Here is a 1,153,433-nt window from a genome sequence, read left to right on the forward strand (position 1 = left end):
CTGGGTGGGATTGGAGGATGGAGGACAGGAGGCTCAAAGGGTCACAGTTGAGACATAAGGGAAAGGAAATATAGAATGTAAGCTTTGTATCATTGTTGAATCTCTTGTACTTCTTAGCTGCACTTAATGGGATTGCATAAAAGAATGTTCTTTTTCATGGGAATTGTATATGTGAATTATAGTGTTTGTTCAAGGGTGTGAGCAGCTAGCTCTCATATGTTCAGAGGACAGAGCAATAGATGATGGATGATAGATAGGGAGGGAGGGAAGGAAAGAAATAGTGATGTGACAGCATGTTAAAGTTGGTGGATTGGGCTATTGGGGGAGGGGGGTCAGGGTATGATGGAATTCTGTGTATGGGGTTAGTATTGTTTGCAACTGTTCCTATAACTCTGAATTTATTTCAAAAAAAAAAAAAAAAAAAGTACATATGGCTCCTTCTACCTTTCCTCACCACTAACCCCAGGTTGTGAGGAGGAGAGCAGTGTGTGTATTTAGAAGCTAATGGTAGTAATAGACATTCAGGCTTTTAATGCATAAGCATGTTTTGGGAAGCATATGTGCTAATTGTAACAAAGTACAGAATTATAACATTAAACTGCTCTGCTGGTTTAAAAAAGGGTGTTTAGAAAGGGAAACAGAGTGGAAAAACTCACTGACTTATTCGTAAATGAATATTGAAGCTTCTCAATTGAGCATTCAAGCCATAGAAAGAAAAATATAGGCACTTTTAAAAAGAGCTTGAAAGTTTATTTTTTAAGTGAGTAGGAAATAATCATTTTATCTTTGTTGCTAGTGTTGTTCTTATTTATACCAGATTTGCCTATTCCTCTCTGTAGTGTTGATTGGATCAAAAGGGGGACAAAAACAACTAAGAGAGTAATTTTTACTCCTGAGCCATGTGAATATCTGAGGCTCATCAGTGAAGTCTTTCCCAAGGCATTCATTTCTGTCAATTATTAATATATCATTTTTGAAGCAATTTTCCTTGCTCAGGATCTGAATTGTTTGCAAGCTTATGTGTATAATATAAACTTCAGTTATACCAAGAGTGCTTTGCTTGTCTTTTGATCTAGATCTGGCAGAAGGTTTTCCACATCATTAAAAAAATTTATGATCTTATGCTTTGCCTTCATGATGCAATCACATTTCCAAAAGTAAAGTTATTTAATACAAAATAATTGCTCATCACGTGTTTATACCCTAGCTGGGAAACTCACTAAAGTTATCACTGAAAGAATTGGACAAGTATCTTATGGGAAAGGGAATTTCCAAATATTCCTAATAATTTTATTTCTTTTCTTTATTTGTACCCATTTTAATATTCAGTAAGATTTCATGGTCTGTATTGTTATTTACTTTTGATAAATCGTTGTCTACTGTAGAATTGAAAAATCCATTTTTTTAGATCCAAATTATTTTCCTAACATAATGATCCATACTCAAAAGCAACTCATTACCAGTTAGCCTTACTATACTTTTGAATTTTTTAAAAAATATGCTATAAATTTTAAAAGACATTTAAAAAAATTCCTGGAGTCCTTCTGTACTCTCTAACTTAGAACAGGAAAACTATAATTAGCACTCAAGGGGATAAAATAGGTAAAATGAGTCCCTTCATACAGAAAGACTCCTGGAATGTGTTTTTGAATTGGAAAACACAAAGGAGACTAACATGGTTGATTGACAAATTCTTTTATGGTCTGGTTAGCCATAAAAGCACTGCCCAGTGGGGCTATAAAGGAATAGCAAACATGATAAATATAACTCCTGGGGTGGAAATAGAGGAATCTCATTTTTTATACATAGACATGTTGATGATAATATGGCTGTTAATCTTCCTTCCTCCCAGAAATATTTTAAGAAATAATTAATGTTATACTATAAGGTACCTGAGGATGTTCAGAAAGAAAAGAGATGCTGTGGAAATGCATCTTCATTTGCATGTCTGCCACATTTCAAACTTAATATGTACAAAATTGTACTCCTAATTTTTCCTACAGATTTGTCTCCTATCCCCCACACCGGTCTTCTCCATCTCAGATGAGAGAAAATCAATTCTGCTGTTTTCTCACTCCAAAATTCATACTATTATGCTAACTCTTCTCTTTATCCCATGCATTGTATCCTATTCCTAAGTCTGTGGCAAATAAAGATAGAATAAGATGTAATAACTGCCTTGAGGAGCTTGGCTTTCCCTGCTTCTTGTTCTATCCATCCTGTCGTGGATGTGAACTAAACATGCCACTGACCTGCCAAGAAACCTTCATGCTCTCCCTGTTCTCTGTCGAGTCCGTATTCCTTAGCAGAACATTCAGTCCTTTACATCCTGGCCCCAGGCAGTTTTGGTTTTGTTGTTTCCCCTCATTTATTTCTAGCCTTTTCTTTTGCTTCATTGGCGTAATATTTTTCCAGCCCCCCACTGCCCCTATGCATACACACAAACACACAAGCCCATGTACATTCTCATTCGTGTCCTATCTCTCTCTCTCTCTCTCTCTCTCAACCCTTACTATACTTATTAAAATCCTACTCCTTTTACAAGAGCTGATTCAATGTTCCATTCTTTGTGTAACATTTTTCCATGACTTAACCAGAAAGAATTCTTACCTTCCTATCCTCTTTTGGTACCTAATATAGCCCTATTTGGATTTTAGTGGCTGTTTTGTTTTGTTTTGCATATCTCTGACAAATATGAAGTCTAAGACCAGGAGTAGGGTTGTATTCATCTTTTTGTCCAATTTCCGCCTTACTCTTTGCATATAGTGAGTGTTTGAATGTCTATAGAACTGAAACAAAATAAAACTAAAGAGAAAATAATGGTCCACCTTGCCTTCCACTTAGAAGATGCTGAATATTTTTTAATTTAACTACAATGATAATGAAATATATTTTGACATATGGTGATGGCAGTATACTCACATTTACACTACATTACAAATCAACTAACTAGATCAATTTAAAGAATCAAACCAAAAGTAAAAACTGAGAGTAGAGGAAGAGAGAATGTGGGTGGGGGGATATAACCTCTTAAATATCGTAGCTAATTTGTGTGCTGTTGCTCTCAGTGTGCATACCCCTAAGAATGAGCAAGAGATAAGAGATGTGGATTTATCCTTTTCTCAGCCAATTTCAGTTCTTGTGAGCCCTCGTGCTTGAGCATCTTGCCATGGCAAATAGGATTCCACTGATTGTGGTGCTTCCAGATATGCATTTGTGAATACAATACAGCATGGCCTGTAAGAACAAGCCAACAACTTTATTTGGCATTTAGTCAGACATCAGTCCCAGATCAGGAAGGCAATCTATTTCTTTGGAGCTTCTTTAGAAATGGCATATCTCTTTTCATTATCAAGCCTTTCTAAAATACTTTTGAGTAATTTTTACTCTATATGATTTTGCTTTGTTTGCTAATTTTCTGACTCAACCCCCACAGAAGTTATCACTCCACAATAATTTGTAAGGACCATAGTACCAAGTATAGGTTATGTTTCTAGTATAGTATCTGAATATATGGTCTTTCCAACTTGAAAAGGTAATAAAAAAAAGTAGATGATGCCAAGTAGAGAAACAAAGATATTATTGCTCATGGAAGATGAATATTTAAGAAAGATTTAATCATGGACTTACTTCTTGTGCGGTGAGGAAGGAAGATGAATGTCCTTAAAAAGGTCTCTAAATGAATAATGATTTCTTACATAGAAAGTGGTGACCAGCTGTTCTTCATCTCAACTGAGTATACAACAGCAGGAAATGTTTAAAATGTAGCATGAAGGATTTATCTCAGATCAGAAAATATTTTCTGTTTTCCAGACACTGTGATGACTTCTTAAGAGGGGCTATAGAATCTCTGAAGGTAGAAACTTTTCTTTTTAACCTCATTCTGTCAGGAATAGCTTATGCCAACATTTTTCAAAGTATGATCTAGCATTTTATGAGCTGTTAAGGGAACTTACTAAAAATAAAGATTCTGTTATCAAATGCATTTCAAAAACACTATGTTTAACAAAATTAAACAAATTTCTTTTCCAGAAGGCTTTGCAGATCCTTTACTGCCTCTCTCCATCATTTGGGGTTGGGGAGATATGGAGCAAGCAGCATTTCTAAAATTTATTTGAGCATGTAACCCATTTTATTTTTAGGGGTTCCTTGTTCCTTGTAGGACTGGTGTTCTGTGTTACATTTTTGGAGATCTGCTGACCCAGACATTTGAAGCTGGTGAATAAAATTAAGTGACTTTGGACAGTTCCTTCTGGTGCAATGTTTAAACATTTTCTTGCTTGCCATATTCCTACCTGCAAAACCAACAATGAAGAAATTTTCGTAGATATCGCTTTCTTAAAAACCACTTAAGTAAGAATTTCTTTGGAACTGTTACTTCTGTAGTTTTAGAAGTTTCCCAGTGAACCTCAGTGCTGTGACAGCAATGACTGTTCAGAACCAGAAGCGGTGTCATAGCATCTTAATCCTCATTCTGGTTTCTAAACACATTATCTTTTGGAATTAATGATAGAAGCAGAAACTAGTTATCAACCCACATGCTGGTTTTTGCTATAGTGGGGAGTGTGGCTCTGAAGGAACATAATGAAATGAGAGATAATGACAAGGCCATTTGTGAGATATTATAATTTGGGGAGGTGAATTTCACCTAGAATAGCTATATTATGTGACAGCTGCCCCCTGTAAAGCCAGAGTATCACCTCCTATACTCTTCTAATATTGACGGTTACTGCGTAAATTCTCAAGTTTTTGAGTGAGTATCTTGTGAGCTATATAAACATAACTGGAAGAGTGTATTTGGGAGAAGTTACCTGTGCATCTGCTTGAAGGTCAATTGGAAACGAAGCAAAAATGTAAATAAGAAGGACCGTGAGGGAAGGGACTTAAAGAAGGAGACAATATATTGTCTGTGTGGTAATTCACTTTAACAGTGTGTCCTGTGTGTGTGAAACTAAGTTAGCTTTTATGTACATCCCAGTGGTGCTTAGCATTTTTTTTTTATCTTCATTTTATTGAGGTATATTCACATACCACGCAGTCATACAAAACAAATCGTACTTTCGATTGTTTACAGTACCATTACATAGTTGTACATTCATCACCTAAATCAATCCCTGACACCTTCATTAGCACACACACAAAAATAACAAGAATAATAATTAGAGTGAAAAAGAGCAATTGAAGTAAAAAAGAACACTGGGTACATTTGTCTGTTTGTTTCCTTCCCCTATTTTTCTACTGATCCATCCATAAACTAGACAAAGTGGAGTGTGGTCCTTATGGCTTTCCCAATCCCATTGTCACCCCTCATAACCAACATTTTTATACAACTGTCTTCGAGATTCATGGGTTCTGGGTTGTAGTTTTATAGTTTCAGGTATCCACCACCAGCTACCCCAATTCTTTAGAACCTAAAAAGTGTTGTCTAAAGTGTGCGTAAGAGTGCCCACCAGAGTGACCTCTCGGCTCCTTTTGGAATCTCTCTGCCACTGAAGCTTATTTCATTTCCTTTCACATCCCCCTTTTGGTCAAGAAGATGTTCTCTGTCCCACGATGCCGGGTCTACATTCCTCCCCGGGAGTCATATTCCACGTTGCCAGGGAGATTCACTCCCCTGGGTGTCTGATCCCACGTAGGGGGGAGGGCAGTGATTTCACCTTTCAAGTTGGCTTAGCCAGAGAGAGAGGGCCACATCTGAGCAACAAAGAGGCATTCGGGAGGAGGCTCTTAGGCACAACCATAGGGAGGCCTAGCCTCTCCTTTACAGCAACCGTCTTCCCAAGGGTAAAACTTATGGTAGAGGGCTCAACCCATCAAACCACCAGTCCCCTATGTCTGTGGTCATGTTAGCAACCATGGAGGTGGGGTAGGCGAATACCCCTGCATTCTCCACAGGCTCCTCAAGGGGGCACTACATCTTTTTTTCCCTTGTTTTTCTTTTTTTTTTTTTTAACTTTCCCTTCTTTTTTGAATCAACTGTATGAAAAAAAAAGTTAAAAAGAAAACAAACATACAATAAAAGAACATTTCAAAGAGACCATAACAAGGGAGTAAGAAAAAGACAACTAACCTAAGATAACTGCTTTACTTCCAACCTGTTCCTACTTTACCCCAAGAAAGTTACCTAATATAGCAACATTTCTGTGAACTTGTTCCTACTATATCCATCAGAAAGTAACAGACCATAGTCATTCCTGGGCATCCCCAGAATGATAAATAGCTTATCTGTTCTTATTGGATTATTGTTCCCCCTTCCTTAATTGCTCTGTACTGCTAGTTCCCCTACATTCTACATTATAAACCATTTGTTTTACATTTTTCAAAGTTCACATTAGTGGTAGCATATAATATTTCTCTTTTTGTGCCTGGCTTATTTCGCTCAGCATTATGTCTTCAAGGTTCATCCATGTTGTCATATGTTTCACGAGATCGTTCCTTCTTACTGCCACGTAGTATTCCATCGTGTGTATATACCACATTTTATTTATCCACTCATCTGTTGAAGGACATTTGGGTTGTTTCCATCTCTTGGCAATTGTGAATAATGCTGCTATGAACATTGGCGTGCAGGTATCTGTTCGTGTCACTGCTTTCCGATCTTCCGGGTATATACCGAGAAGTGCAATCGCTGGATCGAATGGTAACTCTATATCTAGTTTTCTAAGGAACTGCCAGACTGACTTCCAGAGTGGCTGAACCATTATACAGTCCCACCAACAATGAATAAGAGTTCCAATTTCTCCACATCCCCTCCAGCATTTGTAGTTTCCTGTTTGTTTAATGGCAGCCATTCTAACCGGTGTTATATGGTATCTCATTGTGGTCTCAATTTGCATCTCTCTAATAGCTAGTGAAGCTGAACATTTTTTCATGTGTTTCTTGGCCATTTGTATTTCCTCTTCAGAGAACTGTCTTTTCATATGTTTTGCCCATTTTATAATTGGGCTGTCTGTACTATTGTCATTGAGTTGTAAGATTTCTTTATATATGCAAGATATCAGTCTTTTGTCAGATACATGGTTTCCAAAATTTTTTTCCCATTGAGTTGGCTGCCTCTTTACCTTTTTGAGAAATTCCTTTGAGGTGCAGAAACTTCTAAGCTTGAGGAGTTCCCATTTATCTATTTTCTCTTTTGTTGCTTGTGCTTTGGGTGTAAAGTCTAGGAAGTGGCCGCCTAATACAAGGTCTTGAAGATGTTTTCCTACATTATCTTCTAGGAGTTTTATGGTGCTTTCTTTTATATTGAGATCTTTGGTCCATTTTGAGTTAATTTTTGTGTAGGGGGTGAGGTAGGGGTCCTCTTTCATTCTTTTGGGTATGGATATCCAACTCTCCCAGCCCCATTTGTTGAAAAGACCATTATGGCTCAGTTCAGTGACTTTGGGGGCCTTATCAAAGATCAGTCGGCCATAGATCTGAGGGTCTATCTCTGAATTCTCAATTCGATTCCATTGATCTATATGTCTATCTTTGTGCCAGTACCATGCTGTTTTGGCAACTGTGGCTTTATAAGCTTCAAAGTCAGGGAGTGTAAGTCCTCCCACTTCGTTTTTCTTTTTTAGAGTGTCTTTAGCAATTCGAGGCATCCCCTTTCCAAATAAATTTGATAACTAGATTTTCCAAGTCTGCAAAGTAGGTTGTTGGAATTTTGATTGGGATTGCATTGAATCTGTAGATGAGTTTGGGTAGAATTGACATCTTAATGACATTTAGCCTTCCTATCCATGAACATGGAATATTTTTCCATCTTTTAAGGTCCCCTTCTATTTCTTTTAGTAGAGTTATGTAGTTTTCTTTGTATAGGTCTTTTACATCTTTGGTTAAGTTGATTCCTAGGTACTTGATTTTTTTAGTTGCTATTGAAAATGGTATCTTTTTCTTGAGTGTCTCTTCAGTTTGTTCATTTCTAGCATATAGAAACATTACTGACTTATGTGAATTAATCTTGTATCCTGCTACTTTGCTAAATTTGTTTATTAGCTCTAGTAGCTGTATCGTCGATTTCTCAGGGTTTTCTAGATATAAGATCATATCATCTGCAAACAATGACAGTTTTACTTCTTCTTTTCCAATTTGGATGCCTTTTATTTCTTTGTCTTGCCGGATTGTGGTGCTTAGCATTTTAAGTACCCAAATCAGGCCATGCCCCCGACCTGCTCCCTGGGTCTACATAAGCCCTTCCAATATTGTCCAAATCCATGCCAGAGGTTTGTTCTTCAGGGGGAGGGTTATTAGAATATAATTTTATGTTAGTGAAATAAGCAGTGGTCTAAATAACTGGTTGCCTAGAAAGAGTATATGGCTTAATTACTGTTACATGAAAAAAAGTCCAAACTCTGGCAGGCCCACCAATCTTGCAGAGCCAGAATCTGAGCTTATTTGGTCCTGTGTCCCTGCAGAGAAGACTTCGTACAGTGACCTGATAGATGGTGAGCTGATCCCGCCTTTGAGTATTAGTCAGTCTCCTGAGGGTGAATCCACACAAAATTCTTGTGGAAGAGCTGCAAGACAGAGTGGAGACTCCCTGAGCTTACAGGAACAGGTGGTGTAGGATTCTCTTTGTATCTGCTTGCTCATAAATGTTTGCCTTTCTGGCAAAATTTTGTCTAAGACTTGCTTTTATTGTTATATCCATCTGACTTTTATCACCAGAGGCTAGCAGGCTTCACAAAGTTTTAGGCCATTTGTAGGTGCCTGAATTGGCTTCAGTGAGTTTGCTACAGGTGGAGAACATAGGTAATTGATATTAAAAGTGATCCATTAGGAGGAACACTGGGTTTTCCTTAAATTCTCTCCATTCCATCTACCACAGTCCTTTTTGACTGAGTGACTTTGGTCAGTGAACTCTGGTCTTCTGCCTCCCATACATTTGGATCATTTCTATGAGAATGTGTGGGAATAATTCAATGCCAAGGGTTATGGGAGAAACAATTTTACCCTTTATTTTCTATCTGAAAATCTTTCAAGTCTGAAAGGACTTTTCCAGGGAAGAAGTAACTCCCAATTAGTAACTAATGGGCTGGGTTTTCATTCTTTAACACAATTTTAAGCCTCTTATGAATACAAAGTTTTCTCTGTTTTATATAAGCTTAAGAAATTAGGTTGACACTGTTTGATGTCCTTATAAGGATGCATCTTCCATGTCCTGAAACAATGAAAATTGGCATGTGAATGTCTCAGTAGAAAAGTACAGATACTTGAATCATTTTAAAACACAGGACCTTTACTATGTTTTATTAATCCATTAACATTTCTCTTTTAAGCTTTGGAAGATAGGCTGTTTGAATGCAGTTAAAAATGGAGAAAGAAGCCTATTTAATGAAGAGAAAACTCTGAAAATAGCTTTTTTTTTTCCTCCTTAATGATATTTATTCTTTTCTTTCATTCCACATGTTTATGGGACATGAATTAAACATTTGAGGCACTGTATGATTTCAAAGCAACATGTTAGTGTGTTTGCTATAGCACAGACCTGAGACCAGGTTTCAAATGTTTTTTTTTTTAATTTTAAATTCAGTTTTATTGAGATATATTCACATACCATACAGTCATCCATGGTGTACAATCAACTGTTCACAGTACCATCTTATAGTTGTGCATTCATCACCCCAATCTATTTTTGAACATTTTTCTTATATCAGAAAGAATCAGAATCAGAATAAAAAATAAAAATAAAAAAGATCACCCAAATCATCCCCCCCATCCCACCCTAGTTTTCATTTAGTTTTTGGCCCCATTTATCTACTCATCCATCCATACACTGGATAAAGGGAGTGCCATCCACAAGGTTTTCACAATCACACTGTCACCCCTTGTAATCTACGTTGTTTATACAGTTGTCTTCAAGAGTCAAGGCTACTGGGTTGGAGTTTGGTAATTTCAGGTATTTACTTCTAGCTATTTCAATACAGTAAAACTAAAAAGTGTTGTCTATATAGTGTGTAAGAATGTCTACCAGAGTGACCTCTCGACTCCATTTGAAATCTCTAGCCACTGAAGCTTTATTTAGTTTCATTTTGCATCTTCCTTTTGGTCAAGAAGATGTTCTCAATCCCATGATGCCCTGTCCAGATTCATCCCTGGGAGTCATATCCTGCATTGCCAGGGAGATTTACAACCCTGGGAGTCAGGTCCCACGTAGAGGGGAGGGCAGTGAGATCACCTGCCAAGGTGGCTTAGTTAGAGAGAGAGGGCCACATCTGAGCAACAAAGAGGCACTCAGGGGGAGACTCTTAGGCACAATTACAAGTAGGTTTAGCCTCTCCTTTGCAGTAACAAACTTCATAGGGGCAAGCCCCAAGACAGAGGGCTCAGCATGTCAAGCCATCAGTCCCCAGTGTTTGTGAGAACATCAGCAACAATGCAGGTGAGGAAGTCCAACACCTCCACATCCTCTGCCAGCTCCTCAGGGGGGCCCCGAATATATATTTTTATTCTCCACCCAAATTACCTTGGTATAAGTTGCTATGAAAATAGCTTTTTAACCACTTCTTAATATGATAAATTATCCATCATGCTTTATCACCTTGTACTTTAGAAGTAGGAAAGCAGATCTTGTCCAGAGAGAAGCACTATATTTTGATGTAGAAGAAGTTTTGCTTTTGGATGAATATGTTGATTGATAACAGGAATCAACTACAGTATTTATAGTAACTCCCCCCAAAACTCAGTCATCCAAATAAATCTCTCACATGTTTTATAGCTGTTAAGATAGATGCTTACTAGATTTATCATTCCTTTTCTGTATGTCAAAATTACGTTAAAGATGAATGAGAAGTCATTCCTTGAGTAAGGGTGATTCAGAAAGTTTTAGTGGACAGATGTTTTTCTAAGGCAGTACTGAGCAAAGACCATAGGTAGAAAGGTACTCCTGTCATGCATATAGCTATTAATGATTAAAACTATTAATGCATGCATCTAATTTACACAGGTAAATATAAGCTGCCTTCTCATTTTCTCCACCTCTGTTTCCTCTACTTCGTCAAAGTAAACTTCACTGATGACTCAATCTGCAAGTTTAAGCTTTTGAGACCTTGCCTGAGTCACACTCATCTCCTTTGCTACCAGTAAAGACTGAGATGTGGTGATCAAGGTGCAAGGCCTGGGCCCCTGAGCAGCCCCTGCATTGTTGCACTCCTCTTCTTCCCTACTCTGCTCTGAATTGGCTCTGAGCACAGGACTGGAGTTTTCTTTAGTTTTTGTCTCCTTAGTTCTCATGGGTTGCCCGTTGCCATCTAGTGCCTATCCCAAGCCCATAGCCTTCTCTGAAGCCAAGTGGGTCTGATTGGGGTTCTTATATGTCACCCAATCTCCTGCCCGGCTGAGTTTTCCCAGATAGCTTCAGTTCTGCCACAAAAAGACACTTTTCTCTTGGAGCAATGCCATTGCTTAGATTTTCCAACTTTGCCCACCTGAATGTATACCCAGCCTTGAGTTCTCCGGAAATGGGACTGAATACCTAGCCACCCTTCTGACATAAGTCTCTCTAGCTAAGTGGATAGTTCTCCCCACAGCTATCTGGTCTCAGCTCACACTCCCCTCCCACAGCACCCTCTTGTCCTGGAACCTTTTGTTGTGGTCCCTCAAATTGCAATGCTATTATTAAGTATGTGTTTGTATTTGTCTCTCTACACACACACACACACGTATTCTATTTTGGAAAAAATGTGACTTCCTGTGGACTTGGGATTGGTGTTTGAATAAATTATTTTATTTTCTACAGTTGTGAGAGAGGGGCAGACAAAATACCATCTAACAAAAGGCTTCAAGCCTTTGTGTTTGCTATTCCTTCTTCTTGGAATGCTCTTCCCCCAGCCTGTTGCATGGGTTATTCCTTCATCTTGATTTAGTTCCATACTCAGATGTTCTCTTCTCAAAGAAGCCTTCTCAACCACTCTGTCTAAAATAGCAGCAGTGCCTGTCACCCTGCATAGTCTTACCTTGATCAAATTTTCTTGTAACATTTATAATTACCTGACATTTTGTTAGGCATTTGTTACTTTGTTTATTGTCTAGTGCCCCACAAGCCTGCAAATGCCATGGACTTTGTTTGGTCCCTATTGTATCCCTGATATCAGGACAGAGACTTAGAGTAGACATTTAGTAAATATTGGTTGAGTAAATGAATGAATGTTTTATATAATGGTAGAATAATTAACACAAGGCTTATGAGTTTATGTACTAATTAATTTGAACAAATTTAGTGTTCTATAGCAAATACTATCTGACTTTAGTGAAAAATATCACTTCCTATAACAAATATGTTTGAGGTTGAGATGTCATGAGAAGATTACATTTCTGGTAAATTAATACAAAATTTAATAGAGCATTGAGTATTAACGAGAAATGACATAGTTGTGATTACAAGGAATAGAATATGCATAGACTTAGAGTTTCAGAAGACCTTTTGTCCCACCTGGCCACTTTCCAACTGTGCTGTTTGTTCCATTGGCCTGTGTGGTCCCTGAATTGTGAATGTTCCCCAACCTTCTCTTGCTTTTCTTACTCAGAAGGCCAGTTTTAATAGAGCATTTGAATGATTTTGTTAAAATGAATAAGGAGAGGGGAATTCTAGTATATAACTTTTTTGTTCCTAAGGTAAAATATTTTAGCTCGTGTACATTATGTCCCTACTCTCCCAGATGCTGGGTGTTAGCATAAGCAGGTCCAGAGAAAATATTCAAACAGACTAATTGGTTAGGATCTCATATTCAAAACATGTGTTCTGTAGTCAATGCTCTATAGAATAGCTGTGTCTTCATGTGGCTAGCAGAGTGGAGCAGTGATGCCATGTGTTAGAGACCCTCAGCACTGAGATGTTCCTAAAACACCTGTCTTACCATGCAGCCTCCAATCACTGCATCTCATCTCCTGGAAGAGGCACTTCTGTTGCATAATTGTTGACCAGTGGACAGGCTGAAGTTGCTTCCCATACTTGAGAATAGATTTGAGACAGGCTTTGGAGTTAGTCAGACCTCAGATTGAAATGTGGCCTTGTCTCTCACTGGTTGGATGAACTTGGCTAAATTATTTAATCCCTTTGAGCCATAATTTCTTCATTGGTAAAGTAGGAATAATTGTACTTATCTGATAAGTTACCATGAGTGTTCAATGGGACAATATGAATAAAACATCTGGCAAAGTAGTAAGCACTTAAGAGATGTTAGTTCTACTCGCCACCAGTTGCCACTTATCAGATGTTTTGTCTGTTTATTTTCCCTTTCATGTGTCTAGCTCTCATAGTACACACAGAATTTGTAATTTGGAAGGGACCTGACAAGTCATTTAGATCAACCACTTTCTTCCATCTCCTTTCCCACCTTAAAACACACACACACACACACACACACACACACACACACACACACACGGAGGGAGGGAGGGAGGGAGGGAGGGAGGGAAGAGATTGATTTTTACTTCCTTTTCCATTTCTAGTCAAAATGGTAGATAACAACAAAGTTCATGTTACCTGACTCTCCCCATATCTCCATAAAGTCCTGTAAGGTTTCTTTCCAGTGAGAAAAATATTTCTTCATATTCTTGTTTCTAACTCCCTAAGCACCTTCCTTCTTTGCAGGGTGGAGGAGTGAATGGAATTTCCACAGTAGATCTTGTTCTTTTCCCATCTTGCCCTTTCTGGAGAAGTGATATTTAAAAGGGCTTTGCCTTATTTTCCTTTGAACATATGAAAATACATAAGCAGAATGTACCTCACATTTGTAAATAGAGCTATGAATTGGTTTATTGATGTTTATAATAAAAGCTTCAGTCTCTCACCCTACCATATCCCCCCAAAGTAATTATTTGCTCTTGCTACGTAGATTTCTGTTTTTAATTGAAGTATAATTTATGTACAATAAATTTACAGATCTTAATTGTTTAGTCTGATGAAGAGATGCATTTTAAACTCATGACCTAGTTTTTGAGATGTTTAAGACTAATTAAAAAGAAAACAAAAAGTTTTATGTGGAAAAATTTAGTTTAGAAACCAAAACTAGAAATGTAGAATTTCAGGGTATGAACACTCTGAATTTTCATCTATCATCAATTTTCTGATCATTAATGCATATGGCATTGATTCTAGTAGAATATGTTTGGCCTTTGAAAAGCAGTTTTAAATTGGCTAGGGAAAGAACAGTCTTTTTTCCCTCTAATGCTGCTTAGTTTCTTCACTCATTTCCCTTTTATTAATTTTCTCTTTCCTTATACTTACGAATGGATTTTATAGCTCATGCAAGTGAGGAAATGATATTGCAGGTTTGAGTCAAGCAGCATGTGAATTAGCAGCCATGCTATTGAAATCTGAAAACTCAACCATTTCTAGGAGAAGATTTTGACCTATGGCTGTCAGAATAAATTTGCGTTTTTCTCTCAACCATGCTTTTGAGAATCACATGTAAACTGTGCTCTTGTTTATAGCAGAGCTGTCTTTTGCCCCCTCTTGCAGTGTGGTATTGGGACCATTTAAGCCTGACTTTGTTCTCTTTAAAAGATGTGGCAGAAATGACTGAGGCTTGGAATCAACTTTTCTTATTCTCTTTATCTTTAAGAGTGCCCCCAGATTCCTGATGTCTCCAGCATTGCTTTCATGGAATTCAGATGCTAGGTCTTGCTTGGAAGATGATGACTATTGTACTTGATTCCGAAGTAACCATAAGAATACAAACTTTCCTGGCTAGACTAATAAAAGACTAGAGTTCAGTCTTACTTGCTGAATGAAAACCTGGTGTTTAGCCTTAATGATATTTTACACGTGTAAAATTAATGTCTTACAAACAGAGTGGCTCATATAAGTTCTGAAATCTAAAAATACAATTAGGCTGAGGTGGGAGTGGGGTGGATTTCAAAAGCAAAAAGAAAATAGTCAGAGGCAGAGGGGGCGTAGGACTATAGGGAGGAAAGTGAATTCAAATTTGAGACATATCATAGGCCCAATAGTGGGAGTGAAATAGAGGGCAGCCCAGTGAGCTGTGTGGTGCCACAAAAGGAGTGTTAAGGTTCTAGAGGTAGATGGAATTCTATTTTCCAAAACTTCCTAGCTCCTCTTGTCTTTTATCTGATCTTCCTCCATGCTCTCCATTCTGGTCTTAAAATCAACTGACCTGGTTTCTGAGGACATAAGTTTTCCCAATTCATCCAGTGTAATCCTAATTAGTGTCATCACTGGTAGTATCAACAGGTATAAGAATTTTTGTGGATTCAAAGCTTGGTGATGTCTTAAATAAACCTGTCCCTCTGATTCACCCACTGAGAAACTCCCTTATTCATTTTCTGTGGATAACAGTAAAGACATTGTGCTGCAGCAAATTGTTAAAATATAAGACAAGACAGCCCCTGAGTTTAACCATCAGAAGATGAGTGTAGCCTTGATATTTGCTGGCTTTACATTTGTGATTAAAATTATTTGTGAAGAACCCATGGATCTAAGATATGGAGCAATTTTGAATGGGGATAATACTACTTTCCTGCATCATATTTCTGTAAGGATCAAATGAGAATTTGTTTAAATACCTGGCACAAATTTAGATGGTCATGCTGCAAGATTTATACATGGAAATCACATATCTGCAAATGACCCATCTGATGGCCCACAAACCCCATTTCACAAACCTGGAATCTGAACATATCTCTCAGGACTGTCAAAGAACTCTGCAATCAGATGATGTATGGTGAGTTTCAACGGATTAAAGTTACTTCGCATTCTCAATTTAAAAGTTCTTTTTTAATCATGAAAACAATAAATGTCTTTGAAATATGATAAATTCTCTAAGCAAGAAAGTTATGGTCATCAGAGACCAAATAGGAATAAAAAGCAATGAATACAATTAAAGAATCCGGAAGACAAACACTGTATCATGATGAAAAAATATCGTCCTCCAGTGTCAGTTCTGCAGAGCCATTATGTGACATTCTTGTATGCTCAATGCCTGAGGACTTGCCACCTCAACTTCATGTGATACCTACAATGTGTCAATGGGTTATCAGAGGTAGATTAATTAGTGGGATGTCCTATAAAGGTCATGCTATGCCCGAGAACCTCTTAATCCATGTTTTTTTCCTAACACATCCCATTTTTATTGAGTATCTAGTATGTATGTGCCTGGTCCTGACACAACAATTTTGAATATAGGATGGTGCATGCCCCTAAGGAACTTGCAGTATAATGGAAGAAATAACCACAATAACAGGTGCAGAATACTGACTTAAGGGCCATAACAGAAGTTTTTACAGGGCATTGGGAATATCCAGAAGAGAGATATCAGACCTGGACAGTGGTGGTGGTGGGGTGGGATGCTAGGGCTGGAATAGTCAAGGAAGTTTTCCTGGAGAAAGGAAGCAGTCTTAAATGATGACTAGGAGATCTGAAATGCCCATCATCTATTTGCTCGAAATCCCCAACTCTCTGCTACAGCATAAAGACACAAACACATTGATGTTAAATGACTGTATGCATAGATCCATATTTCCCAAGTTATACTCTGTGGATTGTAATTGAAGGGACAGAGGAAAGGCAGAGTATCTGTATGGCTATAGGGACAGGGGAAGAGTCATTAAGAAGAGAAACCTCAAGGGGGATGCTGTGACCACTAGATATGGAGTTAGCTGTTGACTAGGGTTTTGCCTCATACCTGTTGGGAAACTTCAGTTTAGACAGCTGAGTCTAACACAGGTAGATGGGAAAGATTAAGAATTTCAGAATATGTGGCCTTTGATGAGAATCCAGAAGAGAGCGTAAGTAAACAGAGGTTCAGTCATGCCAGTTGTCCGCTTGGCAAGCGCCTTAATCTAGGGCTGAAGGGGGGAGTTTTACTGTCATCAGTTTCACCAAAGACTGATAAATTGGACCCAGACAGCTAGAACTTGGGGCTGCAAAATAAATCTTTAGGATTGAAATATTACTATTTATATAGAGAGGTTGAAGAAACACCACAATCCTGAACACATCAGGATCCTTTTTAGAGTTAGAAAATGTTATACTAGAAATGATAATAATTAATTTTATAAATCCTATATTCTGCCTCCATGGAAAGGAAACAGTCTATAGTCATTGGAGTCTGTCTTGTAGGGGATGGAGCAGGGGGAGAGGGATCTTTTTCTCAGCACGCTCACCTCCACATGGCCTGCCACAATGCGTATATCTGGGGAGAGCATGTGAGTGCAGATGTGTATGTGGGTATGTGTGTGTCTGTTTCTATCTTTGTGTAAGTGTATGTGGGTTTGGATGTGTATCCGTGTAGTGTGTCGGATTGTCTGTGTCTGTCTTTGGGTATGTATGTGGGCATGTGTGTATGTATCCATGTGTATCTGTGGAGGGGAGCTGTCTAACTATATGCGTCTGTTTTATCTGTACATGTGTGTGTTTTTGTCTGTCCATGTCTGTCTTATCTGTATGTGTACGTATGTTTCTATATATGTGTCTCTGTGTTTATGTGTGTGTTTGTGTGTGTGTCTGACTGTACATCACTGTCTTGTCTGTGAAAGCATGTAGGGCATATATTTATGTATCTGTGTGGGGTGGGCCCTGCCTGGCTGTCCGTGTCTTACCTGTGTGTGTATCTGAGTGTCTGTTTGAGTCTGTCTGTGTTGTCTGTATATGTGTGTGTATGTGTGTACCTCTGTGTGCATGTGTGGGTCTTTGAGACTGTCTCTGTGTGTGTGTTTCTCCTGCTGTGCCCCTTGTTCCAGAAGCTGGGCTTCCAGGTTACACTTAGGGCCCAGGGCTGGATTTCCTCTGAGGCAATTTACTGTGCTGAGAAAAACTTCTGTTCTTCCCTTAGCTGCTTGGCCAGATGTGGGACTGTGCTGCTGGGGGCTGGGCGACTCTCTGGGCTCACACTCAGTCACCTCAAAGATTCTATTAGGGGTGTCGAGAGAAGACATTTACTCTGCAGCTCAGGAGCAACCATCCAAGCCAGGAAATAAAATTCAAGCCCAGGAACACCTGCTGCAGGGAATCTATTAATATTGTACCAATGTTTTTACAGATTTGTTATAAGGTAAGATAGGCCAGGAATCATCACCTCCTTTACACATATATAACGGATTAAAGTACAGCAAAGTGAAGTAATTTGTCTGAAGTCACACAGTTAATCAGAAGCAGAAATAACATGTGTCACTGATGGCTGTATTTTAGCTGTTTTAATTTTCGTGCCTCTTTCCTTCCTATGTAATTAGTAATAAGTATGCTTCCATTGGACTCTTCCATTGGCACAATGTTTATCTTGGAAAAATGACACAATTTCCTTCTTTCTAGTCTTTCACATTGTGTTTGAGTTTCATCTGAATTCATTTGGCTGCAATAAGCTATAATTTCTTTAGACAGTTTTGTCAAATAAGCTGTAAAAATGTTTAGCCAATTTTTGATCCCCAGTTTCAAAACTGGGCACTGTTCCCAGTCTTTCTTGTCCTAGGAAATTCAGTCATATCTCAGTGATATATTTCTGCCTAACTTTCCAGCTTTCTATTTGACAAATCCACATGCAATTGCAAAAAATAAATATCATCTTAAATATTTTAAATACAACTTCAGTGATAGGATAGGAAGAAGAGAAAATAGTATTGTAAACAATTGAATTTAAGTTAAAGAATCATTTCTGAATACTACTGTTTTCAGAATTAAGTTCATGGCTTGTTCCTGGCACAAGGACAGACATAACTCTCTGAACTGAGAGTTCAGAAATAAACCCTCACATCTTTGGCCAATTGATTTTTGATAAGGATGCCAAATCCACTCATTGGAGAAAGAATAGTCTCTTTAACAAATGATGCTGAGAAAACTAGATATCCATATGCAAAAGAATGAAGGTGGACCCCCCTACTGCATACCATATACAAATATTAATTCAAAATGCATCAAATACCTATTTATAAGAAGTAGAAACATAAAACTCATAGAAGAAAGTTTAGGAAAGCATCTTCAGGACCTGGTGTTAGGCAATTGTTTCTTAGACTTTACACCAGAAGTATGAGCAGCAAAAGAAAAAATAGATAAATGGGGCATCATCAAAATTTAAAACTTTTGTGTAAAGGACTTCTTTGTGAAAGTAAAAAAGACCACCTACAGAAATGGTAGAAATATTGGAAACCACATATCCACAAACCATTAACTATCCAGAAAATAAAAAGAAATTGTTCAAATCCAACACCAGAAATGCAACCCAATTAAAAATGTGCAAAAGGCTTGAGTAGACATTTCTACGGAGAAGACATACAAATGGCCAATAGCACAGGAAAAGATGCCCAACATCATCAGCCATTAAGGAAATGCAAATCAAAACTATAATAAGATAACCATTTCATACCCACTAGAATGACTACTTCTAGAAAAAAAACATAAAATAACAAGTGTTGGAAAGGATTTAGAGAAACAGAAACACTTACTCATTGTTGGTGGGAATGTAAAATGATGCAGCCACTGTGGAAAATAGTTGAGTGGTTCTCAGAAAGTTTAAGTATAGAATTGACATATGACTCAGCAGTCCCTCTTTTAAGTGTATACCCCAAAGAATTGGAAACAGGGACTTGAACAGATATTTGCACACTGATGTTCATAGCGGCATTATTCAAAATTGCCAAGCATCCATCAACAGATAAATGGATGAACAAACCCCAGTATAGTCACAAAATGGAATATTATGCAGCCATGAAGACGAATGAAGCTCTGATACATGCTACAACATAGATGAAGCTTGAAGACATCATGTTGAGTGAAATAAGCCAGAAACAAAAGGACAAATACTTTATGATATCTGATATGAAATAATTAAAATAAATTCATAGAATCAGAAACTAGAATACAGGTTCCCAGGGGCAGGGAATATGGAGTTAATGCTTAACGGGTACAGAGTATCTGTTTCGGGTGATGGAAAAGTTTGAGTAATGAATGGTGATGGCACAACATTATGAACATGATTAGCACTACTGCATTGTGTATCAGAATGTAGTTAAAGGGGGAAATTAGGGGTTGTGTATACGTTACTAGAATGAAAATTTTAAAAAATCCATTGGACTATACAACACAAACATTGAATCTTAATGTAAGCTATGGATTGTGGTTCATAGTATAATTATAACGATGTTGTTTTGTCAGTTGTAATGGGTGCCACACTGGTGGAAAGTGTTTGGCATGGGGAGTGCTGTATGTGTGAGAGGGGAAGTATATGGCAGCTCTGTATTTTCTACATGAATGTTCTGTAACCCTACAACTTTTCTAATAAAAAAAAAAAATTAAGCTCCTGGAGTTTGAATATTTTGCCTGGTCTTTAAGTGAATAATTTAAAAATGACGAAGAACACAGATCCACTTTCTGCCTCTCCAGGACAGTCCCTGGGAGTAGGAAGTAGTAGCCTCTACACCTCCTAGTCACGCTGGGTAGTGTCCACCCTCCTCTCCCTGAGATCGCTCCTGTCTCAGGGTAACAACACAGATAACATGGACTTTCAGACCTGGAGGAATCTTTGCTAACCCAGCCCCGCTGAGCTCTGAGCCTTACTTGTCTCATTTTACAGATGAGGCACCTAAAGACAGGAAGACCTAACGTGATTTTGGACCTACCTGTTCACGCATGATCTTGGGTTCTTCTTTCAATGCATGTGGGACCCTTCAGTAGTGCTCTGTGGAAGGTCACCTCCACGGCAGGACGTACAAAACGGTCATGATCTCTCTCCTGTCCATGTCTGGTCTTATTTCCTGCCATTCCTCCTTTGCACTTTACCATAGAAAAGTATAGAATTTTTCTTAAACACCCAGAACAATTTACATTTTTCATCTTCCTGCCTTTGTTCGGTCTGTACCTTCTATCTCGAAAGCCCTCAGGACCCCTTTCCACACATCATCTACCTTTAAGCCTATATTTATGTTTCAAACCCAGATAAATAAACCCTCCACCCCAGTGGTCATTCATTCTTGCCTTGTTCACCCATTCATTCAGGAATATTTACCAGTACTTCCTATGTGCCAGAATTTGTGCTAAGCACTTGTTATACCCTGATGTGAAAATTGGCATGATCCCTGCCCTCCTGGTGATTATGTGGAGAAAAAAAGGCAATAAGCACAGAAACACATATCATATATGGCAAACTATCATTGCTATGAAAGAAGAAAATATACCAGTGCTTGGAGTAAAAGAACTTGGTGGAGGAATCAAAGAACTACAGTGGACTGTGCTTTTTGCTGGTTTGTTTTTGTTTTTACTATTGGTCTTCCAGAGGAGGCTGAGGATTCTTGACTCTCATCCATCTCTGGGGGGTGCTGTGGGGATCCTGCCCATTTCAGGGGCTTAGAAAGTGGGAGGAGAGAGGGAGGATGGTGCCTCAAGATGGAGGAGGGTAGGCACCTCAGGGAGGAGGCACCTCTCACCAGGGCGGCTGCTGAAGGGCTCACTCAGGACTCTAGAGGGTGAAGGACACAAAAGCCCACCGCAGTGAGGAGGGCGGCCTTGGGTCAGGCCGGGCAGGGAGATGTTGGGGGCCTGAAGGTGATGCCTGTTTCAGATCCCGATGAGGGCTGCTCCCTAGTAACCTCGATGAGGGACAGGGAGCGGCTCAGTTGCGTAAAACACTGTCCAGGGACATGGGTAATGGCCCAATCTGAGTTCAGTTTACACATGCACTCATGTTAATTCTTAGGATTAACGAACAGGGTGTATTACATTCATTCTCTTTGGGAATATCTTTAGGAAGGCACATGAATACTTTTGGACTGACATAGTACAATTTAATAAATTATTCACTGCCTTGAATAGAAAAATGAAAGCACACCTCTAAAATGAGAACATAACTCATTATTCAATAACTGTTCAGAGTTAATGGGTAACACGCAACATGACATTCATTCTCTGGGATTTATTCTCAACTTTAGCAAGAAATGTTTCCTCTTGGTTTTACGAAACTGTTGTGAAAGTATTTTTCATTAAGTATATAAGTTCTTGAATGGAAAGTTTTCATTTTTCCATTTAAACATAAGATATATAATCCTGAAAACACACCTAGCAGCTTTTAAAAATCTACTTCTATTTTAGTGGACCATAGAAATATCACATACTAATGCATCCATTTAAATTAGAGGCTTGCTATCCTAGTTTTAAATTAAAACTAAAGAGTAGGGTTCTTTAAAAAATAAAGCTAATCATTTAAGGGAAATTGTTCAAATCACAGTTGTTCATATGTTGTTACTCTTGGTGATGAATATCCCAAGATGTTTAAAACTCTGTGTGCTTCAGCTTATCAGGGGAACACTTATTGTAATGGTCCCTAGATTGTAAGCTCTTACAGCTGTCACATCTATTCTGACTTGTAATGGTTATCTCCAAATTCCAAGGTGCTGAGCTCTTTGTGTATGATCTGGTTGGTCTCTGTGTGATTCTTGAAACTCAGAGCTAGAGCTCGGCAGCTTTGAATGTCAGTATTACCTCATACAGCAACTGTTAAAAAAGCTGAAAAGACTTCAGACCTCAATTAGAGATGTGAGTGAAGGGGATCTGGTTAGGACTAAGGCAAATCAGGCCAAAGAGTAAAGGATGATATTGGCTGTGTTTTAAAACTTCAACTTCTGTGTGAGACCAAGGGAAAAGACGTTTATTTGGTGGAGGATCTATATTTTCTGCAGCACACTAAATAATTTAACTTGTATGGTCAGTTTATTCAAACACCATAATTACATGGAACTTTGAATAGGAGGTGAGATCTGGTAGGTTTGTACAGGTTAGTGTGAAACAGCGATATATCCCAAAGTAATTTGGGCAGAGAATGAGGATATATTTGCCGGCCCCAATGGGTAACTGGGGAAAAATGTGGAAATGCTGGACTTCCCCGCCTGGGTTATTACTGATGTTCTCACAAACATTGAGGACATTGAGTTTGGTAGGACAAGCCCACGATCCTGAAGTATGCCCTTATGAAGCTTGTTGCTATAAAGGAGAGGCTGAACCTATTTATAATTGTGCCTAAGACTCTCCCACAGAAAACCTGTTTGTTGTTTAGATATGGCCCTCTCTCTCTCTCTCTGTCTCTCTCTCTAAGCCCATGCAGCAGGTGAACTCACTGCCCTCCCCCTTACATGGGACATGACTCCCAGGGTTATAAATCTCCCTGGCAATGTGGGACATGACTCTCAGGGATGAGCCTGGACTCAGCATCATGGAATTGAGAAAATCTTCTTGACCAAAAGGGGGAAGCAAAATGAAACAAAATAAAATTTCAGTGGCTGAGAGATTTCAAATGGAGTTGAGAGGTCACGCTGGAGGGCATTCTTATGTGCTATATAGATATCCCTCGTTAGTTTTTAGTGTATTAGAATAGCGAGAAGGACATACCTGAAAGTGTCGAACTGCAACCCAGTAGCCTTGATTCTTGAAGATGATTATATAACTATGTACCTTACATGGGTGATTGTATGATTGTGAAAACCTTGTGGCTCACACTCCCTTTGTCCAGTGTATGGACAGATGAGTAGAAAAATGGGGATAAAAACTAAATGAAAATAGGGTGGGATGGGGGGTGGTGGAATGTTTTGTATGTTCCTTTTTACTTTTATTATTTATTTAATATATATATATTTTTTGGAGTAAGAAAAATGTTCAAAAGTTGAGTCTGATGATGAATGTACAACTATATGATAGTACTGTGAATGGTTGTTGTACACTGTGGATGATTGTAGGGTATGTGAATATATCTCAGTAAAACTATATTTTTAAAAAAAGTCATGGAATAAATAGTTGCCTTCTGGTGTACCTTGAGAGGTACCAAGAACACTACAGCTCAGTCTCTCACACTGATACTTAAAACATCATTATTAACAATTAATTCCCTTTATAATAAGCCTTGCTTTTCCTGGTAGGCTTTTTTTGCTCCATAATGCATCTCATTTCTGAGAAGTCACCACCTTAAATTCTCAGCAGTTCCTTTTATCACATGGTGGGTTTTTTGCAGTTTGGGACAACGGGTGACTTTAGGCAGACAGGGATGATGAAAGGAGTAGGAAACAGGGAAAAATGGTTGCTGAAGATAGAGTCTCCTTTATTAGGAATTTGCTTGAACCCAGCCCAGATCAAAGTATAAGAGGCACTAATTATATTGTACAAATACTAGATGTTTCTGGGTGACAAATGAACGTCAGAGGTACATGTGAATGTTTTGATGTTCCAGGTCTTAGCCTGAGGGCATCTGTGTTAAATTTAGCACACTGATAAAAAAGGCTTATATTGGTCTAATTTATTTATTGCTTCAATAGGAATTTGAAAATGAGAAATGGTTAAAAACCAAAAAGAATAGAATCAAATGAAAATTAATTTGTCCTTCATTATACATCTTTCAAAAACTGGATGTTCTGGTTATCAATTTCAGAGCATCAAACCACAACATAGTGGCTTTCAGAGACAGTATTTATTTTGCTCATGAATCTGCAATTGAGCTGGGCCCAGGAGGATAGCTCGTCTCTGTGCACTTTGGCATCAGCTGGGGCAGCTCCAAGGCTAGTGTTGGAATCATCTGAAAGCTTACTTACTCACAAATCTGGCGATCAATTCTGATTGTTGACTGAGTGCTGTGCTGGAGCCGTCACCTGGATTATCTACAGGTGGCCTCTTCATGTGACCTATGGTTTCTCTCAACACTGAGGCTGGGTTCTAAGAGTGAGCATTGTGAGAGAGCCAGGTGGAAACCATATCTCCTTTTATGACCAAGCATAAGAAGTTATGCAGATTCTTTTCTGCTACATTCTTTTCATCCAGGCAGTCACAAAATCATTTCAGTTTCAGGAAGGAACATTGCTATGGCCATTTTTATAAAACGGTCATCTCTATTGGAGCATAAAGAAGTTTTAATTGACTTGTTATTTCTGGTATTTCCATTCATTCCAGCCAAGAAACTCTTCTCCATGGTTGATTTTGTGGTGATGAAGAGTTTTACACATCTAAGTAATTATTGCACATGGATTTTCTTTTTAATGAGACCTGCCCTCTATAACCATTTATTTGTCAAGTGAGATAAACTTTTGTGCTTACAACAGTTAGATCCATGTGAATCTAAGGTTTTCATTACAATGGGTTAAAAAACCACAGATTGTTGGACAAAATTAAATTCAGACCCACTCACTTTAGTTTAAAATGATGTGTGCATAATTGAAAGCTTTACAGAAAATTTGAAATATTGATTTGAGTACATAAAGGTTTTTAGCCATAAGAGTTTAGCCCAATCTTTGACCAAACATCTACATATTTTTGGCCTGTAATTAAAGTAGTTGTCTAAAAATATGTGCTGATTTGTATAAAATCATTAATTAGTATGGTAAGTAGCATAGTTTTAATTAGATTAGCCTTTTTTAAAAAAAAAATAAAATTTCAAGAGGATTTGGCCAGGAGAGAAATAATAAAAGGTTTTAAAATTATAAATATTATTCAGATTTATGTGATTGTATGCCGCATAGTTTGGAATTATTTGGAATATTTGAAGGGTTCTGAAGCTGTCCCTTTTCTTGTCTTACTCAATCTGCAATCATTCCAAGGCCCTGTTTCTTTCCAGGTGTTTGAAAAATCCCTGAATCAGGGGATAGTCTTGGTTCTGTCCCTAATCAGTTGCATGGCTATAGGCAAAAGACAAAACTTCTTTGGATCTCCTGTTTAGAATGGAGAGATTTGTCCAAACAATCTCTAAAATCATTTATTTTATGAATGATATATAGGAATGCAATTTACTAAAAGGAAGTATCATAAACCAGAATAATAGGAAATAATGAGTTTTTCCTTCTGCTGTAGAACTAGTAATTAAAATGATTAAAATTATATATTCTTATTAGAAATTGCTTTTCAAAATCTTCTATTTCCCAACAACCAAGTGTTTAAGCTCTTCATTTCAGTGTCCTGTTCTGACTTGATTGAAGGAAGGGTCAGATCTTAGTTTGCTTATATGGCTTCATTAAAATTTGAGAAGTTTGTTGTTGCTATTTGATAAAATAGAAAAGAAGGCAGTTTCTTTTTTTGCATCTTGAATAGGTCTTAAAATAACAGTCTTATGAGTCCTTGCCACTGACTATGGCTATATACATATTATAGACAAGCAAAAGGAGCCAGAGTTCTTTGTTCTGAATAGTTGTTGGTTATGCCAGTTGCTTATGCCAAGCTTTTTGGGGGGAGATTTTTGATGATTTTAGTAGATTGAATATGGACTTCATTAAAACATTATGAGCATTCTGAAGTGGTATTTATAGACCACCTACTCTTTACTGGGCAATCAATATTTGAATCTCAGGGTATAAAAATAGATGACATACAGCACCCATTCTTAAGAGTCTAGTTGCTTTCAGAGTGTCAACTTTTCCCCAGAATATTCTGTTAAATGTCATATTCCCTTATATACTTTTAATATTAACAAAAAAGAGAAAACTTTTCTTGAGACTTCTTATGATATGTAAGAAATCATGCTAAGCATTTTATGTTTGTTATATCAAATAATACCTACTTGAAGGGTTATTTTTCAGCATAACTTCTGCAGTTAGAAGGCCTAGATTTAAATTCTAGCTTAACCACCAGCTGTTTTGACCTCAAAGCCTCATTGGATTGAGATGTTTTCAGTATAATTATGTAAAATACTTAGCACAGTGTCTGGAATAGCAAACATTCAATAAATAAGTGTTATTAAATCAGCTCTATCAGGTGGGTTATACAGCAGAAAAAAGTGAGGCTTGGATAGTTGTAGTCAACTGTGGCACGCTGTGTAACTTGCCCGGGTAGACAGCTCTTGAGTAGCAGAGTTGGAACTTTAATCATTGATTTATGACAAATTTCTTAACTTCCAAACTGTATTTCATTCTATTAATAAAAATTATGAAACCAATAATATATTTTAGTCCTTTCAACTCTGTTATGTGATCAGAGCTTGATATTTCCAAGAATCCTGTGATCAAAACCACAAATTATCTGGTTTCTGCTTGGCAAAGATTTGCAAGTGAACAAACTCAGTTTTCTCCTTCAAAGTTGAATGTATCTTTTGGAAACTGGAAAGTAGTGTGTGAGGGAAAAAAAACCAGAAAAAAATGAATTAGAATTATGGGTGTCCTTTTTGAATTAGCGGGAGTCTTTGTGGCTTAAACTATTCTTTCCAAAACTTTTGATCTCTTATACTTATCCTAAGAAAAACTTATTTATACTCCCTTTTTCTTTACTTATGAAACCCACATTAGAATGGGTTAGATGTCTAAAATTTCGTAGGATTAATGAAGCAGAAATAGTTGAGAGTTCTCAAAGTAAAGTCACAGAATTTGATCAGATAGTCATTCACATGCAAAATTAAGGGTGATTTATTCATAGCAGTGCCAGAGAGCAAATTCCTAAAGTTCTGTAGGAAAACATGAATGAGAAGGGTGTGAAAAAACAGACTGGAATGAAAAAGGCTGAAACAATAACTTTGGATAAAACTGGTCAAAAATAACACAGAATATAGGAGTAGAAATTGGATAATGTTAGGGAAAGAGAGGAAAATTGAAAATGTCTTTAATGTTAGAAAGAGCTGCTATTTGACTGTTTGGTCCTTAAGCTTATATGCACATGAGATGTGGAAACATTTGAAAAGTTGTTTGTTATTTTTAGTTGGAGCAAAATCTTCAAATCATGGTAATCAAGATAAAAAGTAAATTTTTACCCAATAAGAATCTCTGTTAAAACGATGTTCTTCTATAAAGCAAGAATATTGGCCTTGCTCAGTGATTCCCGAAGACTGGTTAGAGCAATGTTGTTAGTTCATGACAGAGTTTTCATGAATCTAAGGTCAAATGACACATAAAAGAAAATGTAATCAGTTTTTTAAAATATAAAATATACGTATTTTTTATTCTGAGATTGCATTTATCCTATATTACTGGTGTTAAATTGTTCTTTCCTTATTAAATAATGGTGACAGCAGTTGTTCCTTGTTTGGCCAAATACCCCTTGCTTACCCTAACTAATTTTTTCTATATTCTATTCATTTGGGAAATCTAAAAATCTTGAACCACTATTCCTTATAGTTTCTAAGTTCTCTTCCATCTCCAAAGTTTTTTTTTTTTTTTTTTAATCCAAAGTAACAATGTAGGGAATGCTGGGGTTCTTTTCCCCCTTAAGACTTTATGTAGTATTGCCTTTTTCTAACATATATTGGGACATGACTGCCTATGTCTGTCCTGATACAGCAGTATGGATCCAGAAAGGAAAGGCATGGATCTATGATTTGATGCATCCCCTGGGGTGAGGTAGGGAAGGGAGGATGTCCATCTGTCATGAAGGACAGGCTCTCTGAAAGGCCTCGCAGCAGGCACCAGAATGGCCCAGGGAACACAGTGTGGGGCCTCCACTAAGAGGTAATGGGGTGTCCTCATAAGCAGGAGGAGCAGGTGATGTTTGTAAGTTCATGGGAGTAGGCAGCAGCAGCAGCAAATAGATTATCTAGTTTTCCTTCACTTGAGGAGTAAGGACACTGGCCTCTAGAATATGGTGTTTTGTAGGAGAAGAAATGACAGAATCCAGGTCCAGAAGGTGAGTATGCTGGGGAGGTGTAGAGAAAGTTGTTGTTTTCCTAATATAAGTAGCCTTATAATCACCTGTGAACAGTTTGGCCTTGGTCACAAGGTTCTCAGGTACAGATTGCAAATTGGGTGTGACTACTTGAACCAGGCAGGGAGAGAAGGAGACTAGGCATCCGCGAGTTAAGAGCACTGGGGAGGGGAGACAACCCATGACCTGAATATGGACTGTTTTTCTGTTGAGACATAATTGTGGCTCATATATCTTCAGGTCCACTTGGTTTGGCTCATTTTATGTTCACTTTTTTTCCATATGTTAATTTCTAGTACCTTCCATGGCAATAGTTCAAGTATATATTTGGAGCCCCTTCTCGGTGGTATAAATGGTGCTAGAATACAGATATTAAAAATGTCTCCAAGGGCCAGGACTAGGGTGAGGCGAGCAAGACACCTAGGGGACAAAACTTAAGGAGACACTCACTTTCAGGACCTTGCAGGTATAGGCTCAGCACACTCTGTATTCTCAAACCACAATCCCAAGACTTCCAGAAGTGTATTAGTGCTTTATTCCCAGAGAGGGCACAATACAAAAGCCTCCTGATTAATTATCTGTCAATTTTCCAGATAACTTACACCTTTGCACTGATGGGAATGATAGTAAGGGCACATTTACTTGTAATGCTTGTGTGTGTTACACACACATACACATACCCACGCACATATATATCCACATACATTTCATATATCAACAGTGAAGTTCTTGATATGTAATATTTGTTTCCATAAAAAATACTTGTGAATAAAAAATTTTGAGGCAAATAATATCTTATTATAAGATAATAGAGTTAATAATTTCAATATTATTTTCAGTGATTACTCCTATAAGCAAAATGTGTCCTCCAATTAGTTAAGTTAGTTTTTAACTAACTTCTTTTACTAAGAATAATGTTTTCAAGGTTCATCCATGTTGTAGCATGTATCAATACTTCATTCCTTTTTATAATTGAATAATATTACATTGTGAAGATACACTGCATTTGTTTATCCATTCATCAGTTGACAAACTTTTGAGTTATTTTTACTTTTTGGCTATTTTGAATAATGGTTCTATGAACATCCTTGTACAAGTTTTTTGTGTGAAACTGTTTTTAATTCTCTTTGGTATATAAACAGGAGTGAAATTGCAGGGTTATATGGTAATCTTTAACATTTCGAGACCTGCCGAACTGTTTTCCTCAATGGCCACACCATTTTGCATTCCCAACAGCAATATATGAGGGATTGAATTTCCTCACACTCCCCAACACTTGCTACTTTTCATTTTTTTTTTTCAGTTTTAGTTAGTTTGGTTTTTAAATTATAGGCATCCTACTACATGTGAAGTGTTATCTCGTACTTTTGATTTGCATTTCCGTAATGACTATGATGCTGTGCATCTTTTCATATACTTGTTGGCCATTTTTATATCACCTTTCTAGAAATGTCTATTAAAATCATTTGCCCATTTTAAAATGGGTTGTTTTGTCTTTTTGTTCTTGAGTTGTAGAAGTTCTTTACATATTCTGGATATGAGGCTCTTAAAAGTATATTATTTGTAAATATTTTCTCCTGCTATGTGGGTTGTACTTTCACTTTTGTAATAATGTTCTCTGATCACAAAAGTTTTTAATTTTGCTGAAGTCCAATTTATCAGTTTTTCCTTTTATGGATAGTACATTTGTTGTGAAGAGTAAGAACTCTTTGCCAAGGTCTAAGTCCTGAAGATTTTCTCTGATGTTTTCTTTTAAAACTTTTATAATTTTACATTTAAATAAATCACCCATTTTACAGTAATATTTGTAGAAGGTGTGTGGTTGAAGTTGAGGTTCATTTTGTTGCCTATGAATACCCAATTTTTCCAGCACTGGTTCTTGAAAAGACTATCCTTCTTCCATTGAATTCTTTGTACCTTTATCAAAAATCAGTTGGACTTTTTTGTGTGGGTCTAGTCCTGGATTCTCTATTCTGTTCTTTCAATCTATCTATCTATCCCTCCACCAATACTATATATTCTTGAGTATGATAGCTGTATAATCAATCTTGAAATCAGGTCAATCAATTCCTCTTGCTTTATTCCTTTCCAATATATTTTAGCTATTCGAGTTCCTTCGACTTCCCATGGAAATTTTAGAATAATTTTGTCTATGTCTACAAAAAAATCTTGGTGGGATTTTGATAAAAATTGGGTTAAATCTGTAAATAAAATGGGGAGAACTGATATCATTGCACTGTTGAGTTTTTCTATCCATGAGCAATGGTATTTCTCCCCATTTATTTAGATATTTGATTTCTTTCATCAGCATTTTGTAGTTTTAACATAAAAGTCCTGTACATGTTTTGTTATACTTAATTATTCAGTGTTAATTGAATAACTTACTTAATTATTCAGTGTTTTCGAGGATGGTAACTATTAGTGTATTTTAAATTTTGGTAACCACATGTTTGTTACTTCTATATATAAATACAGTTGATTTTTACGTTTGTCCTATGTCCTGTGACCTTTTTGACCTCACTTATTAATTCCACAAGTTTTTTCCCCTAGATTACTTGGAATTTTCTATGATACAATCATGTAATTTGCAAACACATACAGTTTTATTTCTTCCTTTCCTGTCTGTATGCCTGTTATTTCCTTTTTATTTATTTGGCATTATGTTAAATAAGTGGTGAGAGCAGACATCCTTGCCTTGTTCCAATCTTAGGGGCAAAGCATTTGGTCATTCACCATTAAATATATTGTTATTTAGTTTTTTTGTAGATCCTTTTTATCAAGTTTAGGTAGTTCTCTCTATTCTTATTTTTCTGACAGCTTTTATCATAAATGAGTGTTGAATTTTGTCAAATGTGTTTTCTGCATTGATTGACATGATCATGTGATTTTTTTTTTCTTTAGCCTATAAATGTGGTGGATTGCATTGATTGCTCTTCAAATATCAAACTAGGCTTGCATCCTTGTTATAAACCCCACTTAGTCATAGTGTATAATTCTTTTCTTATTGTGAATTCTATTTGCTAACATCTTTATAAGGATTTTTGTGGCTATATTCAATTCTTTTTTTTTTTTTTTTTTTGGTACTGTGTTTGATTTAGACATCAGGATAATACTAGCCTCATAAAATGAACAGGGGAGTATTCCCACCTCTTCACTTTTCTGAAAGAAATTGTGCAAAATTGCTGTTTGTTCTTCTTTAAACATTTTGTAGAATTCACCATTTTGTAGTAAGGCCATTTGAGCTTGGAGATTTCTGTTTTGGGAAGTGGGGGAGGTGGTGGTTAAAATTTAAAGTTTCATTTCTTTAATAGTTATAGGGCTAGTAAACTTATCTTTTTCATATTGGGTGAGCTGTGGTAGTTTACATTTTCAAAGATATTGATCCGTTTCATTTAAGTTGTTAAGTTTATGTGTGTAGAGTTGTTACTAGTTAATTCTCATATTATCCTTTTGAAATATGTAGAGTCTGTAATGATGTCCCCTGTTTAATTCCTGATATTAGTAATTTGTGTCTTCTCTTTTTTTTTCCCTTTTCGGTTTTGCAAGAGGTTTGTCAATTTTATTTGTCCTTTCAAAGAACCTACTCTTTGTTTCATTGTTTTTCTCTTTGGGATTTCCCTTCTCAATTTCATTGATTTCTGTCCTTTACTATTTTCTTCCTTCTGCTTGCTTTGGATTTATTTTGTTCATCTTTTTCTAGGTTATTGTGGCAGGAGCTTATACTATTGATATGAGACTTTTCCTCTTTTTGAATGTATGAATTTTGTGCCATAAATTTCACTATCATCACTGCTTTATCTGTTTCCTACATATTTTGATATGTTGTATTTTTATTTTCATTTGGTTCAATGCAAATTTTTAAACATTTGATTTGAAACTATCTCTTTTGCCCATGGATTACTTAGAAGTGCATTTAGTTTTCAAGTAATTGAAGATTTTCCCATTTTCTTTCTGTTATTTATTTCTTGTTTCTTTACATTGTGGTCATAGAACATACTCTATGTGATTTCAATTATTTAAATTTAAATGTGTCAAGGGTGGTATATGTTCTGGAGGCACTTGAAAAGAAAGTATGTTCTGCTGTTGTTGGATGGAATGTTCTATAAATGCCAATTAAGTCCTCTTGGTTGATGATGTTGAGTTCATCTGTATCCTTGATGATTCCCTGTCTAGTTTTTCTATCAGTTATTGAGAGAGAGGTATTTTAGTCTCCAATACTAATATGGAGATATTAGATATGTCCATTTCTCTTTTCTGTTTTATCATTTTTGTTCACATATTTTGTAGCTCTGTTGTTTGGTGCATACACCTTTAGGATTGCTGTGTCTTCTTAGTGGATTTAATCTTTCATTATTATATAATGTTCTTCTCTGTTTCTAGTGATTTTCTATGCTCTGAAGTCTGTTTTATCTGATATTAATATAGCAAATCTTGTTTTCTTTTTTTCTTCAAGTTGCAACCTACCTATACATGAAATGAGTTTCATATAAATAGCATGTGGTTGAATCATTTTTTAAAAACCCATTCTGCCATTCTCTGTCTTTTAATTGGTGTATTTACACCATTTACATATAATGTGATTGACATGTTAGGGCTTAAACCTGTATTTTATTTTATTTGTTATGTGCTTTTTGTGTCTGTTTTCATTTTATTGATTCCCTGTGGGTTACTTGAACATTTGGGGGGATTCCATTTTGATTTCTCTATAGTATTGTCTCTTTGTATAGCTTTTTTAGTGATTGCTTTAGATATTACATCATTTATACATAAGTTATTACATTCTAGTGGTGTCATTTTTCCAGTTCAAGTGAAGTACAAAACCTTACCTTCCTTTTCATCTTCTCTCCATTTAAAATGTAATTGTCTTAAACATTTCCTCTACATACATTTAGAACTAAATCAGACAGTGTTGGAATTTTTGCTTCAACTATCAAAAATAATTTAGAAAACTCAAGAGGAGAAGGGAGACCTATTTACCCATATTTTTGCTTACTATGTTCTTTCTTCCTTCCTCACATTCCAAGTTTCCTTCTTATATTGTTTCCTTTCTGTTTAGGGAACCCCCTTTAGTCATTCTTTTACAGTAGGCTTCCTGGCAACAGATTCTCTTAGTTTTCCTTCATCTGAGAATATCTTGATTTCCCCTTCATTTCTGAAGTACATTTTTGCTGGATATAGAATTCTGGGTTGGCAGTCATTTCTGTCAGCACATGAAAATGTTTTGCACTTCCTTCTGGCCTCTGATTAGAAACCCACTGTCATTCAAATTGTTTTTCCCCTATAGACAATCCAATGTTTCTCTCTGACTGCTTCTGAGGTTTTTTGTTTTTTTTTTCTTTGCCTTCGTTTTCAGAAATTTAATTATGATGTACCTTGATGTAGGTTTCTTTGAATTTATGCTGTTTGTAGTTCGCTCATCTTTTTGAATCTGTAGGTTTTTGTCTGTTGTCAAATTTGAAAAGTTTTTAGCCATAATTTCTTCAAATATATTTTTAGCCCTGCCCTCCTTCTCTTCTTCTTTCAGTACTACACTGACATGAATGTTAGAGATCTTTTGTTATGGTCCCACAGGTCCCTGACACTCTGTTCTTCTTTATTCAGTCTATTTTTCCTCTGTTGCTCAAATTTGAAAATTTATATTGTTCTATCTTCCAATTCACTGATTGCTCCTTCCTTTCCATTTTGCTGGTAGGGGCATTCATTGAGTTTTATAAAAATTTCAGGTATTGTATTTTTCATTTCTAAAATTTCCATTTGATTATTATTTGTGTCTTCTATTTCTTCACTGAGAGTTCTATTTTTTCATCTGTTTTGAGCTTATCTGTCATTGCTCATGAAGCATTTTAATGATGGCTACTTTAAAATATTTGTCAGATACTGCTAACATCTCTGTCTTCACAGTGTTAGTGTCTATTGCTTGTCTTTTTCCATTCAGTTTGAGATTTTCCTGGTTCTCAGTATAATGAGTGGTTTTCAATTGAGACTTAAACATTTTGGATCTCATTTAATCCTTCTGTTTTAGCTGGCTTTCTCTGGCACCTCTCCAGCAGGAGAAGGGAAATACACTACTTTGTTTTTGCCAAGTGCAGTTAGAATTTCAGGCTCACCACTTGGTCTCTGTTGACACTTGAGTTAAGATGGGGCTCCTTGTTCCTGTCGGGTAGGGGTGGGAGTTCTGGCTCCCTGCGTGACTTCCACTGACACCTCATTACCACTGGGAGGTGATGAATGTCCTGTCTCCTACGTCTCCACTAACACCATCCAACAAGGGGGTTGTGACACCACATTACAGCTTGGCTAGGGTGGAAGTCTAGGTTCCCCATTTGGCCTTCATGGTGTGGGTAGAGGTGAGGCCACAGATTTTTTCTGAGGCATTTGGCTGAATTAGTGTGATTATTGTCTAAAAGTTTCCTCTCTTGGTTGACTGTATGTTTCCTGGTCTTTGGGTTGAGAGATTCTTTTTTAAAATCTGTACCTCTTGGCACTTTCAGGTAGCTGGCTTTCTCAGCTCCAATCTAGGATATATGGGGCAAACGAAAAACCCAAGAAACCCACCACCATGTCATTCCTGGGATCCTGAGGTCCCTAGTCAATCTGCCTTCTTCTCACCACCTTTCAGAGTCTTCTTATGTTTGCTGTATATGTAGTGTCCAAGGATTTTAGTTATACCTAGCAGAAGAAATAGGGGAAACTATGTCTACTCCATCTTCCCAGAGCACAAATCTATTGCTTCTATTTTTTAAATGCAATTTTATTGAGATATGTTCACACACACCAAATAATCCATCCAAAATAGATAATCAATGGCTCACAGTCATATAGTTGTGCATTCATTGCCACAATCAATTTTAGAACATTTTCATTACTCCAAGAAAAAAAAATATTTTTTTTATCTTTATTTTATAACTTATCTGCCCATACACTGGATAAAGGGAGTGTCAATCACACAGTTGTCACAACTACATGGTCACATGATAAAAGCTATATAGTTATCCAGTTGTCATCAAGAATCAGGGCTACTGGGTTGCAGTTCAACAGTTTCAGGTATTTCCTTCTAGCTATTCTAATACACTAGAAACTAAAAAGAAATATCTATATAATGCATAGGAAAAACTTCCTGAATGACCTCTCAACTCTTTTTGAAATCTCTTAGCCACTGAAACTTTATTTTGCTTCATTTCTCTTCCCCCTTTTGGTCAAGAAGACTTTCTTAATCCCTTGATGCCAGCACCAAGCTCATCCCTGGGAGTCATGTCCCTTATTGCCAGGGAGACCTATACCCCTGGGAGTCATGTCCCATGTAGTGGGGAAGGTAGGGAGTTTATTTACAGAGTTGGCTGAGAGAGAGAGGCCACATCTGTGCAACAAAAGAGGTTCTATGGGGGTGACTCTTAGGCACGATTGTAAGTAGGCTTAGCTTCTCCTTTGTAGGAATAATTTTCATAAGTATTGCCCCTATATTATTTGAAATTATTTTACATATCCATCATTATCTTTGCTGTTATTCATTTATTTGCTCACTTGTTCATTCATGTAGTGGCACTGACTTACTACTCTCACTGCCATAAAGCTTAGAACCTCCAGGGGTTAGGGCAGGGATTAGGCTCTAGGAAGAAATGGAGGCCATGCCCTGGCCTCTTATATTTCTGGCTGTCGTATCTGCTGCCACATTGTCTCTTAGCTAGGCTTCCACAAATGCAACTGAAACTAAGTAGGATTATAATAACACAAAGAAAGTAAATATTAGATATTTATTGATAGTTACGTAGTTCAACTAGCAAATAGAGAAAATAGATTTCCAGGAAAATAAGTTTTAAGGGGACTTTTATTTTTAGTAACATGCCATTTAAAATATTTTTCATTAGGAAATAATTTTCAACTTATCAAACAGTTGTAAAAATAAGAATAATACAAAGAAAATCATTATACCCTTACTCTGATTGCTGACACTTTACTCCAATTTCTTTATTGATTGCCCCTGTCTCTGCCTGCCTCTATCTCTATCGCTGTCTCTTTCTCTATCTCTATCTCTTTCTCTGTCTCTATCTCTATCTCCATATATGTTTATGAAATATTTTTTCTGAGCCATTTGAGAGTATGTTGCATACATCTTGGGCTTTTACCCCTAAAATGTGTGTGTATAATTCCTAAGAATAAGGATATTCTCTTATCAAACCATAATATATTTGTCAACTTCAGTAAATTTAACATTGATAAAACAGTTTAACATGCAATCTGTACTCCAGTTTTGTCAGTTGACCCAATAATGTACTGTATAACATTTTTTTTCTGTAAGTACAGGATCCAATCTAGAATCAAGAAATGCATTTAGTTGTCACATCTCTTTAGTCTCTTTTAATCTGAAATAGTTCTTGCCTGTGAATTTTTTAAAAACAGTAAAATGGTAAAATTGTGTCTGTCTCATATCGTTAATGTTGTTTATAGGTACTCGCAGCAGATTGTTATGAACTTATTAACATGCACAAAGATAAAATTTTAGCTCTCTATAGTAGAAAAGAGGATCTTTCAGTTAGCATGTAATTAAATTAGAAAGTGAAGCCATTATAAAACCCATAAAAATCATAAAATGTTTGACCCCAAATTAGAAAGTTCTTTATGTAAATTAGAATGGGAAGTATTGTTCTATCATCACTTAAAAGCTTCTGGAGATGATTCATGAAAGTACATTTGTACAATTTACATGGTAATTAACTGCTCACAAAATTTTAATATGGGTTTTAAAACTTTACAAAAAAAAAAAAACTTGTTTCATTCAAGTTTTGAATGATCAGTTATTGCTTTCCTGATAAATCCCCATTAGATGTGCATCAGAAAAGTATAACCAAGAGAAGCTCCATATCTTTATTTTCAGTGCTGCATTCTGAGCAGCTTTTCAATAAAATCATTTTAAAAATTGCAGGTGCCCTTATCCTGGCAAATGAACCATCACCTCTACATATGAGGGATTAGCTCCATTCCTGTGTTGGCAGTGGTGTTTCTCAGATATGCTTTGAAAATGTGTCTTCAGTGCTCTTTGTTAGTACTGAGAAAAACCAAACATTTGGCGTCCAGAGTTTGTCTTTTGGGTCTTACATGTCAGTGGTCTGCACCGGCTCCTTTGTGCTCTATGCAGAGGAATTTTCCTCACAAAGAGGACAGCTGAATTCTGGTTTCATCTCCCTGGAGGCCAGAACAATGCACAGTTTTGTATTCACTTGAATTATCAAAAAGAGCACTTGCCCTACCCCTAAAGAGGGGGACAACATACTCTCTGGACACTGTGGATTGGTGAGGTCTGGATTAAAGCAGACATTGAAAGAGCTTTCCTAAAGGAGAAGCATAGTAATCTCTGTAGCATTCATATTATCATTTTAAGCAATGTGACACTTGGATTTTCAAACCTGAGTAGAGATTATTTTATGAGTCATTACTCTTGAAACCATGTTTCAATTCAGTGGTTTTGAAAAAAAAATTATCTTGGTTTTATTTTATATAATTGCCTTTGGGTTACAGCATCATGTTTGGGGCAGGGGTCTGGAGTCAGGACTGTCTTTGTCAGACTCCATCACTAATGAGCAAGTTACTGAACCCCTCTAAGCCTCAGTTTCCTCATCTGTGAATAATAGTATAGTAGTGACATCCCAGAATGTAGGGCAGTGAAATTTTAAATTAGATGGTGCATGTAAAGCCAGTACTACCCAAGCCTGAAGCGCCCCCTACTGGGCCCTGAACTTCAAAAGCCTCCATTCTGTCTCTCTAGCAGAGTTCATCCCTCAATGGAGCAAGGAATAGGGAAGTACAGAGGGGTAGCAAGGAAGGGGCCCCGCACCCTTACCCCTTGGTCACACTACCCTTCTAGAAAAGTTCTGGGCACCAAACATGCCAGTTCCCTGCCCAAGTGTCCCCAAGCCCCCGCTTCCAGGATTTTTGTAGGCTCCTTATCTGTTTCTCCCTCCCTGAGGACTAACTGCTGACAGTGTGAACATCCCCTCTGAGAGATGGCCAAGGAGGGGCAGTTGGCAAGCATGTGGAAGTAGCTCGGGTTTGCGGACTGGGGTTTTCACATGTGCCTACCTGTGGCCCCTTGTGGTGCTTCAGAGGGTAGGTGGGAAAAAAGTGCTGCCTTTTCCTGTACTGCCACATTCCTGCACAGAACATTGAGGAGGCTTGTGGTCTTCCAGGCTGTTATGAATGAATATTTGTCAAGATGGGAGAATACAACATATTTGATTTAAATGTTTAGCATGATAAATATTTTTTAAATACTGCAATATTTTGTAACTATTTTACAAGAATATAGGGCATATGACCTCCATTTTCTTGCCTCAGATCCCCAAATGTTGGGGAGTGAAAATGTTTCAGACAGTTCTGCGCTGTGGTAGTCTCTTGCCTGAAGAAAGGCACCCACAGGTCAATAGCAGCCACCTCTGAGGACTGAATCTTTGACAAACATCAGTTTATTTCAAGGAGAAAGCATTGGTGTTCTAACTCTCCACAGCTGATGCCAATTATCCAGAGGCAGTTTGATTTTGCAGCCAGGAAGGTTCTGTTCTTTTTGATGGAAATGTGTAGCAAGTCCAGAGTTGATTGAAAAAACACAACCATTATACATGAGTGATTACAGAAAATGTGTAACCTGAGAGGCCAGTGGTGAGCTAGTGAAGGAATTTTATGTTATGTGAAAAGCAAAAGTATCAATATTCTTAGCAACTGGGCCTATTGTTTTTTTTTTTATTTGAAGTCCGAGACTTTAAGTAAGTTCTTAATATCTGAAGCCCTTAATTCTTATTCTACACAAGCTGAGTAACATAAGGATCATCATACTGAGGCAGTGAAGTACAAAAAAGTGTATCAGTTTATATGGGGTCTGGAGTCAGACTTCCTGAATTCTTCTCTTAACTTTGTCACCTGATATTGGGAAAGTTCCTTGACCACTCTTGCCTCAGTTTCTTTGTCTGTAAATTGGAGTAATAGTGTTTACCTCATTGAGGTGGTATAAGGAGAAAATGAATTAATACTTGGAGACTGCAAAAGTGCTTGGCTGTGATAAAAACAGTGGAAGGTATTGATATTATTTTTGTGAACTAAGCACTGAGTCGTAAGATGCAAAGGTTAGTGAGATATTATCCCTGCCTTAGGGGAGCTGGCAGTGTGTGAAACAGACCCATGAACAAATTTCAGGTAATCAGATTGCAGGTAAATAGGACTGAGGTAGCACAAGGGTCTGTGGAAGAGAAGGTGGGGCCAACCAAGGCTCTCGAAGGTTATTTGCTTGTAAGCATGAATTAAGTTTTCAAGGATGATTAAATCCCAAATTAGCCATATTAGACAAAACCCAAGAGCTGGCTGTACTAAGATACATCAGTAATTTCCTTCACTTGCACATTGAATTTTTACCTGCCGGTTTTTCCATGATCTCCTGCAGAAATGTGGAAGAACTGTCAATGGTGGGGGGAAGATTATGTACTGGCAGACGCACAGGTTCAGTTTTCTCCTCTGCTGCCAACCACAGACCCACTCAGCCATATCTAGTACATACACCTTCATGGAGGCCGTTCTGACTGGGTGGGGTGGTTTTATTTGGCAGTCCTAGAAGTGATCGCAAAGAATGCCATAGCATAGGCCATTGTATTGGAGAAATTCCAAATTTTGGTCAAGTTCAGGTTTTTTTCTAATGAGACTCTCTGTATTAAAGAGATGCCATGGTATGATTTATTTTCAGAAGAGACAAAAATAAAATGCCTCTTCAGCTTTGTGAGTGATGCATCTCCAATGGCAGGCAGCAAGAGCAGCACAAGAAAAAGCACTTGGGTTTCATCAAGTTGGGTAATAATGTTAATGATAGAGACTATTTGTGGGGTGCTGTGCGCCAGCCTTTTCCGCTATGATTTACACCTACTGTTTAATTTAACCCGTATAAGCCTGTAAGGAATAAGAGACTCAATGAGGGCACCTAAATTGCCCAGATGAGCAAAGCTAGAAGAGGAGGAGCCAAGATTTTAATCCCATCTGATATAAAAGCTAAAGGATGTTAAACTTCACCACTTCTTTTTTGGAGGTGAACATTTTCCAACCTACGATATGCCCAGTGTAAATAAAGAGAGATTTTTCTAATCATGGCAGCTGGGAACTTACAGGCTCTATTAATGGTAAACTATCCTTGTTATAATCTGGGAACAGTGATGACTATACAGTCTTCAACTGGGCACACTTAACAGTTTATGCTACCTTATATTTGTTTGGAATAAAAGAATACCATAACATAATTTGATTATCTTTTTTCTCCAATTTTCAAAATATTAGGTAAAACAAAGTATCCTTATTTTTTCTATTTTATTACCTATCTTTCCGTCTAGGCTGACCTATTCTCCCACAACCAAGAAATAAATCTAATCAATGCTAGTTTCTAGCTATTTCCTCCCAATTAGCTTTTAAAAATATCTATTTTTATGTTTCTCCACTACCTAAGTTCAGGCCAGGGAGCAGAGACCAGAACAAAACTCCTGGGGTTGGAATTCCTGCTCTGCCACTCACAGCTGTGTAACCTCCTTGAAATAAATCAACCCTTCTGCCCTCAGTTTTAAATCTATAAATTGGTAACGATCACACATTTAACAGTGTCATAGAGATTAAAGAAGTTTACATATAAAAAGTATTTAGAATAGTGCATGGCACATATAAGATGCTACATTTCTTACCCTATTGTAAAAAAAAAATGCAAAGAGCTGACATACAGTTTTTGTTTTTTTAAATTAACAATCCACTCTTAGTCATTTTCATTTCAAAGTCATTTTGTTGGAAGATTATCCAAGTCTTGGAAATAGTTGAAAAATATTTACTGGATATCCTTTCAGTGTATTGCTGAGCATTGTCCAGTGGATCCGCCACGGATTATCTGATTGTATAGATTTGTGCACCTTTTATAATCTTTGCATGTACTCAGCTCTTTTACAAGTCTGTATGGTTAGAAGTTATAGAAAACTGAAAGTAATGCAAATAATCCTTGTCATGAAAATGCAAAAGAGTTTTGTCAGATGTATATACAATTTTTTTGACTTTCACAGTATGGAAAAGATAACCTCAAAACATTACTTTTTTTTTTTTTTCCCCTGTAGGATATCAACCAATTTCACAACTATTAGTAAATTCATTTTCATCATTCTTGATTGTATATTGTGTGTGTGTGTATATATATTCTCCGATTTCTCCTTTTAGACAGTTGTACCATCTTTCACCAACTGAGTTAAGTAAAATCTTTGAAAGTACAAAGCTCCCCAAAGGGCATAACAAGGCCAACTTGGAGTTCCTAATTAGAAATTGGAAATGATGAGAAACTTCTCTTTTTTCAACAGTTTCTAAAACGCAAACAAGGGCCCCAACATTGACCTAAGGCAATGTTGAAAACTGGTGAACAATCCCCTGTATGGAGTGCCTAACCAGGTGCCTCAGGGTGGAAAAGCAAAGAGAGAAACCTTTTAGTCTCCTATTTTTGTTTCCAACATTTGGTGTTTTGTTGGATTTAAAAATCCACAAGAAGCAGGACAAAATGAAATCCTTGCTACTGCAGGACTTGTAAAGACATGGAAAAGATGGGTTCTTCTGCTCGGGGAAAGCTTGGTATCTTCTTTCTGCTAGCGCCAAGCTCTGCTGGCATTTGGGTGGCTGTTCTTCCTGCTTCTGATGAGAGAGCTTTATGTTTTCCCTTGGGGTTAAATGCAAGGAGTGTGGAATCCATCACATTGAGGTTCATTGTGTCCCTCACTTGCTGGATGGTGACCTTGAACAAGTTACTTAAACTCTCTGAGAGAAGCCTCCCTTTCCTTACCTGTGTCTCAAGGGATAATCATAGCTGCTTTTGTACAAGAGCTTGGCTTTGTGCCTGGCTCATGGGAAATGATAATAAAAGAGGCAGAACTCTGCCTTCCAATTAAAACTTACAGTCCATACTGTGCCTTGCAATGTTTTTTCCACGCAAGAATGCAGAACAATTTTTACATACACCAGTTTGGAAATAGGAGGGTGATAAGTTCAAAGCCATCTATTTCAGTATGGCTGACAGGTTCTAATGCAGGAAGGAATTCAGAGATACTGAAATATTCATGTATTACTCCATTCAGGTGTTTTATAACCCTTTGAAAAGTAATCATCTCTATGTCCCTTCCATGTGTGTATCTCGGCCCAGTGCACTCTTGGTCCTCAGTGGAGATGAGCCAATTTACAACTCTCTGTCTGGTGCTTTTCTCCAGGTCAGTTCAGGATGGACAACAGGGGATAGCAATAGGACCATTGCGTGACCTGTGCTGGTTCTGTAGTAAGGCTGTATAGCACCTCTGCCTTTCCCCATACACAGCTTCCCCCATCACAAAATGCATTGCAATTTGGAATTGTGCAACACAACAATGCCCAGAGCCTAGACTGCTGTGTTTCCTGGGAGTAATGGACAATGCATATGTGTCTGTTGCACTATACCTATAGTATTCATAATACCATATAATGTATTGAGGAAATTTATTTCAACCAAATACTGTCAACAGCAGTATTAGGATCAGGAAATATAAAAATGAAGATGTCATATGTCTGCCACTCCCCCAAACCCCAGAGCTCAAATTTGAATAAAGGTGATCTACCCACACATGACTAATCACGGACAATATGTTGAGAGGCTGAATACTGAGCCTGAAAACAGAATGATCAATCTTCTATAACAGGATGAGTGGAAAAGGAGAGGTCAATGTAGTATTCACAGAGGAAATAATGTTTGGATCAGGCCTAGGATTTCACCAGATGGAGAAGGGGAAAGGTCCACCATCTACACAAGGTTGTTGAGACTATCATCTCCAGTAGCATTCGGAGGAGGAACCATAGTTGGGATGTTTCTGGGGAAGGTAACCTGTGGATAAGGAGTTAGGTAGAGGGAAGAATATAAGGTAGCTTGGAGATTCCCAAGTTAGGGAGCTGTATAAATGACATGATGCCTGCCTTCTTATCATATTGCATCCTGATACTCTCAATGAGAAATTTTTGACAACTGGTTATTATTTACTTATTTCAGGACAGTTAAAGAGGGATTCTTGTACGGTACTCAAGAGTATTTATATAATCCCCCTTCCATATATGTATAAGGTTATAGACCTCTAAGTTCACCCAAAATATTTAACTATTATTTGAGATGTAGTTGAGGGAGCTGATCTGTCTCTGTCAGCATCCCTGTCTGCATCTTAGCACCACTTCCCTAATATATCAGAGAGAAATCAGTGCAATTCACATACCTTTCTGAGGCTTAAAAGACATAAAATTCTGATTTAGCTGTGTCAGTGCTTTGTCTCCTACACATATCCACCTGTGCTTTCATTTTCCTTCATTTCTAATTACCACACTAATAAATAATAAAGAGAGAAAAGCAAGATACTGATGAGGGGAAGAGAGTACTAATGAGTTCAGTTTGTCCTTGTTAAGGGTGCAATCCCTGCAGGATGTTTAGAAGTTGGGCTGATAGACTCGTGGAAGCTAACCCAGTGCTGGAGGTCTTGCTGTGGTTGTAATCTATGACTGAGTGAGAATGGAGAATGGGACGGAGTAGTTGAGGATGCTCACATGTGATGTTCCCCCATGGCAGTCACAGGATAAGTAAGATCTCCTGCTGAGAGTGGGAGAATAAGGTGGGTTAGGTTGCTGGAGGAAAGCAATGCATGTTTAAAGGTATTGCATTGGGGAAGTCAAAAGAGTGCAGTAGAGAGGTACTAAAATGAAATGGAAAAATCATGGGGTTATCAAGAGTCATGTTCTTCATGATGTACTTTTCACCAACAAAATTTGACAACGCAGGAGAAAGCAGAAAGTTGGGCTGATTCAGAGTTGTTTCTGTCAGGCTTGTGCTGCAGAAAATCAGGCAGGAGTTTCCCGTGCATGTTGCAGTACGTGATTTCAGTTTTTGGTGGTTTTGTGGGGATGGTATGTACCTCCCACCCTGAACAATGCTATCTAGGTGTATCTGTGTGCATGTATGTGGCTTCAGGTGACAAAAAAACTCAAACCAATGCAAATAATAAAAGCAGTCTATTGGTTTATGTAGCAGGATTCAAGATTGGTAACCTTTCCAGCATTGTTATAATGATTAAATAAATTAATCATGTAAAGTACATAAAACAGCTTCTAGCACCTAACAGAGGTGCAATAAAGAATTCATTATCTCAACATGTCTTCAGAGCCCATACCTTTTCATCTCCTCATTCTGCCTATCCTGCTGTCAGCTTCTTCCTTATTTGTAGCCAGAGGAATGCATTTCTCATTGACTAGGATAATCAGTGTGCTAGGAGAAATAGGTTTAACTAGATAAAGCAGAGTTCACCATTAGAGTTGGAAGTGGGGTTGATTTTCCTGCCCAGATTGTATGCCTATTACATCATGATGAGGGGGTGGATATTTGCTGGAGAAACAATGGCGAAGTTCACTTTCGCTGAATTATTTAAGAAAAAAAGTACAATTAGCTAAATAACATTGAACAGAAAAATATTTGCCTAGGTCCCAATGGATAGTTTAATTGTCACGAGATGGGGATGTCCTGAACAGGCAGCTGTTTCTACTGTATACTTATTGTCAGCAAAAGTTTTTAGAACAACTACTCTTAACATAGTCATTTTTGCAGAAATCTGTATATAACTAATAACCCAGTACAACTGGGAAACCTCATTATTTAGACATACGTTTCTCAACTACTATACTTCCTCAATCGTGAGTCTTCATCAGTGGTAAGATACACTATTTTTTTTTTTTTTTTTTGAGAAAACAAGAGAATAAACACTACATTAAATGTTCACTTCAATCTTGATTTCAGAAACATTATAATGTGGGAAAATGTGCATTTTAGAAACAAGGAAATGCGGTGATTTATCTTGGAGATATCATCAGGAAGTTACTAGAGGTTTTATGAGTAATAAATGAGAATTTTTAAAGAGCTATCAAAGATGATTGGTAATGCTTCTCTGAAAAATGTCCAGAATAGCCACCATCTTGGTCATGGGCCAAAACACAGAAAGTACTCATTCGTCAGTGTGTTGGAGATCCCAGAACTGTTTCTGGAGGTAAATGTTGGCCTTTTACTTAGATTTTTCCTTGAAACACTTCTGCTTTGACCTTTTTAGCTCTATTTTCCCTCTTAGAATGATTTGTTTTTATCAGCCTATTAGATTTTTTTCCCAAATGGTTCAAGATTATAACTGAGTAATGGAAAGAAGAAAGGCACAAGCTGAATTGTCTGAGCATTCGGGGTTGTTCTCTAAGGAATCATCATCTATTACTAAGAATTGTTACTTTTATTTTTGGAAATCTCTTGATTCCTTCCACTTCTCCCTATCACAACTGTGGAAGTCAAGATAATGACCCCCCTAAAGATGTGCACATCCTAATCCCCAGAACCTGTGAATAGGTTGTTACATGGCAAGGGGAAGTTAAGGTTGCAGATGGAATTAAGGTTGCTATCCGATGACCTTAAAATCCAGGAGATTATCCTGGATTATCTGGGTGGGCCCAGTGTAATCACAAGACTCTTTTAATGGGGAAAAAGGAGTCAGAAGAGTCAAAACAAGTAGGATGGCATTGTGAGCATGACCAGCCATTGCTGGTTTTGAAGATGGAGAAAGGGGTCATGAGACAAGGAATGAGGGCAACCTCAGAAGTGGGAAAAGCAAGAAAACAGACTCTTCCTTAGAGGATCTAGAAAGGAAAGCAGCCAGCTGATACCTTCATTATAGCCCACTGTACTTCTTGACCTCCATACTTGTAAGAAAATAAATTTGCATTGTTTTAAACTACTAAGTTTTGAGAATTTGTTACGGCAGCAATAGGAAACTAATACGGCCACTCTGTGGTTCTAGATGTTCTCTCTTTCCTCAGTTACTGCACCAGGTCCTGATATGGTTTCCAGTCTTGTCTCCTTTCAATCCATTTCACTCTGCAGTCATAGTGAGTCATAGTGAGTCATAGTGAGATGGTTGGTCTCACTCATCTATTGAAAACCTTCCACTGGCTCCCGATTCCTCTTAAAATAAAGCCCAAATTCTCTATTGTAACCTACAAGACTTCATCAGGATTGCTTCACACATAGGCTCCCCAAACACAATCCAGCCACCCCAAACTTCTTTTGGTCCCTTAAAAGCTCCATGTTCTCTTTTCTCTGGTTCCTCCGATTAGACATTATGCCTCTTTCCTAGATCTCCCTCCCCTAGAGGGTAGTTTCCACCTATTCTTAAGGTCTTAGCTTAGCTGTTGCTGTCTCTTGGAAGCCTTCCCTTATCCCCACATGTAGGTTAAGTGCTCTCCTCTCTGCTCCCATGATACCCTGATGCCCCCTACTATCCAGCCCTCCATTGTAGGCTGTCTTGCCATTGCCCATATTTCCTCCCCTCCTCCAGGCTCCTTGAGGGCAGGAACTCCAACTATCTCCAGCATGTAGCACAGTATTTGAGACATTGTAGGCCTTGCATATATATTGAATGACTGTACCAGTTACTGAAGATTAGAGACATACTTGAGAATTATTTAACCAAATCATCTCAATTCTGGAATTTCCCTCTTTTGATGGTCCTTTGAAAGCTCACACAAACCTTTACCCTTCCTCTCCTTCCCCCGTTACTTACAATTGTACTGTTCCCATTCTTGTCCAGGCCAGGCATGTGAAACTTATCTCAGCCAAACATGACTTTACTTCCCACTGTAATTGTGTAATTGTGGAGTTTTACAAGTCACCATGTCCAACCCCTAGGTCTGAAATGTGTTTTCTTTCCAAACATGGCACCCCTGAGAATTGTGCTGACAAAAGCAAAACCATGGAGGTGGGAGAAAGTCCTTGAATCTCACATATATCAATTTAATTAGGTTCTTATATTGAAGGCAACTAGAATGGTGGAAATAATAAGGATAAGGAAATCTGAGAGCAAAGGTACACTGCATGTCACATCTAATCTTTCAGTTTGCTGAGGAGGTTGTGATTTTAGGCTTTTAAGTTACAAAAAAAATTTCTCCTTTATTATGTTTCCTTTTCTCACAGAGAAAAAGTTATGCTCTTCATCATCATATCTCCATGATTAAAAAGCCAGCCCTTGAGATAGACATGACAGGAAAAAAGGGTCTGTTCAATGCTGGAATTCCTTCTAGAAGGATGAATTTTTGTAATTATCTCTGCAGGGTTTCACTTTGCAGCAGCAGAACCCCAGAATCATCATGCCTCCTGTACCCTAACTTAAGAAAGCCAGACTGTCCTGAGTAATTGGATCATTAGTTTCTCTTGGTGTGCAATGGGCTCTCCTGTGCTCCCAAGGACACCTCAAGAAACATGACAGAGCCCTGCTTGGGCTTTATCTAAAGACTCTTAAGTTTACATGCTGAGCATATTTTGTGCATGTGCAGTTAGCATGTTTGTTCATATGTGCACACCCACCTTCTGCATCATTTTCCATATAGGCATGTTTAGTAACTCATATAATTCACTTGTTTTGAAAGTCTTGGTGTATATAGAGATAATTTATGATTTCAAGTACAAGTTGATGAAACGTGAAACCATGAATAAAAACATGAAGTAAAATGACAAATTCCTAATCATTCTTTTTGTCTTTTTTTGTTGTTTTTCTTTATTTTTTTAATTGTGAAATATAACATATATACAGAAAAGTGATAACTTTCAAAGTACGTTTTAACAAATAATTAGAGAGCAAATTTCAAAGAATGTTACGGGTTATAGTTCCACAATTTCAGTTATTTCCTTATTGTGAGATATATATACAGAAAGATAACTTTCAAAAATACAATTTAACAAGTAGCTATAGAGCAGATTTCAAAGAATGTTATGGGTTACACTTCTGGCATATCAGTTATTTCCTTCTAGCTATTCTATTACCCTAAATACTAAAAAATATATATTTATATAAAGATTCAGTGTTCATAATCCTTTGTTAACTCCTACTTGTCTGTTGCTATTCCTCCCTTTCATTTGATCATGTTCTCAATCTTCAGAGACATCTGGACAGTGACCAACCTAACTTGTTCATATTGAAAAGGGGTTCGATATTATGGGGAAGGAGGATACATCTGGCTGATGTTCTTGAAGAGGCTATTGCCTCTGGGTTTGGGGACTTATCTTGCATAGGAACACTGTGGAGGATTTAAGTTTCTGAAAAATAAACTTAGTGAGTGAGACTTTTATAGAGTCTCAGATAGGGACCTAGGTATTCTTTAGTATTTTGGGGACTACTGTTGATTAGGGCTTGGCTGACTGTGGCCAACTGGGCTTGCATAAGAGTAGCTTCCAGGATAGCCTCTCAATTCTATTTGAAATCTCTTAACCACTGAAGTCTTATTTTGTTGCTTTTCTTTTCCCCCATTTGGTTAAGAAGGCATTCTCAATCCTTCATTGCCAGGGCCAGGCTCATTCCTTGGAGTCATGTCCCACATCACCAGGTAGACTCATGCCACTGGGAGTCACATCCCATGTAGTGGGGAGGGTAATGAATTTATTTGCAGAGCTGGATTTAGAGAGAGAAAGACTAAATCCGAACAACAAAAGAGTTCTCTGTAGGTGACTCCAAGGCATAAGTACAGGTAGGCTTAACCTCCACTTTATAGCCATAAGTTTCACAAGAGCAAGCCTTAACATTGAGGGCTTGACTTATTAAGTAGGGTGTTCCTAATTTCATACAGCATACATTCTGTCCAAGATAAACAGGCAGTGTCTCACATTATCTTCACTTAGTTGTACAATCATCATCACTCTCAACTTTAAACAGTTACCATAAGCCAAAACACCCCAAAGCTCTTATCAGCCCCTATTTATCCATAGTATTAGGGAGGTACTGGTAAGATATTCCTATTAAATATAGCCTATAATATGCAATAGGAACTCTTTGTACCAGTGTCATACCTTAGAAGTATATCATGCAAACACTTATTTATATTTGTAGTCCTAATCTGTGGGATACATGCCTTTAAACAGCCCCTTTCAATCATGTTCTCTTTCAGTGCGACACTGATACTTATTAACAAACTATCATCATCTCTTTCTATTTCCATATCTTTAAGTTCACCCTCATTTGCATGTTTGTACAGATTAGGTAATTACTCCCCCCTTCATTAGCTTCTGCCTATCTCTAGGTTCCCTATATTCTACATTATAAGACACTGATTTCACATTGTTTAAGGAGTTCATATTAGTGATAACATATAATAGCTCTCCTTTTGTGTCTGACTTATTTCACACAGCATTGTGTTTTCAAGGTTCATCCATGTTGCCATATGTTTCATGACCTTGTTCCTTCTTACTGCTGCATAGTATTCCATCATACATGTAAACCACATTTTGTTTATCCACTTGTCTGCTGAAGGACACTTGGATTGTTTCCATCTCTTGGCAATTGTGAACAATGACACTATGAATATCAATGTGCAAATGTCTATTCATGTCACTGCTTTCAGATCTTCTGGGTACATACTGAGTAGTGGAATTGCCAGATTGTAGGGTAACTCAAAATCTAGTTTTCTGAGTAACCACAAACTGTCTTCCACAGCACCCACCAGCAATGAATAATAGTTCCAACTCCACATCCTATCCAACGTTTGTAGTTTCCTGTTTGTTTAATGGCAGCCATTCTTATTGGTGTGAGATGATGATATCTCATTGTGTTTTTGATTTGCATTTCCCTAGTAGCTAGTGGAGATGAGCATTTTTTCATGTGTTTTTTAGCCAATGGTATTTCTTCTTTGGAGAAATGTCTTTTCATATCTTTTGTCCATTTTATAATTGGGCTGTTGTGCTATTGTCATTGAGTTGTAGGATTTCCTTATATACGTTGGATATCAGTCTCTTATCAGATATATGGTTTCCAAATATTTTCTCCCATTGAGTTGTCTGCCTCTTCCCCTTTTTGACAAAGTCCTTTGAGGCACAGAAGCTTTGATTTTGAGGCATTCCCAGTTATCTATTTTTTCTTCCGTTGCTTGTGCTTTGGGTGGAAGGTCTAAGAAGCTACCTCCTATTAGTAAATCTTGAAGATATTTCCCTATATTATCTTCTAGGAGTTTTAAGGTACTATCTCTTATATTGAGGTCTTTGATCCACTTTGAGTTAATTTTTGTATAGGGTGTGAGGTAGAGGTCCTCTTTCATTCTTTTGATATGGATATCCAGTTCTCCAAGCTCCATTTTTTGAAGAGACTGTTCTGTCCCAACTCAGAGGACTTGGAGGCCTTATAAAAAATAGTTGACCCTCCTCCCCCCGCCTCACTAAGACCACTTGGCAGGTGAACTCACTGCCCTCCCCCCTACTTGGGACGTGACTCCCAGGGGTGTGACTCCCCCTGACAATGGAGGAAATGACTGCCAGAGATGAGCCTGGACCCAGCACTTTGGGATTGAGATCTTCTTGACCAAAAGGGGGAAGAGAGATGAAACAAAATAAGATTCCGGTGGCTGAGAGATTTCAAATGGAGTTGAGAGGTCACTCTGGAGGGTATTCTTATGCACTATATAGATATCATCTTTTAGTCTTTGGTGTGTTGGAATGGATGGAGGGAAATACCTGGGGCTGTCAAACTGCAATCCAGTGGTCTTGATTCTTGAAGATGATTGTATAATTATGTAGCTTGCACAGTGTGACTGTGTGACCGTGAAAACCTTGTTGCTCACAGTCCTTTGTCCATCATATGGACAGATGAGTGCAAAAATGGGGACAAAGATTAGATGAAGAATAGGGTGGGATAGAGGAGATGGAAAGAGTTAGGGGTTCCTTTTTGCCTTTATTTTTAGTTTGGAATAAGGAAAAGTTTCAAAAATTGACTCTGATAGGCAAATGCACAATTGTATGAAGTGCTGTGAATAATTGATTGTACACTGTGGATGACTGTAGGATGTGTGAATATATCTCATTTAAACTGTATTAAAAACAAGTAAATGAACAATGAGAGGAGGAGGGGAATGGATGTTTTGCATGTTCTTAACTTTTTGGAGTAATGAAAATGTTCAAAGTTTGTGGTGATGAAAGCACAAATATATAACAATACTGAGAACAACTGATTGTACACTTTAAATGATTGTATGTTATGTGATTATATCTCAGTAAAATTGCATAAAAAATCAGTTGACCGGAGAGAGAAGATGGCAGCATAGAGATGAGTGGAAGCTAGTAAGTCCCCCTGGAACAACTAATAAACAATCAGGAACAACTAGTAAATAATCTGGAATAACGGTGGGGAGACAAACATGACTGTCCACTCATCATATACCAACCTGAATTGGGAGGAATGCCCAAGATTGCAGTATAAAATATGTAAGTAAAAACTGCAGACCCAAGCTGGGAGGACCTCCCCCCAACAACCTAAACTGCAAAGCCTTGCACTGCTAGAGAGCAGCACTCTCCAAGCAAGCAAAGATAGCTCAGCTGAATTCCAACTGGGGTTTTAATTAACAAACGGGGACTGCTCAATACAAGCTTTGAATCCCCAAAAAGTAGACAGAGGCTTTTGGTGACGACTGACCTTGGAGAGCTGGAGGAAGGGAAGCCCAGAGGACCTGGTGCTATCTCTGGCTGATGGGTGAAACTGTGGGGGGCCACAGACCAGACTGAAAGGGGGCTTTGTGTCCCTTTTTTGGCTCAGTGGAGAAAGCCTCAGCCATTTTCAGTTCCCAGTGCTCTGACCCAAACAAGGGTGGAGATAGCAGATTCAAAGAGACTATTCAAATGCTAATGCCCTCTCCCTAGGGGGTGTATCTTCCCTAAGAGGAAGAAGGTGGTGCCAAGCTCTACCACCCACCTTCCATTCAGAAACAGACCCCAGAGCCTGGGAGAGAACCGCCACAGGCCATACCTCCTTACACCAATCTGGAGCTACAGGCTGACAGGCGCTACCTGCTGGGCAGAAAATCACAGTGACTTGAAGCCTCACAGGGTATATCAATCTTCTAAGACACCCTCAAAGAAACCGGATTCTATTGCCTCCTTATGAGACCTGAGTCCATTCTGGTCTGGGAAAACCTAATTGGGGTAACCAAGGAAACCAGATGCCTAGACAGCAGAAAACTACAACCTACATTAAGAAAAACAAAGTTATGGCCCAGTCAAAGGAACAAGCTTACACTCCCAACTGAAATACAGGAATTGAAACAACTAATGTTAAATCAATTCAAAAATTTTAGGGAAGATATGGCAAAAGATATGAAGTGTATAATGAAAACACCGGGCATGCATGAGGTAGAAATCAAAAGTTTGAAAAACAACTGGCAGAATCTACGGAAATGAAAGGCACAACACAAGATGAAAGACACAATGGAGACATACAACAGCAGATCTCAAGAGGCAGAATAAAACACTCAGAAACTGGAGAAGAAGGCACCTAAAAGCCTACCCACAAAAGAACAGATAGAGAAAAGAATGGAAAAATATGAGCAACAACTCCAGGAACTGAATGATAACATGAAATGCAGGAATGTGTGTGTCATTGGTGTCCCAGAAGGAGAAGAGAAGGGAAAAGGGGCAGAAGCAATAATAGAGGAAATAATCAATGAAAATTTCCCATCTCTTATGAAAAACATAAAATTACGGATCCAAGAAGTGCAGCATACCCCAAACATAATAGATGTGAATAGGCTTATGCCAAGACACTTAATAATCAGATTATCAAACATCAAAGATAAAGATAGAATCCTGAAAGCAGCAACAGAAAAAAGTGATCCATCACGTGCAAAGGAAGCTTGATAAGACTATGTGCAGATTTCTCATAGAAACCATGGAGGCAAGAAGGAAGTGGAGTGATATATTTAAGATACTGAAAGAGAAAAATGACCAATCAAGAATCCTGTATCCAGCAAAACTGTCCTTCAGATATGAGGGAGAGCTTAAAATATTCTCTGACAAACAGACAATGACAGAGTTTGTGAACAAGATACCTGCTCTACAGGAAACACTAAAGGGAGCACTGCAGACAGAAAGGAAAAGACAAGAGAGGTTTGGAACAAAATTTTGGGAGATAGTGGCATAGCAATGTAAGTACACTGAACAAAGATGACTGTGAGTATGGTTGAACAAGGAAGGTAGGAGCCTGGGGGACAGCAGAAGAAAAGAGGAAAGATAAAGACTGGGACTGTAAAACTCAATGAAACCTAGGGTGCTCAATGGTTGTGATAAAAGGTACAAATATGTTTTTACATGAGGTAGAACAAAATGAATGTCAACATTGCAAGATATTAAAAATGGGGTGGGATTGTGGGAAAAATACAGTCAATGCAAACTAGAGACTATAGTTAACAGAAACATTGTATTATGCTTCCTTTAATATAACAAAGGCAATATGTCAAAGCTAAATGCATATGGGGGGGACATGAGGGAAGGGTATGGGACTCTTGACATTGGTGTTGTTGTCTTACTCTTTATTCTACTTTAGTTTAATGCTATCTTTCCTTTTGTTGCTTCCTAGCTGTTGTGTTTTATTTTCTGTCTCTCTCTCTTCTTTCTTTTTCTTTTGTCTCTCTACTGTCTTTGACTCATCCTCCTTCTTTGTGGAAGAAATGGAGATGTCCCTATATAGATAGTGGTGATGGTGGTGAATACATAAATATGTGACTATACAGGGAACTGTCGATTGTTTACTTATGACAGAATGTATGGTGTGTGAACAAAGCTGCTTTTAAAAAAATGGATTGATGAAGAAACCTTGAGGGCACGATATTGAGTGAAATAAGCCAGACACATAAGGACAAATATTGCAGGGTCTCACTGATAGGAACTGTTCTAGTTTGCTAATGCTGCCGGAATGCAAAACACCAGAGATGGATTGGCTTTTATAAAAGGGAGTTTATTTGATTACACAGTTACAGCAATCGGGTACCTTCACTGGAGGATGGCCAATGGCATCCAGAAAACCTCTGTTAGCTGGGAAGGCACGTGGTTGGTGTCTGCTCCAAAGTTCTGGTTTCAAAATGGCTTTCTCCCAGGATGTTCCTCTCTAGGCTGCAGTTCCTCAAAAATGTCACTCTTAGCGCACTTGGGATATTTGTCCTCTGTCAGCTTCTCCAGAGCAAGAGTCTGCTTTCAATGGCCGTCTTCAAACTGTCTCTCATCTGCAGCTCCTGTGCTTTCTTTGAAGCATCCCTCTTGGTGGTAGCAGCTTGCTCCTTCTGTCTGATCTTATATAGTGTTCCAGTAATTTAATTCAGATCCACCCTGACTGGGAGGGCCAACACCTCCATGGAAATTATGCAGTCAGAGTCATCACCCACAGTTCAGTGGGGTGCATCTCCATGGAAACAGTAAAGAATTACAATCTAATTAACACTGATAGGCCTGTCCACATAAGAGTATATCAAAAATAATGGCACTTGGGGGGACATAATACATTCAAACTGACACAGGAACTAATTATAATATGTAACTCATAGACATGAAATATAAGTTACGAGGATATAAAATGAGGCTAAAGAATGGGGAGCAGTTGCTTATTATGAACAGAATGTTCAACTAGGGTGAACTTAAATGTTTGGAAATGACAGAGGTGATGGTAGTACATTGTGAGAATAACTAACAGTGCTGAATGGTGTGTGAACGTGGTGGAAGGGGTGAACTCAGAGTCACGTATGTCACCAGAAGGAAAGTTGGAGGTTAAAAGATCGGAATGTATAAAACAGTGAATCTTGTGGTGGGCAATGTCTATGACTAACTGTGCAAATGTTAGAAATCTCTCTCAGAACTAGAACAAATGTATGACACTATAACTGGAAATTAATAATAGAGGAGCATAAAGGAAAAATATATACATATTGCAAACTATAGATGACAATTAGTATTTTAATATTCTTTCATCAACAGTAACAAATGTACTATACCAATACTATGAATCGATAATGGAGGGGGTGGTTAGAGGTATGGGAGGATTTGAGTTTCTTTTTTTTGTTTTTATTTCTTTCCTGGAGGAATGAAAATGTTCTAAAAATTGGAAAAAATATTACTTGTGGTGATGGATGCACAGCTGTATGGTGGTACCATGGGCAACTGATTGTACACTTTGGATCTTTGGATAATTGTATGGTATGTAAACAATCTCAATAAAAAACAAAAATCAGTTGACCATAGTTCTGGGGTTCTATTTCCAAACTCTCAATTTGATTCCATTTATTAATATGTCTGTCTTTGTGCCAGTACCATGATGTTTTGATCACTGTGGCTTTATAGTACACTTTAAAGTCAGGAAGTGTAAGTCCTCCCACATCTTTCTTCTTTTTTAGAATGTTTTTGGCGATTAAACCCCCCTTTTGCTCCCAAATAAATTTGATAACTAAATTTTCCAAGTCTGTGAAATAGATTGTTGGAATTTCAATTGGAATTGCATTGAATCTGTAGATTAGTTTGGGTAGAATTGACATCTTAATGATATTTAGCCTTCCTATGCATGAAGATGGAATATCTTTTCACCTATTTAGGTCCTCTTTGATTTCTTTTAGTAAAGTTTTGCAATTTTTGGTATAGAGGTCTTTTATATCCTTGGTTAAGTTTATTCCTAGGTACTTGATTTTTTAGTTGCTATTGTGAATAGACATTTTTTCTTGAGTGCCTCTTTAGTTAGGTCATTAGTAGTGTATAGGAACATTACTGACTGTTGCACAAAATGATGTATCCTGTCACTTAGCTGAATTTGCTTATTAGCTCAAGTAGCTTTGCCATTGATTTCTCAGGATTTTCCAAATATAAGATCATATCATCTGCAAATAATGACAGATTTACTTCTTCCTTTACAATTTGGATACTTTTGTGTCTTTGTCTTGCCGAATTGCTCTGGCTAGAACTTCTAGCACAATGTTGAATAATAGTCGTGACAGTGAGCATTCTTGTCTTGTTTCCAATCTTATGGGGAAGGCTTTCATCTCTCACTGTTGAGTACTATGCTGGCTGTGGGTTTTTCATATATGCCCTTTAACATATTGAGGAAGTTTCCTTCAGTTCGTAGCCTTTGAAGTGTTTTTATCAAACGGATGCTGAATTTTTGTCAAATGCTTTTTCAGCATCTATTTAGATGATCATTCAATTTTTCCCTTTTGGTGTGTTAATGTATTGCATTACATTGATTGATTTTCTTTTATTGACCACCTTGCATGCCTGAAGTGAACACCACATGATTGAGGTGTATGATTCTTTTAACATGTCTTTGGATTTGATTTGCAAGTATTTTGTTGAGAATTTTTACCTCTATATTCATTAGGAATATTAGCCTCTAGTTTTCCTTTCTTGTAGAATCTTTATATGGTTTTTGTATTAGAGTGATGCTAGCTTCATAAAACAAGTTAGGTAATGCACTTTTTCTTCAGTTTCTTGAAAGAGTTTGAGTAGGAATGGTGTCAGTTCTTTTTGGAATATTTGTTAAAATTCCCCTGTGAAGCCATCTGGCCCTGGGCTTTTATTTGTAGGAGGATTTTTGAAGAACAGTTGGATCTCTTTACTTGTGATTGGTTTATTGAGATCTTCTATTTCTTCTTGGGTCAGTCTAGGTTTTTCATGTGTTTCCAGGAAACTGTCGATTTCCTCTAAGTTGTCTAGTTTGTCGGTGTACAGTTGTTCATAGTATCCTCTTATAATTTTTTAAATTTCTTGATTATCCACAGTAATGACCCCCCTCTCATTTTTTATTTTATTTGGATCTTCTCTCTTTTTGACTTTGTTAGTCTAGCTAAGGGTCTGTCAATCTTGTTGATCTTCTCAAAGAACCAACGTTCGGTTTTATTTATTCTCTTTATTGTTTTTTGTTTGTTCTCCAGCTCATTTATTTCTGATTTAGTCTTTGTTGTTTCTTTTCTTCTACTTGCTTTAGGGTTAGTTTGTTGGTCATTCTTTAGTTTCTTAAGTTGTTCAGTTAGGTTTTTGGTTTTAGCTCTTTCTTCCTTTTTGCTGTATGCATTTAGAGCTATAAATTTCCCTCTGAACACCGCTATCACTGCATTCCATAGGTTTTGATATGTTGTGTTCCTATTTTCATTCATCTCTAGATATTTGCTGATTTCTCTTGCAATTTCTTCTTTGACCCACTGATTGTTTAAGAGTGTGTTGTTTAACCTCCATATATCTGTGAAAGTTCTGGGTCATTGGTGGTTATTGATATCTAGTTGCATTCCATCGTCAAAGAATGTTCATTGAATAATTTCAATCTTTTTAAAATTTATTGAGCCATTTTTTGTGTGCCAGCATATGATCTATCCTGGAGAATGTTCCATGAGCACTAGAGAAAAATGTATATCCTGGTAATTTGGGATGTAATGATCCATATGTGTCTGCTAAGTCTAATTCACTTATCACATTGTTAAGTTTCTCAGTTTCCTTATTGGTCTTCTGTCTAGTTGTTCTATCTATACAAGAGAGTGGTGTATTGACATCTCCTACTATTGTTGTAGAAACATCTATTGCTCTCTTCAGTTTTGCCAATGTTTGTCTCATGTATTTTGAAGCTCCTTGATTGGGTGCATAAACATTTATGATTGTTATTTCCTCTTTGTGAATTGTCTCTTTTCTTAACATACAGTGTCCTTCTTTGACTCTTTTGACATCTTTGCATTTAAAGTCTATTTTGTTTCATAGTATAGGTACCCCTGTTTTCTTTTGGCTGCAGCTTGCATGGAATATTTTTTTCCCATCCTTTCACTTTCCATCTCTTTGTGCTGTTGGGTCTAAGGTGAGTCGCTTGTCAACATCATATTGATGGATCATACTCTTTAATCCATTCTGCTAGTCTGTATCTTTTAATTGGGGAGTTTAGTCCATTCACATATAAAGTTACTAATGTGAAGGCTGTTCTTGAACCAACTATCTTATCTTTTGGGTTTTATTTGTCAGCTCTATTCCTACACACCCCACCCTTTGTTTTTTTCCTTTAAGTTGCCCTCACTAATTCTCTTCAGTTCTTTGCCTTTCTCCAGACCTCTCCTTTCTTTTTTCTCTGCTGGTAGAACTCCTTTTAGTATTTCTTGAAGGGCAGGTCTCTTGTTAACAAATTCTCTCAGCATTTGTTTGTGAATATTTTGAAGTCTCCCTCAATTTTGAATGTGAGCTTTGCTGGGTAAAAATTTCTTGGCTGGCAATTTTTCTCTTCTAGAATCTTAAATATGTAATATCACTGCATTTTCTCCTCCATGGTGCCCACTGAGTAGTCAGTACTTAGTCTAATTTGTTTCCCTTGTATGTGGTGAATCGCTTCTCTCTTGCTGCTTTCAGGACTTTCTCCTTCTCTTCAGCATTTGACAATCTGATTAGTATATGTCTCAGAGTGGGTCTATTTGGATTTATTCTATTTGGAGTTTGTTGGGTTCTGCATATTTGTGTTGTTTAAAATGGTAGGGAAGTTTCCCCCAACTAGGTCCTCAAATCCTCTTTATAGCCCTTTACTCTTCTCTTCTCATTCTGAGACACCAGTGATTCTTGTATTTGTGCACTTCATGTTGTCCATCTTTTCCCTGAGATCCATGTGAAATTTGTGGATTTTTTTTTCCAGTATTTTTTCTTTGGTGTGTTTGCATTCACTGCATTGTCCTCTAGTTCACTTATTGTTTCTTCTGCCTCTTCAAATCTGCTGTTGTGTGTCTCTAGTATTTTTTAATTTGATCTACAGTATCTTTTCTTTCCAAAAGATGTGCTATTTTTTTTAATTTTCTCTTTCAAATTCTTGTTTATGCTCTTCCAGAGTCTTCTTGATGTCTTTATGTCATTAGCCAACTGATTGAAGTTGTTTTGCAGATTTGCATGTACTTCTTTGATTAATTGCTCCACGTTCTGTGTCTCCTCTGGCTTTTTTTTTTTTTTTTTTTTTTTTTTTTTTGGTTAGAAGCATTATCTTTTATTTAGGGCCTGTCATATTTCCTGGGATTTTCTTTTTTTTTTTTTTTTTAATCATTTTATTGAGATATATTCACATACCACGCAGTCATACAAAACAAATCGTACTTTCGATTGTTTACAGTACCATTACATAGTTGTACATTCATCACCTAAATCAATCCCTGACACCTTCATTAGCACACACACAAAAATAACAAGAATAATAATTAGAGTGAAAAAGAGCAATTGAAGTAAAAAAGAACACTGGGTACCTTTGTCTGTTTGTTTCCTTCCCCTATTTTTCTACTCATCCATCCATAAACTAGACAAAGTGGAGTGTGGTCCTTATGGCTTTCCCAATCCCATTGTCACCCCTCATAGGCTACATTTTTATACATCTGTCTTCGAGATTCATGGGTTCTGGGTTGTAGTTTGATAGTTTCAGGTATCCACCACCAGCTACCCCAATTCTTTAGAACCTAAAAAGGGTTGTCTAAAGTGTGCGTAAGAGTGCCCACCAGAGTGACCTCTCGGCTCCTTTTGGAATCTCTCTGCCACTGAAGCTTATTTCATTTCCTTTCACATCCCCCTTTTGGTCAAGAAGATGTTCTCCGTCCCACGATGCCGGGTCTACATTCCTCCCCGGGAGTCATATTCCACGTTGCCAGGGAGATTCACTCCCCTGGGTGTCTGATCCCACGTAGGGGGGAGGGCAGTGATTTCACCTTTCAAGTTGGCTTAGCCAGAGAGAGAGGGCCACATCTGAGCAACAAAGAGGCATTCAGGAGGAGACTCTAAGGCACAAATATAGGGAGGCCTAGCCTCTCCTTTGCAGCAACCGTCTTCCCAAGGGTAAAACTTATGGTAGAGGGCTCAACCGATCAAACCACCAGTCCCCTATGTCTGTGGTCATGTTAGCAACCATGGAGGTGGGGTAGGCGAATACCCCTGCATTCTCCACAGGCTCCTCAAGGGGGCACTACATCATTTTTTTTCCTTGTTTTTCTTTCTTTCTTTTTTTTTTTTTTTAACTTTCCCTTCTTTTTTAAATCAACTGTATGAAAAAAAAAGTTAAAAAGAAAACAAACATACAATAAAAGAACATTTCAAAGAGACCATAACAAGGGAGTAAGAAAAAGACAACTAACCTAAGATAACTGCTTAACTTCCAACATGTTCCTACTTTACCCCAAGAAAGTTACATAATATAGCAACCTTTCTGTGAACTTGTTCCTACTATATCCATCAGAAATTAACAGACCATAGTCATTTCTGGGCATCCCCAGAACGTTAAAAAGCTTATCTGTTCTTCTTGGATTATTGTTCCCCCTTCCTTAATTACTCTCTACTGCTAGTTCCCCTACATTCTACATTATAAACCATTTGTTTTACATGTTTGAAAGTTCACATTAGTGGTAGCATATAATATTTCTCTTTTTGTGCCTGGCTTATTTCACTCAGCATTATGTCTTCAAGGTTCATCCATGTTGTCATATGTTTCAAGAGATCGTTCCTTCTTACTGACGCGTAGTATTCCATCGTGTGTATATACCACATTTTATTTATCCACTCATCTGTTGAAGGACATTTGGGTTGTTTCCATCTTTTGGCAATTGTGAATAATGCTGCTATGAACATTGGCGTGCAGATATCTGTTCGTGTCGCTGCTTTCCGATCTTCCGGGTATACACCGAGAAGTGCAATCGCCGGATCGAATGGTAGCTCTATATCTAGTTTTCTAAGGAACTGCCAGACTGACTTCCAGAGTGGCTGAACCATTATACAGTCCCACCAACAATGAATAAGAGTTCCAATTTCTCCACATCCCCTCCAGCATTTGTAGTTTCCTGTTTGTTTAACGGCAGCCATTCTAACCGGTGTTAGATGGTATCTCATTGTGGTTTTAATTTGCATCTCTCTAATAGCTAGTGAAGCTGAACATTTTTTCATGTGTTTCTTGGCCATTTGTATTTCCTCTTCAGAGAACTGTCTTTTCATATCTTTTGCCCATTTTATAATTGGGCTGTCTGTACTATTGTCATTGAGTTGTAGAATTTCTTTGTATATGCAAGCTATCAGTCTTTTGTCAGATACATGGTTTCCAAAAATTTTTTCCCATTGAGTTGGCTGCCTCTTTACCTTTTTTGAGAAATTCCTTTGAGGTGCAGAAACTTCTAAGCTTGAGGAGTTCCCATTTATCTATTTTCTCTTTTGTTGCTTGTGCTTTGGGTGTAAAGTCTAGGAAGTGGCCGCCTAATACAAGGTCTTGAAGATGTTTTCCTACATTATCTTCTAGGAGTTTTATGGTACTTTCTTTTATATTGAGATCTTTGGTCCATTTTGAGTTAATTTTTGTGTAGGGGGTGAGGTAGGGGTCCTCTTTCATTCTTTTGGATATGGATATCCAACTCTCCCAGCCCCATTTGTTGAAAAGACCATTATGGCTCAGTTCAGTGACTTTGGGGGCCTTATCAAAGATCAGTCGGCCATAGATCTGAGGGTCTATCTCTGAGTTCTCAATTCAATTCCATTGATCTATATGTCTATCTTTGTGCCAGCACCATGCTGTTTTGGCAACTGTGGCTTTATAATAAGCTTCAAAGTCAGGGAGTGTAAGTCCTCCCACTTCGTTTTTCTTTTTTAGAGTGTCTTTAGCAATTCGAGGCATCTTCCCTTTCCAAATAAATTTGATAACTAGCTTTTCCAAGTCTGCAAAGTAGGTTGTTGGAATTTTGATTGGGATTGCATTGAATCTGTAGATGAGTTTGGGTAGAATTGACATCTTAATGACATTTAGCCTTCCTATCCATGAACATGGAATATTTTTCCATCTTTTAAGGTCCCCTTCTATTTCTTTTAGTAGAGTTATGTAGTTTTCTTTGTATAGGTCTTTTACATCTTTGGTTAAGTTTATTCCTAGGTACTTGATTTTTTTAGTTGCTATTGAAAATGGTATCTTTTTCTTGAGTGTCTCTTCAGTTTGTTCATTTCTAGCATATAGAAGCATTACTGACTTATATGCATCAATCTTGTATCCTGCTACTTTGCTAAATTTGTTTATTAGCTCTAGTAGCTGTATCGTTGATTTCTCAGGGTTTTCTAGATATAAGATCATATCGTCTGCAAACAATGACAGTTTTACTTCTTCTTTTCCAATTTGGATGCCTTTTATTTCTTTGTCTTGCCGGATTGCCCTGGCTAGCACTTCCAGCACAATGTTGAATAACAGTGGTGACAGCGGGCATCCTTGTCTTGTTCCTGATCTTAGAGGGAAGGCTTTCAGTCTCTCACCATTGAGTACTATGCTGGCTGTGGGTTTTTCATATATGCTCTTTATCATGTTGAGGAAGTTTCCTTCAATTCCTACCTTTTGAAGTGTTTTTATCAAAAAGGGATGTTGGATTTTGTCAAATGCTTTTTCAGCATCTATTGAGATGATCAATTGATTTTTCCCTTTCGAGTTTTTAATGTGTTGTAATACATTGATTGTTTTTCTTATGTTGAACCATCCTTGCATGCCTGGAATGAACCCCACTTGGTCATGGTGTATGATTTTTTTAATGTGTCTTTGGATTCAAATTGCAAGTATTTTGTTGAGGATTTTTGCATCTATATTCATTAGGGAGATTGGCCGGTAGTTTTCCTTTTTTGTAGCATCTTTGCCTGGTTTTGGTATTAGATTGTTGTTAGCTTCATAAAATGAGTTAGGTAGTGTTCCATTTTCTTCAATGTTTTGAAAGAGTTCGAGTAAGATTGGTGTCAGTTCTTTCTGGAAAGTTTGGTAGAATTCCCCTGTGAAGCCATCTGGCCCTGGGCATTTATTTGTGGGAAGATTTTTGATGACTGATTGGATCTCTTTGCTTGTGATGGGTTGGTTGAGTTCTTCTATTTCTTCTCTGGTCATTCTACGTTGTTCATATGTTTCCAGGAAATTGTCCGTTTCTTCTACATTGTCCAGTTTATTGCCATACAGTTGTTCATAATATCCTCTTATAATTTTTTAATTTCTTCAGGATCTGCAGTTATGTCACCTTTTTCATTCATTATTTTGTTTATATGGGTCTTCTCTCTTTTTGATTTTGTCAGTCTAGCTAGGGACTTGTCAATCTTGTTGATCTTCTCAAAGAACCAACTTTTGGTGATATTTATCCTCTCTATTGTTTTTTTGTTCTCTATGTCATTTATTTCTGCTTTAATCCTTGTTATTTCTTTTCTTGTACTTGGTTTAGGATTGGTTTGCTGTTCATTTTCTAGCTTCTTCAGTTGATCCATTAGTTCTTTTATTTTGGCTCTTTCTTCCTTTTTAATATATGCGTTTAGTGCTATAAATTTCCCCCTTAGCACTGCTTTTGCTGCATCCCATAGGTTTTGGTATGTTGTGTTCTCATTTTCATTCGTCTCTATATATTTAGCAATTTCTCTTGCTATTTCTTCTTTAACCCACTGATTGTTTAGGAGTGTGTTGTTTAACCTCCAGGTATTTGTGAATTTTCTAAGTCTCTGATGGTTATTGACTTCTAATTGTATTCCATTGTGGTCAGAGAATGTGCTTTGAATAATTTCAATCTTTTTAAATTTATTGAGGCTTGTTTTATGTCCCAGCATATGATCTATTCTGGAGAAAGTTCCATGAGCACTAGAAAAGTATGTGTATCCTGGTGATTTGGGATGTAATGTCCTGTATATGTCTGTTAAATCTAATTCATTTATCAGATTGTTTAGGTTTTCAATTTCCTTATTGGTCTTCTGTCTGGTTGATCTATCTATAGGAGAGAGTGATGTGTTGAAGTCTCCCACAATTATTGTGGAAACATCAATTGCTTCCTTTAGTTTTGCCAGTGTTTCTCTCATGTATTTTGTGGCACCTTGATTGGGTGCATAGACATTTACGATTGTTATTTCTTCTTGCTGAATTGCCCCTTTTATTAGTATGTAGTGGCCTTCTTTGTCTCTCAAAACATCCCTGCATTTGAAGTCTATTTTATCTGAGATTAATATTGCTACACCTGCTTTCTTTTGGCTGTAGCTTGCATGAAATATTTTTTTCCATCCTTTCACTTTCAGTTTCTCTGTGTCCCTATGTCTAAGATGAGTCTCTTGTATGCAACATATTGATGGTTCATTTTTTTTGATCCATTCTGCTAATCTATATCTTTTAATTGGGGAGTTTAATCCATTTACATTCAACGTTATAACCGTGAAGGCATTTCTTGAATCGGCCATCTTATCCTTTGGTTTATGTTTGCCATATTTTTCCCTCTCTCTATTAATATCCTTTATTGTACCCATACCGAATCTCTTTAGTACTGAACCTTTCTCCAAGTCTCTCTGTCCTGTCTTTGTTTCTCTGTCTGTAGGGCTCCCTTTAGTATCTCCAGTAGGGCAGGTCTCTTGTTAGCAAATTCTCTCAGCATTTGTTTGTCTGTGAAAAATTTAAGCTCTCCCTCAAATTTGAAGGAGAGCTTTGCTGGATAAAGTATTCTTGGCTGGAAATTTTTCTCACTCAGAATTTGAAATATATCGTGCCACTGTCTTCTCGCCTCCATGGTGGCTGCTGAGTAGTCACTACTTAGTCTTATGCTGTTTCCTTTGTATGTGGTGAATTGCTTTTCTCTTGCTGCTTTCAGAACTTGTTCCTTCTCTTCTGTGTTTGACAGTGTGATCAGTATATGTCTTGGAGTGGGTTTATTTTGATTTATTCTATTTGGAGTTCGCTGAGCATTGATGATTTGTTTATTTATGTTGTTTAGAAGATTTGGAAAGTTTTCCCCAACAATTTCTTTGAATACTCTTCCTAGACCTTTACCCTTTTCTTCCCTTTCTGGGACACCAATGAGTCTTATATTTGGAAGTTTCATATTATCTATCATATCCCTGAGGTCCGTTTCGATTTTTTCAATTTTTTTCCCCATTCTTTCTTTTATGCTTTCATTTTCCATTCTGTCATCTTCCAGGTCACTGATTCGTTGTTCAGCTTCCTCTAGTCTTGTACTATGAGTGTCCAGAATCTTTTTAATTTGGTCAACAGTTTCTTTAATTTCCATAAGATCATCCATTTTTTTATTTAGTCTTGCAATGTCTTCTTTATGCTCTTCTAGAGTCTTCTTGATTTCCTTCATATCCCGTACTATGGTCTCATTGTTCATCTTTAGTTCTTTGAGTAGCTGCTCTAGGTGCTGTGTCTCTTCTGAACTTTTGATTTGGGTGCTTGGGCTTGGGTTATCCATATCGTCTGGTTTTTTCATATGCTTTATAATTTTCTGTTGTTTTTGGCCTCGTGGCATTTGCTGAACTTGATAGGGTTCTTTTAGGGTTTGTAGACCAATTGAAGTCCTTATCTCTAATTTATCAGATCTACAGCTTCGTGGAGTACACTTTCTCTAACTAACCAGCAGGTGGCGTCCACGAGCCACCTGTTCTCCGCAAGCCAGTTCTCCCCTGCTTAGCCTTTTTGGTGAGTGGGGGAGTGAGTCTTGTGGGGCCCAATTGGTGTACCAAGCTTGCGTGTGTAGTTGGTGTTGCCTGCCCTGTATGTGGGGCATGTTTCTGGGCAGTCAGGGAGGGGGGGTGGCCCTAACAATCAAATCTCCCTGGTGATCCTAGAGTTTTAAAGCTGGTGCAATAGTCTAATCCTTCAGTTCAGTCCTGCCACAGTTTGTCTCTGCCACTGACCCACAAGTCCTTGGTATTGGCGTATGGCTCCTGAGACTTGCAAGTGGGCCCCTCTTCCAGGCTGTGCACCCCGGGTCCTCTGTTGAGGGATGACTGTGCTATGTCACAGGTGAGTGCCATCCCCCCAGGGCAGTTCTGGGCTGCTGGGCTGTGTAGGGAGGCTCCCAGTCTGCTCAAATGATGGCTGAATGGGGCTTTGTTAATTCACACTGCTCCACCTTCCCAACTCTGGGACAATCAGCTGAGGTTGCAGGGAAGGCTAATGTCCACGCCCAGTTTTGTGGTGTGTGCCTGTTATTTGAAGCCCTTCCGTCACACTGGGTTGTCTGGGGCAGCTCTGGGCTATGGGGCTGGCGATGGGCAGGAGTGTTTCCTGTCCAGCAGGATGGTGGCTGTGAGCGGACACCCCCGTTTTCTTGGGAAGTTGTGGTGTTTAGTGAATTTTCTCAGCCACTGGATTATTGCCTTTTGTCTCAGAGCTCTCTTAGTTCTGCTCTTGACTTGACGTGCCCAAATTGAAAGTCTTTGAAGCTTTCTGTATTGGGCTTAGATTTCGCCGATCTCAGCAGTTCGACATTTTCATGAGTGTTGTATGAAGTATGCCCAAAGACAGATTGCTCTGTGGTGTCCAGTCCATGCAGTTCCTGGCTTTCTACCTACTTTCCTCTCCTCTGGCTTTTTAATTTGGTCATTTGGCTTGTCCATATGTTCTTGGGTCTTCATGTGCTTTGTGATTTTCTGTTGACTTCAGGGCATTTGCTTATCTTTATAAGGTTATTTTGGGAAATGCAGCACTACCTGGACAATTATTTAAAATTTGGCAGCTCCACAGCTTGCTGGTGTGCATGTTCCTGTCTTCCCAGCAGATGGCAGACTTCAGCCACGTCTTACCATCAACACAGTTTATCCCCATGTATGCCTGCCTGCTGGGTGTGGTCCAAACCAAGTAAAAATCCAATTATCACACCAGTTCTGTGCACTGGGGATTTCTTTATTTTTAACTTGGAAATTAAAACCCTGTCCTACAATGCCACTGCATACTACTTCTGTGGCAATTTTTGAAAGTCCAGGGTTGGAACAGGGAAAGTAATCAGCAGTCCAGAACTCTCCTCAGATAAGCTCATGACACATCTATTATGCTTTTCACAGAAATGCTTATTTCACCTGTCTCCTCCAAGTCTGTTTGTTTTTCTGGACAATTAATGTTTCCTTTGGAGTGTTATAGTTCTTGGATTCCAGGACTTTTGTTCAGTGTTCTAGTTTGTTCTATTCTGTTACTAAATGTTGTAACTTCAGTTTGAGGTTTAGCTCTTTACGTTTATTTTACAGTTTCTGTAGGTAGACCTTAAGAAATGCAATATCGCTCAGTTGAGTATATGCCAGTAAACAGAAAGTTGTTGTCAAAAATATTTTGATGAGTTCTCAGGACAAGTCTCCATATATCGTTAGTGACATATATCTGGTATATAGGCCTCCCAAAGTTTGAGAAAGATTTAGGTGAAGAAATTCAAAAGCAATTGAAATATTCTACATAGTTACGTGCATTAGATTTAAGATAAAGTGAAAAAACACTTTATTGCCATTTTGGGCTTAAGAGAAAAAAATTGTAAATATGTTTTTTTAAAAATTAATGTTCCTACACACTCCTCACATTCTTCCACTGGGAGACAGTATGCCAAACATGCTATTACTTTATCTGGGAAGCAGAGATCTAAATACTGTGTTAATCTTCAGCTGGACATAGTGCTCTTCAGAACTCTCTCCAGAGACTTTTCATGGTTCTCTAAAAAGTTTAGATCAAAAATGTATTTAACCTTGAAGATGTAGAGACTTGATAAACTTTGCCTTTGAATCTTACAAATATGAGCCAGACAAAGCAAGGTAAATCCTATCCCATACTTAATACTGTGATGTTCACAGAATACTTTTTGATCAGATTTCTGTGCCCCAAAGTGGTTTCTCGAGATTGGTCCACATTTGGTTGAATTTTCTGACACAGTTCCATTTTGGGAAGTGCTTAAACTATATATAACAATCAAAATATAGATTACATTTAGAATATTAAAGGTCTCCTTTCTAACTCTCCTATCAAGATGATCTCAAAGCTTGGTTTGTTCTTTCATCCACTGGCATGATTTTATAAATTAAGCTTATGGTACCTTTTCTTCTGCCAATGAAGTATTTACTACACTGTAAACAACTAGAAAGCCCAACAAAATATATGAAACAACTCTTCTCAGAAATTGCATACGAGGCAGGACTGTAATTCTTGTGAGAAGGGAAACAAACAATAAAAGTGCTACATACCAATTTATTGAGTAGAGGAAATGCCCAGCCACAGCAAAAGAAGGGGGACACAGAGAACCTAGCCATGTCACTGATTTGAGGAGACAGAGATTGGAATTAAAGGAGGCAGCTAGGATTTCTGGAGCATAGTTCAAGAGAAGAGGGAGCTCCACAGAGGGAACTCCAGGTATCTGCAGAGGGGATTTCCTAAATGTTCATCTGAGCAGTAAGTTCACTTGTGTTAGTTCTAACACCTTAAGGCTGGAGGAAAAAACACTGGAAAGTAGAAGGCTGAAAAATAACTGGAACTTAAACAGGGCTTTGGATAGTTTGGGTTCTGCTAAGACTGGAAAGACCTCAAAATATAAAGGACATTAAGTAAAGTATTTAGAGGAGTTACACCTTAGTAATGGTCCTATGGTAAATGTTGGCCTGCATCCATCCTACAAAGGCTTAAAAGCAGCCATTGAAAAGATCATGCAGAGCCTCAATAACTTAAATACATAGCAGAACAAAGTAAAGCACTGATTAATTTTAGGTTGTGAATATGTTATTAGAATAGAACCGTACATTACAAAGATTAAAACCTAATGCAAATTATAGGCTGTGATTAATAATATAATCCTAATAATAACTGTTCACTAATTGTATCAAAGATACCACACTAATGGACAATGTTAATAATAGGGAAAACTGTGAGTGTATGGATGGTATGTGGGAACTATTCCTTTATGCATGATTTTTCTGTAAACCTACAGCAGCTCTAATTAAACAAAAAGAATGTAATAAAATTCCACTCTCAGTGATACAAAATTTACAAAGTCTGTCATCCAATAAAAAAATTATCAGGCCTGCAAAATAGCAAGGAAGTTATGACCCATAACTAAGAAAAAAAATCACTATATGCAAACGATTGCAGAAATGATTGGAATGATGGAATAAGCCCACAGGACATTAAAAAACCCATTATAAATATCAAGATTTACCTAAGAATATAAAGAAGAATATGAAGATGATGAAGAGAGAAATGGGAGTCATTAAACGGACCAAAATGGAACTTCTAGAGATGAAAAATACATATTACAATTAAAAACTATACTGGAAAGCCTTAACATCAAGTTAAAAACCACAGAAGACAAGATTAGTGAACTTGAAATCATAGCAATAGACAATACCCAAAAGGACATACATAGAGCAAAAGCACTCAGGGTGTGGGGTGGGCACTAGTGCAGATCTCAATGTCCTGTGTGATAATATCAAGCAGTCTAACATACAATTAGAATTCCAGAGAGACAGATGGACAGAAAGCATATTTGATGTTATAATGGCAAAATATTTTCTGTATTTGATAAGAGCTATGAATCCACACATCCGAGGAGCTAGACAAACCTTAAGCAGAGTAAATAACAATAAAGGCACATCATAATCAAATTGCTGAAAACCAGTGATAAAAAGAAAATATTAAAAGCATCAGGAGAAAAAAAGCATTATATGCAGAGCATCAAATTTAAGAATTAAAGTCTACTTAAGGTCAGAAATTATGTAAGCCAGAAGACAATGGGATGGCATCTTTAAAGGCTGGAAGAAGAAAAAAAAGAACTTACAAATGTGGATGCAGTGAAATATCTTTGGAAAATGGACACAACACAAAGATATTTTCAGACAAACAAAACCTAAGAAAATCTATTGTCAGTAGACTAGCACTACAAGAAATGTTAAAGGAAGTTCTTCAGGCAGAAAATAAATGATTCCAGATGGAAATTTTGAACTACACAAAGGTATGTAGTTGTCAAAGTAAGTAGTTAAAAATAAAATACTTTTTTCTTATTTCAAAATCTTATTATTGAATAAAATTCAATAAAATATTATTGAAAAAAGATTGTTGACTGTTAAAAGCAAAACTAACAACAATGCAGTTTTGAATTTATAATATATTTAGAATTAAAATATATGACAAGAGCACAAAAACAAGGGGGGTGCGGTAAAAGAAAGAATATTGTAATATTGTTGTAAGAGTATTGCACTGTACATTAGGTGGTTTAATATTATACCTAGAGCAACAATTACAAGAGAAAAACAAAGGGCTAATATGCCAAAAGATGACATGAAGTGGAAACCAGAAAATGCTTAAGTAATCCAAAAGAAGGCCGGAAGCAAAGAAGAAAAAAATACAAAAACAAAAAACAACCCCCCCCCCCAAGAAAAAAAAAAAAAAAAAACCCAGAAGGGACAAACAGAAGATAATAGCAAGAAGGTAGATTTAAATGCAAACACATTGTCAGTTTCATTAAATACAAATAATCTAAACACTCATTGAAAGTAAAATATTATAAGATTGGGTTTTTAAAAGGGTAAGACTAGTTATATGATATCAATAAGAAACTCACTTTAAATAAAGATTCAGATAGGTTATCAGTAAAAGGATGGAAACAGATAGACTGTACACACTTCAGCCAAAATAAAGCAGAGTGAATGTTAAAATCAGACAAAGTAGACTTCAGAACATGTAATGTTACCAAACATAAAGCAGGAACCTTCACATTGATAAACAGATCAGTTTAGAAGACATACAAATTTGAAATGACACCTATTAAAAGAAGAAATAGACAAATATGTAACATTAATTGGAGATTTCAGTTTCCTCTACTGTATGTAATAGAGCAAGTGGATAAAAAAATAAGTTCATGATAGGTAAGATTTGAACAAAACAGTCAAGCAACTTTACCTAATGGAAATGTATAGAACACTACACCCAGCAATAGCAGAACACACTTTCTTTTCTAGTGCACACAGAACATTCTCTGGGCTCCTAGCATGAACCATAAAGTGAGTCTCAAGAAATCTAATATGATTGAAATCATACAGAGTATGTTCTCTGACCATATCAGAATTAAATTAGATGTAACAAAAAGATAACTGAAAATTAGTCAAATATTTTGGAAATTAAATGATATATTTCCAAATGATCTGTGTGATTCAAAAAGGAATTTTAAAAATATTTCATAGTAAATGATTAGTAAGAACAACATATCACAATTTATGCTAAATAGGAGATTTATAATTTTAACTACTTATAAATGAAAAAAGTCTAAAATAAATGAGCTAAGATTCCTCTTTAAGAAACTACAGAAAGTAGGGTTAAATTGAACCCAGAATTAGGGGGAAAAGAAGAGATGAAAAATGAGTTTAAATATCAATGAAATAGATAATGAGCAAAAAAGGGAAAAGCAAAGAAACCGAAAGTTTTGGTTTTTGAGAAGATCAATAAAATTCATACCCACTTAGCCAGACTGTTGAAAGAGAAAGGTGAGAAACACAAATTACTAACAACAAGAATAAAAGTGGAGTCATCACTACAGATCCTGTAGATGATAAAATGTTACTAAGGGAAAAGTTTAAGTAATTTAATGAAAGAAAATTTCAGAAATGTTATAATGTGAACAGATTTCCTGGAAGGCACACACTGTCAGTTCTCATTCAAGAAAAGAAATTGAATTCGTTGTTTAAAATCTTCCCATATCCCAGGGGTGTAAGTCTCCCTGGCAACACAGGATATGACTCCTGGGAATGAAACTGGACCCAACGTCGTGGGATTGAGGACATCTTCTTGACCAAAAGGGGGATGTGAAATGAAACGAAATAAAGTTTCAGTGGCTGTGAGATTCCAAATGGAGTCAAGAGGTCACTCTGGTGGGCATTCTTATGCACTATATAGATAACCCTTTTAAGGTTTTAATGTATTGGAATAGCTAGAAGTAAATACCTGAAACTATCAAACTGTAACCCAGTAGCCTTGACTCTTGAAGATGATTGTATAACAATGTACTTACAAGAGGTGGCAGTGTGATTGTGAAAACCTTGTGGGTCACATTCCCTTTATCCAGTGTATGGATGGATGAGTAGAAAAATGGGGACAAAAACCAAATGAAAAATAGGGTGGGATGGGGGGTATGATTTGGGTGTTCTCTTTTACTTTTATTTTTTATTCTAATTTTTATTCTTTCTGGTATAAGGCAAATGTTCAAAAATAGATTGGAGTGATGAATGCACAACTATATGATGGTACTGTGAACAGCTGATTGTACACCATATGTGCCATTTTGAATGTATTGTGTCCCCCAAACGCCATTATCTTTGATGTAGTCTTGTGGGGCAGACCTTTTGGTGCTGATTAGATTTGCTTGGAATGTGCCCCACCCAGCTGTGGGTGATGACTCTGAGGAGATATTCCCATGGAGGCATGGCCCCACCCATTCAGGATGGGCCTTGATCAGTGGAGCCATATAAATGAGCTGACTCAAAGAGAAGGAACTCAGTGCAGCTGTGAGTGACGTTTTGAAGAGGAGCAAGCTTGCTAGAGAGGAATGTCCTGAGAGAAAGCCATTTTGAAAGCAGAACTTTGGAGCAGACGCCAGCCACGTGCCTTCCCAGCTAACAGGTTTTCCGGACGCCATTGGCCATCCTCCAGTGAAGGTATCCGATTACTGCTGTGTTACCTTGGACACTTTATGGCCTTAAGACTGTAACTGTGTAGCCAAATAAACCCCCTTTTATAAAAGCCAGTCCATCTCTGGTGTTTTGCATTCTGCAGCATTAGCAAACTAGAACACCATAGATGATTGTATGGTATGTGAATATATCTCAATAAAACTGAATTTAAAATTAAAAAGAAAATCTTCCCACAAAGGAATCTTCAGGCCCAGATGACTTTGTCTGGGATTCTACTAAACATATAAAAGAAATAATACTATTTCTGCACAAACTCGTTCAGAAAAATTTGAAATGGAGGGACTTCCCAACTTATTTTAGTAGGCCACTTTTACTCCCAGAACAAAAGTAAACATAGAGTATTCAAGAAAAGAAAGAAAGAAGTAGTTCTCATGAATATAGATACAAAATATTAATTTTTTATCATATTGAATCCAACTACGTAGAAAAAGGATAATTTATCCTGAGCAAGTATTAGAGGTTTATCACAGTATGCAGTTTTGGTTTACCATTTAAAAGTAAATCATTGTATTTCACTATATTGACAGCCTAACAAACAACCATATGATCATCTCAATAGATGCAGAAAATTTAACACTTAATCATGAAAAATTCTCAGCAAAATAGGAACAGAAGGTATTTTCCTCAAGCTACTGAAGGGCATCTATGAAAAACTGCTGCTAACTACTTAAGAGTGACAGCCTGAATGTTATTTTCTCTAAGGTCTAGAAGAAGACCAGGAAATCTGCTCTTATCACTTCTATTCAGTATTCTTTTGGAGGTCCTAGCCAATGGAACAAGACAAAAATATAAATGAATAACATGCATATATCTTGGAAAGGTAGAAAAGTGATTGTCCATATACAAATACTGAGGAATCTATTAATAAAGTCATAAGAACTAATAAGTGAGTTTAGCCAGGTCACAAGACACAAGGTCAAGGTCAATGTACAAAAATCAATGAAATTTTTATATCCTAGCAACCAATAATTGGAAATTGAAATGAAAAATAACTCTTAAAATAGCATGAAAAATAAATGATTAGAATAAATTTAACAAAATATATGCAAGGCTTGTACACTGAAAACTGTAAAGCATTGCTGAGGAAAATTAAAACAATGTATCATATTCATGGGAATAATCAATATTATTAAGATGTCAAATCAAACTCTCAGCAGGGTTTTTCTGAAGAAATTTGCAAGTTGAATATAAAATTTATCTAGAAATGCAAAGAACATGGAAGAGCCAAAACTATTCTGAAAACAAGGTCAAAACTGGAGGGTTTACACAACTGAATTGAAATACTTCCTATAAAGCCACATTAATCAAGATAATGTGATATTGGCATAATCAGTGGCCCAGAAGGCTGAATCCAGAAATAGATCCAGACATATGGGGTCAATTATTTTTTGACAAAGTTCCAAAGTAATTGATTGCTACAAAAGTTAGTCTTTTTTGAGAAATGGCACTGACACAGTTGGATATCCATATGAAAAACAATGAATCTTCACCCTAACTTCAAAACATATACAAAAATTAACTTGAAATTGGTCATAGACCTAAATATGGGAGCAGAAGCTATAAAATTCTTCAAGAAATCATAGGTAATAATTAGTGATTTGGAGTTAGGCAAAGATTGTTTACATAGGAAACAAAAAACATAAACTGTATAAGAAAAAAAATTAGACTATTTTAAAATTTCAAAACTTTTTGAAAAATAATTTATAATATGAAAAAACAAACCAGATAAGAAGAAATTATTTACATTACATATATCTGACAAAGGAATTGCTTCCAGAATATGTATAGGGCTCTTACAATTCAATCAAAAGAAGACAACTCAATTAAAAAATGGGCAAAAGATTTGAACAGACACTTCACCAGAGAAGATATACCAATGACCAGTAAGTATATGAGCGATTCTCACCATTTTTAGTCGTTATGGAAATGCAGAATAAAACCCCAATGAGATGCCACTATATACCCACCAGAATAGCTAAAACTGGGAGGAGGTGGGGAGATAAAGACCCTGACAAATGCATTTCTGGTGGGAATGTAAATGATGTATGGCTATTTTCAAAAACACTTCAACAGTTTTTTATAGAATCAAACATAAACTTTCTTCATGGTATGTTACAGCAATACCACTCATAGGTATTTACCCAAGAGAAATGAAAACACATGTCCACACAAAAAGTATTACACAAATATTCATAGCAGCTTCAATCATCATGGTCCCAAACTGGAGACAGCATAAGTATTCATCAGCTGGTGAATAGATGAATCATTGTACAACCATACAATGGAATACTACTTGGCACCAAAATAATGTTTTACTGACACATGCAGCAGTATGGATGAATCTAAAAACCGCTATGATAAGTGAAAGAACCCAATCACAAAAAATCATATCCTGTATAATTCCATTAATATGAAATTATCCAAAAAGGCAAAGCTGTAGTAATAGAAAGCAGATCAGTTGTCTGATCCCAGGGATGAGCATTGAAGACTGACTGCAAAATGACACCAGGGAAATTTTAGGGGTGATGGAAATGTTTTATATTTTACTGTATGTTGGTCATACATGTGTCTTCAAAATTATCTTTTCCACCATATTGTGTACCCGTATATAGTTCATCACTTAATATTTAAGCATAGCAAACAATTTAAAACAGTGCCTGTGCTGGTTCAAAGCTGTTAATGTACCCCACAAAAGAGCATGTTCTTTTAATCCATTCTTGTGGGTGCAGACTTGTTGTGGGTGGGACTTTTTGGTTAGGTTATTTCAGTTTGAGATGTGACCCACCCCATTCAAGGTGGGTCTTAATCTTTTTTTTTTTTAAATTTTATTTTGAAATAAATTCAAAGTTATAGGGACAGTTGCAAGAACAATACAAACCCCATACACAGAACTCCAGCATACCCTGACCCTCCTCCCCCGATACCCCGATCCACCAACTTTAACATGCTGTCACACCACCATTTCTCTTTCCCTTCCTCCCTCCCTCCCTATCTATCATCCATCATCTATTGCTCTGTCTTCTGAACATGTGAGAGCAAGCTGCACACATCCTTGAACACACACTATAATTCACATATACAATTCCCATGAACAAGAATGTTCTTTTATGTAATCCCATTAAGCACTGCTAAGAAGTACAAGAGATTCAACATTGATACGAAGCTTACATTCTATATTTCCTTTTTTTTTTTTTTTTCCTTATGTCTCAAGTGTGTCCTTTTGAGCCTCCTGTCCTCCATCCTCATATCCCATCCAGGATCATCCTTGGCATTCAGTTGTCATCTATTTAGACTGTCTTTTTTTTTTTCAATCGTGGAAACATATATACAGCCTAAATCTTCCCATTCCACCCCCTCCCTGGCATTCCATCAGTGGGATTAATCACATTTAGAATGTTGTAATGCTATCACCTTCCCACCATCCATTACTAGAAATTTCCCTTCACCTCAAACAGCAACCCTACACTCATTTCTTAATTCCCCATTGCCCCTTCCCCCACTTCTCATAACCCATACTCTACTTTTCATCTCTACGGTCATATTCTCTGATAATTTCTTTCTGTTTACTGTGGGGCTTAAAATTAACCTCTTAAATCCAGAACAATCTTGTTTTTCTTTGATACCAACTTAACTTCAATAGGACATGTAAACTATGTTCCTATACTCCTCCATTCCCCCACCTTTATATAGTTCTTGTCAAAAATTACATATTTTACATTGAGTCCAAAACCACTGATTTGTCCTTAGAGTTTGTGTATTTTATATCATGTAGGAAGCAAATATTGGAGTTACAAATCAAAAATTATTGACTTCTATTTGTATTCCATTGTGGTCAGAGAATGTGCTTTGAATACATTAATTATTATTATTATTTTTTAATTTATTGAGGCTTGTTTTATGTCCCAGCATATGGTCTATTCTGGAGAAAGATCCATGATCACTAGAGAAAAATGTGTGTCCTGGTGATTTGGGATGTAAGATTCTATATATGTCTGTTAAAATTCTCTCTCTCTCTCTCTCTCCTTTCTTTGTTTCTTTGTCAGTAGGACTCTCTTTAGTATCTGAAGTAGGGCAGGTCTTTTATTGGCAAAGTCTCTCAGCATTTGTTTGTCTGGGAAAAATTTAAGGTCTCCCTCAAATTTGAAGGAGAGTTTTGCTGGATAAAGTATTCTTGGATGGAAATTTTTCTCTCTCAGAATTTTAAATATGTCATGCCACTGCCTTCTCGCCTCCATGGTGGCTGCTGAGTAGTAACAACTTAGTCTCATGTTGTTTCCTTTGTATGTGGTGAATTGCTTTTCTCTTGCTGCTTTCAGAACTTGCTCCTTCTCTTCAGTATTTGGTAGTCTGATCAGAATATGTCTTGGAGTGAGTTTATTTGGATTTATTCTATTTGGAGTTTGCTGGGCATTTATGCTTTGTGTATTTATATTGTGTAGAAGGTTTGGGAAGTTTTCCCCAACAATTTCTTTGAATACTCTTTCTAGACCTTTACCCTCCTCTTCCCCTTCTGGGACACCAATGAGTCTTAAATTTGGACATTTTATTTTACCTGTCGTATCCCTGAGATCCATTTCAGTTTTTTCGATTTTTTTCTCCATTCTTTCTTTTGTTCTTTTGTTTTATGTTCTGTGGTCCTCTAGGACACTGAGTCATTGTTCAACTTCCTCTAATCTTGTATTATGAGTATCCAGAGTCTTTTTAATTTGGCCAACAGTTTCTTTTATTTCCATAAGATCTCCTATTTTTTTATTTACTCTTGCAATTTCTTCTTTATGCTCTTCTAGGGTCTTCTTTATGTCCTTTATATACTGTGCCATGTTCTTCTTCATGTTCTTTATATTCTGTGCCATGCTCTCATTCTTTGATTGTAGTCCTTTGATTAATTGCACCAAGTATTGTGCTCTTCTGATATTTTGATTTGGGTGTTTGTGATTGGGTTCTCCCTATCGTCTGGTTTTATCATGTGCTTTAAGATTTTCTGTTTTTTTTTTTTTGTTTTTTTTTTTTTTTTTGGCCTCTTGGCATTTGCTTTGCTTGATAGGGTTCTTTCAAGTTGTAAAAAATACCAATCTCATTTGTCAGATCTACAGCTTGGTGGCATACACTTTTTCTAACTAACCAGCAGATGGCATCTGCGAGTCACCTATTCCCCTCAAGTCAGTTCTCCTCAACTTTGTCTTTGTGCTGTGTGGGGAAATGATTCTTGTGGGGTTCAACTGGTGAACTCAGTTTGGGTGTGTTGTTGGTGCTGTCCGCCCTGAATGTGGGGCGTGTGTCTGGGTGGTTAGGGAGGCAGGGCAGCTTTAATAATCAAACCTCCCAGGTGTTCCCAGAGATTCAAGGCTGTTGCAAGAGTCTAAGCCTTCATTTCAGTTTTGCCCCAGATTTTCTCTGCTGCTGACCCACAAGTCCCTGGCACTGACATAGCATCCCTGGGTTTTCTGAGCGGGCCCCCCTTCTCAGCTATGATCTTCCAGAACCTCTGCTGAGGGAAGGCTGTGCTACATCACAAGTGCGCACCATCACTCATGGGAAGCCCTGGGCCCCTGGGCCGTGCAGGGGTGCTCCCAGCCTGATGCAAAGATGGCTGAATGGGGCATCTCAACCCCCCTGCTTTTTGCACAGTTCCGCCTTCCCAGCTCTGGGACAACTAGCTGTGTATGCACCCAAGGCCACTGTCCATGGCTGATATTGTGGTGTGTGTGCAGTGCTGTGGGATACACTCCCTGTCACACTAGGTTTCCTGGAGCATCTCTGGGCTGTGGGTACGGCCCTGGGCAGGATTGTCTCCAGCCCGCCAGGGAGCCGGCTACAAGCAGCGCAGTTTCTCTCTCCTTTTGGCTCTCCCCTCTGCCCCCCGGCCCTGAGGGAATCAGCAGCGGTCTATCCTCTACAGCAGACACCGAGAGGTTGGCACAGCCCGCTCCTGCTTTGCTTCATTGCACGGTTCTCACTGTCGTAACTGCAGCTGCTCCTGGGTTTTTTTTTTTTTAAAAGAACTAGTCCATCTCCAAACGCCAACCCCCGGTTTCCCCACACCGTAGCATGGCTGTGGGACTTTCAGCTGGCTTCTCACTTGTTTCAGAATGCTAACTCCTGGTTTCACCAAGTGCACGGTCCCTGTGGTTTTAGCAGACCTTGTCCAGCTGGTGCATTGCTGAAACTGGTGTTCTGGGTCACTTTCTGGTTTTTATCTAGTATTTTTCACGGAGGTGTTTTTTAGCCCTGTCTCACCTAGCCACCATCTTAGATTCTCCGGGTCTTAATCCTTTTACTGGAATACTTTCTGAGAAGATAAAGGACAGAAAAAGCCAAGAGAGCTTAGAGAGAAAAACCCAGGAGAAGCTACGAGAGGATCCACTGGACCAAGAGAGGAAGCCACTGGAACCAGAAGCTCAGAGCAATGAAACCTGGGAGCGAAGGACCAGCAGACACCAGCCATGTGCCTTTCCATGTGACAGAAGAGAAATGAAAACACGTCCACACAAAAAGTATTACGCAAATATTCATAGCAGCTTCAATCATCACGGTCCCAAACTGCAGACAACATAAGTGTTCATCAGCTGGTGAGTAGATAAATCATTGTATAACCATACAATGAACACTACTCAGCACCAAAATAATGTCTTCAGAGGCCAGGTATCATCCTGCTGATGCCTTATTTGGGACATTTTCATGGCCTAAGAACTGTACCTTGTTAAGTTAATAAATCCCATTGTAAAAGCCAATCCATTTCTGGTATATTGCATTCTGGCAGCTTTAGCAAACCGAAACAGTGTCCATGAAAAACTTTCCCAAAGATCGTAAGAAATGTTAGCTAAAATGTGAAAAGCAACCTATAGCTTCATGTTTTTACTGAGGAGTAGAAGACATTTTTATTAAATTTTTCTATTCCTTCACTGGGAGACAGCTTACAAAAATTTACAGTGGTTATCTCTGGGTCATAAGATTATTGTTGATTTTTATTTTCTTTCTTTCTTTTCTTATTTTCAAACATTCTATAATGAATGTCTTGCTTTGTTAGGAAATGTCATTTTAAACTGAAAGGACACAGATTAGGTAATGTTGACATTAACAATTAATGTTTTATAATTTTAGATGGTATTCTTGAGTAGAGAAAAAGAGCACTCAGTTTACCTAAAAACTACAGGATGGAAAGGAAAATTTTAGTGATTTCTTTTTATTCTAAAAGTCTATTTTTCTGCCAGGTTCAAACAGAAAAATAAGGTAGTCCTTAAAGCAAAACTTGGCATAAGGAAAAAAAAAAAAAGAGCAGAAATCATTGACAGTTTAATTTTATAGGATTATTATTAAAACTGGTGAGGTACTTCCAGCTTTTCTCTAGTGAAAATATAAAAATAAAAATAAATCATATTTTATCAATTGAGCTTCTGGAAGAAACATGTCTCTTGAGAAATGAAAAGAAAAAGCTAAAAAATATTCTGCGTAGTAGTATTTGAAATATTTTATCTTCTCAGACCAGGCTGAAAACCCTTGCTGGCTTGAAAATATCATCATTTTTATGTGGAGCTCCCTGTTCCAAATATTCAAATAGTGTTGGTCATTTTTGGAATAAATTGTCACTTTTTAATGTGTGTTAGAGAGAGAGGAAAAAATAGACGAATTATTCATCATTTAATGATTATTTACCTAAGTGACTGGAAGATTGTCTTTACTTTAATATGGCTGCTGTTCATAGTAGTTCCTGGGGGAGCCATTCCTCCCCTTCCCAATTGCCCCATTCTCATTCTTATTTCAGTGTTTCCATATTCACACACAGCAGGGAAGAGAATAATTAGGAAAATGCAGACCTAAGGTGATAGTCCAAAAAATCAGCTAACAATTCTGTTACTTCTACAGTGAATGTATTGATTCCAAAGACAATAGTTACATTTGTCATTAGAGGTATATTTATCTAAACCAGCAATCTGTTTTGTCTGGCTTATATTTTTAAAATCACCTCAGCATTAGATTGGAATTTGTACACAATATGAATGTTCTGCTTCTTCAGCCTTTTTATTTTATTTTTAAAATATTGCAGAATCACTGGTGCCCTTCTCATTTTAGCCTAGCATATTTTATTTCTGTAGTAGAAGCAAAATCTCCCCTGGGAAATTCTGCCAAGGGTATGGATTTGATTTAAAACCTGAATCAAAGAAAAATGTCGGAATCTTTTCCTTTAAAACTTCCACAGACATGAGTGCTAGCTTCATTTTTGTGTGTGTGAGGCAGCTCTCTTAATTTTATCATCTCTGGTGCATTAAAGTTTGTGATTTTATATTTTAGAAAATCAGAGAACCCACTGCAGCATTGGCCATAGACTTCCAAAGCTTTGTGGCCGTTCAGTTTCATGACAGGTACTTACTGCTGTATAACAAATCACCTCAAAACTTTGTGGTTAAAATAACAATAATCATTGATTTACTCAAATTTCTACAATTAGGCTGGGCTCACCTAGGTGGCTTGTCTCTGCTCCATGTGGTATCAGCTGAGCAAACTCATGTGTTTGCAGTCACCTGGCATCTTGACTGGGTCTGGCGAATCCAAGATGGTCTCATTTGTATGTTTGGCACCTGGTCTCTAAAGACTGGAACAGATGGGCGCTGGCTTGGCCTCTCTTTCTTTAAAGTGGTCTTTTATCTTCCAGGGTCTCTCCCTTTACATGGCTTCTAATTGGTGAGGAGGTCAGCTTGAGTTTCTTTGGATGGAACCTCAGGGCAGCAAGAGCAGAGGCAGAAGGGGAGAGGGTTCTTAAGGCCTAGGTCCAGAAGTGGTACAGCATCACCTCTGCCATATTCCATCAGTCCAAGAAATTCATATCAGAGGGCACTATCCAAGGGCATGAAATCAGGAAGGAGTGGCTCATTTGGAGCTGTTTTGTAACAATAAACCCAGTTACCCTGAGGAATGTTTTGCTGTTTCATGTCAGCTGGTGGAAGTAATAAATTCTATACATTTGCCAACTCCAGTGGTCGTCCAAAAATCAGTTCACTCTTCCTGCACAAGAGCTTCAAAGTAGTTATTCAATAAGCCACAGAAGAAAGAATGACTCTGCTTGAATAAGGTGTAGGAAGACCCCTCTAAATGAGTGTCTGCTTAGCCATGAGTTGGCTGATGAAATTAAGAAGTCAGATGAAAGTGGAGAGTCATAAAACAAATTGTTCATAATCAAACATTTCATTTTAACCCAAAATGAACAAATGCACATTCATTCACCAATATTTTAATGGCAGACCAAGGACTTTTCTTTGAGTAAGATTCCTTTGATTGGCATGTCATTCATATCTTTTTTGTATAACCCTACTGATAATGATAACCAATGTTTATCAATTTTGATGGTTTTGATGTGGGATGAAAACTTACACATAGTTGCAACTCAATCTGATTAGAGAATCCACATTTTTATAATTTTTTTCCCCAGTCTTTTGCAGTTGTCTCACAAACACTGAATTCAGTATCAATTATTTAAATAACTTTCTAATCATGGTGTGCTCTTTCCACATCACTTACATGGTTTTCATAGAAATAACAACTATTTCTTTTTATACTTATCAGTTTACAGATAATTTGATTTAGACAATTTTGATAAAAAGTACAATTGAAATAAATTTGACAATAAACTCAGCTGACTCGTAGAGTCATGCAGCTCAAAAGAATAGAAGCAGAAGTGACTCAGTTTACTAGAGAGTGTTTCTTTGTTTGAAGGCATCAAACAAATAATTGTGTAAAACATTAATATGTGTTACAGAGTGAATGGGGAATGTCTAGGTTGTTTAAAAGTTTCTACTATAGGTGAAATATATTCATTGCAGGAGAATTAGCACAAACTATGGTTTCTAATATTATTCAGGTTCCCTCCATGACTCAATTTATTGGCAAATTAATATGGGCTGGTCATCAAGAACCCTGCATCTAGGAATGTAAAATAAAATTCCCTATTGCCTGGTAGTTATGGAGGTCTCAGTGCTGTCACCAGCAAATTACCCATCTTCCACTGAGCATCTGTTCACCTAGAGACCCTTTGCAGAACTCCACTCCCGTGCAGCCCTGGTGCACCCAGCAGTCTATTGCTGATGTGCCCCCGGTATTTAGATGTCAGCCATGTGCAGGCTCCATCACAGTAAAAGGACTGTGAGCCTCATTTAACCTAGAAGACCATTTTCTTCTGCATAAGTATTGGTTACAGTGTAAAAAAAATATATAAACCAAATAAGGTTTATTTTTCCCCCTGATGTTGTGGACTAATGAGATATGTTACCATGCCCTGAGGGAGATTCAGATGTACTTAAGCAGCCATAGGACTTGTGGGAGTGTTTGGTCAGTTCCCGTTATTGACTTTTTGAACAGAAAATCCAAACTGAAAGAAAAACGCACTCAAGGGGCATGAAGTCCTTAATCTGCTGTTTTCTGTTGGTAAATTAAAAGGAAAGAAAGAATGTGCTTTTAATGCTCCTGTACAACAGGCATCCTCACTCATTTTTAAATTTACTAACACATAAGAAAAAACAGATTAAAATTGTTTTGGTTAAAATTCATTAATAAATAAAACAAAGACATGTCACAGAGTTGGGTCCATTAATAAATAATCTGTCACCCCTCTTGTAGGAAAATTCCATTGATTGCTCATAAATATTTATTGAGTAAACAAAGTAACACATGAATGGATATTGAAGAAACATGTTTGAATTGTAATGAAATCTTAAAAATTCTAATCTGTTATAAATTAACTTAATGTTCAATGATAGCCTATGATCTTTAATAAGATAAATTTTTTTATAATTCTTAGTGAAAGCTGTAGTCAATAAAATTAGTGGAGTTTGGACACTAAAAATTTAGAATTCACTGGATAGTACATAAGAACTTCTTTACATAGCTTATTTGAATAAACATTTAAAATAACTCTTTTGTGACTGGTGGCCTTGGATACCAACTGACATGTATTTCTGGAAGAATTAAAATACAAATGCCATTTGTTAACCAGAGCATAGAAGAATTCCTCTGCTAGGTCAGTGTTTCTATTTTGGGACTCAAATTTAGAACCCCAAGTATCCTTTATCATATCACATTTAGACACTTAAAATTATTTGTGTCTCTTCTTGTTGATAAAATTGCATTCTCATTGTATGTGCTATGTTAATTAAGTCTAGCAAAGTAGCAAATGAATTAAATAACACTTAAATTAAATAACATTTAATTTTTAAAATGAACTCGAATTTTGGTTCATAGTGGTCATACTTATAAACTAAATTTCAAAATCAAATTCAACAAGGACTTTGATTTTGTTTTTTGCCTCATACCACCCTTGCACTTCAAAAATAGTTTAATTCATGTTCTATTATATGAGTCAGAGGCAGTTTGGAGAGGATATTCTTTAGGTTGTTAAAATGGAATTAGTTAATTCATGTAAAGCTCTCAGAAGAGTCTCTGGCACTAGTGAATGCTCTGTAAGTGTTAGCTGTTGCTATATCCAGAATCCAGCCACTTCTCTCCACCTTCACTGCTGCCCCCATCCTACTTAACTGTATTGGGGCCACCACTATCTCTGGCCTGGATAGCTGCAAAAACTTCCACTGGTTCCCCTGCTTCCACTTTTTTCCTCCATCCCATCAGTTCTCCCCATGGCAGCCTCAGGAACCCTCGGTTCATGTCCCCTTCCCCTCACAAAGCCCTCCATGGGTCCCCACCTCATCCACAGCAAGAGGCAAAGCCTTTCCATCTGTCAGCATTCTCCACACAGCCCGGCCTGTTCACTCTCTGTCCCCATGGCCTACTGCTCTCTTCTTGCTCCCTCAGCTCCAGCCACCTTGGGCCCCTCACTGCTCCTGCAACATGACAGCCCAGTCCTGCCTCTGGGCTTTTGCACTTGCTCTGCCCATTGCCCAGATGCTTTTCCCCCCACACCTGCAGGGCCCACCTCCCCTCCTCCTTCAGGTCCTGTCACCTTTTCCAGGACCACAAGATATACAATTGCAGACCCCCTGCATCTCCCCCAAGATTTGTTTTTCTCCACAGCTCTTATCACCCTCTGATACGCTTACTTACTGTTTTAGTAATTGTCTGTCTCTTCTTACTAGAAGGTAATCCTTTTGAGAGCAAATATTTTTATTTATATCCTCAGAGCATAGGACCATGGAAAACACATGGTAACATACAATAAATATTTGTTGAATGAATGAACGAATGAGTGAATGTCATATATACACCCGTATCACTGGCACTGTTTTTTTTCATGTGAATTGTCTGAAGTAAGAAGTAGGACACTGAGGCCTAGTGGAAATCAGTCATGTTAGGAGAAGATCCTAATCTTCCTTGTAGCAAATCTATACGGGCACCTGTCTTCACTGCTGTCCTTTCCTCCTCCCTCCTGTGCTCAGAATTTCGTATTTTTCTGTTCTCAGGGATCTCACTTAATATTCATACTCCCTCCTTTAAAATCTAAGGGCTCCTTCACGTTAGTATTTAAATATTTTCATTTCTCTTCTCTTTAAATGAGTAAATAAAAACACCTCCTTGCGCTTCTGTCTCCCCTCCAGCTACTACACCACTCTATTCTTTTTGGCAATCTCTTGTCCACAGTTCAGTGTCAAAACTTCTTGAAAGAATTGCAGTGTCCTCTCCTCATCTCCCTTCACTCCTCAGCCATCTGCAGTCTGGCTCCGGCTCCCATCCCACCATTGAAACTGCTCTCTCAAAGGTCCCCAACTTGTTCCTGGTGGTTTAATCCCATTGGCACCTCTTAGATATGATCCTGCTGGTCCTCTCAGCAGGATGTGACATTGTTGGCCACTCCTTCCTCCTTAAAAGTTTCTCTTCTCTTGGCTTCTGGTACAGAAAGCTCTTAACGCTTTCTCAGTTCTTTTGTCAATTCCCTCCTTCTTCTCTAAAACACTTCTTCTCAATCTTTGCTTTTTCTTAAGGGGTCTCTTTAGTTTCAGAGGCTTCCCTTACAATCTAAGTGCTGATTAACCCACATATTTCCTCTGAATATCAGAGCTATCCACCCAGCTACTTAATGAACATTTCCACAGATTGCACTCTACACCTCAAACTCAGGATATCTAAAGCTGAACTCTCCAAAAGCTGCTGCTTATCCTTTATTATCCTCACACGTTTCTTGTGATTCAGTGAAAATAAAATGTTTTCAGTTGCCTGAGTTTTGTTTGGTTTTGCTTTCTCTTTTTGAAAGTGCTTCCTTCCCCAATCCTGTCATCCCTGTTCCACCACACACACACCCCTTCCCATTCCCAATTATTACGCCCCTCTCAGTCAAACATCATTTCCCCTGGAAAGACCTCGGTGAGTGCTCTGGCCCCACCCCTCTCTTCCAATGCCTACCCCATTCCTCAATGCTCCTCCCCTATGCTTCTGTCATCTTGTGCTCCCTTCTGTCTCAGCCGTCATCACAGGGTAGTGAAGTAAATGGGTTTTCTTTTCTCTCCTCCACCACAGGGTCTTCTTGAGAGCAAGTACTGCTTTCCTTTTCCCCGTGTCCTGTGCACTCAGCGGAGGTCCTGTCACTTTGTGGGTGTTTAATAATTGTTTACTGGAAGAAAGACTGAGTGAATATGAACCCCTAACATCTCCATCACAGGGTCCCTAGATTCAGTGTTCAACCTGGAGATTATAAGCAGTGTTTCTCATTTGGGGTGGGAAAGCTCTTCATTTTGTAGAATCTTGCATTACAGGGTGTTTTATGCCGCTGGCTCCTGCCCACCAAGTGCCAGCAGCAACCCCAATCACTGTAATGACCAGAAATACCCCCATACTTTTCTAAATGCTTCTTATGGGGTGTTGTGGCCTTGGTGGGTAATCTCTGAGCTCAGATTAGTGCTTGGTAGTGTGGCGATCTCTACAGTGTGGGTACTTGGGGAGCCAGTGGGAACTAGGCCTCTCATTGAAACTATCCTATTGTGTAGATCCCATCTGCTGCACTGAAAGTCAGAAGGTTGATGCCTAAAGAGAAAATGGGCATCTTCACAAGCAACATATGAGGGCATTAAACTGTCGCTGAATTGGTGAATTATTGACCCATGTCCCTTTATAATGCCAGGTCTCAGAGTAGACAGCTGGGATTATGTTCTGCTGATTTTGAGTCATTGGAGTTTGCAGCACAGCAAACCGAAATCAGAGCTCATGGATCTGTGAAATCCAAACTGTTGCTGGAGGACCACCTGCCTCAGAATCCGTGCCAGTGTGGAGAATTCAGATTCCTGAGTGACACCCCAGACCCACTGCTTAACAAATTCTGAGAATGGGACCCCCAGGCATTTTGAACAAATTTATGAGGTTCTTGGATACCTTCCTTCAAGACTAATTTAGACCAAGTTCTCTGTGAGTGGATGTCAGGAGGGATCCTGTTTTCTGTCCTGAGATCTGGCTGTTTGCTTCTTGAAAGGACAAAAGATTATGTGGTTGGTGACATTATCTGGGCATATTAACTTCAGGAAGAGTGGTTTTGGCACTTCAAATTCACATGGAATAATGGAGAAAACCAGCTTCATTCCCAAAAATTTATATGTGTTTTCCAGACAACTTATTTTTCAACAGAAGGGTGTTTGTCAGTGAATCAAGTTCTCCCAGATGGAAGAAAAATGAGAGGCCACAAGTTCTATGTTCTAATGCTCTGAAGTCTCATTCAGGGTAACATTTGGCGATTGAAAATGTCACAATCCCAGAATGTTCAAAGTTGCCATATTTTTCATATTTCCTATGGGTATAAACGGAAACACAAAGACTTTTTTTTCTGTTATCTCATCTTTTTTTTCCCCATGAAAGAACTTTTCAGAACTCAAGTTTTCAGAGTGAATTAAAAGTGGGTACTTTAACCTATCTACTCAGGTTTCCTCATCAGAGGCCGAATGTGGCCCCTCAAATGGAATTCTTGTCCTATCCAAATTCCTGAAGAGGGAATGCAGGGTATGCACCCTGTGCCGGGGTCCCCTCTGAAGGCAGTTACGGACCAGGGCACACTTTCCCACGACCACTGTCTCTTTTCTGAGTCAGTTCACCACCCATAGCACTATTCATGCTGCGGAGTATTATAACAACAGGGACTCCATAAGCTTGCTGATCTGTTACACAGGGACCACACAGGATTTTGAATAGTATTATATCATTAAATGAAGACTTGAATTGAGCGTGCCTGGAATTCCAGTTGAGCTGAGCATATCAGAGAGGTTTCAAGAAAAACAGCTCAGGTGTCTGTAAGGATCATCTGTTTTTGAATAATGAAGGACTGACAAAGTTTGGAGTGAGCTCTCCATAGTACTTTCTTACATTCTTGAAATAGAGAGGGTCACCCATCCTTCAAATCCAAAATTGTTGTCTTGCATGTCACTGAGTTAGTGATAGAGAAATAATGCATGATATCTTGATGGATGGGAGCAAGTTAAAGGCCGTTGATAACAGAGAAGAAAAGGATATTTGGGAAGATGAGAAAAGCATACGAAAGTAACAGAATGGGGGGCTTCAGCCTTGCCTGGGTTCATTAGGGCTGCGGAAACAGCTGAGTCACATGGCCCAGAAGTCCTGCCTGGGTCCCCCTCCATCTCTCTGTTGACAGAGCCAAGGACCCAAAGTGGGCAGGTTCTGTGGAGGGGTAGGTTCAGAATGGAGACAACGCATTTAATGCACTATTGGAAATGCATAATAGTGAGTGCTTTGTCACAAACCATGTCATTTGTTCACATAGGAGCTCAATGAGATATTATTGGTCCCATTTTTTACAGGGAAGGAGACTAAAACACAGGCATAAATCCAAAATCACACAGCTAAAAAGTGTTGCAGTTACAAAGTATCTAGGCCTTCTGAATCCAAATCTACTTTTCTTTCTGTTTCCCAAAAGCAGTCTCCCATCAGTCCTGTCATAAAAACTGAGGCTCATTATCCTCACTCCAAGCCACCAAGAAATGTTTAAATTATGGTCATTATCTTCCATTTAAAAGAGAAGAAAAGTGTAATAGTGCAAATTAGAAAGAATTTCATTCAATAAAATCCCCACCCACTGGTACTTGAAGAGTTAACCCCTCAGCTATCAGGACAATTCATTCAATTATAATGACTCATTTCCCTGGTTTTAGTGTTAATTGTCTTGGAAAACAAAGAGAGTAGACTCCTTCTAGGTCATTCCTCGAGATCTGTTCTTTAGTCATTGTGTGAGGTCAGATTACTTAATAGACCATTGTAAAGTCCACTTGAGAGGGTGTCACATTTCCTTAAATCACTTAAGAACTTTTCCAGGTCTATCCTTTGTGAGCCAGGACTACAATCAGAGAAAAAAGTGACTATCTGAATTGTTAATAACAGTTTCAAATAATGAAAGAAGCAGGCCAATAGGATTGCCTACTTTTACTTGATAACTCCTATGTTATGAAAGGAGCTAAATTCAGGCTGATTGTAGACCAAATGCTTCCCAGTGATAAAGGAAAATCCAGGCACTTACTGAATGGCAGAGATTACTATGGGTGAGATAGAGTTTCTTCAGGTATTTTTTTAGTCCTATGAAAGTCAGGTTTATGAATTTCCATTTATATTTTCCTCTTTGATTTTTTTTTTCTAAACATGAAATAGAAATAAATATCTTGCGTTAAGCATAGTTAACCTTAAATAAATTACTGTGTGGGAATGACAGTCAGGCAAATCACGATGTATAGCTTCAGAAACGAAACTGCAAATGAGCATTATTTCAGTAAGAAAATTACTGAAACCATAAGAAATTGCCCAAATCTCTGACTTTTGAACAGATTTTACAAAATCCAAAGGAAATGACAGAACCCAAATATAAAACTAAACTTTAACCTATAAATTTAATCAGCAAGTAATCTTTGTTTATTGTCTGAATTATAGTCCCATTTTATTGCTTTTCAGACTCTATCCTGTGGCCCTTGAGTTAAAGTTAAGAATAGTGTAGCTGAATGCATGTTATGTTTTAATTTATATTTTGCTATAGAACTTAGCAAGCCTAGTTTTATATACCTTTTTTTTTTTTTTTTTTTTTTTTTTTTAAATTTACAAAGTTTTTCTAATGTACCAATATTGCCATCTTCAAATACATAACATTAAAAAACAAATCATTTCACTTTCAAATCGTAATGATGACTGATTTGTTCCTGCTTTGCTTCATTTACAAATCTCGGTAATAATCTATTTGGATTTAGTTCCAAAAGAAACAGACAACCTGTTAGATCCATCTCTATTATTCCACAGAGCCTGAGCTGACCCCAGAAAAATACTTGTTTATGGGATAGTTGGCCAGTCTCTTCACTGTCATCACTAGAGGAACATGAAAATTTAATATTAAATGTCGTTTTCCTCTCTACTTCTCCTTTCTTAGCAAACCTTTATGCAACTCTATGTGTTATGAAAAAGCATCAGACAACAAATGGGCATATGTGAGGTTCTGCATTTTTCAAAGGATAGAATGTGGTAATGCACTACATCATCAATAGATTTGGTAATGCATTTTTTTTTTTTTTACCTTCTTAATTTGCTTTAAGAGTTGAACATGAAGCTGTGAAGAGCTACATGTACATAAGGGATAAGAGCTGATTATCTTCAGTTGGTCAAGGGACAAGGGATTTAGATTTTTGTTTAGACTCACTAATCTGTTAAAGGGAAAAATTTGCAGATTACATTGAAAATACAAACGGAAGCCCAGTGTTACCTGGGGAGGTCATCCTTGAGGGAGCTGCTTTTATCAAGCCACTCACTTCTGTTGATAACAGTTGGTCTCATTTGTAGCCAACTGACTGCTTTTCAAATAAAGTTTATGCCCTGAGAGACCTTCTGACAAGACCCTGAGACAGCAGGGGAGATTCTTAACACAAACCAGAGAACAAAATCAAGAAAATGAAGGGAACATTAAGACTTCCTCCCAAACTATCCAAAATGAAATTCAGGCTGTGAAACAGTGCTGCTTCTGCTCCAGTGGGGACTTTATAACCTTTTATTCATGAGAAATTAAATTAAAATGTTCTTCTCAACTGTTTCCTGAACATTTTAATATGCATCTTAACTTGCTACTGCTGTGCCCAAGATTTTCAAATCAAATATTAAAAATGAACTTGTCAACTCCATCAGGTCTATGCTAGGGCTAGATGCTTCATAAATTCTCTTTCTCTTTGTAGTCTGTTAACATACACTTACAATGGAAAGTGTAGCATCATAAATTGTTAATAGATTTAATTTTACAAGTTTTAAATTAGACTCGCATATGTGCTCACGAATCCATATCCTTTCTTGCATATATTTTTATCTAAAGGTTAGATTCATGACCTCAGAATCCAACACAAACCCACATGAAATAGTTTCTGTCTAAGAAAAACAGGCTTCATCGCCACAGAGGGAAGAAATGCTAAACGGATGAAAACAATGGTAATTACTACACCCTACCTACTTTCTCCTTTTCAGTCTCTCCTCACATCTAACTTTAGATGGTGCTCTCCTGGATTATGGAATTATCATGTTTCATTGTAACTATTTATTTCTTAGCCTCATCAAACCCAGAGTATTCTGAAGAGAAGGCAATAACTTTATTAATTTTCAAATTGTTATTATTTTATTTTCAAGGGTCTCATTCAGTATTTGGCACTTAATAACTCTTCAATAGATGATCACTAATTATACTAATTATTTAAACACACTAGTATTCTATTCTACCCACATTTGTTTTGATATTCTTTTAACTCTTTATCCAGTTGCCTTAAGGTCTTTCTTATTCCATTTCCTTATAATTCTTCTTTGCACTTCATCCAGTTCTCAACTCACTTTCCTGGAAAACCAAATCAGAACAAGTATTGAAGCTTAACGATATATTTTATTTGCAATAGAGTCTTCTCTGTTTGGGTGCAGGAAAGGAGGGTGATCTGTTGGGTCTATTTTTGTTGTTGTTTTAAAGCAGAAACATAGCATAATTTAACTGTTTCATTCATGAAGTTAACTAGATATACTTTTTTTTTTTTTTTTGCCTTTCCTGCTACTTTTTTTTTTTTTTTTTAAATCATCATTTTATTGAGATATATTCACATACCACGCAGTCATACAAAACAAATTGTACTTTCGATTGTTTACAGTACCATTACATAGTTGTACATTCATCACCTAAATCAATCCCTGACACCTTCATTAGCACACACACAAAAATAACAAGAATAATAATTAGAGTGAAAAAGAGCAATTGAAGTAAAAAAGAACACTGGGTACCTTTGTCTGTCTGTTTCCCTCCCCTACTTTTCTACACATCCATCCATAAACTAGACAAAGTGGTGTTTGGTCCTTATGGCTTTCCCAATCCCATTGTCACCCCTCATAAGCTACATTTTTATACAACTGTCTTCGAGATTCATGGGTTCTGGGTTGTAGTTTGATAGTTTCAGGTATCCACCACCAGCTACCCCAATTCTTTAGAACCTAAAAAGGGTTGTCTAAAGTGTGCATAAGAGTGCCCACCAGAGTGACCTCTCGGCTCCTTTTGGAATCTCTCTGCCACTGAAGCTTATTTCATTTCCTTTCACATCCCCCTTTTGGTCAAGAAGATGTTCTCCGTCCCACGGTGCCAGGTCTACATTCCTCCCTGGGAGTCATATTCCACGTTGCCAGGGAGATTCACTTCCCTGGGTGTCTGATCCCACGTAGGGGGGAGGGCAGTGATTTCACCTTTCAAGTTGGCTTAGCCAGAGAGAGAGGGCCACATCTGAGCAACAAAGAGGCATTCAGGAGGAGACTCTTAGGCACAAATACAGGGAGGCCTAGCCTCTCCTTTGCAGCAACCGTCTTCCCAAGGGTAAAACTTATGGTAGAGGGCTCAACCCATCAAACCACCAGTCCCCTATGTCTGTGGTCATGTTAGCAACCATGGAGGTGGGGTAGGCGAATACCCCTGCATTCTCCACAGGCTCCTCAAGGGGGCACTACATCTTTTTTTTTTTTTTTTTTTTCCCCTTGTTTGTCTTTTTTCTTTTTTTTTTTTTTTTAACTTTCCCTTCTTTTTTCAAATCACCTGTATGAAAAAAAAAAGTTAAAAAGAAAACAAACATACAATAAAAGAGCATTTCAAAGAGACCATAGCAAGGGAGTAAGAAAAAGACAACTAACCTAAGATAACTGCTTAACTTCCAACATGTTCCTACTTTACCCCAAGAAAGTTACATAATATAGCAGCATTTCAGTGAACTTGTTCCTACTACAACCATCAGAAATTAACAGACCATAGTCATTTCTGGGCATCCCCAGAACGTTAAATAGCTTATCTGTTCTTCCTGGATTATTGTTCCCCCTTCCTTAATTGCTCTCTACTGCTAGTTCCCCTACATTCTACATTATAAACCATTTGTTTTACATTTTTCAAAGTTCACATTAGTGGTAGCATATAATATTTCTCTTTTTGTGCCTGGCTTATTTCGCTCAGCATTATGTCTTCAAGGTTCATCCATGTTGTCATATGTTTCACCAGATCGTTCCTTCTTACTGCCGCGTAGTATTCCATCGTGTGTATATACCACATTTTATTTATCCACTCATCTGTTGAAGGACATTTGGGTTGTTTCCATCTCTTGGCAATTGTGAATAATGCTGCTATGAACATTGGCGTGCAGATATCTGTTCGTGTCACTGCTTTCCGATCTTCCGGGTATATACCGAGGAGTGCAATCGCTGGATCGAATGGTAGCTCTATATCTAGTTTTCTAAGGAACTGCCAGACTGACTTCCAGAGTGGCTGAACCATTATACAGTCCCACCAACAATGAATAAGAGTTCCAATTTCTCCACATCCCCTCCAGCATTTGTAGTTTCCTGTTTGTTTAATGGCAGCCATTCTAACCGGTGTTAGATGGTATCTCATTGTGGTCTTAATTTGCATCTCTCTAATAGCTAGTGAAGCTGAACATTTTTTCATGTGTTTCTTGGTCATTTGTATTTCCTCTTCAGAGAACTGTCTTTTCATATCTTTTGCCCATTTTATAATTGGGCTGTCTGTACTATTGTCATTGAGTTGTAGGATTTCTTTGTATATGCAAGATATCAGTCTTTTGTCAGATACATGGTTTCCAAAAATTTTTTCCCATTGAGTTGGCTGCCTCTTTACCTTTTTGAGAAATTCCTTTGAGGTGCAGAAACTTCTAAGCTTGAGGAGTTCCCATTTATCTATTTTCTCTTTTGTTGCTTGTGCTTTGGGTGTAAAGTCTAGGAAGTGGCCTCCTAATACAAGGTCTTGAAGATGTTTTCCTACATTATCTTCTAGGAGTTTTATGGTACTTTCTTTTATATTGAGATCTTTGGTCCATTTTGAGTTAATTTTTGTGTAGGGGGTGAGGTAGGGGTCCTCTTTCATTCTTTTGGATATGGATATCCAACTCTCCCAGCCCCATTTGTTGAAAAGACCATTATGGCTCAGTTCGGTGACTTTGGGGGCCTTATCAAAGATCAGTCGGCCATAGATCTGAGGGTCTATTTCTGAATTCTCAATTCGATTCCATTGATCTATATGTCTATCTTTGTGCCAGTACCATGCTGTCTTGGCAACTGTGGCTTTATAATAAGCTTCAAAGTCAGGGAGTGTAAGTCCTCCCACTTCGTTTTTCTTTTTTAGAGTGTCTTTAGCAATTCGAGGCATCTTCCCTTTCCAAATAAATTTGATAACTAGCTTTTCCAAGTCTGCAAAGTAGGTTGTTGGAATTTTGATTGGGATTGCATTGAATCTGTAGATGAGTTTGGGTAGAATTGACATCTTAATGACATTTAGCCTTCCTATCCATGAACATGGAATATTTTTCCATCTTTTAAGGTCCCCTTCTATTTCTTTTAGTAGAGTTATGTAGTTTTCTTTGTATAGGTCTTTTACATCTTTGGTTAAGTTGATTCCTAGGTACTTGATTTTTTTAGTTGCTATTGAAAATGGTATCTTTTTCTTGAGTGTCACTTCCGTTTGTTCATTTCTAGCATATAGAAACATTACTGACTTATGTGCATTAATCTTGTATCCCGCTACTTTGCTAAATTTGTTTATTAGCTCTAGTAGGTGTATCGTTGATTTCTCAGGGTTTTCTAGATATAAGATCATATCATCTGCAAACAATGACAGTTTTACTTCTTCTTTTCCAATTTGGATGCCTTTTATTTCTTTGTCTTGCCGGATTGCCCTGGCTAGCACTTCCAGCACAATGTTGAATAACAGTGGTGACAGCGGGCATCCTTGTCTTGTTCCTGATCTTAGAGGGAAGGCTTTCAGTCTCTCACCATTGAGTACTATGCTGGCTGTGGGTTTTTCATATATGCTCTTTATCATGTTGAGGAAGTTTCCTTCAATTCCTACCTTTTGAAGTGTTTTTATCAAAAAGGGATGTTGGATTTTGTCAAATGCTTTTTCAGCATCTATTGAGATGATCAATTGATTTTTCCCTTTCGAGTTTTTAATGTGTTGTAATACATTGATTGTTTTTCTGATGTTGAACCATCCTTGCATGCCTGGAATGAACCCCACTTGGTCATGGTGTATGATTTTTTAATGTGTCTTTGGATTCGATTTGCAAGTATTTTGTTGAGGATTTTTGCATCTATATTCATTAGGGAGATTGGCCGGTAGTTTTCCTTTTTTGTAGCATCTTTGCCTGGTTTTGGTATTAGATTGATGTTAGCTTCATAAATGAGTTAGGTAGTGTTCCATTTTTTTCAATGTTTTGAAAGAGTTTGAGTAAGATTGGTGTCAGTTCTTTCTGGAAAGTTTGGTAGAATTCCCCTGTGAAGCCATCTGGCCCTGGGCATTTATTTGTGGGAAGCTTTTTGATGACTGATTGGATCTCTTTGCTTGTGATGGGTTGGTTGAGGTCTTCTATTTCTTCTCTGGTCAGTCTAGGTTGTTCATATGTTTCCAGGAAATTGTCCATTTCTTCTACATTATCCAGTTTGTTGCCATACAGTTGTTCATAATATCCTCTTATAATTTTTTTAATTTCTTCAGGATCTGCAGTTATGTCACCTTTTTCATTCATTATTTTGTTTATATGGGTCTTCTCTCTTTTTGATTTTGTCAGTCTAGCTAGGGGCTTGTCAATCTTGTTGATCTTCTCAAAGAACCAACTTTTGGTGATATTTATCCTTTCTATTGTTTTTTTGTTCTCTATGTCATTTATTTCTGCCTTAATCCTTGTTATTTCTTTTCTTCTACTTGGTTTAGGATTGGTTTGCTGTTCATTTTCTAGCTTCTTCAGTTGATCCATTAGTTCTTTGATTTTGGCTCTTTCTTCCTTTTTAATATATGCGTTTAGTGCTATAAATTTCCCCCTTAGCACTGCTTTTGCTGCATCCCATAGGTTTTGGTATGTTGTGTTCTCATTTTCATTCGTCTCTATATATTTAGCAATTTCTCTTGCTATTTCTTCTTTAACCCACTGATTGTTTAGGAGTGTGTTGTTTAACCTCCAGGTATTTGTGAATTTTCTAAGTCTCTGATGGTTATTGACTTCTAATTGTATTCCATTGTGGTCAGAGAATGTGCTTTGAATGATTTCAATCTTTTTAAATTTATTGAGGCTTGTTTTATGTCCCAGCATATGATCTATTCTGGAGAAAGTTCCGTGAGCACTAGAAAAGTATGTGTATCCTGGTGATTTGGGATGTAATGTCCTGTAGATGTCTGTTAAATCTAATTCATTTATCAGATTGTTTAGGTTTTCAATTTCCTTATTGGTCTTCTGTCTGGTTGATCTATCTATAGGAGAGAGTGATGTGTTGAAGTCTCCCACAATTATTGTGGAAACATCAATTGCTTCCTTTAGTTTTGCCAATGTTTCTCTCATGTATTTTGTGGCACCTTGATTGGGTGCATAGACATTTACGATTGTTATTTCTTCTTGCTGAATTGCCCCTTTTATTAGTATGTAGTGGCCTTCTTTGTCTCTCAAAACATCCCTGCATTTGAAGTCTATTTTATCTGAGATTAATATTGCTACACCTGCTTTCTTTTGGCTGTAGCTTGCATGAAATATTTTTTTCCATCCTTTCACTTTCAATTTCTTTGTGTCCCTGTGTCTAAGATGAGTCTCTTGTATGCAACATATTGATGGTTCATTTTTTTTGATCCATTCTGCGAATCTATATCTTTTAATTGGGGAGTTTAATCCATTTACATTCAACGTTAAAACCGTGAAGGCATTTCTTGAATCGGCCATCTTATCCTTTGGATTATGTTTGCCATATTTTTCCCTCTCTCTATTAATATCCTTTATTGTACCCATACCGAATCTCTTTAGTACTGAACCTTTCTCCAAGTCTCTCTGTCCTGTCTTTGTTTCTCTGTCTGTAGGGCTCCCTTTAGTATCTCCAGTAGGGCAGGTCTCTTGTTAGCAAATTCTCTCAGCATTTCTTTGTCTGTGAAAAATTTAAGCTCTCCCTCAAATTTGAAGGAGAGCTTTGCTGGATAAAGTATTCTTGGCTGGAAATTCCTCTCTCTCAGAATTTTAAATATATCGTGCCATTGCCTTCTCGCCTCCATGGTGGCTGCTGAGTAGTCACTACTTAGTCTTATGCTGTTTCCTTTGTATGTGGTGAATTGCTTTTCTCTTGCTGCTTTCAGAACTTGCTCCTTCTCTTCTATGTTTGACAGTGTGATCAGTATATGTCTCGGAGTGGGTTTTTTTGGATTTATTCTATTTGGAGTTCGCTGAGCATTTATGATTTGTGTATTTATGTTGTTTAGAAGATTTGGGAAGTTTTCCCCAACAATTTCTTTGAATACTCCTCCTAGACCTTTACCCTTTTCTTCCCCTTCTGGGACACCAATGAGTCTTATATTCGGACGCTTCATATTATCTATCATATCCCTGAGGTCCATTTCGAGTTTTTCAATTTTTTTTCCCCATTCTTTCTTTTATGCTTTCATTTTCCATTCTGTCATCTTCCAGGTCACTGATTCGTTGTTCAACTTCCTCTAGTCTTGTACTATGAGTGTCCAGAATCTTTTTAATTTGGTCAACAGTTTCTTTAATTTCCATAAGATCATCCATTTTTTTATTTAGTCTTGCAATGTCTTCTTTATGCTCTTCTAGGGTCTTCTTGATTTCCTTCATATCCCGTACTAGGGTCTCATTGTTCATCTTTAGTTCTTTGAGTAGCTGCTCTAGGTGTGTCTCTTCTGGTCTTTTGATTTGGGTGCTTGGGCTTGGGTTATCCATATCGTCTGGTTTTTTCATATGCTTTATAATTTTCTGTTGTTTTTGGCCTCGTGGCATTTGCTGTCCTTGATAGGGTTCTTTTAGGGTTTGTAGACCAGTTGAAGTCCTTATCTCTAATTTATCAGATCTACAGCTTCGTGGAGTACACTTTCTCTAACTAACCAGCAGGTGGCGTCCACGAGCCACCTGTTCTCCACAAGCCAGATCTCCCCTGCTTAGCCTTTTTGGTGAGTGGGGGGAGTGAGTCTTGTGGGGCCCAATTGGTGTCCCAAGCTTGCGTGTGTAGTTGGTGTTGCCTGCCCTGTATGTGGGGCGTGTTTCTGGGCAGTCGGGGAGGGGGGGTGGCCCTAACAATCAAATCTCCCTGATGATCCTAGAGTTTTAAAGCTACTGCAATAGTCTAATCCTTCAGTTCAGTCCTGCCACAGTTTGTCTCTGCCACTGACCCACAAGTCTTTGGTATTGGCGTATGGCTCCTGAGACTTGCAAGTGGGCCCCTCTTCCAGGCTGTGCACCCCGGGTCCTCTGTTGAGGGATGACTGTGCTATGTCACAGGTGAGTGCCGTCCCCCCAGGGCAGTTCTGGGCTGCTGGGCTGTGTTGGGAGGCTCCCAGTCTGCTCAAATGATGGCTGAATGGGGCTCTGTTAATTCACACTGCTCCCCCTTCCCAGCTCTGGGACATTCAGCTGAGGTTGCAGGGAAGGCTAATGTCCACGCCCAGTTTTGTGGTGTGTGCCTGTTATTTGAAGCACTTCCGTCACACTGGGTTGTCTGGGGCAGCTCTGGGCTATGGGGCTGGCGATGGGCAGGAGTGTTTCCTGTCCACCAGGATGGTGGCTGTGAGCGGACACCCCCCCTTTTCTTGGGAAGTTGTGTTGTTTAGTGAATTTTCTCAGCCACTGGATTATTGCCTTTTGTCTCAGAGCTCTCTTATTTCTGCTCTTGACTTGACGTGCCCAAATTTCAATTCTTTGAAGCTTTCTGTATTGAGCTTCTTAGAGTAATTGTTTTAGAAAAAGCAAAAAGGATTTAAAAAAAAAAAAAAAAAAAAAAAAACGGCCCTCCTCAGAGATCTAATGGGTTATTGAAATGCTAATAGACAAAGCAACCAGGGCCATTAAGGAAAGGTGCCCTGGGCAGAGAGATCAGCCTTGCTTCGGGATTTGCATATGCGCCTCAAGGCCTGATCTCCGCCCTTCCCCTTTCTGTGTTCACCAGAACTCCAAAAATCCTCTGCTTTTACTTTGGAGCTTCTCGTGTTGTTTTCCTTCTATGCCCGTCTCCTCTCTGCTGGGCTGGCTGCTCTCAGAGTCTCTGGTGTCTGGCCTCAGTCTATCTATGGTTGGAGTTTGAATCAGTAGAATGAGTTTCCGATGAGAGCAGCCACTGCAATTCTCCCTTCTCCTTCCTGGAGCTGACAGCCCCTCCTCCCCCGGGACTGAGCCTGGCAGGGAGGGGCGCGGGTCCCCTGGCCGCAAAAACTTACAGATTTCGGTGATCTCAGCAGTTCCACGTTTTCATGAGTGTTGTATGAAGTATGCCCAAAGACAGATTGCTCTGTGGTGTCCAGTCCACGCAGTTCCTGGCTTTTTACCTACTTTCCTGGAGGAGTAACTAAAACATACAGCTCACCAGTCTGCCATCTTCTATATACCTTTTTAATGTTATCAATCCTAAATGGCTTTCCATAATGCCATAATTTTTAAAGATGTAATATTCATTTTGTATTATAGGAAACAAATTCTCTTGTTAAAAAAGAAATCGTAGTAGCCCAGTTTCCTGAGAACTGATCAAATAGTTGTTGTGTTTATTAAGTTTTCTAATATTTCAATTGAAAGGATTACAGTTCTCAAGGGATTAGACATTATTTCCATGACAACTGATTTCTTTCTTTCCCTTCAGTGCATTAAACTGTATTATTTGTTTGTATTATGAATTGTATTATATTTATGTTCTAGTTTGCTAATGCTGCGGAATGCAAAACACCAGAGACGGATTGGCTTTTATAAAAAGGGGGTTTATTTGGCTACACAGTTAAAAACAGTCTTAAGGCCATAAAGTGTCCAAGGTAACACAGCAGTAATCGGGTACCTTCACTGGAGGATGGCCAATGGCGTTCGGAAAACCTCTGTTAGCTGGGAAGGCACGTGGCTGGCGTCTGCTCCAAAGCTCTGGTTTCAAAATGGCTTTCTTCCAGGAAGTTCCTCTCTAGCAAGCTTGCTCCTCTTCAAAACGTCACTCACAGCTGCATTGAGTTCCTTCTCTTTGAGTCAGCTCATTTATATGGCTCCACTGATCAAGGCCCACCCTGAATGGGTGGGGCCATGCCTCCAGGGGAATATCTCCTCAGAGTCATCACCCACAGCTGGGTGGGGCACATTCCAAGCAAATCTAATCAGCACCAAAACGTCTGCCCCACAAGACTACGTCAAAGATAATGGCGTTTGGGTGACACAGTACATTCAAACTGGCACAATTTATATTTGTATTTGTGTTTTAAAAGAAAATAAAATTTCTTCCACTTCAAAACTACTTAAGAAATCAAACATAGTACTTTATATTGAGTTTTAAAAGTTCAATTCATAGAAGAAAATGAAAAATCAATAGCAAGAGAGTTCCCTTAAACAAAATAATGTTGAAAATGCAGTGACTGTTCATACTGATCTTCAAAAGTGGGTTGAAAAGTACCAGTCTACAACAGTTCAGTGACGCATTTGTTAAGTTATATCAATGGGAAGGAGTTTTTTTTTTAAAGGGGATAGGGAATGATTATTTACAGGATTTTAGTATGACCTACCTGTAAAAATCAAAATCAACATAAGCTTAAATTTATTTTGACAGACATCTTTTGAATTATTCATGTTTCCAATAGAAAATACCCCACCCCTTGATTCTCCTGGAGACCTCAGACCCCAGTGTAATTCAAACACATGTCCAAAGAGGAAACATACAAAGGGTGTTTTATCTTTGCATGAGTCTGCAGTACATTAAAAAGATGTATGTTTTAAGAAAAATTTACTTTATAGAAAATCAAAATCAAAAGTGTTATTCTTCCTGACCTGGTTGTTGAAAAATCCTTTTCATAAAATTGAGCTTTGTTTCTTAACTCATGCAGCGCCTGCACATGATTAGGTAAAGTCCAAAGGGATTTTCAGTAATCAGATACCTAGGGAGAGGATATTGCTTGCAGACATTTAGCATTATCAGGAACAAAAAATATCTTCACATTCTTCAGATTGAGGGCTCTGTTTGAGAATCAGTGAGCTGCTTTAAATACTAGCAATCCCATTCCTTGATGGTTTGGTGCTGTTTGTTAAAGCAAAGTCTCTACTCCGATTGTGGCCATAATGAAGTCCTCTCCCTACAAGCTTCATAACTCCAGAGCTGCAGAGAGTCCGGGCACAAAATATATTACAGGCCACCTCTACTCACAGAGTTATATTGGGTTCTGTTTCCTAAGGAAAGGATCAGGCATAAGAAATGGCCTCTTCTGTGATGAAGGGAGGAATCTGTCCCAGGTATGCTTTCTATTACTGCTTGTCATGAAGGAAACAGCCTGCATGGGAATTGCCCTCACCATGTTCACTGGCCACCCCTAGATATTTTGGAGGACAGTGTGCAATGTGCTCTTATAACCACTTGCAAGAAGCAGAAAGTAATCCTTAAACACAAGCTGTTCAGGAGAGTTTCTAGGGCAAAGCCGGAGTGGATAGTGGAAGGTATTTTGTGCCTGTATCTGTGTCTTATAGCTACTAGCTGCCTCTCAGAGACGGCACCTGGGAGTTGCTACCTCTTAGTTACTGCCTTAGTTACCAACTGTAGTGCAGTTGGAGAATAAGAAGGCCCTTGAACTCTTTGCCAATTAAAGGTGTCTAGAGAAAAGTCAGCAGGATGTTCTGTGTCTCAGTGTGTTTTCTTTGTCTGGCTCCCTCCTATGTCTCTCTCAAAATATACTCCAACAGTCTTGTGGAAGCCTTTTAAGCTGCACAGTTCTTTCCTTGTTAGTCAAGAGGAACATTTCTGAAGATGTCTTCCTGAAAATACTAGTTCTAAGGGATGTCCATATTTAGGAAATTTAGGAAATGGTGGGGAAATGCAACTTGTCTTCCTTGGTCTTTCAATAGAAACTCCTTATGTCTCCAAATTAAATTGATCTTAGATGGGTGAGAAAGGGAGGCCAAGCCTGGCATTTAATTAACAAGAGACCTGACAAGCACCAATCCTATTTTTATTACTTGGGCATTATCTAGTCTTTTCTACATTAAAAGTCAGCTCTTCAGGCTTATTTCTAGTACCTTGGGTGACGTAGATGGAGAGGACCTATTAAATGCCAACTATATCTGCTCAAAATTTAGCAAAAACAGGTAAATCATGAATCATGTAGTGGTGCTAACTTGGCTTCTTTATAGTTTTGAATTAAGGAAGTAATTGATTTCCTTGAATCCTTAACTGGTGTAAACTTGATTTACTGCTGTGCAGCCTGTTCTCCTTTGCATCTGATTCTGAACATTGGAATGTTGACCTGGTTTTTTCCATTGATTTTTCCCACATAATTGTGCTATCACTAATTTATTTAAAAAGGTATTTTGCCAGAATCTCAATGCCAAAAGGCAGAGTGGTGGCAGAATATGGGAAAAGTGAGAAAAAATGGACAAAGAGAATCATGAGAAAGAGCAGTTTTGGAAATAAAATTTAATTTTATTGGCAGAAAGTTTGTATACCCTCTTTTCTTGGTAATGGAGATTCTTCACCCAAGGATCTCCCACCATCTGTGTAATTAGAGAGCCCTGAATGATCAGGTGATCAGTAATCCCACCAGGCCAGAAAGGCAGCACCTGAGTCAATGAGGATTTTCTAAAGCAAGAACTTGAATGTAATTATAGGTGCAAGCAGGTTCAATTTTATTTAATTCTGGTAGCTTTTACCAAATCATGCTTAACTGGGAGGTTATTTAAGATTCTGTGACAATGATTTTCTTCTTGAAGTAAAATTCACCAGTGTTTGGGCCCAAATGTCCATCAGTGGACGAGTGGATAAACAAACTGTGGTATATACATATGATAGAATATTACACAGCTGTAAGGCAGAACAAAGACACAGAACATATACTAACATGGAAGAACCTTGAGGACATTATGTTGAGAGAAGTTAGCCAGAAACAAAAGGACACATACTATATGGTCTCACTAATATGAACTAACATTAATGAGCAAACTTTGAGAGTTAAAAGCTGATAACACAGGCTATCAGGAAATAGAAAGAGGGTAGAGATTGGGCATTTGATGCTGAAGGACTACAGAATGTTCAGCACGATTGACTGTATAGATCCAGAAATAGATGGCATAATACTATGTGAAGGTAGCACAATATTGTAAGTACACTGACCAAAGATGTCTGTGAGTAAAGCTGAAAGAGGTGGGCTAGGGGCATGTGTGACACCTGAAGTAAAGATATAAGATAGAGACTGGGACTGTTTAACTTAGCAAAAACCAGAATGGTCCATGACTGTGACTAAATGTACAAATATAAAAATGTTCTTGCATGTGGGAGAACAAATGAATGTTAATGATGCAGAGTTTTGAAAAGGAGATGGTATTGGGGAAAAAATGTAATCAAAGCAAACTGGAGTCTATGGTCAACAGTAATATTGTAATATGCTTCCATTAAATGTAACAAAGGCAATATACCAAAGCTAAATGTGTATGAGAGGGGGATATAAGGGAGGGATATGGGATTCTTGGTATTGGTATTGTTGTCTGACCCTACTATTATATTGTATTGTATGATATTTTATTTTTCTTTTTATTATCTTCTTTATTAATTGTAAAAATAATTTCTTAATAATCAATATGTTCAAGTGCTGACTGTGGTGATAATTGCACGACTATATGATAATACCATGAACAACTGATAATTATATGGTATGTGAATATAGCTCTATAAAATTGTAGGAAAAAATATAAATAAGGATAAAGGTGCTGGAGAAAACATGGAGAAAGGGATGTATGTATTTACTGTTGGTTAGGAGGCAGAATGATGTAGTCTTTCTGGAGGGCAGTGTGGTGGTTCCACAAGAAACTAAGTATGTGGGTGCCATAAGGTCTTGCAATCTCATTAGGGGGCATATACTTGGAGGATCTGAGAGCAGGGATATGAATGCATTTGCATACTGGTGTTTATGGAGCAGTATGCTTGATTTGCCATGGGTGGAGGTGGCCTAAGGGTACATCAACTGAGGAACAGAATGGTGAACTGTGGTGTGTGCATACAGTGGAATATTGAGCAGCTGCGAATAGGAGTAAAGCTGTGAGACACCCAATGAGGTGAATGGATCCTGTAGGCAGCATTTTGAGTGAACTATGCCAGAAACAAAGGCAAACACTATAATATCTCACCAGTATGGACTAACTACAATGTGTAAACCCAGAATTAAATCTTAGAGCACAGCTTATCAGGGGAATGCTTATTGTAATGATCCCTAGAGTGTAAGCTCTTAGAGCAGTCACATCTATTCCTGAATTGTAATGGCTATCTCCAGATTCTGAGATGCTGATCCCTTTGTGTATAACCTGATCTATCCCTAGAACTTTGGGTAATTGTGTGACACCTGAAACTCAGAGCTCAAGCTCAGCAGATATGAATGTCTGTATTAGTGCATACAGCAACTGTTAAAAGAAACTGAAAAAGAGTACAGACTTCAATGAGAAATATGAATGAAGCAGATCTGTTTAGGACTAGGGCAAATCACGCCAAAGGGTAAAGGATGATACTGTGTTTTAAAACTTCAACTTCCATGTGAGACTAAGGGAAGAGATGTTTATTTTTTGCAGGAACTATATTTTCTAAACAATTTAACTCATACAGTTTGTTCAAATACCATAATTGCATGTAACTTTGAATAGGAAATGAGACCTAGTAGGTTTGTATAGGTTAGTGTGAAATACTGACACATCCCAAAGTAATTTAGGCAGAGAATAAAAATATATATGCAGGGAGCGGAGCTAAGATAGCAGCATAGGAAGGAGTGGAAGCCAGTTAATCCCCCTGAAACAATTCATAAACAACAGAAAAATTAGTAAATAACCTGGAATAACTGTGGGGAGACAAACGTGGCTGTCCACTCATCATACACCAACTTGAATGGGGAGGAATGCCTGAGATCGCAGCATAAAATCTGTTAAGTAAAAATTGCGGACCTGCACTGAGAGCCGAGAGCTCCTTCCTCATGGAAGCCTCGCGGTGCTAGAGAGCAGCATTCTCTGAACAAGCGAATATACTTCAGCGCAGCTCCAACTGGGGTTTTAATGTCAACTGCTCAATACAGACTGCGAATCCCCAACAAGCAGACAGAGGCTTTTGGTGACAGCTGACCTTGGGAGAGTCAGGGGATGTATCTCTCTCAGGATGCGGAGCCCAAAGGATCGGGTGCTATCTCTGGCCGACAGGTGAATCTGGGAGCTTTCTGTCCCTTTATCACTCTGTCAACCTGGGCGGCTCAGTGGAGAAAGCCTCAGCCATTTTCAGCTCGCAGTGCTTTGCAGTAGAGAAAGTCTCAGCCATTTTAAACTCAGCAGCACTCTGACCCAGACAAGGATGGAGATAGCAGAGTCAGAGAAACAAAGAATCTATTTATATGCAAATGACCTCTCTGTAGGGGGCATAGCTTCCCAAGAGGAAAGAGGAGGGGCCCAGCTTTACTACTTGCCTTACATTCAGAACCAGACTCCAGAGCCTGCGGGAGGAGAGCCGTGGGCCACACCCCCTTACACCAGCCCGTGACAGGCTGACAGGCACCACCTGCTGTGCAGAAAAGCACAGGGTGTGTCACTCCTTTAAGACACACCATCAGAGAAACTGGATACTGAGTATTTCTTCCTTCTGTGATCTGAGCTTGTTCTCATCTGGGAAAATCTGATTGGTATGGCCTAGGAGGTCAGAAGCCTAGACAACAGAAAACTACAACCTACACTAAGAAAAACGAAGTTATGGCCCAATCAAAGGAACAAACTTACACTTCAACTGAGATACAGGAATTTAAACAGCTAATAGTAAGTCAATTCAAAAAGTTTAGTGAAGATATGGTGAAAGAGCTGACCTGTATAATGAAAACACTGGGCGTACATAAGGTAGAAATCGAAAGTTCGAAAAACCAACTGGCAGAATCTATGGAAATGAAAGGCACAACGCTAGAGATGAAAGACACAATGGAAACACACAACAGCAGATCTCAAGAGGCAGAAGAAAACACTCAGGAACTGGAGAACAAGGCACCTAAAAGCCTACATACAAAAGAACAGATACAGAAAAGAATGAAAAAAATATGAGCAATGTCTCCGGGAACTTAAGGATGAAACAAAATACAAGAATGTACATATCATTGGTGTCCCAGAAGGAGAAGAGAAGGGAAAAGGGGCAGAAGCAATAATAGAGGAAATAATCAACAAAAATTTCCCATCTCTTATGAAAGACATAAAATTACAGATCCAAGAAGTGCAGTGTACCCCAAACAGAATAGTCTGAATAGGCCTATGCCAAGACACTTAATAATCAGATTATCAAACGTCAAAGACAAAGAGAGAATCTTGAAAGCAGCAAGAGAAAAGTGATTCATCACATACAAAGGAAGATTAATAAGACTATGTGCGGATCTCTCAGCAGAAACCATGGAGGCAAGAAGGAAGTGGTGTGATATATTTAAGATACTGAAAGAGAAAAACCACCAACCAAGAATCCTATATCCAGCAAAGCAGTCCTTCAAATATGAGGGAGAGCTCAAAATATTTCCTGACAGACAATGAGAGGCTTGGTGAACAAGACACCTGCCCTACAGGAAATACTAAAGGAAGCACTACAGAGTGATAGGAGAAGAAAGGAGTGAGAGGTTTGGAACACAATTTTGGGAGATGGTAACACAGCAATGTAAGTACACTGAACAAAGATAACTATGAATATGGTTGAAAAAGGAAGGTTAGGAGCATGTGGGACACCAAAAGAAAAGAGGAAAGATAAAGACTGGGACTGTGTAACTCAGTGAAACCTAGTGTTCAACAATTGTGATACGATGTACAAATATGTTTTTTCCTGAGGAAGAACAAACGAATGTCAACCTTGCAAGGTGTTAAAAATAAGGAGGCATTGGGGGAAAAATACAATCAATGTAAACTAGAGACTATAATTAACAGAATCATTGTATTATGCTTCCTTTAATGTAACAGAGGTGATATACCAAGGTAAATGCAGATAAGAGGGGGGCTAGGGGAAGGGTGTGAGATACTTGGTATTGGTGGTGTTGTCTGAGTCTTTATTCTACTTTGATTTAAGGTTTTCTATCCTTTTGCTGCTTCCTAGCTGTCATGTTTTTTTTTTCTTTCCTCTTTCTTTTTTCTTTTTCTTTTCCCTCTCTAACTTCTTTGACTCTTCCTCCTGCTTAGTGGAAGAAATGTAGATGCCCTTATTTAGATAGTGGTGAGGGTGGTGAACACACAAATATGTGACTATACAGGGAACCATCGATTGTTTACTTAGGATGGAATATATGGCATCTAAACAAAACCATCTTAAAAAAAAAAAAAGGGTTGATGACGAAAACTTGAGGGCAATATACTGAGTGAAATAGGCCAGACACATAAGGACAAATATTGCAGGCTCTCACTGATATGAACTAGTTATAATATGTAAACTCACAGATATGAAATATAAGTTACCAAGATATAGAACGAGGCTAAACAATGGGGAGTGGTTCCTTAGTATGAGCAGAATGTTCAACTAGGATGAACTTAAATGTTTGGAAATGAACAGAGGTGACAGTAGCACATTGTGAGAATAACTAACAGTGCTGAATGGCATGTAAATGTGGTGGAAAGGGGAAGCTCAGAGTCATGTATGTTGCCAGAAGGGAAGTTGGAGGACAAAAGATGAGAATGTATAAAATTGAATCCTATGGTGGGCAATGTCCGAGATTAACTGTACAAATATTAGCAATCTCTTCCATGAACCAGAACAAATGTATGACAGTACAACTAGAAGTTAATAATAGAGGGGCATATAGGGAAAAAATACATACCTATTGCAAACTATATACTACAGTTAGTAGTATTTCAATGTTCTTTCATAAACAGTAACAAATGTACTATACCAACACTACGAGTCAACAATGGGGGAGGTGGTTAGGGATATGGGAGGATTTGAGATTCTTTTTCTTTCTTTATTTCTTTTTTTTTTTTTTCTCTTCTTTGTCTTTATTTCTTGTCTGGAGTAATGAAAATGTTCCAAAAATTGAACAGAAATTAATTTTGGTGATGGATGCACAGCTATATGAGGGTACCGAGGGCAATTGATTGTACACTTGGATCTTTGGATAATTTTATGGTATTTAAACAATTTTAATAAAAATTAATATATATATATATATATATCCCCCTGAGGAGCTGGGGGAGAATGCAGAAATGTTGAACTTCCTTACCTGGATTGTTGCTGATGTTCTCACAAACATTGAGGACTGGCGGTTTGGTATACCGAGCCCTCTATCTTGAGGCTTGCCCTTATGAAGCTCGTTACTGCAAAGGAGAGGCTAAACCTGCTTATAATTGTGCCTAGGAGTCTCCCCCTGAGTACCTCTTTGTTGCTCAGATGTGGCCCCCTCTCTCTAGCTAACCCGACTTGGCAGATGAACTCATTGCCCTCCCCCCTAAGTGGGATCTGACTCCCAGGGGTGTAAATCTCCCTGACAATGCAGGATATGACCCCTGGGAATGAATATGAACCCGATATGATGGGATTGAGAACATCTCCTTGACCAAAAGAGGGATGCAAAATGAAACAAAATAAAGTTTCAGTGGCTGAGAGATTCCAAATGGAGTCGAGAGGTCACTCTGGTGGGCACTCTTACGTACTGTATGGATAACCCTTTTTAGGTTTTAATGTATTGGAATAGCTAGAAGTAAATACCTTGACTCTTGAAGATGGTTGTATAACAATGTAGCTTACAAAGGGTGACAAAGTGGTTGTGAAAGCCTTGTGCATCACACTCCCTTTTTTCAGTGTATGGATGGATGATTAGAAAAATAGAGACAAAAACTAAATGAAAAATGGAGGAGGGGCAGTGATTTGGGTGTTCTTTTTTACTTTTATTTTTTATTCTTATTTTTACTTTTTCTGGTATAAGGAAAATGCTCAAAAAAATAGATTGGGTTGATGAATGCACAACTGTGTAATGGTTCTGTGAACAGTTGATTGTACACCATGGATGATTGTGTGATATGTGAATATATCTCAGTAAAACTGAATTTTTAAAAAAATCACCAGTGTTTGTTTTTGATAGAGGGATATGGGGACAAAAGAATAAGTGAACTGTGCCTAATTTAGAGCTTTTTGTATAATTACCAACAATATGCAATGTGCATGTTGCATATCTGGTAACCACTTTGGAGAAGCAGCAAAGTAACTCTTCAACACAAACTGTCCAACCATGGACATAGAAGCGGCAAAGCTGTATTATCAGAGGGTTCTCCAACAAGAACCCCTATATAAGTGGGCCATTTTCAATCTTGGAAGGCAGTAGAATTTCAAGGGTCATTGTAATTTCAAGAATTTTTTTCCTTCTCAACACTCCTTTAGTTACAGTGCCACAGCCTCTTCCTAGGGCAAAATAATTAGGGGTCTCAAGCTTTAGAAGGATATAGTATTCATCTGAAATCATTCTTTCCCTTGCTAGTCAAGAGAAACGTTTCTCAAGATGTCTTCCTGAAAATACTTGTTCTGAAGGATGTGCATTTCTGTTAAGTTAAGGGTGGGGGTAAGGGTAGGGGCATTGAGAGGAGTTCCTTTATCAGATAAATTTAGAAATTGCTGAGTTAAGCAAAGTAAATAGATTTCTTTAGCGTGGGAGCCTTTAGTATGCTAATATGTCCTGTGAAATTTTTTCATATTTAAGAAGGAAATATGGTTACACAACTGTCCAAGGAATGATTTTTTGGGGGAAAGCGTTTCTCAAGATCAGTATTCCAAGGAATATACTTTGTGGAAAAACATGTAGGATTATAACTTAGTTATAATGCCCAGTTTATGCTATAAATAAGAATCAAAGAAAAGTGATGAAGTATTTGTATACTTCACACAAATAATGAAGTGGTTTCCGTATTTATAAAAAGAGGGCAAAGAATGGGCTCAATCACTTTTGTACATCTTACAGTGCTTGCCCTTTGTCTCTTGCATTTTCTAGATGATCAGATTGTTTTTTAACTGAATTAAAATAACTCGTTAGAAATTCATTCACCACACATCATGTTATTATAATGCCCTGCATTATTTACAAAGATGAAACATTAAAATTAACATAAAACTGTTCTCTAAAAATATTTTGAATTTAAAGCTTCAGAAATAAAAATAAAAATAGTTTTAAGGGATTTCTTTTAAAATTCAAATTTTAATAAATGAATTTTAATGAGGCAATAAGACTAGTTTTTCTTTTTTGTTTATAAATATTTCTGTTCCATTAGAATTAGTAGTCATTCTAGAAATTCTCATTATTCTAAGCAGATATAATTTTCTTATCCCAGTCCCTTCCTGCCATCAGTTCTGTCTTTCGTTAATGTTTTGTCAAAGCCTCTCTCTGCATCTCCCTTGATGTTAATAGGTTGCTTGCATTCTTCTAGCCTCTTGGTAATAGATTTGACTGAATTGCCTTGGTAACTGCAGTGTAAGGTGTCTTCTTTTCCTGCTTGTTTGCTCCCTGATTCTTAGGGTCACATTCACAGAGAGGCTTTTGCCTTATAATAATGTGTGTCTGGGTGTGTATGTGTGTATGTGTTCATATGTTTCCTTAGTCCTAATACTAGGAAGCATAGATGTTGGTTAATCATGGGTCAATTTTAATTTAGTGTATGGTGATAGCATCCATCATGGGTCTGAATTAAGTTTTATGTTAAAAAAGGGCCTCATCTGTCACCATGGAATAAAAAAAATGAAGAATACGTACCACACAAAAATAAATATGTTACTGTAAAATTAAAGGTTTAAAGAGTATAAATCAGTAAAATTACAAAAAACAATTTGAAAACCAGATACTATTTAATAAAAACTGAGACTGATGAGCAAGAAAATACATTCTGAGGCAGAAATGTCATTTTAGTAACAGGAAAATAAAAGTAAATCAAAAGATGAGAGAGAAATGAGTGTAGTTATTGTGGTATTTATTTAAACTATAGAAATATATGGTACTTATTATTTTATTCTACCACTCTCAGGCTTTATGGCCACTTAAACTCTCATTTTTTAAAAGTAATTACAGTTTCTCAATATGTTTTACTTAGAGCCTACGTAACAGAAAGACTGGAAAAATTCCTCTTCATGCCTTGTTACATTGCTGGAACATATAATACAATGAAAAACTGATTTCAAGTATGTGGATGTGTAGGATGTGTATTTTTTTTCTTTTCAAGGAAGCCAGCTTTAATGGCCTGGCTACAAAATGACATTTTGTTCTTATGAAAGATATCCTGCAGTTATGTTATAACGTTCTGAACGTGTCTCCACATGACAAAGATGGCAGAGATTCTTTCAGATTTCATTTTGCCAAAACCTAAGCAAGAGATCAATACTATAATCATCTCTTTTCAATTCTCATAAATTGCCAGTCACTGTTTTATTGATGTAGTACATGAAAGTCCAATTTAGGAAAAATTATATTTTGGAAGATGGAAATGACTGTTTTTCACAATAAAAGGAGTTCAAGAGAAACCAACATAGGAATTCTTTTCCTTAATTCCACTCTAGTAAAGTCAATTCTTGATAATTATCCCAGAAAATAGCAATGCCTTATGTTTGTGTAATATTTTGTAGCTTTTGAAGTATAGTCTTAGTCTTTGTTTTATTGGAACCTCACAAAGAGTCTGTGAAGTAGATCAGGGTGAAGAAAAACTGAGGTCCTGAGAGGTAAAATTGCTTGTATAAGGTCAAACAACTAATTTGTGACAGAACTGAGGTTATCATCCCAGTATATTTTTTTTTGCAAGCCAAATGTCTATATCTCAGTGTAGATAATTCAATCTGTTAGAATAGAATAATTATAATAGTTAACAGTATAATACCTTCTACTATAGAGTTCTTTCATAGCCTTTACCTTACTTAATCTTTAGGATAACTTTTGTTGTAGCGACCATCATCATCATCTTCATCATCATCATCATCCCCATTTTACAAATGAGGAAACCAAGGTTCAGAGATATCATGTGACCTTTGTCTTGTTCAATGTCCATTACCCATGCTGTTCAAATAACTCTCCAACGCAAAAATTGTTTATGTTTAACTTTAATGATTTGTGTTTGCCTCTTTGAGGAAAAGCACCTTCCTGTGTCTTTTTTAAGGAGATTTTAATTTGGTTCACATTCACCTGAGCGGGCATCTCTGAATGACAGAGAGGTGACCCAGAAAACAGAGGGGCAAATCTGCATTTAGATAATGCTGAGCTTTATTTCCACTTTCCTGAATATATGTCCTTTTCTAAGTAGCAGTGAGTCAAAGGCTGGAAGAAGCGAACAAATTTTAAATTTGTTTCAGATTTTATTTGCTTTGCTATGTATTTAGGATCCGTGCTCTCTCTGACTCATGACAGACTGCTGCCTTTTTGTGTTTGTTTTTCTTTTACTGAGATCTGTCCATTCGGAGGGCTCATGCTCTTTACCACCACACCCTACTGCTTCTCTGTGGCCACCTCAAAACAGAATCTGCCCACTGTCTTTTATTAATGACGTTTACTGAGATAAATGTGAGGTTATGACCAGTCTATAAGCTCTAACAATGAGGGCCTATCAGAACATTCCATTCCTGTGGGAAAATCATGAGGACACATTCTATTGGGCCCTTTGAACCATATGACAGAATATAGATTATCAGAATAACACAATTAACAAACTCTGCCTAGCTGGCATTATAGAACACTGTGCCCAATAATGATTAAAAATAGCCTTTTCAAGTACTCAATGCATCAGCAAATTTCAAAATATTGAAATCATTCCGAGTATGTTTTCTTTACCACAATGGAATTAAGCTAGATAGCGTTAACAGAAAGATAACTGGAAAATTCCCAACTGTTTGGAAATTAAGCATTCACTTCTAAATTATTCCATTGGATCAAAGAAGAATGACACTGAAAATTAGCAAATATTTTGAAGTAAGTGAAAATGAAGGCATGACATATTAAAATCATTAAGTTGCAGGTAAAGGAATGCTTACAGGGAAATTTTAGCCTTAAATGCACATATTTAATAAAAAAAGAAAGACTAAAAATTGATGATCTTAACTTCCATCTCATGAAAATGATAACGCTTCAGCATATCAAGTCCAAGGAAAGTAAAGTGAGGAAATAATAAAAATGTGTGTGTCTTAGAGATATTGTGAGTATTAAAAATGGAATGCATGTAAAATGTACTGGAACCATAGTTCAAATACAGTAAATTTCACTATTTTTTTAAAATTATTATTAGCTCAGGGAAAAGAAGAACCAGAAGATCCCATTTATCTTCAGGAGCAACATTTGCTTTTGACAGTATATCTCTTCATTGTATCTGTCTTCTTCTTTTGTTGGGAAATCAGCCAGTTGGTCTTCTGGTGGAAATTTCAGGGGGGTATCTGGATAAGTGGGAGGAAGTAGCAAGTGGAGCTAATTTCTATCACATCTTCCTGTGTGCCAGACACACTACTAAGCACGTTGCCCATGTTTTTTTATTAAACCCCTACAGGAATCTGGAGAGGTAGAGATTAATATTCATATTTCACAGATTTGGATGTTGACGCTCATAGAGATGAAGCAGCTTCTGCGAGAGGTCAAGGAAAAGATGTAGGGTGAACCCCAGTAAACTAAATACCATATTTCCCTTTTATTGTCTGGAGATATGTTTGGTAAACATGTCCATAAAGGAAGCTACACAGCGTATTATCTAATTTTCTTCTGTCAGTGTGGTAGAACATATTCAGATGACACAGTAGGGCCATATGAAAAATGGATGCTTTAAAAAACTACACTCCATAAGACTTTAGAAATTTGGTATTTTAGAAAAAGTGGTAATGTCTAATTTTATATGTAACTTAGTCTGTCAGAAAAAGAAAATAATAATCTTCTTCAGTTAAGAGAAATATTGTTTTGAGATCCAACTCCACCCCCTCCCCTCAAAACACCCAATTCCGACCAAGGAACAGTAATTAAAGGGGTTTCTCAGTATTCCAGGCTGATTGCAGCCAAGTAGATCACCAAATACTTTTATTTCTGTTACTGGCACTTCTTAAATTCTCCCCAAATGTCAATATTTTTACAAAACAAACATCTGCTTTCAGTTTAAATAAATGTGTCAAAAACTTCGGAAGCTAAACAGTTTATCTAAATCAAACTAACAAGGCCTTAATTACCAAATGAAAATGTGGTGAAGCTTTATTTGCTTTTGCTAAATTTCTGTCATTAAGACAGAGCCAGGAAACTGAGATGATGCAAATGCTTTTACTCAACAAGGGAAAGGCAGTGCCACTGCTGATAACCAAAAGGAACATTCCCTGTGAAACCATAAATGTTTCCTGGGAAAATCTACACCCTTTGTATGTGGTCTAATTTCTAGTGAATGTTCCTCTTACAAAATCTATGATATACTCAAACAGTGAACCCTGAGGGAAACCAAGGACTATATAGTTAATAGTGCAATTATAAAAATATGCTGTAATCAATTGTAACAAATGTGCCACACCAATGCAAGATGTTAATAATAGGGTAATGTATAGAAATCCTGTATTATATGCATGATTGTTCTGTAATCCCACAATTTCTCTCATAAAAAATCTGTGATGAAGCTGTTCCTGATCTCAGTGTCCCTCATTTAGAGATAGGACCTTTTGAAGGTTCCCAGGGGAAAAGTAGAGAATGGGATATTGCTTCCAAAACATTGGGAAATTTTATTCATGTCCTGATGGATATTTGGATGCATGGGACCTAGGGCATATTTGTGTCTCCTCTTACTCAGAGTGGACAATCAGAACAGAAATTTTATTGGAGAAATTTTCCCTTGCCATTGCAATATTTCCCAGTGCCACCTCCACCTCATGCTCGGCTTCCTCAGGTCACCAAGGTGGCCAGGGTTATCTATCATCAGGGAAAGTCAGCCAGTCATTGTGACCTTGGTGCAAATTTTCCAAGAGAAGTCTTCTTTCTCTTTTCTGTTAGCTCTTGGCATCAAGTGATCAGGAGAACCATGAATTTTAGTGTTTCACAACATGTAGTCTACACACCATGTCCATCAACATAACCTATGGTGGTTATTATGAATGCTCAGTCCTGGGCCCCTTCCCCCAACCCACTGAATCACCGAGGGGCCCAGGAATATCAAGTGCTTCAAGTTGTCCTTATGCACTAAAATTTGGTAACACTGATCTAGGGAAAAGGCCATAGGAGATTCTAGATCCTTACCTACTTACTCTATGTAACTGGTAATGAAATGCAGGTTGCTAGAGGGAATTAATACTGCTTAAACCTGGGGCAATTTTTACTTTCAACTGCTTAACTCATTTAATCAGGAGCCCCTAACAGTTTCATCAATGCCAAATGAATACCCTTAATAAAAGTTCTGAGAATCCTTAGTGTGTTGCCCTGGGCATCACATAATTTTCAGAAGGCATTCAGGATATTCTTTCTCTGACTTCAGACAAATGTGATTTGTGGTTAATTGGATAGAGTATGAATTGATAGGTTATCTACTTGTACAGCTTCAGACATTTTTATTTTACCATTTGTTCAATACCCTTGGCCTGGGGAATTAGGTCTTCATCTAATAATATGAAAACCTGTGAACTTGGTTATCTACAACACTGGCTTGGTTAATTCAGAGAATATTTTATTTGAGTAATTATTTTTTTCCCTCTGAATACACTTGTCAATTCCTTCCACATGGTTAACATGATAGTCCTTTATATATGGACTCTAAATCAATATTTGGTTTCCCTAGATTATTTATTGTATAGGCTAAATAAATGTATTTATTAGGAAGTTTTAATTTTGTCTGATGCCATCTCAGGAGTGATCTATATTGTCAGAGTAAATAGGTCATTTGTTTTAAGAAATTACTTAAGATCATTCTGAAATTTCCTGAGTGTCTTTTTATGCTCTCTCCCTTTTCTCATTTAAGTAACTTCTGAAAAAAACTGCTTTTCTAGGAAACTTGCCTGTCTCTCTGAAATGAAGATTTCAAATGGCTTCTGTTTTCTTTTTCTTTTACACTGCTTTGTTGAAATGTAGTTCACATACCATATAATTTACTCATTTGAAGTATACAATTCAATGGCTATCAGTATACACGCAGAATTGTGCTATCATCACCACAATTTAAGAACATTTTCATTATCCCCCAAATAAGAAATTGAATAATATCATTCTGCAATTTCTTGAATGTCTTTTTATGTTCTCTCCCTTTTCTCATGTAAGTAACTTCTGAAAAAGTACTTTTCTAGGAAGCTTGCTTGTCTCTCAGAAATAGAGGTTTCAAATGGTTTGTTTTCTTTTTCTTCTAAGCTGCTTTTTTTGAAATGTAGTTCACATACCATACAATTTACTTGTTGGAAGTATACAATTCAATGGCTATTAATATACACACAGAGTCGTGCCAGCATCACCACAATTTTAGAACATTTTCATTATCTCCAAAACAAACCCCATAACTCTTAGCCATCATGCTCCTATTCTCCATCTCCCCTAAACAGCAGCTAATCTACTTTCTGTTCCATAGATTTGCCTATGCTGAACATGTCATAATGGAGTCTTACAATGTGTGGTCCTTTGTGACTGACTTATTTCACTTAGCATAATGTTCTCAAAGTTCATGTTGCAGCAAATATCTGTGCTTCATTTATTTTTTTTTAATTTTTATTTTGAAATAAATTCAAACTTACAGTAACAGTAGCTAAAATAATACAAACCCCGTACACAGAACTCCAGCATACCCCAATCCCCCTCCACCGATACCCCAATCTACCAACTTGAATATTTTGTTACTTTACCTTTTCTTTCTTTCCCTCCCTCCCTCCCTATCATCCATCATCTATTGCTCTCTCTTCTGAACATATGAGAGCAAGTTGCACACATCCTTGAACAAATAATACAATTCACATATACATTTCCTACGAACAAGAATATTCATTTATGTAATCACATTAAGTGTAGTTAAGAAGTTCATGAAATTTAACATTGATATAAAGCTTACATTCTATATTTCATTTTTTTCTTATGTCCCAATTGTGTACTTTTTGAGCCTTTTCTCCTCTGTTCTTAGATCTCATCCAGGATCATCTATGGCATTTAATTGTCATTATCTATTTAGACTATCTTTTTTTTCAATTGTGGAAACATATACAGCATAAATCTTCCCCTTCCAACCCCTCCCAAGCATTCCATTTAGTGGGATTAATCACATTCACAATGTTGCAATGCCATCACCTTCCCACCATCCATTACTAGAAATTTCCTTTCACCACAAACAGAAACCCTACACTCATTTTTTATTAACTCCTCATTGCCCCTTCCCCACTTCTTGTAACCCATACTCTGCTTTTCGTCTCTATGATCATATTCTCTGATACTTTCTTTGTGTGTATCGTGGGGCTTAAATATAACATCTCAAGTTTATAACAATCTTGTTTTCTTTGATACCAACTTAACTTCAATACGACACATAAACTATGTTCCTTTACTCCTCCATTCCCCCACCTTTGTGTAGTTCTTGTCAAAACTTACATATTTTACATTGAGTCCCAAACCACTGATTTATCATTACACTTTATGTATTTTAGATCCTGTAGGAAGTAAATAGTGGAGTTACAAATCAAAAATACAGTAGTATTGGTATTTATATTTACCATGTGATCTTTACTGGAAATCTTTATTTCTTCATGTGGTTTCGGTCAATTGTTTAGTGTCCCTTCCTTTCAGCCTGCACAATTCCCTTTAGCATTTCTTATAGGACTGATCTACTGGTGATGAAGTCCCTCAGCTTTTGATTATCTGGGAATGTTTTCATCTCTCCCTCATTTTTAACCTCCAGGTGTTTGTGAATTTTCTAAGTCTCTGATGATTAGTGACTTCTATTTGTATTCCATTGTGGTAAGAGAATGTGTTTTGAATAATTTCAATTTTTTAAAAATTTATTGAGGCCTGTTTTATGTCCCATCCTATGGTCTATTCTGGAGAAAGTTTCATGATCACTAGAGAAGAATGTGTATCCTGGTGATTTGGGATGTAATGTTCTATATATGTCTGTTAAATTTCTCTCTATCTCTCTCTCCTTTCTTTGTTTCTCTGTCGGTAGGGCTCCCTTTAGTATCTGAAGTAGGGAAGGTCTTTTATTAGCAAAATCTCTCAGCATTTGTTTGTCTGTGAAAAATTAAGCTCTCCCTCAAATTTGAAGGAGAGTTTTTCTGGATAAAATATTCTTGGTTGGAAATTTTCTCTCTCAGAATTTTAAATATGTCATGCTCCTGCCTTCTCAGTTCCATGGTGGCTCCTGAGTAGTCACTACTTAGTCTTATGTTGTTTCCTTTGTATGTGGTGAATTGCTTTCTCTTGCTGCTTTCAGAACTTGCTCCTTCTCTTCAGTATTTGACAGTCTGATCAGAATATGTCTTGGAGTGGGTTTATTTGGATTTATTCTATTTTGGAGTTTGCTGGGCATTTATGCTTTGTGTATTTATATTGTGTAGAAGGTTTGGGGAGTTTTCCCCAACAATTTCTTTGAATACTCTTTCTAGACCTTTACCCTTCTCTTCCCCTTTTGGGACACCAGTGAATCTTATATTTGGACGTTTTATTTTATCTGTCGTATCCCTGAGATCCATTTTGATTTTTTCGATTTTTTTCCCCATTTTTTTCTTCTGTTCTTTCATTTTCCATTCTGTGGTACACGAGTTCACTGAGCCGTTGTTCAGCTTCCTCTAGTCTTGTACTATGAGTATCCATAATTTTTTTAATTTGGCCAACAATTTCTTTTATTTCCATAAGGTCATCTATTTTTTTATTTACTCTTGCAATTTCTTCTTTATGCTCTTCTAGGGTCTTCTTCATGTCCTTTATATCTTGTGCCATGCTCTTCTTCATGTCCTTTCTATCCTGTGCCATGCTCTCGTTGTTTATCTTTAGTTCTTTGATTAATTGCTCCAAGTACTGTGTCTCCTCTGATCTTTTGATTTGGGTATTTAGGTTTGGGTTACCCATATCGTCTGGTTTTTTCATATGCTTTAAAATTTTCTGTTGTTTTTGACATCTTGGCATTTGTTTACTTGATAGGGTTCTTTTAGGATATAAAAGACTATTCAGACACAATCTCTCATTTGTCAGATCTACAGCTTGGTGGTGTACACTTTAACTAACCGGCAGATGGCGTCCGCGAGTCACCTATTCCCCTCAAGTCAGTTCTCCCCAACTTTGTCTTTGTGGTGTGTGGGGGTCTGGTTCTTGTGGGGTCCAATTGGTGCACAAAGTTTGGGTGTGTTTTTGGTGCTGTCTGCCATGAATGTGGGGCATGTGTCTGAGCGGTTAGGGAGGGAGGGCAGCTTTAATAATCAAACCTCCCAGGTGTTCCAGGAGATTTAAAGCTGTTGCAAGAGTCTAAACCTTCATTTCGGTCTTGCCACAGATTGTCTATGCCGCTGACCCACAAGTCCTTGGTATTGGCGTATGGTCCCTGGGTTTTCTGTGTGGGTTCCTCTTCCTAGCCATGCTCTTCTAGAGCCTTTGCTGAGGGAAGGCTGTGCTACGTCACAAGTGTGCGCTGTCCCTCAAGGGAATCCCTGGGCTGCCGGGCCATGCAAGGGCGTTCCTAGCCTGCTGTAAAGATGGCTGAATGAGGTGTGTTAATTTCCCCCTTTTCACACAGCTCCACCTTCCTAGCTCTGGGACAATTATCTGTGGGTGCATGAAAGGCTAATGTCCACGCCTGATATTGTGGCATATGCTCAGTATTGCCGGAAACACTTCCCGTCACACTGGGTCCCTTGGCGTGGCTCTGGGCTGAAGCTCTGGCGCTGGGCAGGAGCGTTCCCTGCCTGCTGGGAAAATGGCTGCAAGGGGCATGGTTTCTTCCCCCTTTGGCTCTCCTCTGCCCTCCTCACTCTAAGACAACTAGCAGTGGGTGCGTGAGAGGCTATCTTTCATGCCAGATATTGAGGCATTCGCACAGCCCTTTCCTGCTGCGCCTCACTGTGTGGTTCTTGCTGCCGTATCTGCAGCTGCTTTTGGAATTTTTTTAAAAAAAGAACTAGTCCGCCTCCAAACGCCAACCCACGGTTTCCCCACACCGCAGCGTGGCTGCCGGACTTTCAGCCAACTTACTCGTTTCAGAACGCAGACTCCCAGGTTCACCAAGTGCATGGTCCCTGTGGATTTAGCGGACCTTGTCCAGCTGGTGCGTCGCTGAAACTGGTGTTCTGGATCACTTTCTGGCCTCTATCTAGTATTTTTCATGGAGGTGTTTTTTTGCCCTGTCTCTCCTAGCCACCATCTTAGTTTCTCCTGCTTCATTTATTTTTATGGCTGAACAATATTCCATTACATGATATATATACATACACACACATATATTTTCTAGATGCTTTTAGGGTTGTTTCCACTTTTTGGCTATTCCGAATAATCCTTCTGTGGACATTCATTTACATATTTTTGCATATACATATGTTTCCTTTTCTCTTGGGGATATATCTAGGAGTGGAATTGCTGGATCATATGGTTACTCCATGTTTAACCATTTGAGGAACAACTATACTGTTTTCCAAAGTGGTTAGTTCATTTTACATTCCCACCAGCAGTGTATGATGATTCTAATTCCTCCACATCCTTACCAACACTTATTATCTTACTTTTTAATTATAGCTCTCCTAGTGGGTGTAAAGTGGTCTCTCTTTATGGTTTTGATGTTCATTTTCATGATGACTAATGATGCCAAGCATCTTTTCATGTGCGAGTTGGTCATTTGTATGTCTGCTTTGAAGGAATACCTATTCAGACGCTTTGCTCATTTTTAATTAGGTTATTTTTCTTTTTCTTTTTGAGTTGTAAGAGTTCTTTATATATTCTAGACGCAAGTCCTTATAAGATGTATGATTTGCAAACCAATTTTTTTTCCATTCTGTGAGTTATCTTTTCACTTTCTTAATGGTATTCTTTGAAACATAAAAGGCTTTAGTTTTGATTAGTCTAGTTTATCAGTTTTTTTCTAGGGTTGCTTGTGCTTTTGGTGCCTTATCTAAGGAACCATTGCCATTTCAAAGTTCATGAAAATTTACTCCTATGTTTTCTTCTGAGAATCTTATTTAGGTCTTTGATTCATTTGGGTTTATTTTTGTTTATGGTGTGAGGTAGAGGTCCACCTTCATTCTTTTGCATGTGGCTATCCAGTTGCCCGGCACCATTTATTGAAAAGATTAATCTTTCCCCTTTGACTTTGCTTGGCATTCTTATCAAAAACACACTAAAAGAAAATATGAGGATTAATTTATGCACTCTCAATTCCATTTCATTGATCTATGTATCTGTCTTTACACCAATACCATCCTGTTCTTGATTAATGTTGCTTTGTAGTAAGTTTTAAAATTAGGAAGTGTGAATCCCACAGTCTTGTTCTTTTTTTCAAGATTACTTGTCTATTTTGAATCCCTTGAATTTTCTTAAGAATTTTAGAATCAGCTTATCAATTTCTACAAAGAACTCAGCTGTGTGAGAATGAGATTAAGTTTAGCTTTCACACAGGACAGGTGTGCCTAGCAGGGTGGGGCAGTTAAGGAATTGGTAGAAGGTTAAAAAGACAAACTGTAATCCACAGTCAGTCCCCCTGCTTATCCTCCCACTATCCACAGTCAGTCCCCCTGCTTATATGCCCACTATCTACTATCCTTGCAGGGTGGAGCCTCGGAATAGAGGTTCTCAAAATAGCCTCATAACTTGTTACCAAACTAGCTCCAACTGGCTTTAAAGAGGCCTGGGCATAACCATTATAGTCAGGGGTGAGGATTTGTTCCAAGGGTTCCTAATGTTGCAAATTTGTGTAGAAATGTATTTCAAATGTTTCCAATTTGGGCAGACTGCATGTTTCAAATTTGGGTGGGCTAGTTAGGCTCGTCAAATAGAATGTAACCTCTGGAGTATCCAGCCAATGGAGAAACAGGGGAGGGACTTGCGGTTAGGTTTAGGGGATAAATACTGCTGAATCTATTGTTCTGGGCGCCAACCCCCACATTTGGTTGGGTGCCTGTTCTTGCAAGATCGTGAATAAATTCTTTTCTTCTCCACAATCGGGTGAGCGGTTGTTCCTTTTTAGGAATAGTGCTTGTTTCTCACAGCTGGGATTTTGGTAGAAATTGCATTGAACCTGTAGATCAATTTGGGTAGTATTGCCACCTTAGCAATATTAAGTCTTCTGATCCATGAATATATGATATCTTTCCTTTCATTTAGTTCTTGTTTAATTTCTTTCAACAAAGGCTAAGTTTAGCACTTCTTTGGTTAATTTATTCCTAAGTCTTTATTCTTTTTGATGCTTTTATAAATGGAATTGTTTTTTAAATATCATTTTAGGCTTGCTCACTGCTACTGTACAGAAATACAAGTGATATCTGTATGTTGATTTTGTATTCTGCAAACTTGCTGAACTCACTTTAGTTCTAGTAGTTTTTTAGTGGCTCCTTTAGGATTTTCCATATATGAGATCATGCCATCTGCAGATAGAAATAGTCTTACTTTTTACTTTCTAATCTGGATGTGTTTTATCTTGTTTTCTTGTCTAAATGCCCTGAATAGAACCTTCAGTACAAGATTGAATAGAAGTGTTAGAATGAACATCCTTCTTGGTCCTGGTCTTTGGGGGAAGTCATTCAATCTTTCACCATCCTGGATTTTTCTTACCTAAATTCTACATATTCACCTTAAGTAATGACCCCACAAAATGTAGATTTTCTCCTTTGTTCCTAATATCAGCTGAGTGGATTCTGAACTATTAGTCTGCTATTTAGGCTTATTCACATGGGTGTTTGCCTTCAAATGAAGCTTCGAGGGTAATGACTCTGTCAGTGAAGTTATTTTGCATTTAATGCAGTGCCGTGGCTAAGACATGTACTTAATACATGGAGTTGATGTACTGATTCTGTCAAAAGTCAGTTCAGATGTCTAGTAACTCTTACACGTGGAAAAATCATTCTGATACCTTACCTCAATTTTCTGTGGAGGAGTATTAACTACTGCATTCTTTTTGATTTTAGAAATTAAGAAAGGAGAGATAGTTTTTAGTTGGTTATTTTTTTAAAATTTAAATGAGATGTGATAACAAAAAGTATTGCCTTGTATGTGCCAAGCACTTTCTGAGTATTTTAAACTGCTTAATTCTTTGAGTCAGGTAGATACTATTATTACCCCATTTAAAAGTGAAGAAACAGAATAACATGGAGCTAAAATAATTGATCCAAGAAACACAGCTATTAAGAAGTAGTAGTGGGATTTGAACCCAAGAAGTCTGGTTTTAGAGACTGTGCTTTTAAAAACCGCTAAATGGTGATAGGACAAATAAATTATTTACCAAAGCCCAAAGCCTGGTTAGTAGTAAGTGCTCAATAGTTAAAGGCTTTAATTGTTATTTTCTTATTATGCCAAGTGAAGCTTGAAGTTATTCTGATTTCTTTCACAACATGTCAATTATTTATAGTATTATATCAATCCAGACACATAAAATAAGTAAAACACCCCACAATTATCAATTGAAAACAGGAAAAACTTATATAGGGAGATTTATAAAGACACAGATATGTACAAAATTATAACATTATATTCATTTAACAAACATTTATTGAATTATTACTGTGTGCAGCTCACTGGAGTAGTCTTTGGGGTCAAGGAGGGAGAAGAAATTAAGAAGATATGGGCTCTACCCTCATCAAAACTCATAAGCTAATAAGGGTCATAGATGAAGGGAAGGCTGAGTGTGGTCTGCCCAAGGTACTGGTTAGTTGTAATGTTGCAGATGAGAATCCTGGTGCTGAGAGGTATTTAAGGATCAGTGCCCTGCAGTGGTTAAGGAATTGGAGGCAGACTCTGTGGTAGCTTGGAGTTATGTACCCCAGAAAAACATTTTCTTAATCTTAATCCATTCCTGTGGACATGAACCCGTTGTAAATAGAATCTTTTGATGAGGTTACTTCAAATAAGGTGTGTCCCAAATGATTCAGGATGCATCTTAATCTTATTACTGGAGGCCTTATAGAGAAGGCCACAGAGATAGAAGCAAAGGAAAGTAGCCAGAGCTGAGAGTCAATGGAACCTGAAGGAGAAAGGAGAACATGCTGCCATGTGCTTTGCCATGTGGCACAAAAGTCAAGGAATCCCAAAGATTGCAGGTGGAAGATACCAACTTTGAGAGGAAGCAAGCTTTCTAGCCTCTGAAACCATGAGCCAATGAATTCCTGTTGTTAAGCCAAACCATTTTATGGTATTCAGACATGCCCAAGTTTGAATCCCAATACTATCACTCAGTAGGTGCGTGACTATAGGCAAATACTGTGACACCGTTAAGCATTTCTTTTTTATTTTAGAATGGGAATAATATTGCCTCCTTCAAAATGTTTAATGAGAATTAAGATATGTTATGCATTTAAGTCTCTAAGCATGATGCTAGCACAGAGAAAATGGCCAGTAAATACGGAACTTTCTAGGGTGATAGAAATGACTGAGTAATGATTACATGAGTATGGACATTTATCAAAACTTAAACTTAGTTGTATACATTTGATTGTGTGTAAATATACCTAAATAAATTTGATTAGAAAATAATAAATTACCACCTTCAAATTTGGCTTGAAGACTTTCTGGAAGAAGAAATTAAAACATCTTTCAAAGTGGCATGAACCAGCCTCGTTATCCTAAGTCTTCTGTGTCTGATGACTTCCCTAATACTCCCAAGCAAAGATGGTGTCTCTTTGCTTGATGGCTTTGCATTTTGTAATACTTCTATACTAAACTAAATTAAATAAGACCCTTTTCTTTGTAGTCGATCTTTTGTGGGAGTTTTAGAGGTGTAGCTTTCCATAAAGAACAGAATTTCCAGTGCATGACCTTGATAACTTTTTTAGTACGGCAAATGAAGATAACCTTTTGAAATGGTGAATGAATGTTAAAGGGGGATCGGAAATATTTAAATTCAATACTTGTTTTAAGTGTCAGGTACTCTAATAGAGTCAGTATCTCAAAGGTCAGTCTGGGATAATAGCATATCAAAATGTCTTTTTTTTTGTCTGCTGATTTTACATAGCATATGATTTAAATTATTATGGAGACAACAAATCCTGGGAATTTTCAGTCTTAATTTTCTAAATCCACTCCTCCCTGCAACTGATTTCCAAGGAAGAAATTGGTAAAAGGTTTAAAAATCTTTGAACTGGGAGAATTGTTCATTTGAAAAATATATGCCCATTGAAAAATTACTTTAGTGTTTATACTTTAGTGTAAAAGCTGAGTATGTGTAAACATAATGGACTTCACAGTGCTTTGCACACACTGTTTAAATATTTGTGGACTGGATGAATTAGCAACAAAGCAGCATTTTGAGATATACAAATCCAACCTTCTTATAAACATGTAATTTTAAAACTGGGGATTGGCTGAATCACAATAAGCAGGGAATAGCATGAATAATCACCTCCTCTGGGAAATCTCCAAGACCTGCACCTCACACTGTGCTTCCCGAAATAATGTTTGCTCAGCTGAATTGTTGTGTGCAAGGTCTATGTGGGAAACATGACCTTTTTTTAAAGGTCTGTGATAGAAAATTCGTTTCTGGGTGAAATCTCCTTGCAACAAGCTGCTTCTGGCCCTTAAGAACTAATTACGGAGTCAAAATTAGTTTTACCTCTACCGAACTTCATCCTGTCAGACTGGAATAGCAGGAGTTTTGAAGCAGGAGCTGCCCTCAGCTGCCTTTGATAATTCATGGATCAATTCTGCTGAAATCTCAGTGTTCATACAGATCACCTGGGGATCTTGTTAAACTGTAGAGTCTGATTTAGTAGGTCTGGGTGGCCCCATGACTCTGCACTTCTAACAAGCTCCCAAGTGATGTCAAGGTGGGGTACATGAATTACACTTGGGGCATGTTCTGGTTTGCTAATGCTGTCATTTTGCAAAACACCAGAAATGGATTGGTTTTACAAAGGGAGTTTATTTGGTTACAAAGTTACAGTCTTAAGGCCATAAAGTGTCCAAGGTAAGGCAGCAACAATAGGGTACCTTCACTGAAGGATGGCCAATGGTATCCAGAAACCTCTGTTAGCTGGGAAGGCATGTGGCTGGCTTCTGCTCTGGAGTTCATCTCCCTAGGTGTCTGCTTGCTCCTGGGTTGCGGTCTCCAAAATGTCTCTGTAAGCTGAAGCTCCTCCAAAATGGCACTCTCAAGTTGCTCTGAGGTCCTTCTGTCTGTGAACTCCTTTATATGACTCCAGTGATCCAATTAACACCCACCTTGATTGGGTGGGGTAACACCTCCATGGAAATTACCCAATCAAACATTTCACTCACAGTTGATGAATCACATCTCCATAGAAACACCCAATCAAAGAATTCCAATCTAATCAACACTAATACATCTGCACCCAGAAGGTTGCATCAAAAACATGGCGTTTTGGGGGACATAATACATCCAAACTGGCACAGAGCAGCAAGGTCATAGAGGAAGAGGTAAATCTCTAAGTAAATGGGTAGAATAAGCCAATATGGTGGGGTGGAAGACACTGGGCTTTGAGTTAGAAGATTGGTTTTGTCGATACAGACAAATCACTTAACTTCCCTGAATCTAAATTGTCTCATGGGGAAAAAGAGTATAATAATAATAATAATAACAGGACAATAAAACCTATCTCATGAGATCATTATGAAAATTAAATGGATAAAATGAATAACCGTATAAAAATTTAGGTGCAAACTTTGTACATAGTTTTGCTCAGTAAATGACTGTTGAGTCTCAATAGTAAACACATAAGCACACAACTCAGAATTGATAACAAATTAAATGGAGGAACCCTTAGTCTATGTCTCTCTGTAGTTCAGAGGGCCTCAGCTTTTTATTTCCCCTGCCGTGCCAAGTACAGAGCACAGCACTGAGCAGTCACTAAACAAGCGTTTAAGTTCCTTTAGCAGCAGAGCTAAATGCCGCCAAGTTACTGTACATCATTGCCTTTAAAGACATCAGTACTTGGATAATGGCCTTATGGCTCCCTGTGGCACCAGCAAGAGAAGAAATCTTCACCGAGACAGTGGTAATAACTTCTACGCTCTTGGTTCATCTCTCTGTCAAAAGTGTCATCACTGGAAGATGGCTAGAGGAGAGAAAACTGAACCAGCAACTAAGTCCAGTAAAAACATCATTTTAGAATAACTGATCTTTCTTTGACAGTAAAGGATCACATCCTTCACTAGTTTCATAAATTGTGCATGAAATTTATCCTTCTTTGATATATGGCCAAAGGAAAATCTGGGAGGTGGTTCAGCTGCCCTTGGGAGCACAGCCTGCATCAGTGGAATGAGAACCTTCTAGTCCCAAACCACCCCAGTATTGTCCTGGAACATACTCTGCTGAAGGTCAAAGTGAAAGTCTTGTGAACAACTTGTAAAGTACTAAACACAATTCTCAAGCAGCATGGCAGGAATGCAGGCAGAGAATTTCCTGCAGTGCCTCTTAAATCTTAACCTCTCGTTCCACTAAGGATTCAGAGGCAGGGAATCTCTTAGCCCATTGAGGAAGTCTAGTTTAAATGACTTTCAGTAAAAATCCAGAGTAAATCACTTGGTCATTGCTAAAAGAAATGGGATATTAAAGCCTAATCAAGGTATTTAAACAAACTATTATTAAATGGTTTTCTTTTTTCCCTTTTCATACCCTGTAGATCCCAGGAAAAAAAAAAGACACCATCATCTTTACTGAGGGATTCCATTAAATATGATCCAGAGTTTGCAGATGCACATTCAACATTTGCTTCATTATTGACTTGGCAAGTAATTGTTTCCATTTAATTTCACACAATATTTTAAAAATTTGTTGTCCATTTTATAAATTAAGACTGCACAGATTTTCACATAGTGGCTTTAATTTATAAATTCATGACCAAGATCTAATCTCCACCTCAGCTTTCTTTTGATAAAAATTACAAGCCTAGGTTTCTCATACAAATATTCGTCATTCCAGTATAGGTGGGATTTAGCTCAGGATAATCCATTATGTTAACATATTCTCTATTACCTTAATATATTCTCTGTCTATCACCTTGGTGAACAATGTTTCATGAACAATATAAGATTGCTTGCAGCTTTTAGTAATCTTTGTTCAGGCTTTAGTTAGGGATTGGTTTTGTCATAACTCAGATGAATTTGATTACTGATAATCTGATAGAATCTGCATTTTAATGCCTCTTAGCAGATCAAGGAAACGTGCTGATGGCCTTCTAGGGGGCATATTTCTAATGCCATAAAATACATATGTTGTTTGTCCCTTCTCCTTCTTTCTTTATTTGCATCTAAATGATATGATACTGTTTTCAGTGTCCTGGATGTGTCACCCTGCTATTGAGATTAAAAATATAAATGGTTTCCTCTAAAATAATTATATAGTTTTGTTATCACCTAGACATTTCCAAAACAGTCAACGGATTCTCTATTGTGTCTGTTTTTTTCCCAGAGAGAATATCTTTAAAATTAAACTCAACTCTTTTGACATATGCACCACAGCATCCAATCGGCTCATATCTAGTATACAGTACTATATCGTAAACCTAGGGCTATAATCTGTACTCAGTTAATCCTGGAAGATTCACCAGGAAGTAAAATTGGAACAGCTTTGGGTATTTTAAGAATTTTTTTCATGACTTTAGTATGTGATTTTCATAGCACGAGTTTTTTTTTTTTTTTTCTTGTTTTTTTTTTTTTTTAACTTTCCCTTCTTTTTTCAAATCAACTGTATGAAAAAAAAAGTTAAAAAGAAAACAAACATACAATAAAAGAACATTTCAAAGAGACCATAGCAAGGGAGTAAGAAAAAGACAACTAACCTAAGATAACTGCTTAACTTCCAACATGTTCCTACTTTACCCCAAGAAAGTTACATAATATAGCAACATTTCAGTGAACTTGTTCCTACTACATCCATCACAAATTAACAGACCATAGTCATTTCTGGGCATCCCCAGAACGTTAAATAGCTTATCTGTTCTTCTTGGATTATTGTTCCCCCTTCCTTAATTGCTCTCTACTGCTAGTTCCCCTACATTCTACATTATAAACCATTTGTTTTACATTTTTCAAAGTTCACATTAGTGGTAGCATATAATATTTCTCTTTTTGTGCCTGGCTTATTTCGCTCAGCATTATGTCTTCAAGGTTCATCCATGTTGTCATATGTTTCACCAGATCGTTCCTTCTTACTGCCGCGTAGTATTCCATCGTGTGTATATACCACATTTTATTTATCCACTCATCTGTTGAAGGACATTTGGGTTGTTTCCATCTCTTGGCAATTGTGAATAATGCTGCTATGAACATTGGCGTGCAGATATCTGTTCGTGTCACTGCTTTCCGATCTTCCGGGTATATACCGAGAAGTGCAATCGCTGGATCGAACGGTAGCTCTATATCTAGTTTTCTAAGGAACTGCCAGACTGACTTCCAGAGTGGCTGAACCATTATACAGTCCCACCAACAATGAATAAGAGTTCCAATTTCTCCACATCCCCTCCAGCATTTGTAGTTTCCTGTTTGTTTAATGGCAGCCATTCAAACCGGTGTTAGATGGTATCTCATTGTGGTCTTAATTTGCATCTCTCTAATAGCTAGTGAAGCTGAACATTTTTTCATGTGTTTCTTGGCCATTTGTATTTCCTCTTCAGAGAACTGTCTTTTCATATCTTTTGCCCATTTTATAATTGGGCTGTCTGTACTATTGTCATTGAGTTGTAGGATTTCTTTGTATATGCAAGATATCAGTCTTTTGTCAGATACATGGTTTCCAAAAATTTTTTCCCATTGAGTTGGCTGCCTCTTTACCTTTTTGAGAAATTCCTTTGAGGTGCAGAAACTTCTAAGCTTGAGGAGTTCCCATTTATCTATTTTCTCTTTTGTTGCTTGTGCTTTGGGTGTAAAGTCTAGGAAGTGGCCTCCTAATACAAGGTCTTGAAGATGTTTTCCTACATTATCTTCTAGGAGTTTTATGGTACTTTCTTTTATATTGAGATCTTTGGTCCATTTTGAGTTAATTTTTGTGTAGGGGGTGAGGTAGGGGTCCTCTTTCATTCTTTTGGATATGGATATCCAACTCTCCCAGCCCCATTTGTTGAAAAGACCATTATGGCTCAGTTCGGTGACTTTGGGGGCCTTATCAAAGATCAGTCGGCCATAGATCTGAGGGTCTATCGCTGAGTTCTCAATTCGATTCCATTGATCTATATGTCTATCTTTGTGCCAGTACCATGCTGTTTTGGCAACTGTGGCTTTATAATAAGCTTCAAAGTCAGGGAGTGTAAGTCCTCCCACTTCGTTTTTCTTTTTTAGAGTGTCTTTAGCAATTCGAGGCATCTTCCCTTTCCAAATAAATTTGATAAGTAGCTTTTCCAAGTCTGCAAAGTAGGTTGTTGGAATTTTGATTGGGATTGCATTGAATCTGTAGATGAGTTTGGGTAGAATTGACATCTTAATGACATTTAGCCTTCCTATCCATGAACATGGAATATTTTTCCATCTTTTAAGGTCCCCTTCTATTTCTTTTAGTAGAGTTATGTAGTTTTCTTTGTATAGGTCTTTTACATCTTTGGTTAAGTTTATTCCTAGGTACTTGATTTTTTTAGTTGCTATTGAAAATGGTATCTTTTTCTTGAGTGTCTCTTCAGTTTGTTCATTTCTAGCATATAGAAAGATTACTGACTTATGTGCATTAATCTTGTATCCCGCTACTTTGCTAAATTTGTTTATTAGCTCTAGTAGCTGTATCGTTGATTTCTCAGGGTTTTCTAGATATAAGATCATATCATCTGCAAACAATGACAGTTTTACTTCTTCTTTTCCAATTTGGATGCCTTTTATTTCTTTGTCTTGCCGGATTGCCCTGGCTAGCACTTCCAGCACAATGTTGAATAACAGTGGTGACAGCGGGCATCCTTGTCTTGTTCCTGATCTTAGAGGGAAGGCTTTCAGTCTCTCACCATTGAGTACTATGCTGGCTGTGGGTTTTTCATATATGCTCTTTATCATGTTGAGGAAGTTTCCTTCAATTCCTACCTTTTGAAGTGTTTTTATCAAAAAGGGATGTTGGATTTTGTCAAATGCTTTTTCAGCATCTATTGAGATGATCAATTGATTTTTCCCTTTCGAGTTTGTAATGTGTTGTAATACATTGATTGTTTTTCTTATGTTGAACCATCCTTGCATGCCTGGAATGAACCCCACTTGGTCATGGTGTATGATTTTTTTAATGTGTCTTTGGATTCGATTTGCAAGTATTTTGTTGAGGATTTTTGCATCTATATTCATTAGGGAGATTGGCCGGTAGTTTTCCTTTTTTGTAGCATCTTTGCCTGGTTTTGGTATTAGATTGATGTTAGCTTCATAAAATGAGTTAGGTAGTGTTCCATTTTTTTCAATGTTTTGAAAGAGTTTGAGTAAGATTGGTATCAGTTCTTTCTGGAAAGTTTGGTAGAATTCCCCTGTGAAGCCATCTGGCCCTGGGCATTTATTTGTGGGAAGATTTTTGATGACTGATTGGATCTCTTTGCTTGTGATGGGTTGGTTGAGGTCTTCTATTTCTTCTCTGGTCAGTCTAGGTTGTTCATATGTTTCCAGGAAATTGTCCATTTCTTCTACATTATCCAGTTTGTTGCCATACAGTTGTTCATAATATCCTCTTATAATTTTTTTAATTTCTTCAGGATCTGCAGTTATGTCACCTTTTTCATTCATTATTTTGTTTATATGGGTCTTCTCTCTTTTTGATTTTGTCAGTCTAGCTAGGGGCTTGTCAATCTTGTTGATCTTCTCAAAGAACCAACTTTTGGTGATATTTATCCTTTCTATTGTTTTTTTGTTCTCTATGTCATTTATTTCTGCTTTAATCCTTGTTATTTCTTTTCTTGTACTTGGTTTAGGATTGGTTTGCTGTTCATTTTCTAGCTTCTTCAGTTGATCCATTAGTTCTTTGACTTTGGCTCTTTCTTCCTTTTTAATATATGCGTTTAGTGCTATAAATTTCCCCCTTAGCACTGCTTTTGCTGCATCCCATAGGTTTTGGTATGTTGTGTTCTCATTTTCATTCGTCTCTATATATTTAGCAATTTCTCTTGCTATTTCTTCTTTAACCCACTGATTGTTTAGGAGTGTGTTGTTTAACCTCCAGGTATTTGTGAATTTTCTAAGTCTCTGATGGTTATTGACTTCTAATTGTATTCCATTGTGGTCAGAGAATGTGCTTTGAATAATTTCAATCTTTTTAAATTTATTGAGGCTTGTTTTATGTCCCAGCATATGATCTATTCTGGAGAAAGTTCCGTGAGCACTAGAAAAGTATGTGTATCCTGGTGATTTGGGATGTAATGTCCTGTAGATGTCTGTTAAATCTAATTCATTTATCAGATTGTTTAGGTTTTCAATTTCCTTATTGGTCTTCTGTCTGGTTGATCTATCTATAGGAGAGAGTGATGTGTTGAAGTCTCCCACAATTATTGTGGAAACATCAATTGCTTCCTTTAGTTTTGCCAATGTTTCTCTCATGTATTTTGTGGCACCTTGATTGGGTGCATAGACATTTACGATTGTTATTTCTTCTTGCTGAATTGCCCCTTTTATTAGTATGTAGTGGCCTTCTTTGTCTCTCAAAACATCCCTGCATTTGAAGTCTATTTTATCTGAGATTAATATTGCTACACCTGCTTTCTTTTGGCTGTAGCTTGCATGAAATATTTTTTTCCATCCTTTCACTTTCAGTTTCTTTGTGTCCCTGTGTCTAAGATGAGTCTCTTGTATGCAACATATTGATGGTTCATTTTTTTTGATCCATTCTGCGAATCTATATCTTTTAATTGGGGAGTTTAATCCATTTACATTCAACGTTAAAACCGTGAAGGCATTTCTTGAATCGGCCACCTTATCCTTTGGATTATGTTTGCCATATTTTTCCCTCTCTCTATTAATATCCTTTATTGTACCCATACCGAATCTCTTTAGTACTGAACCTTTCTCCAAGTCTCTCTGTCCTGTCTTTGTTTCTCTGTCTGTAGGGCTCCCTTTAGTATCTCCAGTAGGGCAGGTCTCTTGTTAGCAAATTCTCTCAGCATTTCTTTGTCTGTGAAAAATTTAAGCTCTCCCTCAAATTTGAAGGAGAGCTTTGCTGGATAAAGTATTCTTGGCTGGAAATTCCTCTCACTCAGAATTTTAAATATATCGTGCCACTGCCTTCTCGCCTCCATGGTGGCTGCTGAGTAGTCACTACTTAGTCTTATGCTGTTTCCTTTGTATGTGGTGAATTGCTTTTCTCTTGCTGCTTTCAGAACTTGCTCCTTCTCTTCTATGTTTGACAGTGTGATCAGTATATGTCTCGGAGTGGGTTTTTTTTGGATTTATTCTATTTGGAGTTCGCTGAGCATTTATGATTTGTGTATTTATGTTGTTTAGAAGATTTGGGAAGTTTTCCCCAACAATTTCTTTGAATACTCTTCCTAGACCTTTACCCTTTTCTTCCCCTTCTGGGACACCAATGAGTCTTATATTCGGACGTTTCATATTATCTATCATATCCCTGAGGTCCATTTCGAGTTTTTCAATTTTTTTCCCCATTCTTTCTTTTATGCTTTCATTTTCCATTCTGTCATCTTCCAGGTCACTGATTCGTTGTTCAACTTCCTCTAGTCTTGTACTATGAGTGTCCAGAATCTTTTTAATTTGGTCAACAGTTTCTTTAATTTCTATAAGATCATCCATTTTTTTATTTAGTCTTGCAATGTCTTCTTTATGCTCTTCTAGGGTCTTCTTGATTTCCTTCATATCCCGTACTATGGTCTCATTGTTCATCTTTAGTTCTTTGAGTAGCTGCTCTAGGTGTGTCTCTTCTGGTCTTTTGATTTGGGTGCTTGGGCTTGGGTTATCCATATCGTCTGGTTTTTTCATATGCTTTATAATTTTCTGTTGTTTTTGGCCTCGTGGCATTTGCTGAACTTGATAGGGTTCTTTTAGGGTTTGTAGACCAGTTGAAGTCCTTATCTCTAATTTATCAGATGTACAGCTTCGTGGAGTACACTTTCTCTAACTAACCAGCAGGTGGCGTCCACGAGCCACCTGTTCTCCACAAGCCAGATCTCCCCTGCTTAGCCTTTTTGGTGAGTGGGGGAGTGAGTCTTGTGGGGCCCAATTGGTGTACCAAGCTTGCGTGTGTAGTTGGTGTTGCCTGCCCTGTATGTGGGGCGTGTTTCTGGGCAGTCGGGGAGGGGGGGTGGCCCTAACAATCAAATCTCCCTGATGATCCTAGAGTTTTAAAGCTACTGCAATAGTCTAATCCTTCAGTTCAGTCCTGCCACAGTTTGTCTCTGCCACTGACCCACAAGTCTTTGGTATTGGCGTATGGCTCCTGAGACTTGCAAGTGGGCCCCTCTTCCAGGCTGTGCACCCCGGGTCCTCTGTTGAGGGATGACTGTGCTATGTCACAGGTGAGTGCCGTCCCCCCAGGGCAGTTCTGGGCTGCTGGGCTGTGTTGGGAGGCTCCCAGTCTGCTCAAATGATGGCTGAATGGGGCTCTGTTAATTCACACTGCTCCCCCTTCCCAGCTCTGGGACATTCAGCTGAGGTTGCAGGGAAGGCTAATGTCCACGCCCAGTTTTGTGGTGTGTGCCTGTTATTTGAAGCCCTTCCGTCACACTGGGTTGTCTGGGGCAGCTCTGGGCTATGGGGCTGGCGATGGGCAGGAGTGTTTCCTGTCCACCAGGATGGTGGCTGTGAGCGGACACCCCCCTTTTCTTGGGAAGTTGTGTTGTTTAGTGAATTTTCTCAGCCACTGGATTATTGCCTTTTGTCTCAGAGCTCTCTTAGTTCTGCTCTTGACTTGACGTGCCCAAATTTCAATTCTTTGAAGCTTTCTGTATTGAGCTTCTTAGAGTAATTGTTTTAGAAAAAGCAAAAAGGATTTAAAAAAAAAAAAAAAAAAAAAAAAAAAAAGGGCCCTCCTCAGAGATCTAATGGGTTATTGAAATGCTAATAGACAAAGCAACCAGGGCCATTAAGGAAAGGTGCACATGGCAGAGAGATCAGCCTTGCTTCGGGATTTGCATATGCGCCTCAAGGCCTGATCTCCGCCCTTCCCCTTTCTGTGTTCACCAGAACTCCAAAAATCCTCTGCTTTTATTTTGGAGTTTTTCGTGTTGTTTTTTTTCTATGCCTGTCTCCTCTCTGCTGGGCTGGCTGCTCTCAGAGTCTCTGGTGTCTGGTCTCAGTCTATCTATGGTTGGAGTTTGAATCAGTAGAATGAGTTTCCGATAAGAGCAGCCACTGCAATTCTCCCTTCTCCTTCCTGGAGCTGACAGCTCCTCCTCCCCCGGGACTGAGCCTGGCAGGGAGGGGCGCGGGTCCCCTGGCCGCAAAAACTTACAGATTTCGCTGATCTCAGCAGTTCCACGTTTTCATGAGTGTTGTATGAAGTATGCCCAAAGACAGATTGCTCTGTGGTGTCCAGTCCACGCAGTTCCTGGCTTTTTACCTACTTTCCTGGAGGAGTAACTAAAACATACAGCTCACCAGTCTGCCATCTTGCCCCGCCTCTCCGCACGAGTTTTTAATATTTTTCAATATTTAAACAAAATAATTTTAGCGTACAACTTGAGTCTTCTACCCATTTGCGTGTGTGCTGCAGCATACATAGAACTGCTTTCTGAAGATATTGGCTATGTCCACCGGTGTTCTCTAGGTCCATCTAAACCTGGCTGTCCTGTTTTCAAAAGAGAAATGCACTCCACCCAACTGAGCATCAGGAGTATAGAACCTTCTGTAACCTGGAATTGAGCATATTTCCATTACAAGTTCTCACCAGAGAATGTAACTTTGGAATTCTCCTCTATCAAAATCTCATCAAAGTCCAGTTTCAAGAAATAATATTTATGAAGAGGTTAACCTACTGGTCTTCCTGCTGTTATTTAAACATAATGTTATTTTAGAGATTTTGCCTGGTTTTTTTCTGCCTCCTGTTCTCTCAGATATCCCTATGGCTTCCTCATTTCATTCATGTCTCTACTCAGATATTATCATATCAGAAAGGCCTTTCAAGAGGATTCTTTCTAGCAACTTCTACCCCCATCATGTTCTGTATCACCTCTCCCTGGCTTAGATTTTTCCATAGCATCCACCACACAGCATTTATCTTGTTTGCTTGTGTGTTTATTGTCTCTATTCCCTCAAAAGAGTATTATTTAAGGCTATCTTCCCAAGAACTATCACATAGTAGGTGCTCAATAAAATCTGAAGACAAGACTATGTAGTCCATTCATTTCATATGTATTATTAATTTTGCTCTTGAATCACAGTGCTCAAATCATCAGAGACCTGGGCCACATGGGGCAAATTTAAATTGATGTGAAGTTATTGCACTTCACATATTTGAGGTTGTGAGCAATTCTGAAGAAAAAGTATTAGAAAGACCATCATCTTTTCTTATATCCAAAGGTCACATCCTTTGCCAGTCTTTCAAACATTAAATGTGACTCTAAAATGCTATGAGATCTAAGAAATAAATTGAAAGTTTGAGAGGTGGTTTTTTTTTTTTTTTCCCAACCTTTTGGGCAATTGATTTTAGCATCAAAGAGGAGAGTGGCTAGTGGGTATAACTCCACATTGGCCACCCCTCTCTGACATTCTTGATCTCATCATCATGTTTTAAATTCTGTTCCTGTGCCCATGCAAAGCACAGGGAACCTGTTAACAAAAAACCCACTTGATCCAACATTCTTCAGCAGCAAACAGATTCCTTTTGCGATGACACCACTTTATCATCCCAGCATTTCAAGCACCCACACTACAAGAAGTCATTGCTTACAAACCTTCGTCAACCCACCGCAGCTTATGAAACCCTCTGTAAACAACCTGTCATCTTCCAGTAGCACCATCTGCCTACAGGCATGAATCCCACTTACTGTAGATGTGCACTTTCAGTTGTGGGGGAAGAGGACTACAAAGGCAACAGCACGTTTCAGCGGTTATCCTTCTTTTCTTAATCTAACCTACTACGAAAGGCAGAAATCCCCATCTATTTCACACTTCAAAGGGAGTTATCCATCATCTGCCTGAAAACTTCCAGGAAGCATCATCTCACTATTACACAAAGAAACACATCTATTTTAGGGCCAATTGTGAGGTTAGAAAACTTTCCTACACTGAACTGAAATCATCCTCCCTGATTTGCACCTTTTGGGTCTTGTCCCTCTTCCATCCCAGAGCCTGCTAAATGTTGAACTTAGCTGTTGTTTACTTCTCTATGTCTTTTCTAAGCCAAACACCTCATTTTTTCAACATGTTCCTTATTTCCCTGTGTTTCCATATAGTTATCTTTCTGGTCATATTGCTTTACTTAGCCTTTAGAGCATCTATTTCCCCTATTAAAATATGGCAATCTAAAAGGAGAGGCTAAATCTGCTTTTAATTATCCCTAAGAGTCTCCCCCTGAGTGCCTCCTTGTTGCTCAGACGTGGCCCTCTCTTCTAGCTAAGCCACCTTGGCAGGTGAACTCACTGCCCTCCCCACTATGTGAGATCTGACTCCCAGGGATGTAAATCTCCCTGGCAATGCAGGATATGATTCCCGGGGATGAATCTGGACCTGGCATCATGGAATTGAGGACATCCTCTTGACCAAAAGGGGGATGCGAAATTAAACAAAATAAAGTTTCCAAATGGAGTCAAGTGGTCACTCTGGTGGTATTCTTATGCACAGTATAGATAACCCTTTTTAGGTTTTAATGCATTGGAATAGCTAGAAGTAAATACCTTAAACTATCAAACTGCAACCCAGTGGACTTGACTCTTGGAGACGATTGTATAGCAATGTATCTTACAAGGGGTGACAGTGTGATTGTGAAAGCTTTGTGGATCACACTCCCTTTATCCAGTGTGTGGATGGATGAGTAGAAAAATGGGGACAAAAAAACAAATGAAAAATAGGGTGTGGGGGATGATTTGGGTGTTCTTTTTACTTTTATTTTTTATTCTTATTACTTTTTCTGGTACAAAGAAAATGTTCAAAAAATAGTTTGGGGTGATGAATGCACAACTATATGATGGTACTGTAAACAACTGATTGTACACTTTAGATGATTGTATAGTATGTGAATATATCTCAACAAAATTGAATTAAAAAATAAGAGAAAAAATATGGCAATCTAAAATGGGCTTTTCAAACTGTAATTCAGTTAAGTTCAGGGTAGGAACAGACTAGTTGCCTGATATTGGATCTCACGTATCTATAATTCACCCTGAAATTATATATACATCTGTATGTATATATATATGTGCATATGTATATATATGTATTTGCATCCATATGACTTTATGGCTTGCTTGGAGTGACAGTCAACCTCTGCTTTTGCGTCTCCTGTTTTTTTTTTTTTTTAACGTGAACTTTTATTAAGCTATGTTTTACTCATAGTGCAATGAACCTGAATGAAAGTATTCATATTTATTTTGTATTTAGTTTTGCCTTGTTATCAGCCTGAAATTTTAGGTTTCCTAGAACTTCTTAATTTTTATGCCCTTCATTATATCAATAAATTTTTCCAGCTATCAGACAAATTTGGTAAAAATGCTGAGTATTTATTTAAGTAATTGATAAAAGAATTTGAGAAGAGATGGAAAGCCTTGTAGTATATCTAGATTTTCTTCTCTTCAAGTTGACCTCTATATTAATTAAGATTCTTGGATGCAGTTATTCAATCAGTTATGAATTTACCTATTTTATTATCACCCAGCTCACAATTCTGAGTCCCATATACAGTTATGTCATGACTTTTTTTTGTCACACACCTTGCTGAAAGCATCCCCTTGATCTAGTCTTATGAACTCTATAAAAAATATGGTTATTTTGGAATGCCTTGTTCTTATTGCTTCTACTAACTATCATTTCCTGCTTCAGTGACAACAAAATGATGGATATCATCATCTTTTCTAGTATTTTGTCTGTGACCAATGCTATGTTCACTGATCTAATATTTCTAGGAATCACCTTTCCAATTTTTAAAAATTGGAAAAAAAATGTTAGCCTTAATTTTACTGGGACATTTTCCATTAGCCGTTATTCTTTAAAGATTATGCCATTCTATAACAACAATATTGCCTTTTAGTTTTGTAACAGTTTTCAGATACCTTCTCCCACTGATCCTTACTAGGCTCCTTAAAAGTTCCATGTAAATACATACCCAGAAGACCTGGAATAAGGCATTGCCAAATCAGTGGGTTTGTACATGAGGGAGGAGTCAGACAGATGGATGGGTATAGAGCATAGAGGGGAACCCAGCAGAACCTGCTTTGACCAAGTAGAAAATTTGAAATGGGGAAATTTGTGAAATAAGATGGGAAGTTTAGAAGAGCTTATATAGAAGGATTAGTAAAACCTACACGGGAATCCAACTTTGAATTTGGTAGATAATAAGATGCAAAAGTAGGTTTTGAAGAGGGAAAATGTGAGAAAGAATACTCTTGGGTTTTAAGTATGTGGGTTCTGTTAAATACATTCACACAAGAATAGCTGAAAGCCTGGTTGGGAAGAGAGTGTTGGAATGGATAAAATCCATCATGGAAGAAGATTTGATTGCACTTGGGTTTAAGTGCAAGGAAAGAAGGAATAAAAGAAATAGAAAATTAAAGACTGTAGGACAGAGAACCTAGAAGACTGAGAAGAAACAAAACCACTGATTCAACTGAAGAGGATACCAGAAAGAAGCAAGGTTTGAGAAAGGGATGAAAGAAATAAGATCAGCTTTTGACACTGATTAGTTTCCCAATTACACTAATAATACCAAAAAAAAAAAAAAGACAATACTAGAAAAAAGAGGAAGCAAACCAAAATAACCCTTTTATCATCAGCACACATACAATTTATCATATTGGTGTATTTCTTGAAGGACAAATGCATATGTGGCATTATCAGTTCTGACCTCTGAACCAAATTTTGGGTGGGAGTCCATTCTGTCTCTGTAGAGGGATATGTATTCTCATAATACAAAAGATAGCCCTGCTGTGAAGGGACTTTGCAGATATAATTAAAGTCCCAAGTTAGTTGACTTTCATGTACAGAGATTATCTGGGTCAATCTGATCTAATCACAAGACACTTTTAAAGGGCAGACGATGAAGGGTCAGAACGACTTGCAATATGAAGATTCCATGCACCATAGCTGGTTTGGAGATGGAGAGGACCACTTAAGAGGCAGTGTGGGCAGCCACATGTTAGCCAGTGAGGAAATGGGGACCTTAGTCCTACAAATGCAAAAAACTGAATTCCGCAAACAATCTGAATGAGTTTATATGCAGATTCTTTCCTAGATCCTTCAGATAAGAGCTCAGCCCAGGTAACACCTTGACTTTGGCCCCATGGAACCCTAAGCAGAGAATCCAGTTGAGCAGCGGACTTCTGACCTACAGAATGATGCGATAATAAATGGGTGTTGTTCTAAGCCACTAAGTTTGTGTTAATTAGTTATAGAGCAATAGAAAACTAATTCACACACACGCAATTGTTTACAAGTTAATATCCTTTTCTATGCACTTGCCATTACATTATATAAAATATTACACGTATCTTTTTTTTGTTGCCACATGGACTTACTTCATCAATACCATCTTAATGGAAACTTAGGAGTTATCAAATTCATGTTTCAGATGTTAATTAATAATTCCTCTCTTTTGGTCATTTAGAATCCTTTCTGATTTTTTTTTGTGGAAATAAACATCTTCACTCATATAACTTCTTAAAGATGGATTTAGGATAATCAACTTAATACAGATTCCTAGAAATAGAATTCCTGAGTCAGAAGGTAGGATGTATTTTACAGCCACTCACACCCTTACATGAAAGGCCAAGTCAGCATAAACTAAGGTTTGAGCTGAAGGTATCCAGGGATTCAAAAGTTACTCTGCTTACAAAGTCTGGGGAATGCGGGTGAAAATAGCATGAGACTAGTCTAGAGAAAAAAGAAGCTGCAATTGCGTACAGATTATAGGTTTCTGTTAGTTTGTTTTTGCTTTTTTTCCCTTTGTGTGGCCTCATGACAGTGCTGTAGCCCTATAGTTGCTGGCTCATGTAATATTTTTCCTTTAGCTTTTATTTTATAATGTTTGGCATTTCCTCTTTAAAGTGATATTTCTTCCTTGCTTAAATTGTTGCAGTTTAGTATTGATCACACCCTGCTAGCTGCTGAAAAAAGCCTAGATTAGAAAAGAGCCAACATTTTCTGGGTAGGGAAGCAGGGAGAATTCCAGATTAAATGATTCATTTCAGTTGCATTTAAAAGATAAACGCACAAGTACTGAAAGCACGTTTCTCATGAATTGGCCATACTGACCACAGATAAGTGAGAGAACTATTGTGTAGAGAAAATTAATGCAGAGGAAGAAGATGAAAGAGAATGCACATCCTTTGCATCTTTTTGATTAGGTTGTCTTGAATAGCATGTGTCTTGAGGAAATAATCAGAATAATTCTAAATTCTCATTGGTCCTGCCTTGTTGCCTGTGACTGCCATAAACTCAGTGGCTCAAAACAACAGAAATTTATTCCCTCATAGTTCTGGAAGGCAGACGTCGGAAATAAAAGTGTTGGCAGGGCTGTATTCCCTCTGGAAGCTCTGAGGAAAAATCTTTCCTTGCTCCTTCCAGTTTCTGGTGGCCGTTGGCATTCCTTTGTTTCCTGGATTTATGGCCATATCACTCCAATCTATGCCACCTTCTTGATATAGCCTTCTCCTCTGTGTTTGTGCCTTCTCCTCTTCTGTCTTTTATAAGGAGACTAGTCATTGGATTTAGGGCCCACCGAGGTAATTCAGGATAATCTTACTCAAGATGTTTGACTTACATCTGCAAAGATCGTTTTGCCAAACAAGGTCGCATTCACAGGTTCCATGGATTTGATGTACCCATATATTTTGGGGGGGGGCAAAATTCAACCCTCTACAGTCTGTTATTTACTATAGGTGTACATAGATTGGTCTATGGGAGATAATTTATGACTTATCATTGACTAGGCTGAAGATACTTCCAGAAAGTTGTTCAGTGAATGATTATGATGTCAGGGCACTAGAACAGTTTTCTAGTGATGGAAGCTGCCAAGTGCATTCCCTCTCTATAGTTTCTTCATAACTTTGGAATACTGCTCTTACCCATCTATGCAGTAAGCATATGTTATTAAAGGTTATCCATTAAGCAATGTTTATACATTAAAATTCCTGGATATAGCATTTGTCAATTCCATGGCATAAGTACTCTCACCTTGGCCAATTTCTAGCTGCCAGGGTGATGTTACTGAAAGCAAAGTTGGGAAGAGATGTGCTCATTTGTATCCAGCACACCTCTATCAGCATACAGACAGTGTTCCTGCCAGAACCATTATCTATTTCACATGCATTTTTTAAAAGAAGTTTTATTGCTATATATTCACAATCATACAATCCATCCAAAGTGTACAATCAGTATTCTCAGTACCAATGAGAATTTAGAATTATTCTGATTATTTCCTCAAGACACATGCTATTCATGCAATTGTGCATTCATCACCACATTCTGTTTTAGAACATTTTTGTATCTTCTACCCCTTAGCAGTCACTCTTCAAGCCCTCTATCATTCTCCAGCCATACATAACCACTAATCTAGTTCTGTCTCTATATATTTATTTATATGTACAATTTATATAAATGTAATCATATATATATATATAGTACTTTATGTCTGGTCTCTTTCACTGAGCATATTTTTTTAAATTGTTTTTTTTTTTATAAGAGAAGTTATAGGTTTACATAAAAGTCATGTAAAAATACAGTGTTTCCATTTACCCCCCTATTGTTGACACTGCATTGGTGTGGTACTTTTGTTACAATTGATGAAAGAATATTGAAATATTACTGTTAACTATAGTCTGTAGTTTGAATTAGGTGTATTTTTCCCATATATCCCTTTTATTAACACCTTGTATTAGGGATGTACATTTGTTACAGTTCGTGAAAGAACATTACTGTATTTGTACTATTACCACGATCATCATCCACAACAGGGTTCACTGTCTTATACGGTCCTACATTTTATGTTCTAGCTTTCCTTCTAGTGAGATACACGACCCAAAACTTCCCCTTTCAACCACATTCACCAACATAATTCAGCACTATTAATTACACTCACAATAATGTGCTACCATCACCTCTATTCATTTCCAAACATTTACAAACAAACTAATTAGAAATTCTACTCAAATTAAGCATCAGCTCCTCATTCTCTACCCCATTCTCACCCTTGGTGTCCCATATTCTATATTCTAACTCTATGAGTTTGCTTATTATAATTAGTTCATATCAGAGAGATCATACCATATTGGTCCTTTTGTGTTTGGGTTATTTCACTCAATTTAATGTCCTCAAGGTCCATCCATGGTGTTGCGTGCTTTAGGACTTCATTCCTTCTTACAGCTGAATAATATTCCATCGTATGTGTATACCATATTTTATTTATCCATTCCTCAATTGTTGGACACTTAGGTTGCTTCCACCTTTTGGCAATTGTGACTAATGTGGTTATGAGCATCAGTGTGCGAATGTCTGTTTGAGTCCCTGCTTTCACTTCTTCCTAGCAGCAGGATTGCTTCCTGAGGAACCATCAAACTGTCTTCCACAGCAGCTGCAACATATTACATTCCCATCAGCAGTGAATAAGTGTTCCTGTTTCTCCACGTTCTCTCCAACACTTGTAGTGTTCTTTTTTTTCTTTCTTAATAGTAGCCATACTAGTAGGTGTGAAATGATACCTCATTGTGGTTTTGATTTGCATTCCCCTAATGGCTAGGGATATTGAGCATCTTTTCATGTGCTTTTTTTTTAATCATCATTTTATTGAGATATATTTACATACCACGCAGTCATACAAAACAAATTGTACTTTCGATTGTTTACAGTACCATTACATAGTTGTACATTCATCACCTAAATCAATCCCTGACACCTTCATTAGCACACACACAAAAATAACAAGAATAATAATTAGAGTGAAAAAGAGCAATTGAAGTAAAAAAGAACACTGGGTACCTTTGTCTGTTTGTTTCCTTCCCCTACTTTTCTACACATCCATCCATAAACTAGACAAAGTGGAGTTTGGTCCTTATGGCATTCCCAAACCCATTGTCACCCCTCATAAGCTACATTTTTATACAACTGTCTTCGAGATTCATGGGTTCTGGGTTGTAGTTTGATAGTTTCAGGTATCCACCACCAGCTACCCCAATTCTTTAGAACCTAAAAAGGGTTGTCTAAAGTGTGTGTAAGAGTGCCCACCAGAGTGATCTCTCGACTCGTTTTGGAATCTCTCTGCCACTGAAGCTTATTTCATTTCCTTTCACATCCCCCTTTTGGTCAAGAAGATGTTCTCCGTCCCACGATGCCGGGTCTACATTCCTCCCCGGGAGTCATATTCCACGTTGCCAGGGAGATTCACTCCCCTGGGTGTCTGATCCCACGTAGGGGGGAGGGCAGTGATTTCACCTTTCAAGTTGGCTTAGCCAGAGAGAGAGGGCCACATCAGAGCAACAAAGAGGCATTCAGGAGGAGACTCTTAGGCACAAATATAGGGAGGCCTAGCCTCTCCTTTGCCGCAACCGTCTTCCCAAGGGTAAAACTTATGGTAGAGGGCTCAACCCATCAAACCACCAGTCCCCTATGTCTGTGGTCATGTTAGCAACCATGGAGGTGGCGTAGGCGAATACCCCTGCATTCTCCACAGGCTCCTCAAGGGGGCACTACATCTTTTTTTTTTTTCCCTTGTTTTTCTTTTTTTCTTTTTTTTTTTTTCAACTTTCCCTTCTTTTTTAAATCAACTGTATGAAAAAAAAAAAAGTTAAAAAGAAAACAAACATACAATAAAAGAACATTTCAAAGAGACCATAACAAAGGAGTAAGAAAAAGACAACTAACCTAGGATAACTGCTTAACTTCCAACATGTTCCTACTTTACCCCAAGAAAGTTACATAATATAGCAACATTTCTGTGAACTTGTTCCTACTATATCCATCAGAAATTAACAGACCATAGTCATTTCTGGGCATCCCCAGAACGTTAAATAGCTTATCTGTTCTTCTTGGATTATTGTTCCCCCTTCCTTAATTGCTCTCTACTGCTAGTTCCCCTACATTCTACATTATAAACCATTTGTTTTACATTTTTCAAAGTTCACATTAGTGGTAGCATATAATATTTCTCTTTTTGTGCCTGGCTTATTTCGCTCAGCATTATGTCTTCAAGGTTCATCCATGTTGTCATATGTTTCACGAGATCGTTCCTTCTTACTGCCGCGTAGTATTCCATCGTGTGTATATACCACATTTTATTTATCCACTCATCTGTTGAAGGACATTTGGGTTGTTTCCATCTCTTGGCAATTGTGAATAATGCTGCTATGAACATTGGCGTGCAGATATCTGTTCGTGTCACTGCTTTCCGATCTTCCGGGTATATACCGAGAAGTGCAATCGCTGGATCGAACGGTAGCTCTATATCTAGTTTTCTAAGGAACTGCCAGACTGACTTCCAGAGTGGCTGAACCATTATACAGTCCCACCAACAGTGAATAAGAGTTCCAATTCTCCACATCCCCTCCAGCATTTGTAGTTTCCTGTTTGTTTAATGGCAGCCATTCTAACCGGTGTTAGATGGTATCTCATTGTGGTCTTAATTTGCATCTCTCTAATAGCTAGTGAAGCTGCACATTTTTTCATGTGTTTCTTGACCATTTGTATTTCCTCTTCAGAGAACTGTCTTTTCATATCTTTTGCCCATTTTATAATTGGGCTGTCTGTACTATTGTCATTGAGTTGTAGGATTTCTTTGTATATGCAAGATATCAGTCTTTTGTCAGATACATGGTTTCCAAAAATTTTTCCCATTGAGTTGGCTGCCTCTTTACCTTTTTGAGAAATTCCTTTGAGGTGCAGAAACTTCTAAGCTTGAGGAGTTCCCATTTATCTATTTCTCTTTTGTTGCTTGTGCTTTGGGTGTAAAGTCTAGGAAGTGGCCTCCTAATACAAGGTCTTGAAGATGTTTTCCTACATTATCTTCTAGGAGTTTTATGGTACTTTCTTTTATATTGAGATCTTTGGTCCATTTTGAGTTAATTTTTGTGTAGGGGGTGAGGTAGGGGTCCTCTTTCATTCTTTTGGATATGGATATCCAACTCTCCCAGCCCCATTTGTTGAAAAGACCATTATGGCTCAGTTCGGTGACTTTGGGGGCCTTATCAAAGATCAGTCGGCCATAGATCTGAGGGTCTATCTCTGAGTTCTCAATTCGATTCCATTGATCTATATGTCTATCTTTGTGCCAGTACCATGCTGTTTTGGCAACTGTGGCTTTATAATAAGCTTCAAAGTCAGGGAGTGTAAGCCCTCCCACTTCGTTTTTCTTTTTTAGAGTGTCTTTAGCAATTCGAGGCATCTTCCCTTTCCAAATAAATTTGATAACTAGCTTTTCCAAGTCTGCAAAGTAGGTTGTTGGAATTTTGATTGGGATTGCATTGAATCTGTAGATGAGTTTGGGTAGAATTGACATCTTAATGACATTTAGCCTTCCTATCCATGAACATGGAATATTTTTCCATCTTTTAAGGTCCCCTTCTATTTCTTTTAGTAGAGTTATGTAGTTTTCTTTGTATAGGTCTTTTACATCTTTGGTTAAGTTGATTCCTAGGTACTTGACTTTTTTAGTTGCTATTGAAAATGGTATCTTTTTCTTGAGTGTCTCTTCAGTTTGTTCATTTCTAGCATATAGAAAGATTACTGACTTATGTGCATTAATCTTGTATCCCGCTACTTTGCTAAATTTGTTTATTAGCTGTAGTAGGTGTAACGTTGATTTCTCAGGGTTTTCTAGATATAAGATCATATCATCTGCAAACAATGACAGTTTTACTTCTTCTTTTCCAATTTGGATGCCTTTTATTTCTTTGTCTTGCCGGATTGCCCTGGCTAGCACTTCCAGCACAATGTTGAATAACAGTGGTGACAGCGGGCATCCTTGTCTTGTTCCTGATCTTAGAGGGAAGGCTTTCAGTCTCTCACCATTGAGTACTATGCTGGCTGTGGGTTTTTCATATATGCTCTTTATCATGTTGAGGAAGTTTCCTTCAATTCCTACCTTTTGAAGTGTTTTTATCAAAAAGGGATGTTGGATTTTGTCAAATGCTTTTCAGCATCTATTGAGATGATCAATTGATTTTTCCCTTTCGAGTTTTTAATGTGTTGTAATACATTGATTGTTTTCTTATGTTGAACCATCCTTGCATGCCTGGAATGAACCCCACTTGGTCATGGTGTATGATTTTTTTAATGTGTCTTTGGATTCGATTTGCAAGTATTTTGTTGAGGATTTTTGCATCTATATTCATTAGGGAGATTGGCCGGTAGTTTTCCTTTTTTGTAGCATCTTTGCCTGGTTTTGGTATTAGATTGATGTTAGCTTCATAAAATGAGTTAGGTAGTGTTCCATTTTTTTCAATGTTTTGAAAGAGTTTGAGTAAGATTGGTGTCAGTTCTTTCTGGAAAGTTTGGTAGAATTCCCCTGTGAAAGCCATCTGGCCATGGGCATTTATTTGTGGGAAGATTTTTGATGACTGATTGGATCTCTTTGCTTGTGATGGGTTGGTTGAGGTCTTCTATTTCTTCTCTGGTCAGTCTAGGTTGTTCATATGTTTCCAGGAAATTGTCCATTTCTTCTACATTATCCAGTTTGTTGCCATACAGTTGTTCATAATATCCTCTTATAATTTTTTTAATTTCTTCAGGATCTGCAGTTATGTCACCTTTTTCATTCATTATTTTGTTTATATGGGTCTTCTCTCTTTTTGATTTTGTCAGTCTAGCTAGGGGCTTGTCAATCTTGTTGATCTTCTCAAAGAACCAACTTTTGGTGATATTTATCCTCTCTATTGTTTTTTTTGTTCTCTATGTCATTTATTTCTGCTTTAATCCTTGTTATTTCTTTTCTTGTACTTGGTTTAGGATTGGTTTGCTGTTCATTTTCTAGCTTCTTCAGTTGATCCATTAGTTCTTTGATTCTGGCTCTTTCTTCCTTTTTAATATATGCGTTTAGTGCTATAAATTTCCCCCTTAGCACTGCTTTTGCTGCATCCCATAGGTTTTGGTATGTTGTGTTCTCATTTTCATTCGTCTTTATATATTTAGCAATTTCTCTTGCTATTTCTTCTTTAACCCACTGATTGTTTAGGAGTGTGTTGTTTAACCTCCAGGTATTTGTGAATTTTCTAAGTCTCTGATGGTTATTGACTTCTAATTGTATTCCATTGTGGTCAGAGAATGTGCTTTGAATAATTTCAATCTTTTTAAATTTATTGAGGCTTGTTTTATGTCCCAGCATATGATCTATTCTGGAGAAAGTTCCATGAGCACTAGAAAAGTATGTGTATCCTGGTGATTTGTGATGTAATGTCCTGTATATGTCTGTTAAATCTAATTCATTTTTCAGATTGTTTAGGTTTTCAATTTCCTTATTGGTCTTCTGTCTGGTTGATCTATCTATAGGAGAGAGTGATGTGTTGAAGTCTCCCACAATTATTGTGGAAACATCAATTGCTTCCTTTAGTTTTGCCAGTGTTTCTCTCATGTATTTTGTGGCACCTTGATTGGGTGCATAGACATTTACGATTGTTATTTCTTCTTGCTGAATTGCCCCTTTTATTAGTATGTAGTGGCCTTCTTTGTCTCTCAAAACATCCCTGCATTTGAAGTCTATTTTATCTGAGATTAATATTGCTACACCTGCTTTCTTTTGGCTGTAGCTTGCATGAAATATTTTTTTCCATCCTTTCACTTTCAGTTTCTTTGTGTCCCTGTGTCTAAGATGAGTCTCTTGTATGCAACATATTGATGGTTCATTTTTTTTGATCCATTCTGCGAATCTATATCTTTTAATTGGGGAGTTTAATCCATTTACATTCAACGTTAAAACCGTGAAGGCATTTCTTGAATCGGCCATCTTATCCTTTGGATTATGTTTGCCATATTTTTCCCTCTCTCTATTAATATCCTTTATTGTACCCATACCGAATCTCTTTAGTACTGAACCTTTCTCCAAGTCTCTCTGTCCTGTCTTTGTTTCTCTGTCTGTAGGGCTCCCTTTAGTATCTCCAGTAGGGCAGGTCTCTTGTTAGCAAATTCTCTCAGCATTTGTTTGTCTGTGAAAATTTAAGCTCTCCCTCAAATTTGAAGGAGAGCTTGCTGGATAAAGTATTCTTGGCTGGAAATTTTTCTCACTCAGAATTTTAAATATATCGTGCCACTGCCTTCTTGCCTCCCTCGTGGCTGCTGAGTAGTCACTACTTAGTCTTATGCTGTTTCCTTTGTATGTGGTGAATTGCTTTTCTCTTGGTGCTTTCAGAACTTGCTCCTTCTCTTCTGTGTTTGACAGTGTGATCAGTATATGTCTCGGAGTGGGTTTATTTGGATTTATTCTATTTGGAGTTCGCTGAGCATTTATGATTTGTGTATTTATGTTGTTTAGAAGATTTGGGAAGTTTTCCCCAACAATTTCTTTGAATACTCTTCCTAGACCTTTACCCTTTTCTTCCCCTTCTGGGACACCAATGAGTCTTACATTTGGACGTTTCATATTATCTATCATATCCCTGAGGTCCATTTCGATTTTTTCAATTTTTTTCCCCATTCTTTCTTTTATGCTTTCATTTTCCATTCTGTCATCTTCGAGGTCACTGGTTCGTTGTTCAACTTCCTCTAGTCTTGTACTATGAGTGTCCAGAATCTTTTTAATTTGGTCAACAGTTTCTTTAATTTCCATAAGATCATCCATTTTTTTATTTAGTCTTGCAATGTCTTCTTTATGCTCTTCTAGAGTCTTCTTGATTTCCTTCATATCCCGTACTATGGTCTCATTGTTCATCTTTAGTTCTTTGAGTAGCTGCTCTAGGTGCTGTGTCTCTTCTGGTCTTTTGATTTGGGTGCTTGGGCTTGGGTTATCCATATCGTCTGGTTTTTTCATATGCTTTATAATTTTCTGTTGTTTTTGGCCTCGTGGCATTTGCTGAACTTGATAGGGTTCTTTTAGGGTTTGTAGACCTATTGAAGTCCTTATCTCTAATTTATCAGATCTACAGCTTCGTGGAGTACACTTTCTCTAACTAACCAGCAGGTGGCGTCCACGAGCCAGTTCTCCCCTGCTTAGCCTTTTTGGTGAGTGGGGGAGTGAGTCTTGTGGGGCCCAACTGGTGTACCAAGCTTGCGTGTGTAGTTGGTGTTGCCTGCCCTGTATGTGGGGCGTGTTTCTGGGCAGTCGGGGAGGGGGGGTGGCCCTAACAATCAAATCTCCCTGATGATCCTAGAGTTTTAAAGCTGCTGCAATAGTCTAATCCTTCATTTCAGTCCTGCCACAGTTTGTCTCTGCCACTGACCCACAAGTCTTTGGTATTGGCGTATGGCTCCTGAGACTTGCAAGTGGGCCCCTCTTCCAGGCTGTGCACCCCGGGTCCTCTGTTGAGGGATGACTGTGCTATGTCACAGGTGAGTGCCATCCCCCCAGGGCAGTTCTGGGCTGCTGGGCTGTGTAGGGAGGCTCCCAGTCTGCTGAAATGATGGCTGAATGGGGCTTTGTTAATTCACACTGCTCCCCCTTCCCAGCTCTGGGACATTCAGCTGAGGTTGCAGGGAAGGCTAATGTCCACGCCCAGTTTTGTGGTGTGTGCCTGTTATTTGAAGCACTTCCGTCACACTGGGTTGTCTGGGGCAGCTCTGGGCTATGGGGCTGGCGATGGGCAGGAGTGTTTCCTGTCCACCAGGATGGTGGCTGTGAGCGGACACCCCCCTTTTCTTGGGAAGTTGTGTTGTTTAGTGAATTTTCTCAGCCACTGGATTATTGCCTTTTGTCTCAGAGCTCTCTTAGTTCTGCTCTTGACTTGACGTGCCCAAATTGCAATTCTTTGAAGCTTTCTGTATTGGGCTTCTTAGAGTAATTGTTTCAGAAAAAGAAAAAAGGATTTAAAAAAAAAAAACAAAAAAAAAAAAACAGGCCCTCCTCAGAGATCTAATGGGTTATTGAAATGCTAATAGACAAAGCAACCAGGGCCATTAAGGAAAGGTCCATAGGGCAGAGAGATCAGCTTTTCTTCGGGATTTGCATATGTGCCTCAAGGCCTGATCTCCGCCCTTCCCCTTTCTGTGTTCACCAGAACTCCAAAAATCCTCTGCTTTTATTTTGGAGTTTTTCGTGTTGTTTTTTTTCTATGCCTGTCTCCTCTCTGCTGGGCTGGCTGCTCCCAGATTCTCTGGTGTCTGGTCTCAGTCTATCTATGGTTGGAGTTTGAATCAGTAGAATGAGTTTCCGATAAGGGCTACCACTGCAGTTCTCCCTTCTCCTTCCTGGAGCTGACAGCCCCTCCTCCCACGGGACTGAGCCTGGCAGGGAGGGGCGCGGGTCCCCTGGCCGCAAAAACTTACAGATTTCGCTGATCTCAGCAGTTCGACATTTTCATGAGTGTTGTATGAAGTATGCCCAAAGACAGATTGCTCTGTGGTGTCCAGTCCACGCAGTTCCTGGCTTTTTACCTACTTTCCTGGAGGAGTAACTAAAACTTACAGCTCACCAGTCTGCCATCTTGCCCCGCCTCCTCTGGCTATGCAGTTTTAAATACTGCACAGAATTTTCTGAGTCTATCTAGGGGCAGCAGGCCTGCTGAGATCCTCTCAGGAACCCCCAGCTGTGTGCATCTCATGTGCTTTTTAACTGTTTGTATTCCCTCTTTGGAAAATGTTTTTTCATATCTTTTGTCCATTTTTTAATTGGGTTTTGATTTTATTGTGTTTTATTGTGAATTGTAGGAATTGTTTATATATTCTAGATATTAAACCCTTTTTGGATATTGGTTTCCAAATATTTTCTCCCACTGAGTAGGCTTCCTTTTCACTTTCTTGACAAAATTCTTTGAAATGCAAAAGTGTTAATTTTAAGGCTGTCCCACTTTACCTATTCTTTCTTTTGTTGCTTGTGCTTTGGGTGTAAAGTCTAAGAAACCATTGCCTGCCAAAAGATCTTGAAGATGCTTCCCTATATTTCCTTCGAGGAGTTTTTGGTCCTGGCTCTTATATTTAGATCTTATTAGTTAGGGTTCTCTTGGGAAATGGAATTAACAAGAGATATCTTGAATATAAGATTTTATAAAAGTGTCTCACGTAACTGTGGGTATGCATGAGTCCAAATTCCGTAGGGCAAGCTGCAAACTGGCAACTCCAATGCAGATGTTTGATGAACTCCTCAGGAAATGTTTCGCTAGTTAGCCGATGAAGAATTGAAGGTCCTCTATCTGTCTCACTTTAAAGTCTTCAACTGATTGAATTAAATACAGCTGACTGCATTCTCTCATTGTGAAAGACATGCCTTTTGTTGATGTAATCAGTCACAGCTGCAGCCAACTGACTGATGATTTAATAAACCAGCCTTCTGGTTTATTAACCAGCCACAAATGTCCTCACAATAACGGTTAAGCCAGTGCTTGCTTGACCAGACACCTGGGTACTATCACCTGGCCAAGTTGACACATGAACCTAACCATCACAAGGTCTTTGATCCATTTTGAGGTAACTTTTGTATAAGGTATGAGATATGGGTCCTCTTTCATTCTTTTGCATATGGATATCCAATTCTCCTAGCACCATTTGTTGATGGGACTATTCTGTCCCAGTTAAGTGGACTTTACAGCCTTGTCAGATATCAATTGGCCATAGATGTGAAGGTCTATTTCTGAACCCTCAATTGTATTCCATTGGTCTGTATCTTTATGCCAGTTCCATGCTGTTTTGACCATTGTACCTTTCTAATATGCTCTAAAGTCATTCAACTTCATTATTCTTCTTCAAGATGATTTTGGCTATTTGGGGCCCTTTACCCTTCCACATAAATTTAATATTTGGCTTCTCAGTTTCTGCAAAGAAAGCTTTTAGAATTTTGATTGAGATTGTGCTGAATCTGTAAATCTGTTTGGGTAGAATTGACATCTTAACGATAATTAGTTTTCTAGTCCATGAACACGAAGTATGTCCTTCCATTTATCTAAATCTTTGATTTCTTTTAGCAATGTTTTATAGTTTTTTTTTGTATACAAGTCCTTTATATTCTTGATTAAGTTTATTCCTGGATATTTGATTATTTTAGTCGCTATATATATGGATTTTTTTTCTTGATGTCCTCCTCAGATTGCTCATTAATATTGTACAGAAATACTACTGGTTTGGGGGTGTTGATCTTGTATCCCACCATTTTACTGAACTCATTTATTAGCTCTAGTAGCTTTGTTGTAGATTTTTTGGTACTTTCTATATGGGATCATCTCATGTGCAAATAGTGAAAGTTTTGCTTCTTCCTTTCCAATATGGATGCCCTTTATTTATTTTTCTTGCCTAAATGCTCTAGTTAGAACTTCTAGCACAAGGCTGAATAACAGTGGTTTCAGTGGGCATACTTGTCTTATTTCCGCTCACAGAGAGAAAGCTTTCAGTCTTTCACCATTGAATACGATGTTAGCTGTTGGTTTTTCACCTATGCTCTTTATCATGTTGAGGAAATTTCCTTTGGTTTCTATCTTTTGAAGTGTTTTTATCAAGAAGGGGTGCTGAATTATGACAGTGACTTTTCTGTGTTGATCAAGATGATCATATGGTCTTCCCGCCTCGATTTGTCTATTTGGTACATTACATTAATTGATTTTCTTGTGTTGAACCACCTTGCATACCTGAGAGAAAACTCAATTGATTGTGGTGTATAATTCTTGTATTGTGCTGTTGGATTCAATTTGCAAGTAGTTTGCAAGTTATATTCTCTAATGAATATAGATGCAAGTAGTTTTTGCATCTATATTCATTAGAGAAATTGGTCTGTAATTTTATTGTCTTGCAATATCTTCTCCAGCTTTGGTGTTAAGGTTATGTTGGCTTCATAGAATGAGTTAGGTAGTTTTCCCTCCACAAGTATTTTGGAAGAGTTTGTACAGGATTGGTATTAATTCTTGGAATGATTTGTAGAATTCACCAGTGAATCCATCTGGTCCTTGGCTTTTCTTTTTTGGGAGATTTTTGATGACTGATTCCATCTCTTTATTTGTAATTCGTCTGTTGAGGTCTTTTATTTTGTCTAAAATTAATGTAGGTTGTTTTTGTATTTCCAGGAATTTGTCCATTTCATATAATTTTTCTACTTTATTGGCATTCGTTTGTTCATAGTATCCTCTTATCGTCCTTTTTATTTCTTAGGGGTCAGTAGTAATGCCCACCTCTCACTTCTGATTTTATTTATTTGTATCTTCTCTTGTTTTTTTCTTTGTTAGTCTAGCTAAAGGTTTGTCAGTTTTATTGATCTTCTTAAAGAACCACTTTTTGGTTTTGTCAGTTATCTCTGTTGTTTGTTTTTATTCTCAATTTCAATAATGTCTGTTATAATCTTTGTTATTTCTTCCCTTCTGGTTGATTTGGGATTAGTTTGCTGTTCTATATCTAGATCCTCCAAGTGTGCAGCTAAGCCATTGATTTTAGCTCTTCTTTTTAATTTAGGTATTTAGGGCTATAAGTTTCCCTGTCAGCACTGCCTTCACTGCATTCCATAGGTTTGATATGTTGTCTTCTTGTTTACATTTATCTCAAGATATTTACTGATTTCTCTTGCAATTTCTTCTTTGACCCACTGATTGTTTAAGAGTTTGTTGTTTAACCTTCATATATTTCTGATTTTCCAGTTGTCCACCTGTTACTGATTTCCAACTTCATTACATTATGGTCCGAGAAAGTGATTTTTATAATTTCAAACTTTTAAAATTTATTTTGACTTGTTTTGTGACCCAACAAGTGGTCTATCCTGGAGAATGATCTGTGAGTACTTAAGAAGAGTGTATATCTTGTTGTTCTGAGATGCAGTGTTCTGTGTATGTCTATTAGTTCTAGTTCATTTATCACATTTATCATATTATTTAAGTACTGTGTTTCCTTACTGATCTTCTGTCTAGATGTTTTATCTATTGATGAGAGTGTTACATTGAGGTTTCCAACTATTACTGTAGAGACATCTATTACTCCTTTCAGTTTTGCCAATGTTCACCTCATGTATTTTGGGGCACTGTGGTTGGGTGCATATTTATGTTTGTTATTTCTTCTTGGTGGATTGTCCCTTTTAGTAATATATAATGTCCTTCTTTTCCTCTGACAACAGTTTTGCATGTAAAATCTATTTTTATCTGATTTTAGTATAGCTACTTCAGCGCTTTTTCAGTTACTGTTTGCATGGAGTACTTTTTCCAGCCTTTCACTTTCAACCTATTTGTGTCCCTGGGTTTAACATGATTCTCTTGTAGACTGCAAAAAGATAGATCATACTTTTTTTATCCATTCTGCCAATCTGCATCTTTTTATTGGGGAGTTTAGTCCATTAACATTCAATGTTATTACTGTAAAAGCAGTACTTACTTGAACCATTTTATCCTTTGGTTTTATATGTCATATCTTATTTTGCTTCTTTTCTACCCTTTTAGTTACCCTTATGGATAATCTTCATTTCTACACTCTCCTCCAGCCCTCTCTTGTTTTTGCCTTTCAGCCTGCAGAACTCCTTTAGTATTTCCTGTAAAGCAGGTCTCTTTTTGATGAGCTCTCTCAGTTTCTGTTTATTTGTGAATATCTTTGTTCTAGTTTGCTAATGCTGCCAGAATGCAAAGCACCAGAGATGGATTGGCTTTTATAAAAGGGGGTTTATTTGGTTACACAGTTACAGTCTTAAGGCCATAAAGTGTCCAAGGTAACACATAAGCAATCGAGTACTTTCACTGGAGGATGGCCAGTGGCGTCCGGAAAACCTCTGTTAGCTGGGAAGGCACGTGGCTAGCATCTGCTCCAAAGTTCTGGTTTCAAAATGGCTTTCTCCCAGGACGTTCCTCTCTAGGCTGCAGTTCCTCAAAAATGTCACTCTTAGTTGCACTTGGGGTATTTGTCCTCTCTTAGCTTCTCCATAGCAAGAGTCTGCTTTCAATGGCCATCTTCAAAATGTCTCTCATCTGCAGCCCCTGTGCTTTCTTCAAGTGTCTTTCTTGGCTGTAGCTCCTCTTCAAAACATCCCTCACAGCTGCAGCTTCACTGAGTTCCCTCTGCACATCAGCTCATTTATATGGCTCCACTGATCAAGGCCCACCCTGAATGGGTGGGGCCACGCCTCCATGGAGAGATCTCATCAGAGTTATCACCTACAGTTGGGTGGGGCATATTTCCATGCAAATCTAATCATCACCAAAACGTCTGCCCCACAAGACTGCATCAAAAAATATGGCTTTTTCTGGGGGACATAATACATTCAAACTGGCACAATCTTAAATCCTTCCTTGTTTTTGAAGGACAGTTTTTCCAGATAAAGAATTCTTGGCTGGTAGTTTTTCTCTTTCAGTACCTTTTGATACTGCCTTCTCACCTCCATAGTTTCATATGAGAAATTGACACTTAATCTTATTGCAGTTCCCTTGTAGGTGACAAATCTCTTTTGCTGCTTTCAGGATTCTTTCAGTATCTATGGCATTTGACATTCTGATTAGTAGTGTCTTAGAGTAGGTCTATTAAGATTTATACTGTTTGGAGTATGTTACACTTCTTGGACATGTATGTATTTATGTTTTTCATGAGTTGGGAAATTTTTGGCCATTATTCCTCAAATATTCTTTCTGTCCCATTTTCTTTCTCTTCTCCTTCTGGGACTCCCTTTGTGTGCGTGTTTGCATGCTTTGTGCTGTCATTTAATTCTCTGAGGCCCTGCTCAATTTTTGCCATTCTTTTCTCTATGAATTCTTCTGTCTGAGATTTTGAATGTCCTATCTTCCAGTTCACAGATTCTTTATTCTGCCTATTCAAATCTGCTGTTATATGCCTCTAGAGTATTTTTAATCCTTCTGTTGTACCTTTCATTCCTGTAAGTTCTGTTATGCTTCTTTTTATACTTTCAAATTCTTCTTTAAGCTCACCCAGTGTCTTCTTAATATCCTTTATCTTTTTAGCCATATTTTCCTTCATCTTCCTGAATTGATATAGGAGATGTTTTTGAACAAACATCTTTGATTATTTGTTCCAAATTCTGTATCTCCTCAGACTTTTTAATGCATTCCTTTGCCTGGGCCATATCTTTCTGTTTCTTAGTATGTCTTGTAAAGGTTTGCTGATGTCTAGACATCTGATTATCTTGATGAGTTTACTCTGAAGTCAGTTTCTCTCTTGTCTAAGGTTTTGTTGCTGATTGGGTTTTTGTTAAGGATTTCTTTGACACTTGATTTATAGTATTTCCCAGGTAAAACAGGACCAAGGACCCACAAAGAGGCACAGACCAGTTCCAAAGGTCCCTGGGGAGAAAGTCAGGAAGGATGCTAAAAAGCCTTTTTGTCGACTCCCCAAGGCTGTGCTTTCCTGCCTGCCAAGCAGATGGCGCTCTTCAGCAAGCTTTTCCCTGCAGCCCTAAGAAGGTGGTGTGTTTTTAAATGCCTGCTGGCTCCAACCCTGTCAGGGATGGAGTCGAAACAATGGCATGTCAGCCCCTGTCTAGAGTAGGCTAAAACAATGGAAACTAGTGGTCTAAATTTGCATACCAAAAGCCAGGATCTGCACTCAGTCTTGCCTCACCCCACTCCCATTCTTGGGGAGAAGTGTTTCCAAGTCCCTCTCTGTCCAAAGCAGCCATCCAGCCAGGGACTGGACCTGAGGCTGCTTGCCTTGAGAATGGGGATTGATGCCACAGCCACAGCAGAGGGAATTACCGTTTTTCACCACAGTTTCTCAGTCTCTTCATCCCGTTCTCTAGATGCTGCACAGTGCTTCCCTGGCCTCTGGAGCCCCAGAGCAGTTGTTTCAGACAGTTAATGCCTGTTCAATAGCTGTCCTTGGAGGAGGAATGAGCCCTGCAGCCCCCTACTCTGCCATCTTTCCTGGAATTTCTGCCACTCTTTTCTTTTTTACCTTTTACTTGATATAAACTCATGCACCATGTTAAAACATAGTTTCAGTCTAATGATAGTCCTCCCCAATGGTTTAAATCTGTTAAACCATTTAGGAATGTACTTTTTTAAAGAAAAGTGTTTATACCTCCTTCTTAAAATTTAGTGCATTGCACATGGATTGTAAAGGGGTGATATCTCTTTTGTGAGCACTGTATTACAACACTGGAGGCACGAAGAAGCCTTTCAGATTTACCCACAAGCTGCAGTTCTTCAGCCTTTTCATGAGGAGCTTCTTTGGCATAGATCAGTGGATGACTACAGAAAATAAAGCTGGGAAAACTAGTACAATATGCAGTATAAGGTTGCTTTGATAAGCCTCAATACTGAGACCAGAATATCTTTAGAACATCTATGTTCATAAACATTGATGTGTCATCAATATTATTAGATCCAGTCACCAAAATCCATAGATACCAAAATTGCTTTTTTATCTAAATTGTCAATTCCATACACTCCCTTCTCATTAAATATGCAGTCAATGGAACTTTTCTTCCTACAACTATACTCTTTAAACCATAAGACATTATCAGCACTCTGGCTCTGGGTCATGATACTCAGTCACTTTCTTTTAGTAAAAAGCACAAATCATTTTTCTGTGTGTCTTTGGTCATCCTTGCTAGTCACATGCACAAGCACATTCACACACAGAGAGAACTGTAAACTGTGGTACTCTGTGAGTCTCTAAATAGATATTGAATGTTTTTATCAGGATAGTTTTCATGATGCCTGTATCCAAAGATGCTTTATTTGATAAGGTAATAAAGTGTCTTCTAAGCCAAGATTAGTATGATTTTGAAGGTTCGTATTTTGGCTGTGATGGATCAGACAAAAGAAGCTGAAAATATGGGCAGTCACACTGTACCAGAGGAGACTTGGATGTCTTGGATACGATGGCCTTTTGTCAGCAATCTCCGGCAAGCAGGAGCACCATGACAAGGCAGAGAGGGACACTGTTTGGAATTGTTTGGATCCACAGATAGAAAATGATGTGCACCTAGATGAGTCTCCAATCTGTACATTTACAAGGCTGAGCAGTCTTAAATATCATCACCTGGTATATTATCTGCTCTTTTGCAAACTTTTCACAGATACCCCCTTAATTCCTTAGGTTTCCTTCTTGAAATAAAATTTTCTTGGCCCTTGTTTAGTATAAAAAATTATTTCCATTCATTTTTATCTACTTTTATTAGAAGACATGCTAATATCTGTATGCGCTATTGTTTGCCATGTTCTTTCTAATTCATTTTCTCTTTTTATCCTGTGAGGCAGGTGACCCTCCCTATGTAGTAGCTATTTTTGTTATCTCTATTTTAAGTCACACATACTTTAAATTCATAAATTAATTCAACAAGTATTAATTGAATGTCTGTTTTGTGCCAGCTATTGTGGGAGGCAGTAGAAATAGAGCAGTATTTAAAAAGTAAAAAAAAAAAAAAAAAGTACTGTACATCTACATCCTAGATGGGAGATAGATATTAGTGAAATAATCACACCACAACTTATGTAAAATTATAACTGTGCTCAGTTATATCATGAAGAGCCATAGTCTCAAAAGAACAGGGGTAGGAGTAGAACATTCCAGGCGAAGAAATAGCATACACAATAGCCCTATGAAAAAAAGAAAAAGGCCTATTTGGGAAGTTGAGAATGAGAGAGTAGGAGCATGATGTGAGTTGCAAATTGTAGTCCAAGCCAAGGACTTGGTGTGTTTTCCTAGGAATGATGAAGAGTTTGGGGGTCTTAAGGAGAATAGCAGTGTAATCAGATTTGTGCTATGAAAGGATCTCTGATTGTCGCATGGGCCTTGGATGCTGGGGCGGAGTGGGCCCCAGGAACCCCAGAGGAGGCTGTTGGATTGGTGCAGAAGGACATGTGCTTAGGGAAAGACATCTGATCCCATATCTTGTTTTCTTTCAACTGTGTCCACAACCTCCCTGTAAAGTGATAAGGAACATTTTATTATCACTAATTGATAGAAAATCTGTGACTTTGTAGGGCAAATTATTTCTCGATGCAGATGTGAGGAAGAATGTATTTTGATACCCAAGCATTGCATTTATTTCACACGTTAATGCCAACTAATCCTTAGGAACAAAAACTACAATTTCTATTTTATTTAAGCAGGGTTTTATTGAATCTGCTTTTGTTGTCTTAATTTCCAAACTCTACAAGCAATTGATGCTTTAGACAAGGCTCTCCAGCTAAAGTGAAAATATCCTAAAGTCATATTTGAAGTTTTTTTTCATAAAAGGAAATCAACTAATCGAGCAGAACCTTCTTGACAAGGGTTTTGGAACATAAACACTTAAAATCAAAACTTTAAGTTCAGTAGTTAAAATTAGTACTTCATCAGTCTTTATACTTATACAGTAAAATCTAAGATTATTTGTATGTTTTTGGAATGAATTTTCTGATTAGTCGACATTATTTAATTTTTTAATAAGTGAACCTCTGTTTTTTTTATTTTTTTATTTTTTTATTTTTCAGGGTCTCACAATGTCTCTGGATTATCTTCTGAATTATGACCTTTAACTTGGCATTCCACATTCTGGCTTCAAACCAGCTCTCTCTCTCTCTCTCTCTCTCCCTCTCTTTCTCTCTGTGTGTGTGTGTGTGTGTGTGTGTGTGTGTGTGTGTTTAGGCCTGCAAAAATGCTCTCATCCAGCTGTACTAGGGCCTGAATAGTTTTGAGCATCTCTACATCTGCATGCACACATATCCATGGAAGGCCTCTCCACCCTGATTGATTCCAGCTCATTCACCAAGACACAATCTGTGTTCTCCTCCCTCGGGGAAACCCTTCCTGACCATCTCTGTTTCCCGGTGACCTTGCTTTGAAATACTACTATCTATGTCTTTCACTTAAAAGCTATCACGTATCACACTGTATGTTTAGGCTCTCTATAAACATGTTTTATCTCCTGAAAAGAACTCAGTGTTCTTACTGCTTCTTTCGACATTACATCATGTGTTTTTTCATGTTGTAGCTTGGTACTTTAACTATATAGCATTGAAATAAACTTCATACACAATTTGTACATTAATAAGAACACTTACAAATAATTATCAATGTTATAGAAATATACCTTTTCCTTTTTTCATCAACTTCCTTCTTAAATTATGTTCTATAACTAACATAATTTTCTTTATAAATATATATACATATGTATTACTAAAAGTATTAATACGTTGTTTTGAAAGCAAAGGTATTAACGATCATTACATAGAGGATAGATATATAAAAAGTAGAATATTGGGTATTTAATAATAGTGAAATTTTGCTGAGCAGTTCTAAGACTTTTGCATGTGTTAATAAGTATAATCTTCACAGCAATCCTGTGAGATAGCTTAGTTTCCTAGGGCTGCTACAGATTAGCATAAACTAAGGGCTTTAAGCAACAGGAAATATTCTCACACCATTCTGGAAACTAGAAGTCCAAAATCAAGGTGTTGGCAGGGCCGTGCTCCTTCCAGGCTCTAGGAGAGAATCCTTCCTTGCTTCTTCCTGGGTGGCTCCTGGTTATTCCTGGGTTCCCTTGGCTTGACAGTGTCATTGCAGTCTCTGCCTCTGTCATCTTGTGGTCTTCTCTTGTTTCTTTGTCCTTTTTTGTCTCTTACAAGGACAGGCTCATTGGATTGAAGGCCTATCCTAATCCAGTATGAGCTCATCTCCATCCTTCCCGTAATTATATCTGCAAAGACCCTATTTCCAAATAGTCACATTTTGAGGTTCTGCTTGGCATGAGGTGTTTTTTTTTTTTTGGGGGGGGCACTATTCAACCCACTGCACCATCTTAGAAAATAATCAATTTATTGATAAGTAATTTGGGCAAGGAGGTCACACAATAGGTGGCATAGCCAAGATTTCAGTCCAGAATTTTACCTAATCCCCTATACTCCTACCTCTGTTAAGTATTAATTAATCCCAAAGTACACACCCCACAAGTCTATTTTGATAGTTTTTTAAGACAATATTTTCTTATCATTTACTTGTTTTGTGTGAAAATAAAATGGAGGAGGATGGACTTGATTTTTTTGATGTAGTGAATTCTGTCAGTTGTATTTACACTAATTGAAATAGTAAAGAACATTAAAGTGTATGTGCTAATTTTAAAATGTGCCAGTCTATATTTGAATGATAGCCGCTTTTTAACCTTTGGCTTTATTCTGATGAATTAACATGTTTATGGCAATCACTCTATTAAAATTGAAAACTGTTAGAATTTCTTTGCAGCAAAAGAAAGTATTTAAAGAAAATCCTCGTAGATATTACATGAAAAAGGATACTTATTCTTTAGTTAAAAATAAAAATTTGGGAGGGAGAGGCTTCATGTTTCAAACATTTGAAGACCTTTCATATGGCAGAAGAAATTAATCATGTGTTGCTCTAGACTAAGCAGCATAGTTTGATTAAAAATATAGAAAGATATTCTAGTAATTAAAACTCCCTGTCAGTGAAACAGCCTCCCTTAAGGGAGTAATAAGCATCTTGACCTAAGCAAAGACTAAATGACCATGGCAATGATATTGTAAAAGGCATGAGTGCATTGAGTGCTGAGCTGGGTTAGGCAACTGCTCTAAGATTCTATGGTATTAAGAAATTTTTATTACAAACACTATTATAGTGAAAAAAGCTGAAAACCACAGGTTTTTTTTACAGGTCAAAGCCAAGGGGAAATGATGCACTATAATAGAAATCACCTGTATTTCCTGCAGGCATCTTCAGTCTCTTTTCATCCTCAAGGTTAGCTCTGCAGGGAAATTACACAGTTCAGTTTCCTCTACTTTGGAATCAGCAACTTATGCTGTGCCTGGGACTTTGGAAAATAATAGAAAGAAAATGGGTCATTTCAGAGCTAGTAGTGGCTGTTTCATATGATGACTACTGCATTCATCATTTAAATTCTTGTGGGTAAAGAGAGTCCTTTTGAAAAGCCTGTTGGGATCTATTTGTGACACAAAGATATATATGATTTTAAATTTTATTTATTTAGAGCTGTAAAGCAGTCATAGAAATAAATCCAGATACAGCACAGACCTGGATAAACATGGGTGAACTCCAACACAGAGTATGAGAAGTAAATGTTATTTGGACTGAGTTTTCCTATTTTTTCTCTTTATGTTTCTCTTCTCTCTTAAACCATGGAAAACCTATAGGTTATCTTCTGTTTGAATTATTTGGAGACTAAGAAGAGAGATATTTAAGTATGAAATTAGCATAGTTTGTGCTTTGCTATGTTAACTGGATATTACATATCATGAATCCCTTTTTTGTTTTTAATATGTCTGTGAAAATAGGGTAGGTTATTTTAGTAATCACAAAGAGAATCATATGTACATATAATAATGTGTAACATATAATTTATGTTACAATTTAACAGAAGTAATTCATTTTATATGATCTAAAGTCCTATAAAAGCAGTGGTTCTCAACTAAGGAGATTTTGCCCTCTACCCCTCCCACCCAGGGAAAATTTGGCAATGTTTGGAGAAATGTTTGCTAGTCATGACTTGGTAGATTCTTCCACTACTAGAATCTAGTGAGTAGAGGCCAGGGATGCAGCTGGAGATCCTAAAACTCACAGGGCAGTCCCACAACAAAGAACTACCCAGCCCAAAATGTCAATGGTGCTGAGATCCAGAAACCATGAATTAGAATTTAATTTGGTTCATTTTCTTCATAACTTGACTTAAAAGTCAAGACTAAAGTGTTACTTCAAATGTTATTTTCTATTTCTTGTATATAATGTACATTTTCCATCCTGACTTTTTACTGGTAAAAGCTTAACCTTGATGAATCTTCCTGGTTAGATCTAATAAAGGCAAAGATTAATCATAAATCATTTATTCATCCATTTGTTCAACTAACATGTAAGATCGGTATCTTATGTGTCAAGTATGCTGAGGCCTTTGGACCAAGCAGTGAATGATCAACAAAAATCCTGCCTTCATGGGACTTTCATTTGATAGGGGAAGATCCATAAGTCCGTATATGTGTACATGCAGACAGACGTAAGTATATGGATGCATCAGTGAGTGCTATGGAACAAATATGAAACATAAGGAGGATGGAAAGAACACTGGAAATCAGGGGTTGCAGTTATAAATGAGAGTGGACAGTGAAGGCCTTGGTGAAAAGTGATACTTAAGCAAAGACCTGAAGGCCATGAGGGAGCAAGCCATGTGACAATCCAGGAGCAGATCATTCTAAGCAAAGCAGGCAGCAAGTGCAGAAGCCCTGAGGAAAAGCAAGTGAGGAAAAATGGTAGAAAATAAGATCCGGGATAGCAGGGACCAGACTGGCTGAGCCTGGAAGGGGATTGTAAAGATTTAGGCCACACAAGATTGGGACTTTTGGAGAACTTTGAACAGGATCACTCTGGTTCAAGTGAGCCATTTTCAAGCTTCACTCCTATGGCCCTCTGTGCCCTGCAGCCCACCGTCACAAAATGTAAACAGGTAAAATGGCCTGGCTGGGATGAATAAGACTTCCTATTGTACAGAAACTGGACCACTCAAACACACAATAAAACAAACTACTCAGATCAGAAACGTGACCTATGGTGCTGGAGATGGGCTGATGCGGTTGTTGCCCTGTGACTGAAGGTCTTGATGGAATAGAGAAACATAAAGGTATATGCGAGCAGAAACTTCTTCAGACCTCATGGCCTGACTTCTGGGTTTAATGATATGTAAACCTTCGGTCAGGTGCCCTGCATCTGATGTGGCTCCTTTGGTTTCACCAATGAGTGGGAATTATTCTTTTTGACCTAAAAGTTCACTGCTGGATACGTTGTGCAACAGAACTCAGCCTCCTCCTTCCCCGAGACTCGATAAGGCTTAGGATGGGTGGTGCTGGTGGTAAGGGTGTGAGGTGTGATGCCCCTATCAGAAGAAATGAGGCTGAGACATGAAGTGAGGGCAGTGGGGACTCAGATGTCTCTACCTGAAATGTTTGGTTAAAAAAAAGAAAAGGAAGTAATTTTACAGTTTGGGATGGGTCTAAATGGCTGGATCAAAAAGACGGCACATTCTCTGTGAACAAATGGTAGCATCAACCTAGTCATGTCATAAGCCATACTCTCTTTACAAAAATATTCAATGATAGTAATGTTATTTGCAAATGGCAAGATTTAAATTCCCTAGGACATGGGGATTTAAGATACTAAGTCAAACATTCTGAAACTTTATGTAATGGCTTCTGTTTTAATCAAGTTAGGACATTTTGGGGAAGAGAAAATGAAAAGGAGATTTGGGAAACTAAGTGTTGCCACATGTGGCCTGGGTCTTGAATGAAGGGTCAGAAGAGAACAACCTGGTGACTAGAGGAGATGCCAAGACCCCAGACTGGAGGCCTTAATTTAGGGAAACCTCTTGGATGAGCAAATTGATAACCAGCTACCATAGAAACATGTTTTGCAACTCTTAGCTGACTGCAAAGGTATGCTTACCTGAATACATATCAGAAGATATTTGTAAGAGAAATATTTGGTTTGAAAAAAAAAATGAAATGCTATCTCAGGTTCCCAGTCATTCAGGATTTTATTAGTCCTCCTCATTAGAGTCAGAATTAATTTTAAAAATATAATTTTAAAAGACTCTTACCATTTATTTGTGTTTGGGCACATAGTAAGCCCGAGGATTCCATTCAACATAGGGCACTTCTCTGTTCATCCATTTCCATTCTCCCTTTTGCCATTTTGACAAGTGGTGCTGTAAGGAACAGACATTTTTACACAGTACCTGGGTAGTAATAATAACAACAACAACGACTGCAGTCCTTTGAGTGCCCACTATTAGGCGGGGCCTGTCCCAACTCTTTATATGAGGCCCTCATTTGTAACACAGCCAGGAGTCAGGAAATCGTAGGTGTTGTTTGGTAATAGGACTTTCACTCTCAAGATACTGTTTTTAAGCTTTGATCAAAATCTAGATAAGAATCATTTCTCATTCATATGTGAGATTTAAACAGAGAATAAAAAGGGGAAAACTTATACATGTGGAATAGGGAAAAGTGAAAAACGTTATCTCTGAGGCTTTGCAGGAAACGGATTTTAAAAGAGGGTGACTAGATAAGGGAGATAGTGGATTTACAGTTGGAAAGGAGCTGGAGAAATTTAGTAGTTGGGACTGATTTCCAGTGATCTGGACCCAGCAGTCCTGAGGAGGACAATTAAAGCGTTCTAAACATGACAGATGGGCTAACAGAGGGTAGGGACAGAGTGTTTAGCAGGTCAGGAGATGGACAGGTGGAGCTAGGGTGCTGGGCCTTCCATCCTACAATGAGAATCCAGCAGGTGTGTATTGCCACAAACCTTGGGTATTCAGCAAACTTGGCACTATTGTTCTCATCTGTTCTTTTCATTTTATAAAAACTTGCGTTTACATTAAAGCCTGAATTATGTAAATGTTGCTTATATGTACATTCTTTCAAGCTGAACATTAGAATAGCTCCACCCAGTAGGTATGGTACATTTAAACTCTTTCATTATCACTCTTGCAGTGTCAGAAAACTATTATGGATTTCCTCCCTCCTTCCCTTCCTTCCAATAATAATATGAATCTCTAAGACTCTAGTTGATGAGGAAAGAACAGTACTAAGCTCATGAGAACACTATGAAATGACAGTCCAGCTGTTACTTGCAGAAGGTTCAACTGATACACTTTCCTAAGGAGAATTGAAAAATCTGCTCTTCTGCTCTTTAACCTTGTGGTGTATCTCTTTTCCTGCATATTCTCCATCTGGTCAGGTACTTAAAACTAACAATGAGTTCTTCCAGAGCATCAAGTGACAAGGATAACATTACACATGCAGGCAGGGTTTTCTTAGTGTCCCCATTCCTTTATGAGAACATTCCAATGGGTAGAATATAAATGTTTTCTTCCTTTCCTCCCACAGAGAGACTGAGTGTCTTCCTGAGATTATTACAAGAAAGTCTTACTGCTGGTTTCAGATAGCAAATTATTGAAGGAAAATCATTTGAAACTGAAATTCCTAGGAAAGATTTTGCAAGAAATTCAAGAAAAGAATCAGACACGGAAGCACTTGGACCCAACCTCTTGGGACAATGCTGGTGTTCCTGGGATGGAGGAATGGAGGGCTTATTTCTGACAACAGTAGGGTAAAAATAATAAAGACATGTTCTCACTCTGAGTTTAGGGTGGTGTATTTTGAAACACATGCCATAATTCCCCTGCTGAGAGACTTACATTTCCATGGTAGAATATATAAAATACAAGAAAAGACAAGAAGGATGTATGGTGTGCTAGTTTGGATATATTATGTCCCACCAAAAGCCGTATTCTTTAATGCAGTCTTGCGGGGGCAGCTGTATTAGTGTTGATTAGGTTGGAAACTTTTGATTGAGTGTTTCCATGGAGATGTGACCCACCCAAATGTAAGTGACACCTTTGGTTAGGTTGTGACCTCAGACTGAATGTTTCCATGGAGGTGTGGCCCTGCCCATTCAGCGTGGGTCTTAATTAAATCACTGGAGTACTTTAAAAAGAGCCATCCAGGCCCAGACATTTGCTGCAGCTGAGAGACACATTTTGAAGATGGCCATTGGAAGCTGACACTGACATTTTGGAGAAGACAATTTTGAAATGCAAGCTGGGAGCAAGCAGATGCCAGCCACATGCCTTCCCAGCTAACAGAGATTTTCATATGCCATTGGCTATCCTTCAGTGAAGTACCCTGTTGTTGATGCCTTACCTGGATACTTTATGGCCTTAAGACTGTAGCTTTGTAATTAAATAAACCCCCTTTACAAAAGCCAATCTATTTCTGGTATTTTGCTTAACAGCAGCATTAGCAAAGCAGAACATATGGTTTATTGAAAACCTCTACAACTTCCACAACAGCTTCCACAATAGCTTCTGACACTGACTGCAAATACTGCGGTAACTCAATCCAATTCAATTCTGACTACCTGAAGCTAGGCCAGACTCCACAGGATAAGGGCCACCCTCAATTTGTTCTTCAGGCACCAGTTGTAAGTTCAAGGGCCCAGGTCACCTGTACTTCTGACCAACTGACAACAAATTCAGGAGTTCCCATGACCATCTCAGGTTTGATAACCCACTAGAATGACTCACAAAACTCACTGAAAGTACTACCTTTACAATTATAATTTTATTACAGTAAAAGGATACAAATAAGAAGAACTCAAAAGAAAAGATGCAGAGGACAGGTGTTAGAGGGCCTCAGACTTAGGCTTCCATGTCCTCCCTCCCTATGCCCAACCTCATCCCTGGCCTAGCACTATGTATTTTCTCTACCATGGAAGCTTATCATGGCTTTCAGTGTCCTGCATTTATATGGGGCTCATTATGTAGCCCACGTGGTTGAGTTCAATCTGCAGACCCCTCCACTCCCAAAGGTTCAGCAGATGGGGCTGATATGACGTGGCTCAAAGCATATGAACTATCACCTGTGGACCTGGGTCCAACAAGAACAATAAAAGATATTCCTGTTACAGGAAATTCCAAAAATTCAGAGGTTGCTTTTCCAGGAACTGAGGATAAAGATGAGCCAAGTTTTTCATCATATTGCAGAGGGAGAGTGGGAAAAAATAAAGCATTTTAGCCAGATTTATGCTTAATGTAGCTCCTAGTTTGCCTTCATATGTTGTTCTGCACTTGCAAATGGGAAATGTAATTCCATTTCTTAGTCATCCCCAAATGCAAAAGCTTAAGAGAGATGTGGAGGCAAAGCCAGTATGCTGTACGGGGTGAGATATTCCAAAAATGGCACATCCTCTAGGGGTGAGCCATTTGGGAAATGTTATCAAGAGAACACTCTTGTATTTCTCCAGAACCAGAAGTGGAATGTCTGCAGTCTTTGTGGAACCTTCAGGATAATGTGGGAAAAAGGACGATGATTAGAACCAGGAGTATATTAATTGAGCTGGGAATATATTGTTAGAACCCTGTTAAGAAGTAAACTGAATTCCACTTTTATACAAATTTTTCCCTTATCCCAATATATCAGAAGGAAACTCCAAAACCATATATGGATATCCTTGCCCTAGGAAATATCAAGGAGCTTGGTACCAATAATTCTTTATGGAAATGTTTTAAATTTTTTAAAATTCATTATAAGTATCACTAAAATAATGGTTCACTAAGGTTTCAAAAGTGCCTTAAAAATCCTAAATGTTTCTCCCCCAATGTATGGTTATTTTTGAGGGGAGAATAATATAATCCTACAACAAAAATATTATAGTTATAAACTGTAACTGAGGTTATGTCTCTGTTTCACTCCTGATATTTTTCCTTTGTGCTTTCTCTGCCTTTACTTAATTATTTTGGCTGAAATCATTGGTTGTTTTAATCTTTATTCAAAGAGCAAGTTTTTGGTTTGATACTCTATTGTGTATTTTTTTCCTATTAATTTCTGTTATCATCTTCATTTCTCATTTCTTTGTATTAATTAAATAATTCTTCTAACTTCTTGAGTTGGACTCTTAGCTCATTAACTTTGTAATCTTAATTTTTAATACAATCAAGTTCTAATATATTGATCTCTCTTCTTGGAGCTTTGTATAAGGGGAGAATTATTTTTCCAAATTTTATATATGAAGATCAGTGCAGAATTTTTATAGTAGTGAAAAGACCTAACAGTAGGGAGTTGTCTGGAATTTTTGGTATATGCATCTACTATAATATTATACAGTCTAAAATGATTATAAAGTCCATGTGGCAAAGTGAGGAAACTGTATTTAATTGAAAAGTGGAAAATATTATTTTTACCTGTATGAAAAAAATATTTGCAAATGGACAAAGATTCAAATGAATCAGAAAAATCAGTGAAGTGGTTTTTTTGTTACGAACTTTGGATGAATAATTTTTTAAATTACGGGATTTTTTGCCTTCAAAATAAATGTGCTTTATTTGGACAATTAATTGACATAGTCTTCTTCATTGTTCCAAAGTCAGAGAAGTGAAATTCTATCATTTATTTATATGAGATTAGAGTATATAGAGAGGATAGATGGACTTTGTTTATTTTGACCTCCTTCCTTTGAGGTGACAAGGTAAACTTGCAAAGCAAGCAAAGCTATGACTCCTTTAGTTAAGAATGTGTGAGATAAATGCTTCATCTCAAATTGGTTAAGCTGTATGTAATACCACTCACTGCTGGGCCAAATTACAGTAATTACTATAGATTTTGACTGGAGATACAGGAAAAGATGCAGACTATAAGCACTAATAGTAGGAAACTTAGAGACATCACTTGTTAGGCAGATAAAATATAAGGATATAAAAGATCTAAACAACATAATAGGACAGATATTTACGTTTTATATCAAATACTACACCCCAATAATAGGAAACATACCTTTGTCACTGTTGGAGAAGGGAGTTACAAATATGGAAATGGGGAAAAACTTGAATAAACCCTACTGAGGTCCTGGGAACAGTGACACCCAAATAGCAATGTACACAGTCTGGGAGGCAGTGATCTAAATTCTTCCAATTCTGTAGGCTTACCTAAAATTCCTTCTCCATAAAGTCTTTTTGGATTACCCATTCCCAATAAATTCTTCTCTTTGGAACTGATAGCTTTTATTGTCTCTACCAGTCACTTGAAAAATCACTAACCACTATCCACTTGGGAAACACCACCTGGTCATTATTTATACCTATGTAATTTGACTCTCATTCCAATACTATTAGAACTGCTTTCTTGGAAGTTTTCACAATCACCAAATTCAACAGTCTTTTTCTCAGGTTTTGATCTTTGATACCATTCCCTCCCAGGGCTTTTTGTAGAAGTGGCTGATTCCACATTGGGGGAAGGTAGGTATGAAATGGGTCTGGAACATTTTGTTATGCCAGAAAGTAGAAAAATGAAATGATGGGAGATGTCACAAGTATAAAGGATCTAGCTTGAAGGGCCTCTCACTGGCCAAATCTGGAATGATTTCAGCACCAAAAGAAAAACTAGGTACAGTAATGAATTCTAGACCTAACTCCTACCCTAAAGCAACAGCTGAAGACCCAAGGAAAGAAATGAAGTGTGCTTACACAGGAATCCTCAATTGTATTATGTTGTTTTGTTTATTAAAAGAAGAGAAGAAGGAGAAGGAAAAAGAAAAGGGAGAGGAGGAGAAGGAAGAAGAGAAGGAGGGAGAAGAAAAAGTGAGACCTGAAATAAATATGACTGAATGTTAAGTTTTGATGAAGCATGATGGTGACCACACATGTATTTATTTTGCTATTCTTTATATTTTGTTGTGTGTCTGAAAGACTTTTAAGAGAAAAGAAAAGGAGAAAAAAGAAAAACCTAGTATAGCGTTCTATATAAGTACCAAATGAGTGGTGGCATATATACTACAGCAGTTGAAAGCTGAGATTTCTGTGGCCTATGTTAGGGGAACAAGTAAGACTTAATCTGGGCTTTGAGGGACAGACACAAATTAAAGGCAGAGAGCAAAGGAGAGGATGTTCCCAAACATGAGTAAAATACAATCTTGAATATGGATATGGAATAAAGGAGAACATGCTCTAAGACCGTGTTTTCTAAATTAAGTGTGCATCATAATCACCTAGGAAGCTTTTTTCCATCTATTTTAGATGGGGCTTGAAAATGTGTATTTTTATAATATACCAGCCAAGCATGGGTTCTTGCAGAAGTACAGTGGAGTTGGCTTGAAAATGTAATTTGGGCACAATTTGTAACAGGCTTAAATTCTGGACTAAGGTGACTTTTATGCCATTTCCAAGAGAGTATTGCTGAACGTTTTTTTTTAAGGTGGGCGACCTCATAGACTTGAGGGTATACTGAGAAGTGTCATCTGGTAATTACTTGCAAGAAGAGCTGAAGGGGGATAGACTTAGGAGCCATGCCTTTGGAGGTTATTTTATTAATTTAGGAATAAGCTAATAAGGGCATGTCATGGTGTTGGATTCATATGTAATAGGGGAAAGGCATATAGGTGATAATTTTTAAAAATTCAAGATGATTGACTATGGAGAGGACATTGTCAAAGATGCCAAAAGTTTAGAATGATTGTCTATGAGAATGGTAGAACGAATGATTAAAGTGGGGAGTTAAAGAGGAATTGTTAGGTAAAATGTTAAATCTGGGTTTAGATGGGCTGAGTTTGAGGTAAACACTCCAAATGGAAACATTCAGAAGGCTTAAAGAAAAATTTGACTGAAAGGTAACAATTTTGAGAGTCCTTGGTGTTGGAGCAATGCGGAAGCTGCAGATGACCTGAGCCTTTCAGGGGAAAATGGAAACAAGAGAACTGCAGATGCTTCCCAAGATCTGGATTTTAGGAAGCATTTATAGTAATGAAATGCCAGAAAGAAAAGGATTCATTGAAGGAGGCAGAGGTCAGATAACTAGACAAGCTAGAGATGCCCTTTGCTATTTTATAGATTTAGGTATTGTACCGCTTTGTATATATTATTTACCCCAGAAAAAGCCATGCTCTTTGACACAGTCTTGTGGGGGCAGATATATTAGTAGGGATTAAGTTGGAACATTTGGATTAGGTTGTTTCCATGGAAATGCGCCCCACACAACTGTGGGTAATAACTCTGATTGGATAGTTTCCATGGAGGTGTGGCCCCACCCATTCAGCATGGGCCTTGATTAGTTTACTGGAGCATTATATAAGCTCAGACAGAAGGAGCGAGCTTGCTACAGCCAAGAGAGATGCTTTGAAGAATGCACAGGAGCTGAGAGAGGAACTGCAGTTTACAGAGACATTTTGGAGATGGTCTTTGAAAGCACACTTTTGCTCCAGAGAAGCTAAGAGAGGACAAATGCCCCAAGAGCAACTGAGTGACATATTGGAGAGAAGCTGAAGCTTAGAGAGGAACGTCCTGGGAGAAAGCCATTTTGAAACCAGAACTTGGAGCAGACGCCAGCCATGTGCCTTCCCAGCTAAAAGAGGCTTTCCAGATGACATTGGCCATCCTCCAGTGAAGGTACCTGATTGTTGATGCGTTACCTTGGACACTTTAAGGCCTTAAGACCGTAACTTTGTAACCAAATAAACCCCCTTTTATAAAAGTCAATCCGTTTCTGGTGTTTTGCATTCTGGCAGCATTAGCAAACAAGAACAGGTATTAAAGGGGTACACAGAAATATGTCCTTATTTGAGAGAGTGTCATCTCCTTGTGTGTGTAATAGTACTGTACTTTTTATCTTACTGCCTAAGATATTTTTACTGTAATTTGAAAACATATCAAATGTCTTCTGATATGTTTCTTTCTCCACCATTGCTGTTTGTTTTCCTTTAAAAATGACCCACTTTAATAATTCCTATTCATTGTTAATGAGCTATGTCTGTTTAAAATATGAAATGGGAAAGCTTCAATATTTTCCTCAGTAATTTGTGGAAATGTAGACATCTGTGAAAAATAGGGAGGAATCAAAAGTAGAAATATAATGGGTCAGATATTTTCACTTGAAAGGACAAGTGGGACAAAGATAATTTAAAACAGAAATAGAGCAGAAAACAAAAGATAAATTATATTACTATGACTAGTGTGATTTTCATTTCGATAAGTAGGATAGGAGGGTTGCCTTTAATTCTATTTATTTGAGAACTACAAAATGGATAACTTGCATTGCTTGAAAATGTGTCATTCTTCTTAATTAGGGGCACCTAACCTCTCCTACACTTCAAACACTAAGCTATTAATAAAAGGATAAGTATGCCCCTACAGGAATACTAAAAAGGAAAAAAAAAAAAGCATCAGATGTGAATTGGAAATAGGATATCTCTAAGGTTTCTTCTCTTCTTAAGATTCTACCAGAGTTTAAATCTGAAGAGTAATATGATAACTGAATTTCCCTAAAACAGTATAGCTTGTATTTTTGAAACTATTATGCTTAAAAATAAATGACATTCTTCTTGACCAAAAGGGAGATGTGAAAGGAAATGAAATAAGCTTTAGTGGCAGAGAGATTCCAAAAGGAGCCGAGAGGTCACTCTGGTGGGCACTCTTACGCACAATATAGAGAACCCTTTTTAGGTTCTAGTGAATTGGAATAGCTAGCAGTAAATACCTGAAACTATCAAACTACAACCCAGAACCCTTGAATCTTGAAGACGATTGTATAAAAATGTAGCTTATGAGGGGTGACAGTGTGATTGGGAAAGCCATATGGACCACACTCCCCTTTGTCCAGTGTATGGATGGATGAGTAGAAAAATGGGGGCAAAAAAAAAAAAGCACCCGGTCTTTTTTACTTTAATTGTTCTTTTTCACTTTAATTTTTCTTCTTATTATTTGTGTGTTGTGGTAATGAAAATGTTCAAAACTTAATTTTGGTATGAATGCACAACTATATAATGGTACTGTGAACAATTGAATGTACACTCTGAATGACTGCATGGTATGTGAATATATCTCAATAAAATTGAATTTAAAAAATCAAACAGGAAAAAAAATAAATGATGTGAACTCAGTAGCTTAGACTGAGGTTTCTATCTGTTAAGCATTTGATCTCAGGAACTATCACATATCCCCCATGTTTTTTATTTTATTGCCACCTATATTTTTAAATTGCAAAGCTTTCTATAGGTGAAATCAAATTTATAGGTTATATTTATATGGCCAGAAGGCCCTATTTGGAACCATGGGTGATTTTTTTTACATATTCAGACATTATTTCAATTTAATACTTTTTAATGTGATCATTTTTAGTAATAAATATATTTGTTATTTACTCTGTGGGTCAACTTTACTCCAACAATTAGCTTTGGCAATGGAAAAAATACCTACATTCACAGCAAAAACAATCCAACAGACCAGTTTAATGTACATGGAGGATTTGCATTACTGCAAAACTATTTCACAGAATCATTCAAGAGTACTTATAAGTTTGGACATGCTTCTCTGCCCTTGGGTTCTATTTTCAGTATCTCTTGTTTATATTCAACTTGAAATCTCATTTTAAGAAATGTATCAGTTTAAAATAGGCTGTGGGGTTTAACATGAGAACGTTATTACTTGTGTAATATAACACAGGCGTTTGACACCTCAGGTTTTTTGTCGAGCTATCACTTGGTGATAGTTATTTAGTGACACTGTTAATTGTATTCTGTCATCCAGAGAACCATGCTTTCAATTAGACTCTATATAACCCTCTATACTGTAATAACTGAATAGATGAAAAAATGCTATACTGTAATTCTTTATAAGGGATCTCTATTTTCCCACTGCATGCCTTTATATGAGTGTAAATGGGGTCTCAAGGGAAAGTGTTTAACTCTATGACACTCTTACAGCAAATTTAAGTGTTGGCTTTTGAAACGTTTGCTCACTAAACAAAACAATATCATGTCAAAAGGAAAGATGCTGGAGTGATTGTTCTTTTCCTTAACTCTCTCTCTTTTGAAATGTGAAACAATGAACAAATATCAGCAGGCACGGAGATTGATTTATTAAGGCAGATGTGCAAAAGTTATGAAGTAAGAATATGGATGTGAGTTGGGCCCGAGCTGGCTTCTCCCTTTGCCTGTGCCCACCGTGCAGTTCTCCAGCTTCACACTGGGTCTGTCTCAAACTATTAAATACCTACTTAGACCTTTGGAGATGGAATGTTTATTAATCTGATACATTCTAAATATTTGAGCCTTAGTTATAAAACAAGGACAAAAAATCAAGGGAGAAAAATAAGTTTGGAAACAGATGCTAATGATGATAATTATGAATTAGGAGACCAGGGACAATATCAAAATCTTTAAAATGAAAAAAAATAATGTAACTTAGTTTCCAAAGTTCTACATGTTTTCAACTACAAAATCAGGCCTTTTCTATAATCATTTGTCATGCTGGATATGCAGGGATTGGCAAATGGTACTGATGCTGGAAATTCAATGGTAAAGCACCCTGAAGATATACATAATCTTTTGTGCCCCTCCTCAACTCCACCCTCCTCTCCAATAGTTAGCACTGGGCTGAGCACACACTCTAAAGTATTTAATCAGTACTTGTTGATTTCTGAATCATTGATTTCCTGCTTACTTTTCTCAGTAGCTACAGAACACAACCAAGTAAATGATCATTCCTGTTTCTCTCAAGGGCATAAAAATGTAATTGACTTCATAATCCATTCCTAATGTGTTTCACTCTTTGAAGATGAAAATAAAATGGAGGGTAAAAGTGTGAAAGAAGTTTGTACATGATAAGCCTGCTAGAAGGACTGCCACAGGGTTTTTTATTATTAATAATTTGAATATTTCAGACTACAAAAATTATTGAGGGTAACAGAAGAGCTATTGGTCAAACTACTTTTATTCTTTTGGAAACTTCTCTCCTCTTAACTCTGCTTACTGATACAACTGAAATAAAGAAAATATTTGTAGTTTCAAATTGCAGGTGGACTCTGCAAATTGAGTTAAAAGCAATGATATAATTGCCAAAAAAAAAAAAAAACCCCAGTGATTTAAAAGCTATTTTGTTTATAATATAAAAATAAAGTTACAATAATTTTTGAGTAACTATGTTATAAAATTATTTTTATTTTTTTGTATTTTAAGGCCAGAATTAAATTTTCTTATGTATTGGATTAGGTACCATTGCAAATACACCATTTGTAAAAGGAGCTGGTCTTGAGGGGGTGGGGGCTTAAATAATGTATTTGGCATGATCTTCTCTGTGGGCGGTTGCTTTATGTACCCCAATTTAGACTTGTTCTTGGTCTTGAGCCACATTCCTGTGGGTGTTAACCTATTGTAAGTAGAATCTCTTGAAGATGTGATTTTAGTTAAGGTGTGGCCCAACTGAATGAGACTGGGTCTTAATGTGGATTACTGGAGGCCTTTATATGCAGAAGAAATTCAGACACAGTTAGAGAAAGCAGAGGGAAGAGCCAGAGCAGGAAGTCAACAGAACTCAGAAGAGAAAGGAGAGGATGTCACCATGTGACAGGAAAGCCAAGGAACCCAAGGATTGCTGGCCAGCTAGAATGCTACTTACCAGGGAGGAAGCAAGCCTTCTAGCTTCTGAAAGCACTATCCAATAAATTCCTCATGTTTAATCCAACCCATTTTGTGGTATTTTGAGATTATGAGGATTTTCACTTCAAAAACATAAGCCAGATCAAGTTACTCTCTGTTTAAAACTTTCTTATGGATCCCAATGTAATTTAGAGTAAAAGTGGAAATCCTTATAATCACAAAATACAGTGTTATAACCTCCTACAAGGTCCTACATTAGATGGTAGATGGAGAAAAAGACTAAAAGGAGACAAAAGCACAATCAGGTAGAATGGTTAGGAAGCTGTCACCATAACCCAGGTGGAAATGATAATGGCTTGGATCCTGTGAAATGATATGGAGATCAAGAGAAGTGATTGGATTCATGATTCATTTTGAAGGTAGAGCCATCAGATTTTGCTGATAATTTGCATAAGGGATGTGAGAAATTGAGAGGATACAAGGTGATGCCAAAGTTTTTGGTCTGAGCAACTAGGAAGAAGAACTAGGCATTAACTGAGATGGGGAAAGTAGCCAGAGGAACAGGTTTGGTGGGGCTATCAGGAGTTTCTTTGTAAGATGTTAAGCTTGAGGTATGTCTTAAACATCCAAAGGGAGGTGTGTGAAGACAATCAGATACATGACACTGGACTTCTCACTACCAATCTTTTGCCAAAGTTTCCCCAGTCGAGAAAGTTTCTCATTTTCCTGCAGTGGCTGGAGTTTGTCCTTTTGTGGTTTCCTCTTAAAAAAGTTAACATCAACAATATTCCCTGAGTTGCTACATGTTCAGATCTCTCTTGTAATACCAAGTCCTGGTGAGAATGCCATCGACAGGATCTACTTTTCATCACGGATTGGAGTGTAAATTGGTACAACTACTGTGGGAAATAGTATGGCAGCATATTTTAAAGTTGAATATTATAAACATTATATAAGCCAGAAATTACACACTTGCATATATATATATCCAAGTGAAACTCTTGATAAATATATCAGAGGACATGGATAAGAATGTGCATTGTTGCAGTCACAAAAGTTGAAAGTAATCTAAAAGCTTATTGACAAAAGAATGGATAAATTGAGGTATAGTCCCACAGTGGACTATTAATAGCAGCCACAATGAATGATCTACAGATTGATTCAATAACTTGGACCAATCAGCAGTGTACCATAGCTCATCTATTTTGAGATACACAATTTTTCTTACAACACCTCAGAAATCTTAGCTTACTTGGCAGAATTTTTTTCTTTCTTAGTGGTTATGTCAGTTGTTAAGTTATTGTCTCTGAGCTCCAAATTTACCCTTCTGTATTCTGCTCTGTGATATGGGGACGGAAACTACAACTCACTCTTCTACTTTTCCGTCTGGCCCCATTTAAAGCTCTGCCAGTAGAGGAGACGGCACTGCTAGCAGGTGAAGAAGGGCCTTGGTTCCCTGTTGGTTTCCATCTACTTCCTGTTCCTTTGATCATCACCCCTGCAGCTTTTCTTCACAGTTGTAGTGGCAGTTCATTCCAGTAGCAGCAGCTGAATCTAGCTTGCAGTTGTTCCATCACTTGCAGAACCATTTTGTCACACTCCCCTGCCAGAGACAGCAGCATCAATAGCCTCTGCCTCAGAGGTCTGTGTCCCAGCCCCAGGGAGCGCCCTTCTCTGGGCTCAGCGATATCAGTTCCAACTGAGCAGTGCCTTGTCCTCAGAGGTCTGCGTTTCATATGACCCCTTTTCTAAGATTATCCCTCAGTTTCCTTTGTTTTCTTAGCCATAGGTTTGGAGGCTGCTTCCTGCAGTTAGTTACTACACCATGGTACCTTAGAGTCCTCTTTTTTGCCCTTCCAGTAGATAACAACTTTATACCTGGAACCAATGGTTTATAGTAATTCTCTCTGGTCAAATAATGGTGGGGCTTCTTCTGACTAATGCAGTGGTAAATGAGATAATTGTACATCTTATAATTAATAGAGTATTAGATTTGATAAAATATGATAGCATTGCATGAAAAACTGTCTTAGAAAATTATATACAACAAAACACCCTTTGCATAAAGGTAAAAACTAAATTAAAACAATATACATTTTAGGAATACATATATAGGTGTGTATGTTAGTTTATTTGTATACACATGTAGGAATACACATACACAGGCACACTTAAAAGATTCAGGACAGTACTTTCCTCTGGTAAAGGGAGGCAGTGATATGTCATCATGGAAGAGCCCATAGGTAGTCATAAGTTATTAACAATATTCTAGTTCTCTTAGTAGGTTAATGAGTTTATTATGTTATTTCATAAAAAAATCTACCTATATAGAAATATCTATACATAATACAGTCATTATATATATACACATACATACATAAAATATGACAATGCTTGAAATATCAATGAGATTGTAACAAGAATTCTGATTAATTTGAATCTGTAAACATGAGCTCAAAACAAAATACAGTTATTTCCCTTTTAACTTGAAGTAAAACTTGGCTGAATATAAAAATTCTTGACTTACTTCTTTTCTTTGAGTATACCATAGGTGTTTCTTCACTGTCTTTTGGCACTGAATGTTTCTGTGAAGTCTGATGCCATCCTTTCTTTCCTTTACAAAGTAGTTAATTCTGTTGCCTGGCTTCCCAAAAGGCAAGGATTCTTTCTGCATTTTTTAACACTCCAAAGGATTTTGTTCTATATCTTCAAAGACAAAAACTTTACAAAGGTGTAACTCAGTGTTAATGGTTCTGGGCCAACTCTCTGTTACTCAATGTGCCTTGGATTAAAAAAATTATATGTTAAAATATGCATTCTGTTAATTTTTTTAGTTTTCTTCTTTGGAATTCCAATTAGGCATGTATGGGTTTTGCTTTGCTTCACTTTATGATTTGTCTCTAATCCTATCTCTTTCTTTTTTTTTTTTCCTTTCCCATTTCTATTCTCTGTATTCTTTACTGTGCTCTCAGTTGTGTCAAATCTCCCTTGTGCTCTTTCTAATATATATTTTTTAAATTTCTGCAACCTTTTTTCTTGCTTTCTTTCCTGTGTTCTGCCATCATCACTTTTTTTGTCTGTTCCTCTCTTCCCTTAAATCATCTAGCTTTGTTTTCATATTTGGTATTTGTGGTAGATTGAATTGTGTATACCCAGTTAGACATGTTCTTTACTTTAATCTGCATACCTGTGGATGTAAACTAATTGTAAATGAACCTCTTAAGATATTCTTTTTAGTTAAGGTGTGGCCCAAATGAATGATGATGGGTTTTGTCCAGATTACTAGAATCCTTTATAAGCAGAAGAAATTCAGACATCAAGAGAAAGCCATGGGGAAGAGGCAAAAGCTGGAAGTCAAGGAATCTGGAAGAGAAAAAAGAGGACATCACCATGAGACATACAAACCAGAGAACCCCAAAGATCACTGGCAACCAACCAGAATGTCACAGACTTGGGAGAGAAAGCCTTGCCTTGTTTATGCCTTGATTTTGGAATTCTCCTTGCCTGAAAAACAGTAAATTCCCATTGTTTAAGCCCCCTTATTGTGTGGTATTTGTCATAGCAGCCTGATGAACTAAGACAGTATTCATTAAATTTTAAAAATCAATGATAGACAGTCATCCCTCAACAGAGGTCCGGGGGGTGCATGGCCTGGAAGAGGGACCCACTCACAAGTCTCAGGGGCCATACGCCAATACCAAGGACTTGTGGTTCAGTGGCAGAGACAAACTGTGGCGAGACCGAACTGAAGGATTAGACTATTGCAGTAGCTTTAAATCTCCAGGAACACCAGGGAGATTTGATTGTTAGAGCCGCCCCCCCCCAACCCCGACCGTCCAGACACATGTCCCATATTACAGGGCGGGCAACACCAACTGCACACGCAAGCTTGGTACACCAATTGGACCCCACAAGACTCACATCCCCACTCACCACAAAGACAAAGCAGGGGAGAACTGGCTTGAGGGGAACAGGTGGCTCGCAGACGTCACCTGCTGGTTAGTTAAAGTGTACTCCATGAAGCTGTAGATCTGACAAATTAGAGATAAGGGTTTTAATTGGTCTACAGATCCTAAGAGAACCCTATCAAGTTAAGAAGCAAATGCCAAGAGGCCAAAAACAACAGAAAATTTTAAAGCATATGAAAAAAACAGACAATATGGATAACCCAAGCCCAAGCACCCAAATCACAAGATCAGAGGAGACACAGTACTTGGAGCAGTTAATCAAAGAACTAAAGATGAACAACGAGAGCATGGCACAGGATATAAAGGACATGAAGAAGACCCTAGAAGAGCATAAAGAAGAAATTGCAAGAGTAAATAAAAAAATAGATGATCTAATGGAAATTAAAGAAACTATTGACCAAATTAAAAAGATTCTGGATACTCATAGTACAAGACTAGAGGAAGTTGAACAATGAATCAGTGACCTGGAAGATGACAGAATGGAAAATGAAAGAACAAAAGAAAGGATGGGGAAAAAAATTGAAAAAATCTAAATGGACCTTAGGGGTATGATAGATAATATAAAACATCCAAATATAAGACTCATTGGTGTTCCAGAAGGGGAAGAGAAGGGTAAACATCTAGGAAGAGTATTCATAGAAATTGTTGGGGAAAACTTCCCTAACCTTCTACACAATATAAATACACAAATCATAAATGCCCAGCGAACTCCAAATAGAATAAATCCAAATAAACCCACTCCAAGACATATTCTGATCAGACTGTCCAATACGGAAGAGGAGGAGCAAGTTCTGAAAGCAGCAAGAGAAAAGCAATTCACCACTTACAAAGGAAACAGCATAAGGCTAAGTAGTGACTACTCAGCAGCCACCATGGAGGCAAGAAGGCAGTGGCATGACATATTTAAAATTCTGAGTGAGAAAAATTACCACAAATTCTTTATCCAGCAAAGCTCTCCTTCAAATTTGAGGGAGAGCTTAAATTTTTCACAGACAAACAAATGCTGAGAGAATTTGCTAACAAGAGACCTTCCGTACTTCAGATACTAAAGGGAGCCCTACAGACAGAGAAACGAAGAAAGGAGAGAGTGATATGGAGAAAGGTTCAGTACTAAAGAGATTCAGTATGAGTATATTAAAGGACATTAATAGAGAGAGGGAAAAAATATATATGACAAACATAAACCAAAGGATAAGATGGCTGAGTCAAGAAATGCCTTCATAGTAATAACGTTGAATGTAAATGGATTAAACTCCACAATTAAAAGATATAGATTCACAGAATGGAGCAAAAAAAATGAACCATCAATATGTTGCATACAAAAGACTCATCTTAGACACAGGGACACAAAGAAATTGAAAGTGAAAGGATGGAAAAAACTATTTCATGCAAGCTGTAGCCAAAAGAAAGCAGGAGTAGAAATGTTTATCTCAGGTAAAATAGACTTTAAATGCAAGGATGTTAGGAGAGACAAAGAAGGCCACTACATGCTAATAAAAGGGGCATTCAACAAGAAGAAATAACAACTCATAAATGTTTATGCACCCAATCAAGGTGCCACAAAATACATGAGACAAACACTGGCAAAACTAAAGGAAGCAATTGATGTTTCCACAATAATTTTGGGAGACTTCAACAGATCACTCTCTCCTATAGATAGATCAACCAGACAGAAGACCAATAGGGAAACTGAAAACCTTAACAATCTGATAAATGAATTGGATTTAACAGAAATATATAGAACATTACATCCCAAATCACCAGGATACACATTCTTCTCTAGTGCTCACGGAACGTTCTCCAGAATAGATAATATGCTGGGACATAAAACAAACCTCAATAAATTTAAAAGAATTGAAATTATTCAAAGCATATTCTCTGACCACAATGGAATACAATTAGAAGTCAATAACCATCAGAGATTTAGAAAATTCACAAATACCTGGAGGTTAAACAACACAATCCTAAACAATCAGTGGGTGAAAGAAGAAATAGCAAGATAAATTCACAAATACCTGGAGGTTAAACAACACACTCCTAAACAATCAGTAGGTGAAAGAAGAAATAGCAAGAGAAATTGCTAAATATGTAGAGTAGAATGAAAATGAGAACACAACATACCAAAACCTATGGGATGCAGCAAAAGCAGTACTGATGGGGAAATTTATAGCACTAAATGCATGTATTAAAAAGGAAGAAAGAGCCAAAATCAAAGAACTAATGGATCAACTGAAGAAGCTAGAAAATGAATAGTAAACCAATCCTAAACCAAGTAGAAGAAAAGAAATAACAAGGATTAAAGCAGAAATAAATGACATAGAGAACAAAAAAACAATAGAGAGGATAAATAACACCAAAAGTTGGTTCTTTGAGAAGATCAACAAGATTGACAAGCCCCTAGCTAGAATGACAAAATCAAAAAGAGAGAAGACCCATATAAACAAAATAATGAATGAGAAAGGTGACATTACTGCAGATTCTGAGGAAATTAAAAAAATTATAAGAGGATACTATGAACAACTGTATGGCAACAAACTGGATAATGTAGAGGAAATGGACCCATCACAATCAAAGAGATCCAATCAGTCATCAAAAAGCTTCCCACAAAGCAGGTCTGGTTAAGACCAGGGCAAGCCAGGCCAAAGGATAAAGGTTGAAACTGATTGTGTTTTAAAACTTCAACTTTCATATGAGACCAAGGGAATAGATATCTATTTGGTACAGGATCTAAAATTTTTAAATGGTACAACTCTACAGTGGATTTGTTTATAAACACCACAATTGCATGGAACTTTGAATAGGAAGTGAGATACGGTAGGTTAGTATAGGCTGGAGTGAAATAATGACACATCCTAGAGTAATTTGGGCAGATAATAAAAAACATATTTACAGCCTCCCCTCCCCAGCCCCGAGGATCTGGGGGAAGGTGTGGATGTATTAGACATCCTCACCTGGACTGGTGTTGATGTTGTCATAAACACTGGGACTGGCGGTTTGATGTGCTGAGCCCTCGAGCAAGGGACTTGCCCTTATGAAGCTCACTACCACAAAGGAGAGTCTAAAGTTGTATGTAATGGTGCCTAAGAGTCTCCCCCTGAGTACCTCTTTGTTGCTCAGATGTGGCCCTCTCTCTCTCTAACTGAGCCATCTCGACAGGTGAACTCGCTGCCCTCCCCCCTACGTGGGACCCGACTCCCAGGGGTGTAAATCTCCCTGGCAACGCAGAGTATGACTCCCGGGGATGAATGTGGACCCGGCATCGTGGGACTGAGAGTATCTTCTTGACCAAAAGGGGGATGCAAAATGAGATGAAGTAGTTTCAGTGGCTGAGAGATTCCAAATGGAGTCGAGAGGTCACTCTGGTGGACATTCTTATGCACTATATAGGTAACACCTGTTAGGCTTTAATGTATTGGAATAGCTAGAAGTAAATACCTGAAACTACCAAACTCCAACCCAGCAGTCTGGACTCCTGAAGACAATTATATAAAAATGTAGATTACAAGGGGTGACAGTGTGATTGTGAAGACCTTGTGGATCACACCCCCTTTATCTAGTGTATGGATGAGTGGAGGAATGGGGATAAAAACTAAAGGACAAATGGGGTGGGATGGGGGGATGATTTGGGTGTACTTTTTTCACTTTTATTTTTTATTCTTGTTCTGGTTCTTCCTGATGTAAGGAAAATGTTCAGAGATAGATTGTGGTGATGAACGCATAACTATGTTATCATACTGTGGACAGTGGATTGTATATCATGGATGATTGTATGGTGTGTGAATGTATTTCAATAAAACTGAATTTAATAAAAAAAAAAAAAAGTTTCCCACAAATAAATGCCCAGGGCCAGATGGCTTCACAGGGGAATTCTACCAAACTTTCCAAAAAGAACTGACACCAATCTTACTTAAACTCTTTCAAAACATCGAAGAAAATGGAACACTACCTAACTCATTTTAAGAAGCTACCATGAATCTAATACCAAAACCAGGAAAAGATGCTACAAAAAAGGAAAACTACAGGTCTATCTCCCTAATGAATATGGATGCAAAAATTCTGAACAAAACACTTGCAAATCAAATCCAAAGACACATTAAAAAAAGTCATATACCATGAGCAAGTGGGGTTCATTCCAGTCATGCAAGGATGGTTCAACATAAGAAAATCAATCAATGTATTACAACACATTGACAAATCAAAAGAGAAAAATCAAATGATCATCTCAATAGATGCTGAAAAAGCATTCAACAAAATCCAAATTCCCTGTTTGATAAAAACACTTTAAAAGGTAGGAATTGAAGGAAACTTCCTCAATATAATAAAGAGCATAGATGAAAAACCCACAGCCAGCATAGTACTCAATGGTGAGAGACTGAAAGCCTTCCCTCTAAGATCAGGAACAAGGCAAGGATACCCGCTATCACCACTGTTACTCAACATTGTGCTGGAAGTGCTAGCCAGGGCAATCCAGCAAGATAAAGAAATAAAAGACATCCAAATTGGAAAGGAAGAAGTAAAACTGTCATTGTTTGCAGATGATACTATCTTATATCTGGAAAACCCTGAGAAATTGACAATGCGGCTACTAGAGCTAATAAACAAATTTAGCAAAGTAGCAGGATACAGGATTAATGCACATAAGTCAGTAATGTTTCTATATGCTAGAAATGAACAAACTGAAGAGACACTCAAGAAAAATATACCATTTTCAACAGCAACTAAAAAAATCAAATACCTAGGAATAAACTTAACCAAAGATGTAAAAGCCCTATACAAAGAAAACTACGTAACTCTACTAAAAGAAATAGAAGGGGACCTTAAAAGATGGAAAAATATTCCATGTTCATGGATTGGGAGGCTAAATGCCATTAAAATGTCAATTCTACCCTAACTCATCTACAGATTCAATGCAATCCCAATCCAAATCCCAACAACCTACTTTGCAGACTTGGAAAAGCTAGTAATCAAATTTATTTGGAAAGGGAAGATGCCTCAAATTGCTAAAGATACTCTGAAAAAGAAAAACGAAGTGGGAGGACTTACACTCCCTGACTTTGAAGCTTATTATAAAGCCACAGTTGTCAGAACAGCATGGTACTGGCACAAAGATAGACATATTGATCAATGGAATCGAGTTGAGAATTCAGAGATAGACCCCCAGATCTCTGGCCGACTGATCTTTGATAAAGCCCCAAAGTCACTGAATTGGGTCATAATGGTCTTTTCAATAAATGGGGCTGGGAGAGTTGGATATCCATATCCAAAAGAATGAAAGAGGACCCCTACTTCATACCTTACACAAAAATTAACTCAAAGTGGATCAAAGATCTCAATATAAAAGACAGTACCATAAAACTCCTAGAAGATAATGTAGGGAAACATCTTCAAGACCTTGTATTAGGTGGCCACTTTCTAAACTTTACACCCAAAGCAGAAGCAAGAAAAGAAAAAATAGATAAATGGGAACTCCTCAAGCTTAGAAGTTTGTGTACCTCAAAGGAATTTGTCAAAAAGGTAAAGAGGCAGCCAACTGAATGGGAAAAAATTTTTGGAAACCCTGTATCTGACAAAAGACTAATAATATCTTGCATATATAAAGAAATCCTACACTGAATGACGGTAGTACAGACAGCCCAATTATAAAATGGGCAAAAGATATGAAAAGACACTTCTCTGAAGAGGAAATGCAAATGGCCAAGAAACACATGAAAAAATGTTCAGCTTCACTAGCTATTAGAGAGATGCAAACCACAATGAGATACCATCTCACATACATTAGAATGGCTGCCATTAAATAAACAGCAAACTACAAATGCTGGAGAGGATGAGGAGAAATTGGAACTCTTATTCACTGTTGGTGGGACTGTATTATGGTTCAGCCACTCTGGAAGTCAGTCTGGCATTTCCTTAGAAAACTAGATATAGACTTACCCTTCGATCCAGTGTTTACACTTCTTGGTATTTACCCAGAAGATCTGAAAGCCATGACACGAACAGATATCTGCATGCCAATGTTCATAGCAGCATTATTCACAATTGCCAAGAGATGAAAACAACCCAAATGTCCTTCAACAGATGAGTGGATAAATAAAATGTGGTATATACACATGTTCTAGTTTGCTAATGCTGCAGAATGCAAAACACCAGAGATGGATAGACTTTTATAAAATGGGGGTTTATTTCACTACACAGTTACAGTCTTAAGGCCACAAAACGTCCAAGGTAACACCTCAGCAATCAGGTACCTTCACCGGAGGATGACCAATGGCGTCCGGAAAACCTCTGCCAGCTAGAAAGGCAGCTGGCATCTGCCCCAAAGCTCTGGCCTCAAAATGGCTTTCTCCCAGGATGTTCCTTTCCAGCAAGCTTGCTTCTCTTCAAAACATCACTCCCAGCTGCACTCAGTTAGTTCACTCTCTTTGAGTCAGCTCATTTATATAGCTCCACAGATCAAGGCCCACCCTGAATGGGCAGGGCCAAGCCTCCATGGGAACATCTCATCAGAATCATCTCCCACAGCTGGGTGGGGCACATTCCAAGCAAATCTAACCAGCACCAAAACTTCTGCACCACAAAACTACAAAGATAATGGCATTTGGGGGACACAATACATTCAAACCGGCACAACACACTATGGAATAATATGCGGCAGTAAGAAGGATCAATGTTGTGAAACATATGACAACATGGATGAACGTTGAAGACATAATGCTGAGCGAAATAAGCCAGGCACAAAAAGAGAAATATTATATGCTACCACTAATGTGAACTTTGAAAAATGTAAAACAAATGGTTTATATGTAGAATATAGGGGAACTAATGATAGAGAACAATTAAAAAAGGGGGAACGATAATCCAATAAGAACAGATAAGCTATCGTGGGTAAATTTAACATTCTAGGAATGCTTCAGAATGACTATGGTCTGTTAGTTTCTGATGGGTATAGTAGAAACAAATTCACAGAAGTGTTGCTATATTAGGTTACTTTCTTGGGGTAGAGTAGGAATATGTTGGAAGTAAAGTAGTTATCTTAGGTTAGTTGTCTTTTTCTTACTCCCTTGTTATTATTTGTTTGAAATGTTTTTTTACTGTACTTTTTTTTAAAATTTTTTTTTATATAATTGATTTTTAAAAAGTTAAGAAAAAAAAATGAAAAAAATACTCAGAGCCTCCTTGAGGAGCTGGTGGAGAATGCAGGGGTATTGGACTTCCCCCACCTCGATGGTTGTTGATGTGCTCACAGACATAGCGGACTGGTGGTTTGATGGGTTGAGTCCTCTACCACAGGACTTGCCCTTGGGAAGACTGTTGCTACAAAGGAGAGGCTAGGCCTCCCTATAGTTGTGCCTAAGAGCCTCCTCCCAAATGCCTCTTTGTTGCTCAGATGTGGCCCTCTCTCTCTAGCTAAGCCAACTTGGCAGGTGAAATCACTGGAATCAGGCACCCAGGGCAGTGAATCTCCCTGGCAACGTGGAATATGACTCCCAGGGAGGAATGTAGACCCGGCATCGTGGGATGGAGAACATCTTCTTGACCAAAAGAGGGATGTGAAAGGAAATGAAATAAGCTACAGTGGCAAAGAGATTCCAAAAGGAGCTGAGAGGTCAGTCTGGTGGGTACTCTTACACACAATATAGACAACCCTTTTTAGGTTCTAATGAATTGGAATAGCTTGCAGTAAATACCTGAAACTATCAAACTACAACCCAGAACCCATGAATCTTGAAGACGATTGTATAAAAATGTAGCTTATGAGGGGTGACTATGATTGGGAAAGCCATATGGACCACACTCCCCTTTGTCCAGTTTATGGATGGATGAGTAGAAAAATGGGGAAAGGAAGAAAAAAATGATAGACTGATTATAACTTTTGTCTGCTCTATGGCAACTTTTCCTGGAAACTTTGCTTTGTCTATAGAATTGTTTTGCTTTTTTTTTCCCATATATTTTCTTAGAGTAGTTTTGCATGGAAACTATATACTTCCTTTGTTTTTGTATTATTGTTGCATATTCCTGAACCAGCTTTCTGCAAGAGGTTACAGGTGGAGGGATAGCATGTGGAGTAGTAAAGATGAGACTAGTTTTCCTAGCTTAGCAGCTCAAGCACTCTCTTCCACTCTGTTAGTATAGGAGAGGAATGTTTCCTTTAATTACAGTGCTATTGTGCAGCCACATCTTTTATTCTTCACTCACTTAACTTTAGCCCTACACCCCCTAGTTCTTTCATCACTTGCTACAACCATGTGGCTGAATATGTCTTCCAATGTGACCGCTGCACTTTTAGAGTATGTATTTTGTTGGTGCTTTCTGAGATATGCCAATGCTGAATTCCCTAGACACCTTCTAAAGCTCTCCTCTCATCCTTTCCCAGCACTCTGTCATCTTTGATCTAAGGCGTACCTGAAACAGGTGTGTTGTAGGGCAGTTCACTCCTTTTCTGGGGGAACAATTTTCTGGAGATTTCTGAGCTGTGCCACCACTAACCCCTCTTTACTTCCCATTCTTCCCCAATGCTTCCCACTGGTTTCCTATAGTATTTTGCTGGCATTTGAGGCAGCTCTTAAATGTAAATGGGGTTGGCAGATTTTCTCTGTCTCTTGGCTTCACTGTAAATGCATTTGTGATTTTTTTTTTTCTTTCTCTTTTCAATTCTCTATGTTTCTCTGTGTGATTTCCAAGAGGAGTTGTGGCAAGATTCAGAATTAAGCTGGCACCAAATACCTACCAGAAGTCCTACTACTGTGTTTTTAAAAAAAACAACACTGGTCTTGTATTCTCTTCAAAACTATTTTCTGTCTTTTAAAAGGAAGATGTAAAAAACCAAGTTAGCCTGAGATTTGAGACAGATGTTGTGACTGATTTGTGTCCATTTGAGTGAACTCTTTTCTTGGGGTTTGGGAGGAGACTAATGCAGCAGGAATTTAGTGGTCATGGCCAAGTTGAATATTGAGAATGAATGAGTAAACGCTTTCACAGGGCCAACATTTCACACATTACTGTCATGATTTCTTAGTGATTGTCTTCAATTAATCATGAGGAGGGAAATCAAAGGGGCAGAGAAAGAGAGAACATATTGGAACTTTGCCATTAAACCTGTGAAAAGAAATAGAAGATGCCAAAGGAGACTGGGTTCTGAACCTAAGGGGAGCAAAACAATCTCCCTCTGATAAGAAAAGCTTTTACATGAAAGTTGGTTCAGAAATACCGTATCCGAGCTGTCCAAAATTAAGAAACATTTCTTTGTAATTTTGGAAGCCAAGAGTAGATCAAATTACAATTGATAAGAAATTTTAGTGTAAAGGAGTATCATGACCATTATTCAAATCTTGCTAAATGTGGTAGCTCTTGTGTTTAGGTAGTGTATCATTTTTAAAATATATGATTATGGGAAAAGCATAATCACCTGAATGGTGAACCTCATCACATCTCTCCTAAATCATTGCATTACAAAGCTTAGATAAATTGCCAACAGCCCAAACTGCAAATATCATGTCTCAAAGAAAGAACCAGCCAATCTCTTCAGCAACAGAAATATCAGAACGTCTGGAAAACTCTCAAGACCCAAAGACCATTGTCCTAGTAGCTGGATTTCAGGAATCCTGACAATAGGCAGAGAATATTATTTTGGTCAGGAGACTCTTTCCAGAATCCCCCAAATCACAGTAATGTGGTTGCCCACTCACTTTCTGCCCCCAAGTCTGGCCCTTAATAATGCTGAGAATGCTGACCAGACATTGTTAACGTGTTCCATGGGATGCAGGGAACAGTGCAAATGAGGCAGCAGGGAAGTGTTGCCAAAATGGGATCTCTCCATTCCTGGGATCTTGTTCTGCTTTGGGAGCTCTGCGATGGGTGACTTTATTATAGGGATTAAGATCTATGATTTAAATGATGTAATTTCAACCATTCTCCATTAATCCAATGATTCAACAACTGCTCTTTAGATCCTTTGATTTAGTGAAACGTATTGGGGTAGTTTTTAGATTCCTGAATTCCAGTTACATTAATTGCTATACTTAGAGTGCAGCTGTCGAGCCTTTAATCCCTCTTTATTGCAATGATAGATATTGAATTGAATTATATTAAATTATTCTGAATTTAATAGTGACTTTATTTGTACTGCATTAAGTTTTTAAATGTATTTTTTATTTTGAAAGCACTAAAACTTTGAGGTGCAGACCAGATTGCATCTAGTTTCCTCAGAAAGTTAAAATACAGGAAGTAAACACATTGATGTGGGCTTTGGAAGCAGTTTCTAAAAGTTTTTCTTTCAGAGACAGTTATCACTCCTTAATGATAAATGATGCATTTATCTATATACTACTTTTCAGTTATGTCTGTAATCATGTAAGGACTGTAATAGCATAAATATCTCTCTTCATTTGTTAAATGGAATCTGTACCAACACATTGTGAGTGACAAAGCAGGGGGGCAGAGAAATGGAAATACAGATTAAAAATAAATGCCACTTGGAAGGCAAAAATATAAGAGAATATGAGATATTGAGTTTGTATTGTTCCTAGGTAAACACTAAGAATAATATACTTATTTTTTAAAGTATGGCACTATGGCAAGGCTCTTGGGTGCCCACTGGCCTCTGAGTCACAGACTTTCCTTGTCTGCTCCTCCTTGGTCCAGCACCCAGAGAAAGGGGCATGAAGCCATCTCCACGACAGTCAAAGCCCTCTTCTGAAGGCAACAGACCGAGGAGTTCTTCATACACTAAGTTACTACAGCTTGTGCCAAGTAAAGGGAGGGAAACAAACCATGCTACCTGGTCACCACTGATTGAACCAGGGGTTGTTGCCTAAACCAGAGTCACCCGTGGGGACATAGAGGGGACCAAAAACCTCCATTAGGCTTTGCCCCATGGGGGTACTCCATATGGAATGGTGACGAACCAACTCAATCAAATCCTCTTTCTCATAAAGAAGGAATTTTCAGAGTGTGCCGGGATGGAAGCCATATCCTAAAGCTTGTAGGGATAGTGCTCTTCTTCTCCATGAGGTCTGCTCTCTAGCCAAGGGTGGAGGTGTATGGGACCAAGAGGGACTTTCTGCCAAGGATGAAATGATAACCTGTGCATCCTAACATGCTCCTGAATCTGTGAGGGAATCCTTTATCACAATGGTGACCTGGCATGTCCCCTTCTTGTAATCTTTACAATGAATACTTTATACATCAGATATTGGCGCTCTGCATCAGGATCTCTGCCTAGTGTTCCATTTTTTCCACAGACTGGAGATAGTATGAGGAAGCAGAAAGAGGACAAGCTTTGGTGTCCTCAGACATGGACTCTCATTCTACCTATGCTACTTACTGGAAGACAGCCACTTCAGTCAAGTCTTCTCTGAGCCTCAGTTTCCTTATCTCTAACACAGGGATAATATATATGTGACCACTCCTACATATCCCAGAGTTCTAATGAGAATCCCCCTCAAAAAAAAATCATGTAAAATAATGAACACACACAAAAATGTGTAAACTATAAACTACTGTACAAGTAGTTTCATTCCTTAGCCAAACTACAAGTGTCTATAATATGGTTGTTTATTTTTATATTCTTTGTTGTATAACAATGTTTGAAAATTCTAGGTAAGTTTAATAAATACCTTTTACATATGTTACCATGTTATAACCATGATCCACTTAGGTTATTCAGAGTGCCACATTCAGAGGAGGACAGTTCAGCGGGAATTAAAACCTTCACTCACATTTCTTGAAGACGTTAAAGCTCTAAGGGAACCCATGCTAAAATTCACTTCCTCTTATTTTTCACACCTCACATCTTCCAGGACCTGTCACTTGCCTTCATCCTCCCTGACCTCTCCAAGCCATCTCTCTCTCCCCTTTTCCCGCCTCAGCCTGTGTCTTTCATCCCCATTATAACCCCACAATTGCAAGTGTCAGCTCCCCTACACTCAAGGGCCTCTGGGAAAGAAAGTTCCATATTCCATTTCACTGTCATCTCATGGAAATGGACCATATATCCCTCAGCCTGTTTTCCTGATTCTGACTCACAACAACTCTTAGAACCAATTGGTGAATCCTCCTCATGGTGAGGTAGAGGGGGCAAAAATGACCAGTGACAAAACAAGAGCCTAATTTATTTGTCAGGGACAAAAGCTGGGAACACTCACTATATTGTTTTACACTTTTATTCTATCACACATAGAATGATTGGATGAAGAATAGGCAAGCTAATAATATGTGTTACATTCCCACTGGAAATTGGACTCAAGTTCAGGGAATGAAACAAACCCTGCCATCCCAGTCACCAGTGATTGACAAGGAAATTTTGCCTAAACCAGAGTCACCAAAAACTTCTGTTGTGCTTCCATGTTCTATTTCTATGAAAGAATTAAGTGACATTGCCCCTGTCCTTGAACATTTTGTGTCTTAGTAATTTGCAAGGTGCTTTATACATAGCCCAGAAAGTGTTGTAGATGCTCGAGGAAGTGATGAAAATGAGGTGCTTTCACAAGATCAATCTGGAAATGGTGTGCAGGGGAAAGGAATTGCTGAGATCACAGTAATTTCAGTGTATCTTTAGGGAGTTGGATGATGCTTGTAACTATAAAGTTTTCTTTGGAATGAAGAGAATCTGCCTGTGTTTGGCAAGCAGAGAGAAGAGAAACTAATTTGATTGAACTAAAAACCCATAAAAGTTTGGCATCTGTGCTTCTATAATTTGATGGGTGGAGAAATGTAAATTTTTTGGACCAGAAGCTGCTGAACCATCATTTTTTTTGTTCTATTCGAGTGAATTTTTAGCTTCTTCACAGTGGTGCTCAAATAAGAAGTACCTAGAATTAAAATGTGGAGTGAACAGAGGTCACAGGCTGTGATAGATCTCAGGTGCTCCTTATACTGGTGTCATCCTTCAATTCAACCAAGCTGGTAAACATGTTCAAGTCAAGTAAATGCTACTAGAATTTATGAAGAACTCACTATATACTCAGCACTCTGAGTGATGTTGAAATACTTTTTCTTTATTAACTGGAGAAAATAATCTCTCAGCAATGCCACTAATAAGGTGATTGAGAGGATTAAAAAGGACAATGGATATAAAATAACCACAATACCTGATTCAGAGTAGGTGCTCAATAAATATTTTGGGATGAATAAATGAGTGAATGAGTGAATGAATGAACTGTAGGAGTGGACTAGCCTTGTTGTTTTTAAAGCTATACAAGTTTGTGACTTCCTGAAATAATTCAGGGACTCGGGAGTCAAGAGTCATGAGTTCTGAACTGAGATCAGCTCTTGAGATGGAGTAGAAAATGTAAGCTCTGGTGTCAGGTTGGCTGCCTTGAATCCAGGCTCCACCACTTACCACCTTTATGACCTGGAGAAAGTTACTTTACTTCTTCATACCTCAGTTTCCTTATCTGTAAATGGAGCTGACAACAGAGTCTACTTCATATGGTTTTTTTTTTTTAAATACATTAGGAAGGGAAACGAAAAAGTGCAAAGGCAATGAGGTAGAATAAGCTTGATGTATCCTAGAAATGGAAATAAGGCAGGAGAGTTGGAGAATAGTGGATGTGGTGGCTTGGAGTTAGGTACCCCAGAAAAACATGTTCTTAATCTTAATTCATTCCAATGGGTCTGAACCCATTGTAAATAGAATCCAAGTAAGTGTGGCCAACTGAATCAGGATGGGTCTTAATCCTGTCACTAGATGCCTTATGGAAAAGGCCATAGGGAAGCAGTCACAGGAGAGAAGCTGGACATCACTGGAACTCAGAAGAGAAAGGAGAAGATGCCACCATATGCATTGTCATGTGACAGAAAAGGCAAGGACCAAATATCACTGGCAGCCAACCTCAGAACACTACAGTCTTCAAGGAGAAAGCATCACCTTTTGATGCCTCAATTTTGCAATTCTCCTAGCCTGAAAACCATGAGCCAATAAATTCCCATTGTTTAAGCCAACCCATTGTATAGTATTTGTTTTAGCAGCTGGGAAACTAAAACAGTGTTTTAGGGGAAGAATAGTACAAGAAAATGCTCGGAAAGGGACAAATGATTCCAGTTTGTTATTCAGGCCAGATAGATCCTTGAATAGCCCCTTTCCATCATTCCTGTTCTCCCCACACCCTCACTGAATCAACAAGCCCTGCTAGTTTTACCCATGTCTGTATACTATTTCTCAAATATGTCTCCTCCTCTCCATCCCTTGTTATCATTATCCTACTTGAGGTTCTCATTATCTACCATCTGAACTCTTATAATCACCTCCTAAAATGCCATGTCTTTAGTCTTACCTTCTCAAATCCAATCCCAATAGTCAGCTGATCTATCTGAAATGAAAATCTGGTCCTATTTTCTCCCATTTTCTATAGGATATAAAATCCAGTCTTCTTATAATAACAGAAGGCTCTTAATAATCTGGTAGTACAGTGTAATTGCTTAAAATGTGGGATTTAGAACCAAATGGACCTGAATTCCAGTTATACTCATTACTTGCTCTAAGTCTTAGACAAGCATTTAACAGTCCTGTGACTCAATTTCCTTTTCTAAAAAGTGGGGATATAATAGTATTGTGACAGAGAGACTCTAAGATTGGCCCCAGTTATTCTCACTTCCTGGTATACCCTTTTATAATCCCTTCCTCTTCAGTGTGGGCAGGACCTGTTCTTCCTTCTAAGCAATACAATATGGCAAAGTTGATGGGATGTCACATCCTAGATAACATTACATAAGGTTGCAACATGAGTCTTACTAGGAGACTTTATTCCATGCCCACTTTGAGGAGGCAAACGGGCATGTGGGGAAGACCAGTGTGGCAAGGAACTAAGGATAACCTCCAGTCAACAGCCAGCAGGAAACTGAGGACTCCAGTCCAGCAGTCCACAAGGAACTGCCAACAACCATGTGGGCCTGGAAACAGAATCTTCCCCATTAAGCCTAATATGAGGCTGTAAAACTTGATTGCAGCCTTCTGGGACTCTGAAGCAGTGAATCCAGCTAAGCCATGCCTGAACTCCTGACCCACAGAAAATGATATGCAAAGAATGTGTTGTTGTGAGTCACAGGGTTCATGGTAATATTGTCACGTAGCAATACATAACTAATGCAAGTACCCAAAGTACAGACAGTTAATGCTCACCAATTGCCACGTGCTTCTCTGAATTTCCCAGTCTCTCATGGTAAAGTTGGAAATACATATTCTGGCCAGTGTTAGAGACTGTAAACAGAGAGGAACTTGAGCATCCCTTCCATTTCTTTTCTTCTGTTGTGGTAACATGGAGGCCATATGTTCTGGATGTCATGGCTACTAAATGTAAGTAGCTTGCCTGACCAACTTTGGACCTTATGAGATAGAAAATGGATCTTTACTGTGTGAAGCCACTGAGATTTCAGGGTTTATATATTAACCCTTCATTACTTACCTTGATTAGCAAAAACAACCCAACAAGGGTTATTATGAGGATTAACCAAAATAATCTACAAAAGCAAACAGCACTCAATAAATTATTTATACCTCTTTAACTTTATCCTGTCTTGTATGCACATTAACAAAGATAATCAACAAAAGCAAATAGCACAGGGTGTACAAATTAACACTCAATAAATTATTTACACCTCTTTAACTTTATCCTGTCTTGTATGCACATGCCTGCACTCCTGAACTATTTTTAGTTCTGCATACACCCCATTCTATCTCAAGCCTTCACACTATTCCCTCTGCCTGGAATGCCCTTCTCTGGCTCTCACGTAACTTCTAAACTTGACTAAGGTAACACCTTTTCTAGGTTAGGTGTGTTCCCCTTTTCTTTCCATAGCAGAATGTTCCTTCTCCAGCACTAACCACACTATGCTCACCCCACCCTGGAAAGAGGGTGAGCACATACTAGGCATTCGCTAGATGTTTGTTGTTGACCATATCAGATTTACATCCTTCCTATTACATATGTAGTCTAACTTCATTTGTTAAAAATTTTAAACCATCCTCTTACAGGGTTTTCCCAAGAAAACCCGAGGCACTCTTCTTGGGGCATGATTCATTCACTTTAAGAACATTTTCTTTCCCATTATCTTTCATCGCTCTCTACTTAAGACTCAGGCCCAGTACTCTTTCTAATCTTCTTGTCAAAATTTTACTTCCTAACCCTGTCATCATGTCCAAACTCTGTCTTTATTTGTAAAGTTCAGATTTTACACAGAGTGTTCCAGAAAAGATCCAGTCATGACCAGGGGGAATGGAAGGCTCTGTGGTCTCTACTATGTGGTTTTTCATTCTTGAACTTGATGGTGCTCTCTTAGCTACTTGTCTCTGGGGTCCCAGCATCTATCCATCTTACTTTTGTGTACTCTTTTATATCTTCTCCCCCTGACTTCCCAGACTCAAGGTAAATTTGTCAAGAAGGAAGCTAACTTTGTCTCTGCATTTTCTCTACTTGAGATATGTAAATTAATATTCTGAACTTTAATGTGCTATTTTCATAACTTAACTCACTTGGTAATATTGAGTAGAATTTTCTGGACCATTGATGTAAAAGATTCAGATATACTGCGCTAAACAGCTTCTCTTTGTCTCAGTTTTGTACCTCTAAATCCCAGGCATACAAGTAACTGCTAATCTCTGTATATAACCCACAGTGTTGTTAGGAGTGTGAATATGAAGGCTTGCAAATGAACCTTATGAGCTTATAAATGTGTTTACAACAGATTCACAGGTAAAAGATAAGATAGCTGTTCTGATTATTTGATGTATTTCATTTCAGTCTTGTGTGTAGAAGTATTTTCCTCCCTAAGATGCATTCATTTTCTTAGACACACCATTAACAATTCACATCAGCTATGCATTTGTAACAGAGTACTCTGTAGACATGCCACGGCCAGTGACCAGGGAAGAGAGAAAACATTGCTTATTTAACTAATTTTTCTCTCGATATGACAAATGATCCCCAAGGGTTGGTAAAGAGCTCAGTGTCTCTTAAAACACCTATATTACACACCAGGAGCTTAATAATGGTAGGATATTACCTGTAATAATACTAATGAAAATGATCACTTACCTTTAAATAGTATGCGCCAAATTTCCAAGTATTTTCACATAAATTATTGCATTTTCTCATGACAGAAGCCATATGTTTACTTGTATAATATAAATCACATTTTAAGATGGATATGCAGACAGCTGACTTCCTCATGTTTGCACAGCCAGAGAAAGTAGTAGAATTAGAAAGAGCACCCAGCACTATCCATCCTGAAGCCACTTTTCTGTTTATGCAGTATAGTATTTTTATTCACTATATTTTCTATAATTGTTAATAAACTTCATTTATCTGAAACTTAAATATAAAACCCTTTCCAAGTTGTATTTTATTTCACTGCTTCTGGGTTCCAGCCATGTAAACATCTAAGTGGTGATATCTCTTTTGTGGTTTTATGAGGTTCCACTGGTCAGTTGTTCACTAGTCCTTGGGGTTGTAAAGTGGGGACCACCCTCAGCTCCTTGAGACCCCTCTCTGTCCTTGTACATGGGCTTCCACATCTCAGAGCCAGCAATTGCACATTTAATCCTTCTCATGCTTCTAATCTCTCTGACTTCCCTTTCAGCCCCATTCCTTCTGACTTCTTTTTTTCATCCAGAGACAGTTCTCTGCTTTTAAGAGCAGAAAAGCTTCTTTGGGTGGGCTGTTCCAAGTTTAGACAAGTGATTATGGAGAATTAGCAAGTCCACTTGACTAGCAGATCCAAGCCATGTTCTCCAAAATCTGCTTTATACATTTTATATACTTTTATATTTATAGTAATATTTTGTTTCATTTATATTTTTAGCTCCATCTGCCTGACTCCTATGTTTATCTTGGTGCTGAACTGGTTCTGAATTCCAGTGGGTAAAAGGGTTGCTTTTTGGTTTCCCTCAAATTCCAACACAAATAAAACCTAAACAAGACTAGTAGATTCTTCAGGATTTGGGGTGATTTTTTTGTTTATTTGTTTCTTTTCTATGCCTTTTCTATTGCTGCCATAACAAATTACCATAATCTTAGTGGCTTAAAATAATAATTTTGTGACCTAGGAATTTTTTGACTGCTCCAAGGATGTGAATACTCTGTCCTATGTTTTCTTCTAGAAGTTCTCTAGTTGTAGCTTTTACATTTAGCTCTATAATCCATTTTGGGTTAATTTTTGTGTATGGTATGGTAAGGTATGATGTGGTAAGGTATGGTACGGTATGGTATGCTTCATTGGCATGGTAAGGTAAGGTATGGTAAGATATGGTAATGTATAATACGGTAAGGTAAGGTCAGGTAAGATAAGGTGTGGTGAGGTATGGTATGGTATGGTAATAGTTAAGGTTCATTTTTTTCCTAATAGATATTCAGTTGTTCCAGCACCATTGGTTGAAAAGACTATTCTTTTCCTAGTGAATCACCCTGACAAACTTTTCAAGTATCAGCTGACCATAGTACAAAAGAATATGTCAAGTATGCTACTCTTCATGTAAGAAAAAAGGGATATAAGAAAAAATATATGTATTTGCTCATTTGAGCAAAAGAAGTATAGAAAGGATAAACCATAAACTAATGAGATTGGGTACCTTCAGGGTACAGGAGCGAATAGGATGGAGTGACTGGACAGATGAGAACAGGGCAGTGGATGTTAGGGGAAGAAACACTTTTCTGATTATAGCTTTCTCTATAGCTCTGACTTCTAGATACCACATACTCAAAGAATAAATAGGTCATTAAAATCTAACTAGTATATGGGGAAACTCAAAATGGAACTAAAATAACAACAAAACCTAAGTGTATTACAAATGAAAAACGTAATTATGCTGAAAGGCATGGAAAAGCAAAGTACTAACCTAAGTGTCCTTAAAAAATAGACCACCATTTCCTTTAAAAATATGGACCACCTGAAACATGTTGCAAACAACTTGTGCTGACTGGAAAGTATTTAGCTCTTAGGAGAACTGATTTTGCAATAAGAATGACATGATGGGAAAAAGAGAAACCAACTTTTATTGCTTGAGTGCCATATGTCAAGCATTATCTTAATTGCCTTAACATATAACATAATAGTAGCCAACATTTATTGTCCACTTACGATGTGTCAGACATTGTGATAGTTATGGATAGTATTTCTGTTTTTCATAAAATATTTTGGGTAAATACTCTTATGTTTCTATTTTACAGAAAGCAAAACTGAAGCATAGAAAGTTTATATAACTTGCCTGAGGTCATAAAGCTTCCAAGTGGTAGAGCTGAAATGTGAGCACACATAATCTGGTCACAAATTCACAAGTGCCCATGCTCTTAATTGTACAATGTACTGTCTTCCGAAGATCTCACTTAATTGTTGTAAATGCCCTGTGAGTTATTACATCCTATTTTTAAACTAGTAGTGAAAGAGTAAACACTTATATTGTGCTTTCTAGTTGTCAGGCAGTATTTAAAACCCCTTACAGGATGTGAGTCATTTCCTCCTCAATCCTGTGAATTGGGTACTATTATTACTTTACAGTTTAAGGAATTGAAGCACATAGAAGTTAAGTAACTTTCCCAAGGTCACATAGCAAGGAAGAATTTGAACTCTAGCAGTCTAGGTCAAAGGCCATGTCCTTCAGCGCTATTCTGTGCTGCCTGTCACTACAGAGGTTAAGAAACTGCCAAGATTACACAGTGGGGGGCGGGGGGAAGACTGGTGCACCTGGGCCTTTCTGCCTGCAGTCCCTCTGCCCCTTCCATTGCACCACACCACCATACCCACCTACCCCTTACCTGTGCTTGTGTTGATCATCACATACTTGGTGATATCAACAGGTCTTCCAGCATTGATTTCAAGAAGAAAAGGACTCTAATGCAAAGGAAACAAGAGTTGGTGCAAAATGCTCATTTGCAATGCTGTTGGAGTAAATTCTGTTTTTCCTTTGTTTATTAGCTACAGGTTTAAAATTTCCAAATATAATTGCCTTTAAAAATTGGTTAAGTCTGGAAGGGGCTGGGAGTCTTCAGCAGACTGGCATTTTTCTGCAGACTGTTTGATTTTAATATATTTATAGAAGTTGTGTCTGTCCCCAGGCCTCTGGGAAAACTTGCACTATTTAAAATATAAATTAGAAAAATATGCTGATGTAGTTGTCTGCCCTGAGGAATTTTCCTGAATCACAGCCTTAACGCCAAAGTAAAAATTCCCACTTGGCTATCCCTCCATGGGCAGAAGTTGGAGTATACAGATGAAAGTTTCCATGTGCTTAAAAGTCAGCAAGAAATTCTTGATATCAGCACAAAGTCATTTTGGACTAGGGTTTCCTGTAAACAGCATGTCATCCTTCCTTCTCCTTCTGCTTTACCCCCAACTGGAAGCACCTTACTCCTCCCTGTTGCAGGCATCTGTGGCTTTGCCATGGCTTCCCCTTCTTGGATGCCTTCAGTGCCTCTTTGTGCCCACCACTAAGGCTGTAGACCTTAAGGATCTGGATCCAGTCAACTCTTCCAGACTTTTTGTTTGTGCCTCCTCCTTATAATCCCATGTGCTCTGCTCTGGCCCCAACCATTTACTTCCTGCTGCTGCCTGGGATCCACCTTACAGTGCAATCTCCCAGGTTGACGACTCCATGAAGACTTGGCTGAGCCCCCAGTCAAAAATGATCTTCTTCACGAGGCCAGGAGTGCTGTGTCAGCATGCCTGAGAGTCGTTTCGATAGAGTCCTCGCTGTTACTGATGCACATGGTTTATATCCCCCACTAACCCCAAATCTTTAGGTGGCAAAGATTCTGAGGTAGCAGAGGTAACATGCCTAGCACCCTGCCTGGCAGGCACAGAAAAGGTTCTCAAAAAAGTGGTGGTTTTCACTTCTTTCTCTTTCTCCATTTTAAAAAAATTACCCACAATGCCTGGATTTTAGTAGATGATCAATTAATAATTTTAAATAATGAAAGTTCTGTGTAGAAATTATTAGAGAGATGTGTAAAACAGTTTTCAAAAAAAAAAAAAACAAACCACATTTCTGGAATCATACTTCCTATTTGTGGAGTCCCAAGTGTGGATCTGAGTCACATATCCTCAACAGAGCAGCAGAGTGATCTTGTTAAAATATAATGCAAATCATGATTAAGTTTTAACCCCAGAACCCACCAGTGGTTACCCATCATTACAGTGGCCTGCAAGGGTCTACACGTCCAGACCCCCAACTTGTCTGACTTGATGTCCTCCTTGTCTCCCTCTTGCTCACTCTATTCCAGCCACTCTGGACCCCTTGATGTCCCCTTAACAATATAGACTTGGTCTACCTCAGGGCCTTTGCACATCCTACTCATTACCCAGAATACTCCTTTGTAAGATCTCTACATTCCCTCATTCAAGTCTTATGAATGTCACCTTCTCAGTGAGGACTGTTCTAGTTACCCTATTTAAGATTAACCCCCCCCACCTAAACACATATGCACACACACACACACACACACACACACACACACAGACACATGCATGCAAACACATGTATACTCCTTCTCTCCCCTTCCATGCTTTTTTCCACAAAGCACTCATTTCCTTCTAATATGCTATATATTTACATCATTTTTTTTGTCCCTGTCCTCTTCCATTACTATGGTAGCTCTCTGAGCATAGTGATTCCTCCCCCACATTTTATTCTATTTTGAATTCCAGGCCTAGAACAGTACCTGGCATGTAGTAGGTCACCATAAATATGTATTTATTGCATGCATGAATGAAAGCAATCAAGTGAGATACCAGTTTTCTCTAGTTCTCTAAAGAGATGCCCCCTCTCATTTATGAACGTCTTTGTTTGACTACTGTTGCCTCCCAATCACATTGGCTAATGTGAAGCATTTGCATTGCATTAAAATAAATATATTTCTCTTCTCTTGTCTCTAAACATTGCTGCCCAATTCTATTTTTAAAATAATAACTGCTGAAATTGAAGGCTGGACAATGCTAACCTTACATGAAATAGCTATAAATTCAAAGAAGGCTGTAACTATGTAAAGCAGAATATAATGTGTAGGATAAAAAACAACTTCTATTCATTAGTCTTTCAAAAAATGTATTTACTGAGTGCCCATCACATTCCAGGCCAGTTTTAGTTGCTGCAGCTGTAATGGTGAACCAAACAAGTCCCTGTCCTCATGGAGCTACATCCACAGACAGCCAATTAGCATGGGGTTCAGGCTGAGATAAATGCTAGAAATAAAACTAAAGTGATGTAAGAAGATAGAGAGTGATGGGAATCTGCTTTATAGAGAATGAACAGGAAAGGAGTAGGAAGAAGAATTTGAGCAGATACTTGAGTGAACCAAAGGAGAAAGTCATGTGACAGTAAGGGCAGATCATTTTTTTGAAAAAGGAGCAGCAAATACAAAGTTCCTGGGACAGGAATGTGCTTGATGTACATGATGGTTTGAAGCTTTATGGACCCCAGAAGATCATGTTCTTAAAGCTAAACAATTCCCATGGGTGTAGACCTACGGTGGGTTGGGACCTTTTGATTAGGTTATTTCAGTTGAGGCATGCCCCAGGTGGGTCTTAATCCTCTTACTGGAGTCTTTTCTAAAAGTATGAAATTCAAAGAAAGAAACAGAGAGAAAGACACAGGACACAGAGAAAGACATAGGCTGAGGGAGAAAGCCACGAAACAGAGAAGCAGCCACTGAAGCCAGAAGCTGGAAGCAATGAAATCCGGAAAAGAAGGGAGAGACCAGCAGACGCCCCCATGTGGCTTTGCCATGTGACAGAGGAGCCCAGGATCACAGGCAGCCTGCCTTTAGAAAAAAGGTATCATCTTGATGATGATTTGGACATCTTCACAGCCTCAAAATTATAAGCTTGTAAACTAATAAGTTCTCATTGTTAAAAGCCAGCCCGTTTCTGTTATATTGCATTTCAGCAGCTTTACCAAACTAAAACAATGTGTTTTCCAGCTTTATCTCATTCAGTACTATGAATAGTTTTGTGAGGGGGGCCCTAAAGTTTAATTGAATCTGTCCATCTTCAGGGATAAAAACCAGGAAGGGCAACAAAAATATGAGCAGATTGCAGTCCCTTGTCTTTAAACTAGATGAATTCAGTGCCTTTTGAAGTATAGTTCAAAGTTTTGCAGCATCAGGAACACCTGGGAGCTTGTTAGAAATGGACATTCTTGGGCCCCAACCCAAGACTTACTGAGTCAGAAATTCTGGGGGTAGAACCTAAAAATCTTTTTAAACAAACCTTTCAAGTGATTCTGATGTACATGAAGTTTGAGAAGCAATGGACTAGACCATCTCCAATGTCTACCTTTCAATGACTTTATTAAAGTAAAACAAAGAGGAAGAACTAGATTAAGGCAGCCCCCATGCTGGGATGACAAAGAAGAAACTTCAGAAGGCACGACAGATTCAATTCCCCTCTACCATTTCTCCACCTTTCCTCTAAAGGAACATTTTTAAAATCATTTACAGCCAGGGCACTTCCCGTGGTATTCTTTATGAAACCCTCTCTAAAATGTGCAAATTAGGCCAAGATCCATAAATGCCTATGAGTAGATAAAGAAAATGAAAAAAAATTAAAGAATTCTGTGGAACTGGTGGCCTGTCGAATAACCCAAAGCACACAATTTTACATTTCATATCATAGAACTTTTTTTTTTAAATTTGGGTCGATTTTAGTTCAGGGACATGATGAGCTCCCTGAAATTGTATGCAAAATTTTGTGTGTCCCTTCTTTTTTCAAAAGAAAGATTCATACTTTTCATAAAATATTCAAAGGAGTCTATGATTCAAAAAAAGATTAAGAACCACCATAAAAAAGGGTGGTTTCCAAACTCTGGGCAAGTATTAAATACAATTTGAAAACCAAAAGGGTTGGCTTTCTTATCCCAGAGCTTCCCCAGCCTAAATTCAAACATGGAAAAGAATTAACTTTCAGGGTGGCATTGTTCTTTGTATATATAATACACTCTTTTAGGACTTATAACCTCATAAATAGCATTTCATGCTTGTCAGTACTGTTTTGGTTTAAAAGAGTGGTGTTGGGAATTTTTCTGGCCTCATTCCAGACCCATCATCTTGCTTTCATGGTCTCTGCTAATGACAACAGGCTTTAGAATCTATCTAAAAAATGTATATCATGCAAAAAAAGTATGTTATTTTGGTCATAAATGCTCCTCTGTCTCTTTTCTTCATGTACAAAAATCTTTACTTTCTTTTATTTCATTGGTTTCCTCTCTGTTCTTATTCTGTTTTTGTTGTGACAGTTTTTTCATCCTAAAAAAAAAAAACACATGTTGTAAGCAGCCTTGGTGCTTCAGTACAGTCATTTAAGGACTCTGTTTTAGATCATTGGGCTAGGCAACCAGGAGGAGTTTATTGGGAAAGTAGTGATAACCTTTTAGGGAGATGATCTATGATTGCGGCAGATCCAGTTGTCTTTCATTTACTGTCTTCACCGGGCAGATTTCACACCTTTCTCTTGGGTCAGCTTCTTCCTGATTGCTGGGAAGAGAGGCAAGGTCAGGCTACCTCAGTTACTGGGGGTTTATTGTGGGAATAGAAGGAAAGACCAGAAACAAATCTAAGCTACAACACACATAAAGAACCAGAACCTCATTGATTATTGTTTAAATGCCACAGCAGATCTAATAGACCACAAGCCACTCCGGGGATTAGCCAGTGCCAGGTATAGATGTCCACTGTGCCTCTGGCTCAGCATTGGGGTCTCTGGTCCCTTGTCTCCTGTTTGGTCTTTTTACTGGGCTGCCCATACCTGGCTCTCCACTCTTCTCTCAAAGTCACGGCTTCTGTTTACTGCCTCCATCCTTGTATCTCTACATCCTCACCACTCTGCTAACAAGCCTTAATCTTTGTTGATCTGCAGTTCAGGCACTCCAAGAAAGAGGATCTGATTGGTTTGACTTATCTCGCTCTTGTATAGAATGTTCCCCATGGGCAGAAATCTAGAAACAGGTCTTTGGATGGACAGCCATTGGGTTGAGCCCCATTCCTGGGTGAATGAGTGTGGTTACCTTTCCAGGGATATGTGATAACATCACCTGTGAGTATTTTTATAGTTCTAAAAAAGGCTTATGAGTATGGGAACCCTCTTCTAAATAGGATTATGTGTGTGGCAGGCTGTGGTAGGCAAAATAATGCCCCCAGAGCTGTCTACGTCCTAATCCCTGGAACCTGTTACTATGTTGCCTTACATAGCAAAGGGGACTTTGCGAATGTGATTAGATTAAGGATTTGAGATGGAGAGATTATTTTGGATTATCTGGGTGTGCCAGAGTTCCTTAAAAGATGGAAGAGGGAAGCAGTGGGGTGGGGGGGATTTGAAGATACTACACTGCTACACTGCATTGCTGGCTTTGTAGCTGGAGGAAGGAGCAATGAGCCAAGGAATGCAGGTGGCTTCTAGAAGCTGAAAAATGCAAGGGGACAGTTCCTTCCCTAGAGCCTCCAGAAGGAATGCAGCCCTGCCAGCACTTTCATTTTAGACCAGTGAGAGCCATGTTAAACTTTTGACCTCCAGAATAATACGATAATAAATTTGTGTTGTTTTAAGCTACTAAATTTGTGGCAATTTGTAGCAACTAGAAACTAATACTCAAAACATGGTCTCTAAGAAACTCTCCTGTTACAAGAAAAGCTTCAGAGGGAATTATAGGCCAATATATTTTCATTCCATACTGGGCCTCACTTATCTCCACTTTCCTGCCTATCCATGTCAACTTTTCCCATAGTCTACTCTTATTTATAGGTTTACCTCTTGACTTGTCAGGAAATTTCAGTGTCTCTGAAGTTTGGCTGGGGCTGATAACGCATGCCCCACCCAACCTCCTATTCCTTCAGGGAATGGACATATGACCAAAAGCAGGCCATAGTTGTTGACCCAGGGATAAACAAATAACACAAACACAAGATTCTCTGGCAGAGCCATGGGAGAAGATATTCTCTTTAAGCTGTTGGAATGTGAGTGCAGGGCTTTAGGTGAGCTTCATGCCTACTGTGTAAAATGGATAAGCCATTGAGAAATAAAGTGAGATAGGGCCCTGATTTTATTGTTTTAACTCCCAGTTTAAGCTTTACCTGATCTTAGTCCTATTTCTGGTCTTTCTAATTAAATGAGCACCACATTTGATCCATCAACCCATCATGTTTCCTGGATTTTCAAAATATATCCAGAATCCAACATTTGCCACCACTGTCACTGCTACTATCCTAGTTCCATCTATAACCGTCTCTCTCTGGATTACTGCAGCAGCCTATTAACTAGACTTCCTGTTTTCTCCCATGCCTCTCTTCCCTCTATTCTCTGCTCAGCAACCAGGATGGTACTATCACATTGTAAGGCAGATCATATCATTCTTCCATTGGCTCCCCATGTCACTCAGAGTAGGAACCAAACGCCTTGCAGTGGTCCACATGGCCCTAGATCACTGGATGTCTCCTGCTGCTTACATCTCTGATTTCAATCCTTCACGTCTTTACTCAGATTCCATCTTCTCAGTGACTCCATCCATTGTCATTCTATTCCCCTCACCCCATGCTTTAGCTTTGTTCACAGCACTTGTTATGATCTAATGTCCTCTATATGTGATTCTTTTATCTTGGGGGTATCTGCCAGCAATTTCAGTGCTTTGCTTACAAATGTCAAAATAATGGCCTTTCCTCCAAGCTAATAATGTAAGCCACTGTGATTCAAAGGCTTAGCCATGGAGTTCAGATCTGGATTTCAGCCCCAACTTGCCTTCTCATCTGGGTGCTATTGGGTATTGCACAAACTGTACAATGTATATGACAGCCTTGTATCTTTGGTTGTCTTTTTGACCCACTAGAATCTAGGCTGCATGAGGCCAGAGATGTTTGATTTTTATATATTTTGTGAACTACTATGTCCCCAGTAATTAGAATAGTGCCTACCATGCTCACCAAATGTTTGTTGAAACAACTGATATGTTTATATATTTGCTTTTTTTGCTTGAGCTAGCATGAGCTGGTTTTCTGTCACTTAAAGCCAAGAGTCTTAACGTACAAAAGAAGTGCTTAAACATTTATGCTGAGTAGCACTAGTAACAAAAATTTATGTCTCCCAGGACAACACGTTTCACATTTAGACACCTATGTTTCTTTGAAAATTCTTTCTGATACTGAGCTGAAATCTACCTCCCTGAAAATTCCATACATTTGTTTTACTTACGGATTGGGCAACGCAGAAGAAATTTAATCCTTCTACCATCTGACAATCCTTCAAATATTTGAAGGCAGCTTTTATTACCCTTGTATCTTCTCTTTTCCTGATTGAAACTCCCTGATTTCTCATGCAATGTTGTGTGAAGAAATTTTACTCTCCTTGTTAACCTCTCTTTCAGTGTGTCTGCTTTTTTTTGTATGTCCCTCCAAAATCAGAACTGAATGCAATACTCTGGTTGGGATTTGACTATGCAGAGTAAAGCAGAATTATCTTCTTTGATCTTTATGGTAGACTACTTTTATTAATGAAATCTATTATTAATTAACATTTTTGGAAACTCAAATCTTAATATTATTTACTGTTGTTAATAAACCCCAAAAGGCTTTGTGATGAGGAGTATTGCTAAGACATACTATATCACTTATATGGGCATTTGATGCTTTGGACCAAAATTGACTAAACTCAGGTTCTTAAGCCTTTGTATTTCTTTGTCCACTGCAGTTGTGTAAGCTTCAGATTTTTTTAAACAGCTTTTGTTATCATTATACAAATCTCTCCCTCCCCCCTGTTCCAACCAGCTTTCCTTCATGTTCAGATTCTGAGGTAGAAGACGCCTCAGTGGTTCCAACCTCACATTGTGGAGCTCTATGACACATCACTCTTACAGAAATGAGTTTCTACCTCATGTCCAAGACTCAGTGCCCTCCATGTACCAGAAAAAACTTTGTTTTCATGCATTTATTCCATTTCATCTTCTAGAAATTTGCTTAGAGCCTCTGTGTCTTTCTGTGAGCTTTTGGGACATTGGGGACTTTTTGATGATACCTCTTCTGGTGAAGGCAGACCTAATACCCAAAAGTAGACCATAAGATGCCAGCAGCTGCTTGCCAAGACTTCTGAACATTAGCCAGCCTCAGTGCCCCTTAACTGTATTCTGCCTTCCTACTGTGAAACATATTCAAGGCATAATTAGAAATTATTTTTCTCCTTTATGAAGAACATGCTAAGTGCAAAAATAAGCATAAAAGACAGAGAAGGCACAATGAAACAAGAAAGAAAAGAAGAATGAGTAGAAACAAGAGAGACAGATTCAAAAACAAAATTGTCAGCAATGCCAAATGTTGCAGAAAGATCATGGAGTTTGAGCACCAAGAAAACACTATATTTGGTTTTCAATCCCTGTCTTCAACTCATTAAGGTACAATTATTGTACATCATGCATATCAGCCCAGAGCTATCACCTTTATTGGATTTAGTGGATCTGAACTGTCCTTGGTGCACAGCTGCATTGACCTATCCCAGGCCTTCACACACAGGTCTTCCATAGCAGGAGAATGGAGCAGAAACTAGAGGTTACCATTTGTACTGGCTGCATACAACTGGCAAAATAAGTAGATTCCATTGTTTACAAGAGGGAGGAAAATTTCAAAGAGCCCCTTACCTTTCTTCCACTGAACCAAGACAGTTGTTGGATTTTGAGAGAGATGAAGGGTCCTCATGTCACTTCAGATCTACATACAGCGGAAAAGGCAGAGCAGGAGCCTCTAACTGCATCACAGGCTCTGGTGCCTGGGAGGTGCCTCTGGGAACAGCAGGTCTCAAGATGGGTCACTGGGAGGGCTAAGTAGGAGAGACGTGGTATTTGTCACTTTCCTGCTGTGCAACATGTACTCCCCCCTCTTTTTTTTGATAACAATTGATGGTCCTTTTAATAAAACTGCCCTACCCTCTTCTAGCCAAGGGTAGGCAAGTGACCCAAATGGAAAAAAAAAAATAGCTGATGTTCAGTCATTGCTGCTCCTGGGGCTGTCGTGGCTACTCCCCTTCCTAAACATCCCTCTCTAGACTCTGCTAATTACTAGAACTACCCACTATCCTGTCAGTTTCTTTCCCGTATGATAGCCAGAATTTATTCTGTTGCTTGCAACCATAGAACACTGATTGACACAAATGCCAAGACAAGGGAAGGACCAGTTCCTTCTTCATCCCCCTATCACCAATATCTGCTTCCTTCTGAACAAATTTCTTCCCCCACCCCCCCCCTCCTTTGTTCCTCTGGTGTAAGAATTCAAGAGGATTGCTTCTCCTCTGACAATGATTCTCCTCAAGCCCTTGGCAAGTCTTTTTTTTCACATTTTAGCTAAAGCCAATGCAGAAAAGGGAAAGCCTGAAAATTATTTAAATGTAAACTGATCTGAATTTATAATGAAACAAAATTAGACACACAGACATGCTATCTACAAGGGTTTATAATGAAATGACTAAGACCATACGAGACAAAAAGCAACATAATATATTCCAGAGAGAAATGTGACAGATTTGCCAGAAAACCCAGATGTAATGAACACCTTCTTCATTCTCACTTCTCTGGACATCATAGAAACAGCCACACAGTGAATGTATGGTGGGTGGGATATATCACATTACTTTCTTTTTATATTATAGTCTGATGTTGTTTATATTTATTGTTATATTTTTGGCAGATAATATTATTTAGCATTGTTAAAACCAATCATCTAGCCCAAATTCTGATCAAGTTACAGTTTGTAATTGTGGTGGTCTTGGGATATGCTGGCTTTGCATCTAAGCTTTACACTAAATTTAAATGGCATCTTTTGATCACTGAACATTCAGAGTGTATACCCAATTCTCAAGTTAATTAATGTTTGTATGTTTCCTCTTCCCAACAAATTTGTAAGCTTTGAGAAGACAAGAACCATGGTGTATTAGAAAGACCATAGACTTAGAGGCCAGATGGCCCTGAGTGTGAGTCTAAAGCACTACAATTTACCACCTGTTTAAACTCAAGTCAGCTACTTAACCATCAGACCCTGTATTTCTTCATCAAGAAAATGGAGAGAAAAACCACTACATGATTATCAAATATGTGACTACATGTTAGTTCCCATCCTCTTTCCTTCTATTTCTTTCTCACAGTGACTAGTGTAGTGTTCTGCATACAGTGGACATTTACTCAATAGCAGGCATCATCCATTCAACAACATTTATTGCGTGTTATGTGCCAGGAACTGTGATTGGCACTGGAGACACACCCTTGAAGATAGCAGCCTTCTGTCAGCCTGTTTACTCCATCATCGGAAACATGGTTATGCTTAGTTCTAGGCTCATGAGCTCATCTCACACAGTATCTCCATCAGAAGGTACTGAAACTTGTTCTCTCTGGGCTTAGATTCAGAACATCCAAGGACACTGCTTGACTATACTTGAATGAGATTTCCACCCTACACGAATTAACAGTGACTGGGGACTAAATCTTGTTTATTGCAACAGTCCCAACTTGGTATGTGTCCTGGGGCCAATCAGCAGTAGCTCTGAGAGAGCCGATTCTGTAAGAAAATGGTGACTCCATTTGACCAATTCAATGGGTAAAGGGGCATTTCCCAGAAGAAGGGCTGTGTAGGAGGAGGATGCTCTTCTTGGAAGACAATACAGCATATGTCCAGTTACGTGTTTCTTAAGAGTGGACTCTTTGTCTGGTTGATCTTATTCACCTGCATTTATCTAGTACCTAGTCCAGTGACATGTGTACTTGTGGATTAATAAGTGCTTGTGGAATGGAAGAAAATGGAAAAACCAGAGAATATTTAATTGCTAAATTATGTGGCATTGGCTATATCTAAAATACAAATTCTGAGAAAGGAAAAACAGTGTGGAATTAAGAGTGGTCATAAAGATAGGACTTTAAATGGGCCTCCCACGACAATTTAAGATTTGGGTAAGGGTGGTTTAAGTTTTGAACATGGCTTGTGTATTTATATGAGGAGGTAGGGGAGAAGCAATCAGGGTGCAGATGGGCCTTCCTGGAACAATGAAGAAATAGTGGATAAGGAAGATGAGGAAGCTAATGGAGCCAGAATAGGCAGAGGAGTCTATTCCTGACATAACAGTGAATAAGGAGCCACTATAGGTTCTTGAGCAAGGGATGGGGAAAAGGGACATAAAAATGACCTTAGGGAGATTAAGAGTTGTGATGGTGAAAACTAGTTTCAGCAGTGGAAAGTCAGCAATCAAGCCTTGAAACAAGACCATGAAACAGTAGATAGAAATTAATGATTTTGTGACATTAGATATAGAAAATCTATTATTTCAGCAAAGGGAAATTCAAAGATTACTTCCAAGTTTCTATAATAATAGTGTTGCCACTGGAAGATATGGGATGGTGAGGGAAGGAGCCAGTTTGGTTTGGGGTGATGGGAAAAACAAATTTAAATTTTGACATGTTGAATTGTAGGAGATGGCAGAGCATTGGAATGGAGATGATCAGAAGTCAGCTGGAAGTAGTATCCTGAATTCCAGGTAAAAGCTGAAGGCTTAATTTTAGGAAGCCAAAATTATCAACAGTTATTTAACACAGATGTGCTGAGTCTTTGCTAAATGGAAAGGTCTGGATTAGGTGTTCTGTCAATACAAAGAAGGATATAATCCCTGACTTTTAGCTGCTTCCCTTCATTTGGGAGGATGGGACAAGAAAACACATTACTACAACATAAAGTGGCCTATGACTGTTTTATATTTCTCAATATTTTCTAACTGAAAAGTGGGATTATACACTAAAGATAACTTTAGAAAATCTTCCTAAAAGATTACAGGGCAGCAAAATTTGTATTCTTTGGTCGTCATGGCAACTGAGCTTGGCATTTCTTGGAGAAATGTGCTCTCAAGACTCTCTGAGCCAGGGCATTCCGAGGTAGTCTCTGTTTGGCTCCAACAGCTTCTTAGAATTGCTATCATCTTTCACATGATAGCCTTAAGCATGTAACTTCTCTGATACAGGTAACTTCCATTTACTAAGCTCATAATTTTTGGAACTAAACACTCTATGTACATTATCTCTTTTAAATCTTGCAACAGCTTGCACAAAGTGAGTCTCAAAGAGATGAGTAGCTAGGTTTACATAGATAACCTTTCATTCATCCATTCATTCAACAGATATTTATTGGCATCTACTGCCTTCCAAAACCACACTAGGTTCTAGGGACAGACATAGTCCCTGTTCTTACAGAGCTTCCAATTGGAAGGGGAATGCAGACATTAAAGAAATTAATTACAGTACAGTATAATGCTTGTTATTATAGAAGAAGGAGCTATGGAAATACATATCTGGGGAATCTAATCTGGTGGGCAGAGAGGGCTTTGCTGAAGAAGCAGATGACCTTCAGGTTGAGAATTCAAGGACAAGTGGTATTATCGGCTAAAGGGGGACAGAAGAGTGTTCCAGTAAAATAAATTGAAAAACATATGCATGCGTGGAAATGAGAGAGGACTAAAGGAAATGAGGACAATTCTGCATGTTTGGAAGGTACTATTGGAGAAGGGGTATGATTTGGAATGTACTGTCGGAGAAGGATGAGCCAATGAGTGCCTGAGCCAGGCTTAGCACTGAGTCCACTGGACTTTAATGCCTGCTCTTGTCACCCGTCCCCAAAGCCTGTTGAAGCTTGTGTAGAATCCAGATTAAACTGCAATTTTCAGGTGTCCTAAAAGCTAGAAAGAAGTGGATTTCTAATTTTAAGCTCACAGTGCAGTCCCACTGCACAGGCCTGTAGTTTTGAATAACAAGAATGGGTTTTGCATATTGCTAACCCTGGAAAATCAGGGTGTTCCATGAGCAGCTATGCTTTAAGCCTCAGAGAAGTGAATTCCAGTGGATTGTAAGGGAATTCAGAGGGGAAAATGTCTGATGGTTTCTCAGGTTGATCATTTGAAACAACTTGCTGTCAATGTTCACTGTATAAATGACTATGTTAAGATTGAATTCTAGATATATTTTTCTCTCTGGGAAAATTATTCTTCTTTTTGGAATTGGTTTCTTTGAGAGTTGAAACTATATAGAGTAAGAAAATCATATTCAACCATTCTGGTATCTTTAATCTAGAGAGAGAGTTTAATTGATAATGTTAATCTGATACCGATCATAATATTTTATCTTGAAGATTTAGGTAATTATAGGTCTGTATTACATAGAACTGTTCTGTCTATTATCCTCAAAAAACAATTAAAACATAGTTGATGGTATCTATGCATTTTTAAAAGCAACATTTACAATGAAGATTGTATCTTTATTTTGTCTTTATAGGAAGTGAATAATTCTAATATTGCAGATTTTCAAGGCACCTGTGGGAAAGACAAGGAAAATTCGGTCATTAATCATATTGTGAAACTAAACATAGCAGAAAAAAATTCAAACAAAACTCACTGGACCAAAAATAATCCATATCGGAAAGTACAGACTTACCTAGTAAGATGTGAGATTTAAGTAATATTTGTTTTCCTGAGTTGTATCCTGACCTAAAATAGATAGCAGTAATGAAAAAAATATTAAACGTTTCTTTTCTGGGACCAGTAAATTGGAAATTAAAAGAATATGCTACATATATTAATAGCACCTCTCCAAAAAGTCTTACATAATCCAGGAATTCAAGTTAAGGTGATGTGATTGTTCACATGGGCATACTTAAATATTATAAGAATTAAATAAAGGCAAAGACTTTTACCCTGAGGCTATACATAATATACAAATAAAATGATTGATGTGACCTGAGATATAAAACATGGGATAAATGGATTCTTGAAAGATTTTCATCATCAATGAACTCTAGAGATTTCATCTTTTTGTTTGCTAGAAAGGATTTCTAATTTAAAGTTTGGGTTGTATTAAAAACATCCTAAATGTGAAAGAGCTTGATAAAATTGGGGCTTGCCACAAGTACATTTCCTTTGAAATTCCTGATATGTATTTAAAGTCCTAAAGGAATAATCCAACAAGAGTTACTTCCTTTATGCTCCCATCCAAAATGGTCCCTATGATTCATGAAACCATCGTTAATCTTTTTCTGTCCCCTTTTCCTTTCATTTACCCCTTCCCAAAATCCCTAGATTGTTTCCAGGCTGTGTTTCCTGAATCCAACTCCTGTCGCGCTGCACAGCCCCCACCCTGGTCACTGCCATCAGCCCCCACCCTGGAAGGTAGCCACAGCTCCTCTGTTCTCATCCTTTGCCAGTATGTTCTACACAACGCCAGAACTAATTTTGCTCAGGTGGTTTTTATCATACCATTTCCTGGCTCAAGAATCTTCCGAGGCTCCCTTTGTTTTACTATATAAATCCAAACTGCCTTCAGGGACCTCCATTGCTCTTCTCTCTGTCCCTTTCCTCCTCCTCCTCCTCCACCTTCTCTTCTCTTCCTTCTTTATCTTTTCACCAAGAATCAGTTCTTCACCATGGAGGGTCTCTACTGTACCTTTCTTGTATTCAATAAGCAAATACTTATTGAATGATTGACAATATCAGATTTGTCTTTTGGAAAGATGACTCTGGCTACAGTGTGAAATTTATTGGGTCTGGGTGTGGAAGGAGACCCCTGGGGTTGTCTGTTGGAGGCTAGGGCAGGAGCCCTGGCAGGAGATGGTGACGGCTTGAAGCAGGGTCTTGGCAGTGGAGATGATGTGAAATAAATGGTTTTGCAACCTATTTAGGGGGTGTGTATCCCCATTCCTACCTGAACATGACTTTCTGGACTTTGAGTAATTTTCTATCAAAATTTTACCTCCGTATTCCACTTAAATAGACAGCATCTTTGCTACCTATATAATCCACCTCTCTAGATGTGTAACTTGTGGAAAGAAAGTAAAACCTTCATGTCTCAGTTTCTTTGTAAAATGAGGATACTAATATGACCTACCTGATAGGATTTTTTAAGGATTAAATGAGAAATGCTTATAAAGCACTAGGTTCAATGCTTGGCCCATAAGAGCTCGATAACTGTTAGCCACTCTACCACTGTGTGATGGATAGGTTCGTGTGTCAGCTTGGCCAGGTGATGGTGTCCAGATGTCTGGTCAAGCAAGCACTGGCCTAACTGTTACTGCAAGAACATTTGTGGCTGGTTAATAAACCAGAAGGCTGGTTTATTAAATCATCAGTCAATTGGCTGTAACTGTGACTGATTACATCAACGAAGGGCATGTTGTCTTCCACAATGAGAATGCAATCAGCTGGATTTAATCCAATCAGTTGAAGACTTTTAAGGGAGACAGATAGAGGACCTTCACTTCTTTGGCTAGCCAGCAAAGCATTTCCTGAGGAGCTCATCGAACACCTTCATTGGAGTTGCCAGTTCGCTGCTTGCCCTACAGAATTTGGACTCACGCATCCCCACAGTTGCATGAGACACTTTTATAAAATCTTGTATTTAGATATCTCCAGTTGATTCTGTTTCCCTAGAGAACCCTAACTAATACACACTGCTAATACTAATTCTACTATTGCAGCTTTCCTGATGAACCCACAGCAATTCTGAGTACTTTGTTTTTATGCCTCCAGCTATGTTTACTCTATATTGATTCATATTCATAAAAGAGAAATAATTTGAGAGCTGCATGAGATCTTAAGAATCATTTTGTCTTATTTTTTTATGCACAGAGGTGGGGGAGGTGACTTGTTCAGGCTCAAACAGTTCACCTGTATTAGTTCCAGAACTAGAGCGGCAGTCTCCTGACTCCCAGGCCTTTTACTGAACATCCTTTTTTGTATCTGCTCAACTAAAATTTAAGCACCTTGAGGGCATGGCCCCTCCTCTGATGATTGGCCCAAGGCTCAGCAGGAAGCCTCACACTAAAATGCCTACTGCCACATTGGTAATGTGGAAATGAAGTCTGATGCTTTATGCTACAGATTAGATTAAATGGATTTATGAGCTAAACCATTTTCAATTCCTCCTTACCGTATAATGAGAGAGATTAAAGCACCCTAAATGATTAATACTTTATCTAATGATCATCTTACTAGGAGTTCAAAGCCCTTTTAAAATAATGATCTGACACTCCCAGGACTGAACTATTCTTTGCACAATCCTGAGGGCTGCAATAATAGCATTAGGGCAGCTCTCAGTGTACCTGGGCAAGCATTTCCAAATGTGCTCTATCAGCTTATTGGGTTCCAAGGGAGACTGAGGCTCGCTGTCTCCTAGATTTCATAGCTCCCTTCTGAAACAGTGTCATTCAAAGCACAGAGGCACACGTTCCAGTTGTTACACAGCTGGAGAGGCAGCCTGCTAATGACTTTAATTCCAGGTTCCTCCAACCTATCAGTGGTGTCTTTGCAGAATGAAACCTGTGAAAAGGATCTTTTCTTCTGGAACCCTATTCTTTTTCTTTTAATCTTACATCATATGTTCTTCTTAGTTGCTTTTTGTGATCATGTAAACTAAGCATTCCTCTTAAATGGCCTCATTGGAATCTTGGACTCTGCTTACTCTCTCACTGACCCTAATCAAGGAGGTAAATTTTGCTGGCTCAATTATTTAGGTCTCAGCAAAACTGACTTGGTAGTAGTGTATTGAAACTCTCTGCAAAGAAATAAATATATTTACAGTGTCTGCTTGGAGCACTTGTAGACCACAACTTTTTTTCCACTGCATAAATTCTTTATATTAGTTAAATCTCTTTCCTTACTCCCCTGCTCCATCAATCTTTCTTATTCTTACTGTCTCAGTTTTTAACTTCATTCTTCTATTTATTTTTCTCACTTGTTTTCAGTAATTTCCCCTGATAAAACTTTGTTCTTAAAAAATTTCCTCATTACTCCCCAAATTAAAATACCAACCAAAACAGGTTTTTATAATATCTAACTCACAGAATATTCATTTTCTTAGAATCATAGAATTTTAGAATTGGAAGGGTACTTAGAGAATTTGACACAATATAATTTGAAGTAACTAGAATGTTTTATGTATGGCTTATTTTAAGTTATTAAAGTTTTATTTCATTTATCAAGAAAAAATTTCAAAGCTTTGGAAATAGGTAAGAAAGATTACCAAGTGTTCATTAAGTGAAAGCTGGGCATTATCTCACCGAATCTTTGGGGATTATCTGATTCTATGGGGTGTATACATTGGATTGCCTTATTTTATAATTCTGTAATGATAGAGTTTTACTTTTGTAGAAAACTGATAATGCAAATTTTTCCTGTCTATAGCAAAGCAGATGATTTCTGTTCATAGCAATGCAAATGAATTTTGTCCAGTAGAGAAAATGTCAATTTCTCATTTAAATCGGTTACATTTTACTGGTTCCCTCATTAATCGATGAGTTAAATAAAATCTTTGGCAAGTGTTCATTTTATATTTCCATGGGAATTTTGATTCTGTCATTTTGAAAATGATACTTTAACTCCACTTTGTTCTGGAAAATCAGTTTAAAATCTATTAACTCTTTTTTGTCTTTAGTAAATAGAATACAGTATACTTTATTAGTTTTTAAGGGATTTTGTAATGTTTCAGGATCTTCATGACAAACAGTAATTTATAGCTATGTGAGCAGATTTCGAGGAGAAGCAAGTGTAGCATAATGGACAAGCACATGAGTTTTGAAACTAGAGTGTCTGGGTTGAAATCCTGGCTTTGCTCCTTATTAGCTTGTGGGCTAAATTACTTAACCCCTTAGTGTATCCTTGATATGAGCTTGATATGAGTTTGATATGAGCTCATTGTGATAATTAAATGAATAAATATATGTAAAGCACTTAGAACAATTTCTTATTCACTATTTCATTGTGAGTCATACTCTATAAAGAAGTGAAGTCTCGTCAAGCATCATGTATACTTTAAACTTTTGAAATCTCAATCCTCCCAAAGGGAGAGAGAAAATCATTGAAACAACGTGGGCAATTCTTGCCTATCCAGGGCTAGGTGAGCAAGTCTGCCTAAATCAGGGGTTAGTGAGCAGGCAGTTCCTTGGTTTTTCACCCTGAGCTATAATCCAACTTGGCTTCTGTGACAGCTTTGCAATGTGTCACCTTGGGTAGGCTGAACTACATTTCCAAGAATTTCCTTTCTTATGTGTTTCTGGTTGGGATGGGCCACAAGGGAGATTCTTTCAAGATTTTCATAAGAGGGAAGGGAGGCAGCTCCCATTTTGTAGTGGACACGTTACTGCTGCTCTGCTGACTCACCTTGGTAGCGTGAGGCAGCAGCTGGGCCTCTGCCTTCCCCTGAAGCCTCCTTCATATTTTCTGAAGGTGTATGTGTTTTGCTCCATGACAAACAACCCCAGCTTTTGCAGGATACCTTTGTCACCAAGGTCAGAGGCAACAGGACAGACACAGGTTTCAGTCTATCCTCATGGGGTTCCACCCTGCTTGTGAGGTTTCCTTTCTGACTGTCTGCCCTATTGATTTCCAGCTCTATTATCAGATGCAGAGACACGGCCTTGTAGAGGCTACTTAACCAGCCTCCAAAATTACATTAGCTAACGCCCTGTAACAAATTCCTTGATGCACCTACCCACCTACCCACACAAATTACATATATATATATATATATATATATATATATATATATATATATATATGATATCCTATTGATTCTGCCTCTCTGATTGAATGATGACTAGTGGAGAATCTGGTACCAGGAATGGGGAAGCCAAGAAGAGCTCACTCAATTATTTATCCATTCACTCAACAAAAAATGGATTACATAATCTATTTTAATCATCTAAAAATGTATCATGAATATCTAGGTCCATAGGTTTGAGTCCCAGTGCTGTCATTCTCCATTTTTTTAATGGTTAGATAGTCCCTTGTAAGAATGTACCATAATTTATTTAATAAAGTACTTAATATGAGGATTCAGGTTGCTTCCAATTAATACTGTAATAGACACCTCTATAGATATATCTCTGCATACTTTTCTGATTATTTTCTTAGGCTAAATTCCCAGAGAGAAATTGTTTAGTCAAGTAATATACAGAATTAAATTCTTGATACACTTTATCAGAATAGTTGATCCAATTTACTCATACCAGCAGTGTATGAAAGGACCCACTTCCTCAGAACTTCCTTGATACTTTAAATCAGGACATCCCCCAGTGGATTTCAGAGTTTTGTTTTATGAACTGAACTGAGTTTATTGTTTGCTTTTAGATATCTCTAATAGCCAAAGGCCTTCTGTTAAGCCAATTGGCTGCTTTCCCCTTCAGGTGAAATCTCCATAACCAACTGTGCTTATTTGGAGTTGTTATGTACCCCAGAAAAGGCCATATTCTTTCAATACATTCTTGTGGGGGCAGACCTATTGTAGGTGGGACCTTTTGATTAGTAGTTGTTTTAATTGAGATATGACCCAGCCCATTCAAGGAAGGTCTTAATCCTTTACTGGAGTCCTTTATGAGAGGATAAAAGGCAGAGACATTTGGAGAGACTGCTTAGAGAGGGAGATACGCCAGAGATGCTAAGAGGACACACAGATGCTCAGAGAGGAGGCCACTGGAACCAGAAGTTAAAAACAATGAGATCCAGGGGCAAAGGACCAGCATGTGGCTAGTCATGTGCCTTCCCATGTGACAGAGGTGTCCCAGAGGCCAGCAGCCTGCTTCAGAGTCCAGGTATCACCTTGTTAATGCCTTGAATTGCACATTTTCATGGCCTTAGAATTGTCACTAATAAATCCTTATTGTAAAAAGCTAACCCATTTCTGGATATTGCATTCTGGCAGCTTTAGCAAACCGAAACACCAACCTTTGAACTCTTTGGGCCACTGACTGAAGCTGGAGCATCTCTAGTTCCCATTTTGCAAGGACTTCCATCAGGCCATCCCAGACTCTTCAAGACTCAGCTCAGCATTAGCAAATAGCCCAGTGCTAGCTGCTTAGATTTTCTGAAAGCAGCTGTTACTGTTGATATGCTCTCATTCACCAGTGTTTGCAAAGACCTAAAGTGCTTGGAAATCTTTAGCTGAAAATTATTGCTGACTGAGAGAGGATGAACTGCTGAAATCCTTTTAACTCCCACAGCACTTATTCAGAACCATTGGAATGCATTTAAAATATCTTGTAGAAGATGCTGAGAGCAGTTTGAAAGTTATTACCAGAGCCTACCCAGATGGTAAGGCTCACAAACTGTTTATTTTTCATCCAATTTAAGAGATTCTTCTCATTTGGCAGGTTTAGAGGTGATGAGGGGTCTAAGTATGACATAATCCATCTTAACTATAAAACATAAATATCCATTAAAATCTTATCCCATCCATTCTCTCTTTTTCTTTTCAAATGTAAAAGAAACAACCCTTCTCTTTCCCCAAAATAACTTTAAAATGTACCCCTCAATGCTACAAGTACAGCAGTTGAAATAACTTACCCCATAATGCATGGTCTTTTCTCCTGAATCTTTCTTCCTGGCTCTTGATTGGCAAAAAAAACTCCATCTACTTTTTACAGATATCCACATACAAGAGAACTTCTTGTATGGGCAATAGCAGTGTTTTGGTGAGTAAAGGGTTAGGGATATATTGGTTAATCATGAATACAGTGAAATGATGGATCACCCCTGTCAATGCCAGTGATAGATCAATATGCTTAAGAGGTTCTATACCTGGCCTGGAGATCAGAAAGAATAATACTGGAATTGCTGGATTAAGAGTCTGGAAATTAATTAAAATAATGGATATGTGTCAAAGGGATGGTAGCATTCAAATAACTTTATTTCAGACATGTAAAACAGAAGGGATTTTTGCTAGTGAGATTTATTTAGAAGACTTGGGAGGTGTCCCACTTCTGAGTGGTTTTTTGGATGCGAAACTGCTGTCTAATTAGTAAGGTAAACTTTAGAGCATCTGTGTGGATGTGCTTGTGTGTTGGCAGCCATTTAGGTGAATGTGCCTCTTCTTGTTAACAAAGAAAGCACTTTCATCATTTGGGGTCACTTTAGTCATTCCAACTGGTTTCCCTAAAAAGTCCTGGTCTCTATTACCCTAATGATCTAGAAATGAAGTCCTTCTGCCCCTAATAGCTTTTCTATTGGGCAGTGCCTTTATAAGTTGCAGTCTGTTAACATTATATATATATATATATATATATATTTTTTTTTTTTTTAAATTTTATTTTGAAATAAATTCAAAGTTACAGGTACAATTGCAGAAACAATACAAACCCCATACACAGCATACCCTGAACCCCCTCCCCCGATACCCTGATTCATCAACTTTAACATGCTGTCACACCGCCATTTCTTTCTTTCCCTCCTTCCCTCCCTCCCTCCCTCCCTATCTGTCATCCATCATCTATTGCTCTGCTTTCTGAACATTTGAGAGCTAGCTGCACACATCCTTGAACAAACACTATAATTCACATATACAATTCCCATGAACAAGAACGTTCTTTTATGCAATCCCATTAAGTGCAGCTAAGAAGTTCAAGAAATTCAACATTGATACAAAGCTTACATTCTATATTTCCTTTTTTTTTTTCTTTATATCCCATCTGTGTCCCTTTGAGCCTCCTGCCCTCCATCCTCAGATCCCATCCAGGATCATCCTTGGCATTCAATTGTCATCTATTTAGACTTTTTTTTTTTTCAATTGTGGAAACATATATACAACCTAAATCTTCCCATTCCACCCACTCCCTAGCATTCCATTAGTGGGATTAATCACATTTAGAATGTTGTAATGCTATCAACTTCCCACCATCCATTACTAGAAATTTCCCTTCACCTCAAACAGCAACCCAACACTCATTTCTTAACTCCCCATTGCCCCTTCCCCCACTTCTCATAACCCATACTCTACTTTTCATCTCTATGGTCATATTCTCTGATAATTTCTTTGTGTTTACTGTGGGGCTTAAATTTAACCTCTTAAATCCGTAACAATCTTGGTTTTCTTTGATACCAATTTAACTTCAATAGGACCCATAAACTATGTTCCTATACTCCTCCATTCCCCCACCTTTATATAGTTCTTGTCAAATAGTACATATTTTACATTGAGTCCAAAACCACTGATTTGTCATTAGAGTTTCTGTATTTTATATCCTGTAGGAAGTAAATAGTGGAGTTACAAATCAAAAATTACTGACTTCTATTTGTATTCCATTGTGGTCAGAGAATGTGCTTCGAATATATTCAATTGTTTTTTGTTTTGTTTTGTTTTGTTTTGTTTTAATTTATTGAGGCTTGTTTTATGTCCCAGCATATGGTCTATTCTGGAGAAAGATCCATGATCACTAGAGAAAAATGTGTGTCCTGGTGATTTGGGATGTAAGGTTCTGTATATGTCTGTTAAAATTCTCTATATCTCTCTCTCCTTTCTTTGTTTCTCTGTCAGTAGGGCTCTCTTTAGTATCTGAAGTAGGGACAGTCTTTTATTGGCAAAATCTCTCAGCATTTGTTTGTCTGTGAAGAATTAAAGCTCTCCCTCAATTTTGAAGGAGAGTTTTGCTGGATAAAGTATTCTTGGTTGGAAATTTTTCTCTCTCAGAATTTTAAAAATGTCATGTGACTGCCTTCTCACCTCCATGGTAGCCACTGAGTAGTCACTACTTAGTCTTATGTTGTTTCCTTTGTACGTGGTGAATTGCTTTTCTCTTGCTGCTTTCAGAACTTGCTCCTTCTCTTCAGTATTTGACAGTCTGATCAGAATATGTCTCAGAGTGGGTTTATTTGGATTTATTCTATTTGGAGTTTGCTGGGCATTTATGCTTTGTGTATTTATATTGTGTAGAAGGTTTGGGAAGTTTTCCCCAACAATTTCTTTGAATACTCTTTCTAGACCTTTACCCTTCTCTTCCCCTTCTGGGATACCAATGAGTCTTAAATTTGGATGTTTTATTTTATCTATCATATCCCTGAGATCCATTTCGATTTTTTCTATTTTTTTCTCCATTCTTTCTTTTGTTCTTTCATTTTCTGTTCTGTGGTCTTCTAGGACACTGAGTTGTTGTTCAGCTTCCTCTAATCTTGTGTTATGAGTATCAACAGTTTCTTTTATTTCTATAAGATCTTCTATTTTTTTATTTACTCTTGCAATATCTTCTTTGTGCTCTTCTAGGGTCTTCTTTATGTCCTTTATATCCTGTGCCATGTTCTTCTTCATGTCCTTTATATCCTGTGCCATGCTTTCATTCTTTGACTGTAGTCCTTTGATTAGTTGTGCCAAGTAGGGTGTCTCCTCCGATCGTTCGATTTGGGTGTTTGGGATTGCATTCTCCATATCGTCTGGTTTTAGCAAATGCTTTAAGATTTTCTGTTCTTTTTGGCCTCTTGGCATTTGCTTTGCTTGATAGCTGTGATCTTCCAGGACCTCTGCTGAGGGAAGGCTGTGCTATGTCACAAGTGTACGACTTCCCTCAAGGGAAGCCCCGGGCCACCAGGCCGTGCAGGGGCGCTCCCAGCCTGATGCAAAAATGGCTGAATGGCACGTCTCAACACCCCCCCCCCCCACTTTTCACACAGCTCCGCCTTCCCAGCTCCGGGACAACTAGCTGTGGTTGCACCCAAAGCCACTGTCCACGGCCAATATTGTGGCGTGTGCAGAGTGCTGTGTGATATAATCCCCGTCAGACTGGGTTTCCTGACACAGCTCTGGGCTGTGGGTACGGCCCCAAGCAGGAGTGTCGCCAGCACGCCAGGAAGCCGGCTGCAAGGGGTGCGGTTTCTTTCTCCTTTTGGCTCTCCCCTCTGTCCCTCTGGCCCCGGGACAATCAGCAGCAGATGTGGGGAGGTCTATCCTCCCTGCCAGACACCGAGGTGTTGGCTACAGCCCGCTCCTGCTGTGCTTCACTGCGTGGTTCTCACTGCCATATCTGCAGCTGCTCCTGGGTTTTTGTTTTTTTTTTTTCAAAAAGAACTAGTCCCTCTTCAGACACCAGCCCGCAGTTTCCCCACACTGCAGCATGGCCGCGGAACTTTCAGTCGGCTTACTCATTTCAGAATGCAGAATCCCAGCTTCACCAAGTGCACAGCTCCTGTGGATTTAGCAGACCTTGTCTGGCTGGTGCATCACTGGAAGTGGTATTCTGGGTCTCTTTCTGGTTTTTATCTAGTATTTTTCAAGGAGGTGTTTTTTGCCCTGTCTCACCTAGCCACCATCTTAGGTTCTCTCCAACATTATATTTTTGAGAGAGTAAAATTTTGTCTTTAGAAATAGTAGAGGCCTCTCATCCTTCGACATGCTGTGCCAGGCAGCTGGAGCTCAGCTCTGGGGAGACAGTGGCTTCTCTATAATATTGTTTCAGGGTCCTCGCTGTTTATAAGGCACACACACACGCATACACATACATATATAATGTATGCATACAATTTCAGAATGCCTTTCCTGTTGAACTATATAAACCCCTATATTTAAATGCTTTTGGAACCAACTCTTCTGTCTTGCTAGTACCTCATTAAGGCATTAAACAAACATTTGGCACATATTCATCCCATACTTGTGTCAGAGTCAGATTATTAACTTTTTGAAAATCATAATGTGATGGTTTTGGAGATTGTCCCACATACCATTAAGCTTGGCCATATTAATTAAATTAAAATTGGCCAGAGCCAACTGAACTCCAGGGTCCCCTCCTGGTGCTAATTTCTACATCAGTCATGGTCCAGTCAGAAGACAGATGACATACCATTTTTTTTGAACAGAGAAAATGTAATATAAAGTATTGCTCACTAAGTAACTGAAAGAGTAAAAATAGAAAGTGGAGGCAGCAATTGCAGAAAGTAGCCATCAACCCTGGAGCTGGGGGACAAAGAAGAGACAGTGGAATGATAAGAACTTAGAAGCTTAAAGGATGGCTGTTTCCTTGTCTCTGAGCTCTGGGCCCAGACCCCTGAGGAGAGTTGTTGACTGGCTAGTGCTGGTGTCTCTAAGGTGGTATAATGAGTCTGGATCTGCAAATGTTACAGAAATTGCAAATTGGATTCAACTGATGCTACAAGAAGAAACTGCCGCTGGTAAAGTGAAGAAGTGTTACAAAGGTGGTGCTCACAGGAACAGAACAGGCAGAAAGTCCACAGGAAGCAAACAGGAAGGAGCAATCCTTTTCCTCTTCAGCCTTCTGCTTTCTCTCTAGTGCCCCCTGTTGGCAACACAACCAAAGACAGAATCAGCTGGCAAAGCAGAAAATTATTTTGCTAAGTCCCAGACCCAGCATCACAAAGCTGAGTATAGAAGGATTTGTTTGGAGCAGAGATACAGTAGCTTAACAATAGACACCGCAGAAGTACACCTTTGGGTCTTTAGACTCAGGTGTTTTGCTCCCTAGGGTCCCAGAGTGAGTACCAAGGGTCAGTTAGAACTTCACCTCCATGTTCTCTGTGTCTCAAGAGTCATTTTTTTTTCCACATTGGGAGATTTGTATGGTAAAGACTATCATGCTTCTGACTAAGGTGTTTTCACTCTGCTCTTAGATCGACTCCTACTCAGATACTAGGAGCTCACCCCTATGGATTCAAGCTGGCCACATGAAACCTCTTTCCAGTTCCATTTCCAGTCTAGAATCACCCATCCCATCCTTTCTTCTTTCTCCCACTTTCCCTGCCTCATTATAAATCCCTTCCACAAAAGTGTTTTATTCCTGGACCTCAAAAATAAAAAGTTTCTTTTTAGTGCCTCTTGTGTTAAATGGTATGCTTCCATTCAATTTACTCTTCATGTATTGGTTTCACCTCGCCCTTCCTCCTACATGCTCACACACACATTCACACACTTACTTATAAGCATATACACTCTCTGTTCAAAATCAGTTAATTCAATTGTATTCAGTCCTCTACAGGTTTAAATGTACAGGTTTTAGCTGAGACCCTTGCTCCAAAATGGCAAAAATAAAGATTTTGGTTTCAATATGAAAACTGGAAGAAAGTCATTTGTCAAAAAAGAAAAATTAATGTTCACCCTATAAGAATTGCTAAAGGGAGTTCTGCAGATTGAAAGGAAAGGATGCTAGACAATTTACTGAAACCACATGAAGAAATAAAGAGCTCCGGTAAGATAATGACATGGGTAAATATAAGTACTAGTACTATTGTATTTTTTATTTGATTTTTATTTTTTACTCCCTACAGAATATAAAAGGCAAATGCAAAAAAAAAAGCATTGAATCAATGGCTTTAGACTCAAAATATATAAATATGTAATTTGGGACAAGAACTATGTAAAGGTGGGGGGACGGAGGAGTATAGGAACATAGTTTATGTATGCTATTAAAGTTAAGCTGGTATCAAAACAAATGAGATTGCCGTAGATTTAGGCTGTTAAATTTAAGCCCCATGGTAACCACAAAGAAAATGTCAGAGAATATGTAAACTCATAGAAACTGAAAATGGAGTACAAATTACTAGGGTTGGAGGGCAGGGGCAATTTGGCATTAATGCAATATGAGTATAGGTTTTCTGTTTGGGATAAAGAGAAAGTTCTAGTAATGGATGGTGGTGAGGTTACTGTAACATTGTGAATGTGATTAATCCCCCTGAATGGTATGCTTGGGAGGGGTTGGGATGGGAAGATTTATGTTCTATATATGTTTTCACAATTTAAAAAAAGGAAGATAAACTAAAAGAGATAATGGCAATTAATGCAATATGTGATACTGGATGGGTTCTAGGAATGAAGGAGAAAAGGCTCAAAAGTACGTTACTGAGGATGTGGAGAAATAGGAACACTCAGTCACTGCTGGTGGGAATGTAAAATAGTGCAGCCACTGTGGAAGACAATTTGGCAGTTCCTCAGGAAGCTAAGTATAGAATTGCCATATCATCTGGCAATCCCACTACTAGGTATAAACCCAGAAGAACTGAAAGTGGGGACACGAACAGACATTTGCATATCAATGTTCATGGCAGCATTATTCCGAATTACCAGAAGATGGAAGCAACCCAAGTTTCCATCAACCAATGAATGGATAAACAAAATGCGGTATATATGTATGATGTAATATTATGCAGCTATAAGAAGGAAAGAAGTCTTGATGCATGCGACAAAATGGATGGACATGTAGAACATTATGTCAAGTGAAGTAAGCCAGACTCAAAAGTACAAATATTGTATGATCTCTCTTATATGAACTAATTAGAATAAGCAAACTCATAGAGTTAGAATCTAAAATATAGTTTCCCAGGTGTTAGAATAGGGTAGAGAATGGGGAGGTGATGCTTAATTTGTGTAAAATTTCTATTTAGTTTGATTGTAAATGTTTGGAAATGGATAGTGTTGATACTAGCACATTATTGTGAGTGTAATGAGCAGCACTGAATTATGTTGGTGGATGTGGTTGATTGAAAGGGGAAGTTTTGGGTCATTTATGTTACTAGAAGGAAAGTTAGTGGATAAAACTTGTGTCTGTATAACAGAGTGAACCCTGTAGCAGACGATACACTGTGGTCAGTAGTACAAATATAAGAATGCACAACACTATTACAAGGTGTTAATAATAGGGTGGTATATGGGGAAAAAATACAACTAATGTAAACTATGGACTATAGTTAGCGGTAATATTTTAATATTCTTTCATCAGTTGTAACAAAGATACCACACTAATGCTAAGTGTCAACAATGGGGAGTATATGGAAACATGTTTTTTACATGATTTTTCTGTAAATCAACAACACTCCAATTTAAAAAATAACAATAATTTTTAAAAAACCCATTATGCTGAAAAATAGGATGTTAGGAAAAAATTGGAATATAGAATGTAAGCTTTATATCAAGGTTAAAGTTCTTGAACTTGATAACTGCACATAAGATGATCGCATGGGTAGATAGCCTTGTTCATAGGAAGTGTGCATGGAGGTATTTGTGTCCAAGGAATATGATATGTGCTGTCTGCTTTCAAGTGTTTGGAAGATTGATGAAGATTGATAGATGATAGATAGATAGATAGATAGACAGATAGACAGACGATGGATTGAGGACGGATGGATAGATGGAATAGTGTGTCAGGGTTGGCAAAATGTTGAAGTTGGTGGATCGGAGTGTCGGGGGCGGGGTATGGGGAACATGTTAGAGTTTTTCTGTATGGGCTTTTATTATTTTTGCAACTATCCTGTAGGCTTGAAATTATTTCAAAATAAAAAGTTAAAATATTAAAGCTCACAATAAAGGACATAGGAAATCACTGAATATAGAAACACACATTTATTGGTCTCATTTCCCCTGGTAACTTCAGTATATAAAGACTGATGATTTTTGCTCTCGGAGGTTGAGGAACTTTCTCACAGTAACACCAGCTGAGTGGCAGAGTGGATATTCAAATTTCAGACCAGCTGACTCTAAAGCCCTTACCCTGCCCACTTTTCTCTTCCTTTTCATATTAGAAACAGTGACTCAAAGTGCTTTCACATATCTTGCTATACATAATAATCACAGCTCTTCTGGGAAGGAGGGCAGGTCATATTATTTTCTCTACCTTGTAAGAGAAGGAACTCAGAACATTTCCAAGAGAAATAGGAAAATATTTCCAATAGGAAACACTCAACCAGTTGTTGATTCTCAATTTTCTGTCCCTGTTAGGATGCACTTTTTATTAAAGTTCATTTAATTTTTTTTAAAAATCCTACATTTATAACACTGATAGTCTCTTTTGCTTGCACTGTCTATTCACCATTAAGCACTGTGTGTATTTTTATAGATGGTTTTATTTTCCATGGATATATGCAAGGATGCAAATATCTCTGCTGAGCACTTCTCAGTCTGAAACAAAAGATTCAGGCAAAGTTGTTATCAACAGTCAAGTCGGAATGAAATTGTGTTGAATTTTCTTTTAGAAACTTTTCATGTCTTAAAAGTTTATTTCCCACAGTATTATCCAGTGGATTTACATTTTTATTCTAGTTCTCCATATTCTCTATTTTCATTATTCTTAGGTCTTATCTTTTAAAACATCTGGTTTTTTGCTCTGCGTGTGCTTCAGAAGAAAAAAATACAAAATGAAAGGTACCCACTTATGTCTCATTATAGTGAGGTCCTCGCATTACCCCAGAGCTAAGCAAATGCAGCTGTTTCTCATTTGTGGGTCAGCCTAAAAATTTCTCTTCCCTTTTATATCAGTGGTGGGAAGTTTCATAGTTCCACATCCTCCCAGGGTCTTCTCCTTTCTTTGTGAAGCAGAGTAGTTGATTTGCAGATTCACTTATGACCCTACTCTTAAGCAGTGAGTTAGACAACCACTCCACCACTCCTTAGCCACATCCCAGCCAATCCTTATCAAAGGCTTTTAACAAAACATCTCTCTTAAAACAGCAATTTCGACGTTATCCCCTATGCCACTAGGATATATAAAATAACGAGAATTTTTAATTGAATGCTTAGTACTGTCAACATCTCCCTCTACAAATCTTACTGTCTTACCTCCCTTAATCCTCACAACAACTGGAAGGTTTTATTATCCACGTTTTTCAGATAATGAAATTGGGGCTCAGAGAGATTAAATAAAAGTCTGCAAATCATAGTTAATATGTGGCAGGGCCAGGATTTTGAACTATGCTTTTTCCCCAGTCAGTGCTCTAACTACTGTGTTATGAATTTTTGTTCAACAAGGCTATGCTGTGCTATGCTATTTTATATTACAAAATCACATCAGCCTCTCTGAAACTTGGAAGTACATTCAGAGATCCGGCAATCTTATATTCCATAATAGTTTTTGAGTTACATGGCACAACCCGCACACTATTTGGCATGAAGTGATGAAACAGTAACATCAGAAAGCCTGTTGCCTGGGCAATGTTTAATAGTGTTGCTCAGGAAATGCAGCATTTGGCTAATGGAAGATCCGTTTTCAGCCTGGACTCCGAGCAGAAAGAGACTCTTCCCTTAGAGGCTCTAAACACTTCTCATCTTCCCAGCTTTGAAAAACACTCATCATAACCAGACTATATATAGTGTGCATTACAAAATTACATTTTAATCATATTAAACAAAATCATTTAAAAAGAAAGTAAAATTTTCTTCAGTTTTGCCACCCAAATGAAATTTTCATTTTTCAGTTTTCTTTCTGTGTGCTTCCATCAGCTTTTTTTTTTTTGCAAGTTACAATGACAGTAGAGATATAGTTTTATATTCTATTCTCATTAAACTTAAAAAAAAGAGACAATATTTTAATAGAGGAAAGAAACTTCAGACAAAGAAGAAAAAGTTGGTATTGAGATTTCCTAAAACTTAGATACTTAGCCAGACACATGGGGATAAAAAGAAAAGCATATTGACCTGCTCTACCAGACCATTTTCTCTGATTCATTTCACACAAATAGAACCTGATTTACACTGAGAAGTGGGTTAAAGAAAGTCCAGGAGAACCCCCAAAACATGATGGTCTCTAAGCCTTTCAGAGCATCAGCTTTTCTAAAGTTAAATTTTAGCAACATGTATAAATTTCATATCCATCCAGTAACCTGCTGATTTGCATAAAGTATCCTGACAGTAACCAAGAAGATGGACTGAAATTAAAAACTTCGGTTAAGTAGAAAAGGCAAATCAATAGATAAATTGAGTGCTGGAAAGGCGTAAAATGCAGAGAAGATTATAGCAGAAGGATTTAATCCTTTTTTCTGTTCTTTCATAGATAAAAGGGAATGAATAAATGAGCTACACTACCTGGTTAGTTGGGGCTGGGATTTCATGGCTGTATCATGGGCCATCTATTCTAATTTTATGAAAATTAGGAGTGCCTTGGGAAAGCATAATTTTTACAGCATCCTAAGAAGTGTTTCTCACAAATAGGTTAAACTTGGTTTGGGATAATGAAGGCTCCTATATGGGAGTGATGAATGCCTCCCTGGGGAGCTGTTAGGGCAGCCAGCATGGATCCATGGGAATTTGCATTAGGTCTGGTCAGAATTTGACGTCTCCACTAATGAGCTGGAAGAGGGAGTCAATGGCTCATTAATGAAATCCACAGATGAAGTGGAATGATTGATTGGATGCAGGAAAGCAGAGAAATTAGTGATGTTAATCAAATGAGATGCAACTTAGGGAAAAGCTCACTCATCTGTTTAGACAGAAAATCACCATCTGAAACTCATTTAATGGAAGAAGTCAGTCCACAAAACATCACTGCCAGTTGAACCTTGGAGATGATGCCAAGAAGAAGGTTATACAGGAGCTGGGAGGCTGAGCCAGCGTGATCGACACTTCCCTCTGCAAAGACGGCCGACATTTGGCCAGTGTTCATGTGCTTGCTACAGCTCCTGACACAGAGCCACAGCCTCTATAAAATCCATTCTGTTTCTGCCTGGTGGCCAGGCTGTCTTCTGGCTTATCTGTGGCTGGGAAAGATGGCTCCAGATGGAGTTCCCACTATTTTCTTCAACAAGGTGAAGTTGACATCATTGAACACTTTGCTTCTTTGAGGCTTATGAATAGGCCAAGGCCAGAGGGGTGGGTCCATGATCAGTTGGGGGATTAGGTAGTGTTCCAGTTTGGATCAGATATTTTGTCTTACTCTCTGACCTGTACCTTTGGGCATGTGTTCTGTTCACAGCCCTGTTGCCCACAGCATACACTGCTTCTGTCACCTCATGGCTTGGCCAGTGGACCTGCTGAGGCTTTCCAGGCTGCAGCACTGTGAGTTCATTTCCCAGGCATCAGGGGCTTCCACTTCAATGTCCTGTGACCTCCTGAAGCACTGTGTGGGACTGAAGTATATAAGTGTCCACCAGTGAAAGCCTATGATTTAAAAAGATCTGGTTTCAAATTGGAACTCTTGTGCATTGCTGGTGGGAATGTAAATGGTGCAGCTGCTATGGAAAATAGTTTGGCCGCTCCTCAAAATGTTAAACCTAGAATTACCATGTGACTTGGCAATTCCACTTCTATGTGTATATCCCAAAGAATTGAAATCAAGTACACAAACAGATACTTGTATACCAATGTTCATAGTAGTATTATTCAGAATAGCCAAAAGGTGGAAACAACCCATGTCCATTAACTGATAATGAATAAATAAAATGTAGTATATACATATGATGGAATACTATTCAGTTATGAAAAGGAATGAAGTTCTGATAGATGATACAAAGTGGATGAACCTTGAAAACATTATGCTGAGTGACATAAGCCAAATACAAGAGGATAAACAGTGTGTGATTTCACTTTTAATAAATATCTAGAATAGGCAAATTCATAGAGACAGAAAGTAAATTAGAGGTTACCAGGACCTGGGGAGGAAGGGAATTGGGTAGTTACTGCTTAATGGGTACAGAGTGTCTGTTTGGGGTGCTGGAAAGGTTTGGCAATGGATGGTGCTGGTGTTCGCACAGAATTGTGAATGTAATTAATGCTACTGAATTGTACATGTAAAAAAGGTTAAGATGACAAATTTTATAATACATATACATAAATATATGTTACCACAATAAATAAATAAATTTTAAAGATAAAAGAGCTGGTTTTTAACCAATCTCAGGAGAATCCACGTCTCTCCTCAGGGTGGGCTGCTTGCCTCCTTCTCATGCCCTCTCTCCTCCGCCATCTTGAGTGTACACTTAACCAAGTCTCCTAACCTTGCCCTGCTCTAAGGGAGCTCAGGCTTCCTGGATTAATAGCTCTTTCCTTTTATAGCGCTGGTCCTATCCCCTGTAAGGAAATAACAGACAATTTCACACCATATAAGTTAACCCTACATTAGGTTTTTAAACCCTGAGAAAAACAGGTTGTTATGTAGTGAGAGCCAAAATGTCCATTAAATTGAACTTTTCCGACATTATTTTCTTAGACCATCCAGAGATTTTATTTTGATTATAGCTCCTTAATAGTTGGAAGAGTTATAGATTACTGTGTGAACCTGGGAGTGAACATAATTGTTAGTTTACCAAAGAAGAAAGGGCATTGGAAAGGCTAATTATCATTGTTATGTGTGGTTTAAATTAGAAAGTATCCACTGGGCTGTAGACTTGGATGGTGCCTCCTGAATTTGGGCTGCTTCAGGATTAAGGTTAATTGCTTACTATGACTTACCTGACTTGGGTGACCGAGATCCCACTAGGACCCCCTTCACATCCCCTCAGATCCTTACTCTTAGCCTCTTTTTAAACCCTAAGTCCAGAACATGCACCCCTACTTGGCCTTAACGTACAAAAAAATACTGACTTCAAGCTGTGGCCCTGTGAGAAGTGTCGTGCACCATGCCCAATGTGAATTCCAGACAGTCTGGTTCAGCTCTGATGGATTATCTGAGGAGAAGCCCTTGCGTGGTTCAGAGTTACTACTGAGGTCTCATGACTAGATGCCTCTGTCTAGCATTTATTAGAAAAGATGTGACATTTCCTACCCCCTGCAGCCTTGGCTTCTGTTGTTCCCGACATGAAGCCTCCTCTCTGGCCAGAAAGGAGCCCGGCTCTTCTGATTCCCGGCACAGTGCTCTTTCTTTCCAGCCATTAAGGCGGCTGCTGCTGACATTACATTTAATGTCACCCTCAATTAACCTGACAGGATACAGTCCTCCCTGACCCCTCCAGGGACTAAGAGAAAAGAAGAGGCTTAGGGTGGAAACTGAAAAGGGCTTTTATGTTCTTGGCTTTTCTGCAGGTAAATCTCTTAGAAAATTGCTGTTTTATTGTTTCCAGGCACTGGGCTCATATTACAGCTACCAAGCCTGGAGGCTTGTTCAGCCATCCATCAGCTTTTACAGGGCGAGGACCTCTAGGAAACGTGGAGACCTCTCAACAAACTGAAATGTTAATGGAGTGGTTGAAGTAAACACCAAATCTTCATGGCTGGATATTACCTTCCAAATTCGTCTTTCAGATAGAAATGACATGCAACTCTATTGTAACAGAAATAAACAGAAAGTGTGTGTGTGTGTGCATGTACAGGATAGTTTCAGAGCTAAATGTGTGAGGCATTTTCTAAAGGAGATGTAGTTCCTGTAAACCCTTCTAATAAAAGTCATTCTTTCCTCTTTGAAAGTTGGACTATATATAATTCAGAATCATTACAGCCTTTACTGAAGTAATGGAGGGTTGGATATTTCTTCATATACAAAGAAGTTTCATTACTTAGTTACTTCTTTTTTATCCATACAGCACTTGAGTAACAGTAATTATCCAGAAAACTACACTGACAATTTAACTGAAACATGAGAAAGGAGCCCTGCTAAGTAGTTCAATCCCCTTTTAATTATGGAATATGTTAAGCATACTTGACAAATACCTACTTGATCATCAACAATTATTTCACTGAATTAAATTAACCATTGCAAGGCCAAGTGATAGGGTTGCCAAATTGAGCAAATTAAAAAACTAGGGACTCCTAGTTAATTTTGATTTTCAGATAAAATTTTTTTTAGTATAATGAGGAAACATTGCATGGGACATACCTATACTCAAAAATTTATCTGAAATTCAAATTTGACTATATGTATCATATTTTATCTGAAAATCCTACCAAGGGAACAATTTCTCCCACAATGTTTGTAGTGTATGTTGTATATCAGCACTGGTTTGCCATTTGGAAACTGCTGCTTGACAATTGACCTAACCACTTGTAGGTCAGCAAGGAACATGGTAAGAAGGAAGTGAAACGGAATGAAGGCTATGTTGTCATTTTTCTTCCAGGTTGGCATAGTCAATTTGCAACTCTTTTTTCTTCATTCTATTTTTATAATAATGTGTCTTAATAGGTTTTTTCCCGCAAGAACTCCCTGCCCACAGTAAACTTCTTAATCACTTTGAGGTAGAACACATACATGGCAAAACAATATGAGAAACAAGAATTTCATGCTCATATTTGGAACTGACTAACTTGTAATTATGCCTGAAAATTTGTTTTGTTTTGGTTTGTTTTAAAAAGATTTCTGATTTGGGCAAGTGATGTTTCATTTAAGGCTAACAAGGGCAGCTTGAATTTGATTTTTTTAAACTTTTAATTGAAGTAACATATATACAACTCAAAATTTCCCCTTTTTAACCACTTTCAAGTGTATAATTCAGTGATGTTAATTATATTTACAATATTGTGCTATAATAACTCATATCTATTATCCAAACTTTTTCATCACCTCAAACAAAAATTCTGCACCCATTGAACAATAACTAAATGTGTATTCATATTATTCTTAAGTTTTCTGAAGATTGCCTTCATTCTAAAAAAATTAATATTTCTAGCTTTTGACTAACAAAAAAAATATATTTTGACTTGTAAAACTACTATTATTTTTTTAAATCATCTTCCAGAGTTTTACAGAGGGTATTATGTTTGTTGAGTGAAATTTGCAGTAGGTCAGGCTACACTACTCTTAGAGTTGAACGAATTAGCTAGATACAAGAAATACTAAAATTTACAATAAAAATGGTATTCGATGATTTTTTTTACCAGTTCTAATACTTATCAATTATAGTGGCACTATAGCAATGATTCTTTTTTTTTTTTAAACATATTTGTACCTTTTATTACAATCGTTGAGCATCCTAGGTTTCCCTGAGTTACACAGTCCCAGTCTTTATCATTAGTCTTTTGTTCTGGTGTCCCACATGATCCCAGCCTTCCTCTTTCAACCATATTCACAGTCATCTTTGTTCAGTGTACTTACATTGCTGTGCTACTATCTCCCAAAACTGTGTTCCAAACCTCTCCCTCCTGTCTTTTCCTTTCTGTCTGCAGTGCTTCCTTTAGTGCTTCCTGTAGAGCAGGTTTCTTGTTCACAAACTCGGTCATTGTCTGTTTGTCAGAGAATATTTTAAGCTCTCACTCATATTTGAAGGATAGTTTTGCCAGATACAGGATTCTTGGTTGGTGGTTTTTCTCTTTCAGTATCTTAAATATATCACCCCACTTCCTTCTTGCCTCCGTGGTTTCTATTGAGAAATCCACACATAGTCTTATCAAGATTCCTTTGTATGTGATAGATCGTTTCTCTCTTGCTGCTTTCAGGATTCTCTCTTTATCTTTGATGTTTGAAAATCTGATTATTAAATGTGTTGGCGTAGGCCTATTCAGATCTATTCTGTTTGGGGTACGCTGCACTTCTTGGTCCGTAATTTTATGTCTTTCATAAGAGATGGGAAATTTTCATTGATTATTTCCTCTATTATTGCTTCTGCCCTTTTTCCTCTCTTGTCTCCTTCTGGGACACCAATGACATGTAAATTCTTGCTTTTCATTTTGTCTTTAAAGTCCTGGAGACATTGCTCATATTTTTCCATTCTTTTCTCTATCTGTTCTTTTGTGTGTAGGATTTCAGGTGTCTTGTTCTCCAGTTCCTGAGTGTTTTCTTCTGCCTCTTGAGATGTGCTGTTGTATGTTTCCATTGTGTCTTTCATCTCTTGTGTTGTGCCTTTCATTTCCATAGATACTGCCAGTTGGTTTTTTGAACTTTCAATTTCTACCTTATGTACGTCCTGTATTTTCATTATATGGTTCATCTCTTTTGCCATATATTCCCTAAACTTTTTGAATTCAGTTATTATTAGTTGTTTCAATTCCTGCATCACAGTTGAAGTACAAGTTTGTTCCCCTGACTGGGCCATAACCTCATTTTTCTTGGTGTAGGTTGTAGTTTTCTGTTGTCTAGGCATGGTTTCCTTGGTTACCCCAATCAGGCCTCCCCAGACCAGAATGGGCTAAGGTCCCAGGAGGAAGAAATATTCAGTATCCGGTTTCCCTGAAGGTGTGTCTTAGAAAATTGGTACACCCTCTGATGCCTCCAGTCACTGTGCTTTTCTGCCCAGCAGGTGGCACCTGTCAGCCTGTAGCTCCAGCCTGGTGTAAGTTCTGAATGAAAGGCAGGTAGTAGAGCTGGGCCCCACCCCTTTCCTCTTAGAGAAGATAGACACCCTAGGGGGAGGTCATTAGCATTTCAGTGGTCTCTCTCTGCCTGTGCTATACCCTTGTCTGGGTCACAGAACTGGGAACTGAAAATGGCTGAGGCTTTCTCCACTGAGTCAAAAAAGGAACAGAGCTAGTCCAAGGTGACCCTCTGGTTCTCCAAGGTCAGTTATCACCTAAAGCCTCTGTCTACTTGTTGGGGATTTGTACCTCGTAGTGAACAGTTCACACTCGCTAATTAAAACCCCAGTTGGAGCTCAGCTGAGCTATATTCGCTTGCTGGGAGAAAGCTTCTCTCTGGCTTTGTCGCTCAGGCTGTGGGGGAGGGTTCTCCCAATTTGGATCCGCAGTTTTTACTTACAGATTTTATGCTGTGATGTTGGGCATTCCTCCCAATTCAGATTGGTGTATGATGAGTGGACGGTCACGTTTGTCCCCCTGCAGTTATTCTGGATTATTTACTAGTTGTTTCTGGTTTTTTTTAGTTGTTCCAGGGGGACTACTTATCTTCCACTCCTCTCTATGCCGCCATCTTAGATCCTCCACATAGCAATGATTCTTAAAGGAGTGTGCGTGTATTTTATTTTAAAACATTCTCCCCATTATGAATGAGACAAATATTGCCTAAAGTGCTTTTATAGAATGTCTTTAAAAATTCAATAGTTTTTACAGATACTATCTTAAGTAATTCATTAATAAATTATTAGATTGAACCATCTGTAAAACTGACATTTTTATAAGTCAAAATTGGCTGAATAGCTGCAATTTGTCATATGGTTCAACCAAATAATTCTTTTTAAGCTAACTTTACTGAGATGTAAGCTACATACTATAAAATCCACCCATTTTAAGACTACAGTTCAAATGCAAATGTACACATTCATGTAATTACCACCACAATCAAGTATAAAACACTTTCATCATCCTCAAAAGTTCATTGGGCCCTTTTCCAGTCAATACTTACCTCCCACTTTCTCACTCTAGGTAACCACTCGTCTACTTTTCAATAACTATGGACTAGATTGGTCATTTCTAAAATTTCATGTAAATTGAATAATGAAGTATATGTGCATTTTTGTATCTAGTTTCTTTTGCCCAGAATAATATGTTTGATATTCATCCATATTTTTGCATTCATCATGATTTCATTCCTTTTTATTGCCAAGTGGTATTTGTTTATATGGATATGCCACAATTTGTTTATCTGTTAACCTGTTAATAGACATTTGGATTGCTTCCAGTGCAGAGCCATTACAAATAAAGCTTCCATGAATATTCATGTACAAATCTGTTTGTGAATATTTATTCTTATTTCACTTGGGTAAATACCTAGGAGTGGAATTGCTGGGTCATATTTAACTTCATAAGCAACTGTCAAATTATCTTCCAAAGTGTTTTTATCATTTTATGTTCCAATCAACAGTGTATGAGAGTTCCTTGTGCTCTAACACCTGATAAAACACTTTTAATTTTAGCCATTATAGTGAGTATTATTTTATCTCATTGTGCTTTTAATTTGCATTTTTCTGATGACTGAATTATGCTAAGTAATTTTCCACGTGGACTGGCTGTTGTAGACTTTTCTTTGTGAAGTGTGTGTTCAAATCTTTTTTCCAACTTTTAATAGATTTGATTGTCTTATTTTAACTTCTTTGTATCTTTTTATATAGGAATATTTGGTCAATATATGTACTGAAAATGTTTTCTTCCAGTCTTTAACTTGTCTTCATCTTTTTAATAGGGTCTTCTTAAGGGTAGGAGTTTAAGATTTTGATGAATTCAAAATTTATCAAAAAATTATCAGATTTTTCTTTAACATTCCATGCTTTTGTGTCCTATTGAAGACATATTTGCATAATGCAAGGTCACAAAGATTATCTCCTACATTTTCTTTTAGACCTCAGTTTTAGCTTTGTATTTAAGACTATGATCCATTTGAAATTTTTTTTTGTATGAGGTGTAAAGAAAGGATGGAGATTCATTTTCTTTCTGTATGTATATCTAGCTCTTCCAGCACCTTGTGTTGAAAGGATTATCTTTTCCCCCATTAAATTAACTTGGCACCTTTGTCAAAGGTCAATTGACCACATATGTGCAGGCTGATTTCTGGACTCTGTTTTGTTCCATTGATCTTTAAGCCAGCACCACATTGCATCTTAGTAACTGTTGCTTTATGATAAGTCTTGAATTCAGGTTATAAGTTTCCTATAACTTTGTTTATTTATTTTCAAAATCGTTTGGTTTTTCTAGGCCTTTTGTATTTCCATATGTATTTTCAAATCTGTTGATCAAATTCTACAATAAAAAATGCTTTTTGGAAGTTTGATTGGAATTATATTGCATTTATTTATCAGTTTGTGAAGAATTAGTAGCCCAGCCATGTTAAATCTAATCTATGAACATGATAGGATTCCATTTACTTAAGTCTTCATTGATTTCTCTCAGCAACATTTTGCAAGGTTTAAAAAATTATATTTTGGTACAGATCTGGAATATATCTTGTTAAATTTATCCAAAATTATTTAATGTTTTTGAGATCACTGAAAATGTTATATTTTTCTTGATTTAGTTTTCCAATCATTTGTCACGAGTATGTAGAAAAAAAATTGACTTAAAATTTGGCTCTGTATAATGTGATCTTAGTAAATTGACTCATTATTTGTAGGTTTTTACATAAATTCTTAATGATTTTTTACATAGCAAAACATGTTGTCTGCTAATAAAGATAATTTCTCATTTTCCTTTCCAATGCATATTCAGGTTATTTCTTTTTATTGCTTTATTTCACTTGATAGGACAGTGTTTAATAGAAGTGGTGAGAGAGAGCATCCATTAATTGTTCCCAATCATAAGAAGAAAATATTCAATCATTAATCATTGAATATGATGTTAGTAGTAGTCTTTTTATAGGCACACTTTATGGGGTTTAGGAAGTTTTCTTCCTTACTGAGAATTTTTTATTATGAATGAGTGTTAAATTTTTCAAATGCTTTTTTTTTCATTTTGAGATAATGTTTTTATATTAATATGGTGCATTACATTAATTGGTTTTCTAAAGTTAAATCCACCTTTCATCCTGGAATAAACACTACATGATCATGTTATTTTACATTTTTTTATTTGGAAAACTTGATTTATAAATATTTTACTGGATTTAGAAAAGATTTAAGAAGTGTTCCTCTATTTTCTGAAAGATTTTATACAATGTTGTTATTTTTTCTGTGAATACTTGATAGAATTCCTGTGGACTTGGAATTTTATTTGGGAGAAAGTTTTCAATTGCAAATACAATCTATTCAATTTATTTCAAACTGTTTCCTGGATCTCCACTCTCATCTTTATTATGTTTTTCAGTCTACTAACTTTGGGCTTAATTTGCTCATGATCTTATTTTAGGTGGAAACTTAGATTATGATTTCTAAAACTTCCTGTTTTCTAATATAAACTTCTGTTATATAAAAATTAATGCTTTTTCAACTAGATGTCTCTCTTTTGCTCATAAAGTTGACACCCCTTTTCAACATGAACAGGTTAGGGTGGTCACTGCCTAGACATCCCTGAAGATTGGGAAAGTGATTAAACTAGAGGAAGGGATAGCAACAAACAAGACGGAATTTAACAAAGGCTTATGAACACTGAATCTTTATATACTTTTCATTTTCTTAGTTGCTAGGATATTAGACTAGCTAGAAGGAAAGAATTGAAATGGTGGAACTGAAACCCACAGCATCCTTTGGAATTTGTTCTATAGCTACTTGTTAAATTGTAATTTGAAAGCTATCACCTTTCTGTATATATGTTATATTTCACAATAAGGAAATAACTGAAACTATGGTACTATAACTCATAACAACTTTGGAAATTTCCTATATATCTACTTGTTAAATCATACTTTGAAAGATATTACCTTTTTGTATATATGTTATGTTTCATAATAAGGAAACAACTGAAACTGTGGAACTGTAACCTATAATATTGTTTGAAATATGTTCCCTAACTACTTGTTAAATTGCACTTGGAAAGTTATCACTTCTATGTGTATATGTTATATTCTACAATAAAAATATGATTTAAAAAAGTAATGCTTTAAATTTTTCTTTAAGCACCATTTTAGTTGTATCCCACAAACTTTGAGAACATTGAAAAATTTTAATTTTCCTTCATTTGGAAACATTAGTTAATTGCCTTTTTGATTTTTTATTTTATTCATTTAGAACTCTGTCATTTAATTTCTAATGTTTGGGAGGTTTTCAGATCTTTCTGTTACTGTTTTCTAATTTAATTCCATTGTGGTCAGTGAACATATTCTGTAGGATTGCAGTACTTTTATGTTTAGTGAGACTTGTTTTAGGCCCAGCATATATTTCTATGAGCATTTGAAAAGAATGAGTGGGCTATTCTATAATTATCAATTGAATCAAATTGGTTGATGGTATTGTTCAGGTCTTCTATATCCTTACTTGTTTGTATTTTCTTTGCTTTTTTTTTGTTTTGTTTTATCTATTAGTTCTGTCAAAGACCGAATGAGAGAGTAATATTAAAACTACTGACTCTAATTACAGGTGTGTCTACTTTTTCTTACTGTCCTGTCACTTTTTGTTTTGTGTATATTAAAGATCTGTTACTGATTGCACATGTATTTAGGATTTCTGTATCTTGATGAGTTGAAATCATTATCATTATGAAATATCCCACTTTATTCTTTGTATTAAAGTATATACTCTGCTTGATATAAATATAGCCACTTCAGCTTTTTATGCATTAAGGTTTGCAAGGCAAATCTTTTTCCATCCTTTCACATTTACCTTGCTGTATCTTTATATAATAAATGTGTTTTCTGAAAACAACATATAATTCAGTCTTGGTTTTAACCTTTCTGACAACTCTAACTTTTATATGGCATGTTTTGACCATTTACATTTAAAGTGATCATTAGTATGGTCGAATTTCAACATATCGTATTTGTTTGTTTCATATTTATTCTACCTCATCTGTGTTCCTTTTTGCCTTCTTTTTCTGCATTTTTTGGATGAAATATTTTTAAAATCCATTTTCTTTTCAATATGGCTTATTAGCTATACTTCTTTGATTTATAGATTTAGTGTTTGCTTTAAGAATTTAAGCGTGTATCTTTGATTTGTCAAAGTCCACCTTCAGATAACTACTATACCACTTCAGATATAGCAATATAATGTTATACTACTTCAGATACAATATAGTAACCTTGCCATCACATATTTCCATTTCCTCTCTCAATTTTTGGTGCTATTTTTGTCATAATTTTTACTTCTCTGTATACTATGAACTCCACAATGTTGTTATTGGTTTTTCCTTAAACAATCAAGTATCTCTTTGATAATTGTTTTAAAATGAGTAAATATTTTTATTCATTTATGCAGATGTTTGCCATTTCATTTGACATTTTTTGTATGTAGCTTCAAGTTATCATCTGATAATATTTTCCTTCTCTCTATTGAGCTTCCTATAACGTTTATTATAGTGAGGGTTTGCTGGAAATTAATTACTTAATATTTTGTTTTTCTAAAAAAACCTTTATTTCACCTTCATTTTGAAGAATATTTTTGCTGCATAGAATTCTAGATGGATAGATTGTTTTATTTCTTTCAGCCCAGTAAAGAAGTCATTCTATGCTCTTCTCAATTACATAGTTTCAAATGAGAAATTTGTGGAAACATCTTTATTTATCTCTGTGTGACGTCTTTTTTATCTTTCTGCCTTTAAAATAGTCTCTGAATGTTGGCGGTTACTTTTGATCATTGGGGTTGTTCTTTTATCTTTACTCTGCTTGAGGTTTATTGTGCTTTGGGTATATGAGTTTATAGTTTTCAACAACTGTGAAAAAAAATAGCCATACTTTTTCAAATTTTTTTTTCTGACCTCCCTCCAATCTGTCTTTCTGGAACTCCAATTATATATTTGTTAGAGCAGGCTCTCTGTTCTCCTGGAGTTTTTTTTACCTAATTTTTTCTCTGTATGTTTTAGTTTGGATAGTTTTTATTGTTTTGTTTTCAATTCCACTGATCATTTCTTTTGCATCATTTAATCTGTTCTTAAATCCAGTAACTTTTTAAAATAAACGATTTATTTTAGAATAGTTTTAAATTTTCAGAAAAGTTGCAAAGACAGTTCAGAGGGTTCCATATAGCCCACACACTGTGGTTAACATCTTACATTGGTATAGCACATTTGTCACATCTAAGAAACAAATGTTGATACACCATTATTAAGTGAAGTAAACATTTTATTCAGATTTCCTTATTTGTTTTTACCTAATGTCTTTCTTCTGTTCCAGGATACTATCCAGAATACCATATTACATTTCCTCATCAGTCTCCTTAGACTCTTCTTGGGAATGACATTTTCTCAAACTTTCCTTGGTTTTGATGACTTTGACAGTTTTCAGAAGGACTGGTAAGGTGTTTTCCATAATGCCCCTCACTTGGGATTTGTTTTATATTTTTCTTATGATTAGACCGGAGTTAAGAAATTTTGGGAGGAAGATCACAAAAGTAAAGTATCATTTTCATCACATCATATCAAGGGCACATTACTATCAACAGACTTATCTGTGCTGATGTTAACCTTGATCATCTGACATATTGTTTTTCAGGTTTCTCCACTACAAAGCTTCTTTTTCCCTCCTTTGCATATTTCTCTTTGGAAGGAAGTCACTATGTGCAGTCCACATTTAAGGAGTGGGGAGTTATGCTCTATCACTTTGAGGGCAGAGTATCTACGTAAGTTATATCATTTTTCTTTACAACAGATTTGTTTATCTTCCCCATGTTTTTTTTTCTCATTTTTTATTAAAGAGGTTGTAGGTTTACAGAAAAATCATGCAGAAAGTATTGAGTGTTAATCCCCACTCACAAACACAGATTTCCCTATTAACATTTTGTATTAATGTGTTAACTCTTTTTCTTCATTTTATGAAATAATGTTTTTAATATTTTACTATTAAACTGTAGTCCATAGTTTGCATTAGAGTTCACTGTGTTATATAGTTCTATGGTTTTTTAAAATCTTAATTCTTATGAAATATATGCAAGTTAAATATCCCTTTTTAACCACATTCAAATATACAATTCAGTGATGTTAATTGCATTTACGTATTGTGCTACCATCACCACCATCTGTCACTAAAACTTTTCCATCACCCCAAACAGAAATACTGTACCGATTAAGCATTAACTCCCCATTCCCTACCCCTGCCCTGGCCCCTGGTAACCTGTATTCTATTTTCTGACTTTATGAATTGGATTATTCTAATTATTCCCTATAAATGAGATCATACAATATTTGTCCTTTTCTGTCTGGATTATTTCAATTTACATGATGTCTTAAAGGTTCATCCATGTTGTAGCATGCATCAGAATTTCATTCCTTTTCATGACTGAATAATATTCCATTATATATCTATATGTCACCTTTTGTTTAGCCAGTCATCTGTTGATACACACTTGCATTGCTTCCATCTTTTGGCAATTGTGAATAATATCACTATTAATAATAGTGTGCAACTATCCATTTGAGTCTCTGCTTTCATCCCCATTGGGTATATACCTGGAAGTGGGATTACCAGGTCATGTGGTAATTCTATACTTAACTTTCTGAGGAACTGCCAAACTTCTTCTCAGCAGCTGTGTATTTTACATTCCCACAAACGGTGAATGAGTGTTCCTATGTCTTCACGTGATCTCTAACACATGTTATTTTTTTGAATAGTAGCTATCCTAGTGAGTGTGAAATGGTATCTCCTGGTTTTTATTTGCATTACCCTAATGGCTAACAATGTTGAACATATTTTCATGCTTTTATTGGACATCTATACATCTTCCCTGGAAAAATGTCTATTCAAGTCTTTTGCTCATTTTTCAATTGAGTTGTCTATTTTTTAATTGTAGAATTATAGTATTTCTTTATATATTCTGGATATTAAACTTTTATCATATATGTGGTTTCAAAATATTTTCTCTCATTCTGTAGGTTTTCTTTTTACTTTCATTATAAAGTCCTTTGATGCTACTTAGTATTTGTACATCTTATATCCATTTCTGTCCCTCAATTCTTCCATGAATGCCTGCTTTCATTAAATGTATTTTTTGTAGTATACCATTTTGAGTCCCTTATCATTTCCTTCTGTATATATTTTTTGTATTTTTTTTCATGGCTACCACAGGGCTTAAATTTAACATCCTAAATCTACAAAAATCACATTTGATACCAACTTATTTTCAATGGCATGTCAAACACTGTTCCTATACCTAACACCTTTTTGTTGTACTTGTTACAAATTATATCTTTATAAATTGTATGTCCAAAACTATAGATTTATCCTTACTTTTTATGCATTTGCATTTTAAAACCTGAAAGGAGTTTTAAAAAATATGGAGTTATGTACCAGAAAACTCAGTAAAATCATACTGGCATTTATAGTTACCTTTACTGGAGACTTTTATTTCTTTATGCTGCTTTGATTCACTGTGTAGTGGCTTTTCCTTTCAGTCTGAAGAACTCCCTTTAGCATTGCTTGTAGGTCAGAGCTAGTGGTGATAAATTCCCTCGGCTTTTGTTTATCTGAGGATGTCTTAATCTCTCCATCATTTTAGAGTACAGTCTTGCTGGATTTTAAATTCTTTTTTGGCAATTGTTTTCTTTTAGCACATTAAATATTTTGTCCTACTGACTTCTTGCCTTCATGGTTTCTGAGGAGAAACTGGCATTTAATCATTTGGGGGCTCTCTTGTACATAACATGTTGCTCTTCTCTTTCATCTTTCAGAACTCTCCTCTTTTCTTTGGCAATGTGTCTGGGCATGGTTCTCTTCAAGTTTTTCCTGTTTGGGGTTCTTTGGGATTCTTGAGTATGTATCTTCATGTCTTTCATCAAATTTGGGAAGTTTTCTGTCATTACTCCTTTGACTGTCCCTTCTACAAACTTCTCTCTTTCTTCCCCTTCTGGGAGTCCAATAATGTATATTATGATAGCTTAGTTATATCCCACATGTCTCTTAGGTTCTGTTCACATTTTTTCCATTCTTTTTCTTTTTGCTCCTCAGCTCAGCCTGAATCATTTCAGTTGTCTTATGTTTGAGTTTAATGACTCTTTCTTCTGCCATTTCTAATATGCTATTGAAACCCTCTAGGGAATCTTTATTCAGTTATTGTGGTCTTCAACACCAGTATTTCTGTTTTTTTCCTTTTTAAAATTTCTGTCTCTTTACTGAGATTCTCATTTTGTTTCTTCATTGTTTTCCTGATATCCGTTTGTTCTTTCCCCATGTTTCCTTTAGCTCTTTGAGTATATTGAAGATCATTTTTAAAAAGTCTTTGATATATCTAAAGAGTGGGTTTCTTCCTTGGTGGTTTCTGAAGTTTTATCTTTTTCCTTTTTATGGTCCATTATTTCCTGTTTTTTTTTTTTTTTGTTTTGTTTTGTCCTGTAATCTTTTGTTACAATTGTACATTTTCATATTACAATGTGTTAACTCTGTGAGTTAGACCCTGAGCTGTCTGTTCTTTAAGTTTGTATCCAGCTAGTGATATGACAGAGATTTCTTTGAGTGCCAGGAGTTAACAAAAACAAACAAACCAATGCTGGAGATACCTTCACAGTCTTTGCAAATTTGGCTCTGTTTTGGCTGGTAGTCTCCTTCAGAGTTTAGCCCTCCTACTAAGAAGATCAGCCTGAGACAAAATGGTGGCGTCCTCTCCATCGTTTCTAGCCTGTGTCTTATCCTGGTCTTTTCTAGCCTGTGTTTGTATGAACTCCCCCATTTACAGGAATCTGAATGTCCCCTTTACTCCTTATGAAATAGATACCACCCCTCCTTGGTGCTCTATTTTGGTGTGTCTTGAAACCAGTTATACTTGGCTCAAGGCTACATTGATTTTACACACTGATTTTATTGTTTCCTACAGTGCTTTAGCTGTGAACAAGCTTCTCTTGTATGCAGGGTAAATTCTGGGAGGGTGAGCCAGAGATGATTGTACTAGGGCAGTCTTTCAGATGGCACCTAATAGATTGGCAACAACATACAGGCACCCCATATGCACACAATAGTTTCTCTACTTCCTCTGGAACAGTCCCAGGGACTGTTACTGCCTGGAGAAGGTAAACTTTATTAAAGCAGGGATTTCCCTCAGGCACCTCTGATTTCATATGCTTACCAAGTTAATTTCATTTCCAAAAGCAGACTTTCCTATTGGGTAATTTTACATTGTGAATTAGTAAATTTCCTTCAGATACAAATTAGTCTTACATGAAGTATTAAAGCCAGTTAAAATGACATTTCCTAACTAGAATCAAAGTTCCAGATCTTCTTAGCTAAGAGAGCAAACTTTGGTATGCAGAAAAATAAATGCAAATTTGGGAGTTTTCTAGGAAATCTTTTTTCTGTATCTATCATATGAATTTCTTAAAGTGAGCACTTTCTGATGTTAAGGGAAGTCTTTTCCTATTAAATAACACATGTGTAAATATGCCTAAATAAATCATTTTTTCTTTTATAAACAAGTAAATATATAAATATTCATAATTCTCTAAACCATATATCTTTAGTTTATGAACTCAGTAACAACTGGGCTAAATTGAGATTTAGACAAAAATTCTTCATAGACTAGTCAGGTATTAAACAAAATGTACCAACTAGTGGGCTTCTTTGAGACAATAAAGGGCCATATGTATTCTAGCATGATGAAGGGTAGGAAGTGGTGAAAGTAGCAAAAGTCTTTCAGCTGAAACATTAGAAAAAATTCTTACTATTCATGGTCATACATAATTCTATAGCATGTGTCCTAAGAATGACTGATGAGAATCTAGGCAAATACTTAAGTCTCCCAATCTCATGGATACTTAAATGAGTGCTTAATATATGTAGTCTTAACTTAAGCACTCAAAAGTTAAAAGGACATATTTTACTATTAACCAAGATGGTCACAACTTTAATTGCAAAATTATCAAATTTAGCAGATATAACTTCATGAGAGACTGTTCTCAAAAATTGGTAATTAAAAAAAAAATCTCCAGTCCCTTACCACCTACTTCTCTTACCCCTATGCCCATTCCTAAAACTTAAGTTAAGTATGGAGAGGATTATTCATTTGAATGTACAATTTGGTGTAATAATTCAAGTATTAGGATTGTCAGTCTTTAAAAATTCAAAAAATATCACAAAGGATTAAGAGTCTTCCCTATTTTCAACTGGTCTGTGTATTATGCAGGGTGTCAATGATTTCAAGAAATTATGATATGTTATATGGACAACACTGTTCTTAAATTTTTTTAAAAAAAGGTTGTCACAAGTAAAATAAGTTTTATCAACTCACTAAAAGAAGGGAGAACATTACATACACAATTCTGAAAGAATGTCTCTTTAGGGAAGATTAGTACATTTTGCTGCTTGTGGGTTTGGTTGAAAAGTTCTTAGGGCAAAGTAGCAGAAGCAGAGTGAATCTTCCTTTTGGGTAATTTCTTAAGGCAAGTATCTGTGCAGATGAGATTAGTTGTGAGAAAGAAGTGTTAAGCAAGTCACGAGCAATTCGGAGATTGTAATTGTATAACTCATGGGGATATTATTGCAGTTCTCAGACCCCACCCCAACACACACACCTTTTGTCCTATCCTCCTTCTAGTTCATAGGTTGGCCACAAAATCAATCTCATTCTAGATCTATACCACTGTCATGATATCTAGATGATACTGTTATCTCAAAATGAGTTTGGAGAGAGAAAAGAGTCTGGCCTTCTTGCTCCTTTTTTTCAAATGACAGTGGCTACATGGCAGCACTTAAAACTCTGGGGACTCCACACACGGCATTTGCAACACACAAGAAGAGTAAGAGCAGGAGGATGATTAGCCTTTGTAGAATGCTCCAAAGCATAATCCCTAACTAGTGAACCTAAGGCAAAAGCACTTCTCTCAGGATCCATTTGGGTTTCACCTTGGAGATTCAGGTGTCAGCTCTTTCAGTTTGGAGATTGGTTGTTCTACCTGACCAAGTGCATCACAAGTTGTTAGCAATGGCACAGACACTGCCTTGGTTAGCTACTAGGAAGTCTAAGGTGATTCAATTGTCCAGTACTACCTGTTTAGCTATGGAAGTATCTTTTATAACTTTGGTCAAGTTAAATAATACTTTTCTGACAACTTTTCCAATTGTATCACTCCAGCTTACAGGATGGTATGCATAAAAAATTGGATAATTCTCCAGCATAGAACTCATTCTTCATTTTTAAAATTCTTGGATGCATAGTTCAATGAGATATGGTCTAGTGGGGATGTAGAGAACTTGAATAATCAAGTCTCCAAAAATTACCCCATAGTTATAAGTCAGGTTTGTGTGTGGTAAACAAGTAAAGATTTGGTGTTCACATAAATGATACTACTCTAGGGGGTACAGACATTGTTAGGGATGTAGGTGTTGCTTAACATGACAGAAATGGCCAGTTATCTGTTCCTTGAGAAGGGCAGATTTCCTGGGTGAAGGTGAAAAACTCTCTGAGGAGAACAAATGCACAAAGTATAGCCCCAAATTTGTCCCCACTCCTGTGGTGTCTCCCCCGCCCCGCTACCCCCACTCCCCCCGCCACGGACAGTGCTTTAATTATTTTTGTGGAAGTATTTTGCTGTCTGAGGGTCAGGGTTCAGTATTTATATTACTGGAGGGTAAGTTAATAATATGGAAGTTAAGGCTGTCTGAGGGCAGTTAGAGATGTCTGCCATATGATCATTGATTAACTTTGAGGGAAAGGAGAGGATATAGAAATAGGGTTTATTATTAACAGTGTAGCATTCCTAGCTGAAAGAAAATTGTGTTTGCCCTTCATAGCTATAATTCCTATGAATTTAAGAGAAAAAGTAAAAGTCAGGTGTTGCCTTATTTAATTTGCCAAGTGTGGTAGAATTATGTGCCCCAACAAACACATGTTCTTAATCTCAGTCTGCATTCCTTTGAGTATGAACTCATTGCAAATAGAATCTCCTGAAGATGCTATTTTTAGTTAAGATGTGGCCCAACTGAATGAGGTTGGGTCTCAATTTAGATTACTGGAGTCCTTTATAAACTGAAGAAATTCAGAAATAGGAGGAGAAAGCCGCAAGGCAGAGCCAAAAGTCAGCAGGAATCCCAGAAGAGAAAGGAGAGGATATCTCCATGTGATGGAAAGTAGAGATGCAAGCCAAATAACTTTGGACAAAGAATCTTTAAATGAAGCCTTTTCAAATTCAGAATTTTGGAGAAGCTTCACCTTACCACTAAAAAAGGCAAACCTTTGAATATTAGGAATTTTGCAGCCTTTTTGCTCCAAGCTGCTTCTCAAACAGACTATTTTAATCATATTGAAAATTCACCAGAGTGGCTACTTACATTCTTATATTCCAAATTATCTTCAGTGAATCGTACCATTTTATAAGATGTGCATACAATATGTGATATAACAAGAATAGATAGATAGATAGATAGATAGATAGATAGATAGATAGATAGATAATGAAGACATCTAGCCAGGGAGGCAGTAATGTTGAAGAAGACAACCCCATTAGAGCCAACCACGTTAAGTCATGTATGCTGTTTCTGTACCTCTTGTCTCAGGCTCCAACAGGAATTCAGCCATCTCTGTCAACAAACCTGACAATCGTTGGCCTCCAGTAGATAAGAGTTTTTAGAAATTCACCTCCCAATCAACTTTCAGGGACATAAAGTCAGGGCGGAATTGAAAACAGATCTAAGGTTTCCAGATGGTGAGCCTAGGCAAGTTTATCTATTAAGCACACCAGCCTGACAAGACCTTAAAATTGAAAAATAGTGACCGGTGTTCACATCATTGATTTCAAGCTAGGACTAAAACTAAAAGGGCTTGTAAATGTCTCCCTAGACTCTATCTTCCCTCTTGTTTATAACTGATGTACTGATGTTGCTAATAAGTAATATGGTCAGAATACTTAGGTTAAGCTTTGGGGCAGAAATAGAGCTGGCAAACATTAGGCAACTATTATGCTGCTAGTCTACCCATGGCACACATTGCTAATCAATCACAATTTGTGTTGTGTTTTGTTTTTTGTTTTTAGGTTAGCTCAGTGATCCAGGTAGCCACTATCAATAGATAATATTGGCTAAATTTATTGAACATGTACTGTGTGCCAAACACTGTTCTAAGCACTTTGCAAGAATTCATTTAATCTTTACATCAGTGCTTTTTACAGATTACATAAATTTGCCCAAGATATACAGCTAGTAAATGGTGAGCGTGGGATTTAATCCCCAGCAGCCTGGCTCCAGAGCCACATGTTTAAGCACTCTGCTTTCAAACCTATGGTCAGGATGAGCCTCTGTGCTATAACCAGGGCTGATTGATATTCATCAGTGCGTACTCTAAAACAGCTTGTTAGGAGATTGAGATACTTTTGTAAAGTATTGGTAAATAATGCCCCTCTGCTGCCCTTGCTTGGCCATTTCTTGGGAGCCTCTCTCCTAACTTCCCAACAATAAATGGTTAATGCCTAGCACAGCTGGGGGTTTCTGGACCAGCTCAAGAACCCAAGCCAGTGTTCATGCCATGTCATGAGTCATTGAATAATGAATTTTAAATATCACCTCTAAATGTGACCCATTTAGATCTTGGCTTTAGAAATATACAATATCAATATAATTTACATAAAATATAATTTGAGTTTGACATTAGTTAATTCACATTTCATACTATAAATAAATAAAACCATAACAAAATATACAAGGGAAGATTTTTTTAAAAGTAATCATATGGCAGCAGCAATACTCTTTTCTAATGAACACTTATTCTGTTTTTCAAAATCCCCTCTTCTCATCACCAGCCAAAGCTAATTTTCCATTGAAGATCTCATGCTAATGTTTCCCTCATCACTTCCCAAGAGTGAGAAAATTAAGCATTCCTGCTCAGTTATTTTTTAAGACCAACCGTCTGATTCCAAATTCCTCTGTGAGGTGAAATCACACTCTTATGACTCTTATTTATGGAGTAAACTTACAATTTTTGGTCCATTTTGGAGTTGTGTCTTATTGCTTGTCAGAAGCAGCTGGGCACCTTAAACATGTCTGTCCCAGGACCAGGGCCTCCTTGCCCAGAGCTGGAAGCTCAGTGGAGACTGGCCCAGCCTGCTGGGAAGGTGAGGTTGGTCCTGGTCCCAGGTACTGGACCCTATGTCCCTGATGGCCCCCACCCCGACTTATCAGCCTGTAGAAACACCTGCCTCCCCTCCAGCTCCGAGATTCTGCTTCATCCAAGGACTCTGATTTTCTGGCTCTCATATTTGAATGACTGTTTGCCTTTTCTCCTATGAACTCTGGCTGCTGATTTATCTTCTGTTTCAGGTCCCCCATCCCTTCCCTAGCTTCAGACCCTGACTGGTGGCAGGTCCCGTCTCTGACCCAGCCAGACCTGGACTCCATTTATGCCAAGCTCCATGAGGCTGTCTTGCTGTTTTCTGAGCTAGTTTATTCTGAGATGTAATTTAGATATTGTAAAGTCTTCACCGAGTTCAATTAAATCCCTCACATTGATGCTGGGCAGACAGTTTGGTAATTTGAATTTTATAAAGCCAAGTTAATTTTGCTATTAAAGCAATGTTTTATGTAAAAAGATAACCATTTAACAATATTTAAGAGAATGTTTTTTTTTTTCATATTAGGAACTGTTCTCCATTCTCATTGGAAGAGTAAAGGGAAATGATCTTAAATGGTGACCATTGATTAATGTTAGATGAGAAAAAAGCTGATGGAAGAGTAATTTTAGAGTAAGAAATTGTGTACTTTCCTTATTTGGAGGCTTTTGAAAATCACGGGAATTTTAGATGAAAGTGTCTGAGGTGAGACACTGACCTGAGGAGATTCTTTTCAAAAGGATAGCAGGTGGAAATGGTTCTAGTTCAGAAGTAAGCTTTAACATCAGAGTCGAAGTAACAATGTAGAAAGTGAATCCTATATTGAGTGATAACTGCTGCATCCTCCAGGGTGTAAATTTGTTCAATTTCACTCAGAACTTTGTAAAATTCTATAAATCTTTTACTTTTTTTAGGTCTTGAAGATACTTATAATGCACATTTTAATAGCAAAAGAAAAAAGTGAATTTTCCCTTTTGCCTCTGAGAAACATCCAGCTTCTAGAAATCCTGTTCTATACATTTATGAATACGCTCAAATGTTTGTTCATTCTGTTAATTAACAAATACCTGAATTAAAAAATATCTGATTTATTACTTTTTGCAGGAAGTCTCCTAAGTTCTAAGAGGAATTTAGGAGAAAAGAAGGGATATTTTGAAAAATTCAAATGGTTTACAACAGTTAAACATTTATAAGGGAGAACACTATTTTTAAAGTCATAATCTTCCCACTTACTAAAGTCAGATGCATTATTTAAAACTGCATATTTTTGTTGTCTGTGGTGATTTGTATCTGTTGTGTTTACTAAATTTATTCTTTTTCTTTACTCCATCTCTGCCTCATATACACCATTTTAGAAATAAAAGACGGGGAAAGTTTGATATTTTCATTCTACTTATAAACTGTATCACTGTGTTGTTAGGGTTTCTTTAAGAAGGAAGTGGCTGGGAAAAATGTAGCATTTGTTAGTATTAACCCTCTTGACTTGGTAGCTTCTCATTCTTTTTTCAAAAATCATTTTTGTGTGTCCGTGATATATGAGACACCCATTGAATGTGCATAAACATATTATGCACAATTATGCATAATTACACATAATTTCTAATTTGCCTTCTTCCCAGACAACTTATGGATCTCATTACACTTTAAGTCTATGTACCCCCTCTCGAATCACGTGCAATTGTTTCTATGTATTTTAATTCTCTCTACATTTGAAACCTCATAAGACATTATTAGTATTGTTTTAGCAGGCAGATTTTTTTCTCTTTTTCAAAGCTTTGTTGAGATGGAATTCACATACCTTAAAATTTACCCTTTTGAAGTGTGCAATTCATGGTTTTTAGTCTATTCACAGAGTTGTGCAACCATATCACAATCTAATTTTAGAACATTTCCACCACACTGTAAAGAGGAAACCCTGTGCTCATTAGCAGTCACTCCCCATTCTCCCCTCTCCCCAGTGCCTGGCAACCAGTAATCTACTTTCTGTCCCTACAGATTTGTAAGCAGGCAATTTTCAACTAGATTTAATCACATATTGCCATATTCACTGTTTGAATTGCATTTTATTTCTCCCTCTACCTCCATACTTTCATTTGGAATCATTTTCATTTTGTTTGAAGACCATGCTTTAGGATTTCCTTTAGTGTTGGTCTTTCTGCTTTCATTTGTTAGTAAAATTCTTTCTTTTACCTTGGCTGAGATCGTGAAGATCCCTTGAAGGTGGTCTGAAGTCAGTGGGAGAGCTGACCAACTCCTGATTCCTCCTTACTTCTAGAGTGCAGCTCTTCAGGGAGCTACCCTATCTAAGCACAGGAAGGTTTGCCAAGAAACCCACCCTTGGTGGACTTTGGATTCCAGGGATTTTGTCTCCTTGATTCCTAGAGACCATCAAACACGTCTCGTCTGAAAACCTCAACTACCCAGGGAGTAAAGGAGGTCTCAAATGCCGGACTCACCTCCCATCTTCTCCTGGTTTGACACTTCTGTTAACAATCTGATGTTAAGAAACAAATGTTGTGGTTTAACCTGGTTTTCTGTGTATCCTCAGAGGGAGGGTTGTTTGGAATCATCTAGTCCCCCATTACAGAGAGCAAAATCCTTCTCACTTTTTTTTTTCCCACCCTTGACATGTCTACTTTCTCCAGGGTTAGCAATACAAGGATATCAGTTCACTATCTCCTACCTTAGAGTTAGGGCAGATGGAGCAAAGGGGCTCAAACTCCACACCTGAAACTTTAGAGAAAAGAAACCCAAGATATCCTTGAAAATCTTAGGAAAAGGATACTCTCAGAAAAATATGCCTTTTTATTATACCTTTCTTTTTTTTTTTTTTATTTTTCTAGTTCTTTTTCACTACACACTCAGCTTCATTGGGGAATTTTTTTTTTTTTTTAAATTTTAAACTAGCTGAGGAAAGGGATAAATGTTAGAAATAAAATAGTCAAATAACTTCGCTAGTAATTCTTTTGTAACCATGGGGAAACATGAAGATATTTCTGTGAGGTAATTTTTTAAAATGTATGCCATGTGATGTTAATTGTTAAAGTTTGGGAAAGAAAAATTGCGGTCGCAGTTGACTCGTCTGGGGGGAGGGTGGCGGCCGGTTGCTAAATCCTAGGCTCCCAGGATTACTCCGAGGGTACCGGCGGTGGGGGCTCTTTCCCGGAGGCGAGGGCGAGGCGGGGGACTTGGCCAGGTCCCCGGCGGGAGGCGCGCAAAGTATGGAGGGCGGCGAGAAAGGAACAGGCGGGACACGCTTCTTTTTGGGTGAAAAAACCAAGAGAGTTTATTAGGGGAGAGTACAAGCTTATATCGGGCGTTTAGAGGGCGGGGTAGCTGTAGGGGTTAAAGGCTTGGATTGGTTCTGAGAGGGCGCGGAGGTTGATTGAAAAGGGGCGAGAGTTGCTCCCGTAACGGTGTCCAGCGACAATGTATGCGCACTGGTGGTGATGGGAGTTGCGCTGGCAACGGGGAGTGTCCGGGCAAGATAAGGGGGTGGGGAAAAGGCGGTTCCCTCCGGCAAGCCTCCCCTAACATTGGTATATTTTGGGTGAGGAAATGGGGCCTGCCTCCGGCCTCACTTTCCCAGGCCCGGGGGGCTGTAGAGGGCGCACTCACCCGTACCCACTACCCTCCCCAGGGGTGGATCCGGTCCCCCAGCCCAGGCCCGCCAAGTTAAAGCACGTAATCAGTGTCCCACAAAAAATAATTATAGTTTCTTTGAGAAGCAATTTGATCCCGATAGTCAATTAGAAGCAACAGATAAACTTGGTAGCTCATTGGTAAAGGAGGCCCTAGGAATTAAGAATGTTTATAATATCAATCCTACTGTGCGATGAGGCAATGATGAGCTATAAGTGTGATAGACTATGGGTAGAAGAGTAATGCCAGATCAGGCTGAAAGCAGCGTTCTTATAAGGAATTGGGAAGCAGATACCTAACTATAACTGGGCATAGATTTTCCAAATTTCCATAATGGAGAGGAATAGAAGTAGCAAAAAAAAAATCATTGAGAAAAAAGAGATAGAGAAAAACTGTCCCCAAGAGCATCAATAGTATCTGTTTCATCATAGCTAACTTTTTTTTCTTCTTCATTTTTAAAATACAGGATTCCCATATACCAACTTATTAGAACTTTGCCTTGGTGGGGTATTTTTGCTGCAATCATAGCAAACTTTTAATGAGCACACTTAATATGTGTCAGGCACTGTTCTAAGCTCTTAACTTAGCTCATTTAATCTTCCCCATCTCCTTTTGAGGTACTTTGGCAGTTTCAGAAATTAGAACCTAGTCTAGTGATGATCTGGCAGTGAAAGGCCCAGTTCTCTTTGTACATCTTGACTATAAACCCTTCAAATCAAAACAAAGCAATTGGTTCAGAACAGGTGTGAGTAGTGGAAAGATTTCTTATGAAAACCTTTAACAATTGTCAATTTTTGCTACTGCTAAGGAAAAGAGCTTAAACGGAATCCTCCATAAAAAGTAATTTTCAATTTTGAGGCAGACAGAAACACTCAGGATTTGATTAAATGGTGATAAATTATAGTTAAAATTAAATTAGCCATCAGCAATATTTGTGTCTTAATTATAGTCTTTCTTTAAATATTGCTCTTAATATTTTTCACGGTATTTTTCACATTTTCTCAGCATCTTATTTATAGAAATGCTCTTATACGGTAATTTAATCCTCTTCTGGTAATTTTCACTTATCTGGTCATATATTTGCAGAATATATTCTTAGATAAACCTCCTAAGAAAATACCCTAGAGTACAAAAGGTGCAATCTTTTCTGTCTTGCTTAAAATTTGTCAGAAATACATTTGTTAAAATAGAAGTGATAACATCTAAAGCTAAAAAAAAAAGTGAAAGAAATGTGTATATGAAAACACTTTAAACATGCTAAACTTTTATTTATGTGGAAGGCATTATTGTGTTTTGGTACCCATGCTTCCTAGCAGCCATACCCCACTGGCTAAGAGGTGGCAGAGGGTTGCAATTCGTGATCAACCTATCAGCAGAGAGTGACAACCTGGAGGACTGTGGGGAGAAGGATTGTAAGGTTCCTTCTGGAATTAATATTCAAGACTGTCACAATTCATTAATTAGGTTTTTTATGGGCCATAGCAGAAGAGGGTTTCTGGCATTAACCATGGGTTTGCATTACTGTCACTCCTAATACTGCCCTTTGATAGCTATTACCTGATTTGGGGGCCAGGTTTTGAAGAGCAAAAATTAACATTTGGGTGTTCCCATAAATGCAAACAGGTCAGCAGTTACCAGACAATGGTAATCACAGCATAACCAGGAAACTGTTTCTTAGAAGATAAGTGTAATGCTCATGCTCAGAAAAACTAAAGATTGTCAGATGAACAAAATTCTCCCCTAATCTTCTAACAATATAACAGGGGAGATGAATGAAGTCACTGAACAAATGAGAAATGAAAGAGACAGAGTATGTGAAACAGACTGTGAAGCAAGAATGTGTCCCTACCTTGTCTTCTGTAAAATACCCAAGGCTTTATTACAAGGCCACAATATTCAGCATATTTCCAAAATGTACAAAGGCTTAAAATTACTTAAAAAGAAAAGCATCATCAACAACAAAATCCTGGCTGCCTCATTCACAGAAGCATCGCTAAAAATAAAATCTAAAAGGCATGTTTTATTTTTTTGAAAGCCATGGTGGGGCCTGAGAAGATTAGCTCTTTTGATTAACTCACATATAGAAAAATAGTCCAGGAAATAACACTTAGCAGCAGGATGAGTAAAGATGGGGGATTTTTATTTCTCAAGGGAAATTGTTTATCACCAGATAGAATCTTTACTTCTTGGCAAAGAAAAACTCGTGAGCTAAGTTCTCCTTAATAACATAGGATGTAATCCATGCCATTGACTTATGGTGGGTATTTTATTAGATTGTTTGTGCCCAGAATCCACTAAATTTGGCTGTTCACAGACCATTGTTTGCCAAGGGTACTGGAGACTAGCTTGGAAGAATTATGTGACCAGAGTTGATGCTCAGAAGCAAGGCTGACTTCATGGGCATATGCCCTGTGTAGTTGTACAAGGTCTCACTTGGAAGGACATCAAGCCTGATACAGTGTCTGCTGTTGCCATCTTGAAATTCCTAATAATTTTTTGAACAAGAGGCCCCACATTTTTATTTTGGACTTGGTGCCGCAAACTATGTAGCAGGACCTGCTAAGAAGGAGGGGAATAGACCGTAGGGCCATCTGTGAGGTGGTGAATTTACAAACACTTACCATTGATAACTGTAATAAATATTTTATATGGAACAATCAGACTTTTAGATTTTCCTTATTACATGTTCTCTTTTCAGAAACAGCCATCAGTATTGGGTCTCAATCATCTGCAAACTGATAACCACCCCAGTTTCTGAATTTATCCCCATTAGCTACCCTGCAGTGACTGTGGGTTTTTATGCTTTACTTTTTTGTTGTTGTTGTTGTTTGTTTGTTTTTATAGGCTTTACTGAAGATTTTAAATGGGAAAAAGAACAGGATTTACATTACAGCCTTTGGGCTGGCTATTTTTTCTTCCATTTTTTTGGGGGGGTGGCTATCCATTTTTTTAAAGAAAAAACTTTCTATTATAAAAATTTTTAAAATAGAAAGATCATATAATGACTATCCCCCCCATACTAATCACTCAAATTCTAAATTATAATATATGGCCAATCTTATTTCATCTAACTGTAATGGAATCAACTTACATTGGTTGCAAACACTGTTAAATTTCAAGGAATTCTGTAAGCAGGTTGTTAAACATAGCCATTATAAAAATTTTAATTACAAAAGGTTACAATTATATAAATTACATTAAAAACAGAAATAAATCCTCAGAATTCATCATTTTCTAATTGTTTCACTATATTTGACTGTTAATATGGTTTTGACCTTAATTACATCTACTATGTCTGTATTGTAAAAATACTGTATATGGTTTATACTATGTATCTCTTCCAAACCCTGCATTCATGACATTACATTGGTAGCCTGAAATCACCATAATGGGAATATGTGCCCTATGGAAATTGGCAAATGAATCAGGACCTTTCCTTCTCCCCAGAGAGCTTGTTATTGAGTGTTTACCACCACACCTCTGTGTATAATCCCAACTGGTCTACTTCCCTCCACCAAAGATAATTTTGAAGTACATCCCAAGCTTCATATCCTTTCATCTGTAAATATTTCACATGCATCTCCAAAAGATAAGAATTCTTTAAGAAAAAAACCACAATAATATTATCAGGCATAAAAAGGAACAGTAATTCCTCATGACCAACAAATACCCAGTCACTGTCGATATTTTCCTGATTGAGATCCAAGTAAGGCCTAAAATTACAATTGGTTCATGGCTCCTAGCTTTTTTTTTAGAATGCAATTTTATTGATATGTATTCAGATAATTATCCAAAGTGTACAATCAGTGGTTCACAGTGTCATCGCATAGTTGTGCATTCATCACCACAATCAATTTTTGAACATTTTCATTACTCCAAAAAAATATTAAAAAAGGATAAAAATTAAAAAGAACACCCAAAACATCCCATATTCCTTATCGCCCCCTGCCATTACTTATTTATTTTTTGTCTTTGTTTTCTTACTCCTCTGTCCATACACTGAATTAAGAGAGTGTCAGTGACAAGGTTTTTGCAATTACAGTCACACCTTAAGAGCTATATAGTTATAAAGTCATCTTCCAGAATTGAGGCTTTTGGATTACAGTTCAACAGTTTCAGATATTTCCTTCTAACTAATCCAATACAGTAAAAACTACAAATGGATAGTCATATAATATGTAAGAATAGCCTCCAGAATGACCTCCTGACTACATTTGATATCTCTCAGCCACTGAAACTTTATTTTGTTTCATTTCCCTTCCTCCTTTTGGTCAAGAAGTCTTTCTCAATCCCATGATGCCGGGACCATGCTCATCCCTGGGGGTTATGTCCTAAGTTGCCAGGGAGACTTACACCCCTGGAAGTCATGTCCCACATAGGAGGGAGGGCAGTGACTTTACCTGCAGAGTTGGCTTAGAGAGGCCACATCTGAGCAACCAAAGAGGATCTCTGGGGGTGACTCTTAGGCATAATTATATGTAGGCTTAGCTTCTTTCTCCTTTGTAGGAATACATTTCCTAAGAGCAAGCCCCAAGTTTGAGGGCTTGGCCTGTTTAAATTGGTAGTCCCCAATGCTTGCGAGAGAATCAGGAATTCCCCAGGTAGGGAAGTTTAATAGTTCCAATTTTTCCCCAGTCCCTCAAGGGGACTTTGCAAATCCGTTTTTATTTTCTGGCCAAATTACTCTTGGATGATCAGGACATCAAACTAACCTCTACAAATCAACAACATCTCACCCCCTATTCAAGATTCCATGTAATTATGGTGTTTGAATAAACTGACCATACAAGTTAAATTAGATAGTATGCTATAGAAGATAAAAATTTTGCACCAAATAAACACCATCAATACCATCCTTTACCCTTTACTCTGATTTGCCTTAGTCCTAATCGGATCAGCTCCATTGATACTTTTAATTGAAGTCTCATCTCTTTTTCAACACATTTAACTGTTTCTGTATGGGGTAATACTGACTTTCATAGCTGCAGAACTCTAACTCTGAGTCTCAGGTGTCACACAGATATCCAAAATTCCGGGGAACAATCAGGTTGTACACAAAGAGCCCAGCATCTCAGAATTTAGAAATAACCATTACAACTCAGGAATAGATGTGACTGCTGTAACATCTTATAATCTAGCAACCTTTACAATAAGCCTTCCCCTGATAACCTATGCTCTCCAATTCAGTTCTCAGAGTTTGCACATTATAGTTAGTCCATATTAATGAGGCATTATAATATTCATCTTTTCATTGCTTATTTCACTCAACATATTGTCCTCAAGGTTCATTCATGTAGTAGCATGCCTCACAACTTCATTCCTTCTTATAGCTGCTCAATATTCCATTATATGCATACACCACAGTTCATCTTTCTGTTTATCAGTCGATGTACCCTTAGGCCACATCCACCCATTGCAAATCATGAATACTCCTGCCATAAATACCAGTGTGCAAATGTCCATTTGTCTCCCTGTTTTCAGTTCATCCAAGTATATGCCTAATAACAGGGTTGCAGGATCATATTGTAACCCCATACTTGGCCTCCTGTAGAATCACCACACTGCACTCCAGATGGGCAGCACCATTCCACTTCCCTACCAACAGTGAATGGGTACATTCCTCTTATATATTTTCTCCAGCTTTTGTATATTTCTGTTTATTTTTTAAACAATTTTATTCATATATCATATAGTCCATCTGTGCTAGTTTGGCTATATTATGTCCCCCAAAAGTCATATTCTTTAATGGAATCTTGTGGGGGCAGATTGATTAATCTTTTTATTAGGGTGTGACCTCTTGATTGAATGTTTCCATGGAGGTTTGGCCCTGCCCATTCAGCGTGGGTCTTGATTAATTTATTGGAGTCCTTTAAAAAGAGAGGATAATATACCCCAGATGCTTGGGAGCAGACAGAGATGCTGAGAGATGCTTGGAGATGTTTGAAGATGCTAACCCAGAGTTTGCTCCAGAGAAGCTAGGAGTGGAACCCAGATGCTTAGATGCACAGGAGATGCTAAGCTAAGAGAGACAAACCCAGAGGCATGTTGGAGAAAGCCATTTTGAAACACAACCCAGGAGCAAAGGATCAGCAGATACCAGCTACAGGCCTTTCCAATGAACGGAGCTGTTCCAGACACCATCGGCCTTTCTTCAGTGAAGGTATCCTCTTGTTTATGCCTTAGTTTGGACACCTTTTTGGCCTTAGGACTGTAAATTTGTAACCAAATAAATCCCCTTTATAAATACCAATCCATTTCTGGTATTTTTGTATAATGGCAGCATTAGCAAACTGGAACGCTATCCTAAGTAAACAATCAATGGTTCCTGTTATAATCACATTGTTATGCACCACCACAATTTGTATGAGGGTATTTCCATTTCTTCCACAAAAAAAGAGGAAAAAAATGAAGAATAAAAAATAAAAATAAAATAAAAAGGAGAAGCAACACCACCACCAAATATCTCACACCCCTCCCTTATATTCCCCCTTAGTGACATTTAGCTTTTGTATATTGCCTTTGTTACTTTTCTTGGAACTATATTACAACGTTACTGTTAACTATAGACTCTAATTTGCATTGATTGTATTTTTCCATATACCTTCCCATTTTTAACACCTTGAAATGTTGACATTCATTTGTCCTCCTTCGTGTAAAAACATTCCTATATTTGTACATTTAATCACCATCATTGTTTGCTTTGTGTTTTGCTATGTTATACAGTTCACTCTTTATCTTCTGTCTTTCCTTCTGGTGTCATACATACTCCTAGCCTTCCTCTTCCAACCCTCTCACACTCAGCCTTGTTCAGTATACTTACACTTTTGTGCTACTATCTACCATTTTGTATTTTAGATTTTGTATGTCTTATTTTATTCTTTTCCACTTTTTTTGTTTTATCTTTTACTGATAGTCTTCATTTCTACACTCTTATCCAACCCTCTCTCTCCTGTCTTTTCATGTCTGTCTGTAGTGCTCCCTTAGTATTTCTTGTAGAGCAGGTCTCTTGTTCACAAACTCTCTCATTGTCTGTTTGTCTGAAAATATTTTAAACTCTCTCTCTTGTTTTTGAAAGACAGTTTTGCTAGATATAGAATTCTTGGTTGGCAGTTTTTCTGTTTTAGTATCTTAAATATATCATACCACTGCCTCCTCACTTCCATGGTTTCTGCTGAGAAATCTGCATATATTCTTATCGAGCTTCCTTTGTATGTGATGGATCACCTTTCTCTTGCTGCCTTCGTAATTCTTTCTTTGTCCTTGATATTTGACAGTTTGATTAGTAAGTGTCTGGAGTAGATCTATTCAGGTCTATTCTGTTTGGGGTATGTTGTGCTTCTTGGATCTGTAATGTTATGTCTTTCATAAGAGATGGGAAATTTTCAGTGATTATTTCCTCCATTATTCTTTCTGCCCCCTTTCCCTTCTCTTCTCCTTCTGGGATATCCATGACATGTATATTTGTATGCTTCATGTTGTTCTCCAACTCCCTGAAACCCTACTCATATTTTTCCATTCTTTTTGCTATCTGTTCCTTTGTGTGCAGGATTTCAGATGTCTTGTCCTCTAGTTCACTAATTATTTTGTCTGCCTCTTCATATTTGCTGATGTAAGTCTTCACTGTGTTTTCATCTCTTCTGTTGTGCCTTTCATTCCCTTAAGTTCTGCCAATTGTTTTTTCAGACTTTTGAGTTCTTCCTTATGTTCTCCCAATGTCTTCTTTATATCCTTCATCACTTTTGCCATATCATCCCTCAACTCATTGATTTGATTTTTGAATTGATTTAGCATGCTTGTTTGAGCATCTTTAATTAGTTGTTTCAACTCCTGTACCTCATTTGAAGTGTTAGTTTTTTCCTTTGACCTGTTCTTGCCCTGCCTATATGGAACTTTTTTTTTTTTTTTTTTTTTGTGGAGAGTCTACCCAGATATGATCAATCCCAAACAGATTTTCCCAGACCAGACAGGACCAGGTCTCAGGAGGAGGGTGTAATCAGTATCAAGTTTCTCTGGGGATGAGGCCCAGAAAGTTGTCAGGCTTTCCTATGAGGCCTTGACTCTTGCTTTTCCTATCCTGTCTAAAGGTGACACTTGTCAGTGTGCAGCTCCCTGCTGGCATACTGATGTGCAGTGCCTTTAATTCTGAGCAGACCCTGTCCATGCCAGGGGTGTGGTGTTGAAGGAGGGTGGTTCAGAAGCCAAGCTTAAGCTATTTCTGTTTGTTTTTTTATTTTGAGCTCCTGGGGTCTGAATTCTCTGGAGGAGGACTGCCACTTGAGCTGGGCTCCACCCCCCTTTTCTTGGGGAGGATATGACCTTTAGGGAATTATCTCCTTCAATTGACTCTTACTTTGTTTCTCAGACCTCTGTTAACTCTACCCTTGCCTGGGTCAGCACTGACAATTGGAAATGTCTGAGGCTTTCTTTAATGAGGTACTTAGAATAGTTTAGATTTTTCAGAGCCAGTCCCCAGCCCCCAAGGTTTGTCAGTCAAGAGCCAGAGTTGGTACCCAGCTTTATGTGTCCCTTTTCTTGGGGCATAGCCCTTTTCCAGTATTCTGAGCTCGGCTGACTCCCAAAGTGATTTGATTTCATTTGATTTATTTTGTTTTTATTTATTTTATTTATTTTATTTTTATTTTATCTTTATTTTTATTTTATATTTTCCGGCAGCCCCACATCCTCTCTGCTGAGAGAGACCTCAGGATTCCTTTCCTGCTTGTTCCAGGTTTATCTGTGCTCATAGCTTATATTCAGTAGTCCAACTTTGTTAATTAAAACCATGTTTGGAGCCTGGTTGAGCTACCTTCCCTTGCCCCTGTTAGAGACTGCTTCTTTTTCCTACAGGGGGGTAGTCCAACTCAGCTTGCTGTGCCAGTGGGGGAGGGGCTCCATGTCCTCAGTTTGGGGGCTTTACTCACAGTTCTACATTGTGGTCTCAGCCCCTTCACCCATTGCACAGTGGTATACAAAGTGTATCCAGTCACATATGTCCTCCAAACAGTTATTCCAGACTATTTACTAGCTGTTCCTGACTGTTCACTAGCTGTTTTAGAGGACTAACATCTCCCTATGCTACCATCTTGTTCTGCCTCCTCCTATCTTGCTTTTATTCTCTTAGTTTCTCTCTTCTTTCTTTATTCTTTTCTTACAATTTAAGAAACGTTATCTTTTTTTTTCTATAAAGTGCCCTATTCTCTGGACTTTGATGATTGCATACCCACAGTGTTGTTTACCATGTTAGTCTGTCTCTTTTATTTCTTGTTTTATGGAGATTAGGTCTAGATTTAGGTTCATTTATTTTAGCAGGTTATGTTAGATTTTTCCATTAGGAAGCACATAATGCCTGACTGTCTTTCTTAAAATGAAACTAGCAGATTACCATTGTCTATTAATTATTTCATTAGAGATTGCAAACTGGTGAAATTACAATTATATCATTCTTTATTAGCTGTACTATTTCTATACCAAGAAACCTCTATTAACTTATTTAATTATTCTGAGGTATACTTTGTGTATATGAAAACTAGGATAAATGCTTGATTCTTTCCCTTGACTTACTAATTTTCAAAATAATGATTTTAGTATCAGTATGAATTCATAGATTTTATATGTATTGATTATGTTTCAAGCCCTTGTAATTATTATATCTATTGATGCTTTTCTTTGACTGGTGGAATTTTGTTCAGGTTGGCTCCTGAACAACAGTATTTGTCTTCTAAAATTTCCTTTTCTTCAGGCACATTTCCTCCCTCAGACCTGGAATCACCATTTCCCAAGAGGTCTGGTTTCTGCTTGTCAGAAACTACAATCTGGGTACTGGCATACAGTCTAGAGGGTTAGTCATTGTTTCTAGGGAGTGTCAGAGGATTTTTTTTTAATAATCAAAAGGATACTTTATTTTAAATGTAGATAGTATCATAATTCATCACAATAATTTATAATACTTAATTGCTTCTTAAATATTGTCTTATAAATGATGCTTTCTGAATTAAAAGTAACATGGATTCAATAACTTTTTAAATTATTTATTTAGGACATATTAAAACAATGATAATAGGAAGTAAAAAATATAACTTGTCTCCTATGAAGTCTTCTAAGAAAGGAAATCCTAAGAATTTTCCTACCAAATGCCATTCCATCACTAAGAGGGATTAAAAAGAAACATAAATGATTTTGAACAGAAATGCCAGTCTCCTGTGTTTGGTTCTTTGTACAAAACCAAGTCTTTAAAGTTGAAATTATATTCTATAAGCAATAAATTCCTTAACAGCAGCTCAGAGTCAACATTAATATCCTGGTACAATGTACTTCTGGTACTACTGATGGTAACATAGTACTCCAATCTCTAATGTATTTACTGTCTCACCTCTGCTAATCTTCCCAAGCATCTCCATAGGTCAAGAAAATGCTCATCTTCTCAAAGTTAGTTCCATCCAAATAAGAAATTAGTTCAGGGTTTTTTTTGTACCATCAATATTCTTTGTAAAGAGCCACATTTTTTTTTTTTGTTTTTTTAGCTTTGTAACATGCTTTATTTTTTTTTTATTTTTTTTTCTTGCAATTTTATTAAGTTATAGTCACATACCATAAATCATCCAAAATGTACAATTACTTCTTCACAGTACCATCACATAGTTGTGCATTCATCACCACAGTCAATTTTTGGACATTTTCATTACTACCAAGAAAAAAAAGAAGAAGAAAAATAAAAGTAAAACAACCCATCCCCCCATCCCCCCACATCTCCCATTATTCATTTACTTTTTTGTCCCCATTGTTCTACTCATCTGTCCATACACTGGATAAAGGGAGCATGAGCCACACAGCTTTCTGCAATCACACGGTCACACCATTTACGCTATATAGTTATACAATCATCTTCAAGAATCATGGCTACTGGGTTGCAGTTCAACAATTTCAGGTATTTCCTTCTAGCTATTTTAATACACTAAAAACTTAAAGGAGATAGCTATATAATGCTGAAGAATAACATCCAGAATGACCTCTCAACTCCGTTTGAAATCTCTCAGTCCCTGAAACTTTTTGTTTCATTTCTCTTCCCCCTTTTGGTCAAGAAGGCTTTCTCAATTCCACAATACTGGGTCCAGGCTTATCTCCAGAAGTTATGCGTAAAGAGCCACATTTTACAGAGGAGGCAAAGCTTAGGGAATTGCACCGTTCCAGTCTGAGGTCTCCACCTTAACCTTCCAAATGTCACTGTTGTGAGAAGGAGTCATCACAAAGTGTCATAGCAATGTAGCCTTCCTGACTCAGTGGATCAACAACTTTCAGGCACTGTCCAAGTGATACCTGGTAGAGCTCATTGTTCTTCTCAAAGGTCCATTGTTGAGATCCTCCTGACCCATGGCACTTCATGAGTCCTGGTGGTTCTGATGAGCGAGTCTCTGACATATCCAGGCAAAGTAGATTATTCAAAACAAATTCATGCTCTTCATTATAAACCCAGATCTGATTTGGGTCACCATAGTCACACATCTTAAGCACTACAAGGCCTCCCTTCTGATTTGAGCGGCCTTATGCCACCAGGATTTGTTGGTCTGAGGGTGATAGAGCCTTCCACAGTGAAGGACTTAGGGGAGTGTTTGCCCTCTGTTAATAAAAATGGGTTGCTGTGGTTAGGCATTAGGCCCAGATACCTGCATCTGTGGGTAAATATTATCCAAATACCATTTAAATGATTTACAGCCCAACTTCTTTTCTCAATTCAACATGCTTACTAATATTTCCATAGCTTTTGGTCTTCAGATCAAGTCTTAAGAGAAAAATGCTGTTCCTTACATTCATCCATACATGTGTCAGCCTCAAAGAGTTGTGTTTCATGGTGTCCTGGCCTTCAGGAGATCCATATGGTTGTCTTTTCTGGAAAATGTGTCCTACTCTAGAGCAAGGGATGATGAGCTTACCTCCATACATCCAGATCTGAAATGATATTTCCAAATTTTCTCTTCCCCAGATATCCATGCCACTGTAATACTGTCCAAGTTCATTGAAATGGTGTCTGTTCGTGGCAAACACTCAGAGGGTGCTTTTTAATAAAAATACATCATGAGTTCATACTGGTTTAGCACTACACAGATTTTGTATAACATCGTTGACTTTACACATGCTCCTATTTTCTCCTTTTAATGATACAAAATCATCATTACCACCATCATTACTATGATTACTTTAATAGTTATAGATAGTTTTTATCCTGTTTTAGAGTATATTCTTTTACGGAATTTACAATTAAGTTACTTTATTTTTAAGGCATTTGAGATATTTCCTGGCTATTGTTTGTCAACAACATTATACACACACACGCACACACACACACACACACACACACACACTTAGGTTCATTTATTTATTTATTTTCTATTTTAAGTATTGCTTTTAAATATTTGTGTTTTATAATTGTGTAAAATATTTAAATGGTTCTAAAGTCATATCTGTAAAACTAATTATATTTAAAGAAGTTATACTTCTATTCCTGTCCCAACTACTACCTTAAGCTCTATCTTACAAGTATAGATATTTTTAAAATTGTGATTTATCTTTTTTAAATGTATATTTTATTTGAAAAATGTTATATACTACACATATTTTTTTCTGCCTTGCTTCTTTTCACCTAGAAATATATCTTACAGCAGTAAATAATGATATTCCTCATTCCTTTTTACAGCTTCACAATGCTCCACAATGTGATTATATTATAGGTTATTTATTAAATCCAGGTTAAGTTTATTCATCCAGTCCCCCATTGATGGACCATGGGTTCTTTTCACTTTTGGGGTTTACAAATAGTGCCATAATTAAGAGCCTATGCTTCACTTTAGGGTCATGATAGAGTAATTGGGCTAATTTACTCTTCTCCCTTAAACACAGACAAATTATATGAAACAACAGATTTAAGACTCGGGACAATAGGCATAGCAGGACAATGATCTATGAGAGAAGGGAAACAAGAGTTGGGGTCTAAAGTTGCCCCAGCTTGCTGTCTGAGAGAGTTGTCAGGTAGCAATATGGGAAGCCAGAGGTCTCCTTGATTTGAGGAGAAACAGTTCAGAGTTGGGGAAGCCAAAGAGGTTAAAATATTCAGAAAAGTAATGGAAAGAGAGATTTCACAGAGGGGGTGGATGGGGAGTGGGGGGGAGAGAGTACAGATGAGGAGGTTGTCCCTCAAGGTTTTTTGGAGCATTGATCTTTGTGTGTATGCGAAGAAACTATTTAAGGCTGGGAAAAGAACCAAGAGGAAGGAGAAAGTAAGAAAAATTCATGGATTTCCCCCGGAGCTGGGAATAGTTTTATGTTCTCAGCAGCCAGAAGGAAAAGCTGCCCAATACACAGGGCATTTGGTAGAGTCCTCAGAAGGATATTGCCTTAGCAGTGAGGTTCAAATTAGCTGTCAGTTCAATGATGGACATATTTTAACAAAACCTAAAAGCAAGCATCAATAGGATAGAACAGATTCTAAGTAACTTAACCATATCCCGAAACAAAGTCCAACAATACTTGAAGGAATACTACACACCCAAAGACAGAAACCTCAAAATATTCAGCACCAAATAAAAAATTAGCTGGCATGCAAAGAAGCAAAACAAACAAACAAACAAGAGCAACAACAACACAAAAGAACCCATAACCTGAGGAAAAATCAATAGTAATAATGATAAAAAGACTTGAAATAACAAAGGTGATTGAATTAGCAGACAAAGAACATTAAAACAGCTATTAAAAATATGCTCCATATGTTCAAAATGATGAAGAGAACATGAACATGATAATGACAGAAATGGAAGGTTTAAAAAGGACCCAAATAGAACTTTTGCAGATGAAATATACAATATCTTAAATGAAAAAGACATGAGATGAAATTAAGAGCAGATTAGAAACTACAAAGAAAAAGTCAATGTACTTTAAGGGAAAATAATAGACATTATCCAAATAAAACACAGAAAGGAAAAAAGAATGAAAAATGAAAAACAGAAAATCAGTGACCAGTAGGACAACACTGAGCCATGTAACATAAGTGTAATTGGAATCTTAAAAAGAGGAGAAGAGGCATAAAACATATGAAGAAATCAAGGCAGAACATTTTCCCAATTTGAAAAAGACTATAAACAGGGAAGTCAAACAGTTCAAAGAACTCCAAATAGAATAATATAAAGAAAGCCATAGGAAGGCACGTTGCAATCCAATTGCTGAAAACCAGTGTCAAAGAGAAAATCTTTAAAACAGAGAAAAATAGACATATCTTATTGTGCCAGTTTGAATATATTATGTCCCCCAAAACTCCATTATCTTTGATGTAATCTTGTGTGGGCAGATGTATCAGTGTTGATTAGATTGTAATTCTTTGAGTGTTTCCATGGAGATGTGCCCCATCCAACTGTGGGTGATGACTCTGATTGGATAATTTCCATGGAGGTGTTACCCACCCATTCAGGGTGGGTCTAAATTAAATCACTGGAGCCTTATAAATGAGCTGACAAACAGAAGGAACTCAGTGCAGCTGAGAGTGACATTTTGAAGAGGCGCTACAGCCAAGAGGGACACTTTGAAGTACACCCAGGAGCTGAGAGAGGAGCTGCAGATGAGAGACAGTTTGAAGATGGCCGTTGAAAGCAGACTTGTGCTTCGGAGAAGCTTAGAGAGGACAAATGCCGCAAGAGCAACTGAGAGACATTTTTGAGGAACTACAGCCTAGAGAGGAGCATCCTGGGAAAAAGCCAATTTGAAGCCAGAACTTTGGAGCAGACGCCAGCCACATGCCTTCCCAGCTAAAAGAGGTTTTCCGGACACCATTGGCCATCCTCCAGTGAAGGTACCCGATTGCTGATGTGTTACCTTGGACACTTAATGGCCTTAAGACTGTAACTGTGTAACCAAATAAACTCCCTTTACAAAAGCCAATCCATTTCTGGGGTTTTGCATCCCAGCTGCATTAGCAAACTAGAACACTTATATAGAGTAACAAAGACAAATATATTGGCAGACTTTTCATCAGAAACTAGACAAAACAGAAAACAATGGAGGGGACTGTACACTTTGGATGGATTGTATGGTATGTGAATAAAACTTAAAAAAAAAGACAATGAAGGAACATATTTAAATTACTGAAAGAAAAATACCATCAATCAACAAACTAAACATTGTCAAAACTGAACATGCACAAAGACCTTTTACAACCAACCTAACCTGACAGAATTAGTTGCCAACAAACCTGCAAAGAAAGAAAATTATTAAAGAAAGTTCTTCAGGCATAAGGGAATTAATACTAGAGGAAATATGTATCTACAAAAAGGAATGAAACACTCTAGAATTTGAAAATATGTGGACAAATTGTTTTAAAGACATTTTTCTCATTTTTATTCTTTTGAAAATACTGTTCAAAGCAAAATAATAATGAATCATGGCGTTCTTTCTATGGTGTGACGTAGTGATTAAGATTCATGTTTTTTCCATTTCAATATCAGATTATCCCAAAACCATTTATAGTAAAGGCTGTTTCCCTTGTAATGCAGAGAAACTTTGTCATAAATCAAGTGACTGTATTTATGTGGGTCTGTTTTATCTATATTTGTGCCAATATCATGCCGTCTTAATTACTATAGCTTTATAATCATTCTTGGTATCTAGTAGTGTAAATCTTCCAGCTTTGCTCTTCTTCATGATTACTTAGTTCTTCCTTTTTATTTTTTTATAAATTTATGAAAACCTCCCAAGATTTTTATTAACATTGCGTTGATGCTATAGATTATATAGAGAGAATTGCTATCTTAAAAATTTTGAAACTTCTGATCTCTTAACATATATGCCTCCATTTATTTAGAGCTATAGTGAAGAATTTAAGAATGAGAATGACATGCTCAAATATACTTCTGAGAAAGATAACATTGACCACAGGATGAAATGTAGGAACACAGATTTCAATACAAAATAGAAATAACAGTAGTTGATGATGTCCAAAGTGAAATGGAACTGAAGATCACTGGAGTGAAGAAGCAAGGTGTGAATGAATGATTCATATTGCCAGGACAGGTTGCATAATTTGTGGGGATCATGTAAAATGAAAAAGTGATGCTACTTGTTCAGATGGCAGGGAGAAAAACTGTTGTTAAAGGTCCTAAAATATAAAGCTAACACCTTTTTAAAATATTCTATTACTTATAAAATATAATAGAGGCAACAGTGATGCACAAGTAACAAGATAAACTTGCAAATTACAAAAAAAGTTTTCATAATTTTATACAGCATAATAGATAATACTACTTTACTAAGAGATCTTGATTGATCATAAGGTTTTTCTCTCTCAATTTTTTGCAAATTCATTTTTGTGTCATTGAAATTTATACTTTTAATAACTTCCTTTTCAGTTGATATAATTGAAACTGACTTCAGTTGCTCCTGGCAAATGCAAGATCACAAATAATTTTGATATTCTAATTTTGGGAAATACCTTTTCCTGAGGCAACTGTTCCTAGAAATGAGACTATTTTATTAACTGTGACAACATTGGATAAATTTCTGATCAATTATTTCAAAACAGAAATCATACTACATCTAGAGCTGATGATTCTTGTGGAATAATTTTTCTAAAAAGATTTAACTCTTCATGTAAATCTGAATTTAATTTTAAATGTAAACTCATGCAATGATTTTTTTTTATTAGAAAATTTGTTTACTCATAGTCTTATATTTTCACATGGCACAAACACCTGCCTCATCCTGATAGGGTACAGATAGGGTTAGTTTACACATTATAGGCATATATATAACCAGCTTCCTCCTCTCTGCTTTTTTTTTTTTATTTCAGTTTTATGGAGATATATTCAAATACCATACAATCATCCTATTCTATTACTTATAAAATATAATAGAGGCAACAGTGATACAATCAACTGTCCACAGCACCATCATACAGCTTTGCATTCATCACCCCAATCTACCCTTGAACATCTTCCTTATACCAGAAAGAATCAGAACAAGAATAAAAGAATAAAAATAAAAAAGAACACCCAAATCATCCCCCCCCATCTCACCCTATTTTTCATTTAGTTTTTGTCCCCATTTTCCTACTCATCCATCCATACACCAGATAAAGGGAGTGCGATCACCAAAGCTTTCACAATCACACTGTCACCCCTTGTAAGCTACATTGTTATATAATTGTCTTCAAGAGTCAAGGCTACTGGGTTGCAGTTTGATAGTTTCAGGTATTTACTTCTAGCTATTCCAGTATATTAAACCTAAAATGTGTTATGTATATAGTGCATAAGAATGCCCACCAGAGTGACCTTCAACTCTATTTGAAATCTCTCAGCCACTGAAAGCTTTATTTCGTTTCATTTCGCATCCCCCTTTTGGTCAAGATGTTCTCAGTCCCACCATGGTGGGTCCAGATTCATCACTGGGAGTCATATCCTGCGTTGCCAGGGAGATTTACACCCCTGAGAGTCAGGTCCCACGTAGGGGGAGGCAGTGAGATCACCTGCCAAGTTGTCTTCATTAGAGAGAGAGGCCACATCTGAGCAACAAAGAGGCTCTCAGAGGGAGACTCTTAGGCACCATTATAAGCAGGTTTAAACTCTCCTTTCATGTAATGATATTTTAATGATTCCTCTGACATTTTCTGTAAATTGTGGAGGCCATATGAGAAACTGAAAGTGGTTTTCTGATTTATATTAATTAAAAAGAATTCAGTCGTATGTATGGTCAATATAAGAAAAAATTAACTTTAAAATTGCCTTCCTCATTAATGTGAAAATAGTTTTCTTTTCTGTAGTATAAAACCATCTTAAAATTTAATTTCTATTTCTAAGCCTGTGAATATTTGCTTAGCAATATTGCAGTAATTTTCAAAACCAGGGATTCTAAACTCTGAAGAATTCTAATGTTTCTGATATAGTTTATTGCAATGTCCGTGTATTTCCATTTACTTTTGTAGTAATTTGCTGACAAAGTTTTTTGCGTGGGCCAGCTGCTTGGCATGCATTTTGCCCATTGTGCCCATGGGCCTAAGCCTGTGCATGTATGTATGCACACACGTGTACATGTACATATGCTGTCTTCTGGTGTACCTCCTCTGCTCATATACATGCTACGTTATCCATTGGACTTTACTTACAAAACTCAAGTTCAAAGATAAACTTATTAAGAATTTCAAGCAGGAGACAGCAGAACATTAAACCAAGTGCCAGTGCACCTTCTGAGAAGGCTGCAGAAGTTGCACACCCATGAAGCTATCCCTGCACATGTTATGGTTGTTATCCAGGCTGGTGGCTCAACTGGCAGGGCTCAGTGAATATGTGGATGTGCCTTGAGAGAGAGCAATGAAGAGAGCTACTAAGGCAGCAGAGTTGAATGACATGAAGTTAATGAGGCACAGAGGGGTAAGCATACTTTGTAAGCATCGTTGGAAACCAAGGGACCACAGAACTGGATTCCCTGCACAGGAGTACATGAATATGGGAGAATGCTTATAGCATCATAAGATTGCTGCTAGTGAGTGGCATTTTTGCAAAAAGCTAAGTTTTAGTTACAGCCAAGATGTGATGAGACCATTCTATGAAAAGGCTAAGGATAAAGAGGAGATTGTCTATCATGAAATAGGTACTCCAGAGAAGAAAAGGTATAGGAAGAAAGGAATGTACGAGAATATGGGTTAGAGGAGAGGAAGCATAGATGAGTTTAGGATTAGATGTGTTGCTATCTTGAATGTCAGGGGATTATACTTTGGGCAGAAAACAAAGATGTCAGGAGGATGCATAGGGTTTGTGATTTCCAGAGAGCATGGCACTCTGGTGTTAAGTGTGCTTACAGTCTTTACAGCTTCAGCCTTATGGTAGTGTCTTGAACATTGGGTTTGGCTTTGTGTTGGCCCCATATAGAGAAGATATAAAAACTGAAACTGAAGATAGCAGTCTTCTCTTTGATAATAATTCCAAGAAAATGGTTAGTACCAGATAATTTTACATTAATATTTGTAGTAATAGCATGGTGAGAATAATCAAATTATTAAAAATCCCTGTGTTTGATATGTGTGTCAACATCTTTTTTAAACAGATGTGAATTCAAGGCAACTTAAACAGCCAAGCAAAAGAAGATTGGCTAGCTAAATTTGGCACAATTGTAAGAAGGAATTTCACGCAACTTATAACATTTTATCTCAAGTTGCATAATGTTGCATCATGTAAATGGGGTATTAATGATGTGGAAAATAGGTAATGACATGGAAAAAACTATTTATACAATAATAGAAAAAGCATGATACCAATTTATATTAAGGAAAATGTATTTATATAAATAGATAAAAGACTAGAAATAATACATCTACATATTTATAAAGGATATCTGTGGAAGATGGGTAGGGATATTTTAGTGTTCTTCTTTCTACTTTTCTGTATTTTCTCCAAGAACAGGGAATATTTAAATAATTAGATTTTATTTAGTTTTTATTTTTATGTGTAAATTATGTTATCTGCCCTTTTGCTGAAGTTCTGCCTTTGTAACATTGCATTTGTTCATTTACCAGTGATACGGGATATACTTGCACAGGGTGTATCATTAGGCTGAAAGATCACAGTGGGCAGTAATTTGAAATTTGTTTTATTAAAATATCTACATGCCTTTGATTTATTTTTAGTTCTGTCCTAATTTCTATCAGGAATATGGTCCATCCTAATTTGCATAGGTAACAATCTGTATGAGCCTCAGAGAGGCACTCCTACACTAATTTATGTTTTAAATTGCTCTGAGTGGACAAAAGGTGTCTTAGAAGGTAGTATTGTTCTAATTATCAGTCCTTTAAAATAATCAGAGGCTAAGGAACAAGAATTAAATGTAATTTCCTTTTGAGCCCCTTTATTAAACAAAATGACTGTTTTACACTTTAAGAGAGAAGCAGAAGGGATGATGGGCTGGCACTTCAGTGTAAACCTTCTCTCTCTGACATAAGCACTTTTATACAGTTTTCCTGAAGCAGAGCAGCATGGTATCAAGAAATGATGGGGCAGCAAAGGAACTGTTAAATTAAAACAACTATTTACTTATTGGTTTGTCCTTGAGAGGACTTAAAGTATCTTACTATTTTAAATTGAATTAATCCCACATTCATCATCTGAACAGAATAGAGATGCCACTGAACCTAGTGTTCTGAGACCTGGCACTGCACTTTGAGATTTCATTTACCTCTTCCCCTTTCAGTTGTCTCTTTGAGAGTCCCAGCTCTCAGCCTCTAGCACCTTCTTCACTTCTCTCCATTGTCATGGAGAATTCTAATACCATTTTCATTGGAAAAGAAAAGAACTTAGATAAGATTGGGTGGGCAAGGCTAGGCCCTCCTACCAGGGTCAATTGAGGAAGGGGAAAAACATACTCTCTTTAAAAATCTATTATTAGAGACATCCTATTTGCTTAAGACCTTGTCTCTACAAAGCCTTTACTAATAGATAAGTATATTACATCCATGACACATTAACCTATTAAACCCAGAAAACTTCATCAAGGACAATTCTACTGTCCTACTTAGCTGTTTACAGAAAGCTAGACTTTCATGGTGTTAATGTTACACAAACACACACACACACATATTGAGCAGCTTTGAACCCCCAGTCAAATACTTAGCATATTTTGTAACACAAAGTAACCCCTCAATATGCATTTTAAACTGATGGGCGTAAGAGGAAAAGGTGTGTGTTGTGTGGGGTGATGGCAGACTCAGGTGTGTGTGGGTTCTGGCTATTAAAGCTACCAAGTAAAAGATTTGAGGAAAAGATGGAAACATCCATGTTATGGATTTTCAGTTTCATTTCTCAATCACTAATTTTCAGGTCATCAAAAAATACGGTGAAAATGGGTGAAATGTAGCCTAATGTGCAATATGTTTGTCATTGAGTTGTCAATTGCTCAGATGTTGTCTTAAACTCTTTTTCAGAATAAATTGGAGGTGGTAAAGAACCACACAAATGTTCAGTCACAATATCTAAGAACAATTTCTGCCTTTTATTAGTATTTCTTAAGATAATTGAGCTATTAAAGGATTTTGAAAGGATGGGAATAAAATGGTGATTTTTGTATTTTATGTTTTCCTATCTGGAGGTCAAATTCCAGTATTTATAATAACACATCATGGAAATTGGGACTTGAAAGAATTAACAGATTTTCAAACCTGGAGAAATCCTAGTACTCATCACCCAGGGATATTGTTCTAGTTTGCTAATGCTGCAGAATGCAAAACACCAGAGATGGATAGGCTTTTATAAAACGGGGGTTTATTTCACTACACAGTTACAGTCTTAAGGCCACAAAGCGTCCAAGGTAACACCTCAGCAATCGGGTACCTTCACGGGAGGATGGCCAATGGCGTCCGGAAAACCTCTGCTAGCTAGGAAGGCAGCTGGCGTTTGCTCCAAAAGTCTGGCCTCAAAACGGCTTTCTCCCAGGACGTTCCTCTCCAGCGAGCTCACTCCTCTTCAAAACATCACTCCCAGCTGCACTCAGTTTCTTCTCTCTGAGTCAGCTCATTTATATAGCGCCACTGATCAAGGCCCACCCTGATTGGGCGGGGCCACGCCTCCATGGGAACATCTCAGAATCATCTCCCACAGCTGGGTGGGGCACATTCCAAGCAAATCTAACCAGCACCAAAACGTCTTCCCCACAAGATCACAAAGATAATGGCATTTGGGGGACACAATACATTCAAACCGGCACAGATATCAACTTTATTTACATGTTATAATTAGTATTCTAAAAAGAAAAATAATCTATCAGAAAGTCAGGGAAATATAAGGGTTAAAGTTAGATGCCTTACACAGTCCTTTGCTGACTGACTTAGTCGGTGCAGTTCAAATATATCCCACACCAGGAAATAAAAATCAGACCCCAGTGATCCACTTAGATGGGAAGAAAAAGTAATTTTTTTTTGGCATCACTCCGATTGTCTCAAGAGTTTAAATAAAGAATAAAATGAGGAGAAATGTTTCAGAAGTCAATTCAGTCACTACACTCAAAACAAAAATCGAACCTGGGACTTTGTGTAAGTGCAGACAGAGGCAAGGGCGACTAAGGAAAACAGGCGGGTGGCGGCTCTGAACAAACCGGGGAAGGGCGGGCAGGAAGTCCTTGGCCAGGGACACCCTTTTTCTTGGCTTTCAGAAAGGTGCTTTCGGAGGCTCCATTTCCCCCACGGTCTCCTCCAGGAGCCATCAGCCTCGCTCCTCACCCAGGGGCCGGGACTGCCGGACGCAGCGCGGGGTTGGGCAGAGAAACCCCAGGGAAGAAGACAGAGAGGGCGGCGTGACGCGACCGCGTGTGCGGGGCGGGAGAGCGTTTCCCCGGGCGATGCCGTTGCTGTTGTCCGGGGTGCTGAAAAGCCGGCAACTTCCCGGGAAGCAGCGGCCACTTTTCTTTCACCGAGGGGGTGAGGTGTGGGTGCTTGAGGCTGTGCACCTGCTAAACCCGCCTCGTCCCTGGGCCCATAGGCGCCCGCCAGATGCGCCCCTCCCCAGCCCGGCTCTTCCGGAGGAGAACTGGGAGTGAGGGGCTGACCACAGCTGGGCACACCAGGCGGGATCCCGAGGTGCCCCTTCCCAGCCCGCCCCGGGCAGGCCCGCGGCCGCGGCCCCACTCCACCTGCGCGCGGACTCTTTTTGCAGCGAGGGAACGCGTGCGCCCGCGGGAAGGGCCTGAGCGGCGGGCGGGGGGTGCTGGAGCGTGTGTGAGAGAAACCGGCTCCAGCCCCGGGATTGGGGAGGGCTGGGGTGGCGGCGAGAGTGAGCAGGGCATGCGCAGTGGGGCGGAGGCGGTGGCGATGGCCAGGGGGGCGGGGGGACTGCTGTTTATCTGCGGCTGGGCCAAGTCGGCGGCGCAGGCGGCGGCAGAGCGCGGGGCGCCAGTGGCGAGTCCCGCTGCCGCTGCACCATGCCCGAGCCCACCCCCGGGCAGCCGCCGCGCCCTGCCGGGGCCCCGGGAGGGGAGGATGCCAGACACCCGGGAGAGACCAGGGCAGCGGTGGCGGCGTGATGGTGGTGACAACCTCTGCCCGCAGCGGCGGCGGGGACCGCGCTCCGTCCCGGCAGCGGGGCTGCGGGCTCGCGCGGGCTGGTGCCGCGGCATTGCTGGCCGGGGCGAGCTGCTTGTGCTACGGCAACTCCCTGCGGGGCGAGTTCGTGCACGACGACGTGTGGGCGATTGTGAACAACCCCGACTTGCGTCCCGACGCCCCGCTCCACTGGGGCATCTTCGCCAACGACTTCTGGGGCAAGGGCATGGCCGAGAACACCAGCCACAAGTCCTACCGGCCGCTCTGCGTCCTCACCTTCAAGTGAGCCCTTCACCACGCGCTGGCCGCCCCCTCGCCCGCCCGGCGGCGAGAAGTTGCGGAGCTGGCTTGGCTGGGCGTCTCTATTTCTCGCCGCCCGGGCTTCCCACCCCTCGCTCCTCTCCCGGCTGTTCGGCCACCCTCCTAGTCTGGTCCTCGCTCCCGCTTCTCTGGGCTCCTGGGGCGACTCGGGAAGCAAGGACTGGGGAGTTGGGATCGAGTTTCTCTAGTGTCTGCGCTCTCGGCCAGCTTTCCTCTCGGGGCAGGGTTGGGATGGGACTGGCAGAGCCGCCTCCGCATCCCGTCTGCCGGACCGGGGCTAAGTGAGACACCTCGCTGGCCAAACGGACTCGGGAAGGGTAGAGGTGAAGACATTGCTTCCTAATTGGGAATTTCTCAGAAGCTGTTGGGCAGCTTTGCAGATAGAGTGCGTCAGCCTCTTTGGGGTCGCGTTCCTATGAGACGAGGCGGGAACTGTGAGCTGCTAGGGCTGCGTGGGTTTGGGGGAGTAGCAGGGGAGGAAACAGAGGATCCCTCCCCGCCCCCGCCCCCTGCTCTCCGCTCCCTCTTCCATCCCCCCGCGCCCTTGGCTGTTCCCAGAGCCTTTCCAGTCTGCCAAACCCGCTCTGAATCTAGATTTTAAAAGGACAAAGCGAAGGAACGCAGAAGCGTGGACTCCTCCGCGGATCCAGACGTCCCAGCAGAAATAGTTTTCCTTTTCATTTATAACCTCGGAGTCATGATTCAGCGTTTCTGGTGTGAATAAAGTGGAAGGGGGAACCGAGAGTACGCAGGTTTTGTAGGGTGGAGTATTTTCTTGAATTTAAAAAGGTCTAGTTCCAGAGAAAACGTGAGAAGGGCTGAATTGAGGGAAGTACTAGCTTGTACCTCATGAGCTTGACTCAGCCTCTTATAATTTGGCTCAGGATTTAAGCTTATTTTAACGTGGCAGACGAAACTGTTGAAGTAATATTGGTTCGGTATCATCGGCGTCTTAAACCTTTTTGAAAGGGTGTTATAAGAACCCGTCTTTATGTGATGATCATTTGAGACTGGGCTGGCGGTTTGAAAAGCCTGCCCTGGCTAGGAGGCCACGTTCTCTTGACAGGTGGCTCTGATGACTTAGAAAAGGAATCCATAGCAATTGTCAACAATTCATGGGTTTTCAACTTAATCCTTCCACCAAAAGTTTAATGTTTAAAGAGGGTGAGGAAATTGCACATTTGACTCTGAAAAGAATACTTTGTCTTGTTTGAAAGTTGTTCTGGTTTTCAGCTGCAAGATAATCTTGGCTAATGAGCGAGTTGCTCAGTTTTTTCACTTTCCCAAATGCTTCTTAAAGTCTCCTTAAATGGGACAATTATAAATGTTTAACTTCTAGATCAAGCTGTTTTTCCTTTATTATAATGAGGGTTGTTACTGAGAGCATGAGATGTGCTGGACACAAAACCACGGAGTCCTTTCGAAAGGTCAGGGTCAAATGCCTGTGCCTCCTTGGTAGGGGAGGGGGAGTGTTTTCAGTTCTTCACTTTCTAAAATGCTTTTTTATTGCTGCAGGAGATTGAAGGAACAGAGGAGAGAGGTGGAGGAAAGAAGTGTGCAAGGAGACAAGGAAAAGGGGTTTGGCAGAATGGGGGCAAAGGAGAAGGAGGGGTTAGGGTTTGGGGGATTCTTCACTTGTGGTAACTGATTTCGAAAAGCAATTAGCAAATGCCTAAGATACATTGCTCTTTGTGTATTGTATCTTAATGGCTGTTAAGGTATCCTTTTTTTTTTTTTTTGAGAAGATTGAGTTGCACAGCTACAGAGCAACACAGATCTAATGTAAAAGGAACAGGTACCTCTTTAAAAAGAGAAATTTAACTACTGCTTCTCTGCTTAGATGCAGGGATTAAAATAAGACTGTGCAGCTTTATACAGTCACCTGAGGTAAACCACACCTTCCAGTGCAATAGCATTAAGCTATTGCTTAGGCCCACACAACTCGAAGGAATGTTGCAAGGAAGGACAGAAAGTTGCATTTATTGACTCTTCTGTGTGAACCGAGCATTGACTTAGGTGCTTTGTGTAGTTATATTTTTAAGGCTTGTATTTAGGTAGCTAGTGAAAATACAGTTACATTTGCCTTTTAAATATGTGTAATCTCTTTTACCTGTATATTAAGTTATGCTGTTTGAGCAGAAATCTTTGAGATTTCAAACCCATTTAAAAAAAAACTTTTAATTTTGAGATAATTGTATATTCCCATGTGGTTGTAAGAAATAACACAGAGCTCCTGTGTACTTAATGTTACCATCTCACATGATAGTACAATATCACAACTAGGAGTTTGGCATTGAGACACTCCACAGACCTTATCAGGTTTCACCGTTTTTGCACACACTCATTTGTGTGTTTGTGTGTATATTTAGTTCTTTAAAATTTTATCACCTGTGGATTGATGTGACACACAGTCAAGATTTACAACAATTTTTGTCTGTTTTGACTTCCCCTGCCAGACACCTCCCTCAGCAGCCCCCTAATCTGTTCTCCATCTCTATAATTTTGACATTTCAAGAATGCTATTGAGATGGGATACTTTTACTTAGTATAATTCTTTGGAGATTTACCCAGGTTGTTGCATATATCAGTAATTCACTCCTTGTAATTGCTGAATAGTATTCCGTGATGTGGATGTACCACAGTTTATTTAACCCCTCACCCATTGAAGGGCATCTAGGTTGTTCCCACTTTTTCACTGTTACAGATAAAACTGCTATAAACATTCATGTACAGGTTTTTGTGTGAACACAAGTCTTTCTTTCTCTGGTGTTCTAGTTTGCTAATGCTGCTGGAATGCAAAACACCAGAAATGGATTGGTTTTTATAAAGGGGGTTTATTTGGTTACACAGTTATAGTTTTAAGGCCATAAAGCATCCAAGGTAATATATCAACAATCGGGTACTTTCACTGGAGGATAGCCAATGGCATCCAGAAAACCTCTTTTAGCTGGGAAGTCATGTGGCTGGTGTCTGTTCCAAAGTTCTGGTTTCAAAATGACTTTCTCCCAGGACATTCCTCTCTAGACTGCAGTTCCTCAAAAATGTCACTCTTAGTTCCTCTTAGGGTATTTGTCCTCTCTTAGCTTCTCTGGAGCAAGGGTCTGCTTTCAACGGCCATCTTCAAACTGTCTCTCATCTGCAGCTACTCTCTCAGCTTCTGTGCATTCTTCAAAATGTCCTTCTTGGCTGTAGCTATAGCTGTATCTCCTCTTCAAAATGTCACTCACAGCTGCACTGAGTTCCTTCTGTTTGTCAGCTCATTTATATGGCTCCAGGGATTTAATTTAGACCCACCCTGAATAGGTGGGGTAACACCGCCATGGAAATTATCCAATCAGAGTCATCACCCACAGTTGGGCGGGGCAAATCTCCATGGAAACACTCAAAGAATTACAATCTAATTAACACTGATACATCTGCCCACACAAGATTGCATCAAAGATAATGGCATTTTGGGGGACATAATGCATGGAGCTGGCACATCTGGGATAAGTGCCAGGAATGCAATTGCTGGGTCATATGGTAGTTGCATGTTTAGTTTTTAAAGAAAATGCCAAACTGTTTTCCAGACATTCTCACCAGCAGTGTCTGAGTGATTCAGTTTCTTCAAATCCACACAAGCATTTAGTGTTGTCACTACTTTTTATTGTAGCCGTTCTGACAGGTATAGAGTGATAGCTCCTTGTGCTTTTAATTTGCCTTTCCCTTATGGATAATGATGTTAAGGATCTTTTCGTGTTGCCCTCTGAATATCCTCCTCAGCAAAATGTATCTACCTGTCTTTTATCCATTTCTAAGTGTATTGTTTGTTTTTAATTGTAGAGTTCTGAGAGTTCTTCATACATTCTAGATACAAGTCCTTTTTCATATATGTGGTTGGTAAATATTTTTTCCCACTCTGTAGTTTGTCATTTTGTCCTTTTCACAGAGTTTTTGCAGTGCAAAAGTCACACTCATTTTTTAAAAATTAAAGTAAATTTATTGTCTTTGATACATTGAATCAGCATTGTACATACCGAGAGTGAGGAATTCCCTAGAACAAAAATAATGCTTGTTGCTTGTATAGAAATGATGAATCAGTATTTTTCTCAAATAAGAAAGGGGTTAAAGTTGAAAGTAGGAAACGGATTATCAGAGCATCTAATTTTACCAGTTTTGGGGATTGGGGCAATGGATAATGAAGGCAGTTTGCCAAGATGCTCTAATTTTGTACTATCCCATTTTAGCTAACCTGGAACTCTGTTTCTTAGAATTCCCTTCTCTGTGTGACTTTGGGTTTGTTAAAACTGCCAGTTCATATCAGTACGCAAGTGGAAGCTTACCCAACAAGAAGAAACTAAAGGCTTTTCCCTGTTCAAGATGGGGGAAACTAAGTCAAGTTAAAGCTTCATTCAGTCATTCCTTCCACAAATACTTACAGAGTAAACCTTATGTTCAGGCACTGCTCCAGGCACTGGAGATGAGAATGGTGAACAAGACAGACAACATCCCTGCTTCAAGGAGCTTCCATTTTTTTAGGAAGAAGAGGGAATCAGACAATAAACAAACATATAAATAAATGCAAAAATATCAGGTAGTGATGACTGCTGTGTCGAGAATTAAAATTGTGTGATGTGCTGGGGAGACTAGACCACCTCTAGTGTCAAGGGGGTCAGGCAGGGCCTGTGTAATTTAAGCTGATGTCTGTCTTCCAAGGTCTCCTGCCAGAGCAAAAAAACATTTGTTGGGGGCACAACTAAAGAGTTGAGGACCTTAAACTCTTGATTTTCTCTCTCTGTTTAGTCTAATAGATCACAGTATTCTACTCCTTTGCTATAAAGTTTTATTTTACTGAAGACTTCTGATGGTGATGGAAATCATAAGAATGAAAGTGGGTGGTTTAAAATGTCAGAGTTAAAAAATAGAAGAGCTTAATATGTGCAGCTGTAAGGATTTGCAGCATTTTAATATTTGGATCTTGAGAGGTTTTTTTTTTTTGCAGCAGCAGTTTGCATCTTTTAGTAACAAACCATATGCTAACCATGAAAATAAGTACTTGCCTCCATGCCCCAAACCTAAAAGAAATGTTGGCATGCTCCTTTTGGTTCTGGTCCTTTTGATTTAACCTCTGGGAATTCATTTTGAGACAGCTGCATTGCTACAGTTTGTTTTCTAAGTCTACAATAGGAGACAATTGTCTAGGATGTTTGGATAGATTGTCTAGGATGTTCTGTGACAGAAATAGCCAAAGAAAAATCTGATTGGAGGCAATGCAGATTGTATAGTGAAAAGTGAAAATTTTAATGCCAAGCTCATGTTATCTTAGAAGCCTCGAGAGGAGGAGGTTATGATTATAGGTTGATAGAATATGGTTTAGATGTAGTATATGCTTTGGACTAGTGACTGATGGTGTAGAAAGAATGAGAAAGGAGAGGGCTATACTCTTGGATCATGGGAGTTCTTGTACATATCATGTAGGTGAGTTCCTGAATGAAGGTTTGTAAGGCATTTTCTGAAGCGGTCTTATTTTTATCAACAAAGGTCTTTTTTATATTCCTTTGGAGATACATATATATTTTTCCTGACTTTGAATACTAAGTCATCCCAAGTAGAAAGAGGGGGGCGAGGAAGGCTTGATTATGCTGAAGTAATGGAATTGTTCCTTTTGCAAATGGTAAGAGTTGCTCTGTTTTAGGAGGCCTTGTTTGATCTGACCCCTGGCCATCTCTCTGATTTCTCTTCTATTAATCTCCACCTCATATTCTCTATCACCATTCTAGAGCCCTTGTTCCTTGTACAGGCCAGACTCACTACCTGCAAGGGTTCTGTATTTGTTTCCTCTTCCTGGAATGCTCTTTCCCAGATATGTGCTTGGCATGCTCCCCCATCCCCTTCAGTCTCTGCTCAAATGACACCTCATCGCAAAGGCCTTCCCTGGCTACATCATCTGAAATAGCAAGCCTTCCTCCATGATTCACCCTGATTCTTCTAGCTTGCTTTACCCTAGTAGCCCTCATTGCTATCTGACATTATATATGTTGGTTTTCATCTCCCCTCATTACAATGGACGTTCCTTGAGGTGTTTCTCTAGCACCTGAATCAGTAGTTAGCATGCATGGTAGGCACCCACATTTTTTCAGGTAAATATTTAAGGGAGGTGTATTAGTCAAGGTTCTCTAGGGAAACAACCAATAAGAGATATATGTAAATAGTATGAGATTTTATAAAAGTGTCTCACACAACTGTGGGAATACATGAGTCCAAATTCCATAGGGCAGGATGCAAGCTGACCTGAGGAAGACCTCTGATGAAGGTCTTTGATGAATTCCCCAGGAGAGGCTGGCTGGCTGAAGTAGAGATGAAGGTTCTTTCTCCCGACTGCTAAAGTCATCATCTCCCCCTTAAAAGCCTTCAACTGATTGGATTAAACATCTCGTTGCAGAAGACACTCCCCTTAGCCGACTGCAGATTAAACAGCCATAGATGCAATCAATTTACTGATGATTTAAGTCCACAAAATGTCCTTGGCGCAACAGATAGGCCAGTGCTTGCTTGACCAGACAGCCAGACACCATCACCTGACCAAGCTGACACATGAACCCAACCATCACAGGAGGACTACATGTTTATACTGTAGAGAGAATGCGTGCTTGGGTAATTTCTTGGCTCATTCACCTTTGTTCTTCCTTTCTTTAATAGAGAAGTGGAGGCAGAGTAGGAAGTTCTGGACACACCCAGAGGGTCCCAGTGGGTCCTGCTTACTAGGAGATTAAGGGACATCTTTGATTCTAAAAGGGATGATTGTGGCTCTCCACTGTAACCTACTGGGGATGTGACTCTTTGGATCTTCCTTTTCTTGGGTGGCATATTGAAAAATGTAACAGTTTATTGCATTTCTACATATTGGATATATAGTATACCCCGCATACTGAAGTATACTAGTTGGTGGATGCTTGCTGTCAAGTTCAGTGTTAGAGACAGCAGCTGTAGCTTCTGAAGCAAAATCAAGAAGTACAGAGGCTTTTCTCCACAACCTGCTGTCAGGGAACTAAAGTTCATCCATCTCACGTTCTTGCTTTCTGTAAGGAATAGTCATTTTTTCCCGATGAAATATTTCCTGTTGGATTAAATGAAGTATAAGGACCTAAAAATACTTTCTCAAAGAAACTATCATGACTGTGTCTTCCTCTCCCCAGGTATTCCACCAATCACAAATCTTTCAAAGAAAAAAATTGCTAGAAATTGACAACTTAGCTATAATTATAACTAAAATATTTGATGCTGGTCTGTGTTCTGGTTTACTAGAGCTGCCATTATGCAAAGTAGCAGAAATGGATTGGCTTTTATAAAGGGATTTATTAGGTTAAAAATTTACAGTTCCAAGGTCATAAACGTTTCCAAACTAAGGCATCACATGAGAATACCTTCACTGAAGAATGACTGATGACGTCCAGAATGCCTCTGTCAGCTGGGAAGGCACATGACTGGCATCTGCTGGCCCTTTTGCTCCCTGGTTCTGGTTTCAAAATGGCTTTCTCCAAAATGTCTCTGGGTTTCTGTCTTCACTCCTCTCTCTCAGCTCCTGTGCATCCTTGCTTCTTTCTCCTGCGGCATTTTTCTAGTTTGCTAATGCTGCCAGAATGCAAAACACCAGAGATAGATTGGCTTTTATAAGGGGGGGGGGGGGTATTTGGTTACACAGTTACAGTCTTAAGGCCATAAAGTGTCCAAGGTAACACATCAGCAATCGGGTACCTTCACTGGAGGATGGCCAGTAGTGTCCAGAAAACCTCTGTTAGCTGGGAAGGCACGTGGCTGGCGTCTGCTCCAAAGTTCTGGTTTCAAAATGACTTTCTCCCAGGACGTTCCTCTCTAGGCTGCAGTTCCTCAAAAATGTCACTCTTGGTTGCACGTGGGGTATTTGTCCTCTCTTAGCTTCTCTGGAGCAAGAGTCTGCTTTCAACGGCCGTCTTCAAACTTTCTCTTATCTGCAGCTCCTGTGCTTTCTTCAAAGTGTCCCTCTTGGCTGTAGCTCCTCTGCGAAACATCACTCAACAGCTGCACTGAGTTCCCTCTGCCCGTCAGCTCATTTATATGGCTCCACCACTCAAGGCCCACTCTGAATGAGTGGGGCCATGCCTCCATGGAAATATCTCATCAGAGTTATCACCTACAGTTAGGTGGGGCGCATTTCCATGCAAATCTAATCAGCACCAAGACGTCTGCCCCACAAGATTGCATCAAAGAATATGGCTTTTTCTGGGGGACGTAATACATTCAAACCGGCACAGGCATTTTCTCTCTAAGCATCCAGGGGTTCCCTCTTAGTTTCTCCGGGGCAAACTCTGGGCTTCATCTCTTAGTTGGGCATCTACAAATGTCCTTCTGTCTGCATCTCCAAAGTCTCCAAGTGCCAATTACATATCTTAGCTTCTCTCCAAAATGTCACTCTCAGCTTCTCGTAAAGGACTCCAGTAAACTAATCAAGATCCACCTTGAACGTGTGGGGTAACACCACCATTGAAATAATATAATTAGAGGTTTCAACCTACAGTTGGGTGGGTCACGTCACCATGGGAACAACCTAATCAAAGATCCCACCCTAATCAAAAGACTAATAAGTCTGCCCCTACAAGAATGCATTGAAGAACATGGCTTGTGTAGGGGACATAATAGATCCAAACCAGCACTGTCTGTTCTAATTTTTATTATCTGCCAGTTTTCTTTTTGAGGACTTTCATCTGGGACTTGCTGTCTTTTACATATGGTTATTGGTCTTGTCCTTCTTTTGTTTAGTGCAGTTCTTACTCTGAAAACTAAGGTGACACAGGTGACAGTAACTGTCCCTGCAGTCATATGTGGGCTCTTCTTGTCCAACCTCTCCCTTCCTTTCCCCCTAGTTTCCCTAATGTCCTCATAGTCAGGTCAGGATGTGATGTATTGAGTTTGAATCAGAATTATGAATTTTGCTTTCACCTCAGAGTGCTGCTCTCTCCTCTGCGTTGTTGTGTTTGCATTGGTGCCTGTGAATCACATCCTTTGGTACTTCAGATCATTAAGCAATGACAATTTGATGATTTCTTCCTAGTACTGGAGGGAATGCAGAAGAAGAGCAACCAAAATTATTAAGGTCCAGAGGGATTTGCCTTAGAGGAAAAATGAGCAGAACCAGATGTTGTTATGTATTGGTTGAATGCTCTAAGATAGTGAGCATTTGAGAGCTGTAATGATGGCAAGAGATGGGGAAGAAGAAAGACCAGTGGCAATAGAGGAAGACAGGAGGCTGTGCTGTGTGCTTAGTGTTGGACTGTGGGAACCCTCCAGCGAAGGGTTGGAAAACCCAGCATTTGAGACACCGGAAACAGATGATAAAGGAGGATACTGAATTTTTTCTTTTCCTTTGGCTGTAGTTCATATTGGAAGTGAATATGTGTCGTATTATTGCTGAGAAAACTGGTTTTGGCTAGTAAGCATGGTAACCCTATATAGGCTTCCCTTAAGCTTTGAGAACTGTGTCTCATTGTTCAGGCTACATGGATTGCTCGAGCCAGCTCTCTGTGCCCCATATCAGACAGATTGACTTGTAATATTATTGGGGTGATGTTAGGGAATCAGCAGTTGTAGGAAACATGCCAGGTGATTCCAAAGCTTGGGAACCATGAGGACTCAATGGTAGTCTAGATTTAATGAGGTTGAGGTGCCATAATCTCTGTGGCATAATGTAGTGGAAGAAATCCAGAGGCTTACTGTGACAGGAATGTTGGAATGCATTTATCACATGCAGCCTGCACACTCTCCCCACCCACACCCCTCCACTACATTCCTAGAGAGGGCTCAGATGACTTTCCCTTTGCTGTGGCATCAGGAAATACGTTGTTGAGGGAGCACTTGCAACTTTGGGAGGCTTTTGAGTGCCTCTCTGTAGGTCAAGTGTGATGATGGGAGCTGCTGCTGTTGAGGTGGGCTCCCTGATTTCTTGGTGATGATGGGAACCTGTAGTACCAGAGGTGGAGTGGCAGAGCTGGCAGAGACTGGGTGGGTACACTTACCATAAAGGGCAGCTGAAACATAGTAGTAATCAGAATGTTTGAACTGCAGGGATCATTGGTGATGGCTAATCAAACACATTGTCCCTAGAAATGAACTAGATAGGAAGCCCTCTGAAATGCTGTTTGTTCTATAAAACAGGAAAAACTCTAGGTCTAGTAGCCAAAAACCGGACATGAGTCATCACAATAGCAAGTCACAATCTCTTGCCAAGTTTCTAGACTTGTTCATTGAGGTTGGGCCATTTGAAGTGAGAGCAGGTCCCCATGAGGAAGGACCCCAGTTTATTCCCCAATATAAATCTCTATTCCACGGATGCAGCCTTTTGTTTTTGTTTTTGTTTTTAAATCAGAGCTATTTTTCAAAGACAAAAATTAAAAGGGAGGCATATACTTGATCTTAAGTCTGTAGGCCATGAGAAGCCCATGACCTCCCCTTTCTGGGTAGTTTTACAAAGGGCAGAGGGAGTTCAGCTAGAGAAAGGACTATTTGCGTTCATATTTGTCAAAGTCTGGAAGATTTTGAATATGTCAGAGGTGGCTGTTTAGATTATTTCAGAAAAACAAATTGTGACATTTCCTACTGCTTGGGCTATTTTTAAGTGAGAAATTAAGGCTAAATCAAATAAAATTAAAGGAAAAGATGATCTTTTCCATTGTCTAAATACAAATTTATTTGTTCATTCAGTAAACTTTGATTTAGTAAATGTTGTGTGCTGAGTGAGATGGATGCAATGATGAAAAGAAATTAATTTCTTACACTGTATGAAAAAAATGCTATCATCTCTTGAGGAAGATTGCAAAAAGAGATTTTAAAAGCTGGTTGGTGCTCTAACAGACGTGTGTTCAGAGTGAAGTGGGACTTAAGATACCGTTCTTTTTTGGATGGTATTTGGGGTGGGCTGTCTTCACGCTTCTGTCTGGACATTTCCAGTTATCCAAGTATACCCATTCCAGTTTTAAATTTTAGTTCTTTCCATGAGCTGAAGTCTGCTTTCTTGTGATTTGTATACCAAGGGTTGAAAACTCAAATGCTGAAAGTCCAGGCTGATACAGTAATTGAGTGACATGAACTAGATGTAAGGTTATATTCTTTGCCATATATTAGATACATGGGAATATTTTTATCTTCTGGGGAAAATGTGCTTTTTTTCATTTTGCTGCCTACAAGTAGTCATTTTGATCTCTTTCAGTTTTCCATGTTTGATAGTAACACAGGCCCAAGAAACACATTACTCTCCTCATGACTGTAAGAAAAACAACAATGCCTGTGTTTTGGTTTGCTAATGCTGCCGAAATGCAATATACCAGAAATGGGTTGGCTTGTACAATAGAACTTTATTAGCTTGCAAATTTATGGTTCTAAGGCTGTGAAAATGTCCGAATTAAGGCATCGACAGGATGATAACTTCCCTGAAGAAAGGCTGCAAGCATCTTGGACACTTCTGTCACCTGGAATGGCACATGGCTGGTATATTCTGGTCCTTCTCTCCCTGGTTTCATTGCTTTCAGCTTCTGGCTTCAGTGACTTCCTCTCTGTTTCATGTGGGTTCTCTCTTAGCTTCTCCCAGACTTTTCTCTGTGAGCTTCTCTTCATTTTATCTCTCTTATAAAAGACTCCAGTAAAAGGATTAAGACCCACTGTGCCAGTTTGAATGTATTATGTCCCCCCAAACGCCATTATCTTTGATGTAATCAGTGTTGATTAGATTGTAATTCTTTGAGTATTTCTTTGGAGTTGCGCCCCACCCAGCTGTGGGTGATGACTCTATTGGATAATTTCCATGGAAGTGTTGCTCCGCCCATTTGGGGTGGATCTAAGTTGAGTCACTGGAGCCATATAAATGAGCTGATAGACAGGGGGAACTCAGTGCAGCTGAGAGTGAACTTTTGAGGAGGAGCTACAGCCAAGAGGGACACTTTGAAGAAAGCATAGGAGCTGCCGATGAGAGACATTTTGAAGATGGCCGTTGAAAGCAGACTCTTGCTCCAGAGAAGCTAAGAGAGGACAAATACCCCAAGTGCAACTAAGAGTAACATTTTTGAGGAACTGCAGCCTACAGAGGAATGTCCTGGGAGAAAGCCATTTTGAAACCAGAACTTTGGAGCAGATGCCAGCCACGTGCCTTCCAAGCTAACAGAGGTTTTCCGGACACCATTGGCTATTCTCCAGTGAAGGTACCTGATTGTTGATGCGTTAACTTGGATACTTTATCACTTTGAGACTGTAGCTGTGTAACCAAATAAATCCCCTTTTATAAAAGCCAATCCATCTCTGGTGTTTTGCGTTCTGGCAGCATTAGCAAACTTGAACACCCACCTTGAATGAGGTGGGTCATATCTCAATTTAAATAACCTAATAAAAAGTTCCCACCCACGATAGGTCTACACCCAGGGGAATGGATTAAAAGAACATGGACTTTTCTGGGATACATAACAACTCCAAACCACTACAGCTTGTATAATGATAAATGAACAGCTTCAGGTTAGGAATATGATAGGAACTGTGAGCATTTGCCCCATCTAAATGAGTGCCCAAGTAATCCATGCAGGCATGTAGGTGCAGAGTTGCCTGGTCTTACGATATGTCAAGAGAAGCTAGAGCTTTTTATATGAAGTCATATGATTTTTAAATGTCAGGAAGTTAAAAAAAAATTTTTTTAAAAAAGAAAAAAAATGGTGAAACCAAACAATTTGCAGGCTAAGCCTTGTCCTTGGGCAGCTTGTTTGCCCAAGGATATTGGATGTTGATCTTAGTTTCTTCTCTGGGAGTTGCTTAGAATAAGTGCACTTCTTCAGGATTCCCTCCCTTCCTTCTTTCTTTCCTTCCCATCTTCCTTTCCTATGTTCATCCATTCATTCAAATATTTATTGAGGGATGAGCATGAACCAGGCATTGTGCTTAACACAGGGAATATAGCCTACATATGGCAAAAGATTCTTTCGTTTAGGGAACTTGCTATCATTTTCTGTTTGTCATCCTTCTCTGATCCGGGTATCCCCCATTTCCTGAAACATACCTTCCTGAGATGCCGTTTTGAGATACACCTCCCCCCACCTTCATCATCTTGTGAAGGTGCTCTAGTGTGTAAGTAGCACCCTCAGGGTCTGCTGCCCCACCATGGATACCACCCACTTTGCCTCTCCTGCCCTCCTCCTTTGCCATCTTTGTACTAGTAGGTTCTTCTGTTGCTGTAATTATTCCACGAACTAGTAGTCATCTGTTTCAATGACTCTCTCCTACTATACGCTGTTAATTCTTTGTTGGCAGATGGTGTGTCTTACCATGCCTTTGTATCTCTGAGGCCTGCATCATGCTTGATGTGCAGTAAATGCTTAATACATAACTGTTGGAATGAATTGAAATGAAAATAGTTGACTTGTGCAGTTGCATGTGTCTGTCTGTCTGTTTGTTGGGGGATTGGTTTGCTTTCATAGCCAGGACAAAATAGCTCTTTGAGTCAATATTACCTGTACATTTTGATCTAGATCACTAGCATTTTGTTCTCTTTTATATCTTAATGTGGATCTTTATACTTACACCTATTCTAGCTAATACTTTTAGGATTAACTATCAGTTTCAGCTGTTTAAACTCACTGTGAATCTCAATCAGTCATCCACTACATTCCCAGATTTGGTCTTTTGTGAGCTTGATAAGCATACACTCTATATTTTCATTCAAGTCTTTGATAAAAGTATTGAAGAGATTTCATCAGAACCCTATGACATACAAAGGAGGGCGCTATCCAAGGAGACAATGTATTTTTCACTGCTCTTGGTGTTTGCTATGAATCCAACTTATTCCATGTTATATCCAGGGAAATCCTGAGAGATTTTGATAAGTACCTTTGTTAAAATGAAGATGTAATTCATTAAAATGAAGATGTGTTCCATTTATCACATAAATTTGACATTACTCATGTAAGCCCTTGTTTTTGTGAACCCATATTGGTTCCCAGAATCAGGCGTTCTTTCCTTTTTTTTTTTTTTCACAAATAGAATATGCTCTAGAATTTTGTTAGCATTTTGTCTCAAGATCACTCTTCTGTAGTTTGGAGAGTTTACTCTCCACCATTTTAGACATTTGGGAAGTTCTCCTAACTCCAGATTCTCAGTGATTTCTCAAAGTTTAGATCCACTAGTGTCAAATACTACATAAGGGACTTACCCGTCATTACCTTAGTACTGTAACAGCTCCCCATTTAACAATTTATTTTTATATTTTGGGATCTACTTTAATTTAATCCACTTAAAATGCCAGTACTGTGTCCTAATCAGTTTCCAGAAGTAATAATTTACATGGATGACAGCTGCACATTTTTAGATATGATGCATATGGGCCGTAAAGGTGACTCAGGTCTACCATTTTATATCATTTTTGGATGGGGAAAGGAATACATATTAAGTACCTCATAAAAATTTGGCAATATCGTGATAACACCATCTTTAATGATGCTTTTTATTTCTCAGAAGGTTGAATAACAGATACTTTAGAGCAGTAACATGTCTTTTGTCCTCTTTTAGAAAACACTGCTATTATTTGTAATCCAAGTTTGTGGTCTAAATTATAGTGCCTCTGGGAATCTATCAAATACATCAAGGATTTGGCTTATTCGATAGCTTGCCTTTCTCTCCATTGCCATTCTGTACTCTGCCTTCTGCCCCTGCCCCACACCTGGGCTTTTAGTGCAAGAACGTCTAAGTGTGGAGGTACTAGTAGTTAGAGTCCTTTGAGTCAGGAGTGGGCACTGGCTCTCTGTGGCTGTCATATACAAATAAATAAACAGTAATATTCTATGTTTAAGACTTTAAAAAAGTCATGGTTTCTTCTGATCATAATATAAAATATTTGTGGAAAATTATGAAACTAGAAAAGCACAAAAATGAAAATAAAACCCATCTGAAATCTCATGCATATTATTATTTTATATAATTGAGGGTTATACTATAATGATGGGTTTTACCATTCTTCTTAAACTTAATAGCTAATCACAAGTTTATCCTACAAAGCAGTTTTAAACTTTTATTGCTTTATTATATAAGGACTTTGATACATTTTAATATATATTTACCTTTTAAAAACAAAATGGAACCATGCTGTGCTATGCTTTAATATCTCTCTTTTCAATGATGATTTACTACAAATACTGTTCCATGTCAATAAATATAGTTCCACATAATTATTATTAAGGGTCCATAGTCATCCATGATATGATACTTCCAAAATTTGTTTCCCTTTTGTTGGACATTTAGGTTATTTTCAAAAATTTTATTTTTATAAATAAAACTGCAAGATGCATCCTTGTAAATATATATATATCTTTGAGTGCTTTCTTGGCTATTTCTTTATGGGAATCTGGAAGTGGAATTGCTGAGTCAAACAGTGTGTACTTTTGAAAACCATTGATATCTGTTGCCACCCTAGAGACTTTCCAACCTCAACACCCACCAAGTGGATGTGAGATTGCCTGTTTCCTCTCATCATTGTTATGAGTGTGAGTGAATTTTAGGCAAGTGGCTTGGTTGGTTTAGAAAGCTCAGCTTGATGAAGTGGAAAACAGTGTTAAATCAACCTCAGGGGAACAGCTTCTGAGGGGATTGCACCCAGGTTCTCTGAGGACCAGGACTCAGTGTTGTCCATCTCACACCTCTTCCAGGGCTTTCTCATTTCCGGCAGCTCTCCCACTGGGCCTGAGTCCTCTTGTACTAGAATGTGATGCTGTTCTCTCTGTTAGTCCCCTAGTCCCTGCTCCTCTTTCCTTCAGGTGTAGATGGGTTATTTCACATCAGGCTCCTGTCCTGAGAACCTGGGGGTGTGCACATTTGCACAGAGTTTGTCAACACACAGCAGGGCCGGGTCTCACAGCAGAGCCCTGGAGTTGAATCCCACCCAACGTTTCATTTTTCTAAGATTGGTTAAGTTCCTGGTTATTTCAGTGGAAATGGAGTTTATCAGTAACTATTACACCTAGATTGATGTGTCCAAAAAGAGCTTGAAATGTTTAAAATTCTGCATGAATCAAGTATTTCAAATATGTGTATGTCATTTTGAGTTGACCTCTACATTTTCAATTATTTTGGCAAAGAGGAAGTATTTCCATAACAGAAGCAGATCAAGGGCATGAAAATAAAGACCTGAGGTCCCTGTTGGGGTAAAATGGTCTGGAGTGTAGACAACAGCTATAGACAATACCACTTAGGGCACCTGTGCTCCCTCAGAAGAGTCATACCTTGTACAAATGTATTTTTTCTATAACCTCACAGACTCAACTGCAGGCATTATGTTCTGTTATTAAATTTAAGGTAAACTTCGGAAGTCCCTCCGCTCTGCATCTATCTAAGGAAATTATATTTTAAGATGTTGAATACTAGGTTTCCCTCCTTTTTGTGGTTCTTTTGAAGTTTCTTTGTCATAAACTTAGAATTCAGGTTCTGAATTCTGTGTTAGAATACATGTTAGAAAACATTTAATACAGATTCTGCAGTGTAATGCTTTTGCTCAGCCTTTTTATTTCAGTTGCAGCTGGTGATAAGCATGTGGGTGCCCTGATGAGTGCCTTTTGGGATAGTAATTAATGATGCTTCCAGATGCATAATCTGGAATTTGGTTCCTGGTGGCAGCAAGGGTGAGAGAACAAGTTCATGCCTGGTGTATCCCAACCAGGATGTCACAATCACAGTCTCGTAGTTCCTGCCTCGTCCCAGGCAGCCGTGACTTCCCATAGCCCTGTGGACTTGCCTTCTAACGTTAGCTACTTAGGAGGAGCACTGCAGCGGAAGTACGGATATTGAGGGTATCTGCATTAGACATAGAGTGAGGGTTGAAACAGGTTCTGCACCTGTCTCTGTGAGACCAGAGTTTTCTGAAGTAATACCATATTTGCAGTAATTTCTCCACAATTCTGAGATTGGAAAAAAAAGTGATACTTTCTCAAATATAGAGAGTAACCAGATATGGAGAATAATTTTAAAATAATTAATTTAATAGCTTATCTTTTTTTTTTTTTTTTTTGTTATTGGAGAAGTTGCAGGTTTATAGAACAATCCTCCACAAAATGCAGTATCCCCACGTACCCCACCCCACCACCAACACCTTGCATTGGAGTGGAACATTTCTTACACTTGATGGTAGCACAGCTATTAACTATAGTCATGGTTGAACTTAGGGTTCACTGTTGGTGTAGAGTACTTCCAAGGATTATTTTTAAAACTTTTTATTCTGTTACCATATATTCAATCTTACATTTCCCCTTTAAGTCATATTCAGATATATATTTCGGTTCTGTTAATTACATTCACGATGCTCTGAATAAGTTATCTTTTTAAATGATAGATTCCCTCTGCTTTCCTTGTATGCATTCTGTTTGTAGCTAATGGCATTTTTTGTTTCTGTTTTTGTTTTTTACAGGCTAAACATGTTTTTGACTGGCATGGACCCATTCTATTTTCATGCAGTAAATATAATTTTACACTGCCTCGTGACTCTTGTGCTGATGTACACCTGTGACAAAGCTGTCTTCAAGAATAGTGGACTTGCTTTTGTTACGGCATTGCTTTTTGCCGTACATCCTATTCACACTGAGGCTGTAAGTATAATTGGAACTCAGTGAAATAATGAAGCAAAAATAAGAATGAAACATAAGCTAAACTGATTTTTTTCCCTCTCAAAAAACCACATGGTCAAAGCCCCACTAACATGTTTATTATATTCTGCTTGACAACTTCTCTTTTTTTGAAAATTCAAAATTGTCTTTATTGCACCTCTGAGATTAACTGCTTTTCTCAATAACAATTATAATTATTACTGGAAGTGATATAAGGTCAGTAATAAATTTTTTGCAGAAAATTTAAGTCCTAGTATATTTTAACAGCAAGGAGCATTTTGAGATACTTCTCATGTTGAGCCATTATTCCTGTTCTACATTTATTTTTTACCTTTTTTCACTCTGCTCTCTATATATAATATTTATGATGCAGATCTGTTAGTACTAGGAGGAGGACCTTAAAAGTTAGAATGACAGTCTTCAATTTAGAAAGACAGGCTTATGAGATTTATAAATTGTTTTCCAAGTTGTTTAATAAGAAGTACAGCTATTTTTTGGGTGGTGAGAAATTTATTCAGAAAGTATAGATTGTTTGGATCTATGACCTTCTTTAAAATATTTACTTAATCATGCACTGAGATGGCATTATTAAACTCTTGTTTCACATCTCGGTAACTGCACCTGGTTTTATTGTGTGTGTGGATTCTAGGGGTAGACCATGACTTTCCAAGGGATATATGGACATGATACTTTCAAAAGAATCCCTTCCAGAGCCTCAGCCTGCATCTGGACACTTGTAAAGTTGATCTGCTTGAGAACTCACCTGTGGTAAAGACCTGAAGTTCCTTCTCTTTTCCCGCCTCCCCATTCACAGTTGCCTTTCTCTAATTTTTAACGAAAATAAGAAATACCTTTCATCCGTCAGAATCTTATTATCATCCATGTGTACAAACCTCTGAGACACCTTACGAAGGAAGAGCTTTCATTTTTGGTGTCAGCAAAGCCTCCTTCAATTAAGACTTTCATAAGCCCAAATTAGGACTTCATTCTTTCCTTGCCTTACACATATTTTCTGTGAAAAATACAGCATGACATTGGAAAATTAGGGCATGGGGGCCTAGGTTTATGTGCTGAATTTAGAAGTGAGGTGGTGTCATGGGGATACATAATAATATGTTTATTTGAATTGACACAAGAAGTCTGATTGGGCCTGTTGATTTCATAATGATGGCTGGTTTTGCTAATTAGGCTATATGATAGACATTTTCCACGCACAAAGTAATACTGTTATCTATAAGCCCAAGGTTTTTACAACAATATATTTAGAGTGCATGATAAGGGAAAAAATCATTTTATTCAAAAAGCTGTATTTTCAAAGGTATAAAATATTTTCATTTTACCAACTCTGAGTATGTTGGACAGAACAAGTTGCCCCTAAATGAAAGAGTATGAGGTATAGGTTATGGTCATTTGGAAAGTCTTGGTAAAACCACTGTGCTGTACTTCTGAGAAACTGTGGAAGTAAATGACTCTAATGACAGGTAACTAATGATAGGTTTATTTGAATGATTTGCTTTCAACTAAATTAAAGGAAGACCTGCTTGAGTCATCAGTGGTAGATCATTAAAAATAATTTAAGATGACAGATCACTATGTGATTTTTACCATAACTTTGGAGTTAAAAGACTGAAGTCACTGCTATGACATGGCTACTTGCATTCTCGCTTATTTATGTGAATGGTCTATAAAGATGAAGATTAGGAATAGAATCTATGCGGTATCCTGTCTCATTCTAAAAATGGGTACATTCAGCCACAGATAACTGAAATTATTGAAAAGAAACCTGCTACACCTTTATTATAAAGATATATTTTTTATATTTCATAATTATCAATTTTCCTTAATTACTTATGATGTCTTAAACACTTGGGTTTTAATAATAGTTGAAATGATAACAATACAAAATTAAAATCTGGCATTTATAATCTTGTGGTCCCAGAAAATTAAAAAATAAATTTAAATATATGTTTTGTTATTACAGAGAAATGGGATGATAAGTAAAATATTTTAAAACGTAACTAGATAATACATTTTGGAAAATGCTGAAGAAATAATAAAAAGGAAATATGAGTTCAAGAAAAAAGGATACATAATGTCTACTTTTTAAAGAAATGCTTGTTCATGTTTGTATAAATGTAAGATGATGTGTTTGGTACATTTGAAACAGTAACGTTATGACTTTATTTTAAAATATCAGTATTTATAATGCCCTGGAAGTTAGATCCTTTCAATTATTTGAAGTTATGAGAAATTTTAGGTATGAATTTAAAAAGATGAGAAAGACACATACATTTTTAATATTCTTTGTGGATGTGACACCAGGAAAAATAGTCAAGGACTATTCCTTCTAGCTATATGGAATATGTGATGGTGGGCCACAGACTTTTAAGCTAAGACCATAGACAGTATTAAATTTATGACAAGTAATTTTTAAGTACAGTTGGAAATCCATGCTTAGAGTGTCTCAGGGACAATTATTTTAAGAACAGGTGAGTAGGGCAGAAACAGTCTTAAATCGATGCTGGCAGTCAGGAAATGCATTAAACACAGGTAGTCTTGGGCAGTGTGATCAGGAGCTGATAGAGTTTAGGTTGAATTCTAAGTAGAGAAGAAAATTCTATTAACAAAATGACCTTTAAAAAAAGAGTTCAGCAGGCTTTTGTAGTAATTGAAAAACATCTTTGGAGACACAATTAAGGGCCAAACTAGTCCAAGAACTGGCCATTTATTTAGGGTATAATATGGGAGAAGATATGTGCATTCACAAGAAGATGAGAGAGGTATGAGAAGGAGCCAAAGAAATTTGACCTACAAGCAATTGGTACTACGAAGTAGAATCAAGAGACTTATTTAATAACGGATGTTTTTTAGGAGGAGGACAGAAACATAGGAAAAGAGATGTACTTTAGAGAAGACATAGGGATAAAGTATTAGAAAAAAAGACTGTGGTGGTAGAGGACAAGAGTTGGTGGGAAATAGCTTGCCTTTGTAAAACAAGAACAAATATCGGACCATACGTTATCCCATGAATGATGGATGATTTATGTTTTTTGGATGGGGTTTAGTTTGAACATGCTGTTATGCTTAGACTGTTGGGTTTGCTTTATTAATTATGTAACCAGCAAATAGTTAAAGAGTACTTGTTTGGTGCAGGGCACTGCTAGATGCCAGGGGGCTGTATGGGTGGATTGCATGGCCTCTACCCGTAATTTATTAAAGCACATGGAAAAGTCAAAGAACAAGCACATAAATAGATATCAAACAAAGAAATATGTAGTGATGAAACAAAAACCCAGGGTAGAGGAAAACTATTTCCAATTTAAGTAGGGGGGGATAGACTCCTTTATTTACTCAGTCTTTCAACAACTGTTTGAATGGTTATTATATAGCGACAGTATTCTCATTGTGGCAGTGTAACAATGAGTAAGATAGATCGTTTAGGGCCTTGTGATTCTTCCTGGGATTTCCTGGCAGTATATTTATCAAGAAATTTATATGTTTTCCATGGGAAAAGTCAGTAGAGAAATTGAGAAAACAGGGAAAATAATTATAATTTTCCTTTCAAGAATTAAAGCTTAACTGTCACCAGAGAGACGTTGCTGGCTCTAAGGAATCCACTTAGATCAGGTCAAAAGGCAAGAGCCAGGAAACGCTGACATGTGGAGTAAAAGGTTAGGGTTGATGTTTCCAGAACTAGGACAGGAACACATAGACAAGAATGGGTCACAGTCTAATTAGTCAGTCTGGTTTGTAGTTGTTACCATGTGTTAAATGCACATTCATGGCCTTGTCTGAGGCTAATGGAAGTTATTCTTGTGGATAAAAAATATTAGCAAGTTTATACATATAGCATACTTTATACAAATCCTTGAGTGGTATTCCAGGAAATAGCGAGGTTTGGGAGCCAATTAAATCCTTAAATTTGCAATTTCCACATATGATTCTGTGTAGTGCTGTTAACCTTGCTATTTGAATTCCACCCAATTATGTTCACCCAGTTTTCCAGTGTTTAAGTATTTATTAGAGGCTGCAGTTCTCAGGTTACATTTGCCTTGTAGATTATGGAAGCCTGCAATTTGAGGCATTTGCATGCATTTTTTTTCCTCAGTCTTCCTCCCTTGAGTCATGCTCCCTTATCATGAATTAACCAAGTCCTTCTTTCCTTCCCAGCACCCTCCAGTTCAACCTACACTATAATAGAATCGAGTCCAACTCAACATTCCCTCTTTGCTTCATTCACCACATGCTCTCATCACTTTATGCCTCCCTTTCTAAACACACCCATGTATTTTTAGACCCCCTTTCTCCATCACTATTGTTTCTTCTGCCTGGAATGTACTTTTTGTTCCCTTTCTTTCCTAGGATCCAGTTCCCCTGCCTTCGGCTTCCTGAAATCCTCTTCCTCTATCCTTTAAGTCTCAGTTTACATGCCCAGTTTATAGGCTTCCATGAAGCCTTCCCAGATCTTCCAGTCAAAATTAATCGCTTCTGTCCTCTCAGGGCAGTTATTTCTTCTCTTTCTGATGCATGTATTCCCCATCAGAATTTAAGCTCTTTGAAGCAGATTGTACTCCTCCAAGCTGGAACAGTACCTGGCATATAGGAGATGTTTGGAAAAAGCTTGCTGGCTAGAATAAAATGCAGTTACTGACTAATTCAATCACAGTGAATGGTTGGGTGGTCTAGACACACAGAAGTTGATGGCAGATACTTCACTTTTAGGTCTAACTTCCTTCACCTAAGACATGGGCTCGACAGGGATATAAAGTAGGTGTTCAGTGAATTCTTGGTGGTTTAGAACTGGCAGTAGAGTCTGTTGGTGTTAGCACTAGCATTTCAACACCCCCTCTGAGCTTCTGCTCCAAGGGGTGCTGCATTTTTTATATCTGGGCATATCCAGCTGGCACATTCTGCTGCTGCAGCTGCTTCCCAGCAACACAAACTAGTTGAAATGTGAGAAGTAGGGCTTCAGGGTGCCTTTAACGCATTAGTTACGCTTGGCTAGCTTGTGATCTTCTCCTTCCAACTTGCTGCACCCAATATCAGCTTGCGGTCTTGCAGTTGTCTGAGTTGGGCATGTCCAGTTGTGCTGTGATGAGTGTCCCTCAGACCCAGATGTCTAGTCTTAATCCCAAGACTTCGTGGCTAGCGAGCTGGGCTCTCTCTTTAACCTTCAGGAGATCTTGCAGGCAATGCTGAGCTAAATGCTCAGGGAAGCAGTTGCACAGACTGAACAGATCTATTTGGGTTTCACAAGTGAACTATGAACAATTGTTACACTTGTACCACCGCCTACCTCCCTGAGTCATGCTGTCTTCCCAGTTTGGTGTTCTAGTTTCCTACAGATTAATTGATTATTGAACAGCGTGTGGATCAACAGCAACATTCAGTAACAGTTTTCAGCTCTGTACTGCCAGTGAAATTCTTGTGGCCATGCCCAGTAATAGAATTTTTCTCTATATATGATTTGATGTCAATCCATATGCATGCATATAATTGAATTACTTTTTATTTAGATTTTTAACTAGTATATTTATTAGATTATCTAATAAAGTTAACTTAAAATATCATCCATGTAAACCTTAAAGTAAAAAGATGATTTCCACAAGCCATACAGGAAACCAGTGACAGCACTTGGGAACCTCCCCTTTTTTATGAAAGGAAAAGGAGAGAAGGGCATCAACATTTACTGAGCAAGGTACTTTATACACATCATCTCATTAATCACAATAATCACAAAACCAAGTCATGAACAGTTTAGGAAACAACTTGCACATAGACACTCAGATGGCTGAAGAATCCTGAATTAAAACCTTGAACAGTCTAGTTCTGTGTTTGCTTCATTTTCTCTCCTCTATGACTGCAGTGCGTGTTCCTTTTATGAGGATATTTATAGGTACATTTCCCAGAAAATTATTTTCTGCTATTAATTGTTAATTGATTCTCTAACACACGATGGACTCCAAATCCTCTGTGGTTTGGGAGGTGCTGTTTTGTCTGCCTGAAATGTCAACTCTGTTCATTTCTCTTGTGAACTCCTCATCTTTAAGATTCAGTCCAAATGTGACCTTTACTTTAATGTATTCTTTGAACCATATCCTATTTTTTTCCTTTATAATTTTATTTCTTAAGTAGTAAAACAATACGAAGATTAATAAAGAGCCACCTGTCCACCCAGCCTTCTTCCATTTCAGTTCCCTTCTGAAGTAACATATTTTCTAAAAGAATTTCAAATATAAAAAAAATGGCTGCAAGAATAATATAGAGGATGGTCATACATTCTATCCAGATTCACCAGTATTTAACAATTTGACACATTTGTTTTATCATTTTTCTCTTTCTCCCTCAATATATAAAAATATTATTTATTTCCTGAAGCATTTGAGAGTATGCAGCATTCATGTACCTTTACACCTTAATAATTTAGTTGTGTATTTCCTAGAACAAGGACATTTACTGTAATTTCTCTTTCATCCCCTTTATTCTCCTTTAGTTAGGAGCAGTTCCAATCTTGCATTGCCTTTCTATAAAATAATTATTAGATTTAAACATAATTTAGGATTTGTATTATATATGAATTATGCATATTATATAGTCTAGAACAATATATGATTTATATGTATAGAGTATTATGTTAAAATTTATAATAAAAATAGTGTATTTTAAGTATATAATCCATAAACACATTATGTATATATGCAATACTTTATAATATATAACAACTATAATTTCTAATGTCACATAATACATCATGCATATTAACTTAAAATGAATTATAATGATTAAACCATTATATAGTTAGAATGTATTAAAATATAATCTGTTTAATGTTAAAATAGAATTGTATTACTAATATTTTATCGATATACAAATGTGTATTTTTAATATATTTTTATAAATGTTCCTCATCTTGGATTTGCCTGATTGTTTCTCATGATTATATTCAGGTTCTGTATCCCTGGCCAGAAGGCTACATAAATGATGATGTGTCCTTCTAGGGTATCAAATGCAGAGGCATGCCATTACCTGTTTGTGCTTTACTGGTGATATTAATTTTAATTACCCAGTCAAGGTGTAATCTGGTGTAATTTAATTTCTCCATAGTGTAATTATTCTCTTTATTTTGCTGGGTAATAATAATTGGTAAGGAGACAGTTTGGAACCACACAAATACACTGTGCCTCCTCAAACTTCACATCCTACATTTAGCATCCATTGATATTTCTTGATGTTTTTTGTTCAGTCTCCAATCTTTACTCTTATGGATGCAAAATGGTTATTTTCCAACTCCACTATTCTCCAAATTCATTATCTAGCTTTTAAATTTAAGGAAGAGCTTACCATTCTCCCTCACTCCCTTCCTTGCTTTGTGTATGTATGCAGGTACATATGTATGCATATATGTATCCATTCATCTATATATTTGTTATCAGTATGGACTTGTGGCTTCCTATTTTTTCAATGGTTTACAAGTCATTGTTGTCTTTATTTATTTTAATATTTGAATAGTCTAAAATTTGGTCCTTGTCCTTTGACATGTACCTGCCAGTTTTTGAGCCCTTTCTTTTTGACATAAGGAAATGATCTGATCTCCTCTTGTATCTCCCCAAACTGAGTCCTAAATCAGCCACTTTCCCAAGGAGCCCACATTCTCTTTAGTAGAGGAATGGCTTGCGGTTAGTGCCAGGGGGCTCTGCTACTGGGGTGTCTTGCTTCTAGGCACTTTCACACAGAGCTAACACACACACACACACACACACACACACACACACAGAGATCAATAATGAGTTCAGATTCATTCCCATGGTTGTCAGATTTATTTGTTCCTCAACTTATTTTCCCTAGTTATCTTTAAATATCTTCTGGCCCATTAGCACTCTGGTGCCCCAAAGACTAGCACAGTGTCTGGCACTCAATCACTGCTCAAAAATGATTTATACATCAATGAATGAGTGAACTTTGATGCTGTGAATTGACTCTCTGTAAAAGAAAGATTAAAAATGAAGTTAAAGGAAGAGGGCCAAGATGGTGGTACAGAGACAAGTGGAATTTAGTCAGTTCCCTGGAAAACTAATAAACAACCAGGAACAACTAGTAAATAATTTGGAATAACTGCTGGGGACAACCGTGACTGTCCACACATCATATACCAACCTGGATTGGGAGGCATCCCTGAGATTGCAGCATAAAATCTGTAAGTAAAAACTGCAGATCCAAGATGGGAGCACCCTCCCCCATGGCAGGCTGAGCTGCAAAACCTTGATGTGGTAAAAAGCATCATTCTTTGAGTGAGCAAATATAGCTCAGCTGAGCTCCAACTGGGGTATTAATTAACAAATGTGAACTGCTGAATACAAGCTACAAACCCCCAACAAGCAGACAGAGGCTTTTAGTGATGACTGACCTTAAAGAACCAGAAAAGTCATCTGTCCAGGGAGGGAGAGCCCATAAGGTATTATCTCTGGCTGACGAGTGAATCTGGGGGGCCTTGTACTGGCTCAAAAAGGGGTCATTCTGTCCCTTTTTCTCTCTCTCAACCTGAGGGGCTCAGAGGAGAAAGCCTCAGCCATTTTCAGTTCTTAGTGCTCTAACCCAGAGAGGGGTGGAGATAACAGAGTCAGAGAGACAAAGAACCTATTTAAATGCTGATGATCACTCCCTAGGGGGTGTATCTTCCCTCAGAGTAAGGAGGTGGGGCCCAGCTTTCCCTTCAGAACCCGACCCCAGAGACTGGGGAAAACAGCCAAAAGAGAAACTGAAGGGGCCACATCTCCTTATACCAGTTGGGAGTGACAGGCTGACAGGCACCACCTGCTGGCCAGGTTAGGAAAAGCACAGTGACTAGATACCTCACAGGAAAGTCTGTCATTCCTCTAAGATACACCCTGAATATAACCCCATTTAGAGACCTGAACCTGTGCTGGTCTGGGAAAATCTGATTGGGATAACCAAGGAAACCAGATACCTGGACAACAGAAAACTACAATCTACACTAGGAAAAACAAAGATACAGCTCAGTCAAAGGAACAAACTTATAAATCAAGAAACAGTTGAGATAGTGTTTCACTTTAATGAAATAATCTATCAAAGAAATATGCCAAATCAAATAGAAAACCAAATCAATGAGTTCAGGGAAGAGTTGGCAAAAGAGATGAAGGCTATAAAGAAAACACTGGGCAAACATAAGGTAGAGAAGTATAAAGTTTGAAAAAACAACTGGCAGAATCTATGGAAATGAAAGGCACAACAGAAGAGATGAAAAACACAATGGAGACATACAACAGCAGATCTCAAAAGGCAGAAGAAAACACTCAGGAACTGGAGGACAAGACACCTGACATCCTATACACAAAAGAACAGAAAAGGAAAAGAATGGAAAAATATGAGCAGCGTCTCAGGGAATTGAATGACAACATGAAGCACAGGAATGTACATGTCATGGGTGTCCCACAAGGAGAGGAGAAAAGGGACAGAAGCAATAATAGAGGAAATAATCAATGAAAATTTCCCATCTCTGGAAGACATAAAATTACAGGTCCAAGAAACTCAGCGTACCCCAAACGGAATAGATCTGAATAGACCTATACCAAGACACTTAATAATCAGATTATCAAACATCAAAGATAAAGAGAATCCTGAAAGCAGCAAGAGAAAAGCGATCCATCACATACAAAGGAAACTTGATAAGACTTTGTGCAGATTTCTCAGTAGAAACCATGGAGGCAAGAAGGAAGTGGTGTGATATATTTAAGATACTGAAAGAAAAACTGCTGACCGAGAATCCTATATCTGGCAAAACTGTCCTTCAAATATGAGGGAGAATTTAAAATATTCTCTGACAAAAAGGCAATGAGAAGGTTTGTGAACAAGATACCTGCGCTACAGGAAATACTAAAGGGAGCACTACAAACAGGAAAAGACAGGAGTGAGAGGTTTGGAACACAATTTTGGGTGATGGTAGCACAGCAATGTAGGTACACTGAACAAAGATGACTGTGAGTATGGTTGAAAGAGGAAGGTTAGGAGCATGTGGGACACCAGGAAAGAGGAAAGATAAAGACTGGGACTGTATAACTCAGTGAAACCTAGCGCACTCAACAATTGCGATAAAATTTACAAATATGTTTTTACATGAGGTAGAACAAATGAATGTCAACCTTGCAAGGTGTTAAAAATAGGGTGGTATTGGGGAAAAAATATAATCAATGCAAGCTAGAGACTATAGTTAACAGAAACATTGTATTATGCTTCTTTAATGTATCAAAGGCAATATACCAAACCTAAATGCCTGTAAGAAGGGGACATAAGGGAGGGGTATGGGACTCTTGGCATTGGTGATGTTGTCTGACCCTTTTATTCTACTTTAGTTTAATTCTATCTTTCCTTTCGTTGCTTTGTAGCTGTTGTGTTTTTTCTTTCTTTTTCGTCTCTCTACTTTTTTTGACTCTTCCTCCTTTGTGGAAGAAATGAAGATGTCCTTATATAGATAGTGGTGAAGGTGGTGAATACATAAATATGTGACTATACAGGGAAACATTGATTTTTTACATAGGATGGAAGGTATGGTGGGGGAACAAAACCATCGTAAAACAGGTTGATGAAGAAGCCTTGAGGGCACTATATTGAGTGAAATAAGACACATAAGGACAAATATTGCATGGTCTCATGATATGAACTAATTATAATATGTAAACACATAGGCATGAAATTTTAGTTAACAGGATATAGAACAAGGCTAAAGAAGGGTAACGGTTGCTTATTATGTGCAGAATATTCAACTAGGTTGAACTTAAGTGTTTGGAAATGGACAGAGGTGACGGTAGCACATTATTGTGAGAATAACTAACAGTGCTGAATGCTGTGTGAATGTGGTGGAAAGGGGAAGCTTAGAGTCATGTATGTTAACAGAAGGAAAGTTGGAGGTTAAAAGAAGGGAATTGGAGAGAAACTAAGATGGCAGCTAGGTGAGACAGGGCAAAAAAAACACCTCTGTGAAAAACACTAGATAAAAACCAGAAAGTGACCCAGAATACCAGTTACAGCGATGCGCCAACTGGACGAGCTCTGCTAGTATCACAGGGGCCGTATACTTGGTGAAACCAGGAGTCTGCATTCTGAAACGAGTGAGTAAGCTGGCTGGAAGACCCGCAGCTATGCGGCATTGTGGGGAAGTCAGGGCTTGGCGTTTGGAGACCGACTGGCTCTTTAAAAAAAAAAAAAGGGGAAAAACCCAGGAGTAGCTGCAGTTGCAGGAGTGGGAACCACACAGTAAAACACAGCAAGAGGGGGCTGGGCCAGCCTCTCGGTGTCTGGCCTGGAGGATAGTCTGCTGCAGATACCCTTGGGTCCAGGGGAACGGAGGGGAGAGCCGGAAGCTGAAAGAAACCCTGTGGCTTGCAGCTGGCTCCCCGGAGGGCTGGATAAACTCCTGTCCAGGGCCGTGCCCACAGCCCAGAACCCCACCAGTTGTCCTGGAGCTAGGAAGGAGGAACTGTGCGAGGAGGGGGGGTTGAGACGCCCCGTTCGGCCATCTTTGCTTCGGGCTGAGAGCGCCGCCGCACGGCCCAGCGGCCCGGGGCTTCCCTTGAGGGATGGCACGCACTGGTGATGTAGCATGGCATTCCCTCCGCTGCACTTCTGGAGGATCGCGGCTGGGAGGGGGGACCCGCTCGGAGAACCCAGGGATGCTACGCCAAGTCCCGGTGGTTTGTGGGACAGTGAGAGAGAGGGTCTGGGGGTGAACTGAAATGAAGGCTTAGACTCTTGTGGCGGCCTTGAATCTTTGGGAACCTGGGGTATTTGAATATTAAAGCTGCCCTTCCTCCCTGGCCACCCGTACACACACCCCACATTCAGGGCAGACAGCTCCAGCAACACACCCAAACTGAGTTCTCCAACTGAACCCCACAAGAATCATTTCCCCACACACCGTGGGAACAAGGTTGAGACTGACTTGAGGGGTATAGGTGACTCACAGACGCCATCTGCTGGTTAGTTAGAGAAAGTGTACGTCACCAAAGTGTGTTTCTGAAAAATTAGATTGATATCCTTTTTTACAACTTGAAAGAACCCTATCAAGCGAAACAAATGCCAAGAGGCCAAAAACAACAGAAAATCTTAATGCATATGATAAAACCAGACGATATGGAGAATCCAACTCCAAACACACAAATCAAGGTATCGGAAGAGACTCAGTACTTGGCAGAATTAATCAAAGAATTACAATCGAGGAATGAAAACATGGCAAAGCATTTAAAGGACATCAAGAAGACCATGGCCCAGGATATAAGCGACATAAAGAAGACCCTAGAAGAGCATAAAGAAGACATTGCAATAGTAAATAAAAAAACAGAAGATCTTATGGAAATAAAAGAAACTGTTGGCCAAATTAAAAAGACTCTGGATATTCACAACACAAGATTAGAGGAAGTTGAACAACGTCTCAGTGTCCTAGAAGTCCACAGAACAGAAAATGAAAGAACAAAAGAAAGAATGGAGAAAAAAATTAAAAAATCGAAATGAATCTCAGGGATACGATAGATAAAATAAAACGTCCAAACTTAAGACTCATTGGTGTCCCAGAAGGGGAAGAGAAGGATAAAGGTCTAGAAAGAGTATTCAAAGAAATTGTTGGGGAAAACTTCCCCAACCTTCTACACAATATAAATACACAAAGCATAAATGCCCAGAGAGCTCCAAATAGAATAAATCCAAATAAACCCACTCCGAGACATATTCTGATCAGACTCTGAAATACTGAAGAGAAGGAGCAAGTTCTGAAAGCAGCAAGAGAAAAGCAATTCACCACATACAAAGGAAACAATGTAAAACTAAGTTGTGACTACTCAGTGCCACCATGGAGGTGAGAAGGCAGTGGCATGACATATTTAAAATTCTGCAAGAGAAAAACTTCCAACCAAGAATACTTTATCCAGCAAAACTCTCCTTCTAATTTGAGGGAGACCTTAAATTTTTCACAGACAAACAAATGCTGAGAGACTTTGCCAGTAAAAGACCTGCCCTTCTTCAGATTCTCAACGGAGCCCTACCAACAGACAAAGAAAGGAGAAAGAGATATAGAGAATTTTAACAGCTATATATAGTACCTTACATCCCAAATCACCAGGACACTCATTTTTCTCTAATGATCATGGATCTTTCTCCAGAAGGGACCATAAGCTGGGACATAAAACAAGCCTCAATAAAAAAAAAAAAAAAAAAAAACATTGAATATACTCAAAGCACATTCTCCAAACACAATGGAATACAAATAGAAGTCAATAATTTTTGAAATGTAACTCCACTATTTACTTCCTACATGATATAAAATACACAAAGTCTAATGACAAATCAGTGGTTTTGAACTCAACGTAAAATATGTAATTTTAGACAACTATATAAAGGTGGGGGAATGAAGGAGTATAGGAACATAGTTTATGTGTCCTATTGAAATGAAGGTGGTATCAAAGAAAAACAAGATTGTTATGGATTTAAGAGGTTAATTTTAAGCCCCACAGTAAACACAAAGAAATTATTAGAGAATATAACCATAGAGATGAAAAGTAGAGTTTGGGTTAAGAGAAATGGGGGAAGGGGCAATGGGGAGTTAAGAAATGAGTGTAGCGTTGCTGTTTGAGGTGAAGGGAAATTTCTAGTAATGGATGGTGGGAAAGAGCATTACAACATTCTAAATGTGATTAATCCCACTAACGGAAGGCTAGGGAGGGGGTGGAATGGGAAGATTTAGGCTGTATATATGTTTCCACAATTGAAAAAAAAAAAAGTCTAAATAGATGACAATTGATTGCCAAGGATGAACCTGGATGGGATTGGAGGATGGAGGACAGGAGGCTCAAAGGGACACAGCTGAGACATAAGGAAAAGGAAATATAGAATGTAAGCTTTGTATCATTGTTGAATCTCTTGTACTTCTTAGCTGCGCTTAATGGGATTGCATAAAAGAATGTTCTTATTCTTGGGAAGTGTATATGTGAATTATAGTGTTTGTTCAAGGGTGTGAGCAGCTAGCTCTCATATGTTCAGAAGACAGCAATAGATGATGGATGATAGGGAGGAAGGGAGGAAGGGAGGGAAAGAAATAGCGATGTGACAGCATGTTAAAGTTGGTGGATTGGGCTATTGGGGGAGGGGGGTCAGGGTATGATGGAATTCTGTGTATGGGGTTAGTATTGTTTTTGCAACTGTTCCTATAACTTTGAATTTATTTCAAAGTAACAAAAAAAAAAAGGAATGTATAAAACAGTGAATCTTGTGGTGGACAATGTCCATGATTAACTGTACAAATATTAGAAATCTCTTTCATGAACTAGAACTAGAACAAATGTATGACACTATAACTAAAAGTTAGGGAAAAAATATGCCTGTTGCAAACTATGTACTACAGTTAACAGTATTTTAACATTCTTTCATCAACAGTAACAAATGTACTATACCAATACTATGAGTCAGTAATGGATGGGGTGGTGGTTAGGGGTATGGGAGGAATTGGGTTTTCTTTTTTCATTTTTTATTTCTTTTCTGCAGTAATGAAAATGTTCTAAAAATTGGAAAAAAATAATTGTGATGGATGCACAGCTGTATGATGGTACCATGGGCAGTTGATTGTGCATTTTGGATCTTTGGATAATTGCATGATATGTGAACAATCTCAATAAAATTAAACTTAAAAAAATGAAGTTAAGCATGAAAATCATGACTATTCCTTTCTCTTTTTCTCCTTCAGTGAGGTGGTTACATAAGTGAATGTCCTTGTTCTTAAGAAATATGTATGGAAGCATTAATGTTCAAAGGGCATGATGTACACAGCTTACTCAGATATTTAGAAAATAGAGGGACAAATAGAATGGAAAATATGGCACAGTGTTAAAAGTTGGTGGATCTGGATATCTGGGTAAGGGGTATGTTGGAGCTCTCTGTATGGGTTTTGTACTATTTTGCTTGTGTTCTGTAAGTTTGAAATTTTTTCAGAAAAAAACATGATCATTAGAGATGTTAGTCATATGTCAGTGTGTGAAGAACAGTGTGTTTTCTATATACTTGTAACTTTCATTCATTTAAAACAAATATGTTTCAGTAATGATTTTCTGAAAGTAATTTTCTGAGTCTGAGTTTGTTTCTTTAACTTGTAGGTGGCTGGAATTGTTGGCAGAGCTGATGTGTTAGCCTGTCTGCTGTTTCTGTTGGCCTTTCTCTCCTACAATAGGTATGTCTATCTGCCAGTCCCCCTGGGAATCTCTGCCATGTGTATAGACTGAGCATCTGCCTGAGAGAGGGGAGGGGCTTCTCAGCAGAGAAAGGCTCAGTGAGCTTCCTGGGAACAGGGACAGGAAACCTCTCCTTAAGCCAGTGCTGGACCACTGTCTACTCCAGCCACATTCTGCACCATATCTGAGCCTTATGAAAGAGCTGTGCTCCCCGTGCTCGGAAGCCAAGCTCTCACTTCTTGACTCTTCTTATGTTGAGTTTCTGACCAAGTATGGAATTTGGAATCTTAGGTCCAAGCAAAAATAGATTGGATACAGTCCTTTCTTCTATTTGTCTATGATTCATTTTGTTTTGATCCTTCTCCGGTTTACCTTTATATATATATATATGTATTTTTTTTTCTGTTCATAATCTTCACTAAAGTGGCTCAGAGCTTAAAATAACAAGATTGAATTTAAAGTAGTGTTTCACAACTGTGTTCTTCCAATTTACACATCCTTTCACTAGTATAAAGAGGTCCTTGCCTTGGGAACTGAAAAGCAATAAAAAATTTTCCCATTATTTTGCGTTATCCTCCCCATCTCCTCCCCAAGTGATCACATGCTCACTTGAGTTGTGATCCCTCTACACAGGTAAAAAAGTGAGTTAAAATGGGAATGTGAGTGGGAGTTGATCAGAGCATGGGCCAGAAAAAGAGGTGGATGAGTCATGGTGCCGTATTTCCTGCAGGGAAGCCCAGCTAGGGATGTGTCAACCTTGATCTTTGGATCAGTTCATTGACATGCATCTTCACTCTATAATCCTATAACACTCAGTGACTGTTTGAGAAACATTGTTTTAAACTAGGGTTCTCATTTGGGGGTAATTGTGCCCTTCTCCCTCCGGGAACATTTGGCAATATTTGGAGACATTTTTGGTTGTTGCAACCGAGGTGGTGCTATTAGCATTTAATGGGTAGAGATCAGGGATGCAGCTAAACATCCTACAATGCACAGGGCAGCCCCCTACAACAAAAAAAGAATTATGCAACTAAAATAGTGCCAACATTGAGAAACCCTGTTATAACCCAATTTAGATCCTGGATCAAGAATGAAATGAATTAAGTCTTATGATGGGTTAGGTATCTCAGGGAAGCTTTGTTTTGTTTAAGAGAGGAGCGTTTTCTTAGTATATTACCCAACTCCTAACTCTGATTTTGTCTGCTGCTTTACTCTTAATCATATAAAGCTATGTTATGAAATCTTAAAAATTTAAACTCAAATCTAACGATCAGTCATTTCCTGTTTACTCTGGTGTTAGGACAAGATTAACGCTTGCTTTCCATTTAAGCTTATTCTCTTTCTGGCTTTTTCAATTGTGATTGGTATATTTTGGGAATATGATTAGCATATTCCCGTATCTGTGTGATGAGCCACATTATTACAGGTTTCGGTTGTACATGCCATTCTCACTTTTAGAAGTCTAAGCTATGGATTAATTCCTTAGAAAAAGCATATCTACAGAAAATTTTGCATATAATCCAATGATATCGTTCCAAGACAAAACAAGGGTAAGATGTCACAAATGCAGAAATATTGGCCTTTACTTCAAAGAAGTAGGAACAAAAATGGGTGTGGCAGCTGCTGGAGGGAACAGCAGGCTTTGGTATGGGGCTGGCTCTATTTTGTAAGGTGAAAGATAGACTATAGCATTGGAGAGTGTTTAAAAATCTCTGTTGGAATGTATACTGAGAAAAAATATATTTTATCTAATATAGGCTTATGGTGGATAAACTGAAAATGCAGATTAGCCAAAAGAAAAAAAAAAAAAAGTGAGAACATCTGTATTTTCATCACAGAGAGAAATGCTGATAAAATTTTGGTATCTATAGCTACTGACTTGTTTGTTTTGTGTACAAAAGCGTGTAAAGACATTTTCACTAAAATAATAATGGTGATCACGAGAAACATTGGACATGTAATAAGTCATATGATCTTCCCAACAACTCTTTGATCCCATTCCACACATGAGGGAACTGAGGCAAAGTGAGCTAAAGTAACTTGCCCCATGTTATACTGGTAGTTAACTGCAGAGTTTCGATTTGAACCTGGACACCTTGTTACAAACCCATGTTCTCTTGCTGTGCATATTGTTTAGTAACCGGCATATTCTTTGAAAATATATTTAGGTCAACACTTTTCCATATCACTAAATATATCTCTATGGCAGTATTTTTTTTTCTTTTTATTTGTTTTTATTGAGATATATTCACATACCATGCAGTCATACAAAGCGTACATTCAGTTGTTCACAATACCATTATATAGTTGTGCATTCATCCCCAAAATTAATTTTTGAACATTGTCATTACCACAGACACAAAAATAATAAGAATAAAAATTAAACTGTAAAAGAACAATTGAAGTAAAAAAGAACACTGGGTGCCTTTTTTTGCCCCCATTTTTCTACTCATCCGTCCATATACTGGACAAAGGGGATTGTGGTCCATATGGTTTTCCCAATCACATTGTCACCCCTCATAAGCTACATTTTTATACACTTGTCTTCAAGATTCATGGGTTCTGGGTTGTAGTTTGATAGTTTCAGGTATTTACTGCTAGCCACTCCAATTCACTAGAACCTAAAAAGGGTTGTCTATATTGTGCGTAAGAGTGCCCACCAGAGTGACCTCTCAGCTCCTTTTGGAATCTCTCTGCCACTTAAGCTTATTTCATTTCCTTTCACATCCCCCTTTTGGTTCTATGGCAGTATTTTAAATGGTTTTTAGTGTTCATTTGTTGGCATATACCATAATTTAAGGACCAAATTCTCTGTTGTTGGATACCTACTTTTTTTCACCTTAGCAATTTTAAATAGTTCTATAATAAATGTTTTTGAAGAAATCTTTGCTTACCTACTTAATTATTTAAAGAAAAATAAAGTGGATTTTAGATCTTATCCTTAAGAGGTGCTATTTCATAGTGACTTACATTCCTTCTTAGATTAAAAGCACCTTGGACTTGTTTTTCAGGAGTTTGGATCAGTGTTGTGTTGGGGAATGTTTCCCTCCCACGGCTTCTCCTTTCTTCTTGCTGCTCAGCTTGTTTCTGGGGACCTGTGCGATGCTGGTGAAGGAGACAGGCATCACGGTGTTTGGAGTGTGCTTGGTTTATGATCTCTTTTCCCTATCCCACAAGCAAGATAAATCGTAAGTCATTTTAAAGTTTGATATCAAGCACTGTGTACAGAGAAGAGTTACTTTAAAAATAGAAATATAATACTTTCTTAAATGTCATCTTATCTCAGACTCTAATAAATGAAATTCATTTCATTGACATAAATGCATTTTATATGTTCAAACCTCTTTAACCTTTTATTAAATCAATGATGAATATGAAGTTGCTTTTGTAAGCCCCAAATTTGGGATTAGGAAGTGTCTGTGTTAATGCCAAATTTATATTGCTAATTTGTTTTGGTTGCCTAGTACTGAGAAAATCTTTGTTCATGAAGAGAAGTGATTCCAGATGGTAACAGTTTTCAACAGGTTGCTTAGAATCTCTGCACTCAAATAAGTGTTAACCATCAAAGAACATTGCTAACATGGAGCCTGTTTACCTGCTTTAGTCATGATGTCATTACCTAAGAGTTTTGGGAGGCAGGCGCCTATCGGGAATTCCACAAAGGGCCAGTCTAAACTATAAGGGACTACTCATATATTTCAGTTTCAAAATAACAAACAAGGTTATTTAGTAGCCCATTTTTACTTAAAAACTTTAAAAGACATTGATTTTATCCTATGGATTATAGATGATAAGAATGACTAAAGGGTATTCCAAGGGGAAACACATACTATAATTTTCTTCCCTATCAAATCTATAATTACTAACAATTTGACATGCAGAACCTAAGTTTTTCTGTAATTATAAGGTCATACATGTTTTGAACTTTTAAAAAAATGTGGCTGATTTATCTCCTGCCTTGTCAGATGAAGAATATTTTCTTAAAAAAAAAAAAAATTCCTGTCTTTTCCCCCATTTCCTATCTCTTTGTACTTCTTGGCATAAAGATAAGGGCAGCACTATTAAATATCGACAAGCTGGAATGAGTTATTAAATTCATCACCCTCCTGCCTGGGCAGGTGATCCTTGGAGATAATTTAAATAGAGTTTAGGCTCTGTTGGCTCTCTGTAAATCTCATGGCTTATAAAAGGCAAACTCATCTTGGCGTATTTTACACTGAATATCCAACAGTGCCCAGAAAGCAGCAAGCCTGACGAACCCCCATTGGCTTATCTGAGAATGCCATTCCTCTTTTTCTCTCAACCCATGGGAGTAATTGCATTCCCAGCCTTACCTTTTAGGGAGTGGCCTGTAGACCCCTCTTTTGTCCCACTTTCTTCTTGCATCCACCTTGTATCTGTCTACTAACTTCGTTCTGCCTCCCCTCACTGATAGCAGATGGACATGACACCTGGTCTAGTGGAGAGCTAGTTTAGTTCCATCATTGAAGTCGTGTATTCTGTCGTCTTGTGATTCTCTAGCCAAGTGTTGCCTACACATCTTTTTATCCTCTTCGTCCTCTCACTGTTGAATCAGACTTTTTTCAAAGGGGTTAATTGTCTCTTTTCTTCCTTGAATAATCTTTCTTGACCTTCATCATAATAAACTGCCAGAAGTTCTATGGAAGGAACAATACTGCTGGTATGTAGCTTAGAAGCTCTGTAATTCATATTCTATGTTTTTTAGACACTTCTAGCTCTCATGTCCAGTGTTCTGTGTAAGTGGAGACATTCATTCATTCCTTGATCCCTATTATCCACCCATTCAGTAGATACTTTTTCTGTGTCTTGCCAAGAATAAGGTAGATAAGGTTCCTACCCTCAAAGAGCATATGGGCTATTGGAAGAGACAGACATTACATAAGTTACTGCATGGGTGCTTGATTACAGTTGTGGAAAGTACTATGAAGGAAACATGTGGGATGCAAGGAGCATGTAACACGGAGCTGGCCAATAGCAGTTAATTTTGCTTGAGCGCTGCCTGAGTGCCAGGTACTGTGCCACAACATTTACAGGAATTAATTCATTTAATGCCCACAGCAGCCTTATGAGGTAGAGTTTGTATAATTCAGGCAGCAGGAAAGAAACAGTAACAGAAAGAAATGTTAGAAGCATGTTCCTACATTAAGAGAATTTGTTCCTAATTTTATGATTGAACCATCTGAATGGAGTTGGATTTCTTTTTTTGACATCATGTTTAGGAGGAAATGTTTTCAATGAGGAATCAGTTCCTAAACATTACCTTTTCCTTTTCTTTCTTTTTTATTTTTAATTAGGATGTAGTTTCTAATGTGTAGAAAAGAACATTCCCTGCTCCTGGTCCCTTCTCTCTCTCTCTCACTATAGGTAACCATGATCCTGAATTTAAAGCTTTTCATTTCTAAGTTTGGTTTTGAATATTAAATAGCATTCTTTACTTGCTTTCAAACTTTATATAAATTGTATCATTTGCTTATTTTTTCATTTTGTTTTTTGAGATACATTGATATTGAGACATGGAGCTTTAGTTCATTCTTTTTAACAGATGTATACTATTTCACCATCACAGTTTATCCATTCTTCTGGATTTTTAATTTAGATTATTTCCACCTTTTTTCTATTATGAACTATGCTGCAGTGAAGTCTCGAATGAGGTTTCTCTAGGGCATAACATAGAAGTGGAGTTGTTGGGATGAAGGATAAATATATTTGCACTGTATGGTATCCTGAGACACTGCTCTTGGTAATGACTGTAGCAGTTTATGAGGTTCTCCCTCATTCAACATTCTCATCTTCACTTGGTAGTACCAGACTTTTATATTTTTACCAACTTAGTGGTTATGAATTGCATCTCAGAGGATTTAAGAAAGAAAAATGTAATCTGAATACATTGGGTGGCTCATCTGTGAACAATATTTTCAAGATCAGAATAATGTAAATACTTAGTACCACGTCAACCAAAAATGATGAGAGTGTTGTATTTGAAGGATGAACGAAGTGTGGAAGAGGGTTCAGACGGGGTAATCATGTAAGAAGGACTGACTCCTGGTCTTCTGTAGTAGGAAGTCAATATGATAAAGTCTAAAATTGAAAAAAAAAAAGAAATAATAATATAATTATGTTACTTTAAAGTATGGTGGCAAACACCAAAAACAAAAAAACTAAAAGACTTGAGAATTTTTACTTCCTAGGAGCAGGACTTAGGGGTGGGATAAATTATTGCTCTTTCTTGTTGCAAATCTTAGAGCTCCATTTGACTTTGATTTCCCCCAATTCTGTTAACAATTAGGAGCAACGGGATCATCCATCAGCGCAGCCCACAGCAGCCTGGGAACCCTCAGCCCTCCCCGCTGCCAGCCCACCCTCACCGGGAGAACGGGAAACAGCAGCGATTCCCTCATAAAGGAGCTTGGGCTGCCTGCCACTCCCCATTGCCACCAGAACCCAGGAGTGGATTCCCCGTGTCTCCACGAGCTGTGTGGACCATGATGAGGTACTGGGCTAGGGATCTGATCCATGTGCATTTTGAGTGTTGGCATCACCTAGTGCAGTGTGTGATAACCAGAGAAGTGAAGCATTGGGTCAGTTCTTTGTGACCTCCCTCCCTTTCTCACTTTCCCTCTTTTCCTCCCCTCTATTAGACTGGATAAGACAGGAGTAGCAGAGAGGAAACAAGGGCAAGCCCCACTGTCTGCCATTTTTTGGAAGCAGGGGTTGTGGTGTGGGTCTGCAAAGCCTCAATTAAGAAGAGTAAATATTTTACTGTTTCACTGGGGGAAAAGCCCCAAGCACCAGAGAACAGGTGCCCTCATTTTTAGGATGAGGAAAGCTGCTTCTACCTTTCCCTGCTCTGTCTCTCCCTGTACTTTATGTTTTATTTAAATTTATTGCAGCAGGTTTGGGAGGAAGCCCAGAGAACTCTCTGCCTCAGACATGTTTTTGAGGATGCAGGAAAATCTTATTGGAGAATGGGATTTTCTGAAGCCCTTTTAGTCTTGGCTTACTTTTTGTTTTTTTGATACTTTGACCAGACATGAAAATTAACATAGTAGTTTTGCCAGCCCTTGATGACTAAAATAAGTTGCCTCTAAAATAGCCCAAGTTGTGGGCAAGTTAGAATTTAATAAATATAGAAATTCTATTATAGTATCAGCACTTTACTACTTGGGATTGCTGTTGTGTTCTTCTGTGTAGTCCCTTAAAACTCCCTCTTTTCAAGGTCTTTGTTTCCAATTCTTCCTTCCTTTACCTGTCTTTTTGGATTTTGTCTCATTCATTCATTCATTTACTTATCAAATGTTTATTGAGCATCTACCATGTGCCAGGCATGTTCTTGGCACTGGGGATGTCCTGGTGAAGAAGGAAAACAAGATCCTTGCTCTTGTGTAGCCTCCCTCCTGGGAGAGGAAGACAGATAATACATAGTAAATAAATGAATGCACAATGAAGTGCTATGAAGAAAATGAAACTGGATGTGCACAGTGACGGGTGGGCCTGGGGAAAGTGGGCTCGGTTGAACAGCAGCTGAGGTCTGAGCTGACCTGAATGAAGTGAGAAGTCAGCCTTGCGAGGACCTGTCAGAGGGCTCCAGGCTTGAGGGAATGAGCAAGTGGGGAGTAGAAAGGAATAAAGTCAGGAGCTGGGCAGAGCCTGGATAGAGCAGGGCTGGGTTGGCCATGGAAGGAAGTTTAGACTTTTTTTCTGAGTGGAATGGGAAGACTTTGGAGCTTTATATTTTAAGAGTGGCAGAAGCATGATGAGTTTCTTTTATGTAGCTTTCACGCAGGCTTCTGTGTAGTGCGTGGTGTTGGGAGGCAAGAACGTGAAGCAGGGAGAAGAGTTAGGAGGCTCTTGTATGGAGTGAGTGACTGATGGTGACAGAGAACAAGACAAAGAGATATTGGTGGATTGGGGATATAATTTGGATGTAGATCCAGCAGGATTTGCTGATGTTTGGGATGAGGGTATGGGGGAAAGGGAAAACACAAGAATCTTCTAGTTTCTGGCTGAAATAGTTGAGCGGCTTCTGGATGTCAGTTACTGAGATGGAAAGGCTAGAGGAGGAATAGGTTTTTTTGAATAAAATCACAGGAATGCATGAAATTCCTGAGGACGAGGGAAAATCAGACAAAATGTTAAAGAACTCCTGATTCTTTTTTGTATGTGGAGGACCATGGAGGAAAAGAAACATTTGAGGAAATTGGGGATTTTTTGAGCAAGATGAAGGAGGAGGAAAATGGGGAATTAAAGCATGGTGAACTTTCGTGGTGGGGCAGAAATCTGACTGCAAGGTGATTGTGAATTCTGTGAGGACAGAGTTTATACTGATTTGTGGTTCACAGTTGTATTCCCAGGTCCTATGCAGTATCTGGCAAATAGTAGTTGCACACATATTTGTAAAATGAGTAAGTTAGTGAGTGAATGGTAAGAGAGTGTTGGAATTAAGCCTATAGACCACCGTCAGTACATTTGGCAGGAAAAAGAGGATGTCAGCTGGAGGGATGTTAGGTTTTCATTTTTATTTTTATTTTAGATTTTGGACATGTGCATGTATTCACATTCTTCTGTAGAGAGGAGAGATGAAAGATGCAGGGGCAGAAAGGGTTGAGGTGAAATATGGTCAGTGTGTGCTGGTAAATATTTAACAACTGGTTCTCCAAAGAAAGGAAACCCTGATGCATAGTGTAGATTTCCATGTAGATACTCCTGTCATGGCTGATTTCAAGCCACCAATGTGATATCGTTGGGTGCGGAGGTGGGAGAGGGATGCCATAGCACACAGTTAGGCATTATTTCCCAATATTGATATAATTGACACAAATAACCCCAAGAGCATAGGTAACAGCAAGATGAAGTAAATTAATTAGGAAGTGATGCATTTTGAGTATTTATTACCTTTATTTCAAATATGACTTCTTTAATTTTAAGTTTATGTAATGAAATTTTTTAATAGGTATGTTTAACAACCAGCTTGCAGAATTCCTGAAATTTAACAGTCAGCTTTTATAAACCAGTGAGGGCCATCTCCAGCACACCAGTGAACAAATCCTTGAGTCAGGGGAAGAAATTTATATCTGTTATCTGTCAACTATGTCCCAGGAACTGGGCTAGCATTTTCCATGTTATCTCATGCACTCAACACAATTTCCTTTTAGGGTAGAAATTATAATTCCTGTTATTGGGAGGAAACTGAGAGCTTAAAAAACCTTGCTGAAGTTTGCATAGTAAGTGGTAGAGTCAGGATCCAAACCCTGGCTGTTTTGACTGTTAAACCTATGCTTTTTCCAATTTGCCGTGCTCTGAAGTCTAGAGTCTCAGGTGAGGATTTAGCTTTGGAGGAGGCAGGACACCGTGCCTATGTCTGTGGAGCCAACCTCCCTGTTGAACTCTTGGGTAGAAGGATTCTGGCAGTCAGCCTTGGGTCCACTAAAGTAGGCACCTCTTGACTTGCTTCCAGTATATAGGGTATTGGAGTTAACACAATGAGATAGGTGACATGCTTTTCTGGGTGGCTTTTTGGTTTTTTAACCCTGAGCACCAAGGTAGCTCAGAAAGAGAGATGATTGGAGGGCAGTTCAAGCACTGCTGAAACTGGCTCAGGGTTTTACTAAGGTCTTGTGTTTGTGAGCAAGAAGGACCTTTTTCCTTCCTTCATAGAGAAAGTTGTCATATCTTTTCCCTCTTTGGAAAAAAAGTTGGCATCCATATTAGAGTATAACTTTGATTGGAATTAATATTATTTTGAAAATTTTGCCTGTACTTCTGTCAGAAGGTGTACTGGTTTGTATATATTATGTCCCCCAGAAAATGCCATGTTCTTTGATGCAGTCTTGTGGGGACAGATGTATTAGTGTTGATTAGATTGGAATTCTTTGATTGTTTCCATGGAGATGTGACTAGTAACACCTTTGATTAGGGTGTGACCTGTTGATGGGATTATTTCTATGGAGGTATGGCCCCACCCATTCAGCTTGGGTTTTGATTTAATTACTGAGCCCTATCAAAGCTCAGAGTAACTGAGAGTGATATCTTGAAGAGGAGCTGCAGCTAAGAGAGGACAAAATGCCCCAAGAGCAACATTTTGGGGAACACCATTTTGAACCACAAACTGTGAGCAAGTAGACGCCAGCCACATGCCTTCCCAGCTAACAGAGGTTTTCTGTATGCCAAAGGCCATCCTTCAGTGAAGGTACCTTATTGTTGAGGCCTTATCTTGGACACTTTATGGCCCTAAGACTGTAACTTTGTAACCAAATAAACCCCTTTTATAAAAGCCATTCCATTTCTGGTGTTTTGCATAATGGCCACATTAACAACTGGAACAGAAGGTGATCAGGTAAAGCAAAGGAAGTTCAAAGAGTCCCAGTACTTAAGAACTCTGCCGCTGAAGACAGAGGGTTTAAACCATGCCTCCACCACTCACTGATCCCAGGCAAGTTATTTAATCTGTTTCCTTATCGCTAAAAGGGGGAATTCATAGTAACACCTTCCTCTCAGACTGGGTGTCAGAACTCAAAATGATAGCCATTCAGTACAGTGCAGCCAGTGGCATTTTTATTATTAATTTGGTATTGTCTGCCTTATGCTTTCCGTGTGGATTTCTGAGCACCAGGATCCATTGGGAAAATGGTATACTTGCCATGTTCAGGCTGACTGAGTTCTTGTGCAATTTTGTTTGTTTATATCAACTTCAAGACTTTTGGCTAGCGTTGTCTTTGTAGTATGTGCATTGGTATGAGGGTGACAAAAATTTGGGCTAAACACTATCAGGTAAAATGTTTCCAGAAGTTACCATACATAGGGAAAAATCAAAAGTCACAGAAAAATCCCTCCTACTACATTTATTTAGTTGCCTCTTTTTATGTATGACTCAGTCACTGGCTTGTGAGTGGAAAGTACAATGAAAAACTGGGGGTGAAGGTGTACACTCTGGAATCATATGAAATTTCAGTTGATAGTACCTTTTACTGAATTATTCCTTGTGAAATGAGAAATGTTTTGTATGCAGCTACTCCTTCCCCTCACTCTCCTCAATACATCAAATTCATGCACTCATGGAGACATTTCCCTTTCCTATTAGAAAGCTCAGTGAATGAAATCTTATCTTCATTCCTTTTGTAGATAGTCATTCTTTATCTATATACACTTGATTGGTTTCACATTACAGTGATAGTGAGCACAATAAGCACTGAAGAGAGTTCTTGGCTCAACAAGTTTGTGGACATATCCTCTATTCCTTGTCATGCTGTGGGGTCTGTCTTGGATCATTCATTCATTTAACAGTATTTATTGAGCACCTACTATGTGCCAGGCAGTATAATAGGTGCTGGGAATTTGGTAGTGAATTAAAGTCCTGACCTCTTGAAACTTAACAGGTTGATGTTCTTGATGTTTTTACTTAAAATTGGCTCATTTTCTTTCTTCCTTTGTGGATGAAACATTTTTCAGATTTTCACTTTAGTGGATCATAAAAGCCTTTCTTGTAAATACCTTGCACACGGGCATGTAAATCAAGAAACTAAGAAAGGTTTGGGACTACAGAACACTTTGGCACTACGGTAAAATTGTAAGATAATTAAAATTCACAGGATATAGGGAGCATATAAATATTTTGACCTTCACTGATGGAATGGGTGACCTATCTTCTAAGCATCATTTTAATGTTTTATATCTGTAGACCTTGCATTGAACTCTTTTTCCCTAAAGTAGGAAATGCTGTACAGATTAAACTCCTGAGGTGGGATTTTGAACTTTTATTCCATATATATGATATTATGAGTAAGGCAAATGTGTTTCAGATCATTATTAACAGCCTCATGTCAGTTTTGAGAGAAACTGAGTGAGCTAGTGAAGAGAGATTTGCAGCTGACAGGAAAAAAGTCTGTATTGGAAGCCTGTGTTATTGATGAATAACTGGGTTTTCTTGTGACCCCACCCCCCACTTCCTTTCCCACCATTTTATACACCTTTCCTATTGATTGATCTCAGATGAGAAATTTTCCATCTCATTTTGCTTCTGTCTTCAAAAATGAAAAGACCAGATGAAAGAGGTGTGGAGTAAACTAATGGATCTTTACAGAAAATACATCCAACAGTTTCAAGTGAAGTTTGTTTTCATATTTGTTCATGAACCCCACTTTAAAATCTCCTAATCTCCCCTCTTTGAGATTTCTTAATGAAAATGTAAACCTAAATGATTAATTCACATTAAGAACACAAACCACTCCATGAAAGTAGACATTACCTAAAATTATTTAAATAGTCTTTGCAAATCCTTTAATTGCCCCTGATAGCTTTTTCTCACTCCCTTTGCTTGGTTCAAAGAATGCTAGTCCACATTTTGCAATGGAATTTTCTCTTTTCTTGGCTGATGTAAATGCTTCAGTCTTTATATATAGTCCTTAAATGGCTGCATCCAGACTCCTGTGATTTATTTGGGGGAGGTAGGAACGTTTTGGTGATGGATTGAAGAAAGTAATAATTTTTAGTTGCATTTTATAATGACACTCTCCAAACCAACTAATGTAATTCTTGGTAAATCATTTATTATTACACAACTTTGTAACTATTTATACCCATGATCCTATGACTTGGATAATATCAAAATGTGTCTGACCTGTGTCCATACACCTCTCAAAGTGTTTTCATTTTTTCCCAATAGTTTCTTTTTAACATAGTGAGTTGACCATACCTTTCTCTGTCATCCTCAGCGATACTGGCTTGCAGGCAAGTTTAGGGAATGTTAAGGCACTGGAGAGGGAGGTGGGTGATTGCTGCACGTAATTGTCCTTCTATGGAGATGGAACATTTTATTGAGAAAGGTGACCACATTTTGTTGTCTTGCTATAGGAGAGACCGAAACATTGTGGACTAGTGCAAAATTTATTTTTAAAAATAAACTTTCAGTCTGGGGTTGCCAGATTTCTTAATTATGAACTGTGTTTATTGGGAGAGTGTCTTTGGAATAGAGTTTTGTCCCAAAGGACAATGGTGCATTTGATGTTCATTGGTGTGTTCATTTACCCAAGCTGGGGCTCCCATGGTTCTTTATAGTAGCTTCTCTCTAATAAGGAACTTACCAGACAGGTTTTTATTGTTTGTTTGTTTGTTTGTTGGATAGAGAATTTGGAAAGAGGTTTTTTTTTTCTTTTTCTTCTTTCTTTTGCTATTTCCTAGCCATTAGTTGAGAATGACATTATTTCCTCTGAACCAGACCCCAGAGTATGTGGTAAAGAAGAAATTACCTTGAGTTCATCTGAAAGCTTACTGAAATTACCTTGAGTTCTTTTGAAAGTTTGCTGAAATCTGCTTTGTTGCTTGAACTGAGCTCAGCATTAAAATGGATTGTTTCAATAAAATGTTACTTGGCTTAATTCAGAAGTTAGCACTGAAAGCTTCTTCCAAATAAATCACATGCTAAGGAGGCAAAATTCTTTTTAATTTATGGCTAGCGGTTGATTGAGTTCGTAACTGCTGACAGTCCCTGGTTCATTCTGCTTAGTCTTGATTGGGTACTGATTCTTGGCAATCTTCAATCCCCTGTGAATTTCAGTCAGTGAATGATAAGTTCTTTCCTTTCTCAGTACAGAGCAATCAAGCTTAGGCATCTGCTTTCCAACTGGATGCACAGGGGCATATGCTGAAAGAGAAAAGTATCAGAGTGTAGGCATTTCTGGTTGGCAAGCAGTTTTGTCATGTCACAGCAGGCTCTTGGAAAAGGATCCCAGGCCTCAAGCTTTCCATCAACTCAACAGCCGCCGTATGGAATACTCAATCTCTGGCCCCCATGGTTAAGAAGGTGGCAACCGTGACTTCAAGGTCACCAAATATTGTTCCCTTCTCTTGCAGAACACTTTTAGGGAGATTCTAAGAAGTTTACTGCTAATTTCTTTGCTTTTTTAGTTCATGCTACTGGCTTCCAGTTTTAAATGTTTTTATTGTTCTCTTTATCTTTTTTAATATAGCCTGCCAAGAGGCTGTGGAGTGCTTTTAATGAAAACAGTATCAGTGTATCTTAACATTGTGAACACTCAGTGGATATATGAATAAATCTTTTACAAGAGCATTATTTGACATCAGGCAGTAGAACATTGTGGTTTCAGGTAATGTGGTGGGATTTCTAGTTGGTTGCTCTGAAAATTGTCTGGTGCACATTTTGAACTTGTACTCTGTTTTGTAGATTGAATCTGACAGAATCCTGAAAATATACATGCTTGAAAGAAACATTTTTTTTAAAATTTCAAGAAGAGTTTGGAGGGCTATTTTATCCAGCAGAAGGGAAGAATACTAGAAGTACAAAGGATTTGAAAGTTCTCTTGTTGTCTAGAAGCAAGAGTCATGACTGTGATTTTTATCCTGATCATTATGGACATTGTGTAGGTCCCATGAAATGGGCAATTTCCAATGGCCAGGAACCATGTTATGGGTTTTACATATAGCTTACAATTTTAATTCATACAAAAACCTTTGAAGTAGGCAGTATACCTACCAGTAAAGAGCATGGATTCTTATCAGAGTGCCGAGTTCTAATTCTGCTCCACTCCCTATTAGTCACGTGATCTTGGGCGAATTGCAAAGCCCTCTGTGTCTCAGTTCCTCATGTGTAAAGTGGTGGTACTATTAGTACCTACCCACGAGGTTAATGAGAGGAACAAATGAGTTAATACATGAAAAAGGCTTACAATAGCCTGGTGCATAGTGGGTTCTAATAAATGGTAGTACTAAGATTTAGTGCCCCCTCTCCACCGTCACCATTTTTATTTTATGCCAAAGCCAATGCAGAAGAATTATTGTTTAGAAACCTTTTCTTTCTGTGACATTCACAGAAGTGACATGGTCTTTGTTTGAATTGTTTATATTTAGTTATTTTCTCCTTTTAAAACGAGTTTACACTATTTTGGAGGGAAACAGAGAGTAAAAAGAAAATCATTCTTGTAGCAATGATGGAAAGTCCATCAAAGTTTACCATGATAATAAATGCCTGTGTTAACATTTCATTCTTCACTGATGAATGTCGTCCTTATGATAAGTTGTCTGCAAAGAGAAGCCTAGGCTTATTCTTTAGTTTCTGAGACCCACAGCTGATCTTTTAAGAAATTAAATGTATTTGTTGTATTGAGAATTGCTATTGAATAAAGCAACCTCACTTTAATAAATCATTAGATTGAAAATCAAATTATAAACAATGACTTAATATACTAGTTTTTTACATATATAACATTATAACCATATAGGAAGATGTATCTCATAAGGTATAGAATTTATTCCTTTTTAAAACTATTTATATATTCAAACTATGGTCTTCATTACTTCATGCATAATCTAGAAAATGCATGTGGATTTTGAAATTACTCTAAACAGCAGTCTTTGTAAGAGATCAGCATTAAAGATTTGTCCTTAATGATTTAACCTCAAAAAGTATTGGTTAAGTGTTTAAAGGGAACATAACAATGGATTTTTAGGGGAGGAAGACAATTAACATATCATAATTTGAAAAAATGAAAAAAATGAACCGTCAGCCAGAGTGGGATAAAAGGAAGCAATACTGTTTCTGTCTTATGTTAAGAGAACTATGATGAATAACTAATACATTATGGTTTCCAAGCAGTAAAGCTTTTTGTTCCTGACTTATGTTTTTATTACAGCTTTTTTTTTGTTCTTTGCATTTGACTCTCTTAAGTAAATTCTCTTTGTGACTGTGAAAGGAACGTGACTTTGTGAAAGGAATTATGATCCATACTGCAAATATGATGGAAATACAAGCTTTGATGAAAAAGTTGTGTAATTAAATAACTGCAGTTTGTTTTCCATGCAAAGTCACTGAGAGATTGTACATTTATCCCCAGTGCAGTTTATTTCTTGCCAATGGATTCTTCTTCATAGAACATAATTTACAGCTGTACACGACAGGGCAAACCTTACAGATAAGTCGAGATTGGATGCCAATCTTCAGACCTTCTTTAAGCAGAAAATATAGGTGCAATTGTAATTGATGACTAAGAGGACAGCATGTCTTGAATATTGAAACTCTCATAATTGTCCCTCATTTCTGTTAGTGAAAAGCCTGAACAATTCAAGGTCACTGAATAGTTTAGTTTAGTTTTGTTTTTTGAAAGAGAATAGCTATTTACCAGGTTGTGCTGAAGGTAAATAAATAAGAAGTAGCACCAGGTAATGTAAGGAGCCATGGCCTCTGGATAGTAGGAAAATTGGGCTCTACTCTTATTCTGAATTTCTGTTATCTTAACTCCCTGGTCCTCGTTTTTCTTATCTGTGAAATGGCAGTGATAGAGCAGGCTGAGATGGTCCCTTGTCTTTTGATACTCTTTAAGGTTTATTTTATCTTTAGAATCTAATGAAACTGTACTGTCATTTTTCCTCTTTTTTAAAATTACTGTACTTTCATTGGTATATATATAGTTGAAGGTTGTTCAGGAGTTGGAATTTGACCCTAAGATGTGATACCATAACGAGAGGCTCTCATAAATGACTAAACAGCTATGGAGGAAATTTTGCTAATGTGCTTTTTGTCATTTTCTCTTCTCCTTTCCCAACCTGGATTCTTGTGTCCCTAAGCTGTTGGAATTTAAGTCAAATATGTATTGATAGAAAATGAAAAGTAAATAAAAAAAAATTAAACACTGCCTTATACATGTTTTGCCTTCACCCATCAAAGAGTAATCAAAGTTATACATTCGTAAAGTGATAAGGTCAAAACATTTAGTTTTTCTGTGTTTGGAGCTTCATAGTTTCTCTTTTCCTTTTTTATTCATGTTGTCTTCCTTTTCTCCTATTTTCATAGACTGGCTTTTGTTAATTTCATGAGTGCAGGGCTGCCTCCAACCCAGCTTCATGCAGCCTCTCAGTTTAAGCCTCCAAAGGAGATGAACTAGAATTTTTGTGTCCTGACTTCAAATTCTCAGAAAAGACTCTGATTGGTCCAATATAGCTTAGGTGTCCATTTATCTCCTGTTAAGGAAGTCCTACAAATAAAAAAGATAATTTCACTGGCAAATGCAATGGTAGATGTATATGTGTGGAATTAATGATGTACACATGCTAGAATGTCTTAGCCAACCTGGGAAGTTTAGCTTGAGCTGAGTCTTAACAAATGAGACAGTGAGCTGAAGAAAGGTAGGTGACATCTCCAGGCAAAAGCATAGCATGAGCAAAGGCACAGAAATATGCACCTACTAAGTATGTGTGTGTGTGTGTGTGTGTGTGTGTGTGTGTGTGTAAGTAACTATAAGCAGCTCAGGATATGAGTCGTGGGTGATGTGGCAGGGGAGGTAGGCAGGAGCCGTGTCTTGGAGGAATTTGGGAGAGATGCCAGTGGAATTTGACTCCTATAGATAAAGGACGCATGCTGTGGCATGTCGATCTTTGTTTTGGATTCATATGTTGGAGACTGTGATGATAAAGCTAGATGGAATATATTTAAATGTGAAAATTAAAAACTCAAACTGTTTGAATGTTATATTTTTTTAGATTGACAAAGCAGCAGTTCTGAGATTTTTACCGTAATTGAGTCCTGCCTGCACATTTGTGAAAGGTCAAAATTGATTGTCTTGTAAACAGAATGTTCTTTATACAATTTTGTAGTTTTGGAAGAATTTTCATAGTTAAGAAAAGTTAACAGGAGGCTTGAGAGTACATTTGTTTTCTTAGCTCATGATATGAAGAAGCTATGCCATTTATCCACATCTATTATTTGATTTGAGCCCTTTAAATTTATGATTTTCTTCCAGAGAGCTTAAATTAATGGAAACTTCCTGGGGGTGATGATCCCTTTCTATTATTCAGTCTGCTAAGTTTGTAATTTTTAATTCTGGTTTCTGATTAAGATCATCACTTCTTCTTATGAATATTGGGTCCAAGCTGCTTGTGTCTTTTGTACTGCAGCAGATAATTGCTTTTTTATTTGGCAAAGAAAATGAGCAGGTGCAAAACAAATATCTTTTTCTATCTTGATTGATTGGAAGTTCTGCAGCTTAATATTGACTGTGTTTTCTTAAATTCTGTAGCCAGTGCAGCTTAGCATCAGACTGCCACTATTAAGTGTCCAGAATTCACTTGGACTAAATTAAATTCTGAAAAACTCTGTATCTCAGAGCTCTCAGAATTAGAACTTGAAGAGTAAGAGACAGAGTTTAGTTTTCATATAAGGACAATTATATGTCTACTTTGAGTGCACTTTTGGTACAGTTTTCCCCAAAACTGGTTCTGGAATTTCCTTCCTTGTTTGCCTTTAATTATGATGGGCAAAGTCGTGCTCAGTGTAACTAGGTACATGGACCCTGGAGTCATACAGAGTCCCAGATCTTTGCTTTAGCAGCAGTGTAAACTTGGATTAAATTATTTCGTCATCTAAAAAATGGGACTAATTAGTAATACCTTTGTTATGAGGTTATTGTAAATGACATCAAATATGTAAAGAGGTTTGCCCAACACCAGGTACAACAAAAACACCCAATTAACAGTCTATTTCTGTACAATAATCTGAAAATATCTAGTCTTTCTGGAGTTGGGGATGAGGGAGATAAACTAATGTATCTTTGGTGCTACTTTTCAATGTCTTGAGAATTTTGGCTTAATTATTCATTACTTCTCTCCCATTGGGAAGAAAAAGGGAGCTAATAAGTGCCTGCTACAAGTCAGGAGATAGACATGGCTCAACTCATTTAGCCACCACCATGTCCTTGTGAAGTAGGTCTTCCTGCTGAACTTACACTGTGAAAGCAAGGCTCAGGGAGGCTATGTAATTGGCTCAGTAGGTTACATACTGTAAAGTGGAAGATCCAGGATTTGAACCCAGATCTGTCTGATTTCAGTACATACGCTGTCCCAGGCCGTAGAGGTCAAGCCATTTATGATTTCTTCTGGAAAGATTTGGGAGAAACTTCTAGAAAGGACTATTATGGGGAAGGAAGAAATATCCTGGGGTTATCAATCTGATGCACCTTGTGGGGCCCGTGTTGGGTGGTGATGCCCTGCCTGACTCTTAGCCACATTCTCATCATGCTAGAGCTAAGTGGAATTTCTCTGTTCTGAACATCAGGCACAGTCATTTTCAGAAGGACATTCTTCACCTGAGAACGAAATGCTGGATGAGATGTGTCACATTTCATCTGTAAGCAGTCTTTATATACAGTTTTTAAAAAGCCCTCTAAAGTGACAGTGAACTGTTCATGATAAATGCAGACCTGGGCCCCTGATTATTCTATCTGTTGAGTTTTATGTTGAATGGTTGTGTTGTTCTGCAGTGAAACATCATTATGTGTGTGTGAGAGAGGGAATAGTGCTTTGTGGACTTATACTGGGACTTCTCAAAGTGAATGCACAACTGGGAAAGCATCTGCTATGGGCATGCTAAAGCAGTGTTTCATTTTGGTCACGGTGGTACACTAGCGAGTCATTAGTTTTTTGTTTTTGTTTTTGAAGACAGGCAATTTAAGTAAGGAGAAGCTTGCTTTCATTTCCTTCTTTTGTTCTGAGAAATTTAAAATATTCAGTAGAGTATGAAAAATAATACAACAAACACTCATTTCAATTTGGACATACTTGTTTCCAGTCTTCCTTTTTTCCCCCTTTCCCTAAGGAATGAAATAATACAGGTGTAGCTAAAATGCATCTAACATCACTACTTCCTTGCCCCTCTGCTCAGGGGTAATGACTATCCTGGAATTCATATTTATAGGCTGTTTTCCTAAGACTGTATCTATCCCACCTAAGTTATCTGGCAGCTGCTTCAACTTATGGTTAATCTGGTCTTAAAGTCAATTTCCACATAGACAGTGGATTGGAAACTCTATGTGTCCAGGCAGAAAATAAGTCTATAGGAATCCACAAGTTTCATCCTGTCCTGATTTCCTCAATCTATAAGCTATTATAGATCTGAGGAGTATCTTTGGAGATAGAATAACTCTGAGGGATCTAATGTGGAAAAATCCTAAATTACATGACATTGATTCAGAGGTTTGTCTTCTTTTCTCCTTCTTTCTTGACATCTGGGACAACACCTGTTGAAAGCTGATACTCAGCCTGGGGTGGGTTATATGGCTCTCCTGAGCCCCTGGTCCAAGGCCCTCCTGAGCCAACAATGACTCTTAGCAGTACTCATCTCATCTTGCACCTGAATTATAAGTACAGTCAACTTTCTTCCATGTCCATCAACTTTTATGCTAGAGTGTTTAATGAAGTGTCAATTCAGTGAGTTTAATTTCGTAAGTATTTATTAAACACCAATTAAATCAAGAGGCAACATTTTTCTTATTTTAAATTGAATTCCAGTAATTAATCCTTAAGGGTATACTATGCATAATTAGAAATAATAGCTAAAATTTATTGAGCGTTTACTATATCCAGACAATGTTGTAAGTGCTTTATATATATTATCTCACTCCATCCTGATGGCACTCTGTGAGTTTGGCACTATTATTTTCCACATTTTACAAATGAGATGGCGGAGTCATGGTGAGGATAAGTGACTTGCCTGGTGTAGTGCAGCTAGTAAGTGGAGAAGGTAGAAATCACACCCTGGTAGCCTGGCTCCTGAGCCATTGCTCTTAACCATATCACTAGTTTTTTTTCTGCAAAGAGAAAGCTGGTTTGGGTGGGAAATCTTATAACTTCAGTAAGTGACTGTAGTTGGCAGTTGAAGGTGACACCTCCTTGCAGATCACTGAGGCTTATGCCTTTGTGAGGCTCCAGCCTTCTGAGTAGGGGACGCTGTTTCCTTCTGTCATGGACTTCACCTCTGCCCACCTAACCCAGGCTCAGCTTAGTTCTGGCATTTTAAGCAACCATGATTGGGAGAAGCAGAGCTTACACAAAAAGATCCGTCAAGTTATGTTCTGGTTATGTTTACACAGAGTTGGAATAAACCTAGAGGTCCCAGGTAAGCCCTTTACTCACAGTATAGCTTAAAGTGGCATTAGATGTCTTGAGGCCAAAGGATCCTGCTTGCTAGAAATATCTACCATCACTGCTTCTGTTGTATAAAGCAAAAGAAGAAAATTAAAAAAAAAAACCTCTAAATCACCAGTTACTGAAATTAAAGTAACATTAAATTATATTAGGAGAAAAATGAGCTTTGTGAAAAATTGCTAGTGGCAGTCCAACATGAAGAATGTGGGGGAATTTGACACGTTCTTAAAGTCTTTTGCTCAGATGTTTCCATAGTGTGATTCATAATATATATTTACTTAACTTGGTTTGTAGAACTATTAAGATAAGTTATGATCTGGCTTATTGGTGCAGGTCACCATCTGCTTTACCGAGAGCCCAAAGGAATTGTGCACCAAATGTGAGGGAAATGCACAAAGAAAGACTGATATCTTGGGAAGGGGTTAGGGGTTCATTCGTATGAAAAATTCTTGAATCGCCTAGAATCCACTTGAAAGAAACAGAGCATGTCAGCTATTCTTCAGGTCAATAAAGGCATGTGGCCTTATGAGAGACAGGTGAACTCAGCAGCATGTTTCAGAGGAAATAAATTGTCCCTGTGGATATCACACTTGCACTCTCCTGAAGTTTAAGAGACATATGCAAATATAAAAGGATAAAAAGCAGTATTGATTTAGGAAAGAATGAATCATAATTTAAATAGGTACCTTTCATTTCTCAGTGATAAAGCAGATGTATCGACATTTATTTTAGGACATATTAGGTAGTTGAGTGGAATGAAGGAGTCACCAGATCATTGTGCTGTGAAAAGGTACAGAGACATGCATGAGCAGTAATATCAGAAGAAAGTTTATTTTTTCCCAGTAAAGTGTTGGATATATGTCTTCAAAGAAAAATAACTTCATCTCAGTTTCCTTAATTTTCTGGGGAAATTACAATGAAAAAAAAATGGCCTTGGATTGCCAAACCGAAGACTTGAGAAGCTTCCCAAGATAAACAGTAGAGTGAGCAGAGCAATATTGAAACATGTGAAGAAAAGAACATGATGTGTTGGGTACAGAAAAATTATTGAATGCATAGAAACTGAGCGAAAGACTGATAAGGAGTAAATACAGAAAGTAGCTCGTAAGAAATTCAGGTTCATACTGAAGCATGGAGCCAACCTGACTGCAAATTTTGTCAGGTTCCAGCTAGAGAATAATTGGATTAATAACAGTATTTACCTTATAAAGATGTTTTGAGGGCTAACTAGATAATGCGGTGCCTAGCATTCCATGTTAAACAGTGTACTAGTTGGCTTTTATTTACTTATTTCATTTATGCCTCACAACATATCTAACTTGGTTTTATTGTTTCCATTTTTTCCATGTGATAAAAGGGAGTTCAGAGAAAATAACTGGCTAAGAGTGAAACATGAAGATGCTATTTGAATCCAGGTCTTTTTGACCCCAAGTCCATGTTCACTGACTGTGATGCTCAGCCTATAAAAGAGAAGGTCCTGGAGCATTATCATGAACCGACAGCTGAGTCCAGGGGTAGGGGATTGGTTCTGGAGTCCTTAGAGTATAATGGAATGATGTGACTGGGAAGAGGAAGCCAGTTCAAATTTGAGTTGTTGGGCTGCCTTTAAACTGCATTGACGAGGCTGCGCAAAGGGGATGTGGAAGAGGCAAGGCCTTTGGACAGAGCAATGGCCATTATTTCCCAGCTGAATGACTGATCATGTCATTTTATTCCAAGACCCTTTTAATGGTGACAAAACAAGATCTAGACCTTTAGTGTGGTTGATGATAAGAACCCATGCTATTCCCCACCCCCCACACAGGGTATTTATTTTTATGTATCTGTCTATCTATCTGTTATTATTGTGGTAACATATAAATAACATAAAATTTGCCATTTTAACCATTTTTACATGTATGATTCAGTGACATTAATTACTTGTACAATGCTGGTGCTACCATCACCACCTTCCATTACTAAAACTTTTTCATCACCCCAAACAGAAACTCTGTACCCATTAAGCAATAGCTCCCATTCTCCTTCCCCTTGGCCCCTAGTAGCTTCTAATCTACTTTCTTATCCTTGTGAATTTGCTTACTCTAGATATTTCATATAAGTAGAATCATGGAATATTTGTCTTCTTTTGTCTGTTTCCTTTCACGTAGCATAATGGTTTCAAGGTTCATCCATGTTGTAGTATATATCAGAACTTCATTCCTTTTTATGACCAAATTGCATGCATATACCACATTTTGTTTACCCATTCTTCTGTCAATGGGTTTAGCTGTTGTGAATAATGCTGCTATAAGCATTGGTGTACAGGTATCTGTTTGAATCCCTGTTTCTAATTCTTTGGGGTATATATCTAGGATTGGAATTCCCAGGTCATATGATAATTGTATATTTAACTTTTTAAGGAATTTCCAAACTGTTTTCCAAAGTGGCCAAATCTTTTTACATTCCCAACAGTAACACACTAGCATTGCAATTTCTCCATATCCTTACCAACTCTTGTTTTTTTCCAATTCTCAAAGAATAGCCATCCTAGAGGGTGTGACATGGTTTTGATTTGCATTACCCTAATGGCTGATGATCTTGAACATCTTTACATGTGCTGATTGACTATTTGCATATCTTTGGAGAAATGTCTATTTAAGCTCTTTGCCTATTGTTTAATTGGGTTATTTGTCTTTTTGTTGATAAAAAGTTCATTATATATTTTGAACTTTAAACCTTATCAGATGTATGATTTAAAATTTTCTCCCATTCTGTTGGTTTTCTTTTCACTGACTTGATGATGTCTTTTGCTGCACAAATGTTAAGAACCCATACTATTTTGATTGCTTGATATGTGCTAAACACTGTGATAAGAGTTTATTATTAAATACTTAAACTCTCTGAGGTAGGTACTATTATTACCAAAATTTTATGGATGATGAAACTTAGGCTAGTGGCTTATGAAACCAGATGTGGCGTGGGATTTTTGTGGTCTTAGAGCCAACCTCCTCTCTCTCAGCATATGTAGACAGGCTTGGTTCCCATTTTTCTAGCCTCATCTCTCAGTGCTCTCCTACTAGAAGGTTTTAATCCAATCAAAGGACCCTCCTCACTGCCACTAAACTATGTATTATGTTTCTGGTTGCCATGGTTTTCCTCTTTTTCCCCCCTACTGGCTAAACCTTCTCTGTTTCCATGCACGCAATGATTTCTCCCTGGCAAAAGCTAGACCTTTGGATACTCCTTCCTGAGCACCTAGCCCATTCCTATTGCCTTTTATCCTAAGGCCACTTGCGCTTACTATTGGTTTACTGATTTTGCAATTCTCACTTGCCACCGTGTATTCATAACCTTCATTATGCGTTCCTTTCTTTTCAGAAAGATTTCAAAGACTTGGAGGTGTCTTCTTTTTAATCTCAACAGTGTTTTAATGTTGTATCTTGTACGAAGTTTATAGTGAATAGATATCCTTAAATTTACTAATTCCTGGAAAAGAATATTCTGATCAAAAGAAATAATCATAATACATATCTTAGCTTGTAGACATTAGAATAAAGTTGTTTGGATGTTCTAGTAGTGGAAAGGGAATGAGAAGAAAATAGTAGTCATGAAAAACTGTTGGGTAATAGAAGGAACTTACTGGGACCATATGGGAGTTGCTATGCCAGTTTGGAAGAATTAAGTCAATTGTGTGCCCAAAGTCTTTAAATGTGTAACAAAAAGCAGTAACTAATGTGACTGGAAAAATCTGTATATGCTTACCTGTCTAGCTGTATAGCAGCATTTCATTTAACTTCTGTGTATGTCTAATAGGTTCAAAGCATGAACATTTTTAATATATTAATATTATTTGGTTATCTGACTTTCAAGTAAATGAGAGGAAGGCAATTTAGAAATAAAATTAATATTATATTTAGAAATTTTACTGCATCTTCCTACAGTATTCCAGGAGTAGGCAGTTTCTAAACAGTTTTTATGCTCTCTTCTTTTTCTTTATTTGTTGCAAGAATATAAAATTTGCTTTCTGCTGCTCTACTATTATGTTGATTTTTTTTTTAAATCCACTTTGCTGGACTTTTAGACCTTTATTCAGCTTGTTTCTGTCTTTGTTGAATTAAATTTTCTTTTAACAAGAGTTCACTAAAGAACTACAGAAATAGATTTTAATTAATTTGACTTTATTATTCAGTAGTCACTCCTTTCTCCACATTCTAATTCCTGAGCTTTCTCAAAAATATGTAGAATCTACTCCTGTTTCATTTAGTGTTAATAGAGGTGTTCTTTGCAGGAGAATTTGTGACCTTGAAATATCCCCAGGCTTTCCTCTTCCTTGAATATTTTCCTGTCTTTCCTTCAAGACCCTGTATTTTTGAGAGAGCAGACTGTGACATTTCATGTCATCTCTACAGTACCTTGTATAAAGTAGGGATTAAAAAAAAAATATGCTTGGCTTTAAAGAGTCTCAGATGAAGCCTAGAGTTTGGAGTTAAGGACTCCTCCAGACTCCACTGCAGCACCAGGTTTCAGTGTCTTTTTCCAAGTTTTTGTAGCATTTTTATTGTTCAGGTACAGTCTTAAGCTCCTGACTGAGAAATGGTTTTCTGAAAGCTGCCTTTTCCTTTCTGGCTTAAAGAAGGGAATTCATGGCCTAAAGTGGCACTGTCCAATATGGCAGCCACAAACCAAACACTTGAAATGTGGCTAGTCCAAGTTGAGATGTGTTTCACTCAGCAGAATTTTGAAGACAGTATTAAAAAGTAAACTCTTCCATTAATAATCTTTTAATCTTGAGTACATACTGAAATGATCATACATTGGATATTTGGGTTAAATAAAATATATTGTTAGATTAATTTCACCATTTATTTACTGTTTAAATGTAGCTATTAAAAATTTAAAATTAGTATGTGGCTTGCAAAAACAAAACAAAACAAATCTCATGCTTGATATTAGGAAAGATAGGGTATGAGGGCCTTTCTCTGGTTTTGAACAAATACTAAGTAGAATTTCTCGGTGTGATTTCTGCCCTTTTTGCACTCTTAATGAATCAATACTAAGTTGACCATGAAGATTTTGGAACCTAAGACCCGTTATTACCAGGTTTACCAGCTCATTTAAGAATGTGCAATTTATTATTATTGGGAACAGTTGAAGAAAGAGCAGGTGAAACCTCTGTTGGCATCAGAAAATAAATAAATCATACATGTGCTGAAAGCCCCCATCCTCTGCTGCAGATGGCAGTGCTGTGTCATCCTCCAGTGATCTTTTTCAGAGAGGGTCTTTCTCAGGGGTTGTTCTAAATGAAGGATTGCTTGCAGCAAATGCACTGTTTTTGTTTGTTTTTTTGTTGTGTGTGTGTGTGTGTGTGTTTTGAGAAGGAACAGTGGGACAAAAAATAACATAGCATCTCCTGGTCTCTAGCCTTGGGTATTATTTTTATGAAACTTTCAAACACATTTGAAATAGACGATTTTGCACAGCCTCAAGCTCAGAACTTTAAGTGACACACAATAAGACATTTAGCTTAATCCATCTGCCTCCTAAGAAATGTGGCAAATACATTTAAAAGATTTTAAAAAGCCAGCAAAGATGGTGTGTGGGATAGTTCTTGAGTGGATGGTGGGAGTTGTGCTGCACGCAGTGCTTTGACCTGACAGAAAAGCTGCAGAACTCACTTTTCTGTGTTTGTTGAAATCTCACTTCCTCAGGTAAAATATTTTCAGTTTTTGACTTTATTAAATGAAACTAAGTCGATTTGGATTCAAATCCAATCAGCACTTTTTTCAGCTGTTCCCTTCTATAAGGTGCCTGAGTCCTTGGGTGTTTTGTTCCCCAGCCACCCCTGGTCTTTTTTTGCCATATCTTCTATGTAACCAGCAGCTCTTGCCTACCCAAGTGGCAAGCACTTTGATACATGATCAAGGGAAAGTTTTAATGAAAAGTGGATGCTCTGTTTACCCATTGAGAAGGGCATCCGCTCTGTGCCATCTGCCGTCGTAAGCCCAGAATGTGAATTCCATGAGGGCAGGGACTTTGTTATTTTAATTTTACCTCTGTGTCCTCGTGTGAGAATAGTGTCTGACCTATAGGAGACATGCCCGACATATTTAATGAATTAGTGGAAGGAAACATATTGTATCAGTTAAAGTCTCAATGGAAAGAGTTGGCATGTTCAAATTGGGATAATAGGGTCAGGATTATTTACAAAGGGACTGTTTACACAGCTGAGGACCCGCGATGTCAGACATGTGGGATGCATCTTCTGGCTGTCATTGGTGCAGCTTTCCTAGCTACGGCCGTCTAGGAGGCTGTAGAGCTGAAGGGAGCTGGCTGCGCAGCCTCCTCCTCCTCCCCACATGCGGAATTCGAATACCAGCTCTGCTCTGAGCATCTGGTTTGACAGGGTGTGCTCCGGGACCAGTTCTTTCCCTCCAAGTGTGACAGGTCTCCCAGCGTCACACTCTGCTTCCTTTTACCTCAATGATTCTTATCCCCTATCACACAGCACATTAGAGGCTGGATCAAAAAGTGGAGCCTGAGACTTAGGGTCCACTTCGTGTCGTTTATTTTGTGCCCTGAAATTTCAGTCAGATGTAAGATTCCTGTGAAAAAACCTCCAGCATCTTAATAAAGCTCATTCTTCTTTTTAAGGTTTCCTGCTGTTGTACATGCAGAAGATACTTAATGCAGTCTTTGTGGCCAGTCAGTACTTGGAAACTTTTTCCTTTGGCAGTAAGTGCAGAATGCCATTGCTTCCACAAGGACATGTGAATGGAAAGCGATAAACCCTCCAACTACTTAGCATTCAAAACAAATTTCAGTGTTTTGGTTTCCTAAGTCCTCAAGCTTTCTACCTGTGATTTGGGGCTCCTGTTTCACAGTAATCCTCAGCTGTATGTATAATATGCAAAATTGCAGACTTCATGTTTCAGAAAATCAGTCTGGGGCTACAACACTGAGCCTTTCTTTTCTTCCTTTTTCTTTGATCATGTGGTGCTCTAGCACCCGCTTAATAAATCATGCCTCAGACTTCTCCAGAGCAGAGCTCCCACGACATGATGTGTTGTGGTTTCCTTGCCATGTTTTGACATTTGGTGGGATTTAATTGTATTTGACCGTGCTCCTTGCCTGATCGGGAGGATGGGCAGCAGTTTCACATCCCTGCTGTGCTCAGCAGGGCCTCCTGCAAGGTTGTGCAGTAGGTTGTTTGCTGTCTTGTTACCATGTGTATGTAACTCATTATCTCAACTATATCCAGGGCTAGTTTTAAGTCACGTAGATACTTGGAAGGTATAATCTTTTATTTGTGCATTTAATTTCTGGATTTAAAGAAGTCTTACCAACTTTAGAATCATCTCTTTATTGAAGATATTGCCCTACTTGGCTTCCTGATTTTTTTCTGGTCTGTCCTAGGAAAGTTTTTATGATGGACTGCTGATACCCAGTGATTATTCCATTTGCAGGTAGGAGCACCATATTGATATGCTTGGCACTTAACCAGGGATGGCAATTTTAGGATTGTTACAGGCTGAGTGGTACAACAGTGTCAGAAATTGGTTTCAAGCTTGTGATAAGTGTGGAGAGGACAGAAAGGATTCGAAAAACAATTGAAGGGAAGCTAGGGTTGATGCCCTCCTGGGGGAACACAGTCAGTTGTATCTCTGTTTATATGCTTGTCTTGACCACATGCCTTATTTCCTCTCACACTGACAGAATCAGACATAGGTGGAGGAGGGTTTGATTAAAAATCTGGGGAGAACTCCTCTAGGGTTCTATAAAATCTGGGAGATGGTGGAATCTCTGTTGCTAACAGAGTAATGCTGTATTTAAATGTCCCTGGTGTCTGTAAAGTGCAGCTCTCATGTTAATTACTTTTGTCTTCTAGTAAAGATATCAAAAACATCTAGAGCGTTGGTTGGAGACATTGAACAGGCAGGAGTGAGGGGGAAGGCTGGGTGTTTTCAAGAGTCAGGCCGTGTCTCTTTCCCCAGGCCACACCTCCTGTATTCTGTGCCTCTCTGGCTCTCAGCAGCTGGGCAGTGCAGACTGCGGCTCTCCCAGGCTTGCGGGGAGGTAGGGTGGGGGTGTCCTCTGGGACGGCATAGTTCTTTCCAAGAGCAGCGTTAGAGGAACCAGAACACCGTGTCTGTTTTTTTAATTCTGCTCAGGCTGAATACTTGGCATCTCACTCTGCCTGTGGAATCTTGGGCCTAGGGTGGCTCTGTTTATGAAGGCTTTGGGCTTACAAAAAGTTAGGAGGTCAGAATGGAATTTGTCTCCTTCTGCCAGGAAGTCTCTTATTTGGATTCAGTTCAGTATCTAGAAATATCATTTGCAAAGGGAAAAGATAAAGTTTTGAATTTGAATATTGAGCTTTAACAATTGGAGTCCTTAAATGTTTTCTCTCTGGAAATCAGCTCCAGGATATTTCTGATGATTTTGAAGTGTTATTTATGGGAGATTAAAAGCTGTCGCAAATACTTCGTTATTACAAAATAGCAGATCAAATAAATATCTTTCCAGAAGTGACAAAAACTTTAGTACTGGCACATCTTGTCTCTCTAGGGCATATAATTAATTATGGACTAGGAACAAATAATACATTTTACAGTATTTTGTCATTTATCTGGGTGTAGTATTTTATAAACAAGATTATTCACTGTTAGTCTTTGAATTCTGCCTTGATTACATGATGATCTGATTATTCAAAAGGAGAAATTGCTACAGTAAGAACTTGGTGGAGATGCAGCCAAGTTTTATAATGAATTTGGGATTGTCATTTGTAATTAAAAATGTGAACTATATGGCATTTTATCTCCTGTTTCTTGGTGTACTTTTACATAAAGTTTTTGTTTAATTTCAAATTTTTTGTTAAATGTTGAGTAAAGAATGTTATTAAAATTTATGTAGAGTTTAAAGATCAACAATACCTTGAATTCCTGTGTATTGTGCCTCCTGCCCCCAACCCATTTTCTTCTCAATGTCCTCAGGGGTGACATTATTCTGATTTTTGTGTTAATTTTTTCCTTCCTTTTTTAATGGGTTTGTCACATATGTTTGTATGCCAAAATGATATATTTTCAATTTTTGCATGATTTTAAAATTTGTGTAAATGGAATCATATAATAGGTATAATTTGTGACTTGCTTTTTTCACTCAACTCTACCTTCCTGAGATTCATCTGTGTTATTGCCATTCATTTCTACAGCTGTGTAACAGTCTGTCTAATGCTGTATATGCCATATAATGGCTCTATCCCTGTTTATCCAGAGTATGATTGAAAGAAGCCCAGGTTTCCAGTTTGTTAATATCACAAATAGTGCTTTTGTGAAAAATCTTTTACATGCCTCCTCATGCATATGTACATGGATTTCACCAGGTCGTATTCCTAGAAATGGCATTTTTGTGTCATAGGGAATGCATATCTTCCTCCTTGTTATTTAATCCGGTTATTTTTCTAAATTGTTTGTACCAATACACACTCTACTCAGCAGACCCCTTTCACAGGGTCCAAGAGGTCAAAGGTATTCTTATACTAATATTAAGACATCATTTGCCTTTTTTGCGCTCACTCTCTTGTGAGTATACGGTGGAGTTTTCCAGAGGCTTCATGAGCTGCGATATTGCAACAGAATGAATACAGAGGCAGATATGAGAATACACAGTCTTCTATTAAGCCAGATGCAAACGAGATTAGCAAAAATGTATAACAAAGCCACTGTTTCACTAATGATTTTACAGTTTCAGAAAATATAATTACTTACCTTAAAAATTGTTATTCATCTTAATGTATAAACAGATTGTCATGTTTAAAAAATTATTAATAAATATTTTAATTGTTTTAATTTCTTATACAGAAATATCAACAGAAAAAACACATATTTAAAAAGGTATTCAGTATTCTCAGTAATTTTTCAGAGTGTAAAGGGATCCTGAGACCCAGAATTTTGAGACTCATTAGTCTACAGAATCATCTCATTAACTTTGTTATTCAAATATTTTATATTCTTACTGTATTTTTCTTTTGGTCTTTTTTGTCCATCAGTTACTTAGAGAAGTGTGTTAGAATCCCCTAAATAATTAGATTTATCTATTTGTCCTTAGAGTTCTGCCAGTTGTGTTCTATTTTCAAGGCATGCTATTGGAAACAAGTTTAGGAATGAAATATCTTCTTGGTGATTTGAACCTTTTATCTTCAGGTAGTAATGTTTTTTGTCTTGAAGTATACTATGTCTAAAATTATTATAGCTACACTGAACTTCTTTGGGTTTATGTTTACCTGGTATAATTTTCTACCTTTCCACATTTTTAGTCCCTATATTTCAAGTGTAATTCTTGTAAACAAAGTTGCAAGTTATTCAATACGTCAAACAATACAGTCACCCCTCTCATGACATATCTTATTGTTGTCATGTATTTTATTTCCACCTTTCTTGATTTATAAAATCTTATAATATATCTTATAATATATATGTATGTATGTGTATATATACATTTATTTGATATAAGTACTTCATTCCTTATTGTACCTCAGTCCTCGCATTCTGGAATCACTTTTCCACCTGAAAAATAATTCTCAGAATTTCTTGCAGTTAGTGTATGATAGTGGCAAACCCTTAGTTTTTGTATATTTAAAAACCTTTATTTCATGTGAATTCTTGAAAGATGTTTTTTAGGTATATTTTCTAATTGATAGTTATTTTTTCTCAGCACATTGAAGATAATGTTTCATCGACTTCTAGCTTCCATTGTTGTTTCAAATACATGACCGGTCAATCTGTCACTTCCTTATATATGATCTGTGTTTTCTTTCTGACTTCTTTTAATTTTTTTTTCTGTCATTGGTCATCTTGCTTTTTACCTTGAAAGTCTAGATGTGTTTCTTTTTATTTATCCTGCTTGGGATATGTTAAGAGTCCTGAATTTGTGGATTGGGCTTTCTCAACACTATGGAAAATTTATAGCCATTATCTCTTTAAATATTGCCCCTGCCCCATTATTTCTCATGTTTCATTCTGAGTCTCCTACTGAAGTATGTTAAACTTCCTCACTGTTTTTTGCCCCTTTGTGTTTCATTCTGGATAATTTAATTAGATCTAATCCAATTTATCAATTCTCTCATCATTTCATCTGTTCTGTTCATAAACATTTCCATGGAATTTACCATTTTAGTTATATGTTTCATTTCTAGAATCTTTGTTTTTTCAAATATGCCAAGTATTTTTTACATTTTCTCCCCTCATACCCATATTTTCAGATTTTTTAGACATTACTGAGCAAGCAAATGTGAAATACTTGAGCACATGCACTGGGCCATCTGGTACCTTCTTTGCAGAGGGAAGCTCACAGAAACAGGAGTCCGTGCACATGTGCCTGTACCCCATAGCCTGTTGCACTATGAAATATGCTCAGGGATTGAGCATGGTGAGTTGTGAGACACAGAGAAAACAACTGTGTCTCCCAGGGCTGCAGAACTTTTAACCTGCAAGATTGAGGCAATACCAACCCCTTCCCTAACATAATAAATGATAGAAGCTCAAACCTTTGGGTTATAGCATTAAGACATAGATAATCTCTTTCTGCCTCCTTGGCAGTCATGATTGGGACCACTCCTATCCTTGGTCAAAGACCAAGCCTTGAGGTTGCCTCTCAATTACATGGCAGACCAGTGGCTTGATTTGTCACCTGAGCACTCTACCAGGGGTGATTTAAGTTCCCAGCTGTAGCAGGAGTCCATGGAGCTTTGCTAATGCCATAGCTGTGTCATTCTTCCTTGATAAACTTTTTTATCCCATATTTTGTCATCTCCAAAGTTGGGATGCAGCTTAGAATTATAATTGGCAGTGGTTTTAATGTTTGTGCTAAATAATGGTACATTTTTAATTTGGTACATTTTTGGATTGATAAAATACTATAGATTATATTTTGTTTCAGTTAATTCCTATTTATGAAGTCATGAGCCTGATTTTGGTTCTTTTCTTTATGCAGGCTCACTCATGGTGCTTTGTTTACTTTTGTATTTTGTAATTTTTAACTCTTTGGTTCATATTTCTTGGAACTTCTCTTGTGGGAGTACTTGGAGGCCTGGGTTGAGTGACCTGCATTTGCTTCAATTGCCTGGGACAGTACAAAACACAGGAGCACTTTAAACTACATTCTCAACAGGAAGTTTTCTGAAGCATACAGTGGTAAGAATCAAGCTGTAAAACCAATGCAAAGTGTTAGTAGGAAAAACTATGTGTAGGGGTGGGCATATGGGAACTCTATTTGCTGCATGATTTTTCTGTAAACCTAGAACTTCTCTAATAAAAGAAAATATAAGTAAATCAAAAAAGTTTTTAAAAAGACACCCAACTCTTAAAAGGGAGGGCCAATTGGTGATTATACATTTTCAGAAGAGATTTCCCCTATCTAATGCCGGTGTTCAGGTCAGATAAATTTCCTTTCGGTGCCCTTACACTGAGGGTGTAACCCTTAGAAATCCCAGCTTTATTCAGGGAGAGGAGATGTCTCTGTTGACTCCCTGTCTTAGGTGGTTGCCAGGCTTTTTTCTTATATTCCTCATGGCTGGGCCATGGACTGGGAAGCTCAAGTACCACCTTGCTTAGCAAATGCTGTTGTAGTCCCCTTACCTTTGTGGTGTCCCACTTTCACCTGATTTTCTGACCTCTGAGAATTTCTTAACTAGCTCATCAATATATTGATTTTTAAAAGACGGATTTAAGAAAAATATTTTATCAAGCAATTTTAGTTGTTTTTCCATTGGGGGGGCTCTGTCTACCCCACTTCCAGGAAAAAGTCGCCTCCATGTATTACTGTGAGTAACTAGGAGTTTATGTCATCTGAGCACATGCCAGCTCAGATGACAGTATATGGCTTTTGAACCAGGGTTGCATGTCTTGAGGAACAACCTCACTTGATGACTCAGCAAGCTGGAAATGAATCCACATCACATGCTCTAGTTGTTCACAGGAAATTTCATTGTCACATCTGTCCTGTTGCCATTCAGCACATCCTGTATTTCGGTACTCACTTTTCTGCAGGCTGTTAAATAATTATGGTAATAAGAAGGCATATCTCTGTTTGGATTTCTGTTTTGCACATGCATCCTCGAAGTCAGCTAGAGATTTAGGTAGAGTTTATATGAAGAATTTGGGGTACTCCGTGGCTTTCACGTTATGGGATTCTACTTACTTCGTAGCTACTGTGGTCATCCTCGACTCAGTCCTCCAGTTCTTCAAGACAGACTGGGAGTTCCTCTCAGATTTTGGCTACACTATGCAGTGGAGCTGGCAATGCTATTCCCTCAGATGAAAAGCCTTTATTAATACACAGGAACCTCATCTAGCGCTGTTCTCTTCTTCAAAGTGTTTCCCCCCCTCTGGTTTCTGCCTGCTTTTTATCACTCTCCAGTGCCTTCAGATAGTTATTTTAATAGTTTGGACAGAATTTATAGTTGTTTACCATGGGAGGGTTGGTCTGATACAAGAGACTCCACCATTATTAGAAACAGAACCTCCCTTTTGTTGTTTTGATATTTTCACTTATAGCCTCTAGAGAAATTAGGAAAACAGTGTTTATTTTGAGAGGTTTAATTTATTGCAAGTGATCTGCATTGTATTGTAGAGTATTTTCTTTTTGGTAAGTGCCTGTAATTGCTTCATCATAAATCACTTGCAAGTTCAAGATACAAGTTGCCTAACTGAAGAGTAATTATTGGGCCATTGGTTTATAATGAAGCACACATCTTTCTCAGTATCCCATAGTAATTACTGAATGATTATTACTTGCCGCTTTCAAGTTGCCAGTGAGTGTTGCAGGGTAGTATAGTACCTACCTAATAGGAAGGCTTCAGACTGAAGACTGTAATTGCTGATTCTGTTCAAGCCCTTGGAAATTATTGAGTTTATTTAGTTTTTATTCAGGAACACAGGTGTGTTAACCTTTGTACATAATAAACCTGTACCTTTTAGGACCTTGGGAGAAATGATATATTTCCAGTGGAATGCCCTGTAGTGAACAGGAGGTGATAGGGCTGGTGATAAGGGTAAGTGAGCCTTTCCAGGCAAGGTCCACAGCCCTCGTTCAGTTCAGACCTCCTAAATTTCAGGTCACTTGACCTAAGTGTTTTAGGCCAAGGGGATGGATCTTGAAACTTTCTTTTCTTCTAGGGCAGTACTCTTTAAACATTTGGGTTAACATAGACCCAAATTAATTTTGAAAAACCATGGACTCCTTCTCACATTTAGGTTAGAGCTAAACTTGTTCTTCCTAAGTTTTCAGTAGTATAATTTCCCATGTATTACATATGTTGACAATTTAAATTATCATACCCCTGTTTTAAATATACCCAATGAAATATAAATACTAAGAGTGATCAGTTACCAGTTTAAGGATACACAAATAAGCTTCTCCTTTATCTCGTGCAATTTCTTCTTTTTTCCATTTTTAACTCATATTTCCATTCCATTTGAATTCCATTACAGAATATTATTCTAATGTATAGTTTTAGGCTTTTATTAATCACTGTATCCTATTTCTTTGCAATAAAAATTTAAAATTTTATTTAATAAAAAACATTTACAATTTTTAACTTTAAAAGCATTGCAAGTTTATTTGATAAAAGCATTTAAAATACTTAAAAACTCCCGATGTTCATAATCTCTAAGTATTAAAAATTCTTACTATGAATACAATTATTCCTATTATATAATTTATTAAAATGTTATTAATATTTAAAAAACTTTATTGAGGCAGCATAATGTAGCAGTTAAAAGCACAGACTATGGAGTCAGAATACCTGGGATCAAATCCAAATTCTAACTCTAGTTGCTCTGTAGCTTCAGTGTCCTCCTCTGTAAAATGGGGATGACAATAATATTAATCAAATATGAACATTAGAAGGGTAAGTGAGTTAATACATGTGAGTGCTTTGAATAGTTGATAATCCACAATAAACACTATATGAGTGTTTGCTTTGTTATTCTGTTCATGATACTGAGATTGAAAAGTAAAATTTTGTTGGAAATTCATTTCTTAGTGAGATAGATGTGTTGTGTATTTTTTAAATTAAGTTCATGCATTCAGTGATGAATATTATTTATTGCTGGAATGATCTGAGTTCAGCATCACAGTTTTCTCACTTTTTCATTTTATTTGCTTACACTGAGAAACCTTTTTTATGTAGATAAATAGATGCAAATAGAAGAAGTTTTGTTGTAGCAAAGTCTCTAAATTCTTTGGCCTCCTTTTGGATTATGTGCCAAAAAATCACTTAGCAGTTTTTCATCAAATACCATTCTTAATGGCTCCATTAGATCCTGCTTCAATTTTGTTGAAAAGGATTTAGTTGGAAACTACCTGACTTGCAAAATGATTTTTCTTGTCTTTCTAGACTTTTTTTTTTGCAACATCAACACAAACGTTTCTAATTGTACCTTTGTTGGGTATCCTGGGAAGATTTGCCATTCAGGGTAGTACACTATTGTAAAAATAAAATATATGGGTAAGAGATACCTTTCTTTTAAAAGAGGGAGTAAGGGCTAATGCGAAAGGGGAGGTGGAAACAGGGAACTCGAAGAAGCACCAGGGCTATAATCCTTCTCAGGCAAACCAATTTTAAAAAACAATACATGTGGAAAGTCTTTCCACCCCAGTGTGTTTACCCTGGTTTACAGATTATGGCTGTAGGGGCCATGTCTTCTTCTCCAGGAACAAATCCTGTCAGTATGAATTTTCTCTTCTGGTCCCTGTTGGAGTGTGGAGCTTGGCAGAGAGCCTGTCAGCTCCTTGATTCTTCAAGTGTGGTCCACGGACCCCTGGAGTGACCCCAGACTCTTGAAAGCAGTCTGTGAGGTCAAACCTATTGTCATAATAGCATGAAGACGTTATTTGCCTTTTTCACTGTGTTGACATTTTCACTGTCAGTTCAAAAAGCAACGGTGGGTAAAACTGCTGGCTCCTTATCACAGATCAAGTCAATGGCCCCAAACTATACTAATAGTCATTGTATATACTTCCTGCCACACACAGTTAAAAAAAATTGAAGTTCACTTAGGAATATTATATATATTATATATATATATATAATTTTATTTAATCTCAACCTTTGAGTACATGTCTTTTAATATTCTATGTGATGAAATCAGAAGTATGCACAAAGCATGAGACTGCAGTGTTTGTCTTGAGGAAAATTACCTGTACAATTGTTTGAGTTGCAAACTGAACTAGCCACTTTTTAGTTTTTTAATGAAACCTTTTTAACAGAAATACTGACAAACTGTGGTTCTTCAGACTTGGGTATTTGACAGGCCTTTTCTCCAAAATGAATGCATTTGATACTTCAAGGAAAACAACTGACAATATTTTTCCAGTAAAATTTGGAATTTTGGAAAACATGTATGTTCCAATATGAGCTTGACAGCTCCCAATACCAAAATACCCTTTTGATGAAATTGGTAGTGATATTAAGAAATACGATTTTAAAAAATATTTTATATTGAAATGTGTAAACATTTTAAAGATTTGTATAACTCAGTAACCTAATATTTTCTAAACAACAAACACATGATGTTACAAAATTATGCATGGGTAAAAGATTCTTTCAAAGTGCAAGATAGAACAATGGATACTACATTGCCACTAAGCCTAAGAAGCTACCACTTATTATATGTAGCATCAAATAAGAATATCCATAATTATATGAAAAGCTCTTAAAATATCCCCCTTTTTCCAACTGCATGTCTGAGCAAGGGCAGATTTTCTTTATATATTTCAGCCAAAACAACATATAATAGCAGATTGAAGGTAGAAGGAAATATGGGAATTCAGCTTCTATTTTCATCTATTAAGCCAAGCATTAAAGATATTTGGGAAAATATTAAAACAATAGCCCTGGTACTCTTTTCATTAGTATTTTTGGTTTTGGAAAATGTATATTTTAAAATAAAACATGTTGTTTATGTTAATAAGCATTGGGCTTATTGTTATTTTATGGAATTAATATTTTAAAGTTCTCTGTTTTAGATATAATCCACATAAAAACTCTTTGGCTTCCTCAGTAACTTTTGAGTGTGAAGGGATCCTTCAACAGAAAAGTTGTTTCATAATTGCTGTAGTAATAAATGGTAAATGATAAGCTGGGGAAAGAATAATTCTTATTAGACAGCACATGTTGGGTTAAACTTTTTCTTAAGATGTTAACTTGTTTCAATATCTGAGCATTATAGTCAGTGTAATCAGTCATAAAAAGTGGTTTGTGCGCTTGCACAAACACACACCGCAATTGTGTTTCTAGTAGATTCCATCTGGTTAAACATGAATGGTTTGAAATGAGCAGACAGGTGAATTTTAAGGATTCTCTTCTATGTAGAGTTTGTGAGATGTCTGTATTATTTTGAAGAATACTCTCCTCTCATAAAAACACTCTGTGATGTGAGCTAATAGATATAGGACTGCTCTGTGAAGTGGCTCTGAGAAGATTTTGTTGAGCACATATAGAGATCCAGGAGCTCTTTGAAGTCTTGCCTCTAGAATCCAAATGCCTGAATATTTTCCACTTCCACTCTTACTACACAATCCACCTCACTTCATTATAGCAGTGGTAGAAATATAGTGCTATTTGCAGTTTACAGCTTGAATTAAACCAATGGCATCACTATCCTATTTCAAGGTACTTAATTTTTGGCATTAAAACATGGAGGATAATGCAAACAGCATCAATACATTTGAGGGGATTAGAAAGGCACCGCGTTAATGAGGCATTTTGAACTCACAGAAACCTGTTTTACTTTAATAATCCTTTAGATTGACCCCTTCCAAATCATTGTACAAAACTAATTCTTGTGTAAATACTTTCCTTCTTACCTTGTAAAATACTTAACTTTTGTATTCCCTCCTCTGAAAATGGTCTTCTAAGGATTCAAATATGTTTTGCTAAGGACCTTTGAGGTCCAGGTTGAGACTAACATTGGGCATCAGCTTTGTTTGGTTTCTCAGTCTGGTTGATATCTGAAATAGCCGGGTTCCCATGGCTGCGGAGAGACTGCAGCCTGCAGGCTAATTGTCATGCAATGGGGAGCACGGGAGCCAAAGGGACTTACAAGGGATCTGCTGTGTCCTAACAGGACTGAAGATTTTCTGCAGACCCCAGCAAGGTGGTGCAAGCTGGGCTTGGAGTAGTAGTAGCTCAGGCTGGAAGCCAGTAAGCATGGTCGCTGTTTCATTAAAAATGTTGTTGAGTAGAAATGAAGGAAACAAATGAGAGAAACAGAAATAGACTTTAAATTCTGTCTGTCTGGGAGAGATAGAGATTATTACTGCACATTACATCATTGATTGGCCTGTTCTTTGGGGTGTGGCAATATTAGAACAACTTCCCTTTGGTTGCTCATATCCCTTTGTTGATGTTTCTCTTAGCAGCATTTCAAGGTGTCTGGTCCTCATGCTTGGCTTGTCTCTTGGTGTCATTTTCTCTTTCTCTGAAGTGATGTTGACCTCATTTTCTGCAATCGGAGAGCACTTGAAGCTTTTCACTGTCCTTTGTCTGCATTCTATCAGTAGATTATCATAGCAAGCGCAAGGAACCTATCTCACAGGTGTACAGTAAAGAATAATTCTTAAGTTATTAAAAGTGTTTTTAATGGAGAAATAGAAATTTAAAACATTTTAAACACATTTGGGAAAGTAGATGTATAGCTGGAAAAGTGTTGCCCAGGTTAGATTGGCTTTTTTATCATCTGGCATTTCATTTCTACAAAGGAAAGAAGGGCAGAGAAAGGATTCAGCCCAGTGGGGATTTTCCTGGCTTGCGTTTCCCCCACTTCTTGTCTCTTTCTTTTGGGTATCTGAAATTTTTTAGACAATTATTTTTTTCCCAAATGCAATTGTTCTTTGAAAATATATTCTCTTGTTCTTTCTTAGCTGCGTTTAATGTGGAAATATTTTCTCCTTCTTCCTTCTTTCCTTTCCATTCTCTTTTTGACATGGTTTCTTAATGTGCCAGATATTGTTCTGGAGCTCTTTACATGGATTGTCTCATTTAATCTACACACAACCCTATGAAGTTGCTGTTGTTATTATTCCCATTTTACAGATGAGAAAATGGTGGCTCTGAGTAGTTAAATGCCATTTACTCAAGGTCACACATGGTGACATCAGCATTTGCCTCTTGTCAACCTGACTGTGTTGTCCATGATCTTAAAATCACTATGTAAAACTGTTCCCTAAATTCTGATACTTTTCTCCAAATATCATAACTTGATTGCTTTATTCATACTTGCATTTTCTGTGTGTTATAGATGGAATAAAAATTTTTATTCTGTGATAGTTTATAAAAAAAAAATTAAAAAAATATACATTGTCCTCATCTTGACTTTTGATGCTTGTTCAGCATCCTTTCTTGTTGATTTCTCTCTAGTTATAGAACTAGTCTGAAAGAATATGCTCTTGGCAGAAATAACACTTCCTTATATTCCTATGTTTATGAGAGAAAGAACCTTACTCTTTCAGAAGAAAGCAGAGATAATATTTTGTTGGGAGTTGGCCCCTGATTTAAGATGTCGATTTGATTTGTAAAGGTACAAACTTTGGGATCTTTCTTGGTGTAGAGGCTCTTTCTCCTATTATGCCTTTCCTGAGAAACAGGTATTAGCCTAAAGTCTCAAGGGAGCCCCTGTGTGTGTGTGTGTGTGTGTGTGTGTGTGTGTGTGTGTGTTTCTGGCATGGAAAATATCTTGTTTTAGAATGTTTAGGATTGAACAAACCCAAGGTTTTCAGAAGTTCTGCCATTCTGAGTGTACTGAAGGTCTGTTTGGAAATGTGCAATATGGTAGTGGCACTAAGTGGCACTGTGGGTAGGGAATGCCTTTAGATGAAGAGACCATAACTTGGGATCCAGGGGCTTTAGAGTCTCATCGCAACTTTAATGCAACATTGATTTGTTTTTGGATTCTCATAAGGGCTCAGTGGTTAGAAACTGTTGCTTTGGGTTATCTCTGAAGTGACTTACAACCATGTTATTTGTTTCTGTGATTTTCAGTGCCTATTATAACTGAATTTTCTTTGTGCATTTCATATACATTTAATTAGTAAAATGAAGTGCATTAAGTTTTTGTTAGTGTTCTTCATTTTAGTTTCTCAGTCCCTACTGTGCTGGGCACTGTACCAAAGCAAAGGCCGTGTCCCCTTGGACTGAATCGGGTTACCTCATCTTACACTCATTTTGCAATTCTTTGCCTTGTTTTAACTTTCATCACACTTTGTAATTACATATTTGCATGATGTGTCCCTTAGGAGACTGAAAGCTACAGAAGGTCAGGGTCTGTCTCTCTTTGCTTCTTCACTGTGCCCCACAGTTCTGGGCACATTGCCTTGTACATAAAAGGATCTTGAACAATATTTGCTGTATGTAGACACTTTTGTGTACCCTCAGAGTGCCTAGTATCTTAACAGGGGCTCATTTCATATCCATTATGAACAAGTAATCACCAGGAATTTGCGGTCTTTTTTTTTTTTTTAATTCAATTCAATTTTATTGAGATATATTCACATACCATACAATCATCCATGGTGTACAATCAACTGTTCACAGTACCACCATATAGTTATGGCTTCATCACCCCAATCTATTTTTGACCCCTTTCCTTACACCAGAAAGAATCAGAATAAGAAATAGAATAAAATAAGAATAAGAATCATCCCTCCCATCCCACCCTATTTTTCATTCAGTCTTTGTTCCCATTCTTCTACTCATCCATCCACACACTGGATAAAGGGAATGAGATCCACAAGGTTTTCACAATCACACTGTCACCCTTTGTAAGCTACACTGTTATACATTCATCTTCAGGAGTCCAGGCTACTGGGTTGCAATTTGATAATTTGAGGTATTTATTTCTAGCTATTCCAATACATTAAAACCTAAAAAGTGTTATCTGTATAATGCATAAAAATGTCCACCAGAGTGACCTCTCAACTCCATTTGAAATGTGTCATCCACTGAAGCTTTATTTTGTTTCATTTCACATCTCCCTTTTGGTCAATAAGATGTTCTCAATCCTACGGTGCCGGGTTCAGATTCATCCCTGGGAGTCATATCCCACTTTGCCAGGGAGATTTAAACCCCTAGGAGTCAGTCCCACGTAGGGGGGAGGGCAGAGATCACCTGCTGAGGTGGCTTAGCTAGAGAGAGAGGGCCACATCTGAGCAACAAAGAGGCACTCAGGGGGAGACTCGTAGGCACAATTGTAAGTATTTCGCTGTTAGGCTGTGCTCTAAGATTCAATTCTGAGTTTATGCAGTGTAGTTAGTCCATATTGGTGAGGCATTATAGTGTTTGCCTTGGTTTCTGGCGTGCTTCACTCAAAATGCTGTCTACAGGACCCATTCACCTCATGGAGTATCTCACAGCTTCACTCCTTTTTGTAGTTGCTCAAAATTCCATTGTATGCATATAGCACAGTTCACCATTCTGTTCCTCAGTCAGTGTACCCTTAGGCCACCTCCACCCACTGCAAATCATGAATACTGCCTCCATAAACACCAGTGTGCAAGTGTCCATTCATGTCTCTGCTCTCAGTTCTTCCAAGTACATACCCCATAATAGGGTTACAGGACCTTATGGCCCCCACACACTTGGCTTCTTGTGGAACAACCATACTGACCTCCAGAAAGGTTACACCATTCTGCCTCCTCATCAACAGTAAATGGGTACATCCATCTCTCTGTTTTCTCCAGCACTTTTACCCGTATTTATATTTTTTCCTATAATTTTATAGAGATATATTCACATACCATACAATTATCCACAGTGTACAGTCAGTTGTTCATGGTATCATCATATAGTTGTACATTTATCACCAGAGTCAGCACTTGAACATATTGATTACTGTGAAAAAGATTTTTGGGGAAAATAATAAAAAAGATAATAAAAAGAAAAATAAAATGTCATACAATACAATAGAATAGTAAGGACAGAAAACACCACCACTACCAAGAATCCCCTATCCCTCCCTTATATCCCCCTCTCATAAACATTTAACTTTTGTATATTGCCTTTGTTATATTTAATGAAAGCATATTACAGTGTTACTATTGACCATAGACTCCAGTTTGCATTGATTATGTTTTTTCCCAAAATGCCATCCCTTTTTCAATACTCTCTGCATGATTGACCTTCGTTTGTTCTCCCGAATTTGCATTCTTAACTTGGTTTGGTGTGCTGTGGGGATGGAAACAAGGAATACTGTGTAATCCCTAATCTCAAGGACATAATAGTCCAGTAATGGAGGGGAGAGACAATATCTGAAACCTCTGTTAAGTGATGTGAGAGGTGAACAATAGAGAGAGGGAGGGTGGTCAGCAGAAAAGGAAGGCTTCCCAGTGGCGATGAGACTAGGGGAGGATTTGGGGGGAGGGACACTTGCAGAGAGAGCATTTCAGGGCCAGCTGAAGAGCATGGTCAGCAAAAAACATGGACAGAGGCCAACCTAAGGATAACGTAAAAGTCTGCAGAACTTACCCTGTTGCACTGCAGTCTTCTATAAAGCCTGTCTCCTATTGTCAGCGCTTGAGTGGAGGAAGGGCTAGAGCTAGAGCCAGGACCAGTTGCTTTTGGAGATTTATATCAGGGAAGGGGATTTCGAAAAGGAGAAAGGGAAGTGCTGGGAGTAATCGTCATCCTCTGAACCATGGCTTTGTAGTACAAAATGCCCCGGACTGGAAAGCAGGAGGTCAAGATGCTGAATGTGTGGGGTGGGGCGGTGAAGATGGCACAAGGGTGAGACTCTGGAAGAAAATCCTTTCAGGATCTCATAGCTTGCACATAGCTAAGTCATTTCTTTTCTACAAGGAGATACAGAATATCAGTCTTCCAAGCTGCATCCATGAGTCAGGGCCTTCATGAGGAACAAAATGATGATTGCTGGGACAGAAACAGGTCCAAGGACAGAGCATCACCGTGCTCGCCATGGGCTGGGGTTTGGGTGGGCCACAGTTGTAGAAAGTCCTATAGCATGGTTCTAAACCAAGACAGTCTCCAGCATATTCCCAAGTGACCTCACAATATCCATAAAGTAAAGGCCAACAGTTCTGTGGGGAGTTTGTCTTCTGCTAGTAATTATTTGCTACCAGGTCTGTCTGTTCCCATGGGACCCAAGGCCTACAGGCCTAACCACTTCTCTTCTTTAGGGGCTGAATACTGTTGCCTTCGTCTGCCACACACACTCCCATGTGTTCACATGTGATAAGATACGCTGTCCACTGGCTGTTTTAAATCCTCTCTCTCCACTGCCCCCCTCTCCATGCCAGCTGCTTTTTAGGCTTCATTCACCTCACTCTTTTCTCTCTCTCTCTCTCTCTCTCACACACACACACACACACACACACACACACACACACACACCCCTCATCATCATCAAAATGCTATCGTAGAAAGAGAAATCCCAGCATAGAAACTAAAGTTTACCCCAAACACCCACATGAAGTGTCATTCACACGCTTAATAGTAAATAGAGAATTTTCTCTAGTCCTACAGTGTGAACAGATTGTTTTATGGATGACTGTTTCTAAGTGGTTTAAGATTTCTGGAGTCAGTGCTCCAGTTGAAAGCATCTGCTCCAAACCCTGTTCAAGTACATCTATAACCAGTTCTTCACATTCCCACATTTTAGCAAAGAAGCCAAAATGTAGATAAAAGTAATTAATTCAGACTAAGATGCTGATGCTACCTCATTACCTCATTGTGACTCATTCGGAACCAGAATATACTTTTAATTACTTTAGATTGGAGATAAAGAGCATGGAATGGTTGAGCAGAAGGAAAATGTAATTCCTTTATGTGTCAACATAAAGGAACTAGTGAAGTGGATTGCGTTACGTTCATGCTTGTCCCTCTCTTTAAAGTTCCTGGCTGCACAGATGCTTTCCCTTTGGAAACTGCACACCTCCTTCCCCACCTAAATTTTTCCCTTCCTGCATAACCCAGATCAGATTTCACCCTTTCCATCCTGTCCATGCCAATGCATCTTTCTCTGAATGCCGGAGACACCCAATTGTTATTTGGGCATCATATACTGACTTAATATGTGTTTTGATAAAACTCAATGCCTGCCTATATGTTACCGGAAAAAAAAAACCCTCATGAAACTGTACAACATAAACAGTGAGTCCTAATGTAAACTGTGGGCTCTAGTTAATTATATAATTAAAGGTATCACATTAATGCCAAGGGTTAATAATAGGGAAAACTGTGTGTGTGAGAGTGGGGTATATGGGAACTCTGTATTTTCTGTATGTTCTTTCTGTAAGCCTACAGCTGCTCTAATGAAAGAAAATTCAGTGCCTCCCTTGAAACAGTGCCATACATGCTAGCACCTTTAGTAGATTGATGTTATTTCAGGGAAGCAAATGGAGAGCTGCAGGAAACATATCCTGGGCTCCAGGGTAACCAGGGAAGATGGGATAAGAGCTAAATTATAGTGAGAATTACAGCTTTCATTTATATAACTTTTTACAGTTTATATGGTGCTTTTCTTAGGTTCAAAGCCGAAAATATTCCTGGGGAATAAAAGTTTCAATAAAGTAAGTAGTAGAACACCCAATTCCTTGAGAACAACCTGCACTACTGATGGTGTCTCTAGAACAGGTTAGCCCTAACAGCCGATGACCAGAGAAGAGTTCTCTAGCTTGACCAACCAACCAACCACAGACTCTTGGAATTTGAAGAGACCTTGGTGGTAATAGAGTCACCAGCCTCCCACAGTGTCCTCTCCACCGCAGCATGGCCATCTCTATTTGCCTTTACCTTGAGCAACTGATGTTTGCTACTGCCTGACACTGCCCATTCCTCTGGAGTAAAGGAAACTTGTCTGACCCTCCTTCCACTGATAGTCCTGCAGATATTTGGCAGACAGCATTTTACACTCCTAAATTATTTTTTTTCCAGGATAATCACCTTCATATTTTTTGGTTTTTCCTCATATGACACAGTTTTGAGTTTCCTTATGATTTTGGTTGCTCTTCCAAGTAGAATAGAACTACCAGTTTCCTCTTTGTGTCAAGTCTTGTGTGACAATATCACTCTAGGATCATAGGAAACTTGCTGCCAACAAACTCCCCAAGGTCTTATATTCCTGTTAAGCTTCATTTTGTTCTTCTGCCCTCTGCCTATGAAGTTATAAAGTCTTAAACTCTTACTAAAAAAAAGAAAGTCTGATTAAATTTCAGTGTAATAGGTTTGACCTCTTATTCTTGTCTGCTTGAGATCTCTTTGCGTTTTATTCTGTCATCCATCATAGTAAGTACTGCCCCTCCCTCCCAACCCCTAGAGTTTTGCCATATCTAAGAGTCATAGATGTTGAAGGAACCAAGGAGTGAAATGACTCCATCTGCCCAGGCCCCTGAGAGTCATTCCTTTCCATTCTGATTTTCCATCATTAATTCATTTATTCATTCACTTATTAGTTCAACAAATATTTGTTAGGTCCGTTTGGGAACATAGCTTGAAATTGGGCCACTTTAGTTTTTGATTATACAAAGCTGGGCTTGGCATAAATTTCTATTATATTTAATAAAGCACAAAACTATTTTCTCCCCAACGTATCACATTATTATATTATGAACAATCAAGAATGAATTTACAAATATAAAATTAGTTTTAATTGAGGTCAGTAAAATCTATAAAATTATTATTTTTAGCTGATTTCAGGTACCAATTACAAGAAAAACTCAACCTTAGAAAAGTCAGAGGACTTGAAAATAGTAATTGTAACTTCAACTTTAATGTTTCCCAAGAAGTGTCAGTGTCAGGAAATATATAAGACTTTCAAAGAGTTTGTACACATTTATGAATGACTGAGCTAAGATAGCTCAAAGAGAACTTAGGCTAACCCTCATCTTTAAGGTTGATGGCCAGGAGCATAAAACAAGGGGGCTGCACTAGATGATTTTGAAGTCTTTCTCAGCAGAGTACGTTCATGTAAATTTTACAGCTGTCCTTCTCTCACTGTGGTTATTGCTGGCAAAAAATGCAGAATGGGATGGTACATAATCTAATTCAAGTCAGTGAGAGCTTTAAAAAGTTACCACGGCTTCCATAAAATTATTTTAAATTAATAAAAAGGAAAGTTCACAGTAACTACAGGTGGAAGTAGATTTTACCAACACTAAAGTGCTGTAGGATTCTTTAAACCAATCATAGAAATTAGCAGTTAAATATTTTTTTTTAAACCAATCTTTTGATAATGACAAACTCTGAAGCTTTTTCTGGGTGTCAACAATTAAAAGAAACTTCTCCCCTTTTGAAAGAGTGTTTTCTAGGTTGATGCCTGTGTTTAAAAGCACTGATTTTCTGAGCACCACAAATGGTTTTCTAATGGTTTCAAAAGACAGTTTTCCTTATTTTGTTTTTCTCTTCCCATGTGTTCACCCTTAGGTATCCCAGAGAACTGATCAATTTATTTATTTATTTTAGTTAAAAAGACTGTACTCTTTAACTGTTTGGTTTGATTTCTTGTTTATATCAGTGAACCGATCTTTAAGGAAATTTTGAGGAAATAACGGTGTGGCAGGCACATTCCAAGATGGCTGCCAATGATCCTTGCTTCTTGGTATTCGTGTACTTGTGTAATCCCTCCCCTACTGTGTGGGCTGGATTTACTGACTTACTTTTGTTGAGAAGAAGTGATGGGATGTCACTTCTGAGATTAGGTTATAAAAGACTGCAGCTTCCATCTTGGGTGCCGTCTCTTGCTTGCTCTGAGGGAAGCTTACGCCTTACAGAGAGGCCCATGTGGCAGAGAACTGAGAGACACAATGTTAATAAGCCATGGTCCTTCTCTTATCAAAAACATAATTGAAGTCTAATCATGTGTAAGTACAACAAACTTCCAGCCTCTCTCCAGAAGTATATAATGATCTTCACATTCTTTATTTGACTAGAGGAGTGGAAAGCAAGTTGGATTTAAGGAAATCAGATAAAATACTGTCAGATATTCGGGAGAATCTTAACAAACAGCACTGTGTGTCTTTCAAAAAGAGAGATCACAACCATCAGATGAGGAACTGAAAGTATTTTTGGCTCAATACCTCCTTGGTTTAAAACCTTTTTGATCACACATGCCAAAGATGATATAACCAGGGAAAACTTTCTGGCTTTTAAAAATGACTGATTTTGAAAACAGCCTTTTGAATATAATTGTCCAAGTTTCTGCTATATCTTATGTGCAATAAGAACTTACATATTTCTAATTTGTTTCTTTAAATTTGGAGTCTTTACCAACAAAGTGGTATTTAAAGTAGTCAAGGAAGATATTTTGTGCCTCAGTGAAATTTTTTCTCCTATTACAGAGTGTTTTTTTTTTTCTTTTGTAAAACACAGTAAAACTTTAAGTTGCCTTCACCTTTACTGTTTTCTCAAAGCTGGGTTATCCACATTTACGTCAAAGATTATTTAAAAATTAGATATGAAATTCAGGGAAAGTCATAGAATTGTGTCTAAACATGAAAAAGTCAAAGTTGTATATGAGCAAAGATTCTAAGGTGATACACCATGGATATTCAAGGATTTTGTTCTGTACAATTACCTGCCCTACCATGTAATTCCATGAAAAGAAATTTCTTAGTCACAAACAGATCTTCCATCTCCTCCCCCTTCTGCTTTGGAACACAATAAGGCATTCCGAAGTTGAGCATCTTGTGGGGTCCATAATTAAAGATTCAACTTGTGCACATAAACCCAGCTGGTCCTCTCCCAGGCTTGAAAGTAGATTTATAACCCCACCTATCAAAAAGCCACAATTCTGTTTCCCCTTCATCCTAATAAAGCAGCAGGAAGTTTCCTTAAGGGAACGCTGACAAGCCTAATGGTTCACAGCTGGAGAGTTACAGGGTTGGTTCCAACGGTGAGATTTTAACCTTCTCCTTCCCTATTTCTGTCTTGACTTTATTGATAGGAGTTGGCTCCGAGGATCTCTAACAGAGATTTACAGATTTCAGGATATTGATGATCTTTTCATACTCTGACAAGACTTGTGAGACATTGATTTTGTTTTTTTGTTTTTTTTTGTGTGTGTTCAATTAATTTTTTTTTAAATTCAGTTTTATTGAAATACATTCACATACCATACAATCATCAGTGGTATACAATCAAGTGTCCACAGTATGATCACATAGTTATGCGTTCATCACCACAATCTATCTCTGAACATTTTCCTTACATCAGAAAGAACTAGAACAAGAATAAATAATAAAAGTGAAAAGAGAACACCCAAACCATCCCCCCATCCCACCCCATTTGTCCTTTAGTTTTTATCCCCATTTTTCTACTCATCCATACACTAGATAAAAGGGGTGTGATCTACAAGGCCTTCACAATCACACTGTCACCCCTTTTAATCTACATTATTATATAATAGTCTTCAGGAGTCCAGACTGCTGGAGACATTGATTTTGATTTGATGGTATAGCAATGGTTAATTGCGGTCGCAGTTGATTCGTCTGGGGGGGGGGTGGCGGCCGGTAGCTAAATCCTAGGCTCCCAGGCTTGCTCTGAAGGTACCGGCGGCGGGGGCTCTTTCCCGGAGGCGAAGGCGAGGCGGGGGATTTGGCCAGGTCCCCGGCGGGGGGGGCGTGCAAGGTGTGGAGGGCGGCGGGAAGGAACAGGCAGGACACGGTACTTGAGGGATGATGAAACCAAGAGCGTTTATTAGGGGTGAGCACAGGTTATATAGGCTGGCATAGAGGGCGGGGGTTGTTATAAGTCAATGCTGAGGGGATAAAGGCTAGGATTGGTTCTGAGAGGGTGCGGAGGTTAGGATTGGATCTAAGAGAGCACGGAGGTTGTTTGAAAAGGGGCAGGAGTTGCTCTGGCAACGGTGTCTGGCAACAATGTATGTGCACTGGTGGTGATGGGAGTTGCACTGGCAACGGGGAGTGTCCGGGCAAGATAAGGGGGTGGGGAAAAGGCGGTTCCCTCCGGCAAGCCTCCCCTAACAGTGGTATTTTGGGTGAGGAAATGGGGCCTGCCTCCGGCCTCACTTTCCCAGGCCTGGGGGGCAGTGGAGGGCGCTGTCGCCCGTGCCCACCACCCTCCCCAGGGGCTGATCAGGTCCCCCAGCCCAGGCCCGCCAAGTCGAAGCACGTAATCAGTATCCCGCATTTCCCCCTTCTTTTCTAATTAAAGGAAGAAGCTTACCGGAGAGGTTTGCCAAAGGATGAGGGAAGGGGAAGGTTGGGGAGGGGAAAAAGGGTTGACGGTAGCTCAGCAAGGCTGGAGCTCAGCGTTGGTGTGGCGCCCGGGTGCTCGACAGGGGCTTTGTTGTTTGCGGGATGGACGAGGATGGGAGGTTTAAAGTTGGAGGTTCAGATAAGCTGGAGCTCGAGGTTGGTGTGATGTCCAGGTGATTGAGAAGGGCCTCGCGGTCGGCGGGTTGACCGGTGGCGGTGAGGTTGCGGAGGGTTGGTTGTCATCTTGGAGTAGGGAGCGTTAGAGGTGGCGAGTCACTGGTACTGGATTTGCACGAACGAGGAAAAAATAGCATCTGTTTGTTTTCTTACAAGTTGGACGATTCTGCGGATAATGCAGGGTCCTAAAGTGAGAGCTAGAATGATCATTAGTAGGGGGCCGAGGAGAGGGAGGAGGTAAGGGAGGAGGGGGGTAAAGATGTGGGACCAATAGTTGGTGGCTTCACGGTCTTTTCTACGTCGTTTTAGTCCCTCTCGGACCTTGTTTAGGCTGTCCTCGGCGAGACCTGTGGAATTGGCATATACACAGCACTCTTCTCCTAGGGCGGCGCAGAGGCCTCCTTCCTTGAGGAGGAGAAGGTCGAGACCCCGGCGGTTTTGGAGCACTACCTCAGAGAGGGAGTTAACAGAATTTTTAAGATGGGAAATAGCGTTCTGTAGGTGACGAATGTCCTCGTCAACCGCCGCTCGGAGGTGAGTTAGGGCGGAGCCTTGACTGGCTAATGCAGCGATTCCGGTGCCAGCGCCTGCAAGACCTAGGAGGGAGGCAATTGTGAGGGCGGTGATGGGCTCTCGCTTTTGCAGAAGGGCGGGATCTGCAGTCCTTTCTAGGCGGAGGAAGAAGTCTTCCTCGCTGTGGTATAAGACCCTAGGGATAAGGACAATCAAGAGGCAAGTTTCATGAGTTGTATTGAGGGTTAGTACGTTAAGGCAGGGGGTAAGCCCTGTAGAGGAGCACAGCCATTGGGAGGAGTTGTGAGGAATAAGAAACTTGGCAGAGCTGCTGGGAGAGGAGTAGTTGGTACAAGCTGTGAGGCTGGGAGAGTTGCTTGAGCGAGGACGGATGCATTTTCCTGTAAAGGAGACTGAATGAAAAGTTAGAGGGACGGCAGAGGTATTCCAATTGCATTCCAAGGGGCTGTCCTCTGTGTTTTCTGAAAAAGAGAGGTTGGAGGCAACTGGCTCATACAGGGGGAAGGAGGTGGAGAGGCAAAGCCAACAAGAAGAGGTAAGATTAGGGCTGGAGAAATTCACCGAGGTGAAGGCTGCTTGGATAAGGCCGAGGAGGGGAGAGGAGTAGCGAGAGGAGTAGCGAGAGGGGGGTAGAGGAGGTCGGGGTGGTGGGGTTGGTGATGCATTGTTTGCAGCTGAGGTGCGGCTGGTTGGAGCTGAGGTGCGGCTGGAGGGCTGTGGAAAAAGGGGGTTCACTCGGACTGGGGTCCAGGCCCAGGTGTACTGTTGTCATCTGGTGCACCAGGTTGCGGAGACGACGGCGTTCTCGTCTCGTTAAACGCGTGGTTGCTGGTGGCGGGCCGGATTGCCCTTCCTGGGATCCAGATTGGTTGTGCTGCATCATCTGGGAAAACACAAGCAAACCCGCGCCCCTGGGCGAGGAGTGGGGAGGGACCCTTCCAGGCATTATTCTCTGGGTCCTTCCAGTAAACCATCGGGGCCTGGGTGGGCCTATACGAGGGCCCCCAATGTTTATGTAGGGGCGAAAGCCCTTCTTTATTGAATGTGAGTAGATTAAGGTGAATAAGGGCTGCTATGATAAGGTCCCCTGGAGTTGCCTGGGGGAGCATTGCCCTTTCTTTTTTAATTTGTGTTTTTAAGCGGCGATGGACGGCTTCCACAATGGCTTGACCCTGAGGATTATAGGGGATGCCGAAATGATGGGTGATGTTATATAACTGAAGGAAGGCCGCAAAGGAGGCACTGCGATAGGCAGGTCCATTGTCTGTTTTTAGGTCCCAGGGAACTCCCATGAAGAGAATTCCTTGTCTTAGGGCCTTGATACAGTGTTTGGCCGTTTCCCCGGCAAGGGGGACTGCATAACACATGGCCGAGAAGGTGTCAATTATTACATGCACATATTTGAGACGTCCAAAGGACAGAACGTGAGTTACATCCATTTGCCATCTAGAATTGGGTTTTAGGCCTCGTGGGTTGACTCCCTGAGGTTGCAGGGGGCCAAGCGGTGCAAAGGGCGCACAAGTTGCACAATTGCGGACAAGATGTTTACAGGTATCTAGGGGGAGGCCACATAAATGATGCAATGACGTAGCCGAAAAGTGAAACCTGGAATGCAATAACTTGGCCTGGTTAACAGCATTTCCCGGAGGGGCTGCCGTGTGGGTTAGCATAGCTTGGGTATTCTGAGCTGAGATCGCTTGGTCTACTATACTATTGCCATTAGCCAGGGGCTCCGGAAGGCCTGAGTGACTACGAATGTGGTTAATGAACCAAGGATCCTGTCGATGCTCTAGTATGCTCCTGAGGTCAGAAAGTGCTTTATCAATGGCCGAGTTTCCCGGGAAAAAGGTGGAAAACGCGAGGACTCGACAGACCTGATACGTGTAGAGGCTGTCTGTGAAAATGTTTACTGGGTGGTTGCAGTGGGCTTTTATTGCATATGATACCACCAGAATTTCCCCCACTTGGACTGAATGAAGGTTGACATAACTGAATAGGCGGGGTTCCGGGTGGTACTGGGAATAAGAGAGGAAGGCAAAACGGGTTTTGGAGGCGTCAGTGAAGACGGTAGTGGCACCCGGGATGGGTGCAGAGGAGGGGAAAGGATGGAAGGGGCTGCGGAAGGGAAGCTTGGCGAGCCCCTGTAACAGTCGATGGCTAGGATAGTGGCAGCTGAATTCTCCCTGAAATCCTTTTAAGAGGATTTGCATGTCCGGGTTATCACGTATAAGCAGGCGGGTTTGGCCTGCGTCCAGGGGCTAAACAATTTTTCCCGGCGGCGCTCCAAATACATGAACAGCCAGGGTGACTAGATCTGAAGCTAGGCTGATCCAGAGCCACACTGCGGGGCAAATTTTTCTAAGCCGGCTTTTAGCAGGGTGCACTTAAAGTAGAGGGCCTGGCACGGGAGTGGGGGTAGGGGCAGCGCTGTTCTAAGGGTTGCCTTGAGGTGTAGAAGGCAGCCAGGGGTTGTTAGTCGGCGGGGTGGGAGGGGCGGCGGCAGCTGCCGGTAGCGGCTCCGAGGGGGAGCTTGTCGAAGGGGGAGGCGGAAGTGGGAGGCCCCAAGCGTCGCAAGATGGCGGCGCGGTAGGCGTGCCCAAGACACAAGATGGCGGACCAGCCCCGCCTTGTGAAAGGGCGGGGTCCAAGGCACAAGATGGCGGACTAGCTCCGCCCTGTGAAAGGGCGGGGCTTAAGGCGTAAGATGGCGGACTAGCTCCGCCCTGTGAAAGGGCGGGGCCTAAGGCGTAAGATGGCGGACTAGCTCCGCCCTGTGAAAGGGCGGGGCCTAAGGCGTAAGATGGCGGACTAGTTCCGCCCTGTGAAAGGGCGGGGCCTAAGGCATAAGATGGCGGACTAGCTCTGCCCTGTGAAAGGGAGGGGCCTAAGGCATAAGATGGCGGACTAGCTCCGCCCTGTGAAAGGGCGGGGCCTAAGGCATAAGATGGCGGACTAGCTCCGCCCTGTGAAAGGGCGGGGCCTAAGGCATAAGATGGCGGACTAGCTCCGCCCTGTGAAAGGGCGGGGTAAAGCGCATGCGGTTTCCAGCCCGGCTTAGGGCTGACGTCATCACTGGAGGACTTCCTCCCCTCAGTAGAAGAAGGAGGAAGTTCGCCATTTTGGAGCAGTCTGGGGGGGCAGTTGCAAAGAGGCACACGGCGCGAAACAAAGAAACAAAGACACAAAGGATTACAGTAAAGTAATGGAGGGGAAGAGGGAGAGCGTTAGGAGGAATGGGGGTTATAGAAGAAAAGGACGAGAGGCAGACGGAAGAATGGGTAGTGGGGAAGGGAGGAGCGGCTCCGGAGCGGCGAGGGAGAGGCGGCCCCTGACGCGGAGCGGCGAGGGAGAAGCGGCTCCGGGAGCGGCGAGGGAGAGGCGGCCCTTACCTTGCAGGCGAGGAAAAGGAGAGCTGGAGAGGCGTCCGGGCGAGCGAGTGGCTTCACGGGACCGCTGCGTGGAGAGGACGTCTAATTGCAGGTGCCCCACGTTGGGCGCCAGTTGCGGTCGCAGTTGATTCGTCTGGGGGGGGGGGTGGCGGCCGGTAGCTAAATCCTAGGCTCCCAGGCTTGCTCTGAAGGTACCGGCGGCGGGGGCTCTTTCCCGGAGGCGAAGGCGAGGCGGGGGATTTGGCCAGGTCCCCGGCGGGGGGGCGTGCAAGGTGTGGAGGGCGGCGGGAAGGAACAGGCAGGACACGGTACTTGAGGGATGATGAAACCAAGAGCGTTTATTAGGGGTGAGCACAGGTTATATAGGCTGGCATAGAGGGCGGGGGTTGTTACAAGTCAATGCTGAGGGGATAAAGGCTAGGATTGGTTCTGAGAGGGTGCGGAGGTTAGGATTGGATCTAAGAGAGCACGGAGGTTGTTTGAAAAGGGGCGGGAGTTGCTCTGGCAACGGTGTCTGGCAACAATGTATGCGCACTGGTGGTGATGGGAGTTGCACTGGCAACGGGGAGTGTCCGGGCAAGATAAGGGGGTGGGGAAAAGGCGGTTCCCTCCGGCAAGCCTCCCCTAACAGTGGTATTTTGGGTGAGGAAATGGGGCCTGCCTCCGGCCTCACTTTCCCAGGCCTGGGGGGCAGTGGAGGGCGCTGTCGCCCGTGCCCACCACCCTCCCCAGGGGCTGATCAGGTCCCCCAGCCCAGGCCCGCCAAGTCGAAGCACGTAATCAGTATCCCGCAGTTAATGTCTCAGGTCTGTGTTTTAGGCAAGAGGGTAGATGTTGAAGCATGGCTGTGTTTTGAGGTCAGTCAAGTGAGATACCAGAGTAGCTGCAGGACAAAGGTTTCTTTTTGGTTTTCTGTAAAGTTCTTCTGTAACTTAGAAATACAAGAGTAAGGGGTTACTTTATTTATTAACATCTCTAGAGCACATATACTAGGTCATTTTTAAAGGTGATTACTTTAAAGGTTGTAGTGGTTTGAAGCTGTTATGTAACCCAGAAAAGGCCATGTTCTTTTAATCCATTCCTGTGGGTGCAGACCAGTTGTAGGTGGGACCTTTTGATAAGGTTATTTCAATTGAAGATTTGCCCCAAGGCAGGTCTTAATCCTTTTACTGGAGCCATTTGTAAGAGATGAATTCGAAAGAAGCTCATAGAGAAAAGCCCTGGAGATGCTAAGAGAGGACTCACAGAGGCTCAGAGAGGAAGCCACTGGAACCAGAAGCTGAAAGCAATTAAACCTGGGAGCAAAGGACTAGCAGATGCTGGCCATGTGCCTTCCCATTTGACAGAGGTGTCCCAGATGCCAGCTGCCTATCTTCAGAGTCCAGGTATCATCCTGTTGATGCCTTCAGTTGGACATGGCTTAGGAACTGTAAATTGTAAGTTAATAATTCCCCATTGTAAAAGGCAACCCATTTCTGATACATTGCATTCTGGCAGCTTTAGCAAACTGAAACAGAGGTTACACCCCTTAAATATTAGAGAAGACCTCATAATCCCTCATCATTGTCATTATCCTCTTCACACTTTTTGAGTGGTGAGAAGATACCATGATGGACACTGGGAATACAGAGAGAGGCTTAGAATATACCTGAGGGAGGCAGGACATTTTCATATAAAGGTGGATGATAGGCCAGGTGCTGAAGGGGGAAGGAGCGGAGCTCAGCTAGTCTGCAGTAAAGAGTTAGAGTGGCATTTGTATTCAGACTGAGGTGTACTGGACTGTGCTCTGGGCTTCTTTTCTTCCTTCTTCCCTTCAGTTAATAAGTACAGATCGAGCAGCTCCCAGAAACCAGGTACTGCTCCTGATTCTGGGAATAAGTTGGTCAACAAAGCTAGTGAAGTCACCTGCTCTCATGGGGCTTATAGTTCCAGTTTCTAAGTGAAAAAGAATGCTTTATATGAAAACTTAATTAACATCTATTTCTACAGACATTCCTTGTTTTTTTTTTTAAAAAAAAAAACCCTTTTTAATTCTGTCATTTTATTTTTCTTTAAATAAAAATATTTCTTCAGTGTAGCTTATTAATGACAAATTATTAAATTCTTCAAGTTTATTCTAATGTAAACTTGTAAACAATGTAGAAAAAAGGAAATGAAAATTTTAAGCATTTAAAAATGAGTAATGCTAATTTGTACAAAATACCTTCTCTATATATTAAAGTTTTTTGATTCTTTGTCTTACCCTACCCCACCCCAGCAAAACCTGATAAGTAGCTAATGTAACATGTTAATGATCCTAAGGAAAATATCAGGATATGAATTTCTTAAGCTTTAAAAATTAAAGTTTTAGCTTGATAGAACACTAATAAATATTCATTTAAAATCTTTTTTTCATGACAAAAGAAAATGAGCAAAAGTGATAAGTTTAACACAGAATGGTTTTTAATTCTTAAGTTTATGCAAATCTTTCATCTCAATGTACGATACAGCATTTGAACCATCCAAATTGGGAGGGGGTCAGATGCTCATCTTTGAATAAAATGAAGCAGAATCTAAATAAAATTTAATATCCACTGCATTTTCTTTTAGTTTCCTTGGAAAATGTGTATAATGGTAAGACTCAAGATCATCTGCAAGTAGAAACAGTACAGTATGATTAGGGGAAAAGGGAATAATAACATTGGTTGATGTGGGTGAGGTTTCCTCACATCTTTGCAGATCAAAAGATTTCATTTTCTTGTGAGTTTCTCAATATTCATTAAAGTTAAGCTGAAAAAGTGTAGCAAGTTGTGTTCTAATACTTGATAAAGTTCCTAAATTTAAAGGAAGGCTCAGAAACATTGACTGTTTCTGAATTCTGGTCACATCCAGAAGTAAGGTGTAAAAGCTGTTGGTCGTTTCCACCTATTCTCTTTTGAAAACATATAATAATGCTTTGTTCTTTTGACCCCTTTATTCCCCATGAATGCGGTAGGACTCTGTAGTCATACATCTGCAGTGACTTGGATCCAGAAGTGTGTGTCTCGTCACATGCTTTCCCCAAACACAAACTTATAAACAGTGTAAAAGGTTGAGATAATCTTCCCTCTATTACTGAAGACTGATAAAATGCCCCGTAAAGAGCAAAATTTCTTTTTATACTGTTTCCCGGTTAATTAAGACACTTAATTCCAATTCAAGATGTTCTCAAATACTCCTTTTCTGGGAAAACACAACTGGAAAGTTATACGAGTTATGGAAAATAAACTGCTATCAATCAAGAGGAAAAATTTGGAAAAACCTGACAGCATGGCAGAATGATATGCAGTTGGCTCATGTGTCGAGGAATTATATTTATTTAAGTCATGGAAGGGTTGTTTCCTGTTCTCCCAATAGGTTATAGCCAATCCCATTGCAAAAATCTGCTTCCATAATTTAGGTTAAAGACATAGGTAAAAGAGAATTATCTTCAGAGTCAAAAGTAAATCAGTAAGATGGTGGAGCTGCTCTATTTTGATTTGGCTATTGCCAAGCCCTCTAAAATATTTTTTAACCTACAGATCATATAGGGTTCAACAAATACTCATTGAATAGCAATTGTATGTTGTGATACAAACCATCAAGGCTGTCATTTCTGCCTACACATGTATAGTGAGTCAGACATGGGAACGGACTATTACCATACAGTGTGAAAAGGCTATTGTGAAGGTATATGTGTGTGTGTGTGTATGAAAGTAAAAGAAATATCCAGTTTTTTTCTGGGAAATGTCAATTTTTCTAGCTGTAAAAATTGTTTAATAAGTAAAATATATTTATGTAAAATGTTTTAATATAATAATGTTTAAATTAATAATATAAAAAGCCATAGTTAGTAATCTAAGGCCTTGAATTTGATGACTTTTTAAGCTGGAGTATACTTTATGGAGGGGATATTTCTGTCTGCTCTGTAAACATACTTAGAGAACTAAAGTAAGTCAACCAATGTGGTATTGAATCTCTGAGCATTTTAACACCTTTTTCTACCTAGACTGTCAGGAGATTTTTCTGTCATGAAAATATAGCTCTAATTGCACAATAGAATCCATTGAGTAGATACTTGTCATACTAATGTTTATCTCTGGCATATGAAAATTGATACCCATGGAGTATTACATTTGTAAAAGCATTGTTGAGCTATAGTTTATGTATCATAAAGTTCATCCATTTTAAGGGTACAATGCAGGGATTTTTAATAAATTTCTAGAGATGTGCAAACATCACCTTGATCTAGTTTTAGAACATTGCCACTTTTCCCAAAGGATCCTTCATGCCCAATTGCAGTCGGTTCTCACTCTTGACCCCAGCCTTAGGCAATGGCTCATCCACTTGCTTTCTTTGTAGATTTGCCTATTCTAGATATTTCACATAAATGGAATGATACAATATGTATTTTTTACATCTGATGTCTTTAACTTAGCATGTTTTTTGAGGTTCATCCATGTTATAGCATGTAACTGCATGGCCTTTTTATTGCTGAGTGGTATTCAGTTGTATGGATATGCCACATTTTGCTCATCATTTACCAGTTCATAGACGTGTATAATTTTCAGTTTGGACTATTACAAATAATGCTGATATATATATTCATGTACAAGGCTTTGTGTGGACATATATTTTCATTTTTGTGGGTAAATGCCTAGAAAGGGAATTGTGGAATTATATAATAAGCTCATGTTTCACTTTTTAAAAAACTGCCAAACTGTTTTCCAAACTGACTGTGCCACTTTACATTTCCCACTAGTAATATGTCAGAGTTCACTTACCTTCACACCTTTGTCATTACTTCTTATTGCATGTCTTTTTGATTATGGATGTCCTTGGTGGGTGTGAAGTAGTATTTCATTTTTTTTTAATGTTGAATGTTTTATTATTTTTATTCAATGGTTTCTTATTTTGCTTCCAGTCTGCTGCTTCATTTTATAAAACTAGCACCAGCAAACTGGTATACTGCAAAATTAAGATAGTACTGTTCCTCATCTGACACTGCAAAACTAGCAAAAACTTATCTCCACTCTCAGTTATTTCCAGTGAAAATCGTTAAGTATTTTGACTCAAATCCAGGGATGGATGTAAACAAATTACAATATTTTAAGGCTTAAGATAACAATGTTACCCTTGACTTACATATGTTTTACAAATAGTTTTACCTCATAATTTCATGAATTCTGAATATAATAACTATATTCTAGTCTAAATCATAGGGTGTTACGAAAAGGATACATACTGTGTTTACCCGCTATCATTAGAAAGTTATGGGGTATTTTCTTTCATTAGCATAGTTGCAACTAGTAGTTTCTGTTTTCCTGTTGGTATTGCTAAAATTTGCTATTATCAATCTCTATCCACCAGTAATTTAAAATATTGCTGGATTAAGTTCAGACTAGTTTATTTAGAGGTTCCGTTATCACTCCTCAATAGATTTCTTCACTCATTAGCTCAAGTTCTGAAGGATTGCTCAGTGTTTTCTTCATCAGCCAGCCATCTCCATAACAAGATTTGTTGGCAAGTCCTGGATTTTCTGCAAGAGCTTCATTAATTTCCGTTCCTTTTCCTGATAGAGGAGAATAAAGTTCACTAGCAACTTCCACACTTTCCAAAGCACCAAACTCATTTTGTTAGTTTAATTTCGTCCCAACCTCGGGAAGACTACAGTAAACGTCTCCCAAAGCTTACTGTGCAACATCGCTGATTCCCACCCTTCCAGTACCATTTTCTGTTGTTATCCATTCATGTTTGTGAATTTCCGCACCGAGAGCCGAGCTGGCCGGGTGCACAGTGTCGGGTCGGCGCCTGTCCCCAGGTCCGAAGGCCCCAAGCCCCCAAACCCGCAGTCGGTAGGGCCCGGGGCGGGCGGGCTGCAGAGGGCAATGTACATGCTCCACGAGGCGCGCGGAGCCAGGATCCCAGGGCTGCGGAGGATGGCCGTGCAGCGACTCAGACGCCCACCGCCCGGACTGGTTGGGGACCGGGTCTCATTTGGTTTGTTGAGATGTTGAGCTTTTTAGTATTCATATATCTTCTTTGATGAGATGTCTATTCAAAAATTTTGCTTATTTTTTGATTGGGTCATTTGTCATTTCTATTAATTGACTTGCTAGAGTTCTCTGTATATTCTGGATACAAGTCCTTTATCAGAAAAAAATATATATTTGCAAATATTTTCTCAGTTTGTAGCTTATCTTTTCATTTTTTAATACTGTCTTTGAAGTACAAAAAGATTAATTTTGATGAAATTCAATTTATCTTTTTTTTCTTTTATGGATTGTGCTTTTTGTGTCATTTTAAAGAGCTCTTTGCTTAACCTAAGGTCACAAGGATTTTTTTTTTTTTAATTTTCTTCTAGAAATTTTATAGTTTTAGCTCTTATATATGGGTCTGTAATCCATTCTGAGTTAATTTTGTGTCTGGTGTGAGTGCATCTTTTTGCATATGCATCTTATGGATATTCATTTGCTTCTGTTCCTGGGAATTAAAGTAAACCTGGACCTGAGGGGAACTAGAATTGAAAAGTCAGGATCCAAGGCTACTTGTTTTCTCTTACTGACCTTATCATCTCTTCATCTCTGCTTTTCTCTGCATACCCACTCCATTTTCCTCTCCCTCTCAGCCCCGCTCGTCTTCACCCTGTGTCTGTTGCACAAAGGTCCAATATGGCTGCCAGCACTGACTTTACATCACGACTTCCTGGTTCCAGTACTGATGCAGCCTCTGTGCTTTGGTTCAGAGTCATGATTGAGGATCTGACTTATTTCGGTCCTAGTCAGCTGTGGCCTGGTATTAGTGGGCAGTACAAAGGGCCATCTCTTCCAGGGGGATGCAGAATGAGACGAACTAGTTTCAGTGGCTGAGAGATTTCAAATGGAGTTGAGAGGTCACTCTGGTGGACATTCTTATGCACTATATAGATAACACCTCTTAGGCTTTAATGTATTGGAATAGCTAGAAGTAAATACCTGAAACTACCAAACTCCAGCCCAGCAGTCTGGACTCCTGAAGACAATTACATAATAATGTAGATTACAAGGGGTGACAGTGTGATTGTGAAGACCTTGTGGATCACACCCCCTTTATCTAGTGTATGGATGAGTGGAGGAATGGGGATAAAAACTAAAGGACAAATGGGGTGGGATGGGGGGACGATTTGGGTGTTCTTTTTTCACTTTAATTTTTTATTCTTGCTCTGGTTCTTTCTGATGTAAGGAAAATGTTCAGAGATAGATTGTGGTGATGAACGCATAACTATGTTATCATACTGTGGACAGTTGATTGTATACCATGGATGATTGTATGGTGTGTGAATGTATTTCAATAAAACTGAATTAAAAAAAAAAAAAGGGGGGGGCCATCTCTTGCAAGACGTCTGGACAGAGCAATGTTAGATACACACATATATAGTGCAAAATGTCATCAGGTTGCCCCCTCCAGAGTGGCAGACTTTGATCTTTTGATTCCTTTGTGAGTGAGAAATTCAGTTCTGATGTCTATGATCTCCTCCTACAACCATACCTTTGATTCTGTGTGGGTTTTTTTTAACTGTCATATTTTCCTTCTTATACTTTATCCACATTTGTTTGCAAGTGATCTTTAAACTTGACCCAGCTCTAGGTCAAAAGTAGTAGAGAAGAATTTCTGAGGTAATTCTTCTAACCTGGTGGGAGCCTCTCTTCCACTTCCCCCACATTATCCAGAGGTTGAGCACTGCAGGAAAACACTGTTTCATTATATGTAAAATTTGCTGTAAATTTATATTGAAAGAATGAAGATATAAGTAATATTTAACATTCTTGGGGAGTTAGACATAAGCTCCTTTTTGTCGTCACCTAGGATGATTCTAGGAGAGGCTATAAACGTACCTTTGTCAGTCAGGGCAAATCCCTAAACATGACCATACTTCAGCTACTACATGGATTTGATAGGGTTGCCCTCTTGGATGGAGAACCTGCCAACTAGGGCTGATGGATGAGGACTCTGTGGTTAGAGAAACCCATTACCTCATTTCAAGTGACCTCATGGGCTGTGTCAGGAGCCTTCAGGGACAAGAGCTTTATGGGCCAGATAACAAATAGGACAGCTGCTCAGAAAAGCCTGCCAAGGTCTGACCGTAAGTTATTGTTTCTTCAGTTTTGGCTTGAGATGTTGGTCAGTTGGACAGTCATGTTAAAGAGTCCAAACCTCAGAGTTTTCATCTTAAGCCAGTTCCTTAATCCAAATCTAAGCCATAGCCTAAAGAGTATTATTTTTTAATGTAGTAAAATAAAGGTGTATTCATATTTGAAAACCTTTCTTGTGAAGCTCAAAGAATAGAAAGAAAAACACACAAATTACTCAATGTTTAATCTGTTTATCACTAAATTAACCTGTGTGAATGTACAAGCTGTGAAGATCAAGTACTATTACTATAGTTTTAATAAACAGACCAGATTTTACATGTAAAAATGTGTTGTATCTTTCCAAAAGGAATACTCTTGACTATTAACTTATTCCATCCATTTTGCAATTCCTTGTTGTTGCTTATGAACTCTTATTTTGGAATTTCCATCAGTGTCAGTTTATGAACCAAACAAAAAACTGCTCTCATTACTTTATTGTGACACCTTATATATAACATGCAAAAGCAGTATGCCTTAGTAATTGAGGTTATAAATAAATTGAAGTTCCTATTTCATATATTGCCTAGTATTTGGGTTACCTGTTTTGAGATGCGAAGAATATCATCATTCCATCTCATCTCATGAGGAAAGCAATATGTTAAAGATACTCTGATTGCAGTAGTTCTTTCCCCCTGAGTCCATTACTTTATTTCACCAGAATTTACTACCAAGCCCTTTACCACATATTACACTCACAAAATAAATTCTCTAAGAGGCTCTGAGAGAATCAGTTTGCATTCTGATGATAGTCTCTTTAGCATATTATATTATGGGAATGACTGGGTTCAAAAGATATTTGTGCTGGGTTCCATTCATTCCATTATCTGGTTGGATTATTAAATAGGGTCAACAGTGATACACATAAGTGCAGATGTTTCTGTTGCAGGAATGCAGTCTTATTAAAGTAAAAGGGCTTGGTTAAATGTTCAGTGATCTGTCCCATCATAACAGTAGTTTCAAGAACACAACATTGTTACAATGCAATAGACATGCAAAGGAATGGGGCCCTACTCAGAGGATGAGGGAGGAAAAATTGCACAGACACAGAAGGCAGCACATTTGCCTATTTATTTACCATAATGCTCTTGGAAAGTAATTCTTATTAATTTTAGAACATGCAGACTCACATCGTAAATTTAAGTCCCAAATTTCCAGAGTAATATTAAAAATCTCTGTACTTCAGCCTTCTCGAATATAAAATGGGTATAATAGCATTTGTATTCCTTGGCTGTTTTGAGTTAGAGAGAATAGAGAGTCAGTTCAGAGTCCAGTACCAGCCACATTGTAGATATTTTATTAGTGAAAAGGTGTATTTTGTGGGATTTACGTTCAGCCTCTATATTTAAAAACAAAACAAACGATCAAATAATTTAAAAAAAGCAATGGATTAAGCAAGAGAATAGTTTATTTTCCTCTTGTTTAAATGAACTCTGGAGGTAGGCAGCCCAAGGTTGGTATGATGGCTGGACAAAGTTGCCTAGTTCACTTACATGTGTATGCTGCCAGCTTAGGGTGTGGCCCTCATCCTTATGATCTAAAGCAGTTGCTGGCACTCTGGCCATGACATCCAAGTACAAGGTGGCAGGATGGAGGAAAGACACAAATAGGATCCTTCTTCTCCCTTTAAGAATACTTCCTGGTAGGCCCACCTGACATTTCTGCTTACATTTGCTGGCTACGGCTTAGTTCCATGCCATCTATAGCCATAAGAGAGGATGAGAAATGTCAGTCTTTTAGTTGGACAGCAGTAAGCCCAGCTAAAAATGTGTTTCTCTTACTAAGAAAGAAAAAGTGGAAATGCCTACTGGGGTAAAGGGCAATCTCTGCTACAAATTATAACTATTATTTACTTTTTTTTTTTTGTTTTTTCTTTTTTGAATTTAGTAGCTTGGTCAAATTTTACCAAAGCAGAAGGAAAATTATATCCACCATATGAGTATAAGTGCAAATCTGGAGATTGTTTTTTTTTTTCATTGCATAATATTTAAATAAATATTTGCATAGTACACTAGAAATTATTTATATATAAATAAGGCTAACCACTTATCTTGGTTTTATATTTTTAACAGATTAAGGGAGTAGGTGGAAGCTAACATTTTAATAAAGTAAAACCTCACAGTATATACTCTAAAGAGATTTAAAATGTCGTTTCTGGTATTATGAATATTTTTCAAACACAAATGACAGTTTTCAGTGTGTTTAAAAAGAAAAATTTTAAGGACTCAAAACTGCGTATCTTTATAAAAAAATTCTTTGACAACTAATGTTAGGTTCTACATGGAAAACAGCTGATATATAAATCCTGTTCCTGTTATAATCAACTTTAAATCTAATTACAGTGATGAATCCTTCACATATAATCCCTGGGTCAATTTTTACTGAGATGAACAAGATAGTTTATACTCTTGAGTATTGTCTTAGCTTTAGATATGATAGAAGTTCAGAAAATGCAAAAACAGTTGGAGTCCTAGAAGTATAGGAAGTCTTCTTGAGAAGGTAGGGCTTCAGTTGGACCTTGAGGAGAATTGGTAGGATTCCAAGAGATGAGATATTCCACCCTGAGAGTGATGTTTATATTTGTTATATTTGGGGTTTATATTTGTTAGCTCATTTCCAAAAGTATCTTTTTGCCTTCTTGGGTCCTTAGAAAATAAAGAGTAAGACCTTAGCTACTTCTATCTCTGGCACACTGTAGAAACTTAAAAACATTTCTGTTAACCAACTGAATAAATTTTCTTGATATCTGAGGCTTGATCAACATAAGGCCACAACTTTTTATGTTTTATTTATTTTGGTTGAAAATAGTCCTAAAGATTTTTGTGCATGTATCTGCCTTCTTAGACGGGTACTTTACTTCAAACATGGCTTTACCCTTAATACCTTAGGGTTATCATTATGAACATTGGTTATTGAGCAAAACTGTAATTGACTTACAGAGTTGGCCCAACTAATTCCATTTTTTTTTTGTTTTTTTTTGTTTTTGGCTTTTAGTTCTCATTTCTGCTTTTGAAGATTCTATATTTCCTTGTTTTTAACTTTGATAATAGTATTTATTGATATTTTTCTGATTTTAAAAGTATAACATGTTAATTGCCAAAAAATTCAGAACTGTAGAAAAGTATGAAGAAGAAATTAAAGCCATGCATAGTATCAATAACCATAATTTCTGTTAATGTTTTGGGATATAGCTCACCAGTCTTTTGTTACATATATATGCACTTTAAAGACTGGATTTATATTGTATATGCTGCTGCTTTGCTGTGTTCTTTGGTTTTATTTAATATATTATGACTATTTTCACATATCTAAATATTCTCCCAAACCTAATTTTCGAATAACTATATGTTATTCAACTTTATGGTGGTGGCAAAATTTATTTAACTCTTCCCCTATAATTGGATATTTAGGTTGTGTCTAATATTTAACTAATGTAAATTATGCATGAAATTTAGAAATTTGTGAATCCTAAAGGTTGGAAAAGTGTTTTAGGTTTTGATTCATGCTGCCATATTGCTCTACAGAAAAATTTGCACAAAGTTATGCAAATTTTCAGTCCCATGAAAAGTTCATGAACAAGACTATCTCACAGAATCCATGCCAGCATTGTGTCCTATTATATATATATATATATATATATATATATATATATATAGATAGATATAGATATTTTTTTTTTTTTTTGTAATTTAGGATGTGTAACTATTGAGGCACTAGCTGTCCATACATAAATATATTAAAGAATCTCAGGTTTGTTTCCAAAAAAATGGATTTGTAGGTGTTTATTTTGCTTTTAGAAGCCACTTTACACCACAGTTGGCATCTCTGTCAGCTAAGATAGTGTCAGTCATGAGCAGAGGCTCACATGTGATAAAGCTTATTTCCTGCTCACAGAAAGTCTAAAATAGCTGCTTCTCATTGTTGGGTAGCTCAGCTCCAAACTGTGATCCAGGAACCCTGGTTTCCTCCATCTGGTGACTCTGCATCTTCAGGAAATGGCTTCTGAGGTCACCATGCTTGTCTTCATTAAGCAGGAAGAAGAAAGAGCTTGGGCACTCAAATGTTAGGGGAAGAATTTTAAGTGGTAGTTGTCCCATCAAGTCACAGTCCCTTGGCTGGAACTCAGTCACATGGCCATCCCTAACTATAGGAGAAGCAGAGGAATTAGTCCAGTTGTGTGCTCAGGAAAAATAAGAACCAGGGTCTCAGGGAGAGTAAGCCAGTCTGTGCCACAGTATACCATCCAGTAGCAGCACTTATGCATGGTTTAATTTGCTTTAGGGATGAAACCCTGGTAATTGTGATTTTGAAACAATTTTGGTTTCTCAAAAGCAATTTTTGTTTGTCTCTAATTTTTGTATATATAACCAATAGATAAGGATGTTTAGTAGTAGTATTGCATAAATATTGGTGTATTTAATTTCTAGAATAATACAGTGATAGAAGTAATTGTTCTCTGCCAATGAAGAAATTAAATCATCCAGTTATGTGAGAATGGTCACAAATATGGATTAATTCACAAAACTTATGTGATGGTTAATTTCATGTGCTAACCTGGCTAGATAACAGGACCCTATTGTTTGGTCAAGCAAGCACTGGCCTGATTGTTACTGTGAGGGTATTTTGTAGATTTAAATTAATAGGCAGTTGATTGCATTTATGGCTGATCACATCTACAATCAACAGGGAGATTCTCTTCAGCAATGAGCAGAATCTCCTCATCCAATCAGGCGGAGGCCTTAAAGGGAGAACTAAGGATTTCAACAGCCAGAAAGAAGAATTGCTATCTATACTTCAGACAGCCAGCTTCTCCTGGGGAATTTATTGTTACTTTCATTGGAGTTCACAATTTTTCTCCTGGGGAATTCTTTCACCATCAACTTCCCAACTTTCACCCTGCCCTATGGAATTTGGACTTGCCCATCCCAAGGGTCGTGTGAGGCAATTTCTAACATAAATCTATAAATCTCTTAATATTTACACACACACACACACACACACACACACACACACACACACTCTCTCTCTCTCTCTCTCCTGTTGATTCTATTTCTTTGGAAAACCCTGGCTAATGTATCTTATTTGGGCTGCTTGTAGTTCTGTATATATATTTTATGGCACGTATTGTGTATGGGAGTAACAGTTTGCAGGATAAATGTTTATCATTGAATAGGCTCATTGATTCTCTTCCAAACAATGGAAAAACAAATTTAAAAAAATTAAAGTGCACTAAACAAACGTCCAGGAAAAGGGTTATTCATGCTGCGTATTTGTACTTTATTTTAATAACCTTGAACATGAAGTCCATTAGCTTAACTAGTTAAGATAGAGAAACATAACAAAATTAGAGGCCATTTAGTCAGGAATGTATGTTCTTTTCTTGATGGCAGAACCAAAGACCTGAAGGATTCAGAATGGTAAATTCCTTTAGGCATGTGGATATATGTTTCCCTGTCAGTAACCCTATTTCCATATGTGGACCAGACTGTGTCTGCATGTCATCTGGAGGGTCTGATGTGAATTGTGTTATTGTGGTTCTCAACCAAATCATATTATACACGGACAAGATGTTGTTGTTCTCACTGTGGCATGCCAGCTGGGTCTGTCAAGAGGTTATCCTTCCCCAGCTGTCCACAATGATGTGGGCCTGGCTTCTGGCCCCTTCCAGTGTGCCCGTGAAATGCTTCTTTTGGCTGCTGCAGCACCTATCTTCTATCAATTTATCATAAAGTGCTGGTTAGGGAATTTGTGATCAAGCATGATTCTTTGTCACCTTCCTAATGGAATTAGCAGCAGTTGCCATGTTCTCACACTGGAGGAGGTCTCTGCCCCTTGTGTGCCGACCACAGATGGCTTTTTTTTTTTTGGTTTGGAAGTGGCAGTTAGATGGGACTCCTGGAAACTAATCACTGACTGGGGTCACGTTTGTACATTATTTTAGTAAACTTGGGCAGAGAATGTATCCAAATATATTTTTGGTAGTTTGTTTTTTTCTTCATGAACATCTGTTGCTTTTGTCAGTCTAAAGTATTCATTAAAGTTTTATAAAGAGGTTCTTGTACCTGAATAGAAGTCCGTGGAACAGTGAAAAACTCTGCTTTTAGCTTTATTTAGTGTGATGTTTACAGTGATGGGATTCAGAGACTTGGAGACTTTGTGATTAAAGAGAGTGGGAATGATTTTAGATAATCCTCTGATCATTAAATGTTGCATACAAAGAAAGGATGATAAAAGAGTGACATATAAGATAGGGGAACTTTCATAAACTTTTAAACTGACCAATATATAAAAATAAAAATGAATATGTGACATATGTGGCAGAGTAAAATCAGATAAATGTATTGGATGAGGTGTTGGAATTTTAGTTTTGTTTGATGTTGGTTTTGTTTCTTTACAACCCAGGTTGGTCATTTAGGTACCACTGTGTCCGTCATTTTAAGATATGGTGTATTTTAAAATCAAGACTGTCAAATTTGTTTTAATCAATGGTATAAGCTTTATTTGAATTTATTTTTTACAATATCAAACACTATTGTAATCAGCCATTACCATAATCTTTTACAATATCAACCACTACTGTAATCACTACTATAGTGCACTAAAATCTTTACAATCCTATTGATTTTCCATGTAGGTGACTCTTGACAGTCTTGTAGTCATTAAACCATTTTCTCTTCCTTCCTTCCTTTCCCTTTTGTTACTTTAATAAAATGATACTGTAAAGTAAAGACTGTAGTGGTTGATCCAAATTAGATGAAAAGATTTGTCTGATTTCTGAAACAGGTGGATGAGAAAATTCTAGTTCTTATGTTTTCATATTTTCAGAATTAACAAGCCATACCGATTAGGGGATATCTCCTACTAGAGAAACACTTGCTTTTATTAAACACTTTATTATCAAGAAGCTGCAAGTTGTTGATCACAGTGGTTGTGTCTGTGCGCGCGCGTATGTGTGTGTGTGTGTGTGTGTGTGTGTGTGTGTGTGTGTGTATCCGGGCAAGAAAATGATTTTTTTCTTTGAATTTTGCAGAACTGTACCAACTTGCTCAAGGATGGCATACAGGGTGACCATCACATCCTGGTTTGCCCAGGACTTTCCCAGTTTTAACAGTGGAAGTCCCACATTCCAGGAAAAGGTTGCAGGCAAATTGGGCCCTCAGTACCTGGCAGTTCCGGCTGACAATCCAGTCTCCTAGCCAGGCCCCCTGGTACAAGCCTAAACTGCACAACAGATTTGAGTATCTGACTTCAGGATCTGAGCTGAATTAAAGGAGTATAGTAAACAAGAAGACTGTGGTACAACCAAACTAAAACTTTGTCTTTTAGGAAAATATTGTGCTCTCTTAACTTTTCTCCTTCCAGGAAGAAGGTTGCTGACAGAACTGGAGAGAGATTAAGTCCTTTTTCTATACTTATCGTACCTGAATTTCTTTACTCATTTGTTGCTTATTTGCTTCTGACCATGAAGGACAAGCCAGGAGTGTTTTAGTATTTTCAGCAGAGTCATGGTCCCTGTTCTAAGGGGCTGCTTTGGACGACTTTATATGCTGGGCACTGTGTTGAGATCTTTGCATACATCATCTCATTTAAAAACTCTAAGTGGTCTGGTAAGGTAGAAATTCTTGAGAATATTTGGCAGCTGAGGCATCTAAGACCAAGGGAGGTTAAAGGACTTGCCCCATCTCCCAGCTGGTAATTGACCACCCTGAATTCAAACCCAGGTTTCTGTGACTCCATGACCTGTGGTTGTTTGACCACTCCCACTACCCCTGTAATACTGAGGACATGATTCATTGAGAGCTTAGATGAGGGATCCTTAGGGAACACTCTGGAAACTGAGGCATCATATATACACACAATTAAAACTTTGCAAATTGTAGTATTTTAAAATTTTCTGAATGTTTACTTTGGAAAATATAAGTTAAATATAAGTAAAACTGAATAATATGACTGGAATTGGAATTTCTAGATCCTTTGGAACCTTTTCTACTTAAGCTTCTTATGTTTTTAATTGAGACTCAGATTGGAAGGAAATTAGGAGAACATTTTTAAAATTATATAGCCAAAAGAAGCATGTGTTTTAAAAATATTGTGTAAAATTTATTATTATTAATTCTTAATTTTCACAAAAGAAGCATGTTTTAAAAATATTATGTAAAATTTATTATTATTAATTCTTCCACAATATTGATAGACATTTTTTGCAAACATTAAATTCCTGACAAGTAATCTGAATTATGATTGTAATTCTTAGTTTTCTCCTTGGGAGCTTTCAATATGAATGAATATTGGAATTCAAAAATAAAACCAAATTGACTAGAGTTGAAGCCTTAAAAAATTTTCACTGGTTATTTTTAACATAATACAGACCTTTATCCTCAGTGTAAAAGATGGAGTTCCAAGTGAAATAAAACTAGAATCCCCTCAAAGCAATAGTCTTGTTGGAAAAGCGAATTTGAAAGATGTTTGCCAAGACTGTGCAAAGAATGACAGATTCTGCACTTTCTAGTCCCTTCAGCCATGACGACAGTCAACTCTCATGTCTTCAATAGAAAGCCACATTAGGGGCAGAGCTGTGGAAATGGGCTGTTCTCTGGATGAGTTCAGGCAAAGACAACGTTGCTTTTCCCCTGCATCCATGTTATTTGCCTCCCTGTAAACTGTGTTGCATTTTGTTAGGCCACCTCTGCTGCAGGGTTTTGACCACAGCTCAGCAAATGCTGCCTGCAGCCAGTGATTCATCTCAGGAGGAGCTGTGGACTGCAGGAAGCCGAGGCTGCCAAATGACCTCCTTGGCCCCTGGGTGAACTCGGCTCTTGAAACTGTGTGTTTTTGAGAGCTTCCGGATTTACTGTCTGTTTTTAGGAGAGTTGCTAGAGGCAATGGCTGTGAAAGCTGCATTAGGGAAAGTGGCTTTGTAAAGGCTTGAAGGAGAGAGACCAAAAGAGGGTGCTAACCTGTACTCATAGAGACCCCTCTCGCCAGCAGAGGTGGTCAAATCAGTGTCAGAAACTCCTAGGGAGCAGGATGGAAAGAGGCAGAGTTGTGGAGAAGCCCTGGAAACATTTCCTCCCCTCTGTCCTGCTCCTGGTACCTAAAGAGCCCTAGTGACAGGAGTGACACCAGGTAAGGACTCAGACAGCTGCTGGAGCGAGATCACTGTTGCCTATGGGTGGCTGAACAAAAGGGAGGCAGGGTCAAGATCAGTGATATGTAGGGATGTCACACTGCTGTTCTAGCTCTCAGGGTTTTGAGCTCCTAATTTAATATACTTTTATTGAAATTCTTGACATCCGATTTTGAAACACTTTCAGGAGCCCGCCGGGTACTGGAGCGAGAGCTACCTAGATTACGTTTGCAAGGAGCCTCATTGCCCAGAGGCAGGCTCTGCTCACACCAGACCCTGCACAGCTGCCTGGGGTGCGTCTTCTCTTGCCCCTTTGTATTAGTTAGGGTTCTCCTTGGAAACAGAATCAATGAGAGATGTCTCTTATTATCAAATTGTAAAAGTGACTCACGCAACTGCGGGAGCGCACGAGTCCAAATTCTGCAGAGCCGTCAACAAGCTGTCAACTCCAAGGAAGACGTCCGACGAACTCCTCGGGAAACGAACCGACAACTTTGACGAACTCCTCAGGAAACGAACCGGCAACTTTGAAGAACTCAGGAAACGAACCGACAACTTTGACGAACTCCTCAGGAAACGAACTGGCAACTTCGACGAGCTCCCCAGGAAAAGCTTCACTGAGCAGCTGAAGAAGAAGTGAAGGTTCTCTAACTGTCCGGCTTATAAGCCTCCAACTGATCACCCGGACCAAATCCAGCCAATTGCATTCTCTCACTGTGGAAGCACGCCCCTTGATGAATCATCAGTCAGCTGCAGTCAATTGACTGATGATCCGACAAACCAACCAGCCTCAAATAGCCTCACAGGAATCGTCAGGCCAGTGCCCGCTTGACCAGACAGCTAGGCCACCTAGCCAAGTTGACACATGAACCCAACCATCACAGTCCACCCCTTGTCAACTTGGCAGTCGTACACATCACCTAAAACCATATCTTCAAAATGAACGTTACAGCTTATGCCATATGATAAGGGGATAAGACAGAGAAGAAAGCAAAAATATTTTCTTCACAGACAAATACAAACATAATCATCACAAAACGAGGAGGAAATATTCATATCATCATAGTCCTCGTTTCTGTAACTGGTCACGTGGCCGTAGTTCATATTTATCATGACCTTCTTCCACTACCCATTCCATGTTCCCTTTACCCTCAGCAAGCACTTCAGCTGGCCATGGTTCTTTGCCTGGTGGGGTGACCCAAACCTTCATTCCTGAAGTTTCTTGGCCATTGGTAGTCCTGCCTGGATTGGGTTGTTGCAGTTTTCCATTGACTTGAATCACGGGGCATGGTAGTACTAAGAGACGCCCCAGGGGATCTCCTGTATGCCAGGAAAACTCTTCTTTACTTCCATTGTGTAGTTGCAGTGCTATTTCCCCTTGATAGTCAGGATCAATCACCCCAGCCAGTACAGTAATCCCCTTACTTGCCTGTTGATTCAGAGGCATAAGAAGCCCAAAGTGGCCAGGTGGCAGCCTTAACTTCCAGTTCAATGGGATTATTGTTGTGTTTCCTGGTGGAAGCACTCCTCCTTTTGGAACCAAGACCTGTAGACCAGCAGAGCTTAAACTTGCAGGGACAGGAAGCAAAAATTTCCCTAGTGGATCACTAGGAGTGATAGTGAGTGGTGCTACTCCTGTTTCCACCCCTTGATTCCTGGACCCATGAATCCTGGCTATGGGAGAAACAGCACCATAGAGTGGACGCTGATTCAGAGCATACACAGCCTCCTGGAGAACACTGCCCCAGCCCTGCAAGGTATTGCCACCTAGTTGGCGCCGTAATTGAGTCTTCAATAGGCCATTCCACCGTTCTATCAACCCAGCTGCTTCTGGATGATGGGGAACATGGTAAGACCACAGAATTCCATGAGCATGTGCCCATCCCCTCACTTCATTTGCTGTGAAGTGGGTTCCTTGGTCCGAAGCAATGCTGTGTGGAATACCATGACGGTGGATGAGGCATTCTGTAAGTCCACGTATTGTAGTTTTGGCAGAAGCATGTCGTGCAGGGAAGGCAAACCCATATCCAGAGTATGTGTCTATTCCAGTAAGAACAAATCGCTGCCCTTTCCATGATGGAAGTGGTCCGATGTAATCAACCTGCCACCAGGTAGCAGGCTGATCACCCCGAGGAATGGTGCCATATCGGGGACTGAGTGTGGGTCTTTGCTGCTGGCAAATTGGACACTCAGCAGTGGCTGTGGCCAGGTCAGCCTTGGTGAGTGGAAGTCCATGTTGCTGAGCCCATGCATAACCTCCATCCCTACCACCATGACCACTTTGTTCATGAGCCCATTGGGCAATGACAGGAGTTGCTGGGGAAAGAGGCTGATTGGTATCCACCAAACGGGTCATTTTATCCACTTGGTTATTAAAACCTTCTTCTGCTGAAGTCACCCTCTGGTGAGCATTCACATGGGACACAAATATCTTCATGTTGTTTGCCCACTCAGAAAGGTCTATCCACATACCCCTTCCCCAGACTTCTTTGTCACCAATCTTCCAATCATGTTCCTTCCAAGTCCCTGACCATCCAGCCAAACCATTAGCAACAGCCCAGGAATCAGTATACAGACGCACCTCTGGCCAGTTCTCTTTCCAAGCAAAGTGAACAACCAGGTGCACTGCTCGAAGTTCTGCCCACTGGGAGGATTTCCCCTCACCACTGTCCTTCAGGGATATCCCAGAAAGGGGCTGCAGTGCTGCAGCTGTCCACTTTCGGGTGGTACCTGCATATCGTGCAGAACCATCTGTAAACCAGGCCCGAGTCTTCTCTTCCTCAGTCAACTGACTGTAAGGAACTCCCCAAGATGCCATAGCTGTGGGCTGGGCAAGAGAAGGTAAGGTGGAAGGAGTGGGGGCCATGGGCATTTGGGCCACTTCCTCATGTAACTTACTTGTACCTTCAGGACCTGCTCGAGCTCTATCTCGTATATACCATTTCCATTTTATGATGGAGTGCTGCTGTGCACGCCCAACTTTATGGCTTGGTGGGTCAGATAACACCCAGCTCATGATAGGTAACTCAGGTCTCATGGTAACTTGGTGGCCCATGGTTAAGCGTTCTGTCTCTACTAAGGCCCAGTAGCAGGCCAACAGTTGTTTCTCAAATGGAGAGTAGTTGTCTGCAGAGGATGGTAAAGCTTTACTCCAAAATCCTAAGGGCCTGCATTGTGATTCTCCTATAGGAGCCTGCCAAAGGCTCCAAACAGCATCTCTATTTGCCACTGACACTTCCAGCACCATTGGATCAGCTGGATCATATGGTCCAAGTGGCAGAGCAGCTTGCACAGCAGCCTGGACCTGTTGCAGAGCCTCATCTTGCTCCAGTCCCCACTCAAAACTAGAAGCTTTTCTAGTCACTCGGTAAATGGGCCGGAGTAGCACACCTAAATGAGGAATATGTTGTCTCCAAAACCCAAAGAGGCCAACTAAACGTTGTGCCTCTTTTTTGGTTGTAGGAGGGGCCAGATGCAGCAGCTTATCCTTCACCTTAGAAGGAATATCTCGACAGGCCCCACACCACTGAACACCTAGAAATTTTACTGAGGTGGAAGGGCCTTGTATTTTTGTTGGATTTATCTCCCATCCTCTGCCACGCAAATACCTTACCAACAAATCTAGAGTAGTTGCTACTTCTTGCTCACTAGGTCCAATCAACATGATATCATCAATATAATGGACCAGTGTGATGTCTTGTGGGAGGGAGAAATGATCAAGATCCCTGCGGACAATATTATGACATAGGGCTGGAGAGTTGATATAACCCTGAGGTAGCACGGTGAATGTAAACTGCTGGCCTTGCCAGCTAAATGCAAACTGTTTCTGGTGGTCCTTGCTGACAGCAATTGAGAAAAAAGCATTTGCCAGATCAATAGCTGCATACCAGGTACCAGGGGATGTGTTGATTTGCTCAAGCAATGATACCACATCTGGGACAGCAGCTGCAATTGGAGTCACCACCTGGTTAAGCTTACGATAATCCACAGTCATCCTCCAAGACCCATCTGTTTTCTGCACAGGCCAAATAGGAGAGTTGAATGGGGATGTGGTGGGAATCACCACCCCTGCATCCTTCAAGTCCTTAAGAGTGGCATGAATCTCTGCAATCCCTCCAGGAATCCGGTATTGCTTCTGGTTCACTACTTTGCTAGGCAGAGGCAGCTCTAGTGGCTTCCACTTGGCCTTTCCCACCATAATAGCCCTCACTCCAGGAGTCAGGGAACCAATGTGAGGATTCTGCCAGTTGCTGAGTATGTCTATTCCAATTATGCATTCCGGCACTGGGGAAATAACCACAGAATGGGTCCAGGGACCCACTGGACCCACTGTGAGACGGACCTGGGCTAAAACTCCATCAATCATCTGACCTCCATAAGCCCCAACTCTGACTGGTGGACCAGAGTGACGTTTTGGGTCTCCGGGAATTAATGTCACTTCTGACCCAGTGTCTAATAATCCACGAAATATCTGATCATTTCCTTTTCCCCAATGCACAGTCACCCTGGTAAAAGGCCGTAGGTCCCCCTGGGGAAGGCTGGGAGGAAGATTAACAGTGTAAATTTTTGGCAGTGTGACAGGGTCCTTCTCCAAGGGTACCCGGCCTTCCCTTCATTCAAGAGGCTCTGGATCTGTAAACTGTCTCAAGTCTGGGAATTGATTAAGGGGCCGTGACTCTCTGTTTTTGTAATTCAAGGGAGATTTTTGTTCACGTGGCCTAGAATTCTTCTGCTTATATAGTTCAAACAAGAATTTAGTCGATTGCCCATCTATTTTACTACTTGGTACTCCATGATCCACTAGCCAACGCCATAAGTCTCTGCGAGTCATATTATTTTGATTGCTACTTTGAGCCTGTTTTACATTATGGTAGCCCTGTCCACCTTGTCTGTGGCGATTAACTGCAGCCACTTGGCTTCTGCTGACTCGGGACCCGATTATCCCCATTGTGTTTAAGGATTCCAGCTCAGTGACAGCAGTTCCTACAGTAATATCTGACCTACAGAGAAGGGCGACTACAGAGCTCTTCAGGGATGATGGAGCTAGTTTCACAAATTTATTCCTTACAGTCCTGGTAAAAGGTGTGTCCTCTGGACATTCCAGGACTGTGTGAGCAGGTTTTCCATGATAAATCCACTCTAACATTCCAATCTCTCTAAGCCTTTGAATCCCCTCCTCCACATTATACCAGGGCAGTTCTGGCATTTCAACTTCTGGTAATGCCGGCCACCTTTTGATCCATGTTTCAGCCAGCCACCCAAACAAACTGTTAACACCCTTTCTAACCCCTCGAGCTACAACATTGAATGCAGAATCTCTGCTTAGTGGGCCCATATCAGTAAATTCAGCCTGATCCAACCTTATATTCCTTCCACCATTATCCCACACTCTCAATATCCATTCCCACACATATTCCCCTGGTTTCTGTCTGTATAAGTTGGAAAACTCATACAGTTCTTTTGGAGTATAGCGTACTTCCTCATGGGTCACACTTTGTACCTCACCCTTTGGGGCTTGTTGGGACTTGAGCCTAGTTATAGGTCTTGAAGCAAAAACTGGTGGTGGGGGTGGGTCATGAAAAGAGTTAGAATTATCTCTCAAGCCATTCACCTCAGGGCACTCTGTTGCATTTTCATCTCTTAAAACAGGATTAGTCTCTCCAGACGAAAGAGTGAGGGCTGCTTCCTCAGGGGAGGTGATTACAAGATTAGCAGGCATTGAAGGGTCAATCTCCTTAGGTGGGAGTTGCGTGGCAGGCTCCTTAGGGCAGACTGGAGGCAGAGAAGCTGTTTCCCCAGGACAGCCCTCTACAGGTAAATCTAACAATGACCCAGCAGAATCCAGGGTTCCAATGTCCTCACTGTCATTATTATCAATCCATATGTCTCCATCCCAAGTTTCTGGGTCCCATTCTTTTCCAATCAATGCCTTTACTTTAACAGCAGACACCCTGAGAGGTTGAGATTTTAGTTTACGCTGTAAATGTGCTACTCGCACAATAAGAGACTGCGTCTGATTTTCTGAAACCTCCAGTCTGCGGGCACAGGAAATAAGATTTTCTTTCAGGGCACAGATGGAACTCTTTACATCTGTCATACGGCATTCAAGTTTTGAATTTGAAGCCTTTAGCTCATCCCTTTCTCTTACAACTGTATCCAAAGTATCTAAGAGCAGCCAGCCAACATCATTATACCTCTTAATACTGCAAAACTCTGTGAAAGTGTCGAAAACGCTGTCACCCAGAGCCTCGCTTCGTACTAGAGCACAATTAGGAGAATCAAATGGTGCTATTTTGCGTATTTCCTTTGCCAACTCCTGCCATGGACTCTTAGTACCCTCTTGATTATTGGAAATAGAGTCATTAGTGCCTCTGAATCTAATCAGAGTAGAAAACAAGTTGTAAAAGCCCATTTTAAGATTCCGTTTCTCAAGAACCACTTCCGGTACCAAGTTGTATTAGTTAGGGTTCTCCTTGGAAACAGAATCAATGAGAGATGTCTCTTATTATCAAATTGTAAAAGTGACTCACGCAACTGCGGGAGCGCACGAGTCCAAATTCTGCAGAGCCGTCAACAAGCTGTCAACTCCAAGGAAGACGTCCGACGAACTCCTCGGGAAACGAACCAACAACTTTGACGAACTCCTCAGGAAACGAACCGGCAACTTTGAAGAACTCAGGAAACGAACCGACAACTTTGACGAACTCCTCAGGAAACGAACTGGCAACTTCGACGAGCTCCCCAGGAAAAGCTTCACTGAGCAGCTGAAGAAGAAGTGAAGGTTCTCTAACTGTCCGGCTTATAAGCCTCCAACTGATCACCCGGACCAAATCCAGCCAATTGCATTCTCTCACTGTGGAAGCACGCCCCTTGATGAATCATCAGTCAGCTGCAGTCAATTGACTGATGATCCGACAAACCAACCAGCCTCAAATAGCCTCACAGGAATCGTCAGGCCAGTGCCCGCTTGACCAGACAGCTAGGCCACCTAGCCAAGTTGACACATGAACCCAACCATCACACCCTTCTTGCCACCTCTTTCCTTCCCCTGTTCTTCCCTCATCTCTGTCCCTCCAAATCCAGGTCAAGTCTCATCTCTTCCCTGCAGCTTCCTTTCCTTTTTCAGCCCATGTTGATTTTTCCCTTCTGTGGACTACTTCAGTTCTTTTCATGTGTCCCTCTCTTCAGGGCAGTGCCTTAACAGAAATGCCATGTGGTACAACAATGCGAGTTTGTCCTCAGGAACCAGACTGCATAGGTTCAAATCCTAGTTCTGCTACTTACTGGTCATGTGACACTGGTAAGTTAGTTCACCTCTCTGTGCCTCAGTTTTCTCTTCTATAAAATGGGGATAGCAATAGCACCTGCTTTATAGTGCTTGTGGGTTTTTTTGGTGGGGCAATGAGTATTTAAAGAGTTAATACACGCGTTTAGAACAGTTTTTGGCCACAATGTGCGCTCAATAAATGTTACCTCTTATTTAAATGTTTAATGTATGCATTTTTTCCTTTCATGTGTTGTCTCAAGGATCTAACTAAGTGCCCAATATTTGCCTATCACATTGGATATTCTTCTCAAGTAGCTTCTCAGTTTTTGTAGTCAAGTTGTAGCAGCCTTTTTATTAATTTCTTAAACTGATCAAGTATATCCTGGTATCCTGGATCATCTTTTTTTTTTTTTTTTTTACATAGCATATGTTATGTCCACAATAATCCATCCATATCTCACATTATCATCACTTAGTTGTACAATCCTCATCACTCTCCATTTTAAACAATTCTCATGATCCAAAACACCTTGTAGCTCTTTTCAGCCCTAAATTATTTGTTCCTAGTATTTGTATAGTACTAGTATAGTGTTCCTATTAATTATAGTCCCTAGTATGCAATAGGTAGATTTTCCCCATTCTGTTGTCTACACATATATCCTGAAAAGAGATTAAAAACTGATTGTGGTATCATTGGCTGTTTTTTATTTTTTTCTTAGTGCGAAAGCTTGCATGTATACCTGCGTGAACATGTGTTCTGAGTGGCAGTGATTTCATTTGCTTGGATTCCTTAGAGTCTCTGGTGTGCAACAAATTTGGACAGATGGAAATAAGGGAAAAGACAGCAACTTCTGTCTTTACAGTGTTGTCAGGGAGGAGACCACGTGTTGCAGCTAAAAGCCATTGAACTGGGCATCAGAAGACTCCATTCTGGTCTAGGATCCACTGCTCATTAGCTCTGGATGTGAAAATGAGGAAAGCACTCTCTGTTCTGCCAACCCCTTAAGGATCTTTCAAGGATTAAATGGCAGCATGCGTTGAAAAGCCCTTTGATACTTATAAAATGACATACAAACACATACTTTGTATCCTCTGGTAAAGCATTCTTATTCTGGCAAATTAAATATTCTAATTAACTTTTTATATATACCAAATTAATGACCAAGTAACAAAAGATTGAAGTACATTTAGAAAATACTAAATTTGTAAATCATACTGCTAAGTGTAACACATGCTTTTCTCACTTATCCTTACTCACCATTATGGGCTCTCCACCTACTTATACTAGAACCTCTCGTCTCTTTCTGAATATGATATTTCTGAAACTTCCAAAATAACTGCTACCTCCTACCATTTTCCCATCTTTCCTGCTCTGGCTCCCTTCACTGATGTCTTGGTCAGTCCTTGCCTCCAACCCTCCCACTGCCAAGCCTGTTGCTCTTTGTCGGGACCCCAGAGTGGGCACCATTCGAATATCCTGCAGTGCTGATTCTGCTCTGCCAGAAATCAGATCTTGCCATCACTCTGCCTAAAATCTTTCGCTGGCTCCTCATTGCCATTGAAATAAAGTCCAATCTCCACAATGGGCCGTGCAGGCCCTTTGTGATCTAGCCCCTGCCTGTCTCTGCAGCCTCATTGCTCACCACTCTGCCAGTAGTTGGTCCTCTAGCCATCATGAACTTCCTTCACTTCCTCCATCAGGTTCTCATCCCTAGGCCTCAGCGTAAATGCTGTTTGGTCTCGTTCCTTCTTGCCTTATCTAATTCACTTCTCATCTTCCTCAGGTGTCAGCTTCATTGTCATTCTTTCGGGCATCCTTAACTGTCTCACTTTTCATTTTGCTTGCCACTTCTCCCTGTGGGGCTGGCTGGTAGGTTGTCTCATGGTGCAGTGACACCCTCCCAGCTGCGTCCACCCTATCCCTCTGGTCATCTTCTCCTCTTGGAGTTCCCAAACAGGCCCATTGTACATGGAGCTTGTGTTTTGCCTGGCAGTAACTACTATATACATTAACCTTTTAAAGGATACTTTTTAAAATACCCTTCAAGAATTCTGCACTGCCTCATTCATTCATTTGTTTGAAAAACCTTTACTGCAGACCTGTTCTAACTGGTGGAGCTATCAAAGATGAACTTTATCATTTTTAATTAAACAGAAGTCATTGTGTTATAAATGTGCAGAAAAGCCATTTAATAAAAAAAATCTATGTGGAAAGCCTTCTAGATTAACCAGCTCTATTTTTCTTTTGTGCTGTGTAAAGTAGTTCATGAAGACGCAGGATTTTGATTTGGGTCTCACCTTTGCCACTCGCCAGTTGTGGTATCTTAAATAAGTACCTCAGCCTCATTTGCAAGATGGGGAAGAGTATTGACTCAGAGGACTGGTATAAGAATTAAATGAAATTAAAAAGATAAAAGTGTTTAGCACCGTGATTGGCACATATTAAATGCATCAAGTTAATTACTCCTATTATTAATAAAATGAAACTTTCCTGAGACTGTTAATGACAGATATGGGTGATATCATCAAAACTGAATTTTTTTATTACCTGTAGAGGGAATAAAAATCAGGGCCTCTTTCTAAGGTAATTGTAGAAGAAATATAAATGGGGGCCTCTGACTAACTAAATAAAGCTTAAACTTGTTGATCTTTGACACTGAAGAACTGAGAGATCTTTTGCAAATCAGTTAACATCTCTAGGCTTGATATTTTTTTCTTACCTGTAAAATACCTGAGCTGTTTTGATCCTTTCCACTTTGAACTTTGATTTTCAGAATGACTAACAAAACTGAATTATATTCTCTTAGGCCTGTCCTGTCTATATTTCCACCTAGGTGTGATAATGTAAGTAAATATTCTTTGTAAGTAGCCTGCTGAGTTGAGTTGAACATTTCTGAAAGAAAAATTTACCACAGCCTTAGAATGGGATATGGAAAGTCAACATGGGGAGGAATTTAACAAAAAGAAATCATGACATAGAAAACAGATAGCAAATGGCAACCTAACTCATTCCTTATCAGTAATTACATTACGTGTAAATCAGTTAAAAGGCAGAGATTGGCAGAACAGATTAAGGAAACCATGAGTCAACCGTTGCTGTGTATAAGAGACTCACTTTAGAACCAAAGACACAAATGTGATGACAGTGAAAGAATGAAAAAAGATATTTCATGTACACACTAACCAAAAGAGAACTGGAGTGGCCATACTAATACCAGACAAGTTAGACCTTAAGGCAAAAATCGCTATAAGAGGTAAAGAAGGACATTATGTGTTGATAAAAGGGTCATTCCATCAAGAAGATACAACAATTATGAACGTACCTATCAGCAGACTCTCAACATATATGAAGCCAAAATGATAGTTGGAGGGGAAAATAACAGTCGTATCTGGAGACTTCAACACCCCAAATTTCTGTTGGATAGAACTAAACAAAAGATAAAGCAAGAAGTAGAAAATGTGAATAACATACAAAGCAGCTGGATCTAACATAGAATGCTCCATCCAGCCACAGCAGAATACACATTCTTCTCAAGTACACATTCTTCTCAAGCCCATGTTAGGCCACAAAATGTGTCAATAAATTTTAAAAGATTGAAATCATACAAGGTATTTTCTCTGACTGCAATGGAATGAAATTAGAACTCAATAGAAGGAAAATTAACAAATATGTGGAAGTTAAAATATACTCTTAAGCAGTGCATCAAAGAAGTTTGTAAATGCTGGCAGGTTAATGGAAATGAAAACAAAACATACCCAAACTAATGGAATGTAGCAAAAGCAATGCTCAGGGAAATTTGTAGCTATGCCTGTGTTAAAGAAGACTGATCTCAAATCAGTAACCTGACTTTCCACCTTGATGAACTAGAAAAAGAAGAGCAAATCCAAAGCCAGCATAAGGAAGGAAATAAAGTTTAGAGTGGAGATAAGTGAAATAGAAAAACAGAATCAATGAAACCAAAAATTAATTCTTTGAAAAGATCCACAAAATTGGCAAACTTTTAGCTAGGCTGACTAAGAACAAAAGAACACCCAAATTACTAAAATCAGCAATAAAATAGGAACATTACTACCAACATTGACAAGAATAAAAAAGGATATAGAGAATACTATGAACAATTGTATGCCATCAAATTAGATGAAATGGATAAAGTTCTGGAAACAAACTGCTAAAACTGGCACAAGAATTAGAAAATTTGAATAGGTCTATAATATAATCTAAAACCTCCCAACAACATAAAAGTCCAGGACCAGATGGCTTCACTGGTCAAACGATCATAAAAAACATCAGTCTTTCTCAAACTCTGCTAAAAGACAGAGAAGAATGTGCTTCCTAACTTGTTCTTTAAGGCCCATGTTACCCTAATACCCACAACAGCACCAGAAAGGAGAGCTACAGACCAGTGTCCCTAACAAGTATACATTCAAAAATCCTTAAAAAATGCCAGGAAACTCAATCCAGCAGCATATTAAAAGGATTATTATATACCATGACTAAGGAATTCCAATCTGAAATAAATATACCCAGGAGAATTAAAGAGAAAGTTGTGAAAAAATATTTATAGCAGCAGTTTTCACAATAGCCAGAAAGTGGAAACAACCAAGATATCCATTAACCAGCGGTTGGATAAACAAAATATGGTATATCCATACAAAGGGATACTATTCTGCCATAAATAGGAATGATTTACTGACACATGCTACAACATTGGTACCATGGAAACATCATGTTATATGAAAGAAACTAGCTACAAAAGGCCACACATTGTATGGTTCTGTTTATATGACCTAAACAGAATAGGCAAATCCATAGCCACTAAAAGCAGTTTAGTGGTTATCTGGGGCTGGGGAAAGGGGTAATGGGGTGTGACTACTACATGGGTATGGGGTTTCTTTTTGGGGTGATGAAAATGTCTGCAATTAGAGAATAATGGTTGTATAACATTGAGAATGTGCTGGAAGTCACTGAATTATACACTTTAAAATAGTTAAATTAGTGAATTTTATGTTATGTGAATTTGCCTCAATAAAAAGAAATTATTTCTTCTCAAAAAAAAAAAAAGGTCAATTTGGGTTTTTCAGTAGGTAGCTCTGAGAAATTCCTCAGTGTCTTCTTAGAAACGCTAACTCCTCTTCAGAATCTGTATTTTAATATTATAGTAGACATCAAAAGTTGTTCTTCCTTCTGTAGAAAACCTTCGGTTATTAAGATTCTGATGAAACACTTTATTATGGGTTCAGAGAATGCACATTAAAGAGAAAACCTGTAGACACTTAAATTTCTTCTATTGTTTTCTTACATTTATAATCTTTTCTAATGGGAGCTCTGTCTCACTTTGGTTGACTGGGAAATCTTTTTTCTTCTGTTTCCAAGAGAAGCAGAATTTCTGAATTTGTATTCTAAAAAGCTCTGAATTCAAATTATTTTTTTCAGAGTATGTGATTTCATCTCCTTTATTATGTGAAAAGAGCAAGGAAAATTAAATTAACCTGACTGATATTCTAGAACATATTATATATAAAACCTATATTTATTGGCATAATGTTCAATAGTAACAACTCATGGTGTCTGAAATGTTTGTCACTGGAGTCAGTATTTAAGCACAAACTTTCAGGTGTTTATAAATTCTGTGAAGAGATGAAAAGTCTGATATAATATTTTCATTTAAACCATCAGAATTTAAAGTAAAGACAATTGTTCCATCCAAGTGGTTTTCCTCCTGCAACCTATCTGCATCCCAAACTGTGAACATTCTTATTTGGTACCCTGGTCTAACATTGAAAGGTAAAGGAGAATACCAAATAATAATCATAAGAAGAAGAAAAAGAAAAAGGAAAAGGAAAAGGAAAAAAAAGGAAAAGATTTGAGTGGAGGGTGGGAAAATATATATTTTTAAATTCTGTTCAGTTCAATAAGCATTTACTAATCATCTTGCTATGTGTATCAGTTACCTATGTTAACACAATTCTGTGTTAAAGAACTTCAGTTACTGAAAACAGTAAGTGTTTGTTTAGTTTCCAAGGTTATGGCTTGGTTGGTGATTCTGGCCTCAGCTGAGACCTCAGCAGGATTTGAGGACTGAGTAACTAGGGAGGGTGAACTTCAGGAATAAGTCACCTTTGACTCAAGATTTAATTTGATATACTGAGAAGGCTGATATCAGTACTCAGATAATTTGAATTGTGGGGAGCAAAAGTTAGAGAATTTATTTTGGATAACGTGATTTTTTTTGCTTTGATTAATCTAAAATCAGTTGAAGTTGTAAAAATGCAATTTGACAGTGCCGGTTCCCCAAATTAGTGTTAAAATATTTTTTCATGTGCTTCTGAAAATTATGAAGAGTCTACTCAAAGTGGGGGATCGACTAATATTTGCTTTCCTCTAATCGTTTGGCATTCCTTTTTTGAAGCACAGTAGGTTTCTTCATATTTTTCTTCAGTTATCATTTTATGATGTCAGCAGTAGCTGAGAACGTCCAAGAATGACAATGTGTTCGACCTAAAAAGGATCCTGAAATGATTTACTCCAACTCCCTCATTGATAAAGGAAGGAAGAGAAGCTCCTACAGATTTGCTCCAAGTCATGCAATAAATTAGACTGAAGCTCAAGAATAGAACTGTGGACATTTGGTTCCCATTCTAGAGGTCTCCCCAGTGATTTGATTTTGTTGTTAACATACAATCTAGTTTTGCAGGGAAAACAATGGATGAACCTGACTGATATCAGTGATAGCATTTGCTTAGTGTCTTATGTTTGTAAATCACTTTCAGGTACTTTTTCTTAAGAAATGAATAGCTGAGAGATTCAGATATAATAATTATCATTTCTAGTTCTTTGCTTTTGTCCTCATGGATGAAATCATGTTCTTCCTCATGGAATTGTTGTAAGTGGTAATTAAATTACTACATTTAAATCATATTGGTGACTGGCACTATTAATTGTTTACTATTATTGTGATTGTTATTGTTATCTGCTGTTAGGTTCTAGTTCACAGACGATATATAATGGTCTGATAAGGAATATTCCACTGTCCAATTTTGTTGTGGGTAGGGTAAAGAGAGGGATGCAGAGAATTTAGCCCTTGAAATGTTCCCTGAATAACTTTGGAATCTTAGCTTCTGACCTTTTTTTAAAAATTTTTTACCAAAAAACAGGGCCGTGTCATTTTGGCTTATTTTCTTATATACTACTAGCCAACAGCTAGAAATAGAAATCTTGAGAAGAGGTCATTTATTCAGCTACTGCTCTGCCTACTATCCTAGACTTTTCATTGCTACAGGAAGCTAAATTTTGAAAGTAAATAACTTGGTGCCTTTAGTTTAACTTCTTGAGGAAATGGAATTTATTTTGTAGGAGGAATTTATAAACAGGGGAACACTTTATAATATAATTTGCTGAAATAACCATCATAGTGGGCTTTCAGTGAAACAAAATATAGGGAGTTTATCGAATATATTTACAAAACATAGGAAGTTTAACATTGAAAAAAATCTTAAATTCTGTGACTTGTTGTTCCACAGAAAGGAAAACCACTTCTATTTTTTTCCTCTATGTTAAAATAAACAAGAGAGGTAACTTGAGAAATGGAGCTTCCAAAATAGACCAACTCAAGAAGCACTTTTTCATTCAAACGTTATTTCAACTCCAGCCCTCTCCAGCACCCTTTCCTTCCACTGTCAGTCCTCTTTTCTTCCTGCTGCCATCAATCTTACATCCTTTAAAGCAAGAGAAGAAATTTCCAGGGTTGGTCGTTGAGTTGGCCTGAAAATGATAGTCACAGTAGAGGCAGAGCTGAGAGAAGGATGCCTTGGTAGGACTTTTACCTTATGGGGATCACAGACCTCTTTGAAACTAAAGATCAAAGAAAAAGATGCTGTCTCAAAAAGATACACCGAAGCAAACATGCACAAAATTTTGCTTATGATTTCAGGAAGTAATGGACTCTCTTAAGTCCATTTTGAGACAGTAGCTGTGCACCTGAGTTTTGAGAGCTGACGGTATCCCTAGCCTTCCTCCGTGACAAGCTCTCCACTGAGAGCTGAAGGAGAAGAAAGTGATTTAGATGTAGTATTAGGATTGGATCCAGTTCAGAGCTTGCTGAAAGCTGACTCGAGTGTTTTCCGGGCTCGCCTCATTTTCTCCACTTATTAAATAGTTGGGTGGGCAGAGCTTCTGAGCATGTATCACTTTCACAGCTGTTTATGAACCACAAAGAGGAGCGGGAGGGAGAAGGGAACAGAAGGAAGAGAAGGCAGGCTCCTTTCAGAGCCATTTGAACACATTCAGCCGTTACAGAACACATTTTGTAAGCCAATCAAGGTCAAAGTGTGTGTGAGGTACTAACCCACTCTGGTAACTTCAGGCCTTACAAAAGGATTTCTCTCCTTTAAAGACCATTCCCATTCACATGCAAATTTTTAGAGATGCTGGGGAGAGATCCTTTGAGGAAAAACTGGATTAAAAAGAAGAAAAGAAAAGAAAAAAGGTAGAGGAAATAAGGATGATGTGGGAAGTGCTTCCTGGGTTTTGTGATTTGGTTCACCTTTTTTTTCTCCTTTCTTTTACTTTAACATGTAGATCTTTGCAGGTAGGTGAAAATGAATTGCTTTAGGTTTTCTCTTGGGGTTTGTTGATTCCTGTGCTTGCTTCCTTGCCATTGTCTTAATTAAGTCAGCCAATCACATGTCTTCCACATGGATATCCTGTGCTCCCTCTTTGTGCGTGTGAGTGAGCTGTGGCAGAGGCAGAGTCCACACAGGGCTCCTGTCCCTCTGGAAGATGTCATTCTTGTAACCTAGTTTGGTTCTAAAGGATATAGCCGGTCAGAAAATAAAAACATTGTGGGCAAGCTCTGCTACCACCACTCATGCTCACAAGGTTGTTATTTTAGGAAAAATTACTTAACTTCACGTGACTTAGTTTTCCTATTTGTGAGATATTTTGTGAGCCTGTCGCCCCCCTCAAATTATATTAAATGGGTAAATAAACCCTTTTTTATTTAAGATCACCCCTATGACCAGCATAACCAAACAGTTGCCAAGTGCCTGGGTTATTTGGGACCAGCTGGGATGGTAATGTTTATAGCTATGGTAGCTCCTGTTCCATATATTATCTCATTTATTCCTTACAAGTGACCTACTGTTACATTCCCTATTTTATAAGTTAGAAAAACAGAGGTGCAGAGAGGTTTAGAAACTTTCACAAGGCTACCCAGGTAGTAAGTGACTGAGGGAGGCAATTGAAACCCAGGTGGTGCTCTCAGGCTCAGTCCTTTGCAGCCTTTTTCAGGGCTACCGTACATCCGTGTTGGAAGGAGAATGGTAGGTGTAGCACACTCTTATACTAAATTAAGAATTTTTTTCTTCTTTATTGTTTCAGATATCTGACAACAAGTAGCAATAGAAACTTCCTGCTTACCATGAGGCCTTTTTTAAAAAGGGCTGTTTTGGTCATCAGTTATGTAAGTACATATATATTTTTGAAATATCTGATAGGGAATGTTTTACTTTACCTTGGTTCAAGAGACATGATTCAGGTGAACAAAAACATTAATAGATTTGAATAAATTGATCTTAGTTGCTCAAATTGATCAAAGAGATTAGATGTGATAAATGTTGCAAGGATTGAAAGGAATATATGGAAGCATCTAGGTATATATGAACTTACTGACACAAACAGTATGAAGTGCAGTATATTACAAGTCCATTTTAAGGTGCTGATGCTGAAGTGGTCTCAGGAGAGGAGGCAACACAAACCTGGTTGTCTCAGACACCTACTGCTGCATAACAAACCACCTCAGACTGCAGTGACTTTAACTAACAACCACCATTTATTCGCCCTGTTACTCTAGTTTGGGCAGCAGTCAGGTGGATGATTCTCCGTCATTGTTGTTGTCAGGGTTACTCAAGTAGGTCATTCAGCTGTCAGCCGGGCTAGGTTACCTTGGTTTTGCTCCACCTGGTCTCTCTGTGATACCTCATCCTCTAGGGCCTCTCTGTGTGGTGCCTAGCTCTAGCAAGATAACCAGGACTTCTGCCCAGCACAGCAGCTGGGTTCTAAAAGAACGAACCAAAGGTTGTAAGACCTCTCAGGGGTTAGGCCTAGATCTGACTTACAAAGGTACCTTCTGTACCTTCCACAAAGCAAGTCACAGCACCAACCGAGATTTAAGGAGAGGGGAAATTTTTTGATAGAGCATAATATGCATACCAAGAGGGTAGGAATTATTGATAGCCAATTTTGGTGACTATCACATTAATTATCCTCTTACATTTTTGGATGTTCCTATTCAAAGAGATTTGTAGGCTGGTATATTATGATGTTGCTTTTTCTCATAAGTTTCCTATCAAAATGTATAAGTTTTGATGGAAAACTTATAAAAATGTCTTTAGTTGCAATGTTAAAAATGTGATAATTTTTCAACACTAAAATTCATTTATGGAAGAAGATGGACATGCAAAAACAGAATGAAGTGGAGATCTTTGGACATTTTCAGCAAAAGAACCAAGAACATTTCTCTAAAGAATTCGCCAATGTTTTTGCATAAAGTTGAGTCCAGTCTACACTTGTTGCAGAAGTGATTTATTTTCTTGCATGTAATTTCTTGCATGTTTGGGAATGCAAGTAATTTAACATTATTGCTCTGATAAAAGTTATGACTAACATTTTCCTTTTTTTTGATTATAAAATTTACTCTCAAAGCCCCTTTTATTATTTTTCTACATAATTGTTCTGTTTTTTCAATTAACAGAGTTTCGGTTTTTTTTTTCCTCTTCAGAATATTTTCAGAGAGTTCATATTTCAGGATACTTTCCCTTTACTTTTGTGGTTGACATTACCATTGTAATATCTTTAAGAATTTAAATTCAGTTTATAAATTTTCCCACAACTTTGATTCAGCCTAGGGCAGACCATTGTGTGAGTGAAGAAATTAAGATGATCTTGAATTGCTCCTGGGCTTTATTTACTGACGATCTGCCCTTGGCTGACACCATACATTCATTGTAGGTTTTTGGACAAGGCAATCATGAACTAAGTCTAGAATATTCATTTTTTTAAAAAAAATCTGCTTTAACTTTCCCAAACCATAATCCTTTAGCTTTTGTTCAAGCACAGATTTCCTTCTGGTTATGGCAGGAACAGTTAAAAGCTCCTAACTGAAATGAGAATTTCACCAGCAGGACAGGGGGGTGGGCTTTCCTCTGAGTGGAAATCACCTCCTCAGGAGTGTCTCTTTGGCCTCTGTGGTTCTCCTGTCACCTGAGCAACAGGATCTCACTTTTAGTAACAAAATTCCAGAGGGTACATAAAAGGCCTTCTCTGGGGTTTGCTGAAATAACCCTTCATGTGTACTCTGCTTTAGGGCATTTGAGGACTGGAACATTTTCAAGTATTATGTATCATATTTTAAACCAGTTTTCATGGGGCTCTGTGAGCAGCATGGCTAATAAGAGTTCGGGCTTTAGAGGTCAGTAACCTGGGTCCAACTCCTGGATCTTGCAGTTTGCTAGCTGTGGGACCCTAGACAAATTACTTCCAAGCCTCAGCTTCTCATCTGTAAAGTGGGAACTGTGATTCTGCCTCTAGGTTTGCTAGGCTTCAGGTGAGATGTAAAGCCTTTAACGTAGTGCATAATAGCTTGTAAGTCCTCATACTTACTAGCTGTTATGAATTTGTCTCCCTCTCTCTCATCACCTTCATTGCTTACTCTTCTCCTTATCCAACTATTTTAACTCTTCCCACTCACCTTGAACATTAAGATTTTATAGAAATGCTCACTATAAGGAATGTTTACAAAGTAAAATATGTATAAAGCATCTAGCATTATCCTCCAGAAAGGTGAAACTAACCCCCAATGAATGATTATTTTCTTACCAAATCTTGTTCTCTGAAGGTCCTAGTAGTTTTGTACTTCCGTCTGTGGATAATGGGAGGTTCCATGCCGCTCTTTTCCGAGCAGGATAATCCAGCTTCATTTTCGCCTTACATTCTTACAAGGTCAGTAGAAATAAATGTTTAAACTTCTACTTGGTATTTGTTGGATAGTTTTAAATAATCTTAATCTATGTTATTCTTTGACTTTATACGTTGAGAAAGGAAAAGTTGTGTTCTATGCAGAGTGAGGGTGGGGAGAAATTGCTATTCATACATTTGAAATTCTTTTCAGCAGATGGCACTGCTTTGTCAATATGATTGATATTGTTCTCATTTTAGTGTTTATTTGTTCAATAAGTATTTTATTAGGTACTTATCATCAATAGCAAATACCTATTGAGTGACCCATAGGGCAAATGTCACAAAACAATGCACAGAGAGGAATATAGAAGTTTATTGGACATCAGAATCATATATACGATTAAAATTGGTGGAGAAGTAAAAGTGGCAAACAGAAATAAACAACAAATTTTGCCAAGAAACAGCTAATTATGTGTTATTATTGGTCCTTGAGAGTTCTAAAGATATTGGGTCAAGAAATGGTGTTGATCAGTTGATCTGGTTCATCGAGAATGTTTTTATAGAAATTGTGACACGGTTTCCGTGGTTAAGGGAGTATTTAAACATTTCAGTATCCCAGTGGGAAACTGCGTAAGTAATCTTAAATGAAGAAACTTGGGATACTTTAATCCTTCTCCATTCTTCCTTATTTGGAGGTCAGAATATTTTGGGAGATCTAGTGGCCCTAAAAATAGGTAGGGAAAGCCCTCTTCATAGGTGTTTAAAAACCATTTCTCTCATGTTCTTTTAAAAACTCTAAAATCAATTGTAGATGATGCTGGAGAGCTCAAGACTGTTGCTTGACAGCTGATTAAAGAGGTTGACTTTCATTTAGGAAAGTGAAAAATTAACAAATGTCAACAACTCCTTATTTCCTATACAGTTGAAACTGTTTATGGAGAATGGTACCTAATTAAATATGGTGATATAATCTTTAAGACAATGTTAATCCTTCAATTTATTTTACTTTTAACTTAAAATTGACTTAAAACATGATAGCATATTCCTTAGGAGATTGATGTTATCTGATTGAGAGTGAATTAAATTATTGGTTTTCTATTTTTTTTTTCCATGAGTAAAAATGTTTTCAATTAATGGGTTTTATCTTTCCCTTAAGAACTTGGAGGGCTATTCTATGTTTCCCACAAGATGAGCTGATAAAAGCTGAGAGTTCTAAGTAGAGAAATCAGGTAAAGAATTTAGCACCACTTAGAGAAAGTACTCAATTCATGGTAGTTTATATTTTAATTATTTGTGTTAATATAATGATTATTTTGTCTCCAGTGTTTCACCAAGCTCCTCCTTGTGAAACACATACCCACACCCATGCTTGGACCAGATATTTGCCTTATCTCTAGCTTACTTCCATAAATCTGCCTCCACAGGGCTAATCTTTCATAGTCAACTTAAACAATAGGAAAAAGAAAACACTTAATGAGAATTAAACACTACTTATACTACCTCAGCACATGTTATACAACAATAGTATTATATTTCTTTGAATTGCACATAATCTATGGTATGTTTAACTTTTCTTCCATATTTGTCTGCCATGGGTTCTTCCTACAAATATGTGAAATGATCTATTGATATATTTTTATAATTTAAATAATCTTTTATTAGATTCAAGATATTGCTCCATGATCTAGACATTAAGGGGATTATTTTTAAAACCTCCATATAGTGGAGCTACTGTTAAGTTGACTTTTATAATTTATTTCCTCGCAGTGTATGAATGTTGTATGTCCTCAGACCATATAAGCTGTGTCATGAATAATCCATCTTGCACTTGAAATAATGGGCATCCTCCTTTCCCACCTTATCTTTTGACAGTTAGGTAGTTATTTCCATGTCATTCATTACTTTATTTAGTTTTGAAATTCCATTATATCTTGATTCATAATTCCTTATTTATTCAATCTGCTGTGATATACTCATGAGGCTTTCAATATAATTGTTTGACAATTTTCATAACCTTTCTTCAGCACATATTGTTGCTGTAATATTTTAAACATTCAGATGAACTGTCATTAAATTTTCATAGTTTCATATAACTTTTAACATGATCTAGTGTCATTTTCATAATAGTAACTTCCACTTTTATTTTCTACTTGCAAAAAACAAGATAAATGTTAAATTGAACCTTGACTTATAGCTCATTTATATTTTAGCTTAATTATCTCAAAAAGCAACAGATTCTTGGATTTTGTTTTTATGCCATGCAGTCATCTTTGCTTTATACACCCATTTCCCTTAAACGTTTTAATTGACAAATTTCTACTACTTTCTTTGCTCTGTATGTTTTCCTTTATTATTTCTAGTTGTTTATTCTTGTTTTTTTAGATTATTGATTTCCATTAAAAAAGGATATCTTCCAATCTGATTAGCCCATTTTTACGATAAATATTATATCACAGTTGTTTTCATTACTTCCGACGAACGTTTGGATTAAATAAAGCTTGAGTATGCTTCCAAATAAGTTATAAGGAATCCAAACACTAGTGTTGGCTTACCCCTTCCAGGTTGTCTGGAACCTTTAAAAGTTATTGATTATATCTGATTGTGTATATTGTTTATAAACTATGTTGTGTAAATAGTCTAATTAGGCTTGACATCTCTAACCCTGCTTTTTGTTAATGTTGCACTCTACGTGTCCTTTTGAAATGTCTCTCAATGACTTTCAGGATCTCCAGACCTTCTTGTCTGGATAGTTTTAGCTGTGATACCTCATTGATAAATGTTTCAGGTTCTGTAGCTCCTTAAAGAATAGCTACTTACTACCCTCAAGAGAAAAATCTTGTGTAGTGGCTTGTTCCAGTTTGCTAAAGATGCTGGAATACAAAATACCAGAATTGGATTGGCTTTTACAATGGAGGTTTGTTGTTCACAAATTCACAGTTCTAAGGCCATGAAAATGTCCCAGTTAAGGCATCAATAGGATGATACCTTCTCTGAAGAACGGCCAGTGGCATCTGGGATTCCTCTATCACATTAGAAGACACATGGCTGGAGTCTGCTGGACCTCTCCCTGGGTTAGCTTGTCATTTCCTTTCCTTTCTCCAAAATGTCTCTGGGCTCCTATCCTAGCTTCTCTCTCTCAGCAACTGTGCGCCCTTGCTTGTTTCTCCCAGGGTGTTTCTCTGTGAGCATCTGGAGGTCCTCACTTAGCTTCTCCAGGGCAAACTCTGGGCTTCTTCTCTTAGCTTAGCATCTCCAGATGTCTTTCTGCTTGCATCTTCAAGCGTCTGAGACTGTGTCAGCTCTAAACTCTTTTTCTCTCCCTGAGCTCTCTCAAGGACTCCAGTAAACTAATAAAGACCCACCTTGAATGGGCGAGGTCACATCGCCAAGGAATTAATCTAATCAAAAGGTTCTACCCACAATAGGTTAGCCCCCACAAGAGTGGATTAAAAGAACATAGTCTTCTATGGAGTACATAACAGATTCAAACTAGCATATGGCTCCATTCCCTTTAGCTTTTGGTAGGTTTCCCTCCAAGCTTTCTTGTCTCCTGAATCTGAGCACCAGGGTTACTTTCATTTTTATCCTTAGAGTTTAAATGTAACCTGTCCCTCGGGTTACTAGTTTCTGGAAGCCTTACATGCACTGACAAAAGAGACAGACGGAAGAGAGTAAGAACAGACTGCTTCTCAACCCTCCAACCAGTTATTTCATTCATACCTTCCATTATCAGTAAGGAACTACCTGTCCCATGGTCGTTGGTGTCAGGACAAGGTGACTTGGATCTCTGACTCACTGCCATCCTAGCTGTACCATCTTAGCTGCCAAGGGGCTTAAGCTGCAGTTTTCTCCTTGGTGACTGGCACAAAAAATTCTTTGGTAGAACGCCTGACGAAATTAGAAACTCGGTCCAGTCATTTGCCAGGTTCTCCCTTTCATTTCCAAGGTGTATATACACTTTTCCAGAGAGAAGAGACATTTCATCTACGACTTCTGTATATGAATGACTCCATCCAATTCATATACAAGAGACTATGCTCAGGCAATTCAATCAGTTGGTCTATAATACCCTAGTAATCATGCTTTTATATTCTTCCTCTCTTTTCTTTTAAAAAACTTATGTCTCTCTGTTCTTGCATTTCAAATTTAAAACCTGTAGACATCAGGGGCATTTCAATGGCAGTGTTATAAATGGCTTTTCACATTCCTTTAAGACATTTGTATTAGAATTGCTCTTGAGCATCCATAAAAGTGTCTTTAATTCCTTTCCCAAGTAAGGTTTCTACTCTGTTTGCTTAATTCTTTGATTTCTGGTATGCTGGTGATTCTACAAGTGGATTATTTTGGTCTGTTTCCTAGTTTTGTTGGTTTTTCTTTCCTTCTCCTCAGTTGTACAAGTTTGCTGTGATATGGCTAGCTTTGTGAGCCCATCTTTACTAATAACAGGTTTGTTATTCTGCTGTATCAGTTTGTCTTCATTGATGCTTTACCGCCTTTATAAGTTATAAACTTCACACAGCCTTCAGTAGCATCGTTGTTTGTTTCTCATTATTTCTTATTTTATAGTAGGAACAATAAATTACTCTATTGTCAGGTCAGAGTTTTCAGATGAGCTTTTTATTAAGGGGGCTTAATAGTTGCTCTTGTTATTGATTTCCTGGTTTTTTTTGTTATTGTTTAAATACTAATAGTTTTTCAGAGTAGGTTGGTCAAATTTTCCTTTGTTTCAAATGATTTCTTCTTAGGACTTTATCTCTGAGATTCTTTCTCTTTTTGATTATCTATTTCTATGAGTTTACCTAGGAGGAAATACCCTGTCATTTTCTGCTTGACTAAACTGAGATGTATACTCATGAGAAATCTTTAAGAAAAATTACCTACCACCTGTGAATAAGACGAATGATGTCAGCATAACCTTTGGTGTAATACTAGACAGCATTGTCTAAAAAACGCAGGGGACATGTAACTTTGGTTGCCTTATTATTTACTATTGATTAGGCTCTAGACATTTTACAACTCTGTAAAGTTAGAATTTAACATATAGAAACCTGATAGAGGTGATGATTTTCTTTTCTCTGTAGTAAAAAATAAAACCTCAGATGTTACAGTTTATTGCCTTGAGAACACTGAAAAGATTTGTATCTGATTTACCAATCTCATTCCTTTTTATTTTTTCATACACTATAATAATCCCAGTTTTTCAAATTCTCTTATATATATACATGTATATGTAAACAGATTTATTAAGATATAGTTTGTCTGCCACACATTTAAAAAGTAATGTTTTGTGGTTTTTATGATTCTCACAAAGTTGTGCAACCATCACCACAATCAATTTTAGAATATTTTTATCATTCCAAAAAGAAACCCCATACCCATTAGGAGTCATTCTCCATTTCTCCCAAACCTGTCCCACCCCTCCAGCTCGAGGCAACCACTAATCTACTTTCTGTCTCTATGGATTTGCCTTTTCTGAACAATTCATATAAATGAGATTACATAGTTCGTGGTCTAATGTTTTCAAGGTTCATCCATGTTGCAGAATGTATCAGTACTTCATTGCTTTTTATTCCTCAACAGTATTCCATTGTACAGATATGCAACATTTTATTTTTTTATTGATCAGTTTATGGACATTTGCATGATTTCCCCTTTTTGGTTATTAATTTGTAATGCTTCTATGAATATTTTTGTACACATTTTTGTGTGGATATATATTTTCATTTCTCTGGGGTATATATCTAGGAGTAGAATTGCTGGGTCATATGATAACTCTCTTTAACCTTTTGAGGAACTGCCAGACTGTTTATCAAAGTAGCTGCTGCATTTTACATTCCCACCAGCTGTGCACAAGGATTTCACTTTCTCTATATAGTTGTCAACACTTACTATCTGTCTTTTTGATTGTAACCCTTCTACGTGATATGAAGTGATGTCTTATTGTGGTTTTGATTTGCATTTCCCTGAAGGCTAATGATGTTGAATATCTTTTCATGTGATTATTGCACAGTCTTATATATTCTTTGGAGAAATGTCTATTCACATCCTTTTTCCATTTTTTAACAGGGTTATTTGTCTTTGTATTCTTGAGTTGTGAATGTTCTTTATATATTCTAAATACAAATCTTATTAGATTTTTATTTACATTTTCTCTTATTCTGTGGGTTTTCTTTTCCCTGTCTTGATGGTGTTCTTTGAAACAAAAAGGTTTTAATTTTGATGAAGTTCAGTTTGTCTATTTTTTTGTTATTGCTTGTGCTTCTGATGTTGTACCTAAGAAAGCTTTGCTTAACTCAGATTCTCCTTTGAACTGCATTTGTCACTGTCTTTAGAATTTGTTCACTTATCTTTATCCCCACTGTGACCATCTTGGATGAGTGCTTGGGTCTCTCACCTGCATTACTGAAATAGCCTGACTGGTCTCTCTCCCCACAGTTTTACTCTCCTGAGATCCATCCTTCACACCACTTCCCAGATGATATTTGTTAAACTGGCTTAATATTTAAAAGGTCAGCGTTTCCCTATATGCTTTAGGATAAATAGTTAACCCCTTGCAGGGCATATGGTTGGGATCTGGCCCTTATTGCTCTCTTTAAGGTCATCTCTCGCTTTCTTTTTTAATTAGAGAAGGTATGGGTTTACAGAAAAATCATGCATCAAAATACAGAGTTCCCATATTCCACCTTATTATTAGCACCTTGCATCAGTGTGGTACATTTGTTACAATTCATGAAGGAACATTTTTATAATGGTGCCATTATGGTCATTTACCTTAGGGTTCACTGAGTTTTACATCCTGTTTTTTTTTTTTTTAATTTTTATTCTAATAACATATATACAACCTAAAATTTCCCCTTTTAACCATATTCAGATATTTAATTGAATGCTGTTAATGATATTCACAGTGTTGTGCTACCATCCCTACCATCCGTTACTAAAACTATATCTCCTCTCCTTTTCCTTACTAACTTCAGTCATTAGACATATTAAACACTTCAGTTCCCTAAATATACCATTTCCTCTTTTCCTCAGAGCCTTTTCACATGCTGCTTTCTAGTCCTACAATGCCCTTTCCTTCATTCTCTAGTGATTGCTGCTTCTAGGAGGTCTTGCATGAACCTTCTTACTCCAGTCTTGTTGATACATGTTTTTATCCTTAGAATCTTATACTTACTTCTTATTACGCTATAGTGTTCATGCTATATTGCTAATCTTAATTAGCTACTACACTTTTTACTAATCTTTCTCATATGAATGTGTGTTCCTCAAGGGCAGAGACCATATCTTTTCTTCCTCTGTCTTTTCAGCAGGTTGTGCCATGCTGAATCCAAGGCAGAGCCACAAGAAGTGCTTATTTTATGATGGATGAATGGAATGAATGATTGTATCTACTCTTATACATCCCCTGCTCCTGGGGACGTTATGCCCACCTTTACCTTCCTTCCTCTGAAGACCACTTCAAATCACCACCTTGGGATCTATCCTTGCTTTAATTGCTGTCTCTAAGATGTTTCCAACTGGACATGCCTTAGCAAACTCTAATATGGAGAAATTAGAGCTACTTATTATAACCAATCTCAGCATATGACTGCTCTGTCATGAGAATGACCAGATTAAGTGACACATTAGAAGATGCATGTATTTATGGAATCGAGAGATCATCCTGGGTTATTTAAATTAATTAATTAATTACAACTCTTTGACATTTGAAGAAAATTGGTTCAAACCTTTCTCCCATATGCTGAGGTGTCCATGTTTCTGCCTTCCCAGAACATTATGTTCTCATGGGCATCTCCCAGTTCATTTTCCTCTTCCTACTGAATTCTCCATCTCATCCAGGGTTCAGTGCTCATGGCCATTCTCTTTTCCTTGTCTTATGCCACCCAAGACACAGAGCAAAGACCTTTCATCTTAACGTCCTCCAGTACATCACTAATATAAAGCATTTGTGTATAGGACAAAGGAACAGAGCTACATTGCAGAACCATGCCACAATAATTTATAATTTATATAAGATATCACCATTCTACAAAACCCTTCAGCTAATCTTCTGTTGAGGATTTCTCATTGGCTGAATTTTTTCAGCAACACTCTTCTGTTATTTGCTCAGCCCTACCTCTTGCTCACTCCATCCTTATATATTCTTCCTCCTTCTAAATTTCTGATCATTTACTATAAAGCCTCATAGTACACAGGCCATTCCAGATTAAATCATATTCAAATCCAAGTGCATCACTGTCCCACCTTGGTGAGACTAGGCCATTCTGATGTAAAATCAAACTCTGAAATCTAAATGGCATAACATAAAAGATTAAATTTGCTCACAGTTAGGACTGCTTATAGATTCTGCAACTCTCTGAAGCAGCGGTCTTCCTGGTGGGTTTCAAGCTGCTTGCATTTTATAGCCCCACCTTCTGGAATGGCTGAGTCACTGCATCAGAGAAAGAGATAGCTGGAGGGGCCCAAGCTTCTTCTTATTGAGAATTTTAAATACATTCAGAAGTAGTGGGGAATAGTATAACTAACGCCCATGTTTGTTCCCATCACCCATCTTTGCCATGTGCCAACTGAGCTCAATCTTGTTTCATTGATACTCCCACCCACTTCAAACCCTCTCCAGTCTCCCCTGTCACCACTGACATGATTTGAAACCAGTCCAAGATATAATTTCATTTTAGTCATTATTATTTCACTATATAATATCACTAAAAGGATACCTTTATAAAAATGTAACCACAATATCTTATCATAACTAAAAAATTACCGATAATTCCTTAGTATTATCACCTATTCAATTAGCCGCTCAGCTCTTGAGTATTTCAGCTGCGAGAGACCCACATCACCTTTGCCCAGACCTGTTAGCCAGAAGTAGATGTGAGCCTCATGGAAATGTGTGCCAAGGAGAAGGAAAATTAAACAGACTTGATGATACATAGCTTTGTGTCTGACAAAGCCTGTGATGGTATTTTCCTTAAAAAACAAAGAAACCAAAAAACCTTAAAAGATAGTTTTTTTCCCTCAGAGAAATTTCAGGCCTGGATTTTTTAATAACCTGTTTTTCTCTGTGTGTGTGTGTATATATATGAGTCATCAAGCAGGTTGAGTGCTGCCACTTTTGCCAAGCACCAGAACAGCACACTTCAGAATCTTGGGGCGCTCACAGATCCTTATCCATTTAGTTTATCTACTACACCTGTTTCCTAGTCTAAGTCCTACCAAATCTTGAAGGCTCAGGGCCACACAGTACTTTATGGTTTTACTTCAGCCACTTTGCCAAATCTGGATGTTTCAACACTTGAGAATCATGTTGAAGTCCCAGTTCTGGGGTCCAGTGCCTAGAGATTCTGCTTCCCGTGGGTTCAGAGGAATTACATTTGAGAAGTGATGAAATGTATTATTTACAACTTGTCCTGTATAAGTTCCATTTAACTTTTCTACTTCTATAAATATTAGTGTTTAGAAAGGTAATGCTTAGACATTCAATCTTGTTAATCTGGGTTTAAACATGAAAATAAAAGTGTGAGTTATGTGTGAATTCAGTATAGGACTAGAGCCTGCAGGAGAGATAACATGATGTTTCCACTTTTGAGGCCGCTTCCTACTGCCTAGGAATTGGTTTTATCTCACCAGATTTGAAGGGGAGAGGACGTAAAGCAGTATAGCTTGGTGGAAGAAGTATTGCCTTTATAATATTGAAAATGGTTGTCTTTCAAATCCAGGAAATAGATAAAATAAGATTTTCTGCAAAAGAATATCAAGTCCCCCTCTCAGCATCATGTTTTTTCATGAGATGTAATCCTGGATAAGTCTGTAGAATAGATTTGCTTAAGTGAGTCGATGTGTTTCTGCTATTGATAAATATAGGCAAAGGATTGTATTACTCCACAGGAAAAGATCAAGACGAGGAAATAATAAGATTAAGATAGAACTCAATACCTTCATCCAAAGAAGCTTCTTTTTCTCCTTTTCCATTTTTGGTTGATGGCGTCAAATAGATACAAAACCTTAGGTATAGATTGTTACAGCCCTGGGGCAAGGTGTCTTCCTAATATTTTTATCTCTTGATGCTTCTAACATGGGACCTATCTCACAGTAAACTCTCAATAAGTGTTTATTGAATTAAGATATTCTTCTTTTTTAAATAATACATTGTGTCTTTAAAGTGAACTGTGCAAAATCAGCTGCTTTGTTCTTGCTTCCACACCATGTTAGGAGGCTCTTAATAAATGCTTCTTTTGAAATGAAATTGAAGTTATTCTTTTTCTTTTCAATCAATAATTACCAAATCAGAATATCAGAATCACTCAAGGAAGCATGGTAACAACAAAGATTTCCTGGTTCATTTCACAGAAATTCTGATGGAGTAGGCACTGGGTTGGGTGAGAAAATCTGTATTTAAGTAACAGCCTGTGCGTCTTGGGTGTTACCATTTTCGAGAACCAGAGATGTCGGCTCTATCCTCTGTGGCTGAAGCCCTCTTTTCAAGGGGGTTGTTGCACAAGGTTATTTATTTGTACTGTATTCATAGAAAAATAGTCTTGTAGGGATGAACGAGATCATCAAGTTTAAAAAATCACACTACTTAGTGACATCTACTTAGTCTTATGACCTAGAAATGAAGGGGAGAAATAAAAGGAGGAGGAAAAAGGAGAGAGTCAAAAGCAGAAGCTTGTGGAGGTGACAAATTTTACTTCTGAACCAGGGGCCAGCTGTGGGAAAGTGCTGGTCCAGCTCAATGATTGATTTTTTTACTTCTTGAAGAAAATTGTATGCTCCTTTAAATCTAAAAATTGTGTTTCCGTCACAGTCTTAAATTCCTGAGAAGCTGATGAAAGTTAAAGGAGCAATTCTTTTATTTTCTGGCAACATTGGAACATAAAGGCAAAAATTGCTTTTCATAATGAATAAAATGCCAAGTCCAAGCTTTTATTTTGGAATTCTACTTCTTGCTGTGTGATGCTCTAGCAGACATTTTCAGCAGTGCAATCATCTGTTCGTTCAACTGGTAGAGGGAATTATACACTGATTTTAAGTTTATGTCAGCCCTGATTTAACTGCATGAAAGCTCAAGTTCATCTTGGCTGCACAGTTCAGTGAATAAATCAGAGACTCGGTCAGGTGCTTCTCCATGAAACACCAGTATTTGACCCACCATGTTTCCCTTCATTTCTCCACCTTAGTAAAGAAACGTTAATGGGAGACCATATGATGCAGTGGAGAATTAGATTTGAAGCCAGAAAATCCTGTCTTGTGTGCAGGCTCTGCTCTGTGTACTGTGGGACATTGAACAAATCACCATCTCCCTAAGATTATTTCCCTTGCTGCAAGAATGAGGGTAATAGCCACTCCCAGAGATTTTATTAGGACCAGATAATCCTTACATACAAATGCTTTGTAAATGGGAAAATGTTGTATGTATTTATGGAGTTTTTAATGTGACTGGATGTGCTTCATTAATAGACCAACAGGATTCTTGTCTGGGAGTCTGGCAACCTGTACCTGATGCATAGTAAGCAGTCAGTACACGTTTGCCGAATGAAAGCTGAACCTATGCTCAATGAGAGAGAGAATATTAGTTTGAAATACATATGTTGTTAAATACCTTATAGAGAGAAACAGACCCAAGGTAAGAAATGAACCAAGGATTTATTTTGCAGAAGGCATCGTGTGCTTTTTTTCTTTGGTAGATATTTGGGTAAGAAGTTGTTGCTGGCAGCCTTAGATATTGAACTTTGTTTCTTCTACTCCAATGAAACTGTCTGTTAATAACTGTAGTAAAAGCATATTAGAAAGGTCAGAGAGACTTAATGGCATTTCAGATTCCCTTTATAGTTTATCCATGGTAACACAAGTTCTCATTGAAACTATATTTATTGCGGTTTAATGCAAAAGAAGAAAAATAAGGCTGGCATAGCTTTGTAATGATGCTTCTGTAAAGTAAACGGGGAGTGGCTTTACACGTCCATTACTCACGGTGTGATCACCTTCCACAAGCCTAGCACAGCACTAGGTGTGGAGTGGGACTACAAAAAAGCAGAACGGACTACAAAAAAGTCTGTCCCCTAAAGCTACATTCTGGGACAGCTGGAAACATGGTGAGTAACTTCTGTCAGATTGCAGAAATGTATATGGCTGCCTTAGGCCAAAATAAAAGTGTGAACTTCAACTATTTCCAGATTTTATTGTTTTAATATCAGATTGATTTACCAAAACCTACAGAGTCCATTTATTTAAAGACCTGGATCCCAGAGAAATAACTATAGACAAGATATATTCTCTGCCCCGGAGGAACTTCTGTTTTAATGGGGGAAGACTGGCACTCAGACAGGCCGTTTGAAAGCAGTGGGCTGATCCCCGGTGCTGTGGGAGCCCATGGAAGGGACAGCAGCCTGCCTGGGGAGGGGGCTGTGACACGGAAACCTGAGCACAGGAAGTGACATCTATTTTGGGACCTGAAGGATGAGGAGGAGTTGGGAGTTCAGTGATCTGTGAGACTTGATTGTAAAAGACAACACGAGCCAATCAGGTGCTCTTCTCAGGAATTTGAAACCAGAGAGCGAGATGATTGACCTTGAAAAGTGAAGGTATGAAGACAAGAGAAAGGCAGAGGCCTGGGGCAGCCCTGACCACTGTGTTCCAAGCTTGGGAGGAACAAGCACAAGCCCATCAGCAGAGAGAAGAGGTAGGCCAAGGGCACAGAGCCAGAAAAGGGGCCATGAAGGAGGCTTGCAGCCCAGAGAGAGGGCGCTCCCTTGCTTTCCTCTAGCTGCTGCCTGGTTTGGGCTCCCAGGAGGCCTGGTTTTACTATTTTTTCCTGTTTTTGATTCCTGTGGGGCCCTATATTTTTGAAATAACACTACTTTTAATTGAGCTGGCTTAATGGGGCCGCTGATCCTTGTAAGCCAGAAGAACTTTAAGAAAATTTCAAAAAAGAAGCTGGCCAGAGTGTGACTTGGATCCATTTTCCTGTAGTGCAAGTGTTTGGAAATGGTCTTGCCTCTCTGTTCCCAGGCACTGAAGCTGCAAGCATGCAGTGCTGTGGATGAGCCTTGGACCTGGAATGCTCCATGGCAGGCACACAGCCCCTGCCTGGCACCTTCAACTCTGATGCCACGGAGGGCAGGGAGCTGAGGGCGATAGGTCGCCACCTCCACCCTCCAGTCGACTGGTGTTGCCTTGTGGCTCTCTGTTGCCAGCCCTGTGCCCTGGGGGTCACACCGTGCTCCCAGTCATCCCAGCCTTATCGGGGGAGGGTTTTCCTTGTTTGAACCTGCTCGCTTTGACACTTCCAACACCACTGCTCAAGCTACTGTGGCCAGGGCCCTTAGACGGAATGCCTCTTCACCACTAGCTGAGGTTTGCCATGACTGCTCTGAATCTGGTTTATAATTTTTAGCCCCCTCCCAAAATGATTCCATTGCATCTATGCTTTCCTGTTTGAAACATGGGACATATCTCAGCTAACATTCCAGTAACTCCTCTATTCTTTGAGTCCCTGAAGTTTCAGGAAATATCTTAAGACTTGTCTTCCGTTTACTGTTTGCATGATCTGTGTCAAGTAACTTCATTCTCTGAGGCTCATTTTTCTCATTTGCGATACCATTTCTTGTTCCAATTATAGATTTGTGTAGTAAATGAGATGACGTGGCAAAGCCCCCCACACAGTAGGTGCTCCCTGACTTCCTAAACAATGGATTAAATCACTCCACACAATGCTTCCTTGCATCTGTGACTTCAGCTTTTTCTCACCATCCATTCTGTGTGACATAGAGTCTTGTGCCTTTTGTGAAATAAAATTTAAGAGCTCCCAGCTATGCCTGTTGATCAATTTCAGCCCAGTGCATTCTTTCAGCACATGCATCCCACGCTATCTGAACCTGTTTGCCTTCCGAGTTGGATAGTGAGGTCAGATAAGGAAGGATACCTGCACTTGCTGTAGGCCAAGCTTTGGGGTTGTGGGGAGAGTTCTGTTATAGGAAAATGAGCACACCAGTTTTGTGATAGCTATTTGTGACCTTTTTTGATGATGCCCTCATTTGAAGGGTTGTTTAAAGAGGAACCACGGATGGCTTAAGGGCATTTCTAAATTTGAAACCATTGTTAGTGTTCCTTGATTATTTGATATATTAAAAAAAGTCAAAAGTACATTAGATCTGTACTCAAAATAGAGCAGGGGTGATGTTCATTGCTTCCACCCACAACCTGGAAGAGGAGGCCCCAGCCTGTGGTGAGGCTCACAGAGTTTAAAGATATCTGCCTGTGGAGGTGGGCTTCTCATCTGGAGAGCCAGGGCCTTCCTGGAAGAGGTGTTGCCTTCCCTTTTTCTCCCAGCTTGTTCCAAATCTTGGCTAAGCCTCCGTGGCTTAGGCACCTTTTTCTTTAGCCCCAAACTCTTTGCTCCTTTTTTAGCCTTCTCTTTAGCCCCAAACTCCTCAGCAAAGAGTTTAGTACCTAATAAGGTGTTATCAAAGTCTTGTTAGGAAAAGAGAGATTGTGTACTTATTACTCATTTCTTAAGAAAAAGCTGAAACTTAATATCCTAGTAGTATATCCAGTCTAATCACAAAGTTTTTACAAGCATTACTGGTCTGTGCTTCCTCTATTTTTTTAAGTTGTTAATTTATACCTTACAATTTACTTAAACCGTCAATAACATTCCCCTCCTACCCATGTTATTTTGTTTGTCTACTTACTGAGGAAGGAAGCTGGATGATCTTTACAAAGTCACAGAGTATCTTGATTTTCAGTATTTTTCTAGTGTAACTTTAGGATGTTGCTGAAGTTCATCAGAAGTCTGGCTTCCAGATGTATGGTGAGCCACTATTTTATCTGATTCTCTTTTCTAAAAGTAAAATTGAGCAAAAAGGGATTGTTGGTGGGCACTAAACTATTTATGATAATTTCAGTGAATTTGGAGAAGACATTGGGCAGGAGTTGAGATGGCATCAGCCCTTGTGAGGACACATGGGGTACTGTTAATATGACGTTTCTAATGATGTTAAAATTCAATATAGATTGAGGTTCAATTATCCATTTTTGATAAATGTTTGAGTAGAGAGGTAACAGAATTGAGCAGACTGTCTTCTTGTGGTTAGTTATTGCTGAATGCAATAGGGCAGTGATTCTGAAACTCTTGAGATACGTATGAAGACAGCTGCTTCTCCAGGTACACACACAAACACATATACACCTTGATTTAAACACAAAAATAAAAGTGATAAACTTTCTCTGCTTGGTGAGAACTGTAGATAATTAAACATATCCCCAAGGTCATCTGCTCTAGTCCACCCTGATATCTGAAGCAAATATTCTCACTACAGCATCCTTGAAGGGCAGACTTTCTGTCATAATCCAAAATTCTAGTCGGCAAGTCATGTTATCCATTTTGTCACCTGTACTACTTATTTCCAACCACCTAGCCTGGAAACCAGTGACATTATTGTTTTTTCTCTTCCTTTCCTTGTTTGCTATCAATATCTGAGCTTTGCTTCCTTGGAAGCATCTTTTACTTTCTGTTACTCCCTGTTCCAGGTATTCATTATTGGATCAATCATTTTTGTATAAATTAGTTTCATCTAGATCAATATTCCTATACATTGATTTAGCCAAACTCGTCCTCTGTTCAACGTCTGCTTAAAAGTAAACCACAAAGACAAGTTTTACTAGGTAGCCTGGATAGGTCTCAATAGCCTGGCTCCAAATTGCTCTCTCTACAAACTTATCTTACAATTATTTCTCCTAGATATTACATATTTTAAAAGGACAAATATGCTTTCCCTTTTTTGCATAAGTTTTATTGAATCATGACAACACATAGAAAAGTACACAAATCATAGATGTATAACTCAATGCATTTTTACTAAATGAACACAGCTGGGCAGCCAGAACTCAAAGAAACTGGATCACACCTGAATCTCAGAAGCTCCATTCACTTATTATCCATCCTCTTCCCTGTAAAAATGTTACTGACTTTTAATACTGTAGCTTCTTTAATGGATTCATACAATATGTATTCTTCTGGGTCTGCTTCTTTTGTTTCACAATCCTGTACTATTGTGACGTTTACCCATGTTATTGCATATAGTTGTAAATCATTCATTTTCATTGCTGAACAGATTTCCATTGAATGGCTATACTATAAAGTATGTATCTGTTTTATCACAGACGGATTGTCTTCAGGTTTTTATTAAGAATGGTACTGCTACGAACAATTTTGTAAATGACTTTTGTTAAAGTTACATATGTATTTCTGTTAGGTATATACCCAGGAATGGAATTACCTGGTCATGAAGAATGAGTTTATTCTGCTGTCATGAGTATTGCTAAACAGTTTTCTTAAGTGGTTTCACCAATTTAAAGTAATGTTTGAAAGTTCCAGTTGCTCCACATTTTCCTCAAACTAGACATGATATTTTTCATTTTAGATAATCTAATAGGAGTCATTTTGTAAAATTTTATAGTACACATTTTTAATCCTATACTCTAATATGGCCCGTATTCTTACTTTTCTCAAAAAGTGTCATGTTTGTTTCCAGTTTGAAGCCTTTTTTATTCTATGGCCCTGCATGGTCTCTTCATCTCTTGCCTTTCCACCCACCAAAATTTTGCCTAGATTATTAGGACGTCTTCCCTTAATCCTCCGTTTTCATCCATTTCTCCTTTCTTCAATGGCATTTGATATTTCTAAGAAGCTAAATATATTATGCTATTGAGGCCTTTAGATAGGGAAAGAAGGAGAGGGAAGTGACCCTAAGACCAATAACTAGCAAAGAACAAAACAACAGGAAGTTCCTTTGGCGCACGCACACCTGGTCTCTGCTGTGGTTTGGATCACGCAGGGGTGGGGGTGTGGAGGTGGTGGTGCAATAGAAGGCCACAGCTCATTCATTCCTATTTACCTAAAAACCAGAACCAGTAGGAGGTCAGGGCCTGAACATCCCTCATTAACATACCAGGAGGGAAGGGGGAGAGCACCTCACGTATATAGAGGAGAAGCCTCAACCTGCGGTGGGGCGCATCACCTCCCTCGGGGAATGCCTGTGCTTGCCTCTTCACGCGTGTACTTTTGCTTTGTAATAAACTCTTTCTTGCTATTCCAACCAGCTAGTCCTCAAATTCTTTCTTGCGACTAGACCCTAACAGCTTCAGCCCCTGGTTGAGGTCTCGACCTTTCCAAGAACTCCCAGGGGTTTTCCAGTATCACTATCACCCGACCACGTGATGTGTGCTTGTTTTATCACCACCAATGCAGTGAAAATGCCTGGTGGAGAGGCTAGATCTCCTTAGACTTCTCTGCCTAGGAAAGTGCACAGAATGAGTAATTAGTCAATAATTACTGAATTCAAGTAAAGGTATCTTACCTATTGAGGAGGCTAGAACAGTAGTGACTCTTTGGTTATTCCTGGAGAAGATTTCATAGAAGAAGATGCTCATGATGGTAACAAACAGGTAATGCCTGCATAGGCTTGTCATTGCTGGGGCACATTTATGCCATGGAGACCCTTTGAAGCATCAGTGGTAATTCAGAAGTTATGATAGTGAAAATAGGGGACAGCCTAGGCAAAGGCAGGACACATCACCAAAACCTGGTAGGGAGAGGAATTCCTTACAGGGCAGACTGGAATTCTCCGCTCTGGTGGTAAAAGTGTTCTACACCAATGCTGGTATATTGACAGTGTTAGCCAATGCCCTTCCCTAAGAGGAGGCAAGTGGGTAAAGTGGACCTGGTGTACTGAATTTACAAACTGATAAAGGATTTGCAGGTGAAAGAAAAAGATTTTGAGCAGTAACATTTTTATATAAAACAAGCAAATGGGGCTATGTTTTTCCTTGCTGGGCATGATATTTTCATGTGTACCTACCATAAGTGTCTGTCCAGGATAGGGAAGTATGCTGGCTTATGTCATTCTTAGCCAAAAAACAGATTCTCAAAGGCAAAGGACAGAATGTGTGTATATTTTTGTACTTAAAGCATTCTGATTTTTTCTTGATAAAAATGAAGTTAGATATAAAGAGCCACACAGTTTCACTAAATGTCATTTTCTGAATGCCAGTTCGCTCACAGCCTCATGTTCTATTTCCCTTTTCAGTATTTCTGTCACAAAGCCTCTTTACTTTTTTCTGGCTAATCAATGAAAATACATGTCTAAAGTTTTTAAGCCGACTTCCTGGCTCTTTGTGTTGTATATTTCTTTCTGTCAGCAAGGCATTCTAATAGCTTTCCTCCTATTACCAGAGTTCATGGTAGAAAACTGGTAAATAATTCATTCTGCTTTTGCTCTTGCTTTAAAATAGAGAGCCCAGCAGGCAGAGGTGTTTGACAGATTATTTCGTTTCTGAAATTTTAGCAGAAACAGAAGATGATTAGTTTTAAAAGTAATTGGTAGTTGATGAGTTAAAAAGAAATACTTTAGTTGCTGATTACAGCTAATTTAACCACCCCCCTAAAATATTATTAGCTTTCGGAATAATTCCAAATGGCTTCTTTCTGCTTTAATTTGCAAAACTTTGCCAATGTTGTGTTGGTATTTTAAATAGTATTTAAGGAGTTTATTAGCAATATTGATATGAATTCATATATACTAGAAAATAGGGGGCATGGGGTGTTTCTGAGTTTCTGGAGACAACACTTACGTATTGAAAGGTAACCTCTTGGGTAGTAAATAGTCTTGACTCTTCCTAGTGTTTTAGAAGGGGAAGTTCTGTGGTTTACTTTTTTTTTTTTTTTAACCTATTTGAATTGGTATAAAAATTCATGAGCTTTTTAAAAAAATTTTTTAAATAACTATTTTGAGATTGTAACTTCTAAAAAAATTTCTTCATAATTGCTTTTCAGCAATGTGATACTGTAATTCTAGAAAACATAAGGAACTGAGGACAATATACAGGGGAAGGGCAAAATGTTAACTTAAAATGAAAATAAAAATTCTACATGGTGTTTGAAGATATTCCATGCTTCAAATTTCAGCCATAAATAAAATAACTATTCCTTTTGCAATTCTGTTGCCTTTTTCCTCTACTTAAATAAGATAGTTTTTATTATGGAAAATGTCAAATACAAAAATAGAGTGTCAAAGAAAATTGTACTAGACAATGTTAAATAGGCAAGGATGATGTTACTCAAGGCTATTGTATTGCAATAGGAGAGAGAGAACAGAACGAAGTCTGAACTTAACTCTGTTCCTTAAAAACCTTCCTGTCTCCACTTAAGCAGAGGTGGAAAAAAGGCGAGGTCAAGCAATGGGATTTGTCAGTCTCCTGGAGTCATCTCCTGAGATTACTCTTAAGGCCAAGGTGAGAGGGAGGTCAGAGGCCTAGAATTGGGAAGAGGCCTGCCTAAAGTTTAGTCAAGCTGAGGGAACAGTAAGGCCATCTATCTGGATCAAGAGAAAGCAGCATTTAAGTATAGAATTATGATTACGAACAAAGGCTGTGGAGCCAGACTAAATCAAGTCCTAACACAGTTGACAGGGATTATTTTTTTATTGTCATTATTTTTATCACGAGATAGTGAAAGGTGTAGAGGAAGCAAAATATGTATATTAATTATTTAACAGAGATTTCCAATAAAGTTTTTAAAATTACCATGCTGAATTTTTAAATGCAAAATCATTGTTATACATTAAGAAAAAAAAAATTCTAGAAAAGTGTTAGTTTTAAATTCTAAAAATTTTCTCAATTTTAAATTCTTTTCATCAGACTTATATTTTCATATTTACCATATCAAGTGGTTGGTTCCAAAATATCACAGTTCACTAGAGACTAATAAAAATTATATAGCAAAAAATATACATTCTTCAATATTATCAGTGTTTTTCTTAAAAATAATTCTGCCCCCTTTATCATCTTTAAAGTGTTATAATATTAATTTTTCACAGCACAATTTCTGTTTTACTACCATTTTATCTTAAAATGGTGTACAATGAGATGATTTTATTTAATATCCCTTAATGTAGTCAGAAGATCGCTGTAAAACAGGCAGGAAATAGGATCCCTCTTGGAAAGCTTTCAGATTTCATCAGTTACACGTATGACATTTTTCCTCAAAAAGAACGTTTCAAGTGCTTTATTACAAAAATTTAAAAGTTGTTGTTAATGTTAACAAAAAAATAGAACTCAGCATTAAGAACCCAACATACTCATCATCCAGTTTCAATAATCATAATTCATGCCCAATCTTGTTTCATTCAAACCCCAACCACTTCCTTTCCACAGCCCTTAGTTGATTATTTTGAGGCAAATCCCAGATGTCATATTGTTTTATATGTGTGAATTTTAGTATGTATTTCTAAAAGACAATATAACCACAATATCGTTATCACACTTCAAAAAAATTAACAATGATTCTCTAGCATCATGTATCTGATAAATGTTTCAGTTTTTTTCTGATGGTTTGTTTGAATTAGCATCTAAACAAAATCTACACATTGCTTATAAATCTCTTGAGTCTCTTTTGATTTATAGGTACCTTTCTCTTCATTTTTCCTCCTTAAAATGTATTTGTTGAAGACACTGGGTCATTTGCTCTGCGGAGTTGCCCAAACTCAGGGTTTATCAGATTGCATCCTTGTGGTGCCTTAACATTTACTGCTGTTCCTTGAAACCCTTTTTTTCTTTTCTTTTTTTTTTTTTTTTTTGTCAAGACTACCTTTATAGTTGGAGGATATCTGACTCTCCTTTTTTTGTGATGTTAAAATTGAATAATCAGTTCTAGGTACCTGATTTGGCCATCCATTATAAAGCCCCCATAGCTTTTCACCTCATAATTTTTGCAGCCTTTGGTGATCATTGCCTAGATCCAGTAATTCAAGAACGAAAAAAATTAAGTAATTTTTAAGAGCTAGGGTACGAGTGTGTGATAAAGCTCTGTGATTTCCTTCCTAAGTTTGGTGTTCAGCATTCATCTTTAAAGCAAGTCAAAAAGAATCTTTTCTGATCTAAGAGGCATGTAGCATCAACCAGGAAACTGTAGAAAATAAGCCCAAAGTGAGCTCTTACTTTATCAAGCTTTTACTATATATTACAGCCTTTGTATATTAACATTTAAAAAAATAATGACAAACAGAAAGTGGAGTAACACTGATGAAATATCCCTACTCCTTCAACCATTTCTCTGTCAGGGTTTGAGAGCTGGGCTGTGAGTTATCCCCCTACCCACCCCTACCTTAATAGTCGATGATTTTCCACTGTCAACTTGGAGGAATAAGAGGAAAGGGGAGAAGTTCAGGTGGGAAGATGTGGGAAGAGTGTTCCAAACCAGTAGCTACTTATGGAGAGGAAGTCAAGGTTAATTGACTTTTAAAATTAGAAGATAATTTAGAGATTCTGTGATCTAACCTCTTTGCTAATTCCAGAATCCCTCCCAAAGAATGTGACCAATGGAAGTGGACTTCTGTTCACATTTGATAGTCACATGCTCCTCTCATTCTGCCTTTTTAATTCTATATATTCTATTTTCACTATTGGATTATACATTCTTTGAAGGCAAAGAAATTTTTGAACTCTTCTGTTTAATCCCTTATAGGGCCCAGAACACTGCCTATAGGTGCTTAATGTATTTGTGTTGATTGAATAAATTTAAATAAATTCCATGTCCTTCCACCTAGAGGGAAGAGAGTTACTTAGAGTGCCTTGCATGTCACCTTAGAGCCTAGTTGCAGACAGGAGACAGGAATAACACTTCCACCTGTTATCTTCCTTCTCTGTGTCCAACTGGAATTTTTTGTCAGTGAGGTGAGCAGCACTTCATTCCTTTTAAAGGCTAGTATCTCCACTAGTGAGTAAGGGATTTATGTTCCTCCCACAGATATTGTGATTCTTTAAAATAATTGAATGTGGATGAATCTTCTATAAACATGATTAAATATTTTCCATTCTACTGCAGGATTCTGGGCACTATGATCAAGGCACAGTTCAAATGTCCTTACCCCGGGATATCTTACCTAACAGGACCACACCTCAGTCATAGGCTTTCATTAAATGTTGCCTTCATGTTCTTCCTTCATAGTATTTATCACAGGTTGTAATGTATTTATTTGTATGATAATTTTTAAATATGTTATGGAAACTACATCTTTATTTTTTACCGTTGAATACCCAGCACCTAACACAGCAACTAGAACATATCACATATATTCCAAAATGATCAATTTAGTTAATAACTGCATGGATGGCTTTCTGCATTATCTTGTCTTCTGTAGCATTCATAATTATAGAAACATGGTGAATGAATGTTTGCAAAAATTCATGGATCTTGAGTTGTGTTTCAGTGATGATTCTTCTCTTCGTAGATTCCTTACCTATTCCTACCTCTTGGCCTTCAACGTGTGGCTTCTGCTTGCACCCATTACTCTGTGCTACGACTGGCAGGTCGGCAGTATTCCTCTGGTAGAGACCATATGGGACATGCGGAACTTGGCCACCATCCTTCTGGCAGTTGTGATGACCTTATTGAGTCTACATTGCTTAGCAGCCTTCAAGGTAATTTTATTAAAATGCAACTGAACTTTCTGCATTTGAAAGGAGATTCTCTATAGTCAGTAATGCTTTCCATGAGGTCTTGGGTCTAAATTGATCTACTCCCTGGTCTATAAAGCTCTGTGTCTTTTTAAACTTTTTGATAGGTGATATATATTTTAAATCCTAGCTGGGTTAACTGACCAGGCCACCTTAATTATATAATTTCTTTGACTGTTTCTTCCAACCCTACGGAAATTGGATCTGGAGTTTAATGTTTGCAAATAACTTTTTTCCTTGCTGTAATTGGGTACGTTTTGGAGTAATTTGTTTGATTTAATATAATGACAAATGAGATAACGAAAAATGTTAGTAAGCGGTTAAAACTTGACTTTCAGTAATGATTGCCTGAGGGGGTGAGATTTTTGACAAATGGTCAAAATTATTAAATACAACCATTCCAAAAAAGTTTCAAAGTAGCAAAGAACTTGAGAAGTGTTTACTCATGAAAAAGACTTACTTCATTGGGTAAGATGCGTCTTCCCTGAGTGTGTTTTCATCCCTCCAGTTCTGGTAGAGAAAACCCACAGCCTTCCTGGCTGCGGGTAGCAGATTTGGTTTGGAAGAACGACAGAGCAGCTAGAAATTTAAGCAGTATATTTGGAAACAAGAGCTGAGGTGATACACTCTCCACCCGTTCATGTCTGACTGCTAAAAAAATCTCCTGAACATATGCTCATGGAAGTCCCTAGGGAGCCCAATGAAAATGTGAAGTCTGGGGAGACTTACTCATTTGCCACAATTTTGAATGCATTCCTCAACCCATACACAGATTATGTGGCAGAGAGTGGAAGTTTCCCTGGCTTGACTTGTCTGTATAACCTCTGTGCAAATAATTGACTGACTGCAAAACTCTGCAGGCACAAGGAATTTCCTCAGAGATTTGGTCCAAATGCAAAAATCAAAACAAAACAAAACAACGAGAGACAAACAACTGAGCAGAATTTTCAGCACTTTGCAAGGAAACAGATTTTTCAGTTTGAGAAGAGGCAAGTTCATCACATAGTAAACCAAAAAACTCAATAAATCTTAGAAGAACAAAATGGAAACCAGAGCTACTATAATGAATGACCTAGAAGGCCTGGTTTTTAATCAAAGATTACTAAACATGTAAAGAAATAGGTAAATGTGATCCAAACTCAAGGAAAAAAAATAGTCAAAAGAAAATGGAACAGAATTGAGAGTCCATAGATAGATCCACACTTAAATGATCAATAGATTTTTGACAAAAATGCTAAGGTAATTCAATGGGGAAAGGATAGTGTTTTTCAATAAATAGTACCAAATTAAATGAATAGCTATAAGGAAAAAATACAAACCTTATCCCTTACCTCACACTGTACATAGAAATTAATTTTTAGTAGATCATAGACCTAAACAGAAGAACCAAATAAAACCATCAAATTCTAGGAGACAGTCTTTGTGATTCTGGAATAAGCAAAGATTTCTTAGGACACAAAAATCACAAACTATAAAAAAAGGAGATGATAACTTGGACTCATCAAAACTCAAAACTCCTGCTATTGAAAGATAAAGGAAATGAAGAGGCAAGCAACAAATTGGGAGAAATCTTCGCAAAACACTTATCCGCAAAGGAATTGTATCCAGAATATTTAAAAAGCTCTTAAAACTCAATAAGACACCTCAGCTAAAAAAAAATGAACAAAAGATTGAACACATACTTCGCACAAAAAGGTATACAAAGTTTAATAAATATATGAAAAGATGCACAGCATCATTAGTCATTAGGGAAATTCAAACTGAAACCACAATGAAATACCACTTTATACCTACTGGAACGATTATGATTTAAAAGATTCATAATACCAAGTCTTGGCCAGAATGCTAAGCCACTGCAATCCTCACATATTGTTGGGGGGAAGGAAAAATAGTTCACCCACTTCATAAAATGTTGGCAGTTTTTAAAAAGTGAAATATATATTTGCTCTTAATTTTAATAAAAATTTTAAAAAAACATATTACTGAAGAGATATGAAAACATATGTCCAAACAAGTCTTTTATGTAAATATTTGTAGTAGCTTTATTCATAATAGCTAAAAAATTGAAACAGCCTATTGCCCTCAACTTGTAAATGGGTAAACTTAATACGATAAATCAATCAGAAATGTGTTAAAGGAACAAACTCTGCTGTATATGAAACAATATAGATAAATCTCAAGCACATCATGCTAAGTTAAAGAAGCCCATTATATAAGGCTATATACTGTGTGATTCCTTCATATGAGATTCTAGAAAGAACAGAATTATAATGCTAGAAAGCAGATGGGTCATTGGTTGCCTGGGAGTGGAAGCTGGAGTTGACTGTAAAGGGACATGAGGGAACTTTGGGGAATTTCGGGTGCTTTCTAAAATTTGATTATGATGGTGGTTTCAGGAATATGTGAATTTACCCAAATTCACCAAAATGTAGACTTAACAGGTTGGAGTGAATGCAGAACTGAAATTTGTATAACAAATACAGTACGTATTCCTGAAAGTTGGATGAAAAAATTTTCAGAATGATTAAAAAACCTTATTTTAGAGTAGCCATGTTATTAATCTTTTTGTAAATTCATTTTATAAGGCAAGGCTGCTATGAATAACCATCCTCAAGTAGTTCTGGCATGCCAGTTAGTTACATTGCCTTGAGCTCAAAGTTGACCTTCTTAATGAGACCTACCATGACCACCTTATTTCCAAATGCAATCACACCCCCTCTACCTCACTCCCTAGCTCCCTTTCACTTCTTTTCCTTCACTATACTTACCTGTTTCTAATATCCTATGTAACTTAGTTATTTTATTAAATGTCAATTTTCTCCAACCACAATGTAAGTCCCATGAGGACAGGGATATATTTTTTTTCTGTTTTGTTTCCTGCTGTATCTCTAGGACCAAGAGCTTGCAACACTCAGAACTTATGATTTAAATTATATTGCTTACCACTCGTTAGATTTTATTTAAATGAATAAAACTACAAGAAGTTAGCAATTCAGTTTAATTAGGTGTTGGTATGAAGAATCTTTTTTTTTTTTTAAGTAAACTATATATAACATATAAAAGCACCATACTCAGTAGTAGTATGAAATGTTTGAGGGTGAATATTAGAGTCCTTTTTAAAAACATCTGGCCTTTAGCTCACAGCTCAGCACACCTGCTATATTGTAATTAATCTCTAGGAGCAGATGTATTGGAACTCTGGAGTGGTATGTCAGGACGGATTTTCCTTGACTCCCTCCCTACTAATTAAGGAGAGTGGTGAGTCCCCAGAGGCTGTCATCCATACCGTGTATGTTAAATAGGGACCTTCATGATGGCAATGGACCCCAAGTATAGGCAAGCCTTGTCTCTCCCAGAGTGTTTTGATAACATGATGAATGAATGGAAACTTCCTCCTAGGAGGGCTGTTAATCCTTTTCTTTCACGGAAGTTGCTTCATATCTCTTTAATGCATCATGAAAATATTAACAAAGCATTCCAGCTGTGGTAATAGTAAGGTTTAGCCCTTCTGTAGTGCTTTCATCATGAAAATTCTTTGCAAACATTAATTAAAGCCCCTGACAATTTTTACAATCTCCATTTTCTTCTTCCAGAGGTGGGAGGCAGGTTTGGCTTCTAGCTCATATTTTTGAGGCCTGGACTCTCTCTCTTGCTGACCTGCTTGCACATTGGAAGGGAAAGTCATGTTATGCTGCTTGTTAGTAACCTCTGAAGTAGGGAAAATTCTATTTTTTCTGTGTGATTAATTACTAAAGATGTGATCTTAAGGGCCCTGATTCTAGGATGAAAACAGCAAAAGTAAACTGTTAGAAAAACCGAGGCCCTGCTTCATGGGCACTCTTCTGTGTTAGAAAAGAACAATGGATAAGATGTATGTAATAATGTCATCAAAATAAGTGCAGCTCTGTTCACCTAGAATATTTTCCAAAATGATATGTACACTTTTTCAGTTAACCAGTGGGTTGAAATAATATTATAATCCTTACCTATGTCCTTAAATTTTGAGATAGTTAAGTAGTACCATACATGACCGGAAAAAAAGAATATTGGCTAAGCAAGAATATACCCTGAGTCTAGGTGGATCATAGAAAATATTTCTTTTATGTTCACTTTTGGTTGGCTCTCAGTCATATAAAATATACCTTGGCTGACATGCAAAAGGAGAATCTGTCCTCTTTAGCCTCATTATTTCTTCTGTCCTTTTTTAGTATTGATGGAATGCCTACTCATTCCAAGTATTAGAGCAGTAAGCAGAAAAAGGTCCTGCCCTCACGAACTTATAAATACTTGAAGTATGTGTTTGTGTGTCAGGTGTTGACAAGTGCTGTGAAGAAGTCTGTGCAGTCTACACAGATAAGCTGACATTTGAGCAACCATGTGAAGGAAGTGAAGGAGTGAGCCATGGGGATATTTGGGGAAGAGTATTCTAGGCAGAAAATGAGTGTCAAGGCCCTGAGGCAAGAAAGTTCTGGGATGTTCATAGAACAGTAAAGAGGCTGGTATGGCTGGAGCAGGGTGAGCCAGGGATAGAGCAATATGAGGTGATGTCAGAGAGAAGAGGGAGTGAGTGTGTGTGTATATATGTGCGTGTATGTGTGTGAGAGAAAGAGAAAGAAAGAGACAGAAAATGTATGTTTGCAGGGGTGGGGATGGAGACTGAAGGAAAACGGCAGCCTTAGAGTCAATGAGAGATCTGTAAGACCTAGAAATCTTACATTTGCTAATATTAACCAAGCTTTTTGGCCATTGTTGGGTGCAGTATATATGTTTACAGTCTTTTCTCATCTCCAACTTAACCAAACGCCGCCTTCTTTCCTACCTTGTTATCAGTCAGGAAGCTAGGTGTGGGGAAGTATATTTTCCCCTGTACCAATTTGATGTATACTTGTTTTTTTAATTAATATTTTAATAATTGATTTTTCAAAGCTACAAAATAACACATGTAATAAATAAAACAGCAGGTGCCTTCTCTCCCAACTCCCCTAAGCCCCACCTCTATAGGCCTCCATTGAACATGTGTTCTCGTATATTTTTATACTTAAAAAAAAAAAAAAAAGGAGTCTTCCTTTTTAGAAGTAAGTTAAGTTAGACACCATTACCAATTATAGACTCTTTGAGGCCACTGCCACGTCCAATCAGAGTATTCTCACAAGCAGGCAATTCAAAAAGTAGATGTTTGACTTTTGACAGGATCTTGTCCAGGATTGAGTGGAAGAACCAAGGATATAAGCTCTAAGGGTTTACTTTCTCTAGATTTAGAGATTGTTTCTAACTTTTGCTATTTTCATGTCATAAGAAATTTGAGGCCTCAATAAATAATAATAAAATTCAAGTTTATTGTTTATCAGAGAAGTGCTCAGTTGGCATCTTTGAGAATTTTAGTGTGGAATTTTTCTTTGTCTGTGCCATGCCTTCATCTCTGCCTACTACTCACCCCGTTTATTTGCTAGGACTACATTTGAGCCTATATTACACAATGTAGACCAGTTTAGAAATTCATTATTGGATCCGGTTCTTTTAAACAATAAATTTAAAAGTGAATCAGTTTGCTCTTGCCCTTTGTGATTAGGATAATCACTCTGTGGGAATGTATGCACAGGAGAGATAAAGGAAATTAAAGCTATGAAGACTGATTATTCCATTGTCTTCTATGAATAGTGAATGTTTATACCCAGGAGCACCCTAGGCTGAAAGTGCACTCGGGTTTTTCTTTATGACTCTGACAGCCTATATGTCAGTCCAGGCTGTTGACTTGTAATAAATGGTGACACAGATCAGGAAGGTGGCCTGTCTAATTTAGACTGTTTAGGGGAGTTAACACCATCCATTGGTCCCACTCTTCATAGTTCCCCATTTCCCATGTCCTCTAATGTGGTTCCACTGCATTACAAAGGAACCACCACTAAATTATATTTAACAGTAGTTTGGTATTGGTTCTATCTCACAGGTATCTTGACATTTTAAGGTATTTTTATAGCTTTTATAATCTTGTAGCATACTTATAAATGGAAAGCTGGGAGGAAAAGGAGAGGGGTTAATGATAACTGAATTTCCTAGTAGTGACCTCAGTAATGAGATGACTTTTGAGAATGGACATTGGTCAGTGGAGCCTATCCCCCCACACACATACAAGGGAGGATTTTTGTTTGTTTGTTTGTTTTTGTTTTTTGGTATTCTTAGAAGTGATAGTTTTGTCCCTATCTATTTCTCCATTCATACTTTCCCACCTCACTTCCTTGCAACCAATATAAATCATAGACTATATATAGACTGGGAAATAGCCTAATTCTTAGGTCCTCAGGGAGAGGAATCTGCAGCCTGAAGAAAGGAGCTGACTGCCAGTGACCGTTTTTGTGGAAATGAAGCTAATACATTTCTTCACTCAAGCAGTGGCTGTCTTCATCTCGGGGACCCTTCAGGCCTGTTCTCAGCCTTGCTCTTGATTCACCTTCAAGCTTGTCCATCTCATAGCCCCCCATCTACCTACTCACCAAAAGAGCGGAAAGACACCTGATGAACAAAGACAGATTGCCATTCTACGATCTCTCTTTCATTGAACATCCCACACATCTGTACAAAGATAGAGGATAAGAATGAGGGCCACTGTTGGAGAATGATTATTTGCTTACTGACATCCTTATCTCATTCCAAAAAGGACTAAGATTAGCTTGAGGAAATGAATACAGTACTATAGGCTAGACCAGGGGTTGGCAAACTTTTCTTGTAAAGGACCAGACAGTAAATATTCTGGGCTTTGCCAGCCATACTACATCTGTCATTGCACTTCAATTCTGCCATCATAAGAGGAATTAACCTACCCATACAGTCAAACTGAACATACTTTCAGATTTGGGGGAAATTATTTTGTACTTAGCTGAAAAAATTAAAGTACTGTTGTGACACATAGATCACTGTGGAATACCTCTTTTAAATTCCAGATGAGCCATTATGGAAAATGATGGAATTAGCATCATGTTTTAATATTCCAAAATTGAATTTTAAGAATGACGATTGCATTTAATAGTGGCTCTAGGTCAATGCTGATATTTCTGTGGTGGGTTTTTTTTGGGGGGGAGGGGGGGCTATATTTCTCTTTTCTGTTAACAATTTTCTGCAAAACTCCAAATTCTCCATCCTTTTTCTAACCTCAATGTAAGAAATTCCTTTCATGTTGTTATTCATAAAATCTTTCTACTCATTTAGCATGTATCAGTTTGTCCTTCTTTGGGACCATTGCAATCACTACTAGAGGAGTCCCTGTTGATATCTTGCCATGATCCATCTGTCCATGTCCACCATTGCCATGGGCCAATGTGGGGGAGGCCTATCTGTCTCAGACTTGGCCAGCCCAGTTGATCCAGCCCCTTCTCACTGCTCTCAGCTGCCCTCTCCATCCGCCACCTATTTACTATGGTGATAGCATTCTACTTATTTGGTCACAGTGTTCCAGCTAGATAGCTATGGTCAACTTTGACACTGAGGACATGAGATACTTATTATATCTCTTTTCTCATAAGAGTTTGAAAGTGAGCTTACTGATTCATCTGATGCAATGTTGGAAAAGAGAGAAGTTGGATTTGTACCTCATTTTAAAATGGAACTTATTTAAAGATCCATTGCTGTTGCCTCATCCCAGATATGTTTATGTCACTGCTTTGCTACATGTAATACAAATTGTGACTTATGTTCTGTCACTGTGATTACATCTGGTAGTCTCACTTTAAATTCATGGCCACCAATCTGAAGAGGGAGTTGAAGGCAGCACAGGTGTGCCATGGAGCAGAGATGCCCCGTGTTCCAGATTAAGAGTCCTGAGCCTGGGAGGAGGGGAGGCTGTGGAGTGGAGTGATTAGCACACACCTGAGTCTGAGGCCAGGCTCTGCCGCTGACTAGCTGTGTGGCATCACCTCGCTGAGACTTGTTTTTCCATCTTATAAGGCGGGGTTGTTCTGAGCATGAAACAGGCAAGTTACATATAATACTTAGTAAAATGACTGGCACATAGGAAGCATTGAATACTTGTCAGCTGTCTTCACTGCCTTTGTTGTCATGCCATCATCACCATCGTCATGAAATTGTCACAGCTTTAAGCCAGGAGCACAATAAGGCTCCTCCTCCATTTTGTAGAAATAACCAGGCTTAGAAAAAAGAAATTGAGTTGACTGCCTTTTTTGAATATGTATATTTCAAGATTCAATCATGCTTTATATTTTCAAAATATATTTGTAATACTTCTGAAATTTAATCCTATTCTGCCAACCCCCACCTCCCTTTATTCCCCACCCTACGTAATAGGGGAGCATGTTAAATCCTTGACCTCAAAGCTATTGGCAGTAACATACTTCCTGGTTTTTAATGCTTAAGCATATTCATGAATATAGGTATGTTCAAATATAATTTGAAGGGCATAATCATGACATAAAGCTATTCTATTAGTTAAAACTGAACATTTTTCAAAAGAGAAAGAAAATAGTGACAAATATCACTGATTTATTTATAAATGAACATTAGAATTAACACCAAAACCTTGAACATAGTATAGATTTTTTTAAAGGTATTTGGAAGTTTAGTGAAAAGAGGCAGGATATAAGAAAGGAATCATTTTATTTTGTTCCTTTGGCTACTATGACTGAATTTCTCCATTCCCCTCCGTGGTGGTGGATGGAACAAAATGGACACAAGAAAATGCAATTTTTTTTTCCAGTCCTATCTCAAAATCAGAGGCCATTGAGCAAAGTCTTCCCGAGGCATTCCTTTTTGTCAGTTACTAAGATATCACCTGTGAAGTTATTCTCCTTCTTCTGGATTTGAGCCTTATAGAAACCTTTTTTCCTAAGGTTACCTGTAATATACAACTCAGCATCTGGAGGGCTCTGCTTGTCTTTTGATCTAGGCCTGGCAGGAGTTTTTTCACAACATTAACTAATTTTTTTATTCTTTGCCTTCACAGGGCAAATATATTTTCCGAAGTCCACACTATTTAATAAGAAAAAAACTTACCTGCTCTTCTGATGTTTATCCCCTAGTTGGAAGACTCCCTAAAGTTATTAATGGAAAAATTAGAGATTTTATTATGGAAAAAGACTGAAAGCTTTGCTGCTTTGTCTTGATTGCTATGCCTTATGATTCTCAGCAGGACTTCAGTCTGTATTATTATTTGCTTTTACTAAGAATAATTGCAACCTTTTGAGTGGTAATTTCAATTTTTAACATTTGTTTTTTCTCTTAGTGATTCATGCTCTTAAAAAGCAACTCATAGCCACTTAGCCTTATGGTGTGTCTGATTTTTTAGACCTCTTAAAAAAGTCAAGACATTTTTGTAACTCCTGGAGCCGCTTGTTCCTTTCTGTTTCCATTCAGAACATGAATTCCTATTTAAAGGAGCACACACCATTTTGTTCAGAGAACACCATGAAATATGTAACTAGGACTCCTAGAAATAAAAGCAGCTAAAACAAGTACCTCCAAATGGAAAGCCTGTTAGAAACTGCTTATTGTAGTGGGAAATACAAAGGAGACTGAAGTGATTGATTGCCAGGTTTTCTTGTTTCTCTCTCTCTCTCTCAAATTTCTTATCCAATCCATCCTTTTAACTACAATTTTTCCTTTTAACTACATTTTCAAAATACATTTAGAATCTGACCACTTCTCACTCATTCACTGCTGTTCTCTCCCTGGACCACTGCCATAGCCTCCCTACCCTTCTTGCTGCTTCTACCCTTGTCCCAGCAGCCAAGTTCCTTCTCACAACTAATTGATGCTTTTAAATGTAAGATCCTGTCCCTCTTCTGTTTAAAATCTACCAATGGCTCCTCATTTCTCCCAGAGGAAAAGTAAAAAAACTTTGTAGTGGCCTAAAAGGTCCAACATGGTCTGGACTGAAAACCACCCCCAGTCCACCGATCTCTTTGGCTCTTTCCCGACCTCATCTACTGCGTCTGTGTCTTGCTCATTCAGCATCAGTTGCCCTGGCCTCTATGCTGTTGATTGGACACCTCAGGCATCGTCCTGCCTTAGGGCCCTTCCGGCTTCCTCTGCCTGGGCCACTGTTCCCCCTGATTGCCTTATGACTGGTTCCTTTGTCACCTTCAAGTCTTTGCTTAATTATCACCTTCTCTATAAGGACTACCCTGACCACCATGTTTAGAATTATACCCTACATCTTGCCCATCCTGCTTCCCCCTTACCAAGCTCTGTCCCTTTTCTTTTTCTCTCTCTGGAAAGGCAGGAATATATATATATATCTGTCTGATTTGCTCACTGATGTCTTCCAGGAAGGCTGGAGCAGTGCCTGGAAAATATAAAGGGGGCAAAAGTGATTGATTGCTATGTTCTTTAAGTGGTTGCCTACAAATATGTCCAAAGAGATAAAAGATGGGAACAATATATATTTATTGAATGAATGAATATATATATTTGTTGAAGGAACCATTGCTTAGGATGATAGAGTTTTCCAGAGAACTTCAACAAGGTTGGTGAATTGGAGGGGGACAGGGATTGTCCATTGTACCACTGATCATCCACCTGCACCTCCTGCTTTCCGTGTCCCTCAGGCAGAGGCTATGGGTCCCAGTAGCATGACGAGCTAGTCAGCAGCCAGTGATGGAAATGGGAAGTGATCTTAATAGAGACAAGTAGAATAAACTTGTTGAGAATATAATTTGTTGGAAATATATTTAAGAATATTCCAAGGGCAAATGCATTTGGAAAGGAAAGGCCTAGTGGAATACAGTAAGACAAAATATTAGATACTTAATTTAATCCATTTATTAGCCATTCACTGGTCCCATATAATATGCTGAGTATGGAGAGTAAAGATAGAATAAGACCCAATGGCTGTCTTGAGTCACTTGTTTTCTCCTACTTCCACTCTATCCACCCACCGCTAAGAGAGTTATCATTCTAACATTCTAAACATAGATATGATCTAAACATGATCTCATCTGCCAAGAAACCTTCCTACTCTCAGTACTTATTCCTCCTGGAGCCAAGACTGCACAGATGAATGACTTAATAAAGTTCTCTAAATATATAGTATTTTTTACATAGAAAATAGTCATCAGATATTCTTCATCTCTACCAAGGACAGAACAGCAGAAAATGTTTTTAAAATGTAACATGAGGGACAGGAAAAATCTTCTGTTTGCCAGCCAGTGAAATGAGTTTTGGGGGCAGATTATAAAAACTCCTAAGGTGGAAACTTTTACTTTTAACTTCATTCTGTGGAGCAGTTTATACCAGCATTTCTCCAAAACATCTTCAAGGATCATACAGGCCACTAAGTAAGATTACTCTAACTAAAGACTCTAGCTAAATGCATTTCAGAAACACTAGATCTTAAAAAGTTATACAGATTTCTTTACTGGAGGACTTTGCAATGCCTTCACTTTTCTCTGAGCCTTGTGAGTTTCCAAAAGGGGCATTTAATATTTGCATTTGACCCCCTTTTTTCAAAGAAGTTTCTTGCAGGATCATTGTTCTTTATAACAAGTTTTGAGAATTATTGACTTAAACACATGCAGATGGGTTCATAAATGTATTTGAAAACAGTCCCTTCTTGGAAATGTTTAAACATTGTTTTCTTGTCTTATTCTTACCCTGAAAAAAGCAACAACCACAATGGCATCAACCAAAAAAAAAAAAAAAAAAAAAAAAAAAATTCATAGATTATCACCTGGAAAAGGATTCCTTTGAGAACATTTCTTTTCTTTTCTTTTTATTTTGAAATAATTTCAAACATATAGGACAGTTGCAAATACAATACAAACCCCATACAGAGAACTCCAACACCCCCACCCCCAGATATCTATATCTACCAATTTTACATTTTGCTACCTTTGCAGTACCTTTCTTTCTCTTTCCTTCCTTCCTTCCTTCCTCCCTCCCTCCCTCCCCCCTCTCTCTTTCTTTCAACTATATCTTTTATCTTTCTATCAATTATCTATCTACCCATTTATCATCTTCTGCACAGTTGAGAGCAGGTTGCATATATCATACTCCTTGAACTCATAATACTTCCATGTACATTTCCTACAAACAAGGATATTCACTTATGTCATTAACTTAACTGCAGTTAATTCAAGAAAATTAATATGGATGTAAAGCTTAAATTCTGTGTTCTAATTTTTCCTTATGCCTCCTTTGAGCTTTTCTCCTCCATTCTTAGATCCACTCCAGTATCATATATTGCAGTGATTGTTATTAACTCTTAATTAACATTTTTTTTAAATCAACTATATAAAAAAAAAATTTTTTTTAAAGATAATAAAAATACATTTCAAACCAACCATAGCAAGGGAGTAAGAAAAAGACAACTAACCTAAAATAACCACTTTATTTCCAACATGTTCCTACTCCACCCCAAGAAAATAACCTAATATAGCCACATTTCTGTGAACTTGTTCCTAGCATACCCATCAGAAATTAACAAACCATAGTCACTCCTGGGCATTCCCAGAATGTTAAATTTACCCACGATAGCTTATCTGTTCTTACTGGGTTTTCATTCCCCCTTCATTAATTGCTCTCTATCTCTAGTTCCCCTACATTCTACATTATAAACCATTTATTTTAGGAGTGTGTTGTTTAACCTCCAGGTATTTGTGAATTTTCTAAGTCTCTGATGGTTATTGACTTCTAACTATATTCCACTGTGATCAGAGAATGTGCTTTGAATAATTTCAATTTTTTAAATTTATTGAGGCTTGTTTTATGTCCCAGCATATGGTCTATTCTGGAGAAAGTTCCATGATCACTAGAGAATAATGTGTATCCTGGTGATTTGCTATGTAATGTTCTATTTATGTCTGTTAAATCCAATTCATTTATCAGATTGTTTAGGTTTTCAGTTTCCTTATTGGTCTTCCGTCTGGTTGATCTATCTATAGGAGAGAGTGATGTGTTGAAGTCTCCCACAATTATTGTGGAAACTTCAATTGCTTCCTTTAGTTTTGTCAGTGTTTGTCTCATGTATTTTGTGGCACCGTGATTGGGTGAATAAACATTTATGATTGTTATTTCTTCCTGTTGAACTGACCCTTTTATTAGTATGTAGTGGCCTTCTTTGTCTCTCCTAACATCCTTGCATTTAAAGTCTATTTTATCTCAGATTAATATTGCTACTCCTGCTTTCTTTTGGCTGTAGCTTGTATGAAATATTTTTTTCCATCCTTTCACTTTCAATTTCTTTGTGTTCCTGTGTCTAAGATGAGTCTCTTATATGCAACATATTGACGGTTCATATTTTTTGATCCATTCTGCCAATTTATATCTTTTAATTGGGGAGTTTAATCCATTTACATTCAATGTTATTAATGTGAAGGCATTTCTTGAATCAGCCATCCTATTCTTTGGTTTATGTTTGTCAGATATATTTTTCCCCTCTCTCTCTTAATGTCCTTTATTGAACCAATATTGAATCTCTTTAGTACTGAACCTCTCTCTGTATCTCTCTCTCCTTTCTTTATTTCTCTGGCTGTAAGGCTCCCTTTATGTCTGAAGTAGGGCAGGATGTTTATTAGCAAAATCGCTCAGCATTTGTTTGTGTGTGAAAAATTTAAGCTCTCCCTCAAATTTGAAGGAGAGTTTTGCTAGATAAAGTATTCTTGGTTGGAAATTTTTCTCTCTCAGAATTTTAAATATGTCATGCCACTGCCTTCTTGCCTCCATGGTGGCTGCTGAGTAGTCACTACTTAGTCTTAAATTGTTCCCTTTGTATGTGGTGAATTGCTTTTCTCTTGCTGCTTTCAGAACTTGTCCTTCTCTTCAGTATTTGACAGTCTGATCAGAATATGTCTTGGAGTGGGTTTATTTGGATTTATTCTATTTGGAGTTCACCGGGCACTTATGCTTTGTGTATTTATATTGTGTAGAAGGTTTGGGAAGTTTTCCCCAATAATTTCATTGAATACTCTTCGTAGACCTTTACCCTTCTTTTCCCCTTCTGGGACACCAATGAGTCTTAAATTTGAACGTTTTATTTTATCTATCATATCCCTGAGACCCATTTCAATTTTTTTGATTTTTTTCCCCATTCTTTCTTTTGTTCTTTCATTTTCCATTCTGTGATCCTCGAGGTCGCTGGTTCATTGTTCAGCTTCCACAAGTCTTATACTATGACTCTGCAGAATCTTTTTAATTTGGTCAACAGTTTCTTTCATTTCTATGAGATTATCTATTTTTTTTATTTATGCGTGCAATTTCTTCTTTATGCTCTTCTAGGGTCTTCTTCATGTCCTTTATATCCTGTGCCATGCTCTTGTTGTTTGTCTTTTGTTCTTTGATTAATTGCTCCAAGTACTGTGTCTCCTCTGATCTTTTGATTTGGGTGTTTGGGTTTGGGTTATCCGTATTGTCTGGTTGTATCATATGCTTCAAAATTTTCTGTTGTTTTTGGCCTCTTGACATTTGCTTAACTTGATAGGGTTCTTTCAGGATATGTAGGATTATTCAGAGATGAATCTCTAATTTGTCAGATCTACAGCTTGGTGGCATACACTTCCTCTAACTAACCAGCAGATGGCATCCATGAGTCACCTATTCCCCTCATGTCAGTTCTCCCCAACTTTATCTTTTTGTGGTGTGTGGGGGTCTGATTCTTGTGGGGTCCAATTGGCGCACTAAATTTGGGTGTGTTTTGGTGCTGTCTTAGTTTGCTAATGCTGCAGAATGCAAAACACCAGAGATGGATAGGCTTTTATAAAATGGGGGTTTATTTCACTACACAGTTACAGTCTTAAGGCCACAAAGTGTCCAAGGCAACACATCAACAACCGGGCACCTTCACCGGAGGATGGCCAATGGCGTCCGGAAAACCTCTGTTAGCTGGGAAGGCAGCTGGCGTCTGCTCCAAAGCTCTGGCCTCAAAACGGCTTTCTCCCAGGACGTTCCTCTCTAGCAAGCTTGCTCCTCTTCAAAACATCAGTCCCAGCTGCACTCCCTTTTCCTCCCCCCGAGTCAGCTCATTTATGTAGCTCCACCGATCAAGGCCCACCCCGAATGGGTGGGGCCATGCCTCCATGAGAACATCTCATCAGAATCATTGCCCACAGCTGGGTGGGGCACATTCCAAGCAAATCCAACCATCACCAAAACGCCTGCCCCACACAAAACCACAAAGATAATGGCATTTGGGGGACACAATACACTCAAACCGGCACAGGTGCTGTCTGCCCTGAATGTGGGGCATGTGTCTGAGCAGTTAGGGAGTGAGGGCAGCTTTAATAATCAAACCTTCCAGGTGTTCCTGGACATTTAAGGCTGTTGCAACAGTCTAAACCTTCATTTCAGTCTCGCCACAGATTGTCTGTGCCGCTGACCCACATGTCTTTGGTATTGGCATATGGTCCCTGGGATTTCCAAGTGGGTCCCTCTTCCAGGCTGTGCCCTTCTAGGGCCTCTGCTGAGTGAAGGTTGTGCTACGTCACAAGTGCACGCTGTCCCTCAAGGGAAGTTCTGGGCCGCCGGGCCGTGTAGGTGCGTTTCCAGCCTGCTGTAAGGATGGCTGTATGGGGCATGCCAGTTTCCCCCTTTTCGCACAGCTCTGCTTTCCCATCTCCGGGACAATTAGCTGCGGGTGCACGAAAGGCTATTGTCCATGCCCAACACTGTGGCATGTGCACGTACCGCTGGAAACACCCCCCTTAGCACTGGGTTTTTTGGTGCAGATCTGGGCTGTGGCCCTGGTGCTGGGCAAGAGCGTTCCCAGCCCACTAGGAAGATGGCTGCAAGGGGCATGGTTTTTTCCCCTTTTGTTTAACTTCTGCCTTTCGAGACAATTAGCAGCAGGTGCGCGAAAGGCTATCTTCCACTCCAGATATTGAGGCATTCGCACAGCCCATTCCTGCCATGCTTCACTGTGCAGTTCTTGTTGCCATATCTGCAGCTGCTTTTGGGTTTTTTAAAAAAGAAATAGTCTGCCTCCAAACACCAACCCTCGGTTTCCCCACACTGCAGCATGGCTGCCGGATATTCAGCGGCTTACTTACTCGTTTCAGAACGCAGACTCCTGGTTTCACAAAGTGCACCGTCCCTGTGGATTTAGCAGACCTTGTCCAGCTGGTGCATTGCTGGAACTGGTGTTCTGGGTCACTTTCTAGCTTTTATCTAGTATTTTTCATGGGGATGTTTTTTTTGCCCTGTCTCTCCTAGCCGCCGTCTTAGGTTCTCTCTCCGGGCACTTCTTTTAAAGCCCCAGGTGTGCAACAACACCCAGGAATATGCCTTGGTGCTTTTGGTATAGGGTCGTCCTGGGAGAGTCAGATCATCACCATTCAAAGGGTGCGTGGGTGGTCATGGGTGCTCCAGAAACATCCCTCTACACTTTCTCCAGCCTGCGTGGGCCACAACACTTCCCCATCACCTGCACACTTGGGGTACCCTTTACATTTTCAGAGCACAGGAACCGCCATTGTGTTAGAGCGAGACCATTTCTTTTAAAGTTATAGTTTCCAACTAGTCAACGGCAAGTGAAAGATAAGACCTTGGAACATATTCATACATTCTCATTTTTCACTGTATAGAATTGGAAATGCATATGTGGATTTTAGCTACAAAAATGACTGTGACTGTTAGGACTTGTGATGGGATAAGGGACTCTACAAGGCCACGCATAAAATGTTATAATTGTTAAAGTGTAGGGAGTTGAGTTTCATTAGAATACCTTATTCTTCAGTATAAGTGGCAGTTTCCAAAATAAGACAAAAAGGTCATTGTGTATGCCTCCATGTGTAGTTTTCCTTGTTATTGAAGTAAGTTAACAATTTTTCCTTCATCTGCTTAACTGTTGATTCAAAAGAAGTCACTTCACAGAGTGCTCTGTGGCTTACCTGAGGAGAAAGTGAGTGGTTGCTGCCTCAGAATATTACTACATTCTCCTCAGAGAGAACCTTTCATGGAAGGTTCTTGTAATAGGAGAGCTGCAGGACAGAGAAGAACTTCCCTGACCTTGATGTTACGCTAGTGTGTGACTATTTGCTAATAAATGGTTGCATTTCTGTTAGAATTTCATCTAAGACTTGCTTTCATTTTAATATCCTCTCTGGCTCTAATTGTCGTAGGTCACCAGTATTTACAAAAAGCCTTGGTAATTTTAAATGGCCAAATTGACTTAGTTTGTAACCTCAGGACTCTGGCATTTGGTATTAAAAGGTGATTAATTGGAAGGAACATTTATTAATGTCAGCCTCCCTGGCATTGCCTTGAAAACTCTCCCTATTCCAGTGCATCACAATCACTTTGCCTTTGGATGACTTTGGCCAGTGAGTTCTAATCTTCTGCCTATTGTAGATGTAGGTCTTCACCATGGCAATGTCTTCACTTGGGAATTATTCATGCCAAGGTTTGTTGGAGAAACACTTCTACCCTTTGTTTTCCTGTCTAAAAAATTTTTTTCTACTGCTTTGTAAGAATTTCCCAAGAAAAAAATAACACCCAATTAGTGATTACTGGGTCTTCTTACTTGTATCTTTATGCCAAGCCTTATATAGAGGACACAAGGCTTCCTCTTTCTTACATTCACTTTAGAGATATAAGTTGTTGCCATTTGGTGGAGAACAGTTCTTTCATGCATGCATCTCCCATATTTTGACACAATGAAAATGGGTCTGTGGATGTCTGAACTCAGAAAATTACAACTGTTTGATACCGGAGCTTCATTTCCATCTTTTGCTACATTTCATTAGTCCATTAAATTTACCGTTTTAGGCTGAGTAGGTAGGCCATTTGAATGCACAGTTAAAGGTGAGAGAAAAGCGCTTTTCAGTCACATCAGTTATTTGTGAAAAGAGCTTTTTGACTACTTTTTAATAAACAAAATTGTCCTTCATACTTTTATCATCATATGTTTCAGAAAGAGGAAGGTGAATCTTGTCCAAAGAGATGTAACATATTTTGATTTTAGAAGCTATTTTGATTTTGGATGAATACAGGATGGCTAACAGGAATCAAATCCGCTATTAATAGTAGTTCCTCCAGAAGCTCTGTTACACAAGCAAATTTCTCACCTTTTTTTTTTTTTTACTGTTAAAATAGAAGCTTACAGAATTTCCTACTACCTTCATGTATGGTAACCTTGAGGTGAGCAAAATATTTCTCTGCAGTTTGTTTGATAAAGCATGATGAGCTATCATGTATAGGAAATGCATCTATAAAATATTGTGATCTCCGTTAAGTGAGTGAAACTGGGTGGAATTTCTGTGGTTCCTTGTCCTTAATGATTTTAGATTATTAGAATTGAAGGGACTAAATTCTGCATGACATTTCCAAGTGGGTAGATGAATCATGCCTTTTGATAAGTATGGCTCACTGTGGAAAAGAGTGAAACACTTTGTCTCTTTGTCATCCAAACAGAAGTCTAAGAGTGCTGCTTTTGGAGTTTCTAGCAGGAGGACATCACCTTAACAGAAATATCTGAGCAATAGTCACTGGTGGAAGAGCACACCTGCCAGGCATGTACATTTCCACAGGAAAAAAACACTATTAATTTGCACATCTCATTTATCCTCTGCCAGTTTCTCCTAGTTCTTCACAGCTAGGTTCACACATGACTTCACCTTCAGGTTTAAATCCATCTTGGTGCTAATTGAATCCTTAAAGAGAGAAAACATTGGTTAATTGCTCCTGCCTCCCTTTGCACTTGGTCATCAAGTTATACTTCTGGATCTGAGATTCTGTGGCCCATCATTACTGGTGTCACACTTATCTCTGTTTTGCCAGCCAGAGCTGCATGTGATGAACAAGGCACAAGACTGGGCCCTCTCTCTTCTCCCCCTGCCCCGCTCTGGATAGGCTCCAGGCACACAATTGAGCTCCTGCTCACATTTTCTGTCCGTGGTTGTTGAGTGCACCATTGCCGCTCCCCAGGTAAGACCTCCCCTGACGCCAGGGGTGTCTGATGGGGGTCCTGGTACCTCACTAAGCTCTTTTCTCTCTCCTAAGTCCACCCAAGTTTTGATCCTAGTGCATATGAACTCTTATCTCTTAGGGCCATATCACTAGTTTGATTTCCTGGGCACTGAATGCTTTTGGAATTGGAACTGGAAACACAATCACCCCTCTCAAGCCGGTTCCCTCCCCACTTCCACTTTTCTCAGCCCCCACCTTCCCTCCCACAAGCAGCCTCTTGTTGCTTCATTAGTCATAAAGCTTTCTGTTGTAGTCCATCATATTGCAACCTTGTATGCATGTGTGTTTATATATGTGTATAGTTTGGATCCAGTCTCATGGGTAACTAGATTTTCTAGAGGTAAGGGAGAGAACCGGCCAAGGCGTTTGACCTTGTTATTCCTTCTGCCCTGAATGCTGTTTGCCCAGATACTTGCTTAGTTTATGCCCTCACTCGATGTAGGTCTCTGCTCAACTGTCTCCTCCTCTGAGAATCTTTCCCTGATCCTCTTTCTAATTTAACACTTCTCATCATTCCCCATTGCCTTACTCTGCTGTATTTTTTCCCATAGCACTTCTAGCTGCCTGCTGTTTGATTATGTATTCTTAGTTACAAGTATTTTGTTAATTTATTGTCTGACTTCCCCACTAGAATGAATTTTTTGTTCATTGCTCTATCTTTAATGCCTTGAACAGCATCTGCACATAGTAGGTGCTCAGTAAATATTTGTTCAATGAATGAATGCTATATATAGTGTAGGATAATTAACAAAAGGCTGGTGAATTCATTTATAGTGTAGTTAATTATTACAGAGTTGAGTTAATTCATTTACAGTATGACTAAGTAATTCAGTGTCCTGTAGAAAACATTTTATGACCTTAGTGAAACTGCAATTCACTATAACAAATATGTTTATAAGATTAAATGACTGTCACAGTGTTACATTCCTGGAAGATTCACACAAAACATTTTAGATAAACAGTTGAATATTAAAGAAAGAAGCTTAGAGCAATAACAAGTTACAGAGTATGTGGAGATTTAAAAATTAAAAGGCCTTTGCCCACTTAGCTGTCTGCCTAGCTTGTTCACTTTGCCTCTGGGGCCACTAGAATGTCAATGTTCTCTTGCTTTCCTTACTAAGAAGGGCAATTTCATCACAGTATTTGAGTGTTGGTATCAGAAATAATTATTATTCTTCCTTCAAGGCTCCTCCTCAAATATAGTTTTGACTTAAATTCAATAATAAGGTCAGTTGAATGAATTTTGTCTTACCATATTGTGGCTACTGGACATGTATTGAGCAGATTGAATAGGTGGATGGTTCCAAACCATTCGCAAATTCATTCAAACAGAATGCTTGACAAGGAACACATTGTGCCATAAAGCCTGTTGTATACCTATAGATTGTAGAATACCTGTGTCTGCACTTATCTGGCAAAGAGAATCAATGGTGTCCTCTGTTAGAGGTCCTCAGAGTGACAATTCTCTGGATCACCTCATTAGTGTCTTCCTTGGCAGCTTCCAGATTGCTGAGCCTTATCTGCTGTGAGAGTGTGTTTTTGCTACAAAATAGAAAGGCAGTGAAGGACTGAAATTCCTCCCCATACTTGAGATTAGCTTGGATTCCAAAGCCACCTGGACTGTAGAGGAGGGCAGGCTACGGAGTGAGCCAGATCTCAATTTGAAACCTTGCTTCTCACTGATTGGATCAATTTAGATTAGTGTCGTAAGTTCCCTGAGTCTCAATTTGCTTCTCTATCCAAATGGGGATAATTATACCTATCTTATAATATCATCATGAGATTCCAGTCGGACAATGCCAGTCAGCTACTGCCTGGCCTACAGCAGGTGCTTGAGGTTTTTCCTTCCATCACTTACAAATTGCCTCCCCCCACCCAGACATGTCTCACTTCCACAGCACACATTTAATTTATCAGCTGAACAGGACCTTAGAAGATACCGCGTCTAACCCTTCCATCCATCTTTCGATTCTTCCTTGCTCTTTTTCATACATTCTAGTTCCTTTTCCATTTTTATTCAGAACCACAGTTAAATATGAAGAGAGGTTCATATTCTCTAACTTCTGCCATAGCTCCATCAAATCCTGTAATAGTTTCATTCTAATCAGGAAAAGGTTTCTTCAGCAGCATTTTTCTAATTCATGTAATTTCCTTAACTCCTTACTAGTTTTTGCTTCACTTAAAATGAATGGAATTTTCATACTCTGCTAATGTTTTCCAGTCATACTCCTAAAAAAGTGCCTTGTAAAAGATTTTTGACTTTGTCTTTGATCATTTAAAAATATACTCAAGCAGAAAGTAACTATCTTAATTTACTAGGGCTGCCATAGCAAAGTACCACAAACTGGGTGGCTTAAACAACAGAACTTTATTGTCCCCTAGCCTAGAAGTCTGAAATCAAGGTGTCAGCAGGGCCACGCTTCCTCTGCAGTCTATAGGGAAGAATCTGTTTCATGCCTTTCCTGGCTTCTGGTGGTTTTCAGGCAATCCGTGGTGTCCTCTGCCTCAGTTGCCACATGGCATTCTCCTGTATGTCTATCTGTCTGTGCCCAAATTTCCTCTTCTTACAAGGACACCAGTCATGTTGGATTAGGGACCAACTCCAATCCAGTGTGGCCTCCTTAACTAATAACATCTTCAAAGACACTGTTTCCAAATAATGGTACATTCATAGGACCAGGAATTAAGACTTGAACATGTATTTTGTGGGGACCCAATTCAACCCATAACAGGAGCTTACATTTATAAATAAAGTTATGAATTAGTTTATTCTCAATTAGACTAAAGCAATCTGAAAGCTTCACTATTCCACCTCATTTACCCTGGGAAGTAATTGCTTGCTCTTGTGAGATAAGAAGTTTTAATCTCATGAACTATTATTTGCAAGAAGGTGAAGACTATAGATTAAAAACAAATCAAACAAAAAACTCCATGCAAAAAAATTAAGTTCAGAACCACAGACCAGAAATCTAAAATGTTAGTTTATGAATACTCTGATTTTAATCTGCCTCTGGCTCTCTGTTCATTAGTGCATCTCGCAGTGCCTCTTGGCGAAGAAAGTTTGGCATGGAAAAAGCAATGTTTAGATTGGCTGGGAGAAGACACAGAATGTACAAGTCTACTTTTGTCTCTGAGGGAGTATAATTTCTTCATTCATTTCCCCTTTTTAAATTTTTCTCCCCATGCATTTATGAGTAAACTTTAGAGCGCATGAAAGTGAGGAAATGATATCACTAACTTGAGCCAAGTAGAGTGTGGGTTGGCAGCTGTGCTGTTGAGCTGAACCCAAGCCATTTTCATTCCCAGTTGGGTTCATCCTGTAGATTTCAGATTTGGAGAAAAAAAATTGTAAGTGGCACATATCCATGTCTGCATTTGAGATGTGTATTGTGCTCACTTCTTGAGAGAATCATCCTTACACCTTTCACAGTGTGACACTGTGGTCATTTGGACCTAAATCCTGGTTGACTATATAATAACCAAGACATGTGGCAACTGTGACTGAGGCTCTTAGAATCAGCTTTTAACTTTCCTTTTCTCTCAATCCTTAAGACTGCCCCACGATTCCTCTTATCCCCCGTATTGCTATCATGGAATTCAGATTCTAGATCTTGTTTGGGTCACAAGAAATGGTCTGTTGCATTTGATAGTCAAATAGCAGTAAAAATTCATAACTTCCTCTTCTCCCTGACTACTGAGGGATGGTCTCAGTCTCATTTGCCAAGTGAAAAGCTAACCCAGATTAATGTTTGTCTTTTACTGATTTTATACAATGTTTTGAATTTTCTGTAGCCTCATGAGCCTTAGAAGAGGTGTTTCATCCAAGGGATGAAATGTAATGGAAATACAGTGATGTAAAAATGAGACCAAGTCAGGGGTATGTGGGGCCAGCTTCTCCCAGCTCACAGGAGCAGAGTCGTGACCCTTCTTTGGAATCCTTCTGACCCCATACATTTTTTGCTCTGTGCTGATCTATCAGTCAGTGCCCACAGGAAACACATGGGACAGCCAACAGGCTGATTAAAGAGAGTTTAAGAAGGGACAGGATCAGTGGAGCTAACATGCAATAGAGACACTGAGACACTGACCAGTTCAGACCAGTCTATTGCCCAAAATAGCCAGGTCTTTCTGTCCTTCCTTTAGCTTGGCACTCCCCATTCTGGTCTTGCAAGCATCCTTTTTTGGCGTCTGTGTTGATGTTTTGAGAATGAGGTCAGTTCTCCATCCATTTGATGCAGTCTGTATTATCATCCCGCTTGGTAGCATCATAATTATAAGGGCTTTTTGTGGACTCAAAAGTTTGTGATGCTTTAAATAAACCTGAGCCTCTGATTTGTTCAAGTGGAGATTGCCTCATACATTTTCTGTTGACAGCACCAGGGGTTTCGAGCTGCAGAAAATTCTTAAAATGTGCAAAAGCAGCATAAGAAGAGCCCAGGTTGCTGAGTTTAGCAGGAAGGCCTGAAAACCTGTGCAACTTTGAGTAAAACTTCTCACAGGACTAACACAACCACCCTCACAGGCATTTTTGCTGATTTGTAGCTTCAGCTATTTGTAAAGGTCCCAAATGTCTAAGACACATTAAGAGTTTACAAGAGGAATAATACCTCCTTAGAGTTGTTGTGAAGATTAAGTGAGAATGTATTTTAGTTTGCACAAATTTGAATTGCCATGTTGCTGGGTTCCTATTTGGAAGTCACATAGCCAGAGAATGAGTAACTAACTGCCCATCACCCCCATCTCAAATTCAGAACAAATCCTTTATGAAAGATGAGGCTGCAATCAGATGAAGTGACAGTGGATTTCAGTGTATGAAAGTGATTTGGCATCCTCAATTAAAAAGAATTTCCATAATAATGATAATAAAGCATTTGAAAAATGTTGCTTTCCCTAAGAAGGTCATATGGCCATGCAAGACCAAATAGTGGTAAGTGCCAATGAAGAGAATTAGAGAAGTTCCGAAGTATATGTATGTCCTCATTTTAAATATCTTAGTAAAATGTTTGTGAACTGTGCTAGAGCATTGTAAGATACTGCTGGATACTCCAGGACAAGAGAGGGAGGACTGTTCACCATAAAGTAATGTTGCAAAAAATATGTTTCAGAGAGTTACCAAAAGTAAAAGATTTCCCTAATGGGAATTTCCTAAAATGTTTATACAAGCATTTGAGGATCCCAGTGATATATATGCAGCCTTAATCACTGGTCTTTACTATTGCAACACATATTTGTTGAGTGCCAATTATGTATGAACCAGATATCTAGACAACAAATCTGAACATGAGATGTGACTCCCAAAAAGGAATTCCTAGGCTAATGGAGGAAGCAGGCATGTAAAAGGGAGAGTCTAAATAAGAAGACATTCAGCCATGCCAGTTGTCAGTTGGCAGCTGCCTTAATCCCAAGTGCTGAATGGAGGAGTTTTATTGTCACAAGCTTCCCTGAAGATTGATAAATCAGGTGCATACAACTAGAGCCTGGGTGTTGCCAAATAAATCCTTAGGATTGAAATATAATTGGGCACTCCATACAACTGTGAGAACATGCTTATGCCCTAAACATACTGTACCATTTATCTGAAACTTGTTTAGCAGTGAGAGAAAAGATGATATTAGTAATGATGATAGTAATGACTATAATGAGATCTGTTCCTGCCTCTCTGGAAAGGAAATAGCCTGCAGTGCATGTGTGTGTATTTGTGGGTGTATGTGTCTGTCTGTGAGTTTGGTTATATGTCCCTGTCTATGAACTGTCCTTTGGAAGATGACCTAAGAGTAGGAAGGAGAGGAAATAAACTAGAAGCTACCAAGCTGCACTCAGGCTCTGGAGCTGGATTTTCTCTGAGGTAATTTGTGGTTCTGAAAAAAGCCCCTGCTGTTGCCTTAGCTGCTTGTCTAGCTGTGTGGCTGTCCACTAGGGGCTAAGTGAGTCTGGGCTCACACTTGGTCACCTCGGAGACCCTAGCAGGACTGTCGAGAGGAGACATTTACCTCTTTGCAGCTCAAATGGATGCTTTCCTGTATCTCCCAAGCCAGAAAAGGAAAGTTAAGTCAAATATCCCTCATAGGCAATCTATCACATCATTACTCCTACAGATCCAATAGGTAGCCATACATTTTTTAACTGATCATATTAAAATTCAGAGAAAAATTAATTTGTCTAGAGTTGCACAGACAAATAATATGTATTATTAATTTGCTGTATTTTTGGCTCTTAATTCTTATGCCTCTGCTCTTTTTGGTGTAATTAGGAATAAATAAGTTTCCATTGGCCTCTTTGCCCAGAATTGAATGGATAATGTGTACTTTGAAAAATGCCATACATTCCCTCTTTTTCCTCCCTCATATTTTATTTGCATTTCATCTGAATCTATTGGATGGAAAAAAAAAAGCAGTAAATTAATTAGCCAATTTTATCACATCTGTGATCCATGGGATACAAAATTGGGTTCCCTCCCAGTCTTTCTCATTTAGGAAAATTCAACCGTTTCCATGACATAATTTTTCCTAATTTTATAACTTTCTGCTTGGCAGATTGACTTGCAGTCTAAAGAAATATGGTCTTGAATATGTTAAATCTCTCTTGACTGAATGGAGAGAGGGAGGGAAAGGGTATTATGAATCCTTTAATGTGATGATAAAGAATTATCGATTAATATTATTTTACTCAAAATAAAATAATAAAACTTCACTGAGTTGGAACACCATGCCAGAGTCTTCAAATGAATGTTTAAAAATGAAGAGAAACATCTTCTAAGACCAGCCCCTCTGGTAGCAGTAGGGAGTGGTGGGCACTGACTAGCTCACAGCACACAACTGCATTAACGTGGTCTTTTAGAGCTCAAGAAGTCTTTGGAACGAGCTTTGAACCTCACCTGTCTCCTTTCACATATGAGGGACCCGAAGACACGGAGCCTGCCCATGTTCACTAAAGAAGGGCTGATAGCAGAGCTAGGACATGAGTTCCGGAACCTCAGCTCCTGACCCTGGACTTTTCTATTTATCCATGAGGGACCCTTCAGTAACTTTCATTGCCTGTAAAAAAAAAAAAGGCCAGCTCCACAGCAGGGCATGTGAGACCCTCATGTTCTGTTTCCTGCCTATGTGTCTAGTCTTCCCTGTGGGTACCTTCTGTACCCTCTGTCTGGAATGCCCTTTGCTATAAGAGCTCACCACCACCCCTGCCTCCATCCTCCCCACCCCCAATTCTGTCTGCCTTGTAAACATTTATTCATTTTTCAAACCTAGAGTATCACCTTTACCAGGAAGCCATCTCAACCTCTTTTACCACAGTTTCTCTCTTGCCTGGTACATTTATTCATTTATTAATTTACTCAACAAATATTTCTGAGCACCCACTAAACATCAGACACTGAGAGTAAGTTATGCACCAGTGAACACAACTGGCAAGCCCTTGGTGAGCTCCCAGCCGCCCTGGAGCTCACAGCCTAGAAGGGAAGACAGGCGTTAACACAGTAAACTCAGATAAATACACAATTACAAAGTAAACTCACAGATAAATATGCAATTACAGTGATCGCGGTGAAAGAAATAAGGACTGTACTTGGAGCCTGAAGATCTTGGTGAAGGAACAAAGTGACACAGGCATTGTGATTTTCAATTTGCCTATCAGTCTTCCGGGGGGAGGCTGAGAGCCCCTTGGTTCTCACCCATCTGCACGTCCCCAGCAGAGGAGGCTCCAGGGGATCCTGCGCATAGGGGCTTGGAGCGGGGAGAAGAAGTGCGGCGGGTGGGGCGGATGGGGCTTCAGGGTGGAGGCGTCTCCCACCCGAAGGCTGCTGAAGCGAGGAGGGGAGGGCGGCCTTGGATCAGCCAAGATCTGGTCATGTTGCGGGCGTGAAGACCACGGGTGTTTCACATCCTGATGAGGGCTGTTCTCTAGTAACCTCGATGAGGGGCAGGGAGAAGCTCATTGGGTGAAACGAAACGCCATGCGGGGACATAGATAATGGCCCAATCTGAGTTCTGTTTACACGCTCACTCGTCATAAATTTCTCTTTGGAAATCTTTTTGGGAAGACATGTGAATACTTTTGTGAAAAGTATTTCGGCTTTTTAAAAGAGTCAAAAGAAGTATTAAACTATCTGTAAAAAATTAAAATGCATGTATGAAAAGAGAACATGAACTATTCAAAAATAGATTCAGAATTAATGAGTGACACTCAACAGACATTCACTGGGATTTATTTTCAATTTTAGAAAGAAATATTTGCTCTTGACATCATAAGATTCTTATGAAGGGATTTATTATTTTTTTTAAGTACATTAAGTTCTTGAATTGAAGGGTACTTTGTAAGCTCAAAGTATAATCTAAATTACAAAGATAGGTAGCAATTTTTTAAATAAAATGAACTTGCTGCTTTTTCATTTTCAATTTTAGTGAGCCATAGGAATATATCATCTTATCACGTCAGTTGTAGTTGAAGCTTTGTTATGCTAACTGTTTTTTTCTTTCTTTCTTAATCTAAAGGGCATGGTTCCTTTAGGTAAAAAAAATTAGATCATTACTTACAAAAATGTTAAGGGCAACTGTCCAAATTGCAGTTGTTCGCAAGGAATTGCTCTCAGAAATGTCATTTCTCTACTAGTTGTAGTCAATAGAACAAAGATCTTAGTAAAATCCAGAGGACAAGTATTCTAAGATGTTTAAAATCCTTTACTTTGTATATTTAAAAATATTTATAGTTTGCATTGAGGAGTCCGATACATATTTTCAAATTCTTCTGTTTATTCTTTACAATTAGAAATAGGCTATTCACAAGGAACATTAAAAATCTTAATATGAAAAACTCTATTTAGTTTATTTGTTACATTTTTTTAAAAGAGAAAAGTAATACCATCCAATACATTAAGGTCTGTTCTAGATAGGCCGTTCTTCAAATACGTCTATGCTGTATACACACTGAAAATAAAAACTAATTTTTACAGTGTCTATTACAACACATTAGTAATAAATAGAATTTTTTTCTATTAATTATACATGACAGAAAAGCTTTTACAGATTAATAACTACAACATCAGAGAATGGTGTTTTGTCAATTTAATGAATTATTGTAATGACTTTTTATTCCAAAAAAATTCCTGGAATAAATAGTTGTTTACTGATTTAATTTGAGAGGGGCTAAGAAACTCCTTGGCTCAAACTCATGCCCTCATTTGTACCCAAAATTTCACCGTTAGCACTCAATTTCCTTTATAGTAAGCTTTTCTTCTTTTTTTTTAATTTTTTTTAAATTTTTTTTTTTGTGTGTGCATTCTGTTTCTGAGAAGACAATAAATTAAATTCTCTGGACTGCTTTAGTGTGATTTTATCCAGCTGCTTTGCTCCCCGGAAACCAGGAGCCTGGGGGAGGGGGGGAGGGCTTCTGAAAGGGACGGGAAGCAAGCAGCAGGGCCAGCCCAGAATAAAGTGTAATGGGCACTAATTGTAATGTGCAAATATCCGATGTTTCTGGTGGCAAATGTGTGTCCACAATAACATGTGAATGCTTGGATGTGCCAGAGGTTTTAGCATGAAGGCTTCTCCATTAAATTTAGCAGACTGATAGAAAGGTTTATGCCAGTCTAGTTTATTCATTCCTTCAATGAAAACTTGAGAATGAAAGAGATGGTTGAATGCTGACGGAGTGGAGTTAAACAAAAATTAATTTGTCCTTCACTATTGTGTGTTTCAGAGACTGGAGCACAAGGAAGTTTTAGTGGGCTTGTTGTTCCTGGTTTTCCCGTTCATTCCCGCCAGCAATCTCTTCTTCAGGGTGGGTTTTGTGGTGGCCGAGAGAGTCCTTTACATGCCTAGGTAATTATTGCACATGATTTCCTCTTTAACGAGACCTGCCCTCCATCACCAACCTTTATAGTTCCAGGGAGACAGTTTTCTGTATGTGTAACAATGAGATCCTTGTGGAGCTAAGGTTTTTATATTCTCAGCTTTGAAAACAGCCACATAGAAGGTTGGATAAAATCAAGTTCTGCACATTGACTCTGGCTGACAATAGTTCACCTCCAGCTGAAAGCTCTATAGTTCATGTGAAATATTGTCTTGAGTATATTCAGAATTTTAGAAGCAATATTTACTATAACATCTTATTCCAAACAATTGTGTTATGTTAAATGCATTTATAAAAATTTTCTAGAAATATTTTTTGAATTACAGAAAGTTATTGGTTATGTTAAGTAGCATGATTATAATTTTATTCATATTTTCTCCTTCCTTCTTTCCTTCTTTCCTACCTTCCTTCCTTCTTCTTTCTTTGTTCTTTAAATCAAAAGGAGAACAATCTCAAGAAAATTTGCCCTTGAGAAAAAAAGTTTAAAAATGGTAAAGAGCATTCAGATTTGTGTGATTACATAATGCCATTTAGCTCTGAATATTTGAACTGTGCTGAAGCTGATCTTTCCCTTGCTTTATTCAAATTCCATCATTCCAAGGCCACACTTTTCAGATGTCTGCAAATGACCCTGAATCAGGAGACACTCTTGGTTCTGCCACTTACCAGACATGTGACCTTGAGCAAGACATGAAAATTTTTTGTGCCAAGGTTTTCTCATGTTTAAAATAGGGATTTTAGTAAACACTTCCTAGAATTGCATGGTTTTATGAAGGATATATAAGAATAAACTTTTCTAAAAGGCAGTTGTTATGAACCAAAATATCAAAAGGAAACCATTATTTTTTAGTTATGATATTGAGCTAGAAATTTTTACAAAGGCATATAATTACAAGTGAATTTCTTAGTCTTTGAATCTCCCCAAACCAAGTACCTAACAGCTTTTTTGAGACTCTGCAGTACTTTGTTTTGACTTGATTAAGGGAAGGGTAGCACCTAATTTGTTTTTTGTGCCTCATCAGATTTTGAGAAGCCTGCTATTGCTTGATAACTACCATTTGATAAGGACAAAGCTACAACATTAATTCTTCAGATTCTTCATTGCCTTGAGATAAGCCTTATGAAGCTTTGCCAATAATAAGGACTGTACCCCTGTTATAGGACAGAAAGGGGGCGCACAGATCTCTGTTCTAGATATTCAGTGCTTGCCCTCAATGAGTTTATTAACTGCTGGCTGAAAATGTAACATCTTTCTCTTTGAATGTTTAGCAGGTCCTAATAGCCATTAAAATAGTATTATATTCACTATTATATTTTAACATTAATTGTAGGAAAACATTTATTGATCCCTTACTCTATGTCAGACACTATGCTAAGAACATTATATTCATTAAATTGATTAATTTGCACTGTATGTAGTGGTTTAAAGCAACCTCCTGCATTCAGAGGGCCTGGGTTTGAATTCTGGCTTAGAGGCCATGATACCTTTAAACTTCAGTTTCTCCATCTGTATAAAATGGGGATAATAGCAGCACCCAACTCAGTGAGATATTGTGAGCAATAAATGTGATAATAATATAAAAATTTTGTTTTGCCTCGTAGTCAATTTCAGCTCCCTGAGGTAGTTGATACCATTATCCCTATTTTGCAAAACTGAAGACTGAGCTCTGAGTGGTTAAGTAACTTGCCTGAAGTCTGACAGCTAGTAGTGAGAGAGCTGGAAAACTAATCCTTGTCCACTGACAGATCTCTTACCTCAGGACTATAACACCTCTCAGAGAGTACAATCTTAATGATCTTCTCAGTTTAAAAAAAAAAAAGACTAAGATAAAGGAGGAGAAGGAGAAGAAGGGTAGGAGGGGAGAGGAGTGGGAGGGGGAGGAAGATGGGGAGAGGGAAGGGGAGGAGGGAAAGAAAATCTAAACATAGTAATGTACCTTCAACTCAACTCCATTTGGTGATCAAGACTTGATCCTGCCAAGAATCCTAAGATCTAAATCCTGGATTTAGAATCCTGGATTCTGGGTGGCAAAGAATTGCAAGTGTAACAGACTGTCTAGTCTAGTTCAGATACAGGAGAGGAATTTGTGAGGAAATAGAGGCAAAATAAAGGGCTGGAATTTTAAATAAGGGATTGAAAATTTATTTCTTCTGAGAGAGATCCTTGGGAAAAACATGATGGAAGCCCACAATATTTCCCTCAATCAGTTGTGAGATGACTTATTTAAAGTAACTGGTTCCTCTCACCTGGTAGGTGTGTCCTCCAAACCCCAACAAGATCATGCCAGCTCTGACTCTTCTTCTATTGCCTAAACAGACCTTTCTTTGGCTCCGTTTCATTTTCTCTAAAATAGACAAAATAATGCCCTATCCCTTTTTCCCCTAGGAATAAACACATTTGGATAGAAATAAAAGCTCGGAATATGTAGAAAGCATCAATAATATTGCCTCTTACAACCAATTCGAATTTTGCTACATTTGGCAAACTTGGTGAAGAGACATCCAAAATCAATTTCAGTAAACTAGTCTTCTCTAGAAAAGATGACTGTCCTTTTCTCTCCAAGCTCGTCCGTCTACACATTGTAGCATTGACCTTAAGTCATTTTCTGAAGGTTTCTTTCTACTGCCCAGTAACTCATGGATTAATATCGTATCATCACTCTGCCCAGCCAAGCTGCTGTCCAGTCCCCACCAGAGCGGGGCAGGGAGGTGGAGGTGCTCTCCTGCTCCTTACAGGCGGTCCTCGGGGCAGAGGAAGAGGTCAGGTCACTCAAGCCAGGCCCACTGCTCTGTCCACATGTGAGCGTTGAACTCAGATATGGGGAGGCTGTGGTGGGAAGAGACCTAGGAGTGTTTGAGTAGGACACCGGAGCTCTAATAAATCCCAGTCTTTCTTCCCAGTTTTCATTGTAATTAAAACCACAAGGGGCTGTTTTCCTGATGGCACTGGATTTCATCGTTATCTAAACTTGTACATCTGAGGTGGTCAAGGCTGAGTCAGAAATAAAACCCGTGAGCAAACTCCTGTGTTGTGGCTTTATCGAGTTTCTAATGACTTCATTGGGAGACTTTTTATAGATATTTATAGTTTTCTTTGAAAATGGATTAGGGAGGATGGACATTCACAGGAAAAGATTTTACCTAGCAGTGATTAGCCATCTCTGTCCCAGTGGAAAATAGCACATAATTGGGCAAAGAACTGCTGAAGTTTTCCCCAGGGCCACAGGGAATTTTACAGACAGGCAGGCATCCCTTGGAAGGTGTCAGAGCAGAGGGTAATGCCTGTTGTATTTAATAAACCTTTCAGATAGGCTTTGATAATGGTGAAGAATGTGTCCCACAGGAAACTGCTCTGCATGAGTCTTCTTCCTTCATTGACCTTGACAAGAAATAGCCCTTTTCCACAGCATTAGTGTCCAGGTGCTTTGAGAACATGTGCACAGTGTGCTCAGTGACACTCCTGGAAATACAGATCATCATTTTGCAGAAATTCTGTGCTCTCTCAAAAACTTCAGTGAACAATAAGAAAATGGAGTAAAAACCATTATTGGTAATCCTTTCGAGGAAGGTGGACTTCCTACTCATTAAATGTTTGCGTCCAGTTATTATGGAGCCAAATCCTGGCCTTAAGTGTTCATTCATATTGAACACTATAGCAGTCATGTTCACCCTCTCAAGGCCGGGGTGAGTTCCCATCAGTTCCAGGGGGCTGATCTGGCCTTTTCACAAGAAAAGCTGAGAATGAACTAGACCAGTAGTGCTCTTTCATCCTCCCCCTTAATGCCTAACAATGAACAAGCCCCTTAAATCGAATGGCTTCTATTCTCCCTCCATCCTAACCGAGAAAAGGCCCAAAATACCACCTGCCTCTCACTTCCACTTTGAAATCTGTGGATAAAAGGGGCAGAAATAGGCTATATATTTAGCACTGCATGGTTTTAGGGTCAGAGTTTTATCTCCAATAGAAACTGGAATAATCTTTTCTTCTGGTAATAAATGCCAGTTTTTGGCTGTGTTTTTGAACAGGCAGGAGAGTTTGGGGCTTAAATCATTCTTTCTTAGAAATTTTGCTCCCTTATTTTTATCCTGAAAGAAGCATATAATTTTATGCTACTTTTTTGTATGTTTTATAAAAACCACCTCAAAGTGCTTCAGAGGACTAAAATTTCTTAGAATTGGTGAAGCAGAAATAGTCAAGATTTCTCAATTAAAGTCATAGATGTGATTGGGTACTCATTTGCATGCCAGATTAAGGGTGATTTATTCACTCCTGGGCCAAAGAGAAAATTCCTAAGCTGCTTTACGAAAACTCGAATGAGTACAGAGGGGAAAAAAACAGATAAGGAATAAGCCAAGGCAGAAACAATATCATGGAATAAACTGATCACAAATAACTGAGACAATGGAAGGAGAAATCAGATAGTATACAGTTAAAGGAAGAGAAAAACATCTAAAATTCCCTTATTCTTAGGTAGAGATCATGTTTGTACTGTATAGTCCCCAAGCTTTTGGACACATAAGACATGGAAAATTTGAAAAAAGTATCCCTCTTTCATTTCCAATTTTGAGAAAAATCTTCAAATCATATTTACCAATTTGAAATGGATATTTTAATCCCGAAAGAATTGCTATTGAAACAATACCACAGTAGTTATTTCTCAGGATGCAAAATGAGAAATCTTACCTCTGAAATAACACAGCCTCTGCTATGTGATATTGGAGACCCCATTTCTGATGAGCCATCCATGCATATGCTTCTTTAGAGTTGCTGGAGAAGAGTAATGATTAAGAGTGAATCAAAATTTTGCCAAATATTAAAATCAACAGATATTGTTTAAAATGAAAAGAAACTTACTTTAGCAAATTTGGTAGGAAGAACACTAAACTAGTGATCAGTTTGCTCCAGTATGTCGCTGCCTGCCTAGTCACCTTGGGGGAATCATTAAATCATGCCAGGCTACTGTTCTCCTATCTGAAACAAGAGGGTTGACCCTGGTCTGTAGTTCCCAAATGCCAGTTGGAGCACTATGGCAGTGTTTTCATTGCTCTGCAGCCAAATCAAGGGGGAAAGAAGGAAGAAAGACAGTGAAGTGAGTTTTTCATATGAACTATGATGTTTTAGATTTATGAAATTAATCTATTAATTAATGATAAGTTTATATCTTTCTCATTTTCTTAGTATTAAAATATCCTTTCTCTGATGACATGGTTATAGGACCAGCAGGTTGTAGACAATGCTTAGTCAGTTCCTCCTCCCTCCCTTGATACCCCCTTTTTGGAAATTTTTCTGGTTGGGAAATCTAAAATTCTGATAACCACATTGCTACATGATCTCTAAGGTTCCTTCCAGTAGGAAAGTTCAACTGTTTTGTGATTGCATTGATGTTTTACTTCAGGTTACCATGGGATAAGAATGGAAATATTTTTACTGTGTCAGCATGAACTGTTCCAACCAGCCCTTTGAGACCTTGAGCTGAGAAGAGGGTGTGAGATGTAGAAGCTGGGGCCCATCCAGTGAGGGCTGCCCTTGAGGGCAGTGCCCACCGAGGGAGGGTCCTGGGGCTGTACTGGACTGGTGGTCCAGCACCTAGCTATCATGGTGATGAGTATTCTGCAAAGATCAGGACCAGGAAGGGAAACACGAGGACTTTACTGAGCTGTAAATCATGGATAGATATAACATAGAACAGAGCAAGCGTCAGACTGAAGATTGCTGAGAGGAGCTTGAAGTGCATGTGGACAGAAGACCAGTTGGCCAGTCTGTGGCAAGATTGAACATTCTTCACTGGACTAGAATCATGACTTTAATATATGTCTATTACATCCTAAATGGTGAACAGCAAATGTCTTGGAATTTGAAAGCAAAATTTGAAGAATATAGTTGGAATTCAGATGAGACTAAATAGGATATTATATGTGAAAAGTGTAAGCTATGCTAGGTGATTTTAAGTCATTATTTCAATCTGCCCTGTACAAAATGAGGAGATAGGTGAATCAAAATCAAAGGAAATCAGCGCAGCTTAGGTGAAGGTCTCTCCTTCGCCCCCTCCCCTTCCTTCCTCCTCCTTTGGTTGTACAGAGCTCTTCATTTGTATGCTAACCACAAAAGTGAACAACCCTAGCTTAGGAGGTTGGAATTCTGAAACACTGTACTGAAGGAGATTATGAAATGTGCTTCAGCGGGGTAGAGAAAAGAGACTATAGATAACACATACCCAGTGTCCTGCCGAGTTGGCTTTGCCTGGGAGATATGGGTTTTACCATTTCACCTCCCTTCCATCAAGGCTCCTTATTGTTATTGGTGAATTTATTTCTTTCCTTTTCTCTTGGATTCTGCACAGGGCAATTCATCTTAAATCCATGACTTCTGACTCAAACTTAAGTGTTCTTAAAAAAATCCTCCTCATTCTTTTAGAAATTTGATTGCCTTGCACCCATGAAGGTAGGGACCACCATTTTTACGTTTGTATTTTCTCATATTATCCAGCACAGTGGATAAAAGAGTGTGGTAGGATTTACACTGGATATATGATAAGGCATGTCAATGCAGGGAAATGGAGGAGTGGACAGAAGCAAATAATGGATAGTCCATTACAACTTCACTTTAAGAGTGTTGATGCTGACTTCTAGGTTATGTTGGTTTGTGGGAGGAAAAAATGATAGAACGCAGGTCTTAGGTATCAGTGTGCTATAGAATGGTACAGAGAAGGTTGTTAGGAGGAGCTGTAGAGTCAGTTAAGAACTTGACCAAGAGCCCTTCTCCCCAGTCTCAGATAGAAAATTTGGGTTTGACTACCTGAACCAGGCTAGGAAGGAAGGAAGCCAAGCCTGGAGTACAAGCACCACAAGGAGAAACATCCCAAACCTTCAGTATGGACAGTCTCCTGGTGATATAACCGTGGGTCTCATTATCTCCAGGACCAACTTGGACTGGTTCATTTTTAAGTTCATATTTGTATGCATGTTGGTTTCTGATGCCTTAAATAGCAATGGCTCAACTACATTATGGAGCCCCTGTTATGTGCCTGGGGCTTAAGGTACAAAAATGAATAAAATGCTACTCTAGCACTAAACAACAAGCTTAATGCTTAATGTTTTATTTCTTGTCAGGATTGCATACAAAGGCTTCCTCAGCATGCATTTATTCACCAAAGAGATTATACTTTGCATTATCTTCACTTCACAAAGATAGACATTGCAGGACAGAGCTTGAAATGGGTGTAAGAGGAGATTTGCTTAAGCGCTTGTTGGCATTCATTGTCTATGAAGCAACATTAACATAAATAAACACATGGCTGTATACATTTCACGTATTACCAGTGTGTCTTTCTTTATGCAATAGTTTGTTCCAAAAAATGACGTTTGAATCAAAGCTTTTTGTAACAAATAATGTACAAGAAAGTTTGCAGTTTTAGGAGAGTTTTGGTGAATGAATTGTCCTGTGAATTAGACATTTGGGTTCAATCTGGACTTTGATAAACTGGATTTGCTTGCGATGTATTTACAAATCAAATCCCATATTGCTGTTTGGCTAATAGAGTATATACTAAAAGCACACGTGTACACACAAACACTGCACTTGAGAAAACCAATGTCTTAAGTAGAATAAGATCTTACTTTCAGATAGTTTGCCAGATGAGGATTCAAAAGATCAAAATGAAATTAATTAGGGATATGTTTCCTCCAGGCTGTATTTCTTGGGTTTAACTAAATAAGAAAAATTTTTAGTAATTCATGTTGTACAAATTTTAAAGTTTTAGGTCTTAGGGTGGAAGATATTTTCAGAATAGAAGCTTGGAGCTTGAAAGGTAAATGGCAGCATTGTTTTTATGTTTAGTTAAGGTAAAATATGATATTCTCCTACATATTAGGGGAAAAACCTTAAGAAAGCTTGAGTATGAAACATTAAGAAATTGGGAAAAGGTTTTCTTTGTATATGAAAATGTATTCTTTGCAGAGTGTCTTTATAAATTATAAGTACTGAGTGCTAATCAGCTCTTCAGTAATAGCATACTTTAAAATCAGACATTGCAAGTCTGCAAATTAAAGAAATGTATATATAGTAAGTAGTGTTTGGCATGTGTGATAGAAATAAGGTGGACAATTTTCAAATCACAGGAAGATATAGTTTGGCAGTTCCTCAAACAGTTAAATGTAGAAATACCATGTGACCCAGCTACCCAACTGCTAGGTATATACCCAAAAGAATTGAAAGCAGTAACTCAGATAGATATTTCTACACCGGTGTTCATAGCATCATGATTCACAATAACCAAAAGGTGGAAATAACCCAAGATGAATAGATAAGCAAAATGTGATTTATGCTTGCAATGAAATATAATCCAGCCATAAAAAGGAATGAAGTTCGGATACATGCTACAACATGGATGAACCTTGAAAATTTTATGCTGAGTGAAATAAGCCAGACACAAATGGACAAATATATGATTCCACTTATATGAAATATCTGGAATAAGCAAGTTCATGGAGACAGAAAGTAGATTAGAGGTTCTGAGGGGCTTGGTAGGGGTGGGGGACAGTGTTGGGGAGTTACTGCTTAACATGTACAGAGTTTCTCTTTGGGATGATGAAGAAGTTTTGGGAACGGATGGTAGCATAATATTGTAAATGTAATTAATGCCACTGATTTGTACACTTAGAAAGGATTAAAAAGGTAGTATTTTATGTTATGTATCTATGTTACCACAATAAATTTTTAAAAAGAAAGAAAGATGTAACTTCTTTGGCACTGATCTCACCTCACATCTTTTGTACCTCATGTATATGGCAAACATGTCAGTTTAGAAATGTATGGAAATTCTCTGCAGTGCCTCATTTGCTTATGGCAGCAGGTTGGTTCAGCTCTTGGGAAAATGTATGAAATTCTTTGGGCCAGTTGGTTCAGTGAATTTAAAATGAATATTCAGTAGGTAGTCCTCAAATTTACAACCCTGAGGAACTTCCGTGTATCTGTTCACTAAGTTATATTAATTCTTCTAATGAAGATTTGAAGATTGACAAGAAAAAACAAAACAAAACTTCCTGGAACTCAGGTGGTATGTGAATAATTACTACCCGTCACTCTGTTTTTAGCTGGGTCCTTCCTTAGTCCTTGCTTTCATCTACCACTACATTTCCAGTTCCTTCAGTCAAAGGCTGCGACTTTATGGTCTCCCTCCCTCCCTAACAGAGGACTTGCCACTTGCTAGATAATAAATAAAAGTGAATGAATGGATGAATATAAAGTGGCATTTCAATTATAATGTAAGAGACTTCAGTCTGCGGTTAATAAAACTAAAAATTTGCCGGACAAATTAATCACGCCTCCTTGTACGAGCAGTTGTATCTCTAGCATGTCTGCCTGGTGGGCAGGATTCACGTCCCTCATTTCTTACTGCTGCTGCATCCCCGGAATCACAATACCTTTGTCCTGGCCCAGGCAGGGGCTTCAGGTACCAACCCTTTTCTCCAGAGGTTAAGGTTTCATGGAGTTATTTTTAGCCTCTATTTCTGCTTTGAAGACTGTCGTTTGCACAAAAGGAAAATTCACTTCATAGAGCTGTTCTTCATGACAATTTAGTATGCATTCTGCAATCAAATTAAGTAGCTTTGATTTTTGGAGGAAAGTATTTTCCATTATTTTCCTAAGCATAAGGATGTAAATTTATGTAAGATTGGGAATTTTAAATAAATGATAAAATGGTAAGCTTGTGTTTATCTTGTACAGTTGATGTTATTTAGAGATACTCTCAGTGGTTGTTTGAGCTGGTTAAGAAGTTAAAAGGTAGAATTTCAGTTCTACTTAATAGCAAAAAGATTCTCATTGTTACATATAATTAAACAAAAAGTGAAGCCATAGCAAACACCATAAAATGCTTGGCCTACAGGTGGAATGTTGCTGTCTTTTTAGGTTGATGTAGATGGAAACGGGGAGTTTTGTTCTTTTACCACTTAAACGCTTTTAGGCATGGTTCACAAAAGTACGTTTGTACTGTTTATACAGTGATTAACTGCTATCAAAAGAAATGCTGCCGCCAATAAAAAGAAGAGAGCTTTATTAACAATAGCAATACACAAATTGGGCAACACCAAGTAAAAGCAGGTGTTCCAAAGGGGTTGGGATGGGGGCAGCACTGAGAATTTATAGCCCCACCCACCCCCCCAAAAAGGGGGAATTGGTGTTTGGGCAAGTTCTGTTCCTGTGGTTTATTGGAACATTGAGGCGGAAGGAAACTTGTCTGAAACTGATTGGTCAGATCTTAGGCCTCTTTTCCTTGTCCTATTTCCTATAATCCTCATTCTCCAAGCTGCACATTCCTGAAGTCTTTGCTGGGTGCTTACCTTGTGTGCCTCCTCTGCCCGGAGCCATTTTGTAACCCAGTGCCTGCAGGGCAATTTCGAGTTCCTTCAACACTACTCTTAGAGTTTTCAAATAATAGGTTTAAACATTTGTCTTTAATTCTAACTTAAAAGGATGAACATTGTTGACTTGCATTTCCTGCTAAATTCCTTTGGATGTGCATCATTAAAGTGTAAGTGTGAGAATGTATCTTTAGTTGTAAGCACTATAGACTGAGCAGCTTGTCAATAAAATTGTGTTCACAGTTGGAGATCTCATCAGCCTGTGAATGGAGATCATCTTTGCGTGCACGTGAGTAGCTCTCTTCTCTGAGATAGCAGTGGTGCTTCTCAAGTGTGCTTTCAAAGTGTATCTTAGTACTGACCTAAACCAAATTTTAGGCAGCCAAGGTTTGGCTTTTGGTTCTCCAGGCTATGATTTTTGTCAAGTGTCACTGGTTTGCACTGGCTCCATGGTGCTCAGTGTAGAAGTCTCTGATCAGCAGCCCAGATTTTTCCTTAGAACCAGAGCAAGTCTGACTCTTGTTTCTTCTCCCTGGAGGCCAAGAAAGCATGTTGTTTCTCATTTGCTTGATGTTCCACTTTCAAAATGAGGACTTGCCCTACCCCTGGTGACGAAGAGAGCAATTCTACCCCCTGTGGCTGAGATCTGCATTAAAGCAGATGTTGAAAGATGAAGTTTCATAATGGAGCAGTGTCTTAATCTCTGTGATATTTGTGTCAGGTTTTTAAGAATGTGATACTCTAGGAAATTTGCAAAGCTAAGTAGAGATTATTTTATATGGCTGAACATTTCTTTAAACCATATGTCAATAAAGGACTTTTGGAAATAAAGAATGTTATCTGATATAGATGCCTGTGCTGAGTGGAAAGGAATTGTACTTTCTTTCATTTTGATTATAGCAAAGATCAATAAACTATGGCTCAAGGCCCAAATCTGGCCTGCTGTTTTTGTAAATAAATTATATTGGTGCACAGGTACGCCCATTCGTTTACATAGTGTCCATGGCAGATTTCCTGCTACAAAGACAGAGTTGAGGAGTGACAAAGAACACCTTATCGCCTGTAAAGCCTGAACTGCCTGAACTATTTACTATCTGCCTTTTACAGAAAAAGTTTGTTGTCCCCTTTGTTATAATAGCATGAGGGCATTGGGTCTACTGATGTGACTCCTTTACTAGTTGTTGGGGCTGTAGGCACGTTATTCAACTCCTCTAAATTTTAGTTTTTTTCATTTATGAAAGGAGGATCCTGAGGACTAAATCATTAAATATTTTTAGCAAGTATTGTTCTTACCCCAGGCTCTGCAAATATTACATACATGTCCATATGAAACACTTAGCATAGTGCCTGGTGTATAGGAAGTGCTTAATAAACACGAATACATAAAATAGCTAACTATTATTTTCATTGTTGTTGTTATGATCATTATTATTCTGCCACTTTGTGGCCATTGCTCAGGAGTTATGTAATAACAGTGCTTTCCTTCCCCATGGCTCTGCCAGATGGCAGCTCTATTTTCTACAGTGAGGCAGTCAATGGCTACTGAGATTTTATGAATGGAGTAGCTGGGAAGAAAGTAGGTAAAGCTGTATGATCAAGTGGTAGGAACACTGGAGTTAGCCAGCCAAGTCAGAACTCTTGCAGCAGGACAGCGTATGGGGCGTGGGTTCTGGAATCTGAAATTCCAGGGTTTATATCTTTGTTCTCTTGTTTATAGATGTATGACCCAATTCAGCAAATCAGCCTGTCTCATCTTCAGTGTCTTCATGAGTAAACATTTATAATAGGACTCACAGATCTTAGGTAGAAAGTTCTTGGAGCACACGACGTGCTCAGTAAATGTTAGCTCTCGGTGCCGCTGCTTTGTGTAGGTGGGGCGGGAAGAGAGCTGGCCCCGGTGACATGTGTGTCTGCGTGGTGTATTCCCCCTCCATTTTTTATTTTGGCACTGGTGACTTCTGCTAGGTACTTATTGCAGTCAAATCTGTTGCCTGGGGTGAAGGTGTGGGGGTCATGGGCCTCCCCTGTTCAAACCATCCTTTCCCAGAGGGGAATAATTTAGTGACTCTATTTGACTAAACAATGAATCCTAAAACTTCAGGGAACTGGACCAAGGGACTTATGGGACTTGAAGCAAGGAATTGAAGGCTCTAAATTGGATTGCTTCCTTGTTTTTCTACCCTTGATACCAAAGGCTAGGTGTTTAGAATGGTGAACAGAAAGAATGTGGAAAGATGTTTTTTCCAAAGGGGTTGTGGAATGAGAGGTTTGTTTCCTTGTATAAGACCAACCTCTCTCAGCAAACTGGAATTCTTTGAGGGCAGGGCCTGTGTTTTATTCATAATTGTATTTTTAGTGCCTACCATACTGCCAGGCACATAATAAAGAATGAATAAATTATTGAACACGTAAATGGGCTGTATTCCTTTTTGGCCTCTTGTAGCATTAGTTTCTGACTATAATGTTGAGTTTCCTTCCCCCAAGCTTGCTCCGTTCTTATGATATTCTGTAATAATTTGTTATTGTAATCTTTGGAAAGAAACAGGTTTTGACTAAAATGCACATAATAATGGATACAAAGTAAATGTTTATGTTCTTCTGAAGCCAATAGGCAGGCAGGAACTATCTCTGTGGCTGTGTAGATGATATAAGGATAACATTCCTTCCACTAAGCCAAAGGTTTTTATATCAGTGTGCCAAACTTTCACTCAGTTAACGTAAGGATTCTTTGTGTGTGTCTGGTGGGAAAGTTGGACCAGATTCAGCAAGAGAATTCTATCATTACAGCTTATCTGTGATGAGCACCAAGCCGTGCGGCTCAGGAGTCTGCCTGTGGGTGGATTTGCCATCATAATAAGGGCATTGGCTGGTTGGAGTGGGAGGCGTGCCACGGCACATCCCTGGTAACCAAGCTCGGTGCCCCTGGGTGGCCAGCATCCTTCCCAGAACCAGCCAGGCAGCCCTTGGGGACCGTCTCTCACAAAGCTGTGATATGACTTCAGGAAACTCTAACATCTTTTACTGTTAGAGTCACATGGCTGGAAATTTTGACACATGGCACCGATAGGGTTCTACAAATGCCAGTGACGTGAGGGCACAAGTAGGAGGACCCAGACACGATCAGAGGTCAGGCCAGTAAGACTTCTTATTACGTTCAAGCTGCTGAAATCCAGGGCAGTTTGAACTCCCAAGATGAACCTATTATGCATCACTCTAATGTCACTGAGCTAGAAAACATGCCAGCATAGCTCTTTAGAGAACTAAAGTGAATAATTGTCTTGGGCTGGGGAGTTTGCATTTGTTTGTTTAGCACAGAGCAATCTTTATTTGAAAGTCAGTTATTTGGTATAAAATTGTTACAGGGTATCTCTTGCACACCCAGAGTATCCCTGATTCTTTCGTCCTGTTTTCCAGCATGGGCTACTGCATCCTTTTTGTACATGGATTGAGCAAGCTCTGCACTTGGCTGAATCGATGTGGGGCCACCACCCTCATTGTGTCCACTGTGTTGCTGCTGCTGCTTTTCTCATGGAAAACTGTGAAACAGAATGAAATCTGGCTGTCAAGAGAGTCCCTATTCAGGTATGGCTAGATGGATACAAATAAATCTCTTCCCATTTATATCTTTTTGTATGCATATTGGTTTCCAAACAAGTGTGGTAACATGGATTTGGTAGTACTTACTATGCCAGAAAATTTATTTTAGTAATGCTTTGAATGGAAGATATGGTTTTATTTTGGGTTCTAACTTTAGTTTTTTAAACAATAGTATATCAAATTTGACATGAGCTGGTTCTAAAGTGAATTTATGAACCTAATGCTCTTGGGAAGATTCTGGGGTCTGTGAATTCAGATACAAACAATCTTAATGATGAGCTGGGCTGTGAAATCAGCTATAAACAAAATGAAACTGATACACCTAGTTTCATTGTTCAGTTAAATGAATGGAAGGATGTTCACACAGAAGAAGGCAGAGAAATGCAGTACCTTTCCTTTAGAATATTCTAAGATAAATTGTGGTCTGTGATCTAGTGGCTTTATTTTGAACATAAATTTTGAACAAAGAAATGAAAGACTTCAGGTCTGGGTAAGCTTTTATGGGGTAGAAGTTTCTGGATGTAACAATATTGACTGATGGCCGTTTGCTTAGAGTGGTGTAAACGTGCTTTGGAACTGTCACTCATCATGACCTCCATATGACCTCCATAGCCCTGATGACCTTCACCTGGGCTCTCCTGGCATTGCCATGCTTCACATCCCAAGATTATTTACCCGAGCTCCCAGGCTCCCAGGGACCTCATCTGTACCCTCTTGCCACTTTCTGTTCTCATTCATGAGCAATTTGGCCAATTCTATCAATATGGGTTTTATTGGGTGTTATTTTGTTCTCCACTCAGCTGGTACACAACAATATTCTTTGGGGGGAAATAGTGGAAGCATAGTTGGGAATCACTAGAGAAAAAGAGACTAGATTAGGAAGAGAGTGGAAGAGATCACAGAACTAAAGGGAAGTTTGAAGAACCTGGCTTATTGATAGCAGAAAAGAAACATGTCTGGACATTCTATCTTGAGCACCATCACAAGAATGAATGGGTAAACTTCTACCATTTTCTTTTTGCTTGTTTTGTTTTGTTTTTGTTTTGTTGTTTTTTTTAATTCAGTTTTATTGAAATATATTCACATGTCATACAATCATCCATGGTGTACAATCAGCTGTTCACAGTACTATCATGTAGTTGCATTCATCATCCCAATCTATTTTTTTGAACATTTTCCTTGTACCAGAAAAAGTAAAAATAAGAATAAAAAATAAAAGTAAAAAAGAACAACCAAAATCATCCCACCCACCCTATTTTTCATTTAGTTTGTGTCCCCATTTTTCTACTCATCCATCCATACACTGGATAAATGGAGTACGATCCACAAGGCTTTCACAATCACACTGTCACTCCTTGTAAGCTACATTGCTATACAATTGTTTTCAAGAGTCAAGGCTACTGGGTTGCAGTTTGATAGTTTCAGGTATTTACTTATAGCTATTTCAGTGCATTAAAAACTAAAGAGGGTTATCTGTATAGTGCATAAGAATGCCCACCAGAGTGACCTCTCGACTCCATTTGGAATCTCTCAGCCACTGAAACTTTATTTTGTTTCATTTTGCATCCCCCTTTTGGTCAAGAAGATGTTCTCAATCCCACAATGTCAGGTCCAGATTCATCCTTGGAGTCACATCACATGTTGCCAGGGAGATTTACACCCCTGGGATTCAGATCCCACATGGCAGGGGGGGAGCAGTGAGTTTACTTGCTGAGTTGGCTTAGCTAGAGAGAGAGGGCCACATCTGAGCAACAAAGAGGTACTCAGGGAGACTCTTAGGCACAATTATAAGCAGGTTTAGCCTCTCCTTTGCAGTAACGAGCTTTGTAAGGGCAAGTCCTGAGATAGAGGGCTCAGCACACCAAACCACCAGTCTTCAATGTTTGTTAGAACATCAGCAACAATCCAGGTGAGGAAACCCAACACCTCCGCGTTTTTCTCTAGCTCCTCAGGGGGGCCCTGCATATATGTTTTTATTCTCTGCCCAAATTACCTTGGATTGTGTCACTATTTCACACTAACCTATACCAACCTACCAGGTCTCACTTCCTAGTCAAAGTTCCATGAAATTACGGTATTTGAACAAACTGTACGGGTTAAATCGTTCAGGAAATATGGATCCTGCACCAACTAAACATCTCTTCCTTGGTCTCCCATGGAATTTGAACTTGTAAAACACAGTCAGTATAGTCCTTTACCCTTTAGCCCGATTTTCCCTAGTCCTAACCACATCTGTGTCATTCATATCTCTGATTGAACTTCAACCATTTTTTTTCTACCTTCCCATTAAGGGAATTCCTGTGGCCAAGCTCGAGCCTAGGTCAAGCGTCTGACGCTTGGCCCCGCCAGGGCGTGGAGATGACTAATTTAGCCCAACAAGCCTCCTATGACTTCCATGGTGAGGTGGGTGGGGCAGGCAGAATCCGCAGGGACTTGACAAGGTGAGATGAGAGAGAATTTCCCGTCCGGAAGTCGAGGTATTATAAAGAAGGGGGAACGGATTCTGGGCTCCAAAAATAAAATGAATGAATAAAGAAAGAAGACAAATATTCACTGCATTCTTCTACTATTTTTAAATAGTGTATCTAATTTTACTACCTGTTTTTGTTTTAATAGAAAACAAAAGTAATCTGTTTGGCATATATACCTTATTAGTTTTATTTTTATTATTATTTTATCATTATCATTGTCATCATTATTTCACTTAGTACTATAGGGGCCTGTTGTGTCAAGTTTTTCATTTTCTTTTTTTGTTTTTAATGAATTTTTTTTTTCACACAGACTTGCAAAATTACTCTTTTAGATTCAGTCTCTGTCACACTCCTCCGTGTTCAACCGAGTTCTCATAGACTGCATTAAACTTTCTCCCTCTTACTGCCCAGTGTTGAGGTCATTCTGTAAATACGAGGGCATTGGAGTTCAATAATGTAACTTCCTTCTAGTCTCTGTTGGCTTAAATTTTTTTTCTTGAGAAACTTTAGAACGGTTCTGCCCTATGTTAAGCCCTTTGCCTGAGTAAAGTTTCTAACAGTGTTTGTGTCTTCTGATGATGTTTACTGCTTAATCAAAGTCACTTTGGCAATGGATTTTGGCAAGCAGTGGATTATTTCAGAGATAACAAGTTGGTTTCAAACCTTCTATGCCTGATGCCAGCAATTAAACACACACACACACACACACACACACACACACACACACACACACAAAAAAAAAAAAAGCTCATTGACCTTACATCTAGAAGCTTCTGTTCTTTTAGATGGAAGTGTGTAGTGAGTGAACAGTTGATTACTAAAACACAACTATTCCCCACGTGTGCTTAGAGAGACTCTGTGCCCTGAGAGGCCCTTGGTGATCAAAAGGGAATTTTGTGTAATGTGCAAAGCAAAGCTATCACTATGTTTTAGAAAACGGTGCCTATTATATTTTATTATGTCCTGAGAAACTTTTAAGAATCTGAGACTTTAAGAGTATGCTGATTCCTACCAGACCAGATGTTTGTATGTACCCATCTGTGCTGAGTAGTGTTCAGATCAGTTTAATATTTACTGAGGATCTAAAAGTGGTTGAGGGTGGGGCATAGAGTCAGACTTTCTGGCTTCTGAAAGTTCCACCAGTAATAGATGTGTGCTCTTGGGTCAGTTATTTAACCACTCTGTGCCTCAGATTCTTGAGTTTTAAATTTGGAAAAATAATAGTGTTTACCTCCATATAAAATGTGCAAGACAATGTCTGGCATATGTGGTGAATATTTATAAGGATTTGAAATATTACTATACTCTGTTCTAGGATATGAGAGAGAAAGAGAGAGAGAAGGAGGGAAGGAGTGAGAGATTGATTGTCCCCTCCTGTAGTAGAGCTAGAAGATTGTATAGCAGTTAAACACATGAACACATTTTAATATGATGTAGCAAGCATGGGACAGAAGTAGACAAAGGAGCCTGTGTAAGTGCAGCTGGGTGTCTAAAACCAACCCAGGCCTCCAAAGATGATTCTCTTATAGGCCTGAGTTGAGTACTGAAGAATGAAAAAAAACCAAATTAACCATAATGGCCAAAACCAAAAGCTGGCCATACTGAAATAATCTATCAGTAATTTCATTCAGTTACATATTCAAGGACTAGCTGCCAATTTATCCATGATCTGCTTGAAAAAAAAAAATTTAAGAGTGCAGTACCTCTAGAGAAGATGATGTCCTTGGCAGAGACCCTGCTTCAGTTTTCTCTTCTGTTTCAAACTATAAACCCATACTCTATTCCTAGGACATACGGCCTCATGGAGGCTACTCTAATTATGTGGGCTGGTTTTGCTAGACAGTACTATGAACAATCTTACAGGGCATCTTAGGACAGATATTTTTGTTAGAGATAATAAAAATTTTGGTCAAATTACAGCCTTTTCCAGCTGAAGCCTCCTCTCACCAAAAAGATCCCACTCTCTGATGTATTTTTAGGAGACACAGATCCCTGTCAACATTGTTACCTTTGTACTTCTACTGACAAGAGCCTTGTACACAAAAAGCACAAGATCCCAGCACTTGTGTCTCATCAGAGACCCAGAGAGGGTAAGGATGTTGTGCAAGCTGAGTAGCTATTAAGAGGAAGAGGCAGAATTGGAACCCAAATCTGATATTAATGCCAAAGGATTCATAAACTTTGCCCCTTCTAATTTTTACTTTGTATTTTCTCATGTAAGCTAGGCCCCAAGTGAAAAGAGAGAGATTCATAATCATAGCTTCATGGTATATTTTCTTTAGTTCTTATAATAAACTACTCTGATATCCTGACCTGGGGATAACTGTATGACTCTGGCTGGGTCTAGCAATGGCCCAGAAAAATGTATGTTTGTTTGTAGTAAGCAATATCATAATAACATAATCAAACATAATTGCCTGCCTACAGTCTTTGCAACACCTGGAAAGACAGGGAATAAGCATGTTTTCTTTTGCATCCAGTTCAGAGTCTCTCTGCATCCATGAACTGGTTAGTGATCTGTGGACCACAGAGGAAGAAAGTCCAGTCTAGATCACTCACCACCTCTGCAGGAAACATATTCCTCTCTCTTCCTCTCAGAATTACTGAGCCAGAGATAGCAGAACTCCCAGGGCAGAGAATATAAACTAGAGATTGGCAAATGTTTCTGTATAGAGCAAGATAGTAAACATTTTAGGCTTTGAGGGCCCTGTAGTCTTTTATCACACGAATTCAATTCTGCCTTCTATCAGAAAAGCAGCTACAGACAATAAATAAACAAATGCACTTATCTGTGACCTACAAGGCCTTAGTTTTCTGACCTCTGGTTTAAACAATGTGACTTGTGAAATTCTCATGTTCTTAGTATCCTGTGTTATGTTTTTGATTTAGCACCAAATGTTGATCAACTCTTGGAGTGATGCTCACCGTTACTGGTTTTGGTTCAAAGCTCTGCTCAACTACTTACTAGGTCTTTAACCTTAGAAAAACAACTTAATCTGTCTGAGCTTCAGTCTCCTCGCCTACAAAATGGGGGTTGCAGTAATACTACCAATCCCATAGGCTACTGAAAGGATTAAAGGTGATAATCCATGGAAGTGTGTGCTTGGCCCAGGGCTTGGTTCAAAATGGGTCATCGTAAGGCATTGTCAAACCTCAGGTCAATGCAGGGTTCAAAATTGAGGAGTGCCGCAAATCTTGTTTTCCTTTCCTGTTAACCTCTGGCCGAACACACTGTTTTTTTAAAAAGTATGTTTGTTTCTAACCAGGAATTTGGGAATGGTTCTCCTGACCTATTGTACAGTGATGGCATTAGGACAATGTGATGTTCTGAAACCTTGGAGATACGACTAATAGAAGTTGTTTCTCTCTTATTTCTCAAGCCTTCTGCAAATGTAAGGTGTGAGTGAGAAATGTAAACTGGGTGAATTAAAATCTTGAGTTGAAAGGGAGATTCTTACTTATAATCATTCATAATTTATGAATGTTATATTTCTTTGTGGGGTAAATATATGTAAAGCTGAATAAGTCCATTGAAATAATTGGAAATACTAAAGCAGAGCATCCAGAAAGCAAATTGGGGTGACTGGCCCTGGGGAGAAGAATAACCTGGCAATTACAATTATGTGGAAAGTTTTCTTTGGGCCAATTGTTTATTTCCTTTTTTCACAAACTCTACTTTATGAAATGAGAGATTGGAAAAACTTAGCAGAAAAATATCACAGAGAGAACGCAAAGGTCAAAAACAACAATGGGAAAAGCAGTGTGTTCTTGGGGTTTGCGTTCCTCCGCCCACTTGTGCTTGCCTGCTAGGAATATTATTGTTTCCTGTCTCCCTCATAGAACAATGCTCTGCTCCGAGCAAAGACGGGTGTTTCCACAGACCTCATTGTCTATTCTGAGGGTACAACGTAAATTAGAGCGAATCGGTGCTAATCAAGCCAGTAGTAAAGGATTGACTCCAATAAAGTTCCAGTCACATGTGTGCTGAAATCAGTTATTTTTGAAATCTACCTGTTACCAACCATTACTATCACTCTGATCTAGCTCCTGCCTCTGTGATTTAATTCACTTTGAGTAATATCCATTTTTAAATTATATTAAAATCCTAGCTACTGGAGGTACATTTTAAATCACTGCAACAGCCATAAGAAACCTTGGTGTCTGCTGCTTATGGATAATCTGTTTCCCTTGGGTTGGTCTCTTGCTTACCAGCTGCTTGCCAGATGCCAGATGTCTCCTCTGGAGAGTTCCTCAAGCTCCCAGGCAGTTTGTTTCAGTGAGGCAGTCTCTGCCAGGTCCTAAGAAACTGTTATTTCAATAAAAATCCAACAAGGGTCACATTGCCCTTATATATTTCCCCAACAGGTGTTTTTTTTTTTTTTTTAATTAAAATTTCTTAGAGAAGTTATGGGTTTACAGAACAATCATGCATAAAATACAGGATTCCCATACTCTACCACCAACACCTTGCATTGGTGTAGAACATTTGTTACAATTATTGATGGCAGTTTTTTTATAATTATACTATTTTTTAATAGTAGTTATATAGTTACATTTATTACAATTTATGAAAGATCATTAATATAGTATTATTAACTATTGTCCATAGTTTACATTAGGGTTGCTTTTCCCATATACCTCCCTATTATTAACACCTCGTGATAGTGGCATACATTTGTTATACTTCATGAAAGAACATTCTTGTACTAGTACTATTAACCATTGTCCTTCATGTACAGGAGAGTTCACTGTGTTGTACAGTCCTATGTTTTATCCTTTAATTTTTATTCTATTAACATAATACATCCTAAAGTTTCCCCATTTAACCACATTCACCTATATAGTTCAGTGCTGTTGACTGCACTCACAATAATGTGCTACCATCACCATCATCCATTTCCAAACCTTTACCATTAGCCTATATAGAAAATCTGTATAAGCATTAACTTTCCATTCCCTAACCACAGTATATTTCCTGGGAACCTATATGCTAGACTCTTAACTCCATGAGTTTGCCAATTATAATTAGTCCATAACCTTGAAATAATACAATATTTGTCCTTCTGTGCCTGGTTTATTTCACTCAACTTAATACCCTCAAGGTTCATCATGTTGTCACATACATCAGGACCTCATTCCTTTTTACAGCTGAATAATATCCCATTGTATGTATATACCACATTTTGTTTATCTGTTCATCAGCTGATGGGCACTTAGGTTGCTTCCATCTTTTGGCGATTGTGAATAATGCCACTATGCACATCAGTGTGAAATTAATCTGTTCGCATCCCTGCTTTCAGTTCTTCTGAGTATATAGCAGCAGGATTGCTGGATTATATGGTAATTCTATCATTAGCTTCCTTAGAAACTGCCAGACTGTCTCTCTCCCACAGCTGCTGCACCATTTTACATTCCCACCAACAGTGAATGAGTGTTCCTTTTTCTCTACATCCTCTACAACACTTGAAGTTTTCTGTCTTTTTTAATAGTGGCTATTCTAATGGGTATGAAATGATATCTCATTGTGGTTTTGATTTGCATTTCCCTGATAGCTAGTGATGTTTTTGTTCCCTTTCCATTGTGTACAATTGTTGCTAAGAATCTGCTAACTAGACGGGGACTACATTTCCAAGCCCCTTTTCCTCTAGTCAGGGCCATATGCTTGTTCTCACCGTGGCATGTTAGAGGAAGTGATGTTGTCTTTTATGGACTAGAGTATTTGAGAAGCGGGTATGACATCTCCACATTCTTTGTTTCTCAGCTTTTGGCTGCAGATTAGGTACCAAGAGTGACTTTGGAGTCAGCGCAGGTCCTTGCATGTCTGGGTAGAGTAGAACTGTCCTGTTCAAATTAGTAACGCCCATTGTGGAGTTTCCATGAGCAAGAAATAAACTCCTATTATGTTATGCCACTGAAAGTATTGGGTTTTTCTTATAGCAGTTAGAGTTAACTAATGTAGTGGCATAAGAACTACAAAGGAGAGAGTGAAAAATAGAGAGAGAACATTTAGAAGTGGTAATAGATTTAGAAAACATCATATTAGTCAAGATTTACGAGGTTATGTGGAAGTAACCAAAATGCCAAACTTTCAGATGCTTGTAACTAAAATTTGTTTTTTACTCTCATACATTGCAGTTCTGCTGCAGGTCATCATTTTTATTCCAGAAAATGGGCTGACAGAGAAAAGCCTGTCTCTGGCACATCACCAAGTAATAGTTGCGAAGGAGAAAGAGAGTATGGTGGACTACAAGTTGGCTACTTAAAGACTCTGCTCAGAAAAGACACTTGTCAATTCAACTCTTATTTTATTGGCCAAGAGAAGTCAGATGACTATGCCTAAGTTCAGGGTATGGTGACACCCTACACTGCAGGGCAGGGATGGGGTGGTAGAGGGGCATGGTGCAGAATATGGTCCTGCAGTCTTCCACAAAGATCTTGAGTTACTGCAGTACCCAGTGGGATTCAGAGAAGGAATCATATTTGAGTGCAGTTTCTGGGAAAGAGCTGAAAAGGCTTATAATCAGTGGACATGAGGACTAGAGAGATATAAGAGCATAAGGAGATTTCCAAGTTAGGGGACTGATTAAATGGCGTGATGCCTCCATTCTGATCTTGATGTAGTCTGGATGCTCTGAGCTACTGCAGTACTTTCAATGAAAAACATTTGCCAATCAATAAAAAGCACTTAAATCAGCGCAGCTAATGGTACTTTATATATAGTGCTCAGGAGTGTTTCTATAACCCCTCTTCCCCATACATGCATAAGTTTATAGACCACAAAATCCACCCATAATAGTTTCCCATTATGCGAGATATGGATGAGGGAACTCTGTCAGCATCCTTGACCACATCTCAGCCCCACCTTCCAAATGCAAAGAGAAATCAGTATAATTCTTTCTCTTCCTGATGCTCACCTGGAAAAATATACTGATCTAATTCTACAGCCACCTGTCTCTTTCTACCATCCCACCACTGACATTTAATTTAATTTTCTAATTTCTACAGTCATTACTACAAAATTCTAGAATACGGGAATAAAAGGGAGGATTTGATGGGGGTGGGTGGGTGGGTGGGGTGTGTGTAAATGAGAGAAGGCTTGACCCTGTAACTGCAGAGTCCCTGCAGGACATCTAGAGTCTGGGCTGCCTGAGGTTTGGGAACAACTTGAACTGGAGCCAAAACAGAGAAAGTAGGATGGGGTGGATTCGTTAAGGGGGTTCACAGGTAATGCCCCCCATTTTGATGAAATAATGAAATAGTAAGTAGGATCTTCTGCTGAATTGGGAGAATGAGGGTGGGGTAGGATGCTAGTGGAGAGAGATAAACGTTGGAATTTGCTGCCTCAGAGAATTCAAAAGATGACGGATTAGTAACAAGTAATTTCTGAGCAGCTTTGAAGCATAAACTGAGTTTGTTATGTTGTTTTTACCAGTACATTTGAAAACCCAGAAGACAGAAGGTTAGGGATGTATCAAGCTCTAGTTGCAGAACACCAGGTAAACATTTTCTGTTCATGCTCCAGCAGTGACTCCAGAGGTGGTGTATAACTCCCACCCACCAAGAAAGGAAAAAGTTTTCTAGCTCTATCTATTTGGAATTTGTGAGGTTTCTGATTCCAGTAACAGAAAACTCCAGTCAAAACCAACTTAAATGGTAAGGGTAGTTTATTGGTTTACAATAACAGGATACAGGATAGCTAGCCTAACCTCACAGGGTTAAATGGATTAAATATATTAATACATGTAAAGTGCTTAGAACAGTGTCTGGCACATAGTAAATGCTCAGAAAGCAATTTTGTGTCTCAATATTGACATTTGAAAGCCATTTGTTTCCATTTCTCTATTCTGCCTGCCATGGTGTCTGCTGCTTCTATATACAATGTGAGAAGAGAGCTGACTTCTGTGTGAGAAGTGTTCGGAACTATCTTTCTCAAACAGTTCCTCACAATTTATTAGGCTGAGTAGGATTACTTGTCTATTCTGGAATCAATTTCCCTGGTCAGAGGCTCGCTGGTTGCTGATTGGCCTAGGCCTCGGTTACCTAAGCTGATGGCTGTGGTTGTGGGGATGGGATTAAACTGATTGGGCCAGACAAATAGAGATGGGTGTGGGGTCAATTGTCATGACCCCCTCACATGCCTGCTACGCCTTAGGGGAGCTGTGTAATAGACATTAGACAGGCAGCCCCAGTGTCCTACATAATAGCCAAAGTCTTTTCAAACAAATAGAAAAATAAATATCCTCCTATTATCTGATGGGTTGATTTGATTGTCATGAGCTAGGAATGTCCTGAGCAGCCAGGACCTGTTCTATAATTACTGTCAGAAAAAAAAACCATCTTAAGATCAACAGTACTTAAACCAATATAATCATTTTTGGCAGGAACCTTCAATATATCATTTCTTCACATATCCAGTAAGCCTGTATAACAAGCCGACTCATTATGTTACACAGAAATACGTTTCACAACTAACACATTTCCTCATTTCTCAGTCTTTATAGATATAAGGTGCAGTACTGATCTGGAAACAGCTTCTGGGAAATGTAAAAGAAAAGAAGAAATGCTACATCAAATCTATACAAAAATCCCAATTTTACTAACATTAAAATGTGAAGAAAGTATATTTTAGCTCTGGGTAATTAGTGGATTATTGTACAGCTGTCAAAGGTGATTGGTAATGCTGCCCAGAAATTTTCCAGAGAAAAATCATCGTGGCCTTGAGCTATAGCATAAAAATCTGTTGTGTATTCTAGACCCCAGAACTGTTATCAGATAGTCCCTTGAGCCACATCTCCTTTGATCAGTTTTCCTGTAATTCCCTTCTATGTTAATTTATTTTTGTAGACCGTTTTTATTTCTGTATTGATGTGAAAGGCTGTAAGGGAAGGAAGGGAGGGAGGAGGAAAATCAGGAAGGAGGGAGGGAACTGAATTGATGTGAGCATGCAGGTGTGTTCTCCCGAGAATTGTCTGTCCCCAAGTCCTGTCACCATTGCTCTTGAATATCTTTCAGCTTCTCCTATTGCTTCTGCTAAAGTTCTGGTCATCATCTGTCTCTCTCTCCGTCTCTGCTTCTGTCTCTTTTTCTCTCTTCCTTCAGCTTCCCATGGGTCTCCAGTCTTCCCTCTTTCCATTCTATTGCCACAGGGCAGCCAGAGCAGCCAGTCTAAGATGCTAAACTTTTGGTCTCATTTCCCTGTTTAAAATCCTCCACTGGTCCCCACTGCTCTTCAGATAAAGCCCAAAGTGTAATGTGAGCCACAAAGCCCCTTCAGGGTCTCTCCACTCCCAAATCTAGCCTTCCTGGTATCCATCCACTCTGAACTTCTTTCAGTTCCTCAAAATCACCACAGGCTCTTCTCTCTGATTAGGATGTCCCCCTCCTCCCTAGACCTTTGTCCCCCTCCAGAGACTAATTTAATTTCCTCTTATCCTCAAAGTTTCAGCTTTGCTGACACTGCCTTCTGGAAGCCTCCCCTGATGTCCACTACTGGGATAAGCATGCCCTGCCCCCAGGACACTCTGTTCACCTCCTCTGACAAGTGGTTTTGCAAACACCCATATTTCCTACTTGCTCGTATCTCCTACACTCCTGTAAGCTCCCTGAGGGCAGGAGCTCTGACCATCTCCAGGATCTGGCACAGTGCTTGACACCGAGGGGGCTCCACATAGATGTTGGATGACTGTACCATTTACTTCACATCAGAGAAATGCTTGTAACCTAATTGGATCAAACCATCTCACTTCTGGAATGTATCCCTTCTTAATGATTCTGCTTAACCCTACATTAACTTTTACTTTTTCTTTTCCTTTCATTCATCCCAGACCATAGTAGGGAAAGGCAAAAGATAATTATCTCAGCCAAGCTTGACTTCACCACCCACCATTACTTAGTAATTAAGGAGTTTTCTGAGTTTCCCTGCATCTCGGTCTGGAATTTGTTTTCCTTCCAGAATGGCTCCCCTGAGAACTTTGCATCCAAAGGAGAGGCAGTGACTTCCTGGAGGGCTTGGACGGGGAAAGGAGGGACAGTTACATAAACCAATTTCATAGGTTCCAATATTGAAGAAACCAAGAATGGTGGAAAGAATCAAGGGAAAAAAGGCTGAGAATAAAGGAGCACCACACATTATATCTCATCTCATGTTTTGTAGAGGAGGTTGTGGTTATGATCTATTGTCATTTTATGAAAACGAGTTTCTTTCTTAAGGGCCTGGAATTGTGCTCACAGAGATCAAGTTAGGCTATTTCATGTGGTCTTCATGAATAGGAAGCCATCCTCCAAAATATATATGAGAGGAAGAAAGGGTTTGCCCATTGCTGGAACTCCCACTAGAAGGATGAGTTTTTGTAATTATCCTCTGCAAGGTCTCACTTTGCAGCACTAGAGACCCAGTCTTCTGCCCCTTGCGCCCTAACTTAAGAAAGCCAGACTTCCCTGATAATTGGAGAGTTAGGTGTTTCCCTTGGAGTGTGAAGTGCTCTCGGGTCTATAACTGGTCCCTGCTGTGCTCCCAGAAGAAACTTCAAGAAAGACGGCAGAGCCCTGCAGCGGCTCCATGTGTCTCTCCAGCATGTAAAAAGGCCCTTAGGTTTACAGGCCGAGGAGATTTTGTTCATGTGCAGTTAGCATGTTTGTTCAGTCATGCACACCTGCCTTCTTCATTTCCATAAAAGCATGTGTTTAGTATCATATAATTCACAAATTTTGGAGAACTTGGCCCAGAGAAAATGGACCATTTCAAATACAGGCTCATGAAAGTATGAGTAAAAACATTAAGGCAACTGACAGCATTCCTAATGGCACACCTTTTTTCTTTGATTTTTTGATTTGTTAACCTTAGGTCTGGAGTTCAAACTCTACCCCACAATGCCAAGGCCCACTACAACTATGCCAATTTCCTGAAGGACGGAGGCCGGGACCGAGAAGCCATCTCCCACTACAGAGCAGCCCTCGAGTGAGTGCACTGGGCTGGTGTCTGCTTTCAGACCACTGCGTATTTAACTAGTCTCCTCTCACTGTAGGGCATGTTTCTTTGTTCCTCTTGATAGTGAACTTATCTTGGGAGGTCGTGTAGTTCTTGGACTCTGAGTCTTTTGGCTCAGCATTCAAGTCTGTTACAAATGAGATAACCCTACCTTTCCTCTAACTCTTGGTGTCTCCTTGTAAGTTTCTGTTTCTTCACCTTAAGCAATGAATGACACTCACTTGAAAACTTACACGCAGGCCAATAGGAGGTGGTGATCAAAAATGCACTGGTAGGTTCTCAGGGCATTTATCCCAATGAATTATTAATGATGTGAATGTGGAAAACTCTAGACCTCTCACTGCCTGAAAGGATTTAATGTGAAGACAGTTGCACGATCATAATGAATTACCTTGATAGTTGATTTAAACAGAAGGAAAAGAAGAATCTTGATTATCATGTTGGGAATATGAGACATTTTTAAAGCATGTCTACATATTTATATTTAATATATTTATATTGAAAATAAACAACTCTGATATTCTCCTTGTATTCTTCCCCTGGAAGAGAACATACCAAACAGGTCTTTTGATATGACTTCAAGGGGAAACCAAAACTTTAAGTTCTGTATTATGAACAGCATTCTGTATTGCTCTTATACTCTTTTGTGTCACAATTCAGACTTTCAAGATGGCCTTCTCTGAAAGGTCCCAGATATTAAATGTATTTGACCTTGTCCATGTGGAGATCTGATAACCAATCATAGCCTCAGAATCTCCAACATGGGCAAGACACAGCAAGGTAGATCCTCTCCTTTATTGAAAACCACAGTGCTCACAGAAGTCTTTTAAGAGTTTTGCGTACCCCACAGATTGGCCCACATTTAGTTGAATTTTCTGATACTGTTCCACCTTTACTGTTGCTTAAACACATATACCAGTCAAATCATACATCTCACTAAAGCTCCCATCAGGATCGTCTCAAACCTCAGTTTGAAATCTTCATTCTTAGATTAACTGTCATCACTTTAGGATCCTGTTAATCCTGTATACTTAACATTCAATATGGTTAAATTTAAAACTGTATACGTCAAGTTAGCTATCAAATAGCTTCCCAAAGATTACAAGTAATGTAAGTCCCAAAGGGAAAATTATAACAAAACTTTTTATTGAGGAATAGAAGTTGTTATTAGAGAATAGAAGATAGTTTTTAAGATTTATTAAAGAATCATTTTCTTTCTCTAGAAGGCAGTTTACCAAAATGTTTACAAAGCTTGCCTCTGGTTGGTGAGATTTTGGTTTATTTTAATTATTTTCTTTATAATTTCTTGTATGTTCCAGGCATTCCACAATAAACATATATTACTTTTGAGTGAGGAATTGTCATTTTGAAAAAGGCATATTCTTTCAAGTTCCCATAAAAATGTGTATTTTGGATTTAATGATGAGTTAATATTTTGTGATTTTGGATGGTATTATTAAAAAGAAAAAATAGCAGTAAGTTTACCTAAAAAAATATTGGTTGGTAGGAAGTGCATCAGTATTTTTTTTTTTTAATATTTCTTTCTGACACACTATTTTCTGTCAGGTACAAACAGAAAAATAAGACAGGCCTTAAGGAACAGCTTGAGTCAAAGTTATAAATTAAGCAAAAATCCCTGGCAGTTGATCTTACAGAATTTTAATAGCTAGTTAGGTACTTCTGCTTCTTTCCAGGGAAACAATGACAATAAATGTTTGCTTCAGCAACTGTGCTGTGGAAGAAACATGTCCCTTGAGAAATAGGGGGTAAAATCAAAGCTATAAATAAGCTGTCCAGTAATTAGTGAAATACTTTATCCTTTCAGACCAGGCTCAAAATGCTTGCTGGTTTAAGTATCGTTTTTGCATGATGAGACCATGGTGAATTTTCAGCAGATGTAGGTGTTTTTTTTGAAATAAATTGTCACTGTATGTTAGAGACAAAGAAAAATACCAGGACTGTTCATTATTTTGATGATTATTTATCCTAGGTGACTGGAAGATTGCTCTTATTTTGCTATTGCTGTTTCTTTGTGGAAGTTGCTGAGACAGGGATTCCATCCCCTCCCAACTGCTCCACACCTACTTTACCTTCAGCGTAACTAATGTTTTCCATCTTTGTGCACAGTAAGAAAGAGGGTGATTAGAAAAATGCAGGGTTAAAGGTGATATTCTCCGAAATCAGTTCCAACAATTATCCATTGCTGTTGTAATGACTATATAGATCCCAGAGGTAACAGTGAAATTAAGTCATTAGGGTTGTATCCATACCAATCTCTTTGTGGCTGCCTTACAATTCTAAAAATAGCACTTTATTAAAATTGGTAATTATATATGACATGAGTATTGTTGCTCTTAAACTTTATTTTATTTTTTAAATAACGCAGAAGGGCTATTGACCTCTCCTCCACTTCTGGCAAAGCTCATTTATTATATTCCTGTAGTGTAGGGAAAATCTCCCTAGGAAAATGCCATAGCTAAAGTTGTGGGTTCAATTTAAGACCCAGATCATCAAAGAAAAATGTGAGAACCCTTTCCTTAAATTGTCAACAAATATGAGTGTCAGCTTTGCTTTACTGGGGGGAAACTCTCATGTTTATTCCAACTGGGAATGCTATAAAGCTTGTGATTATATATGATGGGGAATCAGAAAAACCCTTCTGGATATGCCTCCAAGGCTTTCTGATCATTCAGTTACCTGGGGAAGGTTTTCACCATTCCACCACAGGTGATGGAGTTAGAGAGTCCAGAGACCGTCTTGCAGCTCAACTCTTCCTACACAAGAACCCCCAAGAAATGCCTTTTTCCAATTAGCCTGAAAAGAGCAATAGTGACCCTACCTGAATGTAGTATAGCAGATGCTCTCTCTGAATGTGCACTTAGCCAGCAGTTGGTTGATTGGTTTAAAAAGTCAGTTAAAAATGGGGAATCATAAAATAGATTATTCAGAATTTGAAAATTTTGTTTTACCCTGAAATTCCAATTGTACATCCATTCATCAGTCTTCTAATGCCAATCTAAACCTTTTCCTTTGAGTAAGAGTCTGTGGATTAGAATCTGCAGAAACCACATGCATAATGCATTGCTATGTTTAATTTTTTTTTATTTTAAAGAGGAATGGAAAAGCTTAATGATACTTGCAAAGAAATTTGATTAGACAATCTGAGATCTTTCAGATGTTTTTCCTCCAGTGTTTTACAATTATTTCACCCACATTTAATTCAACAGAAATTTTTTGAGCAATTTATTTTTTGAGCATTTCCAAAGTATTTCTTAGTTTTCATAGAAATAACTTTTTTATGCTCATATCTTATCAATTTGCAAAATATTTAATTATTTTATGCAATTGCAGTAAAAATGACAACTGGAATAATTTAGTTAATAAACACAATTAACTCTTACCAGTCATACAACTCAACTCATGAGAGCAGGAGGGCCCAGACTTAGAGAGAAAGCTTATTATATTGTGGATGTCTGCCAGTATGTTTTACAGAGAATAGAAAACGTCTGTATATCCAGCAACATAATTTAGAAGAAACTATTCAAGAATGTTCACTATAGACAATGAGGAAACAGAATCTGCTTGTCATCTCCTACTATTTAAACTCCCAACCCGACTCAATTATTGGTTTATTGAATGGGCTGGTCATCCATAATCTTAATCTGGAAATGAGAATAAATTTCACCTTTGCCCAGGTCTCTTCACTGTCAGCAGCAAACTGTCTCATGTTCTACTGAACATTCATTTACCTACATGCTCCATTCCTCCGACCCATTCCAACATGTCCCTGCCACACATACTACTCTAAGACTTGTTGATGTGTCCCAGTGTTTGGAGATTGGCCATGTGCAGGATTCATCCTGATAAAAGTGCTGTGATACTCAGTCACCCAGACAGCTATTTTTCTTTTCATAGGTATGGTTTCAGCACAAAATATACAGTAAATCATCTAAGGTTTATACCTCCACCACACATCCCCTGTTAATTAGATCAAACAGGAAATGCATTCCCCTGCTCTGAGGGAGGCCCAAGTGTGCTTGGGCAACCATTGGACTCATTGAGCAGAGCTGCCTGCTCCAACTACATCCATTATTGATATTTTAAACAGAAAATCTGAAGGGAAAGAAAACTGTGGTCAAAGGGGGTCAACATCCCTGACCATGCTCTTTTCAGTTGACATATTCAAAAGGGAAAGTGTGTGCTTCTAATGCTCCTGTACAAAAGAACTCTCCACTCACTATTTAATTGGCTAGCATGTAGGAAAGGATAGAGCTGGATTCCTTCTGACACCATTTGTTTAATGCATAAATTAGAGACCTATCATGACAATAATGCCCACTGATATAATTCTTTATATTCCCTCCTGTGTGGAAAACTGGAATTCTATGAGGAGATTCCATTAGATTGTTATAAATGTATGTGGAAAAAAAGGAAGTAATAAAAGAATTGAGTGTTGGAGAAAAGCCATGTATTAGAGTCTAATGAAATCTAACCATGTCTAATTAACCTGCTCTTTATTGATGTCTTGAGTATATTAAAAACAGATTGTTTTATTATAGTTCTTTTGAAAAAAATGCTGTCTATAAAACTGTTGGAGTTTGAACATTTAAAAAAAAATCAGCTTCCATGTATTTCTGGAAAGAATTAAGATTCCAATGCCATTTGCTACAAAGTTTAACATGTAGCAATGGATTCTTCTGCTGGTATGCTTTTCCACTTATAAAAGTCTAAATATTCTTTCCAATATCACAAGTAGACACTTGAAATTATTTTTGCCTCTTCTTGTTGATGAAATTACATTCTCAGTATATATATGTTGAGATAATTAAGTCTGGCAGTTTTATTCATTAAATTCAAGAAATTAAATATGTCCTTGAGGAAAAAAAAAAAAAAAACTACAATTTTAGTCACATGTGTCCATGCTTCTAGACTATATTTCAAAATGAAAGCCCCATCATTTATATTCAAGAAGACTTCTCTCTCTGTCTTTTTTCCTGCCTTACACCACCCTTGCATTTCAAAAACTTGCTTAGAGATGGTTCCCCAGGAAACAGAATCTGAGGCAGAGATTACGTGCAAGGGAGTTTATTAGTGACCTCAGAAAAGCCAGGGAAGGAAGCCAGGGAAGCAAGGTTAGGCAGCGAGAGAAGCTGAGCTGCATTGCAGTTCCATTGCGAACTCTGCTGATCCCATAGGGAGCACTGCCGCTGGGATGGCCGTTCAGAGTGGTCATGAATGAGGCAAGAGATTGGGGCTTTTTACCCCTTTATCAATCAGCCACTGCTCCCACATGGAAGAAATGCAGCCTTGGGTGAGAAAAATGCCCAGAGGGACACCCAGCTGTGAGCTCTCAGCAGCCCTCACTCCTGGCAGCTGGGGAAAGGGCCTCAGACTTGAAGGGGGGATCTCAGTGGAGCATGAGAGCATCCACTATACCAGCTTCATTTATGGTTTCCCACATAAGCAAATATGAACTTTTAACCAAATGTCATTTAGATTTTCTGTTAACATGTGAATAATGGTGATACCTACCTCATAGGGTTGTGAGGATTAAATGATAATTTGTAGAAAAGGCTGTGGTCAATGTCTCAATGCCTGGCAAGGAGAACTTGCCATAAACGTTATAATATATCCAAAACCTGACCATTTTCCTCCACCTCTACTGCCCTCATCTCTTACCCAAATTACTGTAGCAGTCTCCTAACTGGTCTCCAATTTCAGCTTTGCTCCCGTCTCCCCTCAGTCTGTTCTTAACACAACAGCCACAGGGAAGTTTCATTCATAGTAATCCAGTGCTCAGAACCCTCCGTTGGCTCTCATCTCATTCAGAGTGAGAGTCAAAGCCTGCAATGGGCTCCATGCCCTGCATGATCTGGATCCCCATTCCTTCTTGGACATCCCACAAACTGCTCTTCTTTGTCCCTCAGCTCCAGCCACATCGAGATCCATGCACATGCCAGTCACATCACATTCCAGTTTCAGGAACTTTGTACTTATGGTTGCTTCTTCCAGACCCTTGTTATCTCAATGACTGACTCCCTCACTTCCTTCAGGACTCCACAGACATGTCACTTCTAAATGAGACCTTCCCTGAACACACTTCTTAAAAGTGCAGCAGCCCCTAACATACCCTGTCCCTTCATTGCTTCCTTTTGCTCCACTGCATTCATCACCCTCTGACATACCTACCTATTGTTTTTGTTTGTTTGTTTTTAAATTTTTATTGAGATTGTTCACATACCATACAATATCCAAAATTTCAAAGTGTACAATCAGTTGCCCCTGGTACCCTGATACAGCTGTGCATCCATCACCAGACTTAATTTTTGTTCAATTTTTAGAAACTTTTCATTATTCCAGACAAGAAATAAAGCGAAAGACGAATAAAGAAAAAAAAAAAGAAAACAAAACTCGAATCCTCCCATATCCCTAACCAACCTCCCTCAATTGTTGCCTCACAGTATTGGTTTAGTACATGTGTTACTGTTTCTGAAAGAACGTTGAAATATGACTAACTATAGTATATAGTTTGCAATAGGTATGTGTTTCTTCCCTATATGCTCCTCTATTATTAACTTCTAATTGTATTGTCATACATTTGTTCTCGTTCCTGGAAGAGATTTCTAATATTTGTGTAGTTAATCATGGACATTGCCCACCATAGGATTCAGTTTTATACATTCCCATCTTTTGACCTCCAACTTTCCTTCTGGTAACATATATGACTCTTAGCTTCCCCTTTCCACCTCATTCACGCACCATTCGGCACTGTTAGTTATTCTCACATCTTGCTACCGACACCTCTGTTCGTTTCCAAACATTTAAGTTCATCCTAGTTGAACATTCTGCTCATACTAAGCAACCACTCCCCATTCTTAAGCCTCGTCCTGTATCTTGGTACCTTATATGTCATGTCGATGAGTTTACATATTATAATTAGTTCCTATCAGTGAGAGCCTGCAATATTTGTCCTTATGTGTCTGGCTTGTTTCACTCAGTATATTGCCCTCGAGGTTTCTTCATCAACCCATTTTTTTTAGATGGTTTTATTCACATGTCATACATTCCATCCTATGTAAACAATCGATGGTCCGCTGTATGGTCACATATTTATGTGTTCACCACCTTCACCACTATCTATATAAGGGCATCTGCATTTCTTCCACAAGGCAGGAGGAAGAGTCAAAGAAGGTAGAGAGGCAAAAGAAAGAGGAAAAAAAAATGACAGCTAGGAAGCAGCAAAAGGAAAAATAACCTTAAATCAAAGTAAAGAGTCAGACAACACCACCAATGTCAAGTGTCTAACATGCCTCCCCTATCCCCCCCTTATCTGCATTTACGTTGGTATATCACCTTTGTTACATTAAAGGAAGCATAATACAATGATTCTGTTAGTTACAGTCTCCAGTTTATGTTGATTTCATCCCTCCCCCAGTGCCTCCCCATTTTTAACACCTTGCAAGGTTGACATTTGCTTGTTCTCCCTCATAAAAGATCATATTTGTACATTTTATCACAATTGTTGAACACAAGATTTCACCAAGTTACACAGTCCCAATCTTTATCTTTCCTCCTTTCTTGTGGTGTTTCACATGCTCCCCACCTTCCTCTCTCAACCATATTCATAGTTATCTTTGTTCAGTGTACTTACATTGCTGTGCTACCATCTCCCAAAATTTTGTTCCAAACCATGCACTCCTGTCTTCTCCTATCACTCTGTAGTGCTCCCTTTAGTATTTTCTGTAGGGCGGGTGTCTTGTTCACAGAGTCTCTCATTGTCTGTTTGTCAGAAAATATTTTGAGCTCTCCCTCATATTTGAAGGACAGCTTTGCTGGATAGAGGATTCTTGGTTGGCAACTTTTCTCTTTCAGTATCTTAAATATATCACACCACTTCCTTCTTGCCTCCATGGTTTCTGCTGAGAGATCCGCACATCGTCTTAATAAGCTTCCTTTGTATGTAATGGATTGCTTTTCTCTTGCTGCTTTCAGGATTCTCTCTTTGTCTTTGACGTTAGATAATCTGATTATTAAGTGTCTTGGTGTAGGCCTATTCAGATCTATTCTGTTTGGAGTACACTGTGCTTCTTGGATCTGTAATTTTATGTCTTTCATGACAGATGGGAAATTTTCATTGATTATTTCCTCTATTAGTGCTTCTGCCCCTTTCCCCTTCTCTTCTCCTTCTGGAACACCAGTGATACATATATTCTTGTACTTTGTTTCGTCCTTAAGTTCCCGGAGATGTTGCTCATATTTTTTCATTCTTTTCTCCATCTTCTCCTTTGCATGTAGGCTTTCAGGTTTTTTGTTCTCCAGTTCCTGAGTGTTTTCTTCTGCCTCTTGAGATCTGCTGTTGTGTTTCCATTGTGTCTTTCATCTCTTGTGTTGTGCCTTTCATTTCCATAGATTATGCTAGTTGTTTTTTTGAACTTTCAATTTCTGCCTTATGTATGCCCAGTGTTTTCTTTCTAGCCTTTATCTCTTTTGCCAAATCTTCTCTAAACTTTTTTAATTGATTTAGCATTAGTTGTTTAAATTCCTGTATCTCAGTTGAAGTGTATGTTTGTTCCTTTGACTGGGCCATAATTTCGTTTTTCTTAGTGTAGGTTGTAGTTTTCTGTTGTCTAGGCATCTGACTTCCTAGGCCACCCCAATCAGGTTTTCCCAGATGAGAACAGGCTCAGGTCACAGAAGGAGGAAATATTCAGTATCCGATTTCCCTGATGGTTTTTCTTAGAGGATTGACACACCCTGTGCTTTTCTGCCTGGCAGGTGCACCTGTCAGCCTGTCACTGGCTGGTGTAAGGGAATGTGGCCCATGGCTCTCTTCCCCCAGGCTTTGGGGTCTGGTGCCGGTAAGGCGGGCAGTAGAGTTTGGCCGCTCCCTTTCCTCTTGGGAAGCTATGACCCCTCCAGAGAGGTCATCTGCATATCAATAAGTTCTTTGTTTCTCTGACTCTGCTGGTCAAAGTGCTGCAATTTTAAAATGGCCGAGGCTTTCTTTACTGCAGAATGCTGAGGGCTGAAAAATGGCTGAGGTTTTCTCCACAGAGAGAGAAAGGGATGGAAAGCTCCCAGATTCACCCGTCAGCTAGAGATAGCACCCGATCCTCTGGGCTCCCCATCCTGAGAGAGATGCTTCCCCCAACTCTCCCAAGGTCAGTTGTCACCAAAAGCCTCTGTCTGCTTGTTGGGGATTTGCTGTCTGTATCGAGCAGTTAACATTAAAACCGCAGTTGGAGCTGGGCTGAGAGAGTGCTGCTCTCTAGCACCACAAGGCTTCTGTGAGGGAGGGGCTCTCGGCTCTCGGCTCCCAGTGCGGGTCCGCAGTTTTACTTACAGATTTTATGCTGTGATCTCAGGCATTCCTCCCAATTCAGGTTGGTGGATGATGAGTGGACAGTCACGTTTGTCTCCCCACAGTTATTCCAGGTTATTTACTAGTTTTTTGGTCATTTATGAATTGTTCCAGGGGGGACTAACAGTCTTCCACTCCTCTCTATGCCACCATCTTAGCTCCTCCCTGCCTGTTGTTTTAATTGTGTGTCTTCCTCCTCTAGAAGGTAAACTCCATGGGGACAGACATTGTTGCTCTTATCCCCTTGGAGGACAGTGCCAGGCACGTGGCACTTAGTAAATATTTGTTGAATGAATGAATAGTAGACATAAACTCAGCTTTGTACTATTTTTTAAAGTATGTAAATTATCTGAAATTTAAAAATGCTGAGGTATAGTGTAAAAATGATCAGAGCAAAAGTTCCTCAATTACTTCTGTCAAACATATAAATTTATCTGCCTCCATACCTGTCTTTTCTTCCTTCTCTCCTGTTGAGGTTTTCTCCCCTAAGGCTGATCCCTTTTCCTGGGCTGAGGATGCCATTGTTTCCAACTTCTCAGAGATCTCATTTATAGCCCTTCCTTTAAAACCTTCAGTCTATCTTCTACTGGCACTTTCCCACTTGTATTTAATATTCATGAGGTTCTCCCATCTTTAAACAAACTTACAAATAAGTCTCTCTGTATCTTTTGTTCTTCTCCATCCCTATCTCTTTTTCACCTTTCAAATGTCAAAATTTCCTGAGAAGTTGCAGTGTCTTCTTTCTTATTTCCCTGTCACTGTTCACCCAGTTACAGTCTGGCTTCCGCTCTACCCCACCACTGAAACTGCTCTCTCAGCGGTCACCAGCAACCTCCATGTGGAAAAATCCAGTGCACTCTAAAAGGACGTTAAATTACTTGAATCTCAGCAGCATTTGATTTTGTTGACCACTCCCTCTCCTTTAAAGCTAATTCTTTTCTTAGCTTCTTTCCAACCAAGATTTTGAAGGGCTAAGGTCAAAGACCACACCAGGCACAGAGTCAGACATGGATTTATTAAGACTTATGAACAGGAGAGGGTCCCCGGGGGCAGCTGTCCGAGGAAAAATGGAAGTCAGTGCTCCACAAGGGTGGGAAGTGCAAGGGGCAGTTTATTAGCATTTGGGACAAAGACATGCCGTAGGATGTGAGAACAGAGTTTCAGCAGAGTCTCGTGACACAGGAGTCTGGAGGTTTTTTATCAACAGTGATCAGGGGAGGGGAGTTTTAATGCTTTGTTTACGGTACCATGTGTACATACTTTCTTCCTTGAGGAGGTCTGATGATCTTCAACTTCTTTCCTGGTCAGGCAGGCTGCTATGTGCTATGGGGTCTCATTCTACATTAGGGAGGGGGAGCCCGGGCCCTGGGTCCCCACAGCTTCTATGATACTACACTGTTTTGGTTTTCCTTCAGTTTCTCTAGACTCTCCTCCCTCCACCAATCCCTTAATGGAGTTGTCAGACCCCTCACCTAGACCTTCTTCTTTTCTCAATCTTTGCTTTCTTCATAAGGGATCTCAGTACCAAAGACTTAAGTTAGCATCTCTGCGCCAATTAACTCCCAACCCTAAATTTAACCCACATCTTTCCCCTGCATAATAGAGACATCTGCCCAGCTGATTACTAGACATTTTCACATATTGTCCTCTGCACCTCAAACTCAGGTTATCTAAAACTAAATTCATCATCTTCTCTCTAAAACCTGCTGCTTTGCTTTATTTTCCTCATATCCATTCTCTGTTTCAGCCAGAGTAAAATGCTTTCAATTGTCTGGGTTTTATTTTCTTTTGCTTTCCCTCTTTGGAATGCCTTTCCTCCTCCTCTTATTATTACTTCTATCCACTCTTTCCCTAACTATTACCATCCCTCCTGTCAAGCTTTGTCTCCTCTGGAGAGACCTCAGGTAGTGATGTGCCCCCCATTCCTTGATGCTCCTCCCATGTGCTCCTGCCATCCCGTGCTCCCCTCTGTCTCAGCCCTTATCAAACTGTAGTGAATTAAAGTGGTTTTCTTTTCCCTCTTCTACCACATGAGCTTCTTAAGAGCAAGGACTGCATTCTTTTTCTTCTGTGTCCTCAGGGTGTATAAGAGGGTCTGACACTTTTTAAATGCTTAATAATTATCTATTGGAAGAAAGATTGAATGATTAGGAATCCCCCAAATCTCCACCACAGGGTCCTTAGAGGCAGAGGACAGCTTGGTAGGAATAAACCGTGTTTCTCAGTGGGAGAGCTGTTGACATTTTGGGTGGAACAACTGTTCATCATATGCCAGCAGCGCTCCCAATCTCTGTAACAACCAGAAATGATTAAAAACAACCCCTACATTTCTAAATCCTCCTTAGGGAGGCAGTATTGCCCTAGGCTGAGAATCACTGGCTGTCTTGGTCTCCTGTAGTGCAGTGGCCTATACAGTGGCGAGACTAAGGGAAGCCAAGAGATCTAGGCTTCTCATTGAAAATATCCCATTGTACACATCCCAGAACTATTCTACTGAAAGTCAGAGGATAAAAACTTGGTGTAAAAATAAAAATCTTTACTCAGTATAATTGAGAGTGTTAAATTATTGATGTCTTTGAATTATTGTTCCATATTTCCTAAATAATACCAAATCTCAGATAAAAACAGCTGTTGATGTGCTTTGTAGAACTGGAGTCCTGAGGACTTGAGGCACATCTCCACATATGGGCCCTAAATCAGAGCAGTCTGATTCCTAGACTGTGGCCAGATGACTACCTACCTCAGAATTCATGGTGTGTATTCAGGATATGTTACCCCTACCACCACTCCACCCCCCACCCAGGGTCACCTTATTTGACAGTTATTAATTAGGAATTTGGATGCACTTTTCTTGCCCATGACTGTTTGTTCTCTAAGTTGATCCAATAACGAGAGTGCTATTCATGCTGCAAAGTCTTACTACAATAAGGATTCCACAAAGCATATTGATCTGTCACACTGGAACCACCCAGGAATTTGAATCTCCTTATTATCCTGGATGTAGCTTTTTGAACAGAATGTGCCTGGAATTCCACTTGGTGTTAGGCATTTTGGAAAAGTTTGAAGAAAGCTGCTCTGTTGCCTATGAGGCTCATTTGCTTCAGATGATGAAGGATTGACAGTCTTAAGAGTGAGTGAATGACAAAGAACATTCCTGCATTCTTAAAATGGAGAGGGTCAGTCATCCTTCACATCTGAGAACTCACAGTGTATGAGAAGCAGATGGATACAAGATGACTCACATGTTCACTGGGTTAGTGATGAGGAAATAATGGATGCTATTTTGACTGATGGGAGCAAGTCAAAGGCCATTGATGGCAGTGAGGAAAGATTTTTTTAGAGGATGAGAAATCCATATTGGAGAAGGTGAGCTGGCTGCTTCATCCTTGCGTGAATTCATTAGGTCAAGGGAGGGAGCCCAAAACATTAAATGTACAAACTGTAGCAGGTGTGATGGTGGGTGTTTTTATATACACCATCTCCTTTGTTCAAATGGAAGCTCAGTGAGCTGTTACTGACATCATTTTTACAGAGAAAGTAACTAAGGTACACATATAAAACTCAAATCACACAGTTAGAAAGCCATAGTCAGAAAAACACCCATGGCTGACTCCAAAGCCATTTTTTTTTCCTACTTCACCAAAGCTGCCTCCCATTCTGCCTTAAAACCAAAGTTCATCATGATCACCCCAAGCCTCTGAGAAAAGGTTATGTTCACTATTTACTTTTCAATGGAGCAGAGAAGGATTTCATTTAATGGATTTCCCAACCTCTAGGACTTAGTTCAGGAAAATTCCGCTATTTAAAATGACTCATTTCCTGAGGGCATCAGGGAGCCATGGTTTTCCTCTAAGTTGTGATGGGAAATCAACTGGGTGGAGTCCTTCCTGATTGCTCTGGAGGTCACGCTTTGTGAGATGTCAAACAATTTAGTTGGCCTTTCATTGGAAAGTGTCACATTTCTCTAAACTGCATTTGAGGGTTTCTTCCCAAGGTTATCTGTTATGGATCAAAAGGAGGACAGTGTAAATACAAAGTGACAATGTATTTACTGGAAATTGATGACAGTTTGAAAGAAAGAAGCAAATCAGCAAAATTTTTATTGTTACCCTGATGCAACAATAATGAAATTATTATTTAATAATAATTAATTATTATTGTTTATTAATGAAATGGTGATTCAAATGTTATAATGTAAGGGAACCAAGCACTTAAGAAATGGCAGAGACTAATATGGTTGAGAATATGCTGTCGATGTCTGAAATGAAGTTTACTTTGGATATTTTTTAGTTCAATAAAAATCAGGTTCTATGATTGAATTTTTCCCCAGTCACGTTTTTTTCTTGGATTATATTTTCTTGACAGGAAATAGAAAATAAACATCTGACCTTAGCATAGTTAACCTCAAATAAATTAATGTGTGGAATGAAAATCAGACAGATTAATCAGGGTGTGTATATTCCGAAAGGAAATTGCAAACTGGAACACATGATTTAATATTACATGAACAATGAAATGCCTCATGAAGAATTTAAACAATGAAAGGCTGACAGCATCCTTAACTTTTGAACAGATTGTACACAATATAAAATAAATGATTGAAATAAAATAAAAAACTAAACTTTAGTCACATATATTTGATTAATAGCCAATGGACCTTTAGTTGTGGTTAAAATTTAAGAAGAGTAGATCAGAAGGCATATGTTTTATTGTCCTAGCTGCTTAAATTAAATACCATGAAATGTATCAGTTTTAAACAATGGCAGTTTATTAGCTTACAGTTTTGAGGCCAAGAAAATGTCCAAATCAAGGCATCATCAAGGTGATGCTTTCTTCCCAAACAGCAGCTGCCAATGATCTTTGGCTCCTCTGCCACATGGCAAGAAAAATGGGTTCTGCTGGTCTCTCCCTTCTCTTGTGGGTTTCATTGCTTTCAACTTTTTGCTTCAGTCTCTCTTTCTCTCTGTCTCTGTCTCTCTGTCTCTCTCTCTCTCTCTCCATTCTGTTTATAAAGGACTCCAGTAAGAGGATTAAGACCCATCTTAAGGTCCTACTTACAATGAGTTTACATCTACAGAAATGGATTAGATCTAAGAACATGGTTTTCTGGGACACATGCAGCTTCAAACCACCACAGCATGGTATGGTTTATATGTTATGGTTATTGTTTATATGGTTTATATGTTATGTGTCTTATACATAGTGTTGTTGATTCTAAATAGCTGTCATAATACTTTGCTTTTCAGAAATATCATGATTATTTTGTGGGACAGGAGACAAATTTTTTCAGTTGAATAAGTATCTCAGTAGCCAAGTTTCTTGAGTATTGGATTTATTTTACTTCTATCATTGACTAGTTCCTAAAAGATTTAGCTGAATGGATTGGCCAAAGAAACAAAGAAACAAAAGAAAATTATTCTCAAGGAAGCCTTAATTTTAGCAGTATAATTAATTATTTGCTGAAAGTTCAATGACTCATTTATTGTTTGGGAAAAGAAGTAGATTTACAGGAACCATCTGCCTTCTTAGCACTTAAGAACACAGTGCTTCTGAGATATTTATTTTTTATAATCTATTTTTTACTTTATTTGTCCTAGCTCCCTTTCGTCAACTGTAAAATAGTACAATAATAATTCTACTTAAAGGGTTATGAAGGTTAAGTGAAATAATGTATGAGAAAGCTCTCTATAAAACATAAAGTCTCATTAACATGATCATAGGTCTTTTGGACCCATTTTCTTTTGTTCTTGGCTTCCATTTCTTACTTAGGCCACTCTCCCGTCCTAGTGACAGTTTCATATTAACATGTTGTTGTATATTCTTCAGAGAGAAAATGACTAGGAATAGAGGGAAATACTTTCTTTAGTTCTGCCTAAGGAAACTGCCACTAGGTAAAAATGGAGAACCCCTAAATTCTCAAATGTATGTTGTGTTTATCAAGAAATGAAATTTTCCAAAACTCGGGGGAAAAAATCTCTTCAGCTCATAAAACTCTATACCTATATTTCTTTTATAAAGAGAAAAAAAGCTTCCTTATAACTCAGAATTATTTGACAATATAACACATTTCCTATAATAAATTTTAAAATTTTCACTTACAGAAATGTAGATAATAATAAAGAAATAGCCAGAGTTCCCATAAACAATATAAATGTTAAATAAGACTGTGAGAAAGTCCAGTGACTATTCACACTGGTCTTCAAAAGTGGCCCTGAAAATGACCACACTCCTCCAGTTCTAGTGAAGCTTTTGTTGAGGTTTTTTTTAGAAGGGGAAGGGAGTAATTACTAGGAGAACTTTTGTAAAACATACCTGTAGAAGTCAAAGTCAAAATGTGCTTAATTTATTCTGACAATCAATGTGTCAATATACAAACTCTTAAATTATTCATCTTTCCAATAGAAAATTCCCCTCCTGGGGACTTCAGGATTGATTTATACTCAATCCAATACAAACACTAGCTTTTTGTTTTTAAAGGTAAACACTAAAAATAAGTTTTGTACTTGCATAAGTCTGTAATAAATAGGAGAAAAATATATGTTTTATAAAGTATCTATGTCCATATAAAAATCAGACTAAAAAGGGATATTTTTTCTGACCTGGTTGTTGAATAATCCTTTGAATGAAATTCATTTTTGTTTCATAACTAATGCAATGCTTGCATGTGATTAGGTGAAGCCCAAAGGAATTTAAACGTAATCAGATTCCCAGTGAGAGAGAATATTGGTTGCAGACCCTTACTATGACCAGGAGTAAACAATATCCACATGTTTTCCAGATGGAAGGCAATGCTTGGAAATAGAATCAGTAAATTACTGTAAATACTTGCAATCTCCTTTCTTGAAAGGTGGGGGCTCTTGGTTAGCACAGAGCCTCTTCTTGGACTACAGTGGCCATGAGGTCCTCTCCTCCTCAGCTTCGTGGTTCTGCACCTGCAGACACGTTCCTGGAGCACAACGGATATTATGTCTTTTGTCTCATAGTGCTTCTGTTTGTTTCTGTTTATTTCCCTTCTCACTGTTGGTTTCTATTTTTGAGAGTTCACAGTGGACTTCTATTCTGTTTCTGATTAGAGAAAGAAAAAGAAGAGGGAAACATTTTTCTGGTGTCAGTGAACTTTACAAGTACATGACTATTTATTTAAATGACAGTGGAATAATGAGTGAATCTAAAATCCAAGAAGGTGGACTGTGAATCAGCTAGATAGGACCAGCTGCATGATATTGCAGACTAGCACTTTAATAGTTGAACCCATTACAGAAGCACTTACTGAATTTAGACTGTACTTTCCCATAGTCAGTGCTTTTATCTCAGATATTTATTTCAGGGTCTCTAAGCCTTTAAAAAAATGAGAAAAGAAAGGGTAAGAAATTACCAACAGGTAAATATTCCAGGTCTACATTTTTCAATTAGGGAAACAAGGGGCTTGAAGTTCAGAGTGGACACCCCTTAAATCTTTTGGAAATCAAAGGGCTTTGCTCAAAATCAGAAACAAGAATAAAAATTTGAAACAAAAAGTTCTTTAGAAGAATTTGAACCCTGGCTGTGATATGCTCTTTGTAATCACTTTTAAAGTAACTGTTAGACACATGCTGTCCAAGTGACTTTTCTGGGCTTGGAGTGAATGATCAAGTACAAGAGCATATTTTGCCCCTCATCATAGCTCTAATATTCTCTAGGGGCATCTCAGAGAGAGCACCAAGGACTTGGTATCTGTACCAGTTTGTGTGTATTATGTCCCTGAGAAAAAGCCGTGTTCTTTGATATAGTCTTGTGGGGGCAGACATATTAATGGGGATTAAGTTGGAACTTTTGGATTAGGTTGTTTCCATGGAAATGCGCCCCACCCAACTGTGGGTAATAACTCTGATTGGATAATTTCCATGGAGGTGTGGCCCTGCCCATTCATCATGGGCCTGGGTTAGTTTACTGGAGCAACTATATAAGCTCAGACAGAGGGAGAGAGCTTGCTGCAGCCAAGAGGGACACTGAAGAATGCACAGAAGCTGAGAGTAGCTGCAGATGAGAGACAGTTTGAAGATGGCCGTTGAAAGCAGACTTTTGCTCTGGAGAAGCTAAGAGAGGACAAACGCCCCGAGAGCAATTGAGAGTGACATTTTTGAGGAACTGCAGCCTAGAGAGGAACATCCTGGGAGAAAGCCATTTTGAACCCAGAACTTTGGAGCAGACACCAGCCACGTGCCTTCCCAGCTAACAGAGATTTTCTGGACACCATTGGCCATCCTCCAGTGAAAGTACCCGATTGCTGATGTGTTACCTTGGACACTTTATGGCCTGAAGACTGTAACTTTGTAACCAAATAAACCCCCTTTTATAAAAGCCAATCCATCTCTGGTGTTTTACATTCCGGCAGCATTAACAAACTAGAACAGTATCCCTCAGTTCCTGCCCACAGTGAGGTTGACTGTTAGAGGCTAGTACAAGGGTTGCTGTCTTTGCTAATAAAGGTGACCAGGGATAAGCAAAAAGCACATATGCTAGCTCAGTGTATTTTCTTTTTCCCAACAGCCTCCAAAGCCATTGTTAATAATTAGGGCTTTGGGAGGATGTAATATTCATTTGAAATTTTTTTATCCCTTGTCAGTCAAGGAACATTTGCAGAGTATCTTCCTGGAAATATTAGTTCTGAGGCGTGTACAGAGCCTGTCTGTAACGGAGTAGGGAAGGGAGGCTTTTACGGTCAAATAAACTTAGGTTAAGCAAAGATTGAAAATGCTTATGCAACTTGTCTTCATTGGCCTTTTAATAGGAATTCCTTGTGTCCCCGGGTGAAACTGATCTTCTTAGAAGGCACAGAACAGGGGGGCAAGCATGGCATTTGATTATCACAAGACTTGATAAGCATAGATCCTGTTTTTATTATTTAGGCATTATCTTGGCTTTTCTACATTAAAAGCCAGCCCCACAGACTTATTCAAAATACTTTGGGTGACAGAATTGGAGAAAACCTATTAGACTGATAAATTTGTCCACTCTAAATGTAGCAGAAACAACTAAATTATGTAGCTGCACTGACTTGGCTTCTTTATAGTTTTGAGTTAAGGAAGGAAATTGATTCCCTTCTCCCTTAATCAGCACAAATTTGGTTTACTGATAGATACCTGTGCAGATTTGGATATATTATGTCCCCACAAAAGCCATGTTCTTTAATGCAATCTTATGAGGGCAGATTTATCTTTTGATTAGGGTGTAATCTGTTTGATTGAGTGTTTCCATGGAGATGTGACTCACCCAACTGTGGGTGATACTTTTGAGAAGATTATTTCCATGGAGGTCTTAATTAGTTCACTGGAGTATTTAAGAGAGAAGCTAAGAGCCAACACAAACCCAGATGCTTGCTGACATTTAGAGATGCTTTGAGTTGTGGACAAAAGGACATTTGGAGATGCTAAGCTAAGAGACAAAGTCCAGAGTTTATCCTAGAGAAGCTAAGAGAGGGCCAGCCAAAAAGGATCAGCAGACGCCAGCCATATGCCTTCCCAGCTAACAAGGTGTTCCGGACGCCATGGACCATTCTTAAGTGAAGATATCCTCTTGTTCATGCCTTAGTTCAGACACTCTTATGGCCTTCTGACTATAAAATTGTAACCAAATAAACCCCCTTTATAAAAGCCAATCCATTTCTGGTATTTTGCGTAACAGCAGCATTAGCAAACCAGAACAATACCCAATCCTCCTTTACATTTCCATTTGAACATTAGAGATGCTGTATTTTACTTCATTGTGCATTATTTAATTTTTTTATTTTTAAGGGTTTTATTAGGATTTCCATTCTGAGAATTATGTCAGGCCAAGTGGAGACAAATGGCAGTAGGAGGGGGAATGAAATAAGATGGAAGAAGTGAGTCAAGATGGAGAGCCATTTTGGGGATTATATCATTCAGGGTTCTCCAGAGAAACAGAGAACAGAACCAATGGGTTAGGATTATATATATATATACACACACACACGTACATACATATATATGTGTGTGTGTGTATTTGTGTGTATATATATGTATGTGTTTATATATTTATAATGTACATTTTAACATAAATATATGTATATTTTAAGGACTTGGCTTGTGCCAAAAGAACCAGGGCCTGATGGGACTTAAATCTAGACCTAGGTCTGGAAGCAAAGAGGGCTGTTACAGGTGGTTCCCAAGGAGAATCAGCAGTATCTTGCAAGTCATCGTCCACAGGGGAGGCTATTACAGGTTTGTCTGGCAAAGCAAGGTTAATCTCAGCAGATGGGGGTGCAAGGGTGGTTTCCTTGGGGGAGACCATTATAGATTCATCTAGCAAAGCAGGGATAACCTCCTAGACTGGGGTGAAAGGGCTGCCTCTATTGGCAAAGAGAACACAGCAGTGTTTAGGGGTTCACTGTCCCCAGCTTCTCCAGGATCTACCCATATGTCCCCTTTCCAATTCTCAGGGTCCCATTCCTTCTGAATTAATGCCCTCACTTGAACAGCAGACAACATGTGAGATTAGGAATTCATGTACTGTATTTCATGCACTCACAGGATAAGACTCTGGATTTGGTTTTCAGAAATCTCAACTGTGCAGCTGCAGGAGAAAAGGGTTTCTTTCAAGACACTTCCAGTTCATTTATGTGGTACTTGAGCTGGGAATTTGAAACCCTTAGCTTTTCTTTCACCACTTTCTTCAGTGTATTAGGAGCAACTAGTCAATCTCATTATATTCATTAGTTTGACAAAAATGGTCCAAGGTATCAAATATATGGTCACCCCAAACCTTTCCTTTTATAGGTATTTCAGTAGAGATATCCAGTGGTGATATTTTACTTATCCTTATTGCCACATCATGGTCTATCAGTAACCTCTTTATCATTGGAAATGGAATCAACTAGTGCCTTTAAATCTAATCAGCTAAAGAACCAATTCTAAAACCCCAGAACCACTTCAGAAAACTCCTCCTTAAGAGTGTGTTCTTCTAGAACTCCTCTCAGTACCAACATCTGTATCAGGGTTCTCCAGAGAAATGCAGTCAGTAGGATATTTGTATGTTGTATATAAAAAGAGATTTATTTTAAGGAAATGGCTCACACAGTTGTGGGGCTGGCAAGTCCAAGATCCATAGAGCAGCTTAGTGGACTGGAAATTCTAGTAAGAGTGATGTTGAAGTCTTGAGTCTGAAATCCATAAGGGAGGTCAGCAAGCTGGAAATTCAGAAAGAAGTTGATGTAGTTTTGAGGCAAAATTTCTCCTTTTTGGAACCCTCATTTTCTTTGTTTTTAAGACCTCCAATGGATTGGATTAGGTCTGCTCACATTATCAAGGGTCATTTTAACTTAAGGTCAACTGATGTAGATGCTAACCACATTTATGAAATACCCCTGTGGCAACCTCTGGGCCACTATTTAACCAAACTACTGGACACTATAAGCTAGCCAGGTTGACATATAAAATTAACCACCACAGAGGTGCAGTTTATTTTTATGAGGAGACACCATATGTCATCCTTTCTCAGTAATGGCAATCTTACTGATGCTCTGACCTAAAGATGTTTATGTGGATCCCTCACCAAGGAGTTCCCAGAATCTTGTATAAATTGTGGCCACTATACGGGAGGTCAGCAGACCCACCAGGGCAGAAACTCAGCACTTGAGGCAATGCAGATTTTCTGCCAAAGGAAATTGAAAGTACTTATAAGTCCCTACTACTAAAATTTATTTAACTTGGGTAGATTTCCGTAATATTTCTTGCTTGATTTGGGGGTTATTTATACCACTAAGCGTCACATATGTGCTTCCCTGCCAAATTTATAGACCTTCAGGTGCCAAATTTACAAAGCAGCTTTAAATTGCTTTTTTCATTAACTAAAAAGAAGTTGACAATTAAAATTTGGTACACATATACAGTTAAAATGAAAGAAGAATTCAGGGTTCCATTTTGGTTGTCAAAACTTGGTGGGGGGGGGGCAGCAAATTGTGCCCAATGTAGAGTCATGGCTTAATATTTCTAATTTTTCAGGTTGTATCCACACCATGCAAGTGCCCTAAACAACCTTGGAACACTGACGAGAGACACAGCAGAAGCAAAGATGTACTATCAGAGGGCTCTGCAGCTAAATCCCCAGCACAACCGGGCTCTTTTCAATCTCGGAAATCTCCTTAAGTAAGTGGAACGTCTACCAGTGATCAGATGGCCTTGTAATTTCAAGAAATCCTTTCCTTCTCAACACTCATTTATTTGTGGCACCATTGACTCCTCCTGGAGCTGTTAATCAGGGCTTTCAAGCTTTGGGAAGATGTAATATTCATCTGAATTAATTCTATCCCTGATTATCAAAGGGAGTGTTTCCCAGAATGTCTTTCTGGAAATGAAAGTTCTGAGGGATGTTCATAGATGATCTGTAAAGGGGTGTGATTAGGGGAAGGTTCCATGTTCAAGTAAACTTAGGATATAATGAGTTAAGCAAGGATAAATAGATCCTTCATAGCTAGAAGCTTTAATATGCTAATATGTCTTATGAATCTTCAGGAAGGGAATATAGTATATGGCATTTCCCAAAGTGAATCTTTTTTTAATAGGGGGTTTCCCAAGATGAGTATACCATGAATATACTTTGGGAAAAGCACTGGTCTAGGAAAAGCATTTTGCTCTAAAGGTGTAACCAAAAGGTACGACCACAACTCATGCCCAGTTTGTACTATCTTTATGAAACAAAGTATGGTTTGTCTGGTGTTTATAATGGTAAATCTTGCTCTTATGCATAATTCCTAGGAATAATCAGTGGTGTGGGCCTTTCACTCATTGCCCTGTTAAAGGTTGATAATGCAATTACCATCACTGACCACTGCAATAGACCCAGCATGTTGTATTTGTATTAGTGTGAAGCCCAAGCGTGGTGTTGCTGCTGCTGGGATGGTAGGAGTCACAGTGTGGTGGTTGTGGAATTTAGCTTCTAAGCTTAAAAAAAATGTTTGAAAACATCACAATAGAAATTAAGAGGTGAAAATGGTTGGAATCAGAGACTGATGGTATATTGATCTATGCTTGTTAGGATGCCGACTTATCCACATACATACTGAACTGATCTCTAAGTTTCTGGAGAGCACATCTGGCTACCACTCCAATACTTTCATGGCAAACTGTTTGCATTGTTCTTCTATCCTCTCTGTAACAGGGCTGACGTAACTGCCTCAGTTACTCAGTATGATGTGTCTTCATCACCTTCTTATTTACTCCTTGAATTTTACATATTCATGTAGATATGGTTCCTTCTTACTAATATGTTGTTTATGCTTGTTTGTATTTAGCCCCATTTGAACAGAAGCATTGGTGTGCATTAATCACAGAACATTCTAACATAATGGAAGGTGATAGGTGTCATCCTCGGGCTGAAGCAAGTTTTATATTGAATGGCTTCATCCATCCATGTGTTAGAACACAAAATCAAGGAAACACTATACAAAGATAATAATCACCAGGAAAATACAATTAAATAAAGTGAAAGAAATAAAAGTATAAATCATTAAAAACTAAATAAACTTAATTTTTAAATTTAGGTAATTTATTGTTACAATTTGATATAAACTGAGAATGATGAATACCAGAGATGAGTGAAGATGTGCACACTGACATGAAAAGTATTTTAGCACCAAGAAGCTCCCTTAAAAAAATAAAAGCAAATCAAAAGATGTGGGAAAAATGAGTTCTAGCTATTGTAGATATCAACTTACAGGTTGATATGGTGCTTTCATTTTACTCTACTACATTTATGAGCACTTACTTCTTTATGTGAAGTTCTAAGTACTCATTTTTATAGTTATTGCTGCATCTGTTTATGTCCTACTTAGAGCTCAAATAACTCCAAGTCCTGTTGTGCCAGTTTGAATGTATTGTGTCCCCCAAACGCCATTATTTTTGATGTAGTCTTGTGGGGCAGACATTTTGGTGCTGATTAGATTTGCTTGGAATGTGCCCCACCTAGCTGTGGGTGATGACTCTGATGAGATATTCCCATGGAGGCATGGCCCCACCCATTTAGGGTGGGACTTGGTCAGTGGAGCTATATCAATGAGCTGACTCAAGGAGAGGGAACTCAGTGCAGCTGTGAATGACGTTTTGAAGAGGAGCAAGCTTGCTAGAGAGGAACGTCCTGGGAGAAAGCCATTTTGAAACCAGAACTTTGGAGCAGACGCCAGCCACGTGCCTTCCCAGCTAACAGAGGTTTTCCAGATGCCATTGGCCATCCTCCAGTGAAGGTACCCGATTACTGCTGTGTTACCTTGGACACTTTATAGCCTTAAAACTGTAACTGTGTAGCCAAATAAACCCCCTTTCTATAAAAGCCAGTCCATCTCTGGTGTTTTGCATTCCGCAGCATTAGCAAACTAGAACAGATTTTGGTACCAGAGAAGTGGGGTGCTTTTGCTGCTGAGTTTGCAAATACCAAACATGTTGTACCGGCTTTTCAAAGGGATAAGGGGAAGATTCTGGAAGAATTGTGAGGAGCTTGATAGAAAAGGCCAAAACTGCTTTAAAGAGACCGTTTATGGAAATATGGACTCTAAAGATACTTCTGATGAAGACTTGAACAGAAATGATGAATGTGTTGTTGCAAACTGGAAGAAAGGCAATCTTTGTTTTAAAGCAGAAGAGAATTTGGTAAAATTGAGTCCTGGTGTCAGATGGAAGAAAGAATTTGAAAGTGACAACCTGGAATACTTAGCTGAGGAGATCTCCAGACTACATGTGGAGGATGTACCCTGGCTGCTTCTTGCAGCTTATAGTAAAATGCGAGCGGAGAAAGATAAACTTAGAACTGAACTCTTGGGTTCAAAGAAACCAGAAGCTGATGGCTTGGAAGATTATGAGCTTCCAGGGGGTGGAATCCCAGAAGCTATGGCCCAACATGAGGATGTAACCAAACATGGAACCCAGCCGCCATTTCAGTACAAGCCAAGATTGGAGATGGAATTATCCAGAAAGGATTTGTGGAAAGTCCTATTGTCTGATGGCTTTGACCCCTGCATGCTTCATGCGAAGCCAACAGAATTTTTGCGAGATCTTTACAGACAGAGCCATTGCCAGTCTGGACTGGAGAAGACAGACAAGGAACAAACTGAAGGAAAAATTTCTTCAAAGACAGAGCCATGGAGGTTGATGTCTGGAGTCAAGAGATCTTGGGCTGGGAGAGTGGAGCAGCCCACACGCATGGAAAGGGTGAGTTTGCCCTGGAGGTCAAGGACGGGCCTTCCACCTCGATGCTCAGGAAATGTCTTGCCACCCCAAGCCCCAAAGAGGTTGGAGCACATTCCCAGGGAATTGGGGAGAGCCTGGCTGCCACCACACTGTTCTAAAGGGGTTGAGCAAGTGCCCCAGAGATGGAAGGGAATTCGGGAGCTGCCCCAATGTTTGAGGAGGGTGGGGCCGAGAAGGTGGTCTCCCCAGTGTGTGGATATGTTGGAGCACTCACCCAAGTGTTTGGAGAGGAAAGGGCTGCCACAAAGGCCCTTAGGAAGGGTTAGACTCCCACTCTCTCAATCCCCAAGGATGCAACGTTGTTCTGTAAATGACTCTCAGACTTTGAAATCTAATGGAGTTTGTCCTGCGGGTTTTAGGAACTGTTTTGCTCCTGTTAACCCTGTTTTCCTTACTCTTTCTCCTTATGGCAATGGGAATGTTTATCCTATGAATGTTCCTCCTTTGTATATTGGAAGCACATAACTTGTTCTAAGTCCATAGATCCAAAGCTAAAGGAGAATTATGCCTTAGGACCCACCACGCCTGTAATTGGGTTTGATAGGATCTTGTACTTAACTTTTGTTACTGAAATGATTTAAGTTTTTGTGATATTGTGATGGAATGAATGTATTTTGTACTTGGAAAGATAATGTCATTTTGGGGTCCAGGGGGTGGAAGGTGCCAGTTTGAATGTATTGTGTCCTCCAAACGCCATTATCTTTGATGTAGTCTTGTGGGGCAGATGTTTTGGTGATGATTAGATTTGCTTGGAATGTGCCCCACCCAGCTGTGGGTGATGACTCTGACGAGATATTCCAGTGGAGGCATGGCCCCATCCATTCAGGGTGGGACTTGATCAGTGGAGCCATATAAATAAGCTGACTTAAAGAGAAGGAACTCAGTGCAGCTATGAGTGACGTTTTGAAGAGGAGCAAGCTTGCTAGAGAGGAACGTCCTGGGAGAAAGCCATTTTGAAACCAGAACTTTGGAGCAGACGCCAGCCACATGCCTTCCCAGCTAACAGAGGTTTTCCAGATGCCATTGGCCATCCTCCAGTGAAGGTACCCGATTACTGATGTGTTACCTTGGACACTTTATGGCCTTAAGATTGTAACTGTGTAGCCAAATAAACCTTCTTTTTATAAAAGCCAGTCCATCTCTGGTGTTTTGCATTCCGCAGCATTAGCAAACTAGAACACCTGTCAGTGTCATTTTGGGTACCTGAATTTTATAGTTCTGATTTCAAAAATCCTATAGATGAGTACTTTTATCCAAAGAAGCCAGCTTTAATGGTATGGTTACAAAATGATGTTTCTTATTAGGAATGACTTCCTGCAGTTATGGTTATAATATTATGCTGAATGTCGCCCTACTTGAAAATGATGGCAGAGAGCCTCTTAAATTTCATCTTGGCAAGACCTGAGCAAAAGATGAATACTCTAACCTTCCTTTTTCAATTCATACCTTATTGCCACTATTATCTTGAATTAGTACATGTGAGTTAAAAATATAAGAAAGTGTCTTTTGGAGCCTGGCAGTGGCTACTTTCTACAGTAAAAGTGGTTCATGGGATTTTTTCATCTCTTTTTCAGTAAAATCAACTCGGATGATCATCTGAACCAGAAACAATGCTTTCTATTTGTATAGGACTTTGCAATTTTCTGAGAGCCTTTTTCTGTGTGTTTTATGAGACTCTCCCAATGAGTATGTGAGGTAGACAGGGAAGAAGAGGAAACTGAGGCCCTGAGAGGCCAGTACAAGGCCACCCTTGTTTACCTTCTGCTTTTACATTACACTGTGTAGCAAAGTGCTATATCTCTGTGTAGTCTATTCTAAGAATCCTGTAGATTAAAATAATGGTCATATCTTAAATTTGTGTAATACTTTCCAGGTTACAGAATGTTTTTTAAATCCATTATTTAATTTTATCTTTAAAACAACCTGTTGTGGTAGGTATTACCACCCTCATCCCTATTTTACAGATGAGGAAACCGAAGTTCAGAGATGTCATGTGACCTCAGCCTGGACTCAGGTAGACCCAGGACTGCGTCTTCGCCCTTGACTCCTTGTCCTGTTCGCTTTCCATTACCCTTGCTGTCCACAAAACTCCCCAATCAAAAATTAATCTATACTTGACATTTTGATGATACTCAATTGCCTTTGGGGGAATGCACCTTGCTAACTGTATCTTTCTTAAGAAAGCAGTGAAGTTGGTTTACATTCCCCTTAGTTTGCATCCCTGAGTGGCAGAAAGGGGTGACCCAGAAACTGCAAGTCTGATCCATACTCCATATTTAGATAACTCCAAACTTTACTGCTACTTTCCTTAATATATTTCTGCTACTAAGTAGCAATGAGTCAAAGGCAAAAAGAGGATAAGAATATTTTAAATTTGGTTGGACTTGATCCATTACACTATTTAAGATTTATACTCTACTTATGTTTCAATAGGCAGCTAACTTTTTAAAATTATACCCTTTGAAATATTGCCCTAGAACCTAAATTATCTCTTTAGATATGAGCAGGTTAGATTTGATCGTCCCTGGAAAGAAGGTACTATTGTTATTCCCATTTTAGAAATGAGGAAACTAAGATTTGGAGATGAGTAAAGTGCCAAGGAAGCTCAGTGAGGAAGTAGAAAACATAAGAATTGAACCTGGATCTGTCTGACCCTAGTGCCCTGCCCTTACCCACCACTCTCAACTGCCTCCTTATGCCCACCTCAAAACCGAGATACTGCCTGGAACATAACTGTCCAATAGAAGAAAAATGAGAGCCACATAAATAATTTTTAACTTTCTATAGCCATATTTTAAAAAGTCAAAAGAAACAGGTGAGATGAATTGTAATCTATTTTAACCCCAACATATTCAAAATGTTATTTTAACATGTTGTTAATATTAAAAATATTAGTGAAACAGTTTTCATTCCTTATTTTCATGCTGAGTCCTTGAAATCCACCTATAGCATATCTCAATTCATACTAGCCACATTTCAAGTGCTCCATAGCCATGTGTGGCCAGTGGCTACCATGACAGTCAGCACAGGCTTTTATTCATGACCTTAATTTTGACAGAAATGTGAGTCTGTCCAGGCTGAAAACTCTAAATAAGACAAGATTCTAACAGAACATCCCAGAAATCCTACACCACTGGAGACACATTTCATGTGAGTCCTTGGAATCATATGGTAATGTGTTATTAGTCAGGGTTCTCCAGAGGAACTGAACCAACAGGATATATATGCACAAAAATATTATGCAGTTCATTATAAGAATTGGCTCACGTGATGGTGGGGATTGGCAAATCTGAATTCTGTAGGGCAGGACATAAGTTGGGAACTTTGATGAAGGTTTCAGTGAATTCCTCAGGAGAAGCTGGCTGGATGAAGTAGAGATAGAAATTCTTTTTTTCTGACTGCTGAAATCATTAGTTCTCCCTTTAAGGCCTTCAACAGATTAGATGAGACTTCTCTCATTGCCGAAGGCAGTTTCCTTTGCTGATTGTAGATGTAATCAGCCATAGATGCAATCAATTGACTAAGTATTTTAATCCAAGCTATACCCTCACAGTAACCATCAGGCCAGTGCTTCTTTCACCAGTGCTTCTTTCACTTAACCTCGCCAGGCTGACACAGGAAGTTTACCATCACAGGCAGTTGGACTGCTTTAGGCCTTTTCACAGCAGGAGACCTCACTGAGTATTTATCCAAATGTATTTGATCTCTTTCATGACCATTTCACTGGACTTTAAAGCTAATCTATTATGTTTCTGTGGAGCACATTTACAGTGTGAGAGATTGATGAGGAACAGCTTTCAATTTATGTTAATTACTATAGGCTTTGCTTAGAAACTAAAATGTGAAAGAAAATAGGTAACATTAACATAAACGTTTGTGGGATGAAACAAGCAGAAGTCCCTGATGATTAAAGAGAATATAATAGGATATTTAAATTCAGGTCATGGGAAAATATTTCTGTGAATGCTTGGGTAAAATAGTTGTTGATGTTTTTTGCTGAAACAGAATATGATTGGAAATTTAAAGAATCATGTCATATCTTCCTCATTGCCAAAGCTAACTTCCATTCACATTATAAGATGTGTGTTATGAGAAATCTTAACAAAACTCAGAAGAAAATGAGGTAGAATGCTCAATATTTGAGCTATATAGAAAATGAATTTGATAATGGCATGCACTTAATGTTTTTTTAGTCTGATCCTTTAAAAAATGGAATTTCTAGAGAGTAAAGGGACACAAAAAGAAGGGTAACCATTACTTGTGAAATAAATTTTAATGTTTTGGATGCATTTCCTTATAGCTTTGGCACTAGTTGAATAACATTTTATTGTTTAAAAATGGAAGTTTATACCCTTAAGATATTAGTTTTCCCCTTCTCTGCTCTAATTGAAGCCCCAGAGAGTCAAAATGCCAGCCCAATGGATAAAGAAAAACATTTTAGAGGCCCATAACACTACATTATGATGTCAACATTGCATTGGCAAGTTCTACATCTTCCTCTTGGAGTAAAATCCTACCCATCCCCACTTTCACAATGACCCATTAGTATCTGAGTTACCTACAACCTTACTTCTCTCTTGTCTCGACAGTGTTACTCTTTCTCCACCCACCTCCCATCTTTGTCCAACTCATTCCTATCCCTTCCCATCATCATCACTGGTGCCTACATTCTTCCATCATCCTCAGGGACTTGAGCACTAGGGCAGTGACTCTCCATTGCTCTCCAACCCATGTTGTCATCTTTAGTCAATTCAGAATTAGATCAATGACCCAGCTTCTCTGCCTCCTTCATTCCACGGCCTTCCTTCTCTGCTCTACCTTGGACTTTCATCAACATGACCATGCCACTGGACTTTTAATGATGCAGACCTTTTCATTGTCTAGTACCCAAATTCTAAAGTGTTCCTCTTTGACCTTTACCTCTTACCCCTCCCTGCATTCTCTCACTCCTCCTGACCCTTTGAAGGAGTCATGATCACGATCTCCCGTCTTCTAGCTCTTCTCCATGACCAGCTGTCTTCGTCTCAGACCTCTGTACTACCATATCTCCATGACCCTCTTACTCCCTCATTCCATTCGCCCCATGTGTTAACTGTTGTTAGAATCTCTGGTCTCTCTAATTTTTTTATGCTCACAATTTATAATCCCATCTCTAATTTATCTCAACTATTTCAGTAATGCAATTAACTTAGACTCTTTCATACCTTGACCATCTTTTACATGTCTGGCCAGACTCCAACCTTCTGTACCAACTGCCTGCATTTTGCTTTCCCTAGACCAGTATTTCTCAAATTAGTTTTGTTTGTTTGTTTGTTTATTTGTTTGTTTTGCCACCCACCCCTTAAGGAGTGTTTTTAGTCTTTTTTCCCTAATTGCTCCCACCCCCAATTAAATACTGAAGAATAACATTTGTTATATAGGGTTGAACTTTGGAAGACCAGAAACCATTGTAATATCTAATTTTTTTTGCCCCCTCCCTGCCTACCAAACAACCAGTTTTCACCCCTGTTGAGAATGAATGCACTAGACCTTCTCATTCAATCTACAAGTGTTGAAAGAGAAAAATACAAATCTTAACTGAATGGACCCCAAAAAACTCTGAAGAGAGCATTGTGAAAAAATAGGACCAGGGGTTAGGGCTCTTACAGATGTGCCCCTTGTGATGTTCATATAACATCTCCCCAAAATATTATATTTTCTTGCTACATGCATCACTTGTTCCTCTCCTCAGTGCCCCACACGCAAACATGCACAACAGATGAAGTCATCCCATACTTTTACTAAAAATATTGAAGTCATTCAAAGTGAATTACTGCAGCTTCCCTTCTTCCTACCTCAAAATTTCCTGTACTTTCACAGGCTCCCTGTTTTTTTGCTCTTCGATGGGATGAAGAATTGTCTCACCTTCTTGATATGGCTAGTGCTTCCACTTGCGTGTATGTGTTTTTTTTGATTGAGGCATACTTAAAATGCAATAAAATGCACAAATGTTAACTGCTTAATGTAATGAGTTTTGACAATTTTATATACTCTTATCTTTAATCCCAAAACAAGATGCAAACATTGCCATCGCCCCAGAAAAAACACTCATGCCTATTTCTAGTAAATTCCTCCCCCACCAAGAGGTAACCTTTGTTCTGATTTTTTTTCACCATAAATTAATTTAACCTGTTTTAGAACATCATATAAATGCAATCATTCAATGTATAATATTTTGTGTCTGGATATTTTTGCTCAGCATAATTTTTGAGGCTTGTCCATGTTATGTATCAACACTTCTTTTTTTTTTATCGCTGAAAGTATTTTATTGTATAAATATACTGTAAGGTGTTTATTTTCCTGTGGATAGTACTTGGTTCATTGACAGTTTTGAGCTGTTATAAGTACAGCTGTTGTGAATATTCATGTGCCAGTCTTTGTATGTTCATTTTTCTTGAGTAAATACATAGGCATATAATTGTGGGTAGATGAATCATTAATAACAGGTCTCCAAAGTAATTGTACCATTTTTCACTCCTATCAGCAACATATGAAAGATCCATTTGCACCATATCCATACTAATATCTGGTATTGTCACTCTTTTATTTTAGCTATTAATAGCCTTTAGTGTACAATCCACGTACGTTCTTGTTCCTGTTTCTCTCTCCTCCCCCTTCCCTGCCCAGTCCATTATCTTGGGCTCTTAGGTCTTCAGATTCTCCCCATTCCACGAACTTCAGCCTGTCCCACACTCTCCTAGAGGAACTTTCACAGCTCTGTTTCTCCCTCACTGGTTTTCCTAACTACTTTTTTTGTTTGCTCAAATTGGCCAGAAGAATGATTAGCATTTGGTTCTCTTCCTTCTGCCTTCCCACTCCCCCATTCATTCAGCCCTCCATTCAGCAGGTGGAACTGCTGTCTTGAATGTTAAGTACCCCCTGCATTTGATGCTCTTTCTTTCATTATGTATATTAATTGTAGTGCATTATTTTGCTTCTCTATATCCAGCAGCTACATTTTTCCCACCATCCCTGTAAATTTAGGGACATCTGAGAATGTATCCATTGCATATACACATACAGTCCAAATGTCTTAGCATTCAGGACTTTTCATAACCTACCACTTTACTCCTTATTTGCCACAACACTCCCATATTGTGTAAATCCAGATATGCAGCCAAACTGACCATTTGTCAATGTGTAAGAAACACAAACCTGAGAAACCACATTTGAGGAACTGTTACTAAGGTTTTAAAGGGAGAGTTCTAGTTCATTTTAACTATGGCTTCATTTGCATTTTTACCATCTTATATTTAGGGTCTGTACTAAACTGAATTATCTGGGAAAGGATGAGTATACTTACCTACTTCTCCGAGATTTGGGAATTATTTGTCTATCAACACATTGCTAATTGTTAAAATATTTTTGCGAGTTTCTCTCCCCACCAAAACTCTACTCATTCATACTGTGATTTCTAATGAATTGAGCATGAGTGAGTTGTTTTAAATCCATAGTGTGGTTTGCAAGGAAAGTACCCTTTTCTCAATCCTTTGTTTTGCCGTGATGGCTGCAGTAAACACTGCTGAGGCCAGAAGACAGCTCTATACAGGGAGCATTGTGGGTGAGAGCAAGCTTTGAGCAACTGCCTGGTTTTGTTTACATTCTCTTTGTGGAATTGGAATGTCCTCTTTTTCTTTCCTTGAATAAATATTTCTAACACAAGATAGTTAAACAGGCCAGACTGCTTTGTCAGGAACAAGAGTTTTCAGTAGCCCCCCCTCTGTCCTGGAAACCAATTTCCCACCCCCTTAAGCTTCATAATCTGTGGGGTAAACCTGGTGAAATTAGGATATTCTTAGCTGCCTTCTCTTCCAGGTCCCAACCTGGGCTCACTGTTTTCATGCTTTTTCATCTGGGCTGATGGGTTTTAAAAGCAGCCAGATCTTGACCACTCTCGCCACACAGGGTGGCTCCCCACTGCCTTCCACTGCTGCTGCAGCCCCCTGAATCTGATTCTGCAAAACTCTGTGGTTGGGTAGGGAGCGCTGAAGGACTCTCTTAATCTTAACTATAGTCACTGTGCTCTTCCTTCACCACCGCATTATATGAGTCTGAGTTCTCCACAGAGTTCTCCTGCATGGCTTCCATAAAAAGTCAAGGAGAAAAATTAAAGTGAGTAAACCTGAGCAAACTAACTGCTACATTGCTGTTGTGTTGCCCAGAGACGTGCACAGTAAACTTGAACATAAGGAAGCTGCACAAAGTATAATCCAGTTTTTTTTTTCTCTTTCTGTTTTGGAATCTTGGTATAGCCATTGAGAAATGTGTGCTCTGAAAAGATAATCTCAGTCAGATCATTTATAATTTGACTTTCACAATTCAATTAAAAAATTTTTTTAATTAGATGAGTTGTGGGTTTACAGAGCAACCATGCATATAAAAACAGGATTCCCATATTCCCCTCTATTATTGAGATCTTGCATTGGTGTGATACATTTACTACAACTGATAAAAACACATTTTTATAATTGTACTATTAACTATAGTCTGTGGTTTAACTTATGGTTCCCTGTTGGTGAAGTGCAGTTTCATGGATTTTTTAAAAAAATTTATTCTATTACCATATATATAACCCAACATTTCCCCTTTTATCCACATTCAGATGTATATTTCAGTGCTGTTAATTACGTTGACAATGTCGTGCTACCATCACCACCATCCATTACCAAAGCATTTCCATTGTTCCAAATAGGAACTCAGTGCATTTTAAGCCTTAACTCCCTATGCCCTATTCCTTCCCTGTCCCCTGGTGACCTCCGTTGTAGAGTCTGACTCTCTGAGTTTGCTTATACTAATTATTTCATGTCAGTGAGACAACACAATTCATTTTTTTAGAAGAGCTGTTCAAGTCTATCAGACAAACAAATTATATTTTTCATTTGTGAGACATGATTTTTGGGTACAACAACAACAAAACACCTCAACAAAGTAAGAGGTCCAGAGGGCCACCCAGCACTCCAGGCTCCCACTGTGATGAATGGGAAATTTTACTGGTGCCAAGTGGATCACTAAATCCATTTATTTCTGTTACTAGCATTTCCTAAGTTTTCCCCAAATGTCAATACTTTTTCAAAGCAAGCATCTGCTTTCAGTTTAAGTCAATGTGTCATGAGAGTTTAGATAGAAAGCCAGAAAGTTTTCAAAAATGACAAACTTAACAGATCCTTAATTCGTGAAAGAAAATGTGAAACTTTATTTGCTTTTGCTAAATATCTGTCATCGAGATAGAGCCAGGAAAGTTAGATAATGCAAGTGTTTTTACTTAACACAAAGGGAAAATAGTCCCACTGCTGTGTAACCAAAGGGAAAATCCCCTGTGAAACTACAAATGTTGAATGGCAAAATTTGCACATTATGAACCAGATCAAATTTCTACATGAGGGTTTCCATGTGAAATACAGGGTGAAGGTTTTACTGGCCCCAGAAACCCCTTTTCAGGAATTAGCCTTTCGGAAATTCTTGGGGGACACTTAAAAGAGTAGAGTTTTGCTCGCATAATATTAGGAGAATTTATTCATGTTATGATGTGTATATGGATAACACAGGAGCTAAGATGTGGCGGTCTCTCATATAACACAAAAGAGGACATTCACAGCAGAGCTATTATGAAAAAGAAAACTTCATTTTCCCACTGCAGTATTCTTCAGTGTCACCTTCCACCGACCCCTCACTCCAGCATCCTCACATCACCTGGCATCCAGTTATCTGTCATCAGGGAAAATCAACCAGCCACTTTCTCACTGGCTCAAGGAAGTCTATCTTCTTCTCTCTTTTTTTTTTTTTTTTTTTTTTTTAAGCTTTCAGCAACATCTTATATTTAACCTGATATCAAGGACCAGTTGATCAGACAAATTCACACAGTAACCAGGGCAGTTTCTCGTAGTATAAGCTAAATACCCCCATCCTCATCAGAATCATCTGAGGGGCTTAATAAGAGTAATAATTTCTGTGCCCCACCCTAGACCTACTGAATCTGTTGAGGCCTGGGATTCTGCATTTTATCAAACATCTAGTGATTCTTTTTTTTTTTTTTTAATTTGCTATTAATCTTTATTTATATAATTGTTTTCTGGAGGGCACATTCATTTCAAAGCTAATTCTGAGACAAGTAGCATAAGGCACATACAGGGGAAATTTTTTTTCAGGGTATTAGTAAGAAGGTCTGTTCATACAGAGCAAAAGAAAAAAAAATGTATCAAGCAAAGACCAAAATTTCAGGCACATGAAGGTATGCACATCTTGTGTTCACGTTTAATTTCATGTTGCATGATTAAGTAGATATATGCAGGTACATCTGGCCACATCAAACAGTCTAATTCTTCAGAGAACCCCTGATATACTAAGAGGTGTACTCACTTCAGGCCAAAGCATTTTGTTGAGTTTGGTTTCTGGGGAGATGGTTGAAATGTTGCTTCACGGTTTGTGCTTTCTGGAAAACTTGAAGAAATAAAGCATGAAAAAGCCTAAGAATCTTTTCCTTCTTCTTCTCTGGACTCTTCTCCTTTTTCAGCTTCTTCTCCCTCTACCTCCTCATCCTCTGCTTCCCCTTCTGCTCCTTCCTCCATACATTCTTCCATATTCTTCTGTTGGGATTTAGGGAAGTTGCCCCCGTCTTCAACATCCTCACTTTCTCTACTTTATTCAGCTTCTCTGTTCCCTCCACAGTGCTCTGAGCTCTCCTGCTACATCTCCATTGGGAAGGGTTGCTTCCTTGGGTGATTTCGTCACCTTTGAATCTGGAGGTGGTGCCAAACCAAGGAAAGAATATATAGTATTCTTTTCTTTGGCAGAGAAGAAAGAGTCAAAATCCCCACAGTACTGCTCTTCATTGAAGATCTGGGGATGGGGTGGTGGGGCGGCAGAGGAATAGCTTCCTGAGTTTTTTTTCTCTCCGGGTACATTCTCTCTCATCTACTTCCTATTATCTTCATCTCCAGCTATATCTAATTCCTTAAAGTCAACTTTATTAGCTTCCAAAAATCCCACTACTTCTTGCTGTTTCTTCCTAATTGCTGTGGACCCAGATTTGGCCACGAAACTTTGATAACGATTTTGATGTCAGAGAGGGCTCACTAGACAGATCGTGACAATGACATGGCTAAGTCCAGTCTGGTGGAGGCCCAGAGCGTGACGGAGCTGGCTCTGCATGCCCCGATTGGAACATCTAGTGATTCCTAAGCCTTAGAATTTGAGAATTGTTGATCTGGAGGAAAGGGGATGTTGGGAATTGAATCATTTCCCTACAAAAGACATGTTCAAATCTTAATCCATGTTCCTTAGGGTGTGAACCTGTTTGTAAATAGAACCTTTGACGATGTTATTGTTAAAGTGTTGACTCACTTGTAGATAGGATATTCAAAGAGCCTATTTAGATGAAGCCAAATCCAGTAGGCGTTTATTCATGTGACAGATTGAGTTATGCACCCCAGGGGAAAAAAAAACAACCTAGTTCTTAATCTTAACCCACATTCCCATGGGTGTGAATTCATGTAAATAGACCTTTTGAAGATGTTCTTTTTAGTTAAAGTGTGGTCAGTGAATCCTGATGGATCTTAATCTTATTCTGGGAGAAAGCCATGGGAAGGAGCCAGAAGCTGGAAGTCTATGGGAACCCAGAAGAGAAAGGAGAGGACATCGCTGTGTGACAGGAATGCTAAGGAACCCAAGGATTGCCCACCAGCCAGAAGGTACCTACCCCAGGAGGAAGCAAGCCTTCTAGCTGCTGAAAGCATGAGCCAAAAATGCCTGTTGTTAAGTCAGCCCATTGTATGGTATTTATCATAGCAACTGACAAACTAAGACAGACCATATGGCTGAAGTCCTTATAAGAAGAGGAAGTCTAGACAGAGACAGAGAGGACTGAGCAGAAGGAGAAGCCATGTGACAGAGACAGAGATGCAAGCCAAGGGCCCCAACAATTGCAGCAAGCTAGCACCAGAAACTACAGACTCCAGGAGAAAGCATGGCTTCTCAAGACCTTAATATTGAGCTTCCAGCCTCCAAAACCATGAAACAAATTTTCATTGCTTAAGCTAACCCATTGTGTGTGGTTACTTGTCATAGCAGCCCTGCAAACTAAGGCAGGGAAAGGCAAAATTATTTTCAGCTATGTAGAACTAGCAATCACCAGCTGGTGACTCTACTTAGCAAATAAGGAAATTCAAGATGATGATATGCAATAATATTGCCTAATCCTTGAACAATTTTACTACTTCTTTCTCCTATCCTGGAATCACTAATACTTCCATCAGTGTCCCCTGACCCCCACCTCCCAAACAGGAAGTTCTGAGAGTTCTTAGTGTCCTTACTGTCACATGATTTTCCAAAGAAATTCAAGATGTTCCTTTCTGTAACTCCAGACCAAAAATGTGTCCATATTTATTGGATGGGACATGTACTAAGGTTTGATTTTATCCATTTGTTCAACAGTTATGGGCTAGTTAATTCAGGATTTTTCTAAATAATCCAGAGAAAAAATATGTGGATTTTGTAACCTAAAACTCATGCTTAGCTAATTCAGAGGAAAGTGTTTTTAAATATTTTTATTCTGAATTAACCTGTCCATTCAGTCTAAATGTCCAACAGAGTAGTCCTGAATAGACAGAGCTTAGATCAGTACTGGGTTTCTAATTTCTCTACATTACTTATTGTAGAGCCAAAATGAATGCAGTAGGAAGTTTTAATACTGTTAAATACTGCCCTAGCAGCGATCTGTGCAAAGTATATAGCTTATTCCCATCATTAAGAAATTCTATGATGTCTATTTGAAATTTGCTGCCTCTCTTGTTACGCCCACCCCCTGTGGAAATAACTGCTTAAAACTTCGTTTTCTAAGACGCTTTCCTGGTTTAGCTGAAGAAGAAGTTCAAAAATGAACCTGGTTCTGTTTTGCCTAAATATTCACCTTTAGTAATCGCTCCACAAAATGTACCTCCATTCCTTTGCTTGGCCCTAATTTCAGCTGAGTGGGTTCTGAACTATTGGTCTGCTAGTTAGGCCTCCTCTTCTGGATGTTTGTCTTAGAACGAGGCTTCCAGGGGTGTTGACAGTTTGTTACTGGTGTCATTTTACACTTAGTACAGTGCTGTTATTCTGTGTTTAATGGTGATTGCTGTAGTAAAAACCAGTGGTGTTAGGCATGAGGAAAAATCATTCTTATGTCTAACCTAATTGTTTTGTGAATAGTTTGAAATGTGGAAGGATATTACTTTGGAAGGAATTTCAAAAACACATTCTTCTTGATTTTAAAAATTAATTAAGAAAAGAAAGGGGGAAATAGATGTTAATGGATGATTTGCAAAAAATATTGAATGAGCTGATAAAACCAAAACATGTATAGTACTTATACTTATGTGCTTAGTGGTGGAGATAATTTGTCCAGGGAAACTCAGCTAATAAGTAGTAGAAGTGGAGCTTGAACCTAGTTGTTATGGTTTCTGAATCTGTGCTTTTAATGACTGACTATGTAGAGGTAAGGTAGATAACAAAATTTTATTATAAAATTGGAAGACTTTAAGAAGATTTGCAAAGATCTAGAAATTCATAATTATAATAAAGTCATTGCTCTTAAAAAACTTTATTTAGCAATTACTGAATCTCTACTATGTGAAGACCACTGTTCTTGTCTCTGGTATCAAGGAAGTGGGTAATATGAATAAAATACGGGTGCTGTCTACAGAGGAGCTTAAAGCATGTGACAGTCACAAGCAGAGTTCATGACATTGAAGAGGGTGAATGCAGTAAGGGAAGTACTGCTTGTGGTCTGTGCATGGAAGGGACTAGATTTAAAGTTCTAAATTAGAATCCTGTTGTTCTAGTAGCTGTGTGATGGTGGGCAAATCAGCATAGCTCTCTAAGCCTCCTTTTTTGGTTTTTTGTTTTTTTAGGGGGTGGTGGTGGTAGTTATTATCGTTGTCTAAACTGTTACAACAGGGATAATTATGCCTAATTCATAATGCTTAGTAAAAATTGAATAATGCAAAGAATCACTTGGGATGATGCTTAGCCCAGAGTAAACATTCAGTAAACAGCTATTGTGAAATATGCAGCCTTAAATATTTGTCTGCCTGCCATGTTTACTGATAGACAGGTGTCAGCAGGAGGCAGTGCTGGGTGCCTTCCATGGGCCGTGTCAGGGTCTCAAAGGAGAATATTGCGTTTGAGCTCTGTTATTCCTCAAAATGTCAAGTTGTATAGCCAAGGGCAACTGCCCCCTTGAAAGACAGAATCGGGCGACTCCCCTACATCTCTTTTCCATGTACATATAAAAAGGAAAACCTTAACATATAAGAAAGGTAGTGTCTGTATATATATATATATATATATGATTTCCAATTTCATTGTGTTTAGGAACTCTGATTAGGGAACTTTGCTTTCACTGGTTGAGACAGGGACAGCTTCCCTGAGGAAGTAGAAGTTGAGTGGGGTGGAAGGGAAAGCCGTCGTGGATTGGTGTGGCAAGAACAGCAGGCTGAGAGGCAGAAGACCTGGGGCGAGTCCTTCCTTCCCTGCCTGGGACCAGGGCAAATCACTGCACCTCTCTGAGTCTCAGTTTCCACTACTATAAATTGAGGAGTTTGGATTATGTCTGTAATTCTCAAATCTGGATGGTTTTTATATTCATATAGAGAACTTCCAAATAAGAGTCCCGACCTGAGAACACTGATGCCTTTCTACAAATTCCTCCGGGTGATTTTAAGGTACAGTGAGGATAGTGGAGCAGTGGGGAAGGTGATCTCTTAGGTTCTTCACTGTAGAGGCCAAAGGCCACCCAGTCTGGTTGGAGCAGTGACTAACTGGATATGTTTGAAACGTTGGTCAGAACCATATTGTAGAAAGGGTTTTAGACTAAGAAGCTATCTGTAATCAGTGGGGCATTAATGAGAATTTTTACAAAAGAGAACAATGTGTTGAAAGCAGTCTTCTAGAAAAATTGATCTTTCAGGTGTCTGTATATGGCAGAACAGAAGAAAGCAGGTACTGGAACAGGTTTGTGAACTAAGGATGTGAACTGCAGTGTTAACAAGCAAAACTGAGCAAGGTGTACTCTAGACTGCAGTAATCCAATGAAGCCCAGGAACATTGTCCCTGATTTTTAAATATGGGATAATTAGCAGAGTAACATGTGCTATAATGTTATATGAAAAGGGATGCTACTAAAATCAGAAACAGTTTGAAATGAAGTTTGGTTCTCACACGGTAATCACGTTGCTATATAACCAAAGAAGGCTCCATTTAGATGAAAATCCACACCTATTTCGTAAGCTCACACCAGCGGGTGAACAAACGGAGACTGCAGCAGAAATGGCTCTCCTCTGTTATTCCTCTCCCTTCCAGAAACAAAACTAACACCAACAACAAAATTACCACTTAGCAACTTCTTCAGCTTTCTGACAAAACATTTAAAAATATCTGTCAAGGTGGCATTAATGTTTTTTAGCCTGATCCTTTCATCCCTAATGACTCTCAAAGACTCCCAAACAAAAGCAGAATCATCTGAGAGTTCACAGCCAAGAGAAAATGTCCTCTCTGCCTGAGTCTTTCCACCCTTTAATACTCATACACTAAACTAAATTACATGATGTTTTTCTTAAAGTGTGTTAATCCCTCAAGGGATTTTTAGAGATATAGTTTATCATAAAGCATCCAGTTTCCTATGAATAACTTTGATAACTTTTTCCATTGTGTCACATGAATGTTAATGGGAAACCTCAAATATTTAAATTCATAGTCTATATTAAGTAGTAATTAATCTGAGAGTTCATGAATAAAAGGTCTAAGTTGCCATTCTAACTGATGTGAGCCCTGGCACATGAAAACCATTGAATTTTTACCTTCACATTGTTGTGTGTTTTTTCTCTGCTGATTTGGAAGAACATCCAAGTTAAATTAAGCCCTATGTTAGTCATTGTTCCCTAGGGAAACGGAACTGACAGGAGATATCTGTAAATATTATGAGATTTTTATGAGAATTGTCTCAAGTGTCTGTGAGGATGCACAAGTTCAAATTCCGTAGGGCAGGCCACAAGCTGGGAACTCTGATGAGGTTTTTTGATGAGTTCCCCGGGAGAAGCTGGCTGGCTGAAGTAGAGATGGAAATTCTCTCTTCTGACTGCCGAAATCATCACTTCTCCTTTTAAAGCCTTCCACTGATTGGACGAGACTTCTCTCATTGTTGAAGGCAGTCTCCTCAGTTGATTGTAGATGTAATCAGCCATGGATGCAATCAACTTACTGATGATTTAAGTCCACAGAATGTTCTCACAGTAACAATCAGGCCAAGTACTTGCTTGACCAAGCAAATGGTTGCCAAAACCTGGCCAAGTTGACATATGAATGTAACCATTGCAAGTCCTGAGGGGCTTCAATGTTGCCTTAATTTCCCAAGTCAGTATCTTTCTTTCAACTTTGGGAGGATTTCCAAGTTAATGTTAGTAAAGACTTACAATACCCTTGGAGGAGGAGTCCTGCTAACCATAAAATCAATATTAAAATTACCAGGATTAAAAATAAATCTTGAATAAACATGTGCCTGTGTATGAATTGTTCCAAGGGCATATTTTAGAGTAAAATCTTGAATGTATGTAAATATAACAGACTTTATAAATTCTTTCACACACCCTTTAAATATTTGTTGATTAAATGAGTGAGTCAATAAGAAAGCAGCATTAAGAGACCTATAAATGCAATTTTTTTTTATAACCAAGTGACTTTGAAACCACATCCCAGGGACAGTCCTTGAGTTCCTCAAGGACACAACTGTGCATTGAGGGGAGTCCACTAAACGTTAGCCAGACCTGAATACAGTGAAGATAGCAGGGGCAGCCACCTCGCCTGTGAAATCACTAAGTACCTGGCTGATAATAGACAATGATAAATGTTTCCTAAAATTTGAATTGTTAAATGCAAGGTCTAGGTTGGGAACATCAGTTTTTTTCAATATCTGTGATAGGCAATCATCTTCTAGGTGAAATTGCCTGTAACAAGCTGCTTCTGGCACTTAAGAATTAAAACTTATAGAATCAGTGTTAGTTTTGCCTTTATATAGTCTCATCCTACAGAGACTGGAGGTGTAGGGGATGGTAGCAGAAGCTACTGTCAGCTGCCTTAGATAATTTGAGGGCCTAATTCTGCAACAATCTCTTTGTGCCTACAGATCGCCTAGGGAACATTTTAAATGCAGGGTTGATATGGTATGTCTGAATGAGGCCTGAGATTCTGCATTTCTAATAAGCTTCTAGATAATGTTGAAGATACTGTCCATGGATCACATTTTAAGTAGCAAGGTTATAGAGGTAGATTTCAAAGTAGCTCTGAAATAAGTAGATAAGACCACTGGATCTTGAATCAGACACCTGTTTATATGAATATAGACATGTCACTTAACTTTTCTGAATCCAAATATTTTAATCAGAAAAAATGAGTACAATAATAAAAAAATTATACCTACCACATGGTGTTATTGTGAGAATTAAATTAATAATTTTATGTGAAAATTTATCAGAGCATATAGTATATAGTCATTGCTAAATAAATGATTGTAAATATTGAAATCGTAAGCACGCAATTCAGAACTGGTAACTGGCAAAGATTGGGGACTCTCAGGCTGTTTGTTCTCTAAAGTTCAAGGGGTTCTAATCTTCATTAGAAGATATAGCCAGTGACATTTTCTAGCATGTGGCAAATGATCAGTGTTTATGGAATTATGCTAGTAACAAAGTTGAGCTCTGCCAAGCAACTAGTACCCATTTTGGATTTCAGGGGTGTTGATCCCAGAGTAATGACCCAAGATCTCCTGATGGCACTAAGAAGAAAGAGAACCTTCACCCAAGAAAGTGGTAATAATGGTCAGGCCTTGGGTCATCTTTGAGCCAGAAGGGAACTCTTGGGAGAGGACTCAAATGAAGAAGATAGAACCTGCTGCAATTTTCAGTAAAAATGTGGTGATAAAATAGCTAATGGCACTTTGCCAGCTAGTGGTCACACTTTTTTAAATTTCATAAATTGCATACGGAATTTATCTCTCCTAGATATAAGACCCAGTATTAACACCGGCAGTTGGGCCAGGCATGTCCCTGGTCAGCGGCTCAGCCTCTGTTGGGACTGGGCTGCAGGGGTGTGACTAGTGCTGTGGGGACTCAAGTCCTCCTCCACAACATTGTAAACTAGCACCTGTGCCACCCAGTGCCCCCAAAGTTGCTGCTCTCAGGGTCAAAGGGTTCTTGTGAACAAACTTGTCAAGTGGTAATTAAATTCTCAAAAAGAGTGGCATGAAATGAAAGGTAGAAAAATCAGTGAACAAACTGCAACTTCACTTCCATCTTTTACATCTGTTTCCACTGAAAATTCTGAGACAGAAACTGTTAGTACCTTGACACAGTCTAGTTTAATTCATTTGCAGTAAGATCCATAGCAAATCAGTTAGTGTTTGCCAAGAGAAATGAGATTTTAAAGTCTAATAAGAGAATGTACACAAAGTATTATTGAAAGTGTTTTTTCCTCCCTCTCAATCTGTAGAACCCAGGAGAGAAAAGAAGAAGCCATCGTCTTACTGAAGGATTCCATTAAGTACGGTCCAGAGTTTGCAGATGCTTACTCAAGCTTAGCTTCCTTATTGGCTGAACAGGTAATTGTTTCTACTGAATTCCATAAAATGTTTTTTTTTTTTATTTTTACTATTGAATTTATAAGTTAATCCCTGCACAGATATTTGTACAAATAGATGGTCCTGCTTGAAAGCCCCGTTGGACACCTAATCTCAGTCTGTTTTCTTCTTGACGGAAATTGCAAGCCTAATGTTCTCCAATATTTGGTCTATAGTGTAGGTGAACTTTAGACATAGATGGTCCATTATTGGCCATGGATATATTCTCTATCACTTTGGGACAAAATCTGCCAAGAACAACACGAGGTTATTTTCAGTTTTTATTATTCTTTACTTATCACATTTTTTTCTGGGAACTTGCTAATGGACTGAGACTTTTGATCTCTCATATGGAACCAATTTCAGGTGAACTTACTGAGTTTGTGTCTTACTACCTCTTAGAAGATTACAGAGGGTTGTGAGGATGGGCTCCTAAGAGATAACATTTCTAGTGGCCTAAAACAGAGAGGTATTTTGAACCCCCTCCCTCTTCTCACTTGTGTATACTTTTCAGTTCCGGATGCTTGCCCCCCTGCTATGGGGAAATAAATGTAAGTTGTCTTCTCTAAGCTGATCATATGGTTTTGTTGACACACATTAAGTGCCCTAAATAGAAAGAAGATTCTGCTACTACATAATTGTCATATAGACTATCTTTAAAATAAAACTCAAAACCTTTGAAAAATCTCCTACAGCATTCAATTGGCTTAAATCTAGTGGATGATTCAATGCTTCATTCAGTTACATAGGGATGCAGTTTGCATTCAAATAATTTTGGAAATCTCACCAGGAAGCAAAATTGGGACAGTCTATGGATATTTAAGTGACAGAAATTCTAGTATTCTCTATATAGTGTTGGTGATCCTTAGACAAAAGCCTATGTGTGTGGTGGGTAATTTTAATGCATGTTTTAGTAATATCTTTAAGCTAAAATGATCATGGCCTGTTCAATGGTATATACTGGCAGTCCTCAGCTGCCTTTTACTTGGGTTGAAGCAGGCCCAGTAGGGTTTTCCGAAGAAAAGATTTGGCCCTGGCTGTCAGTATTCTCTTTACTCATCTTGCCCTGAATCCTTCATTTTCAAAAGAAGGCGCTCACCCTGCCTCTGCCTGGGTGAAATTATCAAGCATGTAGAACTTGCCTTTACTCCGACTATATGTTCTCACACAAGAATATAACTTTAGAAGCTCTTCACTCTTCCTTCCCCATCAAATGTCAGAGGTTGAGAAATGATATCTGCGGAGAGGCTGACCCCTCATGTCTGTAGTTGACTCAGACATGCCAAGCTTGCTTCCTTCTCAGTCCCTCACCACCACCCATTCCCTCTGCCTGCAACACTGGTCTCCCACATATCTTAGTATTTCCTTCCTCTTCTCATGCCAGTTTTTTGCCCAAATATTATCACATTGGAGGGGTCTCTGTGATTACCCTTTCTAAATCACAGCCTCCCTCTATTCACCATATTCTCTGTCAACTTGCCCTATCTTATTTTTCCCCATAGCATATATGACCATCTAACATATATTTATTTGTCTGTGGTCTTTCTCTCACTACTAGAATATTGAACTCCATGAGAATGATTGTTTTTTCATGGCTATATTTCCTTGACTGTCAACATTGTATGTGCTCTATAATTTTTTGCTGAGTGAATAAATAAGTCAATATGAACTGCAGAACGTGCAGTTTCTCCAATCTAGTACATATTCTAAATTTTACTCTTAGAACAAGTAAGGTCATCAGAGAGCTGGGCATGCAGGCCACGCGGTTCTGGCCCCTCATAGATTGGTTGTTGCTGAATCGTGCCTCAGAGTGATGCTCTTGTCCTAGGCTGAGGGGTGGTAGGAAAGAGCCATGTGAAATTGTTCATTATAACCACGGAGTTAGGGCAAGGCCAATACCCACTAAATCAATCAGTGGCTTCTTTATGAGGACTCAAGGAAGAAATCTCTCTCATGTTCCTAAGAAACGCTGGGCTTCTCCTGACTTACAAGTTTGTTTTTTAATCAATGGACACTGAATACTTCAAGTGCTAAAAATGTTATATCAACCCTATGCTCCCCCTAACAGCCATCCAGACTGAATAGTCTGTTTTTTTTTTTCTGTATGTGTTGCTTTTACCCCTGGTTTTATCATTTTTTAAAATAATTTATTTTGTTTAATTGATATTTTATATTTTTGAAAGCTTCCTCAATCTCTTTGTGGAATAATGGGGTATAAGTGAGTAAGAATGTAAACAAACAAACAAACAAATAAATCATTGCATTAATAGCTCCCAGTTTATATCTTTTTACCCAACTCACCAGGACAGATAATAAACATAAAATTGCTCTCCTTCATGAAAATCGCCCTTAAAGTAAGTGACAGTATCACTTACCTAATATCAGTGATAGCACAGGATTTTACTTTCAGGAGCTCTTTACAGATATGAATGGAATTTAGATCTGTTCACAATTCCATCTTTCTGAAGTGCCGTCTTTTCTTTCTCACCTTCTAAATCTTAACATTTCTTCAAGATCCAATTCAACTTCCACTTCTTCTCCCGACTTTCTTCCACCTGCCCGTCTTGTGGCAAGTTACCTTTCCTTAGTGCTCCTAGAACATTTATTGACACACACATCAACAGATAAATTAATTGTGTATTTTTCTTTCTTGATTGGTATCTCAAACTATGATTTCAACCCTGTATTTTAAATGCATTTTGATTTGAGTGGTTGCGAGCCTTATTTTAGGAAGAGAGTATAGAAAGGGATAGACTGTATTGTGGGAGAAGATATATTTGCACCTAGGGATTCTTTGTATGTGAGGGGTGAATGGAGAAGAAACAGAAAATTAAGAACTCCAGTGTTGACCACCTAGAGGACTGAGTAGACATCTAGCCATTGATAGCCAAGAGGAAGCCAGGGAGATGCAAGATTTTAAGAAAGAAGGAAATGAAGTCAGCTTCAATATTTTTTTCATTACCCAAGTATCATAAAAATATGGAAAATTTGAGAAGTCAAAGAAAACAAAATATACCCTCCACCCATAATCTAATATCTGAAAACAACAATTTTTATCATTTTTGTGTATATGCTACAGGTCTTTTTAATATATTTATGTTGTTTTTAGAATTACATTTTAATGGTGGCTTAGTAGTTTATCAAATTGATACATTGTGATTTTCATAATAATACCCCTACTGTTGGTTATTTGGATTCTTTTTTCTTCTTTTCTCTTTTTTTTTCTGTGTGTTGTGTGTGTGTTTGTGTGTGTGTGTGTGTGTGTTGGGAGAGTATATTGTAGTGGACTTCTCCTTGCTTATGGCTTTTTTTTTTTTTTTAGGGAAGTGTGGGTTTATAAAACAATCATGCATAAAATACAGTGTTCCCACATACCACCCTATTATTAACACCTTGCATTGATATGTATATTTGTTACACATTTTTATAATTGTGCTATTAACTATAGTTCATGATTTAACTTAGGGTCCACTCTGTGTTGTACAAGTCCATGGATTTTTTTAAATTTTTTTATTCTAGTATCACATATCCAACCTAAAATTTCCCCTTTCAACCACATTCAAATATATAATTCTGTGATGTTAATTATGTTCACAATGCCCTACTGCTGTCACTGCAATCCATTACCAAAATTTTTCTGTCCATATTTTGGACCATTTTCTTATCATAGATTCCTAGAAGGAGAATTCCAATATCAAAGATTAGTATGAATGTATTTCATGAATCTTGAGACATGATACTAAATTGCTTTCCAAAAGACTGATTGGTGCCAGCACAGCATACAACCTTTAACTCTTGAATGATAATGGAAGATTTAAATGGAAATGGCATATGGATAGATGACAGTAAGTAAGATCAGGGCTGGAAAGATAGATCTGGGACTTCATAGTATAAATGAAGCCATATTATGAGCAGGTAATTTCTTTGAGGGGCAAATGAAGAGTAGTGTAGGAAGATGAACCTTTAAAGTAGAATTTTTTTAACCTTCTCATTTTATAGATAAAAATGTGAGGTGCAGCCAGGGTTAAGTGGCTACCCATGGTCAAACAAATAACTAGTGGTGGAACCAGGACTATTACCTCATCTTCTGACCCCTCACCCAGTGATTTTTCACTGGTTGATGCTGGGGTTCCATGAGTGCACCATGGTTGCAGGGCCATGGTTAATGAGATTGGGTGTGGAAGGAGGCAGGAAGGAAGAACAGAAGCCGTAGAGGAGACGCAGCGGGATGCATTGTCATAAAGTTAGATACATAGTGTCCAACAGAAGACAATGCCCCTCTCTGTCACTGCATCAAAGTCAAGAAAACTGAGAACAGGAAATACACTCTCAGATTTGAAGTAGGAGCGGTCTGGGACTTACTCTTCTCTTCTGGTTGTCCATTAGCATTGAGAACGGGCTGTACTCCAGCTTCTCAGATAGGATTGTAAACATTTACAAGCCCACAATCATTTTTGACCGGCCTGGTCTTGCCATAGATTATGTAGCTTGCATTACACTAGCAGTAAAAGAAATAAAAATTAACAGTTTATGACTCTAATCCACTGTAAATTTTTACTAGCCTCAGGTTTATAGCCTATTGAAAAACTCATTAATTAATTTGATAACATTTAAAATATTTTTCTTTCATGCTTTTGGGATATGACTTCACTCAATACAAGAATGAAAAGAAAATTGGAACAATAAAATATAAGGTGGAAGCACAGAGCAAGATTAAAGATCTGGGGTCAGTTTCTCTCCTCCTACAAAGGCCGTTTTTGGGTAGATTCGGCCACTCATGCTCTGGCATATGTGGCCAAGTCAAGTTGGACTGGACCTAAGCTTAAGAATGTATTGATTTAATGAGTCGGCATACATTTATTGAGTACCTGGGCACCACCAGGCACTAAAGATTGTAGAAATATCAAGATATGACCTTTACCTGCATGGATTTTGCGTCTAGAAGGAAGATTATCCCTAAGCAAAGATATGCCTCCTTCCTCCTCCAATATGTAACACGACTGTCACAAATGTTGCAAAAGGAAACTACTGTGAGAATAAGAGAGCCTAACCAAATGTAGAAGGGGCTTGTGGGGAGTGGGGGTAGTGGCCAACGAGTAACACTTAATCTGAGACCTGAAGAATTTATAGATATCAACCAGGTAAAAATGAGTAGGAAAACCTCTGGCCAGAGACAATAGCCCACGTGAGGGCCCTGAGGTGGGGAATCTGTGGTGCCTTCCTCTAATAGGGAGAAGGTCATGTGCCTGGAAGCGTTAAGAATTGAGGCAAAGGAGGCAGGAGAAGAGTTTGGAAAAGTAGGAAGCTGCAATTATATGCAAATTCAGGGGAATTTTGCCCCTTCTCTCCCAGGTCATCTGACAGTGTTATACCCCTGTGGCTGCTTGTTCATGTCTTACTTTCTCTTTCAGCTTTCATTTTGTAATTCTTGGCATTTCCTCTTTAAAGTGATTATTTCTCTCTTGCTTAAATTATCACAGGGATTGATCACAGTCTGCTGGATGATGAGAAAATCCAGGATTGGAAAATACCCAACATTTCTTTATGGGAGGAGCACCAGATTAATTGATTCATTTTAGTTGAATGTAAAAGAGATTAGACATCAAAAGTCAAGAGCATGTTTCTCATAAATGTCCATGTTAATATCTGATGGATGGAAGAACTGTAAAGGAAATAAAAGCAAAGGAGAGGTTAGCAAGGGGGCATCACTGCTTGATCTTTCGAGCTGGTGTGTCTTGAATAGTTTCTTAGAGAAGTCACCGGCATGAGTTTAAACTTCAATTGGTCCTAACTTTCCCAGATTTGTAATAATAGTCATTTGACTGATGGAGAGATACCTTATGATTTGTGTTCTTACATCATTGACTAGAGTGAACGTACTTCTAGAAGGAAGTTCAGACACCTTACTGCAATGTCAGAGCAGCAGAACAACTTGCCTGTGGTGGTAGGCCCCCAGACCTCTCTGTAGGTCCTTCAACACTTTGGAATACCACACCTTACACCTTCTGTACAGTATGTACACGTTGATACCAGCCATCCATTAAGCCAGCATTTCACGAAGTATGGACTGGGGACCCCTGGAGTCCAAGAAGTGCTATGCATTTTTTTTTTTCCAAAATAATACTGAGAAGTAATTTGCCTTTTGTACTCTCATTCTCTCATAGTTTTCTCTAAAGACTACACAATGCTTCCACAATTATGAAACAGCTATTAAGATACTCTCCTATTTTGCAACTAAATGTCTGGGTGAGGCTGGATTTTCTTCACAGCCTCAAACAATAGATTGAGTGAAGGTTTAAAATGTACAGAGTTGCTAATTGGGATGATGAAAAGTTTTTGTAATGGACTGTGGTGATGGTAGCACAACATTGTGAATATAATTAACAGCACTGATTTAAATATTTGAATGTAGTTCAAAAGGGAAAGGTTAGTTTGTATATATGGCACTAGAATAAAAATTGTTTTTAACAATCCATGGAATGTCACAACACAAATGGTGAACTCTAAGTTAAATCATGAATTACAGTTAATAGTACAATGCTTAAAATTTGCTTTCATCAGTTGAAACAAATGAAGCATGCCAATGCGAGGTGTTAGTAATAAGGTGTTATATGGGATCCTGTATTTTATGCATGATTGTTTTGCAAACCCACAACTTCTCTTTAAAAAAATAAGATTGGGCGCAAAAGCAGATATGGGAATTTAGCTGTCTTCTCTTAAGTCAAACATTGAAGAGATTTACAAAAAATATAAAATAATGCCACTACTTTCACTAAGTTATTTTGCTTGAGAAAATAGTTATTTTTCATATCAATGTGTTATGTTTCTTGTTTATTATTGTTTTAAATAAATTAATAAATATTTAAATATTTCTCAGCTTCATGTCTAATGTAGTAAATGTTGATAGATAAAGCCTCCATAAGTAAATGCTCTTTGGGGTCCTTAATAATTTTTGAAAATGCAAAGGAGTCCTCAACCAGGAAGTTTGCAAACTGCTGCATTAAGCAAATGTCCATTTGTTCACCAGATTGCTGCAACCTTAACCATCAGAAATGTTTTCCAAACATATCAGTTTCCAAAGAGAGTAAATTCCAGTCAGGGGTTCTTCACCTTTTCCAAGAAGACCTACCTTTACTTTCTCTTCCTTGAGGTAATAAAGCATGTGAGGTTGATTGAAGATAGCACTAAAAAGTGGGGATGTTGACTATGTTTTCTCTCTCCCTCAAGGCGCATTTTATCGCCACCCCACTGCCAATGTTTTTAAGCCACAGAGAGGACGTGGCTGAATACTGCATGTTGTTAATGGGCTGCCCTCAAAGGTTGATTTCCTGCTGAGGCAGCGTTTGGTTGGGGACTGGTGTACAGCAGTCAGTATTATTTGTCATATCTATTCTCTGGGCCATAATCATTTTTAATTAAGATTCTCCTATAAATAGTTTTATTTTCATTTCCTCTGGAATGACAAGTCAGTACAGACCAGCCAAATGACTTAAATGAAAGTGAGTGCTTGAAATTGAGTGTCGGGGAGTAGATACTACTACTTTTGAAGATAAACACATTGCCCTTCCAGAGAAGGTAGAATTTATTTTAAATAAACACCTTTCAAATATTTTTCTCCTGCAGTAATAAGCAGAGTTACCCATTCCTTGAAATTCAGAATCAAGTGAAAGGAAAGGCAAGGCAGATATTGCAGACATTTTTCATAGAGCCAGAGTCTCGAGGCTGCCCATGGGGTACCAAGGTTACAGGAGTGTGATTGCTTGCTCTTGACATGCCTGGTCTTTTAAATCCCATTATATCTTTGGACTTTGAAAATTGCTTTTCTAGTGGAAACCCAGCTCATAACCCAGAAATAGGAAAGAGAAATTTTCAGTGAAAAGCATGATCTCTTTGCCTGTTTTAGAGCAGCAATAAAATAGGAAAAAAGCTAAATTAAATCAGGTAAAACAGTATCTGCATTTGAAAACTGTTGTTTAGTGTTCTGTTTGACCTCAACAAGGTAGAGCATGAGGAAATCAATTTTATACCTTACAGGAAAAACACCTTTCAACTCTCCCAGACTTTGGTTATAAGCATGTTTTTTCAAGATCTCAGGTATCCACATACTTGAGATCTTTTTCTAGTGCATCTTTGTACTATACATATCCATGTACGTATTTTTTTAGCACATCTTTATACTATTCAGCTGCTGGAGCTGAGAGTAACCAGAGTCCTCAGACATTGGGATCATGACAGCTATAGAGTATCTGTCTAACCCCAAGTGTGGGGGCCATTCTTGGTTGCCTTCCAAGCCCCTTAAGCTCCCTCAACCCCCACCCCTGCCCCATGACACTGTCACGCTGCATTGCAATATCTATTCTGGTCTGAATTCTACTCTATTGTCTGTGTTTTTGAGCCACAGAGAGGACGTGGCTGTTCTGTCTCCACTCCGTAATTGGCATGTAGATGGTGCTCAGGAAATATCTCTTGAGGCAATGGATGGGTGGGTGGATTGATGGGTAGGTAATATCCAAAAGTATATTTGCTTGTTTTGATGTCAGAGATACCCTTTGCTTATTTCCAGAAATACTGCTCTTATCCTTTCCCCATTTCTCTGTCACTGAAAACCTAGGCTCTGTTCTTCTTTCCCATATAGCTATGAAATTTGGAGCTAGTCTGTAACCTCTTTGACTGAGTTTCTTCATTTATTAAAAATGGCAGTGAACTGCTATCTATTGACGATCCTTTCAGCTCTAATATTCTGTATTTTTATTCTGCTGAAAATATCATTCATTTTATTTTAATATTTGTAAGTTTTTATTTTACCATGACTATATGTTAGTGCCATGTAAAATAGAAAATTTGATCCTTTAAAAATAAAGACAACATGTAAAACACCCAGGTGAGATTTTTATCACAGGAAACTCAAGATTTTCAGGAACTGATTCCCCAGTTTTGGATTTGCCAGGTTATTATTTCTCTGGTTACTTCTAAGACACTAAATATTTATTGACTTCTTTTTCAGGAGATAATTGAGAAAAAGAAAAAGAAAAGACACTGGAGTTAGTTAATTATTTCTCACATAGAGTTACAGTAAAAGGCTTTATAAGACAGGAATTAGGAGTTGTTGGCTAAAATGCCACGTGGACTTGGTCATGATGTCTGATGTGGTTGCAGTAACAACTCTAGGTTACCTGAAATTGAGAGCATCCTGTACTTTGATCTTTGATACACTGGTCACTTTGGAATGTATTTTTTTAGTTGACTAGACTTTGAGCTCCTTGAATAAACATATTATGTTTTATTCATCTCCATGTCTTTGGCATATATCTCCCAGTGGTATAGGTAGCAGCACTATCACTTTTAATACTCCAAGTAATAATAATAAGGATAATAGCTGTCATTTATTAAGTGCTGACTGGGTGCTAAGCTTCATTCTAAGTGCTTTACAAGTTATAATCCATTTAATCCTCACTATGAGATAGGTACTATTATTATCCCTATTTTAGAGTTTGGGCATTGCGCCAGTTTGAATGTATTATGTCCCCCAGAAAAAGCCATATTCTTTGATGCAATCTTGTGGGGCAGAAATTTTAGTGCTGATTAGATTGGAATTCTTTGAGCGTTTCCATGGAGATGTGCCCCACCCAACTGTAGGTGATAAATCTGATGAGATAATGTCCATGGAGGTGTGGCCCCACCCTTTCAGTGTGGGCCTTGATTACTGGAGCACTATATAAGCTGAAACAGAATGAACTCAGTGCAGATGACAGTGACATTTTGAAGAGGAGCTACAGCCAAGAGGGACACTTTGAAGAAAGCATAGGAGCTGTAGATGAGAGACAGTTTTAAGATGGCCATTGAAAGCAGACTCTTGCTCCAGAGAAGCTAAGACAGGACAAATACCCCAAGTGCAACCAAGAGTGACGTTTTTGAGCAACTGCAGCCTAGAGAGGAATGTCCTGGGAGAAAGCCATTTTGAAACCAGAACTTTGGAGCAGATGCCAGCCACGTGCCTTCCCAGCTAAGTTTTCCAGACACCATTGGCCATCCTCCATTGAAGGTACCCGATTGCTGATGTTACCTTGGACACTTTATGGCCTTAAGACTGTAACTGTGTAACCAAATAAACCCCCTTTTATAAAAGCCAATCCGTCTCTGGTGTTTTGCATTCCAGTAGCATTAGCAGACTAGAACAGGCGTGGAGAGGGTAAGTCAGGTCACACAGATAGTAAATGGGGGTGGGGGTGGGGCTGGTATTCAAATCTGTTCTAGTCTGTCTGCATCAACTTCCAATGGCCGTCTTCAAAGTATCTGTCTCAGCTCCAGCTAGCTGTAAGCGACTTCTGTCTGAGCTTATATAGTGCTCCAGTAAACTAAACAAGGCCCACGCTGAATGGGTGGGGCCACACCTCCATGGAAATTATCCAATCAGTTATCACCTACAGTTGGGTGGGTCACATCTCCATGGACACTGAACCAATAGGTTCCAACCCAATCCACACTAATATGTCTACCCACACAAGATTGCTTTTTCTGGGGGACTTAAATATACAAACCGGCACAGCATCCATGTTGTCAAACACTGGAGTCTGAGTTTTAATCACCCTGCCACACTCCATGTAGCCATTGCAGTTAACCTGTGCTGAATGACTAGCTAAATCAATAAATTCCCAATAATACCAACTTTTGATATCAGTATCAATTGGAGTTTTATGTAATTTGTGTTCTTCCTATCTCCGTTTAACACACACACACACACACACACAATGTTGTCAGTCCTTCAGTAGGTGATAGCTTCAGAAAGTTTTTCTTCTCTTCAATAGGTTGAAAGGAAATATTTTGAGATTTCCATTCATCTCGAACTTCTTTGAGTTTGGCCGTTTGTGGAATTTGAAAGCACATATTTTGAGAAACATGCATTTCCATTTTTGCTGGACTGTGGATTTGTAAGTCAAAGAGACAAAATTTGCCAAATTCAAATCATGTTATATTCCCTAGCCAGTACTTAAAGTGTGGATTCAAGACGATGTCACTGTTGTCTTTCTGGGTCAAATCAGCTTCAGCTTCTCGATTTGTTGCTCATCACTCAATGTCAGTATCTAACATATTTTTATTCACAAGCTTAAGGTTTCATGTCTAAAGAATTGTTTTGCTCTATATTACCTTTGGTGCATGTGGTTGATTGTTCAGTGGTAATTTCTTGGGTTAAAGTTATGGAATGCCAATATGCATCATAAAGAAAAATTTACTATGTACTTTATGCTGAATTACTTCCTTTTACCTGACCTTTGCAGAGGCACTAAGAAACTGTAAAATTGTTTACTCATAAGTAATTGTTTGAGCCTGGATATTTTTGACTAATTATATGTTATATTCTAATATTCTAAAAGTATGATATGATGATCTCAGATGGTTGTGAAAAAATATATGGTTTGAATCTAAAAAATAATTCAGACTTATTAAAGTATATTTAATTAATAGATATGGGTTCCATGTAAGAAGCCACACCTCACCCCCCGCAGAGCATGATTTTCCATTTAGGAAAAATGAAGGTAGGTCCCTCAGGACAACTAGTTTCCCCTGCCTGGGGTTGTAGGCATGAATGAGGGGGTTCTCAACTGAATCCAGGGCATAAAAGGCTGCCTCAGCTCTGTCTTTTGCACTTGACACTGTCATATCTATAAAACAAGATTCCCGCTCTGCTTCTGTGGACAATTTGCTGGACAAATGGCTTAAAGCAGGGCTATTAAAATTATCTCTGGGAATGGGGCTGGGGTGGGGAGTTATTGCTTAATGGGTACAGGGTTTCTGTTTGGGGTGATGAAAAGATTTCCATAATGGATAGCAGTGATGGTAGCACATTGTGAATGTAATTAATACCACTGAATTGCATATTTGAAAGTGGTTAAAATGGGAAATTCTGGGCTGTTGATGTGTTACCAAAATTAAAAGTTTTAAAAGAATCTCAACCCTCCCACCCCCAAAAAATATACTGGTGAAGGGAGGCAGGGGAGTGGTGAGGACATTGATAACATGGTGAAAACAGCTATGAAAGTTAAATTGTTTGTTGATCCTGTCTAAAGTATGATGAGAAATGAATTAGCAGCAGCTACATAATTCTGAGTTTCTGTGGATCTTGACACAAATAAATCAAATTAGGAGCGAAAGGAAGTATTTATTCAGACTGTGCAAAAGTCCTTGAGAACATTGTAGGTACTGGAAACACACTGGGCAACTTGGCGAAAGAGGAAACAAAGTAGTTTTCAGTGGTAATTCGTTTGGACACCAGCTCTGTGCGATGCATTGTCTAGGCCAGCACTGGCCAATAATAATAGAATATGAGCCACGTATGTAATTTTTAATTTTTGAGTATCTTTTACTTTACAAAGTATAAAGAAAACTGTGACATTTGTTTTAATAGTATACATTTAGTTATCCCAATATATCCAAAATATTATCATCTCAACATGTAATCACTATGAAAATTATTAACAAGCTATTTCACCTGATTTACTAAAACTTCTAAATTTGGTACATATTTTACACTCACATCTCAAGTCAAACCGGCCATACCTCTATAGCTCAATAGCCACATGTGGCCAGTGGCTACCTTATTGGACCAACCAGCTCTAGGCACAGAGTGACAAATTCAGTTGCCTATAGGTGTAAGCCAGTAATGTAAATGAGTAATTGTCCAGGACCATGAACTGAAGAGTGGATAGATAGAAGAGGGCAACAGATAATCATCCCATGCTAGTTGCTGCTATTATAGGAATGAGGGCCGGGTGATGCTAAATCTTTTAGTTTTTCAGCTGGAATTTTATGTGACCTTTCCCAGTAAAGCAGCTAATTAATATTGGTTTAAAACACTGAGTGAGTCTTGACATTCCTTTGGGCTGTATCCAGCCTGCGTGCAGCCACTGTATATTCAGGGCATAGGCCTTGCGAACTAAGCAGAAATAAATCCATCTTCAAAAAATCAGTGGAGGCAGGATGTGCATATTAACACCTTTAATAGAAGGAAAGTGCAGTAAGTAGGGTAAGGGAACTGTAGGTGACAGTCTTGAATCTTGAGAGCAGAAGATGGACCAATTAGGAAATGGTCTGCAGAAGATGTGGCAGTTGTCACAAGCAGGAGTTGGCGGTGTGCCTCTCGGAGGGGACAGCTTAGAGATGAGAAAACACAGGTTGGATAAGGGAAGTAGCAAGCAGTTTGGTGGTCTACAGATATACCTCAGGTAAGGAAAGTGTCTTCGTTTGTTTAGGGCTGCCATAACAAAGTACCACAAAGTAGGTGGCTAAAACGACAGAAATTTATTGTCTCGCTCTGGAGGCTAGGAGTCCGAAATCAGGATGTCAGCAGGGCCGTGCTCTCTCTGAAACCTGTAGAGTAGAATCCGAATCCTTTCTTACCTCTTCTAGCTGACAGAGTTTGCCTGCAATTCTTGCTGCTCCTTGGCAGCTGCAGCCCTGCGGGCTCTGCCTCTGCTGTCACGTGGCCTTCTCCCCCTCATGTTTGTCTCTGTTCTTATAAGGACACCAGTCATATTGAACTAGGGCGCACCCTAAACCTCATCTTAACCAATTCCATCCGTAACAACCTCTTTCCAAATAAGAGCACATTCTGGAGTACTGGGGTTAGGACTTCAACATATCTTTTGGGGGACGTGATTCAACACATAACAGAAAGGATAAGGCAAAGCTCTCTCCGTAATCTGCATCAGCCTCCTCTCCCCACTTCCCTCAAAAACCACCCCAAATAAACCCTACAATGTAGGTAAAAAGCACGTTAGCTATTCAAAAGCCGCTATGAGATGAATCCCCCAGGCCTCTCACCTTCCAGCCGTATCATCACCTCTAAAAATATTCCTATCTTGATGTATCACCCGTTTTCTTCCAGGGAGTTGCTGGGGTGAAGGGCATCCCATTCAAACAATTATTTTGAGGCCTTTTCCAATAGTTGGGCATGTTGTACAGGTCTAAGTCCATCAGCTGGTTTGTCCTCAAGGAACCAAATGCCAACATGAAATGGAGGTATTTGTGCATAATTAATATTGACTTTAATTCAGGCAAAGGACGTAGTGTTTATCTTGGTGCCTGTTGCATAGTTGGTGCTCAGTAAATTCTTTTCTGTTTTTCCTCTCTCATTATACAGTGTATTGCTTATTTTTTTAATTTTCTAATTTATTTTTCTTTTTTAAAGGAGAGATTTAAGGAAGCTGAGGAAATATATCAGGCTGGAATAAAGAACTGTCCAGAGAGTTCAGACTTGCACAACAACTATGGGGTTTTCTTAGTTGATACAGGTGAGTGAAATTAAAGAGAACCTGTTCTGCTGAGATTAGATAATTCTATCAATCAAGTAAAGTGGAAGTAACTCAAATAATACCTTAGAAATAAAATTCACAGGGCTTGGCAGGAAGCTCCGACTGTCGACAGTCACATTGTACCTCGGGGCTGTGATTTCTCTAAATCTTCAAGCTCAGTTTAGTAAATTCAGTGAATTCTTCCCAGGTTTTATAATCATATCACTAACAAAAAGTCCCCAGGTGGTCAGAAGTAGGCTGGATGATTTACGGTCCTTTCTGACTATCATTTATACAAGCTTGTAAACCTACAATGATGAAATGTTCCTCTACATTGATGCAGAACCTGCATTAAATCTAGCCACTATCTCACGGTAAATACCTTTCCACAACTGATAAAAAGCCTCCAGAATCCTCTCATTGTTCCACACTTAATGTCCATATTATTATAATTGATAGAGTGCTCTCGTATGACAGGTGCTATATAAAATATCCCTACTCCATCTTATTTAATGTAAAACTACTGGGCAGCGAGAGTCTTTTATGATTTGTGCAGAGCCCCATGTACTGTTGGCATGTAATGAATACTTATAAATAATGAAAAGAAAGAGGTTTGACTTTAATACAAAAGCAGCACTTTGTTCTCATTGACTGCCAGAGTACTTGACTACAGTAAACTTCACTTTTAATTATTTTTAAATTTTAAATGGTCAAAGAGGTTTTTATTTTCTAGGATATTTTAAAGTTCTATTTTTTGTGTTCTGATATGCCTAGAAAAATTAACCTTATTTTTTGCATATAAACTTGTTGTGTACTGCCACCTGCTGGTTCACTAGCAACATTTTAATAAATTAGGTGATATATTTACAAAGGAATAAAAACCAGAAGAGACCCCTAGTTCCCCTGAGCCCTCCTTCTTCTACTTCAACAACATCCTGTCCCACAACCCAAACAAAAAGTACTCATCAACCACTCCATGTATCTCTGCACCACTGTTTTCTCTTTGTATTCATGTTTTCATACTTGTAACATTCTCCCAATCCCCAGTGACCTATCTGTAGATCGGTAGAGTCTATCTGGGCACGTCCTAATCACACTTGCATTCAAAGTATGTGCACTTGAGGAGATTGCTGCCCAAATCATAAACGCTCCCTTCCACTTGGAATTTTATACTGTCCTCAAGTTCAGTCACTTAGATATAATTCCACTAGGAAGCTTCTTTGGAGGGCTTCCTCAGACTATAGAGACTTGATTCTAGTTCTAGTGTGTACCCTGACTTGCTCTAGAATCTTTGTCAAGTCACTTCATGGCTTTGTGCTTTAGTTTCTGTACCTGGAAAGTGATTGTTTTGATTATTTTTTAATACCTCTTAAACAGCTTAGTCATATCAAAAGGCAGCTGAATGGTGTCAAAAATACCTGCAAAGATCTTATGAGGTCACATAAATAATAGTATTTTAAAATGTTTAAGGCTTTGGACAAACAAAAGGAGAATTATTATTATTTTTAAATTCCCATTAAATAAATACTATTTAAACAGAAATGTATGATTTGAAAAGAGACCTTCAGGTTATAGCCGATACATATTTATAGCAATGCCTTGATTACTATTCCTATTCTCATTTTTTGTAATGACAGGCAGTAATATCTTGGATATATAACAGTCTTTGATAATCTCAAAACTTCATATTAGCTAGAGTGAAGGCCAGACCAGAAAACACATTGACTAAAACCACAAATAATAAAATAAATAGGTTTGGTTTTTGTTACTTTTTAAAATATATTATTATGACTTTCTTTGGAAGTAGAAATGAATAGTAAAATGGTCCTGTGAAATGATAAGGAGTACAAGCTGAAATGCAAGCTCATTTACATATTGAATAATTGATGGCCTGACTCTAACAATGAGGAAAGTTGATACCACACAAAGAATGGAAAAGCTTGCACTTTTTTAAAAAGAAATGTTCTGCCCTTACCAACCCGTCACAGGCTCTCCAGAGAAGGCAGTGGCCCATTACCAACAGGCCATCAGACTTAGCCCAAGTCATCATGTGGCCATGGTGAACCTGGGGAGACTCTACAGGTCACTGGGAGAGAACAGTGTGGCTGAAGAATGGTACAAACGGTAAAGTTCCTTTTCTTTATTTTGCAAGTTGCTCAGAGTCTCATATTTGCCTTTCAACTTTGTAGCTAGGTGAATCAGAGTAGTGACAATTTTTGCCAATTCAGGTGATACAGATGCTTGCCTCCAAAGAGAGCAATACTACTGGATAAATGATATTCCACGTAATGAGCTTTTGCCTGCTGCTGAGAACATGATGCTAAGCCAAGGTTGGAATTTAATTCCCACCTTAGTTTGTCCATTGTTTTCTGAAGCTTTGGACTGCAACACAAACTACAAATAGCAAGTTCAAAAATGGAAATCAATAAAAGACTATGCATACATCAGAACGAGTACATCACCATTAATGGAAAAGACCCTTAGGGCGGAGTTTCCCTATTAGAAGCTTATAGAGATGTTCTTATTCACAGGATGGCATCATGATCATTTTTGAAACTTCTTGACGTAAAAACAAAGAACATGTTGAAGCACAGTCTTAAGCCATGGGTAGTTCTCTCTAATCTAAGTTTAGACTTTTGGAAATGTGCCTATTAAAATAAAAGCGTCAATTTCCTTGTTTCAAAACTCAGCGCACTGCAGGTGGCACGCAACGCTGAGATACTGTCGCCTCTGGGAGCTCTGTACTACAACACTGGCCGCTATGAAGAGGCTTTGCAGGTTTACCGGGAAGCGGCTGCACTTCAGCCTTCTCAGAGAGAACTCCGCCTGGCACTGGTGAGATGTCCAGGGTATTATTTTCCTCAATATACTAGAAGATTAGAACTAAAGAAAAGGAAGCTGGGATCATAAATGCAATGTGCAATATAGGGAGCTATTCTCATTAAGCCTCAAAACTGGAACGAGAATGCTGTAGCATATTCATTTTATGAAAGTTCATATAACCAATGTTAGAGCATGTACCAAAGACACAGACACCAAAAGTACTTGTTTTTTTTAATAATTTCAAACTTTCAAAAGAGTTATAAGAATATTAAAGAACTCCCAAATGCTTAACTCAGATCTATCAATTGTTAACATTTTGATACATTTGTTTCATCGCTTCCTCTATGTATATGTGTGTATGTGTGTGTATGTGCATATATACATATTTAAGTATATAGATATAGATATATACATATTACTAACACATACTATTTTTTTCCTGAACCATGTGACAGTTAGTTATAAATATTATACCCCTTTATCTCTAAATAATTCAGCATCTAGTTCCTATGAATAAGGGCATTCCTTAAATAGCCATAGTATAGTTATCAAACTCAGGAAAGTTAACAATACCAATAATATTGTTTATTTCAGGTCTTGGAGCTTTACTCTTCTTTTCATTTAACATGCAATAATTCAAACTTATCTTGCTACAAATAGTGCTCTGTTGCATCCTAGGAAATTATTTATCTTCTGACATATTTAGTCAATTTTTTTTTAAAAGCACAGATTTCATTGGATGTCTTTGGTGTTCCTGCCATTTATACACAAATGCACACGCATACCTAAATAAACAAATGACAACTAAAACCTTAAACTGATAATTCAGCCCGCTTTGTGTGTTGTGTGTGTTCAAATAGTAGCTGAATATTTTTATCAGGAGTGTTTTCTAAATGCCTCTATTCAGGGATGCATGACTTGATAAGGTCATTACAAAGTGTCTTCTAAGCCAGGGTCATGTGGTTTTTCAGGCTCAGGTTTTGGCTGTGATGGGTCAGACAAAAGAAGCTGAAAAAATGACCAATCACATTGTGTTGGAAGAGACGGGATGCCTTGAATGCTATCGCCTTTTGTCAGCGATCTACAGCAAGCTGGAGCTCCACAACAAGGTAGAGACATGCTGTTTACAGTTGTCTGGATTCACAGGTAGAATATAATATGTGCCTAAATGATTCACCAGTCTGCACATTTACAAGACTGAGCAGTTATGAATTTAATCAGTTGGCATATCCTATCTCATGGAAGCTGTTCACAGATATCCCCTTAACTCCTAAGATGTCCTCTTGGAAAAAAAAATAACATTTTCTTTGCTTATCTTTGGTCTAAAGATTGTATGTGGTATTATCTCAGTTTGTTTTCAGCTTACTCTCTAATAATAAAGACTATCATTTGTATGCTTCATTATTCTCCCTGTTCCTTTCAATATATTGTTTTGTTTAATCCTCAGAACAACCCTGTAAGTCAGGTCAGTGATCCTGTGTTGCAATTATTATTGTTTTTATCTCCTTTCTAAAAGACACATAACCAGTAAATTCATGAATTAACGCAACAATGATTTGTTTAATACCTGTTATATACCAGACACTGTAGTAGGTCTCATGAATAAAGTGGTATGAAAAAAAAAACACAAAAATCTCACTGCCTTTTGTCCTCATGGAGTTTATGGTCTAAGAGAAGAGACAGGCATTAAACAGGTAAGCACAAACCGTGTAAAATTATAGCTGTGCTCAGTGACACCATGAGGTCAGGTTCCTCTCTGGAAGGATGTGGAGGTGAGGGATGAATGATGGACAAGAGTTATTAAGAGCATCCTGGGCAGGGAAATAGCTCATGGAAAGGCCCTGTACCTGCAGCAGGAGGGAGTGGACTGTCTGAGGGTAAAGCATGAAGAAGCAGGAGCACAATTTGTGATGCATTTGCTGAGGTTGATGGGGACTAGACTCCACAGGGCTTGTGAGAAGATTTGGGGTTTTAAAAAGATTGAGCAACATAATCAGATTTGTTCTTTGACATTATCTCAGGGAGCAAAGTGGGCAGTGGATGCTGGGACAGAGCGGGCACTGGGATCCCAGAGGAGGCTGCTGGATTGGTCCAGATAGACAGGTGGGCAGGGAAAGACTTCTGATCCCAAATGTTTTCTTTGCCATGTATCACATGACCTCCCTGTAAAGCAATTGGGAACATTTGGTGGTCACCAACCTATAAATGGAAAACCTGGTGATTAGGGGAATTATTTTGTCAGGGCCACATCATTTCTTTTGAGAAAGTCAGGAAAAATAAATAATGTGCTTTCATTCTCACCCCACTACACCATATGACATACCACTATTTGACATGCCAGCTAATACAGAGCAACAAAAAGTACAAGTTTTATCTTTAAAGTTATTTTTTCTTTGTCAGTCTGCTTTTAGTCTGTCTTAATTTCCAATCTCTGCAGGCACTTGATGCTATAGACAAGGCCCTCCAGCTGAAACCAAAGGACCCTAAAGTCATATCTGAACTTTTTTTCACAAAAGGAAACCAACTAAGGGAGCAGAACCTCCTCGACAAAGCTTTTGAGGTATTAACCCTTAATGAAATTATGTTAAATTCATGGATTAAAATTAGTACTCCATAAATCTTTAATAAAGCATATACAGTAAAATCTAATTGGCATATGTATGGAATGGATTTTCTGATAAATTGACATAATATTTTAAGTTTATATTTTATAATTGAGCCTCTGGTTTTTGGTTATTCAGAGTCCTGCAATATCTCTCTATTATTTTCTGAATTATCACCTTTAATTTGTCATTTGAAGCATTCCCCATTTTGAATTCAAACAAGCTTTTCTCCACATACTCCACCACTCTCTCCTCCCTCTCCCTCCCCTTCCCCCCTCCCTCACTCATTCCCTCCCTCTCTCTCTCATTCTCTCCCTGTCTCTCTCTCTCTCTCTCTGCCTCTCTCTTTCTCTCTATCTCTCTATGTCTATCTCTATCTATCTATCTCTGTCTCTGCAGGAATGGTTTAGTGCCTCAGTAGCTCTGGGTGTTTCCACATGTCATTAAAATAGCTGCCCCCAACTTGAGTAGATTCCCACTCATCCACCAAAACACAGCACATGTCTCTCTCCCTTGGGAAGCCCTTCCTGACCACCCCTGCTCCCGTGACCTTGTTTCTTTTGAACTCTTAAAACCCTTACTGTTTCTAGCAGTCATTTGAAAGTGTCATGTATTACATTGCATTATTAGATATCTATCTATCTCCATCTTTCTCTCTCTCTCTCTCTCTCTCCATGTATATGTATATATGCATGTATGTGTGTGTGTGTGTGCATGTTTTATCTCCCCAGTTAGATTGGATTCCCCTTGAAGAGAGGGACTGCTTCCTTCTGTGTTCTATAACATAGGGTCTTGCATCTTAGAGATTTTTCAATATGTAGTGCTTTAAAATAAAATTTATATGCAGTTTGAAATCAAGAAGATATTTACAAACATAAATAGAAGTGATTCAGAAATACCAGACTTTATCCTTGTTTCTGACAAAGACATGACTGGGATTAATGAAATCATAAGATTATACAAATTATATTATGGACAAAGAAAAATTCCAAATGATGTAATTATGCGTGAAAATAAACAAGTGAGTGGCTTTTAAAACACAGGTAAAGATATTTGGAAAAACTAATTTGCATGTGAACCCTTAAAATCACAATGGAGGTATGTTTGAGGCAGAAATTATGGATTTTTCTTTACCTGGTGAACATTTTCAATACCAGCTTTCTGAAGTTATTATTTATAACTAACATCATAATTTCATTAAGCATATTTATAATTTATCTATGTTTATCTGTATCTTATATACTGTATTGAAAAGTATTTTCCAGTGCTTGACCCATGGATCAAATAACCATTATATAGGGGCTAGATTTATGATGAGTAGAAATAGGCCACTGGGCTAATCACAACTAAAACATGTTAGCATTTCTGTGTATGATTCACATGGATTAAATAAATTAATCTTCATAACAATCATAAGAAAGGTGTGATCATTGCCACCATCTTACAGGTGAGTAAACTGAGACCCAGAGTCATGTGCCTTGTTCAAAGTCTCACAAGGGGTGAGAGAGCCAGGATTTAAACCCAGGCTCTTAACAGCTACAATACACTCCCATCTCTGTGGATATAAATTAATCTCAAGAGATACAGCCTACACATTTATTTTAGCAGCTTTTCAAGAGTGTTGGTTTTCATCATTTGTTCCTTTCTCCAAAAACTGAAGTAGAGGAGGGACAGATCTGATTCTGTTTAATTTATGGTTCTGTTCGGTTGGATTCTTGCTAATGAACATAGCAAGGAACTTTAAAATATATGCAGAGCTACTTAGCTTTTTCATTGAAGGCAACACTCTTAGCCTTTGGCTCTATTTATGTTGCTCCCTCTTAAAATCAAGACTCAGTGGTGAGCACACCCTTGATGCAAAACAATATATAAAATATTAGAAATACATCTCACAGACATTACATTTAATTGGATACATGTTATTCAGGCAAAAGAAAATACTTGAGGAAATACAAAACAATAAAATAAAAAAGAAATACTAGGTGACTCTACTCAAACATTTGAAAACATTTCATATGGTAGAAGAAAAAGAAAGACTTTTAATGATTTACACTACCTCCCAGTGAAATAGATATCCTTAAAGAAGTAATGCGCATCCTATCACTGCAATGTTTAAATACTTGTTTAAACATAGTCTGAGATTATTAAAAAGGGGATAGTACACCAGGGTTAAGCTACTTAGGAAACTACTCTAAGAGTCTATGATTATAAGAAGATTTTTCTTACAAACTCCTTTATAAGGAAAAGGCCAAAAAGCAGGGTTTTTGTTTTGTTTTGTTTTGTTTTGTTTTTTGCAGGTTAATGCCAACATACATCTTCAGTCTCTTTAAGTCCAGAGGTTAGCTATGCAGGAAAATTACACATTTCAGTTTCCTCCACTTTAGAAACATCAACTTTGAAAAATGACAGAAATAACCAGGGTCACATATAAACTAGTAGTTGGTAGTTTCGTTGTATTAACCATTTAAATGTTTACACATGAAGAAAATGGTTTCACACAATCCTGTAGTGTTAAAGATGGGTTCTTGTTTCCTTACCTGAAGATATTTCTGATTTTTTTTTAGAGCTATAAAGCAGCTGTGGAACTAAATCCAGATCAAGCACAGGCCTGGATGAACATGGGTGGAATCCAACACATAAAAGTAGGAGAAATGATTCATTTCTGCGTGGACTGGGTTTCTCCCTGGGTGTTCTCTTTCTGTCTTTCTTCTCTCTTAAACGATTGAGAAACTATTATTAATTTCCTCTTTGGATTATTTGAATACCATAAACACAGGTGTTTAAAAATCAGGCTAGCACAGTTTAGGTTCACTTTGTGTTAACTAGATATTGAATATCACGATTACATTTTTTTTAAATAAATATATTAATTAAATTCCCTGATTGTACTAGTCAAAAAGAAAACTGTCTGTGCTTAAGAGAAGCATCATCAGATAGCAGATAACATCTGTTTATGTGAGCTAGAGCCATGTTGGAGCTTTTATAGCGTATTTTAGCTTGTTTTCCTGGCACCTTGACTCCTGTCAAGACTAAAGTATTTCCTTAACTATGATTTTCCTTTTCCTTACATCTAATGTATCTTTTATTCCCTAACCTTTTACTGAAAAACAAGCTTGTGGTTTTGTTTTTGTTTCTGTTTTTGTTTTCCCCAAAAAACAAAGCTACCTTTGGCTGAGTCTTCTCGCCAAAGAGGATTAAAAATGATCCCTGGGCAGACTGTTGTCTATAACTATTAAAATCAAAGATTTACCATCATTTATTCATTCATCCATTCATTGGGAAAATGTTTATGGAGAGCATCCTATGTGCCAGGTACTGTTCTAGACACCGGGAACATAGCAGTGAATAGACAAAACTTCATGCCCTTGTTGAACTAACATCCTAGTAGGGGGTGACAGAAAATAAATAAACGCATACATATACATACATACATACATAAAACATAAAATATATACTATATCAGATGGCAATAGGTGCTGTGGAAGAAAAAAGAAAGAAGAAAGGGAATGCCAAGGGCTAAGGGCTGCAATTTTAAATTAAAGTGGTTAGAGAACAATTCAGTAAAAAATGGCATTTGAGTACAAACCTGAAGGGAGCAAGACATGTCAAAATAGGGGAAAGCATGTGCAAAAGTCCTGAGTTAGGAGGGTGCCTCTTATGCTGGAAGAAGAGTGAGGGAGCTGTGTGGCTGAGACAGAGCAAGCAAAAGGAGATGGTTGAAGCTGAGGTCTGAGAAGTCTTAGCCACCAGATCATGCAGGGTCCTGAAGGGGATTAGAGGGACTTTGGCTTTTGTGCCAAATGAATCGGGGTCCTTATAGGGCTCTGAGCAGAGAAATGTCATGGTCTGACAGATTCTTAAAGGATCGCTCTGGTTTAGCTAACCTATTTTCAGGCTGCTTCTCTCCCAGTCTCTGCACTGATAAAATAGATGTGTAGTGATAAGAATGTAAACAAAGTACTAGTAGGGTTTATTATTATGTAGAAACTGGTCATTCTCACAAATACAACAAACCAAAAGATGACCCATGGCTGTGTAGATGGGAAAGGATAATAGGACTGTAACTGACAGTCTTGATCCAATAGAGGATTATAGATGGCGAATCTAAGCACACCATTTATCAGAGCCCAATAACCCAAACTTTTATATTAATGATGTTCTAGGGTTCTAGCAATATCTGGTTGGGAAACATAGAATGAACTTAATTTAAAGCAGTGAAATAATAACTTAAAATATTATAAATGGTATGTCAAAAAGTTACGTTTTCAAATAATATGCTTAATACATTTTCAAATGGAGTATGCATTTAAAGCAATAGGTTCAATTATTAATTACAAAAATTAACAATTTTGGGGGGACACTACAGAGTGTCCCAAAAGTCTGGAAATACAGAAGAAATGTATTTCCTCTGTATTGAACTTTTTTCAGATGAACAAGTGAACCCATTGCTTTAAATTTAGTTATTTCCCCTGAAAGGTGACTGGAGATTGAAGAAAGATTTATTGAGTGTATTATTTAAAAATGTAACTAACCCACTGACTGAAAATACATGTATCCTATGTTTTTCACCTTTGCGGATTTAGGTTGAACCATACAAAGTTGCCATGTTCGATTTTCAAAAACGGTCTAATATTAGTGAATTCATAAGATTCGATCTAACATAAATATATAGATCAGGCACATGGGTTTGATGTGATAATTCTGATATCAATATTAGGATGCAGAATTATTATTATGAAGCCTTAAAGAACAACCATTACCTTTGTGTGTCTTTTTCGTTGCCAGGTAGTGTGTGTAACAGGTAGTGTTAGCCCAGTCCTGGGCCTAACGCCTTCCTTGAGCCTGGGCGAAGCTCAGGAGGGACTTGAGGGCTGTGGTAAGGCTGAGGGTTGGGATGAGGCTTTGTGAAGAACAAAGAGATGGAGAAGGAGGAGTGAGCATCATGGTTGGTTGTTCTTGCTCATACTATTTGGTAGTAAAAGACAGTACTTTTTGTAAAGTTTGATATAAGATGAAATGGGTAGATCGCGAAATCTACAATACAGGCTTTATAAAGAAAGAGTAGCATCAGCTAAGCCAAGTTGTAATGGTCTCTGCAATGCTGTGTTATGACAATAATGTACACTTTCTAGAACAGCACTGTCCAACAGAACTGTTTGTGATGACGGAAATGTTCTATATTTGTGCTGCTGTCTAATGCAGTAGACACCAGCCACATGTTGCGGCTAAGCCCTTGAAATGTGCTAGTGCAACTTGGGAACTGAATTCTTAATTGTTTTATTAATTTAAATTTTATATAACCACATATGGCCAATGGTTATCATATTAGCGAAGCTGTAGAAATTGGATAATTCAAATTCCCTATATACCATCTAGTAAATTCTGGATATTGAATTAAAGGATGTAACTTTTTAAAATAAGGCTTTCAGTCTAATCAATAAAAGAATGATTTGAGGGAGGGAAGAAGAACTTTATGACTAGGTTGAATGGAAGGATAGAGAAGCCTGGTAATAAAACAGGAGGATGCCGTGGCACCGGGGAAATCCACACACTAAATTCAGGGAAATCAGCTGCAGGAGAAACATTGTGAGAGCAGTCTAACAACTACAAATGTGTAGTTGTCTGCATGTATGTGCTAAGTTTAATAAACATCAGAAGATACTTGGAAGACAAATGCTTAAGTTGAAAAAAAATAGTAACTGAATGTGGCAAATTCAATTTCTCACATGTTCAGAATTCTGTTTAGCCTCTTATCAGAGTCACTGTTCATAATCATAAAAATGGAAAGAAAAAAGAAACTTTAAGCTTTTCATTTGAGCACTTGTCAGAGCCTGAAGATTCTCAATGGACACTTGCTTGTTCTGTCGTCTCCACTCTCCTTTTCACCTGTGTGACAAGGGAATGCTTTAAGCCATAGACGATCTTTGCACAGAGCCTGGATAATCATTTACTACTACTGATATCACACTGAGGGCTCGCTACGTGGCAGGCACGATCTAAGCTCTTTGCCCCTATTAACTCATTTGGAAAACAGTTAAGTATTCGGTAAATATTGGTTGCTAGCTGCTGTATAATACTTTCATTCCAAAACATACTGTTTTTATTTGAGATTGAAATTTAGGGAATAACCGTTTTTCATCCACATGAAGCTATAACTGGAGAATGAAAAAGAGCAAATTAATATTTTTGAAATGGAGAGAACTTAATTCTGAAATTTTGCAGGACGCAGATCTGAAATAGGGCAGACCAAATAAAAGAAATAAATTAGTAGCAGAAAGGGATTGGGAAAAGTTAATAGTTGTGGCTGATTAGCCACGAAACATCTGGACGAGGTTCACATCCATGGTTGTCAGTTAGGGAAGCATTAAACAAAGCAGATGGAGGCCAACAGAGGGTAGGGACAGTGTGTCAGCAGGTCAGGAGTGACTGTCTTCCCTCTTGTGGTAGGGGTATCCAGCAAGTGTTCAGAATAGTCACACTGAGGGGGCGGGGCAAGATGGCGGACTGGTGAGCTGTATGTTTTAGTTACTCCTCCAGGGAAGTAGGTAGAAAGCCAGGAACTGCGTGGACTGGACACCACAGAGCAATCTGACTTTGGGCATACTTCATACAACACTCATGAAAATGTGGAACTGCTGAGATCAGCAAAATCTGTAAGTTTTTGCGGCCAGGGGACCCGCACCCCTCCCCGCCAGGCTCAGTCCCGTGGGAGGAGGGGCTGTCAGCTCTGGGAAGGAGAAGGGAGAACTGCAGTGGCTGCTCTTATCGGAAACTCATTCTACTGATCCAGACTCCAACCATAGATAGACTGAGACCAGACACCAGAGAATCCGGGAGCAGCCAGCCCAGCGGCGAAGTGAGAGGGATAGCAAAAACAGCAAGAAAAACACAAAAATAAAAGCAGAGGCTTTTTGGAGTTCTGGTGAACATAGAAAGGGGAAGGGCAGTGCTCAGGCCCTGAGGCTCATATGCAAATCCAGAAGAAAAACCATCTCTCTGCCCCCTGGACCTTTCCTTAATGGCCCTAATTGCTTTGTCTCTTAGCATTTCAATAAACCATTAGATCTGCAAGGAGGGTCCTTTTTTTTTTTTTTATCTTTTTTTTTTTCTTTTTCTAAAACAATTACTCTAAGAAGCCCAAAACAGAAAGCCTCAAAGACTTGCAATTTCGGCAGGTCAAGACAAGAGCAGAACTAAGAGAGCTCTGAGACAAAAGGCAATAATCCAGTGGCTGAGAAAATTCACTGAACACCACAACTTCCCAAGAAAAGGGGGGCGTCCACTCACAGCCATCATCCTGGTGGACAGGAAACACTCCTGCCTGTCTCTGGCCCCATAGCCCAGAGCTGCCCCAGACAACCCAGTGTGACAGAAGTGCTTCAAATAACATGCACACACCACAAAATCGGGCAAGGACATTACCCGTCCATGCACCCTCAGCTGGTTGTCCCAGAGTTGGGAAGGCGGAGCCGTGTGAATTAACATGCCCTATTCAGCCATCCTTTCAGCAGACTGGGAGCCTCCCTACACAGCCCTGCAGCCTGGGGGGAACAGCACTCACCTGTGACATAGCACAGCCATCCTCAACAGAGGACCTACGGGTGCATGGCCTGGAAGAGGGACCCACTCGCAAGTCTCAGGGGCCATACGCCAATACCAAGGACTTGTGGGTCAGCGGCAGAGACAAACTGTGGCAGAACTGAACTGAAGGATTAGACTATTGCAGCAGCTTTAAAACTCTAGGATCACCAGGGAGATTTGATTGTTAGGGCCACCCCACCTCCCTGACTGCCCAGAAACATGCCCCATATACAGGGCGGGCAACACCAACTACACACGCAAGCTTGGTACACCAATTGGACCTCACAAGACTCACTCCCCCACTCACCACAAGGACAAAGTGAGGGAGAACTGGCTTGAGGGGAACAGGTGGCTCGTGGATGCCACCTTCTGGTTAGTTAGAGAAAGTGTACTCCACGAAGCTGTAGATCTGACAAATTAGAGATAAGGATTTCAATTGGTCTACAAATCATAAAAGAACCCTATCAAGTTAAGCAAATGCCAAGAGGCCAAAAAAAGCACAAAATTTTAAAGCATCTGAAAAAAAACACACGACATGGATAACCCAAGCCCAAGCACCCAAATCAAAACATCACAGGAGACACAGTACCTGGAGCAATTAATCAAGGAACTAAAGATGGATGACAAGACCATGGCACAGGATATAAAGGACATGAAGAAGAGCATGGCACAGGATATAAAGGACATGAAGAAGAGCATGGCGCAGGATATAAAGGACATCAAGAAGACCCTAGAAGAGCTTAAAAAAGACATTGCAAGAGTAAATAAAAAAAATGGATGATCTTATGGAAATTCAAGAAATTGTTGACCAAATTAAAAAGATTCTGGACACTCATAGTACAAGACTAGAGGAAGCTGAACAACGAATCAGTGACCTGGAAGATGACAGAACAGTAAATGAAAGAACAAAAGAAAGAATGGGGAAAAAAATCAAAAAAAATCAAAATGGACCTCAGGGATATGATAGGTAATATAAAACATCCAAATATAAGACTCATTGGTGTTCCAGAAGGGGAAGAGAAGAGTAAAGGTCTAGGAAGAGTATTCAAAGAAATTGTTGGGGAAAACTTCCCAAATCTTCTAAACACCATAGATACACAATTCTAAATGCCCAGCCAACTCCAAACAGAATAAATCCAAATAAACCCACTCCGAGACATATTCTGATCACACTGTCAAATACGGAAGAGAAGGAGCAAGTTCTGAAAGCAGCAAGAGAAAAGCAATTCACCACATACAAAGGAAACAGCATAAGACTAAGTAGTGACTACTCAGCAGCCACCATGGAGGTGAGAAGGCAGTGGCATGACATATTTAAAATTCTGAGTGAGAAAAATTTCCAACCAAGAATACTTTATCCAGCAAAGCTCTCCTTCAAATTTGAGAGAGACCTTAAATTTTCACATACAAGCAAATGCTGAGAGAATATGCTAACAAGAGACCTGCCCTACTGGAGATACTGACGGGAGCCCTACAGACAGAGAAGCAAAGAAAGGAGAAAGAGACATGAAGAAAGGTTCAGTACTAAAGAGATTCATTATGGGTACATTAAAGGATATTAATAGAGAGAGGGAAAAATATATATGACAAACATAAACCAAAGGATAAGATGGCTGATTCAAGAAATGTCTTCACAGTTATAATGTTGAATGTAAATGGATTAAACTCCCCAATTAAAATATATAGATTCGCAGAATGGATCAAAAAAAAATGAACCATCAATATCTTGCATACAAGAGACTCATCTTAGACACAGCGACACAAAGAAATTGAAAATGAAAGGATGGAAAAAAATATTTCATGCAAGCTACACCCAAAAGAAAGCAGGTGTAGCAATATTAATCTCAGATAAAATAGACTTTAAATGCAAGGATGTTAATGAGAGACAAAGAAGGCCACTACATACTAATAAAAGGGGCAATTCAATAAGAAGAAATAACAATCATAAATGTTTATGTACCCAGTCAAGGGGCCACAAAATACATGAGAGAAACACTGGGAAAACTAAAGGAAGCAATCCATATTTCCACAAAAATTGTGGAAGTCTTCAACACGTCACTCTCTCCTATAGATAGATCAACCAGACAGAAGACCAATAAGGAAATTGAAAACCTAAACAGTCTGATAAATGAATTGGATTTAACAGACATATATAGAACATTACATCCCAAATCACCAGGATACACATTCTTCTCTAGTGATCATGGAACTTTCTCCAGAATAGATCATACACTGGGACATAAAACAAGCCTCAATAAATTTAAAAAGATTGAAATTATTCAAAGCACATTCTCTGACCACAATGGAATACAATTAGAAGTTAATAACCATCAGAGACTTAGAAAATTCACAAATACCTGGAGGTTAAACAACACACTCCTAAACAACCAGTGGGTTAAAGAAGAAATAGCAAGAGAAATTGCTAAATATATAGAGACGAATGAAAATGAGAACACAACATACCAAAACCTATGGGATGCAGCAAAAGCAGTACTGAGGGGGAAATTTATAGCACTAAACACATATATTAAAAAGGAAGAAAGAGCCAAAATCAAAGAACTAATGGATCAACTGAAGAAGCTAGACAATGAACAGCAAACCAATCCTAAACCAAGTAGAAGAAAAGAAATAATGAGGATTAAAGCAGAAATAAATGACACAGAGAACAAAAAAACAATAGAGAGGATAAATATCACCAAAAGTTGGTTCTTTGAGAAGATCAACAAGACTGACAAGCCCCTAGCTAGACTGACAAAATCAAAAAGAGAGAAGACCCATATAAACAAAATAATGAATGAGAAAGGTGACATTACTGCGGATCCCAAAGAAATTAAAAAAATTATAAGAGGATACTATGAACAACTGTATGGCAACAAACTGGATAACGTAGAGGAAATGGACAATTTCCTGGAAACATATGAACAACCTAGACTGACCAGAGAAGAAACAGAAGACCTCAACCAACCAATCACAAGCAAAGAGATCCAATCAGTCATCAAAAATCTTCCCACAAATAAATGCCCAGGGCCAGATGGCTTCACAGGGGAATTCTCTCAAACTTTCCAAAAAGAACTGACACCAATCTTACTTAAACTCTTTGAAAACATCAAAGAAAATGGAACACTATCTAACTCATTTTATGAAGCTAACATCAATCTAATACCAAAACCAGGCAAAGATGCTACAAAAAAGGAAAACTACCGGCCAATCTCCCTAATGAATATAGATGCAAAAATCCTCAACAAAATACTTGCAAATCGAATCCAAAGACACATTAAAAAAATCATGCACCATGACCAAGTGGGGTTCATTCCAGGCATGCGAGGGTGGTTCAACATAAGAAAATCAATGTATTACAATACTTTAAGAAATCAAAAGGGAAAAATCAAATGATCATCTCAATAGATGCTGAAAAAGCATTCGACAAAATCCAACATCCCTTTTTGATAAAAACACTTCAAAAGGTAGGATTTGAAGGAAACTTCCTCAATATGATAAAGAGAATATATGAAAAACCCACAGCCAGCATAGTACTCAATGGTGAGACACTGAAAGCCTTCCCTCTAAGATCAGGAACAAGACAAGGATGTCCACTGTCACCACTGTTATTCAACATTGTGCTGGAAGTGCTAGCCAGGGCAATCCGGCAAGACAAAGAAATAAAAGGCATCCAGATTGGAAAGGAAGAAGTAAAACTGTCATTGTTTGCAGTTGATATGATCTTATATCTGGAAAACCCTGAGAAATCGACAATACAGCTACTAGAGCTAATAAACAAATTCAGCAAAGTAGCGGGATACAAGATTAATGCACATAAGTCAGTAATGTTTCTATATGCTAGAAATGAACAAACTGAAGAGACACTCAAGAAAAAATACCATTTTCAATAGCAGCTAAAAAAATCAAATACCTAGGAATAAACTTAACCAAAGATGTAAAAGACCTATACAAAGAAAACTACATAACTCCCTACTAAAAGAAATAGAAGGGGACCTTAAAAGATGGAAGAATTTTCAATGTTCATGGATTGGAAGGCTAAATGTCATTAAGAGGTCAATTCTACCCAAACTCATTTACAGATTCAATGCAATCCCAATCAAAATTCCAACAACCTACTTTGCAGACTTGGAAAAGCTAGTTATCAAATTTATTTGGAAAGGGAAGATGCCTCAAATTGCTAAAGACACTCTAAAAAAGAAAAACAAAGTGGGAGGACTTACACTCCCTGACTTTGAAGCTTATTATAAAGCCACAGTTGTCAAAACAGCATGGTACTGGCACAAAGATAGACATAGTGATCAATGGAATCGAATTGATAATTCGGAGATAGACCCCCAGATCTATGGCCGACTGATCTTTCATAAGGCCCCCAAAGTTACTGAACTGGGTCATAATGGTCTTTTCAACAAATGGAGCTGGGAGAGCTGGCTATCCATATCCAAAGGAATGATAGAGGACCCCTACCTCACACCCTACACAAAAATTAACTCAAAATGGACCAAAGATCTCAATATAAAAGAAAAAGTACCATAAAACTCCTAGAAGATAATGTAGGGAAACATCTTCAAGACCTTGTATTAGGCGGCCACTTCCTAGACTTTATACCCAAAGCAGAAGCAAGAAAAGAAAAAAATAGATAAATGGGAACTCCTCAAGCTTAGAAGTTTCTGTATCTGAAAGGAATTTCTCAAAAAGGTAAAGAGACAGCCAATTCAATGGGAAAAAATTTTTGGAAACCATGTATCTGACAAAAGACTGATATCTTGCATATATAAAGAAATCCTACAACTCAATGACGATAGTACAGAGACCCCAATTATAAAATAGGCAAAAGATATAAAAAGACAGTTCCCTGAAGAGGAAATACAAATGGCCAAGAAACATGAAAAAATGTTCAGCTTCACTAGCTATTAGAGAGATGCAAATTAAGACCACAATGAGATACCATCTCACACCAATTAGAATGGCTGCCATTAAACAAACAGGAAGCTACAAATGCTGGAGGGGATGTGGAGAAATTGGAACTCTTATTCATTGTTGGTGGGACTGTATAATGGTTCAGCCACTCTGGAAGTCAGTCTGGCAGTTCCTTAGAAAACTAGATATAGAGTTACCCTTCGATCCAGCGATTGCACTTCTCGGTATATACCCGGAAGATCGGAAAGCAGTGACATGAACAGATATCTGCACGCCAATGTTCATAGCAGGATTATTCGCAATTGCCAAGAGATGGAAACAACCCAAATGTCCTTCAACAGATGAGATGATAAATAAAATGTGGTATATACACACGATGGAATACTACATGGCAGTAAGAAGGAATGATGTGAAACATATGACATGGATGAACCTTGAAGACATAATGCTGAGTGAAATAAGCCAGGCACAAAAAGAGAAATATTATATGCTACCACTAATGTGAACTTTGAAAAATGTAAAACAAATGGTTTATAATGTAGAATGTAGGGGAACTAGCGATAGAGAGCAATTAAGGAAGAGGGAACAATAATCCAATAAGAACAGATAAGCTATCGTGGGTAAATTTAACATTCTGGGAATCCCTAGGAATGACTATGGTCTGTTTATTTGTGATGGGTATAGTAGGAACAAGTTCACAGAAATGTTGCTATATTAGGTTACTTTCTTGGGGTAGAGTAGGAACTTGTTGAAAGTAAAGTAGTTATCTTAGGTTAGTTGTCTTTTTCTTACTCCCTTGTTATGGTCTCTTTGAAATGTTCTTTCATTGTATGTTTTTTAAAAAATTTTTTAATTTTTTTTATTTTTTATACAGTTGGTTTAAAAAAAAAGTTTAAAAAAAATCTTTTCAATATGTACATGAACAAAAAGTAGTTTCCTGTAAAGCAGTTGTCATATTCTCAGCTATCATATAATGCATTCCTAAAATTGTCCTACAAAGAGAATGCATCCAACACTGAGGAGATATTCTGGTTCTTCTTCCCACGATCCATCTCAAAATTTACAAAATAATCACCAATCTATATATGGTGATAATCTCCATAAGTAAAAACCTGTGGGCCAAAACAAAGGGATAACTTGGATATATTGATCTTCATGAGGCCTTCTTTAGTTTTTAATTCTTTAATCAAGGTGCCTTAAATCATGGCTAAGTGTTTCCTTTTTTGGTCTCATATAGATTACTTTTAGGTCAAAGTGTGTCAGTAAATTTTTAGGTCATGTCCCAAGATACTCTCTTGTTTGTCAAAGATTCACAATGTCTAATCCACCCTAGATCTTCTGTTTGCACCTGTACCTAAAAGAGGATATCTCTCCAGATTCCTCTCCCTGTCCTGGAAGAAGATGCTATTTATTATTGGTTACTCAGTGTTTGTGTTGTTTGGTTGCCCAGTGTCCTCAGTTATCTGATGATTAACAGCTTTACATATTATACAAGAGTGGGAGCAAAACTCTATATTTCTGTGTCCTAAATTGAAGGCAGAAGTTTGCTTACATTTTCTAAAGAAGACCCAAGTAAGTGAAATTTTAAAAGCTGTTTAAATTGCCATTTAATAAACTCAGTAAAGACTTGTTTTTAAACTAAACTTCTTCAAAACCAAGAGAGTTAATGCTTCTAAATGACCACAAAAAATTCCATTTGAAGATAAGGAGATGGACAGACTTGCCTTGAACAAAAAAGAATAAAAGACATATTCATATTTAATTAATCATTACAATAATTATTGATAGTGAATGTGTATGAACATTTTGACATATGTGGATTATGTTTAAAAAATTGAGTACACTGTTACTAAAAAAAGGCAACAAAAAAAAAGAATATTCACACTCCTTGGATATTGGGTAAATCTTACACTATTATTCTCATCAGTTCTTTTCATCTGATAAAAACTTTCATTGCATTTTCATTAAATCCTCCATTAGGTAAAAATTGCCCTTACATGTGTGTGTGTGTTTTTTAAGTTAAGGATTAGAATAACTCCTACCACTAAGCAAGTATAATCGATAGCTAAACTATTTCATTATTACTCTTATAGTTTGAAAAAACATTTCTTTTTCCCTCTTTCTCTCTCAATAACTTGACTCTCCAGCCACGGCCCCATCTGATGAGAGAGGAACGGTGAGAACACCATGAAACTCTAGGGGAACACTGTGAAATGATAACTCATACCTTGCGTTAGTAGAATTGAAAATCTTGTTTTCCTGACATTTAACCTTATTGTACAACTCTTATCCTTCACATTCTCCAGCTGGTCTGGTACTTAAATGGATTCTCTAACAGCACCAATGGATAAGGATAGAATTACCCAGGCAGGAGGGTTCCTTATGAGACATTAATGTTATGCTGGGCAGAGGGTCTGTTTCTTAGACTCCCCATTCTCTGACAGAACATTCTGGAGATGAGAATATAATTGTTCCCTTCTTTCTCCCCACAGGGAAACTATGTGTCTGCAAGAGCTTATTATGAGAGAGCCTTACAGCTGGTTCCAGACAGCAAATTACTGAAGGAAAACTTTGCCAAATTGGATCGCCTAGAAAAACGATTACGAGAAGTTAGAGAAAAGGATCAAACGTAGCTGCGTTTTGACCCAGTCTTTTGGGACAAAGTTGGTGCCTCTGGAAGAGGAAAAAGTGATGGAAGCCTTTGCTTTCACATCAGCAGGGACGTAACTAATGCAGCTTTCCTCTCCCTTGAGTTCAAGGTGGCACATTTTAGGATACCTGCTAATAACCCTGTGCTGAGACTTGCATTTCCATGAAAGAAGATGAAAAAGAGCAAGCAAGGCCAAAGAAGTCTGAGAGGGAAGGAAAACAACAGCTACACATTTTATAGATTTTTATTTGGTTTAACTCCAAGTTTCCCTTCATATGTTTTTCTGTTTTTGCAACCTGGAGATCTAATTTCATTTTTTTAGTTTAGTCTTTTAAGTCCCAGAAATATAGAAGCTGGAAATGCTATAAAGGTAGAGCATCTATTCTTTATAGGATGAGAACTTTCAAAGAGCATACATTTTCTGGGGGAAACCATTTGGGAAATTCTACTAAGAGGTGGCTCATTTAATTCTCCAGTACCAGAAATGAATGTCTTTGTTTGAAACTTCTGGGATATGTGGGGGAAATAGCCATTGTTAAGTAAGCTTTATGTAATATCACCTGAAGGATATTACTAGAACCCTACTGAGAAATACATTAAATTTCTCTGATGTAAGTTTTTCCCAGTGCCTAGTATCTCAAAAGGGAAGCTTCTGGAATTGTGTTTGGATATCCTTGCTCCTAGGGGAAAATCAAGGAACTTGGTACCCCTAATTCTTTGTGGAAATGTTTAAAATTTTAAAAATTTCATTACAAGTACTACTAGAGTAGTGATTCTGCTCTAAAATTTCAGAAGTGCTTTTAAAATCATAAATGTTCCCACCTCCAAATATATTATTTTGGTGGGGAAAAATAGTATATTCTATATGAAAAATATTAAAGATATTAACTGAGAGAAATGTCCTACTTTATTATCTTAATGTTCAGACATTGTGAGATTTATTATTTTTTTGAAAAATATATTTAGCCATTGAGGAATCTTTACAATATATCACAGAAAACTTAATAGACTCGAACTAAATGGAAAGAAAGAGAGATCTATTTATTTGTCTGCCTAGGCTTAATGAGAATTCTGTGTTTAGAACATGAGAGATGGAAACCTGGAATCCTTGGTTCTGTATTTTTAATTTGGGAAATTTCATGGAAAATCCTCAAAAAACCTGGGAAAATAAAGTCTGAATTCATAATAAAAATATATATATATATATATTTATATTGAAAAGATGGGGAAGGCAAAGATAAGCTTACAATTTGGACATTTATTTTTTAGTGTTATTTATTTCTTAAGTTATAGAGTATTTAATATATATATACACACACTTTTTTTGTACGTAGTACTTTTAATACTAGCTTTCAAAACTGAGCAGATAAAAAATCTAAATCTAAATTATAGTTAAGTTTTAACAGCCCCTCAAAAAACTAGTTTTGATCTTTCACTTGCTAAATCGAAGAAATTAGGAAATTAGGGATCAACCTTCTGTATTTGGGTGGTAATATATTTTGGAAGTAAAGAAGCTGGAACCCTGATTCTGATCTGGTTATGATCATACGAAAATGAACCACTCAGGGCAGTCTCTTCATGGCCTGGAGCAGACATCAAACAGACGTGATAACCTGAAGGCTTGCACCTTTCGCTAGCTCAGGGCAGGGAAAAGGTACTCTGCTTCTTTTCAGTCCAGTGTCAGGAAGCACTGCCCCTGAATGTTCTCATAGTTTTATCAAGTCTAAGTAAAAGGAAGAAAAACTTTTTTAGGAGGGGAGGCTGGGGAAAATATTTTAAATGCAACAAATTACAGAATTTGAATTAGCATGCATCTGGTGTGTGCAGCAATAATCCAATAATGTATACATTACCACTGTGACCTGTTTCTAATAGTCTTTTAATGGGTATGTCATAAATTTATCTAGAATTTTATTTTAAATATTTTCTTCTCCCCAAAATTACACTTCTGTAGTCCTAAAATTTAGTTGTAGAATATCCACCCTGCCCCCAAATAGACAAGTATGAGGCTGTAATTAAAAACAATATCTTGGACTTTATCATAGTACAATAATCTGTAACTGAAACATGGATTTAAAAAGCTAATGAGAAAGACTGAGCTCCAAATTTTGCAAAGCATTTAGGCCTTACTTGAAGTTCTACTAAAGGTGTGAGAGTGTATTTTCTGGAATAATTGAAATGGCAATTAATAGCCTAAAAGTTTCTAAGGGAAAAGGGTCACGGCCTTCAGGAGACTTTCTTTGAGTCTCTCCCTCCCTCCCTCCCTTTCTTCTCCTCCTTCTCCTCCTTCTCCTTTTCCTCCTTTCTCTCTTCTCCCCTCCTCTCCCTCCCCTCCCACACACACCCTTCCTTAGCTCCTTCTCTCTCCCACTCTCTCTCTCCCATCTCATCTCTTGGAACATTAAAAGTAAGCATTGTTTGTTGAATCAGATCTTTTGCCCTTGAGTTAATAGCTTTACTAAGATGTGGCCAATGAAATTGTTTTCACAGTTGAAACAGTGCCTATTATAAAATAATTCAGATTATTTTAAGGCATTAAGTATAGTTTATAACTATTTTTATTTACTCCTTGTAACATGAAATAACACATGGACCTCATCTTTATCAAAATTAAAATGGAGTGCCCAGGCTAGTCCTGTGGCTGCATCCAGTTTGTCCTTCATGAAGACGTGATGGGCATGGGAGTGGATAGCACCTTTGTGAGATGGAGTTGCAGAGCCAACTTCAAGCTCATGTAATCCATGCTGTCCGACGGGACCCCATACTCAGAGGCACTCATCCTTGGTCGAATGCTCTGCTCTCTGTCACCATCTTGAGATTCTCAATAATTTTTGAACAAAGGCTCCCACAATTGCATTTTGGACTAGATCCAAAATTACGTAGCTGATCCTGGGTAGGAGGGAAGGTGGCTGAGGACAGACAGGAGTTGCTTTGGTCTGGCTGAGTACCTGAGCCAAGGGTCAGAGTTTCATTTGTGACTGAGTCGCTCTAAGCAGCAATTGCTGTTCTTCTCAGCTGCCTTTAGAGTTCATCATGTGATATTCCGTCCTCTCCTTCTCCTGGTCTGTCTAACCTGCCCTTCCATCCTGCTTAGCACCATTTCTTCTTCAAAATCCTCTATAAGTGGCAGTTTTTTGGAATGTCCTTTGACATATAAGCCATAAGAATGGTTTCAGAAGCTTATTTTAACCTTAAGAATTATTCAATTAGAATATTTAATAGATGATGTGATAAATGTTGCTTACCTTTTCTTATAAACTAAAAAAAAAAAAAAAACACCAACTAAAATCCCATAGGGGTTAAAAAAAAACAAGGCAAATACTCAGCAGTTGTATTTCAGGATTTTAAAAATTGTTCAGATGTACTCAACCTAGTAATGATATTCAGAAAACATGGTTCAGTGATGTTATAAGGCGAACTAAACCAAAGATTCAACTATCTTGGAGGAAAGGAAATTTTATTTTATGGAATACTGAGATATATTCCCTAAAATTTGTTGATTTTGAAGGCTATCACAAAGCAAAGAGGTTGTCAGCTCTATAATTCCAACTCCCTACAGGACTTCCCAGCCTTTAACTCGTGCTTTGCTGAAATTTGTAACGTGTTACCTAGCATGCAGTCTTTTTGCAGTGATTGTGTAAGAAAACCCAAACCATTATATACAAACCATCTTATAAACACTGTAATTTGAGGTAGCATAAAAAGCAAATGTGTGTATTTTTGTGATCTCTATTGAATATTCCAGATACCCCAGATTGAGGAGCTGCATTCAGCTGAAAGCTGAGATCTGTTCCCCTGCCCAAAATGGCTCTCAACCCCAGCTGCACTGAAGAACCACCTGGGGGTCTTTAAGAATGCCCTGATGCCCTGGCTCTCAGGTGATTCTACTATAGCCTAGAGCTCCACTCTGCGACTGACAACTTTAAAGGGAGTGTAGGACTTTTACAAAAAAAGAGGTTTATAATCTTTTGTAATTTTCACTTTTTAATCTAGACAAAAATGAGCCAAAGAATTCTAAAGGATCATTTATGGCACAGATGGTTATTTGAGACTATCCTTCTAAGATTGATGAACAAGTGGTTGGATGGGGTGGTTTTGTAATTGTGGCAGTTGAATTACAATTTGGCTTCATAATTACACAATTGTTGGTTCTCAGGTGGAGAGGAATTGTCTTGCCATTTTCATGAACCAGTCAATGTGCCAGAATATAAAATTCATATTTTTATGGCTCACAGAATATGTTCTTGGCATGGTTTATTCCTAGAGCTGCCCCACACACACACACACACACATACCAGTTTTTGTTATTTAATTGCACTTGTTAGAATCTGTTTAAAACCAACAAAAAAATCTGCTTTGATTTGTGATGGATGTGCCCCTTAGATTAATAAATTTATAGGGTATTAATAACAACAATCAAAGCAAATGTAGTCATAGGTGTTTTGTTTGTTTTACTTTTTTCTCTGATTTCCAATTCACATTTGAATTGATTGTATGTTGGTATCTCCCAAATATAGCAGAACTTAACTATGTTAGTCATCTTTTTACATTTTATAGAAAGTGTAAATACCAGTCAAACCTGCCATTTAGGCTCCAGTTAAGTAATAGAAAAGTTTACAATTCCAAATAATAATATAGGTCAATATTATAACTTTTTATGACTATTTCTCAAGTTCTTATTAAAGCAAAAGAAAAATATGTTGAATAATTCTTCCAAAAACATTATTTCCCTCATTATTAGTAGTCAGGTAACTTAAAGAGAAGAGATAAATAACTGCAATCAAAGACATAGTTTAAGTAAAATAAAATGGCACAACAAAGTGGTAAGATATCCATATCTATCAATTGGCTTATACTAAAATGTTACATTTAAATATGGAATTGGAAAGAGATGTCTACATCCAGAAATCCAAGAGTCTTTCTATTCTCAGTAGTGCATATGACATATATTGGATCACATTTGGTAGTTTCTAATGTGCAAAATGTCCCTTGGGGGTTATTTGTCTTGCTGGTCCATAGAGGGGAGCACAAGTCCGAGAATCAGGAAATTTGGGATCAGGAAATCCAGGGCTCTGCCACCTAGGAGCTACCTCATCCTGGGCAGGTACCCAAGGTCTAGTCAGTCCGATGGTTCCATCAAACTCAATGAACTTTTGCAAAGGTTACTGTTGAACCTGGACTGGAAACACTGCATATGAGGAGATAAACTGATAAATGTTGCCTTTGGTTTAATGATTCTTAAGATAATTACCAAAACAAAGCACATATGCCAGCAGTCCTAAAAGTGACTGCTGCCCAAGTACTTCAACATGACAGAGGTAATTACTCATAATTTGCAGTCTGTGCACTTAAAACTTCTTACAGTTTTTTGTTTTTTTTGTTTTTTACTTTTCTGGGGAATAAAATACAGACCTTCCTCCTAAGAAATTAAAATATCTGGTAAAGCTATGGTTTGCTTTTATAATGTGGAAATCATTTGACTTGCTGTGACTCACCCAGATTAATCCTCAATGGAAAATGACTTGCATTATGTCCTTTTTTCATAGTGCTTTTATTTCCTATTTTGATCTGTTGTGTATAAATGTGTTTTTGTTACTTTTGTTGTGCCAGTTAGAGATATATTTCCCATAAAGAATTTCTCCCATTAAGTCTGATAATGTACACTTTGCCTAGGTCTTTCCAAAATAAAGTTTATGTAAATGTCTATTTTATACAAAATATGATGAAAATAATTTTATCTCATTTCGATGTCTCAAGCACTCTTTGGTTAGTACTCACTGATATCCAAGTCACCAGTATATGTCTGCTTTAAAAATACAAAAATCATCTTTCCCTGATTCATTGATTCATTGCATTGTCTGGCTTTGCATTGTTCTTCTGTGTGCTTCCTGCCTGCTCTTTTCCCACTCTCCACAATATCAGGACTTTAGCTACTCCAGATCTCCTCCCCCATCTCACTTAGTAGGTGCCATCACCTCTTTCTTCACACAGTAAATAAAACAGGTACTGCCTGAATTGCCTGTACTCCATATAAAACTTACCTGCACCAAGTTCTATCTTCTCCTCTCTCCTGTTGGCACATGGAAGAAGAGGGTCCTATGATCTGAATTTTTGCCTCTTCTGGAGCACTTCATTTCTTAAACTCTTCTTTAACTTCTTTTTGCTGGATCTTGGCAATTCTCATCTATCTTAAAACACCCACAGAAGTAACCACCATCAAAATCATTTGAAAAAAAAAATCCTTCATTTATTCCTTTTTCCTTTATAGCTGCTGCTATATCTCTTTCTGTCCTTCATAGCTAAACCTTTTGAATGAATTGTCTTCACTCATTTTCTCTACCCTCATCCGTCACATTCTCTGTATCACAGGGATACCTGACCCTGCAACAAATATGCAAATGAAACTGCTGTTTCTGAGGTTACCACTAATCCCCTTAGTGCTGAATCCTAGGCCTTGCAGTACTTTAGGGAGGGTTCTAGAGTTTAGAGCAGTGGTTTAGCTGGAGATGGGAAAACCTTTTTTAAAATTTTTTTACACAAGCATCATTTGCCCATGATTTGCTCATCTTTCATGGATTAGACACATAACACACAGTTTTACAACTTTCCCTAGAGTTGGGGTTCCATCAAGACTCTTCGAAGATGTCTAATAGCAGATTGTTATTGTCCTGCCCTAATGAAGATTTGCGCAATTAGAGGCAAATCCCCCATATATCACAAGTCCAATCTGGGGTAGTCCAAGCACTGACCCTCCTCTGACATCCTATCCTTTTTAAAGTTATTTTTTTTAAAAAAAATCCATTTGGATGCTTCAGCATCACCACGAACTTAACATATACTTAAACCATTATCTAAACCCAATGACCTACTCATGCTGTATGTACACAATTCTTATCAAGTTGATCTTTTTTCAATTTAATGATTAAGCATTATTTCAGTAGGCATGTAAGGGGCCAATCCTCTGTACAGAAGGACAAGGGCTCACTTGAGGCTGCAAGGTTTGAACTCTGGAAACAGAGGGAGCTGTGCTGTAACAGGAAATAAGACAGTGATCAGCCCCATGCAGATCTGAAATGAAGGACCCACAGATGTTGCTGCATGTGCATCACATGCAGAAGAGTGCACTGGACAGCGACTGTGAGCTTTGTCAGAAGGGTAGCCTTGGAGTGACCAGGAACTTCAATGTTGTGGGCCCAACTGTTTTTTCACAGTGCATGTTCAATTATTTTTCCTTCTCCCCTTATATTTAGTAAGACTTTTTGGTGGTTTTAACCTAACCTCTTGGTAGGAAGAAAGGGGAGTATGGCCCACTTAGGGGTCAGAGCTTTCTTTGGAGGGCAGTGTACCCCTGGGGCCAGCATGATGGCTGAATGATAATCCTTGTAAGATCACCAAGGGGGAAGCACACTGGTGGATTGGAGTGGTAAGGGCCATTGGTCAGGCAGCCAATCATACCTGGGGACTTTCTGGACAGGTCTCAAACCTGGAGAGTCAGCACTTTTATTTTCACAGAAAAGTTGTTTTCCTTACCGAGTCCCTCCAGTGCACCCTAGATACCCAAGGTTGAAATCCAGAAGTCATTTATATATATATATATATATATATATATATATATATATATATATACACATACACATTATATCCATTTCACATTGTTCCGTTGTTTTTAACAAAATGTAAGTCTATTGAAATGTTGCCTTTATTCCTCTCCATCTCCCCAAACCTCAGGCTAATTTACTATGAAATAGTATTTAGGGAAAAATTCTGACAATCTTAGAAGATTCTGATTGAAACTTCTACAATTAACAATAAATTAATTTTGATCATCTTAAATGATAGATGGAATGTAGGTAGATGTCTAGAATCCTACAGCTTTGGCATTCCCCACTGAAGCTGATGATATTACTGCCAGCCAGAAAAGTAATGGCAGGGTGAACATGATCTTTCATATCTTACGTATTTGAAAACCCTGCAGTGTCAAGGGCTTCAACAAGCTTCTTGAAAGGTTACTTTTTAGAAAGGTTACTTTCTAAAACTTCTTAGAAGGTTACTTCTTAGAACCTTACATCTCAAGAAGGCAAACTTCGTAGACTGTTACTTCTTAGAAGGAGTTTACCATATTAAACTTTATTAACTAGTCTTTCTCCTTTCAGAAATCTACCTGCCTGTATCTTGTATGGATGACCAGTTTCATTGACCCTCAGCTTGGCCCGATCTCCCAGGTCTGGGACAGAATTCACTTGAGCTAAGCGTCCCAGCCACTGATCATCTTGCTCCCCTGATTTGTCCTTAGGGTCCACCGCACACCTATTTGCGGCCCTCCAGCCACCGGGAGACCTCGTGCCCCGGGCCGTGAGCTATGCAACACCAGCGGCCAGACAGCCGCAGCGGCTCGGGAACCATCCTGAAGAGGGAAACCTGCGGGCCCAGGCGCTGCTCAGGTGCGCCCAGTCAGCGCCAAAGGGAATAAAGAGCGCGGCAGGTGGGAGGCTCGCGGCAAACTGGAGCGAATGTTGCCTGGCGTTGCAATCTCTACCTGTCTAGTTTTCTCAGTCTGCGACCAGGAAAACAGAGCTGTATGACTCCCGGGGAGGAATGTAGACCCGGCATCGTGGGACGGAGAACATCTTCTTGACCAAAAGGGGGATGTGAAAGGAAATGAAATAAGCTTCAGTGGCAGAGAGATTCCAAAAGGAGCCGAGAGGTCACTCTGGTGGGCACTCTTACGCACACTTTAGACAACCCTTTTTAGGTTCTAAAGAATTGGGGTAGCTGGTGGTGGATACCTGAAACTATCAAACTACAACCCAGAACCCATGAATCTCGAAGACAGTTGTATAAAAATGTAGCTTATGAGGGGTGACAATGGGATTGGGAAAGCCATAAGGACCACACTCCACTTTGTCTAGTTTATGGATGGATGAGTAGAAAAATAGGGGAAGGAAACAAACAGACAAAGGTACCCAGTGTTCTTTTTTATTTCATTTGCTCTTTTTCACTCTAATTATTATTCTTGTTATTTTTGTGTGTGTGCTAATGAAGGTGTCAGGGATTGATTTAGGTGATGAATGTACAACTATGTAATGGTACTGTAAACAATCGAAAGTACGATTTGTTTGTATGACTGCGTGGTATGTGAATATATCTCAATAAAATGAAGATAAAAAAATAAATTAAAAAAAAAAAAAAGAAGAAAACAGAGCTGAAGTCCCTTTGTGTGGACTGGAGACCATGGGGGCGCTGGTGGGCACTTGTTTATTGCTGCTGGTCGCCATCCGCCTGCCCCAAAGCCCAGGTGAGCCCACAGCCCTGAGAGCTCAGGCTGCCGGGGAGGCTGGAGAGCGCTGGGGAGGGATGGCGTCGCTGCTCCTTAGCCCGGGATTTCCCGTGTCGGAGAACCTTCTCCAGGTGCGTTTTGGAAGAAAGGGTGAGGGAGGTTAGTACAAGCCCGGATAGTCACAAAGAGCTTGGGCAACGTTTACTTAGTGAACTTCTGTGGATTCTGGAGTTCTAGCGTTGAGACAGAGCTGCTAGCCCTGCTGGGGCTAGGGCGTCTCCTCCAAGGAAAAACAATCACGTGGAAGTAACTAGAAGCCAAATGTCTCTCTTCCAGTAGGAGCATGTTTTTCCTCTGTATTTTTAATGCAACCTAATTTACATCATTTGCATCCTCACAGAGTAAGCCCCATTTCAGTTACCACAGGGAGAGCAGGTTCCTTCCTGCTCCAGTGTCATCTTATAGGCGCCCAGGCTGAAAACGGACAGGAGAGGCTATGAGGCACGTTCTACTCAAGGTAGGGCTGACTGAGGGACTGGCACCCCTGGGGTGTAAATAGAGACTGCAGCTGAGTGTTGCTACCAGTAATATCAGAACATCTGAGCCTGAGGCCAGGAAAATCTGAGTGGGAAATCTCTGGAGTGAACCCTAAAATAAGTTCGTATGTACACATATGCACATATGCTCTTCTACACAGGACTGCAGTGCGGAATCTGGGCGGTTGATTTTAAAAGTAAGGAGACTGTCTTGTAATCTGGGTTCTTCTCTAGTTGGATGAATTCAACAGTTGGTGGACATCCATGGCAGGTCAGTGTAACAAAGGCCTTGATTTCTTCATGAGAAACATTGTGATATTTCTTTTTTCAAATATCAAAACTTCAGGTCAACAAGTCATTTTTCTCCTGCCCTTTCTCTACCTCCCCACCAATTACCTTGTAGGAAATATCTTAGTAAATCATTTATATCAGTATTTTAAGAATGTTGTATTAGATTAGTGGAGTTTCTAATGTTTTTGGAGGAGAAAATGTCTGTGGGGTGATGTGTTCTTTTCTTTCTTCTTGGACAGGTATCCCTAAAATTTGGTGAGCACCACTTCTGTGGAGGAAGCTTGATTCAAGATGATTTGGTTGTTAGAGCAGCACGTTGCCTGGTCAGCCTCCATGAGTAAGATGTGGACTCTACTGTTGCTTATCAAATCTTGACTTGTGGCCATGGGATTGGGAGATTGGCTGCTGTGAATATCATACAAACATTCAGTCTCAGTCCCTTTTATTAATTTTGCCACCTGGCCCACCCGCCCCACTGACCTTCCTGGCCCCTCCCCTCAGAGACGTGTGTGTGTGTGTGTGTGTGTGTGTGTGTGTGTGTGTGTGTGTGTGTGTGTGTGTGTCCCAAAACTGCCCTTGCTTTCTGCTCTACTTATCAGAAATTCCAAAGTTTCAAACACTATCTGGCATTTGTGGAGTCAGGGGTGGCGGTGGGGGTTACTGTCTCTAATAGAGTATTAATACCAAATGTTAAATGGGTGCTTCAAAATTTTAATAATCTGAGTTTGTCATTAGGAGGGGGGAAATACTGTGAAAGAAGCAGATACTTAGCTGGATTAAAAGAGGTACTAATAAGAGTAAAGGAGAGCCAGTTCTAGGAAATAATTTCTATGTTTAAAAAAATGGTACAGCATGTATAGACAATGGTTTGTGTACAAAAGAAGAAAAGGAGGCCACACTTAAATGCATTTTGTGGAAAGACAATGATGATATTTCAACATGGAATTAACAGAATGTAAAAACTTCTCAGACAGAAAATCGTGACTTTTTATTAACCCAAAAATAAATTGACAGTTGGTAGGAATCAATAATGAAGGATGACCTCCTTTTCAGATTTGGAACTGCCTAAAGGTAAATTAATCACTTTTCATTTAATTACTTGAAACCAAGACAGTCTTTCCTGGGAGAAGCAATTACTTATTGAAACATTTTCCTTTTGATTTTAGGAAGCAAATTAAAAGTCTGATTGTGACTGCAGGGGAGTACAACCTCTTTCAGAAGGGTGAGTAAGAACAGAATATTCTTGTCTCAAAAATTGTTATCCATCCTGGGTACAACAGCCTGGGAAATAAGAATTTTGATATTGCCCTACTATATCTAAAACAAAAGTCAAGTTTGGTAAGTAGGGAGAGTTGCAGTATCAAATATGCAATGGAGAAAACTATTTTAAATAGTTCTGTACCAGGTAAATTTAATTTTTTTTTATGCATCTAATATTAGAATAGCTAAGTTTGTTACTTTTAAAAATAATTTTGTTCAGGCTATAACTTATAAAATGACTGCTGTAGAGGCTGTGTGTGCTCTATGTATGCTTCATTTACCAATCAGCATTTTCAGTACTCCTGGACTAGATTCTAGACAATCTACCTATACTCAAATCTAACCAAGGAGTTTGGGGACATTTGGAAATGTTCTAAGAGACTTTTCTGTCACTCTTGTGGACTAAGTATTTGATACTCTCAGCATATAATTTAAAACTTCTACATAAAGTATGAAAAATATGTTTTATAAAATGCAAGAAAGGAAGTGTTCAGAGGCCAAAAATAATGAATACACAAATCCAGAGGCTATCTTTGCCCTTGGTATACCTAATTGATCATTAAGAATCTAAAGCTTAACCTGGCCATGCAAGGGGCCTGGATGGGGATAGGAATGGAGTCGGGGAGAGTCTGACTGGAGACCCCATGTAACCTGGGACTTCCGAAGGGTGTTGCTTTAAGGATGAAACAGAGGGGAGGAAGAAATTGTCACGTAAAGTGAGGGCATGAAGTAACTTACCTGTTTGAACCTTAGCTCTGTATGGAAGGTTCTCAGAAAAATCTGTAATCATGAGCCAGCCCTCATCCAAATTTGAGGCTGGAATTCAAGTTACCTGTGTGGTCCAAAAACTCCATGCCAAGACTTTAGTTTAAATTGGTTCCAGGTGAGTAATCAGGTTTTTGGCAAAGGCAAAAGTAAATTCTCTCTGAATAAATGAACCTTAAATCCCGGCTTCAATGTGTTCCCCTAGAGCTTTAATGAATGTGAGCATGTAATCAAATCAAAGACATGCAGATAAATTTGTCACCAAAGAGTTGGAAAGAATAACTAGACTCTGACCTTGGAAGACTACATAGGTTAAAATAGTGATGAAAAATATAAGTATCTTCTTAAGTTTAAAGAAAAAGAGTAACAAATGACTAAGGAGCAAGAAAATATGAAATGAAGGGGAAGTTTTGATAAGGAGCCAATAAAACATAAAGTCATGAAAATGTAATTGGGAGGTATTACAAACTTAATAGAAGAATTAGGTAGAATTTTAGTTCAGAAGTGGAACTAGATGATCTGAAATTACCCTGAATGCAAGAAGAGACAGAGTAAGAGACAGAGAAGGTAAACTGAAAGAGTAAAACATGCAGTTGGAGCTGTAGAAAGAATATAGAATATGGGGTGGGGGGGGATTATTGAAAAGTAAGTAGCTGAGAATTAGTCATAATTGATGAGACACAAATATTCAGACTTAAGTCCAGACTTAAGTCCTAGAACTGTATATAAAAATAAATACTGCCCCACTCATCCTTGTTAATTTTCCTTGGCCACAGTGGGAAAATGAATGCCCCTTTGGAGAGGTGACTCCAAAAAATACTCTTTGGAGAGTTAACCTTGTTCTGCAGCACTAACGTCGAGTGATGATCATCTAGACAAAGAATGCTAACATCTAAGGTAGGAAAATGTGGGTCTGGAAATGCCAACCTGTCCTTGAGAAACTTCTTGTCTATTGGAGGGGACAAAGATGTAAATAGAAAGTTGGAGTAGTGGTTGGTAACCTGTAGATAAGCCCACAGAGCTTTGAGAGGACTGAGGAGGAGGGATTAGGAAAGCTCAGTCCTGAGGGATCAGGAAGTTTGCCATGTATGGGAGCATCATCTGCAGGAGAAATGGCACAGGGAGCAGCCTCTGCAGAAGAAAGTGGGATGAGGTAACACAGCTTCCAAGAACAAGAACTTTAGCACAGGAACCCAATTCTTTGAAGGCCAGGACCCAGAGCTGCTGTGCGTGGTGTTCTCTCCATTCTTCTGACCTTCATTGTAGTCTGAGATCAGTAACCTAGGTGACGAGCTCCAGAAGCATGAGGACGCTGGTCCAGCTTGAATGCCAGCCCTCCCTGAGACAAGAGCCGCTCTCAGCAAACTTTGATTTAGTCTTCATAGTAAAATCGCTCTCATTATTGCTCCAACTGCAGGGAGAAATTGTCTCCTGCTAACAATTCTATTCCATTATGATCACCTGGAAGAGAAGGTTGAAAAGGTTAACAAGCCCTGAACAAAGGTTAATGACGATAATTTTCCAAAATGGCAGTGAAATCATGCAATAACAGTTAATTCCACAAATGTATACCAGAATGTGATAAGTAATTTAAATAAAACATTCTTGATATCTTTCTGAGCTTCTCATCCCCTAACTGCCTATTTTTTTCTAGCCCTTCCCCCTATAATTAGCCATGCTTTGGAAATAGGATTAAATTAAGTTTTCTTAACTAATCTCTTAATTTCAAAATGAGATGAATTGAATCATATATTACTTTGAAAATCATATGATTTTAATAGTAAACATTTTACTATTTAATATTCATTTACTATCACATTGTCAAAATACTTAATTTAAATATTATTTGAATGTTATTGGGAAAGGTATTAAAACTATGAGGACTTGGATTAGGGTGAACCCCTTCCAGAAATGAGTCCAGGGTGTATAACAGAGGGCCTGAGTTCTGTCCAACATGTGGATGGAAGCCAGAGAGGAGGGTGTATGTGTAGTTTCAATCATTTGGATAGGCTGAGTTGGGAAAAATCACCAGGAAAAAACAAATACAAGGATTGTACTATACACAAAATCTGAATTTTATTTCAACTTTTAAATTTAAACTCTAAACATCCTGTTCTTATTCACGTAACTTTTAAATTTAAAAAGTGACACATCTGAAAATGAAAAGAATAATGGAAACTCGAGCCATGCTATTGCTAAAAGTTGTGTGCCCTTACTTTATGTCTTAATACAAAGGCTGTTTATTATAATCCAGGACCTCTAAAAGGTGGTAGGAAAGCCCCATATTAGTCCCCTATGCTCTAAATTTGAGAGCCTCATGATTTGAGAAAAACCTTAAGAACTCTGGGTGAAAAAAGAACACTATGATTTAGGAAAGGCTGCTTACAAATACAGTGCATCTAAAAACATAAGCATTCCCATAAATATAACCATGAACTGTGCAGTGTGAACTTACTTCTGTACCATGTGCTCTGAAATGTCTGTAGGTAGGACAAATAATGAGTGTCTTTCCCACATTTTGGAAGACTGTAAACCTCAGGGGACAGTGTTGTTTGGAGAAAGTGGGAAGACTTCTTACCCCCATTAGAAAGAGGGCAACTACTCTCATAATTGGTACGTATCCTAGGTAGGGATGATTCCTGCTCCCTTCTCCAGATCAAGTCACTTAAGGGAATATGTTTTGACAATTTTATCTACTCTCTCAAATTCTTTATATGATTGATAGAAACATCTGTCTGTGACACCTGATATTTTTTGGCTGGCAAATATTTACTAATAGGTATTTGTGATAAGCATGAATACAGATAGCAAACCCACCTGGTATTAAAAATGGCATTTACCTGAACTGATATATTCAAATATTGAACACTAACAGCATCTGATGATGATATTGCTATACTAATTTAGTGACAGATCATGTTACTACCATGTATACAGAAGAAAGTATATTTTGCTGAGCATCACATAGAACACAGAAAATAGTTCATGCTCTGTAAACTTTAGGATCTCTTTAAATATTTTATATCCTGTACTTTGTATGGCTAAGATAGCTTTAAGCTTCAGAAATTGGTTCTGCAAGCATCTCATTTTGTTTAGTGATATAAACTCATTTTTAAAATTGTGTTGAGCATTGAAGGGAATACAAAGGTAGATGAGAACTCTGAGTTTATAATCTGACAGGAGGAGAGACTGGACAAAAATAACTATAGTAAAGAATTTGATGAAATAACCTTTGTAATCCACACTACCTAAGTGCTATGGTGCTATGGCAAATGGAGAGACTGATTCCTATTTTGGGCCGTGTGTGTGTGTGTGTGTGTGTGTGCTTGCACATGCGCTTAGAGTGGGGTTGTAGGAATGCTTTAGAAAAGGAGTTGGTATTGAAACTAGGCATTGCAAGATAGTTAAGATTTTTTTTTATATAGCTCAGGAGGTCTTTTGTAGCACTAATATTTAATATTTCAACAGATGAGGAAAAGGAAGAGATCATTCCAAGCAGAGGGAATTAAGTGTAAGTGATATCAAGGAGGTAGGGAAGATCAGGGTTGTTGGAACAGTGAATATCGCAGTGCAGCTGGAGAGTGATGTGAGTGTTAATAATGAGAACTGGGATAGCAGTGAACGATGAGGATAAAAAGGATGGTCGGGTCTTGACTGTAGAGTGCTTATGCTTTATGGCACAGGCAATAAGAAGTGAAAATGACGGAAACATAATAATTCATAAAATCAACATCAAATGAATATAAATACTTGTTACAAGTACGGTATGGGAAAGATGTGGCTTAGTTGTAGCCTGTGGAGAAAAGGCTTAAGAGTCTGAGTTGACCTTCTGTTATGGTGACAACTTTGTGATGCTATGATTCCAATAAAGCCTTTGCCATCGTTGCTTAAACTGCTAGAAGAATACCAGAACAAGAGTAAGAGTCCTGTTTATTAGTACAGGGTACAATACCAGAACAAGAGTAAGAGTCCTGTTTATTAGTACAGAGCACAAAGGGTCTCTAGGTACAATCTTTGGAGAGGGACACTGATAAGGTAGAATTTATCTGAAGGTCAATGGCCAAGATGTAAAGAAATTTGGAAAAAAAATGTGAGGAAGGGTTTGGAAGAACTAGAGATATTTTTGGTTCAAAGCAGCTTTGAGAGGAGCATGGAGCTGTGTAGATTTAGCTGAAGGTTTATTAGAAAGGCAGAATTGGACTTGTTCTGAGAGCTAAGAACTAGGAGTTATGGGTCGAAGTTAGAAAGAGGCAGATTTCAATCCAATAGCAAGTAGTTTCTAATTTGAGAGATTTCCAAAACTGACTGACTTGCCTCAGGAGGCAATGAATTTCCTGGATAAGTAGATGTTCAGCAGTGAATGGGTGGTCATGGATGAGAATCTAGAAAGCATTATATGTCGGATAAGAGGCATGCAAATGACAGCCAATTTACCCTTAAGTACACAGAATCTGTGTCTCAAGATAGACAAGGAAGTGTTGCAGAGATCTCTGCAAGAAAGTTGAAGACAAAGAGGGTAGTTAGTGTTGGATATTGCAGAAGTCAAAATGAGTTCAGTTAAAATGCCATTGAATATGGCAATTCAAAATTTGAGAGCTGATTTAGTAAAATTGTAGAAGTAGATGTATTCATAATGCATTAAGTGGTTGTGAAATATTTGATATCTTTCTTTCACCAAATAGTCAATGCATTTTTACTGAGGCCTTTGAATGTGCCAAGTATCCTTTAATTAGGTACTAGAAATGCGGCAAGTGAGTGAAGAAGAAAAACTGCTTGCCCTTGTGGAACAATTTGGAAAGTGGTGAGTGGGAACAATATAAAAATTAAGTTACATGCAATAGGTGGTGGTAAGTACTATGCAGAAAAATAAAGCAAGAAAGAGGCAAAGGTTTATTGCTGGGGGGTACAATATTAGAGAAAGTAGTTAGGGAAGACATCATTATAAAGATGATACTTGAGCAAAGTCTTGAGTAAGGTGAGGAAGGAAATCATATGGTCAGCTTGGGAAGGAACATTCCAGGCAGAAGGCATGGCAAGTGTGAGGCAGGAACACTTTTGGTATATTTGGGGAACAGCAAGGAGACCGAAGAGCTAGAGCTGAGTAAGAGGGGGGAAGTAGGTGTGATTAGGCGATTAGCAGATGGTTAGATTATTTAGGCCTTAAAGGAAATGAGGACTTTGGATTTTACTCTGAATGAGATGGGCATCCGTCATAGTAGAGAAGGGACATGATTGGACTTACATTTTTTAAATTGTAGAATATAACATATATACATAGAAGTGATAACTTTCCAAGTACTATTTAACAAGTAGTTTAGAAAACAAATTTTAAAGTTGTTGGGGTTACAGTTCCACCATTTCATTTATTTCCTTCTAGTTATTCTCATACCCTAGCAACTAAGAAGAAGAAAATTATATAGAGATTGAGTATTCATAATCCTTTGTTAAATCCCATCTTGTTTGTTGCTATCCCTTCCTCCAGTTTAATCATTTTCCTGATCTTCAGGGAGTCTTAGCAGTGACCACCTTAGTTGTTCATGTTGAAAAGGGGTGTCAACATTATGGGAAAAGGGGACACTTCTGGTTGATGTTCTTGAAGAGGCTATTGCCTCTGGGTTTGGAGACTTAGCTGGCATAGGAGTACCCTAAAGAATTTAAGTTTCTGAGGAATAAACTTAGTGTGTGAAACTTTTGTAGTGTCTCAGATAGGGATCTGGGTATTCTTTGGGGTTTTTGAGACTATTATCATACTGTGGTCTTTTGGCGTATCTAGCTGAAGCTTGCATAGGAGTAACCTCCAGGACAGCTTCTTGACTCTATTTGAATTCTCTTAGCCACTGAAATCTTATTTCATTGCCTTTCTTTTCACCCTTTTGGTCAAAAAGGCATTCTCAGGGTCAGGGTCAGGCTCACTCCCAGAATCCATGTCCCACATTGCCAGGGAGATTTATTCATCGGGGCAGGTGGGTGGGGTGGGCCTGTCCCACATTGAGGGGAGGGTGGTGAATTTATTTGCAGAGTTAGGCTTAATGAGAGAAAGTCTACATTTAAGCAACAAAAGAAGTTCTCTGGAGCTGACTCCTAGGCATAATTATAGGTGGGCTCAGCCTCCCCTTTACAACTATGCATTTCACCAGAGCAAGCCTCAAGATTGAGGGCTTGACTTATAAAGTGGGGGATTCCGAAGTTCACATAGCATATGTTATGTCCACAATAATCCATCCATATCTCACATTACCATCACTCCCCATTTTAAACAATCCTCAGGACCCAAAACACCTAGTAGCTCTTTTTAGCCCTTAATTATTTGTCCCTAGTATTTGTGTGGTACTAGTATGGTATTGCTGTTAATTAGAATCCCTAGTATACGATTATACAATAGGTAGATTTTTCCCATATACCGTTCTGTTTTCAATTCTCTGTACTAGTGTCATGCCTTAAAAGTATGTCATGCAAGCACTTATCTATATTTGCAGTGCTAATCTGTGGAATACATGCCTTTAAACAACCCCTTTTTTTAGGGGTGATGATTGTTTGTTAATGGGATTATAAGTATCAGAGTTGTTGAAGGCAAATAGGCTTGAAACGGACTTACGTTTTTAAAGGATCACTTTGGCAGTAGTGTTGGATATAGGTTGTAAACGGACAAGCCCCAAATCTTGGAGACCAGCTACTGCAACAGTCCAGATAAGACACTGCCATGGCTTTGACCAGGTTTGTAGCAGTAGAGGTGGTGAGAAGGGATAGGGCCAAGGGATTTGCTAGTGAGTTAAATTTGGCTTATAAGAGAGAAGTTCATAAGTGACAGCAGGGTTTTTACCTCAGCTATTGGAATACTGGAGCTACCATTGTCTGATTGTCTGAGAAGAGGAATACTGCTCAGCACTACAAAGAAAGAGAAAGATGACACCATGGCTTTGAGTTGTAGGGTCATGCAAAGCATTTTCTTCATTTGGACAGATGTGAGAGTATGAGTGAAAAGTCAAGAGATACACATGGGAGTGTGATGCAAGTTTCATGAGAACACAACAAATAAATATTTAGCCTTGGAAAGAAGGAAAAATAATCTCATTCCTGAAGAAGCAACAAAAAATAAAGGTAATCAGTAGGAAAGTTGAAAGGACTTATATTAGATATCATCTTAGTAACCAAGAGATTTCCATTGCTTCAAGTTGAGGGGATGAAGTTGGGAGATTACATGATTAAGAAGATAGCTTATAGGGACTGTAAAATAAGTAGTTACCTAGAAATAAATAAAAAGACTGAGTGACATTTACAACCCAGTCAGTATTAGTGTGAATTTGTACTGTATTTCAACACATAAGATAAATTGGTTGCAAATTACCTCATTATATGTATAAATATATTTAAAAAACAACATATCCAGGATTGGGAGATACCTATATAAAGATGGAGCACCAAAGGCTACACCTTCAGTGTAAGGATAAATAAGATGTAAACCCACTCACATAGAAATTTACATGCCTCAATCTTGGCACTGGATGTAGGGAAGGGTGAAAAAATCTTCTCCGAGAATTTGAATCAGAAGCTACTACTCAGGCAGGTCTACAGTCTAAATCCACACCACTAGTATAGTCCGAAACAGCTCTAGCAGAAAATTAAAGTAGGATGAAGCTGGCAGTGCCTCTAGGTGACTGACAGAAGCATATCCCACCTACCCTCCCACCCCCAAAGAATTCTCTGAATCTAGGCCTCCAGCAATTTTAAGACTCCATTAACTGTAAAATGCATTCTGATTTTAGAAATGTTTAAAGGTGAAAGAAAAGATAAGTATTTTAGAAATGTAATACGTTATAGAGCCAGTTCTCCTAATTAGAGCATGTCACAGCATGCTAACTTCCACAGCATATTAACCAGCCTTGAATGGCGAAAAGGTCTTGTAAATTTCAAATGGAGTATTTCAGATAACGATAAGGGAGAAAGAAATAATGTGGAGAAGGAACAGGGAGTTACAGATCCTAGAAGCCCGTCTTTATTTTGGTAAGTGGTAGCTAGACTCTCAGAAATGGCAGATAGCACACAGGCTGTCTTCTTCCCCCGATACCCATGGGAGGCATCGTGCTGACCAGAATCTAGGACAGCTCCTGACACACAGACACACGCTCGCACACCCGCGATGTTTGAATGAATAAATCAGTGATTGATTTTGGCACCCCGCTATTACTTACTTTGACTAAACCTCAGAATCTTCCTGCATACAATAATCACTAACAATAAGTCAGTGTTGGTATATGACGTAAAAATCTGCTTTCATCTGAGTTAGACATTTTGAGACAGAAGATGATTTGACAACAGGGGAAAGTACTAGCCTTTGAAATCATGAAGACTGAACTACAGTTTCTGTTCTGTAAGAGACATAAGGCTTTTAACATTGATGCCAGTTTTCCCATTTGGAAAAGGAGTCATGTCTTTCCTGCCTACCTCTGAGGGGTGGTGAGTCTCAAGAAGGATGATGGAGGTGGAGCACTTTTTAAATTGAAGTGCTTAGAAAAGTAAGATTTCTAATAATTTTTGCAGGTAATTACTTTTTAAAATGAAGTACTTAATAATTTAGGCAGCTTATTTTTACATCTATTTTATGGATGATGAACTTCAATAGAAAAAGACCAAGAAATTAAGGAGGGGATGTTTGGTAGAAATTATTGGAATTTAGTTTTTGGAAACTGGATCTTAAAAAAAAAAAAAGTTGGATAACATCTCTTACTAGTTACAGGGCAGTGGTACTGTTAGCAATTTTAAGGATGTTGATAAAAAAATGAGTTTTTGGAAAGGAGTTCATTCTGACATGTTATATTCTAGATAAGATTGCTTTGCATTAAAATGATGAAGTTAGGCAAGGAAGAAGGATTTATAGCCCTCTATGGTTTCTTTTCTTAAATAATAATACAAATTCATTTAGGAAAATAAATGTAAAGGATTATAGGTTAAATTATGTAAGATTGCTTTCGAAATGTTGAAACATGGTTCTGACCTTACTAGGACTTAGTAAAATGACACTGAAACCCAGGAACTGTGGCATAAACTGAACTTGGAGGATGTAGCTAGTTAAGGGTTATTGTATGGTCAAACCATAATTCATAAGAATTCTCAATCTGTAATTCAGCTGCCAGGTAAATATAATGAATTTTCAGTTAGACTAATAACTCAGAACAGAGACCTGAATCTCACATTATTTTAATTTATGGACAAAATTCTAGCATTTTATAATCAATGAAATTAAAAGTATAGTTTCTGGTTATTGCTAATTAATACTCATTTATTTGTTGGATAAATGTCAGCAATTTGAGCATAAATAAGATGGTATCATAAAGAATTCTCATTGCCTTTTGTTTTCTAATACCCCATAAAATTTTATTATTGGTGAGTTAATGAGCTTAAAACACAGATATTAGAAGTTATTTTTCAAATTTGATTCTTCCATTTATTATATTTTCCACCCTCCCCATCCCCATCTTGTGTAAGGGGAAAATAATAATACCAGAAGATAAAATTATCCTGATAAAGTTTACAAGCTTAGATGTAGAAAATCAAGTGACATGTGATCATGACTATGTATCTTTACAATCAAGCAAAGGAGTGCTTATTAGTAAGTATGTCATGTTTATTTTCATTTGTCATTTTAGAGTATCTAAGAGACCAAAGAAGTGCTAAAGGATCTAAAACTACATTTTTGTACACAACGCAAATATTTTTTCTTGCATACTGTGCCTCTCTTAAAGGGGGTGGGGGGAGTGGAAATGGTGCAGAGCATGTTGACTGATCTTTCTCTTCAGTGTTTTTCAAGTTGGGTGCCAAATAACACATTCCTTCCTCAAGTTTAACAACAGAATATTGACTGAAATTGATGTCGCAAGTGTCAGAAAGCTTCCTTTCATTTTTATCAAAGGGGCACATATTTTTCAGATTTGATAAATGGAGATGAGCAAAAGGAAGAAAATATGAACCACTTATAGCCCTACCACCCAGAGATAACCACTGTTAGCATTTTGATGTATATATATCCATGTACATGTACTAACCATACACACTTTGAACTGTACTGTACTTTGTTATATAATGGACTTTTTATCATGATATGATAAATTTCCATGTCATTAAATTTCTTTTATCAAATATCTCTTAAAAGCCATATACGCATAGTTGATATATTACTACAGTTGAAGTAATTAAGCATGATAGCAGTTCTCTACAGCTGGTAGATCTTTAGGTCTCCAGAAGGCCAGTGCTTAGGACAAATGTCTCTTCATAAATATTTAGCAATATACTATGTACAATATATTGTGTCAGGTGTTGCAATATATATTGAATAAATGATATCATGCTTAAGTCCTGCTATATAGCCATGCAGTGTTTCTTTCAAATAACTCATTAAAAGTTGAACATCATATATCGTGCTAGACAAAAATTTCTACCCTTAATGAACTTGAAATCTGGTGAGGTAACTAAAAGTGCATCACAAAGTAGGAAATGATATAAGAGTAGGAAATGTATTGTGATTGAAAAACATTATCTCCTTCCTTAAACAATTAAATATAGAGTTGTTATATAACCAAACAGTTCCATTTCTAGTTATATACCCAAGAGAAATGAAAACAAATGTTCACACAGAAACCTGTATATGGATGTTTTATAATAGCCACAAAAGTAGAAACAACTTGAATGTACCTCAGTGTATGAATGGATAAACAAAGTGTGATATATCCACACAACAGAATATTATTCACCCATAAAAAGGAATGTTAAGACATGGGAGAACCTCAAACATTATGCATAGTGAAGGCAGCCTGTCACAAAAGCCTACATATTATGTGATTTTATTCATATGAAAGCCCAAAATAGGGAGACGTATAGAGAAAAAAAGTAGAGTAGCAGATGCCTAAGGTGGCAGGTTGGGGTTGTGGAGGGGGATGTGTGATAGCTAAGAGGATTTGGGGTTTCTTTTTGAAGTGATGAAAATGTTTTCAGATTGGCTGGGGTGATGGTATACATATCTGTGAATATACTAAAAACCATTAAATTCTACCCTTTAAATGGGTGAATTGTATGGTATATCATCTCAAAGCTGTTTTTTAATAAAGGAAAAAAGTAGGTCTTGTTTCCCATAGGAATCTGGAAAAATTGATAGGAGAATTGGCCTTTGCATTAGGGCTTAAGGAGTGAGTAGAATTGGACATTTGAGACTTGGCGGTGAGAAAGTGAATGGATAAGTAAAAACATTAAAATATTAAAGCAGAGAATGTGGAGTGAAGGGACCACTAATTAATTTGTTTGGAACAGAGAGTTCAAGGAAAGTGTTAGGAAAACAAAAATATATAAGCTTCTTTCCATTACTTTTTAATAGTCTTATTTCAATCTTTTTCCTCTTAAGGTAAGGTCTGTGGAGATAGATTGCCCTCACCATTGCTGACAGACAAATGAAGCCACCATCACTTTTGTTTGACACAGAAAATAGTGGCAGCGGCTTTGAGCTTACTTTACGTAAGTAATTCAGATATTTAATTTCCTGCTATTTTTTTTTTTCACTTGAGGATGAGGAAGAGGAAATGCCTTTGGCCATTCACTTTTGGTTTCTCCAATACATCTGCAGATTCAGGTTGTGGGAGTGTGGCTATGTTGGTGAAAGAAGGGATGATTCACTCTGCCAATTATCCTGACTTATATCCCAGGAATGCAAAGTGTCATTGGTTCATTCATGCCCCAGAGCAACACATTATAAAGGTAAGCAACTAAGGAAATCTTTACTTGATGTAGAACTTAGCTATGTTAATCAGGCAGTACTTACTTCATGTGGACAGTTAAATTGCCACTGTGACCAGAAGTTGCCATTTGCCTTTTTTTTTTTTTTTTTTTTTTTTTTTTACTTTAAAAAGGGATCCATATATGTGGTTTAAAAAGTTTCAGCAGTTAAAAGAATATACAAAGAAAAGTAAGCCTTTTTACCAAACTGCCATCCTATCCCTGGAGGTAAGCACTAAGTTTCTAGGGTATCCTTGGAGAGTGTTCTGAGCATTTATCAAGATGTGAGAATTTATATAGGTTGGCAGTGCTTTTCCACTTAAAAATATCTCAAAGATCTTTTCCAGATGAGCCTACAGAGCTCTTCTTAATGACTACATAAAATTACATTGTGTGATGTTCCGTAATTTACTAAACCAGTTCCCTATTAAGGCAGTTTTTACTTTTTGTCCTTAATTGCAGTGTGGCTGTGAACATCTCTGTGTCACTAATTTTGGACATGGGTGGGTGTAAATAATTTCCCAGAAATAGGATTGCTGGGTCAGTTTTGTCCATTTAAACCCGGTAGTTGTTGCCCTACAAAGAGGCTGCAATTATTTACTTCCTTCAAGAGCATATGAGGGTGTGACAGAGAGTCCTTTAATTCACAGAAGGAAACTTTTTAACTTTATTCTTTCTCTTCCTTGACCACTTCTCTGTTTATGTTTATAATTTGTACAGTTGGCATTTGAGGACTTTACTGTTGAATTTAATGAAAACTGTAATTATGATGCCGTTACGATTTTTGGTGATCCAGAAAAGAAGCATGAGTTAGGTGGGTAAAATTCCATCCTGTAGCCTTACTGTGGAAAGTTTTACACCAAAACCAGGTAGTGGCAGCATTGGCTGTTTTCCTTGGGTATTATTTGTATAGCAAGAATCTGAAATTCTTTTGAACTGGGAACTAACAGCACCATAAAACTAGTTTTAAAACCTGTAAACCAGCAGCTGATTTGCCAGCCAAGTTTTTAAGAGAAACGAAATATTTAAAGAATCTTCTGAATACTTGGAAGGTGAAAAGGAAGTCCCTGGGGAAAAAAGCAAAAAACAGTAACATTGAATAAACTTGTGGCAGTTTTTTAAGGTAAAATTTTGAATTTACTTCTTTCTACTCCTGATATTTTCATTTTTGTCCATGAAAAGTAATCAAAAGCTGTCTTTTTTACTTGGGTCTTGAAGTTAATTTATGGAATGAAAACTTCAAATTTACTTTCAGTTATGACCTAAAAATTCACTGAGTATGAAGAATCAATTTCTAGCCATGCAGTCACTGTATTAGAAGTTAAAGTCTCTCAACTTGGTGTTAATTAGCATAGGTGGGAGAGTAGGAGTATTGATGGGAGTATTTATTTAGACATTAAAGGCAGGTAAGTGGAAGCACGATCCCATGATCCAGAAGGCTCCATGCGTAGTGTGGGGCCCAAGTGAGGCAGGAGATGTCAGGGTCACCTATTCACGTAAAGTTTAGCCATCCTCTGCTTGGAAAGCAGAATACACAAGCTTGCTTTTCTTTTATCCACCTCTACTTGTCTACAAATTAAAAATCATTTGAGGTTTCTGTGTATGCTAGGAAACAGATAACTTTATCCTATTTATGGAGCTTTTTCTGTGAAGTAAAATTACAATACAGTGCTATCTTAAAACCACATGAGATATAAGTGTGTGCCTACAAACCAAAGCTGAAGAAAACCAAAGTTGCTGAAAAAATTAATTGTGTGATATTTAAACTCTGCTTTCCAATTTTTTTAAAACTATAAATCAAACTTTCCTAAACCCTTTTACAGCTAAACTGTGTGGAACCTCGAACCCTACCCCAATATTCAGTCCTAGTAACATGATGGTGATACATTTTAAAAGTGATGGTGAAAATAATTTGTGAGGCTTCAAGGCTACATTTACCTTTTTGCCCTCAGATGAGCATGAACATATATAAGAGTGATTTTTGCTAATGAAATATATATAGGGAGGATAATTTAGCCATGGTTATGTACATTTATGTACTTGAATCACCTGAGTGTCATAATAAAAATACAGATTCTTGGGCCCATTTTTAGAGATTTAAATTCTATTGGTCTGTGGTGGGCCCAGGAATCTGTATTTCAACAAGCACCTGACATGATGCACAAGAAACTGCATCTACTCCCACAAAGTCTTCAAGCACTGTATGAAAAGTAGAGATGTGATTCAGAAATTGTCTGCTTCTGTTTTGTGACATGAGAGGATTTTTATAGGTTTCTAAGCTCTCTAAGAGTGTAAAGTACTGCTTTCCCAGACAAGAGGATCGTCACATGCAAAGATTCTAATGAAAGAATGGATGATGTACAAAAAATTAAAAGTAATTCAATATTGCTGAATTGATGGAAGAAATGACAGAAAAGGCAAGCATTAGATCATGATGGACACAGGGAATTGTATAGCACCAGAGTGATAGGAGAGCTAGCTAACAATTATCAATTATAGATTAAACATTTCACATTATCTCATTTATTCCTCCTTTACCAAGCTAGAAAGTGCATATACTGTCCCCCTTCTTACAAATGAGGGAATTGAAGGTTAGTGACATTGCTAACTTTCCCACAGACACAAGGCTGGCATTCAAGAGGTGAAGCTGGAATTCAAAACTTTGTCCCTCTGACTCCAGAAGACAGATAGGGGAATTAGGGGTGAATCTACATGCAAAGGGAGCAGTGAGCAAGTCACTATAAGAATTTATTCTAGGTGTCTTTCTTGGTTAGCTGTGTGCTGGGGAAGGAAGCTGTGAAGGAGGAACATTCAGCATGATTTTCAGGTTTCTAGCTTAGGTGACTTGATGGAAGGTGGAGTTGCTAAATGATATAGGGAAACATGAGAACAAAAATATGTAGACTGTCAATCAAGATCAGTTGGTTCCATTTGAGACATAGTACTTTGGATGAGTTTGTGGGAAAATCCAGGTAGAGATATCTAGCAGTCTTAGAATTCAGGAAAGAGATTCAGATTGAATATAGAAATTTGGAAGTTATCTACATGTGAATGAATAAACATAGAGTTAAATAAGTACCTTGCAGAATATCATTTCAATCCCAAGAATAGGATCTGGAAAACAATACTGAGGTTGAGAAGAGATGGAAGTAGATCTATCAAGAAACCGGAGAGTAGCATCATGGATCCAAGGGAGGAAGAAGTTCTTTAAGGGGCAGAGGCAACAGGGAGATTAAGAGAGATAAAGAAATGACATTTATGGGCTCGGACTTTTAGTAAAGGTAGTGTTAGAGAGATCAGCATTATAGTTTTTTATGACTGAAGCAGGTAAGCAAGTAGGGTCAGCTAGTGTATGTTATGCTAAATATTTTAAATTTAAAAAAAAAACACCTTTTCGTTTGATAGACTCTTTAAACAAGATTGGACAGACATCACCTCCAAAAACCAATCCTCTTCCTCCTGCAAAAGCTATTCCCTATGGTAAGTTGATGGCCATGTTGTTACTATCTGTTTACTCACCTTTCTTAATTGATTAGATTTCTCTTCTCAGAAGCCTCATCTAGCAACGAATCTTGTTTGAAGTTGTGAATAGGCTCTTACAAATAGAGGGAAAAAGAAATAAGCTTATGATAGGAAGAAAACAGTACTAAGAAAAATTCTTTCTTCTTGCCCTGTTTTGTACAAATTTAACATTTAAAATCTTCTTGGACTGCATTTAATATATGCATTGTGGGGGCAATGGGCCAATCAGTCTTAACTCACAATGGCATTTTTAACTTCCTTGTAATCTAAAGCATATGGATAAATATGACAGTCTTTCTTTGCTCCACACGCAAGTATTGAGTGTGTTCTAGGTGAGGGAGTGGACTAGAAAGTTGTACGGGAAGCTGTAAGAAGAGTTGTCTGCCTGTAACCTGGGAGTCAGAGGAGACAGCATTTGAGCCAAGTCTCAGTGGTATTCTGGAAAAGGGAAAGGCATTTGACAATTCTATAATGCCTGAGGAAATGTGGCATGTTTGAGGATGGGTAAATGGTTTCATACAGTGAGAACAAGAGGTTGAATAAAATATACATGATGAAGAACCTTGTATGCTCTGCTAACATACTTGAAATTTTTCCTTTTAGAATGTGAGTTCCATGAGGGCCAGGATTTTTGTGTTTTATTCACTGATACACCAAAATGCCTAGAATTCTGCTTGGCAGCTAGCAAGCTCTAAATAAATATTTGTTGAATAAATGAATGAATATTCTGTAGACCAGTACCTACAAACATGATTGCCCAGCACAGTCACCTGGGCAGCTTTGTAAACTCAGAGATGGTCCTTGGAATTACTACTCTAGGCTATGGCAAGCCATTGGAGGATGAGTGTTTTCTTAGTTATTTTGTCTGGATGAGACATTAGTTTCATCTTCTTTGCTGTAGACCTCTGCGGAATCCCTCCGTTCAGTCCCCAGTGGCTTTCCAGACGAATTGCAGGAGGGGAGGAAGCCTGCCCCCACTGCTGGCCACGGCAGGTGGGCTTGAGGTTTCTAGGAGATCACCAGTGTGGAGGTATCTTTATCAACCCAATTTGGATTCTGACTGCAGCCCACTGTGTACAATCGTGAGTGAAATGAATGATTTTTTGCTAACCAACTTAGCACATGTCCCAGGCATTGTATACAAGTACAATTAATTGTCCAGTTACTGAAGCCTTCAAGAATTCTTAAGCAGGAATTTTTAAGTGTTTATTCTGCATAGCCGTCTATCTTCTCTTTAAATATCAGTGAGAAAAAAGTTCATCAAATTTTGCAATTGCTCATTCCATTTATGGAGATAGCTCAGATTATTATGTAGAGCCAAACTTTACTTCCCTATTGTAGAAATCTATTGGTCTAAATTTACTGTAGTTGCAAAAAAACAAAAAAACAAATCTAGTTCCTCTTTCATATAACAGTCCTTCATGTATTTGAAAATGTCTCTTACATGGCCCTTTAATTTTTAAGGTAATGCCCATAATTGTATTTGTTGTTAGTAATTCCACATATCTCACCATACTATGCACCTTTCTGTGTATTGATTTAGCATCTGAAAATATCATTCATATAAGTGGAAAACACAATCTAGCACTTAATAACTGGACTCTGAGTGAGCTAAAATTTTGATTAAATGTTTTTAAATTGTGAATTATTACATGATATGAAAGTATAGGTAATTTTTAAAATTATTGTAAAATATACTGGGTCCCCAACACTTAGCTTAGGAAGTAACTTTACAGTTACCTTTTAAGATTCCCTTGTGCCCCTCCTAACAGGTAAATGCTATTCTAAATTTTATATTAATAATTCCTTCTCTCTCTCCCTCCCTCTCTCTTTGTCTCTCTCTCTCATTTATTTTAAGTTTTAGCATGGCTGTATCGCTAACAAATAAAAAAGTATTATTTGGTTTTGTTTGGTTTCAACCTTTAAATAGAATTGTAGTTTGCTTTCTTCTGTGACTTGCAGATTAAACCATGTGTGTATATGTATATAACTAATTAATTCATTTTCAGTCCAAACTAGTTAAGTCAATCACTTGTGAGTAGGTTCTGGACACCTGCTGGTTTAAAAAGCTCCACAGGTGCTTCCGACGTGCAGCTTGGGTTGAGAACCCACCCTTACCATTTTCACCCCCAACTTGACCACTTCCCCACTTGCTCACAGCCAGCCGACCCCACAGCCTTTCTGTTCCTCATCCACACTGAGCTTGTTACTGTCTCAAGGTCTTATCAGTTCTCAGTGGCTATTCCCTCTGTCATCAGATATCATATTATACTTAGCTGTCATGCCTGCTTACGCTCCTCTTGGCTGTGACAATTGTTCTGACTTCCCTTGTTTTTGATGACCTTGACACTTTTGAGGACAACTGGTCAAGGATTTTGTAGAATGTCCCTCAACTGTGGTTTGTCTGATATTTTTTTTCTTGATTGTACTGGGTAATGGATTTTAGATGAAGACCACAGAGGTGAAATTCCATTCCTATCACATTACATCAAGGGTACATGTTAGTAAAATGTTTTATCACTGGTAACATTAATTAACCTTGATCACCTAACCCAGTTAGTGTTTGCCACGTTTTTCCACTGTAGAATTACTTTCCCAGTTTTCCATACTTTATTCTTTGGAAGTGAGAGAGATATGCAAAGTCCAGGAGTTGAGACAGACATCATTTCTGCTGGAAGGTCACTAGGTGTCAGGCTGACTGGCATTAATGGGTAGTGCTCTAAAGACGATGTTCTAGTTTGCTAATGCTGCAGAATGCAAAACACCAGAGATGGACTGGCTTTTATAAAAAGGGGGTTTATTTGGCTATACAGTTACAGTCTTAAGGCCGTAAAGTGTCCAGGGTAACACATCAGTAATCAGGTACCTTCACTGGAGGATGGCAAATGGCATCCGGAAAACCTCTGTTAGCTGGGAAGGCATGTGGCTGGCGTCTGCTCCAAAGTTCTGGTTTCAAAATGGCTTTCTCCCAGGACATTCCTCTCTAGCAAGCTTGCTCTTCTTCAAAACATCACTCACAGCTGCACTCCGTTTCATCTCTGAGTCAGCATGTTTATATGGCTTCACTGATCAAGGCCCACCCTGAATGGGTGGGGCCACGCCTCCATGGGAGTATCCCACCAGAGTCACCACCCACAGCTGGGTGGGGCACATTCCAAGCAAATCTAATCAGCACCAAAAGTCTGTCCCACAAGACTACATCAAAGATAATGGCGTTTGGGGTACAAAATGCATTCAAACTGGCACAGACGACAAGAATAGGGATGACTAACAGAGCAACATTGTCCCACCTCCCATATAGCTTCCCTGGTGCTACTTTATTTATTGTTATTTCTCAAACTGCAGCACATACTAGAATCACCTGGAAAGTTTCTGTTTCGGTAAGTCTGGAGTGGGTCTAAAGAGTTTGTATATCTAACAAGTTCTCAGTTGATGTTGATGCTACTGATCCTGGGATCACACTTAGGGAAACACGGTGTTCTTTGTTTGCTAACTGCACACCTGAATGTGCTCAAGTGGAGTTTTTAACTTACTTTGGGGAGTTAAACTCAGTTTGCAATTATGCATTGGAATATTTCTTTTATATCAAAATGAAAAGTTATATTTTCAATTTAGCCACTTTCTTTCTGTAATGTGGTAGTGACTCTTTTTCCTCCCAAAGCAGTAAGCAATAAATTATGAGTGTCCCATTGTCTAAATTTGGAATGGGACCCTAAGGATATGAAAGATGAAATTTGGTTATGGGCAAACAGAAAGAAGCAGTGGAGAAATTCATCAATTGATATCCTGAATTATTATCCCACTATGAACAATGAAACCTCTCAGTCCTGGTTACCTTGTGGAGTATATGTTGCTCTGTCATGTCTTCTCACACAGTATTTTCTACCAAAGTAAAGGATATTTGATGGCTGAGTACATAAAGCTCCACTAGAATTTGTGATCTACATTATTAACTCTACCATGATTTTTAAATTTCATTTGTTATCTTCTCTTTGAAGAAGTGAGGTGGCTTTAAGGAATAATGGTTTCTTTACTACCAAAGTAATTTAGTGGGTGACTTTGAAAGTAGAATTTAATCCTTTCCTTACAGCGCATGACAGATGATGACAATGATAATGGCTAACATTGTCGAGTTCTTATCATTTGCAAGTACTCACCAAGAACTTCACCTGAGTTAGTGTTCTCAAAAATGGCATTTTGAAACACCTGAAAAAGCCAAGTTCATTAAGGGAGGAACTTAGATGTGCACGGTTATGGCTAGAGAGGATACCAAAGTGCATTAATAAACTTCTTTGAATAAAGCGTACTAAAAAATAATTTCAATGCCTTTATTTTCTTAAAGGAACAGCTTTGTAAAATGAAAGAATCTTTAAATAGAAGTGACAGTATATTTGTGACATTTGAGAGATTCCTTCCTTGGATATTCTTTTAACTGCTAGATCTTGATGTGGGAAATAAGTGGATGTTGACTTGACTTTTTTTTAACATTTTATTGAAGTATATCATTCTTTAAAACATATGCAAATCTCAACTATACAGTTGAAAGAATTTTCACAATGTGAATACCCATGTAACCAGCACCCAGATCAAGAAAATAAAACATAACAACACTCAGCAGCTCCCCTCACACCTCTTCCAGTTCTCAGCTTCCCAGAAGTAATTAGTGCCCTGACTTCCAATACCATAAGTAAATTTTGCCTGTTTCTCAAAAGTTCTTTTTAATTTCAGTTTCATCAATTTTGGTGAGTCAATAAAATATGATAATTTGGGATGTTTTCCTGTGGTATGACATTTGAATACTTTTTGTTTGTTTTTTGGCAGTAAAACAGGCCAGAAGCTACCTGTGTGATTTTTTTTTTCCTGTATGCTTAATATCACTGTGCAATTAAAACAAATTATAATTTTTCTTGTTTCTTAACGTAACAATAGCCCTTAGTGATTTCTGGAAACGGCTCCAGTGACATCTTAAGTTCAAGAGAAGGGAGCAAAATACACAAAAAGAACTCTGGTAGATGAGGAGTGGGGAGGCTTCCCTGGTGGGCATCAGATCACAGAGGCACCCACACAGGAGTGGGTGGCACCTGGCTAACAGGACATGTTGATAGTGCCAAATGTGGTCAGATCAAAAGATGAAAAACCGTTTTTCTTTCCACAGGAAAAATAATCCACTGTACTGGACTGTCATTGCTGGGGACCATGATAGAAACCCAAAGGAACCAACTGCACAGGTGACAAGTATATATTTTTCCAAACATGCACTCATGCACTGTCCCTTTCCCCTTCCTGTATCCGCTGGTAACCTCTAACTCACTTTTTATCCCTGCAAATTTGCTATTTCTGGTCATCTCTTATGACTCATATCATATAATATCTGTCCCTAGGTATCTTGATTAGCTCACTGAGAATAATGTTTTCAAATTTCTTCCATGTAGCAGCATATTGAGAACTTCATTCTTTCTTTGGCTAAATAGTATTCTATTGTGTGTATGTACCCCATTTTGTTTATCCATTATCAGTTGATAGACACAGTTGTTTCTACCTTTTGGCTATTGCAAATAATGCTGCTATGAATATTGTTCAACATTAACAAATATCTCTTTGAAACCCTGTTTTCACTTTCTTTGGGTATATACCTATAAGTGGAATTGCCAGTTTGTATGGTGATTCTATATTTAACTTCTTGAGGAACGACCATATTGCTTTCCAAAGTAGCTGAACAATGAGAAATAATTTTAAAGGTTATTCTGCCTATGCTCTAAATGTCACAAGTCAGGGACACCTTTAGCTAAAAGGTGTAATTGGTTATTAATCTCCTGGTGCCCTTTCATATTTATCATTTATGTCCACATTTAAAGATGAAATTTGAAAACACATTTTAATTTGAGAATTCGGTGAGGCAAATGAGGAAGTATAAATTCAGGTCCATGTGTACAGGTCCACAATAGCTTTGTTTCACTAGGACCATAGATCTTCAGAAGGTGGTTTATGTATTCCTACGAAGTATAAACAAGAATAATCCTCCTGAGTTTAGTACAAAATCATGCTCATTGTTGCTGTATGGAAATACAGAGATGTAAGGTTTCTTTTGGACCATTACTCAGGGAAATAACTTGACTCCCTGAATGACTCTCTTGTGATTCTTTCATTCGACATCAATACAGGTGACAAGGGTAAAGCACATCATGGTACATGAAGGCTTTGATATACTGAGCTATGACTCTGATGTTGCTTTAATATAACTGAGCTCTCCTCTGGAGTACAACTTGGCAGTGAGGCCAGTATGTCTCCCATGGGACCCAGAACCTCTGTTTTCCTCTGAGATCTGTGCTGCACTAGATGGGGAAGCACTGGTGAAGGTAAGCATATACTTTATTGTTGTCGAGAATGTCTTGGAAATAATATCAAGCCATATCTGATTTAGCTCTTCCTTGTTCTGAAAGATGGAAGCTATGTTTTATTTACCTGTTGTAGCTCATCAAGTGACTAGAGAATGAGCTGTTTTGTATTTTTCCTACAGGGCAACTTAGATTGTAGATAGGCTAGATCAAGGGTCAGCAAACTTTATTTATAAAGGGCCAGATAGCAAATATTTTAAGCCCTGCAGGCTCAACTCTGGCTTTGTAGCACAGAGCAGCCATAATACAACAGGTAAAAGAATGAGTGTTATTTATGTAACTTAAATGTCATATAAAAGTTACGTGTTATTATGGACTGTTCTCTTGCCACCACCCCACCACACCCCTACCAACATTTTAAAATGCAAAGCATTCTTAGCTTGTGGATTATACCAAAAAATGGGGAGCGGGTAAGGTGGGGTAGGCAGAGAAGGCAAAGAATTGGCCTACTGGCAATAGTTTGCTGACCAATGGGCTAAATTATAGTTTTTAAAGCCACATCAAAATACAATATCAGAATGGGTTGATCTTTGTTTTTTGTTTCTTTCACTACACAAGATCATTTTCTTTGTATGTTTTCCTTCTCCTTATGTGTTTTGTATTTGGAATTCATGAGTTTGGAGAAGGCAGGCATATATCTTTCGCTGCTTACAGTGTTCATGTGTGCTACCTAGAGTCAAATTGCAGTTTCACACTTCTTCACAACCACCTATGAAGGAGATTTTATTATCCTCATTTTGCAGATTAGGAGGTTACAGCTCAAAGATTTATGTAGCTTGCTAAAATCCCATGGCTCATAAAAATCAAAGCTAGGATTTAAGATCAGTTTGGCTAAGCTTATAATCCTAAACTAACTTTTCATTATATTTAGTATAAAGTCTGAGCTTCTTACCCTGGCCTGGAAAGCTCTATATGACTGGGCCTCTACTACCTTCTCCAACCTCATTTCCTGCTTTTGCCCCCTTGTTGGTTAACCTTCAGGTACCGCGGCCTTCTTTCAAACACCAACTTGTTCTGCTTTTAGGAGTTGTGCATTTTATTTTCTTTGTCTTGGAACAAAGAACTTCCAGTCTTCTTAGAGCCGCCTGTTCTTCATCATTCTATTCTCAGATCATGTCACTTGCCTTCTCAGACCACGTAGCTGCAGCAGGACTGCCCTCCATGCTTTCTACCCTCCCTAGTTTAATCACCCTGTAGCACCTCAGTGGTACTTGACATTGTCTTAGGTAATTATTTTCTACATCTCACTCACTAGAACGTGAGGCCCTTGGATGCAGAGCTCTATCTCACTCACCGCTCTACCCCCAGGGCTGGAAGATCCCCTGGCAGAGAGTGAGGACTCAAATACTCACTTACCGGCTGACGTCAAAGCCTCTGAATAAATGTGCCTGCTGGTCAACACCCTCAACCTGTACCAATTCCCTGACTACCAACCAACAGAGAGAATGTGTGTGGCCTTGTAAAAGATGAGTTCATCTTTTCAAACTTGGAGAGAAGTGGAATTTTTGGTTTTGAGGCATTATGTGCAGCACTGAAAGGGATCACCTCAGAAAAGAGAGATTTTGGTGTAGTAAAGAGCTAGAAGATTTGAGTCCAATCTAGTTTTGAGTCCCAATTCTGTGTGTGAGGTATGAGATCAAAATTTCAGAGCTCTTGCTTTTCCATCTGTGAAATCAGCGTGATAATCCACCTCACAGTTTTGTTGCAATAGATTGGAGTAAAGGGTCTTATAAATATTAAGGTACTATATAAATGTAAAATAACTTTTATTTAATTTTGCCTAAAAATATATAGAGCTATAAAATATTAAACTATCCTTCTTTAATTGGCCAAAAGTCTAAAGTGATAGAAAAAGTCATGTAGAAAACATGTCACCATAGGCCTGTCTGAGGGTCAAGTATGAAGAGAGATTCTTTAGTGTTCAACATTAGTGTGGTCTTAAGTTGGAAGTGAGTTTAGCCCTTTGTAGTAGTAGTAGAAGGGAAATGTGATTTTGGTTTATATTAGGAAAGTCTTGACAACAAATCATGTCTGGCTGAATTTCCCTTTGTGAATTCTTACATAGCGATATTGCTGTAATCTTCATACTCAAAACATTAAAAAAGTAAATTGCAAATAAGCTAAAATATATATATATATTCCTTGTCTTGTTCTCCTGCCAATGGGTTTCACTTCACAAAGATGTCACATCTCTAAATGAAGGCATGCTACATGAGACAGATTTTTTTATTCAATATTCTATATCAGCTCAGGCAAAACTGAGTGACTGCAGTTGTTCTGTTGCAAAGCAAGTATGAACTTAAATATATGTCTTCAGTGTTAATCATTTGTTGCTTACTTCGTGATCGAGCTCTCTCTTTCCAAATCTGTCTCTTAATTAGATGGCGGCCTAGCAAGACGCTTACAGAAGATTCAAGTGCTTGTTTTAGCAAGAGAGGTCTGTGGAAATGCTTATTATTCTGCTCACCCAGGAGGGATCACAGAGGGGATGATCTGTGCTGGTTTGGCATCATCTGGAGCAGAGGATTTCTGTCAGGTGAGAAGATGCTGAGTAAGATGGAAAGTTGCCATCTGCTGGAGAGTCTCCCTTAGGTAGGAGGAAATCACTGTCAAAATAACTTGGTCTTAACCTTCACAACCTCTCATTGCATCCCCACACAAAGTCCAGTAGGACAATAGGAAAAGTTATTGAACCAAACTAGCTGAGCTCACTGGCTGATAGCAGGTGGAAGCAGCTGTACAGCCAGCAGGGCTCGTGGGAACATAGAGGAACCCAAGAAAAGGTAGGAGGTGGCAGTACCACTAAACAACCCAATGAGGGGAGATGTGTTCAGAGGTATTTAAGACCTTGGGAAAAGGAGGAGGAGGGGTAAAAGTTCTATATTAGCATATCCTACTTATGAATTAGAGTTATGTTGTTATAAATTATCAGTCTCCTGTGTACTTGCAGTTAGTGTTCACAAAGAAGAAAATGGAAACCTTTGAAGAAAGGTTCTCATGTTCAGTGAAAAACAAATCATGAAGCAATACTGTTTTTTTTTAAGTGAGATTAAATAAACATAAGGCTGTACAGATGCCTTCACATGTCAGTGGAGCAAACATGCGGTAGGCAAGTTCAGAATCAGCTGAGAAAAAGAATATGGACAAATGGATTATAAAATGCCCACTTTAATATTCAAAGCCAACGGAGAACTGCAATGCTTGATACGTAACCAGAAAGCCTTGCTAACACTCTGTGCATCCACCTACAACCCTTAGATTTGAGGCAGCCCTCCTGAGGGAAATTTTGGGCCATTAGGAGAGACCTGCTTGTCCAGACTGGTCACTTCACAATGGTCTGGAGTAGAGAGAGAAGAAAGAATGGATCTCCTGCCTTTGCAGCTTTTCAACGGTAGGTTTTTCCACTCAATAAACATGAACCCATGGCAGTCACTTCCATGGGAGTCTTTAACTGGTGTGTTGAACTAGGTAGAAGTCTGTCCACATAAAAATAGAAGAGAAGGAAGAAGGACTTCTTTTAACACTTAAAAATATTAACTGATTGTAGTACCCTTTCATGTAATACCCTTTCATGGCATAAGGCACAACTGAAAAAAAATTGTTGATGTTGCATTTAGAAGCAGACTCCAAGACAAGGATTCATATGCAGTGTTCTGTTCAGGGATCACTAGATATCACCATTTGGGAAGGGAAGACTTGGTGGAGAGGAATGGAAGGCAGCTAATCGAGGGTGTGCTATTAGGCCACCTACCACCAAGAGGGGCCAAAGCTTAATGCTGAGAGAAATTCTGGGCAATGATGCAAAATACACACAGAATGCTTACCCCATATAAGGGGTGAGGGAGATTGGGTACTGGTATACCAATTCCCCAAAGTCATACTCCCAGGGCTGCCAGGAGAGGAGCTGTGAATTCCTCAGCACTTCCTACACTTCTGGCTTGCTCCTGGGTGGGATGGAGGGTGGGCAAGAGCCTCAGGCAGAGCTGGGGACATTTACTGAAAGACTGGGGGACATGGGAATGGCATGCACACTCCTAGTGTACATAAATATTATCTTATAAAAATCTAATAGAAGAGTACACAAATGTGTTCATTCTTAGATTATCTTAGGATTTGAGGGATGGTGTTTCTTTCAGCTTTGAACCGAGGAAGTCACGGAAGGTTTCTATTATGTCTGTCTATTTGACAACATCTAACATTAAGGGAAAGACATTAATTTGAATCAAGAGAGCAAAGAAGAACTTAGGAAGGAATTAGACCCATGTCAGAGGTGACACAACTACCATGATGACAGTCACACCTATTATTTTAGCTGTGACTGGCCACAGCATGATCAAGTTTGCTGTTAAAACAGGGGAAGAAATATAGAGTTGAGGTTCTGGCTAATGTATAGGGCTAGCTTTCTTTTACAAGGAACACTGAATTAGTAAAAGGGTGACTTTAGAAACTTGCTTAGATAAAATAGACTCTGCTGTTTCTATCAGGTGACTGGTTTTTCCCTTCCTGTGTGTGCTCGGAGGTAATGAACCCACTAATATAATATCTCATCCAGGAAGGTGAAAATAACAATGTGGGAAAGCAGGGACACATGGGAGTTAGTTTTATTGAACTGTAGAACCCTGATGTCTTTTGCTCACTGGAGTTTAGCTAGTTTTTTTTTTGTTGTTGTTGTTTTTATTCCTAATTCTATGACCTACAAAGTAATAGATCTTTATCTTCACAGAGTGATGCATGACCTACTCCCGCTGACCTCTCCATTTCTTTCTTATTTCTCTCCTTCTTTCTTATTGTGTTTGAGCACACTGATTGTATTCTGATCTCCCAACCCGCCACATACTTGCATATCTCAGGCTTAAGCCCAGAAGTCTCTTCTGCATAAAACGCTGTTCCTCCAGATTTTTGAAAATATGGCTCTTCTCATCCTTTATGTATTGGCTTAAATCTTAACGAAACTGCAAACACATGTAAGCACACACACATACCACCTTTATTCCTTCATCTCCCTCTGATTATGTCCTTTAGAGCTATCTTACTCCTTATCAGCATATTATTTTTTATCCTCTGTCTTGCTGAGTATGCCTAGCCTACAGTAGGCACTGACTAGTATCTTAAATTAATAGGTATACATTTTTTTATTATACTAGGTCCTGGGATAGGCACTGACAATAACAGATAAATTAGGCTTCATGTGCTGTGGAATGTTTGTAATTGCCTGGAGAATTATATACATTGTATATGTGTTGGTAATGAATGAATGATAAATTCATTTTATTATTTCAAACTGGATCTACTCTTTAAAGTATAATCTTATTTTGTATGAAAAAAATTTGGCCCAGAGAAAATGTTATTTGTTTTACATTACAGTCTGGAGACTTCCTCTCTTTATCCCTAACTTAGGGTTCTTTCTATGGAATTCTGCATGTGAAATAAATATCTCAAATCTTGTACTGTCAACTCAACTTACTTTATAAGAAGACAAAGGATCTAATTTTGTCCTAAATACGTTTGTACCCAATTAAAAAGATCTGATTGAGAAGTGTAAAGACTACCTTTAAAATTCTTTTAAAAAAAGAGACCTTGTTCTCATAAAAGAAAGACAGGATTAATATTCTACCTTTAATAAAACAGTAATGAGTAGCTTAGTGAGGGGGGGGGAATGGCAAACCCTACATTTTAAGAGTATTTTTGCATCTAAATTTAGAATACTTAATAGATGCTCAATAAATGCCTAATTTATCATTATGTGCCAGAAATTTTACTAGAATTCCTAGGATGCAAAGGTGAGGAAGGTATAATGCCCACTCCCAAGGAGCACATGATATAAACAGAAATACACATGAAGTATGTATTTTGGGTGCTATTATTGACTGTCACAACTGAACCTGTAAAAATGTTGTGTAAGGTAAGTCATTCATGCTTCTTAGTAGACTATAATGTGATGTGCACATTTTGGCACCCCTTGTAAAATATCACCATTTCTCTTCTTCACAATCTCTCCTTTTTGCTTATCATTTGTTAATTTAAACAAAGGCGGGTACTTGGGTGGGAGGAGAGGTAGGAGAATCTTACGAGCCTTCTCACAGTGTTGTTTGGACTGTATTTTTGCCTTTTGAATATGTGTTCACCATGATCATGAACAAAGCATCGATATTTAATACAATAAAAAGAATGGTGATAAGTTAACTTTTCATGCGTCTTGCCTTGAATTTTATAATCATGTAAATCAGATACTAGAGTTCTCTGAGGTAGCTCCATTCGTGACTCTGTATCCACAGGGCGGAGAGGAAAGGGCACTGGACTTTAGCAGGGGACATGCTCAAATTCTACACTGCCACTCCTTCTGTTTGTGAAGTTGGATAGATCGTTTATTTCTCTAAGTATAGGTTTCTACAACTAAGGTTCTAGTAAGTTAAATTAGCTTAGCCCTTAAAATCCCTTAACTTGTATACCTTTGAAGTATGCATGTAAGCCCAACTAAAATTAAATACTAGAATTAGAACTAAAATGATTTAATTAAATATTAGACAGCTATTAAAAATCCCCCCTACTAACACCTTTCTTTTCTCCTCCTGCATGTGTCATAGAGTTACTTTTTGACTAATCAGAACATACTGTGCCGAGAGTGAGCTTTGTGATAGGGAAAGGCTGCCCACAGTTTGCCAACCCCGTGACCATAGTCCAGCTGCCTTCAAGGGACAGGTAGCCTGTTTCTGGGGTTGGGTCGGTTTGAGCCACTGTGCACCTTCTTAAGTTTCATTTTTCAAAAGGTATAAGTTGAAGTCTTAAATATTGACTTACTGGTGGTAATGGAGTTCAAAGAAGATGCTCCTCTGGGGCTCATTTTCTTATTTGAACTTTTGTTATTGAACTTACTATTTGATCCTGGACTTTAATTACTATGTTACCCTTTTCAGAAAACTACATATACAATTAAGTATTCTAAGGTATAAAAAAGATGAGCTAATGTGTGAAAAATTAAAGAATCACATTATGAATGAATTTTGGGTCATTTCTCTTCCAAAACTGAGCATGTTTTCTTGATGTTTCAGGGAGACCCTGGTGGATCATTAGTATGCAGATATGGAAGAGGTCCCTTTATCCTCTACGGCATCGTCAGCTGGGGTGCCGGCTGTGCCCAGGCAGGGAATCCAGGTGTATTTGCCAGGGTGAGGGTTTTCTGGGACTGGATCCAATCCAAAATCAAAGGTAAATATTTTCAGATATTGTTAAGTACAATGCCTCTTTCTTCAGAATGGGTTTGAGAGAGTAGAGTGTGTCAGAAGTCGGCATTATGAAAGAGAAAACTATAGAGTAGTTCTATTTATTATCATATTAACATTGAAGCACAGAGGGCTGTAAGAGTAAGTTCTCTCTGGGACAGAGTTAGGGTAGACTTTTCTTGGGGCTTCAAATCCTGGATTTGCTTTCTCTTTTGACAGTGGTTGCTTTGGTATGGACTACGTTTTGTCCTCAAACTTTCATGTTTGTTTATTTATGTATTAGAGAAGATGTAGGTTTACAGAAAAATCATGCATAAAATACAGAGTTCCCATGTATCACTCTATTAACACCTTGTATTAGTATAGTACATTTGGTTGCAAGTAATAAAAAAACATTTTTATAGTTGTACTATTAACTGTAATCTACGGTATACTTTAGGATTCACTGTTCATGTTATATAGTCCTATGATTTCTTTTTAAAATTTTTCTAGTAACATATACACAACCTAAAATTTCCCCATATTCAAATATGTATTTTAGTGATGCTAATTACACTAACAATGTTGTACAATGTTGTAAAGCCACCTGGTCCTGTGCTTTTTTTTTGTTGGGAGGTTGTTGATGACTGTTTCAATTTCCTTACTTGTGTTTGGTCTATTGAGATCTTCTATTTCTTCTAGAGTCAGTGTAGGCCTTTCACGTGTTTCTAGGAATTTGTCCATTTCATCCAAGTTGTCAAATTTGGTGGCATACAATTGTTCATAGTATCCCCTTATGGTCTTTATTTCTGTGGGGTCAGTAGTGAGGTCACCCTTCTCATTTCTGATTTTATTTATTTTCATCCTCTCTGTTTTTTTGTCAGTCTAGCTAAGGGTTTACATTTTTATTGTTCTCAAAGAACCAACTTTTGCTTTTGTTGATTCTTTCTGGTTTTTAATTATCAATTTAATTTATTTCTGCCCTAATTTTTGTTATTTTCTTTCCTTCTGTTTACTTTTAGATTAGTTTGCTGTTCTTTTCCTACTTTCTTCATGTGTGCTTTTAGGTGTTTGTTTTTAGCTCTTTCCTCTTTTTAAATGTAGGCATATTGGGGTATAAATTTCTCTCTCTTTGCTGCATCCCATAAGTTTGGTTTTTTTTTGGGGGGGGGTTAATTGCTTTTTAAAATTTTTTAAATATGGTTTTATTGAGGTATATTCACATACCCTACAATCATCCACAGTGTACAATCAGTTATTCACAGTACCATCACATAGTTGTACGTTCATCACCAGAATCAATTTTTAAACATTTTCCTTATTCTAAAAGAAATAAAATTAAAAGAGAACACCTAAAACATTCCATCCCACCTTATTTTTCATTTAGTTTTGGTCCCCATTTTTCTACTCACTTGTTTGTACACTGGGTAAAGGGAGTGTGAGCCACCAGGTTTTCACAATCATACAGTCACACCATGTGAGCTACGTAGTTGGGCAGTTGCCTTCAAGAATCAAGGCTACTGGGTTGCAGTTCGACTGTTTCAGGTATTTCCCTCTAGCTGTTCCAATACAGCAAAAATCAAAGTGCGATATCTGTATAGAGAGCATAAGAATGCCCTCCAGAGTGACCTCTCAACTCCACCTGAATCTCTCAGCCACTGAAACCTCACCTTGTCCCACTTGCCCCCCACACACACCCCCCACCCCTCCCCCCCACCTTCAGTCAAGAAGATTATCTCAATCCCATGACACCGGGTTCAGGCCACACCCCACGTTGCCCGGGAGACCCCCACCCACCAGAGTCACATCCCACGTAGTGGGGAGGGCAGCAAGTTCACCCACCGTGTATGCATCCCCTAAGTTTTGATATGTTGTTTCTCATTTTCATTTGTCTCAAGATATTTACTGATTTTACTGATTTCTCTTTCAATTTCTTCTTTGACCCACTGATGGTTTCAAAGTGTGTTGTTTAACCTCCAGGTATTTTTGAATTTTCTGGTTCTCCACCTTTTACTCATTTCTAGCTTCATTCTATTATGGTCAGAAAAAGTGTTTTATATACTTTAAATCTTTTTATTGAGATGTGTTTTGTGACCCAATATGTAGTCTATCCTGAAGAATGATCCATGAGCACTTGAGAAGAATGTATATCCTACTGTTTTGGAGTGCAATATTTTGTATTATGTCTGTTAAGTTGAGTTCATTTATCACTTTATTGAAGTTCTTTGTTTCCTTATTGATCATCTATCTAGGTGTTCTCTCTATTGGTGACAGCGGTGTGTTGAAGTCTCCAACTATTATTGTAGAGGTGTCTATCTCTCCATTCAGTTTTCCAGTATTTTTGTCATTTGGAGCACACTGGTTAGATGCCTAAATATTTATGAGCATTATTTCTTCTTGGTGGAGTGCCTCTTTTATTAATATATAATGTCTTTTTGTCTCTTATAATAATTTTGCATTTAAAGTCTATTTTGTCTGATATTACTACAGCTTCCCCAGCTCTTTTTTGGTTACTATTTGCATGGAATACCTTTTTCCAACCTTTCATTTTCAATCAATTTGTGTCCTTCAGTCTAAGGTCTATTTCTTGTAGACAGCATATAAATGGTGATTTTTTTTATTCAATCTGTCAATTTGTGTCTTGATTGGGGAGTGTAATCCAGTAACATTTAATACTGTAAAGGCAGTACTTACTTCAACTATTTAATTCTTTGGCTTTTGTATGTCATATCTTATTTTTGTCTCTTTTTATCCTTTTAGTTACCCTTACTGAAAATCTTCATTTCTACACTCTCCTGCAAGCCTCTCTTTCCTGCCTTTTCCTTTCAGACTCCAGAACTTATGCTAGAATTTCTTGTAGGATAGATCTCTTATTGACAAACTCTCTGTTTCTGTTTATCTGTGAATATTTTAAACTCTCCCTCATTTTTGAAGGAATTTGTTCCTTTGACTGGGCCATATCTTCCTGTTTCTTAGCATGGCTCATTTTTTTTTTTTTTTTTTTTTTTTGCTAATTTCTACACATTTGATTATGCTGATGAGTTTACTCTGGTCAGTTTCTCTCTCTTACTTAGGATCTTATTGTTGATAGGCATTGAGTTAAGGCTTTTCTTTGACTCTTGGTTCAGTTTATTCTAGATCTGTGGAATTGCCTATGTTTAAGTGATTGAAACAGAGCCAGGAGCCCTTGTAAGGGGCACAGACCAGATCCAAAGGGCCATGGAAAGAGGGTCGGGAAAAACAACAAAAAGCCTTTTCGATGGCTCCCAAAAACTGTGCTTTCCTGGCCTGCCCAGCAGATGATGGTCTTCAGCAAAGTATTCCCCACAGCCTGACTGAGAGAGTGTGTCTTTTCAACTTCCATAGGCTCTACCTCTGGCAGGGGTGGTGATGAAACAATGTCTGTGGGGAACTCTTTCCAGGGTAGGGTAGATCCGTGATTCAACGCTGGGACCCAGCATTCCAAACATGACAATCAGAAGCCATCGTTAGCAGTGCCCCTCCCTATTCCGTGGGAGGAAGGCCCCCACATCCATCTCCATCTGCAGCAGCCAGCCATACACTGCACCAAGGCTGCTTGCCTCGAGGGTGGGGGGGTGGGAGCCAGCCGCTGCCATGGGGCGATTTACTCACAGTTCTTTTTGCCTCAGCTTCTCAGTCTCCTCATCCTGCTCTTTCATGGATGCTTACAGTGCTCCCCTGGCTTCCGGGGCCCTAGAACTGTTGTTTTAGAGAATTTGTTCCTGTCCACTAGTTGCTTTTGGAGGAATGTGTCTTGCAGCTCCCTACGCTAGCATCTTCCCCAAAGTCTGAAGCTGTTTTTTCTTGACTCGTCACTTTCCCAGTAAATGCAGCCCTCTAATTGTTTTCTGTTGTTTTGAGGAAAGGTTACTGTCCTTAAGACTCCTCTACCCCTTTTGCCTGAGGCAAGTTGGAATAATGGTGCCCCCAGAGCTGGGACCCCAGTGATGTGAAGTAGCTGATAAAAGCAGTGGTCAGCAACTGGACCGCACACCCCAGTCTTCGGGAATTAGGTCTTTATATCCCACACTGGCACCAGCAAGCTGCACGGGAGCCTGGGCTAAGGACCTCACGACTGACTGCCACGAGGCCAGGGGATGGGTGAATGGTAGCTGCTGCTCCAAAGGCACAATTCACCAGTATATACTGCAATTTATCAGACTCTTTCTCCTGTTGTTCCCTGGATGTTGCACAGTGTTCTACTAGACTCTGGAGTTTCAAAATAGTTGATTCAGACAGTACTGTCTGTTTAATAGTTCTTCTGGTGGAGGGACTGATTCCTGGACCTTCTTACCCTGCCATCTTCCCACAATCCCTTCCTCTTTATTTATTTTTAACCTGTTCTTTCCAGATGCAGGTTCTGCTCTGCTTCAGGTAAATGATGAAAGCAAAACCTTAACAAAACAATTGCTACCACCCATGCCTCCAACAGACAGTGTGTCTGGGTCAGGTAGTTAAGGTTCAATATCCCATTAATGTATGCAGTAAGAATCTAGCAAAAAGCATTGTTTATCTCTGTACACTGATTTCCAACACCATAATCTCTGGATTTACATTCTAGTTTGTAGTTTTAAGCTAAGGAAAGAGAGTTAGTTTAGTTGTCTGGGGATCTTCCCTCACCCACCCAAAAATACATCTGTTGCAGGTTAAAAAAAGAAACCTTGAAAATCTTGTGGTTGTGTACAAGATTTTGCATTTTGGAGAAGTGCATAAAGTTATTTTAATCTGTAAGCTATTTATTCCAACCTGAACAAAGGTCCTTAGAATTTCAGGTATCTCAGTCATCATGACCACACAACTAGGTACACACTTGGAGGTGACCAAAACCAGCATCAGGGTTAATCTCTCTCTTAATTCTCCAACAATTGCTAGTGTCCATTTGCCAATAGAATTTTGATTGTTAGTCAAAAGCAAACAACAACTGAGAATTGGAAGTCTATAATAGACTTGTAGAGAGACAAAAGTCCTAAATCATCTCTCTTTGTTTCCAAATGGTCATGGATTTTGCCTTTTCATCCATCTCTGCCCCAACCTCCCCCATATACATTCAACCCTAGTGGAAAACTAGGAAGGGTTGGGGAATAAGAAACAATGACTTAAAAGAGGGTCCAACTTTCTTGAATACCAGTTAACTATCACTGCTTTAGCTAATTCAGTCTTGTGGGAGAATTTATTTGTTCTCCATAAGAAGAGAAGACAAATTTTCTAATTCTGGCAAGGGCACATTTCAACAAAACTGAACAAAAATCTGTCTTCCATATCTACCAATTCAAACAACCATGTTTGATTGCATGGCAAAGGAAGAAAGAAATGAAAACATGTTGGGAAAACAGAATGCAATCCAGAGTGTATTGTCTTGGAAATTGGAAAAACTTTAGTTAATTTCAGATAACTGTGTCTTAAATTCTACCTCTATAATTTCGTTTCAAGGAAATAGGACACAATAAACGGGAGGATCTTTTTAACTCGTGAACCTGTACCTAATAATGATAAACCCTTAATTACCTTCTTGCAAACTTAATTTTTTCAGGCTCACTGCTGTGATAGAACCTCATTTTTCTTTGTCTTGTTCATGTTGGTCCTTTGTGTCTGTGTGTTATGAATTGCAGTCTGTTACTCAGAAGTGGAGCTACAAGAACCCAGAGGCTTTTTTTCAACTCCAGGACATCCACTGGATTATAAAGGAAAACTGGAGTGTTCTTGGGTGCTGAGAGTATCACCAAGCAGTATGGCAAAATTTACGGTTGAGTATCTCTCAATCCCTGGGTCTCACATGTGTCAAGACTCAGTTCTGACTATTTTTAAAGAAAGCCAAAGTGAGCAAAGAATGTCAGGTAATCCTCACTGGCATTTAAACTTTGTGCTAGGAGCCTTTTCTGGGTTGGCAGTTTATGATCACGAGAGAGTTTTGTCTTGGTAATAATACTACCAAAATGTTGATTCAGGTAATAGGCAAGCCTTTTTCCTAGACACATAGTAGTTTCAAAATTTGAATTTACAAAGCAGATATACTAAAGGTTTTGTGTGTGTTCAGAAAAAAAAAATTGATGAGAGGGTTAACTTCTTCAAATATACCAGAACCATGCCAGAATGTCAGAAGAGTATATATGGTAGAAGAGGAGTTAAGAAAATGGTTAAAAATAGAGGGAGGTTTTGAATTAAAAATTAAAGCAAACACTTTAAAGCCTTTTTAAATGGTATGATTAAAAAGATTTGCTAACAGTATGCCAGCCATCATTTTATTTCATGTACAGGCAAACCTGTTTTTGTTAAACAAACTTGCCACCTCCTGTTTATGTAGGCGTAATAAAGGCTTTTTGGCTCTCAATAAGGAGGGAGGTGGGAAAGTGATGGAAATAATTTGGTTGATGGAAACTTGGAAAGAAAATGAGTTTGCGTATGTTTTTATGAGTGAGTGTAGTGTGCATACATGTATGTGCTTGATTCCAGAGTATGAAGAGGTCAGAAAAATTGCTTTGAGGGTGAGATTGTTTCCCTAGGAAAAATTCTGAGACATTAAATCATTGGGTAAGAAAACAGAAACATTTGTTAAGTAGAAATAAATGAAGACCACCGAAATGAGAAAAAGCAAAGACTATTTATTCAGAGCTTGTTATATATAGCAAGGGAATCAGCCACCATTGTGGCATTTGGCCGAGACACAAAAGGAAGCAGAGGAGTGGGAAAGCTTTATAGCCCTGATTGGAGTTTTTTACATGGGGAAGCTTGAGGATGGCTAATTAAAAGCAAACAATCTCATTTAAATGGTTAGGGGAGCATATTTGGCTTTCTCTGTTTGGGCCTCTGTTGAAGGAGGTGGCAGTTATTGACCAAATTCTGAATGTTTGGGGACTAATTGCTGCGAAGGTAGTGGGTTTGGCTTCCCAGCCTGATTGCTTCAGAGATTGTGGGTCCAAGTTCTGTTTGTTGTTGGTCCGTTTCTATATTGTCTCTTCCAGTTTAAAGAATTTTTCAATTTAAGTACTATCTCATTTTGACTAAAGTAAAAATTAACTGGCCTACTCACTTGGCACATTTTCCCCCTACAATCAGATTATATTCCCTCGGGGTCTCCCCTTGATTTAAACTCCTCAAGGGTTTCTCAGTGCAGCTGGAATAAAATGCAAACTCCCAACTCCAGAGCACGGCCTCGTGGCCAAGCTTACTCCTACCTCAGGGCCACTGTCCATTGGGTTCTCTCAGCTCCTCAAGAGCTCCTCCTCCTCCTTGTCCCACCCCTCCCTCTAGTCTCCATCAAAAGTCCCCTGCTTAATGAGGCCGACCTTGACTGACGTAATTAACTTCAGCTCCTACCTCAGTCTCCTTTGACATTTTTTCCTTAGCGTTTTCCATCTTCTCATATATTATATGATTTTTTAAAAAATCATGTTTGTTTTTTGTCCCTGTCTACGCTATGGAATGAGCTTCATGAGGCTAGAATTTTAGTCTGTTCAGTTCTAGAATCCCCACTGCCTAGAAGAGTGCCTGGCACAAAGAAGGCATTTAATAAATATATGAGAAAGTGAAAGTCCCCTCCTCACAGAGGCCTCACAGTCTGAAGTAGCATCATCCTTTCATCCTTTCCTCCCCCACAGTCATTTCTATCATACCAGGTTCATTCTTTCATTTGTAGATTTTGTCCCTGTCTGAAATCATCTTCTTTTGCTTGACTAAAATGAAAACTTCATGAGAGCAGGTTCCTTGCTAATTTCTTCCCTTCTGTATCCCCACCCTCCAACCCAAATTAGAACAATGGCTGGAGAATCGGACTTTTTGTTTTGTTTGCATGAATGTATATTGCTAAATTATTTGTCAGAAAGGCTAAATAAGTTTTCCCTACCAATAGTAATAAAAGGGTGCTTCTTTCATCCTACCCATAACATAATGTATAAATTTGATAGGCATTTTTTACTTTTTATATTATTAATAGGGATAAATAACTTTTTAATAGATTAGTAACTATATTTTTTTATGACTTGTGATTATTTTTGTCCATTCTTAAATTTGGGTATTCTTTTTATTAGTTTATAAGAGCTTTATATGTAAGGAAAACTTCCCTTGTCATAAGTTCAAATACTTATTCTTAAGGTTATTGGCATTTAAATTTTGTTTATTGTATATTGATGTACAATTTTTAAGTTACTCACTTAAATCTACCCTTTGATTCTGCAGTCTTTGAATGACACTACTATTCTGCTTAAAAATTCATTCCCCATTCTGAATCTATCCATTGATTCTTCAGTCTTTGAATGGCACTATTATTCTGCTTAAAAATTCATTCCCCATTCTGAACTCAGAAAAATAATCTTTTTTTCAATCTTTAAAAGTAATTTACCTGTTTAATCCTGCCGAAATACCTTTTCTATATGGTAAAGAGAGACTATACCTGTTTCTTTAAAAAATATATGTATAGGTTATTTTCTCCCCAATTTGTAGTACTATCTTTATCATATCTTCATTTTTAGACACTTTTTCTGGGAAAATGCCTTTATCACTATTAACTATTGAAAACCATGCTTGACTTTGTTGTGGATTACCTGCTGGAACCCCTATAATTTTCCAAGCTGGCATTTCTTTGATTTGAAATTGCCAGTTTGATCCTTGTGGAATTGTTCTATCTCTTCAGATGATAGCTAGCAGAAGTACAACTGTAATGGATATATTGCCCCGTACTCAAGTTGGATAGTATTCTTCTATCTGTTCAAATGCTATCTTGTTCCCTTTGTGAGCTAGTGACTCATTTACTCTACTTACTACCAATAAGTATTTTATAATTCTTCAAATAGTATTTCAATATCACGTACCCTAATATGTTATGCCAACCAATGTTTTTTTTCTTTTCTTTTGTTCTTTTTGAATATGATCCTTTTTCCCTTCCTCCTCCCAAGTATTTGTTGAGCACCTATTGTGTGCCAGGGTCTGACTGTTATTTTTCTGGGAATACAGTAATGAACAAAATGGACAAATCCCTGCCCATATAATGTTTATATTCCTAGGGGTGGGAAAAAAACAGACATAAGACCAAAATAGAATATATAGAATATTAGATGGAAGAGCTAAGGGAAAAAAAAATGAAGTGGGAAGGGAGAAAAAAAGTATCTGAGATATAGTTAGTATACAGTCATAAATAGTGTTACCAGCAAAGGTCTTTTTTGAGCAGGTGACATTTAAATAAATGTCACAATGAAACTGAAGTATTCTTAATAGTAGATAAGCTTCATTCTAAGAAACTCCCAGATTCTTCCCACACCTGCTTAAGCAGAGTCATTTTAGAATTATGGTTATAGTTTTGTAGTCAATCAAAGATTGACTATAAAGAGAAAGTAATTTTTTAATTAGAAAATTTTTTTCATCAGTGATCTTAGAGATGAGTTTTTTTTAAATTAGTAGGCTACTTTTCTGTTAGAAAATGGCAAATCATAATCATTTTGAAGATAAGTTTTTGACTGCCCACTGTCCATCACGGAAGCACAGTGACTTAGTGGGCTATGATGACTACTGGATTCACGGACCTGGGTTCAGTTCCTGGCTCATACCCACCACCTGTCCGTGAGTCTCTTGACTTCATGAGCCCTGTTTCCTCATTTTGCAGAATGGATTAAATTTCTATGTCATCATTAAATTAATCACTATGCCTAAAATATAGAAATGGTTCAAAAATGTGTTCTTGTTTTCTTACTAGATTTGACTTTTTCTTTAAAAAAAAAAAAAAGGTGAATTATGTGGAGTAAGGTCTTACCCGAAGAATTTTGTGAGTTCTGGCCCATTGGTGAGAGTGGTATTTCGTACCCCTTGGCAAGGTGCTTTTGGTATGAGCTATATTGTCTTCAGTGTTCAAGGTATGTTTGGTCAATTTATAAACTTATGAAGTTTAACAATCAGTGTTATTCTTTCTTTGAATATTTCAAAATTTATACACTATCTTGGAAGAAATGACCTTTCTGTGGGGAATGAGTTCATGTTTGCAATAAAAAATCTATTTAAGTGATCTGAGATTTGGTCAGGTCCAAAAAAGAGAAACTGCTCCGTGGATAACATGGTTGACTTGCAAGTCATCGAGAATTATGACTTCTGGATGTCGCTAAGATATGCTGGTTGCAAGATAGTATTTCTGACTGTGATTTTTTTTGTTTTCCACCACAGAGAGCCTTTTCTGAAGCTATAATTCTCACGGGTCAGAAGATTTGGGTTCTAAATCTTAGCTGCCTGATTAGCTCTAGACAATTTATCATCTCCATATTAGAGTTTTCTTTACAGAGATACTACAATGATAAAAAGTTAGAGTGAGTTTTGAAAACAAACTATATAAATATTATATGATAGCATGAAAAATATATAAACTATATACTTCAAAGTTATCAGATTATATTTTAGAATGTGTAATTAGTGAGGCCTTTTGACTCTGGATGAGTGTAGAAAACTGAAAGCTAGTTTCCCTCTTTGGCACAGAAAAGCATTGCTAAGTTAGTTTTTTTTTTTTTTTTTTTCCCCTCTCATTTCCTTTCCATCCTTGTCATAATTATTTTTAGATCCAGAAGGTAGGAAAATAACTAGGCCTCCCCAGAGTTTGAACCAAGAGCTTGTGGTCACTTGTGAGGATGTTATTCTGACTAAACCTGCAGGAATTATACAGATCCCAAGATATTCTCATGGAAGCAATATAAGGTGGGGAAGGAATGCTTATTATGATGAAAACAGTATGTGATGCTCATTGCTAGCATTAACACTTAGTGTGAGGTCTTCCATCTCAAAGAAAAAAAACATTCTAAATTTAAGAATATCCCTGTTAAATTTCACTTTGTCAACAAAAGAGATCATTTGTTAGGGAAAATTGAAAGCATATCTCTTACTAAAGTGGTTTGGAGATTGAAATAATGTATGCAAATTTGTCTGGTTTATAGCGGGTACTCAGTAAGTGGTTCTTAAAATGCAAAAATGAAAAGAGAGCTTTCTTTGAATTACTCAATAGAATAAATTTACGGTGAGAAATTAAAAATGAAGATTTATATGATATCAATCCTAAATAAATATCTGTTATATGAGGGACTTTGGGGCAAATTCAAGCAAATGTAGATCCTTATCTTATAGATTGCCAATCAGGGTTTAGGATGATACACGTGATTGGCCAATCATGGTGGGTGAACTTAACTAAAACTTCTTAAAAATTGAATATTAGAGAATACTTTTATTGGCTATAATTTCCAGTAGAAATCAGTCTTTCATCCAAGCACAAAGACACAGCTATGAAAACTAAGGCTCACTGACAGTCGTTAAAAGGATGCATTAAATTCCAAGCAAAGTAAATAATAGTATAAGCTGTTTGGAAATCATTCTTTACTTTCTTTCATCCGTGCCATAGCTGCCAGTGGAGGATAGTAGCCCCTTCAAATCACATCATTTGGCTTGACATAATCAACTTCCAGATGAATTTGACACCATTGACCTGTCAGGGTCATCTCTGGGTTTATGAAGGATTTGGACCGAGCAAAAAATTAATAGGTAAATAATTACCCCTGAATAACTATGCTGTTTATTTTCTCTTATGAAATATTCTTAGATTTTTTATTTTTTAGTAGGTGACTTACAGCTGGTATAAATTATTCTCTTTTTATATGATGTTGAAATAGCCTTACTGTTACTATTTTCTTAGATTTGTAATTCAGATAGTATAACATAGTCTCAGACTAAGTTAAAAACAAAAGCCAATGATGAGCTGTCTGCATGGGTCACCTAGATTAAATTTGCTAAAAATACTAAAAATGAAAGCTGGATAGAGCTGTTTTAGACAAATAGCAACCCATGAGAATTGAGACTATAATCAGACAAAATAATATTCTTAGGAAAAGCCATTAAATGGGTTTATCAATTAGGTAGTAACTGCAAACTTGATTTCAGTGACTTTATTATTCATCAACAAAGTAATCCAGAGATATGTAAATGTGGCCCCTTGTTAAGCATTTTCAACCCTGTCGGCACTGAAGCTACTGCAATTCTCTTGGCCTTTTCCTAACGGTTGCAAAATGGCTGTTGTGGTTCTTGCTATAATACTAAAGGAAAAATGATAAAAGGAAGGGCGGCGGGCAGGGAGATGATGATCAATATAAAATACGCAAACATGTTTCTGAGAATTCTGTAGCAGATTTAAGTCTCTTTGGCCATAATTGTCACATGGCCATTCCTGACTGGAAGGTCACTAGAGAGAAGAGACATGGAAATGTGCTTTGGGCTTGCTCACCAACACTCCACAGCTTGATGAAATATAGCAGTCCAGAGAGAGGTTCTGGAATCTGATGGTCCTGGGTCCAAATCCTAATTCTACAACATACTAGTTCTCTGACTTTGGGTCTGTTTCCATATCTTTCTAAGACTCAGTTTTCTCACTTCTAATATGAGGGTAACAATATTTTCCTACAGCTTTTTATGTGATTTATTGGAAGAGACACCTACCATTACACCACACACATGCACGTGTACTATAAACTCTGAATTTACTTAGTCAAAGGTATGATGCACAAGGAAACAAGGGGACTACCCAAAAGACTTTTTGATGGCCTTTGGCTCCCTAGGGAGGGTCCAGATGCCAATATCACACTTTACTCAGGCAGCTGAGGTATTAAAACATTACTTTAAAACAATGGTGATTAAAACAGTGTAGTACTAGCACAACAAGAGACATATGTGAGTGGAAATAAATAGACCAGAGAGACCCTAGAAAATATAAAACATAAATGTGATAAATTTGTCATCACAAATCAGAGCAGAAAAATGTAAAATTATTTTTTTTTCACCACATCATGTAAGAACTCATTTAAAAAGTTAAAAGTTTCTCTTAAGAACCATGTAATCATCTTAACTATAGTTGGACAAGAACCTTCTCATCTCATATAAAAGTAATAGAAGAGGAGGCGGGGCAAGATGGCAGACTGGTGAGCTGTAAGTTTTAGTTACTCCTCCAGGAAAGTAGGTAAAAAGACAGGAACTGCATGGACTGGACACCACAGAGCAATCTGTCTTTGGGCATACTTCATACAACACTCATGAAAATGTCGAACTGCTGAGATCAGAGAAATCTGTAAGTTTTTGCGGCCAGGGGACCCGTGCCCCTCCCTGCCAGGCTCAGTCCCGTGGGAGGAGGGGCTGCCAGCTCCAGGAAGGAGAAGGGAGAACTGCAGTGGCTGCTCTTATCGGAAACTCATTCTACTGATCCAGACTCCAACCATAGATAGACTGAGACCAGACACCCGAGAATCTGAGAGCTGCCAGCCCAGCAGAGAGGAGACAGGCATAGAAAAAAAAAAATAACACGAAAAACTCCAAAATAAAAGCAGAGGATTTTTGGAGTTCTAGTGAACACAGAAAGGGGAAGGGCGGAGCTCAGGCCTTGAGGCGCATATGCAAATCCCGAAGAAAAGCTGATCTCTCTGCCCTGTGGACCTTTCCTTAATGGCCCTGGTTGCTTTGTCTATTAGCATTTCAATAACCCATCAGATCTCTGAGGAGGGCCCTTTTTTTTTTTTTTTTTTAATCCTTTTTTCTTTTTCTAAAACAATTACTCTAAGAAGCCAAATACAGAAAGCTTCAAAGAATTGCAATTTGGGCACGTCAAGTCAAGAGCAGAACTAAGAGAGCTCTGAGACAAAAGGCAATAATCCAGTGGCTGAGAAAATTCACTAAACACCACAACTTCCCAAGAAAAGGGGGGTGTCCGCTCACAGCCACCATCCTGGTGGACAGGAAACACTCCTGCCCATCGCCAGCCCCATACCCCAGAGCTGCCCCACACAACCCAGTGTGACAGAAGTGCTTCAAATAACAGGCACAAACCACAAAACTGGGTGTGGACATTAGCCTTCCCTGCAACCTCAGCTGATTGTCCCAGAGTTGGGAAGGTGGAGCAGTGTGAATTAACAAAGCCCCATTCAGCCATCATTTGAGCAGACTGGGCGCCTCCCTACACAGCCCAGCAGCCCAGAACTGCCCTGGGGGGATGGCACTCACCTGTGACATAGCACAGTCATCCCTCAACAGAGGACCCGGGGTGCACAGCCTGGAAGAGGGGCCCACTTGCAAGTCTCAGGAGCCGTACGCCAATACCAAGGAACTGTGGGTCAGTGGCAGAGACAAACTGTGGCAGGACTGAACTGAAGGATTAGACTATTGCAGCAGCTTTAAAACTCTAGGATCATCAGGGAGATTTGATTGTTAGGGCCACCCCCCCTCCCCGACTGCCCAGAAACACGCCCCACATACAGGGCAGGCAACACCAACTACACACGCAAGCTTGGTACACCAATTGGGCCCCACAAGACTCACTCCCCCACTCACCAAAAAGGCTAAGCAGGGGAGAACTGGCTTGTGGAGAACAGGTGGCTCGTGGACACCACCTGCTGGTTAATTAGAGAAAGTGTACTACACGAAGCTGTAGATCTGATAAATTAGAGATAAGGACTTCAATAGGTCTACAAACCCTAAAAGAACCCTATCAAGTTCAGCAAATGCCACGAGGCCAAAAACAACAGAAAATTATAAAGCATATGAAAAAACCAGACGATATGGATAACCCAAGCCCAAGCACCCAAATCAAAAGACCAGAAGAGACACAGCACCTAGAGCAGCTACTCAAAGAACTAAAGATGAACAATGAGACCATAGTACGGGATATGAAGGAAATCAAGAAGACTCTAGAAGAGCATAAAGAAGACATTGCAAGACTAAATAAAAAAATGGATGATCTTATGGAAATTAAAGAAACTGTTGACCAAATTAAAAAGATTCTGGACACTCATAGTACAAGACTAGATGAAGTTGAACAACAAATCAGTGACCTGGAAGATGACAGAGTGGAAAATGAAAGCATAAAAGAAAGAATGGGGAAAAAAATTGAAAAAATCGAAATGGACCTCAGGGATATGATAGATAATATGAAACGTCCAAATATAAGACTCATTGGTGTCCCAGAAGGGGAAGAAAAGGGTAAAGGTCTAGGAAGAGTATTCAAAGAAATTGTTGGGGAAAACTTCCCAAATCTTCTAAACAACATAAATACACAAATCATAAATGCTCAGCGAACTCCAAATAGAATAAATCCAAATAAACCCACTCCAAGACATATACTGATCACACTGTCAAACACAGAAGAGAAGGAGCAAGTTCTGAAAGCAGCAAGAGAAAAGCAATTCACCACATACAAAGGAAACAGCATAAGACTAAGTAGTGACTACTCAGCAGCCACCATGGAGGCAAGAAGGCAGTGGCACGATATATTTAAAATTCTGAGTGAGAAAAATTTCCAGCCAAGAATACTTTATCCAGCAAAGCTCTCCTTCAAATTTGAGGGAGAGCTTAAATTTTTCACAGACAAACAAATGCTGAGAGAATTTGCTAACAAGACACCTGCCCTACTGGAGATACTAAAGGGAGCCCTACAGACAGAGAAACAAAGACAGGACAGAGAGACTTGGAGAAAGGTTCAGTACTAAAGAGATTCGGTATGGGTACAATAAAGGATATTAATAGAGAGAGGGAAAAATATGGCAATCATAAACCAAAGGATAAGATGGCCAATTCAAGAAATGCCTTCACAGTTTTAACGTTGAATGTAAATGGATTAAACTCACCAATTAAAAGATATAGATTCGCAGAATGGATCAAAAAAAATGAACCATCAATATGTTGCATACAAGAGACTCATCTTAGACACAGGGACACAAAGAAACTGAAAGTGAAAGGATGGAAAAAAATATTTCATGCAAGCTACAGCCAAAAGAAAGCAGGTGTAGCAATATTAATCTCAGATAAAATAGACTTCAAATGCAGGGATGTTTTGAGAGACAAAGAAGGCCACTACATACTAATAAAAGGGGCAATTCAGCAAGAAGAAATAACAATCGTAAATGTCTATGCACCCAATCAAGGTGCCACAAAATACATGAGAGAAACACTGGCAAAACTAAAGGAAGCAATTGACGTTTCCACAATAATTGTGGGAGACTTCAACACATCACTCTCTCCTATAGATAGATCAACCAGACAGAAGACCAATAAGGAAATTGATAACCTAAACAATCTGATAAATGAATTAGATTTACCAGACATATACAGGACATTACATCCCAAATCACCAGGATACACATACTTTTCTAGTGCTCATGGAACTTTCTCCAGAATAGATCATATGCTGGGACATAAAACAAGCCTCAATAAATTTAAAAAGATTGAAATTATTCAAAGCACATTCTCTGACCACAATGGAATACAATTAGAAGTCAATAACCATCAGAGACTTAGAAAATTCACAAATACCTGGAGGTTAAACAACACACTCCTAAACAATCAGTGGGTTAAAGAAGAAATAGCAAGAGAAATTGCTAAATATATAGAGACGAATGAAAATGAGAACACAACATACCAAAACCTATGGGATGCAGCAAAAGCAGTGCTAAGGGGGAAATTTATAGCACTAAACGCATATATTAAACAGGAAGAAAGAGCCAAAATCAAAGAACTAATGGATCAACTGAAGAAGCTAGAAAATGAACAGCAAACCAATCCTAAACCAAGTAGAAGAAAAGAAATAACAAGGATTAAAGCAGAAATAAATGACATAGAGAACAAAAAAACAATAGAGAGGATAAATATCACCAAAAGTTGGTTCTTTGAGAAGATCAACAAGATTGACAAGCCCCTAGCTAGACTGACAAAATCAAAAAGAGAGAAGACCCATATAAACAAAATAATGAATGAAAAAGGTGACATAACTGCAGATCCTGAAGAAATTAAAAAAATTATAAGAGGATATTATGAACAACTGTATGGCAACAAACTGGATAATGTAGAAGAAATGGACAATTTCCTGGAAACATATGAACAACCTAGACTGACCAGAGAAGAAATAGAAGACCTCAACCAACCCATCACAAGCAAAGAGACCCAATCAGTCATCAAAAATCTTCCCACAAATAAATGCCCAGGGCCAGATGGCTTCACAGGGGAATTCTACCAAACTTTCCAGAAAGAACTGACACCAATCTTACTCAAACTCTTTCAAAACATTGAAAAAAATGGAACACTACCTAACTCATTTTATGAAGCTAACATCAATCTAATACCAAAACCAGGCAAAGATGCTACAAAAAAGGAAAACTACCGGCCAATCTCCCTAATGAATATAGATGCAAAAATCCTCAACAAAATACTTGCAATTCGAATCCAAAGACACATTAAAAAAATCATACACCATGACCAAGTGGGGTTCATTCCAGGCATGCAGGGATGGTTCAACATAAGAAAAACAATCAATGTATTACAACACATTAAAAACTCGAAAGGGAAAAATCAATTGATCATCTCAATAGATGCTGAAAAAGCATTTGACAAAATCCAACATCCCTTTTTGATAAAAACACTTCAAAAGGTAGGAATTGAAGGAAACTTCCTCAACATGATAAAGAGCATATATGAAAAACCCACAGCCAGCATAGTACTCAATGGTGAGAGACTGAAAGCCTTCCCTCTAAGATCAGGAACAAGACAAGGATGCCCGCTGTCACCACTGTTATTCAACATTGTGCTGGAAGTGCTAGCCAGGGCAATCCGGCAAGACAAAGAAATAAAAGGCATCCAAATTGGAAAAGAAGAAGTAAAACTGTCATTGTTTGCAGATGATATGATCTTATATCTAGAAAACCCTGGGAAATCGACGATACACCTACTAGATCTAATAAACAAATTTAGCAAAGTAGCAGGATACAAGATTAATGCACGTAAGTCAGTAATGTTTCTATATGCTAGAAATGAACAAACTGAAGAGACACTCAAGAAAAAGATACCATTTTCAATAGCAACTAAAAAAATCAAGTACCTAGGAATAAACTTAACCAAAGATGTAAAAGACCTATACAAAGAAAACTACATAACTCTACTAAAAGAAATAGAAGGGGACCTTAAAAGATGGAAAAATATTCCATGTTCATGGATAGGAAGGCTAAATGTCATTAAGATGTCAATTCTACCCAAACTCATCTACAGATTCAATGCAATCCCAATCAAAATTCCAACAACCTACTTTGCAGACTTGGAAAAGCTAGTAATCAAATTTATTTGGAAAGGGAAGATGCCTCGAATTGCTAAAGACACTCTAAAAAAGAAAAACGAAGTGGGAGGACTTACACTCCCTGACTTTGAAGCTTATTATAAAGCCACAGTTGCCAAAACAGCATGGTACTGGCACAAAGATAGACATATAGATCAATGGAATCGAATTGAGAACTCAGAGATAGACCCTCAGATCTATGGCCGACTGATCTTTGATAAGGCCCCCAAAGTCACTGAACTGAGCCATAATGGTCTTTTCAACAAATGGGGCTGGGAGAGTTGGATATCCATATCCAAAAGAATGAAAGAGGACCCCTACCTCACCCTCTACACAAAAATTAACTCAAAAGGGACCAAAGATCTCAATATAAAAGAAAGTACCATAAAACTCCTAGAAGATAATGTAGGAAAACATCTTCAAGACCTTGTATTAGGCGGCCACTTCCTAGACTTTACACCCAAAGCACAAGCAACAAAAGAGAAAATAGATAAATGGGAACTCCTCAAGCTTAGAAGTTTCTGCACCTCAAAGGAATTTCTCAAAAAGGTAAAGAGGCAGCCAACTCAATGGGAAAAAATTTTTGGAAACCATGTATCTGACAAAAGACTGATATCTTGCATATACAAAGAAATCCTACAACTCAATGACAATAGTACAGACAGCCCAATTATAAAATGGGCAAAAGATATGAAAAGACAGTTCTCTGAAGAGGAAATACAAATGGCCAAGAAACACATGAAAAAATGTGCAGCTTCACTAGCTATTAGAGAGATGCAAATTAAGACCACAATGAGATACCATCTAACACCGGTTAGAATGGCTGCCATTAAAGAAACAGGAAACTACAAATGCTGGAGGTGATGTGGAGAAATTGGAACTCTTATTCATTGTTGGTGGGACTGTATAATGGTTCAGCCACTCTGGAAGTCAGTCTGGCAGTTCCTTAGAAAACTAGATATAGAGCTACCATTCGATCCAGTGATTGCACTTCTCGGTATATACCCAGAAGATCGGAAAGCAGTCACACGAGCAGATATCTGCACGCCAATGTTCATAGCAGCATTATTCACAATTGCCAAGAGATGGAAACAACCCAAATGTCCTTCAACAGATGATTGGATAAATAAAATGTGGTATATACACACAATGGAATACTACGCGGCAGTAAGAAGGAACGATCTGGTGAAACATATGACAACATGGATGGACCTTGAAGACATAATGCTGAGCGAAATAAGCCAGGCACAAAAAGAGAAATATTATATGCTACCACTAATGTGAACTTTGAAAAATGTAAAACAAATGGCTTATAATGTAGAATGTAGGGGAACTAGCAGTAGAGAGCAACTAAGGAAGGGGGAACAATAATCCAAGAAGAACAGATAAGCTATTTAACGTTCTGGGGATGCCCAGAAATGACTATGGTCTGTTAATTTCTGATGGATATAGTAGGAACAAGTTCACAGAAATGTTGCTATATTATGTAACTTTCCTGGGGTAAAGTAGTAACATGTTGGAAGTTAAGCAGTTATCTTAGGTTAGTTGTCTTTTTCTTACTCCCTTGTTATGGTCTCTTTGAAATGTTCTTTTATTGTATGTTTGTTTTCTTTTTAACTTTTTTTTTCATACAGTTGATTTAAAAAAGAAGGGAAAGTTAAAAAAAAAAAAAAAAAAGAAGAAAAACAAGGAAAAAAAAAAAAGATGTAGTGCCCCCTTGAGGAGCCTGTGGAGAATGCAGGGGTATTCGCCTACCCCACCTCCATGGTTGCTAACATGACCACAGACATAGGGGACTGGTGGTTTGATGGGTCGAGCCCTCTACCATAAGTTTTACCCTTGGGAAGACGGTTGCTGCAAAGGAGAGGCTAGGCCTCCCTATATTTGTGCCTAAGAGTCTCCTCCTGAATGCCTCTTTGTTGCTCAGATGTGGCCCTCTCTCTCTGGCTAAGCCAACTTGAAAGGTGAAATCACTGCCCTCCCCCCTACGTGGGATCAGACACCCAGGGGAGTGAATCTCCCTGGCAACGTGGAATATGACTCCCGGGGAGGAATGTAGACCCGGCATCGTGGGACGGAGAACATCTTCTTGACCAAAAGGGGGATGTGAAAGGAAATGAAATAAGCTTCAGTGGCAGAGAGATTCCAAAACGAGCCGAGAGTTCACTCTGGAGGGCACTCTTACGCACACTTTAGACAACCCTTTTTAGGTTCTAAAGAATTGGGGTAGCTGGTGGTGGATACCTGAAACTATCAAACTACAACCCAGAACCCATGAATCTCGAAGACAGTTGTATAAAAATGTAGCTTATGAGGGGTGACAATGGGATTGGGAAAGCCATAAGGACCAAACTCCACTTTGTCTAGTTTATGGATGGATGTGTAGAAAAGTAGGGGAAGGAAACAAACAGACAAAGGTACCCAGTGTTCGTTTTTACTTCAATTGCTCTTTTTCACTCTAATTATTATTCTTGTTATTTTTGTGTGTGTGCTAATGAAGGTGTCAGGGATTGATTTAGGTGATGAATGTACAACTATGTAATGGTACTGTAAACAATCGAAAGTACAATTTGTTTTGTATGACTGCGTGGTGTGTGAATATATCTCAATAAAATGATGATTAAAAAAAATAAAAAAATAAAAGTAATAGAAGAAAATAGGAAATATCAATGAAATATAAAAAATTACTGAAATACAACTAAACTAAAATACAGCTAAAAACTTTTCTGCTTTGACAGAAACAGAATTAAAAAGTAGCAAATTTGCAGTTTATAACAATTCTGAGATGTTCAGGCAATTGCTATGGGGAGTGTTTACAATTCAATATGGAAACAGAAAAGCTCAGATCTGTGACAATAAATTTTGTAGGCTTCGGATAGCTTTAAGCTTTGATTAAGTTTCAAGTTAACCTTAGGGCCGAAAAATTCTGGTTTGTCTTCATTTTACTAGAAAATGGCAAATTACTGACCTAAGTAATTTCTTTTCCTCTTTAATTGTGGTAACGTATGACCCAGGTGCTTTTGAATACACAAAGAACTAGATTAACCAATAGTGTCTTTTGATAGATAAGAAAAATTAATGAATTTTTATAGAGCATTTACTATACAATATTAATTAAATTTCTTATTTTGTTTCTCCTCACAGTGAAGTTGATCTTCTGATGATTTGTTTACTAGAAAGGGCAGAGATTTCCTGTAACAGTGAAGGTTAATAATTCCTAGGACTGTTGACTTGAAACTTTGAACCTATGAGTACTATAGCAACCTATATTTGTTAGAATGTTTGTTCCAGAAAATATTGTGTATAACCAGTTAGACTTAGAAATGGTTTCATGAGAAGGGGATTGTTTTTACCAACCTTATGATAATTCATAGCTAACTGTGCTTTTTCTAGTGTACTTCTAGTTAACTCAACAAGTATAAAACACTATGGGGATTCTTTTAGAATTAGAGGATCATTAATGTTAGTAGAAAAAAAAAAGTAAAGTAAATGAGTTTACCCAATTTATTTCTAAACACAACTCAGAATCACTTTCACGTTGTACCCCTGATAGAAAAATGGACAAATGACTTGAGCAAGCAACTCACAGAAAAATAAATATAATACATATGAAAAAAAATTTTTACCTAGTAAATTGACAAAAAGAATTTAAAGAATGATTGTACTTTTCAAATAAAATGCAGTGTTTCAGGTATATTTGTGTTGGTAGTGGAGTATAATTTGGAGCCTGCTTTCTGGAGGGTGATTTGGAAATATTTCTCAAAAATCCATAAATTTGTAACATTTTACTCTTTCTACCTTTAGCTATCCTTATTAAAAATATACTTTACATAGGTATAGAGACATTTATATACAAGATATTTATTAAACATTATAACGGCAAAAGGAAAAAGAACAAATGGAATTGGTTAAGTATAGTAAATCCACATGATAAAATGTTATGTAGCCTTTAAATAAAATTTTACATAACTTTTTTGCAAAACAGAAAAATCTTACATGTAATATTGAGGAAGCAATCAGGATGAAAAACTACACAGTATAATTTGAATTTTGAAAATGTGCTATATATGGATAGAATAAAGGCCTAAAGGAAACACACCGACATGTTTAAGAAGACATTTCTGGATTACAGGATTGAGTAACTTGGAAATTTCTCCAAATTTTTACCAATGAATTAATAAATAATTCTGATAAAGCAATACAAAGCAAAAATGGAAAGAAAATAGTTTTGTTCTAGAAGCTGAACTGGGTTCATAATGGGTGGCAGTTGCAGGGAGCTTCATGGTCACACTTAGGCTGTTGAGCAGTCTCCTTCACAAGAGAGGCCATGGTGGCTGAAGGTGTTCAGACGAGAGCATCTGAAGGCTTTAGGAGTCTCAGGTAGTGGGAGGTTGAACGAAACCATTACTGAGGTCTGTCTCGCTCTAGGATTCTGAGTCACAGGACACCTCAAATTTTCATTTAGTTTAGCTAACAATTTTGACTTTCATGCCAGTTACTATAACTTGCCTCATTTGTTGATTGTGCTTTAGGAAAGTTAAAGTTGTGAAGAGCTAAAGCTCAAATATACTCCCCATATGTCATTGTTTTGTTTTGTTTTTGTTTTGGATTTTTGTTGTTTTTTAGTTACTTGAGGACCTAGTCCTACACCATTTTTTTCTCTGACAATATATAACTTTTAAAAGATCTATATAAATTATTCCTGACATTATAGGAAGTGGTTGGTCTATAACCCTGCCTTAGAACTAACTCCTTGTACCTGGGAATCCAGAAAGTCTATTTCTCTATTTTAATTGGTTTTTCTTCTGCTTAATTTCCCCATAAATAGTATGAATTTGCAATTTCAAAATTAGGACTCTTCCTCTTTGATCTCTAATCTTTGCCTTGATAAAGAGTAAGAAATTTTCTTTTGTTAGGAAACATATGTGAAGGAGATTCGCCTGCATTAAAATCTCATGTCCTGTTATGCTGTTGATTTTCATGTACAATGACAGTTTGGCCATGGAAGAATTTTATTTGAGATATTGTTTTCGTATTGCTGGTATGTCCGTTACCTTTTTCTCTTCATGACTATTTATTCTTGTTTTCTTGTGCTTGATTGTGAAAAAGCCTATCAAATATGTAAACAGATTGGAATTCTTTCTTTCACTTGTCAGCTTTAGGGGAGAAGAAAAAGATAAATATTTAAGGTCATGACTTCTGTAATCTATGAAAGCCTCAAGCTAAACCTCAGTAAAATTAAGATTGATCAGATTTTTCCTTTTCTCTTACAGCATCTAAGGAAACTTTCATCCCTAGCATGAAAGTTTCAAGTCATTTTTCTTTTTTGGAATTAAAATTTCTTTAATGTACTACTATCAAGAGTAATTAGTCCTACTTTTTTTTTTTTTTTTTTAAATCTTTTTTAGTTATATCTCGTATATAGTACTTGTAATAAAATTATTGAAGGGTGTGCTTTGTGTAGTATTTCTGTGGTTTGGCCTGAGGCACTGGCAGCATTAGGAAAATTGAGAACAACTATTGCAAATGATAGAAACTGGGTATTGTGGAGATATTTGTCATTATGTTCAATTCCAAATGGTTATTAAAACTGCTTCAGTCTTTATGATTAGTCAATTCATTCTCATTTTTAAAAATTCAGCATAGTTTGCTTTACCACCATCTCAATTTTTCTTTCTTTTTGACATGTTAATTAAAATATGATACTAAGAGAACTTGGAGGGGCATTTCTATAAAAACATTTCATTTAATTTAGTGTCTGATAATATGAGAAGTGTTGGAGAATACTTAGAGGCTGGCATCAAGACTAAATTATGTAAGTCAAAGTATACCTTATAGGACTAAATTAAACAGAACAGAATGAAATCTTACTTGTAAATCTTTATTCAAACTATCAACAGTGGTTTTAAATATGTTCCAGGCCCTTTGGATTCAGCATTGAACACAGACAGTCCTTTCCCTAGTAGAGCTTACAGTCTAGTGGGGGACAGTTACTAATCAGATAATCACACAGACAAATATAAACAACTGTATTAAAAGTTATGAAGGAAAAATAAACCAGACTAAGAAACTATGTAACAAAAACAATTAAAAAAAACAAGAAAAAAAAACACTATGTAACAAAGGGACTGTGTTTAGTTTGCTGGAGGGAGGAAGTGTGGTAGAAATCTAGGAAAGCTTGAATATCTGTTTTCTTTCAGCAAAACTCCATGAAACAGTTATTTCTACTCACAGTCTCTCCTGTCCACCAATTTTTTCTTGAACTCATTCCCATAGGACCTTCTTTCTTTCCATTCCATGGATGTTGTCTTGACAAAGCTACCAATGACTTTCACAGGTTTGGATCCAAGATTCCTCATGACAACATTTGACACAGATGAACTCTCCTCCTCATTTATGTCACTTGGTTTGGCTTCCAAGAAAACTATTCTCTTTGCTTCTTCTCCTCACTGGTCTCTCCTTCAGAGTTTTTTGGCTGTTCTCTCCTGATTTTCTCCCCTGAAAAAGGTTGAAGTGTCCAGGACCCAGTTCTTGACTTTGGTGTCTTTACCTATAGTCTTCTGAAGCTACCTTACCTAGTTCATTTAATACAGATAACTCCCAATTTCATAGTTCCAGCCTCAACTTCTTTATTGTACTTGAGCATTGTATAAAGAATTGGATTTCTAATAAGCATCTCAAACTTGCATGACCAAAACTGAACCCTTGATTTCCTGCCCATCTCTAAATTCTTCTTTCTCCCACTTTCCATTTCAGTAAATGGCTACTCCCTTCTACCATTTAATTGTTTAAGCTGTTACTCTTGTCCATCCTTGACTTCTCTACTCAGAGCCCATATCTAGTATAGTATATCTGGGAGTCTTTCAGTAAAAATTAGATCTAGAATTCAACTACTTCATGACAATTCTACCACAACATTCTGGTACAAGCCTACCTTACTATATTTTACTCATCACATCTGGAGTCGTCATCTTAAGATTATTAAATCAGATCATCTCACTCTTTTGCTTATAATTTCCCAACGTTTTCCCAATTCATTCATAGTAAAAGTCCTTACATAGGCCTACAAAGCCCTATACAATCTGGTCTTTGGCTACTTCTTGACTACTTTTCCTACCGTTTTTCTCAGTGCTCACTCCATATCGGCCATGCTAGCCTTCTTACTGCTCTTTAGTCACAGCAAGCATACCCTGCTGCTATATCCTGGAAGCCTATCATTGTGCATAGTAAATAGTGCTTAATAATTGTTTGAATAAATTGACATTTCAGCTGTAAGCTAAAGTTATGAGTTAATTCGGGAAAGAGACTGTTATTATATATTCAATTATGCTTTTCAGAGTGGAAGTATGGACATTTTTCCATTGATAGCAGAATTATACCTATGCATCTCACCCTATGCATGAGACTTATTAAGGATATGATTTGTCTTTCGTACAAATTCATAGTCAAAATTATGGATTTACATGTCATTAGAAATTATGGTGTATCTATGTGAATAAGAAATAGTCATTAAAGTTTATATGGAATGTTTAATATGGAAAAATTTTCAAATATATTAAGTGGGGGAGAAATTATGTGAAATGGTAAGCAACTTTTAAAAAAATGCTTCATAGCTTAGGAAAAGGTTTGGCAGGATTTACATTGAAATATGAATACTGACTACTTAAAGGATGGGACCACAAGAGAGTTTTTTATTTTTATTTCTTGGAATAGCTGCATTTTTCAAATTTTCTACCATGAACCTATATTGCTTTTGTAGTAAGAAGAATAAAGAAGAATTATATATTTAATTAGACTCTGAATATTATCTTCTAGATTCCATGAGAGGAAAAATAAAAGTTAATAATAAAGGTGAGACCAAAAAAGAGGTAGAGGATCAGTAATATAGAATTTGACTTGTCTTTGGTTATGTGATGTTTTGAAAATATATTTTGGAATATACTTGCTGCTAAGCATTGTCTGACAAGTAATGTACTCTGACTTCTGTCAAATATTCAGGTGTTTATTTGCTTTATAGGGAAATGTAGTCTTAAATTAATTACCTTAATGTCAAACTTTGGGAACAGGGGGAACCTGGAGGCAGATTAGAGGGTAGAGAGAAAGGAGGTAACTCCTTATGCAATGAATGGGCAAGAAATGAGTGTTCTGCTTATGGGAATCCCCCCAGCTATTAAAGGTCTATTCATTGCCATTTCATTTGGAAAGTATTAGTATTAAGTATTTTCTCTCTCTCTCTCTTTTTTTTTTTTTTTTTACCTTTTTTGGATAACTGCATAGTGATATATCTAAGGACATAGGTGAAGATTATTGTGGTAAGCCAATTTTTAGAAGGCCTAATTTTTATGTCACATAGTAACTTGAGCATTTGGAGTAGTCCCAAAATGTCACAGATTTCCTCAATTCTCTTTTCTAGTCAAGTAGCACCTTGGCTCTTCTGACCTTCAATATCCTGGTTTCAACCATCTTAGAGTGATCCAAATTTCATTACCTTATAATTACTAGTAATTGGAATTGTGAGTGCTATGAAGCTGAACTTTAGCTAGTGCATGATACAGCCAGTGAGTTAGTCTAAAAAGGCACTCAAATACACTTCTCAACCTGTTTGACTTATCCTCTACTCACATCATGATTTTTACCATATTGATGGGGGGAAATGAAATATTACTGTGGTATTTGCAAATTTATGTTAGCCCTAAAGGTCTTGGCTCACATCTGTTGAATGTCATTTTTAAGTTCATTCATCTCTAAACTGAAGTCTATTCCACATATTTCTCATGATTGTGGGACCTGAAATGAGATTATGTATTAAATTTGAGCAACAAAACCACCTTGAGATGCAGGTGTGGGTTGAATTAGTGGGCTCACAGTTAGTGAGTTGAAGTCAAAGAATTTCAGTCTATCTTTCTTATGGGAGAGGCAGTTTTTTAAAACAAAAGGAATTCAAATCCTTTGTCAATATATGCAAGGAACTGTGGGTGCAAAAAACCAGTAATAGAAATGAATAAAGGTGTACTACAGTTTAGGTTTTAATAGAAGAAATAATAATAACTCAGCTCCTTGATCATAGGGCTACTTTTTTTTCTTTTTGCCTCAAGGATGTCCAGTAATGGATTGTTTCCAGTTGGTTATTTTGAGATCACATCACCCAATTATCCAAACACTTATCCCAACATGCTGAACTACACTTGGACTTCTTATTTATTGTCAGGAAATAAAGTGAAAGCAGTGATTAAAGACCTCGTAACAGAAGAATCCTGGAACTGCAAATGGGATTACATTGATATTTATGATGGACCAGATGAGCAATCTGGATTACTTGGTAAACTGATCTTTCTTAAAGAGCCTACTTTAAGTGGCACCAAGGATTTATATAACTCATATACATGGAAACATGACCTATATTAGCCTTATGAACAATATTATTTGTTGTCAGTGACTTCTAATCATACCCTTAATTGGAATCCTGGAGCATTATTGAACACAACAGAACGAGCATGCAACCATACTCAACGGATCTTGACTTTTAATCCCAGGTCACTTTATTCCAGTGATTCCTATCTCTTTTTACCATTAGTTGCCACTGTAATGTAATTTTGTCTAGAAGCCATAAGTTTTAAAATGTTTTCTGTCCTTAACTGCACTTTTTGGTAATTTTTTTGAAAAATGTTAATTTTGCCAGTATCAGGTATCAAACCGCACCCCTCCCCCCCCCCCAGCAGAGCTGGCTTTTTTAAAGACCGAAGGTAAGTTTAAAAGAAGACAGTTAGCTTGAAAAATCTTTAGAATTGTTCACATATTTTCTACCACACTTGGGTAGGCAATATCTTGTTCTGAGATGGCTCATAGAGGAAACCTTTAACAAATATTTTGCAATCCAGTATTACATTGTCATCTCCAGTCTCCTCCCAGTTATGCCATGATACTGCAATGCACCTCTTAGAAACAGCAAGAGGAGAGTTTTTGATGCTATCTTTTTCCAGGGACCTTGACCCTCATGATATTCCAAGCTTTATTACACCAATAAATTCAGTGTTTTCCTTTGGAGATCCAAAGTCCCATAACTTCTATGTATCAGTGAGTTTGGTTCCCGTTAGGGATTCTAAAGCAATCAGGGAATGGGGAAATACAGAATTTAAAGCTATTAGGTTTCCTTTAGATTAATGAGGTCTTTGTACAATCAGACTGTGCAACCCTAACTCTTGTAAGTGCCCTTGAGCCAAAGACAACTAGGAACACAGCAGTAGTAAAACAAGTTGCATTTATTTACTCATTTGCAGAGAAGGACACACACTATGGAGAACCTTGGGCTTCTCAAAGGAGGGTAGGAAAAAACTATTACAGGATTTGGGCTTTGGTTAGGTAACTTTGGAGAGGGTCTAAGGCAAGGGGCTTTGCTCTAGAACATAGGCTGTCAGGAAGAGGGGCATTTTTATGATTGAGTATTGCAATCAAAGGGAGGACTAACCAGAGTCAAGAAATTAGAATTGCTAAAGAAGTAGCAATCCCTCATTTTAGCCAAGAGAAGAAGATACATTTGTGTTTTGTTGGTCACACATGACCTTGCTTTCATCTTGCCTTTTGGACTTGGAGTGTCTAATGATATTCTGGAAGATTATTTATGTCCAGCAGGAGAACAATATGGTCAATTTATGAGCATCAGACTGGTTTCTGCATGTCAAGTGCTGCATTTTTTTGCTCTTTCATATTGTCCAACCTACTGACATTATTCCCCTTTGAAAGTTCCAATTGATCAAAATTTCACAGATGTCAAATGGTTGCAAATGAGACAACTTGTATTTCTATAATGAACTTATATGATTCTATGTAAAAATGAATGAACTTGCATTTGTTTCTGGTCTCATATAATTTTATTTCAATGAAGTCTGTGATGTCTGGAAGGATTTTTGAACTGTCGAATGTAGAGCACTACTGCTACTCTTCAGCTAGTTAGTAGGGCTAACCCACACAGGGAACCACATTGTCTATATTGTCTTAATTATCTTCTCTTAGTAAATTTTTTGTTCACTTAGGTAAAGCCAGTTTTTATCTATTTTTTAACTATGTGAATGAAAATGGATGGTACCCAGGCTCCAAACAGTTCCCACTTCAATTCTTTTAAAATATAACGAAAACAAATGAACATAATTAAGGTTTGTGACTATTCATCTGGTTTTCCTTCTTCCATTTACCCCATAGAGGTAAAAATCTCAGTAACAAGTAAACACCGTATTAAATGCATAAGTTAAATTCATTCATTAGTGAGCACTTTCTAATGTGCCAGGCACATTGGAGAGTGAATGGTGAACAAGTCAGAAACAACCACTGCCATTTTCTATTAGAAAGGTAAATAAAAAATCACACTGTTGTTAAATAATCAAATAGTTATTGATTGTCAAAAGTAATCCAGAGGAAAGAAAGGGATAATAGTGGGTAGGCAGCTGCTTTAGTCAGGATGGTCATGGAAGGCCTCCTTAAAGGAAGGAGCATTTGAGACCTGAAGAATAAAGAGCAGACAGCCAGAAGAGACAAGGAGAGGAGAGCCAGCACAAAGGTGACCGTTACCTATCTGATCTCACCTCGTATAATTCTCCCTCTCATTCAATCCACACTGGACACGCTGACTTCCTTACTGTTTTTCAGACTGACCAAGCACATTCCTGCCTCTACCCAGAACATGCCTTCCCAGGTGGCCTCAAAGTTCACTTCCTCACTTTATTAAGATATCTGTTCAAATGCTACCTTATCAGAGGCTTCCACTGATCACAAGGCCTAAAGAGCCCCCTCCACCTTTTCTTCTTGGCATTCATCATGACCTGGCAGAGCACGTATACCTTCACTTGTTTAAATGGTCTCCGTCCACAAGAATGCAAATTCCCTGGGAACAGGACACTTTTCTTCATTGCTATATCCTCAGTGTCTAGAATACTATCTGGCATTCAGTAAATATTAGATTTTTTAAAAAGTGAAAAAAAATGTCCCTGAATTGGAAAAAGCTTGTTAACTTTGGCAACTGTCAGAAAGGCTGGAGATTGAGCAGGGACAGACTGAAATGAGGTAAGGTTCTATGAGACTTGGTCTAATTCTATAGCTCGAGCTATAGCAATGAATTTGGACTTTTTTTCCAATCAGTGGGAGATCATCAACAGTTTTTGACAGGAGAGTAACATGATCCTGTAATTTGAGGGCTGCTGTGGCTGCTGTTTAGGGCGTGGATTTTGGAGCAACAGAGTGAATTGTCTATAGTTATGAGGCTATTGTGGTAGTCAAGAACTACACTGTCAACACATGTTGCTATTTGAATTTAAATTACTTAAAATGAAATAAAATGTGGCATTAACCATACTTCATGTACTCGATATCTTCGTGTGATAAGTGACTGCCATATTGGAGAACACAGCTGTAGAAGTTTCCATCATGGCAGAAAGTTCTGTTAGTACTGTTTTAGACAATAAATGATGTTGCCTTACAGGAGAATGGCAGCAATGGAGTACAAGTGAAGTGCAGAGACATAGAGGTAGAACTAACAGGATTTCTTGATGATTTGAATATGTAATTAAAATCAGTCTTAGGTTTATGATATGGTAAGTTGGGGGTGGCATTTACAGAAATGAGAATTTTTGAGGATGAAGTGGATTTGTGGGGAAAGATATGTTCAGATCCCATTAAAATTTTAATGCTATGAGAGATACAGGTGTAGTTGCCCGTAGAAAGCTAGAGATAAAACTCTTGAGCTAGAGAAATTTGTCTACAGATATAAATCTGGTAGTTATCATCTTCTCAAGAATTTTCTTTAATCATTCTTCCTCTCATATCACCAGTCTCCCCTACCATTCCCATCACTTTCAAACATGTTCTAGTATTACCCACCTTTTAAAAGAAAACAAAATTTAGCTACTGTTCAATTTTTCTGCTTCCCTTATAGTAAAGTTTCTCGGTTTCTTTAGAGGCTGATGGGTTTGAGAAAGCTGATGGGATCAATGGCTAAAGGGTCACAGTGTGATCAATTATATCAGGAAAATAGAGTTGGAGAGATAGGAGATGGTGATTTAGAAAATGGGATGTTGGAATAAAAACCTGAGGTGTCAAATGACTACAAGATTCCAGAGCAGTGCTAGTAAAGAACTAATAGACAAAGGAAATCATTGTTCCACTGTATGTTCAAACCTTATATAGGCATTTAGTTGGCAGGCACTAGCTCAGTCTCACAAATTCTTCAGTTTCCAGTTTGGTTATTGCCCCTCACATAAAGTTTGTTAAATACTTTGACTATCACTCTTTGTCAAGCAGCAATTCCAAGGAACAATACAAATTGGAATGCAGGATGCTGAAACACTGGGCATGTTTACCTTGGACAAGACAGAGGACAAAGGATCATAATTCTTAGGTTCAAATATTTACAGGACTCATATAGAGGCTCTCAGGCCATGCATAAAACCATTTAGGCTTGTTCTGCCCATTAATATCTAATAGTCATTGAGTATTTACCCTTATTAGGCATAGACCTAAGAATTTAAAACTCTCAATCTTTTTAATCCTATGTTGGTAGGTTATATTTTCCTCATTTTAAATATGAGGAAATTAAGGCACAAAAAGGTTAAACTTGGTCCAGGTAACATAGCTAATAAGTACAGGATTCAAACCCAAGCTCTCTGGTCCAAACACCTATGGTCTTGGCCACTAAACTAACCATGTAGAAGTCATGGCATGAATGCTCTTTTTTTTTTTTAATTTTTAAATTCAGTTTTATTGAGATGTAGCATGAATGCTTTTGATGGAATGTGAAGTGGGGAAGTCTAACAGAACTTTTCAAAAAGAGAAAATGATGTTAAAGTCCATGTCCAATCTTCAAGGCTAAGAATATCCAGGGTTATTTTAGAGAAAACTCTGTTGAAGAAGGGTTAAACTAAATGAGTTCTAATATTCCATATTTAAAGTAACCACTTTTCATCCAGTAATCTTCCACACCATCTCAGCCACCAACTTACATCTGCAGGTTTTATAAAGTTATCATCTGTATTTCTTTCTAAGTTAGTATCAGAAATACTTTGTTTGACAGCACAGAGGATAGAGCCATTCCTGTAGTATTGAGACCTTCCTTCCAGGTTAACACTTCTGGTATGATCAGTCAGCAGTAAAAACTTTCTACCCATGTAATTATCTCCTTCACATTTTGTCTGTACATACAGACATCATAAGATACTTTATTGAGTGCTCCACTGAAATCTAGATTCATTTTTTTCCCATTTCTCCTAGCTATCATCTAATTAGCTCTTTCAAAAAATGAAATTAGGTTAATTTAATACCATGCTGGCTTCCCATGACCACTGATTCTTTCTCTAAGTGTTCAAAAGCCATTTGTTTAATTCTAAAATTCTGCTGACATATATTTTTATTTAGCAAATACTTACAATACTTTATAAAATCCAGTATGTTTAATCCCATGTATTATTTCTATCTATCTCCATTGTACAGAAAATAAAGTAGAGGGGGCAGAGGCAGTTACATACTTTTCCCGATGCCATAGAGTTAAAGGGCAGGGATGGGATCCAAATAGTTTGGCTATAGAATCTGTGCTCATTAGCACCTAAGCTACATTACTTCACTAATTTTTGGCTTTGGAAATCCCCTTTCTATCTGTCTTTCTATCTTCTCTGTCTCCTACCTGCCCCTCCTCTAATATCCTTTCTGAAAAACTGAGTAACATTTTTCCATTTCCATTATTTTAAAATTTCAGGGTATTCTACCCATAATCCTCTTACTTGACACGTTTATATCCCAAAGGGTCCCCATCATTTCCAGTTCACCAAATAGTGTTTCTCTGAGAGTAAGAAAGATGTAGAGATGAACTACTCCCCATCTTTACTTTTCAGAAGTCAAAGTACAGCAACTATACGATACTTAAGTGTTCTTTCACTTTTTTGAGCCAGCTTCTGCATTTCTGAATTAGGAAAGCATCATCTTTATTCAGTATTTGGGCTACCAGTCCCATTAATTCTGTTTCTCCATTTATTGTCACCAAAATGCATTTTTGCCATCCTTAGGATCACAGATTGCCATACAGTCGAATTTCATCTTCACATCAAATTCTAACCCAATCTTCTCCTGTTGATCTATTAAAATCTGTACCCTTCCATTTTTGCAATCAAATCATGACTTCCATCCTACAAATCTTAATCATACATTCTTGATAATCATTCTTTTGTTAATATTAATAGTTGGGAATTTGGGTCCCTTCTTCACCTTTATTCACCTATGTTATTGCACAAGAGAAGTGCTTTAATTGTGTATATCTTGCATTGCAGCTCATTTATGTGGTTCCAAGGAAGAATTTGTCTCGATATCCAGTGGTGCTTACCTGACTTTGCATTTTAAGTCTGATGAGTCTGTGGGAAAAAGAGGCTTTCAACTTATTTTGGAAGAAATAGTTCAGAAGCAACCACAGAAGAGCAATACTGAGACCCTGTGGCCTATCAATGGTAATTGTATAAAAAGTGTTTATTAAAGTAGATACCATAAAAGCCTTGAAGTAGAACCTGGGGGACCAGTGGTTTCAGGGCCACCTGCAATCACCCTGACCTACCACTAAAAACAGGGTAACTTCATTTCAAGTCTGCCCGTAAGGCATGAGACTTTGGTAGTTCCAGATGGGTCATCTCAGGTAATAAAGTTAATCGGCACGTGTGCATGTGCACATGCATAGTTTTGTTCAAGAAATAACGACAAACACAAAAGTCAGTCAGCTGCTATTTACAAGATCTAGTGGAGACATTCCAGCAGTATGTTTCCATGTTTGTTACTATGTCACTCTTACTAAGTATCACTCTCCCATAGAGGCCCCAAAGGAAAATGTTTTAGCTGAACATATACCAACTTCTCTGCATAAAATAGCAACAGATTTAATAAGTTTTCTACTTAGCTAACCTACTTTTAAGCTAGAATTTCATCAGTTGTGCTTAAGATAAATAAAACCTAACAAATTTGTTAATAGTAGATTCTCTTGATTAGAGCTAATTCTTGGCAGAATTCTAATGAATCACCTCATGGTGGAAAATTCTTTTTGACGTCAATTTGTCAAAAACGGACAACGAATGGGCTCTCTGAAGAGTCCATCATCCTATAGAGAGAGTTGTAATTCTTTAAGAATGCTCACACAATTGACCTTTCTTCAGTTGTCATTGCTTTTATCTTTCCATCTCAACATCTCTAAACTGACCCTTCATTATGACCCTTCATTCTGACGGTAAAATATTTAGGCTGCCTCATTTCTTTTTGTAAGTATATTGAATACTAACAAACAAAACTTTTCTGTAGTACATGTATACAAACAGCCTAGACATCTAAAGTGACCATGTGTAATATGGATTACAAGCCCACCTCAAACCTTAATGCAGCAAACACGTTTTTAAAGAAATACCTTTGTGAGTGCGTGTATTTTCTGAGATCTAGGATAGACTTGGTTTTGAAGTGGTGCTTATATTTTGATGTGTGTACCTAAAATAAGAGAATCCATGTTTCATACATATCTGAAGAAACAGTAGAAATAAGTTTTCATCTGGGAAGTATTGAGTAAACAAAGATAAATCCACAGTGCTAGAAGCTTTTTGTTTTAAATAGTTTTCTGAAACTATTGTGAAATAGAATGCTCATTCATTAAATTCTTTACTAGAGATTATTTTATAATCCCTAAATTACATAAAGCTTTGGAGAGGCTTAATTTTCTTCCTATTTAAGGGTTTTCATACTTAAATAAAGCTTTAGTTTTTTAGTGACAAAAAACTATTTCCTGGGGATTTTTTAAAATCTAAGAATGGAATAAACACATAACTAGAAATTCTCCTTAGGCTTTTCTTTTATGTATCTATATTGTAGTTGAACATATTTAGTATAAAGTATTTTGATGTGCCTATGTATCTGTTTTGCTAGGTTAATAATACAAACACTGCTACAGAAAGGACAATGTCCAATAATTTCATGATTGGGTACAATATTTTAATTTTTTAAAATTCAGTTTATTTTCCGACTTTTCTAAAGATGTGTATATTAATACATCAGTTACCTTAATTGATTTGCTCATTTTAAAAGTAGTGAAAGAGGAACAAAATACCTCACCTTTTGCTAAGAATCCTAGTTTTGATGCTCTGAAAGAAATACATGAAAACCTCCATTCTTGGGCTTTAATCAACTTTCATAAGGACTTCTATCTAATGTTCCTTGTCACTCTTCTAAGGGATAACAGTGGGAAATAATGCAGGAAGATGGTCAATCCAAGGCAAATGTGGAATTCCAGTTGTTGACCCATTTCTATTGGAAGGATCTGAGCAAGATACAAGTGAGCTGCCACCCCAGTGTGTGGAGCCCAGGGTGGCTGGTGACCATGTTGTACCTGCAACGCCGTGGCCCTGGCTGCTCAGTCTGCAGAACCAAGAAGAACATTACTATGGAGGTGCTCTGATTGCAAAACAATGGGTCCTGATGGCGGCACACTGCAACTTTAAGTATGTGCCTGAATGAGGCAGGGGTTTTGGGGATGCTCAGGGGTGCACGCCTGCTTTCCCCACTTACCAAGAAACATCAAGCAATAATCTCCCACTGGTACAATGCCCATCTTGCAAATGAATGAACACATTGGTTGATGAAACTTAGTGTGTCACAAAAATAGTTACCACTAATAATTTTAATTTTAAAAGCTGCCTCTGGGTGTTTCTTTAATAAGAAACAACTTTTTCCCTTTTCTCACCTAGAAAGTGGAGATAATGCTCTTTGCATTGTATCATCAATCTCACACAGTACCTTAGGGATTGTTCAATAACTGTGATTTCCTTTCCTCCCTGCTTTTTTCTACTGACTGTCTGATCATCCTACCTACTCCCAAAATACATAACTAAAGTTTTAAAGAATGTCCTTTATAAGAATTTCTTTTAAATTTCATATGAATCTTAGTATCAACCTAATATTGAGACATTATGTGAAAACTCCTTCCTCAGAGAAGTCTTAGCTTAATATTTTTTAATATTGGTCTCCCAGAAGTAGTGAGACAATTGACACCATAAAACAATGGTCCATAGATAAGTAATGATTATATATATTTTCACTGTCTCTAAAATATTTTTTATAATAAAAGTATCTGCTCAAATCATTTGGCAAGCAGGAACCTTCAAGGAATCAAAACCTCTATTTCTTTATCATCCTCCATCTATTACTTGTAATATAGATAAGTCAAGAGACTATATCTTTTTTAGGGCATATTTCTGACTTAAATGTACTCAATGTTACCAAGGGAGTTTGTTATAAAGGTAATCTTCAGAATGTTAATTAAGACTTTTTACTTGATGTTGTGTCTCAAATTCTGCATTTCAAATGCATTAAATCTGGCATGTTCATGTAATACATAGATATTTCTTTGAAAAACATTGCCTTACAGAGTAGAATAAATATAATAGAATAGCTTTCAGTGGTCATTATAGACAGTATAATATGATTGTAATAATATGCAGAATCATTACTTTAAGGCATCATGAATCTTAACTGTCAAAGAAATAATCATGTTTTGTTTCCTGTTATGAAGGAAGTAGATGCTTTAAAATTTTTCTCAAGTATTGAAGAAATTAATCAGAGGGCCCGTTTTCCAAGAATTCAAGATAAAGATTCTAGTGTAGATTATAAAGTTTAGAGAATGTATTTTTAGTAATCTTGAGTAATTATTCTGGCTTCTTTTAAAGTGGTATATATTTCCCTGCTCCCTTCTTATGGCCAGTATTATCAGAGACAACCTGGTAATAGGAAGAAATTAGCACTTGAAGAACATGGGAAGTAATGACTTGATACCAGTGAAAGCTGTTTACACTCACCCTGGCTTCTCACAATTTCCTCCTAATGATGATCTATCTTTGTTGCATCTGGAAAATCCTGTTGAACTAGGTCAGTATGGATAATTCTTTTCCATAGCTTGAATCTTTGCAATACGATTTTTATCTTCTATCTTTCTTAGTAGTACTGTAGGTACCTCTCAAGTTAATGATTATTTCAAAATATTCTTACATCTTAAACTACTTTCTCTAAAAGCTAAAGTGCCTGCATAACCATTGCTGAACACTTCACTTTTATATATTTTTAATTGATGGTGGTCTAGAGAAGATTTCAAAGAAATGTTCTTAACTCGGCCCTGTTTTTAATTCTGAGACTCTTTATGTCCTACGAGGTTAACCCAAATATTTAAATCGGAGTTTGACCCAGCGTATGTTCAATTTTCCTTATCTTCATGGCTTAGTAAAATCTCATTCTTTTGTAATGGTTACTTAAACCAAAGCTAACTTAAACCAAAGCTAATGTGAAAATTTAGTAGGGAATTGTTACTCCTGGCTGCATTACACAGTAGGCATATTACCTAGGGCAGGTTACTTAACTTCTCTGAGCCTCAGCTCTATCATTTGTCAAAAGGGAATAATGATAACTACCTATTTAGCACAGATGAATATTCAGTGAGAAAGTATATTGGGGTGAAATGTAATTAAGGGTGTACGTAGTCCCCACCCACACTCCCAGGCTTTCTGGGAAATCATAATCTCTGGGATAGTTCCTGCTTTATTCCTAAACTCTCCCGTGTTTGTGCATTATTCAGCTTTTCCTCTGCTAAGAACCTCAACTCCTTTTTTCTTTCCTTCACTGTATCCATTCAGCAAACACCCAGCCCTGATTTAATCCATCATTTGACCTCTGTGTTTTTACAACAAGAGTGGGTGAGATTATCTAGAACAGTGCTCTTTCACCTTGGTTGCACGTTGTCATCACCTGGACTGCATTTATAAAAACTGGAAGCCAAGATGCATGCCGGACCAATTAAATCATAATATTGGGAGTGGAGTCCTGGCATCAGTAATTTTTTTCTCATTATCCTGTTTTGTTTTTATTTTCAACTAAACTTTTGATGTTGAGATAATTATATATTCACATGCAGTTAAAATAAATAATAGAGATCCCATGTACCCTTTACCCAGCTTCTCCAATGTTAGCATTTTGCAGAATATTGACCTTGGTACAGTCAGAATACAGAACAGTTCCTTCACCACAAGGATCCCTAGTACTGTCCTTTTGAAACCATACCCTCGTCTCTCTTCCCTTATCTATGGCAACCACTAATTTGTTCTCCATTTCTATAATTTTGTCATTTCAAAAGTGTCTATATAAATGGAATCATATAGTATGTAATCTTTTAGGATTAAATTTTTTTCACTCACCATAATTCCACGGATAAGTTCTTTTTTATTGCTGAGTATTATTCCATGGTGTTGATGTACCACAGTTTAACCATTCACCTGTTGAAAGATATCTGGGTTGTTTCCATATTTTAGCTATTACATATAAAGCTACTATGAACATTTGTTTTATGGATTTTTGCATGAACCTAAGTTTTCATTTCTCTGGGATAAATGCCCAGGAGAGCAATTGCTAGGTCATATGATCCTTGCATGTTTAGATGGTTAAGAAACTGCTGAGTTGCTTTCCAGGCAATGCCATCAGCAATGTATGAGTGATCTAGTTTCTCCATATCCTGACCAGCACTGGGTGCTATTTTTTTTTTTTAATTTTAGCCATTCTTATTTGCATGTAATGATATCTCATTTTGGTTTTCATTTGCATTTTCCTAATGGCTAATGATGTTGAACATCTTTTTGTGTATTTATTTGCTCTCTTTATGTGCTCTGCCATGAAATGTCTTTGTATCTTTTGCCCATTTTCTAATGGAATAGTTTTCTTGCTGTAGAATGAGTTCTTTGTATTTTGTAGATACTAGTCTGTTGTTCAGACATGTGATTTACAAATATTTTATCTCAGCCTGTAGCTTATCTTTTCATCCTTTATATCAGGGTCTTTCACAAACAAAGTTTTTAGTTTTGATGAAGTCCAATTTCCTAATTTTTTTTTTTTGCTTTTGGTTATCAAGTTTGAGCACATTGCCCAGCGTTAGATCCTGAGGAATTTTTATTATATTTCCCAAAAGTTTTGTGTTTTAGTTCTTAATTGATTTTGTGTTAATTTTTGTATAAAGTATGAGATCTAGATCTTTTTTTTTTTTGCCTATTGAAGTCCAATTGTTAAGCACCATTGGTGAAGTCTACCTTTCCCCTATTGAACTGCTTTTGCACCTTTATTAAAAATCAGTTAGGCATGTTGATCTATGTGTCTATCCCTTCATCGATACCATACTGTTTTCATTGCCATAGCTATGTAGTAGGCTTTGGTATAGAGAAAGTGATCACTTCCAATTTATTCCTTTTTTCAAGATTGTTTAGCTACTCTATGACCTGTGCCTTCCCAGATAAATTTTAACACAGGCTTGTCTGTGTCCATAAACTTGGCTGTGATTTTTTGTATGGGAATTACATTTGATAGACAGACTTGGGGATAATTGATATCTTTATTATATTCAGTCTTCTAATCTACAAACATAATGTGTGTCTGTACTTATTTATGTCTTCTTTGATTTCTTTCATCAGCATTTTATAATCTTCAAAATACAGATCCTGTACATGTTTTGTTGAGCTTACTTCATAAGTGTTTCATTTTCTTTGGAGTAATTTTGGATTCTACATGAAATGTGATTGATTTCTGTATGTTGATCTTGTATCTTGGACTTTACTGAACCTAGCATAAGCATTTTATAAAATTCCCCTGGGAATTTCAATGTGAATCAAAGGTTAAGAGCAACTGCTCAAGAGAAACACCCAGGGGTTAGATTTGGTGCCTGTCTTTTGGTTTCCACCTGCTGTACCATTCAGCAATCCCTTTGTGAACATCTGTGTGGTTCCTTCTCCAGATTTCCACGATGGTCGTTACAAATCATCCCCACAGTAGACAACTTTGCTTTCCACTTGAATACCACTTGATGCCGGCATAGGAAGCTTTCTGCTTCTCCTCCTACTTTCCATATGTAGTAACTTACGTATATTTGTACTCCCTCATTTCTCCTTCATGATGGTTGAGAGATGTCACTTTTTTCCTGTTAAAGATAGTAAAGTTTCCACCTATGATTTCTGTCTTCCCTTCCCCTGCTGCCCTACCGTGTCCATCATGTGAACATTTGAACATAATTCTTTCTTGTATTTTCTATTCTATGTATCTGTATTAAAATAGTTGCATAAACATAACTATTTAAGTTCTGCTTTTCCTGCTTTTCACTTAATTATCATCATTGCTTTATATCATTAAAGACTCTGAGCATATCATTTTAATGGCTATATGATAGCCTTTCCACAATTCTTGTATATATAGGTGTTTGCTTTTTTATTTAAATAATGTTGGATCAACTATCTTTGTGTGTATGTTTCTTCAAGTATGGGATTACCTTAAGATAAATTTCCTAGAAGTAGAATTACTGGATTTAGGGCATGAGCATTTTTAAAATTCTTGTCATACTTCTAAATTGTGAATATTGCTAGGAAGAATGTAAATTGGTACATCTTTTTTTTTTTTTAAAGGCAATTTAGCGGTATCTGTGCACTTTAAATGTTTGTGTCCCATGGCCCAGCAATTCTACTTTCTAAGAATACTAATGCAAACACACAGATCCCGTGATCTGAGATGCTTGATGCAACTTACTGGGGCAGCAAATGGAAATAGGATTTAATTCACTAATAGGATTAAATAATTGTGTGTATTCAATATCTAAATATGGTGTGCTAGTCAAAAGAATAATGTAGTAGATCTATATACAATAATGTAAAGATGACCATAATTTATTACATAAAAAAAACAGAGTAGGAAAAGTGACGGATTAAATACTATAATATGTTGATAGAGGGGAAAGTATTTTAGTTGCAGTAGATATGCCATGATCTTGATTATCTGTGAAGGTAACATGGCATAAAATTTTGGAGCCAGTTAGCACATGTGTAGAGAGGTGAGATGGAGAATAGACAAGTTACAAAGAGCTTTATGGGATGTTATTGACATAGCAGTAAAAATAATTTATTTTAATAATTCATTCTTTATCTTGGATAGTATATGATTGAGCATTTGTGTGAAAAGTCTGGAAGAAATGAAGTAAGACAGGATGGGAAAGAAGCACAGGAATACTGCGTTCAGTGTGTGTGTGCATATATATGAACATATACATCAGCATTATACATAAACCCAGTACATTTAGACCTATGTAAATTTGGCAAAAGTAAAATGTGAATACTTAAATGCATAATTCATTGATATATTTTATAATATACTTGGGAATATAGAATTAGATATAAAAATACATAAAATGTTTAAAGTACTACAAATATATTTTCTTTTTCTCCCATTCCTCATAAAATTCAGTTGAAGGAGGATGATAAATTTGCTTTTCTCCACTTTGTCACCTCAAATTCAACAAAGTGATGACCTGGAAGCACATAGACAAAAAGGCAGGTACAATAGAAAAGATGTTTTATGGCTGAGAAACTATACTTCAGTGCAAGTCATGTTTTCTGATAGTCTTAGGGGGATATAATAATACATAGAGCAATCTGATGGCATGCAAATTGGGATGATTCCTCTGAGTAATTCTGAGGTAGCATCTTTTGGAAGACTGACTTATTAAATTTCAGGGTTAAAAGGGGTAATGTCAGGTCAAAGTAGATAATTTTAGAGCCATCACTGAAGAGCAAACAACATATACAGTGTTAATATCAATCTTATATCTTTCTCATCCTTTTAATTAGAAAAATTTGTATCTCCAATATGTTTGCCAAGGAAAGAAGATAAAGTAGATTTCTTTTCTACATGTATATCTGCTGGATGGGGAACAAATGACCACACCGTGAGTATATTCACCTCTTCTTCCAAGATTAGAATCCAACGAATATATGTGAAGTCAAAATGTACTGTTCACTCATTTGCTGCTTTCTTCTATTTTTAATAATAATGATAGTGGGGAAAAAGTATTTTTCATTTTTGATTTAAAAGTGAATGCTTGGCTTTTAGGTCATTCCATACATTAATACTAGTTCATTGATACTAGCAAAAAGTTGCATCTAGTGAGTTTTACTACTTAGTAAATATTTTTATGTCATGTATATATGTATATATATGTATGTGTGTGTGTGTGTGTGTGTATATATGTATATACATATATATAAAACCAGACCCTTCGGCACTGTAAATAAACATACACACACAATTCTTCTCACAATAGTGTAGATGTGGAAGCTACTGTGAACTCATATTTGAAGGTACAAGAGAATTGCCAAAGATGGGAGGTATTTTTCTGAACTGATGGGCTGGTATAAACCGAAAATGTATTGGGAGATTATGTGAAAATAACTAGCCCATATAAAAATCAAACCCATGACTCTAGTCTCACTTCCACCATATTCTATGCCTCAGTTAACAAGTTACAAACATCCAGTAAACCAGGGAGTAAATTAGAAATGCATTTTCAGTTGTCAGCCTCCAGACAGCTGGGGCTCTGAGATGTGGTATCTGTTCATCAAAAATCAATTCAAAAAAATAAAGGCATTGTGAAATCAATGGAATAAAGTATAGACTGAACATTTTAAAAATGAGTAGTATTTTTGCTTCATCAGCAACTAATTTGTATGTAAACCTTTTTGTCTTTTTTTCTATCAACTTGGGTCAGTGATAAAGTTAAAATAATCCATATAAAATATTTTTGGTGTTTCTTCTGTATAATCCAAGGTGTGTTTATAATACTAATTTTGGACAAATAAACCAAGAATCATTATAGTACTGAGAGGGGAGAATGGGTGGAATTTAACCATTGGAGTCTGGGTATGGGGCTGTTTTTGTCTCATCCTTTAAAAGCATATGCCTAGGTTAAATGAGTTTTTATTCCTTTTCTACTAGAGGATCTATTTGCTAACACTGTAGAGCAGGCAAAGGTACAGCTGATCAGTAGTTCATCTTGTCAAAGCTACTGGGACCAGATATTAAAAACATCAATATATGCGGAAGGACTGCAGGATCATCCTCTTGCATGGTAATTCAAGGATTGCATTGATGAGCCAGGAAATTTCATCTCAGTGTGTCTTATGAATGGCTGTTGGCCAACCACAGAGGTATCATGTATAGTAATTTTAAAATGGAAGGTGAGAAGAATAAGTGTATTGCTAAGTTGATGCTTTAAAAATGTTTGAATGGTGATTGTTAATTTGACACTCAAAGTGGACTTAATTGTCAAAAGGAATAACTAGCTCATCTACTCATCTACTGGGTTAAAATAGGTGAAATTGCTGATAGCCAATCGTGTTTGACCTGCAAAAATAGTAATTTTTTTATGGTTCAGCTTCATAGCTGAATAAAAATACGCTCAAAATATCTACTTCCAGTAGCACTGAAAATATAAAGAAATTTCCATGTAACTCAAAACCTTCATTTAGCTGTTTATATTTAATAATAGATGTTAGAATGTTTTTGCAAGGCACAGTCTATTATCAGCATAAGATGAATTTCCACTGTATGCATTTTCCAACACTGCACATGCAGCCAACTACCTGCTGGTTCTTATGCTGTTGTGAGCAGAAATCAGAAATATGACAGGGTGACTTGGGCTTCACATGACCATCCTCTGCAGTCGGGGTTAGCTTAAACCATGAATCATGCAGCTGGGACAACTTTTTTTTTTTTTCTTTTGCTGATTGCAGGGAGATTCCGGAGGACTGCTGCAGTGTGTCCAAAATAGGCAGTACAAGCCTGTTGGCATCATGAGCTGGGGCAACAGTACCTGCCATTCCGCTGCACCATCTGTCTTCACCAGAATTTCTGCTTACAGGGACTGGATCACATCTGTCACTGGAGGAGAAGCATGATTACTGAAAGCAGCATGGGGGAGTTGTTTGTTAATGGGAAAGGAAATATATAAAATATATCTGAAATATAATTCTCTTGTCATGTCTGACAAATTCAACGTCACTTCTCCCCACCCTTGTCATTGTGGAGGTTAGATTTGGGGCTTATGTATGTTCAGTACTAAATATCAGTCACAGAACTTAATATTGGTTCATGCCTCCTGGGAACTTAGGATGTGAATAAATTCATATCTTGCACTCCATTATGTGTCATGAATTTGAATACCATCATACACACTTTTACCATTTTTTCTAGTTTGGTGAACATTGGAAGATGTGAAGGGAAATGTTATTCAGTCGATAAAAGACTTGATTGTATCCATACAGAAACAGGCCAAAAGCTGTCCTTGAGCACAGTTAGGATATGTCCCTGTAAGTTTCACAATTTCAATGAGCATTGGATATACAAGAGATTATCAGGCACTTCAACTGACTTTTGAAAAATTTTAGAGGGAATTAGATATTTTAATTGTTTACAAGAATTTATCTGAAAATCAACTTGCAAATACCTCATCTCTCTAAGCTGTAGCTAAGAATCACAAAATAAGTAACTAAGGCAGGCCGTGAACCGTAAGGATAGATGCCAAAGTCCCTCACAGAAATAGAATTTAGCCTAAAAGGTTGAGGGCACCTTTTTTATTTTACACATTTCCAGCAAAACTTGTTTTGAAGATGGCAATATTCAGAAAGGGAGTATGTTCAGCTGTAGGTAAATCTACATATTAAAGGAGTAACTCATGATGAAGGCATGAAAAACTGTGTGTATGTAGATACATATATACACATACAGACATATGTATTACATATATACACACATACAAACATATATATTTAGCAGTCCAAGACTTTTTTTTGCCCTATAAAACTCAACATTGCAATTAAATTGAAAAAGGCTGAATCATGAAATTTCCATTTCTATAGATGAAAAATAGTTGAAAATTGGACAAGTTATATGACTTTGCCTAATAACCCTAATCTAAGTGCTCTTTATTAAAATTTTACCTGAAACTATTAAAGCCAAAAACATTTATTTATCTAAATTAGGAACCCTTCCTTTTGGAAAAACCATATGCTGCCAAAATGTTTCTTTCCCTAAATAAGCACAGAAATAACTGAGACTTCACTGAAATTGTATCATTGTCTAATGAATCTTAATTTGAAAACTGGAAGGGAATTATGAGAAGATATTTCTGTCATGGTATTAAAAAATAAATTTCTTCTCTCCCTCTCACAATCTCTTCCTCCAGCTAACTCAACTTCTTTTTTCTCTCTTGGAACCTCTCCTCCTTTCCTTTCCTCCTTTCTCTCTCAACCTCTTTCTTTTCTTTCAATTTCTTTCAAGTTGTCCCCTTTAACCCCTCTCTCTCTCTGTCTCTCCCTCTCCCTCTCTCCTGCTTAACCTGTCTTCAGTCTCTCCTTCTCAAACTACCCCTCTTTCTCTACACCCCTTTCTCAATTCCTCTCTTTCAATTCCCTCCTCTCTCTATACCTTCCCCTCCCTCTCTCAATTCCCTCCCCCAACTCCTCTGTGCTGGTTTGGATGTATTATGCCTTCCAAACACCATGTTCTTTGAGGCAATCTTGTGGGGGCAGATGTATTTAGTCTTGATTAGATTGGAACCTTTGGATTAGGTTGTTCCATGGAGATGTGACCCACCCAACTGTGAGTGACACCTTTGATTAGGGTGTGACCTCTGATTGAATGTTTCTATGGAGGTGTGGCCCTGCGCATTCAGTGTGGGCCTTGACTAGTTCACTGGAGTTTTATAAAGGGGATCACAAACAGAAGGACTTCAGAACAGCTGCAGCTAAGAGAAGACAAAATGCCCCAAGAGCAACATTTTTTGAGAAAGCCATTTTGAAACGCCACCTGAGAGCAAGCAGATGCCAGCCATGTGCCCTCCCAGCTAACAGAGGTTTTCTGGATACCATTGGCCATACTCCAGTGAAGGTACCCGATTGTTGATGCCATAACTTGGACACTTTATGGCCTTCAGACTGTAACTTTGTAACCAAATAAACCCCCTTTATAAAAGCAATCCATTTCTGGTATTTTGCATAATGGCAGCATTAGCAAACCAGAACACCTTTTCTTTCTGTTTCAGCCTTTCCTCTCTTTTGCAAATGCCACACAGGGGAAGTGTTATAAATACCCTGGTATTTACTGAAAACCTTTAATGTGAATATTGGTCTGAAGTTGCACTACTTTCATTGATTTCAATAGTACTCTTTTTGATAGGGACTTGAGTAAAACGAGAGATTTGCAACAGGAATTCCCTAGTTCTCTTGTTAATTGGTTTTGTGCCATTTTAATTTCTTTGGTCAAATCTATTTCTCATCAGATGATATTAAAGAATTAGAGACAGGCTAAAGTATCTAAAATGTCAGAAGTATGCGAAGCTTTTTTGCTCACTGCAATCTTGCAGTTTTGTAACCAAAAAATTAAGAATTAACAAATAATTAGGATGACTGAATCATTATATAGATGCTTTTTTCTTACTTTCTAGGGTATTGTAGAATAGTCGAAAGGGAAATACCTGAAATTACTGAAACCCACTGAACTATAACCCTGATGCCTCGATCTTTGATAATGATTGTAAAACTATATAACCTTTACCATGTGATTGTAAAAACCTCATGACTGGTCTTGCTTGTACCCTGTTATCCTGTTTTACAACTTTGGAGTCTTACGATCACAAAGACAACCCCTTAATGTTTATTAATGAAGGAACTTGAGTTAGCCCAGAACTAACCCACCCCAAATCCTAGAAGAAGCTGGATCTAACCAAATTGTCCCACCTGACATGCACAGTAGTTTAAACGTTAACCTAATCAGTCTGCATGTACCCAATAATTATACCATCTTTAATTTCATCTCAAGCCATTATTCTAAAACCTGCCTATCTTTTGATACTATAAAATTATTAGAGTTACTGCAGTTTGGGGAAATAGATTTTAGGGTGATAGGTCATCTGTTCTCCTTGCTTCACACTCAGCAATGAACTCTCTCTTTGAAGCCCTGGTGTCTCAGGAATTAGTTATTTGAGCACATCAAGCAGGGAATCCCCCATGTTTGGTATCAACTGGGTGATTCTGGTGGGACAAGTCCTTTAGAAGTGAGGAGTCCTACTGCCTGAAGTTCTAAAGCTCCAGCAGGACAGGTAAGCACGGTAATCGAACCTTTTGCGGCCACTAAACTCTTTTAGTCTAGAGGCTTGGCAACTGGGTTTTCTTCTGTCCTACTGGCACTCCAGGCCCTTGGTGCATTAAAGCTTCAAAGAGAAATGGTTTCTAGTTCCAGGTTCGGACATCTGAGTGGATAAATCAGTCACCAAGGTAAAATTGGATCGGGAAGTTAGTACAGAAGTTCAAGTCCCCTGAACCTGGGTTTTGAGGGCCAGGGTCCACTTCCAGTGTATACCTGGAACTCCTTTGGGCAGTGGGGAGAGTCAATTCAGTAGAAAAATTAGGGAGGAAATTATATTGAATACAAGCTAAATAAAAGCATGTAAAAAATAGTGTTCAATCTCATCAGTAATCAGAAATACAAACTAAAAGCGCAGTGAGGTGCCATTTTACATTCTCTAAATTAGCAAAAATCACAGTATGATAATATCAAGAGCTGGTGAGGATATGGAGTGAGAGAAACTCAAGGCTGGTAGAAGGGTATAATTAGGAATTATCAGCTTAGAAAAACTCTCAGGCAACTTTATGTAAAGTTAAAGATGCCAGTATTCTGCAAATCTGCAATTCTTACTCGGCATATGTCCGAGGGCATTGTCTTCATCCATGGCGGCAATTAAATATAAATATCTGGTCAAAGGGAATGATTTTTTTAAGCTCCTTGTGTGAGTCTAATGTGTGTAGCCAAGCTTCAGAACAATGGTCCTGGAGGAAAGTGGTGCAACCACGGACCACTGGACATGTACAAGAATGTTTATAGAAATGTTAATGTCAGCAAAAAGCTGGAAATCCAAATACCCACTACAGGAGCATGGATAAAGAAAATGCATTGTACTCTCACAGCAGCATAAATCCATGAAACATTGTCACAGGCTTGAGAAGTGAATCTTAGAAACAATGCTGAGTTTCTATTTTTTTTTCCAAAAAAAGTTTCAGAACTTGAGATACCATACAAATTCAAACACAAGCAAAAGTATACAGTATTTTGTTTAGACTTACTTGCATACATGTTTTTTTTTTAATTTCATTTTGAAATAAATTCAAACTTACAGGAACAGTTGCAAAAACAATACAAAACCCATACACAACTCCAGCATACCCTGACCCCCCTCCCCCAATACCCCGATCCACCAACTTTAACATCCTGTCATGCCACCATTTCTTTCTTTCCCTCCCTCCCTCCCTCACTCCCTCTCTCCCTATCTATCATCCATCTGTTGCTCTGTCTTCTGAACATTATGAGAGCAAGCTGCACACATCCTTGAACAAACAATATAATTCACATCTACAATTCCCATGAAAAAGAACATTCTCTTATGCAATCCCATTAAGCGCAGCTAAGAAGTTCAAGAAATTCAACATTGATACAAAGCTTACATTCTATATTTCCTTTTTTTTTTTTCTTATGTCCCAACTGTGTCCCTTTGAGCCTCCTGTCCTCCATCCTCAGATCCCATCAGGATCATCCTTGGCATTTAATTGTCATTATCTATTTAGACTGTCTTTTTCTTTTTTTTTTTTTCAATTGTGGAAACATATATACAGCCTAAATCTTCCCATTCCAACTCCTTCCTAGCATTCCATTACTGGGATTAATCACATTTAGAATGTTGTAATGCTATCACCTTCCCACCTTCCATTACTAGAAGTTTCCCTTCACCCCAAACAGAAACCCTACACTCATTTCTCAACTCCCCATTGCCCCTTCCCCCACTTCTCATAACCCGTGCTCTACTTTTCATCTCTATGGTCATATTCTCTGATACTTTGTGTTTACCGTGGAGCTTAAATTTAATATCTTAAATGTATAACAATCTTGTTTTTCTTTAATATGAACTTAACTTCAATAGGACACATAAACTATGTTCCTATACTCCTCCATTCCCCCACCTTTATGTAGTTCTTGTCAAAAATTACATATTTTACATTGAGTCCAAAACCACTGATTTGTCATTACAGTTTATGTATTTTAGATCCTGTAGGAAGTAAACAGTGGAGTTACAAATCAAAAATACAGTACTATTGGTATTTATATTTTCCATGTGATCTTTACTGGAAATCTTTATTTCTTCATGTGGTTTCAGTCAATTGTTTAGTGTTCCTTCCTTTCAGCCTCCTCAGTTCCCTTTAGCATTTCTCATAGGACTGATCTACTGGTGATGAAGTCCCTCAGCTTTTGATTATCTGGGAATATTTTATTCTCCCCCTCATTTTTACCCTCCAGCTGTTTGTGAATTTTCTAAGTCTCTGATGGTTATTGACTTCTATTTGTATTCCATTGTGGTCAGAGAATGTGCTTTGAATAAATTCAAAATTTTTTTAATTTATTGAGGCTTATTTTATGTCCTAGTCTATGGTCTATTCTGGAGAAAGATCCGTGATCACTAGAGAAGAATGTGTGTCCTGGTGATTTGGGATGTAATGTTTTATATATGTCTGTTAAATTTCTGTATATCTCTCTCTCCTTTCTTTGTTTCTTTGTTGGTAGGGCTCCTTTTAGTATCTGAAGAAGGGAAGGTCTTTTATTAGCAAAATCTCTCAGCATTTGTTTGTCTGTGAAAAATTTAAGCTCTCCCTCAAATTTGAAGGAGAGTTTTGCTGGATAAAGTATTCTTGGTTGGAAATTTTTCTCTCTCAGAATTTTAAATATGTCATGCCACTGCCTTGTTGCCTCCATGGTGGCCGCTGAGTAGTCACTACTTAGTCTTATGTTATTTCCTTTGTATGTGGTGAATTGCTTTTCTCTTGCTTTCAGAACTTGCTCCTTCTCTTCAGTATTTGACAGTCTGATCGGAATATGTCTTGGAATGGGTTTATTTGGATTTATTCTACTTGGAGTTTGCTGGGCATTTATGCTTTGTGTATTTATATTGTGTAGAAGGTTTGGGAAATTTTCCCCAACAATTTCTTTGAATACTCTTTCTAGACCTTTACCCTTCTCTTCCCTTTCTGGGACACCAATGAGTCTTAAATTTGGATGTTTTATTTTATCTATCATATCCCTGAGATCCGTTTCAATTTTTTTGATTTTTGTTCCCCATTCTTTGTTTTGTTCTTTCATTTTCTGTTCTGTGGTCCTCGAGGACACTAAGTCATTGTTCAACTTCCTTTAATCTTGTATTATGAGTATCCAGAGTCTTTTTAATTTGGCCAACAGTTTCTTTTATTTCCATAAGATCTTCTATTTTTTTATTTACTCTTGCAATTTCTTCTTTATGCTCTTCTAGGTCTTCTTTATGTCCTTTATATCCTGTGGCATGCTCTTGTTGTTTGTCTGTAGTTCTTTGATTAATTGCACCAAGTACTGTGTCTCTTCTGATCTTTTGATTTGGGTGTTTGCGTTTGGATTCTCCATATCATCTGGTTTTATCATATGCTTTAAGATTTTCTGTTGTTTTTGGCCTCTTGGCATTTGCTTTACTTGATAGGGTTCTTTCAGGATATAAAAAATACCAGTCTCTAATTTGTCAGATCTACAGCTTGGTGGCGTACATTTTCTCTAACTAACCAGCAGATGGCGGCCACAAGTCACCTATTTCCCTCAAGTCAGTTCTCCCCAAGTTTGTCTTTGTGGTGTGTGGGGGTCTGATTCTTGTGGGGTTCAATTGGTGCACTAAGTTTGGGTGTGTTGTTGGTGCTGTCCGCCCTGAATGTGGGGCATGTGTCTGGGAGGTTAGGGAGGCAGGGCAGCTTGAATAGTCAAACCTCCCAGGTGTTCCTGGAGATTTAAGGCTGTTGCAAGAGTCTAAGCTTTCATTTCAGTCTTGCCACAGATTGACTCTGCTGCTGACCCAGAAGTCCTTGGTATTGGCATAGGGTCCCTGGGATTTCTGAGTGGGCCCCCCTTCTCAGCTGTGCTCTCCCAGGACCTCTGCTGAGGGAAGGTTGTGCCACATCACAAGTGTGTGCTGGCCCTCCAAGGAAGCCCTGGGCTGCCGGGCTGTGCAGGGGCATTCTCCGCCTTCCGAGCTCTGGGACAATTAGCTTTGGGTGCACTAAAGGCCACAGTCTATGGCTGATATTGTGGCATGTGCGCGGTGCTGTGGGAATCACTCTCTGTCACACTGGGACCCTTGGCCTGGCTCTGGGCTATAGCTCCAGCCTGGGCAGGAGTGTCCCCAGCCCACCGGGGAGATGGCTGCAAGGGGCATGATTTCTTTCTCCTTTTGGCTCCCCTCTACCCCCATGGCCCCAGGACAATCAGCAGTGAGCTATCTTCCATGCCAGACACAGAGACGTTGGCCTAGCCCACTCCTGCCATGCTTCACTGTGTGGTTCTCACCATCTAACCACAGCCACTCCTGGTTTTTTGTTTTTTGTTTTTTTAAAAAGAACTAGTCCATCTCCAAATGCCCACCCATGGTTTCCCCACACTGCAGAGCGGCCGCAGGACTTTCAGCCAGCTTACTCACTCATTTCAGAATGCAGGCTCCCAGTTTCACCACAAGCACGGTCCCTGTAGATTTAGCAGACCTTGTCTGGCTGGTGCATCTCTGGAACTGGTGTTCTGGGTCACTTTCTGGCTTTTATCTAGTATTTTTCAAGGAGGTGTTTTTTTGCCCTGTCTCACCTAGCCGCCATCTTAGGTTCTCTCCCATATATGGTTTTAAAAAAAGCAAGGGAATAGTAACATCCTGTTAAGAGCAGTAGGGACCAGTGGGATGGGATGGAGGAGTCGCACACATGTAATTTCAAAAGTAGTAATTTTCTAGTTAAGTTGGATGGTTTACAGATATGTCCTTGTTCCATAACTTACGTATACTTCCATGCAAGTCAAGCACCGAATAGCAGAAATATAATTAAAGGCTTGTTTAATAACATCATTTCTCTGAGGAGAATTTTATCTCTTTCTAGGGTTGGCATTTTCTTATCCAGGTAATTAGGAGCTCCACAAATTCAGAGTATTAAATCCTTGAATTCTTCTGTGGCTCATATATTGCCTAGAAAACCCAAAATGTCATTGTCACTTGAGTTCACTGATGTCACTTGTGACAATAAGCCTGTTGGATAACTTCATTTACTTAACATTGATAGTTATACTTCTTACCATTCACTCTCCTCTAGGGAAAACAGATTTTAAATGTTTGTTAATCTTCTTGGTACCAGATAGCTCACTAGCATTTTCTGTTTACCTCATTTAATCATTAAAGCTAATCTTATGAAAAGGTTTTGAAGGCAATGCTAATAATTTGATTAACACTCCCCACTCAAGGGCATAGGGATTAAGAATGTTGATTATGAAAACAGACTTCTTGGGTTCAAATCCCAGTTCCAACATCAACTAGTCTTAAGACTTTAGGCAAGTTACTTAGCTCATTTGTACTTCCTTTTTCTTATCTATAAGGTAGAGGTAATAAACAAAAAACATGTATGTGGACACCCTGAAGATAAAAAAGTTAATACATTTAAACAACTTAAAACAGTTGCTGGTGCTAGTAAATGTCCAGTTTACGTTAGTTATTATTATCATGCACATTTTCCCAAAATAAGGCTTTTTAAGGGATGGTTCCCCCACTCTAGATTTTTTAATTATTATTTTTTAACTAAAGAGAATAGTTAAGAGAATGGTTACAAACATGGATGAACCTCACAATAATTATGCTAAGTGAAAGAAGCCAGATGTGAAGATTACATATTAAGATTCCACTTACAGGAGATGCCTAGAAGAGACAAATTTAGAGAGACAGAGAGCAGAACAGTGGTTACATAGGGCTGCAAGTGAGAGTAAAAATAAAATGGGGGTGATAGAAATATTCTAAAATTGGATTGTGGTGATAGTTGTACAACTCTATAACTTCACTAAAATCATGAAATTTAATTGTACACTTAGAAAGAGTGAGTTTTATAGTGTGAAATTTATGAATCAAAAAGCATTTTTTTAAGGATAGTTATAGGCTGTTTACTTATTCTCACTCTGACAGAAGTTTTATCAGGATGGTAAAATGTGATTAAACTCTATTTGAGGGTGGTCAAAATCTAGTAATAAATGTTTATTTGGCAGACAGAGGCTGCATCATGTTACTTGAGGGAAACAATAGTTTTACATATTAAACCTTTCTATTCAAGGGTATGATATATCTCTCCAATTACTCAGTTATTTTTATTTATCAAGGTTTTAAAATAATTCTCTTTATAATTCCCATTAAGGATTTAACTGTGGAGTGATAATCCCATTTGGCTACTTAAGAGCTTTCAATGTGCCAACTATCTTACATATATTAATTTCATTCTAAGCATGATTGTATGAGAAAGGCATTAACATTCCCATTTTACCAATGAAGAAATTGAAGCTCAGAGAGGGCACATGACTTGTCTTAAGTCATACAGCTGGTTTCAAAGCAGAACTGGCACATAGGTTTGTCTGAATGCAGACCTTAATCACCATACTTATACTGATGGTGAATGTTTTCAGAGGATGATACACACACAAGTGTGGATTTTGGATTGGGGAGATAAGTCTGGAAACATGGAAAGATTGAAATTGGGCCAGTTTCATTCATGCATGAAAACATGAGTGTAAGTCAAATATGCATATGTTGTATGTCAAAGGGAGGTTCTGTTCCCAGAAAGCTTAAGAATACTATAAATTTTCTTGAATCCCTTATCAATTGTGTTCTGGCTCCTGGTTAAACAAACCTGAATATAGTGACTTGAAGAAATTAGTGTTTCATCTTACCTAAATGAAGTCTGGAGGCAGGTAGGGTTGGTAGGCAGCACTACAGAGTCATCAGGGCTTGAGACTTTTTCTTTTACCTCTGCCATCCTCAGTGTATGGCAAAAATGAAGGGAGAAATAGATGTCTCTACAATAATAGTTGTAGACTTTAATATACCACTCTCATCAATAGATAGAACATCTAGAGAGATGACCAATAAGGAATTACAGAACTTGAATAAAATGATAAGTGAACTAGACTTAATATATGTAAATAGAACACTGCAACCCAAAACAGTGGGATATACCCTCTTCTCAAGTGCACATGGATCATTCTCCAGGACAGACCACATGTTGGGGCACAAAACACATCTCAATAAATTTAAAAATGATTGAAATTATACAGAGCACTTTCTCTGATCACAATGGAATAAAGCTGGAAATAAAAGATGGAGAGCTGGAAAATTCACAAATACATGGACATTAAACAACACACTCTTAAACAATCAGTGGGTCAAAGAAGAAATTGCAAGATAAATCAGTAACCATCTCAAGATGAATGAAAATGAGAACACAACATATCAAAACTTAATGAGATGCAGCGAAGGCAGTGCTGAGAGGGAAATTTATAGCCCTAAACCCTTGCATGAAGAAAGAAAAAAGAGCTGAAATCAAAGTCCAAATTGCATACCTGGAAGAACTAGGAAAAGAACAGCAAATTAACCCCAAATCAAGCGGAAGGAAAGAAATAACAAAGATTATAGCAAAAATAAATGAAATTGAGATTAAAGAAACAGCAGAGAGAATTAACAAAACCAAAAGTTGGTTCTTCAAAAATGTCAATAAAATTGACAAACCCTTAGCTAGACTAACAAAGAACAAAAGAGAGAAGATGCAAATATATAAAATCAGAAATGAGATGGAAGACATTACTACTGACCCCACAGAAATAAAAAAAGATCATAAAAGGATACTATGAACAATTGTATGCCAACAAATTAGACAACCTTGTTGAAACGGACAAACTCATAGAATCACACAATTTCAACACACTCTACCTCTAGATGAAATAGAAGACCTCGACAGACAAATTGCAAATAAAGAGACTGAATCAGTCACCAAAAATCTGCCAATATTAGGGTGAAATAGCAACACATCCCGAAGTAATTTGGGAGGAGAATAAAAATATATATGCAGGGACCCCTGAGGAGGGGGAAAATGTGGAAGTGTTGGACTTCTTTACCTGGATTGTTGCTGATGTTCTCACAATATTGAGGACTGACAGCTTGGTATGCTGAGCCCTCTGTCTTGGGGCCTGCCCTTATGAAGTCTGTTACTGTAAAAGAGAGACTAAACCTGCTTATAATTGTGACTAAGAGTCTCCCCCTGAGTGCCTCTTTGCTGCTCAGATGTGGCCTTCTCTCTCTAACTAAGCCACTTTGGCAGGTAATCTCACTGCCCTCCCCGCTACGTGGGACCTGACTCCCAGGACCATAAATCTCCCTGGCAACTTGTGATATGACTCCTGGGGATGAATCTGGACCCAGCATCATGGGATTGAGAACATCTTCTTGACCAAAAGAGGGACATGAAATGAAACAAAAAAAAGCTTCAGTGGCTGAAAGATTTCAAATGGAGTTGAGAGGTTACTCTGGTGGACATTCTTATGCACTATATACATAACACTTTTTAGGTTTTAATGTATTGGAATAGCTAGAAGTAAATACCTGAAACTATCAAACTCCAACCCAGTAGCCTTGACTCTTGAACACGATTGTATAACAATGTAGCTTACAAGGGGTGACAGTGTGAGGGTGAAAACCTTGTGGATCACATGCCCTTTATCCAGTGTATGGATGGATGAGTAGAAAAATGGGGACAAAACCTAAATGAAAAATAGTGTGGGATGGGGAGAGTGATTTGGGTGTTCTTTTTTACTTTTATTTCTTATTCTGATTCTGATTCTTTCTGGTGTAAGGAAAATGTTCAAAAATAGATTGGGGTGATGGATGCATAACTATAACGTGGTACTGTGAACAGGTGATTGTACACCACAGATGATTGTCTGGTATGTGAATGTATCTCAGTAAAACTGAATTTAATTAAAAAAATCTGCCAATAAAGAAAAGTCCAGGATCAAATGGCATCACAGGTGAATTCTACCAATCATTCAAAGAAAAATTAATACCAACCCCCCTCAAATCTTCCCCAAAATTGAACAGGAGTGTCTTGATTTGCAAAAGCTGCTGGAATGCAATATACCAGAAATGGGTTGGTTCGTAACAATGGGGATTTATTAAGCTACAAGTTACAGTTCTAAGACCATGAGAATACCCAAATTAAGGCACCAATAAGAGGATACCTTCTCTGAAGAAAGGCTTCTGGCATCCAGGTTTCCTCTGTCAGATAGCAAGCCACCTGGCCAGCATCTGCTGGTCCTTCACTCATGGGTTCCTCTCTCATACAGGAAGGCACATGGCCAGTGTCTGCTGGTCCTTCACTTACAGGTTTCATTGCTTTCACCTTCTGATTCCAGTGGCTTTCTCTCTGAGCATCTGTGGGTTCTCTCTTAGCAACTCTGGGGCATTTCTCTCTCAGCTCTCTGGGTGTTTCTGTCTCTTATCCTCTCTTAAAGGGCTCCAGTAAAGGATTAAGACCCAACTTGAACTGGGTGGGTCACACTTTAATTGAAACAACCTAACGAAAAGTTACCACCCACAATAGGTCTGCAACCATAAGAATGGATTAAAAGAACAGATCCAAATACCACAAGGAGGGTGTGATGGTTAGATTAATGTGTCAACTTGAACAGGTGATGGTATTCAGGTGTCTGGTCAAGCAAGCACTGTCCTAACCACTACTGCAAGGACATTTGTGGCTGGTTAATAAATCAGAAGGCTGGTTTATTAAATCATCAGTCAATTGACTGTATCTGTGACTGATTACATCAATGCAGGGTGTATCTTCCTCAATGAGATAATTCAATCAGCTAAATTAAATCCAATCAGTTGAAGACTTTTAAGGGAGAAAGAGAGAGAACCTTCAAGTCTTCTTCAGCTAGCCAGCAAAGTGTTTCCTGAGAAGTTTACTGAACACCTTCATCGGAGTTGCCAGTTCACAGCCTGCCCTATGGAATTTGGACTCATATATCCCCAGAGTTGCATGAGACACTTTTATAAAATCTTATATTTACAGATATCTCTTGTTGGTTCTTTTCCCTTAGAGAACCCTAAAAATACTAAATTTCTCTACAGAACCCCAACAAATACAAATACAAATACCTACCTCATTCTATGAGGCCAACATCACCCTAACACCAAAGCCAGATAAAAGTACTGCAAGAAAAGAAATTATAGAACAATTTCTCTAATGAAATACAGATGCAAAAATCCTCAACAAAATACTGGCAAATCAAATGCAATAGTACATTAAATGAATTATACACCATGATTAAGTGGGTTTTATCCCAGGTATGCAAGGGTGGTGCAACACAAGAAAATCAATTAGTGTAATACACCATGTGATGGTTAGGCTCATATGTCAACTTGGCCAGGTAATGGTACCCAGTTGTCTGGTCAAGGAAGCACTGATCTAACCATTACTGTAGCACATTTCTTGGACTTAGTAAGTTGCTTGCATATATGACTGATTACATCTACAGTCAACTAAAGAGAGTGTCTTCAGCAATGAGAGACATTTAATGCAATCAGTTGAAGGCTTTAAAAGGAGGAGTGATGACTTCAGCAGTCAGAAGAAAGGACTTCATTTCTTCTTAAGCCAGCCAGCTTCTTCTGAGAAATTTGATGAAAACCAGCTTTCATGACGTATGGAATTTATACTTGTGCATCCCCACAGTTGCATGAGACACTTTTATAAAACCTTTTATTTATAGAGATATCTCCTTTTGGTTCTGTGTCCCTAGAGAATCCTAATACACACCACATTAACAAATTTAAAGGGGGAAAACCACATGATTGTCTCCATTGATGCAGAAAGGCATTTGAAAAAACCCAGCATCCTTTCTTGATAAAAACTCTTCAAAAAATAGGAATCAAGGAAACTTCCTCAACATGTTAGAGGGCATATATGAAAAAGCCACAGTTAACATTGTACTCAATGTTGGAAGACTGAATGTGTTCTCTCTAAGATCTGGAACAAGACAAGGATGCCTACAGTCACCACTGTTATTCACTGTATTGTAAGTTGTAACCATAGCAGTTAGGAAAGAAAAAGAAATAAAAGGCATCCAAATTGGAAAGGAAAAAATAACACATTCACTATTTGCAGTTGACATGTTCCTATATATAGAAAGTCCTGAAAAATCTACAACAGAGGTACTAGAACAAATAATGAATTCAACAAAGTGGCAGGGCACAAAATCAACATGCAAAAATCATGTAATGAGCAATCTGAGGAGGAAATCAAGAAAAAAAATTCCACTGACAGTAGCAACAAAAAGAATCAAAGATCTAGGAAGAAATTTAACCAAGGATGTAAAGACTTATACACAGAGAACTATAAAACATTGCTAAGAGAAATAAACAATACCTATACAAATGGAAGGCTATTCTGCGTTCATGAATTGGAAGGCTAAATGTCACTAAGATGACAGTTCTACCCAAAATGATTTACAGATTCAACACAATCCCAATCAAAATTCCAACAGCTGACTTGCACAAATGGAAAAGTCAATTATCAGATTTATGTGGAAGGGTAACAGGCTCCAAATAGCCAAAACAATTGTGAAAAAGAAGAATGAAGTTGGAGGTCTCACACTTCCTGATTTTAAGGCATATTATAAAGCTACAGTGGTCAAAACAGCATGGTAGTGGTGTAAATATAGACATAATGACAAATGGAATCAAATTGAGAGCTCAGAAATAGACCTTCACATCTATGGCCAAATGATTTTTGACAAGGCTGTCAAGTCCACTCAATCGGGAAAGAATGGTCTCTTTAACAGGTGTTGCTGGGAGGTGTGAGTATCCACATGTAAATGAATGAAAGAAGATCCCTGTACCAGTTTGGATGCATTACGTCCCCCAAAACACCATGTTCTTTAATGCAATCTTGTGGGGGCAGAAGTATTAGTGTTGATTGGGTTGGAATCCTTTGATTGTTTCCTTGGAGATGTGACTCAATCAACTGTGGGTGAAACATTTGATTGAATTATTTCCATGGAGATATGGACCCTGCCCATTCAGGGTGGGTCTTGATTCAATCACTGGAGTCCTATCAAAGAGCTCACAAACAGAAGGACCTCAGAGCAGCTCAGACAGACATTTTGGAGATGACTGCCGAAAGCAGACTTTTGCTGACACTCTGGGGATGCTAGCTCAGTGTTTCCTCTGGAGAAGCTAAAGGAGGACTAAATACACCAAGAGCAACATTTTGAAGAATGCACAGGAGCACAGAGAAGAGCTGGAACACAACCCAGGATCAGCAGATGCCAGCCACGTGCCTTCCCAGCTAACAGAGGTTTTCTGGATGCCACTGACCTTCCTCTAGTGAAGGTATACTCATGTTGATGACTTAATTGGGACATTTTTATGACCTTCAGACTGTAAATTTGTAAACAACTAAACCCCCTGTGATGGTTAGGCTCATGTGTCAACTTGGCCAGGTGATCAGACCCAGCTGTCTGGTCAAGCAAGCACTGGCTTAACTGTTGCTGCGAGGACGTTTGTGGCTGGTTAATAAACCAACAGGCTGGTTTATTAAATCATCAGTTGGCTGCAGCTGTGACTGATGACGTCAACAAAGGGCGTGTCTTCCACAATGAGAGAATAGTCAACTGGACTTAATTCAATCAGTCGAAGACTTTTAAGCAAGACAGATAGTGGACCTTCACTTCTTCTTCAGCTGACCAGTGAAGCATTTCCTGAGGAGTTTGTCGAAGTTGCCAGTTCGTTTCCTGAGGAGTTCATTGAACATCTTCATTGGATTTGCCAGTCTATTGCCTGCCCTATGGAATTTGGACTAGTGCATACCCACAGTTGCATGAGACACTTTTATAAATCTTATATTTATAGATCTCTCTCATTGATTCTGTTTCCCTAGAGAACCCTGACTAATACACCCCCTTTATAAAAGCCAATCCATTTCTGGTATTTTGCATAATGACAGAATTAGCAAACTGGAACAATCCCTATCTAAAAAAATTAACTCAAAACTTCAAACACCTAAATATAGTTGTTTTTTGTATCCAGAACTATAAAACCCCTAGAGGAAAATGCAGGGAAGCATCTTCAGGATCTTGTGGTAGGCAATGGTTTCTTAGACTTTACGCCTTGTTCCGGTTTGCTAGAGCTGAAACGGACTGGACACTGTGATTGGAGGAGACAAGGAAGACAGAGGATTCTCACCTGATTGTATTTGAGGTTCAAGGTGCTGTTGACTTTTCTGGGGACCAAGGAAAAACTAGGTTTGGGGATAAATTATAAAATCCATTTGGGACATAAATGAGTTTGAGGTGCTGGTGGGGCATCATACTGTGAAAATTATTAATTTAATAATTTTAATTTTGCTGCTCACTTACTAAAACTTTTACTCAAGCTGTAGAGAACAAAAAAAACTGCATGAAAACACTTTTTGAGCATCTTTTCTAAATGCTTGTTGTTTTGGACCAATTGTTAATCCCAGCTTAGGAACTATCTCCCGATTCTATTCTTCAGGTAATGCATAACGGAAGGGATTTAAAATTTTTTTTCCATGTCTAATAGCACCAATAAGATAGGATTAAGAACTCACCTCTCTTTAAAGTTAAGCAAGATTTAAAATCTCCAGGAAAAATTAGTTTCAGTCTTCATTTGCTTGCTTGGAAGATGGTGAGTTGTTTTTTAAATAGGCAGGATCAAATTAGTCAATTTTACTGTATTGGGAAATCCAACTCATGCAATAGTTGTTTTCCCGGAAGTAGATTACTCTGAAGACCAGGGATCAGGTGTAACTAAGTGAACAACAGCCAACTTCTGTCTAAACTAGAGCCCAAACAGTCTTAGACACACAAAGAAGGAGGAGCTACTGATACTTTGTGGCTAAAATCAAGAAGCAGTTCAGAAACACTCAACCCTTACAACAACCCTATGAAGCATTTTTATCATGTCTATTTTTCAGGTGAGGAAACTGAAATACAAACAGATCGAAGTGCCTAAGGTCATATATTAGTAAGTGGGTGAACTGGAAATTTTAACCCAGGAAATCCTGGCTTCCGTGTCTATGATCTTGCCCACAACACTATACTTCGTAAATATGTGAAGGAGATTGGAACTTCAAATAAATTTAACTGGGCTAACCCAGGTCTGAAAGCCTGGAAATGAAATTGCATCAGTGGAAACTTTGTATCTGCCCTTATTTTCTGAGATAGTTTCAATTTAATGTGATTTCATGTTTCAAAAACGGGTAACTCGCCAAATAAAAAGATGGACTTGCTCCATTGAAGTGCAGTTCAGTGTTATGGTCAAGAGCACAGATGAATCTGTCTCACCCAGCTATTCCAACTTGGTTAAATCACTTAATTTCTCCATAGCTCAATTTTCTTATGTATTAGATGAAAATAATGATACTACCTCGTAAGAATAGTGAGGATTAAATAAGGTAAGGTCAGTCAAGCATTTAAAACAGTGCTTACTATACAAGCATTACTATTTATTATGCTTTTGTAAGACTTTTTTGGTCAATACATCAGCAAATTAAAATCTCAATGTTTGATTGGAAAATCTGGTAACAGATGGGTGAAAGGCAGCTAGCATGAGCTTACTCTCAAGCAGTTCCCTTATAACCTTTTTTCGGAACTCCCCTCCATCCTATGAAGTGGTAGGGAAAGATGAATGAAGTATTTTTTTTTTTTTTTTTTCTCCACACATACTTAGTGAAGAGACGGTGCAGGAGACCTAAGACTGAAGAAAGCAGATGTGCTTTCTTACGGAGTTTACAATCTAGAAAAAATAATTAAAAGCGTTTCTTATGCCTGAAAAAGGAAGCTTAAATGTTCTTGACTAGGAAAAATAAAAGAGGCAAAGTCTAAGAGAAGACACAAAACGTGGTGCAGAGGTTGGAGGAGTGATACGCATCGGGGTTCCAAGTGATGATTTCTGCGCCTAAAGCTCTCATTAGTAAAGAAGTACGGTGTGAGTTGAGATCGAGTTCCTGGTTTTTAAGTGTTAGTCGGAAGGAACTTGCCCCCTTCCTAAAACAGTAGATTCCGGAGCGTCCACGTGATTACGTCTAAAATAAATTTCAATCTCCTTTCAGTTTAACCACGCCCTTTGCATCTTGGCCATGCCACTTGACTCCCTGGGCACTTCGTAAATAAAGGAAATAACGCGAGACCCACACGTTGTCCCGGCCCCCTTCTGACGTTTTCAGCGCTTGGTGGTCGCTTTTGTTCTCGCGGTATTTCCGGGTACACGCGAGCCCGGGCGACCCGGGCTTCTGTGAAAGATGGCGGTCGGCTGGGGCTGTAGCACAAGGTAAAATGCTGAAATGCAGCTGGGTGCTGGTTCCCAGTTTATTCCAGGGATGCTGGGAACGTGAATGCGCTTAAGGGGCTGAGACCGTGGCATGGGGTTGCCTCCTTGTCTTCATCAGTCTTCTCTGGAGAGCGGCCCTGGCCGAGGAGCCTTTCCACGTCCCCTGGGGGCGTTACTGGCAGGACACTTGCTAGCGCTGCGACCCAAAGCTCCGCTGTCCCCGTCCGGCTCTCTGCTCTTTCTTGTAACTATAAGTAGTTCAGGAGCCTTTCCTATAGCCGCTGACCCTGACTCACTCCTCACGTTTACCGGTGCCCTGGTGCTTTTTCTCGTACCCAGGCGAGGAGGGGCTCGCGTTGTGAAGACCTGCCGGGTCGGTTCCAGGTTCTCCTGGTTCTCTGAACCCCCGCCGGTCACTCAGACATATGTCACATTCGTTGTAGCACACTACTCCCTCTCTTTTTAAGAAAGATCTAGGGCTTGCCCTCGTCTCGGAGTTGAGTTTCGCACGCCGCTTGGGAAAATGGGAAAGGGGCAGGACAGGGCGAGATTTTGAGACAGAACAGAGTGTCACTACTTTTCTTAACGCAAGAACCCCCCGGGCAGTCACGTGTCAACTAGAAGTAGAAAATAGGCGTGGGTATCGGTAGTTAAATAGAGTTGATAGGTCATTGTTTGATAAAACACGTTTAAATAACTTTTATACTTAGGATTAGGTGCCGTGGGGACTTAAGGCAAAGTAACATAATATCTGTTAAAATGTTGCAAGACTGACTTGCCGAAGCAATTAAAGATACCTTTAAAAACTGTGTCTACTAATTTGACGTTTGTAGTTCGGTATTTCAGGTAATTTGCTTAGCCTGCTACATCGAACTCTAGAATACAGAGTTGAAGGACGTATGCTTTTCCACCTAACTTTATTAATATCTTTCAATTGAAGTTATTATTCCATTTCTCTTAGAGGAAAAACATGAGAGAGAAATTCCGTGGTTTAGGAAGGGGAGGAGGTTTTTCTTTTTTGATGGTAAGCTTTAGTACACAACTGAGTATTGCAATGGTTTTGTGGTACAAATCATAAAAATATATTGATTTTGAAAGAGCTCTTTCTCAAAAGAAATCAGACCTAGTCTGGAACAACAACAAAAAATAAATTTTAAAAACTTTTCTTTGGGGCGGTCGGGGGAGGGGGGGTTGTCGTGATTTAAATGGAAGAAATTATATTTTGGGCAGTCTGTGCCTGCTATAAATCCTGTTTAACTGAGTTTCTAATATTCTGTTTGTTTTTTTTTTTAATTCAGTTTCATTGAGATATATTCACATAATCACAATCATCCGTGGTATACAATCCCCTGTTCACAGTAGCATCATATAGTTGTGCATTCATCCCCTCAGTCTATTTTTTTGAACATTTTCCTTATACCAGAAAAAGTAAAAATAAGAATAAAAAATAAAAGTAAAAAAGAACAGCCAAATCACCCCCCCCATCCCACCCTATTTTTCATTTAGTTTTTATCCCCATTTTTCTACTCACTCATCCATGCACTGGACAAAGGGAGTGTGATCCACAAGGTTTTCACAATCACAGTCTGACTCTGTCTTTTAATTTGATGGCAGGCAAATTATTTAACCTTTGTGTGCCTTAGTTTCAACATCTTTAAAATGGGAATAATAATAATACCTAAATCGTAGGGTGGTTATTAGGATTAAATGAGTTAAAACATTCAGAGCACTTAGAACAAAGCCTGGCATACAGTAAGCACCCATTAAGTGTTATCTCTTGTATTATTTTGCATTTTAGTTTTCTGATTTCTAGTAACAAAATGAAGAAAAATTTTGAGACTGTAGAGTGGTGATGAGTGCATAACATTGTGACTGTGATTGATATCATTGAATTGTACACTTGAAAATTGTTAAAATGAGAAATTTTTGAATTGTACAGATGTTACCACAAAAGAAGGTTAAAAAAAATTGAACAAGAACATTTTTTGGGGTCTCTAATGTTTAAGTGAAATTTTTTCATTCATAAATTTTTACTGTAAAGAATTCTAATGCAATGTAATCATGTAATTTAAAATTTCAGATAGGTCATAGTTTGGTTTCTAGTTTCCAAAGTCCAGCTGTGCCCTGACTTCTGTGTTCTATCTCCTTAGCTCATTCCCCTTAGCTCATTCTCCTTAATGTTCTTAAGTATCAAGCAATTAAATATCTCTCATATTGACAAACATAAATAATATATAAAAGTTAATTCATAAATCCTGGGTAGCAGGAGATGAAATGTGTCTCCATTTTTGTTTGGAGAAGTTATTAAACTTTATTGAGCTTACTGTAAAAAAATGAATTTTAAATTTTGGCAGAGCAGCTGATAGTCTATATTAAAATGGACACTGATGAAATAGGCTCTATGACATTGCTTAGATTGAGTACTAATTAATCTCTGTGTTGCTCCAGGAAAGGTAGTTTCTTATTTCTTATTCCGTTTTTGAAAGTGTTGTCTTAATCTCAACTGTATAGAATTGTAGTTTTTAGTTTTGGTAACAGGATATCCAAAAACAAAACAAAAACCCTTTTTGACACCCCAGAAAGGAAGGAAGTAATCACAGAATAAAGGACAGATATTTAAATTGAAAACAATTTAGCTTTTAAAAAATTTCCTATATTGTCTTTGTTTTTTTCATTAGTTACAGACTAGAAAACTCTGTCATAGAATGGTTTTGACTTCTGGGAACTATTAATCTAGGGTACTTCTAATGCATTTTTGAAAATGGCTGACCAAGCTAGATAGAGAGGGAAGTTGAGTGGGAATAAAACTGATGGAATTGGAAAATTGGGAGGAGTCTATGGGAGATCACAATGAAAATGAAGAGCTTGAAGGACAGTTCATTCTTTTCAGAGAGGAAAATAAATTTTTCAGATTCTACAGGTAGAACAGTTTTAAGGATCAAAACATGGCCTTGTTTTTTGGTGACTTGGTGTAAATTAAGATGGGAGTCACTGAAGTGGAAGAACTGTTAACCTTACGTGGTAAACGTGTTATTGTGAGTGAATTCTATAGGATGAGTGCAGTAGGGTTGTGAGTTTCGAAGGATGTGATGGAATGAGGAGGAGAGGCATATTGTTTATGTTTAAAGGAAAAGATTTAAAAAGTTTATTGTTAAATATAGTAAAAAATTTTGGAAGAAGATTTCACTCTTCTATTCATTTGCTCAGCAATGCTGTGCCTACTATGTATCAGCCACTGTTGTCAGTCCTGGCATTACCGTGATGAATGAAACAGAAAATCCTTCTTTTTATGGATCTTATATTTTTATGTGCTTAACTTTCCTAAGTATTACATTTTCTTGTGATTTGGAAGCTTTGCTACCATGGGTATTCCTAAGGAGATTTTTCTTCCTCCCTCCCTCCCTTCTTCCCTCCCTCCTTCAGTAAGTATTTATTGAATACCTGCTGTGGCCAGGCATTGGAGATAAAAAGATCAAGTCAGGCAAGTTTCCCAGTCTAATAGTCCAGTGGAGAAAACAGAAAATTAAGCAATTAGAAATAGTCTCATAAGAGCACTATGGTGTTCAGGAGCACATAAATTTTGAGGGTCATGTAAGGCTTTCCCTGCCTCAAAGGAGAGATGTCTAGCCTGGGACTTGAAGAGAAGGTAGGAATTAGCACTATGTAGAGATGTGGGAAAAGGGGAACAAAGAATATTTCTGGCACAGAGAACATCATGTTTAATGAATTGAAAGTGATTCAGTATGTCTGGAACCTAGACTGATAGGGGTTGGGTTTGGAGAGGTAAACAGGGTCTGGTTCTTGAAGGGCTTTTAAGCCATGTTAGGTTAGATTCTGAACTTCTTAAGTGTAATGGGAAGCTACCAAAGATTTTAAGAGAAAAGTTGTATGAGTAGGTTTATGTATTAAAAAGATTACTGGTTGTAGTATGGAGTGTGAACTGTAGGGTTGAAGATTGGAGGTTGTTGTAGCAATCCAGACAAAGTGTGGTAGTTGGGACTAGGGTCCTAGTAAGGAATTTCTCAGTGGGCCTGAAGAAGAGAGAACAGACAGATTTGACAGAAATTTAGAAAGAGCTTAAATCTAAGGATGTAACCCAGGTTTCTGGCTTGTGTAGTAGGGTGCATGGTGCCATCATTAAAATGGAACACAGGAATAAGAACATGTTTGAGTGGGAAAATAAAGTATTCATTTTTGGATTTGTTGAATCTGAATTGTCCTTGGAATGTTTTCCCAAAACAAGCAAACACACACAAACCAATCTAGTTTAAAGATGAGAGGCTTGAACATGTTTAATTATTAACTCTAATGGGAAAGAATGAATAGAAACTAAAAGACTGAGTAAGGGTCAATCTTGCTATACCGTAGTTACCAATAAGCAGAGATTAAATTTGATTACTATTTCAGATTGCACATACTTTGGGCCTGATATATGCTTAACACTCAGAAGCATAATTTACAAATGAGAATACCAAGTTTATGACTGGCATGCAAATTGGAATACTGCCATCTTTAGGAAAACCATATCCATGAGGAGTAAAAACATAATCTGAAGGCTGCTTTGTGAAAATGGAATCAGTAAGGGGAATTAGTTGGATGTTAATCAATGTAATTGATACATCCAACTCTACTTTAGGACGGTAGCTCCTCCACGGACTGATTAGGATTGTCCCTGGTTAGGGCCTGCTCTCTTTTGGACAGTGCTCATGATTACTGCCGGTTTTTGCATCTCTGGCCTTCCTTATTTCTCCATGAATTCTATTTCTATAATTAATCCTACCCATTAGATTTCAGATGAGTCTTTTTTGCTTTGTTCCAGAAACGTTCTTTTTCTTATAGTGACTCTTGGAAACATCTGATTTATTCTTCTATTATGTGTTGATTTTATTAATGCAACTTTGATTTCTGGGACTGCTTTATATTATCACCTATTTATAGTAGTTATCACTTATTACAGTATTATTTATATAAAGCTGCCATAAAATTACATAAGTATTTCAAAATTCAGTTATTTCTTTGGCTTTTTTTTGTATTTTAGATGTAGCTAGCATACTGATCAAAAGGGAAATAGCAAGCAGTCATTTTTAAAATAGTATTTTTATTACAAAAATAGATAATTTGGAAAGTCCACAATTCTGTAAAGAAGGCAGTTAAAATCCTTTCATGAGCTATGTTTAACATTTTGGTGTACAAACTTTCAGTTTTTCTTTTCTTTTTTTTTTTTTTTAATTCAGTTTTATTGAGATGTATTCACATACCAGAAAATCATCTATGGTGTACAATCAGCTGTTCACAGTACCATCATATAGTTGTGCCTTCATCACTCCAATCTGTTTTTGACCACTTTCCTTATACCAGAAAGAATCAGAATAAGAAAAACAAATAAAAGTAAGAAAGAACACCCAAATCACCCCCCCCATCCAACCCTATTTTTCATTCAGTCTTTGTCCCCATTCTTCTACTCATCCATCCATACACTGGATAAAGGGCATGTGATCCACAAGGTTTTCACAATCACACTGTCACCCCCTGTAAGCTACACTGTTATACAATCATCTTCAAGAGTCAAGGCTACTGGGTTGGAGTTTGATAATTTCAGGCATTTGCTTCTAGCTATTACATACATTAAAACCTAAAAAGTGTTATCTATATTCAGTTTGTTTCTTATCTCTTTCCCCCTTTCTCTCATAATATTAGGACTACATAGACTTCTAGTCTTTTCTTGTTAATGTATCATACATATTTTCTCATGCCATTAAATATTTTACTTTGGAATACTTTTAATAGTTACATAGACTTAGACCTTGTTAATTCATCATAATTTGTATATTGGAAACCATGAATTTATTTCAGTTTTCACTATTTAAAAATAAAATTTTAGAAATGTCCCTTATAATCAAATTTTTGTGCAAAACTCAGGTTATTTCCTTATGATACATTCCTAAAAAAATAATTTACTCAGTCAAAGAGGGAGGGGTGAATACTTACCTTCTCATTAGCAATGTATGAACATGGTTATTTTATTTCATAACCCCCCATTACTGAAAATGTACTATTTTTATCTATTTGTCAATTTAGTAGACAAAAAAACAATGCTTATTTTAATTCATATATTTAAATATTGCAAATATGATTTGATTGCTTTTCACATTTTGTTTGTATTTAATGTGTATATGCATAAACTCCCTGTTCATTAAATATGGTTTTGGTTGGGGTGGGAACGGGGAAAGGAGTGGTGTGTATAAATAGGTGTAACATTTTTCTCTGTTAATGAGGAATGAGAATGTCAAGTTGTTCCAAAGACATTTGTCAATTATCCTAAAATATAATATAATTACATACATAATTCCTGGGGAGGACAAAGAAACTTTTATCTTTTTAGAGGATAAATTTATTCATAAATGTCTTTAGTCCTTAGCATGACTATATGAAGGAAGAAGAGGAAGGTTTTCCTGAAGATGAGGCGACTGAATCGGAAAAAAACCTTAAATTTGGTGAAAGAATTGGATGCCTTTCCAAAGGTTCCTGATAGCTATGTAGAGACTTCAGCCAGTGGGGGTACAGGTGAGTGTCAATTCAAATTCAAATTCCTTCATTAAGTGCAACATCCGAGTGGTGTAATCAACAATACAAAACTGTAGCTGTGAGGAAGAATTCATCAGTGAATTGTGTAGTAACTTAAACTGTCCTCATTACTGTCTTCATGTTGTACAGTTTGCCCTGGTTTTATTCTTATCTATATTCTCTGTGGTGTCTAACCCAGTGTAATGTATGCATTTAGTGGTGTTTATTAAAACATTACTGAACAAATTAATCAATTTTCCTACTTTGATGTTCTTCAGTTATGTATAATTATATTATCAAGATTATTATATTTAAATCGAACTGAAGTTGTAAGAAGTTATTTAATGATGTCAAAACTGCCTCAGTCCTATTTTGATTAAGAGGAAATCAGTTAAGAGAAAAATTCTTAAATTTTATTTCATTGAAAAGAGGCGGTATGGCATAATGGTTAATTAAGAGCTTAGACTTTGGGGCTATATTGTCTGAATTCAAATCTCACCTCTGTCCCTTTTTAACTGTGTTGCCTTGGGGAAGTTACTCAATCTGTGTCCTAGTTTCTTCTTCCATGAAATGGGGATAGTAGTAGTATATACATCATAGGGTACCGACTAAATAAGTTACTATTTATAAAATGCTTAGAATAGTAGCCGGCACAGATGTTATGTTTTTAAAATAAAGTCAGTAAATAATGAAATATGTAAGAAATATAAGGACTATAACAATATTTACAATGATATCTTTTCCCATGAAGAATTAATCAGTAACATTTCATACAGGATTAACATTTAATTTGATAAAATATGTAATAAGTTGTTGCCATTTCTAATCTCTTGTGATGAAGTTTTTTTAATATACTTTATCAAAAAATTAAAAAAAACAATTCAAACAAGACAACACAAAGGAGTAAGAAAAACAAATAGCCTAAAATAACTACATTGCTTCCAACATATTCCTACCATACCCCAAGAAAATTAACAAGCCATAGTCATTCCTGAGCATTCTCATATCATTAAGATTACTCTCCATATCTTATCTGTTCTTACTAGATTATGGTTCCTCCTTCACTGGTTGCTATCTATCTCTAGGTCCACTCCATTCTACAATATAAAACATTCATTTTACATTTTTCACAGAGTTCACAATAGTGATAACATACACTAATGTTGTGTGTGTCTGGCTTATTTCGTTCAGCATTATGTCTTCAAGGTTCATCTTGTGATTAAGTTTTGTTAATGAAAATAGCACAATCCATTTTAAGTTTATTTTGCCAAAGCATGTAATAGTTCTTTCCTCTTGGATCTTTTACTTGCTTTCATAAATAAGGTGATTTTTTTAGAAGATTGCAAAATAAGGAATAGATGAGATTTGTATTTGAGATTGGAGTTTCTGATGCACAAATGATTCTTAGATCTCAGGATCTGAAATTAGCTAGTTTTTATTTTTAATGGGTGCATTTGTAATTATGAGGGGAATATTTTCAAATTTGTATTGCAAAATTTATGGTTACTTTCATTTTTCATCATATCAGTGACACTGCTATATATAAGAAAGTAAATATTTTGTGTCTTGTAAAATTTTGGCAAATCGTTTTAGTGAGAGAGGCCCTTCAAATTTGAATAAATAAAATGCTTTCTCATGATGATAAATGTTTTTGGTCATTTTTGTCCTCATTAAATCTTCATTTTTTGAACTATTTTAGAAATAAAATTCTATAGTAAACATTTTTTTAAAAACAAGCCTTTTATAGTATTGTTCAAATGACAGTCATATTGGAACATTTTTTGCTAATTCAAAATCTCACTTAAAGTAGTTTCTGGATGTTTATTTGATTGTTCTAATTTTTTTCTTTTTTGCTGTGTTTCTCAGTTTCTCTGATAGCTTTTACCACCATGGCTTTATTAACCATTATGGAATTTTCAGTATATCAAGATACATGGATGAAGTATGAATATGAAGTAGACAAGGATTTTTCTAGGTAACTACTTTTCCTTCTTGCGATGCTTTAAGAGTCAAGTAGTTTTAAAGCTAACATAGCTTTTTAAAAAAATGTCTAACTCTTTATATTTGGTTTATTTTAGAAGAAATAGTCTTCAAAATTTTTCATTAATTGAAATCATTAGGTGAAACATTTTAGAATCAAACTTGTAAATATGGTTAAATCCTAAAACTTTTTTTTTTTTTTAATTTAATAGATACTTGTCTGAAAAACGTTAGTGGAACATAAATTTTTCCCTTTGGATATTGACATGGAGGAAATTGTTTGGTGTTTTGAAACTGTTTACTCTTTAGAGTTTAAAATATCTTATTGATCTCTGTGAGCTGTAAAATAAATTGTCTAAAGTTATATTATATATGCTTATAATTTGTTTTCTATAAATTGTATCTAATCTAACTTTTCTAATTAATACTATAAATGTTATCTTTAATTAATTAGACATTTATAAATACATTTATAATATTATGTTTGTACTACATAGAGACTAATTTACTATCTTGGCTAGTTCCGATTATTTACTAGCTATATGACTTTAAGGAAATTATTAAACCTGTATCTGTGTGTGTTTCACTTTCCTTTTCTGTGTAATTGGGATAATAATTATATTACCTTCCTCATGGCATTTAGGAGAATTAAATGCGTTGACATTTGTAAATTGCTGTATAGTCTTCAGCAAATTATACAACTGACTGCTTTTGGACCTCAGATTCTTCATCCATAACATAAGTACAGTTCTAGTTACTGTTAGTTTTTAAGGAATTTGTTGTTCTTATTTTTATTTGCTTTTTTAGCTGCAATGAAACACTTAATTTTTTCCAAGTGAAGTCTAACTTATTTTACCACATAAGTGTGATGGGGATACCCAGAAACCTGTCTACTTGGTCTTCTCTTCTGTTAGTATAGCATCTCTTGAGACTACAGTTTAACTCTAGACAGTGTTAAGAGACTATGAAGCTTTAAAAAATGTATAATTCCAGTTGAAACCAGATGTATAATTATTAGAGTAAAAAAAAGTTTTGATAGGAGGTATAGGACTGAAGTTGATTGTACCCATTCCTTCTATTAATGATTCTTAGATTACTTTGAATAATTAATTGTGGTATTTAAAAATGGGTTTGCATTAATTAATTGCAAATAATGCAATGGTTGAGCCATATAAAAAGGCCATGCAAAACTTTATGTCAGATGAATTTTTTCTGGCATATTGATTGCATTTATCCTGAGGCATACACACAGCCTCCAGTAAGCCACTTTAATAGTTATAATATTAACGAGTAATTTACACTGCTCTGAGTCCCAGTGGCTAACCCACAAAACTTATAGACCCATGATAAAGAATAAAGAAAATAATATTGTGGGCACTTAGAAAAATGCCTGATGTAGGGTATTTATTTGATAAATGGAGGAGAAAGATTTGCAGTTCCTAATTCTTCTTGATTTTGGAAATTTTACATTCTTAAAGGAATATTCTGTACAAAGTTTATATAAACAGAGGTTAAGACTTTTTTTCTGAGTTTCTCAGAACTATTCGTTATAGAGTTGCCATTATTAAATAAAAGGTTGCTGTGTTAAAACCTATTCAGTCAGAAAGGTTTTTGGAATAACTGCGAAATATAACTTACCTTTAAGGTGTCTTTGGTTTGACCATAAAATTTGTTATCTGAGTTCTAATAAGTATTTTATATTCTGTTTGTAATCCAAATTTTTTCTTAGATCACTTGATACATATTTCTCATGTATTGTGGATTGTTAAGTACTAATTTTTATCTCTTTGTCTTTCAGCAAATTGAGAATCAATATAGATATCACTGTCGCCATGAAGTGTCAGTGTAAGTACACCTTCAACTTGATAAGTTCATGTATAGTTCATAATTCAGTCACCAGTAAGTGTTGAAACCAGTGGTTGTATTTTAACCTTATTTTTCCCTTACAGTATTTTAAAATTCTATTCTGGTGTTATTTAATAATACTGGTTGTTTTTCCCCCCAGATTAATATAAAAGAACATTAGTACAATTTCACATTAGTCAATTAATATGAAAGAAAATCAGAGAAAACTTCTTTGAATCAGAGTTCTAGTTTAAGAATAGCATTTCTTCTCTGGAGTGCCGGTTTTTACATTCATGTTCCACAAACGTATCTTGATTATGTGTTTCAGTTTACTACCTGTTACTTTTTACACTTGCATATTAAAATAGATACCTATGTCTTTTGAGTTAATAGTGAAAAGTCACCCTTTCATGTTTTCTTCATTTGACTTCATTTGATTATACTGGTAGAAATGGGAAAATGTTAATATACCGGATAGTTAATATCAACATTGCTTTCAAAAGTAAGGATGCTTTTGCATGAAAAAATATCTTTTAAATTACTGCTTGGAAAGTAGAGATCAAGAATTCCATAGTTTAGATTAAAAAATTTAAAATTTTATTGTAGTAACATATGTATATATATGTTAAATTGCCATTTAAAATTTGCCATTTTAACCATCTTTAAGTGTAATGTGGTATTAATTACATTAACAGTGTTGTGCTACCATCATCACCATCCATTACCAAAACTTTTGTCATCTAGAACAGAAACTCTATACCCATTAAGCAGTAACTCCCCAACCCCCATCCCTCACCTGCCCTCCTCCCCGTCCTGTTACACTCTAGTCTATTTTCTGTCTCTGTGAATTTACTTATTCTAGATATTTCATGAGTGGTATCCTACAATTGTTATCCTTCTATATCTGGCTTAGTTCACTTAGCATCAAGTTCTTCAACATTCGTCCGCATTGCAGCATGTTTCAAAATGCCATTCCTTTTTATGGTTGACTATTTCATCGTATCTTAGACCACATTTGTTTATCTATTCATCTTACTACAGGTTCTTGGTTTGTTTCCATTTTTTAGGCTTTTGTGAATAATATTGCTACGAACATTCATGTAGAAATATCTGATTAAGTCCCTGTTTTCAGTTATTTTGGGTATATACCTAAAAGTAGAATTGCTGGATCATATGATAATTCTATATATAAGTTTTTGAGGTATCACCAAACTATTTTCAACAGCAGCTAAACCATTTTGCATTCCTACCAACAATGTATGAGGTTTCATTTTCTCCACATCCTCACCAACACGTGTTACTTTCCAGTAGCCATCCTAGTGGGTGTGAAGTGGTATGTCATTGTGGTTTGGATTTGCATGTTCAAACCATGTTGAGCATATCATGTGCCAATTGGCCATTTGTACAACTTCTTGGGAGGAATATCTCTTCATGTCAAGCAAAATAGTTTAAAGTCTGAAATAGTTTTACCCAGTCAAAGAGATTAATTTCAGGGAGATTTCATCTCAGAACAACCTTAAATCTCATTTCCTTTTCCATTTATTTTTCTTTATTTTAATGATTTTAAGAGATAGAGATTTTATATCTAAACTTCAAGTATGTTAATACTTAGTATTTTATTTTACCTTATTTTTGATAGTCCCGTGCCATTAGAAATTTTAGTCTTTTCAAAATAAACTTCCTATTTGTTGAATTTTTTTAAAGGCATCAGTAGCTTTGCCTTAATATTGCTTTTAATCTCTAAAAATAATTCTCACAATATTTTGTAAAGCACACATTTTCTACTTTTGGTCAGGTTCTTGCCGGTTTTTACAGAGCTCTTAAGTAAAGTTTATGCTTTTCACCATGGGATTCAAAATCATCTTTTTTACTGAGCAAGAAGTAGAAAAGCATTATTAATTTTTAGCGTAATGTCCACCAAAGCTCTTATATAATGCTACTCTTTTAACTCTTGAACATATAAGCGGTATAGGAAAGTGATTCTACATACTTTGTGAGTGTTCTGATTGTTGTCTTGTTGGTTTATATCAGATATAGTTTGGCTTTGAGCATAGAATGTGAATCTTCTAATTTCTTTTTTATGCAGATGTGGGAGCAGATGTGTTGGATTTAGCAGAAACAATGGTTGCATCTGCAGATGGTCTAGTTTATGAACCAGTAAGTTTGATTTACCTGGTTTTTAAAGAAAATGCTTTGAGAAATTGTTCCCTTGAAGATAGTTTTGGTATTTGCTTTTAGATTTGTCTGAGCTAGTTTTATATAACAAAACATTTAGAAAAATAGATAAGCAGGAAAGATAAAAGAAAATAAAGTTATGTCTAATACTAAAGCCTTGAGATAAGCAGTTGTTAATGTTTTGGGTGTCATTCTAAAGTCTGTTTTATAGTATTATTTAATATGTCATGTTAATGCTTCCTAATAGTTTCCTTTTCTCTTTCTTGGAGTTGCCATAGTGATGAAATTTTCTTTTATTCCTCAAGTGAATTCTATGTCCTATTTGTATTGTACTTTTACCAAATTTAAGTTTCTAAAAATATTGGAGCTGTATTTCTCTTATAATCAAGAGTAAAACAGTATATTTTTAAGAGAAGTTCGTTTGCTTTTACTTCTTTCTGCCTCCTCCACACCTCCATTTCCCCAAGTTTGTAAAATGCTGACATTCTCTTATTTTCATAGTCAAGTTGTATATAGCATAATTGAGTTTTTAGAAAACACCATTATAGGGGCTGATACTGGTGATAAGTTACTATCTGAGCTAGCCCTAAGCAAGCTTTTGAGAATGAAACATGAAACACCCAGGTACTTTCAGTCACCTACTGCGGTGTTGGCCTTGTGGTACTTGTATTTACACAGGCATTGTTGGGTTCTTTTGTTTACCATTGGCAGTTACGAACCATTCTTTAAGCAAAATTGCAAAGTGAAGACAAAGCTGGTGAAGGAGCCTTAGAAGTCGGAATGTGTGGGTTGAAGCAAAAAAAAAAAAGAGAGGGCGCGCTCTTAGGTTGGTGTATTAGTTAGAATTCTCTGGGGAAACAAAACCAACAGAAAATATCTGTAAATATGAGATTTTATAAAAGTGACTCACTCATCTGTGGGGATGCACAAGGCCATCTTCTATAGGGCAGGCAGCAAGCTGGCAACTCCACTGAAGATCTTCGATGAACTCCTCAGGCGAGGCTGGCTGGCTGAAGAATTGAAAGTTCTCACTCTTCTCCCTTCAATGTCTTGAGATGATTGGATTAAATCTAGCTGATTGAATTTTCTCATTGCTGAAGGCACACCCTTCATTGATGTAATCAGCCACAAATACAATCAATTGACTGATGATTAAATAAACTAGCATTCTGATTTATTAACCAGCCACAAATATCCTTGCAGTTACATGCCATTGCTTGCTTGACCGGACACCTGGGCACCATCACCTGGCCAAGTTGACACATGAACCTAACCAACACAGTTGGTTTTGTCAATTTTGTTTATCCAATTGTTTTTAGCTTATAGTAACAAGGTGTATGTATGCCTGTTGATATACACTTTTAGAATTGGAATTTCTGAAGAAAAAATAACTTCGTTATTACCACTCTAAATCTCTAACTTTCCTAACCAGTTTTCCCACTTAAAACTTTGATTTCACAGTAATTTTTTATGCAGTTAGTTACCTTACAAATTCAATTATTGTGTTAGAGCATAGTAAACATACTTGGCAATGTAGATCCATGTGATTATGATTAGACACTTTAAAATTTGCATCTAATTTCATATTGTGTGAAGAATAATCATTCAAATTTAATTCTATGTTTTATTGCTTTTATTTACCTTTCTGAGGTTCTTTATTTTTGTTTATCATTTAGTGAAGGGACTTTTTGAGACTTCATTTTCAGCAAGAATATGTCGGTTTTTTTAATGGAGCCTGGCATTACTGCATATCTCTGTTTTCATTCTTGTGAATATAAGGTTGGCTAAGGATAGAATTCTTGCTTTAAGATGTTTTGCACTCAGATTTTCTAGACACTGTTTCATTGTCTTCTGGCATAATTATTTTTCCCTTGCAGGTAACCTACTTTATCTACTTGAATGATTTTTAATTGTGGTTTTGAAATTCGAATATTTACCCTGTTTATCCAAGTGTGAATCCCTTTAATTTTTTCTTCTTGGTGATATCAATAATCTGAATGTTTAAGCCTTTTTAATTTTTGCTTGTTTGTTTGCTTTAATGTGCAAAGCAATGCTTTCTCCTTTGATTTTTAAAATTTTTATTAAATGATGTTGAATTTCATGGGGTGCTTCTCAATATCTTTATTGATTCTTGCATTATATGCATATTTTGAACTTCTCTGGGTTCTGGGAAACCACCCGGTTCCAGCAGGATCCAGTATTTTCAATACATTCATTGCATTTTAAAATTCAGTTATCATATTTTCCACTTCATATTGCAGATCATTCCATTTTTTCTCTGCTTGCATAATCCTAAATTTCATTGTTAATATAAAAACACTTTTCCTCTGATTTTTAGGAATGGTATCATAGAAAAAAATTAATTCCTCAGATTGGCCACTTCTTTCAAATTAATGAATCATTTAATATATCCATTTATTTGTTTTTCTGTCGTGTTCATCTTCAGGATGGGAAAATAAGGGGCCTCATTAAATGATTGAGAATTGAAGTGGACTTTATGTCAGTTCCTGTTCCCCCCTTTTTTCCAACCTAAGTGAAAGAAGTGTATATAGTTTAGATATACTGCGTTTCTTCTAATTCAGATTAGAGCTTCAGATGCTTTTCAAAACAAAGGAAGAAGTCATGGTTGGGTATGGAATGGCAGAGTGGTTCATCATGATACCCCAAATTTCCTTTTCTCTGTTTATTTTGACAGCCTAAATTTAGGTGGGGTAGCTCCTCCTATCTTTATCTGGTACAATTGTGTCATTAGGAGCCAGCTGTGGCAGTGTTCCTACTTAATTTAGAATTCTCTTCAGGCATTTATAAACTAGGAATGTGCACTGCTATGGAATTCCTTCAGTGTGTGATCTCTGGCACCCAAATGAATTCCTAAAAGTGTTCCTAAGGTGGAAATTGTCTCTTTCTCAGCTTTCTTGTTGTATTTTATCACCTGATTCTTACTCTGACCTAGCAGCAACCCTTTCACTTGCTGCCTACATGGGTTTTTCTCAAAATCATCTTCCTTGTATGCTGTCTTGCATAAATTCTTCAATGTTTTCAATATATGGATGCTAATTTTAAATTATTTAAAATGTTAATATAGATGTGTCCTTCCTGGTTTTTAGATGTCTTTGGACATTGTGAGAATTTGGTTATGAGGGAACTTAAAGTGTTTATATATATTCATCTTGAACTTATTCTCTAAAATGTTTTATGCTATTTTTGTAGCATTCTTTCTATATTCTGAGTGTCTATCCTGTTCATTCCTTTTTTCACATTTTTTTCTTTTTAATGATTCCTGGTTTTGTTTATCCTTTTTATTTTGCCTGGATATCTTGTTTCTCCAGGTGGATTTTTACTTATTTATTTTTATTAAAGAAGTTGTAAGTTTACATAAAAACCATGTAGGAAACAGAGTTCACATATTCCGCCCCCCCCACCCCCACCCCACTTTTCCCTATTAATAATACTTTGCATGAGTTTCAACTTTTGTTAAAATTGATAAAATAATATTATATGATTAACTATAGTCCATAGTTTACATTAGGGTTCACTGTGTTGTACAGTCCCTATGTTTTTTAAAAATTTATATAAAAAATGTAAAATTTCCCCTTTTAACCATATTCTAATATATAATTCTTTCTTCTCCTTCTTCAACTCCCGTAAGGCATATGTTGCTGTGTTCGGTGATGTCCCACAGTTTTTTTTGGCTGTCTTCACATTTTTTCATTCTTTTTTCTTTCTGTTTCTCAATTTAAATCTTATCAGTTGTCTTGTCTTCGAGTTCATATTCTTTAGACTGCTCCGGTCTGCTGTTGAAACCTTCTAGAGAATTTTTCATTTCCATTATTGTGGTCTTTAATTCCAGTATTTCTGACTGATTCCTTTTTTTTTTTTATCTCTTTATTAAGATTCTCATTTTGTTCATTCTTCATTTTCCTGATATCCTTTTGTTCTTTCTTTGTGTTTTCCTTTATTCACTTGAGCATATTAAGAATCATTTTTTTAAACTCTTTGTCCGGTATAGCCAAAGTCTGGTTTTCTTTGTTGATGGTTTCTGAATTTTTATCTTGTTCCTTTGGATAGGCCGTCATTTTCTGTCTCTTTGTTTGTTTTGTAATTTTTTTTGCACTTTGTACATTTTATATTTCAAAGAGTTAGGTCTGGGACTTAGTCCCTGAGCCATCTATTTCTTAGGTTTATATCCAGCTAGTGATACAACAGAGGTTTCCTTGAGTGCTAGTAGTTAAAAACAAACAAACCAAAGCAAAAAACAGCTTTCACAATCTTGGCAAATTGGCTTCTTGTTGGCTGATGCTCTTGTTCAGTTTAGTCCCCTATCATGAAGGTCAGCACAAGGCAAAAGTGAAATTCAGGGTCCTCTTGTTCTTCTCTGAGCTTGTTTCTTGTCCTGGGCTTGTGCTTGCTCTTGGCCTTAGGAATTTCCCTGTTTGTAGGAATCTGAATGTCCCTTCTACTCCCTGTGGAGATACACTTTGCTTTCCTGGCTGTTTAATTGTATGTCTTAATATCGGTAATCCTGTGCCCCAGGCCAGGATTAAGAAACTTAATTGTTTCTTACACTGCTTTAGCTGTCTGCAGGCTGTTTCTAACTGCAGGGCAGGTTCTAGGAAGGCAAAACAGAGATGAGTTTTCTTGTCTTTCAGACTACCACTTGATAGATTGGCACTTAATGTGTAGGCACCCCAGTATGTGCATAGGGATTGATTACTCCTCTCCCTCCAGAACAGAGCCAGGGGCCCATAAAGGGAGTGTAGGCTGGTTCCATACCACACCATGTAGGGGTTTGGGGAGGGGCCAACAAGAGACCCATGTGCTATTCCTACCATTTTAAAGGTGCCCTTTTTTGATTCAGCACTCAGATCAAGAGCTGCAGTTACTGCAACCCTTTCACTATTTTTTGGAGTTTATAGGAAGGTGGCTCTGCCAGTTTTTTCTAGTTGTTCAAAGATTCTGTTGGGCAATTGCACCCTGGAGCATCTTATATCACCATCTTAGTCCTTTGAAGCCAGTTTTAAAGTTCCTTAAAACCATTAACTTTATTCTTTCATCTTTATAGTTCCCCAAATGTATATCCAATGTGCAAGATACAAGTTGCTCGATGAGTGAGTTAGAATTATATAATTGTGACAAGGTAATTATCTCATTTTAAACAGTTTCTGCCATCTCTTCCAACTGTTCGTAGAACAGAAACATTTTATTTAAAGTTAACCTTCATATAATTAAAAGTAATGTCTTAACCAGAAAATCATGAATTTCAGGATGTTTAATTGTATGCTTTTCATCAATAATTTAAAAAGTGTTTGTAAGTGTTTCCAGGTTAGTATTCATTGCCTGATTTTAATCTATATTAAAATATTTAAGTAAGAATTGTTATTATGTTAAATTATTTGGAAGATAGTTGTTACTTTTAAAATTTTCATTCTTATTTTTTTAATATGCACTCTGAATATTAAAAACCTAACCCTAATAATTTTATTAGTTTCTAAACCATGACAGTCAATATGCTATGATACTTAACTACTTTGCTATTTACTATTACATTTGGCTCCTACTTCTTTATTTAAAGAAAAGAATTAAAGAACAGTGGCAAAGTGAGGAATGTGCATGTGTCCACTTTTAGTCGTTCCTCTTTTGTAAGCAGAAAAAAAAAATTGGTATAGAAAAAAGAGACTAGTGATAAAAAAAAAATGTAGAAAACATAAGGGTAAAAATTTGGTTTATTTGTCAGGAAAAGAAGAGCCTAATTAGTGGAGTTAACTTTTACAGATATCTGATACTTGTTTAAACAAGCCAGTGAGGTTTTTCCTCCTAATACTGGTATATGCCCATAAATAGTGTGTTAAGGATGGATTTTTATGTGTAATACCTAGATCCCCAACTATTTCTTAAGTCTTGAGAATCAAAGACTGTGCCGTATTCTATGTTCTAGCACAGTGAAGTATACTTGTATTCAAGAAATGTTTATTGACTGGGATTAATTCATACTGAGAAAAATCCCTCTCCTTAGGCTTTTTAAGAGAAAATATACTAGGTTTTGCTATTATTAGTGGTGATGCTGTATTATTTTTTTCTTATGTTGCCCATAGAAATAGATTGCTGATGTGAACACTTTTATCCCCTCAGGTATTGGTGAGACTGAATATTATATCCTGTACTTCTCCTACCTTAAAGTACTAAATTTTAACCATTGCTGTATCTCTTAATGTCAGTAATAATCTTTCCTGAATATTGAGAAGTAAACCTGATTGAAGATTGTTGTTAGCAAAATGCTGATGTTATTGCTGTGATTTGGAGGAGGCAGCATTGTCCTAGAAAAGATCTTTTTTTCACCTCACACGCAATAATATTATTTCAGTGCTGTTAATTATGTTCACAATGCTGTGCTACCGTCACCACAAACCATTACTAAAACATTTCCTTCATTCCAAATAGGAGCCCTGTACATTTTAAGACTTAACTTTCCATTCCCTATCCACACCCCATCCCCTGGTAACCTGTATTCTTGATTCTGACTCTTCTGAGTTTATTTATTCTAATTACTTCAAATCAGTGAGATCATAAAAATTTTTTCCTTTTGTGTCTGGCTTATTTCACTCAGCATGAAATCTTCAAGGTTTATCCTTGTTGGCACAAGTATCAAGACTTCATTCCTTTTTACAGCTGAATAATATTCCATTGTATGTCTGCCACACTTTGTTTATCCATTGATTGATTAATGGATACTTGAGTTGCTTCCAGCTTTTGGCAATTTGAATAATATCACTTTGAACATATGTATTCCAGTCTCTGCTTTCAGTTCTTCTGTGTTCTGACCTATTAGCAGATTGCTGGGTCATGTGGTAGTTCTAAGCTTTCTGAGGAACTGCCAAACTGTTTTTCACAATGGCTGTACCGTTTTACAATGCCTCCAGCAATGAATGTGTGTTCCTGTTTCTCTGCATCCTCTGTAACACATGTAATTTTCCATTTTTTTAATAGCAGCCATTCTACTGGGTGTGAAATGGTATCTGTAGTGTGGTTTTGATTTGCATTTTATATCCTTTGTGGCCATTTTTATAGCTTGTTTGGAGAGATGTCTGTTCGAGTCTTTTGCCCATTTTTTAATTTGGTTGTTTTTTTTTTTTTTTTGTTATAAAGTTGAAGGATTTCTTTAACTGGATATTACAACTTTACCAGATATGTGGTTTCCAGATATTTTCTCCATTGTGTAGGTTATCATTTTCCTTTCATGATAAAGTTCTTTAAAGCACAAAAGTTTTTGATTTTGATGATGTCCCATTTATCTATTTTTTTCTTTTGTTGCTTGTGCTTTGGGTGTAAAGTTTTAAGAAACCATTGCCTAGCACGTGGTTCTGAAGATGCTTCATACATTTTCTTCTAGGAGTTTGATAGTTCTGGCTCTTGTATTTTGTCTTTGATCCATTTTGAGTTGATTTTTGTATAAGGTGTGTGATGGGATCTGTTCTAGTTTGCTAATGCTGCCGGAATGCAAAACACCAGAGAAGGATTGGCTTTTATAAAAGGGGTTTATTTGGTTACACAGTTACAGTCTTAAGGCCATAAAGTGTCCAAGGTAACACATCAACAATCAGGTACCTTCACTAGAGGATGGCCAATGGTGTCTGGAAAACCTCTGTTAGCTGGGATGGTACGTGGCTGGCGTCTGCTCCAAAGTTCTGGTTTCAAAATGGCTTTCTCCCAGGATGTTCCTCTGTAGGCTGCAGTTCCTCAAAAATGTCACTCTTAGTTGCACTTGGGTTATTTGTCCTCTCTTAGCTTCTCCGGAGCAAGAGTCTGCTCTCAACCGCTGTCTTCAAACTGTCTCTCATCTGCAGCGTACTCTCTCAGCATCTGTGCATTCTTCAAAGTGTCCCTCTTGGCTGTAGCTCCTCTTCAAAATGTTACTCACAGCTGCACTGAGTTCCTTCTGTTTGTCAGCTCGTTTATATGGCTCCAGTGATTAATTTAGGCCCACCCTGAATGGGTGGAGCAACACCTCCATGGAAATTATCCAAACAAAGTCATCACCCACAGTTGGGTGGAGCGCATCTCCATGGAAACACTCAAAGAATTACAATCTAATTAACACTGATACGTCTGCCCACACAAGATTACATCAAAGAATATGGCTTTTTCTGGGGGACATAATACATTCAAACTGGCACAGGATCCTACTTTTTTTTTTCTTTTTGCAAATGGAGATCTAGTTTTCCCAGCACCATTTGTTGAAGAGACTGTTCTTTCCCAGTTGAGTGGTCTTTGCCACCCTTGTCAAAAATCAGTTGGCCATGAACCAGAAAAGACTTACTTTGCATATACTTTAAAATTAATTTTTATTATCAAAGTAAAATAAATACTAAGTTAAATAAAATTTTGCTAAAAGGAGTATAACAACAACAATAATGAATAGTCCTTTGCTTCTTTCCTGAGACCTCTGGAATGTATCCTGACAGGTAGTATTTAACCCCAAATTTTTGTATAATGAAATACTATGTCTTGATTTGTTAATTTTAGACATTATGTATCTTCCTTTGCTGGCTGTTGAGAATTTAGCTCTTTTACACTATTCCTTGTCACCTATGACACTTCTTCATCCTTCCTATGTCAACATTTGTTTACAATCAAGATAAAAAATATGAGTTAAATCACTTGTCATATTTACGTTATTACTGTAAATATTGTTCACTACTGGGCCAGAGAGTGTTTCGTGACTCTTTTCTGGTAATTCTTTTCCCATAGAATTTTCTGTGTAACCATCACTTTTTTTTCTACATTTCCTACAGGTCTGTCAAATGTCTTATCAGTAATTTTGCCAAATACTAAAATACATTAAAATATCTGTTTTCAAACTTGAGACTTCTTTCCTGTAGCCATCTATTCTCTTGCTTCAGTCTGCTCTGAGTTAGTTGTTCTCTAGACATGCATCACTTTTTTTTTTGCCTCTCATTTGTATTGGATTTATTTTGCTAACTCATATCTTTTCATAGCTTCTCTGGAAAGAATACATGAAAAGTAATTTTTTTGACTTTTTTTATGACTGAGAATGTCATTTTACTCTTGTATTAACTAATAGTTTAGCTGGATAAGAATTCTAGTTTGAAAATCATGTTCCATCAGAACTTTCAGCTTATCACTGTCTTCAGCCATCATAGTGATGTGAAAAAGTCGCATCCTATCCTGATTGCTATTCCTTTATATATGGCCTGTGGTTTTTTTAATTTATTTTTTTTGGTCATTGTTGTTTGTTTGTTTTTCTGCTCTGGAATGTTTTAATATCTTCTACATATCCCAATTGTTTTGAAATTTCATGATGATATGCCTTGAAATAAATCTTTTAATTTCACTGGTACTGGTAATGTCAGGGCTCTTTTAATCTGAAGATTCACTTCCTTCTGTTTAGGGAAATTTTTTTCTAATAATTTCCTTTGTTATTCTCTCTGGAATGTTTTTTAGAAGGATTTGTAACTCTTAGATTTATCCTCTACTCTTCTTATCTTTTCTTCTGTTTTTCATGTATTTGTCTTTTGGTCCAACTTTCTAAGAGATTTCGATCCTTATACAGAATTTTTTTTTAGTTTTATCATATAATTCTAAGCTTTCTTTTTCATTGCATCCTATTCTTTGTTTGTTTGTTTGTTTATGAGTACCAGTTTCCCTCAGTTTTCTGAAGCTATTAGCTACTGTTTTAAAGTTTTCTTCCGCTTCCTGCGTTGTTTTTAATTTTTTTCCAAATTCCTTTTTCCCTGTCTTGGTCTCTCTCATTGATGTTTGAGGCTTTCTTCAAATATCTAATGATTCTGGTTGTCTAATAGCAAAGCACTAAGAAACTGATTGGAAACTATATATGTGAGCATTGGAGAAGAGGGTTTCTTGACTAATTAACATCACTGAGATGCCATCATTAATGGCAAGCTGGCCTTTTCATTGGCATTTACCTAAATGTCACTATTTAAAGGTTTTTTCCCCCACCTCTCTGGGTCTTTCAGTTTTACTAGAGATGAAAACTCCAGTCTCTTTAGGCAGAGATTATAATCTCTATTTGTCAGTTATCTAGGAGCATGTCAAGGGACAGGGACTGAAGGTTCTATTGTTTAGTTTATAACATGGTTATAGCCCTTGGTTTGAGCCTTATACTTTCCTGTATCCAAAGTCTCTCCAGTTCAGTTATACCCACGATTTCAACTAGCCTCCCTATTTCTAGACTGTTTTATCCTTGGAATCAACAGTACCTCATGCTTTGAAGTGTTCAGCCTGTTAGATGTTCTGTGGGTTAAATTAGCTTCCTCTTGACAGCATTTAGGTTATAACTTCTACTCTGCTAAGTTTATTACTATTCCTTTATATGTTTTTTTTTTTAAAATTGTGGTAACATAAATGTGTATATAAAACATGATGTTTGCCATTTTATCTATATTGATTACATTCACAATGTTGTGCTACCATCACCACATACATTACCAAAACTTTTTCATCACCTGAAACAGAAACTTTGTACCCATTAAGCAGTAACTTCCCATTCCCCCCATCTGTGGCCCCTAACAACCTCTAATCTACTTTCTGTCTGTGAAGTTGGTTAATATCGATATTTCATGTAAGTGGAATCATACATTTGTCCTTTTGTGTATGGTGGCTTATTTTATTTAGAATAATGTTTTCAAAGTTCATCCTCATTGTAACATGTATCAGAATTTCATTCCTTTTAATGGCTGAATATTTAATATTCCATTGTGTATATATACATTGTGTATGTATATACATTTTGTTTATCCATTCATTGATTGATGGACACTTGGGTTTTTTCACATCTTTTTGGCAATTGTGGATAATGGTACGATGAACTTTGGAGTACAAATATCTGATATACTTATTGGCCATCTGTATATCCCCTTTGCATAAATGTCTACTAAAATCATTTATTCATTTTTCGATTGGGTTATTTATCTTTTTGTCATTGATTTTGTATTTGTAAGCATTTTTCAAATTTATGAATTCCAGTTAGTCTCTTCCATTCTGTAAGTTATCTTTGTACTTTCTTGAATAATGTCCTTTGATGCACGTTTTAAATTTTGATGGAGTTCAACTTATCCATTTTTTCTTTTGTTGCCTTTGCTTTCGGTATCATATTTAAGAACCCACTGCCAAATACCAGGTCCTGAAGAGTTTTCCCTCCGATTACATTTAGACTTTTATGGATTTACCTCTTTTTTTATTTAGATCATTTATCCATTTTCAGTTAATACTTGTATATAGTGAGGGGTAAGGGTCGAATTTCATTCTCTTAATCCACTTTCCCCTGCACATTTGTTGAAATACTATTCTTATTGAGTGAACTTGGCACCCTTGTCAAAATTAATTGGTCTTATATTTGTGGGTTTGTGTCTGGAATTTTAATCCTGTGCCATTGATCTGTGTGTCTGTCTTTACACCTGTCTGCTAGTACCACATTATTTTGTTTAGTATGGCTTTTTAGTAAGTTTTGAAATCAGAAAGTGTGAGTCCTCCACCTTTGTTCTTCTTTTTCAAGATTGTTTTGACTATTTGGGGCCCCTTGTTCTTATATATCAATTTGATGATTGGTCTTTCCATTTCTGCTAAAAAGGCTTCTGGAATTTTGATATGGATTGCATTGAATCTGTAGATCACTTTGGGTATTGTTGACATTTTAATAATGTTAACTTGCTAGTCCATGACACAGGATGTATCACAATAGATTGAAAGCATCTATTTAAGACTTAATTTCTTTTAGCATATATGCAAGTTTTTCACATCCTTGGTTAAATTTGTTTCTAGATATGTTATTCATTTAGATGCTATTTTAAATGGAACTGTTTTCTTGATTTCCTCTTCAGATTGTTCGTTGCTTGTATATAGGAACACAACTGATTTTGGAGAGTTAATCTTGTACCCCACTGCTTTGTTGAATTTGTTCTTTAGCTCTAGTAGCTTTCTTGTAGATTCTTAAGGATTTTCTATACATAGGATGATGCTGTCTGCAAGTAAGAGGTAGTTTTACCTCTTCCTTTTGAATTTGGATGCCCTTTATTTCTTTTTCTTACCTAGAAAGTTCTCTGGCTAGAACTTCGAGTACAATGTTGAATAACAGTGGTAGCAGTAGGCATCCTTGTCTTATTCCTGATCTTAGGGAGAAAGCTTTGTTTTTCACCATTGAGTATGATTTTTAACTCTTGAGTTTTTCATATGTGACCTTCATTATGTTGTAGAAATTCCCTTCTGTTCCTGTTTTTCTGAATGTTTGTATCATGAAGTGGTGCCAGGATTTTGTCATTTGCCTTTTCTTGCTTTAACTGAGCTGTTCATGTGTTTTCCTTTAAACCTTCATTCTATTTCATTCTGTTAATATGGTGTATTACATTGACTTATTCTCTTATGTTTAACTACCCTTGCATTCCTTGGATAAATTCCACTTGGTCATAGTATATACTCTTTTTGCTGTGCTGTTGGAAATAATTTGCTAGAATTTTATTGAGGATTTTTGCATCTATATTAAAAAGGGATATTGGTCTGTTGTTTTCTTTTCTTGTGATATCTTTATCTGGCTTTGGTATCAGATTAATGCTGGCCTCATAGAATGTGTTAGGAAGTGTTCCATTTTCAGTTCTTTGAAAGAGGTGTTTATGTTATTTTTTATTTTTCTCTGCATGTTTGGTAGAATTCACCAATGAAGTCACCTGTTTCTGGACTTCCTTTCTTGGGAAGTTTTTGATTACTGATTCAATTTCTTGTTATTATTTCTTCTTGAGTCATTTTCGGTAATTTTTATGTTTCTAGGAATTTATCCGTCTCATCCAGGTTATCTAATTTCTTGACATGCTTATGTACATGCTTTCATGTTCAAACATTTATTGAACTTCTTGGTCTGCTGCCATTTTCTTTTCTATTTTCTTTATCTTGAGGTTAAATCTTTTTCTTTTTTCATTCCTATATTGTCATTTTAGTGGAGTTTGTAGACACATGTGATTAGTGTACCAAATTTAACTAGAAAAGTTAAGTTTTAAGTCTCTATAGCAAATGATTTATTATTTCCTGACCATTTTATTTAATGAAAAAATTTCTCAGCTTTGGAGTCTGACAGAGCTGGGTTTACTTCTTGACCTTTACTATCTGTGATGAGTGTAAAATTTTAAACTGAGTTCCTGTTTCCTCATATATAAATAGTAAAGAATAATAGCAAACTTACAAAGTTGTTTGAAGCTTGAGATAATGAAGTAAGTAGCACTGTACCTAGCACAAACTATACCTAATGCAATAGTCCCTTTACACCCTTGTCCTAAGCCCTATGCCAAGCAGTTTGGGGAATTCAAGGGAATATCCTGTAGTCCTTATTTTATTTTATTTGCAATTTAATTAATTTTATTTACAATTTAACCAGGGCACAGGTTAAAGCCATCTTGTATTTGCTGTGGTGTATTATAACAGATGTTAGCATTTTCTTTATGTGCTATGATGTGAAAATTGTTGGAAAGTATGCTACACATAACTTCAGCAGGTCCAGGAGTAATCAAAGCAAATATCAGAATGATGGGGGCAATTTAAACTGGATCATATGAAATTATAGAACATGAGGATCACAGTTACAGGAAAAGCAGGGTTCCAGGTTAGTATAGTTATAGAAGTAGAACTCTTTGGTAGTAGGAAGGATTCTTCCAGTTTGATTGGAGAGCAAAGGTTAGTAGGGGTCTCAGTAGTGGATTATGGTATCATTGTGGAGGGTAATTAATAATATTAATTTAAAAAGTGGAATTCATAAACTTTGATATATATTGGCTTTTTCTTGCAAAATTAAATTGTATATGTTGCCACAAGCTATGAGAAGCTTGCACATTTCTCTTGGATTCTATAAATAGCACAGTTGAATTTGAAATGATGTGGATGGTGCCTAGATAAACTTTCTTGAATTTTTTGTGATTAATTTATTTGAAAATTACAGTGACATTCTTTAACTACTTTTAAACTACTTTCAAAAAACTGTTCATTTAATCATGGTATTTTCCCAGCAAGAAAATGGATTTTTGGTGCTTGAATATTATACTTAAAGTGTATATCTGTTTTTCTTTTCTTTTCTATTTCTAAGACTTTTACATTTCATGCTAGCATCAATTAGATGGTTTTAAGATCCTATCTGAGACATCATTTTGTATGTATGACAGATTACCTGCTTGCATCTATTTCTAAAAATATAGATAACTATAACAGGATAATATTTGCAATTAGTAAAATTCCTTTATGCTATTTTTGAATAAAATATAAGATAAATGTAAATCCTGAATACTTATATTTAAGGACCTATAAATTTGTGTTTCTTGTTGAAAGAAAAGTTTTTAAAAATTGTGATATAAAACCAAGAGAATTTGACAATGCTAGTGAATATGTTTTTCTTCATTTCAGGCAATATTTGATCTTTCACCACAGCAAAAAGAATGGCAGAGGTAATAGTAAACAGAATATTGTGGTCCATGAAAAAGAGCATGTGGAAGGTCTTGCTCTTTTATCTGTAGTAAGCTATTCATAGATTAGCACATTTCTCTAGGCATTTCTTTGGGTGACCTATTAGCAGAATATAATATATAATTGTCACTATTTCAAAAATTGTATCAGATCTTAGGAAAGTCATACATAATCTTTTCTTTTTTGTGCTTTGTGTCATAAATAATTTTTCATTTTTTTAAAAAATATTGAACTAGTTTTAATTTTCAATTATAAAAATAAATGTTTATTGTTAAAAATTCAATTTGAATAGAAAGGATATAAAGGAAATACAAAAGTCTACTCTTCATTCCCTAAACCCAGTGTCACTGTGTGGACTAATAACCGGAGTTAAGTTTCCTGGGTAGCCTTACTGAAATTTTCTCTGCATAAATAATTTTCTATATATTTGCAGATATATTTATACTTCTATTTCTTAATACCGGTTGGATCATTCTATACATTTGTTCTGTAACTTGTATTTTTATGTGTAACCTGATATTTTGGACATCTTTCCATTTCAATACGTATAGTAGTCCATTCTGTGCATAGACTATAGTTTATTTAATTGGATTCTTAGCAACTGACATATAGATTGCTTCCAGGATTTTCATGTTAAAAGCGATGTCAGTGAACATCCTTGTATCTGTTTTTTTTGTGTAATTGTTTGAGTGTATATATATTTTTTGAAGAAAATTTCTAGAAATGTAATTTCTAATTCAGAGTTTTTTTAACTCAACATTTTGTTAGTGCCAAATATCGTTCCAAATTATTGTTTCATACTTTTATTCCAAAATTGCATGAGAGTGCCTGTTTCTGTACAACCTCACCAAGAGTGGGTATAACCAACCTTTTTTTTTTAATGTTTGTTAATTTGATGGGTGAAAAATGTTACTAGATTTGTTTTAATTAGTATTTCTTTATGAATCAACTGAAAATCTTCCTGTATTTTTTTTCCCCACTTGTATTTCCTTTTCTGTGAAAACGTTTGTTCTTGTTTTTTGCCGTTTTATTTGGTTGCTGATCTTTTTCTTACTTTTTGAGAACTATTTGTAAATTAATGAAATGAACCCTTTGTGTATTGTAAGTGTTTTCTCCCTATATTTTCCTCCTTTTCGTTTTTGTTTTTGGCTTCCTGGCTTTGTCTTGTGCTTAGAAAGGCTTTACCCACTTTAAGATTACTACTTTAAAAAAAAAGTCACCCATCTTTTTTCCTGATCCCTAAATACATTTCAAAGCCTGTCTCTTTTGATTTCTGACTTTGCCAGTTTGGGAGATTTTAATATAAAAGTTGAAATTGAATATAGTTGAACAAAAGCACTGAATAGTAAGTATACTCTAGGCTTGTAATGCTTTTAGTAGAAGGCCATCTGGAGATGAAATACTTTGATCTAGAAATAATACAGTGAGATGTCTTCTTTCATATGCAATTTTTTTTTCAATGTTCAGGACTAGCAATTAGTAGGAGCAAAAATTGTTTTTACTATTAAAGTGATAGTTGTTTCCCATCATCATAAAGTTTTCTGTGCACTTGCATATATGGAATATTAGCTTGGATATTTATTGGTATATTTGAGGCAAAAATTATCTGGACACATAGTTTAGTGCCATTAGACTCTACCCACTGCCCAGCAACAAAAATTGAACTCTAAAAAGACAAGACACACAAATTGTGCTGCATTGGATCAACATATTTTAAGTTTCTAGAAATCTAAAAGATGGGTTCTGGCTTTTTGGAAGCTTCTTGCATTATCATGTTCTGCTTCAGAACAAATATTCTGAAATAATTCTTGAATGATTCAGAAATGCCCTAGACCAGACATGTTCCTGAATATGTGCAACAAAAATCTTTTTTACCTTTAGAAGTTGCTAAAATAGATTTAAATTTTCTCTCCATTGGTGTTCTGCTTTCATTAAATACTGAAGATCCCAATTGTTCTGTTTCTTTAGTAGTAAATCTCTCCATCTGAACATAGCCTTTCTGGTTTCTGCTTTTTATTTCTAAATTTAAGATTTACTCTGAACTGAATTTACAGTATAAAAATAACTTATTTTTGATAAAACTGTTTTACCAGTGTTTTAAGTGGTTGGTACTTAAGTATTTTATTTCTTACTTGCACTTCTAAAAAATGTTTATTTTGTCATTACAGTGGGGTGTGAAATACCAGGTTTACATTTGTTTTCATTTTTTAAGTGTCTACGTTTATAATTTTTATACTTGCTGAGTTAGAACTTTACTGCCGATGACTTGGGATGTTAATTATTTTAAGATATAGAATTAAGTAGGTAAGATTGGACTACAACTAAAGATACATAGTTATTGCTAAGAGTGATGGAAGATGGGCAATGACATGTTCCAGTGGTAGAGGGTTGGAAAGAGGAAATGCTTTTTCATTTGTTTGGGATAAATAATAATCACTATGAAATTAGTCACTATGAAAATAAGATTTTTGTAAAAAAATCTTCAAGTAGCTAATTTGTTCTTTGTGTAGTATGTAGATTTTGAAATACAAAGTCTAGCATTGGTTCTCAAATGTATACTCTGTTCTCTATAATTCTATGCTTTATTATTTTTAAAAATTATGAGTAGAGTGTAATATTTTAAGATAGCTTTGTCTTAGAGTAAGTTTCAGCTTTCTTTGAAAAGAGAGGCACTAGGTAAAATTGGATGACATTGTGGCTTGGTTTTTAAAGAGATTTGGATGCTTGTGGTGTGGGTTATATCCCAGTAATCTTCCGCTTCAGGTCTCTTGTGTGGCCCCAAGACATGAATATTTTTCTTATTCTTTTTTATTTCTAATACTTAATTCAAAGCCTGAGAAAAATTAAGACTTTTATAAATGCTGTTTATATGCATGGATAATGAATTTGGATGTCCATTTGAGTGGAACCTCTTTGTTGGTGACTCTGACTACACGTCATTATTGATGGGATCAGACAGGCTCATGAGCCCAGTTCTTAAATCTGTAGCTACCTTACCTCACTTTCCCTGCTTTCAGAAAAATTATCAAAGAAAACTTAGTACTTTATTATAGAAAGATTGGTAATCCCTATAATAATTAATGTATGACTTAGCCAAGTCTGCTAACCATTGTCATTTTTTAATAAGGGTTGGTTTTCTTTGCATACCTTACTATACTTTCTAAACTGTGGTTTGTTTGGGTTATATTTAGGATGCTGCAGCTGATTCAGAGTAGGCTCCAAGAAGAGCATTCTCTTCAAGATGTGATATTTAAAAGTGCTTTTAAAAGTGCGTCGACAGCTCTTCCACCAAGGTGAGATGCATATTTTAGTCCTTTGGTTAGATCTTAAGAACATGGAGCTTTAGATTTGTGTAAATATAATAGATAAGTAATAATTATGTAAATATTTCCATTTTCTAGATGTGATTTTTATAAATGTATAGTTTTCTGGAAACTGCTCTTTTCTTTTAAAAAATTAGAATATTGTTTAAAATTGATCTTGAGGGATATTTTTTTTCCCTGTATGAATTTTTTTTACTGCAAAATAATGACTATATTGAATGTGCTTTAAATAATCTTAACCTATCATAATATATCTGGTTGTAACAGGGAGGATGACTCATCGCAGCCTCCAGATGCATGCAGAATTCATGGTCACCTGTATGTCAATAAAGTAGCAGGGAATTTTCACATTACTGTGGGCAAGTATGTTCTTTTCACTGTTGAAAATACTTTAGACAAGGTGGGAGCTTGGTTAAGATTAAATTCTTTGCCAATCAAGTAATATATAGCTAACTATTAAAGGATTGCTTAAAATGTATGTCTGTTTTTCATGTCATGAGATACTTATGTTTCTGGATTCAGTCTCAGGATAGAAAAGACTACTAACTTTAAAAACTACTTCAAAAAAAGTAAAGCAGTCATGTCATAGTCTATATATTAAAGTAAATGAACTGTAGATATATCTTAATTAAAACTTTCTGATTACTAAGTTTTAATAGCCAGAAAGCTCTTACCTAAATATTTTATTAATTTATTCATTTTGTTGATAGGGTATTAGATTTTTGGTTTGTTTTAGTTTTTGGTTGTCCTCATTAAAATGTAATCCCTGACTAATTCCAGACAAGTATTTTAATGTAGTTAGAAATTAGCAGCATTTGGGCTAAAGTTAAATTAGTTAATTGTTAAGTAAAATTTCAGACTACCTGTCTTCATGAGCAGCACCAGTACAGAAACTGTCATATAATAAACCCTTGGTAAATTTCTGAATGAATGAGCAGATTCCTTCCTTCCTTCATTCCTCTCCTTCCTCTCCTTCCTGTCTCTCTCTTTCCTCTCTCCCTCTTTCTCTCCCTTCCTTCTGCCTTCCTTTATTAAAGAGTTGTATAGCTGAACAATTCTTCATTGTAAAGAACATTTTTTGAGTACTTGCAGTTGAAAAATGCCATGCTAGATACCAAGGATGAAACAATTAAAAAAGGAGAAAAAGTTTTGCCCTTATTGTGGTAACATTCTGTGGGAGAATCCAAACTGTAAATTGTTAGTTACACTACTGCTTATTTACTTATAGTTGCATTGATGGCTGTAAAGGAGGAGTATGGTTGATAAGAGACTAGAACAGGGTACCTGACCTACTGTGTAAGTCAGGAGAGGCTTTATTAAGGAATACCTTTGAATACTAATGGATTGTTTGGATTTTTTTTTAAACTTTTTATTGCAGTAACATACATACAACTCAAGATTTTCCAGTTTAACTACTTCTGAGTATAAAATTCACTGGTGTTAATTGCATTCACAATATTGAATTACCATTACCAACATCCATTACCCAAACTTTTTCATCACCTCAGATAGAAACTCTGCACCCACTGAGCAGTAAATGTCCGTTTACCCCCACCCTCTGGCCTCCGATAAGCTGTAATCTACTTTCTGTCTCAATGAATGATGATTAGGAATTTAATATATAAAGAAGGAGAAGGGCATTCCAGGCCAAGGGCAAGGCCATGAAGTAGGAAAGAGCATGGCTGGAGATTGTAATTTTTTATTCAGAGTTAGCGCTAAACTTAAGTGAACAGGGGTTTCCGTGTTTACAATAATCAGATCAAACATTTATTTTATCTTTTTTGCCCCTCTCCTTAAAATGCCATGTTTTGTTAATGTTACCAGGATCCTTTGTATCCCTGTGCTGAACCTGTATCTTGGAACCTTGGTGTGACATTGGCTCAAAGAAATTTAGAAGATCTTATTGCACTTTTGCATGAAACAGTATCCTAGTCCAAGACTAAAACAAGGAGGGAAACTTTGACAAATATCATGAGTCTCTATATTATGGCTTTTTAAATTTTTTTGGTCTTGTGCAAATTTCGATTCTTGTATCATGATGGTAATTTATAATACCAGTGAGAGAGGCAGAATGGGAAAGCATTTGGTATATATTTTATCCTTATCATTTCAGAGACATTCTATAAACCCACTTTAATTTTTTGATTGTAGATTTGTCAAGTTCAATATTGTGATTTCCTCTTTAGCCCATTCTTTAAGAGTATGTTGTTTAATTTCCACATGTGGAATCTTCCATTTCTCTATTACTGATTTTTAGCCTTCAATCTGTTGTGGTCAGGGAAGATAAATTGTATGATTTCAATATTTTTGCATTTATTGAGACTTGTTTTGAGACATAAGAAATGGGTCTGTCCTAGAGAATGATCCATCTTCCCACAAGAAGAATGTGTATTCTGTTGCTGTTGGGTGAAGTGTTCTATATATTTTCATTAGGACTAGTTGGTTTATAGTATCATTCAAGTCTTCTGTTTCTTTATTGATCTTCTGTCTAGTTGTTCTATTCATTTTTGAAAAAAGTGTATGGAAGTCTCCTACTGGTAACATAGAACCATCTAATTCTCCCTTCAAATCTCAATATTTGCATCATATGTTGTTATGCTGTTAGGTGCATATCTATTTATAATTGTCTTCTTACTGAAGGTTTTTACATATTTAAATGGTTGAAAAGAAACCATTTTGAAAATAATAATATATCATAATACATACAAAATACATGAAATTCAAATTTAAGTGTCCATAAAGATTTTTGGAATACAGTCACTTTCATTTGTTTATATATGGTAGCTTTCACACCACAATGCCAGAGTTGAGTGATTACAAAAGAGACTGTATGCAGCTCTCATCAATTTGTGATGCTACTCAGAGAACTGCACCGTTACAACTTAACAGCAATTCAGGTGATTATGTATTATTGTACTGCAATATTTTATTTATTTTTATTCCCATGCCAAAAGAAGATAAAAAGAGAAATGTATACTTCATATTTTGTATTTTAAGGCACAGTGAAGTGTGGATTATTTTATCAAATGTGACCACAGAACATTGTGTTTATTATGTGTTGACACTATAGTTGTACTTAAAGGATATGGTATACGTTGGCATCACCAGACCAAGCACTCATCACAGTGTTCCCCACTCACCAGAAAGCAATGATCAGAAAAATCAGAAAATTTAAAATGAAATACCTCAACACAGCAGAATTTCTTTATAAAAATAAAAAATGAAAGTGAGTCTGCAACCAAAGTAAGTGTCTGAGTGGATCGTTTGTTAGCCAAATAAGAAAAGCCATTTATTGGTAAGTTAATAGAGTCATGTTTGATTGCAGCAGCCAAAGAGATGTGTCCAGAGAAAATATGCTTGTTTCGTACTGTTGGCCTTTTGGCAAGAAAACTGTCTAACGGCTGAGGACATAGAGAACAGTATCAGTAATCAATTAAAATGCAAGACAAGTGATTCTGACCGGTTTTCCTTGGCTCTTAGATGAGTGGACAGATGTTACAAATGCTACTTGTTGTTTAATTGAGTAGTCAGTGCTGAAATTGAAGTGACTGAAGAATTAACCTCTTTGAGTATCCTGTGTGGAACAACTACAGGCGAGAGTATTTTTAAAGAAGTTGAGAGACCACAAATTTATTACAACCTTAAGTGGAAACTGTTAAGATGTGTTAAAACTGATGGTGCTAAAGATACATACATGAAAATGTAAGATGTTTAAATCCTATCAGTATTCTTTGTATCATCTGCAGTATTTTGCAGAAAATATTTAAATCTATTATGTATTATTGAACCAGTAGTATTGACAGTGAACTTCATTTGATTTCCTGGACTTACCTGTTGTCATTTCCATGAACTTTTGTTTAACATAAAAGTGGAATATCACAACTTGCCTTACTACACAGCAGTTTGATAGCTTAGCACTGGTAAAGTTTTATTGCAATTTTTTTGAGCTAAGAGCTGAGATTGAAATTTTTCTGAATGAGGAGAACTGCTGTCAGGCACTTTAACTGAACGCTAAGTAACTTTGGAAATTAACTTTTGTTCACATTTGATAATGTTTCTTTATGGTGTTGACCTAAAATTATAAGGCTGAAACAGTGCTTACCTGTGAAACTTATACTGTTGTAAATTTATTCAGATATCAAGTAATGTCAAGTGATTTTGAGTGGTTTTCCATGCTTTGACAGCCTGTGCTATCAAAAGTTAAAACAAGTGAGATGTCCATTCCCATAAATATATATATATATATATTTCAAGGTTGAACCATAGTCCCAGTAGTGTTTTCAGACCTTCAAAATCCATTTAACTGTGCAATTAAGGATCTCTTGCCTTAACTTAAATTGGAGTCATCAATCCACAGTGTAATAACATGCCAAAAGGCAAATATCAGGAGAGGACTCTGAGTTGTGTAAATGCCTTCCACACAGTGACTGTGCTCAATTAAAACATATGCTCCTGGATTAATATTTTCAAAGATGAAGTATCTAAAATCTCATAGATAACCATTAACTATCAAACATTTGTGATCATTTTTGAAAATAAGGGACACTAACTCTAAACATTAATTAAGCAGTGTGACCTCCCTGCAAAAAAGAATTCTGTTCTCTTTTGTACACTTGTATTACAAGAATTTATGCTCAATTATTGTTAACTTTTGAATTTCCTCAATTAAAAACTTGTGAGAATTTGTTTTTTCTCTTATTGTATAAGTAAGTACATAATATCCTTGATGTTGCATCTTGTCCCATAAAACCTATAATATTTACTATCTGGCCCTTTACAGAAAATGTTTGCCAAACCCCAGTTGTGGCATTGCTGAGATGAGAAGACTTGTTTCCTTAAATTGTAGGCCAAATATATTCTTATATTGTTTTGTATTAAGAAAAATTATAATGTGTAATTTAGGATAGATCCATTTTCTGATTTTAGTTGTTATTATGTGCTAAAATATTATTTTAATTTTTTTTCCCTCCTTTTAGGGCAATTCCCCATCCCCGAGGTCATGCACATCTGGCAGCACTTGTCAACCATGATTGTAAGCAATTTCTGAAATTTTTCTCAGTAAAGATATCCTTGAAAAGAAAGTAATATGTTTTTTATTTCTTTTTTTTTTTTCATTTTTAGTGCAGGTTCAGGGTAGGGCTTTGAAAATGGGCAGTTTTGAAAACAAATATACAAAGGAGAAATTAAATAATTATAATTTACTTATTCTAATACATTTTCTCTTGTCTTCAGCTTGCCTGTATTTCTATTTGGTCATAGTTCAGCTGTTGCTGAGGTTAAGGAAGGAAAGCCTATGTGTACTTTATACCATTTTGCACACTTTCTGCTAATTTTTATGGATAATAAAGAAAATGTATTTGATGTTTATTTCAATTTGTAAATCTAAGTATGGACATATAAACATGTGTATGTGAAATATTGAAGTTATGTGTAGTGATCATAAAACTTAGTTTCTAAATTATGCTTTAGGGAACAGAAACAAGTAAGAAATTCCATAAGAAATTTAGTTTGGTCATGTTTAGGAATGCTGTTTATTAAAAATATATCTGAGCAGTTTCATCATTTGGCTTAATGGAGATCATGCCAGTTGTTCTAACATAGGCTACCAAATGATGAATTGGACCTGGAAAGACTATTTTTTTTAGATATCAGGATTAGGTGCAACATTATTTCTTAAAAGTTAATTTGTATGCAGTGATGAATCTTTGAGATACAGCATTTCATCAGAATTTGCTTACCCTTATGCACTTAATGTTTAGTTTATTCCCACAATATTTATATGCATTTTTCTGAAAATAATGACCTTAAATACTATATTTTGAAAACATACAGATTTTGTGTATTTTCATTTAAAAGCAGAATTGTAAACCAGTCTCTAACATGATTTTAGATAATATAATTTCTTTACTTAGTTGGTCTTATCTATTTATTTATTTTAATAAATTAATTTTTAAAATTTTATTTTCTATTAGAGAAGTTGTAAGTTTACAGAAAAATCATTCATAACATACAGAGGTCCCATATACCACCTATTTGATTATCACCTTGAATTAGTGTGGTACATTTGTTAAAATTTATGAAAATATTTTTATAATTGTACTGTTAACTATAGTCCATCGTTTACAATAGGGTTCACTGTGTTGCACAGACCTGTGTTGTTGTTTTTATAAAGTTTTCCTTCTTGTAACATTTATACAACCTAAAATTTCCCCTTTTAACCACATTGAAATATATAATTCAGTTCTATTAGTTATGTTCACAATGTTGTGCTATCACCACCATCTATTACCAAAACTTTATGATCAACCCAGTTAGAAACTCTGTACAATTTAAGCAGTAACCCCCATTTTATTTTTTGCCTCTTAGCTTACAACTTTTCTCACAGAATAGATCATTTGTCTTTTGGAGAGCTTGTTCCAGGAATTATTAATCCTTTAGATGGAACTGAAAAAATTGCTGTTGATCGTAAGTATTTAATAATTACTGTTAGAATTTGCGTATGGGAAATTGTTCTTATATAACCTTAATACTAATACGTTTTTAATAATCCTCTTCCTAACCCCCTTGTAAAGATAATCTTTAAGTAGTTGATGAATGATGTATGTGTGGAGAAAGTTTGTATAACTTGGATAAATTTGAATGTTAAAAAATGAACTATAAAAGAGAATAAAGAAATTAAGAGTTAAAAGAAGGCAGGAGGAGTAGAATTTAAATGCTCTCTAAATACATAGAAGGCTAATGTGTTAATAGGGTGCAGTTGCACTTTTACATATTCACCACAGAATAAAAACAAAAGAAAGTTTCAACATTACAAGAATTTTCTTCCTTACATAAAGGCTGAAAAATTCTGAAGTGCTTGCTTATCATTTTAGAAACTTCACTGGAGAATTTTACAGTCAGAAACCTAGAATTATTCCAGAATGAATACCACGTTCAGAAGTAGTTCATTATAGTACAGATACATTTTATTAACCTGTTAATCTTTTTTAACAGTCTGCTCCATTTAAAATATTGGCTTATCCAAATATAGAAAGATGTTTTCTTAGTTTTGTAGCAAGTAATGTATTCTTATGTTTCCTGAAGATTTTTAATTGCTTTTCCTTAAATAGTCATATTGTATGATGTGCCCTACTCACTGGATGTTTTAAGGACTACTTCTTGCTCTGCTTTTAAGAGTCTAGCTTTTGCAAAACAGAAATTAAGGATTTTGATTGTGGTGGTGATTATATGGATGAATACATTTGTCAGAACACACTGAACCATATATTCAAAATTGGTGCATTTTATTTTATGTAAATTATACCTCAACAAAGTTGATTTTTTACAAGTTTATTCATTCATCCAATGAATATTTTTTGAGCCTGTTGTGTTTTTCAGGCACTATTTGAGGCATTAGGGGTTCAGTGATAAATGAGATAGACATGTTCCTGCCCCTCCTAGAGTGTACATTTCTATAGGGAATCAGATAACAAATATATAACATAAGGTAGTGTTAAGTGGCAAGATTAAGTGGCTGTGAAAAAAAAAATGAGAGATTGACTACATTTGACTACATTTGGGAAGAGAAGTAGGAGAAGAGGCTGTGGTATTTGAAAAGGAAAAAAAAGAGAAAAACTTGAATGAAGTGAATGTGACCCAAGCAATGATTTTTTTTTTTTTTTTAAAGAGCATTACACACACCTTTATTCATAACAAAACTGACTACATGTGCTGCCACAGTTGGATAACCTAATCATAGATAACATCCCTCTTCCCCACAAACTGGTTAAATAGCAGGGGCAGGTACTTTCCTAATGGTAGAGAGATAGATATATATATGTCTTGAAGACAGACCTGTTTGAGAGAAGGTAAATCCCAAATATCTAGCTGAGTGGCTTAGCCACACATGATTATTTTTCCCCTAGTTGTCAGTTGAATTACTCCATCAGCAAGAGAGAAGTAGAGAGGAAGTCCAAAGCTTTTTCTCCATTATGTCCAAAAGAGTGTAAGTTCCTACTTCATCAGCCAAAGTAGAAAATCTGGAAGGGTGAGATAATTTTTCTCCTTAAATTTAAGACCACAGTCCCCTCGATAAAAACTGCCTGGGTTCAAGTCGTGGCCATGCCACTTAGTAACTGAGTGACTGTGAGCAACTTTCTTAACATCTCTGTACTTCATTTTCTTCATCTTTAAGAAGAGTATATTCAAAAGATACACTTCACAGGATTTTAGAGTATTTAAAATATGTGTAAAGTGCTTAGAATGATGCATGGTACTTAATAAATGCTTAATGAAAGTTAAGTTTGTTCTTTCATTCCACAATTCTTTAGAATATCTACTTTGTGCCAGGCACTGTTCTAGGGGTTGGGTTTTAAAGACAATATTCCTACCTTCATGGAACTTAACATTCTAATAAGGGTGCAGCTTTCTTCAGCCAGATTCAGTTCTGTCATGTGTGTCTTACATTCTGTCACCAAAGTGATTATGCAGGGTATGCTTTCTCATAAAAGATGACAGAAGTGCAAAAGCAACCAATGGAAATTTTATCATTCTTCTTAAAGCCTCAGGTGAGAACTGGGTCATTGTTGCCTATGATGACATTGTACTTACTGTTCAGAGCAAGACACATGACCCAGCCCAAAGTTGATGGGGCAGGGAAGTATACTCTGCCTACAGCGAACCATGGCAGTGATGGAGAGGGAAGGAAGAATTGTGAACAAATAATGCAGCCTACCGCCCTCTTGATCAGTTATTCTTTTCTGCTCACAAATACACTTACTCCCTCCCTAAGTCACCCCAGAAGTCTTATCCAATCATGGCATCAGGCTTGATGTCCAGGATATAATGATCTACATTGGGTCTGATGTGGCTCCCCTGAACCCAGAGACTTAAGAACTAAAAAAATGAATTTTCTATCCTCACCCAACATACATTTATGGAACAGGCAAGGTAACTGTAATAAACCGTTTCATTCAAAAGGGGAAGAATGAGTGATGCATATTAGTCAGTGGTCTGTAGTAGCTCTGAAAGCCACCTGGGCAAATGTGACATCTCCCTGTCCTGGAGCTGGGAAATGATTCTTGATGAAGCCTATTCTCCCTGGGAAGAGCTCCCCACTCCCCAGTCCGTTGTTCTCCATGGCTCTTAATTTTTACCCTCTTGAAAGTGATCCTTCTTTTCCTTATCTTGCCTGGCCACGTTTGAAGAGGACATTGGAGACTATCTTTCATAGTGGCTAAACAGCTTTCTTGGCATACATTCAATTTATAGAAAGCTGGGGTCCCAAATGTTTTTAAATTTCCAACCAAAAATTTCATTCTTTTAACTTTCATTATAGTAACATATATACAACTCAAAATTTCCACGTTAAGAATTTTGAAATGTACAGTTCAGTTGTATTAATTACATTCACAGTATTGTGCTACCATCACCAGTATCCATTACCTCAACTTTTTCATCACCTCAAACAGAAACTCCTCACCTATTAAGTAGTAATTCCCTCTCTCTGCTCCCACTTCCCCTCCCCCACCCCTGATAACCTATAATCTATCTATCTCTAGAAGTTTGCTTCTTTCAGGTATTTCAAATAAGTGAGATCATGCAGCATTTGTCTTTTTCTGTCTGGCTTACTTCACTCAACATGATGTCTTCACGGTTCATCCATATTCTGGCATGCATTAAAACTTCATTCCTTTTTACAGCTGAATAATATAGGCAATGCCTCATTTTATTGTGCTTCACAGATACTGCGTTTTTTTTGTTTTTGTTTTTGTTTTGTTTTTTTTCTTTTTACTGATTGAAGGTTTGTGGCAACCCTGCATTGAGCAAATCTGTTGGTGCCATTTTTTCCAACAGCATGTGCTCACTTTGAGTCTCTGTGACACATTTTAATTATGATATGTACATTGTTTTTTTAAACATAATGCTGTTATACACTTAATTACAGTATAGTGTAAACATAACTTTTATATGCACTGGGAAACACAAAAGTGTTACCTGCTTTGTTGCGATATTTGCTTTATTGTGGTGGTCTGGAGCTGAACCTGCATTATCTCTGAGGTATGCCTGTATTGACATCTTGATATTATGAACTCATTCTCTTAATCCACACTTAGGAACATTGTTGATTTGTTAGTTTTTTAACATTTTATTTTCATTTAACTCCCGTTGCCAAAAGACATGGTTCTTTTTGTTTTGTTTTGTTTTTTTAAATCTTCATTTTATTGAGATATATTCACATACCACGCAGTCATACAAAACAAATCATACATTTGATTGTTCACAGTACCATTACATAGTTGTACATTCATCACCTAAATCAATCCCTGACACCTTCATTAGCAGACACACAAAAATAACAAGAATAATAAAGTGAAAAAGAGCAATTAAAGTAAAAAAGAACACTGGGTACCTTTGTCTGTTTGTTTGTTTGTTTGTTTCCTTCCCCTATTTTTCTACTCATCCATCCATGAACTAGACAAAGGGGAGTGTGGTCCTTATGGCTTTCCCAATCCCATTGTCACCCCTCATAAGCTACATTTTTATACAATTGTCTTCAAGATTCATGGGTTCTGGGTTGTAGTTTGATAGTTTCAGGTATCTACCACCAGCTACCCCAATTCTTTAGAACCTAAAAAGGGTTGTCTAAATTGTGTGTAAGAGTGACCACCAGAGTGACTTCTCAGCTCCTTTTGGAATCTCTCTGCCACTGAAGCTTATTTCATTTCCTTTTACATCCCCCTTTTGGTCAAGAAGATGTTCTCCATCCCACGATGCCTGGTCTCCATTCCTCCCTGGGAGTCATATTCCACATTGCCAGGGAGATTCACTCCCCTGGGTGTCTGATCCCACATAGTGGGGAGGGCAGTGATTTCACCTTTCAAGTTGGCTTAGCCAGAGAGAGAGGGCCACATCTGAGCAACAAAGAGGCACTCGGGAGGAGGCTCTTAGGCACAATTATAGGGAGGCCTAGCCTCTCCTTTGCAGCAACAGAAAGACATGGTTCTTTAAGAGATATGCCTCGTTCTCTAGGCTTACCTTTTGGTACTTTGGGCATATCAGGCTTCTATATGCCCACTCTCTTCCTTGGATCAAGTCCACTGTCAGTGGAGCAGGGAAGGAGGTTCCACCCTTAGTGAACCATGGGAAAGGCAGGAAGAGAATGAAGAAGTGTGAGCAAACAGTATAATCTTCTATATCCCAGATTGGCCTCATAGATATATTTTGTTTGGTCTACAATGTTCTAAAACGTTTTTAATTAGTTGCTGCATTTGATTTTCTAAAGATTATAAATACAGTTCCTGATTTGTGGCTTCTCTTGTATATCGTGCTTCTGATTCTGCAGGGGGATGAGTAGCTGCCTATTTAGACAGGGTATGTTGTCTCCAGTTTGTCACAGACACTATCTTCTGCCTGTCCCTTATTGAGGAAATTAGAAATTGTAGGTAATTGACTTGTCCAGGGGTATGCAACTAGTTTTGGTAGACTTCCAATTAAAACTCATTTTGGGTTCCCATTAAGTTTTCTCTTGCTTTATAGAAGAATTTTCTGTAGGATTCCCGTTAAATAGTAGATTCCCCTACATTAGTTTTTCTTAAAGTAATCTTGGAATTATGTGTAGCAGAATTGCTGGGGCATTTGTTATAAGTGTACCATCCTGAGAACTAATTCCTCAGAGAAATTAGATCCTCTAGAGGAAAGGCCTAGGATTTTTGATTTAAAGAAGCTCCTCAGGTCGTTTTTCAAAAATTTGGGAAGCACTCCAATAAAGTAATTTTAAATTATTTGATTCACTCACAGCTTTAATTTACAGTTATCATGTGTTTTCAGAGCAATGTAATTCGTCCCGTTGCTTAACTAGTTGAAACTACAGAAAATCATATCTTCTTCTAAATTTTCTAGAAGGTAGATCTAGAGAATTAATATGATTAACATGTTTTTCATTATGTGGACTGATAATTGTTTAAAATTAATTAGTAATTGGTTATATGTTGGCATTTACAACTTGTATTAAAAGTAGATTCCTAATAACTATATAAGTATGATCCTTTTGAATACACAGTAACTCCAGGCCATCATTGAGTAGTTTCTTTAACTTGTTGCTGTGGCATCAACTCTTTGTATTTATTCAAAGGCTGGCTAATTCAATTTTGGCTTATTTGTGTATTTTAAGATAGTGGAAGCTGAAAAAGTTTCTTGTAATGATTATACTATTGTTACTTTATTTTACCTTTTTTAGTTTCTGTACTATAAAGAAATGCTACTTCTGTTTTTCATATTTGGTGAAAGAATGATAATGATTATAAGATATCTAACTAAGTCACTAGTTAATCTTTTCAAGCATCCTCTAATCTGTGTATGTGCATAGGCCTTTCTTATGCTTACATAGAATAAGATTTAACCAAGTATGAATATATTGCTTTCATTTGGTCTTTCTTTTAAAATTATTTTTTGTTAGAAACTAAATCATAGACTACATTAAATTTCAGGTTGGATTTATTTCATAGAAGGAGGATATATTTGGCTATAGTTTTGTTGCTATGGGATTGATGAAAAAACACATTTTGTTTTTATTCTAGACAACCAGATGTTTCAATATTTTATTACAGTTGTGCCAACAAAACTACATACATATAAAATTTCAGCAGATACCCATCAGTTTTCTGTGACAGAAAGGGTAAGTTGAATCCAACTGGTAAAATGATTTGTTGATATTTATTAGCATTTTGTAGTCTTTCTACCCCACCTTCCACCCCATATCCCCACCCACCCACCTCCAGACCCCCACCCCACACAATAAAAAATAAGTTTGAAGTATCAGTTGGTTTTTCTCCCGTTTGTGTAACGTTCTGAAATGTATTAACATTTTATTTTAAGCCAGTATTATATCACAGATGGATATTAGTGTATTCTAGAGCAAGAAAATAACTTTTTTTTTTTGCCTGAAATGTGTTTTCTTCCATTGAAATTTAAGATTATTAAACTATGTTGGTAATAATGATTTGATTCGTAATATCTTAATTTTGTAATTTGCTTGCTCACTTGTTGATAAAAGCAATTTTTATCTGTCATCAGATTCTCTGATTTCTTTGTTATTTATTTTTAATTAAAAAATGTACCTACACTGTGAGCAGGCATAGTTTTGGTGGAACAAATTGCAAATTTAGAGAGGTGTTGCCTTCATAAATTAATGCTTTGTATATTCATCTGATTGAGAGCAGTAATGTTCTGCAGCGTCAGAGTGGAGTGGCCTTATAAATAAATACTGACAATGAGAAGCAGAGTTTTGGAATTGGATAGTTTAACAGGTTTCTCCTCTACTCTGGGGTCACGTTTTCTAATTATTGTGTTTAAGAATCATAAATTTTCAAGTACTTTAGAAGAATTCCAAGTCAAAATTTAAGTGCTTTTAAAAATTTGCTTTCTCTGTGTGGAATTTTTTTTGATAGTCTTGTAAATTCTGAAGACCATGCCTTTAATATTGTAGAATTTTCCTTGGTCTTATGAGATTAGGTATTCAAGTGTTTAGGGGTGAAGTGTTAAAAGTTCACAAAGGGAAAGCAAATATGTATAAACGGATGTTTACACATATAAAGAGAAACTAGATGAATTCTATTCAGCTATATATTGTCCTGTGCTTATCAGCAATTCTGTAGGGGTGGGAGATGCCATTTCTCACCTGTAAGATTGGTGAAAACCTGAACATTGCAATATACACAGTTGGCAAAGTTTTGGGGAAAACACTCACATGTACATTGTTATGGGAATGCAAAATTGTGTAGTCTCTATGGAACGAGTTTGGCAGTATCTCCATAATGATATATGCATTTACCCTTTTACCCTGCAATACCATTTCTAGAAATCTATCCCAAAGATATACTAGAAAAAATATGAAGTGATGGGTCTATTAGGCTATTCACTGTATTGTTATTTCTAATAGCATTAAGATTAGAAACAACTCAAATGTTGCATCCACATAATGGAGGAATTATGCACTGTAATAAAAGAATGAAGAAGCTTTCTGTATACTGATATTAAGTGATCCCCAATGTATATTTAAAAAACAATTAAATAAAAAAGAAAAGCAAAACAAAACAGTAGTAGAAACCCTAGAACATTTGACCTGTGAGAAAAGTGTTTGAGCTTGATAAGGTGAATAGAACAGTTATGTTTCACTTAAGAAAAGAAAGAAAGAAAGAAAGAAAAGAAAAGAAGCAGTAACTGGAGTAAATAAAATTGAGGTAGAGGAGAGCTGACCTTTCTGGGACCTAAAGTGAGTCATTATTAGTCTTTTATTAGATAGATATCCTAATCCCTGAAATAGTTTTTATACGCATAAGTGGTGACAATTATTTAATAACATTAACATGATATTGGGCATCTCAGAGCTTTAAGATGAAGCCACTTTATTGGAAACTTAATCAGTGACTTGTAAGGTTCTATTGTGTTAAAAGAAGAAGAAGTCTGTAATATCTTTCATAAAATTGTTTTAATTTCCCTTGGTGGTAGTTGACCTTTTATTTTGATTGTTTAAACTTTTATTATAGTTACATCTTAGTAAAAATAGATAAGAGACTGGCACACAAGTTATAACAAAGCAATATGGTATCAGAGTTTAAAGCTATAATAGAAATTTATTAGAAAGTTTACAAACTTGATTTTTGAAATGCAAACAGGATGGAATGAAATAGAGTATTTTTGGAAAATGAAACTCTTATATCTGATATTTACATAACAGGAAGTAAATACACGTGTAAATTCCTAGCAAAGAAATATTACAAAAAGGATATCAAAATATAAACTTACTTTTCATTGATTTGGCCACTGAGGAACATACCCTGCAATTTTAAGCTCTTGAGTGGCATCTAAAACTTTTCTGTAAAGTGATCTCTGAGGAAATAGAAAATAATAATTTTGCTCTTTGGGTCATTTCAAAAGCTAACCATACAAAGAATAGAGGTTAATTGTCTTCGAAGGGCTTAGTCTAGTAGGACCTTTGTAATGAAATTTGCATTTCCCTCTTGTACAGTAGAGCTGTGGGGCTTAATATTAACTGTATACAAGTAACGAGATGATGTGAATCCTGTGTTTCTTTCCCTCCTCACTGTCCCCTTTACTTTCCCTTTAGGAGCGTATCATTAACCATGCTGCAGGCAGTCATGGAGTCTCTGGGATATTTATGAAATATGATCTCAGTTCTCTTATGGTGACAGTTACTGAAGAGCATATGCCATTCTGGCAGTTCTTTGTAAGACTCTGTGGTATTGTTGGAGGAATCTTTTCAACAACAGGTTAATATTCATTTCTTTTCTATCTAGTTTCTAAAAGTGTTGCTTTTACTGAAATCAAGATGCTTTTACTAAAAGAGACAAGAAATGTGTGCATTCTTATGTTTTGATATTTAAAAGATTTTTTCATTAAGATTGAATTTCAAAACTCCAAAATTATATTGATTAACCATTAACCCTAACTAATTCCACTGTATTCACTGATTTACAGAAGATTGCATGGTGTGCTAGAAAGATCCTGGGTTTTAATTTTAGGCAGAATTATAATTGAATACAGGTTCTACCATTTTCTTGGTGGGTACCCTTGGATAGGTCACCTGCCTTTTCTGAGATTGTTTCCTCATCTGTAAAATGGGAATGATATACCAAATTTACAAGTGTGTTGTAGGATTAAATGAGAAAGTGCCTAGCAGTAGTGGATACTTAATGCAAAATTTCTTCTTTATTGAAGCTATAGTTAACTCTACAGTATATAAAATCAGATCTTATGGCACTTTGAAGTGTGTAATACATGAAATAAAGTTTTTCTGTCAGTAATATTTGTATGATTTTCTCAATTTCTCAGCTGGGATTGCAATGTGGAAACTTTACAGAATAGATTAGAGAATTCAAAACAGAAGATCTAATTATCAATAAATATTTTTATTACCACGTTACAGTTCTTTTATTTATATATAGCAAATCAACTTTTCTCATTATTGGACATTTTTAAGTAGAATTAAATATTAAATGATTGGGCTATTCAAGAGAGAGGATCTAAATTCCCATTTGAATTGGATGATTGCTGCTGCCTTTTTGACGAGATTTTGGAATTCTCTCAAAGATCACTTGAAGAATTGTAATCCTGAAAATTTGAGTTTTAAGTACAGAAGATAAAGAAAGGAAACACTTTCTTCTTTATCCCTAACTCCTAATGGTTATTACAAGGAGCTGGTTTGTTTATATATTTTGAATCATGTTTATAAAGTGATTAAAGAGCTTTCTCACAGTTTCATGTTGTGATGTTGGTATCATTTATTTTTCCAAAATTGTGTAGGTATGTAATGTATTCAGTACCATTGAAAAGATTACTTTATCAATGTCATGAATTCTGTGGTCTTTGATTTTGGAAAGAAATCCGTTTGTCTTAAAATTTAACTGTCTTGATTATTTTTAAACATGGAATTGAATAAAGCAAAGTGCTTTGTTTCTCTCCTTAAATCTATTCCATTATGTTAGTTGAGCTTTTTTATTGTTACATAGGAATTTAGGAAATAATTTGTTTGACAGCATCTGCCTGTTTTTTTTGATACTAATAAACTTGTTTATTACAGGCATGTTACATGGAATTGGAAAATTTATAGTTGAAATAATTTGCTGTCGTTTCAGACTTGGATCCTACAAACCTGTTAATTCTGTAAGTGGTATAGTATAAATGTACTTATCACTAAGTCACAGTGTCATTGTTAAGTCTTAAAAATACATAGTAGCTTTTGATGCCCAGAAAGAAATCGCCCCAAATTAATCTTTTTCTTCAGGGGATATAGTGTAAGGAATAAAATTAATGCTTGGTCTCTTTTTTTTTTTTTTCCCCTAGATTCCGTTTGAGGATGGCCACACAGACAACCACTTACCTCTTTTAGAAAACAATACACATTAGCACCTCCCAAGAGAAGGAGAAAAAACTTTTTTGCCTGAGACAAAAACCTTTTTTTAATAATAAAATGTTGTGCAATATACTCAGAGAAAGGAAAATACGAATGAAAAGCAGGAAACACATCTATTAAAAAAAGAGAAAGAAAAAAAAATCCCAAACTGAAACCTATGTATGTTGTGTCTGTTACATATGTCCTTGAAGATATTATGCAGCTATTCAGTGATTAAGCCCAACCAGAGTATTGCTTCGAAGATGACTCCTTCTGATACTTTTCACAGCACAGGGGCGGTATGGAAATCAAACCTTGCTTCTTAATGACAAAGAGCCTAAAGGAAAGAAGTCAAACCACATCTAAAGAAAAAGGCATTGATAAGTGTAAATGTTTGCGTCCTTTTGTTTTTAAAAAATATGATGTCAGAATAAAACATGTAAAACATATGGAAAACTAGTCTAAAGTTTAAAAAGTTGTGATCAGGTCACATTGTTAATAAAACAGGGACAAGTCCCTATGTTACAGCCATATTAATGTTCAGCCATATCGACAAGACCATTTATCCAGTTGTGTGGTCTTATGAAGGTAACTGCTTTTCTTGAAACTTTGGTTATTGACTTTTCTAACTGTTCAAGACAGGGTCTTAGAACACTAAGGTGAATTTTCACAGGGGCAAGTATATAAATGCTATGATATGTAACAGGCATCATTGACAAATTTTAAGTGGGGCCTTACATGGGGAGAAGAAAGCACATTTTTTTTTTTGAACCTGATCTGATCATTATACTATTAGTATAATTTGTTGGTGATGGTGTTAAAAAGATCTACTTCTATGATGGAAATTATCCATTTATGAAACATTAGAGGAAAAGGGGGCATACGTTGAATACGTTATGGTGAGGGGGAGCAGGTTAACTTTAAATAAAATAGAAGAGTGAGGCATACATTTAAGAAGGACAGCATAATGTCAGACCTGAGAGGTATCATCTTAATCAGTGTCCATGAAGCTGTAAAATTGGATTATGAAAGAAGTATCTGCATTCAGGGTGTCCTGAATGTGATTGGTTCTGTATTAGAGTGTGTTTTTTAGCTTTCTTACCATCTAAGGGTTAATTTTAAATTTCTAGACTATAAAAGACTAAAAATAATGAGAGGGCACTGTCACTCAGGTGCCATTAAAAACTATATTTGTTTTATGTGTGCCAACATCATTTTTCTTTTTGTAATACTCAATGACAGTAGAAGAATCAGCAACTCATGCCCATAGTTTAAATCATTAAGGGAAATGGAGAAACAGAATTCCAGGTAAGTAATAAGACCAAGACTATAAGACTAGATTTTAAATGGTAGTTTTTAGAGACTGGGATGACATGTTATACTTTTCAAATGGATTTTCTGTAAAGATAAAAGATGCCTCCTTACAAGCAGTTGGGACAGACAATGTATTGGAGGAAGGGGATATACTGACAAAACTGCTTTATAGATTTTATACTGAATGGTATTTTGCAGAAAATAACAATCATCATTTAACATATAGTTTGCCATTCAGAGCCATGAAAGTTAACTGTTGCTGTAGGTCGTGTAACATATCTTGAAAGGTTTTGTAATCCAAAAATTTCCAGATAATGAATGAGCCTTCTCTGGGTTTTGTCCCCCCACCCTCTTTTCTTTTCTTCAGGTATTATTTCCAATGAAGTGGGATTAGGAACTAATAGAACAGCTCTCAAAAGGAATTTTAATTGGAGAGAATTCGAATTTTTGCTAATTTAGATTGAACAGTGGTTCTCTGAATCTGCTTCTCAGAAAATTCAGTCAAGTTCCAGGTTTTTTTGTTTTTTTTTTTAATATGGGATGAAAATAGTGTTGATTTAGGACTATTATCTTTCAATTAGGATTATAATAAAGTACCTTTAACTGTTTTATTTAACAAAATCTTAAAATTTATTTTGATTCTTACGTATGATATTGTTCCCATGTTTTCAAAATACCATATTAAAATGTTAATGGAATTAATCTTGCCAGTAAAATTGGCTATAAAATTTATCTCTTTAAAGCAAAATCCTTTTTTTTTGCCATTGATTCCCATTTTAAAAGTTTTGAAAAGTTTCCATCTATAATTCCTCAAATAGTCAGGGTCAGATTTTTGCCAGTGAAAATATTAAGATTTTGGCCAGCCTTTTGAGTGATGAAATATACCTGCATATTAGGATCTATTGAGAATTTTGGACTTTATCAAGTCTTTCTTTTCCTTTTTAGAAAGCACTTTACTCACCTATCTATTAGGCATTTTTTCCTATGCCTGGAAGTACCTTTAGCCATAATACCCAACTTTATTACTCAGCTCTTCCTTAACCTTTTTAGTATATTCCTTATATTTGTATGTATATATTCTGGCTTAATATTTTAAAAATCCAAGACTTCAAATTACATGAAAATTTTTTTTTTACTGCCTTTGCATACACTGATCCATAAAAAAATTAAATATTTAGGTGAATAATTCACTGCTGCAGTACTTGTACACTTGGGATTACCTCTTGGGAAAAGCTTAACTCCAAATATTAAAATTACAAAATTTAGTTCTGAACCTAGATGATTAGTATCATTCTTATATACATTTTTTTGATAGAAAACACTGAATTTTTACCTCAAATTTACTAATGCAAAGAAAGTTTGCAATCTTTAATACAAACTTTGGAATTCAGAAAGCAATGACTAATATCTTGTAAATTTTTATGGTATAAATAGAGATATATTAGCATTCTATCTTTTTATATCTTGGGTTAGTAATTCAAGTACCAAAACTTTATATGCAACTCCTCTGCTTTAAAATTCAGCTTACACTTGAGTTCTAGGTGCATATTTTTGGTTGTTTAAAAATCACTTAAACCTGAGCCCTAGGGCCTTTTAAAATCTCAGCATGCTCTTTAACTTAGTACTTAAGTTCTTCCTCTTCTGTTTTTAACTCTAGAAAACCTTCACCAAACCAACCTGAGTCACCCTTTTCCAGCACTGTCAAAATACAGAGAACCGTTTATTCACTAGTTTATATTATAATTCCTGGATCAATACCTTGGTATTCCCTTGTTGTGGTATCATCAAAATATAAGTTTTTTCCCCCCTTTTGAAATATTTTTTCAGTGATGAAATCACCTTACGTCATTTTAAAAATAGAAAAACAAATGGCTTGATTTTTGTTTTCCTTGTTTGTTTGTTTGTTTGTCGATCGGTCGGTTGGTTGGTTGGTTGGCTTTGAGGAAAGAGAACTTAAAACATTTCATTTGGTATTTTAACCCCAAACATTTGGACCCCAAATAAAATTACAAATCATAAAACTTTTTGTCCTTTTGATCCTGGTAGAAAATTAAGATCATTTACACCCAAATACACCTAAGTTCCTCATATTTGTTTTCTTCCTAGGAAATTACAGGAATCTTTATGATTTGCTTACATTTTCTTTTCCTTCAGGTGGAGCTAAATCACATATATTGGATTTATTTTACATTTTTCATATTAAAGATGTGATGAAAACTGAGCAGTTGACTCAAGTAGGTCTATAAAGTTGTAAACAGTGCTGGATGCAAAGATTATAATCAGTGAAACATTAAAATAGTTTTGTTTTGGAAACTCCAAATTATATTGGATTTCTAGCAAAAGGAATCAGATTAACAACTACAAGTATCATAATGCATGCTATTTTATGGAATAATTTTAAGGTAAAACTCAGAATAGGAAGGTGTGAAGAAAATATACATTAAGAAAGCTGTACATACTAAAGCAGACCTATAGCAACAGCTCATGTAACTATGTAATAAATACTTTGTAAATTCTATATTCTCTTTTCAGTTGAGCGTATCAATTTGATAACTTTGTAAAGTGTAGTTTAGCTTTAGCTTCTCTAGAGTGTTTTACTAGGATTGACCCAAGTTGCCCAACCTCACATCTTGCCACCTATTTACAGTTCCATGTTGGACTCCTTCAAATAAAATAGGGACACACCTAAAATATTTGTATGGGTATCAGAATAGCTGTTTCTGGCTATTAACTCAATTTCAGTTAAGCAGCCTTTGTCTCAGAAGTGTCTACACTTCAGAGTATTCTCTCAAACCAGTTACATCCTAAAACGAGTGATTGCTAGTTTTATTAATTTAAAAATATATTTTTTTGAAAGTAATTTAGGCAGGGTAGTATTTTTCCATACCTCTGTGTGGGCATATGGACAGCCATTACTTCTTACTATAGGCATTATGTTCCCAGAACATAATTATTAGAATAGCAGCTGTAGAGAGTAGCCATGTGGAAATCTGTGTGATTCCAGTGAACTTTGAAAATTATTGATGTATTGATGTTTTGGACTATTTTAATTTAATTTAACTAATTGGAAGATAATGTGCTATTTGACTATTTGTCCCTTCACAAACCAGTCTATTTCGAGAATCTAAATGAGTTGTTTAAATAAGGTGTAACTGTAGTTGATGTTAGATTAGTATAAAACTGTAAGGAATTTTTTACTGAGTTGTGTGCCCCTCTGCCTTGACATTTTCTTGTATTTTTTTGCCTCAGGCAGTGGTTGTCTTCAATTTTGTAATATCTGGTACTGTACTAGGTATCCTGTGAGTGCAGAACATAGGAATTACTAAAACTTATTTTAAACATAGGTGTCCTTTGTACTTTCCACACCCTTCCCTCTAAAATTAGGAACTTCATTCCTATTGCTTTGTATATATTGGGCACTCAAATAATTGTTTATTGGCCTTGAGGTGAAATAATTATATATTAACCATTTGTGTCATTTATCTGATGCCACAGAAAGAAACATGCTTCATCATATAAATCTAACCTTATTAATGGTGACTGAAAAAGTAAAGCAATTATGCAGTTGTGTATTAGATTTATATTCATCTGGTAGTTATTTGTCCTGTGTTCTGATTTGGCTGAAAGTTCTTTGGAAGATAATTTCCTTTTTTCCTGGGGAATTATTTCCTTTTTTCCAGGATCTGCAATAGTCAGCAGTTAAAGACACAACACTAGAAGAGAGGAAAAAAATCTTAATTCCAATTTTTATTTAATCAAAAGTCAAAATGAGAATACTTTATCAGTGGAGTTACTGGATTCTTGAAACATACAATAATCAAAAGAGTAAATTCTTAAAACTATTACATTTTAACCTAATCCCATTGGACTATATCTTCATTTCATATTTTTATTATGTCTGTAGTTTGTATCTTAATCTGTTAATTCAGAAGATCACCAGATGCTTTGTTTTGAGCTGGGGTGTTTGCCCTGGAAAGTAGTCCCCAGAATTTAGATGAGATTAGGAAAGATATTGGTAGTCCCAGAGAACATCCCCCAAAATGCCCTTTTATGACACTCAGGAAAATCTCAACTGCTACTAGACCTTGATACTGCTTCGAGGCCTTATACTCTGACTAGCTGATATGCGTCCTGAGAATTACTAATTACTCCAGAAAGTGGACATAGATATAACTGCTATTCTTTGTTAACATTTTATGCCTGTGTAATTTTATAGTAGTTGTATGGTGATTGTTAATTTTTAATTGCTTAGGCCCTAACATTCTCGAATAATCCGTTTTTTTTTTAACAAGTAGAAATGGTACAATACAACATATACTCATATTTCAAATATGAGAGAAGTTAAGTTACATTATATTAGTATAGGAATTTGAGAATAGTTTTTTAATTAATTTGTGTGGATTATACATTAAATATTTTTTAAAGTAAAAGACAAACCACCTGTTCTCCAAACTTAAAGACACTGAGTGAAATCAACTCTCTTTTCTGCTGTGCATTGTGTAGTTACAGTGTGCAAGTGGGTTGCTCAAGATACTAATTCCTCTAGTGATCACAGAAGAGTAATCTTCCCCACTATATAGGAAAAAACCTAAAACTAGAGTTTAAATATTTGAAATTCTGCTTTCCTCAATGGTAAAGATCAGGGGATTGGATATTTATATGATTCTAGCTTGGGACACCCCTGCCCCATCAGCCACTCTAATTGAGGCCTAGGTGAAATAAGCTTAGTATAAGGGGCTGGGGTTTTAATGAACAAGAAGGAAACTCTTAGAGAAGGTTATCAAGAAAATTGGTGATGAAAAGATTTAGAAATAATAGTTGTCAAACTCAAATTATGAGATGCTGATGATTTTAATTTAAAAGCACAATAAACGAGGCCCAAATGCAAATATTGTTTGGGCTCTTATTCTATACATAATTATTTATATCTTTTGTTTCTTTTTAGGTTTAAGAAGTGGGTATAGTTGAGAAAAATGTTAAATGTGAATCCACTTTTCTAATTCCCCCACCCCTCAACAAGGACCAAAGTTTAACACCGAAAGGAAGGTGAGACTTTTCAGTGGAGGACTATTTCTCCTACAGCATTTGTGAGGAAGCTGAAACCATCCTTCCTATACTCATCTTTATTTTGAATCTTTTATGGGTACCCCAGAATGTTCCAAGGTCAGTACTGTTTTTTTGTTTGTTTTTACATTTTCAGCTTCCATAGTCATTGAGTTCTTCCATTTTTATAGTTTTCTCTCAAGAAGAACAAAAAGCTAAAGACAGAGAGGTGGGAGTACTTTGGTATTTTATATGCAAGGGCTTACAATATGTTAGGAAGCAGTCTTTCCTAAAATATGTATGAATACAGCTTAGGATATGACTCCTCTCATTGAAACAAAAAGAATAACTAAGAAATAGGAGTGAATACATGACAACACATATGACAGGTAATGAGCTTGGGTATATTCCTTGTTACTACCTAATCTTGAGAACCACAGTTTGTTTTTTAGAGGTATCTGAAATTCCAGTCAAAAGGTGATTGCCTAATGTTCTTAGAACTTGAGCGTGCTGGATGCCCTAAAATAGGAGAGGAATTTATAACAGAAGCTCACGATGAAGAACCAAACATTCCGAGCCATCTGAGATCTTGCAATGAGAAGTCGCCAGGCAATGAGGAAGAGAGCAGTATTAAAGAGGTAGTGAATATTTCGGAGCCTGGAAACAGACATACACAACCAAAGTTAAAACAGCAACAAATAATGATGTTATCTGAAGCATAAAACCAGTAAATGTTAAGGGTTCACAGGGTATGATAGTTTAGTGACATTTTCTTTGTTTGGGTTTTTCTATCTTTTATTTCCCACTGTTCCTGCTGAATAATCAGATTTCCACAATATTCCCCTAATTAGTTTCTCAAACCTCTCCCCATTCTAAGCTGTTTTACAAATATGACCAGCATAAACTTTCTTGAATGTATTTTGACCACATTACTGTTGGTTCACTGGTTCTTGTTCACCAGAAGGTAAGTTTGAAAATCCTTAACTAACTATTCAGCATTCTTCCTTCCCTGGTTGTAGTCTTCTTTTCTATCCTTATTTTCTATGTACTACATACCATTTGCTTCTGCCAGAATTACACCTGACTAGCATGATTTTTAGGCCCTCAGGGATGATTGACTGAAAAAAAGTAAAAGAAGTTGAAGGAATTGAAGAGTGGTTAAGGGATTTGCCCAGGTTAAGTGGCAGAATCAGGTTTCCTGCCTGTTAGCTGGATACTCTTTCTCTATACCACATGATTTCAGTGTGGAAGAAGAAACAGAAAAACTTGGGTTCAAATTCTGGCTCCTATACTTACCATGTGTTACCATGGACAAGTTACTGTCTTTGATCCTAAAAACCTTATTGGGAAAAAAAATGGATAATAAAAATAAAAATACCTGCCTCTTAGGGATGTGGTGAAGACTAAATGAAATATATAGAACATGTAATGCAGTAGATGCCCAAGGAATGTTAGTTTCTCCATCCTCCACCCAAAGTTCATGTTTAGTGTAAACTCAGGCACCAGTAGGGGCTCAATAAATACTACCTGACAGCTAAAGCTTACCTTTTTAAGTGTTGCTTTGCTTCTGGGATCCCAGCCATATCCTCTTTCAATAAGTACTTCTTAACTCCCAAAACATAATTTTCAATGTATTCCAACCAGTTTAACTTGCGCACATCAAAGTTGAATACCTGAAAGGCAAGAATTATAAACTTCTGGATTTTGGATTTCCAGAATTTCCTGAACAATCACTTTAACCACTTAATGAAGTCTCTTTTTTATAAATGAGTGGCAGTTTGGGAGATGTAGTTTGCACTCCTCTAAAGAAGAAATTATTTGAGCTGTTCATTCAAAGATAACAACAATATGGATGACTGTTTCTTAAACCTGGACCAAACAAAAACATTTGGCATTTGGGAAGTCTTGTGAGGAAATTTTAAAGGAACTGGGATTCCTTCGTCTAGAGAAAGCTTATGGTTGGCTTGGGGGACTTCTTCAAGTAATTATTTTTTTTAAGTGGAGGAATAATATGTTAGGGACCAAAAAATAAATTATGACGTTTTCCATTTCTTATCCTTTAAAATTTTGGTTTTGTCCCCATTGTCTACCCTCTATTCCCGAAATCACCTGATTCTGCAGAATAGGAAAAGCTTTGGGAAGTAAAGCCTTGAGGAACAAGTTTGCAGAATTTATGTTTAAAAGACAGAGTGACTGGTAATGAAAGAGAAGAAATCTTTGAGGTGTACTGAGAGGAGGAAAAGGAGAGATAGAGATTGATTTGGGAGAAAAACTGTTGCCACATACAGGGTATATATTGAAAGTGACAATAAAGGAAAAGGATTTTAAAATAAATTGCTGAGCTTCAGGTCTACCAAGATGGTAGCATAGGATGCTTCAGGCTGGTGTTCCTCTGTAGAATCTTTGAACAACTAGCAAAAATGGCAGAACCATCTTCCTCATAACTTTGGAAAAGTTAATTAAAGGGTACAGTAACTGGGTAGGTACCAAATCATGAAAATGCAGATTTTAAAACTATAGGAGATGCTTGTGGTGCCTTTGCTAGTCCCTCTCCCAGCACAGTGTGGAGGTAGCCCTGTGCCCCCATTGTTAGTCCCTTGCCCTGTTCTTTAAGGTTTCATAGAGTAGCTACTAGGCACATAATGAGGTATGCCAATCTATTGGAAACCCATCTCTGGCTCACCCTCCTAGAACTTGCCATGTGGGCAGAAGCAGCTTGTAGACAGCTAAACCGGTGTAAAAAACAAGTCCAAGTGGATTGAGGCAAAGGATCAGTTGTTTTCAGTCATAAAATAGGACACCCTTGAGGGAGAGGAAGACTTTTCAGAGGGAATGAGGGGGCAATTCAGGGAATTCCTAAGGCTACAAGCAAGCAAAAGCCTAAGACAAAACTAGTCTCAAAAAAGATCCCTGCCCTTCACTTTTGCCTTGGGCTGATCTTGATAGGAGGGCTAAGCCCTGAAGGAGAGCACCAGCCAACACAGAGCCAATTTACAAATAGTGTGACGGGTATTCTTTTTCCTATTTTTTTTTTTCGCTTTGGGACTAAATCTAAGAATTACCGCTTTAAAATATTAAAATAAACAGTGTGCAGCAAAAGATTACCAGACAAACAAACCAGACTTTGGATATCCTAGACAAAACTTAAAAAAAAAAAAAAAAAAAAAAAGATCCTCAGTACGCTTATGCTTAAGGAGATAAAGGAAAACAGAGAAAGAGCTAAAGGCTATCAGGAAAAGGACAAATGAACAATATGAGAATCTCAGTAAAGAGATAGAAATTTAATAAGGAATTAAATAGAGATACTGGAGTTAAAGACTACACTAATTAAAATGAAAAGTTCCCTAGAAGCTTTCAACAGCAGATTGGAGGTGGCAGAAGAAAGAATCAGTGAACTTGAAGTTAAGACAATTGAAAGGATTCAGGTTGAGGAGCAGAAAGAAAAATGAATGGGAAAAAAAAAAAAGTGAACAGAGCCTGAGAGACCTGTGGGGTACCATCAAGTATACAAATAGATGCATTATGGAGATCCCAGAAGGACAAGAAAGAGAAAGGGGCAAAAGGAATATTCAAAGAAATAATGGCAGAAAACTTGCTGAATTTAATGAAATTAATATACACATTCAAGATAGCCAAGAAGCCTCAAAAGGATAAAATCAAGGAGAACCATGCCTAGACTCAGTTGTAAAACTGTCAAATGCCAAGAACAAGGAGAGAGTTCTGAAAGCTATAAGAGAAAAGCAGCATGTTATGTGTAAGGGAGTCCCAATAAGATTAAGTTCCAATTTCTCATTACAAACCTTGGAGGCAAAAAGGCAGTGGGACAAAATATTTAAAGTGCTGAAAAAATTGCCAAGAATTTATATGTGATGAGACTGTATTTCAAAAATGAGAAAGAGATTAAGACATTCCCAGATAAATAAAAACTGTGAAAGTTCACTACTATTAGACCTTACCTACAAGAAATCCTAAAGGTGCTCTTCAGATTCAAAGAAAAGGAACACTGGACAGTGGGTTGAAGTGACATAAAGAAACAAAGACTTCAGATAATGGTTCTAAAATGCAGATGCATAAAAAGTAATGATAAATGCATGGATCTGGACATACAGTGTATAAAGATACAATTTGTAACAAGTACAATAAAAAAGGTATGGGGTCAGAGGGGTATAGGAACAGTGTTTGTGAATACTATTGAAGTTGGTATCTAATCAAATATTGTTATAGATGTAGGGTGTTCAATTTAAGACACATGGTAACCACAAAGAATGTATCTGAAAAATATATGCAGAGGAAAAGAAGGAGGGATTCAAAATAGTACCTTAAAAAAAATCAAATACAAAAGACATTAACAGAAGAATTAAGGGGCAAAAAAAAAATGTATGCGACTTACAAAGACCAAGTAACAAAATGATAGAATGAAGTCCTGAAGTTAGTGTAGTTAATTTAAATGTAAATGGATTAAACTCTCCAGTCAAACACAGGGTTTAGCAGATTGGATAAAAACTATATTCTATCTTCAAGACTCACCTTAAATTCAGACACAAAAGTGAAAGAATGGAAAAAACATATATCATACATATAGTAACTAAAAGAGAGCTGGGTTAGCTATTTATTAGTTTCAGATAATATAAAACTAGAAGTCAAAAACTGTTACAAAGGACAACAAAGGTCACTATATACTGATAAAGGGGTCAGTTCAAATATGCATGCATGTAATGGCACAGCCCCAAAATATATGATGCTAATATTGATAGATTTGAAGGGAGAATTAGTTGGTTCTTCATTAATAGTAGTAGACTTCCAAACAACACTTTCAATAAGGAATAGAACATCTAGACAAGATCAATAAGGAAACAGAAGAATCGAATGATACTATAAACCAACTAGACCTAACAGACATATGGAACACCTCACAAGCAGCAGAATAACATTTTTCTCTAGTGCACATGAGTCATCGTCCAGGAAAGACCATATGTTAGGTCACAAAACAGGTTTCAATAAATTAAAAAATACTAAAATCATACAATGAATCTTCTTTGAACACAATGAAATGAAGCTAGAAATCAATAACAGAGGGAGAAATGGAAAGTCACAAATGTGGAAATTAAACAATGCACTCTTTTTTAAAGCAGTTTTTTTTTGATACATATTTACATACCATACAGTCCATCCAAAGTGTACAATCAGTGGCTTCTAGTATAATCACAGAGTTGTGCACTCATCACCACAATCAATTTTAGAACATTTTCAGAACTCCAAAAAGAAAAACTCCATATCCCTTAGTGGTTACCTCTCAATCCCTCTCTTCTTCCCCCACTCTATATAACCACTAATCTAAATCTGTTTATATTTTATATAAATGGAATCATACAATAGTTAATATGTTGTGTGTGGCTTCCTTCCCACAACATAAAGTGTTTTTAATTGTTATTTTTTTTTAGTTAGAAAGGTTGTAGATTTACAGAAAAGTCTTTTAAAAAACAGCATTCACATGTACCCCCCTATTGTTGACACTTTGCTTTAGTGTGGATCTTTGTTATAACTAAGAAAGACTATTAAAATATTACTGTTAACTTTATTCCATAGATTCCCTTAGAGTATTTCTTTGCATATACTAGTCTATCATTAACACATTGTAATAGTGATGTACATTTGTTATAGTTCATGAAAGAACAGTCTTATATTTGAACTATTAACTACAGTCCATTGTTCACAATACAGTTCACTGTGTAATGCAATCCCATGTGTATTATTCTACCTCTCTTTCTAGTAACATACTTGACCCAAGACTTCCCGTTTCAAACACATTTACAAACATAATTTAGCACTGTTAATTACATTCCAGATAATGTGCTACTATAACCACTATCCATATCCAAATGTTTACAATCAACCTAAATAGGAATTCTGCACAAATTAAGCATCAGCTCCCCTTTCTCTACTCCTATTCTATTCCCTGATAACCTGTATTCTAACTTCCAATTCTATGAGTTTGCATATTATAATTAGTTCATATCAGTGTGATCATACAATAGCTGGCCTGTTCTGTTTGGCTTATTTCAGTCAGCATAATGTTCTTCAGGTTATTCTATGTTGTTAAATGCATCACTATTTCATTCCTTTTTACAGCTGAATAATATTCCACTGTATGTACATACCACTACTTTGTTTATCCTTTCATCAGTTGATGGACACTTGGGTTGCTTCCATCTTTTGGCAACTGAATAATGCTGTTCTGAACAATAGTGTGCAAATGTCTGTTCACATCCCTGCTTTCAGTTCTTCTGGATATTTACCTAGTAGCAGGATTGCTAGATCATATAGCAATTCTATACTTGCTTCCTGAGGAACTGCCAAACTGTCTTCCACAAAGGTTGCACCATTTTACATTCTCAGCAGAAGTGAATGAGTGTTCTGATTTCTCCACGTCCTCTCCAACACTTGTAGTTTTATTTTTTTTTTTAAATAGAGGCCATTCTGGTAGGTGTGAAATGATATCTCATTGTGGTTTTGATTTGCATTTATCTAATAGCTAGTGATGTTGAGCATTTTTTTGCATGCTTTTTGGCCATTTTAATTTCCTATTGGAAAAATATGTCTTCACGTCTTTTGCCCTTTTAAAAATTGGGTTGTCTTTTTATCGTTGAGTTATAGGATTTTTTTATATATATATATATGTTCTGAATATTAAACCCTTATCAGATATGTGATTTCCAATTATTTTATCACATTGAGTAGGGTTCCTTTCACTCTTGACAAAGTCCTTTTAAGCACAATTTTAATTTTGAGGAGGTACATTTATGTATTTTTCTTTCATTGCTTGTGCTTTGGAGGTAAAGTCTAAGAAACCGCTGCCTACCACAAGGTCTTGTAGATGCTTCCCTACATTTTCGTCTAGGGGTTTTATGGTCCTGGTTCTTATTTTTAGGTCTTTGATTCAATTTGAGTTAATTTTTGTATGAGGTGTGAGATAGGGGTTCTCTCTCATTCTTTTGCATATGGATATCCGGTTCTTCCAGCAACATTTTTTATGAGACTGTTCTGTCCCACTTGAGTGGTCTTGGTAGCCTTATCAAATATCTGTTGTCCATAGATGTGAGGATGTATTTCTGAACTCTCAATTTGATTCTGTTTATCAATATATCTATATTTATGCCACTACCATGCTGTTTTGATCACGTAGCTTTGTAACATGCTTTGAAGTCAGGAGTGTGTGTCCTCCAACTTCATTCTTTTTTTTTTTTTTCAGGAGGTTTCTGGCTGCTCAGGGCCCCATACCCTTTCTTATAAATTTGATAATTGACTTTTCTGTATCTGCAAAGTAGGCTGTTGGAATTTTGATTGGAATTGCATTGACTCTGTAAATAGTTTTGAGTAGAATTGACATCTTAATGATATTTAGTTTTCCAATCCATTAACATGGCATGTCCTTCCATTTTTGTAGATCTTCTTTGGTTTCTTTTAGCAATATTTTGTAGCTTTCTATATATCCTGGGTTAAATTTATTCCTAGGTATTTGATTCTTTTAGTTGCTATTATAAATGGAGTATTTTTCTTGATTTCCTCCTCAGGTTGCTTATTACTAGTATGTAGAAACACTACTGATTTTTGCACATTGATCTTGTATCCCCCCACTTTGCTGAACTTGTTAATTAGCTCTAGTAGTTTTGTTGTAGATTTTTCAGAATTTTCTGTATATACAGGATCATGTCATCTGTAGATAGTGAATGTTTTACTTCCTTTCCAGTATAGATGCCTTCTATTTCTTTTTCATGCCTAATTGCTCAAGCTAGAATGTCTAGCACAATCTTCAATAATGGTGGTGTCAGTGGGCATCCCTGTCTTCTTCCATATCTTGGAAAGTTTTCAGTCTTTCTTCATTGAGTATGATGGTAGGTATGGGTTTTTCACATATACTCTTTATCATGTTGATGAAGTTTCCTTCTATTCTTACCTTTCAAAGGAAGAATGCTGGATTTTGTCAAATGCATTTTCTATGTCAGTCGAGATAATTGTGTTTTTTCCCTTTTGATTTGATAACATGGTGTATTATGTTAATTGACTGTCTTATATTGAACCTGTGTTGAACCCCCTTTGCATACCTGGGATAAAATCCACTTGATCATGGTATATAATTTTTTTAATGTGATGTTGGATTTGATTTGCAAATATTTTTGTTGAGGATTTTTGCATCTATATTCATTGGAGAGATTCATCTGTAATTTTCTTTTCTTGTAGTATCCTTATCTGACTTTGATATTATGGTTATGTTGGCTTCATGGGACTGAGTTAGGTCGTATTCTCTTCAATTTTTTGGAAGAGTTTGATCAGGATTGGTATTAATTTTTCTTGGAGTGATTAGTAGAATTCACCTGTAAAGACATCTGGTCTTTTTTGGGAGGTTTTCAATGACTGATTCAACCTCTTTAAGTGTAATTGGTCTGTTGAGGTCTTCTGCTAAAGTCAGTGTAGGTTGTTCATGTTTCTAGGAATTTGTCCATTTCATCTAAGTTGTCTAGGTATGGGGCATACAGTTGTTCATAGTATCCTCTTATGATCATTTTTATTTCTGTGATTCAGTAGTCATATCCCCCTCCAATTTCCGATTTTATTTCCATCTTCTCTTTTTTCTCGGTCATCTAGCTAAGGGTTTGTCAAATCTGTTGATGTCTTAAATAATCAACTTTTGGTTTTGTTAATTCTCTCTTTTTTTATTCTTAATTTTGTTTGTTTCAGCTCTAATCTCTGTTATTTCTCTCCTTCTGCTTCCTTTGGAATTAGTTTGCTATTCTTTTTCTAGTTCCTCCAGGTGTGCAGTTATCTTTGAATTTGGCTCTTTCTTCTTTTTTAATGTAGATGTTTAGGGCTATAAATTTCCCTCTCCACTTTGCTGCATGCCTTGTTTTGATAGGTTGTGTGTCATTTTCATTTGTCACAAGATATTTATTGATTTCTCTTGCAGTTTCTTCTTTGACCCACTGATTAAGAGTGTGTTGTTTAACCTCCATGTATTTGTGAATTTTTCAGTTCACCAGCTATTACTGATATCCAAGAAAGTGCTCTGTGTAATTTAAGTCTTATTAAATGTATTGAGACTTGTTTTGTGGTACAACATGTAGTTTATTCTGGAAATTGATCCATGAGCACTTGAAAAGAATGTATATCCTGCTGTTCTCAGATGCAATGTTTTGTATATGTTTGTTAGGTCTAGTTCATTTATCATTTTATTCAAGTTCTTTATTTCCTCATTGATCCTCTGTCTGGATGTTCTATCTATCGATGAGAGTGGTATATTGAAGTCTACAGCTACTATTGTAGAGACATGTATTTCTTCCTTCAGTTTTGCCAGTGTATGCTGAACTGGTTTGGATCTGTTATGTACCCCAGAAGAGACCATATTCTTTTAATCCAGTCTTGTGAGAGCAGACCTATTGTGCTTGGGAACTTTTGATTAGGTTGTTTCCATGGAGATGTGGCCTCACCCATGCAAGGTGAGTCTTAGTTCCCTTGCTGGAGTACTTTATGAGAAGAAAAAAGGCAGAGTCATTTTGGGAGAAGGTAAGATATATAATCCAGAGTTTGCCACTGGGAGAAACTAAGAGGGAAGCTAAGATATGTAATCCAGAGGTTGTCCCTGGGAGAAGCTAAGATAGCATCTCAGAGATGCTTTGGAGAAAGTTGCAGAAACTAGAAACTGAATCCTGGAGAGGACCAGCAGACTCGGGCCATGTGCCTTCCCACGTGAAAGAGGAACCCCAGATGCCATCAACCTTTCATCAGAGAAGGTATTGTCCTGTTGATGCCTTAATTAGCACTTCTTCATGGCCTTAGAACTATAAATTTGTGAACTAATAATTCCCATTGTAAAAGCCAATCCATTTCTGATATTTTGCATTCTGGCAGCTTTAGCAAACTGAAACATATGCCTCGTGTATTTGGGGGTACCCTGCTTAGGTGCATAAATATTTATAGTTGTTATTTCTTCTTGGTAGATTGCTTCTTTTAGTAATATATAGTTTCCTTCTTTACCGCTTATTATAGTTTTACACTTAAAGTCTGTTTTGTTCAGTATTAGTACAGCTAATGCAGCTCTTTTTTGGTTACAGCCAATGTTATTATTATAAAGGCAGTACTGACTTCAACCATTTTATCCTTTGGTTTTTATATGTTATATCTTATTTTTGTCTCTCTTTTTACCCTTTCAGCTACCTTGAATTATAATCTTCATTTCTACACTTCACTCCAAAGCCCTCTCTCCTGTGTTTTCCTTTTAGCTGGCAGAACTCTCTTTAGTGTTTCTTTTAGGGTAGGTCTCTTGTTGGTGAACTCTCTCAGTTTCTGTTTATCTGTGAATATTCTAAACTCTCCTTCATTTTTTTTTTTTTATTAAATTCAGTTTTATTGAAATACATTCACACACCATACAATCATCCATGATATACAATCCACTGTCCACAGTATGATAACATAGTTATGCGTTCATCACCACAATCTATCTCTGAACATTTTTCTTACATCAGAAAGAATCAGAACAAGAATAAAAAATAAAAGTGAAAAAAGAACACCCAAATCATCCCCCCATCCCAACCCATTTGTCCTTTCGTTTTTATCCCTATTCCTCCACTCATCCATACACTAGATAAAGGGGGTGTGATCCACAAGGTCTTCACAATCACACTGTCACCCCTTGTAATCTACATTATTACATAATTGTCTTCAGGAGTCCAGACTGCTGGGTTGGAGTTTGGTAGTTTCATGTATTTACTTCTAGCTATTCCAATACATTAAAGCCTAAGAGGTGTTATCTATATAGTGCATAAGAATGTCCACCAGAGTGACCTCTCGACTCCGTTTGGAATCTCTCAGCCACTGAAACTATTTCGTCTCATTTTGCATCCCCTTTTGGTCAAGAAGATACTCTCAGTCCCACGATGCTGGGTCCACATTCATCCCTGGGAGTCATACTCTGTGTTGCCAGGGAGATTTACACCCCTGGGAGTCGGGTCCCACGTAGAGGGGAGGGCAGCGAGTTCACCTGTCGAGATGGCTCAGTTAGAGAGAGAGAGGGCCACATCTGAGCAACAAAGAGGTACTCAGGGGGAGCCTCTTAGGCACCATTACATACAACTTTAGACTCTCCTTTGTGGTAATGAGCTTCATAAGGGCAAGTCCCATGCTCGAGGGCTCAGCACATCAAACCGCCAGTCCCAGTGTTTGTGACAACATCAACACCAGTCCAGGTGAGGATGTCCAACACATCTGCAGCTTCCCCCAGATCCTCGGGGCTGGGGAGGGGGAGGCTGTAAATATATTTTTTATTATCTGCCCAAATTACTCTAGGATGTGTCACTATTTCACTCCAGCCTGTACTAACCTACCGTATCTCACTTCCTATTCAAAATTCCATGCAATTGTGGTGTTTGAACAAATCGACTGTAGAGTTGTACCGTTTAGAAAATTTAGATCCTGTACCAAATAGATATCTATTCCCTTGGTCTCATATGAAAGTTGAAGTTTTAAAACACAATCAGTTTCAACCTTTACCCTTTGGCCTGGCTTGCCCTGGTCTTAACCAGACCTGCTTCATTCATATCACTAATTGAAGTCTGGGCTCTTTTTCAGCTTTTTTTTTTTTTTTTTTTTTGACAGTGGCTGTATGCACTAATACTGACATTCATATCTGCCGAGCTCTAGCTCTGAGTTTCAGGTGTCTCAAAGATATGCATTGTTCCAGAGACCAATCAGGTTATACGCTAGAGGATCAGCATCTCAAAGTTTAGAGGTAGGCCTTACAGTTCAGGGATAGAGTTAACTGCTGTAAGAGCTTACAATCTATCTCCTTCATTTTTGAAGGACAGAATTTTCATTTTGAAGAGTTTTGGCTGGCAGTTTTTCTCTTTCAGTATCTTAAATATAACATACCACTGCCTTCTCACCTCTTTGGTTTCTGATGAGAAATTTTCACTTTAATCTTATTGCTGTTCCCTTGTATGTGATGAATCTCTTTTCTCTTACTGCTTTCAGGATTCTGATTTTATCCTGGCATTTTATATCCTAGTTAGTATGTATCTCAGAGTTAGTATAGGTCTATTAGGATTTATTCTGTTTGGAATGTGTTGTGCTTTTTATACATGTATATTCATGTCTTTCATAAGATTTGGATGTTTTTGGCTGTTAGAATTCTGCCCCCTTTCCCTTGTTTTCTCCTTCTGAACACCCATGATGTCATTCAATTGTGAGACCCTGCTCAATTTCATATGCTTCATGCTGTCATTCAATTGTGAGACCCTGCTCAATTTTTCCATTCTTTTTCTATGTGTTCTGTGAGATTTTGATTGTCCTATCTTCTAACTTGCTTATTTCTTTTGCCTGTTCATATCTGCTGTTGTATGACTAGTGTATTTTTAATCTCTTCTATTGCATCTTTAATTTCTACTGACTGCAATTTACTGACCAAAAGCCATGATCAGTACCTGGCCATGCCCTCCCCCCGCCCCCCAGGCCTGACTCTACTCTGGGGAACAGGGTTTCCACATCCTTTTCTGTCTGCAGTTGCCAGCCAGGAACAGGACCCAAGGTGGCTAGCCTTGAGAGTAGGGGTTGGGCACTGCAGAAGCCACTGAGCAATTTACTCATGGTTCTTTACCACAGTATCTCAGCCTCTTCATCCTGCTCTTCCCTGGATGCTATACACAGCTGCCCTGGCCTCCAGATCTCAAGGACAATTGTTTCATACAGTTTCTGCCTTTTCACCTGCTGCTTTTGGAGGAGGAGTGAGTACTTCAGCTCCCCACTCCACTCTCTTCCCCAGAAATTAAACAGTGCACTATTAACCAATGGGTCAAAGAAGAAATTACAAGGGAAATTAGGAAATATCTTGAGGTGAATGAAAATGAAAACACAACATACCAAAACTTAAGGAATACAACAAAGGCAGTGCCAGAAGAGAAATTTATAGCTATAAATGCTTATATTAACAAAGAACAAAGATCTCATGTCAGAAACCTCACATCTGGAGAATCTAGAAAGAGAAGAGCATACTAAACCTAAAGTGAGCAGAAGGAAGGAAATAAAGATTAGAGTGGCTATAAGAGAAATAGAGAATTAATAGAAACAACAAAAAAGAGTAAATCAATGAAACCAAAAGTTTATTCTTTGAAAACTTCAGTTAAATTGACAAACCTTTAGCTAGACTAACAGAGAGAGAGAGAGGGAGGGAGGGAGGACACACATAACTAATACCAGAAATGAAAGGGACATTACTACCAACCCCACAGAAATAGAAAGAATTATATAAGCATACTGTGAACAGCTGTATGCCAACAAATTAGATAGCCTAGATGAAATGGACAAATTCCTAGGAAAACAAACTAGCAAAACAGACTCAAGAAGAAGTAGAAGAGCTCAATAGACTAATAGCAAATAAAAGAGATTGAATCATAATAAAAAAACCTCTAACAAAGAAAATCCCAGGACCAAGTGGCTTCATGGGAATTTTACATTCCAAGGAGAATTAACACCAGTCTTGCTGAAACTCTTCCAAAATTTTATAATTTTTTATAACCAAGAATGTAAAGGACTTGTACACAGAAAATTACAAAACATTGCTACAAGAAATCAAAGAAGACCTAAATAAATGAAGCACTTTCTGAGTTCATAGATTGGAAAACTAAATATTGTTAAGATGTCTATTCTACCTAACATGGTTTATAGCTTCAGTGCAATCTCAATAAAAATTCCCACAGCCTCCTTTGAAGAAACAACAAAGTCAATCATCAAATCTATATTAAAAGGTAAGGGGTCCTGAATAGTCAAAACAATCTTGAAATAAAATAAAGTTGGAAAATTCACACTTCCCAATCTAAAAATTTATGACAGAGTTACAGTAGTCAGTGCAGTGTGGCACAGGCAAAAAGACAGATATGTCAACCAAAGGAATTGAATTGGGAGTTCCAGAACAAACACTCAATTGAGTTTGACAAGGGTGCCAGAACCACTCAATGGGGAAAGAATAGTATCTTCAACAAATGGTGCTGGGAAAACTGGATATCCATATGAAAAAGAATGATTGTGGATTCCCACCTGACAGCATGTACAAAAATTAACTCAAAACGGATCAAAGATATAAACATAAGAACCAAAATTATACAACTAGAGTAGAACATAGGGAAGCATCTTCAATACCTTGTATTAGGAAATGGTTTCTTAGACTTTATAGGAAAAGCACAAGGAACAAAAGAAAAAATAAATAGGACTTCATCAGAATCAAAAACTGTTGTCATCATGAAAGTAAAAAGGAAACCTATAAAACGAGAGAAAATGCTTGGTAACCATATATCTGATAAGGGTTTAATATATGTTACATACAAAAATATCCTACAAGTCAACAACAAAAAGACAACCAATCAGAAAGTGGACAGGATACTTCGATAGACATTTCTCCAAAGAAAATATACAAATGGTCAACAAACTTGTGAAAAGATGCTCAAATCATTAGCCATTTGAAAAAATGCAAATCAAAACCATGAGATACCAATTCAAACTGACTAGAAAGGTTACTATTAAAATAATGGAACATAATGAGTGTTGGAGAGGATTTGGAGACATTGTTGGTGGAAATGTAAAATGGTGCAGATGCTATGGAAAACAGTTTGGTGGTTCTCAGAAATCCTGAGAATATTTCGTTGTTCTTGTTTTGTTTTTGAGACTTTTTATTGTTATTCTTTAAAGAACTATTTAAAAATTTTAAACTACAAGACAGATTCCATACATTCTGCCATAAATAAAAACAAACAATAAGGCAGGACTCGACATAAGCAAACAGAACAATTGTTTTCCAGAAAATGTGATTAAATACTATACAATCTTAAGCCATCCAATTTTTAAAATAAAACTGTTGAAAACACAAATTTTCAAGCAACACATGCAGACACCCTTGAAGAGGGAGCAAAATGTGGTTCTGCCATTTTGTACTGTTCTCACATTTTTGACAACTTAATTTTGCTTAGAGCATAAGTATAGAATTACTATATGGTAGGACAATCCCATTTCTGGGTATACACTGAAAAGCATGAAAGCAAGGACTTGAACAGAAATTTGCACACTGATGTTCATCGTGGCAGTATTCACAGTTGCCAAAGGATGGAAGCAACCCAAGTGTCCATCAACTAACAAATGGATAAACAAAATGTGGTACATACATACTATGGAATATTATTCAGCTGTAAAAAGGAATGAAGTTCTGATACATGAGACAACATGGATGAATCCTGAAGACGACATTTTGAGTGAAATAAGCCATACACAAAAGGGCAAATATTGTATGATCTCACTGATAGGAAATAATTAGAATAAGCAGATTCATAGAGTCAGAAACTAGAGTACAGTTTATCAGGGGCTGGGACAGGGATAGAGAATGGGGAGTTAATGGTTAATTGGTACAGAATTTCGTTTTGGGGTGATGGAAAAGTTCTGGTAATGGATGATGGTGATCGTGGCACAATATTGTGAATGTAATTAACACCACTGAATTTTACATATGAATGTTAAAAGGGGAAATTTTATATTGTATGTTTGTTCTAGAATATAAAAAAAAAGTAGAACTTTACAACACAGTGAATCTTAATGTAAACTATGCATAGATTATAATTATAAAAATATTTTTTCTCAGTTGTAATAGGAGTACCATACAAACACAAATTGTTAATAATGGGAAAACAGTGTGTTTGAGGGTGGGTTATATGGGAACTCTACTTTCTGTGTAGCTTTTCTGTTAATGTACAACTTCCCTTAATAAACAATACAAAATATATTAAAATGCAGTGATTGCACTGATTAATGTTTTCTCCCTTTAGTATGTTACTGAAAAGCCAGAGTAAAGATTTCAGTGCTTTCGGTAGTTTTATTTCTGTCACACTTTGAAAAAAATTCTGTACTGAGGCTGGCTCATGAGGGAACCCAGTTTTATATGAGCTAGAATGGGATGGTCTGGGAAGGGAGGCCTTTTAGGTCATCCTCGAGCCACCGGGCATCTTTTCAAAATTTCACTGAGGGAGCCTAACTGAGGAGAGGGAGGAAATTTAATGGAAAAAAATTATTTTGACTGAATATAAAGAACTTATGGTAATACAAAAACATAAAACACTAGAAAGAATGTCAAGAAGATTGTGGTATCATCTCTGGAACTAATTTAAGGAGGGTTTAGGTATGACCCTGTTGAACTAATATCAAATCAGAGTACAGCAGGATTAGACTTCACTGGTCCTCACACGGATTGATTTGGTTTTTTAGGTTTTTTATTTGGTGAATTTGGAGATAATGACCTGCAAACTGAACTTTTACTAGGCTAAAAAACCTTCTAATATTTATTAAATTTTAGCAAGTGTAAGTTGCCAGGGCTTGTTTAACATGCTACAGTCCTCCCCATTGGGCACCTTGCTTTCTTCTTAGACATCCAGCACTTTCAGATCACTTTTTGCATACTAAAGCCTATTCTCAGAGAATCTCCCTTATGTTCAGTGAACGACAGGTGACTGATTAGACTTAACTGATTAAGCTTCTGGTGATGCCTCACTAGGGGGGATTTTAATCATAATAGCAAAAAAGTCTTAAAAAAAATTATGTTCCTAGAACAATGCCTGGAACAAAGTAGGTATTCAATTAATATTTGCATAATATGTGAATGAATTAAAGAATTTCAGTCAAATGAATTTTTAATATTAATTTAAAAGTAAAAAATATGTCTTTTTGTTATATAGTGACTTATTCTGTTGTTTGATCTTTATGTAAGGTTTATATGGATATGACCGAATTAAAACTCTTAGTTTTCTTTTTTCAGAAAGCTATAGAATTTTTGATGAAGCCTCAGATTGTATCAAATAAAAGGTATAAATTGTCAAAAAACAAACAAACAAAAACAAGTCAATCACCACCAAAAGTCAACTGTATTGATTTTTAAATAACCACACTACTTTCTTGGAATCTCTTGCATTTATTTCACAGCCTGCATCTTTCCTCCAGGGTTTATGATTAGCTCTGTTCCCCTTCATCTAGGAAATAGTAGACATCTAAAGAATGTAATTGAGTTTAACATCTTTAAGATTTTAGTAGTTCTCTAGGGCTACTTAAATCTGCCTCTTTTATATGCAAATAAAAATATTATATTTGAATCACAGGAAACCATCTTAGACCTAGAAAGTGACCTCATTCTGAGGATTCAGTGAACATTTGTTTGATAAATGAGACCCTTGCAGATCCACTGCCCTATGGTTTTGGTTGCTATCCTCTCAACTTTCATGGAGGAACATGACAAGAATAACTTTTTAAAAAGTTGTTACTGTATAAGCTTTGGTGTATTATGCCTCTCAGTGTGCTATTATCAGAAGCCCTTCATAATCACTTCATCTAGAGTTAAGTGCCAAGAAAAGCTTTGCTCCCCTGGAAAACTGATATATTTTCTCTTCTTGGACAACAAGTGCACTGAAAGCATATTTTTCTTTTAAGTTTGCCATTGGAATGCTCAAGAAAAAATTACCTGCTTACCTACAGGTAGGATCTTGTAGACTACAAAGGGACTTCTTATTTTTTCTTTCTTAGCCTTGATTTCATATTGTAATTCATATTTTCTCTGGTTTTGATGTTATACTTTTATTTCTGTTTTCTTTTTAATTGATAATTTGATAATATGTATATCAAGTTATTTCAAATCCTTTGTGAAATTAGTGTTAACAAATAGAGCAGATGAGATTCCACAGGGCTCTATGGACTGGTCCAAAACCTGAATTGCTTTTCAAAATGCAGTTTTACTTCGCTTGGAAATGTTTTTCACAGAATCACCATATTACATATTCATTTATTTTATAGTGGTTTGCATTTTTATACTGTTTCACATTTCTACATGAGATTACAGTGAAGCCCAAGTTGTAAACCTGATTCCACATGGCTAGCTGCATCAGAGTTGGCAATTATATTTAAGTTTTCAGGACTGTTACCTTTTCTAAGCATATATTTGTGAGCCTATATCAAACCCACTACAGCTTTGATTCTTTTATTCACAAAAGTTTTAGTTATTTTAGGTTAACATTCTAAAGTATCAGAAATGGAACACTTAAATGTTAGGTATACTAAGCTCATTACTTTTTAAAATTATTTAGATGGGTAAATTACGTGGAGAAAATGCAATAAGGAAAAGCCTATATAAAATTTGAAGCTAATAAATAATTTGCAATAGCTTGAGTTTTATTTTAAGCCAATTTGATCATGATACCCATGCATTTCAAACATTAGTGCAAGAAGAATTTTGTCTATGCAAGGTATGTAAACATTTTTGGAAATAGCTCTATTTCATGTCAGTTTTAGAGATACATGGCAATGATTTCAGAGAAAATATCCCTTTAAATCCTGGCTTGCTTATTTAATGCAACATTTATGTTTTTTGACTTCCCAAGTTACCCTTTGGTTCCATGACAAGAAATAATTTTAGGACTTGGATTTGAATCATGTACTATGAGGCTAGTATATAGGAGTTTCCCTTAGCTGACAAGTGAATCTAGTTAACCATGTAGCATTTGCTTCATAATGTGATTGGGTTTTATTCTATATGCTGTCAGGTACACAGTAAATCAAGAAATGCTTTTTAAGCAAACTAATGTTTCTTAGTGAAAAATGTCAGTCAAGAGAGTGTGAAAACTTTAAAGTTTTATTGTAAACTTTAGTAACAACATAAGGACATGCTCAAGGAATGCATGGCTGAGGAAAATAAAAGCTAGTAAAATGTACAAAGTACAAAAGATTTCTCTATTCATGAATATGGTAATTTGCAAGGATTTCAGAATGTATCATTTGTGACTGCCAAGGGGCTGTGGTAAGGAAATACGTGGCACTGATACTAAGCAATTAAAGTTAAGCCCTGTCTTGAGAAACAAAAATCTGAATTGTTGAAGAAAAGCCATTATACGGAAGAAGACTGGAATTCTAGGGAGAGGGCAACATTGATGGAGGAAGATCTTGGATCAGATAAAATGCACAGACGTAGGTGTTGGCTTTAAAAAGATGAGAGGGAAGGAAATGTAGCTGTGGAGATGAAGAACAATTTTGATTTGCCAAGAATAGTGGATGAGAGAGTACATAAGCAGTAAACTCATTATTTTTCATTGAAGTCTCTTGCTGTGGAGGGGCAGGAAAAGAAATAGGCACTGAGGGTTTTCTGAAAAAATAACTACTGATGGGTGAACAAGGGAATGAAGCACAGTAAGTGAAACACATCACTGCAGAACAGCAGTGAGGATCTAAGACCAGAATCTAGGTCTCTTACCTACATTAAACTTGTTTCCTGCAAGAATTAGCTGCCTTTCTTAGCAACAAAACAAAACAAAAACAAAATTTTTTTTCTCTGTACCTAAACAAAACTCCCTATATTCATCAGCTTTCCAGGTCAAATAATTCTAAATTCCAAATGAGTAAGATTTTCTTGTTGTTTTAAGTCAGTGCTGTACTTACTCTCTGGTCTTCAGGGCTCAGCTCAGACATAAGCATTTCTGTGTTGTACGTGCTCCATTCCCAACTCCCGTTGATGAAATACTCCAGCATGGATATGGTTTTTAAAAGCCGATTCATATGCTTTGTCATCCTAAGGTAAAAATCAGGTAGAAGCACATGTCAGCAACACAATATCTGGCTACTTCCCTGTCACTCTATAGGGTTGTATGACAAATTATTTTCTAAAAGTATAAAACTTACCTCTCTCATTTTTTCTCAATCCCTGATTAATACTCATATTCTAAAAGTGATGAAGGAGCTTGTTCTATCAGACATTTTAATACCACCATCTTCTCCTTTTCTTCTTTTTTACTATCCCTCAAAGGGTGGCAAACATTTTTAAACTAAGTCAACTATCATCCATCCTTAATGACATACTGTTCATTCCTTCAATTCTGAGGTAAAAAATTATGAAACTTATTTATCATCTTTATGATGGTGTGTTATCAGATTAAGAAATCAATAGGGTCCAGGGTCATGGTATATAACTTCTGGGTAGAAGCATTAATTGAAGCAGATTTAAAGAGAACAGAACTTATTTGTTAATAACACACTATGTTAGGCAAAGTGCTGGTGCTTTAAAAAAAAAAAAAAATACCTGCAAATTCTCAAAACAACCCTATAAGGTAGGTATGATTATCTACATTTTTTGAATAAGGAAAGTGAGCTTAAGATGGATTAAATGGCCAAGACCACAGAATAAGTGACAAAAGTTAAAATTCCAGCTCAGTTTTGAATGGCCTCAAAAAGCCTCTGCTTTTGTGATCTCGCCACCTTGTTTCCCAGTGGACCACCTCTTTCAATCCTGAGGTCAGGACTCAGACCTACACTACTTAACAACTTACAGTAAACTTTCAGTGAGTCTGTGAGGTAGTAAGGATTTATCTTCATTTTACAGAAAGACCAAGTAATATGCTCAAGGTCACATGGGCAATGCTCAAATCTAAGTCTTCTGGCTAGAAATCACATTTGGCCTATAGAGGGTTTGATTTTCTGTCTTAATAATTAAGTCAATCATGGTATTAGTGATTACTGTAGTCAGACCAGTGAAGACTTATGATTCTATTCTGGGGGCTTGGTTTTATTTCTGGTCAAATCCTGATGTCTGTGAATGTAATGACTTAGAAGGTACTGCTCTCACTGTATCATTGTAAATTTCTTAGGCAGGAGGTAGATATCATAATAGGGTTCAATTCAGCTGTTATTATCTAACATATTTATCCATTCCACAATTCTGATGCAATTGCTGTGCTTTCACATAGATTCCTTTTTAGTTTTTAAAGGTATTTGCCCATTGTATATATATACAGGACTATATCAGCATAATGATATTTTTTAGAAGAAAAAATGGAATATATTTATTACTCTCAGGTGGAAAAGCACTTCTTAATACATAAAATGCAAAACATATAAAGAATAAGATTCATTTTACCACATAAAAATTTAAAACTTCTTTAATAATAATAGCTAGCATTTGAATGATTACTATATTCTAAGCACTCTTATATAATACCCTATAAAATAGGTATGATTAGCCTTTTTACAGTTGAAGAAGTTTACAGTTGAAGGCTAGAGAGGTTAAGTGATTTAGGGCTCATATGGCTAAACTGGTGAAGTAAGGATTTAAATCCTATAAATATGACTCCAAAGTCCATGCTCTTAAACTCTATATTATGTTTATCTTTTCTGTATTACAAAAAGCTCATAATCAAAGCTAAAAAATAAACAGACTTGGAGAATATACATGAAATATACTTTTACACACACACAAACACATGGGAGTTTTCATAAATTGATAAGGACAACACAATAGAAAAATAGGCAAGGAACAGAAACAGGCAATAAACAGAGAAGAAAACTTGAATGTCCAATAAACAAATGAAAGTCCAGTCCCTCCAGCAATCAGGAAAATGCAAATCAAAATAACAAAGAGATACCATTCCTTATCATTAGTTTGACAATTCAAAAGATTGATTCTTGGAAACTATTGGTGAGAGTGAAGGAAAATATTGTGCCCTCTAGTGCAAATTGGCAGCCTTCCTTTACAGCAACCCAGCAGTAGTCACTAAGTCTGATATGCTTTATTCAGCAATTCCAACTCTCAGCATCCTACCCAGATACAGTGGCACATTATGCAAAGATGCGTGCACAGTGATGTTCGTTGTCCCCATTGTTGGTAGGTGATGGGGGGAAGACAATACTGGGCAGAATGACACGGCAAGATTTTCATAAAACATTTTAAGTGACAACAAAAGTTGAAAAATATGTATGGTTGATTACACGTATAGACACACACCTCAAAGCAAAGCCATATTTCTGTGTATAAATATATGGATGCAAATGCATAGATTTCACATAAACGCATCTGGGGAAGGAAATGGTCTAGAAGGATGTTAGCTTTTCTGCCATAGAGATGATTTTTTCCATCTTATTTAATAATCCCTATGCAAATATTTTCCTCATAGCTAGTGTCCTCTTTTCACTTTGCTAAAAAGAAACCCTGAGTTATAAGCTCTAAACAAGGTCTATGAAAATTTGGATAAAATATACATTGTCTTTGTTTTAGTCATTTGCTCTGCTAATAAGAATGAAGATTAAACATGCTTGAGAAAGACTTTCTCCTTTAAGAAGGGCTAGCAAAGGAAACAACACAATTCATGTTCCTGATTCTTGATCCTAGGAATTGCCTTTCATTCTATAATAATGATGATTACACAGACATGCATGGCATTATTCAAGTGAGAGAAAGAGATAATGTCTTATGTCACGGAACTAGAATGGTGACAGGGCAGCTTTAGCCTCAGCACATTTTTTCACTATGCCTTGTTCCCTCTAATTTCTTCACTAATCTCTAGGTGGCAGTAAAGCCAGTTAAGAACACTGGCTTTGAGATTCAGATTTTTGCCAAATCCTTCCTATCATTTCCTTTGAGACTAATTTAACTTCTCTTAGCTTCTGTTTCCTCCTCTGTAAAATTGGAATGATAATAGTGTCCCCCTCGAGTTGTTGTGAGAATGAAAATTATATCATCATGCATGTTAAACCCTGAGCTCCATGCGTGCCACCTTGTAAGTGCTCAGTCAGTGGGGGCTATTACCAATATTATGTATTTTAAGATTTACTAACTATTTGGAAAACCTCAGTGACAGTCTTAATTGATTTTCCTTTTGTGTGGATCATTACTTGATAAATTCATCAAGCAAGTTCCTTAATATTTGATTTCCTCTATTACAGCAGAAGATTTTTAACGTGGGAGTCCTTTGCGGCTTTTCACTACTATTACTTTGGTTGTCACAAAACTTTATATGCCAGGTTCAGCTGTCTCCTTTGATCCCCAGCTGAAGGGAGAATTTGGGGCTCTACTCTCCCATGCAGTGATGCTCTCAAAGCTGTTGACCCAACTTCCCACCTTGGCTTCCTTCCTGTGAGTCGCAGGTAGAAATCATATATGATGGCAGGGGCCCGGTGGGTGACTGCATTCCAGTACTGGGTTGTGATGCTGTTGGATGTGAACTCAGCATTTGGCCGCCTGAAAGCTCCCTCAAATGGGATCTTTTCAATGGCTGCCAACATTTGGAATCCTAGAAGACAGAGAGAAAGTGCTAAATCTAGGAACATATAAGCCCATCATGGTAGAAGACATTTGCGGTGGGTCAAAATCATAATCAAGACTAAGGATTTGCATGTCGAGTCAAGAATCAATTTCTGAAAACAATATGAAGACTTTTCATATAGGACAAGTGATCATCTGCAAAATCAAACAATATAAATGGGCTAACAATTGAGCCCTTTCCTTGAAACAAATTTTGGGAGCAATGGTTTTAGTCAATAAAGAAGTACTGTTCAGATAAACTGAAATCCATCATTCAATTCCAAGACTATTTTGGAAGCCCTTTAAGACAGAACTAGTGCCCGATTTCCTTGGTTGAATTATTACTTGCAGAACCATCAGAGAGTTTTCTTAACATTTACTTTAACATTTAAGAAGACTGAAAGAGTATAAAGGCAAGATTCCTTTGTGTTGGTTCAGTTTAAATATCATAGTTGGTTAATTCTTTGTTATTTCTATTTCTTTGGGAACATGTTAGACTCAATTGTGTAATCTAGTCTCTCAGTTTTTCTTTCATATTAATCTTTTTCTTTTTATCCTATTAAGACAGTTAAAAATTTTTATATACATTTGTACCTCAATTCTTTTCAAAATGTATTCATTTGAATTCCAGTTTGACATTTTTACAATGCTTTTTCAAAATATGCATAAGCTCATGATTCAATTATGAAAATATTAGTTATGATAATAATACGATTGTTGTCCTCCTTAGAGGTAAAGCCTAGAAATCTATGTGAAAAATATACACCCTATGCACAGAAGATTCTCAAGAAACATTTGGCCCATAGGCATACACATTTGAAAAAGAGAACAAAAAAGTTATGGATAGTTTATTCAGAAATTAATATTGACCAATCTATATAACCATATGCTTCTTCAGTATTTCTACTTGAATGTGTAATAAGCATTCACTTTTAACAGATCTAAGATTGAACTCTTGATACATGGAATAACAATGACTCCCTGCTCAATATATACACAAAGCCTACTTCTTCACCAATCTTCCACCTGTAAGTAAATGATGGTTCAATTTTTTCAATTATTCAGCCAAAAATATAGGAGTTATCTTGGTTCTTCTCTTTAACACCCCACATGCAATTGAACAGCAAAATCTATCAGCTCTATGTGTGAAAGGCATCCAGAGTTTCTACTGCTGTCTTGCTGTTCCAAACTACCTCTGTAGCTTAGGATATAGCAATAGTGTCCAAAGTGGTTTTTGCCACTATGCTTGTCCCCTGCAGTTCACTCTCCCTGCCACAGTATAACAGCAGGAGTGATTCTTTAAAATGTAACTCAGTGTAAGCTACTTCTCTGTTCAGAATGCTCCAGTGGAATCTCATCTTGTTCAGAGGAAAAGCCAAACTCCTTAGCACAGCCTATAAGGCCTTGCATTATTGTATCTCCACCTCCTACGTCCACAATTTTGGCTTTATTTTTCCTCCCATTCTCCTTCTCATTGCCTCTGTTGCAACCATAGCTGTCCTTGAATATAAGTAAATACATTTCTACCGTAGAGCATGAGTACATGTTGTTCCTTCAACCTGGAATACTCTTCCTCCAGATATCCTTCTGATTTGTCCCCTCACTTCTTTCAGTTCTTTGCTAACATGACACCTTATCAGAGAGGCCTTCCTTGGCCCCCACATGTACAATAGCAACATTCCCACTTTATTATATCTGTATATTTCTTCCACTGTGCTGGAAGAAAAGTACCATGAAAGCAGGGTTCTGTCTGTTTTGTTCATGCCTGTATAGTACCTTGCACAGTAGTTAACAGATGGCCAATGCCCAATAAATGGCTTTTGAATGAATGAATGAAGGAATGAACACAATTACTTTCCATTTCTGAAATCTTCTTGACTCTTCCTTAAGTCATTCCAAAAAACATTTGTTTAGTACTTAATACTTGCCAGCCACTGTGCTAGGTGCTCAGATAAAACTATAGGTAAGATATAGTCTCTGTCCTTAAGGAATTGGCTATCTGGTGGGTGATGTAGATAAATAACAATTACAGTGTATTGCCTAAATGTTATGTTACAGCTCAGCACAGTATGTTCTGGAAGAAGCAGCATCTAACTCTGGTTTGGGTGGGGGATGGGAGTTAAAGGCTTCCTGAGCAAGTTGTACAAGTGACAACAGCAAACATTTACTAAAATGTTTACTGTTCCAGTCCCCATGCTAATAATTTTGTCTCATTAAATCATCCCCAAGCTCTCTGAAGTAAAATAATAATTCCCATTTGATAGGTAAAGAAATTGAGCTAGGGAATAAATATAAATTATTTTCCCAAGTTCATACAATTAGTAAGTAGTGAAGCCTAGTAAATGGTGGACCTATACCAGAATGTAACCTCCACGTGGGTATGTATCTCTGTTTAGTGTCGTATCCCCAGCACCAAAAGTAGTTCCTGTTCAGTGAATACAGGGGTGGATGAATAAATGGATGAGATATGATCTGAACCCAGGTCTATTTGACTTTAGAATCCAAACTCTTAACCAATAAGCTACTGTCTCTCTTGTGGCTCTGAAATGAAGGACAAATAGGATCTCATGCACATGTGGAAAACTAAAAAAAGTTTATCATATAATAGGCCATAAAGCAAATCTCAACAACTTTCAGAGAGTAACATATATATTGTATTCTTTGACCAGAAAGCATTTACATTCGTTGATATAAGGAAAAAAGATAGACAGATAAATAAATAAAACATAAGAATCGGGGTGGGGCAAGATGGCAGACTGGTGAGCTGTATGTTTTAGTTACTCCTCCAGGAAAGTAGGTAGAAAGCCAGGAACTGCGTGGACTGGACACCACAGAGCAATCTGACTTTGGGCATACTTCATACAACACTCATGAAAACGAACTGCTGAGATCAGCGAAATCTGTAAGTTTTTGCGGCCAGGGGACCCGCGCCCCTCCCTGCCAGGCTCAGTCCCGTGGGAGGAGGGGCTGTCAGCTCCGGGAAGGAGAAGGGAGAACTGCAGTGGCAGCCCTTATCGGAAACTCATTCTGCTGATCCAAACTCCTACCATAGACAGACGGAGACCAGACACCAGAGAATCTGAGAGCAGCCAGCCCAGCAGAGAGGAGACAGGCATAGAAAAAAAACAACATGAAAAACTCCAAAATAAAAGCGGAGGATTTTTGGAGTTCTGGTGAACATAGAAGGGGGAAGGGCAGAGCTCAGGCCGGAGCCCAGGACCTGAGGTGCATATGCAAATCCCGAAGAAAAGCTGATCTCTCTGCCCTGTGGACCTTTCCTTAATGGCCCTGGTTGCTTTGTCTCTTAGCATTTCAATAACCCGTTAGATCTCTGAGGAGGGCCCTTTTTTTTTTTTTTTTTTTTAATCCTTTTTTCTTTTTCTAAAACAATTACTCTAAGAAGCCCAATACAGAAAGCTTCAAAGACCTGCAATTTGGGCAGGTCAAGTCAAGAGCAGAACTAGGAGAGCTCTGAGACAAAACGCAATAATCCAGTGGCTGAGAAAATTCACTAAACACCACAACTTCCCAAGAAAAGGGGGGTGTCCGCTCACAGCCATCATCCTGGTGGACAGGAAACACTCCTGCCCATCGCCAGCCCCATAGCCCAGAACTGCCCCACACAACCCAGTGTGACGGAAGTGCTTCAAATAACAGGCACACACCACAAAACTGGGTGTGGGACATAAAACAAGCCTCAATAAATTTAAAAAGATTGAAATTATTCAAAGCACATTCTCTGACCACAATGGAATACAATTAGAAGTCAATAACCATCAGAGACTTAGAAAATTCACAAATACCTGGAGGTTAAACAACACACTCCTAAACAATCAGTGGGTTAAAGAAGAAATAGCAAGAGAAATTGCTAAATATATAGAGACGAATGAAAATGAGAACACAACATACCAAAACCTATGGGATGCAGCAAAAGCAGTGCTGAGGGGGAAATTTATAGCACTAAACGCATATATTAAACAGGAAGAAAGAGCCAAAATCAAAGAACTAATGGATCAACTGAAGAAGCTAGACAATGAACAGCAAACCAATCCTAAACCAAGTAGAAGAAAAGAAATAACAAGGATTAAAGCAGAAATAAATGACATAGAGAACAAAAAAACAATAGAGAGGATAAATATCACCAAAAGTTGATTCTTTGAGAAGATCAACAAGATTGACAAGCCCCTAGCTAGACTGACAAAATCAAAAAGAGAGAAGACCCATATAAACAAAATAATGAATGAAAAAGGTGACATAACTGCAGATCCTGAAGAAATTAAAAAAATTATAAGAGGATACTATGAACAACTGTATGGCAACAAACTGGATAATGTAGAGGAAATGGACAATTTCCTGGAAACATATGAACAACCTAGACTGACCAGAGAAGAAATAGAAGACCTCAACCAACCCATCACAAGCAAAGAGATCCAATCAGTCATCAAAAATCTTCCCACAAATAAATGCCCAGGGCCAGATGGCTTCACAGGGGAATTCTACCAAACTTTCCAGAAAGAGCTGACACCAATCTTACTCAAACTCTTTCAAAACATCGAAGAAAATGGGACACTACCTAACTCATTTTATGAAGCTAACATCAATCTAATACCAAAACCAGGCAAAGATGCTACAAAAAAGGAAAACTACCGGCCAATCTCCCTAATGAATATAGATGCAAAAATCCTCAAGAAAATACTTGCAAATCGAATCCAAAGACACATTAAAAAAATCATACACCATGACCAAGTGGGGTTTATTCCAGGCATGCAAGGATGGTTCAACATAAGAAAATCAATCAATGTATTACAACACATTAACAAGTCAAAAGGGAAAAATCAATTGATCATCTCAATAGATGCTGAAAAAGCATTTGACAAAATCCAACATCCGTTTTTGATAAAAACACTTCAAAAGGTAGGAATTGAAGGAAATTTCCTCAACATGATAAAGAGCATATATGAAAAACCCACAACCAGCATAGTACTCAATGGTGAGAGACTGAAAGCCTTCCTTCTAAGATCAGGAACAAGACAAGGATGCCCGCTGTCACCACTGTTATTCAACATTGTGCTGGAAGTGCTAGCCAGGGCAATCTGGCAAGACAAAGAAATAAAAGGCATCCAAATTGGAAAAGAAGAAGTAAAACTGTCATTGTTTGCAGATGATATGATCTTATATCTAGAAAACCCTGAGAAATCGACGATACAGCTACTAGAGCTAATAAACAAATTTAGCAAAGTAGTGGGATACAAGGTTAATGCACATAAGTCAGTAATGTTTCTATATGCTAGAAATGAACAAACTGAAGAGACACTCAAGAAAAAGATACCATTTTCAATAGCAACTAAAAAAATCAAGTACCTAGGAATAAACTTAACCAAAGATGTAAAAGACCTATACAAAGAAAACTACATAACTCTACTAAAAGAAATAGAAGGGGACCTTAAAAGATGGAAAAATATTCCATGTTCATGGATAGGAAGGCTAAATGTCATTAAGATGTCAATTCTACCCAAACTCATCTACAGATTCAATGCAATCCCAATCAAAATTCCAACAACCTACTTTGCAGACTTGGAAAAGCTAGTTATCAAATTTATTTGGAAAGGGAAGATGCCTCGAATTGCTAAAGACACTCTAAAAAAGAAAAACGAAGTGGGAGGACTTACACTCCCTGACTTTGAAGCTTATTATAAAGCCACAGTTGCCAAAACAGCATGGTACTGGCACAAAGACAGACATATAGATCAATGGAATCGAATTGAGAATTCAGAGATAGACCCTCAGATCTATGGCTGACTGATCTTTGATAAGGCCCCCAAAGTCACTGAACTGAGTCATAATGGTCTTTTCAACAAACGGGGCTGGGAGAGTTGGATATCCATATCCAAAAGAATGAAAGAGGACCCCTACCTCACCCCCTACACAAAAATTAACTCAAAATGGACCAAAGATCTCAATATAAAAGAAAGTACCATAAAACTCCTAGAAGATAATGTAGGAAAACATCTTCAAGACCTTGTATTAGGCGGCCACTTCCTAGACTTTACACCCAAAGCACAAGCAACAAAAGAGAAAATAGATAAATGGGAACTCCTCAAGCTTAGAAGTTTCTGCACCTCAAAGGAATTTCTCAAATAGGTAAAGAGGCAGCCAACTCAATGGGAAAAAATTTTTGGAAACCATGTATCTGACAAAAGACTGATATCTTGCATATATAAAGAAATCCTACAACTCAATGACAATAGTACAGTCGGCCCAATTATAAAATGGGCAAAAGATATGAAAAGACAGTTCTCTGAAGAGGAAATACAAATGGCCAAGAAACACATGAAAAAATGTTCAGCTTCACTAGCTATTAGAGAGATGCAAATTAAGACCACAATGAGATACCATCTAACACCGATTAGAATGGCTGCCATTAAACAAACAGGAAACTACAAATGCTGGAGGGGATGTGGAGAAATTGGAACTCTTATTCACTGTTGGTGGGACTGTATAATGGTTCAGCCACTCTGGAAGTCAGTCTGGCAGTTCCTTAGAAAACTAGATATAGAGTTACCATTCGATCCAGCGATTGCACTTCTCGGTATATACCCGGAAGATCGGAAAGCAGTGACACGAACAGATATCTGCACGCCAATGTTCATAGCAGCATTATTCACAATTGCCAAGAGATGGAAACAACCCAAATGTCCTTCAACAGATGAGTGGATAAATAAAATGTGGTATATACACACGATGGAATACTACGCGGCAGTAAGAAGGAACGATCTGGTGAAACATATGACAACATGGATGAACCTTGAAGACATAATGCTGAGCGAAATAAGCCAGGCACAAAAAGAGAAATATTATATGCTACCACTAATGTGAACTTTGAAAAATGTAAAACAAATGGTTTATAATGTAGAATGTAGGGGAACTAGCAATAGGGAACAATTAAGGAAGGGGGAACAATAATCCAAGAAGAACAGATAAGCTATTTAACGTTCTGGGGATGCCCAGGAATGACTATGGTCTGTTAATTTCTGATGGATATAGTAGGAGCAAGTTCACAGAAATGTTGCTATATTAGGTAACTTTCTTGGGGTAAAGTAGGAACATGTTGGAAGTTAAGCAGTTATCTTAGGTTAGTTGTCTTTTTCTTACTCCCTTGTTATGGTCTCTTTGAAATGTTCTTTTATTGTATGTTTGTTTTCTTTTTAACTTTTTTTTTCATACAGTTGATTTAAAAAAGAAGGGAAAGTTAATAAAAGATAAAATCCCTGTATAAGAGTAAATTAAAAACCACACTTCTGCATACTCATAGGTCAAAAAAGAATTTATAATGGAAGTTTTAAATGTTTATGAATGATAAAACATTGTATAATGAAATTTGTGGGATGCAGCAGTAGTGGCATTTGGGGGAAATTTAAAGCCATAAATGCTTATTTTAGAAAAGAAAAGCTGAAAATTTATGAGCTATATTGCTAAGTTAAAGAAGAAGAACAAAAAAGATTCAATTCAAAAGAAGAATAGGAGGGTGGGGATAATAGTGATTAGAAATCTACTCAGTAGAGAACAAGAAGTGGTATAATGTATCAATAAAGCAAGATGTTGGTTCTTTGAAAAAATAACAAAATTAATAAACCCTGAGAAGACTAACTGAGATAAAGAGAAGACACAGACCACTAATATTGTAAATTTTAAAGGGTAGAGATAACTACAAATGCTGCCAAGGACAAAAAAAAAATGATGTTATAAAAATGTTATGCAAATACCTTTGAAAACTTAGACAAATAGGCACATTTTTAGAAAAATAGACAAATATACCATACTAAAACTGATTCAAGCAGAAATTGAAAGCCTACATAATCTGAGAGCTATTGAAGAACTTGAAGCAGTAAAAATCTTCCTAAGAAACCACAAGCCGAAATAATTTATAGGTGAGTTTTACCAAATTTTCAAAGAATACGTCACTCCCATATTACACACTCTTTTAGAGAATAGAACAAAAGGGAAACATGCTTTAATATTAAATTGATATCATTCAATAAGGATGATATATCAAAGCCAAAATTAGACAATTTTCTGAAAACAGAAAATTACAGCCTTATTCCACACATGACAAGTTATAAAAATCCTAAACAAATTATTTACAAACAATCCAACAGATCATAAAAGAGATAACATGATATGACCAAGTTGGGTTTATCCCAAACATGGCAGGATGGTTTATATTTGAAAATAGGAAAACATTTGAAGCCTCCTGTTTAAAATTAGGAACAAGACAATGATATCCACTATGCTGGTTTGAATCTGGTATGTACTCCATAAAAGACTATGTTCTTTTAATCTACGCTTGTGGGGGCAGACCTTTTGTAGGTGGGATCTTTAGATTTTTTTTTTTTTCCATGAAGATGTGACCATGCCCATTCAAAGTGGGTTTTAATTAGTTTACTGGAGTCCTTAAGAGAGCTCAGGGAGAGAGAGATCTCAGAGCTGACACAAGCCCAAATGCTTGGAGATGCAGACAGGAAGATGTTTGGAGATACTAAGCTAAGAGATGAAGCCCAGAGTTTGCCCCAGAGAAGCTAAGTGAGAACCCACAGACACTTAAAGAGAAAGCCATTGGAATCAGAAGCTAAACACAGTGCAGCCGGGGAGCAAAGGACCAGCAGATGCCAGCCATGTGCCTTCCCAGCTGACAGAGGTTGGACGCCATCAGCCTTTTTCTGTTGAAGGTATCCTCTTGTCCAGTGCCTTAGTTGGAACATTTTTATGGCCTTAGAACTGTGAATCTGTAATCTAATAAATCCCCTTTATAAAAGCCAATCCATTTCTGATATATTGCATTCTAGTAGCTTTAGCAAATCGAAACACCCACTATAGCCATTTCTATTCAATAGATATATATATTTTTTATTTTCTATTCAATATTGTATTAGAAGTTGTTTCCAATGCAATAAGACAATAGAAATAAAGACATAATAATTGAAAGGTGGAAATAACACTGTTATTATTGTAAGTTATACGATTGTGTATATAGAAAATCCAAAGGACTCTCTATATAATTACCAGCAATAATAGTTTAGTGAGATGGCGGAATATAAGGCCAATATACAAAAGTCAATTGCATTTCTCTACACCACAAACAATCTGAAAACATACTTTTAAAAAATGCGTTATTTAAATTAGTATAAAGAGTAAAAATTATCAGTCATAAATGTGATATAAGATGGTGAAGATTACAAGGTCTCTTGAAAGACATTAATGAAGACTTAAGTAAATGGACAGATATCCCATGTTCACTCACCCAACTGTCAATCACCATTAGTAATATCACCTAAGGCTATGGATGTTCAAACTGTTCTTATATGTCTAGTGGTCCTGATAGGAAGCATTTTGGTCACTTATTAAATCCTTCATTATGCAAAATCAAATTAATTGGTAACAATTTCCAGAAATGTTGCAGTAAAAAGGGTTCTAGTACAGGGGTGCAGGGGGAAAACATGCTGTTATCAGCTGACCATGTCTTCTGTGTGTGTGAGGGGAGTAGAGGAAGCGTGGATGGCAGCTGTTTGCCATTCTTGGAAAGGAAGTCTTCAATTCAAATACCATCATAGAATGGGCCAAGGTGGTAGCTGCCCTGCAGTAGTGCTCCCAATTGGGTACCATGGTTTGGTTTCGGAATGTGTGGGGATAGTGTTACTAATATATCTGCCACAGGGAAAGGAAAGGCGCATTAGTGGGTACTAAGAAATCCCGCAGGGTAGTGTAACTGCCCACCCCTACCTCCCATCATAATTAGATATCTAATTAGACACTAAAACTGATTTCTAGGGTTTTTATACATTGAATAAATCCAATCCCTTAACATGGACAAATCAAGAGAGTTTGTGTAGTATGGGGCTTCTCAAAGTATATTACCCCAGCATCAGAAATCATCTGGTATGCTATTTATAAATACAGATTCTTCACGGCCACTTAAAATGTTGGTACCAGGAATCTGAACTTTTTTCACCCAGGGTGATTCATATCCTCTTTAAAGAATCAGTAGTGGAGGGGTTATTGGACACTTAAGAGAGGAAAGTCAACTATCTTCTACTTCTATTTCAGGCACCAACTCCATTCATGAATTTGGATAGATCATTTAACTTCTCTGTGCCTCATATGTAAAATAAAGTCGGGCATACTAGATTATTTTTAAGATGACTTTTAACTATGACATTCTATAATTCCAGAAAACAGATACTAAGAATTTTCAAGACAGAAGAAGACTATTTTTAATCTCAAATGAGATTTACATGTAGAGTCTTTTTTATTTAAGAGCTTAAGATGTCTTATTTGCTTCTATTTTATTTAAGCCCTTTTTATGGGCAGTATCTTGGATATCTTAATTGTTACTGAGGTAGAGATTTGTTTTTATTTCCAAATTGTTTCAGAATTAGATATTTGACCTAAAGCACTTTAATCACAGTAGATAATTTATTTTTACTGGAGTAATTACTTTGCAAATAGAATGGCACAGCCAAGTGCTCTGAATTGCGAATCAGTTTCTAACAAATTAAGGACATTTGATTTTTTAAAAAAATATATCTAGTACCTACGCAACCACTAGATGATCTAAAAGTTTCAGGCTTCACAAGAAAATCACCCTCTCAATTGACAAAGGAGTACAAGGTTGATTAGTAATTTTTTTATTATATGCAAGTTTGATTACTTCAACTCAACTAGATGCTTTCAAAGGTAGGCTTATGGCTACCTTTGTAAATTTATGCAGAGTATCACTGACTCAAAAACAAACGTATAATATTTATTTGACTTTTCTAAATCTACTTGATCCTTTCACATTCTCAGCGGTGTACCAAAAGGGGAAAGATGTATGCATGGCAGTAGTTGCCACAGTGAAGAGTATTTTATCACTGACATTCACTTAGAATTCATAACTTTTACTTTGTTTTATTATTTGGTTTAAATTTCCATAGACAATGCACCTCTTATTGCCTACACTTGTATGGACTATTGCCACTGACCCCATCCTTTGGTATAACACAATACATTCTGGTTAATTAGTACACATTCACAATTGGCAATAATTTTGTCTTTTTACTTATATTTTGTCTTTCTCCCCAATAGACCCTGGGCTCCATGATACATTTTGTCGGTTTTCTTCTTTCTGTGAGCAGACAATAGTAGTTGTATAGTTACACAATTATAGGAACTTACCCATTTTACCCCAGTTACAGGGATTGAGGTTACCAGATGTGCAGTGATAGACTAACGTTGACTTTGGTCTGGAAAATGATATAAAAATTAGATAAATACAACAAGTTGGAGAAAAAATGAATGAGTGATAAGGGAAATAATGCTTTAGGCAGGGTGGTTTCAATGACTCCTGTGACTAAGGAAACCTATGCAACACTTCTGTCTTTTGTTCCATCTTTGGGTTAATAAACAAAATGGAAAACTGGGAAAAGTGGGTATGTGGAGGCACAGGGAGAGAAAAAGGGGAGAGAGAGATGGAGAGAGGAAAAAGAAATAGATGAGGAACATTTGATTTATATATATAGAGAGAGTATAAACTGAGGTATCATGGAGAAAGAGAAAGCATATTATGTTGAGCAGATAGGCAATGCTTCTAACTGTAGTAAATCCCTGCTGAATTGGAAAACATTTCAATGTCTGATTTCACGTAGGGAAATTTTAATTCTGTTTACCATTTACTAACAGAGCCAAATGTGCAAACAACCTTTTCACTTTCTTTGTTAGTAGGAAATTTTCCCACCCATAGTGATCAAACTTTTGGCATTTACCAATAACATATTTAAAATTTTCTCATTTCATCCACTTTTGTCTCCTTTGCTTTAAGAAAGGAAGTAGTATTTTAGATCCTTGAATAGAAAGAAAAACTTTTTGCGTACTCCAGAACTTTATAGCTAATGATTTAAAGGGTTTATTACTTTATGATTAACAAAGTATTTGTGGTATTTGTAAAGCAACTCAATGCATCTATGATGGTATTTTTAGAACTATATAAAATATTGAAATAGATACGCTCTTAGACTTGCGGCCTTCTATGATAAAAAAAAAACTTATTATTTTGAAAAGGTACTTAACATATTCACCCTCCACCTCATCAAATCTTTGAAAGCCAGTGTAAGTATCCACACCTGTGAACTGCAGTGTACCATCCTACTGCCAAGGTCAGATTGACAACTGTATCAACTGGAATTACATCTGCCACAGCCATTGGAGTAGCTTTCATGCACCGGAGAAACCCTTTGCCGGTCTGAATAGAAAAAAAAAGCATACAAAATTTAACCATGTTTTAAGTACCAGTTGGGGCTAAAGTATGTATCAAACAGATAATACTAATGCTGTTAGTAATAATAGCTAACATTGGATTCATTGTTTACTAGATCATTGCGCTTAGTTTTCTTGCTTTTCCAACCTCCCCTGCCAAGTTCATCTCAAGTGCTAGCATTTTCCATGAATCGCTAGACATTCTCAAGTTCCTTTGGGGAGTGAGGCTTCCCAAACTTGTGAGAGGTTGATATATTTAGTTAATGAACATACCAAAAATAGGTTTTCACTTTTAAAAATTAATTCATAAGACTAATTTTAAGAATTAAAGATACCCAAGTTTTTCATTAATATTAGTTTACCATTTCTTAAATGATCTTGTTTTCTCCTACTGCTTACTAACTTACAAGTAATAGTAGACACTAAAAGTTTAAGAAACATATATAAGAAAAAATTAGTTGATAAAATTCTACTATTTAACAAAAACTCTTTTATTACTTGGGAAAAGGTCAACATTATTTACTTTTTGTTTAGTATCTTAATTCACCTCACAGATCATCAATGTTATATGATGCCAGGTATTGACTTTAATAAGTAAGTTGATTATACCCTGCGTGTTTACAAAATGGGTTTGCAGTGGTGAGCATATGCTCCAAATTTCTGTTTTCTTGTAACTGGTTCCCCTTCCTTTGCACATAAGAAACCCGTTTGGAAAAGTTCAGAAAATTTGAGTAAACGTGCAGCTTTTTAAACAATGTTAGGCTAAAACCCACTCTAGGATCACCTTACAATGATTATATTCTAAATCACCAAACTTTCAGCCCAAGCATATCTTAAAGAAGAGTTGGAAGCAGGTAGGAAACAGAGGAGCAGCTAGAAAAATCAGGAACCAGAACAAAGTTCACTGTTACTGTTTTTGACAAGTCACAATTCACTCTCTTATATTCGTATTTTAATCATGTTGGACTTGGTTCTATGAAGAGACATTGGATCCCTAATAGGATTTAAACTCATTTAGATCATTTAATTCGTAACCATTGTCCTAAAGAGTAAAGCTGTGGTCTGGTCCTGACATGCTTCAGTGTGAGCTGTAGAGCACCACACTCAGCCTAGATCGCAGTCTTAACTGCAGGGGGGCCTACAGAGAGGGCTGCTAACTAAAAGGAACTATTGAGATTTCCTTTGTCTCTGAGCATATTATTGTTGAAAAATATTTTCTATATTTATCAATTTTTATATTTGAAAATTTCTCTCCTATTGATAGTTCTTTTCTTGTATTTATTAAGAAGTAGTTATTGATGTTTTGTATCTGTGCATCTCTTTCTATCTACATGCACATAAACACATGTATGTATTTTATAATCAAGAATTTAATAATCTTTGAGAATATTATTTTTATTGCATCTCCAATTCGATGTGCTAATTCATACTATTGATAAACAGTAAAAAGGAAGAAATACTCCCATCTTGTGGTAACTAAAGGAAATTACATACATATGCTCCTTGATGCTTAGACATTCCAAAAATAAAACTTCTAAATAGTAATTGATGATATCACAGTACCTGTTTTCTTGATAATAAATTCCACAAATAATAAGGGTAATTTCACCCAGCCTCTATTTTCCAATTAGCAAAACTGAGATAACTTGCTTCAACTGTTGTTAGTAAAGTCACATGCATGTTTTTGGATCAATGAGCCAAGGCAACACAGCAGTTTATTACTATGCCTCTAACAAATTTCAGCGAGTTATTTCCCCATCATTATACATACCGCAATAATGATCCCATTAGGTCCATTAAGGTTATCAACCCAACCCTAAAAAAAGAAGATTTTTATTGGTTACTCATGTCAGTTATAACCTTTGGAACACCTGCAGTCTAATCTTAATAACTTTCAAACAAGAAACACTAAGACTCTAGCTAATAGAACTGTCTAATCCAGGATTTCTGAGACCCAAGCAAAGGTCAATGGTGAAGCACTAGCTATTTGCTGCACTTTGTGCCAGAATTAGTATTTTGCTATAATTGTTTTTCATAGCAGCAATCATGAATGGTTTCATGTTGTTTCATAACTTTTTATGGGCTAAACTGGATCTTGTCTTAATATCATGATCTGCTAACCAGTCATCAACACTGAGGCCTGATTTTAAGTTTATTAAGTGAATATTTCAGTCATGATTTATGGAAATCACCCATTTCTTGAAAATTCTAAGCTGTAGTGTCCATACCAGATACAGATGTGTTTGTATATGTTAGCTTGCTTAGAGTATTAGAGGCTGTGATGGTTAGGTTCATGTGTCAGCTTGGCCAGGTGATAGTACCCAGGTGTCCAGTCAAGGAAGCACTGGCCTAACCTTTACTGCAAGGACATTTGTGGCTGGTTAATAAACCAGAAGGCTAGTTTATTAAAGCAGTCAATTGGCTGCAGCTGTGACTGATTACATGAACGAAGGGTATGTCTTTCACAACATGAGAATGCAATCAGCTGGATTTAATCCAATCAGTTGAAAACTTTTAAGCAAGACAGATAGAGGACCTTCACTTCTTCTTCAGCTAACCAGTGAAGCATTTCCTGAGGAGTTCATTGAAGTTGCCAGTTCGCTGCCTGAGGAGTTCATTGAACATCTTCATTGGTGTTGGCAGTTTGCTGCCTGCCCTATGGAATTTGGGCTCGTGCATACCCACAGTTACGTGAGACACTTTTATAAAATATTTATAGAAATGTCTTGTTGATTCTGTTTCCCTAGAGAACCCTAACTAATACAGCGACAATATAATGTTCTAGGAGCAGTTAGAGAGAAATGACTTTCTGTGTTTGCTTATCAAATCCTAAACAAATCAATTAACTTTGTTTCTTTATTTGGAAAATGGGAGAGAAGAGAGGATGAAGGGATTAATATTTGTTGAGCCCTTATGAGGGACCAGCCACTAGACTTAATCTTTTCATATATAGTCTCATTTAATCAGCTCTTTGAAGTGGATAATTATAGCCCAGTTTTACAGATGAGACAACACAAAAGGTTGCATTGCCAGTTAAGTAGTGGAACTCCAATTTTCTGGTCCTAAAGCTTCACAAAGTTGCTTTGAATAAGATGATATAGTTCAAAATACTTTCAAAATGATATAGCAGTATACAAATGTACAAAATTATTATTCTTTAGCTAAGATCCTTATATGAACTTTGTGATTCCTATTTACCCTGGCAGTTGCAGAAGTACCTATATGGCCATCAAGAATATTCTGCTATATTTAAACCACATAGTGGGAAAGCCAAGAAATGAAACTACCCCACCCCCCTGGGAATTTTGAGACTAGAATTATTCAGATGCTAATTTGAGATCTCCATCCCACCTCTAGGACAGTTATTCTAACTCCCAGAGGAGCCTCATGCTGGATAAATCCTGATGGAATTTTGCCCTAAACAATGAGTTCATGTTTGATTTTTTGCACTCAGCTATGGATCCTGAGAAGAAACAAAACAAAACAAAATGAAAAGGACATCAGCAAGTTACTGGACTAGAATAGAACACTGGTTTGGAAATGGAGCATGGACTCCAGGCGAGTGGACTTACTGGGAAAGGCTCTTGCCAGGTTGCTCCCACGATGGAGGGCCTTATGATGGCAATGTTCAGGTTCCTGCTTTGTTGCTGCACCACCATCTCTCCCAACGCCTTGGTGTAGGTATAAGTGTTGGGTCGATTCCCGATCAGCTTGGGTGTGATCTCATCAATAATGGCGTCATCTAACCACCTGAAGGTAGCCAGAATAAAAAGAATTCTAGCATCAATGTTAGACAGTAGACAAAAAAGAAAATGTAAGACACAGACAATCCACCTTCTAGCCTGAATTCTAAAATTCAGAGGAGTCACAGGGTACCAAGGATGAGTGTGTACCTGTACAAATCATACATGATGAGCTTTCACTTCTAAACCCAATCTTACCAGTCAATCCTACCTCCTCCCACCACACACACACACACACACACACACACACACACACACACACAGGGAAACACACATATGTATGTGTATATATATATAAATTCAGAAGATATTCAATCTACTACTTTATTACATATAATCTCTGATTATCTTTACTTCCTCTCCAACAGTTCCATAAGCACATTCGTTGAGCACATTTTTGAATGCCACTCTTGTCTCTTGTCAATAAATCTAATAAATAAATTTAAGGCCCTCTTATTTTTAATAAAACAACCAAAGAGAATATATCCACATAGGCAATATTTCATTCTGAAATAAAAGCCCACACGAGATACAATATGAAGCCAAATTGGGGGCTTAAGAAAGAACAAAGCCATAAATCGCTCTTTCTGGGGCAATGGCAATGGTGAATTTTCCACCGTTTTCGCTGTGGTTTTAGAGAATCCCTCCCGCCAACCCTGCCGCCTTGAGCTGGATGCTCCGCGCGAGCGCCGAGCGGGGAGCTGCAGGAAGGCGAGAAGCCAGTACTAGAGGGGATGGCGAACGCGCGATGACACCCCCTGCCTGGGCCCAGGCGCACGGCTCTGAATTTGTTTTTAAACAGTAAGTAAGTTTGCTTGGGAAAAGGATACTGTATAAACCAAAGTACATTTCTTAAATTAATCATTTACCCTTGAGTATATTCAGGAAGATGCTTTGAATACATAGATGCTTGTGGACAAATCCTAAACTTCTACTGAAATTGCTTCCAAAGAAATATAAAGTCACTGAAGATTTCAGAACATTATATATGTACATTTTCCTTCTAAATATTACTATCTTTTTTGGTTTGAAACTTACTGAATCAACCTCATATTAACAATAATTTCATAATTTATGCATTCAGCAAATGAAATAACAAGAGCAATAAGTACTTTTTTTCCTGCTAATTTTCCTCTGTAACAGGCAGGACAAGACTAATGGTATACCAGGAAAGGCTTTCTGGGGGTACATAGTAGACACCTTGCCTCCTGGTAACCCTTGCTCTCTCCTCTAGTGTGCATTGTGTTCCTTCCTTGATTACTGCAATTATCATTCTGTATTTGCTTGCTTATATGTCTGTTTCCCTACTGGATAATAAGTCCAGGAGAATATGGATTATGTTTTTCTTGCTTTGTGTAATTACCTTTCTGCCCCCAGGAACCAGCTAGTTTGTTCAATAAATGGATGCTCTCCCTACCATGTGAGAGATGTCTTGATTGCCCAAATTATGTACTGTATAAGATTTGGGGGAGCAGAGAAAGACAATTATATGAGATAACGAAGTTGGAAGGAGGCAAACTTGTAGGGAGAATGTGGGAAGGGAAAGAAGAGGAGATCTGTATTGAGGAGGAAGCAAAATCAGAAGTTAAACTGTCCAAAAGCAGTGGTGAAGTGTTGAGAAGCTGAAAGGTCAAGGGTGACCAAACTCACTTTGGAGGAGTTGGTTTCAGGTAAATTTAACTGGCTTCAAATTACATTTAAATATCTTATTGTGGAGAAGGGTATGTCTGAGCCTCATGCTTGTGGTGAACTGGTCTCTGTAGCTGTGTCCAGACTTTTATTGAGTATCTATTCTGAACACCTGTGCTAGATGCTGACCAGCACAACCAATGGCCTGACAGGGTGAAAACTAGCCAATGTGTTTGAGACAAAATGACTCTGCTCTTATTTGTATTTAAAGCCTGGTAATATTAAAGTACACAGAATTTTCATCTTTTTGTCAGCCACTTAGATGCCATCTTGCAAGCTGTACAGTCTTGAAAATAAAAGCACAAATTAGTGTTCTCCTTTCTGCTAGAATAGATCAACCTTTAAGAGTTAACAAAATGAATTTTTCAGCAAAAAGGAAAAATTACTTTCTGATATCTGACCTCCTTTCATATTTCCTAAGGGGCTACTGTTGGGGCCACTGCTGTCAGCTGCAGGTAGCCTTTTATTTTCTCTGCTTCTTGCACATTCCTCTGTGCAGCCATGACAGCTGATTGCCCTCAGTGTTTGATCAAGAAATAGCTTTTCTTTTTTACATGGTTTATTAGAATTGTCCTCTGGTGGCCTAGATAGCTTCAGAAGTATGATGTTTTAGTATGTACAGATCTTTTTATTTTAATTCAATCATCTAGGAATTGAAAGACAATAGAAGGAGAGAAAGGTGCATTGATTATTGAAATACAGATGATGTCCATTTCAAATGAAAGCTGCTTAAATTAAAAAAAAAAAAAAATCATTGAAAGGAACTCCGGTGGTTTGGAGCTTTATCTACCCAAGAAAAACATGTTCTTAAACTTAACCCATTTCTGTAGGTGTGAACCCATTTAAGTGGAACTTTTTGATGAGGTTACTTCAGTTAAGGCCCACCTCAATGAGAATGGGTCTTAATCCTATTACTGGGGTAATAAAATTCAGACATAACAAAAGTCACAGAGGGAGCAGCCAGAAGCTGAACATCAGTGGAGCCCAGAAGAGTAGGGAGAGACCAGAAAAGGCCATCGTGTGCATTGCCATGTAGCAGAGGAACCGGGGACCAAGAATCACAAGCAGCCAGCCCCCAGATCACCAGACTTTGGGAAAAAAGCATCACTCTGATGACACCTTGATTTGGACTTTCTCTTAGCCTCAAAATCGTGAGCTTTTAAAATTCCCATTGTTTAAGCCAACCCGTTGCATGGTATTTGCTGGAGCAGCCAAGGAAACTAAAACAGGAACTGTGTCCCAAACTTGCCTGATCATAAATAAGAATTACGTGGGACTCCTTTTAAAAATCTGGATTCCTAGGTACCAATTTAGAACCACTAACTCAATCTTTGGGGGTGATAGTCTGATAATCTTTATTTTTAAAAAGTCCTAGTGATTCTTATGGCCAGGTAAATTAGGGAATCACAAATTTAAAGGAATTCTACTACACAAGCTTAAGTGATTATGGTTTGAAAAAATTAGGATTAGATCTCAAAAAGGCATTGCTCCTTGTAGAAAAAATTTCAATAGAATTAACCTATTAAAAAATTAAATCCTTAATACTTGAAGTATAAACCATATACAAACCAATAGGTAAATCCTATTTATTTTTCTCCCCTCAAACCTATAATATATGTTTTTTGTATTTGTTGCTGTCTCCTAGTTCTAGTCTTCAACACCACTCCATCTCAGGTGATGGGTCCCCCTACCTCTGGCTGCTCCTCATGCCAATCCGCCTACTCTCCATTACCATATTAATGTTCCCAAAGACCACTTTCATCAGAGTCTTTCCTTGCTTAAAACAAAACTAAACGAGCAAACAACCAAAACCACACATGCACACATACAGCTTCTTTCAATGACTCCCACTGCCTAGTCAAAGTCTCTACATTATGGTCCCAGTCTACCTTTCAAGCTTGATCTCCAACTGCTCCCCTAAACATATTGCAGCCAAAATGGACTTCTAGCTATTTGCCAACCATGCTCACGTTTTCCTGCTGCAGTTCATTTGCCTGGTATGTGTCCCCAGCTTACCTATACACCCTCTGCCCACTCTTTCAAATCTATCTCATATGCCTATCTTCATGGAATCTTTGTTCCCTCTAACCCCACCAAATGTAATGTATCCCATTTCTCCCACCAAACCATATATAAAATTCTACCTCTGTTACATTTGTGTTGGACTGTGAGCTCCTTGAGAGCACAGTCGATATCTTGAGGAAGTACCTTTTAATGTCTAGTTCTGCCCAGTATGTGGGTATATTGAAAAGACTATGGGCTTCTGCATCAAGTGGCCATGAATAAAAATTGTGGCTCTGTGCTTATAAGCTGAGAGACTTCAGAAAAGTTACTTAGCCTTTCTGACCTTTTGTTCCTTTATGAGCATAATAATAAAAATAATAATATCAACCCTACAGTATTATGTTAAGGAATTAAGTATCTGAGAAAGTTTTTTGCTCACAGTAATTGCTCAATAATGGTTCATCTCCTTCCCTCTCTTTGTAAATATATATTTACTAGACTGATTTATGTTAAATAGAGCAGTAAGTGTTAATGGATTCATTTTTCTAGCTCCTAACTCTCGTTTTTTAAGGTTTTTACATAGGTACAAAAGTGCTTTTCTTCTACATTGACTCCCCTAAGAGGAGTAACTTGGCCAGAAAAATATGGAAAGTGCCAGTTTCGAAGCTCTATCTTTCTGGTCAGATATGTGCATTTAAAAAAAATAAAAACATTTTACTTAAGCATTCAACTTAAGTTGTTCTGGAAAACTGGAATTTCATTGGCAATCTCTGATCCATTTCTGCACATGAATTTCTTAAGTTAAATAGCTACAAATATGTAGAAGCTAGTAATATAAAGGTAGTATATATAGTGGTAGTAATATAAAGATATGAGTAAGAATGGTGACAAAATGTAACATAACCAAATATGTCTGTGGGAGTTGGGATTGAGGGGGGGAGGTGCAAAGAAGACAATTGCAGGTATGAGAACTGTAGAAATTAGTTGCTTAACTCTGATTATTGGCCATGCTTTGCCATAGTAATTAAACACATTAACTCCTAACTTAAGTTATTATTAAAAGGCATTTATAACTAACATTTTAAAGTTTCTTGGGCTAACATAATCAATGTTATCTTCTGAAATAGTTCTAGCACCAAAGTATTCCGGAAGACTTCAGTTATGGGCTCAAAGGAAGGGCAGTCTTAGGCTGTGGGATGGACAAGCAGAACAAGGAGATGCCTTGGGCTAACAGAGGATGGGGCAGGGTTGGGGAGTGGGGGCTTAGGCTCACGGTCCCGTGCCCTTTTTTGACAGCACTGAGTGGCATCATCTGGGCGTAAGCAATCTGGAAAATTCCTGCCAAAGGATACAAAATTTTTTATTTCCCAGATCTGGCATTCCCATTAAACTGGTTTTCTACAAAAGGAAAGGTCTATTTTACATTTTCATGAGTGCTTTTCTTGAGAATATAAACCCAGATTACAACTTTAAAATCATCTTGTTGTCTAACTCCTTGTTTATTTTTAAAAATGGGGTCCACTGGAATACTAAGAGCAGTGACAGCTGCTAGCAACCACTGGGTTTCTGTTATTTCTGTTAATAGAAATTTCCAAGGGAAGTAGAAACCTAAAATCATTGGGAAATAATTTTATTTTAACTGCAGGCCAATTATTAAACAGAGAAGAAATCAGAAAAAAAAATTCTTAAAGCAACTGAGTATGGATTTAGGTGAATTAATTTTTATTTAGAATAACTTTAAAGCTACTGTTTATTCCAAAACTTCAGAAAATTCCCTCTGATATAGAATTGAAAGTTGAAGAAAGGTTGCTGGGCTTTAATCAAAGCATTATTCAAAACTTAAAGTTTAAGAAGAGGATATGGGCAATCAGAAACAAGGGTAAGATGTGGGCATATAGGTATTTTACAGGTAAGACTTCTACATCTCCAAATATCAGCTTGTCTTAGAATTCCCATCCTAGAATTCCTGTCATCTATTCCTGTGTCTGTCAAAACAAACAAGCAAGCAAATAAAGAGCCAGAACAGTATGCACAGTGATCATCGGTGCCCTCAGAAACTTTTCATTCATTCAGCAAATATTTGAGCAAATATATGATATGCTGGTTCTGGAGCTACAAAGAGGAGTAAGAAAGATTCTTTTCCTTTGAGCAGCTCATTGTCTAATGGAGGCTACAGATAAGTAACCAGATATTTAGAATGACCTGTGTTTAGAGCAACAATAAAGATGAGCACAGGGTACGGTGAGAGTACTGGGGAAGGGCACCTAAGCCACAGGGCTTCCAGGAAAGAGCTGTGAAGGCTGAATAGAAATAGGTTCCAGGAAGGGGAGTATCATAAGCAAAGGCAGAGGGTATGAGAGATGCAAGTAATTACTTCATTGTGACTGCAGCACAAATGTAAGGGGAGAGATGAAAGAGATGAGGCTGAACATACCTGAATATAAAGTTTTGAATTAATAAATAGTGGATATAACTTTTCCCCATTTAAAAAAAAAAAAAACCTTAATTCCTTAATTGCCTTCAAAATGTGTTCTGTTGAGAGAAAATATAATTTCATTCCTAGTTCTGTTTGGCTGTATATTTGTTTAAATAATTGTTACCCTTGGACAGCAGTAAAGGACATGTCATAAAAAATTGTAAAATTGTCCATTACAGTTTGATCATAAACCATGCACAAATTACTTGCTTTTTCTGGTTGACGTTTATCTGGGGTTATAGGGACAGTGCTGAATACCTGAAGATAAATCAACAACTCCTCTGTAAGTTTCTTCTTTGAAATCTAGGGTTAGTTAGTGTCTGGAAATAATTTGGGAGGGAGGAAGTGGTTTGGAGTACCTGGAGAAGCCTCTCACTCTAGGTAAATTTAATCTTCATTTTCTAATTCTTTCTTCTTTGCTGCCTCAATTGTACTAAGATCTGCCATGTGTTAGAGGGATCAGCTGGGGAGTGAATCACTGGGCCCACAGCAGCATGATCTGGAATTAAAGGGGTCTTCCTCTTTCCAGGGCATATAAAATACATAAGCATCACATTTGACAACAGACAGCACTGTAGGGAGAGCAGCTACTGCCAAACAAATCACTTCCACCCTGAAAATGCTCAGAGGCTTTCTTTATACGTTGGCTTTCCTACAAAGACTGGGGGCATCAGAGCATTCTCTCCTTTTCTACAACTATACTGACAAACTGCACTCTGAAAAGGTTCTTTTGCACCAATTAAGTAAATCACCATTTATTAGCATCTTTAAGTAACCTTCAGGTCCTTTAAATGACTTTCATTCTTCTTTGTCCTGGATATTTTCAAATGACAAGTAAAAATATCTATTCTCAGGGCTGTAGGAGACAAGAATATTTGCCCTCGAGGGAACAAACTCTTGATTTAACTACATACAGTCTCATATGCATTATATTCTGACAAATTCACTGTGAAATAGTCTATTTGCTGTGCTTTAATACTTTTTATGGAGTCAGAATTAAAAGTAAACAAGATAAACTTTGTAAAATGGGAAGAAGAGTGGAGAATCAGAAAACAGAAATATACTTATTCAGAGACCATCCTTAGAAGAAAGTGTCCCTTTTACAGTTGGCAAAAAGAAAAAATATACTAGACACTATTTCTTTGACACAATAGGACAGTAAGGAAATGCATCTCATTTAAATAGGTCAAGAGAGTGACACTTTCCAGATCTAGGAGGAATTGTTGTTCTCTGTTAGTTCTTCTTTACTTACAACCTTTGGTTAATTGCTACTAAACACATGCTAGCTCTGCAATAAGTGCTATATGTAACTCAATCCATCATCACAACTATTAGAGGGGCACCGTCATTACTTCCATTTTACAGTTGAAGGAACTGAGGCTCAGAGAGGCTGAGGAACCTGCTCAAGATCACACACTAGTAAATTGCAAAGTCACATATCGAACCCTGTCAGTCTGACTCCAAAACCAATGTTTTTAACTTTGTACTATACTGCCTTTATCCAGTGGCACTACTAAGTTCAATAAGAAATGAGAAAGCGTTGCAACCTCCAGTGTTCCCAATACCTCAGGCAATCCTAAACTCTTTAACTTTTTCTTTAGAGATTGTCTAGTCCTTCCCTTCCCACAACAATATTCTCCACCTGGAGATGAGGGGAATAGCAGGGACAAGGTAGTTAAAGCTAGCACCTTCTCAAAGCATTTCGTTTCAAGGCTGTCCCTCTTTATTACCTCATTAATGAATGACTTCAAAAAATCAAAGAAAGCAACACCCTTATTTGACCCAACTTACTCCATGGAATCAATGATTTTTTTTGGCTCCACAGGGCATGGATAGATCACTTCATCAATGTGCTTCAGGTTACAATTTGAAAAGGCAGTAGAGATATGGATGAAGGCTTCGAGCTTTGGCATCTGACTGGCCATAAGCAACAGCTGCTGGGTGGCAGTGACGTTAAGTTGCACAGCATGTCTAGAGAAGATTAAGCAGAAGGAAATAGAATGAGGTAATTCAACATCCTACCTTTCTCTGATTGTACCTTCTCCAGTAACTAGCATACGTATCAGATTTTGATGACTGCATCAAAGGACTAGGAATAAAAATATGGGTTATAGCTACACAGTTACACGGTACTTTAAATGTATGTGTGTTGATGGTGTATTGTGTACATTATTTCTATTAACTGAAGCACTATATATATTGTGTTGATGGGTCAGTTCAGAATCAACTAGAAGGAAAAAAATTACAGTACTCTGAATTTATAAAGAGGCTACTATAAGCAGTTTTTAAAAGAAAGAAAATATATAAATTAAGCACCTAACTCAAGAAGTTAAAAAATCCAGGTAAGTAGGAGGGGAGTAACTGTGAATATACAAAGAACAATATAAGTTATTGCAATGGTTCCAGTCAGATATGGAGATTGATGTCAAAATCCTAAATTTTAGCTAATAGAATACAAGGCTATATAAATACAATATGTAATGATAATGAAATAATTCGTTCCAGGAATATATGGCTTACCGAATATCAGGAACTCTAGTAATGTAATTTAACTCAAAAGGAGGAAAATTATATTATTACACACACACACACACACACACACACACACACATATTTATATTTGAAGTTATTTATTGGCATTCAATATCCATTCCCAATTTAAATTTTTAAAAACTCACTAAGAGAGGCGGGGCAAGATGACAGACTGGTGAGCTGTAAGTTTTAGTTACACCTCCAGGAAAGTAGGTAAAAAGCCAGGAACTGCGTGGACTGGACACCACAGAGCAATCTGTCTTTGGGCATACTTCATACAACACTCATGAAAACGTGGAACTGCTGAGATCAGCGAAATCTGTAAGTTTTTGCGCCCAGGGGACCTGCGCCCCTCCCTGCCAGGCTCAGTCCCGGGGGAGGAGGGGCTGTCAGCTCCGGGAAGGAGAAGGGAGAACTGCAGTGGCTGCTCTTATAGAAAACTCATTCTACTGATTCAAACTCCAACCATAGATAGACTGAGACCAGACACCAGAGACTCTGAGAGCAGCCAGCCCAGCAGAGAGGAGACAGGCATAGAAAAAAAACAACACGAAAAACTCCAAAATAAAAGCAGAGGATTTTTGGAGTTCTGGTGAACACAGAAAGGGGAAGGGCGGAGCTCAGGCGTTGAGGCGCATATGCAAATCCCGAAGCTGATCTCTCTGCCCTGTGCACCTTTCCTTAATGGCCCTGGTTGCTTTGTCTATTAGCATTTCAATAACCCATTAGATCTCTGAGGAGGGCCGTTTTTTTTTGTTTTTTTTTTTTTAAATCCTTTTTGCTTTTTCTAAAACAATTACTCTAAGAAGCTCAATACAGAAAGCTTCAAAGAATTGCAATTTGGGCACGTCAAGTCAAGAGCAGAACTAAGAGAGCTCTGAGACAAAAGGCAATAATCCAGTGGCTGAGAAAATTCACTAAACAACACAACTTCCCAAGAAAAGGGGGGTGTCCGCTCACAGCCACCATCCTGGTGGACAGAAACACTCCTGCCCATCGCCAGCCCCATAGCCCAGAGCTGCCCCAGACAACCCAGTGTGACGGAAGTGCTTCAAATAACAGGCACACACCACAAAACTGGGCGTGGACATTAGCCTTCCCTGCAACCTCAGCTGAATGTCCCAGAGCTGGGAAGGTGGAGCAGTGTGAATTAACAAAGCCCCATTCAGCCATCATTTGAGCAGACTGGGAGCCTCCCTACACAGCCCAGCAGCCCAGAACTGCCCTGGGGGGACGGCACTCACCTGTGACATAGCACAGTCATCCCTCAACAGAGGACCCGGGGTGCACAGCCTGGAAGAGGGGCCCACTTGCAAGTCTCAGGAGCCATACGCCAATACCAAAGACTTGTGGGTCAGTGGCAGAGACAAACTGTGGCAGGACTAAACTGAAGGATTAGACTATTGCAGCAGCTTTAAAACTCTAGGATCATCAGGGAGATTTGATTGTTAGGGCCACCCCCACTCCCCGACTGCCCAGAAACACGCCCCACATACAGGGCAGGCAACACCAACTACACACGCAAGCTCGGTACACCAATTGGGCCCCACAAGACTCACTCCCCCACTCACCAAAAAGGCTAAGCAGGGGAGATCTGGCTTGTGGAGAACAGGTGGCTCGTGGACGCCACCTGCTGGTTAGTTAGAGAAAGTGTACTCCACGAAGCTGTAGATCTGATAAATTAGAGATAAGGACTTCAATAGGTCTACAAACCCTAAAAGAACCCTATCAAGTTCAGCAAATGCCACGAGGCCAAAAACAACAGAAAATTATAAAGCATATGAAAAAACCAGACGATATGGATAACCCAAGCCCAAGCACCCAAATCAAAAGACCAGAAGAGACACAGCACCTAGAGCAGCTACTCAAAGAACTAAAGATGAACAATGAGACCGTAGTACGGGATATGAAGGAAATCAAGAAGACCCTAGAAGAGCATAAAGAAGACATTGCAAGACTAAATAAAAAAATGGATGATCTTATGGAAATTAAAGAAACTGTTGACCAAATTAAAAAGATTCTGGACACTCATAGTACAAGACTAGAGGAAGTTGAACAACGAATCAGTGACCTGGAAGATGACAGAATGGAAAATGAAAGCATAAAAGAAAGAATAGGGAAAAAAATTGAAAAAATCGAAATGGACCTCAGGGATATGATAGATAATATGAAACGTCCGAATATAAGACTCATTGGTGTCCCAGAAGGGGAAGAAAAGGGTAAAGGTCTAGGAAGAGTATTCAAAGAAATTGTTGGGGAAAACTTCCCAAATCTTCTAAACAACATAAATACACAAATCATAAATGCTCAGCGAACTCCAAATAGAATAAATCCAAATAAACCCACTCCGAGACATATACTGATCACACTGTCAAACATAGAAGAGAAGGAGCAAGTTCTGAAAGCAGCAAGAGAAAAGCAATTCACCACATACAAAGGAAACAGCATAACACTAAGTAGTGACTACTCAGCAGCCACCATGGAGGCAAGAAGGCAGTGGCATGATATATTTAAAATTCTGAGTGAGAGGAATTTCCAGCCAAGAATACTTTATCCAGCAAAGCTCTCCTTCAAATTTGAGGGAGAGCTTAAATTTTTCACAGACAAACAAATGCTGAGAGAATTTGCTAACAAGACACCTGCCCTACTGGAGATACTAAAGGGAGCCCTACAGACAGAGAAACAAAGACAGGACAGAGAGACTTGGAGAAAGGTTCAGTACTAAAGAGATTCGGTATGGGTACAATAAAGGATATTAATAGAGAGAGGGAAAAATATGGCAAACATAATCCAAAGGATAAGATGGCCGATTCAAGAAATGCCTTCACGGTTTTAACGTTGAATGTAAATGGATTAAACTCCCCAATTAAAAGATATAGATTCGCAGAATGGATCAAAAAAAATGAACCATCAATATGTTGCATACAAGAGACTCATCTTAGACACAGGGACACAAAGAAACTGAAAGTGAAAGGATGGAAAAAAATATTTCATGCAAGCTACAGCCAAAAGAAAGCAGGTGTAGCAATATTAATCTCAGATAAAATAGACTTCAAATGCAGGGATGTTTTGAGAGACAAAGAAGGCCACTACATACTAATAAAAGGGGCAATTCAGCAAGAAGAAATAACAATCGTAAATGTCTATGCACCCAATCAAGGTGCCACAAAATACATGAGAGAAACACTGGCAAAACTAAAGGAAGCAATTGATGTTTCCACAATAATTGTGGGAGACTTCAACACATCACTCTCTCCTATAGATAGATCAAGCAGACAGAAGACCAATAAGGAAATTGAAAACCTAAACAATCTGATAAATGAATTAGATTTAACAGACATCTACAGGACATTACATCCCAAATCACCAGGATACACATACTTTTCTAGTGCTCACGGAACTTTCTCCAGAATAGATCATATGCTGGGACATAAAACAAGCCTCAATAAATTTAAAAAGATTGAAATTATTCAAAGCACATTCTCTGACCACAATGGAATACAATTAGAAGTCAATAACCATCAGAGACTTAGAAAATTCACAAATACCTGGAGGTTAAACAACACACTCTAAACAATCAGTGGGTTAAAGAAGAAATAGCAAGAGAAATTGCTAAATATATAGAGACGAATGAAAATGAGAACACAACATACCAAAACCTATGGGATGCAGCAAAAGCAGTGCTAAGGGGGAAATTTATAGCACTAAATGCATATATTAAAAAGGAAGAAAGAGCCAAAATCAAAGAACTAATGGATCAACTGAAGAAGCTACAAAATGAACAGCAAACCAATCCTAAACCAAGTAGAAGAAAAGAAATAACAAGGATTAAAGCAGAAATAAATGACATAGAGAACAAAAAAACAATAGAGAGGATAAATATCACCAAAAGTTGGTTCTTTGAGAAGATCAACAAGATTGACAAGCCCCTAGCTAGACTGACAAAATCAAAAAGAGAGAAGACCCATATAAACAAAATAATGAATGAAAAAGGTGACATAACTGCAGATCCTGAAGAAATTAAAAAAATTATAAGAGGATATTATGAACAACTGTATGGCAACAAACTGGATAATGTAAAAGAAATGGACAATTTCCTGGAAACATATGAACAACCTAGACTGACCAGAGAAGAAATAGAAGACCTCAACCAACCCATCACAAGCAAAGAGATCCAATCAGTCATCAAAAATCTTCCCACAAATAAATGCCCAGGGCCAGATGGCTTCACAGGGGAATTCTACCAAACTTTCCAGAAAGAACTGACACCAATCTTACTCAAACTCTTTCAAAACATTGAAAAAAATGGAACACTACCTAACTCATTTTATGAAGCTAACATCAATCTAATACCAAAACCAGGCAAAGATGCTACAAAAAAGGAAAACTACCGGCCAATCTCCCTAATGAATATAGATGCAAAAATCCTCAACAAAATACTTGCAAATCGAATCCAAAGACACATTAAAAAATCATACACCATGACCAAGTGGGGTTCATTCCAGGCATGCAAGGATGGTTCAACATAAGAAAAACAATCAATGTATTACAACACATTAAAAACTCGAAAGGGAAAAATCAATTGATCATCTCAATAGATGCTGAAAAAGCATTTGACAAAATCCAACATCCCTTTTTGATAAAAACACTTCAAAAGGTAGGAATTGAAGGAAACTTCCTCAACATGATAAAGAGCATATATGAAAAACCCACAGCCAGCATAGTACTCAATGGTGAGAGACTGAAAGCCTTCCCTCTAAGATCAGGAACAAGACAAGGATGCCCGCTGTCACCACTGTTATTCAACATTGTGCTGGAAGTGCTAGCCAGGGCAATCCGGCAAGACAAAGAAATAAAAGGCATCCAAATTGGAAAAGAAGAAGTAAAACTGTCATTGTTTGCAGATGATATGATCTTATATCTAGAAAACCCTGAGAAATCGACGATACACCTACTAGAGCTAATAAACAAATTTAGCAAAGTAGCGGGATACAAGATTAATGCACATAAGTCAGTAATGTTTCTATATGCTAGAAATGAACAAACTGAAGAGACACTCAAGAAAAAGATACCATTTTCAATAGCAACTAAAAAAATCAAGTACCTAGGAATAAACTTAACCAAAGATGTAAAAGACCTATACAAAGAAAACTACATAACTCTACTAAAAGAAATAGAAGGGGACCTTAAAAGATGGAAAAATATTCCATGTTCATGGATAGGAAGGCTAAATGTCATTAAGATGTCAATTCTACCCAAACTCATCTACAGATTCAATGCAATCCCAATCAAAATTCCAACAACCTACTTTGCAGACTTGGAAAAGCTAGTTATCAAATTTATTTGGAAAGGGAAGATGCCTCGAATTGCTAAAGACACTCTAAAAAAGAAAAACGAAGTGGGAGGACTTACACTCCCTGACTTTGAAGCTTATTATAAAGCCACAGTTGCCAAAACAGCATGGTACTGGCACAAAGATAGACATATAGATCAATGGAATCGAATTGAGAATTCAGAGATAGACCCTCAGATCTATGGCCGACTGATCTTTGATAAGGCCCCCAAAGTCACCGAACTGAGCCATAATGGTCTTTTCAACAAATGGGGCTGGGAGAGTTGGATATCCATAACCAAAAGAATGAAAGAGGACCCCTACCTCACCCCCTACACAAAAATTAACTCAAAATGGACCAAAGATCTCAATATAAAAGAAAGTACCATAAAACTCCTAGAAGATAATGTAGGAAAACATCTTCAAGACCTTGTATTAGGAGGCCACTTCCTAGACTTTACACCCAAAGCACAAGCAACAAAAGTGAAAATAGATAAATGGGAACTCCTCAAGCTTAGAAGTTTCTGCACCTCAAAGGAATTTCTCAAAAAGGTAAAGAGGCAGCCAACTCAATGGGAAAAAATTTTTGGAAACCATGTATCTGACAAAAGACTGATATCTTGCATATACAAAGAAATCCTACAACTCAATGACAATAGTACAGACAGCCCAATTATAAAATGGGCAAAAGATATGAAAAGACAGTTCTCTGAAGAGGAAATACAAATGGCCAAGAAACACATGAAAAAAATGTTCAGCTTCACTAGCTATTAGAGAGATGCAAATTAAGACCACAATGAGATACCATCTAACACCGATTAGAATGGCTGCCATTAAACAAACAGGAAACTACAAATGCTGGAGGGGATGTGGAGAAATTGGAACTCTTATTCATTGTTGGTGGGACTGTATAATGGTTCAGCCACTCTGGAAGTCAGTCTGGCAGTTCCTTAGAAAACTAGATATAGAGTTACCATTCGATCCAGCGATTGCACTTCTCGGTATATACCCGGAAGATCGGAAAGCAGTGACACGAACAGATATCTGCACGCCAATGTTCATAGCAGCATTATTCACAATTGCCAAGAGATGGAAACAACCCAAATGTCCTTCAACAGATGAGTGGATAAATAAAATGTGGTATATACACACGATGGAATACTACGCGGCAGTAAGAAGGAACGATCTGGTGAAACATATGACAACATGGATGAACCTTGAAGACATAATGCTGAGCGAAATAAGCCAGGCACAAAAGAGAAATATTATATGCTACCACTAATGTGAACTTTGAAAAATGTAAAACAAATGGCTTATAATGTAGAATGTAGGGGAACTAGCAGTAGAGAGCAATTAAGGAAGGGGGAACAATAATCCAAGAAGAACAGATAAGCTATTTAACGTTCTGGGGATGCCCAGAAATGACTATGGTCTGTTAATTTCTGATGGATGTAATAGGAACAAGTTCACTGAAATGTTGCTATATTATGTAACTTTCTTGGGGGAAAGTAGGAACATGTTGGAAGTTAAGCAGTTATCTTAGGTTAGTTGTCTTTTTCTTACTCCCTTGTTATGGTCTCTTTGAAATGTTCTTTTATTGTATGTTTGTTTTCTTTTTAACTTTTTTTTTCATACAGTTGATTTAAAAAAGAAGGGAAAGTTAAAAAAAAAAAAAAAAAGAAAAAAGACAAACAAGGAAAAAAAAAAAAAAAGATGTAGTGCCCCTTGAGGAGCCTGTGGAGAATGCAGGGGTATTCGCCTACCCCACCTCCATGGTTGCTAACATGACCACAGACATAGGGGACTGGTGGTTTGATGGGTTGAGCCCTCTACCATAAGTTTTACCCTTGGGAAGACGGTTGCTGCAAAGGAGAGGCTAGGCCTCCCTGTATTTGTGCCTAAGAGTCTCCTCCTGAATGCCTCTTTGTTGCTCAGATGTGGCCCTCTCTCTCTGGCTAAGCCAACTTGAAAGGTGAAATCACTGCCCTCCCCCCTACGTGGGATCAGACACCCAGGGAAGTGAATCTCCCTGGCAACGTGGAATATGACTCCCGGGGAGGAATGTAGACCCGGCATCGTGGGATGGAGAACATCTTCTTGACCAAAAGGGGGATGTGAAAGGAAATGAAATAAGCTTCAGTGGCAGAGAGATTCCAAAACGAGCCGAGAGATCACTCTGGTGGGCACTCTTACGCACACTTTAGACAACCTTTTTTAGGTTCTAAAGAATTGGGGTAGCTGGTGGTGGATACCTGAAACTATTAAACTACAACCCAGAACCCATGAATCTCGAAGACAGTTGTATAAAATGTAGCTTATGAGGGGTGACAGTGGGATTGGGAATGCCATAAGGACCAAACTCCACTTTGTCTAGTTTATGGATGGATGTGTAGAAAAGTAGGGGAAGCAAACAAACAGACAAAGGTACCCAGTGTTCTTTTTTACTTCAATTGCTCTTTTTCACTCTAATTATTATTCTTGTTATTTTTGTGTGTGTGCTAATGAAGGTGTCAGGGATTGATTTAGGTGATGAATGTACAACTATGTAATGGTACTGTAAACAATCGAAAGTACAATTTGTTTTGTATGACTGCGTGGTATGTGAATATATCTCAATAAAATGATGATTAAAAAAAAAGTACAAAGGATGGAGTACAATAAAAAAAAAAACTCACTAAGATAGGAATACATGATTAAACAATATATATTTCAGTTCACTGGTCAGTATCATGCTTAAATGATGAAAAGCTAGGGGTTCTGCTTTTAAAGTCAGAGGCAAGAACAATGCTTATAGTCACCACTATTGCTCTGAAGTTCCAGACACGTAATTATACAGGGTAATAAAATTAATTAACAGATATAAATATTGAAAAAGCAGTCACAGAAATAACATTCTTATGATATAATTGTATATCTGGAAAACAGAGAAGCAGTTTAACAAAAACTGGGATGAATAATAAGATAATTCACTTAGAAAAACTGGGAATAAAAATCACTGGCTTTTGTATATATAAACAAAAATTAGAGAATACAATGGAAGAAAGGCATCCATTCAAAATGGAAAATGAAAAAAATATATAAAGTTAATAAGAAATAAATATCTTTCCATTTATTTAGTAAAGGTCATTACAGAAAAACTGATTAAATGGAGAGACAAATTATTCTTGGAGCTCTACAATCAATATTTTATATATGTTTAGTTTTTCAAAATTTATTGACATGCTCAGGGTAATCCTAATCAAATTTCCAACATTTTTTTAAATGGCCAAATAATCCTAAACATAATCAGGAAGTATAAGTATATGAGACTAGTTAAGAAATTCTATAAAAGTAGAGTGCTATGGGTATACTTTCCCTAATACAATAAAAATTATTATAATTAAAATATGTAGTCCTGGCAGAGAAAGACCTATCAATGAAACAAAATAAGGAGTTCAAAATGGGAATTTAATATATAAGAGTTTCATTTCAAATAGACAGAAAATAAATCATTTAATAAATGTTTGAGAACCAACCATCTGTTAGGGAACAAAAAGCTACACTACCTTCACACCTACAACACTCTTCTTTTTATAGCATTTTCCTAACTATTCCCCATTATAGCAAAATAAATTCCAGATGGAGAAAAGACTTAAATATAAAAAATGAAATCAAAAGGAAATTATAAATAAATGACTGCATAAATAATAAAAATAGAGTTGAAAGGTAAATGACAACTGTTAAAATATTTCAAGCCTTATAAGGGACTGTTACTATACTGAATATCTCAAGACATCTTAAAATTAACAAAAAAACTAATTATTTCAATAGAAAAATAGGCATACAACATGCATAGGCATTTCACAAAAGAGCAAAATGCCAATAAACACTTAAACATCTTCAAGCTTTGTAATCATCTAAGAAATGAAAATTAAAACATGCTATACAATTTCCACCATCATTTGGCAATGTTAAAATAAAACAGTATTATTGTGGGTGAGGAAATGGGCACTCTTGTGCAAGGGGACAGTGTAAATTGACATCACCTTTTTGGAAAGCAGTTTAGCAATTTATGTCAAAATTAAACTGTTTATAACGTGGGTACATCTAGTACATATCTGACAATTTTACTTCTGGGAATTTTAACTAAAGGAGAGCACACAAAGGTTTTTTTTAAAAAATGTTTGCACTAGGATGTTCATTGCAGAGTTGTTTATAATAGTGAACAATTAGAATGTTCTAAATATCCATCAATACAGAACTGATTGAGTATATTATAATATACATATACAATGGTTCTCCATATAACCATTAAAAATCATGATAAAATTTTTATTGATAATGAAATATATCCAAAAATATAATTGAGCAGTTCAAAACATCATTCTTAATATGCATTTTGGGGGGCTAAGATTGAACCTATATCTATCTTATTATGAATGCACAAAGAAAAGTTGGGTTTATAGTCCCAACAATGTTAAATGATTATCTCTGGATAGTGGGAATTTGGATAAGTTTTACCTTCTTCTTTGTATGTTTTTCTTTCATCGGTAATGTATCATTATATGATTATTTTATAGACACTATAAAGAAATTTTCATACACGAGTGTGCACACATGAACACATACAGCTATGATAGGGATATGGAATGTACCTCAGACTGTCATCAAAGCGTACAGTTGCAGCACAGTGGAAGACAATGTTTGTGCAGGAGAGAAGTTCCTGCATATCCTCCTTGCAGATCGCCAAGTCATTCTGATTGAGATCTGCATAAATTGGCCTGATCTTCTTGTGAACATCTGGACAAACTTCTTTGACTTTTTCAAATAGCTGAAAAGTAAATATAGGTCAGTATAGGAAGAACATCATAATCACATTGTCTCATTTTGTTTTGTTTTGCACTGACTCGTTTTATTATAGTTCTCAAAGATTGGTTTTGGTTGTGATAGTAACACCCAAAGAAGGCATCTACTCAACAGCCATCAATTTCATGTCATGCACTTCAGAGTCAAGAGTAGCATAATTCCTGCTTCTCTTAACCTGATAAACATTTGAAAAAGACAGTCCCAATAACCAGTAAGGTATGTGTTTTGCACTTTTCCTGAGGCGTGAAAGAGTAGTAAGTCATCCATACCCTCCCCCATCCATTTATCACCTTTAAGGCAGCTTCATATTTATACATAATAGTTTCAGCTTTTGACTAGGAAACAGTTGTTTTCATTGCAATATTACCAGTCTTTACAAGGCCTTTAAAAATTACCAGGAAAATTACCAGCCTTTACAAAGAGGTCTCATGAGTTCTACTCAAATTGCTTAACTGGCCCAGATTAACAAGCCATCCTACTAGCAGTAACATAATTGAAAAATAACATATTAAGCAAATTTGTAATAAGTAAACCAAAATTAAAATGTTAGGTAATTTCATTCTAATATTAATGGCAGTTATTGGCCAGTAAGAGAATTACACGAACTTATGCATATTTTATGGCATTCTAATTGATTGTTTAATATTCTAATTTATTTATAAAGGAAAAAGGGAAGAGCTCTGGGAGCTTTAGCTGTTTACAATTATTCAGATGGAATAGATTCTCTATTTCCCCCTGCACATAGAAATTCTTAGATTAAATTGGTACTTTCCATTTTCTCTGAAAATAAAATTTTATTAGTATAATCCTGGTTCCAAAATAATTTTATGAAATTTTACTGTAGTATTAGTGTGGTGTGTTAGCAGTGAGGAAAATAAAAGTGGGGGTGGCTATTTAGAAAGTTTAAGAGCAGTGAAAATTTGTGTGTAGTTTTACAACATAACACACTATCAGAGACAGCCTCCCATTCACAACCCCGACTTCCCGGCCTCCAAATAACACTTTAATCTGTTCCTTGATCCTTAGTAATAGGTTTCTTCTCTCCAGTAGAGGTCTACTCCAGGCTTTTTAAATTGAGCAATAAGAAGTTGATCTCAGGTAGTCAAAGAAATCTTCTCATTTATATCAAGCAAGACCGTATTTAGAAGTCATTCTGGAAATTCAGTGGAAACAGTTGAGGAAGGTACTCAAATCCACATATTGGCCTCGCAAGTTAACGTATTTCTGACACTGAGCTACTTTTTTTATTTTTTCATTTTTTTGCACTATAGGGTCGACCTTCCCAGTGGGGTGTTACTGTAATTCTGAAAATGACTGGGAAATTAGGTAAATTTTCAATGCTTTTTTGATATCTGGGATTGATAAGATTGATAAGTATCCTTGTGATGTTCTCAACAAAGAGGCCATTCTGACTTCCAGAAAGATGTTTAACATTTCTTCTCATCTTGAGCATGCTAAATGTTTGCTCTCAAAGTCAAATGTTTTCCCTCTTCATAGTTTGTGTTAATTGAGACAACAAACATAATGGATATTTTTGGGTAAGTTTATCTAGAATTTGGACAAGTTCTTTCTTTTTTAAATAATTGAATTTGTAGAAGGCTCTTTTTGAACCTGGATGATAGATATTATTGAGTGGGAATTTATATAGGGTTCAATAGATGCTTTGATTTTGGCCTGTGATGACTTCTGGCTACTTGAGAGCAAGAGGTGGGGGATGACTTCAGTTTCCATCCTTCCAGCATTGAGGTTCCTTAAATAGAATGTAAGCGTTCTTAGATTTTCTTTTGCCTTTGATACTGTTACACCATGCTGTATTTTCAGACAACTGTGCAATATTGAATTGCACCAAGGTACCACATTTTCAATGTTACTATTTTAGGAGATAATATTCCAATCTATGTTTTTCTATTTTTTAATTTATACTTTAAAATTAGAGGGCGTCCCAAATGAACATAGTGCAATATTTTTTAAAAGTCTAAGAGTTCAGATCCAGTTGATATTCAGTTGAAATAAATCAGTGAATTGGCTGCTTTGATTTAAACCAAACTAAAAAATGAGAATCCCATATTAATAATATGACTTGCCTTGTCAGGAATCTCACTATTATGCATTGGCATCTAACAAAGCAACACTCCTTGAATATTGCCACATCCTAAATAGAGTACTAGAAATAACAGCCAACTGCCATCCAACAAGCCAGTTGTGTGGGACCAGTGCTTTTCAAAACGTTATCCACCAAGTCACCTGCTTTGGAATCATTAGCACGCATAATTAAAATGTCGATTCCTGAGCATCATCCCCTAATCACTAAATTAGAAATTAATGGGGCATATCCAGGAGTTTGCATTTCACACAAGTTCCCTAATTGATTTTAACACTTACAAAAGATGAGAGCTTCTCTAATTGGAGTGCTAACATGAACAATTGCTTATGACTCACTTCAGTTTATTACTGTTCAGGGTGTTCTCTCCACATCAGTGGCTGCAAACTCCAAACAGGAGCTTGAATCATGAAATTGTTTTGTTTCCAGCTCTTTTGTGCTGGAAGGATGAAAACACAGCAGATAGCTACTGCTAAAAAAGGACCTAAATTTCCTTGGGTCATCTGTATTAATGCAGGCGGGGTGTGCTCAGAACCAACCTTCTTTGTGAAATAATGATGGGACTGAAGGAAAAGAAGAAATGGTATAAAGGGACCCTGGTTAGACACCAGGTCTTTTGAAGGTTTTCATTTGCTTATAAGAGACATTAACTAAAGTTAAAAATAAAATAGATGGAATTAAAATGAGTAAAGAAAAAATATATAATCTCAAAATTTTCGTTGAAGACCAACCAATAAAAATCTTAAAATAGTTGTTTTTGATTTGAAGAACTTTTCATGTTCATTCTTACTGCATTAACTCTTTTTTCTTTATTCAATGGCATAGCACTGAGAAGACAAACACTTGAATGACAACTTGCCGTTATCAAAACTCAAGCAGAAACATTTCTGCTTTTCCATTTTGTGAAGCTGTGTTCTTGACGAGACACATTTCTGTGGCCACTGAAAGGTAACAAACTGGAATGTGATTTAAGCATTTCGAAATCTTAACTAAGCTATAAATTTCTCCTGGAAAGGTAGGAAGTGTTCCCTTCACGATATGGGCAAGTATTTCTCTCTCTTAATTTGTTTTAAAACATGAAGACTATTCTATTTATGGCAATATTTACATATTGCTCAGAGGCAAGATAGAAACTTTGTTAACTCTAAATAAAAAAATTAGACAGAATGAGAAAACCAGAGATAGAAATTATTTGGTTTCAAAAAACTTGTTGGATATGACTTCTTAGCCAGACATCAAAAACAAGTTTTCTTTAGAAGCAGTAATTAGGTAATGGGCAGGAGGATGACATTTTCAAAGTATTATTGAGACATTGTAGAGGCCTTGCACTTGTACTCTTTTAACAACTTGTTATCCACCTGACTTCTCTTTGGCAATATATGTGGAAGGCTTGGTTAGTACTTACTGTGAACTATTGAAGGTAGTCATTAGGCCTTTTCTAATCAGAGTTTCTTTGATCTTTATTCAGTTTACTTAGGGCCCTCTCTTCAAATATAACTCTATTATATAGTTCCAATAACCCACCAAAATTGCTTAATATTTTTTTATTTTGCAAAAAACAGCTAAGGCCTCTTAAACTAACGGATAATCTTTGTGGAATTTTTTTTTTTTTTTTTTTTTTTTTTGTCATCATCACCAGTCAGCTGTTCATTAAATGCCTGTCTGGGTGGTAATGGTATGGAGGTAGATATGGTGGTAGGATGGAAAAAATTAAGAATGGACAAGAACAAATTCATCACTACAAGAGGAGAGAATCCCAAAGTGAAAAGGAGTCTGTATCATTTATCAGAGAATTTTAAGAGTGCTGAGTGAAAGCATATCTTTTGAGATGAAAAATCTTTTGAGAAGATATAGTCTTCAGTTGAATACAATAAAACACAAATAAGCACATGGCAATTTAGACAAAAAAAAAAAAAAGAAAACAAATGATCATACCTCATGTACAGATACACAAAATTTTAGGATTTTGATAGTTCACTAATAACTCCCAAAAGATGTAAAGAATTAATCTAGACTTTTTCATTGCTTTAATGAGGTCAATTTCTTGAACAAATAATTATAATTTTGGATAGAACCATAAGGCAGCATGGTGTAGTAGTGTGGTTATCAAACTTTGGTTTGATATTTGGTATTTGGAATGTAGCCTGGGAAGTTGTTTAAAAAAAAAAAAAAAACTCAAAAATACCAGATACCTGACCTTGGAGATTCTGGTTAATCAGAATTAATCTGAGCAGAATTAAGCTTGGGCATTTGTGCTTTGTACAAGCTCTCTAGTGATTCTGATCCACATTGAGATTGAGAACCATGGGTATATTGGAAAGAGCTCACGCTCTTCCGTGTCATGAAGACAGAGTTTGAATCCTGGTTCTGCCATCTAAAAAAAATTTTCTTTTATGAAGAGTAAAGCGCTTTTATTAACTGACTCAAGAAAGGTTACTAGATATTTTCGAATCTAATTTAATCCATATTATCAGGCTATATCTTCATTAAAGATGGAGTTAAAATTTGTTGTTGTTTTGTATCCCTCACTGCAACTAACGTAGAACCTTAAACTTTTAAAAAAACATTTTAAAAAGCAGTTTTATTGAGATAAATTCACACCATACTGTCCATCCAAAGTGTACAATCAGTGGCTCATAGAATAATCATGGAGTTGTACATTCATCATCACAATCAATTTTAGTACATTTTCATTACTCCAAAAAGAAAAACAAAAACCCTCATTCCCCCAATTATTGACCTCTAGTATTGCTGTGGTAACTTTTTTACAATGATGAAAGAACTTTAAAATATTATTGTTAACTATAGTCCATAGTTTGCATAATGATGTATATTTGTTCCAGTTCATGAAAGAACATTCTTATGTTTGTACTATTAACCACAGTTATCATCCACATTAGGGTTTACAGTGTTATACAGTCCCCTGTTTTGTCCTCTAGCTTTCCTTCTAGTGACATACATGACCCTAAATTTCACCTTTCAACAGCAATCACACACATAATTCAGTGCTATTAATTACACTCACAATAATGTGCCATCACCATTATCCATTTCCAAACATTTACAATCAACCTAATTAAAGATTCTGAATAAATGAAGTATTGGCTCCCCATTCTCTACCCTCATTATAATTCCTGGTTGCCTATATTCTAGATTTTAACTCTATGAGTTTGCTTTACATTAGTTCATATTAGTGAGATCATATAATATTTGTCCTTTTGTGTCTGGCTTATCTCACTCAACATAATGTCCTCAAGGTTTATCCGTGTTGTTACATGAATCAGGACTTCTTTCTTTTTTATAGCTGAATACTATTTCATTGAATGTATATACCACACTTTATTCATCAGTTGATGGACACTTGGGTTGCTTCTGTCTTTTGGCAATTGCAAATAATGTCACTATGAACATCACTGTGCAAATGTCTGTTCGTGTCCCTGCTTTCACTTCTGGGTATTTAACAAGTAGCAGGATTGCTGAATCTTATGGCAATTCTATACTTAGCTTCTGAAGGAACTGACAAACTGTCTTCCACAGCAGTTGCAACTTTTAACATTCTCACTGGCAGTGAATGAGTGTTCCTATTTTTTCACATCCTTTTCAACACTTGTAGTTTTCTTTTTCTTTAATAGTGCCCATTCTAGTAGATGAGAACTGATATCTCATTGTGGTTTTGATTGCATTTCCCTAATAACTAGTGATGTTGAGCAACTTTTCACATGGTTTTTAGCCATTTGAATTTTTCTCTTTGGAAAAAGGTCTATTCAAGTCTTTTGCCCTTTTTTCAATTGTGTTGTTTGTCTTTTTATTGTTGAGTTGTAGTGTTTCTTTATATATTCTAGATATTAAACCCTTAGAAGATATGTGGTTTCCAAATATTTTCAACCATTGAATAGGCTCCCTTTTCACTTTCTTGACAAAGTCCACTGAAGCACAAATATATTTAATTTTGAAGAGGTCCCATTTATCTATTTTTCTTTCATTGCTTGTGCTTTGGAGATAAAGTCTAAGAAACCATTACCTACCGCAAGATCTTGAAGATGCTTCCCTACATTTTCTTCTAGGGGTTTTATGGTCCTGGCTCTTATTTTAGGTCTTTGATCCATTTTGAGTTAATTTTTGTATAAGGTATAGTATAAGGAACCCCTTTCATTCTTTTGCATATGGATATCCAGTTCTCCCAACAATATTTGTTGAACAGACTATTCTGTCCCAGTTGAGTCGACTTAGCAGCCTTATCAAAAATCAATTGGCCATAGTTGTGTCTATTTCTGAACTCTCAATTCAATTCCATTGGTCAATATATATCTATATTTATGCCACTACCATGCTGTTTTGATCATGGTAGCTTTGTAATATGCTTTGGGTCAGGAGGTATATATCCTCCAACTTCGTTCTTCTTTTTCAAGAGATTTTTGGCTGTTCAGGGTCCCTTCCGTTTCACATAAATTTGATAACTGGCTTCTCCATTTCTGCAAAGTTGGCTGTTGGAATTTTCATTGGGATTATGCTGAATCTATAAACATTTTTGGTAGAATTGACATCTTCAGGATATTTAGACTTTCAATCCATGAACATGTAATGTCCTTCCATTTATTTAGGTCTTCTTTTATTTCTTTTAACAATGTTTTATAGTACTCTGTGTAGAGGTCCTTTAAATCCTTGGTTAGGTTTATCTCTAAATATTTGATTCTTTTAGTTGCTATTGTAAATGGAATTTTTTTTCTTGATTTCCTCCTTAGGTTGCTCATTACTAGTGTATAGAAATACTACTAATTTTGCATGTTGATCTTATATCTGGTGACTTTGCTGAACTTGTTTATTAGCTCTAGTAGCTTTGTTGAAGATTTTTTAGGAGTTTCTACATATAGGATCATGTCATCTGCAAATAGTGAAAGTTTTACTTCTTCCTTTCCACTTCGGAAGCCTTTTATTTCTTTTTCTTGCCTAGCTGCTCTAGCTTGAAATTCTAGCACATTGCTGAAAAACAGTGGTGACAGTGGGCATCTGTGTTTTCTTCCAGATCTTAGAAGGAAAGCTTTCAGTCTTTCACCATTGAGTATGATGCTATCTGTGGGCTTTTCATATGTGCCCTTTATCTTGTTGAGGAGGTTTCCTTCTATTCCTATCTTTCAAAGTGTTTTTATCAAGAGAGGATGCTGGAATTTTTTAGAATGCATTTTTTGCATCAATCAAGATGATATTTTCCCCCTTTGTTTTGTTAATGTAATGTAGTACATTAATTGATTTTCTTATTTTGAACCACCTTGCATATGTAGGATAAAACCCACTCAATCATGATATATAATTCTTTTAATGTGCTGGATTGTGTTGGATTTGATTTGCAAATATTTTGTTGAGGATTTTTGTGTCTGTATTCATTAGAGAAATTGGGGTCTGTAATTTTCTTTTCTTATAGTATGTATCTGGCTTTTGCATTAGGGTTATGTTGGCTTCATGGAATGAGATAGGTAGTGTTCCCTCCTCTTCAGTTTTTTGGAAGAGTTTGAGCAGGATTAGCATTAATTCTTTTTGGAATGATTGGTAGAATTCACCTGTGGAGCCATCTGGTCCTGGGCTTTTATTTGTTGGGAGGTTTTTATGACTGTTTCAATCTCTTTACTTGAAAATGGTCTGTTGAGGTCCTCTATTTCTTCCAGAGTCAGCATAGGTTGTTTGTGTGTTTCTAGGAATTTTTCCGTTTCATCTAAGTTGTCTAAGTATGGTGCATACAGTTGTTCATAGTGCCGTTATGATCCTTTCTATTTCTGTGGAGTTAGTAATAATGTCCCCCCCTCTCATTTCTGATTTTTTCTATTTGCAGCTTCTCTTTTTTCTTTGTTAGTCTAGTTAAGAGTTTGTAAACTTTATTGATCTTCTTAAAGAACAAACTGTTGGTTTTGATGATTCTCTCTACTGTTTTTTTAATTAATTCTCAATTTCATTTATTTCTGCTCTAATCTTTATTTCTTTCCTTCTGCTTCCTTTGGGATTGGTTTGCTATTCTTTCTTTTAGTTCCTCCAGGTGTGCAGTTAGGTCTTTGATTTTAGCTCCTTCTTTGTTTCTAATGTAGGCATTAAGGGCTATAAATTTCCCTCTCAGCCCTGCCTTTTCTGTATCCCGTAAGTTTTGATATGTTGTGTTCTTGTTTTCATTTGTCTTGAGGTACTTACTGATTTCTCTTTGTAGGAGCCCCTGGCCTGAGCAAAACAGGCCTGTGGAACTTGTGGCACAGCAGTCTGCATGACCTGGGAAGCTAATGTTTAACCTATCATCTTTGTAAACCAGTAGAGAGAAAATGGTAAATTAACCTTAAAATGTAACTTTAAAACAGGAAGTAGGCAGGAGGTGAGAGACTCTTGGTCTCACAAAGAAGCAAGATGTAAGTGTAAAGTCTTACACCCAGATTGGAATAAGCATTCATCTATGGTCCCCAGACCTCCTGCCGTTAAATGTTAATCTAGTTTACCTGCTTCCTGACTCCCTAAATTTTATCAATCTTGTGATTATCTACAGAGCCCCATCCTATGATCCTCCTTTCCTTCCTGCAGCAGCCCCCCTCCCCCATATCACAAGACCCTGTTCCCGCGCGTATGCTCTTCCATCCTTAGGAATGTCTTTGTCTTAAACCCTTATAACTGGCTTGGCAGACCTCTTTAATTGCACAGTCAACTTCCTTGTGAATGCGGTACCCACCCAGCGAGAGAGAGCTGTTATGACCTCTACACCAACTTCTCACCCTGTGGGTAAGCCTTGAATAAAAGCTCATGTCTCAGAATGTGTTCAGTGTCTTCTTTGGCCTGTGGACTGGCAAAGCCCTCATGAGCCGTGACACTTGCAGTTTCTTCTTTGACCTATATTGTTTAACCTCCACATACTTGCGTATTTTCCAGTTCTCTCACAGTTTTAATTTCCAGCTTTGTTACATTGTGGTCAGAGTAAGTGCTTTGAATAATTTCAATTGCATGAGAATCTATGATGAATGCTAGTAGTTACTATGTTCAGTTCATCATCTTGTTACCATGTTCAGTTCATCATTTTATTACACTTTATCCCCACACCAAAGGTAGTTTTCACAGAGTTCTTCTTTGGAAAATAAGTACTTGAGCAAGAAAGGAGCTTGGGTGACTAGAAAGATGGAGACTACCTGTGGGAGCCCCGGGCCCAGGGCCTTCCTCAAGTACCTTGAAGACTGTGCACACAGCAGCTTGTGTGACCTAGGTCACTTAAGGTTTAACCTACCCTCCTTGTAAAATCAGGCCTCCTGTGGTAAATGTAATCGATAGCTTACCTCCTTCCTGAACTCCCTGAGATACTATTATCCACAACATAACCTATAACCCTCCCCTCTTTCCTGTTGAATACAATTGATCCTTCCCTACGTCACAAGACCCCCTTTCCCACGCTTATGTTCTCATACCCATTGGAATGTCTTTGTCTCAGGCCTCTGTAACCATCTTGACCAGTCCCCCCAAAACCAGCCACCATTCAGAGCAACTTGATTGACTTCCCGCTCCAGTCCTGTAAGTATGCCCTGAATAAAAGCTCATGTCTCAGACTGTGCCCGGTGTCTTCTTTGGCCTCTCAGCTGCAAAAGCCCCCTTGGGCCCTGACATCACCTTAAGATTATTTCTACTCTCAAACTGAATCGATGGCACATCTGCATGATCCATGCTAAAGGATGGGAGAAGTGATGATAATAATCAAGAAGAAGCAGTAGTTTTATCTTCCCAATTATATTGTCATACCTGGGGTACCTATGAACTAGAGTGCAAGGGAAGATGACCAGTGTTTAGAGAAAGCAGTTTCCTAGGGGAGGCAATTCAATGCAGTGGGAAAAGTGTGGGCTTTAGAGATAAGAGATCTGCATTCGAATTCTGACCTGTGTCTTCCTTGGATAGGTGATAACTTTCTGGGCCTGATATCTCATCTATAAGGTAGAAATGAGGCTTATCACAGAGATTTATGAGAATTCAATAGTGTAATGAAAGTCAGATGCCTAGCATAATGCTTGCCATTTAATAGGTTCTTAATATTAGGAAATCCCTTTCCCCTTTCACAATAATACCCCATTTCCGAATACTGCTAGAAAGTTGTGGGTAAGTTTTACTCCTCTGAATATGTGTGTGTGGGTGTGTGTGTGTGCACCCGTGCATATGCTCATAGGGCCATGCCAGGGTTTCTGATTATATAGTATGATCCAGGTATCTGAGAACTGAAGGTATTCCAGAGTTTTGTTGCATCCTATGGCTTAGTGATTCTTTCAAAGAAATGACTATGGGCAATTTGAAGATTTTAAGAATTGTTGTGATTGCAAGAAACTTAAAAAGAAGAAAAGAAGCTGGAAATATGACATGATTGAATTAACTAGTGAATGACATTATAAAAGTAAGAAAGGAATTAAGAAAATAAACAGCTTCTGTTTCTGGGACTATTAGTATATCTCTAGATCTAATTCAGTTTCTTTAATTTTTTTTTTTCTTAAAGAAAAGAAATGGCCTACATGGGAGAGGTTGAACAGTGCTTTAGCTGATTGATTTGAGTAACCATCAAACTGAAGACCAGTTAGAAACTTTTCAAAGTGTGCCTTTGTTAATGATGGGACATTTAAATTCCTGGCAAGAGTACATCCCTTCTAGTTATCTAAAGTTTATAGAAACTGCTTGCTTTTGTAGAATAATAAGATTCTTAGGAAAAAAAAAACAATAGTAATGAGAAAAAAACAGCTTTTGGGGTTTGAAATACAAATTTCAGTTTCCAAATGCTTTTGCCTTTTATAGAGATATAACAGGATCACTAATGTCGATCAGAAATTCAATTTTGGAAGCTGGGAACAATTAACTTTTGCATGGGGTGGCCTGGACCCAGCATGAATTTTTTTTTTTTTTCTTTTGAAAGAGTCTTTGAAAAATAACAAGGAACTTTTACGTAAAAACATATTAAATATTCTTTAAAAAAACCCTTTTAATATTCAGCAATTAATGTCAGATCTTTAGTCTTTGCTTTGCAGATATAATTTAGTTCAAATTAAGTTCATTTGTTTAAACGCATTGTTTTACCTCTTAGGGATTAATTTATCTAACACCATCTAGGCAATTTGAGTAACTATCAAACAATGATAATCTTACAAAAGGATTCAACAAACTATGTTATAAAATGTTCCCATCTTCTATTTTCTTAAACCTAATCATACTGGGTAAGCTGAGGACCGAATGTGAGATCCTGCATGATTCAATACCCAAATCTCTCAGTGTTGCAAAGTTGATTACCTCAGGGGCAACTGAGGGCTTATTGAGTAATTCCCATTTTTTTTCCTAGGAAGCTGACTTGAAGTATTCGGTGCAACCTGTCAAACTCCGTCTTTGTTTATAAATCCAGTTCCTGGTGCATCATATGGGATAGTCCCTCCGGAAACCTTGAGGTTTGCGTGATTATTGTAACTCTTCCCTTATCTGATTACTGTTGCTTCTTAGGAAAAGTCCAACCATTTTTGATATTCTCCCAATGAAACTTTTTTAAACTCTGAGCTCAAAGTCACTTTTTATTAGCTAAGTCATTCAATATAATATCAACTACCTGAAGTTTTATTTTCCATGTTTGACCTGTATGTTTTCTCCCTGATGTTTTCTCTAAGTGTTATTCAGAGTAGATTATAACTGACTCATAGCTTAAATGGATGTAAAGGGGACAAAGTTCTCTTTGGCCAAGGGATTAAAGGAAATCCTCCTTCCCAAAACATCTCCCTCTTAATTGTCTCCCTCTGAGAGCAAAAAATCAGGAAGTAAGAGGTAGTAGTCATCCATGCTATGAAAGGAAAAGAATGAAGCAGAGGGATGAATTTTGGTAGAACAGATGTCCTCCTGACCATATTTCTGAGGACATGGTGAGAATCAAAGGGAAACTGGTAACATTTTATTTTGTTTTAAAGAAGAATTTCCAAGCCACTTATACTTGATACAATTAATCCACCTTTAGAAACACTGTAGTACTTGAGGTGGGTTAGAATTTCATGTATTAATGTATGTGATTGGAGAGAAATATTACTCAAACTATACCAGGCCCTGCCCTACTTAGGAAGAAGGTGCAACTGCGTTTAATTTAATTAAAACTGGACCCAGACAAGACCATTCAGAGATCCCGACATTCATTGTGATTGGTTTGCCTGAGATTAAAGCTCCTGAATGACATTATTACAAAGCAATCCAGGAACAGAGGAATAAGAACTTTAGTAAATAATAAAAATGATTTAAAAAATTTAAATGCTTTCTCTTTACACCCTGAGATGCTTGTTCAGTTTACTTCCCTTTGTTTAGATCAACAAAGCAAGGGCATCAGTGCAACTCTAAAGTTGGGTGCGGTGGTAACCCTATGTTCCCAGCTCAAGCACTGAGGAAGACCAAACAAGTTGAGAAGGCCAAAGACCTAGGAGATAGGAAAGTGAAGTCCAGTTGTAGAGGCATGGGTCCTTTCCTTCCTGGACATACAAAAGAATTTTGATTCATTATTTCTAATGGAAGAAGTAAATAATGCTTTTATCTGTCATTTTCAGTTAGGGTATATACTCCAATATGTGTACTTTGGAAACTGGTTTTTAATTGTATTGACTACATTTTCATTTCAGAGATGAGAATTCTTCCTTTTCATTATCCTCAAAGTGTTCATCTGTCTAAAGGGTCACCTCCCTAGTTATAGGTAGAGGTAAGCAAATTAAATATTACTAGTTTATATTAATTTCCAGATTAACATAAATCACATTTCATACCATATTCAATGGTGGTTTTGCAATGCATAGTAAAAATAGCCTTTATATGTTATTTCCATTTTGAGTTGTTTGTACTTTTCCCTTTGAACTTTAAGTCTTGCAAAACTCTATATCCCAAGGGGGCATGGGAGTATTAAAAAAAATAAAAACCGAATTTTTATTTATTGGTTGGCACATTTTCAATCAGCATGGGCTCCATTCCTGGTAGATGTTGTAGCATGCTATGTTCTGTCTTATTTCATACTTTATTTGGTTAGACTTTTGGGGGAAAGTTTGGTTATTTCAAACATGTGGGCCATCCCAAACAGCTTTCCAACATAGTATTACTACTTTGGAGAATACACTCATAAAACTTTCACTTCCTTGTAATCCTGTGTGCTTCTATGCTTTCCTAATTTGAGAATCAGTGAAAGTAAAAGAATTGTAGGTTTGCAAACAATGTATCATTTTTTCGAACAATAACATACTTATAATAACCCCAAATTTTTCCTTTCTTTTAAATCTAAGGCCTTCTCATTGTCATTACTCTCATGTGTTACCACTGTGTCCTTGACACTTAGTAGGGCTCAGTAAATGTTTGTTGAGAGAACAAGTTTAATGCATTCTAGTTTTTCATTTTTTAAATGATGTTGACCTAGCACATATTCCTTACTTCTTATACTTCTTCATTAACTTTCACTTCTTTCTACCTGACCGTCATATTGTGTGTGAACTACATACACATGCCAGGAAAGGAATTTCTTTGTTTTCCCACAGTCCCAGAATTAGGAAATGACTGACATTAAACCTGAAAATATCCATTTGTTGCCAACCTTACTATAGCAGGATGGGTTATGAAATCTGAAAATGCCTCAATAAAGATTCACTGTCTAACACCCACTTTAGATGAGACAAGCAGGAGATAAGAAACCAGGAAGAATCTCCCAGAGGGTGAAGCCATATGGAAAAGAGGGTTCTTCCCATAGAGTAGATTCAGAGTCTGTTTTAGGAATTTCCCCACCCCCAGGACAGGGAGCCTTCCCAATATCTGCCCAGCAAGATTTCCAAATGCTTACAGTCCAGAGATTTTGTTTGCTTGTAATTCTTCCCTTTTCTGTTTGTTTTGTTTATTTTATTAAAAAAAATGTTTTATCTTATGTCTGTTCCACTTCTGTATATTGGGAATGTAGAAAGTTTGTCTTTTTAGTTCCAAGATTGACATATTACAAACTGCCATTTTGGACCTGAGGGAAAGAACTGCATATCACCAAGGACCTTGGACTTTGAACTGGACACAATGACAGCATAAGACTTTGGGATGGGAGTGAGTGTCTCCTAGGTGTGGGAAGAAGAGTGAGACAGATATTTAGTGACTGAAGAGAAGCCTATCGCAGAGACTCACTCACTGGCTGTTCAACAATCCTGTTTTCTTTCCTCCTGAGCACACGGCTGTGTTTCCCAGCCATCCTTCCAGTTAGGTGTGGCCCTGTGACTGAGTTCCAAATAGTGGAATGTGGATAGAAATGATGCATCCACTTCTGGGTGTGGACTACAAAAACCTTCATGTGATCCACAGTCTCTCTTTTCCCCAGTCTGCCAGCTGGATCCTGTCGTTTAGGGAGACCTTGGATGGATTGACAACCACATGTAGAAGATGGCAAAGTTCCCATCAGTCTGGGTGATTCCCAACCTGCCACCAATTAGAATTAAAGTGGGCGAGAATAAAACATCTTTTGTATTAAAGCCACTAATTTGGGGAGCTTTATTTATTTCAACATTTACATTGCTGCAACTCAAACAGAGAGGAGAGGTAGCCATTCATAAGCATATCCACATGTATGCCATGGGCTGGTGAAACCTGGGACATTAGGATTACTTATAGATTTCTAAGTTATACTTAGAATATAAATATAAATTCTTAAATATCTGTCTTCCTGATGAACCAATAAATAACTGATGGGAAAAAGAATACAGAAGTCTAGATAACTTGGTAAGAGTGTGAAACAGATTCAGGTTATTTGCAGGGTCTAGCTGTAGGAATAATGGATAAACAAATCTGCCTAGATAAAAGGAGTCAGAAGTTACAGATAAAATAATCTTTTTATTAAACAAAACAAAATGCTATTTTATACTTGGGTCTCATTTAATCTTTGAAAATCCCTGTGCAACAGCTATTGTTATCATACTCATTTTATAGATAAGAAATAAGACTCTCATAGGTTAAGCAATTATGCTAAGGTCATTAACTAAAAAGCATCAGAGCCAAATTCTCTGCCAAGCCCTATTTCTCTGATTTGGGTGGGAATATAGGGCACTGATGCTTTTTCTATTGTTCTGTGCTACCTCCCAATACAAGTATAAGAACAAAACTAATAGTAACCTGTTATTTAATGTTTAGACATTTAGCAAAAGCCCATGTTTGCTGCACCTAGAAAAACCCAGGGTCATGGAATGGTGTTTAAAATTATGTATTATACCAAACATAAGGAATAATGAACTCAGTGACCTGATTCCCTCTTAAGTTGCAATAAAGAGAAGATTTAAAATGTAGAAAATAAACACTGAAACCTTCAGTTAATGGAGAAGATGAAGCAGCAGACTCAAAATACTGAGCCTTCAAGAGTCTTTTCTAGTAGGAAAAGGGAGATCCTATGAATGTCAGTAAGCCCCATGTAAGTATTCTTTCTGCTCTTTTTGTTGTTACTTTTTTGTTTGATTCTAATTTATGAAAATTGAATAAAGAGGATTGTCCTGTCTGGATCAACTTGTATGGAGCCCCATGTGGAATGAAAGGTGATCCATAAACAAAACTAATTCATTCCAAGCATGAGGAGAGGTGAGCATGAAAAATTAGCCACCTGGGAATTCTCAATACTCTTGAAGAGGAACTTGAATTGAGGATGTCATCAAACATAACTTAATTTTGGGGCAGGGAGACCCAAGTTGACATATAAGTTACAAAGGCAAAAAATTTCTCAATGGGTTTTGTGAATGCAACATTTAAATAGTTAGTTTTTTACTTGTACTAACCCAAAATATACCCATCAGTTGGTCATCTCCAATTCAGAGATAACTAAACTGGAGCTTTACGGTACCTTAAAAGCAAGAAAAATGAAACTTGTAGTCATTTGTCAAATTCCTGAATGCTAGAGCAAAAAGTAAATAGCCAGGAACAACTATTAAATAGACTGGAACAACTGTTGAGGGACAACTGTGACTGTTCACACATTGTATGCCAGCCTGGAATCGGTGGAATAGCTGAGATCACAGCATAAAAGCTGTAAGTAAAAATTGTGGTACCGGCACCCCTCTCCCACTGGCACGGCAGGCTAAGCTGCAAAACTTCTCTGTGGGAGAAAGCAGTCCCTGCCAGGAGCAAGGAAGTGTAGCTTGGCCAAGTTCCAACTGTGGTTTTAATTAACAAATGTGAACTGCTGAATACAAACTACAAGTACAGATAAACTCCTAACAAGCAGCAAAGTACCCTGAGGTCACTCCCAGTGGAGAGGAGTTGGGGCTGATGGAAAAAAATACAGAGGCTTTTGGAGATGACTGAGCTTAGAGTACTGGAAGATGGCTGTGTCCCAAGAAAAGGAGTACAGGAAACCAGGTACTATCTCTGGCCGACAGGTGAAACTGGGGGGCCAGGGACTGGCTATGAAAAGGGGCTTTCTCTCTTTCTCCTTTTTTTCTCTCTCAATCTAAGTGGCTCAGTGGAGAAAGCCTCAGGCATTTTCAATTATGGGCTCTGACCCAGCAGGGGTAGAGTTGACAAAGTCAGAGAGCCAAAAGAGTAACTCAAGTGTAGAGGATAACCCCCCTAGGGGGTGTATCTTCCCTAAAAGGAGTGGGGTGGGACCCAGCTCAAGTGGCTACCGTCCTTTCAGAACTCAGACCCCAAGGACTGAGGGAAAACAAACAAACCAGAAACAACTTAAGCATGGCTTCTGACATCCTTGGTCTCTGGCCAGGACAGGGTCTGCTGAGTATTAAAGGCAACACACCTCTTTACAGTGGGGAGCTGCAGGCTGACAAGTGCCACCTGCTGGGCAGGATGGGAAAAGCACAGAGTCTAGAGGCCTGACAGGAAAGTCTATCAATCCTCTAGGACTCACCCTCAGGGAAGCCTGATACTGAATACAGTCTCCTCCTGAGACCTGGGCCTCTCTGGTCTGGGAAAATCTAATTGGGGTAATCAAGGAAACCAGATGCCTAGACAACAGAAAATGACAAATCACCCTAGGAAAAATGAAGATATGGTCCAGTCAAAGGAACAAACTTACACTTCAACTGAGATAAAGGAATTGAAACAACTAATTAAAGATCTTCAAATAAATATGCTAAATCAATTCAAAAATCAAACCAATGAGTTGAGGGAAGATATGGCAAAAGAGATGGAGGATGTAAAGAAAGTGTTGGGTGAACATAAGGAAGAAATCTCAAGTTCAAAAAAACAATTGGCAGAACCTATGGAAATGAAAGGCACAACACAAGCGATGAAAAACACAATGGAGACATTCAACAGCAGATTTCAAGTGGCAGAAGAGAAGATTCATGAACTGGAGAACAGGACACCTGAAATCTTACACACAAAAGAACAGTTAGGGAAAAGAATGGAAAATATGAGCAACATCTCAGGGAATTGAATGACAACATGAAGGCATGAATGTACGTGTCATGGGTGTCCCAGAAGAAGAGAAGGGAAAAGGGACAAAAACAATAATGGAGGAAATAATCACTGAAAATTTCCCATCTCTCATGAGAGACATAAAATTACAGATCCAAGAAACGCAGCATACCCCAAACAGAATAGATCTGAATAGGCCTATGCCAAGACATTTAATAATCAGATTATCAAACGTCAAAAACAAAGAGAGAGTCCTGAAAGCAGCAAGAGAAAAGTGATCCATCACATACAAGGGAAGCTCAATAAGACTATGTGTGGATCTCTCAGTAGATATCATGGAGGTAAGATGGCAGTGGGGTGATATACTTTAGAAACTGAAAGAGAAAAACTGCCAACCAAGAATTTTATATCTGGCAAAACTGTCCTTCAAATATGAGGGAGAGTTGAAAATATTTTCTGACAGACAGACAATGACAGAGTTTGTGAACAAGATCCGCCTCTACAGGAAATATTAAAGGAAGTGCTACAGACACATAGGAAAAGACAGGAGTGAGAGGTTTGGAGCACAATTTTGGGTGATGGTAGCACAATAATGTAAGTACATTGAACAAAAATGACTGAGTATCATTGAAAGATGAAGGTTAGGGGCAGGAGGAAAGAGGGAAGATAAATACTGGGACTGTATAACTTAGTGAAACCTAGAGAAGTCAACAATTGTGATAAAATGTTTACATGAGGGAGAATAAATAAATGTCAACCTTACAAGGTGTTAAAAATGGGATGGTATTGGGGAAAAAACACAATCAATGCAAACGAGAGCTATAGTTAACAGAAACGTTGTATTATGCTTCCCTTTAATGTAACGAAGATAATATACCAAAGCTAAATGCTTATAAGAGGGGTATATAAAGGTATGAGATTCTTGTCATTGGTGATGTTGTCTGACTTTTTTATTGTACTTTATTTTAAATTTTATCTTTTCTTTTATTGCTTTTTAGCTGTCATTTTTTTTTCTTTATTTTTCTTTTTCTTTTATCTTTCTACTTTTTTTTTACTCTTCCTCTTTCTTTGTGGAAGAAATGGAAATGTCCTTATATAGATAGTGGTGGTGATGGTGAATGCATAACTACATGATTATACAGGGAACCATTGATTGTTTACTTAGGATGGAATGTATGGTGCATGAATAAAACTGTCTTTTAAAAAAAAACAGATTGAAGGATGAACCTTGAGGACATTAGGTTGAGTGAAATTAGTCAGACGCAAAAGGACAAATATTGTATGATCTCACTGATATAAACTAATTATAATATGTAAACTCATAGACATGAAATACAGGTTACCAGGATATAGAATGAGGCTAAAGAATGGGGAGCAGTTGCTTAATATTTGCAGAATGTTTAACTAGGTTGAACTTAAGCATTTGGAAATAGAGGTGACGGTAGCACATTATTGTGAGAATAACTAAGTGCTGAATGGTGTGTGAATGTGGTGGAAAGGGGAAGTTTAGAGTCTTGTATGTCACCAGAAGGAAAGTTGGAGGTTAAAACATGGGAATATGTAACACAGTGAATCTTATGGTGAACAATGTCCATGATTAACTGTACAAATATTAAAAATTTCTTTCATGAACTAGAACAAATGTATGATACTATTACTAGAAGTTAATAATAGAGGGGCATATGGGGAAAATGTACCTATTGCAAACTATGTACTACAGTTACTAATATTTTAATATTCTTTCATCAACAGTAACAAATGTACTATACCTATTACTATGAGTCAATAATGGAGGGATGAGTTTAGGGGTATGGGAGGATTTGAGTTTTCTTTTTTATTTTTATTTCTTTTCTGGAATAATGAAAATGTTCTAAAATTGAAAAAAAATTAATTGTGATGAATGCACAGCTGTATAATGGTACTGTGAACAATTGATTGCACACTTTGGATGATTGTATGGTATGTGATAATCTCAATAACATTGAATTTAAAAAATTTTTTAAAAATGTAACAACAAAAATTCCTGAATGCTTAGGCTTCTCCATTTCTAGTCTAGTGATATCTTCCAGTTGCAATTTTTAACCTTTTCAAGGTACCGCTAATAGTATCTTTTAAGGTAACCCTAAAAGCATCAAGTACAGCATACAAAGTCGGCTTTCTGTAGGCAGTCAGTCTCATCTATCCAAGACTTGACAAGCCTTTCTTCAGAACAGGCTTCTGAAGTCAACCTCAGAACAAAAAAGTATTTTTCTTTTGTCATTAAAACCAGTTACCTGCCTCCAAGGGACTTTGCTGTTATAGTAAAACTATTGAAAGTCTGTATAAATGAATGTATTAAAAGGGAACAATGAGTATAGAATCAAAATGCATAAGATTGGGATCTGGAAATTTCTTCTGGAGTCTCTGTCCTTTTCTCGTCTGTCCATGTTTGGTGTTTTTGTCTGACTTTGTAAGTTAAGTTTGATGGAAGTAAAATAAGCCTAGGCTTCTACCTAAAAGGTGAATCATGAGCTTAATATTTTTGCAGCATTTTACTTAAAAAGCAAAAATATTCCATATGAATTATAATTTTCCTCTACCCTATACAATCCCATATTTTTTAAAAATGGGAGAACGCTTGTTAAGGCCCCACATGCCCAGTACGCTGAAGCCACAGTCACTCTCTTAAATATTCTTAAACATACCAACTCTTTTTGAGCTTTAATGACACATTCTCTGAGTCCTCTTTTGTGTACATAATTTTAAAGTAGGTCCCAATTTGTTAGTCTGTCTCAAAACACCTTGTTCTTTTCCTTCGTAGTACTTATCAAAATATTTATGTATATATTCATTTCTTATAAAATGTCTTCCTCATCAACTTCAAGCTCTATGATTTCAAGCAGAGTCTACTTTATTCACCACTTTATCCTTGGGGAATCTAGAAATGAAATAAAGCAGATCATTTTTTCCATGGAAAATCTCTTTATAAGTACTAAATTCCATGTAGTGTCAAAAAACTAAGTATTGGATAGCCAATGGCTTTTGTTTTTTTAACAGGAAGAGAGTAGAATTCATTCTTGTCACCCACAAAGAGACCATGTAGACATGGTGATTTACAACAGATATGGGAATTCTGTAGATAAAATGTTGTAAACTAGAATGTCTCATTTTGCTATGCTATGTTCTTGCACGTAGTCCATTCCACTCCCAAGGTCAGGCTTATCTGTTGTCTACTTGCCTGTTGATCTTTGTGTTATTAAGGTCAAAATGTCCTGCCTCCCCAAATAGTCTTGAGTGGCAACACATCTCCCTATCCCAAAAATCTCAATAAAAACCGAGATGAGAATTGCTGAGGAGGACACTCTCTTTTGAGTTGCTCTCACTCTCGCCTCTCTTGACTTTGTCTCAAGTAATTCATTGTGTCACCACGGTTGCTGCTGGGCAGAAAACCACACAACAGATAGTAAGTTTTTCAGCTATATGATGAAAAACAGATTCCTTTCTTCCCACGGTTCTTATAGGGAAATTTTCATGGAAGAAAATGTTCTAAACAAATAGCATAGGCATGAGGCAATAGGGATGTCGTGGGTTGAATTGCGTCCCCCAAAAAGACATATTCAAATTCAGGTGGCTCTGTCTCTGAAGCCTATGCCGTTAACAAGTATCTGATAACAACAGTTCCATGTGATACTGAGGTTGCTGTTCTGGTACCAGACTTTGAGAACCAGTGTTTTATAAAAGTCAACTTGCTAACAATAAATAATCCAATAGAGGAAATAGGTGTGAGGATTTGCAAATCAAAGTCACAGAAAATTTCTATATAGAACAGTCAAGATTTCTAAAACAAAAGCAATGTCTTTGTATTATCAGATACAGTGCATTGAAAGAAGTAAGTAAAGATTGTGCTGCCCACACACATTTGCAATGTGACTCTTTGCCTCAACGTTTATGTAAAAATCTATAAGCTGGCAACAAAACTACTAGGTTAGAGAGGCATGTCTTCCCTGCGATGAAAACAAAGTCCATTGGGGATTTATAATTGAGAAACACTGTCAGGGAGTTTTTTCTAGATTTTGGTTTTATGGTAATTCAGCCATGTTGGTCTTATTCTTAAGAAACATTAGTTACCTTGCAGGCATTATGGGATGGCGGCAAACATAATGGCCCTGGAGTCATATTGTGAGCAGTTGAAGTCTGACTCCCATTTACTAGCTCTCTGATGATCTTGGTAAGTTGATGCTCATGCCTCAGTTTCCCCATCTATAAAATGGGGATATTAATGGTTCTAACTTTACATGGTTTTGGCAAAGATAAATGAGATAATGCCTGAAAAACCCTTCAGATAGTGTCTGCCATATAGTAAGTATCCAGTAAATGTTAGCTGTGATTATTATTTATCTCATGGCTGAGTAAGGTCATGAGATAGAAGAGAGACTTATCTGATTCTCTTGATGATGACTTGTGTCAAAATCTTATTCTGGTGCCAGCCAATAAATTTGATCATCTGTGTTACTGGGCAGTCTCTAAAGTGCTGTGCTATCAAATATACGTCTCCATTACATGTTAGTTCCTAGACACTAGAAAGGAGAATTTGTAAAAAGAAATGCCTTCCTTAAACTTTCCTTCTGCCAACCCTATGTTACCCTGTACATTCCAAAGGGCATTATGAACTAGGCACTTAACTTTTTCTCATTTGATTATTATGGAAATCTCGGAAGGGAGTTGCTATTTTTAACATTGGAAAACTGGGGCTTAAGAGGTTGATTGGTTCAGGGTCATATAAAAAGTTGATAATCCAGAATTTGCACCCAGGTATGTTTGAGATCAACATCTGTACTTCCTTCAAATTTATAAATTAAAACATGAGAAGATACACATAATTTATTTTTTGTTTGCTCATCTGCAGTTATAATATTCCATTTCCAATGCTGCTATCTTAGAAGGACTTATGGGATAATATAAATATAATGAGAGAATACAAATATCAAGTTTCCATAGATAAAATATATAATAGTTAACCATTGTGAAGTTTAGACAACTGCAAGTATTACAATATTCCTACTTAGCAATCACATCTCTTCCTTATGCAAAAAATGGAATACAATAGAAGAATATCCAAAAATTGTGAGGGGAAGCCTTAAATTGAAAGGCAATTAGAGAACAGTTTGGATTAACTTGTGACAGATTTCAAGTCTAGAGCTTCCACTCTGGGAGTTTTAGTATTTTGCCTCATATAGCAATTTCAAGAACATAGATAATCTCCTCCTGCTCTAGAGTCGCAGCTCTCTCTCACCTCGGTGAGTCTCCTCTCCCCTTCCTTTCCAGATACTGTGGCCCCTTGCAGTTTGGGTGGGGCTAATAGGGAACACTGCAGTGAGTCATCCTGCCCCAGGGGATGGACCACCATGCAAGGCCCTCTCCATAAGGCCTACCTTACTGTTTAGAATCTGGAAAACCCTCTGTTGCGGGGTCTGGTTAGCCTTGGACCTCACAAGAATATAGATGACTTTCAGATTAGGGCTGGTGCGAAACAGCTTCTCCATCAACACTTTGCCCATGAAGCCTGTGGCCCCCGTGATTAGAATGGACTTGCCACCATAGAAAGCTGCAATCATGGACATGATTCCTCCTTTTCTCCTTTATAGATTCCAGAAAGAGATTCCTGAAAAGAAAGAGAAATAATAAAAGATTACTTTTTCAAAAGTTCTGAAATGCAAAGTCACTTAAAATGTTTCTGGTGCTTCCAGGAGTCCTGAATGTAGAAAATGTTAGACAGAATGAGAGCATCCTGGCTTATTGGCAACACAGTTCATTCCAATCAATCTTTATTGAGCTCACTCTACCTGACAGACTATGCCAAGAACTGTGGGGAAGAAATGAGGAAGACATGGTTCCTGCTCCTAAGAAATTGTTTATAGCCTAATGGAGGAGACAGACACAAAGAGATTGTTAAATATAACATGGTAAGTGCTAAAATAAAAGAAGATTTGGGAATTTCAGGAAGGCCTTATAGGTGGTGACACCTGAGCTGAAACTTGAAGGCAGAGAAGGGTTGGGGAAAGGTACTTCCAAGCAGAGGAAAGAACAAAGGCACAGCATGGCCAGTATGGGGAAATAAAAGGAATTCAGTATCACACCAATGTAAATGATAAGGCTGGGAACGGTGCCACAACCTGTGAATGAATCCAAAGCTTTGAACAGCTATCAATTTTTTAAAAATTCTGATATCATTAGTATTTGAGTTGCAATTTTATTCAAAAAATATTTGATCAAATGACTTATATTTTCTTTTGAATTAACTGTCCCTAGCCTTCCCAGCATTTCTGAATAAATATTTTTTTGAGCTGAAAATGGGTCGAGTGCCACTCATCGGGTTGAAACATTGCAAAAGACTGGGCAGAGATGATTGAACAAGTGAGGCAACAGACCACAGACTTTGCTATGCTCTGGAACAGCACCTGGGTACAATCTTTTGCTCAGTGTATTGAAGACACCTGTTTCCAAGAACATAAAGATAGAGGCAGCAAGTGTGATAGTGGGAAGCCATTTGCAGCACTTAGATGCTGTGACTCCTGACAAAAAGCAACCAGTGCTGTAGAAATGCAACTGGAAGTGTTTTGTCTTGAACCTCAGGTTAAAGACTGTTGACTGAAAGCAGCAGCGAACTAAACAGTCCTGGTGGTGTGATTTTTCCTTTCTGTACAATGACTTTGTCAATTGTAACAGTTCACTGGCTGCCTGCTGAGATGGGGTGTGGGTGGATTCTGCAGAGCACACTCCAGAGACGGGCCCTGACATCAGGACTTACAGAAAAGAAGAAGAAAAAAAAGCAAGTAGAAGAGTCGACAGCCTGCCTCTTCAAATTCCATCAAGATAGCTCCACCAGTAAGTAATTCCTTAACAGTAACTTTTCATAGCCATTCTTTGTGCTTTGAGAATCTCGAGGCTGTGTTTTCTTTGCATTTGGGGGATTCATTCACTCATGTATTTACTCAGCAAATATTTTTGAGCAACTACCATGCCAGATTCTGCTAACAACTGAGGTACACAGATGAACAGACAGAAATTACACAAATTATCAATGATATTCATTTTAACAAATCTGGATTTGAAACCACATTAGCTATGTTCATCAAGTGACTATTGAGGGTTTACTCAATGAGAAATATTATTTTGAAGAACACATTTGGATCTTGTGCTAAACAGTAATTAATGATTTTTTGTGTGTGATGTTATGTAAAATTACTTGTATTACAATTCACCCAATGAATTTCTCAAGAAGTTAGCACTTGGAAAAATTATTGAATATCCTTATCTTGCCTGCCATGAAACTAAAAGAAAAGTGGTATCATCAAGTTTGGAAGGCAATATAGCATCCTATATAGCACATAGGTTCTAAGTATGAGTGAAGTAAAATCCCCAGGTCTACCACTTAGCTGTGTGACCTTATGCAAATGATTAATCTCTCTATGCTTCTGTTTCCTCATCTGTAAAATGGGGATAAGAGAAGTATCTACTTAATATGCTGTGGTAAAGATTAAATGAGTTAATATATGTAAATCCCTTAAAAATATAAGTTGCCTATAGTGTACATTCAGTAAGAATTTGCTATTAGGATAGTCTCTGGTTCTATATTTTTTCTCTTAATGGTTTCTGGTTTTTCCTTTTTGCATTTATTTTAAATGTCCTGTCTTACATGTTTTATATATCCTCTTTTGGAAATAGCAGAAGACTTAATTTATAAACCAATCAATCATAACAAATACAACTCTACTTGATGATAATTTCTTACCTATTCATTATATATAAAAAATGTTTGTGACTCATACTCCTTTAATATAATATTAGGCACAGATGAACATGGTTGACAGGAAAACACAGAAGGGAAACTGAGTTTGGATAGGGTGCCTTCCCAACTTCATTTGTTCTGAAAATGTCAGATGCTTGTCTTGTAATATCACATGCTCTAATACGATCAAATTTTCTAGACACAGTTTTTCATCATGTGGTAAAAAGTTTTGAGAGCAGGTAAGACATTGCTAATTAGCCTATTTCTTGAGGGACTATGGAAGGCTTGATACCCAAAGAATGGAAATTGCCTGCTTTCTCAAGAGCCCAAATATTTCTCAAAACACAATAAAAAACATAGCAGAGAACACTAAGTGCTTTGAAATCAAAACATGAACCAGTATCTTCTGACTTGTTACCCAGTTGCCACAATCAGGTGACAGAGTAGTTATGTCCATGAGTCTAACAATTCAAGTGATTCTGAAAAGGGTCAAGACAACTCCCTACTCTTAGTTCAGAGCCACACCAGAGATGGTACTTCACCTCTAGTTTCCACACTCAGTACACGCCTTGGTTCCTGGCCCCAGGAAGCTACTGTGCAAAGTTTGGCTGCCTGAAACCCAATTCCATATGTTATAACTTGGCAAGATCAAGGAATAATCCTTAATATAATTCTTAAAATAAATCATTGAAAACATTTTACACTCAGTGATGTAGTACATGCAACTCCAGAAGGGGGAATATGCTTAGAACAGCTCGCTGGGTAATGGCCTGCCTTTCACATATTCCCAGGCTCCCAATGCAGAGAGCAAAGGACTATTTCTTATCCCTCATGCTCATGATACAGTTTGTGAGAAGCCAAACCACTCTGACAATCTCTGGAATCTTAATCCTCCCAATCATCCTGTGTAATGCAAGACACCTAACACTTGAGGGAATTAAAAAAGACTTGTGGAAGTCAGTCAGGGTATTTTTACTGTCCACTATGTGCCAGGAACTGTCAAGGCATTGGGAATAGGAGTGAACAGACAAAGTCCTGCCCTGGGGGTTTGGATTCTTTATTTCTATTCATGAATATTTTCTCTCCTGAAGATCACCAGTTTTCCATGTTAATGGGTGGAGATAAGTGCCAGTTTTAACTCTCCTTTTAGTAGTAAAATGAGGCTGTTTGATTCCTAGAGAACAGATGTTAAAAATATTGGATCATAATATTTGTGTCGAGTTATGCATTTGCTGCAAGTTTTAGCATATGGAAAACTTTAAGTATTACTTGAGTGGGTCTTCAGAAAAATAAAAAATTAAGATTCATGTGCTTAAGGGAAACAAGTTAATCCGAAGTTCATAGTAACTTTGAAGAGAAACGTTTTTAGAAAGAAACTAAGTGTACTGCCCCTTGGGAAGGTGATTCTTGACCACTCTTTCAATCTCAGAACTACTTTGAGCCAGGCCCTTTGGGCCAGATAAATCTTAGTTGTAGGGGGCTGTTTTGTACTTGGTAGGATGTTTAGCAGCATCCTTGGCCTCTACTCATTAGATACCTACAGCATCCCACCCCCACTGGGTGTGACACCCAGGGAAGTCTCCAGATCTTGCTAAGGTGCCCTGGGGGAAAACTGTCTCCCCCTTCAATCAGTGTTCTACAACCTTCTTTATTTTTTTATTTTTATTTTTTTTTAAAGAAAAGAAAAGCAGCTATATTTAAATAGTTCTAATTTTATCTTCTTACACAAGTGTGACTGGAAAAAGTCCCTGTCTTTTCCCTTCCACATCCTTCTCCTGAAGTGAACAAGGGGAGAAAAAATTTTTATATCTTCTTCTTCTCCTTAATTTGGACTGGTTGGAAGATATAGTTGGGTCTAAGATTATGAACTAGAAATGAAAAACAACTGTACTTTGCAAGTTTCTGCTAATTCTCCTTGTTTTTTTTTTTTTATCTTCATTTTATTGAGATATATTCACATACCATGCAGTCATACAAAACAAATCATACATTCGATTCTTCACAGTACCATTAATAGTTATACATTCATCACCTAAATCAATCCCTGACACCTTCATTAGCACACACACAAAAATAACAAGAATAATAATTAAAGTGAAAAAGAGCAATTGAAGTAAAAAAGAACACTGGGTACCTTTGTCTGTTTGTTTGTTTGTTTCCTTCCCCTATTTTTCTACTCATCCATCCATAAACTAGACAAAGTGGAGTGTGGTCCTTATGGCTTTCCCAATCCCATCGTCACCCCTCATAAGCTACATTTTTATACAGTTGTCTTCGAGATTCATGGGTTCTGGGTTGTAGTTTGATAGTTTCAGGTATCCACCACCAGCTACCCCAATTCTTTAGAACCTAAAAAGGGTTGTCTAAATTTTGCGTAAGAGTGCCCACCAGAGTGACCTCTCGGCTCCTTTTGGAATCTCTCTGCCACTGAAGCTTATTTCATTTCCTTTCACATCCCCCTTTTGGTCAAGAAGATGTTCTCCGTCCCACGATGCCAGGTCTACATTCCTCCCCGGGAGTCATATTCCACGTTGCCAGGGAGATTCACTCCCCTGGGTGTCTGATCCCACGTAGAGGGGAGGGCAGTGATTTCACCTTTCAAGTTGGCTTAGCTAGAGAGAGAGGGCCACATCTGAGCAACAAAGAGGCATTCGGGAGGAGGTTCTTAGGCACAATTATAGGGAGGCCTAGCCTCTCCTTTGCAGCAACCAACTTCCCAAGGGTAAAACCTATGGTAGAGGGCTCAACCCATCAAACCACCAGTCCCCTATGTCTGTGGTCATGTTAGCAACCATCGAGGTGGGGTAGGCCAATACCCCTGCATTCTCCACAGGCTCCTCAAGGGGGCACTACATATTTTTTTCCTTGTTTTTTTTTTTTTTTTTTAACTTTCCTTTCCTTTTTAAATCAACTGTTCGAAAAAAAATTAAAAAAAAAAAAAAAACATACAATAAAAGAACATTTCAAAGAGACCATAACAAGGGAGTAAGAAAAAGACAACTAACCTAAGATAACTGCTTAACTTCCAACATGTTCCTACTTTACCCCAAGAAAGTTACCTAATATAGCAACATTTCTGTGAACTTGTTCCTACTATATCCATCAGAAATTAACAGACCATAGTCATTCCTGGGCATCCCCAGAACGTTAAATAGCTTATCTGTTCTCCTTGGATTATTGTTCCCCCTTCCTTAATTGCTCTCTATTGCTAGTTCCCCTACATTCTACATTATAAACCATTTGTTTTACATTTTTCAAAGTTCACATTAGTGGTAGCATATAATATTTCTCTTTTTGTGCCTGGCTTATTTCGCTCAGCATTATGTCTTCAAGGTTCATCCATGATGTCATATGTTTCACCAGATCGTTCCTTCTTACTGCCGCGTAGTATTCCATCGTGTGTATATACCACATTTTATTTATCCACTCATCTGTTGAAGGACATTTGGGTTGTTTCCATCTCTTGGCAATTGTGAATAATGCTGCTATGAACATTGGCGTGCAGATATCTGTTCGTGTCACTGCTTTCCGATCTTCCGGGTATATACCGAGAAGTGCAATCGCTGGATCGAACGGTAACTCTATATCTAGTTTTCTAAGGAACTGCCAGACTGACTTCCAGAGTGGCTGAACCATTATACAGTCCAACCAAAAATGAATAAGAGTTCCAATTTCTCCACATCTCCTCCAGCATTTGTAGTTTCCTGTTTGTTTAACGGCAGACATTCTAATCGGTGTTAGATGGTATCTCATTGTGGTCTTAATTTGCATCTCTCTAATAGCTAGTGAAGCTGAACATTTTTTCATGTGTTTCTTGGCCATTTGTATTTCCTCTTCAGAGAACTGTCTTTTCATATCTTTTGCCCATTTTATAATTGGGCCGACTGTACTATTGTCATTGAGTTGTAGGATTTCTTTATATATGCAAGATATCAGTCTTTTGTCAGATACATGGTTTCCAAAAATTTTTTCCCATTGAGTTGGCTGCCTCTTTACCTTTTTGAGAAATTCCTTTGAGGTGCAGAAACTTCTAAGCTTGAGGAGTTCCCATTTATCTATTTTCTCTTTTGTTGCTTGTGCTTTGGGTGTAAAGTCTAGGAAGTGGCCGCCTAATACAAGGTCTTGAAGATGTTTTCCTACATTATCTTCTAGGAGTTTTATGGTACTTTCTTTTATATTGAGATCTTTGGTCCCTTTTCAGTTAATTTTTGTGTAGGGTGTGAGGCAGAGGTCCTCTTTCATTCTTTTGGATATGGATATCCAACTCTCCCAGCCCCATTTGTTGAAAAGACCATTATGACTCAGTTCAGTGACTTTGGGGGCCTTATCAAAGATCAGTCGGCCATAGATCTGAGGGTCTATCTCTGAATTCTCAATTCGATTCCATTGATCTATATGTCTATCTTTGTGCCAGTACCATGCTGTTTTGGCAACTGTGGCTTTATAATAAGCTTCAAAGTCAGGGAGTGTAAGTCCTCCCACTTCGTTTTTCTTTTTTAGAGTGTCTTTAGCAATTCGAGGCATCTTCCCTTTCCAAATAAATTTGATAACTAGCTTTTCCAAGTCTGCAAAGTAGGTTGTTGGAATTTTGATTGGGATTGCATTGAATCTGTAGATGAGTTTGGGTAGAATTGAAATCTTAATGACATTTAGCCTTCCTGTCCATGAACATGGAATATTTTTCCATCTTTTAAGATCCCCATCTATTTCTTTTAGTAGAGTTGTGTAGTTTTCTTTGTATAGGTCTTTTATATCTTTGGTTAAGTTTATTCCTAGGTACTTGATTTTTTTAGTTGCTATTGAAAATGGTATCTTTTTCGAGTGTCTCTTCAGTTTGTTCATTTCTAGCATATAGAAACATTACTGACTTATGTGCATTAATCTTGTATCCCGCTACTTTGCTAAATTTGTTAGTAGCTCTAGTAGCTGTATCGTCGATTTCTCAGGGTTTTCCAGATATAAGATCATATCATCTGCAAACAATGACAGTTTTACTTCTTCTTTTCCAATTTGGATGCCTTTTATTTCTTTGTCTTGCCGGATTGCCCTGGCTAGCACTTCTAGCACAGTGTTAATAACAGTGGTGACAGTGGGCATCCTTGTCTTGTTCCTGATCTTAGAGGGAAGGCTTTCAGTCTCTCACCATTGAGTACTATGCTGGCTGTGGGTTTTTCATATATGCTCTTTATCATATTGAGGAAGTTTCCTTCAATTCCTACCTTTTGAAGTGTTTTTATCAAAAACGGATGTTGGATTTTGTCGAATGCTTTTTCAGCATCTATTGAGATGATCATTTGATTTTTCCCTTTTGAATTTTTAATGTGTTGTAATACATTGACTGATTTTCTTATCTTGAACCATCCTTGCATGCCTGGAATGAACCCCACTTGGTCATGGTGTATGATTTTTTTAATGTGTCTTTGGATTCAATTTGGAAGTATTTTGTTGAGGATTTTTGCATCTATATTCATTAGGGAGATTGGCCGGAAGTTTTCCTTTTTTGTAGCATCTTTGCCTGGTTTTGGTATTAGATTAATGTTAGCTTCATGAAATGAGTTAGTTAGTGTTCCATTTTCTTCAATGTTTTGAAAGAGTTAAGATTGGTGTCAGTTCTTTCTGGAAAGTTTGGTAGAATTCCCCTGTGAAGCCATCTGGCCCTGGGCATTTATTTGCGGGAAGGTTTTTGATGACTGATTGGATCTTTCTGCTTGTGATGGGTTGGTTGAGGTCTTCTGTTTCTTCTCTGGTCAGTCTAGGTTGTTCATATGTTTCCAGGAAATTGTCCATTTCCTCTACATTATCCAGTTTGTTGCCATACAGTTGTTCATAGTATCCTCTTATAATTTTTTTAATTTCTTCAGGATCTGCAGTTATGTCACCTTTTTCATTCATTATTTTGTTTATATGGGTCTTCTCTCTTTTTGATTTTGTTAGTCTAGCTAGGGGCTTGTCAATCTTGTTGAGCTTCTCAAAGAACCAACTTTTGGTGCTATTTATCCTCTCTATTGTTTTTTTGTTCTCTATGTCATTTATTTCTGGTTTAATCCTTGTTATTTCTTTTCTTGTACTTGGTTTAGGATTGGTTTGCTGTTCATTTTCTAGCTTCTTCAGTTGATCTATTAGTTCTTTGATTTTGGCTCTTTCTTCCTGTTTAATATATGCATTTAGTGCTATAAATTTCCCCCTTAGCGCTGCTTTTGCTGCATCCCATAGGTTTTGGTATGTTGTGTTCTCATTTTCGTTCGTCTCTGTATATTTAGTAATTTCTCTTGCTATTTCTTCTTTAACCCACTGATTGTTTAGGAGTGTGTTGTTTAACCTCCAGGTATTTGTGAATTTTCTAAGTCTCTGATGGTTATTGACTTCTAATTGTATTCCATTGTGGTCAGAGAATGTGCTTTGAATAATTTCAATCTTTTTAAATTTATTGAGGCTTGTTTTATGTCCCAGCATATGATCTATTCTGGAGAAAGTTCCATGAGCACTAGAAAAGTATGTGTATCCTGGTGATTTGGGATGTAATGTCCTGTATATGTCTGTTAAATCTAATTCATTTATCAGATTGCTTAGGTTTTCAATTTCCTTATTGGTCTTCTGTCTGCTTGATCTATCTATAGGAGAGAGTGATGTGTTGAAGTCTCCCACAATTATTGTGGAAACATCAATTGCTTCCTTTAGTTTTGCCAGTGTTTCTCTCATGTATTTTGTGGTACCTTGATTGGGTGCATAGACATTTACGATTGTTATTTCTTCTTGTTGAATTGCCCCTTTTATTAGTATGTAGTGGCCTTCTTTGTCTCTCAAAACATCCCTGCATTTAAAGTCTATTTTATCTGAGATTAATATTGCTACACCTGCTTTCTTTTGGCTGTAGCTTGCATGAAATATGTTTTTCCATCCTTTCACTTTCAATTTCTTTGTGTCCCTGTGTCTAAGATGAGTCTCTTGTATGCAACATTTTGATGGTTCACTTTTTTTGATCCATTCTGCGAATGTATATCTTTTAATTGGGGAGTTCAATCCATTTACATTCAACATTATAACCGTGAAGGCATTTCTTGAATCAGCCATCTTATCCTTTGGTTTATGTTCGTCATATTTTTTCCCTCTCTATTAATATCCTTTATTGTACCCATACCGAATCTCTTTAGTACTGAACCTTTCTCCAAGTCTCTCTGTCCTTTCTTTGTTTCTCTGTCTGTAGGACTCCCTTTAGTATCTCCAGTAGGGCAGGTCTCTTGTTAGCAAATTCTCTCAGCATTTGTTTGTCTGTGAAAAATTTAAGCTCTCCCTCAAATTTGAAGGAGAGCTTTGCTGGATAAAGTATTCTTGGTTGGAAATTTTTCTCACTCAGAATTTTAAATATATCATGCCACTGCCTTCTCGCCTCCATGGTGGCTGCTGAGTAGTCACTACTTAGTTTTATGCTGTTTCCTTGGTATATCGGGAATTGCTTTTCTCTTGCTGCTTTTAGAACTTGCTCCTTCTCTTCTGTGTTTCACAGTGTGTTCAGAATATGTCTTGGAGTGGGTTTATTTGGATTTATTCTATTTGGAGTTCGCTGAGCATTTATGATTTGTGTATTTATGTTGTTTAGAAGATTTGGGAAGTTTTCCCCAACAATTTCTTTGAATACTCTTCCTAGACCTTTACCCTTTTCTTCCCCTTCTGGAACACCAATGAGTCTTATATTCGGATGTTTTATATTATCTATCATATCCCTGAGGTCCGTTTCAATTTTTTCAATTTTTTTCCCCATTCTTTGTTTTATGCTTTCATTTTCCATTCTGTCATCTTCCAGGTCACTGATTCGTTGTTCAACTTCCTCTAGTCTTGTACTATGAGTGTCCACAATCTTTTTAATTTGGTCAACAGTTTCTTTAATTTCCATAAGATCATCTATTTTTTATTTAGTCTTGCAATGTCTTCTTTATGCTCTTCTAGGGTCTTCTTGATATCCTTTGTATCCTGTACTATGGTCTCATTGTTCATCTTTAGTCCTTTGAGTAGCTGCTCTAGGTGCTGTGTCTCTTCTGATATTTTGATTTGGGTGCTTGGGCTTGGGTTGTCCATATCATCTGGTTTTTTCATATGCTTTATAATTTTCTGTTCTTTTGGCCTCTTGGCATTTGCTGAACTTCATAGGGTTCTTTTAGGATTTGTAGACCAATTGAAGTCCTTATCTCTAATTTATCAGATCTACAGCTTCATGGAGTACACTTTCTCTAACTAACCAACAGGTGGCGTCCATGAGCCACCTGTTCTCCACAAGCCAGTTCTCCCCTGCTTAGCCTTTGTGGTGAGTGGGGGAGTGAGTCTTGTGGGGTCCAATTGGTGTACCAAGCTTGCGTGTGTAGTTGGTGTTGCCCGCCCTGTATATGGGGCGTGTTTCTGGGCAGTCAGGGAGGGGGGGTGGTTCTAACAATCAACTCTCCCTGGTGATCCTGGAGTTTTAAAGCTGCTGCAATAGTCTAATCCTTCAGTTCAGTTCTGCCATAGTTTGTCTCTGCCACTGACCCACAAGTCCTTGGTATTGGCGTATGGCTCCTGAGACTTGCAAGTGGGCCCCTCTTCCAGGCTGTGCACCCCCTGGTCCTCTGTTGAGGGATGACTGTGCTATGCCACAGGTGAGTGCTGTCCCCCCAGGGCAGTTCTGGGCTGCTGGGCTGTGTAGGGAGGCTCCCAGTCTGCTGAAATGATGGCTGAATGAGGCTTTGTTAATTCACACTGCTCCACCTTCCCAACTCTGGGACAATCAGCTGAGGTTGCAGGGAAGGCTAATGTCCATGCCCAGTTTTGTGGTGTGTGCCTGTTATTTGAAGCACTTCCGTCACACTGGGTTGTCTGGGGTAGCTCTGGGCTATGGGGCTGGTGACGGGCATGAGTGTTTCCTGTCCACCAGGATGATGGCTGTGAGTGGACAACCCCCTTTTCTTGGGACGTTGTGGTGTTCAGTGAATTTTCTCAGCCACTGGATTATTGCCTTTTGTCTTAGAGCTCTCTTAGTTCTGCTCTTGTCTTGACCTGGCCAAACTGCAAGTCTTTGAAGCTTTCTGTATGGGGCTTCTTAGAGTAATTGTTTTAGAAAAAGAAAAAAGGATTTAAAAAAAAAAAAAAAAAAAGGTCCCTCATGGCAGATCTAATGGGTTATTGAAATGCTAAGAGACAAAGCAATTAGGGCCATTAAGGAAAGGTCCACAGGGCAGAGAGATCAGCTTTTCTTTGGGATTTGCATATGAGCCTCAGGGCCTGAGCTCTGCCCTTCCCCTTTCTATGTTCACCAGAACTCCAAAAATTCTCCACTTTTGTTTTGGAGTTTTTCGTGTTGTTTTTTCTATGCCTGTTTCCTCTCTGCTGGGCTGGCTGCTCTCAGATTCTCTGGTGTCTGGTTTCAGTCTATCTATGGTTGGCGTTTGGATCAGTAGAATGAGTTTCTGATAAGGGCTGCCACTGCAGTTCTCCCTTTTCCTTCCCGGAGCTGACAGCCCCTCCTCCCACGGGACTGAGCCTGGCAGGGAGGGGTGCGGGTCCCCTGGCCACAAAAACTTACAGATTTCGCTGATCTCAGCAGTTCGACTTTTTCATGAGTGTTGTATGAAGTATGCCCAAAGTCAGATTGCTCTGTGGTGTCCAGTCCACGCAGTTCCTGGCTTTCTACCTACTTTCCTGGAGGAGTAACTAAAACATACAGCTCACCAGTCCACCATCTTGCCCCGCCTCCCCTCATTAAATTTAAAATGACATAAAGATTCTATTAGTTATCTGACTACACCCACTGGAATGTAAGCCATAAGAGAATGGATCTTTCCTGTCTCTGTCACTGTTTTAGCCCTCAGGGAGAACTGGGATTTGAACCTAAAGTCTAGCCCTAAAGCCTGTGCTTCCACCCACTACTTTAAGCTGCTTTCTGATGAATAAAGTTGAGGGTGGACCTCTGCATACACAGGATATGAAAGAAGACATTACATGGGAGAGACAGCAGGTAAAAAACACCTAAACTTAACCCCACCGTGCCCCCTCTGACCTTTCTAGAACCTTCTTTAATTCTCATTTGTCATATTCAGCACATACCATTAAAGAGTCAAAATTCAATGTTTAATTTTCTGTTTGTGAGGCAGAATACAAGTGATCCACCTCAAGACATATTTTACCTAAAGCCATTCATAACTAATTATATTTATCCTAGCAAATTACATGTGTGGCAAATCTTGATAGTACTCAAAGTGTAGATGAGGGAAATCCCCCCTCCAAAAAAAACACTTCCCTGTTTTTATTTTAATCAAATATCTTTCTGTCTCTGAGGTACTAATTAAGTCACTAACCCCAGGTTTTATACAGCTTGAGCCTCTTAATTTCTTTCATCCAGACCTATTATGGGCAAACTCAATAAAGAATGGAAATCAGAACAACATGGAATTGACTGAGAAAAATGCTCTTTAATATTGGTTATAAGTATATAAATGATTTTAGGGATCATCAGTAAGTAATTCTGTTGCCTTTTCTGTTGATAGACATCTCATGAAGTGCTCGGTAGGCAAAGGGTAAAAATGATATAGGATGGACTATGGGAAAAAAATCACAGGGAATCTTATAAAACTTAGTGAAAGTTGTTCTCCATCAAGATTAAACATTGAAATTCTTTCAGTAAGTCTGCTGAATCAAGGAAAAGCATTTACAAAACAATATTTAATGAAAAAAAAAAACACAAACTTGTATAAACTTCATAGTCCCTGCACTTCTATCATTGGAAAAGACTGAATGTGGGGGAAATGAAATAAATGACAGATGTATTTTAGAATGGTAGGATTAAAGGTAAAGAGTTATGTTTCATGTCTATAATTTCTCTTCAAGATCTTAAAAGGTAATTTAATACTAAAAAGCTTACAAAGTTCTTATAAGTAATGATAGCCAGTGTTTTATATAGTCTCTTCTTTTGTGGTGGGCACAAGAAGTATAAAGAAATTTGCAAAACAAACCTCCTCAGTTTAGGACATATTTAAATTATTTTAGAAAGTGTGTCCCAACTGACATTATGCACAAACAAGCATGGATAGAAACATACGCATTTCGGAGTGGTGAATAAAATAACTCTTTAGAATAATTCATGTCATCCTTTTCTTTATTGGAATAAACCTTCATAATGAAGCAAATGTATCTGTCTCATTTTCCCATCTTTGCAGCATAAAAGGATATTGTTTCTTGATTTTCGCATGTTTGTTAAAACATCAGCAGGTACTTTATGAGGAGCTACAGAGAACTTATTATCCCCAGCCTGAAACTTTTGTGTATCAGTCTCATATCTGATTGTCAGGCACTAAGTGAGGAAAAAAATGTTTTTCAGTAGAGAGTTCTTTCTTTTCCTTGCTTTAGTTTCCTGGGAATATCCCAAATTATATAATTCAGTAATGAGTTTATGTACCTCTTGCTGTGGGCTTGTTATATAAAGTTTTTCTGGGAGAATTTTTAAGTTCTTAGTGGAAGAATATCAACCTCATAGTCTATTGTGGGCAGCAGTCGGGCACAGGCCTTCCTAATTGGATCATCAGTGCTCCATAGTCAAGAAAAACCATTTTGGAAATAATCCCAGTTGGTGAGAAACTCCAGGCTGCCTTTAAGAACACCAAATTTAGCAATCATTTCAATACATTCTTCCCAGTTTGCTTATGCTCAGCTCATTAGTAAGTGTTCAGGAAAACCGAGCCCAACAGAAAATGAAAAAGAAAAAGATGACCTAATCCATTATTTCATCATAACTGATTAAATACATGTGTCTGTATTGAGTGCCTACTATGTGCTGCTGTGTATGTGTATGTGTTAGGTATGATAGTGAATATGGAAACATACTTGCTAAATGATAAAGCTTCATAAAAATGCAAGGTATTGTTAACATTATTGTTTTAAGTGGTAAGTCAAACATTAGTCAGCCTGGGAAGACTACAAAATGATACCAAGAGAGCCACAATCAGATATAAATCTTGATGCTTCCTATTTCCTCCTGGCAGTTTATAAATTGGGTTAGATTACAAATAAAAGAATGATTGCTCTGTTAAGCCAATGGGACAGTAACCTGACTGAATTGATAGCAAGCCACTACATTTTTTTTCACACTCTGCTTAGAATTAAAACCTATCTAAGAGATAACATAGGTTATCATTGTTTTTATTCCTACCACGTTCTCCATACACAGGACTTCCCTCACATTTCTAATGAAAAAAATCCTTGACTGATAGCTTGGTAGCTGAATGTCAAATTAATATTGACAGAAAAGAATATTTATTTACTGGGTTTGGAAATATTTGGTCTATTTTTCAACTAAGCTATTTATTACTGTAGTAATTTCACCTTTAAAGTCTTCTATCTCTAGACCATTTCAGTTTAAGTTACAAAAAGAGAAAAATTATACAAGGTACAATATTGGCACAGTGAGAAGAACACTGGTCTCAGTATTAGAAAACCTAGAAACTAAATCTACCCTGTTGTTTACTGGTCATGTAAATTTGAATCTGATCCACATAGTAGTATATCAACCTTTCATTCAACCACGTGGAAACAAAATAGTTTGAACGTGTGAAGACCTGTAACAACAAGACCTTGACTAAAGGGGATTAATTTAACATCATGAACTCAGTCCACCAAGAAGGCTATCGGTTCACAGAATAACACTGAAAAATTGCTACAAAACCATAGCAAAATTATTGTTTGAACCTAGGATTATAGTGGTCTCTATATTTAAAAAAAACCCAAACAGATCTTTTGCAGATGCATGGGGTACTAGAATTTGTTACTCTCAATTATTAGACACAGTATTTATTAACTTTTTCCATCCATAGAAAAGGAGCAATATTAGTTACTTCATGTGGATAAATTCCAGTAGTTTAGTAATTGTCCTATATCAACTAATTTTTCTTGAACATGTGGGAAGTTATATTTTTTAAAAGATCAAAATGGTTAATTATATGCAAATTGATAAAATACGATAAATTGAAAATCCATATTTCCTAATGTAGCCTACTGATTGTAACCTGTGCCAATAATATGATAAATTATAAATAAATGTCAATGACCAATTAAAATTACCAATAAAATAACAGTCTCTGAATAAATGTAAATAGACCTATTTCCAAATAATGTATCAAGGAGGACTAAGTTCTTAACTAAGGTTAATCCTTTTCCTGTCACAGTTCTTTCCACATGACCTTATTCCATGTCAGAAGAACAGGGAGCCACAGATAGCACTCATTTTTCTCTAATAATGTTACAATGAATTCTATTAAAAATCCACAAAGATTTTAGGCATTTGTCTTTAAGAGAAGGCACTTACATGTCTAAAAAATTGCCTCATTTCTGTATTAAGCTGTAGTAGTAGCTATATTACACAAGGAGTAAAATACAGGTTTTGTACAACATAGTACAAGCTGTCAAATGGACTCAACCCATCAGAGCTGTGTTTGGGGCAACTTTCTATGCTTAATGGTTTAATGTTACTTTAACAAAGGAATAAAAATATTTTTCTTTCCTTTGAGTTACTATTGTTATTTAAATTGTAGTTAAATCTATTTAAAATGTTCTTTTCTAATGCTAATTAAGGTATACTGTACAATCAAGTCACCTACATTTCAGAGTATTTTTAGCGGAACCATAAAATCCACTTTCTGTTCATTTTACTATGGACAGAGGTAGAATACTTTTCATATTGTTAAACCTACTGTTTCACAGTCTAACTTCTGCCATAGTTCTTAATCTAAACCATTATTTCAGAACTTAGAGACCAATGAAATTTATTTACCTGTTTCATACCTGGAGCAAACATCTAACCTATATTTATCCATTTGGTAAGGATTTGCTTTTGATTTCCCCCACCTAAGCTAAATTGGAGGTGGTGTGGGGCTGAAGTGAATCTTAAGAATTCCTGGGTCTAGATTCTTATCTTCTAAGAGCCTGCATGCAATCAGAAAGAGAATTCATATACAATGATATTGAAAGGCAAAATTGTAACCGAGAAATTAAGAATTAATCGATGGTGATTTGTGAATTATTATATAGATGTTTTTCTTTCTGTATTGTAGACTAGGCAGAAGTTAATACCTGAAATTACTGAAACTTCACTAGTCTCACCCCTGTTTGTACTTACTATTCTAAGTATACCTTGTTTGAATCCATAAAAACTCTGAACTCCTTAGACTGGGAGAGACAGATTTTGGGGTCAATAGGCCATCTGATCTGCTTCGCATGTATCCTTCAACTCATTCTTTCTTTGAAATCCCAGTGCCATGGATTGGCTGTTAGCCACATCGGGCTGAGAACCCACCTGTTAGGTATCAAAATCTGGCATTCAGAATTTAAATAAAATATTAAAATAGTGAAGGTGGCGACAGGAAGGGGAAGAAGTTTTACTTTGTTAGGCAGTTGATGAGCAAATCATTCATGGATTGTAAACTTGTGTTTGAATAAGGAGTACGATTGGAGAGGCAGAAATTCAAGAAGGTATTTGGGGTCGTGATGACGGTAAAGTAAAGGCAGACATGAGAAAGTCCTTGTATTCTAAATGTGTACTAGTATGGCTGTAGAAAAGAATTCCTTAAAAAAAGTTGAGGAAAACCAGGATAGAAGCACAGATGACAACGGATTGTGAAAACTACAACGCCTAGATAAAGAGGTAGTCTTTATAGGGACTGAAGATTTTTGAGCAAGGCAAGTACACTGATGAGGAGATGCTTAGACTAGGAGGAGAAAGACAAATTTGAAGTCTATTTCAGTGGTCCAGGCCAGAGGTAATAAAGGGGCTGAACCAGGGACAATGAACCAGGGACAATGCAACAGTGGTTCTCACAGTTCAATGAACAACTTATTTATATTGCAGATTCTGAGACTTTCTCCCACCTCACTCCATTCTTATTCAGTAGATCTGAATGGGGTTGTATGTTGACCTTGTGTGAAAACAGTAATAAAATGAAATGAATACTGACACCTAAATAAGTCAGATGTGGGTTTGAATTTTAGGTCTACAGCTTACTAGCCATGATCTTAAGCAAGTAGCAGCCTTTACCAGATTCTGATCCGGGAGGATTTAATAAGAAAGGGTGGATTGAACTTGGCACATATTGGATTTTTTCAAAGAGGCTGGAAAGGAGGGATGGTAGAAACATTGTGAAAGACATTTTGGTTTTTCTCCTATACGTTTACCATGTTCTATCACATATATTTGTATACATAACTTTTCTGTCCTAGATCTCAAGTTCTTTAAGAGCAGAGACCTTATTCATTATGAGCTCTGGAGATAGTATAACTGAGTGAATAAATTCTGTCATCGATTTCATATCATAACCTTGAGCTTGTCACCTTTTAGTCCAAGTGCCTGATAAAGTCAAGATGCTCAACCAATGTAATGTGAATGAATGAATGGGAGAATGGAAGTTTGGATGAATGAAGTACACACTAGTAAGGGCTGGATGCTAAGCCAGATCTCATCTCTGAAATCCTGGTCTTCAGAGAGTCTGTACCATATAAAATGTTAGAAGTTCTGCCAGTCACTTTGAGACATGCAGTCCCCGAGAGACTGTGTGAACTTGGAACATATTTCTGCAAAATCATTTGATTAAGTTTAGCATTTGAAGTTCAAATTCAGCACTGCTTCACATGGATGTTAATAAGAAGCTACTTCCAGTCATCTTTCTTTCCTGTTCATTGAGCAGGGCTTTAAATTTTCATTTAATGTGTTCATTGGCACTTTCTTTTCAAAGTTCAGCATTTTGGAGGGAGGAAGTGATCAAAATAGTCATTCTCAATTTTGCTTATCATCCTAAGTTATGTGATGAATCACTGTATTTTTTTTTATCTCAGCTTGACACTAGGAACACTGTCAAAAAAGAACATACAGTAATATCAAAATTATGTAGCAAATAGCAAGCAAGGTAACAACTATAATTTTGACAATAGCTGTTGTATCTAAGTTGGGAAAATATTCATTCATTCATTTGACAAATACTGATTAAGTGTGCACTCTGATCCAGGTATTGTATAGATGCTGTTGATACAATGATGAACAAGACACCTACGTATTCAGGATAGGGCACTCTGTTTCTCACTGTGTGAGTTCTTATTATAAAGCCTTTATCAACTGCAAGCAGTTTGAAGGTCATTGGTATCCCCAGCCTATATCTTAAACTCAGGATGACTGTAGAGATCCATTCATACCTCCATTGTTTCATTTGAGCTTCTACTGTTGCTAAAAATGAAATATTTCCTATTAAGGAAGGGCAATTTCAAATACTTCTGAGGAATTCACAGGTGTTTTGCCTCCAGCTAATATACCATTTCCAATCTGACTTAATTCCACAGGAAAGAATCAAGTTATACCAGCATAATCTCAGCTTTTCTATACCTGCCCAGTTCTGATCCAAACTCCATCAATAACATTACAAAAAAAACAAAAAAACAAAACAAAACAAAAAAAAACAAAACACACCAGATCCCAGTGGCACCATACATTTGCAGAGAATGTACTTCTCTTTATTGAGGACCTTTAACATGATAGCACTGTGATGAATGCCTTTCATAGGAGTGCAATTATTATACCCATTTTATAGAAAAGGGAACACAATCTCCTGAGCAAGGATTTGAACCCTTATCATGCTAATTCCATTAACCATTACTGGAATGTAGAAAAGATGTGAAAGGCATTTCCTCCACTGTACTCTGCTAAACTAATTTGTACTTTTTGAGTATTCTTCTTTTCCCTAAAAGAAAATAACTACAAGTATGATGATGTGTTAGAATTTACAGTCCTGCCGGTTTAGCAGAAAGGTTCTATTTAAGACCCACTCTTTAGAGTTTAAGGTGATAGCAAGGGTTATAATGGCAACCGTAATTTGTGTTTCTTTACCACAAATTGAATACATGAACAGGTTGGTGCTGAGTGGTAGAAGAGATGAGTTGCTTGTGGGGGAAATAGTTCTCTGTGTTGCCACTGAATCATGGGAGCACAGGGCTGTCCACTCCTGCTGCATCCCAATGATCAAATTAAGGCATTTCATTGACTGAATGTGGGTCTCGATGTAACTTTAAAAGTATTAAAAAATAACATGCTAGCTACAGGATGCAGAGGCTTAGCATGTGCAAGGTTACCTAATTTATACTACTGGGTATACTCACTAATGTAGTGGTGTTCCAAGGTCAAGCCAAGTGAATTGATTAAGGATAATAATAAAATAAGAAGCAACAGCTTTTTGCCTTGTTACTACACTTTGTCAAATTGGGTTACCTGATCCTAAATGAAGTGAAGATGCTAAGGGAAAGGCCTCAGACTCACATAAATTTCCCTCTATAGTTCCACAGAAATCCTGAAGATTTGTGTCTAAACTTGTGTGAAAACTTTCATGTGAAATGAAATGCCATGCATTGAAATGGATGTGCAAAAATATTCAGAGGAAAGGTCTAGGTTTAGCATTCAGACTTGCCTCTCTGTGAAGCTCACATTGCCATGTCTGCAGTCTTTACCTGCAGTAAATATATTGACTAAAGTGATTTCCCTGTAGAGACTCTAGAGAGGAAGGGGGGAATTTGCTCACTTTTCTAAGCATATCCTAGAGTTCTTTGCTATACACATTAGCTGTTCTCTCAGGAATCAGCCACTCCCTGGAGCAGCTGAGGTACCTCCTCAAGCAATGAAAGGCAGGAAAAATGACAAACACCACAAATCCTCTGCTGGAATATATAACAGGAAAAAGGAGACTGTTTCCTTTGAATGTGGTTACTCTGCTTTTTTACTTCAAATGTTGACACAGGAAGGAAAGGAAAGGAAGCGTTTTACGTTTCATACATTTTTTGAAGAACAGCTCAGAAGACAATATCAAAGGAAACATTGGGTACATTGTGAGGTTGTAATAAAGCCTGTAAAAAATGCCTCAGTATGAGGAAATTAAAAAGAGAGAGGTATTGTGCTGGAGAGATAGGAGTGGGGAGAGAAGAGGAGGAAGGGAGAGAACAAACAGATTTTTTTCTCTGCAGGGGAGAAAAAAAGAAACTGTCACATACTCATGCAAAAATAGAAAACAAAATTTGCAGAATAAGTGAAATAAATGTAAAATTTACGTTTTCTTGAGAAAGTCTTTCCAGGTTTCCATAAAACATAAAGTTTCAGCAATACTAGAGGAAGAAGATAGGGAAGTGGAAAAGTACATTTTAGTATCTGTATACCTACACACATAACATGCATGTTATATATGAACACACAAACACACAGATATACACACACTTTATATATGTAGCCTCACACATCTGGACAGTAGTGATAAAAGAGCTCACAAGCTTGAATGTACCCAGCTTAATTAGTGTAATTAGTACAAATTCAGAATGGCATTTTTGAAACTAGCCTTTAAATATACAATAAACTTCCTAATGCTTTAAAGACATGTACATCTTTTGTCTTTGAATAATTATATAGTGTAGTTATCTTTTTCAATCTTGAATGCCCCACTTTCAAAAAAAAATACTGCATTAGGAATTGGTGTTGATCTCCATGCCTTTGGAAGCATTTTTAACAGATACAGTCCCTTCTCAGTAAAAACTTACAAGGAGAAAAAGAATAAAATGTAATTATATAGAGAATTACAATTCAGAGCTAGGAGAAAGGCAGAAATCTTCTTACAGAGATCATTTCTTTTCTTTTTTTTTTTTTTTTTAGAAAAGTATGTATCTGGTTAGTTATAAAAAGTGAGAACTACTACTTTCTCACCCTTTCTATACCACAGGAAAAAGAGAGGGGAGAAAGGATTCCAGAGGGGAGAGGGCCTGAGTGAAGTGAGAGAAGGAATGCCAATGAAAAAAAAATCTATGTTGGGGATGTCAGTGGAAGACAGTGAGATCAAATTTTCAGTTTGGAACTATTTCCCAATTTGTGCTGTAATAGCTCTCTATTGTCTCAGATTTTAGGAAGTTTTTGCTGTACTTTGTGTCAGTGGTACTCTTGCTAAATGGAGCAGTGTCTGCCATCAGAAGTGAAGTGAAAAGTGTGGCCACAAGTGGTGGACAAATTAGCAAAATGATGAAGAATCCAATGGAAACAGGAATCTGCCAGGAATCTTGGAAATTTTGGTGCAAATTCTGACTTCCCAGAATGCATGGAATGGGGGCCTGAGCTATGTTGACTGTAGCCAGACACCTGAAATAAAATACCTAAAATTGTATTTTGTAAAAGTAGTGGTAAAGTGAATCTTGTGAGGTACATGGTCAGAAGCTGGAGTCAGGGAATATGTTCACTTGTTTCCTTGACAAAGTATCAGCAAGTTTGCCAGCTCTTGAAATTATGGGACAGGTGAAGACTAGAAAGTTGGGGCAGGATGCAACATTTCAAACACAGAATAAAAGTAATATAGGCAGTAAGAGCAAGATGACTGGATAGTGGATAGTAGAAGAACTAATATGGGAGGTAGATAATACCTAAATTATATTTCTGTTTAAAAACAAGAAAAGTTATCTGTTCCTCTTTCACAGCAATAATAAATGAAATATTCAAAATATAACATCAAAATTATTGTCATTAATAAACAAGATAATGGAGATGTTTGTCATCTCTTTAGAACAATTTTCAAAACCTGACCTCACAAGTATCAAGGACATGCAAAATTTTAAATTGTAAGTATTTATTATTGAAGGATAATATTTCTCTCTTTGTTCTTTGTAAAATCATGATACCTTTGGTTTTGATGACTGTGGTGGTCATTTGTTTTTTGTCCTTTTAGCATCTCTTCTTCCTTCTTCTGGTCCTAACATCCTTTTAGGGCAGCATCTCACTCCTCATTGTAGGAATGTCACTCAAGAAGCTCTACCTCTCTTTAGTCAAGGGGTGGGACTTTTAACTTGGAGTCAAGGGACACAAAGATTTTTAAAAAGAATACAGGCTTGAGGGAGGCGGGGCAAGATGGCAGCATAGAGAGGAGTGGAAGCTAAGTAGTCCCCCTGGAACAACTACAAAAACCAGAAACAATTAGTAAATAAACCAGAATAACTGCGGGGGGACAAACGAGACCATCCACTCATCATACACCAACCTGAATTGGGAGGAATGCCCGAGAACACAGCATAAAATCTGTAAGTAAAACCTGTGGATCCAAGTCACGAGACCCCCTCCCCCATAGCCTGAGCTGCAAAGCCTCATGGTGCCAGAGAGAAGCTCTCTCCCAGCAAGCGAATATAGTTCAGCTGAGCTCCAACTGGGGTTTTAAGTAGCGAGTGTGAACTGCTCACTACAGGTATGCATCCCCAAAAAACAGAAAGGCTTTGGGTGACGACTGACCTTGGAGAGCTGGAGGGTCACCTTGGACTGGGTCTGAAGGGGACTATCTGTTTCTTTTTTGGCTCAGTGGAGAAAGCCCCAGTCATTTTCAGTTTCCAGGGCTGTGACTCAGGGAAGGGTGCAGACAGCACAAGCAGAGAGAGAGACCATTGAAATGCTAATAACCTCCACCTGAGGGGTCTGTCTTCTCTAGGAGGAAAGGGGTGGGGCCCTTTCCATTCAGAACCAGACCCCAGAGCCTGGGGGAACATGGCCATACCTTCTCACACCACTCAAGAATTATAGGCTAACAGGCATCACCTGCTGGGCAGAAAAGCACAGTGACCTGAGGCATCACAGGGTGGAAAAATTTTCTAAGACACACCTTCAGGGAAACCAGATACTGAATATTTCTTCCCTCTGGGACCTGAGCCTGTTTTGGTCTGGGAAAACCTGATTTGGATAACCAAGGAAACCATGCCTAGACAACAGAAAATTACAACCTACACTAAGAAAAACAAAGTTATGGCCCAGTCAAAGGAACAAACGTACACTTCAACTGAGATACAGGAATTTAAACAACTAATGCTAAATCAATTCAAAAAGTTTGGAGAAGATATTGCAAAAGAGATAGAGGCTGTAAAGGAAACACTGGGCATATATACAGCAGAAATCCAAAGTTCAAAAAAACAACTAGTAGAATCTATGGAAATGAAAGGCACAAGACAAGAGATGAAAGACACAATGGAAACATACAATAGCAGCTCTCAAGAGGCAGAAGAAAACACTCAGGAACTGGAGAACAAAACACTGGAAAGCCTACACGCAAAGGAGCAGATGGAGAAAAGAATGAAAAAATATGAGCAACGTCTCCGGGAACTCAAGGATGAAACAAAGTACAATAATGTACATATCATTGGTGTCCCAGAAGGAGAAGAGAAGGGAAAGGGGGAAGAAGCAATAATAGAGGAAATAATTAATGAAAATTTCCCATCTCTTAGAAAAGACATAAAATTACAGATCCAAGAAGCGCAGCATACTCCAAACAGAAGAGATATGAATAGGCCTACGCCAAGACACTTAATAATCAGATTATCAAATGTCAAAGACAAAGAGAATCCTGAAAGCAGCAAGAGAAAAGCAATCCATCACATACAAAGGAAGCTTAATAAGACTATGTGCGGATCTCTCAGCAGAAACCATGGAGGCAAGAAGGAAGTGGTGTGATATATTTAAGATACTGAAAGAGAAAAACCACCAACTAAGAATCCTGTATCCAGCAAAGCTGTCCTTCAAATATGAGGGAGAGCTCAAAATATTTTCTGGCAAACAGACAATGAGAGACTTTGTGAACAAGACACCTGCCCTACAGGAAATACTAAAGGGAGCACTACAGGGTGATAGAAGACAGGAGTGTGTGGTTTGGAACACAATTTTGGGAGATGGTAGCACGACAATGTAAGTACACTGAACAAAGGTAACTATGAATACGGTTGAGAGAGGAAGATGGGGAGCATGTGAGACACCACAAGAAAGGAGGAAAGATAAAGACTGGGACTGTGTAACTTGGTGAAATCTAGAGTATTCAACAATTGTGATAAAATGTACAAATATGTTCTTTTACGAGGGAGAACAAGCAAATGTCAACCTTGCAAGGTGTTAAAAATGGGGAGGCATTGGGGGAGGGATGCAATCAGCATAAACCAGAGACTGTAACTAATAGAATCATTGTATTATGCTTCCTTTAGTGTAACAAAGGTGATATACCAAGGTGAATGCAGATAAGAGGGGGGGATAGGGGAGGCATGTTAGACACTTGACATTGGTGGTATTGTCTGATTCTTTATTCTACTTTGATTTAAGGTTATTTTTCCTTTTGCTGCTTCCTAGCTGTCATTTTTTTTTCCTCTTTCTTTTGCCTCTCTACCTTCTTTGACTCTCCCTCCTGCCTTGTGGAAGAAATGTAGATGCCCTTATATAGATAATGGTGAAGGCTGTGAACACATAAATGTATGACCATGCAGAGAATCATTGATTATTTACTTTGGATGGAATGTATGGTGAGTGAACAAAACCATATTACAAAAAAATGGGTTGATGACAAAACCTCGAGGGCAATATACTGAGTGAAATAAGCCAGACACATAAGGACAATTATTGCAGGGTCTCACTGATAGGAACTAATTATAATATGTAATCTCATAGACATGAAATATAAGGTACCAAGATATAGGACGAGGCTTAAGAATGGGGAGTGGTTGCTTAGTATGAGCAGAATATTCAATTAGGATGAACTTAAATGTTTGGAAATGAACAAGGGTGTTGGTAGCAAGATGTGAGAATAACTAACAGCACCAAATGGTGTGTGAATGAGTGGAAAGGGGAATCTCAGAGTCATATATGTCACCAGAAGGAAAGTTGGAGGTCAAAAGATGGGAATGTATAAAACTGAATCCTCTGGTGGGCAATGTCCATGATCAACTGTACAAATACTAGAAATTGCTTCCATGAACCAGAACAAATGTATGACAATACAATTAGAAGTTAATAATAGAGGGGCATATAGGGAAGAACTATATACTTATTACAAACTATATGCTACAGTTAGTAGTATTTCAACGTTTTTTCATAAACAGTAACAAATGTACTATACCAATACTACGAGTCAACAATTGAGGGGGGTTGGTTAGGGATAGGGGAGGATTAGAGTTTCCTTTTCTTTTTTTTTCTTTTTTCATCTTTCACTTTATTTCTTGTCTGGAGTAATGAAAAGTTTCTAAAAAATTGAACAAAAATTAAGTGTGATGGATGCACAGCTGTATGAGGGTACCCAGGGGCAAGTGATTGTACACTTTTTATCTTTGGATAATTGTATGGTATCTGAACAATCTCAATAAAAATGAAAAAAAAATGTGAAAAAAAAAAAAGAATACAGGCTTAATTCATCTAGCTGGGGCACCTTGGTCATAAATCTAATCAATATTTATCTTCTTGATAGAAAGAATAAGTACTATTTTGATAGCTCTCAGGAGATGGCGCTAACCTGGGTCTCATCCTTTCTGAGGTTAGTTCTTCAGCCATTCCTTTGATTGTGTGGCTATTCATTTGCATTCAGTAAATCCCCTCTCTTTGTTTAGATAGCTGTGGTAAGCAGAATTCTAAAATGACCCCACTGACCTGTGCCCTGTATAATCACCTCCTCTTGAATATGGACAAGACCTGTAACTTGCTTTTAATGAATAGAATATAGCAAAGGTGATGGGATATCACTCCTGTGCTATTACCTTCAATTGCAAAGGTAAAGGGCTTTTGCAGATGTCATTAAGATTTTTAATCAGTTGATGTTAATTAAAAGGGGGATTATCCTTGGTGGGCCCAACCAAATTTGGTGAACTCTTCAGAAGAGTGACTGGGCCCTTCTGAAAAGAGAGATTCTTCTAATTGCCTTAAGAAGCAAGCTTCCATGAATTCTACAACTATAAGCAAATAAATTCTGCAAATGATCATGTGAGTGGAAGGGGATCCCAATCCTCTGATGAAACCCCAGTCAGGGCCAACACCTTGATTGTAGCATTGTTAGCAGAGAACTCAGTTAAACCATGCCCAGACCACTGACTCATGGCACCTGAGATAATTAATAGGTGATGTTTTAAGCTACTAAACTGTGGTAATCTATTACACAGCAATAAAAACTAATACAGTTGCCTTAGTTCATTTCTGTTGCTGTCAACCAAAGAATGCTCATATAAATAATAAAATATTCTGATATAAACAATAAAATGTTGTATCTGCTTAATTCATTGGCAGATATCTGTGAGGTATATTTTAATCAATAAACAATAAACCAGTTCTATTTCTCTTTGGATTACATTTACAAAGCATGTTGGTTTCATGCAGGTTAGCGTAAGTAAAATAGTCTTTCCCTCTCTATCATCATCTAAACCAGCTGTTATCAAACTTTTTGTCCCAGGATCCTTTCATCTTCTTAAAACTTGAGCTTTTAAGTGGTTATATCCATCAACATTCAGCATATTAGAAAATAAAGCTAAGATATTTTAAAACTATTTATTAATCATTTAAAACAATAATAAACCTATTAAATGTTGACATAAATAACATGGCTTTTTGAAAACTGACTATATTTTCCAAAATTAAAAACATATATATGGAGAAGTTTGGCATTGTTTTACATTTCTGCAAATCTCTTTAACACCTGCTGTAGTAGAGTCAACTAGATTTTCATATTTCCTTCTGTATTCAGTCTGTTGATATATGTTGTTTTTTGTGGAATACATGAAAAAAAATTGGCTTTACACAGATGTGTAGTAGGAAAAGAGAAGAGTACTTCAATAGCCCCTTCAGGTGATTGTGGATATTCTTTTTTGATATTTTACTAAAATCTGAAAAATGGTAGTTCATACTTTAAAATGAAGTATGAAACCATATGAAAGAACTATTCCTATTCTGTTACATTAAAATCCATTGATCTGCCTTGCTCTTTCGATGGATTTTTTACTTGTGCAAAACTTTATCATAATTTTATAACATCATGCATTGGTCATTTGTAAAATATCAGTTCACTCAGTTATGCCGATCTTCAAAATGTTGACACATTTTGTTACATCATGTTTTTAAAAATCACATTTCTTAATACCACACCAATCTCAGCAGGAAAAATCTTTAAGTATTGGTCATGCCATCAAGCTCATAATGACTGATGCAAGTTTTCTAAACTCTAATTTTCATCTGAAAGCTCAATTTTTTTTCACTGAAAACAAATCCTGTAAGTTTTTCTTGAAGTAACAGGTTCACTTTGTTCATTTTGAGGAAATGTCTGCTAAATAACTGTTATTTGTCTATCAGTCATTCTTTCAAGTAAAAATGGTATTCTGTGAAAAAACTGGCTAGTTCAGCACACAACTCAATCACATAAGTGCTTTTCTTTGAGACAACCATCCTAGTTTGGTATGCAGCAGTTCTTTATATGTACTTTCCGTTTCATCACATAAAATATTAAAGACGTACACAAGGGTTCAACTATGTTTTACTGATTCTTCAAGGACATTCTTAAGTGAAACTGGCTGGGTTTTGTTTGTTTGTTTGTTTTACTCTGAATGTCTGTTGGTTGAAGAATACAAAGAATGCTAGTACAGTTTGATGCTGCCTTGATTCTGCTAAGTGCTTTTGTATCATTAGTATAAATGTCAACACAGTGAAAAAGGCAAATAACATCTTAGATTTTTTTATATAGGAATGCAGAAAAAAAATTTCTTTATATTTTAGATGAAGCTAATGATTAGCAAGGGATAGAAATGTCTTTTTTCATGACCAATCCAACTGACTTTAACTGATTTAGTTAAAGCTAAGGATGAAACATATCAGGAGTTTAATATGGTCCATGCCCTGTTGCTCTATATTTCAAAAGTCTGGGCAATTTTGTTGTTTCCCAAGCCAGAAACTACGGCACAGAGATACAGAAGGAACCAACATCTTTGGTTTTGTCAGCTATGTCCTGGCTCCCCTTCTTTGGTTCACGGTGTACTACTTTGTTACTTCAAGAAGATAAGGACAATTTTTACTGGACATTAAAGCTCTAGTAACAAAAACACATCTATTTTAATAGCCATGCCTCTCAAATTGTCATGTTGACTCCAGAAAAGGAAGGTTCCTATTTTTTACCTCAGAACTCACTAAAATTATTGGAAAAGCAATGTGCTGTTGTCTTGCAGTACTTTATTTCCTGAGAAAAATATAACCCTTGTCTAATTTCCTCACACCACATTTTTTTCCCCAGAGCTCGGCATAGCACCTGGTATAGCTGCCTGTCTTGCACATTGTAGATGCCCAGTAATGATGATGGAACTGACTCCAGAAAGGTAATGTGCAATGAAAGGTTCTAGCTTGGCTTCCAGGTTTATTCCAAGACAACAAAGCCTAGCCATTGGTAAATGTACATTTGCCAAAGATTTATTTTCTTCCATAGCTTAGACTTCTCAGTGTGTCTCTTGGATGACTACTCACTTCTGGACTAATTAAAACAAGTGACTTAGTAATAGCCAATTTTCAGGTGAATAAGTTGTGGAAACATATGAGAGATGCATAAGGTTACATTTCCACAACTTACAAAGCTGCTAAAATTGCATTCCCAGCCTGTACTACAGTGAAAATGTAATGAGATTTTCTAATCTTCACTTAAGCAATTCCAACCACTATTTATTCTATCATCCTGATTCAGGGACCTTATTTTTAGTCTATCAATCTTACCTAGCTCCTCTATGAACATCTTTCCTACTGCCTAAATACTATAGAACCACTCATTTATTCATTCATTCAACAAGAATTTATTGTGTGCCCACTATGTGCCAGGCACAGGGTAATAGTAGTAGTGAAGAAGGTAATGTGATCTCTGCTCTGTAAAATAGAAATAAAAGTTGTGAGGATTAAATGAATCAATACAAGTAAAACAACTTAGAACAATGTTTGTCACATAGTAAGCATATGTAAGTGCTGTTGTTGAGCTTACATTTTATGGGAGAAATATCCATTCAACAAGTAATTGCAATAAAATATAAGTATCATGATAGAGGAATGACAGGATGCTATGGAAACATACCAGGAGGACTTAATCCAGTAAAAGAGTAAGGGAGGCCTCTCTGAGGGACAGATGTTTACGCTGAGGACTGAGGAATGAGTAGTCTTGAGCCAGGCAGAGAGGGACAGAGAAAAGGTACTTCTTTTCATGTATAGATAACAGCATGTACCATGGGTTCCAGGTGAGATGATCCGCTGCAGTCAAGAAAACAGTTTCGAGTGTGAAGGGGAGAGGGGCACAAAATAAGGGTGGAGGGCTTTATAAGGTATATTAAGAGGGTAAGTCATTGAAAGGTTTACGTGGAAGAATGGCATTTGAGTTTTTTAAAGTTCACTCTTATGTGAAGAATGGAAAAGAATCTCAATGACTGGAGGAGTTAGGAGATCAGAGAAGGAAGCTATGGCTGCAACCCAGGTTTGAAAGGATGATGGTGGCAGTGCCAGATCTGAGATGGAAAGAAGTAAATGGGTTTTGGAAATATCAGAGGTATATTGTATTCGGCTTTATAAATGATTGGGTGAGGGAGAAAGAGGTTCTGAGGTTCTGGCTTAGGCAACTGACTGGATAGTTGGTGGTACCATTTATGAAAAAGCAAATCAAAAGGCTAGGGCAAAGCCATCAGTTCAGATTTTGTCATACTGAGTTTGAGATGAGACCATAAGGAGTGAATATTGAAAAGGAAGTGAAGCTGTGGAAAGACTGTGGAAAGATAACTTTCCCCAGAAGCTAGACTCTGCAGGGAAGAAGGAGATAGCATGTTGAAAGAGCTTTTGTTTTGTTTTATTTATTATTTTGAATATGAGAGAGCCTTAAGCATGTTTCATACTGATTGAAAAAAAAAACCGTTAGAGAGGAAGAGCTATGGATAAAGTAAAGAGGAAGAAAAATTAACAGAAGTCCCCCCAAAAGAAGGAATAAATGAGATTCAGAGCCAAGTGTAAGAATTAATCCTTGACAGGAGGAGAGACATATAATAATATTTGATGTAAATGCAAATAAATGTGTGCAGATATGTGTTTTTTGGCAAGGTGGATAAAAGGAAGCTGACATTGTGCAGTTTACCCTTGGTGGTGGGGATAAATTGACAGAGCCCCTGTCTTACGACTCCTATTTTATTTTGAATTAGGAGGAGAAATTTTATTTCCTGAAAATGACATGGAAAATTGTGGGTTAGTGGGTGTATTAGTTAGGTTTCTCTAGGGAAACCGAATCAGTGAGAGGTGTCTCTGACTATCAAATTGTAAAAGTGACTCATGCAACTGTGGGTATGCACAAGTCCAAATTCTGTAGAGCAGTCAGCAAACTGTCAACTCCAAGGAAGATGTCCGATGAACTCCTCAGGAAATGAACCAGCAACTTCAACGAACTCCTCAGGAAATGAACTGGTATCTTTGACGAACGTGTTCGATGAACTCCTCAGGAAATGAACCAGCAACTTCGACGAACTCCTCAAGAAATGCTTCACTGGGCAGCCGAAAAAGTGAAGGTCCTCTGTCTGTCTTGCTGATAAGTCTTCAACTGATTAATTGGATTAAATCCAGCCAATTGCATTCTCTCATTCTGGAAGGCATGCCCTTTGGTGAGTCATCAGTCATAGCTGCAGTCAATTGACTGATGATTTAATAAACCAGCCTGTTGGTTTATTAACCAGCCTCAAGTGTCCTCACAGCAATTGTTAGGCCAGTGTTTGCTTGACCAGACAGCTGGGTACTATCACCTGGCCAAGTTGACACATGAACCTAACCATCACAGTGGGTTTGAGGAGGATGGTGAAGGAGTGAAGGAGCCATTTTGAGTACTGTGCAAGGGAAATAGCCAGGGCAGGCAGAAGTATATTGTGAGCAAGACTGAGGTTATAGCCAAAATGAATATTATTAGTGGCTCAATCCGCATGAGTGTGCAGTTTCCAACAGCTGTGCTTGGTGGTGCATGGACAGGACAAGTGTGGAAAAGCTGTAAATTAGAGTTTTTCCAGAACTTGCATTCTGGAGGTGAGGTATGGAAGGTAGTAAGAGGATTGAGTGTATGGTTTAAGAAATTGGTTTAGGCGAATGAATAAAAAGTATGTAGCCTAGGTTGGTTAGGGATGAAAATAAAGCCAGCAGGGGACTTATAGATTGGGAGAAAATGGAGGCAAAGGCCTGGAGAACTGGATGAGTCAAATAATAAGTGTGGTAATGATAACACAGAAAGCTTCAACTTGACAATAGAAGATTATTGTCAGAACATGAGTGATTGAAATTCAGGATTCCAGAGTTGAAACAACTCCGGGTGACAGGGTCCATGATGTAGCCTTGGGAATAGTTACCAATGAGGAGTGGACCTGAAAATTATTGGAATTGAGCAGACCAAAGAGGTTGGGGGTGTGGATGTATTTGTTGGATCATTCTACATAGACATAGCAGGATTTGGAGTGAAAAGGAAGTTGGTGTCCCTGGTGCCAAAGCTATGAAAGAATATGCAGAAATAATCAAGATATTGATGGATGGCAGTGATATCAGGTAGAATAATAATCAGATGACATGACCTACAAAAAGGATGTCTAAAGGTTTGAGATGTAGGAGAATGCTGAACACCCTACTGACCACTGAAAGAATCAACAACCTTTATTTCAAATAGCTACAGTGTCCTAATGGGATGTTCGTTACAAATCAAGGGAGTTACAGAGCTAGAGGGGTACTTAGAGATCATCATCCTGAACATTAAAAATGAAGAAATTTGTCTAGAGGGGTCACTTATTTCATAGTGTTCTAAAAAAAATTGCTTAATATCAGATAAGACTACCTGAAGTCAATCTGTTGTAATATCTTATGTAACAGAAAAATTGGCAAGAAAGATAATACAAAAAACCTTGGGGTGAATGCTGTAACTCCAAAGAGTCTCTGTTCAATAGAGAAGCAAATTATAAAAGAAAAGGGACCTACTTCTCATATTTTAAAATTACCCATTCATTTTTCATTGTTCCTTAGAAAGATGAAAGATGAAAGATGAAAATACATAGTAATTGTCAAGACTTGAGTAGATAAAATATCATATCAGGGACCATAATCCATGTATATTTATAAGTTTCTAATATGTTGTTTCACAGGTATTTGTTATAATGTTTCTATTTCCTTTAAATCCCCTTCTCAACTTTCTTTAATAACTTCTTTTGAAATTGCCCATTAACATGCCTTAAAGAAAATGTTTGCCTCTCAGCCACTGAAGAGCCAAATTTGTTACAATTACCTTCTAGCACAGAGTGTGCCCTACAGAAATTTGGGTGCCTCCACAAATTGCTCATTCCTCACCAAAATAATTAAAGAACCCTCTTATAAAGGGCTAAAGTGACATTTGCTTAGGATTTTATTTTACAATTTTGTTTTAAAAGATTGTAAGTTTTCAAGAAATATTGTGTTCTACATTCCTTCAAATATACCATATTATCATGCATTTGTATGATGCTCCATTAGGTTTTCTCCATCTTCCCAAAGGACCCCATTTTGCTCTGAAAGAAGAACTCACTGGTGTTATACACTATTACCACAAAATTGGTTATAGGAATTCAGAGGCTCCACACAGAGGCTCCAACTAAAGGTGGAATGATAAAATTGGGAAAATTATCTATCTGTATCTATATCAATCCAAACTCTCTAATAAGACGGGCAGGAAATTATAAAAATAAATGTCTATTCCACAATATTGAATCAAAATGATTTCATATGTATAAGAATTTCATTTTGGAAGTAACTCATCATCATAATGGGTTTGTGTTTCCAGAATAATTTGGAAAGGAAACTCCTACAGCTTAAACCTTTTTCTTTCCCAGAACAAAAACTGCATGTCAACTTTTACTAATAGGCTAATTAACTAACTGCAGAGTATTTTAGTAACAAAAGATCTTATCTCAATACTTTGAGAATCTTCACTCTTAAAATGAAAAGAGCAATTGTTTAAATCTGAAGACAATTCTTAGATCCTATGCTATTAATAAATGAAGCAAGTATGGAGGCTTCTCTGTGGATTTTGGAAAAAAAGACTTTTAATACCCCTTTTACCCAATTCCTTTACTTTAAGTCAAATTCACTCATAGGGAGGAAACTCATTAGGAAACAAGGATGATGTCTAGCTTTGCTGTAAAGATTTCATTCAACAAAAGAAATAACAAGGATCACTAACATTTATTGAGCATTTACTATCGTGCTGACAGTGTCCCATGCACCTTGCTATTATTTTCTTATATAATGCTTACAATTCCATGAGGTAACAAATGAGGAATCTCAGCCCAGAGAGCTTAAATAACTTAAGCAGGTCCAATAGTAGAAGGAGGAAGATCAGGAAGTTGAACTTTGGAATGTTGTCTCTAGGGTCTGTTTCCTCCTAAAAGAAAATATTAAAATGCCCCTCACTAACTATTCTCTAGGGCACAGCGCATGCACCTTCACTTCCACATGTCATTCAGTTTGGAAATAAGGAGAGCTGCAATAATTTTTGTAACTGAAACACGGTGAGTCCCTGAAGTGACTCAAGGTGCAGTAACATCATCTGCTGAGGAAAGTTATGTCAGCTGCAGTCTAGGGAGAATGTGATTGCCTTCATTAACTTTTGCTGACTGTTTATCTTGGAGTTTCCATAGCATTTATCTTCCTGTCTTATTGGGTAGCCAGATGGGCCTGCATGAGCCCTGATCCTTCTTTGAGATACTCTCCACTGGAACAGTATTACAGATCATTCCATAGCCTCTTCATTCAATTTTCCCACTGGAAAACAAAATATATGCTAATCGCTTAGAGTATATGTAAGTGGAGTTGTCCTCTAATTGTAACCTTTGATCATTAACAATAAAAGTAATAATAATAACAATAGTTATTACTTCTTGTGGCTAGGTATGATTAGTACAGATAGGAAAACTGGGGCTAAAAGAAGGTAAGCGACTTTCCCAACAGATCTAACATTATTTTTATACCCCTTTGCTGCAAGATAGGACTAAAGACAATTAAGCATTCACTTGGGAAAACTTTGAATATTCTATATAGTCATACATCTTTCAAACTATTGTACTAATTCTACCTTGAAATTTAAATACAGAATTAACATCTTTTAAAAACACTGTTTAAGTCTAATAAATCAACTAATTTGGTATGTTTAGTGCTTAAACATATCCCATGGAGAAGCCAGTAGGGGAAATAAAAAAAATAAAGGTGAAATGTTTATGGAATGGTCTCTCTTTCAATTCTGCATACCTAACAGAACAAATAGCCTTCTGAGTACATTGGAGTTGAATATTTAATGAAAAAAAAAGTCTGTTGTCAGGCACGAGCTGGAATTTATAACCTCTGCTCTGAATATGAATATTAAATTCTTTTCTTTAATGGATTTTTTAAGGCAAATTCAATAAAATGACCAAATGCAATTGAAATATCATCTTCTCTGTGGCTCTAAAATTCTCTTCTACTTCAATCTATGTTTGCATCTCATATGAAAACTCTTAGACTATAAATCTGCACCAGATGTGCCAAAGTGACATTTGGTGATGCACATACCAGGACAAAATTGAATTTCAGAGGCTGACAACAACCATCACCGTCTCCTCCCCTCCCTACCAATGAGTTCAGCATTTCATGTCAAGCAGTCATAGTTAAAAAGCAATTTTCTTCATTCAAGTGTTTAAATAACTTGCAATGATTATTTGTCTTGTACTTCACAACACAAAGTGAAACAAATATTCATTTTTAACCAACATAGAACATTGCAGATTTCTTGATTCTGCTTCACAGGAAATTAGTCATTGATTTTTTTTAAGATAAATGAGTTCTGCTGAACTATGGTGGAGACCATGACCAAGGAAAAGTGTAAATGAGTGAAAACACCAGTCTCTCACTCCAAGACTCATTCAGCTTGTCAGAACTCCATTTCTACTAATGGCTTTAGCAATATCTGGGATTTGGTCTGTTGCTTTTTTCTCTTAATTTTTTTGGCTTATTTCTCTCTGGTTTCAAGTTTCTCTAGGACCAGAAGGTAGGAGGAATAAGAGCTGAGTAGGAAATAGAAAAGAATTAAAACTTAAGTCTAAGTTGCTCCCACAGTACCCTAAAACCAGCAACCTTTCATCAGGGAAGTGGCGAGGTCTCAGCTTATGGCAGTATTATATCCCTATGCCTCAGATCTAGCTCACTCCCAGTTGAAACTGGCAGATTCTGTGGGCTGCCCTTTCCATGAACTACTGCAATCACCTTTGAATTGTGAAACACAGGTAATGCCCTTGGCTCCTAAATTGTTGCCACTGCAGCCCTTGGTATACCAGAGTTTGAGAAGTGTAACTAGGTTACCTCTTTGGTAATCATGAAATGAATATGCACTTGTCTCATAATTCATTCAGTCATTCATTTAAGCACTGCACTAGGTGCTGGAGATAAGGAGTTCTGAATGCAAGGAATGTTTGAAAATATATGGACTTTGCTAAATATATGTCCATCTACTTCCCCTTTACCCATTTCCCAGTATTATGCATTCACTTGTGGAAAGGGAGGGGAAGAGATTTTACAGAGGCAAGAATGCACAGTGATGAAGAGCAATATCTTCAAAAGTAGGTTGCTTAGGGTTTTTTTAAATTCAATTTTAGTGAGATATATTCACATACCATACAGTCATCCAAAGTTTACAATCGATTGTTCACAGTACCATTATACAGTTATACATTCATCACCACAATTAATTTTTGAACATTTTCAATACCGCAAAAAAAATAAGAATAAAAATTAAAGCAAAAAAGAAGACCCAAAACATCCTATCCTCCCCATCCCTCCCTATTATTCATTTACTTTTTGTCCCCATATTTCTACTCATCTTTCCATACACTGGATAAAGGGAGTGTGAGCCACAATGTTTTCACAATCACACAGTCACACAGTATAAGCTATATAGTTATACAATCATCTTCAAGAATCAAAGCTACTGTGTTGCAATTCAACAGTTTCAATTATTTCCTTCTAGCTATTCCAATATACTAAAAACTAAAAAGGAATAACTAAATAACGCATAAGAATAACCTCCAGAATGTCCTCTCGTCTCCATTTGAAATTTCTCAGCCACTGAGATTTTATTTTGTTTCATTTCTCTTCCCCCTTTTTGTCAAGAAGCCTTTCTCAACCCCTTGATGCCAGGTTCAGCTTCATCCCTAAGAGTCATGTTCTGTGTTGCCAGAGAGATTTACACCCATGTAGGGGAGAGGGCAGTGAGTTTACCTTCAGAGTTGGCTTAGAGAGAGAGGCCACAAAACAAAAGAGCAACAAAAGAGGTTGTCTAGAGGCGACTCTTAGGCACAATTATAAGTAGGCTTAGGCTCTCCTTTGCAGTAACAAGCTTCATAACGGCAAGCCCCAAGGTTGAGTGCTTGGCCTTCTAAATTGGTAGTCCCCAGTGCTTGTGAAAATATCAGTACTTCGCCAGGTGGGGAAGTTTAATATTTCCATTTATTTCCCCTATCCCTCAAGGGGGCTTTGCAAATACATTTGTATTCTCTGCCACATTTACTCTGGGATGTATTGGGGCTTCACACAAACCTGTACAAGCCAACCAGATCTCACTCCCTTTTCAAAGTTCCATGTAATCATGATGTTTGAATAAACTGACTGTACAAGTTAAACTATATACTGTGCTACAGAATATATAGATTTTGTACCAAATAAACAACTCTTCCTTTGGTCTCACACAGAAGTTGAAATTTTAAAACACCATTTCCCATATATGAAGTTATTCCTTCACCACCATAATCTATATGAGGATACTTCCATTTCTTCTGCAAAGAAAGGGAAAGGGGAGAAAAAAGAAAAAAGAAAAAAAATGACCAAAAAAAAGAAAATAAAAAATAAAAATAAAATAAAATACAATAAAAAGGTAAGACAACAACACCAATGCCAAGAATCCCATACCTCTCCCTTATATCCCCCTCTTTAGACGTTTAGCTTCAGTATATTGACTTTGTTAAAATTAATGGAAGCTTAGTACAATGTTACTGTTAACTATAGACTCTGGTTTGCATTTATTGTATTTTTTTCCCAACACCATCCCATTTTCAACACCTTGCAAAGTTGACGTTTATTTGTTCTCCCTCATGTAAAAACATTCTTATATTTGTACATTTAATCACAATCATTGACCACTATAGGTTTCACTAAGTTATACAGTTCCAATCTTTATCTTTTTTCCTTCTGGTGTCATACATACCCTAAACCTTCCTCTTTAAACTGTACTCACAGTCATCTTTGTTTAGGCAACTTACAATATTATGCTACAATATTATGCTACAATATTAGGCAACTTACAATATTATGCTACTTACAATATTATGTAATTAGGCAACTTACAATATTATGCTTACAATATTTGACTGGATTTAGAAGATTTGTTTGAAGATCTTTAATTAGCTATCCATTTCTGGATCTATAAAATCAGTCCTCTTGAACATTGTATACTCCTTCAGCATCAAATGCCTCATCTCTACCCTCTTTCTATCTCCTGGTATCTTCATTTCTACACTTTTCTCAAAACCTCTCTCTCCTGTCATTTCAGATCTGTCTGTAGCACTCCCTTTTGTATATCTTATAGAGGAGGTTTCCTCTTCATGAATGCTCTCAGTGTCTGTTTATCTGTAAATATTTTAAACTCTCCCTCATTTCTGAAGGACAGTTTTGCCAGATATAGAATTCTTGGTTGGCAGTTTTTCTCTTTCAGTATCTTGAATATATCATTGCCTTCTCACCTCCCTAGTTTCTGCTGAGAGATCAGCATTTAATCTTATCAAGCTTCCCTTGTATGTGATGGATTGCTTTACTCTTGCTGCTTTCAGAATTCTCTCTTCATCTCTGACATTTGAAAATCTGACTAGTAAGTGTCTTGGAGTAGGTCTATTTGGATCAGTTCTGTTTGGGGTACATTGTGCTTCTTGGCCCTGTAATTTTATCTCTTTCATAGGAGTTGGGAAATTTTCATTGATTATTTCTGCTATTATTCCTTCTACCCCCTTTCCCTTCTCTTCTTCTGGGACACCTATAACATGTATATTCATGCATTTCATGTTGTCATTCAGTTCCTTGAGACCCTGCTTATGTTTTTCTATTCTTTTCCCTCTCTGTTCTTTTGTGTGTAGGATTTCAGATGTCCTGTCTTCTAGTTCACTGATCCTTTCTTCTACCTTTCCAAGTCTGCTGTTGTATGTGGCCATTGTGTTTTTCATCTCTTCTATTGTGCATTTCATTTCCATAAGTTCTGCCATTTGTTTTTTTAAAGTTTAAGAATTCTTCCTTATGGTCACCCAGTGCTTTTTTTAAATCTTTCATCTCTTTTGTCACTTTTTCTTTCAAATCATTGACTGGATTTAGAAGATTTGTTTGAAGATCTTTAATTAGTTCTTTCAACTCCTGAATCTCAGTTGAGGTGTTAGTTTATTCCTTTGAGTGGGCCGTATCTCCATGTTTCCTGGTGTAGCTTGTGATTTTTTGATGCCTAAGCATCTGATTTTCTTGATTAGTTTATTCTGAGGTTGTTTTCTCTCTTTTGCCCAGGGTTTTCTTATTGGTTGTCTTTGATCTCTGCCTTTTCTTTGTTTCTCTTGCTGGCCAGTTGTCAGCTTGGCTCTGACCCCTAATCTTATCCCCCAAACCAGGTTCCCACTGTGGCCTGCCACGGGGATAGGAAGTAGGCACTGGGCACCCCAGCAAGTTCACTGTGTGTGGTAATGCAAATCTGCTGGCTTCCAATGGTGCACTGCTTTCTGCCAGCCAGCATGTAATGGTTAGGCTTATGTGTCAACTTGGCCAGTGATGATGTCCAGGTGTCTGGTCAAGCAAGCCCTGTTCTAATCATTACTGCAAGGACATTTGTGGCTGGTTAATAAACCAGAAGGCTGGTTTATTAAATCATTAGTCAATTGACTACACCTGTGACTGATTACATCAATAAAAGGTGTATCTCTGAAATAAGATGATTCGATCAGCTGGACCTAATCCAATCAGTTGAAGACTTTTAAGGAAGAAAGAGAGAGAACCTTCACTTCTTCTTCAGCTAGCTGGCAAAGTGTTTCCTGAGGAGTTCACTGAACACCTTCTTTGGAGTTGCCAATTCAATGCCTGAGGAGTTCATCAAACGCCTTCATCGGAGTTGCCTGTTTGCTGGCTGCCCTATGGAATTTGGACTCATGCATACCCACAGTTGTGTGAGACATTTTTATAAAATCTTATATTTACAGATATCTCTTGTTGATTCTGTTTCCCTAGAGAACCCTAACTAATACACAGCAAGACCTGGGTTTGTTTTAGAGCCCTGCTTTAACAGTTGGGTCTTCTGTATTTCTCAGCCAAAACAGGGCCAGGTTTCCATACAGCATGTGTAGACCAGCTCCTGTGGTCCTAAGAAAGGGTCTGGGACATCTTTTCAAGTTTTTCAATTCCCTTGCACCTTCCAGACTGTCCTGCAGATGGCGCTGTTCTGTAACTTAATTGACCTCAAAAGTTGTACAGGCTGCATCTACATAAGTGGGCTGAAATCGCAGGATTCCTATGCCCTGACTTTGCCAGCCAAAATCTGGTTCAGTGTGGGGCTCCATCTTGGCAAAGTACTCCGTCAGCTGACCCAGTACTCCAACCATCTCCAAGGCAAGGAAATGGCCACCAGTCACTGCTTCCCTCAAGGATGGGGGAAGGGTTTTCAGACCCAGGGCTTGAATCAGAGTCTCTGCCCACATTTTCTCAGTCTCTTTGTCCCTCACTGACCTTGGCCTTGAAATGTCTTCCCCTTTTCCCCGGGTCTTCAAACAGTAGGGATATGTCTTATTGCTGTGAGAGATTTCGTAGTCTGTGTCCATGGTGGGAGGGGTCCCATCTGCTGATTCTGCACCTTTCCTACACGGAGACCAAGTGAGGGGAAGGGGAGAAGTCTGGCTGGTCTGGGACAGAAGATTCCTACTTGATATTTCTTCTCTTCCTTCAATTCGGGATTTGCAGAGAATCTCCAGTCTATATCCTCCTCCAGAGCTTCAAACAATTCAGAATCGTCTGTTTTTTCGTGGACTCTCTGGAGAGAAGTCATGTTGATGACGTCACTTCAGTTGCTTAGGTTTTAATCTCAACCCTGACACATCTTAATTGTGTAACTTTGGACAAGTTTTGTAGCTGCTATGGGGCTCAGTTTCTGTCTGTAATATTTGGGTGCAGATGTTAATAGAATGTCCTCATGTTGTTGTAGGACTAAATGAATTAATTTCTGTAAATGATTCAGGACAATGCTCAGAAAACTGTAAGCACAATTTAAATATCCCCAATAGTATCATCATCCTCTGAGAGTGATAAGATTTCCTAGATTTCATTTGGAACAAATTGACACTGTATGCAGTTCTGCTAAAAGATTTTGTTCTGACGAAGACAGCTAGTGTCACTTGTATATAAAAGCATTATGAATAATGATGGAGATTATTTTCAGGGTTATAAAAAGACTAGTACAGTATCTCTAGGATTTTAAATTGGGCCTTAGAAGTGGGTGAATCCAAATTTAGAAATATTTTTGAAACAATGAAATATAGCCATGGTGAAATATGAGTAAATCTCTACAAAGGGCAATGGAAAAAAATTTTAAAAATTGGAAGCATTTATGATTCTCAGGCAGATTTTCTTATGATGGTGGTGTGAAAAACAATAAAACATTTAACATACTACCCCTGGCATCATCTGTAATTGTTTGTCCCATTTAAAATCGAAGGTTCTTTTCAAGTTGACCCTAAAGCAAACTCATTTTCTATAAGTGGTGGTAACAATAACATATGTCACTCTAGGGATACAGTAGTCTTTCTGGTCTCAAGATAAATTGTGGGGGAAAACTGGCAATGAGTTAGACCATTAAGCAGGAAATAAAGTGTCCACAATAATTTGACAAGCTGGAAATACAAAAAAGACACCAAATATATGGGAGTATTTAAAGTGTTTAAATTTTATCTCAGCTTGAATATGTGTACTAGAAGAGAAGAAATTAATAAGCAATTATGAGATTTATATTTTTCCAACTGAAAACAATCCCTTAGTTTTCAAAATATGGCAGTCAGAGTCTAGAAATCCTAATTAGGAGATGGAAAGGAGGTTAGAGAGAGGAAATGATATGAATGGAGAAAAAATGTGTACTTACACTAGTCATCAAAAATGACTTTTGTCCCTTGTTTTTTTAAAGAGATAAATCACCATTTTCATGAAGGAATCATTTATAAACAGTAAAAAGTCCTTGATTTTGAACTCAAGTTACAGATTTCTCCATGCTGATGTCAAAGCCATTGTTTAAATTAAAATGTAGCAAATTATTTGTGAGAACAAACTACTTCCCTTTAGGATTACTGCAAGTTAAAAATCTTTCCTATGTGTGCAAAGAAATTCACCCTTAGGGTTCATATAGCTTCCAATATATAGTAAGAAATAAGCCTTCCACTTTATTCCCAGAAAGTGTTTTGATTCTGCTTTTGATCTAAATCTATATCAGACATCCATTAGCAAGAAAAATCTAATAAAGGAGGGTCTGCATGGAGAAAGTAAGGGAGGCCTCTAACAAAAAACTGCCAAGCCTCAGCCCATTAAAAATGAACCTTGAATATCAGAAAAAAGCCTGGGTTCTAGCTCTACCTCTTCTTCTAATTAGCACTGTGACCTCCGTGGACTCAATTTCCTCACTTATTTAATGTGCAGAGGTAAGGATCTCTAAGTACCCCTATAGCTCTAAAACGCCCTTGTTTTGTAATGAGTAGTAAGTACCATAATAAAAGATTTACTCCTAAAAGCTGTGGACTTCTTGGTTTCTAAACATGGCTCGAATGCTTCTCTCTCATCCAATTTTTCAATCTCAAAAAGGAAAAAAATAGTTTTCTTTATTTGGATTATGAGAAATAGTAACACTTTTAGGAAAAAGGAAAACAAATGATGCCATTACATGCCTCCCTGGGGTCTTTTGAAGATGAAAGCTGATATCTGCACCAAGATATAAGCATTTGCAGAATTACTTGTAGTTATGCAAATAATACAACTTCAGTTCTTCAGGATTTAAATTGGTCTAAATTTAAATTGTTCTTTCTCTTTTCCTTTCTTGTCTACTCAGAGTTTCAATACATACATTTTGCATTGTTATCAGGAAAAAGTTTCTCATATCCGTGGTAATGTGCTAATTTACTGATTACTCTGTTACTGTTCTAGGTGTTGAGCTATGGCAGTGAATTAAACAAAGTTCCTGTGTTTATGGAGCATACCATCTATCAGGGTTGTCCTGTTTTTAATAATATGAATAATAATATTAATGGTTCATGCTTCTAGGAAAGTATGAGATACTCATAGTATGCATATTTGTATGTCTCTTTCCATTCTGTTTTCCTATGTATCTTTTCAAACCATACTCAACATTTAATTTTGTACTTTTTGCCTTGCATTAAGATGTATCATAAACTTTCCTATAAGTTATTTGAAAATCCATGTAAGGATAATTTTAATTGCTGAATGTATGGATCACTTTAATTTAGTTCTCTTCATTTCACACATATTTATTGTAAGCCAAGTGCCAGGCACTGCACTAGGCACTAGAAATCTCACGGTGAAGAAGACAGCCAGGTTCTTGCCTTCATGGAGATTACATTCTAGTCATCTATTTTATTATTGGATGTTGGATTATTTCCAGTTATGGGCTACTTTATATATACACCTTTCCCCCCATAAGACTACCTACACTTCAGATTATTTTCTGTGATATATTTCTCACTGGATCAAATAATATGACACTTAAAGGGTCCTGACAGTGTTTTTCAGGAGGAATTGTAGCAATTTACATTCTCAATGACAGTGTATTTTTTATTTTATGTAACAATAAAATAATGTAACTATGTGTCAGATACTGTTCTAAGTGATTCTTTTAATCCTCATATCAACTCTGTGCAGTAATAATAGTTCCTACTCTGGGTATAGAATTCTAAGCTGGCAGTTGTTTTCTTCAGCACTTTAAAGATGCCTTTCCATTATCTTCTTGCTTCTGTTTTTTTCTGAGGAAAACTCAGCCATTTTTTATTGTGGTTTTCAGGAATGTGATGCCTTTTTCCCTTCTAGTTGCTTTTTAAGAATTTTCTCTTTTATCTTTGTCTACAGCAATTTGCTAGGTGTGGTTTTATTTGACATTAGCTAAGAGGTTTTAATATGTGAGTTGGTTTCTTAAATCAGTTTTGTAAAATTTTTGGTGATATTTGTTCAAATACTTCTGTCTTATTCTTTTCCCTCTCTTTTCAGGACTTCAGTAATACATATGTTAGACTGCTTGGTGTTGTCTCACTTGCTTCTCATTCTCTGTTCAGTTTTATCTTTAATTCTTTTCTTCTCTCCATGCTTTAGTATGGATAATTTCTATTAATATATCATGAGTTGACAGACTTTTTTTTTTCCTTTTGTGAACAGTATGCCCATTCTTAATTTTGGATAATTTATCAGTCAATTCTAAAGTATACATTTAATATTCTCTCTCTCTCTCTTCTTTTAAGAGATCCAATTTCTTATCTAAAATTCTGCATCTTTTAATCCATTTTGCATTTCTTCTCCTTTAATTTCTTTAAAATAACCATTGCAAATATTTTAAAGAGCTTGCTATAGATTCCAAGATCTGAGTCTTCTATGGTCTGCTTCTATTGACTATTTTTTCTCTTGACTATTGGTCACATTTTCCTATCTCATAATTTTTTATTTTATGCTGGAACATTGTTTTTAAAAGAACCATAAAGACAGGAGTAAATATGGCTTTCTCCAGAGATAGCATGTCCTTTCCTCTGTTGGGCAGTTAAGGTGAGAGGTTGGTCACTTCAATCCAACCAGGAATTAAACTGTGTTGAGGTTGAATTAAAATTTTAGTATCAGTTTCTCTTTCTGAGTCAAGCTTAAAATAAACTGCTCTCAAAGTAGCCTCTGCTATACACAATGAAGGCAATAAGAACTTCCCAGAGTCTAAAAACCCCAGATCTCCATCTACTCTGTTAACTGTGTGTGACCAGATCTCTTAAGGGGCAACAGGAAAAGGGGAGGAAGTTATTGGTTGCATAAAAACATTACAGTGTTGGACAGGATTCTTGAAGGCACCACACACAATATAACAGTCATTGGGTGAAACATTCTGAATAAGGATGCTGAAGGAGAGCTATTGTAAAGACTTCTATGAAGAAAATTACCACCAAGTAGCCTAGAGTTAGACAATGTCAGAGGATGTTTCTAAGATAATTTCTAGAATAATTATCTCTTAACACTCTGGGAATTGTAACAATCCTGTCAGAAGCTGAAGAGATGAGTAATAGCTTGCTTATTCAGGATTCCAGAGAATTCAATTAGTGATGTTAAGTTTACCTGAGCCTACAGTGCAAGTTGGTAAGCCACATCTCAGACAAGAGGGCTGAGGAAGATTTCACTGGTTAGCTCTAGGAGGAGTAAGAGGGATTAACAAGGCTGTAGTTGCACAGTTAAAGACCTTCTCTGAACTCAAACTCAACAAGAGTGAGGGAATCGGTTTTATACTCTTATAATTTGTACATTTACATAGTCATTGCATTTAATGATTACCTTTCTTGGTTTATAGACTGATACATTAATTTTATTTAACTGTAAGCAGAGTATAACTGTACTAGGCTTTGTTGACAGTGGAACCAAGATAAAGTTTGTGGTTTGGATTATAAAAAGTTAAATGATAATTATCTCAAAGCAATTTTGAGGAATTCATGGATCATTGTAGACATCCTCAAAATTAAGACAGTGAGTTTACCTAAAAGGACACATTGACAACTGATTTTATCTTTCCTAGCATCTAAATAATTGTATCCAAGAGAACTGAGGTTTTGTTTTCTTTATTAGGTACATTTCTTAAATTATTTGTTCAGTTTCTGTATCAAAAATAATGTATAAATTAAAGAGGCCTATGTCTATAGAACCTTACCAAAGGTGGCATACCAAATATAGCATCAATATATCTTGATCTTATTTGACCATTTTCTTATAAAAAAAATTCTACATCTTTTATTTACTTTTCTCTTTCTTTGTTCCTAATTCTTTATTAGCACACTAGAGGACAAGGTGTATAGTCTGTTATTTTTAAAACTAATACAACTTCTTGTGTCATAGTCAGCATATTTAAATTGGAAGCATTTTCCCATTTTCATTAATCAAATAAAATTCAAACTCCTCATCATACTTAGCGGCCCTACTAGAACTGGCTCTCATTTCATATCCATCTTCCTCACATGATTATACTCTAGCCCTCTGATCACCTTTCTGATCCTTGACCATCGTAAGCTCATTTCTGCCTGAGAACCTTTCCACTTGCTCTTCTCTGAATGCCACATCATATCTGTACATGACAGATTCTTTTGTTATGTTTTAGTCTCTGCTCAAATTTTCAGCATCTCAAGATGCTTTCTCTGACCATGCACTGATATAACTCTCTAAGCTGCCTGGTCATCTTCTGTTAAATCACCTATTTTTATCATCTATGTCACTCATTTATTTGATTTCTAGAGTAGCTCTTCTCATATAACCTAAGCTCCGTGAGAGGAAGAATACCATGTGCCTCATTACTTCGGTTTCACCAGCAAGTAGGACACTGCCTGGCACATAGTAGGCATCAAAAATGAAGGAATAGGAGGCAGGCAAGATGGTGGCATAGGGAGGTGTGGAATTTAGTCCTCTGGAACAACTAGCATATAGCCAGGAACAAGTAGTAAATAGTCTGGAACAACTGTTGGGGGACATCTGTGACCAGACAAAAATCATACACTAGTTTGTAATGGGTGGAACAGCTGAGATCACAGCATAAGAACCGTAAGTCAAGCTCCTCAAACTGTGGAGCTAGCACCCCTCCCCCACTGGCATGGCAGGCAGAGTTGGAAGACTTCCCTGTGGGAAAAAGGAGCAGTCTTCTAGGAGGAAGGGAAGGTAGCTCAACGAAGCTCCAATTGTGGTTTTAATTAATGAATTTGTACTACTGTGTCCCAAGAAAAGGAGCACATGGAACTGGGCACCAACTCTGGTTCTTGATTGGTAACAGGGAAATGGGGGCTGGCTCTGAAAAAGGGATTTCTTTCTTCCTTTTTTTTTTTTTTTTTAATTTCTGATTCTGAGTAGCTCATTAGAGACAGCCTCCGGCATTTTCAGTTGTCAGTGTTGACCCAAGATAGAGACTCAAAGGAAAAAGTCAAGTGTAGGAGATAAATCCCTAAAAGGCTTATCTTCCCTAAGAAAAGGGGTAGGTGGGGCCCAGCTAAAGTAGCTGCCCTCCCTCAAAGAACTCAGACCCTAGGGTCTGGAGGTGGGGGTGAGGGGCAGAAACAGCTTAACCTTGGCTTCTGACACTCTCAGCCCCTGGCAGAGACAGGGTCTCCTGAGAATTAAAGGCAATGCACCTCTTTACACCAGTCAGGAGCTATGTACTGACAAGTGCCACCTGCTGGGCAGGATAGGAAAAGCACAAAGTCTAGAGGCCTCATAGGAAAGTCTGAAAACCTAGTGGGTCTCATCATTAGGGAAACCTGATACTGATTACACCCTCTTCCTGAGACCTGTGCCCATCTGGTCTGGGAAAATCTGACTGGGGTAATCAAGGAAACCAGATGCCTAGACAACAAAAAATTATGAATCACACTAGAAAAAAATGAAGATATGGCCCAGTCAAAGGAACAAACTTACACTTCAAATGAGATACAGGAGTTGAAACCACTAACTAAAGATCTTCAAACAAATATGCTAAATCAATTCAAAAATCAAATCAATGAGTTGAGGGAAAATATGGCAAAAGAGGTGAAGGATGTAAAGAAGATACTGGATGACCATAAGGAAGAATTCATATGCTTGAAAAAACAAATGGCAGAACCTATGGGAATGAAAGGTATAGTAGCCAAATGCAAAAGTTCTCACATAGAGGGGGAAACACAAGGCATCCTTAAGGCCTGAAAGAGTCTCAAAGACCCATGAAAGTCTCAGAAGTCTCAGGATATAGCAGTTATAGCTGTAGCTGAATATCAAAGGAGGCTGCAAGCAGGAAGTTAGGGGTCCAGGGCACTTGTCTTTTTAAAAAGTCGGTATTTTGTTTTTCTGGATTATGGCCACCATATGCTCACCAGGAGATGTTTATTTATTTTAAACATTTTTTTGTGAAATACATATTCAGAAAAGTGATAACTTTCAAAGCACTGTATAACAAGTAGTTATAGAGCAAATTTCAAAGTATGATATGGGTTACAGTTTCACCATTTCAGTTATTTCCTTCTATCTGTTCTAATACCCTAGAGACTTAAAAAATATATATTTACATGAAGATTTAGTGTTCGTAACCCTTTGTTAAATCCTATCTTGTCTGTTGCTAATCCTCCCTCTCATCTGATCCCTGTCTCAGTCTTCAGGGATATCTGGGCAGTGACCATCTTAACTTGTTCATATTGTAAAGGGGTGTCAGCATTATGGGGAAGGGGAACGCAACTGGTTGATGTTCTTGAAGAGCCTGGTGCTTCTGGGTTTTGTGATTTATCTGGCATAGGAACAACCTGAAGGTTTTAAGTTTTTGAAAAATAAACTTAGTGAGTGAGACTTTTATAGAGCCTCAGATAGAGACCTGGGTAATCTTTAGGGTTTTCAGGACTACTGTTGGTGGGGCTTGACCCACTGTGGCAATTTGCAATATCTAGCTGAAGCTTGCATAAGATAACCTCCAGAAAAGCCTCTCAACTCTATTTGAAATCTCTTAGCCACTGTAACCTTATTTTGTTACATTTCTTTTCTGCCGTTTGGTCAAGAAGGCATTCTCAATCCCATGATGCCAGGGCCAGGCTCATCTCTGGGAGTCAAGTCCCACATAGAGGGCAGGGTAATGAATTTATTTGTAGAGTTGGGCTTAGAGAGAGAGAGGCCACATCTGAGCAACAAAAGAGGTTCTCTAGAAGTGACTCTCAGGTATAATTATAGGTAGGCTTAGCTTCCCCTTTACAGAAGTAATTTCATAAGTGCAAGCTTCAAGATCAAGTGTGTGCCAGTTTGAATGTATTGTGTCCCCCAAATGCCATTATCTTTGCTGTAATCTTGTGTGGGCAGACATTATCAGTGTTGATTAGATTTCTTTTGAGTGTTTCTTTGGAGATGTGCCCCACCCAGCTGTGGGTGATGACTCTAATTGGATAATTTCTATGTAGTGTTGGCCCGCCCATTGGGTGGGCCTTGATCAGTGGAGCCATATAAATGAGCTGATGGGCAGAGGGAACTCAGTGCAGCTGTGAGTCACATTTTGAAGAGGAGCTACAGCCAAGAGGGACACTTTGAAGAAAGCACAGGAGCTGCAGATGAAAGACAGTTTGAAAACGGCCATTGAAGGCAGACTCTTGCTCCGGAGAAGCTGAGAGAGGACAAATATCCCAAGTGCGACTAAGAGTGACATTTTTGAGGAACTGCAGCCTAGAGAGGAACGTCCTATGAGAAAGCCATTTTGATACCAGAACTTTGGAGCAGACACCAGCCATGTGCCTTCCCAGCTAACAGAGGTTTTCCAGACACCATTGGCCATCCTCCAGCAAAGGTACCCAATTGTTGATGACTTACCTTGGACACTTTATGGCCTTAAGACTGGAACTTTGTAACCAAATAAACCCCCTTTATAAAAGCCAATCCATTTCTGGTGTTTTGCATTCCAGCAGCATTAGCAAACTAGAACAAAGGGCTTGACTTATTAAGTAGGGGTTCCCTAGTTTCACATAGACATTATCCAAAATAATGTCTCATGTTATGCTTAGTTGTACAATCATCATCACTCTCAATTTTAGACAATTATCATAACCCAAAACACCCCCTAACTCTTATCTCTTCCCAATTATTTACCCGTAGTATTTGTGTGGTATTAGTAAGGTATTCCTATGAAATATAGTCCATAGCATGCAATAAGTAGGTTTTCCCATATACCACTCTGTTATTAACTCTTTGTACAAGTGTCATACATTTGAAGTAGATCATGCAAGAACTTATTTATATTTGTAGTGCTAATCTGTGAGATACATGACGTTAAACAACCCCTTTCATTCATGTTCGCCTTCAATATGGCACTGTTATATATCATCCCATTAATGAACTATCATCACCACTATCCATTCCTATACCTTTAAATTCAACCTCATTAACAAGTCTACATATTAGGTAATCACTCCCCCTTCTCTAGTTTCTGTCTATGTATAGGGCCCTTATATTTTTTAAGACTCCAATTTTACATTATCTAGGGGGTGCATATTAGTGAACTCATACAATATCTCTCCTTTTGTGTCTGGCTTATTTTACTCAGCATTATGTCCTCAAGTTTCATCCATGTCACATGTTTCAGGACCTCATTCCTTCTTACTGCTGTATATTCCATCATATGTATATATCACATTTTGTTTATCCACTCATCTGTTGAAGGACATTTAGATTGTTTCCATCTTTTGGCAATTGTGAATAATGCTGCTATGAACATCAGTGTGCAAATGTCTGTTCATCTCCCTGCTTTCAGATCTTCTGGGTATATACCAAGTAGTGGAATTGCTGGGTCATAGGGGAACTCGATATTTAGTTTTCTGAGGAAGTGCCAAACTGTCTTTCACAGCAGGTGTACTATTATATATTCCCACCAGCAGTGGATAAGTGTTCCAATTTCTTCAATCCTCTCCAGTGTTTGTTTGTTGTTTCCTGTTTGTTCAATGGCAGCCATTCTTACAGTGTGAGATGATACCTCTTTGTGGTTTTGATTTGCATTTCCCTAATAGCTAATGAAGATGAACATTTTTTCATGTGCTTTTTAGCCATTTGTATTTCCTCTTCAGAAAAATGCCTTTCAATATCTTTTGTCCATTTTATAATTATGTTTGTACTTTTGTCATTGAGCTGTAGAATTTCTTTAAGATACTGGATATCAATCCTTATCAGATATATGGTTTCCAAATATTGTCTCCCATTGAATTGGCTGCCTCTTCACTTCTTTGACAAAGTTCTTTGAGGTACAGAAGCATTTGATTTGAGGAGTTCCCATTTAGCTACTTCTTTTTTTTCTTTCATTGCTTGTGTTTTGGTTGTAGGGTCTAAGAAACTACCCCCTATTACTAGGCCTTGAAAATGTTTCCCTATATTATCTTCTAGGAATTTTATGGTAATGGCTCTTTGATCCACTTTGAGTTTATTTTTATATTGGGTGTGAGGTAGGAGTCCTCGTTCATTCTTTTGGATATGGATATCCAGTTCTCCCAGCCCCATTTTTGGAAGAGATTATTCTATCCCAGTTCAGTGGAGTTGGGGGCCTTGTCAAAAGTCAATTGACCATAGATCTGCAGGTCTATTTCTGAACTCTCAACTCAATTCCATTGATCAATATTTCTGTCTTTGTACCAGTTCTATGCTGTTTTGACCACTGTGGCTTTAAAGTCAGGAAGTGTAAGTCCTCCCACTTCATTCTTCTTTTTTAGGATTGTTTTGGCAATTTGAGGCCCCTTTCCCTTCCAAATACATTTGATAACTAGCTTTACCAAGTCAGCAAAGAGGGTCATTAGAATTTTGATGGTGTTGCATTGAATCTATAGATCAATTAGGGTAGAACTGATATCTTAATGATTTAGCCTTCCTATCCATGAACACAGAATATCTTTCCACCTATTTAGGTTCTCTTTGATTTCTTTTAGTAAAGTTTCATAGTTTTCTGTGTGGAGGTCCTTTATATCCTTGGTTAAGTTTATTCCTAGATAGTTGATTCTTTTAGTTGCTATTGGGAATGGAATTATTCTTTTCTTGATTGCCTCTTCAGTTGGGTCATTACTGGTGTACAGAAACATTACTGTTTTTTGTGCATTAATCTTGTATCCCACCATTTTGCTGAATTTGTTTATTAGCTCAAGTAGCTTTGCCATCAATTTCTCAGTATTTTCAAAATATGGAATCATGTCATCTGCAAATAATGGAAAATTTACTTTTTCCCTTCTGATTTCGATGACTTTTATTTCTTTTCTTGCCTAATTCCTCTGGCTAGAACATCTAGCACAATGTTGAATAATAGTGGTGACAGTGAGCAAACTTGTCTCATTCCCAATTTTAGGGGGAAGGCTTTCAGTCTCTCACCATTGAGTACCATGCTGGCTGTGGGTTTTTAATTTATGCCCTTTATCATATTGAGGAAGCTTTCTTCAATTCCTACCTTTTGAATATTTTTATCAGAAAAGAATGCTGAATTTTGTCAAATGCTTTTTCAGCATCGTTGAGATGGTCATATGATTTTTCCCTTTCAGTTTGCTATTGTGCTGTATTACATTGATTTTTTTTATGTTGAACCACCCTTGTGTGCATGGAAGTAACCCCACTTGGTCATGGTGTATGATTCTTTTAATTTGCCTTTAGATTTGATTTGCAAGTATTTTATTAAGAATTTTTGCATCTATATTCATTAGGGAAATTGGCCTGTAGGTTTCCATTCTTGTAGTATATTTTTCAGATTTTGGTATTAGAGTGATCTTAGCATCATAAAATGAGTTAAGTAGTGTTCCTTTTTCTTCAGTTTTTGGAAGAGTTTGAGCAGGAATGGTATTACTTCTTTTTGGAATGTTTGGTAAAATTCTGCTGTGAAGCCATATGGCCCTGGGCTTTTCTTTCTATGAAGGTTTTTGATGACTGGATCTCTACTTGTGATTGGTTTGTTGAGGTCTTCTATTACTTCTTGAGTCAGTATAAGTCATTCATGTTTTTCCAGGAAATTATCCATTTCCTCCAAGTTGTCTAGTTTGTTGGTGTACAGTTGTTCATAGTTTCCTCTTATGTTTTTTTTTAATTTCTTCAGAATCCATAATAATGACCCTCCTCTCATTTCTGATTTTGTTTATTTGGATATTCGTTCTTTTTGACTTTGCCAGTCCAGCTAAGGATTTTTCAATCTTCTTGATCTTCTCAAAGATAAACTTTTATTTTATTTATCCTATTGTTTTGTTGTTGTTCTCTGCATCATTTATTTCTGCTGTAATCATTGTTATTTCTCTTCTTCTACTTGCTTTAGGGTTAGTTTGCTGTTCTTTCTCTAGCTTCTTCAGTTATTCAGTTAGGTCTTTGGTTTTATTTCTTTTTTCCTTGTTATGTATGCATTTAGAGCTATAAATTTCCCTCTCAACACACCTTGGCTGCATCCCATAGGTTTTGATATGTTGTATTGTCATCTTCATTTGTGTCCAGATATTTACCAATTTCTCTTGCAATTTCTCCTTTGACCCGCTGATTGCTTAAGAGTGTGCTGTTTAGGTCCTGGCGCTGGCACAGTCCTGGCAGAGCCTGGGGCAGGGCGGGACTTACAGAAACCATATATCTCTGCTTTGATTAAAGATGACTTCCTTGTTTGCACAAGAAATTCACCTTTCTAAAAGACATGAAGATATAGTATCGCAAACATTAATGATACTTCAACAAATGGACAATAGATTTGGAGATCAAAACCTGGACAAGGCATCTCAGATGCAAGCAACTGAGACTGCTTACAACAGGAATCTTAGTCTTGTCAATGTTATAGAAGCTGCAGAAAAATCTCTGCAAACCAGGATTCATCCACTTTCACAGCCTGAGGTGGTTTCTCTTGAGACTCATTACTGGGCATCAGTAGAAGAATATATTCCCAAATGGGAAAAGTTTCTTTTAGGAAAAGCACCATATCCTATTGTTTTTTTTAAATTTAATTTTATTGAGATTGTTCACGTATGTACTGGTTTGTATGTATTATGTCCCCCAGAAAAAGCCATGTTCTTTGATGCAATCTTGTGGGGGAAGATATATTAGTGGGGATTAAGTTGGAACATTTAGATTAGGTTGTTTCCATGGAAATGTGCCCCACCCAACTGTGGGTGATAACTCTGATTGGATAATTTCCGTGGAGGTGTGGCCCTGCCCATTCAGCATGGGCCTTGATTAGTTTACTGGCACACTATATGAGCTCAGACAGAAGAAGCAAGCTTGCTACAGCCAAGAGGGACACTTTGAAGAATGCACAGAAGCTGAGAGAGTAGCTGCAGATGAGAGACAGTTTGAAAATAGCTGTTGAAAGCAGACTTTTGCTCTGGAGAAGCTAAGAGAGGACAAATACCTCAAGAGCAACTGAAAGTGACATTTTTGAGGAACTGCAACCTAGAGAGGAACGTCCTGGGAGAAAGCCATTTTGAACCCAGAACTTTGGAGCAGACACCAGCCATGTGCCTTCCCAGCTAACAGAGGTTTTCCAGACACAATTGGCCATCCTCCAGTGAAGGTACCCAATTGTTGATGTGTTACCTTGGACACTTTATGGCCTTAAGACTGTAACTGTGTAACCATATAAACCCCCTTTGTACAAGCCAATCCATTTCTGATGTTTTGCATTCCAGCAGCATTAGGAAACTAGAACAACATACCATACAACTATCCAAAGATCCAAAGTGAACAATCAGTTGCTCATGGCACCACCATACAGCTGTGCATCCATCACCATAATTAATTTTTTCCAATTTTTAGAACATTTTCATTACTCTAGAAAAGAAATAAAGACAAAAAAGACAACTCAATTCCTTCCTTACCCCTAACCACCCCCCTCCATTATTGGCTCATAGTATTGGTATAGTACATTTGTTACTGTTGATGAACGAATATTAAAATACTACTAAGTGTAGTACATAATTTGCAACAGGTATATTTTTCCCTATATACCCCTTTATTATTAGCTTCTAGTTATAGTGTCTTGCATTTGTTCTAGTTCATGAAAGATATTTCTAATAATTGTATGGTTAATCATGGGCATTGTCCACCACAAGATTTACTGTTTTATACATTTCCATCTTTTAACCTCCAACTTTGCTTCTGATGACATACATGACTCAAAGCTTCCCCTTTCCACCACATTCATGCACCACTCAGCACTGTTAGTTATTCTCATAATAACATGCTACCATCACCTCTGTCCACTTCCAAACACTTAGGTTCAACCTAGTTGCACATTCTGCCCATAATAAGTAACTGCTCCCCATTCTTTAGCCTCATTCTATATCCTCTTAACTTACATTTCATGTCTATGTGTTTACATATTATAATTAGTTCATATCAGTGAGACCATGCAATATTTGTCCTTATGTGTCTGACTTATTTCACTCAATGTAGTGCCCTCAAGGTTCTTCAACTTTTTTTTTAAAGACAGTTTTGTTTGCCCACCATACTTTCTATTCTAAGTAAACAATCAGTGATTCCCTGTATAGTTACATGTTTATGTATTCACCACCATCACTACTTCCTATATAAGGACATCTCTATTTCTTCCAAAAAGAAGGAGGAAGAGTCAAAGAAGGTGGAGAGACAAAAGAAAAAGAAAGAAAGGGGAAAAAAAAAAAAAAAACCATGACAGCTAAAAAGCAACGAAAGGAAAGATAGAATTAAACTAAAGTAGAATAAGAGTCAGACAACCTCACCAATGCCAAGAATCCCATGCCCCTCCCTTATGTCCCCCTCTTACAGGCATTTAGCTTTGGTATATTGCCTTTGTTACATTAAAGAAAGCATAATACAAAGTTTCTGTTAACTATAGTCTCTATATTGCATTGATTTTATCTTTTCCCCAATACCACCCTATTTCTAACACCCTGCAAAGTTGACATTCATTTTTTCTCCCTCATGCAAAAACATATTTGTACATTTTATCACAATTGTTGAGCACTCTAGGTTTCACTGAGTTATAAAGTTCCAGTCTTTATCTTTCCTCTTTCCTTCTAGTGTCCCATATGCTCCTAACCTTCCTCTTTCAACCATACTCACAGTCATCTTTGTTCAGTGTACTTACATTGCTGTGCTACCATCACCCAAATTGTGTTCCAAACCTCTCACTCCTGTCTTTTCCTATCTGTCTGTAGTGCTCCCTTTAGTGTTTCCTGTGGGGCAGGTATCTTGGTCACAAACTCTCTCATTGTCTGTTTGTCAGAGAATATTTAAACTCACCCTCATATTTGAAGGACAGTTTTGCTGGATATAGGATTCTTGGTTGGTGGTTTTTCTCTTTCAATATCTTAAATATATCACACCACTTCCTTCTTGCCTCCATGGTTTCTACTGAGAAATCTACACATAGTCTTATCAAGCTTCCTTTGTATGTGACAGATCACTTTTTCTCTTGCTGCTTTTAGGATTCTCTCTTTATCTTTGATGTTTGATAATCTGATTATTATCTTGGCATAGGCCTATTCAGATCTATTCTGTTTGGGGTATGCTGCACTTCTTGGATCGGTAATTTTATGTCTTTCATAAGAGATGGGAAATTTTCATTGATTATTTCCTCTATTATTGCTTCTGCCCCTTTTCCTTTCTCTTCTCCTTCTGGGACACCCATGACACATACATTTATGCGTTTCATGTTGTCATTCAATTCCCTGAGATGTTGCTCATATTTTTCCATTCTTTTCCCTATCTGTTCTTTTGTGTGTAGGATTTCAGGTGTCTTGTTCTGCAGTTCCTGAATGTTTTCTTCTGCCTCTTGAGATCTGCTGTTGTATGTCTCTATTATGTCTTTCATCTCTTGTGTTGTGCCTTTCATTTCCATAGATTCTGCCAGTTGTTTTTTCAAACTTTCAATTTCTACCTTATGTTCACTGAGTACTTTCTTCATAGCCTTTGTCTCTTTTGTTATACCTTCCCTGAACTTGTTGATTTGGTTTTTTATTTCATTTAGCATATTTCTTTGAAAATCTTAAATAGATTATTTCATGAAAGTGAAACAATATCTCAACTGTACCTTGATTGAGGTGTAAATTTGTTCCTTTGACTGGGCCATATCTTCATTTTTCCTAGTATAGATTGTAGTTTTCTGTTGTCTAGGCATCTGGTTTCCTCTGCTACCCCAATCAGATTTTCCCAGACCAGAATGGGTTTAGGTCTCAGAATGGGTTTATATTCAGGGTATATCTTAGAGGAATGACAGACTTTTCTGTGAGGTTTCCAGTTGCTGTGCTTTTCCTAACCTGCCTAGCAGGTGGTGCCTGTCAACCTGTCATTCCCAACTGGTATAAAGAGATGAGCCACTTCAGTTTCTGTTTTGGCTGTTTTCCCTCAGGCTCTGGGGTCTGGTTCTGAAGGGAAAGCTGGGCCCTACCTCCTTACTCTTACAGAAGATAAACCCCCTCAGGAGTTTTCATCTGCATTTGAATTGTTGTCTCTATGACTCTGTTTTCTCCTCCCTTGTCTGGGTCAGAGTGCTGGGAACTGAAAATGGCTGTGGCTCTCTCTCTTCTGAGCTCCTCAGGTTGAGAGAGAGAAAAAGGGACCAAAAGTCCCCTTTTGGAGCCAGTACATGGCCCCACAGATTCTCTCATGAGCCAGAGGTAACACCAGGTCTTCTGGGCTCCTCCTCCCAGGTCAGATGAGACTTCTGCTTTTTTAAGGTTGGCCACCACTAAAAGCCTTTGTCTGCTTGTTGGGGGTTTGTAGCTTGTATTCTGCAGTCCACATTTGTTAATTAAAACCCCAGTTGGAGCTCAGCTGAGCTATATTTGCTCACTTGAAGAGTGCTGCTTTTCACCACAGCGAGGTTTTGCAGAGCAGACTGCCTTAGGGGAGGGGCTCTCAGTATGGTTCCACAGCTTTTACTTACAGATTTTATGCTGCGGTCTCAGGCATTCCTCCCAGTCCTGGTTGGTGTATGATGTGTGGACAGTAACGGTTGTCTTCCAGCAGTTATTCCAAATTATTTACTAGTTGTTTCTGGTTGTTAATTACTTGATCCAGGGGACTGACTAAATTCCACTTCTCTCTATGCCACCATCTTGCCCCTCCTTTCTCTATCCTATTGGTTTTGAAAATCAAAAGAAAGCGGAAAATGCCATTCAAAATGAGGTGCAGCTGTAATTTCTTAACATGCTATTTCAGAAACCTTGTTTAGTAACACCGAATGTTAAAGAATATCAGGTCATTGCAGGAACTTCAGGAATTGGATATGTTCATATTGTTCTGTTACCTAAGTGACAATGAAAATATGAGAATCTTCTGGAGAATGTCAGGTAATCACTATGCAACCTACTACTATATTTCAAGTTCTTGAATTTGCTTTCTACCAAACCCATGGAAGTGCTAAAAACTAATATAGAGGGGCGGGGCAAGATGGCAGACTGGTGAGCTGTATGTTTTAGTTACTCCTCCAGGAAAGTAGGTAAAAAGCCAGGAACTGTGTGGACTGGACACCACAGAGCAATCTGTCTTTGGGCATACTTCATACAACACTCATGAAAACGTGGAACTGCTGAGATCAGCGAAATCTGTAAGTTTTTGCGGCCAGGGGACCCGTGCCCTTCCCTGCCAGGCTCAGTCCCGGGGGAGGAGGGGCTGTCAGCTCCAGGAAGGAGAAGGGAGAATTGCAGTGGCTGCTCTTATGGGAAACTCATTCTACTGATTCAAACTCCAACCATAGATAGACTGAGACCAGACACCAGAGACTCTGAGAGCAGCCAGCCCAGCAGAGAGGAGACAGGCATAGAAAAAGAACAACACGAAAAACTCCAAAATAAAAGCAGAGGATTTTTGGAGTTCTGGTGAACACAGAAAGGGGAAGGGCGGAGATCAGGCCTTGAGGCGCATATGCAAATCCCGAAGCAAGGCTGATCTCTCTGCCCTGTGCACCTTTCCTTAATGGCCCTGGTTGCTTTGTCTATTAGCATTTCAATAACCCATTAGATCTCTGAGGAGGGACGTTTTTTTTTTTTTTTTTTTTTTAATCCTTTTTGCTTTTTCTAAAACAATTACTCTAAGAAGCTCAATACAGAAAGCTTCAAAGAATTGAAATTTGGGCACGTCAAATCAAGAGCAGAACTAAGAGAGCTCTGAGACAAAAGGCAATAATCCAGTGGCTGAGAAAATTCACTAAACAACACAACTTCCCAAGAAAAGGGGGGTGTCCGCTCACAGCCACCATCCTGGTGGACAGGAAACACTCCTGCCCATCGCCAGCCCCATAGCCCAGAGCTGCCCCAGACAACCCAGTGTGACGGAAGTGCTTCAAATAACAGGCACACACCACAAAACTGGGCGTGGACATTAGCCTTCCCTGCAACCTCAGCTGAAAGTCCCAGAGCTGGGAAGGGGGAGCAGTGTGAATTAACAGAGCCCCATTCAGCCATCATTTGAGCAGACTGGGAGCCTCCCAACACAGCCCAGCAGCCCAGGACTGCCCTGGGGGGACGGCACTCACCTGTGACATAGCACAGTCATCCCTCAACAGAGGACCCGGGGTGCACAGCCTGGAAGAGGGGCCCACTTGCAAGTCTCAGGAGCCATAAGCCAATACCAAAGACTTGTGGGTCAGTGGCAGAGACAAACTGTGGCAGGACTGAACTGAAGGATTAGACTATTGCAGTAGCTTTAAAACTCTAGGATCATCAGGGAGATTTGACTGTTAGGGCCACCCCCCCTCCCCGACTGCCCAGAAACACGCCCCACATACAGGGCAGGCAACACCAACTACACACGCAAGCTTGGGACACCAATTGGGCCCCACAAGACTCACTCCCCCACTCACCAAAAAGGCTAAGCAGGGGAGATCTGGCTTGTGGAGAACAGGTGGCTCGTGGACGCCACCTGCTGGTTAGTTAGAGAAAGTGTACTCCACGAAGCTGTAGATCTGATAAATTAGAGATAAGGACTTCAACTGGTCTACAAACCCTAAAAGAACCCTATCAAGTTCAGCAAATGCCACGAGGCCAAAAACAACAGAAAATTATAAAGCATATGAAAAAACCAGACGATATGGATAACCCAAGCCCAAGCACCCAAATCAAAAGACCAGAAGAGACACACCTAGAGCAGCTACTCAAAGAACTAAAGATGAACAATGAGACCATAGTACGGGATATGAAGGAAATCAAGAAGACCCTAGAAGAGCATAAAGAAGACATTGCAAGACTAAATAAAAAAATGGATGATCTTATGGAAATTAAAGAAACTGTTGACCAAATTAAAAAGATTCTGGACACTCATAGTACAAGACTAGAGGAAGTTGAACAACGAATCAGTGACCTGGAAGATGACAGAATGGAAAATGAAAGCATAAAAGAAAGAATGGGGAAAAAAATTGAAAAACTCGAAATGGACCTCAGGGATATGATAGATAATATGAAACGTCCGAATATAAGACTCATTGGTGTCCCAGAAGGGGAAGAAAAGGGTAAAGGTCTAGGAAGAGTATTCAAAGAAATTGTTGGGGAAAACTTCCCAAATCTTCTAAACAACATAAATACACAAATCATAAATGCTCAGCGAACTCCAAATAGAATAAATCCAAAAAAACCCACTCCGAGACATATACTGATCACACTGTCAAACATAGAAGAGAAGGAGCAAGTTCTGAAAGCAGCAAGAGAAAAGCAATTCACCACATACAAAGGAAACAGCATAAGACTAAGTAGTGACTACTCAGCAGCCACCATGGAGGCGAGAAGGCAGTGGCACGATATATTTAAAATTCTGAGTGAGAGGAATTTCCAGCCAAGAATACTTTATCCAGCAAAGCTCTCCTTCAAATTTGAGGGAGAGCTTAAATTTTTCACAGACAAAGAAATGCTGAGAGAATTTGCTAACAAGAGACCTGCCCTACTGGAGATACTAAAGGGAGCCCTACAGACAGAGAAACAAAGACAGGACAGAGAGACTTGGAGAAAGGTTCAGTACTAAAGAGATTCGGTATGGGTACAATAAAGGATATTAATAGAGAGAGGGGAAAAATATGGCAAACATAATCCAAAGGATAAGATGGCCGATTCAAGAAATGCCTTCACGGTTTTAACGTTGAATGTAAATGGATTAAACTCCCCAATTAAAAGATATAGATTCGCAGAATGGATCAAAAAAAATGAACCATCAATATGTTGCATACAAGAGACTCATCTTAGACACAGGGACACAAAGAAACTGAAAGTGAAAGGATGGAAAAAAATATTTCATGCAAGCTACAGCCAAAAGAAAGCAGGTGTAGCAATATTAATCTCAGATAAAATAGACTTCAAATGCAGGGATGTTTTGAGAGACAAAGAAGGCCACTACATACTAATAAAAGGGGCAATTCAGCAAGAAGAAATAACAATCGTAAATGTCTATGCACCCAATCAAGGTGCCACAAAATACATGAGAGAAACACTGGCAAAACTAAAGGAAGCAATTGATGTTTCCACAATAATTGTGGGAGACTTCAACACATCACTCTCTCCTATAGATAGATCAACCAGACAGAAGACCAATAAGGAAATTGAAAACCTAAACAATCTGATGAATTAGATTTAACAGACATCTACAGGACATTACATCCCAAATCACCAGGATACACATACTTTTCTAGTGCTCACGGAACTTTCTCCAGAATAGATCATATGCTGGGACATAAAACAAGCCTCAATAAATTTAAAAAGATTGAAATTATTCAAAGCACATTCTCTGACCACAATGGAATACAATTAGAAGTCAATAACCATCAGAGACTTAGAAAATTCACAAATACCTGGAGGTTAAACAACACACTCCTAAACAATCAGTGGGTTAAAGAAGAAATAGCAAGAGAAATTGCTAAATATATAGAGACGAATGAAAATGAGAACACAACATACCAAAACCTGTGGGATGCAGCAAAAGCAGTGCTAAGGGGGAAATTTATAGCACTAAACGCATATATTAAAAAGGAAGAAAGAGCCAAAATCAAAGAACTAATGGATCAACTGAAGAAGCTAGAAAACGAACAGCAAACCAATCCTAAACCAAGTACAAGAAAAGAAATAACAAGGATTAAAGCAGAAATAAATGACATAGAGAACAAAAAAACAATAGAAAGGATAAATATCACCAAAAGTTGGTTCTTTGAGAAGATCAACAAGATTGACAAGCCCCTAGCTAGACTGACAAAATCAAAAAGAGAGAAGACCCATATAAACAAAATAATGAATGAAAAAGGTGACATAACTGCAGATCCTGAAGAAATTAAAAAAATTATAAGAGGATATTATGAACAACTGTATGGCAACAAACTGGATAATGTAAAAGAAATGGACAATTTCCTGGAAACATATGAACAACCTAGACTGACCAGAGAAGAAATAGAAGACCTCAACCAACCCATCACAAGCAAAGAGACCCAATCAGTCATCAAAAATCTTCCCACAAATAAATGCCCAGGGCCAGATGGCTTCACAGGGGAATTCTACCAAACTTTCCAGAAAGAACTGACACCAATCTTACTCAAACTCTTTCAAAACATTGAAAAAAATGGAACACTACCTAACTCATTTTATGAAGCTAACATCAATCTAATACCAAAACCAGGCAAAGATGCTACAAAAAAGGAAAACTACCGGCCAATCTCCCTAATGAATATAGATGCAAAAATCCTCAACAAAATACTTGCAAATCGAATCCAAAGACACATTAAAAAAATCATACACCATGACCAAGTGGGGTTCATTCCAGGCATGCAGGGATGGTTCAACATAAGAAAAACAATCAATGTATTACAACACATTAAAAACTCGAAAGGGAAAAATCAATTGTTCATCTCAATAGATGCTGAAAAAGCATTTGACAAAATCCAACATCCCTTTTTGATAAAAACACTTCAAAAGGTAGGAATTGAAGGAAACTTCCTCAACATGATAAAGAGCATATATGAAAAACCCACAGCCAGCATAGTACTCAATGGTGAGAGACTGAAAGCCTTCCCTCTAAGATCAGGAACAAGACAAGGATGCCCGCTGTCACCACTGTTATTCAACATTGTGCTGGAAGTGCTAGCCAGGGCAATCCGGCAAGACAAAGAAATAAAAGGCATCCAAATTGGAAAAGAAGAAGTAAAACTGTCATTGTTTGCAGATGATATGATCTTATATCTAGAAAACCCTGAGAAATCAACGATACACCTACTAGAGCTAATAAACAAATTTAGCAAAGTAGCGGGATACAAGATTAATGCACATAAGTCAGTAATGTTTCTATATGCTAGAAATGAACAAACTGAAGAGACACTCAAGAAAAAGATACCATTTTCAATAGCAACTAAAAAAAATCAAGTACCTAGGAATAAACTTAACCAAAGATGTAAAAGACCTATACAAAGAAAACTACATAACTCTACTAAAAGAAATAGAAGGGGACCTTAAAAGATGGAAAAATATTCCATGTTCATGGATAGGAAGGCTAAATGTCATTAAGATGTCAATTCTACCCAAACTCATCTACAGATTCAATGCAATCCCAATCAAAATTCCAACAACCTACTTTGCAGACTTGGAAAAGCTAGTTATCAAATTTATTTGGAAAGGGAAGATGCGTCGAATTGCTAAAGACACTCTAAAAAAGAAAAACGAAGTGGGAGGACTTACACTCCCTGACTTTGAAGCTTATTATAAAGCCACAGTTGCCAAAACAGCATGGTACTGGCACAAAGATAGACATATAGATCAATGGAATCGAATTGAGAATTCAGAGATAGACCCTCAGATCTATGGCCGACTGATCTTTGATAAGGCCCCTAAAGTCACCGAACTGAGCCATAATGGTCTTTTCAACAAATGGGGCTGGGAGAGTTGGATATCCATATCCAAAAGAATGAAAGAGGACCCCTACCTCACCCCCTACACAAAAATTAACTCAAAATGGACCAAAGATCTCAATATAAAAGAAAGTACCATAAAACTCCTAGAAGATAATGTAGGAAAACATCTTCAAGACCTTGTATTAGGAGGCCACTTCCTAGACTTTACACCCAAAGCACAAGCAACAAAAGAGAAAATAGATAAATGGGAACTCCTCAAGCTTAGAAGTTTCTGCACCTCAAAGGAATTTCTCAAAAAGGTAAAGAGGCAGCCAACTCAATGGGAAAAAATTTTTGGAAACCATGTATCTGACAAAAGACTGATATCTTGCATATACAAAGAAATCCTACAACTCAATGACAATAGTACAGACAGCCCAATTATAAAATGGGCAAAAGATATGAAAAGACAGTTCTCTGAAGAGGAAATACAAATGGCCAAGAAACACATGAAAAAATGTTCAGCTTCACTAGCTATTAGAGAGATGCAAATTAAGACCACAATGAGATACCATCTAACACCGGTTAGAATGGCTGCCATTAAACAAACAGGAAACTACAAATGCTGGAGGGGATGTGGAGAAATTGGAACTCTTATTCATTGTTGGTGGGACTGTATAATGGTTCAGCCACTCTGGAAGTCAGTCTGGCAGTTCCTTAGAAAACTAGATATAGAGCTACCATTCGATCCAGCGATTGCACTTCTCGGTATATACCCGGAAGATCGGAAAGCAGTGACACGAACAGATATCTGCACGCCAATGTTCATAGCAGCATTATTCACAATTGGCAAGAGATGGAAACAACCCAAATGTCCTTCAACAGATGAGTGGATAAATAAAATGTGGTATATACACACGATGGAATACTACGCGGCAGTAAGAAGGAACGATCTCGTAAAACATATGACAACATGGATGAACTTTGAAGACATAATGCTGAGCGAAATAAGCCAGGCACAAAAAGAGAAATATTATATGCTACCACTAATGTGAACTTTGAAAAATGTAAAACAAATGGTTTATAATGTAGAATGTAGGGGAACTAGCAGTAGAGAGCAATTAAGGAAGGGGGAACAATAATCCAAGAAGAACAGATAAGCTATTTAACGTTCTGGGGATGCCCAGAAATGACTATGGTCTGTTAATTTCTGATGGATGTAGTAGGAACAAGTTCACTGAAATGTTGCTATATTATGTAACTTTCTTGGGGTAAAGTAGGAACATGTTGGAAGTTAAGCAGTTATCTTAGGTTAGTTGTCTTTTTCTTACTCCCTTGCTATGGTCTCTTTGAAATGTTCTTTTATTGTATGTTTGTTTTCTTTTTAACTTTTTTTTCATACAGTTGATTTGAAAAAAGAAGGGAAAGTTAAAAAAAAAAAAAAAAAAGAAAAAAGACAAACAAGGGAAAAAAAAAAAAATGTAGTGCCCCCTTGAGGAGCCTGTGGAGAATGCAGGGGTATTCGCCTACCCCACCTCCATGGTTGCTAACATGACCACAGACATAGGGGACTGGTGGTTTGATGGGTTGAGCCCTCTACCATAAGTTTTACCCTTGGGAAGACGGCTGCTGCAAAGGAGAGGCTAGGCCTCCCTGTATTTGTGCCTAAGAGTCTCCTCCTGAATGCCTCTTTGTTGTTCAGATGTGGCCCTCTCTCTCTGGCTAAGCCAACTTGAAAGGTGAAATCACTGCCCTCCCCCCTACGTGGGATCAGACACCCAGGGAAGTGAATCTCCCTGGCAACGTGGAATATGACTCCCGGGGAGGAATGTAGACCCGGCATCGTGGGATGGAGAACATCTTCTTGACCAAAAGGGGGATGTGAAAGGAAATGAAATAAGCTTCAGTGGCAGAGAGATTCCAAAAGGAGCCGAGAGGTCACTCTGGTGGGCACTCTTACGCACACTTTAGACAACCTTTTTTAGGTTCTAAAGAATTGGGGTAGCCGGTGGTGGATACCTGAAACTATTAAACTACAACCCAGAACCCATGAATCTTGAAGACAGTTGTATAAAAATGTAGCTTATGAGGGGTGACAGTGGGATTGGGAATGCCATAAGGACCAAACTCCACTTTGTCTAGTTTATGGATGGATGTGTAGAAAAGTAGGGGAAGCAAACAAACAGACAAAGGTACCTAGTGTTCTTTTTTACTTCAATTGCTCTTTTTCACTCTAATTATTATTCTTGTTATTTTTGTGTGTGTTCTAATGAAGGTGTCAGGGATTGATTTAGGTGATGAATGTACAACTATGTAATGGTACTGTAAACAATCGAGAGTACAATTTGTTTTGTATGACAGCGTGGTATGTGAATATATCTCAATAAAATGATGATAAAAAAAAAAACTAATATAGAGAGGTGGGTTGTTTATTAACTAAATTATCAAACATATCAAACAACATATGTGTTGTTTAAAAAATCATTTAGTTATTCACATCTAAACAGTGAATAACGATTATTGGTTCTGATTTTAAGTTTTCAAGAATCTTTACTTTCCATAATTAGTTTCATTATGGGGTGAGGCACAGGATCAAGTAGTTGTTCACTATTACAGTTTCTTTTAACAAATGAAAGACAGTGATGTTTAGCTGCAGTATAATGAGAACATTTATCAGAAAACAGGTTCATCAGATTCTGTGCTTTACAGATAATCAAACTTCTAAAAGTTCCAGAGATAGGAAGAACTGAACTCTATGAAGTATTCAATAAGTAGCCAGTTTCAAGAGGTCTTAGACTTACTTGGTTTTGAACAAGAATACTCATTAAAGCTGGAAATGGTTATTGGATTTTCACTTGGTTATTTAAGGATTGCCACCCCTGTGAATGAGAAAAACTGATCTTTCATCTTTTCATCTGTAAACTTGCCTTTCCCTCTCCTTTCTGTTTTCATTATTTCTGAAACAGTTGACAGAGAGCTTTGGGTCACAACCCTAAACAGCTTTAAGATTCCTCAGTCCACCAATGCTTATGCAATAGAAAAATATATATATATATATGTGTGTGTGTGTGTGTGTGTGTGTGTGTGTATAATTTTTGTAACTACAGAAGCTGCTTCTCCTAATAAAGGAAGTCTACACTGTACTAAAGTTAAACATTTTAAATTTCAAACTGGTTTGTGTTTTTAAAAGAAGACAATAGGACAAGGTTTAAAAAAACGAACTGTTGAAATGACCATTGTACTAAGTTCTTTTAAGCTACTGTCTTGGAAATATCCTGTTGAGTGGGTGTTGTGTTGGTGTGGGTAACAATAAGGTTGCTTTCATAATATGTGCGGGCAGATTAGCACACTTCTCTACAGTGTTAACAGTTGTAATTAAGGAATAAATAACACAGGATGTCAGTCCGATGACAATTTCATATATAGTGAATACAAAATATTGCAGAATATTAGAACTGTTATATAACTATAAAAACTCAGCATAAAAGCGAAAAGCCTTTTTAAAAAGAAGACAGAGAAAGGAAGAATGAAAACTGGCATAGAAAGCCAAACAATTTTATACCTTCTCAAGTATGTTCTATCATGAAGACAAATTGATAATATTTTTCCTGTTATTTTACAGTTTGATTTCCAGCCATCCAGTTGATTAAGCAGGAGAATGTTGGATTTTTTTTTTTTTTTAGCAGCTTTGAATTGTTATACAGATTTAGATGTAGTAGAAAGGAACATGAGGAAGTTTTTTGTTTGTTTGTTTGTTTAACATCCAGTCTTTCCCACCATATGCACATAAGAAGATGAATGAAGCAAAGTGAAACTTATTTCTCTTTAGTCAAGTGAAAAAAGGCTAAACATTTATTGAGATGGTAAAATATTGTGTCAAGCAAGAAGGCACATTCCAAAATTAAACAGTGGTTGATAATGTTAACGTTCTGAAATATTTGAGCATATACTTTCATTGAAATCTGTAAATTAAATCACCAGCAGGTTAGATTAAAATATAAAATATTTGAATGGCAATTTAACCATCTCAGAAAAGGTTCCTTTTTTTTTTCTCTTCCCTGAATTAACTAACTTGCTAAATAGTTAAAAAGAAAAGCATAAAATTCATTATATTCTGGGTTATAATTTAGGACAGGAGGGAAGGTATTGCCAGGCTTTGGCTGTGCCGTTTTTCCTATTTGTAGATGTTAATATCTCAGAAACTTTCATTCCTGGCCCCTACAGAGCTTTTTTCCCCCCCTCCTCTACTTACAGACTGTAACAGATTGCACCACATGGTGTATGTTCAAAAAAAGAAAAAAAAAAAAATTCCCCATAGGGACCTGGACACCCCATTAAAGGGCTTTATATTCCTCATGGAATTAAATTCCTTTAATTAAAATTAAATTCCTTTAATTAAAATTAAAGGGCTAATTTTCCTCATGGAAAATTAGCTTCACATAGGAATTTCCAAATACTGTTTTTGGTGAAGAAAAGAGGACTACCATATATAATGTCTATTTTTGTGCACAATGAGCAGGAATTAGACAAGGAAAAAGAAATGTCACTTACTTATACGTTTTCCCCCTAATTCAGCATCCTCACTAGATGTTGCATTGTTGATACTATTCTCCAGGATATTTGTGAATTTTTGTTTTGCAGAATAATGGAGTTTTCAAAATAAAGGTCATTCCAAGAAAAAAAAAGTATGTTGTTTAACCTCCATATATTTGTCAAAGTTCTGGTTCTTTGGTGGTTATTGATTTCCAGCTGCATACCATTATGGCCAGAGAAAGTGCTTTGAATAATTTCAATCTTTTTCAATTTATTGAGACCTGTTTTGTGCCCCAGTATATGATCTGTCTCAGAGAACATTCCAAGAGAAGAATGTATATCCTGGTGTTTTGGGATGCAATGATCTATATATGTCTGTTAGGTCTAATTCATTTATCACATTGTTTAGGCTCTCTATTTCCATATTTTTCCTCTGTCTAGTTGTTTTATCTATAGAAGAGAGTGGTGTATTGAAGTCTCCCACTATTATTGTAGAAATGTCTGTTCTTTTTTTGCCAATGTTTGCCTCATGTACTTTGGAGTTCCTTGATAAAAAAAAACACATTCATGATTGTTATTTCTTCTTGGCAAATTGTCCCTTTTATAAATATATAGTGCCCTTCTTTGTCTCTTATGACGTCTTTGCATTTAAAGTCTACTTTGTCTGACATTAGTGTAGGAGTTGTTTATTTTTAAAAAATTGAATTTCCTCTGTTTTCATTAGAGCCTAAGAATTATGTCTTGATGACAGCCATCTCCCAGAGGTAGAAGCATAAATAAAGATGCATTTTCTTAAATAGTGCTTCTCTTTCATTTACCCTCTGATGCTCAGCATCCCTGGAAAGCATATTCCAAGACAGCATGTACCCTCCACCTCCACCTACCACCAAATGACACAGGCCCAGCACCACCTGTTTGCCTGAATGGGTTCACAGCAACTATGTGAGAATCAACTAAGGATCTAGCAGTCCTCACTCTGTGCAGAATTCAACCAAGAAGCCTGTCTTTCCTCACATTCTGAGTCTTGGATCATAGTGACTTCAATAGCTTACTTGCACTTTTTCAGATTGTTTCAATGTTCCTACATGATTAGGTTCCAGGAACAATTAAGACACTATACTCCAAAAGTATCAACAAGGATTATCTTAAACAAATCTTTGGCTTATCAGAATGAAGACTGATTGAGAAACTATGCTGAAGTTTCCTAAACACTAGCTTGCACTCATCCTGGCAAGAGGCCTCAGAGCCTGACAGCACCACCCCACAGCACTTACCCCTGAACTTATTTTGGGCCTCCATGGGTAAAAGAATGGTTTGGCTTTGCTTCAGTATTTTTGACCCCTTTCAGGCAATCAACAATATTTTTGTTTAACAGTAACTAAATGAAAGGTACAGTGGAGTTCATCTTTCATTCTTTCTGCCTCTAATTGGGGAATTGGGACACACAGACATTTAAGTAAGGGAAATAGTGAAAGTGCTAAGTAAAAATAAAAGGGGAAAATAAAATGAAATGACAGAAGGTCATCCTTAATAATGTGGCAAAGGACTGAATATAAACTGTAGCTGGAGTGAGTTTCACGGAAGGAGACATCCCTGGGAAGTCATCATGGATGAAGTAGGAATTGGATAGGCCATTGGTTCTCAACATTCTCTGGAATGAGGAAAATCTGGGAGGTTTTGAAGAATATCAAATGGTATACCACTGGATCAGCATAAAAGAAGAATGGGATGCGAGGAGAAGAAAAAGAGGTTTAAATAATTTGTATATTCATGGCAAGAAGTTCATGTGGAAGGAGACAAAGAGAAAGGGAAGGCAAAAAGTCAGATTGCATCTGAAATTTAAAAAGTTTTGCATGCCAGGCTAAGGAATTTTGGAAGCCTATTTGGTAATTCTGCTCAGGATAGTGGAGTGTATTTAGCCATAACAACTGCATTTTTTTTTTCTTTTTAATCTTCATTTTATTGAGATATATTCACATACCACGCAGTCATACAAAACAAATCGTACTTTCAATTGTTTACAGTACCATTACATAGTGGTACATTCATCACCCAAATCAATCCCTGGCACCTTCATTAGCACACACACAAAAATAACAAGAATAATAATTAGAGTGAAAAAGAGCAATTGAAGTAAAAAAGAACACTGGGTACCTTTGTCTGTTTGTTTCCTTCCCCTATTTTTCTACTCATCCATCCATAAACTAGACAAAGTGGAGTGTGGTCCTTATGACTTTCCCAATCCCATTGTCACCCCTCATAAGCTACATTTTTATACAACTGTCTTCGAGATTCATGGGTTCTGGGTGGTAGTTTGATAGTTTCAGGTATCCACCACCAGCTACCCCAATTCTTTAGAACCTAAAAAGAGTTGTCTAAAGTGTGGGTAAGAGTGCCCACCAGAGTGACCTCTCGGCTCCTTTTGGAATCTCTCTGCCACTGAAGCTTATTTCATTTCCTTTCACATCCCCCTTTTGGTCAAGAAGATGTTCTCCGTCCCACGATGCCAGGTCTACATTCCTCCCCGGGAGTCGTATTCCATGTTGCCAGGGAGATGCACTCCCCTGGGTGTCTGATCCCACGTAATGGGGAGGGTAGTGATTTCACCTTTCAAGTTGGCTTAGCTAGAGAGACAGGGCCACATCTGAGCAACAAAGAGGCATTCGGGAGGAGGCTCTTAGGCACAACCATAGGGAGGCCTAGCCTCTCCTTTGCAGCAACCGTCTTCCCAAGGGTAAAACCTGTGGTAGAGGGCTCAACCCATCAAACCACCAGTCCCCTATGTCTGTGGTCATGTTAGCAACCATGGAGGTGGGGTAGGCGAATACCCCTGCATTCTCCACAGGCTCCTCAAGGGGGCACTACATCTTTTTTCTTCCTTGTTTTTCTTTCTTTCTTTTTTTTTTTTTTAACTTTCCCTTCTTTTTTAAATCAACTATGAAAAAAAAGTTAAAAAGAAAACAAACATACAATAAAAGAACATTTCAAAGAGACCATAGCAAGGGAGTAAGAAAAAGACAACTAACCTAAGATAACTGCTTAACTTCCAACATGTTCCTACTTTACCCCAAGAAAGTTACCTAATACAGCAACATTTCTGTGAACTTGCTCCTACTATATCCATCAGAAATTAACAGACCATACTCATTCCTGGGCATCCCCAGAACGTTAAATAGCTTGTCTGTTCTTCTTGGATTATTGTTCCCCCTTCCTTAATTGCTCTCTATTGCTAGTTCCCCTACATTCTACATTATAAACCATTCGTTTTACATTTTTCAACGTTCACATTAGTGGTAGCATATAATATTTCTCTTTTTGTGCCTGGCTTATTTCGCTCAGCATTATGTCTTCAAGGTTCATCCATGTTGTCATATGTTTCACGAGATCGTTCCTTCTAACTGCCGCGTAGTATTCTATCGTGTGTATATACCACATTTTATTTATCCACTCATCTGTTGAAGGACATTTGGGTTGTTTCCATCTCTTGGCAATTGTGAATAATGCTGCTATGAACATTGGCATGCAGATATCTGTTCGTGTCACTGCTTTCCGATCTTCCAGGTATATACCGAGAAGTGCAATCGCTGGATCGAATGGTAACTCTATATCTAGTTTTCTAAGGAACTGCCAGACTGACTTCCAAAGTGGCTGAACCATTATACAGTCCAACGAACAATGAATAAGAGTTCCAATTTCTCCACATCCTCTCCAGCATTTGTAGTTTCCTGTTTGTTTAATGGCAGCCATTCTAACCGGTGTTAGATGGTATCTCATTGTGGTCTTAATTTGCATCTCTCTAATAGCTAGTGAAGCTGAACACTTTTTCATGTGTTTCTTGGCCATTTGTATTTCCTCTTCAGAGAACTGTCTTTTCATATCTTTTGCCCATTTTATAATTGGGCCGACTGTACTATTGTCATTGAGTTGTAGGATATCTTTATATATGCAAGATATCAGTCTTTTGTCAGATACATGGTTTCCAAAAATTTTTTCCCACTGAGTTGGCTGCCTCTTTACCTTTTTGAGAAATTCCTTTGAGGTGCAGAAACTTCTAAGCTTGAGGAGTTCCCATTTATCTATTTTCTCTTTTGTTGCTTGTGCTTTGGGTGTAAAGTCTAGGAAGTGGCCGCCTAATACAAGGTCTTGAAGATGTTTTCCTACATTATCTTCTAGGAGTTTTATGGTACTTTCTTTTATATTGAGATCTTTGGTCCATTTTGAGTTAATTTTTGTGTAGGGTGTGAGGTAGGGGTCCTCTTTCATTCTTTTGGATATGGATATCCAACTCTCCCAGCCCCATTTGTTGAAAAGACCATTATGACTCAGTTCAGTGACTTTGGGGGCCTTATCGAAGATCAGTCGGCCATAGATCTGGGGGTCTATCTCCGAATTCTCAATTCGATTCCATTGATCTATATGTCTATCTTTGTGCCAGTACCATGCTGTTTTGGCAAATGTGGCTTTATAATAAGCTTCAAAGTCAGGGAGTGTAAGTCCTCCCACTTTGTGTTTCTTTTTTAGAGTGACTTTAGCAATTCGAGGCATCTTCCCTTTCCAAATAAATTTGATAACTAGCTTTTCCAAGTCTGCAAAGTAGGTTGTTGGAATTTTGATTGGGATTGCATTGAATCTGTAGATGAGTTTGGGTAGAATTGACATCTTAATGACATTTAGCCTTCCTATCCATGAACATGGAATATTTTTCCATCTTTTAAGGTCCCCTTCTATTTCTTTTAGTAGAGTTATGTAGTTTTCTTTGTATAGGTCTTTTACATCTTTGGTTAAGTTTATTCCTAGGTACTTGATTTTTTTAGTTGCTATTGAAAATGGTATCTTTTTCTTGAGTGTCTCTTCAGTTTGTTCATTTCTAGCATATAGAAACATTACTGACTTATGTGCATTAACCTTGTATCCCGCTACTTTGCTAAATTTGTTTATTAGCTCTAGTAGGTGTATCGTTGATTTCTCAGGGTTTTCTAGATATAAGATCATATCATCTGCAAACAATGACAGTTTTACTTCTTCTTTTCCAATTTGGATGCCTTTTATTTCTTTGTCTTGCCGGATTGCCCTGGCTAGCACTTCCAGCACAATGTTGAATAACAGTGGTGACAGCGGGCATCCTTGTGTTGTTCCTGATCTTAGAGGGAAGGCTTTCAGTCTCTCACCATTGAGTACTATGCTGGCTGTGGGTTTTTCATATATGCTCTTTATCATGTTGAGGAAGTTTCCTTCAATTCCTACCTTTTGAAGTGTTTTAATCAAAAACGGATGTTGGATTTTGTCAAATGCTTTTTCAGCATCTATTGAAATGATCAATTGATTTTTCCCTTTTGACTTGTTAATGTGTTGTAATACATTGATTGATTTTCTTATGTTGAACCATCCTTGCATGCCTGGAATAAACCCCACTTGGTCATGGTGTATGTTTTTTTAATGTGTCTTTGGATTCGATTTGCAAGTATTTGTTGAGGATTTTTGCATCTATATTCATTAGGGAGATTGGCCGGTAGTTTTCCTTTTTTGTAGCATCTTTGCCTGGTTTTGGTATTAGACTGATGTTAGCTTCATAGAATGAGTTAGGTAGTATTCCATTTTCTTCAATGTTTTGAAAGAGTTTGAGTAAGATTGGTGTCAGTTCTTTCTGGAAATTTTGGTAGAATTCCCCTGTGAAGCCATCTGGCCCTGGGCATTTATTTGTGGGAAGATTTTTGATGACTGATTGGATCTCTTTGCTTGTGATGGGTTGGTTGAGGTCTTCTATTTCTTCTCTGGTCAGTCTAGGTTGTTCATATGTTTCCAGGAAATTGTCCATTTCCTCTACATTATCCAGTTTGTTGCCATACAGTTGTTCATAGTATCCTCTTATAATTTTTTTAATTTCTTCAGGATCTGCAGTTATGTCACCTTTTTCAGTCATTATTTTGTTTATATGGGTCTTCTCTCTTTTTGATTTTGTCAGTCTAGCTAGGGGCTTGTCAATCTTGTTGATCTCAAAGAACCAACTTTTGGTGATATTTATCCTCTCTATTGTTTTTTTGTTCTCTATGTCATTTATTTCTGCTTTAATCCTTGTTATTTCTTTTCTTCTACTTGGTTTAGGATTGGTTTGCTGTTCATTTTCTAGCTTCTTCAGTTGATCCATTAGTTCTTTGATTTTGGCTCTTTCTTCCTGTTTAATATATGCGTTTAGTGCTATAAATTTCCCCCTTAGCACTGTTTTTGCTGCATCCCATAGGTTTTGGTATGTTGTGTTCTCATTTTCATTCGTCTCTATTTATTTAGCAATTTCTCTTGCTATTTCTTCGTTAACCCACTGATTGTTTAGGAGTGTGTTGTTTAACCTCCAGGTATTTGTGAATTTTCTAAGTCTCTGATGGTTATTGACTTCTAATTGTATTCCATTGTGGTCAGAGAATGTGCTTTGAATAATTTCAATCTTTTTAAATTTATTGAGGCTTGTTTTATGTCCCAGCATATGATCTATTCTGGAGAAAGTTCCGTGAGCACTAGAAAAGTATGTGTATCCTGGTGATTTGGGATGTAATGTCCTGTATATGTCTGTTAAATCTAATTCATTTATCAGATTGTTTAGGTTTTCAGTTTCCTTATTGGTCTTCTGTCTGGTTGATCTATCTATAGGAGAGAGTGATGTGTTGAAGTCTCCCACAATTATTGTGGAAACATCAATTGCTTCCTTTAGTTTTGCCAGTGTTTCTCTCATGTATTTTGTGGCACCTTGATTGGGTGCATAGACATTTACGATTGTTATTTCTTCTTGCTGAATTGCCCCTTTTATTAGTATGTAGTGGCCTTCTTTGTCTCTCAAAACATCCCTGCATTTGAAGTCTATTTTATCTGAGATTAATATTGCTACACCTGCTTTCTTTTGGCTGTAGCTTGCATGAAATATTTTTTTCCATCCTTTCACTTTCAGTTTCTTTGTGTCCCTGTGTCTAAGATGAGTCTCTTGTATGCAACATATTGATGGTTCATTTTTTTTGATCCATTCTGCGAATCTATATCTTTTAATTGGGGAGTTTAATCCATTTACATTCAACGTTATAACCGTGAAGGCATTTGTTGAATCAGCCATCTTATCCTTTGGTTTATGTTTGTCATATTTTTCCCCTCTGTCTCTTAATATCCTTTATTGTACCCATACCGAATCTCTTTAGTACTGAACCTTTCTCCAAGTCTCTCTCTCCTTTCTTTGTTTCTCTGTCTGTAGGGCTCCCTTTTGTATCTCAAGTAGGGCAGGTCTCTTGTTAGCAAATTCTCTCAGCATTTGTTTGTCTGTGAAAAATTTAAGCTCTCCCTCAAATTTGAAGGAGAGCTTTGCTGGATAAAGTATTCTTGGCTGGAAATTTTTCTCACTCAGAATTTTAAATATATCGTGCCACTGCCTTCTTGCCTCCATGGTGGCTGCTGAGTAGTCACTACTTAGTCTTATGCTGTTTCCTTTGTATGTGGTGAATTGCTTTTCTCTTGCTGCTTTCAGAACTTGCTCCTTCTCTTCTGTGTTTCACAGTGTGATCAGTATATGTCTCGGAGTGGGTTTATTTGGATTTATTCTATTTGGGGTTCGCTGAGCATTTATGATTTGTGTATTTATGTTGTTTAGAAGATTTGGGAAGTTTTCCCCAACAATTTCTTTGAATACTCTTCCTAGACCTTTACCCTTTTCTTCCCCTTCTGGGACACGAATGAGTCTTATATTTGGACGTTTCATATTATCTATTATATCCCTGAGGTCCATTTCAATTTTTTCAATTTTTTCCCCATTCTTTCTTTTATGCTTTCATTTTCCATTCTGTCATCTTCGAGGTCACTGATTCGTTGTTCAACTTCCTCTAGTCTTGTACTATGAGTGTCCAGAATCTTTTTAATTTGGTCAACAGTTTCTTTAATTTCCATAAGATCATCCATTTTTTTTTATTTAGTCTTGCAATGTCTTCTTTATGCTCGTCTAGGGTCTTCTTGATTTCCTTTGTCTCCCGTACTATGGTCTCATTGTTCATCTTTAGTTCTTTGAGTAGCTGCTCTAGGTGCTGTGTCTCTTCTGATATTTTCATTTGGGTGCTTGGGCTTGGGTTATCCATATCGTCTGGTTTTTTCATATGCTTTATAATTTTCTGTTGTTTTTGGCCTCGTGGCATTTGCTGAACTTGATAGGGTTCTTTTAGGATTTGTAGACCAATTGAAGTCCTTATCTCTAATTTATCAGATCTACAGCTTCGTGGAGTACACTTTCTCTAACTAACCGGCAGGTGGCGTCCACGAGCCACCTGTTCTCCACAAGCCAGTTCTCCCCTGCTTAGCCTTTTTGGTGAGTGGTGGAGTGAGTCTTGTGGGGTCCAGTTGGTGTACCAAGCTTGCGTGTGTAGTTGGTGTTGCCTGCCCTGTATATGGGGTGTGTTTCTGGGCAGTCAGGGAGAGGGGGGTGGCTCTAACAATCAAATCTCCCTGGTGATCCTAGAGTTTTAAGGCTGCTGCAATAGTCTAATCCTTCAGTTCAGTCCTGCCACAGTTTGTCTCTGCCACTGACCCACAAGTCCTTGGTATTGGCGTATGGCTCCTGAGACTTGCAAGTGGGCCCCTCTTCCAGGCCGTGCACTCCCTGGTCCTCTGTTGAGGGATGACTGTGCTATGTCACAGGTGAGTGCCGTCCCCCCAGAGCAGTTCTGGGCTGCTGGGCTGTGTAGGGAGTCTCCCAGTCTGCTGAAATGATGGCTGATTGGGGCTTTGTTAATTCACACTGCTCTACCTTCCCAACTCTGGGACAATCAGCTGAGGTTGCAGGGAAGGCTAATGTCTATGCCCAGTTTTGTGGTGTGTGCCTGTTATTTGAAGCACTTCTGTCACACTGGGTTGTCTGGGGCAGTTCTGGGCTATGGGGCTGGCGATGGGCAGGAGTGTTTCCTGTCCACCAGGATGATGGCTGTGAGCGGACACCCCCCTTTTCTTGGGAAGTTGTGGTGTTTAGTGAATTTTCTCAGCCACTGGATTATTGCATTTTGTCTCAGAGCTCTCCTAGTTCTGCTCTTGACTTGACCTGCCCAAATTGTATGTCTTTGAAGCTTTCTGTATTGGGCTTCTTAGAGTAATTGTTTTAGAAAAAGAAAAAAGGATTAAAAAAAAAAAAAAAAAAAAAGGGCCCTCCTCAGAGATCTAATGGGTTATTGAAATGCTAATAGAAAAAGCAACCAGGGCCATTAAGGAAAGGTCCACAGGGCAGAGAGATCAGCTTTTCTTCGGGATTTGCATATGCACCTCAGGGCCTGAGCTCCGGCCTGAGCTCTGCCCTTCCCCTTTCTATGTTCACCAGAACTCCAGAAATCCTCCGCTTTTATTTTGGAGTTTTTCGTGTTGTTTTTTTCTATGCCTGTCTCCTCTCTGCTGGGCTGGCTGCTCTCAGATTCTCTGGTGTCTGGTCTCCGCCTGTCTATGGTTGGAGTTTGGATCAGCAGAATGAGTTTCCGATAAGGGCTGCCACTGCAGTTCTCCCTTCTCCTTCCCGGAGCTGACAGCCCCTCCTCCCACGGGACTGAGCCTGGCAGGGAGGGGCGCGGGTCCCCTGGCCGCAAAAACTTACAGATTTCGCTGATCTCAGCAGTTCCACGTTTTCATGAGTGTTGTATGAAGTATGCCCAAAGTCAGATTGCTCTGTGGTGTCCAGTCCACACAGTTCCTGGCTTTCTACCTACTTTCCTGGAGGAGTAACTAAAACATACAGCTCACCAGTCTGCCATCTTGCCCCGCCTCCAACTGCATTTTATATCTAGAGAAAAATATTACAACACCTCAGTACCCCATGACTCCTCATTTCCCACTTTCACCTCCTGCTTGGAACTCAAAGTTTGACAGAAAACAAGTGCAGACCTATGGTAATACTTCACCATTCCTTTCCTTTCTGAGATACGAAATCCAGTCTGTTACTATGGGGAAAAGGTGTGATTAATAAACAAATAGGACTGCTGTGTAGAATTACCCAGAGTAGTGACCAGTAAGTGTCATCACTGAGGCAGCAAAACTAGTTTTCAACAGGGAAAGCAAGTCCGCTACTGGCTCTCACCCCACTTAGCCAGATGAGGGGAACTCGACCCTGGCACCTCCAGAGTTAGATGCTTTCATTACAGTTTTGATCCACTTGCTATTTGGTTTGTTTTGGTATCTCTCTGATTTTTTTTCTCTTTTTCTCCTATTTTGAAGATACAAGATACATAAAGTTCCTATAACATCATGGATAATATTGGGCTAAGACCAGTTTGATTAGATAGATAGCTAGATAGACAGATGCACACACACGTAGATCAGTAGATCGGTAGGTAGACAGATGATAGATTAGATAAATAGATGGGGGGGTAGTATATAGTTGGATGATAAAGTTTTGTTTTGTTTTGTTTTTTCAAGAAAGCCACCTAATTTAGAAGGAAATAGTTGAGCTTGGGGCAGGCATTTTATAAGACTCTGCAGATAAAATTCTGTTAGATCTTAAAAGAAAATAAAATTCTACCACTGCACTAATTCAGGAACTTGGTCACAGCACATTAACCCTAACACTCTGCTTATTCATTTAGTAAGACTTATTTAAAATACTTTTTCAAGTTTATGTTTTAGCATTAAAAGCAACGTATTGCCTTACAGCTGCTAGAAGCTCAGCATTTCCTGACTAGGTAAGAGCTTTGAGCACAATTACAGCCCTTCTGCAGGGAAAAAAAACCACATTCTAAAAGCAACTGAAATCCTCCTTCCCTTCTTCTTCTGATGAAGTTTAAAGGCTGTGGGCACCTCTGGTGACCTCCATTGAGTATTTTTGTTCCCGCCATCTACTCTTGGCATCACTGAACCATCACAGGTTAGACAGGGCCGGCTTCTGCTCAGACACTACTGGATATGGGAATTTGAGCCCTGCCGTCCACCCTGTGAAATAGGAGAAGACCATCGCCAGCAGCTGAGAGTCAGAGAACATTACCTCTTGTCAGGATGTGGCATATAGCAATGCAACTTTCAAAATTCTCCTGTTTACTCATTATTTACATTTTTACTAACAGATTTTACTGAAATGTTTACTGCCTTCTGTTTCATGAGAAGAAATGCAGCTCTTTGTTATTTGGGGATCAGGAAGTGTTTATTGGGAACACTGGTCTTAGCCCTTGAGCTGAGTGCAAGAGGAAAGAAACAAAAGTTTTGTCTAGAGACAAAACTGGAAATTTGAGCCCATTAGAGAGTAAATGAGTACTAAAGTGAAAGATAACAACAACTGCAGTACAAGTGGTAAAAAGGAAGTGATCAAGTACACTAGAGTGTTTATCTGAAACGTGGGATTTGACTAAGATTTTAGTAGTGGGAGAAAAAATAAGTAATGGGAGAAAAAAATAAGCAAAGTCATAGGAGAAGGTTCCAATGGCAAAATGCAACCTTGGTATGGCAAAACAAAAAGCTAATGTAGGGAAAGCAGTCTGCTTTAGGTGGATTAGTCTGGAGAAGATATACAAAATACAGTAGAAAGGAGAACAAATGAGGCTAGTAATAAGAAACTGGCAAGGAGGCTACTGCAGAAATTCAAGCAGGTGGTAAATCAGACCTGAACTAAGGAAAAAGCACTGCATAGAGAAAGCAAGGGGAAAATCCAAAGGGAATTTTGATAGAAGAGTCCAAAGACACATACAATATTTCCAATGGAAAGAAACCTTAACTGTATTAGTCAGTGTTCTCTAGGGTACATAACTGACAGGAGATATATGTAAATATCATGAGAGTTTTATAAAGAATTGTCTCACGCGACTGTGGGTATGCACAAGTCCAAATTCCGTAGGGCAGGCTGCAAGTGGGGAACTCCAATGAAGGTTTTCAATGAATTTACCAAGAGAAGCTGGCTGGCTGAAGTGGAGATGGAAATTTTCTCTTCTATTTATACTGATCAAGTAGGAATTTAGTAGAATGCCCAACTATTTTACTTCTAGTTACCCCTACTTCAGACACCAACTTTATAGGTATCAGACACTTCAATCAGTAACTGCAAAGGCTGCAGTAACTCAGCCAAATTCAATTCTGACTCTAACTCCCCAGACTCTACAGGTTAAGGACTTCCCTCTAGGAGATGGTTGTCAGGCTCCAGCTGCATGTTGGGGGGCCCAGGCCACTCACACTTCTGACCAACTAACAACAAATTCAGTGGTTTCTATCCTGCTTTGGGTTTGATAATTTGCTAGAATGATTCAGAACTCACTGAAAGTGCTGTACTTATGGTTATAGTTTTATTATAGTAGAAGGATTCAAATAAGAAGAAGCCAAAAGACTTGGTGTATAAGGTAAAGTCTGGGAGGGTCTCAAATGTAAGCTTCTGAGTCCTCTCTTCACACAGAATCAGAATGCATCACCCTCCTGGCACAGAAATGTGTTTACTCAATTACAGAAGCTCATGGGAGCGTCAAGTGTCCTGAGTTTACATGGGGTCTCATTACTTGGGCATCACTGATAGAATCAATGTCCACATGGTTGAGTTCAATCTGTAGCCCCCTCTCCTCCCAGAGGTCAGGGAGGTTGTACTGATTTATGACTAGGCTCAAAGACCCAACACCTTAGTCACCGGGTTGGTCTTTCTGGAGAGGCCCCTGCCACCCTAAGACTGCAGGTGTGGCTGGCCCCTCCCAGTCATCTCTTAGCATTAGAACTATCAGGTGTGCTCTGGGCCCAACATGAGAACAAAAGCATTCCCATCACAGGAAATTCCAAAGATTCAGAGGTGCTTCTCCAGGAACTGAGGGCAAAGACCAGGCAAGTTTTTTATTATACTGTAGTATATATATTGTATATTACTGCAGAGAGACACACCTATTTCCTCAAAATCATAATCAAAAGCCAACTGACAGAAAGGATCAACACTATTTTAGTACAGCACAGTTCACTAGAACATTCTTCAATGATGGAAATGTTCTACATCAGCTCTGTCCAATGTGGTCGCCACTAGTCAAATGTGGCAATTGTATACTTAAAATGTGGCTAGTGCGAATGACAAACAGAAATTACATTTTAATTTTAATTAATTAAATTTTGATTTTTTATAGACATTGGCTATTGGCACCATATTGTACAGGGCAGTTCTAGTGAAATGGTAAGCTCAAATTTATCCCAGGTTTATCAGAGTCAGCATTCACAATAAAAAGGTGAATGATAACATTATACATGCAACTTATGATTAACTTATTCATCTTATTACAAGCCTCCCTGTAATACATGTTAGAAAGTGAAAATTTTTTCTTGACCTTTATTTACACTCCTAACTCCAGTCCTCAAATAGATGAAGAAGGTAGATATTCCCATTTGAATTAAGGGACCAAAAGATTTAGTATAACTGTCTGTACCAAATCAGGCTGATAAAAATTTCCCCATCTAAAAAGATGATCATGAATATGAGAGACCTCACCCTTCCTTTCATCCCTTCTCCAGAAAATTCCTTTATTCAAATACAAATGTACGGTCATAAGTATATCTAAAGGGCAATCGTTGTCTATGAAAATTGTGATTAAAACAGACATGGCTTTTTTCAGCCCTACTGGGAAGACTGTAAAACTGTGTGTGCTGAGTCAGTTGGAAATGAGGGTGGTTGTGAATGTAAAGGGATGAGAAAAAAAACTAAAATGTATTAAGATCCAAAACAGAAGGGAGAAAGCCCTCAAAGCAAAAGTGAAAGAGAAACACAGGAAGCTAATGTGTGGAGGATCCAAAACGGTACACGGGGTGGAAGCATCTGCAAGAGGCAGGAGAGAGAGAACTTCCCCAGTTCACAAGCAGACATCCAGAGCTGAGCTTTTGTCTGAAACCTCTCTCCCAGAGGTTGACCAGCTCTCCATGAAAACTTTTCAGCCCACATGTACCTGACTTCTGTCTTAGCTGACAGTGTTGACCATTCTAAACTCTGTGAGGTTTTGTTCTCTTGCTTCCTTTTCTCTGTCTAGCTGCTGCTACTGCTCTGTCTCCTTCCCAGCTGATTTTTGTTACTGGACACACTACAGATGGTCAGACAGCTGCATACTGCTCAGTTCCAAGGGGTAATATTCACACTGTAGATTTCATAAATTTGTAAATTCATTGTGACATATCTTTCTGGTTGATGGCAGTAAAGGTGTTCTCTAAACACACAAAGGTCCCATATGGCCTAGAAGCCCCCAACTTGGCCCCCAGGGAACACAATACTCACCTTGGTGCCACCATAGGCCTTTCTCTGTTTTCACTTTTAATGTAACTACAGGTGACCTCATTCATACATAACGGCTGCACCTACCACCTACAGGCCACCTATATGGCTCAATCATTCTGTTATCTACAGCACAGATTTTTCCCCTCGGCTCTAGACTCCTATCTAATTGGGCTTTACACAGCTCTATCCTGATGTCTCCAGGACACCACAAACATGACACATTAAAACAGGAATTGATTCTCAATCTTGATTAACACCACCACCACCCTTCTAGTCACTCAAGCCAGAAATGTGATAATTATTTCCATGTCACTCACTCCTCTCCTAAGATCAGTCTATAAATCCTGGAGATTGTGCCTCACATCTCTCCTTTCCACATTTTTTACTAAAGGTGCTTGGGGACTCTCAACACATCCCTTTAATAACTGCCTTCTTTTGTGTTGAGCTGGTCCTTTCTGTTTCCACATTGTTGCCAGCAGGATCTTTCTAAAATGCATATTTTATTGTGCTACTCTCCTACTAAAGTTTCTTTAATTTTTATGTCTTGTTAGTGTGATTCAGGATGAAGTCTGAGTTCCTAATCATGGCATAGAACATGGCATATGTGAGCTTCTCTGTGCTTTTCCATTTTCATCTTCTCCCACTTCTCCTAACATATCCCTATACTTCATTCTTACACGTTATCTTTGGCTTCCTTAATGGGTCAGGCTCAACCCCCAAGACTGGGTCAAGTGCCTTTCTTAGACCCGAGTAACTTTTACCAGGGGCCATTGTAGTAGTTTCAAATCTGTCTTCCCCTTTGGACTTTAGCTACCATGAAAGCATGAATATGATCTTATCTTTATCTCTAGCACCCGCCTAGCACCTGGCATGCAGAATATGTTAATAAATATTTGACAAGTAGATGGGTGCATGAATAGGTCAAAGAGAAGAAAAAAGGAGAAAATTAATGAATTTCAAATGTTTTAGGATGATCCTGAGAAGTGAGGAGTGTGAGGAGGTGGGGTAGGAAAGAAAATAGTGGCTGTGATGCAGGAAGTATATTTGATATAAAAATCAGCCTATGTCTTCTACCCTTGTAGGGAGTATAGAATTGATAGCATCATTGTGTCATGAACCAAACATTTTTGTGATTCTGTGGGTTGTTTTTAATCTACAAAAGAGAAAAATTTTACCTTGAAGCATTAATGCTCCAAAGCCTTCATCCCTTATGGCAAAGCTGTGAATATTACTGATGAACCTTAAAGGAAAGGTGTTATAATATATAAATGTAAAAGAATAATAGAGAATCCTGAATATGGCTGCAGCCCTATGACAAGATCAAACATGCAGCACCCAGGACCTTCCTTTGACCCACTGATTAAGAATGTATTATTGCAATTTGCCATTTAAAACAGCCGAAGACCACTTCTAGGAATTCAGCCTAAAGAAGTAATAGCGAGGGAAGTAGGTAGAAAGCAATGAACTGCGTGGACTGGACACTGCAGAGCAATCTGACTTTGGGCATACTTCATACAACACTCATGAAAACGTGGAACTGCTGAGATCAGTGAAATCTGTAAGTTTTTGTAGCCAGGGGACCCGCGCCCCTCCCTGCCAGGCTCAGTCCCATGGGAGGAGGGGCCGTCAGCGCTGGGAAGGAGAAGGGAGAACTGCAGTGGCAGCTCTTATCGGAAACTCATTCTACTGATCCAAACTCCAACCATAGATAGACTGAGACCAGACACCAGAGAATCTGAAAGCAGCCAGCCCAGCAGAGAGGAGACAGGCATAGCAAAAAACAGCTAGAAAAACTCAAAAATAAAAGCGGACGCTTTTTGGAGTTCTGGTGAACATAGAAAGGGGAAGGGCAGAGCTCAGGCCCTGAGGCTCATTTGCAAATCCCAAAGAAAAACTGATCTGTCTGCCCCCTGGATCTTTCCTTAATAGCACTAATTGCTTTGTCTCTTAGCATTTCAATGACCCATTAGATCTGCCAGGAGGGCCCTTTTTTTTATTTTATTATTATTTAAAAAAAATTTTTTTTTCTTTTTCTAAAACAGTTACTCTAAGAAGCCCAATACAGAAAGCCTCAAAGACTTGCAATTTGGGCAGGTCAAGACAAGAGCAGAACTAAGAGAGCTCTGAGACAAAAGGCAATAATCCAGTGGCTGAGAAAATTCACCAAACACCACAACTTCCCAAGAAAAGGGGGGCGTCTGCTCACAGCCATCATCCTGGTGGACAGGGAACACTCCTGCCCGTCACCGGCCCCATAACCCAGAGCTGCCCCAGACAACCCAGTGTGATGGAAGTGCATCCAGTAACATGCATACACCACAAAATTGGGTGTGGACATTAGCCTTCCCTGCTCCCTCAGCTGGTTGTCCCAGAGTTGAGAAGGTGGAGCAATGAGAATTAACAAGCCCCATTCAGACATCATTTCAGCAGACTGGGGAGCCTCCCTACACAGACTGGCAGCTCAGAACTGCCATGGGGGGATGGCACTCACCTGTGACATAGCACAGTCATCCCTCAACAGAGGACCAGGGGGTGCAAGGCCTGGAAGAGGGACCCACTTGCAACTCTCAGGGGCCACACGCCAATACCAAGGACTTGTGGGTCAGTGGCAGAGACAAACTGTGGCAGGACTGAACTGAAGGATTAGACTATTGCAGCAGCTTTAAAACTCCAGGAACACCAGGGAGATTTGATTGTTAGAGTCGCCCCCCTCCTCCCTGACAGCCCAGACACACGCCCCTTATGTAGGGTGGGCAACACCAACTACACACGCAAGCTTGGTACACCAATTGGACCCTTCAAGACTCACTCCCCCACTCACCACAAAGGCAAAGCGGGGGAGAACTGGCTTGAGGTGAACAGGTGGCTCGTGGACGCCACCTGCTGGTTAGTCAGAGAAAGTGTACTCCATAAAGCTGTACATCTGACAAATTAGAGATAAGGATTTCAGTTGCTCTACAAATCCTAAAAGAACCCTATCAAGTTGAGCAAATGCCAAGAGGCCAAAAACAACAGAAAATTTTAAAGCATATGAAAAAACCAGATGATATGGATAACCCAAGCCCAAGCACCCAAATCAAAAGTTCAGAAGAGACACAGTACCTAGAGCAACTAACTGATCAAAGAACTAAAGATGAACGATGAGACCATGGCACAGGATATAAAGGACATGAAGAAGAGCATGGTGCAGGATATAAAGGACATCAAGAAGATCCTAGAATAGCATAAAGAAGACATTGCAAGACTAAATAAAAAAATAGATGATCTTATAGAAATTAAAGAAACTGTTGACTAAATTAAAAAGATGCTGGATACTCATAGTACAAGACTAGAGGAAGTTGAACAATGAATCAGTGACCTGGAAGATGACAGAATGGAAAATGAAAGCACAAAAGAAAGAATGGGGAAAAAAATCAAAAAAATCGAAATGGACCTTAGGGATATGATAGATAATATAAAACGTCCAAATATAAGACTTATTGGTGTTCCAGAAGGAGAAGAAAAGGGTAAAGGTCTAGGAAGAGTATTCAAAGAAATTGTTGGAGAAAACTTCCCAAATCTTCTAAACACCATAAATACATAAATCATAAATGCCCAGCGAACTCCAAATAGAATAAATCCAAATAAACCCACTCCGAGACATATTCTGATCACACTGTCAAATATGGAAGAGAAGGAGCAAGTTCTGAAAGCAGCAAGAGAAAAGCAATTCACCACATACAAAGGAAACAGCATAAGACTAAGTAGTGACTACTCAGCAGCCACCATGGAGGCAAGAAGGCAGTGGCAAGACGTATTTAAAATTCTGAGTGAGAAAAATTTCCAACCAGGAATACTTTATCCAGCAAAGCTCTCCTTCAAATTTGAGGGAGAGCTTAAATTTTTCATAGACAAACAAATGCTGAGAGAATTTGCTAACAAGAGACCTGCCATACTGGAGATACTAAAGGGAGCCCTACAGACAGAGAAACAAAGAAAGGAGAGAGAGACATGGAGAAAGGTTCAGTACTAAAGAGATTTGGTGTGGGTACATTAAAGGATATTAATAGAGAGAGGGAAAAATACATACGACAAACATAAACCAAAGGATAAGATGGCTGATTCAAGAAATGCCTTCACGGTTATAACGTTGAATGTAAATGGATTAAACTCACCAATTAAAAGATATAGATTGGCAGAATGGATCGAAAAAAATGAACCATCAATATGCTGCATACAAGAGACTCATCTTAGACACAGGGACACAAAGAAATTGAAAGTGAAAGGATGGAAAAAAATATTTCATTCAACCTACAGCCAAAAGAAAGCAGGTGTAGCAATATTAATCTCACATAAAATAGAATTTAAATGCAGGGATGTTTTGAGAGACAAAGAAGGCCACTACATACTAATAAAAGGGGCAATTCAACAAGAAGAAATAACAATCATAAATGTTTATGCACCCAATCAAGGTGCCACAAAATACATGAGAGAAACACTGGCAAAACTAAAGGAAGCAATTGATGTTTCCACAATAATTGTGGGAGACTTCAACACATCACTCTCTCCTATAGATAGATCAACCAGACAGAAGACCAATAAGGAAATTGAAAACCTAAACAATCTGATAAATGAATTGGATTTAACAGACATATATAGACCATTACATCCCAAATCACCAGGATACACATACTTCTCTAGTGCTCATGGAACTTTCTCCAGAATAGATCATATGCTAGGACATAAAACAAGGCTCAATAAATTTAAAAAGATTGAAATTATTTAAAACACATTCTCTGACCACAAGGGAATACAATTAGAAGTCAATAACCCTAAGAGACTTAGAAAATTCACAAATACCTGGAGGTTACACAACACACTCATAAACAATCAGTGGGTTAAAGAAGAAACAGCAAGAGAAATTGCTAAATATATAGAGAAGAATGAAAATGAGACACAAACATACTAAAACCTATGGAATGCAGCAAAAGCAGTACTGAGGGGGAAATTTATAGCACTAAATGCATATATTAAAAAGGAAGAAAGAGCCAAAATCAAAGAACTAATGGATCAACTGAAGAAGCTAGAAAATGAACAGCAAACCAATCCCAAACCAAGTAGAAGAAAAGAAATAACAAGGATTAAAGGAGAAATAAATGACATAGAGAACAAAAAAATAATAGAGAGGATAAATATCAACAAAAGTTGGTTCTTTGAGAAGATCAACAAGATTGACAAGCCCCTAGCTAGACTGACAAAATCAAAAAGAGAGAAGACCCATATAAACAAAATAATGAATGAGAAAGGTGACATTACTGCAGATCCCGAGGAAATTAAAAAAATTATAAGAGGATACTATGAACAACTGTATGGCAACAAATTGGACAATGTAGAGGAAATGGACAATTTCCTGGAAACATATGAACAACCTAGACTGACCAGAGAAGAAACAGAAGACCTCAACCAATCAATCACAAGCAAAGAGATCCAGTCAGTCATCAAAAGTCTTCCCACAAACAAATGCCCAGGGCCAGATGGCTTCACAGGGGAATTCTACCAAACTTTCCAAAAAGAATTGACACCAATTTTACTTAACTCTTTGAAAAACATTGAAGAAAATGGAACACTACCTAACTCATTTTATGAAGCTAACATCAATCTGATACCAAAACCAGGCAAAGATGCTACAAAAAAGGAAAACTACCGGCCAATCTCCATAATGAATATAGATGCAAAAATCCTCAACAGAATACTTGCAAATCAAATCCAAAGACACATTAAAAAAATACACCATGACCAAGTGGGGTTCATTCCAGGCATGCAAGGATGGTTCAACATAAGAAAATCAGTCAATGTATTACAACACATTAACAAATCAAAAAGGAAAAATCAAACGATCATCTCAATAGATGCTGAAAAAGCATTCAACACAATCCAACATCTGTTTTTGATTAAAACACTTCAAAAGGTAGGAATTGAAGGAAACTTCCTCAATATGATAAAGAGCATATATGAAAACTTCACAGCCAGCATACTTACTCAATGGTGGAGAGACTGAAAGCCTTCCCTCTAAGATCAGGAACAAGACAAGGATGCCCGCTGTCACCACTGTTATTCAACATTGTGCTGGAAGTGCTAGCCAGGGCAATCCGGCAAGACAAAGAAATAAAAGGCATCCAAAGTGGAAAGGAAGAAGTAAAACTGTCATTGTTTGCAGATGATATGATCTTATATCTGGAAAACCCTGAGAAATCGACGATACAGCTACTACAGCTAATAAACAAATTTAGCAAAGTAGTGGGATACAAGATTAATGCACATGTCAGTCATGTTTCTATATGCTAGAAATGAACAAACTGAAGAGACACTCAAGAAAAAGATACCATTTTCAATAGCAACTAAAAAAATCAAGTACCTAGGAATAAACTTAACCAAAGATGTAAAAGACCTACACAAAGAAAACTACATAACCCTACTAAAAGAAATAGAAGGGACCTTAAAAGATGGAAAAATATTCCATGTTCATGGATACGAAGGCTAAATGTCATTAAGATGTCAATTCTACCCAAACTCATCTACAGATTCAATGCAATCCCAATCAAAATTCCAACAACCTACTTTGCACACTTGGAAAAGCTAGTTATCAAATTTATTTGGAAAGGGAAGATGCCTCGAATTGCTAAAGACACTCTAAAAAAGAAAAACAAAGTGGGAGGACTTACACTTCCTGACTTTGAAGCTTATTATCAAGCCACAGTTGTCAAAACAGCATGGTACTGGCACAAAGATAGACATATAGATCAATGGAATCGAATTGAGAATTTGGAGATAGACCCCCAGATCTATGGCCGACTGATCTTTGATAAGGCCCCCAAAGTCACTGAACTGGGTCATAATGGTCTTTTCAACAAATGGGGCTGGGAGAGTTGGCTATCCATATCCAAAGAATGAAAGAGGACCCCTACCTCACACCCTACACAAAAATTAACTGAAAAGGGACCAAAGATCTCAATATAAAAGAAAATGCCATAAAACTCCTAGAAGACAATGTAGGAAAACATCTTCAAGACCTTGTATTAGGTGGATACTTCCTAGACTTTACACCCAAAGCACAAGCAAGAAAAGAAAAAATAGATAAATGGGAACTCCTCAAGCTTAGAAGTTTCTGTATCTCAAAGGAATTTCTCAAAAAGGTAAAGAGGCAGCCAACTCAATGGGAAAAAATTTTCAGAAAACATGTATCTGACAAAAGACTGATATCTTCCATATATAAAGAAATCCTACAACTCAATGATGATAGTGCAGACAGCCCAATTATAAAATGGGCAAAAGATATGAAAAGACAGTTCTCTGAAGAGGAAATACAAATGGCCAAGAAACACATGAAAAAATGTTCAGCTTCACTAGCTATTAGAGAGATGCAAATTAAGACCACAATGAGATACCTCTCACACCAATTAGAATGGCTGCCATTAAACAACAGGAAACTACAAATGCTGGAGGAGATGTGGAGAAATTGGAACTCTTATTCATTGTTGGTTGGACTGTATAATGGTTCAGCCACTCTGGAAGTCAGTCTGGCAGTTCCTTAGAAAACTAGATATAGAGATACCCTTTGATCCAGCGATTGCACTTCTCGGTATATACCCGGAAGATCGGAAAGCAGTGACATGAACAGATATCTGCACGCCAATGTTCATAGCAGCATTATTCACAATTGTCAAGGGATGGAAACAACCCAAATGTCCTTCAACAGATGAGTGGATAAATAAAATGTGGTATATACAGACAATGGAATACTATGCGGCAGTAAGAAGGAACGATGTCGTGAAACATATGACAACATGGATGAACCTTGAAGACATATTGCTGAGCGAAATAAGCCAGGCACAAAAAGAGAAATATTATATGCTACCACTAATGTGAACTTTGAAAAATGTAAAACAAATGGTTTATAATGTAGAATGTAGGGGAACTAGAGATAGAGAGCAATTAAGGAAGGGGGAACAATAATCCAAGAAGAACAGATAAGCTATCATGGGTATATTTAACATTCTGGAAATGCTCAGGAGTGACTATGGTCTGTTAATTTCTGATGGGTATAGTAGGAACAAGTTCACAGAAATATTGCTATATTAGGTTACTTTCTTGGGGTAGAGTAGGAACATGTTGGAAGTAAAGTAGTTATCTTAGGTTAGTTGTCTTTTCCTTACTCCCTTGTTATGGTCTCTTTGAAATGTTCTTTTATTGTATGTTTTTTTTTTAATTTTTTTTTAATTTTTTTATTTTTCTTACAGTGGATTTAGAAAAAAAAAAAAAACAAGGAAAAAAATATGCAGAGTCCCCTTGAGGAACTGGTGTAGAATGCTGGGGTATTGGCCTGCCCTACCTTGATGGTTGCTAACATGCCCACAGACATAGGGGACTGGTGGTTTGATGGATTGAGCCCTCTACCATGGGATTTGCCCTTGGGAAGACTGTTGCTGCAAAGGAGAGGCTAGGCCTCCCTATAATTGTGCCTAAGAGCCTCCTCCCGAATGCCTCTTTGTTGCTCAGATGTGGCCCTCTCTCTCTAGCTAAGCCAACTTGAAAGGTGAAATCACTGCCCTCCCCCCTACATGGGATCAGACACCCAGGGGAGTGAATCTCCCTGGCAACGTGGAATATGACTCCCAGGAGGAATGGAGAACATCTTCTTGACCAAAAGGGGGATGTGAAAGGAAATGAAATAAGCTTCAGTGGCAGAGAGATTCCAAAAGGAGCTGAGAGGTCACTCTGGTGGGCACTCTTATGCACAATATAGACAACTCTTTTTAGGTTCTAATGAATTGGGGTAGCTGGTGCTGGATACCTGAAACTATCAAACTATAGCCCAGAACCCATGAATCTTGAAGACAATTGTATAAAAATGTGGCTTATGAGGGGTGACAGTGGGATTGGGGGGTCCAAGGGGATCACATGCCCCTTTGTCTAGTTTGTGGATGGATGAGTGGAAAGGTGGGGGAAGGAAACAAACAAACAGACAAGAGCGCCCAGTGTTCTTTTTTACTTTAGTTGCTCTTTTTCACTTTAATTATTATTCTGGTTATTTTTGTGTGTGTGGTAATGAAGGTGTCGGGGATTGATTTTGGTGATGAATGTACAACTATGTAATGGTACTGTGAACAATTGAATGTACGATTTGTTTTGTATGACTGTGTGGTATGTGAATATACTTCAATAAAATGAATATTAAAAAAAAGGATAATAGAATAGTCAAAATATTGCCTTTACACAGAGCTATTTCAAAATAGTAAGCATGAAAAGAACTCTCCAAGCACATTTTTCTTTTCTATTGTATTCTTTTCTTTCTTTTTAAATTTTTTTTCATTTTGAAGGTACACAGCTGTTCATAGCTATGAACAGATAGCTGTCACATATATTTAAAATACATTTAATATCCTTCTGAAGCATTATCTATCATTTTCTATATGTACAAACCAAGGAGATGCCTTTTTTGATCTATAAAAATTTGTCTTGTGTTAAGTCTGAGATTTTGTTTTGTCTTGAGTTCAAATATCTGGAGGTTTTCTGCTTGTTGCCACAATCAACAGAGCCAGTGAAAGAATACTTCATTTCTTAAATGAGCATCCATAGAGCTTTGGAAGAAATCAAAGCTCTATATCATTAGTTTGGGAAATAATTAAACCATAGGACTGGAAACTGCATTTCATAATTTCAAACATAAATATTAAAAATGCAACTAACTAAAAAAACTTTTTAGTTTTAAAAATTTACTGAACCCATGTTTTGCTTCATTTATATCTTTCTCTATAGTACTGCATATTCAGTAGGTACCCAATGAATGCTTATTTTTAATTTTAAAATTATTTTAAATAATTTAAAAATTATTTAACCTTTATAAGCTTCAGTTTACTTATCAATAAAATGGGATTGATACCCATCTCATAGGATTGCTGCAGGATCAAATTAGGTAGTGCTTGATACTGTGTCTAGCATGTGGTAACCACCCAAATAATGGTTGCTATTTATTATGTGCATTTTGATCCCTGTAAACCTTGGTAAGGAACGTTTTTATTCTTAACATATTATAGAATTATAAGGCTGTATGTCATAATATATCCATTTCAAAAATGAGGTTTTAGCTGAGCAACAAAACAAAAGGACACATTCAGAAATAAACTGGAAATTCTAAATGAACATAGCCAGTCGGTAATGAGAAAGTGGTCTGATAGGAACAAAGTAGTTTATGAAACAACATCTTGCAGTTTGGAATGATTTTTACTGACCAAACCACCTAAACTTGGTATTGAATAGCATGACGCACATATAGGTCAAATGCAAAATGTTGCTTAAGTGAATTAACCCTCCACCAAGGATTTTCAGCAATTCTCATATAGTTCTATGACCCCAAAGAGGTTTCAAACCACTGACTTAGACTGTGTTCTTTTACTTACAAGCAGATTTTAAAGTAAACAGCTTAAAAGAAGCTGTCTAGAAGAGGCCCCTTCCACCACCACCACCAATCTTCCTGTTTTTTGCAGATGTTTTTGAAGTGTATTATGAGTCTTTTCTGTTTCTCTTTGAGTATATTCTTTAGTTGGCTTCTCAGTGGAGTTTCAGAGCAGTTGGTCACAGTTATTCAGAATTGATCTCAACTTTGCTACTTTACTCCTTGAGCATTAAATTATATTCCAGAATATACCCAGTATTTTCCTTTTACATGATGTCATGGAGGCTAGGGTCAGTGTTCTGTGATAAGATGTACCATGAGGCTTCATAATGAATAGGAAGTTTCACTCTCAGTTTAGGAAAAAAATGAAAGTGGTCATAGATGGTAGACAGTACAGTTTTCTTAGGACAGTATGAGTCAAAATAATCAAATTAAACTCATAACAGATGAGATTTGCAAATCTTCAGAAGTCTCCTAAAAAGATATGATTCCCAGGCTGAAAAGTAAGAACTGGGTCAAAAACTTTATTACAAGTCTCTAATATCTAATGATGATGTTTTGAAGAAAAATCTCATGAGCAGAAGGAAAATGATCTGCAGGTAGTCTAGAAATGAATGGCAAGGCCTTGGCACGAGACTTTGATAGGATTTGTCTAGCAGTGAACAAAAGGTGGAGTCACAAAACCCTGACAATTCCAGAACAACCCTTATGTTGTGGAGGACAGGGATATCACCTATTCACCTAGATTCCACCATGCTTTGTGTGAACCATTTTAAGTGTGTTCATTGCACTTGGCTCTAATTCCATGTTAACTAAAGAAACGTTTTCTCACAAATCTGGAGACCAGTATAAAATAGAGTCTGACTCCATTTTTTGATATGTGACTGTTGACAGCTTTTAAGCTTCACCTTTCCCTCTTCCTCTTCTGCCCTACATCTGGGCAAGCTGACAAGAAAGCCCAGGTGCTCTCTCCTTTGGCATCAGCACTAAGTTCAAATCATGCACGGAAATCCTCACCCCACCATCATCCTGCAATAACCATAAAAATCCCAAGCCAGGCTCTTTTCCCAGCACTCTCAAGTAATTTTCAGACCAGCCTAGGAGGACTGTCCTGCTCTCCCCAGAAATTTTATTATGTGAGTAAAAAATCTTATCATACCTTCTTGGTGTGTGTGTGGCATCACTAGTCTCAGTATCTAAACCAAATTTTGGAGGGGGATCCATTCAATCTCTAGGAGTAACCATAAGACCCAGTCACTAGGATACTGGAGGGAGGGTCCTTTGGAATGTAGATACAATGATCTCAGTACCTAGGAAGAAATCTGCATCCAAAAGAAACTCAATAAACTGGAATTCTAGTTTATACGTCACTTTCTTGTGAGTTTGCATACTGGGAATCCATTCCCCTGACCCTAACCAATGCTTGTGCTTTGCCAAGACTGAATTTCAGAGCCTGAGAAGTTTGAGGTCTAGTCTTTGGAATTTGGTAACACCCTCCAAAGGACTACTAGAAGACGTCTTCTGTTTTTGCCTCTGTCTACCATAGGGAAACACAATTTTATTCTTCTAAGAAATAATATATTCTCCACTTGAATGAACAGTTCTACATTAGAGGGAGCATCATAAACATTTGTGGGGCAGCAGTTAACACAAATGGAGCAGGCAAAAGAAAAGACATGTGCTAAACTTTTGTATTACAACCCAGAAGAGCTAGGCTCTATTATCTTGTCTATCAAAATACACTAATGCGTTTTAAAGACAAGATAAGACCAGCTTCTGACCTGCTATAGATCTAAAGTTGAAAAGTTGCAGAGTTAGAAATATTGGAATTTTAACCTCTTTATTAAATAAATAAATAAAATAATCTCTTGATACCTGCAGTGTAGAAGCTAACTTATAGTCATGTATATAAATGGAAAAATGTCACCAGTGAAGTTACTAAGGCCATTGTTTTGATTGTCTCTTGATTGCTATTTCCCTTTCATTTCTATTCATGTTAAACAGAACTTTAAGTTTCATTAACTGTTATAAAAGCTGATGCTCAACTGATAGGCCTCACCCCTTAAATAAATTAGATATATTGGTTGACACTGGTATTTCATGCACAAATGCAGTATTTCAGGGAGGCTTTAAGCTATTTGATGACATGTAACAAATATTATTTGCTGAATTCGAAATTTGCAAATATGGAGATGGTTTTTAAAGAACTCTGGGGTTTTGAAGTGAGTTTCAAATACTATCTTTACCAGTTGCTAACTGTGTGACTTGGAAAAGCTGGTTAACTTCATGGGGCACATGGATAATCTTGCAAGAATTAAGTGCGATTACATTCATAAAGCATCCATTATAGTTCCCAGCACACAGGAGGTGTTTAATAAATGCTAACCCCTTATCTTTCCAAGTAAATCTCCTGGGGCCCTGTGCCGGTTTGAATATATTATGTCCTCCAAACCACCATTCTCTTTGATGTAATCTTGTGTGGGCAGACATATCAGTGTTGATTAGATTGTAATTCTTTGAGTGTTTCCATGGAGATGTGCCCCACCCATCTGTGGATGATGACTTTGGTTGGATAATTTCCATGGAGGTGTTGCCCCACCCCTTCAGGGGGGTCTGAATTAAATTACTGGAGTACTATATAAGCTTAGACAGAAGGAGCAAGCTTGCTACAGTCAGGAGGGACACTCTGAAGAATGCACAGATGCTGAGAGAGTAGCTGCAGATGAGAGACAGTTTGAAGATGGCCGTTGAAAGCAGACCCTTGCTCCAGAGAGGCTAAGAGAGGACAAACATCCCAAGGGCAACTAAGAGTGACAGTTTTGAGGAACTGCAACCTAGAGAGGAACGTCCTGGGAGAAAGCCATTTTGAACCCAGAACTTTGGAGCAGACACCAGCCATGTGCCTTCCCAGCTAACAGAGGTTTTCCGGACACCATTGTCCATCCTCCAGTGAAGGTACCCAATTGTTGATGTTACCTTGGACACTTTATGGCCTTAAGACTGTAACTATATAACCATATAAACCTCCTTTGTACAAGCCAATCCATTTCTGGTGTTTTGCATCCAGGCAGCATTAGCAAAGTAGAACATGCCCTTTGGGTTTTGGCACTCTGAAACCTTGCAGAGGCTTCATGAGCCTGAGAGTTGATATTTACTAGGAATATTCAAGTTTGCAGAATCATAAAGGACAGCTTAATTGATTTAATTTGTGGAGGTCCAATAGTTATGAAAGAATGGAGGGAGTTACTATGGTGTGTGGACTCACTGCTTTTTGAATTGGATACAGTGAAGAAGGTGGGAGAATTAATGATGATTGTTCATTCACAAATGGCTACTCACTGGGCCCTGGCTATTTTTCTTCTTCCTTTCTGGCAAGCCATGGAAAATCCACCTGTTTAGAGAAAACCCAGCCCTAACCAAAGTACTATCAATCAACACAATCCGTCAGGCAATAAACTCCCTGATAAATGAGTCCACTATTTACTTTAAAGGAGTAGTCTCTATATGAGTTTGTTACCTAGCCTTGAAAAGCATTATTACAAGCTAATTCCTCTGAAGCTTGCTCCCTCCCAAACAATCTTTAGTGCAGGTTCATCTCTTTATAAACCTAAAGCAAAACCACTTACCAATACCAGGTCAATGCAAAAGCCTGTTAATGCAATGATATAGTTGAACATGCAAATATATCAAAGGTCAAGTTTCAGCTACAGTTCCCATAGCATTTGTAACTTGGCCACTTAACACTTCAACATTAACACACCACAGAATATTCACAACCAGAGAAAGCATTCCTGCAGTAAATCTAGGCCTTTCTTTTAAAAGTTTTGCCTACCATGTTGCATTTAATTATTTTGGTGTGTTTATTCAAATCACTATTTCAACAGCACCACATTTAGGTTCTACCACTGAAAGTTCTTCAAAGTGGCCTCACTGTTTCAAAGTTGACGGCTGCAGCCACGTGTAATTTTGCAATTATCCATTTTAGACAATAGTTTTATAAATGCATCCTTATACTTTCATGGAGAACATTGGTGTCAAGTCCTCATTGGTGAACTGGAAGGCTGCAGTCATAATATGTAGGAGGGTTCACCACTCTGCAAATGAATTGCAAGTAGGGAAAGTCTGAAAATTAAGCCAGGAGGTGGTAGCCCCAAAGCTATGGGTGAGGTTTTATGGAAACCACTGAAATAAAATAGCAACAATGTAAACACTGGATAAAATTTGTTTTAAAAGCTGAGGTATAAATGATTTTTATAATATACTTTATAGAATTAAAAGGGCAATAACCATAGATTCATAGTCACTTAGACGAGAATCAGCGCTCCCTGGACCTGTCTTCTCCACATTCAAAGCTCAGTCTAACAACTCAACAGTACCTCGGAATCACATTGGGAGACCTCATGGCCAGTCTGTACAGTCAAACTCAAGTGAAGAATTCTGAACTGTCTAGAACAGTGGTCAGCAAATGATGGCCTATGGGCCAAATCTAGCCATAAGCCTATTTTTGTAAAGAGAGTTTTATTGGAACCCTGCCATGCCCATCCATTTACATATTGTCTATGACAGCTTTTGTGTCGCAATGGCAGGCAGAGTTGAGTAGTCATGTCAAAGACTGTTGGTTTGGTAAAGCCTAAGATATTTACAAACAGGACCTTTACAGAAAATTCAGCAAGAAAACTTAGGTAAAAGCAGACATATAAATCCACTGCCTAGATTGCAGAATTCTGTATTTTGGTTGGGGAGAAATGGACAAAAAAAAATACATGGACTAGAAAAGACCTTTTATTTTATTCTGCGTTCAGGCCACAAAGTTACTAACTCCCAGCTAAAATGTGTCTAAATCATTCCTTTAAATATTTTCAGAAAAGGAGATATGATTACTCTTTTTCATAATCGAAGCCACAGATAGATTCAATGCATTTTAAAATCTATGTCCTTGACTCCAAGGGGAATGAAACTCCCTGGCAACGTGGGTCATGATTCCCAGGAATGAGTCTGACCATGGTAGTGAGGGATTGAGAATGCCTACCTGATCAAAAGCAGGGGGAAAGAAGGGTAACAAGCTGAGGTCACAGTGGCTGTGAGATCCCAAATAGAGTTGAGAGGCTATCGTGGAGGTTTCTCTTATGCAAGCTCCAGCTAGACATCCCAAATGGCCACAGTATGCCATGCCCTTACCAAAAGTAGTCCCCAGGTACCTAGGTCCCTACCTGAGATTCTATAAAAGATGAACTCACTAAGTTTTATCTCTCAGAAACTTAAATCCACTAGAGTGTTCCTATGCCAGACAAGTCATAAAACCCAGAGGCAACAGTCTCTTTAAGATCAACTATCAGATGCGGCCCCGTTCCCCATACTATCAACACCTCCTTTCAATATGAACAAGTTAGGGTGCTCACACACACAAATAATAAAATAAAAATAAAATAAAATAAAATAAATAAAATATAAATAAAATAAAATATAACTAAAAAAATAAAATTTAAATAAAATAAAATCTATGTCCTGCTAGGTTTAAAGATCTTGAGTTCAACTGTCCTGTATTTGAAATCCAAGTGTAAAAAATATGTTTGTTTTTACTTCAGGGGTTTTTAAAATTTAAAGTCAAGTATAAATTATAGATTTATGAAAAATAATTACACAATACCCCAAGCAAAATGTTTGTCATTTAATAACCAAGCTCTAGAGAAATGAGGAAAAGTGGACAAAATGGTTATATTCATTACAGCCTGAAAGAATATTAGAAGGAATTTAGTAACACAAAATCAATCTTGCAAAAACTGGGTAAGAAATAAATAGCTATAGGAAATGTGGGGATAATTATGGAAGTTCCAACAAAGAAAATTGTGCCAAATTCCTATTAAAAATGGAATCATAAGAAGAATTAAGTCATAAAAAATTCCAACAAGACATGCTGGAAACTTGTGTTCAGGCACGATACTATATGAATAATTAAAGCAAATGTGGCAAATAGCGAAGAGATGTCAATTTAGCTTCATACCTAAAAAAAAAATACTCACGTTACCCATCAAGAAATCAATTTGCAACTGCTTAGAAGAGCAGAATACATAAAATAATAATCAACATGGCATTGGCTTTCTGAAAAACACATTTAGTCAGATAATCTCATTTCTTTCTATGATACAGTGACAGAAATAGTAGATTGAGTCATATGAGGTCTTTCACTCAGTTGCTGCCTCCATAAGAAAGACAAACACAATTTAGAAAAACATACAGCATCTCTTAGAACCATACTGTCCAGTATGAGAGCCACATGGCTATTGAGCACTTGAAATGTGGCTAGTGTGAATTAAGATGTGCTGTAAGTGTAAAATATATACCAGATTTTGAAGACTTAATACCAAAAGAAAAAGAATATAAAATATCTCAGTAATTTTATATTGATTACACATTGAAATTATAATGTCTTGTATACATTGGGTTAAATAAAACATATTGTTAAAATTAATTTCACCAGTTTTTAACTTATAAAATATTTAAAATTACATGTGACTTGCATTTGTGACACACATTGTATTTCTGTTAGCACTGTCTGAGAATATAAACTGATGCTAAATCTGGTGGGTTGTGGGAAATTCTCTCACCCTACCGAGCATCAGTTTCTCCCTCTATATAATGGAGGGTGGGAAGGATGGGAGGTTAGTCCATGGGATGGGATTGTAGGAAGTTTCTTCATTGGGCAGCTTTGTTTTAGTATCCCAAGCTACCACCCACTAATGCTCCCGACTCCAGCCATGAGAAGTAAAAACACACTTCTCATATTTCCAGTTGCCCCTGGGCTGGGGTACTATCACTCCATGTTGAAAACTACTAGTCTAGGAGATTGTTAAGGTCCCTTGCAGTGCTGAAATTTTATGATTCTGCAGTGTGATTTTCTAAAATCCCCCTTTTTGGCCTTGATTTTTTGAAAATTATGATTTTTTTGTTATTAAATTCAGTTTTATTGAGATATAGTTACATACCATACAATCATCCATGGTATACAATCAGCTCTTCACAGTATTGTCATGTAGCTGTGCATTCATCACCCCAACCTATTTTTGAACATGAAAATTACTTTTTAATATTTTTATCCCATGTCTAATGACAGAACACTTAAAGGCTGTACTACAAAATCATTCTTGGTGGTTATCTTGTATAATGCTCTAAGTTTGTATGAAGTTGGTTCATTCATTCTGGCACTTAGTGCTGCTTTGTTGTGTTCATTTGTATACATGTCTTGTGCTCCAAGCTAGAACCTAAGTTGTAATGGCAGGAACAGTTTCTTGTATAAATTTTCTCTCCCATAACAAATGAATAATAGATATCAGTGAAGTAAAGGGATCCAATGGGCAGGATAGCTTGCTGGATTAAGTTAGAATTTGGTATTTAGTATTTTCAGCAGTGACTATGATAATGGAACATATCATTCATTTGAAACATAACCATATGCAGCGTCCTGTAGTGTAAACATTTCAGAGCTATAGATCTAATTATCCAAATTAAATACAGTTCTTTGAAGGCAGGAAGTTTAAATACAGTTCTTTGAAGGCAGGAAGTTATGACTTCCAGTAACTATAAAATTTAAAAATAGCTTTATTATATACATTTTCTAATTTAGGAATTAAGACTACCCTACAAAGCAAACATTGTTATCATCCCCATTTTACCTAAGAGGAAAGTGCATTTTAAGGAGTCTGACAGTCTCATAATGGAAGTGTCAGAATTTGAAAGTAGAACTTGAACTCAAGTCATCCGATGCCCAGGCTGATGGTTTTCGTGATACTCTACAGAAATTTAATGTCTCCCTCTTTGTATCTGTTCTACTTTGGGTTCCCCACAAGTTGACTCTTAGAAAAGTATTTGAGTAGAAGGTTGAGGAGGTGCAGGGAATATTGGTATGGGAGTAGTCGGGTGTGATCAGGAAAAGGAAGGTAGCCAGTAATGGATGTGATATTAAGGCAGCTACCACTGTGGGTGACTGGAAATGATGTAAAGCAGGTGCTCAAAAATTTCCCTTCCAAGGAGTGAGGGAGTTGGGGTACTTATACTCCAGTTTTACCCTTGTAGTCTAGGCCCTCATGTGGTCTCCGTTTCAAGCTGACAGCCCTGCCGAGTCTCTGACCTGCAAACCACCTTGACTGTCCTCATTTGCTTCCTGTTTTTCCCCCATTCTTGTCCTGCTTTGTTCCTCTGTTATCCACAGTCATGCGTAGATGGAAACACACCATTTCCATGTGATTATGACATTTGAATAGTCCTTCCTAGCCAAGACCCAGGTAGATGGAAGTTTTGGAATAGCATTCAAAAGAGTGAAGAACTGGAATAAAGTGTATAGAATGGATGTTAATAGCAAACACACAGAGTTAAAAACATCTCAGAGAGACAAGAGCAATCAGTTGCAGCCAAAGATTTAGAATTTGATCTGAACCCAAATGCAGAGTAAGACACAATAACAAAATTTGAGTGCCATTGTCTTAAGTAGAAAACACAGGGCAGACGAAAGACAAATGAATGTGAATGTGAGAGAACATTTTAATTCACTATACTGGTGATGTAGTGATGGTATTATATGTCTACAGAAAAAAGGATAGCATGCTGGAAGGAGAAATTAATTTTTCTATTGCATATCTGAGTAACTACTATATCTTGTTTAGAAACCCAAAAATCATATAGGAAATGGAAATATTGAAAAGGAGCAAGGACTTTATAATAAAGATGGTTTAAAATTTCTTGGAAAAAAATGCAAAAACTTTGAGAAAAAGCTTATGAAATTTGGAGGATGAGGATCAACAACAATATTGAAATTTTTGAAGTGATTTCTGATGGATTCTGAAGAGCTGTTACCTACTCTTACTGAGAATTTATAAGAGAAGAAATGGCTTTTAAAAGCTGAAGGAGGAATTTAACTTAACCTCACAAACTTGGAGGGTCAAAGTGAGATACTAGAAAATGTCACCAAAGTTACAAAAACTCTCTCCCTAGGGATATTTCAGAACAAAGATGATAGACAAAACTTTACAGTGGATCTTGAAAATCAGCCCATATAATTTATCAGAATGAGAACAAATAATTCAGAAGAAGTACAGTTTTTGGACCCTCAGTGGTATTTAAGAATCTAGTGACAGTTTAACTTGTTTACATTGTCTTTCTTTAAAGCCTGACTTAATTTCTCCCAGAACTGCTGAGTCAAATTGATTTCTGTGGCCTGAATAGATAATTATCCCAGTTGAGATAGGTATGGTCTTTTTATGGAGGAGGGGAAATGAGCCTGAAGACTTTCTACTTCTGTTTTGATTTTCACAGGTAAGACAGTCTTTAGCATATTTTTCTTCAAGGTATCCTAATAAAATAATGAGGTGGTATGGAATCTGGAAATGAGAAAGTTCCCAGTAAAGTTTTTATTTGAATTTAAATAGCCATTTAATATACAAATGATACACATTTGTGCTTGATACAGGAATGATAATAAAATAAATCAGAGTGCTATTGACCTCCAAAGTAGAGTGTTTAGTAAAGATGTCCTGGGGAAAAATTCTACCTCTTCATTTTAGCTTCTCTAGTAATACAAAAGTGCATTACAATCCAAAATGCTAGAGGCACATTTCAAACAAAATTTGATTACTGTTAACTGTAGAAAATTCAATCTTTGGTGGGTAATTTTGTGCATACAGTTCAGGAAAAGTAATATAAATTCTATTTCTATGCTTACTGATTGTTACATGATATACTTGAAAATTCATAAGCATAATGACAAGAACATAAAACTGGTTATTGAGTCAAGGAAAAATGAATTTCTATGTTTTTATAGATAAGTACATAGGAATTAATGAACATTTAAGGATAATAAAACCAGATACAATTGGTTTTGACTATATAAAAATACATATGGTTGGAAAAAATAGCAAAAGGAGATGTCTTACTACTCCCCACCCCACCCCCCCAAAAAAAGAAAAAACACGGGGAGAAGATACATCACAAGTTGGTATCCTCTCTGCACAGAAGAGGATTAATAAACAAGAAAACCAAATGCTCTCTGAGAAAATCCAGAGCTTTCCAGCCCTTTGTAATCTGTGGATTTAAAAGGAGGGCTAGAGCTAGGAATGTCAGCATTACCCCATACAGCAACTGTTAAAGAAGCTGAAAAAAAGATCAGACTTCAATTAGAGATATGAACGAAATGGGTGTGGTTAGGACTAAGGTGAATCAGACTAAGGGTAAAAGATGATTTGACTGTGTATTAAAACTTCAGCTTCTGTGTAAGACTAAAAGAAGAGATGTTTATTTGGTACAAAATCTATATTTTCTGTAGCACACTATGTAATTTAACTTGTATGATCAGTTTATTAAAACACCATATTTACATGGAACTTTGAATAGGGTATGAGATCTGATTGGTTTGTACAGGTTAGTGTGAAGCCCTGATACATCCCAGGGTAATTTGGGCAATGAATTAAAAAGCCCCCTTGAGGGACTGGGGAAAAATGTGGAAATATTAAATTTCCCCACCTGGGAAATTCCTGATGTTCTCACAAGCATTGGGGGCAACAAATTTAGAAGGCCAAGCCTTTGATCTTGGCACTTGCTCTTATGAAGATTGTTACTGCAAACGAGAGGCTGAGCCTACTCATAATTGTGCCTAAGGGTCAGCCCAGATAACCTCTTTTGTTGCTTAGATGTGGCCTCTCTCTCTCTAAGCCAACTCAGCAGGTGGACTCATTGCCCTCTTCCCTACATGGGACATGACTCCCAGGGGTGTAAATCTCCCTGGCAACATGGGACATGACTCCTGGGGATGAGCCTGGACCTGGCATTGTGGGATTGGGAAATCCTTCTTGACGAAAAACAGGAAGAGAAATGAAACAAAACGAAGTTTCGGTGGCTGAGAGATTTCAAATATAGTTGAGAGGTCATTCTGGAGATTATTCTTATGCATTATATAGCTATCCTTTTTTACTTTTAGTGTATTAGAATAGCTAGAAGGAAATATCTGAAGCTGTTTAATTGCCATCCAGTAGCCTTGATTCTTGAAGTGTTTGTATAACTATATAGCTTATACAGTGTGGCCATGTGATTGTGAAAAACTTGTGGCTCACACTCCCTTTATCCAGTGTATGGACAGATGAGTAGAAAAAAGGGGGAGAAAAAGTAAATGAAGAGCAGGGGGTAAGGGGGTGTATAGGATGTTTTGGGAGTTCTTTTTTATTTTTTTTATTTTTATTTTTATTTTTTTAGAGTAATGAAAATGTTCAGAAATTGTGGTGATGAATGCACAACTAATGATATTATGAACAATTGATTGTACACTTTGGATAATTGTATGGTATGTGAATATATCTCAATAAAATTGCATAAAAAAAGGAGGACTAGGGTGGGTTTACAGTAGGTGATAGAGAGACGGCTGATGGATAGACAACTAATTGAGTCAATACATGTGTTCTTAGGAAAATATATGTCATTTGAATACTGTCATGAAAGACTTCCCACACCAAGAATCCCTCCCCTATAAGTCCTCTGTGGGGCCTGAAAATACCATAAGCATGAGAAGTCAATGCCATCTCTGTTTAAACTGTAAATACATGCTCTGAAAGGAACCATATATCAGACAGTTATCAATTCTCCCCAATTAGTTGAACAAATTAATTTAGAGCACCATGAGTGAATGGATAAATCTGGGTAGGAGAATTCTTTCAAGGTTAAAGATGTGGGATGGAGGGCTTCATTGGGAGAGGGCCATTTGGGGCACAGGACCTGAGCAGTGTGAAGGCACTGGGAATCCACTTTGAAAGAAGCAATAAAAGAGCTCAGAGGCATTCTAAACACACTTGAATGTCTTTAGATCTAGTCTAAAGTTGATAGTCCTGAGCTTTAAGGAAAAAGCCTTCTTAATGTGATCATTTAGTCCTTAGTGCTCTGCAAACATTTAGGGTATGATGAGTAATATTTCCTCTATTGAGAAGTGATAACTTTTGTTTTTTTTTTCCAAGGAAAATGATGTCTACAGCTGCATGTAGTATTCTAGTTTTCCTATTATTGCACCAATAGTGAATTTTCTTTTAAGTTAGTTACACTCACCACACCTTCTGCTAGTAATACCGAACCTCTTTGAAGGAATTTTTTGTTCATTGTGGTTCTTCTGAGTTGGTTAATTTCAGCTTTTCTTGGCTGGCACTGTAAACTACTTCAACGTTTCAAAATGCTCTTACAGGGAATTTTCCGTTGCCATCTTTAATATTAGTCCTCCTCAGTCCACCTACTTTAAAAGACACAATTTTTTTTTTTTCCATCAGTCACTTCTCTTCTTGGCAGTGGTCAGAGCAGAGTTTTAAATTTTATATGAAAAATTCCCACCAACAGTGTTCCCACCTGCAAACCTGCATACCTGTTTGATGCATCATAGCTTATAACCAAAAACTGATTCAGATGCTGGCTCACTGAAGTAGAGGAGACAGATAGAGGCAGGCTGGGTTTGTCTCTCTCTGGGCCTCAGTTTTCCACTTGTAACAGGAGGGTGTTCCCAAAATTAGATCATACAAGCAAAATTGGCCTGTCAGTTTTCTGAGTGGACAAGTGTCACTCTGGTGTGGTGAAAAAGGAGCAAGGAATTCTTAGTCTGATAGGCTGGGTGCGAATCCCAGCTCTGTAAAGTCCTTAACATCTCTATGCTTCAGTTCCCTCTTCTTATCTTAAATGGGGATTATACCCAGTTTGAACTTTGCTGTGACGATTAAAGAGAATGTCTCTAAAGGTGCTGGCTTAGGATAAGCAGACAGGAAGTGGCTATGAGTAGAAATAAAGTCTCTGAACTACCTAATACCAAGCTTCCCATAAAAAGAGAAAATTTAATAAATGTTAGTTTCCTTCTGTGGTAGATTGAATTAGGCACCCTTTCCTCAAAGGACATGTTCTTAATCTTATTACATATTCCTGGGGGTATGAACTTCTTTATAATTAGGACCTTTCGAAGATGTTGTTATTAATCAAGGTGTGGCCAGTTAAGGGTGGGTCTTAATCAAACAGGAGGCCTTATAAAGAGAAAAAAACTGGAGAAGACAGAAACATGGGAGGAACCAGAAACCAGAAGTCAGTGGAAACTGGCAGAGCAGACAAGAGAGACTACCGAATGATGGGAGGCAGAGAGGCAAGCCAAGGAACCCCAAGGATTGCAGGAAGCCGGCACCAGAACACTACAGACTCTGGGAGAAAGCAGGCCTTGCAGATATCTTGATTTGGGACATCTAGCCTTAAACTGTGAGCCAATGAATTCCTGTTGTTAAGCAAAAACCAGTTGGCGATATTTGTGATAGCAGCCTGGCAAACTTACATACCTTCCTCTTTCCTTTTCTCACTATATCTCAGCAAATTCCTGACTATTGGCATCAGGATTCAGATGCAATGCAATTAAGGGGTGGATATATTTCTGAATACAGGTATTTGGTGATATCTAAAGCCAAACAAAGAAAAAACAAGAGAGAAGAAAAAGAAAAATTTCCTAGTAATAAATGCCTGCAAATTCAATAAGCATGTAAATTGAGGCATAAGTCGTCAGCATAGAAATATAACTTTTCAAAGAGTAGTCTAGTATATGGTTTTTTCTATTTTCATAATTTATACTCCAACAAGCAATATCAAAGTACCTGGGCCTCACCATGCTAGAAAAACAAAGCTGTCCCTTATTTCCCCTTAGAAAACCATTTATTTTGCAGGTATATAATTTTAAAAATTATCGCTTATTGTACGTTTTAAGAACATGAAATGTAGCAGTATTGGGAATCAACTTTATCAAGAATTCTTTGCTAAAATCTTTTTTATTGTTTTGATTGTTATAACAATCCTTCCTGCATTTAGTCCACTACTTTTAAGGGCCATTAATTGTACACTGACTATCAGATGAAAATCAGTAGTTTAACCTCTGTGGAGCAGACCATGAACGTGTGTCTCATAGGAGATGCCTTTGATTGCATCTAAAATTTTGGAGGCAAGGTGTAAATTAACCACTCTTTTGGTATTGCCATACAGCTCCTTCATATCCGCAGTACAGATGAATGAAATTTCCCTTCTGCTTCTTGGATGGCTCTTGGTCATAAAGGCAATTCATCTTCTGGACAAAACTCATAGTTGCTGAATATTTTAGGTTTAAATTTCAATTGGTATTTAATTATAAAGTTGGTGGCTACTTTATAATTTTTAGGCTTAAATATTTTAAAATTTAAATTTCAATTGCTATTTAATTATAATTAGTTGATGGCTAAGATCTTAAGAAAATCTTGGGTCATATCTATAAAATGGGGGAAATAATACCTTCTAAAGCCCAGAGCAGATGCTCACTTAAGGTTTTGTCCAGCCCTGTATTCTATAAATGTTTGAATTAATTAGATTTCAGCAACTGTGTCATTGTAATTTCATTTCAATGCTTTTTTCAATCCAGTCCCTATTTTTATCATTTTCAAATACCTTGTAACTTCTCCATCTGTACGATAAAAACTTAGGATAGCCTTTCCTATATTTACTTACAGGAAGGTGCGTTATATGCCAATTTCAATACAGAGAAATGCCACTGGGAGGGTTAATAGTTTCACTGGCATAGTTTTCAGTGGCATCATTCTTGTATCCACATTTCTCCACAGAAGTATTTGTACAATTCTAGTAGCAGTGTAAATAGAAGCACAGAAGAGCCTCCCTTAAAATTCCCTAACCAAGACCACAGCCACAGCCAGCTCTTTGATAGCTGCTTTGTAAATTATTTGGAATGTAGGTACCAGGTCCCCTCAAGTGTTGCTACACTGGATCCATTGCAGCCAGAATAGAGTGAAATTAGGTTGATGAGATTTGGGTCAAGTGTCTGACTGACTGGGTGTCAGTCTGAAAGCATTGAAACATCATCTCTAAATTACTTGACTCCACTCATTGGTGAATCATCCATAAACTTCCTCAGGCTTTTAACCTGGGTTATTTTAAATTGACTGCATTTCAGAAAGCAATTCTAATGAAAACGGCTATTGCTTCATTTTGTGAGATAAGTGCTAGGTGTAGGTCTGTCTGCTTAACCCAGTTGATGAAGGATAGTAGGGCATCATGCTAAATGAAATTCACTTTTAGTTTGTTGAAGAATGCTAATTTAACCTATACTTTCTACCTCCTGCACAACCAAACATCACTTTTTAAAAATCTGTTTTTTTATTAGATATTTTGTAGGTTTAAAGAAAAATCATGCAGTAAATACAGAGTTCCCATAATACCCCTCATGTGTGCCATTATTATCAATTCTTTGCATTAGTGTGGTACCTTTATTATAATAGATGAAACAATATTATTATTCTACTATTAACTGTAGTCCATAGTTTATGTCAGGGCTCACAGTTTAAGTTATACAGTCCTATGAGTTATTTATAAAAATGTATTATAGTAACATTTATATACCCTAAAATTTCCCCTTTTAACCACATTCAATTATGTAATTCAGTAGTGTTAATTACATTCACCACGTGGTACTACCGTCACCGCCATCTATTACTGAAACTTTTCTATTACCCCAAACAGAAACTCTGTCCCAATTGAGCGTTAACTCCCTACCTTCTCCCTGGCTCCTGGCACCCTGTATTCTAGTTTGTGACTCTATGAATTTGCTTATTCTAATTATTTCATATCAGTAGGATCATAGAATAGTTGTCCTTTTAAATCTGGCTTATTTCATTCAACATGATATCTTCAGAGTTCATCCATGTTGTCACATGTATCAGAACTTCATTCTTTTTTAATGACTGAATTATATTCCATTGTATGTTTATACCACATTTTGTTTATCTGTTCATCTGCTTGAGACTTCAGTTGCTTCATTCATTTGACTATTGTGAATAATACTTTTATGAACATAGGTGTGCAAATATCTACTTGAGTCCCTGCTTTCAGTTCTTTTAGGTATATAACTAGAAGTGGAATTGCTGGGTCATTATGGTAATTCTATACTTAATTTTCTGAGAAATCATCAAACTGTTTTCCACAGCAGCTGTACCATTCTACATTCCCACCAGTAATGAATGAGTGTTCCTATTTATCCACATCCTCTCCAACACTTGCTATTTTCTTTTTTTAATAGTAGCCATTCTAGTGGGTGTGAAGTGGTATCTCATTGTTTTGCATTTCTCTAGTGGCTAATGATGTTGAGCATCTTTTCATGTGCTTTTTGGTCCAAACATCACTTTTGTTTTTCTGAAAAAGTACTGAATTCATTTCTAAAACATTTACTTTTGTTGCTTTTCTATTTCATTGCCATGAACATAGAGCAACTAAAACAGAATCAAAACAATCAGAAACACAGCCTATGTGATTACTCACTGGATTAAAGGTCCTGGGCAAGTGTAACTTGCCCAAAGTTTGTGTATATTATATTCATAGCATCTTTTCCTTGGCTTTTGTTGTAAGTCTTTGTATATTTTAGAATTTTTCTTCAAATATTATAATGGTTTTTAATACAAATGTGACAATTTTAACTATCATTCTTATTTCATTTTCCTTAAGATGGTCTTTCAAGTGCTTCATCTAAACTTCATTTTCTTTAAATAAAGATGAAGAATTTTTTCCCTGAAAGAGATCTTTTTTCCAGGTTGCATAAAATAATATAAACTAAATTAAAATATTCAGAATGTTGTCTTTGTCACTGGCAAATTACCTGTCTGGTTTTGCATTCTCATTGAAACTCAGCCGGAATTCTAATTATTGGTATATCACAGAGCTTAGTTGCGGGCCACACATCACAACTGGTAAATTGGCTAAGAAAAACAAATGAACCTTTTGCTTTAATAGGAATGATTATCTTTTCCAACAATTCAAAGGTAGACTGCTTTTATTTATTTGGAATTAAATACTGTACTTAAACATAAAAGTTGCTAAGGCTTTTTCCCCAAATTTTAATATGAGAATAGAGCAATTTGAGGAGCTTAAACATAAAATTTGACAATGAGTTCTTTTAAAAACTTAAGTGACAGGTCTATAATATTATAAAGCTAAAGGAATGCATTTATATTTTCTATCCTTTAAGATTCCTAAATAGAGGTGATCCCATTTTTACCCTTGATATTAAATTCTGATGTTTTCTTTTCCTATTTTCAGTCTGGCATGTTTATAAGATGAATATTAAATTATTGTTTGTGATTGGAATTACTATTACTCTTCATTTATTTCTAAGTCACGTTCTTTAGAAATGAGCTTTTTCAGCACCTTGGCATGCACTAAATATGCCTCAGAGGGACAGTCCATTGATAAACACACTACCCACCACACCCAGAAATGAGTTGATCGGGAGTATCATTAGGGTAATTTGGCACTTGCCAACAGAAAAGGGCTCCCATGTGCCTTCATAGTATCAGAAACTTCAGAAATTTCTGTCAACAGAGGAAAGGGTTCATCTAATTAGATTCTCTCCTTTTTATGGAGCAGGGACCAAAGTTCAGCAATTCCCAACTGATCTCTGGTTTCAAGCCAGGATAAACTGTAGAGAAAGGACTTTCCCAGGAATCTGTGTTTATTCTTGACTGACACATTATCAAGATCTTACCCTTCTGGTACTTTTTGGAATCCTGAAACTATTTGTATCTGATCTATGATCATGTGCACAATTACATTGATGATATTATTTCTTTTTGATGCATTACTTCTCCAAGAATTTCATACCAGTAGCTGATAGTGAGGATTTTTTTTTTTTCCACAATTCCCATCAATATCCTTAAAGTTCTTGTTTCCTACACGAGGCTGTTCTAACACCCTCTCCAGTCCTTGGTCAAAGCAGCAAATTATGCAAAGATATTCATCCAAAACCAAGTTTTCTTATTGAGTAAGGTAAAATGCCAACAAAGAAGAAAGTGACTAATATACCAAATTAAGTATCAGAATAATTCATGAATTGTTTTCTGATTGTAGTGTTTATATGACAACTCTGTGGACAAATCACTTATCAGAACAAATAGTGTGGTTAACCTCCCTGAGAAGTTCAATCATAGAAGGAAAAGTGAGATAGGGTGACAAGGCAGCAGGAGCAAGACAGAAGGATATAAAAATAAGGGTTTGGGGGCTGTCTGTGTGCATTTGTTGGTGAAATGGGATGTTTGAGCATAAATATAATCATGAAGGGAATCAGAAAAGAGGGAGACAATGTAGATAAATGTAACTGAGATTCAAGAGAAGCTCAGAGGAAATAAAATTTGTAGTAAAGTTTTCTGTATAGAGGAAGGTCACTTTATCTTCCACTAAAGGAGGAAAAGAGGTAAGCATGGGTGCAAAGGTAGATGAAAAATTTGTAGGTTGGAGCAGGAGAACTTGAGATAAACCTTTGGTTAGTTCCCTTTTCTCTGTGGAATATGAGGCAGGGTCATATTTTGTCACTTAAGGGATTGCAAAATAAAGGAAGAGACTCTTCAAAGTGTAAAATACTTGTAATAATGGCTCTACATAATAAAGAAAACAGATGGGAAACCAAAAAAAAAAAAAAAAAAAGAAAGAAAAAAAAAGCTGAAAGCAGCAAAATGTCCACTGAAGTTAAGATGAATTTATAGTATTCCAATTTCCTACAAATACTTCCCCATGGTTGGAGCACAGAAAATGGATTGTTGGCAAGATCCAGCTTTGGGGTGTATGAATGTGGATTTAGGAGGAACAAATGGAAAAAGTAGAGGGTAGAGGGAGTTGGCAAGGGAATAATTAAAGTAATGGATGTAGGCTGCAAAGAGAAGGAAGTTAGAACAGGAGGAAGCTCATTGATTAAGAGAAAGTGTGTCTGTGAGGCTGTGGTGGGGGAAGACAAAAGACTTGGCTCTTGCCAAACTGGAAAAGTAGCTGTATTGTGAGTAAAAAAAATGAGAGTGCTCTAAGAATGCCACTGTCTGAGTGTGAGCTATTGGAAAAGGAAATTCCAGGTATCACAGTCTGGAACAATGGCAAAGGCCAAGGATTGGCCTTGGAAATAGTTTTCTGAAAATAGGGTTCTTTAGTGCTTGAAATGAAAGTGGTGAGATGTGAGGTCAAGGAACTAGAGTGCTGAATGCTCATCCACATGGGTGTTGAAATTGAGGATATGCTCGTAAGTGGGAAAGGAGAGATGTATGCGAGCTACCTCTTTGACAAACAGCGAATGATCTGGAGGTGACATATAACAGCGACAAGGACAGTCAGCAGTTGCAGAAGTTGAAGGAGGTGGGGCTTTCCTTCTTGTGAGAAAGTAGAGGTCTGCATTAGCAACATGGAAAGATAGGAGGACAACACTCGATTCACCTCAAGGGTAGTTCTGGTGCTCATATAAAATAACAAATATGGAAGTCTTCCAAAAGTATAAAACATAACATAAATAGAAAGGACTATTTTATTACTATTGTGTATGTATAAAATTTTAGACCCTATTAGTTTTTTATGCTATCAGTATCACTATTAACATTAGCAACTCTTAAATACCTTATGCTTTTTAACAACAGTTCTTAAAGCATTTAATATACACATTTCAGAATTTTCTTGTAACAACACTGGGAGGTAAATAGGTATAGATGTTTTTATCCATAGATGAGGAAACTGAAGAACAGAAATATTTAGTGATTTGACTGAGGCCACAATATCTGTGACAGAGTCAGGACTTAAATTTTGATAAAAGAAATTTAAGTCTTATAACTCCCATTGATAATGAGAAAGCTTTTCACCAGGTATACATTTGTTTTCTGTTTTTCCTATATAACAACAACTAGAGCACTTGTACACTTGATAACCTTCTGTTTTGTATTTTTTTCTTACACTGCATATTAGAGCATTAGAACTCTAGAGCTCAAAGATACTGAATTTGTAAGGAGATCCTATCATCATTTTAATTTTCAATTCAAAGTTTCAAATTTTTTCCTATTGGTACAATTATTTTCCAGACTGTGTCTTTGTAGTAAAGACAAACTGATGGTTTATTCCTGAGAAATTTCCCATTAAAAATGAACATGGAATCATTTTTCATTGTATATTCAGGAAAATATGGTTCTACTCTTAATACAAATATGACTACTGTATCCAAACAATGGGCATTCTTTAGACTAGGTCTCAAAAATAGATTGTGAGTTGAAAGTCCCTCTCTTAACTGAAGTTATGCTTCAATAATGACTTTATTTTTGTGGTAACACTTTCCTAAAGAGTATATATGTGGGCCACAGTTTCCTCACTTGTAAAATGTGTATTTCACAGGATTGCTATGATACAGTTTCTGTAAGGTGCCTAGGACAGCGCCTTGCACTTGTTGAACATTCAGTAAATAGGAAGGATGGTTTTAATCAGTCATTATTTATTATCTAGCATTTCATCGTTAGAGTATTTCCTTCTTTTGTGTGAAATGTGTCACCACAGTTATAACACTAAAGAAGTGGACCATTGCAATTTTGAGGATGAAGCCACAGTCTGAGGAGTAGTTCACAAACTAATTACTTAAAAAATGAGGAAGAAAGGAAAGGATTTCTTTATGCAAGACACAAAAAGCTCAATGCAGAGGAAATGTTAGGTAAATCCATCTACACTGATAGTGAGAACGTCAGTACTTCAAAAAAACAAAAAATGAAAGATAAGTCATAAGCCAGGACATATATCATATCAACCCAGTGATGTGACTCATGATTAATCTATGTATGACACTGGGCAATAAACAGTTTTGTAAGGAACTTCAACTAGTACTGCTTTTACTGAGGAAAGGTACATTTTTAGTTCTTTCTTTTTGTTATTTCTCAAACCTCTTACTGCATCTTTGCTCATGCACAATTGAATGCTCAGTGTACCACACACTAATACTCATCCAAAGTCATGGAACTAGAACACAGCTCCTCAAAAGGTTCTGCCTCTCCACTGCCTAGCTTGTGGCTTGGGCCTGAGATCCTTTCACCCTCCTCTAAGTTCTCCCCTCTCCTGGGCCTCCACCATTCTTAGATATCCCCTATTCTTTCTCCCATCCCTGAATGTCAACACGAGTGTCCGAAATGCTGAGGGGCCTCGGATGGTGGATGGCCAGTACTGTATCAACATCACACTGTGAGAGAGAAGGGAACCAGGGACCCCAGTGCCAAGGTCCAGGCTAAGGGTGGGAGAGAAACGAAGGGGCAGGAGGAAACTAGCTTCAGCTCAGGAAATTTCATGTTAAATTTCCTTTTGGAGTAGGAACCAATGTTTGTCTAGGTGGAGGGACTGGGAACAAGCAAAATAGCAGTGGGTGCCAGCACTGAAACTGTACCTTTTGTTGAATACGATTGTACCATTAAAGACGAATTGCTTAATCGAGGCTTAGTGCCTGTCTGAACATAAGGATGAGTAAGAGGCCTAAACAGACATACAATGCAATTCCTAATTGTTCTTCCCAAATTAAACTTGGTGCAACAGATTTTGAACAAGCCAAACAGCCTTATTAATAAGGGAAATACTTTTTATGGCATTTTGTGTGTCAAGCACTGTCCTAAACACTTGATACCCAGGAACCCATGTTCTTCTCAGAATAATGCCTTAGAAAGTGTCTCTTACTAGATTGAACTGTATGTAATTGCCAATAATCAACCATTTTGACCTACAAATGGAAACTTTACATGATGCTCACTGAATTTTGTCTGAACTTAATAGATACAGAGTAGTTAAGTAACTGGATAATAAATGGCAGAGCTGGCCCCGGCAATTGGGCTCCTGTTTCTATGGTTATTATTAACTACTAAAGGACATGGTCTCTCTATCACACTGACTTAAAGTGATAGAAAAGATTTCTTCCAACTTAAAAATTCTATTCATGATTCTATGTTCTATCATTCCCAGTCTCCACACGTCAAACCTGTATCTCTTCTTGACTTGCCTATTTCTTTTGAATTATTACAGCTTACCAAGTCGTGAGGCTGGAAATCTCAGAATTGACTTTGATTTCTTTTTTTATTTCCCTAGCACCAGAATCCAAATATTTAGTAAGTCTATCTCAGCAGGAGGTGCAGAATCATAGGATGTGAGAGCTGAAAGGGACTTGAGAGATCATCTAGTCATTTTCCTGATGCAGACCTAGCCACTGAGCGAGACGGTGGCAGAATCAGGCCCAGAGCTTATTCTTCTGAGTCTTGATCAGTGCTCTTCTCTCTCTACTTCAGTTCTCACACTGGACTAATGTCATAGATACTCCTTTGCTTCTCCATAGCATCAGAACCAGTTGTAACACTCTAACCCTTGCATGTGACAGTAGTTTGACTCACTGAACACTTACACTGTGCCAATCACTGTTCTAAATGGTTGGCATGTATTAACTCATGAATCAGCACAACTCTATCATAGTTACTATTACAATCCTCATTTTACAAAAAGGGAAACCGAGGCACAGAGAGATTAAGGTGATTTGCCTAAGATCCCACATCTTGTAGACTAGCTCCACGGGCCACACACTTGACCATTGGGTCATAAACCCTTCATCCCATCCTACCCATAGTCTAAGCTCAGACTTATCTCCTCTGGGAAGCAGTCCCCAATTCTTCCTTCCCTCCAGGCTGAGTTACAAATCCTACCTGCCAGACTCTCAGAGTCCACATTCATATCGCCTTGTATGTATCTGACTGCTTATTTCTCTGTCTCCACTGGATTGCAAACTCCTTGAGGATGATGACTATGTATTATACTATTATTAATATTTGCAGAATTTGACACAATAATCTGACAGTGACCATTAATTTAACATTTATTGAATGAAAGCATGAATAAATGAATGTCTACCTAATTTATCTTCCTGCCTCTAATCTCTCCTTATTTCCATACATATTCCATCTTAAAGTAGGTGGGGAGACTAGTGAGAAGTTTAGTGTGGTGTAAGTGCAGTGGAAACTTGTAAGCCCTTCACTTGTCTTCCTTCAAAACCAAATGCAAATTTCTTTTGATTATTGTTCCCAAATTTCTGGTTATGAATTTGTCACACTATTAACACAGTAATTTCTTTTTACCCATAATCACTATCTACAGAACTTAAATTTGTTTTACCTTTTATTCGTTGACTTTTGAGTATGAAAACATTCCAGGATGGTGTATTCATTTATTTTGCTTTGCTTAACCCATTGGACAAAACATTAGCTTTGGAAATAGGTTGAATAAGTATTTTGACTCTAATACTGATGTGCACAAAAAAATTCATAAATAATATATTATACAAAGTTCCTCAGGTGAGTTGGGCACACGGGATTGATACCTGCTACATACAGTTCTACTTGGGGGAATATCTATAAAATTCTATGCTGAAAGAGCACGTGCTTTTGAGGGTCCACAAACTTTCATAGTCACAATGGGCTTCAGAAGTCATTGCAGTGAGATAGGATTTAAAATCATATGCAAAATTCTACTTAATGGTGCTGAGTCAATTAGATATCCAGATAGAAAAAAAAATGTATTTTTATTTGTAGCATCATATACAAAATCAATTCCAGATGGATAGTTCAGAGTGAAAGGCGAAATAGGAAAGTGTTTAGGGAAGAATATCTTTTTGACCTTCCAGTAGGCAAAAGCACTAACCATAGGAGAAAGTGCTAATAAATTGAACTCTATTAAAATGAAGAACTTGTATTCATCAAAAGACACCACAAAGAAAGTGAAAAGGCAAACCACAAATTGAGAGAAGATATTCACAATACATATATCCAGCACAGAACTTGTATCTAGAATAGATAAAGAATGTCAACAAATCATTAGAAAAAGAGAGGCTCCCCTGATAGACAAATGGGCAAAGACTTGGGTATTCACAAAAGAAGATATCCAAATAGCCAATTAATATATTAAAAGGTGCTAATTTTATTCTTTTAGACATCAGAGAAATGCAGCAAGGAAAAAAAAAAAAAAAACAAATCACCTCACTATGCCATACAACTACTCTTCCAACAAAACAGTGAAAATGAAAAAGACAGAAAATAGGAAGTGTTGGCAAAAATGTGAAACAGCTGGAACTTGTGATGACTGCCAGTGAGAGTATAAATTATACAACCACTTTGGAAAACTGGCAGATTTTATTAAATCTCTCTATATCAAGCAATTCCATTCCTAGGAATACCCAACAGAAATAAATCCACCAAAAGACAATCATAAGAATGTTAGAGGAGCTGTTAGAAGTGAGGATAGTGGTTACCTTTGGGGGGTGATAGGTAATGACTGGACATGAGCATCGAATGAGCTTCTGGGATGCCAGTAAAATTTTGATTTTTGATCTGGAACCTGGGATCAGAGAGCTGCTTCAATGTATTCACCTTATTGCATTTAAGGGCATATTCACTTTTTCATGTGTGTGGTATAATAATCACATGGAGAAGAAACTCGTGGTGAAGAAATAGTCATTACTTATGTTCATTATTAATCCATACCCAAAGTACATACAGGACTTTTGGGAGGTGTGGTAGCTTGGAGCTATGTACTCCAGAAAACATGTTCTTAAGTTTAATCCATTTCTGTGGGTGTGGACCCATTGTAAATAAGATTCCAAGAGGCAACATCAGCTAAGGTGTGGCCCAAATGAATCAGATTGAGCTTTAATCTGGATTACTGGAGTCCTTTATATGTAGAATGAGAAAGAAAAAAATGCCACATAAGGAGTAGCTAGAAGATGAAAGTCAACCTAGAAGAGAAGGGAGAGGACAGAAGAGGCAGCCATACATTGCCATGTGCCAGAAAAGCCCAGGACCAAGGACCACTGGCAGCCAGTCACAGAAAGCCAGTCTTCAGGAAGAAAGCATCGCCTTGATGGTGCCTTGATTTGTACTTCTTTCCTCAAAACCGTGAGCAAATAAATTCCCATTGTATAAGTCAATCCATTGCATGGTGCTTGCTTTAGCAAGGAGGAAACTAAAACAGGTGGTAACACACAAAAAATATTTTGTAGATATAATTTCATCACCGTATTCCATTCTGGTAAGGAGGAGTCAAGTGTAGTGTCCTGGGAAAACTGGATGGTTCAGTAACTAGCCTAAGGACCTCTGGCCTGATAGCAGCAAGGGAAGGTGATGGTAAAGGCTCTTCTGCACTGAGTACACACACTCCCCACATTCTACCTCAATCATCAATTAGCACACTTGGCAAGGCTGCTCTAGGGATTGGGGCACAAAGGAACGTTTGATGCAGGAGAATGGCATGGTCCTTTTTCTGTTTTCGAACAATGTGCTGCTCTGAATCATTTGATACACTGAAGATGGAATGTGAAAACCTGAGAACCCCAAATAGATCTATGGTCCTTGTGAGAATCCTCAGAAGGGACCTTTCCTGACCTGGCAGAGGTCGGGTGCTGGAGTGCGTCAAAGAAGCAGCGTTCCATTGATTGCTCCTAAAACTGTGGTGCTCCATCAGTGTGGTTTTGGTCATGATCTCCCAGAGAATCCATTGAAAGCTATACATCCTCTCATCAGACCAGTGCCCATACTCATCCAGATTTAAGACTATAGGTAAAGTATTTCTAAGGCAGAGAATTGGCTTTTGATCTCACCTCCAGAAATAAAGATGTATGGCTGAGGATAGTGGGTGGGGCAGCCATTTGTCATCTCAGAGGAAGTCAGCAACCAACTGCCGGTTCTGTATCAGGACTCAAAAGGCCTAAACGTCATTTGGAAAGCATTGTAATTTTCTCACATTGGTTACTTTTCTGTTCCTCCATCTTGTTTTTCCACAATAATTACAACTTAATGATTCAAAATACAGAGAGTGTCTGTCTTGAGGAGCATAAAGGAAGGGGAAGATTGAGGCTGTAACCTGTTCCGTAGACAGGTCCGGAGGGAGAGAACAGGGTAGCAATTGAGTGACTGAGAGGAGGAGAACACAGACTAACACATCCCCAGGACATGTAGTAATTAATGAGAACATTGTTTCCTTGGGAGGTATTATCATTATCTTCACCAAGGAATTTTTAACATTTCATTTTAACTGCATTTCCCTTCATACCCTTAGGGCTATGGGAAGCTAAATCATTGGTTGGGGCTAGTTAGGAAGAAGGAGAAATGAAGATCTGTGTGTGCTTATATATTTATACTGGAGATCTTTATTGAAAGATTTCACAAACTCCCAAATTATGACTTGTCAAATATTGCTCAAAGAGAAGGGGACATTAAAGCTTAAGGGCAGATGCTATAACTTGTTCACCGTTAAATTTGCAGAGTTTAACACCCTTTCTGGCACTGCATAGGCACACAGTAAAGAGAATCAATGAATGAAAGGCCACGTGATTTGCAGTCATAAGATATGGATTCTAATCTAGACTCAGCCATAAAATAACTTGTGACAAGTCACTATATCTCTTTGGGACTGTTTTTGTTTTCTATAAAATTAGGGAGTTGGACAAAGTATAGGGAAGGTACTTGAACATTCAAAGATTTAGAATGTGAATTAGGTAAGGCAGAGCTATTTGCAGTCCCCACTATGTATAGTAAACAAGATGGTGCGATATGTGTCAACATGTAGTATGCCTAAGAGTGCTGGGATGTCTAATTTGAGAAGGTCTTGCACTGTCCTAAAAGAAACTGAGACCTAAATTTATGTACAAGTGCCATCCTGTGATCAGCAAGGCACTGAGCAGCACTTGCATAACCATTGCCTAGGGCAGAACTGGACCAAAATAGCAGGAGGAAAAGAAGAAAGAGGCAGTGTCACAATTCTACTAAGGAGTGAGTTTTGACAAGTACAAGTTGCTGAGAAAGAAACAAACTGCTCATTTGGAAGACAGAAATTAACTCATTCAAGCCATCAAAGATTTCTGTGGCTTTGAGAACAGTTTGTAAGTGAAAATTAATGCTCTGAAAACCCTTACCAAAGAGAACAAGCATCTGTCTTTTAGATCGTGTGTAGATATATCCTGTGGTCTTGAGTAAACAAAACACAGTTGGAAAAAAATTCAATTCAGAGTGAGATAATAGTTACTGCCTAATAAAATACACAGACTGTTAGGAAGTTTATTTAATATTTAGCAGAGTATCTCATTTACATGTATATTCCATTTGAAATTAAGTGGACAGTTTCTCTTAAATTTTAGACAAAAGGTTCCATGTTGTGTTAAATGAAAACTTTCCATCTTTAAGATGTTTTATTACAGATAAAACTATGCTATTGGTTTCCATACACTCTTTAATATCAAGTGTCCTTTCTTGAAAATAATCAGCCAACATTTTAAATGACTGTACACATGCTGAATTGTTACACACCCATTCATTCTTTTATTCAGTTTATCAAAATTTTCTAAGTACATTCCTCTGGTTACTTGACAAGATGGGGCTATTGGCGAATGTTGGGTATGAATTATGTCCCCACAAAAGGCAGGTTCAGGTCCCAAACTCTGGTGCTGTGAGTGTGGACCCATGGTAAATAGGATCTCTTTGAAGATGTTAAGGTGTGGCCTAACTGAATCAGATTGAGCTTTAATCTGGATTATGGGAATCCTTTATAACAGAATGAAATTTAGACAGACAGTGGCAGAGGGGTAGGGAGAGAAAGGCACACCACAGGAGAAGGAAGAAGCTGGAAGTCAATGGCATTGGAACAGAAAGAAGAGGCCACCATGTGCATTGCCACGTGACAGAAAAGCCAAGGACCCCAAGGATCACAGGCAGCCAGAAGATGCCAACCCTGCGGGGAGGCAAGTCTTTTTTGCTCTGAAACAGTGAGCCAGTAAATTCCTGTTAAGCCAACCCATTGTATGGTATTTGTTTCAGCAGCTGAGAAACTAATATAGCAGCTCTAACTCGGCTTGAAGTGCTTAAGTGTTTTCAAATATCTTGAGTTCAGACACATGATTTATTGGTCTTCTACTTCCCAACTCTCCAGCCTTCAAGGACACCTGGGGGTTGTATGGACTTTTGTGGAATGTGTCCTCTCAATGACCTGTGACAAATAGCTCACAATTTTTCTAAAATGACTAAAATACGGGGTGTGTCACAATGACTTTTTCTCATTTCTTGACTCAGAAAATATCATTCCTGTCTCCTGTGTCATCTTGTTATTCACCAGGGAATGTTACTGATCCAATAACTCCTCAGCTGGTGGAAGGATGGCTAAGTGGCTCTGAAGGCTGTGTTTTTACCTTTTCTACACAGCTTCACAGGAAGAGTTTTTATTTTCCCTTCCTCATTCCAAGTTTGTGCATCTCTGTTTTGGGGCCCTCTCTGGAGAAGCCTGAGAAGTTAAAGTGCCTTAAAAACAAGAAAATAGTATGTCCAAAAGCCTTATGGGGACACATATTGTCAATTGCAGCTTGAAATGCTTTTGCTGGTCTGAGGAGGCTAGGGATGTGAAATGACCTAGGACTTTAAAAATGAACCATAACTAAAATAATAAATACATGATATTCTTAGTGTCTAGTAATTATAGTAAGACTAATTTTTGCTTATTGTTTACTTAATTGCTTTGTTGATGACTACACACACACACACACACACACACATAATGTTCTTTCCTTTGATGCAGATGTTGAATAAAGTGGGAAATTATCTATTAGAATGAAGATCTTACTTGAAACAAATTCTCTTTTTTAAAGCTAGGTCTCTATGTTATAGTCATGGAAATTCTCCTGATCAACATGGCTGGCGATAAGCATGGTATTTCATACCCTGTGATCCCACAGAACACCCTGATCTGGAAAGATTTCATGGTAGTGGTGACAGAGCTAAGCACCAAGCCTCAAGTATCTTGCCTTCTGATTCTAGGCCCCATGAAATTATGTGGACCATTTATTTCCAGATTTTGCACCTGTGCTGTGCTGGCTGTGTATGAAGTACCTGGGGATCCTCACCCCAAAGAACAGGATTCAGTAGGTATGGGGTGGGAATAGAAAAATGTGTCTTTCTGACATCTAAAGTTAAGGCTGTCACTCCTAAGCCATCATTCTTTCCAAATAAGGGCACATTAATAGAAAAAAAAAATAGATTTGCCTCATCATCAAAACCAGAGGTAACTATTCTCAGGAGATCCTTTCTCAGAGACAGTATATTTCAGCAGCTAAGTAATATTAGGGTTGATAAGCTGTAGTTATGTCTTTCTGAGTGGTCATCCTTTATATATGAGTTCAAAAGTTTGAATAACTTTCAAAAGCTATCATCACCTTCAAGACTATCTTCTTATCCTCACATATATAACATTAGCTACACTAGTCAATGACAATAAATGGCATTGTCATGACTCCAATGTTAAAGTTTGAGGAGCCTCAAGGAAGTCAACTATTGGTATTTCTTACCCTGTAATATATGAAACAAATAAATCAGTTAAGATTACCATGGCTGATGAGTTTAATAGGCTAGAGATAGGGTTGGCAAATATATTCTGTAAAGGAATATTAGGGACAGACATTAAGGGACAGACAGCTTTGTGGGTCCCAACTGCTCAAGTAGGTTTGAGCACTAGAGAAGCTGTAATATGTAAATGAAGGAGCATGGCTCTATTACAATAACACTTTATTTATGAACACTGAAATTTGAATTTCATATAATTTTCACATGCCACAGAATAATATTCTTTTGATTTCTTTCCAACTATTTAAAAGTATAAGAACCATTCTTAGCTCAAGGAATGTATAAAAACAGGCAGGGGCCTGCCGGCTGTAGTTTGCTGACCCTAGGGCTAGAGCAAGAGTGTAGCGTTGTCATGAGCTGTTTCCTCTATTCTGCTCTGTTGGGTTCTTGGGTCATAGATTGCTCTCCTGCCTCCAGCCCTCCACCACACAAATGCATGGAGAATCAGAAAAGAGGGTGCAGGAGAGTCACTGCCAAATCGTTGTTTCTACAGATGCACTGTGCATTCACCTAGCCCTGCCCTGTGAGGGATATATCACAGATCTCAGATAAGGCTCTGAGCAACCCTGGAACACAAGAGGCCCTGGGAAATCTTCCCCACCATTCATGTTTCAGTTCCTTATGTGAGTACAGATTTACAAAATGTACCTCAGCGATGTCTGCATAGCCTTGCCAGGAAAGGAGAAATAAACAGGCTGTAAATCCCACTTGTGAATATCTCAGTATCTCTTTTTCACACAGAGTTGTTTTCATCATCACTGAAAGCCTATTAACAAAGTCATTTCTGTCTCCTGCTTCCCCTGATTAAGTAGCATGAAAGACATGAGACAAGCTTACGGTTAATAGAGCGTGGTGGATGTTAAAAGGTTTAATCTATTAATATAGGGCAGTATTTCCCAAAGCGTATTATGCTGAATGCTGACTCTGTTACATGTTCTGCCGAAAAAGCATTTCAAGGTTAAATAAGTTTGAGATGTTGCATAAAATATCTATCCTTTCTTGATGATTCATAATATATATTGGTATATTAAAGGCTCTGAGAATTCTCACAATAAAACTGCTTAACTGGTGTTTCGGTTAACTAACACTGCCTGAATGCAATATACCAGAAATGGATTTTACAATGGGGATTTATTAGTTTACAAATTTCAGTTCTAAGGCCATGAAACATCTCAATTAAGGCATCAACAAGGTGATACCTGGACTCTGAAGACAGGCTGCTAGCAGCCGAGTTTCTTCTTTACGTGGGAAGGGACATGGCTGGCATCTGCTGGTTCTTTGCTCCCAGGTCTTGCTGCTTTCAGCTCCTGGTTCCAGTGGCCTCCTCTCTGAGCTTCTGTGGGTCCTCTCTTAGTATCCCTGGGGCTTTTCTCTGTCAGCTCTCTCTAGGTGTTTGTCTCTGAGCTCTCTAGGATTTTTTCTGTCTTTTATTCTCTTTATACAGGACTCCAGTAAAAGGATTAACACCCACCTTGAATGGGGCAGGTCACTTCTTAATTGAAATAAGCTAACCAAAAGGTCCTACCCAAGATAGGTCTGTACTCACAGGAAGGGATTAAAAGAACATGGCCTTTTTCGGGGTACATAGGACCATCAAACCAACACAACTGTGTTAAATCAAATGTTTCTCAAAATAATGTGGTCAGAGAAGCTTTTATTTCCTTCACTTAGTGTTGTCAACATCCCAAGAAACTAAATGATTCACAGAATACATTTTGGGAAGCACTGCTGTAGACAGGAAGAGGAGTGAAAGGTTTTAAGCAGGGGAGTGACTTATGTTTTAGAATAATCACTTCGGGGAGGATTAGACCTTTCTCCCCCAGTTTTTGTCTTTTTAGGAAATAAAATCATAGTCCATCCATGTGTAAAAGCCAAAAAAATAGGAGCCATATTTGTCATGTTAGTAAACTTTCTAAAAATTGTGGAAGGCACGCATGATTTAAAAATAATTCAAACAGTACAGGATAGTATATGAAAAGAAAGCTCTCCTCCCCGCCTTTCTTTCACCCTTCTCCCAACAGCCTATTACATTTTCCAGAGGTACCAATCAGGATTGTCAGTTTTGTTTTAGCTTTCAGTTCTTGTGGCAACTCTAAATCATAAATGTGAGCCTATGGTTCTGGATTATGAACTATCAGAAGTATCTGCTGAGAAGACTCATTCCCACACTTCCTCTATGTCACCTACCCGCCCCTCCCCCATATTCAATCACCAAGTTGTATCAATTCTACTTTCAAAATACATCTCACATCTGTCCACTTCTCTCCCTCATTCCTGCAAGTACGGTGACTTGCATTCTCTCCTGTCTTTCTACATCCAATCCTTTCCTCCCTCTATTATAGCCATAAGGATCTACTTCAAATATAAATTAGTACAATCTCTTGTGTGGATTTATACTAAAAATTGAAAGTCTTTATCAAGTCCTGTGAGATTTTGCGTGATCACATTTCTGGCTACTCCTCCACATTCTTGTGGAGCTCTTCCCTCACCAAACTCCACTGCAGGTGCCTGCTTTGTGTTTCTTGAACATTTCCAGCATTTCCTCTTCTTACCGCAATTGCTATTTCCTCTGCTAAAGCTGCTTTTCTTTCCCCTTTTTTTTTTTTTTTTTGTTAAATTAACCCCTATGTTTCCTTCAAATGTCAATTTAAAGGTTTCTTTGTCAGAGAGACCTTCCCAGTATCCCTGTTATTTTTTTTCTCATACCTCCCCATTTTTCTCCATACTATGTACTACAATTTATTATTGTATGTTTTTATTTGTGCTTATTTTTTTATGTCTGTAAGTTCCAAAAGGATAGGGAGCATGTCTGCTTTGTTCAACACTAAATGCTGAACAATGGGCATGGTGTCTTGTCGTATAATGGGTTTAATAATTATTTATTACATGAATGAAGCTAGTGGGAAATATTCTTACAGATTAATTTCCTGCCTTTTCCTTACATGAAACTTTAGTTCCATCCAGGTTTGCATTTTCTTGAAGATCTTATCACCAAGAAGTCTCATTCTTTTCATCTCTGTTAGGAGTAGAACTTTAAGGGCCATCTTAATATACTGCTCCTTTTAGGCTACTCTAACCATTGCAGCTTATTCTCTTGTTGGGAACTCATTGCACTTTATTGTCTCTACTACTCATTTAGGGCCTATTTTAATTTCCTTGGTTGCTCAAGCAAACACTATGCAATGGTTGGCTTAAACAATGGGGATTTTAAAAGCAAAGTTTTGAGGCTAAGAGAAAGTCCAAATCAAGGTGTCATCAAGGTGATGCTTTCTTCCCAAAGACTAGGATTCGGGGGCTGGCTACCAGTGACCCTTGGTCCTGGGTTCCTCTGTCACATGGCAATGCACATGGTGGCCTCTCTGGGCCTCTCCCTTCTATTCCCAGTTCCATTGATACTCAGCTTCTGGCTGCTCCCTCTGGGGATTTCTCTTTGTCTGAATTTCAGTCTGCTTATAAAGGACTCCAATAGTAGGATTAAGATCCATCCTGAATGAGGTGGGCCGCCCTTTAACTGAAGTAACCTCATCAAAAAGTCCTACTTACAAAGGGTTCATACCCACAGGAATGGATTAAGTTTAAGAACATGTTTTTCAGGGTTACATACAGCTCCAAACCACCACAGTGGTTTGTATTGCCTTGTAACAACTTATCTGCTATTGTTAATGAACACCTGACATTTACATATTTTGTCTTCTCAATGATGTCATAAATTTATCAAGTATGGGATCTGGAGCTTTGTATCCTTAAGTACACAGAATGCCTCTGCATTGAGGAGTTGCATCAAAGAGTCTCCATCTATCTTTTAGTCTCCTCACTAATGTAAGGCTTTTATATGGGAGTGTGTCCCATTTCCTTTCACTCTACTTTCTTCCTCAAGGGTTTGAGTTGAGTGGGGATAGGGAGATAGGATCAAGATAAGTTCTGAGGTCAGAGAGAGAAGTAGGTAGGGGGAAAGGGTGAGGAGAAAAGATTTGCCCAAATTTTCTTAGTTCCTCTTCAGCAGGCACCAGTGTCACACAAGGTAAAGACAACTTGATTAAGGTAGTATGTGCATTTTATATTGATTAGCTATTTCCTAGATATTTAAAAGAGGGACTTGATCAAGATTTTGGAAATAGGTAGTTTTAAAAATTAAATTAAACAGAGGATTACCTCCTCAAAACATTTCAGTCATTCTCAGGTTATCATTGTTCAACTTTTGGATGAATTAGACCCAAACACCAATTTAATTCAGGAGTGTCTTTGGGATCCAAGAAGTTATTCTATATTTTTAGTTTCCAATTCCAATCTTGTCTAAATGATGATTTTTAAGGAATATTCAAAATCCTGAATACCTTAGTAACTTTTTACATTACTTTTTCACCAAAATAATATGATATAAAGATTCTGCAACCCAGCCTTCTTCAAGCTTTTCTGAAAATTGAGTAGAAGGGTTAAGCCAGTGACAGTAATTTCTTTGTTAGCAAGTTCTCTAAACATTTTTATAATTATCATCCCTTTTTACCTACTTTGTCTTCACAGCACCCTCTTAAGATGAATAGAGTAGAAGATATGGTCTGCTGTCTTTATTTTGCCAATGAGGAAACTGTGTCATAGAGGATCTTAATGACAAGTCCAAGAGAACATAAGTGAGCAGCAGCTAACTTCCAGGCTTCTGCTGGAGACCTAACCTTACATGTGGGATTGCTATGAGACAAAACTGCTAGTCAGTAATTTCTAGAGTAGGGTTCTGAATTGGGAGTCAGGACCAGCTGTATAATTTGTGAGACCCAGTGCAAATGAAAATTTGGAGATTATTAAGATAGCAGACAATGACAGGAGACCATTAAACCAAGCATGAGGCCTTCTAAGTGCAAGGGCACTATGCGAATGCACAGTTTGTATTTCCACGAAGCTGACCCTACCTGGGCACCTTTGGACATCTAAAATGGGGGTGCTTGGGCATCAGGAAGACTGGCAGGATTCAGTGCTAATGTACATGTTTGTTTTTCATATTCCATAACTTTTATCAGATTCTCAAAGTGGTCTTATAATAAAGCATTCAGCATGACTTTTCAAGACTAATAAATGTTCTCACAGAGCCCACCACATCAGAAAAGATTGGCAGGGCCAAGAATGCTGGTGGTCATTATGCATGACCCCCCTCAAGATCGTATTTGTGAAGGAGTGAGTTTTCACGACTGTCTGTCTGTGCATGTGCATCAACACAAAAACATGAGGAATTCTTAAAGCAACCCAGAAGTTGTGAGAAATGCACTCAGGAGTGCATCTTCAGGAGATAGGAGAGAAGATGGTGAAATGGTCAAGATGAACATACATTTTATAAGCCCTAATATGATACTCAAATATAAACTATTTTATTTGTTTTCACCCCCTTAAAGGAAAGCTTCTGCCTCTTCTTCTGTACTTAGGTGTCACATTCTCCACATTAAAGGAGAAATGTAGCACAATTAGCTTCCCTTAGGGAAAGTATGTTATCATTAACTTTAATTTCTCCAGTGGTTGTATGATTTAAAAGCTCAGGGTGATTTAGATCTATTTTTTAGATAATTATAACCAATAGTTAGAAATTAGAGTAAGGTAGGAATTAATTAATAAAGCAGTGGAGAAGATGCCCTCAAAAATAGGAAAAGCAATTACAAAGACCTGGATCCTGAGAAATAACTACAGATGAAATATTGCAAAATGAGTCTGGTTAGTAAAAAGCCATTGGTCTTCTCCTAGAAACCTCATACACAAATAGCCCTAAATGTAGATTTTGATGAAAAATCTGTGTTTGCAGTTTGTGACTGCTTTAAAATTTATTTAGTCCCATTACCCTGCTATATAACATTTAGACTACATAGCCCCTCAGCCAAATTTCCAACCCATATAAGTGGGAATAGAGAGATGGGTAATTGAAACTACAGGGTAATTCTCAAATTTCCATTTGCACAGAAGTGTCAGACTTCTCTTCATGCAGTCTCTAACAAGCAGAAAAATATGATTCATTTGAATTTTTGCTTGTCACCTTGCTCCTCTTAGCCTGTTTTTATTCGTGGCACAGTGGGAACCCTCTACACTTGATTAAATCAGCCGCCAAATATGCAGTCAGAGCCTTGGTTGCTCACGCCTGGTAACTCATCCATCAAAGAAAAGGTGTTCCTAATCCTATCCACCCTGAAAGGTGAAAGAGTTCCAGGCTGGCAGATCGGACGCATTCCTATGATTTCTAGGAAAAGGTTGATCATTAATTGTTTTAATTGTCTGGAATTGCCCTGTGGGTCATCTTACTCCCTGGGTGTGACCGGCCTACGGGTAAACCATACACTCGAGATTGTATTCTGGTACTTGTTCCCTTCCTCTCTCCAAGAAGCCCAGGCCACAGGGAAAGGTCGAAAACTTCAGCCCTAGCTGCCCCAGCCCATTTCAACCTCCTGCTCGCCAGCCTCGCCCGGCCCAAGTGGGAGAGTCCCGACGCTCGCAGCCTGGAGTGGGGAGAGGGGCGCACAAGGCAGCGCTCCGGCTGCCGGGGAAGCGCGTCCCAGCGGTAATGGGTGCAGGGAACTGACCCCGGGTGGGCACCATTCCCCACGTGGCCCCCCAGCAGGCACTCCCTCTCCAAGAATAGCCGCAGGGGCCAAGGAGGCCCGGCGGGGGGCCTCTCTCCAGCGGTACACAGCCACTCCTGCGCCCCACGACCGCTCTGCCCCCCACGTTAACCTCATCGGGCCGTTCCAGGTACGCAGCTCTGTACCGTTTCCACCCCTCTGCGGGCCCCACCTTGGCGGGCTATGCCAACGCCAAACGTGCCTGAACAACCAGCCGACAACTTGGGTGGAGATGGGGCAGCTTTAAGGGACAGAGCCTCCAAAAACGCTTCTCTCCTCCCACCCCGGCCTCACACCCACCCCTCCTCGAGTTCCCGCAGGGATCCGCCCCTTCTTTGGGAACCCAGCCGGGCCCTCCCATGCCACCCCCAGCCCGGGCTTTGCCTTCGGAGCGCGCGGGCTCTGCGGGCGGCTGGGCTGGGGACCCTGGAATACCTTCTCCGCCGGCCCCGGGGTGGGGTTCAACTAGTGTTCCTCTAAATCCCGGTCCTTCCCCGAGGCTACAGGGAGTGCTCCATCCACCAGGAAACTGCGCTCGTCTTTCGGCTCCCAGTGGTGACACTCTGCAATCCGGCTCGGAGACTGGGTGTGGGGCGGGAGGAAACCACCCTCCCTCAGACCTTCCCGGTCGCCGCCGCGGTGTCGGCAGGCGTTGGGCGCGGAGCCGGCGGCAGCCTCTGCCCAGGGCGGGAGGAGGACGCGGGGCCGCCGAGGGCCCTACAGGCCGCGGGACTACAGCATCGGGGGCAGGGCGGCGGTGCCCCGGGTCCCGCCCCGCAGCTTCCATTCATTCAGCACCAAGCCGATCCTCTCCCTGTTACTCATTTTGTTTTTTTCCCTTCCTTCCTTTTTTTTTTAATGGGTGAGGAAAAAGCAGCTGGAAAGGCGCCCCTCTCTGGGCTGGAAAAGAAGGGGAAATGCTACACCTAGAAAGGGAGAAAGGGAGGGAGGGAGGGAGGGAGAACAACTAAAACGTTGATTTTTAATCGGAAGGGGAAATGAGGGTGGAGGAGGTAACTGCTCACAGGTTCGGGTTTGAACGCTTGGGGGAGACACCTTTCCCTAGCCATTCCAGGAGAAAAGGCAGGCCAGAAACAGTTCACTCAGCTCGTCCACACTGCACGCCCCGCGTGAGGTGGTGCTCTGCTATCTGCTCCGGACGCTGCGGAGACGCCCTGCCATGACCCGCAAGTGTAGTGTCCTTAGTGTCCTCTTAAGAATCCAAGGGGGCTGGAAGCGCTTTTTACTCTTACCCAGAGTTAGGAGCATGAAAGCCAGGGGTGTGTCTTCGTGAGGTGGAGGTGGAGGTGGGGGGACGACTCGGAATCTGGAGATGCCATCCACAGCCAAGAAGTGCTGAAAACCGTCCAATACCCATCCTAATTCCCGGGACAAGGTGGAAGGTAAAACCCCAAAGAAATATGCTGTGTTAAGAAAAGCCAGAAAGGAATAGTTTCCTTGTAGTCTGTCCTTGTTCTCCTCATTTTAAACAAACAACATACAATTAAAGAAATGAAATGCGATTCATGAAAGTTGGAATTAATGAAATGAGCAATTTCATGCATTTTAAAAAAATTCTCACATCTTAAATTCTCTTCTATTAGACTCTCTTTATTTAGATGTGTTAAGCAAAGTTTAGCCTGAAGACACTGTCTTATTTTCTCTGGTGACTGTCTGAAAGCAAGAAAGAGAGAAAAAGATAGGATCGAATAAATACACTGTTACACCTTCCCCCATTTTGAATGTGTCTTCCAAACGTGTGTGACAGTATTTGAATGATATTGTCAAATATTGGTGAGAATGTGGTGAAAAATTCATCCAATGGCAGGGTAAATTGTTACAACTCTTCAGAAAATAATTTAACAATACATTTATAAGGCATAAAATGTTCAGTCACTTAAAAAAAAAAACTGGAATTGAACTTTTGACAAAGAATTCCCATTTCTTGGAATGTATCCAAAGGAAATAATCCATAAAAAGGGAAACACTATGGACAAAATTGTATGTTCATTGCAGCATTATTTATAAAGTGAAATTTTTTTAAAAAAAACATACTTTCAGTGGAATGTTTGTAGATAAATTGCAACATGATTGAAGATTATAAAGCCATAATTTGATTATCACCATTTAAAATGATATAAGTTTATTGGATAATAACCAAAATTTAATGGGTCGAATGGTGTCCCCCCAAAAGATAGGTTCATGTCCAAATCCCTGGAACCTGTGAAGGTGACCTTATTTGGAAAAAGGGTCTCTGCAGATGCAATTAATTCAAGAATCTTGAGATGAGATCATCCTGGACTATCCAGGTGGGTCTTAAATCCAATGACAAATATCCTTATAAGAGAAAGGTAAAGGAAGTTTTCAGACACACACACACATACAAAGGTTAAGGTGATATGAAGATAGAGGCAGAAATTGGGATGATGTAGTCACAAGCCAAAAAGCCCAGGAACACTAACAGCCCCCAGAAACCGGAAGAGGCAGGGAAGCATTCTCCCCTAGAGCCTCTGGAGTGCGCTCTGCCTTGCTGAACCCTTAATTGCAGACTTTCAACCTCTAGAACTGTGAGATAATAGCCACCCAGTTCTAGGCTACCCAGTTTGTGGTCATTTGTTACAGCAGCCTAGGATACTAATACAGGCAATTTGTTTGGGTTAGAATTCTATGTGTTCACCTTTTTTTCCCCTTGAATCAGAGAAATATAGATTAAAACCATTTCTAATAAGCTTGATTTTAAGAGAACATAGAGTTTTAAGATTTTAAGAGGACATTTTAAGAGAACTTAGTTCACTTTAAAGTCTCATCTGCTTTTGAAGGGATAGGTAGAGGACATGCTAAAGATTTCATTGTCATGCAAACTAAAGTCTCAAGTAGGCCCAAATGCATCTAAAACGGCCCTTCTCTCATATGTGGTGTGCATGTATGTGGGTTGGAAGGAGAGACACCTAAAGAGATGTCAACCCACTCCAATATAGGTATCAGGGCTCACACAGGCTCTGGTAGAAAGACATTTTATCACATAGAGAAGAAACAGAGCAAGGTCGGCTTCACTAGTGAGTGTCAGTTCCCCACAGCCAACGGGTCTCAATCCGTGGGTGATGCAGGGAGATGTTCTATGTGCAGAACCCTCTCTTGTGTTTGTGTGCTACAGTGGAGGAACCCCGCTCCTTCCCTGCCAGGAACAGATATACCACCAGGATGTCAGCTGGATGTCATAAAACATGGCCACCAGAATTAGACTGCCTCCAGTAAATATTTACACATACTGGGGACACTAGGGAATAGAAAGTACCAGCAGTCACCTTATCTACTAGGGGATTGTGTTTTATCCCATTCTGAAGCATAGAATGTATTTGTGGTCCCAGGAAAAGGCAGCAGGCCATGCTAGGACTGTTAATATGAATTCAGCAACACTCTGGTTTGATTAGAGGGCAGTCTCCAGGATTTTATCTCACATATTGCTTATGGTCAATGTGAAGAAATAGATTATTACAATCACTGCCCCTTACTTTCAAAGTCTTTTCTCCTTTGCCATTCCTTAATGGCTTACTATTTTATTCAACTTCATAAAGCAAATGTTTCATTGTAAATGTTCCTGGATATTCCTATTTAACATGGGAAATACCTACAAAGATGTGTTAGACCTAAAATAATATGTCAGTATAAGTCCAATGACACTTTACATTGAACATTGTGAATAAATCCAGTATTCCAAAGGAATGCTATCATCCAAATCTGTTTAAACAAATACTGCTTATGTTGACTGATTGTATCATGGAAACAGAGCTTTGATGTCTGTTGCCCTACAGTAGAATCAAAAAAACAGTGTTTTGGAACTGGCTGGTCCTTTGGGCCTAATGTCACTGTATAGTGGCAGGTCCTGGGCTCTATGCGCTGTCTAAGGCCACTGGATACAGTTTCTATAGCTGTTTAACAAAGTACCAGAAACTTGATAGTTTAAAATAACACCCATTTATTATCTCAAAGTTCTTTAGGTAAACAGTCTGTGCACAGTGTAATTGGATTCTTTGCTCAGGATCTCACAAGGCTGAAATCACAGTGTAGACCAGGTTCTTCCAAGTGGTTCTTCTAGGCTCACTGGTTGTTGGCAGAATTAAGTTCCTTGCTGCTATTGGACTAAAGTCTATTTCCCTGCTGGCTGTTGACCAGGGCTTGCTGTTATCTCCCAGGGGCCATAATCAGATGTTAACCAAGTAGTGTTTTAACAACATAGCTGTTTGCTCTTTCAAAGTCAGTTGGAAAAACTCAGAATTTCTGACTGTTTTTAAGGCTTCCACCTGATTAAGTCAGATCCACCTAGCATAATCTCCCTTCTGATTAACTCAAAAGCTACTGATTTGGGACCGTCACCATTGTCATATAACATATAGGTATAGGAGTGAAGCCATCACATCCACAGTCCCACTCATACACTGGAGGAGGAGGTTATGCAGGGTGTGGAAACAACTCAGTTAGATGGTGGGTGGTAGCATCAGGAGTGAAGGCAGAATGTTGTTTCTACTCTACTGAGGAGTTTTGCATAAGGAAAATTGGTTTCCATTATCTGGCCATTTTATGAAGCAGCTAGATATGAAGTTTTATAGAAATTTTTTTTCTAGTCATCTTTTCCCAGTGGAAATACTATATATATTTGAAAGTTATACAATTTATTTATTAAGAATTGTAAGAGTCTAACAGGTGAAGATTAAACCCAGTTTTCCTAATTCTGACCATGTTCAAGTCTAAGCTACTGGTTTCTGAAATCTTGGGTCATAAACACCAAGAGTCTTTTGAGAAGGCTATTCGATCAATAGAGTTATGATTGAATTAATTAAGAGCATATCTGCTCTATTAACTATTATACAGATATTAAAAAGAATAAATTAAAGCTATGCCAGTTGAATTGCACTAATTTCAAGGAGGTTTAGTTTTTGAATAAAACAACATGCTGAAAAACACGTATTATATGGTCTTGTTCCTATTAAACCAATTTAAAATAACTTTAAATATGTATGTGTATATACAGATATATAGGACTATGGTAGCATTGAGAAAAACATGGACGGACACATAATAGGTTATTACCATGTTACCTTGATTGGTGGAGGAGGGCACTAATGTGTGAAGGGAAGTGAGAGGGGGAAATCCAGGCAAAGATAGACAAAGAAAAAGAAAGACTAAAATATAAATTAAAATGTCATATGATCATCTGTACATTATGTAAATTTAATTTGTTTAGTTTTTTTTTTTTTTAAAGAATGCTATTGGACAGCGTTTTAGTTTTCATGGCTGCTCAAACAAATACCATAAAATGGTTCAGGTTAAACAATGGGAATTTATTAGCTCACCCTCTTGAGGCTAAAAGAAAGTCCAAATCAAGGTGTCATCAAAGTGATGCTTTTTTCCCAAAGACTGTGGCATTCAGGGGCTGGCTGCTGGCAATCCTTGGTCCTTAGCTTGTCACATGGCAAAGCACATGGTGGCATCTCCTGGTCTCTCCCTTTTTTTCCAGGCTCCAATGATGTTCAGCTTCTAGCTGCTTCCTCTGTGGCTTTCACTCTCTCTGAATTTCATTCTGCTTAAAAAGGACTCCAGTGATAGGATTAAGACCCATTCTGATTGAGGTGGTTCACAACTTAACTGCAGTAATCTCCTCAAAAGGTCCTACTAACAGTAGATTCACACTCAAAGGAATGGATTAAAAGAACAGAGCCTTTTCTGGGGTACAAAACAGCTTCAAACCAACACAAATAGTAACTAGAATCAGATGGTTATGGAGCCATGGAAGCACTAGAGAGTTACTGCACTCCAAAGGACAAATAAGTTTGTACATGTCGATTGGTATCCCTCTGCAGCCTTAAATCAGTAGTATTTCCATTTGCTCATATTGTACAAAAGTGTAGCTTCTACCAGTAGGGCTGGTGTCTCCAACTGATGAATCATGATTTGATGCCTTTTGACTTTGCTCCCAAGGTTTGTCTAGATCTGCTAGCAAGGATTATGGCCAATTGCTGAAATTAAGTGTCAGAGTACATAGAAAAAAAGCAATGAGAAGAACAGGGTTAGAAAGAGGGGACCAAAAGTATAGGTCTGCCTCTAACATTGAGGGGCCCTATTACAAGAGTCAAGTGGAGTTTGACTAAATATTGACAAACTACTATAGTGTAGACAGAAGTCATAAATGGAGCTAACAAGACTATTATATAAAATATGTCCTTTCTTCCTATCTTGACAAATATACCTTCATAATGATAAACTAAAAACATATGTGTAAAACAATGGTTTTCATATAACTGAAACTTGCCAAAGAATCAGAATGACTGAATATAATTATTTTTGTGCATATCTGCTTATTTGATAGGCTGGCAATGTTTAGGTGAATAATAATATAAAGATGTACATAATATACAAATTATTTCTTATTTATTCCAAGAAATGGATTCTTGCTTACATTTTAACAAATCATTAATTATGTTGTTAAAACCAAGACAACATAGTTTGTGCTCAATTTACTGTAATGAGCTACAGGATTAAAGAGCACATTAAAATGAAATTATATTTACAGTGTACAAATTATATATTTATTTTAAAAAATGTAAATTAAAGTAAATGTAAATATTGAAAAAAGTATTTTAGAAGTTTTTAAATAAAATTTTCTATTAGAATTAAAAATCAAATTGCAAATTAAATGATTATCAGTTTCAAATCAAAATTATTTAAATAAAGTTAATTTTATTTTATTGTTTTCAAAAAACCTAATAAATCTTATTGAGAATTTTATACAACTAAAATTATTCTCAATTCTAGTGGTCAGTATTCCTCTATTGCCTATGAAAGAAAAAAATATAGTAATGTGTCCTCCATGGTGTGACATCAAGACCTGCATATACACAGATTTAAGAGTAATATGAATTGTTTAATATGATAAAATATTTCTCAGCCATGAAAAGCGTCTGTTGCAAATACTGCACTAATTTGGAACCAGAAACAGTTACGGGGGGGGGGGGGGGAGAAGGAGTGAGAGAGGGGAAGGGAAGACATTTTACTCTCAGCACTTCAAAGAAAGATACTTGATTATGCAAAAATTTATCACATGCATGGTAGCTGAGAGGTAAGGATTTGACATTCGTTATTTTGTCTTTTCTCTTACTTGAGTACTTAGACCACTCAAATACTTTTAGCACTCCCAAGCAGGGTCCCTCTCTGATCCTAGCAATGGTGCAACCCAGAATCATGGCATTCTGATGCACTCACATTGTGTTGGGAGGATAAATGGAAGAGATATGGAAGGTGTTTTCTGGGGCCTGAACAGTACTGATCATGAGAATGGATGTTTGGAATTCTGCATTGTGCTGTGCCAGGGATGATTGCTGGATTCCCTGTGATAGAAACACCTTTGTATTCTTTAATAAATTAATCTGTGTGGGAAAGTATGTTACATGATCTCTTGAGAAGATGGGCCCTCGGGAAGGGACCCTCTTGCTTGGATACAAGATCACTGTTAGATTGTATAAATGAACGATCAATGGAGAGGTGCTAGAAGTTGAGGTAAAACTGTAACCATTCCACAGGATAGTAGAAGGGACAGAGGTATAGATAAGGAGGTGGAATGCTTAGTCTACATCCCATCTGATTCAAGGAAGAGCTTGAATCAGATAGAATCTAGTCTAAGTGCTGGGAACAGATTATTGCACAATAGCTGATAGGAGCAAGAAAATAAATTAATACAGATTTTACTCTTCTTTTTGCTGCAATCACAGGCAGCGTGGTTTTTCCCTATTACCTAAAGGTGGTTTAATGTAGGTTTTGGTGAAAGAAGGCCACAGAGCTCATGCTTACAGATGTATGATGCCTTTGGCCCTCTGGTTCATTCCATAGCACCGGTTGTGCTTAACGAGTGGCCCAGTAGGCATTCTAATCACTGGGGAGGGGATGAACAGAAAGTTATTAAGGAAGCTGTCTCCTAATACCTTCTGTGAACTGGTTGAAGTTTGAAGATAGGCATTGAGCCCCTTCCCTCTGAATTTAGTCTGTAGGGAATAATTTGTTCCTTGCTTCTCTCCTGGCTTCTGATGGTGGCTTGTGGCAATCCATGGCATTCTCTGCCTTGTTGTCTCATGCTGTTCTCCCTTCTGTCTTTCTGTGGTCTAATTCTCCTCTCCACCCTAATCCAGTGTTACATCATGTTAACTAATAATGTCTTCGACAGCCTTATTTCCAAATGACCTCACATCAGACATCTGGGGATTAGGACTTGGACCTGTCTTTTGTGAGGACACATTTCAACCCATAACATTGTTCAAGACTGCAACGTGTTACAATGAACATATTCTGGACTGGGTCTGAGTTTTCCAGGCTTAGAACTCCAAGGGGCATTTGGTTACCAATATATAAGTTTTCACCTTTTGCCCTCCATTGCTTAGGTTAGGACCAGACTTGCTATTGAATGAGCATCTACACCAGTGTCCAGTCTTTCCCTAATACCTTCCCCAATCAGGAAATCTGAAGTTTAATTTTCAGTTGTTTGCTTAATGATTACTGTTCACTCTCTTCTTAATTTCAGGTACTCAAAGGTATTTCATATTTCAGTAATCTTTTAAGAAAAATCTCTATCCTTTTTATTACAAGGACCATCTAATTGTACTGTTTGGCACGTGTAAGTCAAAAGAAATCCCAATCCCACCCACTCTCTTCCACCCCAAATGAATACTATAAAATTTTGTTTTATTTTTTCAAAGAAAAAAAATAACTATTTAGAGTGGAAAAGCTATTTAGATTTTGTAAAACACTGAATATGAATTGTCTTTGGGTAACAATCCTGCCAATTTCCTTTTCAAACCTTCAGTTAATCAATTACTTGTCCCCAGTTCAGGTGCTGGGTAGTATGCAATGTGATGCCAGCTTCTCTCTTTGAGGACTTCCCCTAGTACATAAGGGTAATCCTCCATCAACCACCATTCATTCATTCAATAACACAGAGTCATAGACCATTTTGCCGCATACCAGGCACTGTCCCAGTTTCTCACCAGAATCAAAATCTCTGCTCTTTCACAGATTACAGTTTAGAAAGGATAGAAGACAGAGATTAAACAAATAAACTCAAAAATAGACATGATAACAAATTGTGGTAAATGCTATGAAGGGAAAGATTAAGACTCTATGAGAGAGAATAATAGCAGAAATCTGATTTAGATTTGGGGGTTCAAACAACTCTATGAAATGACATTAAAGCTAATACTTAGAGGAGGAGAAAGTTCTATGCAAGAGAACAAGCATACAGGTCCCAAAGGGGAAGGGTAGTGAGCACCTAGGCCTGTGGTTTCAGGTGAGTTTGGAGAGTAGGTAGGAACTAAATGGCACAAGGCCTTTTAGGTCCTGATAGGATATTTGAGCTTGATGGGAAGTACCACAGTGCCACGGAAGGATGCTAAGCAGAGGAAGTCATGGCTGAACTACAGACCCTGCCCTCTTGATCAGAATTGGCTGATTCAGGGTGATCACCTGACTTTAACTGGACCAACCAGGTTTTTCCTTCCAGGAATCTGGAATTTTGAACCAAAAAAACACAGGCTCTGAAAGTTTCTGGATGCTCATAACTCTAGGCAACATTCTAGAAAATACATAAATTTCTGCTACTGGGTCCCTAGAGCTTCATAGATTCCTATATGCCTCCCTCCCCCTTTAAAAAATGTTTTCCAGGATTCTCTTAAACACCTGAGGTTTCCTATAAAATTCTTATTTATTGTTGTTATTTTTTGCTTAAGTTAGGTGGGTTTCATTTACTTTAATTTCATCGAAAGAACCCAGAACTAACACAATTATCAGTTGATCATTTTCTATACCATCTATTTTTATCTTTTGCTAATGCTTTTAAATGGCTAAACCAAACCACAAAATAGAAGAAATGGGAGTTGAGATGATAATAATTTTGATATTTCTGGTTAACATTTTTGCTTTGTTGAGTTAAGAAGCTTTAGAGCTTTTTAACCAGAAGTACTGGGTGAAGTAACAGCTTTTTTCAATTGATATACTTAGATCCTTACAAAAACAATGTGCAACTCAACCAAATCTGGAAAGTAAAAAAAGAAAAAAAAAACCTTTAAAAAACAGAGAACTTTTCCCTTTATCCTTTCTAATTGTCTCAGTAAAATTTTAACAGTGGTATTATCAAGAGATCTGAATGTTTTTAAATAGGAAGGGGCATGTCCCACAAAGACTATTAAATCTTAAACCATTAGTTAGAACTAAGTCAGTACTAAATTGTTGCTCTTAAGCAATTCTGTGCACTCATTCTTAGAAGATTTTGAGTCTAGGGGGAGGGAAAGATGTCACAAATCAAGCATTACCAGAGTTAGGCGGAGTGAATGCTTGCAGGAGTTTCTTAAAAGACAAGGGTCTGGAGTCAAAAGATACATTTGAAATGTAAAATATAACACTGCATTATTTCAACCATTTCATCTTTAGTGTAGAATTCATCATTTATGAAGATGTGGACTGAAATTTTTTTTATTCTTAATGTGATCTTCTGGATGCATTATAATAGAACTAGTGAAAAAAGTCTGGTTGATGTTTTTTTCTCCTTTGCTTGCTTGTTTTTGCTTTTACTCTTTGTCTCATTTTCTCTTTTTTCTCACCTGTAAAAATGAGGATGATAATGCTAACTCTTTAAGGTTGCAGTGAGAATTAAATGGGAAGAATGTATTTAACAGTGAACTGCATGGTACATGAACTATTGCGACTTCTCAATGGAAATTTCCAATTCTTTTCTTTTTAGCCAATTAAAAATCTTATCAAATGAATTGTGTGTATGTTGATTGGAAAAATTAATTTAGAATCAGAAACTACATAGCTTACAGAAACAATCAAAGCAAATACTCATTATCAAACACAACATTAGGTCTTAGAAATAGATACAAAACACACAGCAATTGATTTTGCTGTTGTTTCTTCACTTTGAAATATGTTCTTTATAACTGATGACAGGTGTCCTTATTAGGGACTATACCAGACAGAACAATATTTATCTCCCTGTAAGTAACCTTAAGAACCAAAGATTGAGGATAGGTGCAACTTATCATTTCTCCAGTTTCACCAAACCCAGGGCATATGTATTGGCAGTGCTGAGAATGCTTGTTAAACCAAATTGAACAGCCTCCATTAATTTTCTGGTCTTGTTGTGTGTCTGGCAATTAGTTAAATTTAGCTGTGATGTGTATCAGAGTCACAGTTCCGTTAGACTCCCCTGAAGAGAGAAATGAGCCAATACAAATCAATTTAAAAAATGCAAATAATATATTTAGTTGTTTTACTTTTTAATAGACATTTACGTATTATTTACTTTGTTCCCAGATCTAGTGACTTTATACATATTAATTCTTATGTGGAAGGGACTATGTTTATCTCCAATTTCCAGATTAGGAAACTGAGGAACAGAGAAGTGACTTGTTCAAATCACCATTGAATGAATTTTGTCCCTGATCCTTCTTATTCTCCCCATTGTCAGTAAGCAGGGTTGGACTTCTGGTCTACCTCATGACTCAGTTTTGTTCCTGGAATTTGGATGTGTTCTTGAGCTATAGCACCTTGGCTGAGTGTTTCTGGTTTCTGACATGGGCCTGCCCTCGGACTTTGGTCTTTGGGATTCCCCAGAACAGGGCAATATAAATTTGCCCAGGGAGCAACATTCTCAGCAGCTCCCAGCTGGCTTCCAAGTTTGGTTATTTTGTTTTCATTGTTTGGGGAAAATGTTTTTCTTTTTGTTATTTTTTTCAATTATGAAAGTCAAATAGGCCCTATAAAAATTTAGAAAATACAGTAAAGTTAAACAAAGAAAAACAAATACTGCTACCACCACCCTGAGATAAATTCTGTGGATATTTGCTATATATCTATCTGCACATCTCTTGGTTTTTTCAGTTATCATCGTCAGGTTCTGGCTGTGCCCTCACCCTGTTAATCATAACTGCTTCCTCTTGATTCTTAACTGTGCTACTCCTGCTTGAGGCAGCTCTTTGTGCAATGGCCCCTTTCTGTCATTGGTGCACTGCTAGATAGCAATTCATTAAATTGTCAGCTTTCATTTAAATAAGATGCAACAGTGATTTTGATGCACAGTTAAAATATACTTGTGTGTGGGTATTTTGTAGTAGAAAATGGATACCATATGGAGAATCTAACATATTAAAGTTTCATATGGTCAGGCAGCTTCACCATGTGAAAGAACGCTTACTGTCCCCATTGGGGGTGCCAGGACTGCTTAGATGCAATGACTTAAGCAATCCCTCCTGCTCCCCACTTTATTTCACCTCTAATGTAAGACTCGTTCTCAGCCTGTGTCTGTTCGGGCCCCGTCTTGCACTCCCTGTAACTTCCTATGGCTTTGGAATACCATCTTCATGGTACACATTTTCATTTTCAAAACAACAAAAATAAATTTTTGCCACTTCCAAAAACAATTAAAATTGCCCCTCACACACATTTATAATTCAACATAGACAACTCTAACCTCCTCACACAACCATCTTTCTATGGCAATAAGCTTCTTATTTATCATTCCAGTACTCCCATTCATTACTGACTATTTTGGTTTGGTTTTTCTTACACCCCGTATTTTAATGTCATCTGGATTGTGGACATAAATTAGAGGAAATGTTGAACTTCTAAACTGTCATAACTTTTGGAGGAATAAAAGTAGCTAACCCTTAAATCATGTCTACACTGTGCTACACTGCTCTAGATACTTTTCATATACTTGCTCATTTAATTCTCATGATAACCTTATGAAGTAGACACTATCATTATTCCCATTTTACAGCTCAAACAACTAAAAATAATTTCAGTAAATTATATTTTGGATAAAGATTCTAATTAGTTGGCAGTAGAGAATGGTAGTACATTTCGAGTAATGTCTTAATCTCAAATTGTGTTTGTGTGTGTGTGAGTTTGTGTATGTGAATGTGAGCAAAACTGATATCTACATCTAAAGTTTTGACATACTTGGTAATGAAAAAAAGGAGTGTAACAATTTTTCTTATTCTGCAAACAGTATAATGAGGAAGATGGATAATCTAACAGAGTGAATAAGTAAAAAATAAATTTATTTTAGATATCAGACTCTTAAATACATTCTCCCATTGATATATGAATATGATTACATTTCATATTTTGGGATTTCACTGTAAAAAAATAATAAAAATGCTCAATAAACAGCCTGGCCCCTTTTTGCTATGAGATCTTTGGCATGAGATAGGGGAAAAGCCTGGATTCCAGACCCCAGTGTCTTGAGAATGGGTGAGTTAGTAAGGTCTTCATAACCCTTTCTCATGCAAATATTTTGTGTTCTGTGATTTTTTTCCCTCTCTAGAGGACCAAAAATAGGGAAGATGAGTAAACATTTCAGGTCTAAGCATTCTCTTTATTCAACACAAAGCAGGTTATTCATGTCAACAAGCTTAGCAGGTTATTCAGCAAGTTCCTTGACAACAAGCTTTTTGTTATATTTTAAAGTAATATTACAAATGTAGGGAATCAACACATGCTTATTGAACAAAGGAGTTGAAATTAAAGTCATTTGAGCTCGTGTCAATAGTGTAAATGATTTGTGTGGCACCACCTTTAAAAATTGACTTTATTTTAAAGTTATCAAGACCGTTCTATTATGGCAGTCTTTTACATGAGAAAACTGACACAATGAAGCACATGACTTATTAAGACCAAAAAATAAGTGAACAGTGTTAGGTTTGCAGAATAAAGGAGAAAGTGGCATTAAATCACGCTTCATTCTAAAAAGAATTGAAGGAAGAAAAATAACTCATGTCTTTAAAAACGCGGCTGCTTTGTCCTTTACCAGAATGCTTTGAATTGAAATGGGAAGCCTGTGATACTAAGATTTATGGCAGGGCATGATGTGAAATAAAACACAGGCATTTTCAGTTTAAATTTTTCTAAGGAAGTCATAATGCAATTGACGGGTTTCACTGACTCTGACAGTGCCTGGATCAACGTGTTTCCTAGCTCCTGGTCCTAATGTGAGATCAGAAAACAGCATTCATAGACTTCACTTCACTCTTCTTAGTATCTGTCCCATGTACAGCAAACTACTCAGGAGCTGTGAACACAAAATGGACTTGGTGAGCTCCTAGGAATGGCAGTCCTCAGACAAGTTTCAAGGTGGAGGCATGAGGCTTCCGTCTTTCTACTCTTGAGTTTTCTTAGTAGCAGTGATCAAACCAGAAGCACCTTCACTGATCATTAGTAATGGAGAACCATTCCAAAGGCCAGGGCTAGTTGTTGGATTACTCATCACTCTCCTAGGACTAGTCTCACTCTTTCATTGTCTAATGTTTATATATGATTAAAAGTCAGTAAGCTCTATCCTGCTGTCTAGTGGTCAGCCTCTGCTGACCCCTGCATTACACCTGTAATAGAGTATCATAAATAAAATGTTAGGGGACATTCTGCAGCTTCACCCAGAGAAGTGGATGGGATGCAGGGCAGGGAAGAATTCTTGGAGGTGAATAGGGGAAGTTTCCCAAATGAATGAGTCATAGATGTAGCTGTGGAAGGATAGTCCATGCAGAAGAAAAAAAATAGTGTGTGTGTTTCAACAAGAGGTACAAGACTTTGGAGCGTGTGTAGGGAGCAACAAACCCTTCTCTGCAACGTAAATGTGAAGAAGGGAGTACCGAAGGATGTGAAGCAGAGACTTGGATGAACAGGCTCTTGGATCCTGTGCTAAGGGATGGGATCTTACCTTTTAGGGGATGGAGAAGAATTGAAGGGTTTGAGTGAGGAAGTAACACGAGTAAGATTTTATTTTTGGTAAAGCCACTGTGGTAGCTGTATATAGGTTAAATTTGAGGGGAGCAAGGCTGGAAGCAGGAAACCGCTTGGAGATCTCAACTAATCTGAAAATTTAGATGTAACCACTGAGTTTCAGTCTTATGACCCCCACACATAAGAAAATGTGATGAAGCATGGGCATGGGCTCTGAGCCAGTTGGCCTGGGTTTAAATTCTGGCCCTACTACTCACTGTGTGACTCTGAGTAAGTCATTAACCTTCAGGCCTCAGTTTGCTCATGTTTAAAATGGGAATGAAAATGGAGCTCTCTCATCTGTTACTGTGAAAATTAAACAAGATAATCAATATAAACTGCTTAGCATAGTACCTGCCACTATATAGCACTCTACAAACATTATCATCACACGATAAAAGAGGAAAATGAAAAGTAGGTGATAAAACAAGGAACACCAATGGCATTCCTGAATAATCTAACCACTTCTTCCAACCTAAAATCATTTAAAAAGAAAGGATTGTTTTTATGTCACCAAGGATGTAGGGAGAAAACCCACTAGAGTGACTAAAATAAAGGGAATTTAATTGTTTTCTGCAAAACACATAATGCTGGCTAGGATATTCTCATACACAGTCTTATTGGCATGTGCCCCTAGTTTTCAATGTACAAAGTTGTATGGTTAGCATGGCCTTGTGATAATATAGACATAGGAAAAATGCAAAGATCTGCATCAATATTTCTGCAATGTGTTCACTGATGATGAAAAATTTGAAATTGTAAGCAGCTACAGAGTCTATCAGCATTTGAAAGGCTTCACTGCCTATAGATACTTCATAAAAATCTCAGTTCTCCTCAGCTGGCACCATTGGATCCCACATCTTCCCTTGTCTGGCAGATGACAATGGAGTGAAGTAAGGATGAGAGGCAGTTTGTTTTATTCCATCTTTTCCAAGAATTTTTTCAATTTTTTCAATTTTTATGTATTTAAAATTGTTTCAATTTTTATGTATTTAAAATTTTGTAATTTTTTCAATTTTTCATTTTTTCAATTTTTATGTATTTAAAATTTTTGTAATTTTATTTTTTGTTTTAAAATATGAATTATTTTCAATTGCTTAAAAATACAGAAATTATTATTGAGAGTTTACAATGACATGAAGAGAGTATAACCACACATATTTCCACAAAGCCCTAACTTAATACAGTTTAATGACTGCCTCAGGTAATAGCCTATCAAACTTCTCAAGAACTGGGAAACTCCTTGGGATGTCTCCCCTCCACCTTCTCTATGTTCATGCCCTCCTACCCCAACCTGGTCTGTCCTAGCCTTGAAAATGGGACCTGGACAATTACTGACTCCTTTGTAGAGTCAATCCTCTAGTTGTCCCCCCAGTGACTAAAATCATAGAGCAAGTTGTAACAGGAAGCACTTCCACTGTTGTGGTAGGTTGATTGATGTACCTCAACAAACCCCTGTTCTTAATCTTAATTCACTGCTCTATTGTAAATAGGACCTTTTGAAGATGCTATTTTTAGTTAAGGTGTGGGGAACTGAACCAGGGTGGGACTTAACCTGGATTGCTAGGGTACTAGGGGCCTTGTAAAGAGAATGCCACAGGGAGGAGCCAAAAGCTGGAGCCAGAGGAAACCGGAAAATCGGGAAGAAAGGAGAGGAAGTTCCCATTTAACAGGAGGCAGAGATGCACGCCAAGGAATCCCAAGGATCATAGCACCTGAACACTACCAATCCCTGAGGAAGCAAACCTTCTAGCCTCAGAAACTATGAGCCAGTAAGTTCCCATTTAAGACAATCCATCGAGTGGTATTTGTCATAACAATCTGGCAAACTAAGAAAATTAATTCCTGGGAAGGTAAAGCTGTCTCTAATTTTAGTTTCTCTGCAGTCTATTTTTAACTCATGCAATTAACAGAAAGGAAATAGAAAATTGTTTTAAGGCAAAATACTCATCATTTTACAGATTTGTAGATAGAGGCCATCTAAATCCATCAGATAAAGTTGAAAATATAGATAGTTAGCCAGAAAAGCCAGGATAGAAAATGTTTTGGTTAGAAAATTTCAGATGTGGAACACAGTACTTTTTAAAATGAGGTGTTTTTCTTATGTTAAAGACATATTTAGGATTGCCCAGGTTAAATAAGGATTTTTGGCATCTAGGCACTTTACAAGGCCTCCCTGAAGGAGTCTAGGGAGTTTGAGGGAGAGAAGGTAGAATAAAATTGGTAGGCATCATGTGGATCTACAAGTGCAGAGATAGGGCTGGTTGTTCTCACATCTTTAGAGATTTCCATGTAAAGCTTATCACATGGATGGAGAGAGTGATAATTTCTTCATTCAGCTCATCGTGGAGTTCCTGGAGGTTTATGATCATCAATCAGAGCCACCAGATCTTTCTGTTCAGCCGTTTCTTTCTGCCTCTGACTGAAGAAAGATTAAAAACTTTACATATCCCTCCCTTCTACCCACAGGAATACGTCCTAGGGAGCTAGGCAGAATAGAAGAGAACTTCATGCATTAGGCTAAAGTAATGAGGGGCAAGGAAAGGAAACATATAAAGCATAGGACTTGAGGAAACCGTGCAATGTTTTCATGTTCATCATCATGTCTTTTAATTTTAAAACAAAAATACGTATACAGTGAGTTATAATATGGTATGATATGGACAACAATGGAAATATTTACAAATCATGTAATGGTTTAGAGCATGAGTTTTGGTACTAGACCCTGTTTCTAATGTCCACTCTGCCACTAGTTATCAGCTGCCAATCTTAGGCAAATTGCTTAATATTCTATAGCCTCAGGCTCTTTATCTGGAAAAAGCACATAGCAATATTTATCTAATAGCATTGTAAGGAGGGATATTTGTAAAGTGTTTGTCCCAGTCAGTGCCTGTCATACAGTAAGCACACAGTAATTAGTGATAATGCACACCCTCCATTCTCGGGCAACCACTACTATCTTGAATGCACCTAAAATGACTTTTCAATGCCACATTGCTACACTTTGAGGCTGTACAGAAATGGCAGGAAAGATCTACAAACTCTTAGGCAAAATATATAAATGTAACTTCAGATATTTCTGGATGCACTGGTCTTTCCACCTGTGGAGAAAGTATGGAAATCTAGTTTAAAAAAATCCAAAGACAGAGTAAAGTTTCTGTACCACAGTTCAAATTTTTTTGGAATCTCAAAATAATGGGGGCTTGCCAATACATCTGGATACTCCAACTTTGTTGTTCTGTTTGAATATGTGTGCATATTTTTGCATGTGTCATAACAAGGAGAAAAGGCCAAGTTTGAGGAAAAGCAGATCCCAGATATTGTCCATAATTCAGTATAACCTTGTCCCAAGTCTTATAAATATTACTGAGAACTCAATTCTCTAAGGACCAACTTGAATTCTGTCATATAATATCATTTCATTTGCATTTTCCAGTTTTAAATTTTGAAGCACGGCAGAATTATGGTTGCCCAGTGATAGAAGGCATTTCATGTAGAATTTTAGATCTTTGAATAAATAAATGCTGTGTAAAAGGGAAAGTCCAGCTATTTTTCAAATCTTAAGTCAGACATAACCATAATTTTGGGGCATAAGGTTTATTTGTATAATTGTTCAACTTGGTTATGACTTACTTTCACTGGAAACACAATAAATCTCAAAATGCAAAAGCAAAGATTTTCCTCCCTTTGCTTTTTTTAAAAATTCATTAGTATTGAGATATAGTCACATACCACACAGCCATCCATGGTGTACAATCAACTGTTCACAGTACCATGTTATAGTTGTGCCTTCATCACCCCAATCTGTTTTTGAACATTTTCCTTACACCAGAAAGAATCAGAATAAGAATAAAAAATAAAAATAAAAAAAGAACACCCAAATCATCCCCCCCATCCCACCCTATTTTTCACTTAGGTTTTGTCCCCATTTGTCTACTCATCCATCCACACACTGGATAAAGGGAGTGTGATCCACAAGTTTTTCACACTGGCACTGTCACCCCTTGTAAGCTACATTGTTACACAATTGTCTTCAAGAGTCAAGGCTACTAGGTTGGAGTTTGGTAGTTTCAGATATTTACTTCTAGCTATTCCAATATACTAAAACTTAAAAAATATGATCTATACAGTGCATAAGAGTGTCCACCAGAGTGACATCTTGACTCCATTTGAAATTTCTTAGCCACTGAAACTTGTATTTCATTTCATTTCGCATCCCCCTTTTGGTCAAGAAGATGCTCTCAGGTTCATTCCCGGGAGTCATATCCTGCGTTGCCAGGGAGATTTACACCCCTGGGAATCAGGTCCCATATAGGGGGGGGGAGGGCAGTGTGATCACCCGCCAAGGTGGCTTAGTTAGAGAGAGAGGCCACATCTGAGCAACAAAGAGGCACTCAGTCCTCCCTTTGCTTTTAACAATTCTTCAATAGGCAGCTTAAACAATTAGTTTCAGTTTTTCTTTCTGTTGGCAAAATAGTTACGTAGTGTTCAAAATAAGGCACTCTTAAAACAATCCTTGCTCTTTGTGTAGCTTTATCATTTCTTGTTAGTAAGTGAAGAACTGAATCAGCAGCCTGCCAGTTTCAGGAATTAACTGTGATCCTTGACTGCAAATGGCTTTGCCTGAGGGGGAAGTGAAATGAACAGAAGCAAATAGGAATTTATAATATATCTTTTAAACTAAAAGAGATGCCCATAGTTCCCAATTGAAAGGATGAATACTGATTGCAAAAGGATGTATGGTGAAAGATTATAATAAAAGACCTGGAAAATGGCCACAGAGAATCCGAATGAAAGCTCATCCCCTGCTTTGTCATGATCTGTAAAATCCAAAACAGAAACAGTACAAAATAATGCAACAAATAACCTCGTTTTCATTTTCTACTCAAAATACCAAGAAATAGGCAGAGGGATCTTATGGAGATTTGCAATATTGACAAACAAAAAGAAAATTCTTTTAGATAATATACTTAGCCTTTAATTAGTGTAATCTGTCACCGGGTAGGCACAGATATTGGGATAAGTGGGTTTATGATCTGAATATACAGCACATGTTTTGTATCTGGGATCCAGAAAATTCCACTTTTTTATTTTTTGTTAGACAAATTGTAGATTTACACAAAAATCATGCAGGAAATACAGGGATCTGTATATGCTCCCCCACCCCCAATTTTCTCTATTGTTAAAACTTCTCATTAGTGTGGTACTTTTAAGATTGATAAAACAATATTATTATAATTATACCATTAACTATAGACCATAATTTACATTAGAATTCACTATTTTTAGTGTACAGTCCTATGGTTTTTAAAATTTTTTTCTGGTAACATAGATACAACCTAAAATTTCCCCTTTAACCACATTCAAATATATAATTCAGTGGTGTTAATTACATTCACAGTGTTGCACTACCATCACCATGAACCATTACCAAAGAACTTTTCCATTACCCCAAACAGAAACTCTACCAATTAGGCATTAACTCCCTATTCCCACCCTCACCCCTACTTCGGCCCCTGTTAACCTGTATCCTAGTTTCATGGAGTCAGAATCCATTTAATATCTTTTAAAAATAAAAATATACTTGAGCAATATAACTAAACTTTATATTAAAAATATTATTATCTCATCCTTGACTATTACCTTAGTCTATGTTCAAAAGTTGTCCTTCAGTCAGTGCTCAAGGACTTATGGTTTTATTGCTATTTCCTAAAGTATATAATCTGTTCCATATCACAAAAAAAAGATGAAAAATGAACCAGTGAAGTTGAGTATACCAAATCTGACAAGGTGGTCCACAAACAAAAATAATGGGCTAGCTCACTTGTGAACATAGATGAGGAACTCTGGAGTTAGTTGCTTAAAAGCAAATGAAAGAAGAGTGAAAGAAGAGCCTGCCATGATCCAGGGGGCTTCATCCCAGGGATGGTTTAATATGAGGAAAGCTATTATTATGATATGTCACTTTAGTAGGTCAACTCACAACCAACAATTGACAATTTTCTCAGTAGCTGCCAAAAAGGCATATGATAAAATTCAACATGTATTCTTTGTTTAAAAGAAAATTTTTAGTAACAGAATTGGAAGGGAAATTTCTTAATCTAAAAAAGAATATTTGCTATAGACCAATAGCCAAAATTATGTTTAAGAGTGAAATATTAGAAACATTCCTACTATAACCAAAGGGAAATAAGTATGAAAAATGTATCAGTTCAAACACTATTTCATGTCAGCAAAATAGGGATTTGTTGGAAGTCTCCTGGGCTTACAGAATTGTTTAGCATGGAAGGCCAGGCTTAGACACCAGAGGATTTAAGGAAATCGCCAGAGTCAAGAGGCAAGAAACATGGCAGGGACAGTCTCCAGTGAGAAATATTACAGGTGCAGCCACCCCCTCTGGGGCTGCCACAGCCACAGTGAATATTAACCCCATAATCTGCACATCACTGTGCTGTTGGCACAAAATGTAAAGTCCCAAAAGAGGGTCTCTTGGCGAAAAAAAAAAGTCAAGGACTTGCCCTACCAATACTGCACACAATGGGGTGTTCTCCAAAAGGAAGTGCTAATAGGAGGGTAAAAGGAAGAGGAGATTGCAGGTCTAACACCTGGAATAATACATGCTTACTACCTTACCATCATTGCTATTATTTATCATTGCTTACAGATACATTATTTTAAACCTAGAACATACATGATAATCATTGACGTTAACAGCAAAAGATGAGTTTAGTGAGGAATTGGGATTAAAAAATGTATAGAAAAATATTCTTTTCCTACATAATGAAAGAAAATACTACTTTCATAGTAGCAACAAAAATATAAAATTTATAGAAATTATCCTAGAATAATAATTATAAAATGTTGCATTCCATTCCAGAGGATTTATGGAAGGTTTGAGGCTTCTCAATACACTCCAGGGAAGCCTTTCTCAATCATATGACCCTAGAGTAGTCCTTGCAATAATATTCAGGTCTCAGAAATCACTGCATAAAAATTATATACATAGTTCATGGTGCATTAATGTGATCAGTAAGTTCTAGATATAATAGTCTAATTATCATTTTCAGTGCTATATTAGTAGAGAAAGATATTTTTCTCATGATCTGTTTATTTTGGCCAACTCATTAACTTTCTCTTTATTTTTTATTAGAGAAGTTGTAGGTTTACAGGAAAATCATGTAGAAAGTACAGAGTTCCAATATACCATTCCCTTCCACAAACACACACAGTTTTCCCCATTATTAACATCTTGCATTGGTATGGTACTTTTATTACAATGGATGAAACAATAGTATTATATTTATACCATTAACTATAGTCATAGTTTACATTAGGGTTCACTGTTTGTGTTGTACAGTGCTACAATTTTTTAAAAACTTTATTTTAAGAGAATATATACAACCCATGAATCCATGTGTTCTAATTTTATATTAGTGGGATCATACAATATTTATCCTTTTGAGTCTGACTTATCTCACTCAACATGATGTCTTCAATGTTCATTAATACTGTCACATGTAGCACAACTTTATTCCTTATCACAGCTGCATAATAATATTCTGTTGTATGTATATACCACATTTTGTTTATCCTTCATCTATTGATGGACACTTGGGTTGCTTCCATCTTTTGGCAATTGTGAATAATGTTGCTGTGAACATCAGTGGGCAAATACCTTGATGTGCCCCACCCTTGCATACCTAGAACAAAACCTGCTTGGTCATGGTGTATAATTCTTTTAATATGCTGTTGGATTCTATTTGCAAGTATTTTGTTCAAGATTTTTGCTTCTGTATTTATTAGAGTGGTCTGAAGTTTTATTTTCGTGTATCTCTATCTGGCTTTGTTATTATGGTGATATTGGCTTTATAGAATGAGTTACGTAGTATACTTTCTTCTTCAAATTTTTGGAACAATTTGAGCAGAAATGGTATTAATTTTCTTGGAATGCTTGGTAAAACTCACCTGTGAAGCCATCTGGTCCTGGGCTTTTCTTTGTTAGTAGGTTTCTGATGACTGAATTTGATCTCTACTTGTAATTGGTTTGTTGAAGTCTTCTATTTCTCCTCGAGTCAGTGTAGGTTGGTTGTGTGTTTCTAGGATGTCATCCATTTCATCTAAGTTGTTTAGCTTGTTGGCAAACAGTTGTTCATAGTAACCACTTATGATCTTTTTTATTTATTCAGGGTTCAAGTAATGCCCCCACTCTTGTTTCTGATTTATTTATTTGCAGCCTTCTCTCTTTTTGTCTTCTTCAGGATTGTTAAGGGTTTGTTGATTTTACTGATCTCAAAAGAACCAACTTCGGTTTTAGATTCTCTATTGCTTTTTATTCTCTCATTTCATAATTTGATTTCATTAATTTCTGCTCTAATCTTATTATTTTCTTTCCTTCTGCTTGCTTTGGGATTATTTGCAGTGCTTTCTCCAGTTTCTCCAGTTTTCAGGTTGATGTTGTTGATTTTAGTTAGATTTCTCTTTTTTAAAGTTAAGCATTTAGGGCTATAAATTTCCCTCTCAGCACTGTCTTCACTGCATTCCCATAGTTTGTGGTATATTTCCAGTTATCTGTTTGTTACTGATTTCTGGCTTCATTCCATTATGATCAGAGAAAGTAATTTGCATAATTTCAGTCTTTTAAAATTTATTAAGACCTTTTTTGTGCCCCAGTAGGTGGTCTATCCTTGAGAAAATTCCATAAGAACTTGAGAAGGATATGTTTTCCTGCTGTTTGGGGGTGCAGGGTTCTATATATGTATGTTAGGTCTAGTTCATTTATCATATCATTTATGCCCTCTGTTTTATTATTCTCGTTTAGTTGTTCTGTCTATTGGAGAGAGTGGTGTATTGAAGTCTCCCACTATTATGGTAGAGTCATCTTTTAATCTTTTCAGTTTTACCAGTGTTTGCCTCATGTACGTTTGGGGCACCTTGATTAAGAACATAGATATTTCTGATTTTTATTTCTTCTTATTGAATTGCCCCTTTATTATCTCACAATATTTTTGCATTTAAAGTCTATTTTGTCTTTTATTAGTTTAGCTTACTCCACCTTTCTTTTGGTTACTACTTGCATGGAATATCTTTTTCCATCCTTTCACTTTCAACCTATTTGTATATTTGAGTCTAAGATTAGTCTCTTGTCAGTAGCATATAGATGGATCATATTTTTAAATCCATTCTGTCAATCTGTGTCTTTTGATTGGGGAGTTTAATCCATTAACAATCAAAGTTATTACTGTAAGAGCAGGTCTTGATCTAACCATCTTATCCTTTAGTTTTTATTTGTCAGATCAATTTATTCTCTCTCCCTCTCTTTTTATCCTTTAAGTTACCCTTCAATTATGTACCCTCTTCCAAACCTCCTCCTGTCCTTTCTTTTCATCCAGCAGGATTCCCTTTAGTAGTTCTTGTAGGTCAGTCTCTTATTAATGAATTCTCTCAGCTCCTATTTATCTGTGAATATTTTAATCTTTCCCTTATTTTTGAAGGACAGCTTTGCTGGATAGAGAATTCTTGGCTGGCAAACTTTCTCCTTCAGTATCTTAAGTATATTGTACCATGCATTTTTGCTTCCATGGTGTCTGATAAGAAATCAGCACTTAGTCTTATTTGGCTTCCCTTGTATGTGATGAATTGCCTTTCTCTTGCTGCTTTCAGAATTTTCTCATTCTCTTTGGCATTTGATGGTCTGATTCCTATGTGTCTTGGAGTGAGTCTATTCGGATTTATTCTGTTTAAGTAGAATTTTGGGCTTCTTGGATTTGCATATTTATTATTTTATAGGGATTGGGAAATTTTCAGGCATTATTTCTTTGACTATCCTTTCTGGCCCTTTTCCATTCTCTTCTCCTTCTGGGACACCCATGATGGATGTATTTGTGCACTTTTTGTTGTCAGTCATTTCCCTGAGACTTTGCTCACATTTTCCCATTTTTTCTCCATTTTTTCTTTTGTCTGTTCAAATTTGGTTGATCTGTCTTCTAGCTCACTGATTCTTTCCTCTGACTCTTCAAATATGCTGTTGTGTGTCTCCAGTATATTTTTAATTTCAACTACAGTATCTTTTGTTTCCATAATATCTGTTATTTTTCTGTGTTCTTCAGATTCTTCTTTATGTCCTTCTTCTAGTGTCTTCTTAATATCATTTATGTAGTTATACACTTTTCCTTCATTTTTTGTAATTGATTCAGATTTGTTTGCACATCTTTGATTAGTTGTTCAGATTCTGTATCTCTCCAACTTTTTGATCTGTTCCTTTGTGCCATTTCTTCTTGGGTTTTAGTATGCCTTATGATTTTTTGCTGATATCTGTTCATCTGATTAGCTTGATGGGTCTGTTCTGAAGGTCGATTTCTCTCTCTTGTCTAGGGTTTAGTTTCTGCCTGTGTTTGTATTAGGGCACTGCTTTTACAGTTGCATTGTCCATATTTCTCAACTAAAACAGACCAGGTACCTTTGCAGGGGATATAGACCAGCTCCAGTGGACCTGGGATAGGGTCTAGAGAGGCTCTGAAAAGCCCTGCAATACCCCTGTACTTTCTGGCCTACCCAGAAGATGTCACTGTTGGGTGACTTAATCATCCTCAGAAGCTGTTTCCCTTCTGGAGCACAGGCATTGTCTGACTGGGTGGGGCTGAAACTGCAGGGTTCTGGTGCCCTCACTTCACCAGCCAAAATCTGGCTCAATGTGGGCGGCATTCTCCACTTTACTTGTGGTGGAGGATTCTCCCAGCTGTCCCATTCTGCAGCCATTCTCCAGGATAGGTTCAGGCCTCAAGCTGCTGTTTTCCTCAAGGGTGGGGGATGGGCACCAGGACCCAGGAATGGAAAACCAGTCCATGTCCATGTTTTCTCAGACTCTTTTTCCTTAACTGTCCTGGGCCTTGAAATGTCCTGCCCTGTCCCCCAAGTCCCCAAACAATTGATTTGGGTAGTTTGTGCCTGGCTATTTGCTGCTTTTAGGGGAGATTCTGTATTTCCCCCCCCCATTCCTCCATTTTGGAAGCTCTTCCTTGCTGCCCTTTTCTTTCTGCCCTGCCCTCTGGCTTAAGTCCTGCTGTGGATCCCTGTGGACCTGGGTCTCTGTGTCTTGGTTTCTGTCTCACTGTTGTGAGAGATTTTATAGTCTGTGTCCCCAGTGGGAGGTGGGAGGGATCCCAGTTGCCTTCTCTGGGAACTTCCTAAGCTGTGTGGGACTGAGTGAGGGGGAGGGTAGGGGACCAGATGGTCCAGGATGAACGTTTCCTACTTGATATTTTTTCTCTTTCTTTGATTCAGCATTTGTGGGATCCTTCTACAGTCTATAACTTCCTCCAGAATTCTACATTGTAATATTTTAATGTGTTAACTTTGGGATTTAGTCCCTGTATGTTTCTTAACTTTGTATCTAGTCAGTTATATGACAGAGAGATTTCCTTAAACGCCAGGAGCTAACAAAACAAACAAACCAATGCAAAGAACATCTTTCACAGTCTTGCTCAGTGAAAGGGCAAGTGCCTGGTCCAGTATTCGCTGGTCCTGTCCTTTAAAGTTTAGCCCTCCTATTAAGGAAGTCAGCTCAAGATGGAAGTGTGGGGTCCTCTCCATCTCTCTTTTTTTAAAAACATTTTTAATTGTGAAATATAACATATTTGCAGAAAAATGAAAATTTTTAAAGTACAATTTAACAAGTAGTTATAGAGGAAATTTCAAAGTATGGTATAGGTTACAGTTCCATAATCAAATGCTTCCTTTTGGCTGTTCCAATACATTAGAGACTAAAAAAGGCTACAGAATGATTCAGTAGTCATAATCATTTGTTAAATCCTATCTGTTCTGGTACAACTCCTCTGTTTCTTTGATCATTCTCTCAATATTCAGTGATATTTGGGCAATTACTATTCTGACTTCATCATGTTGAAAAGGGGTGTTGACATTATGGGTTATGGGGATGCAATTGGTTGATGTTCTTGGAGACACTGGGAACTCTGGCTTTCTGGGCTTATCTGGCATAGGAACAGTCTGGAGGTTTTAAGTTTCTGAAAAATAAACTTAGTGAGTGAAACTTTTATAGATTCTCAGTTAGAGCTATGGGTATTTGTTAGGGTTTTCAAGAATACTGTTGTTTGGGGCTTGGCATACTGTGGCAATTTGAAAAATCTAGCTGAAGCTTGCATATGAATAACCTCCAGAATAGCCTCTAAGCTCTATTTGAAATCTCTTAGCCAATGAAACTTTATTTTGTTACATTTCATTTCCCTCTTTTGGTCAAGAGGGCATTGTCAATCACATGATGCCAGGGCCAGGCTCATCACTAGGAGTCATGTCCCACATTGCCTGGAAGTCATGTCCTACCTTGGAGGGGAAAGGTAAAGAGTTTAGTTGCAGAGTTGGGCTTAGAGAGAGAGAGAGGCCACATCTGAGCAACAAAAGAGGTTCTCTGGAAGGGACTCAGGCTTAGATTCCGCATTACAAAAATAAGTTTCATAAGAACAGGCCTCAAGATTGAGGGCTTGGCTTATTAAATTGGGAGCCCCTAATGCTTGAGAAAGCATCAAGAATTTCCCAGGTGGGGAAGTTTAACAGTTCCATATTTTTTCTCTAGCCCCTCAAGGGACTTTGCAAGTACTTTTTTATTATCTGCCCAACATACTCTGGAATTTATCAGTTTATTAAGCTATACAGAATTACAAGATCTCATTGACTATTTAGGCTCCATGTGTTTAGGTTGTTTAACTTAACCAGACAGGTTAAGTTATTGTGTAATACAGAAAATCTAAATTTTGTACAAAGTAAACATTTCTTACTTTGGTCTTACACAGTGAGGTGAAGTTTTAAAATATAGGCATTGTCATTCTTTACCCAGTATTATGATTTACCTGAATCCCAACCCAATCAGCTTTGATCATATTTCTAATTGAAGGTCTGACCCCCCTCCCCTTTTTTTTGGCTTCTTTAAGAATTGCTCTACAGAGTAATACTGACTTTCAGAACTGCAGAACTCTAACTCTGAGTCTTAGCCATCACCCAGGTACCCAAAGTTCCAAGGAAATATCACACCATACACATAGAGAACAGCATCTCAGGATTTAGAAATAACATTTAGAACTCAGGAATAAATGTGACTGCTGTAAGAGCTTACATTCGAGACCCTAATTTTCTTATAAGTATTTTCTAAATGAGACCATACAATATTTGTCCTTTTGTTTCTGGTTTATTTTGCTTAACATGATGTCCTCAAGTTTCATTCAACTCATTGCATACCTCATGTGATGCTCCATTCCTTTCTGTAGCCACACAATATTCCTTTGTATATATACATTACAGTTTGTACTTCTGCTCCTCAATAGCTGTCCCTTCAGCCACCTCTATCCATTGGCTATCATGAGTAATACCACCGTAAACATCAGAGGACAAGTGTCTATTCAAGTCCCTGCTTTAATTTCTTCCAAGTGTAATCATATGGTGACCCTATACCTAGCCTCCTGTGGATTTGCTACATTACGCTCTGGTATGGCTGTACCATTCTGCTACCCTGCCAACACTGAATAAGTATACCTCTCTTTCCACATTTTCTCCAGCTCTTGAATATTTCTATTTATTTATTTACTTATTTATAATCTGCAGATTTTGTTGAGATATATCTACATCACATATAGTCTGTTCAAAAATAGACAATGTCTCATAGGATCCTCGCTTAGTTGTACAATCATCATTGCTTTCAATTTTAGACAATTTTCATTGTTCCAAAGAGAAAAATAACAGATAGACACACCCATACCACAAAGAAAACCCCAAATACCCCATAACTCTTATCCCTCTTCATTAGCTATTAGGGAAATACAAATCAAAAAATGTGGTACTAGTGAGGTATTCCTGTTAAGTATAGTCCCTAGCATGCAAAAAGTAGTTTTTTCCATATACCTCTCTATTATTAACTCTTTGTACAAATGTCATGCCTTTGAAGTAGTTCATCCAAAGACTTATATATATTTGTAGTGCTAGTCAGTGAGATACATGACTTTAAAAACCATTTCAATCATATTCACCTTCAATACAGCACTATTACTTATAATCCCACTGAAAAACTACCATTAGCTCTAGCCATTCCTGTATATTTAAGTTTAACCTTGCTAACAAGTCTGTATACAATAGGTAACTGCTTCCCCCTTCTGTAGTTTCTATCTCTACGTTCCCTATATATAGACTCTGAGAATACAATTTTAGGGGGTTCATATTTGTGAAATCATGTAACATCTGTCTCTTTATGTCTGGCTTCTTTCACTCAGCATTATGTCCTCAAGGTTTATCCATGTTGTCACATGCTTCAAGACCTCATTCTTTCTTATTGCTGTATAATATTCCATCATGTGTATATACCACATTTTGTCCATACACTCATCTGTTGATGGACACTTGGATTGTTTCCATCCTTTGGCAATTGTGAACAATGCTGCTATGAACATTGGTGTGCAAATGTCTGCTCATGTCACTGCTTTTAGATCTTCTGGGTATATACCAAGTAGTAGATTTACCAGGTCATAGAGCAAAACAATATTTTTTTTTCCTGAGAAACTACCAAACTGTTTTTCATAGCAGCTGTACCATTATACATTTCCACCAGCAGTGAATAAGTGCTCCAATTTCTCTACATCCTCTCTAACATTTGTAGTTTCCTGTTTGTTTAATGGCAGCTATTCTTACAGGCATGAGATATCTCATTGTTTCGATTTGCATTTCCCTAATACCTAATGAGGATGAACATTTTTTTCATGTGCTTTTTATCCATTTGTATTTCCTCTTCAGAAAACTGTCTATTTATATCTGTTTCCCAGTTTATAATTGCATTGTTTGCTCTTTTGTTGAGTTGTAGGATTTATTTATATATAATGGATATCAAACACTTTTCAGATATATGGTTTCCAAATATTTTCTCCCAATAAGTTGGCTGCCTCTTCACCTTTCTGACAGTCTTTTGAAGCACAGAAGCATTTCATTTTAAGGAGTTCCCATTTATCTATTTTTTCTTTCATTGCTTGTGCTTTGGGTTTAAAGTCTAAGCAGCTATTACTAGGTTTCCCTCATTTTCTTCTAGGAGTTTTATGGTACTGGCTCTTATATTTAGGTCTTTTGTCCACTTTGAGGAATTTTTGTATAGGGTATGAGGTAGGGGTCCTCTTTCATTCTTTTGTATATGGATATCCAGTTCTCCCAGCTCCATTTTTGGAAGAGATTATTCTGCCCCAGTTCAGTGGATTTGGGAGCCTTGTTAAAAATCAATTGACCATAGATCTTTGGTCTATTTCCAAATGCTCAATTCAGTTCTGATCAATGTGTCTATTTTTGTGACAATACCATGCTGTTTTGACCATTGTGACTTTATAATAAGCTTTGAAGTAGGAAGTGTAAGTCCTCCCACTTTGTTCTTTTTTCTTTACAATGTTTTGACAATTTGTTGCCCATTTCCCTTCCAAATAAATTAGATAACTATATTTTCCAAGTATGCAAAGTAGGTCATTGGAATTTTGATTGGTATTGCCTTGAATCTGTACATCAATTTAGGTAGAATTGAAAACAACATTTAGCCTTTCTATCCATGAACATGGAATATCTTTCCACCTATTTAGGTCTTCTTTGATTTGTTTTAGCAAAGTTTTGTAATTTTCTTTGTAGAAGTCCTTCACATCCTTGGTTAAGTTTATACCTAGATACTTGATTCTTTTAGTTGCTATTCTGAATGGAATTTTTTCTTAATTTCATCCTAAGTTAGGACATTACTAGTATATAGAAACATTATTGACTTTTGTGCATTAATCTTGTATCCCACCACTTTGCTGAATTTGTTTATTAATGGAATTAGTTTTGTTGTAGGTTTCTTGGGATTTTCCAGATATAGGATTATGTCATCTGCAAATAATGAGAGTTCTGGTTTCTTTTTTATTTGTATGCCTTTTGTTTCTTTTCTTGCCTAATTGGTCTTCCTAGAACTTCTAGCACAATGTTGAATAATAGTGACAGTGCACACCCTTGTCTCATTCCCAATCTTAGGGGAAAGTCTTTTAGTCTCTCACCATTGAGTATATTGCTGGCTGTGGGATTTTCATATTTGCCCTTTATTATTTTGAGGAAGTTTCCTTCAATTCTTATCTTTTGATGTTGTTCTTATCAGAAAAGGATGCTGAATTTTGTCAAATGTTTTGTCAGCATCAATCAAGATGATCATGTCATTTTTCTTTTTCAATTTGCTAATGTGTTGTTTAACAATATTTTCTCTTATGTTAAGCCACTGTTGTATGCCTGAAATGCACCCTACTTGGTCATGGTGTATAATTTTTTAATGTGCCTTTAGATTTGATTTGCAAGTATTTTGTTGAGAATTTTTACATCTATATTCATTAGGGAGATTGGCCTGTAGTTTTTGTTCTTGTAGTATCTTTATCTGGTTTTGGTATTATGGTGATGTTCACTTCATAAAATGAGTTGGGTAGTGTTCTCTTTTCTTCAAATTTTTGGAAGGGTTTGAGCAGGAATGGTGTGCTTTTTGGAATGCTTGGTAAAATTCTGCTGTGAAGTCATCTGGCCCTGGGCTTTTCTTTGTAGGAAGATTTTTGATGACTGATCAAATCTCTTTACTTGTGATTGGTTTGTTGAGGTTTTCTATTCTCAAGTTAGTATGGGTTGTTCATGTGTTTCTAGGAAATTTTCCATTTCCTCTAGGTTATCTAGTTTATTGGTGTAAACTTGTTCATAATATTCTCTTTTGATTTTTTTAAATTTCCTTGGGATCCATGGTAATGCCCCCCTCTTTCATTTCTGATTTTGTTTATTTGGATTTTTTCTCTTTTGGACTTTAGCAGTCTAGACAAGGGTTTGCCAATCTTGTTGATCTTCTCAAAGAACCAACTTTCGATTTTATTGATTTGCTCTATTTTTTTTTTTATTCTCCAGTTTATTTATTTCTGCTTTAGTCTTTGTTATTTCTTTTCTTCTACTTGCTTTAGGGTTAATTTGCTCTTCTTTCTCTTGGTTCTTCAGTTGTTCAGTTAAACATTTGGTTTTAGCTCTTTCTTCCTTTTTAATATATATATTTAGACCTCTAAATTTCCCTCTCTGCACCACTTCCATTGCATCCCAAAGGTTTATTTTTTGAATGCAATTTTATTGAGATATATTCACATACCATACAGTTATCCAAAGTGTACAATCAATTGTTCACAGTATCATCATGCAGTTTTGCATTCATCACCACCATCAATTTTTGAACATTTTCACTCTTCCAAAAAAGAAAAGAATAAAAATAAAAATAAAAATATAAAAGAACACCCGAAACATCTCATACTCTCCCCCCAACCTTTATTCATTTACTTTTTGTCCCCATTTTTCTAATTCATCTGTCCATACACTGGATAAAAGGAGTGTGTCCACAAGGTTTTCACAGTCACGTAGTCACATCATTTAAGCTATATAGTTGTGCAATCATCTTTAAGAATCAAGGATACTAGGCTGCATTTGACAGTTTCAGGTATTTCCTTCTACAATTTCAGGTATTTCCTTCTATTTCAGGTATTTCCTTCTAGCTTTTCAAATAAACTAAAAACTAAAAAGGGATATCTATATAATGCATAAGAATAACCTCCAGAATGACCTTCCAACCCCATTTGAAATCTCTCAGCCACCAAAACTTTATTTTGGTTCATTTCTCTTCCCTCTTTTGGTCCAGAAGTCTTTCCCAATCCTATGATGCACTGTCCAGGCTCATTCCTGGGAGTCATATCCCATGTTGCCAGTGAGACTTACACCCCAGGGAGTCATGTCCCATGTACGGGGAAGGGCAGTGAGTTTACCTGCAGAGTTGACTTAGAGAGAGAGGCTACATCTGAGCAACAAAGAGGTTTTCTTTGGGTTACTCTTAGGCATAATTATTAATAGGCTTAGCCACTTGTTTGTGGCAACAAGCTTCATAAGGGCAAGCCCTAAGGTCAAGGGCTCAGCCTATCAAACTGTTAGTCCCCACTGATTGCAAGAATATCAGCAATTCCCCAGATGATGAAGTTTAATATTTCCACCTTTTCCCAGTCCCTCAAGGGGGCTTTGCAAGCACTTTTTATTCTCTGCTCAAATTATTCCAGGATGTATCAGGGCTTCATGCTAACCTGTAGAAACCAACCAGATCTCACTCCCTATTCAAGGTTTCATGTAATTATAGTGTCTGAATAAACTGAACATACAAGTTAAATTATATGGTGTGCTACAGAAAATATAAATTTTGAAGCAAATAAGCATCTCTTCATTTGGTTTCACAAAAAGATGAGGTTTGAAAACACAGTCAATATCATCTTTTAGCCTTTAGTCTGATTTACCTTAGTTCCAACCAAGTCCATTTCATCCATATCTGTAATTGGAGTCTGATCTGGTTTTCAGGTTTTTTTTTTAACAGTTGCTGTATGGGATAATGCTGACCTTCATAGCTGCAAACAATAGGCCTTGATATGTTGCATTCTCATTTTCATTCATCTCCAAATATTTACTGATTTCACTTGCAATTTCTTGTTTGACCCGCTGATTGTTTAAGACTAAGTTGTTTAACCTCCATGTATTTGTGAAAGTTCTGGTTCTTTGGTGGTTATTGATTTCCAGTTTCATTCCCTTATGCTCCGAGAAAGTGCTTTGAATAATTTTCATCTTTTTAAAACTTATTGACACCTGTTTTGTTCTCCGGCATGTGATCTCTCCTGGAGAATGTTCCATGAGCACTAGAGAAGAATGTGTACCCTGGTGTTTTGGGATGCAATGATCTATATATCTGCTGTGTCTAATTAATTTTTCATAGAGTTTAGGTTCTCTATTTCCTTATTGATCCTCTTGTTGTATCTGTAGAAGAGAGTGGTGTATTGAAGTCTCCCAGTGTTACTGGAGAAATGTCTATTGCTCTTTTCAGTATTGCTGATGTTTGCCTCATGAACTTTGGAGCTCCTTAGTTGGATGCGTGAACATTTATGATGTTATTTCTTTTTGATGAATTGTCCCTTTTATTAATATATGGTGTCATTCCTTTCTCTTATGACATCTTTGCATTTAAAGCCTGTTTGTTTGATATTAATATATCTACCCTTGCTTTCTTTTGGTTACAGCTTACATGGAACTTTTTTTCCCCATCCTTTCACTTTCATTCTATTTGTATCCTTGGGTCTAAGAGTTTTTTTTTTTTTTTTTTTTTTTTTTAACAGCCTATAGATGGATCATACTTTTAAATCCTTCTGTTAATCTGTAGAATTAAGAATTCCATTCACATTCAAAGTTATTACTGTAAAGGCAGTACTTTAACTAACCGTCTTATCCTTTGCGTTTTTATTTGTCAGATCTATATTTTTCCTCTCTCTCTTTTTATCCTTTAATTTACCCTTACTAATACTCTTCAATTCTTTGCCCCTCCCTAGACCTCTCTCTCATGTCTTTTTTTTCCCAGCCTTCTGAACTCCCTTTAGTATTTCTTGCAGGGCAGAATTTGTTTGTGAAAATTATAAACTCTCCCTCACTTTTGAAACACAGCTTTGCTGGACAAAGAATTCTTGGCTGGCCATTTTGTTCCTTCACAATGTTAATTACATCATACCACTGCCATCTCACTTCCATGGTGCTCATTGAGTATTCACTAATTTGTCTTATGTGGTTTCCCTTCTATGTGTTGAATTGTTTTTCTTTTGCTACTTTCAAGACTTTCTCCTCTTCAGCATTTGACACTCTGATTGCTATATGTCTTGGAGTATGTCTGTTTGAATTTATTCTAATTGCAGTTAGTTGGGCTTTTTTGTTTTGTATATTTATAACTTTTATAAGGGTTGGGAAGTTTTCCCCAACCATGTCCTCAAGTACTCTTCCTAGCCCTTTACTCTTCTCCTTCTAGGGACACCAATGAATCTTATATTTGTGTGTTCCATGTTTGTCATTTCTCTGAGATCCATTTCAAATTCTTTGATCTTTTTTCACCATTTGTTCTTTTGTGCATTCACATTCAATTGTCTGTCCTCTTGTTCACTTATTCTTTCTTCTGCCTCTTCAAATCTGGTGTTGTGTGTGCCTCTAGTATATATTAAATTTGATCTACAGTATCTTTCATTTCCATAATACCTGCTATTTTTTATTTACTCTTTTATATTCTTCTGTATGCTCTTCTCGTGTCTTCATGATATCCTTTACATCTTTAACCAATCATTGAGGTTATTTTGGAGATTTGTATGTACTTCTTTGATTAGTTGTTCCAAATTCTGTGTCTCCTCTGGCTTTTTAACTTGGTCATTTGGCTTGGCCATATCTTCTTGCATCTTCATGTGCTTTATGATTTTCTTCTGATTTCTTAGCATTTAATTATCTTGATAAGGTTATTTTGAAAGTTGATTTCCCTCACTCACCTAAACTTTTATAGCTTGAGTTTGTATTGAAGGTCTCCTTTGGCCCTTGGTTTATCATAATTCCCTGCCAGACCTAGGCCAAGGCCTCCCATGGGAGAAGCAAGTCTATTTGGAGGTCTGCAGATTTGGCAGAACAGCAGTTTGGCAGAGATGGTGCTCTTTGGGCCCTCTTCTCCTTAAGCCCACTTTTCCCTGACTATGGCAGTCCACTGAGCAGAGTCCAAACAAAGTGAAAATTCAGATAATGCAGCAATTGTCTGTGCATGCTGGTGGCGGCCAGCCCTGGGGTTCAGTGGTGGGCATTGTGTATCTTGGCAGACAATCTGTTTGAGGGCATGATGGGTCAGGTGATGTGCTGGTTTGGATGTATTATATCTCCCCAAACACTGTGTCCTTTCATGCAGTCTTCTTGGCCAGACATATTAGTGTTGATTAGGTTGGAATCCTTTGATTGAGTGTTTCCATGGAGATGTGGCTCAATCAACTGTGGGTGAGAACTTTGATTGGATAATTTCCATGGAGGTGGGTCTTCATTGAATCACTGGAGTCCTATAAAAAATTCACAGACAGAAAGAGGAGCTGAAGCTGAGAATAGACATGTTAAAGATGTCTGTTTGAAGTTGATGCATGCATTTTGGAGAACCCCATTTTGAAACATAACCTAAGAGCAAGCAGACACCAGCCATGTGCCTTCCCAGCTGACAGAGGTTTTCCAGGTGCCAATGGATTTCTCCACTGAAGGTACCCTATTTTTGATGCCTTATCTTGGACATTTTATGGCCTTAGGGCTGTAATTCTGTAACCAAATGAACCCCCTTTATAAAAGCCAATTCATTTCTGGTATTTTGCATTCTAGCAGCATTAGAAAACTGCACAGGTGATTCTCAGGCTTCTGAGTGGAACAACCTTGGGCTGTGGGGCTGAGAGATTCACCTTCCCTAGCCCTCAGCCAGCTCATAAGTGCCCTGCTATTTGTTGGCTCACAAGATCCCTGCCTGCTGTACACCCCTGGGCCTCTGGGGTAGTGGAGGAACACTTGGTGCTTCTGCTTGGCTCTCTCCCTCTTCCCCACCTCTCTGCCTATGCATGCCATTAGTGCCATGGACCTCCATGGAGAAAGGATGCAGGCAGCAGAACACAGAGTGTCTCCCTTGCCTGCTACTTGTCAGATTGGCTCTGCTTTGCTCTGCATCCCCTCTCCTCTTGAGAGGAGGGCCCCCAGTCTCCCCCTAAACCAAGCTCCTGCAACCACTTGCCTCAGTGTTGGTGGTATGCACTGTGCCCCCCAGCAAGGTCTCGGTGTGTAGCTAAAACAGGTGTGTTGGTTCCCAAGTTCCCACACAGGCGCTCCCAGCTGCAAGATGAGAAGGGTGTTCTCCTGAGCTGGTTGCAGATATGGGAGTGCAGGAAGTGCACATTTCCTCCCTCATCTGCTCTGGCCAGCAGGAAGTAGCCAGCCCCAGAGGCAGGTGCAATTAAATAAACTCACCCGGTCCTTTCCATCATAATTTCTCCACTTTCTCATGCAGGTCCTCCCTGTGTAATGTAGAAGTCCTGCTCTGGCTGCTCATTCCCTGGAGCAGTTGTCTTGGTCATTTTCTGCCTTTTCTCTAGTTATTGCATGGTGGGGAAGTTAGCTTTGCCTCTCCTATTCTGTCATATTCTCTGAAGTTCTCTCCATCTCTTTTGAGCTTATGCTTATCCTGGGCTTGGAAATTCCCCCATTTATGAGAATCTGATTGCCCCCTGTTCTCCCTATGAAATAGATTTTCTCCTCCTCCTGTGTACTCTATTGTATGTATTAAAGGTATAATCCTTTGCCCTAGGCCCCTTTGATTTAATGGTTCTTACACCGCTCTAGCCTTAACATATAGGCACTCCAATATGTTCATAGTGGTTACTCTGCTCCTTCCAGCAGAGGGCCAGGGACCCACAGTGGGAGTGCAGGCTGCCACTATACCACATGGGAGAGGTGGAATAGGGGCCAGCAGGTGTGCTATGAGCTTCTGCTGCTTGTTTCAGGTTGTGTTTTCTTGATTCAGCCCTTTTACAGTTACTGTAACCCTTTAACTGTTTCCATAGTTTTGAGGAAGATGGCTCTGCCCATTTTTGCTAGCTATTCATATTTCTGTGGGGAAGTACAATCCTGTAGTATCTTATGCCACCATCTTCATTGGCCAGAAGTCAGCTCACTCTTAGTGTGTGGTTTTCCCCACCCAACAAAGGATATTGGCTTTATGTGTTAGTAATGTGATGGCGAAAATGTTAATTTTCCTTTTCTTAATCTTCTTGATTTTTTCACTGAACCAAGTAGGTAAAAAGTTTTATCACAAATGTGTGCTATGCAAGATGCTAATGTGGTTTGATGTATGGTATATATAGTAGAGAGTATGTATAAAAGGATTTGTTTTCCTGTTTAAAACTAAAAATGATGTTTTAGCCAAGCATTCTTGAAAAAGAGACAGATGATCAAGCTTTAGTTACATTTCTTGCAATTAATGTCCTTATTTGATTTTTATAAATTTTAAAAATCCATAAGGCAAATATAATAAATTTCAGGTAAAAACTACCTTGGTCCAAAATGGAATTTAATTTTTCTAAAATTAGTTTTGATATATAGTCATTTGTTAATTAAATTTAAATAACATTATTTAAAGGATGAAATTTATTCAGAATATTGACTAGTAAAGTAACTAAAATCATAGTCTGAAGCAATATAATTAAAAATATCAACCAAGACAATTTTATCCAAGAATTTGAAAAAAACATTTTCTTATATCTAATCAGGCTCATAGGTCTTGCAGTTTCAAAATTATTAAATGTGTATTAATTTCCTTTATACAACTCTTTTACAGAAGTATTTATGCATAAGGTTGCTATTTTTGACACTGAAAGTGAAAATGAAAATCACCTCTTTAATATGAAACCTATGCTTGTTTTTTTGTGCTGCACAAGCACTCCATTCTGGGTTGAACTTGAGATAAGCAGACACTCATTTAACTGAAATGAGACTTCTGTTCTTGCTCTTAATGCTTACAAGAGAAGGCTTTCTCACATACATTAACAAATTAAAAACTGCAGGAAAGTGTTTATTGGTTTCCTATAAATGATATGATACTCAGGGCAGATCAGGGAAACTCATCTTGAGTGTAGCTCAAAAGCTCTTATCTTTTCTCACCAAGTCAAGTAAGTGCTCAGTTTGAGCAGAAGAGTCAGATAAAATGGGATGGAAGATAGTGTTCAATTTTGACCTGCAGTTCTTCCTGATAGTTTTCAGTAATTGAAGGTTGCTGATACTCTTTCTTACCCTCAAGCCCAAGCAGCAGTGGACACATTTAAAGCTTTCCTTTTGCAACATGAATTTTCCAAAGATTGAGTCTCCTTTTAAATCCAAGAATCATGTCACATGAAATCAAATATTTTTCCAGGCTTTGCAGAGACTTGTTCTACTAGTTTATGCAATGAAAATGTCTGCCAAGGAGGCTAGTTTCTGTAGCCATTCTTCACCTTCAAGGCAAGCAGCAAAATCTGCACTTCTTGAAATTTCTCTTGCATTTCATCTTCCAACTCAATTTGTTAAAAACTTTTCATCAGATAAGCCACCAGATTTCTGTGTGTAGCAGAAGATTGGCATGTTTTTCAGTCCAGTTTTCATGCAGTCTTTCTTTTTTTGTAAACTGGTTTTTGTTTGATAAAGTTAACCACTTATTGTCTTCTGGAACTTTTTTTTTTTTTTTTTTTTTTTCATTTCATTTGCAAGAATAGTTGACACCATCATTACTCTGGGAAGAGATAAGTGTAGTTGTGATGAAGTCAGAATTTTCATGTTTTTTGCAAGAAATATGAATCCTTTTATGGAAATAACCAATTGAAAGGGCACCATCAATACAGACACCAACATGGACTTTTGATTTTTGATATGAAGACAACACAATAAATATATTTTGGGATTTCTTTGTTTTGGGCAGCTCTTGCAGAAGAATTGTTTTCTTGAATTTTACCAGCATAATTTTTTTAAACAAATGCTATATACCATGGCATTTCTTGGTTAAATCTGTTGACTTCAAATTGGGTGGAAAAGCTGTGGTCCTCTAGTTTATTACACAAAATGTCTTTAGTGTCACGTAACACGTGATCATATATTATCATGCAGTTTGAGGGTGGAAGCTTTTCAATTTCTCACATTCCATCCTGCCCAAGCATTAATCACTGCCATATAGTGTGTGAGTATTTCTTGGATATAGTAGCAATGCCTGGAGAATGTAGTGATAGCATTATTATGTTACATGCTAAAATTATTCTTAACCACTGTGTGACTTTACCTTCTCTTGGCAATAAGTTCTACTATTAAATATCTTGTCTTTGCACCCTTTCCCTGGATTTGACTGTTCTTTTTTACTAAAAGCATTTCATTTTGGGGGGATTCCAATATGGCCATTTAAAATAATCAGTCTTTCTTTTTTACAAATTATAAAAATAAACTTTGTTAGGTTTAATTTACATTCAATAAAATTCTACAATTTTAAGTGAAAAATTCTATGCATTATAACAAAAGTATACAGTCATGTAACCACAACCACAACAAATCATGATATATAGACATTTCCATCATCCTAAAAAGTTTTCTCGTGTCCTTTTGCCCCCTCCCTCATCCCAGGACCCTGGAAACCACTTTTCTGTTTTCTGTTACTCTATTTTTGCCTTTTAAAAATTTCATGTAAATAGACTCATAAAGCATATAATCTTTTATATCTGGCTTCTTTCACTGAGCATGATGCTTTTGAGAATCATCCTTGTTACAAGTAAAGTAGTATGTTCCTTTTTATTGCTAAATGGTATTCCTTTTAATAATATACCACAACTTGTTTATCCATTTACTAGTTGAATGACATTTGGGTTACTTCAAATTTTTTTCCTTCAACTTCCATATAAATTTTGTGGACATGTGCTTCATTCTCTTGGGTAAATACTTAGGAATGGGATTTCTTTGTTTCATTGAAAGTGTGTGCATAAACTTTAAGCAGCTTCCAATCTGTTTCCCAAGGTGGCTTCATTATTTTGCAGTCCCATCAACAATGTATGAGTTGCTTCCAGTTGCTCCACATCCTCGTCAACAGTTGGTGTTGTCAATCTTTGTAATTTTTGATGTTTTAGTGGGTATGTAATGGTATATCATTGTGGTATTAATTTGTATTTACCCAAAGTTTGTGTTCATCTTTTCATGGACTTATTTCCTATTCATAGATGTTCTTTCTTGAAGTGCCATTCACATCTTTTGCTCATCAAAAAATTTGGGTTGTCTATTTAATGTTGACTGGTAAGAATTCTTTGTTTTCTGGATATATGTCTGTTGTCAGATATATGCATTGTAGTATTTTCTATCAATCTGTGGTTTATCTCTTCATTTCCTTAGCATTGTCTTTTGAAGTATAAAGTTAGTTTTTAATTTAATGAACTCCAATTTATCACAATTTTTTCTTTCATGGTTTATTACATTTTTGTGTTCAAAGATATCTCTGCCAATCTCAACATCACAAAAAATTTTCCTAGATTTTCTACCAGAATTTTGATAGTTTTATCTCTTACATTTAGTTGTTTGGTCTATTTTATATTTTTTTTTTGTAAATGGTGTGAGGTAAGGGTTCATTTGATTGCATATATATATCCAATTATTCCTCGTTTCTTGAAAGGACTATCTCTTCCCCCATTGAATTCCTTGGCCCTTATGTTGTCAAATAAAAACCAAATTTTAAAAATTTAGAAAGGAGAGACCATTATTTACCTGAAATTTGTAAATTTCAGAATGCTCAATGCTGGAACAAAAGTGCTCCATTTTTTTTCTCTGAGAAAGAAGCAGCTTCTATAGTAAATACAATGAGATAATGCAGAGAAAAATATCATTGGTTAAGCAAAAACAATAAGAAAAGCAAGTCTTATAAGGAGTTGGAATGAAAACAAGCAGAACTTACTTACACCCAACAAAAGTTCTGGTTTCAGAGAAATCAAGACCAAAGTTGAAAGAATGTCAGAACACCCTAGCAGTTGTGCACACACAGAGATTCTCAGATAGCTTCTCTTACAAATATCTTGGCTCACAGATAACTTGTCTTAGGCATGTGTGGGTGATTTCAAGAGGTACAGACAAGTTAGCTTTTACTTTAGTCATGTATAGATAAGTTGGCTTTGCTTTAGAAACAAATGGACAACTTGCCTCCAGGCCCTTGCTGATTTATTTAAAAATGTCTAAAATCAATGGACCCATGTGTATATCAATCTATTTCTTAATTTTCTGTTTTGTTGCATTTATATTTCTCCTCATATCATCATGATTTCACTATTATTTACTGTAGGTTTATAGTAAATCTTGAAGTTACTTAGTATAAATCTTTCCAACTTTTTTCTTTTCATAGTTGTTTGGATGTCCTAGGTACTTTGCATTTCCATATAAATTTTACAATCAGACAATTTCTACAAAAAATCCTCTGGAATTTTGATTGGAATTGTGTTAAATCTATGGATTATTCTAGGGAGAATTGATATCTCAAGACTATTGAGTGTTCTCATCTATGACCATGAATATCTCTCCATTTATTTAGGTCTTCAGCAATATTTTGTGGTCTACAGTGTACAGGTCTTATATATGTTTTGTCAAATTTATCTCTGATTTTACATTGTTTCTTGATGTTGTAAATGGCATTATTTTGCAAATTGTTTCATTGTTGATATATACATATATAATTGGTAGATACATAAGTATATCATAAGTATATACATAAGTATATCAACCTTGTATCCTATGAATTTAACTTCACTTACTAGTTCTAGTAGTCTAGATTTTCATAATTCTTTAGGGTTTTCTACATAGGTGTTCATGTCATCTGTGAATAAACACAAGAGATGAAAAAGTAGAAAAGGTAGAAATAAATAGAAAACCTTGTAAAGCAACCAAAATTTCAGTAAGCACAATAACCACTGAAATACTTCGAAAAATCTTGACGAAATCTCAAAAAAATTAAATGGAAAAGAGCAAAGATATAAACATCGTTATAAGAAAGATGATAAATATGGAAGAAGATAAAAAGATCCAATTTCCATATAAGTGGTATTTAAGAAGAGAAACAAACAAATGGAATGGAAAAAGACATATAGTATTTAAAATATTTCCCTTGAGGTATATCGACTCAATTCATCTCCTTATGTTGTCTAAATTGATCTTTGGTGAAAGAAACTCTAGAGTCTCTTTAAATATAGCTTTGGAGTTAGCCTGGATTCAAATTTTTGTGTGGCTCATTACTAGTTCTGTGACTTTGGCAACTTTATCTTATCTGGGCTGCTCAGTTATCCCCTTTGTAAAGTGGAGATAATAATAATACCTATTTGTAGGATTGCTCTGATGTTTAAAAGAGATTATTTACATGAAGTGCTTAGTATTGTGCCTGGCAAAAAACAGGCATTCAATAAATGTTAACTATTACTGTTAGTTATTATTTCTTATTTTCTTGAATTCCGGTTAGGATGAAGCTGACAACACATAACTTATCCAATTTGTTGTATCTTGAAGAATCTCAGGAACGGTTTTACTAGGGTTCAAACTACCTATTCAGTTTCTGTCTCTCTCTGCTTCTCAAATGTCCTTTTCAGTGTTGGGTCCATACTTAGGCAGGAGTACCCCTTGTGGTAGTAAAATGGCTATGAGCAGTGTCCAGAACTTCATTTTTCATTCACATAGAAGTAAAAGAGCAAAACGGTAATCGAAATGTTACACAGAAATAATGGGCTTCATTAGGAGTTGATCCCAAGTCCATTCCTGAACCAGTCACTATGCCTGAAACCTGACCCTAGAGATGAGGGTGGAGTAATTTTCTTCAAAAGCATGTGGGTTGCTTGAGGGCAGGGTGGTGCTATTGTTAGGAAAAGGAAAATGGATGCTAGGCAGCCCCAAACAGTAACTGTCTATGACAAATCTCATCTCATGCTATCTCTTCTAAATGAGATCACAGGATCTCTGTATCATGTAGAGAACTGCTCTTTATTTCCTTGGCTAATTCTTGTGACGTATGTTCTTTTGCTTGTGTGTGTGTGTGTGTGTGTGTGTGTGTGTGTGTTGGCACAATTTTTATGCATTAATTCCATGCTGATTTCTTTATGATTATTACGCATCTTCAAATGGAAGCCAATCATTTGCTTAAAAAAATTAATTAAAAATTAATGTGGTGGAGCAGTTGTGGATAACAGGAAAGGCCTTTAAGACACAAGTTCTGTGTGACAGTCTGGCTATAACTGTCTTTTCCCTCCTTTTTTCACCCCTGTTCACCTCCGGAACTCTCTTTGCTAGAACACTATATTGTGAATATTCTCTTGCTTTTCCTTTCCCTTCCCTCTCCTCCTCTCCCCCCCTTCCCTCTCCTTCCCTCCTTTCCCCTTCTCTCCTTCCTTCCCCTCCCCTTTCCTCTCCTCTTCCTCCCCCACCCCTTCTCCTTTCCTTTCCCCTTCCCTCCCTTCATTTCCTTACCCTTCTCTTTTCTTACCTTCCTCTCCAACTACCTCTCCCTGCCCCTCCACCCCCCACCCCCCCACAGAGCCGGCACATGGCAGATCAGCATAATTTGTCATTCTACTGAAACTTCCCTGAATTTTGAGGTGTCACCCTGGGTCTTTCTAAGGACACCCTCACTTTCCCATTGACTTCTTATGCTCATTGAGCTCAGCATTCTAATCAAAGGAATTTCCAGGCAGTTGGTGTCATGAACTTTTGTTGAAGTTAGTTATCCTGGTCTGGATCCTAGAAGGCAAAGATTGGCTCCCTGATCTCTCTTCTCTCATCTTAGTCTAGACTTTGCAGTATTTGGCAGATACACCTCCTAGTTTGTAGTTGTATCATTTTCCATGTTTCATTGAAGATAGATAATTTCCCCTCTTTTATTTTAGTTTGTTTGGTGGCGTTTGAGGGAGTGAAGAGTTAAAAATTCCTCTATTCTCCCTTCTTTAACCAAAATAACCAAAAATCTTCTTCAGAATTGTCTCAGTTTACTTTACATTTTCAGTTGGACATCATCCAGACACATCAAAATGAGTATGTTAAAAACATATTCCTTCTTTCCTTCTACCACAATCTTTCTCCTTCATCAGTTTATCCTGTCTCTGGAAGAAGCACCACTATGCCTAGTTGTCTTGACTCTGAAACTCTAGATATTTTCTAGACATTTCCCAGTCTCTCACCCATAATACCTAATAGCTGCCAAATCTTGTATATTTTATCATCCTTATACCTCTCAAGCCCGTCTCCCTCTTTGAGTCCTCATTGCCACTTCCTGCATTCTAGACACCATTGTTTCTTATCTAGTACTTCAACAACCTTGTGTCTGGTCTCTTTGTCTCCATTCTCATTTTCTTCCTATCCAAATTCATATTGAAGTCAGTGGGAGATTGAGTGGTTTACCATTAGTCATTTCAGGTGATCTTTAACCACTTCCCACACCTCCCTCCAAGAATAACATAAAGTCAAGGGACGTGACCACAGCAATTGCCAGGATGCTCCCATTTTGTAATTACTGTTCTCCTTCAAGACTGACCTTGACATTGAACCATTTTTCTCTTATGTCATAATATAGGATAACAGAGGTAGGAGGTGTAAGAGGTATAAGTATAAGTCTCTTCCAAACCTGCTCAGGTCTGGCTCTATTCTTAAGTAAACTTCAGATAAATTGCAAATTCATATCTGGTAATGGGTGATTCTTTATCATCGGACAAAATCTACACTTTTGTCCCTGTCAATGACCTATTTAACCGCTTTTTAATAAAGAATAAACAGTTTTTATTTTACCAGTGAATTTGCCTCTGTTTTAGCAATGATGGCAGAAGGTGGAATCCTGGTCCCACTTTTGACCACTTAGCTAGCACAGCTAAAGAAATGAATGGATGGGAAAAATAAAGTTTCATTCCATCCTTCAGCAGCTTAGAGAAAATTATTAGTAGAGGACATCTAGTGGTGCTTTACAGAACTTCACTTATGCTAAGAAATAGCCTATCTGAATATTAGTAGCACTTACTATACCAGGATCTTTTAGCCAAATATAACACAGACATGGTAAGATAAGAAAGTATCAACCAAACCTGACCGTCATAAGCCTGATTGCCCTAATTCATCAGATTCTTTCACTGACATAAACAGAAAAATATGTTGAATTCATGATAATAAATTTGTCTTTGTTTATAGATAAATCCAATATATATTATTCACAGTTCATTAATAGAGTTGGTATTTTTTTTTAAATCATTAAAAATTATCTAAGAATGGCATTTACATAACACCTGAGAATTTAGGAAACAACATTTATTCAGCATACACAGTCTAAAGAGTAAAATGCTTACAGATTACTAGGTCTGGTGTTACTTGGAAAGCTGCTTCTAGTGTATGGTAAAGGACACTGGAAACTCACTAATCCTGGTTCCTGTCAACCACTCAGGTTATGATTTCTTGGAAACATAATCAATTTAGGCCAGGGCTTGTTGCTGACAGGGCGGTGTAGGAATGAGACACAGACACAAAGTTAAGAATTAAGGGAGCAGGCAGCCCACTGCATCTCGTGCTAAGTGGACGATAATGCACCTTTGCTCCAGTTATTTATTTCAGAAGATCAGGGAGTATATGCTAAATGTCCTCAGGCTCAGGAGAGCCCATCAGATACCTATGTTTACATCCTGTTGCATATCAGAAGGAACAATCTAGGCTTAGGACAATGGTAAATGTTGTTGTCATAGTCACAAGGCACGTATCTTTACAGGGCGGGCCCGCACGGCATTCCATGCAGGCCTGTGGCTTAGCGTTCCAAGCCACCACCCTAGATATGCCTCAGGCAACATGGAAGACTCAGTTTCCCGCAAGGGCTGACTCCATCCAGAAACCCTTGCTCTCAACCCCCAGGAGACTGCTAGGACTGGCATTTGAAAGCATCGCAGACAGTGAACCTCACTGAATCTCACGTATCTTGGCCACTTCTCTGGGTGTAAACCTCCTGAACCAATATCCCCTTCTCTTGCCATCATCTCCTTCCCCTGCTAGAACAAAGCTTTGTAAGAGCAGTCTTACTGTTCATTTTAAAATTTGTTTTGTTCACTGATATATCTGCATACTCAGAACAGCACTTGATTTCTAATAAATATTTGTGGAATTCCAATTTGTGCTTCCTTTCTTCTTTCACTGTGCTCTACCCTCTCTATTTTTTCCCACTGTGTTCCACCCTGTTCTATGGCAAGCCCACTGTCTTGACATCTTGAATTTGAAAGTTCTTTCCACCTTATCCCCTTAGTGAAACCTTGACTTCTCTGATGACACCACTTTTCTCGCAGCTCTTTCTGGAGGATGTAGCTGCTTACTCTCTCTCCACTTGTGTTTCAATGGATGATGGGGTCCAGATGATTCTTCTTTGACCTCATACCAGTTCTAAATCAATTTTGCTTCCTGATTTGAGACTCATGATTTTTAGGTATACTATTTTTTCTTTTTCCTCATAGATCATATTTATCAATATCCTAGATAACCTTTCCTCCCTGAAGATTTTCAAGCTAACTTTAAGCCTTCCTCTTTTAGTCTAAGTCCTGCTATCTCCCTGGGTGACTTCAATGCCCATGTAATCCTAACTCTCAATTTCTGTTTTATAAATTGTGGTTATGTTTATGTATATATAACAAAATTTGCCATTTTAACCACTTTAATTATACAATTCAGTGGTATTATTTATTTTTACAAAGTTGTGCTACCATGCCACTTTCCATTACTAAAACTTTTCATCACCCCAAATGGAAATTCTTTACTGTTTAAGCAGCAACTCCCCATCCCTCCCCCTTTCACTGGCTTCTCAAATTCTTAACTTCAAATGTACTGACTTTTATTTCCAAGACAGTTCATTTCGCTAACATGACCATAACTGGAACTTGTCATATTTTGGAACTCTTCCACCTATGAAATATGTTTTACCAGCTTTATTGAGTTATAATGGACATACAATAAACCACACATTTGATAAGTATTGTGAAACTGACAAAACCAAGATAATGAACTTATCTTACCATTCCTGAAACTTTTCCTCATCTGCCTTGTAATCTCTCCTCCCAGGCCCTGCCTACACACCTCCAACCCCACTCCAGCCCCAGGCAACCACTGATCTACTTTCTGGCTTTATAGGTTAGTTTGTATTTTACAGAATTTTACATATATGGAATCATACAACAGATATTCTTTTTTTTGTCTGGATTATTTGAGCATAATTATTTTGAGATTCCTTTATACTGTTGTAGGTATCAATAGTTCACTTCTTTCTATTGATGAGTGGTGTTCCATTATGTGGACATTCCACATATTGTCTATTTACATGTTGGTGGATTTTGGGTTGTTTTAACTCTCTGTCTATTACAAATAAAGCTATGGAAATGCTATGTATAAGTCATTTTATGCTTTTGTTTCTCCTGATAAAAACTCAGGAATGGAATAACTGGATCATATGGTAGATATATGTTTGACATTTTAAGAAACTATAGCAACCTCTTTTCCAAAGTGTTGTGCCATTTTGCATTCTCCCCAGCTGTTTATAAGAATTCTAGTTACTCCATATTCTTGTCAATACTTTAGGTCTATCTTTTAAATTTTAGCCATTCTGATGTGTGTGCAGTGATATCTCATTGGGGTTTTAATTTGCATTCCCTTAATGACTAATCACGGTCATATGTGCATGTGCTAATTTGCCTTATGTGTATCATCTTTGGTGAAGTGCCTTCTCAAGTATTTTGCCCTTTTATTAATTATTTTACTTTAACATTATAGAGTTTGAGAGTTCTTTATAATTTACATGTCCTTTAACAGATATGTAGTTTGTGAGTACTTTTACCCATCTATTCCGGTTTGCTAATGCTGCCAGAATGCAAAACACCAGAAATGGATTGGCTTTTATAAAGGGGATTTATTTGGTTACAAAGTTACAGTCTTAAGGCTATAAAGTGTCCAAAGTAAGTCATCAACAATTGGGTACCTTCACTGGAGGATGGCCAATGGTGTCCGAAAAACCTCTGTTACCTAGGAAGGCACGTGGCTGGCAACCGCTCCAGTGGTTTCAAAATGGCTTTTTCCCAGGACATTCCTCTCTAGGCTGCAGCTTCTTTCCAAAATGTCACTCTCAGTTGCTCTTGGAGCATTTGTCCTCTCTTAGCTTCTCCAGAGCAAAAGTCTGCTTTCAAAGGCCATCTCCAGAATGTCTCTGTAAACTGCAGTTCCTCTCTCAGATCCTGTGCGTTCTTCAAAGTGTCCCTCTTGGCTGTAGGAAGCTCGCTCCTTCTGTCTGAGCTTATATAGTGCTCCAGTAAACTAATCAAGGCCCATGCTGAATAGGTGGGGCCACACCTCCATGGAAATTATCCAATCAGAGTTATCACCTACAGTTGGGTGGGTCACATCTCCATGGAAACACTCAATCAAAGAATTACAATCTAATCAGACTAATACTTCTGCCCACACAAGATTGCATCAAAGATAATGGCATTTTGGGGGACATAATACTTTCAAACTGGCACACCATCTATGACTTAGCTTTTCATTTTCTTAATAGTATCATTCAAAGAAGAGAAGGTCTTAATTTTGATAAAGTACAATTTATCTCTTTTTTCTTTTATGGATCATGATTTGGTGTCATACATAAGAAATCTTTGCCAAACCCAACATCACAAAAATTTTATCCTTTGTTTCCTTTTAGAATTTTTATAGTTTTAGGTTCAAAATTTAGGTTTATTATGTATTTTGAGTTAATTTTTTTGTATATGGGGAAAGATGTGGATCAAAGTTCTTTTTACTTTACTTATTTTTTCTTTACACATGGATAGCTAATTGTGCCAGCATTATTTGTCAAAAAGTTTACTTTTTCTCCAATGAGTTACCTTTGCACCTTTATCAAAAATCAGTTGTCCAAAAGGTAAAGGAATAATAGGGGGAATGGGAGAGAGAATGTTTTGGGTGTTCTTCTTTACTTGTATTTTTATTCTTTTTTTCTTTCATTTTTATGTTGGAGTAATGAAAATGTTCAAAAATTGATTTTGGTGTTGAATTCACAGCTATATGATGGTACTGTGAACAACTGATTGTACACTGTGGATGATTGTGGAGTATGTGAATATATCTCAATAAAACGGAATTAAAAAAACCAGTTGTCCATATATATGTGCATGTATTTTTGGATTCTCTATTCTATTCCATTAAATACTTACCTCTTTTACTTGGAAACATACCGTGTTAATTACTGTAGCTTTATACTAAGTCTTGAAATCTGGTTGTATGGTCTTCCAATTTTGTTCTTTTTCAAAATAATTTTTGGTTTCTCTAGATACTTTGCATTTCCTCATGAATTTTAGAATCATCTTGTCAATTTCTACAAAAAGTCAACTGGGATTTTGATTAAAATTGCCTTGAATCCATACATCAATTTGGGAAATATTATTACCTTAACAATATTGAATTTTCTGATCCATGAACTCAGTATATCTTTCCATTTATTTTTACCTTCCTTAATTTCTCTCAACAGTGTTTAGCAGTTTCAGTGCACAGGTCTTGCACATGTTTTGTCAAATTTATCTCTAAATACCTCATATTTTTGAAGCTATTGTTACTTTTTAAAATTTGAGATTCCAATTTTTCTTTGCAAGCATATAGAAATACATATCATATATTGATCTTGTATGGTGCTAGTATTCTAAACTCACTAGTTCTAGTTGCTTTCTGTGATTACATAGGATATTATACACAGATAATCATGTCTGTGAATGCAGTTTTACTTCTTACTTTTGAATCTGGAAGACTGCTATTTATTTTTCTTATCTTATTTCACCATCTAGAAGAACCTCCACAGTCTAATGTTGAATAAGAGTCATGAGAGAAGATATTTTTGCTTTGTTCCTGATCTTAGTGGGGAATGCATTCAGTCTTTCACCATTAAGTATTACGTTAGCTGATTTTTTTGGGGGGGGGGTATAAAACAGTATACATTTATTATCTCATTGTTTCTGGATTAGGAGTCTGGGCACAGCTTCTCTGGGTCATCCACTGAGGGTCTCACAAGGCTGCAGTCAAGGCATCAGCCAGGGCTGTGGTCTCATCTGAGGCTTGTCTGGGGAAGAATCCACTCTTTTTGGCAGAATTCAGTTCCCTGAAGTTGTAGGACAGAAGGTTTCAGTTTCTTGCTGGCTGTTGGCTGGAGGATGCCCTTAGATCCTTACCACATGGGCCTCCTAACATAAGCAGCCCACAGCTTGGCAGCTTGCTTCTCTGAAACCTGTAAGGGAGTTTACCCTGATGCTTTCTCTAGCTCTGATTTCTTTATAGCTGTGACCTCCTCAGTTATTCCCCTATTAGCCTTGTAAGGTAAGACAGAAGTAGGGGGAAGCAAGATCCAAAGAGGTTAAATGAAATGTCCAAGGTTTCAAAACAGCCAGTAGTTGTATTGGAATAAGAATACGAGATGATTGATAATAAAAACTAACATTTACTAAATATTTACTATTTGCCAGGCACTGTGCTAATGGCTTTAGGTTGGTACATTCTTGTTTAATCCTCAGCACAGTCTGACGTAGGCATTATTATTACATTATTTAGAAGAAAGGGAAATTGAGGATTAAAAAGGTTTTATAACCTGCCCAAGGTTCACAGACAGAAAGTGCACAGCCCATATTTGAGCACAAGCAGGTGGACTGCAATGGTCCCCTCCACTGCATTCTCGAGGATCTTTCCACTACAGTATAATGCTACTCATGTTCAAATTCTTCCTCTCTCTCTTGCTGGATATTTGCACTGCCATGTTGCAAAGGGATAATCATAATGGGTTGCTCCTTTACAAGTGCATTAATATAATAGAGGGACACCATATTTTATCTTCTACTTAGTCATTGAGTCAGGCTCTCTCATTTTTCTGAAGACATATGGGGTAAACTGAAAGAAACCAGAAGTGGGATTGCATGTATTAATAACACTTCTGTTAGCTGTGATTTAAAGGACTTTGTCCATTACATAAATTGTCAAATCCTCTTATGGAATTTTAAATTCACTTTCAGCAAATAACCTTCTCTATCTTGATTATTCATTGTGCTCTCCCCAGTACTGGTTCTTTGACTTCCTGGAGACCCCTAATTCCTTGACTTTTCCCTAGCAGTTTCTTTCTTTATTTTTTTCTTTAGTTCACTAGACTTCTTTGTTTGTAGTTTCTATTCCTCTCAAAAATATCTTCCACTCTATTACTATGTTTTCAAGGCACTGGACAACATAATTTGCTTTTTCACTTTCTAAATCTAGGTCAGTGATCACCAATGGAGAAAAACAGAGAGCCATGCAGATTGGAGCCCCTAAAATTTCATAGCCTGTAAGTTTCAATGGAGCTCCAAGATTATTCCATAATCTTTTTAAATTGTCCAATTCAGTTCTGACTCCAATTCTCCACAGTATCCATTTGAAAGTTTCTGCACATTTAAAAAACATCCAACCCTGCCACATCTCCCTTTCAGCAAAGAACCTTGCCTATTACTTTTGGAAACTTTTTCATCTTTTTGGTATTCTCTCTATAAACTTCGTCATTTCTTTGTTTCTGCTTTTTCCTAGCTGAGGTTAATACTAAACATTTTCCTATGCTGTGGATTCCATTCCTTTGTGCCTCCTCACTTATACCTTCTTTATCCTTATATATCTTCCACCTTTCTTTCTAAATAAAAAACAAAATATAGCAAAGAACAAGCAAATGAATCCTTCTTCCACGTGACTTGCTCATCTAGGATCAACTTCATTTATCTTCTCTCCTTCTTTGAATATTGTTGTTGTGTGCCATGTCCATTTCCTTGCTTTCTCTGATTCCTTAAGCCACTGAGATTTGGCTTCTTGACTCATTAAGTCACTGAAATAATTCTAGTCACTTCCTTTGTGTAGTCCATAATCTACGCTTGATGACAGACAATATTAAATTAAACAATTAATTATAAAACAAGTTAAGTGCTGACCCCATTCCCCAGGTTTGGATTAGAAGTCTGACCTATGTTCTCTTATTGCATCATTTGTTTTTCTCTTTTGTTACACTTACAGCCTGATGCTTCAATTAAGTTTTCATTTCTTTTTATCTTTAATAGACTGCAGTATGCTTGAATATTGTGTCTAGTTCAACATTGTAATACCTCTATATGCCTCGTTAACAGTAAGCAATTGATAAAGTTACTTAAATAATAAAAATGAGTAAAGAAATGCAGGAGGAGCCATTCTCTATCTTCAATAAAACTTGAAAGATGATACACAATTTATAGCAATAAATATATATGTTGAGTGGAAATTCCAGAAATTCTTCCTGTGAGTCATTTTTTTTTACAGAGATATAGAGAGATTTCAGGCTCATTTTCTACCCAAAAGGACAAAATTTAAACAGGAATAAAATTATAAGCATTTGGAGGGTAGGCTCAAACAATGCTGAAGCATCCAAATATAGAATATTTTAGAAGTAATATATTTTTAATTTGTTTCTCAGGTAATACAGTGTCAGAGACATCACAGAGTAGATACCTAGCCCATAGTAATTCTCTCTTCTCTAGGAATTACCACCCATACAAAGAAGTGAGCTCCCAGAGGTTGTGTTAGTGCAGAAGAACTCTGCTCCCTTGGTCCGATCTGATTAATCCTGGAGAAGATGCTTGAACCAAGCCGCACAAATAAAATTCTCTCTCAGAAATTTTGATTTTGGAAATTAGAAACAGAAAGTGACTGGAGCTGTCAAAGAAAAAAAAAAGCCACATTCCAAGCATATGCATATGAAAGTAACTTCTTCAAAAATTCTAGCCCAACAGGGCTTTATAAAACAGCCTGGCCTTGGATCTCTTCAAAAACCATGCTGCCATTTTGTATTGGGAAGCAGAATAATGGGCAATAAAAAGGAAGAGTTTCTGCTTCCCAAAGGAACCTTTCAGAACAAAATGCCTGGAATCCCACTCAATATGGACACACTCCTCCTTTTGCCTCTATATCTATCCCTTTCCTTTGAGCTTTGGGGAACCCACTGAACTCCTTCATTAATTGACACACCTCCCACTTGCCTGTAAGCAATAAGATCATTTTTTTTTTTCCTTTAAAATTTCTGGTGGTCCTTGTTTTAATCTTTGACTGAGCTAAGATAATAAGAGAGGCACCTTGGAGAGAAAGTCCACACATTGCCTTTGCTGAGGCTTCCATACCTGTCTATTGTTTCTGAAAGTCCAGCTTGCCTCATAATCATAGAGACTAATTATAAAACTCTTCTTTGGATTTCAGGTAATCAATCAAGATCTTTCCAGTGTACTGTGTCTTTTGCTTCTTTTTAAAAGCCAAGCTTTATTTTCTTTACCACCCAAACTTCCTATTTCTTCTATTTTAAGATACATATCTTTTTCATTTTAACATCTGTGAAATTAGGAAAAGTCTTTCAATTGATAGTGTCTTACAATCTCTGTCAGCCAGTTTCTATTGTGACATTGTCTGTGCACTAGTAAACTTGGTCATAGTTGTTGATATTGTTGTCACTACATGGCTTCTGTGTATTGCTATTTCTATATGTTAAGCCTAACTGCAATAGTTAGCATAGGTTAACTGCTGTGACAAACAAAAACAGTGCATATACTCACAGGTGACCTTCTATATAATGACACAAAAAGGGATTGATCACATAGAAAAAACATATCTTATTTTTGGACAGAAAGATTAAACATCATGTAGCTATCACTTCTCAAAATAATATAAAACAAACAAAACAAACTATAATATTTGTATGTTGAAATGGGTGTGGATCACATGGCTGTAAAGTTGTCAAGACTCATCAAAATGTACATTTAAAATCTGTGCATCTCACTGTATACAAATTATACCTCAACTTTAAAAAGCATAAAAAAGAAAATCCAAGAAATATTGAAAAGAATAGCAATTCAAAGGACTATACCATATATCAAAATTCATAAATATCAATAATTTAAAAGAGAGTGGTATGGACATATTAATAGAAAAACTAATAAAATATAATAAAACATCCAGAAATAGACCCAAGTACATACAGGAATTTAGTATATGATAAAGTAGGCATCAGAAATCCAATCAACTATTCAATGAATATTGCTGGGGTCATTGAGAAGATCTGTATTCTTGGTTGAAGGAAGGAAGGAAGGAAAGAAGGAAGGAAGGAAGGGAGGAAAAAAGGAAGGAAGGGGAAAGAAAAGTCAATTCGTGCTTGAGAAAAATTTCCTTGGGTATTATAGAAGAAGTACATTCTCTGACTGTTTATTCTCCATCTTGAAATCCTGGTGTCACAAGGATCATGCTATCTAGTTTGAAATGGATCACAGAGGGGGTATTTATTGCAGAATCCTGCCACTGCATTTCTAATGTATGCCCAGAATTTCTCCTTCTCAGCAGTGGTCTACTTCCTATGGAATGTGGGTATGCCTCAAATCTACAACATAATATTTGTTTAATGAATAAATATAGAAAAACTTCTGCTCTTTTAAAATGGTGGAACGGCATCATGTTATGGCCTAAGTGGGCCTTTGCTACCGAGAAGTCAAAGAAAATGCTGGGCATGTTCAGAGGCATGAACTTTTTATTCAGTGCTTACTTGCAAGGAAATAGAAGTTGGTCGCATTGCCTGGATTCAGGAGCTGCTCTGAATGGCGGTGGACTCAGAGCTCAATGTGAAGATACTCTACCCTGTAGGGGGCTGAAAAGGCTGGTTATAAGGGCTCGACATTCCAATGGGTATGAGAGCATAAGTGGGGGCGGTCTTGTGAGGGTAGGGAGGGATTGATTGTAATCAACAGGGAGGAGGGGAGGATTCTAGATTATCTTGTAGATAACAGTATCTCAGGGACTCTCGGGGAAGAGGTAGTTTCAGGTGTAGATTACACATAGCACCTGATTTTACAAGGAGAATAGGTCAAACCTTAACTGACCTAGGTCACGCAAGCTGCTGTGAGCAGTCTTCAAGAAACTTGGGGAAGGCCCTGGGCCTGGGGCTCCCATGTATCAGAATATGTTTCCTGTAGTTACCCACTAAATGGCCAGTTGCCATTGATTTTTACACAGAAGCATGGCTATCACTGTGTTTCCATGTTAGAGTGCCCCTGACAAATAGAGGCACACACTCCCCTTCATTCTTCTCTTTTCCTTCTTTAATGGGTTAGAATTTGATCCATGCTTTGGACTATCATTGATGGTTATTTTACTCTGACATTGAACTTGCATATATTTCCTCAAGAGCAATAGAAATCAATGAAAGAGTGGAATACTAAAAATAATGTTGAACATAACCTGGCATTCATCTCGTATGGTGTAGAATTATCCAGGTTATCTCATAATTTGAAAGCATTGCATCTTAGAGAAGCAGAATTTGGGGGGAAGTCACAACCAGTGTCACTTTTAATTATAAGAGCAATCTTCTGCAGAGCATCTCAGACCTGGGTTTAGCTAATTAACATCAAAAGCTCATGTGATTTTCTTATTTTCTGTCTGTTTTTTCCTTTGAACAAATTCAAAACTATACTCTTTAGTGTCTTAAAATTTAGAATCAAGCTAAGAGAAAGTCTTTTTGAATTTTTGGGAAAAAATCAATAACCAATCTTAAATACTGTCTTAACAGCATTCCATTCTCAATGAGAATAATAAATAATACTTTATCAAAAGTCTTTCAAGAATGAGACTTTTTAATGACAGATGGTTTACAATATTAAATCTCAATTTCCATGATTGGGACATGTGCCTATTATACCAGAATTATTCTTTTTTCCTCTGGTTTTCCTGCTTGTGCAAATTATGTATCTAAATGTGTAACTGGAAGAGTTTACTACCCCCTTTCTCAACTTGTAACTGTATTCTCCACTCCCACCTCCCAATGGAAGATTGAAGTAAACAAAATAATTTGATTGAATCCTTATGAGAATGGAGAAACTGAAGTCCTTTTGGGCTTATCGAGGAAGCAGCTGTTGAAAGATAATATAGTTCCTCTGTTATTCTGCTTCCACGTGGAGGAGAACAGAAACAAACCATGCTCTGCATGGTAACATACATTGGTATTTCCAGTTATTAGGCAATGAAGGAAAACATTTCCTGTCTTGTTACAGGTTTATACTGTTCTGTTCCTGAAAATTGATATTCTGGAGATAGGAGTACACGTTTGGTTTAGCAGGTTCAATAGTTAAAGAAGTAGGAGTGCTTGCAGCTCACATTGGTAGGAGTATTGCAAAGTAAACTTGACCTGGAGGACTTTTAACCAAACTGGAGCATGGAACATGGAGCACCAGAGCATCCCACTGTCCAATGTTGTATTGGGGACTTGGTGCTGCAGGCATCAAGGATTTCAGAGTAAGTAAAAAAATAATAAAGAGGCAGTCATTTCTTGCATACTCCAAAATGGAAGCTCCAATAGGGCCGAGATTTTGGTCTGTGTTGCTTACTGCTATAATCCAAGCATTCAGAACAGAATAGTATCCAGCACAAAGTAGGTTTTAAACATTTTTTTTTTTAATATGTGAATGAACACCTGAATTTGTAGATCAAGAGTCATGCCTGATACAAATTGCAATAATCATAATATGTATATACGTTCATGCTTAAATGCAATCATATAAGTTTAAGGTAACTGTTTTAACAAATGAAACACAGTTTACTTCATGTTACTTTATGTTGTGTATTTAGTTCACCTCCTCTTTTCTTCTTTCTTTTTCTTTTTTCTTTTTCTTTTCTTCTCCTTGGTTTGCCTTCAGCAGGGTGAATTAGAGATTATCCCCCTCTCATGAGTTATGGGAGTTCATGGGTGGGAGACAGATACTGTGATTGAAGAGAATTTCCCATCTAAACGTGTTGGGGTTGATACAAGATGTTGCTAGTGTTAAGAGCTCTAAAAACCTTCGTAATAGTGATCATCAAAGAGGTGGGTTGTGGGAGTGGTCTGTTTTGTTGGGGAAGAGTACTGCATCTCTGACCTTGCTTAGTATTGCCAGCACATGGTGATAACAAAAGCCAGACTTAATCGTAGTCAGTTTCATTACTTTCTTACATGTATCAACTGACCATGCACCTCTGTATTGCTTTTTGATGGGTCCCTATGAGTCAAACATATTCTTAACTCTCAGAGGTGCTCAAGGAGCTCCAGTCTATCTGTCTCACTCTACTCCCAGCACAGGGTTCTGATATGGCTTCTTCAAGGAATGCAAAAGGAATGCAAAAATATGACCACTATCATAGAGGTGAAATTACAGTGTCGGGAGTAAAGGTTAAAGTGGAACTGGGCAGAAGCAACACTGTCAACCATCTTTCTTTTTGACTTCTTTGCTATCAGATCTTTTAGGATCTTTTAAGATGTAGGTCTTTGGGTCTGTATATTTACTGCCCGTCCATTAGAAAGCCAAGCAGAACTCAGGAGGGGTTAGGGGAAGGAGCAGGGAGCAGACAACTCAATGCTGCCTATATCTAAATATGCACTAAACCCTAAGGACCAGGGAAGCTTGCTGGAATTTGGAAGACAGCATCAGCGAATAATAAAAGGTGACTCTCTTTTTGAAGGGTCTTCAGGGAGGTAGCTTTGGTGCTGAAGACCCTATGGAGTGAATGGTCAAGAATTCAGAATCCCATTTCTGAGTACCTCTCTTACCACGAGGCATTACTAAAAATAGCATATTCTTTAGCTGTATCTGGAGAATACTTCAAAACAATGATTTTTTAAAATAACATAGTTTCAAATTCCTAGGCCAAAAAATGCTCCCCATAGATATTGATTAATAGGTTATTTTCTTTTTCATTCAAGAATAATAGACATGGAAATCATTTATGTATTTTGAAGTTACCTACAATGGAAGTAGAGTTACCAAAAGTTAGAGATATAAAGTCTTTGTACAATGTGCTGTTGTCAGAGACAATTTTGTAAAGGGTATAGAGTACAGGGAGGGAAGCTACATGTTTTCTTATGAGGAACATGGGGAAGGGTAAAGAGCATTTTACCGCATAAACTTTATGTTATTCATCAGTATTCATCAAAATACTGATTCCTGGAGACAGCTTGACAGCTTCTTTGATAATCAAATTAGATCAGGAACAAACCATTATCGATCTGGTTTCAGTCAGAGTTCTTAGATATAAATAATAGAAACAGATTCTGACAATTTAAGCAGAAAAATATTTTATTTTATTTTATTTTATTAATGGATAGATGTCATATTTGGAGAAGATAATTACAATGTCTAAAGTTGGCATAGAATTAATATCTAGAAAAATCTCTAATAATCAACAAGAAAAAGGTTGAAATCCAAAAAGAAAAACGGCCATAGATATGAGTAGACAATTCACAAAAAGAGGAAACCCAAATACCTAACAGATATGTCAACTAAATAAATTTAACTTGTAATCAGGGAAATTAACAGTACTTTGCAATCTTCAAATTGCGAAAAGTAAGAAAGTAGGCTCATGCCAAGTACTGATAAGGATGTAGGGAAAGAGAAATATAGACCGATGTAGCCATTCTGCACATTTACTACAACCCATTAATCCTTTTAGTGTGTAAACCCCAGAGAAGGTAATGTATAGGACCGTGAGTGCATATGCATGAGGATGTTTATTTGAGTATGGTTTATAGTAGTGGAGAGTTGAAGGCAGCCTAATTTTTCATCATTAGAGAAAGAGATAAGTAAAGTCTGAGGTTATTAGGTATTACTATGTGTCAGAGGCAATGAATTACAGTCATATAGAAAAATGTAGGTGGATCTTAAAATCAGAGTGTTCAGTGGGAAAAAAACAAAAACAAAACAAAACAAAACAAAACCCAGAAAATCAGGAAAGAAATATACCAACATTTTTATTCTTCTATTTTCCAGTCATTTGCCAGTTCTTCCTCTTGGCCAAATCCAATCAAAAGCCAGCTAACAGCAGAGCCCTTATGATGAAATTTACAAGGATCCACCTCCTTGACACAAAGATGAGCAGGAAAGGATGGAGAATGGATCTAGGTGAAGAAATGGAGAAAACCTAGCACATCTCATGCACATCCCATGCCTTTTACTCTATAGCATTCATTGTCAACAGTTGTCAGATGAATAAATAGTGTCCGTTAACAGTGGGGAGACACAAAGTCCCATTGGGTATCATATAGTGATGGAATAATTCAGTCATAATTCCAATGGGATCTAAATTGTAATAGTAGCCACCACCAGGGTCTTTCACACAAAGCATGAGGAAAGGGAAGAAAAATAATAAATAATCAATAATACAAAATATGCATAATTGATACAGTCCCTGGCTCTGTATCCAGTTGTTAGGCCAAAGATGATTATATATATTTTTGTCCTCGCACCCATCACATGTTTCCCTTATTTTCTGCTAGCATTTTAGCTGGACAGGTTTATGAGCACAGTGTCACAAATCTTCATTCATGAAATGTCTGAGATCATAGAAGTCCTGTCTTTATTGAGTTGCTGTAATTTTCTATTGATTTTTATTATTGTACAGGGGAGTACTAAGAGGTGCCCAAGAGAATCCCCTGGATTCTATTCCTAGTCTTTCCTGCCCTCCTTGTTCAGCAGCCACTCAATTTCCTTGTTAATTTGAAAAAGTCAGTAAAGTAACCCCCTTCCTTGTCAGTTGTTACAAGGACATGAGATATCCAAAATGGCTAGGAGGTAGTCTCACCTTCCACTTCATCCCAACCAAGACTATGTTCCCTGGAGGAAGTGATATTTCCTCCCCTGAGATTATGGTCTCCTAATCTGATGAGCCCAAGGTCATGCGGACAAGAAACAAAAATTCTTAATTGGGTTGTTAGGAGTAAAAGTGAGGGGAGCCATTCTTATCGCCATACATCGTTTTTCAGATCCTTGAATTCTGGATATAAGGGAATTGACACCACAAATTGGCTGCTGGTTTAAGGCATATGCTGCATCCTGTAGGACAGCATCCCAACTTCATGAGGCATTGCCTCTTTGCTGCCATTGTGACTGTGCCTTCTGTAGGCCAATGCACAGATCTACCAGGCCAGCTGCTTCCAAGTGATAGAAGTTTAGAGAATTCTGTGGTCATGAGCTCATTGCCACACTTATTTTACCATAGGATGAGTTCCTTGGTAGGAAGCAATGTTGTAGATGACACTATAATGGTGAACAAAACATTCTAAATTTCACTTGAAGAGAAGGCAAACCTTTATCCTTACTGCCTCTCATTTCCCAATGAGAATAAATTAATGCCCCCCACCTTGGAAAAGGAGTCCAATGTAAACAACCTGCTGCTGTCCCTGGAAAGTGGTTCCACATCCAGGTGCTCAGTATTGGTCCCTGCTGTCTCCTTATTGAGCACACAATAGTATCAGAAGCCAGATTCACCGTAGTGAGTGGGAGTGTTAATCCATGTAACATTTCCTTCCCTGATGCCAGGGCAACTTTGTTCATGAGCCCATTAAGTGAGGACCAAGATGGCAAATGTGAGAGGCTGATCTTCATGGGCCAGTTCATTTTACCCACCATAGTACCACTCCTGGTACCAACTATGTTAGCCTGGTTCTCTGAAAAACTGAGCCTGAGAACAAGGCTTCATGCAGGTAGTTTAATGGGGAAGTGGTCCCAGGAAGCAAGAGTTAAAAACAAGGAGAATAAAACAGGAAGTGAGGAAGGGAATCTGGGGGTCAGGGGTTTTGCATTATCAACTTGGCTATGCTATGAGTGCCTGGTGCTCAATCCTGGAAGTCCTACCGAGAAGCCCTTTGAAATGCATCTTAGAACTGGCTTCCTAGGATATAAAAGGGTAAGATTTTATCCTTTGGCTTCTGTCTTCAATTGGTCAAAGGATAGCCACAAGTGTGTCAATTTTCATGGGTTGGGCACTGCATTCTATACTTACCTAGCATGAGTACAAGGTGGGTTCCCACAGGTGAATCGTGCCTTGTGTCAAAGAAATCCAAGGGCAAGAAGCAAAAGGTACATGGCAAGGGCCTCAGATGAGATGCTGTCAGTTTGCATCTGCATGAAGCTTGTCCATGGCTTGTGACAAGCAACAGTATCTGGAGTAAGAGGTAGGGCTGCATGGAAAAGAAGTGGTGCACAAGGTAAGTCTGACACGTCATTTAATAATACACGCACTAAGTGCAGAAGTAATACACAAAAAGAAGTGACTAACAAAATTGGGGGTGGAGTCCAAGAAACCTTCATAAAGGCAGTTAACCTGAAAGTGATTTTCAAGAATGATTATCAGGCTTGGAATGCATTTTGGAGGGATCAGCATATGCAAAGGCTCACAGGAGTGAAACCTTGTAGTATATGAGGAACTAAACTGAAGTGATGATTTTCTCAACATCCCAGATTCAACTATTCTTTTCATTCAGTGACCTTTTAATTGTATTTTAAGACATTTGCAAAATAAGCATATGCTCTGATTATGGGACATTGAGAGCTTCTAAATATCTTATCCTCAATTTCCTCATCTGTACAAAAAGAACATTGGACCATATAGTCTCCAAGATCTTTCTGGCTCTTAGTGCTAAGCTTCTATACATCATTTTGGACATATTGACATCATTATATATAGGCAGGTAAAATGAGTAGCTGCTGCAAATCAGTTCACCTATGTGTATAAATGCACTTTGTGTACACAATAATAGCAATATAGAAATGGATTCAGGAAGAAAAAATATGGAAAGTTATTCTTTTTTCTTATCCACTCACCATACTAACTGTACATAACTCCCCACTTGTAATGGGTAAGCAGTCTTGAATATTTATGCACCATCGTAGATATAACCTGTGTTAGAATATTTTGTTCTTAAATTTCCTCCCCTTAAAATATAGTTTGCTTCATCAAGTAGTGGGCAGATTAATAAGAATCATTTGGACTGGAAATGTTTCATAGTTATTTTCAAGGTTCTTTTACTCTCTATGGACTAGTTCTCTTGTCATGGAGAGAATAGGAGAAGTGAACTGGCTCAACCACATAGGAACTGAATATTCTGCACATTGAATAATATTTTGTTTTTGTAAGTTTTTTAGGTTATTAATTAATGGAAATCATTTATATTAAGGAGCAAGAGTGTAAATAAAAGCACTTATACACATAAACTAGCATTTATACAATATACCAGGTGAAATGGGTGAAAGATACAACTTTTCCTGAAATCTATAAAACTTTGTGATCCACTCTAGTCTTTCTCACATCCATGACATTTAGAGTATAAAAAAATTTCAATGTAACTGGAAACTCTTCTGAATCATTTCCAAATTTGACAGCTGATAATAAACACAACACTTTTATTCATGATTATTTGAACATTGACAGAATACATAATACATGTCAAAATATTCCATAAATTAATCTTCAGAGTTGAAAACTCACAACCTCTGAAAAGAAGGCTAAAGAGTAAGTTGGTATTCACTGGATACATTTTCAGTTAAAGCAATGTTGTCTGTTATGCTTTTTTAGGTGCTATAGCCGACATATCAGTGGTTTTGTTAAGTGGCATTAATTAAATCTTTTAAAATAAAAAATATCCTTGTGATGATACGAGGTTGACCTAGCACTTCCCCAAACAGAAATTACCACATCTCACACTTCACTATATCTCTGGGTTTCAAATACTTTCTGTTATGGAATGAACCATGCCCTCTACAAAGACATGTTTGAGTCCTACCCCTGATCCTGGGAATGTGAACTCATTTGTGAATAGAATTTTTGAAGATCTATTAGTTAAGATGAGGCCAAACTGAATCAGGCTGGACCTTAATCCAATATGATTGGAGTCCTGATAACCAGAGGATACAGGCAGTAGTAAACAGGAGGCATCAGCTGGGGAGGGAGACAGCTGTGTGATGTAGGCAGAGATTGAGTTATGGATTGTCAACAAGCCCCCACACGAACACTGCAGACTTCAGTTATCCTGCCAATGCCTTGATTTTGGACTTCTAGTCTCCAAAAGTGTGGGATAATAAATCCCTGTTTTTCAAGTCAATTAGTCTCTGGTACTTTGTCATAGCAGCAAACTAAGACAGTTTTTGATACCAGGAGTGGGGTGCTACAGTAATGATACCTACAAATATGGAAGTGGCTTTGGAATTGGGTAATGGGAAAGGCTGAAAGAATTTTGAGACACTCAATAGAAAAAATCTAGAGTGCTTTGAAGAAACTTTTGGTAGAAATATGGATATTAAAGGTGATTCTGGTGAAGGCTTAGAAGGAAATGACGTACTGTTATTGGAAACTGGAGGAAAGGCTGTCCTTATTATAAAGTGGCAGAGAACTTGGAAGAATTGTGTTCGGATGTTGGAAGAAAAGCATAACTTGTAATTGATAAACCTGCATATTTAGCTGAGAAGATTTCCAAGCAAAGTGTGGAAGGTGTGGCCTGGTCTCTCCTTGCTGCTTATAGTAAAATGTGAGAAGAATGAGATAAATCAAGGACTGAACTGTTAGAGAAAAAGGAACCAGCCCTTGAAAATTTTGGAAAATTCTGAGCTTATACAGATAGCACGCTTTGAGACTAGGTTCAGAAGTGGCCCCATTTTAGTTTTCTGGGTGCTAAAACAAATTCCATTAAACAATGGTAACTTTTTGCTCAGTTTCAGAGGCCATGAGGTTTGCTTCCTCCTGGGGTCAGTATCTTCTGGCTGGACAGAAGTCTTGGGGTTCTTTGGACTTTCTGTCACATGGCAGTGAATGTGTCAGTGTATTCTCCTTTCTCTTCCATGTTCCATTGACCTCCAGCTTCTGGCTACTCCCTGTGGCTTCTCTCTGTGTCCAATTTCCTTTTCTTATAAGGACGGCAGCCATATTGGGTTAAGACCCACCCTCATTCTGTTTGGCCACACCTTAACTAATAAAATTTTCAAAGGTCCTACTTACAAATGGGTTCATACTCACAGTACCAGGGGTAGGGGACTGAATGAGGAAAGATTTGTGGGAAACCCTTTTGTCTGGTGGCTTGGACTCCCTTGAAATGCATGGAAGACCACACGGTTTTTGAGAATGGTGTATTAGCAGAAATACTGCTAGCCTGGACTGAAAGGCAAGGGGATGAAATGAGAGAAGAATGGTCCCAGGAGCAGGGACATGAATGCAAAGGTCTGGGGTGAAGGGACATCCATGGGCCAAGAGAGTGGGGCCGTTACCCTGGGATTTGGAGAGCAGGTTCATCTTGGCATTCAGAAAATGGGGCCTCCATCGTGGTGTTTGGAGAGGAAGAGGAGAGCCTCCATTCCAGGGTTCAAGGAGAACATGGCTACCACCCCAGTGCTTGAAGAGGATGGGGGCTGCTACTCCAGAAGGCACAGAGAACAAAGAATCAAGCCACAGATTACTCTAGGCCTTGAAATCTAGTAGAATTTGTCCTACTGGGTTTCAGACTTGCTTGGGAACCATAACCCCTTTTATCCTTCCAATCTGTATTTTCTGGAATTGGAATATCTAGCCTATGCCTGTTCCAACATTGTATTTTGGAAGAAGATAACTTGTTTTCTAGATTTCACAGGTCCACAAATGGAAAGGGATTTTGCCCTAGGACGGACCATACCTATGGCTGATTTTTTGCTTAGAGTTATTACTGAAATGGCTTAAAGCTTTGGGGATGTTGGGATTGGGTAAATGTATTTTGCATGTGGGAAGATCATGTCTTTTGGAGATCCAGAAGGTGGACCCTTATGGATTGAATCACCCCCCGCCCCCAGATAAAAAACATATTCAAGTCCTAACGCCAGGTCCTGTTGGTGACAACTTACATCCCAAAGCTATTTAAAAGCAAAGCCAAAAACCAAGGTATGTGAACTTGTATTCCTTTACTACTCTTCTTGACTCCCTATTTCTTGAAAGTTATTTGGGACTGCAGTAAGAGAAATATATTATGCCTGATTTGTGAACATATTTTTTCACTAAATTTATGCTGGACTGTTCAATTCATAGGCAAATGTTTCTCAAACTTGTGGTAAACTGAAGGCTGAGGTAAACTGAAGGCTGGGGAGGAGTGTATCAGTTCTAGTCATTTATCCATGTGCATCAAAATCTCTTTTTGCTGTTTTCTTTTATTAGTGGGGTCTTAAATGACTCTCTTCAGACATATCTTTGCCACTGGCCTTCAACATGCTAGGAACTTTAATTACATATTATTATTTTTTATCTTCTTGTAAAAGCATATTTAAGCTATATTAGGATTGTGATCAGTCATCAGTATATTTGCATATATTTAAATTGCTTTGTGATTTTAGCCATTGAGTTACTTTCAGAATATGAAGAGAAACATTAGAAATGCCTATTATCCCTGCCCCTCCCCCCCCATATCACCTTGTTGGAGGAACCGTGTCACCCAGTTGCAGCTGTACTGGAGTCTGTGACCTTCTTCCCCAACCACCTGCCCCCACCTCTTCCCCAAACCACCTCAAAGTTTATTGACTCACTTGTAGGACTGATACCAGAGGAACTATCCTAAGTGTTGGGCTGATAATCAATTTTTTTCTCTTGAGAATTTGAAGTAAGGCCATGCCAACTGAGATAGTTTCTGTTGAATACTTGACCTGGTAGGTAATGTAAAGTTAGGTTGGTTTGGGGTAGGTGTAAGTAAAGCAGAAAAAGCTGACCAGTAGGGAAAGAAGAGAATGGAAGAGATATGCCCAGAGAGGATGGCACAAAGGACCCTGCAGTCAGACACAGAGACATGCAGCCTGCTGTGGCTCTGTAGGGTCTTTGGTTCTGGATTCCAGTCCCTAATGAGCATAATATCTGATATCTGGGTTCTATGATATATTAATATCTCCTTACACATAAGTCCCTCCGTTTTGCAAATCTTGAGTAAGACCTACTTCTTGCAACAAAATGATCTCTAAGACAAGGATAAATGTCTGAACAACTACATTTTTCTCATGGAAAAGTGCCCGAAGAGAAAGGGAAGAAGCAAAGATGAGAATAGAAAGATTTAGTGAACAAGGTGGTACGAGGAAATCTATGAGTACAATGGAGCTGATATAATTTATCACCCAAACTGGAACACCATTGAGGATGAAATGGTTTTAATGCTTTTAAGAATTATGTCAGGACAGTGGACTTAAGCCAGTACTGTACTGTGCAACCAAGATGTGTAGCCACCTGAGACATGAGGAAATCTTGACAGAAGGGTAGTACTTGAAGGAGGGAGACGAGTATCCAGAGGGAGAAGAGGCACCTGGAACAAGGGATATTTCCCACTCATGGGAAATCCCTAAAGACAGCCAATGTGAGGGTCAGAGTGTGTGTGAGTGAGTTTTCACTCATAAGATTGATTTGTCATTGTACAAAAATTAAAGAATTAAATATTCTAGCACAAAAGAAGCTTTTAAAATTCTGTACATTAGAACTTCAACTGATTAAGTGGCAAAGTGGGTTAAATAGGAAAAGTTTACACCTACCTTATATATTTTATGTTAAATTGAAACAGATAAATGGATCATCATACCCCAATTTTTTTTTTTTTTTTTCTTTTGTAGATCTCAGACCTTCTTTCTTTTGGGTGTGGGTCCACTGATTGAAGGTCATGGCTGTTTTCCTTCCATTAGCCATACCCATTCCCATTGTGAATCACTTTCAACATTCAGGTTTTCTTTCTTGAAAGTAGATCAAGGATCTTAAAAATACTTGAAAAAGCATTCCAAGTGCAGAATCCTAGATTTTTATTACTTTTTTCCTAATTTGTTTACATTTGTGTGCTCCACCTAAGGGATTGATGATTTTATTGTCATTTGCATGGCAGTCATCAGAGGACTGGTTGTCTCAAGTGTAGTGCACTTGCAATTTTTTTTTCTTTACTAGAGAAGTTGTGGGTTTACAAAACAATCATTTACAAGATACAGGATTCCCATATACCACCCTATTATTAATACTCAGCATTGGTGTGGAATATTTGTTACCATTGATGATGGCATATTTTTATAATTGTCCTATTAGTCATAGTCCATGGTTTAACTTAGGGTTCATTACTTTCGTAGTGTACTGTTATGGATATTTTTAAAAAATTTTATTCTGTTCACATACACGTATTGCTATTTTTAATATGTTAACTCAAACTTGATGCAGATAAATTAGTAGATCTAACTCCCAAAAGACTCTGAATCATAGGTGAAGAGTAATAGAATGATGAACAATACAGAGATTTCTAACTTGTGACAGTAATGCCAATTACAGTGTTAAAAATAGCGGTTTTCTTGACTTGAAGTCCTGTGAACTGACACACTTTTGAAGATCACTCCTGTAAGAACTAGTTATTTGTGTTTTCTGAAACTGCCTCTCCTCTACACCTTTGCTCGTGCCATTTTCCTTACCCAGAATGTTTTCCTATGCCTGGCTTCATGTGTTGACTCCTTTGTGGACAACTCAGTATTGACTTCTTCCCTGAAGACTTCTGTGAACACCTTCTCCATTCCCTGAACTTCTAGGGAGTTTATGATCTTTTAAAATCATGCTATATACCAGGCATTGACTCAATATATAGCTATTTATGTATATATAACTCCCTTATTTGTAAACTCTTGGAGGGAAAGAGATTTGGCTTATATTTCATTTTATCTCTCATCATAACTTACAAAAAATGTTCAAGGAAGGGATATTAATAACTATCTTTTGAATAAATGACTATATATGGAGTACTTTTTGTCTCAAATATCTTTCCAATTTTTCTGTCACTGATGCCTGGAATCCAACCATTAGTGATTCATTTCATTTACTTAGGCACTCTGATTTTTCCATAAATGCAAATACTGCAACATTTGTTAGTCAATAGGCAATAATTCCTTGGTGTGAATTAATTTATATGTATAAAATACACCTGGGCCATTATGAGAAGAGGAGGCTTTGGGGTAATGGGAAGAGAAAGGCTACTAAAAGAAGGAAGAGGTACAGAATGTGAAGCAGAAACTTTTCAAACTCGGGGAGGATCCGTGTCTATGCTTTCTCTAAGCCCTGCTAAGTTTGGATATTCTCATGAAGGAACTCTTCTAAGGAAACAATTTTTTTTTTTTTAATAGTTTTTTGGGCTCAAACGTAATTCCAATGTGGAATTGCTCAAATCTAAGGCCTTCAGTGAACTTGGTAAGTACTGGCAACTTGATTCCTTCAAACCTTTTCAAACTGCCTTGATGATTTGTTCGGAAGCAGCTAGACCCAAGATTTGTCTTCACCACATTAAAACATTTGTCATCTTTCCGTCAATCTGTGGCAGGACATGGTTGTTATGGCTATCTTGCAGATTAAACCCATTTGGGGCTTTCTAATTGAAGCTTCAAATAGTGGCATCTGTTCTTCATCATTTTAATCTGTGGTCATTTTCCTGAAAGGCCAAGGATGGCCAATTCATCCCTAGACTGGAAATCAATATGCCTCTAACCTCATATGGCCCAGATTTTATGAATAACATCCATGGTTCCATTCAGAAATGTTCCACCTTGCTTTGATTCTTGGAAAAATAGAGATCATTTTGTACTCTGCTCTCCAGATGGTTCTGTCTTTAGCAATGAGCCAGAAGCCTGTTTATGAGAACAGTCCTGGGGAAATTCTCTTGCTATAGCCCTGTAAGGGATCCTCTCTTTCCCAGCAGATGCCACTACTTACTGTGCTCAAGTGGATTTCAACAAGTGATGATGGGCACTTCCTGGGTTGTGCACACCCAAATGATTTCCCATGGACTGGTTTTTTGGGTGATAAGTTAATTGAACTTTTCTGATGCTGACTTATCTTCAGGTTAGATGCAAGAGATGCTGTAGCAAGTCTGCAAATACAAGGGAAGGAAATTATCATAACTTTCTATGCCTTTGTATAGCACTTGAATTGTGTAATTTGTGAGAATTGCTGAGGTAGAAGGAGTATATTACAGTAATAGATAATCATCATAATAGAAACTTAACTTTGTACAGATGACTATTATCTATATAAAGCATTTCATATAATAATCTCTTAATTTTCTAAAAAAATATATAAAGTAGTGCTATAATATTGAAAACTCAACTAAAATTAATCAATCAAGAAATATAATTTCCTCCTTCATATTAATAAGAAGTCTGAGGTAGGACAAATTCTGAGTTAGATAATCCAGTGGCTCAACCATATCACGTTATATTTTTTCATTTTTTTTAGTCTCAGCATCTTGGCTTTGTTCTTATGGTTCCAAGATGGCTGTGACAGTTCCAACAACACATACATTTATTCTACAAATATGTATTGAAAACCTAATTTGTACCAGTCACTGTTGTAGGTGTGGAGGGGGAGGGTATAACAATGAATGAAACAGATAAAAATTCATGTCATCCAGTTTCTGTTTTAGTGAGGGAAATGAAACCATGTCCAATAGAAGAAGAGTAACATCCCCTATTCAATTTTTTACCTCATGAAAAAAAGAAAGTATAATTTAAATAAAATGAAATGCAAAGATTTTACTTTAAAGTACAGTTTGACCAGTATTTACAAATATATACACATGTGTAACACATACTGCTATCAAGATATAGAATATTTCCATCATCCTAGAGAGTTCTCTCATTCTTTCTTGCCTGTCAGTTCTCTACCCCCATCTCCATGAAGTAATCAATATTTTGATTTCTATCACGATTGATTAGTTTTGCCTGTTCTGGAACTTCACATAAATGAAAACTTTTTTAGGTTTATCTATGTCTTTGCATGTATTGCTACTTCATCTTTTTCATTGCTGAGTAGTAATCTGTTATACGATTAAACCAGTTTATCATTCTCCTGCGGGTAGACACCTGCACTGTTCACTGTTTTTGGTTACTATGATTAACGCTTCTATGTACAAGTTGTTTGGGGTAAATGTTCTGATTTCCCTTTGCTAAATATTAAGAATGGAATTGCTGGGTAATAGGGTAGAGGTGCATTTGACTTTTTAAGAATGTACCAATTTTCCAAAGTGGTTGTACTAACTTTTACTTCTGCAAGCAATGAATGAGTGTTCTGGATGCTTCACATGCTTGGTTTTGTCAGTCTTTTGAATTTTATCCATTTTAAAGTCATTTCCTTGATGAATGATGATCTAAAGTCCTTTTCAAGTATTTATGAGCCATGTGCCCATTAAAAAATTGAGTTGTCTTTTTATTATTGTATTATTGTGTAGTAGGAGTTCTTTATGGATTTTGAATACAGGCATACCTTGGAGATATTGCAGTTTCGTTTCCAGACTACTACAACAGAGTGACTATTGCACTAAAGTGAGTCATGAATTTTTTGATTTCTCGGTGCATATATGAGTTATGTATACACTATACTGTAGTCTATTGAGTGTGAAATAGCACTATGCCTAAAAAAAAATATATACCTTAATTAAATATACTTTATTGCTAAAAAATGCTAACCAGCATCTTGAGCCTTCAACCAGTCACAATCTTTTTGCTGGTGGAGGGCCTTGCTTCAACGTTGTTGGCTGCTGATTGATCGGGGTGGTGGTTGCTGAAGATCGGGTGGCTGTGACAATTTCTTAAAATAATACAGTAGTAAATTTTGCCATATAGATTGACTCTTCCTTTCACAAAATATTTCTCTGTAGCATGTGATGCTGTTTGATAGCATTTTATCCACAGTAGAACTCTTTCAAATTTGGAGTCAATCCTTTCAAACCTTGCTGCTGCCTTATCAACTAAGTTTATTCATATTCTAAATCCTTTGTTGTCATTTCAACAATGTTCACAGCATCTTCACCAGGAGTAGATGCCATCTCAAGGAATCATTTTCTTTGCTCATTCGTAAAAAGCAACTACTTAACCATTCCAGTTTTATCATGAAATTGTAGCAATTCAGTCATATCTTCAGACTACACTTCTAATTCTAGTTCTCTTGCTAGAATTTCTACCACATCTACAGTTACTTCCACTGAAGTCTTGAACCTCTCAAAGTCATCCATGAGGGTTGGAATCAACTTCTTCAAAACTCCTATTCATGTTGATATTCCTATGAATCATGAATGTACTTAATGGCATTTAGAATGGTAATCCTTTCCAGAAGGTTTTCAATTGATGTTGCCCAGATCCATCAGAGGAATCACTGTCTATGGCAACTATAGCCTTACAAACTGTATTTCTTAAGTAATAAGACTTGAAAGTCAAAATGACTCCTTGAGCGATGCATTGAGAATGGATGTTGTATTAGCAGGCATGAAAACATCATGAATCTAATTGCACATCTCCATCAGAGCTCTTTGGTGACTAGGTGCATTGTCAAGAGCAGTCATATTTTGAAAGGAATCTTTTTTTTAGAAGCAATAATTCTCAACAGTGTCCTTAAATATTCAGTAAACCATGTTGTAAACAGATGTGCTGTCATCCAGACTTTGTTGTTCCATTTATAGAGCATAGGCAGCATAGATTTAGCATAATTCTTAAGGATTCTGGGATTTCAGAATGATAAATGAGCATTGGCTTCAACTTAAAGTCACCAGCTGCATTAGCCCCTAACAAGAGAATCAGCCTGTCCTTTGAAGGTTTGAAGCCAGGAATTGACTTTTCCTCTCTAGCTATGAAAGTCCTAGGTGGTCTCTTCTTCCAGTAGAAGACTGTTTTGTCTACACTGAAAATCTTTTGTTTACTGTAGCTACCTTAATCAATTATCTTAGCTAGATCTTCTGGATAACTTCCTGCAGCTTCTCCAACAGCACTTGGTGCTTCACCTTGAACTTTTATGTTATGGAGACAGAGTCTTTCCTTAAACTTCATGAACCAACCTGTATTAGCTTCAAAGTTGTTTACTTTGTTTTGTTTTGTTTTTCTGAAGCCTTCTCACCTCTCAGCCTTGATGGAATTAAAGAGAGTTAGGATCTTGCTCTGGATTAGGCTTTGGCTTAAGGGAAAGTTGTGGCTGGTTTGATCTTCTATCCAGACCACTAAAGCTTTCTCCATATCTGCACTAAGGCTGTTTTGCTTTCTTATCATTTGTGTGGTCACTGGAATTAACACTTTCAATATCCTTTAAGAACTTTTCCTTTGCATTCACAACTTCGCTGGTTGGTGCAAGAGCTTTTGGCCTATCTCTGCTTTCAACTTGCCTTCCTTACTAAGCTTAAACATTTCCAGTTTTTGATTTAAAGTGAGAGATGATCCTTTCACTTGAACACTTAGTGGCCTTTGTAGGGTTATTAATTGGCCTAATTTCAATATTGTTGTGTTTCAGGGACTAGGGAGGCCTGGGGAGAGGGAGAGGGATGAGGGGATAGCTGGTCAGTGGAGCAGTCCGAGCACCACAACATTTATTCGTTACATTCTGTGTCTTATCTGTGGCACCTTAAAACAATTACAATACTAACATCAAAATCACTGATCACAGACCCCATAATAGATATACTAATAGTGAAAAATTTGAAAATTTGTGAGAATTACCAAATTTGGCACAGAGACATGAAGTGAGCACATACTGTTGGAAAAAGGACATCGGTAGACTTGCTTGAAGCAGGGTTGCCCAAACCTTCAATTTGTAAAAAATGTATTATCTGTGAAGCATAATAAAGTGAAGCACAATAAAACAAGGTATGGTTTACAATTTAAGCATTAACTCCACATTCCATACCCCCACCCTGGTCCTTAGTACCCTATATTCTAGATTCTGACTCTATGAGTTTGTGTATTCTAATTATTTCACATAGGTGAGATTGTACAGTATTTGTTCTTTTGTATCTGGCTTATTTCACTTAACATGATATCTTCAAGGCTCATCCATGTTGTTTCATGTATCAGAAATTCATGCCTTTTTATGGCTGAATAATATTCCATTGTAAGTATATACCACATTTCATTTAACCATTTATCCATTGATGAACACTTGGGTTGCTTCCATCTTTTGACAATTGTGAATAAAGACCCTATGAACATCAGTGTGCAAATATCTGTTAGAGTTCCTGCTTTCAATTCTTTGGGGTATTAACCTATAAGTTAGATTTCCAGGTCATACAGTAATTCCATATTTAATTTTCTGAGGAACTGCCAAAGTGTCTTCCGTAGCAATGAATGTATATTCCTACTTCTCTTCATCCCCTCCAACACATGTAATTTTCCATTTTTTAAACATAGTAACCATTCTAATGGATGTGAAATGGTATCTCATTGTGGTTTTGATTTGCATTTCCCTAATAGCTAATGATGTTGAGCATCTTTTCATGAGCTTTTTGGTCATTTGTATATTTTCTTTGGAGAAATGTCTATTCAAATCTTTTGCCCATTTTTAAATTGGGTTATTTTCTTTTTGTTGTTGAGTTGAAGGATTTCTTTATATATTCTAGATATTAAACCATTATTGGATATGTGGTTTCCAAATATTTTCTCCCATTGTGCAGATTGTTTTTTTGGAATTTATCTAGCTTCAAAACTATGAGTTGATAATTTCCTATTTTAAGCCAATTCATTGTATGGCATTTGCTTTAGCAAGGAGGAAACTAAAACATGGCCTTCCATTTATTTGGGTCTTGGTTTCTTTTAGCAATGTTTTGTAGTTTTTTAAACTACAAGTCCTTTACATCCCTCATTAGATTTATCTCTATATATTTGATTCTTTTAGCTGTAATTGTAAATGGAAATTTTTCTAAATTTCTTCTTCAAATTGTTCATTACTATTATATAGAAATACTGCTGATTTTCTCCCTTTGAGCTTGTACCCCACCACTTTGCTGAATTTGTTTATTAGTTTCAGTAGCTTTGTTGTGGATTTTTCAGGATTTTCTATATATACAATGATGCCATCTGCAAATAGGGAAAGCTTCACTTCTTCTTTTCCAGTTTGGAGGCCTTTTATTTCTTTCTATTACTTAATTCCCCTGGCAAGAACTTCCAGTAAAAAGTGGTGACAGAGGGCTTCCTTGTCTTGTTCCTGATCTTAGAGGGAAAATTTTCAGTGTTTCATCATTGAGTATGATGTTAGCTGTGGGTTTTTCACATATGCCCTTTATCATGCTGAGGAAGTTTCCTTCTATTCTTAGTTTTCTAAGAGTTTTATAAAGAAAAGCTTGCTGAATTTTGTCAAATGCCTTTTCTGCATCAATTGAGATGATCATGTGGTTTTATTCCTTTGTTCTGTTAATGTGGTTCATTATATAAGTTGATTTTCTTATGTTGAATCATGCTTGCATACCTGGGATAAATTCCACTTGATCATGGTATATAATTATTTTAATACACTGCTGGATTTGTTTTACTATTACTCTGTTGAGGATTTTTGCATATATATTCATAAGGGATATTTGTCTGTAGTTTTCTTTTCTTGTATCTTTATCTGGCTTTGGCATGAGGGTGACTTTGGTCTCAGAGAATGACTTAGGGAGTGTTCCCTCCTCTTCAGACTTTTGGAAGTGTTTGATCAGGATTAGTGTTAATTCTTCTTGGATGTTTGGTAAAATTCCACCATGGAACCATCTAGTCCTGGGCTTTTTTTTTGGGTGTAAGGTCTAAGAAGCAACCTCCTAATACTAGGTCTTGAAGATGTTTCTTAATTGTCTTCTAGGGGTTCTATGGTACTGTCTCTTATATTGAGGTCTTTGGTCCACTTTGAATTAATTTTTGTGTAGGGTGTGAGGTAGGGGTCCTCTTTCATTCTTTTGGATATAGATATCCAGTTCTTTATTAAAGAGACTGTTATGCCACAGTTCAGTGGATTTGGGGGACTTATCAAAAATCAGCCAACTGTAGATCTGTAGGTGTATTTCTGAATTCTCAGTTCAAATTCCATTGATCAATATGTCTATCTTTGTGCCAACACCATGCTGTGTTGACTACTGTGTCTTTATAGTAAACTTCAAGGTCAGGAAGTGGAAGTTCTCCCATGGTGGCTTTCTTTTTCAAAATGTTTTTAGGAATTCAAGGCATTTTTCCCTCCCAAATAAATTTGATAACTAGCTTTTCCAAGTCTGCAAAGTAGGTTGTTGGAATTTTGATTGGAATTGCATTGAATCTGTAGATCAGTTTGGGTAGGATTGACAACTTAATGACATTTAGCCTTCCTATCCATGAACATGGAATATCTTTCCATTGCTTTATGTCCCCTTTTGTTTCTTTTAGTAAGGTTATGTAATTTTCTGTGTAGAGGTCTTTGACATCCTTGGTTAAGTTTATTCTTAGGTACCTGATTTTTTTTTAGTTGCTATTGAGAATGGAATCTTTTTCTTGAGTGTCTTTTCAGTTAGGTCATTTCTAGTGTATAGGAACGTTACTGACTTACATGGATTAATCTTCCATCCCACCTGTTCTAGTTTGCTAATGCTGCCAGAATGCAAAACACCAGAGATGGATTGACTTTTATAAAAGGGGGTTTATTTGGCTAGACAGTTACAGTCTTAAGGCCATAAAGTGTCCAAGGTAACACATCAGCAATCGGATACCTTCATTGAAGGATGGCCAATGGTGTCTGGAAAACCTCTGTTAGCTGGAAAGTCACATGGCTGGTGTCTGCTCCAAAGTTCTGGTTTCAAAATGGCTTTCTCCCAGGACATTCCTCTGTAAGCTGCAGTTCCTCAAAAATGTCACTCTTAGTTGCCCTTGGGGTGTTTGTCCTCTCTTAGCTTCTCCAGAGCAAGAGTCTGCTTTCAACAGCTGTCTTCAAACTGTCTCTCATCTGTAGCTACTCTCTCAGCTTCTATGCATTCTTCAAAGTGTCACTCTTGGCTGTAGCTCCTCTTCAAAATGTCACTCTCAGCTGCACTGAGTTCCTTCTGTTTGTCAGCTCATTTATATGGCTCTAGTGATTTAATTTAGACCCACCCTGAATGGGTGGGGTAACACCTCCATGGAAATTATCCAATCAGAGTCATCACCCACAGTTGGTTGGGGCGCATCTCCACCAAATCACTCAAAGAATTGCAATCTAATCGACACTGATATGTCTGCCCACACAAGATTACATCAAAATAATGGTGTTTTGGGAAGCATAATACATTCAAACCAGCACACCACCACTAAGCTAAATTTGTGTATTAGCTCAAGTAGCTGTGTCGTCGATTTCTCAGGGTTTTCCAAATTATAAGATCATATCATCTGCAAATAATGACAGTTTTACTTCTTCCTTTCCAATTTGGATGCCTTTTATTTCTTTCTCTTGCCAGATTGTTCTGGCTAGCACTTCCAGCACAATGGTGAATAAGAGTGGTGACACCGGGCATTGTTGTCTTATTCCTGATCTTAGAGGGAAGGCTTTCAGTCTCTTACTACTGAGTATTATGCTGGCTGTGGGTTTTTCATACATGCCCTTTATCATATTGAGGAAATTTCCTTTAATTCCTCCCCTTTGAAATGTTTTTTATCAAAAAAGGGTGCTGAATTTTGTCAAATGCTGTTTCAGCATCTATTGAGATGATCATTTGATTTTTCCCTTTTGATTTGTTAATGTGTTGTATTACATCAATTGACTTTCTTATGTTGAATCACCCTTGCATGCCAAGAATGAATGCCACTTGGTCATAGTGTATGCTTTTTTTTAAACATGTCTTTGGATTCAATTTGCAAGTATTTTGTTGAGAATTTTTGCATCTATATTCATTAGGGAGATTGGCCTGCAGTTTTCCTTTCTTGTAGCATCTTTATCTGGTTTGGTATTAGAGTGATGTTGGTTTCATAAGATGATTTAGGTGGTGTTCCATTTTCTTCAGTTTTTTGAAAGCGTTTAAGTAGGACTGGTATCAGTTTTTTTGGAAAGTTTGATAGAATTCTCCTATTAAGCCATCTGGCCTGGGCTTTTATGTTTAGGAAGCTTTTTGATTACTGATAGGATCTCTTTGCTTGTGATTGGTTTGTTGAGGTCTTCTATTTCTTCTCTGGTCAGTCTAGGTTGTTCATGTGTTTCCAGGAAATTATTCATTTCCTCTAAGTTGCCTAGTTTGTTGGCATACAGTTGTTCATAAATCCTCTTATGATTTATAAAATTTCTTCAGGATCTGCTGTAATGCCCTCCCCTTCATGTATTATTTTATTTGTTTGGGTATTCTCTCTTTTTACTTTGTCATTCTAGCTAAGGTTATGTCAATCGTGTTGATCTTCTCAAAGAACAAACTTTTGGTCTTATTGATCCTGTCTGTTTTTTTGTTCTCCATATAATTTATTTCTGCTTTGGTCCTTGTTATTTCTTTTCTTCTACTTGCTTTAGGATTAGTTTGCTGACCATTTTCAAGCTTCTTCAATAGTTCTTTGCTTTTGGGTCTTTCTTCCTTTTTAATGTATGCATTTAGAGTAATAAATTTTCCCCTCAATACCATCTTCACTGCATCCCATAAGTTTTGATATGTGTGTTCTCATTTTCATTTGTCTGTAGATATTTAGCAATTTCTCTTGCAATTTCTTCTTTGACCCACTGGTTGTTTAGGAGTGTGTTGTTTAATCTCCAGATATTTGTGAATGTTCTAGATATTTAATGGTTATTGACTTCTAGTTGCATTTCATTGTGGTCAGAGAATGTGCTTTGAATAATTTCAGTCTTTTTAAATTTATTGAGGCTTGTTTTATGTCCCAGCATATGATCTATCCTGGAGAAAGTTCCATGAGCACTAGAGAAGAGTGTATATCCTGGTAATTTGTGGTGTAATGCTCTATATATGTCTGTTAAGTCTAAATCATTTATCACATTGTTTAGTTTCTCAGTTTCTTATTGGTCCTCTGTCTGGTTGACCTATCTATAGGAGAGAGTGATGTATTGAAGTCTCCCACAATTATTGTGGAAACTTCTATTGCCTTCTTCAGTTTTGCCAATGTTTGTCTCATGTACTTTGGGATACCTTGATTGGGTGCATAAACTTTTATGATTGTTATTTCTTTTTAGTGAATTGTCCCTTTTATTAGTATATGGTGTCCTTCTTTGTCTCTTATGACATCCTTGCATTTAAAGTCTATTTTATCTGAAATAAGTATTGCTACCCCTGCTTTCTTTTGGCTGTAGCTTGCATGGAATATTTTTTCCATCCTTTCACTTTCAATTTCTTTGTGCCCCTGGGTCTAAGATGAGTCTCTTGTAAAGAACATACTGATGGTTCATATTTTTTAATCCATTCTGCCAGTCTATGTCTTTTAATTGGGGAGTTTAACCCATTCACATTCATTGTTATTACTTTGAAGGCAGGCAGTTCTTGAATCAGTCATCTTATCCTTTGGTTTTTATTTGTCAGATCTATTTTTTTCCTTTCTTTATTTCCTTTAAGGTACCCTTGCTAAAGCTCTTCAGTTCTGTGCCCTTCTCAAGACTTCTCTCTCCTTTCTTTTTTTTTCTCAGCTGGTAGAGCTCCCCTTAGTTTTTCTTGTAGGGCAGGTCTCTTGTTAACAGATTCTCTTAGCGTTTGCTTATCCATGAAAATTTTAACCTCTCCCTCAATTCTGAAGGAGAGCTTTTCTGGATAAAGAATTCTTGGCTGGCAATTTTTCTCTTTCAGAATTTTGTAAATGTCATACCACTGCCTTCTCACCTCCATGGTGCCCACTGAGTAGTCATTAATTAGTCTTATGTTATTTCCCTTGTATGTGGTGAATCGCTTCTCTCTTCTTGCTTTCAGAATTTTCTCCTTCTCTTCAGCATTTGACAACCTGATCAGAATATGTCTTTGGGTGTGTTTATTTGGACTTACTCTATTTGGAGTTCATTGGGCATCTTTGATCTGCATATTTATGTTGTTTTGAAGAGTTGGGAAGTTTTCCCCAACAATTTCTTCAAATGCTCTTCCTAGCCCTTTACTCTTCTCTTCCCCTTCTGGAATACCAATGATTCTTATATTTGCATGCTTCATGTTGTCCATCATGTCCCTGAGATCCATGTCAAAATTTTCAATTTTTTTCAGCATCTATTCTTTTGTGCATTCACTTTCCATCTCTCTATTCTCAAGTTCATTAATTCATTCCACTACCTCTTCAAATCTGATGTTATGTGTCTCAAGAATCTTTGAAATTTGATCAACAGTATATTTTATTTCCATAAGATCTGCTATTTTTTTTAATTTACTCTTGCAAATTCTTCTAGGGTCTTCTTCATGTCCCTTATATCCTGAGCCATGATATTGATGTTTGTGCAAACTTCTTTGATTAATTGCTCCATGTTCTGTGTCTTCTCTGGCTTTTTAACTTGGACATTTGGGTTATTCATATCTTTTGGTTTCTTCATATGCTTTATAATTTTCTGTTCCTTTTGGCCTCCTGGCATTTGCTTAGCTTGAGAGGGTTCTTTTAGGATATGCAGAAATATTTGAACATTTGTCTATAATTTGACAGAGCTACAGCTTGGTGGAGTGCACTTTCCTCGACCTACCAGCAGATGGCACTCCTGAGCCACTTCTTATCCTCAAGTCAGTTCTCCCCAACTTTATGCACTGAGTGGGGGTCCAAACCATGTGGAAGTCCAATCAGCACAACAATTTTCCATGTTCACTGGGGACCACCAGCCCTGTGGGTGGGAGGGGGTCATGTCTTGTGCAGTTTGACAGGGAGTCTGCTCCAGATTACAGTGGTCCAGGACATTCTCAGGGCTGCAGGTGGGGTACTCTGGAGCTGCAGAGCTGCACTTCTCACCTTCTAGCTCAAATGCCCCACAATTCCTCTCTGCACTTCTGTGGGGCACTCCTGCCTTAAGGCTGTGCACACTGCAGGAAGAGTGGACACCATCACAAGCCCATCAAACCTGGAATTCCCCCAAGGAGGCTCTTGGCTGTGGGGCTGTGAAGGGTTGTCTTCTAGCCAGCCTCAAAGATGGCTGTATGGGGCGTGGAAAGCTAACCCCTTCCTACAATCATCTGCCTGTTCCAGTGGCCAGTCCCTGGCATGGGAGCTCTCGACTGTGGGTCTATGAAGGGTTATCACCCATGCCAGGTACTGAGGAGGGTGCCTGGGGTGTGGAAGGCTACTCTCCTCCATGCTGTCAGCTGTCTCTAGCTGCCTGTTCCCCAGCAGCATTCTGGGCTGAACATTTACCTGTCTCTAAATGTAGCCTCTCAGATTCTCCAAGTGCACACTCACTGTGGGTAAAGAAGTACCTGCCCAGCTGCTGGAACCATGGAACTGCTGTTCTGGAGCACTTGCTGTCCTTTAGTGTTTTTCACCATGGAGAATTTTGCTCTGTTTCTCCTAATCCTCCATCTTGGATCCTTGCCATATGCGTTCCTTTTTAAAGAGTCTTAAATTTTTTGTCCTTTTATTATGAAATTATATGATTTCTTTATATATGCTGAATGCTAGCCTTCTGAATATTTCATCTTAGTCTGTGGCTAGCCTTCTCATTTTTTAGTGGTGTCTTCATTGAGCTGAGTTTTTTTTTTTTTTTAATGGAAAGAGCTCTTCCAATATATGCCACAAAAGATAGTATTATCCCCATTACAGAAGGAAAGAAAATGAAGTTTAAAAGTCTTAAGTAGCTTGCCTAAAGTAAATAGCCAGTTAGTAGAAGTTCCAGAATTATGGAATAATGAAAATAATATTACTATAGATGTCAGAAAATTTAGGTCATTACCCTGGTATGTCACTGAATAATATGGGACCTGCAGCTATTCATTAAATCCGTCTAGGACTCATTTTCCTCATTTCAAAATAAGCTCTAAAATAAGCACTATGAATCACAAATATCTTGGTCAAAGACATCCCTTTACTATGTTCCATAAATTTTTATTGAATTGGTTAGTGAATCATTTGTGATCTGAAATATAAGAAAACTTTGAATGCTGACATCAGTTATATTGATCTGAAATATAAGAAAACTTTGAATGCTGACATCAGTTATATTGAAAAGGTAAGATATTAGAATATTAATTTTGTTTAAGAAATTTGGAGCAAAAATTACTGGCATTTAGAGGCTACTTTTACAGGAAAACCATTGCAGGGCCCAGGTAAAAGGACCCCTTAATTTTTTTTTTCTTTTAAGATCTTATGCTTTATATGGTCTTACATTTTCTGCCACTTTGTAATTAAAAAAATATAAAGAATTAGAGCATCACTATTTAAAACTGTGAAGGAGACATTGTGGTAATGAAAAGGACATGAGCATATATGAGTCTGAATCCTGGTTCTGGTTTTTCCTAGCAAATTACTTAATCTCTGGGCCCTTACATTCTTCATCAGATGAGGAACAAGAGAGTCTGGTGAAGACAAAAGTTATGAGATAATGGATATAAGATTAATAGCAAAGTACCTGTACCTAGTAGATGCTTAATAATGTAATAATTATTAAATTAATTACTTTCTCCCAATTTTGCTTGTGAATGATCTCTATAAGTGTGCTGAAAGGTTAAGGTTCTAGGTAATAGAGCTAGTCTTTACAAGCAGTAACCGATCTTAGAAATCTGGAAAGGCTATTCAGTACCCTTCCAAATTCTTCATCCACTGATTTATGTCTGAATTTCTAATTTCACCCTTAATAAAGGTTTTACTTTAATTAAAATTTATAAACCATCTCTGAGGTAACAGTTGAAGATGTTAACCAGAATTTTACAATTTGCCATGAAGGAAGGAACTGCAAGTAGATTTTAAAAGAGGATTAAGAGAAACATTAAGTCATAGAAGGAGAGAGAGTATGGGAACCAAAGACAAATTCCATCCCCTTCACATTTTTGTCCAGCTCTAACCTTTACATTTATTGCATCATAATTGTTTATACCCAATCCATTCCTATGGAAGTCAATAGTTGAGTTGGATTCTGTGCTTCCTTTTCCAGAGAGTAAATACCAGCCAGTCCAGGTCTTAGCTGATCTCCTGTTACTCTCTACGGTAGCCCAGGTGGCCTTCCTTGTTAGTCCCCAAATGCTCTGTGCACTTTCCTGCTTCTGCATGATTGCTCAGGTGCCTCCCACCCGGAACGCCCTCACTGCCCACTGAAATCTTGCTCGTTGTTCAGTGACATTTTCAAAAGCTCTCTTCTTTGTGCATCTCTCTCAGAGTATCTCGGCTGGAGTTTCTCTTTGTGTCACTAATCATATGCTGCCTCGTGTGGTGGATATTGTGTTTCATCTCTGTTAAATCATAGGTTCCTTTATCTCAGAGAGTGACAATTATCAGGGCACAGGGCCGGCAACATTCTTGCCTATAGTGGCTACCATGGCAACTTACACATTGTAGTTACTTAATAAATACTGTATTTGTAGAATAAATGAATAGAGAGAGTCATGCTCTATTTTGAAAAATCATCGGCATGAACAACTTGAAAGCCCCTAAGTTGATATGTGTGTGTTTTAACGGACAGCTCATTTTAACATTTTTGTATTTGATTTGTTGCTGTTGTTATATTTTAGAGGCATTATTGATAAGAAAAAAATGAAGAACAATATTCATTAGAATTTATATGAAACAAGAATTCTGGGCACTCAGTCCCCAAATTTCATGTATCTGCATATACATGATGGCCAGTAGTTTGTTTACATAATTTTCTCAGAGAGTTAAGTTTCTCATCTTGGTTACTTGCAATGACACTGGTGTTTGTTGGTTTTATTGTAGCAACCCTTCTGTCCTGTGTTCACCAGTACTTGAGTAGAATTCTGCTTCCTTTGCCAAGAGAGTAGATGACTTAATAAAACTGTGATGTTTCTACATAATATTAATAACATGTCTTTTTTTTTTCCCTGGTAGGTCATTTGCTCCAGGCAAGAAGACTCATAGATGGTTCCCTGCCCTGTCCTGAAAATGAAGTGAGAACAGATACACTCTAAATGGAAGAGACACTCTGTCAAAAGATGACATATGACCACTGACCAGAGAAAAAAGGTGACCTAGTGGTTCTGTGGGTAGCACAGAAATATTTCTCTCGGAGCCCTGCTGATCTCTAAAGATGTCACCAGAACACCAAATGGAGACAGGCCTGGACAAATCATTATGAACATAAAATCACTGGAGAATAAATTTTTTTTCAAGTTTTTAATACAAATAAGTGGTAATTTCCTATTTTCTCTCCCTCAAAAGCATGTCCATTCTGATCCTTCAAAAATTCCAAGTGACATAGGCTTTATGCCATGAGTTTCTGCTGGAAGAACCTAGGAATTCCATGATGTTTAGGAGCTTAAGTAGTCCTAGGCTAGGAATAAAATAATTGCTAAAGATTTTACCAAAGTTCAAGAGTGTTTTTGTAATAAAGGGATGCTAGACATAATTGAAGTACAAGAGAATTTTCATCCAATAATTTTAGAGGTATGGGGCTGTTAGTTTGCACCTCCTGCTACTGTAGATGCTTCTGGACTCTGAGTCCCCAAGCAGAACTAGACCTTTTAGATCTCGACAAAAATTCAAAAGGAGAGTGAATTTTTCCCTCTCTACCTGCTTCCCACAGATGAGGATTATTCAATTACAAAATTTCCATTCAATCCCTTTATAAAATCCTAACATACAGATTTTAAGTCTTCCTTTTCCTCCTTTTTTCAAGGCTTGTATTTCCCACAGCTTTGTGATGCTCTCCTTATTTCACAAAATCAGGATCCCCTATCTTACGAAGACTGATGAACTGATTTGGAGAATGACCCCTCTCTTGCCAGGGTGTTCAAAAATTGCTCAAGACCATGTTCCTGAAATGGCCTGAAATCATTTTAAGGCCAAACTCCATCGAAATGACTTTATTATCCTAGAAAGAACCACAAGACATTAGTCACAGCTAGTTACATTCCTTTGCTATGAAGGATTTTTATTGCTTCTATTTCTATATTTAGGAGAGTGTCCCAATTTTTCCATAATTTTCAAGAATGTCTAAAAAAATCAAGCCATTATGCTTCCATACTATCATTCTTTCTATACTATAAAGACTTCACTAAGCTCAGTGGATGCTTTGGAGTGCCCGATTCTGAGTTATCTGTGGCTTTGTGCATCCATTACCTCCAGTTCCTGGTCAGTGCCAGGACAGAATGTTTTTAGTTCTTCAAGCACAGATGCATATGAGTCTGGGAATCCACCAGCAAGGGCCGTGGACTTGATCTTCTGGAAATGATCACTCCTGTGAGCAATCTCCTTCCACTTCGTCATGCTCTTCTTGGATGGCCTTCAACAAAAAGATCAGGTCTGCAGTAAAATGAACATATACCACCCACTCTTCCGAAAAGAAGACTCAGTAAGTAATAATAGTATATGCAGCTGTATTCTGCTCTTTTCCACTTGACCTTATACTGTGATCATTTTTAATATCCTTAAATATTCTAAAAATATGAGTTGAATAGTGTGTAATGTTTTATATTATGTCTATACAAAACTTTATGTGATAATCACTTGGTCTTTGACACTTAGATTTATTGTACTTTTTAAAGTTCTTGAACATAGAATTGCACTAAGCATATTATTTCTTTTTCCTTTTTTCTCTTTTTTGGCCTTATCTTTTGTTCGAATATCAAAGTGCTAACAGGGGTTCCTTAACTTTCCCTTTGTCTCATATTTATCCTGAGGCTCTTCAGGAATGGGATTGAAAATAAAATAGAGGCAGGAGCTTCTGATTTTCTAAGCAGCATTTCATTGGTTTTGGAGAGCAAGAGGGGAGAGAGGCTATGACCAACTGAGTGGGGTTAACTCTCAGGGCTGGCTTGCTTGGTGCTTGCAAAGGGAGACGTCCGTCTGGGAAGTAGGACAGGCTTAAGAATCAATGGGTTCATGGAGACAGTTGAGAGGACAGTAGGATTCTCCTCATTTTTATATCAGAGGTGGAAGTTGCCTTGGACAGCTTTAAATTTTAAAATTGGATGTAATTGTGACATGGAAGTGAAAGCCAGAAGGACAATTGGTCTTAGCTTTGGACTCCCTTCCAAGTACAGTGGTTTTTCTACCCTGTTGGTCTCTGAGGCCACCCCAATCAGCTTCTCAGTAATCAGAAGTTTCTGTTTATTTAGATGGTTCTTAGTACTACAAATGCATTTTCCTCCATGGGCTGTACCACCCTTTAACTACACCTTTGACACCCTAGGTTACTTCTGAATTTGTTTTCAGCCATGGGCTCACCTTGCCCTGACAGCAACCGCTTCAGCAGTGCACCATGTGCTTTTCATCTTTTGTTCCAGGGCTTCCTCCCACTCTTTAGGAGCCTGCAAAATCCTGCCTGGCCCATGCACAAACTCACCCTGGAATTTCAGAGTAGTTAACTGCTATCAACAAATAGGGAATGAAAGCCATTGCAGAAGGACTCCAGCCTTCCATCCTTTGCCCTTCTAAGTGACCATTCTGGGAGACATTGCACAGGCTTCTCCTCAGGTCATCACCATCCATAGTAGAGACCTCATTAATGGTTCCTTCTTGTGCCGGTTTGAATGTATTGTGTCCCCCAAATGCCATTATCTTTGTGGCCTTGTGGGACAGACGTTTTGGTGTTGGTTGGATTTGCTTGGAGTGTGCCTCACCCAGCTGTGGGAGGTGATTCTGATGAGATGTTCCCATGGAGGCGTGGCCCCGCCCATTCAGGGTGGCCTTGATCAGTGGAACTATATAACTGAGCTGACTCAGAGAGAGGGAACTAACTGAGTGCAGCTGGGAGTGATGTTTTGAAGAGAAGCAAGCTTACTGGAAAGGAACGTCCTGGGAGAAAGCCGTTTTGAGGCCGGAGCTTTGGAGCAGACGCCAGCTGCCTTCCTAGCTGGCAGAGGTTTTCCAGACGCCATTGGCTGTCCTCCGGTGAAGGTACCCGATTGCTGAGGTGTTACCTTGGACGCTTTGTGGCCTTAAGACTGTAACTGTATAGTGAAATAAACCCATGTTTTATAAAAGCCTATCCATCTCTGGTGTTTTGCATTCTGCAGCGTTAGCAAACTAGGACAGATTTTGGTACCAGAGAAGTGGGGTTCTTTTGCTGCTGAGTTTGCAAATACCAAACATGTTGGAATGGCTTTTCAAATGGATAAGGGGAAGATTCTGGAAGAGTTGTGTGGAGCTTGATAGAAAAGGCCAAGACTGCTTTAAAGAGACTGTTTGTGGAAATATGGAGTCTGGAGATGCTTCTGATGAGGACTTGAGCAGAAATGATGAATGTGTTGCTGCAAACTGGAAGAAAGGCGATCCTTGTTTTAACGTGGCAGAGAATTTGGCAAAATTGAGTCCTGGTGTCAGATGGAAGGAAGAATTTGAAAGCGACAACCTGGAATACTTGGCTGAGGAGATCTCCAGACTACGTGTGGAGGACGTACCCTGGCTTCTCCTTGCAGCTTATAGTAAAATGCGAGTGGAGAGAGATAAACTTAGAACTGAACTCTTGGGTTCAAAGAAACGAGAAGCCGATGGCTTGGAAAATTCCAGGCTTCCAAGGGGTGGAATCCCAGAAGCTACAGCCCAACGTGAGGATGTAACCAAACATGGAACCCAGCCGCCATTTCAGTACAAGCCAAGATTGGAAAAGGAATTATCCAGAAAGGATTTGTGGAAACTCCTATTGTCTAATGGCTTTGACCCCTGTGTGCTTCATGCAAAGCCAACAGAATGTTTGCAAGATCTTTATAGACAGAGCCATTGCCAGTCTGGATTGGAGGAGACAGACAAGGAAAAAATTAAAGGAAAAATCTCTTTAAAGACAGAGCCATGGAGGTTGAGGTCTGGAGTCAAGAGGTCTCAGGCTGGGAGAGCGGAGCAGCCCACATGCATGGAAAGGGTGAGTTTGCCCTGGAGGTCGAGGGCGGGCTTTCCACCTCGATGCTCTGGAAGAGTTTTGCCACCTCAGGTCCCAAAGAGGGTGGAGCACATTTCCAGGGAATTGGGGAGAGCCTGGCTGCCACCCCATTGTTCTGAAGGGGTTGAGCGTGTGCCCCGGAGATGGAAGGGAATCCGGGAGCTGCCCCAATGTTTGAGGAGGGTGGGGCCAAGAAGGTGGTCTCCCCAATGTGTGGAAATGTTGGAGCACTCACCCAAGCATTTGGAGAGAAAAGGGCTGCCACAAAGGCCCTTAAGAAGAGTTAGGCTCCCGCTCTCTCAAGCCCCACAGATGCAACATTGTTCTGTTAATGACTCTCAGACTTTGAAATCTAATGGAGTTTGTCCTGCGGGTTTTAGGAACTGTTTTGCTCCTGTTAACCCTGTTTTCCTTACTCTTTCTCCTTATGGCAATGGAAATGTTTATCTTATGAATGTCTGTCCTTTGTGTATTGGAAGCACATAACTTGTTCTAAGTTCACAGATCCACAGCTAAAGAAAAATTGTGCCTTAAGACTGACCACGCCTAAATTGATTTTGATGGGATTTTGTACTTGACTATTGTTACTGAGATGATGTAAGTTTCTGTGATGTTGTTGTGGAATGAATGCATTTTGTATTTGGAAAGATGATGTCATTTTGGGGTCCAGGGGGTGGAATGTGCCGGTTTGAATGCATTGTGTCCCCCAAATGCCATTATCTTTGTGGTCTTGTGGGACAGACGTTTTGGTGTTGGTTGGATTTGCTTGGAGTGTGCCCCACCCAGCTGTGGGAGATGATTCTGATGCGATGGTCCCATGGAGGTGTGGCCCCGCCCATTCAGGGTGGGCCTTGATCAGTGGAGCTATATAAATGAGCTGACTCAGAGAGAGGGAACTAACTGAGTGCAGCTGGGAGTGATGTTTTGAAGAGAAGCAAGCTTACTGGAAAGGAACGTCCTGGAAGAAAGCCGTTTTGAGGCCGGAGCATTGGAGCAGACACCAGCTGCCTTCCTAGCTGGCAGAGGTTTTCCGGACGCCACTGGCTGTCCTCCGGTGAAGGTACCCGATTGCTGAGGTGTTACCTTGGACGCTTTGTGGCCTTAAGATTGTAACTGTGTAGTGAAATAAACCCACGTTTTATAAAAGCCTATCCATCTCTGGTGTTTTGCATTCTGCAGCATTAGCAAACTAGAACACTTCTATTTGCATCTCCTGCTTCCTTTCCCACTCTCTTCACTTTCTATGCTTACTTCACTTATGTGTATTGGGATCATCTTGCAAACAAAACAGCCTCATCCTAGTCCTTTTCTCAGGCTTTCCTTTCAGGGAACACAAATCAAAACAGTTGACACAGAAGTGATCCTTGAAAGCCATTTCTCAGAATGGAATTATAGAACTGGTTCACTCACCAGTCATGAGCAGTAAGGATAGCATAGCTGATGATAAGGGAAGGGATGATTTCTTTTCCTTTTCTTTTTTTTTCTTTTTTACTTTTTATTTGAAATAAATTCAAACTTACAGGACAGTTGCAAAAATAATACAAACCCCATACACAGAACTCCAGCCTACCCCAACCCCCCTCCACCAATACCCAGATCTACCAACTTTAATATTTTGTCACTTTACCATTTCTTTCTTTCCCTGCCTCCCTCCCTCCCTATCATCCATCATCTATTGCTCTGTCTTTTGAACCTATGAGAGCAAGTTGCACACATCTTTGAACAAATAATATAATTCATGTATACATTTCCTATGAACAAGAATATTCATTTATGTAATCACATTAAGAGTAGTTAAGAAATTCAAGAAATTTAACATTGATATAAAGCTTACATTCTATATTTCGTTTTTTCTTATGTCCCAATTGTGTCCTTTTGAGCCGTTTCTCCTCTATTCTTAGATCTCATCCAGGATCATCTATGGCATTTAATTGTCATTATCTATTTAGACTGTCTTTTTTTTCAATTGTGGAAACATGTATACAGCATAACTCTCCCCATTCCAACCCCTCCCAAGCATTCCATTTAGTGGGATTAATCACGTTCACAATGTTGCAATGCCATCACCTTCCCACCATCCATTACTAGAAATTTCCCTTCACCCCCAAACCCTACACTCATTTCTTATTAACTTCCCATTGCCTCTTCCCTCTCTTCTTATAACCCATACTCTACTATTCATCTCTATGATCATATTCTCTGCTATTTTCTTTGTGTTTACCGTGGGGCTTAAATTTAACATCCTAAATCTATAACAATCTTCTTTTCTTTGATACCAACTTAACTTCAATAGGACACATAAACTATGTTCCTATACTCCTCCATTCTTCCACCTTTATGTAGTTCTTGTCAAAAATTACATATTTTACATTGAGTCCAAAATCACTGATTTATCATTACACTTTATGTATTTTAAATCCTGTAGGAAGTAAATAGTGGGGTTACAAATCAAAAATACAATAGTATTGGTATTTATATTTACCATGTGATCTTTACTGGAAATCTTTATTTCTTCATGTGGTTTCAGTCAATTGTTTAGTGTCCCTTCCTTTCAGCCTGCACAATTCCCTTTAGCGTTTCTTATAGGACTGATCTACTGGTGATGAAGTCCCTCAGCTTTTGATTATCCAGAAATGTTTTCATCTCCCCCTCACTTTTACCCTTCAGGTGTTTGTGAATTTTCTAAGTCTCTGATGGTTATTGACTTCTAATTGTATTCCATTGTGGTCAGAGAACGTGTTTGAATAATTTCAGTTTTTTTAAATTTATTGAGGCTTGTTTTATTTCCCAGCCTATGGTCTATTCTGGAGAAAGTTCCATGATCACTAGAGAAGAATGTGTATCCTGGTGATTTGGGACGTAATGTTCTATATATGTCTGTTAAATCCAATTCATTTATCAGATTGTTTAGGTTATCAATTTCCTTACTGGTCTTCTGTTTGGATGATCTATCTATAAGAGAGAGTGACGTGTTGAAGTCTCCCATAATTATTGTGGAAACATCCATTGCTTCCTTTAGTTTTGCCAGTGTTTGTCTCATGTATTTTGTGGCACCTTGATTGGGTGCATAAACATTTATGATTGTTATTTCTTCTTTTTGAATTGCCCCTTATATTAGTATGTAGTGGCCTTCTTTGACTCTCATAACATCCTTGCATTTAAAGTCTATTTTATCTGAGATTAATATTGCTACTCCTGCTTTCTTTTGGCTGTAGTTTGCATGAAATATTTTTCCATCCTTTCACTTTCAATTTCTTTGCGTCCCTGTGTCCATGATGAGTTCCTTGCATGCAACATATTGATGGTTCATATTTTTTGATCCATTCTGCCAATCTATAACTTTTAATTGGGGAGTTTAATCCATTTACGTTCAATGTTATTACTGTGAAGGCATTTCTTGAATCAGCCATCTTATCCTTTGGTTTATGTTTGTCAGATACATTTTTCCTTCTCTCTCTTATTGGCCTTTAATGAACCAATATTGAATCTCTTTAGTACTGAACCTTTCACTGTATCTCTCTCTCCTTTCTTTGTTTCTCTGTTGGTAGGACTCCCTTTAGTATCTGAAGTAGGGCAGGTCTTTTATTAGGAAAATCTCTCAGCATTTGTTTGTCTGTGAAAAATTTAAGCTCTCCCTCAAATTTGAAGGAGAACTTTGCTGGATAAAGTATTCTTGGTTGGAAATTTTTCTCTTTCAGAATTTTAAATACGTCATGCCACTGCCCTCTCACCTCCATGGTGGCCGCTGAGTAGTCACTACTTAGTTTTATGTTGTTTCCTTTGTATGTGGTGAGTTGCTTTTCTCTTGCTGCTTTCAGAACTTGCTTATTCTCTTCCATATTTGACAGTCTGATCATAATATGTCTTGGAGTGGGTTTATTTGGATTTATTCTATTTGGAGTTCGCTGGGCATTTATGCTTTGTGTATTTATATTGTGTAGAAGGTTTGGGAAGTTTTCGGCAACAATTTTTTTGAATACTCTTTCTAGACCTTTACCCTTCTCTTCCCCTTCTGGGACACCAATGAGTCTTATATATTTGGATGTTTTATTTTATCTAACATATCCCTGAGGTCCATTTCAATTTCTTTTATTTTTTCCCCATTCTTTCTTTTGTTCTTTCATTTTCCATTCTGTGGCCCTCGAGGTCACTGATTCGTTGTTCAGCTTCCTCTAGTCTTGTACTATAAGTATCCAGAATCTTTTTAATTTGGTCAACAGTTTCTTTTATTTCCATAAGATCACCTATTTTTTTATTTACTCTTGCAATGTCTTCTTTATGCTCTTCTAGGGTCTTCTTCATGTCCTTTATATCCTGTTTCATGCTCTTCTTCGTGTCCTTTGTATCCTGTGCCATGCTCTCATTGTTTGTCTTTCATTCTTTGATTAATTGCTCCAAGTACTGTGTCTCCTCTGATCTTTTGATTTGGGGGTTTGGGTTTGGGTTATCCACATCATACAGTTTTTTCATATGCTTTAAAATATTCTGTTGTTTTTTGGCCTCTTGGCATTTGCTTTACTTGATAGGGTTCTTTTAGAATATGTAGAATTATTCAAAGACTAATCTTTAATTTGTCAGATCTACAGCTTGGTGGCATACACTTTAACTAACCGGCAGATGGCGTCTGCAAGTCACCTAATCCCCTCAAGTCAGTTCTCCCCAACTTTGTCTTTGTGTTGTATGGGGGTCTGATTCTTCTGGGGTCCAATTGGTGCAGCAAGTTTGGGTGTGTTGTTTGTGCTGTCTGCCCTGAATGTGGGGCGAGTGTCTGAGCGGTTAGGGAGGGAGGGCAGCTTTAATAATCAAACCTCCCAGGTGTTCCTGGAGATTTAAGGCTGTTGCAAGAGTCTAAACCTTCATTTCAGTCTCACCACAGATTGTCTCTGCTGCTGACCCACAAGTCCTTGGTATTGGCATATGGTCCCTGGGATTTCTGAGTGGGTCCCTCTTCTAAGCCGTGCCCTTCTAGGGCCTCTGCTGAGGGAAGGCTGTGCTACGTTGCAAGTGCTTTCTGTCCCTCAAGGGAAGTTCTGGGCTGCCAGGCTGTGTAGGGGCGTTCCCAGCGTGCCGTAAGGATGGCTGAATGGGACGGATTAATTTCCCCTTTTGCACAGCTCCACCTTCCCAGCTCCTGGACAATTAGATGTGGGTGCACAAAAGCCTATTGTCCAAGCCTGATATTGTGGAATGTGTGTGTGTTGCTGGAAACACCTCCCGTCGCACTGGGTTTTTTGACGCAGCTCTGGGCTGTGGCTCCAACCCTGGGCAGGAGTGTTCCCAGCCCTACGGGAAGATGGCTGCAAGGGGCGTGTTTTTTTTCCCCTTTTGGCTCACCTCTGCCTTCCTCACTCCAAGACAATTAGCAGCAGGTGCACGAAAGGCTATTTTCTATGCCAGATATTGAGACATACCCACAGCCTGTTCCTGCCGTGCTTCACTGTGCAGTTCTCACTGCTGTATCTGCAGCTGCTTTGGGTTTTTTTAAAAAAGAACTAGTCCACCTCCAAACACCAATCCAAGGTTTCCCCACACTGCAGCGTGTTTGCCAGACATTCAGCCAGCTTACTTACTTGTTTCAGATTGCAGACTCCTGGTTTCACCAAGTGCACGGTCCCTGTGGATTTAGCAGACCTTGTCCAGCTGGTGCACCGCTGGAGCTGGTGTTCTGGGTCACTTTCTGGCTTTTATCTAGTATTTTTCATGGAGGTGTTTTTTTGCCCTGTCTCTCCTAGCTGCCATCTTAGGTTTTCCCCCAGAAGGGATGATTTCTAAGACTGTCACCTGGGGTGGATTCACAGAAGGTACAGATATAAGGAAATGCACTGGTTTATAGCAGGGGTCTGCTTGATATAAACTATGGGCCAAATCTGATCTATCGCCTGTATTCACATGCACACTCATTTGTTTATGCATTGTCTATGGCTGCTATCATGTTACAACAGCAGAGTTGTGCAGCTCCAATAGACATTGTGTATGGCTCATAAATATTTACTCTTAGGTCCTTTATGGAAAGTTTGCTGACCCTAGTGTATAGCATGGATTGATTTCAGTCAGCCTGGATTGACTGATTGCAAGCTAATCTCCAGAGTCACCTGAAGCATGGTACTGACTCTTGACCAAAGTTACAGAATGTGCTAACTCAGATAAATGAAGTATTACAATCATAGTTCCATGAGTTGTTTGGGGACAGGACATAATTACTCATGAACGTTGTTTAGAAATAACAATTGGATTTATGCCTTAGAGCTGGCTTCAGAGTAATGCGGGGCGGGGGGTGGGGAGTTGGGTTCTGAGCTTGAGGCTGGGGCGGGGGTGGAGGGAGTTGGGTTCTGAGCTTGAGGCTGGTCACATGGTTGAAATGTGCTTACATAAATAACTCACCATAAAGACCTCCATCACTAGCATAAATTAGTGCTGTTGGAATCAGAAATGGGATTACTGAAAAGACTCCTGGCTTACTTTATGAAAAATGGCTAAGGAATGGAAATAACTTGAAGGCTGTGATGGTTACTGAATCATGATTGGTTTCAAGTGCACAAACTTTGTGCTCTGCAATGGAGGGGGGGTGGACTTAGTCGTATTTAGAGGTGATAGCTGTGGAGTTTAGGAAAGTAGCAAAATGGATTGAGGAGGATATGGTATGTACATTGATGTGAAGACCAGTAAGGAAGTGGCCAAGAGTTCTGTTCCATAATTGCTATTAGTCACTTCAGTGAAATTAAAGAGCAAAACTGATCTTGAGACAAGTAAGGTTAAGATTTTTGTTAGCAAGGGAAGCTGTGACAAAGGGGGTTTGAGCAGATGTGATATTTGAGAGGAAGGCTACTCCCTATTTGACCTTTAATTACAAAAAGGATGATATGCATGGGAAATGTAGCAAGACAAGTCACCATGGAAATGAGAGAACGAATTGTTAAGAAATAGAGCCACTTTATTGATGAGTGTAATCAGCTCTTTGGAGAGCCGTTGTTCAATAGTTACTTAAAATTAGTGATCAGTGGGTTGTTTCCCTGGCTGGATATACCTAAGTGGAAGAATATGTTTGTATTAGTACAAGAGCCACAACTAGCAACCATTTTTGCAGAAATGAAAACCTCAGAGGAGGGATAAATATTCAATTTGTTGGATTGGATTAAAGGAAGAGTGCAATGTACTTATATGGAAAAGGGTAACTGCCCCACTCCATGTGACTAAACGGGATCTCACAGTGGCACATGACTTAATACACCTAATGGATGACAGTGTCCAATAAGCCTTTACCTTTAAGATGCAATTCTATATAAATATATAAGAATGGATAAAAGGGGAGCACTATTAGGACTACTTTTGCTTCCAGCAATATTGGTCAGCTAATGTATACTTGGGGGTGAGGAAGTTTGCTTTAAAATAAATGATAGTTAGAAAGAAGGTGGGATATTTTGCTCTACAACAATAGATAACCAGTACATTATCCCATGGTAGATAACAATGTAGGGTATTTGGCAATCTCCAAAATATGAGACTCACAGCTTATACCTCTAGGGTCCTGGAGGAAGGCCATGCCTTCTGTGGCAGAGTATTCTCCATTATTTAAGAAGGAGCTCCTTCTGCCCTACTGGGCCCTAGACAAAGTCAAATGTCAGTCATGGGGTATCAAGTGAGTTACTATGAGACCAGAGTTGACCATCTTAAGTTGTAAGTACCAGACCCATGAAATGCATACATATGAATTTAGTCCTCAGCTGGTCCAGAACGCATAAGTAAATTCTTTGAATTGGTATCCCACATTCCAATAACTAACTGTGACTAAGTACACTAACACTTCTTCTCAACTCATACCTATGCCTCATGAAATATTTCCTAAGACCAGTTCTTATTGTTTTGTAAAAATACTCTAGCTTTAAAGAAAATGCTGCAGCACTATAGCTCTATTCAATTATGTCCTGAAAGACAGTGTTGGGGGATATCCACAAAATGGGAAAAGCTCTGGGTAATGATTAGAGAAGTAACCAACGGTAAGTATGTACCCAGAAACCTGGCCATGGGAAAATAACTTGGAAGGAGCAAGATCCATGACCAGGAAGTCTTGGAAAGGTGTATAAAGATACATCTTTGGGAGTGGGTGCAAAGTATGAGAACTGTGTATTAGCATTAATGTACACAGGGAGCAGCCATACAAAGAAGGCACTCCACAACCAGGCAGATTAAATCAGTAGATGTCAGCCAGCTTCTGTTCTTGGGCACCTATTATTTGTACAGAGGGCTCATGAAAGTATCTCTAGCAGCAGAGATGAAGTTCTGCATAGTTCTAACAGAATGAACTCCCTCTAAACTAGCCTCGTTTGGCTACTGCCATTGCTTTATGTACAGTTTGCCAGCAGGATAGGCCAACGCTGGACTCTCAATATGGTACAACCAACCTACCACTTGAAGGCAAGTTGATTGTATCAGACTCCTTTTACCTTGGAAAAGGCAGTGATTTATCCTTAACAGAATTGTTATCTATTCTGGGTTTGGGTTTCCCTTCCCTCCTCACAGTGTGTTGGCCAGCCTGCCATTTGAGAGCTTATGGAATGACTCGTCTATCAGTGTGATTCCTGTTTTAGTCTACCTAGGGTTGCTGTATCAAATCACCTCAAACTGGGAGGCTTAAAGTAAGAGAAATTTATTCTCTCATATTTGTGGCTGCCATAAGTCTGAAATCAAGACGTTGGCAGGGCCATGGTCCCTCCAAAGGCTCCAAGGGAGAATCCTTCTTTGTATCCTACAGATCCTGGTGGCTTCTGGCATTATTTGGATTGTGACTGCTGCATAACTCCATGTTTTTCCTCCGTCTTCAAATGGTTTTCTTTTCTGTGTCCTTTTTGTCTCTTACGAGGATGTTCTCATTGAATTTAGAGCTCACCCTAATCCAGTATGATCTCATTTCAATCCTTACCTTAATTACATCTGCAAATACTATATTTCCAAATAAGATCACATTCTGAGGTTTCAGGTGGACATGAATATTGGGGAGCGGGGTATGTGGTACTATTAAACCATTATAATACTTCGTACATGTTATAGACTAAGTATCCAATTTGATGGCAAAAGAGGTCCGAATTGTTCACATGGTCATGGAATCTAACTGGTCTTACCATATGCTATATCATCTTGCAGCAGATGGCAGATTAGAATGGTGGAATGGCCAGTTAAGAGCTCAAATAAGGTGCTAGCTCTGGGCAACACTAGGTTGAGTTGGGGTGCTGTCCCTTAGGACACAGCATGTGTGCTAAACCATCAGCAAGTATATGGTACTATATCCCCAATAGGTAGATGAGATGGGTCCAGCAATCAAGGGATGGAAGTAGGATTTGCTCCTCTTACCATCGCTCTCAGATATCCATTTGTGGAATTTGTGCATCCTTAGCATCTGAGGGATTAGAGGCACTAGTTTTCTAGGGAGAAAGGCTCCTGTCAGGACAGAGTAGGAATTCCACTGAACTCAAATCTACAATAACTACTTTTTGGTACTACTTGCCATCAGACAAGCATGGAAAGAACAAAGTGATTAAAATATGGGGGTAATTGATTTGAATTCTATAGGAAGCTAGGGTTGCTAATATACAATACAGGTAGGGAGAGTATGTTTGGAACTCAAGGGATTCTCTGGGTACATCTCTTGGTGTTTTAACACCCAATGTTGAATGGGAAATTACATTACCTTCAATGAATGATAAATTACAGCCATTACTACTTGACAAGATAAAGGCAACCAAGGGCTTAGATGTCTCAGGAATGAAGATCTTTGCCATCTCACCAGGAAATACAGATAAACAGAAATGCTGACCAAAGTGAGAAAAATCGTAATGATTGGAGGAGGAGAGAGACAATGAATACCAGTTCTAGCCTTGGAGCTGGATCCAGTTGCAACAATAAGCACTGCAGTTTGTTTAATCCCTTGTATAAAGTCTTTTCAGATATTGTGTCTGGATGCCACCTTGAAGCAAATTCTGTCTCCGATTGGACTTAATGAAGACCTTGAGGAGATCTAAGGGATACAAGAAGGGAACTGTGTCAGATAATTCTTGTGCATGATGTCATATCTTCTAAGATCCACATCTTACATCAGCCTTAGCAATGGCAACAAAGTCTGCTCAGATGCTGACAGCCTACATGAAGTGAAAACTTGACTGTACCTCATCTTGGACCTCATGACATATAGCTCTTACTTTCTACTCCATGGTTTCTCTGAGATGTCTGTGGAAATTAAACACCCACAGATGCAATGAGAAAGTTCAGGAGAGTTGAGGCTGGTGGTACCACAGTTGACCAATGGAAGATATGGCCTGATGAATAAATGCATACTGATTTTGCCTCCTGGACAGATAGCTCTGAGATATATTTCATAGTTCTTTTGAAGGTCCTGTAGGATCATGCATGAGTTTCCTGAAGCAGTGGCCAACTTTACAACACATCCTTCAATTTTTTTTTTTTCTTTCTCTTTCCCTGTTCAATTCCTTTGTCCTTCCACCTGCCTCCTGGTTCACATTCTCAAATAAACTAACTGCATGAAAGACTTATCTCAAATTCAGTTTTAGATAGAGATACATAATTTCCACTGTGTTGGAATTTTTGTCAACATAGTTTTTTCCCTATTGGACTGTAAATTTCTTACATGCAAGGATCACTAGGTGCTCAATGAACATTTATTGAATGAATTTAATCAAGAGAAATTCAACATGCATAATTTTCATATATAGCTTGGTATGGTTTATTCCCACAACAGAGTAAAGCATGAATTTCCAAGGAAATCACATTTATATTAAAAGTGAATATTATGTGTTTGTGGTAGATTGATAAACTTAATCCATGTCCCTGTAGGTGTGAACCCATTGTAAATAGACCTTTTGAAGATATTATTTTTAGTTAAGGTGTAGCAAACTAAACCAGGGTGGGCCTTAATCTGGATTATTAGAGGCCTATAAAGAGAAAGCCACAGGGAGGAGCCAGAAACTGGAAGTCAGTGGAAAACCAGAAGAGAAAGGACAGGACTTCACCAGGGAGGAATGAAGTACAAACCAAGGAACCCCAAAGATTGCTACAGTCTTTGGAGAGAAAGCAAACCTTGCCAATATCTTGATTTTAGACGGGTAGCCTCAGTGAACCAATGCATTCCTCTTGTCAAAGCCAACCCATTATGTAGTATTTGTAATAGCAGATTAGCAAACTAGGGCATTCTTAAAACAAAGTTCATTGTCTTTACCATTGTAAACTGTCTTGAGTTTATTTTCCTATAAAGCAAGGGACAATCAGATGGATAGAAAGGTCAATAGAAGATGGAATATCTGAGAATTGGCAGCCATGGTGTGGCTTCATTTGGGGAGTAATTAAAAATAATAGAAATAAGTTTAAATTAGAAGAAAAATGCCAGCTACTAGAGTTAGGCAAGTTTGTTACACACAAGGGAAGGAGCTAGTCCAATTAATGTGATTGTAACAAACATAATATATAGCTGGCATTTATTGGGCGCTTAGTATGTGCCAGGGCTTTTCCAAGTGCTTTACATGTATTCTCTCAGATTATTCTTAGAATTTCATACAATAGATATTTACATATTTTTATGCTTGAGGAAACTGAGATATGGAGAGATTAAGTAACTTGCCCTAGATCACTCAGAGGGTGGACAAGTAAGGAGGTGAACTCAGACTCCCTTTTGTGGGATCTGTGTAGTATACTTCAAGGAGACATTTGTGAGTGGTTTATTCATTCTGTATATGAGTTCAGGCCATATTCTAAAAAGCTGAATTAATATCACTTTTAAGCTTCCTGACTCTATACTCCAGATCAAGCATAAAGATTTCTGAGGGAAATGTTAAAAGGCAATAAGAGTGAACCTAGTTATATTAAAGAAAAAAGCCCCAGTGTATGCTTTACTTTTTTTTACTAACAATTCTAATATAAAGTTATGAATGAAGTAGTATGCAAAAATATTTATATGTAGATCTGTCTGACTTCTGAGTCTGTGCTTTAGTGGTTTCTACCACATAAGTAAAATTTAATGGAAAGGGTGCAATCTGGGAGTTCAGAGAACTGGCTTCTAATCCCAGTACTGCATCAATATCTTAGCCAAATTATGTAGCCTTCTATGCTTTAGTTTTCTTCATTTGTCACATGGGTACCTGCTCTCCCTTTAACCACAGGGTTCCTACAAGGTTAAAATGAATGTGGTTTGTGAAAGCTGTAAGTGCCATTTAAGTGTTTAACACTATTAATCATTACTTTCCATCACTGAATTTATTATGCATCTGCTATATGACCCTGGACTGCTCACTGTATAAGATCATTTTTCCTTTAATGAAAATAGTCCTTAAACCAAAAATGTTATTATGACCTGTGGGGTTAATACAATATTTTTAGAGATGACACAGTGAAAGAATGCTTAAACCTCTGAGAATGCATAAATGTTTTCTTTTCCTCTCTTTTGATAGTAAAGAGGCTATTGAGTGTTCTGGACAATTGCTCCTTTTGGGAGAGGTTCATAGCCTCATCGGTTCAGTTTCTTTTCTCTTGGAAACTTTGTGATGGTTTATGTAACCAGAATCCTTAGAACACTTGTTCATGATGTACGAACAACGTCAAGTGCAGCTGTTGGTAAAATTCCTATTTGTCTTGAACCCAATTTAGTTGCCACAAGAATAGTCAGGCTTCTCCGAAACTGAAACATGGGCAGTTTCCATGCAAGTAGAAGAATTACTTTACCTTTGTGCTCCCTCAGCACCAGAGAAGACTGGAGAAGGGAAGAAATCACCTCAGTGGGGGAGAGAAATGAAAGCTTATTGGAAATCAGATTGAAGCAAAAACACAAGAGGACTGTGAACTCTAAAGAGCAGGGATTGAATCTTCTTTATTTTTCTATACCCAGAACCCACAAAAGCACTTTATAAGCCCTTAGTAAATGTTTGTTTAAAGAAAGAATAAACAGATATTTAGCCAAAGGACACCCACCCCCCTCATTGAATAAAGGCAATAATTGTGAGGATAAAGTTAGAAAATCAGGATTTAAGTCTTGTTTCTTCTCCTTGTGGTCTGTGTTTTCATCCTACTTCTTAAGCCTAAGTTTTCTCATCTGTAAATTGGGGGATAAACTATCCTCCTCACGACTGCCAGGGAGATTGATCTAAAATTCATATCTGACTAAGACATTCTCATGCTTTAAAACCTAATAGTATACAGGATAAAAGTCAAGTTTCCCTTGTGAAAAGCCTTCATTGTCTGGCCTCTGATTTTATCTCAGAAAGAGCTTGTTGGATAAGTAAACTCTTAAAGTTGCAAAGAGAAGTGACTGGAGGATTTGTGAGCTTTAGAGCTGCCTGAAAGAATGGTTGGGAGTATGCAGGACAGAATCATTTCTATATCAAGTCGGGAATGGAGCTCCACATGTTAGGAATATCCATTACCAATAACAGAAAACCCTACTACAGCGACTGAAGTAGATAGAAGAGAACCTGGAGTGCAGTGGCCCAAGCAGGAAAGCAGGCTGGCATCTTCCAGGAAGAAAAGCAACCAGAAAGGAGTACAGAAGAAAGCTGGGGAAGAAAGTAGGGCCAGAGCCAGACTGTGTACAGTTTTGAATGCCAATAGTAAGGAGACTGAAGTTTATGCTAGTGGAATGGGAGAAGGTTGAAGAGTATTTAAAGAGAATACATATAAGGTGAGGGACAGGAATGAGTCAAGGATTTTGGCTTGAGCAAACAGGTAGGCGGTGGGGCCATTTATTACCTGGGGAAGACTGGGAGAGAAATGCATTTTGTTGGTGGTGTAGACAAAGGAGAGAAAATCAGGGATTTTATTTGAGATGCCTATTAGATATCTCTATGGAGATTTTAAGTAAATGCTAAATATTAGAGTTTGGATCTCAGGAGAGATGTAGGTAAGAAAGCTTCTCCTTTCCTAACAGAGTTAGGGGATTTTATTCTTATGTTTACCACTCCTAAGTTTCCTGGGAACCACCTACAGTGCTGCTCAGCAGATTGAGGGAAAGTTCAAGGGCATGGAGCTTCTTTAAACAGAACAGTTCTTGTTTATTTGTTTTCTTTTACTTGTTTTCTACATTTGAATTCCACATAAGATTTCATTATGAAAAAGGTTTATGCTGTCTAAAAATGTTTGAAAGTGACATAATTATAATAGCTAGCACAGTGTTTACTCTTCTAATAATTCTATATGTCAGCTAATTTAAAACTCATGATCTTAAAGAGTAGATACCATTATTAGCCCTATTTGACAGATGGGGAAACTGAGGCAGAGTGATTCAGCGACTTGCCTAAAGCTCTTTGGGTTGACATTCCTAACCACTATCATACCACAAAAGAATCAGAGTGAAATTTTCTAACAGGGTATGCAAGATTTTAACCACCTTTGATGTTCCATGGCTTTTAAAAATACCCTATGTTGCCCGTACTTCAACCTACTGTATACTTCAACCACCATCTGCACTCTTCCCCCACCATGCACACCCTTGCCTCTGTGCCCTTGTTCATTCTATCTTTCAAAACCCAGCTAAAGGTGACTGCTTTTGTGAAGATTTGCTTGATTCCTGATTTTCTGAGGACAGAACAAATCACAGCCTCCTTTTGGCTTTTAGATTGCTCTGGTCACAATCCAATTACAAAAATTATGATTTTTTTTTCTTTTTTTTTTTTTTTTTTTTTGGTGTATGAACCTATCATTCCTTCTCTAGTATCCTTACGGAGATAGTGAAAACCTTAAGAGTGTGGACACACCTCCCTTGTTTAACTGAGCTTCAACAGGTCTTTTTATTTCTGGAGCATTTAATCTAGAACAAATATAGACACAGAAGCAACTATAAAACAACAAAGCAATTGCTGTAAAGAAAGGGTAATTCACAAATTCTTGAATCATACTACTTTGGTTCGAATACTGGTAGCCTCTTGCCTAAACTTAGAGAAGTTATTTAACCTCCCTTTGCCTCAGTTTGTGCATTTGTAATATGCAGGTAATATTTCCTATCTCATATGGCTGTTATAAGGACATATAATAAAACATCCTGTAAGACATACAAAGTATTTGGAACAGTGATTGGCAAGTAGAGTATATTTGATCAATGTTTATTATTACAGTTTCATTACCTTTGTTATAGAAACATATGCCATGAGGTTCCAGGTGATTGAATTTTGTATTTCTAGCAATTGTAACTAAGAATTGTAGTATATGATTTTTGAATGACTCAATTAATGGTTAGACTACACTTATTGATTCATTAATGAATACAGCAAACATTTATTGTGTATCTGAAATATTCTAGTGCTGTGATAGTTTCTGGGGTTTCATTAGTGAAACAGGTTCCTGTCCTCTAAAAGACTGTAGTCTCACTGGGATGGAGTACAGGTGTGGGGCAAACAAACAGGAATTATATCATATGTACTGAAAAGGGATATGATAAGGGGCATACAGAGTGCTATGGGAACACTGGAAAGACACTTTCTCATATTTGGGAGGTTAAAATGTTGTCTAAATTGAGCCCTGCAGGCAGCCAGGTCAGTGGGGGGGGGGGGAGGGAGGGGGGAACTACACAAGATCAGTTATTTAAACAGAAGCATCAGGCATGGCCTATTAGAGGAACTTGAAAAATTCTCTGTGACTAAAGACAAGGTAGCAGAGAGGGACAGTCTCAGATTGTGAAAGGTCTTGTGGCCATAATAGTAAGTTTGGACTTTATCTAAGAACAATGATTATTGAAGGGTTTTCATTAGAAGAGTAACTTTGTAGATTTATCTTTTAATGATATCATTCTGGCTGCAGTGTGAGGAATGTATTTGACAGAAGCAAGACTGGAAGCACGGAGACTAGTCTGGAGGCTGTGCAGAAGTCTGGGAGAGACTGAACTAAGTAAGAAAGAACTGAAGAAGAAATGAGTGTTGGAGATAAATCATCAAGGCTTGGTGACAGATTGGATATGAAGTTTGGTGAGGGACATAGACAAGTCTAAGATGATGCTTTGCTTTCTGAGTGGCATCTGAAAGATGGTGTTACTGGGTATAGGGATAGAAAATATCATAGGATAGCTTGGTAAAAGGATGACAAATTCAGTTTTGTATATACTTAGTTCTAGTTGCTTTTGACATTTAAGAACAGAAAGCAGCTAGCTGCATTAATTCAGGGCTTGAATTTTGCCACCTGTGATTGAATTAAGGGACTGATAACTGAGGATGTTATCAAAGTTTTAATTGGAATCTAACTAGCTAGAGAAGAAAATGAGAAAGATGGATAGGCAAAGAGAAAATAGATGTATGAAAACACAGAGGTACTTATTAAGTCAAAGAATAGAAATAGTGCCAATGATTAAGCAGGAAGAACGGAAAAACAGAAGGTTACAGTTAAATTAGTGGAATTTGTGATTTCAAGGATGGAAACTTCCAGAGTTATAACAAGGACCAAATTGTAGTCATGAGAAATGGAAGTAAATGTGAAACTCAAGAGATGAGTAAATCAAGGAACCAAGGGGTCAAAGGGTTGTATGTGTCATAAAAGTGGGTTTTCACATGGTTCAGGATTGGGAACGGAGAGGAGAATACTCTCAAATGAGAACTCAAGTTTACAGTGAATATGGTACAGCACCTGGAATGTTAGTAGATGACATCAGGGAAGGTGTATTGAGAGCAGTAACAACAGAGGGCAGCCTAAGCTTTAGACTTTCAGGGAGTCTCTAAAAGAAGCCAAGAGAAATCCTACATTTAAAGTCTCCTATTGGTAAGAATATAGGCAGGGCAGGTGACGCGGCTTTACAGTGGAACTCACCACAGGCTACATTCCCAGGAACTCAGTGGGGCACTTCATTACCAGCACAAGCAGGTTGCATCCACCTGTGAGTTCCAACCATCTCTGGCAGTTCATTTCTTTTCTGGCTTTGAGAAATTGGCACCTGAGTTAGAGAACAGTGGATGTAAGAAAACAGGAAACCCAGTAAGAATTTATTCCTTTTGAGAGGCTATTTTTAAGACCAGGATTTTTTGTTTTAGAAGGAAAAAAAATGGTTCAAGCCAATTTTTTTCCCCTTCAGAATCTGGGTGGAAGGAAATGCAAAAACAAATCAGTAAAAAGAACTGGAAATTCTCCACTCCCTTGTCGTGTTCCAGCACAAACATCATAGAAGGTGTGGAAAACTCCACAAGGCAACATTTCATAGAATCATAGAATTTTTGAGCTGGAAGGGACCCTGGATCAAATGGGCTGATGCCTCATTTTAAATAAGGATACCCTGAACAGGCCAACAGAAGGGAAGGTAATCAATGTGGAATGTTGCTGATTCGGAAAGTCATTGTCATATTTCTCACAAAATGACCTTTTAAAATTTCATTGAAATAATGAAAATTCTACTAGAGATTCTTAGATAAAATTCATGATGGAACTGTAACTCTTGAATTAAAATTTTTAACACCAATTTTATTGCTAATAAAACTGCTAATTCTCTTAATAGTTCATATAAATTTGTTAAATAATTTTGACTCTGAAACTTTGGAATAGCACTATAATCCCTGTGGGATGACAAATACATATTAAATGCAAAGCTATTTCACTGTAAATGCAATGAGCAAATCAGAAATAATGCTAATTGGGAAGTATAAAAAGTTCTATTCCATTAATATTATAACACTCTTTTCCTCATAGTAATTGCACATTAGTCTATATTTTCCTTTTTTCAGTTAAATGCTTCATCACATATACCTAATATCTAATACAATAAATCGGAAAAAACAAGGGGATTCTTTCTTGTCACTGGCAATGACTCTAGGAAATCAGGCAAATCCCCAAACTTAACCTACTCTCCTCTCTACCATCTGATAATAGGGTATAGCTTGCCTAACATGTGCCCACTAAATCCTACTTTGGCTATGTTCCAATATCCTAAGACATTTTCAGTATTTTTTATTTGCAGGAAACTTTATCAAATGAAATATTACTAGCTGTGTGAAATAGAAAAAGCAGATGTTTCAGTAAAAGTAGTGATTACAGGTGGCTCAAAGCTCAGCCCACAAACATTTCCACTCCCCAAATCTCCCTCCATCACAACTCTAATGGATTCCATGGAGCTGAGGTATAAAACCAGTGCTCTATAAAAAGCCCAGGCAATAAAATATCCTTAGACTAAATGAATTATTTATTTATGCACACAGACACACACATGAACATTGGGGCACACATATGTTTATACACAAGATATATATATATGAAAACTATGCGTAAAGTTTCCCCTGGCTAGTTAGAGGAAGTTAGCGCTGTAGAAACCAAATAGAAAATATTATTTCTGATGCATTTGGAAACACTAATGGAGAATGGATTTCAATGGTTTACAAGGGTTTATGGTACATGGCATGGTCTGTTTTACACCAGTTGACACTGGCTTCTTTTGACCAAGGGCTGGTTTTATTTATATTCTGGTTGGAACCTTTGACTCATATGATCAGACATCCATACAACCACCTCAGCTTTTCAGAAAACCAAACCACTTGGATACACAAAAGAGTAAAGAAGGTAACGTGTTGCAGTCTCCTTTGTGGATTGTGGTTAATGTAACAGGATCATGAACAAAAGGGTCACAAAGCCACAGTTTGGAAAGGGAATGTTTCAAAAGGAGTAGCTGCCTTCAGACAGAGGGTTTATAAAGGCAAATTGAGCATTTGGGTAGTTAGTGTCCTAAAATGACTTGGGTGAAGACTTGACCCAAGAGAAAAAGTGAAGGGAGTTTAAAGACAGCCATCATTTTTGATGAGCACATACAGTGTGTCAGAGACTTTACACATCTTGTCCTCTTTTATCCAGGTTTGTCCCCTGTTTACAAAAGTAGACACTGAAGTAAAGAGAGATCGACTAATTTGTTGAAATTTAGAAAGGCTCATTTTATCATATGACACTATCTCCTTGCTCTTCAACAAACTTGCCAAGCATGCTTCTACATCAAGCTCTTTGCCTTTTACTGTTTTCTGCCTAGAATTCCCTTCCAAAAGGCATCTCATAACTCACTGTCTTATTTCATGCAGGTTTCTGCTCACATGTCACCTTCTTAGAGGGGCATTCTCTGACTACCTTTCATAAAATATCATCCCTTGTCATTCTGTAGTTAGTCTGTTACTCTGCCTTATTTTTCTTCATGGTGTTTATTGCTAACTGACATTAAATTCTATAAACATGTATTCATTGATTTGTTATTTGTCTTCTACATTAGAACATAAGCTCCATTAGGGAAGGGACCTTGTTTGTATAGTTTATGGCTCTAGGCTCAATACCTGGAACAGCATGTGCCTGACACATAGAAGATGAGGAATAAGTATTGGCTGATAAATGAACGAATGAATGTGTACCAAGAAATTAAAGGGCAGGCAGAGGATTTGGACAATTTGTTCCAATTTTAACCATTTTAGGACCTGAAAATATTAATCCTGTGCTTCTTCCCTGTATGAGATACTTGAGGTTTCTGTACTTTAACTTTCACTTGGAAGATCCTGTCTTATTGGTTGAGTGGTGTAATGTACAGCTGTTGGAATTAATAGTATATGAACCTCTTCTCTCATGGAGCTGGTGCTGCTTTCCCATTCTTAGCAAATTGATTCGGGTGGATTCTTCTTATCCCCAGATCCACAGATGAGTCTTGATTGGCTTAAGTCAATTAGTGACGATCATAATTCTGGCCAATGTAATTGGTTCAGGATTGGTCACATGTCCTGATGCAGGCCAATGAGATGCAAGGAGACATTTTTTGGTGGCCCCTGGGGAAAAAAAAAAAGCATCCTCACACTTCTGAAAAAGTTACTATCATAGGTGATCTTTTCTTCTTTTGGGGACATGAACTCATGGTTGGGAAGAGATGAAGCAGGAAAATCCTGAGTTGTGGCTAGGGTTCATTCAACTAGTACTGAGTCCTTGCTATGTATCAGACACTGTCTTAAACACTGGGAATATGGTGTTTAAGGAGAGATAAAGCTTTGTTCTCATGGAGATTAAATTTTATGGGAAAGATAAGCAAAACAAATAATCAAAGTAAACATGATAATTTCAGCTAGTGATAAATGATCTGAAGAAAATTAAAGTGTGTCATATGATGGAGAATAATTGAAGGACTTTTACCTTGAGATCACATGTAAAGCTGCTCTGAAAAGGGGTTCTATGTAAGCACCCCTGGGTAAAGAAATATTTCATTTTGTAATAAATACATTGTATTATTTTCAGTGATTTTTGGACATAAGCAAGCAGAATTGAATGTAAAATTGTAAAGTAAAAATTATGATATGTATTATAGTCGGTAACATTACCATTCTACCATCCTGTATCTTTATCTTTTACAATTTGGTAACTGGTTTTAATCAATCAAGTATGTCAGAAAATTTCCTCTTTCATCTCATTGGCCTGTACTGGGTGAAAGTGACTGCCTCTAAGCCAATCACATTGTCCAGGGTTATGGACTTTACTAATTGGCTTAAGCTCACCCACAGACCTAAAGGTAGGGTCAATACTACCAAACTGTCAACCTGACGGTTTTTGAGTCAATGATTAAGATTGTTATTGAGATTGTTATTGCAGTTATTGAGATTGTTTAATGGTGTGACAGAGAAAGTATCATGAGACCATCCAAAAATGGGGGACTAGAACGACATAGAATATGCAACTCCTCCTACCACCTCATACTACAAACTCATTGAATGTCTGGATAGGCAGGACAACAAGAAAAAAACAATAGGAAATCATGAAGTCAAACTCAGAGGGAAAAAAAGCAAAGAAATAATCAGGAACTCCTCACACAGAGATATAAAGGAACGCAAGATCCAGATGCAAAGGGTCATATTACATGGTATTCAGTCCACACAAGGTTGAATACTGAAACTGGATCCTGCTGCCCATTTAAGGAAAAATGGAAAATTATACAAATCCACTATCCTAGTTGAACATTTAAACTCATCTTTTTCATCTTATAAAAAAAATCAGCAAAAATACAGATTGGAACAAAACACACAAGCTTGATATAAAGAACATATGAAAAAAGTCTTTATTCAGCAATACAAGCCCATATGCTTCTCAGGTATACACAAAATATTCACCAAAAATGATCATATCAGACAAAGAACTAGTCTCAAATATTCTAAGCAATAGATATCACAAAGACATGTCCTCTGGCTTTTTCGCAACGGTTTTGCTGCCAGAACGCAGGTGTCATAAAAACCATTGCTGATTCTTAAGCCAAAATGGGAAAGGAAAAGACTCATATCAACATTGTCATTATTGGACACGTAGATTCGGGCAAATCCACCACTACTGGCCACCTGATCTACAAATGTGGTGGAATCGACAGAAGAACCATTGAAAAATTTGAGAAGGAGGTTGCTGAGATGGGAAAGGGGTCCTTCAATTATGCCTGGGTCTTGGGTAAACTGAAAGCTGAATGTGAGCGTGTTATCACTATTGATATCTTCTGTGGACATTTGAGACCAGCGAGTACTATGTGACCATCACTGATGCCCCAGGGCACAGAGACTTTATTAAAAACATTCTTACAGGCACATCTCAGGCTGACTGTGCTGTGCTGGTGTTGCTGCTAGTGTTGGTGAATTTGAAGCTGGTATCTCCAAGAATGGGCAGACCCGTGAGCATGCCCTTCTGGCTTACACACTCGGTGTGAAACAACTAATTGTTGGTGTTAACAAAATGGATTCCACTGAGCCACCTTACAGCCAGAAGAGATTTGAGAAAATCGTTAAGGAGGTCAGCACCTACATTAAGAAAATTGGCTACAACCCTGACACAGTAGCATTTGTGCCAATTTCTGGTTGGAATGGTGACAACATGCTGGAGCCAAGTGCTAACATGCCTTGGTTCAAGGGATGGAAAGTCACCCGTAAGGATGGCAATTCCAGTGGAACCACGCTGCTTGAAGCTCTCGATTGCATCCTGCCACCCACTCGTCCAACTGACAAACCCTTGTGTCTGCCTCTTCAGGATGTCTACAAAATTGGTGGTATTGGTACTGTCCTTGTGGGCCGAGTGGAGACTGGTGTTCTCAGACCAGGCATGGTGGCCACCTTTGCTCCAGTCAACATTACAACTGAAGTCAAGTCTGTTGAGATGCACCATGAAGCTTTGAGTGAAGCTCTTCCTGGGGACAATGTGGGCTTCAATGTCAAGAATGTGTCTGTAAAAGATGTTCGTTGTGGCAATGTGGCTGGTGACAACAAAAATGATCCACCAATAGAAGCAGCCGGCTTCACTGCTCAGGTGATTATCCTGAACCATCCAGGCCAAATCAGTGCTGGCTATGCCCCTGTGCTGGATTGTCACCCAGCTCACATTGCTTGCAGGTTTGCTGAGCTCAAGGAGAAGATTGATCATCATTCTGGGAAGAAGCTGGAAGATGGCCCCAAATTTCTGAAATCTGGTGATGCTGCCATCATTGATATGGTTCCTGGCAAGCTCATGTGTGTTGAGAGCTTCTCTGATTATCCTCCTCTGGGTCGTTTTGCTGTTTGGGATATGAGACAGACAGTTGTTGTGGGTGTCATCAAGGCAGTGGACAAGAAGGCTGCTGGAACTGGCAAGGTCACCAAGTCTGCCCAGAAAGCTCAGAAGGCTAAATGAATATTACCTATAACACCTGCCACCCCAGTCTTAATCAGTGGTGGAAGAATGGTCTCAGAACTCTTTGTCTCAATTGGCCATTTAAGTTTAATAGAAAAAGACTGGTTAATGACAATGCATCGTGAAACTTTCAGAAGGAAAGGAATGTTTTGTGGACCATTTGTTTTTGTGTGGCAGTTTTAAGTTATTAGTTTTTAAAATCAGTACTTTTTAAATGGAAACAATGATCAAAAATCTGTCACAGAATTTTGAGACCCATTAAAACAAAGTTTAATGGGGGGGGGAAGACATGTCCTCTGCTCAAAATGCAATTAGGTGTTAATTAAAAATATTTTTTAAACTTTCCATGTATCTGGAAGTTAAAAATCATTCTCATAAAGAAATCAAGAGTAAAACAAGTAGTCATAAGGGCAGATTAACATTAAAATGCTTTAAATCAAATATATAAAAATGCATGTGTATATAAGTGAAAAATGTAATAAATTAGAAGAATGACACAATATACTCAGTAAATAGAAGGCATAAATAAAAACAAGGGGAATGGCCGGTGAAATAGAAAACAGAGAACCTACAAACATTTATAGGGGATAACGAAGTTTAATGTTGGTTCATTGGAAAGATGAACAAAATAGAACTTGCATGTTGAGAGAGAGGAAAAGAGAGAGGGAGGGAGAGAAAGAGAGGGAGAAAGAGGAGCTGGAATCAGGAATGACAGCGTACATAACTGTAGGTACAGCAGAAATTTAAAATATATTAAGAGAATCTTATTAACAACTTTATTACAATGAATATGAAAAGAGAAAAACATCGATAAATTTCTAGAAAATATAAGTTACCAAAACTGACTAAAGGAGTACTAAAAAATAGGAATGGCCCTTTGACCATTAAAGAAGCAGTTGTTAAAAATATTCCTCCCTCCCTGACCCTAACTCCAAGTCCAAATGAGTTCTACCAAACCTGAAAAAAGAGATTTTTCTAATCTCGGACAAAATCTTCCAGAGAAGACACAATAAAGAATACTCCCCCAAACATTTATAAAGCAAATACAACTTGGGTATCAAAACAAGTCAAGAACTGTAAAGAAAAGAAACTTACAGATCTATCTTACTCAATAATATAGCTTTATAAACCCTAAACAAACTAAATCCTATTATGTACTAAAAAAAGGATAACACAATGTGACCAAATTGAGTTTGGGGCAGGAATAAAAGGACAGTTCAACATCAGAAAAATATATAAATGTCATTCACTACTTTAATAGATTGAAGGAGGAAAACATGAATCTCTCAATAGCTGCTGTGATACTATTTGGTAAAAATCAGTACCCATTATTAAAAGAAATTCTTTAAGTAGGATTAGAAGACATTGTTTAAACCAATAAAAGGAAACCTGCAAAAACACTCTAATACATATTATCCAAAATGTGAAAATGTTATGTGTTCCATTTAAAATTGGGAATGAAACATGTTCACCATTATTATTCAACATTGTATTGACAAAATTACCAGGACAACTGGACAAGAAAAGGAAATTAAAGGAATAAGGATTAGGAAAAGAGGAATAATACTGTTATTATTTGGAGATTATATGACTGTGATCATAAAAATCCAACAACTTTTTAAAGAAAATGTTAAAAATTATTAGAGTTTCTCAAGGTGATTGGAGAGAAGATCAATATACAAAAGTCAATTGGATTTTTTATAGCATCAGCAATGAGAAAAAAGTTATGTTAAAAAGATACTATAAACAATATCAATGCAAGTTATAAATTATCTGGAAAATATCTAACAAAATATGTGCACTGCCCAGATATCCCTGAAGATTGAGGAAGTGATCAAACAAGAGAGGGGGTAGCAAGTGACAAGATGCAATAAAGGATTATGAATACTGAATCTTTATATAAATTATATGTGTATATATATATTTAGTTTCTAGGGTACTAGAATAGCTAGAAGGAAACAGCTGACATGGTGGAACTGTAACATATAACATGCTTTGAAATTTGTGCTATAGCTACTTATTAAATTGTACTTTGAAAGTTATCACATTTCTGTATATATGTTATACTTCACAATAGGGAAATAACTGAAACTGTGGAACCGTAACCCACAACATTCTTTGAAATTTGCTAACTACCTGTTAAATTGTACTTTGAAAGTTATCACTTTTCTATATATATGTTATATTTCAGAATAAAAAAGATTAAAAAAGTGCATTAATTCTAAAGGAAGAATTGTAAAAATTGACTGAAGGAAATTAAAGAAGACCTAAATATACAAAGATATCCTATGTTTATGGATAGAAAACTTAATATTATCAGTTGTTTTAAGTGCCAATTCTTATCCAGATTGTCCTGTAGATTTAATACAATTTCAATCAAAATCCCAATAAATGTTTTATATAACATGAGAAATTTATTCTAAAATTAATAATGAAGAACAGAGGGCCGTATCTGAAAAATAAGACTAAGCGGCAGCATTTGCCCCAGCAGCCTTATTATGGAACTATAGGAATTCAGACAGTGTGCAGTTGGCCCAGGAATAACAAATGAAACAATGGGTCGAAATAGAGAGCCCCCAAAGAGACCCACACATACAAAGAGTCTTGATATATGATCGAGCTGGCCATTACAGGTCTTCGAGGAATGAAAGTTATTTAATAAATGAACTGAGAAAATTGGCTATTCATGTAGAAAAGTAATATTGGATTTCTTCTGGACATCATAAAAATCAGCTACAGATTGATAAAGAACCATAATATCAAATACAAATGTCAAAATCATTAGTAGAAGGTCTGGATAAATATTCTCATCTTGGGGGAGGAAAGTAATTTTTTTAAGAACACCAGAAGTGTAACCATAAGAAAACTCATATATACAACTGCATTAAAATTAAGATCCTCTGTTTACCGAAAGATTAGAAAAGTGAAAATGCAAGCAATAAACCAAGATATTTTCCATACACAACCAATAAAGGAATAAACCAAACAAGGAAGTGGTATTCTGAATATCTAAAGCCCCTGTAAATCAATAAGTAAAGACAAACAGCCTAATAGAAAAATAGATAAGACACAAGCGTTTCTCAGAAAAATAAAACAACATGATTAAGCAATACATGAAGAATTGCTTAAGTTGCTTAATCACACTAATAATCAGGGAAATGCAAGTCAGAACCATAATAAAAAAACATTTTACAAGCATTAGAAAAGCAAAATTATTATGTGCAGCAATAACAGTAGTAGTAGAGCATGTGGCTCAGAGAGAGGTCTTATACATATTGCCAGTGAGAGTGTTAATTAGTATAATCACTTTGAAAAATAAATTGGCATTATCTTGTAATATTTGTATATTTTATGATTTAGAAATTCCACTCCTAGGTGACCAAGAGAAAGTCTTGCACAAGTGCACCAGAGGTTTGGATGAATTTCAAAGAAGCACAGTGGATAAAACCTGATATCTACAAATTGGAAAATGAATAAATAAATTATGGAATAATACTTAGCAGTGAAAATGAATGAATTACAGCTGTTACAACATGAATTAATATTATAAAAATTTTGAATGAAAAAACCAAGTCCAGAATACTTTGTCCTGGTTATTCAATCTTGGTTGGAAATGAAAATCCTGTTTTAATAGAGAAAGTTAAAAACTATTTAGGATGCTTTTCATAACGTGGGTTCTTGGTCCCCACCCTACAAGATCTACTTAATCAGACTCTGATGAAATTTGTGTGTCTGCATTTTTGCATGCTTTCCTAAAGAGTCTGCTGCCAGTTATCACAGGATTAAAATGTGAGAAACACCTAGATAAGGAATTGGAAAGGATGTTAGGCAGAGAAGTTGGATTACCCTTGTGGAACTTTCCATATAAATGATGGGGAATCATGATAGTTTTAATATGATTGAAGAGGAGTTTTAGAAGCCTATTCTCTCAGCCGTCCATCTCAGCTGGATGATAAGAAACCCCTACACAACTGAAAATTTAAATGAAACTGCTCATTTAAATTAGGGAGGTTGTTTTTGGCACTTTTGATTACATGAGTTACTAAATTTAGTGGGACACCAATTTTGGTGGGCCTCACTTTTGAAAATGCCAGGACAGTGCAGGTGACTGTAATTAGACTCTTCTGTGATGGATTTCTATGTATTTAATTCTATTCCTCTATTACCAGTAATCATAAAGAAGAAAAAAAAAAAGCTTTCAAGCTTCCTTTCCAATGAAGACATCCAAAAAGAAGTATTTTCAGTATTAATTATTAATCAGTTATATCAATATGAATTATTAACATGAGCCCAAACATTTTGAAATCATTAGAATACACAGGCCACACTTTGTTTTGTGGCTCATTTCAATGAATGGGAAACTTACTTTCAAGTAAATGCCCTGCACAGACAGGAATGTTAAAAAACTCAGAGGCTTTGATGGCACTCATTAGTCAAATGAAATGTCTCTGCTTCAACTTGATTGCTCAACATTTTCCTCTCCTCTGTCAGTGTGTTTGTTTCAAAATAACTTTTAACGGAGTTGACGGATTTTGACAAAATTTGGAACACTCCAAAATTTACCAATAATCTTAAGTTTGATTTCTGGTTCAGTATGCCAACTCTGTGTGATTTATTTATTTTTCAAATGGAGATAGCCAGCTCCATTTTATAAGATATTTCAGTGAAGTTCTATAGTAATGTAGAAGACAGAGAGATGTAGATACTGTTTGATATCAAGTCTATAATTCATGGCATCACTGGTATTTCAAATAATAGCATTTTTCTTCTGCCCAAATGATACATGGTTTTCATCTTTCTTACCCAGCTCTATCAACAACTAATCAGTTTATTAGTCACTTGATAGCTCTAAAAAAATTGATCAAATGTGGTAAACTTCCCAGAGGTGTCAAATTTTACTTAAGTTCAATCTGTAGCTCGTTCCATTTTCTTCATTTAAAATATGAAGACATATGTTTTGTTAAATGCATATCGTTTATATTCTGAACATATTTTGATTAAATTTAATATATGATTAGAGTGACCAGTTTATAAAAATGAGCATCACCAAGAAAAATCTCAGTCTACAAATGTTACCTATTACATACATTGGCCTTAGGCAAAAATCATTACTAATGAACATCACAAAACACCTTATTATTTCTCACAGGACTTCTGAGAGGAAGATTAAAGTTTTGGCATCATAAAACTTTAGTTTTCAAAAGGCTCTCAAAGAAGACCTTGTAAAATCACACATTTGATCTTTAAATTCCTTGCACTACATCACGACAATCCCAGCCTGGACTTGAATGCCTTCAGTGACTTATAATTCAATTATTTTGAAGCCCTCTATTCTGTCCTCGCCTGGTTTTGAACTACATTTATCTCAAATAAATTTCTCAGTAACTTGCAACCATTGATACTGCTTTTACTCCATTGGATTCATACAGAACTAGTCTCATCCCTTTTCTCCATGAAAATCCTTGTCATGCTTCTAAGGTACACTATACCCCCTGGGCATTCTGTTTGCAAGATAAAACACTCTCAGTTCCTTCAGCTGTTCCTACTTACCCTGGTTTTACCATCCTCTTGATTCTGTTGTGAATGGGTGAACGTTTTCTGGATCCCTCTTTTTTTTTTAATTAAAAAAATTTGGAGAGGAGGTTTGCTCTCAAAGGGAAATTTTTATTATATAAATCTTACAGGTGCTAGTCAAACATTTGTTGAATGAATGATTGACTATTTGAATGAATGAAATTTATTGCTGAAGAAGGCTGAGATATAAAATAAGGTAAATAGCTTCATTGATATAATGAATTCTACTGCTAATTTAGGAAAAGCAATTACTGTCTTTCAATTTTTATTTATTGGTGTCCGAGCAGATTTAGGAGAAGTTATAGATGAATATTCATCTTACTTTATATTATGTTAGTTATAGTTATCATTTCTAAATGCCCTCCAAATTCAAAACTCGCTTCTTGACTTAGTACCTATTTGGATATATTCACAAGCCAAAAATTGAGAACAAATTTCAAAATAAATAAAAGTATATAGGCCAATTTCAAATGTAACAACTTTTCTTCCAATGTTAATATATGAATAAGAGCTTTTACTGTGACTTTTTAAAATGCTCCTCCAACAAATGTCTAGTGCTTTGTCATTCAAGAATCATGAAATCCTTTCCATGTCAAATAATTTCCAAACTTCTGTCTGAAGATTGACCAAGGGAAAGAGCTAACTCTCTAGATCACTGCTGTCCGATAGTACTTTCTGTGATGATGGAAATGTTTGAATCTGCACTATTTCATATGGTAGCTATGAGGCCACGTGTGGCTATTGAGCACTAGAAGTATGGCTAGAGCATTTGAGGAACTGAATGTTTTATTTTATTTAATTTTAATCAATTTACATTTAAATAGCCATATTAATTTAATTATTTAAAACTAAGTAGCTATAATGGCTACCAAATTGGGCAGGACAACTCTGGTGGTGGATCCTCAGATACCCTAGCCTCTTGGGTAGTATGTTCCAAGTCGTATCAGCTGTGTTTGGATTTTTTCTCCCCAGTTAAATGTGTTCCCTCTGAGTGTCTGTTTTTGTGCAAAAGAACAATTTCAGTCACAACATAGGCATTGCAAGCACAGTATCTAAAGAAAATGTTTTTGTTTGCTAGTGGTCTTTGCATATTTTCCACGCATTTTGCAATTTTGTTTTTGGATTGTTTCTTTAAATACTTTAAAAGAAAATCCTTGTCGGAGTATCTTAGATCCACAATACAGCTGTAAGTTGATAAGAGTAGAGTGAGTATTTTCAAAGGAGGAGAAGGAAAACGGGAAAAGAAAGGATTATTTGTTTTCAAAGTTAAAAGTTCATGTATGTAACGGTGATTACCTTGATTTTTAAAACCTTTAATTAAAAACCAAAATAAAACAACAGTTGGAATCCCTCAGAACTGAAGTCCTAGGGAATAAATAATATTCATCAATTTAAGGTCAATTTAAGCTTCTTTGTAAATAAACATTTAAAATATAAACTATTGAAGAAAAAGAGGAATGGGAATTCTTTAGCTCTTTGTTCTAGTTTGCCGATGCTGTCAGGTTGCAAAATACCAGAAATGGATAGGCTTTTATAAAGGTGGTTTATTTGTTTACAAAGTTACAGTCTTAAGGCCATAAAGTGTCCAAGGTAACACATCAACAATCGGGTACCTTCACTGGAGGATGGCCAATGGCATCCGGAAAACCTCTCTTAGCTGGGAAGGCACGTGGCTGGTGTCTGCTCCAAGTTCTGGTTTCAAAATGGCTTTCTCCCAGGATGTTCCTCTCTAGGCTGCAGCTCCTCTTCAAAATGTCACTCTTAGTTTGTTCTTGGGGTTTTTGTCCTCTCTTAGCTTCTCCGGAGCAAAAGTCTGCTTTCAACGGCCGTGTTCAAACTGTCTCTCATCTGCAGCTACTCTCTGAGCTTCTGTGCAGTCTTCAAAGTGTTCCTTTTGGCTGTAGCAAGCTTGCTCCTTCTGTCTGAGCTTATGTAGTGCTCCAGTAAACTCATCAAGGCCCATGCTGAATGGGCGGGGCCACACCTCCATGGAAATTATCCAATGAAAGATCTTGCCCACAGTTGAGTGATCACATCTCCATGGAAACATCCAATCAAAAATCTCCAACCCAATCAACACCAATAGTTTCCTGCCCACACAAGGCTGCATCAAGGATAATGGCATTTGGGGGGACATAATACATCGAAACCAGCACACTCTTCTTTGAGTGTTCCAAAGGCAAATTACAAAGAATTTTTCATAGGGTTCACACTACAGATTTTTTTAATAAACTCTGGAAATCTCAGCCTTGGAGATATTCCAACAAGAGTGTTCCTGGCACTTCTGGGCGTTTTCAAAAGCTTGTTGCTCTTCTTGATGGAATTGTTCAGCTGATTCCCTGATGGGAAGCTTTACTATAGATGTATGTAAGCAATGGCTAGAGATGAAGAGGGAATGCCAAGGGCTAAAGTCCAGTTGCCTAAAGACTTCACAATCACAGTCTTTCCATTCTAACTGGATCACTGTCCATGATGTTTCTTCCTCAAAACAAAATCCATCGTGTTGTTCAAAGTCAAACTTAAATGTCACCACCTGTATGAAGCCTTCTCTTATCATGTCAATGAAAGCAATTTCTTTCTCCTCACTCCTATAGTTCTTATATTATTCATGACCATCCTCATACACTATCTTCTCTAGTAATCTGGGAGGAGGTCCTTGAGGCATGGCTTGCAATCTCAGGTATCTTTGTATCAACTCCCAATACTTAGCACATGCTTAATGATCTGAAGCCACTCTCAACTATAAAAACTACCACCTTCACATATTGTTTTGTTGTGTGTTGTACATATTACTGCTGCAGAAGAAATCACCCCCCAAAACTTAGCGGTTTTAAGCAATCATTTTATTAGGCTCACAATTTGTGGGTTGGGGCCTCAGGAAGGGTAATTCATTGGGGTTGTTCATACTTGGGACACTAATGCAGTTTTAGTCAGATGTTGGTTGGTGCTGCTATCATCTGAAGGCTCAGCAGGACTAGATGTCCAAGATAGCCGTCTCACGTGGCTGGCAGTTGACTGGAGCACAAACATGTGGCCTCTCCAGTATGGCAGTATGAGGGAAATCAGATTTCTTACATGGAAATTGAGGGCACTGGGTTCTAGGGTTCCAGCCAAAAAAAAAAAAAAAAGTATATATATATATATATACACACACATACAGAAGCGTGTTGCTTTTTTTGATCTAGCCTTAGAAGACCACAGTGTCACTTTTAATGTACTCTATTATTAGATGCAGTTACAAGCCCACGCAGAATCAAGGGGAAGGAAATTAGATTTTACCTCTTGGTGGGTAACAGCAAAGTCACATTGCAGAAGAGCACATGAGATGGGAGATATTGTTGTGAACAACTTTGGAAAATACAATCTGCCACATATAAATAATACATCTGAAAACATATTGGACTCCAGAGATTTATGACTACATTTATACTTATTTCTCCTTCTTTTTCATTAAACACCCTTTGGGACTATTTAGTTCATATTGGCCTGTTATTTCATGCCAGGCTTGATACTTATCCGAAGAGTTGAGTTCAAGGTCTGTAGCATAAAAGCTAACACACAGTTATTCTGGGAATTGTTTAAGATTGTCCATATTTACTGCTCTGCTCTTCTTCCTCACCTCTCTGTCTTTTCACTCCTGTTACATGTTTTGTTCATTTTTGAGCAAGGTGACTCTTGATGTCATATTTTTCCTTTTTCCTCACTAGTTCTCTCAGAGTATCCTGAGCATCTACTTCTCTTTTCACCACCACTAGGGTGAGATGAAATACTTGAAAACTGAAGTATTTGAAGCATAATTTTGAGTTTAAGAAACTTCTATTGCTCTTCACGATATCCAGTGATAAAAACGAAGCAAAGGAACTTTGACATATAGAAACATTTTAGCCTCTGTAGCAGAAGATTAATTTTAATTTTTCAATGTCCGCAGGTCCTTTTAAAGAATTATGATCTTAGCCCCAACTTAGGAAGCTTTTTTTTTTTCCCCTTTTTGAGTTAAATGTAAAGAGAGAGAGCCTATTTTTGCTAGGGATGTGACTAAATCACAATCAAAATATTCCAGGACTAATACCTGTTACATAGTAGACCCTGAGGAAATACTCATTAAATAAACAGTTAAATAGAATCAACATTTATCTAGTGCCGACCAGATACCAGATAGACACTAGTTGCTGGATACAAAGAAGTGTGAAGTCAGTCATCGAGCAAATTGGGAAGACAGCACTTAGTCATAGAAGTAGACAATCACAAAATAATTCAGTTCTTCATATAGTTCAAAACAAGTGGAACAACCAATTACTATGGTCTTGGAAAAGGTGGATGGAATTAACATTCTGGAAGATCACTTTTCTATATGTGAGTCATTTGATGCCCCTATCTCCCTGAATCCTTGTAACGATGTTGTGGGAGAAAAACAGAAGGGAACTGAGGAGGATGAGAAGGGCACAAAGTGCGCAGGGCCATGTGTTGTGCAAGGAGTAGAACTGGAAAAAACTCAGGTTCATCCCACATTGATGCCAGTTCACTTTCCTCTGCTGTGACCCATGTCTTCAGGATAGCAAGAGACCCTTTACTCTTCTTAAAGATTCTTTTCTGCCTAATCTTAGATGCTATTACAAGGCTGGGGATACTTACTAGGTGATTGTGTGATGTCAGTTGTACCTTTTCTAGGGTACTATTTGATGCCCAAACTGACCAGGGTTCAATTTTTCCAGTGGCCACTGGAGGGCTCCCCATTGTAAGCTTTATAGATAATCACCAGGTATTAAACGGAAATTGGTTCCTAGGGTTCTCTCTGAAGTTGGGTTAATTCCAGGCCTTTGAGAGTTGGTGAGTGACGCTGTCACTCTTAAAAATGAGGGATGAGTAACATTTGGCTGGAACCAGATTGAGTCAACTTCGGGCAGAGGCCAGGCAAGGATCTTTCCACAGGGTTCTTTATGGGGCCCTGCGGCTAGGCCGCCCACACTTCACTTCCTGTGTCCTGAGCCCACAGTCATCAGTGTACCTGTTCCTCTGATCTACAGCACTGCATCAACATCATGTCCCCTTTGAGGTCCACCAGCTTCTCACTGAGCAGAGGCCTCAGCATGGGGAAGGCTCAAATTTGCTCACCCCTAAAGCCTTGGAAGTTCTTTCAAAATGAGTCTTCCAGCTCTTTTCCCCTGTGCTGTCTTAAACCAGGGGGACAATCATGAGAGGGACTAAGAGGGAACTGCTCTCAGCCAAAAGATATTCTCAATTCTCTACAACTTTTTCCTGCTGGTGAATGTGTTATCCTGCTTGGGATATGTACATTTTAAAATACACAGAGAAAGAAGGATGTTTTGAAGAGTATGGAATATATTGTGGAGGGTAGAAATTTCATACCTCAGCAAGGTGAAATTTTCGAGTGTAGACTCTCTCAGAGCCCTCCAAAATATACCAAAAAGAGCAACAGAATGTGGTATGGGGCTAATCACAGATACTTGAACTTTTTAATAATGATTTCAGATAATTGATTCTGTCAGGAAGTTGTTTGGAAGCCAAAGGAGCCTTAAGTAAGGTCTTATTAAAAAATAAATAAATAAATAAAACTCTGCCAAAGTTTAAACAAGCATTATTTAATTAAAAAGTAATTCTGTGATGATTTTCAACAGGATATGGAGCTCCATCAGAAGAAGACAGGAAAGGGTAATGTCCTTCATGATAAAATCAGGCGGGTGCAAGAACTAGTTTCATGCTTTCCTGTGTGTCAAATCAGCAACAGCACACAAAAATGGAGAATGATGAAATGCTGAATACCAGGTTCAGGAACCATGATTTCACAGCTGGAGCTTCAGTGAAAAGCATATATATATTCACTCCACTCCCCAGTACCCTTAGGAGTTGAAATCATTGTTTTCACTTTAGAGATGGAGGCACAGAGGCACAGAGTAGGCAAGCAATTGACTTGAGCTTGCTGAATTAGTGACTGATGGTAATGAAAGTGGCTCAGGTACCTTTTTTTGCTCTTGTATGCTTAACATTAAGTAACTAGGTTTCACAGATATCACAGATGTTGTAATTTTATCTTTGCTCCCTCCAACATTAGCTTTAGATGTGTGAGGCCTTTCGATAGGGATCTGTAAGGTCTTACTATATCAGCTAGTAGACTTTACAAAGATCCCCCAAGTGGTTCCTTAATTCTGCTTTAATATTAAGAAGTCAGGGAAGAGGACAAGAGCCAAAACCTGGGAGTAGAGCAGGCAATCCTACTGGCTCAGGTTTGACTAGGACTGACTAAAGTCAAATAAATACCGACCAACCTAAAAGCCTGACAGCAATTTTCCACCCCAGTGGAAGAGAAACAAGCAGTAGTGTCTCTCTGTGTGGTATGGTTCTGATGACATCAAATTGCAAACACCAATCTTTGTAGCGTTTATCTTAGAAAATCCCACCCTCTGAAGTACATGGTCTGAATTTCCATCCATGGCCTGGATTCTGGGGTTCTGCATGGGTGGTATGTAGAGTCCAACCCTGGCTACAGCCCATCTACTGCAGGAGCCATCACCATGGCTGTAGGTGGGGAGGCATTTAAGACGGGCTGCTAAGCTCTGAGGCAATTGCCTCTGCACCACTCAGTATTAATTATTTAATTGACTAACAGAGGCAATGGTTATGTAATACCCAGAGAGCTAAGCCTTACCCTAGGTTCAATTTAAGCTAATCACCAGTCTTTCTGGAAATGCCTATGTGGGTTTTTCTCAGTAAGAACAGTCAGCAAAGTTTGAGAAAAACCCTCCTATGCCGTCTGACACAGCTATGTTTGGACTCATACCTTGTGACATTGCATCACCAAGAGGGCTTCGGTAGTGCTTTGGGCCAAGTGAAATTGGTAAAATGGCAAACACATGCCTTTATGAAATAAAATGGAAACTGCTCAGATGAAAATGAGTCTGAAAGAATTGGGTATTCCATCTTGAACTTGAAAGAAATGAAGCATGGAAAACTTGCACTTCTCAACCATCAGAAGAACAAAGTAAGGGAAAAAAAATTAGATATAAGGAAGGTGATTGGGGAATTTTCTCCTTACAAGGCATATGCACATTTAGACAGACAAAAGAATAGTTTACTTGGGTGCTTGGTACTGCTTTATTGTAGCATGGTTGGACAGTTTGCTGGATCCAGAGGCTGGAACAGCCTGGAAGTCTAAAATGATCTTTCAGGGCCTCTGAGAGAACAGTTTATGAGATCCAGGACATGGGAGGTAGAGGTCATGATAATTTAAAGGATCATTCATCCTTTTAGAGTCATATGTAAAATCAATGTTGACTCTGAACCCAAGATCTAAAACCTGTAGCAGAGCTATTGGCAATTAGATTAAAATAGGGCAGCAGATAGGATAAATAAGTTTGTAAATTATATGGTGTCCTTCACATTTCCATTAGAGGGCATTCTTGCTTCACAAATTCCTGGGTTTTCCTGCCATCACAGAGTCTTTTCTTCCAAAGCAGGTCTGCATGATAGGTGGTCTAAACTGGCAAACTGAATGCCAAGCAAGGTAAGAGAAGTCAAGAGGAAACAATATGGCATTTCTTTTTTCCTGCTTTCAAATCATAAGTACATATCCAAGGTTAACAGAAAGCAGCTTGGGCCAAAACTGTTTTCCTGGGAATTTTTTCATTTCACAGACCTTGTACACAGTCCTCCTGTGCACTGCTGGGGCTCCCCCCGCCCCGGGGAAGCTGAAAGGGGAGACAGTTGATTTCTCAGAGAGATTGTGCAAATTCAGCCAAGCAAACAGGAAGGTGCCTTGAGTCCTAGACGGGGGCCTTTCCTCTCCACGTGCACTCACTGGGGCCCTGTGTGGGGGGCAGGAAGCCAAGATGGCAAACTGAGCACCTTCTTCAGCATCTCCCCACCACCAGGGGTGCCTCTCCAGCCAGCTGCTCCCCAGTCCCAATCTTGTGGTTGTATATATGTTTGTGTATGTGTGCATGGACATATATATGTGTGTGTCTGTGTGTGTGTGGAGTTACATACATGCACACCTTCACATCTTCCTATGAGCATGATCAGAGCTTGCACATGATATTGGAGTCGTTTCAGAGTGTTTGGAATTCTGAGTGTGATTCATGGGGAATGATACTGATGACGAGGTTGATGCCTCCCCTGGCCGTGAATGCCATGACAAGGGGAGACACATATTAAAGTTAGGGTTTCCGATGCATGACCCAACACCCTGGGGACAGTAAATAGATCTCTGAGAGCACATGTCGGGCATGGATGAGACATGGCAAGGAGGAGGGAGTGCCCTTCTGTATGAGGTGCTGGCAGCCCTGTACCCCAAAGATGGAGACTCGTCCGGCACTCTGGGGAAGATCTGCCCTTAAAGCTACGGGAGAGCTTGGGGGGTGAGTTCACAGGGACTTTTGAGCTTGCACTGCTGTCCCTCGTGTGGCTCATTTCAGATCGCTCCCCACAGACAGGAGGCTGGGATCAGAGAGCTGTGCGGATTCTTTATCAAGGCACTGGGTTAGGAAACCAGCCTGAGGGAGCACAGGGTTTCTTCACTTTGGGCCTGAGAGGACAGTAGCTAGCATGTCATCAGGCTTGAACAGGAAAACATCATAGTATTTTACCATTATGAAAAGTGTTTAATTTTCAGTGGTTGTAGAAAACCATGTCAAGACAGTAATAGCAAGGTAGCTTTTATGAGACTTTTCAAGTATAATGCTGGCAGATGATTGCCGAATCTTTGAAGAAATTAAATGACTAAACTTCTCCCTAATGGGTTGGTGTTAGACACCTCGGACAAGGAAACAAAACCTTCAGGAGGAGGAGGAGAGGGCAGGGCCTGAGAGGAGTACCCTTGGCAAGACCCTGATGCAAAGGAATAATAATTATAGTCCTGGAAGGGGAAAGCCTTGTTCTCCCCCTGCAGCTGTAAACCCCTGGTTTTACAACTGAAGCTCCTGGCCCTGGTTTTCATTTTGGGCTCTGCAGCAACAGAGCACCTTTGGCCCAAATCGCTCACTTTCTATTTTTAAAAAGCCAGGATTTAGGTGCACCCCAGGAGCCTGTAATTTACCCGGCACTTGAAACAATCAAATCCCACCCCCAGGCATGGAAGCAGCTCAGATCCTTTTGCACAGGTTTTGAGGGTACCACCACAGCACTTAAGGTTTGCTTTTATGTGAGGTGTAATCACATAGTTCCCTTGCCGAGTGCCTTTTATATCTCACATAATGTAGTGTAGACGTGGGTGTGCTGGTGGATCGAATGTGGAGCCTAACACTCAGTTCTGTTTATAGGCTTTCTGCTTGCAAAACATGAGGGAGCTGGCCAAGTTTAGAACCCCCTCGAAATCTGTGGATTTGGAGTTCCAGATAGAATTCCAATTTTTCTTGATGTTTGAGTTCTTTTAACTTTTGGCACAAATGTGACTTCCTGTTTCTAAGAAAAAGAAGTTTTAAAAATTTCCCTTTGAAGGACTGACTCCTAAAGAGCCCTGGACATCAAGTGGTTGTCACAAAACAATGGTTTGATGAGTTAAGTGTAAATGTATCAGAAACATATGGATTAAATTTCCCTTGAAACACTCAGGGGTTTGAAAAAGGAGGGGGAAAAGCAGGCCAAACACACTTCAGGGTTTCACCGAACCTAAAACTTCTGAGAAGTACTTTGAGGTGTTTGCAAAAGTCCAAACCTACAGTGCAGGCCCACCCGGAGTGGCACTGCACAGCCAGGCAGACACCCATTCCCCAACTGTGGGGTTGTTTGTATGGGCAAAGAAACACGCCGCTTCTGGTGTACCACTGCAACCCGGACCCAAGAAGCATGTTGGCCAAACCCAGAACAGGGCACATGCCTCATCTCCTTGCCCAAGTATTTCAGCTCTGACTAGTGGAGAAGGAAGCAGTGGGCTGTACTTTTTTGGACCTGATTGCAAAGCACGATTCCTTATATGTGATGTTGCTACAAAATGGATTGAGATTAAATGAGCCCCAACTAAAGCCTCTACTCCAAATGTTAATTGGACCAATTGCTAGGAATGGAGATATTCCCCCATTTGTATGTTCCTCTTTCTCCCTCTCCAATTCAGCTTTTGCTTTTGACTCTTCTACTCTTGGCTAAGACCAGAAGCAAAAAGTCTCAAAATCACCTTCCAGGAAACATGGTCTAACAAGATTTCCAGCTCCATTCATTGGAGTCTGGAAGTTTGAATACAGTTCACAGAAGCACCACAATTTTGGGGATTTTTGAAGGTCAATAGCCTTTCTTGGGAATCAACTACATGCTAAGGTTGACTTTAGGGCATGTGGATCATGCTGCAGAAAACAATTGCCTTGGAAAGGAAAACAAGGGGCCTGAGGCAGCCTAGCGAGTCAGTTTTTCCAGTAAACTAAGAAACCCCAGAGGGAGTATAAAGACGTTTCCCCTCCTTTTCCATCTGGTTTGCTTTTTTTTAGCAGATGTTGTAGGGCTTTTCCCTTTGCTTCTCAAAGATTCCTTTTTTCAGCTGTATACTATGCTCCCAGTTACCTAAGACCTGGTCACTCTTTGTGGATAAATGGGGAAATTACTAAGGCTGAGACTATTTCTGATTTCTGTAGAGTGGGTTGTTTTAGTTCAGGGTCTCTTTGTCACACATAGGGCTCTATCATCCCTCTTTAACCCTTCTAGGGGAGTTCCAGCAGTGGGACTGTTTTGTTTTTTTTTTTAATTCAATTTTATTGAGATATATTCACATACCATACAATAATCCAAAGTGTACAAGCAATTGTTTACAGTACCATTATACAGTTGTACATTCATCACCACAATTAATTTTTGACCATTTCATTACTGCAAAAAAATAAATAAATAAATAAAAATTAAAGTAAAAAAGAACACCCCAAACACCTCATTCCCCCATCCTCCCTGTTAATTTACTTTTTGTCCCCATTTTTTTACTCATCTGTCCATACATTGGATAAAGGAGTGTGAGCCACAAGGTTTTCACAATCACACAGTCATACAGTGTAAGCTATATAGTTATATAATCATTTTCAGGAATCAAGGCTACTGCGTTGCAGTTCGACAGTTTCAGGTATTTTCTTCTAGCTATTCTAATACACTAAAAACTAAAAAGGGATATCTATATAATGCATAAGAATAACCTCAAGAATGTCTTCTCAACTCCATTTGAAATCTCTCAGCCACTGAAACTATTTTGTTTCATTTCTCTTCCCCCTTTTGGTCAAGAAGTCTTTCTCAATCCCATGATGCTGGCTCCAGGTTCATGTCCCACGTTGCCAGGGAGATTTAAATCCCTGGGAGTCCTGTCCCATGTAGAGCAGAGAGCTTACCTGCAGAGTTGGCTTAGAGAGAGTGGCCATGTCTGAGCAACAAAAGATATTCGCTGAGAGTGACTCTTAGGCACAATTGTAAGTAGGCTTAGCCTCTCCTTTGGAGTAACAAGCTTCATTAGGGCAAGCCCCAAGGTCAAGGGCTTGGCCTTCTAAATTGGTAGTCCCCAATGCTTGTGAGAATATCAGTAATTCCCCACGTGGGGAAGTTTAATATTTCCACATTTTCCCCCAGTCCCTTATGGGGATTTTGCAAATACATTTTTATTCTCTGCCCAAATTACTCTGGGATGTATTAGGGCTTCACAGTAACCTGAACAAACCAATTAGATCTCACCCCCTATTCAAGGTTCCATGTAGTTATGGTGTTTGAATAACTGACCATACAAGTTAAATTATATAGTGTGCTACAGAAAATACAGATTTTGCATCAAATAAACATTTTTTCCTTTGGTCTCACACAGAAGTTGAAGTTTTAAAACACCGTCAATATCATCTTTTACTCTTTAGTCTGATTTACCTTAGTCCTAACCAAGTCCATTTCATTCATATCTCTAATTGAAGTCTGATCTCTTTTTCAGCCTCTTTAACATTTGCTGTATGGGGTAATGCTGACATTCATAGCTGCTGAAATCTGGCTCTGAGTCTCAGGTGTCGCATCACACAGATACACAAAGTTCCAGGGACCGACCAGGTTATATACAAGAGCTGAGCATCTCAGAATTTAGAAATAACCCTTACAACTCAGGAATAGATGTAACTGCTGTAAAAGTACAATCTAGGAGCCTTTACCATAAGCCTTCCCCTGATAAACTATGCTCTCAGATTCAATTCTCAGAGTTTGCACATTATAGTTAGTCACATTAGTGAGGCGTTACATTTGTCTTTTCATTTCTGGTTTATTTCACTCAATATACTGGTCTCAGTGTCCTTTCACCTAGTTGCATACCTTACAACTTCATTCCTTCTTGTAGCCACAAAGTATTCCATTGTATGTACACAACACAGTTCGCCATGCCCTTCACCAGTTGATGTACCCGTAGACCCACCTCCATCCATTGGGAATCGTGAATACTGCCACCATAAAGTGGGACTGTTTCTTGATGGGCAAGACCAAATAATAGAAAAGCTGGAATTCAAAGGTTCTCAGCCTTTCCAAAGTCAGAATGCATTTGAACTAGCTTGAAAGAAGATCACTTTAGTTGAAAGAGCATTAGGCTGCACATCAAAAGAGATGATGGAAGGCTTGGCTTTGAATTTATCATGATTAAATAAGTTATACTATTTGTTTCTCAGCTTCCCTGTATGTTCTAGAAAGGGTGCATGTGTATATCATCTGATGAACTTCTATGAGCATAATGTGAAATGCTGCAACCTCCTTGAGGATGAGTCTGTCAGATTAAAAAATAATAAACTGCATAATACAAAGCCTAGAATTGTGTTGAAATCAAGTATAGAATTGAGCATGTTAGGAAAATTGCTTCTTTCTTACTTCCTGGTAGCCTACAACAACTAATAGTAATTAAGTTATGTGGTACTTGCTGTATGACAGTTATTTTTAGGTGTTATATGTATATGAACTCATTTAATCATTGTAACAACACTAATAAGTAGGTACTCTTATTATTCTGATGGGGAAACCAAGGCACAGATAAGTAGTTTGCTGGATCTGCAGTGCCAGGCTTTAAGCCACAGCAGTAAACTCTGAAGACCATGTTCTTAACCTCTATGGGGTTAGGAATTTTATCTTCAGGCCAGACTATCACAGTTTACTTCTGAGCTCTCTGATCTTGAAAATAGCCTTGTGAATTTTTCTCTCTCTCATATATTGTACAAGAAATTAATTATTTTGAAATAAAATAAAATAGAAGCAAAAACATTTCCCTGTAATTTGTGTCTGTATGCACTGCCAGCAGAGGCTTCTTCAAACACCCTGTCTTCTTGTGGAAAAACTGCTGTGTAGGTTGATATAAAAACCTATTTTCTTATAAATGTTCATAAGGGAAAAAGTCTGTTTCTTTTAATTAAAAGCAAATTGCAGAAGAGCAGGTTCTGAAAGTACACAGAGGCCTCCTGAAGTGGAAATCAATTCTGAGGAAAATCTCAAGGCATGGTCAGAGTCTTGGAGAATATATGAGGAGTCACAATGTCCAGTTTCATCAAGATAAACTTGTTGCCTACTGGATGGATGAACATGTAAAAAGGGCTTTCTTTAACAATAGGTGCTTGCATCAGAAGGTCACCCCTTTCACCCTGAAAGGCCAACAGAAGCAGGAGGGAGCACTTCAGCCATTTGGGGCATTGAAAGTATAAACTGATGCTTTGCAGGTGGGAATTGCTCGCAAGTAGAAGAAAGGGGCCTGCCAAATTGCACTAAAGCTTCAGAGTCCTGCTCAAGCCCTGTATCCCTGGAATACTATTTTGACTTTAAGGAAAGGTTTGTGGTGAGTTTTGTTTCTATGGAAATAAAGCAATTAGGTTAAACTATTTAGTGAAAAAGGTAATGAATAGTATTTCTTTTCATTTTTCACTAATTTCAATATTACTCTTTTTCAGTTAGCAATGAGAGAACAGTGCACATTTATGCTTATGCTCGTTTTAAATTAAAAGTTTATTTTATTTTTAGAAAACTAGCATTGATTGAACTGGGTACCAGAACATAAGATCCAGTTACATTGTCTAGGAAAGCTTACCAGGTTGATTTTTGCAGTTGTATATGAAACACCACGGTTCTGCAGGAGGTATCTATTTGAATTTCAGAGAAAGCTTTTAAGATGTTAACAACATCTTCAGGCTAGCCTTAAAAACAACATAATGGTCCTACTTTACAATTCTTTAAAGGAGGAGTGGTCTGCTCAACATAGGCTGAAAATAGGCTTAAGAAAATGTTCTTCAGCATTCACCATTCTCTTCCCAGTTACGTGACTCTTTTCTACATCGTTAGACAATGCTCCCTTTACCTCTTTTAGAATGGTGTGTAGGAGATCGCTGCTCCTCAAACAATTCACCTGAGTATCTTGCTAAAATGCAGATTCTGAGCCCATAAGTCTAGGATGGGGCTGTAGACTGCATTTATGTTCCCTCCGAGTGAGGTTAAGGCTGCTTGCTGGTTCATGGATCAGCCTTTGAGTAGTAAGTAGAGCATGAGTGATTGTTTTTTTTTTTTTTTTGGTGGGAGAACGGTGAGGAAAAAGTGGTATTTGCCTGATTTTTCCTCCTCTTTTCAACTAGTCATATCTAAAAGGGGAAGTGAAAAACAAACAAACAACTTTTCTTAATCCTCAAGCATCCACTAAATTAAAGCAGTCAATCCCAGCAGCCAGGAAGAGGATCCTAACAGAACCAGAGCTCAGTTGTTATGTCACTGTTTAAGGTGTAATTGGCTTTCACACTTGATTAATAAATGGTGCTAATCAAATTTACTGAGGACAGCTTTCTTTCAGTAATATTTTCCTTAAGTGTAGAATGAAGTCTTCTCTCAAACAAGAACAGGGTTAAAGCGAGGAGCTCCATATAAAGGATGCTTCCATGTGTTAACGTTGGTCTTCAGAGATGTTTTCAGGGGACCCTTAGGACCTAGGGGACTCCAGCGACATTCAGTGCCCCAGCTGATTGACTGATCTGCCTCAGAGAAAGTGATAGAGGAAGATCCAAGGCACCCATCTTGGCACACTTTCTAGTCAAACTCTCGGCATTTATGACATTCCCATTGGTCACTTCTGACTTCACAGGATTTGGGCTTGGGTGCTTGTCATTTGTTTTAACTTTCGTCCTCATTTGGTTGCCTATGGAAGATTCTGTGGTAATTACCCCTGCTCCATTAGGGGGGAACTGATCAGTTATAGGCATGCTATCTTCCGCACAGAGCAATAAGGTTTAGGGAGCCCGGTAAGTGCTCCAACTTTCAGGTCACTTTGCTGTTTCCCCTCCAGGGGATTCCAGCAGCAGCAAACATAATCTCAAGCCTCTCCAGGCAGGGCTGGAAACTGAACTACAGCTTGGCTGTCAGTATTCTGGGCTTGAACCTGCTTCGGCTTGGGGGCGGCTAAGGTGACCTCATACGTTTTTTCCATCTCCAGTTTCTGTGAACCATTGTTCTTGGAAATAGATGATTTAATAGGTTAACACATATTTGTGTTTGCCCCACTCTGCTGTTCCTAGTGTTTGTTATATTTTACTTGGTTACCTTGGGAAGAACAAATACATTATGTAAGTCCAGACACACTCAGAGGTCAAAATCTGCAAAGGGCAGAGTTCAAAGGGATGTGGTCAAGAAAGACAGAGATGGTGGCGAATGGGAAACCAAGTGCTTTCTAGATGCTTCCAGAACAAGAGTTTGAGGAAAAGTACCAGGATGTGATGTCTTCTGGTACAGTGGAAAGAATATAATTATGGAGACGGAAGACCTAGTGTGAACTCTGACTTATTGGCTTCTGATGATCTCATCTCAGCTTCTACGTAACAATGAACTCAATAAAACTTATTCTGCGTATTTCAAGAGGTTGGTTTGAAGACCATAGGAGAGAATTATGTGTCTGTGTATTACAAATGTAAAGCGATATGAAAATTAGGGATATTATTATTTAATGAAGCGATTATTAAACTGAGCACTCAATAGAAAAGTTCTGTGTACTAAGAGCTATGCCCAAACAGCTGTGTTTTCAGAAATTTTGGAGGAAAAGATAAGAAACTGACTATAGGGGATTAAGGTTAAGCAGTACACAGGAAGAAAGAGTAATAAAACCTCAAACATTCTTTTCTTCTCTGTGGAACTAGTTTACCCAGGATGTAAGCCATAGTATATTGATATTTACCATTGATCTTTTTCATATAAAGAATGACCCTTAGAAATTTTTCAGTTGATACTCTAAACTGCCCAGTGTTAAAAGAAGTGGATTTAAATAATATAATTCAATGTAGATTTTTCTGAGCAGCTTCTGGGTAAAATCCATGACCTGGACTTAGAGGGGAAAAGCATCTTGTGTCAAGAATTGCAATTTAAAGGGCAAAAATGAGTTCACAAATATATCTAGTATTTTCCAGGGGTTAAATAGGATCAAAATGATTCTCACAAATGAACTTTTCTTTTTTGGCTTTATTTCCTCTCAAATTACTCATGACTATTTCTCTTGGCACCCAAAAGTTGTCTATGAGTGGCCTACTCACTAATTATTGGCCACCAAATTGCAAAAAAAAAAAATTTGTCCTTCTTTTCAGTTTTGTCCTATTCCAGTTCATGGTGTTAGTGCTTCCTGACTTTGTCAACTTCCACGAAGTTCCTACACGGCTGTCCCTCAGAGATCCTCCCCACCAGTCCCTGCTGGAGGTGCCACTATTGCCCGTAAGCGTCCTTACTGGCACTCCTACAGCACAAGTAACTATGCAAGTCAGACAGGTGTACAGACAAAGTGCAGTAGGAGCATCTGGTAGGAACTATGGATTCTGGTCAGCTAGGACAAAGTGGAAGGGTCAAAGAAGGCTCTCTTTGAAAGAACTCATTTATTTTAACATGAAGAATAAATAGGATGTCAGCAGGTGGAGAGGGGCAAAGGTCACCCCAGTATTATGGAAGTATATAGACAAAAGCATAGAGATGTAAGACTTGATAACATATTCTAGAAAATAAAGTAGGACCTTCCCTCAAAAGCAGCACTAACACTTTTCCACAGTTCTTCCTTCCTACAGTACAATGAGAGGTGGAATTGGTAGTATTTCCTTTTGTAATTAGACAAAACAGGATTTGAATTAAAATCCCTCTGAGTGAAATCCTGGGGTGGTGATGAGGGTTGCTGAGAGTATTAGAGCATATGGTCAAAAAAGCCTGGATACCTTATCTCTAAGGACTCAGAAACCATAAATACAGTCAAGCAAAATTCATCTGGTGGTAGCAAAAATGAACTAAGTTCAGTATCTAAGCCTTTGAACTGAGGACTCCCTTCACATGACCCATAAATATCTTGCACTGTGATTAGTACATTTGTTAAATTGCATTCTAAATTCCACTACATTTTTCAAAAAGTTGAGTAGTTTTGATTGGAGGTTTTGATTAAACCCACAAAAAACATTCCGGGTTTATTCTAAGGGATAACAATTTGTGTTGAGACCCATGCTCCCGCACACACGTAGCCTTTACCCAATGTAAAGAAATGTGATTTCCTGGCATCATCACCTATCTTAGTAGAACAACTCAAAGGTAGCCTTTTCACATGAGGAAGGAACTTGCTTCCTTTTTTGAACCATAGATTTCTACAGATTTCTTTATGCTTCTTCCCACCTCCCAAACCACCTGAAAGGACCAGGCAAATTGCTTTATACTGTCTACCAGCTACTCCAGTGATGCTTTTCTAATTTAGATTTTTTTTTCTCTGTGACTCTTGCTTATTAGTTTGTATGATATCAGTGTGCTCTATATTAAACTCTAAGCTCTTAGAGGATATAATCTAGCATGGCCCTGTTGGAAAACTGTGACTTAATGCTTTTAAGTGATGGTAATCATGATGCTGTCTTATGTTCTGCATCATCCACTTTGGTTAGTCAGTATTGAAAAATGCACCTTTTAGAGCAGCAGAGGATTTGAAAATCTCCCATAAATTTCAGAGACAGGCTTCTGTTTCATTCACCCCCAGAGAATTTCTCATTGTCACTAAGTCATGCATCTGGTTGAATAAAGGTGTCCTGCATACACTGAAGATGTGTGTGTAGAAAAACTGGTGTTGGGGACACACTGAGAACTGGTGGTTCTACCAGAAAAATCATCCCAATTTCATCCTCTTTCAGACTTGGGCATCTCTAACTCTCCTGTCTACCAGACCTGCACATTCCCAGGAACAGAACACAGGGCAAAAAGAGGATAATAATAAAAATAGTGTTGACTGAGGACATACTGTGTCTTAGGGTCTGCACTAGAAGTTTTCCAAAGAGATGACATTTACTCATCAAAGTGACTCAATGAGCCCTATGTTAAAGATGAAAAAGCAGGATGAAGTGATTGCATGGATTTCTCTAGGCCTCATGGTGAGAATGTGGCAGTGCTGGGATTCAAAACCCAGGTCTCTTGTCTCCCACGTCCATGATCTTCAGCATGACCCTCTAAGTCTCGTCCATTCAAACAACAAGCCTGATCTGTGACTAGGGAGGACAGGGTTAGTGATTTCTCACTGCTGAGACTGGGCCTACTGCCATTCTATCTTCTTTCCAATCACATGAATGATAAACACAGAGCTCAAAAGACTTCTGGAAGATGCTATGTTAAGATATTGGTCATAATATCCTGGAAGATTGTTTTTAAAACAAGAGAATTTCATGGCTAATAATGGAATGATGGTTAATAGAGAAAATTATGGTTTAATCTAAGAAATAAAATACAAAATAATTCTCAAATATTTGTGCCTGATTAACACAAGATAATCTGAAAATGATCTGGAAGACAAAACGTATGTTGTATTATCCTTTAAAAACAAGGGAAATAAAAAGAAAAAGTAAAGAATAAGGCTATAGCTCAGAATTGAACAAAGAGAGATTTGAAAATGATATTTTTAATATGCTCAGAAATGATATTTTTATTAACATATTTAGCCCAAATTTGATTTTGACTTAAAGAAAAGATGGAGAAATTAAAGATGATGTAGAGAAAAACTAACAAAAGGTAGAAGAACTTGAAAATAGGAATTATGGAAAAAACTTGATGGCACTTGAGTTTTTCAGTTTTGAGAAAAGATCAAGAGTAGCACTCACTGTACACCTCATATCATTATAAAATTATATAATTTTTAAAGAATAGATTTATAAATTTTTTTTTACTGGTTTCTAGTTTTATAGAGGGCAGAAATCTCAGTCTGAGTGCCAGGTTTATCTCATTTTAAGTAATGACTTTTTCTTTCCTGAAAAAATATATGTAAATCAAGAGTTTTTAACAAAGTCAGACTATAAGCTATAGAGAGGAGGAATTGCATTAATATATTCAACTCTGAAAGAAATTAAATCTCCAAATTATTCTTTTTGATGGCACTGTGAACAAAACACAAGTTTCCCCTAGTCTTACCCCTACCCCTCCAAAAAGCCTCTGTGAGTCTTTCTGAGCTATGACTGACATTATAAATTTTTCTAAAGCAATTGAAATGGAATAAAACCAGTTCATGAAAATATTCTGCAAATCCAACCTGACCTGACCTGATATTTCACTCTTTCAGTGGTTTGAATCCCTGGTGTTAAAAAAAAAAAAAAAAAAAAAAAAAAAATAAGTCACACTTTAATGCACCAAAGAGCTCTGCTATTTCAAAAAGAGATCTTATGGTGGGTGCTTTAGAAAAACAGAGGCTTTTCTGGAATGATCTATTTATTTTGAAAACCTTGATTTTAGGGATCTGTTGTGCTTAAATTACCTGAGTATTCATAGAATTTAATTATGATAATGTGGCAAGCTAGTACAAATAAAACTGGTGTAGTCCATAGCCCTACAACTGCACAATGAGACAACCTTGCTGATTGTTTTAAATGAAAAATTAATTAAACAGGTTGGGTGCTGCAAGGCATGACTTAACATCTTTTACAGACAGGAGGCTGGAGAAGTTGAAATCTTACACTTTCCACACTAGCAACTTTAGGAACTTCAGGAAGCCAAAATTGGCTCATTCATTTTTACAGCTCTGCGTCAGCATCCATTTTGGTTGCGCTTGTAAGATATGAGGGCCTGCTCCTTCCCGTTGACCACAGGAAAGCTGGGCAGCCCTTCCGGAGAGCCACTCTGGCCAAGAAGTGAATGCTATGATTGGTTTCCATTTACCTCACCACTGAGATGCTTCTGAATACTTGACAGAACTCGTTCCCTCAAGCTTGAGTTTCTTGACTCTCAAGGAAGCAAAATACTGCATTTATTTTTCTTTCCTGAAAAAATATATGTAAATCAAGAGTTTTTAACGAAGTCTGACTATAAGCTATAGAGAGGAGGAATTGCATTAATATGTTTTATTAATATGCATTAATAAAAGTGAGAAGGACCATCCATGCCTCAGTTTCTTGGTCTTGGTCTTTGATTCTTTCAATTTGGTTTCTTGGTGGGGTTGTGGGAATACTAGTAACTTATTATTCTTCAAGCTTTCAGTTGTAGTTAGGGTCGATATAAAAATGTCCCCAAACAACAATAAAAGAGTATGTGTTAGGTGGGGAGGAGGTGGTGGTGACTCAAGGACAGATAAGTAAGTGTAACTTCTCCCCCTAAGGTGTGAAACCAGGTATGCTTATCCCCTAAAGGGGGATGTGCAAAAAGCCACTAGTATAGTGTACCCCTCCCCCCTGCTCCCTCTCCCCTCCCCCCACCCCCAGCCAACCATTTCATCCTTCCTACCTGTTGGATTGGTCTGGATCCTTAAGGGACTGATTGCAGTTTGGGGAAGGCTTAGCTACTCAGGTGCTGGTAAGGCAAGAAATGTAAGACTGGGTGAAGAAATGGAATGTATGAATTTTCCTGACCTTGAGGAAAAGGAGGGGGGAGGTATTTTATAAAACAGAAGGGCAGATACGTGTTGAAGAAGATGTCAACTTTTACTGCCAGATAAGTGATATTCAAATTATTTATGACAAAGAGAACTTTATTCCAAAGCTAGCTGTCTGCTCTTGGACAAATTATTTACCCTCTCCCGTCTTATGTTTCCATAATAAAATCAATTAGGAGTTATCCTTACCTGTTAGTGTTATTTTGTGGAGTAAATTAACATATAGAAATTGTCTGATGCAGAGCCTGAAGCATAATAGATTCAGAAAATATTAGTTCTCTTTCTTTTCATGAATTTAACTGTTAACAGATATGTATAACAACAATTAGATCACCTACTTATTGAGGTTCACTGAATGCCTATTAAATATTAGGATTTATATACTCTGTATTCTATATATATTGTCTAATTTAATTCTGCTAAAATCTTGTCAGATAAAGATTATCACCCCCTTTCTATAGATGAGTTAATTAGGACAAAGAGAAGGTAAATAACTTGCCTAAATTTTCACAGCTAGTAAATGAAAGAACCAAGAGTAAAAATTATTATACTCTTTTTTTTTCTCTAAACCCGTGAACTAAGCTTGCCCAGTTCCCTCTAGGGAAAAGACCTGTAGCTCTACTTCAGATTTTATCAAACAGAAAATGTATTTTCTTACTCAGTGATCAAGAAGAATGATTTTTTTTCTGAGTTACTTCAAGAAAATTTGAGTTATCTGGATGTGCTGGTTTGTATATATTATATCCTCCAGAAAAAGCCATATTCTTTAATGCAATCTTGTGGGGGCAGATATATTAGCATTGATTAGGTTGGAACCTTTTGATTGAGTGTTTCCATGAAGGTGTGACCCACCTAACTATGAGTGACACCTTTGATTAGGGTGTGACCTCTTGATTGAATGTTTCCATGGAAATGTGGCTCCACCCATTCAGGGTGGGTCTTGATTAGTTCACTGGAGTCCTATAAAAAGAGCTCACAAACAGAGGGACCTAAGAGCAACTGAGAATGACATTTTGAAGAGGAGCTGCAGCTAAGAGAGGACAAAACACCCCAAGAGCAACATTTTGGAGAACACCATTTTGAAACACAACCTGGGAGCAAGTAGACACCAGCCACGTGCCTTCTGAGCTAACAGAGGTGTTCAGGCGCCATTGGCCATCCTTCAGTGAAGGTACCCTGTTGTTGATGCCTTACCTTGGACACTTTATGGCCTTAAGACTTTAACTTTGTATCCAAATAAACCCCCTTTATAAAAGCCAATCTGTTTCTGGTGTTTTGCAAAATGGTAGCATTAGCAAACGAGAATACTGGGTAATCTAGAAAACATCTGGTCATTTCTCTTTAATGATGCTAGCGTGACACATAGTTTAGTTTTGCTTGGTTTTGAATGATATGTATCTCACATAATATATATTATTTTGTGTCTGGCTTTTTTTTCCCCTCAACAATATATTTGTGAAGTTCATTTGCATTATGCATGTAACTGTAGTTCATTTGTTTTCAATGATGAATGGTTTTCCCTGGAATGAATCTACTATTAACTGGACATTGGGATATTTTCAGTTTGTGGCTAATAATGCTGTTATGAACATTCTTTTATGTCTTTTGGTGCTTGTTTTAGTTTCCTGGGTGGCTTAAGCAAATATCATGCAATGGTTCAGCATAATAATGGAAATTCATTTGCTCATGGTTTTGAGGCTAAGGGAAAGTCCAAATCAAGGCACCACCAAGGTGATGCTTTCTCCCTGAAGACTGTGGTGTTCTGGGGCTGGCTGCTGGTGATCTTTGGTCCTTATCTAAGTCACATGGCAAGGCACATGGCGGCCTCTCATGGTCTCTCCCTTCTCTTCCATGTTCTGTTGATTTCAGCATCTGCTTCCTGTGGCTTTCTCTCTCTGTGCCTGAATTTTATTCTACTTAAAAATGATTACAGTAATAGGATTAAGAACCATCTTGACTGGGCCAGTCCACAACTTACTGAAATAACCTCATTAAAAGGTCATAGTTAAAATGGGTCCATACCCACAGGATTGAATTAAATTTAAGAACATGTTTTTCTAGGGTATCTACAGCTTCAAACCACCACAGTGCTCACATGTTTACATTTCTGTTGGAGTGGAATTGCCAGATTAAAAGGTAGTGCACAATTTTGGTAGATATCACCATGTTTTCCAACATGGTTGTACCATTTCACACTTTTACCAGCAACGAATTCCAGTTGTTCCACATACTCTTCAACTCTTGTTATTGTAAGTCTTTTTCATTTTAGTCATTCTGGCAAATGTGTAGTGGTATTACATTGTAGTTTTAATTTGCATTTCCCTGATGACAATGAAGTTGGTCATCTTTTCATACTTTATTTGGATATCATCTATTGTGAAGTCTGCTTTTGGTCATTATTTTGTTAAGTGGTGTGCCAGTTTGAATGTATTGTGTCCCCCAAATGCCATTATCTTTGTGGTCTTGTGTGGGGCAGACCCTTGGGTGCTGGTTGGATTTGCTTGGAGTGTGCCCCACCCAGCTGTCGGTGATAATTTTGATGAGATGTTCCCATGGAGGTGTGGCCCCACCCATTCGGGGTGGGCCTTGATCGGTGGAGCTATATAAATGAGCTGACTCAAAGAGAAAAGAGAGTGCCGCTGGGAGTGATGTTTTGAAGAGGAGCAAGCTTGCTAGAGAGGAACGTCCTGGGAGAAAGCCGTTTTGAGGCCGGAGCTTTGGAGCAGACGCTGGCTGCCTTCCCAGCTAGCAGAGGTTTTCCGGACGCCATTGGCCATCCTCAGGTGAAGGTGCCCGGTTGCTGATGGTTGCCTTGGACGCTTTGTGGCCTTAAGACTGTAACTGTGTAGTGAAATAAACCCCCATTTTATAAAAGCCAATCCATCTCTGGTGTTTTGCATTCTGCAGCATTAGCAAACTAGGACAAGTGGACTATTCTTACTGATTTGTAGGACTTCTCTCTATATTCCAGATATAAGCCCATTGTTGGTTTTAAAGATTGCAAACATCTCCCTCTCTGTGACTTGACTTTCTGACTCTCTTTTTGGTGTCTAACAAGGAAGGTACTTACAAAATTATTATATCTGATTTATTAATCTTTTCCTTCATGTATATTGTTTTCTATATTCTGGTTAAGAAATCTTTCCCTTAGATAATAAATAGGTAATGGATACAGTCTCCTTTTTATATTTTAGAAACCTTATTCTTTTGCCTTTTATATTAGATCTATAATCCACCTGAAAGATATTTTCATGTAATTTGAAGTAGGCAATATTTCTTTTTTTCCCATATGTATATCCAATTTTCCTACACTACTTATTGAAAAAAATGATCACTTTCCGTAGTTGTGCAGTACCACCATTTTCTTAAATCTGGAGTCCATGTATGGGTAGGCCTATGTGTAGATTAGACTATTTACTGTGTTCCTTTTGTCTCTGTCCTTGAGCCACTATCACACTGTCTTAATTACTGTTATTTTGTGATAGGTCTTGATATCTAATATCCAGGAGAGAAAATCCTCCTACCTGATCCTTCTTCAAAGGAGTCTAGGATATTCTTGGCTTATTAAAGGCTTTTAGTATAAATTTTAGAATCAGCTTGTCAAAATATACCAAAAATATCTAGAGATGCTTTTAGGGATTTTGAACGATTACATTAAATAATGAGATCAATTTGGGGAGAATCACAATAGTGTTTCTTCTATTACCAAACTATGACATATTCACTATTTATTTAAGTTTTTTGATTTTATGTTAAACACTTTATAACTTTCTGTGTAGAGATCTTACATGCCTTTCTTTAGATATATTCTTAAAATTTGGCATTTTTAATACTATTGAATGTGACATCTTTTTTTAAGATTTAATGTCCATTTTTGTTAGCTTCAATTAATGTAATGCAGTTAATATTTCTGTATATTGATCCTTGTCTAGCAATCTTAATAAAGTCACTAATTATTTTGAATATTCTATATAATCACATCATCTGTGAATATTAAGAATTTACTTTCTTTTTCCAACACTTATACCTTTAATATATTTTTCTTATCTTCTAGCACTTTCTAGGACTTCCAGTATGATTTTGAGTAGAAGTCATGATAATGGGCATCTTGTTTTGTTCCTAATCTTGAGGAAAACTCTTTCAAATTTTACCATTAAATAAGATGTTTGCTGTAGGGTTTTTTTAAAATACTCTTTATCAGATTAAGGTAGTTCTTTTATATTCCTGGTTTACTAGGAGTTACTTTTTTTTTTTTTTTTTCATTTTTATTGAGATTGTTCAGATACCATGCGATTATCCAAAGATCCAAAGTGTACAATCACTTGCCCCTGGGTACCCTCATACAGCTGTGCATCCATCACACTTAATTTTTGTTCAATTTTTAGAAACTTTTCATTACTCCAGACAAGAAATAAAGTGAAAGATGAAAAAAGAAAAAAAGAAAAGGGAACTCTAAACCTCCCCTATCCCTAACCAACCCCCCTCAATTGTTGACTCCTAGTATTGATATAGTACATTTGTTACTGTTTATGAAAAAATGTTGAAATACTACTAACTGTAGTATATAGTTTATAATAGGTATATAGTTCTTCCCTATATGCCCCTCTATTATTAACTTCTAATTGTATTGTCATACATTTGTTCTGGTTCACAGAAGTGATTTCTATTATTTGTACAGTTGATCATGGACATTGCCCACCATAGGATTCAGTTTTATACATTTCCATCTTTTGACCTCCAACTTTCCTTCTGGTGACATATATGACTCTAAGCTTCCCCTTTCCACCTCATTCACACACCATTCAGCACTGTTAGTTATTCTCACATCTTGCTACCAACACCCATGTTCATTTCCAAACATTTAAGTTCATCCTAATTGAACATTCTGCTCATACTAAGCAAGAGCATCTACATTTCTTCCACAAGGCAGGAGGGAGAGTCAAAGAAGGTAGAGAGGCAAAAGAAAGAGGAAACAAAAAAAATGACAGCTAGGAAGCACCAAAAGGAAAAATAACCTTAAATCAAAGTAGGATAAAGAATCAGACAATACCACCAATGTCAAGTGTCTAACATGCCTCTCCTATCCCCCCCTGTTATCTACATTCACCTTGGTATATCACCTTTGTTACATTAAAGGAAGCATAATACAATGATTCTATTAGTTACAGTCTCCAGTTTATGCTGATTGCATCCCTCCCCCTATGCCTCCCCATTTTTAACAACTTGCAAGGTTGACATTTGCTTGTTCTCCCTCGTAAAAGAACATATTTGTACATTTTATCGCAATTGTTGAATACTCTAGAATTCGCCAAGTTACACAGTCCCAGTCGTTGTCTTTCCTCCTTTCTTGTGGTGTCTCACATGCTCCCCATCTTTCTCTCTCAACCGTATTCATAGTTACCTTTGTTCAGTGTACTTACATTGTTGTGCTACCGTCTCCCAAAATTGTGTTCCAAACCACACACTCCTGTCTTCTATCACCCTGTAGTGCTCCCTTTAGTATTTCCTGTAGGGCAGGTGTCTTGTTCACAAAGTCTCTCATTGTCTGTTTGTCAGAAAATATTTTGAGCTCTCCCTCATATTTGAAGGACAGCTTTGCTGGATACAGGATTCTTGGTTGGTGATTTCTCTCTTTCAGTATCTTAAATATATCACACCACTTCCTTCTTGCCTCCATGGTTTCTGCTGAGAGATCCGCACATAGTCTTATTAGGCTTCCTTGTATGTAATGGATTGCTTTTCTCTTGCTGCTTTCAGGATTCTCTCTTTGTCTTTGACATTTGATAATCTGATTATTAAGTGTCTTGGCGTAGGCCTATTCATATCTCTTCTGTTTGGAGTACGCTGCACTTCTTGGATCTGTAATTTTATGTCTTTCATAAGAGATGGGAAATTTTCATTAATTATTTCCTCTATTATTGCTTCTGCCCCCTTTCCCTTCTCTTCTCCTTCTGGGACACCAATGATACGTACATTATTATACTTTGTTTCATCCTTGAGTTCCCGGAGACGTTGCTCATATTTTTTCATTCTTTTCTCCATCTGCTCCTTTGCGTGTAGGCTTTCAGGTGTTTTGTTCTCCAGTTCCTGAGTGTTTTCTTCTGCCTCTTGAGATCTGCTGTTGTATGTTTCCATCGTGTCTTTCATCTCTTGTGTTGTGCCTTTCATTTCCATAGATTCTACTAGTAGGTTTTTTGAACTTTTGATTTCTGCCGTATACATGTCCAGTGCTTCCTTTACAGCCTCTATCTCTTTTGCAATATCTTCTCTAAACTTTTTGAATTGATTTAGCATTAGTTGTTTAAATTCCTGTATCTCAGTTGAAGTGTACGTTTGTTCCTTTGACTGGGCCATAACTTTGTTTTTCTTACTGTAGGTTGTAATTTTCTGTTGTCTAGGCATGGTTTCCTTGGTTATCCAAATCAGGTTTTCTCAGACCAGAACAGGCTCAGGTCCCAGAGGGAAGAAATATTCAGTATCTGGTTTCCCTGAGGGTGTGTCTTAGATAATTGCTCCACCCTTTGATGCCTCGGGTCACTGTGCTTTTCTGCCCAGCAGGTGACGCCTGTTAGCCTATAATTCTTGACTGGTGTGAGGAGGTATGGCCGTGTTCCCCCAGGCTCTGGGATCTGGTTCTGAATGGAAAGGGCCCCACCCCTTTCCTCACTAGGAGTTACTTTTTAAAACATGCATATTGATTGAATTTTTTAAAATGCTTTCTATGCTATTATTGAAATAATATTTTTATCTTTATTTTCTTCATGTTGTGAATTATATGGATTATATTTTTACACTTTTAATTTTGGAATAACTGCAAACTTACAGGACAGTTGCAAAAATTATTCAAACTCTATACAGAGAACTTTAATATATGTTCATCTCCCTAAATACCCAGATCTATCCATTTTAACATTTACCACATTTGCTGTATATTCTGCTATAAATTCATTTATCTCCTATCCATCCATCCATCCATCCATCTATCCATCTGTTTGTCTATCTATCTATTTATCAATCTATTTTCTGAACATTTGAATGTAGGTTGTATACATCACCCTCCTTAATACTGTCATGTACATTTCCTAAGAAAAGGATATTCACTTATGCAACCACCTTAAGTGCAGTTATCAAGTCCAAGAAATTTAGCATTGTATACAGCTCACAGTCTATCTTCCAATTTTCTTATATGCCCCAATAATATCCCTTTAAAATATTTTTTATTAGAGAAGTTGAGGTTTACAGAAAGATTCTATAATATCCTCTGTCTTTTCTCCTCCTTTATTGGACACTGTCTGGGATCACATTTTGCATTTAATTGCCATTGTCTCTTTTTCTTTTTTCTTGTTTATTTTTAAATTGTGGGACGATAGATACAACATAAACTTTCCCTTCTCAACCCCTCCCAAGGACACCATTCAGGGGGATTAATCACATTCACAATGTTGCAGTACCCTCACCACTGTCCATTACTAGAACTTTCCCATCTGCCCACACAGAAACCGTATACTCATTAATGTTAACTCCTCATTCCTCCTGTCCTCTGCCCCTGACAACCGACTCTATTTTCTGCCTCTATGAGCTTTCATATTCTCTGATATTTTCTTTGTACTTACCATGGGGCTTAAATTTAACATCCTAAATCTATTATAATTTGTTTTGCTTTGATACCAACTTAACCTTAATAGTAAACACAAACTATGTGCTTATACCTCTCTATTCTGCCTCCTTTGTGTAGTTCTTGTCAAAAATTAGATATTCATACAGTATGAGTCCAAAACCACTGATTTATCATTACATTTTATGCATATACATTTTAGATCCTGTAAGGAGTAAAAAGTGGCATTAACAATGAAAATTCAGTAGTACTAGCATTTATGTTTACCCATATCATTACCCATACCAAGGATCTTTAGTTCTTCGTGAAGTTTGATCTATTACATATGTCCTTTCCTTTCAACCTTTGGTATTCCCTTTATCATATCTTGTAAGGCCAGTCTAGAGGTGATGAAATCCCTCAGATTTATTTATCTGGGATTGTCTTAATCTCTCTCATTTCTGAAAGACAGTTTGGCTGGATATAGAATTCTTGGTTGGAAAGTTTTTGCTTTCAGACTTTTGAATGTGTCATCCCACTGCCTTATTGCCTCCTTGGTTCTTGATGAGATATTGGCATTTAGTCTTATTGAGGCTCCCTTTCATGTGACTCTGCTTTCTATGGAACAAGGAATGGGAATCTGCACTGGGGGTGCAGGCTTGCTCTGTGCTCAGAGGGTGAGGGATTGGGGAAGAGGCTAGCAAGGGCACCATGAGATCCTACCATGGTTAACTTGCCTTTTCTTGAATCAGTGCTCACCCTGTTACTCTAATTCTTTAACTGTTTTGTGGAGCTTTGAGGATGATGCTTCTGCCAGTTCTTGCTCATTGTTCAAAGTTTCTGTGGGGTGATGGAACCCTGGAGACTCTGATTCCACTGCGTCTTCATTGGGGAAGGGTATACCAATAGATTTTTAAATGTTAAACCAACATTATATTTCTGGTCTAAAACCAAATTGGTTGTGATATATTAACCTTTTAATGTATTACTTGATGTGACTTGCTTTTGTAATATTTAAAATTTTTGCTTCTATGTTCATGAGTCAGATTTACCTGTAATTTTTCCTAATCATATCTCCTTGTCAAGTTTTGTTATCAAGGCTATGCCAGCCTTATAAGATAAATTGAGAAGTTTTTCCACCTTTTCTGTTCTCTGGCAGAGTTTGTGTTTTAAAAATGGCATTATTCCTTCCTGTTTGTTAAAATTCACTGGCAAACTCTCTTGGCTTGGTGTTTTCTTTAAGCGAAGATTTTAATTTACAGATTTAATTCTTTAAGAGTTATAATATTATTCACATTTCTTATCCTTTCTTTCTTTTTTGCTTATTGTATGTTTCCACATAAATTAAAAATTAAAATTTTTTTTCATGTAAATTTCCAAATTCATTTTCATCAGGATGTTCATAATTATTTGACCATATAATTTATAATCCTACTGGGAATCTTTTGAGAGTGAGTGGGATCTAGAAATAATTAACATTATGTCATTTTTGAAATATTTACTTATTGAACTAAAATTGATTTTTATTGTTTTGGGAGTCCTATAAAATGGTTTTATTGAAAATTTATTTTTAAATATAAAATCATTCATAGAAAATAAAAGAGCATATATATTTTCCTTAATACCAAAATACTTCTTTATATTGAATACCTAACTATTATAAAATAACCTAATTAAATATTTATTATCAGTACATATTCCTGCCATTTAATTAGTTTGTTGACTGTACCTGTCACTGATATTCTGTGTTATTGATTCTTTTCTGAGGAATATACTTTTCTAATATGGTCTTATTATTTTTAATTTTTCTCATAAAATTGCCTGCAGTCTATTCTTTAAAGTTGAATTTTATGTTTCTAAATTTGAAACTGTTGGCACAATTCACTAGAACACCAAGTATGCTGGCAAGGGCACTATTGTTGAATGTTCACCTCTTACCACCAGGGCCCAGTTAGAGACAGCTGGTGCTAGCCCCTCCTGTCCGAAGGCACTTAGTTTAATCACGAGTGCCTGACCTGAAGCCTGTGAAGGGAGGTGTTAGTTACCCTATGTCTGGTTAGAGTTAGGAAAAGAGCAATGCCATGTCATCCATCATCTTCAGTTTCAAAGTGAAAACTCTTCGTTGGGCCTGCATCTTACATCCTACTAGATAGCATGAGGTAGAAGTAAAGGGAGGAGGTCTACCCAATGCATACTGGCTTAATTTGGTGCAAGTATTAGTAATACTTTGTTACAAAGGTAAAACCCCAGTAAAATGCCAAAACAGTTGGGATAGCAGGACAAGAGGTATAAACTGGGACGTATGGTTATTCTACAAGTAGTATCTTTTGATAATTTTTAAAACTTATTTCTCCCTTTTTTTAAAAAAAATTTCAAGCATATTCCAAATTAGAATAGTATGTTAAACTTTAATTTACTTATCCCACAGCTTCAAGAACTATCCACTTTATTTCATCTATATTCTTCCCACTACCCATTTCCTCTGGATTATTTTAAAGTGGTATCAGACACCATTTCATTGCATCTGATGATTCTTTTAGATATCTGAAGAATCATTAGGAGTACTGTTTCTTTTTCATTTTCAGTATTGTGTATGTGCACCTTCTCTGATCTTTTCTTGATAGCTTTGTCTGGCATTTATTTGTTAGATTTCAATGAAACAACTTCACTGAACTTATTTGCTTATGGGACTTTTCTATTATTTGTTTGCTATTTCATTAATTATTCTTATCTTTATTATTTCCTTCCTTCTAATTTCTTTTGTTCCACTTAACATTCTTTTTCTAACTTCTCAAGATGTATGCTTAGCTCTTTGATTTTTAGGCTCTCTTCTTTTCTAATGAAGGCATTCAATGTTATATATTTCTAAGTAAGGCATTAGCTGCATTCTAAAATTTTATTTTAATTCAGATCAAAATATTTCCAAATTTTATTGTAATTTTTTGACTCACATTCTGGTAGATTATATTCTCTTCCAGTTTAAAATATTTCCTAATTTTCACTAGAAAATGGCTCAAATTCTGAAAAGTTGTATTTCCATTGCCAGTTATGTCAAAATATTTCCTAATATCCATTGTGAGTTTTTCGACCCATGGATTATTTGGAAGTATATTTATGAATTTACAAGCATAGGAGGATTTTCCAGCTATCTTTTAATTATTGGTTTCTGGCTTAATTGCCCTTTGGTGAGGAAACACACTCTGTATTTCCTAGTTTTTTGAAATTTGTTGATATTTGCTTTATGACCCCTAAGCAGTCCATTTTACTAAATACTCCATGTGTGCTTGAAAAGTGTATGCATCTGCAGTGGTTGGGTAAAGTGTTCTGAATAGTCAATTGTTAAATTAGTTAATTATGTGTGATGGTTTAGAGATAGGTACCCCCCCCCAAACATAAACTTAATCCATTCCTGGAAGTGTGAACCCATTGTAAGTAGAACATTTCAATGAGGTTACTTCAGTAACAGTAGGCATTAACAGAAGAATTGAGGGTCAAAAAAGGTATAAGACTTACAGAGACAAAACAGCAAAATGGCAGAAGTAAGTACTACATTATCAGAGGCTACTTTAAATGTAAATGGGTTAAACTCTCCAGTCAAAAGGAGAGATTGGCAGAATGGATATAAAAGCCTTGCACTACTACAACTGTGTACAGGATGCTCACCTTAAATTCAAAGACATAATTAGGTTGTAAATGACAGTATGGGAAAAAATATACGAATAATCAATCAGTCTTTCAGGCTGCCATCCGATAATTTGGCACTGATGTACAAGCACCCCAGTATGTGCAGGGGGATTATGCTGCTCCCTCCGGAACAGGGCCAGGGACCCACAATGGGAGTGCAAGCTGGCTCCTCACTGCACCATGCATGGTGCATGGTGCTCCTCACTGCATGGTGCATGGTGCTCCTCACTGCACCATGGAGGGGATGGGGGGGTGTCAGCAAGGGCACCATGAGAGTCTCCTGCCATGTTTTTAAAGCTGTGCTTTCTTGATTCTGTACTTGCCCAGTTACTGCAAACTTTTAAGTGTTTTCTGGAGCTTTGAAAAAGATGGCTCTGACAGTCTTTTGCTAATTGTTCAAAGATTCTGTGGGGGGATGGCACTCTGGAATGTCTTACATTGCCATCTTGGTTCCTTCTTTATTTTTTATGATGCTTTCTTTTTTTTAAAGTCTACTTTGTCTGATATTAATTAGTTTACCAAATTTCGTTTGGTTAGAACTTACATGATATATCTTTCCCCATCATTGTATTTTCAACTATTCTACACTATTATATTCACGTGTCTCTAATAAACAGAAATATCATAGGTTTTCTGTATCCATTCTCACAATTTTAAATTGGAGCATTTATTCATTTAAATTCAAGGCGACTTCTTATGTATTCAGGTTTAAATTTAACACTTTACTTAAATGGGAGTATTTGTTCTGTCTATTCCATGTTTCTTTGTCTCTCTCTTTTTGACTGCATATGGTTTAAATATTTCCCACTATTACCTTAATAATGTATACACTCCTATACGTCTATTAATGTTTACCTTATATTGCAATATGCATTTTGATGATTCAATAATATTTAATATTAATTTGTATCTTGTACATTTCTCTGAAAACAGAAGTGTTTTTTAATCTTTTTATTTCCTTTACCCCCTTCTTGATTTGTATGCCTTTACTGTAATGAATTATATATCTTTATATATTTTATATATTTTAACCCACATAAGGCATTATTATAATGTATATATAATCAAAATCAGTTATATTTCTCTATATATTTACTATTAACTTTGCTGTCATTCTGTATCGCATGTCTGAGCTTCCTTTGGGAATTTCTTTCCCTCTTCCTGAAGAAACTGTTTGGTGTTGGTTAGCCAACAAATAATTTTATTCGTTATTTTCCTCTGAACATATCTTTATTTCCTTTTTATTCTTAAATGCTATCTCTCAGAGTATGGAATTCTAGGTGGGCAATTATTTTCTTTATCATTTCACACTCTTCTAGTTTCTGTTTTTTTGATTAAGAAATCTAACTGCTGCATCTTTGGTGTCAATCTGTCTTATTTGCACTCTGATTAACCATCACAGCCATCAGTGTAAAATATTTTCCCATAACATTAAAGATATATAAGGTGCATTCTATGTGACAGGCATTGAACTAATGCTGTAAATGCAATCTCTCATTGATCTTCACCACAGTACTATGGATTAAGCCTTGTAGGGACCTGCAGGAAAGAGAGATAAACTCAACCATGATTATAGAGCTAGTAAGTAGCAGAACGAATGTTTTAAGTCAGGTTTTTCTATTCCAAAAGCCATAATTGTTCTAACCTACAATACTGTCTTCCCAAATCATGAGAATTTCTGAGACATGTTGGGAACAAAACACTGTGGCATGGGATTCCCTTACAGACTATGTTGGGTACACTGATCTCTAGTTTTTCCTTGCCTGAATTACTCATTCAAGATTGGACCTTGGATGTGACAAAGGACACCTGGCTTTAAGATTAATGGGGTTTCACCATAAAAGCATGGCGGCATTTGAGAGGAATTCTAACTAGGTTTCGGAATGTCCTGCACATTTCTTTAAAACTGTGGGATGTCTAAATCAAGCATAGAGGTCTTGCCTGTAACAATGGACTCATTTTAAGATTACAAAGAAAGCTCTGAATCTCAAGAATATAATGTAACATGGAGATATGAGAAGCACTATTCTTTAGAGCCTCCCTCCGCCCCCAAAAAAAGAAGCAAAACCAGGTCCTAGAACCAAAAGGGTGAACATGTAGGAGCAGAGAAAAAGGGAAGGAGGGAGGAAAAGATATAAAGTCAGAGAGATAAAGAAGAAAAAGTGAGTAGAGGAAGGAAATCTAATCCAGCCTACACATGGGGAAGAAGCAGCCCAGGGATTTAAATATTCCTCCCTTTGTAGGAAGTTAGTAACATACTTAAATATTAGGCTTTCCCACTTATAAGATGAAGGGAAAATCCTAAATATTCTCATGTTTATTTAAATGTTTCCTTTATTTTGGAGACAATTTCCCATTTAATCATTGCTGTGTAAGAGTGTTACTTTTCATTTCATGTATTCTTTTAAACATAATAGCATGTTTCAATTCTGATTAGATTTATAATATTCTATTGCCCTAGGTAGAGCATAACATTTCACAGTGCATGCTAACTGGATTCTCCTTTCTTGTATTAAAAATTAGAAAGGGGAAGAGGAAGAAGAAGAAGGAGAAGAAAAAAAGAAAGGAAGGAAAACATGTAAGAGAAGTCTAAGATTAGAAATTAACTGTGGTCACCAGCTGATTTTGATTAAGTGAGTAGGCATTTATTTACTTTTTCCAGCCTTAGTATGCATTTATTTAAATGACAGTTGGAAGTCCCTGTGTTCCTTGAGTCTGCCTGTTATGCTGAGGAATGTCTTGTTGCAATAGCAATACATAAATCAGCAATTGAATTAAGTATGTTGCTGCTAAAAATCTCAGTGGCAGATATTTCAGGCTAGGCAGGTGGCCTGTTTCCAGATGTTGTACAATAAAGGAAATTAAGGGACTAGGTGGAAACCAGGGAAGCCATAATTCTTAGGCTGATCAGAGGCTACAGGTTAAGCTGACACTGTCAAGGCCCAGCCTCGTTTTACCCTTCTTCAAGTGTTCAAGAAGCACCACTGGCTGTTTATTTCTTCGTTTGCTCCAAGCTGCTCACCCCACTGGAACTGAATCAAGTTCCTACCATTGGATTTCTCTTAGAGACTTCAGAAAACTGTGCCCCACAACTTTTCATCAATGTCTCAAACGGGACTGCCAATGGTGAAGATCTCTTGCTGAGAAACATGTCATCAAAAATTGCAAGTTCTCAGTCACACCTTTATCATGGAAAAAAATCCCTCTCCTTGCCTCTCCAGCCTCTGCTTCTTAACAGGGGCCTATTTAAATAAAACAAATTATGAAAACTCTCTGGAGTTCTTGTAACCCTTGTCAGGATGGTTCTGCCCACTTTTGGCTATAAAATCTCGTTTTCTCCCCAAATCCTGGTGGTCTTGGCAAAACCTTGCACAGGTTCCCATGTCACACACCCACAGAGCAGATTGTGGAGTTTGGTGGTTACAGGGAACGAGCCAGAGAATCTTGCATTTTCGTCTCTGCCGAGTTACTCAACTCTTTGACCCAGCGGATGAGTCACTTGGATACCACTGACTGAAAGAGAGAATTTGGGGCAAATATAGGAACCTACTCTGAAATCCCAGATGCTGTTTGTGAGCTGTGTTTTCCCAGATCAAATAAACAAGCACAAAAAGCAGGCATCCAGACCCCATGGAAAACTATCATGTAGCCCAGATGCTTTTGTGGCTAGTGGGTGGCTAAATTAGGTTCTTGTTTTGTCTAAAGGCATTTGAGTATATGAAAAAATTATATAGCAAATATCTGGTATCCCAACTCTCACAAATTATGAAAACAACTAGTCTTATAATATGTCAGTGCCCAAACATAAACATATATTAAAATACAATATCCCAATAAAGTATGTTGCCTGTATATTTTAGAAAAGCTAAAAGCATCAAGTCAAATCATTTAGATGTCCTAGATCAGTTATGTGATTCTGGAGTCACCTTACAATCATCATTATCTACTGAAATGAAAACCTGAAGATTTCTCAGATTGCAACAACACGTGGATTAAGATTTGCTACACTGAGAGTCAATCTTGCTGAGAGAAAAAAAAAAGCCTCACTAGGTTTCAACTTCCACTGAGATGGTGCTAGACATTTAAGCTCTATATCCAGGGATGCTTTCCTTTACTGCATATTTTTGGGGTTTGGGCGTTTACTTCCCTGCGACTGTGAACGTTCCAGAATAGATGCTCTGGAAATCCCCAAAGAAAGCCAGCCTCAGTCATCCCAAACTTTCCCAAACCCTGCCTCTTCCCTTTCATCCTGTCAACCAAATGCCCAGGGAATGATCCCTGCCTGGCAGGGAACCTTGTTTCTCCGTTCTTATCTTTTCCTTCCTCCTCCTCATTGGCTGGGGGACTGCACTCCTTGGTTGAAAATCTTTTTTCTATCCCTAGGACACCATGTTGGTTTTTCCCTACTTTTCTTTCAGTTCCCCAAGGTTGTCTCTGGAGGCCTTTGCACATTCAACAAGTGGGTGTACTCTCAACCTGGCTATTATGTTGATGAAAGGTTTGTTATAGAAGAGAAACAATGAAAAGGAATTAGGCGGTAGAATTGCGGAATGATAATCCTGGGTCCACCAGTTAATTGCAGGAACTTTGAGAGTTTATGTTCCCTCTTTGGGCCCTACTTTCCACCTTGGAAAAAATGACGGGGTTGGATAAGATGCTCACGGAATCTCTGAGCCTACTGTATAATGATTTAAAAATTGTTTCCCTGTTTCAGTTCATTTATGTGCATTTTGTGATTGGCTCTCTGGACCCGTTTCCTTAGGGTTTTTGCCTCTTTTTTTTTTGTGACTCTGTGGTCAGAACTTTAGGCCAGGTAGAAGCAAAGGGTAAACCCTGGCAGAAATTTCTGGGTTGGTTGGACCATTTGAGCCTCCCTAAATCACATAATAAAACAATAAGTTTAACATTAATTAAGCACTTAATATGTGCCATGCATTATCCTGTGATCTTGAAGTGTTTTATGTCATTTAATCTTTATCATAACACTGTGAGATGAATAGGCTATCACCATTTTACAGATACGAGAACTGAGAAGTAGAGAGGGCACATCAGTTTCCTAAGGGTACACAGCTGGTAAAGGACTGAGTTGAGATATGAACCTAGGCAATGTGGCCAACAGCTATATTCTTTGTAAATGCTTTGCTGAGGAGGTCCTCAGGCAGGATTTATCCTACTGGGTGGCTTCTCCCCCGTAATGTAAGGACCCTCTTCATAATTTAACAAATCTTGCTGCAAAACCAGCTCTTCATTCATGGACTCCACAACATTTCCATCGGTCCTAAAATCCTACTCCAAGGTAGTTTCCTTGATCACTTTAATATAAGGAAGCCAGTTTTTTTCCCATTCTTGATCCATAATTGACATTTTAGCTAAGACTACTCACTGCCCAAGGTCAAAAACCCCAAATCCTAAATTTAACGTTTTCCCCTGCACACTTTCCTATATTTTTAGCAACTTATCCTGGTGTCTCAGCTGAAAGCCCATCTTTTTCATGCTGTCTTTTCATAGTGAAGCAGGAAACTCTCCTATTCATTCATTTAACAAATATTATTAAGGACTTCCCATGAACTCAGTACTGGACAAGGACAAGGAGAGCCATGTTAAGTAGAATATACAGTCCCAGAATTCACTGAGTTTAAAGTCAAGGCAGGAAAGATGACCAAGAAGCAATTACAATGCACAATAACCAACTCTTTATGTCACAGAAAATAAACTGACACAAACGCTTTTGATTACAATGTTTTTTTTTAAAAAAGCAAGTGTAAAAAATATTTCCCATTCCAGTCTTCTCTATTCCTACAATTTTGTGTTCTTTTATAGAATGAGTTATTCTAAAGATAGTGCTACATGATGCATATCCACATGTGCACTTTCATGTGCACTTATTCTCATGCTTAAGAAAAAAGAGCCGCTTATTATTCATATCTTGATAAATCGAGAAATGATACTTCTACCCTGCCCCTGTCTCTGCATGTTGTCCTTCTCCACCTTGCTTCCAGGGCAGGCTTTGGCACACCTGCATTATACCACATACCAGGTGTGCATTGATGAAGTCATTCTGTAACTTCCATAAACTTCTTAATTCAGGGCTGTTGTATGTTAAAAATGATATCAAAGTACTTTATAAATTTTCCTGGAATTATAAATACTAGGCACAAGACAAAAGTATTGGATGAATCCTGATGTTGGTCTCGAGCTTTACAAATCCAGAAAGCAATAGCTCTCCAAGTCTTACAGTATAATTGATTGACATGTCTATATTTTAGCTCTACTAAGCATGTCTCATTTCCAAAGGCCATTTGCACTGCTTCTGTTATGAGCTCTCCTCACCCTTTCCCTCCCATACTCCCTTTATTAGGCTAATTCAAATACCTTCTTCAAAGCTTAGATGTTCTTTCCTCAGGAAGCCTTTTCTAACACTGAGTCAGCTTTAGGCACCTCTCCCCTGTGCCTCCACAACACCCTGTAACTGCACTGTCATTGCCACAAGGGCAATGTGTGATTCCACTGCCGGCACAGTGCTGGCTCAGGACAAGGACTCATATTGAAGTATAGATGAATGATCGGCACTTTCCTTTTGAATTCTCTTTGGAGAGGTAAGGGAGATTCCTAGAAAGGAGCTAAATGGAAGACTGAGTGTCCCAAACGGTACTACCTCTTAAAGATAGGATCAGTTCATTTTAACAAAGTGCAGCCTTTCAAGGAAACCAAAAACAGAACTTGAGCATCTCCCTAGTATCTTTGTGGATAGCACCCATGTCTTTATATTCCTATCATCTAATACAAAATCCTGTCGACAGTAGGCTGTCAGATAACAAAGCTGCAACGCAGGCATTCACCAGAGAAAGAAGAGCAGCTGGAGAACGGATTGGGGAAAGAGACCTTAAGGGAGACTGAAAGGGGCTAATTGTCCCATGAAAAATATGCTGAGGATAGAAGGTGGGGATTCAAGACATCTGAAGAGGGGCATTGATACAGTGCTATCAAGGGCAGAGCCCCAACTGTGTTACCTTGGATTGGGGGTAACCGTTTGAAAAATAATCTTTGTGGTTGGCCAAAAGTTAACTAGTTCTTTTTCTCTTTTCAATTTCAAGTGACCAGGTCATTTTCTCTCTCCAAAATTAAAGCAATTCTGGGCCTGGGAGCTGGCTTAGGTGTTTCTCCTCTCTACTTCCAAACATCCCTTATTATTGCACTTACCCGTGTTTGCTACATCTGCCTCCTTTTATGGGCTGTGAGCTGCTGAGTGGTGCCTAATACAAGGCAAGGGCCAGTAAATGTTCAGTGAACGAATGCTTGAAGAAATGAATGAAATGAATAAATGGTTGAAGGATTAAATCACTAAATGACTCCACTGCATTTAGAGAAGGAATCCGGTTTCCTTCCCAATCAATTTTCAGTAACAGATCCTAACCTGCTGGAGAACTGATGTGCAAAGATGAAAGTCTCTTTCTCAGACCTGTTTAGCAGTATGTCTGACATGTTTTAGTTTATTTGGCCTCAAGGCCAAGAAAGGAAGTAGATAATCTGAGTTCCAGCCAGCCCTATTCATTTATCTTTCATTCCACAGATGTTTATGGATCTCCCAGTCTTTGCCCAGCACTCAAATAAGCACTGAGAATATACAGATTAATAAGGAAAAAAAAATTCTTCATGTGAGAAGTTTATGATGTAGCAAAGGATGATTGTACACAGAGATCAAATATCACTTAATATCAGCAAATAATGATGGATCATCTTCTTCTCTTGAATCTCTAAACTCCAGAAAATGGTTTTGTTTACTGAACAGAGAAGGATATGAACGTAGGGTTGCAGCAAAGGACCAGCTGCTGATGGAATGGGCTGAGTTTATGAACTTAGCTGCTATGAAGTTTAATAAAAATGTAAATATAGAATATTTCTCTGTTTGTGATTATTTAGCTGTCATGGAATTTAATAAAAAGGCAAGTATAGGAGGTATTTTTCCTGTTTGAATTATGAGCTAAGATAAATTTTTATCCTTCTAAATCATCAGTAGTCTTTTCTTCTATTTCTGGTAGTTCTTATTATCTATGATGGGACAAGATGGAAAATTCACAAGCAGACATAGAAATTTCAGTCGTGTTCTAGGACTGAAAACAAGTCAATGCTCCCAGTTCTATCAGGATTTGTCTCTATTCTACAATTAAGGGAGGAACTGCATTCATCCCTTTCCTTCTGACACATTTCTTTCTCAGATGACAGTAGGGGAAGAATAAATAAATGAAAATCCTGTGTTTGTGTGTTGGCTCCCATCTTAGTTTGCTAGGACTGCTATGACAGATATCATACAACAGGTTGACTTAAACAATAGGGATTTATTGCCTCACAATTTTGGAGGCTAGAAGTTAAAATCAAGGGGTCACCAGGCCATGCTTTTTCCCAGACTTTGTAGTGTTCTGATGCTGTTTTAGTGTTCCTTGTCTTGTAGATGCATCTTCGCCTTCATCATATGGTGATCTCTTTCACCTTCTCTGGCTTCTCCTAATTGACTGTGTCCAAATTTCCTTTGCTTATAAGGACTTCAACCATCTTGGATTAAGGCCCACCCTCATTTAGTTTGGCCACACCTTAACTAACAACATATTCAAAAATCCTATTTACAAATGGGTCCGCACCTGCAAGACTGGAGGTTAGGACTTACATGTTTTTTGAGAGGGACATGATTCAGTCCCCAGCAGCTCCACAGTTCAGAAGCTGTATGTCCTTAGAAAGTCATTTGTGTGGGACCTCAGGCCCCTCATTTGTTACATGAGGCAAGTGTGTGACTCTGCTGATATACGTACAGATGACCTTGAAGTTGTTAGTTGCTGATTCTGAGGGAGACACATGCAGAGCAGTCAGGTTCAGAACTCCTCTTCCAGGACACAGATAACCAGGGACTTATGAAGCAGGTGGACCAGGGACAAGAACAAGGGCTTGGGCATCAGACAGAGCCTGGTTTGAATTCTCACACTAGAACTTACTAAGGTGGTGGTTGTTAGGGAAATTAGCTACCTAGGAACTGTGATTGCATTGCTAAAAAGAAAACATTATTAAGGTTGTACTGCGAATTAAAAGAAAAAAAAATGAATGAACCAATTTCCTAGTTCTTAGTAAATGTTGGTTTGTAGCCAGTCAAAGGTAGGCTTCCCTGAAGCAGGAGTAGATGAAAAGAAGTCTCAGACAAAGGGACCTTGGTTAAAAATGCCCATTTCTAGGCATTTATGATGCCAGCGATGGCTGGCAAGACCCCCCTTTCCCAGAGGGAAACTCCCTCCACGATGGCATAGGGAAAAAGTCCAGATTTCACCCGGTCTCTTTCCAGAAAACAAGCATCTCTCAGTTTATATTTACGAGAAGTTTGCCGGTTTCATTCCAGCTTGAGGTGAAAAGAATGTCACTCTCCTCTCATCTAAGCAGAGCCCACAGAAGTTTCTGAGGGTGTGGAGGAGTTGTTTTTCCTTGGTGTGGGTGTGTATTCTTTGTATGTGAGGGGCATGAGGCAGAAGGCATATTGGAGAAATGGCCTCAGATCTGGGATGCGGCTAGTGCACTTGTGCACTGCGTATGTAATGCATAAGGGGTTGGAAGATGAGCCAGAAAAAAATCCCTCTTGCGATAGAGCAGGGCAGTTCCTACTGGCTCAGTCAGCAGGAGGCTCCTTCTTCATCTGTCCTGGAAGAACTGCAGTTGACAGATTGCTGGGATCCTTTCAGTTCAGAGCTCTGTGCTGAGAATGTATAGGGAAAGCAGGGTAGGGATAATGGAGGCCTGCTTAATGTGAGGAGGGGGCACACTGTTTCCCAGGCTTGGAAATACCTGGTGCTGGTTGGGAACATTACCCAAGACTATCCTGCTGGGGCCATTGGTGTAAACTCAGGTTCTGACCACATCAGGCCACAATAATGAACTTCTTGTGTGTGGCACTGATTTTTGGTTCAGATGTGTTAGTTATGACCAATCTGTGCTTTTATACCGATAGGACTATGGCTGAGCAACCCAATAATAAATGGCGGCGCTGAGGAGAACATAATCAAGCCTTTCTTGATCTAACAGTTGGTAGCTTCCATTCCTATGTCTTGGAAAAATGAACCAAGGAGACAGTCATGAAAACAATAGTCCAAAGTGAAGATCTGTGAACTCTCTGGACAAAACTATTTTCACTTCCTAGACCTGGTTCTAACATGAGATTCTGGTGTAGATGATGTGGACACCAAGTTCCACATTCAGTAATCCCTACTGTCCTCCAGCAAAGTGAGGGGTTGGTGAGCCATCTGTATCCCCACTCCTCCACCTCCCAACTCTTGTGTGCATCTCAGTGTGGGTGAAGGACAAGTCTTGCTGGATGGAACTGAACCTAAAAAATAAATCAACCTCCCTGTTGCCATGTTTAGTAATCATATATTTTATCAAACTTGAGGTAGAAGAATATTATTTGGGGGAAAGAGACAATGAAAATGTATTTTAAAACAGCAACCAGAACAAGAAAAACAACAACAACAATAATAATGACACCCAGCTCCCCACCCCCACCCCCAGATGAGTGGGTCTCTTGCTTCTTCTCATTTCTATGCTACTGTAGCTCTGGTTTGGCTGGCCTCCGTGGCTTGGCAAGCTTGTTCCACTTCATCTCCCGCTTCTCCTGTTGGCTGAGCTCCCACCCTCCTCTTGGCTCCTGTAGCTTGATTCCTGGCTGGCTACGCTAATCCCACATAATATTTTACGCAAATTTATGTGAACCCCGTTACAAGGCTTAGTAAGGAGGCACTGTTTCTTTTCCTTTATAGAATTAATCATTTATAACTAGGCTTTAAGCAGCCAGTTCAACTGGTGGGTCCTTAAGTTTTTGGTCAAAAAACTCACAACCCAATCCCAAAAGAAAAAGATTTCCCATTCCTCTGCCTTGTTCTGGACCCCCAAAGCACCATCTACTTTGGAAATTCCCACCATTCTCATTTAGAACCACACCCACAAGTTTCCTGGGAATATCTCCCAGATGGCTCTTATCACTCACACACACACACACACACACACACACACACACACACACACACCCCTTTGGGGCTTGCTTTCCCACAGACCCCTGCATGGTTTCATTTGTTGTCCATATTAACAGCATGATAAACTTATCGTGGCTGCCTGGGATTCTCCAAACAGTTGTAGGAATCATTGGTGAATTGCTTCTTTGATTTTTCTTAATCAAAAATCTGTTTCCACTCATGTTAAATGACAGCTCCCAAAATACAATTTCTTTAGTGGCACTGCTACATTATGGAGGAAGACATGCCTCTCAGTGAAGGCACCAAGTTCTGGATTTTCAATTAATGCAGTGTAAGTTCAGCCAGATAGCATCTCTTTCTGCCCCTGATGCCTCATTAATAAGGAAGTCATTTCCCACTATAATTTTTCACCACTAAAGAGAAAAATCTAGGGACTAGGCTATATGTTTTGGCACATACATACAACCTTCCATACATAGACTGTTGTAGGGAAGCAGAATAGAATTTTTCTGCTCTTGAATTCAAGTAAAGACTAATAGTAGATTGTAGCATCTCTCTTCTCTAAGTTGTCAACAAGTTACAAAGACAAGAAACAGTATTTGTGCTTTTAATCACTTTTCTTAAGAAGTATGGGTGGTGGTGGGATTTTTTTTTTTTTTTTTCTATCTGATGAGAGTGCAGGATTAGCTGACTGTGCTTATAGGCCCAACTTTGGGAATATAATTTCCTCCTTCCATCTGAAATCCCCTTTCCTTTTTCATAGTAAGGAGTAGTGCCAGTTTGGATATATTACGTCCCCCGAAATAAAATGTTCTCTGATGCAATCTTGTGGGGGCAGATGTATTAGTGTTGATTAGGTTGGAATCCTTTGAGTGTTTCCATGGAGATATGACTCAGTCAGCTATGGGCAAAACATTTGATTAAATTATCTCCATGGAGATATGGACCCCGCCCATTCAGGGTGGGTCTTGATTTAATCACTGGAGTCCCATGTAAGAGCTCAGACAGAAGGAGCTTGGTGCTGCAGCTTAGAAACATTTTGGAGAATGCCATTTAGAAATGCAACCTAGGAGCCAGCAGATGCCAACCACCTGCCTTCCCAGCTAACAAAGGTTTTCCAGACACCATCGGTGTTCTTCAGTGAAGGTACTGTACTGTTGATGCCTTTGTTGGACATTTTCATGGTAATAAGACTAATTTTGTAACCAAATAAACCCCCTTTATAAAAGCCAATCCATTTCTGGTATTTTGCATAATGGCAGCATTAGCAAACCAGAACAGGAGTCAATGCAAAATGTATACTCAGGGCAGCCTTCCCAAGTTGGCAGTGAGGTAAAGGTAATTGAGATGAAGACCAAAGAGCACCACTTCTCAGGTGAATGAGCAAAATCCCAACTATCTCATTTTAAAATAAAACACCTGAAGTTTTGAAGTATTTGATGTGGTCAAATTTGTCCAAGTCGTACCAAGATTTAGCAACAGAGATTCTACAGATTCCTAATCTAATGTTTTGTTAACTTCATTTGCCCAACAAATAGTCATTAAATGTCTAAGATGTTTCAGGCACATTCCGTGCACAAGAGCTATATATTTCAATCCTTTCCCAGGAGAACTCCATAGTATACTGTTGTCAATATATTCATATTATTTAATAACTAGGAAGGGGGTAAAGTGTATGTCTTAACTGGCATCAGCCGAATAGCCTTGTCTGAGTTAGTGTATATGAAGTTCAGTGACTACTCTGTACATGAGCCAAGGCTAACAACAACAAAATCCAGGAATCATAACCCAGGAATCTCAGTAAAAAAAAGAACAGGATCCATTAAATCAGAGACCTACAAATGGTAGACAGAGCAAAGGGAAAAACTCTCCTTGAAATTTACTTGAGAAGATTTATCCTTGCTTTATTAAAAATTAAACTTTTAATTTTAAAATAGGTTTATATTTATAAAAAAGTAGCAAAAATAGTAGAGAGAGTTCCCAGATACCCAGTATCCAGTTTTCTTTGATGCTAAGATCTTACATCAATATGATAAATTTGTCACAACTACTGAACCAATATTGACACAGTAGTATTAACTATAGTCCACACTTTATTCTGATTTCTTTAATTTTTATCTAATTTTTTGTGTCCCAGAGTCCCTTCCAGTATACCACATTACATTTTATTGTCATGGCTTCTTAGGCTCCTCTAGACTCTGATTGTTTCTAAGACTTCCCTTGTTTTTGATAACCTTGGCAGTTTTGAGGAGAACTGGTCAGGTATTTTGCAGAATGCTCTTCAGTTTGGAATGTCTGATGTTTTTCTTGTGATTAGATTGGAGTTATGTGTTTTGGGGAAGAAGATCACAGAGCTCAGATGCCATACTCATCACATCATATCAAAGGCACATACTACCAACATGATTTATGACTGTTGATGCTGACCTTGATCGCTTCACTGAGGTAGCATTTGCCAGGTTTCTCCACTGTAAAGTTACTACCCCCAACCCCTCCCCGCCACCTCTCCATACTGTATTCTTTGGAAGGAAGTCACTATGTGCATTTTACTCAAGAGGTGGGGAGTTATGCTTACCTCCTTGAGGGGGTGGTATCTACAAAAAATATTTGGAATTTGCTTGTGCTATCTTTATGTATGCATTTTTTCAAAAGAGTAAGAGCAACATTAGAACACGACGAAAACATAAGACATGTAAAAACCTCAGAGCATACCTAGTTCTGTTTTTCCTGACTGAATGAGACCCTGTCTAATGACTTGCGTAGTGCACACACACATGTGGTCAGGTTCAATCATCAACATTCATTATTCACTCAACAAATGCTTTTTTAGTAACAACTTTTTGTTAAACACTGGGATCATCATTTGATTTCTTACCTGAATTGAAGTGCCACCACTCTCAATTTTCAGATCAGAAAGCCATGGCAGAAAATTTTTCCCAGTGTTACTGATCAAGCTGTAAGGAGTACCCAGGTTTCTGGACAAGTGCAGGGTTTGGACTAGGTTCAACCGTGTGGTCTCCTTAACACTGCTAAGAAGAACAGGCTGCTTTTATTAAATATTTCCGAGGGTAATCCTTGTTTGCTGAGCCATACCTGTTACTAAGAAATCAAGGATTCAGCTTAAGGTTTTATTTGGCTCAAGCTCATTCTTGGATTTCAACTCCTCCAGACACTCCTCGCTCTCTACCCTTGTCCCCAACCTCTGTAAACTATTATGTTGTCTGGGTTCCTGCTACTGAAAATAAGTAGTATAAAGAGAAGCCTATTGGTTAAGTATATTATCAGCACATTTATGTGGAATCTGTTGCTGTAGAGCTTTTCTGTTCTGATAAGAGCTCAGTTTATTCTGGAACTTCAGCAATTGGTCAAGTTTTTTTTGGAATAATGAACAAAGTGTTATTGTACAACAGGATGATTTGTACTGGAGGGTATTATAATCTGAAGGTTCTCTTAGTAAAGAGAAAGATAGAGGTGGCTAGAAGGGGAGAGGACAGAAAAGGAAGGCACTGAGGTGAACTGAATAGGTTGGGATTGAATAAACTGAGAAGGTAGGGCTAAACTGGGAACAGGTGAATCCTTGAAGATTAGACTCAACATCTTTACCTATGGTCATAATACTCATTGTTACACCCAGATTTTTTTCCTTCTCTTCCCTGAGACTTCTCCTGGGTTTTTCCTTATTGTAAATCACACACCACTTTGACACCAGGAGCAGTGGTGTTCTCGTGGTCCTCTTGGAAGTAGTTTAAGGTAAACTCTAACTCTAGATTCCTTTTCTATATTCATTTTTAGGAGCAGAAACTGTTCAAATTCAAAAGGATTCATCATACATTTATTTCAAATACAACATATACTCAGATTGTATAGAGCAGGTGTTGAGCATCTTATTCTTTCTTTAGCCCTCCCAAGCTGCTTGTTATTTTGGCTGCTTTTGTCAGATTCCAGTAGATAGGATCCCCTGAGGTAGCTCATTCAGTACTGCAAATATTCACTGTGGGGTTTGAACTTAAATGTGACTAGTTTCAGAAGACTTAAGACAGAAAAAAATGTTTCATCAAAATTTTGGATCCTTGTACCGCATCCAAGAATGAATCACAGCTCAGGGCTTTCTGCTCTACCTACCAAATAGTTTTAGAGCGATGGAGGGTGGTTCTCAAGGAAGTTTAAACTTCAATCCCTTTATCAATTTTACGTAAAATTCTGTCGAAGTCAACTTTCTTTTTATCATCTGAACTCTGAATTATTCTAAGAAACTGTCCATAATTTAAGAGCAATTTTCAAATAAATGGGATGACAATATAAATTGCAAACAAAAAATATGCACATAATAAACTTGTAAATATAATTAGCACCATCATAATATAAAGGTATTACAAGTTATTGGATCTTGTAATATTTCATCATGAGATATTTTTATGATAATTTTCCCCATCTTCCCTGCTTTCCTCCTTTGTGTATGAGGAATAGGAAAAATAATTCAGGACCAATAAATTCTAAATATTAAATATTTTTTTAAAAAGTTATTTCAAAAATCCATTATTTTTGTAGTTCTCATCTGATTGAAAGGTTAAGCTTCTGCTAGGCTTCAGGCTGGGGTAAATGGTTGCCAAATGAAGGATGGGGTAAAAACGAAGAAGAGATAACAAATGCAAAATGCTTTTGTATATTTGTCAATAGCTGGGGGAATAATAAACTATACCTATCATCTATCTATCATTTAGGTCATTGTTCTGCCCAAGAAAATACAATTGTTTCCTATTGTTGACAACATAAAATCCCACCAATTTTTCCTGGTTCATCCCAATGTGGCTCCACTATACCAAAGAATCTCGTTTCGTCTTCTGGTTGGCACATACATCCTTTCTTACAGATTGATCTTTTCACTCTCTTTGCATAAGTCATGCCATTCCTCTATGGCTGGGCTTTATTGACATTACTCACCCTGACCTGGAATAACTTCTTTCAACTTTCTACCTACCCTGGCCTTATGAATATTTTAATGTTGAGCCCAAGTTCCTTATTTAAACCTTCTTCGCTTCTTAGACCATCTGGACCACTTATTTTTCTTTTTTGAACTTCAAAAAGACTGGACTACACAATCTCTTCCTTAACTGTCTTCTAATTCTTTTCATGTGTGTTAATTTGACTACTAGGCTCTGCTGTTAAGTCCTCTGAGGAAGAAAGCAGATCTTACATTCCTAGGTCTTAGCAGTTCTGGGTGTAAATTTGATGTTGCATAGATACTGGAAGATGATAAATTTTGCTTTGCCTCTTTGAGAAAGAGGCATACAAAATCTTCCAATTATTTCAAACATCTGCATGAAATGGTTTTGTTGCACCAGAACAGAAGGAGTAAAATTAAATGGCTGGAGTGGGGTGGGAAGTGGGTGAATGTGAGTGAGGAAGGGATATAGAACACATGATACACTTCATCTTATTTTATCTTCTCAATGAATCTGGTATTAGTGCCAACATTTTAAAGATTAAGAGACTGAAGCTCAGAGAATTATATAACTATAACTTGCTCAAGTTTTTAAAGCATGTAAGTGCAGAAATAACATTTGAACCCTAAATGCCAAGGTTCTTTCTGCTACATTGGTACTCAGTTTTCTCAACAATATGTGGCAAATACCTCACTAAGTGAATGTGAGTCAGTTATCTCATAAAAGCAATGAAACAAATCAGAGCTATAATACATGGTACTTATTTCAGTCTATATTAAACCTTGAGGAATGTTCAGACATTACAGAGTGGAAGAGTCAAAAAGAGGCTCCATATAGGAAGCGGAACTTGATCAGAGATTTATAAAGGTAGAAGAGGAAAAGGGCGCAGAAAGAACAAATGGGACAGGGATGAGCTAGGCATATGTGGAGGAGAAAAAGCTTATTTGAGTGGAAGACATGTTTCAAGGTGAAGAACCGACTTCAAAGTCTTTGTATTGGTCAGTGCTGAAGTAATATTGCTGTTTATCAAGCATCCCCCAAATCTTAGTGGCTTACACCAATAAACATTTATTCCTTGCTCACATATCTGCAGCTTAGATATGCCTCTGCTGGTTTGGCTAGGCTTGCCTGGGTTCAGCTGTATTTGGCTGCAGGTCATGTTTTCTCATTCTAGAACCCATAATTATTGATAAGAAATTTATTTTTATCTCCTCCTTTGGCAGAATGGAAATTTTACCACCCCAAAATGGCCCTCTTCATTAGCTTTTGAAATTTTACTAGTCGATGAAATCTAAAATCCAGGAATTACCAAATTTTATGACCTTTTTGAGTCTTTAAGTTTCCTCATTCATAAGATGAAAAATAGTTAATTTTTGGCTTTCCTACTGCACCAGATTTTTGTAAAGATTAGATGAGATAATTTAAGTGAAAATGTTTTAGAAAATCAAGATTTAAACAAACTGTTTTGATTAACATTAAGAAATAGTTTTCTTTTTCTTTTTTCTTTTCTGTGACGTAGGGAACTTGTGTAAATGGTGCTGTGGTGAATGAGAGGAAAGTCTCCCTAGCCCACCCTGGTACATACACACCCACACACACTTGTGAGATGATGAGAACCCCCTCAGTGTATTGGTTTAATGACACAGCCAGGTTTCATGCTGTTTTACAAAACACAGCACAGGTTTGAAAATCTTTGGACTTCAGAAGGTATATGACTGCCATCATTTTAATTGGGGGTTAAAAATTGGGCGCGAGAACCAAGGAATCTCGAGTCAGTGTGTGCAAGACAGTCAAGCTCGAGTGAGCAAAGCATCCAAGCTGCAGATATTTGCACAATTTTACTAGGACAAACACCCAAGCTACCAATGCTTTCATGGAAATTCTGGCTATGTAAAGGTATTAACTTTGGCTTAGGCTTGAAGCTATTTTCAGAACTCTCCACAAACTTACAGGAAGTACCTTCCCTTTTTTTATTTACATTCAGTATTGTTCTTTTTAAGTATTGCACACACGGGAAGACTTTTTTTCTTTATCTCTACTAATAGCCATGTTTCTAAAATCACACACTTACGAACAACCATGAAAACATATAAACACACCCTTTGGCTGAGCTAACCTTTGAAAAAATACAAAAACCCAATTCTCGATTGAGATGCTAGACACGATGGCTCTTTCGAGCAAAGCTTGAGTACTCACAGACGTGGTTGAGTAGACTGACCCCCCTGGGCTCCAGCATGAGCTGTGGCAAAATCAATAAACAAATAAATAAAGTAAAGACCAGAGGCTCCGTGGAGAGTTGGGGCTCCCTGTCTCTTTCATGAGTAATGAATGTGGCAACCACAGAGACTTGGAAAGGACGGGGATTCTCAAATCTGCAAGCGACTTTCAAATAGGTCAGTGCTCTATTTGAGGGAATTGCTGGGGTGGGAGATCAAGGATTAAATGAGAAGGGGGTTCAGGCAGAATTACAGGGGGCTTGGAAAGGAGGACGTGATAGGGATTGCTGGAAATCCATCTCTCTGATCCTGAAATTTCTGTGTTGAAGTTTGAATCTCCAGGACCTGTTTTGTAATGTGACTGAATTTTCCAGCCAGTTTCTTAAGAAGTAAGGCAACTTGTGCCCAAAGAGGCCCACCTGAGGAGGCTGTTTCAAGACTGCTTCACTGTCCTGGGTGGTCCCAGGTTCTTGAAAAGGAACATCTTTCTCTTGAGAAGTGCACATGAAGTAAATAGAACAGAAGCTGGCTTTCACAGCTGGGTCTCCCCTCTCCATCCCAGACCCGTCACGTTTTCTTCAATCCGGGGCAGCTTTCCTGTGTCAGATGCTTGTGTGCCTGCTCTTGAGGGCCATTCAAAGTGGGTCTTAATCCTTTTACGGGAGTTCTTTTTGAGAGGATAAAGGACAGAAAAAGCAAAGAGAGCTCAGAGAGAGAAAAGCCCCTGAGAAGCTAGGAGAGGATCCACAGGCCACAGAGAGGAATCACTGGAACCAGAAGCTGAAAGCAATGAAACCCAGGAGTAAAGAACCAGCAGACGCCAGCCATGTGTCTTCCCATGTCACAGGTGTCCCAGATGCCGGCAGCCTGTAGGGTCCAGGTATCATCCTGGTGATGCCTTAATTTGGGCATTTTCATGGCCTAAGAACTATAAGTTTTAAGTTAATAATTGTAAAAGCGAACCCATTTCTGGTATGTTGCCTTCTGGTGGCTTTAGCAAACCAAAACAAATCAAGATGAACAAGAAAAAAGGACTTGTTTTCTCTTACATTTTGTAAATAGAGGTTCTTGCTCACTTTTGGACAGAATGTATAATTGCCTACTTAATGGGTCAATCTTAATCTATTCTTCATATCTTTAAAGCATTTTATGAATCAGAGATGCTATCAATAATTCTCCAGAAAACAGAACGAAGCACTTAACGTAGCTGCTTCATTAAGAGAAAGTCAGAAGCAGGAAATTAGCATCAGGGAGAGCCAAGGTAAAGCTATAAGGACAGTTCCCTGGATCTTTTCTGGAATGACCAGGAATGACAGTGCCTTTGCCCTGTTCTGGAAGCATGTGTAGGAGTCTGGGAAAGAATCTCGCTTAGCTCTACTAATTATTAAAAGGTACCAGTTATCACTTAGCTGTACTAGTTATCACTGCTGGCATTCAGGGTTCCTCTGTCACGTGGGAAAACACATGGCGATATCTGCTGGTATTTCTCTCTTGGGCCCTGGTTTCAAAATGGCTCTCTCAGTTTCTGTGAGTCCTTCTTGCTTCTCCTGGGGCATTTTCTTTCTAAGCTGTCTCTATCTATGAGCTCTCTTAAAGGATTCCAGTAAAGGATTAAGATCCACCTTAAATTGAGTGGGTCACATCTCCATGGAAACAACCAGGTCCCACCCACAATAGGTCTGTACCCACAAGAATGGATTAAAAGAACATGGTATTTTCTGGAGTACATAACAGTTTCAAACTAGCACATTCCAAGATAAACACGAATTATGACCACATAACCTGTTATAGAATTGAGGATTGTAATGATATGAATGTTTCTTCCTTGTTTTGTTATGAGTATGTTTGTATTTGCACATAAAGCAAATATCTTTGTTTTCTTCTCTATATTATCCTTTTATTATATGACATAAGTTTTATTGTTCATGTTATAATATATAAGTTATAGGAGATCAAGTTTAAGAGTGAATATTACCCAAGGACTTGTACCCTATTCTGGAGAGATTTAGTGTGTTTCCAGTTTATGCAGGATAGTTGAGTATTGTTAGGCAAAAAATATGTCCGTTATTGTTTTTTTATTTAGAGATTAAGTATGGTTTAAGGTGAATGTGTACAGCTGACAAGTTGACAAGGGTTGGACTGTAATGGTTAGGTTAATGTGTCAACTTGGCCAGACGATGGTGCCCAGTTGTCTGATCAAGTAAGCATTGGCCTATCTGTTGTTTTGAGGACATTTCTTGGACTTAAATCATCAGTATGTTGATTGCATCTATGACTGATTACATCTGTAGTCAGCTAAGGGGAGTGTCTTCCACAATGAGAGATGTTTAATCCAATTAGTTGAAGGCTTTTAAGGGGGAGGTGATTGACTTTGGCAGTCAGAAGAGAGAATCTTTGTTTCTAATTCAGCCAGCCAGCCTCTCCTGGGGGATTCATCAAAGAACTTCATTGGAGTTGCCAGCTTGCAACCTGCTCTATGGAATTTGGACTCGTGCATCCCCACAGTTCCATGAGACACTTTTATAAAATCTCATACAATTTACAGCTATCTCCTGTTGGTTCTGTTTCCCCAGAGAACCCTAACTAATATAGGAGGGATCTTGGTATGCAAGCTTTACTCTTCATGTAAGGAGAACATGGTGGGCTTAAGTGACCAGGCAAGATTTTCCTAGTACAGGTCAATTTTGGGAAATAAATGGGGTAGAAGAAAACATTCTGATTCCTAATGAAAGGAAGTATGTCATAGTAGTTAAGGTTCTGCTTCCTTAGCATATCTACAAACATCCTATAGCAAACATCTTAATGGAGAAATACTGAGGGTTATTCACAACATTGTAAACATCATAAGGAACTACTAGTTTTCAATATTTGACAAGAAATCTTAATCAGTACAATAAGACAATCAATAATGATAAATAATAAGAAAAATCCCGGGTTTTGGGAAATTAAGAAATATATACTTATAAATAATACACAGATCAAAGAACTCACAATAAAAATTAGAAAATATTTTATATTGAAAGATAATAAAAATGTAACACATCAAATCGTGTGGAGGAAGTAGTGTTTATAAGGAAATATATAATCTTAAGTGCATATATGAGAACAGAAGAAAGACAGAAAATCAATTCTCTATGCCTCCACCCTGAGAAGAAGAAATTCAATCTAATAGCATGAAAGGAGGGAAATAATAAAGGCAAGAACAAAAATTAATGAAGAAATAAACAAATGTGAAATAAAGTCACAAAGCCAAAGCTTGGTTCTTTAAAAAAAGACCAATAATACTGACAAATCTGTATCAATACTGTTAAAAAAAACAAACAGGTGTGTGTGTGTGTGTGTGTGATCAAATTACTAATATCAGAATGAAAAGGGAGCATCAAGGCAAATCCTGTGGATATTACAAAGATGATAATAAGATATTATTACCTATTTTATGCCAATGAATTTGAAAAGGTAGAGGCAATGAAAAAATACTTAGCAAAAATCAGTCATTAAAAGCAAAAGGAGGAAATAGAAAATCTGAAGTAATGTAACTATTAAATTGAGTGAATAATTAAAAGCCTGTCCAAAAAGTAATTCTAGGCTCACTCAGATGGTTTCATCAGTGAGTTTTACCAAATATTTCAGAAGGAACCAATGCCAATCTTACACAAACACTTACAAAGAATTAAAAAAGTGGGAACATCTTCCATTTCACTTTATGAGGTCAACATAAGCTTGGACCCCAGAAATGACAAGGACATTACAGGGAAGAAAAACTATATGTCAATTTCTCAAGAACATAGATACAAAAATATTAAACAAATTATAAGGAATGAAATATAAAAAAAGAAGCTACAAAAATCCTATAGCGAATATATATTTAATGGTAAAATATTGCAAGTTTGACCCTGAGATTGGGAATGAGACAAGGATGACTATTATCATCACTTCTATTCAGCATTGTCCTAAATTAAAGTCCTTGACAGTTCAGTAAAAAGGAAAAAATATTAAAATGTGTAACAATAGGAAAGGAAGAAATATAATTATCATTATTCATAGATTACATAGTTAGGTGTATAGAAAATATGAAAATATCTATAGACAAATTATAGAAGAGTGAATTTAGTAAATGTGGCAAAATTGCTGAAGACATGGCCAATAGAAAAAAATCAACTGAACTTTGATATACAATAAATAAGTAGAAAACAAAACCATACCATTTACAATCACATCAGAAAATATCAAGCACCTAGAAACAAATATAATAAAAGTATGCAGGACATTTATATTGAAAACTACAAACATTATTGAGAGAAATTAAAGACCAAAATGAATATAGAGATATACTATATTCTTGAATTACATGATTCAGTGTTTCAATGATGTTGAAAGATGTTAGTATTTTCTATATGAACCCATACATTTAACAGAATTTGGATCAAAATAGCAGCATGTTTTTTAATGAAAATTAGTAAAATGATTTTACAATTAGTTTAGAAATTCAAAGGGCCAAGAATAAATATGATAATCTTGAGAAGGAAAAGAAAAAAAGGAATTACACTACTAGAGACCTAAACCTGTTATAGGGTTACAGTAAATAAAACAGTGCAATATTGGCATAAGGTTAGACATACTGACCAACGGAATAGATTAGAGAGCCAGACACACACCTGTACATTAGAATAATAGCAAAGGTGACAGTGCAATGTGGTGGGGGAAAGAAACATAGCTTTTCAGTAAATGAAACTAGATCAAATGGATGTGGAAAAAAATATATATCTTAACCCCTATTTCACATTAAAACATAAATTGACTCCAGATGGATTACAGATGTAAATACAAAATGTAGAATAAAAATATAAACAGGACTCCAAAAGTGCCAACCATTAAAAATGATAAATTATATTACTTTAAAATTAAAGACTTGCGTTTACCAAAATATCCATCAAGAGAGTGAAAAGACAGCCTGTAGAATGGAAGAAGATAATTGCAATATCTCTATCTGACAAAGGATTCGGGCATGCATGCATATATTTTCTGAATATATAAGAATGCATAAAAACTGTCACAAATCAGTAAGACAGATAAGCCAATAGAAAAATGGGCAAACAACTTAAACAAGGATTTCACAAAAGAACATATCCAAATGGATAAATTCATTATTCATGATAGATAACTAAATTAAAACAAGCATGGATAAAATGAAAAAGATTAAAATAACAAGTGTTGGAACTAAGATGGTGGCTAGCTGAGACAGGGCAAAAAAAAACACCTCTGTGAAAAACACTAGCTAAAAACCAGAAAGTGACCTAGAATATCGGTTACAGCGATGCACCAGCTGGATGAGGGCTCCTAGCTCCAGAGGGGCCGTATACTTGGTGAAACCAGGAGTCAGCATTCTGAAACGAGTGAGTAAGCTGGCTGGAAGACCCGCAGCCGCGCGGCAGGCTGGGGAAGCCAGGGCTCAGTGTATGGAGACCAGCTGGCTGTTTTAAAACAAAACAAAACAAAACAAAAAAAAGAAAGTGGCTCCAGTAGCAATTGTGGGAACCATGCAGAAGAACACAGCAAGAGGGGGCTGGGCTGGCCGGGAAGATAGCCTGCAGCAGATACCCTTGGGTTCTGGGGAACGGAGGGGAGAGCCGGAAGCAGAAAGAAACCCTGCGGCTTGCAGCTAGCCTCTGGAGGGCTGGATAAACTTCTGCCTGGGGCCATGCCCACAGCCCAAAGCCCCGCCAGTTGTCCCGGAGCTGGGAAGGAGGAACGGTGCGAGGAGAAGTGGGCTGAGACGCCCTGCTCGGCCATTTTTGCTTCGTGCTGGGATTGCACCGCCGCACGGCCCGTTGGCCCGGGACTTCCCTTGTGGGACAGCGCACACTGATGACGTAGCACAGCCTTCCCTTGGCTGAGCTACTGGAGGAGTGTGGCTGGGAGGGGGGATCCGCTCGGAGAACCCAGGGATGCTACGCCAAGTCCAGTGGTTTATGGATCAGCGAGAGTGAGAGGCTGGGACTGAACTGAAATGAAGGCTTAGACTTGTGCGGCGGCCTTGAATCTCTGGGATCCTGGGGGATTTGAACATTAGAACTGCGCTTCCTCCCTGGCTACCCGTACACATGCCCCACATTCAGGGCGGACAGCTCCAGCAACATACCCAAACTGAGTTCTCCAACTGAACCCACAAGAATCATTTCCCCATACAAAGCGGAAAAAAGGTTGAGAACTGACTCGAGGGATATAGGTGACTCACAGACGCCATCTGCTGGTTAGTTAGAGAAAGTGTATGTCACCAAACTGTGCTCCTGAAAAATTAGATCGATATCCCTTTTTCTTTACAACTTGAAAGAGCCCTATCAAGCAAAACAAATGCCAAGAGGCCAAAAACAACAGAAAATCTTAATGCATATGATAAAACCAGAAGATATGGAGAATCCAACTCCAAACACACAAATCAAAATATTGGAAGATACAGTATACCTCGCAAAGTTAATCAAAGATCTACAATCGAGGAATGAAAACATGGCAAAGGATTTAAAGGACATCAAGAAGACCATGGCCCAGGATATAAGCTACATAAAGAAGACCCTAGAAGAGCATAAAGAAGACACAGCAAGAGTAAATAAAAAAATAGAAGATCTTATGGAAATAAAAGAAACTGTTGGCCAAATTAAAAAGACTCTGAATATTCACAATACAAGACTAGAGGAAGCTGAACAACATCTCAGTGTCCTAGAAGCCCACAGAACAGAAAATGAAAGAACAAAAGAAAGAATGGAGAAAAAAATCAAAAAAATTGAAATGGATCTCAGGGATACGATAGATAAAATAAAACGTCCAAACTTAAGACTCATTGGTGTCCCAGAAGGAGAGGAGAAGGGTAAAGGTCTAGAAAGAGTATTCAAACAAATTGTTGGGGAAAACTTCCCCAACCTTCTACACAATATAAATACACAAAGCATAAATGCCCAGCGAACTCCAAATAGAATAAATCCAAATAAACCCACTCCAAGACATATTCTGATCAGACGCTCAAATACTGAAGAGAAGGAGCAAGTTCTGAAAGCAGCAAGAGAAAAGCAATTCACCACATACAAAGGAAACAACATAACATTAAGTAGTGACTACTCAGCAGCAACCATGAAGGCGAGAAGGCAGTGGCATGACATACTTAAAACTCTGAGAGAGAAAAATTTCCAACCAAGAATACTTTATCCAGCAAAACTCTCCTTCAAATTTGAGGGAGAGCTTAAATTTTTCACAGACAAACAAATGCTGAGAGACTGCCGATGAAAGACCTGCCCTACTTCAGATTCTGAGGGGAGCCCTGCTGGAGGAGAGACAGGGAAAGGAGAAAGAGATATAGAGAATTTTAACAGACATATATAGAACCTTACATCCCAAATCACCAGGACACTCACTTTTCTCTAGTGATCACAGATCTTTCTCAAGAAGGGACCATAAGCTGGGACATAAAACAAGCCTCAAGAAATTAAAAAAAAAACATTGAATATACACAAAGCACTTTCTCCAACCACAATGGAATACAAATAGAAGTCAATAATTTTTGAACTGTAATTCCACTAGTTACTTCCTACATGATATAAAATACACAAACTCTAAGGACAAATCAGTGGTTTTGAACTCAATGTAAAATATGTAATTTCAGACAACTATATAAAGGTGGGGGAATGAAGGAGTATAGGAACATAGTTTATGTGTCCTATTGAAGTGAAGGTGGTATCAAAGAAAAACAAGATTGATATGGATTTAAGAGGTTAATTTTAAGCCCCACAGTAAACACAAAGAAATTATCAGAGAATATAACCATAGAGATGAAAAGTAGAGTTTGGGTAAAGAGAAATGGGGGAAAGGGCAATGGGGAGTTAAGAAATGAGTGTAGGGTTGCTGTTTGAGGTGAAGGGAAATTCCTAGTAGTGGATGGTGGGAAAGAGCATTACAACATTCTAAACGTGATTAATCCCACTAATGAAAGGCTAGGGAGGGGGTGGAACAGGAAGACTTAGGCTGTATATATGTTTCCACAACTGAAAAAAAAAAAAAGTCAGTCTAACTAGATGACAATTGAATACTAAGGATGAACTTGGATGGGACAGGATGATAGAGGACAGGTGGCTCAAAGGGACACAGTTGAGACATAAGGAAAAGGAAATATAGAATGTAAGCTTTTTAGCATTGTTGAATCTATTGTACTTCTTAGCTGCGCTTAACGGGATTGCATGAAAGAATGTTCTTGTTCATGGGAAGTGTCTACGTGAATTATAGTGAATGCTCAAGGATGTGTGCAGCTTGCTCTCATATGTTCAGACGACAGAGCAATAGATGATGGATGATAGGGAGGGAGGGAAAGAAATAGCAATGTGACAGCAAGTTAAAGTTGGTGGGAGGGGGGGGGTCAGGGTATGATGGAATTCTGTGTATGGGGCTAGTGTTGTTTTTGCAACTGTTCATATAACTTTGAATTTATTTCAAAATAAAAAAAATAGAATTAAATCTTTTTGGATGATTTCTGTTGCTTTAAAGAATTTAGGGAAAGCATTTCTGTATGTATCAGGAGTTACTCGTCACATCCTCCCCTACCCCCATTCCCATTCCCTCTTTTTAAAATAGGAGTTCTTGGCTTCATCTCAGAAAATGTATGGGGCTGACTTGGCTAGCGTGGATTTTCAACATAGCTCTGAAAATGCCAGGAAGGAAATAAACCAGTGGGTCAAAGGGCAGACAGAAAGGAAAATTCCAGAACTGTTGGCCTCAGGCGTGGTTGATAGCATGACTAAACTTGTGCTGGTGAATGCCATCTATTTCAAAGGAAACTGGGAGGAGCAATTCTTGAAAGATGCCACAATCGATACACCATTCAGATTGAATAAGAAAGACACAAAAATAGTGAAAATGATGTATCAGAAGAATAAATTTCCGTATGGCTACATCAAGGAACTTAAGTGCCGTGTGTTAGAACTGCCTTATGAGGGCAAGGAGCTCAGTATGGTTATTCTGTTTCCAGATGACATTGAAGACGATTCCATGGGTCTGAAAAAGATTGAGAAACAACTGACTGTGGAAAAATTGAAAGAGTGGACCAAACCTGAGAATCTGGATGTAGTTGATGTCAATGTCTACTTGCCCAAGTTCAGGCTGGAAGAGAGCTACAACCTCAACTCTCCCCTGGCCCGCCTAGGGGTGCAGGATCTCCTTAATAGCAAGGCTGATCTTTCTGGCATGTCAGGATCCAGAGATATTATTATGTCAAAAATTGTCCACAAGTCCTTTGTGGAAGTGAAGGAAGAGGGCACAGAGGCAGCAGCCGCCACGGCAGGCATTGCCACCTTCTGTATGTTGATGCAGGAGGAAACTTTCCATGCCGACCGTCCCTTCCTTTTCTATATTTGGCAAAAATACGTAGCTGACATACTCTTCATAGGCGAATTTGCTTCTCCTTAGAGACTGTGGAAATACAGGCTTAAACCTAGAGCTTTATTACCTGAGTTTTTAATGGCCCAAATTTTATATTTTTAACAATAAAAATACTATCTGCAAAAAAAAAAAAAAAAAGTGTTGGTGAAGCTATGAAGCAATTGAAATTTTCATACACTGCTGGTAGAATTTAAATTAGTATACCATTTGAAAAACTTTTTGCAGTACCTACTAAAGCAAAACATATGCATACTCTATGACCCACCAACTCCACTCCTAGGTATACACCCGACAGAAATGTATGTACACCAAAAATGAATGTACTTGAATGCTTATAGCTGCTTTATTAGCACACCCAAGCCTGGAAGCTATCCATATGCTCATCAATAAAAGAATAGATAATTAAATTGTGGAATATTTACACAGTGGAATACTATATAGAAATGAGAAAAAATGTGTATAGATCATCACACAGCAGTATGGGTTTATATTACATTTTAATGTTGGCCAAAGGAAGCCAGACACAAAAGAGTATTACATTATTCCATTTATATTTATTCAGTTTACAAAAAATTCAGAACAGGAAAATTTAATTTATGTGGTTAGAAGTCAGAAAATTGGGGATGGGACAGATAGTAACAGGGAGGGAACAAGTTAGGACCTTCTGGGTTGCTGGCAATATTTTGTTTCTGGATCTGGAGAGCAGTTATATGGGTGTATTCGCCTGTGAGTGTTCACTGAGCTGTATACTTATGATTTCTGTACTTTTCTGCATGCATATTATGCATCATTAAATCAGTGAGTGATTTATAGTTCATTCTAAACCCCAACAAATTTTTTTCATAGAATTATTTTGGCTATGTTAATTAAAATAAAAGCTGACTGATTTATGCATTGATTTACAAAACTTTTTTGCCACACCTTTAACGGTGAACCAATTTCTTTTTTTCCCACTGAAATAGGATTTTCCATTACTGCCTGCTGCTATTGCATTAGACAGAGGTTTGCTATTTCAAACACTACTGGAAGGTTCCACTTCTACTTGGAGCTTACTTAAATTACGTATTTAGAACTTTTTAATTACCAAAAGCTCCCTTGTACCTTTTATAGGCATTTCTGAGTTCTCTCTTAGTATCTTTAAATGGAAGCAAAGTTGTGCCTTAAAGTTTATTTTGCTGGAGTGTGGGCACTCACTCATATGCCTGGCATTCCCTAGAATACTTTGCACCTTTCTCCACATAGAATAAATGATTTCATGGAATCATTTATTCGAAGTGAAATCAAGAGAGCTGCGAGAACAGGCTGAAGAAGATGGAGATCAGCTCTGTGAGCCACCACTTCACGTGTAGCCAAGGTCACATAATGTTAAATTGGTGGCCTGTAGAACTTGATTTTTATGAAACAAGCAGAGTTTACAGAATACACTGGGAAATTTCTTCTTGACCTTTGAAAAGCCACTGTAGGAAGGCAGTCTTGGCAGAGAAAGGCCAAGTGTGGCTGAAAAGTCATTGCCTTGATGAAGCTTTTCATGATTTCTCTATTCATAATCAATTTCTCTCACTACTTTTACTTGCTATACTTTGTTCATATTCATTTTTTATCTTCAGAGTCTACCAAATTATATTGGCTCTCCTTAACCAAAATGGCTTCATTCTCCCTTTTGATAAAAACTAGAGTGTTTGTAGAATTGTAATAGCATCACACCGTTGCACTTTATCTAATGTTGCCCAAATCTTTAACCAGTATAATATTTCAGCTTACTTCTTATGGTGCTTATAAAGAATTAGTAATTCTTTTCCTTCAGCAACTCCTATTTTGTCATTTTTGCTTTTGATTTTATAGTCTACCTCCCCTCAATCCTTTTGCCTCATGTACGAATACATGCCTTATACTAGACTTTGGAAAATAGCTAGGTGTATTCACAAAAACACAAAGTGCTAGACACGTTACCTAAGGAATCTGTAAGGCATTTTCTTTTTGCTGCAATGCCTCAGTGAGGAGAGATTTAGTTATGTATGAGCCCCATAAAGAAGCTGTTTTGTCCTGATGAGTTTTTTGGGCAATGGGACAGAATATGCTAAAACAAAGAAATAGTGACATTAATATTGCAGTTAGAGTTACAGAAGGTCACTCAGAATCTGTTTTAGAGTCTGGAGAAAATATGGCTTTAGAAATGAAAGTATGTGTCATGGAAAAGTTTCTTAATTTAAAAGATTAAATCAATTCAGGTAGAAAAGAAAAAAATAATTGCAGCTGGATCGTTGTGTTTTCTAGTTTCTTTGTTTCTTATTAGAAAGTAAGCACCATTTGTTTCTACCTTATCTCATCCAACTGCTTACTCAATCTCTGCTTTCTCTTCCTCTCACTCTTTCCTCATTCACAGAGCTCCTTGGAACTGACAGAATACAATCCAAATTCCTTGTAATGAATATAAGGTTCATCATGATCTGCCCCCAGACTGCCTTTCTTGTCCTATTGTTAAGTGCTGGCCCAACACACCCTAGATTTACCTGGACCACTAACCTTTCAAAATGGGCCATGATCCATCCATTTGTCCTTTCTTTACACATGCTATATCCTCTTGTCAGAATGCTTTGCACCTTTCTCCACGTAGCAGATTTTTATTCATCTTTGTAGGCAGTTCAATTATCATCTTCTCTAGGAAGCATTCTGTGCTTCCTTTCTCTCCTCTGTCTAGTTATTTACCACCCTTCAAGAGTCTACAGTTCTATGATGGTATTCATAGCATATGGTAGAGCATTCTGCAGAGTGGTGTCATAATTGTATTCCAGAACTGGGCACAATGTCTTCAAGTCGACTCTCAGATGCTTGTTTGAATAGATGAATGAATAATGATGGAAGAATGAGTGAAAATCAAGACTCAAAAAATTGTTATGGATCTAACAGATAGAGCACAGAGGCTTATGTGTTCAAGGGGCAGTATTGAAGGTAAAGGCCATTTCTAACAGAGAAGGCATAGCTTTGTGTATTTACTGGTTAACTTTCAACCCTACTCACAATTCACACTCTCTTACTCTGCTTACTATCTGCAGAGCAGGGTATATTGACATTACACACAGCAGTGCTGTGAAAATCAATTCACATTAACTTACTACTTCAGAGTTGATAAGAGTGTCTTCCTTATATGAAATAAAAATAATGTTGTCCTCTATCAATATTTTTGAATAGAAAAGAATCCCTTTCTATATAGAAAACATGCCATAGAAAAGCAAATTGAATTGTTTCCACATACAATGCTTTTAATTATAACCCTAGAGCCATTTGGCCTGGGATATAAAGGTGGAAAGAAACTTATTTTTATGCACGTGCATGCTCACACACAGTACACTCCCTTATGTAAACCAAGCAGTGACAAGTTACTTGGTTGGCTAAAATAAAAACTGATACACCAAACAAAATTGTGCACTGTGTTGGAGAGCATTAGGACTGCTGAGTTTTAAGGTTTGGTTTGGCTTGAATTCATTGTAACACCACCCACCTCTCTCCGGTTGCAATATTCTAACCAGGTCACCTAGTTGCTGTGAAACAGATGTTCATTGAAGGGAAAAGGAAATAGGTGGTGTCCATTGAAAAGTGATAGTCATGGCAAAGGAGAAAGTATATTTTTACCTACAACACAAGCTGAATATTATGGAAGGTAATTAGTAGGGAGAAATTCCTAGCTCTCCAGGAATCCGCTGCACTTGGTGAGCACTTCAGCATACTGAGAAGTGGTGGAACAAATTGGTGAAGGGCTCAGGTTCTGCAGTCAGAAGGTTTGATTTTGACTCCAGCTCTGCACTTCTTTGCCATGTGACCTTGGGCAAATTACTTAATCTTTCTTTCAGTTTCTTATCTATAAACTGGGATAATAATAATACCTCTTCTTGTGGTTCTTGTGATGATTACAGAAATTAATGCATGTAAAGCACATCAGATAATGCATTGTGCTTTTAACTATGGTCACATTGTCTCTACAAGGAGGGACATGATTGCTCATTTGGGTTTGGAACTGACTTTACCTCGAGTTGCAACAAGGAAGGTACGATGATAAAGGCTTCCTCAATGTGCTTAAAAACCCAGAGTTGGTTCTCAGTGCTAAGAAAATTCGTACCTACATAGCTAGAAAGGGAAATGGAAATAACAACATACATAGCCTCAAACCAACCTATGACGTTCCTGAAGCACAGTTTACAAAGGAGTTCCACAGGCTATGGATTGGTTTCAGCATCTCCCATGGAGCTGAATAGGCATCTTATTAGCAAGTTTATAGAACTATTACTTGATAACATTCAACTTTAGCTTTGGGGTTCCACATTCCTTCCTCAAATACTTCTCTTCTGCACCTTTATGGCCTCTCCAAATATTCACTCATTGCCTCTTTCCTTGTGGAAGAAATTCTATTAATGAGGATTTTCTTACCTGATTGAGTTGTTCATCTGTTTTGTGTGCAAATGCACATTCTCACTTCAAATTGCAGTATCTACTAAACCACGATATGATAGGTAGGAGCAGGAGTTAGCAATTTGGATCTAGAAGCTACTCTATTTGCAAAAATTTTTTAAATGAATTTTAGAAGATGTGAACAAAACTACATGCCAGATTACAACAAAGCTTCTAGAGCTAATAAACGAATTCAGCAAAGCAGTGAGCTATAATACCAGTACACAAAAATCAGTAATGTTTCTATACACTAGTAATGAGAAATCTGAGGAGGGAATCAAGAAAAAAAATACAATTTACAAGGCAACTAAAAGAATCAAATATCTAGGAATAAATTTAACCAAGGATTAAAGTACTTACACATGTAAAACTACAAAGCTTTGCTGAAAGAAATCAAAGAAGACCTAAATAAATGGAAAGACATTTCATGCCCATGAATAGGATTGGAAGACTAAATATTTTTAAGATGTCAATTCTGCCCAAAGGAATTAACAGATTCAACATAATCCCAATCAAAACTCCAATTTTGCAGAAATAGAAATGCCAATCATCAAATTTATTTGGAAGGGTAAAGGGTCCCAAATAGCCAAAACCAGCTTGAGAAAGAAGAAATAAGTTGGAGGACTCACACTTCCTGACTAATACTTATTGCAAAGCCACAGTGGTCAAAAAAGCATGGTACTGGCATATGAATAGAAGTATGGACCAATGGAGTAAACAGAGAGTTCAAAAATAGACCTTCACATCTATGGTCAACTGATTTTTGACAAGCCTGCCAAGTCCACTAAATTGGGAAAGAATAGTCTCTTCAAAAAATGGTTGAAGAGCAGGATGTCCATGTACAAAAGAATGAAGGGGAGCCCTTATCTCATACCATATACAAAAATTTACTCAAAATGGCTCATAGCCCTAAATATAAGAACCAGAACTAGAAAACTCCTAGAAGAAAACATAGGTAAGCATCTTCAGGATCTTGTGTTAGGCAATGGTTTCTTAGACTTTATACCCAAACAAAGCACAGACAACAAAAGGAAAAATAGATAAATGGCACCTCATCAAAATTGAAAAACTTTGTGCATCAAAGGATTTCATCATGAAAGTAAAAAGACAGCCTACTCAATAGGAGAAAATATTTGGAAACCACATATCTAATAAGAGTTTAATATCCAGAATATATGAAGAAATCCTACAACTCAACAACGTAAAGACAAACAACCCAATTAAAAAATGGGCAAAAGACTTGAATAGACATTTCTCCAAAGAGGTTATACAAATGTCCGAATGCAAATAAAAAGATGTTCAATATCATTAGTTATTAGGGAAATGCAAATCAAAACCACAGTGAGATACCAGTTCTCACCCACTACAATGGCTACTACTGAAAAAAAAAAACAGAAAATTACAAGTGTTGAAGAGGATTTGGAGAAATAGGAACACTGATTCATTGCTGGTGAGAATGTAAAATGGTGCAGCCACTGTGGAAGACAGTTTAGTAGTTCCTCAGAAGGTTAAGTAAGAATTACCATATGACCTGGCAGTCCCACGTCTAGGTATATATCCAAAAGAACTGAAAGCAGGGACTAGAACAAATTTTTGCACACTGATATTCATAGTGGCATTATTCACAGTTGAAAAAAGATGGAAGCAACCTAAGTGTCCATCAACTGATGAATGGATAAACAAAATGTGTTATAGACATATAATGGAATATTATTCAGTTGTAAAAAGGAATGAAGTTCTGATACATGCAACAACATAGATGAACCTTGAAGATATTATGTTAAGTGAAATGAGACCAGACACAAAAGTACAGATATTGTATGATTCCACTAAAGTGAAATAATTACAATGAGCAAATTCAGAGTCCGAATCTGGAATACAGGTTACCAGAGGCCAGCATAGGGGTTGAAAATGGGGAGTTAATGCTTGAATTGTACATAGTTTCTATTTGGGTTGATAGTAAAGCTTTGGTAACCAATGGTGGTGATAGTAGCACAAAATCAAGAATATAATTAACAGCACTGAATAATATATGTGAATTTGGTTAAAAGGGGAAATTTTAGGTTACATAAATGTTACTAGAATAAAAATTTAAAAACAAACAAACAAGAAATTACGTGCCAGAGCATCGCTTCTGCAATCTGTTTGTTACTAACAGGTAACACTAGAAGCTGTGAGCTATTTCAGCTCTTATCTCTGAGATGTTGTTTTGTGTTTGTGCATATTCTTACATGTATTAGGAATAATATTAGCACCATCATATCAAATAAATACAGAAGTAATGAGGATTTCAAAATACTAGTAAGAAGAGTAATTCAATTTTGTTATAAAAATAAGTGATCGGTTCCATTTCTGATTATCATGGAGTACTGGAACCACACTAACCACCACAATAACTGGTGATGTTGAATGCCCCAGAAAGCCTGCAGCTGGGAACTCTGGTTAAGGTGATTATGAATCCCCAGGAAAAGCTAACTCTCTGGGTGGAGACAGAAATTCTTTCCGTCTGCAGAAATGATCAGTTTTCCCTGTAAGGCCTTCAACTGATTGGATGAGGACACCTCTCATTGCTGAAGTCATTCCTTATTGATTGTAGGTGTGATCAGCCATCCATGTAATTTACTGACTAATGATTTAAATCCATAAAGTATCCTCACTTTAGCAATTAGGCCAGTGCTTGCTTGACCAAACAACTGTACATCATAACCTAGCTAAGTTGATACATGAACTTAACCATCCCAGTTTTTGTCTGGATTCTGGGTGTGTATATCCACCCCCCCCCACACACACACACATACACACCTATTCTTAGGAAACAAGGAATAAAAGATGTTCTTAAATCAATAAAGAGAATCTGCAAACATATAAGTTAATGGTGAAATTTTAAGACTACATTTTATATTTGTACTACTATTTATATTCATTATTAGCCATGACAGTGAGAAAAAAACAAACAGGTACATAATTGGAAATGAGGAACTAAAAAACATTGTTTTCATATGTTATGATTTTCTTCATAGAAACCACTAAAGACTCTACAGACAAATTGCTAGTTATAATACAAGAAGTTAGCAAAATGGAGAAAAAAACAAATTAAAAAAAGAAACAGTTTTTTTAAAACGGGCAAACGATTGGACCAAGCACTTTACCAAAAGATGCTCAACCATATTAGCAATCACGAAAATTCAAATTAAAACCATATTGAATTATGATTCACACTCATCTGATGGCAAAAACTAAAAATTCTGATAAACAAAAGGTGACTTCTCTGCAGATTTCTGCAGCTCTTTTTTCTGCATAGCTCCCTCCTCTCTCTGACTCTCCCTGAGGACGTTCAGCCACCTTACCCTTCCTGAGCCCCAATCTGTACCTCCTCAACTCAGCGAGGCCACCATACACTGCTTGCAATATTTCTCCCTGCTGTGTATTCTGGAATGTGCCTCTGGGCAAAAAGTTAGCTGGGGAACTCATAGAACTCACCCTGTTTGTTTCCCTTCTCGCAGGCATCACAGTCTGGAGCTGCCTGTCCAATGTCTGAAAACAGTTGTTTTATTTAGCTTGTTCAGCTTTCTAGTTGCTTACAGTTAGAGGGTAAATCTGGTTCGTGTTACTCTATCATAGCTGTAAAGAGAAGTCCTCTGTATTATGCAAAGCAGAGTTCAGAGAGGAGGGAGCAATGCAGAAACAAATCCAGAAATCTGCATAGAGATACTTTTGAGTCTTTTCTGATACTAAGAAGTCACAGATGGAGCAGAATTCCATGAGGTTGAGCAAAAAATGACCAGTGAACTGAATGGTTACAAGAATTCATGCAGGACGTGAACTTCTAACAAGACCGAGTTGTGAGACCTCACTGATCCATGGAGGCATTTAGCAGTGACCCCAGATGGGCCACATATTAACATACTATTAGTGGGACTAAGCTATCTCTAGAATAAATGTTACTCTAGACCTTCCCTAACAAAGCTTAAAACACAATTTGAAAAGAGCAAAATAAATTACAAGTAACTTAACTTGCAATAAAAACAAAGGCCAATAGTTTATAGAGGAAGTCCACAAAATCCAGACACTCAAAAAACTTACATGTCTAGAATCGAATGAAAACTTATTAGGCCTTTGAAGAAGCAAGAAAATGTTACCTGGAATAATAAGAAAAATCAATAAAAACAGGCCCAAATGATGAAAACAGATGGAAATGATGGCATTAGCAGGCAAGGATATTAAAACTATATTACAGTATATAAAGGAAAATGTTAGCTGTGTGAAGAATGAAATAGAGTTGTGAAAAAGAACCTAATGAAACTATAGGGCATGAAGAAATACAATCGCTTAAATGAGAAATTCATTAGATTAGATTAATGGCAAATTGCACACTGCAGAAGAAAAGATCAGTAAACTTGATGATATAATAGAAGCTAAACAAAATGAAGCGCAGCAAAAAAAAAATCTTGCATCTAGGTTTAAAAGATGCAATATCCAAGTGTGCAAGGGTGATTTAACACATGAAAATCAATCAATGAAATTTATCATGTTAACAGAAGAAAGAATAAAAGCCATAAGACCACTGCAATAGATGAGAAAAAGTAATTTAGAAAATTCAACCTTTAACAATTATGCTTAAAACTTCAGCAAGGTAGGAATAGATAAGTTCCTCAACCTGATAAAGCTTATCTACAACAATCTACAGATAACTTCATAGTTATTGATAAAGAACTGAAATCTTTCCCCTTAATTTCAGAAAGAAGGCAATCATATTAACTCCCAACACTGCCATTCAACATAGTTCAGGAGATACTAGCCAGTGAGATAAGACAAGAAAAAGAAATAAAATTTTTGGGAAACAAGAAGTAATGCTGTATTTATTTGTAGTAGACATAATCTTTTTTGTAACAAAAAATTAAGGAATCTTTGAAAAAGATACTAGAACTAAAAAAAAAAGCTACTAGAACTAAAAATGACATTAGTAAGTTTGTAGGAAAGAAGGTCAACATACAAAATTCAATTGTATTTCCATATATTAGCAATGAACAATTGGAACTTGAAATTTACAGGTCCATATATTTACTATAGCATTAAAATATGAAATATGAAAATGAACAAAATATATACAAGATAGTAGTACACTATAAATTGTAAAACATTGCTGAAAAAAATTTAAAAGACATAAATAAGTGGATAGGTATGCCATATTCATGAATTGGTCTGGGTATATGTAAAGATGGGAATTCTCCCAAAATTGATTTATAAATTCAGTGCAGTCCCAATTGTCAAACCCTGTAGGAAAACATTTACAATAATACAATACAAAAAACAATAATACAAGGAATGATACAGCAAAATATGGACAAAATCCTCATGAAACTTTTTTAAAAGGCATAAAGGGTGCTCTAATAAATGGAGAACTACAGCTATATTATGATCATTTTTAGGATGATTTAATACAATATAATTGCTAATTCTCTCCCAGATTAATCTTATAAATTAAATACAATTACAATCTAAGTCCTGACAGGATTTTTGTAGAAGTTACCAAGTTTCTCCTATAAATCATAAGGACAAGTTAAGAAACAAGAAAAGCCAGACAATTTTGAAGGCAATAAATAAATGGCATTTGATTTATCAGATATTAAGACCTACCATAAATTAATGACATATGTTAACTAAAATGTGATATTTGTGCAGTAATAAAGCAAAATACAAAATATAGACAAGAGATCCATGTCTAAATGGGAAATGGAATACAACAGGGCATAATTAGTAATTAATAGAGAAATAATAACACATGCATAACAATCTTACTATGTGCCAGTCACAGTTATAAGCACTTCTATATATTAAGACATTGTCCTCAAAATAAGCTTATGAAAACGGACTATGCAAAAAAATAGTGATGCCAGGGATTCTTTTGAGAGATTCCAGGTAATTTATTAGGTTATTTAAGTACAATATTTAACATTTGTGGCTTTTGAGAAAAGCTTAGTGTGAAGAATGATATTTATGATTCCTTCAAAAAAGAAAAAGAAAAACTTAAGTCTTTAAAACATCGTGTTTTAAAGAGAGAAAGTAGGGTCTCCTTGCAAGTAGACAAAAATCTGAAAATATAATAGTAACTATTTTTGAGGACCAGTTTTTGTATGCCTGGTTTTTCCTGTAGGTTATCTCAACTTCCATGTTATTAATAGTATCTTGAATGTACATTAATAGAACTTCAAAATTTGGTGCATAAACTATCTTCAGTTCACAATCTAATGGAAAGAATATAGACAAAACACAAATAAAGTGGAAGTAAATTAATCTATTTTTATTTCAGCATTAAACATATGAACTGAAGACATTTGGATGCCAAGGATGGTATAATTTTGTGAGTATAAATTAGATGAGGAGATTTTCCTTGGAGATGTGAATTTTAATCTTAGTTCTTAAGTGCTTTTAGTAGGAATAGTTAGCCTGTTCTAAGTATATGCTAATGCTTTAGTAAAGGACTGGATATAAGGAATCATCTTCCTGGATAGGTTGGAGTATTCAGCAAAGATTGACTGGGAGGTGAATATAGTTAACCAATATAGGATAAAATATTAGAGTTCATGGTAGATTGAATTATGTAACCCATAAAAAAACATGTTTTAGTTTTAAATCCACATTCTTGTGGGTATGAACCCATAATAAATAGGACATCTCGAAGGTGTTATTATTTTTTAAACAATCACATAAGGAAGCATTTATTTGAGGTTGAACATGAAATCATACAAATAAAATTTGTATAAACACAAATCCACATGGAGGCATAACACAGACAGCAAAAGACAAAGTAAAAACAAAGAAAACTAATTGGCAGCTATATACAGTTGGACGATTGTGTCTTGTACACTAGAAAGTCTTTTACAAAATAATCATCTTAGATCAACAGGAGACCAATCTTTAATATTGTCCTGCAAGATAGGTTACTTTAGCATTTCCTCCTCTTTTCTCCAAGGTCCTCTTTTAGGACGGCTGGTAATTATTTTGGTGATTTCCACCCCCTCGAGATACCTTGTCATATCTGCTCTGGTGGTCACTGTAGTCTGCATATCCCTGTCCATATCCATAGTTCCCATAATTATACCCAGTATAATCATATCTGCTATAGCCACTATAGTTCTGATCACCACCATAGGCACTATTGTAATTTCTGTATCATTGATCATAATTGTTATTAAATCCTTGGTTCCAGTTTTGGCCTGGACCTTGTCCTCGACCCCTTGTACCACCTCATCCAGCAGCTGCAGCTCCTCTTCCTCCTTTCTGTTGTTGTTGTTGCTGCCTACATACCTCTTTGGGTTGTGCAAATTTGATTTCACACTTCCCAGAACCAATTTGATAATATCTGCTTTCTAATAATTTCTTTACTGGCTCTTCATCTGTATATGTGATAAGCAAAATCCTTTTCTTTCATTTGTTTTTGTATCCATGGGAAGTTCAATATTTTTGATCTCTCCAAATGCTCCAAAATATTCTTTTATTTGCTCTTCAGAAGTATCTGGGCTCAATCCACCCACAAAAACTTTTTCAGGGGGTTCTTTCCCTTTTAAAGCCTTCGCTTTTTGGGGGTCTATCAATTTGCCATCCAGTTTGTGTTCTTTCAGTTCCAAAACCTTATTAGCACTAGCAGCATCTTTGAAAAGCACAAATCCAAATCCTCTTGATCTTCCAGTGACTGGAAGTGTTTTAATTGTGCAGTCTACAACCTCTCCAAATCGAGACAAATATTCAGTCAGATCTTTCTTGCTTGTATCCCAGCTCAAGCCTCCAATAAACAGTTTACCATCATCCTGCTGATTCTTGCTTGCATTAATCTTGGATCCTGCTGCGAATTCCTCTATGTCGCTGTCCTCGTCCATGTCCTCCACGGTGGCGGAATCGTGCGCGGGGGTGCTGGCGCGCAGACGGAGTCCCGGGAACAGCAGCAGTGGAGGGTGTATGGAGCTGGATTTAAAATGGCAGCGGAAGAGGTCGAAGATGTTATTTTAGTTAAGGTGTGGCCTGACTGAATAAGTGTGGGTCTTAGTCCGGATTACTGGAGGCTTGATAAAGGGGACCCAGAAATCAACAGAGGCCAGAAAGGAGGGAATATTGCCATGGGATGGAAAGCCAAGGAGGCCCAAGGAGTGCTGGCAGGACCAGAGTGCTGTGGTCTTTGGGAAGAAGGCAAGCCTTGCCAATATCTTGATTTTGGACATTTTTTTAGCTGCAAAACCCTGAGCTGATAAATGCTTGTTGTTTAAGCCAGTCTATTGTGCGAAAGTTAATAGCTGTGTCAGCAAATTAAGACAGCGCTCCTTAATCAAGATTTAGCAGCTGTAATCAAGTTTCATACTTGAGGCAATAGGTAAACCTGGTGTTCTTGGGAATTAGAGGGGGGATTAAATAGTGCGGTCAGAAGGAAGCACATGGGAAACCTGGAAGAGTGAAGAAGCTGGGCAGGGAGAGACATTAGAGCTTAGTGGTGAGAACTCAGGCTCTGGCGTCAAATGCCTGAACTCATATCCTGATTCCACCACTTACTAGGTGCATGACTGTGGGCAAGATTCTTAACCTCTCTGTCTCTGTTTGTTCAGAGCAAAATGGAGAGAGCATTAGTACCTATTTCATACTATGATGCAAAAATTAAATGGGATAATCCATGTTAAGCAATTATAACAATGGCTAGCACATGGTAAACTCCCCCATAAATGTTAGCTTTATCATTATTACCATGTTGACTCTCCAAAATAGAATGATGGTAAGGGAGAAAACAAAATGATGGATTTAGGTTGTGAATGTAATCTAACCATAATTCAGGAGAAACACCCACTTTAATGCACACACACACACACACACACACACACACACAAGTGCAAGACAGGAAGAAGCAACAATTACAACAGTGCAACTGTGAGGATTTACCAAAAGTCTTATTTGTAGAAACACAGTGGTAGGGACCAGCTTGAAACATATCATTAGCCAAGAAAAGTGTTTGGACTTGTCAATGAACCTGAGTAACTTTGAATTATAAGAATTTGGAAGAGAATGTTATGAGCATTGTGTAAACGTGTAACAATTCCTGAATTACGGTGCCAATGAGTCATGCTGCACTTTGTGCCCTGGGGAGTGTAGGGTGTGACCCCCATTCACATTCTTGCACATACTGGCCTGTCCTCTCACAGGGGAGGGGATGTTTATGGGCATAACCTCTCTTGAGTCTGTGTTTGCAGGGTTGCAAACATTACACAAATGGCCTTCATCTTGCCTCCAACTGCTTCTTTCACACACTTTCTCTGACCTGAGTGTGACTTCAGATCCTTACATCATCATAACCTCATGTTGAACTTGCACTCAGTTGAAGATACAAAGTATTTTTTTTTCACACAGGTTATTTGGCCACATCTGTTCATCCAGGACTTAGGATTTTGGGAAAATCCTTTAGGAAAGGGCATTAAAATTACCCATTACATTTCATCTTGCTCAGTTTGGTCCATTTGTCCTGTCTGTCTGCTGAAACCAAACTCTGTCATCCAATGAATTTGTTTTCCATTCAATTTTTAATGCATTTTTTATTGTGAACTTTAACATATATACATAACAGTGGTAACTTTCAAAATACTATTTAACAAGTAGTTAGCAAATTTCAAAGAATGTCATGGGTCACAGTTCCACAACTTCAGCTATTTCCATTACTGTAAAATATAACACACATACAGAAAGGTGTTAACTTTCGATGTACAGCTCAACAAGCAGTTATATAGGTAATTTCAAAAGTTGTTATGGGTTACAGTTCCACAGTCTCAGTCCCTTCCCTATTATGCAATACAAGGTATATAGAGAAAGGTGAAGACCCTCAAGGCACAATTCAGTGAGCTGCTATAGAGCAAATCCCAAAGGATGCTATAGGCTTCAGTTCCACCATGTCATTTACCTCCTTCCAGCTATTCCAACACCCCAGCATCTAATATATATATATATATATATATATATAAATTCAGTATTCTGTCCATTCAATTTTGAGTCCTCAGAATCTGATTGGGTAAGCATGCAGTTGTGACTTCATCCAAGCCATTGATAAAAATATCAAAAGCAATTATATCAAGGACAGAGCCCTAAGGTAAGTCACTATAGAGATCCCTCCAAGTTGACATTAATTTAACAATTAGCATGCCTCAGATATATACACTAATTGGCTATAGATAGCAAAATTATTTATTCATCCAAGCCAAGAGAGTGGATAATTGGGGGACTATACATAGTCAGGAAGACCAGGGAAAGTCCCTTAAACTGAAATCTGAAGATGTGGCTCCGATTCTTCACATTTACCAAAATTTTTCAAATTCAGCAGGGCTATAATCTTAGGACTCTACTTCCTTGGAATCAGAAACCTGTATTTTTAAGGCACTCTTATAAATTCCTTACATATTTACTCATAGCCCAAGTCCTGGGAGATAACTGGTTAAAAAGAAACAGAGGGTTTATGGTCAAATATGTTCTTGGATGCTACAAAGTTTGAAACTATTTAAAAATCAGGGGATTGCAGGTGTAGAGGATGGAGGGGAGGACCTTGTGGCCCCAGGGAAGGAGTCCAACACCCAGAGGAGAGGCCCCGGACCTTGGGTGAGCAGAAGCCTCAGCTACAGGGGCCTAAATCACCGGGAAGGAGGAGGCGAGATCCGGGCTCTGGGTCTCCAGCACTCAGTGCTCTCCCTCTCTGGCTCCCCTGGTCCCTGCAGGAGAGCATGGAGGACAAGGGGTCCTAACTGTGATTCTGGAAAGAGATCAAGCACTGCTGTCCGTCAGTCCTGAAATCTTCCAAGTGGACGCCTCTAGCTGGTTTTCCGTGACAAAAGACAGCACTTAGCTGTGGAGCCCAAAGTCTCTAAGAGGTGTGACTCTGGAAGGTGAAGTGACTCTTGGCCCAGTCGCTGACTGTGGCTCCTTCTGAAAGGTCTAGCCAAGGTGGGACAGTCCACTCTCAGAATGGAAGGGAATCAAGATATCACTGTTATTTTCTACATTTCCCCCCAACTCTCCAAAAGTCTTTTTTCTATCAGTATTCAAGATAAGGAGAAAAAGAATAGGATGGTTTTGTATATTCACTTTGTGGAAAGGAGGCACAACTGGGGAAAAAAAAGCACAGTGGGTGCAAAGAAACATGACTGGCCTCAGCTTTTCATAAGCTCAGACTGATGACTCCGTCTTCACTCCCCTCTCCCTGCTTGTGCTGGGACTGTGGGATTATGAGAATGTTAAGACATGATTTCAATTTTCTGATTATCCACGGCTTATGTCAGTCAGCCAAACTGCACACTTCTGCCCCTGCCTCCTCGACCGAAAGCTGACCCCGACTTAGCCAGACCACCCGCCTCCCAACATAAAATCAGATCCTCCGATTTGCTCATCCGTGACTTCTCCCACACACTGAAGATGCCAAATATGTTAAATTACCAGAGATTATTTTGTAATGCAGTGGGCTACCACCCTACAGAGACTCCCGCTGAGATCACAGTGTCCGCTTCCCTGTCAGAAGTCTGTTCTGACTTCAATCCCTGTTGTCTCAGAAGCAAGGAGCTCAGGGTTTTCGCCTTCACTCAGACGTTCGATCTTATGTTGCTCACGGATTCTGGCAGTAGTAGGAATCATGTTCCTAGACCCCTAAACAATAACTTTTTAAAAGCGCTTCCCATCTCTAAACACACTCATACCTCCACGTATACCACCATCTTTTTAGCCTGGTTTTCTTTCTGTTCATCTTGGCAGGTGTTGGTGTTGGGTAAAGACTCATTTCACAGAGATGCTTGTCTGTCAGGTCCCTTGGAGGGCAAAGAAGATGAAGAGTTAATGAATTCAGGATTATGTCTGGCACAAGGTGTGTGCCAACCCCATGTGGCACATCTGGCCACAGGTTAAAACAAAACACAACATAACAATGAAGTCAAAATGCAGACCTGCAAAAACCTGAGGTTGAAACAGAAGTAAATAAATATCCTGAATGTAAATGTCCCTAAAACCAAGAGCAAAGTGATGAAAGCAGAAAAGGAGGCTCGGAAAGGACCAGCTTCAAAGCAACAATAATCATGACAATTTTAAGTATACCAAAAAGCAGCAATAAGTGGTTTTCAGAATTGAATTGGTCCAAAAATGCAGGGCTTTTAGGATCTTGCCCTGCAAATGTTGTCTGAGGAAGGCAGCAGTGATGAGCCACTTGTAGCAGAGTATCTTTCCCCTGCTGGCCCAGCAGTTCAAGCCAAGTGCCTCTTGTGAGTGTCTCATTGTCTGTGAATGCCATGGCCTGAGCTTTAAAGCAAATATGCAGCAGTGTGGGGGTTGCATCATTTCAGGTTTGGAGAATTAATATTTTCCAAGCACCTCATGTGTTTTAAAATTTTTCCAGTGCCCTTGGTCACAACATCCACCTCATTTAATAGGGTTAGGGGTCGGTGAGCAGGGATGTATTATCTTGTTTGTGCAGAAGCCAAATTTACTGTGCATAATAGCAGAGGACAGAAGAAAAAAAAGACCTCTCTAGATACAATAATTTAGACTTTAAACAAAAGAAAAGTAAGAGAAAGAGATTCTGAAATGATATGAAAACTGAAGAAGGAACTAGCTTTTTTAAGAAAACACTATTGATAATGGTACATAAGTATCAAAGATTTGTATAAAATGATAAATACTGTCAGGGTGAATGCTGGGGAAGATTATACTCTATTCCACTAGGTTACAAAATCTAGTGGAATAGAGCTAAGTCAAAGTTCCAGTTAGAACAAATACTTACTGTGGAAAGTTTGTATTCTGAGCGTTTGGTTGCCTTGATCGTATGGTATCGTGGGCTCCTTATAAAAATTAAAAGCATCATTTTTTTTTTCCTAAAGATATTGCTGTTGGAAAATGAGAATCATTGTATTCTTTGTACTTCTTCACTATTGGAAGGTATCATTTGCCTAAGCCATTGACTACAGGTCTTTCTTTGTCAAAAACAGAACATGATTAACAAAAACTGCAGATGAATGCAAATCCTCAGTGGTGCAATTAACCTCAAGAAATCCGTGTGCTCATTGGGCAACTGACTTCTCAGTTGATGCATGCACCTCGTGCCTCACCGGAAGTCAATTGCAGGGTCAGTTAAGTAAATAAATAGTTGCTTAATGAAAAAAACAATAATGGGTTGGAAAGCAGATATTAAATAAAAGCACTCATCTTCCTTGAAGACTGGAAGATAAGGAAACTGATGGCAAAAATGTCCAGGGGAAGAAAATTTGGCAATTTGGTTTTGACAGTTACTTCTTCAACTAGTTGCATGTTTTTGTCTGTTGGGAGGTTAGAGGTCTGTAGGGGAAACAGGATAATCCCCCGCGGTCATTGGAATGATTTTACAAGTTGCCAGTCCAGAGGCCAAGATGCCTCCAAGGCCACCTTAGGTAGGGTGCTTGATGAACATGTGGTGTGAAGGAATTCCATAGTATGAGTGTAGATCCTTCACAGGTTTTTGTTTTGTTTTGTTTTGTTTTGTTTTACCAAAGAAGCCTGGGAGTGGTGTGGGAAAAATCTCACTGCGGGGTGGGGGGTGGGGGGGACGACGACACTGTTGATACTTTATTCCAGGGCCAACAAACCATTGGTGAGAATAAAAGGAGAATTTTAAGAACAGTGAGATATCTGCTACTCTATTTTTCCAAAGTCTTGTGAACTCTGACCCAGGGACTTCAGCTAGTTCTGGGAATAGGGAATGTAACAGGTTGGACTATATGGATAAAATTGGTAAAATAATAATAATTTAAAAATTAATTATAATTAAAATTAATTAAAATTAATAATAATTTAAAAAAAACCCAAACACATTTGAGTTCAAGGCGATACTTTTTATGTACTATCACAACAGAATGAGTGTAAAGAATTTTGCCCACACTTTAATAAAGGGCCTTTTGTAGCACACTGGAGGAAATAATGGAGGTGTGGATGGTTATACACAAGAAGTGCTAGAGTGAAGCCATAACCACCTACATCAAAATCACATTATTCCCCTCATAAAGTCCTTTAATGGATCCCCACCTTACTCCACATAAAGCTGAAACTCTTTGTCACAGTGAACCCTATGTAATGACCCTGCCCCACCTGACTAATTCAATCTTCTACCTCTCCCTCTCTCTTTCTGCTCCAGCCATTATGAACTTCTTGCTGTTTGTCAAGCAAGTTAAATATGCTGCATCCTCTGGGCCTTCGTATTGGCTTTTCACTCTGACTGACCTGTTCTCTCTCCCCATATCTCCAGCAAGCTCGTTTCCTCTTTCATCCAATTTCTGCTAAAATGTCACTTTCTTCCAGAGGCCTTCCCTGATCCAGCTTATCTAAAATAATTACCCACTCCTAACCCCAGCCTGAGACAATCTCTATTGCTTTATTTTGCTTTATTTCTCTTCACAACATTTATCTCCATCTAAATAACAATTGTTTATTTATTCATGTAATTTTGTACTGGCTTTTGTTTCCTATTAGAATGTGCTATCCACCTGCTGGTTTTATTTGTGCTGAATATCCAGCCCCTAGAACACCTCACACATAGGAGTTTCTCAATAAATAGTTGCTGGAAAATGAATGAATAAAAAGTGGCCAAGCAGAGGCAGGATTTATTAGGACAATGTTCAGTTTAGCCTCTGAGGCACAAAGCCAGTATCAGCAGCCAAATAGAAAGGAGGCAAAACAGCCATGGAAGGAGCAGGGGGTAGGAGTGTCAGGAGTTTGGATAATTCAAGAAAGCAAGTTCTGTGGGTATTCAAACAGCCCAAACCAAAATTAGAAGACTTGCCCAGGGGAGCAGAAAAAGAAGTTATGAGAGTGGACATCTATGTGATTCATTTCAAGACTGGAAACAAGAGAAGCATGAACCTGGTCATTCTGAGAACAAGACTAGCAGGACAGGCAAGCCTGCTTAGAGAGCTCTGGAACCTATGAGGAAGAACTGGAGTTGGGTGAGGGTTCCCTGATTTTGGAGGTTGAGGCTGAATCAGAACTATGCTGGTTGGTTAACAATATCTCCATTTTGTACTTAGACCTGTGTAGCCAGATAAAAATGGCCTTCACAGACGCAGCTCAGGTTCAGACTGTGGCACTTTTTATTACAACCCTGTCCAGCACCATGACTGAAAGGTTATTTGAGCTGCCGTGATTATATGTAGGGCTGAACGCTGGAAGGCACTCTACCCAAACTCTGCATCTCCAGAAGCAAAACATCAAAACATGGTAACCAGGTCGTGCAAAAATTCAGTTTCTAAGGAATAAGCACCTCTATCAAGTCACATAAAAACATCTTTCAGACTTTTTACCTTGGAGACTCACCTTTGCACACACACTCCAAGACAGCAGAGCAGAGATGGAGCTCTTTGATGTTGTTTGCATGGCAAAATGAATGTAAAAATAAAAATAAGTCATATATGTCAAAAATTTGACAAAGAAGCAACCATGTTTAAATATCTCTTCCCTACGGTACAAAGTAATAACAAAACTAACAAAAAAGGGAACCGAGAATGAATAGTTTAACTCCTTTAGTCTCAAATAAAATAAACAAATATTTACTGATAAAACATTGAAAGCAGATGAGACAGCATCTTATCAAATTTTAGGTTTCAAAACATGCTTTAACTTTGGAATGTTTGTAGGTAAGTTTGTTTATCTGAAGTCACACCCAGTGAATTTCCTAAAGTTACTCCCAATGTTAATTCATTTAGTACCAGGCGTGACTGGTTCATATCAGTTTAATAAGCTTTGGCAGTAAGCAAATGAAAGAGATGGAAAGAGATACTATCACAGTTTATAAACAAAACAGGGGCAACATCTAACGTTGCATGAATCTGTTCACACTTGAGAGCTGAGTTTTTTTTAAGTTGCAAGGCTGATCTCTGTGATAACGAGAGTAGACACAAGCTGCCTTGCTTTTCATTCATCAGCACCAATGAGGTAGAGTTTCTGCGAGCGCAGGTGTGCGTGGCAGGACTGCACACATGCCCAGGATGTCAGATTCCTGCTCTGCCCTTGCAGGTGAGAGGCGTGAGAGGGGAAATATTGTGGAGGCTCTCCTCAGAACTTACAGAACATGGGCCAGGAAAAGGCCTCCATCACTATAACGTAACTGTTCAAATGCAAACCAAGTCCTGGGATAGGCCCAGAACTGGATTTGAAGTAAACTTTAGTAGTTCACCCAGGACTGAAATTTCTAATTTAAGAGGAACACACATGCCTGAGTTCATCTTTTATCCTTCTGAAACCTCCACATAGGCTGGAAGTGTATAATACTGATTCATTATCGTGGTATTTGCCTGAAATGTTCTTCTTCAAAACATACGTGACTTGGAGAAATGGCTGATTCTAGAATTAGGACAGGGAAAACCTAAGATGGGCCTGGAGCATTTTGTAATGCAAGTAAGCGAGGAAGTGCTGAAAATACAAAAGGAAAGTCTGGTGGTAGCTAATCTATTTTCTTAATTCTAAGAATGATTCTAAGGTGATTCCGAACCACATTTTGAAAAGCGCTGCCCTGGAACCCCCACCCCCACCCCGGACATTTCGCCTTTTAGTAAATAGATGAAGGGTGTGGCGTGGTATTGTCTTCAGTGAAAGTCATATTGCTGGGTCAGCAGAGGCTTCTAAAGCCAATGTGCCCTTATGTTGTGCTGACTTGCATTATTTATGGACCATTTACACGTAAATGATGTTCCTTATAGCCTATCAGATTACTGAGCATTCCTTTAAGTAAGAAATGTGCTACCAAGATAAACAATTGTGACATCAAGGCGATGGTTGAGTTCTAGAGACTTCTAGAGAAGCCTAGCCCATTCACCCCAAGAGCCAGAACCCTACCTTATAAAGCAAAGGGAGTGAGTGAGCTCACCCAGGCTTTGCTTCCCTTCATTGCTGAATTTTCCCTGCTCCTGGCTCTGATATTTTTGTTTTTTGTGATTATTCCCTCATTTTATTGAGGCATGTCCTCTAGTGGTCTCCTGAGAAAGAACTGAATGGGAGGTAATTTGCGAACTTGCAATGATTGAAAATGATTTTTGTTGTACCCATATATTCTATTGATAGTTGAAGTATCAATTACTGGAAGTTGAATTTATCTAATTATAAGTTTAAGAATCTTATACCTCACAATTTTTAAGGTGTTGCTTCATTGTCTTCTATTACTTTTGCTAGACTGCAAACTATACTTATTCCCTCTCCTTCCTTCATAACACAGTTTTTCTCTGGAAGCCTTTAGGATCTTCTCTTTATCCCAGGTATTCTAAAACTCATGTTGTTATTGTGCCTAGTTTTTATCTTTTCCCCTCATTTAGCTTGAACTCATATTCTTTATTTCTGGGCTATTTTCTTCTATTATTTCTTTAAGAATTTCCTCTCAATCTTCTCTGTTCTCTTTCTGGATTCCTAGTCTTGATGTTGGGCCTCCTGAATTTATCCCTTAATTTTCTTACATTTTACCTCCAGTTTTCGTTTTGTGTGTCTTTTTGCCCCACCTTCCAGATGATTTCCTCAACTTAATTTTTCCAAATCTTCTATAAGCTTTTATTTTTGCCATATTTTTAATTTTTGAAAGTTCTTTCTTTTTCTCTGTTTTTCCCCTTTTTATAATATCCTATTCTTTTTTTCATGGATGCTATTTCTTCTTGTATTTATCTGTGAATATTAATTAAAGTTGTGTTTTTTTAAAGTTATCATCTGTTCTTGCATTGCCATATTTTTTTCAAGTTTCTTATTATTTTTCGTTTGTGTTGGCTCCTACTTTTCATGGTAAAAGCTTTCCTCTTTAGCTCTCCATTTAAATTTACTTCTTATGAATCACTAAAATGCTGTGGAAATACTGCATGCATGAGTATGGTGGACTAATTAATTAGGGAAAACTCCAAATGTGTCAGTACTTGTAAATCTTTTTCTTTAGGGCTGTTAGATTTCTCCAGAGGCAAAAAAAAAAACAAAAAAAAACCTACCTATCTTCTGCCCAGGGTAGAAGTGGGATGAGAATGGTATATCTGTAGCTGTCAGTGTTCTCCAAAAGGTAGAGATGGGACACCATGATATCCAACTTTCAGTTTGCACCTGGCTTGTGTTCTATTCTCGTTGCCTCTCTCATTCTCTTTGTCCTTGTTGGCTTACATCATCTTAAAAAATTCTTTTACTCTCATTATTTATGCTTATGATCTATCTACCATCCTCATCCAGCCCTAGCTTTCCTCTGTACCCACAGGGGGCCTGGAATATGGCAGGTACTTGGTAAATACAACAGTACCTGAATAGATGACTAGAATCACAAACATTTAAACTTGAAGCACCAGTGAACATTCTATTTGTTAAACATTTTGTTTGCTGAGAAACTGATCTTTTCCCCTGAATATAGTAGAACTCTTCTCTTAAAGGAGACAAATTGTTTTCCTGTCACTTTTCTTACACAAACGTAACTCAAATTTAGAGTTTCAGTCATTTCCATTGGTTGCAAGTCTGGTTAGACTGAGAGTTCCTCAAGGACAGGCTAACATCTGATTCTTCTTCATACTGGCACAGAGCTCCTAAAAAATGCTGAATGATATTTTTGATAAAATACACCTGGTCTAAATTGATCTTATTTATGGCTTGTTTAGTAGCCTGGCAATAAGACAGAGCGAGTCCGAGACAGAGTCAGACCGAGAGAGGCCCGGGCAGACTAATGGTTTGATGTTCTGGGCAGTCCTCCTCAAATTGGTATTTAAAAATTTCAGTGCACTTCTACTTGGAGGAGAGGCTGCATGTCAAAGGCTGAGATAACAGGACTCACGGGTGGCAGTGCCTCTGCTTGCAACAAACTTGAATATCCCACTTTGTAAAAAGAGGAACCGTGCTTAAAAAAAAAACAAAAGGAAAAAAAAGGCTCTGCAGTTAATTAAGACTCCTTCCATATTATTTCACATATTCTCCATTGTATAAACAGGTTTTGAAAGTGGAGTAGTGGTGGTGGTGGGGAATCTCTTATTGCTTACCCCATGTAATTCATGTGGTTCTCTGCCTATAAAGAGGTCACGTATGTTCAGTTTTCTCTATCTCATTACATTTCCGGTGCCTCTTAGAAAGTCATGTCCTGGGAACTGCCCAACAAGTGTAACCCTTAATTCAGCTCTAGTCAATTATATCTACATTGAATTGTTTTGTTTTTCCTAAAGTTGAGAAACTCATGTTGCAGAGAAAGGGAAAAAAAAGGATGCTTGCCTTCAGATCTTGATGAGGTCATTTCCATAGCAATTCTATTGTTTACAGCTTGCGTGGGTATAATCTCAATCTTGAGTCAGTTTTATGGGAACTGGGAGAGTTCCCGTCATACAGAGCTGTGGCCATGCTTTCAATGATCCTGGGAGTGTTATCTCAGGCTTCCATGTCTTCAATTTGGTAACTCTTGACAGTTGCAACCCTTGACTTATCAAAAGAGGTTTCTTTGGATTAGACTGGGCGGTCAGAAATGTTTAGTGAAATCAAAATCAACTAAATGGCAGCTTTTAAAGGCAAAGAGCCAGATTTGCTCTTTGAATACTGCACAACTTTGGAGTCAGGGATTTGAAATGTGGCGTTTGAAAAATGCATGGATAGTGGTGTTCTCTCCTCAGCGTTATGCCAAACACTGTTTTATTTCACTTTCTTAATATTTTCACCCCCAATTTAGATTTCACAGTACCTCGAATATTTTGTTGAACCTAGACTAGGGTGTGCCTTAAGAGCATTCACTATCAAAATGTATTCCAGGACAATTTCTGGATATTAAAGTACTTTAGGTATTTGCTTATACATTAGAAGGTGCTATTATCTATCATGCACTTTAATAAAACTATCATTCTTGAATAATACTATGCCTAAAACCATTTTTCCTGAATGTCTTATTTATTGCTTTCTTCCTTGAACATCAACCATCCTTGGTTTTCCTGGGCCTAAGTCACAATAAAACTCTCTAGAAACAGAAATGTTAAGTTTACTATTGTTACAATGCCAGCCACTGACATCTGCTTTTATCATTTATTTTTTTAATGGCCTGTGCTATTTTGCAGTATGGCTTAGTGGAACCAGCATGGACTTGAAAGTCAGACAGACTTAGGTTCAATTCCTGCATCTACTACTTGGCCTGGCTTTGTGACCTTGAGTTGAGCTAATTAGTTTTCCTAAATTTAAGTATAAATTATGACCAAATATACTGATTTCACAGAGTAGTTATGATAATTAAATGGGAAAGTGGATCTCATCTTGCTAGTATGTAATTAGGTTTGAATAATATGATTTTATTACTTAGGTTAGGTAAGTGTTTCTCAAACCTCATTGTGCATCAGAATCACCTGGGGCATTTAAAAAAAGTTACCCAAACCTGAGCCCCAGAGATTCTGATTCAATGAGTCTGGGGTAGGGCCTGGACATTTGTATTTTTTAAGATTCCCAGGGACTCTAATGTGCAGCCAGTGTTGAAAGCTATTGGATTAGAGCTCAGAGAACATTAGCGATTATTGTTCTAGGGTGATGAATAACTTCTTCTCAGGAAACATAAAATGTTAAGAGTAATCTGCCATCATAGGGAAGATGAGACTCAGTGGCCTACAAAAAAAAAAAAAAAATCAATTTATTCTCACCTACGCTTGTGGTAAGCCATGCTGGAGGAAAGAATAAGTCATATATAGCTTTCCTTTCTTCCTCTGCACCTACAAAGGCCCTTGAAGGTAGTTTTATACATCCTATGGGGAGAGTAAAGGCCAATATTCTGAATACCAGCAAGATATGAAAACAGATGTTTTTTAGGAGTTACCCAGAAATACTCTACTATATATATTGCTATGAGAAATTTGATGTGAAATTAAAGTGAAAAACACCTTAAAAATGAGTCAAAATACTTACTACCTGTAAATTTACACATACAGAATGCAGAAAAATTTTTACATTTTAATATTTGTTTATGAACTTCAAAAGGGAAATAAGTTAGGAAAGCTTTAATATTATGTACTAAAGCAAGGCTTAAGCTATTTTGAGATAACCATAAGTCCAAAGTTTTCAGTAAGCATATTTGGAATAATCTGCACAATGAGGGTTTTTGCTTTCAGACAAAAAAGAATAACATAAACCTTTATAGCAGTTTGTTACTAGTATTGGGGGATCCATAATTAAGTTATTCCATACTTAAAAGGTAACTGTAGAATGTAAGTCAGAACAAACATTTTAACATACTAAGAAAACCAGAAGAGGGGTTAGCCCACCAGGGAAGAATAAAGATCTGGTTTCTTTTGTAGCTTGGCCAGAGGTCTGCATACAAGGAGAATTGATATACAGTACTATGTCAAAAATAAATACATTATTATTTTTATTATTACCAATAATAATAAATTTATTCATTGCACTAGAAAAGACTGTATAAACAACCCCGAAATAACCACTTAAAGGAATTACTGTAATGTTTGGAAATGTAAAATAGAAAATTTGCAATGGGATATTTGTTCCAGAACACACATACAAATTATATCAAAGACATGTGGTATACCCATGTGGGTTTTCCCATAAAATGCAACTAACATATAGTAATAAAATATTTTATACTATTATGGAGCGCCTGACAGTTGCCAGGCACTGTGCTAAGCGCTTTATAAGCATCGTCTCATTCAATACTTGAAACAACCTGACTGTTAAACTTCCTCTGTTACAGATGAGGAAACTGAGGCTAAAAGAGTTTAAGTCCTTGCTACTCAGAGGGTGGTCCAGGAGCAGCAGCATTACCTGGGAGCCACTAGGAAATGCACAATGATAGAGCCCTCTCCAGAACTGTTTAATCAGCATCAGCATTTTAACAAGATCCCCAGGTGATTGTTATGTGAGAATAGCACTGGTTTAGCTAAGTTGCCCAAGGTCCTACATCTAGAAACTAGCTGAGCCAAGACTTAGCTTAATAGCGCTAATATAAAGCAGGCTCTAAAATGTGTATCCCAGGAAGTAAATTAATGTTGTTCTAATAATTAAGATAAAAGAGGTAAGATTGTGAAAATGGGCCCCATGCTGGGCACACATAGTTCAACCCAGAGTCATGGAGGGTGACTAGGGTGGCCTGTTCCCCATCACTGTGAGCAGGGCAGTGATGGGGGCCCTCTGTCTGGATGCTGAGGAACCAGTTGTATCAGCTTCTCCAGCTACCCAAGGTGTCTACAGCTCCAAGTTCCTCTCTTTTCCACTCCACACACAGGTAGGAAGGCATGATCGTGGATGGGCCAGAGTGGGAAGTGCTCCATTTCCCCCTTGTGGTGGCTATCGTTTTTGAGACTGTCCTCTGAGCCTGAATATTAGTTCACGTTCCTGTATTGAACCCCTTCATAGAACAGCAGTTCTTGTGCAAAACACCCCCTCACTCATGTGCAGGATCTCCATGGGTGTCTCGTGTGTTCACAGGCAAGTCTAGTCAGCTTTCACTTGGTCTCCTCAGTTTTGTTTTGTTTTTCCAATTTTCCTAGTTCCAAACCCCTTTGCTGGTCCACAGATACTGCTCTTCATCCTTCCACAACAGTGGCTTTTCCTAAAAATTTCTCTGTCCACCAGGCAACAGTCAATACAGCGCTCCTAGAAGTCCTAAGGAGCTAAAGCTGTGCTATAACTTGTGCAACCTGCAGAAAGAAACACACTGTCCCTTCAGGGTCCTTTCTCCACATGCCTGGGGAACTCACATTAGAAAGTCCAATCCGTGTGACCAGCTCAGAAACATCTTTGCTACTAGATGAGGTTCCTCTGCTGGATTCTCTCTTCCCGTAAGACACTCTATTATGCTACTGAATACAGGGTTCTTTCTGCAGCATCTAGCACATAGGAGGTGCTCAATAAATATATGTATTTTTTGAATGGACTCTAGATTCTCTCTCTTTGGCTCCTCATGCAAATTCTGACAGGCCAGCCAGCAGGTCACCAGACACGCTCAGACATGTCTGCACCACCACAGCGAACACAGCTGAGGCTCTCACAGGGACTTCATTCCATTAGTGGGGAGGTTGACCCCTAAAAAGGCGATGTTAAAAACTGGAGAGGACTGTAGTATATCCATACAATGAACTATTATTCAGTGATAAAGACAAATGAGCTCTCCAGCCACAAAAAGACAGGAGGGATCCTAAAATGCATATTGCTAAGTGAAAGAAGCCAGTCTGAAAAGGATACATACTGTTTAATTCCAACTATATAACATTCTGGAAAAGGCAAAAGTATAGACACAGTAAAAAGATTAGTAGTTTCCTGGGGGTTCAGTGAGAGGGGGGCTGGGTGAATAAGTGGAGCACAAGGCGTTTTTTAGGACAGTGGGACTGTTCTGAATAGCACGTAATATTATGCATTTGTCAAAACCCGTAGAACTGGACAAAACAAAGAGTGAACCCTCACTTAACCCAAGGACTTTAGTTAATAATGTATCAATATTAGTTCATCTATTGTAGCAAAGGCATCACACTAATGCAAGATGTTCATAACAGGGGAAACTGTGTGCAGCTGGGGGGATGGGGGACTGGTTATATGGGAACTGTACTTTCTGGACAATTATTTTGTAAACTTACAAAACTTCTTTAAAAAATGAAGTCTATTGAAATAAAATGAAGAGGAGGCACTGCCTGCTCATTGCTCTGTATACCTGAGTAGGATACCACATTCCCCACCTCTCTCCCCTGCAGGCCTTGGGACCTACAGATCCTCCATCATCACATCACAGGGAGCTGCCTCTTCTCCTGAGACAAGTCACTCATAAATTCTGAAGCTCTGATAATTCAAGGCCCTCGGGTGCCCCTGTCTCACAGGTGATGGGATCATCTGGGATTTTTCAAGGCTTCCCTCTCCTCAGCTGGGGCCTGGGCTGGAAACACCCCAGATAACTCTTTGCTGCAGTGGCCCCTGACCCAGCACCAAGAAGGTGGGATTTTCCCAATGACTCACCATTGTCAAGAAATCTCTAATTTCAGGGAGATATGACTCACGATATCAGTGAATTGTTGTCTGTTCAAATTCATTTCTTTCTCTTAGGAAAGGAGTATACATCCACAGACAAACTAAGTGCTGTAAAATGAATAATCGCATTTAATTTCATCCTTATAGCCACTCTGTAAGATAAATCATTTGTTGGTTGAGGAAATTAAGGCTGAACTACAGAAGTTATTAAATTAGGTAGCTGATGTGTAATACGGCTAGTAAGTGGTATAGGTTGGATTAAAATGCACATTCGGCTGCCTCCAAAGTCAGAGTCTTTTAACAAGTGCGGACGTTGTTCAGAGGGAGCGATGTGCTCTAGACCCTGATCAGCGTTTCATTAGTACATGCTGTCATCCTAAGCCTTGGGAGAGCCAGTGGCTCTCAGCTTAAATGGTCTTAAATGAGGGAAATGCAGATGTGGTGTTTTTAGTTGGTCCCTCCTTGCACCTATAGAGGCTGTTAAATAAGTCCATTTGCAGATTGGTATAAAGTAACTCCCACTGAAATGCCCCGCTGGGTCGCTTTGTGGGCAACAGCCCAAGTCAGTTGCTTAACGGTTCCTCCCTGTTAGCAAGAGACTCAGAAAAATAGTGCAGGTCCTATGAATTGTGTGGCAGAAGAATGTGCTGCCACAGCCAAGGGGACGCTGTGCCGAGGGAAGCCACCACCACTGTGATTCAGCCAATAGCCCAGAATCTATCACCAACAACAGCTGCCTCAAGTGAGAATCAGTTCCTCACTGGAGACCACATGGAAACCGCCTACGTGCGCTAAAGGCCACCATTGGGAGCCCCAGATAACATGCAGCCTGGGGAGACCTGGCTCTCCTCACCATTCCCTGTGTGAGTCACATTTGTGGAGGATAGAGTTTGTTGATCTCTCAGGAAACTCCTCACTGAGAAGGAATAACAAATTCCCAAATGAATTACTGGCAGGATTAGAGGTGCTGAAACTTGAGGTTTGGGGAGACTTCTACAGAGAATTTCAATTCTGACTGGGTCCCTTGACTGGGGAGTGCCTAGAAAGGAGGGTTACATCCTTTGCCATTTGTGTTGGGACATCTGGCCAGCAGCTGTTTACAGAAAATAATCTCTTTGAAACTTTGGGAGTCATCATTATTACTGCACAATGATCTTATTTTATTTTTCCCATAGAGCTAATCTTATCCTTCTGGCATGTCTACCTTTCTGACATCTATTTTTGAGGTGTAACCTAATTCCCTCCTGAAATTTCTGGATATTCCTCTGAGGCTCTCGCCTTGCTCTTTGTTTTCAAACACTTTTCTGGGAGTTCTATTTCTATGACTTTGCTTGAGGGTCCCCAGACTCCTCTTAGGCAACTGTATCTGCCTGCCAGTGTGGGCCATTCTTTCATCATTTCATTCCTGTTTGGGTCTTATCTTGCAGGTCCCTGAAGGTTCCCTTCACGTCCCCACCATCCAAACATTTCACTCTTCACTCTCACACAAAAACACCCTCAGCAATGTTTACATATAACAAGCTACCTTTTTCCAGCGCTTGAGAAATTCTCTAGGAAAAACTTAGTTCATTTGTGGCGGCTTCTTTAAACTCGATCGTTCTGCCGAGTTTCCAGGTAATTACTGCTGACTGCATTGCTTGTAGCCTCAGAGCAGCCTTGGGTTACCTTCTCCAAGCAGTTCAAGAACATTCCCATGGTACTAGGCAGAATTTCCAAGGGTGGGAGGTCCCTGCCAATCCCTCCCTCGCTGAAAATATGCCACAAAGTGCTGGTTGTCCCACAGGCTTGGTGTGGAGGCTGAATAATGCATCAATGCGTGTTAAGACATAGAACATTCTTATTCAGCCCAGCACAATACCTGACCTCCATTCTATTGGCATTATATATATTTGAAGTCTTAAAAAACTTTGGAATTTCTTGCAAGCATCATTTGATTCCCATGTACTTTGTCAGGTGACCCTTTAGAAATGACTACATTAACATGAAATTTATGTTATAATGAAACATAAGTCTTTGCAAAGACTTCGTCTTGTAGATAGATAGAAAGATAGATAGATAGATTCTTTTTCCTATCAAATGCATTTTTTTTAGCTTATTGGTACTCAGAGTATTAAAGTTTCTGAAATTTCCTTTCTTCGTTTCTTTTCTTTTCTTTCTTTCTTTCTTTTTTTTTTTTTTTTTTTTTTTTTGCCTATACAAACAAAATTGCTGGGAATGTGTAGTGAATTCCCATTTAAGGAGGGAACTTACATTGTCAGATGAATGAGCTGTAAGAACTTTAATTACATTTTTTCATTGAAAAGATTTCAGATAGATTTTTTACCTAAGAAGTCTTTTCCCATTACCATTGATGAAATATTGAGAGCATAATTGCTTGTGTTATTCAGACTCACCCTTTTGGTTAAGGGTAGAAAGACTATAGATAGTCATGCTTAAAGTTGAAAATATTTTGTTGCAGATATTCCAGTCCAGATATATTTTCTTTTTTCTTTTTCTTTTCACTTCAAATTTGAAAATGGAAAATATGTTCTAATCTCAATCATCAATTGAATATACCATAAAAGGGCACATGAGAATTCCAAAAATATCACAAGATCTGAGAAATAGTCTTTATTATGTTACGTTATAGCAAGTAGGCATAAAACAATAAGTCACCCGGTTTAGAAATTAATTCTTTTCCATTAAATCAGGCTATTATTTTGTATATTGGGAAAGAGTCTTATCTAATTAAATGGATTTTTTTTAATCACTAAATAACAGGCATGAATATCTGACAACCCTGATTGAGGGAGAATGGAGATAAGGTTAAAAGTAAATGGGACAGGGACTCGGGCAAGATGGTGGCATAGAGAGGAGTGGAAGCTAAGTAGTCCCCCTGGAACAACTACAAAAAATCAGAAACAACTAGTAAATAATCCAGAATAACTGCGGGGGGACAAACGAGACCATCCATTCATCATACACCAACCTGAATTGGGAGGAATGCCCGAGAACACAGCATAAAATCTGTAAGTAAAACCTGCGGAACCAGGTCGGGAGACCCCCTCTGCCATAGCCCGAGCTGCAGAGCCGCATGGTGCCACAGAGAAGCTCTCTCCCAGCAAGCGAATACAGCTCAGCTGAGCTCCAACTGGAGTTTTAAGTAGCGAGTGTGAACTGCTCACTACAGGTGCGCAGCCCCAAAAAACAGACAGAGGCTTTGGGTGATGACTGACCTTGGAGAGCCGGAGGGTCGCCTTGGACTGGGTCTGAAGGGGACTATCTGTTTCTTTTTCGGCTCAGTGGAGAAAGCCCCAGTCATTTTCAGTTTCCAGGGTGTGACTTGGGGAAGGGTGGAGACACCACAAGCAGAGAGAGAGACCATTGAAATGCTAATGACCTCCACCTGAGGGGTCTGTCTTTTCTAGGAGGAAAGGGGTGGGGCCCTTTCCATTCAGAACCAGACCCCAGAGCCTGGGGGAACACGGCCATACCTCCTCACACCAGTCAAGAATTATAGGCTAACAGGCATCACCTGCTGGGCAGAAAAGCACAGTGACCCGAGGCATCAAAGGGTGGAGCAATTTTCTAAGACACACCTGCAGGGAAACCAGATACTGAATATTTCTTCCCTCTGGGACCTGAGCCTGTTCTGGTCTGGGAAAACCTGATTTGGATAACCAAGGAAACCATGCCTAGACAACAGAAAATTACAACCTACACTAAGAAAAACAAAGTTATGGCCCAGTCAAAGGAACAAATGTACACTTCAGCTGAGATACAGGAATTTAAACAACTAATGCTAAATCAATTCAAATAGTTTAGAGAAGATATTGCAAAAGAGATAGAGGCTGTAAAGGAAGCACTGGACATGTATACGGCAGAAATCAAAAGTTCAAAAAACCTACTAGTAGAATCTATGGAAATGAAAGGCACAACACAAGAGACGAAAGACACGATGGAAACATACAACAGCAGATCTCAAGAGGCAGAAGAAAACACTCAGGAACTGGAGAACAAAACACCTGAAAGCCTACACGCAAAGGAGCAGATGGAGAAAAGAATGAAAAAATATGAGCAATGTCTCCGGGAACTCAAGGATGAAACAATGTACAATAAGGTATGTATCATTGGTGTCCCAGAAGGAGAAGAGAAGGGAAAGGGGGCAGAAGCAATAATAGAGGAAATAATTAATGAAAATTTCCCATCTCTTATGAAAGACATAAAATTACAGATCCAAGAAGCGCAGCGTACTCCAAACAGAAGAGATATGAATAGGCCTACGCCAAGACACTTAATAATCAGATTATCAAATGTCAAAGACAAAGAGAGAATCCTGAAAGCAGCAAGAGAAAAGCAATCCATCACATACAAAGGAAGCTTAATAAGACTATGTGCGGATCTCTCAGCAAAAACCATGGAGGCAAGAAGGAAGTGGTGTGATATATTTAAGATACTGAAAGAGAAAAACTGCCAACCAAGAATCCTATATCCAGCAAAGCTGTCCTTCAAATATGAGGGAGAGCTCAAAATATTTTCTGACAAACAGACAATGAGAGACTTTGTGAACAAGACACCTGCCCTACAGGAAATACTAAAGGGAGCGCTACAGGGTGATAGAAGACAGGAGTGTGTGGTTTGGAACACAATGTTGGGAGATGGTAGCACAACAATGTAAGTACACTGAACAAAGGTAACTATGAATACGGTTGAGAGAGGAAGATGGGGAGCATGTGAGACATCACAAGAAAGGAGGAAAGATAAAGACTGGGACTGTGTAACTTGGTGAAATCTAGAGTATTCAACAATTGTGATAAAATGTACAAATATGTTCTTTTACAAGGGAGAGCAAGCAAATGTCAACCTTGCAAGGTGTTAAAAATGGGGAGGCATTGGGGGAGGGATGCAATCAGCATAAACTAGAGACTGTAACTAATAGAATCATTGTATTATGCTTCCTTTAATGTAACAAAGGTGATATACCAAGGTGAATGCAGATAAGAGGGGGGGATAGGGGAGGCATGTTAGACACTTGACATTGGTGGTATTGTCTGATTCTTCATTCTACTTTGATTTAAGGTTATTTTTCCTTTTGCTGCTTCCTAGCTGTCATTTTTTTGTTTCCTCTTTCTTTTGCCTCTCTACCTTCTTTGACTCTCCCTCCTGCCTTGTGGAAGAAATGTAGATGCTCTTGCTTAGTATGAGCAGAATGTTCAATTAGGATGAACTTAAATGTTTGGAAATGAACACGGGTGTTGGTAGCAAGATGTGAGAATAACTAACAGTGCCGAATGGTGTGTGAATGAGGTGGACAGGGGAAGCTCAGAGTCATATATGTCACCAGAAGGAAAGTTGGAGGTCAAAAGATGTGGAATGTATAAAACTGAATCCTATGGTGGGCAATGTCCATGATCAACTGTACAAATACTAGAAATCGCTTCCATGAACCAGAACAAATGTATGACAATACAATTAGAAGTTAATAATAGAGCGGCATATGGGGAAGAACTATATACCTATTACAAACTATATACTACAGTTAGTAGTATTTCAACATTTTTTTATAAACAGTAACAAACGTACTATATCAATACTAGGAGTCAATAATTGAGGGGGGTTGGTTAGGGATAGGGGAGGTTTAGAGTTTCCTTTTCTTTTTTTCTTTTTTCATCTTTCACTTTATTTCTTGTCTGGAGTAATGAAAAGTTTCTAAAAATGGAACAAAAATTAAGTGTGATGGATGCACAGCTGTATGAGGGTACCCAGGGGCAAGTGATTGTACACTTTGGATCTTTGGATAATTGTATGGTATCTGAACAATCTCAATAAAAATGAAAAAAAAAAAAAGTAAATGGGACAGCTGGGGCTTCCATTTTGGCATAATGACAAGGTTGGTGATTCCTTTTCACACACAAAAAAGTACAAAACTGGGCAAAATTGTCTAAAACAACTGTTTCAGGGTACTGATTACTGATCAGTGTAGATAATAAATTGAAAAGCATTTATTGTTGAAAAACTACCAGACTGTCAGGTAAGAATGGTGAGGATCTGTGGCCTATTTGTGAGCTTCTCCCATCTTTACCCCATACAACTGAGTTAGTAACAACTAGTTTTAGTTGCTTTGGACTGGCCTCAGAAACCTACAGATTTAGGAGTAGATAGGCTGTGTTTGAGGCAGGGGGAAAAAACTTGCTGCTTTGCAACAGTGCTATATTTTGCTGGAATGAAGTCAATATTAACCTGAGGTAGATTTTGATAAGATTGTGATGAGTTAAAGATTCATCTTGCAATCCTAAGAGCAAAGAAACCTCAAAAATATAGTTAAGGGAATTAGGGAATTAATATTGCAAACTAAAACTATCCATTTAACAGAAAAGAAGGCAGTAAAGGAGGGATGGAGGAATAACAAAATATGGGGCAAGTAGAACAGAAATTCCAAAATAAAAATGGACTGGACACTCCAGTTAAAAAGCATAGAGTAGCACACAGGATAAAAAATATACTATACACTGCCTACAAGAGACACACTTTAGATTCAAATACACAAATAGGTACAAAGTAAAAAGATGGAAAAAGATACTATACAAACAGTAGCTATTATAGGGCTACATTAGCTACATTAATATCAGACATATTATTATCTTACAATTTCTGTAGGTCAGAAATTTGGGCATGTCCCAATGGGGTCTCCCACTGAGGATCTAACAAGGCTGCAATCCAGACATCAACTGGAGGAGGATCTGCTGCTAATTTCATTAAAATTGTTGGCAGAATTCAGTTCCTTGAGGGACTTGTAGGACTGAGAATTCATTTCTTGTGGGCTGTTGGGCAGAAGCCACTCGACTTCCAGAGGCTGTCCCTGGCTTCTCGCCACATGGGATTCCCCAGCGTGCCCACTTGCTTCCCCGTAGCCAGAAAGCTGGGCCATCAGTAAGACTATCAACAACCCGTCCTAATTATATGCATGGAAAACTCCACCTAACAACAGCAGAATATACATTCTTTTCAAAAGCACTTTGAAGATTTCCCAAATAATAAATGTTTGTTGTTTTATGCTGCTAATTGGTGAAAATTTATTTTACAATAGATAATACAGAGGGAGACTTCTTCAACTTGATAAAGAGCATCTATGAAAAACCTATACCTAACATTATCCATCATGGTGCAAGCTTGAATGTTTTCTCCATAACAGGGAATAAGGAAGGGATATCCATTCTCACCACTTCTATTCAACACTGTACTGGGGATTTTAAGTCTCTCAATTTTAGAACAGTAAGGCAAGGAAAAGAAATAAAAGGCATATAGATTGGAAAGGAATAAGTAAAACTGTCTTTATTGATAGATGATACAATTGTCTGTGTAGAAAATTCTATAGAATCTACAAAATTTTTCTTGAATAAATAAGTGAGTTTAGCAGGTTGCAGTATACAAGATCAGTGAAAAAAATCAATTGTATTTCTATACAGTAGCAATGAATACTCCAAAAGTGAAAGTAAAAAAAGAATTCCATTTACAAAGAATATACCTATTGGGAAGAGAGAAAGAAAGAGAGGGAGGGAGGGAGGGAGAGGGAGAAGGAGAGAGAGAAAGAGAGGGAGGTTTACTCCCGGGAGATTGGGAGAGTGTTTTGGAATAAAGTTATGGAGAGCACAAGAGTGGATTATGGAGGTGTCATTGCAAGTTGTATTACTTAGGATTCTCTAGGGAAAAGAATAAACAAGAGATATGTATAAATATAAGATTTATAAAAGTGTCTCATGCAACTGTGGGTGTGCACGAGTCCAAATTCTGTAGAGCAGGCAGCAGACTGGCAATTCTAATGAATTTCAATGAACTCCTCAGGCAGCAAACTGGCAACTCCGATGAACGTGTTCGATGAACTCTTCAGGCAATGAACTGGCAACTTCGATAACTCCTCAGGAAATGCTTCGCTGGTCAGCCAAAGAAGAAGTGAAGGTCCTCTATCTGTCTTGCTTAAAAGTCTTCAACTGATTGGATTAAATCCAGCTGATTGCATTCTTTCATTGTAGAAGACACACCCTTCATTGATGTCATCAGCCACAGCTGCAGCCAATTGACTGATGATTTAATAAACCAGCCTTCTGGTTTATTAACCAGCCACAAATGTCTTTGCAGTAACAGTTAGGCCAGTGCTTGCTTGACCAGACACCTGAGTACTGTTACCTGGCCAAGCTGACACATGAAACTAACCATCAGACAAGTCATATAAAGAAGTTTGGGCTTTACCCTGAGAACTATTGGAGGACATTGGAGGGTTTAATTTTTAAAAAGAAGGAAATTAACATAGCATTTATGTTTCAGAAATATCATTCTAGCTTCAGTATAGATTGGAGAATAACAAAATTAGACTTAAAGAGGCTGTTAAGATTCTGTTGCAGTAATGCAGGTGAGGATAGGGTTAGCAAGACTGGAAAGAAGTGGCTAGACTTGAGGGCTATTTTGAAGATTAAAAATCTGTAAATGATTGGATATATAAGGCAAAGGTATTTCTCATGAATAGAGAGTTCTCTGAGAAAGCTACCTAGATAGGTTGTGAAAGTTGGTTTCAGGCAAGGTCAAATTTCCTCATGGAAATTTCTTCAATCTGTTTTTACTTGATGGCTTGCTAGATGGTCCTCAACTATGGCAGTTGGATGAGATGAAATTTAGGGTCTCTTTAGACATTAAGATACTATGGACAGTAAACTGACTACCGGACAGAATTCCCAGTGGAAAAAAAGTAGAGAAGAAGAGAACCTCCTGGAAATGAGCAATGGATATAATTAGAGATCACTGTAGATTTCTTTATCCAAGGGCAAAAAAAAAAAAAATAATAATAATAATTGCAAAAACAAGATTAAGTAATGAAGCTGGGCCTTGTATCTTTTTAAAAATTCTTCTCTATTTACTCATTTATTCATTTGACAAATATTTATTGTATATTACCTATGTGCCATGAATTATTTTAGGCATTTGGGAAATCAAAATGAATAAGAAAATGAGGTACTCTTACCCTAATGAAGCTTATATTCACTGGGGAGAGAAGCACACTAAGCGATAAATAATGAGTAAGATGATTTTAGAGATTCTTAAGTGCACCAAAGACACAAACTTGGAGATAAAATTGTGACTGGAAGAGGGTTCCTTAAATAGGGAGATCAGCAAAGCCTTCTCTGAGAAAATTGCTTCTAAACTGAGACCAAGAAGCTCTCAAGGCATCTTTATATATTATAGTTGTAGTAAATAAAACATTTACAGTAGTGAAGATGTGCTCATTATCCTTGTCTAAAATAGTATCATGGATAGAACCAGTAAGTTATTTGATGAGTTCAGTAAGCAAGCTCAGATTCTTTAATTCAATTTTATTGAGATATATTCACATACCATGCAGTGATACAAAGCTTACATTCAGTTGTTCACAGTACCATTATATAGTTGTGAGTTCATCACCCAAAATAATTTTTGAACATTTTCATTACCACATACCAAAAAATAATAAGAATTAAAGTGAAAAAGAAAAATTAAAGTAAAAAAGAACACTTGGGTGCCTTTTTTAAATTTTATTTTCATTTAATTTTATTTTTTTGCCCCCATTTTTCTACTCATCCATCATGGTTTTTTTTTTGACTGGGTTTTTAAAAATAAAGTCTGAAAACTGAGAATAATATGAAATAAATATACCAAAATTCTAAACAGAGGTGCTGGACCAGCCAACTTTCTATCAATCTCTGTACTCACCTCTAACCTTTATACGAGAAAAGCAGATATTTGAAAGGGTGAGAGAACCTCTCCTCTCCTTATGGAGTCAACCAGATTGTTCATGGGTCATGTCAGCAAAGAGTCAATGCAGTTTCATGCAGGTTATTCTTGGGAAGCAACTTTAAAGACAATTTGTGTCTCTATGTTCTGGAACCAACAATGTTGGGGTACAAGAGGAACTATTTTCTGGTAAATGCCCAGAACTCTTAAGTGGGAAAACTAACCAGAAGGCACATCAACCTGTTTGGAGTTCCACTGTCCTAGAGTTCAGCTCCGTACAGAGATTGCCTAGGAAGCTTTTTCCACAGCCATCTCCTCTCTTAACTCATTGGGTTCCATGTTGTTTTGGAATCAGAGCCCTGATTCTTTTGGCTCTCCCCAGTTCTGGAGTGATGCCCCATTTTCCCTCTCTGTCACTTTGTTCCTAGTGACTCTTTGATTCACCTTATCAGCCCAAGACCCAGGGTGACTGATTTCCAAACTGGCTCCACCATTTTACATTCCCCCTAGCAGAGTATGAGGATCTCTATTTTCCCACATCCTCACCAACTCTCATTATTGCCCATCTTTTTGATAGTAGCCATCCTAGTGGTTGTGAATAGTATCTCATTGTGGTTTTCCTTTGCCTTGCCTTAATTAGTAATGATGTTGAACATTCTCTCCTGTGCTTTTTGGCCATCTGTTTATCTTCTTTGGAGAAATGTCTATTCAGCTCCTTTCCCCTTCCAAAATTAAGTTGTTTTTTTTTATTATTAAGTTTTAAAAGTTTGTTTTAATATATTCTAGATATAAGTCCCTTATGAAATACATGATTTGCAAATATTTTCTTGCATTCTATCAGTTGTGAGTTGTCTTCTCACTTTCTTTAAAGTGTCTTTTTAATTTTGATGAAGTCCAGTTTACCTATTTTTTTCTTTGGTTGCTTGTGTTTTTGGTGTCATATCTAGGAAATCATTGCACAATCCAAGGTTTCAAAGATTTTCACTTGAGAGTTTTCTAAGTTTTCTTCAAAGAGTTATATAGTTTTAGCTCTTACATTTATCTTTGGTACATTTTGAGTTAATTTTTCTATATGCTGTGAAATAGAGGTCTAATTTCATTCTTTTGCCGGAGGGTATACACTTGTCCAAGAAACATTTGTTGAAGAGACTATTCTTTCCACATCAGATTGTTCTGGGAGGCTTGTAAAAAATCAATTGACCATAAATATGAGGGTTTAATTCTGGACTCTCAGTTCAATCTTTATGTCTATCCTTATGCCAGTATCACACAGTCTTGATTACTTTAGAGCTAATTTTGTAAGTGGAAAGTGTGAATCTTCCAACTTTGTTCTTCTTTTTCAAGATTGTTTTGACTATTCTGGGTCCCTTGAATTTCCACTTGAATTTTAGAATTAGCTTGGCAATTTCTTCAAAAAAGGCAGCTGAGATTTTGATAGGGATTCCATTGAATCTGTATATCAATTTGGGGATTATTGCCATCTTAAAATTATATTCCAATCCATGAGTATGGGATGCTTTTCCATTTATTTAGATTTTCTATAATTATTTCAACAATGTTTTATAGTTTCAGAGTCCATGTGCAACATTCCTTTGTTAAATTTATTCCTAAGTATTTTATTCTTTTTGATGTTTCTATAAATGAAATTTTATTAATTTCATTTCTAGATTGATCATTGATAGTGTATAGAAATAAAATTAATGTTGGATCTTGTATCCTGCAAACTTCCTGAACTCAATTATTAGTTCTAAAAGTTCTTTTGTGGATTTCTTTAGGATTTTCTATATAGAAGATCATACTATTCTCAAATAGAGATCATTTTTCTTCTTTCCTTTCAATTTGGCTGTTTCTTCATCTTGCCTAATGGTCCTGGCAAGAACCTCCAGTACAATCTTGAGTAGAAATGATGAGAGTGGTCATCTTTGTTTATGATGTTAGGGAGAACGCATTTAATCTTTCACCCTTATGATGTTAGCTATGGGTTTTTTGTAGATGTCCTTTTTCAGGTTGAGGAAGTTCCCTTTTATTCCTAGTCTTTTGAGTGTTTTATCAAGAAAGAATGTTGGATTTTATGAAATACTTTTTTTGCCTCTATTGAGATTATCAAATGATTTTTGTCCTTCATTTTATTAATATTACATGTATATTACATTGATTGATATTCATATGTTGTACCAAGCTTACATTCCTAGGATAAATCTCACTTGATCATGTTGTATGATCCTTTTATATGTTGCTGGATTCAATTTTCAATTCAGTGAGGATTTTTGAGTTTATGTTAATGAGATATTGCTCTGTAGTTTTATTTTCTTGTCATGTCTTTTTTCTGGTTTTGATCAGGGTAATACCTCATAGAATGACTTGGGAAGTGTTTCTTCCTCTTCTATTTTGCATTTTGAAAAAATTATAAAGAATTATTATTAATTCTTCTTTTAAATGTTTGGTAGAATTTACCAGTTAAGCCACCTTGGCCTGGTATTTTTGTGGTAATTTTTAAAAATTAATAATTCAGTCTTTTTCCTTGTTATACATCTATTAAGATTCTCATTTCTTCTTGAGTCAGTTTCACTAGTTTATGTCTTTCTAATAATTTGTCCATTTCAGCTATGTTATCAAATTTTCTGGAATGGAGTTGTTCATAGTATTCCTTTATGGTCTTTTGTATTTCTGTAAGTATGGTATTGATGTCCCCTTTTTTGTTCCTTACTGGAGTAATTTGAGACTTCTCTCTTTTTTCTTGGCCAGTCTTGTTTGTCAATTTTGTTGATCTTTTCATGGAACTAAGTTTTGGTTTTGTTGAATTTTCTCTACTGTTTGCTATCCTCTGTTTGTTTATTCCCCTCTAATCTTTATTATTTTCTTCATTCTCCTTACTTTGGATTTAGTTTGCTCTTATCTTTCTAGTTTTTTAAGGCAAGAGTTTTATTATTGATTTGAAATCTTTCTTTTTAATAACATTTATAGCTATACATTTTATTCCAAGCACCACTTCATCTGCATCCAATAAATTTTGGTATGTCATGTCTTCAACTTCATTCATCTCAAAGTATTTTTAATTTCCCTTATGATTTCTTCTTTGACTCATTATTTATTTTGGAGTGAGTTGTTCATTTTCCACCTATTTGTGAATTTCGCAAATTTCTTCCATTGTTGATTTTTAATGTTATTCTATTGCAGTCAAAGAATGTACTTTGTATGACTTCAATCCCTTTAAATTTATTGAGACCTGTTTTGTGGTGCAACATGGTGTCTACCCTGGGGAGTGATCCTTCTGCACTTGGGAAAAATCTGTGTTTATTGGGTAATGTTATTGGGTGGAGTGTTCTCTGGATATCTCTGATGTCTAGCTGATTTATATTGTTATTCATGTCTTCTATTTCCTTGTTGCTCTTCTGTTTCGTCTTTTTTCTATCAATTATTTCAAGTGGAATATTGACTTCTACTGTTATTGTTAAATTGTCTATTGCTTGATTCAATCCTGTCCATTTTGATTCATGTATTTTAGGACTCTCTTGTTAAATGCATATACATTTGTAATTGTTGTATCTTCTTGATGGAGCGAGTGATCCTTTTGCCATTATTAAATGTCCTGCTTTTTCTCTAGTAACAGTTTTTCTCTTAAAGTCTGTTTTTTCTGATATTCGTAGAGCCAATTCAGTTTCCTTTTGGTTACTCTTTGCATGGTATAACTTTTTATCCTTTTACTTTCAACTTATTTTTGTCTTTGAATCTAAAATGTGTCTCTGGTAGACAGCGCGAAGTTGGAACATGTTTGTTTTTTTAATCTACTGTGTCAACCTCTGTCTTTTGATTGGAACACTTAATCCATTTGCATGTAATGTAAATACTGGTAAAGTAAGAGTTATGCCTGCCATTTTGCTATTTGTTTTCCATATTTCTTATGTCATTTTGCTCCTCCATTCCTCCATTGCTGCCTTCTTTTGTGTTAAGTAGATATTTTCAAAGGTACCATTTTAATATTTTTGTCTTCTCTTTCCCTGTAATTTTTTGTGTGTTATTTTCTTATTGTTGTCCCAGGGATTACAATCAACATCCTAATTAATAACAATATAGTTCAGATTAATATCAACTTAATTGCAAACGCATACAAGGCCTTATTTTTATATAGCCCAACTTTCTTCTCCTCCCTAGGGCTGTTATTTTATACAAATTAAAACTTTATACATTGTGGCCCATCAATACTGATTTACAACTATTGCTTTGTGCAGATACCTTTTAAATCATACAGTAGAAAAAAAGGAGTTACAAACAAAAAATTACATTCATAGTCTCATTTATATTTACCTGTGTAGTTTCCTGTACTGGTTCTCTTTATTTCACCCCACATTAGAGTTGCCATTGAGTGTTCTTTCATTTCAACCTGAAGGAATTCTTTGCTATTTCTTCTAGTTCATGTTTTCTAGTGACAGATTGTCTCAGTTTTTGCTTATCTGGGAACTTCTCCTTCAGTTTTGAATGCAGAATTTTTGGTTGACAATCTTTTTCTTTCAGCACTTTGGATTTGTCATCCCACTGCCATCTGCTTGTTTTGTGTTTAGTTTGCTTCTGGCCTTCATGAAATTCTGATGAGAAATCAGCTGTTAAGCCTACTGAGGATCCTTTATACATGAGTTGCTTCTCTGTTCCTGCTTTCAGGATCCTCTCTTTGTCTTTCAACAGTTTAATTATGAGGTACCTAGATGTGGCTCTCCTTTTGTTTATCTTGTTTGGAATTTGTTGAACTTCTTAAATGTATTATTTAATATTTATCATCAGATTTGGGATGTATTCTACCATTATTTCTTCAAATATTCTTTTTACCCTTTTTCTCTCTCCTCTTATTCTGGAACTACCATTATGCAAATTTTGTCAGCATGATGATATCCCATAATATCCCATGATATCTCAGGCTCTGTTAATTTTTCTTCATTCTTTTTTCCACTACTCCTTGGACTCGATAATCTCAATGGACCTCAAGTTCACCAATTATTTCTTCTGCCTGCTCGTTTCTACTATTGGGCCCCTTTAGTGACTTTTTCATTTCAGTTATTGTGCTTTTCAGCCTCATAATTTTTGTTTTTTTAAAATGATTTTTGTCTTTATTTATACTCTATTTGGTGAGACACAGTTTTCACACTTTCCTTTGGTTTAGAAACACCCTTTAGTTCTTTGAGCATATTTAAAACAGCTATTTTAAAGTCTTTGTCTAATAAGTCCAATATCTGGATTTCTCTTGGGACAGTTTCTATTGATTGATCTTTTGTCCCCTTTGTACATTCATCTTTGTAGTTAAGTGGGACAATATAAGTAATTCTTACCAAAGGGCTCTGATCAGAAGAGAGTTGTCAATTCCAACTATGGCAGTGAAGAACTTTTTCTTATCTCCTTCAGAGAACCTGGAGACCCATTTTGGAATGGTAGAGTTACCAGGTGGTAAAATCTCCATCTGTTTGTGTCTCTGAGTGACTATGCAGAGCAGTGTCCTCAGCTGATTACTCCTAGGCATAAAACGTAAGTGAGAAATATATCTTTGTTTTCTTAAGACTGAGTTTTCAGGGTAAATTTGTTGGTGTGTCAGGCATAGGCTGACATATCTTGTCACTTACTTCCAATCTATGTAATGGAAGTTTAAAAATTTGTTAAGGGGAATTGGTAGGAGAAATGTTTTGTAAAGCATTACTTTGTCTTCTTCCATCTCTTTCCCCTAACCCTGGGAGTGGCATGTGGAGGATGGTGCCTTCCCTCCAAGATCTAATGGAGTGGGTTCTATCCCTACCGTTATGCTTCAAAAAACCCTTCAACTTCATAGATCTCAACATATGTTCTCTTGCATTTGAGGGATATAGGACTAGGTTTAATTCATACTGGGGAAGAAAAACCATGTAAAGGCAAGATGCAGCCTGGAGAGGCCCCTAATGGCAGGGGAGGGATTCTGGTGGGAGTAAACAGCTCACTCATCAAAGCTGGCACAAAAGTGAGTGTGCCCCATTGGCCAGCCATGGGATCTATAGAAAGGAGCCAGAATTGAGTCTTGAAAATGGCAGCACCCAAGTTTTCTGGTTCCAAATAGTTAATCCTAACAAAAAGAATCTCTGGGATGGACCACTGGAAGTCAGGGACCAGGAATCATATTGCAAGGCCTATTGAGGGGACACATCTCCTAAATCAGGAAACTGTAAGTTGAATATCCTTAGTGATAGAAATGGAATAGGTTTGCCATAAATCACAAAACTCCCAATGGAAAAAGAATGAGTTTTTGGACATTTTCTATGGCAAAGAGAGCTATAGATATCATCAGCTATATAAAACTTTTAAAACTTCTGTATCTACATCATTCTTCCTTCTACTTTCCAATCCCAGAGGAGTTAGAAACAACCTAATAAATGGAGAGGGGTGTTATAACCCAGAGGAAATAGAAAAAGCACCCAACTCACCAGACAGAGGTTTCCAAGCTTGAGCTGGGTGGTGGGAGAAATTAGAGTTTGGATGAAAGATGGAAACTTTCATACAGATTGGATTAGAATTTTAATATCTTAAAATTGAGGATATTTTTTAAGACTTAAGAATGACTTGGAAAAAAGTAAGAGCTCAAGATCTCATGTAAGGGCATTTAAGAATATTACAACAGAATGGGTTTAAAAGTGAAGTGGTGGCAAAGAATAATTGTACTTTCTGTTTGTACCCTACTGAGTCAATGCCTTTAATCAGCTAGTTAAGCAGCACAGAAGGACTTGGTATGCATGAGATTGTAAATAATTTAGTGTGATTGAAAGTAGCCAGGGGACAGATCATGAAAAGCTCTGTGTGTATTACTAAGGAATATATAGATGGTGGTGGAGTACCTAATCAGATTTGCATCTTAGGACCCCACTCCTTGAGCAGTGTGGAGCATGGATTGGAATGAGTTAACTTCTGGAGTGGACTGATGTTTGAGAAAGCTATTGAAATTTCCTAGGTAAGATCTATGAAGGCCAAAACTAAAGCAAAGACAGTTGAGATAGAAAGAGAAAGTTCAAGAGATATTTGGGAGGTAGAATACGCTAGACTTAATTATCAGTTAAACCGTACATGGAGGGAAGATTTGAGCATCACATTAAATTCTGGCTTAGGGTGTTAACTAGAAAGAAGAATATTTATGGTAGAGAAATGTGGGTAGAAGGAGAATTCAGTTTTGAATTACGTATGTGGGGTTTGAGTTGCTTCTAGAACATCCAGGTAGAGCTAGATATACAGATCTGGAGTCCAAGGGAGACTTCAAGAAAAAGATGAGTGTTGGAAATATAGTGGGAAGTATAATGGATAATGTAGGATGTCTCACTCAGTCCCCATTCCTAAGCTAGTTTGAATTTGCTTTTAACTATTTCGGAACCAGATGCCTTATGACAAAGACCTAAAGAGGTAATTGGAAATTTACTGGGCTGGAGTTCCTGGAAAGTGCTTGCTATCTTGATATAACAGAATCAACCTAGCTCTCATGCCCTTTGCCAGTTTTCCTTTCCTTCTCATACCTGTAACAAGCTCATGAAGCCTTGAGGTCCTGCACCCATTTTGTGGCCACTGACAACGAGCAGAAAGACAAAGGCCTGGAAGCTGGGTATAGTGGAGCAAAAAGATGAAGGATCCTGGGTCCCTGTAGGCATTACTAATCTATCCTGGACTGACTACCCTGTATTTCTTTGTACATGAAAAAAATATATACACCTGCACATATCTAATTCACTGTTAATGAGATTTTATATTGCTAAGAGTTGAACACAGTAAAAACTGATGCAAGAGTCATTAGCTCTTAAATGATAGTTGAATAAGATCATGACTATAAAGCTCAACCACTTAACTAAGTAGCTGGGAGATTTTAACCTACATGGGACATGCTCTATATGTTTAGCTATCCCGCAAGCCAAAAAAATTAAAAGAGTTATGTCACAGAGGAGCAAGTGGACAACTGAATCAAATACAGCTGTGGGGGCAAGTAAAATTGCCCTAGTCATTCATGCTTTTAGTAAATTCATTCTATAGGTATGCATCAGACACTGATGCTCAGTGAATGGCCTCCTCTGCAGCAGTGGCAAATGGTGAAAATTCTCCTACATGGAGTTTCTTACTCATTGTTGTTGCTTTCTTGGTGACATTGCTATAATGCATTCCTGCTCTCCATCTTTAAGTTTTTGTTTCTTAGTCACTTAACTTCCTGATTACTGGGGATCCCTGCCATTGACTGAATCTCCAGTGTCAAGTGAACTTTCAAAGTCACACAAATAACATAAACCCTCTGTGTTTGTATAAGAAACAGGAGTTTTAGTTTCTTACCATTGGTATTACAATATTCTTCCTATTCTTTTTTTTCACTTTTACTTTTCTCCCAAGAGTCACTGACAGGGCCCCTTGGGACCTCTCTCTGATCAATTCTCCAAAGGCTATTCTCTCTAATACCTTCTTGAGATAGTTCATAATGCATTTGTATTTCACAATCAAAATGTCATTAATGTTCTTCCTCTTGATAATTGGGTTGGAAAGGTTCACTGGTTCCTTTCTTTAAAGTGTGATTCAACATCCATTTGTCTCCTTACTCATTCTTCTGGATTGGCAAAGAGTATGTGAAAATGAACTGCCATGGAACTTTTATGGTTTTGATGAAACAGTTATATTCATAATTAAAATAAAACTTCTACTCTTCCATGTCATCCCTTTCCTATTTAGAGCAAGCAGTGGGGTTTAGTTATCTTCAACTTAAGTTGTGTGTGTGCTAGAGGACGCCTGCTAGAAGGGTGTGGGAGAGGGAGCCTTTGCATGATGAATACTGTTTTAGATCACAGACAGTTAGATGCAATTTGGAAGGGATAAGAAAAAGAAGTTAAAAGGTGGAATATTACTCTACTTTATTCCAAGAAAGGATATTCTGTCCTCTTTAGAGAACAGCCTGATTGTAAGAGGGGTTCAGCCAATGGCCATCTGCACTAGAGCAATATCAAAAAACAACCTGGACTTCCACACCCTCGGCAGGACCCTGCCAGGCCACAGAACCCTTTTGGGCTTTTTTTTTTCATACTGATGCTTCAACCATGCATAGGATCTGCAAGGCAATTCACCCTTGCTACAATTCAACTTGATTGAAACCGCATTTATCAAATGCTTCAACATGGCATGTACTGTGCTAATTATGCAAGGCTTGGGCCATACCTTATTTGGGTCACAGTCTGGTGAGGGAGACCAAAAAATCTTCCTGCAAAATGTCAGATTTGCAATTTATCAAGTAGAGGGAGCAAGTCATATTCATCGCTGTATCTCCGATAGCTAGCACATTGCCTCACACATAGCAGGCCTTTGGCAAACGCTTGTTAAATAATAAAAGTATTTGTAAGGTGGCTATAGGGACTCAAAAAAAAAAAAAAAAAAAAGAATTACTTCTGCATGGAGAGGATAAGAAAAGGCTCAGAAGGGAAGCTGTATTTTGATTGAGAGTTTAAGCTATTTAGAAGTTTACTTGGTAAAAAAGTAGGAGTAAATCATTTCTGGTCAATACTAAATTGAGTAAAGGCAACAATGTAAGCAAGGGCTTAATTAGAACAAATATATTAATATTTTGACTAAATATATAATTCATGCTGGGCATTTTACATGTAATAACTCATTTTTTTCCCACAATACTGCAGGGAAAATTTTATTATATCCAGTATATGGATGAAAACATGGTAGCCACACAGCCACCCATTGTTAGAGACAGGATTTGAATCATCAGTTCCTCACTGTACAATATTTCTTTTTGAAAAAGTGTGCATTGGGTGTGGGGGGTGGGGTTTGATGGTTTTTCATCAAGGAAATCGTATGCTCTGGTTTGTTTCCAGTTAGGTGGAAGAAGTATTGGAAGACAGGCAACTTTCTGCTAGGGTTATCCAAGCTGAATTCAGAAATCAGCATAGAAAACACACGTCTCTAATGCTCTGATTCAATTAAATAGATTTGATGAAAAGTACTCAATTTATAAAATTCAGAACATATAAACTTTAGGATAGTATTGAATATATAAGTAATCCATAGCAAATTTATATATTTTTAAGTATTTTAAATTAACTTTGGCACCATGGACACTCACTTGGAGGGAAAATTTTAAATATATTCCACCTTGTTTTATGCCTTCATCCCTCAGGACCTAATTTCAAAGACAGGCAACATGAAACTATCAAACTACAACCCAGAACCCATGAATCTCGAAGACAGTTGTATAAAAATGTAGCTTATGAGGGGTGACAATGGGATTGGGAAAGCCATAAGGACCAAACTCCACTTTGTCTAGTTTATGGATGGATGTGTAGAAAAGTAGGGGAAGGAAACAAACAGACAAAGGTACCCAGTGTTCTTTTTTACTTCAATTGCTCTTTTTCACTCTAATTATTATTCTTGTTATTTTTGTGTGTGTGCTAATGAAGGTGTCAGGGATTTATTTAGGTGATGAATGTACAACTATGTAATGGTACTGTAAACAATCGAAAGTACAATTTGTTTTGTATGACTGCGTGGTATGCGAATATATCTCAATAAAATGATGATAAAAAAAATTAAAAAAAAAAAGTCAGGCAACAAAATGCATAATGATTCAAGAGCCATTTTTTTTTTTTTTTTAAGTGGAGGGTACACAGATTTTTACATTCTAAAATAGGCTTTGACTTTAATTTCCTAATGACATTTTAAAATAATTACTGTATCCTGCTTTTGTTTAAGATCCCAATGTTTGTATTTATAAGTGGCAATTTCACATGACATTTGGCTTCTGAATGTCAAAATTGCAGAAGGGACATATTTGAGGGTAACTTCAAAATTTTAGTAATGAAGTAAGTCTTATAATTATTCTCTCTGCCTTTCACCTTCAACTCATCATGAAGTAAACTTTACTATCCCAGCTGAGCAGCTTCTTAAAAGTGAGTGTGTTCCCCAGACCCTCAACAGTCATAAGGACCCAAAAGGAATTGGAAATAATTAGAGGTGAAGAAAATGAGAAGTCTGTTAAAATATACTTGTATTAATATAATAACACAGAGTAATGACTAGAGCTTTCCAACAGGCAAACTTTATTGTTTTAGCTACTACTTAAGCTGTTTGTCTTATTTCAGAAATTGTTTTGATATCCTAGTTATATTCTTTCCAGAGAAGAGAAAAGAATACTGTACTAAAGCTTTTCACATATTTCCCATTCCATTGAAAGACAGATAATTTTAAAGCAGTATTAATATTTTTTCATATTATTACTGCTACTATTGGTTGTTATTGGCAATGAAACAAACCATTAATCTGATACCCTTTAAAATCACAGCTGGTAGGGATTTGCAGACATACTGGGGAGGACAGAATGGCTCAAACGTTCCACAGCTAAGCGGCAAAACACTATTAATCTCTAAACAAGAGGTTGGTGAGTGAATGGAGGAGAGACTTACAATGAACTCTGGGTTGAAGAAAGAGGCACTATAGTAATGAAAGGAATATCAGTTATGAGTTATTATTTTGTGCCCGTTTAATAGTGTTTGGGACTCGTATGGAAAATTGTGGCCACTTATGTTTCATTTCCACAAAGGGAAAGACAGCATTTCCTGGGGCATTATTTGAAGAATAATAGCATCTTAGGACAATAATAGGTGTTATAAGAAAAAGAGATAAGGGAAGTTTTTGTAAATATTTAAACAAAGTTAAATGAATCTCTTTGTGACAGGTCTTCTCAGAGTTTCTAATGTGCTAATATGCATTATGACACTAAAAGGAGACGTTTTGGTATGCACACTTTCTAGAATTTATCTTATTTTTTCAGGCAGGTAGTTTTAGGCCCCCAGTGTTCCTCATAATATGTTAGACCTCACAGCAAAGGATATTTCACTGTGTCCCAAGGAATGGCTTTATATGATCTCTTTATTCAAAGGTGTTACACCTTTGGAATTCTTTTTAAAAAATTACTTTACTTCTTAGTGTACAACTTCTTTCATATTCCCTTCAGAATCTTGAGGAACTGGCATCTCATTCAAATTGGAGGGTGGAAGATATGGCAACTGGTTGGAACTTTATTTAGCTGACTGTACCACAAGATTTATTGTAGCTACAAACAGTTTATAAATATCTAGAGGGTTGCTATGGCCTATTGCTAGCAATGACCCCTGAGGGAAGGACAAGAAATAATTAAGGAAGGAAGTTTAGGAAAAAAAGATCCTTTAAAAGGCAGATTGGTTTACTGAAGGGTCCAGCATACGCTGCCAGTGAGGGAGGGTTGTAGTTCAATGTAGCTAACTCTTACTGAGATTGCACAAGTGAACTTACACCATATTTTTAGATAGGAGTGTTCTGTTGGATGATGTGCATTAAACGTAAAATTTAAGATAAATGTCAACTGCTAAAAATCTAGGGAGTCTGAAGGCTGACATTCTCATAGAGTTCCTTTCAGTAAGTAGGAACCTTGACCATTCTAAAGACAGTGTACTGTACCAAAATTAATGGGTAAAGTCTTATTATTTGAAGACCATTAAAAAACTCCATTAAAGAATCTACCTTATTTCAGCTTTCAAGCAGATAGAATGTATAGTCTCAAAAATACTATGACTTCAAGAAGTTGACCCATCTTCTTCTCCAAGTAGTAATTTCTCAATAAAATACACCTAGGATGAATATCTCTTATTGCCCAATGCATTCCACAGAGCATTCTTAGAGGCTTTTAAAATTTTATTCCATGCGGAAGATCCTTGTTGAAATGACCTTGTACAGTGTTGAAATCAGTTTAGTGGAATGCGGACCTAAGAATAATCCCACCTCAGAATCCAGAACTCCCGGACCTAAGTGTGCCCATGATATAGTGGTCTTCACTCTTCCTGGTGGCATTGCTTTTCAAGTATCTTGGGAAGTAAGTAAAACATTTAAATCACATCTACAACTTATTAATCCTCTTCTTTCATACTATATGTATGTTTGAAAAGAAAGCTACTCAACAACCATTTCTGCTTTTCTTATATATGAGGCTGACTCCAGAGTCATTTTCAGGGTCCTTACTGTTGACTTACATATTATATCCAATGTGTTCTTGTCAACTTTACAGGGCCATTGGCTCCCAACCTGGTGATGTCCAAGTACTGGTAGTACCATTTCACCATCTTCATCAAGAATTACTGTTGAAGACATTACCTGTTTTTATGTCTGTCCAGTTTTTGTTCACACCTATTATTTGAGGGCCTAGATGAGATATGTGGCCACAAATTCCAATTTAACTCAACAAGCTATAGTTATTAAACATGTGATAATCAATCCAGGTATCTTGGATAATCTTATAATTAACCAGCCTTTATAACAAGCAAAAGAGAAGTATAAAAATACATGATGAACTACTGGATGGAATAACAGTAAAACCAGACAAAATCATCAGGCTTAAAGTTTTAGAATATAAGAGCCAGAAGAACGTTAGACATTAGCTATTATTTTACAGCAAGCAAACTGAGCCTTCCTGAGATCAAATGACTGTAGCAAAAGTCACATAGTTGCAGAGGTTTTCTGTATCTCAATTTGGTGCAGTTTCTATATATCTTTGGATTTGCTATATCTGCATTTGCTATTAAATTACTCTAGCTATTGCCTTCCACCTCATCCTCAAATTCCCTACAGTGATCAATCAAAGAAACCCAAAATCACTCCAATTTTTCATTAACATTATACTGTTATTGTATATTCATTAACATTATACTGTTATAAAAGGGTCTACTGGCATAAATCTGTGTTCAGCTCATGTTATTCTGATTAGGCTTGGAGATATCAATTTGTACAAAATTATACCCATACAAGAATAAGATCTTTTATGAATCATGCCAAGAAGCATTCTTCACAATTTGCTTTTATATTCTGGCCACTAGATCTTGAGAAAAGTTATTGACTCACTGAAGTGCAGATGCTATTTACTAAAAGCAGATATGGTTAGGCTTTCAAGACTTTATGTACAGTTTTTAAAAGACAAAAGTAATATTGTGGAATAATTCTATCGTTAACCTAAACCTGCATACGTAATTATATCATAGCTATAAATAACATACATAGGCTTCACTAGCATGTGAGTCTGTCAATCACTATCAATCTAACCTCACTAGAGTACATGAAATACTTAGCTCAAAATGGGAAAATCTCTCTTAAAGTTTGACTCTGCATCTTTTTTGTCACATATCGTGCTTATTCTTTATTATCCAATGATCCTTTTCTTTTCTGTCATCACATATTTTAGTCCAAGACTCACACTGAGTCACACTTCAAATATCAGATCCTCCATCCTTCTTTCAGTAAAATTTAATGGATACTATATGCGCTGACATTGGCCTAGGTAGTGGGAATAACATCGTGAACAAGATATAAGTCGTCCTCACTTTCATGGAGCTTACTTTCTAGTGACTATATTCTTTATAAAAAATTCTGCATGTTTAATTTATAGATTGCAGACAATTATTGGGTTTTGTCTGCAGTTGCTCAATGTGTGGTTATCATCAAGTCACTTTTGTTGTTTCAGCTATTTCTGCTCTTGTTTCATACTGCAAAGGCATTTCAATATTGAAATGCAGAGGTTGGTTCTCTCACTGCAGGAATGTATCCATATAATCCCTATTATCAAGTGTTTCCTTTACTGGATTATCAAAATGAATAGAGTTTTACAGATGTCCCTGTCTTTCA

At 37.7% G+C, this 1,153,433-nt stretch overlaps 6 protein-coding genes and 5 pseudogenes across 12 annotated transcripts; 7 read left to right on the top strand and 4 right to left on the bottom strand.

Annotated features, from left to right (window-relative positions):
- Positions 1-159,122: 159,122 nt before the first annotated feature.
- Positions 159,123-167,417, top strand: LOC119542864 (annotated as a pseudogene).
- A 100,474-nt stretch (positions 167,418-267,891) lies between these two features.
- LOC119542865 lies at positions 267,892-274,794 on the bottom strand (annotated as a pseudogene).
- Positions 274,795-279,556: 4,762 nt separating this feature from the next.
- Positions 279,557-569,195, top strand: TMTC1 (transmembrane O-mannosyltransferase targeting cadherins 1). Of its 6 annotated transcripts, none has more exons than XR_005218412.1 (21): positions 279,557-280,021; positions 297,495-297,672; positions 312,840-312,913; positions 315,926-316,102; positions 319,222-319,425; positions 401,098-401,179; positions 403,613-403,716; positions 425,964-426,153; positions 454,786-454,907; positions 468,715-468,882; positions 482,212-482,325; positions 503,716-503,859; positions 525,508-525,616; positions 539,820-539,922; positions 541,911-542,046; positions 542,613-542,757; positions 543,717-543,854; positions 545,183-545,305; positions 547,913-547,990; positions 560,339-560,866; positions 568,650-568,668. XR_005218412.1 is itself a non-coding variant. In XM_037846482.1 (20 exons), exons 1-20 carry the CDS (start codon positions 279,720-279,722, stop codon positions 568,743-568,745), a joined length of 2,787 nt encoding a protein of 928 aa, XP_037702410.1. In that variant the 5' UTR covers positions 279,557-279,719; the 3' UTR covers positions 568,746-569,195. The 6 variants fall into 6 exon arrangements, 4 of the variants coding, with proteins under 4 accessions (XP_037702410.1, XP_037702411.1, XP_037702409.1 ...); XR_005218411.1 differs by lacking the exon at positions 568,650-568,668 and adding an exon at positions 564,242-568,066; XM_037846482.1 differs by lacking the exon at positions 560,339-560,866 and having other exon boundaries at positions 568,650-569,195.
- LOC119541588 lies at positions 517,455-521,114 on the bottom strand (annotated as a pseudogene).
- Positions 569,196-569,637: 442 nt separating the features above from the next.
- On the top strand, positions 569,638-646,215 carry OVCH1 (ovochymase 1). The gene is given in 18 exon segments (XM_037846485.1): positions 569,638-570,580; positions 570,840-570,937; positions 571,767-571,822; positions 573,402-573,522; positions 584,015-584,124; positions 584,234-584,364; positions 585,103-585,196; positions 587,788-587,862; positions 588,806-588,986; positions 593,060-593,132; positions 594,066-594,231; positions 594,234-594,260; positions 596,681-596,835; positions 601,349-601,505; positions 628,819-628,929; positions 634,913-635,086; positions 643,301-643,398; positions 645,242-646,215. Coding segments are annotated over 14 exon segments (1,671 nt in total). The 5' UTR covers positions 569,638-570,580; positions 570,840-570,937; positions 571,767-571,822; positions 573,402-573,522; positions 584,015-584,060; the 3' UTR covers positions 645,407-646,215.
- A 17,475-nt stretch (positions 646,216-663,690) lies between these two features.
- ERGIC2 (ERGIC and golgi 2) lies at positions 663,691-714,186 on the top strand. Its single transcript, XM_037845231.1, has 14 exons — positions 663,691-663,753; positions 670,165-670,317; positions 672,184-672,292; positions 674,096-674,142; positions 676,229-676,299; positions 690,730-690,770; positions 693,981-694,082; positions 694,380-694,475; positions 699,089-699,144; positions 700,479-700,577; positions 706,670-706,767; positions 709,219-709,381; positions 710,692-710,774; positions 710,955-714,186. The coding sequence occupies exons 2-14, from the start codon at positions 670,212-670,214 to the stop codon at positions 711,015-711,017; spliced, it is 1,134 nt and encodes a 377-aa protein (XP_037701159.1). The 5' UTR covers positions 663,691-663,753; positions 670,165-670,211; the 3' UTR covers positions 711,018-714,186.
- A 1,391-nt stretch (positions 714,187-715,577) lies between these two features.
- FAR2 (fatty acyl-CoA reductase 2) lies at positions 715,578-926,613 on the bottom strand. Of its 2 annotated transcripts, XM_037845229.1 has the most exons (12): positions 926,491-926,613; positions 798,279-798,508; positions 775,187-775,362; positions 764,480-764,659; positions 756,349-756,526; positions 754,548-754,592; positions 752,644-752,762; positions 751,700-751,767; positions 740,306-740,477; positions 736,858-736,987; positions 718,906-719,033; positions 715,578-718,017 (listed from the first exon to the last, which is right to left on the bottom strand). In XM_037845229.1, exons 2-12 carry the CDS (start codon positions 798,465-798,467, stop codon positions 717,855-717,857), a joined length of 1,548 nt encoding a protein of 515 aa, XP_037701157.1. In that variant the 5' UTR covers positions 798,468-798,508; positions 926,491-926,613; the 3' UTR covers positions 715,578-717,854. The 2 variants fall into 2 exon arrangements, with proteins under 2 accessions (XP_037701157.1, XP_037701158.1); XM_037845230.1 differs by lacking the exons at positions 715,578-718,017; positions 718,906-719,033 and adding an exon at positions 736,130-736,431.
- On the top strand, positions 850,872-926,261 carry LOC119542866 (uncharacterized protein C3orf14-like). The gene is made up of 4 exons (XM_037847481.1): positions 850,872-851,191; positions 855,326-855,388; positions 925,818-925,994; positions 926,186-926,261. Exons 1-4 carry the CDS (start codon positions 850,872-850,874, stop codon positions 926,259-926,261), a joined length of 636 nt encoding a protein of 211 aa, XP_037703409.1.
- A 107,402-nt stretch (positions 926,614-1,034,015) lies between the features above and the next one.
- On the top strand, positions 1,034,016-1,035,613 carry LOC119542301 (annotated as a pseudogene).
- Positions 1,035,614-1,057,521: 21,908 nt separating this feature from the next.
- On the top strand, positions 1,057,522-1,100,657 carry LOC119542867 (leukocyte elastase inhibitor-like). Its single transcript, XM_037847482.1, has 2 exons — positions 1,057,522-1,057,626; positions 1,099,827-1,100,657. The coding sequence occupies exons 1-2, from the start codon at positions 1,057,522-1,057,524 to the stop codon at positions 1,100,655-1,100,657; spliced, it is 936 nt and encodes a 311-aa protein (XP_037703410.1).
- An 11,397-nt stretch (positions 1,100,658-1,112,054) lies between these two features.
- LOC119542868 lies at positions 1,112,055-1,112,974 on the bottom strand (annotated as a pseudogene).
- Between the last annotated feature and the right edge of the window lie 40,459 nt (positions 1,112,975-1,153,433).

The sequence above is a fragment of the Choloepus didactylus genome, chromosome 8 (genome assembly GCF_015220235.1).
Source record: "Choloepus didactylus isolate mChoDid1 chromosome 8, mChoDid1.pri, whole genome shotgun sequence".
NCBI lineage: Eukaryota > Metazoa > Chordata > Mammalia > Pilosa > Megalonychidae > Choloepus > Choloepus didactylus.

Coding starts and splice junctions, on each gene's coding strand:
- FAR2 (XM_037845229.1), bottom strand. CDS start 798,467: ATGTCCATGATTGCAGCTTTCTATGGTGGCAAGTCCATTCTAATCACG. Junction 775,363..798,278: donor TCCAGATTCTAAACAGTAAG/GTAGGCCTTATG, acceptor TTTACTTTTCAG/CTATTTGAAAAAGTCAAAGA. Junction 752,763..754,547: donor CTAATGGGATCATTATTGCG/GTATGTATAATG, acceptor TTTTCTATTCAG/ACCGGCAAAGGGTTTCTCCG.
- LOC119542866 (XM_037847481.1), top strand. CDS start 850,872: ATGACTTCCTTGTTTGCACAAGAAATTCACCTTTCTAAAAGACATGAA. Junction 855,389..925,817: donor ATTCAAAATGAGGTGCAGCT/GTAATTTCTTAA, acceptor CCTCTCTCCAAG/AAGCCCAGGCCACAGGGAAA. Junction 925,995..926,185: donor CGGGGAAGCGCGTCCCAGCG/GTAATGGGTGCA, acceptor GGGCCGTTCCAG/GTACGCAGCTCTGTACCGTT.
- LOC119542867 (XM_037847482.1), top strand. CDS start 1,057,522: ATGGTGTTAGTGCTTCCTGACTTTGTCAACTTCCACGAAGTTCCTACA. Junction 1,057,627..1,099,826: donor TGGAGGTGCCACTATTGCCC/GTAAGCGTCCTT, acceptor TTTTTAAAATAG/GAGTTCTTGGCTTCATCTCA.
- TMTC1 (XM_037846481.1), top strand. CDS start 279,720: ATGGTGGTGACAACCTCTGCCCGCAGCGGCGGCGGGGACCGCGCTCCG. Junction 426,154..454,785: donor ATTGCTTAGCAGCCTTCAAG/GTAATTTTATTA, acceptor TGTGTGTTTCAG/AGACTGGAGCACAAGGAAGT. Junction 539,923..541,910: donor GGTTTTCTTAGTTGATACAG/GTGAGTGAAATT, acceptor AACCCGTCACAG/GCTCTCCAGAGAAGGCAGTG.
- ERGIC2 (XM_037845231.1), top strand. CDS start 670,212: ATGAGGCGACTGAATCGGAAAAAAACCTTAAATTTGGTGAAAGAATTG. Junction 670,318..672,183: donor TTCAGCCAGTGGGGGTACAG/GTGAGTGTCAAT, acceptor TGTGTTTCTCAG/TTTCTCTGATAGCTTTTACC. Junction 694,476..699,088: donor TTTCACATTACTGTGGGCAA/GTATGTTCTTTT, acceptor CCCTCCTTTTAG/GGCAATTCCCCATCCCCGAG.